Source organism: Sorex araneus, chromosome 2 (assembly GCF_027595985.1).
Source record: "Sorex araneus isolate mSorAra2 chromosome 2, mSorAra2.pri, whole genome shotgun sequence".
Taxonomy (NCBI): Eukaryota; Metazoa; Chordata; class Mammalia; order Eulipotyphla; family Soricidae; genus Sorex; species Sorex araneus.
The window spans coordinates 137,516,658-138,586,477 of NC_073303.1; the positions used below are offsets into that span (position 1 = coordinate 137,516,658).

A 1,069,820-nucleotide genomic window follows, 5' to 3' on the forward strand; every position below is an offset into this window, starting at 1 on the left:
CCAATTGTGCTTGGGAGAGTCCAGAGCTGCTTTGGGCAATGCTGGGGACAACATGTGGTGCTGGGAATCAAACCCAGCATTTGCCCTAACTATTGCACTCTTTCCTGTTCCCAATGCTAGTACTTCTTAAACATATTTGATTATAGATTCCTTTTCTCATTTATTGCCCATTAAAATTCTATAGATCTACTGTCCAATAAAATAAACATGAAAAAATTCTGGCTTCTATTAACAATAAAATGACCTTTATCCAAAACAAGAACTGATGGTCATAGGAGGTAGATGTGGAAAGGAAAGGGATAATACTTTTTATTGTAGTGGGGATCAAACCAAGGGCATGAGTCATGCAATGCAATGCTCAACCACTAGCCTACTACCCTGCCTTCTTACTCTTAAGACTTTGACTTAATTTTTTCCTGGAATAACCACAAAAATTGCTGAGAGTCACAGCAACAAAATACCACAGTGTTCTCAGGAGTATATGCAGGGTTTCTGAGAGGCCTTGGGGAGACCCTTCACTCACATTATTTATATCCTGCTGCTACTTCTGTATTGGGGTCCCATATGGAAGATCTAAGTCACCTAAACATATAGTAGTGTCATATAGTCTTTGACTCTGTACTTCCTGGACTGACTTTTTACTTTTTGGAAGTCAAAAAGATACAAGAAAAACATTTGAAGTGGGGAGACCCAAAGAAGGAACTAGAGACTAAAACTAGGAATGGAGAGGGAGGAGAAGGTGCAAAGGAGACAGGGATGAGACCTACACTTTGTTATCTTGCTTCTCTGAATGAAGGCAAGATAAGGTCTAGAAGTATCCCAGCAAAGAAGATCCTTCACAGCAAAACAGAACGGGAAGTAAATAAACCTAGGTGAAACAACAAGGACTTCTTTTTTAAAAAATTGTTTTCTGGACCACAACCAGTAGTGCTCAGATCTCACTCCTGGGTCTGTGCTCAGAGGCAACTCCTGGAAAGGCTCAGGGGACCAAATGGAGTACTAGGAATTAAGCCTGGGTCAGCCATATGCACAGAAAGTCCCTACTATCACACTAGTACAAAATGATAAAGATTTCTAAGGTCAGTAATGGGAGATTCGTGAAGGGCAGAAAGCAAATTTATGGTTGTTTACAATTCTTTCCTTGAAAATATATTGTTTGCTCATTGGAAGAATAAATATTATTTAAACCTCCATCCTACTGAAAGTAGTATACAGATTTAATTAAATATACATTAAAATTTCAATGACTTTTTTCAAAGACAAACTCTATCAAACCTGCCTGGAACCATAAAACTCCTTGACTAGCCAAGCAATTCTAAGAAAACAAAAGAAGATGGAAGGCATTGCACATCCCAACTTTCAGCTATACTACAAGCTATAATTATCAAAACTGCGTGGTACTGGTAGAAAGATAGACCTGCAGACCAGTGGAACAAAATTGGAAGTTCTGAATTAAGCCCCCAGATTTATGCAAACTACTCTATGACAAAGAAACTAAATATATGAGGTAGATCAAAGAAAATCTCTGTAACAAATGGTGTGGGGAAAATTGGATAGACACATGTTAAAAAAAAATTAGAAACTTAACCTCACATGGTTCACAAAAGCAAACTCAAAATGGATTAAGTATCTCAATATTAGACTGAGTCCATAAAATACAATAAAGAAAACATCAGGAGAATTCTCCAGGAAATTTACCATACAGGAATAAGATTACCACTAAAAATAAACAAATGGGACTACATCAAATTAAAAACCTCTGCAAAGTGAAAGAAATTCAGGTTTCAATAAAAAGACACCCTACTGAAAATATTTGTATCCAACACTGCACTGTAGCACTGTAGCACTGTTGTCCTGTTGTTCATTGATTTGTTCAAGTGGGCACCAGTAACATCACCATTGTGAGACTTGTTATTACTGTTTTTGGCATCTCGAATATGCCACGAGTAGCTTGTAAGGCTCTGCTGTGTGGGTGGGATACTCTCAGTAGCTTGCTGGGCTCTCTGAGAGGGACAGAGGAATCAGACCCGGATCAACCGCATGCAAGGCAAACACCTTACCTGCTGTGCTATCTCTCTCCAGTCCACGCTATCGCTCCAGTCCAACATCCAACATATCATACAAAGTTATAATACCCAAGATGTATAAAGTGCTCACAAAACTCAACAACAAAAATACAGCTCCATCCACAAATGGAGTGAGATAAAGAGACCTTTCCCCAAAGATGACAAATTGTCAACAGACTGATGGAAAATGTGCTAATTATTACCTATGGCTAGTGAAATGTAAATCAAAACAACAATGAGATATCATTTCACTCCTGTGAGAATGGCACGTATCCAAAATTCTGGAAAGAATCTCATCTACTGTTGGTGAAAATACATCTAGTTCAGCATCTATGTAAAGCAATATGGAGACCTATCCAGAGTAAAGGAACGGAACTACCATACAACCTAGTGGTTACATTTCTTGGCATCTATCTTAAGGAATAAAACTATTAATTCAAAAGGATATACGCACAGCCGAGGCATGGAAACAACCCAAATGCCCAAACTATGAATGACTGGATCAGGAAGTTGTGGTATATAAACACAACAGAATACTATGCATCTCTGATAAAGAATAAAATCATCAAATTTCAGCATCATGGATGGAACTAGAGTATATTATGTTGAGTGAAGTCAGTCATAAGGATAGAGATAGATATAGAATGATCCTCTTATATCTGGGATTTAAAGATACAAAACAAGGTAGCATCAGTAATCCAAAGACAACATGGTGGGAGAATTACTTCACACAATTGAGTGGACAGGGGTCATGGGCAGGTTAAAAGGAAGGACATTTAAATACTTGGGAAAGGGAGGTGTGAACACTGGCAATGGGTGTGTTGTTGGAATTATGTGCATGAGAAGCCATTATTAACAGCATCTCAGTCAATAAAAAAAAATAATTAAATTCTTTCCTTTCGAGGGTTGAAGAGATAGTACACAGGGTAAAGCACTTGTCTTGCATGTGCCCACTTGGGTTTGATCTTTGTCATTTCATGTGGCCCCCTTGAACACTTCTGGGAGTGAGCCCTGAGTACAGAGGCCTGAGTATGCTGGAAGTGACCACAAAACAAACAAAGCACCCAAAATCACAGCAGCAGAAACATTCTTTCCTTGAGGAAATACTAGTGACTGAGGAACTGTTTGCTTTAGGAGAGGGAAACAATGAAAAATTCTGAAAAGATGACCACCAGAAACATGAAAGAAATGATTATTGCCACTCATTGTCAGGGAAACTAAAATAAAAAATGACAGATTTTACACCTCAAAAAATATCAAAAAGTCCAAAACCAATAAGTGCTGGCAGGGATATGAAGAAAAAGAAACCCTCATTCACTATTTATGGGAATGTAAATTAGTCCAGGCTTTATGGAAAACACCATGGAGATTCCCCCCAACCCCAGTGAAAAAAGAAAAGAAAATTACCATAAAAATTAAAACTATCAGCAAGACTACTCCTAGGTGTGTATCTCAATAACACACACACACACACACACACACACACACAAAACCGAAAAGGTAATATGCACACCTATTCTTTGCAGCACATATTTGTGGTGCTCATAATTTGGAAACAAACCAAATGTCCAACTACAAATGGGTGAATAATAAAGGTGTAATATACACAATGAAATAGCAGTCAGCTGTGAGAAAAGATGAACCTTTGCCCTCTGCCAGAACTTGAATGGAGCTGAAGGTGTTGATGCTAAGCAAAGTAAGTCAGAAGTAAAAAGACAAACATTAAATGATGACATTATATGTGCTATATAAAAAAACAAAGCAAGAGAATAAACTGTCTAATTAAAACAAACCCTTAGACCTTGACCACAGAATTGAGGTTTCCAAAAGGCTGGGGACTGACCAAAAGGCTTTAATAGGACTTTGGTGGAGGGATACTGGCACTTCCATAGTGGGTGTGATGCGGGGCCTTAGTACCCCCTAAAACATATAGATATTTATACTCATAAAGTTTTCCTCATTAAAAATTAAATTTTAAATACTGACAAAAAGTGGGTTATAAAATGGGTTGCTGTGTTAACCAGTGAATTTATTTCTTTTCAATTTAATGTCATTGATTGGTTGGTTCCTAAAGGCAAGTCCTTTTCCTTCTTCCTTTCTTTTGTTTTAACTGGGCTCCAAGAAGGGTGAAATCATCACATCCTAGAGGACTGTGTAAAGGGAGCTAAGAGTCTTTCACTTTGGAAGAAATGAGGTCTGTGACAGAATGTTGAGCTAAACACAGGATGGGAAATAATAAAAATAAATATGATCAATATGTCAATATTAATAATGTCTACCTATGGGTTGGAGAAGTTTGTTTTCCCTTATCCCCATTTATATTTTTATATTTCAGCAGTAAACTTTGCTACTTTTATAATAGTGAGAAACTAAAGTCTGTTTCTCTAATTTATATCCTACACCTTTACTTTTTAGAAGAGGTGAACAGACTTTAGGCTTGAACTTCATATTGGTGTATTTTTAATGGGGAAAAAAAAAGTTTTCCCCGCGTATACGAACAGAAGAAATACAACCCAGAAAACACTCCTTAGAAAGTTATACCCATATAATCTAAGATTGGGTGAGCTAGCAGAAAGATTCCCTGAGAATTTCTGGGGGAGAAATGGTCACATCTCAATGAACAAGAGAGGTGAGTGGCAGACGACGGAGTTTCCATGGAACTTCGCTGGCGGCAGGTAGGAAAGGTGACCACGGTCCTCCGGGCCCGGGCGGAGCAGAGGCCGCTGCGACGCGGGAGGCGGGGCCTCAGGAGCGCCCAGGTGCAGAGGAGCTGGAGGCACCTGCCCGCCGGCCGCAATTCCCGCCCCCCCTCCCCCGGCTTCGGCGCAGCCCCGGGGAAGGGCACGAACCCGCGAGGATTACCTGCAGACGTCGTTCGTCTGGGGAGGGCCGTCGATGAAGACAGACGCCGGGGCTCCACAGCCCCTGCACCCAAAAGGCCTGCAGAGGGGCCGGCATGATTCCTGAGTTGCCTGCACCTTGGCTGCTGCTCTGCACCTGTCTCCCAGCAGGTGAGCCCTAGGGAATCGGGGACCCACCTGGTCCTAGGAGACGGAGCCGTGGTCGTCTGGCCTGCGAGAGCAAGTTGCCCGAGCTGCCCAGGGCCAGGGGAGCGGAGGCCAGGCTTGCACTTGGCACGGGAACCAGGAGGTGCGGGACTGGATCGAGTTTCTGCCTGTGGGAACCTGTTGTTTTCCTCTTATTAATTAGCCCCGGTCTCTGAAACGGGTGCCACTATTAAAGAAACGCAGAGGCTGGCTTCCCTCCCGAGGCCTTCTCGGTCGCTAAGCTGACTCGGGAGCCGCCAAACTCACTCTGACAATTCCGAATTGCCTTTTTCTTTCTGCCATACTTGCTTTCAGTTTGGGATGTGGTCACAATCATATTGGCCCAGAAATGGGTTCTTTTAGGTTCTGGAAAACGATAATGTGTCTTCGTTATATTAAAAAATGTTCGACATAATTTTGATCTATTTCACAAGAGCCAAATATGTGGCTCTTTCTGAGCATTTTATTCCGTCAGTTTTCTATCTGTCCCCTCTCCTGCCCCCGATACACACACACACACACACACACACACACACACACACACAGAGAGAGAGAGAGAGAGAGAGAGAGAGAGAGAGAGAGAGAGAGAGAGAGAGAGAGAGAGAGAGAGAGAGAGTCTTTCTTCCTCCTGCTCAGTATCTTTACAAACTTGGGCCCAAATGCCCAGCCTTTCCTTGATTTTCTTAATCCCCTAAATCTAACCCCTTGTCTGCACTGGAAAGTATGGCTGTGTAACTCAGTGTACCTCTTGGAAATATAACAGGTGTGTATATCTGCATGAGTGAAGCCCAATATGGAAGGAGAGTTGAGTGCAGGACTTGAAAGAGTCTTGAAACTCTTTTCAGTTTGAATGTTGGTCACATCTTGTAAAGTGCATGTTACAAGGATCTTGTAATTTCCCTTGTAATTTCTGCCTTGTTATATATCATTTCACCTTTTCCTACTCTCTCTTCCCTCCTTAGGACCATTTATCTGCCTTCTTATATCTAAGTTTTTCGTGGAAAATCAGTTCAGTTTGTTCCACACACCAATTTGAGATTAATGCTTTTCTAAGGAAAAATTACAGGCAGAATCCCATTTTTACCAGATTAATAGACAAGAAACTTGCACAGATGTATCCAGGTCTCATTTAGACAAGTTTCTACAATAACATAATGCTGAGAATGAAACAGAGAATTCCAAAAGGATAGAAAAATGAGGAAATTGGTATTGCTTAGGTACTTTGGCTCATAAAATTCTCTAGGGATATTGTTTCTATTAATTGTTTAAGGCTGACAAAAGTAGATGTTGAACATCTATAATATTCAAGCAATTGAACTAAAACTGATTTAAATGGAAGTGACCCAAATTCTACAGGGGCAGTCACAGTGTGGACTATGGAGACAAAATCATAAAAATCCCAGTGTTAACTTGTCCCCTATGCCATACCTGGGCAACTGGGATTTCTAAAACTTCTTGTGTTGCCCTTTCGAGAAAATAGAGCCATCTGCTCCCACTCTGTCCCTGGGCACCTAACCAAAGAATTAGGACTTAGCAACTAAGCCCTAATTCTGGGGATGAGTAGAACAAGTAAAGAAGATTTACAGAGAAAAATCCTATTTGAGTGTATTGGTGTAAACCCCAATACTTAAATGTTTTAAAATTATCTCTTTTTATGAATAATATTGAGCACAGAGTATTTTTAAATACAGTGACTGTAATCTAAGAAGATATTCTTTTTCTTTTTAAAAATATCTGGTCCAGGGCTAGAAAGATGCTTGCCTTGCATTACATATAGCCCACTCAGCACCACCAGTAATCATCCTGAGCACAGAGCCAGATGTAAGCCCTGAGCATACTGCACATAAACCTCTAATCAAAACTATCCTGAATGATAGTACAGAAGGCAAGGTACTATTGCATGCTGCAGATGCAGGTTCAATCCACTGCACCACATATGGTCCCCTGTACCTGCCAGGAATATTCCTTGAGTACAGAGCGAGAAGTAGGCCCTGAGAGAAACCTGGGGTGGCCTAAAATAAACAAAATAAATTTGAGCCAAACCCAAAATTAAATAAATGAATGAATATCTGGGTCACAACCAGCAGTGTTCAGAGATCACTTCCAATGGTGCTTGGAGGATCATGAGATGCCAGGGATCAAAGCCAGGCCTCAAGCATGCAAAGAATTCACTCCAGCCCTTTGGGCTTTCTCTCCAGACCTAACAGCCTTTTTTTATCCTTTAAAAAGTCACTTAGATGATGCTGCTAATATTAATATTTTAGGTACACAATATTACATACCACAACTACTGCCAGCATGTCAGTGAACCTTTACCACTGTTCCTATGTCCTCTCCCATTCCTCCTCCTCACACTCCCTATCTTTTATAAGTGCACTTCTGTAGGCTAAAAGCATGCTATTATATTTGTCAATGTACTCAATGAATAAAGATGTAAGCAAGAAAAGTTTCAGAGGATTATGAAGCAAACATGTAAAGTGAGCAGCCAGGATGCTGAGGTGGTAAAATAATACAGACTGTTGGGGTCTGAGATCTGCCTGGCACCTCACCTCATGGTGCACACAATTGGGAGCAGCCCTGGAGGCCCCTAGGCACTGCCAGGGCCAGCTTGGTTGGCTGAGAATGCAGTCTGATGTTTGCCTGTTATTCTTTATGTTCTTCAAAGTTAACAGAGTTTGTTTCTGCTTTATTCTTCTTCTTGGGGGCACAGCCCCTGAGGAAGACAGGGTTGGCTACTGATCTGGGGATTCTCCATCTTCTCAGGCATGTGTGGCATTGCAGGTTTAAAGGTAAAACTGGTGGTGTTTGTTCCAGTCTATTCGCAGGGACTCAGCTGGGACCCCCTCAGTCTAGGATGAGGACTATTCTCCACACTTCACATATAAATCAGTAAACCCACACAGAATGACAAATCTCTGGTTCTGGGTCTACCTTATCCTATTGTGTGTTTATTTTTGTTTATTTTCCCAGCAGTGCTGAGGGGTTACTCTGGGCTTAGTGCTTGAGAGTCATTCCCAGTGGTGTTCTGAAAGCCAGGGACTGAGTCCAGTATTTCTGCATGCAGAGCATGAACTATAGCCTTTTGAGCTATCTTTCTGGTCCCATGAATCTCCCTTCCTTCCCTAGCAACAACTTCCTTCCTTCCTCCGAGGGCCTGGTTTTCTTTACAGAGTGGACTCCCTATATGACACACTTGAGAACCAGAGAATGTTGAACACAAAAAAAGTTCTAAGTGAACTCTTCAACTCAATTTTATGTTCCATATGAGAAAATGAGATTTCAACTGTTCTGACTCCAACAACTTAAAGCTACATTCATCTATTTAATGTGGACTTGAATTTTGTATCCTTAATGTATGGATGACAGATAAAGTCATCAAACTGCAGTAACCTGACAGAAAACAGGGGTGATTATATAAAAAGTCTATAAAGTTTTGTGAAGATTTAATAAAATGCTGGTTTTAAAGCACTTAATACAGTGCTTGGAACAAAATGAGGGTTAAAGAAAGTCTTAGCCCTAATGATGATGGCAGTAATAATGTAGGCTCAAGTAGGATTTGTTTTATGTTTTTACATGCTAGGGGTGAGGCGGGCTTGGGGGCTCATGTGAAAGTGGAACCAGAGTTAGCCACAAGGCAAGCACCTTAATACCCCTGTTACCTCTCAAGTAGGATTTTATTTATTTTGTTTCATTTTGGGGGGTGGAGTGAAGATTGGGCCACGCGCAGCTGTGTTCAGGAATTACTTCTGGCTGTGGTCAAGGCTTAGTCCTGGGGGACCATATCCTATGCTAGGAATTGGGGCCAGGGTCAGCTGTGTACAGGCAAGCACCTTAACCCTTGTATTAACCTTTGACTTCAAGTGACTCCAAGTAGGATTTTTTTTCTTTTTAAGCTGGTTTCAGACAAACAATTGAGACTTTCCTTCACTCCTTCCTCTACAACTAAGAAACTGTAGTACTGTAGCACTGTCATCCTGTTGTTCATTGATTTGCTCAAGCAGGCACCAGTAACTTCTCCATTGTGAGACCTGTTGTTACTGTTTTTGGCATATCGAATACACCACGGGTAGCTTGTCAGGCTCTGTGTGTGTGGGATACTCTCAGTAGCTTGCCCGGCTGTCCGAGAGGGATGGAGGAATCGAACCGGGTCGCGTGCAAGGCAAACTCCCTACCCACTGTGCTATCGCTCCAGCCCTAATTAGAGGACAATCAGGATGGAATTTGGGGTGGTCTGCTCTTAGCTAGTTGTAACTTTGGAGAAATTTCTTAAACTTTATCTTAAAAAAAGAAGGTGAAATTTATACAAGGCCCTGCCATATTTTGCACCTCCTCTCCCTAACAAAGTGAACTCATGAGTGGGTTGAGGTCCAAGACTGATGTGTACAATGAGGTCGGTGTTACATTTCTCCCACTATCCCTAACTCTTTTTATTATTAAGCCAAACATCCTAAAGTAGCTATGAGATCAAACTGAAGAAGAAGTTTTCTCTGTCACATTCTCTCTCACCAAAGCAATAATTTTCAGATTTGTTTCATAGATTCCAATAAGAAGGAGTTTACATTGTGACATGTATAGATCTATGTAACATTAAAAAAGAAAATATGAGCTAGATAGATAGCTCAACTGACTGAGCATGTGGTTTTTATTTTTAAAATTATTTTATTAGAGAATCATCGTGAGGTACAGTAACATACTTAGAAACTTTCATGCTTGCATTTCAGTCATACAATGATCGAGTACCCATCCCTCCACCAGTGCCTATTGTCCACCACCAATGGTCCCAGCATCCTCCCACCACCCGCACCCCATTCCACCCCCTCCCCGCTTCTGTGGCAGGGCATTCCCCTTTGTTCTCTCTCTCCTTTTGTGTGTTGTGGTTTGCAATAGAGGCATTGATTGGCCACTGTGTTCGATCTATAGTCTACATTTGGCATGCATCTCCCAACTGGAGTGAGTCCTCCCAACACCATTGACTTGGTGTTCCATTTTCTATCTGAGCTGCCTTTTCCCCCAGCACGTGAGGCCGACTTCCAAGCCAAGAGGCAAACCTTCTGGTCCATATCTCTACTATTCTTGGGTGTTAGTCTCCTATTCTCTTACTTTATATTCCACAGATGAGTGCAATCTTTCTATGTCATCGCTCTCTTTCTCACTCATTTCACTTAACATGATGCTTTCCATGTTGATACACTTATATGCAAATTTCATGACTTCATCTTTTCTAACAGCTGCATAGTGTTATTGGAATATTACACAACATTCCATTGTATAGATATACCAAAGTTTCTTTAACCAGTCATCTGTTCTTGGGCACTCGGTTTTTTTCCAGATTTTGGCTATTGTAAGCAGTGCATCAATGAACATACAAGTGCAGATATAATTTCTACTATACTTTTTTGCCTCTTTGAGATATATTCCCAGAAGTGGTATTGCTGGGTCAAATGGGAGCTCAATTTCTAATTTTTTGAGAATCGCCCATACTGTTTACCATATTGCACTGCTTACAATAGCCAAAATCTGGAAAAAACTCAAGTGCCCAAGAACAGATGACTGGTTAAAGAAACTTTGGTACATCTACACAATGGAATACTATGCAGCTGCTAAAAAAGATGAAGTCATGAAATTTGCATATAAGTGGATCAACATGGAAAGTATCATATTTTTTAACTTATTTTTAATTTTTTTATTGAACCACCATGTGGAAAGTTACAAAGCATTCAGGCTTAAGTCTCAGTTATACAGTGATTGAAAACCCATCCCTTCACCAGTGCACATATTCCACCACCAAGAACCCCCCTCCGACCACCCCTCTGCCTGTGTAGCTGATAATTTTCACTTTACTTTCTCCTACTTTGATTACATTCATTATTTCCACAAACAACTCACTATTATTGTTTGGAGTTCCCTCCCAAAATCAGACCTGCTGAAAAGGAAGAATTTGATAATTTGTTTTCCGTTGCTGAGAATGAAGAGATATGAGGTTGCGTGACCACTATAGCTATTGGATTTCTGTGTTTTAGTATTTTAGTAACTAATTCCAGGGAAAATTCTGTCAGAAATTGCATTATTGCAAGCTTCAGTGGTCCTTATAAGATGGCGATTGCCACGTCTTCCCCCTCCCCCCGGAAAGAAAAAGCCGAGAGAGAAAAACCTTCTCTTCCTGGGGTGGCATGTGGCCGTTGCTTAGTTCACAGCCTAGAGACATTTCTGCAAGTAGCTGCTGGTACCAAAAGTAGTTTAGCTGGCCTCTGGGATCATGGTCATCCAACAACGGAGAGGCCGCACATGTGCGGCCACCCGGGTTACATCTCGGCGGAGATTGGGGAAAGTATCGTGTTAAGTGAAATGAGTCAGAAATGAACCAGTCGGCATTCCCACCAGCAGTGAAGGAGAGTTCCTTTCTCCCCACAACTGCGCCAACACTGGTTGCTTTTGTTCTTTTGAATGTGGGTCAGTCTCTGTGGTGTGAGATGGTATCTCATTGTTGTTTTGATCTGATTTTCTCTGATGATTAGTAATGAAGAGCATTTTTTCATGTGCCTTTTTGGCCATTTGGATTTCTTCTTTGAGAAAGTTTCTGTTCATTTCATTGCCCCATTTTCTCATGGGGATGGATGTTCTCTTCCTGTAGAATTCAACCAGTTCCCTGTATATCCTTGATATCAACCCATTATCAGATGGATATTGGGTGAGTATCCTTTCCCATTCTGTAGACTGTCTTTGTATTTTAGTCTTTGTTTCTTTTGAGGTGCAGAAGCTTCTTAGTTTAAGATAGCCCCATTAATTTATCTCAGTTTCCACTTGCTTGGCCAGTAGTGTGTCATCTTTGAAGATACCTTTAGCTTCAATGTCGTGGAGGGTTTTGCCAACTTTGTCTTCAATGTACCTAATGGATTCTGGTCTGATGTTGAGGTGTTTAATCCATTTTGATTTGACTTTTGTACAATGTGTTAGCTAGAGATCTGAGCCCATTTTTTTACATGTAGCTATCCAGTTTTGCCAGAACCATTTGTTAAACAGGCTTTCCTTGCTGCACTTCACATTTCTTGCTCCCTTAACAAAGATTAGATGATCATCTATTTGAGGGTGTGTGTCAGGATATTCCACTCTGTTCCATTGGTCTGCAGCTCTGCCTTTGTTCTAGTATGGAAACTGGAACAAACTTTACTACAAACTCTACTACCACTTTGTAGTAGAGTTTGAGGTTGGGGAAGGTGATGCCTCCCCTATTCTTTTTCCCAAGGATGAGCATGTGCTTTTTATGCCAGAGAAAAGGATTTAATCTTTGACACTACATGGTCAAGTGAGCACTGCAAGGAGCAATCCCTGAGCACTGACCTAAGAAGTTGTCCCCCACCAAACTATTTCCAGATATGGCCAAAATTAACAAGAAATGTCAAATCAAATTCAAAGGTTTACAGAAAAAAGACCCATGTGAATTTGTATCTTATGTGATAAAAAGAATAGCAAATTAATACAAACATATTTTTAAAATATATAACATTTAAATTAATCGGAAATGGTCCCCAAATTTACAATATTAAATAGGAAAATCCAGTAATATGCCTTTTCAAGATCTCCTGCATGGTATAAACTTTGAAAAACTTTGTACTAAACTTTTATGCGTCTCCTTGTTCTTTTTCTAAGAAGAATCAACCCAAACCTCTAATTAGCATTAAAGTTTCCCCAGTTGCAAAGTGGCGGCATGTGGTGAAATTCTATCAAATTTAGTGCTTAGTAGCGGGTGTGGCTTAGGCCTTCTTTGAAGCCTCTGAGGTCAGTCTGGGAAGTTACCACTATTCATACCTAGGCTTTATGCTGTGAAGAGAATAGTTTCCAGAGTTGGAATTTTGTTGTTGTTCACTTGTTCACAATTCTTCTAAATTGTTTGTTAAAAACATAGTTTTTTAAAATCACTTAACAATATACATGATTTAACCCATGAAGTTTATGCCAAAATGAGCACCTGCAGCACTTTGCATTACTGACAAAAAGGTCTGGTTAACTTCATTAAACCTCAAAGTTCATTCCTGGAATGAAAGTTTAGTTTCCCCCAAATTCTATAAAAACATGTGTAATTTGTGCTGTTGTAAAAAGTTTTAAAATCATAGTGTGGTGCTAACTTTTTAATACGCGCAGTTAGACTTAACCCATCATTTGTGGGGAAATAAGACAGCAGACTTCGAAAGAACAATATTCTTAGAGAGCATCTAGAAGTGTAACTTTCACTCAGTGTTAAGAAGACGGTGGATTAGATTAAATTTGTACTAAATACATAGTTACCTCTTCATCCCTGACTTAAGAGGGAGGAAGAGGTAGTACAGTGGGTAGGGTGCTTGCCTTGCATGTGGGTAACCAAGGTTTGATACCTGGCACACCGATTGGTCTCCCAAATACTTCCAGGAGTGATCCTTGAGTGCAGAGCCAGGAGGAAGTCCTGAGCACAGCTGGATGTAGCTCCCAATTTTTGAACAATTAACACTAACATAGAGCTTCTCAGAGTGAACAGGTATGGGCAAGGAAAGGAGATCATGTTTCACAGTTTGACACAGTGGAGTTGGTTTGAAAGCTGGGGCCAGAAATCAAACCAGTCTGCACTTTTAGTCCATTTCTCTTTCCCCTGTTTCGTGCCATGGAACAGGTTTGTTCCATCTCATTGAGTCCTGGTATGCAGAAATAGAAATAGGCTGCCTGCTACAGCCTAGCTCAATGTTTACTGTAAGTATTGTGCCACGACAACAATGCAGTAGAATGAAATACTGGATAATTAAAGTACACCCTATTCAGGGTTTCCTCACAAACAAAAACTGACAATTCTGGCACTCAGGTATAGATGGGATAAAGGAAATATATACAAATGTAGAAACACCCCTATGACAAGGACCTTGAACAAGGTATATAAGGTATCACAGAGCATGTGATAGTTGAATTTTGCTCTTTGGGGAGGTTCTCCCTGAAGAAGTGATGCTTAAGTTGAGAGTTGTACTGGTCATTGTGAAGAAAAGAAGTAGCCTGTGGGAGACTGTTGTGTAGAAGCTCAGTGAGTATGAGAGATGAGGAGAATGTTGTGTGAATGAGCAAAGGAAGTCTCAGGGCCTCTGGTAGAAATGAGACTAAAAGATCAGCAGGACCAAATCTGTGTGACTTCATGGGCAACTGTAGAAGGCTTGTGTGATCCTAAAAACAACGGGTAGTTTTCAGAGATTTTTTTTTCAAGAGTTGGGAGACTGACCAATGGGTATACCATAGAGGAGAGCTACAAAGTATATGTATGGTATCAGTTAAGATGAGACTGAGGCAATCTCTAGGCTAGAAATGATGGTAACTTGTAGGATGTTCATGAAGATGGAAAATGAGAAATTTCAGGAATACTGAGGATATAAATAAACCCAGTTTGTGAATATGTTGTATGTGAATAGTAAGGAACAGAGCTGTCAAAGATGAATACAGGTTTTCAATTTTGTCCAGATTTGTTGAGTGGGAAAGATGTGGAAGGCCCACATTCCTATGGAAGGATTACACATTTGAATTGGGGCTTGCTTCAGAATTTGAAGCAATCAAGACTAGCTATCAGAACCTGGGCCCACACGTCTATCTTATCCCTTATTTTACAATGGTAGAATTTGATAAAGTTCTAGCAGTTTCTGAGTAACCATAAAGCTTAGCCATAATAGGAAGTAACCTTAACGGTGAATTTACTTGCATATTAATGAGTCGCTGTCACTGTCATCCCATTGTTCATCGATTTGTTCGAATGGGCCCATCAATAAAGTGTCAAGATTCTGAGGTTCTCTTATCAGGTTCTGAGAATACAGGATTTAGTCTCTAATCTGCTAATTTATTCCCGCCATCTGGAGTAGTGCCTGGCTCAAAGCAGGTTTTCAATAAAGGAGTGAATAAGTGACCTCTCAAGACTCAGGGCACATAGAAATTTGTCATTCTGGTGAGACCTAAATTTGCATGTGCTCTGAGATTAGCCTGAGGGGACACGGATGACTCACTGACTTGAGTGAGTGATTTTGGGAAACCCCAAGCATCTGCCTGTCAATCAGGTCTGTTATCCTCTCCCCTAATAACCAAAGGAGTATCAAGCTCACACCATCTGGTCCGCTATTTTTTCACCTAATAGTTTATCAAAAATTTAAAAATATTGATATTTTCCCCTGCTGGAAAAATTGTGGTGAAATGTTGGACTGTCACATGCTATTCATGGGATCATAAATTTCTTTTGTAAAGTAACTATTGAAACATAAAATCTTGACTCCCTGTGACTCCCTCAGCAATTTCACTGAGAAGTAGCTTCCACTGGAGTAAAAACATAATGGGAATAAAAACCTTTTATAATACATATTCAATAATTCATTGCAGTTTTATTTGTAGAAGTACAAAAACAATCTAAACGCTTATCAGTAGGGAAACAGGCAACTAAATTATGGTTATTAAATTATAAAGTGACCGACCCACTACAAAATTAGATATGTATATATATGTATATGTATATGTATATGTATATATATATATATATATTAGCAAAAGAGCATTGTAGGGATGGGGAAATAGACCATATAGCTGTTTGCATGCAAAGGATTTAGGATTTAGGAGGTATTTTTTCAATCCCAGCATGCTTATTTACCCTAGCTCTATCTGGAGCAATCCCTGGGCATCACAGTAGTAGACCCTGAGCACACCAGGTGTGCCCCCAAAATAATTTTTAAAAAATCTGAAAATAGCATAGAAAAAGATGTCGAGGAATATACATAATTTTTCAACAGTGATACCTCTGTAGCAGTGATACCTCTGTAGCACTGTTGCACTGTCATCCTGTTGTTCATCAATTTTCTCTAGCGGGCACTACTAATGTCTCCATTGTGAGACTTGATATTACTGTTTTTGGCATATCGAATACACCGTGGGTAGCTTGCCAGGCTCTGCCATGCAGACAGGATACTCTTGGTAGCTTGCCGGGCTCTCCAAGAGAGACGGAGGAATTGATCCCTGATCAGCTGCATGCAAGGCAACTGCCTTACCTGCTGTGCTATCGCTCCAGTCCCTGCTATCACTCACAAAATTTTCAACAGTGATACCTCTAGAAAGTAAAATTTGTAACGAACAAGGAAGAACAGTTTTAACTTCCTATGTAGTGCTGGTGATTAAACTTGGGTTGACTATATGCACAGCACATGCCTTATGTGTTGTACTCTCTCTCTGACCCCTCCATAATTAGAAATTTTCACTAGAAGGCAGTTAGGAATGAAAACAATATAGGGGTGGTTAAGTATAGCTTTGCCACTTACTGTGTGATCTTAAACTAATTACTTAATCTTCCTGAGAATTGTTCTATTCATCTATGAATTTAAGATTAAAAAAAGATTATTGCATATGTATTTTTGTAAAAGTTTAATGAGCACACATTACCATAAGTAACAGCATAGTAAGTGCCCAGTATCTGTAAATTTCCTCCCCAGGGTAGCCACATGCTTCTTTCACTCAGAGCCTAACACTGTTGACTTGCACAGATGAGATTTTTGTTAGAAGTTTACTTACAAACATAATTCCTCCCCTGATCCCACTTGCTACTCTTTTCCCCTATTTATTGGTTTATTGTTCCCTTACTTTGCATTCCTTCTTATTCATTCTCACTGTCAGCACTGCTTTCATTGGTTACTTTCATATTCACACTGTTATCTAAGGAAATATAATAAGCACTGATGGCAAATATACTTGTGGAGATAGCTTGCTGAGACCAAACTCTGATAAGATTAAGCTTGTGTACTTTTTGTTAACCTGGTCTGTGGAGCAGAGATACCTAGTACCCAAAAAATACTCAGGAAGCAGAATTTCCCACGAGTCCATGCCAGGCTTCTTTCCTCTTCTGGGATAGGAGAGTTTTCCTTTCCTTCTATCACCTTCTAAGCAGAACCCTTTGAGAAGGTGGGAATGGAAGGGTTGAGTGCCGTATAAACTAGTTAATCTAAAGTAATCTGTTCATTTAGACTCGTTCACCTGAAAAGGTGACGATGAGATGACTAGGTTAGGAAAAAAACAGCAGATGGAGAAGCCTCAACCAGGATGGATGAGTCTCTCTCTTTGGACACTCTTTTACTGGGCAGCTTGCAGAATCAGGTAGGAATCATAGGCCAGGACACACAGAAGAATCATTAAGAGCTCTTATGTCCAATTGTGACAAGGTACCGAGTACAGGGCTCACTCTCTCTCTCTTTGTCTCCCCTTCTCTCTCCCTCTCTCTTTCTCTCTCCCTCTTCATCCCTCTACCCTCTCCATCCCATGGCCAGAGACTAAGGGAATCCAGAGTAATAAAGAATCACTGGGATACAGTCCTAAAGAGGCCCAGCAACAACATTTCTGACTAGGAAAATGGAAAATGTACACTGGATAGAGAATGGTGTAGGGATAATACACTAGAGGTGAGCAGATTTGTGTTGGAACAAGGCCAGATGATCACATACTGAAAAAGCCAGGATTCAAAGAAAGTATATCACACACAAAGAATCTGGACCCATGTATTTGAACTGAATCTGTAACTTATTACGTATCTAGGTTTTGTATGCGAATCTTTCACAAAATTCTCAAGAACCCACAAGTGCAGGAAAAATCTACTTTTGCTACAACATTTTTATGTGTAAAGGAGTAGGAATGCAATCCAGTCCTGTGAAGACAGTTCTTGGTTTTAAAAGAAGTTTTGCACCTATTTCCCTATGCTGAGTGCATAATATGTCCTAAGTCATCTTGCCCAACCTGGTACTACACAGAGATCCTAGAATGAATGAGTATATGAATGCATGGTCCTGTGTGTGTGTGTGAGTAAGAGAGAGAGAGAGAGAGAGAGAGAGAGAGAGAGAGAGAGAGAGAGAGAGAGAAAGAGAGAGATGCTACATGATTAATGTACTCATTCATGAGATATGCACACATTTGGGAACATGTTCCATTTAGTTGGAAAGACACCCGTCTTCCTTGGTATGTTGTCCTTCCACTTTAATGTGGAACGGCAGTCCCCACTCTGCACAATAGCCTAGTCTTGGAAAGCACCTCATGGTGGGAAATACAGAACCCTCCTCCCCTCCCCTCCTTCCCCATGATCTCTAATATCTCATCTAATTTCTCATCTTTCCACCCTCAAATGACAGGACTCTCCTCCCTTCCTCTTTCAGAGAAAAGGTAAACTGAATGGGTTGCCAAGGAACAAAGCTATAAGCAAATTTTACAGCTTTCAATGCTTTAACCAATTTTATAAGCAGGAATGATAGTTAACATATTGGTATCATATTAATTCTTCAAAAATTTTTTTACTTACTGGTCTCAGTTATCTCAAATCCTCAATGTAAACCAAATAAAAACAATTACTAATATTTATTGAGTAGATGCCAGGCTGTTTGCTAAGTACTAGACATTTCTTTTCTTATTTAATTCTCACTATACTTATTTAATCCTACCATGCAAGTATTATCACCATCTAGATTTTATAGATTTTATGTGTAAAACAATTTACTTCAGAAATGACCTACTCAGGCCTTTTAGCTTGTGAGGAGGAAGAGACAGAATTTGAGCTCAGAAAGTTGGACTACAGGATGAAAATTTTCAAGAAAAGATAACAGATAACTAATAGATAACTGGAAATTGTGTGGCAATAGGATGAAAGAAATTTAAAATTAAAAGGAAATTTAAGAATTTGAAAGAGAAAAATTGAATCCATAACATCTATAAACAATATATTTATCCTTTTTAATCTGTTAATATTTTAAACCCCAGATTCTTTTTGACAACTTTACCTGCTTCATATTGTGTGTGCCTGATGTGGTTAGTTTCAAAGAGAAGTTGAAGGTTAAAGGAAAAGAATGATGGAAAGTGTTTTTTGCTTTTTAGATGGGCTGTCCTGCTTCATCCTTTTTCTCTTTCTCCAAACCTGGGAAATTTTTTGCTTTTTGAGAATCAAACCCAACTTCCACTTGAAAGGTCAAGTTTGCCTTAGGAAAGATTGGTGTCAGACCCAAGTTTAAATCCTCAGGTTGAGAGAATGTGGCTTATGGGCTTATTTTACTCTAGAGAATTTTGTGAAGAGTACAGACAATGCATGTGCACTCTTGGCACACAGTATATGCTGAAATACTGTGTAAGCCACAGCTGTGTAAGAGGGAGAAGCTTTTCTGGTTGCTCAGTATCTTTTGTCCTGGGATTCACTCTATTCTGTGTATGTAGTTTCTGTATCCCCAATTCCTCCCTCCCCACCCCCACCACCATGGGATAAAAGTCTGAGAGCATGAGAGATATGGAGGAGTTTGTGAAGAGTGCAGGTGAGCTCAGTATGGGAATCTAGTACATTTCAAGGTTAGAAGTTCCCATGAGAGATAAAATAAGAGGAGACAAATAAAGAGTATCCACACAGTGCTGACGTCAGAAAAGTTAAGTTGGGTCACCCCAGTGTTGTTTGCCATGAAAAACTGTATTCATGGAAGGGACACAGCATGAGTATTTGATAATCAAGGTGATCACTCTTGCGCACATTCTCCTCCTTTAGGGTGTCAGATTCAACAATCTCCAAAGCTACCTGAGAACAACTTCTGGCTCTAACCACATTCTCTCTTCTCATCCCCCAGAAAAACTGCCCTGCCCTAGCTCCAAATGTTCTACCCTCACACAAATAGTATAAACAGGACTCTTTTGAATTAGCTGCTAAAATGAATTACTTTAAATAAAAATGAGAAAAATATAAGTTATCATTCATGGTATCAAAGAATTATTGACAATTATATATTAATTAGTCACTTTCTATTAAGTCCAAGCTAATGAATAACAAAAGTTTTATTTAAAGCCTTGACAGGCAAGAGAACTGTCCAGAGGCAGAATCTTGACTCTGACTTCTTTAGAAAATGAATGACCACAGACAAGCTACTTATCTTTTTTCAATATCAGAATTTGCTGCACATAAAATGGGATTCTCATTTTCCAGGGATCATATGTAGTATGTAAAATAAAATATTTGAAATTTATTTGTGAACTGAGTATTTTGTTTAGACCACAAACCAGCATTTTCCTCTCTATTCCAATTCATACCACATTAATGAAAAAAATAAATTAGCATTCATAATGGTATCCTAGTCATTGTCAGAATCTTACCTAGAGTTTCTTCAGTGAAATCTCTATTGTGGGGTCAGAGTGATAGTACAGCAGGGAGGGCATTTATCTTGCATGAAGCCAACCTGGATTTGATTCCCAGCATCCCATATGGTCCCCTGTGCACTGCCAGAAGTTATTCCTGAGCTCAGAGTCAGGAGTAATCCCTGAGCATTGCTGAGTGTGCCCATATATGCATATATGGGCATACTCATATATTATATATAATTATGAATATATAATTATATACAAATTAATTATGAATTATATAATTGTGAATATATAATTATATATGAATTAATTGTGAATATATATAATTATATAATATAAATATATATGGGAACACTCATCATATATATATATATATAATTTTCTATTGGGCTAAAGCTCCAAGGTCTACTTTGGGAGAATTCTGGAGTAAGCAGAAAAATTGAAAAATTTAAATAAGAACATCATAAACAGATTATGAAGTAATGCATGATGGGTTTGAGACTCTAGTTATGGGCTCTTCCATTCTATTGGACTGATTTCCAAGTAACTACAGCTATAGCTAATTTTCCCCAACTACTCAAGATTTATTTTCAAAATGATTCTCTTCTTTCCATTTGCAGTTAAATAAGGAAGTTTTCCGTCTTCCTAAAAACACATATTGCACCCTATTTCTTTTCTTCAGAAACATCTCAGTGATAAATCCATTAGCAAATAGACCCGAGTGCAGCCACCCCATCTTCCTACCTATCACCAACACTAGCCTGATCTTATTTATCTCGTCTCCCATAAAAGCCAGAGATGCCAGCTAAGTTTGTTTTTTCCTTATTCCCTGAGTAACTGTTCCTTGCTGGTAAGAGTATTTCTTCACTCTTTTCTTTCTCCCTAAAATGGTACATTTCTTCGCTTCCCCCACTGCTTCTCAAGATCCTCCTGAGTCTAAGGGCTTGGCTTAAAGCTCTTGCTTCTGTGAAGTGCTATTCTCCCAAAGGTCTCCCCTGCACTTCTACACACCTGTCATGACTGTCACAGGAACATATTCATTCCATTACAACTCTAGAGATGACTTAGGTCATTTTGGGGGGCCAGGCTCTCACTTGGCAGCATTCTGTTCTTTCTTGTACATGTTGTAAAGGCAGATTCATTACCATGTGGCTCTGACCACTGAGGAAGGCCCACTCTATTACTCTAAAAGGGATAGCTGTATATGTTTGCTCTACTTGAGAATTCTATTCAGAGAATATTATTTTAGTCTTCTTTATTTTATGGCCTTCATGAAGAGGGAAAAGTGAGAAAGATATTCATATACTGTTACTATCTACGCAGGGTCAAGCACAATGCCAGGCCCTGGAGGTGGATTACCTTATGGCATCCTTATAGGTACCTGATTATTATGATCTTTTCTTATAATCGATGAAACACAGTGTCAAGGAGAATTAATAACTGGTCAAAGTCCACATAAGTAGCAAAGTTTTATTAGAACCTGTTGCTAGTGGTAGAGTTGATGAACAGCAGTGGAGGAGTAGGGTTCTTCTGATGGTTTATGAAGTGGGGAGGAGATAGATGGCAGTCTAAAGAAGGAGATCTATTGCTTTCCTCTCTATTCACTTCAGTCACCAAAGAAAGTGACTGGAAAATTTAGGCCTGATGAGAGTCTATGATGAGACCCTGCAGAGCACAGATGTGCATGTCCTGCCACCCCCAAGAGGCAGCAGTGAATCTGCACTTGAAGTCCATTTGTTCTGCAGGGCTTGGGAGATGATCCCTGCCACCCAACTTATCCGGAAGCTGTGGAGTCAGGCTGAACCTAGGAATTACTCTTTGAAGGAAAGAAACCTAGTCCTGGAACATACTTGACTTTTCTGGTCTGTCATCTTTCCCTCATAGAAAATAATTTCAGAACTTAATCTGCAGAAAACACAGGCATGCAGGACTTGTGACCGAAAACTCCAGGCTCAACAAAACCAGGAATGGGTGACCTTCCCCTGTCTCCCCCTGTTTCCGTCAACTTGGCAGTCATGCCCATAAGCCTCTTCTGGCTCGCTCCAGATAATCTCATCAACAGCCATGATTCAGAGAGTCATTATAAATCTCTCAGAAGAGAGCATAAAGTGATTCACCATAGCTATGCTGCTGGACCCCGCACCAGGCTGTTTCATTCGGGGCAACTCAGAGGGGAGGGGGTGAGTTCCTTTCCTTGCCCTATGGAACCCACCCTGGCAGCCATAAACCTCCAGAACTCAACCGCCGCCATGCTCATGCCTGCTCTTCACTTCCTCAGTGAACCTATTCCTGGATCACGTGGCCACAAATGTGGCCACGCGACTTCTCATGCCTCACACCTCTTATATTCCAAGAGTAGTGCACCGCAATTGATGGGGTTTAAAGTAGAAGACAACCAATCTTAAAGGGAAATATATTTTTACATATATTTACATATATATATATATAAGCATAGCCATAGCTACAGCCATGCTCATGGCCACTCTCCACACATCCGGACGAGCCTCACACATGAAAGGATCAGCAGAGGAACCCAGGTTGTGCGGGACCTGGGGCTGAGATCTCCAAGCCTGCTCGGATTGGGACTGAGCCTTCTCCATCCAGACCCCCTATTTCCCAGTAGCTTGGCAGCCACACTCACAAACTATCCCTGTGCCGTATAATCCCACCAACGGCCAACCTCCAGAGACTATAAAACCAAGCTCCCGAAAGCTTGAGACATCTGATAGCCTTCTTATCCCTCTTAGAGAACCTGATAAGCTGCCAGAAGAGTCTATTGCCCACATGGGAGACCCTTGCCAGCTCCCTATGGTGCATTCATATCCCCAATACAGTAAAAGATATATACATACCTCTTGGAGAGCCCGGCAAACTACCAAGAGTATCCTGCCCACACGGCAGAGCCTGGCAAGCTACCCATGGTGTATTCAATATGCCAAAAGCAGTAATGATTGGACTCATTCCCTTGACCCTAAAAGAGCCTCCAATTGTTGGGAAAGACGAGTAAGGAGAGGCTAATAAAATCTCAGGGCTGAGTGTAATAGAGATGTTACTGATGCCCGCTCAAGTAAATCGATGAACAATGGGAAGACAGTGATACAGTGATATATAAGCACATAAGGCTTAATCTTTAACAAAAAGTTAGTAATCTCTTATAGGAGGTCATAATGGCCCCTGGGTGTAGTACAATAATCTTCATACAATTTCCTCTAAGAAAACGGTTCTGAATAATTTTCAGCAGTTTATTCATAACAAACAAATTATTTCAGTTATGCTTTGGGGTGGGGGTTGGGGTTTGGGATGACAACATCCAAAATATGGTGGTGGGAAGGTGTAATGGTGGTGTTTGAATATTAAATGTAATCAAATATTGTGAACTACTTTATAAAAATAAAATTAAATTAAAAAAAAAAGAATTTTAGAAGGAGACAAATAGCAAAATAAAACAAGTTTATTTGTGGGGGTGGGGACTAAAGGAAAGAAAACAGAGAGATAGATTTACATAGGTGCTCAAAAGAGAGAACAGGTTTCTCCAACATGGAAAAAACCAGTGCAGGTGGGTCATTTCTTTCAAGTGGGGAAATGCACCCTAAAATATGAAGTGCACAAGAAGGGAGATGAGGGTAACATGTGTGTCTCTTCCTCTGCAAAGTTAGTTTAGACATAGATTTCCTAAATTGCATGCTCCCTCCGGCCCCCCGCCCCCCCGCCATCCCCATCTAGTCCATTGTTCAGGTGGTTGCTGAGAGGAAGAGCTTGGAGCAGTCGATGGTCTTATTTGGATTTTTCTTACATGGCCTTTGTACCAACTGTAAGTCTCTCAGGTCATCCATCCACCTTCCAATCAGGAAGTCACGGTATACATGAACTGGAATACTGCATCTCAGTGGTTTTCTAGGCTCCTGAGAAAAGTCTTTTGTGTAAAAGGCCTTCATCCCTTTGGGCTGAGTTAGGCTTCAGACAATGTTTTTCTTAGCATACAATTTCAGCACCCCCGCATCATCCTGCCTGCCACAAACCCTAGATGATTTGATCTGACTCCAAAATCCAGGTTTTTGAATCTGATTTATACCAGTGGTTCTGGAAGCATGGTGCCCATCAGTTTCTTCTGGAATTGTGTTAGAAATCTAAGTTCTGTGTCTCATAATTTATATGCTGTGAACTTAACTCTGGGACCCATCTACAGTTGTCACTCAAGGATTTGGACTTAACTTTTTAATTGTGTTTATTTATTCTCAGGAATGAGAAACTAGTTCTATAAAATAATAGAAAAAATAAACATTTGAATTGTGGAACTTCTCAAGAATTTCCAAAGGGATACTGTAGAGGAATAAAAGTCTACCACCCCAAAACTGTATATTGGGAAAAAGGCTAATTTCATAAGAGGAATCCTAAAGCAGAAAGGAGATTGTCTTTGAGATATTTGCATGTAAATGTCTCCCTTAGAAGACTCTAGGAGGTCTGATTCCTACACCACCCCACGTGGCCCAGTTCCCTGTCCTCCCCTGCCAAAAGATGGTGTCTAAGACCATATGGGTGAATTACTGTGTATTGTTGATATATATGTATATATATATATTTTATCAGCATTTGTTTCTTCTCATAAAAAATAGGTCTTAGTCCTTAATTAAATCTTATAGAACTTGTTGACAGTGTTGTGGGCTATCACAAATCTTCCTGGTAAATCAATCTCAGTTATGCATAATATTGCTCTCTATTAGACTTCTTCTCATGAGCTCTTCCACAACTCCTATGATTCCATATTTACATAGGAGCACTCTAGACCCTGCTGTGTGTGTTGTGTGGAGCCCTGACTTGCCAGATTCCCAGCTGACATTTCTTTGTTATCTGGCTCCTCCTCAAAGCAAACCTTTGTCTGCAAACCTTCAAGGTTTGCAGGATAAGAAAAAAAAGGGTTTAAAAAAGAAAAGAAAAAAATGTTCTTCATTCCTTCAAGTCTTGAACTTGTCTCTGTCAGGTTATTTTTGTTTGATTTTTACCTGTGTTTATATTAATCAGCTGTATTCACTAGTTCCACCAATTCATGCATATATTCTTGGTCATTCATTCCCTCATTTATTCAACAAATATGTCCTGTTTGCCATGATGACAGGCATGGTTTGCTGTGCTTGTGTTTGAACAGTGAGTCATAAATAAAGCAAATGGAACTTCTCAGGGACTAAGATAGACAGATGTCCCCAAGGAGTATTAAAATTACTCGCTGGTGGGTAGGAACTTTGGGCAAAGAGAGGGAGGCCAATCTTGATTCTGTCAGGAAAGGCTTTTGCAATTGCAGGCCTAGCATGAAACAGTGACTAGCTAAGTGAAGGGAATGGCGAACAGTGATAAGGAAGGTTGCTCTAGCAGAGATTCTAATGCAGGACTATCTGGTTACTACAGTGGGTCTGGCATGAGAAAGACCAAAGAAACTTCTGCGTGGCCAAAGCTCTAGGTGTGAGGTGGGCATGAAGGGACATGAGGTACCAGAGGAAGAGGAAGACTGAAGGCAAAACTGTGAGGTGAACCTCACAGACCTGCCTATGAAGACTGGACTTTATCCTTAGGGAAGAGGGAAAGCATTTTAAGAGGAAGTCTTTTCATTTTACGCATTCATAAATGCTTACTATTGTATTCAAGATCACATTAAGGCACCTTGGGCTCCTTGGTGGTTGTTCTAGCTCTTTTCCTCCCAATCTTCCCCTGGGGGTCTATGCAGTCTCCGTCCCATACTCTACCAGGTCTCACTCAGTGAGAGTGGGTGAGAGCAGTCAACCAGACCAGTAGGCAGGGTAGTTCGCTCATTTGCATTGCTTTCATTGCCCATGAGCAGAAGTAGCTACACTTTAGAGACCTGCCTGCCTTTAGCATTGTCTTCTGCTCTTGACTGCAGGGTGCCTGTCTTTGCTGGTGACAGTCCAGCACACTGAGCGCTATGTCACCCTGTTTGCTTCTGTCATCCTCAAATGTGACTATACCACCTCAGCCCAGCTCCAGGATGTGGTGGTGACATGGCGCTTCAAGTCCTTCTGCAAAGACCCCATCTTTGACTACTACTCTGCATGTAAGTGCCTCCCCCTCTGGTAATCTTTGGGGCCCCCTGGGATGTATGTTCAGAAGGGTGCTAGAATTACTTAGGATAACAAACCCTAATTTTGTGAAGAAGTCTCAAATATCAGTTAATATCCCCTTCCCACCTTTAATCCCCACCCCCATTTCATAATAAACAGGCATAGCCAAGGTCAGTGAAGTACCTTATTCAATGTTGCATACTACTTTTTTTCAAAATGTATTCCCCAGCTTGTTCTAAAGGAATTTAAGTCTACGCAGCCACTAGTTTAAAGGTAGAGCCAGTTCTGCCTCCCAGCCCATTCCTAGTTGCCCTCCAGCACACTGAGGTGGGCTGCTTCCTGGGCCCACAGCTCTTTAGGCTACAGACAAGAGGCCTACACTTCCCAAGCACCTGGGGTGACACCTGCTGTGAGCCTCCCACCTGATGTTCCCTTCTCCAGCCAGTCTTCCTGGCTGGTCTTCTCTCTGCTGCTGAAACATTGTCTGAGATTGAGTATGAGCCCATTTCTTGGGGCACCCCACTATTGTTGAGCAGTTGTGCGTGTGTCCAGTGCCCCCCTATGCTCACCCATAGGTAAGCCTCGGTAACAGCTGACCTTTCATGTCCATTCTGCTGCCTGGAACCAAAGCACACTCCTAATAGCCCACTATCTTTCTTATAAGGAACCCAGATTCCCATCATTAATTCCTTTTTCTTTTATTTTTAAGCCGTACTAAAAATATAGCTCAAAAACCAAAAGCCATACTCAAAAACCAGAAATAAGCCCCAAGCACTTACTCCTGGCTCTGTACTCAGATATCACTTCTGGTAGGTTACATAGGTGGTTCCAGGGATTGAGCCAAGGTTAGCACTGTACAAGACAAGCATCTAACCCCTGTACTATCACTCTTTCCCCTCCCACCCCTGACTTCTCTATAGTTAATCTTGTAGTAAGTTTGAAAACAGAAGCCCATACCCTAATGGTAAGAAGAAAATGCTATTGCTGAGATGAAGAAATGTAAAGAGACATAAATTATACCTCCTTTAGGTGTATATATATATTGAGACTAATGTCTCACAATATGAACCCCAAGACCTATTGGACCCACCCACTAAGGTTGACATTTATTGTTCCCTACAGACTTTTCTTTAAATGGAAGCATTGTTTCTTGGCCTTACTGTTACTGAAAGGGAAGGAGTGAGAAGGCAGTTGGTGGAGAGCAGCTGACATTTGTGAGCAGCCAAGTTAACAGCCCTCAAGTCTATTATTGTAGGAGCAGGTGGATGAACCTCAGGGGTCAAAACATAGCAAGACAAATTGGGATGAGAGATGAGGTTGTAAGCAGAATTTGGAAACTTTTGGGGGGTCTGGAGACTTGCTGCTCAAGTGTGTTTTGTTGACATCTTCTGGGAGATCATCAGAGACACAGAATCTCATTTCCCCACTCCAGACCTGTATAATTAGTATCCTCATGTTCAACAAGATTTTGGAGTGCAGAGGCTCAGAGAAGCCTGAGCTTCTCTGTCCCAGAGACCAGTAAGGGTACCTTCTCCAAGAGAATTCCATGGTGTGTAATTGAGTGTGTCCTCTTTCCTCAGCATACCAGGCAGCTCTCTCCCTGGGCCAGGATCCATCCAACGATTGCAATGACAACCAGCGAGAGGTGCGAATTGTGGCCCAGAGGCGGGGGCAGAATGAGCCTGTGCTGGGGGTGGATTACCGGCAGCGCAAGATCACCATCCAGAACCGTGAGTGCGGGGGAGTTGGCAGGGAACTGGGGTGGTGAAGACCAACCCTAGCAGGCTGAGTCATTGTGGGGATTTCCCCTTCTCACCACTGACTACTGCTCTACTTAGCCACTGTCAGTGTTTGAGGAAAGTGTGGATATATAGAATGTATCCTGCTCTATCTTGGAGACACTTCCCTGACACTGGTTTCTGCATCAGAGGGGTCATCCTCTAGCTTTGGCTGTAAGATCTACCTGAGATTAAGTGATTCAGGACTAATTTGTGGCAAGGTTTCTGAAACCCTTCTTTGAATTTCTCTCAGTGCCAACTTAAATCTGATGCCCCTTAACTCCCCTGAGGCATTCTTGTTGCTCATATTTAAGGAAATATGCATGTTCAAATATACTACACTTTAAAACTACCACTATCTACAAAACAGAAAGAACTTTAGACTTAGACTCAAAGATCTGATGGGTGTCCTCTTGCTTTCAGTTACTAGTTCAGGGACAATAGCAGGTCAGTTATTTTCTCTGACCTGTAAGGAGATGAGCCTAACGGTATCTCTCGCCCCACACTGAAGTATTTGGTGTGCTGTCTGGAAGCTATGTCTATAACTTATCTATTCTTTGTGCCTGGACAGGGATTAGTAGTTCAGACACAGGTGTCAGTTCTCAATCTACGTCTACAGAGTGTGTGAATTTGGGGGAAGTCCCTTTGATTTTTTTCAGCCTCAATTACCATAAAATGAAACTTGCTATGGTATCTATCTCCTAGAGAGTTGGAAGCACTAAATGAGATTTTATGTGCAAAGTGCTTAGCGCACAGTAAGTGGGCAGTGAAATTTAGTTGTGACTATTCAAAATACTTCTGGATAGTGCTAATGCCCCACATTCTTATCTTATAAATACAGGATTTTTGTGATGGGTTATTGGCACAGAACACAGTCAGTTTGAATGAGCTTTATGTGTTGTATTAATCAAACATTTGGTGGTTAAGAGAAAAAATGAGGGAACTATACCCATAATAACACTATACAGAAACTATACACAGAGTACACAGAGTACCTACAGCATCTGTGTGAGGAAGTCAGCATGAACCCTATAATTACTTTAAGTAGATATTTTTAATTTTTTAAATTTATTTACTTTCATGAATCACTGGAGATATAGTTACTTAAAAACTTTCATGATTATATCTCAGTCATACAATAACTGGGCACCCATCTCTCCACCAGTGCCCATTCTCCTCAACAATGTTCCCAGTATCCCTCCACCACACCCACCTTATTCCCTCTCCCTCCCCCAGTCCCTGCCTCTGTGACAGGCATATTCCCTTTTACTCTCTCTCTCCTTTTGGGTGTAATGATTTGCAATACAGGTGCTAAGTGGCCATAATGTTTGGTCCATAGTCTACTTTCAGCACGCATCTCCCATCCTGATCAAGCCCTTGAAATATCATTTACTTAGTGGTCTTTTCTTTATCCCAGTTTCCTTTTCCCCCAGCATGCGAGGCCAGTTTTCACTTCATGGAGCCATCCTTCCAGCCCTTATCTAAGAGTTAAATTTTAAAAAGCCAACTTAACAATTTTTCCTATCCTATAATGACTCAGCTATAGTATTTAATCCTGGTTCTTTTGCATTCATCCTTAAGTCAACCCCTGACACTTCAGCCTTTAGTAATATCTGTCTTTTTCTTACCATCTCAAGATATATTCTCAAAGATTGATTTCACAGAATTATTCAGATCTAACCCCACATCTTCATGGCTCTAGTTAGCAAGTCTTCTTTACACTTTGTGAAAAATTAGTCACCACATATGATAATTCTTGCCTTGGATTTTTCCCTAATTTTGAGTAGTGTCATACATCACTTTCATTCCTGTCTACCTTGGATCAAATGGTATCTCTTTCTTAGTTTCATAAAAAAGTAACATTTGTGCCTGGGGAGATACCACCAACGACTGGAGCACATGTCTTATACATGGAAACTCTGAATTTGATCTTCAGTATCATATGGTCCTCCCAGTACTACCAGACCAAATATTGCTACAAAACCAAGCCAAATATTGCCAGGAGTGACCTCTAGTTGCCAAGTACTACTTGGGACATCCCGCTTTCTCTCTCTTTCTCTCTGTCTCTATCTCTGTCTCTGTCTCTCTCTCTCTCTCTCTCTCTCACAGAAACACACACACACACACACACACACACACACACACACACGAAAATGGTGTTCTCCTAAAGTTTCTCTTTCTACCTTCAGGTTTGTCTTGACTTCTGGAGCCCTTGTTCTCTAACAGTTCTATATCTACATTTAACATCATTTGAGATAACCCTGTATAAATTAATCATTATTTAAAATAGGAATTAAGTACCCTCCTTACTATGACAGCTCTGAAATAATCTTTATGTCTCTAATAAGACTTAAGGACAGATTCATAATAAACACTAACACTGAGGGGAAGTTTTCGCCCAAAGTACTTTCACCATTCTTCCAAATCTGGGGTAAGCTTGTTGTTTCTGGGAAGTGCTGTGGGTTTGGAAAATCGTCAGTAGGAAAAATGTGATCAGGATTGACGTAAAAAGAGAAGGAAACAAAAGCTGAAATTAGCTCCAGTGTTGCATGACTTCGTATTTTTGTTTCATTTCCTCAATAAACATCTCATGACAAATATCATTAAAAATTGCAAATCTGATTACAAACTAAACAACTCTCTAATGTGAAGGTGTGTGTGAAGCTAAAGATGTCCTCTGAACTTGCTGCAGGTAGGATAGCAGGGACATGAAGAATGCTCTAAGGATGGCAGCTGGACTTTAATTCTCTCAGGACAGACATGATTCTTTTCTTCTTTGAATCTGCCATGTGTCTGAAATGGAGCTGAGCCCACCAAAGGGCTTTTAAATCAACATTCATTGCATATGCTAAAATTTTAAAGTGTACCATTCATCTGTCTCTCAGTCTTCATGGGGTAGCACAGCATTTGGTCTCATGAGAACTGAAATTGTTTTCTTGAGTAATGTTTTCCATTAAAATACTAGAATTTCATCCTTACTCATTCAAGCTTGTCTCATAACTCATCACTTTAAAATACAGAAATAACTAATTATTTTATGCTTGTGAATGATCCAGGCTATGTAATGTGCCACTCAGTTTGGAAAAGGAGGGTACAATTTAATGATGAGAGGATCAACTTTGAAGATGAGATATGAGCTTGAAATCACCCATGTTAAGGATTATCTCTGTGTTCTGAGAACAGTTTCTTTTCCCCCTGAATTACTGATTTCCATATCTGAAATGTAGCTAATAGTCATTTGATTGCAACTAATAGTCAAAATACTAGTGACTTTTAAACAATAAAGAAGTTTAATTTTTTCTCATGTGTTAATTTGGAGGTAGACAATGAACAAGTAATGTGGATTGCCCTGTTTCCCTGGGTTCTCACTGAGTCCAGCTCACTAAAAAGGTCTCCTTTCTATGGCTCAAGAAGGCAGCCAGATATTTTTTTTTTTCAAATAACAGAGTAGGAGAAAAGGACAAATGTTTTGAGGAGAAGAGGTCAAAGCTGTTTTTAAGAGAATCCTGTGAGCCATACTTCTGCTTACCTCCTACACTCCAGAAATACGTCCCATGTCCATGTCTATATTTAGGGAAAGATGGAAAATACTGACTTTATTCAGGGGGGAAACATACCTAGCCCCCAAATCTATGACTAGAGGAAGAAACGGAGTTAAACACTGGAAGACAACTGGTAATGTCTGCCCAATTTTCTGATAGAGTTGAAGTAGGAGATTAAGTGAGGAGATGGAGCCAAACCCTTATCTAGAAGGGATTAGTGAATGGTCTCTTCTGCCATTATTTTGCCATTGGAGAAAAGAGGATCTAAAGAAAGAAATTAAAGCCTTTGTATAAACTACAAGAGACCTTCTTAGTATGTAGTAGAATAAGTTCTGGGGTCTTTGAGCTGTTATTAATCAAGAACTATAGCAACCCTCCCTTCTAAAGCACTGGTACTTTCCCCTTTCTTCCTACCAGGAGCAGATCTTGTGATTAATGAAGTGATGTGGTGGGATCATGGAGTGTATTATTGCACCATTGAGGCTCCAGGGGACACATCAGGGGACCCAGACAAAGAGGTGAAACTCATCGTCCTGCGTAAGTGTTGCTGGAACATTTCCTTTGACTGACCCACCTCTACAACCCTTTTCCATATGTGGGGGAAAGAAACAAAGCCAGAAGCGAGCAAAGTCCAGTTTCTAGTTGTTAGATTTCTAAACTCTAAAGTTTCTTACCAAAGTAATTTTTTCCAGTATATTTGACTAATCTTAATGATATATTGGGCCACTAGAAGGATAGAGTTGGAAACATTTTCTTACAGATTTAGTTCAGTCCCCATTGGGCTTCCTCTCTGCAGACTGGCTGACGGTGATTTTCATCATTCTGGGAGGCCTCCTGTTGCTGCTGCTGATTGGAGTGTGCTGGTGCCAGTGCTGTCCTCAGTACTGCTGCTGTTACCTCCGATGCCCCTGCTGCCCCACGCGCTGCTGCTGCCCTGAGGAAGGTGAGGGAGATGGACAGGCATGGATTGGAGCCCAGTGCTCAAGCAGATCAGCTGCCAGTGACCAGTCAGATCCTTGGCTTCTATTCGGTGCTCCTCCCTGCCCTTCTCTCCTAAAGGCTCCAGAGGTCCTTGGTCTAAACCTAGAAAAATAGTCCCTTGATAGGAGCAAGCTACTGAGCAACTAGAAGGGCATGTAATCATTCACACCCTCCCTGCCCAAGCAGATGAGTCTACTACTGATAACATCTTCCCAGCCCTAATGGGTCTGTTCTTCAGCATTTGCTCCTAGCTCAGAACTTGTTTGAACATTAAGTGGCTAGAGTGAGTAGTTTCAATGACAGTAAGAGAAGTCATCCTTATAAGTTACTTGAAAAAGAGAAAAGAGGAGAGAAGTATTGTTTTAGAGTGGTGGTTTTTCCAAACATAAGATCACCTCAAGGCCCTACTTTTGGTTCCACACCCAGAGTTTCTGATTTAATGAGACTGGAGTAAGTCTGAAACTTTATATTTCTCATTTTCCAGTTGATGCCATCTGCTTGGTCTGGCTAGCCACTTTAAGATGCTCTATTTTATCACTGTATCACTGTTATCCCATTGCTCATCGATTTGTTCGAGCAGGCACCAGTAACGTCTCTCATTGAGAGACTTTTTTGGCTCTAATGTAATCTGTCTTTGGACTGAAGTTTGACCTTTAAATTATGACATACAAAAAATACCACACTGAATACATAATTAATGGCAAAGGGAAAAGAATAAAAATATTCTATAAACATCTTCACTTGAGAAATAGAGTGAAATCCTTTGCTTTAAGTGAAAAATGTTTCATTTTGTTTTTTCTTTATATATGACATTTTCTTTTTCTGCTGACAGAAGTAAGTTATTACACTGTAGGATATTTGAAATATTTAGACACAATGACTATTCTGAGCATTTAGAGGTAACTACTTTGATCATTTTGTCTATTTGAAAGAACATTTTATTTTTTTAAAAAAAGAACAAAAAGGAATTGCCTCTTAAGATAGAAACAAAATCTAGCCTACTGTATGTCAATGGTCTGAATCTGGTTTCAGGCTTTTGTTCTGAAGTGCCTGTCTTATGGGAAAAGAGAACTAACTTCTACTGGTTGTCTTCTGATTGGGGGCCCTCTGCATATATTTTTCTCTTTAATCCTTACTACCCTAATGGGAAGGTATCATCACCATGAAATAAATGACAATAATAATTATCAGAGTCACTGTCACTGGTGCAGTAATACGTAGAGTGAGATGAGAATAACCTTCCCAAATGCCTTCTCAGAATCCTGAGGTCAGTAGGATACTCAAAACAGGACTGAGATCAAAATCAACCAATGGTAAATATATTTACTCTCAGGTAAGCTGACAAACAGATTCTGGGGGAAAATAGCTCCTCGAAAAAGAAGAGCTAGTAAAAATCAGGATATGTTGTCACAAATGATTTCCTGGGCTTCAGCAGATGAGGACATTTTCAGAGCGAATCATTAAGGCAAACTGTTCTGAGAAGTCATATTTCTAGGCAAAGAACTAAGACTAGGAGAAAGTAAGGAAATTGAGGTTATTCCTGAGTGAAAGAATCAGTGGGGTGATATCGGGCTTATAGCGAAAAACAAGGCAAGGACACCTAATCTCTGAAAATAGGGTTGCAGTAATTATGTCAAAGATGATTATAGTGCAAGAAAAGGGGCAGCAGATACAAGTTCACCCCAACCTGTCTGGATTCAAAAAAAATGTAAATGCAGGGTCAGAGATAGTACAGGGTTTAAGGGGCTTGTCTTACATGCCTCTGACACTGGCTAAATGCCCAGCACTATTTAGACCCCCAGTATTGGGAGTAGCCCCTGATTACTGCTGAGTGTGACCTAAATACAATCCCCTCCTCCCCTCAGAAGAATAAGATAATTTTTTCTAAATATAGATGTAGCAGGAGCTACAGGAATAGTATCAGTAATTCTTTTCCTTCTCCCACCCTCATCAGCCCCCACTTTCTAGTGAGAGTTAACAGAGGACCGGACCACAATGGGGAAAAATTAAAATGACACCAAATTTTAGTAGCCCTTGATAATTCACTGCACATGCTAATAAACAACCCAGAGTAGAAGTTAAAGATGAAATGTACTGATGTCGAACATTTTTCAATGAGACCTGGAAAAATAACTTTTCTTTCTAGATTGTTTAGTAGCCTCACAGAACTCTGCTCTCATTCATCTTTCCTGATCCACAGATCACACTGAAAATCTAAAAATATATTATTTGCACCAGTATATCTCCATCTTCCTCAGAGCCTACAGAAGTGAGGACCAGAAAACTTTTCACAAATGCATACAGCTTGTTCACAGTTAGCCCTGGGCTCAATTGCTTGATACATTTTGTCCAAGGCAGCATCCCTTTTTTCAGTAAAAATGATGTCATTAGCTGAAAGTGCTTGGAGGAGTAGCCAGGACTAGTGGCCAATGCCTCTTAGAGGAAGTGAGGTTACCAGCAGTCTAGGAAAGGTGTGGCAGGAGGAGGACTATATGAGGTCAGTCGTACAGTCAGGTCTGGCAGCATGGGGCCAGGAAGCAGCTGCTGTTGGTTCTCTAAAGCTGCAATTGTAAGAGTTCAAGGAGCGTGGGAGTCAAGGAAGTTCCTGAGAATGTCACTGAAATAACTGGCCAGACCAGGCAGAGGGGGTTGCAGCATCAGCATTGGTAAGAAAAAGTGAAAGGACTGTATGCCTCTGAGTCAGAGAAGAGGAGAGAGTTCTGTGAAAAAGGAGAGGGAAGGACAAGGAAGGGGAAGCAGTTGAAGCACTTCTGGGGTACCACATGCAGGTGAGAGCCTCAGGGCTCTGATGATGATGATGGCTGCTGAGGAGGAGAGCCGCAGAGCTCTGGAGAAGGTAAGGTGTTGTCTATCATTTCTGTCCTGAAGAGAGCATCTTAAAGCAGTGAGTTTCAACCATTAGACATGAGATGGGAAGTGGTCCACAGAAATTTCCTGCTGGTCTGTGAAAAAAAATACATGTGCTCTTGAATCATACAGTGATAATATTATAAATATTGATATATAAATATTTTTTATTCTCAATAAGTTTTTCTGTGTGCCTCAGTGGCCTATGAAGTATTTCTCTTAGTTCACTGGTCCACAGATATAAAAAAGTTGAAAACCACTGTCTTAAACAGTGTAACCCCCATTTTCCTAAGAAATAAAGATGAATTCCTTTAGTGGTTTAGACTCAACATGGAACTTTGCCTCCTCTATGGTCTAAGGTAAAATTGACTCCTAAAAATATATATTTTAAATTATATCATTATAACCATGAGAGCAATTTACCTATTGCATATCTGCAGAAGACTGGGCTCAGACTCAGTAACCCCACTCAAAATCATGCAGTTAGTAAGTACAGAATTGACAGTGAAACCTAAGGGACGCTCATAGCCTATATTTCAGGAAACCTGTCCCTAGGACTATATTTCAAGACATGTTGCTGAGATTCCTCAATGGCCAACTCCAAGATGACTTCCTTCATGAGAATCAGAGAACTTGTCAATAAGTACAGGTTTTCTTATCTTGAATTAACTGAAAGAAAATTTTTGTAGTTAGACTCCAGGAATCTATGTTTAAATTTTGTTTGGTTTTGTTTGGGGGTGGAAACTGTGGGTGCCAGTGGCTGCTCCTGGCTCTGTGCTCAGTTGCTCCCAGTGGTGCTCAGAGGGCCAAGCAGTGCCAGGGATCAAACCTGAGACCCCCACATGCAAATCATGCATGCAGCCCTTTGAACTTCTCTCCAGAATTCTATTTTTAACTCTCTTATTAATGGTGACCGAAGTCAACTTTACTGCATGAAGCTTCAAAGGTAACTAATATGGAATCTTGAACTTTTATTACTTTTCCATGTTTCTTATTTACTTCCTGACTGATTCACCCACTGGGTCAATCAAAACTCCTTGGTAAACTGGGCATGTCATAAGGCTGTCTGCAGGACAAGGGAACGGTGGTGAAGCTCTGAGACCATGTTTGTCACTTCCATCTCTCCAGTTCAAGTGTATAGGGAAGTAAAAGACTAAGGATAAGGTTGTAAGAGCTAAAGGGGAGCAAGTTCACTGTGGGAGTGTGTGAAAATTTTGATTAGAAAGCTTATGGATGAACACGAAGGGTCTGTAACAAGTTATTTATCTATCTATCATTCTATATATTTTGGGGGGATGTATTCAATTAATTTAAACAATCACTTGGGGAATAAGAAATGATCCAAGCTTTCCCTTTTACTTTTACCAAATTGAAAAAATAAGAGAAAGAAAAAGGCACCAAAGGGTACAACAGTGTACCACACATAGAAAGCCAGGGTTTGATGAGGGATTGGGGTTTGGGTGTGAGTAGGTAGAGTAGGTAGATGCCTCATAAAGCTAGAGGATGTGTCTATTATCCATGACCCTAATTGGACAGTAGAATTCTATTCTCCATCATTCATACAGTCAGGCTGAGTATTGATGGAGCAGCTTCTAAGCCCCTCAGGAAGTCACACAAAAATGAGTGAGAGACAGATAGGGTTGTTAGCAATGGAATCAAGTGGCCCTCTATCTTGTAAGCAAAATGGGTTTTACAAGGTGTGTTGCTGCATGAAGAGAAAAGTAAAATACCCCAGAGGATGAATCTTGTTTGCTTCCTCCCAGAAAGGTATCTGAGAGCTTGTAGTTTGCAAAAAGAGCAGAGGCTTGGGGTCCCACCCTGCTTCTGTCACTCAGAATCTGGGAAGGTACCCCACCCCTGCACCAGCTTCCTCTTCTGACTCCCACATTCAAAAATTTCTCTGATGATTCATTTGCCTATGTCAAGTGGCTGACACATATTAAGTTAGACATTTCATGTGCTGATGGTGGTGTGATTGGGGAGGTGGGGTGGGAAACAGGGGGCAATACCTGCCAACAGAAAGGAGACAAAATTGCTCACTCTGTGGATTTCTCTTGGGAGCATCTGGTGTACTGACTGTTGGCATGTAGGTGTGACAACTGGGTGGGCTGCTGTAAGTTTGCATCTAACTTCCTCCAGGCTGGGCTGTGACTTACCATCAGGGTTGGTGCTCTGAGCATTTCTGGGGACTCTGCTGCAATCATTTTCTCTTGAGAAGGAAGTGTGTTTCACTGCAGCTTTTGGGCAGCCACCATGAGGACCCTCTACCAACTGGCCTTAGCACATCCCCCACCTTGTGTAACTGGGTCTAGAGTATCTGCTGTCTCTCTGCTGCTGCAGTGGTAGGTGGAAGTCTCTGGCACAGATGATGCTTCAGTCATGGCCACTAGACATGGGACACCAGGAGGAAGTGAGAGGTGTGAGGTTGGGTGCCTGGGGCCAGCATTTCCTGAACAGAAAGTCTATTTCTTACGTGCACTGTACAGATGGGGGCCTAGAGCCATGAGGGGCACTATGTCACAGTCACCTCCAAATAGCAGTTCAGAGATGAAAACACCTAAGTGCTTCTGTGTCTACTTGGCAGCTACTGGGAGTGGTGTGCTTTATACTCGGGGACTGAAGTGGCATTTCTTTAGTTTGCGCTGCTTCTGCACGTTTTTTGTAAATAAAATGGTATTTCCCATCTCCTGTTTCTGCTTTCCCTATGCTTTTCAGAGACTTCCACTACTAAGAAAAAAAAATGATTAAGCAATGAGAAAAGTAGTCTGCTGAAATCCTGCTGGTTTTCTCATTTCTGAAGCTCACAGACTAAATGAAATGTTCTTTCCATCTTCCTCCCTTTACCTGTTACCCTGTTCATTGGCATTAGTATCAAATTCCTTCTCTTTATATTTTTCCTCTCTCTTTAGAAGGCAGCTCTGGGGTTGTCTGGCTGGTCTACGCTTTCCATTTCCTCGCAGTTCTTTTGTCTGTGGCCCAAGATTTCATAGCCAATACATTTTGGAGCATCTTGTGGATGGGTAGGAGGATTACAAGTTTTTGAGAAAAAGAAGTCAGATTATACTTTCCTGGGGCACAGGCATTACAACATTACTTCAGGAGTCTATCCCCAGCTACTTGCTAAAGGAACAGTTTATTCCTTACTCCTTTGACTCTTACTCCTATGCTAGGGCTGTGAGGAGAGGAGCTGGCCTCTTGGTGAGACAGGTAGGAGAGAAGTGAAGGCGTGATGGGCCTGGCCCTGGGGGAGTCAGCATTATTCCCTCTTCCCCCACAGCCCTGGCCCGCCACCGCTACAAGAAGCAGGCTCAGGGCCTAGGCCCTCAGATGATGGAAAAACCCCTGTATTGGGGGACGAACAGGAGCTCCCAGTTTTCATCTTACCCAATGAACCCACTGCTGCAGCGAGGTAAATTTGCTAGGTGTTTGGGGTGGGAGAGGGGACAGGTGAAGGGCTGGGGCATGGGGTACCTGTGGGGAAGGGGGGCTTCAGGAGCAGTATGGTGGGTATCTTTATGAGTGTGACTGGGATGGGTTAATTAAGAGAAATCATGTGGCATTTTGGTGCCCTGTTTCTAAGGAGGATGTTTGGGGCCAACTAGCTGCATATTCTTATCCTTTTTTGTTTTCCATTCAGATTTGTCCCTGAGGTCCAGCGTCCCACAGATGCCAATGACCCAGACCACTGCTGTCCCTCCCGTCACCAACAGTGTGTTAGAGTATCTGGAGAAAGAGCTACGGAACCTCAACCCAGCCCAGCCTCTTCCTTCTGACCGCCAGGTCAGATCTGGCCATCCCAGGAGCATGCTGTCCTCCCTGGACTCGGAGGTCGTGGAACGAAGAATCATCCACCTGCCTCCACTGATGCGAGACATGCCTTCCTCCCAGAGAATCAGCAACTCCTCCCACCAGCACTGGCTCTCTGCAGTTCCTGCCAGGTCCCAGGATTGGAGAGTGGAGCAGAGGCAGCACTACTACACTGATTTCCACCACGAGCTCCAGGATCAGGAGCCTCAGCGCTGGGTGAAGGAGCAAAGGGGGCTGAACCAGCAGCAGAGTGGAAGGCACCCCAGCTTCAGGCCGCATGGGTCACCCACATCCTGGTCAGACTTGGACAGCCTCAGCGATGTCCCTTCATCCAGCGAGCTACCTCAGCGACCCCAACACCCCTCAGCCAGGAGCCGCTATGTGGAGAGACCCCGTCGGCCCAGTCCCTGGGGCAGCACCCAGCGGTACCAGAGGCGCAGGCACAGGAGCTACTCCCCACCCCTGCCCTCGGGTCTCAGTTCCTGGAGCTCAGAAGAAGGGGAGAGGCTGCCCAGGAGCTGGAGGGCCCATCCACGGCATCGCTCGCACTCCCCAAACTGGCTTGAAGAGAAGCCACCCAGTTACCGCTCCCTGGATGTCATCTCAGGCAAGGATGGCAGGAAAAAAGGGAATGTGGAGAGGCGCTCGGTGAGCCTGGGGCATCCAGCTGAGGGTCGGGAGTGGGGAGAAAGTTCACTCCAGCTGAGCAGGGCCACCTCACAGGCCACTGCTGAGGGCACAACTATTCTATTTGCACAGTTTGCACCACAGACTTGGTAAGCTGCCTTTTGTGGTGCTAGAAAGGACTTAGGAAGTGCAGGGTGCTGGGCGGGACAGAACAAGTGCAGAGGGCAGGAGAGGGGGCTTCACACTTGATGCTTTCCAAGGACTATCTCCTCCTTCTCCTCTGTCTCAATCTCATCCTCCTCGCTGACCTATGAGGCAAGGACGCCCTCCCCCAACCCCAGAGGAGGAAACAGGCTCAGAATAACTAGGCACCTTGTGGGCACTGGAACATCGGCCCTCCTGATTAAGGTTCTACTTCCTGTCACCACCACTTGCTTTGATTTTAGCAACCATATTTTCATATCCCGAATTAGACCCTGCAACCTGACAGCAGAGAACGTCTGTACCCCACTTCTGATGCTGCACCTGAGTGTGCAAGGGTGAGCCCTTAGAGACTCGTCTGTGATGGATCAGTAAACCGATTTCTCTTTTTTGATTTTGGGCTACACCTGGTTGTGTTCAGGCTTAGGGCTTACTCTTGGCTCTGCATTCAGGGTCCCCTGAGTCCCATCCATAAAGGTACCGGGGATGTAATCAGAGGAGTTGGCAATGTGCTAGGAAAGTGCCTTACGTTCAGTACTGTTAAATGATTTAATAAAAAATTAAATCTGGGTTGCAGAGAGCACCCAGAAGACCTGAAACTCATGCCTTATGTGTTAAATTTGATCTCTGATAGTGGTCCCCAGACACCGTGAACCACATAGCCCTGTGGCCCCTGTAAACCTTCTATGTGGCTCTGGTTTCCCCCAAAGCATCACTGGGATAACCTGGTGGGCCCCAGCTGAGCCAGGCTCAAGTAATATTGTGGTGTCAGACCTGAGAACTTAACTCTCAGGCCTGTTCCACCAGGCAGAGTATCATCAGCCTCTGAGCACCACTGACAACTGTCCCCAACCCCTCAGATACTGATACAGAAACATGATATCTCAAACATGGGTCAAAGCTTCAGGTGACTGTAAACAGGCGAAGTGCCAGTGAATGCCAATCTTAACGTAAAGAAGGCACAAAGAGGTATGTGGGCCCTTTTGATCTCTGAATTTAGACTTTTTAAAAGATGTATTTTTAATAATTATAACTAATATACTAAAGTGACAGTATTTCTTTAACCATCATTTTGAAAAGTTATGCTGACATCACTCAAAACTATTCATGAACTGCATTCAGAGTTGACTTCAAGCCACACGCAAATATTTGCTGTGATTTGATTTCAAAGTAATTGAAGTTATTTTTTGTTTTCTTTTCAGTTGAGATAAAGGGATGTGTAGTAGGCTCTGAGGATTTCTAGTGTAGAAGGATGGCATAGGGACAAGAATGTGAGTCATTTACACACTTTGAAGTCTACAACTCTCATTTAGAATTCAGGTTCTGCTGTGATTTGTTAAAAAGCTATCCCCATACATAGCATGCATGAAAGAACAGGTACTTATGAAGGCCACAGTGCTGCACTTTATGATAACAACCTCAGTGAGAGCAGCAAAGATGGGGGAATTGGTGAAGTCATTTTTGGTAGCTTGTGTTGTGAGAACAACACATTCTCTCAAATGTTCCTCCCTTGAAACGAGCAAAGACCAAGAACAGTAAAACTTAGGAGTATCCTTACTGAGTAATACTGAGCTTTGGATATCTTATTTATTTATTTATTTATTTATTTATTTATTTTAGTTGAATCACTGTGAGATAGACCTTTACAAAACTGTTCATGATTAGATTTCCATTAGTGTTCCAACACCCATCCCTCCACCAGTGTACATGTCCCAGCCCAATGTGTCCCCAGGTTCCCTCCCATCACCACTTACCACCCAGCCTGCCTCTATTGCAAAGGCTTTTCTTCTCTCTCTGTCTCTGTCTCTCTGTCTCTGTCTCTGTCTCTCTTTGTGTCTCTTTTTCTTTCTCTCCTTTTGGGCATTGTGGCTTGCAATATTGATACTGAAAGGTTAAGAATATCCCTTTACCTACTTGTAACACTCAGATCTTGTCCAGCATGATCATTGCCAGCTATTATTGTCATACGGGTCTCTTCTCTATCTTACCTGCTGTCCACCCTACACATACTTGTAGTTGATTCCAATCATTGACCATTCCTGTTTTGGACATTTTAAACAGCATTTCATTTGATCTAAGTATCACCTGTGAGTTTAATACCATTACCTTAATTTTATAGATCTTATAACTCTTCCCTCCATATTAGCAGTAGAAAAATTACATCACTCAAACAAAAAATTAGTCATAACTAGGTAAAATGCTGTTACTTTAGTCACCTAGTGACTAAACTATCTTTCACCTTCATTTGAATTTATAGAAAAATGTAACTTAAAAGCCAGTGTTTGTCCCCAAATATAAATCCTATTATCTTCTAAGTAAAATCTTATCTTTCCTTTATTTTACATCTTTTTAATTTAAGTTATACTTGTGGTTTCTTCTAAGTAAGAAAAGACTAAAAGGTATACCCTTTAAACCCCTGGGTAAGCTCTTTCTTTCACTTAGTCTTTGAAAACAGCCCTATTCCCGTGAGGCACGCTAAAGTAGCATGCTAAAAGCCATTCAGCTAGTGCAGAGTGAGGCAGAACTTGAATATGCATCTGGCTCTCAAATCTGGACCCTTATCAGTAGTTCATCCTGCCTCTTTAAAAGGGAATCATATAGGGCATTTTCTGGTAACTTCAGCTCTTTTTCATATGTTGAAAGTATCACAGCTTCTTTTATCATTAAAATATGTACACAAATAATTCTAGCACAAGCATACCAATTTTTTCTTTCTCTTTTTGGCTTTTTGGGCCACAGCCAGTGATGCTCAGGGGTTACTCCTGGTTCCACACTCAGGAATTCCTCCTGACGTTGCTCAGGGGACCATCTGGATGCTGATCAACCCTGGGTCAGCCACGAGCAAGACAAACACTCTCCTCACTGTACGATCACTTCGTTCCCTCTACCAAATTTCTTTTGCAGGTTGCTTGTAAGATCCAAGAATGTTGCTGAAGTATAAAAGCCTTCATTGTTTGGGGTCTCTGAGCTTTCTCTGAGAGAGTGATTATCATATTTGGAGAAACTGGAGGCCCAGCACCAAACCTTGATTTGGATGATTGGTTTGAGGGCACAGTCTTTTTATTTGTAACCTGAACTTTGAAGCCTTTCTTTGGGCCCGAGTCTTTCCTCCTAGTAGCTGTTTCCTGTACACCTGTGGAAGCGTGCAGCTTCATAAGTAATAACACACTTGAGCCACTAGATGGTGACTTTTGGTTATGCATAACTTCAAGTTCCTGTTACTTGAGGTAATTAAAGATGTATTAATATTAAGTCAAACTTTCAACTGTTAGTTTCATAACAACAGATATTTAAGCTATTGCATTAACTAATCAGAACAATATGAATAAAAAAAGAAACAAAAAAGAAACTCACATAAAATATCTCACTAATGATGTTGAATGAATGGGTATCAAAACCAAGGGTTTCTGTGGCAACCTGAAACAGATGAAGACCCATTTTGAGCATTGCTCACAGAAAAAGAAAGTTAAAGGAATCTTCCATTTAACTCCAGAGCCAGAATTCTAGCCAAAATCTTCTCCTTTAAGATCTGGGGATTTTTAAGGTCTGGATAGTTTCACTCCACAAATGTTGCAACTTCAGAAATATAAACAAGTCACATTGAACTTAAACTCCAGTGTTTTACCTTGAGTGGGCTCTCTTCCTATTAATTAAGTCTATTCTCTTTTCAATCTTGACCAATTACAAAGGGCTTTTTTGGTTTGTTCCAAATTTGGCCTTGTTGAATACAAGCGAAAACTATTCTGATTTCCTCTCCAAGTTACAGTTAAGCTTTCTAAAGAAAATCCAAGTTTAAATTTTTTCCTGACTCCATTTGATTAAGAAGGTATTTTTCAGATCCGGATACTTAAATCTACTTTCAATAAAGTGTCTATTCTAGTTTTTTCAACAAATTTTAGACTAATTCCTTTTGTCCCATATATTTTCTTTCCTTTGTGTCAGAGAGAATTTGTTCAACAGACAACATTTTACTTAAAAATATGTCCTTTGGGACTGGAGCATTAGTACAGAAGGTGGGGCATTTGCCTAGCACATGCCAACCGGGTTAAATCCCTGCACCCCCGGTTCAATCCCTTGTGCCAGGAGGGATCTCTGAGCACAGAGCCAGCAGTAAGCCCTGAACAATGCCGAAAAATTAAAATTAGATTATGTCACCCTAGAACTCTCTTTCCTTAAAAAATAGAAACAGGGGCTGGAGTGATAGCACAGCGGATAGGGCGTTTGCCTTGCACACGGCCGACACGGGTTCGAATCCCAGCATCCCATATGGTCCTCTGAGCACCGCCAGGAGTGGTTCCTGAGTGCACAGCAAGGAGTAATCCTTGTGCATCGCCGGGTGTGACCCAAAAAGCAAAAAAAAAAAAAAAAAATAGAAACAAAGTATGTATATGATGTTTTGAAAGCTGAGTTCAGGGACAGGTATCTTGTTATTTTAATGGTGATATGAAAGATCACAATTACAGGCTATGACTATAAAATTTAAAACAACTAAAAACGATCTCCTACAATAAATGGTGAGAGATATGTGAGAGATGTAAGCTAGAGTCATTGTCCTTATAATGGCCAGAAGCTCAAGAGGAAAAACATCTCAAGAAAAGTTGTTGAGTTTGATCAGGAGAAGTTTGTAAGGGATCTTTGAAAAAAATAATTCCAGGGAAACCTGAAGGGACAAAGGAGATATTTCTAGAAAGAACTACAAAGGGGTGGTTTAGGAGACTATTAATGGGAAAAGAAGAGCTGGACCAGCCTTTAATGGCAGAATGGTAGAGAGATGAATTGACGAAACAAGCCAATACCCTTTTTCATAGTCTAACGAAGACTTGAAGATATTAAAAAATCAGCAAGAGGCATGGTGAATAATTCTTTTTAAATGTTTAGAACTTAAAGGGAGGCACAGAAGGGTAGAAGAGAAGCCTAAGCTCAGCCTAAGTGGTAAACCCTGAACAATTCCAAAAAAAAAAAATTAAAATTGAGTTATGTCACCCTAGAACTTTCTTTCCTTAAAAAATAGAATAAATCAAGAATATTTTTCACTTCAGATTTGCTATTCAAGCAGCCCCCACTCATCTTGGATTTTTGATAGAATCAAGCATGCTTAGGTACTATATGCTTGGTCAATAGACCTAAACTAATTGGAATGTGTGTGTGTGTGTGTGTGTGTGTGTTCTGTTCCCCAGGAGAGAGACAGCTCCCATAGTGGAAGAAGTGTGATTATTTAGTCACCAGGCGCAACACTACTTCTGTGACTGCTACTGTGACTGCTACTAGCCTCCCGGGTGTCACCACCATCACCAAGAGTTCCAGCTGACTTGGAAGGGAATTTCCAGTTTACAGTTTCAGATCTGTAACTAACAGTTTTGGCTTTGATTCTCGGAATAAAACAGAAAAATAGTAAATACAAGAGTAAAAATGTAATGTCTTGTTTTTCATCCTTGGTTCACATTCTCTATTTAGATAGTCTTCGACATATTATATTTTGTAACATGGAGACAATGTCTCTGGAACATCTTAGAAACCTGAGTCTTCAACTAGGTTACACCACTAAAAACCCTGGTCATCTTTCTCTTTTTTTTTTTTTCATTTTGGATTACACCCAGTGTTGCACAGGGTTTACTCCTGACTCATGCACTCAGCAATTACTCCTGGCGGTGTTCAGGGGACCATATGGGATTCTGGGGATTGAACCCAGGTCAGCCACATGCAAGACAAATGCCCTATCCACTGTGCTATCACTCCAGCCCTCCCTGGTCATCTCTTGTGTAATCTCCTATCGCAGGTGTGCTATGAGTGATCACATGTTAATGGATGTTTGAGGACTCTCCAGGTGGTTCTCTCTCCCTGCCTGCATTTGGTGCTCTCAAACCACTTCACCACCCAGGACAACCGTTGCTATGGGTGAATAAAGGAGGAGCAAAGGCCAAGCTGGTTGACTGCCATTTATCCCAACTCTTGTCTCTCCCAAACTCTCCCCACAACTCTCACAACTCTCTCCCCAGCTCACCTCCAACTCTTTCAACTCTTTTTCCAGCTCTCTCCAACCTTCTCTCTAACTAGCTCCACAATCCTCTCCCCAGCTCTCCCCCAGCTCTAGCTGCAGCAACTCTGTCTCTCACTCTCCCCTGCAGCCCTCCTTAATCACCTCTTCTCTCACCATGCCTCCCCAGCCACACCTCTCCCCAGAAGCACAAACAACATGTTTATCAAACCTTGCTATCCACCTGTAGGCCACAGGGCAAAACAGCACTTAAGGTGTGTTTCTCCTCTCCTTAGACCAGTAACTTAATTAACATCTTAATTCTACTTCCTAATATTTGCCATTCTGTATGGACAAAGTAATAGATACATTTAGGTTTGTAGGATGACTCTCCTGGGGACATCTCCCCACAGACTCAGACTGTGGTGCTCAGGTCGAATTAATCATTCCTAACTCTACCAGGGTCCGAATCTAGTTATTACTTTTTGGATCATGACAGAATTTGTCCATTACCATGCTCTTAACTTATAGTTAAGCTTTATTGCACTTTGGCCAGGCTTATTTCGATGCCAGGGTAGCTCACAACTTGCCCTGGTCCATACAGTCCCTCTTCGGGATCTTGCTTTTGAAGATCTAAAAATTAAGGGAAACTGAAGCTTAAATTGAGAGAGCAGATGTCCAGAAGGTAATATTATCTGGAGTCAATTAACTCCCCAGTTACAGGCTTATGGTTTTAACTGCCTTCCTGTGTCTATACAAAAAGTAATTGCCTAGAAGTAACTAATCATTCAAAGGACATTAAGGAGAAGAGAAAAACAATATTTACAAGTCAGCAGAGTCTGATCAGGAGACAAAGGTAATAGACAGGGAGGTGACGCAGTCAACAAACCCAAGCTCCTTACGGCCAGGGAGGAAGGGCAAACCAATGTTACCCTACAATCTCTCAAAGTGCGAGCTCAGGGATATTTAAAATAAAATCTAAAAAGTTTAAGAAGGAGGAAATCTATGGAATATATAGTGTTACACAGGTCCTTGCCTCCCACCATGCCTTGTCTACAAGGTTCTTCTGTGTTAGGAGTCTAGTTTGATGCCTCAAGGGCTCTTGGACTTGTGTATTCTTGAGAATCAGTAAAAAGTAGCACTGTTGCCATTGTTCATCGATTTGCTCAAGCGGGCAGCAGTTACCTCTCCATTGTGAGACTTGTTACTGTTTTTGACATATCGAATACACCACAGGGAGTTTGCCAGTAAAAAGTAGCCTAAGAAATACTCCAGCAAAATTCCCTCTAATGGGTTATGCATTGCAAGTGTAGAGAATCACAGGGAAGCAGTTTGGCTTCAGTCTTGTTCTTGTCTCTTGTTATCCTCTTTTTATTTTTCTCCCCTACATCTAATTTATATTTTCACTTTAAAAAAATTTTACTTGAGGCACAGTGATTTACAATGTTGTTAATAAGGTTTCATGCATACAGTATTCCAACACCGCACCCTCCACTTCTTTCTACTATTGACTCCGTGTCAAAGTGAATGTGTACCCATTGAAATCACTTCACTTGTAGGGACCAACATAATATATAAATAAACAAGAAAGAAAATATACTGGTCTGAAGATTCTGCTCTACCTAAACATTTACTTAGAGGCACTTGATTGGGTTTAAGCTTTATTCTCACTGAAACTCAAAGAAAAGCTAGACCAACTTAGGAAGTTCTGGAGCTGTCTCCCTTCTACATCACCAACCTAGCAGAATTGAGATTTCCCAAGCAGAATTAACCAGATAGACCTTTTCAGTCAGAGTTTCAGAGAAAAAGGGCTGTGGCTTCCCTTTAAATAGGTTCTACCATGCCTTCCACTTTTTCCAATTTTTCAGTGTCTTCACATGAATCCCTTTGTGGTTGACATAAAGATCCTGCCTGAACAGATTGAAAGGTGCCTCAACTGGGTTTTGCATTTCTGTATATGCTGAACAGTAGTTTAATGTGTATGACTGTAAGCTCAATTTTGATTGTTTTTCCCCAGTGTCATTAACATGCTACTAATTACATATGGGAGAAAATAGGTTAAGTGTCTGAAATTGGACAACAGTTTCTCTGGGATTTCTAATATTCATATAGCAGCTAAATTAACAAAATAAAAAACATTAATGGAGAACGAAGATATAGAGTTCAGTGATTGAAAGATTTCTAGTTTGGACAAGATGTCATAGGTCTTTTCACCTGTTCCTCTAGCAAGGCTACTAGCTCTACTTTAAAAGCCCAGGAAATGGCACAAGAAGCAAGCAAAGGAAAACTATAAGATACTGAAAAGGCAAGCTGTCATGAAAATTTGGCCACCTGAAAACACAAAGGCAAAGCATTCCTCATTCTTCACCCGGCATTTCTCATTCCTCACCCAACAGGAGGTGACTACATAGACATGATATTTTCCTGCTTCTCACCAAGGAACACAAAGTAACTCAGTAATTTATTCTTCCCCCTGGATTTAGTAAGAGTTCTCCCAGCAACCTCAAGGTCAGAGAATAAACTGGGAGCCCTGCCAAAATTAAATGACCCTGTGAAGCACTTTCCTTTCCTACTGAGCCAGGGACTCTTTTTTTCTGTTGAGAGAAACTGAAGTGCATGGAAAGCAGAGCCACCACCCAGTTAAAAATTTAACTCCAGCTATACAACACAATTAAATATTCTGAATTTCCTGGAGTGCATGGCCACATTGGCAGCCTTGCAACATATCTAAACTATACAACAGTGATAATTCAGTAGTAGTGCCCCTGATTGGATGGGGTGAAATGTAGAAGCCAACTATTCTTAACTAACAAAAACATTAATACAGAAAGCTTAAGTTGTAACAACATCTTAGTAAGCCCTCATTCAAGGACTTAATATCTCCAAGGTAAGATACAACACTTTATAGTTTTATTCTAAGGAATATTCTAAGTATATCACTGTCATCCCATTATTCGTCAATTTACTTGAGCAGGCGCCAGTAATGTCTCCATTTGTCCCAGCCCTGAGATACTAGCAGCCTCTCCTTACTTGTCTTTCCCAACGACTGGAGGCTCTTTCTGGATCAGGGGAATGAGACCTGTTACTGTTACTGTTTTTGGCATATTAAATACACCACGGGGAGCTTGTCAGGCTCTCTTGTGCAGGCAGAATATTCTCGGTAGCTTGCCGGGCTCTCTGAAAGGCATATATATATATATATATATATATATGTGTGTGTATATATATATGTATATATATATATATATATATATACAGTTCAAATGTGTGGAAAGCGGCCTGGATCGTGGCAGCAGCGGGGAGGGCTCTCACCCGTTGCCCCCCACACACCCCGGGACACTCTGAGTGAAAATCTTATTCATGTATGCATTTTAAAATGAGAAAATAAGTATTTTATAGGATATACTGAGAAGCTCTTCAGAACATAATATTCAGAAATATTGAATATCTGTAACAAATCAACATGCACAACTTTGTAAATCACAGTATTTAAAAGTGTAGAAGGAGAAAAAAATTTTACATATGTAGGCCTTACCTATTTTATGTAAACCTCAAAATATTAAATTTTTTATAAGTTTATTAATGATAGGTAAGACATGATTATTACCATAATGAGATTCAAGTATCAGATAAAATTTAATACAATATATTTTAGATTTCAGAGTTGAAAACTTATTTTGTAAATGAGAGTAGGCATTTTATGATATTGTATTAAATGGTTTTAATTTCCTTATATAGGTGAAAATAATATAGCAATCACAAATTGGTTTTCACTGATTTATCTGATCATTCTCATTGCCATTTCTTTAAATTTTGTTAGAGTAAGGAATATGAAGTAAATTTGTTATGTGACTGAGGATGCAGGTTGGAGATGGGAGGAAAACTGGGGACATTGGTGAAAGGAAGGTCACACTGGTGGTATTTGAACACTAAATGACTAGAATAACTGTATTATGAACAACTTTATAAGTCACGGTGTTTTAATAAAATTCTTTTAAAAGTCCCTGGGAGGAATCAGTAAGATACAGAGGCAGGTGGGTTCAACTGGAGCAGTCCCTTTGTTCCACAAAACTCACCCTACCTGTCCAGGGACATTAGAGATAACTTGTAGAATGAGGAAAAGGATCTGTTATAGATAAAAGTCCTGTAGATAGCAGTCTGGGCTTTCAGGTTGTGTTCATGGGACTGAGATTCTCTACCTTTCCAATAGCATTTTTCACTAACCCTCCCTCATAAAGTGATACCTGGCAACCATGTCAGGAAATTATTTCCATATTCGTAGGCAAAAATTACAAAGAGAAGTCATATCCTCATTAGCATCAGATATATAAAGCTTACCAAAATAATAGAACAAAGCTCCTGAAAATTAAAGCACCATTAGAATCACAGTCCACAAAAAGTAGACCAAGATTTGTATGTTAAATCTAAATGCAATAACTCTATAAAAGAAAGTATCCTAACATAAAAAATGTACAAAGATGCCCACAAAAACATTAGAAACAAATAATTATTTAACTTAAAAATTAAATAAATATGTGACAAATAGATCAGTAGGTGACAGATGACTGAGATGAATCAGATGTAGTAATTATAAGAATTTTAAGTCAAGTGTTATAAAAATGCTATAGCAATTATATACAAATTCTCAAAACAAATTAAAAGCAAAAAAATCTCAGAAAAATTAGTTATTTAAAAAAAAACTTCACTTTTAAAATTGAAAACAACAGACCTAAAACTACAACATAAATTTAAAACTTGCAGGATGGGTCAAGTAGTAGAGTGGAAATCGAGAATAGAATCAGTGAACCTGAAGACTAAGTAATAGAATTCATCCGATTTGAACCATAGAGAAAAATAGGAAAGAATGAACAATGCCTTAGGAACTTGTGAGATAGTGACTAAATATTCAAAGTTAATATCACTGTGGCCCTAGAAGTGGGAATAAATGACAATTTGGATACATAAGGCGCAAAACTTTCCTAGTTTTATGAAGATATCAGTGTAGAAACTGTATAAACACAATGGATCCTAAGAAGACAAACCCAGATAATCTATGGCAGAACATATTATGATTGAAACTTTTGGAAACTAAAAATGTTTTAAAATCTTGAAAGCAGTCAAAAATAAACAATGCATCCCCTGTAGGAAAAGGTAATTTAAATGGATTTCTCATGAGATTAAAAAAAAAAAAGCAAAGTAAAGGAGTAAGGAAAAAAACTATTAATCATTTTTCCAACTTTCTTTCCTCTGTCATTGTCATTGTGGCAACCAAGGGTTGCACACCTGATTGTTACATTTACTAGGAGGTCACACTCTGGCCATGGTGCTTTCATCACTTGTCAGTTTGGGTGCTTGGCAGCAGTCACACCCTCGAGGTCTAGTGCTCTCACACACCTGGCTCCTATGCAACTGGCAAAGTGCTTGTGGCCTCAGGGATTCTAGCGGAGATGCCAGGCACAAAGCACTAGGAATTGAATCAATGGCTTCATGCTTGAAAGGCAGGCACTTGAGTCACTAGCTTACATCTAGGCCCCTGGTCTGTAACTCTGTTTCTGGCAAAACTATGTTTTAGCACTAAAGTAAAAGTGAAAACACAGATGAATGAAAACAAAAATATTTTGTAATTATGAGAACTAACTTTAAAACACGGGGTAAAGGAAATTCTTCAAATAGAAATGAAATAAGAAGCTTTATGAAGAATACTAGAAACAAGGAAGCAATAAAAGCAATAGAAAGGGCATATATATGAGCCAATACTACAATTATTTTTATTATGAGTTTTGTAAATCATATTTAATAATTTTTACAAATATTACAATATGCTGGAGTGATAGCACATCAGTAGGGCGTTTGCCTTTCACACGGCCGACCGGGGTTCGATTCCTCTGCCCCCCCCACCCCCGGGGAGCCCGGCAAGCTACCGAGAGTATCACGCCCGCATGGCAGAGCCTAGCAAGCTACCCATGTCGTATTGGATATGCCAAAAACCAGTAACAATAAGTCTCACAATGAGACATGTTACTGGTGCCCGCTCGAACAAATTGATGAGCAACGGGATGACAGTGACAGTGATTACAATATGGCTGGGGATATAGTAAAGAGGTTAAAATACTTGCCTTATACTTGGCTGAAACCCATTTGATACCCAGCACAGCATATGGTCCCATGAGCACAGCTAGAACTGATCCCTGAGCACTGCCAGGAGCTCTGAGTCCAAAGTCAGGAGTAAGCCCTGAGCACTGCTGAGAGTGATCCTCCCCAAATAAATTTAATTAAAATGAAGCATAGCATATCAAAGAATGTAGCAAAAGAAGTACTGAGGGAAATCTATAGCACTAAATACTTACATTAAACATAAGGAAAAACATCATATCAGTAATTTAAGTTCTTACCTCAAGAAACTAGAAAAAGGAGCTAAATAAATTTAATTAGAAAGAGTAAAGTAATACAGATATCAGCAGAGAATAGAATTGTAAATATAAAAAACAACAAAAACATAGAAACAAAAGGATTATTTTTCAAAAAGAATTAATAGTTGATAAATTCCTAATAAGGCTTAATAAAATCGAACACAAATCACTAACATCAGGAATAAAATAGAAACTCTCACTCCTCTTACTCTGTCATTAAAAATTAATTATAAAGTGCTACAGACAACTTCATGGTCATAAATACTATAATTTAGAAGAAATTATAGAACTATAAACACCCTAAGCTCAACAAAAACAAGACTGATAGTCTGATAATACTATAATCATTAAGGAAGTTAAAATTTTAAGTAAAAATCTCTCCAAAATGAAATCTCAAGCTGAGCCAATTAACTGGATAATTCTATCCAGTCTTTAAAGGCTGATTTACACAATCTCTTCTAGAGAATAAAATAGGAGACCAATAAAAGCCAGACAGAGATACTTCAAAATAAGAAAGCTTTAGACTTTAGGCAGGGGGATGCAGGTGGGAGGGGAGGTATACTGGGGTTCTTGGTGGTGGAATATGTGCACTGGTGAAGGGATGAGTGTTTGACCATTGTATAACTGTTTGACCATTGTATAACTGAGACTTAAGCCTGAATGCTTTGTAACTTTCCACATGGTGATTCAATAAAAAATAAAAAATTTAAATAAATAAATAAAATTGGGGAAGTTAGACCTTATAATTTAAAAATGGTATATAGAAGTACAGTAATTAACACAAAGAGTGGTGTTATACAACTTTGTATATTCCTATAATTAATTTGTACACTTATAACAATAAGTAAAATCTCTTTCCTTTGTTTAGAAATATTTTAAGTTAGTTAATATGAATTGTAGTTCTAATTCAATTATTTCTGCTTGTATTTAACAGAAGAAAAGGAAATAGAAGTGAAACTGGAGAAGTCATTCAATGTCAAATCTTTTATTTCAAGGGATTTTTTTTTAAAAAGACCCCTCCCAGATCTGAAAGGAAAAAAAAGAAAAATACAATAGAAAACTTTGAACGGTTGGAGTCGGTGTGCTTAAAACCTCAGGTTTCAAATGGACTTCCTGGTACGAAAATGAGAACGCATTTATTTCTCATGTTTCTTCTAATCCTTCTCTCCCTCATCTCCCAATTCAGTTTTGTTGTTAAAGTAAACAAAGTTCCAGTTACATTTATATTAGAGAACCTAAAAAAGGCACGACTTTATTGAAGAATTTTCCCCTGAATTCTTCAGAAGGGATACAAAGAATCCTGATGGCCATTGGACAGATCAAAAGTTGTTCTGTTCTTCTAGATTTCTGTAGAGTAATACGCTGTACTTTCTTTTTTGGAGCAGTTTCATGCATGAATAAGTTCATAGAGTTCATTTTAAGTTCATATACACCAAGAAGTGAATTAATCATGTCTTCAGGTTTCTTTCCATGATCTTAAGCATATTTCACCATTCTTAACAAAGATCTACATTTTAGCTGAAAAAGTTAAACACTACAAGTGTCTCTGTGACTTTATTTCAAATACCAGGAGTACAGCAGAACAATTGTAGATAAGATACAGCAAAATCAAGTTTTACATTACAAAAAAGCCTTATCTTAACTAGCATTAGTAAATATAACCTTTCTTTATATAAGAAATATATACTCATCATAAATATTTGTATTTATATTTGTATTTATATTGAAATTTATATATACTCATCATAAATATTTGTATTCCTGTATCATAGTATAAAAAATATCTGCATCATAGTATTTACATTAAAAAGGTGCTGGTATAACCAGTTACTATTTTTTTTTTTTTACCAGTTACTATTTTTAATGTTTCCTTTAATGTAAAGTTTAGCTCCTTTTTAAAGGAGACTCAAATTTTGGTTATATATTTTATTCCTCACATATAAGATACATTATTTTATTTCCATCTACATAAGTATTATCTACAAAAGTTTATATTTGCTATCTAATATATAATGATTATTCTCATAGGAAGTATTTGTTTTATATGTAATACAGTCTCTTGGTTACTGAGTTCTCTATTTGAATAAAAATAGATGAATAAATGTTATTATTTGAATTACATCATCTCATAACTTTCTTTTAAGAATTATATTTTATTGAATCACCATGTGGAAAATTACAATGCTTTCAGGCTTAAGTCTTAGTTATACAATGCTGAAACAACCATCCCTTCACCAGTGCCCATATCACACCACCAAAAAATAAAAAACACAGTACACCTCCCATCCCGCCCCCCCACCCCCGCCTTGTAACTGATAAATTTCACTTTACTTTCTATTTACTTTGGTTACATTCAATATTTCAACACAAACCTCACTATTATTGTTAGGAGTACCCCACTAGAGTCAGACCTGTTGTGAAGAGATATGAGGTTTTGGATTTCTGTACTTTAGCAACTAAGTCCAGGTAGATTTCTTCCAGATATGGGATCATTGCAAGCTTGTAAACCCCATCTGTGGTCGTCATAATATGGCGGTCACACACGTGCGGCCCCCAGGATCACATCTTGGTGGCAGGCGAGGCCGGTGCCACCCACCTTCCCAAGAGCCCCTCGTGTCCTATTGCTGCAGTTCATAAATCCTATCTGTGGTCCTCATAATATGGCGGTCACCACGCCCTTCACTCCTGGCAAGGAAGAGGCGAGAGAGAGAATACCTTTCCCCTCCTGGGCGGGCATGGGGCCGCGGCTTAGTTCTCAGTCTGGAGACATTCTGTGAGGAGCTGCCCATGCCAAAAAATTTAGCTGGTGTCTGGAATCACACTCGTGCAGCTGCGGAGAGGCCACACACATGTGCGGCCCCCGGGATCACATCTTGGCAGCAGCCATCTTATAACTTTTGCACAAGGTTTTAATAAAGATAGTCTTCGATGATTTTTTTTTACATTTATGAAGGCCGTCTATTGAAACAGCCTGTTCAATCACATTTTGGTATGATTTTTCTTCAGTATTGTAGTAGTTGTTCTACTATGTTTTGGTATTGAAAAGTCGAAGGGCAGTCTGAGGGATTTTCTTTCTCTTCTGTGTAGATCAAGGATCCTTACAAATATGACCCCTGAATCAGCAGAAGCAATACCACTTGGGAATTAGTCCAACTGCAAAATTTAAGCCCTATTTTATCATATAAAATTAATAACTCTTGGTATTATACCTTGCAAGTTTCCCATAGTGTACTCATATGCTAAATCCAGTAACAAGCTGGATCTCATCCCCCTGACCCTGGAAGAGCCCCCAGTGTGACATCGTTGGGAGGGCCGAGTCGAGATAGCCTTCTAAGATCTCAGGGAAAGGACGAAATGAGAGGTTACTGAGTTCGCCCGAGAAATCAGTGATTAACGGGATTTTGTGATTGTGATTAAACTCAGTAGTCCCCATAAACAAATTACACACATACTTCTTATGCACACTGAAGTTTGAGAACCGGTTAAAGATTTACTTTTTCTGCATGGATACTTTCAAAAGTTTTTACTTTGAAATTCAAACCTAATCCAGGACATTTTAGAATTGAGAATTTCCTATCAAAATGTTCTGTATTCATCTTTCAATGTGTTCTCTAATTCACCAAGCATACAAAGCAACAAGGCTCTTGTTACCTGTATTGGCATACATCTCAGAATCATTTAAATTTATTCCAGTTGTCCCAGAATATTTAATATCTGTGCCTACTTTCATCCTTAAGACTGTCCTAGTTTTGACAATAAATTATACATAACACTATTTATAAAACACGTTTGATTAATCAAACTACTATATAGACTCCATGAGAGCTCTGACAGGAGATTCAGAGTCTATGGGGTTTGGAGTAAAACCATACTTGTTTTTATCATTTTGAGTGCAAGCTCTTTACTTACTATTGGGAGATTGATAGAGTTAACACTCATTTGTCTATAGAATAACCACTACCACAAAAAATTGGGGTGTCTTGTCTATCAAGCTATAGAATCAGGTTGTCTGGCAGTATTCCTTCTTCCTGTCTTCGATTGAGAAAATGCAAATTAGATATATATGTAGATGGCTCTGATTCCTAGTTTACCTGCTCCCAGTGTACTGTTTTTTATGTGTAGACCACATGAAATGTCTTTATGGCCAACTGACTAAAAATATAAGAGGCTAGATCATTTTAATATATATTCACCAGATAAGTGGCCACTGTCACTGTCATCCCGTTGCTCATTGATTTGTTCAAGCGGGCACCAGTAACGTCTCTCATTACGAGACTTATTGTTACTGTTTTTGGCATATCCAATACGCACAGGTAGCTTGCCAGGCTCTGCCGCACGGACTTGATATTCTCGGTAGCTTGCCGGGCTCTCCGAGAGGGGCGGGGGAATCGAACTTGGGTCGGCTGTGTGAAAGGTGAATGCCTAACCACAGTGCTTTTGCTCCAGCCCCACCACATAAGTATATAAATTAAAAACTCTATGGTGCAGTAAGTGCAGATATTGTTAATCTTAACATAAGAGGCATTTACTGATCTATAGTATGAAAACACAAAATTCTTTTAAAAAGAGAGAAAAAACACCCATTCAAACAGAAAATTCTGAAACTAAACAAAAATATAGGTGTGTTCTCAAGTTAGTCTCATTTATAGGTGGTTTTTCATGACAGGTGAAGATAAATTTTATTATGCAACAATACAACACTAAGGAATCACACCATGGGAAAGATAATGGAATTCCATTCAGTGCTCATAATTTGAGACAGAACACAAATCATCATTTTTCCCATAAGAAAGTGAGCTAGAGAATCTGGTAATGCATGGATAGGTGCTAATTATTTTGCAGGACAGTCAGAAACATGAAAGGAATATGAAAATGAGGGTTGGTAATAAATTGGTCTGAAGAAATGTGTGAGAGATTATCTCAGAATAAACTGAGTGATGTCTCTTTAATTACTATGTAAATTCTCAAAAAAACTTTACTTTGGATCAAAATTTCTTGACCCAGGAGAATATAATTTATCCTTCCATTTTATTTTATTTTTTAAATTTTTTAAAAAAATGTATTGAATCACCGTGAGATAGTTACAAGCTTTCATGTTTGGTTTACAATCACACAATGATCAAACACACATCCCTCCATCAGTGCACATTCCCCACCACCAATATCCCCAGCATAGGCCCCCTTCCCACCCTCCCCAGCCTCTATGGCAGACAATATTACCCATACTCTCTCTCTCCTTTTGGGCATTATGGGCTTGCAACACATACACTGAGAGGTCATCATGTTTGGTCCGTTACCTACTTTCGGCACCATTTCCATCCCATTTTAATTCTAAAAGTCCCTATGATCATTATTCATGTCAAATATTCTTATGGCTCAAAACCGTTATGATTACCCCACCAGTTTTTCTGCCTATTAAACTAATCAGCGCAGGCTGTCTCTAGTAACTTGATAATCCTTCATCTTTTATCAACAAATGACAGGCACCATATACTTTGAAATATGTTGGTACTACTTTCATAAAAGACTTTATCAGTGATCTGCATTATTTCATCTTTTTATATAGTTGAATGGACTGAAGCGATAGCACAGTGGGTAGGGCACTTTCCTTGCATGGGGCCTATCCAGGTTTGATTCCTCCATCCCTTTCAGAGAGCCCGGCAAACTACCGAGAGTATCCCGCCCGCATGGCAAAGCCTGGCAAACTACCTGTGGTGTATTCGATAGCCAAAACCAGTAAGAAGTTTCACAATGGGGAAGTTACTGGTGCCTGCTCGAGCAAATCGATGAACAATGGGACAACAGTGCTAAAGTGCATATAATTGAGTAGTTTTCCACTATATATACACATATGTACACATATGTATATATAATATATATAAAGTAACAAGATTCTTAAAAAGCAGAGAAATATTTTGACTAACAAGAACTGATAACATATTCCCTAAATGAACAAATAAAGAAGAAAATGCCAAAAAGTAAAAAATCTAATGAATGAAAAAAACACTAAATGAGTAAATCTAAATAAATATTGAGTAACAACTGTGGTTATAGCATCTTTTATTTATTTATTTATTTATTTTAATTGAATCATTGTGAGATGCACAGTTACAAAGTTGTTCGTGATTGGGTTTCAGTCATATAACGTTCCAACATGAGTCCCTTCACCAGTGTTTTCATTTCCCATCTCCAATGTCCTCAGTTTCCCTCCCACCCAACCCTCTATGGCAGACACTTTTCTTCTCTCTCTCTTTCTCTCTCTTTTGCTCATTTGCTTACTCTCTCACTCTTGCTCTCTTGCTCTTGCTCTCATCTCTTTGGACATTATGATCTGCAATCACTGTATCACTGTCATCCTATTGTTTGTCAATTTACTCGAGTGGGCACCAGTAACATCTCTATTCCTCCAGCCCTGAGATTTTAGAAGCCTCTCCATACTCATCTTTCCCAATGATTGGAGGCTCTTTTAGGGTCAGGGGAATGAGACCTATCGTTACTATATTTAGCATATTGAATATGCCACAGGTAGCTTGCCAAGATCTGCCTGTGCAGGCAGGATACTCTCGGTAGCTTGCTGGGCTCTCCGAGAGGGACAGAGAAATTGAACCCTGGTCGACCGCATGCAAAGCAAACACCCTACCCGCTATTCTATTGATCCACTACTAAAATATATACATTCCACAAATAACTAACACCGGAGAACAGCAGAGATAAGTACCAGGAAGAAGCCAGCCTCACAAGCTGGGGGAAAAGGCAGCTCAGATAGAGAAGGGACCACCAAGTAAAGGGTGCTAGGATGGCCTGCTCGGGTTGGGAGAGGCAGGCTGAAAGTAGACTATAGACAGAACATGATGGCCACTTAATATCTCTACTGCAAACCACAACACCCAAAAGAAGAGAGAGAACAAAAGATGATGCCCCGCCACAGAGGCGGGGTGGGGGTGGTGGGAGGGATGCAGGGACCACTGGTGATGGAAAATGGGCATGGTGGAGGGATGGGTACTCGATCATTGTATGACTGAAATGCAAGCATGAGCATTTGTAAGGCTATAACAACACAGTACCCCCATGGTGATTCACTAATAAAAAAGTAAAAAATAAATGTGGTTATTCTATATATGTCCCTCTCCTTCTAATTCATTTCACTCAGCAACTCAACATGATGTTTACCATGTATATCTATTTCTAAGCAAATTTTATGATTTTATTTTCCCTAACAGTTGCATAGTATTCCACTGTGTAGATGTACTGTAGTTTCTTTATCTAGTCGTCTATTCTCGGGTACTCGTGTTGTTTCCAGATTCTGGCTATAGTGAATAGTGCTGCAATGAACATACAAGTGCAGATGGCATTTCTGCTATTTTCTTTTAGGCCCCCAGGGCATATTACTATAAGTGATATTCCTGGGTAAAATGATAGCTCATTTTCTAGAGTTTTGAAGAATGTTCACATTGTTTCCAAAAAGGTTGGACCAGTCCCACCAACAACGAATGAGAGTCCCTTTCTCCCTGCACCAAATCAGCACTGATTGTTCTTGTTCTTTCAGATGTGGTAACAGCATCTTATGGATTCAAAAATATTGGAAACTATACAAAATACAATAAATAAAATATCAATCAATCAATCACAATATCCCGTTAATCACTGATTTCTTGGGCGGGCTTAGTAACATCTCATTTCGTCCTTTCCCTGAGATCTTAGAAGTCTATCTTGATTTGGCCCTCCTAATGATGTTGCACAGAGGTCTCTCCAGGGTCAGGGGAATGAGATCCAGCTTGTTACTGGATTTTGCATATGAATACACCATGGGAAGTTTGCAAGGCTGTCCCATGTGGGCAGGAAACTCTCAGAAGATTGCCAGTTTTTCCTAGAGGGAGAAGTAGGCTAAAGATATCTACAAGCGCTTCTGAGAGCTTGCTTTTAAGTCTCTCTCTCTGGATGTTGGCTGTTGATGGGATTACACACACCTGGGTTCCTCTGCCGGTACCTTCATGCATGAGGCCTGTCCGAACGTGTAGAGAGGAGCCTCCAGCATGGCTGTAGCTAGGTTCTGGTGGTCTTTGGCAGCCGGGAGCTCTGCTCGGGGTGGGGAGGGAAGCTGGAGCCCATCCCCTCCGAGGGGCCCCGGGGAAGACAGCCAGGCGTGCGGGCAAGAGACTCTCTGCCAAATAAAATATACCAAATAAAAACAATAATAAGAAAGGTTGAGAAGGTTAAAAAGAATTGCAATGCTCTAAATTCAAAGAATCATCAGGAAAGCAGTTAAATTAATCATGCATATTTACTATAAAATGTCCAGGTACATATGCTAATACTAAACTTAAAATGTGGCTAAGTGGTAGAGCTCATGTTTCACATGTATGATGCCTAGCACTGCAAAACAATATATTTTTTAAAATTTAAGAACGAAAAGTAAGAATGAGCTAATAGTAGGAGAAATAAAATAAAAAATAATAAACCAAAATAAGGCAAAAATTAAAGTTAAAATCATATATACCAGGTTAACTAGAAAACAAATAAAATGCTATATTAGATTCAAGTATGTCAATAATTGCACAAATATAAAATATATTTAAAATTCTAATTGAAAAACTAAACTGGGTTTCTAAAAAAGCAAACAATAACTACAGTTTATCACCCTCACAAAAATGGGGTTGCTCAGATACAAAGCAAGTACTTTAACCCCATATGCTATTTCTCTTGATCAGTTTTAAAAACAAAAATTAGGCATAAACAGACAAATCTATAATTAAAGCATAGAATACTGGCTCAAACTGACATATATAAAAATGACAGATGATAAGAAAAAGTACACTTTTAATGCTCTATTTGCCAAAATTGCTGTAGATTATATGCTTATTCATAAGATAGGTCTCTAAAAATGTTGTAGGATTTCACTTTTTTTGGAAAATATTCTCTTTTTCACAGAATTAGGGTAGACTTTAATGGGAAAATATATTTTTTACTATTTTCAAATTAAGACATGTGAACATGCACGACATCTAATAACCTAGTTCTCCCTCTTGGAGATCCTGACAGGCTACCGAGAGTCTATTGCCCACTCGGGAGAGCCTGGCAAGCTCCCCGTGGCATATTCATATCCCAAATACAGTAACAACTATACACATACCTCTTGGAGAGCTTGGCAAGCTACCTGTGGCATATTCGATATGCCAAAAACAGTAACGCTAGATCTCATTCCCCTGACCCTGAAAGAGCCTCCAATCGTTGGGAAAGATGAGTAAGGAGAGGCTGCTAAAATCTCAGGGCTGAGTGTAATAGAGACGTTACTGGTGCCCGCTCAAGTAAATCGATGAACAACGGGATGACAATGATACAGTGATACAGTGAAGACATGTGAAGAGCCCGTATGAATGTGGAAAATAACTGACCTAGGTGGAAAAGGAGTCAGAAAACTTTGCCTTTCATAGAAAATGTTTCCTCGTGCAGAAATTTTGAAGCATAACTACAACATTGTTTTATCCTTAAGCAATTATCTGTGTGCTTATACAAGAACTAGTAACTATTAAACTACATCCACAGTGTTCACCAGCCCTCCTTTTCCATCTTGGAACAGGTTTTTCTTGCAAGTCTGCACTCAAAGTCTGGAAGTTTGATATTTCTTCCAACATAGTTAATGAGTTATAAGTCATTTTTGTAACACAAAAATGAGAATATTTACATTATAAAAATCATAACCATGGGAACCGGGGAGGTAGTACAGGGGATTAGGTGTTTTCTTTGTACATATTCGACACAGATTTGATCCTCGACACAGTGTATTGTCCTCTGGACACTGCCAGGACTGATCCCTCCCTGAGCACTACCAGGTGTGGTCCAAACTCTGTCCTCCCCACCAAATCATAACTGTTGACCCTTTGACATTTTACATTTTCCATGAAAATATACAGAATGACAAAATATGATTGGAGTCTGGGTGGTGTTTTGACTCTGAGAATTCACAACCTCCAAAACCTCCCTCTTCTCTCAAATTCGATGCATATTACTAGACCTAATTTTTATGCCTAAAAAAAGTGTGTGGATATGGCAATATTCTCTGAAAAGTGTGCCTATATTTTGACCCACTGGTAGAATACTTTTGCTTAAACATCCTGTCTTACTTTTAAACAGGGTTGTTCTCTCTAGAGTATGCCCACAGCCTCAGTTGATGAGTATAGTCTCTCATTTTTAATACCATCTTTCTTAGAAAAAATATTATTCTCTTTTGGTTATGTCTACACTCTGATTCTTAAGTGTATACTTTGATTATACTTTGATTTAATAAACTCCTTTTATTGCTTTATTTCTGCTAATGGAAATTAAGTAATCACTGAAAGGGAAATTCAATTAGCTATTGAGGAAATCTAAATGGTAAACAAAAGTCTCCTCCAAAACAAAAGCTTAGGTCCAGGTGGATTCACTAGTGAGTTTTTGAAACCCCTTAAGAGATCTGCTGCCAATCCTTTTCAGTCTTTTCCAGGAAATTGAAGAAATAGACACTCCCAGTTTCTATGAAGCAAGCCTTAATACCAAAAGTATACAGGCAATAGCACAAAAGAGAATTATAGAGTGATAGGGATAGACAGAATGATCTTTCTCATACATGAAATATAAATAAAATTAGTTAGGGATTAAGAAAGTCCTAACACCAATAGAAACGAAGAGCAGAACTGTTCTTCAGTAGGAAGCTTGCCACTGGATTGTAGATTTGGCAATGGGGAGAATAAATTAGGGAAAAGAAAACTCGGACAATGTTGGAAAGGTATACTGCCCACTCTAAAGGCAGACTGGGGGATGGGAGGAAAAACAGGAACATTGGTGGAGGAATGTAGACACTGGTGAACTGATTGGTGTTGAAACATTGCATGTCTGAAACGTAATGAATAACTTTGTGACTTTATAATTAATGGTGATCAAAAATTAAAAAAAAATATTTTAAAAACTGAATTTCCCAAAGTTGAAGACTATAGGAACTTAGATCCAAGACACCAGAAGAGTCCCAGAAAAACAGATCCAAATTGGAGTTGGAGAAACATAAGGACAGGGAGGGCACTCGCCTTGCATGCAGCTGACACAGATTCAATCCTTGGCACTCCACATAGTCCACTGAGCCTTTCGGAATGATTCCTGAGTGCAGAGTTAGAAGTAATCCCTGAGTACTGCTAGGTGTGACCAAAAACAAAACAAAACAAAACAAAGATATCACTTGTATCACTTGTTTTACTGTTGATCTTCAATTTGCTCGAGTGGGCACCAGTAACATCTCCATTTGTTCCTGTTGCATGCTAGTGTAGCCCAATGATAACTGCTTGCTCCAGGAACAGGAAGAGTCTCAAACTGTTCCTTCAGGGTTTTGACGAAGAAGTCTGACCATCTTGTTGGTGGGCGGCCATGCGGTCTTTTGACGTTCCGTGGAATTCAGTCTGTAACAGCTCTAGTCCAACGGTCACCTCTGAATCGCATTACATGTCTGGCCCATCTGATTTTTGATGTCTTGGCAAAAGAGATAGTGTCCCTGATTTTTGACTGTCAATGGAGGTCGGAACTCCGGATTCCTTCTCTCACTTGAGTGAGACGTGATACTCCTAGCATAGCTCTTTCCATTCCTCTTTGGGATACCCAAATAGCGTTCTCAACATGTTTGTGTAGGGCTCAGGTCTCTGAGGCGTATGTTAGTGCAGGAAGAATGGTGGAATCAAAAAGATGTGCCCAGAGTCGGAGGTCCTTCATCTCTTAACCACTTCTTCGATGCTCTTGAAGGTGTTCCACGCTGTTCTCTTCCTCCTGCACAGTTCTGGCGCCAAGTCGTTCCTCATGTTAAGTTCTCGACCCAGGTACACATAGCTGCTGCATTCGGAGATGTTCGTTCCATTGAGAGCAAATGGAGCGTCAGGGACTAGTTCATTTTTCATGAGCATCGTCTTGTTGAGACTCTCTGCCAGAGAGTCTCTTGCCCGCATGCCTGGCTGTCTTCCCCGGGGCCCCTCGGAGGGGATGGGCTCCAGCTTCCCTCCCCACCCCAAGCAGAGCTCCCAGTGGCCAAAGACCACCGGAACCTAGCTACAGCCATGCTCAAAGCCCCTCTCCACATATTCAGACGGGCCTCACGCATGAAGGTACCAGCAGAGGAACCCAGGTGTGTGTAATCCCATGAACGGCCAACATCCAAACTGTGTGGCTGCTTCGAAGCCACAAGATATCTTGTAGCCTACTTCTCCCTCTGGGAGAAACTGGCAAGCTTCTGAGAGTTTCCTGCCCACATGGGACAGCCTTGCAAGCTTCCCATGGTGTATTCATATGCTAAATCCAGTAACAAGCTGGATTCCATTCCCCTGACCCTGAAAGAGCCTCCAGTGCAACATCATTGGGAGGGCCGAGTCAAAAGAGACTTCTAAGATCTCAGGGAAAGGACAAATGGAGAGGTTACTGAGCCCGCTCGAAAAATCGATGATTAAGAGGATTTCGTGATTATGATCGTGATCGTCTTGTTGAGGTCCAGCTGCAGTCTGACCTTTCCACACTTGAGGTCGAAGTCGGCCAGCATTTGTGCTGCATGGCTATTGTTTGGCTTTATGAGAACGATGTCATCAGCGAAGCAGAGGTGGTGTAGTTGCTGACCTTCTATCTTCACTCCCATTCTTTCCCATTCCAGTTGTCGCATAACGTTCTTGAGGGTGGCACTGAAGAGTTTAGGTGAAATGATATCGCCCTGCCGAACCCCTCTCTTTAAGTCAATGATCACTTCCATGTAGAATGGTGAGATCCTGGTGGTGAATCCATAATACAACTAATGGAGGATCTTGATGTACTGAGTTTGAAAGCCCTGTTTGGCTAGGGCTTCAATGACTGCTTCAGTCTCAACAGAATCGAAGGCCTTCTTTAAACCCATGAACGTTAGACAGAGCATCTTGAACTCTCACAAAACTTCAGTGAGTTTGGGCACTGTGTGGATATGGTCAATAGTGCTGAATCCTTTTTGGAATCCGGCTTGCTTGCATGGTTGTCCTTCATCTCGTGTTCTGCTTATTCTATTCAAGATGACATGAGTGAACAACTGGTAGACAACAGACAGCAGGCAGATTGAGTGATAGTTGCTGATGTTGTGTATGTTTCCCTTCTTGCACAACAGAACGGTCCTCCTGGTTTTCCATTGGGATGGAACCTTGCATTCAGACAGGTAGCATGTGAAGAGCCAAGCCAGTGTATTGATTAGTACTGGTGGCAGATTCTTCAGGTGTTCAGGTCTGACCTTGTCTGGACCGGGTGCTGTACGCGTCTTTACTGACAAAATGGCATGTTGGATTTTAGAAGGGAGGATGTTGGGAACAACATATCCATTCTGCGGAATTTGGTATGTGGGCAGGTGGATGTGGCTGTCAAAGAAGTCTTGAATAATCCTCTCCATTGCCCTTCTGGAAGATGTGATAGATCCATCAGGATGTCGGAGGGCAGTCATCTTGGTCTTGTAGTTGGTGAAGGACAGGCAAGCATTGCAAAAACTTTTCCAGCTTCTGCCTCATCGGCCAACACTGCTGCTCTTCTCTCTTTGAAGTCTTCCTTTATTGCTTCTCTACACAGCTTTAAGAGCTCAGAAGTTAGCTTGTGGTCAACTGAAGCTCACGCCAAACCACGTTGACGAATGAGCTCGAGAATTTCCAAAGATAGGCGTCTGTTTGTGGCTTTCTGGCTCTCATTAAGGACGGCATCTTCCCACGTTGCTGCAATAGTGCCAAAGAGCTCCCAGTTGGTGGTCATTCTGGGAGTTCCCTTCTTAAAGTTAAACTTTGCAGACCTTTCTCCCCACTCTGAGAAGTAGAATTTTGCACGAAGGAGCTGGTGGTCCGATCCCATTTGGAATTTTGGGACAACAGTGACATCGGTCAGGCAAAACCTTTGATTGAATATGATGTGGTCAGTTTCATTGTGTAACTGTGCACTGGGAGAATCCCATGTCCAGCATTTAGATTCAGCCTTCTGGAACCGTGAGTTGCCATGGATGGTCTTGGTCAACATGATAAACTCAGACAGTCTCTCACCCTGATTGTTCCAATCTAGAATCTAGATTGTTCTAGAATCTGTTCTAGAATCCATTCTAGAACATTGGGACCATAGGTCCCAATGTGGAGTTCTTCAGGCGACCTTCTCAGTCCTATCTTGGCATTGAAATCACTAACAATGATCTTGTAGAAGGTGTGGTCTTCTTTATAGAACCTCTCCAGTTCCATGTAGAACTTCTCAATTTCTTCTTCATTGTAGTTGGATGTTGGTGTATAAACCACGAAGATAGAAACTGCCGGCAGTGAGCCACATCTATTCAAGCATAATCATCCGATTCGGGTTGTCAGGCTTGTCAGGTTGTCAGGTTGTCAGTATTCTCATCAAGAATACTCTATGCAGGCTGCCGAGATGTGACCCCGGGGACCGCATGCACGTGCGGCTCCTCCACAGCTGCACGAGTGTGAATCCAGACCTAGCTGAACCAACTTCAACATGGACTGCTCCTTGCAGATTGTCTCCAGCCAGAGAACTAAGCCGCGACCCCATGCCCGCCCAGGAGGGGAAAGGTATTTCTCTCTCTCGCCTGTCCCTTCCTGGGGATGAAGGGCGTGGGGACCGCCATATTATGACGACCACAGATAGGGTTTACCAGCTTGCAATGATCCAGAAGAAATCTACCTGGACTTAGTTGTTAAACTACAGAAATACAAAATGAAGAGACCTCATTTCTCTTCACAACAGGTCTGACTCTAGTGGGGTGCTCCTAATAATAATGGTGAGGTTTGTGTTGAAATATTGAATGTAACCAAAGTAAATAGAAAGTAAATAGAAAGTGAAATTTATCAGTTACAAGGCGGGGGGGTGCGGGGGTGGGCGGGATGGGAGGTGTACTTTTTTTTTTTTTTTGTCTTCGGTGGTGGGATATGGGCACTGGTGAAGGGATGGTTGTTTCAGCATTTTATGACTAAGACTTAAGCCTGAAATCATTGTAATTTTCCACATGGTGATTCAATAAAAAAATAATAAAATAATAATAAAAAAAAGAATACTCTATGCAGCTAGATTAACATCCTGATTTGAATGAGTGATACAGAGCTTCATAGAAGATCAACAGATTAGGGAATTCTTAGCCTTGAAACCAGTTTTGCAATAAGCATTAAAGAAGCTTCTTCAAAGATAAGACAAGCTTCTTAAGCACTTTGCTATTGAGTATAGCATTCACTCATGGTGCTCATAGTTGTCCACTGCAAGATAAAAAAAAATGTATGTTCATTGCCAGATTGCTAATGAATTTTACTTTTTCAATAAGAAATTAATGTTTCATTTATAGTGGAGAAAAAATAAGGTAAGTGAATAATAAGCGCTAGTGAATCTCATTTAAGTTGTTTTTACTGTATTATTATTATTATTATCATCATCATTATTATTATTACTTAGAACTGTGGTGCGTCTCACATTGTAAATTTTACAAATAAACAAAGTTTTTCTAGTTTACAAGTATTATTTAGCATCAATTACCAGTATTATATAAGTGTGTAAAAACAACATCACTCACTTTTCTCAAATATCTTAATGTGACCCTAGTGGCAATCCTTCAGGACATTCTGTTCCATTTTTTTTAGCTACCTCTTGGAGATAAATTAATTTTTTCTTATAAAGTTTCATTTTAAGTAAATTAATTAATTAAGTCAATTAAATTAATTAATTTCCATACTTCCATACACAAGTATGGAAAACTATTGTTTTCCCAACATCTAATTTGGAGAAAGAACTCAAAGACATACTTGATTAAACAATAGTTCTCTTTTCAAAATTGGAGATTTTTGCAAATCTTATGGCCAGAATATAAAGCTATGTTTGTAATTTAATTGTGAAGAATATCTAATATTACTTAAGACTGCATTAACAAAGTAGTATTGTTTGTAGAAAGGTAGGCCCTTGTTCTGCTGGTTGGACTACTTCTGAAATGTTGTTTGATATAATATTTTAAGGAATTGTAATCTACTAGTGTATTTCAGGAAAATGATATTTCTTTTCAGAAGAAGGAAAAACAAATTTATGTCCATGCTCTATGAAAAAACATTAATCTTAAGCTTTATGAATACTTTCTTGACTGGGGAGAAACATGAAATCTTTCCACAAATAGAAAAATCATGCCATATGACAGAAAATACATTCTTTTTATGCTTATTCTTGTTATAAAAGAAAGAACCAATGACATGGTGTTTTGGAGCATTATTTTACCGTAAGGAAGAAATGTCTACCAACATTTTCTCTAAAATAGTGTTTTTCAAAACAATTATCTTGTTAAAATTAAACAAAGAATCTACTGTCTTGATTGCAGAATTTCTCAGACTCGTAATATAAGCAAAATATATTAAATATGCAATATAAAAAAGATACAGCATTCCTATTCTTAAAAATTTACTTGTCACTAGAACATTTTGTTCACAAACCACTGTAGGCTTCTCTTGAAACAAGACAGAGAAAGAGGGAAAGACACACAATGATTTCTCTCCTATGCAGGATATGAAGAGACAGAATAGGGTGATAGCAACTTTGCAAAGGCAACAGAATCTGAAAACTTGTCTTTACTAGAAAACTGAACACAGGGAGAGGAGGTGGGTGAAGGATACTGGGGCATTGGTGAAGAGAAGCAGACACCTTATTGAGGGGTGTTATACTAGAATAGCTCTTGCATGAAACCTTGGTAATAAAACCAGGTGCCCAAAATAAAAATAAATAAAATTAAACTTAAAATTAAACTTTATAAGAAAAAATTAATTTATCTCCAAGAGGTAGCTTAAAAAAAAAAGAGAACAGAATGTCCTGAAGGATTGCCACCAGGGTCACATCAAGATATTTGAGAAAAGTGAGTGATGTTGTTTTTGTACACTTATATAATACTGGTAATTGATGCTAAATAATACTTGTAAACTAGAAAAACTTTGTTTATTTGTAAGATTTACAATGTGAGACGCACCACAGTTCTAAGTAATAATAATAATGATGATGATAATAATAATACAGTAAAAACAACGTAAATGAGGTTCAGTAGCGCTGGTAGTTCTCTTTTTTCCTAGCAAGGCACTGCAATGTGTTTTCCACCGTTACGCTATCTGTGATGTAATATTTTTCAATTTTTCTTTTATCAACACAGAAAAAGCAAAAACTCTTCTCCCTGTAGCTCCCATATTTTGGTAGGACCCTCATAAGAAACCATGCCCTCTATTGCATATCATCATTTTAAATGCTCAATCTAAGGATTTTTTTTAATAAGTGGAAAATTCTTAGGCCAAAGTGAAGGTACGTCATGTTTTAATTATGGAAAAAGTCATACATGAGAATAATCATCAAAACAGAGCAACTCATTTTGAGGCTGAAGAGAATAATAAAAAGAAAGCTGGATTCATAAAAATATTCTTGTTATTAAATAACTGTTTCTATTAAGACATGAATAGTTCAAGACAAAGTTCAAGTTCAAGACAAAGTTGGCTAACAACATTGAAAAGACAAAATTTTAACATTATACATAGTGTTTATATAATTACTGGAGGGGTTATAATCCAGAGCTGAAATACTGTATGGAGTGCTTAAGAATGTACGAAACAGAAGGATGGCACTCTGGATTTTTACAATCTATACCTGTTCTGTTTTTTCAGTACCATGCTAACCAATGTTCACCCTACTTAATTTGGTTTCTGAAGATGTATCAGTACTAAAAAATAAGATGTTTGGGTTTACAGATTAGCTACTAAAATTATCAAGACAATATATATTCTCCTGTGTGTTAAAAATGTTATTCTGTGTTCTTTGATCAAAGGTATAAAATTTTACTAAGATCTTAATAAATCTGAACACCTAAAAACTAGTACCTGGACCAAATCACAAGAGGCACATGAATTTTTTATCTTTGTGAACAGAATATAATTACCATTTTTCAGATATTTTGCAATTTCCCCCTTAAAACCATACCTCAAAAGGTGAGAATATCAGATTGAAGGCATTAAAAGGAATTTGCACATTAACTGTGTCCATACACAGAGAAACATCTCAATTATATATCTTTGCTTTTTATGGTCATTTGGTGACATAAGGCTGATTTCAGCAACAGTAAACAAGACTTACTGAGTTCACAGAGAGATGAGAAGTCATAGAATCTATAAATGGGAATAGATGGGAAGACATAAAGGGTAAGAGAGCCTACTCTTTAATGTACTGGAAAACCAAGTCCTAGAACTGCTTTTATAACTAGACCAGTCAGGAATTGGAGCCATGGAAGAATCCGTGAAACATTAGAGCTTCGTCTTCTTGATTTCCAAGTTGATCATGTTGCCTTGGGTATGAGAGTTCTGATTATCTGCTGCCCCCTGAGTATCCTTTGACTTCACAGGAACGTAGTAGTATCCCATGATGGAGAAGATCAGGCAGACCACCAGAAGGAGGCAGGAAAATAAAATGAATTCAGCCCACTGTAGGAACAAATACACAAAAAGAATATAGAAAACCTGAAATTAAAAGAATCTTCATAAGATGAGTACTGGGAGGAGACAATCTCAAGGTTGTTGTTTAGAAAAGTTTGGTTAGAAAATTGCTATCTCCTGTCTTATTGTTCACAGTGGCCAGTATTGCCACGTATATGTATGATTTCGAGGTAAAGTCTGTACAAATCTAACTCATGTCACATTATAGAGCTGAGTGAGAGGCTGAGACATAGGGGAAGTAGAAGTTGTTGGAAGGGAAATCCTAGGTAGACACTGTCCCTACTTTCCTCAGATCCATACCTGCACCAGGCCACTGAACTGTGCCACAACAAGAACGATGATATTCCCAACTGCAACCGTCAATAACCAGGCTGCCTGGAGAACAGACTTCATGCTAGTAGGAGCCTAGAGAGCACATATGTTTGTGAGTAAATAAATGCCCTGCAACACCCATATGAACCAAGTATTCATTCAGAAAACTTTTCCTATAAATTAAGCTTCCAGATCCTAATTTGCCCTGCTAAACTTAGCCATGGCATTGACTAAGCGTTAACAGAAATTGTAAAATGGAGATCTTAATCATACACTTTCATTTAGTATATCATATAATCCCCATTATAATCCTGAGATTGTTGTTCTTATTTTTTGTATATATAGCATTAAAGAGATAATTATTTTTTGCTTAATGTCATACAAGATTGTGCAGCCAACACTTCAAGAGGGATGGTTTGATCTATGACTCTTACTATCAATCTTGATCTGTTCTTAGATCCCAAACAGATGCACTGGCATGATCAAATGCTGCAGCGCCAGGATCCTGGGTATTAAGATGACTCTTTATTCAGGGTTATATAGAAGGAACCCAAGGCCAAAAAATATGGCAGTATTGGCTGTGCTCACATATCTGCTTAAGACAGCATCAGGATCAAAACTCTCTGTCCTCTTTGAGTAGTGCCTTCACCTTCATTTTTCACTTGCGTAAACATACCTGAGAGTAAGAAAATTCAAGTCCTGTGACTGAGAACATGACTTCTGCAGCTGTAACCAAGGCATATTGTGGTAGTTGCCACATGATAGACATTTTGTTGGCTGGACTATCTTCCATCTTCCAGATCTGAGGACCCTGATGGGTACTCTTAGTAAGGAAAGAAGAAATAGGCTGTCAGTGCTCTGAGCAAATATTTCTGAATAAAATAATAGCCATTTCCTCTTTGTTTTATAGTCATCTTTTTGAATTTTCAGAGTGGGTAATTTCTACACAACTTAAGCATTTTGAAATTACTTTTGATAATATTGTACTCACTAGCTAAGGCTCTGTCAAATACCATTGTTGACAAAATCCTAAAATGCCAGAAAAGATTAATACTATGGTTTATATTAGCACTATTTAAAACCATTGGGTATTTTGGGTATTTTGATCCCACATAAAATAGCATCTGAATTATACAATCAGTTTTCAATAAGATTACTCATAAAAATTTGACTTCTTATTCAAGTTTCTATGTATATATAAACTAAAAAATTCCATTTATATTTTTACTTTACTAAAATTACTTTGAACTGAAATAATTATTTTTTGTGAATCCTTAAAGATTTTGATTAATTTTTAAAAATCTGTAACAACAAGTACCTGATATTCTTTTTGGTTGTTTGTTTGTTTTTTGTTTTTGTTTTTTTTTCTTTTTTGGGTTACACCCAGCAATGCACAGGGGTTACTCCTGGATTTTCACTCAGGAATTACCCTTGGCGGTGCTCAGGGGACCATATAGGATGCCGGGTTGGCCGCGTGCAAGGCAAACGCCCTACCTGCTGTGCTATCACTCCAGCCCCGAGTACCTGATATTCTTAATTCTAATTATTGTCACAGTTTTTTAAAATAATTTTAAAATGAATTATTGTTGATTTGCCATTTATTACAGCTTTTCCCATGATATGAATATATTACACGTATCACCAAAGTTTTAGGCCAACGTTTATTATCAAATTGACCTTTCTACCTTTTCTACCACTCCCTTCCCCTTTCCATCTGATATTCACTACACCCTTTCCATCTGATATTCACTACATTTTTCATAGTCTCAAAGATTTTTTATTGTGAACTGGCTATTTATATTTTATAGTTGAGAGATACCATATGATAATTATCTTTTACTTTTTTAAAGGACCCGCACCCAGTGGTGCTCAAGGTGGTGGGAGCCTAAATATTACCCAATCCTGGAGGACAGTGACCAGACCATGCAGTGCTGGCTACTGAGCCCAGAGTCTAGCACATGCCCTGTGTCTGCTTTACTATTTGTATTATCTCTCTTTCCCTGTTTTCATTTTTTGTTTGTTTGAGGACCATACACAGAATGCTCAGAGGACTACTCTCAGCTTGTTGCTCAGCATTGTTCCTGGTGGTTCCTGATGGGGCTGTGCAGTGTCAGGAATCATACCCAGTCATACTGCATGAGCACTAACCTTTGAGCTATACCCCTACCTGTTTTTACTTTTTACTCATTTTGTTTTGCATAATCACTTCAAGTTTCCTTCATCATGATACAAATTCCATGGCATGGCATAGTTTCTTCCTTCCTTCCTTCCTTCCTTCCTTCCTTCCTTCCTTCCTTCCTTCCTTCCTTCCTTCCTTCCTTCCTTCCTTTCTTTCTTTCTTTCTTTCTTTCTTTCTTTCTTTCTTTCTTTCTTTCTTTCTTTCTTTCTTTCTTTCTCTGAGGATGTGACTCAGCAGTAGAGCATTTGTCTTGCATATGTGAGGTCCTGAGTTCAATCACCAGCACCACAAAAAAACATTTAACGGGTAGGGCGTTCGCCTTGCACTCAGCCAACTCGAGTTAGATTCCTCCACCCCTCTCGGAGAGCCCAGCAAGCTACCGAGAGTATCATGCCCACAGGGCAAAGCCTGGCAAGCTACCCGTGGTGTATTCGATATGCCAAAAACAATAACAATAATTCTCACAATCAGACGTTACTGGTGCCCGCTCGAGCAAATTGATGAGCAAGGGGATGATAGTGACAGTAACAGTGACAGTTTTTAATAGTTGCATGTAATTCCCGTGAGTCCATATATTACACCATTTTTTTATCCAATCATCCACCAACAAGCAACTAGGTTGTTTCTATGCCTTGACCATAAACTATGAATTATGTTACTTTAAACATAGAGGTGTATTTTTCAATAAATTTTTTCATATACTTTAAGTTAACACCTAGGAGTTGTATTACTGGATCCAATTGTATTTCTATCTTTTCTCTTCTTTTTTTTTTAAGGATTCTCCTTCCATAGAAGTTGCATCAATTTACACTTTTACTAAGTGTCTAAGAGTTACTTTTTTTTCCACACTCCCAGCCACATGTTCTGTTTCTAGTTTTTTTGACATAAAAAAAAATCTCACAGGTGGTAAGTGATCTTGCTTTTCCCTAATTTGCTTTTCCCTAATCTTGCTTTTCCCTACAATTTGCTTTTCCCTAATTGTAAGTTAAGTTGAACATTTTTCCATGCACCCCATTTTTAACTTTAATTTTATACATTCAAGTTTCACAAAATAAAATACACAATTTTCTCCCTTCCTTCCCTTTGTTGTTATGACGAGAGGTGGTACACCTTAATTGTAGTGTATGTTAAAGATCCCACACTTTAGCTGTGATACCAGACTTACAAATGACAGTGCCTCTGGAATTGTACTAGGCTTGTGAAACAGCTCTGATGATAGTGATGCCCCCACACTTAAAGAAGGCACTCTAACACTAGTCATATCAATGGGACTCCAAGTAGATGATTTTTCTACAAAATTTTAGTTAAACAAAAACTGAGTGTTGAAGGGAGGCAAAATGATACTTTATACTGATACCCTCTAAGTAATAGTACTGCAAAGCACATTGTCTGAAAGGAAAACAAGAGAGAATGAGAGAGCAAGAGAGAAACAGAAACACACACACACACACACACACACACACACGCGCGCGGAAGGGGGAGGGGGAAGTGTCTGCCATAGAAGCAGGATGTGGGACAGGGGCAAAGTGGGGGTGGGGAGAGATTGCTTGGGTTGCTTGAAAGTGAAACTGGGGACACTGGTGGAGGGAATTGTGCACTCATTATTCATAATTGAGTTTCAGTCACACAAAGAAACTCAATTATGAATAACTTCACAACTGTATATCCCAATTAAAATATTTTTTAAAGTTTTTAAAATTTAGTCAGAAATAATTATTTCAGAGTCAATTTTTGTTATGATCAAATATGGTGATTCTCTAATCTTTTTCCATTTTTATTTTTTTTACTATGTGCAAGGTTTAGTTGTTTGGCTGATTTTATTTATATGATTATTTCCACAAATATTGTAATTATAAATAGAATAAAAATTTAATGATAATATTACTTAGAGTAAAACCATTGTTAGTTTTTACTACATATTGAGATGTAATATCTCAATAGGTAGTGACATAAAATGCAAAATTAAAAAAAATTTAAAGTTAAGTGGAAAAAGCTGTTCCTTAAGAACACTGGCATGCTGTAAAAAATATGCAGAGTTAGAACTTGAAGGACAAATTCTGACTCTCTGAGTCAAATGGATATTAGGTACAAAAAGATTAACTTTGTTCTAGTAAATATATTTAAAAATATGTGGGTATATGTTTGTGTTTGTGTTTTCTTAACATAAGAGCAGAATAGGACATAAGCTTTAAGTCAAGGTCATGTATTCAATCAATATAAAATGGTCACAATTAAGTAGATAATTAAAGCAGGATATATGGAAATCATGGTAACTATAACAAACTATACAATACCAACTTCATCAAAAGGGTACAACCACTAAAGTTCATGTCCATCAACACAATGATACCTATTACAAAAATCTGATTTTTTTTTGGTAGTGCTGCAGATTAAACTTAGACTCTCACACATGCAGGTATGTTCTCTACCATTTTACCACCTCTTCTGCCCAAAAGGTTTTTTTAAAGAAATATAAGGAGAGGCATTCTGGTGAGCAACGCGGCCCGGAAAATGCTCCGGACCTGAATTGGGGCCAACAACACCAGGGAGCCGGACACCTTCTCCAGATGGAGCCTGCACACCTTCTCCAGATGGAGCCCTGGCGACACTGAGCAGCAACTAACACGGCTCCGGGATTCGGGACTGGGACACATCCGAGCAGCGCGGCCGCAATAGCGGCCACGCGACCTTTTCTAAAACCTGAAAACATACAATCTTTTAATGGAAAACTAATTATCAAATGCTTCCTTAGTAGGGCTATCTTGTTTGGGGGTATAACTCCAACAACAATAGTGAGTTTTGTGTTGAAATATGGAACGTAATCAAGGTGAAGAGAAAATGAAGTGAAATTCATCAGTTATACAGTTGGGGTGGGGGCGGGGGTATACCGGGGATTTTGATGGTGGAATATGGGCACTGGTGAAGGGATGGTGTTTGAATACGGTATAACTGAGACATAAACTTTGTAACTTTCCACATGGTGATAAAATTTTAAAAAATAATAAAATAAAATAAAAAAAGAAATATAAGGAATCCGTGGGGCTAAAGCAATAGTACAGTGGGTAGGGCAAATACTTCCCATGCAGCTGACCTGGGGTTTGATTCCCAGCATCCCATCTGGCCCCCTGAACACCACCAAGAGTAATTCTTGAGTTCAGAGCCAGGAGTAACCCCTGAGCATTGCCAGTTGTGACCCATAGAGGGAGGGAGGAGGAGGATGAAGAAGTAGGAGGAGGAGGAGGAGAATGAAAGAGGAGGAGAAGATGGAGGAGGAGGAGGAGGAGGATGAAGGAGGAGGAGAAGGAGGAGGAGGAGGAGAAGGAGGTGGAGAAGGAGAAGAAGGAGAAGGAGAAGGAGGTGGAGGAGGAGGAGAATAAGGAGGAGAGGAAGAAGAGGAAGAAGAGGAAGAAGAAGAAGAAGAAGAAGAAGAAGAAGAAGAAGAAGAAGAAGAAGAAGAAGAAGAAAAAGAAGAAGTAGAAGAAGAAGAAGGAAGAAGAAGAAGAAGAAGAAGAAGAAGAAGAAGAAGAAGAAGAAGAAGAAGAAGAAGAAGAAGAAGAAGAAGGAGGAGGAGGAGGAGGAGGAGGAGGAGGAGGAGGAGGAAGGAGGAGGAGGAGGAGGAAGAAGAAGAAGAAGAAGAAGAAGGAAGAAGAAGAAGGAGAAGGAGAAGGAGAAGGAGAAGGAGAAGGAGAAGGAGAAGGAGAAGGAGAAGAAGAAGAAGAAGAAGAAGAAGAAGAAGAAGAAGAAGAAGAAGAAGAAGAAGAAGAAGAAGAAGAAGAAGGAAAAGGAAGAAGAAGAAGGAGAAGGAGAAGGAGAAGAAGAAGAAGGAGAAGGAGAAGGAGAAGAAGAAGAAGAAGAAGAAGAAGAAGAAGAAAGAAGAAGAAGAAGAAGAAGAAGAAGAAGAAGAAGAAGAAGAAGAAGAAGAAGAAGAAGAAGAAGAAGAAGAAGAAGAAGAAAAGATAAATATTAAGACGACAGCTTTGGTGAAATCCCTTGAACTTTAAATGTTTTAAATTAAAAATGTCAGATTTGAAAAACATGGTAAGCAAATTGGAAAATTCAGTGGAAGACCTCAGCAGCAGAGTAACAGCTGCTGAGAACAGAATCAGTAACTTTAAGATGATGTGCATAGACTTCAGAAAAGCACAGAAAATGGAAAATAGACTCACAATCCTCGAACAGATGTCAAGAGAAGATTGGGATGAAGCCAAGAGGAATAACATAAAAATTACTGGAGTCCCAGAGGGAAAAGAAAAAACTCTGACGAAGAAGAAACCGTCAAAGACATCATTGTTACAACATTCCCAGAACTGATGAAGACATGTGACCACACTCAGGATACCCGAAGGGTACCAGCTAGAAGAAATCCAAATAAAAATACCCCTAGACACATCCTGATCAAAATGAAAAAAAATTTAAATAGAGACGAAATTCTGAAAGCAGCAAGATCAAAGAAAGAACTTGCCTATAAAGGAATATCTTAAGATTCACAGCCAACTTATCTGTTGAAACCCTCAGGGCCAGAATTCTAACAGTGGTGGGATATAGTGAAAAAACTAAATGAAATAACTGCCTCAGCAAAAATACTTTACCAGCTAGACTCTCATCCATAACAGAAGGAACAACACACAGTTTCACAGATAAACAACAGCTCAGGAATTTCATAGACTCAAAACCATGGTTACAAGAAAAACTAAACAGGCTACATTAAGACAAAACAGGCTCCTCAAATACACCATACTTTGGCAGAAAGATGGAACAAAACCCCATAACAATAATCTCTCTCAATATCAATGGGCTAAACGCACCAAGTAAAAGACACAGAGTGGCATGATGGATCAGAAAATTAAACCCAACATTCTGCTGTCTGCAAGAAACACATCTCAACAGTCAGAGCAAATACAAACTAATGTCAAAGGCTGGAAAACAATCATACAGGTAAACAACTCCCATTAAAAAGCTGCTGGGGTGGCCTTTCTTGGTATCAGAATACATTGATTTCAGACTTAAGATAGTCACAAGGGACAGTGAAGGTCACTTTTAATTGATCAATGATCTGTACAGCAGGAAGAACTTAGATTACTAAATGTATATGCACCTATTGAGGGACCAGCAAAGTACTTAAAACAATTACCATAGACTTGAAGAAAGACATTGATAGCAACACAATACTAGTGGGATATTTCAACATCGCTTTATCACTTCTCAATAGATCAACCAGACTCAAGCTTAGTAAGGATATACTTTAACTGGGGAAGAAATAGAAGAAAGGGGCTTAGTAGTTATATAGGACACTTCATCCTCAAAAAGCTGAATACAGATTCTTCTCCAGTGTGTATGTGACATTCTCCAAAATAGACCAAATGCTGAGCCACAAAGCATACCTCCATAAAATTAAGAAGACAGAGAAGGTCTCAACGATCTTCTCAGACCAGGATGCTCTAAAAATAGAAGTAAATCACACACACAAACAGAAAATGAAATCAAACACCTGGAAATTAAACAGCTCACTCTTAAACAACAAGAGCCCAGAAAGCAAATCAAAGAGGAAATCAAAAGATTCCTGGAAATGAACAAAAATGAGGACACGAGTTACCAAAACTTATGGGACACAGTAAAAGCAGTGTTAAGAGGAAAGTTAATAGCTCTACAAGCATTTCTCAGGAAGGAGGAAGGAGCCCACATAAGTATTCTAACCTCACAGATTAAGAGCTTGTAGAATGACCAACAAAAGGAGCCAAATCGGAATAGAAGGAAGGAAATATTAAAACTCAGAGCAGAAATTAATGAGATGGAAACCCAAAAAACAATCCAAAAGATCAATGAAACCAAGAGCTGGTTCTTCAAGAATATAAACAAGATCGATAAACCTCTAGCAAGATTCACAAAAAAATGAAGAGACTGCCCGCAGTTTGGGGCTTGCCCCGCCGCCTCCACCCCCGCCTGGCACCTTTGGGCTGCCGTCCGTTCCTGACCACCCCCCATTCTGCTGGTTAGGGGTGTGTCCTCACCGCAGGGGGTGTGGCCTCAAAAGTGGGCGTGGCCTATTTTCGGACCCCCCATCAGAAAATGGGGTGAAGAAATGAACAGAAACTTTTCCAAGGAAGAGATACGAATGGCCAAAAGGCACATGAAAAAGTGCTCTGCATCACCAATCATCAGAGAGATGCAGATCAAAATGACCATGAGATACCACCTCACACCACAGAGACTAGCACACATCCAAAAGAACAAAGGCAACCGCTGTTGGAGAGGATGTGGGGAGAAAGGGACCCTTCTACACTGCTGGTGGGAATGCCGACTAGTTCAGCCCTTTTGGAAAACAATTTGGACGATTCTCAAGAAACTAGAGGTTGAGCTCCCATTTGACCCAGCAATACCACTGCTGGGAATATATCCCAGAGGAGCAAAAAAGTATAGTCGAAATGACATCTACACTTATATGTTCATTGCAGCACTGTTTACAATAGCCAGAATCTGGAAAAAACCCGAGTGCCCTAGAACAGATGACTGGTTGAAGAAACTTTGGTACATCTATACAATGGAATACTATGCAGCTGTTAGAAAAAGTGAGGTCATAAAGTTTGCATATAAGTGGATCAGCATGGAAAGTATCATGCTAAGTGAAATGAGTCAGAAAGAGACAGACAGACATAGAAAGATTGCACTCATATGTGGAATATAGAATAATAGACTAGGAGTCTAACACCCAAGAATAGTGGAAATAAGTACTAGGAGGTTGGCTCCATGGCTTGGAGGCTGGTCTCTCATTCTGGGCAACTCAGAGAAGGGAACACCAAGTAAAATGTGGTCGGAGGTCATGCGGGGGAGGAGTGACACGTGCCGAATGTAGACTAGAGACTGAACACAATGGCCGCTCAACACCTTTATTGCAAACCAGAACACCTAATCAGAGAGAGAGAACGAAAGGGAATACCCTGCCATAGTGGCAGTTTGGGGTGGGGGGAGACGGGACTGGGGAGGGTGGGAGGGACCCTGGGTTTACTGGTGGTGGAGAATGGGCACTGGTGAAGGGATGGGTTCTCGAACTTTGTATGGGGGAAACATGAGCACAAAAATGTATAAATCTGTAACTGTACCCTCACGGTGATTCACTTATGAAAAACAAATAAATAAAAAAAGAGAAAGAAATGAAGAGAGAAAAATCCTAATACACAAAATAAAAAATAAAGGGGGGCATCACCAAAGAAACTACAGAAATTCAAAGGATCCTCAGGGATTACTTTGAGAAGCTTTATGCCACGAAACACAAAAACCTTGAGGAAATGGATAAATTCCTGGCTTCCTATGGCCTCCCAAGGCTGACCCAAGAAGATCTGGAATACCTAACAGACCTATCCCCATCAAGGAAATTAAAACAGTAATAAAAAGTCTCCCCAAGCACAGAAGTCCTGGCCCAGATGAATTCACTAGTGAATTCTTCCAAATCTTTAAAGAGGACTTACTCCCAATCCTCTTTAGGTTTTTCCAGGAAATTGTAGTATCAAAAACACCTCCAAACAATTCCTATGAAGCAAATATCACCCTGATACCAAAAGCAGACAGATACCACAAAGAAAGAGAATTACAGGCCGATATCCCTGATGAACACAGATGCAAAGATGCTCAACAAAATATTAGCAAATAGAATCCAATGACTCATCAAAAAGATCATACACCACGAACAAGTAAGATTCATCCCAGGGATGCAAGGATGGCTTAACATTGGCAAGTTAATCAATGTAATTCATCATATCAATTAAAAATAACAAAAACCATATTGATCATATCAATAGATGCAGAGAAAGCATTTGACAAGATCCAGTACCTGTTTATGATGAAAACTCTCAGCAAAATGGGCATTGAACGAACTTTTCTCAATATAGTCAAAACCATCTACCACAAGCCCATGGCAAGCAAAAATCCATGGCTTTCTTATATACAAATAATGAAAGAGAAGAGGCATTAAAAAGCAATCCCATTCACAATAGTACCTCAGAAAATCAAGTACCTCAGAATCAGTTTAACCAAAGAGGTGAAGGACCTATACAAGGAAAATTACAAAACACTACTTCAAGAAATAAAAGAGGACACTAGGAAATGAGGCACATCTCCTGCTCATAGATAGAGAGGATTAACATTATCAAAATAGCAATACTGCCCAAAGCACAATACAAATTTAATGATGTCCCTATCAGGATACCTATGACATTTTTTAAAGAAATAGACAAAACACTCCTGAAATTCATATGAAACAATAAACCCACACAAATAGCTAAAGCAATACTTGGGAAAAAGAAGATGGGTGGCATAATTGGCATAAGATGGCACAAGATGGGTGGCCATCTTCCCCAACTTCAAACTGTACTACAAAACGGTAATAATTAAAACAGCCTGGTATTGGGCTAAAAAAAGACCCACAGATCAATGGAACAGAGTTGAATATTCTGTCACAGACTCCCAAATATATGACCACTTAATTTTTGACAAAGGAGCAAGAAATGTGAAGTGAAACAAGGAAAGCCTCTTCAACAAGTGGTGCTGGGGGCTGGAGAGATAGCACAGCGGGTAGGGCGTTTGCCTTGCAAGCAGCCGACCCGGGTTCAAATCCCAGCATCCCATATCGTCCCTTGAGCGCCGCCAGGGGTAATTCCTGAGTGCAGAGCCAGGAGTAACCCCTGTGCATCGCCAGGTGTGACACAAAAAGCAAAAAAACAAAACAAAACCAAAAAAAAACAAGTGGTGCTGGGAAAACTGGATAGCTACCTGCAAATAAATGAACTCTGACCTCTGTCTAATGCCAGGCACAAAAGTCAGATCAAAGTGGATTAAAGACCTCAATATTCAGACATGAATCTATACGGTACATAGAGGAAAATGTAGGCAGAACTCTTCATGACCTTGAAGCTAAAAGCATTGTTAAGGATGAAACACCACTGACCAAGCAAGTGGAAGCAAACATAAACAAATGGGACTATATCAAACTAAGAAGCTTCTGCACGTCAAAAGAAACAGTGACCAAAGTAGGGGCTGGAGCAATAGTAGAGCGGGTAGGGCATTTGCCCTGCAAGCGGTCAACCCGGGTTGGATTCCCAGCATCCTACATAGTCCCCCGACACCGCCAGTAGTAATTCCTGAGTGCAGAGCCAGGACTAACCCCCTAACCCCTGTGCATCATCGTCGGATGTGACCCAAAAGAAAAAAAAGAAAAAAAAACGGGAACCAAAATACAGAGAAAGCCCACAGGATGGAAAAGACTATTTACCCAATATCCATCTGATAAGAGATTAATATCCAGGATATACAAGACACTTGTAGAATTGTATAAAAAAAAAAACCTCCAACCCCATCAAAAAATGGGGATAAGAAATTAACTGAAGTTGCCTCAAAAAAGAAATATAAATGACAAAAGGCACATAAAAAATGCTCCACATCACTAGTCATCAGGGAGATGCAAATCAAAACAACAATGAGATATCATCTCATACCACAGAGACTGACACACATTCAAAAGAGCAAAAGCAACCAGTGCAGGCGTGGATGTGGGGAGAAAGGGATTCTCCTTCACTGTTGGTGGGAATGCCGACTGGTCCAGCCTATTTGGAGAACAATATGGGCAGTCCTTCAAAAACTAGAAATTGAGCTTCCATTTAGCCCCACAATACCACTTCTGGGAATATATCCAAAGGGTGCAAAAAAGCACAGTAGAAGAAATGTCACCTATATGTTCCTTGCAGCACTGTTCACAATAGCCAAAATCTGGAAACAACCCAAATACCTGAGAACAGAGGACTGGCTAAAGAAACTTTAGTACATCTACACAATGGAATGTTATGCAGCTGTGAGGAAAGATAAAGTCATGAAATTTGCTTTTAAGTGGATAGACATGGAGAGTTATCATGCTAAGTGAAAGTGAAATGAGTTAGAAAGAGAGGGACAGATATAGAAGGACTACACTCATTTGTAGAGTATAAAATAAAAAAACATGAGACTGACACCCAAGGATAGTATATACAAGGGCCAGGAAGATTGTCCCATAGTTGTAAGTCTGCCTCATGAGCCAGTGGGGTGAGGTGGGAGAAGGCAGCTGGAATAGAGAAGGGGTCACTAAGAAAATGATGGTTGGAGGAATTGGTTGGGATGGGAGATACGTGCTAAAAGTAGATAAAGGACCAAACATGATAACCTCTCAGTATCTGTATTGCAAACCTTAATGCCCCAAAGTAGAGAGAGAGTATTGGAAATACTGTCTGTCATGGAGGTAGTGGGAGGGGGGGAAGGGGGATTATACTGGGGAGATTGGTGATGAGGAATGTGCACTGGCGGAGGGATGGGTGTTTGATTATTGTTTGATTGTAACTCAAACATGAAAGCTTATAACTACATATCACAGTGATTCAATAAAATAAACTAAAAATAAAATAAAATACTGTTGCTTCTAAAAACTCCAAATAAACCCACAAGACTGTGGAAGAAACTAGGACCCAGGAGTCTAATTTATAATCCTACTATAGATGCTTATTAGATTCTTAAATTCAGATAATATAATATACATATAAAAGCCTCTATTTGAGTAATATGTAAGAAAAAACAAAAATGGAAAAATAATAGAATGGAAAACATAAAATCTAGAGAAACAGTAAAATGTGTATGTGTTGAACTCTGCCACTTTACAGCTCATGAACTAAATTTCTAGTACCTGAAAATGTCAATATATTTAGATTATAAATAGGATTGTACAGATATAAACCTTCAAATTAAAATGAATACACTATTGTGATATGGTGGCACCTTCATACAAAAGAAAAATTTTGAATACATATAACATTTAGGTATAAGTCCATGTGAAGATTAGGTAAAGATTGAGGTTGACCGAGTGCCCAAGATCAGTTAAAGAAACTTTGGTTCATCTACACAATAGAATACTCTGCAGCTGTTAGGAAAGATGAAGTCATGAAGTTTTCTTAGAAATGGATGGACAAGGAGAGTATCATGCTAAGTGAAATGAGTCAGAAAGAGAGGGACAGACATAAAAGAAATGCATTCATTTGTGGAATATAAAATAACATAAGACGGACACCCAAGGACTATAGACACAAGGGCCAGGAATATTTCTCCATAGTTGGAAGCCTGCCTCATGATGTGGGAAAGAAGACAACTGGAATAGAGAAGGGATCACTAAATCAATGATGGTTGGAGGATTCATTTGGGATGGGTGCTGAAAATAGATAAAGGACCAAACATGATAACCTCTCAGTATCTGTATTACAGACCATAATGCTCAAAAGTAGAGAGAGAATATGGGGGAAATTTTCTGCCATCAGACAGGAGGAGGATTTGAAAGGGGAGGGATAGTGGGAACATTATTGGTAGAAAATATGCACTGGTGGAGGGATGGGTATTTGATCATGCATGATTGAAACTCAAACACGAAAGCTTGTAATTGTATTTCATGGTGATTCAATATAAAAAATAAAAACCATTTTTAAAATACTTAAAATACTTTAAAAATACTTTAAAATACTTTAAAAAACATTTTAAAAATACTTAAAAAAGATTTAGGATGATTACATTAAGGTTAGGGTCAGGGTCCATAATCTTCTACATAGCAAGGAACACAAATATCACCAGAAAATCACTAGGAAGGCACAGAAAACTCTTCTTCATAACCCTTACAAGTAAACAACGTTACCAATATTTTAATCAGTGGCTTCTAAACTTTGTGACCGTGAGACAATAAATTTCTATTGTTTATGTGACCCTGCTTGTGCTATGTTGTTACAGCAGTCCTGAAAACTTATACACTAGATTGGTTTAGTATCTGAAAACCAACTAATGTACTATAGTTGGATAGGATCATAGGATAAAGGACACAGAACCATCTTAGTAGTCAGAAAAAGCATTTGAAAAAAATCAATACCAACAAGTGACTTTACTAACAACCTCTAAGCTAATACAGTAAAAGAGATAGAATGGTTTCGCCAAGATGATGTCTGCTCTCATTATGTGCTCTACCCAACACTGTATTGCTGGGTCAAATAAGAGTGGGGAGAAAAGACAACTGTATTATAAAGAAAGAGTAGGATCAAAGAAATAACTCAAATGGTAGAGCACATTTCTAGCATGTGTAAGGCCCTACATTTGATCTTTGGCACCACCTGGTCATCAGAGCACCGCCACTGAGCATATCTCTGGTGGATCCCAAGTATCACCAAGAATCGCTCTGGATCCACCAGCGATGGCAGTTGTGGAGAAGAGGAGGAGAGGAAAGGAAGGGAGGGGAGAGGAGGGGAGAGGAGAGAAGGCAAAGGAAAGGGATGGGCGTGGACCTGAGAAGCAAAATTATCTCAATGCATATGATATGATTTTATACATAGAAAATCCTTATTTTATTAGCACTGTAGCACCGTTGTTCATCTATCTGCTCGAGTGGGCACTAGTAACGTCTCTATTGTGAGATTTGTTGTTACTGTTTTTGGCATATGGAATACGCCATGGGTAGCTTGCCAGACTCTGCTATGCAGGCCTAATTTTATTAGTAGTATTCAAATCCTAATGTTATTAATAGTACCCAAAGTAATAAAATAATGAAAATAAATTTAATGAAATAACTGAAAAACCTTTACTCCAACAATCTGTAAAACACGTTGGAAAAATGTTTAAGTCTTTAAAATGACCTACATAAGTAGAAAAACATTCTATGTTTACTGAGCAAAACCTTCATATTGTTAATATAGCAATAATCCTCAAAATACCCTATTAATTCAGTGTAATTCCTATCAAAGTTCCGACTTATTTCTATTCCTAAACTGATACAAAAATGAATATAAAATTCAGGAATGCCAGAATAGCCAAATCAATCTTGAAAAGGAAGACCTAATTGAAGGAATCAATTTCCTGATCTTGAAATTTACTTCAAAGTCATAGTAACTGAAATAATATGGTATTGGCATAAGAATAGACATATAAATCAATGGAATAAAATTGAAAATTCAGAAACAAGATATCACTCCTGTTTATGGCCAATTGATTTTTGTAAAAGTGACAAGAACATACTCATGTTCTTGAACATAGCCACCCAGGGCTGGAGGCTGGGGAAAGTGATCTGTGGACATAAAAGTCTTTTTGTTGACCTATCTCTTTTACTTCTCTTGAGAAAATTATCAATTACCTCAGAGTATAATTGATGGATCACATGACCACTATGTATGTTGGCATTGGTGCTGCAATTTGATTCTTACCCTCTTGTGAAGTCATGAATAATTATCAGCTTTATCTGGTTACCAAACTAAATCATAATTTGAAATTTTGACAACAATGACCATTTCTGTCGCTGCTTTTGTTGTCAATTCACATGTAATGCTTGAGCTATTTCCAAATATTCTCTGATATAGCTGACATCTTTGTTTTGCTAGCAGATCAGATTTTAGGAAGATAAGAAACTCCTATATGGAGTAAATTAATGTCATGAATTATCTTTGTTTTCTTGGGGTCTTTTAGCTATTTATAGACATAAATAAATTATCTCTCCCATGTCCCAGGACTTCCAATGTTATTTCTTTTAATAATCTTGATGGAGATCTTAGTAGGCACTCCTATATCACTGCAGGCCAGATTATATCAGAAGTTAGTATATGTTTCTAAGTACAGACTTTCCAGGGAATATATAGCTGTAATTATATGTATATCTATATATATATAGACATAGGCATGGACAGACAAAGATATGCATATATTAAAGTCAAGAAGCTACTTACATTAGTAATAATAAACAGATATGCTGTGTCAAAGTTTAGTAGACCCAAATCCAATGAAAAGTCCTTATCTTCTGTTCTGCAGTGTACTACAGGGTATCTGAAATAGGAAAAGTTTAATTTAGAACAAATGCCAAAACTTAAAATAGTGCCCCTACCTCCAAGAAAAAAGGTTATGCCATCTCTATTCATGCTAGGTCTAAATTTGTAGCTACTATATTTTCAGAAGAGAAGAATTCTGGAAGTTCATCCAAAGTTTTCTTGCCACTGGTCTGAGTTCTTCATTGCTTGTTGGCTTTTTAAAACTTTAATTTACATAAGGCATAAAATCAGCTTCTTTTGACTTCATATCCTATTTTCTCATCTAAGTCTTATTGATCTCTCTCTTCTAAGCTTTATGAATTTGTTGAACAGTGTAAATAGTGACCCTAGAAATAGAGGTATGAAATAGAAATATAAAATAAGAGACACTGAAGGGCAGGAATGAGATCTAATATAAAAGTTTTCTAACTTCTGAGAAATGGCCTTGTTAACTACACCATTGGACATTACAGCATTTGCTATCATAGTATATTTGTACTTAAAAAAAGAGAGAGTCTGAGGGAAGGACACAAGAGTCAGGAAAGATCAGAAGTCTGTGTATAGTCTAAATTAGTTGGGACATACCTATTCCCTCCACATACATGCAAAGAAAGCACTAAAAATATCGTCTAATTCAAAAAAGAAATTGCCTACAAAGATAATGTTCTTACTCTCCTCCTTTCACGTATTTGTAAGCAGATACACCATAGTCTTCACCAACAGTGAGGGAAGTATCTTCATCCAGTGAGATGCTGACTTCTTTACGCAACGTGTTAACAAACCTAAGGGCAAAGACATAATTACAAATGAGACACGCTCTTCTAAAAGATCATATCTTATAAAAGGTTAAGGGTTTTCATATGTTTTGTTTTACCACTATCTCCCAGTTTCCCAATGATTACTGGCACATAAAAAAATACGTGAAGAATGTTTTAAACTGAATGATCTCACATGTAAGAATTAATCATTAGCTATCTTAGCTATCAAAAGTCTTGGCTATCAATACTTCCTACTTTCTGTGGTATTAGTTTTCTATCAGTTTTACTTTTATCTCACCTATTACTGTGATGTGATGGACACATCATCTTTATAATGCCTAGATTACTGAGGCAGTCTGAGTTACCTCACTAATCCACTTTATTATTATTTTTTTTTTGCTTTTTGGGTCACACCTGGCGATGCACAGGGGTTACTCCTGGCTCTGCACTCAGGAATCACTCCTGGCGATGTGATATGGGGACCATGTGGGATGCTGGAATCGAACCCGGGTCGGCCGCGTGCAAGGCAAATGCCCTACCCGCTGTGCTATCGCTCCAGCCCCTCACTAATCCACTTTAGGTGTACCCATTATTTTTCTTTCTAAGATTCTACTAATAAAACTGCTATTTATATATACAGTATTTATATAAAACTGAGTATCTCCTTATGGATAAAGTCTGATCCGATTTAGGCAAAAATCAGACCCCTTAGCCATAATGAATTATCATTGTTAGGGGTCAATAAGTTGTTCTGGAATCACCTATATAAGTCTTCTGAACCTGGACACTTTTTGTATTCCTTACACTCCTATAGGAATTTTTGACACATTGCTATTTTGATAGGTTTTTCCTCAGTCCATTCATGCTGTAATTCTTATTGATTTATGAACTTTAGATCATTCTTGTCTGACCCAAAAATTACCCCAGTTTACCCCTTCTGGAGGTTACTATTTCTCTCTGACCCAGGGAAATCCTATCTTCAGGAGTGTCTTACTTATTTTGAGCTATTTACTTGTTCTAAGGCCTATTAAAAGGAAAATTAATACCACTTATAATTCAGTAAAATTCACCCCTTTCAATAACAGTCTCAGTTCCAGGCTGACAAGACCTTCAAACTTACCTGGGCTCAAAGCAAGATTTATAACTACAAATATGTCACTTGTACTATGCCATGATTCCTCTAAAGCTTATAATAAGAACTGTGTTCTAAAAACACATTGAAAATAAAGTATATTCATTTACCAACAATAAAGAGAAAATCTGCTCACTTTTAGATTTCTCACTGGTGATAGAGATAAAATTACTCTTGATAATAAGGAGATAATCAGAAGAAATGTGTGAGTCAGAGCAGAAGGGTACACCCACAAACACAGGGTTATCTTTGAATGCCACAAGGAAGAAAATCCTATCTGACTTTCAGTATTCTGGAAAATGTTTTCTGATAACTATAATCCTGATATTCTAGAAGAGAAAGTCCCAGTAGAAAATTTGAACATGGAGCCTATTCATCTGAAGCACCACTGATAAGAAGAGACTCAAGATTCAAAAATGGCCTAAGATCTCTTTGACATCCAAACCTCACAGCTGTCATCCCATTCATTGTTTCATTTTCTGCATTCTTCACCTACAATAAAAAATAAAAATCAGTTACAGCCCACAACAAAGATCCAATGCTCAGAAAATTTGGTCATTAGGAAAATCCTTCTTGAGAGAAGCTAGTCAATATGCTCTAAGACAGCAATTTGAAAACTATGTTTCCACATCTTACCATCATGCTAGAAATATTTTTCCCATCTTCTCGAATAATCAGACTGTACCAGTTCTTCTCTTCCACAGGATGCTCAGTATACACAGAGATATTTTGGTACTTCAGATGGAAGTGGAAAGCCTGGTGTTTTGTTTTTAGGTGGAGTTTGGAATAGTGTGGCATTTTCTGTGGAAATAATTTGTCATACTCACTTTCTACCCCACCATGAACAACATAACTTTGTGTTATTCACAATGGGGAGAAACTGAAAACATTCCTGCTAGTCAGGCACAAAACAAGTATGTCCACTGTCTATACTCTAATTAAACACTGTACTGGAAGTCCCAGCAATAGCAATCAGGCATGAAAAGGAAATCCAAGGGATCCAAATTGGAAAGGGATATCACATTATCCCTATTTATAGGTGACATGATGATATGCATTGAAGACCTTAAATAGTCCACGCAAAAGCTTCTAGAAACAATAAACCAGTACAGAAAAGTGGCCAGCTACAAAGTCAATACACAAAAATCAGATGCATTCCTATATGCAAATAATGAGAGTAGAAAGAGATCAAAGAGTCTCTTTGATCAAAACATCAAATACTTATGAATCAACTGAACAAAAGAAGTAAGAGAATTATATCATGAAAACTTCAAAATACTTAAGAAAAACATTAATTAAGACCTTAGAAGGTGGACAAACATTCTATGCTTGTGGATTAGAAGAATCAATATTATCAAAAGACCATCCTACCTATACTAGTATATCAATTCAATGGAACCCCTAGCAAAAGTCAGAAAACATTCTTCAAGGACTTAGAATAGTCAATTATAAACTTTGCATGGAGTCATAAAAGATCCAGGATAACCAATACCATACTGAAAAATAATAAACTGGGAGTCATCTCACTATCTAACTTAAAGTCATACTATAAAGTCATAGTAATCAAAATAGTGTAGTACTAGAACAAAAAAGTACTCTGACTAATGGGTTTAAATATAATATATAAGGAAAACAAATCCCCATATTCAGCTAATTTTTACAAAGCTAACTTTTGGTCAACTAATTTTTGGCAAAGATGCTAGGAGTAGCTAGGAGTATGAAATGGAATAAAGACAGACTCTTCAGCAAATTGTGTTGAGAGAATTGAATAATTACATGCAAAAAATTAAAGCCGAATCCATATCTCACACCTAACACAAAAGCCAACTCAAAGTAGATCAAAACCTTTGAGATTAGATCTGAATCTATAAAGTATTTTGAGGAAAATAAAGGCATAATTCTCTAAGATGTAAACCTCGAAGGAGTCTTCAGTGATGTGATGCTATTGGCAAAGACTACAGAATCAAAACTAAACAATGGACTACATAAAACTTAGTAGTTTCTGTATGACAAAAGAGACATGGTCTGAAAATACAAGATACTCGAGTGGAAGTAAGTATCTTCATTCAACACATCAGAAAACAAGGTTGATTTCAAGTATATATAAAATACAAAACTCAACAACAACAACAAAATATAAAAACCCCATACAAGTATGGGGAGAGGAAATGAATAGACACTTCTCTGAGGAAGACCAGTAGATGGCCATCAGCACATGAAAAATATGTTCATTATCACTTATTTTATTAGGAATATCTAAATAAAGATGACAAGAAATAACATCTTACACTAAGGAGAATGGCACATATCAAAAATACTGGGAGCAATCTCTCTTGGTGGGCAAGTGGTGAAAAAGGAACCATCATCCGCTGCTAATGGAAATGTCTGGTTCAGTCCCAGTGGAAAATGGTATGAAGGGTTATCAGTAAATTCAGAATTCAGCTCCCATATGATTTAGCAATTCAACTTTTGAGTATCTATCACCAAGACAGAAAAGCATTGATTCAAAAGAACGTATGTACGCCATTATTCATTACAACACTCAATACAATATCTAAGTTTTGGAATCAACCTACATGTCCAATGACAGGTAAGTGGATCATGATGATGTTATATGTGTGTGTGTATATATACATATGTAAACAATTAAATACTATACAGATGTGAAATCATGCAATTCATCACAACAGGGATGGAACTGGAAGACATCATGTTGCAGTCAGTCAGGAGCAGAAGAAAAAAACACAGTATATCAGTTATATGTGGTATTTAGAATAATTGAATGAAGGAATGAGATGTTTTAAAGGAGGATGCCCAGATCAACCATTGCCCCAGAGTATAGGGAGGAAAAGGAAAGAAAGAGTGGGGAGAGAAGGAGAAGAGAGAGATGAGGAGCAATGGAGTCAGGGGACTCAGGGACACGTGTGGTATTAAGGGATGACAGAGCCAAATATCTAAACCACAGAATCAACAATGCTGAAATCATGAGACCCAAACCAAATTTATAATGGTGACACTGTCAAGAATGCAGGCTGGAGGTAGGGATATGGGAGGAAATCTGGAACAGTCATAGAGGGAAGTTGAATGGTGGTGGATATTGTACATCTAAGACACGACTGTAAATAAATTTGTAAATCATAGTGCTTTAATAAAAATTTTAAAAATTAAGTTCTTAAGACAAATTTTATAAGTAAATATTTAAATAAACTATAATATTCACATAATGGAATATAATATGTTCATTAAAATAAGTTTTCCAAATGTTATCTAAGGCAATGCAATAATTTTTAAAGAAAAAGTCAGGATCAATAAAGTACATAAAGTTTGAAAACAATTCTGAATTTATTTACATAAAAGGTCAACTGCAATTATCTCTGGGTGAGATGGAGTTGTAGTTATTAATTTTAAGTATTTCTATATGCTCTTCAATTTTCAACAATAACATACTGATTTTATTATGAAAATAAATTTAATATTTAATATTTTTCACAAACTCTATATTAATAGTAGTGAAAATAGGTAAGTCAACTGTTTTCAGAGCATTGGGACTAGGAGGTAGTTTAAAAGAATAATGTGAATTATAACCTATTGAGAGCTTGCACTGTCCCTGACAGTATGCTAAACACTTTATGTATAAAGTTTGGCTTATAACAACTTAAAATTTTTAATCCTACAACTTATTAAGACATTATACCTATTGTTGAACTGGGTTTTAGTAATGAAATGATCTTTTAGGGTTTATAGATTTGCATGACTAGGAATCAAACTAGAACAGTTTGATTCCACAGAAACATGTTCTCAACGATTATATTACACTGCTGCATTGGTGCATAATCTAAATGTGCTTTGAATCTATTTATTTATTTATTTATTTATTTTTATTTTTAAAATGTATTTATTTTATTGAATCACCATGGGCTGGATCGATAGCACAGAGGTAGGGTGTTCGTCTTCCACATGGCCAACCCGGGTTCGATTCCTCCGCCCCTCTCGGAGAGCCTGGCAAGCTACCGAGAGTATCGAACCCACATGGCAGAGCCTGGCAAGCTACCCATGGTGTATTGGATATGCCAAAAATAGTAACAATAAGTCTCACAATGAGAGACGTTACTGGTGTCTGTGCGAACAAATCAATGAGCAACGGGATGACAGTGACAGTGATTGAATCACCATGTGGAAAGTTACAAAGCTTTCAGACTTATGACTCAGTTATACAATGCTCGAACACCCGTCCCTTCACCAGTGCACATATTCCACCACCAAAAACCCCAGTATATCTCCCACCCTCCACCCCCCTCCCCCGCCTACGTAGCTGATAAATTTCACTTCACTTTCTCTTTACCTTGATTACATTCCATATTTCATTACATATTGTTGTTGGAATTTACCCCCAAAAAAACAGCCCTGCTGACAAGGAAGCATTTGATAATTAGTTTTCCATTGCTGAGAATGAAGAGATATGGAGTGATACGAAGGTTTGGGAGTTCTGTATTTTAGTATTTTAGTAACTAAGTCCAGGGAGATTTATGTTAGAAATTGCATCATTTCCCTTTCTTGGGCAGCATGGGGCTATGGCTTAGTTCACAGTCTGGAGACATTTCTGCAAGCAGCTGCTGGTACCAAAAGTAGTCTAGCTGGCCTCCAGATCATGGTCAATCAGCAGCAGAGCGGCCGCACAAACGTGTGGCCACCTGGGTCGCATCTCAGAGGATATATGATTTGAATCTATTTAAGTTCATATCTCACCTGAAAGGATTTGATGGACTCTGACAAAAGAGAATTGTTCTTGTCTCCCAGAACTGTCACTTTCACTTCATCATCTGCCAAATTCAAGACTTGTAGGAAAACCTCTTGGGGGCCTGCCTGAGGTGAAGCCATTTCCTTCAAAAAAAAAAAAAGAATATATGTGAGAATCACCAACAAGTAATATAGTCAATACAGTAAGAACACATATCTCAACCCTATTTCTGACAGCCTAGCTCATTGATTCAGTACACATTTTTTTCACTAAAGAAATATTTTGCTTAGAAACCTGTTAAGACAGTTTGAAGGGGGGAAACTAGTTCAATGGAAGAAGCAATAATGTTCATTACTGAGTTTGTATTTGACTGTGGTCTCATTTATATAATTTCTAAACATCAGCTATTTAATCTACCAAGAGGTATTTATTTAAGTATTTAGTAACATGTCTGTATCCTCTAGTAAATCACTAGACATCCTTCTCATTAATTACCAGATAACTCTCATCCATTGCTGGTGGGAACGTTGTCTAAATAGTATTAATATTTCTCAGAAGAGTAAGAATAGAGCTTCCATTTATTCTGGTAATTATACCTCGTTATATCTACTTCCAAAAAAAACATTCATTTAAAATGACAAAAACATCTTTGTTCTCTACAGCACTTACTACAATAGCTAAGATATGGAGTCAAGCCAGGTATCTAAAGACATATGAGTAGATAATGAAGGTGTGGTAAATATACAAAACTCCTATAAAAGGAATGATGAAATTATGCAATTCACTGCAACTCGGATAGAACTGAAGAATATAATGTTAAATCAAGTAAGTCAGAAGTAGGATAAAACCTGAATGTCCTTGTTTATCTTTGGTGTACAGAACACCATGACAAGGGAATGGATGGCATCAAATATGGTCAAACTCTTGGCCCTAGATTATGAAAATGAAAAGTCAACCAAAGGAAGGAAATAGAGGGGTGAAGTAAGAAGTTATGGGTGCATGGCCAAGGATCTGGAGCCTTTGACACATCGTTGATGTGAAGGTGTAATAACTGAATGTAACTAAATCACAGAGCCAATTCTACTGTATTTTAGTATAAGCATGGCATCCAGTAGAATACTGTATGCTCAAAAGTAAATCATGGTTAAAAATTTAAAAACTGTATATAAAATTATAGAAATAAATCACTAAATATATTTGATGATAGTGTCTGGGATTCCTTGACATTGTACTCTGAAAATTTTAGACTGAGAGTGGATCTGATTTTGCACTGTTGCTCTTTACCTATATTTACTTACAAATACTTATTAAGCTTTCAAGAAGACAACCATTATGATAGGTCCTAGGGAATTAAACCTGGACAAATCAGAAACTGAACAAGATAGATGATCCTGTCAACATGCAATTTAAGATTTTGAAACTTACATTAATTTTTATCTCTACAGCTGCTGCAACTGCAAATGCCAGGCAAGCAAGTATCATACCAACAGCCATTTTCCTAAGTGAACTATGGAAGAAAGAGAGAAAAATGACATTTAGACTTTATACTTAAAAGGAAAAAATATCCTCAGCCTAGCTTTAAAAGTCCTTTTAATTTGGACCCAATTTCCTTTGAAATTGTTATAACTTCCTTTCACAGATCCATCTTTCTTCCTTAATTCAAGTTATATTGAATTGTTCTCTAAAATGCACCACATTTTTCCTACATCTACCTTTGGTAATTATTCTTTTTCTATTAATTATGCCATAATAACAAAAATAGCATAATATAAGCATATCTGTTGAACATTTACCATATACAAGATACTATTTATTATTATTTCCATTTTTTTCTCCTTGATCTTCGGCAGCAGGAAGGACTCTTTTTCTTCTCTGTATTTCCCTGACACTTCGTTTTCTTTTTTAGAGTACTTAAAACTGTTTATTTTGCATAATAATCATCCTTACACAGGTTTTCGTTGCTTTACTAAACAGTAATCTTTGGAAGAAATATTTATGTTTAATATCTTCCCAATAAATAAGTGAAGAGAGGTCACAGTAAATTACCAGAAGAAAATTACTAATAACCAGGAATTAGAGGATGCTTGAAAACTTCCTTGGTTAAACCAAAAGGTTCTCTTCCTGGGTGGGTGGCAGTAATTTGGGCTGATTCTATTCCTGCTTTTACCCGGTTCTCTATTTGTTCCATTGGGACAACAAGAGAGTTTAAAGGATTAGTTGTAATCAAAGACTAGATTTTTTTTGAAACATATCAACATGAAAGCTATGTTTGTTTAGATACCTAAACTCCCAATGTCCTGTCCTGACATTCTATGTAACTTAAACATATTTCTCTACCATCACATGGTTTATTTATAGTGATGGCTTGAATACTGTACAAAAAGAATTAGCTATATGTAATTCTCATTCTGTAGTATTAAAGACATTTAGTTAAATGTGCATTTATAGAAGCAAAAAACTGATAAACAAAAATAGATTATCATTAATCAGAAAAGTTTTGAATTTTGAATTCAAAACTATTTTTGAATCTATCAAACTGGGAAAAGATTCAGTGAATTTGGAACAACAAAGGCATAGTAAGAACTTACGAGAAGTTAATTCCACACTTGGAAATCAGACGATAGATGACAAGGTCAAACAATGGGATGAAAATAAGAACCAGAAGGGGATTTAAGACCTATAATATCAAAGAGATGTTACTTGAAATGTTCTTCTACCATGAGTGCAAACAAATGTTGTCTGTTCACATTTTCTCTCACATCTAAACACAATTTTGTCATACTAATTACAGAATGACTCCATATTTGTTGATCCATTTAAGTTTAATATTCTACTACACTTAATTTCCAATTTCCCAAATAATTCATTTTATTGAAAACCTGTTTTCTGCCCATTTCTTTGTTGCCCTATCACCTCATACTTACTTGTCTTCTAAGGTTCCACAGACCAAGGAAAATGCCAGTAAATATAAGAGAAGAAAGAATTGAAATTTGATAAAAATTGGGTTAAAGAAAAGAAGTCCTAGGATCATCGATAAACAAAAACTTCTGACTTCAGTGCTCACACCAACAAGGTCTTACTTTTTTCAATGATATTTTCATGATACTACCTTGACATGAGGTGGGGTGAGGGTGGTGATAAGCATCGGTATTTATACTTTTCCCTTTTTTGTTTTGTTTTGCTTTTGGGTCACACCCAGCGATGCACAGAGGTTACTCCTGGCTCATGCATCAGGAATTACTCCTGGCGGTGCTTGGGGGACAATATGGGATGCTGGGAATTGAACCTGGGTCGGCCTCGTGCAAGGCAAACGCCCTACTCACTGTGCTATTGCTCCAGCCCCCTATACTTTTCTATAAGATCAAACTCATTCTCCTGGAGTTGGGCAGAAACTATCTACTAAACAGAGGATGTGAGAGAGAAGCATATGCTTATGGAGAATATTGTTATAACTTTTAGTAATCTATTGCATAGAAGGAAGAAAAATTCAAATTATGCTAGGTATATATAAAGTTACAGGTGGAGATAAAGATAAAGAAATGAGTTCCCATGCCTCTAGAGAAGCTTCCTACCTGCATTTGGTCCGGTTGAAGCACAAAAAGACCCTGAAACACAACAAAATATCTTTAAATGGTGGCTAGAAGAAAAGAGAAAAAAATTTTTATTAGTGAATTACCGTGAGGTACAGTTACAGGCTTACAAACTTTCGTGCTTGTGTTTCAGTCATACAATGATCGAGTACCCATCCCTCCACCAGTGCCCATTTTCCACCACTAATGTTTCCAGCATCCCTCTCACCACCCTGACCCCGTTCCCTCTATCCTGCCCTGCCTCTGTGGCGGAGCATTCCAAAAAGAGAAAAAAAAATTAAAAAGAAAAGCCTAGATCAATAGTCTTATTAATTACAAGACAAGAAGCAAAAATTAAAATCTTTCCATTTGGGCCTGATAGACAGTACTGCAGATGGGGTTCTTGCCTTGCACATTGCCAACCGGAGTTCTGTCCCTAGCACCACATATGGTCCATGTACTACAAGGAATGATCCCTGAGCACAGAGCCAGGAGCAAGCCCCAAGCACTTTCAAGTGTGGTTCAAAAACCAAAGTCAAACAAAACAAACAAAAAAACTTCACGCTGATATAGAGTACACAAGTGGTTGCCAAAGGCACTGTGGAGGAAGAGAGAAATGATGAAAAGGGTCTAAGACACACATACCTAGTTACAATGTGAGTTAAGTCATGGAAATCTCATGAGCAGTGTGGAAATTGTAGTTTGGTGTGGTGACTGTAGTTTGTAATACCATGTTTCATGTTTGAAAACTGCTGAGAGTACATCTAAAATGTTTTGCGGGGCCGGAGCGTTAGCACAGCATGTAGGGCGTTTGCCTTGCACGCAGCCGACCCGGGTTCGATCCCCGGCATCCCATATGGTCCCCCAAGCACCGCCAGGAGTAATTCCTGAGTGCAAAGCCAGGAGTAACCCCTGAGCATCGCTGGGTGTGACCCAAAAAGCAAAAATAAAATAAAATAAAATGTTTTGCTCACAGGGGACTAACATAGTGGCACAGCAAATAGGGAGCTTGGCTTGCAGATGCAAAACCTTGGGTTTCATTCTCAGCACCACAAATGGTCTCTCAGACTCTACCAGAAATGATCTCTCAGCACGAACCTAGAAGTAAACCCTGAACACTGTCAGGTATGGCCCAAAATCAAAACCAAAACGATCTTTAAATTCTTTGGTTCAGGGCTATTATCTTGTTTATAAGAGTATTGAGGGTAAAGGGGAAGGATACTTCAGCAAGAAATAACTTGCTAAAGGCAGATGATTCTAGGTACAGAATTCCTTTCTCCTGAACTGTACTATGTTTTTCTTAACATGATAAATAATAGAGTCAGCTTTATTTTTTAAATTCTCAGTAACTGCAGTTTTAAGTGATAATAATGTGAGGGACCAGGTACTGTGGTTAAGCCTCCTACTTACATAATGTTTCCAAGGTTATTCCAAAAAAGGGAAAAAATGCAAACATGGCAAAATAAATTATGGATACTAGAGAGAGGAATAATTATTTCTGACAGGACCCAAATAGATGGGCTAATAAGATATTGTTATTATTTCATCTTGAACTCTTTGAAATGGGCACAATAGAAAAATAATATAATAATCTAGGCTGTAGAACAAATTTACAGGGGTTACACTTGGCTCTGCACTCAGGACTTACTCCTGGCGGTGCTCAGGGGACCATATGGGATGCTGGGAATTGAATCCGGGTTGGCCATGTGCACGGCAAACACCCTACCTGCTGTGCTATAGCTCCAGCCCTGGCAGTAGAACAATTTAAAACAGAAATAAAACTGAGATTTCCCAAGAATGGAGAATAGAAAATAAGAAAAAAATGTTTAAAACTTTCCAAAATCCATGTATAAAACATTCTACTCCAATGTAGGAAAGGGGATAGGGGAAAGGGGTTCTCATTTACTGCTGGCAGGGGTATAGATGATCTAGGCTTTCTGGAAAACAATACACACATTCCCCCCAAAATTAGGAAAAGCTACTGCTTTATTCAGCAATTCCACTTCTTGGAATTTATCTCCACAAGCCCAAAAACACAATGGAGAAAAAATATTTAACATCCTTATGTTTTTTGCAACACTATCCACAATAGCCAAAATCTGGAAACATCTCAAGTGTCTTAGATCAGATGACTGGAGTGGAAAAGTATGGTACATATATACAAAGTAATAATGCTCATCCATAGAAAAAATAAAAATCATGCAATTTTATGCTTTGTGGAGGAATCTGGAAAATATCAGGCTGAGTGAAGTTAGCCAGAGAAAGACGAACACAGAATGATCTCTCTTTGGTGGAATAATAGGAAACATAATACTGGAATAAAAGAGCCCAAAGACAAATGAAACAAAGAGCATGATACCCAGTCATCAGTAGGAAGCTTGCTACTTAGGGGCAGGGCTGGGAGATAAGACAGAGAAGGGAACACAACAACAAGTATAAAGTGTTGTGTATGAAATCCTATTGGCAACAGTACTGTAAACCACAGTGCCAAAAGCTATTAAAAAACACCTGTTAGTGGGTGAAGGGCAGGGGTGGCATTAGCATTGGTAGAGGTAAGTGAACACTGGCATATTCCTGAAATCCAATCATGAATAACTTTGTAATTTACAGTGACTAAATAATTAACTTAAAAAAATGTTAATCATACCTGTCTCTGTGCTGGGCAGACTCTGATGAAAAAAAATAATAATATCCAAAGCCTATACCACTTTGTCAACTCAAACCTTCCCTATATACATTTAAACCTTCCCTATATACATTTCTCATCCTTTGGTTCCTGATTTCTAAAGATACAATTCTTGCTTTTATTTTTAGACTAGCTTTCTTTACTTCATTTATTCAGTACATTTATGCTAAAGAAAGCTCTTTACAACATTGTCAGTCTTCATATAAAACCTTAAATGTTTTTACTTAATATTAATTGAAAAAATAATAGGCTTCTCTGAAAAATTCTCTTTTACTCACCAAATTTCCATCCATCCTGGTAGCTTGCAAGGTCCATCGTGAGCCCTGAGGCAAACAGACGTTATTATAAGAAATCCCTTTGCTGCGAGATAGAGAAAGGATTGGAAGAAGGGATAGCTTTCAGAGGAACTATTCGTACCTGCTGATCCAAAAGGGCCCAGAACATGGGCAATGGAATATAAAGGAATAGTACCCTGGTAAGTGCCTTTACATCCATAATGAGCTGCTTCTGCAAGAAGGGATAAGAAAAAATCAAGTTGAATCATCAGACAGCGTTTTCTTCCCCAGATTAGAAATGTTCCCCAGCACAGGAACAGATTTTAAATGAAGCAGGAGGTCAAATACAGTAGGAAGAAATTAATTTTGACATAAAAAATGTCTTTTAATAGGCCTAAGATGTTTCTGAAGTTCTAACTTACTGGGTGTTTCTCAGATGCCCAGTCCAACCAGTGCTGTCGTTTTGGAATGTCCTCAGAACGGTTCTTAAAACGGTTGGAAATAGCAAACTAAGGCAAAGCATAGCATAGATATCAGAAAAGAGGCAAAAAAGAAACCATTTCAACAAATTATCCATTCCATTAAGTAACATACTACTACCCTTTGATTTCATCATTGAATTTCAGAAATTTCAGATATAAGTTTATCTATCATGATTTGTGTTGACAACATATATATATCTATTTTTCAGAAGATTTTTAAGCTAATTTAAGATAATTATTTAACTTAACAATTAATTGGAGACAAGGGAATGAACAATTAATTTAAGTTTGCCAAAAAGCACAGAGGTAGAACAGAGGTTACTGAGGAAAAATATTATATCTATATTAGAAACTTTATATGCTCATCTTAGCACCCTGTTCCCTTCGAAACAACTAGTGAACTTACCCAAATACATTTGATAACTTGAGCCACTATGTTTCCTTCAGGAGGTGGTTTTTTGTATAGTTTGTTTCCCATTGCAAACACAACTGTAGTTGATACAGAAATAAGGTTCTTAGTGTCTCATTTAGCACTTTCAATTTATCAATCCTAAGGACAGAATGCTAATGTTTAAGCCACTGATAAGTCTCATAAAAGGATGGAATTGACAGATGCTGGAATTTGGACTTTTAAGCTCGACTTTGGAGCTATTAATTTGACTCTGGTGTCACAAAAACAATGAGATTCAAGAGGAGAATAGAATGGTCATATATTAAGAGAGATCATTGCTGAAACTTTTCCTGTAATCAAAGAAATGAAAATCATCATTGAATTATCACTTTCACTGCCTCCATATCTGATCATTTGATGTATATCCAACTTTCACTGATCTTTCTTTTTTTAGTATATGCGTCAATTGCTCTTAATTTGCATTAGCACTGTTAGAGCTCTTTTCTGAGACCTCACAACACTTCTAATTATTTATTTTGTTTTGCTTTTGCTTGGGATTAGGGAGAGGGGGGAGTCTCCCAATCAGTCTCAGGAGCAGGTGGGGGGGAGGAGTCTGTTGATTCTGGGCCAATGTACCAGCATTTCAATACCAGGATATGGGATGTACTACAGGACCTGTGATGCCAGGGATACCCACCCCCCAATCACCACTCCATCAGTGCTGGGGATCTCAAAGACTTCACGCAATGATCCTCAGAGAAGACCATATGGTGCCAGAAATAACCGCCCCTTTCCAATACGTGCTAAACATGCACCCTAACGACTGTACTATCTTCCAGCTGCAATGCACAACTTTTACACTGTATTAATAAAATGTCCACTGAATGTTTTCTCAGTCTCTCCTCGTTTCTTATCTGACACCAAATAGAAAACCTCTTTCTGGACCTTCCTAGTAAGTCCAAACTCCTGGCATGAAAGGTCTTCAAGCTCATTATTGATCTGATGGTTATTATTACAAAGCATATATTTTAGGTTTAGATAAAGTGTTAAGAAGTTTACATATATTAACTAATTTTATCTAACAAAATTAACTTTACTGTCTCCATTTTGTACATGATGAAATTGAATATTAAATAAGGTAAGAATTTGTGCAAGATTACATTGCAAGTTTTACAAGCTTAGTAGTGTAAGAAACTGCAATTTCTACCATAAACTCGTGAGGTTTTGTGGGGGAAAGAAACTCTGTACGTTCTTAAATCTTATAAAGTATCTCATACACTTTTCATTTCATTAGGCACTGTGCTAGACACTCCCACGAATAAGTTAAGACATAACCACACACTTCAATGAACCTTACATTAAACTCCTATTTCCCATCTTATGTTCCATTACTCCTTATTTTATCCCATGTGATCTAACCAATACTTTTCTTTCCTACAAAATTATATTTTGTAGAAATTTTCTATTTCTATTCTTAAATTTATTTCCCCCTTTAATTCACATCTTTAATCTTTCATTACATAGACACCACTAGCCACAGGTAAATTTTATTGTTCTGCTTCTCATTTCATTTTCAAATAACCAGCAATTAAATTTTTTAAAATCTCAAACCAGTGGGAAGAGTTCATTCTGCACCCTCTAGATACTTTCCTCCTAAATGGGTTTTTTAGTTCCAGCAAGATGCTCCTCTAGTTCAGCTACCAAAGATACCTTTCCCAGTGTCTAGGAGCACTTTTCAATATCATTGAACATTAGGTTGCTTAAATCTGTTTAGCTCTTTCTACTGTAACTTTTCAATCCTTTTGGGGTCACCTCCCTAGTGGTGCTCAGAGGTCACAAGGACTATACTCAACAGTGCTCAAGAAGCTATGGTATTGAGGATTGAACTTCAGACTTCACTCATGATAGACAGATGTCCTATCCTTTTATGTTATTTCCCTGACCCTGTTACCTTTATTTTTTAATTTCCCTTTCATTATCTATTATTCATAATTTATATCAATAAATCTCTAAAATTCACTGTACCATTTTTTTCTTTATGATCTTTTCATTTTTCCCATAATTCTTAACAAAAGTACCCTGTACCTACAAAGATTTCAATTGCTGCTAGAAAAATCAATTCAGAAAAAGAATTCTAAACCTGAGAGATATATAGAATAGTTTTTATATTGGAAATAGACTTCCAAAAATTAAGTTGATTCTCAGAGGAGGCTGAAAATCTCAGGAATTCTCTTATCAATAATTCTATTTTCATTAAAGGACGGATGACTAATCAACTCAACAAGCCCACACTTAAATTTCAGAGTTCTTAAGTGAAGAAAATAAGTAGTGACTAGTCTCTACTTCCTCCTGTCTCTAGTAGACAGTGTTAGCTCCTACCTCACAAAGATAATAGAAGATATAAAATGGAAAGTGCCTGTTTCCTGTTACCAATTTTATTAATTCCAGCACTTATAATCAGTCCTCTGTTCAAAATCCTTTTGTAGCTCCTCACTGTCTACATGATAAAGTCTTAATTTTTTAATAACTGAAAGGCCCTATATTGTCTGCTTTCCATCAATTTTTGCTCATTTTACCCAGGCAATGTAAACAAAGAACATGTAAACTAGTATTCAGTAGGAAACGTGCCATTTGAGGGGGCTGGGATAAGGATAGGATAGGGAGGGGGCAATATTTATAATGTTGGGAAGCATTCATCTGGGAGGAGAAGAAAAGTGGACAGTGGTGAAGAGATCAGTTTTGAAATATTGTATGTGTAAAAACCAATAATGAATAAATTTGCAGTTTCACTGTAACTAAAAATAAAACACAAAAATATTTTGCTTATCTTTCTCATTTATTCTCTAGACCATCTGAATTCCTTTAATATCTTCAAATATGTCACAATCTTACCACCTTGTCTTAAAGATACCAGTTCTGAATCATTTCCAATTTTAATTTTTCAAGTTTTGGTGATTCTTGAGATCCCATCTGAAGAAATGATTTCTCTTTTTTCTTTTTCTTTTTTTTCTTTTTTCTTTTTCTTTTTGGGTCACACCCGGTGATGCTCAGGGGCTATTCCTGGCTCTGTACTCAGGAATTAGTCCTGGCAGTGTTCAGGGATGCCAGAGATCAAACCCAGGTCAGCTGCAGGTAAGCAAATGCCCTACCTATTGTATTATTGCTCCATCCATGCATATATAATTTCTTTAAGAAAATTCTCAAAATCTTATATTCTCTTATGTGTTCATATAATGCATTAATCATGCTACTTACTTGTACATTTTATTTACTTCTCTGTCTCCTTCCTACTGAATTAGTTTTTGAAAGCATAACTGTAGTCTAATTTACTTATGTGACTACAGTGTTTATTTAGAATTTGAAACATAATAGGTTATTTATTAACTTAATGTTTGATAACTTAGTTAATAAAAATAAATTAATATGATTGAATTATAGTGAAAGCCCAGAGAATTGCATTATATATTAGTAACTAGAAAACTAAAGTTCCTCAGTAACACTTGATAAATATTTCATAATTTATAAAAATATACTTAGAGAATTTTTAATCTCTATAATTACTCTAATATGTAAATATTATTACTGCGCATTAATCCAGAGAAGAGAACATGGTATTTATTGATCAGTAAATCAGGATATTTGGGGGGGGAAAGATTGGCTTTGAGAGAGAAGGAGACAGGAAATGTCACTCAGCTGTCCTGAGTAACACCTAAGTTTCCTTGGAATTGAAATTGGAATCTGATTATTACTAGTAACATCCTTTTCACCCCATTGATTGAAAATAAGCAGACTGAATGCTGAATCCCAGGACTCTGTTCTTCCATGGAGTTCTTTATGTGTTGGGACTGGACATGTTCCAGGGGGTGTTTCCGAAATGCTCAGAGAGAGAACAGGTTTCCAGGTCAGTGATTAAAAACAATCATGCCTATTTTTCTTTAAACTGTGTAAGCTAAGTAACATTCTCACTGCTTATCCTCCACCCTTTCATTACTCGGTTCTGGTTCTCATTAGCAAAGAGAAAACCATTTAAACAAAGTTGCATCACTTTCCACCCACTTATCCAACATCTCTTGAATTTGAGATTTTCTCAAAAGTAAAATCTCAAATACATTACAGAGCAGGTTAGAAATAGCTAAACACTGTGTCATTAGTGTTTTTTCTAATGCAATAGTTAGGAATCTTATTTATTTAATTTTTGTTGTTTAATAAAAAAATGTAGTAAACATTGGTTTAAGACATTGTAGGAGATATTGAAATATAGGTTTGCACCTCTTCAAAAGGTACAATATTTATACCAAGACCACCACCCAAACTGCATCAACTATCAAGATCCAAAAGAACCCCTCTACTTAGTGCTCCAATTTCCAGTATCACCCTCAAAAATACAATTTATTAAATAAATAACTATGAGGTTACATAAATTAGATTGAGGAAAAAAAAGTAATTTTTTTCCCCTGCTCTACTGCACTTACCAAGAGCTAGCACCATAAGCAATCCTGGAACACCAAAAGCCAATGCATAACAATCTTCTCCAAAACACTGAACATCTCCTAAAAATTAAAAAAAATTTAAAAAAATAGGTAATGATGAATCTTGGTACTCTTGACTCTAATAGTCCCTGTGATACATCCTATGGTATTTATGAGCTCAGGATTTTTTTATATCAGAGACAATTATTCTTCCTCACTTAATCCTTAATCCTTCACTTGGGTGAGAAAAATACAGATTTTTTTTAAAAAAATTCTTTCGATTTTCAAACCCTTTAAAAGGAGAGGACAGGCAGTAGGAAGCCTGAAAGAGATTTTGAATGATAATAGTAAAACCTTTAACAGAGTTCCCCAGAATTGATCCTAACCTCTTAGCATGGGTGTGATAAAGGTAGAAATCAAGCTTCCTGCATTGATGGCTAGGTAGAAGACTGAGAAGTACTTAGTCCGTTCTTCTGCCTGTAACAAATGGGAAAAATCAGTTCAAAGCATCTTCTAGTTGCTCCCGACTTGTATTTATTCAGCTGGAGATACTCAAAGATAGTTTCAAATATTGCCTCCATAGTTTCTACATATCAGATTAGATTTGGGAAGAGTTAGCCCAGTGGTGTTGGGGGTCACTTGGGCTACACCCAACATTGCTCGAAAGGTTTTATGATGCTGTGAATGGAACCAGGGTCCTAAATAATGCCAGAAAATTTGAGTGTATAGTACTGCCAGCAAGTCAACCTGTACCTGTGAGTACATCAGCAGCCTGATGGTGCCTTCAGACTTCCAGAAATCTTCCCCAAGATTGCTGCTGTGCTTTTGGCCAGTCCCTAATAACTTGGATCCGAGTTTGCCAAGAAATTAAATGGCCAAAAGTTAGGTATATGGGAGACACACCCACAAACCACCTCCGGCTCAGCTACATAAGCTCATTTATTGGCCTTATTTCAGAGATCCATAAATCTCAAAAGAGATCAAAATATGCAGTTAAGGCCTATAGCACAGAGGTAGGCAGGAACCCGTGACTGAGAGCTCCAAGCCTGCTTGGATCGGGACTGGACCTCCACCCCCCAGGTTCCCAGTTTTCCAGTAGCTTGGCAGTCACACCCACAAACTTCCCCCGGCGCCATGTAATCTCATAAAATTCCTGAAAGAGAGTGCCGCAGAATGTCCTGACCCCACACCAGGCTGTCTTCACCGGGGCGCCCCCGGGGGGGGGTGTGAGAGCTCTCCCCACCCAAAGGGACCCAGCTCTGGCAGCCAAAACCTCCACAACCCAGCCTCCTCCATGCTCAAGGCTGCTCCCCATGGGCTCGCCCTGAGCCTCACGCATGAGTAAAGTCCTACAGAACCCAGGTGATGAGGAACTTTGTGACCTTGGACTCTGGGTTCAATGGGACCAGGAACGGAGATCCTCTGCCCACTTTCCCCAGTCTCCGGCGACCCAAGCGTAATACACATAAGCCACCTCCTATTGGTGCCAGATAATATCTCCATCAGCCACTGTCCAGATCACATGGCTGCTTCTCTAAAGGGAGCATAACATGAGGCCCCCATAACCATGACACCGGACTCCACACCAGGCTGTTTCACACAGGGTACTCCAGAGGGGGGCAAGTGAGAGCCTTCCCCGCCCCAAGGGACCCAGCTCTGGCAGCCAAAATACTCCATAACCCAACCACCGCCACGCTCAAGATTGCTCCCCATGTGCTCAGGCCACGCCTCACATATGAGTAAACATATTCCTGGACTGCGTGGCCACTTTTGCTGCCACACAACACATCATAAAGCTCTCCCTACCCATTCTCCATAATTACCACACCACAATTGATGGGGTTCAGATAGTAGGAAACATCATAGAGGGAAATATGTATGCATATATACATATTTTCAGATATATATGTATATATATATACTAAAACTCACATCACTCAAACTTTAACAACATGTTAGTGATATTCTATAGAAAGTCTTCATGGCTCCTACCAAAATAGAACAATCTTCACACTGTTTCCTATATGAACATTTTTATGTAAGCATATTCAGCAGTTCTTCATAACAGACAATACAAAATATATTATTTCGATTGTGTTTTGGGACGGGGATTTGGGTTTGGAATGGAAAAATCCTGAATTTGGTGGTGGAAAGGTGTAATGGTGGTGGGATTGGTGTTTGAATATTGAATGTAATCGAACACTGTGAACTAAGTTATAAAATTTAAAAAATTTTAAAAAAGTAATGTGGGATTCATGCCCAATTCAATAAGGTTAATCAATGGCTGAACAAATAGCAGTGCTCTACATTATAAAAAATAAAACAAAATATAAAACAATGCCAGAAATTTTGAGTCTTCTCCCTGACCCCCATACTAAATATTTTAATACATGCATGACACACCTCAGACTTTTATGCATCTTTTAAACCCCAAGCAAGCTTCTTTAACATTATTTTACTTCTTTATCTGAAAAAAATCCTATTTACTATGCCACCATAGTGTCCTATATATATAATCTAATTTCATATTATTATGTATATAGTATTAATTTCATTGCACTATATGTCTGTTTCAGGATGTGAGAATTCCTTTGGAATTTCAGAAATCTGAGTTACAGAAATTGTATCTTATTTATTTCTGTAATCCCCACTACTTACTATAGCATTGGATATACATTACAGACTCAATGAATGTTTATTGACTGAAGTAAATAGCTGATTGAGTTAAATAATAGATTTTGTGAAATATGAGTAGGAACAGAACTAGAATAAAGGACAATGAAATAAATTGTTGATCAAGCAGGGAAGTCCGCCAGAGAGAATAAAACAAGTCCGTGGGCCTAGAAGTGGCTGGTGGAAACTTGGAGGTGGGTTTTCTATTACTGAAATATCTTTGTGGAACAGTTACTCAATGCAGCAACTTTCACATAAAGTTGCTGAGGTTTTCTCATTGTGTGCTGCTATACTTCCTTCTGGAACCTCAGATCTTTTCCTGAGACATAAGCACAATCTTTCCTTCCCCATTTTCTATTACCATGCATTCTGCTTCCTCTTCAGATTCTCGTTAATTATTCTGCACTCCTTCCCCACACACAGTCCATTCATCTACTTTAGCAGTTAATTGCTCATAAATTCTAATTGCTAGTGTTTGGTTATTTTACTAAAGTTGGTTATTGAACTAAAGTTAGTTAAAGTTAGTTAGTTAAAGTTGGTTATTTAACTAAAGTTAGTTGATTTATGAACTCTTAGACAAAGAACATAAAGTATTAACTAAAATTGTCTGAAAGATAAGAAAAAGATAGGAAGGCAGGACACACAGAGCGAAAAGAGAGAGAAAAAATCAGAATATGACAAATAGCTATAGAAAGCAAAGTGGGAAGAAAAGGTATAATTGAAACATGATGGCAAACAAAATGAGGAGCCAAAGAGATATTAGAGGGAGTAAAAATAGCCTTGCATGCAGAACCCTGGTTCCAATCTACAGCACCTCATGTGGTCCTTGAAGCACTGCCAGCAGTCACACCTGAGCACAGAGTCAGAAATAGTTGCTGAGCACCACTGAGTATAGACCCAATCAAAACAAGTAAGCCCCCCCTCTGCAAAAAAAAATAGCATTGCACTGTAGCACTGTCGTCTCATTGTTCATTGATTTGCTAGAGCAGGCACCAGTAACATCTCCATTGTGAGGCTTGTTACTGTTTTTGTCCTATTGAATATGCCACAGGTAGCTTGCCAGGCTCTGCCATGCAGGTCGGATACTCTTGGTAGTTTGCCAGGCTCTCTGAGAGAGACAGAAGAATCAACCCCCCCATACACACAAAACCCTAAAAATTTATAAAACCAACAACAACAACAAAACATGAAAGCATACCTGCTATACAGATCCACAAACTAAATCTACGAGAAGATGCAAACCAAGCAGCTAAAATTCATGGACATACTAGTCTCTTGGTTGAAACTTTGAGGCTTCTTCAGGAGGGATCAGGCTGAATCATTAATCTGCCAAAGCTCAGGTAGCCACAACCACACCCCACTGCTGCCTCCACCCCCCACTGCTGCCGTCACATCAAAACCTCATGGCTTTACTAAAAATCTCTCCTGCAGCTCATCCCACTTTTACTGATTCAAAGATTTTGGACCATGAGGCAGCATATATTTCACAGTACTGAAATTCCAGTAGGAGCACACCAAATTAGATGGGAAAGTAATAGTGATGCCAGCTAAACTCAACACACACAACTAATAACACAGGGCTCAACTAGCAATGAACATCTCAGTAAATCCTCAGACAAAGATTTAACAACCCAGTTGTGAGATCTATTAATTTTCACAAATTTTCTATTTCTGAAATATATTCGATAATTATTTTAGCCATTTGGTTGTAACTAACAATATAAAACCAAATGTAGTGTGCCTGCTAAGGGGGCAGGCTTGGTGAGTGGTTGGAAAAATGGGGACAATGGTGGAGGGAAGGTCATTCAGATGCTGGGATTGATGTTGGAGCATTAAAAGTTCATAACAGTTATATTATGAAAAATTTTGCAGATGCCATGATATTAAAATAAAATATAAAGAAAACTGAAAGCAAAAGAAAAGTCAGAAATGTTAGCTATAAATAGCAGAAAATAATTAACAAAACAGGGAATGATAAGAGATTTCCAAATTTATTTTCCTTACCTGTCTTGCCTATAAATCTACCTTCTTTATAAGAACAACAATAAGTACCCCCCACAACAATAACTCTACCACCAAAACACCCTCACCACATCCCCACCACCACCCATTATACCTAAGACTACTACAGTCCCCCATAGTTTTTGCACCTCCACCCCCTACCCCAGGGGGTGGTATTGCCTGCTTTGGGAAAGAATGATCTAGATAAAATGATCTAGAGAAACTCATTTCATTTATTCTGAATGATCAATTTCCCCTTCGATAAAGAATCTCAAACGTATAAAGGTTGTCATTATTTTGACTCCACTTATCACCTCCCATCCTCACTACTAACCATATAGTGTTTTAAATAACTCAAGATAGAGTAAACCCACTACTTCCAGCTTTTTTTTTTAAGTTTTTCCTTTCATCATTCCAGAAGCTAATTTCCAAGAGCTGCCACTCATTGGTTTACTGATTGATATGTATGGAGAGCTAGATATTCTCTTTAACTTTTATCTTAATCTGGGTTAAATAGTTCCATATTTCTATCTTCACAATATGCCCTTTTTAGCCCATATACTATCCTGATCACCTGTATTAAACATATTTCAGTTTTCCTTCAGTCATTAGACTGAACCCCAGCACCGAACTCAATTGTTCAGTTATATTCTTACCAGTGTATTACTTCAATCTTGATAAAGGATACTAATTTAGTACCTTACTTGGTACCTCTTTGCCTCCTCTACATTTCTGAGACTACAGAAATAATAGGACTCTTACATGTTGTTCTTCAAACTGGTCTCCACCAAAAGCTGCAACACAGGGTTTGATACCCCCTGTTCCCAAAGCTATTAGACTCAGGCCAACCAATGACAGGACTCTGGAAAAGAGAAGAGAGAATAACAGCCATATTGATACTCAATACAAATGTACAAACAGAATATAGAGATACAGGATAGGGAAGATATATAAAATGGCAAAGATCTGCACATATTCTACCTTGTGGGTACATTTTCACTTCCCTTACACTAAGAAAGACTGGGATTTGGGATGGGCAGAGGGGCACTCATAACTTATATTCTTGAATTTCTGATAGAATGCATTACATGGGAAGATTTTGTCCCTGAGCTCCAAAACAAAAGCACTTTAAAAATCTTGTTTAGCCACAGGGACTGTTCAATTTAAAAAACCTTATGAACTCTTAATCCTGTATGCTTTCACCACCACTGTCACTGTATCACTCTCATCCCGTTGTTCATCAATTTACTCGAGTGGGCGCCAGTAACGTCTCCATTCATTCCAGCCCTGCGATTTTAGCAGCCTCTTCTTACTCGTCTTTTCCAACGATTGGAGGCTCTTTCAGGGTCAGGGGAAAGAGACCTGCATTTACCACCAACAAAATAAGAATTAAAGTTTCTCATAATTAATAGATGCATCACTGATTTTTATGGAATACCAATAAGGAGGATGGAGAATTCTAATATAATTCACAGGGTATTGGTGCACTCTTTCTTTAAACATACTTGATTTTTTATTGAAAAATTATAATTTTATAATTATAATTATACAGAGCCAGGCTGTTTTCATTTGGGGTGCCCCAGAGGGGGGCGGGTGAGAACCCTCCCTGCCCCAAGGGACCTAGTGCCTACAGCCGACCTCCACTACCCAACTGCCACCACGCTCCAGGCCACACTCCACTCTGCAGCTGCGCGACATATTATAAGACACTTCCTACCTACCTACCAAAAATTTTCCATAATTACCACACCATATTTGATGAAGTTCAGACAGTAGGCAACAAATCAAAGATATATATATATATATATATATATATATATATATATATGTCTCAGAGAGCCCGATAAGCTACCGAGAGTAATCTGCCCTCATGGTCATGGGTACGAATACCTGTGGCGTATTCAATATGCCAAAAACAGTAACAATAGAAAAAAAACAAACAGTAACAATAGGTCTCATTGCCCTGACCCTGAAAGAGCCTTCAATTGTTGGGACAGACAAGTAAGGAGTAAGGAAAGGCTACTAAAATCTCAGGGCTGGGAGGAATAGAGATGTTACTGGTGCCCACTTGAGTAAATTGATGAACAACGGGATGACAGTGACACAGTGATACAGTGATAATTATAATTAATTATAATTAAAATTATAATTTTCTCTATTGACTAAGCCAATAGACATTAATATCTAACAAATGCCTCTTGTTCCATAAACATCAATACATTAAAAAAGGAATGGAGAAATGGAATACATGTAACTACATATAAATTGAAGTGATCCTAACTTTTATATGAGCTCTACAAAATTTTATAAGGAAAGAACACAGAAGTTTTATAACTGGTAAAGAATGATGGATAGGTGGTCGAATCATTAAATTTTTAATAATTTTTAAGCATAGGGAGAGTTTTTATGACAAGGATCCTAACTGTATTCTATAAGTCCTAAAATAGTTAATAAAAACAAATAAGCTCATATAAAATGAGAAAATTTGAAGTCATAAGATTATACATTTATCTCCTTAAACTAATCTGGCAGTAAAAGAGTAGGTTAGGAAATACAGGTGCATTTCTGGTAAGAAAACAGAAAATCATCTATAATAAATGTGTTAAACATTTACATTTACCTGTTTAATGGAGGAAAAGTGGTTCATTTTATTCCAGGATTTTACTCACGTGTGTACCATATGCTCCCCAAGTATTGGTATGGCACCCAAGGACTTGATCACATGGCCAAGTACATATACCAAGGAGAGGTAGATTATTGTCCTGTTGAAAAATTTGAATCAGTAGATATACAAATATAATCAGACAGACACTAGAGTAAGGCAAACTCAGGGTTCAGGTTGTTCTTACTACGAGGATAGATGGAAGGGGTGGAAATAGAAATAATTACCCCAATAGGTAAATAGGAAAACATAATAAAATAGATGTAATAACAAGCTAGAAAAAAAGAGCAATTATTAACCTTGTAGTGTTCATAATAATATTTTCTTCAAATTCTTTTCTAATACCCATCTTCTTTCCCCTTCACTCAACCCACACATAAACAGAGAATCTATGCTCTTACTCACATATATCAAGACTAGGATGAATTCATAGTTAGTAATACTGTTTTCAACTAAGAGGAATAAAATAGGATACCCTAATTCAGTACTTTTTTTCAAGAAATGTCTTTGGCTTTGTAAATTGAGAAGATTATGAAAAGTATTTCAAGTAACCATGCAAAGGAAAGTGCTAATAAAAAGAATTTTCTCTAAACCCAAGAACTGGTGAAATAAAGGGGTCTCAAGTCCAGCCTGGCCACTTGAACATTTGGATTAATTATAATTTCACCACAGTTTTCTTATGGAAAATTTATCCAGGGTAAGAAAATAATTAGAGACTTAGCCTATAAACTGCCCAGTTATAAAGATCATGCATGTTACCAGTTATCTTGTTGGGTTATTTTATTTTTCTAAAAAAATTAAATTGTAATAAGGGGGGAAAAAGAGTGTAGAATTCTAAGGGGAACATATGTAAAGAAATATAAACTAAAATAGGACCTTCCATTTTCACTCCCTATGTGTATTGCCACACTTCCATTGTCCTGCTATAAGGAGAATGTTACTATAAAAATTACATAGTTTACATATATGATTTTTGGATGTTACAAACTAACATGCAGTATAAAAATCAGAATGTGTTGCAGAGACAGAGATTACATAAAATCACAGAATGAGAATTTGTTCTTAAAATGTCTGATATTCTTATGTTGACTCTCTGTGAATGGGACCTTAGAATATTAATAATGGCAAGTAGGGAATAAGAATTTGGGCTACCAACCTCAATCTCTACTACAAAGTGGTAATAATTAAAACAGCATGGTACTGGAACAAAGGCAGAGCCGCAGACCAATGGAACAGGGTTGAATATCCTGACACACACCCTCAAATATATGATGATCTTCACAGCAGAGCCAGGAATGACCCCTGTGCATCGCCAGGTGTGACCCAAAAAGCAAAAAAAAAAAATCTGAATGGCTAAAAGACACATTGAGAAAATGCTCTACATCACTAGTCATCAGGGAGATGCAGATTAAAACAACAATGAGATATCATTTCATACCACAGAGACTGGCCCACATCCAAAAGAACAAAAGCAACTGGTGTTGGCATGGATGTGGGGAAAAGGGGACTCTCCTTCACAGCTAGTGGGAATCCTGGTTGGTTTAGCCCTTTTGGAAAACAATATGGACAATTCTCAAAAAATTAGAAATTGAGGTCCCATTCAACCCAGAAATACCACTCCTGGGAACATACCCTAGAGAGGAAAAAATGTATAGTTGAAATGACATCTGCATTTCTATGTTCATTGCAGCACTGTTTACAATAGCCAAAACTTGGGAAAAAACCTGAGTGCTCAAAAACAGACGACTGGTTAAAGAAACTTGGGTACATCTACACAATGGAATACTATGCAGCTGTTAGAAAAGATGACGTCATAAAATTTGCATATAAGTGGATCAACATGGAAAGTATCATGTTAAGTGAAATGAGTCAGAAAGAGAGAGACAGACATAGAAAGATCACATTCACCTGTGGAATATAAAGTAACAGAGTGGGAGACTAACACCCAAGAGTAGTAGAGATAAGGATCAGGAGGTCTGCCCCACAGCTTGGAAACTGGCCTCACGTGCTAGGGGAAAAGGCAGTTGAGATAGAGAAGGGAATACCAAGTAGAGGATGTTGGGAGGATCCATTCGGGTTGAAAGATGCGTTCTGAAAGTAAACTATAGACTGAACATGATGGCCGCTCAATACCTCTATTGCAAACTACAACACCCAAAAAAAGAGAGAACAAAAAAGAATGCCCTGCCTCAGAGGCAGGGTGGGGTGGTGGGGGATGGGGTGGGGATGGTGGGAGGGATACTGGGAACATTGGTGGAGGAGAATGGGCACTGGTGGAGGGACGGGTAAACGATCACTGTATGACTGAAATGCAAACATGAAAGTTCATAAGTTTGTAACTGTACCTCATGGTGAGTTACTAATAAAAAATTTTTAAAAAAGAATTTGGTCTACTAATCAAAACCTAATGAATATTGGGGGCAAGTTCATGCTTCCCAATAGGAGTCACAGTGTTTTCTAGGAAAAAAAGCTTTACTTTGTTGAAACCAAATAAATAAATAAATAGGAATGAAAGGCTCTGAAGAGAAAACCAACATCATAAACCCAAAAGACATGATTTATCATTAGTCATCATAGGAAAAAAGAAAAAGAATTTTTGTGGCAGTGATTGAGTCGAAGTAGGAAGATAAGAAAAATATTATAGTTATTTCAAGAAAATTAACTTGGCAGTAATATATAGGCTTAATTGTAAGGAAAGAATATGGAAAGCAATTAAAACACTTGTCCATTTCCAAGGAGCCTCTGCAAAGATGACCAAAACTAGACTATGGCAATTAATTGACAGATTCAGTAATGAAGAACAAATGTGTGTTATTATAGAAGCAAAATTGGTAGAACTGGTAACTGGGAGTATGTAGAAGACAAGAAAAAGAACAGGAATGGAGAGTGAGGATAGAGAAGGTGGAACACATAAATTATAACTGTTAATGTGTAATTACAAGACATACTGGAGACCGAGTCACAGGTTCAGATTACTAAGTTTGAAAACACATCTTATGCAGACATAATTGACACCACAGGCTTTGCTAAGGCAGATGATGGATTAAAAAGGTTAAAAATACTCCCTGCCTGTGTTTAGGGAAGAGTGAAGTAAACAAAAGACAAAAAAGAAGTCAAATGCGGAAGAAACCAAAAAAGTAAGAGGAAGAGGACCAAAAAATTACAAAGAAGTCCAGTAAGCTAGAAGAATGCATTCATAATAAACAGACTTGAAATATTAAAATTGGTTAAAAGTAAGAATTTTTAAAAGACCACTATAATTTGTTAGCAAAGGTATCATTATTAGCAATATTAGAAATATTTCAGTAGAATGAAACAATGATTTATGCAATATCTTACTGTACAGCTGCACATACCACAATCTGCTCTATATTATAGCTAAATGAATATAAAGTGTGAAGTAGGTGTTATGTCTTACTCTTTTGTTTTCTGAGGGCATTTACACCTTGTGGTACTCAGGAGCTCCTCCTGACATAGTGCTTGGGGAGCGTTCCCAGAAGGGTCAGGGTTCCAAGGCTCCAGCACACAAAGCATGTATTTTAGCAATTAAAGCTATCTCCCAGACTCCTCATTCATCATTTTGATCTCCATAGTTCTTCAGACAAACAGAATAGACTGTTTAAATACTCAAATATCTATTGAATTAAATTGATCAGAGTAAATTAAATTTAATCGGATTATTTTGCATTGCATTAGGTTACTCTCTCCTAATAAATAATAGATGAGAAAGGAAGGCAACAAAAAAGATTATTTTTAAAAGTGAAAATAATATTAATAAGTCGTAGAAGTTAGAAGGAGGGTTATTAATAGTTTTATGTGCTTAAAGCTCTCAGAGATTTGTGCCTTGAGGTCAGAGCGATAGTTGCCATGCACACAGCCAACCCGGCTTCAATCTCCAGCATTCTATATGATCCTCAAGTACTGGCAGGAGTAATTCCTGAGTGCAGATTCAGGAGTAGACCTGAGTGTTGCTGGGCATGGCTCCAAAATATAGAAAGAGAGAGAGATTTGTGCTTACTTGTAGATATAGGAAAAAGCTATTTCTGAAGGAAAATTTTAAGGTAAAAGAAGGAATGATGCATAAACAAAACTAAGGAGTGTAGTAGTTATGATTACATAAATAATATACAGTAAAAATTCACCAAGTTTCTATTTTGGAATTTGCAAATTTGCATTTCAATAAAAATAACATAATATGTTTTTGGTTTGGAGGCAACACCTGGAGATGCTCAAGGGTTACCCCTGGCATTGCTCAGGGACCATGTAGGATGCCGGAGAAAGAACTCAAGTTAGCTGCTTGCAAGGCAAGTACTCTATTCTCTATACTATCACTCTGGCCCACTATGTTTACTAATTTTATAGGGGCCATATTTAGTGTTTCTTGGAATAAAGGAGGAAAGGTTGGAGCCATTCTCTCCTCCAAAAATAGTGATATCTTGCACAGGGAGACAGGTCTAGTGATTTGTTGTCGGAGTCAGTGGTATTTGAGGTTCATCAGGCCACTCCAGTGGTGCTCAGGGAGCTAAATAGTAAGTGATAGGACACAGGGTCTTTTACATGCCAAGAACCTTTTTTCCATTTGAGTCATCTCCCTCAAAGAATTCTCTAAAATAAAGTGCCTTAAAAGAATTAACCTGACAGTATAAGTTCAAGTTCTTAAAGTTAATCTAAAATAGGTAAAAATCTATTATATGTCAAAACACAAGCAATAATTCTCCATTTTTATAGAAAATTATTTTAAAATAAATACCATATTACACATGTGTAGCTTTTATTTTAAAGAAGAATAAAGACCAAGTCCTGTACTCTTTGTTATGCACATTGTTCCAACCCTTTATCTCAAATGTCTTAGTGATTACTGCATAAGCAGCAAACATAGAGTTCAGCTACCCACCCACTATCCCTCTCCCAAGTTAAGAAAATTGTGTTTATAGAATATTTTAAGTGCTTACTAAGTACTTTAGAATAATGTTGTCAACTGTTTTACACTTGTAGATCAGCACCTGTTCTTCATAATGGTTCATGGATCAACAGTTATAACCAAGGTGGTAGACAGTGGTTTTCAACTTTTCTACACCTGCAGACCATCAGTGGATGGTTAACTAGCAGTTGAAGACCAATGCTTTAGACCAACATATATACATATATAAATTATTATATGTGTATACACACATATTAATTTTATATATTAACATTATATATTAATTATATGTGAATTATATTAATATTATACACATTTTATATATTTTATATAATTAATTATATATAATATTAATATTATACACATATAATAATTTATATATAAATGGATATGTACCCAGTGAAAAATAAATCAATGTTAATTGAAGATGATTCCTTGGAACACTAAGTCTACAAAATACTATGCAAAATTTTTCCATCACCAAGTCTGAGGAATACTAAGCATTGTAACCTTCTTAGAGAATTTTTGCAATGCATATAAGTTTGTTAAAGATTAGAAGAAGTAATAGTCAGAAAACCTTTTCATCTTTGTTCAGCCTAGAATCTTCCAAACTGACTTGATTATGGGATCTTTACTTTCCTATGTAATAGTCATTATGTCCTATACATTTGGTTTTCAACTGAATCCTCTCTGAAAAAATATTAATTTTGATAAATCCATAGATGATCAGCAGTCCACAGACAATAACTGAGTAATAGATATCCAAGATCCACCTCAAGCCTTTGAGAAGAATGTTGTAGTGAACAACTATAAACTAATTATAGTTGGTTATAGTTGCCCTCAATAACATTATCTCATAAGTGTCTCTTGGTGCTATTTTCAAGAACTTAAAATATACCAAACTATTATTAGACCATTAGTTTAGGTCCTAAAAATAATCATTATATTCTTAAGAAGGTAAGGAAAGAAAGAAGTTCAAAAAGAGAAACATATGGTAAAGAGGTGAGATGAAATCATAAGAAAATACTATAGGAATTTGGATGACTCAGTTTGGAGACATTATGAAAAAGTTATCAAATATCCATAGTAAGTTAAGGAAATTATGAACTTTCTGGTGGGTAGTATTGTCCTTAATATTAGAAAAAAAATCATCTGCGGGGCGGAGGTTTGGGCCTCACAAGTGATGCTCAGTGACTTCTCCTGGTTCTTTGCTCAGGGCTCACTTCTAGTTGTGCCCATGGAACCACATGAACACGAAGGATCAGATCAGAGTACACTGGCATGCAAAACTATCATCTTACTATCTCTCTGCTGCCTCCAATTAATCTTAAACTTTTAAAGTGGAATATTAAAATTGAATTAAAAATATGTCCCCTCCTGACAGAAAGAATGTAAGAGTATTGGAAAACTAATAATGAAGATAAATACCCTTCATATGTTATCAGTAGTCTTAGTCTTAATGAAATTTATAACTTCAGTGGCTAACACAAGTGCACTTTTACTTGGAAGGAAGATGGCTACAAGAAATAGCCTCACAAAGGATCTATGAAACTTCTGAGGCTGCTACTCCTCTCCCCTTTTCCTTACTTGAATTTCCCCAACCATGAGTCAGCAATGGCAGCTCCCAGGATAGGAGTGAAATAACAAAGGCTGCTGAAAGCATGGTATACTGCTGTGGAGGTGTCTTCATTCCAGTTCAGGAAATACAGGAAATACAGGGTCAACACAGCTAAGGAGAAAAAAAAGAATACAAAATAAGTTAGATGCATTAAACAGGCTATGAGAAGAATTACATTTAATTTCAAGTCTTTTAAAGTGATTTTGGTCTTCAACATCAATATCAGTGAAGTGTTCAGCAGCAGAAGCAAAATCAAAAGAAGCTACAAGAACTGATCTATATTTAGTGTATAAATACAGTGCTTCAAGCATCAGTTTTTATGTACCCATAAACATTTAGGTTAATTACAAAGATAATACTGTGCTTTGAATATTCCTTCTTTCTTCTATTCAGCAACAATAGAGTTCACAGACCCAATGAATATGTATAAAGAATGAAACTTTAGATAAAGAGTTGCCACATAGGTTTAATTATGCTTCTGTTAGACCTTTCTGTTCTTTGACTATAAGACTTATTATGTGAAATCCCATGAAGCATTTACTGTAAGTCTTGACCAATGATAAATTTGGATGAAAACTAAAAAGGTGGAAAAGGAAAATCACAGTACACAGGAAAATTATGTTGCTAGCAACATGGGGCTAGGGTGAGTGGAGAAGAATAGAACTCTAGGTTCAAAATTACATTACCTTTCATGCCATAATAGGAGAAACGCTCACAAAATTCATTCACCACAATGAAGGCAATGCTCAGTGGATAATTGGAGCCAAAGATTTTCTATGAAACAAAAAATCAATGTTTCAAATATTAACTGTTCTTTCTCTATTTAAATCACTTGATTACTCCATACAACATAAAAATTATGTTACTACAATAGGTAATGTGATACAATAGCCTCCACTTAGCATAAAATATTTGTTATCACACTAAGTGCTTGATTGATAACGTATGAGAAACAATATATTTTGAGTGCCAGTTTGTTCTTTATTAATTATTAATTTTGTTTGGGGGCAGTGCCTAAGGAGTACTAAGTGAACACGGGATCATTTTGGGTTGATGATGCTAAATCTCACCAGAATTGGGATCCACAGTACCACTGTGGTAGTGCTCAGGAGATCATGCAGTGCCCAGGGTTGAAACTAGGGTCTCCATATTGCAGACATGTGTTCCTAGCCCCTTGAGCTATCTCCCTGACCACTTCTTTCTCACTTAACATGGTGCCGCTCAGCTTTACCATGATCCTACACATCAGTACCTGTTTATGTTCCTATAACTACTAACTGAAAGTCTGAGACTCTGGAAAGGAGAATTATACTTTCTTTTTTAGGAACCAAAGAGTTCCTAAAAGGCCTGTGTAGCACTTCATGTACAAGCAATTACATCTAAATGTCTCTATCTTCTTTGGCTCTACTATGAGGACTTTTCTACTTCTATACTTCTTTTCTCCACCTGTCCTGTTGACTGTACATGGAGGAATCATGGTAATATGATGAATACCATATAGCAGCTGCTAGAACCAGGCCAAGAATCCAATGTAGTTTACTATCTGTAACCCGATTAATCACCTTAACCCGGGCAAGTACTTAAATCTTGTAAAAATTAAATAGCCTCTTTTCCTACAGTATTCCTATAACATTTTTACGTATTGCATATTAAAACAACTATGCTAGTCTAAGTAATGTCATTTTAATTTTAAATCCCTACTCATTACAATGATCCAACTAACACTAGAGGGGGTATTATGATATCTATTCTCCAAACTTGAACAGGGAAATCTTATCATGAAATTTATATTACCCCTAGTTTCACAAGAAATTAACTGTTGCCTTTGTGAGCAATCTTATTTTGGAGGGAGGCAAGGGTGATTTGAGGGGCTACAATTCTGATGATGTCAGGGCTTACTCCTAGCTCTGTGCTCAAGGATCCCTCTTGGTGACATGTAAGAGACCATATGTCATTCTAGTGCCAACCTGTGTAGGCTGCATGCAAGGCAAATACCTTATTTGCTGTACTATTGCTCTAGCTCATGTGAATTGAATTGATTGGAAAAATAAACAACTAAGGTAATAAATGAATGTATTCATTCTTTCATCCATATGAATAGACACTAACAACTACTAGATGTTACTAAATGTTAATGTATGTTACTATAATAACCTGATTGAAAGACAGAGAACTGGCTTCTTATCTTCTCAGATCACTGCTCAAGAATTATGCAACTTGAAGTTTACTTAACACACATTCCCCAACGATATTATACTGTCATGAATTATTTATATGTATTTTTAACATACTATCCTGGGCATGTCATCACAATTCTTGTTATGCTCCTATTTGGTTATTCCAAAGAAATGAAAATATTATCGACTTTTTTCCCATACTAAGAACTAAGTATTTTAAATCATTACTATATCCTTCCAACTTCCAATATTTTGGTATGAGGATTCAATTTGTATGTGTTTTAATAAATTTATGACATAAAACATTACTATTATATATTTATTTCTCTGTGATGTCTCCCACTGTAAACTAGAATAAATACTATAAAATTTCTTTTGGTATACGACGTCAGACTGTGCACACAGGAGAAATAAGGACTGAAGTTTCGTATTGGTAAATAAAGAACAATCATACACAGTTCTCTAGACAGGAGTGCTTGCCAAGTTCCCCTGGACGGTGGTTTTATTTTGCTCCAGAAAAATTCAGAATAGACAATGTAAAACATCCCAGATCCCAACTGAAGATCTCTGACTGCTTTTTCCTGCTGTTTTCTTTTCAAAGTAAAGAAAGCTTCTGTTTAGATTTGATTTTCAGGTAAATTTTAATTCCAGTAAGATTAGTTTTATACTCTAGTATTGTTCAGACTGCAGCACCAGAAGCCAAGGGAAAAAAAGAGCAAAAGAGCAAGTCTGTACCTATCAAAGGCAGATCTGAATCTGGAGACTCACCGGAGGTTGCTTTTTCGGAAGACTGGACTGCTGAGGTAGTACCTCTTCAGTGGAGACAGGTGAAAAAAGAGTTTCTTTAGACTCATTTTTCTGGAAGGCATTCATGGCTGGTTCTTTACTCTCTCTCTTCTCAAGCATTTGGCTTTGGTAAGCAGTTGGGAAAGTGCCCAGCTCCCTGTGAAAAGGGGGACTGGGAGGGGAAGAGGGGGTGGCTTCAGCAACTAGATTTAACCCTGTGGGTGTCTGCTTCAGCAAATGCCTGGCTTTCTGCCAGATGAAGCAGAAAGTAGTAGAGAAAGAAGGGCAAAGGGTCTCATAAACTAATTTTAAAGAATTATTTGTATAAGATAGAGCCTGGGAAAAGGAGAACAATTCACCACAAGATGTGACAACATGATGTATAAGAATTGCAAATGAGTATAAAACAATAACACAATGCCTCAAAAATAGATTCAAAACTTGAGAGGTATAAAAGCACAAACTTCTAGTTATAAAATAAAGAAATCAAAGTAACATACTATACATAAGGACAAAAATCACTTGTATATTTGAAAATTGCACTCATTCTTTGCCTCTAGATCTGAAAACTTTTCTATCATTCAAAAAAATTGTAACTATGTATCATAGCAGATATTAACAAGGTTTATTGTGGTTATAATTTCACAATAAATACAAATGTCTAGTCATTATATTGCACACCTGAAAACACTATAATGTTACGTGCCAATTATGCCACATTAAAAACTGATTTTAGGGTAACAACAGCTGGCATTTATTGTAGCTTATTATAGATAATATAATAATAATATTATTATATAATAATAATATAATAATATATATAAAATATATATAATATATAATATACTGTATCACTATATCACTGTCATCCCATTGCTCATCGATTTGCTCCAGCGGGCACCAGTAACGTCTCCAAGTGAGACTTGTCATTACTGTTTAATATTCAAACACACAAAAATTACTTTTGCATTTTACCTGTATATATTCTGACTTTTATCCTTTTTTTACAGGAAATAATGTTTCAGGAGGTAAAGTAATTTGTCACAAATCCTGTTGTGGTAAATGGCAAGATCTGAAATTTTCACTGTGGTGTAATAGGCAGAAGATATCAGGATAAATGATGTTTCTATGGTCATTACTCAAGCATAGAGTCTACAGAAAAGGACATGAAGGGATGTAGGAAAATTAAAATGTATTGAAGAGAAGTCATCACAAAACTGAATTTGGAGAGATAGAATGTTGATTTTTGTTCCTAAGAAAATTAAGTCCAACTAGAAATATCCTATAAGTATACTAAAGAAAACAAAAAAGAGGGTTTGGTGATATACAATTGAGAAACATCTCCTTTGTTAATTCCATTCCCCGTGTTTCATTCTTTTTCACTTTAAGACAAGGACATCATTTCATTGATAAAAAATTTGAGCATAAATTATGAACCAGTCACTTTCTGGATACTATGGCAACTATCATTTTACTTAATTTTCAATAGAGATACTCCCAAATGATCCCATAATATAATATTTTAGTCTTTATGAGAAGAAGAACAGAAATCAACTTGATTATGACAAATACATTTTACATAATATCATTTTGGTTCAGTAGAGATAAGAGGAGAACAAAAACATATGTGAGGGAAAGAGGGGAGGGGAGGAAGACAGTCTAGAGAGCTATACAGCAAATTAATTAATTAGAAAGCCAAACAATAGAAGGCTGAAAGATGTTACAGTGGGTGAGCACTTGCCTTGGCTTTGTCTGACCCGAGTTCAATCCTGGACACTTCATATGGTTCCCAGAGCACATCAGGAGTGATTCCTGAGCACTACCTGGGTTTGACCCATTAACTAAAAATGAAAAAAAAAATTTTCCTTTCCACTCAAAGTAATTGATTGACAAATAAGTTGAGGATAAACTACTCCTTCATCCAACCTTAGACTTTGACCATGACTTCTTAGTTTCTATTACCTGCATTACTCCTCTCTCTTCCACTAACCTTTACCCAAAGAATCCAAATTTGTTTCTGACTATAGCATTAATGATTAAGCTGTAGTTTTTCTAAGAAAATATTACCCTTTCTGACAGTTTTACCAACTATTCAGTTAATAAAATATATAAATGGTCAGAAGTTCTACCAGAGGCTCAAATAACTCTAACATACATTTATGTCAGTGTCTCTCTCTTCTTTGGCCTTCACCTCTAAGATAGTATTTTATCTGGAAGAGCAAATGAATAATGCCTGCATGGAATGCCCCAATTTACTCTGTGCTTAGGTGTCCAAAATATTAAACTTTATAAAATAAAAGATTATTGGCAATGATTATCTTATATTCAGTCCTTTCTTTAGACAAAATTATTTTCTTCATTATGACAATATATAGCTGGCTTTCATAGAATCAAATAATTTCAAAGATGAAAGAAATATGGATTATCTTGTTATATGTAAATAAGTAAATAAGATAATTTAGGGTGATATATTAAAATGTACACTATAATATTTTAAACTATAAGGTCTACTATGGGCAATACATATCATTTTCTTCCAATATTTATTTTGGCATCGTGATTTATAATACTGTTAATAGTAATGTTTAATGCTTACAATGCTCCAACACCACACCATCTATTAGTGTCATTTCTCTACCAACACCCCCAGGTCCTCACCCATTTATCCTATTTCTCCGCCCCACGGCAAACTAAGTATTGCAGGTCTAGTTTAGGGGCTATTATTATTTACCATTTTTAATTTTCTTACTATATTTCTTTATATTCCACATATGAAAGAGATCATTCTGTCTTTGTCCCTTTCCTTCCAACTGATTTCACTCAGCATAATACTCTCTAATTCCATATTTATAGCAATGAGCTTCATGAACTAATATTTTCTTATAGCTAAATAGTACTGTTTATGTGTAATAGTTTTTTATTCACTCATCTGTCCTTGGTCACTTGATTTGTTTCCAGACCTTGACCATTGTAAATAGTGCTTCAATGAATATAGGTAGGCAAATGTATTTTCAGTATAATGCTTTGGGGCTCTTGGCATAGATGCCAAGAAATGGAGTCACTGGATCATATGGAAAGTCAATTCTTAATTTTTTGAGAGGAGTCTATACTGTTTTCCATAGAGGTTGAACCAGACAATTTCCCACTGACACTGGTTTCCCTTCCTTCATATCCTCCTCCAGCAATGGGTGTTCCCACTCTTTTTCATTGCATTGATCTCACCAGTGTGAAGTGATATATACATATATATGAATATACATTCATAAAAATAACTTTATGTAAGAATCTAAGACTGTTGTCCTCTAGTGAAGGGATGGGTGTTGGAACATCATATGACTGAAACCCAATCATGAACAACATTGTAACTGTGTACCTCATGGTGAGTCAATAAAAAATATATATTTTTAAAAAGACACTGTTGTTTGAAGGGGGCAGGTGAGAGGTCTCTCTGCCCCAATGGACTCAGCCCCAGCAGCTGAAAACCTCCAGAACCCAACTGCCACCATGCTCAGGGACACTCCCCACACACTTGGGCCAAGCCTCATGCATGAGTGAAGTCCAACAAAACCCAGGTAATGAGGAACTTTGTGACCTTGGACTCTGGGTTCAACGGGACCAGGAGTGGAGATCCTTTGCCTGTTCCCCCTGTATCTGGCGACTCAGGGGTCATGCCCATAAGCCACCTCCTGCCAGCGCCAGATAATCTTGTCATTGGCCACCATCCAGATTGCACGGCGTTTTCTCCCGGAAGGGAGCAACATGATGCCCACAATAGCTATGCCACTGGACCCCACGCCAGACTGTTTCACTTGGGGTGCCCTAGAGGGTAAGAGCCCTCCCTGCACCAAGGGACCCAGCCCTGGAAGCTGAAAACCTCCAAAACCCAACTGCCACCATGCTCAAGGCCACTCCCCACACACTTGGGCCAAGCCTCACGCACGAGTGAACCTATTCCTGGACACATCAGAAGACATACCTTACCCATTCTCCAAGAGTACCACACCACATTTGATGGGGTTCAAATAGTAGGCGATCATCATAGAAGGATGATAGAGGGAAATATCATAGAGGGAAATATATATATGCATATATACATATTTTCAGAGAGGGAAATATATATGAATATATACATATTTTCAGATATATATAAGAAAGCTCACATCATTCAACCGTCAACAACATGTTAGTGATATCCTAAAGAATGTCTTAACAGCCCCTGCCAAAATAGAACAATCTTCACACTGTTTTTCCTATGGATGTTTTTGTAACATTTTTAGTGGTTTTTCATAACAGACAATACAAAATATATTATTTCACTTATGCCTTGATATAGGGCTTGGGGATTGGGATGGAAACATCCCAAATATGGTGGTGGGAAGGTGTAATGGTGGTGAGATTGCTGTTTGAACATTAAATGTAATCAAATATTGTGAACTACCTTAGAAAATTAAAAAAAATAAAAAGGACCCTATTGTTCAAAATTAGCACAATGAAAAGCACCCCACTTGATGCTATCTTGCTCTCCTGTTTCTAAAACAGGTGGTCAGGTCATCTGCCCTTCTATAGGGAGGAGGGTTTAGATATCAATCAGTAAGAAATTTTACATGGCATTTTCTCTGTCATAATTTTACCTCCCAAAAAAAGCATTGATTGATGATTTTCCCAAAATAATTATCTTATACTTTTAACAGAAAAACTAATAAATAGTTTAAGAGAAAGTAAAAAAATAAGAAAACTATGCCACTGACTATTATTTTAGATATTATGTACTATACATACATTCTGCATGTATAACACACATATGTATGCATTTATGAATGCATATGTAATCACATATATACAATTTGTAGACTTTTCATTTGAAAAATCTCATTCAATAACTATAACTGGGAATTCAAGAATTGGTTTTCACAAGTACTATTGGTTATTGTTGTGAAAAGAATTTGGGTAACAATGATCTGAAATTCCTTTCCTAGTCTAGCATGAAAAATATAATACAGAACTCAGTGTAAGAACTAAATTCCATCCTTCTGCGACCTTATCCTATAATTTTTGCTAAGTTGAAATCATATATAATAGTAAAGAAAATATCGAGAAGAGTAACTGCAAGGTAGATATACATAAGATTTTTAGACTCCATTAATTATAATCTCAAGTGGAGTTGGAGCGATAGTACAGCGGGTAGGGTGTTTGCCTTGCACACAGCTGACCCGGATTCGATTCCCAGCATCCCATGTGGTCCCCTGAGCACTTCCAGTAGTAATTCCTTAGTGTAGAGCCAGGAATAACCCCTTTGCATCTCCAGGTGGGACCCAAAAAGCAAAATAATGATAATAATGATAATGATAATAATAATAATAATAATAATAATAACAATAATAATAATAATAATCTCAAGTGCCAGTGGTAAGAATTAAAAATACGTGTGGCTTTCAGTGATAATGGCAGCAGAGTATTTTATAGTTGCATATATAAAGGAGACTGAAGTTCTAAAACAATAGATACATATTGTTGGAGAAGGTACCAATATGGAATTAGAAGAGAACATGTGTTTAACAAGGTATCTAAATATAACATCAACACACACAAAAATATTTTATTTAAATATCATCAATAAATAGAAAAAGGGTTTTTAAAAAATACCATCTATAATTACCTTAGGAATACAAACAAGAAATGTGGTATGGTCCACTTAACTAGTGTCTTGGAGCCTGAGCACTTCCCAGTATGATAGAGGTTTGAATCTGCTAGTTATGATGCTCACACACTCGCACATAGTACTTAGCTAGAGGTTGCATGAATTTAGTTGTGATGTTTGAGCACATTCTTATTGAAGTGCTTTCAGGGTCTGCTGTGATGTTCACATACATGCTTGCTAAGGTTCACCCTCAGAGAAGTGGGCACATGAATCTTTAGTTGCACTACATTCTGTGCATTACACTTTAGTTGTTATTCTCTTAAACAGACCTGTCACTGCACCATAGATCTTACACTTTGAACCTAAATGCCACACATTGTTGTGTGACTTTGTGTGTTAGACCAAAAAGTTATTGGACCACCCTGTGTACATATGGGTGATCCAGGGTTAAAATCCACTGCCCCACAGTTTGCAAGGTAGACATTTTTACCAGTGAGCCATCCCCTGTGTTCCTATAGAGGCATCATTATCACAAAATTGACAGCTGCAAATTACATGTTTTCCATAAATAAACACATCATATGATAAGAATAGAAAATACTATTCTAATTCTAATACAATATATAAAAGAACTCTATATAAATTATTGATCAACTTATCAAAAAAATTTTTACGTCTGCTGACACATTAGAGAACATCTTTATTACAGTGGAGAAAGCCAAAATTCTTAACCAAGAAATAAAAATATGGTAATCATTAAAGAAAAATAATTTTCATTTCAGATGGTATCAAAATTAAGAACTATTGTTCAAGGTCCTGAGATTATCCACCAGGAATGATCTCTGAGCTCAGAGCCAGGAATATGTCCTGGGTACAGCTGGGTATGACCAAACTCCTCATCCCCCAAACAAAAGACAAACAAATAAAAAATGCTAATGTTCAGAGGTGAAGAATGTGATTTAAAAAAAAAAGAATATGATTCAAGAGGAAAATCACATCATTTATTCTATTTTTTCTTTCAATCATTCATTTATTCACTTTACCCTTTCTATTTCCTTTGTTGTTGCAATGACTGATTGGGAAGGGTTTACACACACACCTTACTGTGGTGCTTGCATATTTCAGTTGTACTTGAATGGGTGGAGTCGTCACATGGTAGATTGCAATGCTCACACATGTGGTTGTGGGGGCCAGTAAGCACTAAACTCTTTAATTGGGGTGCTTTCACACATGCTAACAGGGGTGTGGTGCTCATGTACATTATAATTGCAGTGCTCAGTGAGGGAGGGTACAATGCTCACATTGGAAATTGCTAGAGATTGCACTGTCTGGTCATGGGGATCACACATCTTTTAGTAATTCTCAATGGGGAGTGAGGTTCACACCTCTTGAGATATGGTCACATTCAGATACTGCTTGTAGCACCAAGAACTACAAAAGAATTATCAAGATCATACTCAATGCATATAGCAGCATGAGAGATTTAATTAGTAGTTTCTTAGACCCAAGGCAGGCATTTTAGAATTTGGGTAGCCAATAAATTTTCCATGATACGAATGGGTAAAAAAAATCTTCAGAGACCCGGAGCGGCCGTACATGAACAACTCCTCTGCTCCTAAAAGACCATGATCCCGGGGGCCTACTAACTACTTTCGGCTTCTTACAGAATTGCCTCTAACCTGTGAACTGAGCTACGACCCCATGCTGCCCCAGGAGGGAAAAGGTTTTTCTCTCTCAGCCTTTCCTTTCTGCGGTGGCGGAGGCAGTGGCAGCGTGGTGACCACCATCTTATAGAGCTTACTAACCGGAGGTATGAGCTTGCAGTGACTGGCACTCGGGAGATCTCAGGATGGCGGGGGGAGTTACTGGTGTGCTCTCCGCCCAAACAAGACCTGGAGCAGCCGCACATGAATGGCTCCTCTGCTCCTAAAAGACAGTGATCTTGGACGTCTGTTAACTACTTTCAGCACCCAGCGGCTTCTTACAGAAATGCCTCTAGACTGTGAACTGAACTGCGATGCAAATTCTGGCAGAAATTTCTCTGGACTTAATTACTAAAATTCCAGAAATCCAAAACCATACATTTATATACTCTTCATTCTGAGCAGTGGAAAACAAACTATCAAATGAAGCCTTTTCAGCAGGTTTGATGGTTGAGGGAAATTTTCAAATAATAATAATGAGTTTTCTGTTGAAATATTATTGAATGTAATCAAAGTATAGAGAAAGTAAAGTGAAGATCATTAGCCACACAGGTGGGGGTGAGGGGGGGATGGGAGGTATACTGGGGTTCTTGGTGGTGGAATATGTGCACTGGTGAAGGGATGGGGGTTTGATCATTGTATGACTGAGACTTAAACCTGAAAGCTTTTTTTCACGGTGATTCAATTAAATAAATAAATAAATAAATAAAATAAAACTCCAAAAACAAAAAAAGAAACATCTTCAGTGCTCAATGGCCTGGGTTTTATTCCAACATCACATGACCACCTTACGTACCCAATACTGCATAAAGTGACCCTGATGACCCTTTGAGCATTACCAGTTATGGAATGCTCCCACCTCCCTAAACAACAACAAGAACTATTATCCAGCAAAAGACTCTAATGAAAGAAAAAAGATAATTCAAAATGGGAAATACGCTGCATATACTTGTGAAATAACGTGTATAAACTATATAAATTTAAAATTTAATAGAATCCTATTCAGGCTATTTTGAGTTTTTGTGATACAAACAAAAATTTTGTAAGAACCTTGCTTTAAAACACATTTAAAAGATTCATTATTTGTATATAGAAACGCGACCAATTTTTGTGTATTGGCTTTGTAGTTGGCCATTTCACTGTGTTGGTTTATTGTTTCTAAGAGTTTTTGTGTGGCTTCTTTAGGGTCTTCAATGTCATCTGCAAATGGAGATCATTTGACTTCCTCTTTTCCAGTTTGGATCCCTGTGATTTCCTTGCCTTGCCTGATTGCTTTTGCTAGGACTTCTAAGGCAATGTTGAATAAGAGTGGAGACAGTAGACATCTTTGCCTTGTGCCTGGTCTCAGCAGGAAAGCTTCAGCTTTTATCATTAAGAAAAATATTGGCTACGGGCTTTCTATAGATAGCTGTTACTATTTGAAGAAGATTTCTTCCATCCCTGTTACATTGAGGTTTTTACGATGAATGGATGTTGGATCTTGTCAAAAGCTTTCTCCACATCAATTGATATGATCATATGATTTTTATCACTCCTTACTGATGTGTTATATTGTGTTCATTGATTTGCATATTGAAGCATACTTGCATCCCTGAAATGATCTCACTTGATAATGGCATATGATTTTGATGAGGATTTTTGTATCAACGGTGATCATCAAGAAGATTTTATAGTATCTTTTATAGTTTTTGATTGGGTTGCTTTTAAATTTTTTTCTGGGCGGCTATATCCCATATTTACTCTTGGCTATGCACTCAAGGATCACTCCTGGTAATGCTCTAGGGACCATATAGGGTTTCAGGAATCAAACCTGGGTCAGACACATCAAGACAAGCACTTTGCTATACTATCTTGCTGGCCCTGTGTTGCATATTTTTACTGGTGTAAAGAATTCGTGTCATTTATATATTTTAGATATTAACTCATTGTCATGTACTTGAAGTTTAAATATCTTAACCCATTGCTATGATGACTTTTTGGTTTTGTGGCAGTTTCTTTCACTGTGCAAAATCTTTGGAATTTAATGTAGTCCTAGTTTTTTATTCTTGCTTTCATTTCTCTTGCCATTGGACTTTAGCCTCAAAGTATATCTCCATTATTGAAGTCCTAGAATGTATCATCTCTGTTTTCATCTACATATTTTAAGGTTTGGGATATAATATAAAAGATTTCAATTCACTTTGAGTTAACATTTTTGTATGATGTTAAAGAGTGATCAAATTTTATTTCCTTTGAACATGGCACTTCAGTTTTCCAACATCATTTGTCAAATAGGCTTTTATTATATGGCTTTAATTCTTTTGTTGAAAAGATTAGATATTCAAGAATGTGTGCATCCATTTCTGAGCTCTCTGTCCCATTGTCCTGTGTGCCTTTTTTTTGTTCAAATACCACCCTGTTCTAATTACCATTGCTTGGTAATAGAGTTTAAAGTCAGGAAGAATGAAGCCTTAATCTTCCTCAGGATTGATTAAACTATTTTTGATCTTTTACTGATTACATTCAAATCTTATAATTGCTTATCCTAGTTCATTAAAAATGCTATTGGTAATTTTATAGGGATTGTGCTGAAACTGTGTATTTCTTTAAGTAAGATGACCATTTTAGTAATGGTTAGTTCTGAAAGAATACCAAGATGCTGAATTGTACCAGGTATACTGGTCTCCAGCCTGTGAACTCTGGGGTCTTCTTGGAATTTGGGAGGGCAGATTACCTTGCTAGAAATCTCAACAGCCTGCCTACACCTGACATCCTTTAGCATATAAACAGCCTAACTCCACAACTAGTCTAAAAAAAAAACACCAAATTCCTAGCCACTAAATTGTCCCAGGAAGAAGATTGGTTTCTGGAATTAGAACTATGGGGCCTTCTTGCAATGGGGGAGAACAAATTTCTCTCTTTTCCAGAAGGCTAACTAATCCTTACCCACACCTGACAACCTCTGACATAGAAACAATCCAGTTCTACAACTGAACCTCATCAATCCACCAAGCCACCAAGGCCTCCCAGATCCACACCTCCTGAAGTGCGTGGTCACATATGTAGACACACAACACCTGCAAATTTTTTAGTACTGAAAGCCCAGTAGGAGCACTGAAAATTTGATGGGTAAGATGCATGGAAGCCCACCATACTCAAAGAGTGAAAACAGAAGGTTCAACTAGGACCAACCAATTCATTAAATTCTCAGACAATGACTTTAGTAGCACCATTATGAGATATGACAGTTATCACAAATTTTCTTTCATTGATCTATGTTTTGCTAATTCTATTTTCCATTTTATTTTAACAAGTTATGTGAATTAAATTTGTTTATATCTGCTAAGGTGGCAAAATTAAGGGCTGTGTAGAAATTGGTGACATTGACTTTGGTGAAGGGAAGGTAACATTGGTAGTGGGATTGTTGTAATAACAATGAATGCTTGAAACAACTGTGTTATGAACAACCTTGTAAATCATGGTGTTTACATTTGAAAGAAAGTTTTGTTTCTCAAATCCATGAGAACATAATATCTTTTCTTCCCTCACCCCACTCCTTCAATTGTAGTTCGAGAGATTAAATCTAGAAATTTATACGTATTAGGCAAGTGAGGTACCATTGAGCTACGTTCTCAGATATTTCTTTGGGTCATCATTTGTCACTATTAGTAATGTATTATAGTTTTCAGTTAATAGAACTTACACCCTGTTAAGTTTACTCCCATGTTTTTGATGGCATTATAAATGGTATTTTCTTTATTTCTCCTTCCTCAAACTCTTTTTCCTGCAATAATGTTTGTATGCAGAAATGCAACAGATTTTTTTGTTTTTTGGGTCACATCCAGTAACCCTCAGGGGTTACACTTGACTATGCACTCGGGAATTACTCATTTTATATACTCAAGGACTATATGGGATGCTGAGCATCGAACTTGGGTTTGCTGTGTGCAAGGCAAAGATACTACCTGCTTCACTGTTGCTCCGACCCAGAAATGCAACATTTGTTATGAATTTTGTATCCTGCCATTTTACTAAATTCAATAATTACAATTATTTCTAGTAATTTTTTTGTGTTGAGCATTAAGAGTTTTCTATTGGTATCCATAAATACGGACAGTTTTAATTTTATACCCATCTAAAATTCCTTTCATATTTTTGCCTGATTAATATGCAAATTATTATAGTGTCATTATATTTTACATTTTTGTAAATGACCTTACATATCACAGATAAGATTATACACACGCACATGTGTGCACACACACACACAAATACAGAGTACCTCTATTGTAGACCTTCGAGAATACTGCTTCTCTTGTCTCCCAGTAAAAATTTACTTCTTATGTAACCTCAGAATAATCACTACTTTGACTTCTATCACTATAAACTTGTTTGATATGTCTAGATTTTAAAAAGACTCTTAGTATTATATTTGGCTTCTATTATTCAACATATCTGTGAGCTATTTCTATGTTGCCTGTAACAAGATTTTATTTGTGTTCAATACATTTTACTATATAAATATGCAATAATTGAGTTCCTCATTCTTTGTTATGGACATTTGAATTATTTCCATTTTTAGGGTCTACTATTATAGACTGCAAGTTATGAAATTAGTTTTCCAGACTACTTTTCTAAATTGTTCTAGGTCAGATAAACTTCTGTGAGATTTTGGATGTGGAAGCAGAGTATCAGGTATTGCTATATACAATTCAGGCTACACAGAAATTTTGGTCAAATTAATACTATTATTAAAAATAAATTAACTTTTAAATAAAAGATATAATTATAAAGCACAAACAATTACTGAACAGAAAAATATGGACAAATACAATGAATAGCATTTCTATATACTGAATGTAAATATAAATCTTCAGATCAAAAGCATCCAACAAAGTTCAAGTAGAAAATACACAGCAAAAAAGTGTAAGAAAAATAAAAATCAAATTATTGAAAGTCAATGATAAAGACAAAAGCTTGAATGGAATAAAGGAGAAAGGTCAAATGATACATAATTGAATAAATTAAAGAATAACATTAGACTTCTCTTCCAAAATAATACATGCAGAAAAAAATCAATTGGTGTCATAAAAATATTAAAAGAACAAAGAATATTTCGACAGTTTGGATGGAACAAAGAATATCATAGTTTTTTTGTGTGTTTTTTTAAATAATTTATTTATTTTTTTAATTAGTGAGTCACCGTGAGGGTACAGTTACAAATTTACCCATCTTCATGCTTATATTTCCCTCATACAATGTTCGAGAACCCATCCCTCCACCAGTGTTCATTCTCCACCACCAATGAACCCAGTATTCCTCCCACCCTCCAATCCCGTCCCCCCCACCCTATTCCACCTCTGTGGCAGGGTATTCCATTTTGTTCTCTCTCTCCTTTTGGGTGTTGTGGTTTGCAATAGGGGTATTGAGTGGCCATTGTGTTCAGTCTCTAGTCTACTTTCTGCATGCATCTCCCTTCCCGTGAGGGATCTCCAACCACATTTTACTTGGTGTTACCTTCTCTATCCAGGCTGCCTTTCCCCCCAGCATGTGAGGCCAGCTTCCAAGCCATGGAGCCAACCTCCTTGTATTATATACTACTATTCTTGGGTGTTAGTCTCCTACTCTGTTATTTTATATTCCACAGATTAGTGCAATCTTTCTATGTCTGTCCCTCCTTTTCTGACTCATTTTACTTAGCATGATACTTTCCATGTTGATCCACTTATATGCAAAGTTCATGACTTCATCTTTTCTAACAGTTGCATAGTATTCCATTGTATAGATGTACCAAAGTTTCTTTAACCAGTCGTCTGTTCTCGGGCACTAGGGTTTTATCCAGATTCTGGCTATTGTAAACAGTGCCGCGATGAACATATAAGTGCAGATGTCATTTCTACTATACTTTTTTGTTTCTCCGGGATATATTCCCAGAAGTGGTATTTCTGGATCAAATGGAAGCTCAATTTCTAATTTTCTGAGAAGCATCCATATTGTTTTCAAAAAAAAACAATGAAAAATTTCCATTTTTCAAAATGCTGAACCAGTCAGCATTCCAACCAGCAGTGTAGAAGTGTCCCTTTCTCCCCACATCCTCTCCAACAGAGAATGGCACACATCAGAAAGAACAAAAGCAACCGCTGTTGGAGAGAATATCATGTTAAACAAAATAAACCAAAAAGAGAAAGATAAATATTAGACAAGTTCATTTGTAGGTAGAATTAAAACAAAGGAATAATGTCCAATCAAAACAAACCCAAAGGCTTTGGCAACAGAAAAGTTTATCGAGAAGGACTCACAGACTGTAGTAGAGGTATATTGGTTTGCTGTAAGTGTAGTGCAGAGACATTGCATGCCTGAAACAAAATATTAATCCTTATTGTAAACCATGTTATGGAATTTTTACAAAAGTTTCAATTATGGTGGAAATAAGAAAGGGAAATGGGAAGATAAGCTGTTACTTGTATTGCAAATCATAATGCCCAAAGAGAAAGAGAGAAAAAAAGAGCGAGGAATGAGCAAGCAAGCAAAAGAGAGAGAGAAAATGAAGAAAATTGTCTGCCACAGAGGCAGGTTGGGGGCTGGGGTGGGAGGGAAATTTGGGACACTGGTGCTAGGAAATGTACACTGGTGAAGGGAAGGGTGTTGGAAAATTGTATAACTGAAACCTAGTCATGAACAACTTTGAAACTGTGTATCTCATGTTTATTTAATTAAAGAAATATAAATTCCCCCAAAAAATAGATTTCAGGAAGATAGTTTTAGAACATAGCTTGAGAATGTGTTATGTATAACATTATCAACTCATAGAGTTTGGACATAGTTTGAGAACATATATGCAGCTTGCATTACCAACTCTTATGTGCATGTATTTATTTCTGATAAAAACAGAAAGTTCCAGCAAAACAACTTTTAGTTAAAACCATTATATTTTTTAATCCAATATTAAAATAAGCATGTTTTTAGCAGATACTCTGAATATTAGAGATTCTTTTTAAATGAGTGACATGTTATGCCTGATGGATCAGAGTAGAGATAAAAGTGAAGACATAAATTGATTAGTTAAAGTTTACCAGAGAAAGAGAGAAATAGAAAAAATAAGAGATTAAAACCAAAGTCTAAGTTTAAAAACATAATTACAGAAAGTCTATGGTAACAGATGAAATTGAAATTTTTAAAAAGTTTTCATAATTGCCAAAACTTGTAAACAACACAGATTCCTTCAGCACACTACTACGATATCTCCAGACAGCACGGTGTATAGGGAAATGAGCTATGAAACAATGAAATAGACATATGGAATATCTGCCCTCTTTTTCTACCTGTGGTCAGAGAAATCTTATCTGAGTCTCCAGTTTGGCAATTATAACTCTCCAGCCCCAACCCTGATATTATAGTTAGCTCTGTGGCAACACTTGATTAGGGAATACGGAGGATTCACCAGGGCTAACCATTGAAAATCTGACTGAAATGAAGGAGGAATGAGGAGCTTGCAAGAATCCACACATAGGATCTTGTCAGACCCAGATCTTACCTGTACTAATCAAGCTGCAATCCCAACTGGAGGCCTTGCTCACATGTAGAGTCAAATAATGAGTATTCTCTGACCAGGGAAATCCATAGGAATCACATCTGCCAGACCTGAATCCTCAAAAGGGTTTCACTGGCCCCAGATGGTAGAACATTCACACCCAGGCAATCCTTAACGAATAGTGGCACCTCCTACATCAGAGAGCCTTCCCACTCTGTCTAACCTGATAGCATAATGAGCACACCTCAAAGCTATGTGGCCAGCAGCTGCTTCCATACTGCTCTAGGCAGGGGGAGGAGCCTATATGGAAAATGAGAGGAACCTAGAGTAACCTTAGCACTTTCCTCCCAGGTAAGGGATCTGAGACACCACCCCCCTTGCATTCCAACTCCATCTCACTTGAGGATCCGATGACAACAAGTGAAAGCTATGCAGTGGTGCTTAAGCTGAGAAGATAAGTAAAAGTCAATCGTTTGCCTTTAGTAGTACTGTTCGGCCTGGGAACTCAGGGGGCTGATTTCAATAGTTAAGACAACACAGAACTTTACTTGTTTAAGAGCTACTTATTCCTTTGTGCCTGGACAAGAAATATAATTCATAGGCATACTCAGTGCAGTACATAATGTCCAGGCTTTCTGGACAGAGACCTAACCAGAGCATATGGAAAGCAACATAGACATTCAAATATTTAATGGTCTGTGACAGATGAGTAGAGAGCACAAGTGAGGGGAAGCACTGCCATTTCCACTCTTAATAAAACAAAACCAGTGGCCTCATATGACCAAGGAATTCAATCACACTCACCATATTTGGGCTGCCAAACAAATAGTTCTACAGGCTGGTCTGTCACCTGGCCCGAGCCAAAAATCTAATTCATAGTTCCATGTTTAGTCTCCGGGGTGGCCAGGGGAGACCCCGACAGCTTTCCCCCTTGCCACATGGGTGGGGGGATAGTCCCAGGCCACTCCCCCACCTAGGGTGTCCTGGGTCATGGGGCAGACAAAGGAGGAAACAAGGGCCAAGCGGGTAGATTGATCAGATGCTATTTATTCCATTCTCCCCACGTGCCAGTTCCAGTCTCTCTGAGCTCCCCATTCTAGTCTCATACTGTCCCTCATTCCCATTTCCTCCTATCTCTCTCACTCATCTCTCCATGCTCCATCTTGCTCTCTGCTCTCTCTCTAGTCTCTCCAAGGCTCCTCCAACTCTCTTGTCTCTCCAACTCCCCTGCTCTGGGGTACATGCCCAGTCCAGCAGCAAAATCAACATAAGAAAGCCCTTCCTTTGCTCATGGGCAAAATACCACTTAAGGTGTTTTTCTCTTTTCCTCAGTCCAATAACTTAATTAACATCTTAACTATACTTCTTAATATTAATTATTTTTGTATGGACACAGTAAGAGATACATTGAGGCTTCTAGGGCAGCTCTCCTGGGAACATCTTGCCACAGACTCAGATTACAGAGCTCAGGCAAGATCAGTCATTCCTAATCCTAATAGGGTCCAAATCAAGTTATTACTTTTTGGATTATGACAGAATTTGTCCATGGCCATGCTCTTAACTTATAGTTAAGCATTATGGCACTTTGGCCAGGCCCATTTCTTTTTTTTTTTTTTGAAAGACATGACTATTTTTATTACTTTGTTTTTGGGAAAATGTCTGGGAGGAATTGTATGAAGAACTGGGAAGCAAAAGATGTAGCTAAGTGATAGAGCACAAGCCCAGTAGCATGGACAAGACCCTGTGTTGTTTCTTTGCCCCCCAAAAAGGCCCCCAAATATAATTTTGATGGTTATTTTTTTTAATTTTTTTATTGAGTCACCATGTGGAAAGTTACAAAGTTTTCAGGTTTAAGTCTCAGTTATACAATGCTCGAACACCAATCCCTTCACCAGTGCACATATTCCACTACCAAGAATCACAGTATAGCTCCACCCCGTCCCCCCACACCCCAGCCCCCTAGCCCCCCCACACTCCTAGCCCCCCCACTACCCCTAGCCCCCCTTGCCTGTGTAACTGATAAATTTCACTTTACTTTCACTTTGATTGCATTCAATATTTCAACAAAACTCACTATTATTGTTTGGAGAGTCTCCCCCCTAAAGTCAGACCTGCTGAAAAGGAAGCATTTGACAATTTGTTTTCCATTGCTGAGAATGAAGAGGTATGAGGTCGAGTGACCGCACCTAGTGGCCTCACGGTTTTGGGTTTCTGTATTTTAGTAACTAAGTCTAGAGAAATATCTGCCAGAAATTGCATCACTGCCAACTTGCACTTCTCAATTATATTACATTCCACATATGAGTGCAATCTTTCTATGTCTGTCTCTTTCTTTCTGACTCATTTCACTCAACATGATACTTTCCATATTGATCCATTTATATGCAAATTTCATGACTTCATGTTTTCTGACAGCTACATAGTATTCCATTGTGTATATGTACCAGAGTTTCTTTAACCAGTCATCTGTTTTGGGGCACTCTGGTTTTTTCCAGATCTGGCTATTGTAAACAGTGCTGCAATGAACATAGAACTGCAGATGCCATCTCTACTATACCTTTTTGCCTCTCTGGGATATATTCCCAAGAGTGGTATTGCTGGGTCAAATGGAAGCTCAATTTCTAATTTTTTGAGAATCATCCATATTGTTTTCCAAAAGGGCTGAACCAGTTGGCATTCCCACCAGCAGTGAAGAAGAGTCCCTTTCTCTTCAAATAGCTAGACTCTCATTCTGATTTGAAGAACAATATACAACTTCATAGATAAACTATAGCTCAGGAACTTCATAGACTCAAAAAAGCAACTTTAAAGGGATGACTAAAGGGGCTGCTGTAAGGTAAAGCAAACCCCACAAACACAACAAATTTCTACAGAAATATGGCACAGGGGCTGGATAGCACAGCGGGTAGGGCATTTGCTTTGCATGTGGCAGACCCGGGTTTGATTCCCAGGATCCCATATGGTCCCCCCAGCACGCCTTCTCCAGAGGGAGCCCCGGCCACACAGCTTCTACTAACACAGCTTCGGTATGCAGGACTGGACATCTTCAAACCTTTCCTGATATACAAAATATATGCTCTGGAATGGCTCCACCACTCCTGAGCATCCATTATCCCAGAGTCACAGAAACCAATCTCAGAATGCAGCGGCTTCTGGAAGATATACTCCTAAACTCTGAACTAAGCTACGGCCCCGTGCAGCCCCAGGAGGGGAAGGATTTCTGTCCCTCGGCCTCTTCCCCCCCCCCGCTGCGCCAGCATGGCGACCGCCACCATTCAGAATCAGTTTGACAGAGAGGTAGGAGTTTGCAGTGATGGGATGGGATGTATGGGGAATCTTGCAATGGGGGAGGCAGAACCGGCCCTGCATCCTGCCCAAATGAGACCCTGAGCGGTCGCCCATGGACAGCTCCTCCGCTCCTGAACAGCCATGATCCCAGTGTCACAGAAACCAATCTCAGAATGCGGCGCTGCTGGCAGAAATACCTCTGGATTTAATACCAGAATTCCAAATCTGGGCAGCTGCTTCGAGACCGTGCAACATCATATGCTCTTTGTTACCAACAATAGAAAACATACAATCTAATGATGCCATTCCGACAGGTCTGACTGTTGGGGGTAAAACACCAAATAATGATAGTGAGTTTCCTGTCGAAAATTGAATGTAATCAAAGTAAGAAAAGAGTAAAGTGCTAATAATCTGCCAGGCAGAGGGGAAGTGGGAGGGGGGTTATGCTGGGGTTATTGGTGGTGGAACATGTGCACTGGTGAAGGGATGGGTGTTTGAGCATAGTATGACTGAGACTCGATCCTAAAAGCCCTGTAACTGTTCTCACGGCAACTCAATTAAAAAATAAAAAATAAAACCAAAAAATAAACAAAAATGCCCAGGTAATCAGATTAGTGTCCGATAACATAGATTTCAGGCTATAAAAGGTTAGACGGAACAGCAAAGGCCATTTCTTAATAATCAAAGGATATGTACATCAGGAAGAAATCACACTCATAGAGACTCACAAATGAATCTTGGAGGCGAGCAGAGATGTCTCTCCACCCTTCGCCAGGCTGATTTCATCCAGGCACCTCAGAGGGGACAAGTCTGTTCCTTCACCTGCCCCAAATGAACCCTGGCAGCTGCAAACCTCCATAATCCAATTGACACCACACTCATGGCCAACCTTCACAGGCTCATTCAGAGATCCCCATGCATGAGAATGAATCCCCTGAAAAACCCACGTGTTCAGGACCTTTGACTGAAAATTTTAGGCTTTATGGAGTAGGGAATGGGTAATCTATCCCCATTTCCCAACCCTTTCAGGTTCCTAGCAGTCACACCCACGGACTGCCTCTGAGATCCATGACCATAATGGGAGCCATAATGCATTAAGTGCATTAATGGTCATGACCCAGAGACTCACAAACGAATCTTGGAAGAGAGCAGCATGCCACAGAGATGATTCCGGACCCTAAATATTTAAAATTTTAGAATTCCAGGAGTGTATGGCCGCTTTTATGACCATGTGACATCTCCTCACATAAGCAATATAAAATAAATTATTTAGCATGGGTGGTGGTGGGAAAATTCAAAATAATGGTACGGGAATGTGTAATGATGGTGGATTGGTGTTGAAATATTGAATGTAATCAATTATTGTGAAAAATTTTTTGAAAATAAAATTTAAAAATATTGTAAAAAGAAATTACACTCCTAAAAATATATGCACCCAATGCGGTGGCAGCAAAATACTTAAAACAACTGCTAATAGACTTCAAGATAGACATTGACAGTGACATAATAGTAGGTGGAGACTTCAACACTGCCCTGACACCTTGTGACAGATCAATGAGACTAAAAATCAGCAAGAAAATACTGGCTTTGAAGGAAGAAATGGAAGGTAGAAGGAACCTCAGAATCAAATTAAAAAGGTAAAAGGGGCTGGAGCGATAGCACAGCGGATAGGGTGTTTGCCTTGTACACGGCCAACCCGGATTCGATTCCCAGCATCCATATGGTCCCCTGAGCACCACCAGGAGTGATTCCTGAGTGCAGAGCCAGGAGTAACCCCTGAGCATCACCAGGTGTGACCCGAAAAGAAAAAAAAAAAGAGGAGGCAAAAGACCTATACAAAGAAAGCTACAAAACGCTACTTCAAGAAATAAAAGAGGCCATGAGGAAAAGGAGATGCGGTTCATGCTCATTTATTGGAAGAATAGGATTGTCAAAATGGCAATATTCCACAGAACATTGTACATATTCAATGCAGTTCCTATCAGGATATGCATGACAGTTTTCATAGAAATAGACCAAACGCTCCTGAAATTTAATAAAACAATAACCTCTCATGAATAGCTAAAGCAATTTTTGGGAAAAAGAACAAGGGAGGAAACACCTTTCCCAGATTCAAACTGTACTACAAAGTGGTAGTAATTTAAACAGCAAGATATTGAAATAAAGACAGACTTGCAGACCAATGGAATAGAGTTGAATATCCTGACACAGACTCGCAAATATATAATCATCTAATCTTTGATAAAGTAACAAGAAATATGAAATGGAGGCAGGAAAGCCTCTTCAACAAGTGGTGCTGAGGAAACTGGGCAACTACATGTAAAAAATGAACTCAGACTCTTGAATGCCATGCACAAAAAGTCAGATAAAATGAATTAAAGGCCTCAACATCAAACCTAAATTTATACATAGAAGAAAACATAAGCAAAACCCTCTATGACATTGAAGCTAAAGACATCTTAAAAGATGAAACACCACTGATCAAGCAAGTGAACACCAAGATAAACTAATGGGACTACATTAAACTGAGAAGCTTCTGCACCTTAAGAGAAATGGTGACAAAGATATGATGACAGCCCATGGAATGGGAAAATTTATTTACCCAATACACATCTGGTAAGGTATTAATATCCAAGATATATAAGACACTGATAGAACTTTATAGGAAAATAATCGAATCTCATCAGAAAATGGAGAGAAGAAATTGATAGAAACTTAATCAAAACAAAAATTCAAATGGCCAACAGGCACGTGAAAAATTAATTTACATTACTACTCATCAGTGAGATGCAAATCAAAACAACAAAGAGATATTATCTCTTACCACAGAGACTAGCATACATCAAAAAAGAACAAGAAAAACCAATTCTGGCACGGATTCAGGAGTAGGGATTCTCAATCATTGTTGGGAATGCCAACTGGCCCACCCTTTTTGGAAAACATATGGACATTCCCCAATAAAATGACTAGAAATTGAGCTCCCATTTGACCCAGAAATACCACTTCTGGGAAAATACCCTGAGGTACCACAAAACACAAGCAGAAATGCCATCTGCACCTCTATGTTCATTGCAGCACTATTCACAATAGCCAGAATATGAAACAACCTGAATGCTCAAAAACAGACTACTGAATAAAACTATGGTACACCTACACAAAGGAAATTATGCAGTAGTTAGGAAAAACTGAAGTCATAAAATTTGCTTACATATGGATGGACATTGAGAGTAGCATGCTGAGTGAAATGAGTCAGGAACAGATACAGAATGACTGCATTAATTTATTGGATAATAAAAAAACAGTATGAGACAAATATCCAAGGCCAGGGAAAACAGAGGCCAGGAGAACTGGTCAATTTTAGAAGATTGCCACAAGTGTATTGGGGGTGAAGGACAGTTTAGATAGGGGAGGGACCAGTCTGACAATAATAGTTCGAAATGATCACTTTGGATAGGAACTGAGTGTTGAAAGTAGATAAAGGGATATTCCTAATAACCTTTCAGTACTGTATTTCCCAAATGGAGAGAGAAGGAGAGAGAGACAGACAGACAGAGACAGAGATAGAGACAGAGACAGAGAGACAGAGAGAGAAAGCAGAAAATTGCCTGCCATAGAGCCAGAACGGAGGGGCAGGAGGGAAACTGGGGACATTGGTGGTGGGAAATGTACACTGGTGAATGGACAGGTAATGGAACATTATATGACTGTAACCCAATCATGAACAATTTTGTAACTATGTCTCACTGTGATTCAATTAAAAAAATTTTTTTTTCATCATCACTGTCATCCCGTTGCTCATCGATTTGTTTGAGCGGGCACCAGTAACATCTCTCATTGAGAGACTTATTGTTACTGTTTTTGGCATATCCAATATGCACGGGTAGCTTGCCAGGCTCTGCCACTCGGGCTCGATACTCTCGGTAGCTTGCCGGGCTCTCCAAGAGGGGCGGAGGAATCGAACTTGGGTCGGCCGCATGAAAGCATGTGCTATCGCTAAAAATTTTTTTTAAATAATAAAAAAGAATTAGCAAACTGGATGATATAATCTTTGAAATAACCAGAGAAAAAAGGAAAAGAGAAACAATTAACTATCTAGTTAATTATTATTAATTTAGCTATTAATAGTTAATTAACTATTAACTGTTAAGTTAATCAAACAATTAACAAATTAACTTTTCTTTCATGCATATTTCAGAAGGAAAAGTAAAAGAGGAAGAAAGTTTTAAAAAAATCAAACTTTTAAACAAAAATCATTGAAAAATTACTAAATCTGAGAAGCAAAATTAACACCCAGATCTTTAAGATCCATTTGATCAAAAAAAGGGTTGAACCAAAATAACCATACACCATCCTGGCATGCTGTTGCCTGATCCCAACCCCAGTTCCAGTCTGAGTTGGGACAGGAACACTTTCATCATGTATGGGTTGTCAGCAGCACCAGCCATGACCTCTCAAGACTACCCTCACTTCCAGAGGTGGCCCTAGTAGCCAGACTGGCACCCAAAACTGTACAGATGCATTTCCTCCAACCCCCACTAATACAAAGGCTGGCAGGTAACAGAAGATTCACAACTTGGTGCAGAATACTTCCACTACAACCCTGCTATATAAATGTTAGTAACTATACCTACGCCAGCTGTGCACTGACATGCCATCTCACAGTCATGGGAATAGTTTGAATAAGAGATCATAAATAGTATTTCCTACAAACAAATAAGATCAGTGTAAAATAATGAATCAGATCAGTATTCTGAAATTGGGAATTCAAAGCTGAACTGACAATACCCACAAAAATATAAATACAATGAGTAGACAAAGGAATTCATCTACAGTGGCAGAAACGATCAGAAGTCCAGGCAAATCCTTAAGTTAAAAAAAAAACTCTCAAGCTTCATAGAGGAGGACAGCAAATCAACATTCTGGGCAATGACAATAACAGTCAAACAAGCACTGCATGAGAAATTCAACCATCTTAAGAAATAATTGATCCAGAATATCAGAGTCTATAAAAATGGAATTGAAAGAGCTACTAAATACAACAGAAAGCCAAAGCAGCAGAATTCAGCAAGTGGAGAGTAAGAGCATTATATCAGTGACATTGAAGACAAAGCTATTAATAATAACGAAGAAGCAAAAGATAAGGGAAGCAAAGGAACAGAGGAGGAGGTAAGATTCTTGATGGATAACAGCACTAGGAATAGTCTCTGAATTATAGGAATGCCTGGAGATTAAAAAAAAAAGAGAAAGGGTAAGAGTAATGGATGGAAGAAATAACAACAGAACTTCCCCAGTTTATGTAGGGAAGCTTCTGCACAGATTCAAGAGGCCTAAAGAATAAGAAATAAAATAAATACAAAACATCACCAAGGTGCACAGTAATCAAAATGGTGTAAATAAAAGAGACTACTTAAGGCATCTAAAGAAGGAAAACCTCAAGTACAAGGAAAATAACAAGAATGATTTCAGTTCTCTCATTTAATACCCATATAATATGATACAAGCAAGAAAAAAGTGAAATGACATATTAAATGTACTGAATAAAAAACACTTCCAGTCTGGAGTATACTATTCTCCAAAGCTCTCATTAAGATTCAAAGGAGACAAAAAAACCTTTCCAGACAAATACTAAGTGACAAATTTCAATCCTGAAAGAACTAGAAAGGCTGCCTATAAAAAGCAAATGGACCTTGTCAAAAATAACTAAACCACACACACACACACACACATACACACACAATGAAAATTGCAACACAGTCCTTTTTATCAACAATCTCTCCAAATTTAAATGAATTAAAATCTCCTATCAAAGACATAGAGTAGTTATATGAATGAGGAAATAAAATTCATCTAAGTGCTGCTTACAGGAAACACACTTAAACTCAAAGATAAATATTGGCTCAGAGTTAAAGGATAGAAAACAATCAAACATACCATGTTATACAAAAAAGCTTTGTCAGCCATACTGACATCAGACCAAGTAGCATTCAACATAAAGAAAGTAATTAGAAACAGAGATGGGACTTTGCCACGCCCGCCGCTCCAGTATGACTGAGGAGGACAAGGGAGCCGCTTTGGACACCAGCAGCCCACCCAACAACCTGCAGTATGTGATTTGAGCGTTTCCGCCAGGCCCCCCGTGCGGGGGCCCGGCGTTTCTCTTTTTTTTAATCTCTCTCTCTCTCTCTCTCCCTCAACCTCTCCTAGGCACAGCACAGCCTCCACCCCACTTCTCTGAGCACAAAATGGAGACACGCACCCAAATGCTCGGCGCGGCTGGCGGGAGATGGAGGGCGGGGAAGTACTGGTCTCTGCCCACCTCGGACACTTAAAGAGAGTGCAGCCACGTGGGCTTTCCCACTTCGCAGCGCCCGCCGCTCCAGTATGACTGAGGAGGACAAGGGAGCTTTCCCACTTCCGCCCGTGTGGGGGCCCGGTATTTCTCTAGGTTTTCCCATCTTATGAGCACCATAAAAGGGTAAAAGATTGTAGAGATAGAATTTCAGGCAGAATTTTCCCTGGACTTTATACAGAAACCCAAAACCGCGTGGCCGCTGCTGCGGCTGCGCGACCTAATGTCATCTAATCATCAGCAATATGAAATGGTTCCCTTTTAACGGGTTGGACTTTGGTGGGAAACCCTAACAAGAATAGTAAGTTTTTTGTTGAAATATTGAAGGCAACCAAAATGGTAGCCATCTCTCTAGATTGAACTAAGCCATATCCCTACGCCAGTTGAGAAGAAATGTCCTTCTTTCTCGGGAAGAAACGCGGCGTGGCGTTAACCATAGTATGATGTCCATTAAGTTGACACGGACCTGGTGGCATGGGAATGGTATTTGAATATTAAATGTAATCAAATATTGTGAACTACCTTATAAAAATTTAGAAAGAGACATTATGAAATGGAAATATATTTCATGCTCATGTATCAGAAGAATAATATTGTTAAAATAACTTTCCTACCTAAACTACTATATTAATTTCATGTAATTACAATACAAAATCAGATGATGTTCTTCAAGAATTGAAAAAAGACAGTAACAAAGTTTTTATGTAATCAGAAGACATTCCAAGTAGCCAAGGCCATACTGAAAAATAAGAAACTGGGAGGTGTAGGATAACATAGCCTCAGGTAGTTTAGGTTTATTGGGTTACTCTCCTTACAGTGCTCCTATTCCTCTTTGTTTATTTGTAGCTTCTTTCTTAGTGTTCTGTTGACTTGTAAATAATGTTTTTCTCTTCTCCTTGAGTCCTTTGCATAGTTTATTCAGAGCAATGTCCTTTTTGTATGGACACAGGAAGACTTAGCAAATGTTATACTTTTGTAACCTGAGAGTCATTTGACTCTACATGATATTTTCCTCCTGGGCATCTGTTCTCTCGACCTAAGTCTCAGCTGCCCTTACTTCCTAGCACCCCCAAAAGCAGGGTCCCGACGAGGGATGAGACGGACCCAGGGCAAGCGGTGAGTTGTGTGCTACCCTGGCATCGAGACGGGCCTGGCCAAAGTGCCTAATGCTTAACTATAAGTTAAGAGCTTGATCATGGACAAATGTTGTCATGATCCAAACAGTGATAACTAGATTTGGACTCTGCTAGGGTTAGGAGTGATTAATCTGGCCTGAGTGCTGTGGTCTGAGCCTGTGGCAAGATGTTGTCAGGAGAGCTGCCTTGCAAACCTCAATGTATCTCTAGCTATGTCCATGCAAAAATAACTAGTATTAAGATGCTAATGAGTGTATGGAATGGGGAGAGGAGAAAAAACCCTTAAGAGGTATTTTGCCTACTGGCAGTCAGGACAGGCTTTGGAACGCCCCTAGGTTGTGTTCCCTTTAAACCTGACAGACCTCAGGAAGGGCTTTATTACGTTGATTTTGCTACCTGGTGGTGTGTAACCTAGGGGCCAGGGCAAGAGAGGAAAAAGGGAGGAGAGAGATGGAGAGAAGGCGGCAGTTGATCCAGAGAGAGGCCGGAGCTGGGAGTGCGGGAGATGAGAAAGATGGAAGATTGAATAAACGGTAACTAATCAGCAACCAGCTTGGTCCTCATTCTTCCTTCGCCTGTCCTTGGCCAACGGCTGTCCCAATCCAGCCTATACACAGCGGTTCCAGAGCACCGAACGTGGGTGGTGAGACAGAGCCGCCCAAGAGCCCGCGAGTGCACACGCCCCTCGCCGTGCTTTAGTTTTTTACAGGGAGGCATCTTATCACATAACTAGAAATTATAATGTGAAGCTATAGTGATCAAAACAGTGTGGTACTGGAATAAGGATAGAGACTCAGACCAATGGGTCAAATTCCCACATATATGCTTAACAGATTTAAGTAGAGTAGCTAAGAGCATGAAATGTAGTGAAAACAACTTCTTCAATAAACGTTGCTGGGAAAACTGGATAACCATATATAAAAAATTCAAGCTGGATCCAAATCCTAAACCTTATACAAAAAATCAATTCAAAGTGGTTCAGACCATAATCTATAAAGTGCTTTGAGGAAAAGAAACAGTCACCAACCTACAGAATTGGAAAGTTTATTCACTAACGCCCTTCTCATAAGGAGTTAATGTCAAAGATATACAAGTCATTAGTAGAACTTTACAAGAAAAAAATCATCCAAACCCATCAAAAAAGTGGAGAGAAGAAATGAACAGAAACTTCCTCAAAATGAAGGCAAACACAGAATAATTTTGGTTATCTGTAATCACTTGTATCACTTGTCATCCCGTTGCACATTGATTTGCTCGAGCAGGTGCCAGTAACGTCTCCATCCATCCCTGTCACGTGCTACTGTAGCCCAATGGCATCTGCTCACTCCAGGAACACGAAGAGCCTCAAACCATTCTTTCAGAGTCTTGACGAAGTAATCTAACCATCTCGTAGGTGGGCGGCCAGGAATTCTTTTGACTTCCCGTGGAATCCAGTCGGTAACAGTTCTAGTCCAGCAGTTGTTTCCAAATTGCATTACGTGTCGGGCCCATCTGATTTTCGACACCTTGACAAATAAGACAGAGTCCCTGATTCTCGATCATCGATGGAGGTTGGAACTCTGGATTCTTTTTCTCACTTGAGTGAAACGTGATATTCCAAGCATAGCAACTTTGATTCCTCTTTGGGAAACCCAAATAGCCTTCTCATCCTGTTTTCGTAGGGCCCACGTCTCTGAAGCATATTTCAGTGCAGGAAGAATGGTGGAGTCAAAAAGATGTGCCCGGAGCCAAAGGTTCTTCATTCTCTTAACAACTTCAATGCTCTTAAAGGTGTTCCACACAGCTCTCTTCCTCCTGCGCAGCTCAGGTGCCAGGTCATTCGTCATGTTGAATTCTCGACCTAGGTACACATAACTGCTGCATAACTGCTGCATTTGGTGATGTAGTTGCTGACTGTCTATGTTCACTCCCATTCCTTCCCATTCCAGTCATGCATGACGCTCTCAGGGGTAGCACTGAAGAGTTTTGGTGAAATGGTATTGCCCTGGTGAACCTCTCTCTTTACATCAATGATCACTGCCTTGTAAAATGGTGAGATCCTGGTGGTGAATCCACAATACAGCTCGCGGAGGATCCTGATGTACTGAGTTTGAATGTCCTGTTTGGCTAGGGCTTCAATGACCACTTCAGTCTCAACAGAATCAAAGGGCTTCTTTACATCAATGAACGTTAGACAGAGCGGCATCTTGAACTCTTGCAAAACCTCAATGAGCTTGGTCACCGTTTGGATATGGTTGATTGTGCTGGATCCTTTTCGGAACCCAGCTTGCTTGCATGGTTGTCCTTCGTCTAGTGTTCTGCCAATCCTATTCAGGATGACTCGAATTAATAACTTGTAGATGATGGACAAGAGGCAGATTGGGCAATAGTTGCCGAAGTTGTGGATGTCTCCCTTCTTGTACAACAAAATGGTCCTGCTGGTTTTCCATTGGGATGGAACCTTGCATTCAGACAGGTAGCATGTGAAGAGCCGAGCCAGTGTATTGACGAGTACTGGTGGTAGATTCTTCAGGTGTTCCAGTCTGAGATTGTCTGGACCAGGTGCTGTATATTTCTTTACTGATGAAATGGTGTGTCGGATTTCAGAAGAGAGAATGCTGGGAACAACATATCCATCCTGTGGAATTTGGTATGTGGGCAGGTGAACATGGCTATCGAAGAGATCCAAGTAGAAGTCATGGCTAACCTTTTCCATTGCCCTTCTGGGTGATGTGATAGATCCATCAGGACGTCGGAAAGCAATCATCTTGGTCTTATAGTTGGCAAAGGACAGGCAGGCATTACGAACACTTTTCCCAGCTTCTGCCGCATCGGCCAACACTGCTGCTCTTCTCTCTTTGAAGTCTTCCTTTATTGCTTCTCTGCACAGCTTTTCAAGCTCAGAAGTTAGCTTGTGATTGCCTGAGGCTCACACCAAACTATGTTGGCGAATGAACTCGAGAATTTCTGAAGACAGACATCTTTTTGTGGCTTTCTCTCTCTTGGTGTTCCTCGTAGAATTATGGAGGTGCTGAATTGAACCAGTTGATTGTATTCCTCATCGATGTTGAGGACGACATCTTCCCATATTGCCGCAATAGTGCCAAAGAGCTCCCAGTTGATGGTCGTTCTGGGAGTTCTCTTCTTAAACTTTGCAGTCCTTTCTCCCCACTCTGTGAAGTAGAATTTTGCATGAAGGAGATGGTGGTCTGATCCCATTTGGAATTCCATGTATCTGTGATACATAGAATAATTATTTGAGGAAATACAGTGTATAAAAGAGGGGTTGCCTAGATCACCACATACTAAAGCGAGGAGCACAGAGGATAGAAATTGAGTGGGGAAATAAAAACCTGAAGAGAAGTAACAACAGGCGGGGAACAGTCAAGGGCCTTGGATACATCAGAGATGTAGAGAAGTGATCTATATACATGAACCATAAAATCAACAATGCTGGAAACATGAGATCCACACTACAATTATCAAACCTAATAATGTGCCTGCTAAGGAATCAGTCTGGGGATGGGAGATTTGTGAAGGGGCACTGACATTGATGATGGAATTGGTGCTAAAGTATTAGATATCTAAAACTCAGGTAACTTTGTAGATCATGGTGTTTTAATAAAACAAAAAAAATTAGGTATATGCCAAGATGCAATATGATTAAATTGTTCAAAATCAAAGATAAAAATCATTATTTTTGTTGGGGGGGTGTCACAGGGGCTGTTTCCAGGACTTACTCCTAGCTCTGTGCTCAGAGATTCTTCCTGGCAGTGCATAGGGGACCATATTGGTACTGGGCATTGAATTGGGGCCAGCTGTATGCCTTAAACTCTGTAGACCCCCTCTAGGCGCCCACCTCTCTAGACCCCCACCAAAAAAGAATTTTAAGAGCGGAAAAGCTAAGAGAAAAGATATATAGGGGAACTTTATAACACTGTTGTCTTATCTCTCAACAGAAAATTTTCAGACCAGAATAAAATGGATGAAATATTCAAAATACTGAAAGAAAATAGCTTTTAAAATTTATTTATTAGTTTGGGGGCCACACCTGGCAGTGTTCAATCCTTACTCGTGGTCGTGTCCAGGGGATCACTCCTGGTTGGGACTGGGTGGAAATTATGGAGTTTTGAGGATCAAACCCAGGTCAGCCAGATACAAATAGGCACCTTATCTACTGTACTACTAATCTGGCTCAAAAGATTAGAGAAACCATCCTGCAGAAGTGAATAAAGGATAAAGATATTCCCAAGCAATAAAAAGCTGAGTCTACCTAGTACCAGACTTATACTGCACCAAATGTGAAAGGAAGTTTTTTGAATGGAAGTGAAATGGACTAATTATCATAAAAATATACCAAGATATGGTATCACTGTCAGGGGTAAATATACTCCTAGTTATATTTTTCAATATTATAATGGTACAGATTTCACTACTCTAGTTAATTTTTTGTTTCATATTTTGATGTGTATCCAGCTGTGCTCAGGGCTTACTCCTGGCTCTACAGTTAGGGATCACTTCTAGCAGGTCACAGGGTGTGGTTTAGGGATATGTGGTGTTAGGGATCAACTGGGGTTAGCCACATGTAAGGCAAGTGCCTCACCACTATACTATCACTCTTATCTTAGTATAAAACATTTTTAAGTAGCAAAAATATAACTTTTAAACTATGCTATTATGCAATACACAAACGTAAATTGTAAGAGCAACAATTTTAAAGTGTGAGAGAAAAAATAAAAGTATGAACCTTAAGAATCCATTGAAGCCATGCTTATATTTTAATTTTTTTTGTTTTTTAAAGTTATTTATTTTATTGAATCACCATGTGGAAAGTTACAAAGTTCTCAGGATTATGTCTCAGTTATACAATACTCAAACACCCATCCCTTCACCAGTGCCCATATTCCACCACCAAAAACCCCAGTATACCTTCCACCCCTCCACCCCCGTCTGTGTAACTGATAAATTTCACTTCATTTTCTCTTTAACTTGATTACATTCCATATTTCAACACAAAACTCACTATTGTTGTTGGAGTTCCCCCGCCAAAAAGACAGCCCTACTGCCAAGGAAGCATTTGATAATTAGTTTTCCATTGCTGAGAATGAAGAGATATGAAGTCCTGCTGTTCCAAGTACATAACTCTTTTTTTTTTCTCCTTCCCGCGCCACCAAGTTTGTGCCTGCTTAATAGTCCTCATAATATGGCGGACACCATGCTGCTTCTCCTCGAGAAGGGAAAAAAAAACGAGTAAGAAGAATATTTCCCCTCCTCGGCCGGCGTGAGGCTATGGCTTAGTTCACAGTCTAGAGACATGGCTACTAATTTGATTACCTTCAATATTTCAAAAAAACTCACTATCCCCTTTGGACCCTGCTGCGGAGCGAGCATGATGGAAGAGCCCAAGGAAGCGCTCTTGGACTCCAAACAGCCCACTGAACTAATTCCGGCATGGGACCAGAGACCCCACGGTGCGCTGAAACAGTGGGAGCCGGGCATCCCCCAATTCTTTTAACCTCTCTCTCTCTCCACACCTCCCCCCTGAGCACAGCGCAGGATCCGCGGTTTTCCTGAGCGCAAAATGGTGACGGCGATCCAGCTGAAACGGGAGGCGCGCGCGCTTGCAGGAGGCCCCAGGGGGCGGAGGCGGCGACCCCCGCCCACAGCAGATAGATACTTAAACCCACCTCCCCCACGTGTGCTTCCCTTTGGACCCTGCTGCGGAGCGAGCATGATAGAAGAGCCCAAGGAAGCGCTCTTGGACTCCAAACAGCCCACTGAACTAATTCCGGCATGGGACCAGAGACCCCACGGTGCGCTGAAACAGTGGGAGCCGGGCATCCCCCAATTCTTTTAACCTCTCTCTCTCTCCACACCTCCCCCCTGAGCACAGCGCAGGATCCGAGGTTTTCCTGAGCGCAAAATGGAGACGCCGAGCCTCTCTCTAGGCTTCTCCATCTTATGAGCACCATAAAAGGGTAAAAGTTTGTAGTGATATTTCTGGTTGTACTTTTCCTGGACTTTATACAGAAACCCAAAACCGCGCGGCCGCTGTCGCGGCCGCGCGACCTAATGTCATCTTAGCATCAGCAATATGTAATATGTCCCTTTTTAATGGGTCGGACTTTTGTGGGAGATCCTAACAAGAATAGTAAGTCTGTTGCTGAAATATTGAAGGTAATCAAAGTGGTAGCCATCTCTCTAGACTGAACTAAGCTATATCCCTACGCCGGCTGAGAAGAAATATCCTTCTTTCTCGGGAAGAAACGGGGCGTGGTGTCAAACATAGTGTGATGTCCATTAAGCAAACAGACCTGGTGGCGTGGGAATGGGATATAAGGGGAAAAATTATGTACATGGAACAGTGGGACGCTGGTGGAATCTCGAGCCGGAGCCGATACCAGCGCAAGCCCTTCGGTTCCAGAAACTGCTTGCAGAAACTCTTCTAGTCTATCAACTAAGCCAGAGCCCCACGCCTGCCGATGACGGGAAATAACCATCCTTTTCGGTTTTTTTTTCCCTTGTCAGGCAGCGTGGCGATTACCAAACAGGCGTGAACTCGGTGGCGCGGGGCAAGGGGGAAAAAGAAAAGTTATGTAACAAACAGCGGGACTTAATATCTCTATATTCTTAGCAGTGGAGAACTATCAAATGCCTCCTTGGCAATAGGACTGCTTTCCTTTTTTGGGGGAAACCCCAACAATGGTAGTGAGTTGTGTGTTGAAACATGGAATGTAATCGAGATAAGGCATAAACGAAGTGGAACTTATCATGTACAAGGGTGGGGACTGGGGAGGTGGGAGGGGGTGGCAGGTATACTGGGGGGGTTGGTGATGGGAGATGGGCACTGGTGAAGGGAAGGGTGTTTGAGAATTGTATAACCGACATAATCCTGAGAACTATGTAACCCTCCACATGGTGATTCAATAAAATTATTTAAAAAAAAAAAAACTCACTATTATTGTTTGGAGTTTCCCCCCAAAAGTCAGACCTAATAAGGAACCGTTTCACCTTGCTGACAATTAAGAGATATTAGGTCGTGCGGCCGTGACAGTGGCCACTCGGTTTTGGATTTCTGTATAAAGTCCAGGGAAAATTCTGCCAGAAATTGCATCACTTCAAGCTTTTACTTCCCTTTTGTACTGCTCATAAGATGGAAAAGCCTGTAGAGAGAAACCCTACCCCCCTGGCGCCGCATGGGGCATTGGCTCAGTTCACAGTCTAGAGGCATTTCTGTGAGCTGCTGGTGTCCAAAGTAGTTTAGATGGCCCCTGGGATCATGGTCTGCATTTAAATCTTGGCGGAGGGCGGAGCCGGTACCCCCCACCCCCCGGGATCTCCCTCGCGTCCCGCAGCAGCCGGTTGGTACCTCCATTTTGTGCTCAGAAAGCAGTGATCGCCATGCTGTGCCTGGAAAGGAAGGGTTGAGAGAGAGAAACCCTCCCCCCCTGGCGCCGCATGGGGCAGTGGCTCAGTTCAGTCTAGAGGCATTTCTGCGAGCTGCTGGTGTCCAAAGTAGTTTAGTTGGCCTCTGGGATCATGCTCGTGCAGCAATGGAAAGGCCAAGATTTTAAGTACCACGGTTTACAATACCTTTAATAGTTTCTTGTATAAATCATTCCAGCACCACACACTCCACTAAAATATCTGCTTCCCTCCACCATTATCTCAGTTCTATCTATCTACCCTTCTATCCTATCTCCAATCCTCCCAACCTTCCAGTCTCTCATCCATCCTCTCTTCCATGGCAAGCTTCCTACTGAAGACCAGTTTTCAGTTACTGATGTCTTTGGGCATGTTATTGCTCTACTATGGCTCTTTATATCCAACACATGAGAGAGACCAATCTGTGTCTGTCCCTCTTTGATCTTCACTCACCATGATACTTTCCAAATTCATCCATGTGACAACAAAATGCATTATTTTATCTTTTTCTTTTCATAGTCAAGCAGTATTCCATCATATATATGTACCATAGTTTATGTATACAGTCATCTGTTCTTGGACATTGGGTTGTTGCCAGATTTTGGCTATTAAAAACAGTGCTGCAATGAACATAGGTGTTCAGATGTCTTTTCTGAAGAGAGTTTTTGGTTCCTTGAGAGTAAATGACAAAAAGGGGAATAGCTAGGTTATAAATAGGTGTTCAATTTCAAGTCTTTTGAGAAGTGTCTATTATTTTCTCAAAAGGCTGAAACAGTCAACATTCCTACCAGATGTTAATGAGGGTCATTTTTTCCCCAAAGCCACACCAACACTGTTTTTTTTTATTCTTTGTGATGTGCTTCAGTATTGCTTATGTGACGTGCTATTAGTTCATTACTGTTTTGATTTTCATTTCCCTAATAAGTGATGAAAACATTTTTGATGGACCTTTTGGGAATTTGTATGTCTTCTTTGATGAAGATTGTTCATCTCCTACACACCCCCAATAAAATTTAGATTTTAATTAATTTTTTAAAAATTGAATCACCATAAGATATAGAGTTACGAAGCAGTCCATGATCAGGTTTCAGTCATACAATGTTCCAACAGCTGTCCCTCTACCAGTGTACATTTCCCTTGTAAAGTTCTACCAGTGCTTTATATATCTTGTATTATCAGAGTGGTGGTGGGCAAATATTCTCTGCAAGTCTTTGGAATGTCTTTACTATTCTAGGCTATTCTTTTGTGAGACAGAAACTTCTTGGTTTAAAGTAGCCCTATGTAGCTTTGCTTTCACTGGCTAGGCTTAATGGCACTAAATCACTGAAGATATCTCTAGATTCAATTCCATGAAATGTTCTGTCTGTTTTCCTCAATGTGATTCATACATTCGGGTCTAATGTTGAGGTCTTTAATACATTTTGATTTGTCTTGTGAACATGATGTTAGAAAGGGGTCTGAGATATTTAGAAAAGCCTAGAGGCTACAAAAACTCCTGTAAATAAGCTATAGAGTAAAACAGCAGGCCACAAAATCAATGTATAGAACTCCGTGGATTTTCTATACTTCACCACTAATCTCTGAAGAGGTGCCAAAGTGACAAAAATTCAAGGTACACTGGTTTTCAATCTAAAAGAAAACTTTGGGGTCTTTTTTAGAGTTGGAGCAGGGAGTTTCCCTCTATCCCAACCCTCCTGACTTCCATGGAAGCCACAGCCACCAGCATGTAAACTCATGCCCAGCTTTAGATTCACAAATAAATCTCTGAGATGCAAGCCTAGCTGCTAAAATTTATAGGCAAACCAGTCTCCCAGCTAAAAACTGGGGCATCCTCAGGAGAGGGGCTGGGTCAAGACCCTGCCTTGCTGAAGCTCTGGCAGCAGCAGCCACACCCCACAACTGCCACCATGCCAATGGCCCAACTCTATTGCTTCACGAGTAATCTCTGCTGAGACACCAAAGCAATGGAAATTCCATATGCACCAGTTTTCAGACTGAAAGTACTTCTGGCAGTATTTCTAGAATCCTTGGAAGTCACATCCAGATCCCACAGCTGCCACCGTGTAAATTCATCAACCCAATTCTACAGATCCTGGAGTTCCTGGGCCACAAGACATCCACAAATTATAGCTAACATCCCAGTAGGAGCACACAAATTAGGAAAGTAACAAAGAAGCCAAGTAAGCTCACTAAACAAAAGCAATAACACAGAAGGCTCAACTATCAACAGAGATAGATCCTCAGGTATATGGAGTTAATCTTCAATAAAGGAGCGACTGGAGCCTCTTCAACATTCTTTGCTTAAAATAGGGGGCTATACTAATTAAAAAAAGACATATATGCTTGTCTCTGTTCAGTGCACTGTTATTTATAATAGCCATGCTATGGAACAATTCAAGTGCCCAATGGCAGATGATGGATTTAAAAAGATGTGATATATAGACCATTACACAGCTATAATAAAAGATAAATTTTTTATTTTTGTGACAACACAGTTACATACAGTTACATGTAAGGGAATGTGCTAAGCAAAGTAAGTTATAAGAAGGCAGAAAAAAATTAAATGATCTCATTCATGGACCCCAAAACCCAAACAAAATATAGTCACCATATTCACAGAAAAAAGAATCAAATTGTGGTTTTCAGAAACCTAGGGTAGGGGAAGCGAGAACTGAAGAAAAGAGGTCAAAAGGTACAAATTTTTGGTTGTAAAATATGTAAGTACCATAACATGATTATAGTTAGAATTAATGTAGTATTTATATGTATATGTACATGAAAGTCGTCAAGTAAATCCTAAGAGTTTCATTACAAAAAATTTTTATTACTTTTTCTTCTTTACTTTTTCTGTTATTCCTAGACAATGGATGAACCACTGGTGGCAATCATTTCAAAATACATATAAATCAAACCACCAAACTACTGCCTTGAACTTACATAGCCATGAATGCTAATTCTCTCAAAAAACTGGGAAAAAGTTGGTACATTTTCTTTAGCCTTGGAAAATTTTATTAATATATATAATGAATTGTCACGTCTTGTTATAGTTGAATTTTTCTTTAGTCATCACTGTCACTTCCTGAATCACTCAGTTGCAAATCATTCCCTAAAACAAAACAGCAAAATTATAAGAATATATTTTAATATTCAACATATTTACTTTAATAACAAACTTTATGCAAAGAAACCCCAAATATTATCCTTTAGCCAACATTTTTATTAATAATCAGTTGCTAATAATATAGTTCAGTCATAGTAATAGCAACAAAAATAACTTATACTGACTATAAAGAAAAAGCAATCAATCGTCAGCACAGTTTTAGCACTGGCATTTACTTTAATTCTTTCATACCAACAATGTTTCCTTTTTACATCACTGATTAAATTAAGTCAGACTTATCCTTTTGCTTATTTTTGTTTTGGGGACACAGCTGACTGTGCTCAAGGTTTTCTCCTGTTTCTGCACTCAGTGATCACTCCTCGAGGTCCCAAGGAACCATATGAGATTCCAGGGATTGAACCCAGGTCAGCTGTGGGCAAGGCAAGGGCTATACCCACTGTACTATTGCTCTTGTTCAGATGTATCGTTTCTTCATCTTCAAATTATATTACAAATATTACCAGTTAACACCATCTCTCACTTGAATAAATTGAGTCAAGCCAATATTATTTCTTATGTGAAAAACTGAAGTAGACTTTTATATGAATTCTTTGATTTCTTATTTCTTTCACACAATTTTTGTCTATTCAGCATTATACCAAACTGTTCAAATCAGGTAACTGTTTAAAAATTTCCAGTGAACTTCCATTAAATTTCAAATAAAATCTTTTTTTTTCATTATCTCAAAACAGTATCTGTCTGATCTACTTTCTTACAATTCTCGTTTTTAATCATTCTGACCCAAATACAGTGGTTCTTCTTGCAGACAAGGAACACAACACAATGTTTCTGCCTTCAGGCATTTATATTATTTCTTCCCTGAACATGAACAGTTCCCCAAAACTCCCTATTTCAGTGAGTTTTTACATTTATATCTCTGTACAAATTTTGATCCCTCAAGGAAACCTCTTCGAGTAAGGACTTTACTTACTAAAGTACTGTACTTACTAAAATACTGTAAGTACTTTACTTACAGAAATGAAAAAGAATTTGATTTAGGGTTTGAGAGAAAGAAAAAAGTGAAGAATGATGTTTGTGGTCTAAACAAATGACTAAATGGTTATGTAATTTGATGAGATAAGTAACAATAGTGGGCAAGTCTATGGGAGGAAAAGCATTTTTGAAATGAAAAATTACTTTAGAAGTTCTGAGAAAATGTTCAAGTATATATATATACTATGTAGGTAATTGAATACACATTCTGGAACTCAAGAAAATAAGAACCGGAAATAAAGATTTTGAAGGTATAGACCTGAATAAGGTTATTTAGATAGTAACTTGAAACCGTTTAAAATATTGTATTTATAACTCCCCCACATCAACAAAAGTTGGCACATTTTTAAGTAACTACCAAATTTAAGATGGGTAAACAATCATTGAATTACTGAAATGCAAACACAAAAGTTTGTAAGTATGTAATTATACCTCAGAGTGATTCACTAGTAATAAATAAATAAATAAATAATATTTTTAGGCCATGTAAAGTTGTAAGGTATCTCAGCTCATTTAGCAACTCTAGGACTAATTATATCATTTGATTTAAAACAAAACAAAAAAAACCTCTCTGTTGACTGGCCCACATCCCAAAAAAGCAAAAACAACCGGTGTTGGAGTGGATGTGGGGAGAAAGGGACTCTTCTTCACTGCTGGTGGGAATGCCGACTGGTTCAGCCCTTTTGGAAAACAATATGGACGATTCTCAAAGAATTAGAAATTGAACTTCCATTTGACCCAGCAATACCACTCCTGGGAATGTATCCCGGAGAGGCTAAAAGGTATAGTAGAGATGGCATCTGCATTTCTATGTTCATTTCAGCACTGTTTACAATAGCCAGAATCTGGAAAAAAACAGAGTGCCCCAAAACAAATGACTGGTTAAAGAAACTCTGGTACATATACACAATGGAATACTATGTAGCTGTCAGAAAACATGAAGTCATGAAATTTGCATATAAATGGATCAATATGGAAAGTATCATGTTGAGTGAAATGAGTCAGAAAGAAAGAGACAGACATAGAAAGATTGCACACATATGTGGAATATAATATAACTGAGAAGTACAAGTTGGCAGTGATGCAATTTCTGGCAGATATTTCTCTGGACTTAGTTACTAAAATACTAAAATACAGAAACCCAAAACCGTGAGGCCACTAAGTGCGGTCACTCGACCTCATACCTCTTCATTCTCAGCAATGGAAAACAAACTATCAAATGCTTCCTTTTCAGGAGGTCTAACTTTAGGGGGGAGACTCTCCAAACAATAATAGTGAGTTTTGTTAAAATATTGAATGCAATCAAAGTGAAAGTAAAGTGAAATTTATCAGTTACACAGGTGGGGGGCCTAGGGGTGTGGGGGGGGCCTAGGGGTTTGGGGGGGCTAGGGGTGGAGCTATACTGTGATTCTTGGTAGTGGAATATGTGCACTGGTGAAGGGATGGGTATTCGAGCAATGTATAACTGAGACTTAAACCTGAAAACCTTGTAACTTTTTACATGGTGACTCAATAAAAAAAATTTTTAAAAAGCATGAAAATACACACAACACTATAATAAGGAAGCACTATTAAAAAAAAACCTCTCTGTTAAAACTCTTCCTGGTTCCCATGACAAATTTATCATTTCTATTTTTATACAACTATTGCATGAGATAAGAATTTTCAACTAAATGTAATGTCCATAAAATAAGATTCTCATGCAACATAAACATCACATTGAAGTCACAAAAAGGGTGTCATCATGCTGTTAGTTGAAATGCTCAGTTAGTTTTGAAGATAAATGAAATATTATCCTCTAAAGATGACCTACTTAATAAATAAAATGCTTTAAATGAAATGATAATTATCACTTAGAAAAAGAATTTAGATATAGCTAAATTTAGCTAAAATTTCATCTAGCTCTCAATGAAAGCAATACTGCCCCCTAGGAGATGATATAGGCATTTATATATATATAAGTGGTTTGCTTGTTTGGATTTGTAGATAGTGGAAGAGAAATATCAGAAAACTAAGTCTTACAATACAGGAGGGGTCAGTCTTGAACAGTAAAGAACTCTTTTGTATCCCCAGATATGTAATGGGAAGACCTTTCTATAATTTTAGTTCAGAACTTAAATTTTTAGAAATTAAAGGCATTTTTGGCACAAATTTTAAGCTTACATTTAGAATTTAAAAGTAACTTGCATGTATGCAACAATTCTGAAAAGTAAGAGAGGACTTTGTTGTTCCTTTAAAAATTTTCTTTATAAAATTTCTTTGTAAACAATACAAAAAAAATTTGAACAATGCTATATAGGAGCTCAGTATTTGAAAAATTCTATGAACATTCAAATATATAATTTTCTAACAATGTTAACAATTAAAAAGAAAAATTGTTGATTATATGTAATATACGTTATCTTGCTTATATTATTTCCAAATGTACTGATTAAAGTAAATGTAAATACAAGACTGCTTCATTATGTATTCTGGCACTTCAATGTTTCAACAGTTACAAAGTGCCATCGATATATATTACTTTACTACAAATTATTTCATTTTTTACTATTACATCAAATTTACCTATTTACAAAAATAAAATATTTACCTAAAAAATATTTACCTAAAAAAATTTACCTATTTATAAAAAATCATGTGCCTAAATGATAGTAAGCAATAAAATTCATATCAAGATAGTAAATGGAACTTAAAAACATGTTACAGAGCTATAGATAGCTCAGCAATAGAGCATGTGTAAGGCCCTGGCTTTGATTTTGGTTCATAATCCACAGAAAACAAAGAAAGTAAGTTGAAAATATGAGGAAATTGATACAGGTTGATTAATAGAATGACTGCAGTAACAATAAGGGTTTCTGCTTATTAGGAAAATTCCAGTTTGGAATAAAATATATCAAGATATTCAGTTAAGAAAAAAGTATTACCAAAAAGAAAAGAATTCAAAAAAGAAAAAAGTATTACCAAATGGTTATTACCTGATGGTTAAGTAAATACAGATATTTAATTTAAAATGTCATTTTTGTACCTACCAATATCGAAAATAATGTCTAAAATATTTTATTATGCTCTCCAGTGTGTTGATTTTCTTTGATTTTAAATGCAAGGAACATTTTGTTTCTTCTTTTAAATTCTTATACTTCACCTTCAAAAACCCATTTTACTGCATTTTCCGGAAACTTCAACACTGAATAGAAATCATAATAGTCACCCTTGTTTCTTACTTCAATATTCCTTCTTGAATTTTTATGAATATAATTATAGTGGCAGTAATTCTGATTTCTGTAATAAACCTTCATAATAGTAAGATTTTTTTAGTTTAAAATGAATATTGATAATATTAATTTTCAAATTAAAATGTGTTGAAATGACTTTACACTTATAGTTTGTAAATATGGTGAATTACATTGTTACTATTACAGCTATTTAACATGTTTTATGTATTTTGTGACCTTACTTGGTCATGGTTTAGTGTGCTTAAATAAATTAGTTATTTAGTATGCTAATAATCTTATTTAATAATTTGTTTGTTTGCTTTTAGGTCAAACCTGGGTCACTACTTTGGATTGGTTCTAAGGCTACTTGGGGGATCACAGATTGCTGGGAATCAAAACTCAGTGTCTTACATATGCAACAAGGTTGTGCAATACCACTGAGCCATATCCCAGGCCCTTATTTAGCTACATTCTTATGTGAAATTGTTCTATAATTTTTGTCTTATTTATGTTTAGTTTGAAATTAAGATTCTTCTAAAACTATGAAATTAAGTGGTTTCCTTTTAAATTCTATGAAACAGTTAATAGAAGTTTAAAATATCTGTTCCTTAAAGAGCTGTTAATACTCATCTGGAAACATATTTTCAGTCTCTTAAGGAAATGAAAATAAAGTAGGAAAGAAAGAGATATGTTTACTTTTTTTTTTCAAGCTTTCAATTTATCTTTGAGTTCCAGAGACACACAAAGAATCTCCAAACCAAGCAGCTCGCTGCAGAGATGGATCCAGACTTTAAGCCAGGCTGACTTCACTGGGTGCCTCAGACAGGGGTAGGCATCGTTTAAAACCCCCCTAAAAATCCCAGCAGCCGCCAACTTCCAGAATCCAGGTACATGGGTTCAGTAATGACAAACTCTTCAAGGGATAGGGGATGAGTTGGGCCCTCTCATTCCCCACCCCCACGGGACCCTGGAGGTCACACCTACAAAATGCCTCTGGCTGCAACTTATGCTCCTTAATAACCATGATTCAGAGGCACACAAAAGAATCTCCAAACTGAGCAACTCCTGCAGAGAACTCTCCAGACTCTAATTATCTAAAACTTTTGAATTCCAGGAGCACACAACCACCCTTGTGACTGCTCGACATCTTATGTTATTCATAACAAGCAATACAACAGAGAGAACAGGGGAGATGGTCTGCCATAGAGGCAAGAGGAGGGGTGGATGAGGGGGATACTGGGGACATTGGTGGTGGAGGATGTGCACTGATGGGAGGGTTGGGTGTTTGATTATTGTACGACTGAAGCTCAAACTCAAAAAAAGAAAGCTTTTTAACTGTATCTCACAGTGACTCAATTAAAAAATTAAAATTAACATTCTGAATTTTAAAAAAAAGTAATGAGTTCATGTCCAATTCAATCAGCTTAATCAATGACTTAATAAGTAGCAGTACTCCTACATTAAAAAAATTATCTGAGTCAAATTAAACTTTTTCTAGAAAATCACCTATTTCCATGTCAAATTAACAGGTATGAAATTTATGTAAAATACTCATTTTTAAAAAGCATGCTGTATAAGTGGATCAACATGGAAAGTATCATGCTGAGTGAAATGAGTCAGAAAGAAAGAGACAGACATAGAAAGATTGCACTCCTATGTGGAATATAAGAGAGGTACAAGCTTACAATGTTGCAATTTCTGGCAGATATTTCTCTGGACTTAGTTACTAAAGTACTAAAATACAGAAATACAAAACCATGCGGCTGCTAGTGTGGCCTCTCGACCTCATATCTCTTCATTCTCAGCAATGGAAAACAAATTATCAAATGCTTTCTTTTCAGCAGGTCAACTTTAGGGGGGAGAAACTCCAAATCAATAATAGTGAGTTTTTTTGTTGAAATATTGAATGTAATCAAAGTAAAGTGAAATTTACCAGTCACACAGGCGGGATGGGGGGTTGGGGAGGTGGGGGGGAGGGGGAGGTATACTGTGATTCTTGGTGGTGGAATATGTGCACTGGTGAAGGGATGGGTGTTTGAGCATTGTATAACTGAGACTTAAACCTGAAAGCTTTGTAACTTTCCACATGGTGATTCAATAAAAGAATAAATTTTTTTAAAAAAGCATGCTGAATAACTAATTCATTCATTAGATTATTTGTGTCCTTCAAACTTCAATAGTCCTTGGTGAGGTTGATTTTTTCTTAGTCTTCATTAAGTTTTCATTTTATTGATTTCTCTGATATTTATTTGTAATTACATTAATTTCTATTCCAATTTATATTACCTTCCTCCTCTGCTTTAAGTTTCTTTAATCTTCAATGTGAAATTTTCACTTATTTAATTTTGATTTTTTAAAAAGAACACTATGCAACTATACATTTCTTATATGTACCAAAGTTTGGTTGCATACCCGAATACTGGAATATTATTTTGATATTGTTTAATACTAGTGTTTTTAATTTCATTGTGATTTCCATTTTTCTTTTATCTATTGATGTATCATTGGTTTATACTATTAGAAAATTTCAAGGACTTAGCTTCACATCTGTCTATAACTGTCATCACTTCCTCCATCAAAGTTCCAATGAACCAGCACTAAAATGGACTAGTGCTGGTACCCTCATACCTTAATAAATAATCATAGGAGCCAGAGATAAAGTACAGCAGGTAGGGTGCTTGTCCTGCATACAAACTATCTGGATTTGATTTCTAGCACCTACACAGTCCCCAGATCCTCCCAGGAGTGATTGCTAGGCACAGAGCCAGGAGTAAGCCCTGACCACTGATGTTATGGTTCAAAACCCCAAAAAAAGAAATTAAAGGAATTAATTAATATATTAAACAATCATTCTTTTATCTATGTCTTGTAAGTTTTTAAGATCTACTTGTATATCACTGGCATTTGTGCTCTGGCATTCACTACTTTGAAAATAATTTTCTATTGGTTTTGAAAATTTTAAAATTAAACATACCTAATTTATTAAAAATTTATCCTTGACTTAAAATACTGGAGCATTTCAGGGAGTTGACTTTATAATTTTATACATGTATAATTCTCAGCACTTGCATCACCTAAAGAAGACCCACTATCCATTCCACTCTCCTCTCCTTTTCCTCAGGTAACCAACTTAGTTTTCACTCACTTTAAAGGTTTTTTGCCAGTTTAAATATTCGTATTCTAAATATGTTTAGGGTGACTTGCTCTCCCTGAATGATTTGGAGAGGCAAATCAGTCAGTTCAGATATTACTGGCTTGGCCTAAAACACTAGGACTAGGACTGGGTTTTTGTTTTTAATTTCTGACCCAGAGTTTGAATTCCAACAACAGTACAATTTCACAATCTAGCAAATGTGGACTTTTATTTCCAGTCTTCCACCCTTTCCCTACTTGGTTAGGTCTGCCATACTAATAGCTGCTGGTATGCACTGCAGTATTGCACTACATAGTTAGTAGTATGTACTAACTATGTACATACTACTAACATATGTACACAGTTTGATCTTGTCCCTCTGATTTTGCTGAGTGATCACATATCTTCATAATTATAAATGCATGAATCTCTCAGGCAAATGATGTTGTTAGTGGGTGAGACTTTTTCTATCCTACATAATTGACTTCTGCTTATACTTTGAGTATAGCTTTTTGCTTTCCAGCATCTATCCTACCATTTAGTCAGACTCTAGAGTTTCATTTTAACATGAGAGTTTTTAATGAATGTGCTTAGGAAAATTCAAAGAATACACTTTTGCTATTTATTTTCCTTTTCATTACATTAGTCATATAATATCATCAGTAAAACTTGAATCCTTTGAAATTAATTTTTTCAAACATTAATTTTGTCCTGGTAGTAATTTCCCTCACATTTAAAAATGTATCTTAAAAACGTTTTGTCGGGGCTGGAGAGATAGTAAAGTGGGCAGGGCACATGGTTGACCCAGGTGTGATCCCCAGCATCCCATATGGTCTCCAGAGCACCACCAGGAGTAATTCCTGAACACAGAGCCAGGAATATCATCACCTGAGCATAACCAGGTGTGACCCCAAAAATAAACAACAAAAAAAGTTTTGTTTCCATTTCTTTAATTTTAACATACCAAATCAGGCATATTATTTTTACTTTATACCCTCACTAAACTTTGTCGATATGATTGCAATTCATTATATCTTCCATTATGAGAGAAATTTTTAAGTTTATTGAACTTCTGATACTTGTCTAACATATATGCACATGAATAACTATATAGTATATTTATGTATGTACACAGTGAAGAAATATAATTATGACATAAAAATCGTTTCTTATTTTCCTCATAAGTTGAACCTTTTGTCATTATTTATCCAGTTAGAAAATAAGATGTCCAATTTTACTTCCTAAGTTAGGAATAGCACTATAAACAAGTAATTAGAAGTCCAAAGGATCTTTTCTGGTTCTAAATTAACTCACAGTTTACTCTAATTTGCCACCTAGTCTTGGTTTCTCTTCTTTAATTATGCCATTAGGCTAGAGCAGAGATTCCCAAAATTATTTGGTCTATACCACCCCTTTAAAAAAATTATTCAGACCTATCTAAAAACCTACCTTAAAAAAAGAAAACAAACATAAACACCTCTCACCCCTTGACTGTACCTGAGGCTACTACTATTCTTCAGTGATCCCTGGGGGATGGTACTGCCCACTTTGGGGACCTTTGGCTTGTTATTCTTTCTAAATTACTAACTTTATCATAGTTAATTAACATAATAATGTTAGCTTTAAAGTAATACTCACCCAGACTGTTACCTTAGTTTTATTTAAAAACATTTACTAGAGTGGGTAATATCACTCAAAGGGGAGAAGTACATGCTTGGCATATAAAGGGTCCTGAGTTTGATCCCTGGAACTACATGGTCTACTAAACACCACTGGAGTAGTTTTGATGGCTCCTAACACTTTTATTCCCAAACACTGCTGCACTGATCTGAATACTGTATCTTAGAGCTATATAGCTGGGCCCTAATGCCTTAAGTGCTCTTGAATGCTGCTAGGGGTGGTCTCTATATAAAAGGTAAATAAGCATTTTACTGAGCTAGCTATTTACTACTCTATCTCAAGTACTAACTAGGCATTAGTATTCAATAAGGAAAAAAATAAGAAAACTATCCTCCTGGAGCTTATATTTTAAATGATAGCAAATAACTAAAATGTAAACTTATAATTATGACAATTGAAATAAAGAAGATATTATTCTGAAGGTTTATAGAAAGGGGAATTTGATCTTGTCGGGAAGGCTTCTTCTTTATCAAAGAAACCTCCCTTCACATACCTTTACCTGTAAATCCAAAGAAGAAAAAGTTAATAACATGAAAAGAAGGAAAGGTTTATGGCTGACTGGTTAGCATATCCTGAGGTAGAGTTAATTGAGTATTGCAGTAAAAAGAAGGCAGGTATTGCTAAACAGGAAGAGAAAAACTATTTTACTAAGGTGTTTTATCTTCATCCATCATAAAGCAATTAAAAGCTGCTTAAAATTTTAAAGCTGGTGACTTTATAAATTACATTTGAAGGGCTAGAGAGATAGTACAGGTATATCCTGGGATAGCCTTGGAGATTCCCAAGCATTTGGCCCTTGTAGTCTCTTGACATCACAAAGCCCAAGCAACACCACATCCTTGAGATCTAGCACTTAACTATCAGCACAGTTGTTAAGAGAATCATCAGGAGTGGCTCCCAGAATCTCTTAGCACTACTTGGAGCCCCTATTTATATCTGTATTATAAAAATCACAATTTGGGTACAAATTACATCATGGATTGAAAGTAAATAAGGGAATTGTTTTGACAATTAGTAAGTCAAAGCAATTAATAATTCTAATTTGAAATTGAGTGACTAGTGGTAGACATGTAAGAAACAGATACAGAGCCAGAGCAATATACAGTGGGTAGGGCATTTGCCTTGCAGACAGCCCACCCAGGTTTTATCCCCAGCATGTTATATGGTCTCCTGAGTACTACTAGAAGTAAATCCTGAGTGTGAAGCTTGAGTAGCCTCTGAGAATTGCTGTGTGTGGCAAAAAACAAAGGGGGGAAAAAAAGAAATAGATACATTTGAGAAATATTAATGAAGTAAAATAAATAGAACTGGGAAAAGAATCAACTATATTAAAACAGGAAGTCAACACTTGAATGCAATGAGGTTTAAGAGGTAATTCAATTAAAATTCAATTAAATTCTAATTGAATTAAATTTAATTATTAATTACAAAATACTAATTCAATAAAAGATAATGGTAACAGTATCAAATGAAAGTAGTCTTTCTCTTAATCCAAATTTTAGATCATTATTACTAATTTTACTGTGAATTCTTGCTTTTCCAATTATATGTATTTGTGCATACTTACTTAAGGTATTCATTAGGAGGCCACTGCTGTCATATCTATTATGACCAGCATCTATATCAGGAATTCTGGACTGTGTCATAGTAGATATGGTAGGATGTCCTGAATTATAATTCCCTACATCAGAAGAAGAGGATCTGCACTCTTCATCTTCTGTATCACTAGAACTATCTTCACTGCTTGAAGATGATGAACTTTTAGAATCTGATGAGCTATCACAACTACTCATCTGGTCCATCTGGCTAGCTTCTGCCTTCAGTTCTGAAAATAAAATGGAAATAAATTTATAGATTAAATATAATATTAAGCAAATATAAAGTTAGAATATAACTAGTTTCTAAGGAACTGTTGATGAGGAATTTAAAAATACATTTAAATTATTTCATTTAAAAATATTTTCTCATATTCAGCTGTGTCAAGAGCACTAGCCCTTATCCTTTCCTCTGATTTCTGTGCCCTCTGAGACTCCTGCCTGGATGCCCCGCAGTCCTCTCAAACCCCAAAACACATCTACACAATACCACCCCTTCAGCCCCAGCAACCTCAAGGGATCTTGGGTCTTATATATCTCCTCAAATATGTCTATTTTAATCCTTTTCTACAAACGGATGCATTGGAAACTGAAATGCATGACCAATGAAGTAACACTGTAACGGCACAGGCATTGTTAGCCATCACCAATAACAAAGTGAAAAAAGAAAAGTAAAGGAATGGAACAGAATATAAGTCTTGATAGATAATAGCAAGAGAAATAATCTTCGAATCATAGAAATACTGGGAGAAGAACAGCTGGTCAAACAAATAATAACTGAGAACTTTCCTGATATCTTGAGCAAGTCTCTTGAACATATTCAAGAGGCCCCAAAACTTTCAAGCAAAATAGATTCAAATGAAAGAATGCCAAGACACATAGTAACGAAAATGATAAAATCAAAAGACAAAGAGAGACTACTAAAGCAGCAAGAGAGAAGAAAATCCTCAAATACAAGGAAAAAAAAAACAGAAGAATCACCAACAAATGACTCACAAATCTTGGAAGAGAAGTTGCAAAGATGTCTCCAGATGCCACACCAGGGTTAACCTCATTTCTGTGGCACCAGGAGGGGGGCTGGTGAGCCCATCACCAGTCCCAACAGAGCCCCAGCAGCCCAAAACCTCCAGAACCCAAGCCCCACTGTGCTCAAGGCCGATCTCCACAAGCTTGGGATAAGCCCCTCACACATGAGAATGAATCTGCTGAAACACTTAAGTATGCGACTTTTGTGACTAAAATATCCAGGCTCCTGTGGAGTTGTGAATGGGCAACCTCCCCCCCATTTCCTCGTCTTTCCTGGAGCCCGGTGGTCATGCCCCCTGCTCATGAACTGCCTCCAGCACTATATAACCTCATTAATGGCCGTAATCCCATCAACAGCCAAGATCCAGAGACTATAAAACAAAGCTCCTGGAAGTGCACGTGGCTGCATTTGTGGCCACGAGACCTCTTACAGCCTAGTTCTCCCTCTCAGAGAACCTGGCAAGGTACTGAGAGCATCCTGCCAGCATGGCAGAGCCTGGCAAGCTCTCCATGGTGTATTCGATATGCCAAATACAGTAACAATGATGGATCTCATTCCCGTTACCCTGAAAGAGCCTCCAATGTGGCACCGCTGGGAAGAAATGAGTAAAGAAAGACTGCTAAAATCTCAGGGCTAGGACGAATGGAGATGTTACTGGTGCCTGCTTGAGCAAATTGATGATCAATGGGATGACAGTGATACAGTGAATCCAGAGACTCACAAATAAATCTCAGAAGAAAGCAACAAGCTGCAGAGATACTCCTGGATCTCAAAGTCATCTCCAGTTATATCACCCCATTTAAAATTGCAGAAAGCAATCAATCTTGATCCAAAAATAAGTAAATATTAGCTCACAAGGCTCAACATGTAACACGATGTTAGTAATCTCTTCTACAAGGGTTTAATGGTTCTAGGGTGAGATACAAGAATCTTCACACATTTTTCTCTAAGGAAGCTTTATTCAATCATTTTTAATGCATTATTATAACAAGTCATACAAAATGATGGACACTACTTACTTGAAAACAACTACTGTCATCAACATCTATGTAGCAAATGAAGGTTCAGCTAACTTCATAAAGCTTCTGCACACAACCTAAAGAAACACACTGAGATCTGACCAGAAACTATAAAGTACATTGAGAAAAATACAGGCAGGCAGAACACTTCAAAATTTGGATCTCAAAGGTGCCCTCAATGATCTAATACCACTGGCAAAGGTAATCCAATAAAAAATAAACAAATGGGACTATATATAGTTAAAGAGCTTCTGCATGGCAAAAGAAACAGTCTAAAACTAAAAGAGAGCTGAATGGGAAATATTTGCATTCAACACATCAGATAGAGGTTTCATATCAAGGATATATAAAGTATTCACAAAGATTAACAACAAAAATTCAAAACCCTATCAGAAAATGGGGAGAGGATATGAATGGACACTTCTCAGAGGAAAACAGGCAGATGGCCAATAGGCACATGAAAAAATGCTTAGCATCACTTATCATCAGAGAAATCCAAATCAAGATGACAATGAGATACTATCTCACATTGCTGAGAATGGCGCATACCAAAACCTTAGAATTGAACTGCCATATGACCTAGCAATTCTGCTTTGGGGCATCTACTCCCCATGAAAACATTCCCTCAAAAGGACATATGTACACCACAATTTATTGCTGCACTCAGTACCATAGCTAAGATATGAAATAATAGTGTCCAATTGTAAAATCTCATGCTCATGTGCGGGCTGTGTAAATCCCTACGTGCTCTCAGAGCTGTGTAAATTCCCCTCTAAGGCTCAGGGATTACACGTTAAAGGATGTTCTCAGGCTCTCTGGGATGCTCTCTCTTGCCGCCCGAGTTCAGTGCTCTCAAGTCACTTTTCCACCCGGGAAGGCTATTGCCTTGGATGGATGAAGGAAGAACGAGAGCCAAGCTGGTTGCTGATTAGTTGCTGTTTATTCAATGTTTCGTCTCTCCCAACTCTCTCCAACCCTCTCTCTCTTCATCTCTCTCTAACCGCGTAATTCTTTCTTCCCATCCTCTATCTCTCTCTGCTGTCTCTCCCTCTCTTCTCTCGTTCTCCTTCAATCAATCCATCCATCCATTCAACAATCCATTCAACAACCCTTTCTCCCCACAGCCACTCTTTTTTATCCTCTCACCATGCCTCCCCAACCACGCCTCCCCATAGGAAGTATGAACAAAAATGTTTTTCCAGACTTTCCGGCCACCTGTAGCCCATGAGGGTAAAACAGTCCTTAAGGTGTGTTTCTCCTCTCCTTAGACCAACAACTTAATTAACATCTGTAATTCTCCTAATATTTACCATTCTATATGGACACAGTAATAGACACTTTTAGGTTTATAGGGTGACTCTCCTTGGGACATCTTATCATAGATTCAGACTACAGTGCTCAGGCCAGATCAATCATTCCTAACCCCAGCAGAGTCCAAATCTAGCTATTACTTTTGGATCATGACAAAATTTGTCCGTGACCAAGCTCTTAACGTATAGTTAAGCATTAGGGCACTTTGGCCAGGCCCATTTCGATGCCAGGGTAGTTCACAGCTCACCGCTTGCCCTGAGTCCATCCAGTCTCTCATGAGATCCTGCTTTTGGGGATCTAGGAAGTAAGGACAACTAAGGCTTACATGAAAAGAGCAGATGTCCAGGAGGTAATGTTATCTGGAGTCAATCAACTCCTAAGCAACAGGCTTATCTTTTTAACTGTCGTTCTGTATTCATACAAAAAGTAATTGCTATGAAATAATAACAATGCAAAGGACATTAAGGAGAAGAGAAAGATAATATTTACAAGTCAGAGTCTGATTAGGAGACAAAGATAATTGACAGGTTGGGGGGCAATCAACAAACACAAGCTCTTAGTGACCAGGGAGGAAGGGCAAACAAACATTATCTTACATCCAATAACATATGAATGGATTATGAAGATATGCTATATATATAAGAAGAAAACTGGTTACACACATCTACACACTTTATTTACCTGAATAATAAAATATACGAATTCTCTTAGTCTTTATTACATAATTCCTTGATTAGTAACTTATACTTTTCTACCACAAAACTTTACAATAAAAAAAAATAAAAAGAAAAAATAAGATGAACTGGAGTGATATTACAATGGCTAGGGTGTTGCCTTGTACATTGCCAATCTGGGCTTGCTCCCTAGCACCACATATGGTCTCCAAATCTCCTCCAGGACTGATTCCTGAACACAGAGTAATCCCTGAGCACTGAGAGATGTAGCCCAGGTCCTCCCATCAAAAAAATAAATGCTCTAAATGAGTTTATGGTTCTGTTGTTAAATAAAATTAAAAATTTTAGTTAGTATGCATTAGTTATCTCTTCTAAAGGATATTAGAAGTACTTAGATTTTTTTTTTACCTCTTTCAATATCATCCATCAGAGATGTTGGGGACATCTTTTCTTCAGATGGAGAATGTTTTGCAAGATTGGGAGTCCTAGCTGAATTCCACATTTGTTGCTGTTGTTGCTCTATACGATACTGAATTTTACTGCTTCCTTCAGCTCTGCAGATAAGAATATGAATTCGAAAGAATAACAATAACATAATAACAATTTCAAGTTACAAAGCTACTAAAATTGAACATTTATGCTTTTGCCTATAAATATTTCAAATAATACCGAAGAATTAAAACATAAATTTAACTCATTACTTAACTATTTATTGATTCTGATAAATGGGGTATACACAGGTCCATTGAGGTTCAATGAGAGATATACAGTTCAATGAGAGATACCATATATACAAATTACTAAAATAAGATGCATAATTATTTATTAAATTATAAAATGATCATTTCTGTTAAAATTACTTCAATGCTTTTAAGTTTAAAGTAAGTTACTGAAAAAATTTATATATTTTTCTTTAAACACTCTTCAGAAAAAAAAGAAATACAATATGCTTGCCTTTTTACTCTCACATTGTAGCCACTAAATCTTGTTAGTTCTTCCTTCACAAATTATTTCCCACTCTTCATTCTACCCTCAGAAACTGTGACATGCATTTTCTTAATTCCACACATTATTTCAACTATTCATTTTTTTGTGGATTAATGTTTCAAAAATGAAATGTAAGGATATTATTCGATGTTTAAAGACTTTAATATGAAACCACTGACAAGAAGAAATGTCCTACATCTTAGTTATAACTGAAGACCTTAGCTTTAATCTGCCTTTCTAAAGTCACCTTAAATTTACTATCAACCTCAACCCCTATTTTTCAATAATTAAACAGAGGAAAATATCTGATTTATTCATGTTATTTTATTCAATAGTGCCCAAATAAGTCAGATATGTTTTACCTTCAAAAATTAATTAGAGTCTCATGTTCTAACTAATCAATCAAATCAGTGTTTTCTAAATTTTCCCACCAAAAAAAAATTAACCTGTTAGGTGAAGGGATAAAAAAGAATAGAGCTTCTCAGTTATTTCCCTGATCTCAAGTTGTACTTTGGAACTTATGTATTTATTAAGCACCCAAAGAACTCCTCATTTGGGGGGATAATGTTCTATTAATCTCTTCTCAAAGGAACATCAATATAGACTCCCTAAATATTCGAATTAATCATTAAATTCTTATAGAAATTTTATCTCCATAAATTCTTTTAGTGATTTTTATCTATATTAGTATGACTTTTTTAGTTCTGGTTTCTCTTCAGATTACATGGATCTTTCATCTTTGTATATTAGTATGACATTTAGAAACAAATCCTTTATATTAAATGATAATGCACCACCTATTTCCAGAAAAGAACTGGAGGTAGCTATATTCTCTCTCTTGTGTTCTCTTATTAACCTTTAAAATGGAATGGTGTAATACAATTAAAATATAAAAGCTTTGAGGACATAATTTATATATGAAACTCATTTTTTCTAATGCCTTACATATTTTGGCTGCTCAAAAAGTTTTTACTAATGATGAAACTAGTTTGGAAAGAGAAAATATTTTCAGTCCAGTTCTGTGAAAGCAATTTAATGGAATAAAAAGTATAATTACATACATACATATACATATATATATATGAGCTGGAGTGACAGCACAGCAGGTATGTCGTTTGCCTTGCATGTGGCTGACCCGGGTTCAATTCCTTAGTTCCTCTCGGAGAGCCTGGCAAGCTACAAAGAGTATCCCACTCGCACAGCAGAGCCTGGCAAGCTACCCATGGCGTATTCGACATGCCAAAAACAGTAACAGTAACAATGGAGACATGACTGGTGCCCGCTCGAGCAAAATCGATGAACAACAAGATGACAGTGCAGTGCTATATATATATACACACATATACATATGTATATATGTATATATATATGTATGTATACTCATATATCTATCTGAACTTGGAGGAACCAGCACAACTGTACAGCAAACTTAATGCTTGCCTTGCCTTGCACATGACTGACATAGGATTAATCCCTGGCATCACATATGGTCCCCTAAGTAATGCCAGAAGTAATCCCTGAGCACAGCCAGGTGTTACCCCAAAAAGAAAGAAAAGAAAACCATAAATTTTTAAAAAAAAACAATGAAAACAAAACTAGCCTTTAATATCCTTGGGAACGTAAGGTTAAGGAGTCCAACAAATGTAAACCTGGTAAAGTATTTAAACATTTTTGTACTATACAGTTATAGCAATTATACAACAGTGTAACTTAAGCCATTAAGTTTGTTCACTGACATTTCCTTAAAATTTATTAACTACATACCTTGTTTTTTTTACAGTGATGTTGCTGCTGAGTTTTTCTAGTCGACATTCTCCAGTGTCATGGTTAATAATCAAAACACATTCTTTTAAATAAGGTTTCTTTGAACCTTTGAAAACAGTTACTGGTGTAGTTGAACCCTGTTTAGAAAATTAATTGAAATTTTATCTTAGGGATTCAGTTAGGGCCACTAAGAGCTATTTTCGATCCATGTTACACCTCAAGTCATGTAACGAGCTACTAACTACTCAGGCAACAATGTGTGTGTGTGTGTGTGTGTGTAAGTGGAGAGAAAGAGAAAGAGAGAGAGAGAGAGAGAGAAATAGAGACACTAAGATCTCAAAGTTACTATTACGAGAAAATTACATATAGGAAGTCTAGACCAGTAAATATTTATTTGTTTTTTATAATCTCAAATAGGCAATTGAGATTTAATTCTAAGTGATTTTTTTCTTCCTTTTTGCTCTTTGGGTCACACCTGGCCGTTGCACAGGGGTTACTCCTGGCAGTGCTCGGGGGACCATATGGGATGCTGGAAATTGAACCGGGTTGGCCATGTGCAAGGCAAATGCCCTATCTGGGCGTTTGCCTTGCATGTGGGTGACCTGGCTTCAATTCCTCCATCCCTCTGAGAGAGCCAGCAAGCTACCAAAAGTATCCCTTCCGCAAGGCAGAGCCTGGCAAGCTACCTGTGGCATATTCGATATGCCAAAAACAGTAACATGTCTCACAATGGAGGCATTACTGGTGCCCACTCAAGCAAATTGATGGACAACAGGACGACAGTTTGCTACAATAAGTGAAATTATACAGTTTGCCGCAACATGAGTAGAACTCGAGGGTATCATGTTTAATAAAATAATTCAGAGGAAGAAAAAGAAAACGATGATCTTACCCATCTGTGGAACAGACAGAAACAAAACAAGAAATAAATGGAATCTATCAATGACAAAACCTTGGCCTTTGATTGCAAAACTGACTGCTGAGCCTTTGGAAAATAAGGATTCTACTGGAGGTGGCATAGGGACAGTGGTACAGGGTCGTTGACACTTTGGTGGTGATGAGGTGCAGTAATTTTGCAAATGTACCATATACGTGAACACAATTTTAACCATCTACCAAATCTATAATACAACTTTATATACATAATTAATTAAATATGCCAGAAGAAAAGTGGTAGCAAAATATAATTTTAAAAGATTTAAAAAATGTTGATGATTATTGGTTTCAATAATTATCTGGTTTCAATATTTCAATATTCAATTAACTGGTTTCAATAACTCCTAGGGACTACTATAATAGCATAATAGTTTTATAATACTATTCTGTTTTCCATATTGAAAAGTTAAAGAAACCTAGTTATTACTAACAACATGTATCTACCTACCTATTCCCCCATTCCTTGTCCCTTCCTCCATCAACCCAGAAAGAATTTTATGTTTATCATTCTTTTACCTTACCACATCTATGTATATCCCTAAATAATGTTTGTTTTGAACTTTATCAAGTATTATTAAAACGTTAAAGCACTTATTGCGATAATTCCATCAAACACAATATTAATATTATATCAGGTTAGAAAATGATGGGTAAATTGAAGAAAGCTAAAAGTCACGTCACATATTTTAAGGTAAAATCACTAGAGATTTAACACCACAGGAAGGAATGTGAGAGAAACATAATTTTGGGAGCCCTAAAAGAGGGGTAAATTCAATAGCCAGAATCTGGAAAAAACCCGAGTGCCCTAGAACAGATGACTGGTTGAAGAAACTCTGGTACATCTATACAATGGAATACTATGCAGCTGTTAGAAAAAACGAGGTCATGACGTTTGCATAGAAGTGGATCAGCATAGAAAGTATCATGCTAAGTGAAATGAGTCAGAAAGAGAGAGAAAGACATAGAAAGATTGCACTCATCTGTGGAATATAGAATAATAGACTATAAGACTAACACCTAAGATTAGTAGAAATAAGTACCAGGAGGTTGTCTCCATAGCTTGGAGGCTGGTCTCTCATTCTGGGCAACTCAGAGAAGGGAACACCAAGTAAAATGTGGTCAGAGGTCATGTGGGCGAGGGGTGATGCGTGCCGAATATAGACTAGAGACTGAACACAATGGCCACTCAACACCTTTATTGCAAACCACAACACCTAATCAGAGAGAGATCAAAAGGGAATACCCTGCCATAGTGGCAGTGTGGGGTGGGGGGAGACGGGACTGGGGGGGGTGGAAGGGATGCTGGGTTTACTGGTGGTAGAGAATGGGCACTGGTGAAGGGATGGGTTCTCGAACTTGGTATGGGGGAAACATGAGCACAAAAATGTATAAATCTGTAACTGTACCCTCACGTTGATTCACTAATTAAAAGTAAATAAATTATTTAAAAAATGCTACATTAAGCAAATAAAATAGTAAAAAAGAAAAAGAAAAGAGAGGTAAATTAAGAGGCTTCTGAGAGGTAGGCAGAGAAAATGTTGAAATCCAAATAAAGAATTATGTTTTCATTTTCCCTATTAGACAAAAATAATTATAGTTAATAAAATATGCATAGAAAAAAATTTTCCCAAGTGTGTCTGAAGGGCCCTAAAAAGGTGAGATGGATGAGAACTTAACTGAAGCCCTAGTATGATGGGGAACCAAGAATATAATAAAGATAGTATGAACTAGATGTACATGGTTGGTAAGAGTATTATTAGATGTTTGACTTAAAACAAGATGCCCACAAAAAGAAATCTAAGGATTCCAAACTACAGTTTATAAGAGATATATGAAATATATACTTACTAAATATAAACTTATCTTACTTAAGACAATTTTTTAATTACTGTAAAATAATTACTGTAAAATATAGTATAGTACTTTAGTTCTTGAAGAATAAGGACTAGATCATAATTTTAATCATTCCTAATACTTTATATACACAAACTCAATGAATGCTGACTATAAACAATATAAGAAACTAGTAAACATTTTATAGTATTTGTTTCTATGTTACTAACAATTTTTAAAAATCAAACTACTATCACTATCACTATCATCCCGTTGATCATCGATTTGCTCGAGCAGGCCCAGTAACATCTCCATTCATCCTAGCCCTGAGATTTTAGCAGCCTCTCTTTACTCGTCCTTCCCAACGGTGCCACATTAGAGGCTCTTTCAAGGTCAGGAGAATGAGACCCATCATTGTTACTATATTTGGCATAGAAATCAAATACTTCATTAAAATGAGCACTGATTTTATTTAATTTCTGCTCAGTTCCTTATTCATATCTTCAAAGGAGAATTAAATTATTGAAGTACCAGGAAACTCCTAAGCACATGAGCTATATAGGCTCTATGAATAATGACTAGATACCATCATCAATGTTTACTGCCATTACCTAACTTCAGAATTCAATCATTGTCTCACCTAATTTACATTTATACTTCTTCCTACTCTCCTTCAACTTTGTTCTCTATTTAGCTCATAGGCATAAATAAAATTTACAAATAACTATAGTGTCAGAGGTATGATACTTACTTTGAATACAGTCAACCTTGGTTCAATTCCCAGCCCTAGTTATAGTTTCCTGAGCACAGAGCCAGGAGAAGCATCTTATACCATTGGATCTGGTATACCCATTCAGCCCAAATTAGAATAAAATTGGAAAATCCCAAACAACTGAATATTCCCTGAGGAGAGCCAGGAGTTAGCCTTGGGAACCACCTGGTGGTCTCCTCTCCAAAAAATAAAAATTAAGATTCGTACAAAAATATGAAAACCCATGAATGGGATAGGGTATATTCCAAAGTTAGTTAAAAAAAAATCCAAGCAAACACAACCTCAATGGCAGGGACCAGACCAGGTTCATCCAGAATAGGACTTTGCACAAAGGTGTTTGTCTAGATTAGCAAAGTAGATTTATAGACAAATGGAACTCTTTGAAGGGCTAAAGTCATAAATAACTCCTGAAAATGCATTTCCTGCAAAATAAGTAATACAGTTGAAGGTTTTACAGTGAACTATTACAATGAGGCCCACAATGTATCCCACAAGATAAGGAGCATTGAAAATATGCCAAATGTGGATAGTACCAAAAGTAAAATCATGTCAGGTAAGTCTTTAGCTTTAAAAATTAAAGTACAGAATAAACCATAAAGACAGAGAACCCTAATAAACAGATTCAGAAATAAAAGGGCGGCATCACAACAGAAACCACAATAATTCAAAGGATCATTAGAGTTACTCTGAGAATGTTTATGTCATGAAACAAGAGAACTTTGAAGAAACGGATAAATTCCTGGATTCCTATAACCTCCCAAGGCTGAACAAAGATGATTTGCTATACCTGAACAGACCTACTACCAAGTAAACTGAAATGGTCACCAAAAGTCTTCTTAAAACAAAAACCCAGGCCCAGGTGCATTCACTAGTGAATGCCTTCAAACTTTTAAAAAGGACCTAATGCCAATGCTTTCCAGACTTTTCCAGGAAATTGAAGAAAAACATTAATCAGTTTCTAAAAGGCTAATATCACCCTTATACAGACAGAAACACCGCAAAAAAAGAGAATCAAAGGCTGAAATCCCTGATGAACAGATATGCAAAGATTCTCAACATATACAAACAAATAGAATCCAATGAAGCATCAAAAAATATCATACATGACCAAGTAAGATTCATCCCAGGAATGCAAGTTTAACATTTGCAAGTCAATCAACATATACACCATATCAATAAAAGAAAAATTAAAAACCATATTATCATATCAATAGACACAGAGGAGGCATCTGAAAAAATCCAACATGCACTGATGATAATAAAAAAAACCTCTCAACAAAATGGACGTTGAAGAAAATTTCCTCAATCTAGTCAGAGCCATCTACCACAAGCCTATAGCAGCATTATTCTCAATGGGAAAAAAACAAAAGCCTACCCTTTAAGATCAAGCACAAGACAAAGTTCCTCACTCTCACCACTCTATTCAATATAGCACTGGAAATACCTGCAATAGTAATTAGGATAGAAAAATACGTCAAAAACATCCAGATAGGAAAGGAAGAAGTCTAGCTATCACTATTTGCAGATAACATGATACTATACTTAGAAAATCCTAAAGACTCTACAAATAAGCTCTTAAAAACAATAGGTGTGTAAAGTGGCAGGTTACAAAATCATACGCAAAAGTCTATGATTTTTTTTATGCAGAGTAATGAAAGAAAAGAGATATTTAAAACAACAACAACCTTGTTGACAATTGTGTCTCAGAAAATCAAGTACTTCGGAATCAGCTTAACAAAAGACGTGAAGGACCTATACAAAGAAAATTACAAAACAGTGCTTCAAGAAATAAAAGAGGACATGAGGAAATGGAAACACATCCCCTACTCATGGATTGGGAAGATTAGCATTGTCAAAATGGCAATACTCCCAAAGCACTATACAGAGTCAATACAACTCCAATAAGGATACCCGTAACATTTTTCAAATAAAGAGATAAAACACTTCTGAAATTCATATGGGACAATAAACTCCAATGAATTGCTAAAGCCATTCTTGTAGGGAAAAAAGATGGGAAACATCATCTTCCCTAACTTCAACCTGTACTACAAATCAGTAGCAATTAAAAAGCATGGTGTTGGAATAAAGACATACCCACAGACCAATGGAATAGAGTTGGATATCCTGACACCAGCACTCCAATATATGTTCACTTAATTTTTGACAAGAGAGCAAGAAATATGAAGTGGAGCAAGGAAAGCCTCTTCAACAAGTGGTGCAGCTATGTGCAAAAACAAACAAACAAACAAACAAAAACGCATATCTACATACACAAACATGAACTCTGACCTCTCTCTAATGCCATGCTTCTTATGTGCACATTTATGCACACACAAATTTTGAGGCTTATTCTTTTTCAGACATATTTCTGGTGGCCCAAGATAAAGATGGAGTTGGTTTTTCTAAAATTACTTTTTTGCTATTTCAGAAATTTACAATATGGTTTAAAAATCTCCTCTCATATTTGTTATTCCTTTAAGGATTTGGATTTAGAACACAAGCAAACACAGGGTGAATGGTAACTCTATTAAAGCAGAGTATGTTTGAATAAAAAACACTTCTTAATCTTAATAAATACAAGAATCCACAAATGCTTGGAGCAAGGAAGTAATGAAGGGTGTGATGATGAGAGTATTGCAGTTTGATAAAATAATGTTCTACATAGGAAAAAGAAACCCAACTAAAGATTTTTGGAAATCAATCATCACTGATCAATAATACTATAAAATTATTCTAGGCTAAGTGATATGTGTTCTCAACTTAAGGATTCTCAAAAACCTTTTAATTAATTGAATGGTTTATATCATTTTCTTAAAGAAATATCACAAAGAAATTAATAAACTTAGTTTATTGCTAACAAGTTTCCAAACTACTTCAGGGATACTAGAATATGAACTTTTTTAAATAACAGAGTAACAGGAAGGCTTACTTTCCATAACATTTCAAATTAAATGATTTCCTTCAGTTTCTAAGAAGCAAATAAATGTGAAATTAAGAAATCCAACAAATGGGGCTGGAGCGATAGCACAGTGGGTAGGGCATTTGCCTTGCACACGGCTGACGCAGGTTAGATTCCCAGCATCCCATATGGTCCCCTGAGCACCGCCGGGGTAATTCCTGAGTGCAGAGCCAGGAGTAACCCCTGTGCATTGCCGGGTGTGACCCAAAAGGAAAAAAAAATCCCACAAATAGTAATTAACCAGGAAAACCTTTAGACGTAGCAACTAATATAGTCTGGTATAACCTAAGCTCTCAATAAGTAGGCTGATCTAATGAAAAGGGAGGATGCAGAATATAGAGGTGTTTGCCACACCTCTAACCATGACCAGTTATCTAATAAATGCACACAAAAGAATATTAATAAGTCAGCACAAAAACATTATTATTCTCAAAGTTTAACAAAATAAAAGAAAATATCTCTAATGTCCTGCAATGGCATGAATATATCCTGAAATTCGTAAAAGGTACAAAGCTTCTGGTTAACTTCCTGATCTAATATCTTTCTTTTCCAATTAATTCACTAACTATTGTTAAAAACCCCTCCAGGGAGAGCAAAAGGGAATGCCCTGCCACAGAGGCGGGGTGGGGTGGAAGGGATAGGGTGGGGGTGGTGAGAGGGATGCTGGGACCATTGGTGGTGGAAAATGGGCACTGGTGGAGGGATCTGTACTCGATCACTCTATGACTGAAACGCAAACATGAAAGTTTGTAAGTCTGTACCTTTATCTCATAGTGATTCACTAATAAAATTTTTTTTTAAAAAAGAAGAGAATTCATTTGGCTTCTGCTTCCATTTTATAGTACTGAAGTGATTACAAAAGAGATAGAAGTATAATTCTTATTAACATTATCGACAAAAAATGATTTTTTACTCACTATATCACTGTCATTCCATTGCTCATTGATTTGCTCAAGCTGGCACCAGTAACATCTCCATTGTGAGACTTGTTACTGTTTTTGGCATATCGAATATACAAAGGGGAGCTTGCCAGGCTCTGCTGTGTGGGTGGGAGCATTTGCACAGCGGGTAGGGCGTTTGCCTTGCATGCAGTCGACCCGGGTCAAGCTACCGAGATTTTTATACTTATTCTCTTTAATAGATAAAATGGATAAAAAATATAAATTAAGTCAAATTAACCAGAATTTCATTGAATAATTCTATCATATAACTATTTCAAATTTGGTTTATTGTTAGATCACCAGACACTTGATAAGAACTTTAAGTGTGCTTGACTAAGTTTTATCATTTATGTGGGAAAATAGGAAAATAAAACTTCATATTAAAAAAAATCCCTCCAGGGCCAGAGAGATAGTACACAGGGTAAGGTGATTGCACTACATGGAATTGTCCCAGGTTCAATCACCTACACTGCATATCGTCCCCCAACAAGCACTACTAGGAGTGATCCCTGAGCACAAAGCCAAGGATAAGCCCTGGGCACTTTCAGGTGTGGTTCAAACAAACAATAATAACAACAAAAATCAATTTCAAAGCACAAATCTATAAACATGTAACCACTCTTCTTAAAACTTTCTAATGTTTCTCCAGTATCTGAGGTATAGTTCAAATTCTGCATTACAACATGAAATATTCAGCATCATGTTGATTCCAAGCTATATTCCTGCTGTATTCATCATTCTGCCATTTAATATTTTCAATTAGCTTCTTTTGTCTAGAAAATTCTTTTACTTTTCTACATGATGAAATTTTATTTGGCCTTGGAGGTCAAGAACAAAACAGCATCTGACTTGTTAAGTATTTCAAGAGTCTACCAGGCAGAGTACCTTATTATCCATATGTTCTTGCATAGAATTTTATACATGCCTTAACTTACAGCACTAGATGTTTGTATGTCTGCTATAATAGGATAGAAATAGAAGACAGGATAAGCAATTATTCCTAGTTAAGAAAACAGTATCTGGCTCATGAAGTAATTTAAAAATATTTAAAGTGCTTTACAATTGTTTTGACTAAAAGTTTAAAATACTGTGTTTTACTTTGACTTTATTGTATGTATTAACAACTGCATGTATTAACTAACTATGACTATATGAATAGTGTTATAAATTTTGTTTAAATTCAGTGGAAATACTGCCCCCAAATCCTTTTATTCAAAATACAGAAATACTTACTCAGGACCAGAGAAATAGCTTGATCCCCAGTGGTTAAATATGGTGTCCTGAGGAGCAATTATAGTCTGAACTATATCATGAGTGATCTTTGAGCAAGTAATAAGGAATATCCTGAGTATAGGAAGATGAGACACAAAAAATACAAAATGAAAGGAGGAGGAGGAAGAAGGAAGGAGAAGGAGAAGGAGAAAGAGATGGGGAAGAGGAAGAGGAAGAAGAAGAAGAAGAGGAAGAGGAGGAGGAGGAGAAGGACGAAGAAGAGGAAGGAGAAGGAGGAGTAGGTGGAAGAGGAAGAAGAAGAAGAGGGAGAAGAAAGAAAGAAAGAAAGAAAGAAAGAAAGAAAGAAAGAAAGAAAGAAAGAAAGAAAGAAAGAAAGAAAGAAGAAGAAGGAAGGAAGGAAGGAAGGAAGGAAGGAGAAGGAAGGAAGGAAGGAAGGAAGGAAGGAAGGAAGGAAGGAAGGAAGGAAGGAAGGAAGGAAGGAAGGAGAGAGAGAGGGAGAGAGGGAGGGAGGAGGGAGGGAAGAAGAAAGAAAGAGAGAGAAAGAGAGAGAGAAAGAAAAAGAGAGGAGGAGCAGAAGGAGGAGGAGAAGGAGAAAGAAAAATAAATACTCACTTCAATATTTGGCAAAGTTATCGTAACCTGTTCACCTTTGCCAACCTCAAGGTCTCCTTCACAGGAAGTATCAATAGAAGCAGGCTTGAAATCATCTAAAAAAGACACAAGACTTCAGTAAGATGAAACAATAATTCCTATATATAAATTCAATAATTTATACAATAATTCCTATATATAAAATACATGGACATGTGATATATCATTTTCAATAGCAGTAACTAAAATCAGTATCAAAAGTCTTCATATATAAATCTACCTTATATGCATAAATCTGAAACAAAAATATCTGTACCCTAGTACTGTGCTCATATCATCCTACCTCAGATTCTTATTTAAATCATGACAAACAACACCAAGAAATTTCATTAATTAAAGCGAAAAAAAACCTGCTAAAAGTAAATATTTCAATTTGCAGAATTTAATCTCCAATAAATTTGTTGGTTTAGGATTTTGAACCACACCAAAGCAAAGTTCAGGGGTTACTCCTGGTACTTGAAGCATCAGGTGCTGTCAGGGATCTCACCAGACCTACATGCAAAGCATGCATTCTGACTACTGAACTATTTCTCCAGACCACAAATAAAATGTTATTCTGTAATTTTTCTTTAACAGGTAAATAAAAAACAAGTTTTTTTACAACCAAAAATTATTTTAAAATTAAAAAATTCAAAGAAGCCAGAGAGATAGTACAGAAGGTAAGACTCTTGACATGCATGCACCTGACCTGAGTTTCATCTCTGACACCCTTCCAGGAGGAGTGATCCCTGAACACAGAGCCAGGAATAATCCCTGAGCATCTCCAGAGCTACAATAAATAAACAAAAATAAACAAACAAAAATTTTTTTACTATGATTTGTCTGCAGTCATAACACAATACAAATAAATAAATACACAGAAACATGCCAATGGAGAAACTTAAGGAAAAGCAATCTCACTTAGCATCTTAGTTTTTCACAGATATGTGTATATAAAGTATGTATAAATTTTTTCACATTTGCTATTTCAGAAAAATGTAAAATATGTTTTAAGTTTACATTAAATCACAACTCAAGAGATGTCATTAAAAAAACACCTAGAAGGAATTTAGGAGGCTACTTAAGATGTTGAACAAGTTAAAAAATCTCTATGTAAAATAATTGGTATCGGGGCTGGAGTAATATAACAGTGGGTAGGGCATTTGCCTTGCACGAGGCCAACCCAGATTTGATTCCCAGTATCCCATATGATCCCTCGAGCACCACCAGGGGTAATTCCTTAGTGCAGAGCCAGGAGTAAACCCTGTGCATCATCGAGTGTGACCCAAAGAAGCCAAAAAAAAAAAAGTACCAGTATAGATGAGAGCAGAAATTAGAAAATTATAAAAGTGACAGAACTGAAAAACCTGGTAGAGAAAATGGAAAACTCATTGAAGGCCTCAGCAGCAGAGTAATAGCAGCTGAGGACAGAATTCATGATCTCCAAGATGAGATATGGAATCCTCTAGATAATAACAAAAGATGGAAAAAAGCTTTAAAACTACTAATAGCTGACAAGAGAACACTGGGATAAACTCAAGAAGAACTGAGTAAGAATCATTCGGGTCCAAGAGGGTCAGGAAGGCAACCGTAATGAAAAAGCAACAGTCAAAGCTATTTGCTGAGAAGTTCCCAGAGTAGACAATGCCTACACCAGATCCAGGAGGCCCAAAGGGTACCTATAGGAAGATATCCAAATAAAAATACACCAGGTACATTCAAATCAGAATGATGAAAATCATAGATAGAATACTGAAAGCAATAAGATCAAAAAAGGAAATTATACACAAAGGAGCATCCTAAAGATTTACAGCAGATTTACCAAACAAAACCCTCCAGGTCTGAAGATAATGGTGGGATATGGTAAAACAAACAAACAAACAATAAATCCTCAATGAAATAACACCTACCCAGGAATAATTTGAAATAATTTACCTCATTCGGATTTGAAGGAATGATACACAACTCACTGCCAACTGGGCATCCTCGCCATGCTCCAACTTCCTACCTTGTCTAAAGCCACCACTGCCCCTGCCCCTTCCAGCTCAGCCCTCACTGCTGCTGCCTCCTGCATCATGCCTCGGAGGAAAATCTCTGAGTCCTTCAGCTCCCTGGGCTCAGATTACTTGAAACCAGACCTGAGGACCAGGGCGAGTGGCCCCGACCAGGCTCTACTGGAACGGTAGCAGCAGTCTGCCCAGAGCACCTGAGCCACACATGGCCACCACCTTGGCCCTGGTCCTAGTCACAGGCATGGCTGCTGCTGCTACTGCCACTGTGGGGCCTAGAGGGTGTAGCACTGCCAGTTGTGGTTCAACCCGGACTCACAGACAAGAACATCAGCTACTTGATGCTGCCCTTGGGCATCTAGATATGCCAAAGTCATTGCCATGCCTCCATCAACTCAAGACCAAGTTTCACGAGAAAGTAAACTGCCAAAAATTTAGGTATGTGGGAATCACATCCATGAACCATTTCCCATGCTGCCATGTAAGCTAATCTACCAGTCTTGCTCTAAGACTTATAAATAAATTTTGAAAGAGATCAACAAGTTGCAGAAAATTTTTCGGACACCCATGCATTGCTGAGACATCCAGGGAACCTGTTGAGAGGAGAGTTAGCTCAGTGCCTACCAAATAGAGCCCCCAGCAGCTGCTTGCTTCCACAATTCATCTCCATACCTCTGGATGGAATCCATCATCTCAGGATGAACCTCACTGAGAAATTAACCTGCTGAAAATTCAGATATGCAGGATTTGTGACTGAAATCTTCAGGCTTCCTGGAGTAGTGATGGGCTAGATTCCCTCACTCCCCTGTATTTCCAGAAGTTCCGACAGTCATGTGCACACCCCAATGCTGCCACCTAGTTAAAAAAAAAATCAACTCTAGCTGCTACTTCCCAATACAAAGTCTGAACTTCCTGACATCTCAAAGTCTACAACATTGATAAACCAGTAGTAGCACACCAAACTGGAGAAGACAACCAGGCTCGATTAAAAAAAAAAAACAAAACAGAAAAACAGAAAGCTTAATCTATAACAGCATCTTAGTAATTTCCCAGACAAGGACTTAATGTCTCTATGATAAGATACAACAATTTATTGGTCCATGGATGGAAATCTGCCTCAAGTGATGGGCAAGAAGACAGAGTTGGGATAAAGAATGGAGCACTAGGACAATGATAGTTAGAAATGATCACTCTGGATAAGAACTGAATGCTGAAAGTAGGTAAAGGAACAAACATGATAACTTCTCAGTACCTGTATTGCAAACCTAAAGCCTAAAAGGAGAGAGAAATAAACAAGAAAAGGACGTACCATAGAGGCAAGGGATTAAGAGGTGGCTGTAGGAAAGCTGGGGACATTGGTGGTGGAAAATGTATACTGGTAGAAGGATGGGTGTTGGAACATTGTATGATTAAAACCCAATCATGAACAGCTATGTAACTGTGTCTCACGGTAATTCAATAAAAGAAATTTAATTTAAAAAAATCATACTTCCAAATCAGCTTAACTAAAAAGGTGAAAGATCAATACACAGAAAATTATAAAACTCGCCTTCAGGAAATAAAAGAGGGCACAAGGAAATGAAAACATATCCCTTGATCATGTTTGAGAGTAATAACATCATTAAAATGGTAATACTGAGGCTGGAGTGGTAGGACTGTGGGTAGGGTGTATGCCTTCCAAGCATCCAACTGGAGTTCAATCCCCAGTATCTATATGGTTCCCTAGCACTACTAGGAGTAATTCCTGGGTGCAGAGCCAGGAGCAATCCCTGAGCATCACTGAGTATGTCCCAAAAAACAATTAAAAAGTGGCAATAATTCCCAAAGCATTGTACATTTCAATGCAGTCTCTCTAAGGATACCCATGACATTTTTTAAATAAACAGATCAACCACTTCCAAAGTTCATATGGAATAATAACTCCATAAAATATCTAACGTAATCCTTAGAAAAAGAAGATGGGAGGCATCACTTTCTCCAACTTCAAACTGTAGTACAAAGCAGTAGTGATTAAAAGAGTGGTACTGGAACAAAGAAAGACCTTCATATCAATGGAATAGAGAGCTGAACATCCTGAAATAGACCTTTAGGTATATAATCAATTTATCTTCGATAAAGGAGCAAAAAAAAATGAAGTGCAGCAAGGGAAGCCTTCTGTGGTACTGGGTAAACTGGCAAGCTACATGCAATCAATCAATAAACAAACTCAGACTTCTTTTTAATGTCAAGCACAAAAGTCAGATCAACATGGATTGGGGACCGTGAAACTAGACCTGAGTCCATAAGGTACATAAAGGAAAATATGGGCAGAACTCTCTATGACATGGGAGTATTTTCAAGGATGAAACCTCAATTCCACCAAGCAAGAGGAACCAAAGATAAACAAATGGGACTACATTAAACAAAGAAACTTCTGAACTTTAAAGGACCTATGACCAGGATACAAAGACAGACCACAGAATGGGAGAAATTATTTACCATGCATATCTAATATGGGGTTAATATCAAATATATATAAGGCACAGATAAGACTTTACAAGAAGAAAATCAAACTCATCAAAAATGAAGAGGATAAACAGAAACTTCCTCAAAGAACTATAAATAGTCAAAAGGAACATGAAAAAAAATGCTCTGCATCACTAATAAACAGGGAAATGAAAATCAAAACAACATTAAGGTATCATGCCATGCCACAGAGATTGGAATACATCAAAAAGAACAAGAACAACCAGTACTGGCATGGATGCGGGGAGGAAAGGACTCTAGTTCACTGCTGGTGGGAATGTTGACTTGTGCAGCCTTTTGGAAAATATGCACATTCCTCAAAAGTTTGGAAATTGCTCTTCCATTTAACCCAGCAACTCCACATCTTGGAATATACCTCAAGGGCCCAAAAACACAACAGAAAAAAGACACTTATAACCCTATATTCCTTGCAGCACATTCCATAACAGCCAAAATCTGGAAACACACTCGGGGCACCCCAGAGGGGTTGGATGAGACCTTTCCCCACCCCAAGGGACTCAGCCCTGGCAGCCAAAAACCTCCAGAACTCAACCACCTTCATTCTCACAGCTACTCTCCACAAGCTCAGGCCAAGCCTCACCCACAAGTGAACCCCCAGAAGACCCAGGTATGCAGGACTTTGTAACTGAGAACTCTGGGTTCAATAGGACCAGGAACAGAGCTCCTCTGCCCCGATCCTCCTGTCTCTGGCAACTTAGTGGTCATGCCCATAAGCCACCCAGACTAGTGCCAGATAATCTCATCATAGGCTAGCATCCAGATCACATGTCCTTCTCTCCCGAAAGGAAGCAACATGATGCTAGCCATAACTATGCTGTCAGACTCTGCGCCAGGCTTTTTCACTTGGGGCACCCCAGAGGGAGGCAGGTGAAACCCCTCCCTGCCCCAAGGGACCCGGCCCCACCAGCTGAAAACCACCAGAACTCAACCGCCACCCTGCTCATTGCTGCTCTCCACACGCTAAGGCTGAGCCTCACCCACAAGTGAAACTTTTCTTTGACTGTGTGGCTGCATCTGCAGCCACGTGACACTGCACAGGACGCACCCTACCCACACTCCAAGAGTACTGCACCTCATTTGATGGGATTCAAAGTAGGAGGCATGGGGGGCAGGGGGAATACCAGGGATTTTGGTGGTGGAATATGGGCACTGGTGAAGGGATGGTGTTTGAATACGGCATAACTGAGACATAAACCTGAGAACTTTGTAACTTTCCACATGGTGATAAAAAAAAAAGTAGGAGGCAACCAACCTTAGAGGGAAATATTATATTATTTTGGTTCTGCTTTGGGGCAGGGATTGGGGTTTAGGATGGAAACACCCAAAATATGGTGGTGGGAAGGTGTAATGGTGGTGGGATGGTGTTTGAATATTAAATGTAGTCAAATATTGTGAACTAATTTATAAAAGTTAAAAAAAATTAAAAACCCACCAAAATCTGGAAATAAACCAAGTGTCCCACAATAGATGACTTAATAAAGAAACTATGGTACATATATGCAAAGGAATATTAATTGCCTTTAAAAATATACAGTCATGAAATTTGTGGCTACACGGAGGAACCTAGAGAATATCACACTGAGTGAACTTAGTCAGGAGAAGAGAAACTGAAACAGGATGATCTCCCTCATATGTGGGATATAAAGAAATGTAATTGCAGAATAACAAATACACAAAGACAATAGAAACAGAAAATATGAGCACTGGTATTGAGTAGGAAACATGCCACTGGAGAGGGCTAATGGATAGGAGGACAGGGAGGGTCAATGTCTATGGTGAAGAAAAGAATTCATAGGGGATGAGGAAGTGGTGCTGAAATTTGGTAAAGTGTTATGTATTAAACCTTATTAGCGGAGTCGCAGCCCACGAACAGCCTCTCCAGTTCCTGATCAAGCTGCTTAACGGCCGTGATCCCAGAGACTCAGAAACAAATCTTGGAATCCAGCAGCTTCTGGCAGAAATGTGTCCGAACTCCACAATAGATTACCCGCCTCAGGCCACCCCAGGTGGGAAAAGGTGCTGTCCCACAGCCTTTTTTCCCAGGCGGCTTGGTGGCCGCCATCTTCTAGAGGCCAATGGACAGACAGGTATGGGTTGCAGTGACAAGATACACAGGGCCTCCGGGATGGTGGTGCAGCCAGCCCTTTCCTCCACTGCCCCAACAAGACCCGAGTCGTTGCCCACGAACGGCCTCTCTGGCTCCTGATCAAGTCGCTTAATGGCCATGATTCCAGAGGCTCAGAAACAAATCTTGGAACCCAGCGGCTTCTAGCAGAAATCCCCCCAGATTCAATTATTAAAATTTCAGAACTCCAAAATTTCTCGGTCGCTACCGCAGCTGTGCAACATCACATGCTATTCAGAATCAGCAATAGAAAACAAACTGTCTAATGTTGCCTTTTCGGCAGATCTAAATGTTGGGTAAAATCTCAAATAATAATGGTGGGTCTGGTGTTGAAATATTGAATGTAATCAAAGTAGAGAGTAATGTGGAAACCATCTGGCACACAGGTAGGGGGAGGGTGTAGGTTGGGGGGGTATACTGGGTTTTTTGGTGGTAGAAAATGTGCACTGGTGAAGGGATGGGTGTTTTATCATTGTATGACCGAGACTTAAACCCGAAAGCTTTGTAATTGCTCTCACAGTGCTTCAATAAATACATTTATATAAAAAAAAACCTTATCAGCAACAGTACTGTAAACCACATACATATATATATATACACTTATATACTCATATATATGTATATATATATATACACTCATATGTATATATTTGTGCCTCTTGTAGAAGCAGGTTGGTAAGTGAGAGGTAAATGGTGTGTTTGTGTGTGTGCGTGTGTGGTACGTGTGTGAGGCGGGATACACTGGTGGAGGGAAGTGGACACTGGTGAAGGAAGAAGTGTCGAAACATTATATGTCTGAAACCCAATCATGAATAAATTTGCAATTTCATGGTGACTAAATAAAAAATAATTTGTATCATTATAAAGTAGCACTGTCGTCCTGTTATTCATCGATTTGCTCAAGCAGGCACCAGTCACGTCTCCATTGTGAGACTTCTTGTTACTATTTTTGGCACATCAAATATGTCACGGGTAGCTGGCTAGACTCTGTCGTGCGGGAGGATACTCTCGGTAGCTTGCCGGGCTCTCCAAGAGGGATGGAGGAATTGAACCCAGGTGGCCAATAATTCTTATACAAAATTCTTCAAATTATATCTAGGTTAACTATCAAAGTGTCATATATTCAAGGTAGTACACAACAATAAACTTGATCAATCTTCAAAAAACATACATATATCAGCAACCAGATCAACAAATAACACACTACTGCTAACCAAAGAAATTTCTCCTAAAGGCAAAATGTCTATATCCTTAGTAATGAATATTTTCGTGGAGTTTGGGAAGTACTATAGATAGTAGAAAATGAGGATTTTTCAGAGCTACTATTCATGGCAAAGCCTGGCAAGCTACCTGTGGCAAATTCGATATGTCCAAAACAGTAACAAGTCTCACGATGGAGATATTACTGGTGCCCACTCAAGCAAATCGATGAACAAGGGGATGACAGTGCTACAGTGCTATAGACCATCCATGGAATGCTTAGCACATGCCAGGCACCTTAATTAAAATATTTAATTATCATAACTACTCTATTAAAAAATTCATTTTCCCATTTTTTAAACACAATGAGCATAAATAATTCATGGTCTTTTCTATATTATATTCCATAATTTATGCTGATTTAATTAAAATATGATGGCATGTTCTAGCCATTTCTTATTTCTTAATGCATATTGATAGATTTTAGATAAGTTTAATTTAATTTTAACTGAAAACTATCAAATTTCAATTAAAATTTTTAATTAAATAGATAATATGAACAAAATGAAAATACAAAGATTTGACTTACAATGCACCTTTAGGTAGTATAAGTAAGGATAGATCAGACAGAATTCACTGGAATTCTGTTAACACTAGCAAAGAAATGAGAGAAATAAAATTATGAATGCTTAGAATAGGGAGATAATGTTAACTGAAATCAGTTGATATAAAGACTCTGTGATACCACTGGAGAAAAATTAGACTCAAAACTTGAATATCAAAAAGATAAAGTAGAGATGAGATCCGGAGCAGCCGTGCGCGACATGGCTCCTCTGCTCCTTAAAGGAGGTCTACTAACCCATTTTGGCACCCAGAGACTTACAGAAATGCATCTAGACTGTGAGCTGAGCTACAACCTCATGCCTCGGGAGGGGGAAGGATTTTCTCTCCCAATGCTTTCCTTCCACAGGGAAGAGAGCAGTGGCAGAAACAGCGCCCACGTGGCGTCTGCTATTTTCTAGGACTCACAACCCAGAGGTACAGCTTGTAGTGGCGTGGTGCATGAGAGATCATGGGAAGGGGGTGTTACCGGCACGCCCTCGGCCCAGGAGATCTGGAGCAGCCACGCACAACAAGGCTCCTCTGCTCCTAAAAGACTATGATCCAGGAGGTCTACTAACCCATTTTGGCACCCAGAGACTTATAGAAATGCATCTAGGCTATAAACTGAGCTAAAACAACAGAAATCCAAAACTGTGCAGCCGCGTCCGCTGTCGTGGTCTCGTGAGCTCCTATAATCTTCATTCTCAGCAACTGTAAACAAACTATCAAATGATGCCTTTTCAGCAGGTTTGATGTTGGGGGAAAATTCCAAATAATAACAGTCAGTCCTCTGTTGAAATATTGAATGTATCCAAAGTATAGAGAGAATAAAATGAAGATCATTGGCCACTCAGGTACAGGGGGTGGGGGTGGGGCGAGAGGGGGGTATACTGGGGTTCTTGGTGGGGGAACAGGTGCACTGTGAAGGAATGGGCATTTGATCATTGTATGACTGAGACTTAAACCTGAAAGCTTTGTAACTTATTACTGTGATTCAATAAAATAAAATTAAAAAAAAAAAAGATAAAGTAGGCTTGCTCTTCAAGCCAGTATTTGCTCTTAAACATCTATCTCACTTGCTTGTCTCTGTTTCTTCGCTTGCTTATTTCCACTCTGGAGACTCCTGTATTCTCTCTTGAACATACATTTCATCTCTTTCTTTCCTCTCACATCTCTCTCACCAAGTTTCAGTGAATAAAAACCATCTTGTTTCACTAATAAAAAAGAGATAAATTAGAAGGCAGAAAAGAGGAAGTCCAATAGAATAAACAATTTTTACCATATTCAGGTATTGATTAGTTTATTATATGTTTTTTTCCTAATCACTCTAATTTTAAAATTTCACCACAATCCTAGAAAGTAATGAATATCCTTACTTGCAGATAAAGAAAGAATAAATAAAATAAATTAAACCCTTTGCCAAAATCATGCGAAGAAACATTTTTTAAAACTAGAACAAGAAACTGCAACATCCTGCTAGAATAAAAAAGGTAAGTTGGTGAACAACCTCTGATCAGTTTTATTGGTATTAAAATCACCGGTTGAGAGAATAACTTCTATTTTAGCTAATAAAATAAACTACCCTTCAAGATTCTGTTCATATATATAAAATAGTCTTCTAAATATTCCTCACTCATTATCACTGACATCTAATCAATGTCTTATTTCATAAATATCTTTAAGAGTCATCTGTATTCTTATTATTATTCAAGGACAAACTATTTTTCAATCATTTAAAGACCGAATTATCAAACTACCTAGAGCTTGCCTTCTACCTTTTTTCTGAGTTCATTCTCTTAGAATTTGAATTCTATTTCAAATTTCCTTATTCCCTGAAGCAGTCTATATAAAACAGACTATAGCCCTTTATTCTCCAAGATCTCAATGTCCTGTTCACTTCTACAGAATTTACCATATCATTCTTAAATATATCTTATAAATTATTATTTACCTTTCTTAAACAAGTCCTATAGGATGTGTGGATTCTAAAAGCATATCCTCATAAATCAGTTATTTAATATTTGTGACTACTGGCACATTGTCTTTAGTATAATGGGTATAAGAAAGATTTTTGTTGATTCCATTCATATCACTTACCCTTCTCTGAAACATCTCTAATAAAATTGTCTTTTTAAGGATAGACTTATTTAAGTTAAATTAACAGTAACAACAAGTCTGGCAATGGAGGCATTACTGGTGCCCGTTTGAGCAAATCGATGAGCAACGGGATGACAGTGATACAATACAGTGATATGTGTCAAAGGATTGTAACCTAATTATTTACTGAGGATTCAATTTATCTCCACTTGGATTCTCACTTTCTTGGGTATAGATACTGCCATATTTCTTTCATACTTTTCAGTAGTTCATATCTATACTCAAAGAGGGCACAAATGTGTAATATTTAGCAATGAAGACACTCTGTAATCTATATTAATGCATTAAAAATGATGTCCTAGAATAAAATAATGTCCTTATGACCTCCCATATTTTTCTGACAAAAAAGGACAACAGTGGAAAATATGATTGTAATTTAAGTACAGCTAAATAAACCAAAAGCAGTAAAGCAGACCAAAGACAGCTATAGTAATCTAGAGAATAGACCCAACTCTGCTCCCAACAATTTCCAAGAGGAATATGGGTTCAAAATTTCCCATTTATCTTCTTTTGCGGAAGGGTGATTCCAAGGAATGCTTAGGGACCCAGAGGTCACTCATAGCAATACTTAGCCCACCAGGAAAGGCAATTCAATACTGGAGTCTAGTAATGTAGCTCTGGAAGCTACCGGGGCTATACTTGGGGGGCCCTGGGGTGCTGGTGATCAAATATAGGACTGCATGCAAAACCAGTGTTTCCACCCTCTGAATTACATTTCTGGACTCTATCTTCTGATATTTTTAGAGAAGCCTATTTTTCATATCTTTTTATATTCTTGATTTTAGGCATTTACAATTAATGACTGTGAAACAAAGTATTTCAAAGTCAAACTCAGTCTAGAACTATATTTTTATATTCTTAATTTTTCTGTATATTACCAATTAAAAAACATTTTTGGAAGAAGAAGGGCATTCTCTGTGTCCTTGGTCCAGCTGTGTGGATGTGAAGATAGGGTATCAGAGCAAGTATGTGATGTTGCTCAGACTAGTGGTGCTCTGGGCGATGTATTACCAGAATCAAACCTGGGGCTTCCCATACACTTCAGCCACTGGAACTATCTTCCTGGCCCCTCAGAGATAATTTTTGATCTTTATAATAATGATGCTCCGAATTGAGTGTCCTAATACTAATTTTAAAAATGGGAAATTCAACTAAAGTGAGAAAGCCAAAAAAAGATAAGGTAAAGAACTTAAGTTGCATATTATGTCTATTCATAGTATACAACTAGTTATATACAGAGTTTTCAACATTTGCTATGTGTGTTAGAGTTTGAGATAGTTGTTTAAATTCCTATAGAAAAATGAAGAAGGCCGAAGTGATAGTATAGTGGGTAGGATGCTTGCCTTACTCATGGCTGACTTGGGTTTGATCCCTAACACCCCTTATGGCCTCCCAAGCCCACCAATACTAAGCCCTGAGTCCACAGCACTGTCAGGTGTACTCCCCGAAAAAATGAAATATTATGGAATTATGGACCAGCTATAATTCCTCTTTACAGAAAAATATACAGAACAAATACTGCATAATTCAAAGGATTCACAAGCTCTGAAACCTGGATTCACAGATGACCTAAAGTATATGAGATAATTATAAAAGACATAAAGGTACTCAAAATATTTGAAACTTAATGATAAAATGTACAGTTTTATATTAAATCTATTGAAATTATGTTGAACCTATTTAATTTCTAATTTTGTTAGGAATAATAAATTCCACTCCTTACTATTTGCTAATAATATTTACATTTAAAAAGTTTTTTAAAAATCTACAACTTTTGTGCCTGCTTTGGCAGCACATATATTTAAAAATCTACAACTTTTGAGTTTCGAGGAATAAACTATAATTATAGAACTATAGGATTTTTTGAATATGATTTTTATGCTTCCTATATTATTCCAAATGCCAAATGTAAGAATTTTTCTAAGATTCCAGATTAAGGAGTTTATGCATTTCAGTTCTCCTTGGTTCCAAAACTCTGCCCTCGATTTTAATATTTATTCTCTTGGGATTTCCTTCATCTGTTATTTTATAATTAGTTATATTATATAAAATAGGAGTGGGATTTGAATATTTATAAATATCATTCATAGGCCATACAACACAGGCAGCCTGTTTACAGCAGCTGATGAAACCATATGTTTCTATCCTGTTTTGTACCAGAAACAGACCACATAGATTCTTGGGCTTTATATGAACCACAATTTACCACCCCAGATAAAGTACAGAAAATATTTTCTACTTTCACTTACATTTTTATGACATTGTTTATAATATTTCTGATGATTCTGGCAAGAATTTAAAAATATCATTATCTTCAAAAACAAATTAACAAAGACTATTACAAACTGACAACCCGGGATTTCAGCTAAATCAACTAAGCCCACACCCACACCCTTTCCAATATTGATCAGAGAACATTTATTGCAAATACAATTCTAATCCTGTCTTTCGTTAGTGTACTTTCTAATATTTGCTCATACCAAAGCTCAACAACCAGTTATGGAGAAATGACTCCACTTAAAACCTCAAGCAATTTTCTAATAGGCACTGCAGATGAGATCATCATTTTGTGATAACAGAAAGTAGTCGTTTATAAACTTTGGAATTTCCATGTTTATTCCCTTATGTGGATACAAATTGCAACACTCAACTAGCCCAAAGTTTACCGAATAGGTCCTTTTTCGCAAACATTTCTACTCAATGATGCACATGTGTCTTCCTTATCACATGCCAGACTGTAGTTTTTTGATAGGTTATGTTGCTAAGCATAAATAAATGCTTTTGTGTGTGTGTGCTTTTTTGGGTCACACCCGAAGATGCACTGGGGTTACTCCTGGCTCTGCACTCAGGAGTTACTCCTGGAGGTGCTCGGGAGACCATATGGGATGCTGGGAATCGAACCCGGTTGGCCACATGCAAGGCAAACGCCCTGCCCACTGTACCCACTGCTCCAGCCCCTAAATTAATGCTTTTTAAAAAATCTATGTAGGGGCTGGAGAGATAGCACAGCGGGTAGGGCGTTTGCCTTGCACGCGGCCGACCCGGGTTCAAATCCCAGCATCCCATATGGTCCCCTGAGCATGGCCAGGGGTAATTTCTGAGTGCAGAGCCAGGAGTAACCCCTGTGCATCGCCAGGTGTGACCCAAAAAGAAAAAAAAATAAAAAATAAAAAATAAAAAATCTATGTAAATTACATTCTTGGCACTCCTAGTACACACATGAATGTTACCCATCAATGAAAATGGTGAATATTGTTTATTCTCTAACAAACTTCAAGTACTGTCCTAAGTTGTTTATGCTATCTTGATCCTTTTAAAATTCTCAGATGTGGCTATTCTTTTTAATTTACATATATGGAAAACTGAGGCTAAGAAAATGTAGTTACATTACATATAAAGGTAAAGGAGAAAATTCACATCCAGGTTTGGCAAAAGTAGTAAATTAGTATAATTATCTCTGTACATAAAAATAAATATTACTTTTCCCAGATAACATTGAATTAAGTATTATTACTTTGTGTGAAAGTCAAATTTCCAAATACATAGTTTTCATCTCTCCCAGTCTATGGCCAATTCATAAGAAAATATATCCTTGAACCTATTTTTGTAATCTTAAGCCGTATAATGTGAAAAAGTGACACTAATACTATTGCATGCAGAGCAAAGTAAAATAAGGATATATACTACTTGAGATAAAGTAATATAGAAACCAAATAAGAACTACACATTGTTGGAAAAAGACTGAAGGAGAGAAATTGACCAGCTATCATTTGCTCTAGAGATCCTTGGACAACAATGTAGAAGAAGAAAGAATAAACAAGGGCCATTGAGTAAGATCTTACCCATTTTCCATTGGATAGCTTATTGTACTAAATAAAACCCTTTTATAAAATGCTTAGAGAGTTACACCTATTGTTTCCTTATATCTTACTGTTACTATAATTAGATTATCTGAATTTATAATTTAAATAAATTTTTCATACTGAGGTTTCAGTTGTGTATTTTTATTGAAGTATGGAACATCTTGCAGTTAAAAAAGTCTGAACAGTGTAAGGACAGAATGTCTGAGAAAGATGAATGTGTAGACACTAGGGAAGGAAAGGGTTAGGGAAAGGAAATGATAAAATACATTTTCCCACAGAAAAATAAGAAGTTATGATTCAACAGTCTCAAAGTTTCCTTTAAGCTCTATAATTCTATGAGGGCTGTTATGCAAAGAATGAATGTTTTACATACCAATCACAATATGGTGTATTTTCCTTCCTGAACTCAACGACTAAAGTCAAGGAGCAACTTTTTCTACCTCAACGATACAAAAGAGAATTACCAAAACTAGTTTCTGAGAACAAAAGAACATCAAAAGGAGAAATCATAGGGAATATCTCTAACAAATAAACACACCCTACAATATCTTTACTATCAATATTGTGGATCCCTGATTGCATAAAACAGGCCTCCCTAAAAACTGATTTTTGGAATAATTCAGAAAACTCTCTTCAGAAGCCCAGTCCTAAGAACCTTCCCTGGTCGGAGAAAAGGCAGGAGTGAAAACTTTCCCCACCAGCCTCGCAGGTTCCCTTTCCAGTGCAGTGTTGCACGGTTCTAGGCTCCCACCTTATTCTTTTCCTTTCAACCTCTGCATCACCCACCAGTACCATCTTTCTCCGCTGCCACTCCAGCAAACCTGCATGAAGTTTCTTTTTCTGCCTGTTGATCTCGCTTAAATGTCCCGGTAAGGCTTAAATCCAAAACAACCTCCTCCGAGAGAGACGGCGCGCGCCCAGCACCCTGTTCTCGAGGGCGGATGTATGTATTCCTTACAGCTCCAAATTCTGTCGCCCTTCCACCCTCCAGGGTCTTCCCCACTCACAGCGCACGGTGTGGAAGGCGCAGCGCGGCTGCCTCTCGAAACTGTCACCTAACTTGAGAACGCGCTCGCGACTGTCTACATGCCAGCGCCCTCTAGGTCCATTCATCCTTGTCGGGCTCGGGCTGTGCCTGAGACAGCGACGCGCAGCACCAGTTGCCACCTCAGTCTCCGAGCTGCGCTCGGCAGCCTCCGGCAAAGAACCCGCCAGAACCGCCCAGTGCGGCTGCGCGCGGCCCCCTCGGGAGCCTCTCGCCTGGTGATTGGCTGGCTGGAGAATTACGCCCCGCCCCCTGCCGGGGAACTTGGTCCCGCCTTCGGGCCTCCGCTAGCTCCGCGACGCGCGCCGCCGGGCCAGGCCGCGCCATCCGAGGTGAGCCGTGGGTGGAGGGACGCGAAAGCGGAGATAGGGTAACGCTGGGGGAAGACAAGGCCGGAAAGCCCGGCCCCAGGCTTCTGGCCCCGGTTACCTCTCTTTAGGGGCGCCCCGACCAGACTCGACCTGCTCCGCCCCCTTTCGGAGGGAGCTGCTGTGGAAACTGAGGCCCGGGGAGGGAGGGGTGGAGCGTGGGCCCCAAGGCCTGGGATCTTGCCCAGGGTCTGGGAGCACCAAATCTGGGTCTAGAATCCCGTGACGCGCCCACGGCCTCGGAGAAGAGACTTGGTCCTTGGACCTGACTGGAGCGACGCCGGTTACCTCAGCTCTTTTTTCTGACCTCGGTCCCCGGGAAGGCGCCCGGAGAGGCTGAGTTCGGGAGATGGGATGTCTGGAGGGGAGAGCGACAGAGTCTGGTTAAAGAACCGCAAATTCCGAGGTTCCCTTGCAAAGGGGTTGCACTGGGTTACCCGGTGTTCCTTTCCGTCGTGGTAATCCCTGAGTAACGGCACTGTCCACCCAGCGCAGCGAGGAGCAAGGCCGGAGACTAGGCTCTGGTAGCTGTGTAGAGGCAAAAAAAAAAAAAAAAATTAAATATTTTTTGACTTTGTCGGGAATTCATGAGTTATTTGTAAAGATGAGAATAGTGCTGGCTCATGGAAAGCACACGAGAGAAAGTTTCCCATGTGGTTTCCCGGAGCCGGTGGTTGTTTTTAGGTGAAATTGTGTATTCCAGCCTCCTTAGCTTCCATTTTAGCCCTTAACAGAAGCTGACCATTGGTTGTGCCAGACAGGTAAATGAGTGCTGCCTGCAGCTCATCTGCGTATAAGTTCTAATCTTGTTAGGTTTACTTGACTGTGTGGAAGATAAGAGCTGTTCCAGAGTTGAGAAACTCTGTCTCTCTCTCCCCCCCCCTCTCCTCCTCTCTCTCTCTTCCTCTCTCTCTCCCCTCCTCTCCCCCTTCTCTCCCTCTCTTTCAGTCTCTCTCCCCATCTTCTCTCTATTACTCTTTCTCCCCCACTCTCTCCCCCCTCTTTCCCCCTCCCTCTCTGTCTCTCTCCCCCATCTTCTCTATCACTCTCTCTCCCTTCTCTCCCCCTCCTCTCTCTGTCTCTCCCAACTCTCCACATCCTCTCTATCACTCTCTCCCCCACTTTCTCCCTCCTCTCTGCCTCTCCCCCTCCCTCTCTGTTTCTCTCTCCCCCATCTTCTCTCTATTGCTCTCTCTCCCCCCTCCTGTCTTTCTCTCCACCCTCTGTCTTTCCCCCTCCCTCTCTCTCTGTCTCCCCCCTCCCCATCTTCTTTCTATCACTCTCTCTCCCCCACCTCTCCCTCCTCTCTCTCCCTCTCTCTGTGTGTCTCTCTCCTCCCCTCTCCCTCTGTCTCTCTCCCTCCCCCTCCCTCCCTCTCTCTCTCTGTCATTCTCTCCCTCTCCCTCCCTCTGCCCCTCTGCTGCCCCCCCAACCCCTGCTGGTCTCCAACCAGTATTAGCCAGTCTCTGCTGGGCATACCCACCTGTGTTGGGCTCTGGAGTCATAACTGTTAGTTTTGGACCCTCCTTCACATTTTCACATTTGTGCAAACTCAAGTTAAATATATTTGCTCATTGTTAAAATTGTCAAATAAATAATAGTACTTATTACCTTACAGTTATTGAGAAAATTACATGGCTTACTACATGAAAGCAGTTAGAAAAATTTATGACACATAGTAAAAGCCTTAGGACCATTCTTGGTGGCTGCCTTCTCTTCTATATCTTGAATTATTTAGGAGTTAGAAATTGCTATTTTTCCTGCTTTTGTAGTTAAGAAATTTAAGATTTAGGAAAGTCCAGTCCTCTGGAACTATAGTTGGTACTCTTTTTTTTTGCATATTGCTGAAGAGCCATATACTGTGTTGGGGATTCAACTGGGGTCAGCTGTGTACAAAGCAAGTGCCTTAACCCCTGTGCTCTCTCCCACCTTATAATCTATAACTGTTTAACACTTGATATGTTTTGTATAATTTATTTATGGACATATACATATATAGTATATATACATATGTATATACTGTATACTATACACATACTTTCCCAGCAAAACATGGACCTTGTGTCATAACATGTTGTCCTTGTCCTACATACATCTTGGATGATGTTAATGTTTAATTGATGTCATGTTAGATGGACACTCCAAACAGTGGTTTAGCCTATTTTATATTTAGAAGGCTTCTGACCTGAAATCTGAGGTATCTGTTTAGGAAAATGTAGAAAAGCAGAAAGTCAAGCAATTGAATTTGTAATGCCCAAAACGTGTGCATCTATTCATTCCTTCAGCATATATTTAAATATGAACCATGTGTGAGGCTGTATTCTAACCTATGAGACTACAATAGTGACTCAGAAAACTGAAATCAAGAATGGTATGAACTTTACCCTCATACAGCTTACCCTCTAGTACATATTTTCTCCAAACATATACCAAAATGGACTGTGTTGTATTAGGTTAGTAATAAATGGATCAATGAAATGTAATTGTAAAATGGAACAGAATTGTAAAACAAAGTATCTCCAGGTGGCTTTTCAAATTGCTTTTGCTGTTTATGACAAATTATCTCAAACTAATTTATAACAGTGCTTTGTACATTTAAAATTCAATTTCTAATGTCACTTAATAAAAAATTTACTATCATATCTTACACAGCCATAAAAACAACTTTGCTGAACATCAAAGTAAATAGGGGATGTAAGTAAAATCAGCAAAACTTATTAAAATGTGAGAGCAGGCTGAAGAAAGAGCACTTACCATGCATATGACTGACACAGGTTTGATCCCTGCCATCCCATATGGTTCCTGAAGTATCACCAGGAGTGATCCTTGAGTGCAGAGGAAGGAGTAAGCATAAATACTGCTGGGTGTGGCCCCAAAACCAAAAAGAAAAAGAAAACAATTTATATTTTTTTCCTTTTATTTTTCTTTATTATTATTGCAGATGGTCTCAACAAATCTAGCAATGATTTTTTAATTTTTTATTTATTTTTTTATTCTTTAATTGAAAAAGAAAACAATTTAAGAGAGTGTATATATATTTATATATATAAAAGAAAACATTGCTATATTTGACTACATTCCTCTGCCCCTCTCAGAAAGCCCGGCAAGCTACTGAGAGTATCGAACTCAGTAGGAATCGAACACGGATTGGCCATGTTAAAGGCGAAAGTCCAATCACTGTGCTATCGCTCCAGCCCTTATGTGTCTATGTGACTACAATTAGGATGTCTTTATATGCTCTCCATGAATTCTGGAGAGGAGAAGAAATGTGTGGCTGCTATGCTCCAACCCACGGCATGCTCTTTGAGGGCAGCAGTAATTGAAAAAGAGTAATTGAAAAATTAAAAAAGAGGTAGAGACTTCATAACCAAAATTTTTAAAATGATATATAAGAAAAATTACTTATAAGTAATATAAAGGATAAAGAACTAATATCTATATGAAAAGCTTAGCTTTTCTACAGTTCCTCTCTAAATTCCTTATCTGAGAGATTATATAGCTCATTATTTCTGGTTAGAGTTTTCCAGGCCACTGTCATCACTCGAAAAGTGTTGTTGAGTTGAGTTCTGCATTAACTTCCCATTGTGACATTTGCAGTTGGCATTGTTTCTCAGAATTTTTTTGTGCCCGTCTGACCTGGGGGAAGCAGGGTCAAGATGGAAATCCTGAATACCAAAGTGACCCCCATTTCAGCTGCTACTGCTAACCTCAGCTCAGTGTCCTGGACAGAGACTGAGTTGGGCAAGCTGGTGGCTAGTGCCTTCTTCCTTTTCCACTTTACATGCAGTGATAATCCTGACTAGGTGGGGCAAGATGGTGATCCAGAAGGCCAAGTGGACTCCTGCCAACAGTTGCCACTGCTGGGCTCACATCAAGTTTTATTTTTCTCATCTTTAAAATGGAGATGAATGTAGGCTCAGGTTCTTCGTCATAGTCCTGTTGTGAAGACTAAAATACACGTATTTTATATACACTAAAATAAAGTATATACACTAAATATACTAAATAAAGTATATATACTAAAATTTTAGTATTTATTTTAAAGAAGTATTTGTATATACTATATGTATATTATATATATGGTACTTAATCCAAAATTTTGCTTTTATAGATGCTTAATGTGTTATTTTTCATCATAAGTAAAAAAATTATACCTTCTATTAATCTATTAAATCATATATTTGAGATTTGAATACTTCAAAGATTTTTTTCCTTAAATGTTTTAGTAACAAATTGAAATTGAACTGGGATATGGATTTTTTAAAAATTAGGTACAGTTTATAGTACTGTGCAGTTTAGAAAGGGAATGAAGTGCTTAGCCTAGTTACTGACTCTTGTCGAGTGCGTAATAAACTATACCTATAGTAGCTATTCAGTAAAATGTAGAGGTGTCATATTCTTGATGGTATATTAGCATGAAAATCCAGAGTTTCTCAGAAGAAATAAAAAACAACTACCTTTTGGATGGAGAACTAGTATAGCAGGTAGATAACCTGCCTTGCATATGGCCTACACAGGTTCAATACCCAGCATCCCTTATAGTCCCCTGAGCACCGCCAGGAATGATCCTTGAGTACAGAGCCAGGGGTAAACCCTGGATAAAGCCAGGTGTGGCAAAAAATAATAATAATAGTAATACACACCTTACACAATTCAGATAAGCAGTGCTGCTGTATTTCAGTGCATAATCATCACCATCACATCATCTTCATACAATTTTTTTCAGTGATACTAGCAATTTTTTTATTATTATTTTTTAATTAATTTATTTTTTTAATTAGTGAATCACCATAAGGGTACAGTTACGGATTTATACATTTTTGTGCTCATGTTTCCCTCATACAGAGTTCGAGAACCCATCCCTTCACAAGTGCCCATTCTCCATCACAAATAAACCCAGCATCCCTCCCACCCCCCCAATCCCATCTTCCCCCACCCCACCCTACCACTGTGGCAGGGTATTCCCTTTTGTTCTCTCTCTCTAATTAGGTGTTGTGGTTTGCAAGAAAGGTGTTGAGTGGCCATTGTGTTCAGTCTCTAGTCTACATTCAGCAAGCATCACCCTTCCCCCACGTGGCCTCCAACCACATTTTACTTACTGTTCCCTTCTCTATCTGAGTTGCCCTCTCCTCAGAATGTGAGGCCAGCTTCCAAGCTATGGAGTCAACCTCCTGGTACTTATTTCTACTATTCTTGGGTGTTAGTCCCCTACTCTGTTATTCTATATTCCACAGATGAGTGCAATCTTTCTATATCTGGTTCTCTCTTTCTGACCCATTTCACTTAGCATGATACTTTCTATGCTGATCCACTTATATGCAAAGTTCATGACCTCATTTTTTCTAACAGCTGCATAGTATTCCATTGTATAGATGTACCGAAGTTTCTTCAACCAGTCATCTGTTCTAGGGCACTCGGGTTTTTTCCAGATTCTGGCTATTGTAAATAGTGCTGTGATGAACATATAAGTGCAGATGTCATTTCGACTATACTTTTTTGCTTCTCTGGGATATATTCCCAGCAGTGGTTTGGTGGGTCAAATGGGAGCTCACTTTCTTTTTTTTTTTTTTAAATTTATTTATTTTTAATTAGAGAATCACCGTAAGGGTACAGTTACAGATTTATACACTTTTGTGCTTATACTTCCCTCATACAAAGTTCGGGAACCCATCCCTTCACCAGTGCCCATTTTCCACCACCCGTAAACCCAGCGTCCCCCCCACCCTCCCCAATCCCATCTCCCCCCCACCCCACCCTGCCACTGTGGCAGGGCATTCCCTTCTGTTCTCTCTCTCTAATTAGCTGTTGTGGTTTGCAATAAAGGTGTTGAGTGGCCGCTGCGCTCAGTCTCTAGCCCTCATTCAGCCCGCAACTCCCTTCCCCCACATGGCCTTCGACTACAATGTAGTTGGTGATCGCTTCTCTGAGTTGCCCTTTCGCTGGAACGTGAGGCCAGCCTCGAAGCCATGGAGTCAACCTCCTGGTACTTATTTCTACAGTTCTTGGGTGTTAGTCTCCCACTCTGTTATTCTATATACCATAGATGAGTGCAATCTTTCTATGTCTGTCTCTCTCTTTCTGACTCATTTCACTCAGCATGAAACTTTTCATGCCCATCCACTTAACTACAAAATTCTTGACCTCCTTTTTTCTAACAGCTGCATAGTATTCCATTGTATAGATGTACCAAAGTTTCCTCAACCCCAAGTTCTGGGGCATTCGGGTTTTTTCCAGATTCTGGCTATTGTAAACAGTGCTGCGATGAACATACATGTGCAGATGTTGTTTCGATTATACTTTTTTGCCTCTCTGGGATATATTCCCAGCAGTGGTATTGCTGGGTCAAATGGGAATTCAATATCTAATTTTTTGAGAATCGTCCAAATTGTTTTCCAGAAGGGCTGAACCAGTCGGCATTCCCACCAGCAGTGAAGAAGGGTCCCTTTCTCCCCACATCCTCTCCAACAGCGGTTGCTTTTGTTCTTTTGGATGTGTACTAGTCTCTGTGGTGTGAGGTGGTATCTCATGGTTGTTTTGATCTGCATCTCTCTGATGATTAGTGATGCAGAGCACTTTTTCATGTGCCTTTTGGCCATTCGTATTTCTTCCTTGGTAAAGTTTCTGTTCATTTCTTCGCCCCATTTTTTGATGGGGTTGGATGTTTTCTTCTTGTAGAGTTCAACCAGTGCTTTATATACCATTGATATCAACCCCTTATCTGATGGGTATTGTGTAAATATCCTTTCCCATTCTGTGGATAGTCTTTGTATTCTGGTCACTGTATCTTTTGCGGTGCAAAAGCTTTTTAGTTTAATGTAGTCCCATTTGTTGATCTCTGTTTTTACTAGATTGCTTAGTTCCGTGTCACCTTTGAAGATACCTTTATCTTCAATATCGTGGAGGGTTTTGCCGACCTTGTCTTCAATGTACCTTATGGTTTGTGGTCTAATGTTGAGGTCTTTAATCCATTTTGATCTGACTTTTGTGCATGGTGTCAGGTCAAGGTCTAAACCCATTTTTTTGCATGTGGTTGTCCAGTTGTGCCAGCACCATTTGTTAAAGAGGCTTTCCTTGCTCCACTTCACATCTCTTGCTCCCTTATCAAAGATTAGATGATCATACATTTGGGGTTGTGTGTAGGGATATTCCACCCTGTTCCATTGGTCTACGGCTCTGCCTTTGTTCCAGTACCATGCTGTTTTAATTGTTACTGCTTTGTAGTAAAGTTTGAGGTTGGGGAGGGTGATGCCTCCCATCATCTTTTTCCCAAGAATTGTTTTAGCTATCCTTGGACGTTTGTTATTCCATATGAATTTTAGGATTGCTTGATCCATTTCTTTGAAGAATGTCATGGGTATACTTATAGGGATCGCATTGAATCTGTATAATGCTTTAGGGAGTATTGCCATTTTGACAACATTGATTCTCCCTATCCACGAGCAGGGTATATGTTTCCATTTCCTCATGTCCTCTTTGATTTCATGGAGTAGCGTTTTGTAGTTTTTTTTGTAAAGGTCTTTTACTTCCTTGGTTAAGCTGATTCCGAGGTACTTGATTTTCTGGGGCACGATTGTGAATGGGATTGCTTTTTTCATGTCCCTTTCCTCTGCCTCATTGTTTGCATATATGAAGGCCATGGATTTTTGGGTATTGATTTTGTAGCCTGCAACTTTACTGTATAAGTCTATTGTTTCTAAGAGTTTCTTAGTAGAGGTTTTAGGCTTCTCTAGATATAGTATCATGTCGTCTGCAAATAGTGAGAGTTTGATTTCTTCCTTTCCTATCTGGATGCCCTTAATCTCTTTTTCTTGTCTAATAGCTATCGCAAGTACTTCCAGTACTATATTGAAGAGGAGTGGTGAGAGTGGGCATCCTTGTCTTGTGCCGGATCTCAGAGGAAAGTTTTTCCCCGTTGAGGATAATGCTTGCCGTAGGCTTGTGATAGATGGCTTCGATTATCTTGAGGAAAGTTCCTCCAAACCCCATTTTGGCGAGGGTTTTCATCATGAAAGGATGTTGGATCTTGTCAAATGCTTTCTCTGCATCTATTGATATGATCATATGGTTTTTGTCTTTACTTTTGTTGATATGCTGGATTATGTTGATTGATTTCCGAATGTTAAACCATCCTTGCATCCCTGGGATGAATCCCACTTGGTCGTGATGTATGATCTTTTTGATGAGTTGTTGGATCCTATTTGCTAGTATTTTGTTGAGGATCTTCGCATCGGTGTTCATCAGGGAAATTGGTCTGTAATTTTCTTTCTTAGTGGTGTCTTTGTTTGCTTTTGGTATTAGGGAGACATGTGCTTCATAGAAACTGTTTGGGAGAGTTCCTGTTTTTTCAATTTCCTGGAAAAGTTTGAGGAAAACAGGCAATAGGTTTCTTTAAATGTTTGGAAGAATTCGCCAGTGAAACCATCTGGGCCTGGGCTTTTGTTTTTCGGGAGGTTTTTGATTACCGTTTCAATTTCCTTAACATTGATGGGTCTATTCAGGTATTCCAGGTCTTCTTTCTTCAGTGTTGGGAGATTGTAGGAATCAAGGAATCCATCCATTTCTTTTAGGTTCTCCTTTTTTGTGTAAGCCCATTCTTTTGCATGTGGTTGTCCAGTAGTGCCAGCACCATTTGTTAAAGAGGCTTTCCTTGCTCCCTTATCAAAGATTAGATGATCATACATTTGGGGTTGTGTGTAGGGATATTTCACTCTGTTCCATTGGTCTGTGGCTCTGCCTTTGTTCCAGTACCATGCTGTTTTAATTTTTATCACTTTGTAGTAAAGTTTGAGGTTGGGGAGGGTGTTACCTCCCATTGTCTTTTTCCCAAGAATTATTTAACTATCCAAGGGGCGTTTGTTGTTCCATATGAATTTTAGGATTGCTTGATCCATTTCTTGGAAGAATGTCATGGGTATCCTTATAGGGATCGCGTTGAATCTGTATTATGCTTTGGGGAGTATTGCCATTTTGACAATATTGATTCTCTTTAACTCTTTAACCATGAGCAGGGGATATGTTTCCATTTCCTCATGTCCTCTTTTATTTCATGGAGTAGCGTTTTATAGTTTTCTTTGTAGAGGTCTTTTACTTCCTTGGTTAAGCTGATTCCGAGGTACTTGATTTTCTGGGGCACAATTGTGAATGGGATTGCTTTTTTCATGTCCCTTTCCTCTGCCTCATTGTAGATACTAGCAATTTTTTAAAGGGGCCTCACCTTTTTGTACCCCACTTTGTAACCAAAGATTGCCATAAAATCTATCTGTGACAATTATGTGGTGAAATATGGATAAGTTACCATTTATATTGAAATTGTGTTTCAGGTGTTACAATATTTTAAAGCTTTGGTCTAAGTATCTGTTTCTTTTAAAATATAGGTATATGAAAAATGAAGCCAACAGGCACAGATCCAAGAATCTTATCTCTAGCAGCTGAAGTTGCAAAAAGCCCTGAGCAGAATGTCCCTGTTATATTGTTGAAGTTAAAAGGTAAGAGAATCTTTATGATTGTTTTACACTAATTAAATATCAAAACAATTAATTGTTGGCACAGTTTTAACATTTCATTTTGTTCAGAGAAGTCTTTATGTTATCATAGCAGTGATTTCTTTCCTTTTTAACATACAAATAATTAGCTTTCATTATGTTTCATTGTTCTGTTTTTGGGCCACACCTAGCTTGGACTTACTCCTGGCTGTGCACTCAGGGATTACTCTGATGGTGATTGGGAGATCATATGAGATGCCAGAGATGGAACCTGGGTCAGTCATGTGCAGGCTAGGCACCCTATCCACTATACCTTCTCTTCCACCCAATAATTAGCTTTTAAAAAATACAAATAAGATTCAGATTTACTGAACAAAACTAAGAAATCCTATTTTCTTTTGCCCTAGAAATAATAAACAATACACCTTTAGGAAGTTCAGAGTTGAAGAAAATAAAACAAGATATATATTGTTATGATCTCATTCAGTATTGCCTCTTGGTCCTCAGTCAAGATTGTTCTCGAATCCAGGGTGGTTGGACTACAGTTTCCCAGCTTACACAGATATTAAGGTAAAAATCAAGCTGTATGTAAACTTGTTCTTGAAGAATGTAGCAGTTGATTCTTCTATATCGCATATTTTTGTTGCTTAGTAAACATTGACAACCTCCAGTGCTAGATTTCAGTTGTGCCTTTCCCTTGTATCTTATTGTTCATAAATGCATATCTGTAAAGGTTGGTCTAAAATCTCCTTCCATTAGCTATTCTTTTTTAATTTTCAATACCACTATTTACAGTACTGTTGATAATAAAAGTTTCCTGCATATAGTTTTTCAGTACCACCAGTGTCTCTCCCTCACCAAGTACATAAGTTCTTTGAAGATGGTGGTTATATCTGGTAGCACCGCTGAATCCCAGAAGTCTAATTGGCTTAGTAACTAAGAAATATTTAAAAACAGTAAAGATATTAAGGTGCTTAATTTGAATTAGCAAAATTTACCATAGTATGGGGTTGACCATCAGATGAATTTATCATACTAGACGTATGCTGTAAGTTATGTAATGAAAGACATAAGTAAAGTCCTATAGGAGATCAAAGATAGAATTATTATTTTTGTAATGGTTTAGCTATTGTAACTATTTTATTAGGTATCAGCATCCTATCAGTAAAATTTAGAAATAGCTTTTACTGATATGTTCAAAATCATCCACGAGATTAAACCTTCTATTTTGTTTTAGTTTATTGTTTTGTAATTTTTTTATTGAGTCCCTATGAGATAGACTCTCACAAAACTGTTCACGTTAGGTTTCAGTCATACAGTGTACCAAAACACCCATCTCAACATCTCTCCACCTCTGTACATTTCCCACCACCAATGTCCCCAGTTTCCCTCCAATCTTTCTCTGTCTCTCTCTCTCCCCCCCCCACCCTTTCTTTCTCTTTCCCTCCCTCCCTCTGCTTTTGGGCATTGTGGTTTGCAATGCAGATACTGAAAGATTATCAGGAATATCCTTTTATCTACTTTTAACACTCAGTTCTTGTCCAGCATGATAATACCAGATATTATTGTCATACTGGTCATACTGGTCTCTTCTCTATCTTACTTACCTCCGTCCCACACATACCTGTGGTTGATTCCAACCATTGGACATTCTTCCTAGCCCCTGTTTTCCGAGGTCATGGATGTTAGTTTTCTATTGTATATTTTTTATGTCCCACAAATGAATGAAGCCTTCTATATCTGTCCCTTTTCTTCTGATTCATTTCACTCAGCATGATACTCTATATATCCATCCATTTATAGGCAGATATCATGACTTTACTTTTTCCTAACAGCTGCATAGTATTCCATTGTGTAGATATGCCGTAATTTCTTTATCGATTGGGCTCCAGAGGTGGAGAGATGTTGAGATGGGTGTTTTGGTACTCGAGAAGTCAGGTTGTTTTCAGATTCTGGCTATTGTGAATAGTGCTGCAGTGAGCATAAGAGTGAAGATGGTGTTTCTGCTGTGTGTTTTTGGGCCCCCAGGGTATATTCCCAGAATTGGTATTTCAGCATTAAATGGGAGATCAATTTCTAGTTTTTTGAGGAATGTCCATATTTTTTCCCCAAAAGACTAGACCAAGTGAGCATTCCTGCCAACAATGAAGGAGAGACCCTTGCTTCCCACATCCAAAATAGCACTGGTTGTTCTTGTTCTTTTGGAAGTGCTCCAGTCTCTGTGGTGTGAGATGGTATCTCATTGTTGTTTTGATCTGTATCTCCCTGTTGATTAGTGATGTAGAGCATTTTTTCGTGTGCTTTTTGACCATTCAGATCTCTTCTTTTTTTTTAAATCTTTTTATTTTTTTGTAGTGAGTCACAGTGAGGGTACAGTTACAGATTCATACCGTTTTCATGCTTGTTTTTCCCTCATGCAATGTTTGAGAGCCTATCCCTCCACCAGTGTCCATTCTCCACCACCAATGAACCCAGTATCCCTCCCATCCCCCGCCCCACCCTGCCTCTGTGGCGGGGCATTCCAATTTATTCTCTCGCTTTCCTTTTGGGTGTTGTGGTTTACAGTAGGGGCACTGAGTGGCCATCGTTTTCAGTCTCTAGTCTACTTTCAACATGCATCTCCCTCCCCACGCAGGATCTCCAATCACATTTTACTTGGTGTTCCCTTCTCTATTTGGGATGACTTTCCCCCAGCATGTGAGTCCAGCCAGATTCCAAGCTATGGAGCCAACCTCCTGGTATTATTTACTACTATTCTTGGGTATTAGTCTCCTATTCTGTTGTTTTATATTCCACAGATGAGTGCCATCTTTCTATGCCTGTCCCTCTCTTTCTGGCTCATTTCACTTAGCATGATACTTTCCATGTTAATCCACTTATATGCAAAGTTCATGACTTCATCTTTTCTAACAGCTGCATAGTATTCCAGTGTATAGATATACCAAAGTTTCTTCAACCAGTCATCTGTTCTCGGGCACTCGGGTTTTTTCCAGATTCTGGCTATTGTAAACAGTGCTGCGATGAACATATAAATGAAGATGTCATTTCGACTATACTTTTTTGTTTCTCCGGGATATATTCCCAGAAGTGGTATCGCTGGATCAAATGGAAGCTCAATTTCTATGTTTTTGAGAATCGTCCATATTGTTTTCCAAAGGGATTGGACCAGTCGTCATTCCCACCAGCAGTGTAGAAGGGTCCCTTTCTCTCCACATCCGCTCCAACAGTGGTTGCTTTTGTTCTTTTGGATGTGTGCCATTCTCTGTGGTGTGAGGTGGTATCTCATGGTAGTTTTGATCTGCATCTTCCTGATGATTAGTGATGCAGAGCATTTTTTCATGTACCTTTTAGCCATTCATATCTCTTTCTTGGAAAAGTTTCTGCTCATTTCTTCGCCCCATTTTCTGATGGGGTTGGATGTTTTCTTCTTGTAGAGTTCAACCAGTGCTTTGTATACCCTTGATATCAATCCTTTATTGGATGGGTATTGGGTGAATATCCTTTCCCATTCTGTAGATTGCCTTTGTATTCTGGTCCCTTTGTCTTTTGTGGTGCAGAACCTTCTTAGTTTAATGTAGTCCCATTTGTTTAACTCTGTTTTTTGCTTGATTGCTTAGCTCTGTGTCATCTTTGAAGATACCTTTAGCTTCAATATCGTGGAGGGTTTTGCCGACCTTGTCTTCGATGTACCTTATGGATTGTAGTCTGATGTTGAGGTCTTTAATCCATTTGATCTGATTTTTGTGCATGGTGTCAGGTCGAGGTCTAAGCCCATTCTGTCCAGTTATGCCAGCACCATTTGTTGAAGAGGCTTTCTTTGCTCCACTTTACATTTCTTGCCCCCTTATCAAAGATTAGATGATCATACATTTGGGGTTATGTGTTGGGATATTCCACTCTGTTCCATTGGTCTGTGGCTTTGCCTTTGTTCCAGTACCATGCTGTTTTAATTGTTACCACTTTGTAGTAAAGTTTAAGGTTGGGGAGGGTGATGCCTCCCATCATCTTTTTCCCAATAATTTTTTTTAGCTATCCATGGGTGTTTATTGTTCCATTTGAATTTCAAGATTGCTTGATCCATTTCTTAGAAGAATGTCATGGGTGTCCTTATAGGGATCGCGTTGAATCTGTATAATGCTTTGGGGAGTATTGCCATTTTGACAATGTTGATTCTCCCTATCCATGAGCCGGGGATATGTTTCCATTTCCTCATGTCCTCTTTTATTTCATGGAATAGCATTTTATAGTTATCTTTGTAGAGGTCCTTTACTTCCTTGTTTAAGCTGATTCCAAGGTATTTGATTTTCTGGGGCACAATTGTGAAAGGGATTGCTCTTTTCATGTCCCTTTCCTCTGTCTCATTGTTTCCATATAGGAAGGCCATGGTTTTTTGGGTATTGATTTTATAGCCTGCAATCTTACTGTACAGGTCAGTTGTTTCTAAGAGTTTCTTAGTAGAGCTTTTAGGCTTCTCTAGATATCGTATCATATTGTCTGCAAATAGAGTTTAATTTCTTCCTTTCCTATCTGAATGCCCTTAATATCTTTTTCTTGCCTAATGGCTATTGCTAGTACTTCCAGTACTATATTGAAGAGAAGTGGTGTGAGTGGGCATCCTTGTCTTGTGCCTGATCTTAGAGGAAAGGCCCTTAGTTTTTCCCCATTGATGATAATGCTTGTCATAGGTTCGTGGTAGATGGCTTTGACTATCTTGAGAAACATCCCTTCTATGCCCATTTGGGCAAGAGTTTTCATCATAAACAGGTGCTGGATCTTGTCAAATGTTTTCTCTGCATCTATTAATATGATCATATGGTTTTTATCTTTACTAGCATTCAGATCTCTTTGAGAAAGTTTCTGTTTGTTCCTTCTCCCCATTTTTTGATGGGGTTGGATTTTTTTTTTCTTTTAGAGTTCTACCAGTGCCTTGTATATCTTTGATATTAACCCTTGTCAGAAGGGAATTGAGTAAATAAGCTTTACCATTCAGGGAATTTTCCTGTATTTTGGTCAGTGGTTTTTTTTTGAGGTGCAAAAGCTCTATAATTTAATGTAGTCCCATTTTGTCTGTTTGTTTCCACTTGCTTGGTCAGTGGCATTTCATCTTTGAAGATACCTTTAGCTTCGGTGTCATGGAGCGTTTTGCTTATATTTTCTTCCATGCACCTTATGGATTCAGGTCTGATGTTAAGGTCTCTAATCCATTTTGATCTGACTTTTGTGTATAGTATAATATAGGGGTCTGTGTCCATTTTTTTGTGTGTATAGCTGTCCTATTTTGCCAGCACCACTTGTTAAAGAGGCTTTCCTTTCTCCACTTCATATTTCTTGCTCCCTTATCAAAGATTAAATGATCATATGTTTGAGGGTTTGTTTCAGGATATTCAACCCCATTCCATTGGTATGCAGGTCTGTCTTGATTCCAATCCCATGCTATTTTAATGACTACCACTTTGTAGTACAGTTTGAAGCTGGAGAAGGTGATGCTTCCCATCTTCTTTTTTCCAAGACTTGCTTTAGCTATTCATAGGGGTTATTGTTCCATGTGAATTTCAGGAGTGTTTGATCAATTTCTTTGAAAAATATCATGGGTATCCTTATAGGGACAGCATTGAATCTGTATAATGCTTTGGGGAGTATTGCCAATTTGACAGTGTTAATTCTCTGAATCCATTGTCAGGGGATGTGTCTCCATTTCCTCATATCTTCTTTTATTTCTTGAAGTAGCGTTTTGTAGTTTTCTTTCTATAGATCCTTTACATCCTTAGTTAAGCTGATTCTGAGGTACTTGATTTTCTGAGGCATGATTGTGAGTGGAATTGTTTTCTTCATAGCATTTTCTTCTCTTTCCTTTTTTTTTTCTTAATTTTATTGAATCACTGTGAGATAGTTACAAGCTTTCATGTTTGGGTTACAATCTCACAATGATCAAATACCCATCCCTCCACCAGTGCACATTCCCCACCACCGATAGCCTGGGTATACCCCCCCTTACCCACCCTCCCTCTGCCTCCATAGCAGGCAATATTCCCCAATACCCATCTGATAAGATATTAATATCCACGATATACAAGACACTAGTAGAATTGTATAAGAAAGAAGCCTCCAACCCCATCAAAAAATGGGGAGAAGAAATGAACGGACATTTCCTCAAAAAGAGAAATACGAATGGCCAAAAGGCACTTGAAAAAATGTTCCACGTCGCTAGTCATCAGGGAGATGCAAATCAAAACAGTAATGAGATATCATTTCATACCACAGAGACTGGCACACATTCAAAAGAACAAAAGCAACCAGTGCTGGTGTGGATGTGGGAGAAAAGGGACGTGCTTTCACTGTTGGTGGGAATGCTGACTGGTCCAGCCTTTCTGGAAAACAATATGGACAGTCTCTCTTCTCTTCTTACTTTCATATCGAAGGCTATGGACTTTTGGGTATTGATTTTGTAACCTGCCACTTTACTATACAAATCTATTATCTGTAGGATCTTCTGTAGGGTTCTATAAGTATAGTACTATGTCATCTGCAAATAGTGAGAGCTTGACTTCTTTCTTTCCTATCTGGATGCCCTTAATATCTTTTTCTTCCCTAACTGCTATTTCCAGTATTATATTGAATAGAAGTAGTGAGAGTGGGCATCCTTGTCTTGCCCCTGATCTTAAAGAGAAGACTTAGTTTTACCCCATTGAGAATAATGCTTGCTGTGGGCTTGTGGTAGATGGTGTTGACTATATTGAGGAAAGTTCCTTCAATTCCCATTTTGTTGAGAGTTTTCATCATAAACAGGTGTTGTGTCTTGTCAAATACTTTCTCTGCATCTATTGATATGAAACCTTTTATTTTAAAGTAGACAATAAAATTAACAAGATATTCTTAGTGCCTAAACCACTACCTAATTAAGTTGTTGAAAATGTAGAATAATTATTGGAATTTTGCTTTTAAAACTGCTTACTTTTCATTACTAGCTTAAGTTAAATTCCTGATAGTTACAAAAATTTGAAATGTAAATATCCTTTTTATACTTTCAATTCGCAATATCACTTTCCTTAAGTAAATACTTGCATGTTGTTTTGATTAGATATGTTAACTGATGAAACAATGATTGAACTAGACTTTAAGGTGGAAGCCACATGAATGAAATCTTCATATCGCCTCATATCGAAAAAGAAATTGCAGTTTATGAATGTACAAAAATAGTTTCAATTACTAGTGTTCTCTAACTATAGGTACTCTTAAATAATTAACTTAGGAACCAAAGAGAAAAACGTCATTCATATGTAAGCACTAATCTATTAATTTAAGGACTCCAGATGCACCAAAAAACAAACAACACCCTACGCGCGCACACACACACACACACACACACACACACACACACACACACACACACCCCTTAATACATTGAACATTAGGCATTTAGTTTTTTGGTTTTTAATTTAATTAAAGAGCTATGATTTACAATGTAATTGATAGTTGAGTTTTAGGCATATAATTTAGCACTAATCCCACTAACAGTGTCAATTTCTTTCTACCATTGTTTCCATATTCCATCTCCACCCCCAACCCTTGCCCCATCCCCTGCCTATGAGCTTGACAGGATCATATCAAATTTCCTGTGGTTATAATTTAGATTTCATGTTTTTAGTGTTGTTGAATCTGTGTTTTTAATATATGGCGATACCAGTCACTGTTAACACCAGTATAACTGAAGCCCTGACCCCTATTCACCCATTCCTTCTTGTTTTCTTCCCCTCCTTGATTTTTTTCCTTCTCTGTCCTTCTACTTTCTAAACACTGAGGTCAAGAGTGATCTAGGCATCCCCCGCTTGACTTCAGTATATTTCCTCATCCAGTATTCTATTTACCACAGATAAGTGATATCAATCTGTGTTTGTCTTTTTTCTTCTGACTTCACACACCATGATATCTAACAATTCCAACCAGGTTGCAGCAAATTGCTTGATTTTGTCATTCCTTATAGCTTAGGCAGTTAGGTTTTTAACATTTGATTCTAATGCTTATTCATAGAGTGAGAGTGTGCAGTCCATACATAACCATTCTGGAATTGGTGACTGTACTTTTTATTAATCTACAGCCTTTTTTCAACTGTGGCCCCCTTCCAACTTTGTTTTCTTCCTCTGCCCCACCTCATCCTACCACTTGACACCCTAATCTCATGTCATTTGTGTACCTCCATTTACATGATTTTCACCTGTGACTCCCTTGGATATCCTTAGGGCTCACAGGTCATATGACTCCTTGTTGAGAAACACTGGTCTACAGAAATACTTTTTATTATTGAGACATTTATCTCATTTCTTACCACCAGAGACTCACTTTTATGTTTGGTTTCAAAAGGGCATATTGTCCTTTTTCTCCTTTAAGGTATGTTTTAAAGCATTCCTAATTAAGTTGGGGAGGTCCCTGTTTTCTGATTTGAGGATTAGGTTATTAGTTTTGTGAGATATTAAGAAAAATCTATTGAAAAATAGTAAAAAATTTAGAATGTACAATCAGCTTAATCTATTGGTGAATAAATAGCAGTGCTCCTACATTTAAAAAAAATTAAGAATGTAGCATTTCCTTATCTGTCCTTGTTGATGAATCCTATCCTATGATTATGTTTTTCCTGAATGGAGTCTCAGATCTGAGTACATGTGAAATTATCGCTATTTAGCTTTCTGGAAAGATGTCAAACTAATTTTCCAGCACAAGATCTTTATTGCTTGACGATTGTTACCAAGACAATGTCTAGAGAAACTTTAGAAAAATTATCAAACTGATTGATAGTTAATAAAAACTAAGTCGCATTTGTGCTCTTATTGTAGTCATTGCTGTGTTGGTCTAGAGCCAGGGGAAGATGCTGAAGAATTTTACAATGAATTACTTCCATCAGCTGCAGAGAATTTTCTGGTGTTGGGGAGACGGTTGCAAACATGTTTCATTAATGCTAAGGTAAATGTATTATTAACTGCCTCATAACAAAAACAGTTGTCATTCTTAAGATTTTCTGCTTTATTTTTCAAATGTATCATTCAATTGAATGTGCAGTTAGAATTTAATTTAGACACCATGATTAACATAGTTGTTTGCAATAGTTTTTTAGACATATGTTTCTACCTCCACCACTCAATATGTCCATGTCTCTCCACCACTGACTCCTCTCAACCCCCAATCTGACTTCTTAACAGATACCTTATTAAGGATGACATCAAACGGGAAGTAAAAAGGAAATAGCAAAAGAGCCCGTATTTGTCTGTGTACTTAAAAACATCCGTGTCAGATTTTTTTTTAATTAGCTAGTTACTATGTAGATCATATGGTAGGATATATGTACAAGATATCCTGACCTTAAGTATAAAATAATTAAAATAGTATATATATTTATATATATACATAGCATATGCATATATATACCTTTATTTTACATGAATAATACTGGTAAGCAGCAGCACTGTCTTCCCGTTGTTCATCCATTTGCTCAAGCAGGCACCAGTAACGTCTCCATTGTGAGACTTGTTACTGTTCTTGACACTTCAAATACATCACAGGTAGCTTGCCAGGTTCTGCCCTGAGGCAGTATACTCTCGGTAGCTTGCGAGGCTCTCCGAGAGGGACAGAGGAATCGAACCCAGGTCGGCCGTGTGCAAGGCAAACGCCCTACCTGCTGTGCTATTGCTCCACCCCAATACTGGTAAAATTTTTAAAATTTCAGGGGCCTTTTTCCAAGTACATATAAGGTACTAAAGGCCATTGCAATTATAATTAGCCCAGCAATGTTGTGTGTGTGGATCCAGCAGAGCTGAGTGAGGGCCATGAGGGTTAATCCCAACAGTGCTTAGGAGGCACCTGTGCTACAACCTGGTGATGCTTAGGAAGCTGTGTAGAGGCAGGGATCAAACTCAAGACATAGTGCATGAAAGGCGTGCTCTCCATTCCTTTTAGCTATCTTGCCAGCCCTATAACTTCTACAATTTTATTGAAACTATATATGTGTGATATGTATATGTTTCCTAGAATATAAATGCACATATTCAAGAATTTTTTAAGTGATTCAATAATAAATTTTAGGGGCTGGAGCGATAGTACAGCGGGTAGGGCATTTGCCTTGCTTGCGGCCAACCTGGGTTCGAATCCCAGCATCCCATATGGTCCCCTGAGCACCGCCAGGAGTAATTCCTGAGTGCAGAGCCAGGAATAACCCCTATGCATTGCCGGGTGTGACCCAAAAAAAGCAAAAAAAAAAAAAAATTAAATAATAATAAATTTTATTACTCTTTCAGAGACAGTATATTTTGGGATAATATCATCTAATTTTTTTTTAAAAAATTAAAAGTCCAACACTATCCTTTCAGATTAACAACAGTGAGGATTCTGGTACCCGAACTACTGTGTTGGTTGGTGAAATTGACAAGGGCTGTTTACTGGATTAAAGAAATACTTAATTTAGTGACATTCTGTTTTGTATTGTTGTAAATTAGCACATGACAATTTAATCACCTCTTACCACGTGTCGCAATAGTAGAAAGGAAAGTCTTTAATTATTATGACGAATAATTCTACCATTCGTAATATTTTTCTTGTTGTCATTATTACGTTTGTTCTGCAGTAAATTCAGGGCCTGAATACAATTAGCATTCTTTTTTTTCTTTTCTGCTTTTTTTGGGTCACACCTGGCGATGCACCGGGGTTGCTCCTGGCTCTGCACTCAGAAATTACTTCTGGCATTGCTCAGGGGACCATATGGGGTGCTGGGAATCGAACTTGGTCAGCCATGTGTAAGGCAAACGCCCTACCCGCTGTGCTATTTTTCCAGCCCCCTACAATTAGTATTATACAACTTTCCACTAAAGATAATTGTGAATGAAGAAAGAACCATATAGAATATCCACGTACTTAAAACTGATTGAACATTTGCTATGTGTCAAAGCTGTTTTGGACACTGAGTAGTGGGGAGCTAAAAGACATGGTCTGCCCTCATAGAATCAGAATAGAAAATGCAGCTGGCCATTTGAAATGCACTGATAATAATGTCTTATAAGATGACATCTCTGCATTTGTGGCAGTTCCCAACTCTTTACATAATGAAAGCTATGAAATACAGATGTCTAGGCTTTATTATAGAGATTCAGATTCATTATGCTTGGACTAGTTTGTAAATTGTTTTGTTTAAAAAGCTTAACTTGATTCTGAAGCACAGCCAGTGGTAAGAAATTCTAGTGTATCAATTTATAGTTATTATACTACTTATAGTGTCTCATTTGACCTTTTTTATATATGTCAAGGGTCAAGGAAAAAATGAATTACTACACTTTTTTCAAGTTGTTACTGATTCTCTCTTCTGGCTTTTGGGAGGCCATGTTCAACTCATCCAAAATGGTAAGAGAAAAGATTTTTGTTTGGTTGGTTTGGGACAATTTAAAAATTTGAACCTAGGCTTTCACACATACATCTACCACTGAGTAGCATCCCCAGCCCCCAAGAAAAGACATTGAAGTTTTTGTTGTTTGGACCGTACCCAGCTTTGTTCAGGGCTTACTACTGGCTCTGTACTCAAGGATCATGCCTGCTGCTTGAGAGACCATATGTGGTGCCGCAGATCAAATCACCTCATGACACGAAAATGCCCTACCTGTACTTTATCATCTCTTTGGCCCCTACCAAGAAAAGATTTTTTATGTAACCAATAGTTAGATTAGAATAACCCACTAACAATATCTTTTTTTAAAAAAATAAGTACCTCATTAGCTATTGAGATAACCATAATTAAGTAAAACCACACTGAAATGCTGTAATAACCCCATCCTCCCATTTATAAAAAAATAGAAGCCTATTTGGACATTCCAAGTTTATATACCACACTGACAATGAATATAGTAAGAGGAAAATTATTAAAATACAACTTTCTCCTGTTTTGCTTTTTAGTAAATTTAAATAAGAATTAATGATAATGTTAACAGTTTAGGGAAAATATTTTCCAACGTGTCAAAGATCATAACACTCTTTTATTTTACTTAAAGTGAAAGTAATTCATATGTATACAGTAGATATTTTTGACTCATAGCCTATTTACATAAACGCTAGCTCTTATATAATGACATTTAATGAACTTGAAAGATATAGGTAGAATATCTTTAAACTGATATTGAGAAATACAAATCTATAAGTGCACTAACTTTATAAAGTATTATCTGAACCTATTTTCATAATTATGCATGCATGCCATTTAAGGAACTAAAAATTTCTTTAAGGATTGTTGAAAAAGGAGAAGCATAATTTCTGGTCCTCATACTTCTTTCCATTTTCTGTTATCCAAATATAACTGTTTTCAGTATAACTAATACTCTTTTCAGAAATATCCATGTAAAGCTAAGTAACATGCTTATATGTTTTTTTTATTTTTAAGGGTTACCTATTTCACATTACAGAATAGATATTATAAAGTTGTCATTTTAAAGAACTATTTTACCACAGATCTTAGGTACTTTGTCTTATATAATGTGATGTGAAATACCTAGTTAAAAGATAGCACTGCACTGTAGCACTGTCATCCCATTGTTCATCAATTTGCTCCAGCAGGCACCAGTTACGTCTCCATTGTGAGACTTGTTAATGTTTTTGGCATATCAAATAAGCCACAGGTAGCTTGCTAGGCTCTGCCATGCAGGCAGGATACTCTCAGTAGCTTACCCGGCTCTCTGAGAGGGACAGAGTTAAAGATAGCAAGAGAGAATACAGCAGTAATTTTTAAATTATTTTCTCTTTTTTCCCTAACAAAAAATATTTGAATATTACATGTAGGTAGTAAAATTTAGGTTACAAATATGAGTTAAATAATATACTCTAGTTTACTGGAAAGGAACAATTTAACAGTCATATTTAACGTCTTGGTTAAGTAGAAAAGGGGCAGGAGTGTCAATTGCTGTGCAGAAATTTAGCAGTTTAAATGATTCTTAGGCAATATAGATGGGAAATATATGGCAAAAAATACAGTATTGTTTTGTTCAGCTACATAAAAATAACTGCAATTGGTTTTACGGGTAGAAAACTAGATTCAAAATACATCTTTTCTCAACAAGCTAATGATTGTATAAGTCTTATAAAAATATGGTTTAAATTTGGACATTTAAGGTAAAGCTGGTACATATTTTATAATTTAAAAAATAAAAACTGGCCAGGCATATTGCTCGAGTTGTAAAGCACACGCAAAAACCTGAGTTCAATCCTTGGCACTAATGGGCTTCTAAGCAACACCAGGAGTATCTGCCCACCAAAAAAATAATAATAATAAAAGTAATAACTACAACAAAAGAGATCGTATTCTTTCAGTCAATCTATAATTTAAAATATCAGTAAACTTAATTTATGAATATATATCACTGTCATCCCGTTGTTCGATGTTCAGGCGGGCAGGTGGAAACAAAATTGGGATCCACAATAACCTTTCCCTCTAAAAAGAATTGACTTCTTAGAGAATGGCTTATAGTCTGAGCTAGTGGTTAGCCTGAAGTATCTTGACTACCAGTTAGGAAGGAATCAGTCAAACACTATTGGTGAAAGGACTCAGGAATCAATTAAAGGAAGCTTCTGTTAGCCAAGAAGGAGTATTTCTGCAGTATGATTGTTAATAATAGTGTTTTGAAGTATATCCGTACAGTGAAACTAAATGTTAAGGAAATTATTTATGTTAAAAATTAGGAAATACAGAATTCAGAATTTAACCTGCCCTTCCTTACTGAAGAGGCAAAATTTCTCTGTATTAAGTATTACAACCAGTGAGCAAAAAAGACATGAAAGAATGGTGCTATTTACAATCCTTGGTGATAGATTTAGGAATCTAAAATCCTCTACTGTAAACATATCAAAAGGAAAAGCAACCAGACATTAGTTACTCCTAATGGCTTATCTTAACATAGAGTATATAGAGTATATATGCCAAAATTCAAACCCGAATCTTTTTAGTCCTCTATAGTTTCAACTACCAGTTCTTGGAGAAATATTAAATTATACACCAGAGATACAGATAGCGAAACCTGACTTTCAGAAGCTAGTATAACAGTTTTAAGTTTTATCAACAAATAAATTGCAAGAAAATGATAGAATTCCACAGATTTAAAAATATCTGAAAAATAACCTATTACAGTGTGTGAATCTTACTTGGACCTTGATTAAAACAGACTTAAAAATTCACAATACAGGGGCTAGAAAGTTAGTACAAGAGTTAAGGTGCATACCTTACATGCAGCTAGCACTCAGGTGTAACCAGGATAATTCCCAGCACCACATCGTCAGGTTTTTGCTTTCAACTGCCAGATCAGTTGGCCAAGAATCACTGAGAAGGAACCTTGGGTCTTCTGAGGATGGGTCTCTCAGTTGAGACATTTCTCCCATCCCCACAAATTCAGTATAATTGGAAATAGGTGTACTGACTGGATAACTTGATAAAATTAAAGAACCGAGATTATTAGTAATGTTTTTGGTTAGACAGTGTTTTATTTTTTAGTATTTATGTTTTAATAAGTCATATATCTGAAAACATGTATTAAAATATTATGGATATAACAGTGTCTTGGGTTTACTTCAAATAAATGGGGAAGGTAAAATAAGATAACTACAAATAAAGGTAAAATAAGATTGAGGATAGCTTGATAAATTTTTTATATTTGTACCACACCCACCTGTCAGTGCTCAGGACTTACTCTTGGCTCTGTGCACAGGTGATCACTCCAGGTGGTGCTCAGGGGACCATGGGTTATTGGTGATGAAATTTGGGTCAGGTACTTGGAAGGCAAACACTGTACTTGCTATACTATTTCTCCAACCCCCAGTTAGTCATTGTTAAGATTGAGTGATTAGCACCTGCAGTCATTGTTTTGTTTACACTTATGTATGCTTAAAAGCTTTATTATTAAAGCTTTAACAGATTACATTTGAAAAACAGAATAAAAAAATAAAAATAAATGAAGAAAAATAAAAACAGAATAAAGACTTATAAGCTATGGCAAACCCTTGGCCTTGAATTATAAAACTTAGATACAAGCAAGGGTGGAGGGAAATGAAGAGATGGACTAGAAGAAACATAAGCAATTGTTGTAGGATATTGGGTACTTTGGGCTTCAGAAACTTTGTACATCGGTATCATAAACTAATCGTATTGCAACCGTGTTACCTAAACTGTGAAAAAGTACATTTTTAAAAACAAAACAAAGTTATATAGTGATCATAAAGCTAAAAAATAAGAATGACTGTTTAATAATTTTAGCTTAATTTTTTATTATATAAAAATACATAATTCTAAACTACTAGTAAAGGATTATTAAGTAGAAAAAGGATGAATATACTTATCCCAGCTACAGAATTTATTGCTATTAAAGTAATAAAAGTTAAGAGCCATAGAAATAATAATAGTGAAATTATTTTTATGATCTTTCGAAGTTGTTAAACATTTTTAAAATTTGGTATCTAATGAATTCTTGGAATACTGGACTACATAAATATAAAATTGGACTGCATATTAAATATATAGATGCTGGACTACATAAATGACATAATTAGTATAAGAAAGAAATCAAATATGTCCACTCAGTATGTAGCAGAAAAGTGTAAAGTTGTGTAGAAGCTGGTATACTACTCACAGAGAGTTCACTTGGCAATTCATCTGATTCTGATTTAATAAATTTTTTGATCAGTTAGTGGAAAAGAGAATGAAAAAATGACATTCAGTGGGAACCTAATTTGAATGTTGTTTGTAGTTTTGCAGATAAAGAAATGGTTGTTCTAATACCTTGTATTTTTATCCAATGCCATGTCTTCATAAATAGATGCTCAGGGCTTAAAAATTACAATCCACTAAAATAAATTTTGCTTGCAATTAATAATTTTATTACTTAAGATACTAGCAAGCATGATACATTTTATAATAATTAAAATTTTTAAGTGTATCAGAACTGTACTTTGGTCATCAGTAACATTTATTTTTCTTCATAATCTTGGGCACAGAGAAATTGTACAGAGGGTAGGGCTCTTGCCTTGGGTTCAATTACATATGATGTAGTAGATCGGGTTCAATTACATATGATGCCCTGAGTACCACTGGATGTAAACCCCCCCCCAAAAAAAGAAAAGAAAGGAAATTTGATTTTAATTGCTAAAATTTATGAACTAGAAAATGATTCAGAATTAGGAAACATTTTCAAATTAAGGGGTGATAAAGAGGTTGGTTTTTATATATACTCTAACTATTCATAAGTGTGGAATGGTTTATTTTTAGTTATTAAAACTTCGTATACCTTAAAATGTTCTTTATTATAAAGGATGTAAAGACAGAAGTTTAATAGGCATGGTCATGGTTTAGTTTATTTTTAAAGAAAAAGATAACTTACAATTTAATAAAATTTTCAGAATTTATATTTTAGTCTTTCTTTCTTCTCTTAGTATTACAAAGTGATCATTTCTTGCACTTACTTCAAACTGACAATGTTCAAATAGGATCTACGGTCTTGTCTACACTACAGAACATACTACAGATCAACAGGTGACTTGATTTTATAAAATGCTTTTTAAATCAAAATTATTTCCAATTTTATTTCAATTTTTCCTGAAATCATTGATTTTTATTTGACTTAACAGTCTATAATCGTTCTTATAGAAAAATGAATGCAAAATACAATAAAAACTGAAAATTTATTATCAAATGTTATGGTACAAAGATTTTACACAAAATCTATGACTTAGAGAAGAAAAATTATTGGGATCTTTCCTTAATGATATATTTAGCAACTGCAAGCTCTGTATTGTGCAGGTCATATAAAGGGCAAAAGAAAAGTATATAGGCAATTTTATCAGATTTAAAGTGGAAAAGCATGGGGCTGGAGCAATAGCACAGCAGATAGGGTGTTTGTCTTGCACGCAGCTGTCCGGATTCGATCCCCAGCATCCCATATGGTCCCCTGAGTACCGCCAGGAGTAATTCCTGAGTGCATGAGCCAGGAGTAACCCCTGTGCAATGCCAGGTGTGACCAAAAAAGCAAAAAAAAAGAAATTTGCTTATAAATGGATGGACATGGAGAATATCATGCTGAGTGAAATGAGTCAGAAGGAGAGGATAGACATTAATTGATTTTTAAGGACAAGTAAATCTTACTTAACATCATAGACTTTTTTATCTTATTTTTCTTTCTCAGTACTATATAGTGATCATTTCTATAAACTCTCAATGTTCAAATATCATCAATGTTCAAACACAATCTATTATTTTAACTATTCTGGAAAGTATATGGCAGATGAGTGTTACTTGATTTTATAAAATTTTCCAGAATTTTTACTTTTGGTCAACACCGTGACCAAATAATAATAATTGGTTTTGCTAAAATCACTGTATATGAGTTGTATGTATTATTTTGACATAAGAAGAACTTGGGGCTGGAGCAATAGTACAACAGGTAGGGCATTTGCTTTGCACAAAGTTGACCTGACCTGGGTTCTATTCCCAGTATCCTATATGGCCCCCCAAGCAATTGCAGGAGTAATCTCTTGAGTGCAGAGCCAGGAGTGAGCTCTGAGCATCTCCGGGTATGGCCCAGAAAACCAAAATAAATAGCAAGCACCAAAAATATTTTAGGTGTTTTTGTTTGTTTTTTGGTTTGGTTTGTTTTTTTTGGCTACACCCGGTAATGCTCAGGGATCTCTCCTGGTGGTGTTTAGGGTACCCTCTGCTGAATTAGGGTTTATACTGGATTGACTGCTTGCAAGGCAAGTGCCTTGACACCTGTACTATTTTTCTGGCCTCAAAAAATATTTTTAGAAACAAAAATATACAGCTCCCAAGAAGATAAAATTCCCATACACAGTACATATGAACAAGTAGGAAAACAGGATTCATCATGGGAAGACTCAGATGACCAACTGGCATGTAAATAACAGACTGAACCAGTAGAACAGCTATATTTGTTATGTTCAAAAAGTTGAATAGAGAGCCAGAGAGATAGAGAAGGTAGGATGCTTGCCCTGTCTATAGTCATCCTGGCACCACATATGATTCTCCAAGAATCTCCAGGAAAGATCCCTGAGCTCATAACAACGAGTAAGCCCTAAGCATCTCTGGATATGGACCCTCAAAAATAAAAAATAAAGTGGAAATGAAAAATGTAAACACAGACTGAACTTCTAGATAGAAATAATGCAGTGTCTGCAATTGAAAAATAATACACTGGGTAGAATTAAAAGCAGCTTCACAGGGAAATGCAAATCAGAATGATAAAGGAGATGCCATATCACACCAGTAATAGTGGCCTGTATCAAGAAGACTGAAGACAACTAGTGTTGGCAGTAATGTGGTGAAAAGGAACCCTTATTCACTGTTGGTGGGAAGGTCATCTGATTCAGCCTTAGGAAAAGAGTATGGAGAGTTTCCATTTGACCCAGCAATTCCACTTCTTGGCCATCAACCCCCAAAACACAGAAATAGTCATGTAAAAAGATACATGCACTCCTATGTTAGATTACAGTGGTAGGTACAATATCCAGTCTATGGAAACAACCTAGATGTCCAATGACAGATGAATAAAGAAACGATTCAACCTCATTTTGTGTATATTCAAAGGAATATTATACAGCTTCAAGGAAAGATGAACTCTTGTGGTTTACTGCCACTTGGATAAAACTGTAGGGAGTATCATATAAAGTGAAATGTCAGGAGAACAACAAATACTGAATAGTCTCACATCTGTGGTATATAGAGAGAAAACAAGTAGATAGTATTAAATGATGACAGACCCTTGTTTAGCCTTGGGTTACAAAACTCAATTTACAAAAGCACTGAGAAGAAGGAAGACTCTGAGTAGAAGTAATGAAAGGATAATGGTAGAAGATCTTGGATACTTTGGTGATAAGATGAAAAAACTTTGTTCACGAAAACTACAAGTATTAACACTATTATAATCATGTTATCTAAACTATAATTAAAAGCATTGCAAAACTGTTTTAAAAGAAGATTCACATTGGGGCTAGTATAAGGTTCAGTCCTGGCTCAATATGGTTCCCAGGCACTAGCAGGTGTAGTACTGGAGGTGTCTGAGCAGCACTGCATTTTTAGTCCCTCACATTGAACTACTGGTTTGGTTTCCTGAGTATTATCTTGAGTTGCCCCTGGTCCCCCTGTGCAACTTTTCTGGTAGGCAGCAATCAACCCATGCCTGCCAGAAAAAAAAGATTCATATTATAAATTAGTGAACTTGAAGATACAGAAACTACCCCAAATTAAATAGGTTGGGAATCAAAAAAATAGAGAAAAAAAGCATGTCTTGGACTACTTCAAGCAGCATTATATGGTCATAATTAGAATACCTAAAGGAGAAAGTAGAGTCAGAAGAAATATAACCTGACACCTTCCACATTTGATGAAAACTATCTTTCAGGTTGTAACTTTTCATAAAACCACAAGACCAACATATATAAGGAAAATTCTATGCCAAGGAAGATTGTGATTAAGCCAGATGAAAAGAGATCATCTTAAAAGCAACTATGAAGGGTGTGAGGGGAAGGAAAAGACAAAGCTAAGGATAATAGTCACTTTATTATTAAAAACTATAGAAGTAAAGACATTTGAGAAACATTTAGATGGGTATTGGACAAATATTCTTTCCCACTCCATGGGCTTTCTCTGTATTTTGGTCAGTGTTTGTTTTGAGGTGCAGAAGATTTAAGATTTGTTTATGCTTGTTTCCACTTGCTTGGTCAGTGGTTTTGCATCCTTAAGGATGCTTATAGCTTCAATGTCATGGAGGCTTCTGCCTCCATTTTCCTCCATGTACCTTATGGATTCAGATCTGATATTGAGGTCTTTAGTCCACTTTGATCTGACTTTTGTGCCTGGCATTAGACATAGGTCAGTGTTCATTTTTTGCAGATAGCTGTCCAGTTTTCCCAGCACCACTTGTTGAAGAGGCTTTCTTGTTCCACTTCACATTTCTTGCTCCTTTATCAAAGATTAACTGTTAATATATTTGAAAGTCTGTTACCGAATATTCAATTCTGTTCCATTGGACTGTGGGTCTGTTTCTAGCCCAATGCTATGCTGTTTTAATTACTTCAAGGCACTAGTAGAATTGTACAATAAAAAAAAAACCTCCAGCCCCATAAAAAAAAAAAATGGGCAGAAGAAATGAACAGAAGCTTTCTAAAAAGGAAATACAGATGGCCAAAAGGCACATGAAAAAAATGGTCTACATTGCTGATCATCAGGGAGATGCAAATCAAAACAACAATGAGATATCATCTCACACCACAGAGACTGGCACACATTCAAAAGAACAAAAGCAACCAGTGTTGGCATGGATGTGGGGAGAAAGAGATGCTCTTTCACTGTTGGTGGAAATGCCGACTGGTCTAGCCTTTCTGGAAAACAATATGTTCATTAAAAACTAGAGATTACGGGCAGGAGAAATAGCACAGCGGGTAGGGCCTTTGCCTTGCACCTGGCTGACCCGGTGTGATTCCCAGCGTCCCATATGGTCCCCTGAGCACTGCCAGGGGATGATTCCTGTGTGCAGAGTCAGGAGTAACCCCTGTGCATCGCTGGGTGTGACCCAAAAAGCAAAAAAAAAAAAAACCTAGAGATTGCGCTTCCATATGTTGCAGCAATATCACTTCTGGGAATATATTCCAAGGGTGCAAAAAAGCACAGTAGAAATGACATCTGCAGCTGTTTGTTCATTGCAGCCCTGTTCACAATAGCCAGAATCAAAACAACTTGAGTGCCTGAGAACAGACAGCTGATTAAAGAAACTTTGGTACGTGTACACAATGATATATTATGCAGCTGTTAGGAAAGATGAAGTTATGAAATTTGCATATAAGTGCATGGTCCTGGAGAGTATTGTGCTAAGTGAAATGAGTCAGAAAGAGGGGGACAGACATAGAATGACTGCACTCAATTGTGGAATATAAAATAACATGAGACTGACCCCCAAGGACAGTAGGTAGAGATAGGGCCAGGAATATTGCTCCATGGTTGGTAGCCTGCCTCATGAGCTGGGGGAGAAGGCAGCTGGAACAGAGAAGGGATCAGTAAGTCAATACGTTTGAAGGGATCACTCAGGATGGAAGATGTGTGATGAAAGTAGATAAAGGACCAAACATGATAGGCTCTCAGTATCTGTATTGCAAACCATAATGCCCAAAAGTAGAAAGTAAGAAGGAAATTGTCTGCCATAGAGGCAGGAGGGTGAGATGGGGGTGGGGGAGAATACTGGGGACGGTATTGGTGGTTCGATCATTGTATGACTGAAACTCAAACATAAAAGTTTTGTAACTATATCTTGCAATGATTCAATAAAAATAAATTAAATAAGAATAAACATTTAAAATACTGAAGAAACCAGCTCACTAGAATTTTATACTCTTTTAATTCTTTTATATGACACCAAAAGTAAAATTTACCAATCATTGAAGAATTAGGTAAATTAAACATCTCCAGTTTTATTTTTATTTTTCCTGTGATGGCATTACTTTTTTTTAATTGATCACCATGAGATACAGTTATAAAGCTTTCATGATTGAGTTTCAGTCATACAATGATTGAACATCCATCCCTCCACTAATGTACATTTTCCACCACCAATGTCCCCAGTATACCTCCCACCACTCCTACCCCACTCTGCCCCCTGTCTCTATGACAAACAATTTCCTTCTTACTCTCTTTCTACTTTGGGGCATTATAGTTTGCAATACAGATACTGAGAGGCTACCACGTTTGGTTCTTTATCACTTTCAGCATACATCTCCCATCCTGAGTGATCCCTTCAATCATCATTGACTTAATGATCCCTTCTCTATCCCAACTGCCTTTTCCTCCAGTTCATTAGGCAGGCTTCCAACTGTGGAGCAATCTTCCTGGTCTGTATCTCTACTGTCCTTGGGTGTTAGTCTCCTATTATGTTATTTTATATTCCACAAATGAGTGCAGTCATTCTATGTCTCTCCCTCTCTTTCTGACTCATTTTAATTAGCATGATACTCTCCATGTCTCTCCACTTATAAGCAAATTTTATGACTTTGTCTTTCTAACAGCTGCATAGTATTCCATTGTGTAGATGTACCAAAGTTCCTTTAACCAGTCTGTTCTTGGGCACTTGAGTTGTTTCCAGATTCTGGCTCTTATGAACAGTGCTGCAGTGAACAAAGAAGTGCTGAAGACATCTTCAAAATTTTACACTTGCTCTTTTAGACTATCTACAAGAGTGAAGACAAGCCACAGACTAGCAAGAAATATTTACTATCCATTTCTAAAGTACTTGATTCCAAGATGTATTTTAAAGGTTCTCAAAATTTTTAAAAATATAAATACTTGATAAAAGAATATGTATGAATGACAAGTACAGAAAATAAAATGTAAGAAACACAAATACTGCTGATGAACATTGTGAAATGATAGTCACTTTTGCACAGTATGAACTCCAGCCATTTGAGCTATCCCCTTGGCCTGGCTTGTTTGGCAGTTTTTGAAGCTAATTGCACAATCTACCCATCCATTGCATTCTGTTACCTACCCGAGAGAAATGAAAGCACTTAGCTATACAAAGATTTGTACAGTTTTCATAGCAGTTATATAGTGCCAAAGCCTTGATTGCTCTAAAGTTTACTAAGATATAAATAAGAGTTACAGATCATTAGCCTATAAATCATAGTATAAAACCTGACAGATGGTGAACTCATTTGCAAATACAAATAGAATAAAAAGGAAATGGTCTGAAATGGAGTCCTGTAGGATAAATTTTAAGGAGTATACTGGAGGAGGGGAGCCATGAAGAAGACTGAGTAAATGTAGTTATAAATCTATGGGGTGGCGAGAGAAGAACATTGTTTAAAAGAATCTGCAGGCACAGGACATCAGGTGTAGAGGGATAAAGAAAAATAAGCACTTAGTGTTAAACATGTGATTTGGCATTTGGGAAATTATGTAAATGAGATCATATCAGGGACAGTTTTAGTAGTGAGTCAAAAAACCAGGTGCAGTGATTTGAGAAATAAGTAAAAGATGGGGAAGTAAAGAAAAGGAAGTTATGATAAGAAAAACATGTAGAAAGATAAGGTGGTTGTACTCTACAGAGACTCTTTAGAATCTGGACACGAGTATTTTATCCTTTCTCTTTTGAGAAAGTATTTTAAAATACTTGAACTGAGCTTGGAAAGAGTACAGTGAGTGAAGCACTTGCCTACACATGGCTGACTCGGGTTCAGTCCCTGGATTGATCCCTAAATGCAGAGCCAGGACTAAGTCCTGAGCACAGCTGGTTATGGCCAAAAATAATTAATAAATAAATAAACAAACAAACAAATAAATTCACTTAAACTGTTGTTACAACATGCTGTGAACTTTGTGGGATATATGTTAAAGAAGTGATCAGAGAGTGTGTGTGTGTGTGTGTGCGTGTGTGTGTGTCTTGTGCACACTCCAGTGGGTGCATGTGTGTGTACTGGCGGGTGGCGGGGGGGAGACACTTTCTGAAAGAATTGATTCTGATCTGAATTTTGAACAGTTTGAGAATGTTGAATGTTTTAGTGAAAATAGGGCCACATATTAGGAATAAGTAATAGAATAAGAATAGTAATAAGAATCAAAGTACACAGGAAGAGATGTCAAAAAGATTTTTCCACATAAATGTATTGGATGTTGGATGACCTTTAAAGTCCTTTCCTTCCCCCCAGTCAGCTCCGTGCATCTTCCTATATATTCTCTACAGCTCTAACGTCTCTTTCAATCTTGTGATTGTTTTAAATTTAGGATAGGATACTGATCTCTTTTTCTTTCTTTTTTTAAATTAATTTATTTTTTAATTAGTGAATCACTGTGAGGGTACAGTTACATATTTATACATTTTCGTGCTCATATTTTCCTCATACAATGTTCGAGAACCCATCCCTTCACCAGTGCCCTTTCTCCACCACCAATAAACCCAGCATGCCTCCCACCCCCCAAAATCATCTCCCCCCACCCCACCCTGCCTCTGTGGCAGGGTATTCCCTTTTGTTCTCTCTCTCCAATTGGGTGTTGTGGTTTGCAATAGGGGTGTTGAGTGGCCATTGTGTTCAGTCTCTAGTCTACTTTCAGCACGCATCACCCTTCTCCCGTGTGGCCTCCAACCACATTTTACTTACTGTTCCCTTCTCTATCTGAGCTGCCTTTTCCCCAGAATGTGAGGCCAGCTTCCAAGCCATGGAGTCAACTGCTCCTACTCTGTTATTTTATATTCCACAGATGAGTGCAATCTTTCTATGTCTGTCTCTCTTTCTGACTCATTTCACTTAGCATGATACTTTCCATGTTGATCCACTTATATGCAAAGTTCATGACCTCATTTTTTCTAACAGCTGCATAGTATTCCATTGTATAGATATACCAAAGTTTCTTTAGCCAGTCATCTGTTCTAGGGCACTCGGGTTTTTTTCCAGATTTTGGCTATTGTAAACAGTGTGCTGCGATGAACATATAAGTGCAGATATCATTTCGACTATACTTTTTTGCTTCTTTGGGATATATTTTCAGCAGTGGTATTGCTGGGTCAAATGGGAGCTCAATTTCTAATTTTTTGAGAAGCGTCCATATTGTTTTCCAAAAGGGTTGAACCAGTCGGCATTCCCAACAGCAGTGTAGAAGGGTCCCTTTCTCCCCACATCCTCTCCAACAGCGGTTGCTTTTGTTCTTTTGGATGTGTGCCAGTCTTTGTGGTGTAAGGTGGTATCTCATGGTTGTTTTGATCTGCATCTCCCTGATGATTAGTGATGTAGAGCACTTTTTCACATGCCTTTTGGCCATTCATATCTCTTCATTGGGAAAGTTTCTGTTCATTTCTTTGCCCCATTTTCTGATGGTGTTGGATATTTTCTTCTTGTAGAGTTCAACCAGTGCCTTATATACCCTTGATATCAACCCCTTATCTGATGGGTATTGGGTGAATATCCTTTCCCATTCTGTAGATGGTCTTTGTATTCTAGTCATTGTATCTTTTGCGGTGCAGAAGCTTTTTAGTTTAGTGTAGTCCCATTTGTTTATCTCTGTTTCGACTACAAAGCAGTAACAATTAAAACAGCATGGTACTGGAACAAAGGCAGAGCTACACAACCCCAAATGTATGATCATCTAATACTTGATCTCTTTTTCTTGAAGTCGTTATTTTGTTTGAATAGTTGCTAAGGCATAAACTTAAAAAAATTTAAGTTGATCCTTACACAATATAAAATTAACAAAATTTTCACTTACTCATTAATTAGAACTGCAAAAGCTGTTTATATAGGTTCAAAGAGAATGTGAATACTTTGTAGAAACGTACTTAAATTTTTTAGAAGTAGAAGAATTTGAGAAAAGGAAATGAAGAGGTGGTCTTGAAAAGGAATCTAGAAATGAATTTGTTGTTAGGTTACAGAATGATTAAGGTCTTTTAAGGCACAAAATAATCTTTAGGGTTGCATTTTCTATTGAAAAAAGCCATTTATATAGTTAAGATTCTGTACTCATTACTCTCAGATAATAACCATTGCCACTATTTACTTTCTCAGCTAACTTCTAATTAATTTTACAGAATTACAAAATATTCTAATAAATAGTGAACATGATCCTATGGGAGTGAGTAAAGGATATTCAGTAGTCTCCCTTTAGAATATTTCTGTTTTAGCTAATTTTTTGTGACACCAGTAATGGAAGGTGAAGTTGTTAGTGTAATGAAGGAAAATCAAAATTTCTCCTATATTAAGTTTATAGCAAATTATATAACATTTTGTCTATACATCATTAAACAATGAGGCTTGTACTTTCTTGTGATTTTATTCTATTCAAAGATCTCATTATCTTTGAAACCTTTGATTTAATATTTTGCACATTAACCTTTAATTCACAATTTGATTACAGACTTTTCTGAGAGCAGCCTTTAGCAATTTTTATATTCCCCATTTTACCTAGCATGATATCTTGTAATATAGAAATTCAATAAATATCAATTGATTTGATGTACTAATTCTCACAACATATATATATATATTTAATTTTTATCTTCTCGGTTCAAGCCATGGTTAGGTGTTATTTTACTAAGCTTATTATCTTTAATTTGTTAATGATGCCTGTGCATTAATTAGTAATGGTACATTCTTTTTCTTTTCTATGTAGTGGTGATTTACTCAGAATAGAAGGAAAAATCCTGCATTCAATTTTAGATGAAATTATTTTCAAGCTTTTGTCAACTTCTAGTCCAGTCATAAGAAGTACTGCTACCAAGCTTCTACTGTTGATGGCTGAATCTCATCAGGAAATTTTGATTTTACTGAGACTAAGTGCCTGCTACAAAGGTATGCATACATTTTTTCTTAAGGTTTTCAAAAATGACATCACTATTGACACATTTATTGACTTACATTTTTGACAAATAACATCATTTGTTTACAGAAGACAAAATTCAAATTTCTTTTTAAAAAATCAATGAAGTATCACAGCAAATAGCTGTTTAAGATCAAGACTTTATGTGAACAAGCTATCTTCATGTTTCAGCAGATGGCACTTTGTTGATGCGATTACAATGAATAAATACTCCTCTGACAAAAAGGTTACTGTTGAATATACCATATACTGTAAAAAGTAATGACCAGGAAGATTGGTAACCTTACCAAGGCTGGAAAATAAAGACGAAGCTGTGTTTGAGTTATTGACAGCCCTTTTGACTTTGCATCAGCCTGTACTCTAAGCCTCTTCACTACTGTTGTTCAGAAATGAAATTTATCTCTATGGTCATCAAAGCTCAAGCATATGTAAATATCCTAAAATTCAGAAAATTTGAGAATGAACAAATTTCAATGTATAGCTGCTCCAGTTACCTTTCACTTTAATTATCTTTATAATTTAGACACGATACTGAATATGTACATTAAAATAATCTATTCTAGTACTGGAATGTTTTATGCATAAAATCCTACTATTAACAATTTTTAAACCACAATGCTGAAAATAAAATATTTTTAAATTAATAATATAATAATTCTATGGCAGCCCTGTGGAATGCTCTTAGAAGTGGAAACAGAAGCATTGGGAAAATAGTTATTTACTCAAAATAACACAGGTATTTTTGTTCAATTGTCAGGCAAGATGTAAAAAAAAATTTATCTTTGTGAATCAAAGCCATGAATTAATTAAAATATTTGGCTTTTTTTCAGCAAGATGTGAAAATGGACTTTTAGTTTACTATATATATAGTATATAAGAGAGTCTCTTGCCCCTGTATCTGGCTGTCCACCTCGGAGGGGGTGGGCTTCAGTTTCTCTCCCCACCCCAAGCAGAGCTCCTGAGGCCAAAGACCTCCTCATCCTAGCCACAGCCATGCTCAAGGCCCCTCTCCACACTTTCAGACAAGCCTCACGCATGAAAGAACCTGCAGAGGAACCCAGGTGTATAGGATCCAGGGCTGAGACCTCCAAGTCTGCTCTTATCGGGACTGGGCCTCTCCCGCCCAGATTCTCCATTTTCCAGTAGCTAGGTGGTCACACCCAGGGACTGCCCCTGGCGCCGTGTAATCCCACCAATGGTCAACAGCCAGAGACTATAAAACCAAGCTCCCATATATAAGTAGACATCTTATAGTCTAGTTCAGGGAGAACCTGGCAAGCTATCGAGAGTTCCCTGCCCACATGGGAGAGCCTCGCAAACTCCCTGTGGCATATTCATATGCCAAAACTATTAACAATGATGGGTCTCATTTCCCTGGCCCTGAGAGAGCCTCCAATGCGGCACCATTGGAAAGGATGAGTAAAGAGAGGCTTCTAAAATCTCAGGGCTAGGAAAATGGAGAAATTACTGAGACCACTGGAGAAATTTAATAATCAACGGGATGATGATGATGATGATGATGATGATGTATATATACTTATTACAGGCTGGAGCAATAGCACAACGGGTAGGCCATTTGCCTTGCACGCAGCTGACCAGGGTTTGATTCCCAGCATCCCATGTGGTTCCCTGAGTACCACCAGGGGTAATTCCTGAGTGCAGAGTCAGGAGTAACCCCTGTGCATCGCCGGGTGTGATCCAAAAGAAAAAATACATATATATACTTACTACAGTTGTATTTAAAAAATAATTTTTAAAGAGTAACCCCTGATGCATTTTTAAAATTTTCAATAGACTTTTTTTTTTTATCAAATCACTGTGAGATAGACCCTTACAAAGCTGTTCATGATTAGGTTTCAGTTTTACAGTGTTGCAACACCCATCCCTCCACCAGTGTATATTTCCCACCACCAACCAGTGTCCCCAGTTTTCCTCCCATCAACCTCTCAGCCTGCCTCTGTGGCACTTTTCTTCTCTCTCCCCCTCCCTCCCTCTTTCTCTTTTTCTCCTCCTCCTTCCCTCTCCCACCCTCCCTCCCACTCTCTCCCTTTCTCTCTCTCCCCTCCCTCTCTCTCACTCATTTTAGGCATTATGATTTACAATACAGATACTGAAAGGCTATCATGTATAGTATAGCCCTTTACCTACTTTTAACACTCAGTTCTTGTCCAGAGTGATCATTTCCAACTATTATTGTCATACTTATCCCTTCTATATCTTACTTACCCTCTGCCTCACACACACTTATAGTAGATTCCAGTCATTGACCAGTCTTTCTAGCTCCTGTTTTCCCTGGTCTTGGATATTAGTCTCTACTAATTTTTTTATATATACCACAATGAGTATAATCATTCTATATCTGTCCCTCTCCCTCTGACTCATTTCACTCTACCTGTCTATCCATTTATAGGGAAATTATATGGTTTCATTTTTCCTAAAGGCTGCATAGTATTCCATTGTGTAGATATGCAATAGTTTCTTTATCCATTAGTCTGTCCTCAGGCACTCAGGTTGTTTCCAGATTCTGGCTGTTTTGAATAGTGCATGAAGCATTTTTTGGTAATACTAAAACTATTTGTCGATAATTTATCCTGCACCAGTAATTGTAATTACTACACAATTTCAGGAATAGGAATAGAGAGGTAGAGAAAATGAATGTGTTCTAGTTGTTACTATGCCAGATACACACTTTTCAAATTCTGTAATTAGATTTCTACTATAGAAATGTAAATGTTCAACATAGATATTTAGGAAGGACTTTTAACCATAACAATACATCTCCCTTTCTTTTATAATTACTAATACCGCTGAGAATTTTACTCTTGAGAACAGTATAAAGAATGGAAAGATTCATATCTGTCTTATTTATCAATATTGAAAGTGTATATCATTTCATTATGAACTAGAAGTACATTATGTTACTACTGTTTATTTTGAAAAGATAATAAAGTATGTTAATACTAAAGCACTTCTAAAATATTTGTTTAGAAATCATTTGTCTAAGTTATATGCATCAGTGTGTAAATTTACTTGTTTTCTCTTAATAACCACTAATAGTATGTTTAATTGCTTTCAAGGGAGTTTTTTATTCAGTATATCCTTTTTTTAATGCATGTTTTAGGTATTTATTACATTCATATGGAAAAAAAACCTGTTATCACAGTGGATTCCACTCTGCCACCCTTGTTTTTTCACGGGAGGGTGGCAGGGATTGAATGAACCTAGGATCTCACATTTGTGAATCATGTGCTTTCTTTGTGCATCCCTGATTTGTCTGCTCCCCTTTTTTAAATTAAAGATATTTTTTAGATGTATTTTCCATCGGATCTCACAAATAAGCAAATAAGAACTCTTAGGGGAGTGAACTGTCCTAAAGACGGTTCTAGAAATTTTTGAGAAAAGGAAAATAAAAATCATCTGATTAATCTTACTGTGTTCATTTGCTTCTAAACCACTTTTTTTTTTTTTAAATCAGAACAGTGATTTTTATTTTATCTCTGGATTTATCTTTTTTTTTTTTTAATTTATTTATTTTTAATTAGAGAATCACCGTGAGGGTACAGTTACAGATTTATACACTTTTGTGCTTATACTTCCCTCATACAAAGTTTGGAACCCATCCCTTCACCAGTGCCCATTCTCCACCACCCGTAAACCCAGTGTCCCTCCCACCCACCCAATCCCATCTCCCCCCCACCCCACCCTGCCACTGTGGCAAGGCATTCCCTTCTGTTTTCTCTCTCTAATTAGCTGTTGTAGTTTGCAATAAAGGTGTTGAGTGGCCGCTGCGCTCAGTCTCTAGCCCTCATTCAGCCCGCAACTCCCTTCCCCCACATGGCCTTCGACTACAATGTAGTTGGTGATCGCTTCTCTGAGTTGACCTTTCCCCGGAACGTGAGGCCAGCCTCGAAGCCATGGAGTCAACCTCCTGGTACTTATCTCTACAGTTCTTGGGTGTTAGTCTCCCACTCTGTTATTCTATATACCATAGATGAGTGCAATCTTTCTATGTCTGTCTCTCTCTTTCTGACTCATTTCACTCAGCATGAAACTTTTCATGCCCATCCACTTGACTACAAAATTCTTGACCTCCTTTTTTCTAACAGCTGCATAGTATTCCATTGTATAGATGTACCAAAGTTTCCTCAACCAGTCATCCGTTCTGGGGCATTCGGGTTTTTTCCAGATTCTGGCTATTGTAAACAGTGCTGCGATGAACATACATGTGCAGATGTTGTTTCGATTGTACTTTTTTGCCTCTCTGGGATATATTCCCAGCAGTGGTATTGCTGGGTCAAATGGGAATTCAATATCTAATTTTTTGAGAGTCGTCCTTATTGTTTTCCAGAAGGGCTGAACCAGTCGGCATTCCCACCAGCAGTGAAGAAGGGTCCCTTTCTCCCCACATCCTCTCCAACAGCGGTTGCTTTTGTTCTTTTGGATGTGTGCTAGTCTCTGTGGTGTGAGGTGGTATCTCAAAGTTGTTTTGATCTGCATCTCTCTGATGATTAGTGATGCAGAGCACTTTTTCATGTGCCTTTTGGCCATTCGTATTTCTTCCTTGGTAAAGTTTCTTTTCATTTCTTCGCCCCATTTTTTGATGGGGTTGGATGTTTTCTTCTTGTAGAGTTCAACCAGTGCTTTATATACCATTGATATCAACCCCTTATCTGATGGGTATTGTGTAAATATCCTTTCCCATTCTGTGGATAGTCTTTGAATTCTGGTCACTGTATCTCTTGCGGTGCAGAAGCTTTTTAGTTTAATGTAGTCCCATTTGTTGATCTCTGTTTTTACTAGATTGCTTAGTTCCGTGTCACCTTTGAAGATACCTTTATCTTCAATATCGTGGAGGGTTTCGCCGACCTTGTCTTCAATGTACCTTATGGTTTGTGGTCTAATGTTGAGGTCTTTAATCCATTTTGATCTGACTTTTGTGCATGGTGTCAGGTCAAGGTCTAAACCCATTTTTTTTGCATGTGGTTGTCCAGTTGTGCCAGCACCATTTGTTAAAGAGGCTTTCCTTGCTCCACTTCACATCTCTTGCTCCCTTATCAAAGATTAGATGGTCGTACATTTGGGGTTGTGTGTAGGGATATTCCACCCTGTTCTATTGGTCTACGGCTCTGCCTTTGTTCCAGTACCATGCTGTTTTAATTGTTACTGCTTTGTAGTAAAGTTTGAGGTTGGGGATGGTGATGCCTCCCATCATCTTTTTCCCAAGAATTGTTTTAGCTATCCTTGGACGTTTGTTATTCCATATGAATTTTAGGATTGCTTGATCCATTTCTTTGAAGAATGTCATGGGTATACTTATAGGGATCGCATTGAATCTGTATAATGCTTTAGGGAGTATTGCCATTTTGACAACATTGATTCTCCCTATCCACGAGCAGGGTATATGTTTCCATTTCCTCATGTCCTCTTTGATTTCATGGAGTAGCGTTATGTAGTTTTCTTTGTAAAGGTCTTTTACTTCCTTGGTTAAGCTGATTCCGAGGTACCTGATTTTCTGGGGCACGATTGTGAATGGGATTGCTTTTTTCATGTCCCTTTCCTCTGCCTCATTGTCTAAACCACTTTTTAATCACTGAATAATGCTGATTAGATAAAAGATTATACTCTATTACGAATAGTTGTGTGAGATCCTGCGAGATTCTACAGAATCTACAGAATCTCGCATGGCAGAGCCTGGCAAAGTACCTGTGGCGTATTTGATATACCAAAAACAGTAACAATAATGGGCTTCATTCCCCTGACCCTGATCGTGACAGGGACAAATGGAGACGTTACTGACACCCACTAGAGCAACTCGTTGAGCAACAGGATGACAAGAATACAGTGATACTAATAACTAGTAGTTGTATTTTTGTCTATTTCAGGACTCAGAAGTCTACTAAATAAACAGGCAACTGGAACAGAGTTTATTCAAGAACTTAGACAGCTCATTGACCTTTTAAGCCCTAAGGGCTATCAGGAACTACAAGAGCAGGTATTAAATTAAGAAATAATTTGTGTATAAGCATTTGTGAACATCTCAAAATGTAAACATTTTAATAGCAAATTAATACTAAATAGTGGTAGCCTCCTAAATCTCCCATTTCTTTACTTATCTTCTCTTTAATATTTAGAACTGCCATAGTTTTATGGGGAAGTATTGTTTGTGATTTTTTTTTTTAGCCTGTACAGATGTCCCTCAGAACCTGAAAACCCTCAATAACTGTAAATCAAGCAAAGAACAAGTCAGAACAGTAGAGAATTAGGAAATTGTTGAAAGGGTTATAGAAGTAAGACTAATCAGAAGAATTTAGAGCTAATCAGATTTTTTTCTTGGATGTGTTCTAATATTGCCTCAGCCCATAATGCTTCTTTTTGGAGGCTTAGCAATCTTTAGGCCATCTCTATCCTGGAGATATGAAAAAAGAAATTTTTTTTTAATTTTGTTTTGAGGGCCATACTCCTGGCTCTACACTCAGGGATCACTCCTGTTGTGCTCAGGAAGGGTGCTAGGAATTGAACCTGGATCTGCCATGTGTAAGGCCTTATCCACTATACTATCTTACCAGCATTAGGAGCAGTAAAATAAAAATTTTACTTCCTACCTAACTTATACTAGTTCTTGCAGAGACCCGATAGGAAGACTTTTTTAGAGATATCTCAGCTTATTCTAGCCTTTCATTTCAGAAACTACATCGAGCAGCTTGCGTGATCCAAGCCTATTGGAAGGGTTTCCAAACTAGAAAGAGATTAAAGAAGCTTCCTTCTGCGGTAATTACTTTGCAGAGGTGTTTCAGGTAAAAAAAAAAAAAAAAAAAAGTGGTGAGAAGAGCAATTGCTTTAGAGTGTGTGGCTTGATATGTATTAAGAATATAGCTAAGTAAAACTTACTGTTTTGTTTGTATTCTGTTTTCTACTGTTTCTTTTGCTCTTCCTTTCATTGTTCTACAATACATTTTGAGTACTAGCGTCCAGTAACCCAATATACTTTCAAAGCAAAAGACATGATGTCAGACAGAAAGCTGGTGGATCAAAAACACAATTCTAGTTATTTAATAATTTTCTGGGCCAAGCAAATGGAGGGAACCAGTAATAATTATTTTATTAAACTCTCAAAACCAAAATTTTCCATGACTGTTCTATGTGATTATGAACACATGTGATTATGAAAAAAAAGTGTAAGAATACAAAGGTTTAAATACTTATACTTAAAGGTTTAATACTTGAACCTGATATTCTTCAGGAATTATGACATGAATGAATATGGTCATTGAGATACAGCATAGTTTTTTAATTTATCTCAACTGCAAGTAAACTGAAAATAAAATACCAAGGACGTGATTCAGATTTGTTTGTTTGTTTGTTTGTTTGGGGGCCACACCCAGCAGTGTTCAGGGGTTACTCCTGGTGCTGCACTTAAGAATTACTCCAGCAGTGCGTGGAACGGTGCCAGGGATCAAAGCCGGGTGAGCCGTGTACAAGGCAAGCATCCTACCCACTGTTCTATTGCTCCGACCCAGACATGATCCAGTTTTTAATAAAACTTACACATCCATGTTCTTAGAGTAAAGGGAAAAAGCATACACTCGTGGGTGAGGCTCGGCCCAAGTGTAGCCTTACCCACAAGTGAATTCCCAGAAAACATAGGTATGCATGACTTTATGACTGAGAACTCTGGGTTCAATAGGACCAGGAATGGGGATCCTCCACCCGTATCCCCCTACCTTCAGCAACTCAGCAGTCATGCCCATAAGCCACCTCTGGCTGGTGCCAGATAATTTTATCATTGGCCACCATCCAGAGTTGCATGTCCTTTTCTCCCAGAAGACACTTGACATTTCCCATAACCATGTCGCCAGACCGTACGCCAGGCTGTTTCATTTGGGGCACCCTGGAGGGGAGCATGTGAGACCCCTCCATGTCCCAAGGGACCTGGCCCTATCAGCCAAGAACTTCCAGAACTCAACTGCTGCCATGATCACAGCCGCTCTCCACATGCTCAGGCCGTGCCTCACCCACGAGTGAACATATTCCTGGATGACTCGGCCATGACACTTTATACCACACACCCTACCCATACTCCAAGAGTGCCACACCATACTTGATGGGGTTCAAAGTAGGAGGCAAACAATCTTGGGAAATTTTTTTTTCAGATATATATATATATATATATATATATGTATATACTTATATATAAGCACACAAGTCTCAACCTTTAATAACACATTAGTAATCTCGTATGGAGGGGCTCAACGATCCCTGGGTGAAATATAACAATCTTTATACTCTTTAAGGAAATATTTTTGTAGTATTTTCAGTGATTTTTCATAACAAACAATACAAAATATATTATTTTGGTTCTGTTTTGGGGCAGGGGTTGGAGGTTCAGAATGGAAACATCCAAAATGTGGTGGTGGGAAGGAGTAATGGTAGTGGGATTGGTGTTTAAATATTAAATATAATCAAATATTGTGAACTGCTTTATAAAATAAAAACATCTAAAAAAATAAATAAAAAGTATACACATGCAGTTCACACCTCAGTTATTAGTTATTGCCAAGGGACTGGTGAATAAGTCGGAAGTGGGATACTGTGAAAAATTAAGAAATGCAGAAATATGAAGAAAAAGCAGGGGTCAGGGGCTAACAACCTCATAGACTGAGAGCCTCAACTATCTTCTAAGTACACTATTTCTTGCTTAGAACCAGTAATCATCAGGAGAAAAATAGCATTCTTTTGTCAGATGCCTATTTTAATCTATCACTATCACTATATCACTATCATCCCGTTGATTGTCTATTTGCTCGAGCAGGCCCAGTAGCATCTCCATTTGTCCTACCCCTGAGATTTTAGCAGCCTCTCTTTACTCATCCTTCCCAATGGTGCTGTGTTACAGAGCTCAAATATATAAGGTCCCAATATACTTAGTACATATTAGATATATTTGTACTTAGTTCTTATTACATATATTAATACTTTGGAACAAACATCTTTGTAATGGAAGAATCTCAAGGGGAGATTGTTCTGGTAGAAAGCGGAGATATAGCAGTTATATTTATATAACTGTTATACAAACCCATTCCTCCTCAGGCACCATCATTCTGGGTTGAAAGGTCCCATAAGTCACCCATTCTACCTTTCTACTTTATATTAACCTGTAATTCTAAACCGTTATGATAAATGGAACCATCTCAGGTAATTTTTTGTACAGCCTACTTGAAACTAAGTTTTAGTTCACTAAAATGAAACTTGACATATTCTAGCCGCCCATAATTTTGTAAAGAAAACTGAAACTATCAATAACTGCAGCTGTGCTTTTCAGTTATAAGTGTTTAAAATAGTGAACTTTGTGTTTGCATATTCTTATATTGACTCTGATTTGAATGGATTAGTGATAGATATTGATACATAGATGTCTCTTAGTAAATATCTTATACATTGTTTAAAGTTTCCTTCATGCAAAACTTTAAGAGATATTAATACTTTTATTCAAGTATTCAACTTTATTTTTTGCCTTGGTCCAAGACACTTAAGTCATTATTTGTTTTAAGTTCATTATCTCCATAGTCTTACAGAATTATAGAATATAACTCCCACAAAGTATGCCATAAGTGCCACATTAAGAGCAGTTTCAGACCAGTAGCTCTGGAAAAATAGTTACTAATATACTGGGCTGAGTATTGATGGTAGCAAAAAATTTAAAAACGACAATAATTTTTTTACATGCACCAAGTACCAGAGGCCATGTTAGATAAAGAGAGCAAACAATGAACTTAAAACAAGTTGCTCCACCTCTCTGTTTCAAATTTTCCATTGATGAATTATTCTCTATACCTCACACAATTAAAATAATTTTTATTTCCAAGCATATTACCTGACACTTGGAAAGTAATAGGGTGAAAAAAATGCATGTGACACTATTTTTTTGCTCTTGAAGATTTACAAGCTACAAACCTATTATGTATCTAATAATCATGCGAGACAAGAATAATTCTTTTCCAGCATTGCTCAGTTTATTGCTTCTCTTACAAGATTTTTTTCAGAGCAGTTCTTTGATAAAAATTTGGGAAATGATGACTACTTTGAGATGAATGCTTTGAGAATCTTCTGTTCAAAAGTGAGATTTTCTTGGTATAGTTTGATTTCTTCTGTATTGTAGTTAGTGGTTGTTATTTATGGAGTCTAAGACACAGATGAGACTCATCTGTTGTCTTACTTAAAGGTGCCCCTGTATACCAAAGGTTCAGATCTTCAGTGTTTGGCACAATAGTTTGTCAAATTTACCAGTTTGCTTTTTCTTGCAGTATTAAATGCTTTAGAGTATCCCAGGACTACACGTTTCCACTTCCAAAGTATATTTATGAAATCTTATTAATATTCTCCTGTTTTAAAATAGAAATTTCATTTTTTATAGTAAAAAGAGACAAATTATAAACATTTCTGTTAAAAAAGAGAATCTTAGAGGCTAGAGGGAGACATCGTATAGCCAGAAGGGACCTTGCCTTTTATTCAATCTCTGACATCCCATATGGTCCACTGAACATCACAGGAATGATTTCTGAGTGCAAAACCAGAAGTAACCTCTAAGCATCACCAGGTGTGGCTCCAAAATCCCAACCCTTTCCTACCTCACCCTTGCCTCCCCAAAAGATAGAAACTTTACTGGGAAAATATACTTCAAAGAATTTAAATACATCTTTTGCTTATGGGAGTCCTAGGCTCAGTCCCCAGCACCACATGGTCCCTCAGGCAAGGCCATGAGTGACTCCCAAGGTTCAAGTAACAGTCTCCAGCACATTAGGTGTACCCATGCCCCCCAAAATATAAAAATAATAATCTCTAAAAGAGAAGATGTGCAACTAAAATTAATTATAATTAATTTGTTTCCATTATTTTTATTTCACACTTGTAAGACACTCGTGTAGTTTAGCCTTTAGATTTTCAAACTTTTAATTTCAAGTTTGCTACAGTCTTCAGCACTTTTTCACATCTGTTAGTTGCAGCAATTCATGCAAATTTTCCTTGCTTCTCATGGGGAAGGACTATTTCTGTCTCTTTGTGGTCAGATCCTCCTCCAGTGTATTTTGTTGTCAGTTTGTGTTTTGGAGGGTTTGTGTGTGTGTGTGGGGGAGAGCTTCCTTTTTCTTTTGTTTTTGTGAGGATTTTTTGGCTTCAGCCTGAACCAGTATACCTGGGATTTGTGTTAATTTGGCATCTCTGCTGAGATTAGTTGTGTAGGAATGGAGTAGAACTGTTGACCTTGCAGTGGCTGCCAGGGCTTTGTCAGGATGGGGACTCTGCCTGCCCCCTCCCAAGTGCACTTTAAGAGTTTTCAACCAGGAGACTGGGGTACCCATGAATTTAAGTCTTAGCTTGGATCTCCTCAGTGATTTAGTTGTGAACCTGAACATAGCACACCTTATTTAAAAGAAACCGCACATGATCAGTAAATGAAAGGACAGGCACTTGGATTTATATAGCATACTAAAAAAAATTTACACAGAAGTGACAAGTAAAAAGTTAAGGCAAGTTAGACTTTTGAGGAATACAAATTGTAAAATGGTAGATCTATTGTGAAAATGAAGGAAAGATGGGGTTGTTTAGCCAAATTCATCTTGACACCATCTTTATATCATTATCACCATAGAATTTAAAGAAGGTATTTCTGGCAGCCCTAATTTCTAAATACTGTTTCAGATCAGATGATCTGGAAAGGCCTTCTTTCTGCAAATCTGTTGATTCATGTACCTTCACCTCAAGATAATCTTATCAAAATGGTATAGTCTGCTACTCTTCAACTTCCTCTTCAAATTGAATCTCTTGTTTGTTGAGGTGAGGAACAGTTCTAGTCAGTTTGAAATCATTTAGATAAATGTTTGTAGAGCTCAGGTACAGTAAACTGCTTTCCCTTGCCTAAGAAATTGCATGGACTCATACTTTGTAAATAACAGAAATTTCTGAAGAAATCTTAACCTCTTAATAGCAGATAGTTTGAATAGGTTGATCTGTTCTTTGTTGATTGGTAAGTTCATTTACAGAAATGCAGTATTGTCAGATGGTCAAATGTTAATTCTTATCAAGAAATCAGTTGAGTAAGTAATCTTTTAATTTTTTTTTGTTTGTGGATTTTTTCCTGTTCCTGGTGAGACAGTGTATTCTTGTGTGCTCAGTGAGATTTCTCCTGGTGGTGCCTAGGGGACCATGCAATTCCAAATATAAAACCTGGGTCTCCCACATGCAAAGCATGTGCACTGGCTCTGAACTGTCTCCCCCTTCCTAATCTTTTTTCCCTCTGCTAACTTTTGAAATTTTTTAAATGATTTATAGAAACTCATATTCAGAAATCAACTAAAATGTTACTGGAGAGAAAATAAAATCTATATTCACATTAATTATTAAGTGTTTTTAAATATGAAATTAAGCCATATAAATCCAGACACATAAGTGTGCTTATAGTCATTATTTCAGTCACTAAAGGCCATTTTTTACTCTTTGTTTATATTTTACTTCTGCCTTCAAGCTCTGAAGTTGAATTCAGTTTTTTTTTAATTAAATCACCATGAGATATTTATAAAGCTTTCATGATTGATTTTCAACAATGATCAAACACTCATCCCTCCACCAGTGCACATTTTCTACCACCAATGTCCCCAGTATCCCTCCTCCCATCCCAACCCTCATCCTGCCTCTATGGCAGACAATTTCCCCCATGTTCTCTCTACTTTTGGGCATTATAGTTTGCAATACAGATACTGAGAGGCTACCACTTTTGGTTCTTTATTTACTTGCAGCACACATCTCCCATCCTAAATGATCCCTCCAACCATCATTGACTTAGTGATCCCTTCTCTGTTCAGTTTTACCATATTTCTTAGCCTGTCTGACTAGACTCTTTGTCTAAACTGAGTTTTTTTAGATACTAAATGTCCTAGCAGTGCAGTTCTAGTAATCATTTTAATACCATTTTTAACTATTTTCCGTTTTTAATTATTATTTAATATTTAATTCTTCGGTATTTAATTATTAAATAATTCTAATTAATTGTTTAATTTTTTTTGGACTGGAGCAGTAGCACAGCAGGTAGAGCATTTGCCTTGCACATGGCTGACCTGGGTTTGATTCCTCTGTCCCTCTCGAAGAGCCCAGCAAGCTACCGAGAGTATCCCTCCTGCACTGCAGAGCCTGGCAAGCTACCCATGGCATTTTCAATATGCCAAAATCAGTAACAAGTCTCACAATGGAGACATTACTGGTGCCCGTTCAAGCAAAGCGATGAACAACTGGACCACAGTGCTGCAGTGCTACAGTTTAATTTTTTACTATTTTTAATTTTAGTGATGTTTCTAATAATAGTAAAAATACTGACTGTGATATAATCTGTAATAAGATAGATGATAGAAAAAGGGTTGTTTATTGTTGTTGTTTTGTTGATAATGTATCTAAAGGGAGAATCTCTTTAGGGCCTGTTCTTTTTTACCCTCCTTAAGTAGGTTAAGTAGTAGTCTCCTTTTCTACAAGCTCTATAGCCTATAAGTTTTGGGGGATAAGTTCTGTAGGAGGTGCAAGTTATCATAGCCATTTCGTCAGAGGGGTAAAGGCCTTTACTTGATTTCCAGCTCTGAAGGGAAAATAAGAGCACTTAGTAGTTTATTCTTTGTCCTCTCTAGAACCTATTTTTTTAGGGCACATGCACTTGAGGTTTTTTTTTTTCCCTTTTTTAATAGAGTTAAAAAAGCCAATAGGTACATAAGAAAAAATGTTCATTTTTACCAGTTATCTGGGAAATGAAAATGACCTCATAGCAGTGAGAATCGCCTATATCAAAAATAGACCAGAGGGCTGGAGCAATAGCACAGCGGGTAGGGCGTTTGCCTTGCACGTGGCCGACCCGGGTTCGATTCCCAGCATCCCATATGGTCCCCTGAGCACTGCCAGGGGTAATTCCTGAGTGCAAAGCCAGGAGTAACCCCTGTGCATTGCTGGGTGTGACCCAAAAAGCAAAAAAAAAAAAAAAAATAGACCAGAAACAACAAATGCTGGTAGTGATATAGAGGAAAATAATTTCCTCCACTGTCAGAGTAAAAGTAAACTGGCTCAACCTTATAGAGAACATTTATATATAAAATTTCAAAGTAAAATTTTGAAATTTTATTTTAAAATTTCAAAAATTTTAAAATAAAACTCACATAGGCCGAAGAGATAGTACAGCCGTCAAGGCCTTGCCTTGCATGTGGTTGACCCAGGTCCAGTCCCCAGCATCACAAGGAGTGATCTCTGAGCACAGAGCCAGGCTTAAGCCCTGAGCAAAGCCAGGTGTGACCCAAAAACAAACAAAAATCATATATATATATATATATATATATATATATATGTATGTATGTATATTCCTATATATCTCTCTCAACACTAACTCAGATATGTGCACACCTGTGTTTATTGCAGCATTCTTTATAATAGCCAAGAATTGGTTTGATTTTTTTTTTGGAGGGGTGGGGTTGCTGGGGCCACACCGGGCTGTGCTCAGAACTTACTCCTGACTCTCAGCTCAGGGATTACTTTGGATAGGCACTATACCGGTACATTGTATTTTCTCTCCAGCCCTAATAGTCAATATCTGGAAACAATTGATTGAGTGCCCAAAATTTACATGACATGATAAAGAAGTTGTGTTGTGTGTGTATATATACATGCAATACAAATTATATTTATAGTGATAAATGCATTCAGTTGTCTTCTCCTATTCTCTTTGTTTTCATTTTCTATAACTGAAAACTTTTGTGTTTATCTACTGTGGACTAATATTAGTTTAGTTATATTTTTATAAATTAATTTTTGCTGTTAATTGATTTGCAAGATTATGGAATATCATGGGCTTAACTTCATTTCTCTATATATTTTCTTTGACATTGTTTAGATATAATTCCCTTGTTATAAAATATTATTTGAAACTTTTTTCATTATTATGAGTTCATAGAATTCCACTCAGTGAATAAAACAGTATTTATTCAAATTCTGATTGTGGCAAATATGGCGTTTTCAACTTTTTACTGTTGTTATGGAGTAAGTACATCCTTGAACATAAATCTTTTATATATATATCGAATTATGGCCTTAGGAAATTTATTAGATATGGAATTAGTTAACATTTTGACAGACTTTAGGTGTATATATCCAGATATTTTTCAAAAATGGTTATGTACAGAACAACTGGAAAGCTTACTTTATAGTTTTATGTGTCTGTATTTATATTATAACTAATAAGGTTAAGCATTATTTTCATAAATTTTTGAGTAGTTATGTGATTTATAAAAATGAATGTAAGGCTGTAGTATTTCTATCACAGATTTAAACGAACAAAGATGTTGCTGAAACTAAATAAGCAGAAGGAAGAAGAAGATCGCAGATTACAATTGCATCTTCAAAAGCAGAGAGCCATGAGAATTTCTCGAGAATTACGTTTGAGTATGCTCGAAATAGTTCATCCAGGTGGGTGGCAGTGTCCATTTTATAAGTAAATGAATATTTAGCGTGTATTTTGTTAAAATTTCCTACCTATTTGATTATTATTTCTAATTTGGACCTTTTTCTAGTTTTTGCTTTAACAGATAAGCCTTTTTAAATCTTTTGACTCAAAAAATTAAGTTACATGTTTTATTTTTAAGGTCTATTGATGATGACAATATTTCCACTAATTTTTCTATTTATTGCTTTCAAATAAATTAGTAAATAATTAAAATGTAGGCTTACAGATAGCTATCAGAGACATAAAAAAGAAAAAAAGAACTCCTTGAACTTAAAGAGTTGGAATATTGCTAGGTCCTCCATGAGAATAATTTTTTCAGACCTCAGTACAAACCTTGTCATTTTTTGATACCTTTTATACACTAAACTAATGCTAGAGTCTAGAGAGTTAGTATAGAGATTAAGACGCTTGCCTTGCCTGGCAATGCATATTGTCCCCTTGACATGGCAGTATCACTGCCATAAGTAAGCCTTGAACACTTTCAGATGTGACCCCAAACCAAAAACAGTATTTTTTAAAACTGATATTTTTATATATATTAAAATATAACTATATTTATACTAGAGGTATATTTATATTAATATACATATAACATCATATGTGATATTCATACAGGTTTTCTATAAACTGATTAATATTAATACTTAGTAATATGGTCTGGAAAATGCAAATGGCTTCATGGGTTTTTTCATTCCCCCCAATTCCCATTAATCTTCCACTAGATTTTTTTCAATCTTCCTTTCTCTCAAATATAGATGTTTCCATCCTAACCCCTATTATTCTCAGTCACTTTCTTTTTTTTTTTTCCCTTTTTGGATCACACCCAGCAATGCACAGGGGTCACTCCTGGCTCTGCACACAGCAATTACCCCTGGCGGTGCTCAGGGGACCATATGGGATGCTAGGAATCAAACCCGTGTCGGCTGCGTGCAAGGCAAACACCCTACCTGCTGTGCTATCACTCCAGCCCCCTCATAGTCACTTTCTTTTTTTTTTTTTTGGATCACACCCGGCAATGCACAGGGGTTACTCCTGGCTCTGCGCTCAGGAATTACTCCTGATGGTGCTCAGGGGACCATATGGAATGCTGGGAATCGAACCCAGGTTGGCCGCATGCAAGGCAAATGTCCTACGCAGTGTGCTATTGCTCCAGCCCTTCATAGTCACTTTCTTGACTACTATCCATAACTATAGCTTTAACTACTTACAGAATAGGTCAGTACTTTTAAATATTGCCTGCATCCTAACCCTTTTTTCCTAATCACAACACTAGTACTGCTCAGTAGGACTCTGTATGCAATGAAATGTTCCATATTTTCACTATGTAATATGGTTGCCACTGACAAATAGCTATTGTGTACTTAAAATATGGCTAGTATACAAATAAGGACCAAAATTTTTTTTTTCACTTTAGGCATTTTTGGTTATTGTTGAACAGTACAGTTCTGTCTGTATTAGCTGCCTTTTGGTTAGTGTTATTCAGCTATCCTTAAATAGCTCCCAAATCAGTCATTGTTTTCCCCTATAATCCTCTATCCCCTATCTAGTTACTGACCTACAGTCTACCTATTTCCCCATTAATGATGCACCTTTCCTTTGTCCACCTCCACCAACTCCCAGAAAGGACCATTATCATCTATAGAATTGACAACTGACACGAAAATTTGAAATCACATAGATAACAAACACATTTTGTGTTGTTGTTATTTTTCTGTTTTGGGGGAATCACATCTTACTGTACTCAGGGCTTACTCCTGACTCAGTGCTCAGGTGCTTGGAGGATGACAGGTGATGTCAGTCACCGAAACCAGGTTTATTGCATTCAAGGCAAGTGCTTTACCCCCTATACTCTTTCCAGCCCCAAACACATTTATCCATTCTCTCTGGTGCTTCTGAGCAACTTCCTAATCATGTATTTGTACTGTAGTTTCTCTTCAGATCACATAAATTTTTTATCAGTCATGTATTTGACTTCTCTGTCCCTCTCGGAGAGCCTGGCAAGCTACTGAGAATATCTCGCCTGCACGACAGATCCTGGCAAGCTACCCGTGGCATATTCGATATGTCAAAAACAGTAACAAGTCTCACAATGGAGATGTTACTGGTGCCCGCTTGAGCAAATCAATGAACAACAGGACAACAGTGCTACAGTGCTATGTATTTGTGACTATTTTTTCTAAATTTTCTTGCTATCAGATATCCAGCCCTTACTGTTCTGTTACAAAAAAAAAACTATTTAAGACTTTAAGTTGCATTATCTGAAAAATATTTTGGAGCTTTATTTTGAAATCTAAGAATCATTGTTGAAATAATGGAAATAGTTATTGAAAAAATATGAAAATACTACAAGACTGTTACTGTGATTGACCTGAATCCAGAATTTGAGGAAGACTATTAGTAAATATGTTTTAATAGTGTCTATTACCTTTTTAGGTCAGGTGGAAAAACATAATCGAGAAATAGAAGAAAAATCAGCATTGATTATCCAGAAACATTGGCGGGGGTACAGGGAAAGGAAAAATTTTCATCAACAGAAGCAGTCTCTCACGGAGTATAAAGCAGCTGTCACACTTCAGAGAGCAGTTGAGTGACAAAAAGAATGCAGAGCTAGAAGGCAGAACATGGGTTCACACATGACTTTGTTAGTCACCTGCTGTAGATTACTGATTAAGCCACCTTGTTTTTCTGTCTTGGTTTCTTCTCCAAAATAAGAAATTCCTAGCCACTGTCCCAAACTGATTTAGGTATTCCATTCTTGTACTTCCATAGACTCTTTGTGTCATTTATCATAATACAGTGTTTTGGTTTTCTTTTTAGGGTCAGAGAGATAGTGCAGTGGGTACAGCATTAACTATACCCACAGCTGACCTAAATTCAATCTCCAGCACTATCTGTGGTCCCCTGAGCATGACGAGAAGTGATACCTAAACACAGAGTCAAGTGTAAGCCCTAAGTATAGCCAGTGTGACCCAAAAACCAAAAAATAAGTCTTTCTTCTTTTTTTGGCTGGGAATTCCTCAAGGATAAGAAACTAAGTCTTAATTATTACCAACTCTGACATGTGCATTATAAATAAATGTATGTTCTTTTTTGCTATGTTATGTGAATTAGATGACCTAATTTATGGAATAGTATTGTGTAATTACAAGGATCAGTGCAAGTTCAGCTTAAATTAGCAGAAAGTAAACAGACAGCCTCTTGCCTTGCACACAGTCAATCTAAATTCAATCAATCCCTGGGACCCCATATTGTTCCCCAAGCATCTCCAGGAGTGATCCCTGAGCATAGAGCCAAGAGTGAGCACCACCAGATGTGACCACAAAATATAATACTAATAATATTAATAATAATAATAATAAATATACTGGCAACCCCCCAATGGTGCTCAGGAAGACCTGGAGCCATTTGAAGTTATGCTTTGCTTGATACCTCTGAGGCTAGGAACCAGTGTTACAGTTTGATTGTGTTTATACTTATAAGGAAGTTCTTTAATTTGATGTAGGGGAGAGGAGAGTACCGTCTTTACTTATCTGCCTTCTTGCCATAATTCCCTGCTTTCTCAAACTAAACAATGCTGCAGGATTTTCTTCTCTTGCTTTCTCATCTCTTAAGAAGCTCATATGGAAGGTGATGTTACTCTTTATCTTCTAGAGCAGCATATCTCAAGAATATTCCTAGGATTTATTCCAAGGATATTCCAACAGAATATTCCAAAGAATCTACACTTGAAAGTTATGTGAGAGGCCAGGGCATGAGACAAGGAGGCCCACAGTAGGAGAGGGGATACAGGACGGTATTCCTGGCTCTTTGCTCAAGGGTCATTTCTCGGTGTTGATGGGGTGGGGTGATGGGGGGCTAGTATGCAGTGTCAGATGAAACAGGGGTCTGTCACATGTAAGGAAAGCACTTTACCCCTTGCACTTTCCTCTTCGTCCGTGAAAAACAATTATTAGCTCAGACCATATGGAAATGGGCAGCAGATTGGATTTTGCCTCTGGACCATAATTTTCAAATCCTTTACTTAAATTATTATTGATCAAAATAAAAACTGCAGAGGAGGTAGGAAAACAAAGAGGTGAAGGAAAACCGGGTAAGATAAGTTTTCTCTCAAAATTTTGCTTGCTTTCTTGAGTTATCTCAAGGTTTGTTTCATCTGGAGTTAAGTGCTTAAAGAGCTTACAGAGGAAGATTCAGTATTTTTTTGTCAGCAGCCCCATTATAATTTTACATTTTCTTATTTACTGATTTTTTTCTTGCATACTATCTCTTCAGTATACATATTCCTATAAGCTAAGTACAGCTGGTGTCTCTTTTCCATAGCCAAAACCTTTCATCATAAAAATTTGGTCACTTACATGGAATCCTATAGTTTATTAAGAATTGAGACTTTAAAACTAATGCCTATTTTCTCTTTATTGGTTACCCTTCAGATAGTACTACTCATATGCTTAAAAGACAATAAAGCACTGGAGAAGAATATATTTTGAAAATTGTCTTCTCTCTCCATCACAGTTATATTACTCTCTTCTTGTACACTCATTTAAGAATTATTGCAGTGTAATCACTACTATATGTCATTGGAAGAAAGCAGTTCTATTAATTAGGAAAGAAAAGTTAGATACCATTTGTTTGTTTTTTTCCCCCAGGCTCTTAAATTCCTAGCAAAACGTCGTCAGAAAAACAAACTGTTTGCTCTTTGGCAAGGACTTCCAGAACTCACCGATGCACGCAGAGTTGAATTGAAGCAACAAGTGGATGACTATATGAAAAAGCATCCAGTATGTAGACGTTTTTGTCATTATTCAAGTAATTAATGCTCATCAGAAAATCAGTGTCTTTCTTGTATATGTGTGTATGTTACTGGTATAAGGTAAAACAGTTCCTTCACTGTAAAGTTAATGGCTTTAGAGTCATCTCTTAATTATTACACAAAGGTATAAGAAATAATGAAAAAGACTTTGCTTCATATTAGTTCTTTTCGTAATATATCAGCAAAACTTGGTCATTGCATTTTTTGCAAACATGAAACTTACTATTTTGAATCTTTCGTAAACAGTATATGTAGCTTCCAATCAGTAATTATTATTATCCTATATCTATACTTAAATGTATAATACATATGAAAACTGAAATCCACTAGGCTATTAATGAAATTCAGGAGCTAATAATATAAAGCATTTAACTTTCCCCCTTACAACTTGATTATTGAAAAGAGCTTGTACCTCTCTCCCAACAGAAGTGTTGATATCTTTTAATTTTTATTACCATGACTTTGTAGATCATTGTTCTTTCCATTTATTTACCTTATAAAGTAATTGACCTTACACCTTTTATTTTTAAAGATTAGTAATATTTGAAGCCAATTTTCCATTGCAGAAAGCCACTCATTTCAAAGTGACGCTCATTGGGCCCGGAGTGATAGTACAGCGGGTAGGACCTTGCACAAGGACTTTGCACACCTTGCATGCAGCCTACCCGGGTTCAATTCCTGTCATCCCATGTGGTCTCCCCAGCACTGCCAAGAGTAATTCCTGAGCACAGAGCCAGGAGTAACCCCTGAGCATCACCGGGTGTGACCCAAAAAGCAAAAAAAAAAAAAAAAGTAATGCTCATCTCAGTTATGTAAGCTGTATATCTACTGATCATTAATGTTTCTCCTGTATGTCCTCTGTTCTCTAATGTTCCTGGAAAAGTTGGTATTTTATGTTTCAGCCCATCAGAATTACTATTTTCCTCATTTGAACCAACCACCCATATTATTTTATACTTTTCATATTTGTTTTACTTAAGTTGTTTTTGTCTTGGTTTATTTCCTCACCCTCTCTTTTCTTCTCTAGATCACATAAATATACAGAATTTTAAAGTATGAAAATTCTAGGTGGATAATATTTTAGGTAATCAAATTATTCACCTTTTTATTCTTCCAGAACTCCCAAAGTACAGAAATTAATGCAAAAACAAAATTATAAATGAAAATCAGAATATTAATTCATGGTAGGGGAAAATGTATCTGTTAAAGCACTACAACAGAACATTGTTAAGAGAGGAATTGAACAGCTGAACTCCTAAGAGTCATAAGTAAGAGTCTCATATCATTAACCTGATTTCAGGGAAACACACTAAAATCTAGCACTAGGCAGCACTCTAGCACCATCCCAAGTTACAAGTCATCAGGCTCACACTGTTGGACCAAGTAATGCTGGAGTGGCCCCTCCAGATTCAAACAATACAAATGCTACTATGACAGCATTCAACTCTACATAAAATAAGAACACTGGAAAAAGAAAACTTATGACTTTCCTTGTCATTTCGATCTTTATAAATATAAGTTGACCCTATAAATCAAAATCATCAGATATTTATTAGTATACACCAACTGCTATATACTGGATAGCTCCCCCCAAAAAAGGTAGCTGATGGGCTGGAGAGTAGTACAGTGGGTAAGGCTCTTGCCTTCCATTGGGTTCCATAGGTGGTAGACCTGGGTTCGATTCCTGATACCCCAAATAGTCCCCCAAGTCCACCAGGAATGATCCTTGAGCACAGAACCAAAAGTAAGCCCTGGACACCACTGGATGTGGAAAAAAAAAATGTTTTAAAAGACAGCTGAAATTGTAGTTACAAATCCTCATAGGGAATGCCAGAGAGATGGTAAGCAGGTAGTGCATTTGTCTTGCGTCCAGCTGACCCCAGTTCAGTTTTTAGCACTGCATGTGATCCTCCAAGCCCCACCAGGAGTAATCCCTGAAAGGTGAGCTAGGAGTAAGCTCTGAACACAGGTATGACTGAAAAATATTTTTTTTTATTTATAATTTCTATAGGTAAAACCTGAGGTCTAAATTGCTTTGAATTTGTGGATTAAAGAGGAGGAAAAGTAGTCCCTAAAATTGAAGAGAAGGAAATACTTTCCAGCTCATTTAATAAGACCAGCATTGCTCTGACACCAAAGCCAGAGATACTTCCTCTTTTTTTTGCTTTTATTTTTTATTTTATTTTATAAGGTAGTGTACAGTATTTGATTACATTTAATATTCAAATGGACTGGAGCAATAGCGCAGCAGGTAGGGCATTTGCCTTGCATGCAGCCAACCAGGGTTCAATTCCTCTGCCCCCTCAGAGATCCTGGTAAGCTACTGAGAGGATCTTGCCCGCACGGCAGAGCCTGGCAAGCTCCTCGTGGCATACTCGATATGCCAGAAACAGCAATAACAAGTCTCACACTGGAGACATTACTGGTGTCCACTCAAGCAAATCAATGAGCAACAGGATGACAGTGACAGTGACAATATTCAAACACCGGTCCCACCACCATTAACCTTCCCCCCACCATATTTAGGTTGTTTTCATCCCAAGCCCCAAGCCCTGTCCCAAAGCACAACCGAAATAATATATTTTATATTGTCTTATGAAAAACCACTGAAAATGCTACAAAAAAATATCCATAAAGGACACAGTGTGAAGACTGTTCTGTTTTGTCAGGGGCAATTAAGACTTTCTTTAAGATATCACTAACATGTTGTTAAAGGTTGATTGGTATGAGCTTTCTTTTATATATCTGAAAAAGTTCAACACGAACTTGGCCATGAGCATTGGTTCATTCGAATGCCTAACAACTCAAATTGGATGATTACACTTGAATAGATGTGGCTTACTGCTGGCATTTTCTATCTTCATCGTCTATGCACCAATATCCAACTACGATGAAGAAGAAATTAGTAAGTTCTACATGGAGCTAGAGAAGTTCTATAAAGACGACCACACCTTCTACAAGATCATTGTTGGTGATTTTAATGCCAAGATAGGACTGAGAAGGTCGCCCGAAGAACTCCACATTGGGTCCCATGGCTTAGAATGGAACAAACAGGGTGAGAGACTTTCTGAGTTCATCATGTCGACCAAGACCACCCATGGTAACTCACAGTTCCAGAAGGCCAAGTCTAAACACTGGACATGGGAAGATGCCGTCATTGACAACATAAATGAGGAATATAATCAACTGGTTCAGCACCTCCATGACTGCGCAGAATGCCAAGAGTGGGAAAGCCACAAACAGACGCCTGTCCTTGGAAACTCTCGAGCTCATTTGCCAACATAGTTTGACATAAGCCTCAGGCAACCACAAACTAATGTCCATGCTCGCAAAGGTGTGCAGAGAAGCAATAAGGGAAGACCTCAAAGAGAATAGCAGTGTTCGCCAATGTAGCAGAAGCTGGGAAAAGTATTTGCAATGCTCGCCTGTCCTACGCCAACTACAAGATCAAGATGACTGCCCTCTGACATCCTGATGAATCTATCACATCCTCCAGAAGGGCAATGGAGAGGATTATTCATGACTTCTACTAGGATCACTTTGACAGCCACATCCACCTACCCATATACCAAATTCCGCAGGATGGATATGTCGTTCCCAACATCCTCCCTTATGAAATCCGACACAGCATTTTGTCGGGAAAGTCGAGTACAGCACCCTGTCTAGACAAGGTCAGACCCGAACACCTGAAGAATCTGCCGCCAATACTTGTTGATACACAAGCTCGGCTCTTCACACGCTACCTGTCTGAATGCAAGGTTCCATCCCAATGGAAAACCAGCAGCACCATTCTGTTGTACAAGAAGGGAGACATCCACAACATTGGCAACTATCGCCCAGTCTGCCTATTATCCACCATCTACAAGTTGTTCACTCGAGTCATACTGAATAGAATATGCAGAACACCAAATGAAGGACAACCATGTGAGCAAGCCAGGTTCCAAAAAGGACTCAGCACTATCGACCATATCCACACAGTGACCAACTCATTGAAGTTTCATGATAGTTCAAGATGCCGCTCTGTCTAACGTTTATCGATTTAAAGAAGGCCTTTGATTCTGCTGAGAGTGAAGCAGTCATCAAAGCCCTAGCCAAACAGGGCATTGATGTGGAAATTGTTGAATCCAAAACTAAATCCATACTTATGTGTAAAAAATACAGACACGCGTGTGGAAGGGTGATGTGTGTTGACGGGTTCTCAGGGTGGTTCTCTCTCTCTTCCCCCCTCTCTCTCACCGTTCATGTTCGGTGCTCTTGAGCCGCTGTGTATGAGCCGGATCGGGATGGCTGTTGGTGGTGGGCAGGCGAAGGAAGAATGAGGACCAAGCTGCTTGCTGATTAGTTGTTGTTTATCCAATCTCTCATCTCTCCCATTTCACACACTCTTCCTCACCCCTCATTCCTAGATCCAGGTCCTCAGATTCTGATTCTGACTCTCTCTGACTTTCTGGATTCCTTCTTCCCTTTCTCTGCTTCTTCTGTTCTCTGCTTCTTCCCTGGATCCTGACTCTGACCCCCTGGATTCTGACTCTGCCTCTTGCTCTGACAACTCCCTGACTCTTTTTCTGCCTTCTTTGGCTAGCTCTCCTCTCCCTACCTCCTCCTCTGTGCTCTGCTTATGTATATGCCGCTATGCTCTCTTCTATCTGTCTCTCTATCTCTGACACTGTCTGTAGCCTCTCCTCTGGTCTCTTCCATTCTCTGTCTCTGCCATCTCTTCTCTGGTCTCTTCCGATCTCGGATCTCACTCACCGTATATAGTAATCACATAGGGTGTTGATACAAAGGTTAGTTTGAACATTAACAAATCATCAAAGAGAGGTAAGACCACTCCTCTAGGAGATTAACTCAGGATAAAATCTCATCTAAACAGATTACTCCAGATTACTAGGAGATCCACTTAAGGGCAGGATCCCCATCCAGGGTGTGTCACTTTCTTCTTTCCTCAGCTAGTAATCCACTTAAATAGTTATAGTAAATTTACTTCTAATATTTCTAGCAACGTCATTCTGTATGAGCACAGTAAGATATATCAAACTTAAAGTTTGGTTCTTCCTGAGGACATCTCGCTATATATTACAGACCACAGTCCTCAGGCCAGGTTAGTCTTCCTAATCCCAGCAGGGTCCTAATTTTGTCGTTACTTTTGGATCATGATACCATTTTTCCATGACCATGCTCTCGACTTATAGTTGAATATTGAGGCGCTTTGACCTGTCTCATTTCAATGCCAGGGTAGCTCACATCTTGCCTTGGGTCCATTCAGTCCTTCATTGGGACCCTGCTTTTGGGGTGCTAGGAACTAACTGAGTTGAGAAAGCAGATGCCCAGGTGTAAACGTTATTTGGAGTCAATCAACTCGAACTGTTGTATAAGTCTTTCAAAGCCAAAAAAGAAGACTTCAGAGAGCAGCAGGAAGCAAGCATCTTAGAAAAGTCTGGTGGCCAAGAACATCTGGATGCTCCTCCAGTAGAACTGCTCTTAGCTCAAACTGGAGACTATGTAGAATACTCAAGACATGGAACCGTCATCAAAGGGCAAGAATGGGCTGTTGCCTGCTACAAGTACGAGGAGGATGTGAAGATCCACAACCACACTCATATTTGAGGATCTTACTAGAAAGATGGCAGATGGGGATACAAGTGTTTGTCACTCCTTTTTCAAGTATTCCTACTGTACTGGAGAGACTGGGAGGGAGGTTGCTAATTCAGAGGTATATGTTCTAAATGAGACAACTGAAGAAGAACCAGTGAAAAAACCTCAAACCCAGATACAACAGGAAAAACTAAAAGAAGAGAAAAAGAAGAAGCATCAAAAGAGTAGTTCAGACAGTGGTGATGAAGAAAAGAAACACGAAAAACTGAAGAAAGTGCTGAATGCCAAGGAGATCATGTAGATCGATGAATGGAAGCGGCCATACAATAGTATGTATGAAACCCGTGAGCCCACAGAGGAAGAAATGGATGCCTACAGAATGAAATTCCAGAGGCCAGATGACCCTATGGCCTCCTTCTTTGGACAGTAGAGACTAGTCACAGACATCACCCCCAAATACACAGTGAACTCTCAAGGAAGATGAGAAATGGAAAATATCGTGTCTGCTCTTCATGCTGCCTGACTTAAATAATAAAACTTCCAGAGATTGCATAGTAAATTCATTCCTCTCCACAGTGACGATGGGCTGGAGTGATAGCACAGTGTGTGGGTCGTTTGCCTTGCACATGGCCAACCCAGGTTCGATTCCTCAGTCCCTCTCGGAGAGCTCAGCAAGCTGCCGAGAGTATCCCACCCGCACAGCAGAGCCTGTCAAGCTACCCGTGGCATATTCAATATGCCAAAAACAGTAACAACAAGTCTCACAATGAAGACATTACTGATGCCCGCCTGAGCAAATCAATGAACAACGGAATGACAATGCTACAGTGCTTTGTTTTGGTACTCCACCCAGTGTTGCTCAGGGCTAACTTCTGGCTTTGCACTTAGGATCACTCCTGACAGGGTTCTAGAACCTTATGTGGTATGGAAGATTGAACCTGGACTAGTCACGTGTAAAACAAGCAACATACCCACTATGCTATATCACTAGCCCACAAAGCATTTCTTTTTACTATGTGTGTATATTTGTGGGATTTGGGGACACACCCAACTATGCACAAGGATCATTCTGGTGGGACCTTGGAGACCATATGAGCGCCAGGAGATCAAATCTCATTTGGCCACATGCAAAGCAATTGCCCTACTATACTATCTCTCCAGCCCTGAACAAAGCATTTAAATGGAAATTTCACAAAAGAAGATATAGATGGCAAATAAACACGTAAAAAGGCACATATGACTTGAAAAAAGGAAATGGAAATTAAAAACACAAATCACACCTGTTTAGAATGACTGAAATTGAAAGATTGATCATACCAAAGATTCTTAAGCAAGTAGAGGAACTGTAATTCTGCCATACACTGTTAATGGAACGTCAGATAGTATAACCACTTTGAAAACAGCTTGGTGGTTTCTTAAAAACTAATTTTTCATTTCTCATGAATGAGCTATTTTGCTCTTACCTATGACAAAAAATGTATGTCCATATAAGCAGGTGTGCATAAATTCTCAAACAAAAAAGCCTACATATGTGCCAACAGCTGGATAATAAGTGTATATACTATGTACTAGTCAGCATTATAAAGGAGTGAATTACTGATACTGCAACATGGATGAATCTCATAGTAATTGTTCTATACAAAAGATGCCATATGAAGAATATGTACCGCCTCCTCACAAAGCTAATCTACAGTAATAGAAAGCAAGTCAGGAGTTGCTTAGGGATTTGAGGTTGGAGAGATTGGTAATAAGAGAGTTATAAAATGACAAGGAAATTTTGGGGTAATTATTCTTTTTCTTGATTACAGGGATGGTTTTTAAAGTTGGATATCTATGTATGTCAAAGTTCTTCAAATTGCAAACTTTTAATGTTTGTAGTTATTTTATGTCACTTTTAATTCAAAGTTTTATATTTTAAAAATGTATATTTAAGGGACTGGAGAAATAGTATGTTTGCTTTGTACTTAGCTGACCTGGATTCAATCCCCAGCACCCTGTATGGTCTCCAGGCTTTACCAGATCCCTGAACATAGAGCCAGGATTAAGCCCTGAGCCCTCAGGGTTTGACCCAAAAACAAAACAAAAATAGTATTTAAACTGAACCAGGGATTTTTCAGTGGCCAGGTCACAAGGGTGAAAACGTTGAAAACCAACCTAAATAATACAAAAAAAAAAATGCCTCCTCTACAACACATTGATCATTGATTCCCAAGAGACCCCCAGTCAACCATGTGCATGGCAAGAGAGCTAGTACACCTTAACCCACTGTACAATCTGCTAAACCCCCATCACCCCTCAGATTCTAGCTTTTCTTTTTTTTTTTTTTTTGCTTTTTGGGTCACACCCGGCAATGCACAGGGGTTACCTCCTGGCCTCCTGGCTTTGCACTCAGGAGTTACTCCTGGCGGTGCTCAGAGGACCATATGGGATGCTGGGAATCGAACCCGGGTCGGCCTCGTGCAAGGCAAACGCCCTACCCACTGTGCTATTGCTCCAGCCCCAGGTTCTAGCTTTTTTAAACTCTGATCACCATAATTGAATATGGAGGTTTCAAAAGCTTTGGCAACAGTAGAAACTTTTGGAGCCCATGGTGATCAGTTATTATTCAGAATCAAATACATAATGAATCAAAAAAAAAAATACATCTTTCTGTCAAAGGTGACCCATGCCACATTTCCAGGGCAAAAGTGGGAAAAGTTTAAAGTAAAGCATGGCATGTAGGGGTTCTGGAACCTTTGCTGAGTAGTTCGCTGAAACATAATTGGAAAATACAACGTTTCTGTAGTTATTATTGTCTATCCTATCTATCGCCTCAGGGCTCTCAGATGTCAGATATGACCAGCAGGGAGCTCCATTCCCAAGCTCAAGAACGCCTGCAACACTACTTTATGGGCAGGGCCCTAGAAGAAAGAGCCCAGCTGCACAGAGAGGCTCTAATGGCTCAGATCAGCACCAACATTGAACAGTTAATGAGTATGTAAACATTTCATTTTTATTTACTAAAACTAACAAACTTTGTAAAGTTTTGTGACATCCAAAATATTCACAAGGGTAACATTTGATGATCTATTAGTTTGTCTCCTGACCAGAGAATACATCTAGATAATACCGGTACACAGTATTTTCAAATGATGCAGGTCCTGTAATCTCCTCCTTGATTGCTTTCCCCAGCCTTGGTATGATTCACATCTATCAATTCAATTTTGTTATTTGTTTTTTGGGTCACACCCAGCGATGCTTAGTTACTCCTGCTCTATACTCAGAAATTACTCCTGGCTGTGCTCTGGGTACCAAATGGCATGCTGGGAATCAAACAAACCCAGGCTTGTCACGTGCAAGGCAAACACCATACACACTGTACTCTGATCTGGCCCCACAACATAATAAATGTTAAAGCTGCTGAACCTGGGGGCCAGAGCGATGGTACAATCGGACATTTGCCATGTGTGTGACCGACCCAGGTTTGATCCTCAGCATCCTATATGGTCCCCTCGAACACTGCTAGGAGTAATTAAGTGCAGAGCCAGGAGTAGCCCCTGAGCACCACTGGGTATGACCCCAAAATCCAGAAAGCCAAAAATAAGTAAATAATAAAGTTGCTGGACCCTTTTAGCCAGATTCTATTATGAATTTTCAAGAGCATATTGTCATATTTCATAATTTTTAATAAGGTGCTTTCACACACAAAAATTTATCTGTTCCTCATTTAATGAGAAACTATCCATGAAGCCAGTGTTTAACTCCACTTTTGAAATATTTTTAGTAGGGCTTGAGCAATAGCACAGCGGGTAGGGTGTTTGCCTTGCACATGACCAACCCAGGTTCGATTCCCAGTGTCTCATATAGTCCCCTGAGCACCGCCAGGACTAATTCCTGAGTGCAGAGCCAGGAGTAACCCCTGTGCATCGCCGGGTGTAACCCAACATAGCAAAAAAAAAAAAGAGAAGAAAAGAAATATTTTTAGTATATGTGGATCCGAAGGTTTTTTTATGCCATTAGTTATGAATTTTATATTTTTTAATGGATAGATGTCTACAACTGAGCTCATCTATAGAATTCTTTTTTAAATTCCTGATGGTTAATAAATAATTCTTTCAAAATTAATAAATTTTTAAAGCAGGGATTGGGAAAGAGTTGCTGTCAGCTATAGTTACAACTTTTGAATTATCACGTCATCACAGCTATAGATTTGAAGTTGGAACTGATAAGAGTGGAGATGGCAGGTTCCCAGGTTCTTCAATATTTTCAAGAGTAGCAATATTAAATAATAAAGATGCTCAGACTCACAGAAAATAGAGAAGTTTACTGGAAAGTAAGTCAAAGTAAAAGAAATTTCCCAACAGGGGAGGAAGTTAGTCTAGGAGTAAGTTAAGTGTGGCTCATTTTGTAGGATTTTTTTTGTAGGAAAACTGGGTCTTCATGTTCATTACAAAGTAAGAGAATATTCCTATTTGTTTCCTAAAGATGTCTTGTTAATTTGGGGCACATCTGTGTTGTTAAGATAAGACTAACACCTTTTAAGTACTTAGAGTCTTTCAGGTTATTTACTGGACTATGTAGCACTGTCGTCCTGTTGTTCATCTATTTGCTCGAACAGGCACCAGTAACGTCTCCATTTCAAGACTTGTTGTTACTGTTTTTGGCATGGCATATCGAATACGCCACGGGTAGCTTGCCAGGCCCTCTGGGAGGGATACTGGACTATAACCCCAGGTATTGCCTATTACCTATTGATCTTCTGTGAGTCCAAGAGCTGGGGCAGAATTGTGTTCTTGGAAAAGAGTAAACTACCATGTCTTATAGAGAGCCCAGGAATGTCTAAAATGTAGACTTAATACAAAGGGGAAACCAAAGCTTACTCTTCCAGAACCATGTCTTACCTGCTATTGCAGAGGTCCAACTCTTAGGTTTTTTTTTTCTCTTTGGTACAAAACTTTCACTCACCTGTTTGTTTTCTCTTTACTGCAGAGGCACCTAGTTTGAAAGAGGCCAAAGGGAAAGAACCTGAACTTTTCCTGAGTAGATCCAGGCCTGTGGCAGCCAAAGCAAAACAGGCCCACCTCACTACATTGAAGCATATACAAGCACCTTGGTGGAAGAAACTTGGAGAAGAAGCAGGAGATGATATCAGTGTCCCAAAAGATGAGCTTAGTGTAGAATTAGGATCATTATTCATTGGTGGAACCAAACCCCCTTAGGCAGGTACCCCAAGAAATGCATCCTGCCTCTGGCAAACTAGTAGACTAGCGCTCTCCTAACCTTTGGTTTTGAAGCTTTTCCTTCTCAAACAAGACTTACTTACTGGCAGTAAATAGAGTTATTTTCTACCTCTATCTCAATCCTTCTTCTCTTTAATCAGCATTTATATTCCTGTTCTCTGTGGCTTTTGTTATGAAATTAATCTCAGCGTGGTATTCTGTTGCTTATTTGAAATGTGGTATTTCTTTTGTTGTTTTCCAAAGCTAAGTGTTTTCTAAATAAATATTTTTTAAAAATTGTTCTGAAAAATCTTGTCAGGATTACTTCAACATTTCACTTTTGTTATTTTGATTTATTACTTGTTATTACTCTTATTAAGAAAGTGTTCTTGGCTTTTATTTAAGGTAAGGGAAAAATGGTCAATTAAAGGACACACACTGATTTCTACAAAACATTAAACTCATTTTCTATCTCATTTCTGCATTTTTAAAAAATCCTCCTAGGATGCAATGCAAGAAAAATTCCTTCAAATATAAAATCATATTATTTTATCAAATTATAAGAATTATATAGACCTCTTTCTCCCTTTTCTAGGAATCTCAGTTAAAAATCTCACAGAATCTTCTTTGCTACCTATATAATTCTGTTTTGTTTTGTGTTTTAAAATATTTTGATGAAGGAGAGGTTTGGGTCATACCCAGCTTGCTCTGGCTCTGTGCTCACTGATCACTTGTGACTTAGAGCAATTAGTATTAAGGGGACCATGAGGGATGCCAGGAATTGAACAAAGTTCAGCCTTGTGCAAGACAAGCACAATCTGTCCAGTTTTGGATCCAAGCTAGGAATTTCTGGTGTTCATATTGATATTTGTATTTTATGTTGTTTGTTGGGGGGAGCAGGGGAGACCACACCCACCAGTGTTCAAGACTTACTCCTGGCTCTGTTCAGGGATCACCACCTCTGGCAAGCTCAAGGGACCAGATGGGTACCAGGGATCTAATCTGGATCAGCCACATGCAAGGAAACGTCTTACTGTACTGTCTCTCCAGCCCCTATCTTTGTATTTTAATACCAGAAATCACCTTTATTTAGATTGTAGCAATACTGAATTTAAGCTAAAAGCAAATCATGTAACCCACATCATCAGGGAGCTAAGAGATACTTTTTATATAAATGAATGGTAATACCACTGGTATTACCAAAGCAAGTTATGATAGGTAAACAAATTATGATTTCTATTTCTCCAGAGTTAGATTTTTAAAAATTACAGTCCAGATCTTACAGTAATTTTTATCATAATTTGAAAAGAGCTGTTAATGCTCATCTGTAAGAACCATAAAGGAGTCTGGTTTTACTTAGAATGTAGACACTTAATTAAAATGCTGCTCCCACCTTAACCAATAACATGAAGATACGTTATTTGCCAGGTAGTTTGCAAATTAATTTTTCTTGAGCTAACCAATCAGTGAGTTATCAAGAAAATGAAGCAAATTGAGATGAGATGAAAGTCAGTTTCTATGAAATGAACTATTTCGTCTATCCATTGGAATTAATGGTAACTCCACAAGTTACAGTCTTTGAATGAACTGGTCTCGTGGGAGTCAGGTTTGACTCACTTGTAGGGCACTTGCCTTGCATATATGAGATCCTGGATTCTAGCCCTGCCAAAATTGTCCTCATGTTAGATGCCACCTATAATTTAAGATATCTGAGAGGCAACCACCCTCATGACCAACTAAAGATTTGAAAATTGCCAAAGTATCATAGATTTGATCATTCACTACTACAACAACCCACAGAACTTAGGAAAATACTGATTTTTTTTTACTCATTTTGTTTTAAAAGATACAATCTAATAATTGAAGTCCAGCCTAATAACATTTACCAAGATTTTAAATGTTCCACCAACATTTAAAAGGATCCACCAACCATGAAGCTGTCATGCTTTCTCCCCATGCATTCAAGATATATCACCCTGATATAGCCCCAAGACGCTCAGAAAGGTCTTGATAAGTATTTTTATAGATATTTATTACATAAACTTGTTAAATCACTGGCAAAATTATTGAAATCATTTGGAGGGCTGGGGGGACAGGAGGCATAACACTAAAGTGATAATACAACAGGAAAGGCACTTGGTTTGCATGCAGCCAATTCAGGTTCAATCCCCAGCATCCTATATGATATCCTGAGCCTGCCAGCAGTGATTCCAGAGTGCAGAGCCAGGAGTAACCCCTGAGCAGCACTAGTTGTGACCCAAAAACCAAATAAATAATTATTGAAATCAGGCTGCAGCCCCTTCCTACGTCTGCCCCACCTCCTACCCCACAGAAGTTGGTCACTTGGTCAGGCTAATATTACATGACCCAAAATTTCTAATCACTGGTTGATCCTTAAGACATGACTTAGTTCCTTTCTCGAATCATCACCATGATTCAGGAATGATCCAAAGACTCCCTTCAAAAGAAGTTAATTCATCACAAAAGAAAACCAAAAGTTTAAAAAACTCAATTCTCACTGTATAACTTAAACCCAATCATGAACAGCTTTGTAATGAGCTATCTCACAGTCATTCGATTAAAAAAATTTAGAAATTAAAATTAAAAATAAAACTCAGTTTTTATTTGAGACAAAGAGCAAGCATTATTACACAACTCCCCAACTAAGTGATACTTAAAAAAAATGAGTAACCACAGCTGGAAATAAGTCTTAAATATTAGTGTTAAGACTACTATAGTCCTGGATCAGAGATACAGTACAATGGATAAGGCACTGGCATTCCACTAGGCATCACAATCAAGTTCCCTGAGCTCTTCCGGGAATGATCTCTGAGCATAGTCAGGTGTCCATAAAGTCTACAGCGATTCTTATAAGTGTGTCAGAAAAAGTGAAAAAATTTGAGACATCCAAAAATGATAGGAAAAATACCTTTCATAAAGATAAGGCCAGGTTTTAAGGTAATCTCAATATGAGAAGTCACATAAAAAGACTTTAATTGATATGCTGAAAAATAATGTAAGATGGGTCAGGATAGCAGGGCAGAGAGTGCTTACCTTGCCCTTGCCGACCCAGATCTGATCCCTAGTACCTCATATGGTCCCTGACCCCTGTCAGGACTGATCCCTGAAGGCAGAGCCAGTACTAAGCCCTGGGCACCTCTAGGTGTAACCCCAAAACAAATAAGAAGATGGAAAGGGGATAGAGTTCCAGAATTAAGGCTATCTCTGGTTCCATCCCTCACATCACATGGTGCCTCCAAGCACGAACAGGGATAGTCCTGTAGGCCACTGAGTACCTCTAGGGTCATCCCTGGCACCACAGGGTTCAAACAGCACCACATACTCAAGCCATCACATTGAATTGCCCACTTTATTGGCCAGAAATCACCAGGAGAGATCTCCAGTCTTCCTTAATACTGCTTGGGAGTCTCTTCCTGCCCTCACTCCCTGACACACACACAAAAGATAATATAAAAATTGACATTATACAGAAAACAATGAGGAATTTCATACAGATAAAACCTATGGAAAAGATCTGTGGAAATGATTTTCCCTCCACTTCATTTAAGCACTGCGGTGAACAAAGTTGTTCATAATGAATTGCTACTGGCGTTCAATACTCCAACACACTCCCACTACCACTGTCACCCTCCTTCCACCATTATCTCCATTTTCCCAACCACACCTAAAGCCTGACCCCATAGCGGGTTGACAGTCACTTATTTTATACTGTTTGTTACCCCTAAATGGCTAACAGAATGATCAAAAAATGTTTCCACAGAGGAAAGTTTGTAAAAATTTTTGTATCTCACCATGGGAACATTAAGTGCTTATCTAAGATTTTACTAAGCTGTTGTTCTGAGTTAGCCTTTTGTGTTACTACTTTTGTTAGTCAAGATTGCTTGGTTTCTACATTATATCCCATCCATCTATTACTGTGATGTCAGTGTTGAAGATATTGGATATGTCATGAGACCATATTTGAGACTACACACTCTAGAAAATCCTGAATTATTAACTGGACAGCTCGGCTGTAGTTAAATTTTTAACTCGGCAGCAGCTTCCAGGTGTCAGAGTGCTGTCTGGGCTTTGGTCAGGAACTGGCCTGCCAGAAGCTGAGAAATTTTTGCAGTTAGGTGATCTCTTTAAAGATATATTTGAGTCAGGCAGGTGAAACAATAGGTTACGTCAGGAACTTTGGAGCAAACTCAATGCCATTTTTGCTATCCAGGTAGGAGGGAACCCCACCCCAAAGAGGGGTGTGCTTTTCCAACCGCTTGGCACTGCCCAGCCCAGCTAAGGTTCCTGAGAATTAAGAAAGGTCGGGCAGGCTAATTATTGCATCACATCAAGGGCTGTGGAGCAAACTCAGAAACGCCATTTGTGCTACCCAGGTCAGGGAGCTCTTTTGCTACTCACCCACGGCCACACATTTTTTTCACCTCTCCATAATACACCTTAAACAGTGTAGGTTTACTCCCTAAGTTCCTAACCACACAACAACACACAAGAAACAACTGCAAACTGCAGAGATCACAATTAGTACAATAATGCAGAAACCCACCAGGCTTAGTGGATGAAGATGCTAGCCCAAATGGCCCATGCAGTAATAATGAACTATTAATCTCTCTGATGAGGAATTTAGAATGGAGCTGTTAAGGATGCATGGGAGCTCAAATAAACAATGGAACACACCACAAAATACAAGGTACTATGAAAGCAGAAATACCAAAAATGCAAGCAAAAATATAAGCAAAAATGACATCTCTGGAAAAATCTGGTAGGTTAAATAAAAACTCATTGGAAGGCCTCAGCAGCAGAGTAACGCTGCTGAGGACAGAATCCAAGATGAGGTGGAGAAAAATCTACAGACAATAGCAGAAGATGGAAAGGAGCCTCAGAACATTTGGATGTATTCAACAAGAATAATATATGAATCACTGGGCCCTAGGGGGCAAGAAGGAAACCCTGATGAAAAAGGAACTGTCAAAGAAAGCCATCATAAGTGAGAAATTCCCAGGGCTGAAAAGTACATGCACCCAAATCCAGGAAGCCTGAAGGGTAACAGTTAAAAAAAATTCAAATTAGAAAACCCTAAGACACATCCTAATCAGAATGATGAGAACCACACATAGAGACAGAATACGGAAGGCAACAAGATCAAGAAGGAAATTGATTTTGAAGAGGTTTTCTTAAGATTTACAGTAGAATTATGAGATGAAACCCAAAGGCAATGGTGGGATATAGTGAAAAAAACTCAATGAAATTAATGCCTCACCAAGAATGTTTTACCCAGCTGAACTCTCCTTTAGATTTGAAGGAACAAAACACACTGTTAGAGAAAAACAACTCAGGAATTTCATAGACTCAAAACAATTGTTAAAAGAAAAACTAAACGGGCTACTGTAAGATAAGACCAGTCCCACAAACACATCAAACTCTTGCAGAGAGATGGCACAAAACCCCATGACAATAATCTCTATTAATGTCAGTGGCTTAAATGTATCAATTAAGACACACAGAGTGGCAGCATGGATTAAAAAATTGAACCCAACACTCTACTGTCTGCAAGACACACATTTGAACAGTCAGAGAAAACACAGTCTCAAAGTGAAATGCTAAAAACCAATTCTTTAAGAAAATAACCCCCTGAAAAATGTATGCCCAGAGTGGCATACAAATATCAAACGACATAGACTTCAGGCTAAGGAATTTTATAAGAAACAGTAGAGGTCATTTCTTAATGATCAAGGGGTCTGTGCATCATGAAGAACTCACACTCCTAAACATATATACTCCTAATGAGAGACCAGAAAAAATACTTAAAACAACTGCTAATAGATTTGAAGACATGATAGCAATACAATAATAGTTAGAAATTTCAACACCATTTTATCATCGCTTGATAGGTAACTAGACTAAACCTTAGGAAGAAAATACTTTATTTGAGGGTCTAAATAGAAGGTGGGAAGTTAGTAGATATATTAGAGGGCTTTTCATTTCCCCAAAGCTGAATACACATTCTTCCCCAGTGCACATGGAGCATACTTCTTGATAGACTACATGCTAGGTCACAAAACATACCTTCATAAAATCAAAAGAATTTTAACTATTTTCAGACCATGATGCACTGAAAATATAAATTAATCAGACAAAGAAACAAATCAAACATTTGGAAATAAAAGAGCTCAATATTAAACAACCAATGGCTTTGAGAGAAAATCAAAAGATTCTTGGAAACAAATGAGAATAAAGACACAAGCTACCAGAATATCTGGGACACAGCAAAAGCAGTGTTAAGAGGTAACTTTATAGCTCTGCATGTATTCATCAGGAAGGAAGGAGGGCCCACATAAAAAACAACTTCACAGCCTAAGATTTGAAAAAATTGACCAACAAAAAGACCCCAAACCAGGCAGGAGGAAGGGAATAATAAAAATTTAGAGCAAAAATTAATGAGTCAAATTAAACTAACAATTTAAAAGATCAATGAAACTGGGGGTATGGTGCCACCAGCAGGTAAATCTGTACTTGTGGGGTGAGTGCATCAGCAACTTGATGATGCCTTCAGACTTCCAGATACCCCAAAATTGCTGCTGTGCCTTTGGCCAGACCCTAACTTGGGGTCATGTTTACCAAGAATTAAATGTCCAAAGTTAGGTATGTGGGAGACACACCCACAAATCGCCCCTGGCTCAGCTACATAAGGTTATTTATTGGCCTTACTTCAGAGACCCATAAATCTCAAAAGAGATCAAAAGATGCAATTAGAACCTGTAGCACAGAAGTAGGTGGGAACCTACGACTGAGAGCCCCAGGCTCACCTGGATCAGGACTCAGCCTCCTCCCCCCACGTCCCCAGTTTTCCAGTAGCTTGGCAGTCACACCTACAAACTGCCCCTGGTGCCATGTAATCTCATCAATAGCCAAGACCCAGAGACTATAAACTAAAGCTCCCAGAGGAGAGCTCCACAGAATGCCCTGACCTTGCACCAGGCTGTCTTCACCAGGGCATCTTGGAAGGGGCGGTTGAGTTTCCCTTCCTGCCCCAAGCAGAACCCCGGCAGCCAAAAACCTCCAGAACCCAACAACCGCCATGCCCAAGGCCACTCTCCACATGCTTGGCACGAGCCTCACCGAAAACGGGATAAACCTCACCAGAGAGCAGACCAGCAGGAAAACCCAGATATGGAGGAACCTGTGACTGAAATCTCCAAGTCTTCGTGGATCGGGACTGGGCCTCCTCCTCCCACATCCCCAGTTTTCCAGTAGCTTGGCAATCACACCCACAAACTGCACCTGGTGCCATGTAATCTCATCAATGGCCAAGGCCCAGAGACCATAAACTAAACCTCCCAGAAAAAAGCACCACAGAATGCCCTGACCCTGCGGCAGGCTGTCTTCACTGGGGCACCTCAGAGGGAGTGGGTTGAGTTTACCTCCCTTCCCCAAGCAGAACCTCGGCAGCCAAAAACCTCCAGAACTAAACCACTGCCATGCCCAAGGCCACTCTTCACATGCTCAGATGAGCCTCACCCAAGAGGGCACAAGCCTCACCCAAAACGGGATGAACCTCACCAGAATGCAGACCAGCAGGAAAACCCAGATATGTGGGAATCCGTGACTGAGATCTCCAGGCCCGCTTGGATCAGGACTGGGCCTCCACCCCCCAGATCCCCAGTTTTCCAGAAGCTTGGCAGTCACTCCCACAAACTGCCCCTGGCACCATGTAATCTCATCAATGGCCAAGACCCAGAGACTATAAACTAAAGCTTCTGGAAGGGAATGACACAAAATTTACTGGGCAGTATATTCTATTCATAACAAGTAATACAAAACAAATAGTCTAGTATTGCCTTTTTGGCTGGTTTGAGTGGTGGTGAGACTGGTGTCAAAATATTGAATGTAACCAAAGTAGAGAGAGAGTATGGGGGAAATTGTCTGCCACGCAGGCAGGAGAAGGGTTGGAATGGGGGTGGGGTGGGGTGAGGGATACTGAGGATTTTGGTTGTGGAAAGTGTGCACTGGTGAAGAGATGGGTATTTGATGATTATATGACCAAAGCTCAAACATGAAAGCTTTGTAACTGTATCTTACAGTGAATCAAAAAAGGGGAGGGGAAATAATAATAAAATTATAAAATAAAGTTAACATTTAGCACTGTAGCATTGCACTGTCATCCTGTTGTTCATCGATTTGCTCGAGCAGGCACCAGTAACGTCTCCATTGTGAAACTTGTTGTTACTGTTTTTGGCATATCGAATATGCCACGAGTACCTTGCCAGGCTCTGCATGCAGGCGGGATACTCTTGGTAGCTTGTCGGATTCTCCGAGAGGGACGGAGGAATTAAACCCGGGTCGGCCACGTGCAAGGCAAATGCCCTACCGGCTGTGCTGTTAGCACTGGAACATTCAGAAAAGAATTTTTTAAAAAAAGTAATGTGGAGTTCATACCCAATTCAATCAGCTTAATCAATGGCTGAATAAATAGCAGGACTCCTACATTTTTTAAAAAAAAACAATCAATGAAACCAAGAGCTGGTTTTTGAGGAAATAAGCAAGATTAATCAACCATTACTGGGGGGTATGGTGCCGCCAGCAGTTCAACCTGTACCTGTGGGGTGAGTGCATCAGAAGCCTGATGGTGCCTTCAGGCTTCCTGATACCCAAAGTTTCCGCTGTGCCTATGGCCAGACTTCAACAACTTGGGATCAAGTTTACCAAGAACTTAAAAGTTAGGTATGCAGGAGCCACACCCAAAAACCACCTCCGTCTCAGCTATACAAGCTAATTTATAGGCCTTATTTCAGAGACCAATAGATAAATCTCTAAAGAGATCAAATGCCACAGTTAATCTTGGACCCGCAATGGCTGAACAGACTGGGGTAAATTGGAGGGCAGCAGGTTGGCCTGGTGGCCTCCCCAAGCAGAGTCCCCAGCAGCCACTTACTTCCACAATCCAAACTCACTGCCATATCCCCAGCCTGATTCCACCATCTAAGGACAGACTTTACCAAGATATCACTGTCACTATCATCCTATTGCTCATCGATTTGCTCGAGCTGGCACCAGTCACCTCTCCATTGTGAGACTTGTTTTTGGCAAATTGAATACGCCACAGGTGGCTTGCCAGGCTCTGCCGTGCGGGCAGGATACTCTTGGTAGCTTGCCAGGATCTCTGAGAGGAATGGAGGAATAGAACCCGAGTCAGCTGCATGCAAGGCAAATGCTCTACCCGCTGTGCTATCGCTCCAGCCTCACCACCAAGATACAATCTACTGAAAATTCTGGTATGCGGGTTTTGTGACTGAAATCTCCAGGCTTTCTTAGAGTTGGGTGGGCTGCCTCCCCCCATTTCCCAATACACATGAAACACTGTCAGTCACCCCCACGAACCAACTCCAACACCACCCTGTAAGCTCTACTACTGGCCTTGCTTCAGAGATCCCTAAGTAAATCTCAAAAGAGATCAAAAGCCACAGAAAAGCTTAGACCCATGCATGGCTGAACCGTCTAGGATAATTGAAGGGTCGGCAGGTTGACCTGTGCCCACCCAAGCAGAGCCTCCAGCAGCCACTTGCTTCCACAATCCAAAATCACTGCCACACCCCCAGCCTTACTCCACCGTCTCAGGATGGACTTCACCAAGATATAATCTGCTGAAATTTTGTAATGTTGATTTTAGCACACCAGCAGCCCTGACTCAGAGACACAGCAGCAAGACCAGAAAGACATCATAGCGCCGGAGATCTCTCTGGACCCCATACTGGGCAATTTTCACTGGGGCACCCCAGATGGAGCAGGTGCAGTCCGAACCTACTCCTGATGGAATCCTGGTGACCAAGAACTTCCACAAGCAGGGTCCAGGTATGCAGGTTCCAGAACTGAATCTCCTGGCTGCATGGCAGCAGAAGACCCAGGCTGTCCCTCCCCAAGTCCCCGTCCACCCAATAGACTGGCTATTACGCTCACAATTTGCCTTCGAATGCCATCTTGTGCACCAAGAGCCCTGGCCCAGAGACTCCCAATTGAATCCCAAAATGGATTAGTGCCATACAGAGATCTCTGGAACCCAACCATTTACAATCTAGAAATTTGCATTTACAATTGCAGCTGTGCAAGTTCTAATGATATTCAAAAAAATGAGCAATGGAAAATAAATTATCTAGCATCTGTCCCTGGCAGGTAGGCTTGAATAGTGGTAGGAAATTTCAAGCAAAACATAATGCCTAAAATGAGAGAAAAGAGTATTGGGAAAATTGTTTGTCGTAGAGGCAGGGTGAAGAATGGGATGTTGGATGTGGGTGGTGGAAACTCTGCACAGGTGGAAGGATAGATTACTTCGAGAATCTTTATGCTATGAAACAAGAGAGCATTGGAGAAATGGATAAATTCCTGGGTTCCTATAATCTCTCCAGACTGAACCAAGAAGATTTGGAATACCTTTATAGACCTATCATTATCCAGTACAATTAAATGGTAATCAAAAGCTTCCCCCAAAACAAAAGCTGAAGTCCAGATGGATGCGCTAGTGAATTCTTTCAAACTTTTAAAGAAGACCTATTGCTAATCCTTTTCAAGCTTTTCCAGAAAATTGAAGGGATAGAAACAATCCCAGTTTCTATGAGACAAATACCACACTGACACAACAATTAAACAGAGACACCACATAAAAAGAGAATTTCTGGCGAATATCCTAATGAACACAGATGCAAAGATCCTCATCTAAATGCTAGCAAATAGAATCAAACAACTTATCAAAAAGATCATACACCATGACCAAGTAGAATTCATCTCTGGGATGCAAGGATGGTTTAACATTCGCAAGTCAATCAACATAATATACCACATCAATAAAAGATAAAAAAAAAAACCACGCCGTGCCCAGTTTGCTCCCTCCAGCAGGTAAGTGAATCGGACCCAGACCGCCAATTCCCGGCCCTCCCCAGCACCCCACCCACATCGAGTTAGTGAGCATGGCTTCAGCAGTAGGGGGCGTGGCTATTTTGGAGCCAGTGGCCGCTTTCAGCAACAGTTATTTTCCTTATACCAAGCAATTTGTTTTTATATCTCAGTCTTAGTCACCTGTGTCACTGAGTAACATCCTAGCTATCCCCAAAAGCAGTTCGCCAATAGGCTGCTAGTCTATTCCAATTTCTCCTAAGTACCAATGAATAAAAGCAGCTGTATACGCCAAATCTAAAAGAGCACATTCTCCAAAAGCATCACTTGACACCTCACGTAAAGAATAGAGGAACATATGAGAAGGACATGTTCTAGAGGGGGAACATAAGAAAGTGACCTCCATTGACCAAACCCATCAAAAAGATCATACACCACAACCAAGTAGGATTCATCCTGGGGATGCAAGGATGGTTTAATATCCGGAAAGCAATCAACATAATCCATTATATCAACAAAAGAAAAGATAAAAATGACATAATCATCTCAATAGATGCATAGAAAGCATTTGATAAGATCAAGCACCCATTTATGATGAAAACTCTTGCCAAAATGGGTATAGAAGGGATTTTTCTCAATATTATTTATCACAAGCCTATGGAAAGCATAGTCCTCAATGGGGAAAAACTAAGATCAGGAACAAGACAAGGATACCCACTCTCTCCACTTCTGTTCAATATAGTACTGGAAGTACTTGCAATAGCAACTAAGCAAGAAAAATATATTAAGGGCATTCAGATAGGAAAGGAAGATATCAAGCTCTCACTATTTGCAGATGATATGATACTATACTTAAAGAACCCTAAAGCCTCTACCAAGAAGCTCCTAGAAACAATAGACTCGTATAGCAAAGTTGCAGTCTATAAAATCAATACCCAAAAGTCCATGGCTTTCCTATACGCAAATAATAAGCGAGAAGAAGTCGACATGATTAAAACTATCCTGTTCATAATTGTACCTCAAAATATCAAGTACTTCAGAATCAGCTTAACTAAGGAGGTAAAAGACTTGTATAAAGAAAACTACAAAACACTACTTCAGGAAATAAAAGAGGACATGAGGAAATGGAACAATATCCCCTGCTCATGGATTGGAAGAATTAATATTGTGAAAATGGCAATACTTCCCAAGGCATTGTACAAAATCAGTGTGATCCCTGTAAGGATACCCATGACATTCATCAAAGAAATGGAGCAAACACTCCTGAAATTCATATGGAACAACAAGCCCCCACGAATAGCTAAAGCAGTTCTTGGGGAAAAGAAAATGGGAGGATTCAATCTCCCCAACTTCAAACTCTACTACAAAGTGGTAATAATTAAAACAGCATGGTACTGGAACAAAGGCAGAGCCATAGATATGGAATGGGGTTGAATATTCTGACATACCACCCCAAATATATGAACATCTAATCTTTGATAAGAGAGCAAGAAATGTGAAGTGGAGCAACGAAAGCATTTTTAACAAATTGTGCTGGCAAAACTGGACAGCTACATGCAAAAAAAAATTGGCCCACCTATCACCATGTACAAAAATCAGATCAAAATGGATTAAAGACCTCAACATCAGACCAGAATCCATAAGGGACATTGAAGACAAGGTTGGCAAAACCCTCCACGATATTGAAGCCAATGGTATCTTCAAAGATGACATGCCACTGGCCAAGCAAATGAAAACAGAGATAAACAAATGGGACTATCTTAAACTAAGAAGCTTCTGCACCTCAAAAGAAACAGTGACCAAAGTACAAAGACAATATACAGAATGGGAAAGGATATCCACCCAATACCCATCAGAAAAGGGGTCAATATCAAGGATATACAAGGCACTGGTTGAACTCCACAAGAAGAAAACTGCCCACCCAATCAAAAAATGGGGTGATGAAATGAACGAAAACTTCCTCAAAGAAGAAATCCGAATGGCTCAGAGGCACATGAGAAAATGCTCTACATCACTAATCATCAAGAAGATGCAGATCAAAACAACAATGAGATATCATCTCACACTACAGAGAATGTCCCACATCCAAAGAAACAAAAGCAATCGGTGTTGGTGCGGATGACTCTCCTTCACTGCTGGTGTGAATGCCAACTGGTTCAGCCCTTTTGGAAAACAATATGGACAATTCTCAAAATTTGGAAATTGAGCTCCCATTTGGCCCAGCAATACCACTCCTGGGAATATGTCTCGAAGAGGCAAAAAGGTATAGTAGAAATGACATCTGCATTTCTATGTTCATTGCAGCACTGTTTACAATAGCCAAAAACTGGAAGAAACCGGAGTGCCCCAAAACAGATGCATTGTTAAAGAAAGTTTGGTACATCTACACAATGGAATACTATATAGCTGTTAGAAAAGATGAAGTCATGAAATTTACATATAAGTGGATCAACATGGAAAGTATCATGTTGAGTGAAATGAGTCAGAAAGAAAGAGACAGACATAGAAAGATCGCACTCATCTGTGGAATATAAAATAGCAGAATGGGAAACTAACACCCAAGAGTAGTAGAGATAAGAACCAGGAGATCTGCTGCACAGCTTGGAAACTGGCTGCACATGCTGGGGGAAAGGGAAGCTGAGATAGACAAGGGAACACCTAGTAGAGGATGCTGGGAGGACCTACTCAGGTTGAAAGCTTTCTACCGAAAGTGGACTATGAACCGAACATGATGGCCACTCAATACCTCTATTGCAAACTACAACATCCAACAGGAGAGAGAACAAAAGGGAATGCCTTGCTGTAGAGGCAGGATGGGATGGTGGGGACTGGGGTGGGGGTGGTGGGAGGGACACTGGGAACATTGGTGGAAGAGAATGGACACTGGTAGGGGGATGTAAACGAAATGCAAACATGAAATTTCATAAGTTTGTAACTGTACCTCACTGTGATTCACTAATAAAAAAATTTTTTAAAGTATGAAGGTAAGGTGAGGCTTGGTAACATTAAAAAATTTGTAAAAAACCATATGATTATATCAATAGACATAGAGATAGCATTTGACAAGATCCAACACCCATTCATGATTAAAAAAAAACTCAACAAAATGGAAGTTGAATGAACTTTCCTCAGTATAGTCAAAGCCATCTATCACAAGCCCACAGCAAGCATTATCCTCAATAGGGGAAATGTAAAAATCTTCCTTCTAATATCAAGCACAATACAAGGTTGCCCACTGTCAACCAGTTCTCTACAATACAGTACTGGAATTACTTGTCATAGTGGTTATGGAAAAAAACATATAGAGGGCATCCAGAGAGGAAAGAAAGAATTAAAGTTATCACAATTTGCAATGACATGGTACTGTACTTAGAAAATCCTAAAGACTCTACCAAAGTAGCTCCTAGAAACAATAGTTTTTTATAGTAAAGTTAGTAAAGTGACAGGTTACAGTATCAATACCCAAAAGTCCATTGCTTTCCTATATACAAATAATGAAAGGAAAGAAAGAGATTTTTTAAAAAAACAATCTTGTAAACAATTGTGCCTCAGAAAATCAAGTACCTCAGAATCAGCTGAACTAAAGAGGTGAAAGACCGATACAAAGAAAATTACAAAACACTGCTTTGACAAATAACAGGACATGAGGAAATGTAAACACTTCCCATGCTCATTGATCAGGAGGATTTAACATTGTTAAAATGGCAATACTCCCCAAAGTATTAAACAGATTCAGGGCAGTCTCTATAAGGATGACATTTTTCAAAGATATAATCAAACACTCCCAAAATTCACGTGGAACCATAAACCCCTATGAACTCCAAAGCATCTTTGGGAAAAAGAAGATGGGAGATATCATCATTCCCAACTTCAACCTGTACTATAAAGCTGTAGAAATTAAAACAGCATGGTGTTGGAATAAAGACAGACCTGCAGACCAATGGAACAGGATTGAATATCCTGACACAAACCCTCAAATATATAATCATTTAATCTTTGATAAAGGAGAAAGAAATGTGAGGTGAAGCAAGGAGCACCTCTTCAACAAGTGGTGCTGGGGAAAATGGGCATCTACATATACAAAAAAAAAAAGGACTCAAATGTCTATCCATTTCAACAAGTGGTGCTGGGGAAAATGGGCATCTACATATGCAAAAAAAAAAAAAAGGACTCAAATGTCTATCTAATGTCTATCTAATGACAGGCCAAAAATGTCAGATCAAAATGGACCTGACATTAAAGACTTCAATCTCAGCCCTGAATTCTTAAGATACATGGAGAAAAACATAGGCAGAACCTTCCATGAAATTGAAGCTAAAAACTTCTTTAAATATGAAACACCACTGCCCATGCTTCCCGCCGCCGCCTGGGTTCCTCGAGATTCTGCAGCCGCCCTGCCCCGTGCACCGCGCACCCTGTCTTCCGATCTGGCTCTCTAACTGCGGCCCGCCCACCAGGTACCAACACCAACCCTTGGCCACGTCCTCCCGTCCCCCGCTTCCCGCCACCGCCTGGGGTCCCCGAGATCTTCCTGCCTGGCTCTCTACCAAGGAGACACTGGGGGCGTGGCCTGTATCTTAGTGGGCGTGGTCTAAAAGTGGGCATGGCCCCTGTCAGAGCAGCTACTTTGTTACCTCAGCACAATAGTTATTATCTATTTCTTTGAAAATCACTTTAGCCTTCTCAACCACTTATGCAAAATATCCATTAGCTTAGTTTGACACTATAAAAGCTGTCAGTGAATAAGGGAAGTTTAGCACAATCAGAGCCCCTCCTTTCCACAATAAGAGGGAACAGGAATAAATAACTACAAAGTTTCAACTCTATACTTTTGTAACAATATGAAGAAGCAGCGAAAATCCCCTCCACGAAGAGAGGGAGAAGAAAAGATTCCAGAAACATCAACAGGGGCTACTCACATCTACAACCTCTCAGATAAACAATTCAGAGAGGAAATCTGGAGGAGAGTCGACCTACTGCAAGCAACCATGGAACAGACATCCAATAAGTTAAGAGAGGAGATGAATGAAGCACTGGAACGGTCTACCAAGAAAATGCAGGTAGAAATGAGAGCGGAAATTTCAAACCTACGAACAGAAGTCACACAAATAAAGGAATCGGTAAATGGATTAAAAATCTCACTAGATGCCCTCAACAGTAGAATGACTACAGCCGAAGACAGAATCAGCGACCTGGAAGATGAGCTGCAGAAAGCTTATAGACAACAACAAATCATGGCGAAAGACCTCAAAATGGCTATAGAGCGAATCAGAGCCCTGGGAGATGACTTCAAGAGGAACAATATAAGAATCATTGGAGTACCAGAACCACAGGGAAGTAACCCCAATGAAAAAAAACACAGTCAAAGACATCATTGCTAAGAAATTTCCAGAACTGGAGAAGGCAGGCATCCAGATACAAGGAGTCCGAAGAGTACCAGCAAAAAGAGACCCAAATAAAAAGACTCCAAGGCATATCATAGTCAGAATGACAGATGCTGTGGATAGAGACACAATTCTGCAAGCAGCAAGGTCAAAGAAGGAAAGCCGTGTTAAGGGGAAAATTTATAGCTCTCCAAGCATTCCTCAGGAAGGAAGAAAGGGCCCACATAGATAGATTTACTTCATGACTCAAGACCTTAGAAAAGATCCAGAAAAAGGAACCCAAACCATACCGAAGGAAAGAAATAATAAAAATTAGAGCAGAGATTAATGACATCGAAACCAAAAAGACAATCCGAAAGATCAATGAAACAAAGAGCTGGTTCTTCGAGAAAATAAATAAAATTGATAAACTGCTAGCAAGACTCACAAAGAAAGAAAGAGAGAGAACCCTAATAAATCGAATCAGAAAAGAAAAGGGGGACATCATAACAGAAACCAGTGAGATTCAAAAGATCATTAGAGACTACTTTGAAGGTTTATACGCCACAAAACAGGAGAACCTAAAAGAAATGGATGAATTCCTTGACTCCTACAATCTCCCAAGACTGAACAAAGAAGACTTGGAATACCTGAATAGACCCATCAATGTTAAGGAAATTGAAACTGTAATCAAAATCTCCCCAAAAACAAAAGCCCATGCCCAGATGGTTTCACTGGTGAATTCTTCCAAACATTTAAAGAAGACCTGTTGGCAGTTCTCCTCAAACTTTTCCAGGAAATTAAAAAATAGGAGCTCTCCTAAATAGTTTCTATGAAGCACATATCTCCCTAATACCAAAAGCAAACAAAGACACCACTAAGAAAGAAAATTACAGACCAATATCCCTGATGAACACCGATGCAAAGATTCTCAACAAAATATTATCAAATAGGATCCAACAACTCATCAAAAAGATCATACATCATGACCAAGTGGGATTCATCCTGGGGATGCAAGGATGGTTTAACATACAGAAATCAATCAACATAATCCATCATATCAACAAAAGTAAAGATAAAAACCATATGATCATATTAATAGATGCAGAGAAAGCATTTGACAAGATCCAACATCCTTTCATGATGAGAACCCTCAGCAAAATGGGGTTTGGAGGAACTTTCCTCAAGATAGTCGAAGCCATCTACCGCAAGCCTATGGCAAGCATTACCTCAACGGGGAAAAACTCAGAGCCTTTCCTCTAAGATCAGGGACAAGACAAGGATGCCCACTCTCACCACTTCTCTTCAATATAGTATTGGAAGTACTTGCAATAGCTATTAGAAAAGAAAAAGAGATTAAGGGCATCCAGATAGAAAAGGAAGAAATCAAACTCTCACTATTTGCAGATGATATGATACTATATCTAGAGAAGTCTAAAGCCTCTACTAAGAAACTCTTAGAAACAATAGACCTATACAGTAAAGTAGCAGGCTACAAAATCAATACCCAAAAATCCATGGCCTTCCTATACACAAACAATGAGGCAGAGGAAAGGGAAATGAAAAAAGCAATACCATTCACAATCGTGCCTGAGAAAATCAAATACCTCGAAATCAGTTTAACCAAGGAAATAAAGGACCTCTACAAAGAAAACTATAAAACGCTACTCGATGAAATAAAAGAGGACATGAGGAAATGGAAACATATGCCCTGCTCGTGGATAGGGAGAATCAATGTTGTCAAAATGGCAATACTCCCCAAAGCAATATACAGATTCAACGCGATCCCTATAAGGATACCCATGACATTCTTCCAAGAAACGGATCCCGCAATCCTAAAATTAATATGGAACAACAAATGCCCCTTGGATAGCTAAAACATTCTTGGGAAAAAAGACGATGGGAGGCATCACCCTCCCCAACCTCAAAATTTATTACAAAGCAGTAACAATTAAAACAGCATGGTACTGGAACAAAGGCAGAGCTGCAGACCAATGGAACAGGGTGGAATACCCCTACACAAAACCCCAAATGTATGATCATCTAATCTTTGATAAGGGAGCAAGAGATGTGAAGTGGAGCAAGGAAAGCCTCTTTAACAAATGGTGCTGGCACAACTGGACAACCACATGCAAAAGAATGGGCTTAGACCTTGACCTGACACCATGCACAAAAGTCAGATCAAAATGGATTAAAGACCTCAACATCAGACCACAAACCATAAGGTTCATTGAAGACAAGGTCGGCAAAACCCTCCACGATATTGAAGATAAAGGTATCTTCAAAGATGACACGGAACTAAGCAATCTAGTAGAAACAGAGATAAACAAGTGGGACTACATTAAACTAAAAAGCTTCTGCACCACAAAAGATACAGTGACCAGAATACAAAGACTATCCACAGAATGGGAAAGGATATTTACACAATACCCATCAGATAAGGGGTTGATATCAATGGTATATAAAGCACTGGTTGAACTCTACAAGAAGAAAACATCCAACCCTATCAAAATATGGGGCGAAGAAATGAACAGAAACTTTGCCAAGGAAGAGATACGAATGGCCAAAAGGCACATGAAAAAGTGCTCTACATCACTAATCATCAGGGAGACCATGAGATACCACCTCACACCACAGAGACTAGCACACATCCATAAGAACAAAAGCAACCACTGTTGGAGAGGATGTGGGGAAAAAGGGACCCTTCTACACTGCTGGTGGGAATGCCGACTGGTTCAGCCCTTCTGGAAAACAATATGGACGATTCTCAAAAAATTAGATATTCAGCTCCCATTTGACCCAGCAATACCACTGCTGGGAATATATCCCAGAGAAGCAAAAATGTATAGTCGAAATGACATCTGAACTTATATGTTCCTTGCAGCACTGTTTACAATAGCCAGAATCTGGAAAAAACCCGAGTGCCCTGGAACAGATGACTGGTTGAAGAAACTTTGGTACATCTATACAATGGAATACTATGCAGCTGTTAGAAAAAAAGGAGGTTATGAATTTTGCATATAAGTGGATCGGCATGGAAAGTATCATGCTAAGTGAAATGAGTCAGAAAGAGAAAGACAGACATAGAAAGATTGTACTCATCTGTGGAATATAGTATAACAGAGTAGGAGACTAACACCCAAGGATAGAAGAATAGTAGAAATAAGTACCAGGAGGTTGACTCCATGGCTTGGAAGCTGGCCTCACATTCTGGGGAGATGACAACTCAGAGAAGGGATCACCAAGTATAATGCGGTCGGAGGCCATGAGGGGGAAGGGTGATGCGGGCTGAATGTAGACTAGAGACTGAACACAGTGGCCACTCAACACCTCTATTGCGAACCACAACACTTAATTAGAGAGAGAGAACAAAAGGAAATGCCCTGCCACAGTGGCAGGGTGGGGTAGGGGGAGATGGGATTGGGGAGCGTAGGAGGGATGTTGGGTTTACTGGTGGTGGAGAATGAGCACTGGTGAAGGGATGGGTTCTCAAACTTTGTATGTGGGAAACATAAGCACAAAAATATATAAATCTGTAACTGTACCCTTATGGTGATTCACTAATTAAAAATAAATAAATTAATAAAAATAAATAAATAAATAAATAAAAGTTGAAACACCACTGACCAAGACAGTGAAAGCCAAGATAAACAAATTGAACTACATTGAATTAAGAAGCTTCTACATCTCAAAAAAAACAGTCATGAAGACACAGAGACAGTGCATGGAACAGGAAAATTCATTTACCCAATACTCATCTGAGAAGGGGTTTATATTCAAGACATATAAGATACCAGTAGAACATTACAGGAAAAGACATCTAACCCCAACAACAAAAGCAGGGAGGAAAAATGAACAGAAACTTCCTCAAATGATTCAAATGTCCAAAAGTTACATAACAAATGCTCTACATCATTAATCATCAGGAAGATGCAAATCAAAACAACAATGAGATATCGTCTATGTTCATTGCAGCACTATTCACAGTAGCCAGAATCTGTAAACAACCTGATTATCTGAGAAAAGATAACTGGATAAAGAAACCATGGTAGTGGATATGGTGCTGCCAACAGGTCCACCTGTACCTGTGGGGTGAGTGCATCAGTAGCCTGATAGTGCCTTCAGGTTCCCTGATGCTCCAAAATTGCCACTGTACCTTTGGCCAGACCCAAACAACTTGGGATCAAGTTTGCCAAGAAATTAAATGGCCAAAAATTAGGTATGTGGAAGCCAGGCCCACAAACCACCTCCAACTCAGCCATACAAGCTCATTTATTGGCCTTATTTCAGAGAGCCATAGATAAATCTTGAAAGAGATCAAAAGCCACACATGGCGGAACAGACTGGGGTAAATCAGGCGGGGGACAGATAGGCCTGGTGGTCAGCCCAAGCAGAGATCCCAACCGCTACTTGCTTCCACAATACAGAATCATCACCATACACCCTGCCTGACTCCACTGTCTCAGGACGGACCTCACCAAGATATAATCTAAAAATTCTGGTATGCGGGTTTTGTGACTGAAATCTTCAGGCTTTCTCAAAGTTGGGGTGGGCCACCTCCCCCCACTTCCCAATACTCATGGAAGAACTAGCAGTCACCCCCATGAACCAACTCCAGCGCCACCCTGTAAGCTCTACTACCATGCGTCAGAGACCCATAAATCTTGCAAGAGACCAAGAGCTGCACAGTTGAAGAGACTGGGGTAAATCAGAGGGAGGTGGGTTGGCCTATGACTGCCCAAGCAGAGCCCCTGGTAGTTGCTTGCTTCCACAATACAAAATCGCCACCATACTCGCAGCCTGACTTCACCGTCTCAGGATGGACCTCACAAAGCTACAATCTGCTGAAAATTTTGATATGCGGGTTTTGTGACTAAAATCTCCAGGCTTTTTTGGGGTTGGGATGGGCTACTTCCCCTCACTTCCCTGTATTTCTGGAAGCTTTGGCAGTCATATCCACATCCCAAAGCAATCACCCAATTGAAAAGCTACTCCGGCTTTACCATCACAATAAAAATACTGAATGCCCTGAACAAACACCAAGACATCTTAGCACCTGTATTGCAAACCATAATGCATAAAAGAAGGAGAGAGAGAGCAAGAAGAAAAGTGCCTCCCAAAGAGAGATGCTGGGGTAGGAGGTCAGGGGTTGGGGGATGGTAGTGGAGAAACAGGGAACATTGGTGGTGGGAAATGTACACTGGTGGAGGGATGGGTGCTGGATCATTGTAAGACTGAAACCCAATTATGAACAACTTTGTAATGGTCTGTCACAGACATCCAATTAAAAAAAAATTTTTTAAGTAAAATGGACATATAAGTGCAGATGTCATTTCGACTATACTTTTTTGCTTCTCTGGGATACATTCCCAGAAGTGGTATTTCTGGGTCAAATGGGAGCTCAATTTCAAATTTTTAGAGAAGCGTCCATATTGTTTTCCAGAAGGGCTGAACCAGTCGGCATTCCCACCAGCAGTGTAGAAGGGTCCCTTTCTTCCCACATCCTTGCCAACAGTGGTTGCTTTTGTTATTTTGGATGTGTGCCAGTCTCTGTGGTGTGAGGTGGTATCTCATGGTTGTTTTGATCTGCATCTCCCTGATGATTAGTGATGTAGAGCACTTTTTCACATGCCTTTTGGCCATTCGTATCTCTTCCTTGGCAAAGTTTCTGTTCATTTCTTCGCCCCATTTTCTGATGGGGTTGGATGTTTTCTTCTTGTAGAGTTCAACCAGTGCCTTATATACCCTTGATATCAACCCCTTATCTGATGGGTATTGGGTGAATATCATTTCCCATTCTGTAGATTGTCTTTGTATTCTGGTCACTGTATCTTTTGTGGTGCAGAAGCTTTTTAGTTTAATGTAGTCCCACTTGTTTATCTATGTTTCCACTTTGCTTGGTCAGTTGCATGTCATCTTTGAAGATACCTTTAGCTTCAATATCGTGGAGGGTTTTGCCGACCTTGTCTTCAATGTACCTTATGGTTTGTGGTCTGATGTTGAGACAGCACTGCTTACAATAGCCAGAATCTGGAAAAAAATGGAGTGCCCTAGAACAGATGACTGGTTAAAGAAATTTTGGTACATCTATACAATGGAATACTATGCAGCTGTTAGAAAAATGAAGCCATGAACTTTGCATATAAGTGGATCAACATGGATAGTATCATGCTAAGTGGAGCGAGTCAGAAAGAGAGAGACAGACATAGAAAGATTGCACTCATCTGTGGAATATAAAACAACAGAATAGGAGACTAGCACCCAAGAATAGTAGAAATAAGTACCAGGAAGTTGACTCCATGGCTTGGAAGCTGGCCTCATATTCTGGGGAAAAGGTAGCTCAGATAGAGAAGGAAACACCAAGTAAAATGTGGTTGGAGACCACGCGCGGGAAGGGTGATGCGTGCTGAAAGTAGACTAGAGACTGAACACAATGGCCACTCAACATCCCTATTGCAAACCACAACACCCAATTGGAGAGAGAGAACAAAAGGGAATACCCAGCCACAGAGGCAGGTTGGGGTGGGGGGAGATGGGATTGGGGAGTGGGAGGGATACTGGGTTTATTAGTGGTGCAGAATGGGCACTGTTGAAGGAATGGGTTCTCAAACATTGTATGAGGGAAACAGGAGAACAAAAATGTGTAAATCTGTAACTGTACCCTCACGGTGATTCACTAACTAAAAAAATTAATAAATTTAAAAAAATTTAAAAAAAATAAAGTAAATTGGAGTTCATGCCCAGTTCAATCAGCGTAAACAATGGCTGAATAAATAGCAGTACTCTGACATTAAAAAAGAAGAAGAAGAAGAAGAAGAAGAAGAAGAAGAAGAAGAAGAAGAAGAAGAAGAAGAAGAAGAAGAAGAAGAAGAAGAAGAAGAAGAAGAAGAAGAAGAAGAAGAAGAAGAAGAAGAAGAAGAAGAAGAAGAAGAAGAAGAAGAAGAAGAAGAAGAAGAAGAAGAAGAAGAAGAAGAAGAAGAAGAAGAAGAAGAAGAAGAAGAAGAAGAAGAAGAAGAAGAAGAAGAAGAAGAAGCAAGAAACTATGGTACATCTATACAATAGAATACTACACAACACAACCACCAGGAGAAGTAAAGTCATAAAATTCACTTATAATTGGAAGGACATGGAGAGTATCATGCTAAGTGAATGAGTCAGAAGAAGAGGGACATGATTTTTTTATACCATTCATTTGTAAGATATAAAAAAAAACATAGCATGAGACTAGTACCCAAGGACAATAGAAACAAGGGCCAGGAGGATTGGTCCATGGTTGAAAGCTTGCCTCAAGTGCTGAGTGAGAAGGCAGTTGGGATAGAGCAAAAACCACTATGACAATGATAACTGGAAATGATCACTCTGGATAAAAACTGTGTGTTGAAAATATGTAAAGGAACAAACATGATAACTTCTCAGTACCTGTTTTGCAAACCACAATGCCCAAAAGGATAGAGAGAAACAAGAAAACTGCCTTATATTGAGGAGGGGGCTAGGGTATGGTTGGAGGTGGCAGGAGAGAAACTAAAGAAATTGGTGGTACAAAATGTACACTGGTGGAGGTATGGGTATTGGAACATGTATGACTGAAATTGAATAATGAACAGCTTAACTGTGTATCTCAAGGTGATTCAATTAAAAGACTTTTTTTTCTTTCTGGGTCACACCCACCAATCCTCAGGGGTTACTCTTGGCTCTGCACTCAGGAATTACTCCTGGCGGTGCTTGGGGGACCATATGGGATGCCAGGGATTGAACCCAGGTTGGCTGCGTGCAAGACTCCAGCCCAAGAGATAAATTTTTTTAAAAAAGATTTATTTTAGTCTCTAAAATAATACTGGTAGATGAATTTACAAGGAAGCAGCAGTGGGGCGTGGGCATGGCTGCTGGGACTTTCAGAAGTAGAGGGAAATAGGGGTAGGTAGCCCATCCCAATTCTGGGGAGGCCTAGAGTTTCAGCCACAAAGACCCCTGTAACTTAGGTTTTCAGCAGTTTAAGTTCTCCATGATGCTTAGTCCTGCGGCAGTGGAGTCTGGCGGTGGCTTTGGGGTGTGGGAGCAGCTGCCAGGGCTTTGTTTGGGTGAGAGCTGCACTGCCCCCTTCCAAGGGTGCCCCAGAGGTCTCAGTTAGGAACCAGTGTTTGAGAAATTTTTGCAGCTTGTGAAGTCTTTCAAGATTTATTTGAGTCTCTGGTACAAAGACGTTTGATGAGCTTACATGGCAGCAGTGGTGGATGTAGGTGTGGCCACCTGGGCTTCCAGAAATTGAGGGAGGTGGGACTGGAAGTGATTTTTTAAAAGGCATAATATAAGAGACTAAGTATTTTAAAAATAAATTCATCAGCACACTGGGATTGAGTAAAGAGTGGGTTAATTTGACAGTAGATCAGAAAATTTTCAAACAACTCCAAGAATAGCACAACAGCAATTTTCAAATAAAAAACCCAAGGAGGGGCTGGAGTGATAGCATAGCGGGTAGGGCATTCGCCTTGCACGCAGTCCAGTCGACCTGGGTTTGATTCCCAGCATCCCATATGGTCCCCTGAGCACCCCCAGGGGAAATTCCTGGGTGCAGAGCCAGGAGTGACCCCTGTGCATTGCCGGGTGTGATCCAAAAAGTAAAAAACAAACAAACAAACAAAAAAACCCAAGGTAAAGAATAAAAGTGATGGGAGGCAAATAGATTCTAAGATCTGAGACTCAACATAAAATGCAAGTAATTTGAGTCCCAGACAAAGTACTAGATGATAAATGTTTTCTAAACTGTCCTGTCTCTTCTAGTCTCTATTTAAAATTGTTTTTTAAATTGACCTATTCTTCTATTAGCTCATCATTTTCTTAGAATTACTTTCCGTACTTAGTAAGATATTTTACCCTGAAATATTTTTATACCCAAAGATTATTAGACAACATTTCATTCAGCCAAATTTCTTCTGATAGTAGGTTTATAGTTTTACTCCCTATGAATTGCAAAATTTTTAACTTCCTTGCCATTTTAATCAGCATATTTATGCTACAGAGCACAAAGAGCTATGTTGTATAGGTTTTTTCATGGCAGTATCCCATATATATTTACCAATTTTACTATCATTTCTGTTTCATAAATCATCCTAGGTGGGCAGCCATGCAGTCTTTTGACGTCCCATGGAATCCAATCGGTAATAGCTCTAGTCCAGCGGTTGTCTCTGAATCGCATTACATATCCGGCCCATCTAATTTTCGACATCTTGGCAAATGAGACAGTGTCCCTGATTCTTGACTGTCAACAGAGGTCGGAACTCCGGATTCCTTCTCTCACTTGAGTGAAATGTGATACTCCTAGCATAGCTCTTTGAATTCCTCATTGGGATACCTCGTGGCCACCAAGCAATGAGATGGTCAGACTTCTTCTTCAAAACCCTGAATGAATGATTTAAGGCTCTTCCTGTTCCTGGAGCGAGCAGATATCATTGGGCTACACTAGGACGCGACAGGGACAAATGGAGAAGCTACTGGCTCCCGCTCAAGCAAATTGAGGATCAATGGGATGACAAGTGATACAAGTGAAATCACCCTAAGAGTTTACAGTTTAAAACAACCATTTCATCCAAGATTAAGTTCCAAGATTAAGTAACTGGAACCATGTTTACTTTCTAAGTTAAAAATAAATAAATAAATAAAATCAAGCTGCCAAGTCATCCCAGGTAAATCAATCTCCAGGCTGAAAATCCTGTGGTCTTCTAATGGGTCAAGATAGGCAAAGCAGCACCATCCACACCTAATTTCCAAATATGTGGCTTAGCTCCAGAGCTCTGGAACACATGACCACATTTGCATCCAGGCAAAACCACCAAATTTCACAGTACTGATAGTCCAATAGGAGCACAGCAAATTTAATGGGAAAGTTGTGTAGTAGCTCATAAAGAACAATAAGTGAAAGTGATAACACAAAATGGTCAACTAGCACCAACAAGCCCAGTAGATCCTCAGACAATGACTTTAGTGACACAATTGTGAGATGCAACAATTATCACAAATTGTCTATTATTAATCTACTTTCTGTTTTTCCTGGGCCATTTTGTTGTAACAAACGATATTAAGTTAATTTGTTCCTGATAAGGGGTAGGCTTGGGCAATGAGTGAGAAACTGGGGGTATTTTTTTTTATTTATTTTTAATTAGAGAATCACCGTGAGGGTACAGTTACAGATTTATACACTTTTGTGCTTATACTTCCCTCATACAAAGTTTGGAACCCATCCCTTCACCAGTGCCCATTCTCCACCACCCGTAAACCCAGTGTCCCTCCCACCCTCCCCAATCCCATCTCCCCCCCACCCCACCCTGCCACTGTGGCAAGGCATTCCCTTCTGTTTTCTCTCTCTAATTAGCTGTTGTGGTTTGCAATAAAGGTGTTGAGTGGCCGCTGTGCTCAGTCTCTAGCCCTCATTCAGCCCGCAACTCCCTTCCCCCACATGGCCTTCGACTACAATGTAGTTGGTGATCGCTTCTCTGAGTTGACCTTTCCCCGGAACGTGAGGCCAGCCTCGAAGCCATGGAGTCAACCTCCTGGTACTTATTTCTACAGTTTTTGGGTGTTAGTCTCCCACTCTGTTATTCTATATACCATAGATGAGTGCAATCTTTCTATGTCTGTCTCTCTCTTTCTGACTCATTTCACTCAGCATGAAACTTTTCATGCCCATCCACTTGACTACAAAATTCTTGACCTCCTTTTTTCTAACAGCTGCATAGTATTCCATTGTATAGATGTACCAAAGTTTCCTCAACCAGTCATCCGTTCTGGGGCATTCGGGTTTTTTCCAGATTCTGGCTATTGTAAACAGTGCTGCGATGAACATACATGTGCAGATGTTGTTTCGATTGTACTTTTTTGCCTCTCTGGGATATATTCCCAGCAGTGGTATTGCTGGGTCAAATGGGAATTCAATATCTAATTTTTTGAGAGTCGTCCAAATTGTTTTCCAGAAGGGCTGAACCAGTCGGCATTCCCACCAGCAGTGAAGAAGGGTCCCTTTCTCCCCACATCCTCTCCAACAGCGGTTGCTTTTGTTCTTTTGGATGTGTGCTAGTCTCTGTGGTGTGAGGTGGTATCTCAAAGTTGTTTTGATCTGCATCTCTCTGATGATTGAAACTGGGGGTATTGATGGAGGGAAGATCACACTGTTGGTAGGTTTGGTATTGTAATACTGAATACCTGAAACAACTTTATTATGAGCAACTTTATAAATCGTGGTGTACAATTTTTAAGTTATTTTTAAAGAAAAATATACATAAAAAACATATTTGAAGGGGCCAGAAAGATGGTACAGCAGGTAAGTTGCTTGCTTTGCATAGGACCAACCGAAGTTTGATCCCTGGCATCCCACGTGGTCTCCTGAACATGGCCAGGAGTGATTTTTGAATGCAGAGCCAGGAGTAATACCTGAGAACAATGAGGTATGGACCCCAAACAAAAAAGAACAATAAAAGCCCCCAAACATTTGGAGACACTAGACATTAAGTAATGAGGGGACATCTCTTTAGTCTACAAATGGAATGAATCCAATCATTGTCATATCTTAACATTATGAGAAAACACCCATATGTGTTCCAATTTCTCTCTTCCACCTCATTTTCCACAGTAAATATAGAGATATGCTCCATTTCACTATTCTTTTATTGTTTTTGAGAAATTAACTGGCATAGCACAGAAAATGTTCGTTTATTTATTCAAAGCAAAGGAAATTGCATGACTGTGCTCCTATGTAGAGACATATCTCTGAAGTTGAAAGAAGTTTACTTGGCCAAATTTCCCTGTAGTCTCCTTCTAGCTTTAATATATAGTCCACCCAATGGACTCATGGGGTGTGTGGGGCACTAAGATGAAGTAATTTTTGCCTGCTCTTCAAGCTCGTGTTATCTTGAACATGTATATCATATTGCTTGTCTCTATGTGTCTTTGTTTCCCTTTTCCACTCTGTAGAAGTCCCTGTTCTCTCTGTAACATGTGCTTCATCTCTTTTTCTCCCCTCAAATAGTTCTTAGAAAGATCCATTCAAGAGTAACTATCTTGCTACACACACACACACATACACACACACACACACTCACATAGAGATACACCCCAAAATAAGATACAGTGATTCCCTGTCCCCACCCCCCATTTATTACAATCACAGTGATTTCAAATGGAAAGACACTGAGGTGCTCAGATACTTATCCTAGAATTCATCACCATAAGGGGGCAGACAATGACAATGAAAAATTAATGGCCCTCTCTTTTCTGGCAAGCTCTCCAGCAAAGTACCATAGCCAGAGATATTTTATGTTCCTGTTCAGTGCCCTCTTGTCTCCTAACTAGCTGGCTCAGTTTTCTGTCTCAAGTTTTGACACTTTCTCCTCTTCCTATTTCTTGAAGTCACAGGTTACTACAGTAATGGCAAAACTAGAGATTGCCCTCTGTTGTCAGGTGACAGTGAAGGGGGTCCTACTGTTGTCTGAGCACAGAATCTGGAGTAACAATCAGAAATTGGTACAAGGGAAATGAATGATGGAGAGCAAATAACTATAATCTCTGAGTGTGCAGAAGAAAGTATATAATACTTGCATACATATTTCATCTTTTCATGATACTGCATGTGTACAAAGAGGTTGTACATATGTAAGAAGAATATGGTCTTCTTTTCTTCTTGATTAGTCATATTCAATGTCCTTCTTGCAGTCGGACAAAATCTGTGGAATACTACACTACCCAGAAATGTATGTTTGTATACCTGTGCATTTCTTCACCACTGCGGACTATCTATAGTAACTCCCTGAAAAGGTAACTATCCTTTTCCCCCAGTCTCTATGCAAGCTCTCTTTGGCCTAAAGATGGTTTTAAGTTTATTATATTGCTGTCTTCTACAGCATTGTCTGAGAAATCAGAGAGTAATCTTGACTTTCTTCCATTTAATTTTTTTCTCAGGAGTGGTTTAATAATAGTGGGCTAAAAATGAAGCTTAAGGCTAGGAGCTGGACTATAGACATACTGATTTATTTATTCCTCGCTTCTGACACAAGCATGAACCCACAGCTTAGACTTTTAGGGTTTTTTGGCCTTATTTGTAAGCTGCAGACACGGTCATATGGTCTTTGAAATAACTAATATGGACATTAGTGAAAATCTTCACTTTAGAGGAAAGATAGCTCTCAATTTTTATTTTGAGAATATGTATTTTCCAACTGTAGACAGTACTAACTCCAACAGAGAATATGGAAATCACACAATTTTTATATCGTCCATTTGGCTTCTGTTAGTTGTTTTTTTGAGGAGGGATTGTTGGGACCCACTTGGAAGTGCTCAGACTCTATTCCTGACTCTGTACACAGATGACAAATGGAGTGCTTGGGATTTGAACTAGAGTCTCAGCTGCCACAACTGTATATAAAACAAGTTCCTTACCTCTTATACTATCTCTCTGCCTCCTTGTTAGTTTTATTTTTTTAATTTTTGAAAACTGACATTGATTTTTACAATATTATGGAATTTTATGTTTTGCTTTATTTTTTTTTTATTTATTTTTTTTTTTATTTTATGTTTCTTTTTTTTTTTAATTTATTTATTTTTAATTAGAGAATCACCGTGAGGGTACAGTTACAGATTTATACACTTCTGTGCTCACACTTCCCTCATACAAAGTTTGGGAACCCATCCCTTCACCAGTGCCCATTCTCCACCACCCGTAAACCCAGTGTCCCTCCCACCCTCCCCAATCCCATCTCCCCCCCACCCCACCCTGCCACTGTGGCAAGGCATTCCCTTCTGCTTTCTCTCTCTAATTAGCTGTTGTGGTTTGCAACAAAGGTGTTGAGTGGCCGCTGTGCTCAGTCTCTAGCCCTCATTCAGCCCGCAACTCCCTTCCCCCACATGGCCTTCGACTGCAATGTAGTTGATGATCGCTTCTCTGAGTTGACCTTTCCCCGGAACGTGAGGCCAGCCTCGAAGCCATGGAGTCAACCTCCTGGTACTTATTTCTACAGTTCTTGGGTGTTAGTCTCCCACTCTGTTATTCTATATACCATAGATGAGTGCAATCTTTCTATGTCTGTCTCTCTCTTTCTGACTCATTTCACTCAGCATGAAACTTTTCATGCCCATCCACTTGACTACAAAATTCTTGACCTCCTTTTTTCTAACAGCTGCATAGTATTCCATTGTATAGATGTACCAAAGTTTCCTCAACCAGTCATCCGTTCTGGGGCATTCGGGTTTTTTCCAGATTCTGGCTATTGTAAACAGTGCTGCGATGAACATACATGTGCAGATGTTGTTTCGATTGTACTTTTTTGCCTCTCTGGGATATATTCCCAGCAGTGGTATTGCTGGGTCAAATGGGAATTCAATATCTAATTTTTTGAGAGTCGTCCAAATTGTTTTCCAGAAGGGCTGAACCAGTCGGCATTCCCACCAGCAGTGAAGAAGGGTCCCTTTCTCCCCACATCCTCTCCAACAGCGGTTGCTTTTGTTCTTTTGGATGTGTGCTAGTCTCTGTGGTGTGAGGTGGTATCTCAAAGTTGTTTTGATCTGCATCTCTCTGATGATTGAAACTGGGGGTATTGATGGAGGGAAGATCACACTGTTGGTAGGTTTGGTATTGTAATACTGAATACCTGAAACAACTTTATTATGAGCAACTTTATAAATCGTGGTGTACAATTTTTAAGTTATTTTTAAAGAAAAATATACATAAAAAACATATTTGAAGGGGCCAGAAAGATGGTACAGCAGGTAAGTTGCTTGCTTTGCATAGGACCAACCGAAGTTTGATCCCTGGCATCCCACGTGGTCTCCTGAACATGGCCAGGAGTGATTTTTGAATGCAGAGCCAGGAGTAATACCTGAGAACAATGAGGTATGGACCCCAAACAAAAAAGAACAATAAAAGCCCCCAAACATTTGGAGACACTAGACATTAAGTAATGAGGGGACATCTCTTTAGTCTACAAATGGAATGAATCCAATCATTGTCATATCTTAACATTATGAGAAAACACCCATATGTGTTCCAATTTCTCTCTTCCACCTCATTTTCCACAGTAAATATAGAGATATGCTCCATTTCACTATTCTTTTATTGTTTTTGAGAAATTAACTGGCATAGCACAGAAAATGTTCGTTTATTTATTCAAAGCAAAGGAAATTGCATGACTGTGCTCCTATGTAGAGACATATCTCTGAAGTTGAAAGAAGTTTACTTGGCCAAATTTCCCTGTAGTCTCCTTCTAGCTTTAATATATAGTCCACCCAATGGACTCATGGGGTGTGTGGGGCACTAAGATGAAGTAATTTTTGCCTGCTCTTCAAGCTCGTGTTATCTTGAACATGTATATCATATTGCTTGTCTCTATGTGTCTTTGTTTCCCTTTTCCACTCTGTAGAAGTCCCTGTTCTCTCTGTAACATGTGCTTCATCTCTTTTTCTCCCCTCAAATAGTTCTTAGAAAGATCCATTCAAGAGTAACTATCTTGCTACACACACACACACATACACACACACACACACTCACATAGAGATACACCCCAAAATAAGATACAGTGATTCCCTGTCCCCACCCCCCATTTATTACAATCACAGTGATTTCAAATGGAAAGACACTGAGGTGCTCAGATACTTATCCTAGAATTCATCACCATAAGGGGGCAGACAATGACAATGAAAAATTAATGGCCCTCTCTTTTCTGGCAAGCTCTCCAGCAAAGTACCATAGCCAGAGATATTTTATGTTCCTGTTCAGTGCCCTCTTGTCTCCTAACTAGCTGGCTCAGTTTTCTGTCTCAAGTTTTGACACTTTCTCCTCTTCCTATTTCTTGAAGTCACAGGTTACTACAGTAATGGCAAAACTAGAGATTGCCCTCTGTTGTCAGGTGACAGTGAAGGGGGTCCTACTGTTGTCTGAGCACAGAATCTGGAGTAACAATCAGAAATTGGTACAAGGGAAATGAATGATGGAGAGCAAATAACTATAATCTCTGAGTGTGCAGAAGAAAGTATATAATACTTGCATACATATTTCATCTTTTCATGATACTGCATGTGTACAAAGAGGTTGTACATATGTAAGAAGAATATGGTCTTCTTTTCTTCTTGATTAGTCATATTCAATGTCCTTCTTGCAGTCGGACAAAATCTGTGGAATACTACACTACCCAGAAATGTATGTTTGTATACCTGTGCATTTCTTCACCACTGCGGACTATCTATAGTAACTCCCTGAAAAGGTAACTATCCTTTTCCCCCAGTCTCTATGCAAGCTCTCTTTGGCCTAAAGATGGTTTTAAGTTTATTATATTGCTGTCTTCTACAGCATTGTCTGAGAAATCAGAGAGTAATCTTGACTTTCTTCCATTTAATTTTTTTCTCAGGAGTGGTTTAATAATAGTGGGCTAAAAATGAAGCTTAAGGCTAGGAGCTGGACTATAGACATACTGATTTATTTATTCCTCGCTTCTGACACAAGCATGAACCCACAGCTTAGACTTTTAGGGTTTTTTGGCCTTATTTGTAAGCTGCAGACACGGTCATATGGTCTTTGAAATAACTAATATGGACATTAGTGAAAATCTTCACTTTAGAGGAAAGATAGCTCTCAATTTTTATTTTGAGAATATGTATTTTCCAACTGTAGACAGTACTAACTCCAACAGAGAATATGGAAATCACACAATTTTTATATCGTCCATTTGGCTTCTGTTAGTTGTTTTTTTGAGGAGGGATTGTTGGGACCCACTTGGAAGTGCTCAGACTCTATTCCTGACTCTGTACACAGATGACAAATGGAGTGCTTGGGATTTGAACTAGAGTCTCAGCTGCCACAACTGTATATAAAACAAGTTCCTTACCTCTTATACTATCTCTCTGCCTCCTTGTTAGTTTTATTTTTTTAATTTTTGAAAACTGACATTGATTTTTACAATATTATGGAATTTTATGTTTTGCTTCTCTCCTTCCTATGTGTATATTTCTCACTAATTAAGTTCTGTGGCACCCGACAATTAAAAGACTCCTCATTATGCTCACTCCCCTTTATGTCTGGTAACCTCCAGAATTCTCACCAAGTCTAGGAGTTGGTTTTGCTATCTTTTGCCAATCTGATAGTTTTTTGTTATTCATATTCTACATAGGATTAAGACAATCCAGTGATTGTCTCTTTTCTCTACATAGATCACTTAGCACAATCATTTTAGGATTCAACCAAAGGACCAGATTAAATCCTTTTTTTAAAAAAAGAAATAGAATACTAGCCCATTGAGTACATGCGCTACAGCTTCTTTAGTTATTTGTTAATGAGCAATTATGTATATATACTTTGAATAATGCTTTTATTGAACATTGGGTTACAAATATCCTTTAAGAGTATTGTGTTTTTTCCTTTAAATAAGTGAATAGGAATGGTGTTGAATTATCAAGTGGAATTATCATTTTTACTCTTATAAGGACTCTATATTGTTTTCCATAGAGACAGAACCAATTTGCTTTCTTGTGTAGGATTACACAGCTTCAGGTAGTTTAGGTTTATTGGGTTACTCCCATCACAGTGCTCCCATTCCTCTGTGTTTATTTGTAGCTTCTTTCTTAGTGTTCTGTTGACTTGTAAATAATGTCTTTCTCTTCTCCTTGAGTCCTTTGCATAGCTTATTCAGAGCAAGTCCTTTTTGTATGGACAAAGAAAGACATTTATTAATATGCCTTTGCAATTGGGATTTAATTGGCTTTGAATATTATTAATTCCCAGGCATCTGCTTTCTTGACTGTAGCCTTGGTTGCCCTCAGTTCCTAGCCCTCTAAAAGGCAGGGTCCCAACGGGGGACAAGACGGACCCAGGGCAAGCGGTAAATTATGTGCTACCCTGGCATTGAGATGGAAGTTTAAAGATTGAATAAAAAGTAACAAACCAGCGATCAGCTGGGACCTAGCCCTTCGCCTTTCCTTGACCACTGGCTGTCCACCGGCTGTCCTGATCCAGTCCTCGGCGTTCCTTAGTTTTTTACATTCTTGGTTTTTTTTTTTTTTTTGGTGGGGATTGTTGCATACCTGGCAATGTTCAGGGGATACTCCTGGTCTGCACTCAGGAATAAACTCTTGGTGGTGCTCATGGTGATCAAATTTAGGTTGCTGCATGAAAGGCAAGTGCCTACCTGCTGTACTATCTCCCCAGGCCTAGCTCCAATTTACTTTCCACCAAAGGTATTCCAGTTCCTTTTTTCCAAGTCCTCATCAATGCTTGTTATTTCCAATCTTTTGAATACAAACTTTTCTCGTGAGTATAAAGTAATATTTCATTGAAGCTTAGATTTTTCCCAATAATAAGTGCTATTAACATATTTCTAATTTTTCTTTAACCCTTTGGGGCATCTGTATGTTTTCTTTTTAAAAAGTCTTCCTTTTGCCCATTTAAAAAGTTAGTTGAGGGGGCTGGAGTGATAGCACACTGGGTAGGGCATTTGCCTTGCACATGGCTGACCCGGGTTTGATTTCCAGCATCCCATATGGTCCCCTGAGCACTGCCAGGAGTAATTACTGTGCAGACATTAAAATGTTTTTAATGTTAACATTTTAACATTTATGAGTCAAATATATATTTTTAAAATGTGTTTTAATCATAATATGGTAAAACACCAATAAATATGAATAGTGGTGTGCTGGAGTTTCTCATACTGGTTTTTACTAAAGTTAATCATTAAATTTTTCAGGGATAGTTTAGTTTCATTAAAAATAAGTTATTGTTGCTCGTAGAATTTCCCTGGATGACTTATGTGAAGTGGGGAGGAGAGGGGCGATAGCTGTAAGAAGAAAATCTGCTTTTCTCTATCCACCTTTGTCACCTTGGATGTGACTGGGAGAATTTGGACTGGGAAAAGTCTGAGATGAGCCCACACACACTATTGACACATCCCACCACCTGGAGCTCCAATGGCGCAATCGGTTAGCGTGCGGTACTTATATGACACATCCCACCAGTCCCTCAAACTGCACCCGATGTCCACTTGCTTTATTGTCACTGTCATCCCGTTGCTCATTGATTTGCTCGAGTGGGCACCGGTAATGACTCCATGTGAGACTTGTTACTATTTTTGGCATATTGAATATGCCACAGGTATATTGCCAGGCTCTGTGGGCATTCCTAAGGTGTGGGTGAGATACTCTCGGTAGCTTGCTGGGCTCTCTGAGAGGGGTGGAGGAATCAAACCCAGGTCAGCCGCAATGGAAGGCTAATGTCCTACCCGCTGCGCTATAGCTCCAGCCCACTTGCTTTACATGATGTGGAAAGTGATCCCGGCTACTTGATTTCTCTGGTAGCCTTAAGCTGGAGCAAGAAATTGCTCTTTGCAGGAAAGAAAAGCCAGTGCTAGATCTTACCCAGTCTTTTTAGTGCTGTCTCTTTGCCTTCAAAGGAAATAATTTCACGGAGGAAACAAGATAGTGAAGTAAAAACAGCTTTTATTTAGAGTTTATGGAAGAAGAGAGAAAGAGAGAGAGAGGGAGAGAAACAGAGACAGAGACAGAGAGACAGAGAGAGAGCACTGAGAGCACACCTGAGATGAAGCTGTGGGCCACTCTGCAGAATGGGAAGGCATCTCAAGACTGGAGATGAGTGCAAGCACCATGTGCATATGCAGTGTAGATGAACTGGCAACACATGCAGGCTCTTCCTTTGTCCAAGGTAGTGTATATACACTTTTCCCAAACTGCCCCCACATGGGACTTTCTACCCAGGATAAGAGTCAATTGCAAAGGTGGTTGCCAAGTGGGAGAACAGGGAGTAGTTGATAGTCTTCTCCGAAGAGGGTCCAACCTGGGCCCCCTATATTGGTACCACTGAGAGCCTAATCAGGCCTTAATTACTGTGTCTACAGTATGGGTCTGGGCAATAATTCTTTCAGGCTTGTCAGAGTGTAACTTCTTCAAATCCTATTGATCTCTTGGTTTTATTATGTCTGAAGAATTCATTGTCAGGCCCCCCTCTAACTGCCTGCCTGCTTCAGTTACACTTGAAGAGTTCAGAAAGGATTCTGGAGTATGAAACACCAAAAATCAGTATGCCCACATAGAACCCCATTGGAATCTGTCCAATGTAACAATTTTGGATCTTTCACTCTGTGGAATGCTTAGGGACAGTTGGATGGTAAGTTGCAGCATAATAATAGCTATCATAATTTTCTATCCCCTTAAACCCATGGTAGACAGCTGAGAACACGTTCCTGGAACAATTTGCCTACCATTTGCTCACACAATAACCCAGGACAGGCATGCATAATTCTGTCCTCCAAATACTAGTGAAATGTTTGGTTAAATGATTGCTGATTAGAATCACTGAAGTGCAAAGTACAACCAGATCTGCCTGCTCCCACTCTGTAGATTTCAGCTACCCAACTCTGGCTGAAGAGTCTTAGAGGAGATTTAAAGGCCCAATGCCCTTCTTCTGTCCATATTTTTCCTCTCTTTAATTCCCCTGCCCTTTTTAGAAATTAAATATTAAAGACGGGGATGTTCAAAGCAACTATGTGAAAGGGGAAAGTTAGAAAGTGACTACACGTGCTCAGAGAAAGGTTTACACTTCAGACTGGTCCTTGGACACAGAAACAGCTACAGTTAAAAAAACAAACAACATATAAAATATTAACAAAACCACCCAAACTTGTGATTCTTATGGATATTTTGTAATGTTACATACCATGCCCATAAATTATGCTGTCAAGTCTATTTTTTCATATTAATCAGTGCTTCTTATGTCAACTTGCCTAATCAAATGTGTGCAAGAAAAGTGAGTAAAACTGGTGTTAATCTTGAGAACTGAGAGGAAGAAGGCAGGAGAAAGAGGATAGGGTCAGAAGAAAGACTGTTCACAGCTGGTTATAAAAAAAAACTATTAATAACTGGTTCTGACTCCAGGCTAAATACCTCTTCATGTATAGGCCTTAGTGTAGTTAATAGAGAAAGTCTTCTGAAATGGTCTATTGAACAGGACATTGAAGAAACAATTAGGAAGGCATAAATTTCTTACACTAAGTGCTTTGTATGCAGATCTGTTGGTATGCAGTCATACCAACAACATGAAGGTGATTTTGTTAGTTTTAAAAAATTATTAATAGAGAGACACACAATCGAATCTCAGACCAAAGCAACTTGCTGCAGAGATGGCCCAGAACCTTGCAATAGGCCTTCTCCACTGGGCTGTTCCAGATGGGAGCCGGTGTTGTCCCTTCACCTGCCCTCTAACAGCTCCGCTGGCTGCCATTTTCTAGAAGTCATCAAGAAGCTCCAGGTATGAGTGGTGGTGGTGGCAAATCCTAAGTCTCACGGGACAGGGGAGGAGTGGTCCCCTCTCCTTCTCCCACCCCGATGAGACTTGGAGATGATTCAACATCCACCCACCATTTACTTAAGCTCCCACATGGCCATGATCCAGAGACACACAAATGAATCTTGGACCCGAGTAACTTGCTGCAGTGATTTCTTCACCTAATTATTAAAATCTTAGAATTCCTAGAGTTTGCAGCCACGACATTATGTTATATCCACAACAAACGGTACAAAATACACTGTCTAGCACTGCATTTTCGACAGGTATGAGAGGTGGTAGAACTGGTCTCTAAATATAATAGGTAACTAAAGTAGGGAAAGAATATTTTTCAAATTATCTGCAACACAAGCAGGGGGAGGTGTGGAATAGGAGGGGAGGGATACTGGGGATTTTGGTGGTGGAAAACGTGCACTAGTGAAGGGATGGGTGTTTGATAACCATATGATCTAAGTTCAAATATGAAATTTTTGTTACTGTACTTCACAGTGAATTAATACAAAAAATTAATTTAAAAAAGATAAGGAAATCACTAAGTCAATGATGGTTGGAGGAATCGCTCGGGATGGGAGATAAAGAACCAAACATGATAGCCTCTCAGTATCTGTATCGTAAACCATAATGCCCAAAAGTAGAGAGAGTATCAGGGAAGTTGTCTGCCATAGAGGCAGGGAGTGGGGTGGATTAGGGGTAGTGGGAGGGATACTGGAAACATTGGTGGTGAAAATTGTACACTGGTGGAGGGATGGGTGTTCGATCATTGTATGACTGAAAGTCAATCATGAAAGCTTTGTAATTATATGTCATGGTGATCCAATAAAATAAATAAAATAAAATAAATTATTAATAGACTAAATTCCGTCAATCTTTTAAATTTGCTTTGATTTTTTTTTCTCCTGGTCTTCTCTTATTTTTCTTCAACCCCTTTGTTTTCCTGGTTTGTAGTTTGCTTAGCTTCTGCGTATAAATTCTTCCATAAGTTGTACCAAAAGTATCAGGGGAGATAATTTTCTTCTTTGGCTTGAGGGCTTTGGAAATTTTCACAGAAAACATATAAAGATCATATGAAGACATATATGTTCTTTTCAGAGCCAAATCTAATGAGGATCCTATCTATTTCAGTTTAATACCTAAGCACCACTATGAAAGATCCCGGAGCACTGAGATGGGAGTAGCTTTGATGAACACTGGGTTTGACCCTAAAATGAACTCTGAATCTATCTAAAGAAATAAACACACAGACAAGCTATTTGAAAGCACAGCATATACCTAATCAGCAAGCAATTTCAGCTGTTGTGCAGCTGTTATATTGACTGGGTGCAGGAGTTCCAAACCTCTGCACTGCTATTCAGCAACATTCCATGCTTAACCTTAGAAAGCTTGTAAAAGAAGGCATTCCAGACCCTGACTCATGCTAAGCCCTGGGAGGGCTTCCATAACTCCATAACTCAAATTGGTATAGTAGTTTCAGTGACTCTTCTGTGGGACCAGCACTTGACTCTCTAACCTGACTTTTCCTCCCTTCACTGTAAGCCCTATTGAGAGCCATTGAAAATATCCAGTCAATGAGTGTTTTTTTAAATTTGTAAATAGGTTCAGCTAGAGTAAATATGACAAAAAGGTGTTTATGTCAAAGGTATACCTAGAGACATCTTTAAAAGTTGTGGGGACCTGGATTATACTAGTTTTAAAAAATGATCTAGGGGACAAGATGCTAGTTTAGTAGTTAGAGCACATGCACCTGATCTGGGTTTGATTCCTAAAACAACATGGTCCACCAACGACTACTAAATAAAACCCTGGAGGTCGCCAGAACTGCTGGAGTGATCCAGTAATCCTGGGAACTGCAGGTGTAGGATAACATTGGTTTGTCCTTTCTGCCTTGCCACAGGGAGCTTAGATTTATTGGGTTACTCCCATCACAGTGCTCCCGTTCCTCTGTGTTTATTTGTAACCTCTTTCTTTGTGCTCTGCTTCCCCAACAAGTCAATTACCTTTATCTCCTAATCAGACTCTGTTAGCTTGTAGATACTACTTTTTCTCTTCTCCTTAAGTCCTTTGCATAGTTAATTCAGAGCAAAGTCCTTTTTGTATAGACAAAGACAGTTAATGCTATGCTTTTGTAACTTGGAAATTAATTGACTCCCAATGATATTCACTCCTGGGCATCTGTTCTTTTGACTTAAGCCTCAATTTCACTTACTTCCTAGCACCCCAGAAGCAGGGTCTGATGAGGGACTGAATGGACCCAGGGCAGTTGTGAGCTACACTGGCATCAAAATGGGCCAGGCCAAAGCACCATAATATTTAACTATAAGTTAAGAGCATGGTCATGGACAAATTCTGTCATGATTCAAAAAGTATCAGCCAGATTAGGACCTTGCTAGGGTTAGAAAATATTAATCAGGCCTGAGCACTGTAGTCTGAGATCAATAGCGAGATGTCCCCAGGAGAGCCACTCTACAAGCCTAATGTATCTTGTGCTGTGTATATACAAAAATAACTAATATTAAGAAGTAGAATTAAGATGCTAAATAAGATGTTAATTAAGTTATTGGAGTAAGGAAAGGAGAAAAACACCCTAAGTGGCATTTCACCCTTGAACCTAATCCCCTGGATGCAGGCAATCAGGAAGAGGTTTTATACGTTGACTGTGCTACCCAACCTGGGTGTGTGGTTGCTACTGTGAATGAGGGAGTGATTAGGAGAGATAAGAGAGAGACCGAGGCAGCGAGTCTGATCTTGGAGAGATGAGCAAGGGAGACTGGAGGAGATGAGAATGATGGGTTTAGAGAGACTGGAACAGTCGCGTGGGGAGATTGGAATAAACAGCAACTGATCACCAACCAGCCTGTCCCTCATTTCCTCTTCATCTGCCCATGCCATCAGCCATCTCGGGTGGGAAAGCTGCCTGAGACCACAAACAGAGGCAGCAAAAGAGAGTGAGAGCCGCGGGATTCCCAGTCGCTTGGTGATTACCCAAAGGTCACATCTTTGGGTCCTGGCACTGAGCTACAGGTCCAGAAGAAGAATTTCTAATACTCACTTCCTCCATATCCTGAGCAGGGCTTATGAGGTCTCCACACCCACCCCACCCTGCCCCCAAAGTTATTTGGGAAATGTTCTACTTATATAGATTATACAACACAGGAAGTACATGTTCCTTAAAGGAAGAAAAAGAATTTCCTATAAAACTGGGCAAAATATTCTTTCCATATGAGAAATTGTCATATGAGATGTTGCTGTTGTCACAAAATTCCAAATGAGATCGGACCACCGTCTTCTTCGTGCAAAATTCTACTTCACAGAGCGGGGAGAAAGGTCTGCAAAATTTAAGTATAATATGGCAACTCCCAGAATGGCCACCAACTGGGAGCTCTTTGGCACTCTTGCAGCAACGTAGGAAGATGCCCTCCTTGACAACATCGACAAGGAATACGATCGACTGGTTCAGCACTTCCATGACTGTGTGAAGAATGCCAAGAGTGAGAAAGCCACAAACAGATGCCTGTCTTCGGAAATTCTTGAGCTCATTCATCAACGTAGTTTGATGCGAGCCTCAGGCAACCACAAGCTAACGTCCGAGCTCGCAAAGCTGTGCAGAGATGCGATAAAGGAAGACCTCAAAGAGAGAAGAGCAGCAGTGTTGGCCGATGAAGCAGAAGCCAAGAAAAGTATTCGCAATGCTCGCCTATCCTTCGCCAACTACAAGACCAAGATGACCGCCCTCCGACATCCTGATGAATCTATCACATCTTCCAGAAGGGCAATGGAGAGGATTATTCACAACTTCTACTCAGATCTCTTTGACAGCCATGTCCACCTGCCCACATACCAAATTCCTCAGGATGGATATGTTGTTCCCAATGTCCTCCCTTCCGAAATCCGACATGCCATTTCATTGGTAAAGACACGTACAGCACCCGGTCTGGACAAGGTCAGACCTGAACACCTGAAGAATCTGCTGCCAGTACTCATCAATACACTGGCTTGGCTCTTTACATGCTACCTGTCTGAATGCAAAGTTCTGTCTCAGTGGAAAACCAGTAGAACCCTTCTGTTGGACAAGAAGGGAGACATCCATGACATCGGCAACTATAGCCCAATCTTCCTGCTGTCTGTCGTCTACAAGTTGTTCACTCGTGTCATCCTAAATAGAGTAGGCAGAACACTAGACGAAGGACAACCATGCGCTCAAGCTGAGTTCCGAAGGGGATTCAGCACGATAGACCATATCCACACAGTGACCAAACTCATTAAAGTTTCATGAGAGTTCATGATGCTGTGCTGTCTAACCATTCATCAACTTAAAGAAGGCCTTCCAGCTCAGATAGAGAAGGGAACACCAAGTAGAAGATGTCGGGAGGACCCATTCAGGTTGGAAGATGCGAGCTGCAAGTAGACTATAGAACAAACATGGTGGCCACTCAATACCTCTATTGCAAACTACAACACCCAAAAGGAGAGAGAACAAAGGGGAATGCCCTGCCACAGGGGCAGGGTGGGGTGGTGGGGGATGGGGATAGGGTGGGCATGGTGAGAGGGACACTGGGATCATTGGTGGAGTTGAATGGGCACTGGTGGAGGGATGGGTAAACGATTACTGTATGAGTAAAATGCAAACACAAAAGTTCATAAGTTTGTAACTGTACATCACAGTGATTCTCTAATAAAAAATTTAAAAAAAAAAAAAGAAGGCCTTGATTCCGTTGAGACTGAAGCAGTAATAGTAGCCCTAGCCAAAGAGGGCGTTCAAACTCAGTATATCAAAACCCTCCTCGAGCTGTATTGTGGATTCACCACCAGGATCTCACCATTCTACAAGGAAGTGATCATTGATGTAGAGAGAGGGGTGTGGCAGGGTGATACCATTTCAACGAAACTCTTCAATGCCACCCTCGAGAACATCATGCAACAACTGGAATGGGAAGGAATGGGAGTGAAGATAGACGGTCGGCAATTACACTACCTCCACTTCACTGATGACATCCTTCTCATAACGCCAAACATTAGCCAAGCGGCACAAATGCTGGCTGACTTCAACTGCGAGTGTGGAAAGGTCAGATTGCAGCCGAATCTCAACAAGATGATGCTCATGAAAAATGAACTAGTCCCTGAAGCTCCATTTGCTCTCAATGGAAGGAACATCTCCGAATGCAGCAGCTATGTGTACCTGGGTCAAGAAATCAACATTAGGAACGACTTGGCGCCAGAACTGTGCAGGAGGAAGAGAGCAGTGTGGAATGCCTTCAAGAGCATCGAAGAAATGGTTAAGAGGACAAAGAACCTCCGACTCTGGGCCCATCTTTTCGATTCCACCATTCTTCCTGCACTAACATATGCCTCAGGGACCTGGGCCCTATGCAACAGGATGAGAACACTATTTGGGTATCCCAAAGAGGAATCTAAAGAGCTATGCTAGGAGGATCACGTCTCACTCAAGTGAGAGAAGGAATCTGGAGTTCTGACCTTTATCGACGGTCAAGAATAAAGGACACTGTCTCATTTGCCAAGGCATCAAAAATCAGATGGGCCGGACATGTAATATGATTCAGAGACAACTGCTGGACTAGAGCTGTTACTAACTGGATTCCACGGGATTTCAGAAGACTGCGTGGCTGCTCACCAACTAGATGGTCAGACTTCTTCGTCAAATACCTGAATGAACGATTTGAGGCTCTTCCTGTTCCTGGAACAAGCAGATATCATTGGGCTGCACTAACTAGCACGCGACAGGGACAAATGGCAACATTACTGGAGCCCGCTCGAGCAAATCAAAGGTCAACCGGATGACAAGTGATACAAGTGATTGTAATTGCCTAATTTTTTTGGGTAAAATTTGACAGTGTATGTATGCACACTGTATAGTTTTAGATTTCTAAAAAATTTGAGTAAAACATCTTCTTTAGTGTGAGATTTTTTTTTGCAATTGACAGATCAATATTGATACATTAACCAAAATTTATCATTTACATTAAACTGTTATGGTTTTATTCATCTTGATAAATATCACATAATCACAACTATAGTATCATAAAGAATTGTTTCAGTGACTTAAAAACTATTAATTCTTTTTGTCTGTGGTTTTACCTTTTATAGACTGTCATATTATTGGATCATACAGTAATAGCCTTTTAGATAGGTTTCTTTCATGTAACAACATGCATTTGTGTTTTTTTCTGTCTTTTCATGATATGATAGACTATTTCTTTAAATTCATCATCATTATCATCCCGTTGATTGTCAATTTTCTCAAGCGGTCTCAGTAATGTCTCTATTCGTCCTAGCCCTGAGATTTTAGCAGCCTCTCTTTACTCATTCTTCCCAATGGTGCTGCATTGGAGGCACTTTCAGGGTCAGGGGAATGAGACCCATCATTGTTACTATATTTGGCATATCAAATATGCCATGGAGAGCTTGCCAGACTCTCCCATACAGGCAGGAAACTCTTGGTAGCTTGCCAGGTTCTCCAAGAGGGAGAACTAGGCTATAAAGGGTCTCGAGGCTGAGAAGTGGTCGCGTACTTCCAGGAGCTTGGTCTCTGGATGTTGGCCGTTGATGGGATTTCATGGCACTGGGGGCAGTTCTGGTTGTGATCGTCTAGCTACTGGAAAATGGGGGATCTGGGCAGATGAGGCCCAGTCCCGATCCAAGCAGGTGTGGAGATCTCAGCCTTGGGTCTTGCACATGCACAGCTGGATTCCTCTGCCGGTTCCTTCATGCATGAGGCTCGTCCGAACGTGTGGAGAGGGGCCTTGAACATGGCTGTGGCTGGGTTCCGGAGGTCTTCCGCTGCAAGGGCTCTGCTTGGGGCGGGGAGGGAAACTCAACCACCCCCTCCGAAGGGCCCCCGTGAAGACAGCCAGGCACGGGGGCAAGAGACTCTTTAAATTATTTAACAATATTCTGTAGTATCGATTTCTCCGACCCTCTCAGAGAGCCCAGCAAGCTACCAAGAGCATCTCGCCTGCACAGCAGAGCCTGGCAAGCTACCCATTGTATATTCAATATGCCCAAAACAGTAACAACAAGTCTCACAATGGAGATGTTACTGGTGCCTGCTCGAGCAAATTGATGAACAACGGGATGACAGTGACACAATGATTCTGTAGTATGGATAAATAGCAGTTTATCCATTTACCTGCTGTTTGGAAATTATGGACAATGCTGCTGTAAACATTCATATGCATGTTTTTGCATAGCTATGTTTCCAACAATTTGGGCAAATACTATAAAGTGTGACTACTGGATAATATGCTAAATCTGTTTAGCTTTGTAAGAAACTGCCAAATTGGCTCCTAAAGTGGCCATCATAATTTGTTCCCATCAGCAACAAATGAGCACTTCTGTTGCTGCACATCTTGGCCAGCATTTTGTTACCGGTGTCTTAAAATTTTCCTACTCTATAAGGTATGTGATGATATCTGATTGTTTTATTTGCAATTCCCAGGTGTTACAAAATTGAGCTTCTTTCATGTTATTTTCCTTCTATACATCTTCTTTAGTGAATTGTTTGTTTAGATCTTTTGTTGACTCATCTATAAGCAGAACAGGAAATATTTCTATTTATTCAGATACACACTCCCTTCCCATCCCTTTGTTGTAGTTGTGTGTTTTAGCCACAACATGAGTCACACACTTGGTTGTGGTGCTTACCAGGTCATGTCTGGGGAGACATTGGCAGAGCCAATGGTGGCACTCCAAAATATTATACATTCTGTCTCACAAAATCAAGGTAGACTCTATACTGCTGAGCCATAGCTCCAGGCACCGTGATCAATACTTTTAGTACATATTTATATCTTCTAGTTTAGGTGGACTGGAGCACAGCGGTTGAGCGTTTGCTTTCACTCGGCCAACCCGTGTTCAATTCCTCCGCCCCTCTAGGAGAGCCCGGCAAGTTACTGAGAGTATGGAGCCCACACGGCAGAGCCTGGCAAGCTACCCGTGCGTATTGGATATGCCAAAAACAGTAACAATAAGTCTCTCAATGAGAGACATTACTGGTGCCCGATCAAACAAATCAATGAGCAACGGGATGACAATTTAGGTATCCACCCACCCACCCACCCACCACACATCTTTTTCTTGGTATCCTCAGTAGTTCTCAAAGTCCAGGGTCCACTCCCAGTGATATTCTGCTTCCCTCTGCCCTGTACTATGGGTTCTGTGTTTGGGTCAGTAGTGCTGGGTACCAACAGGGCCACACCAAGTGGAGATGGGAAGGTGTGGGGGGTGCTGGCATCGCACTTTGAACTCACACCTGAAATTTGTATTTTTTATGAAATGGTCTTTTTTTTAGATTCTTAAAATCTTATATTAGTATAGAATAGTGGTTCCCAAATTGGTGATGACAACTACTCCCCCACCTCACCACCCCCGGCCCCAGACAGCCCCATTGAAGGGGCGGAAGGAGCCTCAGGTATAACCATTACTTGAATTGCTCATTGACTCACAATGGGACTTACATTCAGGCCTTGAGCTCTAATATTTCACCTCCTTCCTTAAAGCCTAGTTCAAGGGCCACTTCCTAAGAACATTTCCCAATGATTCACTATTTCCTCTTTCATGCAAGTCCTCTTTCATGCAAAGAGATAGATCTGATTCTCTTTCATATAGAGGTCAGTTTTCAGTTCTTCGAATTCCATCACTAAATTACTATTTTTCTTTGGGCTAGTATTTTTAGTGTGGTGCCCATTTTTTCAAGGTAAAATTTTCAGGTCATAATAGACGAACAACTTTCCGGCTCTAATATTTTATGCCCAAGAGCAAAATGCATATCCCTAAGTCCTTCGCACAGCTGATTCAATCATTCTAACGGCGCTGACAGCCACAGGACAGAGACTCTGCAAAGAAGTCCGGGTCCTGGTCAGTTACAGGTAACGCTGCGGGGCATTGGGCAGAACGCAGTGAACCAGCTGGCCCCAAAACACCTGACCTTGCCCAGCGCGCTCGCCTCCTGCCATTTCCGGCTCGCCCCCAAGCTCTTTTTCCGGAACTTTTGTGGCGTCATTCACCGGCCCTCCCACCATTGGCTATTTCTTTGAGGAAGCGGAACGTTTCCTAACGCTGATTGGTTTACCGTCAGCGTTGATGGGTTGGTTACAAACAAGGCGTGCCCGGTCTCCTAGGTAACGCCGTGCGCCTCGCCCTGATTGGTCCTTGCTAATCCCATTTTCCGTCCCAGCGGCGAGTGGTTGAGTTCTCCGGTGGGGCGCCGCCGCACTAGGTGTCGCGCACGGGATTCCGGAGCTGACGTGGCTTAAATTTGGGAGGGGTGCAGCTGGAGTCTCCCGCGGCAGCCTCTGCCAGGTGAGTGGGGGAGGCGCCCCAGCTCAGCTCCTTAAGTCTTTTGGCGGTCACCCGTTCTCCAGAGTCCGCGCAGATATGCCAAAGCAGCCACACTCGGGTCCCCGCCCCGCCTCTCTGGGATTTCGGCCGGCATCCGGCTCTTCGCTCTGCCCCCTGTCCCCGAGCAGGCCTCTGTCAGCCCCCTCGGGCTTCTGCGTGTCCCGGAGCAGCGCCGCGGGCTCCGTTTGCACCGTCTGCCCGGTCGTAGGAGGCTGCCCCGCGGCAGCGACGGACCTGGACGTTGGGCTCCGTGCCTGTACAGTGCAGGCCTCGTTCCGTGAGCGGCCTGCTCTGGCCAGTCTCCCGCAGCAGCTGATGCCCCAGAGGCCGCCGGGGCCGCGGAGCTCGGGCCCTCCGAAACCCCAATCGGGAAAGGGTAGGCGGGACCCAAACAAACCCAAGGCCTGGAGGGCGGAGATCCCCGATCGTGGGAGCCAAGTGCGGAGCTGGCCGAGAGCTTGCTGAGGAGTTGCTCGGTGGAGCTGAGATAGGGCTGGTCATCACGGTTCCTCCAGTCAAGTCCAGGATCCAGAGGCGGACGGGCTGCCAGAGGCTGGGGCACCCCAAGGGGAGCTGTGGAGGAAAAGTGAGCGAGGCCGGGTGGCAGGAGGATGTTGACTCTGCTGAACGGGGAGAAGAGAGTTGACGCCTTGGTCTGTGAGAAATAGATGTGTGAGTTATTTTACAGTGTTCCCTCTTGGTCTTTGGGGAGAGGACAGTTTAAGAAGGGACAGAGATCACTGGCTGAGTACGGCTTCCACTTTTGAATATGGTTGGGAGCTTTCTTCGAGATGTGCTGTTATATGACAGTGAGAATTCTTTACAGAAGGGCTGAAGTCCCTTCCAGGGGCATGCAAAGTAATTGTATTTGCAATTCTTTTCTTTTTTTAACGACCGTGCATTCAAAGAATGATACGTTGTTAGAATGGTTCAAAATAAGGATTTGTGCTTTTGGAAAGTAGCAAGACTTTTCATGAAATAGATTCTGGGAATAGTTGAACAATATGAAAATTGCAGACCTTGTGCACTAATGGTTTCACACCGTTTTCATCCTTCCCAGACTATCGTTTGGGAAGAATTATCGTTTAATGCTATCCTCTTTTGCAGGAATTTGACCACGTCAGTCATTTCCAAACTTTTAATTGCCTGCTCTCTCAATAAGACATCTTTGAACAGCATTCTCCAAATATTATATATTATAAAGTCTGAATTACCTTGAAAGTGTACTGTCAAGGATACGTTTTGTCTTTAATGGATGAAAAAATACTGTTGCCTCCACACTGGGATATTTCAAGACTAGAGAGCAGTTAGAGGTTCTTTCCAATCTCCCCTCTCTGCCTCCACTCTCTTCCAGCACTGGGAAGTTTTTCTCTGCCTGTTGACGCACATCATAGCTGCTCGTTGCTCGTTCCTTATTGTTAATGGGGTTCTTTGCATCTATGAAGCCCACCATACTGGGAGTAGAGTCCTCAATTATTTTTGTTTGATAACCTCCTTCTGGGATACAGCTTCTATTAATCCTAAAAATAATCTTTAGGGGATAATTTTTTATCCCTTCTGCCTAACTCTCTTAAGGGTCACATCATTCTTTTTTTCCATTTGCATTCATTATTACATACCAGTCTGTTGTTTTTATATATAAAGAGAGAGGTTAGGGTCTGTAACATACTTTTAATTATGCTATTTTAGTATCTGCTGTGTGTGCTTTCTGGTAAAATGAAATTCAAATAAAGACTATAATCAACATAAATATCTTCCTCCGTGGTCTTCCTTTACCCTTTTCCTCCCTATTTCTCTGACATAAGCTCTATAAATAATTTGTTTACTGTTAACTTTTTTTTATCCTATTCAGATATTCAAATGCATGTATAATATCTATTCCCTTCGTTTTCTCTACCACAACAGGAATCATAATACACAGGTTATTCTATATCTTTTGCCTCATATACTACATTTTAGCTATTCACGAATCACGAAATCCCATTAATCATTGATTTTCGAGTGGGCTCAGTAACCTCTCCATTCGTCCTTTCCCTGAGATCTTAGAAGTCTCTCTGGACTCGGCCCTCCCAATGATGTCGCACTGGAGGCTCTTTCAGGGTCAGGGGAATGGGATCCAGCTTGTTACTGGATTTAGCATATGAATACACCATGGGAAACTTTCAAGGCTGTCCCATGTGGGCAGGAAACTCTCAGTAGTTTGTCAGGTTCTCCCAGAGGGAGAAATAGGCTGCAAGATATCATGCATCCACAAAGTGGCCATGCACTTCTGGGAGCTCGCTTTTAAGTCTCTGGATGTTGGCCGTTGATGGGATTACACACACCTTGGTTCCTCTGCCGGTACCTTCATGCGTGAGGCCTGTCCGAATGTGTGGAGAGGGGCCTTGAGCATGGCTGTAGCTAGGTTCTGGTGGTCTTCGGCTGCCAGGAGCTCTGCTCGGGGTGAGGATGGAAGCTGGAGCCCATCCTCTCCGAGGGGGCCCCCCAGGGAAGACAGCCAGGCATGCGAGCAAGAGACTATTCATATTTATAAAATTATATCGTTCTTTTATATTCTATCCAGAATTTTTTTAGCAATATCAAAGTATTTAGCCCGTTCCTTATTGATGTGCATTTGATTGTTTTCCATTAGATGTCACTCTCCTTTTTTATGTGTGTACACATGTCATTGTGCGCTTGTGTGAGTTTGGAGTATCAGTTTTGTGGAATTCTTTGAGGCAATAACCTTGGAAATATTTTTATCTATTGGTCAAAAACTGATGCTTACAAAGCTTATGTTTACATGTGTATGCATGTGTGTGTGCGTGTCTGTACCTACATGCTGTCATGCCCTTATCCCTATCTTATGTTCCAGTAAAGAATGTGGGCAGATGAGACTACTCAAAAAATGGATAATCTTTTTGGGTATTTAGTACCTTTCTTGAACTCTGACTCAAATTATTCAAAGCCTGTATGCCCATTTTATGCACTTTTAAATGATATTGACAGCACCTCCACCTTAGGATTTTTAAATAATGTATAAAGTAATTAGGACAACTTAAATGTAAATTGCAAAGATATGTAGTGCATAGCATTGCATACAGCTGAGCCATAATTTGCTTCCCGATATGCTAAACAAAAACAGTGTGTCATGAAAAAAGTTTTTTATTTTCAATTGTAAAATTATAATATTGCATTTTCTCAATTATATTGCATCCTCCATTTGGTTGAAGATTACTTTGATAATTAAGATCAACTAGCAAGGCTCAACCAAATATGCATTAAATTTGAGGAGTAACCTGAAAGTCTTAACAATATCACTGTGTTTTTATTTGGGGGGATAATGTGACTTAAATTCCAAAGCAAATGTTGTATTTCAGTTGCACAGAAGGGGCTGGAGTACAGTGGGTAGAGCGTTTGCCTTGCATGCAGCTGACTCAAGTTCCATCCCTCGCATCCCATATGGTTTCCTGACCCTGCAGGAGTAATTCCTGAGTGCAGAGCCACAAGTAACCCCTAAATATCATTGGGTGTGACTCCCTAGAAAAAATGTCCACAGAGGAAAGCATTCACTGTTTTGTTATTTTACCCTCATGTATTGTGTTGTAAATTCTTTGTTTTCAGTGACTTTTCTTATACTTCTCTTTTCACTTCTGTCTCTTTTCAAAAAAATTTTAGCAGAATGCTCAACATCAAGTAGATACTTTGAAAATAAGTACTAATAGCAGTGAAGACTGAGTGAATAAGACATTCATTGACTTTTAAGTTCTGCCTCTTCTATAAGTGTTGAGATTATTTGGCAAGTTTGTGGAAGGCGTGGTTGTCATTAACTTTAAGGGATTGTTTTATTTGCCAAAGTGTTTTATTGAAGTCTGTCTTTGACAAGGAGGTTTATTTATTCTTTTTTCCCCCTTAATTTGTTTGTTTTTGGGCCACACCTGACTATATTCAGGGCTTACTCCTGGCTTTGTCCTGGTATCCTGGTATGGCTCAGGGGACCATATGTTGGGAATCAAACCTGGGTTGACTACAATTGTCCTGCCTGGATTACAGGCCTCAGTACAGAGCTTTTATTCTTAAGTTGCTACTCATGATTCAGGTGCTTTGTAAAGTCTGGTAAGAACATTGTCCCACCGTCATACATAATCCTTACATGGATTTATTATTACGAACATGAATCTTTTCCCCTTTACTCTTCGTATTTTTCCCCTTTGTTTTCTACAGTGATTCATCTTTCTTCATTGAGTCTAAACATGACTGAATAGCTATCTTGCCTCCAAGAGAGCTAAACTTCTGAAACCACTTAACTGCCTATTAAGATGTCTTTCGTTTCCATCTCCATGTTACTCCTTTCATGGCAACAGTTACAAAAACCCCAGCTGAATCTTGAACTCCTAATACGGGGTGTTGGAATGCTCCTTGGCAACCATCTTCAATTTCATATTAGAAAACTATAAAGTGACTTACCCAGTGATATAACCATCTTATAGTGGAGCTAGGGACTAATCCTGACTCCCATCTGTTCTCTTACCCTCAAGCCCTCCACTTTCCCTGTTAGGTTCCTGAATCAATCTATGAGAAACGTATTTTACTTTGACTAGAAATGGTACATCTGTATCATTCTTCCTGGTTTTTTGTTCTCTCAATGATCTTTCTTTTCTTCAATAGTGCATATTTTCACACTGTTACATAAAAAAGCAATGCATTTTCAATTTAAAGAGCTTGAGGAAAAATCATATTCTGTGGCTTAGTCAGAGGAAAGATCTTTGAAATGTTTCAGTTTTTTCAGTTTTTCTCTTATATGCAATGGGTGTGATGATAATATTTTTCAGAGTGTGTTACATATTAATGGCTATTACCATTAATGTCATTTTTATTGTATGTTCATGTAAAGTTTAAAGTCAGGTAATATGATGCCATCTACTTTTTTCCCCCAAATTACTTTGACTATTCTTATGGTTTCATACAAGTTTTACTATTTGTTCCCTAATGTAGTTGTTCCCAAAGAATATATCTGGGGGCCAGAGAGATCATACAGCAGGTAGGGCGTTTGCCTCACACACAGCTGACCTGGGTTCTATCCCCAGCATCTCATATGATCCCTCAAGCACCACCAGGAGTAATTCCTGAGTGCAGAGCCAGGAGTAACCCCTGAGCGTTGCCAGGTGTGACCCCAAAAGAAAAAAAAAGTACAAAGAAGACCATGACCCTGAGAACATTGATGAATTTTTCATTAAATCTATTATAGTGTTTTGTATAGCTGGTCATTTTAATAATGGTATTTCTTCATTATTAACTTGTGAAACAAGAATATGTTTTTGTTTTCTTGTTGTCTTATATTTCTTTCAATAATGACTTATAGCCATTGTCCACCTCTAAACCGTTTGCAACTGACAACCACTAATCTGACGTTCATTTATAAAATTTTGTCATTTCAGAAACCAGAAACACTGTATGTAGCTTCTGTGATTGGCTTTCTTTGTTTATTTGGCAAAATTTTCTGAATACACATTTAAATTGTTAGGTGTGTCAATAGTTCCTTTTAATGCCCCCCCTTCCCTATGTAATATGTCCATGGTATGTATGTACCATAGTTTCTTGGGATGGGGCAGTTTGGGTTTGGGTTGATATCCAATGGTGCCAAGATCATATTCATGACTCCTGCTTCCAAAGCATGTGTTCCCGCCATTTGAGCTATATCCCTGACCTCTGCATGGATCAGTATTAACCATTTACTTGCTGAAGCACATCTATATTGATTCCAGTTTGGCACGGTTGCAACTAAAGCTGCCACTAGTTGTGTTCAGGTATTTTGGTGAATTTGAAGTTTTTATTTCTCAAGAATTTTATCTAGGGATAAAGTAGATAATAAAGTAGCAAGTGTGTTTTTTTTAATAGTCAGAATATTTTTTTTGTTTTTTTGTTTTGGGGTTCAGAAACCACTTATGGGGGTTCTATTTTCTTTTTTTTTTTTTTTGGTATCTCCATTTTGTTTTATATAGAGTCTGAACCTGAGGACTTTTCCACCAGCGGTAGATAAGGATTCTTTTTTCACCACAATTACCAACATAGACTTTTTTTATAGAGTGCCTATTAAAATGGCATGAGTTGATTTCTCAGTGTTGTTTTGATTTTCATTTCCTTAATCCTGAGTGACAGTTATTCTTATTGGCCATCTACTTATCTCCTTTGGAAAGTGTCTGTTCATTTCTCAACATTTCAGGATGGGGTGTTGGCCTTTTTTATTTAGTTTTGTGAGTGCTTTGTAGATCTTAGATATTAGCCTTTATTTGGTGTATACAGATATTTTCGCCATTCAGAAGGTTGTATTTTTTTATATATATAGCTCGATTTTCTTCTGCTATGCTGAAGCCTTTTAATTTTTTGTAGTCCCACTTATTTTTGTTTTTGTTGTCTTTGCCTCTGTGGTCAGTTTCTTGGAGAGTTCTGCCAATGTTTTCTTCAATACTCTTTAATTTATTTCATGGCTTCTGGTCTGATCTGGAGGTCTTTAATCCACTTTGAGTTTACTTTTGTAAGTGGTGTAAAATACAATCCTAATTTCATTTTTGAACATGGGTATGTGGCCTTGCAATCTTCCCAGGACCTTTTGTTGAAGAGATTTTTTTTTTGATTCCACTTCATATATTTTGCTCCTTTGTCATAGATTATCTGTACAGAGATCTGGGAGTTTAACTCAGGACTCTTTTTTCCATTGGTCTGCAATCTGTCTTTATTTCAGTACCATGCTTTTTTGATTATTATAGCTTTTTAGTACAGTTCAGGGTTGGGAACTGCAGTGCCTCCCATCTTTTGTTTAGGCTATTAAGTTTTATGGTTCCATAAGAATTTTAGTAGACTTTGTTCAAAGTCTTTGAAAAAACATTCTCAGATGCCTTTAAAAAATTTTTATTAAAGAGCCATGATTCACAAAGTTATTAATAATTGCATTTTAGGCATAAAATAATTCAACACCAGTTCCTTCACCAGTGTCAACTTCCCTCAGTTGCCTTTTTAAGAACATTAACTGGCTTCAGTTTTAGTCCCATATATATCGTCTGAAGTTCTTACTATTTTATTTATAGATAATATATTTACCAGTATAAGAGAAACTAGATCTACTTTATTGATTCTTTTCTTTTTCTGCAGTAATGCTGAGTCGATTGTCAGGATTGGCAAATGTTGTTTTACATGAATTATCAGGTGATGACACTGATCTGAATGTGATGACTTCTATGGACACTGTAAGTAACTCTGTTTTGAATTAGATTGATAGAGATATGTTTTATATTCATTTCAGGAAAAAAAATAGGATGGAAGGAGGGGTGGAGAGGTAGTACAATGACTAAGGTACTTACTTTGCTTGTGTACAACACTATTTGATCCCTGGCACCACATACGGTCGTTCAAGCATTGCTAGGAGTAATTCCTGTGCACACAGTCACTAGTAAGCTCTGAAAACCACCACATGCCAGAAGAGTGGGAGTGGGGAGGGGAGGAGAGAGAGGGAGAGGGAGAGGGAGTAGAGTAGAGTAATATGAGTATCCTTTGTGTTAGATGGAGGATCATGAATTTATAAATTATCCTTCTATCAGGTTGACTTAATAGCCAAAGTGATAGTGATTCCAGGTAAGATTTTGTTTGTTTGGGGGCCATACCTGGCAGTGTTTAGGGCTTATTCCTGGCTCTGGACTTAGGGATCACTCCTGGTGGGGTTGGGGTACCATATGGGGTGCTGGGGATTGAACCTGTGGTCAGTTGCATGCAAGGCAAATGTCTTACCAGCTGTACTATCTCTCCAGCGTTCTGGATGATATTTGAAAGATCTTTTCTTTTTGACCCTGAACCTTGTTTATTGTTAGATTGTTTTAACTCCTTGAGTACATATTCCTTCTTATTTAAAAGGAAGGTTTGGATAACAAATGGTACAAATGAAGTACCTTTCGGTTTTTGAGAGTATTTGTTTACTAGTATAAATTCCTCTACTGCTACTTTTACAGTGTGTATTGTACTTTCTTAGGACTACATAAGAAATCAAAATATGTGGTCTGATTTTCTGAATAGATAGTAATATTGCTTTCTCACTGAGAATGTTTTCTTATTCTTTTTAACTTTTAAAAAAATATTTAATTAAAGAACCTTGATTTATAATTGATAGTTGAGTTTTAGGACCACAGTGTTCTAGTGCTAATCCCACCACCATTGTCAATTTTCTTTCACCAGCATTCTGAAGTTCTCCTTGCCTCCCCACCCCCATCCCAGCGTACTACCTTCACAGGCACACTTTAAAGTTTGGTAGTTGTAGTGTGAATCTCATGCTTTCAGTGCTGTTGGGTCTGTGGTTTAGGTTATAGTTATACCACTCCTCCACATTACCTGTATGCCTGAGGCGCCTCACTCCTGCTCCCTGTTATTTCCCTTCCTCATCTTCTTCCTTTCCCTGGCCATTTCTCTTTCTCTGTACTTCTACTTTCTGTATGTCAGGTCAGAGATGATCTAGGCATCCACTCATTACTATATAGCGTTTCCTCGTCCAGTTATTCTGCATAACACAGATAAGTGAGATCATCTTGTAATTGTCCTTCTTCTGGCTTACTTCACTCACATATCTTCTAGTTCCATCCAGGTTGCAGCAAATTGCATGATTTTATTGTTTCTTGCAATAAACATCTTATAGCCTAATTCTCGCTCTGTAACTGTATCTTATGGTGATTCAATTAAAAAGAACAGAAAAAAGAAGGTCAGTCATTTTTTTTTTTTTTGCATGTGGACCAGTTTTCTCATTACCGTTAGTTGAAGAGGTTTTCCTTGCTCCACTGCATATTTTTTTGCTCCTTTATTAGAGACAAATTATATATTGGCAGGTCTGTGCCTGGATTTTCAACTCTATTCCATTGATCTGAGGATGTGTCCTTATTTCAGCACTACACTGTTTTAATTACTACAGTTTTGTAGTACAGTTTGATATTGTGGAAAGTAATGCTTTCCATCTTTATTTTTTTTAATGCAGTAGTAATAGAGACGTTACTGGTGCCCACTTGAGTAAATCGATGAACAACGGGATGACAGTGACAGTGACAGTGATACAGTAGAAGTACTGTTATTTATTCAGCCATTGATTAAGCTGACTAAAGCAGATATGAATTCAACATTACTTTTTTGTGTGTTTTTTTTAAAAATTTTTTATTGACTATCTTTGAGATAGACCATTACAATGCTTTGCAGGAGTATTGCCATTTTGGCCATGTAAATTTTCCTAATCCATGGGAAGGGGATGTGTTTCCCTTTTCTCATGTCTTTTTATTTCCTTTAGAAATATTTTGTAGTTTGTTTTGTATAGGTCTTTCATCTGTTTATTAAGCTAATTCCTAGGTATTTGATTTTCTGATGGACACTTTTGAATAGATGCATTTTTTGCCATGGGGTATTGGTGGCCAGTGATTCTGATAACAGGGAAGCTCTGGAACTGGAGCCATAACACAGCTGGTAGGGCATTTGCCTCACACGCAGCTGACCCAGCTTTGATTCCCAGCATCCCATATGGTCCCCTGAGCACCTCCAGGAGTGATAACTAAGTGTATGAGCCAGGAGTAACCATTGACGTATGTGACCCTAAAAGAAAAAACAAAAAACAAGGCAGCTCCTCCAGGGCTGCCTCAATGGGTCCACCCTGCAACCATGGCTCTGATCTTGCAGCTTCCTTGTTTCAATTTTCTTGTGATTGCCCTGTTCAGGCTTTCCACTTCCTTCTCATTCAGCTTTGGGGGATTTCATTACTCTAAGAATCTGTCCATTTTCTTTTAAGTTCTCCAATTTAAGAGCATAAAGTTGTTCACAGTAACCTCTCATTATGTTTTGAATTTCTGAAGGATCTGTTATAGTTTCTCCCCTTCATGTCTGATCTATTAGAACTCTTTCTCTTTATTCTTTTCCTCATAAGTCTAGCTAAAGGTTTATATGTCTTGTTTATTCTTTCAAAGAATGAACTCCTGGTTTCATTTGAATTTTTCAGTTGATTTCTTGGTTTTTGTATTGTTGATTTCTGCTCTAGTTTTTATTATGTCCCTCCTTCTACTTCTTTACTTCCTGTTATTTGCTTTTTCTTCTCCATGTTTTTTACGTGTGTGTTTAGGTTGCTGATTTGGGCTTTTCTTTCTTTATGAAGGCCTTTTGCTTTGTTTTCCCCCTTACTACAGCTTTTGCTCTAACCCATAGATTCTGATAGCTTATAACTTTTATTCTCATGAGTTTCAGAGAGTCATTTTATTTAATTTTTTTTTATTAAATCATCATTAGATACAGCTTTCATGTTTGAGTTTCAGTCATAATATGATCAAACACCCATTCCTCCACCAGTGTACATTTTCTGCAATCAGTGTTCCCAGTTCCCCAATATCCCCCTACCCCTGACTCCTTCCATCTCACCCTCCTTCTGCCTCTATGGCAGACAATTTCCCCCATACTCTCTCTCTATTTTTGAGTTGAGCATTATGGTTTGCAAAACAGATACTTAGAGGCTATCATGTTTGGTCCTTTATCTGTTTTCAGCACACATCTCCATCCCAAGCGATCCCTCCAAGCATTATTGACTTAGTGATCCCTTCTCTGTTCCAGCTGCCTTCTCACCCAGCTCATGAGGCAGGTTACCAACCATGGAGCAATATTCCTGGCCCTGTTTCTACTGTCCTTGGGTGTCAGTCTCATGTCATTTTTATATTCCACAAATGAGTGCAGTCATTATATGTCTTTCCCTCTCTTTCTGACTCATTTCATTTAGCGTGATACTCTCCATGTTCATCCACTTGCAAGCATATTTCGTGACTTCATCTTTCCTAACAGCTATATAATATTCCATTGTATAGATGTACCAAAGTTTCTTTAACCAATTGTCTGTTCTCAGGCACTTGGGTTATTTCTAGATTCTGGCTATTGTGAACAGTGCTGCAGTGAACACACAGGTTCAGATGTCATTTCTACTGTGCTTCTTTATTTTATTTTTATTTTTTTGGCTTTTGGGTTCACATCCAGCTATGCTCAGGGGTTAGTCCTGGCTCTGTACTCAGAAATTACTCCTGGCGGTGCTTGGGAGACCATATGGGATGTCGGGGATTGAACTTGGGTTGGGCGTGTGCAAGGCAAACGCCCTACCCACTGTACTATTGCTCCAGCCCCTCTACTGTGTGTTTTTTGCAGCCTCGGGATATATTCCCAGAAGGGGCATTGCTGCGTTGTTATGGAAGATCAATTTCTAGTTTTTTGAGGAATGCCCATATTGTTTTCCAGAAAACCTAGAGCAGTCGGCATACCCACCAATAATGAATTATAGTCCCTTTCTCCCCACATCTGTGCCAGCACTGTTTGTTCTTGTTCTTTTTGATATGTGCCAGTCTTTGTGGTATGAAATGACATCTCATTGCTGTTTTGATTTGCATCTCTCTGATGAGTAGTGATGTAGAGCATTTTTTCATGTGCCTTTTGGCCATTTGTATTCTTTTTTGAGGAAACTTCTGTTCATTTCTTCTCCCCATTTTTTGATGGGGTTGGAGGTTTTTTTCTTGTACAATTCTACTAGTGTCTTGTATATCCTTGTATATCCTGGATATTAACCCCTTATCAGATGGGTATTTGGTAAATGTGCTTTCCCATTCCATGGGCTCTCTGAATTTTGGTCACTGTTTTCTTTGAGGTGCAGAAGCTTCTTAGTTTAATGTAGTTCCATTTGTTTATGTTTGTTTCTACTTGCTTCATGAATGTAGTTTCATCCTTAGAGATGCTTCTAACTTTAGTGTCATGGAGGGTTCTACCTACATTTTCCTCCATGTGCCTCATGGATCAGGTCTGATATTGAGGTGTTAAATCTACTTTGATCTGACTTTTGTGCCTGGTGTTATACAGAGGTCAGAATTCATTTATTTTTGCAGATAGCTGTCCAGTTTTCCCAGCACCACTAGTTGAAGAGGCTTTCAAAGAGACTTCATTTCCTTTTCGATTTCCTCTTGGATCCAATTGTTTAGCAGTGTTATGTTCTACTTCCAACTGTTTGGAGTTTTTCACATCTTTTTGTGGTTAACTTCTACTTTCATGACGTAATGATCAGAAAAGTTTCTTTGATTTCTATATTTGCAAATTTATGTTTATTTGAGTTATGCCCTAATATATGATCTATCCTAGAAAATGCTCCATGTGCATTAAAGAAGAGTGTATGTTCAGCTTTTTGGTGATGAGAACCCTGTATATGTCCAGTGAGCCCAGATCTTCTAGCTCCTTGTTTAGAGCTCTTGTCTCTTTAGTAATATTCTCTCTGGATGATCTATCCGGTGGCAAAAGTGGAGTATTGAAGTCTCCCATGCTATTTATTGTGTTTTCATCATTTTTTTCTTTTTAATGTTTGTGAGCAGAGCTTTATGAACTTTGGTGAGTCTTCATTTAGTGCATAAATATTAATCAAAGTACTTCTTGATCTATTGTTCCTTAACCAGTAAGTAATGTCCATTACTATCTTTTTTTTTATATATATATATATGTTGAATGCTATTTGGTCTGATATAAGTTTGTCTGTTCCAGGTTTTTTTTTTGTCAGCCATTGACTTGTATGATTGTTTTCCATCCTTTCACCGTGAATCTGTTTATCTATCCTATGAATTTAGATATATTTACTGTAGGCAGCAAATAGATGGATTTTCTTTTCTTTTTTTTCTTTTGCTTCCTGGGTCATACCCGGTGATGCTCAGGAATTACTCCTGGCAGTGCTCAGGGGACCATATATGATGCTGGGAATCGAACTGGGTCAGCTGTGTGCAAGGCAAACACCCTACCTGCTGTGCTATCACTCCAGTCCCCATAGATGGATTTTCTTTCCTGATCCATCCAACAACTCTATGCGTTTTTGGTTTTTTACTAAAGGATGAGCTATGGGTCTTCCCTGGTCCACAGGACTTGGAAGAGCAGATCAGCGATGGGGTGAGAGGAGGTCAAAGACTCCATGTATTCTTAATTTAAATATTTATACCTCCTTCCACTTATGAGTTCTGATCCACTTATTGGGTCCTGATCTTTGCTTATCTTTGTATCTTTGGTAAACTAGGAAACCACTGCAAATGAGATAGTTGTAAAATGCTGAACATTGCAAAATAATATTTTGTGGTTGCTATTATAGTGATTATTATAGATCAGACTGGGGAACTAACTTGCTTCCTCCGTTCCTTCCTTCCTCTTTTCCTCCCTCCCTGAACCTCAAAGGCGAGCACTCTAGTATTGACATATTCCTGGCCTTCAGACTTAAGTAAGAATATAATTTTTGCAAAAGATAAGGTGAAGTTGGACTAAAAGCATTGCGTTTTGAAAGTGAATATCTTTTTTCTGGTGCATTGAACTTCTTAAAATTAAATTCTAGGAATTACCTCAAGAATCCAACATGGAGTTAAATAATACATCACAGCAAGATGCTTTGGAACGGCTGGCTAATTCAGAGAAGATGGTGGTAGAGCTCAAAGAATTGCTAAGAGAGAAGGATATTCAACTGCAACAGAAGGATGAAGCTCTTCAGGTTCCATGGTTTTTTTTTCTTCTGAGCATTTGATAAGTGACTTATTCACTTGTATCACATGTCATCCCGTTGTTCGTCAATTTGTTCGAGTGGGCGCCAGTAACATCTCTATTTGTCCCTGTTTCGTGCTAGTGTAGCCTAATGGCAATCTGCTCGCTCCAGGAACACTAAGAGCCTCAAACCATTCAATCAGGGTCTTGACAAAGAAGTCTGACTGTCTCATAGGTGGGTGGCCACGTAGTCTTTTGATGTCCCGTGGAATCCAGTCGGTAACAGCTCTAGTCCAGCGTTTAGAGATGACTTATTTATTAGATTTAACAGATTTCATAAATGAGACAGTCACAGTTTTTTTTCTTTATTTTCATGATTAAAGACTGATTATTATTTCTCCAGTTCTGCAAGGTAATGCTTTTTGAGAATAGCTTTTGTTTTGTGCTCAATAAGTGAGGAGTAAACATATTTGTATTTTCTCTCATTATTCTCTGACAGGAAGAAAGAAAATCTGCTGATAACAAAATAAAAAAACTAAAACTTCATGCTAAGGCCAAATTAACTTCTTTGAACAAATGCATAGAAGAAATGAAGGCACAAGGAGGAACTGTTCTACCTACAGAACCTCATTCAGAGGAGCAACTTCCCAAGGTATATTTATTTGGTATCATACGTGTTTTCTGATGGTAAAAAGCCTCCCTATTTTGTGTATTTACTAGTCATAAACATTTATGAAACCAAAATAATACAGTACTAATGGCAGTCCTTTTTAACTGAGTTTGCAATCTATCTGGATTACTGGGCCTAAATACCACAGGAAAAATCAAATGCCAATTCAAAGCTTAGAAATGAAATGCCAGTTTTGACCTAGGTTTTCAACTAACTCAAGAAACCAACAAATTAGACTACAAAATCAACACCCAAAAGTCCATGGCTTTCCTATATACAAATAATAAAAGAGAAGAAAGAGATATTAAAACCACAATCCTGTTCACAATAGTGCCTCAGAAAAATCAAGTACCTTGAAATCAGCTTAACTACCTATACAAAGAAAATTATAAAACACTACTTCAAGAAATAAAAGAGGACACTAGGAAATGGAAACACACCCCTTGCTCATGGATGGGGAAGATTAACATTGTCAGAATGGCAATATTCCCCAGAGCATTATACAGACTCATTGCAGTCCCTATAAAGATACCCATGACATTCTTCAAAGAAATAGATAAAACACTCCTGAAATTCATATGGAACAATAAACACCCATAAATAGTTAAAGCAATCCTTAGGAAAAAGAAGATGGGTAGCATCACCTTCCCCAACTTCAAGCTGTATAAAACAGTAGTAATTAAAATAGCATGGTATTGAAATAGACACAGAGACCAATAAAATAGAGTTGAATATTCTATCACAGGCTCTCAAATATATGATCATTTAATCTTTGATAAAGGAGCAAGAAATGTGAAGTGGAACAAGGAAAGCCTATTCCACAAATGGTGCTGGGAAAAACTAGACAGCTACTTGGAAAAAAATGAACTCAGACCTCTAACACTAGGCACAAAAGTCAGATCAAAGTGGATTAAATACCTCAGTATCAGACCTGAATCCATAAGGTATATGGAGGAAAATGTAGGCAGAACCCTCCATGACATTGAAGCTAAAGGCATCTTTAAGGATGAAACACCACTCACCAAGCAAGTGGAAACAAACATAGACAAATGGGACTACATTAAACTAAGAAGCTTCTGCACCTCAAAGAAAACAGTGACCATAATACAGAGAAAGAGCCCATGGAATGAGAATGCATATTTACCCAGTACCCATCTGATAAGGGGTTAATATCTAGGATGTACAAGACACTAGTAGAATTGTATAAGAAAAAAACCTCCAACCCCATCAAAAAAATGGGGAGAAGAAATGAACAGAAGTTTCCTTAAAGAAGAATACAAATGGCCAAAAGGCACATGAAAAAATGCTCTACATCACTACTCACCAGAGAGATACACATCAAAGCAGCAGTGAGATGTCATCTCACACCACAGAGACCTGAACATATCAGACAGAACAAGAACAACCAGTGCTGGCACGGCTGTGGGGAGAAAGGAACTCTAATTCATTATTGGTGGGAATGCCAACTGGTCTAGCTTTTCTGGAAAACAATATGGGCATTCCTTAAAAAACTAGAAATTGATCTTCCATAACGACGCAGCAATGCCTCTTCTGGGAATATATCCCGAGGCTGCAAAAAAGCACAGTAGAAATGACAGCTGAACCTGTATGTTCATTGCAGCACTGTTCACAATAGCCAGAATCTAGAAACAACTCAAGTGCCTGAGAACAGACAGTTAGTTAAAGAAACTTTGGTACATCTACACAATGGAACACTATATAGCTGTTAGGAAAGATGAAGTCATGAAATATGCTTGTAAGTGGATGAACATGGAGAGTATCATGCTAAGTGAAATGATCAGAAAGAGAGGGACAGACATATAATGACTGCACTCATTTGTGGAATATAAAATGACATGAGACTGACACCCAAGGACAGTAGAAACAGGGCCAGGAATATTGCTCCATGGTTGGTAACCTGCCTCATGTGCTGGGTGAGAAGGCAGCTGGAACAGAGAAGGGATCACTAAGTCAATAATGTTTTGAGGGATCGCTTGGGATTGGAGATGTGTGCTGAAAACAGATAAAGGACCAAACATGATAGCCTCTAAGTATCTGTATTGTAAACTATAATGCCCCAAAGTAGAGAGATTAAGAACAAAATTGTCTGCCATAGAGGCAGTGGGAAAGGTGTCGTGGGTGGTGGGAGGGATATTGGGGACATTGATTGCAGAAAATGTACACTGGTGGAGGAATGGGTGTTTGATCATATTATGACTGAAACTCAATCATGAAAGCTTTGTAACTATATCTCATGGTGGTTCAGTAAAAAAAGAAGGCCAACAAATTAATAAGTATTGATAATTAAACAGGAGTCATTAGATATTAGGAGATATTAGAATTAGATAGGAAACATGTAGTTAGGCACACACCAGTTGGAGCCTAAATGATACTTATTACCAGCTTAAGAAGATCCTCTGTAAGTTTTCTTCCTCCTCTGAAACTCATGATTTTTCTTATTAATATTAAGGGTTTAGGGGTTACTTCCAAGGGCTCTGAGTTACATACAATGTTCCATCACCTATCCTGCCACCAGTGTCAGTACCCTCCACCACTGTTCCCAGATTCCCTCTCCTATCTCTTCACCCCAGCCCTCCATCTTGACGTGTACCTTTTAAATCTGGTTATTAAAGCATGGATCTTGTGATTTCAGTGTTGACTTCGTGGTTTGGACATTTAGTGCTATAATTCCTTGACCCCATCCATGTATCTGACCCCATCTTCTTAATCCCTGTCCTCATTGCTACTCTTCTCTTTTCCCTTTCCCCTTCTATTTCTTTCCTTCTCCTCCTAAACTTTGGCGCCAAGGGTGATCTGTACCTTCCCCCTCTTGCATTTCCTCATCCAGTTACTCTAATTACCTCATATAAGTGATATCATCCCGTGTTTGTCCTTTTTATTCTGGCTTCATTTAACATGACTTCCATTTCATCTGTGTTGCAGTTAATTGCATAATTTTATCATTTCTTATAGCTGCATAGTATTTCATTGTGTGTGTGTGTGTGTTGTGTGTGTATGTCTATATCTCATTGTCATGATCCACTGATCTGTTGTTGGACATCTGTTGTTAGAAGTTTAATCTATTCATTTACTCTACTCTCACAAATTTTTTTTCTAAAGCTCAGACTTTAACATCTTACAGTTTCATTGCCTTCTTTTTCAAAATAAAAGAATGGAATTAAAGGATTTCTAAGTTTTAAAAAGCAGTGTTAGCAGTGATTTAACTATTGTATGCCGAGTACAGGACTAAATATTCTTTGGAAAGCATTTTTGAATAAGTCATGGCAACATTCATATGCTTGACTGTTAAGCAGAAGAGAGTGTGAAATTATTGTTTAGCTCCAGTAAGCACAGTTATGTTTGCTGGGCTAGTTTGAGGAGGCTGAACTTAATAGGGAGGCAAAATCTGTTCAGTGTAAATAAGACCTTAGCACAGCGGTTGGGCTTTCGCCTTTCACGCGGCCGACCCGTGTTCGATTCCTCCGTCCCTCTCGGAGAGCCCGGCAAGCTACCAAGAGTATCGAGCCCGCACGGCAGAGCCTGGCAAGCTACCCGTGCGTATTGGATATGCCAAAAACAGTAACAATAAGTCTCTCAATGAGAGACGTTACTGGTGCCCGCTCGAACAAATCGATAAGCAACGGGATGACAGTGATGACAGTGAGAAAAATTAGTGCTTAAAGATTTGGATTTGTCTTCACTGACTTTTATTAGAACAGTTTTGTTTTCTTAGTGGCAATGTGGTTTCCTGAATTCCATCCTCTGGTTTTACAAGGCAGTTTTTGAGTTTTTTTTAATTTATTTTTTATTTATAGTTGGAAATAAGTTTCAGCCTTACATGGCTTTAACTGGTTTTGGCCTTAGACTGAAGGACATAAAAGTAGGACACTTAACGTCAGTTTACTCTAACTGTATCATCTTGGTTTGTGTTGCTTACCAGCATTTTCAGATAGCTGTTTTCCTATCTTTTACAACGTTTAGCTGCTGAGGCAGAATGGGTCTAATGGGAGACACCTGATCATGCTGAAATTGAAAAACTAAAATTTCATCCTTTTTTTTACATCAGTTTTCTATCAGTTTTTATCAGTTTGGTAAAACTAATCAAATACTTGTATTGCTCAAGCTAGAGCAAAAGGTATAGAAAATGTTTAAATATAGTTCTTTACACCTTTCTCTTATCCTTGGGAGGATAGAGCTTTTTAGCTTTTTGTTTGTTTGGGGGCCACACCCAACAGTGCTCAGTGCTTACTCATGACTGTGCTCAGGGAATCACTCCTGCTGGGGCATTGGGGACTATGTGGGATGCTGGGGAGTGAATCGGGGTCAGCCACATTCAAGACAAGTACCATACCTGCTGTAATATCTCTTCTGCCCCAGCTGTAGTGCTTTTTTTTTTTTTTTTTTTTTTGCTTTTTGGGTCACACCTGGCGATGCACGGGGGTTACTCCTGGCTCTGAACTCAGGAATCACCCCTGGCGGTGCTCAGGGGACCATATGGGATGCTGGGAATCGAACCTGGGTCGGCCGCGTGCAAGGCAAATGCCCTACCCGCTGTGCTATTGCTCCAGCCCCTGTAGTGCATTTTTAATTAAAAATTTTTTCTTTAAAGAACTGTGATTTACAAAGTTATTGATAGTTGAACTTTAGGCATATTTCAGCACCAGTCCCACTCAACTATAGTTCTTTTAAATAGATGACTTTGTCTCCTCCAATTTTTCAGCTTGACAAGAGTTCTACCGAAGAGATGGAAGTAGAAAAAATAAAACATAAACTCCAGGAGAAGGAGGAACTCATTAGCTGCTTGCAAGACCAACTTGCGCAGGCACAAGCAGAGCAAGCAACACAGGTAGGGTATAAGTTACCTCAAAATAATCAAGTTAACAGTTCATTAATCCAGTGGTCGTTCACATAAAAAAGGTATTATTCTCGGGGCTGGAGCCATAGCACAGCAGGTAGGGCGTTTCCCTTGCACGGGGCCGACCCGGGTTCGATTCCCAGCATCCCATATGGTCCCCTGAGCACTTCCAGGGTGATTCTTGAGTGCAGAGCCAGGAGTAACCCCTGTGCATCACCGGGTGTGACCCAAAAAGCAAAAGCAAAAAAAAAACCAAAATGGTATTCTCGTTGTCCTCTGTATTTGTGTTCACGTATATTTGTCAGTTTCCTTTCCTTCTTTCTTAAATTTGGTTTTTCTGTGTATAGGAGAGTTCAGAGAGATTGAAAAGCTTCTACTAATTTTCTGTTGCTTCCTCTGAGAGATAATTTTAATAACTTTTTAAAAGCTTCAAAATTTGTAATTTTCTTTTTGTTAAGCAGATATTAGAACATTGGTAGCTATGTAGGGCAGGTGAAAGGAGAGGTCAAAGAATTGTGAGTTCTAGTTCTTTTTTTGGTGAGTTTCTAACTTTTATATTGCATTTTAGGTAACATGATAATTTTTGTGGTTTTGTTGTACAACATTAGTACACTAGCCCCACCATCAAGATCCAAAGGCCCTTTGACCCTTGATCACTGTGTATATGTCACAGCCTGCCTTGTCCTTTCTCCTCCTTCCCCACTATGTGATTATTATAATCCATCAATATTGTTAATTCCCTTCTTTTGTTTCTTGATATACTACAGATGCATTAGATCATCTGGTATTTTTCCTACCTCTGACTTATTTCACTTAACATTTCCAGTTTCATCCTAGTTGCAATGAACTGCAAGATTTATCTTTTTCTTTTTTTTTTAAATTGATTGAGATTCTGTGACGTACAAGACTGTTAATGATTGTTTCTTATGCACATAATTCCTGCACCACACCCATCCCCAGTGTACCCATACCCACCTCTCTCCTCCAAAGATCCAACAGCCTTCCTTTTCATCTCTCACCCCTAACACCACCAATTCAGTTTTGTGGATCAGTTCTTCCATTGTGTTGTCTTTGGCCCTTTGTTGCTCTTTTGCTATGTGTGATATCATCTCTTCTTTTAACTGTGTAATAGTCCGCTGTGTTTGTATACCACAACTTTTTAATTTATTTATCATGGGACATTTGGGTTCTTTCATATCCTGTCTATAGTACTTCAGTGCTACCATGAACATAAGTGTGCATATATCTTCCAAGTGTTTTTGTATTCCTGGTGCAGATGATGCAAAATGGAATTGTTCAGTCATGGAAACTCTATTCTTACATTTTTGAGAAGTTTCCATACTGTTTTCCACAAGGCTGAACTCAAGGACATTCATTCCGCACCAGCAGTGACAGGTCTCATTTTCAACACATTCCTGTCAATGCTGGTTGATTTCAGTCTTTTTGTTATGTCTGACTAGTGTGCGATGATACCTCATAATACCTGTGAAGACACACAGCTACCATCTGTATGTCTTCAGAGAAGTGTCTGTTCATCTTGAGTGCTTCTTTTTTCTTTACTAAAAGCTTTAAAATTGTGTATCTTCAGTTTAATAAGAGTTCCACAGAAGTGGAAGAACTTGTAATGATGAAACAGCAGCTCCAAGAGAAGGAAGAACTCATTGGCACTTTGCAAGCCCAGCTCAGTCAAACGCAGGCTGAACAAGCTGCTCAGGTAGGATGGGGTACTTCATAATCAGTAAGATAAAGAATTATTATGTATTTAATAATAAAAATTTTCAAGATAAAGAATCAAGAAAATCTAGTGTAGAGATTTCCAAACTTACTTGACATACCACCACCTCCTCTCTCCCTTCCTCACTTCTCTCCCTCCCTTCCTCACTTCCTTTCTTTTTCTTTCCCTTGCAGTCTTCAGGGCTTACCTCTGACTCTGTGTTCAGAGATTACTCCTGGCAGGTTTGGGGGACCATGTAGGGTGCTGGTGATGGAACCCAGGTTGGCTGCATGCAAGACAAGTGCAGTACCTGCTGTACTATTGCTCCAGTCCAGGAATTCTTTCTTTAAATGAACAAAGAGAAAATTGCACTGTCCACACCAGCTGCATCAGAGGCTAAAATACTGGTCTAGTGAATTATTGCATGACTAGTCGATTCAGTCAATTCTGCTTCTTAGACTTTGACAGAGTAGAAGAAAGTATAGGCATAAGAGGCTTACGATAGAAATCAGAAGAGCTGGTAGTAGAAGAAATGTGGAAGTGCTATTTACCTTGATAAATTATCTAATTGCTAGTTGATTTTTACTTCCACAGGTTCAGATTTTTAGTATGACATAGAGGTTTATCTTTAATAGATAAATTAAAGATAGTAATATCTTAGGAGTAACCTCGCATACTAAGTAGGTAGTATCTTAGGAATAACCTCTTGTACTAAGTTTAGAGGTCGGTAGATAAACCAAATACAATGACAAGGTTCATTTCCCTATGTAAAATCTTAATGGAAAGTTAAGTTATAATCAGAAGATTACTTAATAAGTAATTATTTTTAATTATGTATTATTAGTTACAAGTAATTATTTAATAAAAAGCAATTAAGATTACTTGTTTATTACATGTAAGTGTAAGTAACGTAATTACTTAGTAAGTAATGGAAAGGTTATGTGATTCAGTGTTAAATGGCACTGACATTCTTTTAAATATTTCTGCTCTCAGTATGTGACTTTAGACTGACATTCTCAAGTCTAATTTCCTGTTTTCAGGTGGATCATATTTGTTTATCCTTTGAGAATGATTTTTTAAAGTAATACGGGTTCCCACTCTATAGTTCTGGGGTCATCATGGCCTCATCTCTGGTTCTGAGGGAGCCATGCATTGCTGGGGGTTGCATTCAGGCTCTCAAACATGCTTGCCTTGTGCTCTACTGCTTGAGCTATTGTTCCCGGTTCAGAGAATGCTTTTCACTCATGAAAGAACCTTTTCTGCAGAGTTATTTGCACAGTAGCTAATTCTATTTCTTGGGGACTTACTTGACTGATAATATAATAAAATATTAGTGGTGCCTTATGAGCATATATTCTTCTGTGCATGTAGTAGAAGTTGTGTATACCGAAATTTCTTTTACCTATGTTAGCTTTTCTTCTGTCCTTTTATATAGTACAAGTGTATTTTCTCGCTGATAAAGGACTCTAGTGTTTATACACTTTAGTATAAGATTCTGAATTCATAGTGATGCTCAGAATTTATATAATTAAAAAAATTATAAGCTTTATTTTTTAAATCTATCTACAAAGAAAGCCAGAGTCAGTTTTAGCACTAATAAAAGGCAGGATAGAGAAGAATAGGCTGTCATTTTTTTTTTATCAATAAGTAGTTTCAAACGTGGAAAACTAAGATTTATGAATTTTTTTACATTCTATCAAAATGCAAGTCAGTTGGAGTAATACATGGCCACACAAATACAAAGCATAATACATGGCCACACAAATTATTTTGAGAGATGAGAGGTTATTATTCTCATAGTGACAACCGAGGAAGGTCATATTAGGAAACAACCTCAGAAAAGTTAGGATTTAGTCACATACTTAATGAATAAATAATATTCCAGATAACTTGGAGAAAGTATTCTATTTGTGGGGTATGTGCAAAATTCTCAGAGAGAAAAAAGAGAATATAGTACATTAGAGGGAAAGAATATATCATTTATAGGGTTTTCTGGCTAATAAAGGACTCCAGTGTCTAGATACTTTAGCATAAGATTCCGAATTCATAGTGATGTTCAGAATTTATATAATTAAAGAATTTATAAAGTTTATTTTTTAAATCTATCTACAAAGAAAGCCAGAGTCAATTCTAGATACGAAAAGTCAGCCATGGTTGAAAGACCAATTTCAAATGGGAAAGTTAAGAACTTTTGTTAAGAACTTTTGTTTAGCTTAATCACAGATCTTAAATAAATGAATAAGAAAGTATACAGACTCAATATTTAAAAATAAAATGAGGTATTGTACTGAGTAGTTTACGGTTTGTTTATTTCCATGTTATTCTATTAAGAGTGAGTTATGTATGAGGATTATCTAGAAGCATTTAAGGTATTTTGCTGAAATTAGTTGTCTGGGATATGTCCTAGGTTTGAAAATATACCAAGTTTTTTAGTAGAAGCAGTTTCTTGAAAATAAGACTAGAAAAAATGATGTATATATCTAGCTTTAAAGGGTTTTGAATAGCAGTTACATTAGTTTTGAAGTTAGCTGTATAGGGCAAGACAGTGTTATTGAAAGTTTTGAGCATGAGTCTGATATTGAATGAAGTGTTTCAGGCTTAATGGAAATTTAATTTTGTTTTGGATGTTTAAAATCTGACTTCTGTAGAACTTTTGTAAACAATACCATTTAGATATTTTAACATTCGATATGCCAAAAACAGTGACGAGTCTCACAATGGAGATGTTACTGGTGCCCGCTTGAACAAATCGATGAGCAACAGGATGACAGTGACAGTAACAGTGACATTCTGTTAGCTATGAAAAATTTTTTTTAAATCAAAATGTAAATTTATATCAACTCTTGAATTAGATAATAGGGATTCTTTCACATTTGAAAAAAACTGTGAGCCTGTCTTTTATCCAACATTCTCATCTTTGAAATTTAAAACTTACAAAATAGCTATTTTCTGTCAAGTTCTCAGTTTCTGTCTTTGGAAAAGAGTTGGAGTTTTGTTATACAATATTCTATATTCAAGGAGTGTAACTTGTTTAGTTTCTCTGGTGTGTCTTCAGTTGAGTTCCATGCAGCAGGTGGTTCGAGAGAAAGATGCCCGCTTTGAAACACAAGTTCGTCTTCATGAAGATGAGCTTCTTCAGTTAGTAACCCAGGCAGATGTGGAAGCAGAGATGCAACAGGTGTGTTGCTAATACTTAGTAGAATGGCTTTCACTAACATTTTATCATCATAGCCACTTTCCAGGCCTCATCCACAGCTCTTCACTTGGTGTTGGTATGTTCCTTAGTTGGCTTCTTTTTTGTGTTTCATTTCTGGCATGTTGTTTTTTTCACATCCTTACTTGCCTCTAATCATGGTGATGGTATTCAAAAGCTGAGTTTAATTCGCAGTTGTATGTGGTAGTCAGAAATTGATTTCTTTTCTGTTTGCTGGTAGTAGCTGTCTTTGTATATTAAAAACTCAAGCCAAAGCTTCAAATCAGTGAAGTCACTTTTAAACTTAAAAAATTAAACATGAGATGATTTGGAAGTCATAAAATCTTATTAAATCTTTAAACATTCATTAAGTGTAAAAATTCACTTCATTGTCTTAAAGTTTATCATCTAACTGAAAGGCATTTGTTTTTAGTTGTGTGTATTTAGTGTAGTGTGTAGAATCCATAGGGATTCTAGTGATATTTCATGGTTGATGCATTTAATTGTCTGAACGAAAGCTTCTAGTTTCTAAGCAGTCCTTCAGAATGTGCCACTACAGTTTTAGAATCATATTTTGAATGTATCATTGATTTGTTTATTCAACAAATGCTTACTGAATGCATGTGCTGTATGTGAAGCTATAAGAAAAATAGGTCTTCCCTGTAGAGTCCTTAACCATTCTCCTTAATGAATGAAAACTACAAAGTGAGTATGTGTCATTTCCTCTTAATTATTAAGAACTCTCTAATTCAGACACCTGCTTGTGTCTCCGTCTGGTTTTGGCCGTGTTCTGGAAGAGATTTTTTTGTATATTATTTGTTGCTGCTGGATGGGGGAGCATGTTATACTGGTGTTCCACTCTAGAATCTGTCATCTTCAATATCACAAAATCTTAAGTACACAGATCTTCATGACATTTGGTAAGGTAAGCAGGTAAAGATGCTCTTTTTGATTAGGACATTAAGTTTAACATATTTTCTTCACAGAAATTGAGGGTGCTGCAGAGAAAGCTTGAAGAACATGAAGAAGCCTTGTTGGGCCGTGCTCAGGTTGTGGACTTACTGCAGCAGGAGTTGACTACTGCTGAACAGCGAAACCAGGTATTGCTTCTGATTGTTACTGCCTCTCTTTTGTGGTATTCATTTCCATGAGAGTTTGCTAAGCAGCCGCTAGAAAAATCCTATCATTACCCTTTAGAGAATTGATGCTGGACTAGAGAGATAGTACAGCAGGTAGGACACTTGCCATACACACGGCTGATCCAGGTTTGATCCTGGACACCCCGTGTGTTCTTCCGAGCTTGCCAGGAGTGATCATTGAGTGAAGAACCATGACTAAGCCCTGCGTACTGCATATGGCTTTTTCATTTATGACATGATACCTTGTCTCTTTTCCATAGGTTCTTTCTGAGCAGTTACAGCAAATGGAAGCTGAACATAATACTTTAAGGAATAGTGTGGAATCAGAAAGACAGGAGTCCAAGATTCTGATGGAAAAGATGGAACTTGAAGTGGCAGAAAAAAAATTATCCTTGCATAACCTGCAGGAAGAAATGCATCATCTTCTGGAACAGCTTGAGCAAGCTGGTCAAGCACGGGCTGAACTACAGTCCCAGTACAATGATTTAGAGATAAAGCACAAAGAGGAATTACAAGAGAAGACTTCCCACATTTTGAGTCTTCAAAAGACTGAGCAAGAACTGCACTCTGCGTATGATGCTCTAAAAATTGAAAACTCAAATATTCTCCAAGAACTGCATGAACAGGCAGTTCATTCAGCCCAGTCCATGAAGCAGCTGGAAGGTGAGTATTTGATTGCTTTTGAAGCTGGCTTATTTAGCATCTGAGTGGCTGCTACTTTAAAATTGTAGGAATATGTTCATGATATCTTTTGCTTAAGTCAGTAGAATCAATAGAAGGATTAAGAAAGGTGTCTCCTTTCTTTTTGTTGTTTCTTCCATCTCTGAAGTTATAATCTGGTTTAATATAATTAACATGCTGTCAAAACCTATACATAGTGATGTGCCAAATTTTAAAAAGAATGCTTTGTGAAACATTGTGGCAGTCTGAAGGGGTTGGTGACTGAAAGGAATAAAATTCGAATCAAGAAAGAATAATTTGAAGATTCATCAGTATTAAATAACTGAACCTTAACCAGGAAGCCTTGAGGAGAAAGTTTATGAGGACAGCATATTAAATAAGCATGCATTCCTCTTAACTGCAGCATGTTCTGATTTAAAACTCATTAATTCGGTCATAAATCTTTCAGACACATTCTACTGAGTCTAGGTGGGATTTGCAATGTGTAAATGAAGAGGGATGAAAAGAAAATAAAACAGACAAAAGCTTTTTAGAGGGAAAGTAAAAATGATTCAAAAAATATACTAACGGAAGTATTTTACTTTGAAATTTCTCTTTTGATATCTGAGAGCATTTAAAAATTTTAAATATTGTTGGCATTTTAATTTGAATTAAGATAATTGAACTACAGTGTAGCATATAGTGTGTTCTAGAAGAGAATGACTGTGCTTAAGGCTAGAATCTAGAACCAGGACAGAGTGATAGCATAGCGGGTAGGGCCTTTGCCTTGCACGCGGTCAACCTGGGTTCAATTCCTCTTTCCCTCTCGAAGAGCCCGACAAGCTGCCCATGGCATATTAGATATGCCAAAAACAGTAACAAGTCTCACAATGGAGACGTTACTGGTGCCCGCTTAAGCAATCGATGAACAATGGGATGACAGTGCTACAGTGCAGGGCTAGAACCAGAGATAATTTCTATTTATTTTATTTTCCTCAGAGCAACTCCAGCAAAAGTCTGAAGAAATTAGCCAGTTACTGAATAAACCAACCTTGCAAAAGTATGAAATAGCTTCTCAGACTTCTTCCCCAGATGTTTGTAGTGAGAGCACACAGGTAATTAAATGTATGCTTTGCGGGCTGGGGGATTGTGGAACATGGGGAAACGGGACACACCTGACTGTTCCCAGAATTTTCTCCTGGTTCTGTGCTCTGGCATCGCTCTTGGCAGTGCTCAGGGGGATCATAGGTAGTGCTAAGGATTGGAACTTGGGCAAGGCAAGCTTTACTTGATGTACTCCTCCCTGGTCCAAAATGTGCATTTTTTAATGAACATGATCCATTCGTCTTTGTTGCATTTATTCTAATTTATTCATGTTTAATGAGAATTCATTTTGGAATTCTTAGTAAGCCATCTGTCTTTGCTGCCTGATAGATTATTTTTGACAATAAGTAATGATAAAATAATAGTAATAAGCACTATGATCTTGGTTTTCTTGATCTAAGATCTTAGATATTCATTTTGGAGTTGTCATTATTTTTCAACTCATGATCAATTTTCTCTGTTTAGAAGTCAGTTTTGGTTTTGGTAGATTGAAATTTGATCAGCTGTACACAACTTGGTTTACTTATTGTAAAAATTCATTATGGAAATTAGTGCCTCCATTGAATAATTTGAAATTAAAAAATTACCACTGGCTGGTGTTGATCAATGTAGTCACTGTTCTTTTGTAGTCAGCTCTGGAAAACTAAAATATAATTGCCAGAAGGCTACTTTTAGGCATGAATATCAGAGCTAGGAGAGTTAGTTTCATGGTCCTAATTGACAAGTGTTAATCTGGGATTACTTGATTTATTCTTAATCATTTATTAGTTTATTAATGTCCTTCATGTAAGGAAGATGATTATAACCATTTTATTTATTTTTTTAATTTTATTTTTTTTTTCCTTTTTTTAAATTTTTAATTCTTTTATTGATTCACCATGTGGAAAGTTACAAAGCTTTCAGGTTTAAGTCTCAGTTATACAATGCTCAAACACCCATCCCTTCACCAGTGATGATTATAACCATTTTAAATGTTGAACATAACATACTTAACATTTAACAAATGTTAAATATGACATATATTGGCTAGCAATCCCTTGTTTTCATCAGTACTGTGCACTGTTAAGAAATTGTTGCTTGGTTTCTAGCATCAATGTCTTCTAGTCTCCCATTTTCAACATTTTCCTCCTTTATTTAATTAAGACATTCTTTCCAAAATGCAAAAAGAAAAAGTTTATATTGAATACCTATAACATATTCTTTATGTTCTATCATATTACTGTATTTGTCTTATCAAACATTTATCCACCAATCTTTATACATTTCACAGTCAGTTATAGATATTAGTATATTTTGTCTAAATATTTCAGCATATATAACATTGACTAGATTTTAATATTTTTTCATAACTTTTTCTTTGGGCTGGAGTGATAGCACAGCGACAGGGCGTTTGCCTTGCACACAGCCAACCTGGGTTCGATTCCTCCACCCCTCTCAGAGAGCCTGGCAAGCTACCAAGAGTGTCTCGCCCGCATGACAGAGCCTGGCAAGCTACCCATGGTATATTCATATATATATATATATTCAATATGCCAAAAACAGTAGCAACAAGTCTCAAAATGGAGATGTTACTGGTGTCCGTTCGAGTAAATTGATGAACAACAGGATGACAGTGACAGTGAACTTTTTCTTTATAAACAGTCACTGTCACTGTCATCCCGTTGCTCATCGATTTGTTCGAGCGGGCACCAGTAACGTCTCTCATTGTGAGACTTGTTACTGTTTTTGGCATATCCAATACGCCATGGGTAGCTTGCCAGGCTCTGCCGCGCGGGCGCGATACTCTTGGTAGCTTGCTGGGCTCTCCGAGAGGGGCAGAGAAAGTGAACACGGGACGGCCGTGTGAAAGGTGAACGCCCTTCCACTGTGCTATCGCTTCAGTTCGTTTTTATAAATCATGAATGGTATAAATTACCATTACCTATCAAGACATATTACTATTGCCTCACATAAAAATCCTTATATCTTGGACTAGAGTGATAGTACAGCGGGTAGGCCATTTGCCTTGCACAAGGCCAACCTGGGTTTGATTCCCAGCATCTCATATGGTTCCCTGAGCACCGCCAGGAGTAATTCCTGAGTGCATGTGCCAGGAATAACCCCTCTGCATTGCCGGGTGTGACCCAAAAAGCAAAAAAAAAAAAAATCTTTATATCCTTTTGCAGTCAATATATGTTCTCCTCCAAAGGAGTGTTTGTTTTCTCACTTTTGATTAATTTCACTTATTTTGCCTTATATGTCACTGTCACTGTAATCCCATTGCTCTTTGATTTGCTCAAGCGGACATCAGTAATGTCTCCATTGTGAGACTTGTTACTGTTTTTGGCATATCAAATACGCCACGAGTAGCTTGCCAGGCTCTGCCGTGCGGGCAAGATACTCTTGGTAGCTAGCCGGGCTCTCTTAAGAGGGATGGAGGAATCAAACCTGGGTTGGCTGCGTGCAAGACAAATGCCCTACCCACTGTGCTATCGCTTCAGCCCATCATATAAATTTAACTTCAATATATTTTTATTTTTAAATAGTGATCTTTATTTATTAATTTTTTTAATTAATGAATCACCGTGAAGGTTCAGATACAGATTTACATAGTCTCGTGCTTGTCTTTCAGTCATACACAGCTTGAGTACTCATTCCTCCACCAGTGTTCGTTCTCCACTGATGACCCCATCCTTCCCCCCCCCAGCCCCCCCCCCCCCGCCTCTGTGACAGGGCATTCCCTTTTGTTCTCTCTCTCCTTTTGGGTGTTGTGGTAAACAATGAATTTACTGGGTGGCCATCGTGTTCGGTCTATACTGTGCTTTGAGCACACCTCTCCCATCCTGAGCGGGTCTTCCCACTACATTTTACTTGGTGTTCCCTTCTCTGTCTGAACTGCCTTTTCCCCCAGCATGGGAGGCCGGCTTCCAAGCCGTGGAGCAAATCTGGTACTTATTTCTGCTATTCTTGGATGTTAGTCTTCCATTCTGTTATTTTATATTCCGCAGATGAGTGCAATTCTTCTATGTCTATCTCTCTCTTTCTGGCTCATTTCACTTAGAATGATACTTTCCATGTTGTGATCTTTATTTTTTTTTAAATTTTATTGAATCACCATGTGGAGGGTTACATAGTTCTCAGGATTATGTCAGTTATACAATACTCAAACACCCTTCCCTTCACCAGTGCCCATCTTCCATCACCAACCCCCCCAGTATACCTGCCGACCCCTCCCACCTCCCCAGTCCTCACCCTTGTAAGTGATAAGTTTCACTTCGTTTACACCTTATCTCGATTACATTCCATGTTTCAACACACAACTCACTACCGTTGTTGGGGTTTCCCCCAAAAAAGAAAAAGACAGTCCTATTGCCAAGGAGGCATTTGATAGTTCTCCACTGCTAAGAATATAGAGATATTAAGTCCCGCTGTTTGTTACATAACTTTTCTTTTTCTCCCTTGCCCCGCGCCACCGAGTTCACGCCTGTTTAGTAATCGCCACGCTGCCTGACAAGGGAAAAAAAACCGAAAAGGATGGTTATTTCCTGTCATCAGCAGGCGTGGGGCTCTGGCTTAGTTGATAAACTAGTAGAGTGTCTGCAAGCAGTTTCTGGAACCGAAGGTCTTGCGCTGGTATCGGCTCCAGCTCGAGATTCCACCAGCGTCCCACTCTTCCATGTACATAATTTTTCCCCTTATATCCCATTCCCACGCCACCAGGTCTGTTTGCTTAATGGACATCACACTGTAGTTGACGCCACGCCGCGTTTCTTCCCGAGAAAGAAGAAAATTTCTTCTCAGCCAGCGTGGGGATATAGCTTAGTTCAGTCTAGAGAGATGGCTACCACTTTGATTGCCTTCAATATTTCAGCAACAGACTTACTATTCTTGTTAGGATCTCCCACAAAAGTGGGACCCATTAAAAAGGAACCATTACATATTGCTGATGCTAAGATGACATTAGGTCGGTTTTGGGTTTCTGTATAAAGTCCAGGAAAAGTGCAACCAGAAATAACATCACTACAAACTTTTACCCTTTTATGGTGCTCATAAGATGAAGAAACCTAGAGAGAAGCTCGGCACTGAGAGACCCCGCTGAGAGTCACCGCCCCCGCCCCCTGGGGTCTCCCGCAAGCGCGCGTCCTGTTTCAGCTGGCTCGGTGTCTCCATTTTGCGCTCAGAAAGCCTCGGACCCTGCTCGGGAGGAAGGAGTTGAGAGAGAGGTTAAAAGAATTGGGGGATGCCCGGTTCCCACTGTTTCAGCCCGCCGTGGGGTCTCCGACCCCGTGCCGGAATTAGTTCAGTGGGCTGCTTGGAGTCCAAGGGCGCTTCCTTGGGCTCTTCCATCATGCTCGCTCCGCAGCAGGGTCCAAAGGGCGTGATCTTTATTTTTTAATGAAAGTGCACAGATACTTTTATTTTGTGAAATGGTCAAACAATAGCCTGTCAATGTGGAGATTTATTCATTTATTTTTATTTTTACTTGACAGTGTTGTTCATAATAGAGTCATTTCAGACATGCAGCACCAGTGTCTCACCCTTGGGAAGCATATTACAAATTTATTTCATACTAGTTGGCCCAACAAACTTAAAGAAATGGCTAGTGGAATTATTGAAAAATAAATCTGTAAAAGCCAGTGTGATGACTGATTGCTATATGATATTGTCACTGTCATTGTCATCCCATTGCTTATCGATTTGCTTGGGTGGGCACCAGTAACATCTCCATTGTGAGACTTGTTGTTACTGTTTTTGGCATACCAACTACGCCATGGGTAGCTTGCCAGGCTCTGCCATGTGGACGAGATACTCTCAGTAGCTTGCCAAGCTCTGCCATGTGGACGAGATACTCGCAGTAGCTTGCCGGGCTCTCCAAGAGGGGCGAAGGAATTAAACCCGAGTCAGCTGCGTGCAAGGCAAATGCCCTACTGCTGTACTATCGCTCCAGCCCCTATGTGATATTTACTGTCACTGTCATCCCATTGCTCATCAATTTGCTAGAGCAGGCACCAGTAATGTCTCCATTGTGAGACTTGTTACTGTTTTTGGCATATCGAATACGCCATGGAGAGCTTGCCAGGCTCTGCCATGGGGGCAGGATACTCTCAGTAGCTTATCAAGCTCTCTGAGAGAGATGGAGGAATCGAACCTGGTTCAGCCACATGCAAGGTAAATGCCCTACCCACTGTGCTATTACTCCGCCCGATATTATGTATATGTAGCTTAATTTTTCTCTGTGTTGCTGAATATTCCATTTTATGAATGTACACATTTTCAATTTAAAAGATTATACTTTAATTTCCTCTCGATGGAAAGCTGCAGGAACATTCTTATACAACTATTTGTACTTGTTTTCATTTCTCTTCAGTGAACCATACTTGAGGAATTCTGGGCACTAGAAAAGATATTAAGCTTTGTAAGGAATTGTCAGATATTTTCCCAAGTGATTGTGTTATCTTTTACTCCACACTTAAAGTATATGAGAGTTTTAGTTGTTCCATGTAGTCTCCAAAATTTGGTATTTTTAGTTTTAAAACCAGTATCCATTCTAATGGGTATATAGTGGTATCAGTGTGGATTCAGTTTTCTTTTCCCTAATTCTTTTTTGAAGTATAACGAGTTTTGAGGAGGGGGGGAGTATTTGTTAATGATAGTTTTATGCATACATTGTTTTTTTGGGGGAGGGGAGAGATGTACAACTGATTATGCTCAGGGCTTACTCCTGCCTCTGTACTCAGGTATCATTTGTGGTAGGGCTTGGGGGTCTACCATATGGAATGCCAGGCATAGAAACCAGGTCCACTGCATGCAAGGCAAGGGCCCTACCTGCTGTACTATTGCTTTGTTCCTATCATTCCTTTCAATACCATGTACCCCTCTCTGAGTGCCCACTTTCTTTCACCAGTGTCCCAAGGACATTGTTTATTCACCCTGTGTAAACCCTCTCAGTAAGTTCAGTTCTGTAAATCAACTCTCCATTTCTGTTGCCTTTGGTCCTTTGTTGCTTGAATAATTTTTCTTGAAACTTTTGGCTGTTATATATCTTTGTTAAATGTCTGTTCAAGGCACTTGCCAATTAAAAATATATTTTCTCTTTTATTTATTTTCAAGTTGTTAGGAGTTGTTTTTTTTTTTTGCTTTTTTTTTGGGGGGGGTCACACCCGGTGATGCACAGGGGTCACTCCTGGCTCTGTACTCAGGAATTACCCCTGTCAGTGCTAGGGGACCATATGGGATGCTGGGAACCGAACCCAGGTGGGCCGCGAGACGTCCTACCCACTGGGCTATGGCTCCAGCCCCGGAGTTCTTTATATAGTCTGAATGCCAGTTTATAATTATTTGAATGTTGACTGTTTTTTTCTCAAATCGAGGCTTGTTCGTATTCATTTTCTTCATGATATCTTTTAATTAATGCACATTTAATATTTTGATAGCTTTATTTATCATTTTTAAATGGTTATAGTTCTCTTTTGTCTGGATTAGAATCTTACAAAAGCAGTCTTTTTCTAGGCTCATGATAAAACAGTATCAAACATTTTAGATCTTTTTTTTCTCATAAACATTTAAAGTTATACAGTTTATGCTAAGCAGTCTGATGTGTTTCTTTTCATTTATTTTTTAAATGGACTGAGACTTCTTTTGTGTCTCAGAATTTTATTTGGATAAATATTCCTCGTGTACTTGAAAATGATGTGTATTCTATCATTAACTTACGTGCTTCATAAGTGGTTTGAATCAACCCTTCAAACTACATAGCTTTCTGTTCATTAGAGATTTGGATTTAATCATATGCATAAATTTGGGATTCTTCTTTAATGTAAAATTTTGTACTTGCTTTTACTTTCTCCTCCCTCGTATTCTTGCAGCTATGCTTGTCTCAAAGAAACTTCCTAGAAAGACTTGTGGCTTTCCCCTTTCTTTTATTTTTTGTTAATTTGATTTTTTAAAACTTTTGTTTTGTTTTTTGGAACACAACCCAGCAGTTCTCAGGGTTTACTCCTTGCTTTGTGCTCAAGGATTACTCCTGGTGGGTTTGGGAGACAATATGAGGTACCTGGGATCAAACCTGAGTCACCATAGTTTTCACTGAGTCTAGGAGTTTGTGGTTTTGGGTTTTTCTGTTTGTTTGCTTTGTTTTGATCATTGTTTGCTTTAGTTATTTATGTTCTACATGCAAGTGAAATCATCCAATAATTGTTCTTTGTTCCCTTACTTATTTCACTTAGCTTAATCATCTCAAGCCCCCTCCGTTTTATCTCAAAAGGCACAGTTTCTCCTTTTTCCAGGGTAGCATAGTACTCTCTTCACTATAAACACAGCAGACTCTTTAGTCTATCATCTGTCAATGGAAGTTTAGTTCAGTTTGACTATTGTGAATAATGTTTCTTTGAATATAGGGGTATAAATATTTTTTCAAATTAGGATTTGCATATGCTTTAATGAATTATTTAGAAATAATATTACCGTATCACAGGGAATTTCCATTTTTATTATTTTAATGAATCTCTATACTGTTTTCCAAAGCCAGCTACACTAGTTAACATTCCCACCAACAGTGTACTGTGTGGGATGAGTGTGGTAGTGGGGAGTATAGAGAGACCACCTGGGACCATTCCTAGCAATGCTAGCAGTATGGGCCTAATGTCTGTTGCTCAGATGGTATTGTGGTGCTGCTTGGGCAGTGCTCAGAGCCACCACATGCTCCATGAGGTGGCAGGGAATCTTGCTGCTGTGATTACGCGTGCAAGGCATACCTTCAATCCTTCAGTCTGTCTTCTTGGTCTTGGCCTTACTTTTTCTCTATAGCCTCACCAATACTTGTTCCTACTTTGTGAATATTGACTATTCTCATCAGTGTGAGATTGGAACCTCATTGTACTTTTGATTTTGTGATGTTGAGTGATGCTGAGCATTTCTCATTTTTCCCCCATAGGTCTATGGACCACCTATCTGGTTTTATTTTTTGAAGAAGTTGTTATTTGGATCCTTTAACCAGTTTTTGATTGGGTGCTTGCTTTTTGTTGTTGTTGATTTTTGTGAACTCTATATATCTGAATTATTTACCCATTATTACATATTTGATATGCAAATATATTCTCCAAGTGCTAGGTAGCCTTTTAGTTTTTGTGGTGGTTTCTTTCACTGTGTAGAAGCAAAAGTAAACTTAATTTCATGTATTCCCATTTGTTCCTGTTCTCTTTTACCCTGCCTTTAGAGTTGAGTCTCTAACTCTTAAAGTTTCCGAGTATATCTCTGATTTACTCTTGAAGTCTGTCTGGTGTTGTAGCACTTATCTTTTCTTCCTCTTATTTTATGGCCCTGAGTCTAATATCCAAGTCTTTAATCCAGTCTCAGTTAATTTTTGTGTATTGTAATATTGATCTGGTTTCGTTTTTGGTCTGCTTTTCAGTACCATTTGCTTATGAGGCTTTCTTTTTTGTATGGCCTGGTCTTTTTTTTTTTTTTTTTGGTCATAGATTGGATATAGACTCATGGCTCCTCTGTTGATGTTTAATTGCCTTCCAAATGCAAATTGAGGACTTCCTTTAATAAAATCTTTAAACTCATCCCTGCCATTTCTGTGACTACCAAATAAAGGTTTAGGCTTAATAAACTGGGAGAACCCTCGAGGGGGGAACGGAGAGATAGTATAGGGGATTAGGCACTTGCCTTGCATGAGGTTGATCCTGTTCTGATCCCCATCACTGGTTTCCTGAACATTTCCAGGAGTAGGCCCTGTGCCCCCCACAACATGAACAAAGAAAAATAAAAATCAAAATAATTTTGTGTTTTAAAAAATTGCATAGAATATACTCATTGGAGAAGAAAAGAAATCAATTAAAAGGCATAAAACTACTGTATATATGGGAAAATTTAAAACATATTACCAGAAAAACAAACATGGGGGAAATCAGTGAAGCACAAGAGAATTTTTATTATACTTTGAAAATGATTAAGCAGTTCTTCCTTCCTTGAAAGTTATGCTTGCATTTATCTCTTTTCTGCCTTGGGAGCTTTTCCACTTTCCACTTCCTTCAGGAGAACAACCTTAGGGCTAGAGAAAGAGGACAGGGTTGACAGGGTTTAAGGCACTTGTACACAGACGACCTGTGTTTGATCCTCAGCACCCTTGTGGTCCCATGAGCACTGCCAGTAGTAAGCCCTGAGCTGATCACTTGGTGTGGCCCAAAACAAAGATTAAAAGAAACAAACAGATGAACAACCTTTCTACCAGGTGGCATTAATGTAATATATTATTAGTGGATCTGAAAATATTTTGTGTGCTATGGACTTGGGATTTTTGTCTTTGTTTTATAGTCTTCAGTCTTAGATTCAAATGCCAATATATGGGAATTTTATATGAAATATTTTTTCTTTCTGTTTTTGAATTAAAAGAACAAATGTCAAAGATTTCCAAGGCAGATAAGTAAATGTGTTTTTAAGTATTTTGAGAAGATGTCAAGGACGTTATGAACATTCATATGAGAATCTCTCCCTAGAGAAACATTAATTATTTTTTTTCTATACTCTAGGCATACTCTGAAGAGGATATTGCCTTTTTGCAGAAGCGTGTGGCAGAACTGGAGAATGAAAATGGAGCTTTGCTTCTTAGTTCTAAAGAGCTAGAGGAGCTGAAAGCTGAAAATGGTATGTACAAATGAAAACTGTAATGCTTGTTTTCTCAATCCACAAGTGCCTCTACTTTTTTTTCAAATTGAATCACGATGAGAATACATAGTTAAAAAGTTGTTCATTGTTGGGTTTCAGTCATACAGTGTTCCAACACCCATCTCTTCACCAGTGTACATTTCCTACCACCATGTCCCCAGTTTTTCCTCCTGCAAACCCCTCTCACCACTCCCACACAGCCTGCCTCTATAACAGGCACCTCTCTCTCTGTGTCTCTCTATGTGTCTCTCTCTGTCTCTATCTCTGTCTCTCTCTCTCTCTCTCTCTCCTCCCCCTCTTCCTGTCTCTCCCCACTCTGAGCATTATGGTTTGGAATACAGGTACTGAAAGGTTCTCAGGTATATTTCTTTACGTACTTTCAGCATTCACTTTTAAGTGCCTCTACTTTTATCACTGTGTATATGCTACCTAGAGTCACTGTTTCTGTCATAGTAAAGATTTTTGATGCACCAGAGAGATACTGCAGGGATTCAGGCCCTTGTCTTGCTTGCAGCCAACCCTGGTTTGATTTTATACTCTGCAACTGATCCCCTGAGCACCACCACAGGGTTACTCCTGATCCAGAAATAGCCCATGAATATTGCTTATTGTGGCCCAAACCTACCCTCTACAAAATAATATTTTTGATAGAAGAACTGGTTATTGAAGACAGAACTAATACACATTCAACTCACAGTACCAGTGTTTATATAACATTGTGCAGTATGGGTTATCAATTCAGCAGGACTCTTGTATTATACTCATTTTGGAGAATTCACAATACCTTCTTGGAAACAGTACCAATATAATTTTTTATAAAATAAATTTTAAATAGGCAAAATAAAGAAAGGATATTTCTAGAATAAATTTGTGGATCAGACTAATAAAGATCAGTATAGATGAAGGTTAAAAAGTTCTATTTGTTTTTGCTTATGCTATACAATGTTAAAAACCCTGTCCCTTTTAGTCTAATTCTTACCTTTCAAGACTCAAGGTATTCTTTTTTTTTTTTTTTCAGAAAGTGTTCTTGATTTCCCTTCAAATGGGTGAAATATTTTTTGTACTTCTATAATGTGCATTCCTTTAGCATAATTTGTTCATATTTTATACTATCTGCTCTTCAGAGTTAAAATATAAGCTCTTCAAATGGCAAGGACTATTTTTTTTCAACTTTTCTTTACACTTAGCATTTTGTCCTATTCAATTTTACATTAACAGTAAGAAAGAGGACATACCTTTTTAAATTTATTACCTGTTTCACAAGAATCTTTATAGTTTGGGTAGTAAAGATATAGTTAATAATGATTTATTACTATAGCATTTTATCTTCTAAGTCTGAAAATAATTATCAAGCAAAGTTTTGCTTTTGTTTTTGGGCCACATTCAGTGCTCAGTGCTTACTCTTTGGGCAGTGGTCAGTGCTTACTCCTGGCCCCGTGCAAGGCTCGGGGCATTATATATGGTCCTGGGATCTAAACTGGGTTGGCCATGTGCAAGGCAAGTACCCTGCCCACCGTGTTATTGCTTCAGCCCCTCAAGTAAAGTTTGTACCATTTCTTGAACTCTAAAGCAAGTATTTCCAAGCATTTTGCAGTTTTACTTAGCTCAGAATTAGTATTACTATCTTGACTAGACTGTCTCTGTCATCCTGTTGCTCATCGATTTGTTCGAGTGGGCACCAGTAACGTCTTTCATTGAGAGACATATTGTTACTGTTTTTGGCATATCCAATATGCACGGGTAGCTTGCCAGGCTCTGTCGTGCGGGCTCCATATTCTGAGTAGCTTGCCGGGCTCTCTGAGAGGGACGGAGGAATCGAACACGGGTTGGCCGAGTGAAAGGCGAAAGCCCAACCGCTGTGCTATCGCTCCACCCCTTTTGATTAGACTATCCACACTATATTTTTAATATGTAAACCAAAGCCCACAAATTCAGCTAATAATTCAACTTACTTGAAATATTTCTTTGAACTTTATCCATGATGTGGTAGTTTGTTTTTTTTTTTTTTTTCCCCATTTTAAGAATAGTCCCTGCATGGTGCTCATTATTGTTTAGAGGTAGTAAAGGGCTTCTGTTCTTTTCACTGTTTCCTGCAGGGATTAATTGTCCAAGACTTTCTGTATTAGTTTCTGTATCTGGTCTCATAAATTATCTTTGTTTTTTGTGTCATGTACTAGTTTAGTTCAGCTTTTAGTTCCTTCATTTCTACCACTGCACCTTTTTCTTCAACACACCTTGTAAAGTTTAAACATAGTATGTGAATTATATTCATTTGCTTGGTAAATGTTCATTCATCACTCTTCAGCTGTCTGTGGTAACTTTCCTATTATGCCAGGTACTTCTTTCATTATGGGGATACCGCTTTGAACTTATTAGAAGGGCAGATAGACCACATACATGAAGATAAGAAAATTTCAGAGTAGAATTAGGATAAAAATAAAACAGGTTGCTGCAGTGTGCCTGGGAAAGATGAAAGCAACCTGAGAGTGGTTGGAGTGGGTCTCTCTGGGGGTTTGAAACCTGAATGAGGGAAAGGGAAAGACATTCAAGGAGACTAAACAAAGGGAATTCCAAGAAAGCAGGGCAAGAACCTTGAAGTGTGAATATATTATCATATGTTTACAGACAGAAGGTTGCTGCTTCACAGAGAGTAGAAAGAACAAAAAAGGGAGTAGTGTAATAGAAGGAGGTCAGAAAATTAACTGGCGTCAAATCATGAGGGCATTTACAACATTTATATGTCCTTAAAAACCCGTAACCTCTTTCACTTTATCTTTCTTAATCTTCCAGAAAGATCATAAACTACCTAGGAACATTTACTCTTTTTCTTTTTTAATTGATCACCTTGAGATACACAGTTACAAAGTTGTTCACCATTGAGTTTCAGTCATGCAATGTGCCAACACCCATCCCTTCACCAGTGTACATCTCCCATCACCAATGTTCCTAGTTTCCCCTCCCACTCTCCTTGCCCAGCCTGCCTCTATAACCCTCCACCCCTCCTTTGAGGCACTGGGGTTGCAGTAGTGTTACTGAAAGGTTATCATGAATATCACTGAACCTCCTTTCAGCACCCCATTCTTGTCCAGAATGATCATTTCCAATATTTGTCAGTGATCCCTTCTCTGTCCTAACTGCATTTCCCCACAAGTTGTAGCATACTTCCTGTCATGGACCAGTCCTCCTGGTCATTGTTTCCACTGTCTTTATTAGTCTCATACTCTGTAAAAGTACAGTATTTTATCCGCCAAGGTACTGCCACTCTTTTTAGACATTTGCATTATAGTAGAACATGGAATAGAGCTTGGGAGATTGGATTCTGATTCTGGTACTCTGTGAAGTAGCTGTCATGTCACTTTCAACATTTGGTCCTTGAGAGATTGGGTAGCTTTCTTCCAGTGCTAAAAATTGGATGTTTTATGAACATAATGAGAAAACATTGAAACTACTCTGAGAGTGAATGCAAGATGTTTGTTATGAACATAGTGGGATGATGGATCTATTAAGGCAAATTTATTGCTTCAGAAGCCTCATATATTAATCACAAAAAGAGTCACTAATGTTGCATGCACTGGCATTCTTCTCTTTAAAACTTTGTGCTATTATGCTTTACTCAGGTTAATAGTTGTCACCTCATACCATTCATCTATTTCTTCATCTTTTTTCGCCATTTCTTTATTTTGACAAAAGAGCTTTTTATACCCCTCCTCCCAGCTATTTTTTCTGGTTGGGTTTTTGGTTGTTTTTGTTTTGGGGCCAGGCTTAGTGGTGCTCAGGGCTCATTCCGAGCTCTGTGCTTAGGGATCTCTTCTGGCAGGGCTCTGGGGACAACCGGATCAAACCTCAGCTGGCCATGTGCAAGGCAAGTGACCTACCTGTTGTGCTATCGTTTTATGTTTTTTTTGTCTTGATTATTTAATGTATCTCAGTCACCTCCTATACCGTCTTATCTCTATTTTATCACATATATCTCTTAAACATGTTTATTTCATGATTTTCAGAAAAACTGTCTTCTCAAATTTCTTTCCTGGAGGCTCAGAATAAAGTTTCAGAGTCAAATAAAGAACTCAGTGAGGTAAGTTATGTGTCTTTAAAATAATGAGAGTTGAACTAGATGAATCAAACTTAGAACATTTTCAGAAATTTTTTATGTTGACAGAATTGTCTTACATAGCAAGTGAAATCAGTTAAGATAGTAATAATCGTTATGCATCGTTGAATTCGTTTCTGAATACTTGGAAATGTTTTTGTTTAATAGAACCAGTACAGGAACAGTAACTTCTTCAGGAAAGTGAAGAGGTTAGATAAAAATCTTTAATTCTTTATTACCAGTTGGTATGGTTTTACTTAGGATTATATTAAAAAAAGGGTATCTTTGGAAATGGTGTTTTGTATAGTCTGAAAAGTACTATGTGTGGTTTTCTGAATATTGTTTTAATTTCATTGTATTATATTTAATCCTTGTCCCTTTGTAACTCTGACCTGACCTCCTCTTTTTACTTCTACCCCCCATCTTGCCTATTCCTTGGTATATTTGTTTCTGTAATCTAGAGCCAGTGTATAAAATAAAGTTTTAATACCTGAGAGATTTTTTTTTGAAGAAATTGGTCCACAATTGTAGAGGCTGACTAATTCAAAATAGAAGGGTAGGCCAGCACTTTAGAGCAGTAAACTGGAACAGCCGCACTCAAATTGGAAGGCAGTCTGCTGTTGGACTACCTTGTTTTTGGAGGGAGAAGATCAGTCTTTTTTGGTTCTGTTATTAAGCCATCAAGTGTTTAGTTGAATCCTCTGGGGCTAGAGAGCTAGTACAGAGGGCAGCAATGCCTTGCTTGTAGCTGACCTGGGTCAGTCCCCAGCACCCCATATGGTCCCTCAAGCTTCACCAGGAATGATCCCTGAATGCAGAGCTGGGAGCAAGCCTTGAGCACTGCCAGGGGACCTCTCTACCCTCAATAGATTAGTCCCACACCTAATTATGAAGTGATCGTCTGCTTCTTCAGAGTTTACTGATTAATATTACCTTACCCCAAAAAAATGCTTTTACAGAAACATCAGGATTTATGTGTGACCAAATATCTGAGAAAGAACATTCTAGCCAAAATAACACATAAAATTAACCACCTTACTTGTTAAATATGTTTTCATGCAGTTACTAATGCTTTCCACAAAATTTTGTTAAGGGAACTACATTTTGAAATTTATGGCATTATATCAATACTAATAGAGTGAAAAATGAACCTTGTTGGATAAGGGGGTGCTTACTTTTAAGATGCTTGGCAGTAGAATCTAGCATAAACTTAATAGAGGAGGACAAATAAGAAATAAGGAAGTCTGTTAAGAAAAAGAGAAACATAACCAGAAGTGGTTATAAGAATCAATGGGTAATAAAAAAAATATGCAAAAACTGTAAAAGAAGGATTATTAAGATAATATTCCTTGCTTGGGAAAAGAGGAAAAATAGAAAAAGTTTGTAGACATAATGTTATAAACTTGCTTCTTTGACTAAAAATGTTTTAGTTTTTAGAAAATAAGCTTAGTTAAAAGAAAGTGAGGGTTTCTTGTCTTATACAGACAAAAAGTAGAATAAAGTTGTTCTTATTAATGAGCTTTCCCTCTGCTAATATGTGACTAGTTTTAGTTTGTATAAATTTGAGTATGAGCACTACAGAGAGCAAAATACTTTAAGTGAATAAAAGTTAGGAACAATGAGAATTAACTTTACATAATAATGTTAATACAATCAAGTTTTTCTTAGTAACTAATAAAATGGCTAATACTTATTAGCTAGCTAATACCAATTTCTAGCTAATAAAATGTAGCACTGTAGCACTGTCCTCCTGTTGTTCATTGATTTGCTCGAGCGGGCACTAGTAACGTCTCCATTATGAGACTTGTTGTTACTGTTTTTGGCATATCCAATATGCCACGGGTAGCTTGCCAGGCTCTCCCGTGCAGGCGGGATACTCTAGGTAGCTTGCCGAGCTCTCCGAGAGGGATGGAGGAATAGAACGGGGTTGGTCACGTGTAAGGCAAACGCCCTACCTGCTGTGCTACTGCTCCATTCATAGCTAATAAAATAGCTGAAATAAATGTGAATTCAGGCAGTTAGATTGTAAAACTTTTACTCTTGGTGACTGTGTTATTTGTACCATTTCCCTCTACTTATTAAATGGAATTTTCTTTTTATTATGTGATCCCGGTAATTTTTTAATCTCTTTGTTGGGTAATCTGCTTGTCTGTTGTTTATGGTTATCCTGTGTGATATTTTTTATACCAATGTATAGTTTAGGAAAAAGGATCTTACACTTTAATTCCTTAGTATGGAAATATCATGAAACAAAAATTTCATTAATTTTCTGATTTCCTCTTTATATTTAAGCAATTTTTGAAAGACAAGAGTTTCAATCTGAAGAAAAATAGGTTCTGAAGTGATCAATATCAAGAAAATGAGTTCTAGGTTTCCTTACATGTTATGAATATAGCTTGGCCTCACTACAGATTGACAGTGTACCTTCAGTTAGATTTTCAAGCTGATTTTAAAAGTACTTAGAAATTTTTGGTAGGAAGGAGTTTGGACGGAAATGTTTTAGATACTAAAATAATACCACCTTTTAGTGGCTAGTTTTGGTAACATAATTACAACTTTTTTTTTTTAATAGATCAGCATGGTTGATATTAGCAAGCTTGCCAAAGGAAGCTTTTCTATGGTGGAAAGTGGACAAGATATATTTGAAAACACATTTTCTCAGAAACATAAGGAACTATCAGTTTTATTGTTGGAAATGAAAGAAGCTCAAGAAGAGATTGCATTTCTTAAATTGCAGCTCCAGAGCAAAAGACCTGAGGGTGACCCTGAGGTCCTTAACCAGAAAGAGGTGAAACAGACTGAGAGTGAAGGAATATTGCTTGAAGATACAAGGCATCATTTTACCCCAATGCCATATGCTGAGAGCAGTCTTCCAGAATCTGAAAAAGAAGAGCAGATAAGCACTAAACACCAAAGTAGAACATCTGAAGAAATACCTTTAACTAATGCTGGAATGGAATTAAAATCAACAGAGCAGGATGAATTTAATAAGCTTCCTTCAGATTTACCAAGTATTTGTCAGTGTCACCAGGATGAATTGGAAAGACTAAAAAATCAAATTTTGGAACTTGAGACAAGCTTTAGTAAGGCAGAAGAAATCTATGAGAAAAACTTAGATGAGAAAGTAAAGGAGATAAGCAGCCTGTCCCAGCAGATTGGAGAGCTTAAGGATAATGCTGAAAAGGCCAACAGTGCATTTACTGCTTTATCTGAAGAAAAAGACCAGCTTCTTTCTCAAGTGAAGGAACTTAGTGTAATAGGAGAGCTAAGGGCTCAGGTACAAGAGCTGGAAGTGAACCTTGCAAAATCAGAAAGTCAAAGAAGATTTGACTATGAAAGTCAAACAGCTCATCACAACTTGCTTACTGAACAGATTCACAGTCTCAACATAGAAGCCAAATCCAAGGATGTAAAAATTGGAGTTTTACAGAATGAACTAGATGATATGCACCTTCAGTTTACTGAGCAGAGTTCACTAATTACAGACCTTCAGAGCCAGCTTCAAAAGAAGGAAAGCGAAGTACTTGAAAGAGAAGAACATGTTAAGGATATCTCAAATAAGGTGGAAGAACTTTCACAGACCCTTTCACAGAAGGAATTGGAAATAGTAAAGATGGATCAACTCTTACTAGAGAAGAAGAAAGATGTGGAAACTCTCCAACAAACCATTGAAGAGAAGAATCAACAAGTCACAGAAATTAGCTTTAGTATGACTGAGAAAATGGTTCAGCTTAATGAAGAGAAGTTTTCTCTTGGGATTGAAATTAAGACTCTAAAAGAACAGCTCAATTTATTATCTAGAGCTGAAGAAGCCAAAAAAGAGCAGGTAGCAGAAGATAAAGAAGTTTTTCCTGACAAACAGAATAGTGAGGAGTTGAATTCAGAAGGGCTAATCATAAGTAAAGAAGAACTACAGCAGGAATTAGAACTTGTAAAGAAAGAAAGTGAGCAGAGAAAAAGAAAACTCCATGCAGCTCTTATTAATAGGAAGGAACTTCTACAGAGAGTTAGCAGATTAGAAGAGGAGTTGGCCAAAGTGAAAGATGAACCTAGGAGTGAGATTTCAATCAGTGAGATTGAGAAAAGGGAGGTGGAGGAAGATAAAGAAAACAAAGAAGACTCAGAAAAATGTATGGCTCCTAAGTGCCAAGAAACAAAAATTTCTTTACAACAGACTCTGTCTGAAAAAGAAGTAGAACTAGAACACATAAGGAAGAATTTAGAAGAAAAGCTAGCAGCTGAGGAACAGTTACAGGCTGTGGTCAAACAGATGAGTCAGAACTTGCAAGAGAAGACAAACCAAATAGATTTGCTACAGGCAGAAATTGTTGAGAACCAAGTAGTTATACAAAAGTTAACTGCAGGTAATGAGAATGCAGGTGATGGAGGCTTAGCAACACCTGTAAAAGAAACAGCTTCAGTCAGTCTGATAGAGGCAGGTAGTGGAGAACACTGGCAACCGGAACTGGAAGGTAAAATAATGAATCTTGAAAAAGAAAAGGAGCAGCTTCAAAAGAAGCTACAGGAAGTGTTAGTCTCTCGCAAAGTGATTCTAAAAAAGGCACAGGAGAAAGAGAAACATCTTAAGGAGGAGCTAAAGCAACAGAAAGATGACTATAATCACTTGCAAGAACAGTTTGATATGCAAAGCAAGGAAAATGAGAATATAGGACGCCAGCTAAGCCAACTCCAGATTCAAGTAAAAGAGTTTACAGACAGAAAAGCCTTAGACACTGAACAACAGGAGCCAGGATCTCCCACTCAAGAGTTAGAACCTTTATTCAAAGCCTCAGAGCAGCAGCTTGCCCAGCCAGAGTCCAGTTTATGCCCAGATGGGCCTTCTCATCCAGGAGGTGCAAATACCCTGGAGGGTAGTAATCTTATTGCCCAAATTAAGACACAACTCAAAGAACTAGAGACTAAAAAAGAAGAGCTGGAATTGAAACTTAATTCTACAACTCAAGAACTTACAAAAAAATCAGAGGAGGTATTTCAGTTACAAGATCAATTAAATAATCAATGTTTAGAAATACAGAGCATGAAGATAGCAGCCCATGAAGCTGAGGCTCAGGCTAAAAGCCTGAGGCAGAGATTGGAAAGCTGCCAACTAGAAATTACTGAATTAGCACATTTAAGAGAATTACAGCCTGAGCTCAATGAACTGAAAAAGCTCATAGACCAAAAGGAAAAAGAAGCTATATGCCTTTCTGAGCAACTTAGTGAGAAAAAAGCAGCTCTTACTCAAATGCAGTCAGAGATAACAGAACAAGAGGATTTAATTAAGGCTCTTCATACCCAATTGGAAATGCAAGCTAAGGAGCATGATGAGAAGATTAAGCAGTTACAGGTGGAACTTTGTGAAATGAAGCAAAAAACAGATGAGGTTGGAGAAGGAAGCAAACCAAACCAACAGATACAAAGAAAACTACAAGCTGCTCTTATTTCCAGAAAAGAAGCACTGAAAGAAAACAAAAATCTCCAAGAGGAGTTGTCTTTGGCTCGAGATACCATTGAAAGTCTGACCAGGTCTCTGGCAGATGCGGAAATCCAGGTCACTGCTCAAAATAAAGAAAAAGATACGTTCTTAGGAACCTTAGCTCTTCTTCAGGAAGAAAGAGACAAACTCATTACAGAAATGGACAGATCTTTAGTGGAAAATCAAAGTCTCAGTGGCTCTTGTGAAAGTCTGAAATTAGCTTTGGAGAGTCTTACCGAAGACAAAGAAAAGTTAGTGAAGGAAGTAGAATCTTTGAAATGTTCTAAGATTGCAGAAAGCACTGAATGGCAGGAGAAACACAAAGAATTACAAAAAGAATATGAAATTCTTCTTCAGTCCTATGAGAATGTTAGTAACGAGGCAGAAAGGATCCAGCATGTAGTGGAAAATGTGAGGCAGGAGAAGCAAGAATTATATGCTAAGTTAAGAAACACAGAAGCAAGCAAGAAAGACACAGAAAAGCAGTTGCAGGAAGCTGAACAGGAAATGGAGGAAATGAAAGAAAAGATGAGAAAGTTTGCTAAATCCAAACAACAGAAAATTCTAGAATTGGAAGAAGAAAATGACCAGCTTAGAGCAGAAGTGGGCGCAGGAGGTGGGACTTCTAAAGATTGTATGGAATCACTTCGAGTTTCCAATTCTTGCATGAAGGAGGAACTAGAAAGGGTGAAAATGGAGTATGAAGCCCTTTCTATGGAGTTTAAGGCTTTAATAACTGAGAAAGACTCTCTAAGTGAAGAGGTCCAAGATTTAAAGCATCAGATAGAAATGAATGTATCTAAATCTATTAATCTAGAGGCCACAGAGAAACATTATCAGATGGATATCATTGAAGAGACACAGTCTGCCCTGATTGAGACTGATGAGCAAGGCTCTCTGAGTGTGAGCACAAGACCTGAAACTTTAGGTTTTGTTCCACTAGAAAACAGTACCAAGCCCAATATTAGTGAGAACATCAGCTCACATGAAATTAATAACTACCTGCAGCAGATTGACCAATTCAAAGAGAGAATAGCTGAATTAGAGGAGGAAATACAGAAAGAAAAAGAATTTAGCCAGACTTTAGAAAATGAGAGAAACACTTTACTGAATCAGGTAGCAGCAAAGGAGGGTGACCTGAAAATGCTTCAGGAAGAAGTCATCCAAATAAACCTGTTAAATCAGCAAGCCCAGGAAGAACTTGCCAGAGTTACCAAGCTAAAGGAGATAGCAGAAGAAGAGAAAGATGATTTAGAAGAGAGGCTTATGAATCAGTTAGCAGAACTTAATGGTAGCATTGGTAATTATTACCAGGATGTTACAGATGCTCAAATAAAAAATGAGCAACTAGAATCTGAAATGCTGAATCTAAAAAAGTGTGTGAGTGAATTGGAAGAAGAAAAACAGCAGCTAGTAAAGGAGAAAACTCAGGTGGAATCAGAAATTAGAAAAGAATATTTAGAGAAAATACAAGGTGCTCAGAATGAGCCTGTCAGTAAAGGCCATGCAGAGGAACTTCAGGAGTTGTTAAAAGAGAAACAACATGAAGTAAAGCAACTGCAAAAGGATTGTATCCGGTACCAAGAGAAAATCAGTGCTCTGGAGAGAACTGTTAAGGCTCTAGAATTTGTTCAAAGTGAGTCCCAGAAAGATTTGGAAATAACGAAGGGAAAACTGGCTCAGGCAAATGAATGCTGCAAGAAGACAGAAACTGAGTTAGCTAGTTCAAGAGTACTATTAGATGACACTCAGAGTGAAGCAGCAAGGGTCCTAGCAGATCACCTCAAATTAAAAAAGGAACTTCAGTCAATTAAAGATTCAGTTAAAAGTCAGATTAAACAAAAGGATGAAGATCTTGAGCGAAGACTGGAACAGGCAGAAGAAAAACACCTCAAAGAGAAGAAGAATATGCAAGAGAAACTGGATGCTTTGCACAGAGAAAAAGTCCATCTGGAAGAGACGTATGGAGAGATTCAGATTACTTTGAACCAGAAAGATAAAGATGTTAAGCAACTTCAGGAAAACCTGGATAATACTGTGGCTCAGCTTGCAGCTTTTACTAAAAGCATGTCTTCCCTCCAAGATGATCGGGATAGAGTGATAGATGAAGCCAAGAAATGGGAGAGGAAGTTTAGTGATGCAATTCAAACCAAAGAGGAAGAAATTAGACTCAAAGAGGAGAATTGTAGTGTTCTAAAGGATCAGCTTAAGCAGATGTCCATCCATATGGAGGAACTGAAGATCAACATATCTAGGTAAAGAAATAATAGCTTTGGGGAGGGAAAGGAGGGGGGATTCTTCCAAGGTAATTGAAGACAAGGAAAGTCACTATAAAACTATTTTTATTTAATACTGTGGAACTAATTTGGCCTAAATTTCCCTGAAACTTGTATTTTCTTGTGATTTAAAAAAATTAATTACTTTCTGCTGAAGGTTGTATTAACATGAAAAATCCATGTTTGCTTCTCTTTTTATCTTTCTGAAGAGAGATCTGTTTTTATTTCCATTTTGATAGTCCATGGTGCTTTTCAATTTATCGTTCTAACTTCTAAATAGTTCTTGTCTTTTCTGTCTTACATATGTCACATCAATTCAAACTACATTTGCTTGCTACAGAGTAATGTTCTTTAAGTTCCAGTTTTATAATACTTTTAAAAATGACAAACTGTCGTTGTTCCCCATATTTTATAGGTGTCTATTTGTAGTAGAATTTGTATATTCTGAGACTATTGACTTCACTGTCCTTCAACCAAGATTATTTCTTAAAGGAACATAACATTAACTTATCTGGAACAAAGTAAAGCAAAATTAAAGAAAGCATTGCCCATAGTTGTGTCACAAGAATAAGCAGTGTTCTTTGGAGTTTACTATTTAAATGTATAAATATTTAAATGAAATATGCATTAAAGTAGAGCATTTAGTAGCACTCCTAAGACTTCATTGAAAAAATGTTGACCACTTTGAATTATATTCATATTTATATATTTTGTACGTCTGAATACATGTTGTTACTATAGGTATTAAATACTTTATCCTTGAGATCTTTAGTTAATGACCTCCTTTCAATGACTTTGTTTTTTTCCCCAGACTTGAACATGATGAGCAGACTTGGGAGTCCAAGGCCCAGACAGAGGTCCAGCTGCAGCAGAGGGTCTGTGATACCCTACAGGAAGAAAACAAAGAACTTTCCTCCCAGCTAGAGGAAATACAGCAGTTATATCACAAATCTCAGAATGAACTAGCTAAGTGGGAATCAGAATTTAAGATTCTCAGCGACCACTCAACTGATTTAAATAACTCTTTAGAAAAATGCAAGGAAGATAAAGAAAATTTGAAAGGAATCATAAAGCAACAAGAGGCTGATATTCAAAATTGTAAATTTAGTTATGAAAAGCTGGAGACTGATCTTCAGGCCTCCAGAGAACTAACCAGTAAGCTGCATGAAGAAATTAACTTGAAAGAGCAGAAGATTATAAACCTGCTTTCCGCGAAGGAACAGGCAATCCAAGTAGCTATTGCTGAAGTAAATCAACAGCATGATAAAGAAATTAAAGAGTTGGCAAATCTTCTATCCCATGAGGAAGGGAATAGTGTCGTAGATGAAGATAATGAAAAAACTGTTCACAAAACAAATCAGCTTATAGAAGCATTGAAAGCCATAAAAAATGAAAACATGCAACAGAAGGCTCAGTTGAATTCCTTTGTTAAGTCCATGTCTTCTCTCCAGGATGACCGAGACCGCATTGTTGGTGACTACCAAAAGCTGGAAGAACGGCATCTCTCAGTAATTGTAGAAAAAGACGGGCTCATCCAGGATGCTGCTACTGAAAATAATAAACTTAAGGAAGAAATTAGATGTTTGAGAAGTCATATGGATGACCTCAATTCTGAGAATGCCAAGCTAGATGCAGAATTAATCCAGTATAGAGAAGACCTAAACCAAGTGATAGTAAGAAAGGACTGTCAGCAAAAACAACTCCTTGAAGCTCAACTTCAGCAGAATAAGGAGCTGAAAAGCGAATATGCTAAAATAGAAGAAAAGCTAAAGGAATCTGAAGAAGCAAAGGAGGACCTGCTGGCATCCTCTCGTGCCCTCCAGGAGGAAAAACAAGGTTTATCTAAAGAGATCAATAACTTGCAATTATCTATATCCCAACTAAAAAGACAAGTGACAGCCTTGCAAGAAGAAGGTGCTTTAGCAATACTTCAGGCCCAGTTAAACACAAAAGAAGAAGAAGTTCAAAAGTTAAGTTCTACGCTTTACTCCTCTCAGAAGAGAACTGCAGAATTGGAAGAGGAATTGGTTCGAGTTCAGAAGGAAGCTGCCAAGAAGGTAGGTGAAATTGAAGAAAAACTGAAGAAGGAATTAAAGCATCTTCATCACGATGCAGGGATAATGAGAAATGAAACTGAAACAGCAGAAGAGAGAGTGGCAGAGCTAGCAAGAGATCTGATGGAAATGGAACAGAAGCTACTCATGGTCACCAAAGAAAATAAAGATCTTACAGCACAAATCCAGTCTTTTGGAAATTCTATGAATTCCCTGCAAAATAGTAGGGATAATGCTAAAGAGGAGCTTGATGAACTGAAAAAGAAATATGATGCCAGTTTAAAGGAGTTGGCACAGCTGAGAGAAGAGCGGGGCTCCTTAAACAGAGAAAGAGATGTTCTTGTTTCTAAGGCGGCCTTTCCAATGCATGCCACAGAGGACAGCACCTTCCCTCATCTTGAGAAACTCAACCAACAGCTTCTGTCCAAAGATGAGCAACTACTTCACTTGTCCTCACAACTAGAAGATTCTTACAACCAACTGCAGTCCTTCTCCAAGGCTATGGCCAGTCTACAGAATGAGAGGGACCACCTGTTGAATGAACTGGAGAAATTCCGGAAGTCTAAGGATGAAAAGCAGAGATCTGCAGCTGAACCTACAACAAGCCCAGCTGAAGTACAGAGTTTAAAAAAAGCTATGTCATCTCTCCAAAATGACAGAGACCGACTAGTGAGTGTCTATTTCTCTCTGATCTGCCTTTGAGAGTTTGGGAAATTTAAAATTGATTTTTAGTTCTGTAGAAAAAGATAAATTCTTATACGCATCACCTGTGCACTGTTATGTAATTGACAGGTTCTGTTTGATCTTAGAGGAACACATACACTATTTATTTAAATTATTTTGTGTCTGCCATTACAAGTTTCCTTTATGCAAATTTCTCCTTTTTCTTTTCTTTATTAAAATGAGTAATGGAAGGAGAGGCCAAGAAATAGTACAGAAATTAGACTGCATGTCTGTCATGCATCTGACCTTGGTTTCGATCCTTGGCACCACATGGTCCCCTAAACATTGCTGGAGTATCCCTGGAGGTCCCTTGAGCACCCTAAGGGCCTCTGAAGCAATGCCTGGGTGCATTGGTAATCCCTGGTACTGCAGAACCTGAGCAACACTGTACCCTTAGGCCCTTGATTGAGTCACTGACCCAATTAGCTGAGAATTGCCTATGGGCCCAGTGAGCACCACTTTGGAGTCACCCGCTCATCCCCCCACCAACCCCCAGCTCTTTCAAATAAAGACTAAGAGATGGGCTAGAGAGAGAGAAAGTACAGGGTTAAGGTGTTTTCCTTAAGTGAAACTGACCCTGGTTTGGTCTCTGGTACCACATAGGGTTCCTGAGAACCATCATCCCTCCCCACCAAAAAATAAAAAGATAAATATTTTATAACATAAGTATGTGTAAATATGTTCAGATTTTTTCATAGCTAAATTGAAAGAAAGTTATTATGATCTCTCACCACCACTTATAATGATAATTCAATAATACAGGTCATTAGGGGTAGAAGGAATTCAGGTTTCTCATACTGATGTTTAATGCAACCCCACTTTGTAGGAAGGTTAGTGTAAATAATTGGTAAAGTTTTAGTCTATCGTTTACTTTCTTTTCTTTCATTCATCAGAGAGAAAGCTAAGGAAGGCTAATATAGTAATTGTCTTGCTTTTAGTAGGGTTCAGTAGTTTTATCAGTTTTTTTGTTTTTTAATGTCTAGGTTAACAAAATTCATAAGTGAAAACTGGATTTACTTTAGCTAAGCCAAGTTGTCAGGAGATAATACTATATGTCATTACTATCTTGTTTGGAGATTGTTTTCATTTAAGACTTTGGATATATCCATTCTCTTTCAGCCTGTAGAGTTTCATTTGAAAAATTTAATTGAGCATATTATTAGATTCCTGTGTTTGTAAATCTTTTCTCTGGCTGCTTTTAGGGGTCTAGCTCTTTCTGTTGTGGGTTTATTTTATTTGAAACTCTTTGAAATTCCTGAATCAGAGTATGTGTCTTCCTTCTCATAAGTGATAGAAATTGGGGCCAGAGCAGTAGTACCGTGGGTTCAGTGCTTACCTTGAACACTGTCAACTCAGGCTCAATCCCTGTAATCCACTATGATCTTCTGAACCCCACCAGGAGTGATTCCTGTGTGCAGAGCTGGGAGTAAGTTCTGAGCACTGCTGAATGGGATTCAAATGAAAAAAATTTTTTTCAGAAATTCTTAGTTATCAGATTTTTCACCAAAATTTCCTTTTTTTCGTCTGGAACTCCTATGGTGTGAATGTTCTTCCTCATAATAATATCTCAGTAATCTTTGTTTTATTCATTAAAAAAATCTTTTTGGCTCTCTTTGTTGGATTTTCTTCTTATCTTTGAAGTCACTGATTAGTTTTAACTTCTATTCTGCTGTGAGACTCACCATTATGTTTTTTTGTTGTTGTTGTTGTTGTTGTTTTTTAACCCAGCTGCTATATTCTTTTGTGTGTTCATTTCTGTCTGAAGCTTTATATACTTTCCTTCATACTGTCTCAAACTTATTGAGGGTCTCTTCCATTGGTTTCTTCATTTATTGACCATAAATAGCATTGCTGCTCTGAAGTCTTCATTGGAGGTAGAAATTTAGAACAGTCTGGTGTATTTGAAAACCTGTCTGAGCTTTTGTCCCTATCTTCTTATGTGACTGAATTTCTCTATTTTTTCCTTATGCCTAGCTTTATGTGAGGGTAAGTGGTAGAGATCCAAATACAAGCTATCCTGAACTTTGATCAAGTACTTACGCTCTTGGATTTTAGTCAGTATCTGTGCCTCTGGGATTGTGCAAACTTGAATATCTGCTGGGGATTTATGTTAAGGTGCTGCTGTTGCGAATTTATAGTTGTAAGCTGACTGCTTCCAGGTCTCTGATTACTGTCAGCAGGCAATTCTACATTCCAGAGTTCACAGTGCTGGCGTCTGACACTGACTTTGGTGTTGCTACCCACAAGTTTGGGGAACAACTGGGGTACTTAATAGTACCTGTAATTGGTTAAATATGGGTTGTAGGGCCTGGATTTATTTTGCCTGGTGGAAGCAAATGTCTCTTAGTCCATTGCAGCTCTGCCCTGGACTTGGGATCGTAGAATTTGCTTTTGGGTTGCTCTGAAAAAGTTCGGAATTTTCAGCCTATTTGGCTGCTGACAGTGGGGAATATCTTGCTTATGTTAGGTATTGCCTCCAACTCAGGTTTTTTAAGAGTAGAGTTTTAAATCTGAGGGCACAGATGTTTGGCTCACCCTCCCCCTTTTTTTTTCCAGGCAGAGATGTGTTTTCACTTCTCTCTGCTCCCCTCCCCTGTCCCTGGGGTCTTCACCCTTAGATGTCAAATTAACCACAGTTCCTTGTCCCACACCGGTGAATGCTTGAGATGGTCATTAGTTTCTTCTGTGAATTCCCTCAGCAGGGCCCACGTGGGATTCTGGATATAATTCAGTGTTTGTGTACTCTGTTTGGTGCTCAGATTCTTCGCTTTTCAGTTAGCCTTCTTCAGTCATTTGTCCTTGTCTTTCTTCACAGCTTTCTCTTTGACTGATATCCTACTCTTCAGTCTAGTCAGACCATCTTATTATGCAGTAATCTTATCTGTTACTTCATACTCATTATAATTTTCTGCCAAAATGTTCTCTTAATTGTTTCCATTTTTATCATGTTAACCCCAGAGTTTATGTCTTCTGTTAAATTTCAGGATCACATGAATGTCTATTTTCTTCTCTTTGTACCTCCCTAGCATTCATTTTGCCCATTTAGATACATGTGTGTAGGTGTGTTACACATGCATCTGTGTATGGGTTCATGCATATGTGCATGTTTGTGTCTATGTATGTTGATAACCTCCATTGCTATTTTTAATGTTCTCAATAAAAGTGCTTTCATATGTGATATTATATTTCACTTGATATTTAGTAGAGTGGTAATTAAAAACATCAGTCATTGATGATCATACTTATTCTTTATTATTATGTGTTATAATAAATTTCATTTTCTAATATTCTCTCAAATATTTGAATATAGTATTTTTTTGCTCTGCTTATCTCTTCCAAGGTTTTTTTTACCTTATTTCTTTTAATTGCTGTTTTAATATTAGCAATAAAATATTAGGTTAATGAAATATTAATCTTCGGGGGAAGGTTAATCTGTTAATCTTTGTTTTATTCTTCATCTCTGAGCGTAAGTCCTAAAATTTTTGTGAGAGATACCAACTCATAGTTGCAGGGTGGCCTGCAGGGTGGCCTGGATAAACATTTTGTGGATAAATCTTATATTGGTATCATAAGCCCTTAATGGTTGTCAAATTCTAAAGAAGACTTCTCATTTCCTGCATGGAATTTCAAAAGCCTTTGTGCTAGCATCTTCAAATGGAGTTGGGGAAATGTGCTTCAAGCAGTCAGAAGGCATACATTCACTTGATCACTTTTTTTTTTCCATTTAGTTATTTATTTTATTGAATCACTATGTGGAAAGTTACAAAGCTTTCAGGCTTAAGTCTCAGTTATACAATGCTCAAACACCCATCCCTTCCCCATTGCACATATTCCACCATCAAGAACTACAGTAAACCTTCCCCCAACTCCCTCAGCCCCCACCCCGCCTGTATAGCTGATAAATTTCACTTTACTTTCTTTTTACTTTGATTACATTCAATTTTTCAACAAAAAACTCACTATTACTTGATCACTTTTATATCAGAACAGTATCTTCAGCCTTGCCTGTGTCCAGTAGCCCAAAGTCTTCGTCTTTTACCTTCCTCAGGGCATAAAACTCTGGTTATCAGTCAGTGTAATAAAAGTATAGGCGCTAGGATGATATCTAGGGATACAGTTGTTTTCTTCAACAGCTTTCATCTACTCTTCCTTATTTCAGCTGCCAGCTCCTCTCTACCCCCATTACCATCTTTTCCAGAGGTACCTGGGGCTGTTAATTCCCAAGATTTTTGAAAATTCTGCAAAGTTTTATTGGCTCTTGGCTTTTGCAAATGCCAGCTTAAGATTTTGCTTTCCCATATCTATTAAGTCAGTTACTACTTAAACATCTGCTTTTTCAGCTTCCAAATTTTGTCGCTGCTGATTCCTCTCCTGTTCTTCTTATTCTTGTATTTTGTGCTTTTAAAAAAGTGCTTTCATTGTAGCTCTGTTGACTTTATTGAGAATTGGCCAAAAGAGTTGTATATTTCAAGGCCCCACCTCTGCTCAAATGTTCTAACATTATTTCTTACTACCAGACTTTCAAATTGAGTATTGGGACAATGAGTTTTAATATATACCTGGAATATAATAGGCAGTTTTGTTAAAGTTAATTCTATGATCAGTATATTTTTCATTGTCACTAATTTTATGTTCATTACCTAACTCTTCTCATTTAATTCTCAAAATTTTTTTTTAATTCTCAGAATATCATGAGAGTTACTGTATTTGACAGGGAAATTGAGGCTAAGAAGGTTTTAGGGACACATAGAGGATCATATTATCTATGTGGACAGGATATCTGATTCCAGAGCCATTATACTTAGAACCACTCGATCTTGACCTTACTGCCTTCTTTATAACCAAGCTGAAATTGCTACTTATGTTAGAAAGAAGCCAAACTAGACATGGCTAAGTAGAAAGCCAGTCCATCTTTACACTTCTAGGGAGTTTCCACCCATGAAGAATCATTTAGTCCCCATTGTCTCCCATTGTTGTTGAAAATTTGCAGTCAGCTTAAGACACAGAGACAAGGTGGGCAATAAGACCTTAGGTGGGCAATAGTAGAAGTTGCTGGAATGATTATGCCATATGCCTTTAGGGGAGCTCTGAGGGATGGCCCTACCAGCTTAGTTTCATGTTATGTCACCATTTTTGAGATCCATGCTGTAGTAGTTTTTTTTTTTTTCAGTGAACTGTCAAGTGCTGATAAGCTATTGTAGTGTAGGATTTAGTAGGGTGATGTTGATGACATTAAGTAGGTGAATGAGATGTGATGAATCATCCATTTTCTTTTTCTTTGCGTAAAGCTGAAAGAATTGAAGAATCTGCAGCAGCAATACTTACAGGTTAACCAAGAGATCACTGATTTGCGTCCACTGAAGACTCAACTTCAGGAGTATCAAGATAAAATAAATACATTTCAGATTTTACAAGAAGAGCTCAGGCAGGAAAACCTCTCCTGGCAGCAAGAGCTACATCAGCTCAGGTATGACAACCTCTGCTTTTGATGCCTTTCTTTTCATTCCCTTTTAACACATTTATTATGAATTGTAGATTCATAGGAAATTGCTAAAAATGCTAGAGAACTCCTGTGTAGCTAAATTTCACCTATTTTCTTTCAATAGTAATATCTTACATAATTTAATGCAGTATTGAAACAAGGAGACTGTCATTGCTATGACTCAAAGATCTTTAGGTTTCACTGATTTTGTATTACTATGTTTATGTATAGTTATGCAACTTTATCATGGGTAGGATGCAAGTAATGACCACTATGGCTAAGATATAAAGCTGTTCCCTAAATGTAAAAATGACCTTTGCACTAGTGGTCGATAATTATTTTCTTCTCTTCCCTCACTCTGAATCCTAACCCCTGAATGTGATTTATAGAATCATACAGATAATTTTGAAATGAGCTTTTTCTTTTATACATCAGAATCTCCTTGAGTTCCGTCATCACTGTTGTATGTATCAATAGTTAGCACTGTAGTAGCACTGTCATCTTGCTTTCCATCGATTTGCTCAAACGGGCACCAGTAATGTCTCCATTGTGAAAGTTGTTACTTTTTTTGGCACATCAAATATGGCACGGGTAGCTGGCCAGGCTCTTTTGTGTGGGCGGGTTGCTCTCGGAATTTTGCCAGGCTCTCCGAGAGGGACGGAGGAATCAAACCCAGGTCAGTCATGTGCAAGACAAATGCTCTACCCGCTGTGCTGTCCCTCCAGCCCATGTATCAGTAGTACATAGTATACTATTATGTATCAGTAGTTAATTATTTTTACAAAGAGTATTCAAAGACATTAATGTAACTTACCTGATGATGGTCATACATATTTTTTCCTAACTTTTACATATTATAAGTTAGGCTCTGTGACCATTTTCTTTTGGGGAGACAGGGTGGGACACTCCCAGCTTCAAGGCTTACTCCTGGCTCTATGCTTAGGGGCCACTCCTGCTAGACTTAGGGGACCAAATGATTGCCAGGGATGAAACCCAAGGGTGCCTGGGATTGAACTTGGGTCTGTTGTGTGCAAGGCAGGCATTTTACCTGCTGTACTATTTCTCTGGCCCACATGATCATTTCTGTCTAGATTTTTATGTTGACAATGAATTTTTTTATTTCTCTGATATAATTGCCCTGGAGTACCAGTGCTACACTATATGGTAAAAATATATGTTAAATTTTTTAGGGGGGAGGTTCTTTTTGGGCCATACCAGCAATGCACAGGGATTACTCCTGGCTCATGCACTCAGGAATTATTCCTGGCAGTGCTCGGGGGACCATATGGGATGCTGGAAACTGAACCCAGGTCGGCCGTGTGCAAGGCAAACACCCTACATGCTGTGCTATGGCTCCAGCCCCCATATGTTAAATTTTTAAGAAACTCTAAAACTACATTACAGATGACTATCAGGATCCATGTAGCTACACTATTATAAATATTCATATATAAACACTGATCCATAAATAATCTTTTAGTTTGTTTTGTGGCAATACCTGGCAGTGCAGTGCTTTGGAGCCAACTTGTGTCTTAGTCTCAGGAATCATTCTTAGTGCCAGAATTGAATCTTGGGACCACACATGCAAAGCCCTTAGTGCCATCTCCCTGGCCTGCTGTATAAGTATTACTATTATAGATAATGACTTTTATTTTTTCTTTAGCATACACAAAATATTTCTTCTGTTTTTTCCAGTTGGAGATGGGAAAAAGTTGAAAACTGCTGTATAACTATAAGATTTTTGTCTCTGTGGTTTCAAATATTTTCTCCCATTTGTAGCTTTTCTATTTATTTTTCCTGACAAAGTCTTAAATTTTGATAAAATATAACTTATTTATTTTATTATTTGGGGAGAAGGGGGGTTGGGACTATGCTCAGGGACTACTCTACTCAGCTGTACTCAGTGGGTGCTGCAAACAGTGCTCAGGGGACCAGGTGGTACAGGGAATTGAACCAGGACCAGTTGCATACAAAGAAAGCATCTTAAACCTTGTACTAGCTTTCTGGTTCCAAGTTTAGTTTTCTTTCTATTTGACTTTAGTGATTTCTGTTATTCTCTCTTCAAGGTCACTGATTTTTTTTTCCCTACATCCATCTGCAATATGCTGTTGATCCTCTTGAGTTAGCTTTTTCACTTTGGATATTTCCAGTTTTAAAATTTTCACCCACTTCTTTTGTATATCTTACGTTTTCCTTCTTTGTTGAGATTTTGTTTATTCTTTTGTTTCCATAATGTAATTTGCTTGTTAAAAACATTCATTTGATAACTACTTTGCAATTTGTTTATATTTTCTTTATGTCTGTTTCATCTTGGTGTTATAATCTTCATTTTCTCAACCAAATTATGATTTCTCTGGTTCTTAGTGTGATGTGTGATTTTTGGTTTTATTGATGAGCTTCTGAGACTCTAAGACTCAGCTGAACTTAAATCTTTTGCTTTGGTAGGTTTCCACTGATTTCATAAGAAGGTGTCAATAGGGGAAGAGAACCACAAATACTATATTGCCAGATGTAGGGTGAAGTTCACTGGACTTCCCATTCAGCTTTTTTAAATACTTTTAAGGGAGTAGGGTACTGTCAGCAAAATATGGAGATCTTTGCTCTCTCCTACTTCTCTGATAACAGTGAGATGCCTGCTGTTAGATGACAGTATGGATCCAAGCTACGTGTGACTTCCATTGATATCACTAGGAATGTGGAAAGGAACAGGAGCCTCACAAATATTGGGCAGCGATGAAATTTTCCACATTCAGTATACCTGAGACTGTTCAAGAGTGCTTTAGGAGCAGCATCTTTTTTTTTCCTTTTTGGGTCACACCCGGCATTGCACAGGGGTTACTTCTGGTTCATACACTCAAGAATTATTCCTGTCGGTGCTCGGGGTCCATATAGGATGCTGGGAATTGAACCTGGGTTGGCTGTGTGCAAGGCAAACGCCCTACCCGCTGTGCTATCACTCTAGCCCCAGGAGCAGCATCTTGATTGTGCTCAAAGTCCAAGCATTTGGGCTTTTTCTGGTACTACTACTGCAGGGACAGGGGGAAACCTTGTACAGATTAAGACCAATATCAATGTTTACATGTGGTCTCTGTTGACATCATAGTGGGAGTGAAGGTGGGGAGAGTCAAAGAGAGTACCTTTTTACCACCGGATGCTGGTGACCAACCAAGCTAATATCTGGCTCTCCAATTCCACCCCCCCCCTGCTGGTTTCCAATCAAGCATGTAAGTCTTTTACAAAACCATTCTGGACATGGGTATGGGGAGGTAAATGCTTTTTCCATGGTAATAATATGTCTTATTTGGCTATCCTTTCTTGAATGTTCGGCATGCTTTTCTTGGCACCCCCTGGTGTTCATATTATGAAATATTCCAATGCGTTGTTTGGAATATGTGGAATTAAAAAGAGAAACACTGAACTGGAGAGATAGTACAGGATCGGTGCTTGTCTGCAGGTGGCCCACCAGATGTGGCCCCAAAACAAAACAAAAGAAAACAGAACATAAAACCAGTTGAGCAGCTAGAGAGGTAGTACAGCGGTTTAAGCACTTGCCTTGCATATAGCTGATCCTGGTTCAATCCCTAGCATTCCATGTAGCACTGTCATCCTGTTGTTCATCAATTTGCTAGAGCGGGCACCAGTAATGTCCCCATTGTGAGACTTGTTTCTGTTTTTGGCATATCGAATACACCACAGGTAGCTTGCCAGGCCTCTGCCATGCAGGTAGGATACTCTTGATAGCTTGCCGGGCTCTCTCAGAGGGACGGAGGAATCAAACCGGGTCAGCTGCGTGCAAGCAAATGCCTTACCGACTGTGCTATCGCTCCAGTCCTAGCACTCCATATGGTCCCTTAAACACCATCAGGAGTGACCCCTGAGTACCACCATGTATGGTCCCTAATCAAACCAAAAAAACAATGATTTTACTCTCTGGAAATAAAAATTTCTTCTGGTTCATCTCTGTAGAATCAAAACTCCAGAGAAAAGATTAATTTGCATCCTTTCAGCCTGTTCTTTTCCCCTCCCAGGTAATAGCTTTCCCACTTTATTGTTTCAGTTCATCATGAAGAATTAGAATCTCAGTGTATCTTCCTTTCATATTCACAGTATACTTACCATTGAAAGTAGGTCCTCCAATGTGATCAGGTCCACACTAGAAATTACCTCAGTGTCTTTCATGTTCCCTCTATGTCACCTGGAACTATAAATATGTGAAGTGTTTGGTTATTAGTATAAACCTAAGAATTGCAAAGCACTAACAGAGAGTTGATTCACTGACTTTAGGCTGACTTCTGTATCAGAATAATGTGGAGATTTCCTGTGTTTGAACCATGAAACATTTGAGATAAATGAGCTTTTCAAAAGTGAAAAGCAGGAGTATATTGTTCAGATACTGTTGGCCTCTTTTGCTTCAAGCAGACCCACATTTATGCTATAACTTGTGGTTATTTTCTCTTTCTCTTCTTTGTTTGGATTATTCTCTCAGGTTTCTGTGCTCTCTTACTGAAGCGATAAGTGAGTTAAAGCTGTCTCTGTGAGACATGTATATCTTTCATGATTGAGTTTCAGTCATACAATGATCAAACACCCATCCCTCCACCAGTGTACATTTTCCATCGCCTGTGTCCTCAGTATCCCTCTGGACACCCCCTCCCCCCCAATCCACCCCCTGCCTCTATGGCAGGCATTTTCCTTTTTTAGTCTCTATTTTTGGCATTATGGTTTGCAGTACAGATACTGAGAGATTTAGGCCCATTCTTTTATGAGCTTCCTTCTCTACAGTCTCTTTCTTAACACATAACCATCTAAAAAAATGACAGTTTGAATCTAATTATGTAGGATTGAGATCTTTCTCGTGCGTACTGTTATATTCCTTTCCCACTTTTTGTAGCTAAATATCAAAGAAAATGATTTATAAAATTCCTGTGTCATTTGTATTTAATGGACTTGTAGCTGATATAGATTTTTATTTTGGTTTCTAAGATTTAGTTCTACCTTTTTGAAAAATATTTACTATACTCCAGTCACCTCTTAGCAAAATGGGATTATTTCATAACAAGTGTACATTAGTTATAAAACATCCTACCCTATTTCTATAGAGAGAAATTTTATGTAATGCAAGCTTAATATCGGGAAAGAGATATTGGTATGATTAAAAATGGGGATGTGAGGACTGGTTCATAGTACAGCTTATAGGGCACTTGTCTTGCATGCAGCCAACCCAGGTTTGATCCCCAGCATTACATATGTCCCCCAAGCTCTGCCACGAGTGTTCCCTGAGTGGAGAGCCAGGAGTAAGCCCTGAATAGTGCTGCGTCTGGCCCAAAAGCCAAACTAAGAGAGAGAAATGCTCCACAAATTTGATTGCAGTCACAGTATTTGCTTTTTCCAGGCATAGTCAAGAATATTAAAAATAAGGAAAATAGTAAGGTGGTAGTTTATGCTAAAACTAAACAAAGTAAGCTCTTCTTTTGGCCAAGTTTAGGGAACAAATAAATAGAAGTAGCAGCAGCTAATAGTTACTGAATGATTGCAGTGTGCCAGCTCTGTGTTTGGTATATGACTGTAATATATCATACATACATTAAGATAATCTTAAATAGTAATTGTTTATTTACGTTTTAACAATAAGGCTGAAAGAGGTTATGTTTTACTTAGGTTCTCACACCCGGTGTATTAGACAGTATTTGAACTCCCTTGGCATGTTGTTTAAACTAATGTTATTCTGTGTCAAGGCACTATCTTTTAAAGTAATTCTCTGGTTTCTCATAGAGTTAGCTTTATTTACCATGCTATTCATGCCCCAATGATCTGACTTCATTCCTCCTCAACAATTTAAAATCCATCATATACATTCTTATGACTTTTGTTCTGTTACTTTAACCAATAATATTTTTCCCATTTGGGAAACTTGCCCCATAATTTAGTGTTCAGACCAGGTGCCCGCTTTTCTATGAATACGGATGAGTGCATCTCCTGCGTCTCATCGCAGTCTGCAGATCCAGACTTCCTCCCCACTTTGCTGGAGGTTGAAGCCAAGGCCTCAAACATGCGAAGCATGTGCTCTGCCTCGGAGCAACACCCTGGCTACTTGAGTTCTTTATTTGAGTGGGTGGCCTTATATTCATTGATGTTCAGGGCTTACTCCTGGCTCTGCACTCAGGGACCACTCCTGGCGGGGCTCCAGGGGTTATATGGGTTGCTCGGAATCAAACCCCTTCCCCACTCCCATCGGACACATGCAAACCAAGCTCCCTATGCACTGTAGTATTGCTCCAGTCCCATCCCCGGTCCACCCTCCCTACCCATCTTTTTCTTTTAAAGAAATGGCCAAGTAACAGTTCTGTTTGAATAACAGTGCATTGTCAGGATAGAAAAAAAGTTCTGTCATTACTTCTGCTTGACTGTCTTACTGCACAGTTCTGTTTATAATATAATTGCCTTACTTATCTGTTTTTGACTACATCTCTATAGCCCATGCTACTGTTTTGAATATGAAAGTATTATTCTTCATCTCACAGGTTTATTTTGTGTGTGTGTTGTGTGTGTGTGTGTGTGTGTGTGTGTGCTGTTGTTGTTTTTTTATTTTAGAATGGAGAAGAGTTCCTGGGAAATTCATGAGAGGAGAATGAAGGAACAGTACTTTATGGCTATCTCAGACAAAGATCAGCAGCTCAGTCATCTGCAGAATATTATGAGGGAATTAAGAGCTTCTTCCTCCCATATCGATCCCCTTAAAGTACAATACCAAAGACAGGTAAATAGTTTCAATGTTGATTGCTGTTGAAAGGTAAACCAATATCCAGAAAACAGTTAACTTCCTATAAGCTAAGTGCCCATCTGCCACTATTATGCAAATTATCTTATGACTTCCTATCAGGTGGCTAAGGTTTTTAGGAGGAATTAAGAATGAACAATATAAAGAGAGAATTTCATCAGTTTTTGTTTCCTGGCAGATGTCCCCAGAGATAGCAGCTTCCCTCGATGGGCCACAAAACCTACTATATGAGACAGAACTTCTTAGAACCCAACTCAATGACAGCTTAAAGGAAATTCATCAGAAGGAATTAAAAATTCAGCAACTAAACAGCAAGGTGAGTGTTTCCTATTAGAGTAGTTTTCAATATCTTTTACTGGAAGAAGCTGAATAGAATAAGATTAGAATGCATTAAGCTTAGGCTCCAGCCTGGAGGGTAGAGAAGTTTTACCTTTCTCAGAGCCTGGCTTTTTCATGCATAATGGACACAAGCCACCTTCCTCCCTCCCGCCCGCCCTTTCTCCCCTCCCCTCCCCTCCCTTTCCCTTTCCCTTTCCCTTTCCCTTTCCCTTTCCCTTTCCCCTTCCCTTTCCCTTTCCCCTTCATCCCCCAGTGGGGCCGGAAGGTGCATGTCACTATTCTTGGAGGCTGTTCCAGGCTCTCTTCTTCGGGGGTTCTCCTAATGATGTTCTTCTAGTGACCATGCAGCCTCAGCTTGAAACCTCTGGCCCCTGTCCCTTGCAAAGCTTGTGCTCAACTCTTTGAGCAGCATGGGATTTTCAGGGGAACTCCAGAGCACCTCCTGCCCAGTTGCCCTTCCAGCTCATCAGTGTTTCCAGAAAGTTCTAGCTCTTGTAGGCTCTGTAATGCTGCTTTCCATAAACTAGATTCCATCTCATCTATACTGGCTATCCTAAATGTTACACTGTGAATTACTCTGGGCATTTGTTTTTCCAGAATGGTATTTGAACTGCAATTTAGGACTTAAGTAAACAATGAAATTATTTTAGTGGGTAGCAACCAGAATTACTTAATGCAAATATTTTATTTAAGAATTCAGAAAACAATTATCAATACAACATGGAATATTTTCAAATGTTCCATTTTCAAATGTCACAGCTACTTAATTAGTACCCAAATTAGAAATGAAGAAATCTGGAAGTACTTTGTATCCTCTTGTGTTCTCTACCAGCTTCTTAGGAGCTTCATCTAAACAGAATCTTTATCTCCCCTTTTTTGTTGGTTCATTTATTTTATAAGATTTATTTATGCTATTGTGTACAGTATGTACAGTGTGATTTGGTACACATATGCCCTAGTTTCTGTATCATATTGTCAAATGCGTTATTTGGAGCTAATCTGAAAGGTTTGGGGCTACTACAAATAGTAAAAATACTGGTTTTTAAAAATAAACCCACATAAAAGATCTTAAATATGTATGTAATAATATAACAAAGTATTTGAGAAACACTAGTTTCACTTGTATGTATGTATTGGGCTCTTCATGATAAAATTGTTTTCTTTATTTCACATACAACTTAAAGTATGATGACACTTCATTTGGTCACTGGCATTCTGGGAAAAAAGAGTTCTTCATTGAGAATTTGAGCTCTAAGAAAGACATCCACCTCTAGTGTCATTCATTAACTCATTCATCGAGGAAATAACTAGCATTTGCCTCCTATGGTCGTGGCAGTATTCTAGATATTGAAGGTGCAAAAAGACCTCTCATAGTTTGGTGATCTTAAAGACTCACTATAAATTGCTGCATACATCTACTACATGATTTGGGCAGGTCACTACTCATCTCTTTTTAGTCAGTTGTAAATAGAAACAGAAATCTTTCCTCTTCCTCTCTCAAATAAGGTATACTTTTCAGTGTGCTTTATGACTGAATGGATCTTCTGAAGTAAGAGTAATCCTGTTTTTCATTCTGTCTATGCTAACATTTTTGTTATACCATGTGAATTTTTAGAGGGGTTCCATGCCTGTTTGTGTTCAGGGTTTACTCCTTTATTCTCAAGGGTCTTTTCTGGTGGGGGTTGTGAGATTATATATGGTGCTAGGAATCGAACTTGGGTCACCCACTTACAAGGCAAATATGTTACCCACTATACTATGTCTCCACCCCTACAATGTGAATTCCTTATTCTGAGTTTCTTTTTGCATCAGATGCCCTTCCCATTCAGTTTTTTCTAGAAAACTGTCATGTTTTCTCTGAATATTGATTCAGCTTTTTTACATAATTATTAACCCTTAAAAGCATGCAGAAGAGAATACTCAAAATTGAAATGTGTTAGCAAGTGTGCGTTTCTTTCATGTAAGATATGTAGTCATAAGTAGGTACTTTGGAGAGACATCTCTGTAATTATGAATTTATCTGGCTAATAACAAAACTTAAACTGTGACAGCCTGTAAGTGAGGAATTAGATTTATAGTTCCAAGGAAACAAATTCAAATCTGTCAGTTCATATTTCATTCAATGCAGGAAAAAAATTGTTTTGAGTTTTGGGTTAAACCCAGTGGTATTCAGCGGTCATTCCTGGCTCTACACTTAGAATCATTCCTGGCATGCTTGGGGACTATATGGGATTTGGGGTATTGAACCTAGGTTGGTCACATGCAAGGGAAATATTCTGTTGCTGCACTATCTCTCCACACCCCCACTTGCCAATTTTTTTTTGACAAAAAACATTCACATAATGAAAAATGAATTGGACTGGTTTGTCAGGTAGTAAACATCCCCAGCACAGGTGTTTTTCGGGAAAAGTCAGCTGTTGTTCATGTCACAGAGGCTGCTTTGCATGACTGAGAAGTTTTTACTTACGAGACTCTTGCTCCCAATATAACATAGTCCTTTACATATACATAGACACATTGAGGTTTATCATATTTCTCCCTCCAATCTTTCAGTTAACATATTTATCAACAAAATTTCTGCTACTTACCTAAAGTTGCTTTTTTTTTTCTCAGTCAAACTCTTAGGCTCACATTGAAGGAACATAGGGTGATATCATTGCCATTATTGCATAGGTTTTGTGTAAAAAGTTAGAGCCTTAAAGCTAGGTACAGTTAATCCAAGCACTGCTTAAACAGTCCTGTGGGGTGGCATTTATACCTTCCTCTATTTCAGTTCTCTCAGCTACTCGAAGAGAAAAATACCCTTTCGATTCAGCTCTGCGATACCAGCCAGAGTCTTCGTGAGAATCAGCAACACTACAGTAATCTTTTTAATCACTGTGCAGTCTTAGAGAAACAGATTCAAGAGCTGCAAGTGGTAAGTAAAAAGATAAGAGGCAAAGAAATGTGTGTTAAAATGGAATGTTTTAAAAATTGAGTACAAATGATAAAGAGTACCATCAAAGAGGTTGATGTACTCAGCCAGGATATCAGGTGAAATGGAAGAAAGTGAGAACAAAAAGGTGTATGTTCACTGAGATAGAACAAAGTCTGAGGAAAAAGTCATGACATTAGGAGGAAAACTGAGTCAAGTGAGTGGGAGAAAGTTAGTGGGGGAAAAATTGAGGAAGTGGGCCAGGGAGATAGTATAGGGTGTGTACCTTACGTGTGGCAGACCCTGGATCAATCCAAAGCACCACTGCATGATCTCTCTTGATAGGTTGGCCTGTAATCATTGGGAGGGGACCCTGAGAAGGAACACTGCTTGGGAAACACCCTTGCCCCGCTCCCCCAACAAAAAGAAAAAGAAAAAAAGCAGTGAGCAACAATTATGATGAAAACTTCATAAGTTTTATGGTGAAATTTTAATTTTCTTCAAGAAATAGAAAACTCTAGAAGTGTAGACTTAGAGATAAATAAAGCTGGCAGAGCTGTTGCCAGTGGAGGAGAACATTTTCGGTGCTGGGGGAGACTGAGCTCACATGGAATAATGAGCAGATCCATCCTGCTAGGGAAGAGAAGATTCCTAGGTTAGAAGATGAGATTTAAATATGATAATGGGGAGCTAGAAAGGTAGGGTAGGGCACTTGACTTGCAACAGCCAATCTAGACTCGATTCCCAGCATCCCATATGACCTCCGAGCACCACGAGTAATTCCTGAGCATAGAACCAGGAATACCACCTGAGTATTGCCTGGTGTGGCTGCCAAACAAAAAAGAACCAAAGAGAAAAGGATAGGGGAACATGTAAAAAGAGAACAAGTGGCTTTGTACGTGGCTACCCAGTTTGATTTCCAGCACCACTCATGGCCCCCTGAGTACCACTGAGTGACCCCTGGGCACCAAGCCAGGAATAAGTACTGAGCACCACTGAGTATGACCCAGTATGTTGCTTTATCAATTATCAATAAAACAAGAGGTGAAAATCTAGGAGAAAATATAAAGGAATTTTATGTAGATCATTTTATTGGGGCACAAGATATTCACTTCTAAATGTGTACTTAAGGAAAGTTATAAATGGCTGTATTTTGCTCTGAAAATTCTCATTCTTCAACGAGTGAATTCTCATTTTCCTCGAATGTATATTAGCATATTGATGTGGCACTATAATCAATGTTAATTTAGTCACATTCAAGTGTGAACCACCAGTGGTATGCAAGAGCATCAATATGTTAAGCACCTTTATCGTTAAACAACTGAGTTTACTCATTTTCCAGGGGCCACTAAATATAGATGTTGCTCCAGGAGCTCCCCAAGAAAAAAATGGAGCTCACAGGAAGAGTGATCCTGAAGATCTGAGGGAGTCACAGCAAAGGTAAGGGAAGCAGCTCCTAACCTTGGAATGTCCAGAAATCAGTAGTCATCAGATTGAATGGGAGATCTGCTGTGGATTTAATATGTCTCTTATCTTATTGGCCACAGTGAGTTTAAGTGAAGGCATATATAATACAGTTTATATAATGTTTCTAAAGCAAAAAAGCAGTAGCACCAGTACATATAGCACTGGTCCTACGGAAGTCATATGAATAATACTTAGTTATTCTCCAAGAGCTTCTAAGGCATTTTCTGTAACTTTATTCAGTCTCTATAGCTGTGTTTTGTATATATTCCAGAATATATTTCAGAGATAGAGTGCTGAGGTTCCTTTTTTTTTTTTCTTTTTGGGTCACACCCAGAGATGCACGGGGTCACTCCTGGCTCTAAACTCAGGAATTACCCCTGGCAGTGGTCAGGGGACCATATGGGATGCTGGGACTTGAACCCAGGTCGGCTGCGTGTAAGGCAAACACCCTACCTGCTGTACTATCACTCCAGCCCCAGAGTTCGAGGTTCTGAGGGCCCTGGGTTTGGTGCTGGGGTAGGCACCTCAAAACCAAAAAACAACTTATATCTTGTCCTTTCTCATGCCCTTTTAAGGTTGTTGCAGTACTTGCTTTAAGAGGCTAACACAGAGGGTAAAATAAGTCTTCATAAAACCCAGAGAAGATGAACATTCCTCTCAGGATTATGTCTGGAGTCACAGTGGGAATATATACATATATAAACACATAAAATAAAAATATTTTTTGCATGTCCAGCGGTACAGTAGTTAAGACACATGCCTCACCTTTGGTAGTGCCTGGTTTGATTCCTGGTCCCAGTTGGTTTCCTGAACAACAAGGCCCCCATGCTACTTGGGGTGGTCCAGTGGCCCAGGAAATCCCTGGCATCTCAGGGCCCTCACAGTCTGGCACTGACCCTGTTGGTGAGAATAGCTCCTCCAATTGAAAAAAATGTTTGTATGAGATTTTGTAAATATATCTACTTTATAGCCTTATCAAAACCTTGACTTCTTTGTGTCAGTACCTGTGTGCTGCATCTCGTGGTGATGTTTGTTTTCCTTTAATCCGGAAGCTTGACTGAAACCCAGCAGCAGCTGTGTAGCACTAAACAGGAGATGAATGAATTGAGGAAACTGCTGGAAGAAGAACGAGACCAAAGAGTGGCTGCTGAGGCTGCCCTTTCCTTGGCTGAGGAGCAGCTCCAGAGGTAAAGGCAAGGGGTGGCAGTGTGCAGTTCTTCCTTCAGATCCTACTCCCCTACATTTCTTTCTTTTCTTAATTACAAAGTTATTTATCAACACCCTTCTCTTCATCAGTGCGTGCATTTCCCACCACTAGTATCCCCACTTTCCTTCCCCCCACCCCCTGCCCCAACCCCACAGTCTGCATCTAGAGCCTATGGCACGTACTTTCTCTCTATCTCTCTCTCTCTGTCTCTCTCTCTCTATCTCTTTCTGTCTGTCTCTCTCTGTCTCTCTCTTTCTGTCTCTCTCTCTCTCTGAAAGATGACTGGAGAGCCTCAGCCTCTCGAACCTCTTTGTCCTTCACAGGTTGGAGCACAGTGAGTGGGAGTCTGCCCGGACTCCTATCATCGGCTCCTGTGGAACTCAGGAGCAGGCACCATTAATAGATCTTACAAGCAACAGTTTCCAAAGGGTAAGAAGGGAAGAGGAGGACAAAAAACGAGCGTATTACTTTCAGACAGGTCTGACTGTGTTGGTATAGTGGGTTGAAGAACAGGAATATGAAAACCAGACACTGAGCAGCTAGTGGGTCTAAGAACGTAAAACTTAGACAAATCAGGGTAGAATTTGTCACTGACACTGAGAGAACTTTTTTTGTGGTTATGAAGGGAAATGGCACATCTATAGAGGAAGAAACTCTGACTTATGCATTTTTGTTCCAGACTCGGAGAAGTGCTGGATGGAAGCGGATCCTGCGTTCACTCATTCATTCCCGGACCCGAGTGCCCATGCTGGCAACCCTCTACTTCCTGATGATTCATGCCCTGCTCATTTTATGTATCACGGGCCATCTGTAAACAGTTCTCATCTTTTTGCTGTCTCTCCTCAGAACTTAGAGTGCCCCGCCTGGAGTAGTAGTTCCCACAGATGAGTCTTCCTGTTCCAGGTCATCTCCAACTCTCCGTGCAGAGTGTCTGCCAACACTAAGGCAGATGCAGGAATCAAACGTTAGAGCTGCAGAAATCAGCAAGTCTGCTTTCTTCTTCTATGCAGGAACTGAGGTCTTCTACGTAATCTGAAGACGTCATATAGTGGTTTGTTCAGAGTCTGTAGGGACCCAACCTCTGTCTGGTGAGAGATGCTTAGGAACGTCTGTCAAGCCAAGAAGATGGTTCCTATAAATCTAATAGTCTGAAGTCCAGAATCACTTTTTATTGACACTTTTTTAGCCTCATTTACCTTATTTTCTCCTGTCTCAGGGGAAGGTCACCCTGCCGTGAACAGAGTTCTGGGGAAGGTTCTCTCATGTGATTGCTGATTAGGTCTCTTGCAGTATACATGGGCGCTGACAAACTCCTGCTGGTATCTCTGTCCCTGCCTGGTCAGGCATAATTGGAGTCACCTTGTGGCCTTGGACTTTACGATTAAGCCCCACTGCATATACACTGATTGCTTTTGCACCAGGGTGTATTTAGTGCTCATGGTTTTTCTCTCGCTGAGAGGCAGGAAAAAACAGCTATCTATGAATAGGGGTGTTCATATTATTGTTATTCAGAAGACAAATTACTTAAATCCAGGCCTGAGTCTAAGTCCTGGATTTATTTCCATTTGTGCCTATTTCTTTCCTTCCTTCCCTTTTCCTGGTGGCTCTTTGTTGTTATTATTGTGTGCCATGCCTGCTCTCAACCACCCAAAGAAGAGAAAACTGCGGACTGACTGATAATACTCATTAGAGTATTTTTGTTCTGTGGTGACCAAATCTTGGTTATAGCAACCCAGGAACTTTCCTGAATAATTGTAAAGTAATAAAATTATTTTCAGAATGAAGTAGTGTTGTGTATATACTGTTTGTGTGTGTGTGTATATATATATAAACATTTACTATATTTGCAAATGGGGGGAAATAATATTGGGTTGGAGTAGCCAGGAATGAATAACAGATATGGTAAAAAACATGTACATTTCAATTTCTCCTGATCAACATCATAATGATACCTTCTAGTCCTGGCCACTAGATTTTAGGGGGTTGAAATTTTATCCTACTAGGGTACCAAACAAGCTGGGCCTTCAGCCATTCCAGTCTTCCAGGTTTATGCCTGAACCATGGAGAACTTCTATCTGATGTATATTAAAACAGGAGCAGAAGGGGAAAAGTAATAGGGTATAGCAGGATAGATATTTTATACTTCTATTAACAGGTTGCTGCCTGACAAAAGCTAATTCACTGTCTCAGGGTTCAATATATTAAACAAACAGAACTGACATCAAAGCCCACATTATTTCTAACTGCTTCAACAGGAATAAATTTAGCACATTTTCTAAGGAGAAATGGGACATGTAGGTATCATGTCTGATTAAATGTTACGGTTGTTCTAAAGAACTTTACCTAACTGGTGTGTTGTATTGAAACTGGTGATTCTTAATTTTGACTGAATTTTAAATGATTAAAAAGAATTTTTCTCTAATAAATTTACTCTTCCTTAAAATGGTTTGATTCTGCTATAATAAATAGTGTATATTATATATACATTACTCAAATATATACATGTGAGTGTGTGTGTATATGGGCTGGAGTGATAGCACAGTGGGTAGGGCGTTTGCCTTGCATGCCACCGACCTGGTTTCGATTCCTCCATCCCTCTCAGAGAGCTCGGCAAGCTACTGAGAGTATCCTGCCCACACACCAGAGCCTAGCAAGCTACCTGTGGCGTATTCGATATGGCAAAAACAGTAACAAGTCTCACAATGGAGATGTTACTGGTGCCTGCTTGAGCAAATCGATGAATAATGGGAGGACAGTGATACAGTGCTACATGCTAAGTGAAATAACTAAGGAAGTAAACTATTACTGACTGGTTTAGTGTGTGGAATATAAAGCCAATGGATTGACAAAAAGCAGCTAACTCCTAGTCTCAGTGAAAAATATGGTGGTTACTAGAGAGAAAGGAGTGGTAGAGAGTAGGAATGGCTTTGGGGTTTAGATGGTGAGATGGTACTGAAACTTTGGTGGGAGGTATGTTGAATCCTGTATACATATGAAGGTGTTAAGCTATACTTCTAAAATGCTGTAATGTGAACTGCTAACAAATCAATTTTTTTAAAAAGGAAAATAAGTATTTCATTAAGTAGGACAGATCAAGATGTTCTTCACACATAGACTCTAAATTGGAAATGAGCCATTAGTCTGTTGGAGAGGCTAGGTCATAAACAGTAAAAATATAACTCTCCCACCCAAATTATTCGTAGTTAAAAGAAAATGGCAGAGCCTGGCAGACTACCCGTGGCGTATTCGATATGCCAAAAACAGTAACAAGTCTCACAATGGAGATGTTGCTGGTGCCCGCTCGAGCAAATCAATGAACAACGAGAGGACAGGAAGTGATACAGTGCTTTATTTTGGTGGAGGAGGGGCGGGGTCCACACACACCCAGTGATGCTCAGAGATTAAGCTGGCTTTGCACTCAGGAATCTACTGGCATTGCTTGAGGGCCCATTTGGGATGCGGGGGATCAAACCTGGGTCAGTTGCATGGATGGCAAGCATCTACCCACTTTAAGATTTTTTTAATGGAATCATTGTGAGAAACAGTTACAGAGTTTTCATGATTGAGTTTCAGTCAATGTTCCAACACCCATCCGTCTAGCACTGTACATTTTCCACCACCAATATTCTCCATTCCCCATATCCCTCCATCCCTCCTGCCACCAACACCCCAGCCTGTCTCTATGGCAGGCACTCTCTCTCTCTCTCTCTCTCTCTCTCTCTCTCTCTCTCTCTCTCTCTCTCTCTCTCTCTCTCTCTCTCTCCCTCCCTCCCTCCCTTTCCCCCTCCTCTTCCCCCTCTCTCCTCTCCCCCCTCCTTTTGGGCTTTATGGTTTGCAATACAGATACTAGAGGCCATCATGTTTGATCCTTTGCCCACTTTCAGCACACATTCCCTCATCTGGAGCAATCCCATCTAAACATGTTTGTTGTAATGGTCCCTTCCCCATTCCAACTACCTTCTCCTCGAGTCCTGGAGGCAGACTCCAGCCACCATATACCATTTATCCTGATCCTTGTCTATTGGGTGTTAGTCTCATACTATATATACATACACATATATATACATACTATATATACATACACACACAACAAACGAGTGCAGTCATTCTATGTTTCTCCTCTTTCTGACTTATTTCACTCAGCATAATACTCTCCATGTCCATCCATTTATAAGCGAGTTTTATGACTTCATTTTTTTTCCTAACAGCTGCATAGTACTCCATTATGTAGATGTACCATAATTTGTTTTTTTTTTTCCTTTTTGGGTCACACCTGGCGATGCACAGGGGTTACTCCTGGCTCTGCGCTCATGAATTACTCCTGGCAGTGCTCAGGGGACCATATGGGATGCTGGGAATCAAACCCTGGTCCGCCACGTGCAAGGCAAATGCCCTCCCCCCTGTGCTATTGCTCCAGCCCCAATGTGCCATAGTTTTTTTAACCAGTCTGTTCTCAGACACTCAGGTTGTTTCCAGATTCTGCCTATTATAAACAGTGCTGCATTGAACATACAAGTAAAGATGTCATTTCTTTTCTATTTTTTTTTAATTTTGTTTTATTGAATCACCATGAAGAAAGTTACAAAGCTTTCAGGTTTAAGTCTCAGTCATACAATGATCAAACCCCTATCCCTTCACCAGTGCCCATGTTCCACCATCAAGAACCCCAGTATACCCCCCGCCCCCAACCCCACCTGTGTGGCTAATGATCTTCATTTTATTCTCTCTATACTTTGAATACATTCAATATTTCAACAGAAAACTCACTATTATTATTTGGAATTTTCCCCCAACAATCAAACCTGCTCAAAAGGCATCATATGATAGTTTGTTTTCCATTGCTGAGAATGAAGAATATATGAGCTCGTGGTCTCGTAGTTTTGGATTTCTGATATTTTAGTAATTAAGTCCAGAGAGATTTCTGCCAGAAGTCACCGAAAGAAAAGGCCAAGAGAGAAAAACCTCTCCCCTCCCAGGGCGACATGGGGTTGTGACTCAGTTCACAGTCTAGATGCATTTCTGTAAGAAGCCAGTGGGTGCCAAAAGTGGTTAGTAGGCCTCCGGGGTCATAGTCTTTTAGGAGCAGAGGAGCTGTTTTGTGTGCAGCAGCTCCGGATCTCGTCTGGGCCTAAAGATGTCATTTCTGCTATGTGTTTTTGCACCCTGGGGGGGGTATATTCCCAGAAATGGTTTTGCTGGAGAACTTTATAAGAAAAAACCTCCAATCTCATCAAAAAATGAAGAGAAGAAATGAACTGAACCCTCAAGAAATACAAATGGCCAAAAGGCATATAAAAAATTCTCTATATCACTAATCTTCAGGGAGATGCAAATCAAAACAATAATGAAATAGCACCTTACACCACAGAAACTGACACACATCAAAAAGAATAAGAACAACCAGTGCTCATGGATGTAGGGAGAAATGGACTCTTTGTCATTGGTGGGAATGCCAACTAGTCCAGCCTTTTTGGAAAAACATGGCCATTCCTCAAAACTAGAAATTGAACTCCTTTACAGATTATTTGTAAGGGAATTTTAAGAATTCGGTATGGGCTCAAGTAATTTAAAAAAGGGACTTAAAATGGGCTTTCTATGGATATCAAAGATAATATTTAAAAAGAAACTCATTACTACATTACCTATGGCACTTAAACTGCGTTTTCCTTATGGTTCTTTTTCAGTCAAGCTCTCCAAGTTCCTACACAATAGGTGCAATCTTACTTGTGTTATTAGCAATTGTGGACTATCTCCCTTGGGACCCCAGGCTATTCGAGGATTTGCTCTCGAAAATTACAGATTGCCTTCTTAGGCTGTGGGCAAAAGAACTTGTTAAAGCTCGTTCTTTTCTAAAGTACTCCATTAGAAGGTGATCTTTTGGTCCCCCTAACTTTCAGCACTCAGTTCAATTAAAAAAAAATGGTGGTCTGTTTTACTTCCCTTCAGTGGACAAAACAAGTACCCTGAGCAAGTCTGATGCAAAAGTAAAAATGGGGTAAACAAATGTTGAAGAGTAATTAAAAATATAAAGACGTTCCATTTTCTGGTAACCCCCGATTTCTTCAAACCTCATCTTATTTGAATCAAATTTTTCTACTAGTTCAAACACATCACACAACACAATCACCCAAATAATATTCTGAAGCTGTCTCCCTCCATGTCTTTTTTCCTTCCCTCTTGTGAGACCGTTCTGTAATTTAAGCGATCAGTATATTTGATCAGTATTTTAACTTCCACTATATGAAAACCCAGTTTAAGTGCCATGGGTAATGAGTTTCTCTTAAATATTATCTTTGAAATCCATACGAAGATCATTTTTAAGTAAGTCTTAAAGATACCTTACTATAAAGATACCCATCAATTTAGGATACCAATTTATCCTGTTTGCTCTTTGAATGTTTTGCTTCTCTAGATTTAAAAACTGACAAAGAAAAAAATAAAAAAAAAAACCAAATATTGAAAAAAAAGAAAATGAAAGAAAAAAAGAAAAAACCTCTGATTTAAAAGCCTGAGAGTAGGAGCAGCATTTATTACAACTTCCCTGCAGCCCTCAAAGCCTTGTTAGGAAAAATGCTTCTGATTCTTCTAGTTTTTTAAATGTCTGAGCAGAAGGAACTGACTCAATCTTCAGGAAGTAGCTGTGAGGCCAGGGTGGCAGGAAATGACAGAAAACCTGAATGAGGAACTGAAGCACCAGCACAGTCTCTGACTCTGAAGTGGCAGCAAGCAGAAAAGGAGACTAGTGTCGCCCTGAGGAGAGGACAGCTTAGAGCAGACACTCGCGCTGTTGGAGGTGAGTACTCTGAGCAATGGGAGAGTTGGAGAGCACAGAGTAAATGCTGATGTAAGAGTATCCTGCTTAGCTCTTAGTTCTTGGTGAGAAATAGTCTCTGCTAGCAGGCTATGGTCTGGGTGTGAGTACTTGTGTTATTCAACTAGCAACTGGGGATGGAAACTGGGGTGGGAGAGGTTGGAACCCAGGCAACAACCGAAACCCCCAGTTTCTTTTGACAGTTTACATCACTAAGGACTGTTGTGCCAAGGTACTGGGTATCTAGGGAAGATGAACACAAGGAGATAAAGCCAGCATCTCTGCCCTTTGAGAGCCTGTGATCTAGAAAAGAGAGAAACCATACCAAAAATAGCGCATATTTGTTTGTGTTTAACATACATGCTTGTACTCTCTTATACAAGGGCTTAAATGGCTCCGGGATGAAATACAGCAATCTTCACACACTTTCCTTTTATGGTGGTGGGAAGGTGCACAGTGGTGGGATTGGTGCTTGAATATTAAATGTCATGAACTATTATGAACAACTTTATAAAAATAAAATAAAATTTATTAAAAAAATAAGAGGGAAACCCACATAGAAGACATCTTAATAGATCAGGAAGTGGTTTTAAATATACAGATAACCAAGATGAAAGCATGATCGTTCAACTAGGTCTTGTTCTGTGAGTGTAGGATTCCAGAATCCCAGAAGTTGGAAATGGAGACAACTTGTAGATCAGCTGGTTAACCTATGTAGGGGAAAACAATATTAAAGATGTTCAATGAATTTTTAATATTTATAGACTTGTAACTGACATACAAGTAATATTTTTCTCATGTTTATTTCCTTGCTCACGTGTCTGCAGGGGCTTAGTAACAAAGTTGGTGTAATCACCTGATTGTCTGACTCCCACTCCATATTCTTGATTGAGATTAGAAGGTTGTCAGGTCATGAGAGCCTTGGCTGTGCCTCACCAGGTCAATCAACAGTCTCACCGCTGGAGAGCCCTCTTCGGTTCTCTGTTTCTGGTCAGTTGGTTAAGGCTGCCAACTTGTCTCTGTGTCAGAAACTCTTCTTCCCTTCACTTAAAACTTATCTGAAAATGAAGTGCTTATGGGAGAGTAAGGCTGTGACTCAGGAATAGCAGGAAAGAAGGTAAGACCTTTGGCCTTCATTACTTCCTTATTGCTGACAAACATTTCAGAAACTTCTCCTTTCAGTTTTCTATGTGGGGTCATGTTTCAGAACAGCTCAGAAACTGGGACCAGAGTTCTTGTCTACCTGCCCCCACCCCAACTACATCCATAATTGTTACCCTCCAGCAGAATACTCTCCTCAGCAGTGACACCTCAGGGCAACCGCTCAGCTAATATTTAGCTGGGATCCTCTTTGCTTCTACTTAACCAGTCTAGTCCCATTGTCCTTAACAGTTCGGTGTGTGGGGGGGGGGTTCAAAAAGCATAGTGAAGGATGGAATTTTCTAGTGGAAATGCAAAACCAGATAATGGAATCTGGGTGGAGAAACCAAAGAGTCCTAAAAGATTGTAAGAGAACTCTATTTAAAATGTAGTGGACATTAATGGGGAGAGATAATATAGGATGAGGTGCTTGAGAAGGAAAGGATGAGTTAGGAAGTTAGCAAGTGTTATCATGGTCAGAAGTCTCAGAGGACATCAAAGCTGGTAAGGATTGCTTGATGGTTGTTCTTTACACCAAGATCCCAGATCTTACAGATGCTGGACCACAGTGTGCCTCTCATTCACATTGATAGAGCCAACAGAAAAATGGGGGTGCCTAATACCAAGTTGATGCTTCTTCAAAATAGTGTTTTCTTTTTTTTTTTAATTTTTATTTTATTGAATCACCGTGAAAAAAGTTACAAAGCTTTCAGGTTTAAGTCTCAGTCATATAATGATCAAACCACCATCCCTTCATCAATGCACATGTTCCACCATCAAGAACCCCAATATACCCCCCTCCCACACCCGCCCCCCCACCTTTGTGGCTAATGATCTTCACTTTATTCTCTCTGTACTTTGAATACTTTCAATATTTCAACAGAAAAGTCACTATTATTATTTGGAATTTTCTCCCAACAATCAAACCTGCTGAAAAGTTATCATTTGATCATTTGTTTTCCATTGCTGAGAATGAAGATTATATGAGCTCGAGTGGCCTCTGTTAAGGCTGTGTGGTTTTGGATTTCTGATATATTTTTTTTTCTTTTTGTGTCACACCTGGCTATGCTCAGGGACTATGATATTTTAGCTCAGTTCACAGTCTAGATGCATTTCTATAAGAAGCCGCTGGGTGCCAAAATGGGTTAGTAGACCTCCTGGATCATAGTCTTTAAGGAGCAGAGGGGCGTTTTCATGTGCGGCTGCTCTGGATCTCATCTGGGTGGAGAGTGTGCCAGTAACACCCCCATCCCATGATCTCTTGTGAGCCCCGTCACTGCAAACTCATAGCTCTGGTTTGTGAGTTCTAGAAGATGGCGGACGCCACATGGGCATCACTGCTGCCGCTGCCGCCACTGCCACCTCCCACATAGAAAGAGAGGGTTGAGAGAAAAAATCCTTCCCCCTCCCCAGGCGGCATGGAGTTGTAGCTCCCAAAATAGTGTTTTCTTAAGTATTTGTTTAGCATTTACATAATTCATCATCATCATCATCATCATCATCATCATCATCATCCCGTTTATCCTCTAATTTCTTGAGCGGTCTCAGTAACGTCTCTATTTGTCCTAGCCTCTCTACTCGTCCTTCTCAACAATGCCGCATTGGAGGCTCTTTCAGGGTCAGAGGAATGAGACCCAGCACTGTTACTGGCTTTGGCATATGAATACATCATGGGGAGTTTGCAAGGCTCTCCCATGTGGCCAGGAAACTCTTGGTAGCTTGCTTACTTAGTTAATAAAAGTCAAAATATATATGTTCAAAATGAGGGATTTATTGCGTGCTACTTTTTGAAACATCTTCTTTATAAATTAAACTAAAATTTTAAAAATTGAGTACTAAATTACTTATTCCCAGCAGGCAATGGTTAATATTGGAATTACAACTGAATGTCCCTGCTGTCCTCAGTTGGGCACTGATTGGTAGCAAAGCGAAGCTAGTGCATCTTCCCCTGGAGGTTGAACACTACTCAATAGAGTAAAACAGGTTATGGAGAGGAACGTTCACCTCATCAGGAGTTGGACCAATTCATATTTTTAACAGCTTTAAAAGGAGTCAAATGTGGAAATCTGAGCGAAGTAGCACTATAATTCTAAGGATGTTTTAGTATTTCTTATTAATTGGAACTCTAATTTTCTGACTGACTGACCTATTGATATAAGAGCCTTATCTCAACAGTTTGACAGCCAGATTATTGAATTCTGCCTATACTGACTTATCTTCAGCTTTAGTTGGCTCAGACCATGTTATATATATTAGACAAGTCCCCATTCTTCTTCTCTCACTGAGCAAAGTGCTTCCTAACATTGGTATCAACATTGCCTAGGCTTCTGTTTTCTGCTAAGAAAAGATGGTAAGAAACATGGCCTGATGCATCATGGATTTTAGCATCATTTTTTTCCCTCTTATTTTCTGGCCCCTAATGATTTCCATCTTCTGTCACCTTCAGATGTGGAAATCTGTAGTAGGACATGATGTATCTGTTTCCGTGGAGACCCAGGGTGATGACTGGGACACAGACCCTGACTTTGTGGTGAGTTTAGAAATAGTTTACCTGGGAGAGTCATGGGTGGGGGGTAGTTGTGGATGGAGGGAAGCATTTGGAGCATCTGTAATCTTAGAAGTGGGAGCACTTAGAAGAGGGTAGCTGGGTCTAAGATATCTCTCACAATGGAACTGACTGGGAGGACAGTTTGCTTCATGAGAGGCACAGGTATGAGGATGAAAGGAAGTAGGTGCTATGATTGACATTGTAATTGAATGGGTATAATAAGCCATGCTGAGAGTGAGGAATATGCTGACCTGGATCTCCGTTGGCCTATGAGATAGGATTTACACAGGACGTGTGTAATTTCAGGAGATTAAGACATTAAAAGAGATCTGACGACTTTAGGGGGGAGAAACTCCAAATCAATAATAGTGAATTTTTTGTTTAAACATTGAATGTAATCAAAGTAAAGTGAAAGTAAAGTGAAATTTACTAGTTACACATGAGGGGTGGGGGCTGGGGAGGTGGGGGGAAGGGGGGAGGTATATCATGATTCTTGGTGGTGGAATATGTGCACTGGTGAAGGGATGGGTGTTTGAGCATTGTATAACTGAGACTTAAACCTGAAAGCTTTGTAACTTTCCACATGGTGAATCAATAAAAGAATTTAAAAAATAAAAAATAAAAAAATAAAATAGATCTGAAGGGGGAAATATGAGGGATGCAGAAAGAAAGGTTTCTTAGTGCACTAGTGTAATTCTAACATGAGAATCCCAGTGGGCTAAGCAGAGAGTGGTGCCTGAGTTAAGACATTACTAAAGGAGACAATTGACAATATAGGACATAAAGGGCCTATGTGTCAGTTGCAGAGCTTCTCTAGTATGGCAACTTCTTGCAATCACTATTGCTGAATTTGGTCTTTCGCAGAATGACATCTCTGAAAAAGAGCAGCGGTGGGGAGCCAAAACCATTGAAGGCTCTGGACGTGCAGAACACATCAAGTAGGTGACAAAAGGACTTTCTTGGGAAGAAGAGAATACTGTGGGAAGGGTCTGAGGAAAGCCTGAATCTCAGGAAACAGAATGAAAGGAGAGAAGGTGGTTCACACCTATGTATCTTTCTTTTTTTTTAATTTATTTTTTAATTAGTGAGTCATTTGTATATTAGTATATTAGTGAGGGTACAGTTACAGATTCACACATTTGTTATTCCCTCATACAATGTTTGAGAGCCCATCCCTCCACCAGTGTCCATTCTCCACCACCAATGAACCCAGTATCCCTCCCACCCCCCCAGTCCCATCCCCCCCACCCCACCTCTGTGGCATGGCATTCCAATTTGATATCTATCTTTTCTTTTGGGTATTGTGGTTTGAAATAGGAGTATTGAGTGGTCATCCTGTTCAGTCTCTAGTCTACTTTCAGCATGCATCTCCCTTCCCGCGCAGGATCTCCAATCACATATTACTTGGTGTTCCCCTCTCTATCTGGGATGACTTTCCCCCAGTGTGTGAGGCCAGCTTCCAAGCTCTGGAGCCAACCTCCAGGTGTTATCTTTCTTTAAACTTTATTTTATTTTTATAAAGTTGTTCACAATAATTCATTACATTCAACATTCAAACACCAATACCACCTCCATTATACCTTCCCACCACCATTATTTTCAATTTTCCCAAACACCACCCAAGCAAGCCCTAAGTAATTTATTTTGTATTGTTTGTCTGAATAATTTGCTAAAAATGATCAAAAAGTTTTCTTTAGAAGAAAGTGTTTGAAGATTGTTGTATCTCACGCTGGAGCAATTAAGTCTTTATGTAAGAGATTACTGACATGTTATTACAGCTTAAGCCTTCTGTGTTAAGATTTTCTTAATTGAGATTGGTTGCCTTCTACTTTACATCCCATCTGATGTGTAGTACTACTCCTGGTATATTAGTGGTGTAGAGTATGAGATATCACTCCAGGAACTACAAAATTTTGAATAGGGTGGTACAGTTGAAGTTAAATTTTTGACTGGATGGTGACTTTGGGGTCTGGAAGCATCTCTGCAGCTTGTTGCTTTCTTTCGAGATTTATTTATGAATCTCTGGATCACCGACAGTTAATGAGCTTATATGGTGCCAGAGGCAGCTTGTAGATGTGACTACCAGGCTCCTGGAAAAACAAGGAATGGAGGTCATTACCCTTATCTGACTCCATGAAAGCCTGGAGATTTTGGTCACAAAACCTGCATACCTGAGTTTTTCAACAGATTCATTTCTAGATGAGGCTTGTCCACACCTGTGGAGTCCAACCGTGAGCATGGGGGGGATTGGGTTATGGAGGTTCTAGGCTGCTTGGACTCTATTTGCGCAGGTGGTGGGCTCACTTGCCACCCTCTGGATACCCCAGGTGAGACTCAGCCTGGCATGGAGTCTGGAGGCATCCCTGCAGCTTGCTGATCTCTTTCAAAATTTATTTACACCTGTGTATCTTTGTGTTCATTTCTTAAATCTCTGTGCCCTGTTGAGTGTATATTACTATCTCATTTTTGTTTTCATTTTCCCTGAAATCTATTGCCTGACTTATTTTAAATGATTCTTGCTATTTCTCTAAGTATATATGTTACATTAACTTACTCTCTTCTTTCAGTAAGACATAGGGATTCAGAGAGGAGGAAGCTCAGTTGCTGACATTGTATCTACCTACCTACCTATCATATAAATAAAAATATATATCCAGTGTTGGGAGTGGGGGAAAGATTCAGTAAAGGGTATCACTGTATCATCACTGTCATCCTGTTGTTTGTGAATTTACTCGAGTGGGCACCAGTAATGTCTCTATTACACTCAGTCCTGAGATTTTAGCAGCCTCTCCTTACTTGTCTTTCCCAACGATAGAGGCTCTATCAGAGTCAGGGGAATGAGACCTATCATTACTGTTTTTGACCATGGGTAGCTTGCCAGGCTCTGCTGTGTGGGCAGGATTCTCTCAGTAGCTTGCCAGGCTCTCTGAGAGGTATGTATATATCTGTTACTGTATTTGGAATATGAATATGTCATGGGGAGCTTGCCAGGCTCTCCCGAGCTGGCTATAGACTCTCGGTAGATGTCAGGTTCTCCAAGGGGGAGAACTAGGCTATTAGATGTCTGGGAACTTGGTTTTATAGTCTCTGGATGTTGGCCATTAATGGGATTACACAACGCCCGGGTGGCAGTTTCTGAGTGTGACTGCCTAGCTACTGGAAAATGGGGGATCTGGGTGGAAGAGGCCCAGTCCCTATCCGAGCAGCCTTGGAGATCTTGGCCCTGGGTCCCACACACCTAGGTTTCTCTGCCGGTTCCTTCATGCGTGAGGCTCATCTGAACGTGAAAGGGTAAAGTAAAGGGTAAGATAAAAAAAAAACTCAGAATAAAGGCCATAAAAAGAGGACAGAAGGGTATGGTGCTGCCAACAGATCAAACCTGTATCTTTGGGGCGAGTGCATCAGCAGCCTGATGGTCCTTTCAGGCTTCCTGACATCCCAAACTTGCTGCTGTGCCTTTGGCCAGACTCCAACAACTTGGGACCAAATTTACCAAGAAATTAAATGGCCAAAAATTAGGTATGTGGGAGCCATGCCCACAAACCACCTCTGGCTCAGCTCTTCAAGCTCATTTACTGGCCTTATTTCAGTGACCCATAGATAAATCTTGAAAAAGATCAAGATGGGGCTGGAGTGATAGCATAGCGGGTAGGGCGCTTGCCTTGCACATGGCCAACCTGGGTTCAATTTCCAGCATCCCATATGGTCCCCCTGAGCACCGCTGGGAGTAATTCTTGAGTTCAGAGCCAGGAGTAACCCCTGTGCAATGCTGAGTGTGACCCAAAAAGCAAAAATATACAAAATAAAAAAAATTTTTTAAAAAAGGCTGTGCCTCACAGTGAAAAGCCAAGCTTAATGATGGGAATTGTTACTGACTTTAAAAAAAAAAATCAAGTGTCACAGTTAATCTCAGACCCGCACATGGCTTAACAGACTGAGGTAAATCAGAGGGGGGCACGGTTGACCTGGTGGCCAGCCCAAGCAGAGCTCCCAGAAGCCACTTGTTTTCACAATCCAAAATTGCCACCACAGCCCTGGCCTGACTCCACCATTTCAGGACAGACCTTACCATAGACATAATGAGCTAAAAATTCTGGTGTGTGGGTTTTGTGATTGAAATCTCCAGGTATTCTCCAGGTTGGGATGGGCTACCTCCCCACACCTCACTGTATTTCTGGAAGCCTCTGGAAGCCTCAGCAGTCACATAAACACCCCAAAGCGGCCACCCAATTGAAAAGCTACTCCTTCCTTACCGTCCCAATAAAAATACTGAATGTTCCTGAACAAACACCATCCTCTTAGCACCTGTACTGCAAACCATAAGGCATAAAAAGGAAAAGGAGAGAGAGAGAGAAAGAAAGAAAGTGCCTCCCATTGAGGGATCTGGGAGTAGAGGGAGGGTTGGGGGATGGTAGTGGAGAAATAGCGGACATCAGTGGTGAAAAGTGTACACTGGTTGAAGTCTGGGTCCTGGATCATTGTATGACTGAAACCCAGTTATGAATAGCTTTGTAATGGCTTATCTCATGTATATCCAATTAAAAAATTTTTTTAAAAAACAGTGTTGATTTCATGCCCAATTCAATCAGCTTAATCAATGGCTGAATAAATAGCATTACTCCTACATTAAAAAAAGAAAGAAAAGAGGACAATGTTGGGCTCCACAATAACCACAAAGGCCTAGCTCTGTTGCCACTTGAGGCCCAAGTGGAGAAACACAATGATGGCTTAAGGAAAACCTTTATGGACAACAATTCAGAAGCTTGGAATATGGTGAACTCTTGTTCTAAGTAATCTCCTTTAGTGAATGGTCATAAGAAACATTTTTTTTATATAGAAAAAGAGAACAAGAAAGCACATTTTAAGGAAGGGTGATTCTAGATAGGCATCAGAGTGAACAATAAATTTTCTCATGAACTAGGCTATTTTATCTGCAAATCTAAGTCAAAGGTTTCTGAGTAAGGGTTAAACCTGTCCTTATCTTTAATTTTGGGTAAATATGGTGCCAGAGGCAGTTCATAGACGTGACTACCAGGCTCCCATATAAGGATAACTGTCTCTACCTGGAAGTCTTTTATTTTTAATTCAGCTCTTAATTTCTTTTGGATATGTTTCACCACGTTGTCCTGAATGACTTTTAAAATAAAAATTTGCGTTTGGCTTTTGACGAAGCTAAAAGTTGTTAATGATAATAAGAAATTAGATACTAGGGAAAAAGGATTAAGACAATTTTATAAAGTGAAGATTTTTAGGGTTTTGAGATTATAGGCTAAAAGTGTGCCAAAAAGAAAAAGGCAAAGGAATAACAGCACAGAATCTCTGATACAATTAGAGAGAAGGAAGTTATAAACATATCCAGGATATATTGCTATTACTGTGTTGTTAATGGGATATGTTATATGGATTATTCAGCATTATCAAACCAGAACTGTTTGCTTTGAATAATATGATATCAAGTATCGGCAGCAAGATAAACACAGAAAACAGTATAATAAGAGCAACATTAAAAACTAGAGGTCAATAACTATACATAAGTTAGCACAAATAATAAACATATAGCCTCCTCTATAAATATACAAAACCACTACACAAGTGTTTTTTTTACGTAATCACCTCATTTCCCCCTAGAGATTCAATGTATCACACAACATAATCAACACTTTATAAACACTTGTCACATATTTAAGCAATTTGGTCATATTCAGGACCATGCATTATTATTCAATTGGATGTAATTTATTTCCCTTAAATAATTGTGATGACTATTATTTTTAACCAAAAAAAATTCTAGAATCATTTGCGTAGATGTAAATATGAAACCAGTTTGTCCAGGACACCTTTTTTATGCTCCTCTGTAGACCTAGATATGTAAACATTTTTGACTTCTTTCTTTGTCTACCCCTTCCTGAGTCAAGGTCTCTCAAATACGTTAACCTGAGAAGTGTTAAGACTAGGATACAAACTCTCTTGTATCTTTCCTCTTCCCAGTGCCTGTGTCATGTATAGTAGGAGAAGAATATTTCAAGATCCTGCTATGTTCTCATGGGAAGAGCATGAGTATGGGTGATAGAGAGATAAATTCAATTTACAGTTATTCATATTATCAATGTTAATAGGCAGTCATCCTCTCTGAATTTCAGCTTATTTATTAATCAAAGGTGTATAATAGTTGCTATGCTGTTGTCTTATTGTTAGAATTCAGTTAGCTATCATATATCAGGCTACAGTATTTAGCATTTTAGCTCTTCAATAACATTATGTATGTTTCCTGTTACTTTAGATTAATCATATTCACTTCTTTAAAACGACATAAATATGTAAGTATATTTCCTTCCTTCCTTCCTTCCTTCCTTCCTTCCTTCCTTCCTTCCTTCCTTCCTTCCTTCCTTCCTTCCTTCCTTCCTTCCTTCCTTCCTTCCTGCCTTCCTTCCTTTCTTCTTTTTTTTTTTGATCACTCTGAGGTAGACTTGTTTATGATTAGGTTTCAGTCATACAGTGTTCCAACACCCATCCCTCCACCAGTGTACATTTCCCGGCACCAGTGTCCCAAGTTTCTCTCCCATGACCCCCCACCCTACCCCCAGCCTGCCTCTATGGCAGGTACTTCTCTCTCTATCACTCTCTATCTCTCATTCTATCTCTCTTTCTCCTTCCTTCCTTTTAAAATAGTGCTGACCTATACTGCTGTGCTGCATGATCCAGTATATTCATTTTTTTCACCTTATAGTTAACTTATTGATTTTACAAAAGTTGTTCATGATTGGGTTTCAGTCATAGGATGCTTCAATACCCATCCCTTCACCAGTGTACATTTCCCACCACCAATGTCCTGTTTCCCTCCTGCCACTACCCCTATCCCCAACCCAGCCCTAGCCTATCTCTATGGCAGGCACTTTTCTTCTTCTTTGCAATATATGCATTACCTTGACTGGGGTTCGCTGGAGTTATACAATGTGGTAACCCTGGACGTTTCCTTATTAGTCTAACTAATAAATCAACAAATGACAGAATAAATGATAGAAATATTTACATAAAAACTCCCATTCCATTTCTCAAGCTACGGTGTTGTAAAACCTTTTTCTTCCAGTGATTAGCCAGATTATCTTAGACAAATATTATTTTCTTTGTGAATCTCAGTCTTTCTATTTGTATCAAAAAGATCTCTAAGAACTTTGCCATAGAAAAATCTTTCTGGAATTCTTTCTGGCTAGTGGATCGAGTCTATCTTTAAGGTCAGATGGAATCATTAAAGTCCTTGGAAGGTGGGACAGTTGTAGAGCTGAAACAGTGGCTGAAGAGTTGAGGTGTTTCAAAGCAGGAAAAGGAAGTGATTATGTTTCTCACTAATCTCACTACCTTCCCCCACATCATGACTTTTCTATTTTAGGTCTGTCTTAAGTAAATTTAGTACAGAAAGTGGTTTTGTGTATTTGGTGAAGTTCTCTGAAGATATTACCCATCCACATCTATTGTATGGAGGACTCTTCCTCCCCTCCCCTCCACTCTCCTCCCATTCTCTTCTCTCCCCTCCCCACCTCTCCTCTTTCTCCTCTCCCCTCCCCTCCCCTCCCCACCTCTCCTCTTCCTCCTCTCCCCTTCTCTCCCCTCCTCTCCCCTCCCCTCCTCTCCCTTCCCCTCTTCTCCTCTCCCCTCCCCTTAACATCTATTGTATAGAGGAGTCTTCCTCCCTTCCCTTCCCCTCCCCTCCCCTCCTCTCCTTTCCTCTCCTCTTTCTCTTCTCCACTCCCCTTCCCTCCCCTCCTCTCCCTTCCCCTCCCCCCTCTCCTCTCCCCTCCTGCCCTCTCCTCTCCTCTCTTCCCCTCTCCTCTCCTCTCTCTCCATTCTTGAAGTAGTTCTTTGATTCCCTAATTGGCAGGGTCAGACCCATTAGTTAAGAGTTTGCACACGACCTGTCATGTTGCTTAGAGTGGGAGACAGGGCATAGATATTTCTTTTAGAGAGGATAGTAAAAAAGGCAGACATGTGAGAGACTGGAGGCTATTAGAGGTTATTATCCTTTAGAGGGGATACTTTCAAGTAAGGCAATTACAGATTCACAAGACCCCAATTTAAAAGGGGCAAAAAACTTTTCAGGGCCAGATCAATAGTACAGTAGGTAAGGTGTTTGCTTTTCATGTGGTCAACCTGATTTCAATCTCTGGCACCCAGATAGTCCTCTGAGCCCACCAGGAGTGATCCCTGCATGCAGAGCCAGGAGTAAGCCCTGAGTACAACTTGTTATAGTCTGAAACAAACTAACAAACAAAAAATGTTAAACATAACTTAAATACAAATCCATTGCATAGTTTGTATTTTCCTCACTATTAATTTTTTTCATGCGCCTGTCATGTATTTTATATATCTTCACTTTGAAGTCTCCAATCTATCTTGGGGAAGGTGTACTGAAGGGTTAGTACTGGTAGTACTGAGGGGTTGAACAACCCATAAGATGGTGGGAATTGAACCCAGGGCCTCTATCACTTGAGCCACAACCCTGATCCTCAAATTTTTTTTTTCCCCCAAATGGTTTGTGCTACATTTTCTGTCTTGGTAATTTACCCACATCCCAACCTGAAATCTCAGTTCTCAGTTTCTCTCTCTTCACTTTTATTTTTAGACGGGGGTGGGGGACAGTGTTGGGCCATACCTAGGGGTGCCCAAGGCTTACTCCTGATGGTGCTTAGGGAACAGTATTTGGTGCCAGTGACTGGAACATGCAAACCAGATCCTTAACCCCTTAACTCCTGTACTATCTCTCTGGCCCGAAATAAAATTTATTTATTTATTTTTGCACCACCCATACACCCCCATCCCCCACCTCTGACCCCCGACCCTCGAAGGGCACATAGTAGGGACTTCTGATTTTTGGTTTGAAAGCAAAAATGTGTGATGTGGAGACATACAGCAAGTCCCATCCCCAACACACACCCCAATACAAACTCTCCTGCTCTACCCTGCTCCACCAGCACTTTTCCAATGTACTATGTACTTTATTCAAGAACGATCTGACTCCCACCCGCATCCAGTAATCCAGTCTCTGGAGGGCAAAGATTTTTGAGGTTTCTACGATAATCCCCAGAGCATAGAGATTAGAGTCTGGCATCTCCCAGGCTTTCCTTGTATCCAATGGTGGGGGTGGGGGTGGGGGTGGGGATGGAGGTCGGGGGAGAGATAGTACAGTGGTTAAGGAGCTTCCTTGCATGTGGCCAACTTTGTTTCAGTTCCCTGCATTGCACACAGTCCCCTACGAACCACCAGGTTAGACCCCTAAACACAAAGCTGGGAGCAAGCCCCAAGCACTACTGGGTGTAGACCCAAAACAGCAACGATTACAAAAGTTTGTCCAGTAAATTAATTTGGAAGAAAATTATGTTGCAATGGTAACAGGCAATACTCTCATTAGGAAATATAACCTAAGCCAATGAAAATGTCTTGTACTGAGATAATGAGTACAGTAGGAATATTAATTTTAGGGTTGGAGAGAGAGCTCAAAGGACTGGTGTGCATGGTTTGTGTGTAGGAAGCCCCTGTTGCAATCCCCAGAACCACCCCAAGTGACCTCTGAACAGAGCCAGAGCTAGGAGTAGTCCTAAACTCTACTGGCTGTGGCCCCAAACCCAAAATATTAGTTTTATTTGTTTTGGGGGAACCACACTGGTAGTTCTCATGGCTCACTCAAGGCTCTATGCTCAAGGTAGGTTTGGGGGACCAAGTAGGTGCTGGAATTGAACCTGGGCTGGCTATGTGTAGGGCCAGTGCCCTACCCTCTGTACTGTCTCTCCAGCCTCTCAAAAAATATTAGGTTTTTTTTTTAAGAACCATATATCCATTTTTCTCCCCCACATATCCCCTTTTATAAAGAGAGCAGTATTTTCTCTCCCACCCTTTACCCTCTGTAACAAGTTATATATTGAGTTCCTGTGTTGTGATTGTTGGTTAAGTGCTGGCCACTGCACTAAGTGCTTTTGGCTTTTAGCTCATTGATTCACAAGAACCCACCTCCAAAACATCAAGCAAGCTCCTCTCTCAGGCATTTGCACCTGTCACCCCTCTGCCTGGAGTGTTCTCTCAGTCTGTTGGCAGCACCTGAGCATTGCCTGGTTTGGCTCAGCACCCTCCTCCCCCAAGTTCCTTGTTTGTCTAATTAAGTGGTAAGGGTGTTTTATATATTCTGATATATGTATGTATTTTTGGATGGCTCATGTGAAATATGTCATAATTTCCTCCAATGTAACTTGCCTTTTCATTTTGTAAATGGCATCTTTGGAAAATCAGATTTTAATTCTAACGAGGTCTAATTTATCAATTCTCATAATCATATTTTGATAAATTGATGTGTTTTTATGTTTGATAAAATTATGTGTCTAATAAATTTTCTGTGCCAAAAAATTTCAATGTACTTCCAAATTGCAGTTTTTCCCAAAATGCTTTGTTTTTTGTTTGTTTTGTTTTAGGGCCATACCCGGCAATACTCAGGGGTTACTCCTGTCTCTGCATTTAGGAATTATTCTGGTGATCATATGAGATTATATACATATATATTATATTGTATACATTATACATTATATAGGGGAACATATGGGATTCCAGGGACCTAACTTGAGTACTGAGCAGGGCACATCAAGGCAAATTAAACTATCTCTTCAGTGGCATGCCACCCTCTTCATATTTTGTTCTAAAATATTTATGGAGTTTTTTGCACTGAAGTTTGCACTTTATTTCAAATTAACATTTATATATAGGTTATGGTGAAAATTTGATTTCCATTTTTAATTATCCCAACATGGTTAAAAAACTATTCTTCCTCCACTCCACTGACTTGCTTGTTTCAGCTTTTTCTTTTAATTCCTTTTCCTTTCTTTTTGTTGTTGCCATAATTTAGGATTGTGGTGTTCACACTTTTACTGTGGTGTTTATAGCAGGGCTACAGACTTAGTTGCCATACTTGTACACATGCTTTCCAGGGGTCACATGCTTTAGCTGTGTGTGCCAGTTATTTGCCTGTGGTACGTTGAAGACCAAACACTTTGGTGTGTTGCCTGATAGCAAGGCAGCCAGGATCATGCCTGGTCTGTGTGGAGCAGAGCCAGAAATCTAACTTGTAGCCTCATGCTTACAAGGCAGATATTTTGCTGCTGAGCTGTCTCTCAAGTGTTTTGACTATATACAACGGATCTATTTCTAGTTGGTCTATGTGTCTATTTTCATTCATATCACACTATACTGATTACTATTGCTTTATAATGAGTCATGAAATCACTATTTCTCTAACATTTCTCTCCTTTAAAAACCAGATGAGGGGCTGGAGTGATAGCACAGAACGTAGGGCGTTTGCCTTGCACGCTGTCGACCCGGGTTCGATTCCCAGCATCCCCATATGGTCCCCTGAGCACTGGGAGGAGTAATTCCTGAGTGCAGAGCCAGGAGTAACCCTGTGTATTGCCAGGTGTGACCCAAAAAGCAAAAATCAAAACAAAAAAAAAAACAAACAGATGATCTCACTTAACTTGCAGAGTATTAGGAAACAAAGCAAGAGGTTGGATGATTCTCAGTGAATGCAACTGGAGATGCACTCAATAGAACTGTGATATCTGGGCACTGGATTGAGGCTGGGGGGAAAAGCAGGAGAGAGACCCCTGGGATAGAGTTGAAGGAACTCAGGTACTCAATTGGTGGGTGTGACGTTGCAGCATTGTATATATGAAACAATAATATTGGTTTTATTTCAACAAAAGTAAATACATGTTTAATAATAATAAGGGACTGGAGAGATACTGCAGCAGGTAGAACATTTGCCTTGCACACAGCCCAAACCAGGTTTGATCCAGGCACCCCATACCCAAGACCCATCAGAAGTGTTCCCTGAGAGCAGAGTCAGGAGTAAGCTTGAGCACTGCCAGATGTGTCCCCCAAATAGAAACAAAAACCAAGAAGTAATACAAAATAAGACTTTTGCTTTCCCAGCAATTTATATCTCACAAACATTTTAGAATATGATAGTCAATTGCTGCCTAAATGTCTGTTGTGATTTTGAATGCACCGAATTTATAGACCCACTTATGATTGGGTATGCATCAAATCTTGGAGAATTGTCATCTTCAAGTTAGGATTTTCAACTCTGTTCAACAGGGATGATCTGACCATTTCTTTAGTTGTGCTTTAATTTGTGCTAAATGTTTCTCAGTGTTCAGATCTCACATATCTTTTGTTACATTTAATACTAAAATAATTCAAGTTATTTCATTTAAATATATGATATTTGTTTTTCAGCTTCAATTTCCAAATGTCTTTAGATAGTATGTAGAAAACTTAATTTTTATATATTGCCCTTGTGTAAAAAATACAAATGCATGTGCTCACGGAAGGGTGATAATATGTGTTCACGGGCTCTCAGGACGGCTTTCTCTCTCTCTCTCTTTCACCTCTCATGTTCTGTGCTCTCAAGCCTCTGTGTATGGACGGGATCGGGATGACTCCTCCTTCGTGCTCTGCATCTCTGTGTACCGCTGTGCTCTCTTCTATCTGACTCTGATTCTGTCTCTGTAGTCTCTCCTCTAGTCTCTTCCGACCTCTCTCTGTCGACCTCTCTTTGTGTCTGTCATCTCTCCTCTGGTCTCTTCCAATTTCTCTACCGATCTCTCTTCCAATCTCTTGTCTTCTGATCTCTCTGTCTCTGGAGCCCTTCTGCTTCTCTCTCTGAAGCCCTTCTCACTCTCACTTTTGACTCTGACCTTTACTTCTTACTCTGACTCTTACTTCTGACTCTGACCCCTACTTCTAACTCTGACCTAGATTCTCTCTCGCTCTCACTTCTGACTCTGACTGCCTTACAGTCTTAGTTTATATAACAATCACTTAGGGTGGTGACACAAAGTTGGGTTGAACATTAACAAATCAACAAAGAGGGGTAAAACCACTCCTTTTGGAGATTAACTCAAGGATAAAAATCTCATCTAAGGAGACTACTCCAGATTACTAGGAAATCTGCTTAAGGGTGAAACCCATCCAGGGTGTGTCGATTTCTTCTTTCCTCAGCTAGTAATCCACTTAATTAGTTGTTACTACAAACTTCTCATCCTACACCCTTGCATCCAAACGTACTTAGTAGATCGGTTGCTTTGTGTGTCTGTAGATTCTCAGGGATTTCCTATATATGAAAATCCTATCTGTGAACATAATCTTTTTAAAAAATTTATTTTAATATATACAAAATCACAACTGTTGATATAATTCTAGAGTTAAAATTTATTAGGTTATAAAGCTCAATAATAAAATTAATGAGTATATAAATCAGTTTTATATGAAAACTCTATTATTTTATCACAGGGTTGTTAAATTCTTGTGTTAGCATTTTTTAAGCTGTTTGTTGTTGGTTGAAGCATCGTTGTTATTAGTTTTGTTTGTTGAGTTTAGTTGGTTTCTATGTTACTTTACCATTGAATTTGGTGTGCTCCTACTGGAACTTCATTATTGAGGTATTCCTCAGCAGTGCAGTACAGAGACTTCAGGGTCTATAGTGTGGGCCCAGAGTTTTCAGTTGTGGGGACCAGTTTTGCAGTGAATTTTAGCTGCTTGACTTGCATCTCCTCGGAGACTGATTTGGGAATCAGTAGAGCAGGGCCGTTGGGTGAGTCAACATGACAGCAGCTCTGTGAATAGAACCTTACAGTCTGATAATTCATTTTCATGCTTTACTTTTGCAATAAAAATCAAAATATTGTTTTCCTTTTAACCTATCTTTGACATCTTAAATTTCATTAGGTGCCCATTAACAGCATTGCCTTATCACTTCTAAGTATTTCAGAAGTAAAACAGACAGCTGTGTATTAACATGTCAGACGTTTCTTACATTTGCCACTTAGCACATTGAATTGATTGTTTCATTCTTGTTTGTTTGTTGTTTTGGGGGCCACACCCAATTTTGCTTAAGGCTTACTCCTGCCTCTGCATTTAGGGATCACTTGTGGTGGAACTTGGTGTACTATATGTGGTGCTGACAGAACCCTGCTGTCAGTGCCTTGTCCACTGTGCTATCTCTTCAGTCCTGGTCACAACATTTTAAGTAAAATTATTTTATCTATTAGTATCCTCTGACTAGTTTTGCTGTCTATTATGTGGGTATTCTTGAAATTCATTTTCTAATCCCTCTAAAAATCTTGCTTCAACTATAACCTTGCTATAAACCATATAACAATAATTGGATCCATTAAAATGGCACTGATTTTTTCCCATCTGAGAGTAGTGTTTTGCCCATTCATTATTTATCAGAATATGTTGAATATCAGACAGTCGTTTACACATTCTTAGATACAGGAGATGTTTGGCTGCAGACCTTTCTAAAGTATTAGTGTTGTTGAGTAACATGGTATCTACATCACTGTTGCCAGAGGCTTTAGGGCAGGCATGGGAACAGAGGGTGCTTCCAGCACTTAGCTTAATTTCTTCTGGTCCAAAGCCAGATTTCTAAAATTAACCATGACTAAAGTTGAGAAGTCTTCTTAAAAGACCTTTAGTGAGATTATCCTACAAGCCTCCAGATGAATTCATGAAAGAGGAAAATCTTTGCTTCGAGATAGCCATTCCACTTGAAACCAGTGTATCTGGTTTTGCAGAACTAATGATACCCCAACAACACACTGTCACAGTTTCCTATGCTTCTTGCTTCAGGAAATAAAAATTTTAATTTAGGATTATCTTGACCTAATGTTTCAAAGAAACTCCAGGGGTGTTTATATATAAGTATCAATCCTGATTGTCATTTAGTGCTAGTTCCAAGTTCTGGCCTGGAACACAGACCTCACAAGTATTTATAGGTACCTCTACCTTCACAGCAAATATGAAGTGAAGGAAAAATAAGAATTCCTCTCTTAGGCACAGAGGTGTGACTGGATCTAGTTATTGGATCTTAAGGTTATAATTAGTGGGGCTGGAGCGATAGCACAGCAGGTAGGGCGTTTGCCTTGCACTCGGCCGACCCGGGTTTGAATCCCAGCATCCCATATGGTCCCCTGAGCACCGCCAGGAGTAATTCCTGAGTGTAGAACCAGGACTAACCCCTGTACATCACCGGGTGTGACCCAAAAAGCAAAAAAAAAAAAAAGTTATAATTAGTGATGAATCAATTTTGTTAGTTAACCTTTACTAGTTATCAGTTTTCTCAGGAATTATAAGATTTGGGGATAGATTAAAGAAAATTCATTTTTTGACCATAAGTATACAAGTTCATATATAGATTTCCCAGCATTATAGTTTTAATAGCTATCATTATTTTTTTCCTTTTGGTGGGAGGGGAAGGTGCAACCCAAGTGGTGCTCAGGTGACCGGAGGGCCTCTCCTGGTGATCCTCAGCCAACAATACTGACAGTTCAGTGCTTGAGCCCAAGAATGTGGTGCTGCTTCATGCAATGTTTGGGTCCACCAGGGCCATCCTCTTAGTTCTTAGTTTGCAGGGCTACAATCAGCCATGCTTAGGGGGTCATGAGTAGCAAAGATTGGACCCACGTTGGGTACATGCAAGGCATTGTTCTAACCGCAGTACTGAATCTCCAGCCCCAATAATCATCACTGTAAATGACTTTCTAGTATGACATGGAAAGTAGAATTGCCTTTTATTTAACTCCTCTCTAATTATTGGCCAAATAAATAGTTTATTGATTCTTCCTACATATAATATTATAGTTAATGTCTATAAGCTTTTCCATATTGGAAATTACTTCCTTGGGGTAGATTCACAGACTTCAGTGCATTGGTAAAATGATATAAAAACATTTTAAAATTTCATGGATTAGATTATCTAATTGCTAGAAATAAAATATATTAAAAGAGAAAAAGGTAGGATCAGGAAGATAGTACAGTGGGCAAGGAGCTTTCCTTGCAACTTAGTCTATCTGGGTTTGCTCTCTGGCGTCACATATGATCCCCAAGTCCCACAGGAGTTATCCCTGAGCACAGAGATAGGAGTAATCCCTGAGAAGAGTTGAGTGTGGCCCATTCTCCTTACCCCTTGCCCTTAAAGAGAAATTATATTCTCAATTACTAAAATAAAGAAAATATTGTTCTCTATAGGTGCATGAAAATAGGACTAAATATCAGGAAATTATTTACTGAGCAAAATTACAGACTAAAGAAAACACTGCTGGCATATGAGAGTTTAAATCAGGCTACTGTATGCAGGTCACCTACTTCCAGACTTCTTACTGGTATATTTTGGTGTTTCAAGCTATTGCTAGATATTACTGAAGCACTTCAATATTTCGCTTTTTTTTTTCTGGGCAGTTGTGCTTTTTGACCCTCTGTGCTAGATGAGTCTCTCTTGTATGGCTATTTCTAGTATCCATCAGCTGAGGAGTAAAGTGTCAGAGGAGCATGATGTTCTCAAGAAGAAGGAGATGGAATCAGGACCCAAAGCATCCCATGGCTATGGAGGTCGATTTGGGGTAGAAAGAGACCGAATGGACAAGGTAAGTTGGAAGGAGAGATTTACTTTTTCTTCCCTTAAGACAGATTCACTTGTTGGTTTTATGTTTTTCCCCCAAATTTTATTAAAGTACCATGAGTTATAAATCATTCATAATTGAGTTTTTGACATGCAGTGTCCCATCACCAATACTGCCACCAGTACCAGTTTCCCTCTTCCCTCCACCAGTGTCCCCAGGTTCCCTCTCTACTCTCCTGCCCCAATCCCAGCCCCATCCTGCCATCTTGATAGGCACTTTTTACATTTTGTTTTTAAAGTTTGGGTCTTATGATTTTGTACTGTTGACTCTGTGCATTGGATACTTATCTTTGTCATTTTATAACATCACTGATGTTGTTGGTTTTATGTTTTTATTTTTTCTCAAAAGTAAAATGAATCTTTGACATTAAAACAGAAGATCTATGTGTTATTTGAATTTCTTCCTGGCCTCAACATCAATCTATTGATGGAAAAAATGGGAGTGAAAAAATTAAATAGGCTGGCTTATGATAGGTGAAACACAAAACCCTTATAGCAAAGAGAGGGGAACACAAATGGAGGAGGAAAAAAATATGCTTTAAAACAATTTACTGCTTTTAAATATGTGTGTAGTACATCTATGTTACAACTTCTCTTATGTACTGTGCATTTAGTGCTTTTTGTATATATATTAATTATTTGTTGATATGCATAGTTATAGTTGATATGAAGTTATCCATTATATACCATGAAAAATAATTTTCATCTATCATTTATATCTATAAAATGCTAGAAATATATGTTAAAATATTTGTGAATAAACCTTCTATTGATTTCACTAACTTTTAAAGATAATGATGTATTTCTACCAAAAAAATTTTTATCTCCAAGAGGAAAAATCATCACTGTCATTCCATTGCTCATCGATTTGCTCGAGGGAGCACCAGTAACATCTCCATTGTGAGACTTGTTGTTACTGTTTTTGGCATATAGAATATACCACGGGGAGCTTGTCAGGCTTTGCCGTGCAGGCAGGATACTCTTGGTAGCTTGCTGGGCTCTCTGAGAGAGATAGAGGAATCGAACCTGGGTCGGCAGTGTGCAAGGCAAATGCACTACACTGTGCTATAAATTAAACAATAAGTAGCAGGCTACCAAATAAAGACAAAAAATTGTTGCATTTTTATATGAAAAAATGAACTATAGAGAAAATAGATAAATAAATACAAAACTTCACTTTTGATGCCTCAAGACATCAAACACCTAGGAATGAACTTAACCTAGGACATGAAAGACCTATACATAGAAACTATAAGACAATACTTAAAGAAATAAAAGAGGCCATCAGTAAATGGAAAAATCTTACACATTCACAGATTTGAAGAACTAAAAATATTAAAATGAAAATAGCATCTAAAGAATTACACAGATTTAATGCGGTCCCCATCAAAATTCCAATGACATTATTCAAAGACTTGGATCAAACTCTACTAAAATGTATATAGAAACACAAAACTCCCAAAAAGTCAAAACATGTCTGAGGAAAATATTTAATAAAAACCTCTAGTTCACCATGAAATTTGTGCAAATTATAGCATAGACAGTATATTCTTCCATAAAATTCCTGGGAAGAGTTAAAGGACTAAGTAGCCATTTATTCTTAAAGTAGGCAAGCAAAGTTGCCTTACAACAGATCAAAAATACCGAAGTATAAGTTCCCAGGATCTCGAATAAGCAAGGGCTTCACATTATTCTTTATGCTGATACTGCTTTATCCAGCATGAGATTGGAAATCTAGGAGGAAGCTGATCTCTTTTTAGTTGAGCTCCTGCAAGGCTTTGCTACTTTTTTTAAAGTAATAATTTCAAGATCATTAAAACAACAACATCAAAATACTAGAATAGACCTATTAATAAAACTCAGAAAACAAAATGAAGGAGATTACAAAAATTTTAAGTGAGGGCTATAGTCTCTCACTGTCAAACATCAATGCTCAGGTAGTACTTCTGAACTTTGGTCAGATAGAATTAAAGATCCATCATAAAACACAGCAGTCTGTTTCAGTGAAAGATTTGAATCCTCTTATGGTATCCAAGGTATTCAGTCAGTTCCCTTTCATCTCTTCCCATATTCACTTTCATGTCTGTTTTTACATGCCCCAAACCCTTTGTTTCACCACCACCACCACCTGACCATCCCCATCACCACTCCTCGCATGCACATACACATGCACGCATGCACACACACACATACACACACAGACACTGTTTTATCATTTCTCTGATTACCTAGTTTCTGTTGTTTCCATCTGAGAATTCCCAGTCTGATGAACTACTAATCTGATGAACTACTAATGAGAATTAGTATGTGCAAGGCTCCAGAATAAGTTCCACTGTTCCCCAGTAACATTCTTGTCAGAGATGAACTCTTGGGGAGAATAAAATTTCTTGGATCCTACCCAATCCCCCCATATTGTTTTATTTTCTTGTGGTCATTGTTCCCTTGTCATTGATTCTACTCTTGGTTTTCCTCAGAGTGCTGTGGGCCATGAATATGTTGCCGAGGTGGAGAAGCATTCTTCACAGACTGATGCTGCCAGAGGTTTTGGCGGGAAATATGGAGTAGAAAAAGACAGGGCTGATAAGGTAATGACAATTTTCCCCACCTCAAATCATGTGAGACTTACCCACATTCCTCTTTGAAGTTGGGACCCACATGTCTCCTGTGGAAAGACAGGGCAATGAGTGCACAGAGGACCTGTCCCAAGGAGTTTCTCTGACCTCCCTTGGCAAGTTCTGTGGTACCAGAGACTGGACTGTAAAACTAAGGAATCCTTCAGATCATTGGTTTACATTATCTTTGTTTGCATGAAGAGAGGAAATTCTAAATCTCATCTTTTGTTTAAGTATCTAAAACATATCAATATTTCTTTCAGGAAGACATGTTAGCATTAATATTACCACGGGAGCAATCAACTCAATCAATAACTAGGATTACAGTATTTAGAAAGTAAAAGTTACTTCAATAAGTTTCGGTATTATATTGTTTTTATTTTATTTTTTTCTTTTTGGGTCACACCCGGCGATGCACAGGGATCACTTCCTGGCTCTGCACTGAGAAATCACCCCTGGCAGTTGCTCAGGGGATCATATGGGATCCTGGGAATCAAACCCGGGTCTGCCGCATGCAAGGCAAATGCCCTACCCGCTGTGCTATCTGCTATCGCTCCAGCCCCTCGGCATTATATTCTGAAATGCCATCGTTACAAAGACTTTTTACAAAAAACATGTTTAAACTTTTTTTATTAAGATACTGTAATTTACAAGGGCTGGAGTGATAGCACAGTGGGGAGGGCGTTTGCCTTGCATGTGGCCGACCCAGGTTCGATTTCCAGCATCCCATATGGTCCCCCAAGCACCGCCAGGAGTCATTCCTGAGTATAGAGCCAGGAGTGACCCCTGTGCATTGCTGGGTGTGACCCAAAAAGCAAGCAAACAAACAAACAAACAAACAAACAAAAGATACTGTAATTTACAAATTTGTTCATAATAGAGTTGTTTCAGCATACAATGTTACAACACCAATCCCATCACCAGTGTACCCCTCCCTCCATCAATGTCCCAAGGTTTCCTCACATTCCATACTCTGACCCTTGGAAGGCATATAATAAATTTATTTCACATTACTTTCTCTAACAATATGTAAATGGTGGTGAAAAGAATTATCAGAAAATAATCAAAGATCCAATTTATGATAATTGATTGCTAAGGATTTTAACTATTGTAAATATTAATCATATTGAAAATATATAAAAATCCCTCAGCAAGTTAGTTAGGAACATAACTTTGTAGATTTAGATGAGGGCAACCATATACACCTTTAGTGAGTCCCATATTCAATGTCATATATTGGGAAGTTATTCCAGTCCTTTTTGAGAAGCTCTTTTTGTTTGTTTGTTTGTCTTTGAGTTTTGGTTTTGGGCCACACATGGCCGGGCTCAGGTCTTACTCTTAGCTTTGTGCTCAGGAAATGTTCCTGGTGGGGCTCGGGGAGCCCCACCATATGCAGTGCTAGGAATAGAACCCAGGTAGGCCATGTGCAAGGCAAATACTCTACCTGCTGCAATATAATCCCTAGAGAAGCTCTTTTAATGCTTCTTGCAAAATTATTTCAAGGCTATAAATTCCCTAAACTGTTGCCTATCTATGAAGTTCTGTACCATTCCTTCATAGCTGAATGATAATCTAGCTGGAAAAAAGCATTCCTGGGAAAGTGTTAATTTAATTGAGTTTTTGTACTATATCTTTCTATAGTTTTCTGGTCCTTGATAGATCTGCTGTACATCTTATGGGATCTACTTTGTATGTAACTTCCTTTTGTGATCTTGTTGATTTTACTATTCTGTCTCTATCTTTGGATTTTGTTATTTTTGAGTACAATATGTGTTAGAGTTTTCCTGGTTGAGTCTATGTTTGCTTTGACTCTTTGGACCATTTGGAGTGGAACAAGGAGGGGTAACTCCTTGTTCTGCATTCAGGAATCACCTCCTGAGGTGCTGAGGGGACCATATGGGATTCTGGGCATCAAGCATGCATTGGCTGTATTCAATGCAAGCACCCTCTCTGCTAGGCCATCTCTCAAGCCCTAACTCCAATAATTCTTATATTGTTCCTCTTGAACTCAATCCATAGTCCTCTGGTATGCTGTTCATTTCTTTTCAGACATCTCCCACCTTCTGCTGTTTCCTAGTGGTTTCCTTTCTCATCTTGCAGTTCCTCAATCTTTTGTTTATTTTATGTTATTCTGTTAACCAGAGCTTTTATTGACATTTTTAGTATCACTTACCATGTTCTTCATTTCTGTCATTTCTGATTGTAACAATTTTTTCATTTTGACTCTCACAGTTTTCTGTTCTCTGCTAACTACCTGTGCTAAGCTCATTGAACATCCTAATCATGGTGTCAGTAAACACGTTGCCTGAAGATAAACAAATATTATCTATGTCTTCAGTAATACTGTTTGCTCATTGAACTTGGTGGGCTTCTACGTGTTTTTCCTATTGAAGTTCTAGTGTTCTTGCTGTGCTGGGAGTGAGTCTTTGTAGTTGGACCTCTTGGAAGATGCTGAGGGATTAGACTGGGGTTACTCTCTTGTTTCTCTGCCCATCTTCTATTCCATTTTCTATATCCAAGGAGATAAGATTCTTTGAACTATTTTTTTTTGTTTTGGTTTAGAGGCATACCCAACAGTGCTTTGTGGGGTGATGAAGGGGGAGCTACTGCTATCTCATTGCTTGAGGGTCCATGTAGTGCAGAGACTGAATCTGGGTTTCCTGCATGCAAAAACTCTTGCCTTTTGAGCTATCCCTTTGAGATAGCCTGTGAGTTTCATTTCTCCATGGTGCATACTATGTAAGAAGAATCAAAATGTAGAAGATTCAAGAGAAAGTTACTTTTTTCTTCCATAAAGGTTCCTTTTTTTCAAATTTGTATTAATATTTATTGGCATCAAGATTAATACCCACCACCATTTTCTTTTTTATTACTTAATTTATTTTTTAATTAGCGAATGACCATAAGGGTACAGTTACAAGTTAACACATTTTCGTGCTTTTGTTTCCCTCATGCAATGTTGGAGAACCCATCCCTCCACCGGTCCCATTCTCCACCCACTACCAATGAACCCAGTATCCCTCCCACCCCCCAAATCCCATCCTTCCAACTCCACCCTGCCTCTATGGCAGGGCATTCCCTTTTGCTCTCTCTCTCCTTTTGGGTGCTGTGGTTTGCTAAAGGGGCAGTGAGTGGCTATCATGTTCAATTTATAGTTTACTTTCAGCACGCATCTCCCTTCCCGAGTGAGTTCTCCAACCACATTTTACTTGGTGTTCCCTTCTCTGTCTGAGTTGCCTTTTCCCCCAGCATGTGAGGCCGGAGCCAACCTCCTGGTACTTATTTCTACTATTCTTGAGTTTTAGTCTCCTACTCTGTTATTTTATATTCTACAGATTAGTGCAATCTATGTTTGTCTCTCTCTTTCTGACTCATTTCAATTAACATGATACTTTCCATGTTGATCCACTTATATGCAAAGTTCATGACTTCATCTTTTCTAACAGCTGCATAGTATTCCATTGTGTAGATGTACCAAAGTTTCTTTAACCAGTCATCTGTTCTCAGGTACTTGAGTTTTTTCCAGATTCTGGCTATTGTAAACAGTGCTGCGATGAACATATAAGTGCAGATGTCATTTCGACTATACTTTTTTGCTTCTCCGGGATATGTTCCCAGCAGTGGTATTGCTGGGTCAAATGAGAGCTCAATTTCTAATTTTTTGAGAAGAGGCCATACTGTTTTCCAAAAGGGCTGAACCAGTCGCCATTCCCACCAGCAGTGTAGAAGGGGCCCTTTCTCCCCACATCCTCTCCAACAGTGGTTGCTTTTGTTCTTTTGGATGTGTGCCAGTCTCTGTGGTATGAGGTGGTATCTCATAGTTGTTTTGATCTGCATCTTCCTGATGATTAGTGATGAAGAGAATTTTTTCATGTGCTTTTTTGGCCATTCGTATCTCTTCCTTGGGAAAGTTTCTGTTCATTTCTTCACCCCATTTTCTGATGGGGTTGGATGTTGTCTTCTTGTAGAGTTCAACCAGTGCCTTATATACCCTTGATATCAATCCCTTATTGGATGGGTATTGGGTGAATATCCTTTCCCATTCTGTAGATTGTCTTTGTATTCTGGTCACTGTATCTTTTGCGGTGCAGAAGCTTCTTAGTTTAATATAGTCCCATTTGTTTATCTCTGTTTCCATTTGGTTAATCAGTTGTGTGTCATCTTTGAAGATACCTTTAGCTTCAATATAGTGGAGGGGTTCGCCGACTTTGTCTTCAATGTACCTAATGGATTGTGGTCTGATGTTGAAGTCTTTAATCCATTTTGCAAGTGGTTGTCCTGTTATGTCAACACCATTTGTTAAACAGGCTTTCCTTGCTCCACTTCACATTTTTTTCTCCACTATCAAAGATTAGATGATCATATATTTGAGGTTGTGTGTAGAGATATTCCACCCTGTTCCATTGGTCTTCGGCTCTGCCTTTGTTCCAGTTCCATGCTTTTTCTTTAAGTTTTTATTTTATTGAATCATCGTGAAAAAAATTACAAAGCTATCAGGTTTAAGTCTCAGTCATATACTGTTTAAATCCCCATCCCTTCACCAGTTCACATGTTCCACCACCAAGAACCCCAATATACCTCCCTCCCAACCACCCCCACCTAAGTAGCTAATGATCTTCACTTTATTCTCTCTATACTTTGAATACATTGAATATTTCAATAGAGAACTCACTATTATTGTTTGGAATTTCCCCCCAACAATCAGGCCTGCTGAAAAGGCATCATTTAATAATTTCTTTTCATTGCTGAGAGTGAAGACTCTGAGTTCTTCATGTGCCTATCACGGTTGTGCGGTTTTGGGTTTCTGATATTTTAGCTCAGTTCACAGTCTAGATGCGTTTCTGCAAGAAGCCGCTCTGGGTGCCAAAATGGATTAGAAGACCTCTCGATCAAAGTCTTTAGGAGCAGAGAGTCCGTTTCTCGCACCACAGCTCCGGATCTTATCTGGGCGGAAGGGGTGCTGTAACGCTCCCCCTCGCAGGACCACCTACAGTCTACATCACTAAAAAGTCCTACCTCTGGGTTGGGGGTCTTAGAGGGTGGCTCTCACCATGTGAATACTGCCGCCGCCGCCATTTTCCGCTCAGAAAAACATCCATGCTGTTTTAGTTGTTACTACTTTGTAGTAAAGTTTAAGGTTGGAGAGGGTGATGCCTCCCATCGTCTTTTTCCCAAGAATTGTTTTAGCTATCTGTGGGCATTTGTTGTTCCATATGAATTTCAGGATTGCTTGATCCATTTCTTTGAAGAATGTCATGGGTATCCTTATAGGGATCGTGTTGAATATGTATAATGCTTTGGAGAGTATTGCCATTTTGACAATGTTGATTCTCCCTATCCATGAGCAGTGGATATGTTTCCATTTTCTCATGTCCTCTTTTTTTTCATGGAGTAGCATTTTATAGTTTTCTTTGTAGAGGTCCTTTACATCCTTAGTTAAACTGATTCCGAGGTACTTGATTTTCTGGGGCACGATTGTGAATGGGATTGCTTTTTTCATGTCCCTTTCCTCTGTCTCATTGTTTGCATATAGGAAGGCCATGGACTTTTGGGTGTTAATTTTATAGCCTGTGACTTTACTGTAAAGCTTCATTGTTTCTAAGAGTTTCTTGGTAGAGGCATTAGGCTTTTCTCAATATAGTATCATATTGTCTGCGAATAGTGAGAGTTTGATTTCTTCCTTTCCTATCTGGATGCCCTTGATATCTTTTTCTTGCCTAACAGCTATTGCAAGAACTTCTCATTAACAGAAGTGGTGAGAGTGGGCATCCTTGTCTTGTCCCTGATCTTAGAGGAAAGGCCCTTAGTTTTTCCCCATTGAGGATAATGCTTGCCTTAGTTTTGTGGTAGATGGCTTTAACTATCTTGAGGAAAGTTCCTCCAAAACCCATTTTGGTGAGAGTTTTCATAATGAACGGGGTGTTGGATCTTGTCAAATGCTTTCTCTGCATCTATTGATATGATCATATGGTTTTTATCTTTACTTCTGTTGATATGATGGATTATGTTGATTGATTTCCAAATGTTAAACCATCCTTGCATCCCCAGGATGAATACCACTTAGTCATGGAGTATGATTTTTTTGATGAGTTGTTGGATTCTATTTGCTAATAATTTGTTGAGGATCTTTGCTTCAGTGTTCATCAGGGATATTGGTTATAATTTTCTTTTGTTAGTGGTGTCTTTGTTTGCGTTAGGTATTAGGGAGGTATGTGCCTCATAGAAACTGTTTGGGAGAGTTCCTGTTTTTTCAATTTCCTGGAAAAGCTTGAGGAGAACTGGCAACAAGTCCTCTTTAAATGTTTGGAAAAATTCGCCAGTGAATCTATCTGGACCTGGGCTTTTGTTTTTGGGGAGAATTTTGATTACAGTTTCAATTTCCTTGATATTAATGGGTCTATTCAGGTATTCCAAGTCTTCTTAGTTCAGTCTTAGGAGTTTGTAAGAATCAAGGAGTTCATCCATTTATTTTATGTTCTCCTGTTTCGTGGTATACAGACTTTCAAAGTAGTCTCTGATGATGTTTTGTATTTCAATGGTTTCTGTAGTGATGTCACCCTTTTCATTTCTGATTCGGTTTATTAGGGTTCTCTCTCTCTCTTTCTTTGTGAGTCTCCAGACAGGTTCCTTTTCTCCTGAAGCTGCACACAGAGTGGAGCTGTCCTTCGCTGTTAGCTATTTTGTTTTGTTTGGGGGACACACCGAGAAGTGCTCAGGGCTTATTCTTGGATCTGTGCTCAATGATCACTCCTGGAAGAATGCGGGGGACTTTATGAGCTATCAGTGGTCTTGGCTGCATGTGACAAGTGCCCTATTCACTGTAATTGTTCCTGACCCTATCTTAAACCTGTAGTTGTTAATTGAGTCGCTCTGAATTTTATGCTACAATGTTATCTGTTAGTATTGTAAAGGGAACAAATACCCGGAAAAAATTTAACAAACTGTAGGAGAAAGGAAAACTGAAGAAGACAGTTTTTAGTGCAGTCCTGGAGTATGCAACCTATAATATTATTTCCTAATATTTGTAGAATTTCACATTCCTTGTGGCTCCTTTCCTTTTCTTAATTTTTCATTCCTTTCTGTAATTTTCTGTCTCATGAGTCACAAATTGAATCGCACAAACAATGTACCATATACTTAAGAAGTAATACATATGAATAGCTCTTCACTGTATCACTGTTTCACTGTCATCCCATTGGTCATTTATTTGCTTGAGCGGGTGCCAGTAACATCTCCATTTGTCCCATCCCTGAGATTTTAGCAGTCTCTCCTTACACGTCCTTCTAAACGGTGCTGTATTGGAGGCTCTTTCAGGGTCAGCGGAATGAGACCCGTTACTGTTACTGTATTTGTCATACTGAATATGCCAGAGAGAGCTTACCAGGCTCTACTGTGTGGGCAGGATACTCTTGGTAGCTTGCCAGGCTCTCTGAGAGGGACGAAGAATGTATATTAGAGAATACAAGCAAGTATGTTAAAACCAAACACATGTGTGCCGCTTTATTTATAGCAGCTTTATTAGGTATATGAATAGCTCTTAAGATATAGAATCCAGACTTGCATAGAGATCCATAGTTACTGACATAGAGATCCAGTTCTAGCAGTGAAGTTTCATAAGTCTAATTTATTCGCTCCCAAGCCAATTTGAATTCAGTTTCTCCTGGACCCTCTCATCCCACCAATATCCACCTCTCTGTGTTTCTATAGATACCTGTGGAAAGACAAAAGCCACAGTATATTCAAGACAATAATAACTCTTGCATGCACATAGTACTTTAGGTTTAAGAGATACTTTTCCTATTATTACTTCATTTTAATGTTATGAGGTAGAAGAAAACCACAATTTGCTGACACTTTATATACCCTGCCCAGCTAGCCCTCACAGTAGGAGGCATCAATTTCCTATTTTATAGTTGAGATGAATGAAGTAGTTATGCCTATTTAGAGTTTATGTTTCAAAAGAATGAGGCTCAATAACATTCAAGACATGCATCAGTTAAACAATATAAATTGGGAAAATGAGACTGAGTATTAATCTAGGTCAGGATTCTTGTTCATTGCCTCTACACCAGCCTATCTCAGCTCTGTGTTCTGCAGGAAACGCTCATACTTGACCTGGGGCCCTATTAACTGACCGTGGACAGACCTGGAGTAAGTGAGGGAAGATGAAAACTGTCAGATCCCACTCTAACCAATTTTCTCTTCCTGTCTTTGTAGTCTGCAGTTGGCTTTGATTACAAAGGAGAAGTGGAGAAACACACGTCTCAGAAAGGCAAGCACCCGCTCCAGCCTTAGAGCCTGCCCTGCTACTCTGCTCAGACCACAGCTCCCAACATCTGTGACTGACATTCTTTCATTATCTATTATTTCATTTGTGTGAAACACAAGTGTGTACTTCTTCTACCTTTACTGTTTTCTATGAAATCAATCAAATTTTCTCTTCTCCTTAAATGGACTATTTTAAGAGGTTAGATTCCTATGTTTCAGCATGCATCTTTGATTTAAATTAAAAGTTAGATTCTGGAAAGATAGTACAGCAGCTAGAACACTTGCCTTTCATGGGTTTGATCCCTGGCATCCTATATGGTCCCTTGAGCACCACCAAGAGAGATTCCTGAGTACAGAGTTGGGAGTAACCCCTGAGCATTGCCAGGTGTGACATTTTTAAAATTAATCGTAGTTTATTCCTGAGTAATGTAGTAAATGTCACTGTCATCCCGTTGCTCATCAATTTGTTCGAGCGGGCACCAGTAATGTCTCTCATTGAAAGACTTATTGTTACTGTTTTTGGCATATCCAATACACATGGGTAGCTTGCCAGACTCTGCGACGCAGGCTCAATACTCTCGGTAGCTTACCAGGCTCTCCAAGAGGGGCAGAGGAAATCAAACTTGTGTCGGCCACATGAAAGGCGAACGCCCAATCGCTGTGCTATCACTCCAGCCCAATATAGTAAATGTTGAATAGCTTACTTATATTCCTTTTACAGTCTACATTCTTTATAACAGCTGGACCATTACTGTTATCTAGTATTGGTTCCATTTGTTTGTTTGGTTTTTGTCTTTTGTTTTGTGGCCACACCTGTACTGGGGATGGAGCCTGGGCCCTCTGCATGCAAAGTGTGAACTCAACCTGTTGAGTCATCTCTCTTACTCTCCACATATTTTACTTATTATTTTAATGGGGATACTGGGACCAACCCAGTGGTGCTCAGCACTTACTCCTGACTCTAGGCTCAGAGATCACTCCTGGCAGTGCTCAGGGGAACTATATGTGGTGCTGGAGACTAAACTGAGGTTGATCATGTATAAGCCAAGCACCTTAACTCTTGTACTATCTCTCCAGCCCTCCACATGTTTTATTTTTTCCTACCCCCACCCCACATGTTTTAAATCACCCCAACATCATTGTTATTACTTGGTGAATGCTTATTTAAGCTGACAATGTACTTTCCAATGGCATAGCACATCGCCATTTATTGTATTTTATTACTTCTTCCTTGTTTCTTATATTTTCTTCTTGCTTATATAACTCCTTTTATAACTCTTTCAGTGAGAATATATTTAAGAGCATAAGATTTGTCTGAAAAAATTATTTTATTGAATCATAGTGAAAAACACATTTATGAAGTTGTTCATGATTGGATTCCAGTCATATAATATTCCAACAACCAGTACTCTTCACCAGTGTACTTATCCCACCACTAATGGTCCCAGTTTCCCTCCCATCCTCTACCCCCTCCTCTTGCCACTATGACAGGCACTTTTCTATACTCTCTCTCCATCCCTCTCTCTTTCTCTCCCTTTCTCTCTCTTTCCCTCACTCTTTCTCTCTTTGGACCTTATGGTTTTTCATACAGATGATGAAATGTTATCTGTGTTGAAAGTAGATAAAGTGATATATCTGAAAGTATTCTTATTTTGTACATTATTTATTGTTATTTTCCCTTAATCACTTTCAATATATTATTTTACTGTCTCTTGCATTTCTATCATATAAATATAACAATCAATCCTTTGTAGATAATGTTTTCTCTGCTTATTTTTTTAATGAAAGACTTTGTCTTTGTTGTTCTGAAATATCATCAAGATATGCTTCCATATTGGATATATATCTTATTATTTTACATGAGACTTGTTTCTTTAACCTGAGAACTAGTTCCTATTTTGGAAAGTTATCAAGAATTTTCTTTTTGTTTACTGTTTCTCTTCTCATTTCCTTTATTCTTACTTCTGGGATTCAGATGTGTTAGAATATTTGTGTCTTGTAATGTCTGATGTTTTAAGATTATTTTTTTAAAAGGAAGATCAAAAACTGAGGGAAAAAAACAGATATTACCTATGCATAGTATTCTCTAATTATCACCAGATTAACTAAGACTGCTCACCAGAACGATACTTTTTTTACTAAAGGCTGAACCTATATTGACATATAATAATCACCCAAATACATAGTACTTTGGTGTTAGTTTATAATCTGCTCTTGGTATTGTACATGTAGAGGTTTGAAAAAAATGTATCATAGCATATATACGTTAAAACTATCATATGAAGTATATTCATTGGTCTGAAAACTTGTTGTTCTCTGCTTCCCATCTCCCCCATATATCAATACTGATATTTGTATTTTCTCCATAGTTTAACCTTTTTCAAAATATTGTGAAGTTGGGATCATAGTTTATAGCCTTTCCAAATTGACTTATTTAACTTAGTAAAACATATTTTTAAGCTGTCTTCTTATAAGTTAATAGCACATTCTTATCTAGCACTGAATAATGTTTCTGGATATGACAAAGTCCTTGTATTTATCAATTGAAGGACATTATAGTTGTTTCCAAATTTTAGGAATTATAAATTAAGTTGATATAAAGAGTTGTGTGCAGGGTCTTGTGTAGATAAATAATTTAAACTCCTTTGAGTAGATGTTTAAATGAGATTTCTAAAATCAAGTTAGATTATATGTGTTTGATTTTTTTTAATGAGACTGTCGAAAACTTTGCCAAAGTGAATGTACCATTTTGCATTCCCACCAAAAAATGTGTGAGAGCTCCTGTTTGCATTTCCCTAATGGCATCTGATGAAATGATCTTCTTACAATCTTATTTATAATATGTGTAGCTTCTTTAGTAAGTTGTCTACTAATTTTATTGTTACTTTTTGTTAGTTTTAATATGTTTCTGCTAATTTTATTTATCTTTTGTGTAGCTTCAAGGTAAACTCTAATTTATTTCAGGTAACAATCCTTTATCAGACATATATTTTGAAAATTTGTTCCCTCAATCTGTGATTTATCTTTTAAGTTCTTTGACATTATTTCACAGAACAGAAGTTTTCATTAAAATTTTTTTTTATGGGGATTGGAGAGAGAGTTCAGTGGGTAGGGTGACTGCCTTGTACATGTCTGACATAGGTTGAATCCCTGGAACCCTGTCTGGTTCCTAGAGCACCACCAGGAGGGATCCCTGTTTGCAGAGCCAGGAGTAAACCCTGAGCACAGCTGCGTGTGGCTCTAAAACAAACAAACAAACAAATGAACAAAAATATTGCTGTGGAAACTGCAAGAAGAATTTGGCAGTGCTTGGACCCATTGGTCAGGGCCATACTCTGTAGTGCTAGGGGCCATGTGGTACCAGTGAGTGAACCTAGGGTCTCACATGTGCAAAATGTAAGTTCTACTTAAGCCATATTCTCATCAATGGTTTCTTTCATGGGTTTTGTGTATCTAAGTAACAGCATCTTATCTAAGGTCATCCTATCTAAGGTTTTCTTGCATTATTTACTAAAGGTGTTATAGTCTTGTGTTGTATCTTTAGGTCTATAATCTATTTTGATTTTTTTTATGGAAAGTATCATATTTATGTCTGCAATTTTTTTGGCTTGTTACTATCCAGTTGTTCCACTACCATTTATTGAAAAGAATCATTCCCCCCGCTTTTGTTGCCTTTGCTTATGTGTCAATGACCTGTTGACTCCATTGAGGGGTCTGTTTCTGACCTTATTCTTTTTCAGTGATAAGTAATTCACTGCCATAGCATATTGTTGGATATTGTAGCATTATATTGAGTCTTAAAGTCAGAAGCTATCAGTATTTCAACTAAGTTCCTTGTCAATATTGTGTTTGCTATTTTGAATCTTTTTACCTCTCCATTTAAAATATAAATTAATTGGGGGCTGGAGTGACAGCACAGCAGGTAGAGTGTTTGCCTTGCACGCACTGACTGGGGTTCGATTCCTCCCTTTTGCTTTTGTTTTGTTGCTTAAGAATCAGCACGGAGGGGGGCGGCTGGAGCAATAGCACAGTGGAGAGGGCGTTTGCCTTGCATGCAGCCAACCCGGGTTCGAGTCCCAGCATCCCATATGGTCCCCTGAGCACCGCCAGGGGTAATTCCTGAGTGCAGAGCCAGGAGTGACCCCCGTGCATCGCCGGGTGTGACCCAAAAAGCAAAAAATTAATTAATTAATTAATTAATGATATTTGAAAAATAGATTGTTGGATTTTTGTTGGGAATGTATTGCATATATAAATTATGTTCTAAGTAAGAACTGATGACAAAATTGAGTTCAAATCTATAAACCTGAAACGTCTCAAATTTTATTTTTTTTATTTTATTCACCAGAGTTCTGCATTTTTCCTCACATAGATCTTGTACCTATGCACAGATACATAGCTAAGTATTTCTTTGTTAGGGTTGCTAAGGTGAATGATATTGTGCTCTTCATTTAAAATTCCACTGCTATAATTGTAGGGACATAGGAAAGTAACTTTTTTTTGTATGCAAATTTTATAGTTTTTCTAATTAGTTACAGGAGTCTATCTGTACATTCCAATTATATATATGTATATAATCAATTCATTTGTGAATGCAGTTTTATGCCTTCCTTTTCACTCTGTGTCCTTTTTAGTCTCTTGTTGTTCTACATTAGCAAGGACTTCTAGTATTACACTGAAAAGGAACAATAAGAGAGTACACCTTTGGCTTGTATTTGGTTTTAGTTAAAATCTAACTTTCTCACCACTAAGGATGATGCTAGTGATAGGATATTTGTAGATATTTTTTTGTATTGAAAAAATTCTATTCTATTCCTAGTTCATTGTGAAAGTTTATCATTAATTTGGAGCTGTATTTTATTTAATGCCTTTCAGTTTCTGTAGATTTGATCGTGTAGTTTATCTTTTTTTAGCCTTTTGATGATTGGATTACACTGGTTTTCAAATATTAAACCCGTCTTGCATATTTGTACAGGCCACAATGCATAATTATTTTTATACAGTGGATTGATTTTCTAATTTTTTGTTGAGAAATTTTTTAATCTATGTCCATGAGAGATATTAGATTTTTTTCCTGTTATATCTTAGGTGTTTGTTTTTAATCAATCAATGCTGGTCTCATAGAAAAGAATTTGAAAGTATTCCCTCTTTTGTTTCCTAAGAAAGAAACAAGTATACTTTTTCCTTGAAATGTTTGGTGGAATTCACCTGTGAACTATTTTGGGGCCTGGTGATTTTTGACTTGGAAGATTATTAATTATTGGCTCAATTTCTTTTATTCTCATTCCCTACCCCCATCATTTTTGGTTGTTATTGGAAGGCTTGAAGGATGGGCACTCTTTGCCGTGGTGCTCCTTGGGGGGGTTTCCAGTTCCCCTTCTGATTTCTATCTTGAGTCATGGATTATTTTCGAAGTGTGCTATTTATATTCAAAGGACCAGGGGAAATTTTCTACACAATTTTATAGTTGTTAACTCTTACTTTAATTCTGTGACAAGAGAATATGGTAACTAATTTTTAAATCTTTAAAACTATATTGAATCTTATTTATATATGGTCTATATATAAATATAGGTGGTGAATGGTCTATAAGCATGAAAAGAATGTACATTCTACAATTTGAGGTTCTGTAAATGTCTGTTAGGTCTTAATTGATAATGTTTCTTGGGCCTTCCATAACTTTAGTTTCTTTTGGGGAAACTTGGGTCACACCCCATGATGTTCTGGTTCTGTGCTCAGAGATTCCTCTTTTCAATGCTCAGGAGACCATCTGTGTTATGGGTGATTGAATGTTGTTGAATCTGTGTAAGGCAAGCACCTTAACCCCTTTGCTATTTATATGGTATCTAGATTCTTTTTTGTCTAAATTTTCAATCAGTTAATGAGAAAAGGGTATTAACATTTTCAACTCTGATAGTGAATTTTCCTCCTTTTGCTTTAATTGGATTTTGCTTCTGCGAATAGTTCTATCAACATATATATTACTCATGAATGAGTTATTCTCTTGTTATTTTGTTTTATCTCTCTTGCTTCTTAACAATTTTATCTTGAGGTGTAATTATTCTTTATATCATTTTTTCTGATGCTAACTCTTAGATATATATTTTTTCTTACATCAGAATTTAAACTATTTGCTCAACTCATAATTGCTGTATAAGAATTAAAAATTTGGATATTAGGTACACACAGAAGTATATGCCTGGAGTTTCCGAATCTTGAGGTAAACTTCTCTTTACCAAATGCTAAAAAGCTGTATGCTTTCTCAGTCTATTCCTGGACAAATGAGTAAAATTTTTTTGCAACTCTTTTATAGGAATTGAAAGAAATTTATTTCCTGCCCTATAGTTTCCCATTATTTTATAGAAATTAGAACCCCAGGCCATAGATCCTAATTCCAAGGGGAAAAAATGGAACTTCAGACATCTTTAGACCATATCTCCCCCTGTTGCTGGCAACTTGGCAGTCATGCCCACAAGCCACCTCTAGCTGGTGCCATATAATCTCATTAATAGCCATGATCCAGAGACTCATTACAAATCTCTTGGAAGAGAGCACAAAACGAGATGCCATAGCCATGCTGCTGGACACTGCAGCAGGCTGTTTCATTCAGGGGAATCTGGAGGGGAGTGGGTAAGGCCCCTCCCACCCCAAGGGATCCAGCCCCGGCAGCGAAAAACCTCCAAAATTCAACCCCCCCTGTGCTGATGGCCACTCTGCACATGCTCAGACCAAGCCTCATCCATGAGTGAACATATTCCTGGACATCTCATATCTCACACCACTCATATTCGCACCACATTTGATGGGGTTTAAAGTAGAAGGCAATCAATCTTAGAGGGAAATATATTTATACAGATATTGCTATATATATGCACACAAGACTCAACCTTTAACATGTTAGTAATCTCTTATAGAAGGGCTTAATGGCTCCTTGGTGAAATACAACAATCTTCACACACTTTTTTCTAAGAAATATTTTTTGGATCATTTTCAGCGGATTATTCATAATAAACAATACAAAATAAATTATTTTGGTTCTGCTTTGGGGCAGGGACTGGGGTTCAGAATGAAAACATTTGAAATATGGTGGTGGGAAGGTGTAATGGTGATGGGATTGGTGTTCGAATATTAAATGTGATCAAATAGGGGCCAGAGCAATAGGACAGCAGGGAGGGCATTTACCTTGTACTCGGCTGACCCAGGTTCAATCCCTGCATCCCATATGGACCCCTGAGCACTGCTGGGAGTAATTCCTGAGTACAGAGCCAGGGGTGACTCCTGAGCATTGTCAGGTGTGACACCTGTCCCCAAAAGCAAAATAAATAAATAGATCATTTATCTTTAAAAAGTAATCAAATATTGTGAACTACTTTATAAAAATAATTAAAAAGGAAGAACTATTTGACCTTCATTTTCAAGGTACTCAGAACCAGTGGTATAGTTCAGGAGTAGTATATCATATGCCTGAACTATACCACAAATATATAGTAAATGTATGTAAGAAAGTTAAAAAATCATGATATTTTAGAGTATGCACTAAATTTTGTGTTTGTCATTTACCAAGTATATTCGATGAAAATCAGATATATTCAATGAAAATTAATCTCTCTAGCATCTGAAAAATGAATTAAAATGATTTTTGATACTTTAAAAAATCTTTGGATGTTCTGTGGTATCACTTCACGATTACCTTTATGTCTACTACTTTGCTAAATTTCTTTGCTTCTAGCCAGAATTTTCTTTCTTTTCACTTAAAATTTATTGTTCAAAGTTTTTGTTAGGCTGTATGTCTTGCTCAAAGGAATAGAACAAATGCTTTGCATGTCCAAGGTCACAAACTGGGCTCTGACACTGCATGACACTCAGAGCACCACCAGCTATTGCTTTGGTGGTTCCAGCATCCAACTATCAGGTGTGGCACTGTCTGGATTACCTGGACAGTTGGGAGGTTCCCAAGAACAGTTGGGAGGCCCCACCCTACCTAAAGAGGAGGTTATTCTTTTTTAGCTGACATTAATAAATATTAATATGAGGATAGGTAAAGTCATATATTTCATATGTGACGGGATGTTCTTCCTTACAAATTATGTACTTTTCCCTTCCTAGAAGAAGGGAAACAATTAAAATGATCTTCTCATCTTGGGCTGGAAATAAGGGAGGAGAGAGAAAAAGTAAACAATAATAACTAAAGCATGCAAAATATGGCTTAAACTACTTTTTTAATTGTTTTGTTTTGAGGCTATACCTGATATTGTTCAGAGCTTATTCCTGGCTCTGTACTCAGGGATCACTCCTGGAACGGCTCAGGGGGCCATATTCAGGGAATTGGGAATTGAACCAGGTCAGCGTTGTGCAAGACAAGTGTTCAACCTGTTATCCCTCTGGCTCCAAAAATGCCTTTTGTCTTTAATTCACCTATACTGAATCACTGTTCTATTACCCTGCACTGGTTCTTTCTGACTTTTCTCTCCAATAGCGCTTTCCTGTGTGCTGAATGAGCTCTCATGACTGCTCTTTTCACTGTAGATTACTCACGTGGTTTTGGTGGCCGTTATGGAGTAGAGAAGGATAAACGTGACAAGGCAGCCCTGGGATATGACTACAAGGGAGAGACAGAGAAACATGAATCCCAAAGAGGTGAGTTGGGGATGGAGAGGAGGGAATCATAGAGTATTTCATAGTGAAATCATCATAGAGAAATCATAGAGATTTCCTTTCTTTCTGAGAGCTAAGGCAGGAATCCAGAATACAGAGGGGCAGGTGTGCAGTGGAGGTGGTGGGAGGGGGAGTAAAGGTATCTTTCTGAGGGTGGAATGGAACCTGAAATATTAGGAGCAGGACAGAAGGAGGCCAAAGAGAAGTGGTCATTGAGAAACTGACTGGGGCGGGGGACAGGGAGTGATATGATTTGATTACGACTCTTAGAAACCACTCTGCCTCACAGAGCACTAAAAGGCTTCTTTTCCAGGGAGACAAAGGTGTGGCTGCAGGATTATAATTATTATAATTGTTGTTTGGGTTTGGTTATTATTTTGCCACTTCTGGTAGTGCTGGAGATATTTCTGACCATGTGTTCAGGTATTGTTCCCAGCAGTGCTCAGGCTACTTGTGAGGTGCCAGGAATTGAACCAAGGCCTCCTACATGAAAAGCAAGCACTGAGTCCCTTGAGCTATCTCTCTGGCATCTCATAACTTCTGGTTTGGGGAGAGTGCTACCAAGCAGTGCTCAAGAGGTTGGGCGGCGGGAGAGAGGTCACCTGTGATTCTTGGCTAATCAGGTTGTCAGTTCAATTAATGGGCCTGAGAATGTGATGTTTCTCAGGCCTTGTGGTACTAGGGATACTTTAGCCACCCTACCAGTGCTGGGGATCTCCGGGGTCACACCCATGAGTACTCAGGGGCCTCCTGGACTGTATCAAACAATGCTCAGGGGCACATATGGTGTTGGAAATCCTCAAGCTAGATGTACTCTAACTGCTGTATAATCTCGTGGACCTCCTCATTTACCCTGATTATGCTCTCCTCTTTTTATGTTTTCCTTTTTCTATCTCTCCTTCATTCTCAAATATTTTCTCCTATCTTTTTCATCTCGTCCATACCTCTCTCAGACCTCTTACTGTCAGATTTCCTCATCACCATTCTCTGTGCTTTTCATGTTTCTTTCTTCTGATCTTCCACTCTTTCCCTTCCCCGCCTATTTCCCAGGATTATTTAACTTGTTGATGACTGTTAGATTTCTCTATCCTGCAGACTATGCGAAAGGCTTTGGTGGTCAGTATGGAATTCAGAAGGACAGAATGGATAAGGTAAAACTCTACATGGTAATCTTGAAAGTAGTACCTAAACTGTACTGGATGTACACCAAGAAGAGTAAGAACTAAACAACAATGGCAAAATAAGTTCCCTGAGCTGTCTTCTTAATGTTCTATACTCACCATTGATAGTCAGTAAATGAGAGGCCAGATTTCAGAGATTTTACCTAATGATAGTGGAGGGGAGCGTGAGTGAGAGTGAAAGAAAGAGAGAGAGATGAAGGTGATATTTGAATTATACTGGCATTAATTCACTCTATCCATAATGTCTCTTCTAACCCATATCACTGTCTTCTCCTACACAAGTTTTCTTTATTCACTGACGGGACCTTCCTGAATTCTAAGAACTAGACCCAGAGATGTAAGATTCTAGACACACTTAGCTTTCAAACAGGGAATCTGAACCTTCAAGTTTAGAATCTCTTGACTCATCTACCACAAGATAATAGTATTGGAATAACTTGTCCAATTATTGAGAATAACATGGTTGGGAATGTCTTTGATAGTAGCCCAAAATCCCCAATCTGCCTTCTGGATCACTATTATTTCCTCTCCTTGTCTCCCACTAATTGTATTGTTCTCCTGTATTCAGAGTGCTTCTGGTTTTAGTGAAATGGAGGCTCCAACAACAGCTTACCAGAAGACAACACCCATAGAGGCTGGTGAGTGTCAATAATTCCTTCCCTATGTGTTCCGCAACTTTCTCTGCTTAATTTTTTATGTCCTCCATGCCTTCAGCTTCCTAGAATAACTGAAACTGACTTTACCCATACCTTCTTATTTCCAGTTCTCTCTCCTAGAAAAATTAGATTTTTGGGAGAGAGAAAGAGAGAGAGAGAAGCAATGGGGACTGTAGAATGAGTACTTTGGGATGTGGGATGCAGGGAGGTGGGATGGAGGGGTTGTTTGGACATTGGTGGAGGCACTTTGATGGTGCTTGCAATGTTTTAGTGTTGGGACAATGTATGCAAGAAAGTATCATTAATGATATTGTAAGTTTTAGTACCTTAATTAAAGTACAGGGGTGGGGGATAGTGATGATGAGAAAGAACTGAAGGGCGAGGAACACAGGAAGGGAGAAATGGGGAACCACAAGGAAGAACATATATAGATAATACCGTAGAGCAGAGAGAAGAGGATTGGAAGTGCCTAGAGGGAGGGCACTCAGATTTAAGAAATGTGGACAAGAAAGGATATTGGTCAGTAGACAAAGGCTTAACATGTGGAAAAGACAAATATCTAAGATTGTATGGCTTGGATATAAGGAAATGTAATCTTCAGGGTGACCATTTTTCTGCTCTTCGCCCCTCATTCCTCCATCAACACCTCTTTATCTATCTACACCAATCCCTGCCACCATCAGTGCCTCTTCTTCCTTTATCCTCCTAGATATATTTTACTGGGGTCATGCTGTGAATCTGGGGATAACTCCCATAACACTCACCCCAGGCATACCCAGTATCTGGTCTTGCTATATTTGTGGGCTTTTAGGCTGACACCTGGCAATGCTTATGGGTTCTTAGTGTCCAGGAGAGAATTCACAGCCTTGTCCATGCTAAGCAAGTGTTCCACTACTATGCTCCACTACCATTCTGCTTGACTCTCTTTCTGGATATTTAGCTGAATCTTCTCTCTTTAAGCACCACCTCCTTCCATCACTTTCTTCCCAACTCCAAACAAAAACTAATTCCTCTTTCTAGCATCTAGTGGTGCCCGTGGATTGAAAGCAAAATTTGAGTCTATGGCTGAGGAGAAGCGGAAGCAGGAAGAAGAAGAAAAGGCAAAGAAAATTGCCAAGCAACAGCAGGAGAGAAAGACCCTAGTAAAGATAAGCCACGAGGCCCAGCCTCCAGCTACCACTGCAGGAGAGCCTGTGGTGCCAGCTCCGTTGCCTAAGAAAATATCTTCAGAGGCAAGTACTTGCTGCTCTATGGTCACTCAGGATTCCTTCCCAGATAACTTAACACTGGTATACTCCAAGATAGAGCAAAGTCAATATACTACCATCTCTTTCTTCAGGGAGGTTTTATATCTGTACTTTAGTCTTGTATAATCCAGAATGTGAGAAAATAGCCATGATTTTCATAGTACAACAGATAACAAGTCACCAATAATTGCAGCTGACTCGAGTTAGGAACCAAGAGACGGGTATTGTAAATTTTTATAGGAGCCCATTTAATTAGGATTGGCAGAGATAGATATATTTCAGGTCAGTGTGAGAGTATAGATAAAAGTTTGTTGCTTACTGGAGAGATGCTTCTTTCTCCCAGGCCTGGCATCCGGCAGAAACTAGTCTCTCATCAGAGCTTGGCCCCATGAAAACTGATAGGAAGCACCCAATGACTGCTCTTCCCTCGAAGCATAATCCACCAGAGGTAAGCAGAAATTAAAAGATTTCCTTCAGGTCCCAGGAATGTGGGCCATACAGGTGACCAACCATTCTGGCTTGCCTGTAATTGACTCAGTGTTTCTGCTGAAAGTCCTACTCTCTGGGAAATCACTCTGTCTAGAGAAGATGAGGACGGCTGTCAATTTTAACAATAATGTTCTCAACACCAAACTTTTCCTTCAATTCTTTCTTGGTTTTCCAGGCTTATGTGGCACTAGCCTCCCCTCACATTTTTAAGATTCCTCTCATCATCTTTGGGTTTAGTGGGTGATTGTGGGAGGAGGTTGATGAATGAGCCTGGACACAGGGCTGTGCTGCCCAGTAGATGCTGTTGTAAGAGGACAAGGATGAAGCATTGAAGTGGCAGGAGGGTGAGGGGCGGGATCTGGACAGTTCTCCTCTGGGAAGTTCCACTCTTGGTGAATGGAAGTCATGCTGTAGTACCCTGTCTCTTCTTAGGACAATGAGGAGCCCCCAGCTCTGCCCCCTAGGACTCCAGAGGGCTTCCAGCTGCAGGAAGAGCCAGTGTATGAAGTAGAGCCTGAACCAGCATATGAAGCAGAGCCGGAGCCTGAGCCTGAGCCTGAGAATGACTATGAGGATGTTGTGGAAGGGGATGCCCATGATCAGGATGCTGAGCCAGAGGGGGACTATGAGGATGTTCTGGAGCCAGAATCTTCTTTCCCCTCTGCTGTGCCTGGTGAGTGGTGGGGGTAGAAGAAGCTCCTAAATGTGGGCAAGTTGTGGTGTGGGTATGACAGACTTTTCCTTTTATGCAGAAGGACCTATTTTCCTTCTTTGCTCTGAACCATATGTATATTTCTCATTATGCAGGATCATCAGACAGCCCATCTGGGACTCGGGCTGGGATCTCAGCTGTAGCTCTCTATGACTACCAAGGAGGTAAGTTAGGAAAAGTATGGGGTTGGGAGCCTGGTACCTAGATTCTCTAGAAGTGGAAGTAGGTTCTGGGGTCAGGATTGGCATCAAGAACATATCTAGGACCAGAGATAATACAGCAGATAAGAGGCTCTTGCCTTGTACAAAGCTGACTTGGATTCAATCCCCAGCATCCCATATGGTTCCCCAAGTCTATTAGGAATAATTCCTGAGTGCAGAACCAGAATTTACCCCTGAGCACCACAGGGTGTGGACCCAAAACCAAAGAAACAAACAAAAACCCAGATCTAGTTCCATCCCAAAGGTTTAGAGTGGGATAGAGAGATACTTCTTTATGCCCAACCTAATCTCTCACCAATTTCCTTCCCAGAGGGAAGCGATGAGATTTCCTTTGATCCAGATGATGTCATCACTGAAATTGAGATGGTGGATGAGGGATGGTGGCGTGGACGTTGCCGTGGACACTTTGGACTTTTCCCTGCAAATTATGTTAAGCTCCTCCAGTAACCAGCCCTCCCTGTCTTCTGGACATCTGGTGTCCAAAGTGACTCTGTACACTTTCATTCTTGCTGCAGTTGAAACAATATCAAGAGTTGTCTGAGGTTCTTAGACAGGTTTTCCCGGCTTGAAGTAGAGAGAGCTAGAGGAAGGAATCTTCTTCCTCCAAGTGCCCTGCCCTCTTTACCCTAATGAGCTCACTAACATATATGTTCCAGTCTCCATCCCCATGATTTTCCTCTAACAAGATCTTGCTTGCTTCCTCTGTTTATGAGTTCTGTGCTTCACAGATGGCTCATGTGAGGGGGACTGACCAGACTGCTTGGTTTGCCTAGCTGTGCTGTTTGACCACTTTCATTCCCTGTGGAGATATATCTGAATCTTTTCTCTATTTGCTCCTACAATTGGAAATAAAGTGTGGTTTATCTCTAAGCTGAGGCAAACATTTGGTGCTGCCCTCAATGACTCTGATGTTTATGGCTCCAACTTTTTTCCCCTCCTTCAAGATTATCCAGATGATTATATTTTTATATTTTATGGATAGGATCTATCTATATCATAGCATCCTGGATGTCAAGGTCCTGGCCTTTTTCATAAACACAAACAATATTTAAATGCAAACATGTAAGCTTGGGAAATAATAATAAGGGAGATAATAGAAGCAGGCGTAGAGGCAATTCAGTCACCCCAAATCACAATCTAATTTTTCATTTTAATTTGATGGAACATCACACATGAATCAGACTTTTACAGTGACTTGCCTATTAACCTTGCTTTTTATGTTTCCTTTAATTTAAAATAGAGACTTCTTTTGCAGATACCAGTGACAATTAGGCATTAAGACTCTTCTTGAGTTCCTCAGATTTGATCTTCCATGTTTGGCTGATTTCTATTCTGCACTATTTGGGTGGTGATACTCATTTAAGGATCTTCTCAGAGGCTCGTATTACTGAGTACACATGCCCCTTGATTTCTTCTTAGTCTGAAGTCATGTCTAGCTTTCTTGCTTTTCACACCACTCACTTGAGCATCATAACACCAATTCAACCATATTTTCTTTAACATATTTCTCTTTTAAAGGCTCCCCTTTTGTTCTAACTGCACTCTCACCATAAATGTGCCCTTTACATAGACAAATAGATATCTGCAATAACATGGTTTTCTGCAATGTATAAAATTAGAAATGTTTTTAAAACTGTGAAGTTTTTCAAATTTTTCTGCAGGCAGTAACTGGGAGAGTAAATCACAGCTGGAAGTGTGCATCTCACAGTGAAAACACTCTCTGCTGCTCTGCTAAGTGAGGACTGCCTCTGTCTACTCAACTTGTGAAGAAAAAGTCTCTGACTTGTCCTTTCATTAAACGTTCCATCCTTCTAACAATGGCCCCTGATTTTCACCATCCTTGATTAGTAGCTCCACTTTCTCTCTTTCCCAGTTAAATAAATCAAGAGTGAACTTTTGGAGCTTTTGTTCTTCATACGAAAGGATTAGATTCAAAACACGTGTAATTGATATGAGTAGAACTCTTTGTTTCCTCCAGCATATGTGGTAGTTGTCAATTACTATTTACTTACTCATCTGAATTCCATCTTTGCTCACATTCTAGTTATGTTTTTAGAAAATGGTACCTTATATGCAATTGTGAAATATAAACCAAATAACAAGGAAAAGGGAGGAAACTGTATTACCAAATAGTACCAAGTGGTATATTTTAATTATAACTAACAGATGAGTATGTTTCTGCCCATATATTGTCCTAATGCTTTTGACTTTCCACAGAGATGTCATCTACTTTGTCCATCCCAGTTCCACACTGGGTTCAGAGAAAGAGACCCAGGCAACAAAGCACATAGAGTGATTGGAGTCTATTTTTGGTTGTTTGTTGTTCTTGGATTTCCTATAATGTCCTTATTTTCTCTTCTTTCTCTTTTGCTTACTGACTGCTAGAACTGTAGGAAAAATGGCATCGATTAAGGTGAGGGGGAGATAAACATAGATAAATAAGGTTTCTGGCTCCAGTTACATCTGGAGATTGCTGAATGGATATCTTTTTGAATGTGACCTAAGAATATAAAATCACATTAAATAAATCAGTTCCATTTGGCTCCTATCTTAAAGCCACTATGTATTTAAGAACCAAAGAGTAAATAACTACACATGAAGATCTATATGGAATCATAACCATTATATAACTATTATAACTATGTAATTTAGGTAATTGTGTGATGAGATTTTGTTATGCTAAGAAGCACACCTAAACGTTACTATGGGCATGGCATCCTTTAGGGAATTTTCCCAGAGGCATCCTCCAGACTACACTTCATCCTACTTTCAATAACACCAAGGGGGAATCCAAGAACAGTGACAACTTTGTTTTTAGTAGTTGTGTCTTCCTCGAGGTTTATCCCTAAAGGTTGTTACTAAGCTCTCTCGGGTTTGCTCTTGGGGCTGACACATGCATATCAAACGAATTGGGTCCGTCTTGTGCTCGACTACATTGAAAGGACAGGTTTTCAGGTGTTCAGACATGGATGCGACTTCATTAAACTCCCAGCTCTTGATTTTGGAGAAGAGGCTGCTGAATTGCCAGATCTGTTGGGAAAGAGAGAGGCTCAAAAGTGATCAGTGGAGCAATGCCCCTGAACTGGCTCTATTTGAATAATTTAAGATGTAATAACACACATTTCTGGTGTCCTTCCTAGCTGTGAAAGTGGTGATTGCTTGCATGGTGGTGACATTTGTTAGTTCCTTTCCTAGTGTCAGACCCCCAGATTGCCCTTTTAATTGGCAAATTTCCCAAATGACCATGTTGTTATATGGAAATGACTAAGACCATCTGCCCGTTGATACTGTAGCCTACTAACGCCATATCCCCAAACTGGTTAGTTCTAGAATAGACACATGATTCAAATCAGTATATTTAGTGTTGAACAGACTACTCCAGAATTTGTTTGTGGTTCCCTCCATACTTAACTGAAGAGCTGTATGTTTAGTTGCTGCTGGAAATCACCAACAATCACCATGAGGAAACTGTCTCTCAGAAAAAAGCCACCATTGAGAAAGTAGAAACAAGGAACCAAAATGGAAGAGATCACTGAGGACATTTTTTGAGCTGCCAAGTGAGTCATGCCTTTCCTGATAAAAGGCTTTGATTTCTGGGCATTTAAATTATAAAGAATCTATATATTACCTTTATTGTTTATGCCACTTTACATTGCTTTTGTATTTCTTGAAACTTAAAGTATCCTAATGAATAAAATTTTTACTTGACCAGACCTCTATAATAGGAGCAATATGGATTTGAAACTCAGGCCCCCACTGACCTTTCTATGAAGAATATGATAGCCAAGTTTCTGGTTTGAAAAATTGACTATGAAGCATGTATAATCTAATGGGTCTTTCTTTTCTTTCAATTTTTTAATGTTTAAAACTTTTACTTGAGGCACCATAATTTACAATATTGTTGATGACAGGGCTTCATGCATACAGTGTCCCAACACCACACCCTCCACCCCTGTGTCCTCTTCTTTCCACCATCGTCTCAGTGTTCCCTCTCTCCAACCTCCATCTCCTCCCTTCTCCATCCCACCCCCCACCACATAGGCTCAGTGTGTGAACCAGCTCTCCTGATACCTTGCCTTCCTCAATTTGTTATTCCCTAGCTGTTTATTTATGTTTATTTATTTATGATGGAGAGACCATTCTGTATCTATCTCTCTCATTCTGAATGACTTCACTCAGCAAGCTAACATAGCTCTTTGGAGGGGTGTAGTGGGGTAGGGTGGCAGGAACTCATCCAGTTGTGCTCATTGACTTACTCCTGGCTCTGCCACATAGCTCTTTCAATAAGACCACTTTCCACATTTTTCTGTTTTCAAGAGATGTTTTAATATGAGTAACCTATTATTATAATAGTATTGTAATAGTATTATTGTGCTACTATTATTAGTAGTCCTAAGTTTTCTTACTTCCCTTCTATGTGGAAATTAGTTTATTCTAAATAATATTCAATAATAGTCAGCAATCTTTAAATTGGAGACAAAATTTAACCAGAAAAATTAAATCTCTGGTATATAAATTAAATTATTTATATCTTATCTTATATAGGAAGATATGAGGCATTTATGGACAATAGGAGTCCCAAAGGCAGGGTTTTCACTGTACTGTTTATCTCTGTAGTAAGTTTTATTTAAGGCATGGATATAGGCAGGCAGGAATACATGATTTAGGAGAGTTTCAAATTATTTTCTGAAGAGGACTGCCTATGCAATTAATAATGGAAAATATCAAGATATATTTATAAACTTGTGACCAATAAAAATAGGTGTAAACACCCTACTCCCCAAATGCTAGTTTGTACATATCATATTGTGAGAAACTCCACAACAAGATGATGGCATTATGGAACTAAGTGAACATGACAAGTTTGTAGTTCATATTATAAAAATATTTACCTCCAGAAAGGATCTAAGAACACATTGGCATAATGTGTTAAGAGTCTAAGTTTGGTATGATACAAATTAATTGCAGGTTGAATACATTAAAGCAAAAATAATCTGATCAGGAAAATGGAAAGGTTTTTAAGAGAAATATTCTTTAGTTTTTACAAAGAATGAAATAATTCTCAATTAAACAATCAATAGGTCAATTAAATTTTTACATAATTTTACTAAGTTCAATTATTTACTAATAAATAAACCAATTATGATCATTTAATTAATAAGTAAATAATTATGAATTGTAATATAATAGATAACAAAAATAGATAATTAAATTATTTTACTAAATAATTAAATGATTTTAACTAAATAATTAATCTTTACTGGATAGTTAAATAAGACTTAAAATTTTAAGTAAGCATTTTAACCAGGAGAAAGCAGTTAATCAAATTAGTTTAGAATTTAAAAGTAACCTTCTCAAGGGAAAATCTGTTCTAAAATATTATTTGACCTGGGATTATGAGCATACACTATTAGGCAGAGACCAGGAAGAAATCATATGGCATTATCAAATTGACAAATTTGAAATAAATTTTTTAAATGAATGACTTTCAAATGTGTGATGAGTGGAATATTGGAAAGCCATGAAATATCACACAATACTTATACTGAAAAACATTACTTCCCTAGGCATGAAAAGGAAGAAAGGAGTTCATTCTTGGATCCAGAACAAGTTATTGTATGGATATAGTCACCTGAGATAACCACCTTCAATGGAGGGTCATGATAAGTTTAAAAGTATCATGGAGGAGAGAGCGCAAGCTAGGATGAAATCAGGAGAATAGATATGTCAACTTCATTCTTCTCCTTCCTGTTTATCTTCTGCTGAAACACTCCTATTAGTCTAGCCACACTAAAAACTGGAGGGCAAGGGAGCTGATTGAGACAGATCATTGATATCTAAATTAGAGAGATTGGAGAATGGATCATGTAAACACTGATGATATACAGAATATAACTATTGAGAAAACAGGAACCATCTGTATTGTCATGCAGATGTTTATCTGTGTTCTCATTAGATTGACCTGACCTTGAGTTCAGAAACCATTTCCAGTTCTCTTCAATCCCAGTGCCTAGTAAGGAATACATATAGGTAATATTTGTTGAATGAATGTAAGAATAAACAAAGTGATACTTGCCTCTCTGCAGACACTCCAGGAGGTGCCTCCCTGAGAATACTTCTTTTTCCACTGAAGAAGAACCATTCCTCTCTCTTGTAACAAAGTAGCACAGATATTTCTCATCAGCACAGACACCTGGGAGAGTTGGGAAAGGCTGACGCTGTCCAAGAATCCAGCAATGTACTGCAAAACCTCCAAAGGCAAGCTGGTTAGAGATTTCTGGCTTTTTTCTCCATGCCCAGAGAGGTGATTACTCTTCCTTTCCTCACTCAGCTCTGAAGCAACTTCAGGCTTGATGGCAAAGGTCTGGAGCTTCTGACTGTAGATCAATTTTGCTTTTTGCCCTGGGGGACGGAAATGATTTTGAATAAATGTACATCCCAAGTAGGCCAGGGGGCATCTATGCTGGAACCAGCCATTGAGACATGATTGAATGTCTGTGTGGACATTCTTGAAATGTAGGGGGAATTCATCCCTCCTGAAAAACTTGTTGCAAGTGAAGGTGAAGGCAGAACTGCTTTTGTTGTGTCTTCTGGTCACACATTCACTGTGGAGTTCCACATGGAGACCCTCTGCGTGGGGAGTGGTTATGAGATCAGCCAGTACTGTCCCAGAGGGAAACTGCTCTGGCTCAAAGTTGTATGTCTGCGTAGCAAAGTCCACAAACAACCCATCAATGCTCCTAGACTCAGAGATGACATGACCCTTGAGTTCTCTTTCCAAAGCACACAGTAGGGTGGTCTTGATAAGATCAGATTTGGGCAGGTCTTTCACCGTGATACCTAAATCTGAAGTGTCTACTGCCTTGTGTTCACTTGGCCTACAACTCATCATGGCATCTCCCACCCGAGCCCGCTTTCCACAGTAGCTCACAGGAACTTTGAAGGTGTAAACAGTCTTAACTTCCTGAGCCTCAAGGTTACCATAGACAAAATCTCTCTCCTTAGGTGTACAAGCAGGCATCTGGCCGAAGTGAATAAGCATTCTCCCATTGTGCACCAGATACATGTTATAGTCCTTTGCATCCACTGCTGTTTTCAACCTTTCCAAAACACCATCCTGCCAAGGAGCAAGCCCTGTTGTTTCTATTGCTGCATGAAAGTCCTCTTGCTTCTGGTTTTCCTCTGAGTCTTTCCCACTGGCAGCACCATTTGCTACCATGTTCCTGTTGCTGAAAATCTGTTCTTTTCCAGAGCCATTCTTGCTTGTGCCCTCACAAATCATGGATGGATTTGTTAAGACAGAGGCTGCATGCTCTTTGCTGAATATATTTTCCCACTTGCCAAATTTGACCAGATCCATTCCTTCTTTAGTTTTGGCTAATACCTCTCGTTCTTCCTGGCTCAACTCTACCATCTCTCCATTGATTGCTGGCAGAGAGGCATTAGGTACCAAAGAAGCATCCACTCCACCCACTGCTCCTCCCATTTCCTCCCAGCTGGTTTCACCATTCACAGTTCGTTCCTGCTCCCTGGACTCTCTAGTTTCTGGGAAAAGTTCAACCATCTTCAAACTGCTGAAAAGGTCCTTCTGGTCCTGGAGGGCCAAGGCTGTATCCAAGCATTCCTCACTAGGGGTCTCTTTCATGATGTTCTCATGAAGGGGTGTTTCAGAGTCCACATTGGGCCAGCGATTCCACTCCATGGAGCAGCAGACCACACTGGCAGGGCAAAACTGTAGGTGCTTGGCCAGCTTGTGGCGGGACATGGAAAGGGGACAGCCATATTCAGAATTGAGGCATGGAACCTGCTCTAAAGGGCAGAGGAGTTCGTGCTCTGCTTCCTTGCACATGTGGAAGGTGGCACCACAGAGCAGGCGGCAATTTATCACCAGGCAGGAGACATCAGGTTCCACAGGAATGTTGCAGTGCCGGTTGAAGCATTTCTCACAGTGTCTGTGCTGCCCTGGTGGAGATCTACGAGCCCTGCCCTGGAGGCATGAAGGACAAAGGGACAGAGAAAACAGTTGACTGCTTAACGAGAAGCTCTATCAGTGTTCGACTGAGTTTTAATGAATTTAATTCTTGTTTTATTGGTTTAATACATGTAATTGATTTAATAGGTGTTCTTTGTAGCGCCTTACAAAATACAGAAAACCATAAGGTAAAAACCATGCACAATCCCAAAATACCAACTATCATACTATTTTCTTTCCTTATTTTATTATTCAATTTTTATTTGGGGCCACACCTGATAGTGCTCAGGGAGTACTCCTGGTTCAGAGCTTGGGTCTCCCTCCTGAAAGTGCTAGAGACCAAGTGATTATGAGGATTAAATCCAGGCTTCCTGTGTGCAGAGCATGACCTCCAGCCCATTGAGCTGTTTGTCTGGCCCAATACTGTTCTTTATTTTTCAATAATTTATTCTCTGTGCAGAGTAGATTTACTTAATATAGAAAACACAAACCTGAATGTAATGAACTATCTTTTTGGAATTGTTCATTTTTGAGTTATGGATTATGAGTAATTTTTATTGCACAGGTAATCTTGATAACTACAATTCTGTGTCCTGCTTTTTAAAACTTTCTATTACAATATAAGTATGAGCTACTTTATTATTTATTCTTTGTATTCTGTCCTCATCACCACAACATAACTATCCATAGTGCGCTATTATTTAACTACCACCAAGGAAATAGGCTGTGAAGATGGGGTCATATCTGGTTTTGCTTTATTTTCTTTATTTTTAGCTCAGTTGAGTTGTTCACTCAGTGCCACAGGCTAAGTGAAGCCAGATCTGGACCTATGAAACTAGAGACCAATAAGAACCTAGTACTTACCATCACTTTCTAAGCTCTTCTTGGCTTGTTACTCTGGGGGAAATATGAAAGGGAAATATGAATATGAATGATTAGGAAGAAAAGTATTTTGGTTGTCTATATTAACAAGCTAAGACAAAGGAACTTTACACTCTTTCATTTAACTCCTTTACTATTGGAAATAGTATCATAGTCTCTATTCTGCAATCAAACATATAGAAGCTTGAATAAGTTAAATAACTTGTCCCTGGTTATGCACTTGCAAAACTATGAAATCAGACTCTAATCCAGGCCAAGTCAGCCCATATTGTTTTCACTAAGCTACATTGCCTTTAATGGGAACTCTTACCAATCATAGAACTAATGTAGTTATCTGTGATTTTTTTCCTGCTGTTTATCAACCATTACCCTGGCATTCCAATCCACCCTTAATTCCTGCCACACATCCTTCTAGCCCAGGATACCCTTCTAGCCTTCTTTCCCAGTGCAACTTCATTTATATAGAGCTCTACCTGACATTCCGCTGGGTTTTGGACAGCATGCAAGCATCTCTGAAATATAGAGCATGTGTCATTGGCCCTGGTTAATTAAACTGTGTCATGGCTGGAAAAAAGGGTTAGACACTTAAGTCTGCAGAAGCAGGCCAAGTGGAGACTCTGGCAAGCAGAAGGAAGGTCCTGCTATCTGCAATGTTATTCCCTGATTGGACAGTTGAACCCATGTGGGAATGTGTTGCTAGATCTTCTGATTTTTCAGGAAAACCGGAATGTAGGTTTTTGTGAGTGGAACTGCAATGAAGTGATAATAAAGGTGGCAGCACTGGAGTTAGCCCTGCAGCAGAAGAAAGAACCTGTAGGACTTTGAGAAACTTATGTAACCTCTAGTTAATTAGTTTCCCTTTCTGGAAAGGGAGGACAGTGGCAGCACCTATTTCACAGTGGCATATTATTCCAGGAGGAATAAATGTGTTAAATACCTGAAACTCTCAAAATAGTACTCCTATCATAAGAAGAGTTTGCTATTTTGAGATAATTATTTTAATATTCATTAAAATGAAAAATATTTTAGAAAACCATATTTTCAGGAATCATTTCTATAGTTTGTTACTATAGAAATTACTCTGATTGTGTCGAGCACCCCAAACCACAAAGAGCATCCTCTTCTGAGGGTGCAGCCTATCCTAGGCATGGCTTTTGCAACTGCCAATACCTTGGTGGTTTTTTTTTTTTTTTTTTTGCATCACACCCGGCAATGCACAGGGGTTATACTTCTAGCTCTGCACTTAGTAATTACTCCTGGTGGTGCTCGGGGAACCATATGGGATGCCGGGAATCGAAACTGGGTCGACCGCCAAGGCAATTGCCCTACTTGCTATTGCTCCAGCCCCTGCCTTTACCTTTTGATGATCATTCTCTTCCCTTGGAAGAGTTATAAGGAAAGGATGCAGTCTGAGTGGTTTTGGTTAAAAAAATAGTAATAATAAAGAGAAATGAAGAAAAATGTGTTATTATATAATATATAAAAATTAAAGTACTCCAAATTAAAAAATTTGGGGTGCAGGGAAGGAGGCTTGGGCTTTACAGAGCAATGCTCAAGGACTATTCTTGGCCCTGTGCTCAGGGGACCAAATACAGTGCCAGGAATTCAGCAAAGGGTCAGCCACTTCAGAGTCGAGGTCCTTAATCCTTATACTGTCTCTTCAGTTCCTCTAAATATTTTGAGGAATATCAGGGATATTCCTGGTGGGTTTGGGGGACCATATGGCTACCTGCTATACTATCTCTCTCACCCCCACTACTTAATTTTTTAAGCCTCAACTGGGATGAAAGAAAAAAACAAAAGAAGGTTATTACATTCACTGTTTCATTATAATGTTATAATGTTTATGAGGGGAAAAATATTACTGCCCAGGACCACTGTTTCTGTTGATGCATTTTCCTCATGTCTGCATGGGTTTTCTATGGATTCAGTTCCAATGTCTCTTTTTCTTCCTACCCCATCCAAAAGACAGCACAATAAGTTCATTGATGTGTCTTCATTGTCCCATTGTGAGTGAGGATCAGTGTATGTGAGGGCAACCACACAACGAAGAGCATCTTATTCACAGTGGGTTCCCACCTTGACCCCTCAGTTGCCAGGATAGACTCTCATAACCCTTGGCCTAGAACCAAAGTAAGTAGGTTGTATAATGAATGAAAGTTATTATTTAACAATAGAAGAGTTTGGAACTTAATTAGAAGTTTGATCGTGTCTTTGTGATCCAAAATACACTTAAAGACTATAACTCTTTATATTTATCAGCCTATACCTAAAACATTTTTTACTTAAATTCACTTTTCTGAAGAATCTATCACTGACATTCAGTGAGGACATTTTATAATCAGGTAAGATAGTATCTATAGGCTGCCAGTTTGCAGTATCTGATCTAAAGAAATTATTAAATAATTTCGTCATTGTCTAACGGTGGGTTGAAGTTAACGCCCCCAAATCAGGAGAATCATAAGTTTGTTTTCAACTTTTTTAATTCATTGTGGGCAAAAGTTTTCTTAACTTTATTTTTAGTGCCAAAAGCAAATAAAGAGAAGAACATGTAATATACTGTGTTTAGTTCAACAATCATTAAATCACCAGTTTTCTCTTACTCACTCCCATCTCCCTCCAGCCCCTGGTCCCCATACTCACACACACATTTTTGAATGAACCATTTGAAAATAAGTTACTGGCATCATGAGAGTTCACCCTTAAATATTTTAGCTTATAATTTATAATAGTAAAGACATTTTCCTTTTTAAACTACAATAATGTTATCTGACCTAAATAAACAAAATAATTTTCTAATATCATTTGACATGGTTTCTACATTCAAATTTCAACGATTCCCCAAAATATCTTAGTAGTTAAAAAATAATTTTTAAAGAGTATTTCTTTAAGATGAGTATATTGCATTTGTTTTTCAATTAAAACGACAGATGGGAGAGTGCTTACCAAGCAATGCTGAGGGAAACTGAGGCCACTACTGGTGATTGCTGGTCAACTGGTTCAGTGCAGCATACAGCTCAGATCCTACATTGCCAGGGACTACCAAGAGATAGTACTTGGAAACTCCAACGCCACACTTGGTGGTGCTTGGGAATCATGTGGTGCCAGGATAGAACCAAGGTTGGCTGTATTTAAAACATGTACTTTAACCCTTATACTACCTCCCTAGCTTCAATTTATTACATCTAATTGATAAGTTTTTTTTAACTGAAAATATTCCCTCCATTTTCTTTTTAAGAAGAGATATCCTAAGTTTCAAGTACAGTATATTCTAGTATATTCTAGTGCATTAATTCATCAAATTCATGATGATTTCCTATTATGTATCAGTAAATGAACATAGCATTCACATAGGCTTCTTGTTAAAATGGTTCTTAAGTTTTATTAGAATCAACTATGATGCTTATCAAATGTATAGGTCTGTACTATTTGATATGGTAGCCATTGGTCCCATGTAGACTTTTATATTAATTAATTAGTTAAATGCAATAAAATAGATGAGTAAATTAACAGGATTTATACTTTAGTCTCTCATGTGTAGTAGCTAAATTTGGAAGGGGTGGGACTTAACTCATACCCAGCAGTGCTCAGGATGCACCCCTCACTCTACGCACAGGGATTACTTCTGCTCGTGCTTGGGGGACTATATGTGGTGCCATGGTCAAACTGGAATTGACCATGTGTGAGACAAATGCCTTATAAGGATACCATCTTCCCAGCCCTAAAAAGTTATATTTTAAAAGCTCAGTAGCCACGTATGGCTAGTAACTATATGTGAACATATAGAATAGAGAACATTACATCTTTATAAAAGTTAGCACTGCTATAGATGCTTTTTTTAAGGTGAGGGATGTTTCTAGAATTTGTATTCTTAATATATCTCCCATCTAATTCTTATGCACATTAATAAATAAGAAACATGAGGACTCTAGGACTACTCTGTGTGAGAGAGGATTCATGCCAGAGTCCGATTCCTAAAGCCTGAATCAGGAGGCTGGTAAGAAGTTACAAACCAGAATATGAGTGGGCTCAGGGCCCAGTAGAAAACAAACCAAAGGACTGAAACCTGAGCATAGTGAAGGACTCTGATTGGCCTTAGATTGAACAGGATCAGACAAAAACTCATCTTTTGGATGCAATAGTCAAGCCACCGCATCTTTTAACATGCAATTTAATATCTGATACATTCCTGCCACATTAAAGATCACATGGAAGGTGGTAAATGCCATCTGGACTTGTAGAAAGTCAAAAAATTAGGATAAATCAGCTTAAATTATCTGTACTCAATAGATCCATTTAACATTGTAATGGACTAATAGGACTGGAGTGATTGCACAGTGGATAGGGTGTTTGCCTTGCACACGGCTGACCCGGGTTCAATTCCTCCATCCCTCTCAGAGAGCCCGGCAAGCTACTAAGAGTATCCCGCCCGCACCTGTGGCGTATTCGATATGCCAAAAACAGTAATTACAAGCCTCACAATGGAGACGTTACTGGTGCTCACTGGAGCAAATCAATGAACAACAGGATGACAGTGCTACAGTGCAATGGACTAGTAATGCTGGAGTCCAACTAATAGTGTTGGAGCAATGGAATGGGAGAACCTAGAGTTAGAAACTTTGATGTAGAGATGTGTTAGAAGATTAGAGGGCTAAAAATGTCACCAGTTGAATTAGGGGAGATGAAATAAGAGGCTTTGCAAGGAGAATGAGCTAGCACTTTTGTTTATGGCTAAAGATAGGGTAAGTCAATTTGGGGACAAGAAAAATTTTGAACCAAGAAGAGAATATTAGCTGTAATTCAGAGGAAAGATAGATAAGTTTACTGTTCTGGGAAGAGGCATGGGTTCATAAAGTATAAAACAAGCTGCTTGAAGTGATTACAGATCATGTGGTTGGAAAGAAGAGGAGTTAGAATATAGAGATACAGGCTTGAGGATTATTACTGAAAAGCAATAAAGGAAGCTATAATTGAGGAATTGAAAAAAAAGCATGGAACTCAGGCATAAAGTATACATGACAACTTTGGGGAATATTAGAAAGAAGCAGAGTGAGAGAGTTAAGACAGTAGCCCATAAGTAAAGGAACAGATAGGTGACACGTCTTGAATGCAAATGTGAAGCTACAAACAGTGATGATCACACCACTCATGGCAGTTCCTGAAAAAGAACTGCAAAGGAAGTTAATATTTCAGCTGTGCCCTGGGATCCCTGGCCATCCAAATGCAGCATTGGCTTTAAAAGGCAGGGTAAAGGTACTCAGCACAGTCCAAGGTTGCAGGATCTTTGTCCTGGCATGGAGAATGTGCTGGCTTCCTATGCAGAAAAAAAGTTACCTATGAGGATAGATTCTGGATGACTCACAATCAAATGGAATAAGGAGTTGTAAAAAGTGCTGCTAGCACCAGGAATGCCCAACTGCACACTGGCCAGATTGGTTTTGTCAGAGTTGAACCCAGTTCAGGGAACAGAAAAACATTGCTGTGTAGTCCTGTGTGTTGCCGTATCTGTAGTCAGAACTTAGTCTTAGAAAGGATGTCTTGCAGGTGGGACAGTAGTGGTGAACTCTAAGCACATCATTTATGAAGAATATAGTGTTTGTGAAGCTGAAAACACTGATAGTGTAACCTAATTGTTCTTCATATCTTTGAACTTATTTAAAAACATCCGTTTAAGAGAAGTGAACAAAACAAGCAAGTGAACAAAAAGCTATGCAGGCAACAAAGTTGCTGGTCTTTTTAATTATATTTTTCATTCTGCTATTTAAAGATCTTCTGCAAGGCTCTGGAGCTACAGATAAGCAATGACTTTGCTAGAGGACATGTACTGAGAAAAAAAAGATATAATGAGAGGACACCACTGTGGAGAAGTTTGACTTCTCAGCAGGAAGAAGAAAGAAAAATAGAGCCACCAGAGCCAACGGGCATAAAATAACATCTGTATCTTTTGCCTTATAACCTGAGGAAATTGTCCCACTGAAATAAAGAAAAACCCCAAATCCTTGGGAGAAATTAGATTTTAGTGATTCACAGGAATTTAAGAATATTTAAAATTTAAATAATATCTTATTTAATCCTCACCATGTGAAGTGGGTATTATCATTTTCTGTTTACAGGAAATGAGGGACAAAGAGATTTAGTTTGTGTTTCTTGAAACTCTGTGTTCTTTGTTACATCACACTGTGTCCCTTGGAGACCCGCAGAGACATATGGCAGTCACACCTGTTATTTGGGGAAAATGCAAGACTAAAGCTAGGTCTGAAAGGGGAGAGTCTCTCCTCCACTTAAGACACCAAAAGATGTATGTCTATATTTCTTTTTATTCTTTCTTCTTAATTTTAATGTTTTTTAAATCACCATGATTTACAAAGTTACTCAGAATATAGTTTCAGGCATGTATTTCTTTCTAGATTGTAGGGGAGTCAGATGTTTCTCATTAGGAAGCCCCTCAATTCCTATGATAGTTACTTTTTCCTTCCTCTATGTGACATCTCCAACTGTGTTTCATTTCAATAGAGGACTCAGAAAGATATCCAGGGTCCCTGGCTATTCATTTCAGTAAATACAAGTAAGAAAGAACTCTGAAGACTCTTATGCTAAACATTCTTAGGTTAGAAAGATAAACTACAGGGCTTGAGGGGTAGTACAAAGTGCTTGTCTTGCTTATGACCAACCCTGGTTCAATCCCTCACATTGCATATGGTCATCTGAGCACTGCCAGAAGTGAGCCATAAGCCCTGAGCCCTGCTGGGTGAGCCTCCCTCACCCCCCCCCCCCAAAAAAAACCCAAATACCAAATCTGAAGTACAATATAGATTCTGAGATTTAAAATGAATTTATTTTGGTCACAGTCCATTGGACCTTTTTCATCGATCTATTAGTCCACTCAACTTCGGTGGTGAATGTATTTTTAACATTGTATCCCTAAAAATTAGAAACATTTCAATCTTGTAAGTCAATGTTATCTCAGTGAAAAAATAATATATTATGGGACAGAAAATGTGTCTCAAGAGGAAAAATCTATGTCTTGCATGTATGAGGCTTATTTGTTCAGCAGCTATAATGACCCATAAGCCACCTGGCTGTGTCAAGTGCCAGAGAACTAACCAATTACAGTATCCTAATGGATATTTCCAATCATAGTATTAGAGGAATTAGGGATTAGTTAGTTAAAAAGTCTCTCCAAAAATTTTGGAGGAAGATCTGGAAGGCAATTTTATCCAGTTTATTTCTTTCTTTATATACATTTGTTGTCTGGAATCAAACATCATCATCTCTTATCCAGTTAGCTACAGTAGCATTATAAACAGTCTCAAGCCTCTCATTTTGTGCCTTGTAACTTATATTTGGACTAGAACGATAGCACATCAGGTAGGGCATTTGCCTTGCATGTGGCCAACCCAGGTGCGATCCCTTCATCCCTCTCAGAGAGCCTGGCAAGTCACCGAAAGTATCCTGCCCGCACGGCAGAGCCTGGCAAGCTACCCATGGCGTATTTGATATGCCACAAACAGTAACAACAAATCTCACAATGGAAACGTTACTGGTGCCCACTCGAGCAAATCAATGAACAACAGGACAAAGTGCTACAGTGCAACCTATATTCAAAAATTCAACCTATATTTAACCTATATACAAAAAAAAGTGATTTTTTGTCACAGTTGTTACACAGATGTTTTGTAACATTAACAATTTTTAATGTTATGCCATTACTCCTAGGTTTAAAATCTTCAGTGGATTCCCATTACAAAGAATAAATTCTGCTACTCTTCTCATGGCCCAGAAGCTCTGTATGAGTATCTCCCAATTGTTCCCTTACCTTATTTCTTTCTTAGCTCCAACATTAACCCTTATTCCTAGGTAGAAGCTTCATGCTTGTGTTTTTTCTACCATAAGTCTACTCTTGTTTCTTATATCTGTTAGGGCTTTTTCTTGCCATTTAGATTTCAGCTTATATGTTACATGATAGCTCCAATAAGTACACTCATATATTAGCTAAATAATTTGAGCAAGTTATTTAAAATTACTAAAGTCAATTAATTCAATCTATAAAATGAAGTTCATAAAAAAAAACCCATAAGATCGTGACAGAGGCAACTAGGGGATATACCTAGTATATGACTCACTCAATTGTTAGTTCTTCTTCCATGAGAAAACCCATAATCATAGGCATCTCCCTTGTCCAGGCCCTAGTTTTACTGCATTGCAGCACTCCCAAGCCCTTGAATGGTCATTCCATTTTCAGTTTGCTCTCAACCCAGTGTACCTCACTCCTTTAAGAGTTCACTTTTAATGAAAGAGTCTAAATTCATCTCTTCATTTTCTACAAGAGCACAAAGAGATTTAAGTTTGTGTTACTTGAAACTTGGGCTCAGAGAAGTCAAATATTTTTATTTATGTTCCTAGAATGTCTGGCTCTAATCATGGTACTCTTATACTTTCCATCAACTGTTCTCTTCTTTTTTTGAGATTCTGTTGAAATCACAGTGCCACATGGAGCTATTTGTGTGGCAGTGGCCTACAGCATATGGACAGCTTATATAGTACCAAGGACAGAGTAGGACAGATCCTCAAGGCATGAGGAAGAGGTGGTGACCAAGTGTTGCTGGCCAACAGGTCATGAGAAAGCAAAGAGTAGGTATATTTAAGTCCCTGACTCAAGCAAAAGAGAATGGAATTAACAGATAATGGTTTTGACATTCTTTACTATAATTTTAAAGTTAGTAGACAAATAGGGTTGATGTCAGAAGATATTTTAAGATAAGGGGACTTTCAGCACCTCTCACATGATTTAAGTGACTATTTTGCCACGTCATGTGGTTAATCCTAGAAATAATTGTTTAATCCTAAATCTAACTTCCATGAAAGTGACCAGGTCAAAAGTTAAAGGTCAAACTCATATTCTTTAACTATTACCCTATTGATCAATTATTTCCTTTCATTAAACACCATTAACCTGTTATTCTGCTTTGAAGATGCTCAGTTGTAGAGAGTAAAATGTAGAAAGTTATTTATCAACATAACTATCTGACTCTTGATTGTAACACAACCATTTGATTGAGGGGAATCCCCACATCTAGTTCTATAATCTTCAGCTTTTAGACTATGATTCCAGCGCTGTAGCTCCAAATTTAGGCATTTTTGTCCTGAATTTATTCAAACTTGCCACATGCAGTTCCCCTCTTTAACCTAGAAATCTTTCCACTTTAAAAATTTTTAGTTATTTAATTAGCTAATTAATTCTCATACGTAGTACATTTACTATTGGCATCAGCATTTCATTGATTTGGTTTTTGGGTAACAGCCTGTATATGCTCAAGATTTCCTCCTGGCTCTGTGTTCAGGGATCACTTCTAGTGGGCACAGGGGCCACATCAGGTAGTGGGGATTGAAACCAGGTTAGCCACATGTAAGGCAAATATATTATGCACTGTACTATTGCTCTAGTTCTAGAAGTATCAACATTTTAAATTACTGCTTTATGTTGATTGAAGAGCTTTTAGCTGAATTAAGAATCAACCTATCTTCTTGATTAATCTTCAACCAACATACATTAGTTTTTGTAGGACAGTACTCTGGTATATACCTTTAAGTCTGTGGTGCCATGGAAACACTGACAAAATTAAATTAAGTGGGCAATTTACACAATGAAAACTTTTTTGGCAAACAGGCACAATAATAACCTAGAAGAGGCAAGCAGAAAGGGAGCCTGAGACAAGATATCCCAGTATGTCTCCTTTTACTTGGCATTGTGTGTTTAACCTGAACTCTTTAAAGTTCAAAGTGTACAGAATCCCTTTAAGCTACATTGTTCATTTCACAGAATGTCCTTCACTGAACTTCAAACTATATAACATGAAGGCAAGGCCAGAGAAAAATAAGAAAATAAGCTCTGCTCCCCATTTCCTGTATTTAATGACTCTAACAGTTAGGCATATTCCACATTTTAAAGCTTTCAGTCTCAGTAAGATTCATTGTTTTACTGTTATCTTTCTGGATGTGCAAGTTACAAGTTTGTAATATTTGGGGCTTCGGGTAAAAAGCCTACAGAGTTTTTCAACTTGTAAAATATCTTCACTTATAAAATGCTTCACTTCCATGGATGTGTTTTGGATTCAAGGGAACTGGTGAAGAGAGATTCATATTTATGCAGCGTTTTTCATGAAAAAAGAAAAGCTTTAAACTCTGCAGGCAAAGTTTAAATAGAACCTATAGTAAATAGAATAGGGATCCCTAAACCATAAGAGTGACACTGGTGACAGAATTTAAACTATGTGAGAATAATTTGCAATTAACACAGTAATTTCTGGTTAGTGTGAAGATAATAGAATTTGGAGAACTTTCAGAAAGTAGAAATCCTGGTTTCTGGATCTTGCCCTATCTTCTCCAACCCCATCCCTAACTGTGTCCCAAATCAACGTGATGTATACTAGAACTGTCACATAACTACTCTGGTTGATTATAGAAGAAAGAACTGGAATTAGCTGAAATCAGGTAATCATCTCTCCCTTCTATTCAAAATAAGGATTTATACACTAACCGAGTCTCTCTTCTGTGCCAGCCACTCCCCCCTATATATACCTAATTTGCTCAATAAGATTCTTGCTCAGAGCAAAAAACGTGACATGCAATTCAGCCTCTGTCTGCACATCCACCACTCCAAGTGTCTCCTGCACCTGCTCACGTTTGGAAAACTTACCTTCAGGTAAGACTCGGGCGAGTCAGCATCTGCTGAACTTGTCCCTCAATTGTGAGCAAGCAGATGGCAGGAAGGAAGAAGCTGTGGGAACATCAACTGCCACGGAGCAGAGTTCTGTTCAGGAGACAAGCAAAGGGGAGAAAACTTCAACAGAAATAGTTCAAGTGTTTTGAAGTTAAAAATAAAACTATATCACAAGGAGCAATGTGACCAGTCTCAGCTTACGATTTTTCACTTGTCCTGTTTTTATCAACGCTGGGTCTCTACTGGAGTGGGGTTTAGCAGGGGAAGCTGGAAGTGAAGTAGGGCTTTATATCAAAGCATTTTCTTTCCCTTGAGAAAATGAGGAAAGTACTCCAAAAAGAAGATCGTTTTCAAAGCAAAAGCAGTCTCTTAGACTCCTGCTTGTAGTCAGCAGGTCAGGCTGTGCTTGTGGTGGCTGGAAGAGCATCGAGTTCAGGCTGCTGCTCTAATTATAACTTTGCTTTTTCACCTAAGCCCATCACTGGCTGAAGCAGCAATCTAAGCAAGTGACAGGAGGAACTGTTTCTGTTTCTCCCATTTCTTGTCACTAAGTGGCTGTCTTCTTCTGGCCCCCTTATCTCCTAGGTGATTGAGAAAGTATGAGTTTGTAATTCAGAAATCAGGTATGGAGCAAGGTAATGTGAGATATTTTGTAGTTAGAAGCTTAGATATTACTTGATCTATATTAGTCCAGTCCCTCTTAATACAGATGACACAAAAGTTGGAGAAGCTAAATTTTTGTTACAAAACCACACAGCTCACTGGAGCAGAAACCAGGGTCTCGATTCATTAATTCCCATTTGTCTAATGTGTTTCTTTATCTGACCATCTTCAGAGAAATTCTTTCAGTTATCTTTTGAAGAAAGACAAAGCATAATTCTGCATCATCTAATTCTGAGGTATGTAGATAGAGCCAAGTTACTTAACTTGGGTACTGGTAAAGAAATTATAATTGCATGGTTTCATCTTTTATTGAAGCTGCATAATAGTATTCCATTTTATATATATATATACATACCCCAATTTTATAATCTGTTCATCTGTCATTGAGCACCTATGTCAATTCAATTTCTTAGTTATTGTACCAAGTGTAGCAATAAATAATAGTAAATAAATAATAGCAATAATAATAATAAATAATGGCAATAAACAATAAACAATTAATTTATATATTATATAATGCACAATACATAATACAATTATAATCTTCTATAATTAAAATTTTCAGTTTTCCCAATTGTGAAATGGACATGATGGCACAATAACTAACATGATAACATGTTCATATTGTTAACATTATTAACATATGTAAAACATATGAATTAGTTCTAGCATGAATTAAGTGTTCAGCAAAATGTTATTTTAAAAAATAAGTAAAACCTTCTAGTGTATTTTTAGCAAGATTAAAAACTTGTTTAAATCTTATAATTAAAAATTTTTTCCTTTACCTTGAATTCTTACATAATCTCAGGTGCTATATGCTCATGCTGATAAATTTATTTTGGAGTAAGCAAGAAGGAGTTAAAAGATCTTTTTAAGACTATACATCAGTTTTGCATCCTGATTCTTTGTTGGACTTGTTCTAATAAATTTCTCAGGATTTTCTACATACAAGCACATGGCTAAGTGTGCTTAGAGCTCTGTTTACTTCTTTTTAAATCTGGATCCCTTTTCCTTCCTGACTGTTTAGAATTTCAAGCACTATATTGAACAAGAGTGATAATACTTGTCATTTTGGGAGGACCTAAAAGATAATATAGTGAGTAGGACACTTGCCTTGTGCATAACTGACCTGGGTTTGATCCCCCAGTACCATATATAGTCTTCTGAGCACTCCTAGGAATTATTCCTGAGTGCAGAGTCAGGAGTAAGCCCTGAGGCACTGCTGGGTGTGGCCCACTCCCCCTCCTCCAGAAAAAGATTGGTCGTTCTTACTGCTTGTGCTGTGGTGGTGGTAGTATTGGTGGTGAGGTGTTTGTAGATGGTCTTTATTAATTTGTATAATTAACAAATTAATTTAAAACAATTTTTAATTAAAGAACTATGACTTACAAAGTTATTGACAGTTGAGCTTTAGACATATAATATTTCAACACCAAGCCCACCATCAGTGTCAATTTCCTTCCACCAGTGTTCCCATACTCCATCAACCCCCCACCCTCGCCCTGTCTGCCACCTTGGGGTTTAGTTCTCATGCTTTCAGTGTTGTTAAATTTTTACTTTGTATATGTATCTATACCACTCCCACATCAACAGCATAACCAAAGCCCTGACCCCCATTCCATTATTACTAGTATTTCCTCATCTTTTTTCTCCCCTTAATTAATTTTCTTCTCTGTTCTACTTCTCCTAAATTCTGGGGTCAAGGATGATCTAGTCATCTCCACTTCAGTACATTATATTTCCTCATCTTATACCTATCCTTAGGATAAAAAAAAATTCAAAAGTACATATGCACACTATTATTTATTGCTACACTTGGTACAATAACTAAGAAATTCAATCGACCTAGGTGTTCAATGATAGATGAACAGATTAAAAAATTGGGGTATATATACACAATGGAATACTATTGTGCAACTTCAAGAGAAGATGAAATCATGCTATTTGCTACAGCATAGTAGGAACTGAAAGATATCATGTTAAGTTAAGCTAGAAGAAAGATACAAGATGATTTGATAATTTTGCCTAGTTTATGAAGTGCCTTTATGAAAGGGTATACAATTTTGTCAAATGCATTTTATATGCATATTGAGAGTTTTATTCTTTATTCTGTTAATAACACATATTACCTTGATTGAGCTTTTTTTTTTTTTTTTTTGCTTTTTTGGGTCACACCCGGCGATGCAAGGGGTTACTCCTGGCTTTGCACTCAGGAACTACTCCTGGGGGTGCTCAGGGGACCATATGGGATGCTGGGATTCAAAGCCGGGTTGGCCGCGTGCAAGGCAAATGCCCTACCTGCTATGCTATCATTCCAGCCCCTGATTGAGCTTTTTTTGTTTTACTCTTCTGAATAATCTTCCCTCTGACTAGTATATAATTCCTTTTATGTTGCTGAGATGGGTGTTCTGGTATTTAATTGGGGGTTTTGAACGTATGTTCATAATATGTTAATATTATCTTAAAATGAAGGCTTAGTTTTGGTGACAGAGTTATAGTAATATGATAGAATGAGTTAGAGATTGTTCCCTTCTGTTTCTTTGAGGACTTGCAAAGGTGGGGCTGGAGGAATAGCACAGCAGTTTAGGTGCTTGCCTTGCACGCCCCCGATGCAGGTTCGATTCTTCTCATCCTGTTTGGTTCAAGCACCACTGGAAATAATTCTTGAGTGAAGAGCCAGGAGTAAACCTTGAGCATCACAGGTTTGCCCCCAAAACAAACAAAAAAACAAACAAAAAGTTATAACTGAGTTAAACAATGCTCGAACAATAAAAGAATAAAGTTTTTTAAAAGTTATAACTGAAAAGTATACAAACAAAAAGTTGCAAAGGTTTCATATTAATTTTTCAAATATATAGTAGAATGTGGGCTGGAGTGATAGCACAGCAGTAGGGCGTTCGCCTTGCACGAGGCCGACCCGGGTTCAATTCCTCCGCCCCTCTCAGAGAGCCCGGCAAGCTACCAAGAGTATCCCTCCCGAATGGCAGAGCCTGGCAGGCTACCCGTGGCGTATTCGATATGCCAAAAACAGTAACAAGTCTCACAATGGAGACGTTGCTGGTGCCCGCTCGAGCAATGGGATGACAGTGACAGTGATAGTAGAATGTAGTTGTGAAGCCATCAGGGTCTATGCCCCATCCTTTTTTAGTGGATGGTTAAGTGGTAAGAGTCGAAAAATTTTTTTTACTAATTCAACCTCTTTAATATTCATAGCACTTTTATTTCTTGTTGAGACAGATTAAGTATCCTGTGTCTTCTGAGAAGTTTGTTCACTTTATCTAGTTATCTAGATAAGTTATTTGTTCTTCAAATAATCAAATTTAATGCAACTGTTTATAATATTCCTTTACAATGCTTCATATTATTGATTTATATTTTTATTTCTATAAGGTTAGTAGTTATATCTTTTAATTTCTTATTTTATTTTTTCCACTTTATTTAAACACTGTGGTTTACAAAGTTGTTCATGATGCATTTGCTACAGATTTTCAATATTCTAACCCCAATCTCAGCATCACTGTGACCTTCCCTCCACCATAGTCCTTATTTTCCCAACCATCCTTCAAGCCTGCCCTTGTAGTCGGCCCAAAATAATTTATTTTATATTTCTTTTTACTACTAAATGGCTAATAATTATCAAAAAAACTGGGGCAGAGAGATAGTACAGCAGAGAGGGCATTTGCCTTGCACAAGATTAACCCGGGTTTGATGCCTGGCATCCCATATGGTCTCCCAAGCACTGCCAAGAGTAATTCCTGAGTTCAGAGCCAGGAGTAACCCCTGAGCATCACCCAGTGTGACCCCCCTCCCTGCAAAAAAAGAATTATTGAAAAATACTTCAGTAAAAGAAAAATTGTGAGAATTGTTATCTCCATGATCACCATGGGGATTTTAAGTTCTTGTCTGAAGGTTTACCAAGCTTTTGTCGCTAGTTGAGCCTCCTATGTTAATGATTTAACTAATTGAGCTTAGTCAACTTCTACATTACATTCCCTTCAAATCTTGTGTGCACCTATTGAAATGTTAGTGGAGTTTGGAGATGCTGGCTCCAGAAAATCCATATTTAACTGGACAGTGAGCTTACATGGTGGTGGTGGTGGAATGTGGGTGTGGCTGCTAGGGCTTTAAGAGGTTGGAGGGTGGAGGGAGGTTGCCCACACCCTAATTTTGAAAAGGCCTGGAGTTTTCATCCCAAAAACCCAGTATACCTGAAATTTTGGAAGTTTGACCTCTCTGGAGAGTTGTGAGGTGGATTCTAGCAGTGGGCAGCTGCTGGCATGTGAGGGTGCTGCTAGGGTTTCAGTGGGGCATGGACTTGGCCCATGCCCTCCTGAGGTTGCCCAGCAGGTCTCAGCTGGAGAACAGTGTATTAGAGAAACTTTTGCAGCTAGTTGATCTCTTTTGAGATTTAATCATGAGTCTCTGAAGCAGGGCCAATAGATCCCATTTCTGATTTTAGTAGTTTGAGTCTTTGAAAATCTTTTGTTTTAGATATATCTAAATAAAGTTTTGCCAGTTTGTTGATTTGTTGTGGGTGGGAGGCACAGGAGGATTGGTCACATGCAGCGGTATTCAGGGTTGATTCCTGGCTCCTCACTAGGGATCACTTTTTGCAAGGCTCGGAGGACCATATATGATGCAGATCATTGAACCCAGGACAGCCACACACAAACCAAATGCCATGCCTACTGTACTATTGAATCAGCCTAGTTTGTTGATCTTTTAAACTTTTATTTTGTTGATTTTCTCCATTGCTTTTTATTCTTCATTTTTTTACTATTTTTGCTAGATTAGTTCCTCCCTTCTGCTTGCTTTGGATTTAATGGTCTCTTCTTTTTCTAGTTTAAGAAAAAAATTAAGAAGACAAACCATGGAGACAGTAAAAGAATTACTGATTGACAGCGATTAGGAAAAAGGGATGATGAATGGGATATTAATCATTTGGACAGTGATACTGGTTTGTATGATGCTATTATGCTATAAACATGTTATTACAAATTTGTCAAAACCCATACAGTGGACAGTGTCAAGATTGAGACCCAATGTTCACTGTAAGGATTTTAAGTAATGACAATACATGAATGAAATTTCTCAAATGTAGCACGCGGGGGTGGCATGTTGATAGCATGGAAAATTGCTTGCAGGACTATGGGGAAGAAGGGAAATCCCTGTGCCTCCTGCTCAATCTACTGTGAACCTAAAATTGCTATGAAAAAGTAAAAACCAGCCTGGGATGTGGTTCAGTAATATTCCTGTTTGTTTTGCATGTATGAGACCCTGGATTGAGTGGTACTAATTTTAGTACTAAGGAAACACAAAGTTTTAAATGTATAAATCTACACAGGGGTTTTGGAATTCCAGGACATCTTTTGCTTATTTTATTCCTGTGGTTCAGGCAACACCCTAATAAGTGTTAACATTTATGGGTTAAAATATTTTTATTTTAATTTTATTTTAGTTACTATGATTTACAATACAGTTAGTGATAGGGTTCCATGCATACAATGTTCCCCCACCATACTATCTTCTAGAGTTTCCATACTTCTTCCACTATAGTCTCAGGGTGCTCCCCTCTCAAGTTTCCATCCCTCTACCATGTCCCTGCTGTGGTAAATTCAGTTCTATATAGGAGTGTTTATGGTTTTGATGTGCAGCTACAGAAGCTCTCCACTACCAAAATACACAGTATGCTTGTGTTACTTTGAGTCCAGTTCTTACCACCGTAGTGCCCAGCCCTTACCCCAACTTGGCTATTGTAATCTCAGTTCTCTAGTCAAGTCCAAAGGCTTATTCAATGGTATTGAATATTGCCCATTCTATTGTTCTGTTCCTTTATATGTCATAGATGAGTGAGATCATATCATATTCATTCTCCTTATGACACATACCTTCCAGTTCCATACAAGTTTCAGTGAACTGCAAGATTTGATCTTTATGGGGCCACATCCAGCAGTGCTCAAGGCTTATTTCTGGCTCTGCACTCTAGGATCACTCCTGGAAGTCTCAGGGAACGATATGGGTTACCAGGGATTGAATCTGAGTTGGTCAGTGTGCAAAACAAATGCCCTACCCACTGTACTATCTCTTCAGTCTTCATTTTTTCTTATAGGTTCACAATATCCTATCATGTATGCATGTCTTGTCTTTTCTTTTTTTCTGTTTATCTGTAATTAGACATTTAAATTGTTAGCATATTCTAGTTATTTTACTAAGTGCTAGATGGGTGTGTTTTAGATCAGAAATCCTGAAACTTATTTGGTCTATTGTTTACTTTGCAGAAAAAGAATTTCTGTGCACCCCCTACTAATCTGTCATATTTAAGCCAACTGAGACAAACAGAAAAGGCTTTTCAATTGCACCTAATGCTACCACTCATCCTAGATGTTCCAGCACTTGGAGACAGGGGGTTAGTATCACCCACTTTGAGAAACACTGTATTGGCGGTGAATTCTTGTATTTTTCTCCATGAAAAAACTCTAGGTATGTCCAGCAGATGGACAAAAAAGGGAGCTAAAAGAGAAAGCCTGTTCTTCTATCTAGGGCTTTGGGGTGAGAGATACTGATAAAGACATTCAAATGAAGAACTGGTTAGCTCCTCATCAGGAAAACTATACAGTTCCATGATTTGGGTTATGTCATAGGAATCAGGAAACAAAGCAGGAACTGTGGCCTCTAGACTTTCCAACTGAGTATCGGGCATCTGGATGTCACTTGGTAGACTCAGAGTCATGATGGAGTCCTGTGTGCAGTTGGAAGGGCCTAAGGGATGAGTGTGAGAGGAGCTGCAGAAATCTGAAACAGCAGGGTAAGAAGTATGAGCATTCGTAGGTTGTTGGGGTAAGTTGGGCAGTTTGTTGTTTAAAAGTTTCTTTTTTGACATCTTTAGTGGTTGCTCTTGCTGATTCTGTTTTCTCCACTTGAGTCGCCGGTTCTTGAACCAATTCTGGCAGTGGGGAAAAAAAGAAAGAGAAATTATGGTCTGTTTAAGGGATTAGTTCATGAAAAAAAGTTTAAAACTTATGTCCTCTTCAAGGCATCATGATACTAAATTCTTAGAGTGTAGAGGTTGGTATGAGTGGGGTCAATAGGAAGATGAGTAAAGGATCAAGTTTATGATCCCAGAAAAGGATAGAGGGAAGAATGAGGGTATGTGTCATGTAAGAGATTGTGCTAAAGGTTCTTAACAGTAGAAAATAAAGCTAGTTCAGGGGTCTAGAGGGAGGTAGGGGGTTTGAACTGGAGAATTTTCCATGGTTATTTTAGGCTTTCATTTTGAATAATATTCCAGTAAAAATTGGCAGACTTATCAGACCCAGAGGTTGTAGAGGGAGTTCTTTGTCTGTTGGTAACATTTTTGAAAATACATTAGAGAATTTTCACGTGAGAAGATCATAAGGGAGGGAATCCACTTGAGTAAGTTCTTCCTCTAGTTAAGCTTTATAGGATAACACTTCTAGAGTTCTAATTCTAATTACTCATTATATCTATGATCCTGTCGCTTTTCCCCTGAATCTTTGTTTTCCTTGTCTTTTAAATAAGATGCAGGTGAATCTAATATATGCAATATTCCCAGTTCAGTACTGGCACATTCATTTATTAAATAAACTGGTATTATGATGTTAGAAGGAGTCCAGATTGAAAAGTAGGAAGTAGTTTGGTTAAGATTCTAAGAACAATCTCAGGAGGTAAAACAGACCTTTACTGTTGACTCTGGTAGCTTGAGTTTCAAAGCCATTTTCTTCTGAAGATTTTTATCCAGAAACATGGTATGGCTAAACAGAGACTCCAACTCTTCATGCTGTTCTTTGGTGAATGAAGTGCGTTTGTGGCGCATCTTTCTTACTTCTGTAGGGCAGAAATGCACAAATGGTGGATATAATAACACTGACCTTGTCCTCCCAAGTCCCCCTAATCTGGACTCATTTTGAATCCAAGAGGGTGGGTGACTGAGCCTTATGTAGTATTCTTTATTTTCTGAGATTGTTTGTTTTTCCTAGCAAAAATCTCCTCTTCATTTTTTTGTCCTGTACTATATTTGCTTTGGAGACTGACTCCCTTATATTTCAATTTTATCAGTTTTCTTCTGTCTACCCTACCTAATTTCAGTATAACAAATAGTAGTGATTTCCTTTCACTTTTATAGTCCATTTCTTTTAGAAACTAGGAATAAACACCCATATCCTTACACTCAAGGATAATACTCTTCAAAATAGGTCACTTGCTTTTTTAAGAACACAGTCCATCTCTTTGGGTTTCAATCCTGGCTCTCTGTTGGGGTTGTTTCTGGCAATGCTGGGAATTGAATCCAGAGTCAGCCACGTGCAAGGCAAATGTTTAATTTTCATGTTGGCCTACTCCGTCACCCACCTTTTTAAATGTAGGTTTTATTACATCAGCTTTCCTCACTGGTGATTGATTCAACTTTCACAGCCATTTTCCTTCTCTAGATCAGGAGGTAGGACTGAAAGTTCCAACCCTCGATTCATAGTCCCTTTGACAGTTATCCCTTTCCTTATTAGGTGCTTCACAAAATTCATTCTCCTCAATAAAAACCCAATTGTGGTAGAAAGAGTCTTATTTTGAATAATAAGCTCCTATATAGTTATTTTATTTTATTTTTCCTTTTTGGTTCACACCCAGCGATGCACAGGGGTTACTCCTGGCTTTGTACTCAGGAATTACTCAGCAGTGCTCAGGGGACCATATGGGACGCTGGGAATTGAACCTGGGTCGGCGGCATGCAAGACAAAAGCCCTACCCGCTGTACTATCGCTCCAGCCCTATATAACTTTTTATGTTTTTGAAGGATTTCAGGTACTGAGTACAAGGGACCCAGTATTATAGAAAAGACACTCCATCGATCTTAGGAAATTCCAAAGATTTTGGCATTTGTGAGCCAGGAATTGTGGACAAAGATCAAAATATATGAATTATATAAAATCATAACATAGCAAATATATTGTGACACAATGTTGTAGGTAAATTGGGCTAAATAATCCATTATGTAAAATAGTAGAATATGAAAGTATACAGAAATTTAGTTTTATATGTTGTCCTTTACTGTATTATTATTATTATTATTATTATTATTATTATTTGCTTTTTGGGTCACACCCAGCAATGCTTAGGGTTCACTCCTGGCTCTGCACTCAGGAATCACTCCTGGCGGTGCTCAGGGGACCATATGGGATGCTGGGAATCAAACCTGGGTCGGCCACATGCAAGGCAAACGCTCTACCCGCTGTGCTATCACTGCAGCCCCTACTGTATTATTTTGAAACATTTTTTAAACTGCTTTTTTGGGGGAAGGAGGCATGTTAGTTTGGCTTACATCTTGCTGTGTTTAGGTATCACTCCTGGTGGTGCTCAGGGGACCATATGATTCCAGGGATCAAACTTTTGTTTAATATATGCAGGAAAAGAGCTTAACTGCTGACTATCTCTCAGTGCCCAGAAATAGATTTTTTAATTTAATAATGTATCTTGAAGTTTTTTGTGTTATTTCATAAAGTTTATCTTTTAAAAATATGTCACAAAATTTAGTTGAGTTGTTATTCATATTGAGCAACATAAGAAAGAAATTAATAAAGCAATTCCATTTAAAACATCAAAATGAATAAAGTACTAATGAATAAACTAATCTAAATAGACCAAATACATGTATTGGTATAAAATACATGTATTTATAAAAAGTATAAAACGTTGCTGAAATAAAAAACGCAAAAAGAAAGACATTCTATGTATATGGAATAAAGTCTTAATGTTGCTCAGATAGCAGTATATCCAAAGCATTCTACATATGATTGTATCCCTATCAAAATCCCAATATTTTTTGAAGAAAAAAATATTTCTTAAAATTATTTCAAGGATCAACAAATGGCCAAACAATCTTTAAAAAAAATAGAATTGATAGACTTATATTTCCTGAAATCAATACAAACTACTATAATAAGCATATGATGATAGAAATAACAATAGAAGAGATTATATATGTATTATATATATCATGAGGCTATATGGTCAAATAAGTTTATTATTATTTTGAAGTTACACTAATGATGCTGAGGGGCTATTCTGTCTGTGCTCAGAAGTGACACCCAGAAGTTCTGGAGGAGACCATATAGGTACTGGGGATAACTAGGGTGGGTTGCATACAAGACTCTGCCTTAATCTTTCTCTAGAGTCTGACCAAATGACTTTAAAAAAAAATATTTAAAGGGGCTGGAGCAATAGCACAGTGGGTAGGGCATTTGCCTTGCACACGGCTGACCCGGCTTTGATTTCCAGCATTCTATATGGTCCCCTGAGCATCGCCAGGGATAATTCCTGAGTGCATAGCCAGGAGTAATCCCTGTGAATCACAGGGTGTGACCCAAAAAGCAAATAAAAAAAATTTTTTAAATTGGTTGTGTTTCTGTGATTTACAATACTGTTAATGATGGTATTCCATGTGTATAGTAATCAAATTATTTTGAGAAGGATGCCAAGAGCATTCAAGTGAGGAAGTGCAAACTCTGCAACAGATGGTATTAGGAAAATGATATACATGTAGAAAAGAATTTAGATTGTTATATTAACATATACAAGACTTGATTCAAAACAGTTCAAAATAAAGTTTTACCTTTATTGTAAAAACTAAAATAACTACAAAAATTGTGGAAAAAAACAAGAAAACTTCAGTGACATTGGATCTACGAATTATTTCTTGGATATAGTACTACAAGCATAGGCAAAGAAAGTGCAAATTAATTACTTTTTGATTAAAATAAATGTTTTCTTCGCCAGAGAATACAATATACAGAGTGAAGTAGAAGCCTATGGAATGGGAGAATATATTTGCAAATCATAATCATTTATTTTTTTGGTCAAAATCATTGCTTTTTAGGTCACACCGAGCGATGCTCAGGGGTTACTCCTGGCTCTGCACTCAGGAATCACTCCTGGCGGTGCTTGGGGGACCATATGGGATGCCGAAGATCAAACCCAGGTTGGACGCATGCAAGGCAAATGCTCTACCCTCTGTGCTATCGCTCCAGCCTCACAAATCATAATCATTTTACGATGTTAATACCCAGAGTACATAAAGAACTCTTAAAATTCAACAAAAACAATAAAATACTTTTAAAAATTGGACAAAGGAATTGAACAGATATCTCTTCAATGAAGGTATGAAAATAGTAAACAAGTAGATGAAAGATAGTGAACATAACCATTTACAAAGGTAATGCAAATCAAAACCATAAAACAACCTTTAACATTTCATTTGACCATAGATTCTATAGGATTCTAAGTATGAACAATAACAGTCAGAAAATAAGTATTCACAGGGATGTGGAGAAATTGGACCTTTTGTGTGCTGTTGGTGGCAATGAAACATGGTATGCCATTATAGAAAATAGTATGTTGATACCCCAAAAACTAAAAGTAGAATTACCATGTGATATAGCAGTTCTATTTTTGGGTATAAAGAAAGAAAGCTCACAAATTGATAGTTGCACAACTCATGCTAATAGTATTAAAAGCAACTCAGGTAATCATCATGTGAATGGACACAAAAGCAAGGCACATATATATATATACATATGTATATATGTATATACTTACATATATACATATATAATAAAATATTATTCAAACTTTAAGTAATGACAATTTTGACACATGTTAAAACATCTATTAGTCTTAAGAACATTAGGCTACATGAGACAAACCACAGTATTATAAATATTTTATGATTTATATTTTTCAATTACCATATTATTAAATTTTTATGTTTTATTCCTCATACTCCTCTTCCTTTTTATACTTGATTTTTGTTGGTGATCTCATATTGGTTTTCTAATTTCAAAGAGCACCTTTAGGATTGTTGCTTTGAAATATTTATCAGAAAGTTTAGAAAAATCTGATATTCTCCTAGCTTGGTGTTCCAGAGTTCTCCCAGAAATGCTAAAGATACCATCTAGTATCAGAGAATGAACCTGAACTCCCAAAATGAAAAACACACGCTCCATACCTTAGCTTATTTCCCCATCCTTTGTTTTATATTTCTAAAGGTAATTCTTTTATACCAGTCCAGGGTAACTATTCTTATGAAGAGACTACTGGTCCCAAGGAATTATTTTTCTCTGAAATCCAGGCTAAGAAATTTATCTGCAGAGTGAAGGAATCAGTTCTCTGGGCCTACAGCCTTCACGACTCTTTTGAGAGATAGTTTCATTATAACTTAAATAGCTTGTAAACTAGAATGTAATATAAGTAGGGGCATATTACTGGTCACTTGTTTTATTCCTCTTACTGGAAATGCCATCTCCCCATCTATGCCAGTGAAACTGTAGTCTACTCCTGCTAAATTAGACTTTTCTGGCATCATACTACATTGTTTCATCTGCTATTTGTATAGTTCATTTTGTGAGATGGCAATTGATACCATTATTTTCTTTTTAAAAATAAAGTTTTCAAATAATTTCTCAAATAATTATTTGAAAACTTTACTTTTGAAATTGGCATGTTTATTCAAACACCAAATAATTTCTGTTGAGATAAAGATTAAAATTAAATTGCAAATATACAGTTCTATGCAGTTGTCTGAAGGGAGAAACTGACATTTTTCTAATAAATTAAATTTCAAAATTATGCATTTATTACCAAAAATGCAATAGGTCTTTCAATTTATTCAAGTCATTTATGTCTTTTATAGTTCATGGTAAATTTCACATAGATGTATTTATTGCCGATAAGTCTATTTATTTTGAGACAATTGTACGTAGACTTAAAAAATTTTGATGCTACTACTATTATTATTATTTAGTTTGGGGCCACACCAGGCTGTGTTCAGGCCTTACGCCTGACTCTGGACTCAGGGATCATTGAGGGCAGGCTTGAGGGATCATTTGTGCTTCTGGAAACTGAACCCGAGTGGGCTATATGCAAGGCAAGTGTTTTACCCTCTGTACTATCACTCTAGCCCTGTTCTATCATTCTAGCCCCAAAACTATATTTTATATTTAATAAATGCTTTAAAACAATTCATATATTTTTCTTTAATATTTTTATTGAGGTACTGTAATTAACAAAGTTATTCATAGCACCCAGTTTACATCAGCCATGATCAAATTCCTTGTGCAGTTTTCCCGACCTCAACCCCATCATACCAGTATCGAAGATCACTCCCACCTGGGCTCTAGGGCCATATAGGGTGCCAGTGACCAAACTCAGATCAGACGCATTGCAAGGCCATAACCAGTGTCCTATTACTCTGGCTCCAATGATGTTTATTCTTTTGTTTGTTTTTGGACCACACCTAGCATTGTTCAGGGATTACTTCTTGGCATGGTGCTTGTGGGACTATCTGTGGAACCAGGGTGCTAACTGCGGTCAGCCACATGCAAGACAAGTGCCATAACCTCTGTACTATCTCTCTGGTCCTCATGGTTGTACGTTAATTGATATTCTCTCAATGTATTAAACTGTCTTATACAATATTATATTTTTATCAGTAGATTATCTAGAGAGATTCTTTCTTTTGCAAATAACACTTTTGCTTCTTTATTATTTAACTTATTTATTTTGTTTTGTTTCATTTGCAAGATATACCAGTCAGTGCTTCACAACACCTGTTTCCTTGGACATTTTATCTTTTATTCACTTTAATACCAATGTTTCTAATGATTCTTCATTAATTCTTTAATGCAGAGCTCTTTTGACTAAGAACATGCCTTCTACTTATAACCTTAATGAAATTTGTATTGTAATTAATAAACATTGACTTTCTAAACATTTTTGCCATCCTTTGATATAATCATACAAACTATGTTCAAATGTTAATGTAGGTTATTAAATTAATAGATTTTATTTCTTAAAGACATAAAATAAGAGGATCAAAATGTGTCAGGAGGAGAAAGAAAAATTCCTGATGATTTCACTCATATTTAAAAGAAGAAAGAAAAGAAAGCTAAGGAACAAATATCCCATTTAAGCAAACCCTTAGGCCCTGATCACAGAACTAAGGGTACCAGAGAGAGACAGGAAGGGGCACAATCCCAATTATGGTTTACTTCTTCCTTCTATCTAAATTTGAAATTAAAGTAGTAATTCTCAAGTATGTTGTGTGAATGTGTTTACTGCCCATTAGAGAATTCATTACATTTCTATTTGTCCTTGTTTTGGGTTTATACCCAGCAGTCCTTAGGGTTTTCTATCTCTGAGCTTTACCTGCTGTGCTATCTCTTTGCCCCCTACCCCCCACTGTTCATTTTTACGTAGGACAAGGTATAGGGGTGTGTGTGTGTTTGTGTGTGTGTGTGTGTGTGTGTGTGTGTGTGTGGTTTCATAAATGAAGATAGGCTAGGAAGATTTTCTACTCTAGAGTTTCCTTTACTATTGCTTTTGCGAAATTATCAAAGGTTTGCTTCTTCTCTTTATCCTTCCTCCTGTTCTCTTTAAAGGAGAACATGGCTCTCCTTTCTTTTTATTGTATATGTTTAGAAGTCTCTTGCAAAAGAACATATATTTTTTTGCAGAATGTTCTGTTGTGGATGAAAAAATTTGTTTCATGATATCAGGATACTAGACTGTTCTTCTACTTTCTGACCTATTTGAAGTTTTCTAAACCTATAAATTAGCCTGCAGAACCACTCTCAGATTCAAATGCTTTTCTCAGAAAGGTCTGCTGAAGCGTATGTAAATTGATGTTTGAAGATTTTTCAAGTTTTGATGATTCTTCCTTCTAAATCATTGTGTAGAGTTAAGTGGAAAGCCATAATCAACAGCTCTTTCATTTGAAAGATAAGGAAGTTGTTAGAAGAGACTGTTTATTGTCCGGGATTTGTACATAAAGCTTAATGCAAGAAATGATTAAATTATCACTTAAAGTGGAAATATTTCAAATGTAGAATCAAATAGATAGATTCAAGAGTGTGCAGAATACTACAAATGCAAAAACAAATCTCTTCTTTTTGAATCTCGCATAAGCTTTAATTTAATTTGATTTTCTTTTACGTGTTGTGGTTAAGCATACACAAATAGATAATACAGGGTTTTTTGTTGATGAAATAATAAATATTTGTTATAGTATTCTGTATTGTTGTTTTCTTTATTTTAGTGTTGGATATCAACCCTAAGTGTTTTTGGCTTCACCGGGAATTGCCCCTTTCCTCTTCCCAGAGAAGCTTATCATGCCCTTGCTAACATCTCTAATTTGGTTAAAGTCTATCTTCAACCTTTCTTTTGTGTTGGATATTAACCCTAAGTGCTTTAGTCTTCATAAGTTAATTGCTCCCTTTCTTCCTCCCTGAGAAGTTTAACATGCCCTGCTAGCATACCTAACTTAGTTAAAGTTTATCTTTAACCTTTCCCTTGTATTTTACCTCTCATTGTCACAGTTCCCCAAATCAGTCTTGATTGTAAGCCAAAACTTTCTGGTAATTCTGAACTTGTATTTGTACTGCTTTGTATTTGAAGTGTTGTATGTTTGTACCTGCTTTTCTATTTCCCCTATTGCCTTTTTATATTTTACTATAGAGCAATGTTCTTTGGTTAAACACAGAAAGACCATTAATGCTATGGTCCTAATATTTGGGAGTTGATTGATGCTGAAATATATCTACTCCTGGGCATAATCACTTGGTCATCACTACTTGACTCAGGCTTCAGTTTCTGTAGTTCCTAACACCCCAAAAGGGAGGTCCTACCATGGGACTGGGATGGACCCAGGGCTAGTGGCAGAACTACCCGGCATCAAAATGGGACATTCTAGAAAGCATAAATGCATGGTCTTGATGCAAACTGTTACAACCTAAGAGACAGGACACCCATGAGGAAGGACAAACTCAACTGACCTGAGGACTTAGTCTGGGATTTACAGTAAAAGTCTTGCTTGCTCTCAGAGCCCAGACAACTAAGTGTTAAAAGTCTTGCTTGCTCTTACCCCAGAGAACTAAGTGTTGGGATCTTTGTCTCTTACTGTGTCTATCCAAACAACTGCAAGTATTGATAACTTATATAATTAGAGGGAAACATAAAAGCAATGTAGTTGTCCCTGGGAGACAGAGCGTCTTCTTGAGTTGCTCTCCCTAAGAGAATTTCCTCTGCCGAATATAAATGACCAATGACCAATCACACCTGTCCTTAACTCAACCCCCCTTCAGATATTCTATAAGTATGCTAGCAACTCTGTAATAAAGGGGCCATTTTCACCATCAGACTGTGGTCCCCAGCTTCCCAGTCTTCCCGTCTCTCTGTTGGGGAGCCCTGGGGAGGTGAGGAGGCGGGGAGGCGGCTCAGGGCCACCAAACACACACACATATCCAGCAGCAGCAGCAGCAGCTGCCGAGGATTATTTTGTGAATTTACAATAATATTGCTTTACATAAAGTTTACTGCACCCCACCAATCACCAAAGTGCCCAAAACCCCTCCCCCTACTGTTTCCATCACTCCTAGTATAATTTTTATTCTCCTCTCCCACTACTGCTTGGTTATCAGCTTAGTAACGCAAGACCAAGGGATTGTCATTGATACTATCTGCATATATTTTCTTTCTATATTTCACAGATGAGTTGGATCATCTGGTATTTGTCCTTTTTCTGACTTACTTCACTTAACATGATAACCTCAGTTCCAGTCATTTGCAGCAAAATGCATAATTTCATCTTTTCTTGCAGTCACATAGTATTCAATTGTGTGTATATACCAAAACCACCTCATACATTAAGTTGTCAGAGGATATTTGTGTTGTTTTATATCCTAGTACTGTATGTTGTAATGAACATAGTTGGCTTATATATTTTTAAAATTAATGTTTTTATGTTTGGGGAATAGATGCCAAGAAGTGGAATTGCTGGTTCATATGGAAGTTCTATTTTTTATTTGAGGAATCATAAAATTGTTTTACATAAAGGATGAATCAGAACATCTTTATCAACATTGAACTATAATTTCTTTTTTGGCACATCCCTGCCAACATCAGTTGTTTCTAATCTTTTTGATACATGCCATGGGTCTCTCCTGATGGTACTTTGGAAGCATATATGGTGTTGAGGATTGAACCAGGGCTGGTCACATGTAAGTTAAGCATCTTAACCACTGTATTATCTCTCCAGTCCCAATTACAAAAATATATTTTGAATATATTAGGGGGAAGGGAATTTAAAAATCAGTAGCTGCTTTAAAAATATAAAATACAATTATAACATCTTATAAGAAGAGGGGAATAATGGAAGAGTTAGGACTAAGAAGAACTATACTCACCAGGCTCAGTTGTGGTTTGTGCCGTCAAGGGTGTGCTAGACTCATTCATGTTGGTTAAAGAGTCTAACGGCTCTGGGCCCATCCTCTCCATCAGAGATACTGTAATCTGTGGTAGGTAGCCTATAATGGAAAAGGAAAGCTGATGAAGTAATTATTTCAGAGAATGATAACATTTTTTGTTGTTGCTGTTCACTGTTGGTGGCTACACTTGGGGGCTACTCTGTCTTTTTGCTGGGATCTGTGGCAATGCGCAGAGAGAACCATCTTCTGTCTGGAATTGAATCTGGGCCTCCTGCATGCCAAACATGCGCATAAACTGATTAACTCTTCAGCTCTGCAAAATGACCTTTTAAAGGGGCCCAAGCTTCAGAATGATGTTAGTGTGGATAGGGCATTTGTCCTGCATGCAGCCAACCTGCATCTCATATAGTCCCCTGGGCTTTGCCAGGAATGATCCTAAGCCCTGAGCACTTCTGGATGTGGCCCACCCTGTGCCCCTAACAAAAAGTGCCTGAGCTTGCCATAATCACTTGAGGCAAATGAGATTAACTGCTAGAACATCTAGTCAGTTGGAAAATGGTTCATGTTATATTCCATAGAAAAATCCTCCAGATCTTACAGTATCACTGTATCACTGTCATCCTGTTGTTCATTGATTTGCTCGAGCAGGCACCAGTAACGTCTCCACTCATCTCAGTCCTGAGATTTTACAGCCTCTCCTTACTTGTCTTTCCCAACGATTGGAGGCTCTTTCAGGGTCAGGGGAATGAGACCTGTTATTGTTACTGTATTTGGCATATCGAATATGCCACAGGGAGCTTGCCAGGCTCTTCCGTGTGAGCAGGATACTCTCAGTAGCTTGCTGGGCTCTCCAAGACGGATGGATAATATATATCAGAGAATACAAGCATGTTAAAACCAAACACATGGGTGCTGCTTTAGGCACATCAGTGGGCTAGACTATAAGAGGTCCCTATAAGCACTTCCAGATTTACAGCAAAAAATAAAATGTTGAAAATATTAAGGGAAAATTGGTATCAGTGTCTTTTTGACTCAGAGTAGAGATTATTGAAACACAGGCTATATACAGAAAGATGAATAAATTAGGTGATTATGCTAGACTAATGACTAATTATGCTAGACTAATGACTAATGACTAATTTCTTATTAGAAGTCAAGAAAGACTGACCATGAATACATATCCTTAAAAGTGCTTAAAGTTAAGAACTATCAAATCAGAATTCTATATCTATGAAAATATCCTATAAGAATGAAGATGAGGGCCAGGTACATAACTTAGTTGACTAGTGCATATGCTTTGCTTATGGCTAGCCCAGGTTCTCTACTGGCACTGCCTGAACACTGTTCCAGGAGTACCTCTGAGTCCCACCAGGTAAGGCCCAAAACCAAGGGGAAAAAATGGTGAAATGAAGGGAACTATGAGAATTCTAGCCAATAGTCTTGTTCTATAGAAATATATATTTTAAACTTATTTACAAACTTCCTCCACCCTTCTCGGAGAGAGCCCGGCAAGCTACCCAGAGTATCTTGCCTGCACAGTAGAGCCTGGCAAGCTACCCATGGTGTATTTGATACGCCAAAAACAGTAACAACAAGTCTCACAATGGAGACATTACTGGTGCCCACTTGAGCAAATCAATGAGCAATGGGATGACAGTGATACAGTAATTTACAAACAGTCCTTGAGGTTAATAGGAAAAGATATTAGAGGGAAAGTTGGAACTTCCACAATAAAGGAAGAACCATGAAATAGTACATATCTGCTTAAATATAACAGATTAACATTTTCTCAAATCATTTATGAAAAATGAAAGCAAAAATTATCACATTGTGTTTTGTTTCTTTTTAACTTTGCAGATTCACAGCAACTTGCAAAATTTATAGAGAGGGAAGTCTTGTGTACCCTTCACCTAGCTTCTCTCAGTAGTGATGCCTTGCATTATTCTAGAACAAGAAGAAAACCAGGAAAATTACATAGGTATGATCCCTAAAGTTTCTCCAGAGTTTACTAAGAGCATTGTTGAACTTAGAATGGTATGTTGCAGTTCTGATTTTTTTTTTCTAAAATAGTATTCTTTCCTTCCCTTTGTTGCTACTCTTTTTGCTATGACTTTTTTATATGCTCAGTTGTGTTACTTGCTGAGGATGAACACATTTGGTTGTCTACTTATTGGACATTGCTGTGGTGCTCACACTTATGTTCCTCCTGTATCTTACTTCTGGATAGTTTTCTTACATCTTTAGTTGTGTTGTTTACTCAGGGTCACTACTTTAGTTTTGTTATTTGCACAGGACTGTGTACTGGACACTTGGGGGGCACTTTGTTGAGATGGGAATTATCTCAAGAGATGATTTATCTTATGAGATGAAACCCTTATAGCAGATTTTCAAGGATTTTACTCTGTGTGTGGGTGGCCCTGGAGACTGAAAAGACTCAGGTTTGTAACGCAGGTACTTAAAACAAATGAGCCCTTCCCTAGGCACAAGAGGGGGTTATTTTGATTGGCTATTTTGGTGGGAAGCAGGAGAGGTTATGGTCACATCTGGTAGTGATAGGGCTGGCTCTGTCTGAACCTCGTGATTCTGGGGAACCCAGGGGCCAGTTGTATGCAAGACAAATGACTTAACCCCTATATTATCTCTCCAGCTTTTCTACTCAACTTTCTCTTTGTTTCGGTCAGATTTGTGTAATTCATTGACAGTTCTTCCAAATTCCTTTGACTACCTGTTCTTCCTAATAAAATTCTTTTTTTTTGGGGGGGGGGTCACACCTGGCAATGCACAGGAGTCACTCCTGGCCTTTCACTCAGGAATTAATCTTGGCAGTTCTCAGGGGACCATATGGGATGCTGGGAATTGAACCCGGGTAGGCCGCTTGCAAGGCAAACGCCCTACCTGCTGTGTGCCCTACCTGCTGTGCTATCGCTCCTAATAAAATTCTTGCAGGTTAATCCTACCTAAACATCTACTTCTTTAGGGAATCCAAACTAAGATATCCCTTTTTCTCTCTTTATCTTTGTAATTCTAGTTAATCCAATTTCTAAAAGGAGATTAAATTCAAGCCTAAGGCATTTAGGATTCATGTGGTTGTTGTAACTGCCCTTCCTTTAAAGATAGCTGTCTGTGGGCTCTAGTGGACTCAAACTAGAGAGAAAGCAGAGTATTGACATACTCACTGTATTGACCATGGTCTTGTACCATTTCATCACAGTAATCATTTAGGTGGGAATAAGTATCGGTCTGGGAAGTTCCAGGATCCACTCTGTTCATCTGGGCACAAGAGGGCTGCATTTGTAGGTCTGTAAAATCAAGTTGGGGAATGAAAAGCAGTGATTTTGTGATTTCTATGGATGCAAAGTATTTAAGGCCAATTAGTTTGAATCTCAAATCACCCAAATAGCACATCCATAAATTTAAGGAAATGGTAGGATTTAGTTCCTAAACCAGTAATCCCAGCACACAAATTATAATCTCTAGCAAATATGACTATAATGATGATTCACTGTGTACTTTTCTATAAATTACAAAGACTGCTGCAGTAGGATACTCAAGGGATTGGGATTACCATTCTTTAAAAAATAATTCAGACCACTACTGCTCAAACCCTTCAGGACTCTGCAGTACACGTGGGTTAAGTCCCACATCTTTACTTTCCCTGTTCTAGGAAGCCTTACAGAACAAACAGATCTTAGAACAAACTGATCTTAGATCAAGGCAAAATAGCACTTATTTTGAATTTCAATTAATTTTGTGCTTAAAACTTTGATAGGTGTGTATATTACTTAGATCTCTTGTTACAAAACTGAGTTACTTAAGATGTAAAGTACATGGGCCACAATTTGTACTCTTGTCTGGGCTGGGTAAATCTCTGAGGTCCTCTTCCTGTCTTTGTGTTCTGGCTACACTGGATTTCTTAAATGAACCTATTTAAGTGTTCACACATCCTCTTCCACTCTATTACTTCCTTTATAACACCAAGCCAACACTCACTCTCCTGTCTTTTCTCAGTTTAAAGAAGAGTCTAGAAGATAGAATTTCTTTTCATCCTACCGCAGTATTGTCTTAACTTTTAGCATTCTTTATTGTTTTTCTAAAACCTATTATAATTTTATTCACTCATCCATTTTTCTGCTCATATTTTGTTATCCTGAAAAAATGGCAATAAAAGCGGATATGACTGGAGCCATAGCACAGCCGGTAGGGCGTTTGCCTTGCATGCAGCCGACCTAGGTTTGATTCCTCCATCCCTCTCCGAGAGCCCGGCAAGCTACCGAGAGTATCCCAGCCGCACGGCAGAGCCTGGCAAGCTACCTGTGGCGTATTCGATATGCCAAAAACAGTAACAACAAATCTCACAATGGAGACGTTACTGGTGTCCGCTGGAGCAAATCGATGAGCAATGGGATGACATTGACAGTACTACAGACAGTGCCTGTCAGTGGATGGAAAATATAGATTATTTTTGCCTGTGCTTGGAAAGAGCTTATGGAGAGAACTGAAGAGTGAGTGAGATAGTAAAAGAGAAGTAAGTAATTACCTAAACATTTGAGTAACCTAATTAGCAGTTCTCAAAGTGTTCTTTTCATCCCTGAGATATTTTCAGCAATTCCTGAGGCAAAATTGTATTCAAAATATAACTAAGTTTCTTAAAAAAAACTCTTATTCTATCATGAGTGTGCAGCAAAATCAATTTGGAAGAGTTGCAATATTCAGCAAATCAGGTTTTACAAGCAACCAGCATGTGACAAAGAACATAAATATTTACACCAATGTATAAATCCTTGTCACTTCAACTAAAAAAAAAGTTAGAAAGGGAAAGACAAATATTTGATGACCTCATTTATGTGTGATATTTAAGGAAACAAAACATGGTAATAGACAATTACCATTGAAAACAACCCCTTATACTTTGACAGTAGAATTGAGATTCATAAGCAGGAATGGGGTGGGGGATGGGATAGTAAGCAATGGGAAGGGACCTAGTGGTGAAGGGATTTTGGAGATTTCACCACTAACAAAGTGATAAAGAGATTTACTCTCCAAAACATAAATATTTACACATTTGGGACCATTGCTGCCTTAATAGGAACAAAAAGATTCCTGGAAGACCAATGGGATTTAATGTTTACAGAAGACCAATGAGATTTAATGTTTACAGAGTAGGAAAAATCTGTTGATATAATTTCAAATTTTGCCTCAAAACTACCGTTAAAAATTAAACTTGTTGACATTGTCTATAGTTTTAAAGAATATTTGCAATGATTACAGAGACCATTTGAATCTCCATTCTTTTCTAACATTATCTTGGCATAAGCCAGTTTCAACAAAATCATGTAACAAGAGACGGAGCCAAAGGCGAAAAGAATTTTGCTTCCTTTGATTAAGGCAGAGTCAGTGTAATATAAATCAATAACTTTCTTCTCATGAATTTTATTTTTGGAAAATATAGCTAACATGTAATGCATTTATAATATTATTTTTAGATAAACTGCTCTTTTAAAATTTCTCAGTTTAAAGTTTGAATGTGGTAAAGGTTTGTAGGTAAAACAGAAACAGCATCAGATTATTGACCAGTTGGGGTGCTTGCCTTGCACTAAGAAGACCTGGGTTCAGTTCCCCAAGCTCATTAGGAATGATCCCTCAGCACAGAGATAGGAGTAAGCCCTGAACATAGCCAGGTGTTGCCCCAAATCTAAAAGACAAAAACCAAACAAACAAACCCAGGGGGCTGGAGCAATAGCACAGCAGGTAGTGTGTTTGCCTTGCACGTGGCGACCCGGGTTTGATTCCCAGCATCCCATATGGTCTCCCCCCCCCCCCCCCCAGCACCGCCAGGAGTAATTCCTGAGTGCAGAGCCAGGAGGAACCCTTGAGCATTGCTAGGTGTGACCCAAAAAGAAAAAACAAACAAACAAACAAAAACAACCCAGAGAATCAAAAGTTCTTTGTAGTCTTCTTCATAATAATAGTATGATAAATATTATATATATGTTGATATATATATATCTATATATCTCAACACCGAGTGGATATTCAGGGTTTATATTCAGGGTTCACAGTTCTATGCTCAAGGATCATTTCTGGTGGGGCTCAGGGGATCATATATGATTCCCAGGATGAAACCTGGGTTGCCCACATGTAAAGCAAGTGTTTTATACACTGTTCTATCACTCTGGCCCTGGTGTCTTTAATAGCTTTTAAGAACATAGAGATTGAGATTGAAGTGTTTTGAACAGGGGGCTGAGACACAGCTCAATGGGCTGGAGCACACAGATTGCCCAGATTCCTTCCCTTGTATCATATGGTCACTCAAGCAAAGTCAGTACTAACTTCAAGGCACAGAGCTGGGAATAGCCTCTCAGGACTGCAGGGCATGCAACCCTCAAAACAAAAGTACTTTTAAAAGCAATGATAGAGGATAGGTCAGGGTCTGGCACTTAATTGAGGAGAAAGTAAACTTAGTTAAGCATTTGTTCTTCATTATAATACTTAGAGAATTACTCACAGTTCTATGCTGTAAGTAATTAGAGAAAATGCAATAATACAATGATGCAGTAACATACAATAAAAATATCAGAATATTATGCAAATGATTATAAACATAAAATAACATTTGGAGACATTCGTTTTCCATGGCTTTCCATGCATGTGATTAATTTAATTCTCCACAAAACATGTGTTAACTATATTGCTACAATCTTACACATAAAAAGAAGTCATAAAGTTTTGGCAATTTCAAGATTGAAAACAGGATTACTGCATTAACTTAACAAATACTTTACCTGTCTGTCATAAATGAACACTTAGTGATTCTCCAATGGACAAAACAAAAATTGCTTCCACAACTGAATGTTTCAACTAACGTGAAACATTCTAAATTCTGGAAAAGGCCAGGCTGGCAGACTATGAAAGCTTAAAAGGGAGCTAGTAGACTTAAACTCTCGGTAATAGGAACGTCACTACCCCCTGACTATTTGAGGCAGTGAGAGCTTTTGATTTCCTTCTGCTCTCAATTTACACACTTTCTATCATCTTAATTACTGAGAACAGAGCTGAATGATTTGCGTGCTTGAACCTTGCTCCACTGACTTGTCATTCCTTTTGACCACTCTTGCCCCATCTTACAAACCCCTTCCCCCTCTCGTCCTCCCCTCTTACTGCTTACCTGTAATGAATCCTCTTGGAGGGCCTATTTTCAAGTCTGGTTCTTGCATCTCTCTGGAAATGTTTCCGGTAGTGTATCCTAATCACAGGAGACCTATTTAAATACAGTTTGGGATACAATCAATCTGTGTGTCATCCAGCCACGCCCCTAATATCCCACCCTTCATAAAGACTTTTGGTAATTTATTTATCCCAGTAGGCTTAGAGAGTAATAAAAGTTTTAGTGAAAATAGAATCTTATTCTTTCACAGTCAAATTCCTTACCTTGACCAAACCTTTAGTTTGGTCTCTGTGGTCTTTTGGTAAAACACCTCTTTAACTTTAATTTTTTTTTTAACACCATACCTGGTGGTGCTCAGGGGTCACTCCTGGCCATGATCAGGGTACTGGGGATTAAACCCATTGTGCTATCACTTCAGCCCTTAACTTAATTCTACTTAAAGTATGTATCTATAAAACTGATGTCTAATCTGATAATCTGATAATTTTAAAGCAGATTAACGCCACATTGGTGGAATTTATATGTATGTTTGATAGGATTATCTTTTTTGTTTTATTTTGGACCACAGCCAAGGTGCTTAGAAATGACTCTTGGCTCTGCACTCAGGAATTACTCTTGGCAAAGTTGGGGGACCATATGGGATCCCGGGGATCAAACCTGGGTTGCCTCCGCACAAAGGAAGTACTCTACCTGCTCTACTATCACTCATGCCTCCATGATAGGATATTTTTGTACTATATTTGAACTGATCCTTAGTTCATCTTTGTGGATTTTTTTCTCTTGTAATGGTTGTGCTTTTTATCTACCCCTTCTCCCACAATGGTATATGATTATAAAGTTTTGAAGTTGCCTATTTTTTTTAAGTAAAGGTAGCACTGTCATCCCATTGTTCACCGATTTGCTCGAGCGAACATCAGTAACATCTCCATTGTGAGACTTGTTACTGTTTTTGCCATATTGAATATGCCACAGGTAGCTTGCCAGGCTCTACCGTGAGGGCAGAATAGTCTTGGTAGCTTGCCCGGCTCTCCGAGAGGGACGGAGGAATTGAACCCGGGTCTGTTGCATGCAAAGCAAACACCCTACCTGCTGTGCTATCACTCCAGCCCTATAAAAAGTACTTGACTAACAATTTAAATTGTGGCAGCATTCACCTGCCTGGCAAGCATGAGGGCATGAGTTAGATTCCTAGTTCCACATTCTTACAGCATGGTTCCTGAGGCTCTGCTGTCTGGAAACCCCAGAGTGTGAGATCTCCAACACATAGCCAGGCATAAGCCCATGCCACAACTATAGTATACAACACCCCAGTACCCAATACTGCACCTAAGAGATGTGTTTACAGTTTGCCCAGTGTGTGACCCCTCAAAGGGCTTGTGCGTGAGCTTCACAGTGATCCATGCTGAGTGCCATAGCCGAAGAATGTGGCTTTTTGTGTGAGCAACACAACTAAGTGTGTAACCCCCATCATCATGGTAACAATGAAAGGAAGGGAAGGTGAGAAAAATATCAGAAATGGAACTTGGGTGGTGGATGTAGTTAATATACACACATTGTATATATGTGTGAATATATATATTGTGTGAAGTCAAATCCCTCACATTCCATAATTTTCAAAACTGTAAGTAAAAAAAAGAATAAAAAAATAGACCTTGAAAATATTTAAAAGTGTTAATTAAAAAGTCAATTGGTTTTTATGTTTTTTCCTCAATAATAAATTGTTATTTGGATTTTTGATTTGTTTTGGCGCCATGCCTGGATATGCTGGGTTTACTCCTGGCTCTGTGCTCAGGGATTACTCCTGGCAGTACTTAGGGGACCACATGAGATGGTGAGGATCAAACTTGGGTCAGCTGCATGCAAGACATGCACCTGCCCTTTGTACTATTTTTCTAGGCTCCTTTGTATTTTTTTAAATACATATTTTATTAAGGCACTGTGATATGCAGAGTCATTCAGAATTGAGTTTTCAGACATGCAACATTTCAATACCAATCCCACCTTCGGTGTCAATTCCCTACACCGGTGTCCACAGCTTCCCTCCCACTACTGAACCTGCTTCCTTTCACTTTGTTTTGGGGGTGGGGTGCTGGGGACCACACCAGGCAGTGCTAACTCCTGGCTCTGCACTCAGGGATTATTCCTGGCAGGCTCTAGGGAACTTGTTGGGTGAGTTGATGGGAGACAACCCAGTTTAGCTGCATGTTAGGCAAGCTCCCTACCTACCGTGCTATTGCTCTGGATCCTGAGCCTGCCTCCTTAGGACTGGCACATTTTAAAGATTAATTGTTGTTTGGATCGCATGCTTTTATTGTTGGCTATGTGCTTTAGATGTATAGATATACCACACCTATACACTGCTAATGTACCTCAGGCCCTTGGCCTGTTATCATCCATCTTTATCTTCTCCTTTTGATTTCTTGCGTCCTCTGTCCTTTTTCTTCATCTACTCTGGGGTCAATAATAATATCAGAAACCTTCCTCTAATACCTTGCATTCCTTCATCCCGTTATTGTTTACACCACAGATAAGTGAGATCATTTTGTGTTTATCCTATTTATGATTTACTTCACGTAAGATGATATCCGCCAGTTCTATTCAAGTTGTCTGAATTGCATGATTTTATCATTCCATGCAACTTCATAATATTCCATTGTGTATATGTACTGCACCGTCATTGGACTCATTGTCATTAGAACACCTAGGTTGATTCCATAGCCTAACAATTGTGTTTAGTTCTGCAATGAATAATGGTGTGCAGATGTCCTTTTGAATGAATGTTTTGTGTTCTGGAAATACACATCAGGAAGTGGAATTGCTGGGTTGTATGGCAGCACTGTTCTTATTTTAATGAAGAATCTATACGGTTTTCCAAAGGGTTGAACCGGATGACATTCCCACAAGCAGTGCGTGAGACAGTTTCTTTTTTCACATTCCATTCCAACCAACACAGATTGTTTCCATTTTTCTACTCTGATAAGTGTTGTTTTAACTGGTGTGAGATGATATCTAATTGTTATCTTGGTTTGTGTTTGCCTGATAAGAAGTGATGCTGAGCACTTTTCCATATGCCTATTGACCATCCATCTGCCTTCTTTAGAGAAGTTTTGTTCATTTCCTCCCCTCATTTTTTGTAGGGTTTGGATTTTTTTTTGTTAACCCTTGTGAGTACATTTTATATCTTGGATATTAACACTGTATTGGACGAGTTGAGTGCAAATATTTTTTATTATTCGGTTGGATGTCTTTTAGTTTTAACCCATTTCTTTTGCAGCTCATAAGCTCTTTAATTTGTTTTTTTTTGTTTGTTTGTTTGGTTTTTGGGTCACACCTGGCGATGCACAGGGGTCACTCCTGGCTTTGCACTCAGAAATTACTCCTGGCAGTGCTCAGGGGGCCATATGGGATGCTGGGAATCGAACCCGGGTCGGCCGTATGCAAGGCAAACGCCCTACCCGCTGTGCTATCTCTCCAGCCCCCAGCTCTTTAATTTGATGTAGCACTATTTGTTTATTTTTGTGTATGCTACCTTTGCTAATAGAACCATATCATTGAAAACACTTTTGAGGTTTGGGTGTTCTGCCTGGATTTTCCTCAGTTTTATGGATTCCTGTCTAATCTTGAGGTCTTTGAACCCCTTTGAATTGACTTGAACTGATTGAATCAGTTATGATTCGATTGCCCTACCTGCTATGACTGTTTTCTGACCTCTCTGGAATTTTAACAGTGAATTTTCCCATCTTCAATCTTCTAAATTGCTGTTTTTAAGCATATTTGCTATTATGTCCCCCTGTAACACTGTGGTCCCGTTATTCATTGATTTGCTCGAGCTGGCACCAGTAATGTCTCCATTGTGAGACATGTTACTGTTTTTGGCATATTGAATACACCACGGGTAGCTTGCCAGGTTCTGACGCTCGGCCGGGATACTCTCGGTAGCTTTCCGGGCTCTGCAAGAGGGACGGAGGAATCGAACCTGGGTCGGCTGCGTGCAAGACAAATGCCCTACCCACTGTGCTATAGCTCCAGCCCATTACGTCCCCCAAATGCTATTATTACTTTTTCACAAGTATGTAGTCCTGTATTGACAAAATTCTCCATCATTTATTTTTTATTCTTCTCTACCTTCCTTGAACAGTTTTATTTTCTGTTGTAGAATCATTAGTAATTCGTTTAGTGATGGTCTATTATCTGTAAGCATTTTTAAATGTTCCTTGCCCCCAAATATAGTTATTACCTTGTGGATATGACACAATAATAGATTGTGTGTAGAGCTTATTTCAAAATCTGTGATAGTAAAACTTTCATTATTTTGGGAGTCTTATTCTCTACTTTTAAGAATATGTGCTTTTCACAAAGTCTACATTTTTACTTTAAATTATCTAGGGAGAAATTGTTTTATTTATATTTTCCCTGTGTGCAACATAAACGCTATTGAATTTACTCGATTTTGGACATTTCTGAGTCATTATATCTTCAAATATTATGTTTCCTTCATTATCTTTGCTAACTCCCTCTGTGGTTTCCGTTCAGTTTCTACTAGACTTTCTCATTCTATTTTTTTATATTTTTTAATTATAGCTATTTCCTTAGCTTTCTGAGATGTAGCTTGGTTAGCTATATGGCAAATTCTGATATATTATACATATATTTTCTATCTATCTATATATAACATTTTTCATTCCACTCTGGCTTTTGTTTTCTTTTGTTCTATAATTTTATTTTTTCTTTGGTGCTTTGCCCAGTAATTCTTGTCTCCACTTTCCTCAAAGTCTTACTTATTCTGGGGCTGGAGCCGTAGCACAGTGGTTGTACGCCGCCAACCTGGGTCCGATTCTCAGCATCCCACATGGTCCCCTGAGCACCAGGGATAATTCCTGAGTGCAGAGCCAGGAGTGACCCCTGTGAGTCGCCGGGTGTGACCCAAAAAGCAAAAAAAAAAAACCACCTTACTCATTCATGTTTTACCTTTCTTTATTCCCCACATTTCCTAACAATTTTTTATTTTCCTCATTCTTGTTAACATTTAATACTATATTTTAGGTCAGAGTACATTTTTGTATTTTATTTCTCTAATGTATGGAATTCCCAGGAGGAAGTGATCCTAGACTGGAAAGTCCTGTGTTCAGTTTGAAATACTAGCCTGAGTTGGAACAATATAGTGGAAACTACTGATAGAATTTAAAGAAGGGGAGACAAAAAATTAAATTTTTTTATTTTTTTAACTGAATAAAAGAACCGTCCTTCATTCTCTTAAATCAGAAAATTTTCATACACGATTATGTAGGGCTGTGTGCTGCTACTTTTATTGACTTAGAATTTGAACAGCAGCATTCAGGCAGGCCCCCTTCAGTAAGAAAATTCATACCACCAAACTAGAACGGACACAGGTCTTGTTTTGACAAACAAATATTTATTTATGCTCATGTTTTTTGGGGTGTGGGGCACACCCGGACATGCTCAATGTTATTCCTGGCTCTGTACTCAGGAATTACTCCTGATGATGCTGGGGGACCATATGGGATGGGACGCTTGACCGAAGCTGGGTTGGCTGCATGGAAGGCAACGCCACACCGACTGTACTATTGTGAGGCTCCTTCCTGACAATATTTATTCACAAATAAATTAATTGTGCACACCCGGCAGTGCTCAGGGATTACTTCTGGCTCTGTTATCAGGGGTCACTCATAGTGGGACTCAGAGGAATTTAAGTGGTGCTGGTGTTGGACTGGGGGACCGCACTCAAGGCAAGCGCTTTACCGGCTGTCCTGTTACTCTGGCCCCCCAAACAGATTTTAAAATTGTTAATATTTACTGGTATTTCAGAAAGAAGTAGAATTAGATTCATTTAAAACAATTAGTTTATTAGGTGTTATCTGTCTCCTCTAGGTACTAGTTGCTTTGAGAGCTGGAGCCAATTCCCCTGCGGTTGTGTGCGTCCGGGAACGCAACTGGAAGAAAGATGCTTCCTCCATGGCGCAATATCTCCATCTTGTGGAAGTTTAGAACAGCGTCGTTCAATTTATTTTTTGTAAATTAGGGTTTCACAGACTTGATTTTCAAGTGCTACATCCCTCTCTTGTATTATTATCATCACTATTGTTATATATTTAAGCTGGTCATTTTGAAATTTCTAATACTATAGAATCGTATTCACTGTCCAGCGAAGTCGTTCACGCACTAGTCTACATCAGAAGTCTCTTGATTCTGCCTTTCCCGCGGAGTTCTTAGCTTGGATTCAGGCGTTACAGGAAGGATTGTAGGAACCAGCCGTCCCTAATTCTCGGCCACTTATTTCTCAGTGTATATGATGGTTCTAGTTGAAATTGTGCACAGAGAGAGCCACTGCCGGACCAACGCAAGTAACTAGTTACATTTAAAAAAATTACATTAAAAAATGGTTACATTAAAAAAAACCCCAAATTTTAGGGGCCAGAGTGATGGGACAGTAGGTAGGGCATTTGCCTGGCATGCATCACAGGGAGTGACCCAAAAGGCAAACAAAACAAAACAAACCTAAATTTTATTTGTAGAATGTTTGCGTAATCCGTGATAATTAAAAATACTAATATGATAGATGTTTTCTTTTCTAATGACAAAGAAAAATACTTTATATGAGCTGTGAGCAATAAACATATTGAGAATAAACACAAAGTATGCGTTTGGGAAAATCATATTCTAGTCATTTCAAAATAAGCAAAAGTGAAATCTTCAGAAATGAACTGAATTTAAGAAGCAAATTAAGTTTTGTTTTTAGTTTTAACTTTTCTTTATGTTTTTATTTTTGAATATCTTCATTTTTTAATTGAATCGCTGTGAGATAGTTACAAAATTGTTCATGGTTGGGTTTCAGCCATACAATGTTCCAACACCTGTGTCTTAACTAGTGCACATTTCCCACCACCAGTGTCCAATATCCCCAGTTATATTCTGGCCCCACTTCCGCCCCACCCCCCCATAGCATACACTTTTTGTCTCTCCCTCTTTCTCTCTTTCCCTCCCCCTCTCCCTCTCCCCTCCCCTCTCTCTCCCTCCCCCTCCCCCTTCTCCGTCCCCCCTCCCCCTCCCCCCTCTCTCCCTCCCTCCCTGCCCCCGGGCGCTCTCCCTCTTTCTTTCCTCCTGGACCCTGATTTTTCTGTCCTTGGATATTAGTCTCATACTTTAGCTATGATTATTTTTTATATCCCACTAATGAATAGAGTCATTTTATGGCTGCCATTCTCTATTACATGGAGATACCTTGCCGAGCGAAATTGGTCGCAAGGTGAGGGACAGACAGACACTGAAAGCTCCCTTTCGAATCTACCTGTTCATGGTGGTTCATGTTGAAGTAAATATATCCATGCTATGAAAACCAGAAATAGACAAAAAAGACAAAACTTCTTAGGTCAGTCTGATTACAAAGGAATATTCACAGCGTCTTTTTTTGCCCCTCCCCCCACACCCACACATCACACCACCACCACTCTCCAGCTGGACGAACCCACAGCCCCCCGCTCTTTAATGTAGCGCGTCTTCAGCTAAACAGGAATGAAAGAGGCTGAGGAATATTAAACCCGGCGGAGAACCGGTCGCTCCTTCTCCACGATTCTATGGTTCTCAGGTTACTCTCGCCACCGAGAACTCTATGGTTCCGGAGCCGGCCGGGAGGACCGAGTTTGAAAACCGTGGCGGGAAAATGGCGGTCCCATCTGTCATCGGACCCGGTTTCTCCCAGCCCGGAGCACGCTGGGTCCCTGGCTTTCTCTGAACCCCTCGACGGGGTTTGCGATGAATCTTCCTCGGTGTGGTAGGAAGCGGCGGCGTTCGACGCCGGGCTCCGATTCCTCGGGGAGCGACGGCGACGGCAGTGACGGCCCGCTGGGCTCCGGGCCCGGGCTGAGGCCGCCCGGCGCCGCGCCAGGTACGCGCAGAGGCTGGTCCCGGAGTCCGCGCCGAGCGCTTCTCCCCTGCACGCCCGCGTCTGTGCCCGGCTGGCAGCCCGCGCCTGCTGCGGCGGGTCCCCTTCCCAGCAGCCTCGCTCAGGGGCTCGGTGGTCCTAACACCTCAGTGGCTTCTAGATCTTTCCAGCTTGGCAGAAACAACTTAACTGGTTGGTCAAATCTCATTCCCGTTGGCACTCTGCTCCCAATGCCCAGTGCTCCTGACTGATGCTTATACTGGTTGTGCTTTAAAATAGCCTCTTTGGAACACCCAGGAGTTTCAAAACGCAATGGGAAGCTGACGCCCTATGCTAGAAGTAAGTTCAACTATTGCTGACATTCCTCCCTGCCTTCTGTTTTTTTCTTTTTTCTTTCGAAAGGGGAATGCAAGCTGACAATTCCTGACGACCAAACAGACAAACTACTTTTGGCAAACTGGGGACTTCCTACGGCTGTTCTAGAGAAATATCACAGTTTTGGTGTAAAAAAGATGTTTGACTGGCAGGCAGAGTGCCTTTTGCTTGGACGTGTCCTAGAAGGAAAGAATTTAGTCTATTCAGGTATTCAAATTTGTGAAAATTAATTTCTCTACTATTCTAAAGATGCTGTTAATCAGAAGGATACTTTTGGGGGTTAATTTTTTTTTTTTTTAAAGAGGTGGGTGGCAAGTTCTTTAAAAGTAAAAAAAGTGGGAGCCAGAGGTAGTACAGCGGGCAGGGCACTTTCCTTGCACGGGGCAAGCCCTGGTTTGATCCCCAGCACCTCTTCCGGTTCCTGGAGCACTGCCAGTAGTAATCACTGAGTGCAGAACCAGGAGTAACCCTTGAGCATCCCCTGGGGTAGCCCAAAACCAAAATAGCAGCAGCAGCAACAAAAACAAACTAGAGGAAAAATAAAAAATACATGAAAAGTAAACTTTGATATACACACTTAAATTAGATACGTTCTGTTAGGTCACTGTGGCTGGAAGCAAGAGAAACAGTTTAAAGAGCTCTTGTGCTTACCTCTTCTCCCAGCATACTGTTGATTGTGCAGTGGCAGATAAAAACACCCAGTGGGTATTTATTGCTTTTCATTGTCTTGAGCTTTAATGTATAAATGAGTGCTCACATGATAAGTCTGTAATATGTTTAAGTTAACCTGCTTGTATGGGATAATATACTCAAAACTAATGAACCTTCAAGAGCAGCTTTGATATATGTTTGTACTTACTATCCTGACTTTAAAATATCATTTGGTCTGGGGATGTGGCTTAGGGGTAGAGTGAGCGTCCCTGTATTGGAAAATAAAAACAAAAGTAAAGAAACCTTTACCCCTCAGAAACCAGCAAAACCCCCCCTCCTGATCATTTGGTAAGAGACTTTTATTCATCTGAATCTGGTGCAAAATAACAACTTTGAAAGCTGTCTCCACTACATACAGATTATTGTGATAGAGTGCTTAGAACAATTTTTCAAATGTAGAAAGAGTGTGAACCATTTCAATTTTTGTATCTGGGTGGATCTCAGTAGTTCTCAATGGATGCTGGGGCCATCAATAATGGATGAGTCTGAAGTTTCACTGCTCCGCCCAGCAGTGTGGTTCTGTGGGCTCTCAGGGCCTCATCTGGCAGTGCTCCAGGAGACAGGCAGTACTGGGGATTGAGCCTGGGGTCTCTGCGTGTAAGGAATGTGCTCCTTAACTCAGTTGTTGGAGTTAGCTCTAACGATTCAACTATTCATCTATTAAATTAAAACTTTAGTTTCATTGATAACTCTGGACACCAGCTCATCTATTCTCCAAGTTAAGAGTTAAAATCGGGGCCGGAGCGATAGCACAGCGGGTAGGGTGTTTGCCTTTCACGTGGCCGACCCGGGTTCGATCCCCGGCATCCCATATGGTCCTCCAAGCACCGCCAGGAGTAATTCCTGAGTGCAAAGCCAGGAGTAACCCCTGAGCATCGCTGGGTGTGACCCAAAAAGCAAAAAAAAAAAAAAAAAAAAAGAGTTAAAATCGCCTCAAATTTATTGTGCTCTAAGATCCATTGCCTAATTTGGTATCATTTTTATTCCAGATTATGCCATTACCTATAACTCCTGTATCTTTTCTCTTTTCTGGTCTTGCCTCAATCTAAAGTAATGTTTAAAACATATGAATATGACCTTGTTATGCCTTTTCATAAAATTCACTAGTCCCTCTGCATTGCTTTTGGATAAATTCTGAATTTTCCACATGGTAACATTATGGAACGTTCATGTTTGATACCTTATTTTCTTACTAAATTACTTCTTGTCAGATCTTTGCGCATGTTTTCTTTTGCATGGTATTCCTTTCTTTCTTTTTCCTTCTTATAAGTTCTATTTTGTTTTCCATAACTTCCTTACAATGCCCTTTCCTCAAATTCCATTTTTTTTTCTTTTTGGTTCACACCTGGCGATGCACAGAGGTCACTCTTGGCTCTGCATTTAGGAACTACCCCTGGCAATACTTAAGGGACCTTATGGGATGCTGGGAATCGAACCCAGCATCCCATAAGGTAAGAGACTTTTATTAGCTACGTGCATGGCAAGTGCCCTACCTGCTGTGCTATCGCTCCAGCCCCTCAAATTCCATTTTAATTAATTTTAAAGTATATTAAAATTGTTCACCCTCAAAGCAAAGGTTTCTTTTTTCTTTTTTTTGTATTTTGAACCACGCCCATCAGTGTTTAGGATTTCTGGCTCTGTGCTCAGGGATCACTTCTAGCAGGGCTTTTGGGACCTTCTGTGATATCGGGATGAAGGTGGGCCAGCCACATCTCAGGCAAGCACCCTGCCTGTTGGACTATCTCTCCAGTCTTGAAAAGCAGGGCTTTCTAGCCATTTAGTACATAAAGGAAGTTTAGTATTCAATGATATTTATTATTTATTGATTTGTTGTTGATATAAAGATATTAAATAATTTTCTATTTTTAGAGATAATGTGTAAAGCTAATTAAATGTCATTGACCCATTTTCAGGTTCTAGTGTTTTTGGCCATATGTTAACATATTCTCTTACTGTTTCTTTATTTGCCGCATGACAGAGGTCTCCTTCTAACTTTACTTAGCATTAAAAGTATCATAAATCATTTTGCCTAAAATAGAAAAGTCAGACTTTTGGGATATAAAGTCTTTGCAAATGCTAGATTTGCATTTGGCTCCTTAATGATAGGCTAGCCTTCAGCTCTATAATTTTTGGATATATATTATTCTTGTATACCAAATATTACCATTTTTCTGTTATAATCTTGCGAAATAACAATTTTTAGCTCCTACAAGTGCTGGAAAAACTCTGGTTGCTGAATTACTTATTTTGAAGCGGGTTTTGGAAATTCGGAAGAAAGCTTTGTTTATTCTGCCCTTTGTGTCTGTGGCTAAAGAGAAGAAATATTATCTTCAGGTAATGTTCTTATTTACTGTTAACAATTATGATAAGCCCTGTTATTGGCAGTTGTGGCTTTACATATTTGAAATAAGCCTATAACAAAGTAAGTAGAAATAGTTTATTTTATTGCGTTCAGTATAATTTTGAAATTGACCATTTATGAAGAAGACCTTATTTCAAAGCCCTAGGCCCTGCGGACACATCACCCCCTCATCTTCTGCCTTTCTCTTCCCCTCCATCTTTCCTTCGGTCCACCCACCCCTCCTTCAGGGAAAGGGCTCCCTGCTTTACAGAAGGGACAGGGGGATGCTTGGCTGTTGACCTAGCTCCAAGTAACTTCTGTTTCCTTCCTGACCACACTACAGGGCACCATCCACCTCAGTAGTCTTTTTGATGTGTAGAAGCAGTATTTCTATGCCCACAGCTGCTGACGTGGATTTTTTGTTTGGTTTTGTGCCACACTCAGCTGTGCTCATTAGGGCTTGCTCCTGAATTGAGCTCAGGGATCACTCCAGGCTGGTCTGTGGACCATATGGGGTGGAAGGGATCCAACTCCCATAGGCCATGTGCAGGTCAAGCACTTTACTTGATGTCCTAGCTCTCCAGCCCCTGTAATAGAATGCCTAACCATTAAAAAAAAAAAAAAAAAAAAAAAAAAAAAAACCCCAAAAAATAAAAACCACTGCTGATGGGATAAAGTTCCAGCCTTTCGTCTCTTCATCTTTTCTTGTAAAAATGATTAATTATATTTTTCATGTTTTATGATGTGGATTTTTAAGGCATTTAAAATTTATATTTCATTGAATAGCTTGTTTTTTTTTTTTTGTTTTGTTTTTGGGTCACACCCGGCGATGCACAGGGGTTACTCCTGGCTCTTCACTCAGGAATTACCCCTGGCAGTGCTCAGGGGACCATATGGGATGCTGGGATTAGAACCCGGGTCGGCCGCGTGCAAGGCAAACACCCTACCCGCTGTGCTATCGCTCCAGCCCCCTGAATAGCTTGTTATTGTACTTTCTGCATGAGATAAATGTGCAACAAAACTAATACAGACAGGTTGACAGAGAAATCTGGGTTCTATTCCCAGGTTTGTCACTATATCTTTAGGCTGCATATAATCTATTTGGCCTGTTTTTTCAGTGGTAAATGAGGATGTTAACCCTTCTTTTGTGGGTTAGCTCAGAAAATACTCAGAAACTTGATTAATGAATAATTCTAAACTTCCATGATTCTGTAAATATTTTTGACTGTTTCAGAGCCAGTGACTATTAAAGGTGGCCCTACTAAGATCCTTTAACTAACTTAACAGAATGATGAAAGGATCTTTTTTAATTAAGAAAACACATTACAATTAACTTACAAGGGTCCCTTGCATTTGACTTTTAAAAACTTTCATATTTTGAAAATCTAGGTGTTAGTGGGATAATGAGAATGATCTTTTTTTTTTTTTGAGAATGATTTCTTAATAAAGTATACATTGTTTCTTAAACTTTGTATTTTGTTATGGAAACACTTGTGTTTTGCTCTTTAGATTAAAATGTTAGGATTTAATATATTTTTTCTCCAATTTTAATTTCTGTATGTCACTCTTAAAATTGCTTTGTAAATGCTATCATTTAAATGGCATGTTTAGCTTTATTGGACTCTGCCTTAACAGAAAACCTCTGTAGTGAGTTCCATCAATTCTAACCTTTGTATTTTTAGTGTGTAATTCTAAAATGAATCAGTGTGTCCTTCTCTCATTGTCCTGACTGATAATTAATAGCAGTCTGAAAAAGTGTGTTTAGGTAGTCACATCAGTGTTCTGGAATAAAATCAATTTACAAATCATGAATTTCAAATAATTTCACCTGTATTTCTCCTTTGTATTCTATTTAGAGTTTGTTTCAGGAAGTAGGAATAAAAGTAGATGGGTACATGGGCAGTACCTCTCCAGCAAGGCATTTTTCCTCCTTGGATATTGCTGTTTGCACAATTGAGAGAGCCAATGGTCTGATCAATCGCCTCATCGAGGAAAATAAGCTGGATTTGCTAGGTAAGAAAATCAGAAAATAAACAAAAGCTTTCTATTGCTGTTTCTTTAGGGAATGGAGTAGAGCTGTTTTTATTTCTATATGTCAGTTATTATTTTCCTATTGTCATTTGCTTCTGGAATTGAGAATCAACATCTGTAATGTTAGGATCTCTGTGTGCACTGAAAAAAATGTTTTGTGGGAGAGATAGTGCAGCAGGTAAGATACTTGCCTTGCATATCACTGACTGGGATTGGTCCCTGGCACCCTGTATAGTCTCCAAGCATCTCCCAAAGATTTCCCTGAGGACAGAACCAGGAATGAGCTCTGAGCACTGCTGGATATGGCCCCAAAACCAAAGGGGAAAAAAAAGTTTTGTGTTTTTCTGATATTAACTTACTCTATTTTCATTTACTTTTGCACCTAAAAAACAGAGGATATACTTAAGTATCCTCTATAGTTATTTCTCATTGCTTCTTTTATGTATAAATTTTATCCAGAATAAAAGAAAGCATGTTGGTGCTAAATCTGCTTTCCCTGAAATTAGTATCTATACTAGTATCTATATATATTCTTATTCTTTTTTTTTTTTTTGGCTTTTTGGGTCACACGGCGATGCATAGGGGTTACTCCTGGCTTTGCACTCACAAATTACTCCCGGCAGTGCCCGGGGGACCACATGGGATGCTGGGAATTGAACCCAGGTTGGCCGAGTGCAAGGCAAAACACCCTACCTGTTGTACTATTGCTTCATCTCCTATTATTATATTCTTATGCTATGTTATTTATATTAGACCTGGACCCAGAGGTTCACGTTTACCAGGGAAATGACATGGAGCTACACTGTATTTTAACTTGAAACTGTTGGACTCTAAAATGATTTTCTATCTTTCTGTTTTAAAAAAGAAAAGAAAACCAAAACATTTAGAAAAGTCCATTATGTAGCAGCAGTAACGGAAGGAACCAGAATATCAGAACTAAAATAGTAAAGTTGGTATAATTTAGGGTTGAGTAGTGAATGAAAGATTAATTAGGGGCTGGAGCAATAGTATAGGAGGTAGGGTGTTTGCCTTGCATGCGGCTGATCCGGGTTCAGTCCCCAGCATCCCATATGGTTCCCCAAGCACCGCTAGGAATAATTCCTAAGCACAGAGCCTGGAGTAACCCCTGAGCACTGCTGGGTGTGACCCAAAAAGAAAAAAAAAGATTAGTGAGACTTAGATTGTGCTCCATAAACTTGAGGAGAGAAATCATACTTATAAATTTTTATTGGAATTGTCTTATTATTTTTGACCCTATTGGACTTAAGGTTATTTTGAGAATTACAATTGAATGACATTAAGTATTATATCTAATATACTTAGCACAATAGCACAGTGGGTAGGGCATTTGCCTTGCATACTGCCGACCCAGGTTTGATTCCTTCGCCCCTCTTGGAGAGCCCGGCAAGCTACTGACAGTATCTCGTCCGCACGGCAGAGCCTGGCAAGCTACTCATGGTGTATTCGATATGCTAAATACAGTAACAAGTCTCACAGTGGAGACATTATTGGTGCCTGCTCGAGCAAATCGATAATCAACAGGATGACAGTGTGACAGTGACTTAGCACAATGCCTGACACACTAGGTAGAGTAATTTGCGGGGGTGATTAATAAATGAATGCTGAAATAATTCATGGCTTGGTAGTTGATTTCTGATAAGTAAGAGGAGCATTCCAATTTGACCCAGCAATACCACTGCTGGGAATATATCCCAGAAAAGCCAAAAAGTATAGTCGAAATGACATCTGCACTTATATGTTCATCGCAGCACTGTTTACAATAGCCAGAATCTGGAAAAAACCCGAGTGCCCTAGAACAGATGACTGGTTGAAGAAACACTGGTACATCTATACAATGGAATACTATGCAGCTGCTAGAAAGAATGAGGTCATGACATTTGCATATAAGTGGATCAGCATGGAAAGTATTATGCTAAGTGAAATGAGTCAGAAAGAGAGAGACAGACATAGGAAGATTGCACTCATCTGTGGACTATAGAATAACAGACTATAAGACTAACACCCAAGAATAGTAGAAATAAGTACCAGGAGGTTGTCTCCATGGCTTGGAGGCTGGTCTCTCATTCTGGGCAACTCAGAGAAGGGAACACCAAGTAAAATGTGATTGGAGGTCATGTGGGGGAAAGATGATGCGGGCCCAATATAGACTAGAGACTGAACACAATGGCCACTCAACACCTTTATTGCAAACCACAACACCTAATCAGAAAGAGAACAAAAGGGAATACCCTGCCATAGTGGCAGTGTGGGGTGGGGGGAGACAGGACTGGGGAGGGGGGGGAGGGATGTTGGGTTTACTTTTGGTAGAGAATGGGCACTGGTGAAGGGATGGGTTATCAAACTCCCTTTGTAAGGGAGAAACATGAGCACAAAAATGTATAAATCTGTAACTGTACACTCACGTTGACTCACTAATTAAAAATAAACTATTAAATTAAAAAAAAAAGAAAAAAAAAGTAAGAGGAGCATCGTATGTTGTTGGGAAATAAATAGTCTAACAATTTTTGATTTTGGTAGGAATGCATGTAGGAAGAATACCTATAATAAGTGGAAACTTATTTTATGAAAATACTTAAAGGCTTTGACTGATAATAATTTTTAGTAATTTTGAGACTTATTCCAAGTTCATAGACTGGTTTGATATTTTTCAAGTAGTAAAGAAGGCTGTGATCATATTTATGTTATATATTAGGAAGCTCACTAGCTTACTATAACCATGCAGAAATGTCCCTAAAAAAATTATTTCTTCCTGTGAACATAGCCAGTTTTGGCCTAACAACAAAAACAAACAAGATACAACACAAAAACAAAAATGACTTATTGATCTGATATCTCTTTTCTAACTCATTTCCAATGTGAGTATGGTTGCCCTGACTATTTTCCCTTTAGCAAAGCAAATAAACTGAATAATTACCACAGATGTATCTCATACCTCATTCAACATATTTTCTACAAGACTACCAGTTATGTAGTATCTAAATAAGGAGAGGCAGTTTTTTCTGAGTCGGCTAGTTGTTGATTTTTAGATCCACAATACGTTGTATAGGATTACTCATGATACCTGAAATATTTTGGAAGAAATTTTGTCCAGTATATGGAATCTAATTTTTCTTCTATGGTTAAAACTGCATCATCTGCAATGCATTATAATGACAGCCGTTTAATGTGTAAGATAGATACTAAGTCTTGGGACTCTGAGGAATTGCCCAGTGCCTTAAAACACCTGCCTTATAAATTGAAGGTTGCAAGGTCCATCCTCAGAGCCGTCCCATGCATGAACCAGTCTTAGCAGCTCTCTACTGTCAGTAATCTCAGTGGTATAAATGATTAGGGGCTGTACCAGAGCCAGGTGTATGTGAACTTCACAATTAAGAGACTTTAACCCCCAATTAAAAGATGTGCGAACATCAGCAGCAAGGAGTGTGATCCCTACTGAGCATCTGTGAGCACTACAGCCAGAATGTGTGAACACTAACTACTAAAGCACACAGCCCACATCAGCACGTAAGCAAGCACCATTATTGAAGGAGCACTGCAGCCAAATGCATGAGCACTGTCCTTGATGTGCTACCCCTGGCGAACACCACAACTCTTATAGCCAGGCATATATGCAACTCCTAGTCATTCCAACAATACAGGGAAGGGAAGTGGGGTGGTGGTGGACAAGAAGATCTGAATCTTAAACATTCTTGGGATCACAATAGTTTCTAAAATCAAGTATCTGGAAAATCCTTTTAGGAATAGTGGTCGTGGATGAACTGCATATGTTGGGAGACTCTCACCGAGGGTATTTGTTGGAGCTTTTGCTGACCAAGATTTGCTATATTACTCAGAAATCAACATCTTGGTAAGTACCTGAAACAAGCAACTTCCTGAGGCTCCACACAGTGCAATGAGAAGGTGTTTGAAAAATGCGTAACAAGCTCATATAGAATAGTTAATTTTTATTCCAAAAGTAGGGACAAGAAGATAGCTCAAAGGACTGGAGCCCTGGGTTTGATTCCCGTCACACATGCTCCATTGAGCACTGAGTTGGGATTGTTATCCCTTCTCCAGCACTGCTGAGTGTGGCCACAAACCAAAACTAATAAGGACTTATAAAAATTGAAAAATTTCTGACTGCTCACACTTTTTACCATAGTATTAAAAAAAACCCAGTTTTTGTGTTTGTCAAATATATTTGTACATTTTAGTAAAGCTAAATGAATTTTGAATTTTACACATTCTCTATTCATGTTTTATTGAAGATCTAGCTACTTCCCCATTGGTGCTCAGGGGATACTTCTGGCTCATTGCTTATAGGTTACTCCACAGGTGCTTGGAAGGACTGTTTGCTGCTGAAAATAAAACTTGGCTTTTTACATGCTATAAAAAATACAAGCGGGTGTGTGCGGTCAGAAAGGTGACGTGTGTGTTCGTGGGCTCTCAGGGCGGCTCTCTATCTCGCCACTCATGTTCAGTGCTCTCAAGCTGCTGTGTATGGACCAGATCAGGATGGCTCCTCTGCGCTCCTCTTCTGTGTATGCCGCTGTGCTCTCTTCTATCTGTCTCTGACTCTGTCTCTGTCATCTCTCCTCTGGTGTCTTCCAATCTCTCCTGATCTCTCTTTCTGGAGCCCTTCTGCTTCTTTCTCTGGAGCCCTTTGCTCTCACTTCTGACTGTGACCCTTCTGACTCTGACCCCCACTTCTGACCCTCCTCTCTTACAGTCTTAGTTTATATAGCATTCACAGAGAGTGGTGATACAAAGGTGGGTTGAACATTAACAAATCAACAAAGAGGGGTAAGACCACTCTTCTAGGAGATTAACTCAAGGATAAAATCTCATCTAGGAGATTACTACAGATTCCTAGGAGATATGCTTAAGGGTGGATCCTATTCAGGGTATGTTGATTCTTCTTTCCTCAGCTAGTAATCCACTTAATTAGTTGTAGTAAATCTACTTCTGATATTTCTAGCAATGTCATTCTCTATTAGCACAGTAAGAGATATATCAAACTTAAAGTTTGGTTCTTCCTGAACACATCTCACTGTTCCAGACCACAGTCTTCAGGCCAGGTTAGTCTTCCTATCCCTAGCCGGGTCCTAGTCTCGTCATTACTTTTGGATCATGACAGCATTTGTCTATGACCATGCTCTCAACTTATAGTTGAGTATTGTGGCACTTTGGCCTGGCCCATTTCGATGTCAGGGTAGCTCACAGCTTGTCCTGGGTCCCTTCCGTCCCTGGTCGGGACCCTACTTTTGGGGTGCTAGGATCTAAGGGCAACTGAGTCGAGAAAGCAGATAATATTTACTCACGTGAGTAAATAATATTTACTCACGAGTAAATATTACGTGGAATCAATCAACTCCCAAGTTACAAGAGCATAATATTAACTATCTTCCTGTGTCCATAGAGAAAGGACATTGCTTTAAGGTAAACTACGTTCCCTGTGGCAAGGCTGAAAGGACAAACCCAATGTCATCCTACACATGTGAGGCTGTGTTCCAGATTTTTGAGCTATATCTCAGGCCTGCCTTTCTTCCTTCCTTCCTTCCTTCCTTCCTTCCTTCCTTCCTTCCTTCCTTCCTTCCTTCCTTCCTTCCTTCCTTCCTTCCTTCCTTCCTTCCTTCCTTCCTTCCTTCCTGCCTGCCTGCCTTCCTTCCTTCCTTCCTTCCTTCCTGCCTTCCTGCCTTCCTTCCTTCCTTCCTGCCTTCCTGCCTTCCTGCCTTCCTGCCTTCCTGCTCGCCAAGGGGCGAGTGCACTCGCGGGCTCTCTGGGCGGCTCTGTCTCACCACCCGCGTTCGGTGCTCTGGAACTGCAGCGTGTGGACTGGATCAGGACGGTCAGTGGTCAAAGAAAGGCGATAAGAAAGCCCTTCCTGAGGGCAGGGCATTCCAAAGCCCTTCCTGACTCTTAAGGTTTTTTTCCTTTTCCTTAGTCCAAACACTTAACATCTTAATACTAGTTGTTTTTGTATGGACATAGCAAGAGATACATTGAGGTTTGCAAGGCAGCTCTCCTGGCAACATCTTGCCACAGGCTCAGACCACAGCACTCAGGCCAGATTAATCATTCCTCACCCTAGCAGGGTCCAAATCTAGTTATCACTGTTTGGATCATGACAACATTTGTCCATAATCAAGCTCTTAACTTATAGTTAAGCATTAGGCACTTTGGCCAGGCTCATCTCTATGCCAGGGTAGCACACAACTCACCGCTTGCCCTGGGTCCGTCTCATCCCTCGTCGGGACCCTGCTTTTGGGGGTGCTAGGAAGTAAGGGCAGCTGAGACTTAGGTCGAGAGAACAGATGCCCAGGAGGAAAATATCATGTAGAGTCAAATGACTCCCAGGTTACAAAAGTATAACATTTGCTAAGTCTTCCTGTGTCCATACAAAAAGGACTTGCTCTGAATAAACTATGCAAAGGACTCAAGGAGAAGAGAAAAACATTATTTACAAGTCAACAGAACACTAAGAAAGAAGCTACAAATAAACAAAGAGGAATAGGAGCACTGTAATGGGAGTAACCCAATAAACCTAAACTACCTGAGGCTATGTTATCCTACACTTCCTTCCTTCCTTCCTTCCTTCCTTCCTTCCTTCCTTCCTTCCTTCCTTCCTTCCTTCCTTCCTTCCTTCCTTCCTTTTTTAATTAGAGCATCGTGATTTACAAAGTTATTCATATTTGAGTTTTAGACATACAATAATACACCACCATTGTTGACTTCCCTCCACCAGTGTTCCCAGGTTCTTCCCATATTTCTCCCCCTCCAGCTGCCCTCTTGACAGGCACCTTTCTAAGTTTGGTTGTTTAAGTTTGGGTCTCTTGATTTCAGTGTTGTTGACTCTGTGATTTGGATATTTGGTTCTATCATTTCTTAATGCCACCTTTGTACATGAATCCCTTGTTCTGGCCCCCAGTGCTTCTCATCTGTCTCTTCTCTCTCTCCCCTCTACTCTTTCCTTCTCTCTGTGGGCCAAGGTTGCATTCCCTCATCAATTATAACACATATAATTGTCACAATTTTGTTTATATAGCTATTCACTGTTATACTATTCTGACTATATAAATGTCATTAGTCAAATGACCCACATAGTATAATAATTACTTCTAATTTTTAAGTTACTATTTGTTTCTTCCAAAATTCGTGTCTTTTTAATTTGATGCCTTTTTAATTCTATGCATTTATCATGGATTTATCCCTAGCCTCTGATCCTGTTTACATCTCTACCCAATATGTTCACACACATTTGCTGTTCTACCATATTCATCTTAAAGATATTTCTCCAGGGGCTGGAGCGATAGCACAGTGGGTAGGGCGTTTGCCTTGCACGCGGCCAACCCGGGTTCAAATTCCAACATCCCATATGGTTTCCTGAGCACCGCCAGGAGTAATTCCTGAGTGCAGAGCCAGGAATAACCCCTGTGCATCGCCAGGTGTGACCCAAAAGGCTAAAAAAAAAAAAAAAGAAAAAGGAAAAAGATATTTCTCCAATATTCAGTGGGTTCCTATCTGGAAAAAGGATTAATTTACGTATGCTACACAGTAGTTATATCTTAGAATCTCTCACTAATGATTTATTTCCACTGTTTTTTGTTAGAGTTAGAGCCCCTTTTTGATATCACATGTATTTGCTTCCTCATTTTGATGGGAATATCTTTCACGAAGCTTTTTTCTAGCTTGAAAGTGTATTTCAACATCATCCTATTGTGAGTATTCATTTTTTGAAAACTTACATGTCAGAAATTGTCTTACGGGGGTATGGTGCCTCCAGCAGGTCAATCTGTACCTGTGGGGCAAGTGCATCAGCAGCCAGATGGTGCCTTCAGGCTTTCCTGACACCCCAAAATTGCCATTGTGCCTTAGGCCAGAACCCAACAACTTGGGACCAAGTTCTTCAAGAAATCAAATAGCCAAAAGTTATATATGTGGGAGCCATGCCCAAAAACCACTACCTCTGGCTCAGCTATACAAGCTCATTTATTGGCCTTATTTCAGAGACTTATAGATAAATCTCAAAAGAGATCAAAAGCCACAGTTAATCTTGGACCCATGCATGGCAAAACAGATGGGGGTAAATCAGAGGAGGGCGGGATGACTGGTGGCCTGCTCAAGCAGAGCCCCCACCAGCCACTTTCTTCCACAATTTAAAATTGTGGCCATACCTCTGGCCTGACTCCACCATCTCAGGACGGATCTCACCAAGATATAATCTGCTGAAAATTCTGATATGCGGGTTTTGTGATTGAAATCTCCAGGCTTTCTCAGAGTTGGGGTGGGCTACCTCCCCCTACTTTCCAATACTTATGGAAGCACTGGCAATCACCCCCACAAACCAACTCCAGCACCACCCTGTAAGCTCTATGACCGGTCTTGCTTCAGTGACCCATAAATAAATCTTGAAAGAGATCAAAAGCCGCAGTTAATCTCAGACTGTGCATGGCTGAACAGACTTGGGTAAATTGAAATGGGGGCAAGTTGGCCTGGAGCCCACTCAAGCAGAGCCCCTGGCAGCCACTTGCTTCCACAATCTAAAATCGCCGCCATAACTCTGACCTGACTCCACCATCTCAGGACAGACCTCACCAAGATATATGTGTTGAAAATTCTGGTATGCGGGTTTTGTGACTGAAATATCCAGGCTTTCCCAGAGTCGGGGTGGGCTACCTCCCTTCACTTCCCAATACTGATGGAAGCACTGATAATCACCCCCATTAACCAACTACAGTGCTACCCTGTTAACTTTACTACTGGCCTGCTTCAGTGACCCATAAATAAATCTTGAAAGAGATCAAAAGCCTCAATTAGTCTTGGACCTGCGCATGGCTGAACAGACTGGGCTGAACAGACACAATCCCAAATCACTGCCATACTTCTGGCCTGATTCCACCATGTCAGAACAGACCTCACCAAGCTATAATCTGCTGAAATTTTGGAATGCAGGTTTTGTGACTGAAATCTCCAGGCTTTCTCTGGGTCGAGATGGAGTACCTCCCCCCCACCTCCCTGTACTTCTGGAAGCCTCAGCAATCACATCCACATCCCAAAGCTGCCACTCGATTGAAAAGCTACTCCAGCCTTACTGTTCTGATAAAAATACTGAATGCCCTGAACAGAAACCATGACCTCTTAGCATCTGTAGTGCAAACCGTAATACATAAAAGGCAAAGGGAGAGAGAGCAAGAAGGAAAGTGCTTCCCATAGAAGGAGGCTGGGGGTAGGGGGTGAAGGATTGGGGGGTGGTGGTGGGGAAATGGGACATTGATGGTGGGAGATGTGCACTGGTGGAGGGATGAATGCTGGATCATTGTATGACTGAAACCCAATTATGAACAGCTTTGTAATGGTCTTAATGAATATCCAATTAAAATATTTAAATAAAGTAATATGGTGTTCATGCCCAGCTCAGTCAGCTTAATCAATGGCTGAATAAATAGCCTTCTCCTACATTAAAAAAGAAGAAGAAATTGTCTTACAATAATACATTGTCCAGGTGTAAATGTCAGGATTGTAAATTTTTTTTATAGTTTTCAAGATATAACTTTATATTTTCATTATTTGAGTAACATCTGATAAAATTTTGTGACTCGGGAATTTTATTCCTGGGAAAATACTCCTAGAGAAATGTGTGCTATGGGAATGACCAAAAATACTGAGTACCATTGTTTGTAATTAATATCATGTATCTTATAGCATTTTTATTTGTTTTACAGCCAAGAAAAATTAGCCAACCCTGTCTCTAATGCCATACAGATTGTTGGTATGAGTGCAACTCTTCCTAATTTGGAACTTGTAGCTTCCTGGTTGAATGCTGAACTCTACCACACTGACTTTCGTCCTGTACCACTCTTGGAGTCAGTGAAAATTGGAAATTCCATATATGATTCTTCAATGAAGCTTGTGAGGGAATTTCAACCCATGCTACAAGTGAAGGTATGTGATTGCATTTTCTAGTAAGATGTTAGCAGCTTTTATGTGAATTAGGAATAGCCAAGTAAGGAATCTCATTTAATAGCATTGCATTCTAATGATATTAATATTAAGCTAATTAGTTTGATCTTAAAGAATTGGTGTTGATATGGAAAGGGAAAATGTATTCTTGTGGCTTAGTGGAAAATTGACTCTTTTTAAATGGTGGGGGTTGTGGAGTGGCAAGAACGTCTTTGATTTCTTTTTCCTGGAATCTGGGATTGAACCCAGAACCCCACATATATAAATTCAGTGTTCTATTGCTGAGCTATATTCCTGGCTCTAGATTATTAAAAGTTATGTTATTTTTTAATTTTAATTTTTTTTGGTGGGGGGCATGCCCAGCGATTCTCAGGAGTTTCTGGTTCTGTACTCAAGAATCACTGCTGGTGGGCTTGGGGGACCATAGAGATGCCAGGGATTGAACCTGGGTCTAGTGCATGCAAAGCAAGCACCTTACCTGCTTCTGACTAATATTGTTCCAGCCCCTATGTAATTTTTTTTTTAAGTCAGACAGATCTACTTTCACATTTAATGACTATATTTAATAATGGTTGTGATATTGGTTGAATTACAAAACCTCTCTCTATATAGTACATATGATACTTAATATTGTAAGAAATAAATTTAATTAAAATAAAAATTAGTTAAAAAAATAAAAATTAGTGTACCATTAGTCTATGATATTTATAGGGCTTGAGAGTATGCTTTTGTACCTTAATAAATGTATATACGACAGCATCTCCACTATGAGAGTGGTAGTTAACATCCACCACCATCACTTGACCATCCTCTTCTACCTGTTCATTTCTCCTCTCCAGATCCTGTTTCTCTCTGGTAACAACTATTTTGTTGTCACAGTTTGAGAGTTTAATTTGTTCATTTGCTTTGTTTCTTTATATTCTTTATATGAATACAATCTACTGTATTTTTTCTAATTTATTTTGCTTAGCATAATGGTCTTAAGTCCACCCAAGTTATTGTAAATGATAAATGGTAAGATTCCTTTTCTATTTTTTTGTTCACTTATTAATATTTCATTGCCTATACTATGGAAAATGTTCATTTGTTCAGTCTGATGATAGGTTCTTAGCTCATTTTAATCTTGGCTGCTGTGAAAACTGCTCAAATAATATAGGGGGTAGACATTTTTTTTTAAATTAGTATTATTATATTCTATAGATACCTAGAGGTGGAATAGCTTGATCATACGGTAGTTTTATTTTTAATTCTGGGATGTCTTCCAAGCTGTGCTTATGGGGCCTGTGGACCACTCCTGGAAATACTTTCTATGTTGGACTGTTGGTTCTATGCTAGGGCCAGAGAGTATGGTTCTGCTTTGGCTCTGCAGAGTCAGGGACCCCCAGGGTTACCCCAGCAGTGCATGGGGACATGTGATGCTAGGGTTTCAAAGCTGGACCATAGTGAGCGTTCTTCCCAATCCCTGTTTTCAATTTTTGAAAGCTTTATGCTGTTTTCCATTGTGGCCCTGAAGGTGTGGTTTAAAAATAATTATTTCATTTCTAGAAAGTGCTTGATAAATGATAAAATCCTCCCACACCTCTAAAGACAATTAAAAGAGTTTAGTTTACAGTAATTTTCTTAGTCTGACTCTTTAATTCTGAAGTTAAAGAACTGACTTCCTAATGATGCACCTTCTTAGGTATGCAGGTTTGTGCCTCAATGTTCAAACACTTATGGGTACGTTTCTAGCTGGGAACAGACTAAAGTCACTGTTCTAGCACTCTCATTGACATGCATTTGTAGCTTCTGTGTTTTTCATATGGGGTATTACTTTGTACTCCAAATTTCACTTATGGTTTATTTCAGTATGTGTATGGAAACACAATCATTTACACTCCTATTACTATTTTCTTTTGTCTATGTAACTACCCCATTTAAATTACCTTGGCCCGTTAGGTGAATTAGCCTTTCCTAAATAAAACCTTTTCTATGAAGCAACATGAGTAATTTTTAATTAATTTGTGACTATTTTGAAAATACTCCTAATTATTTTTGATACTGGGTATTGAACCCCATTTCTCATGCATACCCTTTTTCTTTTTTCCTTTTTTTTTTTTTAGGGAGATGAGGATCATATTGTTAGTTTATGCTATGAGACCATTCGTGATAACCATTCAGTGTTACTTTTCTGTCCATCAAAGAAATGGTGTGAGAAGCTGGCAGATACCATTGCCCATGAATTTTATAATCTATACCATAAAGCTGAGGGTAAGTTTTAGATGGAAACAAAAACCTATGTATTTATTACATTTGCTTGAAAACAATGATAGTGTTAGTAAAGCCTTAATCTCTTTTATCGTCCCTATCACCTCTCCACTAGGTACTCTTTTACAAAATTCTTTTTTGTGACTAATCCTTTCCATATCCTCATTATAGACCATGTACACACATTATGGTTAATTTTTAGGTTTTTAAGATACTCTAATTTTTATAAATACTCTAAAAGTCTTATTTTTTAAAGTGTTGTTGTTTGTTTTTTGCTACACCTGGTGCTCAGGGTTTACTCCTGTTTCTGTGTTGAGGGATCACTCCTGGCAATGCTTGGGGAACATAGGTAATGCCAGGGATTGAACCTGGGTCAGCAAGAGCCTTACCCCTTTACCCTCTGTCTGGTCTGATACTCTAAAAGTTTATAGAGATATAACCAAGGTTCTCATTTGGGGCCTTCTGTTTCATTGTATTTCTGAAAGTTAAAAATGACACATTTCTATGAATATACATACTTTATATGTACATATATACATATATATTATCAGTCTTACTGATAAATTTATTTATTAATTTACATATTTTTATTATATAATGATTTGTAACAAATGTAGATACTTATTCAATCTTTAAACAATATGTAGAACATAATACTTATCATAAAATTTTTCTCTTGCTCCAAGTATTCTCACTTGTTTTCATCCCTCTTAGGCAATCACTTATCTGTTTCTTTTTGTTTTGTTATATTTTTGTTTTGTGATCAATCATACCCATTGGTGCTCAGGGTTTACTCCTGACTTTGTGCTCAGGGATCACGCCCAGTAGTGCTTGGGGGATCATAATGGGTGTCTGGGATTGAGCCTGCCTCAGCTACGTTCCAGGCAAGCAACAACCTGCTGACTACTTGTGCCATTGTTTCTGTGATCTCATTAGACATACTCACAGTGGTGTTACTCAAGTCATTGTCTGAGGATTTTCTGAGCTAGTTGGTGCTGTTTGAGCCCTCTGTGTTCTTGTTTTTGCTCGTTGAGCTTGGGGGGCTTCTCCACATCTTCTCCATGGGGTTTGCTTGCTTCTACTCTACTGTGAGTAGTGTGAACTTAGGAGAAGCTGTTCCTCAGCTGCGTGTTTCAGGTGCTGTGGAGCTGGGCCCCTTGCTATGGCAGATTTTGGGCGTGGGGTTACTGAAACTAGCTGGAAGCAAGGGGAATCTGCCCATCTGTGTTCTGAAAAGGCCACAGAGTTGCCAGCTAGGGTTTTGATCTGCCCAGAATGGTGTTGTGGCATGCAGAGTTATGGTTCTGGGCCCCTTACTATGGTTGAGCTCAGGTGTCTTGGAAAGTTTTTTTAAGAAACAAGATTTTATTGGGGGAGAAAGTTATACAGAGAAGCAAAACAGGAAGTCAGAGATCATTCATTACTGCATAGGTGCCAACGAGAGTAGAAAAGTTGTCACGAAGAACTAGACTTGTAGGTGATTTTGGAACTACTGTTAGGTGGGATACACTGAACAAGAATTTCTAGTTTTGGACTCTGTAGTTAGTATCTGTAATCCTCTTCTGCGGATGATTTCTGGGATCCTGTGGACAGGGTCTTACTCTAACAGTGCTTCTTAAGCTTTGGTGCACAGTAGAATTGCTTGGGAGATGTTTTTTTCTTCTTCATTTTCTTTTTTAATGCCTATCTAGGGTCAGGACTGGTAAAGTCTGCCACAAGCACAGACATGGCATGGATGCTCATGTCCTGCCAGCTACACATGCAGTCTTCAAGCTGCTCCTGAGTCCACATGTTTTGCATGGCTTGGTAGATGATCAGCTGATGTCTCAGCCATCCCTGGACTCAAGCTGGAGTGAAGAATTGCTCTTTGTGTGAAAGAAAAGCCAATCCTCATCTGGGCACAGGCATTCTGGGTCTGTCGCCTTCCCTCATAGAAAAGAATTTCAGGAGGATGTGAAGTCATGAAGCAAAATGGTTTTTGCTGAATGTAACTTAGAGAGCTGTGAGGGGAGTGAGAGATGGGACATACTTGTTCAGGAGAGAACATGGGCTTCTCCAGAGTGAAAAAGAAAGCAGAGAGACAGAGACAAGCAAGAGAGAGCTGTTCAAGGGAGAACATGGACCTGAAAAGCAAATATCCTGGGAGTTCTTTAAATTCTGTATGTTTGAGTTGGATTGTACTACATCATGTCGTCTACTAGTGGGAACCAGGCATCACTATTTTTTTTAAAAAAATTTAAATTTATTTCCTCTTTATTTAAACACTGTGCTTTACAAAGTCATTCTTCATGATTTGTTATAGACAGTCAATATGCCAGCACCAATTCCACCACCACTGTCACCACTGTCCCCATTTTCTCAACCACCCCTCAAGTCTGCCCCTGTAGCAGCCCAGAATTATTTATTTTTCATTACTTGTTGTGACTAAATGGCTAATGGAATTATCAAAAAATACTTCAGTAAAAGAAGATTTGTTAATTGAGCTTAGTTGGTTTCTTTGTTACAGTCCCATCTAATTTGGTGTGCACCTACTGGGATGTTAGTATTGGAGAGTTTAGAGATGTCTTACAACTGCAATGTGGCTACAGGATCCAGTAAATTCACAATACTTAATTGTGCGGTGAGCTTATTTGGTGGTGAGTGCGGGAAGCGGATGCCACTGCCCAGGCTTCTGGAAGTACAGGGGTGGCAGTGTAGAGGATGCTGCTTGCCCCTCTTCCAAGAAGGCCGAGCCGTCAGCCAAAGAAATGGCAAAAACAAACAAAAGCAAAAACAACCCAGTGTACTTGACATTTTTGGCAGTTTTCACACTGCAGAGCTCAGTCGTGAGGTGGTGGAGCCTGGCCTTTGGCCTGGCAGCAGCTGCTGGGGTGTGAGTGCAGTTGCTGAGGCTTCAGCAGGGCAGGGACGTGGCTGGTGCCCTTTCTGGGAGCACCCCAGAGTTCTCAGCAGGGGACTGGGCATCACTATTTTTAAACATGCAGGTGATTGACGTATAGTAGTTTCAGAACTATTGGTCTAGTGTTTAGCTTTGACACGAGTGTTGATGTGTTTTTGCTGACAGGATCATCTGAACTTCCACCAGTGATTCTAGAACACGAGGGTATCCTAGAAGTGATGGATCAATTAAAACGTTTGCCTTCAGGACTGGACTCCGTTTTGAAAAAAACTGTACCATGGGGAGTAGCTTTTCATCATGCAGGTATTCATATTTATGTCAGTGAGAAGTCCCCTGTCCTCTACCTCACAATTTTTTTGCTTTGATATTGGGTAACTTTATTTTATTACTACTCTCACATTTTGTTTTAATGTGAGATTAAAAACATGATATAACTCAGTGGTTGAGCACATACCTTGCATGTGTGAGACCCTGAGTTCGAAGCACTGCTTTGTAAAAATTTTTTAAAACTGAAAATAAATTGTATGATCAAGGTTAAACAAAGTGAAATGATCATGTTTATGTTTAATTTTTCTGTGTAGAGTATAAGTAAGGAATATAGCCTTTTCAGTACCATTGGAGAAGGGATTCTAAAATTACCTTTTTAAAAAATCAAATTTTATTGATTTACCTTTTGTCTACATTTCTGTAACATTTTTGGAGTGCAGCTTTACACCTCTATATGTGTGTAAACCCTATCATCGTTTCATTGCCATCACACTTTCAAAATGACCAATCTACCAATTCCTTCAACCCCTTTCATTCCTTTTCTTTCTGGTAGCCACTGTATTTTTCAGAATTTAGGAATTTTCTGTTGTATTTTGCCACTTTGGTTATTTATATTCCACATGGAGACAAAGTATTCTATGTGATAAAGGTTTGTATGTTTCACTTCCTGACATATTTCACTTAGCATAGTCTCAAATTCAATCAATATTTTCTTTAAAGGATTGATAATCTTTTTTTTTTTTTTTTTGGGGTGTCACACCCAGTGATGCTCAGGGGTTGCTCCTGGCTCTGCACTCAGGAATTACTTCTGGCGGTGCTTGGGGAACCATATGGGATGCTGGGAATTTAACCCCAGGTCGGCCACGTGTAAGGCAAACACCCTACCCACTGTGCTATCGCTCCAGCCCCGATAATCTTTTTAAATAACTGAATAGTATTTCATTGAGTGTGTGTGTAGCACAAATTTTTGGCTATTCATTAGTCAATGGACATTTAGGTTTATTCCATGTTTTGGCTACTTTGGAATAATGAATGAATATAGATGTGCAAACATTCATTTGAATTGTTTTAGTATTCTTCATGTAAATGCTTAGGAACAATATTGTTGGATTGTATGGTATTTCCATTTTGGGGGTGTGTTATTCCTTTTTGTCCCCCAAAGTTTTCTCCCAAACTTTTTTGGGGGGCAGATTTTATTCAGAACGATAACTTTTAAAAAGTTTACTCAGATCAGCTGGTTGTTTTTGTTTGCTCATTTTTGCTGTTTTTTGTTTGTTTTTGTTTGGGGGCTCCCTGGTTGTGCTCAGTGCTTACTCCTGGCTCTCTGCTCAAATGTCACTCCTGGGGAGGAGTTATGGGGGCAAACCTATGTGTGCTGGGATCAAACCTTTATCACATACAAGACTAGTGCCTTAACACCTGTCCTTTCTCTTTGGCTCTTCAGATCAATTTGTAAGTGATAAAGTATGATACTTTCATTACATATTCATGAATACATATTAGTTTACTTTTTCCCCTACCAGGTCTTACTTTTGAGGAGAGGGATATCATAGAAGGAGCCTTTCGTCAAGGTCAGATTCGGGTCTTGGCAGCAACTTCGACTCTTTCATCTGGGGTGAATTTACCTGCACGCCGTGTAATTATTCGAACTCCTATTTTTAGTGGTCGACCTTTAGATATTCTTTCGTATAAGCAGATGGTTGGCCGCGCTGGTAGGAAAGGAGTGGACACAGTAGGTGAGTTTGAACTGATTGTAGTAGTTTTGCTGTAAGGCATGTCAGTGAACTTGAAACTTGACTAAGTGCTTGGCAACTATTTATCATCATGCCGTATTTCTGTTTCCAGTGTACTAATGTCATTCTTTCAGTTTTTTTAATATTACAGTTATAATTTATAGTGTTTTTTATAATAAGTTCTAGTTTTTCAGACTGGAGTGATAGTACAGCAGATAGAATGCTTGCCTTGCGCACATCTGAGCCAGGTTTGATCCTCCAGATCCTATATGGTCCCCTGAGCTCTTTAGAACTTGACCCTGAGTGCAGAACCAGGAGTAAGCCCTGAGCACCGCTGGTGACACCCAAAAACAAAAACCAAACTAACATCAGCAACAAAAGCTGTAATTTTCATCTGTCATATTTCTTACTAATGAATAAGATTTAAAAAAATTTTTAATGAAACAATTTAGTATTATGCTAATCAAAATCATTTACCACATTAGATAGAAGATAATTTTTAATTAGCAAGTTCTGCTGTTCAGTGCTAATTAAAGTAGTTTTATAGGTATTGGTGACCCATCTCAGAAAACTTAGTTAGGATGTTGTCAGCATTCTCACATTTCAGGAATAGGATCTTTACATCCTGTTTCTCATTAAATTAGTGTTATCCCTGAAAACCTCTTTCTTTCCATGTCAGCAAGTAATGGTTATGTATTATCATCTGTCTACATAAAGTTTTGTCTATAACATTGAGGAAGAAACTCTTTTTGAATTGAATTTCAAGACAGCAGAAAATATTTCTAACCTGTCACATTGTTCTGTATAAAACTATATTGTTAGTCTTCTAACACTAAAGAACTTTGGGAGGAATTTGCTTTATTGCTTCATCTTTTTCCTGAGGTGTAGTTTATTGACTCCAATATGCCTAATAAACTAATGATTCTATATGTCAAATAGACAGGCAAACAATTATGTGGCTACTGAAGAGGAAATAGGATACCAATGAGAAAAGGGAGAATCTTAATGGAAAATTGGTGAGGTATTCTAGTCTCAAAACTGCATCATATACTGAGGAAGTAATATTTAGAATAGCTTGATTTGTCATATAAAGTCTTCAAATACAGCTTATTTCTCATTATTTGTGGATTTCATATTTGTGAATTTGTCGAGTTACTAATATTTATTTAATTTATAACTCCCAAATAAGCGCTTTTGGGACTTTTATGGTCATGTGTAATGCAATGAAAAATTTTGTTTCTGAAAGTACATGTTTCTTGCTGAAAATGTGCAAGGTGATATTGTTATATGTGTTTCAATTCTCGTATCTTTCCTAGTGTGTTTAGTGCTACATTTTTAAAAATTATTGATTCAGTTGTTTATTTGGTTTTTAGGCCTAGCCCTTCAGCTCCTATTCGTCTTTTTAAATGACTCTCAAAGCACAGTGTTGAAATGCTACCTAGTGTTTCTAAATGCATCAAACTAGATGTGTAGAAAATAAGGTTTTTTCCTTGATGCATTCTTAGCTTGTGTTTATCTTTCTCACAGGGAAGGAAAAATGGGAAAGTTGGTGAGCTGGGCTCATTTTCAAACCTTAAATCAGATAACAGTCACCAAAATCAAAATACACTACAAGGATTTTGTTTTCAAGATCTTGGAAACTAATGAGATTTTTACTTTCTGTTAGACTTCCTTTCAAGATGGTATATGACTTTCTCTAAACTTCCAGCAAGTAGGGGATTAATGAATATAGTGTCTCATCTCAGCTAAGAAGATTTAAACACTTGGTCATACTTTTTAGACTGTGTAGCATTTTTGTAACTTCTGTATATTTTTGTAGATGATGTTAGTATTTCTTAGTTTTTGATATTTAGATGATACTCTAATCTTTACATGGATTTTCCTCCAGTATAGAGTATAATGTGAAGCATTTAGATGAGTTAATACTCAGTTTTAATTTTGGGATTGCATGTAATATTTCTGAATTTAAATTATAATTATTTATAACTAGAAATAACTTCAATTTCCTTTCATGATTTTCAGAATGTCTCTTAATATTTTATACTTAACTATTCAGTATTAATAGTTAATCTATACAGAAGGGAAAAACACTATTCCCCTGTCTTTTAATATTTAATGCTGGTGCCTGCAAATTAAGCTAACATATCATAGGTCAACAGTATACTGAGGACATTGTATCATTGTATCACTGTATCACTGTCATCCCTTTGATCATCGATTTGCTCAAGCGGGTGCCAATAACTTCTCCATTCATCCTAGCCCTGAGATTTTAGCAACCTCTCTTTACTTGTTCTTCCCAGTGGTGCCACATTGCAGGCTCTTTCAGGTTCAGGGGAATGAGACCCATTATTGTTACTGTATTTGGCATATTGAATATGCCATGGAGAGCTTGCCAGGCTCTGTCGTGTGGGTTGGATGCTCTTGGTACCTTGCCACATTCTCCGAGAGGGAGAATTAGGCTATAAGAGGTCATGTGGCTGTGAGTGGCTGCGCTACTGGGGACATTGGTGGTCAATAATGTGCACTGGTGGAGGGATGGGTGTTCAATCATTGTGTGACTGAAACTCAAACATGAAAGCTTTGTAACTGTATCTCACAGTGATTCAATTAAAAAAAAATCTGTTTGTTAGAAACGAAAGAAATCAACCGTAAAGTTTTTATTGTTAAGGAAAAATAGATGTATGCTGGAAATTAATGAGAGAGTCAAATTACTTTGTGACTCTAAAAAGATTTGTGTACACCCACTTCAGTGCTGACTTTCTCTCCAGTGATAAGTATTTTTCTATGACATGAGAGAAGTGAGAACAGCTTCACAAAGAGAAATTTACTTTTATGCAAATGAGGAAAAGACTAAATTTTTTTTTCTGCTTCCTCATTGCCATAGGCTCAAAATTATTCTTATGACAAACTATTTTAGACTGATGTATTCTGGTCCCTCTCAATTCAAATTTCAGAAAATAAAAGCCTTAGTGGTAATTCTGTGCTCAAAAGAACCACTATTTCCCTTTAAATCAATTTAATTTCTTTCCAGCAGGTATCTTTTGGAAATGTGTTGGGATTTTGCAGTGTATTGTCTTTTGTTTCTAGGTGAGAGTATCTTAGTTTGTAAGAACTCTGAGAAGTCAAAAGGCATTGCTTTAGTCCAGGGATCTCTAAAACCCGTTCGAAGCTGTCTGAGAAGACAAGAAGGAGAAGAAGTAACTGCAAGCATGATACGAGCTATTTTGGAGGTAAAGGGAGTTCACTAAGTTATAATTTGCTCTTTATAATAAATGCCTGTATAATAAAATGGTAGCTATTTAGTATGTGTCAAAACTTAAGTTGTGCATCTTTATGAGATTGTGTAGGCCTAAGTCAGACTTTATTTATTTCATCTTCCACTTTATTTATTTTTTGGGATTTGGGGGCCATCCAGGTGCAATTCCTGGCTCTGTGGTTGGTTGCTGCTCCTAGCTGGGGCTGGTAAGAGGCAGGGAGCATGTGTGTCAGGGGCTGAACTTAGGATGGCTGCATGCAAGACAAGACCCTTAGCCCATGTATTGTCTTGCTGATCTCTGAATCTTCCATTTCATACAGTTATTTCCTGGTATTTAATATAACTTATATTATATTAATGTTTCAGAATAATAAATTAGAGTGCCAGAGAGATAGATAGTACAGTGGATAAGGTGTTTGCTTTGCATGCATTTGACTTTGGTTCTTTCTCTATCACTCCGTAGTCCCACCTTGAGCCCTATCAAGAGTGATCCTTGAGCACTGCCAGATGTCACCCCAAAAACCATAAAGAAAGATAAATGGATTAGGACCCAAATGCCAGATTTTTAATTGTTTTCTGAATTTATAAAAAGTAGGAAAAATAAGATTCCATTTGTTCTCAGATAATACCTGGTGAAATTAAAATTAAAATATACATGATTAGAAGTTTCAAATAATACAGAAAGATCTAAAGATCTAAAATGAACAGATCTCTATTTAGAGTCCTCAAAGGTAACCCCTTTAAAGTACTTCATGTATTCATCTAGAAAAGTTTTCTATTCATATAATATGCCTTGCTATGATTTCAGTACTAATCTTAAGGGTTCTGGTACCATACCCATGTCTTCTCCACCTTCTTTAGCTCTTGTTTTGGAGGCAAATAAGAAAGGAAACTTGGGGCTGGGAGATAGTACAGTGGTTAAGATACATGCCCAGCATGTACCAACCAGGGTTTGATTTCCTACATCATGGGGTCCACCAATCATCTCCATTGTATCTCCTGGAGGCTGTGAGCGTCACCAAATACAGCCCAGAAGCCCCTGAGTACCACTGGCTGTGGTCCTGGTGCCCCTGGCAGCTCCAGGGACAGCCTGGTTATCTGGACACTGCAGGACCCAAGCCAGGGCTCCCTCATGCAAAGCATACACTTCAGTTATTTGAGCTAATTTCCCCAGGCTTCAAGATTTTTAAATAATTATTTTGTATGACTGTTAAGTGTCTTCATATTTAATAAGTTATTAAATATGTCCTCATTATAGTATGTCTTTATATTTAATGTGTCTTGATATTTAATAATTGTGTTTCATATTTAAAACTGATTATTGAGATGAGTTAGCTCTAAAAAGGATGTTTTTTTAAAAAAAATTACATAAAAGAAGACAAGGAGCAAACTGCTAAATATTTTGGGATCACTGATGGAAAATGACATCTATGTTACAATTTACTTCACTGTTTTTTTTTGGGGGGGGGTGCACACAGCAATGCTCAGGACTAACTCTTAAGCACAGAGTTAGTACTTAGGAATCATCACTGGTGGTACTCAGGGACCATATGGGATACTGGGGATTGAACCCAGGTCAATTGCGTGCAAAGCAAACCTCCTTCCTGCTGTAGTATTGATTTGGCTTTCAACTTCAGGTTTTTTTTATACATCTGTTTGACCTTCTGCTAGGTCTGAAGCTAATATTCCCATATGACCAGGCATGTCAGAACAAAGAGTGAAAACAATATTTTTAATTGAATCACCATGAATTACAGAGTCAAAAGGTTATTCATGATTGATGATTGAATTTCAGGCGTACAGTGTTTTAACACCAGTCTCTTTACCAGTGTCCATTTTCCTCCACCATTGTCCCCAGTTTCCCTCCTGCCCCTGGCCTGCCTCTATGGTAGGCACTTTTTTCTTTTTTCTTTTCCCCCTTTTTTAGGCACTGTGGTTCACAATGCTGTTAGTGATAGCATATCATACAATCTTTCAGCACCAAGTCCTGATCCAGAGTGACCACTTCCCTCTATTATTGTCATAGTGGCCTCTTCCCTGACCGATCCCATCTCTTCCAGTGGCAAGCTTCCTACTAAGGACCAGTTCTGTGAAGAGTGAGCATTGATTTGGTTCATGATCACGGGTTATCAATACCTCTCTTTATATTGTTCATTCCCACATTTCAGATTATAGTCAGTGGAGTGGCAAGCACATCACAAGATATGCAGACTTATGCCTCTTGCACATTTTTGGCTGTGAGTATGAATGAAGTGAAGCAGGGAATTCAGGAAAATCAAGAGTCTGTTCAACTTGGTGCAATTGAGGCCTGTGTAATGTGGCTGCTAGAAAATGAATTCATTCAGATTACTGAACCTAGAGGTGGAACAGAAGGTAAATTGACTTCTAATTCACTTACTTTCTTATCTTTGGAGTATACAAGACTGCTTCATAGAAGGAAATGGATATGTCAAATGGTATAAGATGAATTTCTTAGTCATTTATCAGCTCATTTTTGATTAGTGTTGTGTATAATAACATTAGATAAATTAGCCTAGAACATGCTCATAAATATCCATATATTTAAGACAAGATTCTGCTCGTAAAATTAGAGTTTAACAGAGTGGATAGAGAATAGAGACAGTATGTGTTTTATTTTTAGTATTTAATTTTCTTATCTTCCCTCCCCCGCCCTTTTCCCCAGAAAAAGTGTATCATCCAACACATCTTGGTTCAGCAACACTCTCTTCTTCACTTTCTCCGATTGATACTTTAGATATTTTTGCTGACCTCCAAAGAGCAATGAAGGGCTTTGTTTTAGAGAATGATCTTCATATTGTCTATCTGGTAAGTTCTATTTTCTTTATTATAATATTGTGAAAACAGAAAGAAGTAACATATAGAATTTGTATATATCCTGTGTGTGTATATATATGTCTATGTAAATATATATATATTTATATATAATATATAAATATAAATATACATACACATATTTACCTGTGGTTTATATTCAACTATAAAAAGGGAGGAAATCTTGCCATTCGTGTAATATGGCATAACCTAAAGAGATTTATAGTAAAAGTATGGAAAGACACACAATGTATGGGATCATGTGTATGTGCAATCTGAAAAAGATAAAAATCACAGAAACAATAGAATGGTAATTGCCAGGGGCTGGAGTATGCAGAACATGGAGAATTACTGGGAATCTAATGTACATATAATAACCATAGCTAATATTTCTTGTATATTTGGAATTTGCTTAGAGAATAGATCTTGGGGCTAGAGTACATTGGGTGCTTGCTTTGCATGAGGCAGACCTGAGTTCGATCCTGGCATAATATGGTCCACTGAATACCCTCAGGGGTGATTTCTGAGTCCAGAGCCAGCAATAACCCTGAAAAAAGCTGGCTGTGGCCCAAAAAACCAAAAATGAAAAACCAAAACAAAAAAAAAGAGAATAGATCTTTGTTTTAACAACATTAACCAAAAATGAGCTGATTAAGTGACTAACAAAAACATCTATGGCAAGTGTTTTTGCCATACACATGTGCACACACAGGTGGTAACTATGTGAGGTGATGAATGTGTTAATTAGCTTGACTATGGTAGTAATTTTACAGTGAATATGTGTATCAAATCATATCTGTACACCTTAAATATTTATTAATTGTACCTCAGCTAAAGGTGAAGGGAATGGAACAGATGCATTTCAATAAGCAGATGAGTGGTGGTGGGTAGAGAGAATTGAAATTTTTATGCAATTAGTAAGGCTTATCAGGCAAAGTACTTAAATTATATTTCTGTTAAACTAAATAGAGGCAGAGTAGAAATGTTTATATAGCAGTAGATTGCTGGATCATATGGTATCTTTTTAACAATTTGAGGAGCTTCTAAACTGTCTAGGGAGCTGCCTAATTTACATTCCCACTAGTAATGTACAAAGACTTCTGTTCTTCCATGCCTTGCCAATGCTTGTTTTCATCCTCTTTTAAAATGTGTCCTTGTAGATGCCAAATGCTCTCATAGTTTAGGTTTGATTTCCCTGATGGTTAATTTTGTTGAGCACATTTCATGTGTTTATTTACTATTTGAATAATCTTCCTTAGAGGATTCTTAGTTTATTTTTTACACTGGCAATTATAATTAATTGATCTTTTTCTTATTGTGTTGTAAGGTATTTTATAAAATATATATATATCTATATATATATATATATATGGTATACAGGTCCCTTACCAGTTATTTCTGTGTGTTGTGTTTTGAAGCTCAACATTTAAATTTTGATGTTAAAATTATCTTTTTGTGTGTGTTATCTAAATTTGTGACATTCCAGCATGGTCACAAAGCTTTACAATCTTTTCGTCTAAGATTCTTACAGATTCAGCTCTTAATTTAGATGTTTGATCCACTTTGGTTTTTATGACTGACATAAGGTAGAAATTGAACTTCAAATGTTTTAAAGGAGGAATGCCCAGATCACTACAGAGTATAGGAGATGGAAGGAAATTGGGGGGGAGGGGATAAGCAGAAAGCAATGGGGAGGGGGTCAAGGGGGTCTGAGGACACAGTGGTGTAGAGGAGTGGCATAGCTAAATATACAAACCTCAGATTCAATAACTCTGAAAACAAGAGATCCAAACTTTAATAATTAAACTGTGCCTGTCAAGATGGGAAGAAGCCTGGGAACACTGGTGGAGGGAAGATGATCCTGAGGGTGGGACTGATGCTGGAACATAGCCTAAAGGCCAACTATGAATAACTTTGCAAATATTGGTGCTTCAATAAAATGAAAAAAGAAATTGAACTTCATTCCTTTGCATGTACATATCCTGTTATCTCAGTGTCAGAAATCAGTTGGCCATTAATATGAGAGTTTATTTCTAAACTTTCAATTCTATTTCATTGTTCTATATCTTTACTTATGTTCATGTTAATACTATTTGGATTACTGAAGCTTGGGGTTAAGTTTCAGTGTCAGAAATTGTGCATCTCTCTAATTTTGTAGGGTTTTTTTTTTTTTTCTGGCTACATCTGGCAGTGATCAACGCTTACTCCTTTCTCCTGGCTCTGTATTCAGGGATCACTCCTGGTTTGGAGGACTTTATAGGTTGCTGGGGATTGAACCTGGGTTACCCGCATTGCAAGGCAATGGCCCCATAATTGCCAATGTAAAAATAAGTGCTTCCTGGCCCTAATTTTTTTCCTTATGAGAAATAATTTTGATTGCTTTGGGTCCTTTGTCATGTCCTTATGCATTTTAGACTGAACTTTTCAAAGTTTGTAAAGTCAGATGAATTTTGATAGAGATTAATTGTATTGAATTTGTAAGGACAATTTGGAGATTATTGTCACCCACAATGTTGCTTGTTCTGTCCTCTTATGTACTGTCTTTCCATTTATTTACTATCTCAACTCTAATGGTTTTCAAGTATGGATTTTTATTTGTGTTGTTAAACCTATTTCTAAACATTTTCATTTTGATGCTGTTATACATGAAATAATTTTATTAATTTAATTTTCAGAGTTATTAAAGTGTATGAGAGCAATTTTTAAAAATTCTATTAATGTTGTGGCTGGAGGGATAGCACAGCAGGTAGGGCATTTGCTTTGTATGTGGCCGACCTGGGTTCGATTCCTCCATCCCTCTTGGAGAGCCCAGTAAGCTACCGAGAGTATACCACCTGCACAGCAGAGCCTGGGAAGCTACCCCTGGCGGTATGCCAAATTCGATATGCCAAAAACAGTAGCAACAAGTCTCACAATGGAGATGTTACTGGTGCCCGCTTGAGCAAATTGATGAGCAACGGGATGACAGTGACAGTGACAGTGATTAATGTTGTATACTGTAGCCTACTGAGTTTATTCATTAATTTTAATATTTTGGTGGATTCCTTCGGGTTTTTTTGTGTACTAGATTATGTCATCTGTAGATAGAAATCATTTTGCTTCTTTCTAGTCTTAATGTCTTTTATTTCTTTTTTAGCTATTGACCTGACTGAAATCTCCAATAAAGTGTGAAATAGAGGATGAGGGTAGACTTTTTTTAAAAAGAAAATTTAATTTAATTTTTTCTCTTTATTTATTTTGTGAAAGCACCAGGATTTACAAAGTTACATTGAACATAGAATGTTGGGTTTTGAACATGGAATGTTCCATCACCGATCCCACCTCCAAGTTCATTTTCCCTTCACCAGTGTTCTCAGGTTCCCTCTCCTACCCCCACCCCAGCCTACCATCTCAATATGCACTTTTTAAAGTTTAAGTTTTGGTCTCATGATTTCAGTATTGTTGACTCTGTGGTTTGAATATTTAGTTCTGTCATTCCTTAACATCATAATGTACTTTGACATTTCTCCCTGTTGTTTCTCATCTGTCTCCACGCATTGTCTTTCCTTCTCCTCCCTATTCTGACACCATGGGTGATCTAGGCATCCCCCTTTAAACCACTTTTTTTTTCATCCATTTTATCTAAATACCACATATAAGTGATATCATCCTGTGTTTATCCTTCTTTTTCTGGATTTATGTACCACCATGTCTTCCCATTCCATCCATGTTGCATCAAGTTGCACAATTTTATCATTCTAAACAGCTGCATAGTATTCCATTATATATGTTTATATATGTGTGTATATGTATACACACACACATTTACACACATCTTCATGATCCACTGATCTGTTGTTGTACATCAGTGTTGGTTCTAATTCTAAGCTATTGCAGTGAGTACTAGAATGAATAATGGTGCGCACAAGTACTTTTGAATTAATAGAGAAGACATTTTTGGTGTGAGAGAAAGTATTCAAACTTCACCACAAGTGATGTTATGATTTCTTTTTGTTTGTTTCTGGTTTTGGGGGGGCCACACTAGGCAGTACTTAGGTATTAATCCTGGCTTTATGCTCAGGCATCATTCTCAGTGGTGTTTGGGGGACCATATATAAGTGCTGGGGATTGATCCAACTGTGGATTTTTTTCTTTTTTATGTAGATGACCTTTAACAGGTTGAAAAAGTTCCCTGTTCTTCCTAATTTGTTCAGTTATTTTTGTTTCCATGAAAGATTCTGTTAGGTGTTTTTTCTGCATCTGTTGAGATCTTCATGTGCCTTTTGCCCATCATCCTATTGACGGAGTATGTAATATGAGTTCATTTTCTAATATTATATTAATCTTATATTGTCTCTTTTGTTTCCTTATACTTTTTAAATTATCTGTGCTATTTGATATATAAGTAGAATTTATAAATAGCTTGTAAGGTATAAATAATATATTGTTATATGATATTTAAAATATGAAGTCATAATTCATATGACCATGTCTTTAAAGAAGCTGGGCAATCCAGAGCAAACATGAAGTTTGTACATTATATGGATTTCAGTTACTATTTTTTTATGCTAGTGTGACTTTGTTCTAACCAGCCTTCTTTGTGATTTATTATTGTCAGCATAGTACATACATATACATATTATATGTGTATATAATATTCTTTTTTTTTCAGTTGCTTTGTAAGTCCATCAAGAGAAGAAAGTAGGAGAAATAGGCAATCATTCAGTCTTTATAAATACCCACATAATTATTTTTACTGTCACTCTGTTTATTATATGTTGAAAGAATGCTGCTTTGAGTCATTTTATTTTCAGCTGAAAAGCTTTTTTGAATATTTCTTGAAAGCATTCTAAAATTTTTCTTAGGTTTTCTTTTTGCAAGTAATTCTTTTGTGCTTTTGTTTTCAGAAAGATAGTTTATGAGATTCTTGGTTGACAGTTTTCTTTTTCTTTTCAGTTCAAATACATCGTCTCACTACATTCTGCCCTATGTTATTTCTGATGAGAAGTCAACTCAGTATTACTGGTTTTCTCTCATATGTGATACTTTTTCCCCTTTTGCTTCCTTTAAGATAATTCTCTGTTTTTGTGAGATAGGCTCTCCAGATGAGTATAGGAGTCCAGGGGCCACTCCTAGCAGTTGTCAGCTATATGGGCCTGACTATTTTGTACTCTCACTGGTCTGGACATGTGGGGACTATCAGTGCCACCCCAGTGGTGTTGGGGGCCATGAGGGCCATAGCTGGCAGTGTGCCAAGGATATTCAGGGGACCAGGTTGTACAGAGGATTGAACTTGGGGCCTTGCTTATGCAAGTGATCCATACCCTTAAGCCATTTTTCCAGCTCCTTTTCTTAGTTCTTTTACTTTTGACTGTAATGAATCTGGTGTTGTACTATCATATATATATATATATATATATATATATATATGCTGCTTTTTCTAAGTCTATGTTCATTCTTCCTCTTTCCCCACCCCTCTCTTTCAGATGGCATATTTCTGTCTGTCTTCATGTTTGCTGATTCTCTTTTCAGTCCACTGTTAAGTTCTTTAGTGAATTACTTTTTAATTATGCACTTTTAACTTTAAAATTTCCATTTTGCTTTATTGTTTGTTTCATTTCTTTTTGATTTTATTCTCTACTTGAGACATTGTCAAGTTTATCTTGTTGTTTGCTTTTGGGCCCCTAGTGATGCTTGGGTTGCTCCTGGCAGTGTTCAAGGTATCATCGGGTGTCTGGGACTGAGCCTTGGCCTTCCTAAAGCCATGCAGGTGCGCTGCCCATTGAGCTGTTCTTTCACCTGTCTGTTCATGTTTTCACTTCATTAAACTGATTTTCTTTTATTTCTTATCATATTTTTAATATCTGTTTTGAAATCTTCATCTGATATTTCTAATATCTGGAGACTTTCAATGGTGTTTCTATTATTTGCTTTTTCCTTTGTGTTTAGGAAACACTTTTCTGTTTCTTTGCTTATCTCTTTTTGTTATTCTTGTTATTGAATATTGGGCATTTTAGATATTGTAGCAATTATGAATACTGTACAGAATATGACAAAATTGATATTAAAAGTGTTTACGGGGACCTGAAGCTATCTCACTGGTCTGAGCATACGCATTGCATGCGGAAGGTCTGAGTTAAGTCCCTGGGACCACCTGGTTTCCTGAGCCCTGCCAGGAGTGAAACCCAAGCACAGAACCAGGAGGAACTCTTGGGCATTGCTGGGTATGACTCTTAAAAAAGAGAAAATCATTGTCACTGTCATCCCGTTGCTCATCAATTTGCTCGAGCGGGCACCAGTAACGTCTCCATTGTGAGACTTGTTACTGTTTTTGGCATATCGAATATGCCACTGGTAGCTTGCCAGGCTCTGCCGTGCAGGCAAAATACTCTTGGTAGCTTCCCGGGCTCTCTGAGAGGGCTAAGGAATTGAACCCGGGTCGGTGGCATGCAAGGCAAATGCCCTACCCGCTGTGCTATAAGCTAGACCCCTAAAATTGCTCAGTTTTCCCCAGCCAGCACTGGGGAAAATTAAATTTTATTTAATTTTCATTACATAGTCAACATTTTGCCCTCTGTTTCATCTCAAAAAACATTTCGTCTCTATTTTTCCTTATTTCCTTATGCAGTCAAGGGGATATGAACTTTCTAAAACTGAAGGCTTCTTAACCTTCCCTCCTTTGAACCCATCCTGCTTCATCAAATTTTTTCTTTTACCAAATTCTAATATACCTTAACAATTTATCATCTTACAACCGTGTTTGCTAGATTTTTCTAAAACCGTTGCAACTATACATGTGCATTTATAATTTGTCCACATTTGTGCCATCTGTTTTGTAGAGATAGGACAGTTTAACTTGTGCTATACAGGGCTTGTCACACTACTAGAAACAATTATAGCTATAATTAATTTAATAATACTTGATTATAAAGATTAGAATGTATTTGAGGAGATGCTTTTAAATTAGATGTATACAGGGACGGAGAGATAGTACAGTGGGTAGGATGCTTGCCTTGACCTGGGTCCAATTCCTGGCATCCCATATGGTCCCCTGAGCACCACCAGGAGTGATTCTTTTTTTTTTTTTTTTTTTTTAAGACTTTATATTTTATTTTATTTTTTTTCTTTTTTTTTTTTAAATTTATTTATTTTTAATTAGAGAATCACCGTGAGGGTACAGTTACAGATTTATACACTTTTGTGCTTATACTTCCCTCATACAAAGTTTGGGAACCCATCCCTTCACCAGTGCCCATTCTCCACCACCCGTAAACCCAGTGTCCCTCCCACCCTCCCCAATCCCATCTCCCCCCCACCCCACCCTGCCACTGTGGCAAGGCATTCCCTTCTGTTTTCTCTCTCTAATTAGCTGTTGTGGTTTGCAATAAAGGTGTTGAGTGGCCGCTGTGCTCAGTCTCTAGCCCTCATTCAGCCCGCAACTCCCTTCCCCCACATGGCCTTCGACTACAATGTAGTTGGTGATCGCTTCTCTGAGTTGACCTTTCCCCGGAACGTGAGGCCAGCCTCGAAGCCATGGAGTCAACCTCCTGGTACTTATTTCTACAGTTCTTGGGTGTTAGTCTCCCACTCTGTTATTCTATATACCATAGATGAGTGCAATCTTTCTATGTCTGTCTCTCTCTTTCTGACTCATTTCACTCAGCATGAAACTTTTCATGCCCATCCACTTGACTGCAAAATTCTTGACCTCCTTTTTTCTAACAGCTGCATAGTATTCCATTGTATAGATGTACCAAAGTTTCCTCAACCAGTCATCCGTTCTGGGGCATTCGGGTTTTTTCCAGATTCTGGCTATTGTAAACAGTGCTGCGATGAACATACATGTGCAGATGTTGTTTCGATTGTACTTTTTTGCCTCTCTGGGATATATTCCCAGCAGTGGTATTGCTGGGTCAAATGGGAATTCAATATCTAATTTTTTGAGAGTCGTCCAAATTGTTTTCCAGAAGGGCTGAACCAGTCGGCATTCCCACCAGCAGTGAAGAAGGGTCCCTTTCTCCCCACATCCTCTCCAACAGCGGTTGCTTTTGTTCTTTTGGATGTGTGCTAGTCTCTGTGGTGTGAGGTGGTATCTCAAAGTTGTTTTGATCTGCATCTCTCTGATGATTAGTGATGCAGAGCACTTTTTCATGTGCCTTTTGGCCATTCGTATTTCTTCCTTGGTAAAGTTTCTGTTCATTTCTTCGCCCCATTTTTTGATGGGGTTGGATGTTTTCTTCTTGTAGAGTTCAACCAGTGCTTTATATACCATTGATATCAACCCCTTATCTGATGGGTATTGTGTAAATATCCTTTCCCATTCTGTGGATAGTCTTTGTATTCTGGTCACTGTATCTCTTGCGGTGCAGAAGCTTTTTAGTTTAATGTAGTCCCATTTGTTGATCTCTGTTTTTACTAGATTGCTTAGTTCCGTGTCACCTTTGAAGATACCTTTATCTTCAATATCGTGGAGGGTTTCGCCGACCTTGTCTTCAATGTACCTTATGGTTTGTGGTCTAATGTTGAGGTCTTTAATCCATTTTGATCTGACTTTTGTGCATGGTGTCAGGTCAAGGTCTAAACCCATTTTTTTGCATGTGGTTGTCCAGTTGTGCCAGCACCATTTGTTAAAGAGGCTTTCCTTGCTCCACTTCACATCTACCAGGAGTGATTCTTGAGTGCAGACCCAGGAGATACCTCTAACCATTGCTGTGGCCAAAACATAAAAATTATAATAAAATATATGTATAAAGTTGAGTATGTGCAATGTATGCATGGGTATTGGCAATTCCACTAAACTAAATATATGTTGTCCTCTTTGCACTTAGGGTAAAAAAATTATTGGCACAATGTAATGTTTTCCTAGTTCACTGGAATGTGGCAGTAGCATTTGCTCATTGTAGGTTAATATTAAGTGCCTACTGGATGCATAACACTATACAACGTGGATAATACTTGACTTTGAAGTGTATAGATTTCCTCTTTTTAGAGTTTTAGATGCTTTCCCTGTCACCATATTCAGCTGGCTTATTATCTGGGCTTCTGAGCCATAAAAGACAGATAAAAACTGAGGTGAGATAGGCAAAAAAAGAGAAAGAAAAAGAAAAAGAAAATTCAAGAGGCTGGAGAGCAGTACAGAGGTTAAGATGCTTGCCTTGCTTATGGCCAACCCTGATTCAATTTCTGACACCAAACATATGTTCTCTTAAGCACAGAATCAAGAGTAGCCCCCAACCCCACCCCTTCTGGAAAAAAGTGAAAAACACCTAGTAAAATTAAACTAGATGCTATAAGTGTAGTTGTATATTCCCATTCTCCAGGTTTGGAAGATACTAAGAAATTCAGGGTCATACCTCAAAGCCATGTAAACCTAGTTTAAACTAGTTTACATGGTTTTCCCATAGTATGCACCTAGGTTCTGGATGAGATGTCCACAGATGAGAAACAAGACAGACATTAAAACTCTCTTTTACAGTAAATTAAAAGTTTGCAGTGGGGACCAGAGTGATGTTATAGTGGATAAAGCGCTTGCCTTGCATGCAGCCAACCCAGGCTCAATCCCTGCATCCCATATGATTCCCTGAGCCTGCCAGGAGTGATCCCTGAGCCAAGAGCCAGGAAGAAGCCCTGAGTACCACCAGGTATGAGCCCTCAGCCCCACATAAACAAAAAAAAGTTTGCAACAACACATATCATTCTGAGCAAAGACAGAAGTGAACAGGAAGATTCATTGTTGTGCATTTACATTATTGAAAATATGCCCACTCAATAAAATGCAAGTAATAGGTTTTTCTATTCAATATACAGCTGAATTATTGTAAAGAGTGCATATCGAGCTCATGGGATCTATGAAAATATCTTCTCTGGTAAGGGAAAAACACAGGCACTATCCATTCAGATGTAGATCCAAGAAAAGGGCTGAAATCTTCCTTTCCTTCTAAGACTGCCTTGTAAAAAAGGAGAAAATACAAATAAAAATTAAGTATTTGGGATTATGTTATGTATCAGGACTATTTAACTGTTATATTTAAAGTTACTGTTCTAATACTGTATAATATCACTTAATTAATGACAACAATATCCTCATAGTTAAAAGTTAAGAAGACAGAATCCATACGCTGTTAGGTTCTGAGTAGTTAGGAGCTGCGGCTTGGTGCTGACTGGGATTTATGGCAAACATCTGTGCTGATAAGGCCTGGAGAGTGTGTGCTCTGACAGCAGTAAAGGATCATTTACTCCCCTGTGAACTGTATCTTGCTCTCCATTTTGATGTATAGATGAACTGTATCTTGTTCTCTTTTTATCTCACTAGGATATGGGGAGGTTGCTTTGTTTATGATACAAACATAAGTGCAAGTTGTCGTTAATCTTGCAAGATTTTAGTTGACACTTGGAAATGTAGTTTCTGAGTACAGGAGTATGAAAGGAGTATGAAAGCAACCTCAGTTTTTGAACCATTTGTCAAATGAGTATCACGACTCATTGTAATCCCTGGGCTGGTTGTGATGAAATAAACCTCTGACCCCCTCCCTTTCTGTGTCTAGGCTATCTCATTGAGTTATGATGAATTCTGGCCTAACAATTAAAGTTACTGAATTTTGTGAAATCTGTTTTGTATGTTTTATGATCTTTTTTCTTTTTGTCATGATTGAAGTTTTTGTTTTAGCCAAAATATCTGAAAAATTAAGTTAGAAAAGAGTATTGACAGTATCCCAGGACTCTGCAATGAAAAGCATTTTTGCATGATTCTCAGACATTCATAGCACTGAAAACTCCCAGTCATACGCTCTGGTTTGTGTGTGTGGCTGTGACACCTTCTGAGTAGCAGCACACAGCCAGGCCAATGCCTGTCTTTCCACTAGGCAGTATTAAAATATTTCATCTGTTGCAAAGCTGTTATTTCCATTTTTCTTATGTCACTTGTATCACTTGTCATCCCATTGATCCTCGATTTGCTTGAACGGGTGCCAGTAACATCGCCATTCGTTCCTGTCGAGTGCTAGTGTAGTCCAATGATATCTGCTCACTCCAGGAACAGGCAGAGCCTCAAATCGTTCATTCAGGGTTTTGATGAAGAAGTCTGACCATCTCATTGGTGGGTGGCCAAAAATAAAAATTATCCATTTTTCTACTTTACTTATTTTTAAATTTTGGACCACCCCCTGTGGTTCTCAGGGCTTATTCCTAGCTCTGTGCTTCGGATCACTCCTGGTGGTGCTTGAGGAATAATATGGGGTGCTGGGGATAGAAGTTTAGTCAGACATGGGTAAGGCAAGTGCCTGCCCGCTGACCCCATTTTTCTTCTTTATAAGTCAGCAATGCTGGAGGGTGGCTAGCAAATGCATGCTCCAGCACTAAGACATAGGCTCAGAGCTGTCCATTTAGTGAGAGGAAGGGAGCTGAGACCTCCCATCTATTTCAGATAAACACGCGGACAGAAAAAATTTATTGTCAACTTATGTTCTTTCAGTCTGTTTAAAATTCTGGAGATAGCTCTGTGGGCTAGTAGGATGGGAAAGTTTTTTCCTGAAGTATCAGAAGGGGTAGTTGTAGCATATGAGATGCTCTGCCGATCCTAGGGCAACGGACTTTTTCTTGCTTTTGCTTCAACTCTTATTTTGCTTAATTTTATTTTATTTCTCACCATTTTTCTGTGTGCTGTTTTCTTCATTCTGATTCTTGTCCCACTGTCATCATCTTTTAATATGTTTAACCTGGTCATCTTAGCTACAGGTATTCTGTGGGTTGTTTTAAATACATAAAGTTCCACATAAAAGAGATATTAGCACAGAAAAAAATTTCAAATTATTAGGCATTTGATTTTTTTAGTTTTGTTAATATGTGGGGTGTGTGTGTGTGTGTGTGTGTGTGTGTGTGTGTTGTGCAGGATATTGAATCCAGAGATCCACATATGCAAGGCGCATATTTTATCCCTAACTCTAGGCTTTGTTTTTTGACTACATTCAGAGTGCTCAGGGCTCTGTGCTCAGGGATCACCCCTAGTGGGACTCACGGAACCATAAGTGGTGCTAGAGATCAAACCTGGGTTGGCAGCATGCAAGGCAAACAACCTACCCACTGTGCTCTCTCTGCAGCCCATACTTTTGTTTTTAATATCAATTGCTATTCCTTTACAACACACTAATTTTAGCTAATTGGATTATGTTTCTTCTTTTTAGGTTACACCTATGTTTGAGGATTGGACTACTATTGATTGGTATAGATTTTTCTGTTTATGGGAGAAACTACCAACTTCAATGAAGCGGGTCGCAGAGCTAGTGGGAGTTGAAGAAGGGTTCTTGGCTCGTTGTGTGAAAGGAAAAGTAGTAGCCAGAACTGACAGACAATACCGACAAATGGCGATCCATAAAAGGCAAATATCAAAAAGTTTTTACTACTAGTATTTAACACAGTGTCCAATATGTAGAAGATGTGTAGTCACTCACTGCTTTTAAAATGCATACAATTTAAAATAGCTGAATTCAAAGTTTATTTTTTTCTTCAGTTGGAGATTGAACCCAGGACCTCAAATATTTAAGGCATGTGCTTTTTCATTAAACTGTCTCATAGTCAAAATATAAATTCTCATGGTATCAACATTAATGCAGTAAAAAAAAAAGGATTTTGGTTATATATAATAAAAGTTGTTAATTTTTATTTTTTCTGATTTATCGATGGTTGCTTCCTTAAACTTAATAGTTTAGAAGTTTTTACATATGAAAACCTTTTAAAGTCAAGTAATTTTTTCCTTAAAGGAAATGTGAATCAGAATTGCCAATTTAATGAAGTTATGCTCTGTATCATTCTTAAAAGTGACTTATGAAAATAAAAGAGAACTAGTTAAAACAATTAGATAGGGAACAACTTTTAGTATCTTCTAGATATAACATTTTTTAGGACATTAGTCTTTAATATATTTACAACATAGTCAAGTATAAAATTTTCAATAACTTATATTTCTTGGATTATTTGTGGTACTATTGCCTTCACATCAAAACTTGTTTTTAGTAACTGAAATCTGTCACTTTATTGAAATAGAGGACTGTATAGCTGTATCAAGATTGCATTATTTGAACTGAGAATTTCTTGAAATTAACAACACTGAAATATGGAGATCTTTTTGCTATGTATAAAGTCAGAGCTATTATTGTTAATTTTAGTTCTTTGCTCTAATATTGTACCTCCAAATTTTATAAACACTGAGTTCAGTTTTGTTCACTAATCTTATATTCTGGTAGGAATCTCTCAGAAAACTCTGTTGTCTTTTTAGTCCATATTTTGTACTTTTGTAGTAGACATAAGCAACCATTTATAATCCTTTTGGTGGTTTACCTTTCCAGATTTTTCACCAGTCTTGTGCTGTTAGATTTAATCAGTGAAGTTCCCTTAAAGGAAATCAATCAGAAGTTTGGATGCAATCGTGGACAGATTCAATCTCTGCAACAGTCAGCTGCAACTTATGCAGGTGGATTAAATCAGTGTTTCAATATTTATTTCAGACTCAGTGCATAGAGCCAAGAATATGTGTGAGACACTCGTAGGTGTGATTCTTAGCACCAAAAATCAAAACTGTCTCTGTGGTTTGAAGTTAAGATTATGCTTAAATTTTATTTTTTTCCTTGACATCTATAAAAGTGAAGGGATCATGTGAAGCCATCGTTTTTATAACCCCTGTTCTCATGAGAACATCCAAACTATGGCCCCTCTGCGCTTAGTTTTCCTGCTAGCTAGAATCTGGGCTTTGTTTTTTCTACTTTATAGCAACTGCTGAACCCTCTCCTATTTTATTTTTTTTTCTTCTTCTTTGTGTGTGTGTGTGTGTGTGTGTGTGTGTGTGTGTGTGTGTTTTCTGCTTATGACAAAAAGAAATAGACACAAACATCCCTTTGAGAAAAGGTTTCTCTTTGTCTCAAGTTACTGATTAATGCTTATTATTGAGGAGGAGGATGGCAAAAGGACAAGACTTTCTGTTTTGATATTGATATTGAGATGATACTGATATTGAGATATTGAGATGACTCAATATCTAAGATGGGAGAGACAATCTATAACTCAATGATGTCAAGTATCTCAAGTGGCCATTGGGGTCACTGTTTTCACAGGGAAGTGATTTTTTTGTTTGTTTTATTTGCTTTTGTTTGTTTTATTTGTCATACCCAGCAATGCTAAGGGGCTACTCCTGGCTCTGCACTCAGGAATTACTCCTGTACTCCTGGTGGTGTTTGGGAGACCATATGGGATGCTGAGAATGAATAGGGTCAGCTGTGTGCAAGGCAAATGCCCTACCTGCTGTACTACTGCTCCGGCCTCTGGGAGTGATTTTCTTAATGACTCTTGGCTGCTCTGGCATGTTTATTTATTTATTTATTTATGCTACATTAGCTATTGAGCTAGAAGGTCTTGTCTATATAATGTCATACAACAGTGTTTCTTAAATTTTAATAAAATGATTACAGTATCACCTGGAACTTCACTCTTTGTAATAATATCAGCACTTGGATATTTAACTTAGCTTTCTTGTTTATCTCTAGGTGGCAAGAGCCCTCCAACTGTTTTATAGTATTATGTGCTGCCAAAGGGAGCAAGCTTATGTGTTTTTTAAGTCTCTTTTACTTAAATGAAAGTAAGGAAGTGAGAATGAAAGGAAGGAACTAGGGTGTGTGTATATATATATATGTACATATATATTATTATATATGTATATAACAAAAAACTTTTTGTTTGTTTTGTGTTTGTGTCCCTGCCTTAGTTTTTTCAAATGTCAGGTTCATGATTAAGAAATTAAAAGAGATTATATATCTTGCATTTGCAAATTAAATTGGTTAGATAAGACCCTATGTCTGTTCTTAGGTAACTAACTTTCTGAGCTTGTTAAACATGAGGGTTTGTAAGGAAACAAAAACAATGAAACTAAAGTACATCAAGAATTAGTTCATAACGAATTTTGAATCCAATAAATATTCTATAAATATTCTAGGGATGATTACAGTGTTTTGCAACCGCCTGGGCTGGCACAACATGGAACTACTTCTTTCCCAGTTTCAGAAGCGCCTCACCTTTGGTATCCAGAGGGAGCTGTGTGACTTGATCAGGGTGTCCCTACTGAATGCACAGCGAGCCAGGTTCCTTTATGCTTCTGGCTTTCTTACTGTGGCAGATCTTGCCAGGGCAGATATTTCTGAAGTGGAAACTGTTCTGAGAAATGCTGCACCTTTTAAAAGGTAAGCTACATCAGGGTTGAATCTGACTGTACTCAGATTAAAATTAAAATAAATTAAAATAAATCTTAATTTGTAAATAAATATAGCGATAGTGTACTAAAGTATTTTTTCTTAGTATCATGACCTGCTTGGCTTAAGTAGAAAAAAATAATGAACAATATTTTCCTCTTATAGATTACAAATTGTGCATTTAAAAAAATATTTCATGAACCAAATGACCTTTCTAAAAGTATTACAATTCTCTCACTAGAAAGATTGAGTAAAGGCAAGTTATTGATACTTGCTGGGTCAATGGATATTTATTTTCAAGATTCACTCAAGATTATTTTTAGACTTTTTATAGGCAAGAGAACTTTAAGTGTACTTCTCTTGACTATTCTTTGGAACACTAATTTGTGGGAAAACAGTGTCTTGCCATATGTACACATACGTATATAACTAATTCAATGAGTTTACCAGTCTTAACATATAATCAGGAAATAATTTACTTATTTTATCAGCAGTTTGTCTATGAATTCACTTATAAGGAATCTCAACCAGGTCCTGTAGCTTTTCTGACATTTTCAGAAATTTAACAGAGTTTTGTTTTTAGGAATGAAGTTCAGTTTCAGTGCTGCTATGTGATAATTTTTTGGTTGGACCTGCGGGAATGGTGCTAGGTACTGAACTCATACTGGGAGGATCTTGGTTCAGGATGGGCCACAGTGAATCCTTATGGCCTCAATTGATGGAATTTGAGGGGTGGGGGTAAGGGTTGCTGAGCTTGACTTTTAAGCTTCTTAGTACAGCCAGTTACTAGAGAAGGCTGAATGGAAGGCCAGGAGTGGGCCATACCAAGGGGCACGGTCCTTGGTTCAACTGCTGGGGTCAATGGAATGGTGGTGGGAATAAGAGGTGGCCAATTAGCAGCAGATCATAATGAGCAAAGAGAATTCACCTGCCAAAGCAAAAGGGGCTATGGGCCAATATTCCATCTCTTTTTTAATGAGTATTTTATTGAACTCTAATCATATTGTCTCTGTGTCTCCATAATAGTGTTTGCTTATGGTGTTTGATTCATTAAAATGGTTGCTTGTTATTTGTATCACTGTCATCCATTTGCTCGAACGGGCACCAGTAACATCTCTGTTGTGACACTTGTTGTTACTGTTTTTGGCATATCGAATATGCCACGGGTAGCTTACTTGGCTCTGCTGTGTGGGCAGAATACTCTCGGTTGCTTGCCGGGCTCTCAGAGGGATGGAGGAATTGAACCGAACCCGGGTCGATTGCATGCAAAGCAAATGCCCTACTCGCTGTGCTATGCTCCAGCCCGCTTGATATTTGATGAATAGATATTCTTACTGAATATAATAAAGTTTTTTTAAAATTGATATTATGATTTTGTTGTTAAATTGTACTTTTTGTTACATTTCACACTTTTTTGACCTGAACTTTGATATTTTTGTGCATCAATATGCCACTCCTTTTTTCCCCCCAATTGTTTCTCTTTGACTGGGGATATCTTTGTTTATCCGTTTTTGGTTTTATTTGCTTTAGTTTCTTTTTTTTTTTTTTGAGGGGGGACTTCCTGGGTCACACTCGGTGATGCACAGGGCTTACTCCTGGCTTTGCACTCAGGAATTGCTCCTGGTGGTGCACGGGGGACCATATGGGATGCTGAGAATCAAACCCGGGTCGGCCGTGTGTAAGGCAAATGCCCTATCCGCTGTGTTATCACTCCAGCCCCTGTTTGCTTTAGTTTGGGACCATACCTGGGGTGATTATCTTTGATAATTTGGGATGCTGGGGACTGAACCCAGGTTGACCATGTGCAAGGTAAATGTCCTCCCTGCTGTACTATTGCTCCTGCCTTTTCCTTTTTTTAAAAAAAATTTTAAAATCACTTTGTTTTAAGTATAGTTTTTTTGGTATGCCATGCTTAGGTCTAAATTTGTTTTGCTTTCTAATCTGATTTTAGTGATTGATTTCAATTACCTTAAATTATTGTAAAGTATTATGTGATGTTTATGTATGTTGTTGTATCTGTTGCTTTTTTCTCTCTTATTTTACTCACCAGTATTTTATTTCTAAAATTAGAAAGGTATATATTTGCATACCAATGGGTACATTTTTACTTTTGATTATCTAGTTTGTCAAGATCTTAAATGTATCCTATAACTCAAGCCTGTTGCCTGAAAAATAGTTACTGATACTGAGCTTTTGTTTTCTTTCACGTTTCTATTACAAAAAAAATGAGAGTGACCCACCTTTCCTGGTTCTTTTATCACTGGTTCACAAAGATTGCATTTTAAACATTTTTTTTCCCTATCTATAATATAAACTCTGAGAGCATCTTTTGCTCCTAGAACAACTAAAGATTTATGCGTAGTAAATATTTATTACTTGAATGCATTAATTCACTTCTTTTCCTATCTTCAAAAAGTGCCCGGAAGGCAGTGGATGAGGAAGAGGAAGCAGCTGAAGAAAGGCGGAACATGCGAACTATTTGGGTGACTGGAAAAAAAGGTTTGACTGAAAGAGAAGCAGCAGCTCTTATAGTTGAAGAAGCCAATATGATTCTGCAACAGGATTTAATGGAAATGGGAGTGCAGTGGAATCCACATTCCCTTTCAAAATCTAATTCATTGTCCAGCAATGAGTCAGAAGTAAAGGAACATCAACTTGTACCTCAAATTAAGCATTTTCATAAGAGACAAAAGGAAAAAAGTAATGCATTATCAAGGAACAAAAGCTATACATTATTTCATGTTTCTTCTGTTATGCATCCGTCAAATACAATGCAAGATTTAAATCAAAGTGGAGAGCATACAGAGTCTATTTGTTATAAGCACCAGAAAGGCAATCAGGTACATCAAACACATTGCTTTTCGAGAGCAAGAAAACGGGCTTCTTTGAGTATCAATAATAAGTTAGGTACCTCTTTGAGGAAACCAAGCGGTAAGATTGCTGTTCAGACCATCTCATCTGAGAAAACTGAAAAAGAAACTTCCAGTTTGAAAAAGATTAGTAAAACCAACGGATCTTCAAAACCGAGTAAACGTTTAAAATGTTTGAGAGACAGGAGCCCAGTGGAAGGCACTGGGATGTCTAAAATTGATTTACAAGAACAGCCCATGTCCAATCCCATTCAGAGTGAAAACTCATTTACCTTTGATGAGAGCAATATGAAATTCAGAACTCCAGAGCCATTTGCTAAAAAGGCATCCTCTTGCGGCAAGGAACAACATAATAAAGGTTCATTCCCAGCACAAGAACAAAATTGTTCACAGAACAGACCCCCTGCTAATGACATTCTTGCAGAACAGACTATAGCAGAACCTTTGAGTAAAGCAGTGACCTGTCAAGCCACTAGTGTGGTTAGTAAAAATGGAAGTGGATTAGCTGTTGTTGAGTCAGAAAATGTAAACAGTGTGTTAGTGCAAAATGATTCAAAAAACCAGAATGTGAAACACCATGATACCCATCCAACTAACCAGAGTTTGAAAAATGAGTCTGATAAAAATATAAATAATTATGCCAAAGAAAAAATAATAGAGAGACAAATGCCCTATGAGACAGCCAGTAGTTATAGAAATAGAGACTTAAATGCCACTGAATGTGAAAACATCAAGTTTAATACCAGGGAAAAGAAAACAAATGGTTTTCAAGTATTGGGAGATAAAATAAGCAGCACTGATATACCTAGTGAAGTACTTCAGCCAGCTGAAACATTTGATAAATCTGGAAACCAACATGAAAATTTTTTGAATACATGTGAAGTACAGGAAAAATTAAGTGCTTATACAGTAAACAGAGGTAAAAATAATTGGGTTTCTAACTTAGGCTCAGATTTTGAAGATAGCTTGTATCTGGATACTCAGTCAGAAAAAATAATACAACAGATGACAATTGAAAATGCTAAAGAAGAAACAAAGAACTCCAACCTAGCAAAAGGAATAATGCAAAAGAGCTTTGACAAAAAGAGCTCAATGAGCTCTTTACAGGAGATTCAAATAGCTTTTCCTAGAAATTCACACTTCTCAGAAGTAACAAATGCAGATCATTTGAAACTTAAAATAGGAGATATGAAAGAGAGCTCTGATTCACAGGCCACTGATAGCCTGATTCCAGAAAGCCCAGTTTTATATTCTCCGGTACTAATTGGGGAAAATGGCCCTTGTTTTAAAGGGAATGAACATTCTGTTACTGACTCCCAATTAAATAGTTTTCTTCAAGGTTATCGGACACAAGAAACTATTAAGCCAGTTATACCTCTGGTTCCTCAAAAGTCAACTCCCACTGGCATGGAGGTAGAATGTCTGCCAGTTTGTGAAACAGGTTTGAATTTGAGTGATAGTTTACTATTTGATAGCTTCAGTGAAGATTGCACAGTAAAAGAACAACCTGATGAACAAGCAAAAAAACCTTTAGATCCTTCTGAAATAGTATCAGCCCATTTTAAGAATTCTCTGTGTCTTCAACGAGAGGAGTCAAATGGGAATCAAGATAATCAGCAACTGTTGACTTGTTTTAGTGATGAGTCTATTATATTTTCAGAAATAGATTCGGCTCAGATGGCTGAAGTTTTGGAAAATAGAGATGTATTTCCTACTCAAGAGAAACTTAATACTGCATTATCTCTTAGGCCATTAGAACTCAGTGATCCAGCAATTGTAAATAAGGATTATCTTCATAGAGAAGGAATTGAAAGTGATAAAGATGAAAAGTCTCAAAAATACATATTCTCTGGGACAAGGCAAAACAAATCATTTATATGGTCAGAGTCATCATTTGATTTGAGTACAGGACTACAAAGGATTTTAGATAAAGTGCCAAGTCCTGTAGAAAGTGTAGAGCTAAATATACAGAAAGGAAAACATACAGAGCTAAATGACAGGCAAGAAGTGATTTTGAATTTGGAGTCAAATCAAGTGTGTGGAATTTTATTATCCTCTAATACAGAAGCAACGAGCAAGATGGACATCATGGAGAACAATGCCACTCACAGCAAAACCTCATCTCTCCTGCCACATAAAGAAAACTGTATTGATGATAATGGTCTCATTCCTCCTACACCCATGCCAGCATCTGCTTCTAAATTGGCATTTTCAGGTGTTTGTGGAACATCTGTAAAACTTCAGAAAACTAGTAGCATTTTACAACTTGGTGAAAGTCATTCATTGGAATCACCTTCAAATATTAAAAAGCCTGATTTAAGTTTTGAGTGTAGAAGTATTTTCAGAAACAACAGTCTTACTCAAGGCACAAGTTTTTCACTGCAGTTATCACAAGATGAATTGCAGTTAACTGCATCCTCATGCAGTTCGGAAAGTCTGGCCATAATTGATGTGGCAAGTGACCAAAGTCTCTTTGAAACATTCATTAAGGAGTGGCAATGCAAAAATCGATTTTCCATCTCACTGGCTTGTGAAAAGGTCAGCAATTTGACATCATCTAAAAGTGCTACAATTGGTGGTAGATTTAAGCAAGGTAAGATTCTCTTCTCCCTTGGTATAGTATGTTCTTTTAATTGATTAACGATTCATATATCCTTTATGATTAGTATATACTTTTAATTGATTTATTATTGATTTATGATTTATGATACCATAGAATTTGCTCTTTTATATAAATATTTAGGATTTATTACCTCCCATAAAGTTCCAATACCATCTTACTCCCATAAAAGCCTTCCCCTTTAGATTTTTTTAAAAATATTATATTTTTTACATAGTAAACTTAGATGAGACTTGGGTTTTCAATATTGGAGAGTAAATTTAATAGATTTATCCAAAGATTAGTAACTTTCTCTTATTTAGGATCTACCTATGGAGATCTTATACTATATAGTAATAGTTTAGTAATAATTACCCTTTGTTATAAGAGATGGGGGGGCCTAGGGTGGGAGAACTGACAACTCAGATCAAGAGCTCGAGATGAGAGAATGAAAAAAACAAAACTGACAGTGCTCTGCTCACTCGTCTGGCGCTGATCTGCAGTTAATCAACTCATCTGTCTTCTAAGTAGGACAGAGAGCCCTTCTAAATAGCCTTCCTATAGCAACTCCTTATTATAGGTGCCCAGCAGGGAGTTGCAGACTAGTTTTGTCTCCGGGGTCAATGATAATGTGGCTCTGTGTACTGATTCTGGGCCACCACAGTTGGTATAGCTGGCAATTGGAATAGTGTTTTGCAGCTTAATTATTGGGTATGTCATTAACACGTCTCTCAAATGACCTGTCTCTTTTTCACTCTAGAACCCTTCGCTTTGATTATCACCTTTCTTGGCCTCTTAACCTTGTGATGCTTGGAGGAAGTCACCTACCTATTTCTGCTAATCTTTACTATTAAACAGTATATCTCAGAAAATAGATTACATACAGAATTTGTTCTATAATTGTATGTTAAGCTGTGTATATAGAAATGAAGATGATACAGCATTTGAATGTGCATACCTTTAATGGTATGACATGGTTTTTATTAGTAATCATTGCTAATTAATTATTTTTATTAAAATATACTTTTTATATAATTACAGAAGTAAATAGCATATAAACACTATAGTGTTCACCATGCACATTAAGTTTTCCAGAACTCACTTTAGTCAGAATTTATGCCTCCATTGGTTGTCAAGAATTTTATACATGGGGCTAGAGAAATAATACAGTGGATAGGGTGTTTGCCTTGCACATGACTTACCCAGGTTTGATTTCTGACATCCCATATGGTCCCCCAGCACCATCAGCATAATTTCTAAGTGCAGATCACCAGGACTAAATCCTGAGAATTGCCGGATGTAAACCCAACACCTCCTTCCCCATTTTTTTGATACTGATTCCACAAACCTCTAGGTTTTGAGAGAATCGAATATGATAATCCATGTATGTTCTTATCTTGTCTTCATGACAATAAGGATTCTGTGTTACGGGGAATAGATGTAGTCTCTGGTGGAAACCAGAGATTGGTCTAATTTTGCGGGGGGCGGGGGTGGGAGGGAGCCTCCCAAGCAATGCTTAGAGGGCTCTGGCCACTTCTAGCGATAGTCAGCCAGGCAGTGGTCAATGCTAGGGCTGAGGATGCTGCTCCACCCTGCCATCGTGGGGAACAGCAGGCTACCTCGGGGTGCTTGAGGTTCTCCAGGGTTATATCTGGTGATGAGGCCCTGTGGAGTCATGATTGAATAATTGAATATTGGCCAGGTGCATGCTAGCCGTGTGTGTGCCCTAACTTCTATAGCATCTTGATAACATTTTAAAAATCTTTGTATTCATTCATGATGGATCAAGTATTTGATTTTCCATTCGTGCATTCATGGAATGCATGTTAATAACAAGTTTTATGTATTATCATTGTGGAGTTTTCTTTTATATCACAAACAAAATTGAGGTCATTTTCTATGCTAGCAGTTAGATAAATTCTCCTAAATTTAATCATTGTGTCCCAGATAATTTCCAGATATTAGAGATATAAATTTAAGTAATTTTTTGGGGGGGCACACCTAGTGATGCTGGGACCTAACTCCTGGCTCTGCACTCAGGAATTATTTCTTGTGGTGCAACATCATATGGGATGTTGAGGATTGATTGAACCCAGGTTGGCCATGTGCATGGCAAGCTCCCACCTTGCTTTACTACCTCTCCAGCCCCATTAATTTAAATAAAATTGATCGGTTTCTCATCTGTCTTTGTAAAGTTGATCAGCATTTTAGAAAAATGTTGACTTAAGGTGCAGAATCACACTTAGTTCTTCATGAAGAATTAAACATTTGAATTTTCTGTAGTTTATTAATGTTAAGAATTACTGAATTTCCTATAAATTTTTTTGGGGGGATAGTGGTATCTGGCTGTCCTCAGGGGACCAGGCAGTGCTATGAATTAAACACTGAACTCCACTTGCAAAGCATGGGCCTCAGGTTGTTGATATATCACATTGCGCTATTCTGATAATCTTATTTCTGTTTGAAAATTTCTCATTCACATCCAGTTTGCTTATTACTATAGATCTGTTTTAAGAAATAGTATATAGTTTTTTCAGTGAGCTGTCTTAACTGAAATGTGGAAAGATCTTATATATACTAAAAAGTGACTATTCAAATACAAAATGTTTTAAGGATTTTGAAATTTGGTCTCTCCAATAAATTTTTTTTATTTAACTATTTAATGGCTTCAGTCATTGAGTTTTTACTCCTTTTGCTTTTGATTTATTTAGCTAACTCACCTCAGGAAACTACTCTTAGAGATGACGGATTTCCTGTTAAAGGTTGTGATGATCTCTTGGTGGTAGGATTGGCTGTATGTTGGGGTGGAAGGGATGCCTACTATTTTTCGTTGCAGAAAGAACAAAAGGATTCTGGTAAGTAATCGCTATTTTACTAAGTCACCATACAGTTTTTAATGTAATCTTTATTAGGATAGTAACTTAGTATTTTGGCTTTTTGGGTTATATCTAGCAGTGCTCAGGGCTTACTCATGACTCTACTCAGAGATCACTCCTGGCAGGGCTTGGGGGACCATTTGGGGTGCCAGGATCAAGCCCAGGTTGGTGCCTGCTTGAGCAAATCAATGAACAACGGACAACAGTGCTACATATTGGCTGTTTCAGGCATATAGGTTATGTAAGTAGTTAGTTTAATGTTTGACTTTATTTTAGATGGATAATATGTTTGATTTAATCTCCCATTAAAAGGAATTTTAAAAAATTAATTTCAAAATACCTTTTCTATCATTATCTTCTCATTTTGAGCACCATAATTTTATGAAATCTTGATCTTAAGGATTTTCTACTCTAAATAATTATAAATTATATAACCCCCAGATAATTTTTATACTATTAAATGTTTTTTCTATATATCCTGAATGACCTGTATATAGGCATGTTGAATTATTGGCTACATGGAAATAGTCTTTTAGACTTTTTGAGTCTTTTTCAGTTATTATTTTTTTACTAAAGATTTTTAGATTGCTGTTCAAAAGAATACATGTAATTAATTTTCTTTTTATTTTTTAAAAGAAATTAGTGCCAGTTTGGCTGCACCTTCTCTGGATCCAAGGCTGACTGTGAAAGACAGAATGTGGCATCTTCAGTCCTGTTTTCACAAAGAATCTGACAAAGAACGTTCTGTTATCATCTATGATTTCATTCAGAGCTATAAAATTCTTCTTCAGTCTTGTGGCATCTCCTTAGAACAAAGTTATGAAGATCCTAAGGTTTCAAGTCTTACTTAATTTTTATATATTTAATTAAAAAATAATTTGTTGGGCCGGAGCGATAGCACAGCGGGTAGGGCGTTTGCCTTGCACGCGGCCGACCCGGGTTCGATCCCCGGCATCCCATATGGTCCCCCAAGCACTGCCAGGAGTAATTCCTGAGTGCAAAGCCAGGAGTAACCCCTAAGCATTGCTGGGTGTGACCCAAAAAGAAAAAAAAAATTTGTTAATTTTATTTGTGGCCCACACCTGGTTGTGCTTAGGGGCTTACTCCTGTCTCTGTGTTCAGAAATTACTCCTGGCTGGGCTTGGGGGACCATATGTGGTACTGGGAATTGAACTTGGGTCAATCACATGTAAGGCAAGCACTCTACCTGCTGTATTATTGCTCTAGCCCCTAAATTTAATTTTAAAATTATTGGAGAGACCAAATTTCAAAATCATTAAAATACTCTGTATTTGGATAGTCACTTTTTGTAAATATAAGATCTTTCCATAGTTCCCATCAGTTATGACAGCTCACTCTGAAAAAATATACCCTTTCTTAAAACAGGTCTATAGGAATAACTAAACTGGATGTTTACCATATTACTGCATTTCCTTTTATAACCAAAAATGAATCTTGTTGCAGTTATTTTTTCCTTCTCCTTTCATGGGAAGACCACTGAGCAGGAATTAAGTGAGATTGGACATAAGCTTTCTTCTTTTCCTTTAAAATTCTTTTATGCAGGAATGTCTTTGAGAAATCAAGAAAATATACATATTGCTTTTGCACTCAGGTGGCATGCTGGTTACTAGATCCTGATTCTAAGGAGCCAACCCTTCACAGCATAGTTACCAGTTTTCTTCCTCATGAGCTTCCACTCCTGGAAGGGATAGAAACTGGCCAAGGAATTCAAAGCCTGGGCCTGAATGTGAACACTGAGCATTCTGGGAGATACAGGGCATCTGTGGAGTCTATCCTCATCTTCAACGCCATGAATCAACTTAACTCTTTGTTGAAGAAGGAAAACCTTCAAGGTAAGATCAATGTCCCTGGCATTTTATGGAGTTATGGACTAAGAATAGGTATGTATTTAGCCACGTTTAAGGGGGATATGCTGAGTGAAGTCAGTCAGATGGAAAGGGACAGGTACAGAATGAACGCTCCATTAATGTGGGACTTAGAGACACACAGCAGTGTAGTAATGAATGCCCAAAGGCAAAGGAATGGGAGAACTGATCCACACAAGTTGTGTGGGGAATGACTGGAAGGGTTGTTGGGTTCTTGGGGAGGGCGTGGTACACTGGTGATGGGTGTGGTATTGGAATTATGTGCTTGAGAAATCATTATTATAAGTATTGCAAACCATAGAATTTCAATTTCAATTTAAATTTTTTTTAAAAAATTAAAATAAAAAGGGTAGGATGCTTGCCTTGTACATGGCCAATTCAGGTCTGATCCCCAGTGCCCTCTATGGTCCCATGAGCACTTCTAGGATTGATCCCTGAGCACAGAACCAGGAAAAAGCTCTGAGCACAGCCAGTTGTGGCCACAAAACAACAACAAATAAATAAATAAGGTAAGATAGTCTGGACAGAGAGTACAGGAATTAAGGGGCTTTCTTTGTATACGGTGGATCCTCCTTTGGTCCCTGTCACTGCATATGGTTCCTTGAGCACCTCCAGAAGTGATCATTGAGCACAGAGCTGTGTGCGTGACCCAGTCCCCTTCTCTCAACCCAAGGCGAAGAGAGAGGTTATTGTGCTGAGTAGAGTTAGGGTGACTTAATTTAAGACTTAAAAGTTCATACAGATTTAGCTTTTTCCGGGAAAAGAGGGGGAGGGGTGAACATGAACTGCTGAGTAATATGCAATGAGCATGCATGGCCATATATCACATGTATACAAAATAGCAAAGACATTGTTAAGGGTGTGTCTTTTACTGTGATAATGAGGGAGAAGTAATTACAGGTTTCCACTGCTCAGTTTCCAGTGACCAATGTTGTCCAATTGGAGGGTTAGGGTCCTTATCAGTGTACAAACATTCTAAGGCTCTGTCTTTGCCTAACCAAAGCTAAGAGTATAAAATTGCCAAAAGGTATTCCTGGATCAGGACTGTCACACTTTGTACCTTGACAAAGGGAAGGTTTTGAAGAGAAAATAAAAATCTTTTAGATTTTGATTGGAAAATACGTTTATTTTAATGGACCTCCAGGGTTTTTACCTTGCTGGAAATGTAGCTCAGTGATAAGAATGCATACCTTCATGCATCAGTATGCATGGGTATGATTCATGGTACTGAAAAAGAAGCCCTATCTTAGAATTCTTACCGATTTTTCCTTCTCATTCTCACATCTAGTGGAGAGTTGACTTTTGTTTGGGTGTTAAAAATATAACATGTATGTATGGTGCCACCAGCAGGTCAACCTGTACTGTGGGGTGAGTGCATCAGCATCTTGACAGTGCCTTCAGGCTTTCTGATACCCCAAATTGCCAGTGTGCCTTTGGCTGGACCCCAACAACTTGGGACCAAGTTTCTCAAGAAATTAAATGGCCAAAGTTAGGTATGTGGGAACCATAACCACAAAACACCTCCGGCTCAGCTATACAAGCTCATTTATAAATTTTGAAAGAGATCAAAAGCTACAATTAATCTCAGATCCGAGCATGGCTGAACAGACTGGGTTGAATTGGGGCGGGGGAGGGGGGCCGTGTCAGCCTGGAGCCCACTCAAGCAGAGCCCCCAGCACCTGCTGGCTTCCACAATCCAAAATCGCCACCATACTCCCAGAGTGATTCCACCAACTCAGGTTGGATCTCACTGAGATATAATCTGCTGAAAAGTCGGGTATGCGGGTTTTGTGACTGAAATCTCCAGACTTTCTTGGATTTGGGATGGGCTACCTTTCCCCACTTCCTAATACTCCTCGGAGTACTGACAGTCACCCCTGTGAACCAACTCCAGTGCCACCATATAAGCTCTACTACTGGCATTGTTTTAGAGACCCATAAATAAATCTTGAAAGAGATCAAAAACTGCAGTTAATCTCAGGCCTGCACAAAGCTGAACAGACTGGGGTAGTCATAGGGGAGCGGGTGTGCCTGGTGCCCACCCAAACAGAGTCCCTGGCAGCCACTTGCTTCCACTATTCCAAATTGCTGCAATACGTTTGGCCTGACTTCACCCTTTCAGGACAGACCTCACCAAGATATAATCTGCTAAAAGTTCCTGTTTGCAGGTTTTGTGATTGAAATCTCCAGGCTTTCTCAGGGTTGGGATGGGCTACCTTCTCCCACCTCCTTATACTTCTGGAAGGCTTGGTAGTCACATCCATACCCCAAAGCTGCCACCCAATTAAAAAGCTAGTCCATCCTTATTGTCCCGATAAAAATACTGAATGAACAGACACTATAACCTCTTAGCACCTGTATTGCAAACCATAATGCACAAAAGGAAAAGGAGAGAGAGAGCAAGAAAGAAATTGCTTCCCATAGAGGGAGGCTGGGGGTGGAGGGTAGGGTGTTGGGGCATGGTGGGAGGGAAACTGGGGACATTGGTGGTGGGAAATGTACACTGGAGGGATGGGTGCTGGATCATTGTATGACTGAAACCCAATTATGAACAGTTTTGTAATGGTCTATCTATCTCATGGATATTCAATTAAAACATTTTTTAAAAAATGTAATGTGGAGTTCATGCCCAATTCAATCAGCTTATAAATAAATAGCAGTACTCCTACATTAAAAAATATAAAATAAAAATCTAGCAGATTATCTTTGCTTTAGGTGACAAGACTGAATTTCCTATTCTCATGTAGGTCAGTTAAGTCTTTTCTAGAATGGTTTGAACTAAATGATTTGATTTTTCTAGGTAGAGTTTTGTTTTTACTTTTTGTAGTGCTAGGGATTAAACTTGAGATCTCACACATTCAAAGTGTATGACTTACCGTTGAGTATCTCACTGTTTTTAAAATTCATTTGGCATCATAGCTTTGTATTAATCATAATTTTTAGTGTCCATTATTTAAATAATTATTAATTCACATCTATACTGTAAACATGGTTCTTCATTTATATTTCTTGTATCTCTATATACACACCATTTTATGTTTATTTTTCTCTCATTAAAAATTTAAAATCATTGTACAAAATCAAACTATATTTAATTTTGCTTGTATTTGAACTTTATAAAGCATCACATTGAACTTGCTTTTCTTTTCTTTTTTTTTTTTTAAATTTATTTATTTTTAAATAGTGAATCACCGTGAGGGCACAGTTACAGATTTATACACTTTTGTGCTCATGCTTCCCTCATACAAAGTTCGGGAACCCATCCCTTCACCAGTGCCCATTCTCCACCACCAGTAAACCCAGCATCCCTCCCACCCTCCCCGATCCCATCTCCCCCCACCCCGCCCTGCCACTGTGGCAGGGCATTCCCTTCTGTTCTCTCTCTCTAATTAGCTGTTGTGGTTTGCAATAAAGGTGTTGAGAGGCCTCTGTGCTAAGTCTCTAGCCCTCATTCAGCCTGCAACATCCTTCCCCCGCATGGCCTTCAACTACATTATAGTTGGTGATCCCTTCTCTGAGTTGCCCTTTCCCCAGAATGTGAGACCAGCCTCCAAACCATGGAGCCAACCTCCTGGTCCTTATTTCTACAATTCTTGGGTGTTAGTCTCCCACTCTGTTATTCTATATACCACAGATGAGTGCAATCTTTCTATGTCTGTCTCTCTCTTTCTGACTCATTTCACTCAGCATGAAACTTTACATGCCGATCCACTTATATGCAAAATTCATGATCTCCTTTTTTCTAACAGCTGCATAGTATTCCATTGTATAGATGTACCAAAGTTTCCTCAACCAGTCATCCGTTCTAGGGCATTGGGGTTTTTTCCAGATTCTGGCTATTGTAAAAAGTGCTGCGATGAACATATAAGTGCAGATGTGCTTAGCACCTTGTCGCTGCCTGGACCTGAGCTTTCCCAGGTGTCTGAGCTTGCACCTGATGAGCTTTCCTGGGTGTCTGAACCTGCACCAGAGCTTTCCTGGGTGTCTGAGCCTGTACCTGAGCCCTGCCTGCACCTGAGCTTTCTCAAGTATACCCAAGCCCCCTATATTCTGCCCCTGCCTTGGCTTCTGAGGCCTGTACTCTGCCATCTCTGAGTGCACAGCCTTACCTGATCCTGTAGTCCATCAGAGCACATGCAATGAAAGAGATAGCATGCAAGAAAGTCTGGTAGGGGTGGGTGGAGGTCTTTTATCTGCTGCCACCTCCCACCCCCAGCCATTGCAATATCTGTTTTGATTGGATACCTGTTCAATGGGCGAGATTTAAAGTGACCAGTTAAATTCACCTGGCACTTTACCACACTTTACCATGTTAATCTTAGCACAATTCAGTTTCATTATTAAAAATGTCTATAAGAATAACCCCATCTTTCCCTTAGAATCTGTTCCTTTCCATATTCTCAGTAATAAGGATAAGAATTGTTACAGTTGGCCAAACTTCAGTCATTTATGGATTTCAGGTAAACAATGCCAATCATGTCACCTCATTTCACAGGCTAACACTGAGACTGGTTTCCATTATGGCATTACAGGGCAGGGCCTACTTTCTGTTAGGGGGAGGGCAGAGAATAGTTGCTGTCCTGACTGACTGTTGAACAGGTCAGGTTTATTTCATTTGTAGCTCTTCTGACCCTGAGAGGAGCCAGGGTACATCAGGGTAAATTGCAAATGCCCCCTCACCCCTGAGAACTTTCATAAACTTGAAAGACAGTAAAAATTTTCCTGATGTGTCTGTTGCCTTGGCAGCTAGGATTGAGGCTTCTGCAGTCTTAGATGGTCTAGGGCTCCTATTGCATTAAATAGCCACACAAAGCTGTTAGACACACAAAGTCTCACTCTGTCTTCCTGCAGAAATGAGAAGCCCTCTAATCTGCCAATTCTTTTGTGAATGGCGGTTGAGAGATGTGAGAAGCTGGGTTGGACCACACCTGCCTATGCTCAAAATTTACTCCTGGTTCTGTTCAGGGATCACTCCTGAGAGTGCTCAGGGGCTATGTGATGCTGGGGATCAATCTGGGCTTGTAGCATGCAAGGCAAGGATTTGCTTTAACAATTTTGCTGAGCCTTGATTATTCAACTACTCTCTCTCTCTCTGTTTCTAGCCCCTATGTTATTCTTTTATTAAAAATATCTTTGAGGCCCAGCAAGATAGGTCAGTGAGTAATGTGCTTGCCTTGCACATGACTGACCCAGGTTTGTTGACCAGCACTGTATATTGTCCCCTGAGCCCCCAGCTAGAGTGAGTGCTGAGTACTACCAGGAGTGGTCCAACCACTCCATCTCCATCCACTTCTCTCTCTCTCTCTCTCTCTCTCTCTCTCTCTCTCTCTCTCTCTCTCTCTCTCTCTCTCTCTATCTATCTATCACTGTCGTCCTGTTGTTTATCAATTTGCTCGAGCAGGCACCAGTAACGTCTCCATTGTGAGACTTGTTATTACTGCTTTTGGCTTATTGAATACACCACGGGTAGCTTGCCAAGCTATGCTATGTAGGCGGGATACTCTCGGTAGCTTGCCGGGCTCTCCAAGAGGGACAGAGGAATTGAACCCAGATCAGCCGCATGCAAGGCAAATGCCCTACCCGCTGTGCTATCGCTCCAGCCAATATATATATTGGCAAATAATCCAATAAATATTGGGGGAATTTTGATTTAGAGAATTGTTAAATGCCACAGGAAGGGAACTTGCCTTGCATGCGACTGACCCAGGTTCTGTTCCCTGCTCCTCATGTAGTTTCCTGAGCATTGTTGAGCATTGAAGGTGTAAGTCTGAGCACAGCTGGGTATGGCTCAAAAGCAAAACAACAACAACAACAACAAAAATTCCAGCCGATAGAACATAGCTTGATTTTCACTTTAGGAATCCTGTGCTCTTGATAAGAACACTGGGAAATATAAACTTTCACATTGTTTGAGTGAACATGCTTACCATGGGACCAGAAATACCAGAAATAATCTTAGGGAATAAACTTTTAGGATCAGTTTAACAGATGAGATTGGTTATCTTGCTCTTGCCAAAAGTAGAAGCAAAAATGTTATACATTTTTATTTAACTGTCAAAATAAAATAAAAGTATAAAATGACTATACATATAATATAATATAATGTAAGTATAAATGTGAAATATAAAATCAGTATAAAGTGTTATGCCTATGTTCAGGAGGAATGCATTATCTTGTAATCCACACTATTTATAAGCTTGCTAAGTATGTTTTTTGCGTAGAAGAGGCGCTTGTTCAGTGCTTATGTAGAAAATGAAAAGTATCATTTAGTCTTTTGTTGGTGCTTTGGTGACACTGCTTAGGAGTGTCTGGGTTTTCCTAGGGTTCTAGGATATTTAAGTAATGGTGCTGTTCTCAGTGGCTTAGTTGGCAAATCAATATTTGATTTTTACTTTTTTCTTCCAGATGTTTTCCATAACGTGGAAATGCCATCTCAGTACTGCTTGGCCTTATTAGAACTGAATGGGATTGGCTTTAGCACCGCAGAGTGTGAAAGTCAGAAGCACATAATGCAGGCCAAGCTGGATGCCCTCGAGACTCAGGCCTATCAGCTCGCAGGCCACTCCTTTTCCTTCACAAGTTCTGATGACATTGCTGAGGTTGTATCATGGCAATAGAGATCTTGAGTTAAAAATGATTGTGTGTCTATTTAAACATAGATGATTTGTAAATCAGTTAGCCAGAATAGTTGGGGGTGTCGTACTCTGGTTTTATGCAACTCCTTTCCTTCTGTGTAAACTAGGAAGGCTATAAAGAAGGCTTCTAGAAACATGCTCTATGAGTAGATTAGCCCAGATCATAGATGGAATTTAGTAAATATTTATAGAATGAGCCATCCCTAGAAGTAGTTACATATAGTTGTAGAAGTGAATAGGAAAGTTCTTTTGCTCTCTTGGTTTTTCCTTGCAACCCACGTTCAACCGTATATACTGTTTTTTCTAAAATTAAAGCGAATTTTTTTTTTTTTTTTTTTTTTTGCTTTTTGGGTCACACCCAGCGATGCACAGGGGTTACTCCTGGCTTTGCACTCAGTAATTACTCCTGGTGGTGCTCAGGGCACCATATGGGATGCTGGGAATCAAACCCGGATCGGCTGTGTGCAAGGCAAATGCCCTAGCTGCTGTGCTATCGCTCCAGCCCCAATAAGTCAAATGGATTTTGTTTTTGTCTTTGTTTTTCTTTGATTTTTGGGTCACACCCAGTGATACTCAGGATTATTCCTGGCTCTGCACTCAGGAATTACTCCTGGTGGTGCTTGGGGGACCATATGGGATGCTGGGATTCGAACCCAGGTTGGCCACGTGCAAGGCAAACGCCCTACCTGCTGTGCTATCCTTCCAGCCCCTAAAGTAAATTTTTAAGAATGAGAGTTCTTTCAGTTTGATGCTTGACTAAAGAAACATTAATATACTGCAGGTTTTATTTCTGGAGCTGAAGTTACCACCAAATGGAGAGATAAAAAACCAAAGCAGCAAGAAAACTCTGGGTGCCACCAGAAGAGGGAACGACAATGGACAGAAGCTAAAGCTGGGAAAACAGTTCAGCACTAGTAAGGTGCTCTCCGGGGCACACCCAAACTAGTGTTTGCATTATGGTGTCTTGGAAGAGTCAGATGAAATCATAGTCCAGGGCAACTCAGCGTATAAACTAATTCAGATAAGAACAAATTGGTTGTGGTTCAATTTTCCACAAAATCTGTAGAGACATTCAGCATGGAAAAGCTGAACCATAATCTGAGTTATAGTTCCTCAAGGAAAGTCAGAAATCTGAATATGAATTTTTTATAATGAAATCTCAATTTCAAAATGTAGGCAATTGATTTAGATGATTTTCAATTTTTTAAAAATTTATTGAATCACCGTGAGAACAGTTGTTACAAAGCTTTCAGGTTTAAGTCTCGGTCATACAATGATCAGACACCCATCCCTTCAACCAGTGCACATTTTCCACCACAAGAACCCCAGTATATCCCCCTACCTGGGTTCTGAGATTGGTTTGTGTGCCTCTGGGATCATGGCCATTCAGGAGCTCAATAAGTAGCAGGAGGAACAGTTCATGAGTGGCAACTTGGGGTCTCTGATTTTCAGGTATCTTGTGAACTTAATTAGCTACATTACTAGGTAAAACAAAACAAAACAAAACCCAAAGACAAAAAGAGTATAATGGTTTATAAACTCAGACCAATATGCATTAGTTATTGACATCTTCCACTCTGAATTGCTAGTATAAGATGATATATATATGAACAGGAACAGTGGTATGGAAGATTATTTGTTTCAATATTTGGTTTGGGGCTATACCCAGAAGTGCTCAAGCCTTATTCCTGGTTTTGCACTAAGGAATTAGTCCCTGCTTGTGGGGAAGCATGTGCAGTGTGAGGGATTGAACTCAGGTTGACCACATACATGGCAAGAGTCCCTACGTGCTGTACTCTCTGGCCCTGGAAGAATTTTTTTTTTTAGTGAAAGAAATTGGAGAATTGAGATAGTATGGCAATTAAACCACTTGTTCCTGGTTTGATTCCTGATACTATATGGCTCCTGAACACCACCCCATAAGTCTCCTCATTCACTGGACTAAAGCATTTGGCCCCCCCAGGCACCATCATAGGGCTCGAGCAAACCTCAAGGCCTGATCTTAGGGCTTCTTGAGCACTGTTTGGGAAACTCCCACCCTCTCCTTCTCTCCCCACCACCTCCCAGCCAATATAATTAAAAGGGATTTTTTTTCCCCCCAGCTTTAAGGTAAAATGGTAAATTTTTGGCAACTTTGTTTTAAGACAATTTCAAAGTTAAATTACTACACTCACTATCTATGCAAAAGTATATGCATGGGAGTGTGGAAAAGAGCTTGATTTTAACATTTTTCCTTTAAACTAGGGGCTTAATTTTCTGTTTAAAACAGATTTTAATGGAAAAGCAAGGACAGGAAGTGTAGTGTTGTTGCCATGGAGAGCAGTCCAAGTTGCTCTTCTGTGGAATTTGACCTAAATATTATTGACTGACTTCTCTGCCTCTGGGAAGTTTTCAGAGCTTTGTTATATTGCTTTTCATTTGTTTTCAAATGGCGCTTTTATACCAGAACTCTATTCTGTAATGATTCATGAAAGGTTCAAAATGTAGAAAATTTGATTGTAAAGTTAACGCCTTCTGATATTTTTGATTTAAGTATTAAAGGTACTAGGGCAAAAAAATAAAATGTAAACTGGGGCTGGAGCCATAGCACAGCGGGCAGGGCATTTGCCTTGCACGTAGCCGACCCAGTTTTGATTCCCAGCATCCCATATGGTCCCCTGAGCATACCTGGGGAATTACCCCAGGAGTAATTCCTGAGTGCAAAGCCGGGAGTGACCCCTGTGCATCACTGGGTGTGACCCAAAAAGGCAAAAAAAATAAATAAAAATGCAAACTATCAATCACTTCAAGAATGAAGAAGAAAATATATAGAAAACAAAAAAATTGGTATAAACTCTCGAGTGGTATGTGGGTTGGCAATTACTTTGCTACCTTGATGTCTTACTGATTTTATCTTGAGGATTGATATAAATCGTTTTTGTTCGTTTGTTTTGTTTTGGGGTCACACTAGTGGTACTCAGAGCTCACTCCTGCTCTGTGAGCAGGGATCAGTCCTGGTGGGTTTGTGGGGCCACATGGAGTGCTGGGGATTGAACCTAGTTTGACCACGTGCAAGGCAAATGCCTGACTGCTGTACCTTGCTCTGGTCCCCATAAATTGTTTTTACTTGCTGTTATAGTATTAAAACTATCAAATTTAATCTTAAGATCATATTAGTTACCTACATAGGGGATTATACTTTCATATGGAACTTGGATAATAATACATCATATTTTCTTTCTTTGACAGGATGTTTTAAATAAATTAAAGGCATTACATCCTTTGCCAGGCTTGATATTAGAATGGAGAAGAATCACGAATGCTATTACCAAAGTGGTCTTTCCCTTGCAACGGGAAAAGCATCTGAATCATTTTCTTGGAATGGAAAGGATCTATCCTACGTCACAGTCACACACAGCTACAGGTAATGAAAATCTTAAATGTGAATGATATTCAGCTTGGAAAAAAGTTTTTATATATATTTTCTTGGGATGACCCAAGAAAATCAAGCATTATTAGTGAGTTAAATTTCATAAACATTTATGAAATGCTAAAACAAAGATTCTACTCTGGATACAGAGATGAATTTTAGCAAGATATAGTTCCTATTTTTAGTGCTGTGTAGAAGAACTGGAATGTCTGAGACAGTGCTTTGAATAAGAAATATAGAGAAATTAAATATTTACCTGAGTCAGTATTTTTATCTAATTTTATTCATAGTTCTCTCTGGAGCCTAATAGGTATCTCTCTAGGCCGAATCTAAGTAGGTCATGGGGCTTCTCTGTGACTAATCATCCTTATTTTATTCATCCAGAAAAGAAAGCACTAGTCCTTTGGGATCTTATGGCCTTCTTGGGTAAATAGGATAAGCTACATTGGCCTAGAGTTTTCAGAGTTGAGAAATAAAGCATTTGATATCTAGGTAGGTTAGACTTTTTGTTTATTTTTGGAGCACACCTTGCTGTGCTCAGGCCTTCCTCCCAATGGTGCTCAAGTTCACTCCTGGCAGTGCTCCGGGGACCATCTGGGGTGCTCAGGATTGAACCTGGTCAGGTGTGTCCAGGCAAGCACCTTACCTGCTATCCTGTCTCTCTGGCCCTAGGCAGATATATTTGCCAAATGCTTTGTGTGTTGGAAGAAAGGGCAGTGCTGACTCCACAGTGGGGAGTTTAGAATAGGGTAGGTGTAGAATGTGAGCTCTGATACATGATACAGACTTTTATAAGGCTTGCAGTAAATCTTTAGAGCCTTAACATCTTTGTGCTTAAGTTTCATCATGTATAAAACAATAATAGTTTTTACTAGCTTTGCCTTTATAGGTCATGCTGAAATGAAATATGTCTGTATATTTATGTTTAGAACAGTGCATGGCGTTCACTCATAGTGTGTGGCTTATTATCAGATGTTGCTATGATTAATGATGGTGGCAACCATGAGGAACTGCTTTTCTTTTTGTATGCTTTATCCCTAAAATTCTCTCTTTCATTTTCCCTATTTAGCTACCCTGTTGGTACTTTCTATTCTGTTATTAAGTTTTATTTTGAAATATGTTAAAATCAAGTAAAATAACTCTAAAAAGAACACAAAATTAAAATTTCAAAGGTGCTGCCATTTATTTGTTGCTTACAAGGTAGAAACTAATCAATTCTGTTTTACTGGTTTTCATCATACTGTGCATACATATATGTAGAAATAAAGAATATTTTTGAGATATAAGCTCACCTAAGCCTAAAAAAGCTGTTTCATTTTTGGAATTAATCTCTATGATGCTGCATTTGTATTTTATAACTTATTCTTATCATTTTGCCTGCTAGTGTTAACTCAGGCATCAAACTTGAATAATAAATAGTATAGAAAGAGAAGTAACATTGATTTGTAAGAGTGCATAGGTTTTAGCTGTGCAGTATTATTCAGCTTCTGTATCCATCCTTCTGCACATTCTCATTACTGCTGAGAACCCAGTTTCTCTCTGTCAGCATACGTTTGGTCCCGTGAACCTTTTCTCTTCACTCCCAAATCCTTTTCCACTCTATCTGGTTTTTAAATTTTCTTTTGTGTTTCTGGGGTCATATGTGTCTAGTGTGCTCAGGGTTTATTCTGTGCACCGGGATGATTCCTGAATGGTGTTTTGTGGGGGAAGGGTGTTCTTCCTGACATTGAACTGAGTTGGCCATAAGGAAGGCAGGTGTTCCACCCACTGTACTGTTTTCTATTCTCATCCTTCTCAGCATCTAAGAGGTAGGGGTTTTTTGTCCATAAAAAAAGATTTTGTGTCACTGTGTATGTGTTATAAAAACTGCAGCAACAATAAAATTTTCTCAAACTATTTTTGAACAAAATTAATGTGCTTTAAAAAAATTAAGCAAAGTAAATTAGAATTTACTTTGGGTAAAATAAAGGCTATAAGCAAGAAAACAAAAGTTTTCTGTTTCCTAGGAAATTTGTTAACCACCTGATTCTATTCTCCATCCATCTGTTGATTTTCTGGATGGTGAAGAAAACAGTCCGAGAAATGTCTGGAAAGTGATGTTTCTTTCCAGTCCCTGCCTCTCAGTGCTGCTCTGTCTTCCCCAGTAGCTAACTCTTCCAGTGCCAGTCATCTCAGCTGCTCTTCCGGCCCAGATCTTCTCTGTATCTTGTACAATCCCAACATTTAAAAGCTCAGATATCAGTTCTCTGAGGATCCTTTGCACTAGGCTTTATTTATGAATATGACTGCTAACAATTTGTAGTCATGATACTCATTTTAATACAAGAGCAGCTCATTTTATCAAATTATTTTCATGGGGTTGTTTTCTAGAGAACTAAGTAGACATTGTCATTACTGCCATCACTGTCATCTCATTGCTCATTGATTTGCTTGAGTGGGCACCAGTAAGGTCTCCATTGTGAGATTTGTTGTTACTGTTTTTGGCATATCTAATACACCACGGTGCGGGTGAGATACTCTCGGTAGCTTGCCAGGCTCTCCAAGAGGGGCGGAAGAATTGAACTCAGGTCGCCGAGTTCACACGGCAAATGCCCTACCCGCTGTGCTATTGCTCCGGCTTGTATTGTAACTGATTCAGATGTTTATGTACACTGGGGGAAGGTCTACTTTTTTCTCATTGGGAAACAAACAATAAAAATATGCCATTTGACTATATTTACACACATATTTATCAGCAGTAGTAGAGAATGTTTTGGGGTTTGGAGAGAGAGTCCAGTGATTAAGGTACTTTTTTGCATTCAACTGACCCCATTTCAATTCCCAGTACTTCATATGGTCCCCCCAACACTGCCGGCGTGAGCATAGAACCAGGAATGTACCCTGAGCACCGCTTGTTGTGGTTCCCACAAACACAAGAGGAGAATGTATTTTGATGGAGCAGGGTGGGGCCAGGGCATTACTGTGACTCCTAAACAGTGCTCCGGGTTTCTGGGGATCCAGTCCCTGCAACTCTGCCAACTGTCCAGACAGTTTGCTACAGGGCCTAAGGGGTAGTGCTGCTGGGGTTGTGCAGATGGCCCTAGGGCTGGGCCGTTGGTATTTGAGGGCCTCCAGGAATACACTTGGCAGGCTCAGGGCACCAGGTGGTGCCAGGAATCAAGTCAGGCGCTAGCACAGTGAGACAGGCACCTCAACCATACCATCTCCCTGGACCCAGAGCATGTTTTTTTTTTTTTTTTTTTTTTAATTCAGAAATGCAGTGACTGGGTAGAGGAAAGTTCTCAGTGGAAATACACATGTCTTACATGCGTAGTGCCCTGGGTTTGATCCCTGACACCAAAATAACAAAACAAATGTGAAACAGTTCAAATAAATGAAAGATTTCTTTTCCATTTTAATTTTATGTCTTCATTCTGCTTGATTTTAGGACGAATCACTTTTGTAGAACCAAATATTCAAAATGTGCCAAAAGATTTTGAGATCAAAATGCCAACACTAGTCGAGGAGAGCCCACCTTCCCAGGCAGCGTGCAGAGGCCTCCCTCCTAAGGGCAGGTAGGCACTATTTTTCTTTGTGAATATAGTTTTATGAATGTATACATGCATGGCTTAAGACTAGCATATTAGACCAAATTTTCTTTTCCAGATATTTATATTTCTATTCTGGGTCCTACCCATAGTGATGGTTGTGATTTCAAACCTCTTACCTGCCTTTAAATAAATTAGCTGATGGTGTAGCACTGTAGCACTGTCGTCCCCTTGTTCATCGATTTGCTCGAGCACCAGGAAAGTCTCCACTGTGAGACTTGTTACTGTTTTTTGTTTTTTTTTTTTTGGCATATCGAATACACCACGGGTAGCTTGCCAGGCTGAAAGATTAAAAAAAAAACCAAAAACTAAACTGTTAATTACATTAATCAGCTCTATTGGCTTCTTTATGTTAAATATTATAGGATGAGTTTAGTAGTACCAGGAAGGAGCCTTTTGCCTTTGCCATATATGCCCAAAGGAAGAAAAAGCTCTTAATATACATATATGTAATATATACATGTACATATATACATATATATGTATTTTGTGTAGTCAAAGAAATTTGTTTAGGTGAACTAAATGTCAGAGAAGTCTCAGAAGCAGTTTGTAGGAAAAGCTATTAAAGAAATGTCTTACTATTTAATTGAATGTTTGCTAAAAGTGTTTCGTATCTTTACTAAGCTTTAAAGGGAGCTTTAACTAAGGTGTTGAATCCTTAGATGGAAGTACTGACTTGACTGAAAAATGCTTTTTGTGTGTGTATTTGAGATTGCTTTATGTCCAACTCATGATATTGTTTGTATAGCAGAGGAAGAAACAAGAAGGGATATGGTGTGAGCCCTTGGCACCAGGCAGAGAAGGAGGAGAGAGCCTCAGACAGAGGAATGCCTTTTTCTGTTAGCATGCGACATGCCTTTGTGCCCTTCCCAGGTAAGGCAGCAGCAGATGGATTTTCAGCTTCTTATTGATTTGGATGACTTTCAAGTCACTAAACTAACCTGAATTATGAACAGGACTCATAAGTTTGTGTTCAAAGCTCCATCTTTTCAGTGGAGCATACAAAGACTTTGTGTGGCACCATTTTTTTTATGGTCTACTTATTGGGAAACTTCTATAATGTGCTCACAACTATCTCTTGAAGCTACGCTATCCAAGGTCATTGTAAGCCTGTTTTGGTTTTTGGGTAACACCAAGCTGTGCCTGGAACTTACGCTTGGCTTTGCACTCAGAAATCACTCACAACGCATGACAGGGCTTGTAGGACCGTATGTGGTGGCAGGGATTGAACCCAGGCTGGCTGCATACAAGGCAAGTGCCTTAACCCCGGTCATATTTCTTCAACCCTTTATTGTTAAACTTTTTGCAAATTCACCCATACCTGCCAGCAGGCAAAAGATAAAATGAGCAAATATGTTATACTAATAGTATGGATAATTTGAGAGTTAGATCATGACTTTCAAATGTTTTGAAAGCAAAAAAAAAAAATGTTAATGATTAAGCAGCGAAAGAAGGAAAAAGTACTCTGGCAGAGATAATCACCTTGGGAAGACAATTAATGCAATAGGAAGCAGTTTGGAGAAATGCAACATAGAGCAAGTCAGAAATATAAAAAAATAATTATGACTTTAGAAATTATGGGAAAAAAATTGAGAGACTGGGTGATGATTGGTGACAAATGTTACGTGGGAATCAGACTGGAAAGGAACAAAATCCACTGAATTTGCAAGTCATTTCTAATCCATAGATAATCTGAATCCTCTTCATAACTCTTATTCAAATTTGACCACTAGCATCTTTGTTGTTGTTGAATGTCTTTGTTATTGTCAAAGTAGAGCATATCTTTCTCTCAAGCCAACTTGAAATGTATATACAGTAGAGTGCCCTTCCTTCCTTCTTTCCTTCCTTCCTTCCTTCCTTCCTTCCTTCCTTCCTTCCTTCCTTCCTTCCTTCCTTCCTTCCTTCCTTCCTTCCTTCCTTCCTTCCTTCCTTCCTTCCTTCCCTCCTTCCCTTCTTACCTCCCTCCCTCCCTTCTTCTATGCAAGGCTTTTTATAGAATGTAAAAAAAACTTCATTCTCCAGTTTCTAAGTAGTCAGTGTTTGCAGGAGAGGCATAAAAAAAACATTTTTTACTATGTGTCTGAAGCATTGGGAATTTCTAATTGATACCAAATTGCTAATTTATAAGGGTAGCTTGCATATATTATGTTATTTGAAAGCTAAATGGAAAAAGAAGCTATGTAAGCTATAGAACTTAATTACCTCATATTAAAAGCCAGGTTTTAATTTTTGCAAACACAATCCAGAGGTTCTAAACTATAATGAAATTTTTATATTGATTATTATGTGGTTTTGGATTTGATTTTGACAAGCTTTTCTAAAATAATTCCTACTTCAGGTGGTTTTATATTAGCTGCTGATTACTCTCAACTTGAACTGAGGATCTTGGCTCATTTATCCCATGATCGACGTCTCATTCAAGTATTAAACTCTGGTGGTGACGTTTTCAGAAGTGTTGCAGCTGAGTGGAAGATGGTGGAACCAGAGTGTGTTGGGGATGATCTGAGGCAGCAAGCGAAGCAGGTTATCTTAATGAATGTGCTTACCATAAATCATAAGTTTTTTGATTCAAAAAAATTTTAAATGGTCTCATCATTTACAGTTGAATGCTTTTTTTTCAGTTTTGGATCTTTCAAAGGACGTTCATCTGAGCCTCTTTCACGTTACTCACTATACTATCCTTGCAGAGTCAGTAGTAACAATCAGAGATTTGGGTTGAGATTATTTAAGGCCAGGAAAGCCACGTGCATTAATGGTAGATAGTGTTAGTGGTATTTGTTATCTGTATATAAATGTATCTTTAAAACATCTTTTTAATCTGTAAGCATCAGTATTTTGTCGTTTTTTTGTTTTTGAACCATACCTGGCAGTGCTCAGGGCTTGCTCCTGTTCTGCATTTAGGGATCACTCCTGGCAGTGCTGACCATGTGGGGTGCCAGAGATCGAACCAGGGTTTACATATGCAAGGCAAGTGCCTCATCCACTACACTATCACTCCGGTCTGATCAGTATTTTTTTCTTTATATTTTCACACAACATTTCACCAAAATCTTTTTTTTTCCTTTAATAATGTAGGAGTGCTGCTATTTATTCAGCCATTGATTAAGCTGATTGAATTGGGCATGAACTCCACATTACTTTTTTTTATTTTATTCTGAATGTTTATTTTATTATTATTTTCCCCCTTTTTTTGATTCATGGTGAGATATAGCTACAAAGCTTTCATGTTTGAGCTTTGGTCATATAATCACCAAACACCCACCCCTTCACCAGTGCGCACTTTCCACCACCAAAATTCTCAGTATCCCGCCCCCCAACCCCATTCCAACCCTTCACCTGCCTGTGTGGCAGACAATTTCCCCCATATTCTCTGCTTTGGTTACATTTGATATTTTGACACCAGTCTCACCATCACTCAAACCTGCCGAAAAGTCAATGCTAGATGATTTGTTTTGTATTGCTTGTTATGGATAGAATATAATATCCAGGAAATCCTGTATCATTTTCTTCTGGGAGCTTTAGTTTATAGTCTCTGGGTCTTGGCCATTATGAGATTACATGGCACTAGGGGCAGTTTGTGGGTGTGACTGCCAAGCTTCTGGAAAACTGGGGGCCTGGGCGAGGAGTTGGCCTAGTCCCTATCGAAGCAGGCTTGGGATCTCAGTCACGGGTTCCCGCATATCTAGGTTTTCCTGCCGGTTTGCTCTCTGGTGAGGTTCATCCCATTTTGGGTGAGTCTCGTGTCCTCTTGGGTGAGGCTTGTCCAAACATGAGAGTGGCCTTGGGCATGGCGGTGGTTGGGTTCTGGAGGTTTTCAGCTGTGGGGTTCTACTTAGGGCAGAGAGGGAAACTCAATCTGACCCTCTCTGAGGTGCCCTGGTAAAGACAGCCTGGCGCAGGGTCAGAACATTCTGCAGCACTCTCTTCTGGGAGCTTAATTTATAGTCTCTGGACCTTCACCATTGATGAAATTACATGACTACATGGTGCTGGGGGCTGCCAAGCTACTGGAAAACTGAGGACCTGGGGGAGGAGGCTGAGTCCTGATCCAAGCGAGGCTGGGGCTCTCAATCATGGGTTCCCACCTACCGCTGCATCTTTTGATCAAAAGATGCTCTAACTGCATCTTTTGATCTCTTTCGAGATTTATGGTTCTCTGAATTAAGGAGAGTAAATGAGCTTATGTTGCTGAGCCGGAGGTGGTTTGTGGGTGTGTCTCCCACATACCTACTTTTGGCGTTTAATTCTTGGTAAACTTGGCCCCAAGTTGTTGGGATCTGGCCAAAGGCACAGCAGCAATTTGGGGGTATCTGGAAGTCTGAAGGCACCATCAGGCTGCTGATGCACTTGCCCCACAGGCACAGGTTGACATGCTCGAAGCACCATACCCCCTTCTTTTTGTTGTTGTTGTTAATAAAAAGTGCTCCTTAAAAGTTTATTGAAAATGCATATTGCTAAATTGTGCTTTTTTTTTTTTTTTTTTTTTTTTTGCTTTTTGGGTCACACCCAGCGATGCACAGGGGTTACTCCTGGCTTTGCACTTAGGAATCACTCCTGGCAGTGCTTGGGGGACCATATGGGATGCCGGGGATTGAACCCGGGTCGGCCGCGTGCAAGGCAAATGCCCTACCCACTGTGCTATCGCTCCGGCCCCTAAATTGTGCATTTTTGGTTAACTGATAATTTTAATTTGTTGAGGCCATTGGTTATTTTATTTACCTGTATGCTATCCTTGGAACATTTATTTATTTTTTGTTTTGGGGAGTCACACCAAGCAGTATTTAGTTTTTTTTCTAAAATTTTATTGAATGATGTGCTTGTATTGGTTTTTCTTTTATTTTACCAAAGTAGAAAGGAAATGCACCATTATCTATAAAAAATCATATAAACAATAAATGATAAACTAGCTAGCTTTGGACAAACATAACTCATTTAAAATATTACATTTCAGGGGCTGGAGCGATAGCACAGCGGGTAGGGCGTTTGCCTTGCATGCGGCCGACCCGGGTTCTAATCCCAGCATCCCATATGGTCCCCTGAGCACCGCCAGGGGTAATTCTTGAGTGAAGAGCCAGGAGTAACTCCTGTGCATCACCGGGTGTGACCCAAAAACCAAAAAAAAAAAAAAAACAAATAAAATATTACATTTCAGAACCAGTGGGAGAGATGTTCTTGTAAATATTCTTGTGAATGTGAATGTGAATTTAAGACAAATAAATGTGAATTTAAGACAAATAAATATAGGGTTGAAGGTAGGGGAGGAAGTATGAAAGCACATTTAAAACAGTTTTGCATATACATTCCTAGAAACAAGGACCATTCACAATGTAGTACAGTGGGAGCTTTGCACATAAAAGATCTTGGGTTTGATCCTGTTAACATTTTTTTTAAATGAGTTTTCTAGGAAGTAGGAATTATTACCTAAAGGTTATTGCCAATCTCATTAAATGTTACAAATAATTTTATGCAAGATTTTTTGCAAGATTGTGAGCCAGCACATATTTTTAAAAGGCAAAATATTGAGATCTGCTTAAAGCTCATCCAGGTTTAAAGCAGAGGTATGGAGTACCACTCAACTATGAGAGGATATGAAAGCTCACTATACTGTTTTTTTCTGGCAATGCTCAGGGGCCATATGGTGTGGGGGGATTGAACCCTAGGTTTTTGCATGCAGCGCATACACTCCAGCCCTTTGAGCCCTTTTAAATGGACCCATATTTGTTTCTGCTTCTGCATGACTGACATAGAAAGCCAAAGGCTGCATTTTCATTGCAACTCCAACTTTATTACAAATGAACTATGGGAGAAAGGACATCACTCACCTCAAAGAACAGCTTTCCTTGTCTTTTATTTACTCACAGCTGTAATTCTCGGTCGATCAAGCAGTGGAATACTCCTCTTTCCACATTCTCGTTTGTTTCCATGAATCTTTTTTTTTTTTTTTGGTTTTTGGGTCACACCTGGCGATGCACAGGGGTTACTCCTGGCTCTGCACTCAGGAATTACCCCTGGCCATGCTCAGGGGACCATATGGGATGCTGGGATTTGAACCCGGGTCGGCCGCGTGCAAGGCAAACGCCCTACCCGCTGTGCTATCTCTCCAGCCCCTCCATGAATCTTTTTATTTCCTCTTTGACTTCCTCCCTGATTTGTTGGTTGTTCAGTAACAAGCTATTTAATTTACAGGTGTTTGAGTTGTTTCTCCATTTCTCTTTGTGATCAACTTGTACTTTTAGTGCATCATGGTCAGAGGAGATAATTGCTATTATTTCTATGTTCTTGACTTTGTGAAGGTATGTTTTGCGTCCCAGGACATGGGACTTTACCTTGGAGAATGTTCCATGTGCAGTGGAGAAGAAAGTGTATTCAGCCTTTTGAATGAATGACCCTATGTATATCTACTAAGCCCCTTTCTCCCATTTCTTTCTCCAAATGAAGTACTTCCTTTATGAGCTTTAGTCCAGTTGGTTTGTCAAGAAGTGACAAAGTGACGAACTCTCCAACCACTGTTGTGTTGCTATCGGTGCCCTTTTCAAGTCTATTGGTAGTTGTTTTAAGTATTTTACTGGTTCCTCATGAGGTACTTATATGGTTAGGGGTGAGTTCTTCCTGATTTACAGATCCCTTGATCATTAAGAAATGAATTTCACTGTCTCTTATACTATTTTTCAGCTGGAAGTCTATGTTGTCTGATATTAGTATGGCCACCCTGCCCTTTCTGAAGATATTGTTTGCTTGAAGAACTGTCTTCAACCTTTGACTTTGAGTCTGTGTTTGCTCTGACTATTCAAATGCAGACAGCAGTGTGTTGGTTTTAATTTTCTTTTTTTAAAAAATTTTATTGAATCATTGTGAGATAGTTACAAGCTTTCGTGTTGGGTTACAATCACACAATGATCAAACACCCAACACCCATCCCTCCACCAGTGCATATTCCCCACCACCAATATCCCTGGTATCCCCCCCTTTCCCACTCTCCCCCTGCCTCCATGGCAGACAATATTCCCCATACTCTCTACTTTTGGGCATTATGACTTGCAACGCAGACACTGAGGTTATCATGTTTGGTCCATTATCTACTTTCGGCACACATCTCCCATCCCAACTGATTCCTCCAGCCATCATTTTCTTACTGATCCCTTCTCTATTCCATCTGCCTTCTCCCCTCTGCTCAGGAAGCAGACTTCCAGATATGGGGCAATCCTCCTGGCCCTTGTATCTAACTGTCCTTGTGTGTCGGACTCATGTGATGTTATTCTATACTCCTCAAATGAGTGCAGTCCTTCTATGTCTGTCCCTCTCTTTCTGACTCATTTCACTTAGCCTGATACTCTCCATGTCTATCCACTTATAAGCAAATTTCATGACTTCATCTCTCCTAACAGCTGCATAGTATTCCATTGTGTAGATGTACCAAAGTTTCTTTAAGCAGTCATCTGTTTTAGGGCACCCGCGTTGTTTCCAGTGCGGCAATAAATATATAGGTACAGATTTTATTTCTACTGTGCTCTTTTGCATCCTTGGGATATATTCCCAGAAGTAGTATTGCGGGGTCATATGGAAGCTCAATTTCTAGTTTTTGAAGGACTGTCCATATTGTTTTCCAGAAAGTGTGGACCAGTCGACATTCCCACCAACAGTGAAAGAGCGTCCCTTTTTTCCCACATTCATACCAGCACTGGTTGCTTTTGTTCTTTTGAATGTGTGCCAGTCTCTGTGGTGTGAGATGATATCTCATTGTTGTTTTGATTTGAATCTCCCTGATGCCTAGCAATGTGGAGCATTTTTTCATGTGCCTTTTGGCCATTTGTATTTCTTTTTTGAGGAAACTTCTGTTCATTTCTTCTCCCCATTTTTTGATGGGGTTGGAGTTTTTTTTCTTATACGATTCTACTAGTGTCTTGTATATCCTGGATATTAATCCCTTATCATATGGGTATTGGGTAAATATTCTTTCCCATTCTGTGGCTCTTTCTGTATTTTGGTCACTGTTTCTTTTGAAGTGCAGAAGCTTCTTAGTTTGATGTAGTCCCATTTGTTTATGTTTGCTTCCTTTTGCATGCTGGGAAAACTGGATATTACCTACAAAAAAAATGAACTCTGACCTCTGTCTAATGCCAGGCACAAAAGTCAGATCAAAGTGGATTAAAGACCTCAATATCAGACATGAATCTATAAGGTACAAAGAGGAAAATGTAGGCAGAACTCTCCATGACATTGAAGCTAAAAGAATCTTTAAGGGTTTAATTTTTCAATCTATCCAGCCAATCTGTGTCTCTTAATTGGTGCATTTAGCCCATTGATATTGAGAGGTTATTGTTATGGAGTTTTTTGCCATTTTTCTGCAGGAGTTCAGCATTTTTGTGAGGCTTGTCTTAACTTACAGTAGCCCATTTAGTTCTTGTAAAGATGGTTTTTAGTTTAAGTGATTTCTGAATTGTTGTTTATCTGTCAAGTTATATATTGTTCCTTCAAATCTGAAGGAGTGAGTGGTTGGGTAAAGTTTTCTTGGTAATTCTTTTCATTGAGTTTTTTCACTATATCCCACCACTGTCTTCGGGTCCAGAGTATTTTGGCTGGTAATCTGCTGTAAACCTTAAGAAAGTTCCTTTGCTTATATTTTCCTTCTTTGATTTTGCTGCTTTCAGCATTCTATCTCTATCTGTGGTTTTCTTCATTCTGATTTGGATGAGTCTTGGGGTATTTTTATTTGGATTTCTTTTAGCTGGTACCCTTCGGCCTCCTGGATCTGGGTGCGTACACTCTGCAGCTCTGGGAACATCTCAGCGATGATGTGTTGATGGTTGCTTCATCAGGGTTTTCTTACAGCTCCTCTGGTACCCTGATGATTCTTCTGTTGTTCCTCTTGAATTTATCCCAAAGTTTTCTTGTTGTCTGTTGGTTTATTTTGAGGCTCTTTTCCATCTTCTGCTGTTGTCTGGAGATTCTCTGCAGCTCATCTTCTAGCTCCTTGATTTTTGTCTCCAGCAGCTGTTACTCTGCTGCTGAGGCCTTTCAGTGATTTTTTCATTGCACCTACCAAGTTTTTCATATCTGTCATTTCTATTTGTATTCTTCTCATTTCTGCTCTTATATTCTCTTATGTTTTATTGGTGGTGCGGTCCATTGTTTCTTTGAGCTCCTTTTACATCCTCAGAATTCCTCACTAAATTCCTAATCAGAGAGCTTGTATAGCACATATTCCCTGGTTGAGTTTTCCTGGCTAACATCTTTGCTCCCTAAGTCTGGTATGGTTCTGTGTTGCTTTGTCATTGCCATCTTTGCAGTCTGGAGTTGTTTCTTATGTGCTCTTGTGTGGTTTGGTCCTTATAGTTAGGATGTCTTTGTATGTTTATGGAGAGTCATGGAGAGGGGAAGAAATGTGTGCCTCCATAAATGGGCTCTTTGTGGGTGGGGTGATTCCTGACCTGGGGAGGCAAAATGTCACTTGAGTAAAACACAGGCCCCTGGCACAGCTGAGCTTCCTCAGTTTCCTAGGAACACCTTTAAACAGAAGTTGATTTGGAGTGGAAAACTATTTTGGTGAATTCTGGATAAATGACAGAGTCAGAAGTCAATCTTCCCTTTTGAATCATTGGGGTTATTTTCTTAAAATACACATTTATATACTTTTTCTCCCCCTATTTCTTTTTCTTCAGCTCTTCTGAGACCCCAAAAACTGTTTAAAAAGGACAGAAAAGATGTTTGTAGCATATTAATTCATAATTTTACATTTAGCCCACCAAAACCAGATCTGCCATTTCTTTGGCTCATCATATAATAAGAGGGTTACCAAATTTCAATTCTAATGAACTTTTTGTTTTTGTATTTTATATAGTTTTGATCTTTGCTTATTGAGTATGATGACCCCTCACCCCTAACTCTTACAGATTTGTTATGGAATCATTTATGGAATGGGAGCTAAATCTTTGGGAGAGCAGATGGGCATTAAAGAAAATGATGCTGCTTGCTACATTGACTCCTTCAAATCTAGATACACAGGTAAAGAACTCTTGAGTATTGATTATCTTTTCAACTATTCCATTATAAACTTTAAGTTTAATTTTGAATTTTAAAAATTAATTGTAAAATGCTAATAGTATATTCTGTTGCAAAATTCTAATAGAATATTTTTGAAATGTTATATGCATTTCATTTAGATAAAAAATATTAAAGAATGATTGATGTTATAGAATAGTTTGAATATCATTGTCCTAAGAATGCTAGATGTGACCCAAACACACACACACACACACACACAATATAGAAAGAAAGAAACGGAAAAAAAAGAAAGTTCACACATTTTAGATGTATGTTTCTATGAATTTTGAAAAATGCATATAGTCATACATATAGTCATATGATTTATACATTAACTATATATTTGTGCATCACCTGTATGTTTATGGAGAGTCATGGAGAGGGGAAGAAATGTGTGCCTCCATAAATGGGTTCTTTGTGTTCTTGTCTTGCCTGTTTGTAATCAACTCTCCTCCATTCCCCAAAGGAAAACCTTTTATTCATACATAAACCTTTTATTCATACATAAAGTGATCTTGTAGAGAGAAAATCAAATGAATTCTCAAAAAAGTCAGTAGAACCAATAACTAAATTTCAGAAGGTCCCAACATCCTAGGTTAATTTGTTAAAATCAGTCATTTTTTGTATACTAGCAGCAAATAATGAGTGAAATTAAAATAAAACCATTTGGAGTAAGATTAAAAATGATGAAGTACTTGAGATAAATTTCACCATATGTATAAGACTATTGCAATGCAATCCTTAGAGAAATTGAAAAAATATTTAAATATATGTGAGGATTGGTATATAATTTATTAGATAACACAATATTATTATGGCAGCTCTCTGTAAATTGTTATATTGCTTTGTTACAATTCTAGTCAAATTCTTTTAGACTTTTATGTTGAATTAAGGAAACTAATTCAAAAGCATAAAATAATAATAATTTGGAGGAACAATGTCTACTGTAGAGATCTTGGTTTCAAAAACTTATTATAAGGTATGATAATCAGGATAGGCTTAGGTAAACATAAAGAACAGTGGAATAAATCAGAGATTCCAAAAATACACATACTTTTTTTAGAAATTGATGGTAAACAGCCAATACCAGTATGGGGAAAAATTGAACTTCCAATTTATTTCACACTCATATGTCAGAGTTATCTAGATTGGGAGCATAGACTTAAAAGTACTAACTGAAAAAATAGTGTTTCAAGAAGAAGCAAAGAAGAAAAACTTTGAGACATTGGAGTAAGCAAAGATATTTTAATAATAATGCAGAATTAAGTTACAAAGGAAACATTAATAAAAGACACCTATAAGAAAATGTAACTGCAAACTACAGACTAAGAGAAAATATTTGTAGTTTCTATTACCTAAGAAATATCTTGCATCCAGAATGCATAAAAAGTTCTTACAATTCTGTGTGGCAAACAATTGTCAAAATTTTATTTTGACAATAAAATGTCAGAATATTTAAACACTTTACCAAAAAAGAAAAAAGATAAAAGAATGACCACATCAAATGTTGTCACCATTGGTCAGGAGTGAAAAGCGAATTAAAACGAAGAGAGTTTTTTCATTACAAGAATACTACAATGGATAGTATTAAAAACATGGGGTCTCTTTTCTGTTCTTTATGGAGCTTATTGAAATAATGTAACCACTTTGGAAAATTGTGCGGCTTTTTCATATAGTTCATTATATGTAAATGTATACTTCATTTATAATTCTGTAATCTTACTATTGGTTATTTTTCCAAACAAAATCCATATGTTCTAAGAAAGACATGTACATGTTAAAAACCAAAGATTAGGAGCAGTCCAGTTATATTATAGATAAAGAAACCAGCGTAGTTTTAGTAAAATACTAATTTTAAAAATATTTAAAATAGTAAGTTTTGTTTGGCAGCATTTTCTGTCATTCCTTTCACTCACAGTCCCCTCAAATGTCTTTGCTGCCAGACACACAGCCAGAAGCCCTGAAACAAGGACTTTCAATTGGAATCTTAGTATTTATTACTTTAGGATAAGTACAGTTGTGAGAAAAGCAGAGATTGCACACACAAGTCCATTAGATGGATCAACAGAGTTGATTTATCTAATTGCATTTTATTTATTTATTTATGTATTTATTGAGCTTGGATTGGGACTGGGCCTTCTCCAGCCAGATCCCCCATTTTCCAGTAGCTTGGCAGCCACACCCACAAACTGCCCCCGGCGCTGTGTAATCCCACCAACGGCCAACATCCAGAGACTGTAAGACCAAGCTCCCAGAAGTGCGCAGACTCAAAGCGGCCACGAACTTTGTAACTTTGTAACTTTCCACAATAAAAAAATTAAAAAAAAAAAAAAAGAGACTGAGCAGAAAATAACCAGAACAGGGAAGTACCAGAGTAGCACTGGACATGAGGATGAGGACATTAAAAGGACTTTCAAGAGACTACAGGGATTTTTTAAATAGGACATGACAGATGTCATGTATAATTTATTACCTAGAAAACTGTTAGTTAGAGTGGTATTGAAATAAATATAGACTCTCAGATCAATGAAAAAAAAAAAAAAAGCGGCCACGAGACGTAATAGCCTTGTTTTCCCACTTGGAGAACCTGACAAGTTACCAAGTGTTTATTGTCTTCATGGGAGAGCCTTGCAAGCTTCCCATGGTGTATTCATATCCCAAAATACAGTAAATGATATATGCATACCTCTCGGAGAGCCCAGCAAGATACTGAGAGTATCCTGCCCACTCGGCAGAGCCTGGCAAGCTACTCATGGTGTATTCAACATGCCAAAAAAAGTAACGATAGGTCTCATTTCCCTGACCCTGAAAGAGCCTTCGATCGTCGGGAAAAACAAGTAAGGAGAAGCTGCTAAAATCTCAGGGCTGAGCATAATAGAAACATTACTGGTGCCTGCTTGAATAAATCAACAAACAACGGCATGACAGTGATACAGTGATTTATTGAGCTTGGGGGATCGCACATAGAAATGCCCAGGGGCTATTCCTGGTTCTGTGGTCTGGGTCAGTTCTGGTAATATTATAAAGATAAAACTGGGATTTGCAGCCATGCAAGGCAAATACCTTAATGCCTGTACTATCCCTCTGAGTAAGTATTTTCAGAGAAAAGTGAATATGATCTAGAAGAAAAGAATATTTCTAGCTCAGAAGCAGGAGTGATCGCTGATGAGATTTGTCCACCTGTGGAGGAGAGAATGTACCCAAGGTACCTATAAGATGTAATATTGGGCCTGAAGGTTGAATGCTAGTAAAGGAATTAGGCCTGCATTTGAATAGTTACACCATACTTATTCTTTTTATTTTTATTTATTTTTTTGCTTTTTGGGTCATACCTGGCAATGCACAGGGGTTACTTTTGGCTCTGCATTTAGGAATCACTCCTGGCGGTGCTCAGGGAACCATATGGGATGCTGGGAATCAAACCTGGGTTGGCTGCATGCAAGGCAAACGCCCTACCCACAGTGCTATCCTCCAGCCCCCATACTTTTAAAAGCCCCCATCCTTTTAAAATTTAAGAAGTGATTTCTAGAGGACCAGAGAGATAATACAGCAGTTAAGATGCTTGCCTTGCAAGGGGCTAACCCAAGTTTGATTTGACTCCGTTATTTCCTAGTTGGTCACCTGAGCACCACCAGGAGTGTTTTCTGAATGCAGGAACAGGAGTAATCCCTGAACATCACCAGGTGTGGCCTCCCCTGTCCCCCCCCCCCAAAAAAAAAAAAAAGCAAAACGCACACAGGCAAAAAAGGCCATGAAAGAACAAGAAGTGATTTCTAGCCCTGGGAGATGGCTCACTGTCAAAAATGCCTGCCTTGCCAGAGTATGGCTGATTTTCATAACTGGTGCCACCACAGGGGTCAAGCATAACTCTGGCAGCTCCACTGTCCGTAATGCCTGGTGCTGCAACCTACTTCTAGTGACACTGCAACAAGGTGTGCATAAGCACCACAACTGAAGAGTGATGCTCCCTTGACAGTACAATAGAAATACAAAGTGTATAAGACCTTCCAGGGGTGCCCCCCACCCATCATGAACAAGTATGTGAACACTATGTAGACACCATCCCCCTACTAAACAGTGGTGCAAGCACCACCACTAAAGAGTGGGACCCCAATGTGTGACACTGCCCACCTCCTTCTGTGGTGAGCACTGTGGCTGAGTCTGTGTGCCCTGCAACTTGCTGGACAAGCCCTGAGAGCACCATGACCAGCTTTGTAGCATAGATCATGACAAGGAGCTATGGAAATGTGCACTTGGATCCAAGGGCCAAGAGCAAAACATGATTACCATTATGGAACAACAGAAGCTTATGAAAAGTAACATGCACAAAACTGCAGAGTAAAATCACTTTTAATTTTTTAACTTACTCTGTTCTGGAGTTTAGGTTTCTATTTGGTGGTGGTGGCAGCTGTTTAGAAAACCAAGATTGTTATTTCTAAATTCATTTTCTCTCAGTTATAAAAGGTGCATGGAAGTTTGTGTGCAAAATTTTGATGATATATTATCAGTGTGGAGTTTTGGTGTTTTTCGTTATATTGAAGTCTGTGCATTTTCTTTGTAGGAATTAATCGTTTCATGAGAGAGACAGTGAAGAACTGTAGGAGAGATGGATATGTTCAAACCATTTTGGGAAGACGCAGATATTTACCAGGAATTAAAGACAACAACCCTTATCATAAAGCTCACGTATGTTGAACTTTTTCTGAATTTTGAACTTAATATTTCAATTTTTAAAATGATTACTATTTTAACTTAATATTCAATGACATGTATCTTTTCTACATCTACCTTTTCAACAAGGACTAAATTCTACCAATGAGTCTTTTCAGGATCACTAGCATATTAGGTTAGATCACTAGCATGTTTTCTGTTTATGCATGGTCAACTATTGTTTTCTGAAGTGATGACACATGCCAATATTTGCTGAACTTTGTCTTTTGGAGAATGATGTAAATATGAACTTGCCTAATAAAATTTCAGTTAGAAATGCTACGTATTGGTTATCGGTTAGTTTTAGTAGCAAGATATATATGTGTGTGTGTGTGTGTGTGTGTGTGTGTGTGTGTGTGTGTGTGTAGCCCAGTTCATGCATTTGCTCATTGTTTTCTGTTTCAAAAACTATATTTGTTTTTCACATCATTTCAAACCATTGCCAGTCTTCAGTGATTAACCAATCATTGAGTTGTGGGTATTTAATTTCATTCTATATATTTATTTCATCAAAGACTCAAAGGTTATTTGATGATACACAAAATATTGATGTTGGCTATTTGGGGGTGTGGGTTGGGCTGCACCTTGTGGTGCTTGGGGTTTACTCCTGGCTCTGTGCTTAGGTGCTCTTCTGGTCGTGCTCTTTGGAGCATGTGGTACCAAGATAAAATCATTATTGAATGCCAGACAAATGCCTTAACCACTGTAGTATCTCTCTATTTTTACCATCATTTAATATGTCTTAAGGTATTAATGATAACTTGTCAGTGTCAATCTTTGTACACACAATTTCTTTTTAAATTTTATTTTATTAGTCTCAGTAAAAACGACCCAAATTCAGAAACTCCAAGACAATGAGACTCAAAATGAGACTATTGAAAGAATACTGAAAGCCGCAACATAGATAAAAAGTAACATATGCAAAGGAAAGCCCAGCAGATCTATCAAACAAGACTCTACGAGCTAGAAGAATATGTAAGAATATAGTACAAAAATTAAACAAAAGGACACCAAGAATACTATTCCCAGCTAGATTATCATTCAGATTTGAAGTAACTATACAGAGCTTCATGACACACAATAGCTTATGGAACTCACAGTACTGAAAATAAGAATTGTTAAAAGAGTTTTTATAGGACAGGAGAAATTTCCCATTATGTGAGATTGAGTATGGCACTTACAAATGGTGCATGTTGTTGTCATCTACAGATTAAGAAAGTTTAAAAACTCAGCAATTAGTCATCACAAACTGACTTTTATTGATTTATTTTCTGATGATTCTATTTGCTATTCCTTTTAAGTTTTATTGGACCAAGTAATAGGAAATAAATTTGTCATATGCCTGCCAAGGGAGCAGGTTGGGGGATGTTAATGGAGGGAAGGGGACAATGGTGGTAGAATTGGTGTTTCAGCATTGTATGGCTGAAACAACTCTATTATGAACAATTTTGGAAATCACAGTATCTCAATAAACATTCCTGAAAAGAAAAGGACTTGAAAAACTGTTTTCAATACTGTGAGTTCCATAAGCTATTGCATGTCCATGAAGCTCTGTATAGTTACTTCAAATCTCAATGATAATCTAGCTGGGTATAGTACTCTTGGTGTCATTTTGTTTAATTTTTGTACTATATTCTTACATATTCTTCTAGTTCATAGAGTCTTGTTTGGGCTTTATGTGAATGCTGGGCTTTCTTTTGTATATAAGTTCCATTTTATTTATGTTGCTGCTTTCAGTAGTCTTTCAGTAGTGTCATTTTGTCTCATTGTCTTGGAGTTTCTGAATTTGGGTCATTTTTAGTGGGATCCTTTCGAGCCTCTTGGATCTCAGCTATCACCCTCAGTTCTGGGAAGTTCTGATCAATTACTTCTTTAACTGTTGTTTATTTATCACATTTGTCTTTGTGTTTGTTCTTTAGGAACTCCAATGATTCTTATACTGTTCTTCTTGAACTGATCCCATGGTATCTAGTATGTTGTTCATTTCAGACTTTTCCACCTTCTGCTCTCTCCTAGTGATCTCTTTCATCTCATCTTGGTGCTTCTTGATCTTTTGAGCAACTGTTATTCTGCTGTGATTCTGCTGTTCAGAGCATCGATTGGGATTTTTATATCACCTACCATGTTCTTCATTTCAGTCATTTCTGACTGTAGTAGTTCTTTTGGGTTTTGTTTTTTGTTTTTTTGTTTTTTAATTTTCACTCTCATACTTTCTTCACCTTTGCTGATTACCTGTGCTAGTGTTTGGACTGGAGCGATAGCACAGGGGGTAGGGTGTTTGCCTTGCATGCGGCTGACCCAAGTTCGATTCCACCATTCCTCTCGGAGAGCCTGGCAAACTACCAAGAGTATCCCACCTGCACTGCAAAGCCTGGCAAGCTACTCATGGTGTATTCAATATGCCAACAACAGTAACAAGAAGTCTCACAATGGAGATATTACTGGTGCCTGCTCGAGGGCAACTGCTCAATGAACAATGGGACGACAGTGCTACAGTGTTTCTTTGAATTCATTAAGCATCCTTATCATAGTGTCATAAAGACACAAGATTTACTGGTGGTATTCATGTCTTAAGTGATATTTTTGCTAATTAAGCTTAATGGACTTCTTTGTGTTTCCCCCATTGGTATTCTCGTGTTGTTGCTGTGCTGGGTGAGTTATTGTAGTTGCCCCTGAAAGTTGCTGAAGGAGTAAGCTGGAGATTGCTGTCTGTCTTCTCTGCTCATCCTCACCGAGTGTCAGGAAGAATAATTGAGAGCATGTAATTTGTTGGGTAGATCTGTTTACTCTTCTACTTGTGTGGCCATGTACCTCAGGAACTGTGGTGTGGACCCTTGATATGGCACAAGTTAGGTGTGAATGCTTCTGTTAGGTGTGAAGTTAGGTGTGAATGCCTCCTGTTCCAAAGTACGCCCAGTGATGTCAGCTGGAAAAGCAAACTTCACCTGGGATGGTGGAATAGAAAGCAGAAAGTCCTATTTTTATCATCATTTTAAGATTTATTTATGATATTTGTTTCAAATTATGGTTGGAATTCATGAGATACTTATGTTATCATTTAAGCTTGTTTTACAATCACTTCTTATTTATTGTAGGGCTGTGGAGAGAGTTGGGCTACATCCAGTGGTGCTCAGGGCTTACTCCTGGCCCTGTGCTCAGAGGATACTCCTGGCTACTCAGAAACCATATGCAGTACCCAGGAGTTACCCAGGATTGAACCACAGTATTGTTTTAGGATTGGCTGTGTGCAATGCAAGTACCTTAGTCTCTGTATTCTCAACCTAGCCTAATCTTCCTATTTTAACTGATTGCATTTATCCTTCTCCAGTACTAAACCCATTGTATGTAATGGAAATAATAATCCCCAAACTGATAAACTTATTCTGACTATATCCATAAGAATTCAGAGCATGAGCACTCTTAGGGACAGGATGGAACAGTTTTTTTTATTTCTTTACTCCCCTGCCTCTGTATACTCACATATAGACATCAGATATTTATTAGGCTTCTTCTATATCATTAAGTAAACTATGCACTGTAGTTTATATACTAGGAAATGTAAGACTCAGTATATTGGAAGAGATAAAGACAATTAAAAACATTGACATATATACTCAATTTAGTCTTCATGGAGGAGGAAGAACTTAAAACAATTCTTGAAGACAATTTAAAGTTTAGATTGTTAGACATAAGAAAAAGACAATCATAAGAGTTTGAGAATTATGTAGAAAACATTCTGGTATGAATATAGATTTGGCATTGACATTTTTGGATAGATAATTTTTCTACTTGTCAAATAGAATGAGCTATTCTATTGCAAAATATATTGAATCATTCATGATGTAGTGGCTAAGAAAAAAATAACCTCTCTGAATTAAGAATAGAGTGCGCATAACAAGATTTACTTTTTCTTTTTTATTTGGTTTCAGTTTTACTTTTTGTTTAAATTATGTGGTATTGAAAAATATAGAGAGAAAGCACAGAGACCAAATAAGAATTTCAATAAATTATCACTTGTACCTATGTGCAAGTCAAGAAGTCTAATCATTTTAGGACTCTAGAAGACCCTTCATGTCTCCTAGTCACCTTACACTGCTTTCCCAGTAATTCTGTGTATGTATACTTATGTATGTATTTGTGTATGTATAGCTTATCCACAAGTGATAACTCAGACTCTAAAAATCTCTCTCTCTCTTCCTCTTTTTCTCTTTCTCTCTTACTTCTAATCTGCCAGGTATCTTTTGTGTCTAGCTTCTTTCACTTAAAATTATACAGGCAAGATGTACTGTCTGCCACCTAGTACTGGGTCCCCTGGACCCACAAATCCCCTCCCAAAGCCCTCCAGAACCCAAAACCTTGTGCATACCACCCCTCCCCTCTCCCCCAACTTCAAGGGTTCTTGAGTTTTATTTATCTCCTCAAATATGTCTACTTTAACCCTTCTGTACAAACGAATATATTAGAGACTGAACTGTATGACTAGTGGACTAACATCCTAAGTGCACATATGTAGTTAGACTAATAGATTATAAAGGGTACTACTTGCTGAAAAAAAATGCATCAATCCTCTGATATCTGGCATCTTAAACTCAAGTTTTAGCCCCACAAATCTTTAGGAACATTGGTGACACAAAAGATTTCACTTGCTCTGTCAGGTGGGACAGAAATCCTAGCAAAACACAGGGATCAAATAAACTCTTAAGCCTCATTGACGAGGAACCCAAGTCAATGTTTCATATAATGGCTACTGAACTAAAGCAGTCACTGGAAGAAAAATTCAAACAACTTAAAGAGGAACATATGCACACCATTATTCATTGCTGCACTTAGTATAGTAAATAAAATATGGAATAAACTTAGATGTCCAATGACAGATGAATGGATTATAAAGATGTGGTGTGTATACAAAATGGAATACTATGCAGCTGCAAGAAACAATGGAAGATATCTTGTTGCGTAAAGTAAGCCAGAAGAAGGAAAACAAACACAGAAAGACCTCACTTATCTGTGGAATATTGTAATTAAAGGGGAATCTTTGATCATCCTTGATCCCAGTGTTTAGAGGGGAGAGAGCCAAACAAGGAAAGAAGTCAAGGGGTGTAGAAGAGAACAAGATATTTACAGGCATCAGGGCTTCAGTTATACCAATGACATGGTAGAGCCATATACCCAAAACACAGATTCAACAGAACTGAAAACAAGATCTAAACGGCAACTACTGATACTTAGTAATATGCCTGTCAAGTTGACAGGCGGGGATATAGAGTGTGTAAACACACAAAAAAGGAGGGGGCCAGTGAGGCTCTATCTCTCCCGCTGTCCGAATTCGAATTCGGTAGTCTCATGCCACTTCCCCCACCCCGGGGAGGTTGATGGCGATGATGAGGCAGGCGAAAGAAGGAACGAGGGCCAGCCCGGTTGGTCTCAGTTGCAGTTTATTCCAATCTCCGTTTTCATTCTGCTTCTCTCTCTTGCCCCCGCTCACTCTCACTTCTTTTGCCTTGAGCTCTGCTTCAGTGTCTCCCCTGCTTCTGTCTGTCTCTCTGTCTCTGTCTCTGTAGTCTCTCCTCTGGTCTCTTCCGACCGCTCTGTCTCTGCTTCTGTGTCTTCTTCTGTCTCCCTGTCTTCTTCCTCTGTCTCCCTTGTCTTCTTCCTCTGTCTCCCTTGTCTTCTTCCTCTGTCTCCTCTGTCTTCTTCCTCTCCCCCTCAGTGCCCCACATTCTTAGTTTATATAGCAAATTACATAGGGTGGTGACACAAAGGTGGGTTGAACATTAACAAATCAACAAAGAAGGGTAAAGCCATTTCTCGAGGAGATTAACAAAATCTCATCTAAGGAAATCTCATCTAAGGAGATCCACTCAAGGGTGGGGATCCAAACAAGGGTGTGTCACTTTCTTTCCTCAGCTAGTAATCCACTTACATAGTTGTAGTAAATCTACTTCTAGTATTTATAGCAATGTCATTCTCTGTGAGCACAGTAAGAGATATAACCTTAAAGTTTGGTTCTTCCTGAGGACATCTCACTATACCACAGTCCTCAGATCAGGTTAATCTTCCTAACCCCAGCAGGGTCCTAATCTCGTTGTTACCTTTGGATCATGACAGCATTTGTCCATGACCATGCTCTCAACTTATAGTTGAGTATTGTGGCACTTTGGCCTGGCCCATTTCGATGCCAGGGTAGCTCACAGCTTGCCCTGGGTCCATTCCGTCCCTCGCTGGGACTCTTCTTTTGGGGTGCTAGGAACTAAGGGCAGCTGAGTCGAGAAATCAGATGCCCAGGAGTAAATATTATTGGAGTCAATCAACTCCCAAGTTACAAAGCATATTATTAACTGTCTTCCTGTGTCCATACAGAAAGGACATTGCTTTAAGGTAAACTATGCAAAAGACACTAACTTATAGTACAAGTTCAGAGTCCTTAGAAGAATCTGATCTTACAAGATAACAGAATCTGATTAGAGAAAAGGTGATTAACTGGTTGGGAAGGAGGGTGCAGAGAAGAGTTTACAGTTAAACAAAGGAATGGGAGTGTCTCCAGAGCACTTAAACCTAAACTCCTTGTGGTAAGGGAGGAGGGACAAACCAATGTTATCCTACAGAGAGGGTGCTGGGATGGGCAGGGAATCTGGAAACACTGGTAGAGGGAAGTAGACACTGGTGGAGGGATTGGTATTGAATTATTGTATGTCTAAAGTGCAACTATCAGTAACTTTGTAAATCATGGCTCTTTTTTTAATTAATAAAAGAACATTGTATTATGACATCATATACATTTTAGTTGTGTATCATTACAAATTAACATGTGAAAAATCCAGATCTACCATTCATCATACAGTTGACCATTTTTACTCAACTAATCAATACCTCGATAATTTTAACCATACTTAAAATCAGAACAAAGACAAGAAATAAATCTTCTTTCACAATACAAGTAAGATGATATAATTTATTTCCCAGCAGAGCATTCTTGAAGTCTCTCATGTTGCCTTATTCATCTTTTAGTGATGTTTATTCCTCTTCTAGCTCAATCATATTAGCCCTTTGCTTAACTTAAATGTTGACATGTTAACTATTAAGAGCATATCTCATATTAGGTGATATGAGAATCAGAGACAAAAAAGGAAAATAATTTATATTATCTAAGTAAAGAAGAAATATCAATGTCAAAAATATCAATAAATACTATAAGAAATATCAATAAAATATCAACTATCCCTTTTTCTGAACTTTGCCCTGTGGCCATAGCTGCTATTCATAATATACCCCAGTAATTATTTTATATTCTCTTTGCCCCAAACATATGCCTCAATTTATCATCACTTTTTCATGATTATGAGAGTGAGAACTAAGGTTTTCTCTCATGAAGGAGCTATGCTATTAATAGTCCCTCTTATTAATCATGGCTCTTTAATCAAAATTTAAAAATAAAATTAAAATGGAATCATCTTCTAAAGAATTATACAGGCAAGTTCTTCATGATGTTTTATGAGGGGGATAGCTCTGTAGTATTTTATTATGTGAATATACCACAATTCATCCACTTTTCTGTTGGGCATTTGGATTTCCAGTTTTGAGCTTTTATAGATGTTGATGATGTCAATATTTTTGTCCAAGGTTCTCGGTACACATATGTTTCCATTTATTTTTGGCAAAGATATAGTCATAGATTTGCTACTTGTCTTCAGATTTTGTAGCTCAAACTAGACTGGTTTTCGTGTTCCTTGTGGCAGTGTGCCCTCCACTGCAGGTGTTTGTCGGTTCTCATTGCTTTACAGGTCAGTGTTTACAGTGAAAATACCCTCAAGGAAGCTGGGATGGTCCAGAGGGACTGTGCTAATCTCGGGTACAGCCGGAAGCACTTTCTGTTTGTTCCCTTAAAAAGAATAGTTTTCTGGAGGTGCTACTGAGTGATTTATTTTTTTCCTTTAGGAAAAGGGCTCAGTCAGCCAAGTAAGTTTGGGAAATCTCTGCTTTAGACCCTTGCCAACATTTGTTATTAAATGAATGAAATGTAAGAACTATTTATTCTTGTGATTGCAGTGTAGTATCTCATACTTTTTACTTAATTCTCTGCTGAAGTATTCAATTTTGTTTTTCATTTATTTGCATATCATCATTATATTGCAGTCTAGTAAGTATGATGATAGCCTATAGTCTGATAAGTTTCATATGTGTATCCTTATTATCTCTTCCTGTTGTCTTTTGTTTTTCTTAAATTTCTATTAAAAAGATGTTTCAACTCCTTATTTTCATGGCTCCTTTTTTTGGAGTGTTAAACACTATACAGAATGAGTATGGAGGTAACATGATGCTGTTCAGAGAATTTCCATTTACTTTTGGCAGGGGACTAGAAAGAATAACCTTATAAAACAATGTAGGGTTACTTTGATTTAAATTCAGGCATAGAAATGATTGGAAGCAAGAGTGTTCAGACCAGGCTATTCTCATGGATAATTTTCCCTATAATGTTGATTTGGAGCATAATAACTTGGGCCTGGAATCTAAATATTTGTTTCCCAGCATCTTTGAGAGCATCAAAAACTCTTCATTTCTGGAAAATAGCAACTTTTAAAACCTCTTTCACCTTTTTGGTTCCTTTCTTGCTTAGCTCTCTAGGTTTATTTTTCTTTATTTATTTTATTTTTTAATATTTCTTGTTTTGGGAGCACCCTTGGTGATGCTTGGAGACTACTTCCAACTCAGTGCTTGCAGGTCACTCCCAGTGGTACTTGGGGACCATGTGGTGCTAGGGATCGAAGCCGGGGCTCCTACATGCAAAGCATGCACTACAGTCCCTCCAGCCATCTCCCCAGCTTGAGTTGGTGGTTCTTTCTCTTTGTTAAATTCATTCCAAGATGTATTTTTCTGCCATATTTTCAGTTGTTATCAGTGGTCCTAAAGTCTTTATCTTTTATTATAAGATATAATTGAAATATCTGTGTGACAAAATGTTGGTAACAATGGGACTGAGATTGTGTGACACAAAGTAAAAGCCCTCAAGTTTTTTTTCTTTGTTTTTTTTTTAAATTTTTTATTAGTGAATCACCGTGGGGGTACAGTTACAGATTTATACATTTTTGTGCTCATGTTTCCCCCATACAAAGTTCGAGAACCGATCCATTCACCAGTGCCCATTCTCCACCACCAGTAAACCCAGCTTCCCTCCCACCCTCCCAAGTCCCATCTCCCCCCACCCCACACTACCACTATGGCAGGGTATTCCCTTTTGTTCTCTCTCTCAAATTAGGTGGTATGGTTTTCAATAAAGGTGTTGAGTGGCCATTGTGTTCAGCCTCTAAATTTGGCACGCATCACCCTTCCCCCTTATGACCTCCGACCACATTTTACTTGGTGTTCCCTTCTCTGAGTTACCCAGAATGAGGGACCAGTGTCCAAGCCATGGAGACAGCCTCCTGGTACTTATTTCTACTATTCGTGGGTGTTAGACTCCTATACTAATATTCTGTATTCCACAGATGAGCACAATCTTTCTATGTCTGTCTCTCTCTTTCTGACTCATTTCACTTAGCATGATAATTTCCATGCTGATCCACTTATATGCAAACTTCATGACCTCATTTTTTCTAACAGCTGCATAGTATTCCATTGTATAGATGTACCAAAGTTTCTACAGCCAGTCATCTGTTCTAGGGCACTCAGGTTTTTTCCAAATTCTGGCTATTGTAAACAGTGCCGCGATGAACATATAAGTGCAGATGTCGTTTCGACTATACTTTTTTGCTTCTCTGGGATATATTCCGAGCAATGGTATTGCTGGGTCAAATGGAAGCTCAACCTCTAGTTTTTTGAGAATCGTCCATATTGTTTTCCAAAAGGGCTGAACTAGTCGGCATTCCCACCAGCAGTGTAGAAGGGTCCCTTTCTCCCCACCTCCTCTCCAACAGTGGTTGCTTTTGTTCTTTTGGATGTGTGCCAGTCTCTGTGGTGTGAGGTGGTATCTCGTGATTGTTTTGATCTGCATCTCTCTGATGATTAGTGATGTAGAGCACTTTTTCATGTGCCTTTTGGCCATTCGTATCTCTTCCTTGGGAAAGTTTCTGTTCATTTCTTTGCCCCATTTTTTGATGGGGTTGGATGTTTTCTTCTTGTAGAGTTCAACCAGTGCTTTATATACCATTGATATCAACCCCTTATCTGATGGGTATTGTGTAAATATCCTTTCCCATTCTGTGGATAGTCTTTGTATTCTGGTCACTGTATCTTTTGCGGTGCAGAAGCTTTTTAGTTTAATGTAGTCCCATTTGTTGATCTCTGTTTTTACTACATTGCTTAGTTCCATGTCACCTTTGAAGATACCTTTATCTTCAATATCATGGAGGGTTTTGCCGACCTTGTCTTCAATGTACCTTATGGTTTGTGGTCTAATGTTGAGGTCTTTAATCCATTTTGATCTGACTTTTGTACATGGTGTCAGGTCAAGGTCTAAGCTCATTTTTTTGCATGTGGTTGTCCAGTTGTGCCAGCACCATTTGTTAAAGAGGCTTTCCTTGCTCCACTTCACATCTCTTGCTCCCTTATCAAAGATTAGATGATCATACATTTGGGGTTATGTGTAGGGATATTCCACCCTGTTCCATTGGTCTACGGCTCTGCCTTTGTTCCAGTACCATGCTGTTTTAATTGTTACTGCTTTGTAGTAAAGTTTGAGGTTGGGGAGGGTGATGCCTCCCATCGTCTTTTTTCCAAGAATTGTTTTAGCTATCCGTGGACGTTTGTTGTTCCATATGAATTTTAGGATTGCTTGATCCATTTCTTTGAAGAATGTCATGGGTATCCTTATAGGGATCGCGTTGAATCTGTATAATGCTTTGGGGAGTATTGCCATTTTGACAACATTGATTCTCCCTATCAATGAGCAGGGTATATGTTTCCATTTCCTCATGTCCTCTTTTATTTCATGGAGTAGCGTTTTATAGTTTTCTTTGTAGAGGTCTTTTACTTCCTTGGTTAAGCTGATTCCGAGGTACTTGATTTTCTGGGGCACGATTGTGAATGGGATTGTTTTTTTCATGTCCCTTTCCTCTGCCTCATTGTTTGCATATATGAAGGCCATGGATTTATGGGTATTGATTTTGTAGCCTGCAACTTTACTGTATAAGTCTATTGTTTCTAAGAGTTTCTTAGTAGAGGCTTTGGGCTTCTCTAGATATAGAGAAGATATATCGTCTGCAAATAGTGAGAGTTTGATTTCATCCTTTCCTATCTGGATGCCCTTAATCTCTTTTTCTTGTCTAATAGCTATCGCAAGTACTTCCAGTACTATATTGAAGAGTAGTGGTGAGAGTGGGCATCCTTGTCTTGTGCCTGATCTTAGAGGAAAGGCCCTTAGCTTCTCCCTGTTGAGGATAATGCTTGCCGTAGGCTTGTGGTAGATGGCTTCGACTATCTTGAGGAAAGTTCCTCCGACCCTATTTTGGTGAGGGTTTTCATCATGAAAGGATGTTGGATCTTGTCAAATGCTTTCTCTGCATCTATTGATATGATCATATGGTTTTTATCTTTACTTTTGTTGATATGCTGGATTATGTTGATTGATTTCCGAATGTTAAACCATCCTTGCATCCCTGGGATGAATCCCACTTGGTCATGATGTATGATCTTTTTGATGAGTTGTTGGGTCCTATTTGCTAGTATTTTGTTGAGGATCTTTGCATAGGTGTTCATCAGGGATATTGGTCTGTAATTTTCTTTCTTAGTGGTGTCTTTGTTTGCTTTTGGCATTAGGGAGATGTGTGCTTCATAGAAACTGTTTGGGAGAGTTCCTGTTTTTTCAATTTCCTGGAAAAGTTTGAGGAAAACAGGCAGCAGGTCTTCCTTAAATGTTTGGAAGAATTAGCCAGTTAAACCATCTGGGCCTGGACTTTTGTTTTGGGCGAGGTTTTTGATTACAGTTTCAATTTCCTTAACATTGATGGGTCTATTCAGGTATTCTAAGTGTTCTTTGTTCAGTCTTGGGAGATTGTAGGAATCAAAGAATACATCCATTTCTTTTAGGTTCTCCTGTTTTGTGGCATATAGACTTTCAAAGTAGTCTCTAATGATCTTTTGAATGTCACTGGTTTCTGTTATGATGTTCCCCTTTTCATTTCTGATTCTATTTATTAGGGTTCTGTCTCTTTCTTTGTGAGTCTTGTTAGCGGTTTATCAATCTTATTTATTTTCTCGAAGAACCAGCTCTTTGTTTCATTGATCTTTTGGATTGTCTTTTTGGTTTCCATGTCATTAACTTCTGCTCTAATTTTTATTATTTCTTTCCTTCGTTCTGGTTTGGGTTCCTTTTTCTGGTCCTTTTCTAAGGTCTTGAGTCGTGAAGTCAAGCTATGTGGGCCCTTTCTTCCTCCCTGAGGAATGCTTGGAGAGCTATAAATTTTCCCCTTAACACGGCTTCAGCTGCGTCCCATAGGTTTTGGTAGCTCATGTCTTCATTCTCATTTGTTTCTAAGTATTTTTTGATTTCTTCCTTGATTTCCTTCCTGACCCACTCATTGTTCAACATTGAATTGTTCCCCAACTGTGCCGCCGCTGCCAATCAAGCCCATCGCCGCCCCATCTCATGCGTCCTGACCAGGTAACAATGACCGACTGGGAAATGCTTCCCTGTGCTGCGCGGCCCTGTGAGAAACTGGGACCCCTCCAGGAAGATACTGGGGGCGTGGCCTGTGTCTCGGTGGGCATGGTCTCAAAGTGGGCGTGGCCTCCTGTTGGAGCTGCACAGATATTATCTCCACAGATAGCATCTTTGACCTTAGCACAATAGGTATTGTCTATTTCTTTGAAAATCACTTTAATCATCTCAACCACCTATGCAAAATACCCATTAGCTTAGTCTAACTTTATAAAACCTATCAGTGAATAAGGGAAGCTTAGAACAAACAGAGCCCCTCCTTCCCACAACAAGAGGGAACAGGAATAAAGAACTACAAAGCTCAGACTCTACACATCCATAACAAGATGAAGAAGCAGCAAAAATCCCCTCCACCAAGAGAGGGAGAAGAAAAGATTCCAGAAACATCATCAGGGGCTACTCACATCTACGACCTCTCAGATAAACAATTCAGAGAGGAAATCTGGAGGAGAGTCGACCTACTCCAAGCAACCATGGAACAGACATCCAATAAGTTAAGGGAGGAGATGAATGAAGCACTGGAACGGTCTACCAAGAAAATACAGGAAGAAATGAGAACAGAAATTTCAAACCTACGAACGGAAGTCACACAAATAAAGGAATCGGTAGATGAATTAAAAATCTCATTAGATGCCCTCAACAGTAGAATGACTACAGCCGAAGACAGAATCAGCGACCTAGAAGATGAGCTACAGAAAGCTTATAGACAACAACAAATAATGGCCAAAGACCTCAAAATGGCTATAGAATGAATCAGAGCCCTGGGGGATGACTTCAAGAGGAACAACATTAGAATCATTGGAGTACCAGAACCACAGGGAAGTAACCCCAATGAAAAAAACACAGTCAAAGACATCATTGCTAAGAAATTCCCAGAGCTGGAGAAGGCAGGCATCCAGATACAAGGAGTCCGAAGAGTACCAGCAAAAAGAGACCCGAATAAAAAGACTCCAAGGCATATCATAGTCAGAATGATGGATGCTATGGATAGAGACATAATTCTGCAAGCAGCAAGGTCAAAGAAGGAAATCACATACAAAGGAGCACCCCTCAGATTTACAGGACCTGTCAGAGGAAACCCTCCGAGCCAGAAGACAATGGTGGGACATAGTGAAAAAACTCAAGGAAATGAATGCCTCACCAAGAATAGCACCAGAGTTTAGCACTCTGTCCGGCTAAACTCTCACTCAAATTGGAAGGAATCATACACCATTTCTCGGACAAACAACAGCTCAGGAACTTCATAGACTCAAAACCAAACTTGAAAGAAGGTATAAAGGGGCTACTGTGAGACAAGTAGGAGCCCCATAAGAACAACAAATCCCACAGAAAGATGACACAAAACCCCATCACAATAATCTCTCTCAATGTCAACGGCCTAAATGCACCTATCAAGAGACACAGAGTGGCAAAATGGATCCGGAAATTAAACCCAACATTCTGTTGCCTGCAAGAAACTCACCTGAACAAACAGAGTAAACGTAGACTCAAAGTCAAAGGATGGAAAACAATCCTGCAAGCAAACAACCCCCTTAAAAAAGCTGGAGTGGCCATCCTAGTATCCGACAACATAGATTTCAGGTTGAAAAAGATTAAAAGGGACAGCGAAGGTCATTTTCTGTTTATCAAGGGATATGTACAACAGGAAGAAATCACACTCTTAAACGTATACGTTCCTAATGAACGACCGGCTAAATATTTAAAGCAACTCCTAACAGACTTCAAAGAGGACATCACTAACAGCACAATTGTAGTTGGAGACTTCAATACGGCCTTATCGCCTCTAGATAGATCGACAAGAACAAAACTCAACAAGGAAACACTGACTCTGAAAGAAGAAATTGAAGAGAGAGGCCTAATAGACCTATACAGGGCCTTACACCCCAAAAAGAAAGAATACACATTCTTTTCCAGTGCACACAGAACATTTTCTAAAATAGACCATGTACTGGGCCCCAGAACATACCTCAATAGAATCGGAAAAATAGAAATTGTATCAACCATCTTTTCAGACCACGATGCGCTGAAGATAGAAGCTAACCACTCACCGACACGGAGAATCAAATCAAACACCCTCAAGTTTTTTTAGTTGGAAAGAGAACTGTGGAAGTAAAATAGCACAAGAGTACAGTGTATATATATATTTAGTCATATTTTTGCTCACTTATTTTACAGTGAAAAAACAAACCCTGCGACTTCTAGCAGGAGCATTATATTTAGTTTGTAGGTTGACTGTAGCTCAGTTTTATATTTTCTCATAGACAGTAGAGTTCATGATGAAGGGGAAAAAATTCTCTTTGTGAATATTCGTGTGTGTGTGTGTGTGTGTGTGTGTGTGTGTGTGTGTAAGGGGGGATGGGAGAGACAGACAGAAACAGAAACACAGAAACAGAGAATACTGGATAACTTTTTAAAGTGTCGTAAATGTGCTGTATATCCCTTTTAAAAGGTGTGTGTGTGTGTGTGTGTGTGTGTGTGTGTGTGTGTGTGTGTGTGTGTGTGTGTTTAAGATGCTGGGGTGAAGGAATTCCCACAAAGTGCTTTAGGAGGCCTGTTGGCCAATCCCAGTGAATCTTGGCTAACTTGGGTGGACAGCACAGTGCTAGGCCTCAGACCCCGTGGTGCCAGGAACCAGCACGGGCACACATGGTGTGGCTTGGAGGCCTCCCGTGCTATCCTTGTAATGTCAGGAATCATGTGATACAGGGATTAAATCTGTGCAGGCAGGGCTTGGAGTCTAAGATCCGTATGCACTTTCCCTCTATTTTATTACCAGAACCTGTCACAGCCATCCTTTTACAGTGAAGAACACTCAAGGTACACAGCTGTAGGGGAAGCCAGGTAATCTCAGAGAAAAGGGAGCAAATAAGCACTTAAGACAGTTCACTAGAAATCAATGAGAGAACTTATAGAAATCTTAAATTTATTTACTCTTTGATCAGTGAAAATTTTAGAGTTTAGAATGGATTCTATTTTATAGCATAATAGTAAACTTTTTTAAAAGCATCTCTAACAGGTATTTAATTAGAGTTTGGGTGCAGACCAAGTGACAGGAGCTAGGAAACACACTCCTCAGATCCCTCTTCTATTTTCTGAGACCTTGGGTAGCTGAGATGATGTTGTGGGCAAGTTGCACCTTGCCTGTTTCCCAGGAGGAGCTCCTCCTTTTAGCAGCCGTGGTTTCCCTGTGAAGATAGATGTCCACAGCAAAAGCAGTATCAGGGAAGTTTGAATTGACTTTGGAGGAATCTGGGTTCTGCATTTTCACTAATAGTTAGTGATTAGTCCTAACAGCCACTAGAAGAAGCAAAGACTCATATCAGAGAGTTCCACACTGCTGTAGCCAAATGCAACATAGGCCCCTGATGGGCGGGAAACGCTCGAGACATTCCAACACACCTCGCATAGACTGAAAATCAACCTACAAATATTTAAGGGTTAAGAGGCGCCATATTTTGAGAAATGAGCCATTTGGAGTAAAATTTCAAATTGCTAGAATATTGATGATATATGTTTATGAACTAAATTAAGTTTGAGCTAATATAATTTACTGTAATGCAGATGCTAGATCCAAACAGAATGGTAAATACTTCTAAGCTGAAACAATCTTCCTATTTCAACATAGTGTACATGATACCCCAGAATCTAGATACCTCTGGGTCATTCTAATTTTTTGTCTTAGGCTGCAGCTTAATAGCTGATGTCATGGGTCAAGCCTTTTTCCTTTCGAATCTGGTTATGGATGTCCATGAGAAGTGGACATTAGCAGGTATGAAACCATGTTGTCAAATCTGATGGTGTGTTTGTATTTCTTTATAGGCTGAGCGTCAGGCTATCAACACCACAGTCCAAGGCTCAGCGGCTGATATTGTCAAAATAGCCACAGTTAATATTCAGAGACAACTGGAGACTCTTCATTCAACCTTCAAGTCCCATGGTCACCGGGAGGGCGTGCTTCAAAGTGACAGAAAAGGTTTGTTACCAGCAGGGGCCCCACTATAGTATGGTGAGACTCATTTTACCAGATGAGAAAAGGGAGTATTTTATATGCTATATGTATATATTTCTCAGATTTCTTAGCAATTCTCAAGTCTCTTAGTTTGATGCTATTATTACACTATTAGAATTATTAATAATTCCAAAGACATTTTTTATATGCCCTATATGACAGATGTTAACTGTGTTAAAAATTAAACGAAGGAATTTAAAAAACATTGACTTATAAATACCAAAAACTCATGTTTCATATAGCATGTTGTATGAAAATAAACACTTTTTCAAGCTAATGAAAATTAGTGGGTAGCTTTATTTCACTTTCCTGCAAATCTCTTTAATGAGTGGCTTAAGACAGTTGAAGTTTCTTATGCATTACTATATTTAGCCTGTTAGAGCATATCTCACCCTTCCTGTGACCTCTGGAAAATTCTCTGTCCAGTCCAAGGTGATAAAGGGCCCTGTCGGGAGACAAATGTTCTTTTCAGGATGTGGGACTATCAGTATGCTCCAACCAGCTAGTTGTCACCTTCCTGTGCAATTATTAGAGGATGAGATGGAAAAAAAATAACCTTTGACTGTCAATATAAAAATTGTTTTGACTTTGCAGTCTTTGAAAGAGTCTCAGGCATCCTGTTCTCCTTCTCCTTCTGCTTTCTTTCTCCTCTTTCTCCTTTTCTTTTTTTCTCCTTGCTCCCTTCTACTTCCTCCTCCCTTATTTTCATATTTCCTTGTTTTGCACTTATCAATGATCTTTAAATCTTATTTGAAATGTTATGATAAAAATATGAAAAACCTTTTCAAAGTCGGTGTATAAATATGCTTACTATTATAATTAAACCATGTTACTTAGTCATAAATTTTGTATTTTCAAAGTAAATTATTTTGTAAGGAAGTTTTATGTGCATGTGAGTTAAATGTTTGTGTGTGTGGGTGCCAGGTATTGAACCTATAACATGTATGGGCATAACCTCTACCATGAAGCCACCTCCCTGGCCTCATTTTCCTATTTTTATTGAAAATTTCTTTCTAAGTTCTTTCTATTGCTTCTTTTTTGTCATATTTCACATCTCCTCACTGATTGTCAAACCATGAGTGTAGCCATATTGTAAATTTTCCTGGGGAGGAATTTAGAAAGCTTGGAGCATGTGAAGGAAAAGGATAAACTCTTGAGATGGCACAGAAGAGGTAGAGACCACTGCTGAGGATAGTGTTTATTTCTGGGAGAAATATATATGTTATAGAGAACAATACAGCCACAGAAATAGAAAAATCTATACTTATATGTAAAAGTAAATCAGTTTATAAAAATAGAAATTATTTTATAATTGCCCATCAAATGAGGATTCCTATAGTGTTGCTCTGTCTCCCCTGAAATATCTAAGACTGCTCATTACCAACATTGCATTGTGTGTGGTAGTATGGGTGTGTGTGTGTGTGCACAAGTACACACACACTTACACATTTATAGAAGGAAAATATATGGACAAATTTATTTGGGGAATTGCTATAATTTGGAAGTCAAAATTATCAATCCATTTAAACTTAAAACTGCCTAAGGAGAGAAAAGGCAGGTGCAGATGTTATTTGACTGAAATATTTATGTAACTCTTCACAGAGGTGTAATGCAGGACCAAAATACAGATTTAGAGAGAGAGATGGGAAAGCAATGTGGCTCTCTGACTGGGACTGACTTCCTCCTGTCATGTTGGGCTAAAGGTTGTAGGGGAGAGTGGTCAAGGAAGGGCAGCAAATGTGAAGAAGCAGATCACACAGAGACAGGAGGATCTTGGTGTTCAGAATCAAAGGCCAGACAAACAAAGGATATCAAGCAGCTAAACTATAGAGTGGCAGTCCCCAAATTCCATTTTATGACTCTTGTTGAACTTAAAAAATTCATTTCACTTTATCAATTATCGAAAGCACTTTATGTGTCAGTTCCTGGGTTAAGTGTTGAAGATTTAAATGTTAAACATTAAATACAGGTACCCACCTGTTTGGCCCCTGACTAGAAGCTCAAAGAAGCATTCTCTAAGGTGACACAATTTCTTCTGAAAAAATTTGAGTTTTTTGATGTACAGTTTAATTTAATGCCATTAAATTTAATCCATAGCAGGGATTGTGCACCAATGAGCAAAGAATTTCAAAAGACATTGTGTCTTTGACTTCTTTATTAGATTTCTTTTCCAGAGGAAATTGAGAGAGCTTTGAATTAGACTATGATGTGAACCAGGTAGCAACCAGCCAGTACTTATTTTCTTCAGGGTCGTAAATCTTGTGTGTTTTAATTTCTTAATATAATGCAGTTTCTTTCAAAATATCTAAGGAGTCTTGGGTTTTAGGGACATGCTGATTGGCTTTACTCCTTTCTTTCATAGTAGGAAAGTTACCCAAGAGAAAACTTCAGGGCATGTTCTGCCCAATCAGAGGCGGTTTCTTCATCCTTCAACTCCATGATGAACTCTTATATGAAGTGGCACAAGAGGATATTGTTCAGGTATTTGTCTGTTTGTTTGGGGGCCATGCCCAGCAGTGCTCAGGGGTTACTCCTGGCTCTGTGCTTAGGAATTACTCCTGGCAGTGCTTGGAGGACCATATGAGATGCCAGGGATGAAACCCAGGTCAGCTGTGTGCAAGGCAAGCTCCCTACCTGCTGTGCCATCATTCCAACCCTTTTCAGGTATTTTTGCAGCTTTTGCTTCAATTCTGTAGAGAGCAACAGTGCTCTGTTCACTGATCATGCAGTGACTACTTTGCCCTGTGTGTGAGAAATTGTTGGAAACATTCTTGATGTCTTTGCAGCTGTAGGATTGATGTATGTGTCTGTTCATAGTGTAGGTAGAGAAGGAGCCAAAAGTGCTCCGGAATCATACTCATTCAGGAACTGTGCCTCTACAGAAATTTCCGGCACAGGGCTGTTTCTGTCTGAGGAGTCAGATGGGAATGCGAAGTCTGGCCTTGGGGTTGTGAAGCTCTGAGCATTCCAGCTGCCCTGGCAGAGTGCCTCTTCAGTGCAGACCAGTTTGGAATGTCTGAGAATTCTAAGTGCCTTGAGGTGAATCACTCAATTCAGTGGTCACTAGGGGGCACATGGAAGCGTTCTTCAATCACACGGTTTATTAAGCCTACCCTACCTTTCCTTTTCATTTTGGGCAGGTTGCTCAGATTGTGAAGAAAGAAATGGAAAATGCCATAAAACTTTCTGTGAGTCTGAAAGTGAAGCTGAGAATAGGTGACAGCTGGGGAGCACTGGAGGACTTTGATGTGTGACTGACCATTGCTGTGTGGATCAACTAAGCTCGCCCTCCCAGGAGAGCCCGGAAAGAGCAAAGATCACCCTCCGCCCTCTCCAGTAGAAACACCACTGAGTCTTGAGAGACCTGGAGAAGTTGAGAATTTAATATCTTTAGCATTTAAAAAACATTTATTTGAGGCAAAACATCAAGTTTAATGATTATATTCAGCCTCGGAGAGTACCCATGAAGTGCCTTTTATTTGTACTGTGGCTTTACACAGGTTCAGAACACTTACTTGAAATAAGCACTTAATACTAAGGGGTTTTAGCTGCAACCTGGGGAAGCTCAGCCCTGGGCAGGATTCAGACACTTGCCCTGTAGGCCCCCAGAAGAGATGAGGAGTGTGGCACAGTGGTAGAGTACTTACCTCAGTGACCCAGGCTCTGGGCTCCACGCTTTGCACTGCAAGTAAATAGTTAATTAAAAATAGACCCCTGGTAGTAGCCATAGGCAGATAGGGATTTGGGTTCATGTGCCACTAAGCTTAGGCATTGTTCATAACCAATATAAAACCTTCAAAGTAAAAATTTTGTTTTGAGTCCACACCCAGCTTTGCTTGGTGGGGTGTCAGTGTGTATGTGGGGGGGGTGGAGAAGAGAGGGGCAGGGGTCTGAAGGTGCTCTCTGCGAACAGATGGCCCCAAAAATCCATCTGGGACCAGGAATTGAAAATGGGGTTTCCCCATGCAAAGCATGAACTCCAGCCCTTTGAGCCATCTCCCTGGTCAAAAATAATATTTTAAGATAGCATTAGCTCGATTATGAATTCTGTAAAGTGGTTAATAAGACTGGGTATGGATATATTTTAAAAATAGACTTATTTTCAAATATGATTTTTTCCTTCTAACTTATACAATGAATGTATTTGTAATATTGTATGTTATATGAAAGTGCTGCCTCTTCGGGAAGTGTCCTCTTCTGTAACCTCAGACGTTCATATGCTGTTTACTGTAGTCCAGCGAGAGAAGGTCCCTCTGTGCTGCTCCTACCAGGGCATGGCAACTATCCACGCTTAGCGGATCATGCATCATCTTCCCAATCAGAAGTGTGTAACTGAATTTTTGCTGTTGAAATACAATAAATTTATCAAAAGGTGCTTTGGTTTCAGCAGATTGTAAAATTGTGCTTGGTCTAAAGGTATCCGAAACCTGTGAAACCTGTTAAATTAATTCCATATTTTGTTCAACAGGGTCTGTGCACATGGAAAGTTTTGTCATGTTCTTAATCAGTGATCAAAAGAGCTTTTTTTTTATATTTAAGTTTGTTAATCAGAATAAAGAAAAACGACGGTTGCTATTGGAGTATTAGTAGTAGTTATAATAGCAGCATTAGTATCCAGGATGCCAAGGCTCTGTTTGTGGATGGAAGTGAGCAGAGGGTGGCAGAGATAAGGGGACCATAGAAACATTCTTTTTTGGAGGGTTTTTTGGTGTGTTTTTTTTTTCTTTCATAATCACTTGCACTGTGTTTCTCAGAGATAAAAATTGTAGCTAGAGCTGTGGACTTGAGATCCAGCACAAGAGAAAGCTCAACTTACTTGTGACGATCTCCATACATGAAGTGACAGGTAACATCCAGCCCTGTAGTCACAGCTCCGCTGTATCAGCAACGGACATTTTCTTATCCTTTTAATTTTTTCATTCACCCAACCCCCATTTTTATTGAAGTAACATGATTTTTATTACTGTTAATGATAGCTTTATATATATATATATATCATTCTAGCATCACATCCATCACCAGTATGCCCTAATGACACCTCCCATTTGCTACCCAAGCCTCGTCTCTCACGTAAGCTCAGATCTGCAGACCAAGTGTCTATTTCTGTTGCCTTTGGCCATCTGTTGCTCCCCACCCAAGTGTTTCCTTAGACCCTGTGTGCTGAGGAAGATCTCTGTCTCTGACCCTCTCCTCTGACTGACTTCACTCACCATGACAGTAAATGTAGTAAGCAGGCAGTCTTGGGGCTGAGAGGCCCATGAGAGAGCCCCAGTTTAATCCCCAGCACTCCATGGACTCAACACTATAGGAATATCCCTTAAGCACTGAGCTTGAAGTAGCTCCTGAGCACTGCCAAACCCTCAAAATAAACCAACCAGCCAAAAAAAAAAGAAAAAAACCCAAACTGCCGATCTACATGATTTAGTTATATAAAATTACAGTTACCCTGGTTTAGTCAAATAACACTCATCCCACTACAGCACAATTCACTTTGCAGTTTCCATGGCATGTTGAATGAGTCACTCATCAGACTACAAATCAGCTTGTATAGATAATGGATGCTCGCTCATTGCAGTAGACAGAATAAAATAACCACATATGTGAAATATCCACATCCTAATCCCCCACATTTGTAATTTGTAAATTTGTTTTATTACATGACAAAAGGGACACTGCTCTGTGCTTTTAAGAGATCTTGAGATGAGGAATTCACTGTATCACTGTATCACTGTTATCCTGTTTTATTCACAGATTTACTGTGAATTGATTTAAATACATTGATTTACTCGAGCATGCGCCAGTAACATCTCCATTTGTCCCAGCCCTGAGATTTTAGCAGCTGAGTCTCCTTACTCATCTTTCCCAACAATTGGAGGTTCTTTCAGGGTCAGAGGAAAGAGACCTGTTATTGTTACTGTATTTGGCATATCAAATACGCCACGGGGAGCTTGCCAGGCTCTTCCATGGGGGCGGGATACAGATGAGGGATTATCCTGGATTATCTAAGTGGCTCAACTTTTTGCTCTCCCAAGATTTATTTGTGAGTCTCTGGATCATGGTCATTAATGAATTTATATGGTGCTTTCTCCATATTCTTGAAAGAAGTTTTTACTACTTCCTTGGTTTTGTGTGTGTGTGTGTGTGTGTGTGTGTGTGTGTGTGTGTGAATAGGCATTGTATAGGTGTCATTTGATATGACATTGTGTTGTGTTTGTGTGTGAGTGTGTTGTGTGCGCACACACATGTGTGTGTTTAATTTTGGTTTGGTGACTAATTCCAGCATTGCCCAGGTATGATATCTTGCTTGGTGCTCTGGGGCCATTTCTGGCAGTGCTCAGAGTATCATGTATGGCTGGAGATTGTACCCTGACCATCCCACATGCAAAGCATGTGCCCTTTGAACTATCTCCCTGGCCCTCGTTGTGGTTTTGATTTGTTTTTCTCTGATTAATGTGATTGGTGATGTTAAGCACCTTTTCCTATTCTTGTTGGCAGTTTTATATCTTTGTGTTTTGTGGGTTTTTTTGTTGTCTTTTTTTTAAGAAGGATGAGGGGGGCACACTCAGCGGTACTAATGTTTACTCCTGGCCCTCCTTTAGGGATCACTCCTGGTAGGGATCTGGGGAACAAACCTGGTTGGCTGTGTCTAAGGTAGTTCCTTTTCCTGCTGTGCTATTGCTCCAGCCCTAAGCCATTGTATATCTCATTGTAAAAGGTGCATTCAGGTACTCTGCCTATTTTTTAAGTTGGATTGTTTGGATTTTTTTAGTTTGTGTTTTATAATTGAGTTGTTTCTTCTATATTTTGGATATTATCAGATATATTATTTACAAATGTTGTTAGTCATTCTGTGCTTGTTTTTTCATGTTTTGCTGATTATTTTTCTGTGCAGAAGCACTTTGGTGTGATATATAGCCCTACTTATTTATTTTTATTTTGTTGCTAATAGTTTTACGTAATATATCCAAAACTAAAAAACGTTTCTCAGTCTCATGTCAAGGAAATTTTTCCTTGTTTTCTTCTGGATATTTTATGGATTCAAGTCTTAGTTTTATGTAGTAAATATATTTTGAGTTAGTTTTCTGTGAGTTATACAAGACAAAGTTCTATTTCATTAACATTTGACTATGTAGTATCCCGATTACCATCTGTTGAGAAGACTGTCTTTCTACTATTGGGAATTCTTGACTTCCTTGTCAAATATTAGTTGATTTGTAAGTGCATGAATTTATTTTTGAGCTCTTGATTCTGTTTTAGTGACCTTTGTGTATTTTTATGACACTATATTGGTTTTGTAATAGCTTTCTAATAGTTCTTGATAGCAAGAAGTAGGGTGTCTTCTATTTCACTCCTTCAATTCTCAATATTTGGTTATTGGGTCCTTTTTAGTTCCACACAAATTTTAGGATTATTTTTCTACTTTAATAGAAAATGCCACCAGGGGCTAGAGTGATAGCACAGCGGGTAGGGCGTTTGCCTTGCACGCGACCGACCCAGGTTCGATTCCCAGCATCCCATATGGTCCCCCGAGCACCGCCAGGAGTAATTCTTGAGTGCAGAGCCAGGAGTAACTCCTGAGCATCACCAGGTGTGACCCAAAAAGCAAAAATAAATAAATAAATAAATAAATAAATACATAGAAAATGCCACTGGAATCTTGAGAAGGATTGCTTTGAATTGTTAGATGAGATTAGATGCAATAATAAAAAAAATCAAGTCTGTGCAAATCTGTATCAGTGTGGACACATCTTCATAGCAAGGCAGACTTTGGGAATGGGAAATGATTAAAATATTATTTCAAGTTATTGAAAATATGTTAAAAAATGAGGTAATGAGGGCTCAAAGAAATTGTACAGTGAGTAGGGTGCTTGCCTTATATCTGGCTGACCTGGTTTGATCCCTGGCATTCCATATGGTTCCAAGCCCACTAGGAGAAATCCCTGAACACAGAGCCAGGAGCTCTGAGCACCAGAGGGTGTGGCCCCCAAACCAAAACAAAAAAATTTTGATGAGATAACTTGTCAAAATATCATTATAATTCCTAACTTGATTTTTATCTCAAATATTTGTAAAAATGTTTCAGATGAACTAGGGTAAAAATATGAAAAAATTCCTAAAGAAGATATGTGTTTATGATGTTATGAAATACTTTAGAATAAATTTCAAAAGGTACAAAGAAAAAAGATGGTAGAATTTTATTATTTTAAAATAAAAAATCTTTACTGTGAAAAAGGGACATCATTAAAATAGTGAAACCAAGGGCCAAGACATGCTAGAGAACCCAAAATGGGCCCATCATTTAGGTGAGGCTGAGTTACGTGAGGAGTCATAGGGTCCCACCCCTGGTGGAGCAAGTCACACATTTACCAGTTGTCCTTCAGCATTAGAAAGTGAAAGGTGCTCAAGTGGCTTGATCAGCCTGTGACCATTATAGACAGAATCACAGAAACCTCTGGAGGGACTCCTTTTCCCTTAGTTGAAAGTCTGCCTTTAAACAGAGAAAACAATTTCACAAAACTGGAGAGACTAATTTTAGGACGCTTCAAAAGTAAGAAAAATCAATTATGGAAAATATATATAATTTCCACAACAGAGCAGAGTGAGAAGTGGGCGTAATGTATATTTATACTTTGGTATGTAGTGTGATAACATATTTTGAACAGATGTGAAATTGTATACCTAAAAGATAAGTTACATAAGGCAGCATTACCTCAGTAAGAAAAAGTATCACTGTCATCACTGTCATCTTGTTGCTCATCGATTTGCTTGAGCGGGCACCAGTAACGTCTCCATTGTGAGACTTGTTGTTACTGTTTTTGGCATATCGAATACACCACGGGTAGCTTGCCAGGCTCTGTCATTCGGGCAAGATACTCTCGGTAGCTTGCCGGGTTCCGAGAGGGGCAGAGGAATCGAACCCAGGTTGGCCATGTGTGAGGCAAACACCCTATCTATCACTCCAGCCCAAGAAAAAGTATATATACATTAATTTCCAGAGTTACAATAGTCAGTAATAGACAAATCACTTATAACAGGAGTCTGACTCTCTTTTGATTTGACTGACTAGTTTTCATTGTCTCTTTCTTCTGCCCACATGTGGGTAAACTGAGAAAAAAACTTGGGTGTTCCCTTCTATACCAAGCATGCTGCTTCCTGCAAACACTGGAACTGCCCCTACATATTCAGTGAAAATTGTGAGCTAGGATTTCTCTTGTTCTTTCAGACAGTTTTGGAACTGGTTTTGGAGACACTCTGCTGTACCCAAAAATTCTCATCTGAGTAATCAACCATTTCATATCTTAGGGTTGTATGTGATATTATCACTATAACATCCAAGCCAAATTTAGGTAGGGTACCTAGTCTGTTGCTGTAGGGTGTCACAATAGAACTATCTAGAAAAAATGTTATAAATGATGAACAGGCAAGTCACAGAAGAAAGTTAATGAGTCTGAATCTAAATAGGTGTATATATGAAGAAATTTCAAAACTATAAATGTTGATTTGGGTTTATAATTTATTTTTTTGTGAAACAAGATGAGTTTTTTGTATACAATGTCATTTTTGTCTTTGAGGTTGTGAAAAGAAAAATAAGGATTGATATTGTGGGTAGGCAAATAATATAGATGTTGGGGGAAAAGTGTTTGAACTAGCCCAACAATACAGATGTTGGGAAGCAGTAATACTTAAATCCTAGTGGAGTGCTGGAGAGATATATAGCAGATAAGGTGCTTGCCTTGTACACAGCCAACCTGGGTTTAATTATTGGCACCACATATGGTCCCTTGAGTACCTCCAGAAGTAAATCCTGAGCTTAAAGACAGGTATAGCCCGCAAACCAAAATAAATATATACAAATAAATGAATAAATAAACCAAGATTGGTGAAAATCATTTAATTGGCAGCTTCTTCTGAAGAGTTTTAAACAAGTAATTTTTTTGGCTTAATCCCAAAAAATCTTCCCTGTAGAGATGAAAATTTTATGTGCAACAATGTTCATTGCAATTTTATTTGCAGCATTCAGGAGATTGTGAATTATCTTAGTTCTTATTGATAGAGAAATGAAAACATACTATGCTTTCTAGATATGATGAATTAATATTCTTTTCTTTTAAATTTTTTGGGGGGCCACACCTGTCAGAGCTTAAGACTAACTTTTTGCTCTAAGCACAGGGATTACTTTTGGTGGGGCTTGAAACCATATGGGGTGCCACGAATCAAACCCAGGTCGACAGCATGCAAGGCAAGTATCCTATCTACCTACTTTCTCTCCTGCCCCCATGTATGGTATTAGTGAATTTAGAAGTAGGAGGAAACATTTGACATGAAGTGTACTTGAGACAGAGGAGATCAGTGAGTGAATTACAGCATAAAAATTATTTCAAAGAAACAATAAACTAATGATTGATAACAGTAGGAAATGACTAAGGGGAATATTCACTTATGCTTGTCTAAATTTATTTATGTAATTATAAATATGAATAATGTACTATTTGTTGTACTTAAAACAATTTTTGAAAATATGTTCTGAATAGCAGTTCGATTAAAGCAGCTTAAAAACTACTCCTCTTTAACCCCTAAACTATTTGATACCAAGTGTAAAAGACAATAAACAATAGCATTGACATGTAAGTCATTCAACAAAACTGAAAATATTTTTAACATTAATAATTTTATTTTGAAGTTATTTTGAGCCTTAATAAAATAGTTAAGAATGATAAAGTCTTACATAGGAAACCACACATTAGCTTTATTAACTGCTCCTATTATATTTTTATAGCAAAACTCCAGGATTACATGTTGAATTTATTTGTCTTGTCTCTCTAGTCTCAACTCTGAAATTTCCATCTTTCCTTTACTTTCTTAACTTTAAACTTGGAGAGATTTCTCAACTTGATTTTAAAAGCTATTTCTTCCTGATTAGACCTGGATTAGGGATATTTGGCAGATTCATGCCATAGGGGATGCCATTTCCTCATTATGTGTTGCTCTGTTACATGCTGTTGATTTATTCTCTTTTGGTAGTAGTAACTTTCATCAACTTAGTAAAATAGTGTCTATCATACTTCCCTAGTGAAAATTTTATTTTTCATTATAACTTTTTTGGTGGACCTACTTGGAAACTGAATTTCCTCTTTCTGCATCCCACAATTAACTCTTTAGTTTCAGCATCCACAGGTGTTTGTTGCTCACAGAATTACTATAATGATTGTCAACTAATAACTTTAAAATTCCATCTACAGTCTTGATTGATATTCCATTTTAAGAATGAAATATCTTTCTTACAGGGGGTGGTGCAATAGTGTAGCAACAACTAGACTTGCATGTGGCTGACCTGGGTTTGGTACCTGGCACCCATATGGATTTTCAGAGCCCACCAGGAGTGATCCCTGAAAGTAAAGCCAGAAGGAAGCCAGGAGCACAGCTGGGTGTGGCTCCAAAACTATAAAGAAATGTCTCTCCTAACTAGTTAATGAACATCAGTATGGACTTGTGGGTACTTATTTCATTCACTTACTGTGAAAATTATTAAGGGAAGATTGGACATTTGAACTGTAAAATGATCTGCCTTTATATTTATTTGGGTGGGGGTGGTTTGAGTATCCAATTCCGAATTTCCTTGAAACTGTCTCCACCTCTTAACCCTAGGTCTAGGGCTTGATCTTAGTCTTGAACCTATGTCCTTGCATTTCCTCGGACTAACACTAACTCACTGGACTACTTGATTGATACTTTTAATATTAAAAAAAAATTTTTTTTTGTACCCTAGGGTTGGTTTTTCCGTTTTTACATAGAATCAAAATTTGGAGGAAATCTGTGGGAAGTTTTTCCCTGAGACAGTATTTTGAAGAATCAGAGTAGTCATCGCCCAAGGCCACATTGTCAGTGCTTTACAGGGAATGATCATGTGCATATAAAAGAGGGAACAGGAGAGGCTTTTGCTGGTGACAGGGTACTGCTGAGTTCATGAATCTTCATTGTAACCACTAGGTGATGGTATAAAGATATTTTATTTTTTTTCTCTCTACATAGGAATTAAATGAAAAAGACCTGAATTTACAAGTACATCTTATTGAGCCTCAATTTCTTATGTTGCTGTCACCAAAATTTAATTTTACTTGTACTTTACCATAGGTAAACTGATCAACCTCCGTAAAATTATCTGCAAAGTCTTGTATTAAAAAGTTACACATCTTCTCAATTTGGAAGACATTATCAATGCTTATTTCTATCCTCTTAGGTGAATAAACTCTAGTACAATCTGAGTTTCAGGAATATTTTTTTCATTTTTTTTCCCTTTTAAATTCAAACAAATACTATGTATATTGCAGCCATTTCTCCCTTCCTTTTCAAGGCAATTATACTTTATAAAACCATGGTTCCCAGTGTTACAAATGTCCATATCAATTTTATTGGTGAGGTAAAAGTCTTATTTATAGAAATAAGAGGAGGAAAAGAGAGAAATGGCAGGAGGCACATATCTCAGGCTGAGGTGTGGGTGTATCACCAAGCTAGAGAAATGAGCTCATAAATGCCCACATTTAAGCTCTGTAAAATCACAAGTAGTACAGGACATCATGACATAAGAGAGCATCTATGTACAAACATATACAATTTTATTGATATCTCTACAGACTACAAGAATTTTCTTAAGTATAGTCACAATTGCTAAGTGCAACAGAAAAATAGTAATTTGTCATTTTCTGAAAAGATGCAAAAATTCTGAAGATGAAAGACACATCAATGTTGTCATCTGTTTCTTATTTCCTAGAATAAAACATCACATAATTAAATACTAAAAATGATAGGTTATTAGAGGTTTTGATCCTGTGTATACTTGTCTATAACCACCATCTTAGTTTATTTTCTGGCATTGCAGTTGAGGCCAGTACCAGAGGGGAGCAATATGAGAGGAGAGAACTGTCATGTTTTCTCATTTTATTGCCTAGATGGACTCTCCGTTTCTGAAAGTAAAAGCACTCTTTCAGGGCACTAGAGACCAGATATTGTTATAAACATTCTTCCTGCTTTAATCATATCTATATACACAAAATAAAATAATCCAAATGGCCCTGGAAGCTAACACAATCAAAAGGGAAGAGTTCTCCATTCTTACTAAGATCAACTCCAATTAAATATACCTATAGTAGGAAAGGTACCTGGAACCTGTGTCTCCACAGGAAGAATGAATAATAAATTTGGACCTGTTTAGTAAATGATTGTTTTTGTGAATTTCCACTATTCTACTATTGAGAATTAGTTTTCTACTTAGCTTTACATGCTGTTGAATTTCTTATGATATTTCTGATATCTTATGATGTCACATCAATCAAAGTCCAGATAATTGACTGGCTTAATTAATTGCCAACTTACAAAGGAAAAACACAACAGTTATTAATAATAGGGCACTTCCTGACAAGAAATTTGTGCAGTTTTAAGTTGTGATACAATTACTATCAATCCAACCAATACTGTATCTCCTGTATTAAGCCTTTCATGACCTTCTTGAATGGAACTTAGATCCCAGCCAGGGTAGATGATGTGTCAGTTAACCAGAAACAGTGGATATCAACCTTAGCTATACATTATAACCGCTTTGGGAGCTTGAAAAAAAATACTGATGTTGGCTCCCATTATGAGTGATTTTGATATAATATTGGAATTTCAAATGCTCTTTAGGTGATTCTTAAGTACAACAAAGGTTGAGAATCATTTCTGTGCATCTGCAGTGAAGGAACCAGTGTGCCTCTGGTTTCTCATAAATCCCCTTTCTCTTCACACTGGTTCTCCCCATCCCAGCCCTCTGGCACTAAATTGGCACTTCTTCCTTTCCCAAGTCAGACTTACAACTATTCTGTATTTTGTCCTTTCAGGGCTATGTTTTCTGCAAATGTAGATGCTAACTAATCTTGCTAGGCTGGCAACCATATTTCTTGGAATGGTGCATATTAGAGATAATGTTCAATCCATATATATATATGTATATATATATATATATATATGACTTACTGGAAAATTATTCTGGCTCCCAGGGTAGTGTGTATATGAAATACAACCTAATCAGAAATGGGATTGGGACTACAGAGAACAGAGAAGTTGTGAAGGCTACTATGTTTCTCATGATGCAAAGAACAAGGCTTTAGAGGTAAGCTGTAGTCAAGCCAATTTACTCCTGAGTTGTCTGAAAGATCTTTAACCAAGGAGAGGATTATTAGTTACTTTCCTAGAATCACTTTATTTTTTCCTTCTTCCTTTTATCAAAACAATTTAGAGCTAAGTATTTTAAACTAATCTTAATTTTCCGTCAACCTTGGGCATATATTTTGGCTTTTTCAGAGCCATGTTCATCCTTTAATGCAGAGAGCACATAGATGTTACCATTAAATCTAAACCTATGGGATACAACAAAAAGTGATTCCAGCAGAAAACCCTTTCCTTTAAGATACTTTAAAACCCTTGAGGATTAGAGACCTGAATTCTGACTTAAAACTTGAAACTCATTAAATATTATACAGAATATTTGAAAAATTGTCTTTCCTCAGTTCTCCCAATGTTCTTCCACAGTTAGACCTAAAAACCCTAATGGTGACTGCTGTACTAAGTTCGGGTCTCAAATGAATTAAGTGTGGGAAGCAAAGTCATCTGGTATTGCTTTTGTGGGAATTATCATATCCTTCCCTCCCCAAAGTAATATTAATTGATGTTTTTGTAGTAAGGATTATTGCTCATATTATTTGAACCAAGAAAAAACAATACTTCCAATTTTCCATTGATGGATAGAACAGAAAGTCTCCTTTTCTCCTGAGATAGAAAGAGCTTTCTCTTGAGGGAATCATAGAAAGATAAGGTGAACTTGTTGAACTGTGGTTTTTCAGCCCTTATCCTTGAATGCCACCTAAGATAAAATTTTGATGACAATTAAGGTTTAGAGTCATTTTTACTATCATTGTCTAAATTACTAGTATTTTTCTTATGTTTCAAGATAAGAGAAACAAATTTAAATGGTGAAAAGAGATATAAAGAATTACATGAATCAATAGTATTCATTTTCCAAAGATGACAAAATGGTGGTGGAGGTGGTATGTATGTGTAGGCTAAGGTCAGTACAACAGAAATGTTCAGAGAAAAGTCATATCCACATTATATTCTTGTTATTGCTATCTCTTTAAATTATAAAAATAATTTGATACAGTAAAACCTCATTAGTTTGTATTGTGGATCAGGAGTTTATGGGATGAACCTACGCTTACATTAAGAAAGGTGTTGTCAAAATAATATTGAAAAACACATTCAAACTTCTTAGGAAACCTATCCAAGTATTACAGAAGCACCTGTATACTTTCGGTTGATGTGCTAACTATAAAGTTTTGATCATTAATGTAAGTTGAATTTTTAAGGACTTCTATTGCGAGATGCCACTTTTTTAATTTTGATATTTTCTCTGTATATTTTAAAAATATGTTTGCCATTGATTAATATGTTTTCTCCAGTATAGCATTTTATTGCATATGAAACATACATGTAGTTGGGATATAATAATTTATTGTTTTAAAACACTGTACTTACAGTGTTCAATTTTATATAGTATATATTACATATTCACACATAGTCTTTAAATGACATAGAACAGTGGCTCTCAACTTGGAGCAATTTTTGACAATGGCAAGAGACTTTTTTTTTTTTTTTTTTTTGCTTTTTGGGTCACATCTGGCAATGCACAGGGGTTACTCCTGGCTCTACACTCAGGAATCACCCCTGGTGGTGCTCAGAGGACCATATGGGATGCTGGGAATCGAACCTGGGTTGGCCACGTGCAAGGCAAATGCCTTACCCGATTGTACTATTGCTCCAGCCCCTGGCTAGAGACATTTTTAATTGTCATTACTGGAGGTTATAGTGGACAGAGACCAGGGATGTTGCTAAACATCTTATAGAGCAAAGAACAGGCTTCCACACAAAGAAATTTTTAATAGTGCCACTATTAAGCAACCTGATATACAACAGTTAGATAAAATCTTATTGAGGGCTTCTGAGATATTCTTTGTACTACACTCCATTATTTCTCAAATAAAGTAACATTTTTCTCCGTTAGATTTTTTTAAAACACAAAAATAAAAAGTATCTGATGAGAAAAGTCAGAAAACTGGGTCTGTAAAATTGATCACTGTATCACTCATCCCATTGCTCATCGATTTGCTCAAGCGGGCAACAGTGACGTCTCCATTGTGAGACTTGTTGTTACTGTTTTTGGCATATCAAATATGCCACAGTAGCTTTCCAGGCTCTGCCGTGCGGGCGAGATACTCTCGGTAGCTTGCCAGGCTCTTCGAGAGGGCCAGAGGAATCAAAACCTGGGTTAGCCACGTGCAAGGCAAATGCCCTACTCGCTGTGCTGATGGTACAAATAAATAGCGTATTGCAATTTGGCTAAGCAATGTTTTCTGAATCCCATTGTCAACTTTTCTTAATATATTGACTGTATAATTTCCTGCATCATGATTGTATTTCCAAGTCAGTTTCTGTTATCCTAAGACTACTCAGGGATCTGGAGAGATTCATGAAGAGACTTTTGTTTGTATTGGAAAAATCAGGGACTTCAACAAGAACTCTGAGAAATGCTATCCTAGTATATATTTTATAATTCTATTCAATCGTTTTTTAACAATTACTGAGAACCTAGTCAAAGAACCACTTTAAAAACAATTCACTGTGAGGCGAGTGCATCAGCAGCCCAAAATTGCCACTATGCCTCTGGCTGGACCCCAACAACTTGGGACCAAGTTTCCCAAGAAATTAAATGGCCAAAAGTTAGGTAAGTGGGAGCGATCCCACAGACCACCTCCGGCTCAGCTGTATCAGCCTTGCTTCAGAGACTCACAGATGAATCTCGGAGGTGAGCAGCACACTGCAGAGATGTCACCCACCCTGCTTCAGGCTAATTTCACCAGGGCATCTTGGAGGGGGCAGGTGTGTTCCTCTGCCTGTCCCAAATGAACCCTGGCAGCCACTAACCTCTAGAACTCAACCGCAGCCATGTTCACAGTCGACTTTCACAGGCTCATCCCCAGTCCCTGACACATGAGAATGAATCCACTGAAAAACCCATACGAGACCAGTGACTGAAAACCAGGTTTCACAGAGTCAGGTGTCGACGACCTCCCCTAACACCCCACCCTTCTGGTTCCCTGGCAGTCATGCTCAAGAACTGTTACTGGGAGCCACTTAAGCTCATTAACTACCAGGATTCAGAGACTCACAAATGAATCTTGGAAGAGAGCAGCACACCACAGATATCCCTCTGGACCCCAAATATTTAAAAATTTTAGAATTCCAGGAGTGTGCAACCACTTACGCGCTATTCATGGTAAGCAATACAAAATAAATTATTTAGCATCTGCCTAAGGGCCAGGCTGGGGTTGTGGGAAGATTCAAAGTAATGGTGGTGGGAAGGTGCAATGGTGGCGGGATTGGTGTTGAAATATTGAATGTAAACAATTATTGTGAACAACTATGAAAATTTAAAAAGTAATGTGAAGTTCATGCTTGCTTCTATCAACTTAATCAATGGCTGAACATAAAAATAAATAAAACCAATTCACTAAAAGCAAAATAATAGAAAATAGCAAATATACTAATTTTGACTTAAAATAATCCAGATTCAAAGAAAGTAGTAAATTCTTAAGAAACACATATAAATCCACTAAGGTTAAAACTTAGTAAGCTAAGTTTTTACTTTTGATAAGTCAAAACTTAGTAAGCTATTCATTAAAAAATATACTTTCTGAAAGAACAACATATTATAAGATGGGTCCTAGTATGCACATATATTCCTATAAAATTTTACTTCCATAATCAAGTTAAATAATGATAGTGTCTTCACTTTGTTTTGCCTCTAGAAGTTCTCTGTTATGATAGATGCCTTTTTATCATTTAAGGGGCATACTTGATCCTGTTTTTCTAGTTTTTAATAAGGAACAGGTGTTTAGTATGAATCTTATAGGTTATTTTATTTAGCATAACTAGCCATCATAAGCTCTCTTTGTATTTCTGTTGCCTTTTGACGGCTGAGGCCAAGATAGGTAAAATGTCACATTTTACAAGTATTTTCAACAATAAGTATTCAATCAAAATTAATTTCTAATACAAGCCCTTTTAATCAGAAATGTAATGAATCAGAATGCTTTTCCCAAAAAATCAACTGAGGTTTTACTGAATCATTTTAAAGAGAATGACCAGTTTGGTCTTTGAGTATCAGGCTTCAAGAGCACCTTTGGGTTGAAGATCCCACTGGGTCTGAACAGTAATATACTGTGTATTCGGCAGGTAAGGATACAAATGGAGCATTACAAATATATCACTTTAGAAACTGAAACTGGAGTGTGTGAATTCAGGTCTCAAAGCGAACTGCATTATTCCTATGGATATTGCCCCAAACCTAGCATCAGCTCCTCAGCAGAGTACAAGCCAGGCTGAATCAAAGCTTTGAGGTGACCCAAACTTGCATGGCTTATGACTAAAAACAGTAACCTATTCTGGAGATGACAGAAATGGAAATAATTGTTAGGAATACTTTACTTTCAATGCTTGATTATGATTGATCACTGTGATGTAAAATACCATAGAAAGAAGGAATGTTGATCACTCAGCATAAATGTCCTAGTATAATGAACGTCATAGATGAGAATAAAACTCTGACTTTTAAGGTTTTTTTTTTTTTAGTTGGGAATGGGAAATATACTTGAAGTGCATGGATAACTTCTAATGCAGACTCTAAATTGTCAGGAGTGGCCCAATTTAAAAAAATAGTTTACCATAAATCTTTTTTGCTCCTGTCACAACATGCTTTTTTTCTTTTCCTCTTAAGATGTTAATTTATCATGCAAAGATTTTTTTTTCACTATGTGCATTAATGCTTTTGTTTGTACAGGATTTTTCAAATCAGAAGGACTCCCCGTAGTTCCTAAAAGTAAATCCCTAGCAAATGACATGCCAATATGATAGCTCCATTTCACATAGGAAAAGACAAATTCAACTATTGGGATTTCAACCAGGGTTCCAGCCTGTGGGTTTGTAGTGTCTCTGATAAGTCTCCCTTATGATAACTTCAGATGGACTATAATGGAAGATTGTGTAGAAGAAACTGGCTTCTAGCAGTTGAAAAATTATGCTGGGAATAAATTTGTTTTCCCTGAATAATGGTTTCTCAAAGTAGTCACGGCTTCTTTAGAAGTTTAGAATTGGTACCATTTCTTATCCTTATATTTCAGCATTAGCTGCAAAGAAAATAAAAATCACAAGATGTTAATTATTTAGAAGTGCTTATCAAACCAACCTCATATTGTGTTAATCATGCATGTCTAAATAAGTCTTAAAACATATAATTTCCTTTATTTTGTGGAATAAAGAGCATGTGATAAAATAGTTTTTTAAATCAGCTTAACAAAATTATTTTTAATGATGGAGAAAAAAATGAGGGTGTGGATATTAGCCTCTGCTGTTTATAACATCATGGAGACTAACGTAACCTACACAAATGTCTTTGCCTTCTTTAGCAGCTGATGCAATACAGACTCACTGTATCAGAAAAACGAATAATTTTTTTTTAAATATCTCCCAACAGTGAGGGAATTAGAATACTTTCAATGATACCAGGTTTCCTTGGCTCTTATATATAGGGTCATTTCTGTTTAAGCTTTCTTGTGAAAGGCTAAATATTTTGGAGCAATTGTACAACAGGTAGGGCACTTGCTTGCATGCAAATAACCCGGGTTTGATCCCTGGCACCAGATACGGTTCCCTTAGCCCACCAGGAGTGATCCATAATTGCAGAGCAAGGCTTAAGCCCTGAGCACTGTTGGGTATGGCCCAATCCTCCCCCATTTCTTTTGCCAAAGATTTAAATATGAAAATGTCTATATTTATTAACTTAGGCACTTACCTCATGTGCATGTTTGGAAAATGCCTCTGCACTGGTCATCATTCCTGCAGTTTTCTCTTCCAACTCTCCTAGCCTCTGTCCTCTCTCATCAAGCGCAATCCGTGCTCGGGTCAGCTCTCCCATTACCCCTCCAGCCGCGCCCTTCACCCCTTCTATCCCACCAGGTCCAGGAATGTGCTGTGCAAGGCTGCGTGATGCTTTTCCTGCTGTAGCTTCTCCAACTGATAGAACAAAGCAGATAGAGCAATGGTAAATATTTTGTTAGAAATTCAAATAACTATGATCAGTTCTCCATGAAAACAATTTCTATCAACACAGTTCTCACTAAAAGAGAGGCATATTTGACCTTCTGTAGATAAATTTTTGATATTAGCAGCTATTCAAGGCATATGCTAAGAAAATGACAGATATTTTTTCCATAAGCCTTCGTATATGTGTTGTTCTGTACAAGGTAGAATATCTGCATTTATTGATTTTGAATTTGGTGCTCATAGTATATGTGACATAATATGTAATCCATATTACATATTATGTGTTGCAATCTCAGATACAATCATTTCTTTACAGTTTTAACCAAATCTTTATTTTAACCTTTTCTATGCATTTGGCTTTTGTAGGTTTAAGTTGTTCTTAAATCTTTGTGTGTGTGTATGTGTGTGCATGTATAAATTGTAAGAGAATGGAGAAATGCATGTATCACTGTCATCACTGTCATTCCATTGTTCATCGATTTGCTCGAGCAGCCCCAGTAATGTCTCCATTCGTCCCAATCCTGAGATTTTAGCAGCCTCTTTACTCATCCTTCCCAATGGTGCCGCATTAGAGGCTCTTCAGGGTCAGGGAAATGAGACCCTCCACTGTTACTGTTTTTGGCATATGTATAAGTCACAGGGAGCTTGCCAGGCTCTCCCGTGTGGGCAGCCTTTACAACATAGTTGTGTTAACAATTATGCAAAAAGATTAGAGAGAAAGGAACTAAATACTGAGTGTCAATGTGCTATGGAGCTTCTGTATATATATCTTCCAAATATCCTTGGAAGCATATACTAGAAGTTAGAGAAAAAATTCTTCTGGTGGAGCAGGTCACAACCAGCTGTACTCTAGGCTACTCTATCCTGGCGGCAGGTGGGGAGGGAAGTTGGGAAGACAACCACGAAGTGCCAGCAATTGAACTGTAGTTGCTACATGCAAGACCATCACTTTAACCCCTATACTCCCTCTCGGGCCCAAGAAAGTAAACTAATTTGGCTGGGAGTGGGAGCAGGGCATGGAGGGATGCCACAGTCAGCAGTGCTCAGGGCTGACTCCTAGCTGGCTCTGCATTCAGGGATCCCTCCTGGTGGGGTTCGGGGGAGCAGGTGAGGTGCTGGGGATGGAACCAGAGTTGGCCAGCTAGTCATCTCCTGTACTATTGCCCTGGAAAGGAAATTTAAAAGACATTCTATAGGATCTACAGATTTGTCATCTAAAATCTAAAATCTTCATACAGACTAAAAGTGCAGAATTTTGTTTCAGTAAGTGTTCACACTAGAATCAAACAAAGAAGAAGAAAGAAGAAAGGAGGAGGAGGAGGGGGGGAGGGGGAGGGGAGAGAGGAGGGGGAGGGGAAGGAGGAGGAGGAGGAGGAGGAGAAAAAAAAAGAAGGCTCACTCACTCCGGACAAGCCACCTTTCTGCTCAGAGAAGTCAGACAGTTGCCCTCCCAAGCTAGTCAGATGACAAGACACTTGCAGTGCCTGCAAGTAAGCAGGAGAAATCTCGTGCCCTAGAAGCCAGCTGTTTAGAGAACAGTTTTGATGTGACATAGTCACAGGGAGTTAGGAACTTCAGTTGAAACCACTGAAAGTTCTGTATTAATTTCCTCATTAAAAGTTGCTTTCTGAGTATGTTCTAGCCTGTTAAAGGATTTTATAAATTTTCAATAATGAGTTAACATCTTATTTATATTGGTTAACGTTACTTAGCAATCAATCACTGATTGATTGACTGATTCATTTTTTGACAATTCCATTTGCCATTCCTTTACATTTTGTTAGAGCAAGTAATAGGATGTAAATTCGTTATATGCCTGGGGACATTGGTGGAAGGAGGGGGATACTGGTGGTGAGACTGGTGTTGAAACTTGGTATGCTTGAATCAACTCTACTCTGAGCAACTTTGTCAATCACAGTGTCCTAACAAAAATTAAAAGGAAAAAAGAGTGGTCTTTTAAAAACCCAGTTCCTGAAATGTTCAACACATCATCATTTTTAAATGAAACAAAGAAGGAAGGAAGGAAGGAAGGAAGGAAGGAAGGAAGGAAGGAAGGAAGGAAGGAAGGAAGGAAGGAAGGGAGGGAGGGAGGGAGGGAGGGAGGGAGGGAGGGAGGGAGGGAGGGAGGGAGGGAGGGAGGGAGGGAGGGAGGGAGGGAGGGAGGGAGGGAGGGAGGGAGGGAGGGAGGGAGGGAGGGAGGGAAGGGAATCCAGAGCAACAGACTCTCAACTTTCCCTTCTGCGCTTATGGGACAGTACTAATCTGTCTTGAGACCCAATGTCTTTTTTATAAAGTGACAGTAATTCAACTGAGTCGCAGTAGTCACATCAGACATCTGATAGAATAGCTTCAGCTCACTCTCCTAATTAATGGAACAGACCTCCCAAAGCATATTCCAAAACAAGCCAATGTGAACAGGAGTAATTTCTAAAGGGTTGGCTCAGAGGAAGGCGGTATCTCCCCGTCCTTTGTGTCATGGGTATGGGGTGGGGTCTAGGGGGCACTGGAGATGCTCAGGGATACTCCCTGGACGGGCAGTGCTCAAAGCACTGAGCCAACTCAGGCAGCAACTTTCTTTCTGTGGGTTTTTTGTTGTCCCCCCAGCTACCTTACTGGGAATTGAACCCAGACCCTTACACATGCTAAGCAGGGGCTCAACCACTGAACTACTTCCACCACACCAAGGGGTTCTCCTCAATTTCAAGTAATGTTAATTAGTGTTTCCTTGACCACAAAAACAGTTTGTAATCTCTTTTAAAATGACAAACTGTCGCCTTTTGGCCGTGCTGCGGATCGAATATGATGGAAGAACCCAAAAGTACGCCCTTGGACTCCAAGCAGCCCACTGAACTAATTCCGGCATGGGATCAGAGACCCCACGGCGGGCTTCGAGAGTGGAAACCAGGCATTCCCCAATTCTTTTAACCTCTCTCTCAATCCCTTCCTCCCGAGCACAGCTCAGGGTCCACGGCTTTCTGAGCGCAAAATGGAGACGCCGAACCTCTCTCTAGGTTTCTCCATCTTATGAGCACCATAAAAGGGGTAAAAGTTTGTAGTGATGTTATTTCTGGTTGTACTTTCCCTGGACTTTATACAGAAACCCAAAACGAGTGACCTAATGTCATCTCAGCATCAGCAATATGTAATGGTTCCTTCTTATTGGGTCAGACTTTTGTGGGAGATCCTAACAAGAAAAGTAAGACTTTTGCTGAAATATTGAAGGCAATCAAAATGGTAGCCATCTCTCTAGACTGAACTAAGCTATATCCCCACGCCGGCTGAGAAGAAATATCCTTCTTTCTCGGGAAGAAACGCGGCGTGGCGTCAACCATAGTGTGATGTCCATTAAGCAAACAGACCTGGTGGCGTGGGAATGGGATATAAGGGGAAAAATTATGTACATGGAACAGCGGGACGCTGGTGGAATCTCGAGCCGGAGCCGATACCAGCGCAAGACCTTTGGTTCCAGAAACTGCTCTAAGCCAGAGCCCCACGCCGGCTGATGACGGGAAATAACCATCCTTTTCGGGTTTTTTTCCCTTTGTCAGACAGCGTGGCGATTACTAAACAGGCGTGAACTCGGTGGCGCTGGGAAAGGGGGAAAAAGAAAAGTTATGTAACAAAAGTTATGTAACAAACAGCGGGACTTAATATCTCTATATTCTTAGCAATGGAGAACTATCAAATGCTTCCTGGGCAATAGGACTGTCTTTTTCTTTTGGGGGGGAAACCCCAGCAACGGTAGTGAGTTGTGTGTTGAAACATGGAATGTAATCGAGATAAAGCGTAAACGAAGTGAAACTTATCACTTACAAGGGTGGGGACTGGGGAGGTGGGAGGGGGGCGGCAGATATACTGGGGGGGTTGGTGATGGAAGATGGGCACTGGTGAAGGGAAGGGTGTTTGAGTATTGTATAACTGACATAATCCTGAGAACTATGTAACCCTCCACTTGGTGATTCAATAAAAAAAATTTAAAAAAATAAATAAATAAAATAAAATAAAATGACAAACTGTCAAAGAGGAAAAACTGACAGCAGTTTAGGCAGCTTACTCCAGCACACGTGAGGCTATGGCTCATATAAGATATTTCTAGCTCATATAATAATATTTGTAGTTCACAATGCACGAACTACATTAATATACATATATTAGTATTAATATGTGTATAATTAATATACACATGTTGAAATTTTGTTATTTTATAAAAGAAATTCTATAAAATATTTAAATATTTATTGCACATATATAATTCCCTATAATTTATAAAGTTCAATCTCAATTATAATGGAGTAAAAATTAATGTTCTCCCTTGATGTTTCTTTCTATGCTTACTTGTTTCCACTCTAGGAAAACCTGTGTTCTCTCTTAAATATGTACTTTTTTTCTCTTCCCTTACATCTAAATGAGTTTCAATAAAACCTACCTTAATTCACACAGAAATATTGTTCTTGAAAACAGTTTTCTTAGAAAGTTAGTGAGCATTCCTAAGGTATAGTTTTAGGAATGAATTTTACCTAAAAAACATTGAGCTGCAATTCAAATACCATAAAAAAAAAAACCGCACATTTGCAAAGTATTCAGGTGGTTTTTTAGTGTACTAACAAAGTTGTGGATTTGTTGTCATGATGTTTTCTGTTTAACCCCCACAAAATCTCATACCCAGTAGTAGCCACTCCCCATTCCATTTTTGTCCCTATCCCTGGAAACTACTAATCTACTTTGTCTCTGTGTTTGTATATTTGTAGAATTTCAAAGAAATGGAATCAGACTACATGAAGGGTTTTGGTCTTTAAATTGCTTTGATGTTTCTACGGTTCATCAATGTGTAACATGTACCAAGGGTTTTTTTTTTTTATGGTCAAACATTTACATTACATGGAGACACCAAAATTTTCTGCACAATTAAATATTCAAGAGAGGCGCCATTCGCGCCTTCCGCCCAGAGATGAACCAAGAGCCGCGGCACGAGAAGCAGAGCCTCCCGCCTACTGACTGTGATCCTGAGGTCTCCTAACCCATTTTGGCACCAGAGCAGATTCTTGCAGCCATCCATTTTGACTGCGAACTGAGCTAAAATATTAGAAACCCAAAACCGCGCGGCCGCGATAGCGGCCGCGCGGACTCAAAGTCTTCACTTTTACCAAGGAAGAGAAATTATTAGATGATGCTTATTCAGCAGGCCTGATTGTTGGGGAAAATTTCCAATCAACAATAGTGAGTTCTGTATGGAAATATGAAATGTACTCAATATATAGAGAGAATAATGGGAATATCATCAACTACTTAGATGGGGGTGGGGTGGGAGGGGGGTGTATTGGGGTTCTTGGTGGTGGAACGGGTGCACTGGTGAAGGGATGGTGGTTTAATCAGTATTTGACTGTGACTTAAACCTGAAAGCTTTGTATTTTTTTTTGTTTTCACGGTGGTTCAATAAAATATTTCTTTAAAAAAAAAAAAAGAGAGGCGCCATGGAGATAGTTCAAGGGTTAGAGAAACCAGATTTGTATGTGAAAGGACTGGGATTGAGGCAAGATTTTCATCTGTAAAACCAAACAGAGGTGAGGAATTCTGAAAAATATACCTTTAGCTTTGAAAAATATCCTTAGTTTCTTTCTACTGATTAATTATTATTATTCATTGGAGTCTCAGATAATTGTTTAAATTTGAAAAAATTGGCCTCACCCAGCAGTATTTGAGGTCCCCCCAGGGCCATGCCCTACAAAGTTCAAGAAAGAGGCCACACAGAACTGGGGTATGAGCTCAGGATCTGCACGGGCAAGGCATGTGTTCTACTCCTCAGCTCAATTCCCAGCTTCACAGGTAGGCTTCTTAAAGAATGGATTATTAGCATTGGTAAGCCTTACATTCTGATAAAGAATATTTCCCAGCACTGGTTAAAGTCAAGCAAGTTGAAAATGTTATTTTACTTTAAAAACTAAGTGTATTCACTAATCTTTGTTCGGTCTTACTTGCCTGCAAATGACACATTAATTGACTTATTGGTATGAATTACATGTGCTGTTTTTGTCAATTTTTTGAATATGAAGTGATGGCATTTATCAATTTTGGCTTTTCATGGGATAGAAACAAAGAAACTAGTTTAAGATTTGAGATCACTGCTTCATTTTTATAAAGAGAAGTAGGGCGGAAAGGTTTTGTGGTATAATTTCATAACTAGAAGTCTACTCACAGAGCTCTTCTCTGTCAAATGTTTGTCCACTTCCACCAAACAATCCCTTGAGGAAGCCTCTATTTTGCGCTTCTGGTGTCTCTATGGGAATAAACAAATCCCCTAGCATCTCCTGTACAAAATTCAAGAGAGAGCATTAGAGTAACTGAAAACAATGAGGAGGTAAAAAGATAAAACAGTAATGCGTTAGAACAGTGTTTTCCAATCTGTCCTGACCTTGGTTCCCTTCTGACCTTTCTGTGTTTTCCTTGTCCTACTAGTTGCCATGTCCCCCATTTAGGTGTCCCCCCGACCCCCAGGTTCCTTTAGCTATCCTGGAGCTGGGGTCAGGTGGTGGGAGAGCATATAGCTCCATCTGAGAAATGCCATTAGAGTGCGCTATGAAAAAACCTTTATTCTGGTTATTTTTCTGTAGTCTCAGTTTTATCTCTGACGTTTCTTTTCCATTTTTTCCTTCCCTTTTATAAATGGCATTTTATTTTTCCCCTTCATTTTTCAGCCTTCTCTTCTCCCCTCTAAAGTCAGGAAGAATATGGAATTACTAATTTACCCTTACACTAACTCTCCCCTTGTCAGTCACTATCGCTCTAGATTTGTGATCCTTTCATAAACCACCAGGACGTCTCTCCTACTCTTGTTTTCTTTCTGAACCTCACATCAACTTCTTAGTGAGTTCAAAAACCTCTGGTGGTGGTATCAAGCAAAGTTGTATCTATTTCTATATCAAATACAAAATTATAAAATGGTTCAGGATAATTTTAATCAATCAAAATAAGTACTGCATAATTGGGTATGATGGTTATTAGTACTTGATATGCTTTAGAATTAGTAAAGAAATAGCTTGTTGGAAATTACAGATGATGAGAGTTTTGTTCCACCTATACTATAACATAATTTACATAGAAATGCTCTGGAAAAAATTTTAGCATGCTTTCAAGGTTTTTCTACAGCAGACCAAAATTTTAGACACATACATAGGAGGAAGAAACTTTAACCAATAATCATGAGGTGTGTGGCCAAAGTTTGTCCTGAACTTGCAGCATGAGTTTGTCTTCATTATCCTCCTCACCTCCTCTCTAGATCTAGAATCCCTTATGTTTTGCAATGAATGGCAGCACCACATACTTAGTTCTTCAGATCAGAAATCTGGGAATAATGATTCATTTCTTTGTTTCTGCCAATCTTACATCTATTAACCCTCTAATACACTTTAAACTGTAGAATTTCTGAGCTTTCCTCCATTTTCAATTCTGACTACCTTATTTCAAACTACTGTTATTTCGAGTATTAAGTATTAAAATGCTCTTGTTTTTCCTAACTTCAATCTTAATTCACCAGAACCATCTCGCATGCTATAAGCACAATGGCCATTTTAGTAAACACATTTGCTTTTTTTGTGATTTCCCATTATTTGGATAAACGCCAGTTTCCCTGAGAAGCTTACAGAGTCCTCCAGGGTCTGTTCTTGACTAATATCCAACCCTCAGCTTTGCACCTCCTCGGCAGTCTCCTGGACCCTTGGTTTACACACCACGGCTTCTATTAAAAATATAATTATTTTCTCAATCTCCACACATCCTTTTACCTAGACACTACTACTCATCACATCCTTTCTAGAATTTCTACCCCCTTTTGTTCTATCAATCAGACACTTTTTTTATATGTCTCCCTAGCATTGGCATAATCATATGTAGTGAGCATTTTCCCACAGAGTATTGTGGTTGTCTTTTTATTTATTTCTCCCTCCATATTATCAAGGAGACACATATTTATTATTTTATTCCGAGTACCAGGCACAAGAAATTCAATATATATTTGAGTAATGATATTTATTATTTATTTTTAAAATTTACTCTGTACCAGTAACTGCTTAGCACTGTTTAGTAATTCTTAATTCTCATAACAGTGCATTAGAGTATATAGATTATATAAGAGTATATAGGTTAAGTAAAATATCCCAATTCATACAAGTGGGCAAAATAAAAGTTAAATAGTTCAAAACTCTCACTAAATTGCTCTTTTACAATTTTGTGACTATTTTTGTTTATCCGAGATTATATAAACTTTATACTTTTTTCTATTTATAGGCTCTATGCTATGATCAAAGGCAATCATTCAGTTTTAACCCACACGGTATATACTTGTTTTATGACTCTTAAAGTAAAGGTTTCTTTACAAAAGTTCTGGCCCAATACTATTTTAGCTTTTAGATATCTTTCAATCTCTCTCTTTATACAATCATACCCAGAGTTTACTCATAAATGTGCCTGACCTACCTGTAGATTGTCACACATCTCTTGACTGTATGTTAACCGTTGAATTTCAGTAGGAGAGACGAGGTACAGTGCCTGTCCTTCATTGGTAAAACAAAATGTCCGTGCTATCCTCATGTCTGTTAGTGGCAAATAATTCACATCCAACATTGGGCGAAGACTAGGGAGGCTGAATGTAAAAAAATAGCAAATCCAGATTTTATATTTTAGTTATTAGAAGCTTTTAGCTTCTATGTATAAAATTTGAATACTTTCACACAAAACAAGTAATTTTAATACTGCTGCTTTATAGTTATATCTTTTTTTGTCCTTGAAATCTCAATTTAGGTTTTCGCATAAAGTCATAAAAATCAATCATGGGTATGGTTTTGTTTATCTTTGTTTTGCAGTCATACCTGATGGGGCTTGGGGCTACTTCCAAAAGTTAGTGCTGGTGGTTCTCAGGACCATGCAGTGGCTGGGATCAAATGGTTTCTACATGCAAACATATGTGCATGTAGAAGCCTATTGTGCTGTCTACATAACCCTAGTTCTCCAAATTTAACCCACATAACTATTTGGGAGCTGTCCTTGAAAGATGCATCCAATAAAGTAGTCAGAAATCTCAGGAAAATTTTTGCAGCATCTTATAGGTTTCTACAGTATATCATATATAGCCTTTGGTTATGGTTAATTAACACCACAGTTAAAGAGTGGCATGACAGAATTTTCTCATTATTGTCATTTTATTATCTATAACAAGATATTGTTATATTTTTGGAGAATAACAAAAGTCAGGAAACTAAAATGGAAAATGAATAATTACCTTTAGAAGGAGTAGGAAAATAGTAAATTGACAAGGAGAACAAATGCTATTAAAGCTGAAAAATTTTTTAAAAAAATCTTTTCTGTGCAGGGTCACTTTTATAAGCCAGTTAGTAGAGTCAGGTAACTGAAGACAGTTTTCACCAAAAGCGATTTTTATAACCTCATTTTAGAAATCATACATAAGCCTCTTGTATCCTCTCACCTTTGGGCCTGGCACCTGACCAAATAAGTAATCATCAACTATCTGCCATCTATCAGAAAATCAGGACATGAAGAAATTGAGCATGGGGATAATTAAGTTCTGATAAGGTCTAGAAAGATCTGAGAATGTATTCAGCATGGGAGGATACCTAGTGTATCAAATTATAAGATTCACTTCTGCAAGCCATGTATCACTTTCTAGCCATGAATTGTATATTACTAAAATCACATCAAAATCATTTCCTCAGGAGCACATGAATTTCTCTTAAGGCTTAAGAGCAAAGGAACAATTATCATGTTAATAAGCCTTTATAAAGAGCAGAGGCAGATACCTTATTTCTCCTGTTGCTCTGACTCTTGTTGCTTTTTAAACTCTTATGTGTCTTTCACATTTCAAGAAATCTTTCAGAAACATAAATAGAGTACATACTTATTTAAATAAAATTAATTTTCAGATATTCTCAATGGCAGTTGAGAGAACAAGACAGAATTTTGCAGAAAGAGTGATTACTATCAAGCTATATACCAATTGTGACATAATTTAAAGTCTTAAATTACTTGAGTGATTTAATTTGGGCTTTGGGAAGGGATGATATCTGTACAAATATAAGTATAAATATTGTCCCTCAAAACTATAAGGCATGTCTAGGAGCTAAGTCGTCAATTTCAAATGAGATCAGTTTGAATATCAGAAATCTCTAAAAATAGTGTGAGAAACAAAAACCAGAAAAAATTTAAATTTAAAATATATATAACCCAATCATAAACAGCTTTGTAACTATGTATCTCATGGTGATTCAATTAAAAATTAATTAAGTATATACAAAAGAATAAGAAAACATAAATTCAAAATTTTTCCCCTTCACTGACAACTCCTTGGTTTACAAATCACCTATTTTTCCTAAAAATTACAAAAACAAAATATCCTCAGAAAACTAGTTTTAAACTACCTTAAATCTCATCTCTCTGTTTTAAAAAAACCACAAAATTTCCTGAATGAATAATCGATAGTTGTAACTAACAAGTTTTCTTTCCTCTTCCTCCTCTCCTCTCATCTTTCCATCCCCTCTCTCCTTCATTCATCCCTTCCCATTTTGTAGGTCATGTTGTCTCTGTTTAGACCACAAGCAGCTACAGGCAATGTATGAGTGTGACTGTATTTCAAAAATCTTGATGAACATTAATTTAAACTTCATATAATTTTCACACATCGTGAGATATTCTCTTTAATTGTTTCAATAGCTTTAAAATATGAAAAATGTTAGCTTGCTGGCTATAATACCATTTTGTCAGAGTGCAGGAGTGGTCTATGGTCTGTGGGCTTTTGTAGTTTGTCAAACCCTAGTCTTTATTGCTGCCTCTCTCTTGCATCCTTGGAGATATTCCTTTGGTCTCCACCATCCTGCTAAAGCGGAACCAACCATCCTCCTAGATTTTGCTTTTCCAAAGAACTAAAATCGTACTTGTTGTCTAGTGCTTTTACCTTAGACTAAAATTTTTCCCTTTCTGCTCTATCTTGAATTCAATTCTCACATTTTTATTCCTTGAAGATATACTATTTTTATCTTTTTCCTACATTTTTGGTAACTTCTTAATCTCCTTTGCTAGATTTCTTTCCTTCCACTTCTGAAGTATAAAATTATCTTCAAGTTTTGATCTTAGAACAAGTCTATTCCTTTTATACTGTATACCTCTCTATTATACTGTCATTGATGATTTCATCCACTGCCATAATATCCACTATTACATTTACATAGATGACTTGCAAAGCTGGATCTTTCACCCATATATTTTCAGACATTGTTAAACTTAAATAGGCTGGCTTTTATTTGGAGCCACACATTCCAATCATTCATTCTTAAAGTTCTTACTAGCCTTTTGAAACACTCCCTATTTATCTGTTAATTATGTAACTCTTATACAACTATATAATTTAACTTTTTTTTTTTTTTTTTGCTTTTTGGGTCACACCTGGCGATGCACAGGGGTTGCTCCTGGCTCTGCATTCAGGAATCACTCCTGGCGGTGCTCAGGGGACCATATGGGATGCTGGGAATCGAACCCGGGTCGGCCGCGTGCAAGGCAAACGCCCTACCCGCTGTGCTATTGCTCCAGCCCCTATAATTTAACTTTTAATTCTACTTTAAACTTGATATCTAATGACTTCCATTAATTCGTCAGTTTTATGTTTAAGTTTTCCTTCATTACCTTTCACTTCTGTTCCTACCTTGTTTTCTATATAGCTACCATGCTAGTTCAAAAACCAATCATGCACGCTCATGGCTAGGACAAGTTAATTACTTCTGTTAAAAATTCAATTTTATATGAATTGATTATTAAGCACATTAGTCTAACAAAGTTTCTTAACAATTTGTCCTAATCTACATTTTAGTTTCCTTTTCCCCAGACAACTTCTTTTATAAAAATATATATATTTAACTACTTCATGAACAGTTAAATATTTTGAACTCGGGGGAATTAGATGAGCTGGTTCAAGTCTTTCTTTCTTCTGTTGAAATAAAAATATTCTTTGTGTTTTTATTGCTTGCGTGTCTGTCTTATCTGTCCAACCTGAAAGTTTCTTAAGGATTAGTAGGTTAATGTTTTTATTAATTTTTATGTTTTTATTGCCCTAGAATAAAACTTAAACCTTGATGATATTTGAGGTGTAAAACGAATGTCACTGACTTATACATATTATGTATTTAAGTGATGAAATTATAAAACTATTAGGTAATTATTTATGTGTTTCATAAGTTTTATTTCAGCAGTATAATTAAGTCTCTAAGCTGATACCTAAGATAGTCAAAAGGTACAAACAGAGTTGGAAGATAAATAAGTCATGGGGGTATAATGTATAGCATAATGGTTAGATTTAACAATACTTATTAATAATACTTTAACGTATATTTGAAAGCTTCTTGGAGAGCAAATCTTCACAGTAGTGACCACATACAAGAATTGCAACTGTGATGTGACAATATGTCAACCTTATATGGCAATTACTTCACTATATATCCATATATCATACTATCATGCTGTATGCCTTAAATTTGCATAATCTATATGCTTATAGCTCAGACAGTATAGGAAAAACCTGATGACTTAGTATACTGGTCAGTGCTGGTTTCACTTTTTTCTAAACTGTAACTTGAGGAAATCTTAAATGTCTATGTGTTAGCATATGTAAATGTTTTTACCTGGATTTAATAAGCATATTCCCAGTACTAGTATAGCACCTGGGATATAATATGCTTTAACACTCTGCTGAAATATGAATAACTGACAAATCACCTTTCTTACACTCCTTGATGCTAATTAAAATTTGATTTACAAGAAAAACTTGCATAAGATAAATTTATGCTTTTTATCCAAACATAAACTCCCCTGATACAATGAAATAATGATCTTGTTACTTATTGATAATATATTTCATATTACATATACACTTTTCAAAATTATATCTTGCTGGCACTGTCATGATTGCCCGATAATTTATAAAGAAGGCAAGTACCTCATTATCATGATATGCCCATTGGCACAAAAGCATGCCAAACAGGCACTGTTGCACATGACCACCACATCTGCTTCTAGTATAAAAGATGTCTCAGTGATGTTATGAACATAAAGGCAAGTCTGAGAAGGCAGTGAGAAGACTTTGGCTTGTTTTTCTGAGCATATTATTGTATACTGATGATCTCCAGTTTCCTGTGATGGCGAGGGGCAGTTTATAACCAGTTTCCTTTTCCAAGATTTTTCATTTTCATCAGTGCTGTTTGGATCCTTCCAAACTTCATATGGTGGCTGCATTAATCCGCCAGTCCGGTCCATACAGGAGAATGTTAACACAGCTCCTTTTAAGGAGAGTAATGTACCTGTAAAAACAATTTTATATTACTGGCATGTGAGATTATTTCTAAAACAATTATTATTTATACAGGGGAAATAAATGGCTTATAATTTATGTTGTGATATTATAGTAATGTATATCAACAGATTTGAGTTCACCCATTGCAGTAATTGAGAATTATAGGATATTATATCTAAAGGAACTTGAGATGCCAACTTGTAAAATTTTCTCACTACGAGAAAATGGAAACCCAGAAAGATTATGAGACTTGGGCCAGATCACATAGCAACTTAGTGGCTGAGTCTGTAGTAGTATTTAGGTTTTCTGATTTTTAATCCAATATTGGAGTGGTGGGAGTGGGTTGACCACACCTGGTAGTGCTTTGAGGCTACTAGTAGCTCTGTGCTCTGGCATTGTTCCTGGTAGATCTTGGGGAAACATGTGGTGTCAGGGATGGAGTCCAGGCTTTAGACATGCAAAATATGCATGTGCTTTACCCCATTGAGCTACTTCTATGGTTTTATAACCAGTATCATTTTACAATACCATCCTTAAATTTCTGTCTTTGAAATAAAATTTTTATTTGTTGTTACAGTTTCAAATGAAAGAGCATTAATCCTATATAATTTCATATATCCATTCACTAAAATAATTTCCTCTTTTTTTGAAGCAAATTAGTTTTAATTGATTGAAATTTAGAAAGATCTGAGGAAGCGCAGAGGAGAGTAAGACATGTTCAAGTGAGAACATGGGCTAGGAAGAAAAAGAGTTAAGAGAGATATATGTGTTCAATAAAATAATTTTCTTCTAAAGTTGAGCATTCAGAATAAATATTACACAATTTCAACAACTAGAGCTCACAACATGAATACATTATTTACTAATGTACAAATTATTTTAAAAAATCTCTTTGGAGTCAGAAAGTTCAATGGGCTTTGCTGGAAGCCCAGGTTTGCTCCCTAGTACTGCAGAATCTCTAGAGCACCACTGCAGGCACTTCTGGGTGTGCCCCCAAACAACACAAAACAAACTCCTTGGCTCTTTGGCAGACATATTCATCTTTATAGAGAGTAGCTTATTCACCTTAATTCTCAAAGATTGACTATCCATGACAGATTGTCACCTACGGTAATTTTTGACCAGTCCTGGGGGACTCTGAATCTTAGGTAACTTGGAATTAACTGCTTCTGCACATTTCCAGAACTTCCCATAAGTAGTGTCCCAGCAGCCTTTTCTTTCTTTTGTACTTTGACATCAGGCTCAGAGAGTCAGGGGGTTGATTTAGGCAGATACATCTCATGAGTATGCTTGTGACAGAGTCTTGCATAAAAAGGATAATAAAAATACATTCCATTTATAAGGTACTATGTAATTTAATTTATTTAAATTTATCAAATTCAAAATAACCCACTTACTTAATTCAACACTTCAGCTGTGTGAAATCTACTTTAAAACTGAGAAGTTTGTTAGGGTGGAATGACAGGACAGTGGGTAAGGCATTTGCCCTGCACATGACTGACCCAGGTAGATCTCCAGCTCTACAAAGGAAACTGCATTTGTAGAATCACCTGGGAGTTTATTAAAACTGCACATCCTCAGACCCCTCCTGTACTCACAGGAATAGGAAAATTGATGTGCAGCCCAAAAATCTGTCTCTTATCTGTTTTATTTTTGCTATGTCAGGTATTATCCTTTTCATTTTTAAATCTTATAAATCTCAGCAAACTTTTAACAAAATTACTGTAAGAGAATAAAATTCCCTAAGGGTGAGAGGACAGAAAAGAGTAGAGCTTGCTGGTAATAGAACTTTCATTAATTTTCTCTTTTTAAAAATTTCTTATAATTATAAACTATTTTTCTTGAGGTGACATTGGTTTATAAGACTGTACATGTTATATGAACCCATATCATCTTCAAAATATGTTACCATACCACACCCACCACCAAAATACTAATATCCTTCTGACACAGTCATACAATTATAAAATTAAAATTGTAAGAACCTGCACTTGAAAGAAGGGGATAAAACTATGTTGTACACAATCTTCATTGCTGCAAAAACTTCGGTGATGTAAGAAGCCTTTTCCAACTTCTTGAAATGGCTCATAATCTCACCCCAACCACTTGTCTGATCTCATTTAGTACCATTCCATCTCAAGCCCACTTAGTCCCTCTCCTATTATTACTCCTCATTCCATTTCTAGGCATTCAGCTAAGAAGGAACCATGCTGCACAACATACTTTTGAAACAAGATGGAAAAGTTTATAAAAAACTTTAGAGAGTTACTTTGAGAATGAATTACTTGGAGAATGAATTAGATGAACTAATTCCTCAAATATTATGTAAAAACGTGAAGGGCTCTGATCTGGCTGGATCACTGGAGAAACAACTTCAATTTATTAAAGATAAAAATTTAACTTCTGCATTACAGTTTCCTTAGTGCTCTTCAGAAACTTTCTTTCAAGGTCTTGTCTTTGTCAAGATAAGGTTGTCAGTTCTATAGTTTACTATTACATACATAGTTGGACTATTTTACCCTCAAGGAAAAATAAACTTCAATATGACAAATGTTGATACTGAATAAATGATTTCTAAAATTCTCAATAAATATGTTACACAGAATAGTTACAATCTTTGCTCTAGATCAATACAAAGTAATACTGTACAATATATATAAATTGGAAAAAGTAGAAATTAGGGAATAAATATAAAACTCTTACCACTTGGTAATACCATGACTGGCTCTGTAAGTCTTTGTTCATCCGCTGAAGGTAGATTTAAGGAGATGATTGAAACCATTCCCAAACTAGTTCCAACAAACAAACAGGGGGAGATAGTAGAGTCATTTTTACGAGCGAAGGATTCCATGAAGTATAGTGCTGTAATCGCTTCTTTAGAATCTTTGTCAATGCTGGAGATGCTAGAGCTTCTTGAACGATTATAGGAATTTTCACGGCTTTCTATGGATATTTAAGCACAAAAAATTGTTTATATATTTCCAAGTAATGTCAGAATTAATGGGCTGGATCGATAGCACAGCAGTAGAGTGTTCGCCTTTCACGTGGCCGACCTGTGTTCCATTCCTTCACCCCTCTCGGAGATCCTGGCAAGCTACCGAGAGTATCCCACCCACACAGCAGAGCCTGGCAAGCTACCCATGGCGTATTGGATATGCCAAAAACAGTAACAATAAGTCTCACAATGAGAGATGTTATTGGTGCCCACTTGAGCAAATCGATGAGCAATAGGATGACAGTGACAGTGACAGTCAGAATATATGAAAATCAAAATTTCCAGGGGAAGTTAAATTTGATTATTAACTAATCTAGAAGGCAGTTCACTATTTTTTGAATGGTAAACCATTTAGTTTGAATATAGATGGAATTCAAAAGTGTAGATCACACACTTCAGCAAAGTTGTGACCAGAACTTGAGTCTCCAGAGTTCCATTGTATTGATCCCCACCCCCACTCCCCACAATTACCTCACAAGTTGGTTTAAATTTTCTAGTCTAGGGGGAAATTTAATTCTAAAGGATCACTTATAATAATTTATAGTACCATTTTAATTATCATTACTGCCTACCTTTAAGTTATCAGAATAATTTCTAGTAATTTCTTGGCCATCCCCATTTCATGGGAATTCTCACTATTCCCTCTGTGGCTACTTACTCAAATGGTCACACAGGTTCTGTGACAAATATATTTCCGTAACACTATTTTGAGTTTTTCTATTCTGGAGTAATTTTTTTTTTTAAAAAAAAGAACCTAAATACCAAGGGGAAAAGGTAGATGTTATCCTTTAACTATTTCCAAGCTGCCTATTATAATTAATTCAAGTCCAGTTGTAACTTCACCGGAGGCCACGTAAGTCAGATAACATCCCACTAAAAGTTTTTTCTTTTCTTCTTGGTGGTGGTATTCATGGTGGTGATAGTGTATGTGCCATGGACTGAATCCATGGTCTAGTATATGAATACCTATGTGCTCTATCACTGAACTATACCCCCATATCTCATGGTAGTGGTAGTCTACTTGAAAAAAGGTAGGACAACTTTGGGTTCTTGTTAAACTGCACACGTGTTCATTTCACAATCATAGACTTGATGTCTCAATTAAGTGTTACTAGGAAAATCGTATTCTTATAATCATTCCATAGCATAAAATCCTCATGTCTGAATTAGTGCCTTTATTCTTCTTTCCCTCTTGATAGATAAAATCATGAATCATAGTTCTTTTCTTTTTAGAAAAAAATCTATTTTTATTATGACCTTATAACCCTTGGGGTTTTGGACAGGTATGTGTTAAAGACAATACAATTTGATGCAATGTTCTGGTGATATCAATTACAAACTTTTGAACAGCAGAAAGAAAATATCTAGGAACCGTGCCACCTGGCTCAAGTCCCAGACTGAGGAGTTGAGGTAGAAAGCATGGCTTTCTCCCTCAAACGGACTAAATATAAATTTGGATGATCCCATTTCAAGGAAACAAAATATATTGCTCCTATTTTCCCCTTTTCCACTCCTTACTTAGCAAGTTTATGAAGCAATTGTCTTAAATGTAGAGTTGGGAGCGTGTTTTGTTACAATCTATGTTTTATAGATTTGGAAAAAGAAATGTAGAATTACATCCTAAATTCAGTATAGAACTGTCCAAAACTCAAAATTCCTAACTATAAATCCAAATGACTGTGCATTTTTTCCAACTTTTAAATTTTGCTTCTGTAGTAACATCCTTAGTTAATGTTCCCCTAAATTTTTCATTTATCATATAACACCCAAAGTTAGTACATACAGACATCTGTGAGAGAGATGACATCAGTAACTACAAGTCTGTGGAACAAATTTAGTACATCATTTATTTTATTATTTTTTAAATTTTATTTTGCTTTTTGGGTCACACCCGGTGATGCATAGGGGTTATTCCTGGCTCTGCACTCAGGAATTACCCCTGGTGGTGCACAGGGGATCATATGGGATGCTGGGAATCGAACCCGGGTCGACTGCGTGCAAGGCAAACGCCCTACCTGCTGTGCTATCGCTCCAGCCCCAGTACATCATTTATTGAAGAAAACCAAAAAAGTTTTATTTACAAAAAAGTAAAGAAGTATATAATTTTTTTGTTCTTTGAGACACATCCTGCTGTACTCAGGGGGTTACTCTTGGCTCTGATTCATGATGGGCTAATTCCTGATGGGCTCAGGGGTCCATATGAGATGCCAGGGATCAAACCCAGCTGGGCCGTGAGCAAGTCAAGCGACCTACCCACTATACTATCTCACCCGCCTGAATAATATAAATTACTACTACAAACATGAGGGCTGTTTAATGAAGAATTACTTTATAAAAAATTACAATACCAAATATTCCTAAGATTATTTTTTTATTTCTAGCCCCAACGTTTTTTTTATCACTAAAATTGTAATAAGTTACAAGATTTCAATTTTCCTACAAAAATTTCTGGTCATGTGACTTGTAAAATTTACTACCAGTCCCTACCATCATTCCATAAATAAGCAAAAATTCCCTTTTAAAACATGATTATCACAAATTTTAGAATTCACTACCTTGACTTTTTATTTGAAATGACATTCACTTGGAAGCTGAAGACATAAGTTTGCTTGATCTTGATGTGAGACACTAGGGGTTAACGTTTGAGATAGAACAAAACTCCCTTCCCTTCCCTTTTCTCCCTTCCACATTCAGAAAAGACTTTATTTAGTAGAAGGGAAAGGGAGGGGAAGGAAATGCAGGAAGTTCCCAGAGTATGAAATTTCCTAAAGAGGGGTTCCTGAGTTCGAAAGAAACTCTTTGTTCCTAGCAGGTTTTTATAGTTCTCCCTTTGTACAGAGAAATGGAAATCTGAATGGGCAGTCACTCAGATTTTAGAGATAAGGAAGCTCCAGCTCAGAATGGATTTGGAGTCCTGGTCACAGCCCCACAGGTTCTGGGTGTCTCTTACCTGAAGTTGCTTTGTTATCTGCATGGTGAGACAGCCTCTTTTGTCTCCCAGATCTCATTATTATCACTTGTCATTTGGATAATATTTACAAAAATTAGTATGCTTAACTCACCTTCTGTTGTAACTGGCAATGAAATTTCCATGCAAGCAGCCGACTGTGCTTTTCGAAATGGTGGTCTTCCAGGTCCCCAGCGATTTACTCTTGAAACGTCAGCACTAGAAAGACGTTTTCCAGAACCACAGCTCTGAGACGTTGGGCTTGTACAGTGTCCATTTACATGATCTGTGCCACAAGGAGGAATGCAGCATAAATATTGTAATTTAACGTTAATATAAAGAAATCCAAGGTGTAGATTGATAAGAAAAGAGTGAACATTCCTCTTTATTGTTTTTCCAGAAACCATTTGAAGTCCTTGCTATCTTAAGATTCAGTCACAATTTCAGTAGTTAGCTAAAAATCTCCCAAGATTTTAAAGATTCATTTTAATTTTATTTTCCTTAAATGTTTTAAATTAATTTTTAAAAATTGAAATCACAGTGAGATACAAAGTTACAAAGTTGTTCATTATTGGGTTTGATCATATAATATTCCAACACCAGTCCCTTCACCAGTGTGCATTTCCCATCACCAATGTCCCCAATTTTCCTCTCCCCAACCGCCTGTCTCTACTCTATGGGAGGCGTTTTTTCTCTCTCTCCTCTTTCTCTCCTCTCTCTCTCTCTCTCTCTCTCTCTCTCTCTCTCTCTTCCTCCGCCCCTTTCTATTCAGTTTTTAAAACTTTTAATAGTTAATAGAGTTTAAAATTAGTTCTGTATTCCCATTACATATCCTATGATTTAACATGCTGACAGCTACACATACTTAGTACTTGTGGCTCACCCTTGAATGTGGTTTAATTAACAGAAATTGCAGTGCTGGATTCAACATGTTAACAAAAACATGAAATAGATGATAGTCTTAGGCTCTATATGCATAATTTAAATACATCTATGAATTTTGGGAGAAATTTAAATATTTGGAAGTTAAAAATGGAATTTAAGATATATAATTTAAGTGTTTGGAATTTAAAATAAAAATGTCATACTGTTCATTTGACAGTATTAAAAAATACTGACTGTGAATAATGGACTAATTCATTGCTTGGACTCAAATTCCTGCCCTAAACACTACTTGTTTAATTACTGAAGCCTTGACATTTTAGCTTCTTCTATTTAAAAAAATACATATATCTTTATGCACATGTATGATACCACACCACACGCACCACCAAAGTATCAATCTTTCCATCACAGTCCTTAGATTCCTTTCACTCTCTCAGCTCCTCCCTCTTTCCCCTCTGGTTTCCTCAGTTTCTCAGTCCGAGTTCAAGGATTTGTTTTCTCTTGGGTTTGTCTATCCCAGTACTTTGTTTTGTTATCTATGAATATAAATAATATATGAATGAGATGATTTGTTATTTGTCCTTTTCTATCTGACTTATTTCACTTAGCATGGTTCTTTCCAGTTCAATAATGTTGCTGGAGATGGAAAGATTTTGTCTTTCATAATATATACATATATGTGATATATATAAAATATATTTTATTTTTGAGTAATGTTCTGTTCTGTATATAAATCCTCTTCTTTTCCACTCATCTGTTACTGGTGTTTGGGTTGTTTCTATATTCTGGCTATGTAAATAATGCAGTGAACATAGGTATGCATATATTATTTTGAATTGTTGTTTTTGTATTAATGATACCTAGAAATATAATTGATGGATCCATAGGATCTATTTTTGGTTTTGATCTTCCAAGCAGTGTTAAGAGGATCTGAGGACTACTCCCAATGATACTTAGTCCAGCTGTGTGGGTTTAATGGTTTAGTTCTTCATTTATTCAGATTCCACATATATTTGAATTCATGCACTATTTGTCTTTTAAAATGCCTGTAATTAAAATGAATTAAAAATGGATACATGTTGTTGCAACAGTAGGGTCTTCAAAGTTCACATACATATTGAATATATTCACTGTCACTGTCATCCTGTTGCTCATCGATTTGCTTGAGCGGGCACCAGTAATGTCTTCATTGTGAGACTTGTTACTATTTTCGGCATATCAAATACACCCTGGGGAGCTTGCCAGGCTTAGCTATTGTGAATTATGATTCATGAAAATATAGGAGTGCAGCCAGGTCTTTGATTCTGTTTTCGTATCCTTTGGATTCTGGATTCACAACCAGAATGTATTGTTGGATTATATGGTAGTTGTATTTCTAATATTTTTGAGGAATATCCATATTGCTTGCCATAGAACCTACACAATTTATAATTACACCAGTACATAAGTATTCTTCTTTAAAATTCACATCCTCACTGATATTTGTTCTTGTTTACCTTCTTAATAATCGACACTTTAATAGGTATGATGTGATAGCTTATTTTTTATTTTCCTTTCCCTGACAATTTGCTTGGTTGAGTATCCTTTCATGTATCTTTTGATTGTTTGTGTTATGTTCTACTACAAGTGTGTGTGGGGCAGAAAGTAAAGAGTAGGTAAGACAGAGAAGGGACCAGTATGACAATTATAGTTAGAAATGATCACACTGGACAAGAACTGAGTGTTAAAAATATGGATGTACAAAAGTATGGATAGATAAAGGGATATACACAACAACCTTTCAGTATCAGTATTGCAAACTACAATGCCCAAAAGGAAGAGAGAGACAGAGTGGAGTGGGAGAGAGAGAGAGACAGAGAGAGAGACAGAGAGACAGAGAGACATACAGAGAGACAGAGACAGAGAGAAAAAGAAAGAGAGAGAGAGAGATTTTTTCCTATTTTACATATCCCCCGATCATTATGGAATGGTCTTCTCTGTCTCTCATGACTTCTAGGCCTGAAGTCTATGTTGTCTGATACAAGTGTGGCCACCCCAGCCATTTTGAGGGGGTTGTTTTCTTGAAACATTTTCTCCCAGCCTTTGACTTTGAGTTTGTATTTGCCCTTATTATTCAAGTGTGTTTCTTTTAGGCAGCAGATGGTCAGATTTAATTTTCTAATACATTCTGCCACTTTGTGTCTCTTAATCAGTACATTTAGGACATTGACATTGAGTGAAATTATTGTTATGGAGTTTTATGCCATCTTTCTGTAGAAGTTTGGCATGTTTGTAAGATTTGTCTCTCTTTTCTTTTCTTTTCTTTTCTTTTCTTTTCTTTTCTTTTCTTTTCTTTTCTTTTCTTTTCTTTTCTTTTCTTTTCTTTTCTTATTGAATCACCGTGAGCTACAGTTACAAAACTTTTATGTTTGAGTTTCAGTCACACAATGATTGAACACCATCCCTCCACCATTGTGCATTTGTCTTATTTTAAAGAAGCCTCTGCAGTACTTGCAAAGAGGCTTATTTTAAAGAAGCCTCTGCAGTACTTGGTTTTGAGTCAGTGAAGTCCTTGAACTGTTGTTTATGCATGAAGTTTAGTATCCTTTCTTCAAATCTGAATTAGAGTTTGCATGGGTAAAGTATTCTTGGTGATACATTCATTTCATCTTTTCTTTCATTTTTTTTTCCCTAAACCATATACGACAATTTACTTCAAGCCCACAGGGTTTCATTTGATGAATTAGCTATAAATCTTAAGGATGCTCTTTTGGAAGTAATTTCTTTCATTTATCTTGCAGCTTTCAGTATTTTAATTCTGTTTATGGCTTTTGTCGTTCAGATTAGGATGTGTCTTGGGATCTTTTATTTGAGTCTCTTTTAGCTGGTACCCTTTAGGTACTCTTCAACTATGGAAACTTCTCAGTGATACTTTTTTTGACTAAAGCTTCTTTTTTGAAATTGCTTTCCTGGGTCTCTGGGACCCTGGTGATTCTAATGTTCTTCTCAAATTCACCCCAAAGTTCTCTTACCTGCTGTTGATTTATTTTGAGGCTTTTTTCTATTTTCTTCTGTTTGTAAGTTTTCTGCAACTCATCTTAGAGCATTGATTCTTTCCTTAACTGCTTAGGGCCTCCATTGCACCTACCCCTACCAAGTTCTTTAGTTCTGTCATTCCTGAATCTATTTTTCTCCTACTTTCTTATGTTTTCTTGTTAGTAATTCTTTTATTTTTTCTGTTTTTTTTTTTTGTCACACCTGGAAATGCTCAGGGCTTACTCCTGGCTCTGCACTCAGGAATTACCCTTGGCAGTGGTGGTGGGGGTGGGGGGGACCATATGGAATGTCTGGGATGGAACCTGGGTTGGCTGCGTGTCAGGCAAATGCTCTACCCACTGTACTATCATTCTGTCCCCTTTCCTGTGTTTTCTTGATTGTCTGTACCAATTTCTTTGAGCTCAATGAACATCTTCACAATATCTTCACCATTTTCTTTCTAAATTCTTTACCCAAGAGACTATAAAGGTAGTGCTGGTTGATTCTTCAGGGCTACTATCTTCATTTAGTAAGCATGGTGGGGTTCTGCATTGTTTTCCCATTATACCTGTTGTGATCTGAGATAGAGAATTTCCACTTCTCTGTTCATGTCCTTCTACATCTAGGGAGCTTGGGCTGGTAGGGTGGTGGGGGTTGGGGAGGTAAGGAAGTAGCATGTGGGGTACCATTTGCCTGAAGCTCTTCTCATTATCTGATAAAGATCTCTAATGAAATTTATTGTTATTAGGTATTTAGAGTTTCATTTACTAATTCTGGGAGACAATGCCATTGACTCTTTGTACTTTGGGTTTTTATGATACTTGGCTACTACTGCTACTTTTGTAAGATTTTGTAGAAGTGATGGTTGAAGATGATGTTTGACAGAATATTAGCGTGTTGTGGATGGAGGCAGCCAAACTCTTCCTGCATGAGTCAGTATAGAAGGTCCAGGTGCATTCCATGTCTATGTGCAGGAAAGGTATTTTTTTTGCTACTGCATTAGTGGCCACACTTGCAACTTCGCTGATGCAAGTAAAAAGTTCCCTTTTCGGGGCTGGAACAATTGCCTTGCATGCGGCCGACCCAGGTTCGATTCCCAGCATCTCATATGGTCCTCTGAGCACCACTAGAAGTGATTCCTGAGTGCAGAGCCAGGAGTAACCTCTGTGCATTGCCAGGTGTGACCCAAAAAGAAAAAAAAAAGTTCCCTTTTCCCAGACCTTTTAGGCATGGCCACTGAAGGCAAGGGATATTGAGGTATTCTCAGTTCTCAGGAATCCTAACATGGTTGCTGCCCCAATAGATCAATTTCTTTTCTTTCTTCTTCTTCCCTAATTTCTGACACTTGCAGTACTAAAGTGGAAGAAAAATGATGATGGTGTGCATCCTTGTGTTTTTTTCTGATCTTGGAGGAAAAACTTATATTTTCACCAACAGGTAGCATATTAGCTGTGAGGTTGTTATATATAGTTTTATTTTGGTGTAGTGGATACCTTTTTACCTATTTTGTTGTTTTTTTAAAATCATAAATGAATGTTAAATTTTGTTAAATGCTTTTTCTGTGTCACTAGAAGGAATGTATGATTTTTATCCTTCATTTTGTCAATGTGGTTATATGTATTGAATTGTTGAATATATATTGAATTGTTAAATTGTTGAATTGAATTGAATCATTAATGTTGAATTATACTTGGGTCCTTGAACTAAATCCCACTTGAGCATGGTATATGGGCATATGATTCTTTTTAGGTGTTTCTGATTTTGGTAATAATATTTGCTGGTGTTGAAAATTTTTTGGACTAATATTATTCAGGACTGGAGCAATAGCACAGTAGGTAGGGTGTTTGCCTTGCATGCGGCCAACCTGTGTTCAATTCCTCCATCCCTCTCAGAGAGCCCGGCAAGCTACTGAGAGTATCCCACCCGCACAGCAGAGCCTGGCAAGCTACCCGTGGTGTATTTGATATGCCAAAAACAGTAACAAGTCTCACAATGGAGATGTTACTGGTGCCTGCGAGCAAATCTACGAACAATGGGACAATAGTGCTACAGTGCTATTATCCAGAGATAAGGTCCTATAGCTTATTTTTCTGATGTCCTTAAATGGTTTTGTATCTGAATAATGCTGGCCTGTAAAATGAGTTGGAAAATGTTACTTTCTCTTCTATTTTTTTAAAAAAATCTTTAAAAGAATTGGTATCTTTATTTAAATGTCACAATTCACTAGTAAAGCCATCTGGTCCTAGGCTTTGTATTTGTTGGTATATTTTTTAAAAATTAATTTAATCTTATTAGAATTTTTTTTATTTTAGTTTTTGTTTTTGCTTTTCAAGGGGGTTATATCTAACAGTGCTCAGGACTTACTCCTGGCTCCATGCTCAGGGAACACAACTTAACTGGGCACAGGGGACCATATGGGCTGCCAGGAACAAACGCAGGTCTGCTGCAGCAATGTGAGTTCCCTATCTGCTGTACTATCACTCTGGCCCCTATTTGTTTATTTTAATTGGGGTTTGGGGCCATACCCAGTGAGAGTTGGAGGCTACTCTTGGGTCTATATTTTGGGGTCATTTCTGGTGAGGCTCAAGGACCATGTGGTACAGGATATCTAACTGGCCACATGCAAAGCAACACCCCTGTGCTATCTCTCTGGTTCTAACTGCTCTGTTTAAATGTTTTTTCATTCACTGTATCACTTTATCACTGTCATCCCATTGCTCATCGATGGTGTATTTAATATGCCAAAAACAGTAACAATAGTTCTCATTCCCCTGACCCTGAAAGAGCCTCCAATCGTTGGGAAAGACAAGTAAGAAGAGGCTGCTAAAATCTCAGGGCTAAGTGTAATAAAGACGTTACTGGTGCCTGCTCAAGTAAATCGACAAACAATAGGATGATAGTGATACAGTAATACATACTACACAAAAACATGGGTATTTATAAGACCATAAATTTTTCATTCATAGAGTTGATTTCAATTTGGTTTTACTATTAGATGTATGAGGTAAATTAGAGCTTTTCATAGTTTTAATTAATTCATTTCTAAAATAGGCACAACATCACTGATCTTAGGAAATGTGTATAATATACAGCACAGCATCATCAATTGGCTAGAATTTTGCTTCTTTCTTTGACATCAGTTACACAAAATACTAACTTTTGACTTAAAAAACTGAATTAGTTATAATGCTAATGCTTTATGTTTAAAAGACTATAAGTACCTAATTTAATCAAATTTATATAAGATTGTATGTAATTGGATTTTGTTGTCTACTAGTTAATCTAGATACTGTGAGATACATATGAATATGCTTCTGTGACCCAGGTACAGATTTTAATGTACTATTATTAACAATAAAACCTCAGTTTCTGCTGAGAGATTGAGATTGAGAATAATCACAACAAACTTAAAGAGATGCTTGAGAAAACAAAAGAAGATAATGTACGTGAAACAGCTTTGTAACTCTAAGAAATAATACAGACTTAATATTGTATTTTTGTTTTAAGTGTGACATTATTAGATAATATGATTGAAAGAATAGAGGTGATGAAAATAAAAGATGAAAAATAATGCAGTTAAACTAATAAAACATGCGAGTGCAAGCAAATAGAAAGTTCTGAAAGAAAAATATGAAGGCCTAGATAAAGTTCCTTATTTTATATTGTTTTGTTCTTTGGGACATTCAGGACTTACTCCTGGCTCAATTCTCAGGGATTATTCCTGGTAGACTCAAGGGAACATATGGGGTTCTGGGGATAAACCACGGTCAGTGTCCTAAACTCCGTACTGTCTCTATAACTCAGACACCTATTTTAGGTTTAGAATTATGAACAAACCTATGACCACCTCAAACAATACACTAATTTATTCAATAAATTAGTGAACCAATTTTTATAAAGAATCTCTAAAAATATGATCAGAACTCTATTCTACACATTATGCTTTTTTTATGTTAAATGGCAATAATTCCAAATGTTACTAATATACTAAATAGAGAAAATAACTAGAAAAAGTGATGTTAATGTCATGATAATTATAACAAAAAGTTCATATATGTGATTCAATGTTTAAAACATTTTAATGATAAAAGAAATAAAACGTTATATACCTTAGCGTATAATGATTTAGAAGACATATTTTTGTAAAATGATTGTTAACAAACAAAATGTTGAATGCTGCCAACAGAACTGTATGGTGATTTTTAAGAAAGCCTTTTTTTGAAAGCCATCAAACAGTGCCATATAGGAAACTTGTGTATTCATGAACTAGTTGTTTAAAATGTCAGCCAAATGAATGTAAGAAAACTTAAAATTGCTGGCTTTTTCCTACCGTACCAAGATCAGTCTTAAGATCTGTTGGCAGACTTAACTTTCTTGATCCTTTAACTGAAACAACAGAAAAAGGAAAAAGGCAGTTGTTAATTATGTAAAATTAAAGAGCAGTGTGAGGGAACAGTATGTCTTACTAAAATTATTAAAATTCTGATGAGCATTCAGTATGCATGTATGAAGCAAAACTATTGTACAGTATTTGTTGCCATCCAGTAGTAAATATTTCATATGCAAACAGAAGCATGAAATTACCTATTTTTCATTCAGTAAATCATTAAGTGTATCTTTACATACTTTTTCTATATTTTTTATGATATGTAATATGAGAATGATTTTTCATTAATTCAGAAAATATACAAAATTAATTTTAGATAAATCTTCCAGGTAAGAAACATTTTACCAAATGTATAAGCTCCTCTCACAAACCTTATCATTTGTAAGGGTAAAAACTGGTGGAACTGGTCAACCATTTTTTGAAATAGAAAATTCTATTATGATTATATATTATTTAGTCAAGGAAACATGACTATATCTATGAAGAATGTAATTACTAAATGCTATAATTAAATAGGTAAGAACATCTTGAAATATATTATAAATGAATTAAATTATTAAAAATCAAGTTATCTAGATTTGATGAAATGTTTGATGAAACAGAAAATTTTTATAAAAGTTTTTAGAAGTTTCCTTATTATTACATCAACAAAATGTTTACATTGAGCATATCATAAAGTATTTAATTAGAATGCATACAATTGTATAAGAAATTCAGTTGTTGAAATTATATTAGAATATTTTATTTTAAAAAATAATATTTTATGAATACTTTATTAAGATTCAAAAGACACTATGTTTTAATGAGTACTTTAGTATCTGGGTAGGTAAATTAGTTTAAAACAAATTCAGGGGCCAGAAATATAGTTCAGCATACTAGCTCAGAATGTGTTAGAACTTGGGGTCAATCTCTAACAGTAAATAAATAAATAAATAAATAAAATTCAGAGCAGAGTGATATAGTACAAAGAATCTAAACTTAAAAAATCAAAAAATGTGGGGCTGGAGCAATAGCACAGAGGGTAGGGCGTTTGCCTTGGAAGCAGCCGACCTGGGTTCGATTCCCATCATACCATATGGTCCCCTGAACACCGCTAGGGGTAATTCCTGAGTGCAGAGCCAGGAATGACCCCTCTGCATCACCGGGTGTGACCCAAAAAAACCAAAAAACCAAAATAAATTTTAAAATGTGGCTTACAAATTTCTGAACTGTTACCACATAGCACTCTCCCTCTCTCTCTCTCTCTCTCTCTATATATATATATATATAGAGAGAGAGAGAGAGAGAGAGAGAGAAAGAGAAACTTTGGAAAAAATCCCATTATAAATTTGTAGCTTAATCTTCTCTGTCAGTATTCTTGAAATTATATCTGATGTTCAGGTGGGATGTAATTTACAGCTAATGGGTTTATAAAATATGAACATAATAAAGACATAAATTTTCTTTTTGTGTGTCATGAAATTTACTTATATTTCATTTCTTTACAACATTGAAAAATTCACAAGTAAAGATAAGAAAAGTTCACTAGTCATACCAAAAAAGATGGCATGCAGGATTTGATTCTGGCCTGTAGTTCACTAACTACAATAAGCTATGCTAAACTACTTATGAATGGAAACCATAATTTTATAAATTTAATTTAAAAGGGTTTTTATGAAAGGGCACATAAAAAATTCTATAAAGAGGGCTGGTGGTATAGCAGGAGGCAAGTTACTTGGTTTGTTGAGTCTCTGGCACCACATATGGTCCTCTGAGCACCACTAGGGGTCATCCCTGAGTTCAGAAGCAGGAATAGCCCTTGAACACTGCTGGGTGTGGCCTAATCTCCTTCAAATAAGTAAAATAAATAAAATCCAATTTCGGATTATAAACATATTAAATTTTTTTCAGTTTAATATCGAACTATTTTTTAAACATTCACTAAATTATCCTAGCTCTAACTTCTGTAATAATAAAAAATAATTGATCCTTGCTCTTACTTGTTCAGATCTTAAGTCATGTAAAAAAATCTTAGAACTCCTGACTCTATTAGTAAATCAGTAGAAATTTGTTTTTTGGGAAGTATTAAAGATGATGTTGATGTTTAGAGGCTGGCAGACCACATTTCATAAAATAAAGTTTTAGTTTTGTGAAAAACCTATGGTACTTTCACCCGGGACCCTTCAACAGGAAGTTTTTTTCTGAAACACATCTCAGATTTTCCATATGAAAAAAGTGATAATGTCTTTAGAGTAGATATAACTATGAATACAAATATATATATTTGTATATATATATATATATAGACACACAGGTATACATGTTTCTGCTCCTCTGTCAGTAATAAATTTTATTATATTTATCTTTATAACTATTGATACTCTTCTCAAACAAAGAATAAAATATGATAGTTATAAGTATAGCAATATCCTTATGAGAAGGGCATTGCTATAGTTGTAACTATATTTCTAAAACTTCATAAAAACTTTTATTTTTTCCCTCAAAGCGTGTTTCCTAGTATTTGATGATTTAAAGCTCAGTGATCAAGAACATTGGGAATTCCAATCATAGCTCAACTATTGGCCAAATCAGGAACACTGAATATAGATTAATCTGAGAAAGATTTTTCCTCCTCTGTAAGAGGTGAATAAATAACATCTTCTTTATAGAAAGTAAGGGACTATGTGTAAAGTACTCAGCGAGGAGTACTATACAATAAAAATTCAATGATAGCAATAATTTTTTTCTTTTTTTTTTTTTTGATTTTTGGGTCACACCAGCAATGCACAGGGTTATTCCTGGCTTTACACTCAGGAATTACTCCTGGCGGTGCTCGGGGAACCATATGGGATGCTGGGAATCAAACCCTGGTCGGCCGCATGCAAGGCAAATAAATGCCCTACCCACTGTGCTATTGCTCCAGCCCTGATAGCTGCAATTTTAGTTAAAGTTGGCTACAAATGATTGTTGTTCTATATTTTTTAAAATGCTATATCTATGTAACAGAACACACTAAAAAATTAGAGGCTAGAATTAAGTACAGTAGACCTGACAAAGTTTTTAACAGCACGTAGGGATTTTTGTTTTGTTTTGTTCTGTTCTCTGGTAAAGCTCAGAGGCTACTCCTGAGTCTACACTCAGGATTTAATCCTGGTCCATACAGGATGCCAGGAATCAAACCCAGGTAGGTGACAGGCAAGGCAAGCACCCAACTACTGTACTGTGTATATGGTACATTTTATTTTTTTGTTCTGAATTACAGTATTTTTTAAGATGCCATTCTGTATTCAAGAGTGACAATACATACTTGATTCATAATAAGCAGATTCTCTATTAAAACCTCTCTAAGTAATATCATGCATTCTTACATAAAGTGGTATACTTAATTTTCACACACCGAAAAGCTGCCTGCCCTGGTTCACAGACAGAAAAACAGGACTACAGGTAATCCAGCTGTGAGGTGGGAACATCACTGCAGAACATGTAAGACTTTCAATAGTTTGAGTTATGATTCTAGTTCAGTTAGATTATGAGTAAGTTATCATGGCATTCTTATTTGTTTAATATTTTATAGCAATCATTTTGAAATTAAAAAACAAAACAAATGTAAGGAAATTTATAATCTTATACCTAAAAAAGGTGAATTTATTTACTGTAAGTCAAATAGTAATAAATCTGGGCAAGAACTGCTTGCTGAAAGTAGGTAAAAGAATAAACATGTTAACCTCTCAGTATCTGTATTATAAGCCATAGTGCTCAAGACAAGAGAGGGAGAGGGAGAGAGACAGAGACAGAGAGGAGAAAAATAAAGAGGAAGAGAGAGACAGAAATAGAGAGGAGAGAGTGAGAGAGGAGAAAGAAAGAGGGAGGGAGGGAGAGACAGAAAAAGAGGGGAGAAGAGAGAGAGTGAATGAGAGAGAGAGAGATAGTAAGAGAGAAGGTTGGGGGAGAGACCGTGCCTGTCATAGAGGCAGGCTGGGTGGGGGAGACAGTTGTTGGCGAGAGGAAAACTGGGGACACAGGTGGTAGGAAATGTACACTGGTGGAGGAAGGGTATCAGAACACTGTATGACTAAAACCCAGTCATGAACAATTTTGTAACTGTATCTCACAGTGATTTAATTTTAAAAATAATTAATGATTTTTTTAAAAAAGACTGGTTTCAGGATCATGGCAGCGTAAGATGCATCCTGCAATTGTCTCTTAAACCTATAAATAATAAATAAATTGTCAATACACAAGGATTCCTCTGTTCTTAAGAAGTTAGAATTTGGTGTGACAGAGGACAGGTGGAAAGGATCCCAGGTGGAGCAGGGGAAGGTGGGGAATTACAGGGCTGCCAGCCAGATCAAAGACCCTAGTGAAAGTGGGGACAATGGAGAGGCCTATGGCCTCAGCTCAAATCAATACCAAAGCACTAGTGCATGTCACAGGCCCATGACCCACTCATACTCCCATCTCCCTCTGGAGCATAACTCTCCCTCACACTGAATTGTTACTAGTGTTCCAAACTATATCAATAATTAAAAGAAAACCTATTCTCAGCAGCACTAAGTTTACCTGAGACAAGACTCAGGAGTTTAAGCAAAAAAAGTTAGTGTGTAAAAAAATTTTCAGGGTAAAATACGTTGCTAAATACACATTAAATTTAGAAAATTAAAAGTTTTAAATATTACATCTAGATTCTTTGTAAACACTGTCTGTTAATATAGTCTCACCTTTTCTTTTAGGCTTTTATTATTCTCATAGGGATCCTTGGATTCAGACAGCATAACTACATGACCACTGTTAACATGGTTAGTCAACTATTCAAACAGTTATTATTAACCTGGTAAGTCAGTTATTCAAACAGTGAAGAAATTAATTTCATTATCTGTGGATCTGAACTTATCAGTAGTTTACTGAAGTTGTGCTGACACAATAGCTCCAAGAGATGGAGTGTGTCATGCACGAGGCCCCAAAGATTTCAGTCACTGCTATTACCTGTCCCGTTCACTGTGATCCCTGTCACTACCTGGCTAACCCACTTACCTAACTCTCAGGGTTGACACTAACAGGCCTGGCATTACTGGAAGTGATCCCCAAGTTTCCAAGCACCACTAGGGAAGTCTCCACCATCTTCAGTTGAAGTCAGTCTAATTCCTTCCATCATGTTCACAATATGAACAATAACAAAATCAGTGTGTTCACAATATGAACAATAACAAAATCACAACACACTGAAAAAAACTATTTGAAAGGATTTGATATCCTTTCATAGTACAAGCTCTCGACAAAGCAGATATAGAAGAGATGTACCTCAACCTGATTTAGTTCATCAAGAAAAAATTCACAGTCAACATTATACACGTGGTGGACAAAAGAAAGATTTTCCTGTAAAATTAGGAATAAGGGTACGCACCCTCACTAAAATTATTCAACATAATACTGGAAGTCCTGGCCAGAGTAATTAGGTGAGGGCATCGTCAAGTCAAGATGGTCAGTGAGAATCTCGTTAGTATTCTCCAAGGCTCACTGGCAAAAATCTAAACCCCAAAATTACATTACCTAAAGAAAGCTGTCTGAGGTCCCATTAAACAGGTTACAGGAGAATTTGAGACATGAGAAGCCCCATTAGAGAGCAACAAGCGGCCTGTAATTGAAAGTTAAAATGCACAACTGCATCTTTGGAAAAGGGAGCGGGGGTGGGAGCAAAGCGTTTGGAGCAGTGGGGGTGGGCAATGAACAATCACCAAGGAAGGATCTAGAGGTGATTCTCTAAGAATATTGAAATTTTTCCCTTGGTGGGGTGGAAAGGAAGAGGAATAAACTGAAGCTGACACTCCTACTGATAATTCTACTCTCACAAAGGGGAGATTAAAGACTAAAATATGTAGAATTAGAATCAGCAGCAGGCTTCAATTGGTGGCCTCTTGCAACCTTGCTTGGAAATACCATCTTTGATGATTCTTAAAAACATCCTCAGGGCTTATTCCTAGGTGAGCTCTACCCAAGAAAAGCTAAAGGCAATTCGAACATACAGTAGTAACATTTGCTTGATGCTTAGGCCCCAAACCTCAGCTCCTCCCTTTACAAATTACCTGCACTGCTAAAGGTTGCCCAGAGAAATTACTAGAGCCAAAAGAGCATCTTTTTATTAGCAGTGGAGGGCAGGATTCCCTGCTGTAGCCTCATTCAGCACCAAAGGCTGTGATCTCACAGTCTTTTTCTTAACTTTTTCTTAAATCTACTTGACAATGACGGTACTACATAAAGACATGCATCACCACAGCAGAAAAATGGGGGCTGCCAGGCACTGGTAATTTGAACTGTAAGGACCCTTTCCACATTGGTTTACTGGTGCCTCAGGGCACTCACAGCCTTAAAGTGCACTCTCAGGCTTATTCAATCTTGACAAAGACCTGCTACTGGGCATTTGTGACAGTGTTCCCTTGCTTATCACCCAGGCTTGCCCAAATGTACGATTTTGACCATTTGGTTTCAGCCCAGGGCTGCTCAAATTTGACAACACAGAACTTGTCTTGTGTTGAGGGGTCTGAGGAATAGCTTAGTGACTGGAATTGACTGCTTTGCGAGCACAAGGCCTCAAGCTTGATCCCTGATGCCACTGTATTCCTAGAGTTTGATCTGGGAATTTGTGCTGTTAGTGCCTGGCAGTTTTGGGGTCTGCAGTCAATGGTGTTGCAGACAACTTCCAGCCATATCACAGCAGTCATATACCAGCACTGCAATTAAGGGGTAGGATTCCCACACAAAAAGGTGTGTGAACACTGCCAGGAAGTGTGCCTTATGGCATGCACCACAGTGTCCCCCACTTCCAAACATCAGAAGGTGGCTGAACACAGGAACAGAAGGAAAGTGAGACTTCAGTGAGCACAAGTGCAAGCACTGTAATACAGGAGTCTGACCCCTAGTAAGTGCTATTGCTGAGTATGTGAGCACTGTAACCAGATGGATAACTCCAGTGAGTACCACAATCCCAAACTGTGAGTTGTACAGCCAGGCATGTGTATGATCTCTCATCAGCATGGAAAGGAAGGGTAGAAACAAAACACCTACAATGTGTTTGATGCTTCCTGGGTTCCACTATATTCCTTTACAATAGTTGCTCCCAGACATGGGAGAATGTGAATACTCTGGTGCTACTTAGCTTTCTTTCTTTCTTTCTTTCTTTCTTTCTTTCTTTCTTTCTTTCTTTCTTTCTTTCTTTCTTTCTTTCTTTCTTTCTTTCTTTCTTTCTTTCTTTCTTTCTTTCTTTCTTTCTTCTTTCTTTCTTTCTTTCTTTCTTTCTTTCTTTCTTTCTCTCTCTCTCTCTCTCTCTTTCCTTTCTTTCTTTCTTTCTTTCTTTCTTTCTTTCTTTCTTTCTTTCTTTCTTTCTTTCTTTCTTTCTTTCTTTCTTTCTTTCTTTCTTTCTTTCTTTCTTTCTTTCTTTCTTTCCTTCTTGTTGTCTGTTTTTTTTCTTTTTTCTTTTTTCCTTTTAAAATTTCCCCCGTTTCTTTCTTTTTTTTTTCTTCTTAAAAGGCTCTAGAGTTGCTATTATACATTGGTGATTGTGAACCTCCAGTCACTGATATTTACAGGTGATAGTTGCTGGGCCCATAGCAGCTATGCTACCAAGTCCAAAGGCCAGCTGGACTTTGATAGCATAGCTACTGTGGGGCCCACCAACTGTAAACTCTAAGTTCCAGTCCAGGTTTGCTAGATGTAGGTGCTATAAACTGTTAGCAGGGCATTTATGACAACAGTTTTCAAATGGTCTAGATACACATAAATTCTGAGTCACAGGCTATCTCTAGAATTAGTAATTGTTATTCCCCAGATAAGTGCCCAAGCCTGCTGGAACACAGATCATCACCTCCAGTCTTCACAAAGACCCAAGCACAATGAAGAAATGGAGAAATTCACCTGCACGAATGAATGAAGATGAAGGCTTGGGAAGGACTCCAAGCATATCAGAACCTTCTAAGCTCCCTGATGAAAATAAAATACCGTCCTATAGATACTCTTCAAAATGAGGAAATCTACTGAGGAGAACTTCAGTGAGAAAAATAGAAAAAGCATAAGAGAGTAGGAGAAAAATTCAAACAGAAATAATTGGACTAAATACTACAGTGATTAAGCTCACAACAAACAACACCCTTCACCTCCAAAAGCAAAGGGTTCCAGAGTAGGATGTCAGAAGTCCAGGATCAAATTGGTAACCTCAAAAATAAGCTACAGTAAATCCCTGGACTAGAAAAAAGAAAAAAAAAGAATTTATGAGACACCATCAAAAGGAACAGCATTTGCATCATAAGGTTCCAGAAGGACAGAGAATGAGAGAGAATTATATTCAGATAACATAGTATCACTGTATCACTGTCACTGTCACCCCGTTGCTCATTGATTTGCTTGAGTGGGCACCAGTAATGTCTCCATTGTGAGACCTGTTACTGTTTTTTGGCATATCGAATACGCCACGGATAGCTTGCCAGGCTCTGCTGTGTGGGCGGTATACTCTCGGTAGCTTGCCGGGATCTCCGAGAGGGACGGAGGAATCGAACCTGGGTCAGCCGCATGTAAGGCAAATGCCCTACCCACTGTGCTATTGTTCCAGTCCAGATAACATAGTATACACAGATAATTCTAAACAACAATAAAAAACATCAAAAATAAATTACCACAGTAAAGTGATAATAAGTTACCACAGCTACAAAATTAATACACAAACTTGTTTTTTTTTAAAATGACATTAATAAACTTGTTGGGCTGGAGCGATAGTACAGAGGCAGGGTGCCCTGCACACAGCCAACCCGGGTTCGATTCCTCCACCCCTCTTGGAGAGTCTGGCAGCTACCGAGAGTATCTTGCCCACATGGCAGATCCTGGCAAGCTACCTGTGGTGTATTCGATATGCTAAAAACGGTAACAACAAGCCTCACAATGGAGACAGTACTGGTGCCCGCTCGAGCAAATCCATGAACAACAGATTTGAACAACAAATTCAAAGTGACAGTGACAGTAGAAAAAGAAATTATAAGACCTTTTTGAATAGAATAACCAAAAAATGTAAAAATAGAAATCAAAAATTGACATAATGAAAATGAGCATATTCCCTAACATAATATACAGATTTTGTGAAATAGATATTAAAATCAGTTAAATTAGTATTAATTACCAGATGATATTATTCATAAAAATAGAACAACAATCATTTTTGGACTCACAAAAGACCCTGAATACTCAAAAGCAATCATAAGAAACTAGAACACAAGTGGATATATCATATGTTCAGACCTCAAGCTATATTGTAAAGCGCTAATACTCAATACAGCAAGGCATTATGAGAGTCAAGAAATAACCCATCTATATGGACAACTAATTTTTAACAAAGGAAAACAGAGAATGGAATGGAATAAGAAATGTATCTTCAATAAATGGTGCTAAGGAAACAAGATAAACACATGCAAAGAATGAGACTAAGCTATTACCCTATATTATATACAAAATTAGTTCAACGTGGATCAGAGATAAAATGTAAGACTGGAAACAACAACATATAAAGAAGAAAACATAGTCAATAAATTCTGACGTTGTTCAGGAGGCCTTTGTATATTTAAGGGAAACAAAAGGAAAAATAAAGTGGCATTACATTAAGAAAAAATTCTGGGTCAGAATGACTCTTCAAAGAGCTGAATGAAGGAGTCCTGGGTTCAACCTCCAGGACCAAACATGGTTGCTTGATCACTGCAGCAAGTGACCCCTCACCCTCGTCAACTTCAGCCCAGCACTGTCAGGCCCCAAAAACCCAAGACCAAAAAAAACACAGAAAACAAAAAAAAAAGAAAAAAAGGAAGCAGATAAATTTCAAAATAAAAAAAAATTGATTATGAAATTTCATAATCAAAATGAAAACTACTTAATGGAAGAAGATATTTATAAATCATGTATTTTGTAAGTGGTTAGTATTCAAAGTATGTAGATATCTCACACAATGTAAAATATCTCAATTTTAAAAAGGGAGGAAGACCGAAATAGATGCTTCTCCAAAGTCACACAGATGGTCAATAGGAATGCAAAACAGGTTCAACATCATTATCTGGAAAAGGTAAGTATCACAGTAAGATAACGCTTCCCACCATTGAGAATGGTTGTTATTAAAATAACAAGTGTTGTAGAGAGTGTGAACAAAAGGTAACACTTCTACAATGTTGATAGGATTATAAATAGGTACAGTCACTCTGTGAAAAACAATATGGAGATTTTTTAAAAAAAACAAGAATAGAAATACCATATAAGTCAGCTATTTATCAAAGATTATAAAAGCACTCATTTGAAGAGACATATGCACTTCCAACTTAATTTCTCCATTATTCTACAATAGGCAGATTTGGAAATAATATGAATGCTCTTCAATGAATGTATGTATTAAGAAGATAAAGAACATAAATGTTATCAAAATATGAAATCATGATATTCCTAATAGTATGGGTGAATCTTGATCACCCACAGAGTGAAGTAAGTAAAGCAAGTGAAGTAAAAGAAAATGAAAGAAAATACCATATGATCTTCACCTGTAGAAGATAAAAATATGAAACAACTGAACACATAAAACAAAAATCTCTCAGACTGTAAGTAATAACAATAATGTTTATCAGGAGGAATTGGGGGTAGGGGATGAGAAAATCAAATAAAAGGGGTCAATTGAATAATGGATAAGGGAAACTAGACTTTTGATGGCAATCACTATGATTATATATTGGTATCAAATTATAATGCTGTACACCTAAATCCTAGACAATGTTATAAACTAATTGCAACAATCAAAAAATTAATTGAAATCACAGACCAAAAGCAAAGCAAAACATTTTTAAAACCCACAATTTGAAGTAAAGCATCTAAATAGATAGGGTAAATCACATAATCTCATTGATCATCTTCTAATTTACTTAGAAATTGTTAGGCTGATGACATTAGAGATGAAAGATTATGCAAATAAGAAGGATCAGCTGATAGCAAAATTCATTAATATTTAAAAATTCAGTTTTAAAGATTATATGAGGGCCTCACCCTGCTTTCATATCAGAGTATAAATCTTTGAAAGACTATTTATCTACAACTAAATATTTCTGCCTCCAAAATTTAGGTTAAATTATAGTTTCATGCTTTACCATATTTATGCCAGGACAAGTTTATATGCTCATTCCTAATATCGATTTTAATAGGATTTTGCCTAGAGGATATCCTGTAGCTTTATTTCTATTTCATTTAATCACCACATATTTGTTTGCCTTTCCCTAATTCCTAGTTTAATTCAAAGTCAATAATATTATGGCCAGACTTATTAAAGGGATATTACATTGCCTTTAAATAGGTTGTAGATCATATCCTTTGTCCTACATTGTAATATAAAATTTGGGGATAGACTAAACTAGATTAGAGTTAAATTAGAGTTTGAATATGGCTACCACCAATGGGAAGTAATGGAAAGAGCAAGCTAGAAGTTTCTAATTTAAAGTTTCTTTTTCACCTTTTTTTTTTTTTACAGTTTTTGGTTCTTTTTATTTCACTATTTTAAGTTAAGACACCCTGACTTACAAAGTTGTTCATAATAGAATTGTTTCAGATATGCAATGTTGCATCACCAATCCCACCAACAGTGTCCCCAGGGTCCCTGTCATTCCCCAGCCTTCCCCCTTGATAGGCATATAACAAATTTATTTCATATTGCTTGCTCCAACAAAACTTAAAGAAATTGGCAAATGGAATTACCAGGATATGAATCAATAGAAGTCAATTTGTAATGATTAATTGCTCTATGATTTTAACCTATGTAAATAAGGAAATTAAAATTATTAAATACAATATAGTATTCAATAAATTCAAATTGTGGTTAAAAAGTCAATTTTATGAACAAAAAACTAAAAATTACTTTCAAAATCAGTTTCTTCAACAAATATTAAATTATTTTTCTAGTATTTCATGTCAAATACTTATGTTCTTCAACTTAATTTTTTTGTTGTGTACTTTTCTAATTGCCATTCTTGTGATAAGAATAACTCCTTCTATCCCCTTCACTCATCCTTTCATATCCCTTCCCCACTAATAACCATCATATTCTCAGCGACTAAGTAATTTTTGTGGTGTTACTAGTTTATTTTCATTTGTTATATTTCACATATGAAAGAAACCAGCTGGTAACAACTATTTTGTTCTTTCTGACTTATTTACTTTGCACTAGCATTTCTAATTCCATCCCTGTTATTACATAAGGTATGATATCATGAATTTTTTTTTAAGAGCTGGGTAGTATTCCGTTGAGAAAATACATAGCACATTTAAAAAATCTAGTCATCTATGCATGGGTATCTGTGTAGTTCTATGTTTTAGCTATCGTGAATAATGCTTCTAGGAATATAAGGATATATATATATATGCATATATATATCTTTGCAAATTAGCGTTTTCATAATCAGACAAATACCAAAGAGAAGTATTGCTAGGTGATGCAATACTTTTATTTACAGTTTTTAAAGACATCTCCATACTTTTCCCCATAAAGGTTATTTATGGGAAATACATTCACACCAACAATGAAGCAGAGCTCATTTTCCCCACACCCCTGCCAACACAGTTCTGGCGGCTATAGACCATTCTCACAGATATGAGATGAATTTTTATAACTAAGCTATTTTCAATTTTCTTTCTTTTCTTTTTTTAAACATAGGGTCATATGTTCCCAGTGGTGCTGGGAAGTCAAGTAGGTTAAGTGTTCAGCCTGGTTTACTGTTATTTGGGGCCTCATGCTTTTCAAATAAGACATGGTGATGATGCTAGGGGATCCAAAGTGTTGTAAGGAATCAAACTTAGGTCTTGTATCTTCCTAGCATGTGCTCTTCCACTTTGAGCTATCTCCTATATATATATATATATATATACATATATATATGAACTATATATATGTATATATACTATAAGCTTACTTTTGATTATTTTTTGTAATTCTCACATTTATTAAGAAGAAAGCCTAAGTCTTACAACACAATGTAAGTTGAAATTCCAGTTTTATTTGCATAATTACTATAACTTTAGTTTTCTCATAATAAAAAGACTTATAAGAAATAAAGAGATGAAAAATTGTGGGTTACAATCAGCTTTAGATTCCTTGGTTACTGACTTACTTGATGCATTGAGTTCTTATAACGAATGCTTTTAAATTTAAAAAATTATCACAATTTAGCTTCATTTAAGGAAGTTTGAAATGTTTGACTCTGACTGGTCCCTAGAAGTCAATAATTAGTGATTGCATAAAGTTTAGATCTTATAGGACCTTTCTTTCTGATCACTAGCTTGAAAGAATATCCCTTTGAAGCAATTTATTTTGTGAAGTTTCTATTATCATCTTAGATTTTTTTGTTCACAGAACATTAGGACAGAGTGATAGTACAGCAGGTAGGTTGCTTGCCTTGCACATAGCCAACCTGTGTTTGATTCCTGGCATCCCATATGGTCATCTGAACCAACTAGGAGTGATTCCTGAGAGCCAAGAATATCCCCTGAGTGGTCATTGTTACCAAAAACCCCTAAACAAATAAGCAAACAAACATCCTTAATTATATTGTGAAGAAGTTTACAGAATTTTTATTTTAAAAAAACTCTACTTTTGGGCTCTTGGGTTTTGCCTGAAATTTTCTTTGTATATTTTTGACAGGCCTGATGAAATTACTCAGGTTTAGAGTACAAAAATAACTATCAAATTCTATGCAAAATTTCAAAGTTTTCGCAAGAATTTTATAAATTCCCGCTTTTTATCTCATGAAGTCAGTTTGGTCTTAACTTCAGCTTCAGGGATATTTGTCTACATTCATCGTTGAGAACAACAAATAAATATTAAGCTTTTGAGACAAATGTGAAGGTTAAAAAATTTTAGAGATATGAATAACATTTATTTGTGAAAGAAATTTTTACTTTCACCTGGCAAGTGATGTACTTGATTCCTCTGTCTTACAGCTGGTATGTCATTCCTATAAAAACCTGGTGCTGCATCAGGAGTTCTGGTAGCAAGTCCTGAAAGGAGGGAACAGAAAGTATTGGAATATAATTTCTTAGCTCAAGTGAACCAAGAATTTATTCAAGAGATCAACTTTATGACTATTTGAGAAGTTCTGTATTTTGCACTTTTCTTTCAGTATTTTGGCACTGCCATAATAGAGAACTTTCTGAACAGAAGTTTTCTTCTTTGGAGATGGAGTAGAGTATTCAAATAAGGCTAGAACACCTAGTTCTAATCCAGTTTGAGAATAACAGAACTATTTATGTTATTTTTTGACTCTAAGATTTATAGATTTAATAAATATATCTTTAGTAAAACATAAATTAATATTTGTAAGCCCTGGCTATTACTAGAAATTGATATAAAAATTAGCTTACTGTATACTGTGGGCAGTGAAAAATCACAAGAAAATGAATGCATAGGTAGCAGTAGCATTAACCTGATCCTAGCCTAGAAAAATATGTTTATCTGAATAAATTATCTTTTACTTTAATTATTTTTAGGCTACACTCAACTGTGCTCAGTTCATATTCCTGGCTCTGTGCTCAAAGATTATTCCTATGGTGCTGGGGATTAAACCTGGATTAGCTCTGTGTACTAGTAAGCATCTTATCTATTGTACTATCTCCCTGGCCCCTGACTATATTATTTTTGTTTTTGTCTTTTGTTTTGTTTTGCTTTTGTTTTGGGATCACACCCAGTGGTACTGAGAGGCAACTCCTAGCTCTGTACTAAGGAGTCACTCCTGGTGGGCTCAGGGCACCTTATAGGATCCTGGGAATCAAATAGGGGTCTGCCTTGAGAAAGCACCTTACCCTCTGTATTATCTCTCCAGTCAGATGAATAGATTATTTTTAAAGGCACAACTTCAAGGATGCAGAATAGAAAACTGAACTCCAGATGAGCAAACATAGGCCTACCAATAAAAGTTTGGTTTATTTTTAAATTAAAACATGGGAATTATTTGCTACAGAGGGTTGCAGTTCTGTGCCAGGAAAGTAGAGTTAGGGTTGATTATTTGTTCCTGTTGATCTCCTTGAGAATTGTCTTTATGAAATATATGAATTATACAATGTTATCCAGTGAAAAAGAATTAGATAGATTTAATGAAAAATAACCAACAATTTGTAAAATTATCAGGTTAATGTTTGGTTTTATAGACTACCAGTTCCATTTGGTATGGAATATGTTAATTTTGCTCATTAGTTATTTGCAACAAAGAACATAATACATAATTACAGAAATTTAAAGAATTTAAAAATTTTAAAAATCTGAGTAAATGGTAATAGGAAATAATCATATTAACTTTTAAGCTAAGAACACCAGTATTTTGGCTGTATTATTGTGAATTTTCTTTTTCTTAGTTACCAGTACCTACTCTGTTCTCATTATCATCAAGGAAGTATTTAATAGTCTGAAACTTTATTTTTTTTATTCTTTGTGATATATGAACTCAGAAAATTAGTTATAAAATCATCACAACTTTTTGGCTTCATTAATTCCTAATCTATCTTACTTAGGGATGTTCGAAGTTCGCATCAATGTTAAAAAGTTTTTTAAAACTTAATTTTCCCCCTGGGGCCAGAGTTATAGTACAGCAAGTAGGAATACTTGTCTTACACATAGCCAACCCAAGTTCTATTCCTGAAACCCCTTATGGTCACCTGAGCTCTCCCAGGAGTGATCCCTGAGTGCAGAGTCAGGAGTAAGCCCTGAGTATTGTCATGTATGGCCCCAAAACAAAAGTACAAAACAAAAAATGTGGTTTTTTTTTTAAGCAGACTTAAAGAGGTGAGGGTTAAGATCCTCAAATGAAAACTGAGAGGGGGGGTAAATACTGAAAAATTATTTTTAAAAGCTTCACTAAGTCCAGAGAGAGATAGTACAGTAGGGCAAGGTGATGCCTCGCATAAGGCCAACCCAGGTTCTATATCTGGTACCACTTATCATCCCTGAGTATCACCAGGAGTGATCCCTGAGCACAGAACCAGGAATAAGCCTGAACACAACTAGGTTTTCCCCCTTCTATTGCCCCCTACAAAAAAAAGTTTCACTAAGTCCTGATACTCAAATGGCTCAAAGACCAAAAACACTAGCATCACTTGGAAACTTGCTAGAACTGCAAGACTCAGGCCCCCATCCTAGACTTATTTAATTAGAATCTCTATGAAACTATGCAATTTTCACATTATTCTGACACAAACTTAATTTTCAGGATCACTGCATTAATTAAAAATAATGAGATACGTTGACTCCCAAGAGCTAGATCTAGATAAAATAAAATTGGAGCTACAAGCACAATATTTGCCACTATTAATCAGAGCTAATGAATGGTTTCTGATTGTGTAAATCAATACAACTTGTTAACTTTTCAAATGTTAGAGTGTATTAGAAATTTTCTATGTTCCTTAATTAGATATATTATTTACTTTTTCAAGTTATCTAAACATTTAGTTGTTTATGTATTTTTTATTTTCATATCTTAAGAGAGAAAATGATTTGTAAATTTATGACCTACTATTCAGATCTTAAAGATTGTCTACTTCCTAGTTATATTTTAGTTCCCAAGATTGGACAAAAAAATCTGCATTTATCCTAGCTATATTTACTGATTGTTTAAATTGGATGCTTTAGATGCAGAAAATCTTACAATGATAACAAAAAACTAAAAAATATAGTTTTATGTACATATGTTGTTATAGTATTCTAGTAAGAGTTCTTGGCGCATTCTCCTTTGTGAGTTAAAAAGGTGTTGTGCCTTTTATTTTATATGTTTTAGTTTACATAAAAACTATTATTTTTTTACAGAAAATTATTAGGATTAATAAATACTGATTATTTTTACTTAAATAAGATAAACACCTTTTAATTATATTTTAATAAATATAACATGTAAAGATTAAAAAGCTATTATGAAAAAAGATCTTTCATTCTTCAATTAGGATTACAATTTAAAGTTCCCATAAGAAGCAGAACCTACCTACAAACTAGTCTTAAATAAGACACCAAAGTGACAAATGACTCTGTCACATTCAATCTGTGTTAAAAACATAATAGAAAGGTAGCCAAGACCATCCTGCTTTTACCTGATTATTTGAAGCAATTTATTGCATTGGGCTAAAAATTCACATGCAAAATCTTTGGTTTGCTTTACAAAACAAAGTGTGAATATATTGATTTTAGGTTTTTTCTAACAATAGTAAAAGTATAAAGTAATTTTCACAATTATGGAGTAATAGAGAATTTTAATGAGACTGGAAAAAGGGAAAATATATCTGCTATTACTCAATCTATTTAACATGGTATTGGAGCTACTATCTATGTTTTCCCTTTTAACAGGAAACATAACTGGATACAAAGATTATTTAAACTATTTTATGTTACTATAATCAAAAAATTGCTCTAAGAAGTTTCATGTTAAAATTAAAGTTGAAAAGGCAATATAAAGTGATGTGAAAATAATAAACCACTAGGTTAGTGGTGGAGTACTTGTATTGAATGTGTGAGACCCTGGGTTTGATCCCTAGGACAGCAAAAACAAACAAAAAACTAACACATAGAAAATTGACAAAATGCATAAACATTTGATTCAAACAATGAATTTTTTTTTTCAAGCAAATTTCCCCTCAGGGAGTTCATTCATGACACTACTTAATTTCCCTCCTAAAACATGGATTGTTCCATCAGTCTAACACAGCCCAGGATTTCTGTCTTCATAATAAAAGATGAAGCTTAGAACTGGATCACTTGTCCCTTTCTCTTTTTATCGCCTCCCAGTTCAAAATGCTTGCATCTCTTAATGGCCAGCATTCTCTTAGATCTGCAGTTGGGCTTGACACATTCAAGTCTCAACACAATCTTCTTTGTAGTTTTAGCCTTTTTCCGGAAAATCGGTTTAGTCTGACCTCCGTAACCACTCTGCTTCCTGTCATAACGACGCTTTCCCTGGGCATACAGAGAATCCTTGCCCTTTCTGTACTGTGTGACTTTGTGGGGCTGATGTTCGCCACATTTCTTATAGAAAGTCCGGCGGGTTTTCGGTACGTTCACCATGCTTGTGGCAGCGGTGTCCGCGAGGCAAAAAAACCCCCAAACAATGAATTTTAAAAGTGTTTTAGGTGCTCTTCCGTGAGTGGCCGTCGGTGGTCCCGAGATGGTGCGCTACTCGCTGGACCCGGAGAACCCGACGAAATCATGCAAGTCCCGGGGCTAGAACCTTCGCGTGCATTTCAAGAACACTCAGGAAACAGCTCAGGCCATCAAGGGCATACATATCAGAAAGGCCACTAAGTACTTGAAGGATGTCACTCTGCAGAAGCAGTGTGTGCCTTTCCGGCATTACAAGGGTGGCATTGGGAGGTGTGCCCAGGCCAAGCAGTGGGGCTGGACACAGGGTCGTTGGCCCAAAAAGAGTGCTGAATTCTTACTGCACATGCTTAAAGATGCAGAAAGTAATGCTGAACTCAAGGGTTTAGATGTAGATTCTCTGGTCATTGAGCATATCCAGGTGAACAAAGCACCCAAGATGCGCTGCAGAACTTACAGGGCTCATGGGCGAATTAACCCCTATATGAGCTCTCCTTGCCACATTGAGATGATTCTTACTGAAAAAGAACAGATTGTTCCTAAACCTGAAGAGGAAGTTGCACAGAAGAAAAAGGTATCACAGAAGAAACTGAAGAAGCAAAAACTTATGGCCCGGGAATAAGTTCAGCATAAAATAAAAATCTAAGTAAACTGAAAAAAAAAGTGTTTTATGTTTCGTTTTATTTTATTTTGGGGTCACACCTGTCTATCTTCAGGGCTCATTCCTGCCACTAGACTTAGGGATTACTGGTGGGCAAAGGCTGTCACTTGGGGTGCCGGGGTGGAACACAGGGTTGCCATGTGTAAGGCAAACACCTTGCCTACTGAGCTCTCTCTTTGGCCCCACAGAAAGAATTCTTTAAAAGCTCTTAAAATTATAAAAAGGTGTCAACATCTCTTATGTGAGACAAACTGAAGTTACATTGACACAGCCTTTCACCTTTAAAATTTCTATTTTTTTTGTTATTTTTTTTAATTTTTATTATTTTTTTAATTAATTTATTTATTTTTAATTCGTGAATCACCATGAGGGCACATTTACAGGTTTATACACTTTTGTGCTTATGCTTCCCTCATACAAAGTTTGATAACCCATCCCTTCACCAGTGCCCATTCTCCACCACCAGTAAACCCAGCATCCCTCCCACCCTCCCCAATCCCATCTCCCCCCACCCCGCCCTGCCACTGTGGCAGGGCATTCCCTTCTGTTCTCTCTCTCTAATTAGCTGTTGTGGTTTGCAATAAAGGTGTTGAGTGGCCACTGTGCTCAGTCTCTAGCCCTCATTCAGCCCGCAACTCCCTTCCCCCACATGGCCTTCGACTACATTATAGTTGGTGATCCCTTCTCTGAGTTGCCCTTTCCCCAGAATGTGAGGCCAGCCTCCAAGCCATGGAGTCAACCTCCTAGTACTTATTTCTACAATTCTTGGGTGTTAGTCTCCCACTCTGTTATTCTATATACCCTAGATGAGTGCAATCTTTCTATGTCTGTCTCTCTCTTTCTGACTCATTTCACTCAGCATGAAACTTTTCATGCCCATCCACTTAAATACAAAATTCATGACCTCCTTTTTTCTGACAGCTGCATAGTATTCCATTGTATAGATGTATCAAAGTTTCCTCAACCAGTCATCTGTTCTAGGGCATTCGGGTTTTTTCCAGATTCTGGCTATTGTAAATAGTGCTGCGATGAACATACATGTGCAGATGTTGTTTCGATTATACTTTTTTGCCTCTCTGGGATATATTCCCAGCAGTGGTATTGCTGGGTCAAATGGGAGCTCAACCTCTAATTTTTTGAGAGTCGTCCATATTGTTTCACCTTTAAAATTTCATATGGCATATTAATAAATTTTACATTGACTTATAAAATGGGAACAACTCATATTATACAAAGATTAGCTCTTTAATGTGATATGAAAAATGCATTATGTGAAGGAGAGCTGGAAAGTATAAGTCCCAGTTAGAATATTTTTGTGATATGTAGTAAAGGATCAGGGCAGAGCCTGGCAAGCTACTCGTGACGTATTCGATATGCCAAAAACAGTAACAAGTCTCACAACGGAGACATTACTGGTGCCCGCTGGAGCAAATCAATGAACAATGGGATGACAGTGCTACAGTAGTAAAGGATAATAATCCCCAAATCAGAAGAGTGCCAATGTAAAAGAAAAGCTAAACACATAATACCAGGTTTAAAATAAACACAGTAAGATATTAGCAATTTACATGTTCGTCAAACAAACTTTTTATTGTCTTTCTTTGAGGAGGGATGTTTTGGGCCACATTCAGTGGTCTGCTCAGGAGCTACTGTTGTCTGTGCGTAGGATCGCTCTTGATACTAGGGAGCCATGTTGGGAATGACCAGGTATTGGCTATAAATAATGTAGATGCAGTGTCTCTCCATAACCCTGCACTATCACCAATCCAAACTAAACTTCTTTTAAAATGTCTTTAAAAGTATAGCACTTAAGGGCTGATGTGGCCCAAAAACTAAAGAAAGAAAAAAATATATAATACTTAAAAATCTTCTGATCTTAATTTTTTCAGCAGGCAAAAATATTTTAAAGACATTTCTATTTTATTTTGGAATGAAGTATGCTTATACTTAATTTTTGGAGGCTGAAAATTAAATTATAGATTTAACACTATAACAATTACAAAAAAGTATGCCACAAATTACAATAGGGAATTACCAGAAGCTTGCATACTACCACTAGTGTTTACCTGAAGTGGGAGATTTGCAGCGCTCAAGTTCCAGAGGTACTGGACCATCATTCAGCTCGGTTAAACCTGGAAATGAAATGATAAAAAAAGATAAATTTTGCTATCACTTAATGAGAATTATTACTTCTTAACTTTCTCTGTCACATTATGACAATTATTCTAAAACTTTATTTTAGTAAACATGACTAAAACATAAGGAATAATGCAATATAAAAACTGAACATATGAAATATATATGTAATATAAATTAAAATTCCTTAATATCTTACTCTCATATAAAAAAATAAAAGTTAGAAAAGTTCTTTAAAAAGTACTAATCAGGGGCTGGAGCAATAGCACAGCAGGTAGGGCATTTGCCTTCTAATCCCAGCATCCCATTATAGTCCCCTGAGCACTGCCAGGGGTAATTCCTGAGTGAAGAGCCAGGAGTAACCCCTGTGCATCGCCGGGTGTGACCCAAAACCCAAAAACCAAAAAAAAAAAAAAAAAAGAAAAGTACTAATCAAATCTTTCCCATTTCAAAAGAATTTTTTTTTAATTTTTTCATTTTTAGGCCACACCTGGCTGTACTCAGGGCTCACTCCTGGCTCTGCATTCAGGGATCACAACTGGCCAGGTTGGGGAACCAAGTGGGCTATAGGGACAGAACTTGTGTCAGAATATAGTTTTTCCAAACAAGTATTAGACGTCTTAAAAGAAAATAAAGTATTATCAGAATTCTGAAACTGTAAAATTCTAGGAACATTTTATATACTTTTGCTTCTCTACAAAGCACAGTGCTAATGTGTAGTTATGTATCCAGGAAATATTAATTTGATTAAGGACAGCAAGTAAGTCTTTTTCTTTTCTTTTTGGGTCACACCTGGCGATGCACAGGGGTTACTCCTGGCTTTGCACTCAGGAATTACTCCTGGCGGTGCTCAGGGGACCATATGGGATGCTGGGATTCAAACCCAGGTTGGCCGGGTGCAAGGCAAACGCCCTACCCCCTAAGCTATCGTTCCAGCGTCTCAGCCTAACCTATCTTAACCCATCTTTAGTACTGCCTTAACTCTAGAGATAAGAGGCTGGGGACTGGGGAGATAGTCCAAAGGGCTGGAGGGCATGCTAGAGGCTCCAGGTTGTCCATAGAATGGCATGGCCCCACTAAGCACTGCCAGGTATAGATCTGGTGGCACACACCACTGGAACCTTGCACTGAGCCATCAAGCCTTTGTAGCAGGGCCAAGAATTCCCTAAAGTGGCTTCAAGAGCAATTAATACCACATGCATTTCATCACCCCTGTAAAAAAATTGTGTAGAGCTGAGAGGTAGCTCAGAAGGTTGGATCACAAGCTTTTTATGACAGAATCCTGGGTTTGATATCCAGCACTGCATGATCCTCCAGGCAAAGGCAACGCCAGGAGTGGCCCCTGAGTATTGCAGAGTATGCCCCCCCCCGAAGGGGCATACTGTCCCCAAACCCAAAAAAGTTGATAGGAAGAAGTTTCTGACTAAATAAATAATAAATGTTAATCTACTGAGGACCTATGTAACCATACCAGACATTCCTTGAAAGTTTACTCAGTTAAACACTGTGTTATGTGATAGATAACAAATTACAAGCATCAGATTATTAAGGATAGGAAATTAATAGAACTAGAAACATAATAAAAAATAATGTGGGACAACATTATTTTTGTTGTTCCACAGACAAGAATGAGGAGGCAGAAAAACTAAGGAGAAAGAGCAAGCTATAACTTGAGAGAGATCAGAAATAATTTAAGAGAGTGGAGAGTTGTATGTATCTCAGGTTGTAAGGATTTTCCGGCATCACTGTTAAATTGAATCAGTTCATCAAACTTGTTAAATAAGTGTTATATAATAATGCTTATTCTAATCGATTCTCGGCCTTTTGGCTAAGATCAAGTGTAATAATGCTTATTCTAGTACATATTCTTCGTGGCAATATTAACTAATAACATCATTCAGTATTTTTTGTGCCTAAAACAATGCTGCTGGACTGGAGCGATAGCACAGTGGGTAAGGTGTTTGCCTTGCACGCGGCCGACCCAGGTTCGATTCCTCCATTCCTCTAGGAGAGCCCGGTAAGCTACCGAGAGTATCTTGCCCGCATGGCAGAGCCTGGCAAGCTACCTGTGGAGTATTTGATATGCCAAAAACAGTAACAACAAGTCTCACAATGGAGACATTACTGATGCCTGCTCGAGCAAATCGATGAACAACAGGATGACAGTGTTACAGTGCTACAGTGAAACACAATGCTGAGTAGATAATACATTTATCTCTTTCACATGAACAAATACTTTGAGAAAGTTTGCATTAAAATTCCCATTGTATACATAAGGCAAAGAGGTTAAAATTTCCTCAGGTTACAAAGATGAGATATGGAGATTTCGGATTTGGTTATTAAAACATGCAAGTATGCCATGTACATTAGGAAGAGTTTTATTACATTTTATAATTAAAAATTGTGATCAAAGAAGTAGGTTAAGCACAGAATCAACAACACTGAAAGCTTGAAATCTAAACTACCAACCACAGAACTTTGAAATATGCCTGTCAAAGTGGTGGAGAGTAGGTGGAATGGTGCAGAAGGAAGCATGGAAATAGTGGTGGAGAGAAGTTGGCACGTATTGGGATTGGTTTCAGAATACTGTATGCCTGAAACCCAACTATCAACTCTGTAAATCTGTAATTTTATTTTCTAAGAATAAAAATGAAAAAAGAACTAGGCTTTAGTTATCTGAATTTAAAACTGGTTATATTCCATTGGGCTGTAGCGATAGCACAGTGGGTACGGCATTTGCCTTGCACGTGGCCGACCTGGGTTCAATTTCTCCATCCCTCTTGGAGAGCCTGGCAAGCTACCAAGAGTATCTCGCCCGCACGGCAGAGCCTGGCAAGCTACCCATGGTGTATTCAGTATGCCAAAAACAGTAACAAGTCTCACAATGGAGATGTGACTGGTGCCTGCCTGAGCAAATCAATGAGCAATGGGATGACAGTGATACAGTGATATTCCATTACTGTCCATTGAATGTTTTGGTCCTAGCTCAATTGGAAGCCATTTGATTTTCTTTTGAATGTTAATCTAAAAACAGTAAAACTATTTATGCATCAGTTATAATGTATCTGTATCTATGCTAAATAGTTTATAATTGTCATCACCCAATTCTATATAAACCTCTCTGAAACATTCACTGTTTGAATTGTTTTCTAGGGATGGAGCAATAGTACAGAGGGTAGGACATTTGCCTTGCATATGGTTGCAAGGGTTCGATCCCCAGCATCTAATAAGATCCCCTGTAATCAACAGCTTTATATTTTGATTTTTCCACATATTGCTATTTCATAAATAGTCCTTTGATTCTTTACTATGAACTATTTTCCTTTCCTAGTCTGTATTATAGGGCTGGAGCGACAGCACAGCGGTAGCGCGGTCGACTTTCATGCGGCCGACCGGTGTTCGATTCCTCCGCCCCTCTCGGAGAACCCAGCAAGCTATGGAGATTATCTCGACTGCATGGCAGAGCCTGGCAAGCTACTCATGGCATACTGAATATGCCAAAAACAGTAACAATAAGTCTCTCAATGAGAGACATTACTGGTGCCCGCTTGAACAAATTGATGAGCAACGAAATGACAGTGACAGTGATAGTCTGTGCTATACAAAATGTTACATTATGGGGCCAGAACGATAGTACAGCAGGTAGGGGGTTTACCTTGCATGCAGTTGACTTAGGTTTGTTTCCCAGCATCCCATATTGTTCCCTAAAGCACTGCCTGGAGTAATTCCTGAGTTCAGAGCTAGGAGTAAGCCCTGAGCATGACCAGATGTGGCCCCCAAACAAACAAACAAACAAAGTGACATTAGATATGTGTGAGTTTTATTTTTTTCCTCTGAAAGACTTTTAGTTTGTTTACAGTGACATATGATAATAGCCCTTTACTACAAGTGTTTCTCAATTAGAGGGTCATTTTCAGCAAAATTAATTAGAATATTGACATCTGCAATTTCTTCCCTCTATTTTTTTGTTTTTGAACCACATCTAGCAAAGCTCAGGGGTTACTCCTGGTGGTGCACTCAGGAATTACTCCTGGCAGTACTGGGGGAACTATATGGGATGCCGAGGATCCTGATCTGGATGGTTGTGTGTACGGCAAATGCCCTTCGCACCATACTATCACTCTAGCCTCCTTCCCTCTATTTTCTTCCTCTGGGAGAGACATTGACTTCTTTTTGGGAGCAGGGTACATCTGGCTGAGTTCATCCTTACTCCAGCCTCTGTGCTCAGTATTAAGAAATTTCAGGAGTTTAGCATTGTATCTTTATATGTGTGTACTTGTCACCACTACTACCACTATTTACAGTGTCAAACTACTGCCAAAAAGCTCATCCTCCTCATTCTTCCCACAACTGTTCCCTCTGGTAACCATCACAACTTTCACCATGTCTAGGAGTTAGTTTTGTTATATTTTTTTGTTAGTTCATTTCTTTAGCAGAGCCCCAGCAGTCAAAGGCCTCCGGAACCCAGCCACGACCATGCTCAAGACAACTCTCCACACGTTCAGATGAGCCTCACACATGAAGGAATCGACAGAGGAACCCAGGTGTGCGGGACCTGGGGTTGAGATCTCCAAGCCTGCTCGGATCGGGACTGGGCCTTCTCCACCCAGATCCCCCATTTTCCAGTAGCTTGTCAGCCACACCCACAAACTGCCCCCAGCGCCATGTAATCTATCAATGGCCAAGATCCAGAGACTATAAAACACAGCTCCCGGAAGCACATGGCCGATGACCTCATATAGCCTCGTTCTCCCTCTCAGAGAACCTGGCAAGGTACTGAGAGCATCCTGCCTTCATGGCATAGACTGGCAAGCTCTCCATGGCATATTTGATATGCCAAATACAGTAACAATGATGGGTCTCATTCTAATTACCCTGAAAGAGCCTCTAATGCAGCACTGCTGGGAAGAATGAGTAAAGAGAGGCTGCTAAAATCTCAGGGCTAGGATGAATGGAGACGTTACTGGCGCCTGCTCAGTAACAGAGCAAACTGATGATCAACGTGATGACAATGATACAGTGATACATTTATTTTGTAATTTATATTCCACATATTACTATAACTCTTTGATAATTTATTTTGTTATTTATCTCAGTGGGCTGGAGCGACAGCATAGCAGTAAGGCGTTTGCCTTGCACACGACCGACCTGGGTTCAATTCCTCCACTCCTCTTTGAATGCCCGGCAAGTTACCAAGAGTATCTCGCCCATACAGCAGAGCCTCTACCCGTGGCATATTCCATATGCCAAGAATAGTAACAACAAGTCTCATGATGGAGACATTACTGGTGCCCACTGGAGCAAATCGATGAGCAACGGGATGACAGTGACAATGACAGGCAACTTTATCTCAGCAAAATCTCCTGATGTCACAACAGACATAATTTCATACTTTTTAATGGCAGAATGATATTCCATTGAGTATACATATCACAGTGTCTTTCACTTAGTAACTTTTGTGGGGCATTGGGATGGATACCATGTTTGGGTTATTGTACATAGTGCTGCTATGAATATAACGGTGCAAATATCCATTTGAACTACTGTTTTCATAGCATTTGGATAAATTCCTAGGAGTTGTATGCTGGGACATGTGGAATTGAGATTTTTAATTATATATATGAATATATTATATATATACACATATATATATTTGCAGTGCTAGGTATTGCAAACAGGGTCTCAGGCATGCGAAGTATGTATTCTATGGATCCATATCCTAGGTTTTCGATTTAAATTTAATTTTTAGGGGAAAACCTCCACATCACTGCTTGCAGTTGGGTACTTAGGAACCACTTCATTTCTTGCCCCAGCTTTGTGTTCTAGGCAATTCATTGCTCGTGTCTGTCAATATAGTGCTGCTTAGTCTTGGGGGTACTGGGGGTTCCTGGGGTCAAAATCAGTAGTTCTTAAGGATGTTTTTGGTGCCAGAGATCAAACATGGGGCCTCACCCAGCCCCTACATTTTTATCTTTTACAGGAATATCCATTTCATTTTTTAATAGGGGTCACAGCAATTTACATTCCCAAGGATAGTGAGTTCCTTTCTCTCCAGGACCTCAATAGTAAAGAGATATATTTGGAGACTAAACTCCAAGGGCAAGGGAAAACAAGCAAGCAAAATAAATGGATCTGCATTAAAGTTTTTACATAGAAAAATAAACTAGCCCCCAAAAGAAAAGAATCTAGCAACTGGAAAAAGATATTTGCACAACATCCATATAACAAGGAGGTATAATACACAAAATCTTAGAAGAGCTTACGAAAACAACAAAAAAGCAACCCAGTTGAAAACTAGGCAAAATATATAGACACTCCCCCATAAAGACACAAAATGGCCCAACAGATACTTGAAAAGCAAAGGCTCAACAGTAGGGAAATAGAAACCAAAAGCACAATCTGAGAATCACCTACTTAAAAACGTGGGTAACAGCAAGTGTTGGCAAGGATGCAGAGCAATTTGTTCTTAAAGAAAAGAAAACTGTCTTTTTCCTAGGCAAAAATCTCTAAGTCACCAGTCTTGGCTCAGGGTATGGTGATAACTCTTCTCAGATAGGCTTTTCTGGAATGAAATCTTTGTTCTGAGCAAGCTCAAATGAGGGGAGTCAGGGATCCAGAACTTTCATTGTTATACCCTGTAGTGCTATAGACATAGTAGATGTAATACCCTGGGTTTACTATGTCTCTTTATTCAGGGATCATTCCTGGTCAGTCTGGGGAACAAGATGGTGTGCCAGGGATCACACGGGGAACTTCTTTTCAATCTAGGTAATTTGTATTTATTTTCTTGACTGACTACACTGCTTAAATAATTCAGTACAGAATAAACTAAAAGTGGATGTTAATCATAAATTTTGTCCAGTCTGAATGGTAGCAATTAACACTATTTCCTTTAATCCTTTTACGTGGGTCTTTACTCGTACTGGTTAGTTTAAAAAATGTCATTCCAAATTGCACTCAAAGTAAAGTCCACATTTCCATTCTCTTCTAGTGTTTCTTTTTCATAAAATTCCTGATCTTTTTTTCATTTAAGCATATTTATGGATTTCTTGTCTTTTATGTTAGAAATTGAGGGAAAAGATTATGAATTATTTTATTTATCACTTTATTTATTTATTAGGGCCTAAAATAATTTAACACAAAGATGGCTTAGTAATTATTTCTTTAATTAACTTCTTCACTTATTATTATATTTTTTACTGGTTTTGTTTCTTATCCTTAATTTTATTATATTTAAAAATATTTGCCTTTCTCTGCTAGTTTTTTCTTATTCTTGTCATTCCCTAGTCTTCAATATTTATGGTTATTGGCTTTAAATGACCTGTTATACCTAACACTCTGAAAATTTATGCAGTTGAAATAAAAATTATTTATAGTTGACAGACTTTCCAAATGACCTTCCATCAGATATCTCACTGCATAATTATAAGCTGATGCACAAGCATTTATTTCCACATAATGTTCCTACCTTTAAAGTACCCGAGTTCAAATTATATACTATTAATTTTTATAATAGCATTTTTAATCCCCAGGGTTCATGAAGACAGGTGAATGCTTAAGGTGTATGTTCTGGAATAATCTTGGTTGCATCCATTTTGTCATGAGCAAGCACAATTTGGGGATTGTCTACTTTAAAAAGGCTCTGCAAGAAAATGACAATGTCTGTGCACAGCTTAGTGCAGGAAATACGGATCCAGGTAAGCCCCCTGCTGGGACAGTTTGTGTTGTACTTTATGTGTTGTTGTTTGTTTGTTTATTTGTTTTTTAATTGAGACTGTAATTTATCACTGTATCACTGTATCACTATATCACTGTAATCACGTTGCTCATCGATTTGCTCGCGCAGGCAACGTCTCCATGTGAGACATGTTACTGGGTTTGGCATATTGGATTCACTATGGGTAGCTTGTGATGCTCTGCCGTGCAGGCAGGACACGCTTGGTAGCTTGCCAGGTTCTCCAAGAGGGGAAAATCAGTAATTCCATATAATTTTACCAAAATTTTTAAAAAATAATTCAATTTTTCTCAGATTTTTACTTGATATACTTTTGAACTGGAGTGGTAGCACAGAAGGTAAGGAGTTTGCCTTGCACGCAGCCTACCTGGGTTTGATTCCTCCTTCCCTCTCGGAGAGCCTGACAAGCTACCAAGGGTATCCTGCCCACACAGCAGAGCCTGGCAAGCTACCCGTGGTGTATTCAATATACCAAAAACAGTAACAAGTCTCACAATGGAGACGTTACTGGTGCCCGCTCGAGCAAATCGATGAACAAAGGGAAGACAGTGCTACAGTGCTACAGTGCTACAGTTTCTCAATAGTGACCTCAGTAACTACAGAAGATATCTCTACTCTTATTTTTTTCAAAGTTAAAAAGCAAAAGAATCCTTTGTAATGTGTTATCCTACTACCATCAATATTTACTTTCTGGCATCATTCTGGTTTTTAAGGAATATAAATCATTTTAGATATTTACTTTAGGTTCTTATGTATTTCAAAATACATAATTTCAGGTTCAAAATCCCATCAGGCATTCATAACCTAATACAGAAATGAGTCTATGCTGACTACCAATCAAGTAGTTAGATGTTACTAGGTACAAACCTGAGTACCATAAGCACTTAAAGGTATCTGCACATGAGGACTTTGATTGTGGGTGAAACCTAAGTAGGGAACTTTTAGAGACTATCTGAGCAAATTATAAGGGCCCTACAATATCTAAATTAGGCTTAGAGGAAGTGTTTTCCGTTTGTTTTTTCAGAGGCACACTGTTAGTTCTTGGGTGCTTGGAACTTCTCCCAGATCATTAGTTCAGGGATCACCTATGGATGATGAACAGAGGCTTCTCTCATGCAAAGCAAGCACTCAGCCTTTTGAGCTATTTCTCTTGCCTTCAGGCGAGTGAGATCTTAAGAAAGTAAAAAAATGTATTTTTGAATGCTTTGAATGAAGCTATAAAATCTTTTTTTTTGCAAGGAAGATGGCCAAGAGTGCTCAGGAGTGCTCAGGAATCCTCAGGAACTAGTCCCTGATCTGTGCTGAGGGACTTCTCCTGGTTCTGCTTTGGAGATGACGCGGTTCCAAGGATGAAGCATAGGCTTCCATCATGCCAAGCATGGAATCAGACATGAACTATTTCTACAGACCCAACTCCTGCTGTTTATTTTCTAGACTATGTAATACTATGTAAGAGTGAGAACTAAATGAGTAAATTCCAGGATTTTAAAAGTCTTTATTAAATAGCTGTATACCAGTTTGATTCCCTAACAGACTTTAGTGTTCAATATATTTTTCCTCTTTTCTTAGTAGGAAAGTATTATATACTTATTGTAACAATACCATAAATACAATAAAACTAAGGTAAACTAAGGTAATTTGTAAATAATCTCATATTTCATATTTTAGTTCTTTTGGGCTGTTATTTCTGTTACATCTACTTGATCATATCACTTTAGTTTGGAAGTAGTCATAGACAATATGTAAATGAAAGAATGTAGCTGTGTTCTAATAACATTATTTATAAAAACTAAAAGTCCATAAATTTTCTGATCTCAAGATATCATAATACTTAGTACATTTCTGTTTTAGGAGCAGAAGCATTGGGAGGACTCAAAATGGGAGTGCTATGTTAGAGTAGCAAATTAGAGAATATTAATAAGTAAAATTAGTCATCCTCGAGGCATGCACAATTTTTGTTTGTCTTTAGGCCACACCCAGTGGTGTTCAGGGGCTCATGCAGTAGAAAAGATCAAACCCAGAACTCCTGCATGCAAAGCTAGCATGCAAAGCTAGCAGGATGGACGAACTCAACTGGATTCCATTAAGCTAGTCTCTTCAGTCGATGTTCAAAGATATTTTAAGAATTTCACACAAACTTTCTTTACATAGAGAAACACACCAATGAAAGTAAGATGATTCCATTAGTATCTAGAAGCTGGTAAGGTAAGGTGTAATGAAATTTAGAACACAAGCAAAATGTATATGTGTTTTATGCAAATATGAGGCAATCTTGTATATATTGTAATATATTGTATATATTTTCTGGTATATATTGTATATATTTTCATTTTTTTGAAACAACATATTGATTAACCTTTTGTAAACCATCTTTTCTGGACAGAGATAGATAAATGGGCTGACAACAAGCAAAGCACACAGGAAACCTGGATTCAATTCCTGGTACCACACGGTCTACTGGTTACTGTTGGGAAAAACTTCCAAGCCCAGAACTGGGAATAATACCCCACAAAAATTAAAAAGCAAACAATCCATAAATAAAAATGCTTTTTCATGGGGCCAGAGAGATAGTATAGTGGGTAAGGCACTTGCTTTGTAAGCCCCTCATCTGAGTTCATTCCACGGCATCCCATATAGTCCTGTAAGCACTGCTAGGAGTGATTCTTGAGTCAGGGCCAGGAGTAATCCCCAAATATCACCAGGTGGGGCCCCTCCCATCACCAGAAAATCATGTTACTATATATTTACCATACCATTACTGGTATCATTTACACCTTCAATCCCTATCTTCAGGTACTAATTTTTAGAATTACTTCAGTCTTATTTAAATTTTATTTGCTACTATAATAAATGTTAATATTATAGACTCTTCCAGTTGTGACTCTAACAACTCACAGTATTTGGTATCTAATATCACTACAAAATGTGTGTGCATTCTGTTTTAATGAAAAGCATCAGAAAATAGTAATATTTACTTTCATGAAATCTAATTACTTAGAAAAAGCAACTATTGCAGTGCTGACTAAAATAATTTTACAAAAATGACTAAAAACACTTAAAAAAAACACCCATTCACTATTTAGATTAGTTATGTACAAGGACACCATAGCTTTTCCCCCTTTAAAACAAAAGAAGTGATTCTTGGACTAATAGGACAAGGTTTACATGGTTTGAAATAAATACTAAAACAATGATTCATGAATAAATTAATATAAGACAATGGTTTGAATATCTATTTTATTGTTTTTAAAATGGCAAGGTTGCACTTCCATAACAAAAGAAAAACAGCATGCATGTTGAATGTGTTTTCAAAAAACACATTACTGAGCACAGATACATGGACTTAATTCAAGCACTGTAACTTACAAAGCTATTAAGTTATTTAGGTTATTTGCCTAATCTTTATAGAACTTACTCTGATAGGAAGTACGGATCCGTTTCGTTAAATCAGGATAAAAGTTAGACAGGCCACGCATGCAAAAGTTGTCTTTGGAACATGCCAGAGCACCAGCATCAGCAGCAGGCAGAGGAAAGAGAGAGAAATAGTCTAAAGTGAAAGGAAGTGATATCATACCAGAATCTAGAACAGCCAAGATGAAGAAATTGCAGCAAGTTTAGATAATCAAATTAGAGAGAAGATATTAAAAATAAATTGATTAGAAAGATGTGATAGATGAATGATGAGAATGAAGTACAAATTTAATCAAATATAAAAAGAGGGCATACCTTTTCTTACATGATTTTTACATATTAAAATTATTTATTTATTAAATAATATATTACTTTGTTAATATTAAAATAACTTATTTTAATATTCAGAATTAAATATAAATGACTAAAACCCTAAGTTGCTTCTATAACAAAGTCGTGAGTGCTATGTAATTTATGCACTAATTATAGTTTATTACTTCATTATGATTTATCAGGATTTTAGTCATTAAAATTCTACATTCTGTTATGATCTCTGAGTATCAGCAAGTTAAATGAAATTAAATCATAGTTGTATTACCTTTGTTTCCCCACTGTGTGTACATATCCAGCAGATAACTGAGATAGTGTCATAGGATCCAGCTTTTCTGACCAGATTGGTGTTTTCAACCGGCAACCAATAACAACTATCCCTAACATTATACTACTCTTGAGTCCATGACCTTATCAACTTCCCTTTCCACAGTTGTGAATCAATCTATTTAACATGTGAGCAAAATTTCCCCTATCCTGTCTTCCTATTAATAGTCAGTATTTTCAACATTGCTAAAAGTTTTAAATCCCTAACAAAAAACAAAGAAATCTGGTTCTAGAAGGGAAACTATGTGTACCCTACAACTGTCTAAACTTGCAATATAGGTTTGAAGTTTACAAAAGAAAGTTTAATACAGAGTGAAAATTTCAATAACTCTGTATTGAACGTATGCCAATAACTTTCACCAGTCTAAAATGAATTTCCTTTAGTGTCCCATTCAGTGGTTAACTTTGACAAGTCTCCTATGTAGTAAAATTGCTATAATCACACACATACTCTTTTTATTTAAGGATATTCTTTGCATGGGTATTAATAAAAGTCTCTAATATTCAATTACTTATTAAAAAGTGAAATAGAAATGAATTTTGAACTCTAAATAATATACATGTTTCCAACTAATCTCTTGACTTAGCTTTCTTTAACAGCTAAACAATGTTAATGGAGAAAAAAAATGTATAATTATGAATCATTTGGCATACCAAAGTTTGGAATTATACAGAAAGTCCTACTGCCTGTGTTCTGTTAATTTAACTATAAAATAAATATATAATAATCTATCAGCAGTTATTTCAAATAGGATTGAGCATATTAGAAAATTATTCTTCTCGAAACCAATAAAGGAAATTTTAAATGCTTCCTAACCTTAATAGAAAATTGGAATTTAAATACCCTATTGATATTAAAAGATTTGAAGTTTTTGCCTTATTTGTTTATATGATCATGCAAATTATGCTAACTTTATATTGCCATGCATTTGAATAGCAGTGCAGAAGACAAGAAATCTAAATGCAAGAAAAAAGATGAACTAACCAAACTCATAACCATCTTTATTTCCTACCTGCAATGAACTGCTTGGTTTTTCGAGGAGACCTTGGTTGTCGTTGGTATAGATCACTTGCTCTATATAGGTCAATGGTCCCCATGCTTAATAGTACTGTCTTCTGTATAAAATCCACCACAGCCAATCCATTGCAGTTCCCAAATGCAACTCTGAAAGAAAAAAAAAACAAGCAACTAGAACATAGAAAGCAATGATGTTTATTTTATTTTTAAATGAAAAATCATATTATTGGAAAGTAATGCTTTAGGATTAGGGATATAATATCAATGACTGATTTAGTCAGAAAAGTTCTATGGCATGGGATTAATTGATCTTATTTAATGGCCATGATCACAGCAAAATCACAGAAATGACTTGCAATTATATTTTAAATAAAAATTAAGTATAAGTATATTTTATCACAATGTGATGCCAGCCCTGGGTACTTACACATAAAAATAAAAATACCTTACCCCACAAATACCTTAACATTATCCTAATTAAAGCAGATAAAAATACATTATAATCTCACATGTGAATATAAAAAATATTCATCTCCCCCCTCAAAAAAAATTATCAGTTTTCAAATACAGAACAAAACATGGGATTGTCAGAGGAAATTGAAGTGAGGAAAATCGGTGAAGAAAGTGAAAAGGTACCCTCTCCAAGTCATGAATGTAAGTCATTGGTTAGTAAGTTAAGGCTATTAATATACAGAATAGTTATTAAGTTAATAAAATTGTTGAATTTTTTTAAGTTTCTGGGAGATAAGCTAGAATCAATAAATGAAAATTTATAACTACATATATGTCACTGTCATCCCGTTGCTCATCAATTTGTTCGAGTGGACACCAGTAATGTCTCTCATTGAGAGACTTATTGTTACTGTTTTTGGCATATCCAATACGCACGGGTAGCTTGCCAGGCTCTGCCTTGCGGGCTTGATACTCTTGGTAGCTTGCCAGGCTCTCTGAAAGGGATGGAGGAATCGAACTCGGGTCGGCCATGTGAAAGGCGTACGCCCAACCTCTGTGTTATAGCTCCAGCCCAACTACATATATAATAGATGTTAAATATATTTATTATGGTAATTATTTCACAATATAAATATATAATCATTATTTTATATCTAAAATTGTATCTAAAATTGTCACTGTCACTGTCATCCCATTGCTCATCGATTTGTTCAAGCGGGCACCAGTAATGACTACATTGTGAGACTTGTTACTGTTTTTGGCATATCGAATATGTCATGTGTAGCTTGCCGAGAGGCTCTGCAATGTGGGCAAGATATTCTCGGTAGCTTGCCGGCCTCTCCAATAGGGGTGGAAGAATCGAACCCAGTCGGCTGTATACAAGGCAGACGCTCTATCCACTGTGCAATCGCTCCAGCCCATATTAAATATATTAAAATATAGTCAAAGTAGGGGCTGGAGTGATAGCACAGCGGGTAGGGTGTTTGCCTTGCACGCGGCCGACCCAGGTTCGATTCCGAGCATCCCATATGGTTCCCTGAGCACTGCCAGGGGTAATTCCTGAGTGCAGAGCCAGGAATAACCCCTGTGCATCGCCGGGTGTGACCCAAAAAGCAATATATATATATATATGTATAGTCAAAGTATTATAGAGATTATTTAGTTGACTGTAATACTATTAAATTGAGAAATGACCTATCATTTTCTCCAGTATTCTACAGAACCAACCTTACAACATATGCCTAGACATATTTCCACACTTTATCTCCCTTGTCTATCTAGTGCCAATAAAAGTAATGTCATGATTACTATAGCTTCATTTTATGTTTTTTTTCTAGTAGAGTCCTATGTCATTATTCAATAATGTCTTAGCTACTATAAACCTTTTCATTTAGTTACAAATTGTAGTATCAGGATTAAATTTTAAGGGAACAATACTAAAATTCATAGTGGTAAAAATTGTGGTAAATTTATAAACCAATTTGTTAAAACGGATGCATTTATATTGCTATTGCACTTTCCACCATGCTATTTAGGTTCTTTAATTTATCTTAAGTTTTATACTCTTCTCTTTAGAAATCATTATTGTTCTATTATATTTATCCCTATATGTTTTGTTTGCAAATGGCATACTGATTTTATTATTAGTTAACTCTTTAGGCATATGAAAATATAATTTTATATTGACTTTGAATACACAATATTGTTAAACTAATTTACTAATCTTAATAATTTAAGTATTTTGATCATGATTTTTCCTCTTCTTTTTTTACTTTGGGCTGGAGCGATAGCACAGAGGCAGGGCGTTTTGCCTTGCACGGGGTTGATCAGGGTTTGATTCCTCTGCCTCTCTCAGAGAGCCTGGCAAGCTATCAAGAGTATCTCACCCTCATGGCAGGGCCTGGCAAGCTACCCGTGGCATATTCAATATGCCAAAAACAGAAACAACAAGTCTCACAATGGAGACATTACTAATGCCCGCTCGAGCAAATCTATGAGTGACGGGATGACAGTGACAGTGATATTTTTACTTTATTTAAAGCCCTGTGTTAGTAGATCCTGCACTATAGAATGAATAGAAGTGTAATAGTCTCCTTGTCTTATTTTAAATTTATCGCAATAGTAAAGTTTGATGAAAAATGCACCCAATTTTCATATTAAGAAAATCTTTATACATAACAGTTTTTTTAAAAGTCATGAGTAGATGAATTTTATCAAATGCTAATTTCTTTTTAAAATTTTTTTTTTAATTTTATTGAATCACCGGGAGATAGTTACAAGCTTTCATGTTTGTGTTACAATCTCACAATGATCAAACACCCATCCCTCCACCAGTGCACATTACCTACCACCAATACCCCGGGTATACTCCACCTTACCCACCCTCCCCTTGCCTCTATGGCAGACAATATTCCCCATACTCTCTCTACTTTGGGCATTAGAGTTTGTAACACAGACACTGAGAGGTCATCATGTTTGGTCCATTATCTACTTTTGGCATGCATCTCCCATCCCGACTGGTTCCTCCAGCCATCATTTTCGTAACGATCCCTTCTCTATTCCATCTGCCTTCTCCCCTCCGCTCATGAAGCAGTCTTCCAGCTATGGGCAATCCCCCTGGCCCTTGTATCTACTGTCCTTGGATGTCAGCCTTATGTGATGTTACTTTATATTCCACAAATGAGTGTAGTCCTTCCATGTCTGTCCTTCTCTTTCTGACTCATTTCACTTAGCATGATACTCTACATGTTTATCAATTTATAAGCAAATTTCATGACTTCATCTCTCCTAACAGCTGCATAGTATTCCATTGTGTAGATGTACCAAAGTTTCTTTAAGCAGTCATCTGTTGTAGGGCACTCAAATTGTTTCCATGTTTTGGCTATTGTGAACAGTGCTGCAATGAATATATAGGTACAGATGTCATTTCTGCTGTGCTTTTTTGCATCCTTGAGACTACTTTCAATCACTAAGTTAATCATATTTTTTTTTACTATATCCTATGAGTAAGGTGAATTATACGGTTTATTCCAAATATTAAATATGCTTTGCATTCTTAGTGTAAACTAAACCTATTTATAACATGTATTTTCTTCCTAGATAGATTTATATGTATTTTGCCTCGGAGTTTTACATGTATGTGTACACAAAATGTGATCTCATAACTTTCCCTCTTAATAATGGCCTTTTATTTTATTTTATTTTTTTTTGAGGAGAGCAGAGATTTTATTTCACAGTCAGTCATAATGTTCTTTACATCAGTAATTAAGTCTAAGACTATTGTACTGAACAATGATGATAGAAATTAATCGATACTAAATGAAGTATTTTTCTTTTATTCTCAACAGCTGTTCATTTTCACTTAGTGTGCACATCTTTCCCCAAAAAGACAAAAGTAAAATTATTCTTAAGGAAATTAATCAGATGATCAGATGTGTCTCATTATTTTAAATAAAATCTTCTAAAACCCAGATTTTTTTTTTCCAGCACCCGCCTCACTACCTTCACTGAGGACTGCAGCGCCACCTTCTGGTAGCGATGCCCACTACCTTTCTTTGATGAGTCACTTGGATTATCAGAATCCAATTACGGAAATGTAGAGAGGTCAGTAAGTGACATTCTTAAGGATTATCTCAGTTAATTCTTTTTTTTTTATTAGTTTATTTTTAATTAGAGAGTCATCGTGAGGGTACAGTTACAGATCCATACATCTTTGTGCTCATGTTTCCCCCATACAAAGTTCGATAACCCATCCCTTCACCAGTGCCCATTCTCCACCACCAGTAAACCCAACATCCCTCCCCCTCTCCCCAGTCCCGTCTCCCCCCACCCCACACTGCCACTATGGCAGGGAATTCCCTTTTGTTCTCTCTCTCTGATTAGGTGTTGTGGTTTGCAATAAAGGTGTTGAGAGGCCATTGTGTTCAGTCTCTAGTCTGTATTCAGCCCGCATCGCCCTTCCCCCACATGACCTCCAACCACATTTTACTTGGTGGTCCCTTCCCTGAGTTACCCAGAATGAGAGACCAGCCTCCAAGCCATGGAAACAATCTCCTGGTACTTATTTCTACTATTCTTGGGCGTTAGTCTTAGAGTCTATTATTCTATATTCCACAGATGAGTGCAATCTTTCTATGTCTGTCTCTCTCTTTCTGACTCATTTCACTTAGCATGATACTTTCCATGTTGATCCACTTATATGCAAACGTCATGACCTCATTTTTTCTAACAGCTGCATAGTATTCCATTGTATAGATGTACCAGAGTTTCTTCAACCAGTCATCTGTTCTAGGGCACTCGGGTTTTTTCCAGATTCTGGCTATTGTAAACAGTGCTGCGGTGAACATATAAGTGCATATGTCACTTCGACTATACTTTTTGGCTTTTCTGGGATATATTCCCAGCAGTGGTATTGCTGGGTCAAATGGAAGCTCAACCTCTAGTTTTTTGAGAATCGTCCATACTGTTTTCCAAAAGGGCTGAACTAGCCGGCATTCCCACCAGCAGTGTAGAAGGGTCCCTTTCTCCCCACATCCTCTCCAACAGCGGTTGCTTTTGTTCTTTTGGATGTGTGCTAGTCTCTGTGGTGTGAGGTGGTATCTCATGGTTGTTTTGATTTGCATCTCTCTGACGATTAGTGATGTAGAGCACTTTTTCATGTGCCTTTTGGCCATTCGTATCTCTTCCTTGGTAAAGTTTCTGTTCATTTCTTCGCCCCATTTTTTGATGGGGTTGGATGTTTTCTTCTTGTAGAGTTCAACCAGTGCTTTATATACCATTGATATTAACCCCTTATCTGATGGGTATTGTGTAAATATCCTTTCCCATTCTGTAGATAGTCTTTGTATTCTGGTCACTGTATCTTTTGCGGTGCAGAAGCTTTTTAGTTTAATGTAGTCCCATTTGTTGATTTCTATTTTTACTAGATTGTTTAGTTCCATTGGCCTTTTATTTTTAAAAAAATTTTTTTAATTGAAACACCGTGAGATACAGTTACAAACTTTCATGTTTGAGTTTCAATCATACAATGATCAAACACCCATCCCTCCACCAGTACACATTCTCCACCACCAATGTCCCCACTATACCTGCCCTTTCCAACCCTCTCCCTACCCCCATGGTTGACAATTTCCCCCATACTCTCTCTCTACTTTTGGACATTATGATTTTCAATACAGATACTGAGAGGCCATCACATTTGGTCCTTTATCTACTTTCAGCACGCATCTTCCATTCCAAATGATTTCTTTAACCATCATTGTCTTAGTGATCCCTTCTCTCTTCCAGCTGCTTTCTCCCCAGTTCATGAGAAAGGCTTCCAACTATGAAGAAATATTACTGGCCCTATTGTCTACTGTCCTTGGGTGTCAGTCTCATATTGTTATCTTATATTCCATAAATGAGTGAAGCCCCTTTATGTCTGTCTCTTACTTTCTTACTCATTTCACTTAGCATGATACTCTCCATGTCCAACCACTTATAAGCAAATTTCATGACTTCATCTTTCCTAACAGCTTCATAGTATTCCATTGTGTAGATGTACTACCTCAGGAAATAAAAGAGGACACTCGGAAATGGAGATACATACCCTGCTCATGGATAGGAGGGACTAATAGTATCAAATTGGCAATACTCCCCAAAGCACTATACAGATGTAATGTGGTCCCTATCAGGATAGCCATGACATTTTTCAAAGAAATAAGACAAAACACTCATGAAATTCATACGGATCAATAAACCCCCATGAATAGCTAAAGCAATCCTTGGGAGAAAAGAAGATGGGTGGCATCACCTTCCCCAATTCAAACTGTACTACAAAGCGGTACTAATTAAACCAGCATGGTATTGGATTAAAAACCGACCCACAGACCAACAGAACAGAGTTGGATTCTCTGTCACAGACTCTCAAATATATGATCACTTAATCTTTGCCAAAGAACAAGAAATGTGAAATGGAACAAGGAAAGCCTCTTCAACAACTGTTTCTGGGAAAACTGGACAGCTACCTGCAAAAAAATGAACTCTGACCTCTGTCTAACACCAGGCACAAAAGTCAGAGCAAAGCAGATTAAAGACCTCAATATCAGACATGAATACTTAAGGTATATGAAGGAAAATGTAGGCAGAACCCTCCAAGACACTGAAGATAAAAGCATTTTTAAGGATGAAACACCACTGACCAAGTAAGTGGAAACAAGGATAAACAAATGGAGCTACATTAAATTAAGAAGCTTCTGCACCTGAAAAGAAACAGTGACCAAAATACAGAGAGAGCGTATGAAACGGGAAAGAATACTTACCCAATACCCATCTGATAAGAGATTAATATCCAGGATATATCTTGTATACAAGACACTAGGACACTAGTAGAATTGTACAAGAAAAAAGCCACTAACCCCATCAAAAAATGGGGAGAAGAAATGAACAGAAAATTCCCCAAAAAAGAAATACAAATGGCCAAAAGGCACATGGAAAAATGCTCTACATAGCTAATCATTAGGGAGATGCAAATCAAAACAACAAGATATCATCTCACACCACAGAGACTGGCACACATTCAAAAGAACAAAAGCAACCAGTGCTGGTGTGCATGTGGGAAAAAAGGGAGGCTCTTTCATTGTTGGTGGGAATGCTGACTGGTCCAGCCTTTTTAAAAAACAATATAGACATTCCTTCAAAAACTAGAAACTGAGCTTCCATATGATCCCGCAATAATGGTCTTTTCAAGCATTGACATCAACCGATAGTGGCCTAATAAAATGAGATGAATCTTGTTTTTCTTTTACGATTCTCAGAAATATTTAAAAATAATGCTAGTATTATTCATTTTTTTTAGAAACCTGATGAAATTTATACAGATAGTCATTTGACCTAGATATTTTGCAGTTGACACAGTCTATGAGGCAAGTATTCAAATTATCTTTCTTATAAAAGTACAAGTTCCTCAGAGGCTCTGTACGGTCCCTATTTGGGAAGTACAGTCACTAATATATATTTTCTAATGAAATGAAGATCTGAAACTGACAATACACCTTATAGTTTCTGAATTTTAGCATCTTTGTATCTTTTCTGGTAAATCTTTCCAGTACAGAACCCTGGAAATGACTTGGACTCAGTCATTTTCCATGGTAACTACTTGATCTGGTTTTCTGTTTTTCTATACAGGCCAGTGTCTTGACACTGGTCAAAGAATGCAGTGATAGACCAGTGGTTTCCAACCCTTTCACACCTAATGTTTTCCACTGGTTTGCAGACCAGTGGATAGAAAACACTACTCTAGAGGACATATGTATATTCTTAGCATATAATGAACTACAGAAGATCCCAAACTCATTTCCTCTTCTCTCCTCATCATGTGCTATTCTACTAACTGTCCTACCTCATTTTTTTTTTCACTTCTAAAAAACTCCCAATATCTATGTTAATCTCTATCCTGCCACCACTACCCTGCAAAAAAAAGTATTGTAGATGAAATATTTTAGATAGTATTTTGATACCCCCCTATTTTGATAACTTCAAGGAGTACTCATTAAGCTCACCAGATTTAGTTAGGGGTCTATGTAAAAAAAGCAAACTTGGTTGAGATCACTGGCACTGCATATGCTCTACCCCAACTCAGAGCCTGCCAGGAGTGGTCCCTGAGTGCAAATCCAGGAGTTTAATCCATATTTTATACTTATGCCTAAATAAATTTTAGATACATTACAGACTTCAATGTTTTAATAACAATGAAATTTAGAAAAAATATATAAAATTTTATCTTTAAGTGAGAAAGGCCTTTTGAAGTATTATACAAAATCCAGACCCACAAAAGAATTTGCTCAAGCAGGCACCAGTAACGTGAATCTATTGTGAGACTTGCTATTACTGTTTTTGGCATATGGAATGCGCCACAGGTAGCTTGCCAGGCTCTGCGTGAGAGCGGGATACACTTAGCAGCTTGCAGGGCTCTCTGAGAGGGATGGAGGAATCGAATCTGGGTCGGCCGCATGAAAGGCAAACGCCCTATCCGCTGTGCTATCACTCCAGTCCCACAAAAGAATACTAGAAAAATAGAATTACTTGGGGCTGAAGAGATTGTAAGTAGATAATGTGCTTGCCTTGCACATGGTCAACCCGGGATTCATTCCCTGGCACCCTGTGTGGTCTCCAAATTTTGTTAGGAGTGATCCTTGTGCACAAAGCCCAGAGATTAGTCTGGTGTGGTCACCCCTAAACCAAACATACAAAATAACAAAAAAGATAAAAGAAAGAAAAAATAGAAGTACCTTAAAAATTGGGGAATCATGTTTAATAAAAGTCCAAACACCGCTTCTTTCTGTTTTAGTGATTCACTTCAGTGTTTTTTTTTTTAAAAAGCATGTAAATAAATCAGATATTTAAAATTACAAAAATTAAAAGAACATTGAGCTACTTACATTCCATATGCTGAGTTTACAGCAAGACTAGTAATCTGTTGGGGAGGTTCTCCATCTACCCACACTAGCTGAATAACAAGTTCCGCTTGATAGCCTGGGGGCATTCGGACTGGTCTAGACTTGACACTAGAAAAAAAAGAGAAACTGCAATTATATCACATACATTTTAAATAAGTATGGACAATTAAACTTCTGAACTACATGAAATCTTTATATGGAAATATAAAAAACACCAAGCACAAGGAACAGAATAAAGATGTGTCTTTTAGCTTTAAGTACACCACTCACTTTTTATTAGTTTTTCTCTCAAGGACATTTTCTTTCTTTTCTTTTCTTTCTTTCTCTCTCTCTTTTTTTTTCTTTTTGCATTTTGGGTCACACCCAGAGATGCACAGGGGTCACTCCTGGCTCTGCACGCAGAAATTACCCCTGGGGGTGCTCAGGGGATCATGTGGGATGCTGGGAATGGAACCTGGGTCAGCCGTGTGCAAGGCAAATGCCCTACCTGCTGTGGCATCGCTCCAGCCCCTCAAGGACATTTTCTTTAATCAGGTCTATAACTTCTTTTTACTTCCAAGGAAAATGTTATTTGTATTAGTGGTGCAGAATCTCACACGGCAGAGCCTGGCAAGCTCCCCATGGCGTATTCGATATGCCACAAACAGTAACAAGTCTCACAATGGAGATGTTACTGGTGCCCACTCGACCAAATTGAAAAAGACTCTTAATATGTTACCAAACTTAAAAGTTCAATATAACCCAAACCCCAATTCCTTTCCTCTCCCTCCCGATATTTTCCACCTTTAGCTTTCTCTACTCCAATTGGTAACAATTTTTATCCTTCTAATTATTTAGTTCAAAAACATTGTAGCACTATAAGTATAAACATCTACATTCTTGTTACAAAAGTCTTCCTTGACTAAATTCCTTTCACTCCCACCTTACATCCACTTATCAAAAGTTGCTGTGGACTATCTTCAAAAATATAAACAGAATATGATCAGCTTTTATGTCTCTCCTAGTTACTTTACTACTCATCCAAGTTCAGTTGAAAAATACTGGATAGTCTTTTAAGTCTGTACTTTAAGTAAATACCAATATATCTTTGTATATAGAGTAATGCCCATTATAATTTTCAGAATATACAATACAAATAAATTCGTTGTCTATCTGAAATTGATATCTTGTGTCCTGCGTATTTGCATGCTAAATCTGGCCCCTAGTTTTTGCCCTTTTCTTCCACCTCCAAATCCATTTTCAGTGAGATGGTCAAAGTGATAAATCTATAAATTTCAGTAGTGAAAGTGTTACTTTTTCCAAATGAAAAATCCTATAAAGAGCCCCATTTTAATTAAAAATGAAAACTGGGATTCTTAATATAGTATGTAGTTAGCACTAAAATTTTATGTTGTCTTCCCCTTGTAGTTTTCCTCCTCCAATAACATCTATTTATATTTACTTTTATTATTCGACAAGAGAAGAATTGGGGGAGACCAATGACCACAAAGGTATGGTTATTGTATGATAAGCTGATTTCACTCTAGAAATCTTATAAATGTATATTTCATAAAGATGGGAAACTAGTGATATTTGTGGAATATGCTAGATAAACTTTCTTGAGTAAAAGACTTAGATATTTTTATAGGAAGCTCACAGAAATTCCTCGTAGGTTTAATTCTCTTTGAATACTAAAAGTATTTGATATTCTGATGAAGAAGCAGAAAATAGTAGTGTAAGGAAATCGTATACTTTCATATATTACTAAAACTCATAAAACAATATGGGCATTACCATGGTTTTGCTTAACTTTAAGTTTTATTAGATTATGACACTTAAAGAATATAATTTATTGAAAATGAAATCAGTTTTTTAAAAGTATTATGCAATATCCTAGAAATCATAAAATTTTCTCTTTCTGTTTAAGTACTCTTGCAATAGTACATTTGACTTTCTCTTCCATTTCATGAAAATTGAATAAGTTCCTTAAACATAGTTTTTCAGTTAAAAAGTACCAAATACGTTGCCATATTTCAGGCCTAACAAATATTTTCCCAGTTTATCTAGCTGTGTTCCTTTTGGGTGCTTTGGGAAAGGAAAAATATGAATTGCTAAGAGAATAATAATATTGTGCATTATTTGTAGATGTTTAAAGAAAAGTAGAAATTAGGGATTGTCTTATTTGATAACAATATGAGGAGAGGAATAATTATTAATCGATGCAGTTTTAAAAATTATATAATGTGCAAATTTATTTTCAAATTTGATTGTAACTCTTACTTGAGACATGGAATACTGTCTTTTGTTGCTCCTTCACTTTCTACAGTATTAGTGCTCCCAGAAAGACTTCTTGAAGAAGGAAGCTGAGATGAGAGATCTGGGAATGGAGGACTTGTTTCTGTTTCAGGGGTAATAATATCTTCCACATCACACAGAAGGCGTACTTCTAGTGACTTAAAAGAATAAAGTTTTAATTTACTCTGTCATAATAATAAATACTTAACATCAAAATATGATCATGTTAGCAGTTATTTATTTTTCAGACCAATAATTTCAATTTATAACAAGTGGTATATAGCATAAATAATAAAATCCATATAGAGTAAAAGAGACAGAGAAATGGGACACAACTATTTCAATGAAAGAAATTAACTGGATGTGTGTATATATCTAAATATATTATCCATGAATAATTATTTGTACAAGATGCTTAGTTTAAGAAATCTTTCATCAAGAGCAACATAGAACGTCTAGACCCCTACATCAGCTGTTTTCACTGGGGCAACTTGGAGGTGGGCAGGTGAGTTTCCCTCCCCGCCCCAACAGAGCATCGGCAGCCAAAAACCTCCAGAACTCAATTGCTGCTATGCTCATGACCACTCTCCACAGGCTTGGATGAGCCTCACCCATAAGTGAATCTGCAGAAAACTCCAGGTATGCAAGACCCATGACTGAAATCTCCAGGCTCGCTCTGAGCAGAAATAGGCCTCCTCCCTCCATCTCCCAAGTTTATCAGTAGCTTGACTGTCACACTCACAAACTGCCCCTGGTGCCATAAAATCTCATCAATGGCAATGATCCAGAGACTCAGAAATGAAGGTCCAGGAAGGAAGCCTAACATAGGCCTAATCTATGAGTAAATCTGCTCTATAATCGTATTCTAAATTTTAGAATTCCTGGAGCAACCTCTCATAATCTACACCACGGGTGTACCAAGAAAAGCACACAACATTTGATTAACAAACATGTTATTAATCTCTTATACAAATGCTTAATGGCTGCAGGATCAAATACAACAATCTTCACACACTTTCCTCTAAGAAAACTTTATTGGACCATTTTTAGCAGATTATTTATAATAAGCAATATAAAATTAATTAATTCAGTTCTACTTTCAGTGGGGGCATAGTTTGGGTTTTGGGGTGGAAACATTCAAAATATGGTCATGAGGCGACCCAGCCTGATCCTCGGCCCTGAGCACCCCAGCCTTCCCTCCCCTCCGGACTGCCGGCCGAGTGACCGGCACACCACCCCCAACCCCTTGACCTGCTGTCGGGTTGTGGGAAAGGGACGTGGCCTAATCGTCAGGGGCGTGTCCTAGGCAAAGTGGGCATGGCATCTTTTCCGGCAGGCCGCTGCTAACTCGTCTGCAGATATTCTCCTCAAATCCATCAATATGTTGTTTCATCTCAACTTTCATCACCTATATCATGTCCAAGAGTAACATCCTAGCTATCCGTCAATAGTAGGACAATAAAACACAAGACTTCACATAAGGATTAAAGGAACATCTGAGTGGGAGGCCATGTTCTAGAAGGAGAAAATAAAAAGGCAACCACCATTGACCGAGCCCATCCAGAATCCTTTTTCACAACAAGAGGGAACAGAGATACTGATCTTCAGGGTCCCTCTTCCATACCACCACAACAACATGAAGAAACAGCGCAAATACCCACCAAAAGCAGAGGACGATGAAAGGAGTCCAGAAACCTCAATTGGCGTTTCCTACAAACTTGAGCTCTCTGATAAAGAATTTAGAGTTGAAATCCTCAAGATGTTCAATGAACTCAATGCAAAGATTGACAACTTAAAGGAGGATCTGACAGAAACAATACAACAGACAGCCGACAAAATATGGGGAGAAATGAGAGCAGAAATAAAAAAACTTACAAAAAGAAATGAAGGATTCAGTAGATGAAATAAAAAACTCTCTGGCTGCCCTCAACAATAGAATGACTGCAGCGGAAGACAGAATCAGTGTGCTTGAAGATGAGCTGCAAGAAGCCTACGGGCAACAACAAACAATGGGAAGAGACCTCAAAATAGCTATAGGGAGAATCAGAGTCCTAGGGGATGATTTCAAGAGGAACACCATCAGAATCATTGGAGTACCAGAAGGACAGGGAACCAACCTCAGTGAAAAAGCCACAGTCAAACAAATCATTGCTGAAAAGTTCCCAGAGCTGGACAATGCAGGCATCCAAATTCAAGGAGCCAGAAGGGTGCCAGCTAAAAGAGATCCTAACAGAAAAATCCTAAGACATATCATAGTTACAATGATGGATGTCATGGATAGAGACAAAATACTGCAAGCAGCAAGGTCAAAGAAGGAAATCACATACAAAGGAGCACCCCTTAGATTCACAGCAGATATATCAGAGGAAACCCTCCAGGCCCAAAGGCAATGGTGGAATATAGTGAAAAAACTCAATGAAATGAATGCTTCACCAAGAATACTTTATCCGGCTAAACTCTCATTCAAGCTCAAAGGAATGATATACTATTTTGGGGATAAACAACAGCTCAGGAACTTCATAGACTCAAAACCAAACCTAAAAGAAGCACTAAAGGGGCTATTGTAAGACAAGAAGAACCCCTACAAACACAACAAACCCTTACACAAGGATGGCGCAAAATCCCATAACAATAATCTCCTTTAATGTCAATGGTCTAAATTCACCAATTAAGAGACACAGACTGGCAAAATGGATTCAGAGAAAGAATCCAACATTCTGCTGCCTCCAAGAAACACATCTGAATAGCCAAAACAAACGCAGATTCAAAGTCAAAGGATGGAAAACAATCCTGCAAGCAAACAACTCCCTAAAAAAAGCAGGGGTGGAAAACATAGACTTCAGGTTGAAAAAGATTAGAAGGGATAGTGAAGGCCACTTTTTATTAATCACGGGATATGTACATCAGGAAGAAATCACACTCCTAAACGTCTACGCACCCAATGAAAGACAAGCTAAATACCTACAACAGCTGCTAACAGACCTTAAGAAGGGCATTTTGAGCAACACAATAGTAGTTGGAGACTTCAACACCGCACTATCACCTCTGGACAGATCAAGAAGATTGAAACTCACCAAGGAAATACTGGCTTTGAAGGAAGAAATAGAATAGAGAGGGCTAATAGATCTATACAGGGCTCTATATCCCCGCAAAAAGGAATACACATTCTTTTCCAGTGAACATGGCACATTTTCCAGAATAGACCATGCGCTGGGCCACACAGCATACCTCAACAGAATCAACAATATAGACATTGTACCAGCTATTTTTTCAGACCATGATGCACTGAAGATAAAAGTTAATCATGGAAAGATGCAGAAAACCAAATCAAACACCTGGAAATTAAATAGCTCGATGCTGAACAATGAGTGGGTGAGGAAGGAAATCAAGGAAGAACTCAAAAGGTACCTGGAAACAAATGAGAATGAAGACACGAGCTACCAGAACCTGTGGGACACAGCTAAAGCTGTATTAAGGGGAAAATTTATAGCTTTGCAAGCATATCTCAGGAAGGAAGAAAAGGCCCACATAAATAACTTGACTTCACAGCTCAAGACCTTAGAAAAGGACAAAAAAAGGAGCCCAAACCAGGCAGAAGGAAAGAGATAATAAAACTTAGAGCAGAAATTAATGACATGGAAACTAAAAAGACAATCCAAAAGATCAATGAAACCAAGAGCTGTTCTTTGAGAAAATAAACAAGATGATAAACTACTAGCAAAACTCACAAAGAAAGAGAGAGAGAGAATCCTTATAAGCCGAATCAGAAATGAAAGAGGGGGTCATCACAACAGAAACCAAAGAAATTCAAAAGATCATCAGAGACTACTTTGAAAATCTGTATGCCACGAAACAAGAGAACCTAGAAGAAATGGATAAATTCCTCGATTCCTATAATCTCCCAATACCTGGAGTACCTGAATAGTCCAATTAATATCAAAGAAATTTAAACAGTAATCAAAAGTCTTCCCAAAAACAAAAGCCCAGGTCCAAACGAATTCACTAGCGAGTTCTTCCAAACATTTAAAGAGGACCTATTGCCAGTACTTCTCAAGCTTTTCCAGGAAATTGAAGAAACAGAAACCCTCCCAGTTTCTATGAGGCTCATATCTCCGTAATATCAAAAGCAAAGAAAGACACCACAAAAAAAAAGAAAACTACAGGCCAATATCCCTTATGAACACAGATGAAAAGATCCTCAACAAAATATTAGCAAATAGAATTTAACAACTCATCAAAAAGATCATACACCACGACCAAGTGGGATTCATCCTGGGGATGCAAGGATGGTTTAACATCTGGAAATCAATCAACATAATCCATCATATCAACAAAAGAAAAGATAAAAATCATATAATCATATCAATAGATGCAGAGAAAGCATTTGACAAGAGACAGTACCCATTTATGATGAAAATGCTCGCCAAAATGGGTATAGAAGGGACCTTCCTCAATATATTCAAAGCCGTTTATCACAAGCCTATGGCAAGCATCATCCTCAATGGAGAAAAACTAAGAGCCTTCCCTCTGAGAACAGGGATGAGACAAGGATGTCCACTCTCTCCACTTCTGTTCAATATTAGTACTGGAAGTACTTGCAACAGCAGTTAGGCAAGAAAAAGATATTAAGGGCATTCAGGTAGGAAAGGAAGAACTCAAGCTCTCACTGTTCGCAGATGATATGATATTATACCTAGAGAACCCTAAAAACTCTGCCAAGAAACTCCTAGAAACAATAGACTTGTATAGTAAAGTTGCAGGCTATAGAATCAATACCCAAAAGTCCATGGCTTTCCTATATGCAAATAATGAGAGAGAAGAAAGCGACATGATAAAAGCAATCCTGTTCACAATTGTGCCTCAGAAAATCAAGTACCTCAGAATCAACTTAACTAAGGCGGTAAAGGACTTGTATAATGAAAACTACAAAACGCTACTTCAGGAAATATAAGAGGACACGAGGAAATGGAAAGACATCCCTTGCTCATGGATTGGAACAATTAATATTATCAAGATGGCAATTCTCCCCAAAGTATTATACAAATTCAATGCGATCCCTATAGGGATACCTTTGACATTCTTCAAAGAAATGGAGCAAGCGCTCCTGAAATTCATACGGAACAATAAGCCCCCACGAATAGCTAAAGCAATTCTTGGGAAAAAGAAAATGGGAGGAATCAACCTCCCCAACTTCCAACTCTACTACAAAGCAGTAGTAATTAAAACAGCATGGTACTGGAACAAAGGCAGAGCTGCAGACCAATGGAACAGGGTTGAATACCCTGACACCCCCCCCCCCCCAATATATGATTATCTAATCTTTGATAAGGGAGCAAGAAATGTGAAGTGGAGCAAAGAAAGCATGTTTAACAGATTGTGCTGGCAAAGCTGGAAAGCTACATGCAAAAATATGGGCTTAGACCTCCACCTATCACCATGTACAAAAGTCAGATCAAAATGGATTAAAGACCTCAACATCAGACCAGAATCCCTAAGGTACACTGAAGATAAGGTCGGCAAAACCCTCCATGACATTGAAGCCAACGGTACCTTCAAAGCTGACACGCCACTGGCCAAGCAAGTGAAAATAAAGATAAATAAATGGGACTATCTCAAACTAAGAAGCTTCTGCACCTCAAAAGAAACAGTCACCAAAATACAAAGACAATCTACAGAATGGGAAAGGATATTTACGCAGTATCCATCTGATAAAGGGTTGATATCAAGGATATACAATACACTGGTTGAACTCCACAAAAAGAAAACTGCCAACCCAATCAAAAACTGGGGTGATGAAATGAACAGAAACTTTCCTAAAGAAGAAATCTGAATGGCTGAGAGGCATATGAGAAAATGTTCAACATCACTAATCATCAGGGAGATGCAGATCAAAACAACAATGAGATATCATCTCACTCCACAGAGACTGGCCCACATCCTAAAAAGCAAAAGCAACGGGTGTTGATGTGGATGTGGGGAGAAAGGGACTCTCCTTCACTGCTGGTGGAAATGCCAACGGGTTCAGCCCTTTTGGAAAACAATATGGACGATTCTCAAAAAATTAGAAATTGAGCTTCCATTTGACCCAGCAATACCACTTCTGGGAATATATACCGGAGAGGCAAAAAGATATAGTAGAGATGACATCTGCATCTCTATGTTCATTGCAGCACTGTTTACAATAGCCAGAATATGGAAAAAACCAGAGTGCCCCAAAACAGATGACTGGTTAAAGAAACTTTGGTACATCTACACAATGGAATACTATGTAGCTGTCAGAAAACATGAAGTCATGAAATTTGCATATAAGTGGATCAACATAGAAAGTATCATGCTGAGTGAAATGAGTCAGAAAGAGAGAGACAGACATAGAAAGATTGCACTCATATGTGGAATATAAAGTAGCTGAGAGGTACAAGCTTACAATGATGCAATTTTTGGCAGATATTTCTCTGGACTTTGTTACTAAAATACAGAAATCCAAAACCATGCGCCCGCTAGTGCGGCCACTCGACCTCATATCTCTTCATTCTTAGTAAAGGAAAACAAATTATCAAATGCTTCCTTTTCAGCAGGTCCGACTTTAGGGGGAAAAACTCCAAACACTAATAGTGAGTTGAAATATTGAATGTAATCAAAGTAAAGTGAAAGTAAAGTGAAATTTACCAGTTACACAGGTGGGGTGGGGGACTGGGGAGGTGGGGGTGGGTGGGGTGGAGGTATACTGTGATTCTTGGTGGTGGAATATGTGCACTGGTGAAGGGATGGGAGTTTGAGCATTGTATAACTGAGACTTAAACCTGAAAGCTTTGTAACTTTCCACATGGTGATTCAATAAAAGAATAAATTAATAAAAAATAAATAAAATACTAAAAAAATATGGTGATGAGAAGGTTCAATGGTGGTGGGATTTGTGTTAGAATATTAAATGCAATGAATTATTGTGAACAACTTTATAAAAATAAATTAAAATTTGACATTGAATTAATTTGATAACATTTCAAAAAAACTAGAACTAAGAGCTCAACATTTGAATATGGAAGTCCAAGATATAATCCTTGGCACCATATGGTTCCCTAAGCATTGCTGAGAGTGACCTCCAACACTGTTGGGTGTGGCTCTCCCAAGTTTTTCTAAAGTAAATTATGTATACTTGCTTATATTAGCAGTTTAGTTGTTTAATTTCATTACCTTGGACAGAATATCTTACTGACAAATATAATTTACATTGATTTTAAATTTACAAGGTGATTCAGAAAATTCTAAAGAACAATTAAGTATGTAGTGACTGCATTAAATGATTTTATTAAAATTTATTTTTAACAAATATTGGCTTTGTAATGCAGACAGCATTATTTTTAGAATTTAAAATTTTTATAGAAATGTGATTATTAGGTGTTAAGCATGGAATGATTTTTCCAAACTGATTATTTTAAAACCATAATAACAATTTCCAAGCATTTATTGGTCACTATACTTAGATATTATAATGATCTTACATGTTCATCACAAAACCCTATGAAACTATATAATTTTCTTTTTCTTCTTTACCTTTTTTACTTTTCTTTTCCACATTGACATATAATATTGATAATATAGACATATAATTTTTTATACATTATGAAAGTTAGTACCCTTCTACTGATTAAATGGAACATTATTTTCCCAGGGAAACAAAAGTATTCACTGAAAAGGTCAGACTCAAAAACTATTCTTTCATAACTAAAGTTAAAATTTTTATGTAAGTATAAAATTCATATTTTATTTAAGTATAATTGCCATTTCAGGTGTACAACAAAATGATATCACTGCAAAATTATCATAAAATAAGTTTTCTATTTTTTTTTTTGCTTTTTGGGTCACACCCAGCAATGCACAGGGGTCACTCCTGGCTCATGCACTCAGGAATCACCCCTGGTGGTGCTCAGGGGACCATATGGGATGCTGGGATTTGAACCCGGGTTGGCCGCGTGCAAGGCAAACGCCCTACCCGCTGTGCTATCACTCTAGCCCCAAGTTTTCTATTTTTATTGAATCACCATGAGATAGTTACAAAGTTTTCATGATTGAGTTTCAGTCATATGATGATTGAACACCCATCCCTCCACCAGTATACATTTTCCACCACCAATGTCCCTAGTATCCCTCCTGTCACCCCAACCTCACCCCATTCCCTGCTTCTATGGCAGACAGTTTCCTTCTGACTCTCTCTCTCCCTCTCCCTCTCCCTCTCTCTCTCTCTCTCTCTCCCTCCCTCTCTCTTTCTCTCCTTTTGGGCATTATGATTTGCCGTACAGTTACTGAGAAGCCTTTATCTACTTTCATCTCCCATCCCGAACAATCCCTCCAACCATCATTGACTTAGTGATCCCTTCTTTAGCCAAACTGCCTTCTCCTCCACGCAGGCTTCCCACCGCAGAGCAATCTTCCAGCCCTTGTCTATACTGTCTTTGGGTGTTTGTCTCATATTATGTTATTTTATATTTCACAAATGAATGCAGCCATTCTATGTCTATCCCCCTCTGACTCATTTCATTTAGCATGATACTCCCATATCCAATCTTCATGAGTTCATTCTTCTTAACAGGTGCATAGTATTCCATTGTGTAGATGTACCAAAGTTTCTTTCTTTATTCTTTTTTTCTTTTTGGGTCACACCAGCGATGCTCAGAGGTTACTCCTGGCTCTGCACTCAGGAATTACTCCTGGCGGTGCTTGGGGGACATATGGGATGCCAGGAATCAAACCCGCATCAGCCACAGTGCAAGGCAAATGCCCTAATCACTGTACTGTTGCTCCAGCCCCATGCCAAAGTTTCTTTTAACAGTCGTCTGTTCTCAGGCACTTGGGCTGTTTCCAGATTTTGGCTATTGGGAATAATGCTGCAATGAACAAATAGGTGCAGGTGACATTTTTATTGTGCTTTTTGTGCACCCTGAGGATATATTCCCAGAAGTGGTATTGCTGTTTCATATGGAAGATCAAATTCTAGGTTTTTGGAGAATTCCCATATTGTGTTTCAGAAAGGCTGTATCAGTCAATATTCCCACCAACAATGAAAGAGAGTTTCTTTCTCCCCACATCTGTGCCAGCAATTGTTGTTCCTGTTCTTTTTGATGTGTGCCAGTCTCCAGTGTAAGATAATTTCTCATTGTTTTGATTTGCATCTTCTTGATGATTAGGGATGTAGAGCATTTTTTCATATGCCTTTTGGCCATTTGTATTTCTTTTCTGTGGAAGTTTCTTTTCATTTCTTCTCCCCATTTTTTGATGGGATTGGTGGCTTTTTCCTGATACAGTTCTACTAATGTTTGTATATCCTGAATATTAATCCCATATCTGATGGGTAAATAATTTTTCTCATTCAGTGGGCTCTCTCTGTATTTTGGTCACTGTTTCTTTTCAGGTGCAGAAGCTTCTTAATTTAACGTAGTCCCATTTGTTTTATGTTTGTTTCCACTTGTTTGGTCAGTGGTGTTTCATCCTTAAAGATGCTTTTATCTTCAATGTCATGGAAGGTTCTGTCTACATTTTCTTTCATGTACCTTATGTATTCATGTTTAATATTGAGGTCTTTAATCCACTTTGCTCTGACTTTTGTGCCTGGTGTGAGACAGAGGTTAGAGTTCATTTTTTTGGCAGTTGGCTGTCTGGCCACCAGTTTTCCCAGCACCACTTATTGAAGAGGCTTTCCTTGTTCCACTTCACATATTTTGCTCCTTTGTCAAAGATAAAGTGATCATATATTTGAGAGTCTGTGACAGAGAATTCAACTCTGTTCCATTGGTCTACTAGTCTGTTTCTAGCTCAATACCATGCTGTTTTAATTACTACTGCTTTGTAGTACAGTTTGAATTGGGGAAGATGATGCCACCCATCTTCTTTTTCCCAAGGATTGCTTTAGCTATTCGTGGGGGTTTATTGTTCCATATGAATTTCAGGAGTGTTTTGTCTATTTATTTAAAGAATGTGATTGCTATCCCGATCAGGACCACATGAATATGTTTAATGCTTTGGGGCTATTGCAATTTTTACAATATTATTCCTTCTTATTCATGAGCAGGGGCTGTATATCTATTTCCTCATGTCCTATTTTATTTCCTGAAGTAGGGTTTTGTAATTTTCTTTGTATAGGTCGTTCACCTCTTTAGTTAAATGGATTTCGAGGTACTTGATTTTCTGAGGCACTACTATGAACGGGATTTTGTTTTAAATATCTTTTTATCCTCTTTTATTATTTGTATTTAGGAAAGCCATGGACTTTTGGGCATTGATTTTGTTGCATGCCACTTTACTCTACAAATGTATCATTACTAGGCACTTTTTTGAAGAATCTCTAGGTTTTCCTAAGTATAGTATCATGTCATCCACAAATAATGATAGTTTGGCCCCTTCCTTTCCTATCTGGATGACTGTGATATTTTTTCTTACCTAACTGTTATGGCAAGAACTTCCAGTACTATCTTGACTAGAAGTGGATAAGAGTGGGCAATCTTGTCTTGTCCCCAATCTTAGAGGTAAAGCTTTTAGTTTCTCCCCATTGAAAATAATACTTGCCGTGGGCTTGTGGTAGATGGCTCTGACTATACTGAGGAAAGCTCCTTCAATTCACACCTTGTTGAGTGTTTTTATCATGAACAGGTGCTGGATCTTTTCAAATGCTTTCTCTGCATCTATTGGTATGATGGGCTGGAGTGATACCAGAGGGGGTAGGGCATTTGTCTTGCATGCAGCAGACCCAGGTTCAATTCCTCCATCCCTCTCTGAGAGCCCAGCAAGCTACCAAGAGAATCTCGCTCGCACGGCAGAGCAGCATATTCTATATGACAAAAACAGTAACAAGTCTCACAATGGAGATATTACTGGTGCCAGCTCAAGCAAATCCCTGAGCAACAGGATGACAGTGATACAGTGATTGACATGATCATATGGTTTTTATCTTTTCTTTAATTGATATGTTGTATTATGCTTTGACTTGCAAGTGTTAAACCATCCTTGCATCCCTGGGATGAATCCTACTTGGTCATAGTGTATAATCTTTTTGATGAGTTGTTGGATTCTGTTTACATGATTTTGTTGAGGATCTTTGCATCTGTACTCATCAGTGAATTCGACCTGTAATTCTCTTTCTTTGTTGTATCTCTGTCTGCTTTGGGTATCATAGTGATATTTGCCTCAGAAACTGTTTGGAAGTCTTTCTGATTCTTCAATTTCCTGGAAAATCTTGAAAAGGATTGGGAGTAAGTCCTCTTTAAAGATTGGAAGAATTTGTTGCGTGAACGTTCGTGCCGTTGGAGACGCTGAGATAAGGAACAAGGAAGAAATATGTCTCATGGAAGACCAGGCTCGCTCTGGCTCTTGGCAAAGGCAGGGGGCCTCGTGGATCTCCTTTTATTGAACATGGTAGCTCTAAAGGGCCCAATACAGTGATGTCACCAAAGGCATCAAAAGATGTTACAGGAAGAACATTGAGGCAGCATGATTTCCTTTTATCTGCAGGCCAGTAATCTAGGCCTCAGGAAAGAAGATACAAAACCAAAACCAAAACCTTCCTTGGGCTGGACCCTCTGCGCCTAAAGACTTTGATTCCAGAGATCTAACACATTCGGGCATCCAGTGCAGCATTTAATAGCAGTGCACTGGGACTACGAACTGGGCTACAACTCTGTGCTGCCCGGGGGTGGATTTTTCCCCCACCCTGTCTTCCTGCATGGAAAACGGCGGCTTGGCGGCACCCACATGGCAGGTGCCATCTTCTAAGACTCCAAACCCAGAGGTATTCAATTTTTACACTTGGGGCTCCCAGGGACTCAAGGGAAGGGGGCGTAACCAGCACGCCCTCGGCCCAGATAAATCCGGAGCCACTGAGCATGAAGTGGACCCTCTGCGCCTAAAGACTTTGATTCCAGACTTCTTACAGCAATGCACTGGGACTGTGAGCTGGGCTATGCAATTTCTGGCAGAATTTTCCCTGGGCTTTAAACAGAAATCCAAAACTGCGCGGACGCTGCCGCGTCCACGCGACTTAACATTTATAATTGTCAGCAATGTGAAACGGTTCCTTTTGAACAGGTCTGACTTGGGGGGGAAACTCCAAATAATAACAGTAAGTTTTTGTTGAAATATTGAAGGTTATTAATGTAGCAGCCACCTCTCTGGACTGTGAACTAAGCAAAAGCCCCACGCTGGTCGACGCGGCGTGGCGTACACCATACTATGAGGCGCGGGAAGGGGGATGAGGGGGAGAAAAAAAAAAGGGAAAAAGAAAAAAAAAGAGTTATGTACTGGTAGCAGTGGGGCTACATATCTCATCATTTCCAGCAATGGAAAACTAATTATCAAATGCTTCCTTGGTAGTAGGTCTAACTCTCTTGGGTGGAAACTCCAACAACTATAGTGAGTTTTGTGTTGAATTATGGAATGCAATCAAGGTAAAGAGAAAATGAAGTGAAATTCATTAGTTATACAGTAGGGGGGTAGGGGGTGGGGGCGGGGGGTATACTGGGGTTTTTGGTGGTGGAATATGGGCACTGGTGAAGGGATGGGTGTTTGAATATTGTATAACTGAGACATAAGCCTGAGAACTTTGTAACTTTCCACATGGTGATTTAATAAAAAGTTAAAAAAAAAAAACCTTCCTTGGGCTAAAAGCACCTGAAATCTACATCCAAAAGACTAGGCTGGGCCAGAGCCTACAATTTATAATATCAAAGGTCAGGCCTGGTTAACACCATCTGCATGTCAAAGACCAGCCAGGCTTCTGTGAGAGAAGGAAAACTGCTCTTTTCAATATACTGAAATTGTTTTTCTCAAGGTAGCTTGAAGGGGGAAAATGTTCAGCTTCATCCAAACCAGTCAGGACACACGAGAAATCTCGCCCATTTTCATGGGTCCCTATGTTCCTGTCCATAGTACGGTACAGTCTACATGGGCTCGCCCTGATAGCTCAGTCCAGCCCCAACAAGAATTCACTAGTGCATCCCTATGGATCAGGACTTTCGGTTTTCGAGAGACTTTTTAATACCATTTAAATTTCCTTGATAGTGATAGATCTGTTCAGGTACTCCAAGTCCTCTTAGTTCAGCCTTGGGGGGCTATTGGAATCCAAGAATTTATCCATTTCCTTGAGGTTTTTTTATTTCCTGGCATAATGATTCTCAATGTAATCTTTGATGATCCTTTGAATTTCTGTAGTTTCTGTTATGATGTCCCCCTTTTCATTTGTGATTCTGTTTATTAGGGTTTCCTCTCTCCCTTTTTTTGTGAGTCTTGCTAGAGATTTATAGATCTTATTTATTTTCTCAAAGAACCAGCTTTTGGTTTCGTTGATCTTTTGGACTGTTTTTTGCACTTTCATCTCATTAATTTCTGCTCTAAATGTTATTATTTCCTTCTTCCTTCTTCCTTCTTTGCCAGGTTTGGGTTCCTTTTGTTGGTCATTTTCCAAGATTTTAAACTGTGAGGTTAGGTTATGTATGTGAGCTCACTCTTCCTTGTAGAGGAATGCTTGTAGAGCTATAAACTTTCCTCTTAACACAGCTTTTGTTGTGCTCTAAAAATTCTGGTAACTGGTGTCTTCATTCTCATTTGTTTCCAGGAATCTTTTGATTTCCTTTTGATTTCTAAGCCACTGGTTCTTCAGTAATGAGCTGTTTAATTTCAGTGACAGTTAATTTGCACACCCCCACCAAAGTGTTTAGGACCCTCCCCGATCCTCCCCACCGACGGCCCTGTATCTCATCCTGTTCACTTACTTCCCCTCTCTTCCATTCTGGAGTTCTCAATTTGTAATTAATTTATTTGCCCATTATCTTGTTTTAATTCCTATACACCAGAGATGACTGAGTGCACCCTGGGTCAATCTTTCTCTCTCTGACTTACTTTGCTAGCATACTACACTCTAGTTCCATCCAAGTTGCAGAAAACTGCCTATCTTTATATTTACTTACAGCTGTACTCATTTTATACACACATATATTTATGTCTATACTTATGTCTATATCTATATTTATCTATCTATCTACCATTCCTTTGCCCATTCATCTCTCACTGGACAGTTAGCCTTTTTGTTTTTGTTTTTGTTTTTGGGTCACACCCAGCAATGCACAGGGGTTGCTCCTGGCTCTGCACTCAGGAATTACCCCTGGCGGTGCTCAGGGGACCATATGGGATGCTGGGAATCGAACCCGGGTCGGCTGCGTGCAAGGCAAACACCCTACCCGCTGTGCTATTGCTCCAGCCCCCAGTTAGCCTTTTATGTAAGATCATTTGGTACATCTCACAATGCTGGTCCACTGACCAGGAACTTAGATGATGCCTGTCAGTGAAGTTTTAACCTAAAATTTGTAGGAAGGCCCATTTTCCAACAGGTTTAATCAAATCAGTGAAATTCTGAAATGAATTATTAGAGATACAAAAAAAACCATTAAAATTTTATAAATATTTTAAGAAGCTTAAGACTTTTTAAAAGTTAAATGGGAAAATGTATTTTTCAGGTTAAAATGGCCACAATTTACTTTTTTCTTTGTTTTGGTTTTTTGGGTCACACTCAGCAGTGTTCAGAGCTTACTTCTGGCTCTGTGCTCAGGGATCACACCTGGCAGGGCTCAGGGCACCATATGGGGTTGCTGGGGATCAAATCTGAGTTATCCTAATGCAAAGCAAGTGCCCTACACACTGAACTATTGTTCCAGTCCCTACATTAATTTATTTTTAAGTCTATATATTTGAAAGTAAATTATATATGAATATCTAGATGTTAAATGGCACTGCTTTTTTGTTTGTTTGTTTGTTTTTTGGGTCACATTTGGCCATCACTCCTTGCTCCGCACCCTTGGCGGTGCTCAGGGGACCATATGGGATGCTGGGAATCGAATTCAGGTCAGCCGCGTGGAAGACAAACGCCCTACCCGCTGTGCTATCACTCCAGCCCCAATGGCACTGCTTTTTATAGGCATCCAAAGTAGACTAACGGTGTGTTTGTGTGTGTGTGTGTGTGTGTGCGTGTGTTTTAATTGAATCACTGTGAAATACACAGTTACAAAGTTGTTCATGTTGGGCTTAGTCATACAATGTTCCAACACCCATCCCTTCAACAGTGTTCATTTCCCACCACCAATGTCCCCAGTTTTCCCCAAGCCTGCCTTTATGATAGGCGCTCTCTCTCTCTTTCTTTCTCTCTCTCTCTCTCACTCTTCCCCTTTATCTCCCTCTCTTTCTCCCTCCCCTCTCTGTTTCTCTCTCTCTCTGTCTCTCTTTCCTTTGGGAATTATGATTTGCAATACAGTAATGAAAGTTTATCATATACACCCCTTTACCTACTTTCAGCACTCAGTTCTTGTCCAGAGCGATAATTTCCAGCTACCATTGCCGTAGTGGTCCCTTCTCTATCCTAACTGCCCCCATCCCCATATCAAGCCTCCAACCATGAACCAGTTCTTCTGGGTCTCATTTTGACTGTCCTTGGGTGCCATACAATTTTTTTTATATCCCACGTGAATGCAATCATTCTATGTCCATTGCTTGATTCTGCCACTTTTTCACTCAGTATGATACTATGTCGATCCAGTTATAAGCAAATTTCAAGACCTCCGTTTTCCTGGTGGATGCATAGTACTTCATTGTGTAGATATGTTTTATATTAAGAATGGGAATGTTGATTTTATATTAGAAAATATTGTATATTGTGCTGGTGTAGACATGTAAGATATTGCAATAAAAAGTGCTCTTTCTAAAAAAACACCTGAAAAGGCATAGAAAATTCAGCATAAGTGAAACATTAATTCATTATTTAAAATGTATAAAATATCTTAACAAGCTAGGAGTAAACATACCTTCCTTAATCTAAAAGAGGGCAACCATAAGCACCATAAGTGAACGTTCCCACTTTTAAAGACGCTCCCTTAAATGCTTCTGGTAGAACTGATTCCAAGATTGGGATATGGCTTCCCTGTATGTAAGGTTTTGTTTTGTTTGTTTTTGACCTTACTGCTTCCAACATTCTTTAACTAACTTTAGATTTTGTCAATTTGAGTACAAAGTAAAAATTTTCCTACTTGAGTCTACTTTCTCTGGGACTTTTCAGATCTCTTGAATTTCAGTGCCTTTAATTTTCAACTCTTGGAATTTCCAGTCTATAATTTCTTTAACTATTTTTTTCTCCATTAAATTTGCCCTTCTGTTCTTCAGGAACTCCAGTGATTCTTATATTGTCCCTCTTGAACTAACATCGTGGTTTTCTGATATACTCTTCATTTATTTTCAGATTATTTTCCATCTTTCTGGCAGTTTCCTCCATCTCATCCTGGAAATCATTTCTCTTTTCCTAGGATGCTAATAATCTTCTATTCATGGATTCTAGTAAATCTTGTTTTAAATGTCATCTATGATACTTTTCATTTTTTGTAGTTTTCTCATTCAGCATCAATATTCATTCTGCTGTGGTTTTCTGCTTTTCTGGTTACTAGCTGTGCCACTGTTTCTTTAAGTTCATTAGACATCCTATGATGGTGTCACTAAAATCTGAGAATTTACTGAGTTTGTTGGTTCTGATTGAACTTCTGTATTGGTTTAACACATTGAGCTTAATGGGCTTCTATGTGTCCTCCTTATCCAATTTGCTGTGGTCCTACTTTGTTGTTGTTTTTTCCCCATAAGGTTGTTCATATTAACTTATTACATTCAACATTAAAACACCAATGCCACCACCATTATACCTTTCCACCACCACTATTTCAAATTTTTCCACCACTATTTAAGCCTGTCTGCTAGAAGCAGATGCTAGATAACTTATTTTCTATTGCTTATTAGAATATCATGAGAAAATACCATAATATTATCAAATATCATAATTATATCACTATTATCAAATAAAAATATAAGGATTATTATATATTTTAAGGATCTCACTTGATCATAAGGATCAAATGTCAAAAATCTCACTATTATTTATTTCTTTCTCTCTTTCTCTCCTTTTGGGCATTGTGGTTTGCAATATTGATACTGAAAGGTTATCAAGAATATCCCTTACCTACTTTTAACCCTCAGATCTTGTCCAGCGTGATAATTCCCAGGTATTATTGTCATAGTAGTCTCTTCTCTATCTTACCTCCTTTCAGCCTCACACATAATTGTGGTTAGTTCCAACCCTTCACCAGTCATTCTATACCTGTCCCTTTCCTTCTGACTCATTTCATTCAGCATGATACTTTCCATGTCCATCTATTTATAGGCAAATTTCATAACTTAATTTTTCCTGACAGGTGCATAGTATTCCATTGAGTAGATGTGCCATACTTTCTTTATCCATTCATCTGTTCTTGGGCACTCAGATTCTTGGGCACTATGGTAAATACTGCTGCAATGAACATAGGGGTGCAGATGGTGTTTCTGCTGTGTGTTTTTGGGTCCTTAGGGTATATTCCCAGAAGTGGTATTTCTGGGTCAAATGGGAGCTCAATATCTAGTTTTTTTGAGAAATGTCCATATAGTTTTTCAAAAAGGCTGGACTAGTCGGCATTTCCACCAACAGTGAAGGAGAGTTCCTTTCTCCCCACATCCATGAAAACACTGGATACTTTTGTTCTTTTGGATGTGTATCTGTCTCTGTAGTGTGAGATGATATCTCATTGTTGTTCTGATCTGCTTCTCCTTGGTGATAAGTGATGAAGAGCATTTTTTTCATGTGCCCTTGTGACATTCAAATTTCTTCTTTGAGAACTTTTCTATTCACTTTATCACCCACATTTTCTGATGGGTTTGGATGCTTTCTTCTTATAGAGTTCAACGAGTGCCTTGTATATCCTTGATATACTTTCCCATTCCATAGTCTGTCTTTGTATTCTTGTCACTTTCTTTTGAGATGCAGAAACTTCTTAATTTAAATAGTTCCATTTGTTTATCTCTGCTTCCACTTGCTTGGTCAATGGCAATTCATCATTTATTTATTTGTTCATTTATTTATTTATTTTTATTGAATCACCATGTGGAAAGTTACAAAGCTTTCAGGTTTAAGTCTCAGTTATACAATGCTCGAACACCCATCCCTTCCCCAGTGCACATATGCCACCACCAAGAATCACAGTATACCTCCCCCCACCTCCCCACCCCCTTAGCCCCCCACCCCGCCTGTGTAGTTGATAAATTTCACTTTACTTTCACTTTACTTTGATTACATTCAATATTTCAACATAAAACTCACTATTATTGTTTGGAGTTTCTCCCGCCAAAGTCGGACCTGCTGAAAAGGAAGCATTTGATAATTTGTTTTCCATTGCTGAGAATGAAGAGATATGAGGTCGAGCGGCTGCAATAGAGGCCGCATGGTTTTGGATTTCTGTATCTTAGTATTTTAGTAACTAAGTCCAGAGAACTTTCTGGCAGACATTGCATCATTGCAAGCTCGTACCTTTCTGTAACTTTATATTCCACATATGAGTACATTCTTTCTATGTCTGTATCTTTCTATCTGACTCATTTCACTCAACATGATACACTCCATGTTGATCCACTTATATGTAAATTTCATAACTTCATCTTTTCTAAGAGCTGCATAGATTCCATTGTGTAGATATACCAAAGTTTCTTTAACCAGTCATCTGTTTTTGGACACTCTGGTTTTTTTCCATATTCTGGCTATTGTAAACAGTGCTGCAATGAACATAGAGATGCAGATGTCATCTCTACTATACCTTTTTGCCTCTCCGGGATATATTCCCAGGAGTGGTATTGCTGGGTCAAAAGGAAGCTCAATTTCTAATTTTTTGAGAATCGTCCATATTGTTTCCCAAAAGGGCTGAACCCGTTGGCATTTCCACCAGCAGTGAAGGAGAGTCCCTTTCTCCCCACATCCACATCAACACCCGTTGCTTTTGTTTTTTGGGATGTGGGCCAGTCTCTGTGGTGTGAGATGATATCTCATTGTTGTTTTGATCTGCATCTCCCTGATGATTAGTGATGTTGAGCATTTTCTCATGTGCCTCTCAGCCATTCAGATTTCTTCTTTGGGAAAGTTTCTGTTGATTTCATCACCCGATTTTTTGAATGGGTCGGCAAAAAATTTTCGTCTTGTGGAGTTCAACCAGTGCATTGTATATCCTTGATGTCAACCCTTTATCGAATGGATACTGCGTAAATATCCTTTCCCATTCTGTAGATTGTCTTTGTATTTTGGTCACTGTTTCTTTTGAGGTGCGGAAGCTACTTAGTTTGAGATAGTCCCATTTATTTATCGCTATTTTCACTTGCTTGGCCAGTGGCGTGTCAGCTTTGAAGATACCGTTGGCTTCAATGTCGTGGAGGCTTTTGCCCACCTTGTTTTCAATGTACTTTAGGGATTCTGGTCTGATATTGAGGTCTTTAATCCATTTTGATCTGACTTTTGTACATGGTGCTGGTGGAAATCTAAGCCCATATTTTTGCATATAGCTGTTCAGTTTTGCCAGCACAATTTGTTAAACATGTTTCCTTGGTCCACTTCACATTTCTTGCTCCCTTATCAAAGATTAGATGATCATATTTTGGGGGGGGGTGTCAGAGTATTCAACCCTGTTCCATTGGTCTGCAGCTCTGCCTTTGTTTCAGTACCATGCTGTTTTAATTACTACTGCTTTATAGTAGAGTTGGAAGTTGGGGAGGTTGATTCCTCCCATTTTCTTTTTCCCAAGACTTGCTTTAGCTATTCATGTGGGCTTATTGTTCCATAGGAATTTCAGGAGTGATTGATACATTTCTTTGAAGAATGTCAAGGGTATCGTTATAGGGATTGCATTGAATTTGTACAATGCTTTGGGGAGTACTGCCATCTTGACAATATTAATTCTTCCAATCCATGACCAGCGGATACCTTTCCATTTCCTCGTGTCCTCTTTTATTTCCTGAAGTAGTGTTTTGTAGTTTTCATTATACAAGTCCTTTACCTCCTTAGTTAAGCTGATTCCGAGGTACTTGATTTTCTGAGGAACAATTGTGAACGGGATTGCTTTTATCATGTCGCTTTCTTCTCTCTCATTATTTGCATATAGGAAAGCTATGGATTTTTGGGTATTGATTTTATAGCCTGCAACTTTACTATACAAGTCTATTGTTTCTAGGAGTTTCTTGGCAGAGGTTTTAGGGTTCTCTAGGTATAGTATCATATCATCTGCGAACAGTGAGAGCTTGAGTTCTTCCTTTCCTACCTGAATGCCCTTAATATCTTTTTTTGCCTAATCGCTATTGCAAGTACTTCCAGTACTATATTGAACAGAAGTGGAGAGAGTGGGCATCCTTGTCTTGTCCCTGTTCTTAGAGAGAAGGCTCCTACTTTTTCCCCATTGAGGATGATGCTTACCGTAGGCTTGAGAAAAACAGCTTTGACTATATTGAGGAAAGTCCTTTTTATACCCATTTTGGGGAGAGTTTTCATCATAAACGTGTGATGGATCTTGTCAAATGCTTTCTCTGCATCTATTGATATGATTATATGATTTTTATCTTTTCTTTTGTTTATATGATGGATTATGTTGATTGATTTCCGGATGTTAAATCATCCTTGCATCCCCGGGATGAATCCCACTTGGTCATGGTGTATGACCTTTTTGATGAGTTGTTGAATTCTGTTAATGGCAATTCACTTTGAAGATACCTTTAGCTTCAATGTCGTGGAGGGTTTTGCCAATTTTGTCTTCGATGTACCTAATGGATTCTAGTCTCATGTTGAGGTTTTTAATCCATTTTGATCTGACTTATGTGCATGGTGTTAGGTAGAGATCTGAGCCCAGTTTTTGCAAGTAGCTGTCAAGTGTTGCTAGCACCATTTGTTAAAGAGGCTTTCCTTGCTCCACTTTATACTTCTTGCTCCCTTATCAAAGATTAGCTGATCATATATTTCACGGTGTATGTAAAGATACTCAACTCTATTCAATTCGTCTGTGGATCTGTATTTGTTCCAAAACCATGCTGTTTTAATTATTACTGCTTTTTAGTATAGTTTTAGGTTGGGGAAGGTGATGCCTCCCATCTTTTCCCCCCAAGAATTGCTTTAGCTATTCATGGGGGCTTACTGTTCCATATGAATTTCAGGAGTGTTTAATCAATTTTTTTGAAAAACGTCATGGTATCCTTTTAGGGATCACACTGAATCTGTATAATGATTTGGGGAGTATTGCCATTTTGACAGTGTTAATTGTCCCAATCCATGACCAGAGGATATATATCGATTTCCTCATGTCATCTTTTATTTCTTGAATTAGTGCTTTGTCGTTTTCTTTGTACAGGTCCTTTACCTCAGTTAAGCTGTTTCTGACTTACTTGATTTTTTGAGACATGATTGTGAATGGGATTGTTTTGTTCATATCACTTTCTTCCCTCTCATAATGTGCATAAAGGAAAGCCATGGACTTTTGGGTATTGATTTTATAGACTGCAAGTTTACTGTACAAGTCTATTGTTTCTAGGAGCTTCATGGTAGAGACTTTAGGGTTCTCTAAGTATAGTATCATGTCATCTGCAAATAGTGAGAGCCTGATTTCTTCCTTTCCTCTCTGGATGCCCTTAATATATTTTTCTTGACTAACTGCTATGGCAAGTACTTCCAGTACAATCTTGAACAGATGTGGCAAGAGTGCGCAACCTTGTTTTGTCCCTGATCTTAGAGGGAAGACCTTTAGTTTTTCCCCATTGAGAATAACACTTGCCATGGGTGTGTGGTAGATGGCTTTAACTTTATTTAGAAAAATTCCTTCAATGCCCATTTTGGTGAGAGTTTTCATCATAAACAGTTGCTGAATCCTGTCAAATGCTTTCTCTAAGTCTATTGACATGATCATATTGTTTTTATCTTTTCTTTTGTTGATATGATGGATTATGTTGATTAACTCAAATGTTTAAACATCCTTGCATTCCTGGGATGAGTCCCTCTGGTTATGGTATGATCTCTTTGATGAGTAGTTTGATTCTATTTGCTAATATTTTGTTGAGGATTTTCACATCTGTGTTCATCAGGGATATTGGCCTGTAGTTTTCTTTTTTTTTTGTGGTGTCTTTGTCTGCTTTTGGTATTAGGGTGATATGTGCCTCATAGAAACTGTTTGGGAGTTTCTGTTTCTTCAATTTCCTGGAAAAGCTTTAAAAGGACTAGCGTAAGTTCTCTTTAAATGGTTGGAAAAATTCACTAGTGAATTCATCTGGACCTGGGCTTTTGCTTTTGGGAAGACTTTTTATTTACTGTTTCAATTTACTTGATAGTTATAGGTCTATTCAGGTATTCCAAATGCTCTCTGGAATTCAGGTTCAGCTGTGGCATATTTATATTTTCTAATAGTTTTAAATAAAATCTTTAACATATTCTGTGTATATTACCATGTCGTTCTGATAGCATCCTTACTTTCAAATTATTATAACCTTACTCTTTTTCAACTTTAGTTGTCTTTTATATCCTGTTCTTTCACATTGCTCTAATGAGGACTATAAACACAAGATTATTTGAAAGAAAAACAGTAGGGAGAAGGAACATTTTGATGTTATTTCCAACCTTAGATAAATAGCTCTTTTTCACCATTGAATAGAAAGTTCGCTGTTGGGTTGTCATATACAAATTTTATTTTATTGAGAAGGATTTTTAATATGCATTTTATTAATTTTAAAATCCTAAATATCTGAGGAACTTTACAAATGCTTTTTCTGACTATTGACGTGATAATATAAGATCATTTATTTCTTTTTGTTATTTTATAATTATGTATACTTGATTTTCATATGTTGCATCCACAGAATAAATACAGTTTAATTATGGAATAAGAGTCTTTTAATTTATTTTCATAATCCTTATAGTTTGCCAAGGATCTTCATGTCTGTTCATGTCTATAACTGGGGGTATGCATTATGTGTGTGTGGAGGCACATATGTGTGATAGACAGTGCATGCTTGAATTTCTTATATTTACTTTTGTACTAATTTTTAGTTTTTCATTTTTAAAAATATATTTCCTTTCAGTGTAAAATTAAATTTTATTTGTGCTTTATTGTTTCCTGAGATGGGTGTTCACTGGGGTTTCACTGGTGTCAAAACTATTACTGGGGTTATGGGGGTCTAGCTGCATTGAGAATTGTAGACTTGTAGAGGTGGCTGAATCTAAAAACATTAGTGGAGTGGCAAAATGGCACACTTCAGCTCAGACTGTAGTAGAGCACAGGTGAGGGAAAATATGGGTCCTGTCATTGCCTCAATCTCTGGAAAGTACCTTTCCCCAACAGATGCTTTATGATTAGGTAGTGAGTCCCCTTCATGTCTGATTTAGATGTTTTTCAAATGGGAACAAAAAAAAACCCTGAAAAAGCAAATTGCTCCTCTTGGTCTGAGCTTTTGAGTGTGTCTGCCTGTTTTCCCTTTAAGAGCTGATTCTACATTTCTACATCTTGAGTCTGTAGCTTGCAAATTCCATTGTTTTTAAGTAGATGTTATGGGATGTTGGGGTCTCAGTAACTGGCCTGAGACTTTGACTAAATCCCCTGCCCCTGAAAGAAAGAGTCAGTCCTGTTTACAAGGGCCCAGGGACTTACTTCAGCTCTCCACACATGTAGGCACTCTAGTTGAGGTTGAGGAATGTAATAGTTACCAAAATCTGCCTGAGCTAATACACCTGGTCCTGAGAGCAGGAGATGTAAATCATTAACATCTGTATTGAGCCTAACAAGGTAAATGTGATCCATGCAGATTGCTCCTGAAATGTATGTATAAAAACCCCTGTGTCAGAGCTAATAAACGAATTGATGATTGACCACCAGCTTTCCCCCCCTCCGTGTGGTTCTTTCTCTGTGTCAGAGAGAGTCCGCGGGTGCGTGGAGGGTCAGGGCAGAGGCTTCTCCCCTTCCCCTCCCTCTCCTATAGGGAGTAAGTCTGGTGACCAGGGGGATCATACTCCAGTGTGTCGGGGTCAACTGGCCAGGACCCCTACATCTGGTGCCCGAACAGGCGAAGAGTGGATGTGGACAGTACAGACATACCTGGAGCAAGGTATGACACCCTGATTGCCCCAAATCCGTGCAGTAAAATAGGCAACTGCATCAGAGATACCCAGCTGGTAATTCAGGTAAGGGAATGAACGGGCGCTCAAGCTCTGCCCACTGATAGTAAGGTAGACTATCAGAAGAGCCGTCCTTGAGACAGGACTGTTTTGGTCAGTTCCCACTTTTGTTTTCACTTCTCCCCCTGCCCCCATGGGGTGCCTAGCATCCATCTTTTGACATCTTGCCTAATTCTTTGTGTGTGTTTTCGACCTCTGTGTTTTTTCCTCTGTCTCGGTGGTCTATTAGCAGAACCATCATCTGTCCTGACCTCCTCAACCCCACTAAATATTATGGGCAACTCCATTCGGAAGGTGCCTCACCCAGGTCTGAAAGCTTTATGTTATCTGCTAAAAACCCGGGGGCTAGAATTTTCTGAGGATAGGGCTATCCTTGATGTGATTCCTTGGGTTACTACAGAGGACCTTTTCTTGTGGGAGACCTGGGATCAGGTAGAAAAGCTGATGATGTAGAATGGGACTAAAAGATAGGAAAGAGGCCTCTGCCTGGTTTGTATGCAGCAGTGGCAGCCTTAAAGGCATGCTTCCAGAAGGAAAGAGTGTGACTCTCCTGGTACTAGGCAGGCAGCTATTTCAAGGTTGCCCGTTATCGATTGGGATATAGAGGATGGAATAGCTGAGACTTTGGGGGAGACAAACCTGAATACTCTTGCCCCCCTGCCCCTCCAGAAGAAGCCTCTGCTCCCTTTTATGATCTGAGACTGGAGTAGGATTACCAGAGGCCCTTTTGGGCCTTTCTGGTCAATCCCAGTGTGTGTGTGTGTGGGGGGGGGGGTGGAGGAACCTCAACCTGCAGTTTGGCATCCTCGGGAACCTAGAGACTTGAAAGAGTTAAAAAAGGCAGTGGCTGAGGGTGGGCCCAACTATCATGGGCTGATACCATCCTCCAGGGACTAGCCCATCAGCCCTGCACAACTGCAGACTGGAGACCCTTTGTTGAGCAGTGCTCCCCAGCACCCAGTTTATAAAATGGGGCACTTTCTTTAAGGAAGAATGCCACACGCAGGTGGACTGTAAAGCTGCTGCCCAACCCCCTGCCCCCATAACATACAAGCAACTGTCAGGGACAGCAGATCAGTGGCACACAGGCCTCCAGAAGGCTACCATCCTGGACCCTTAATGAGATGGTTCGTGCCCTAGCGTTATCAGCCTGGGGGTGGCTTGAGGAAGGTCCCCCTGAGCACCCCCCCTCCCCAGGTGGAATGTGACAAAAGAGAGGGGAAGACCTCCCAACTTTTGTTGACAGGGTCCAAAAGAGCATCAAGCACAAGTTCCCCTGGGGCAGCTGAGAGATCAGTTTATCAAACTGTTGGTATGGGACGGCATGACTACAGAGCATAGAACCTCTTGTGCGGGGATGAAAAATGGCTCCATAGACAATTGGATATGTGCTACCCAAGACTTAGGGTCCCCTACGCAGCAGACCTAGGTGTTAGCTTCAGCCTTACATAATCAGAATGAGGGCTTTGCAGAAACTGGCAAACACACTGCAAGCTCAAACAGAATCTATGACACAGGCACTTCCCCAAGCCTTTGTGTCACTAGTAACTACTCTAAGATCCTTCCAACCTCAGGGCAATGGATAGTGTTATGCCTGTGGGGGAAAAGGGCACTTTGCAGGGAATGCCCCAATAGAAAATCCTGACAATACCCAGAGGTGTGATGATGCCCTTGAGGAGAATATCCCTTCTGTTTAATTTCTATATGGCCGTCCCCTTTTGGACCATGACCTTGTGGTCGCCGTGGATGCCACCGGACACCAGCTGTATAACATCACTTGGGAACTCAGCTGATATTTATATGTGCCCAGGAATAAGAAATGTGAGGGTGTGTTGGACTACTTTTGTATGGGTTAGCTAAACACAAGGAGGAATGGTCATTTTACTATTGCTATTTGTAATATTTGGGTTATGTATTGTAAACCGCCTTGTTCAGATAAGAACCCGATTTGGGGCCGTGGTGATGCTCAGTCATGCAGTATAAACTTGCAGACCCTCGACCAGGAGATGCGGCATGGGTGCTTGTGGCCTTAGAAGGAGTGCAGGAAAGTGTAACAGCTGCCATGCGGGGAGAAACATTGGGTTGGAGAGCCAGAGATGGGTAAGACCTCAGAGGAGGCAACCTAAGACAGGTCCAACCCTTAAGGCCCCAGCGTGAGGCTCCCGGGTGGCCCTCAACAGCTGGCACTTACATAAAACAAAAAGGGGGAGATGTTGGGGTCTCAGTAGCTGTCTGAGACTTGACCAGTCTGAGACTTGACCAAATCCCCTGCCCCTGAAAGAAAGATCCAGCCCTTTATACAGGGGCCCAGGGGCTTGCTTCAGCACTTCACACACAGGCGCTCTGGTTGAAGATGAGGGATACTGTAATAGTTACTATCTGCCTGAGATAATACACCTGGCCCTGAGAGCAGGAGATGTAGATCATTAACATCTGTATTGAGCCTAACAAGGTAAATGTAATCCATTTACACATTGCCCCTGAAATGTATGCACAAAAACCCCTGTGTGAGAGCTAATAAACGGATTGCTTGTTGACCACCAACATTCACCCCTCCGAGTGGTTCTTTCTCGTGGCAGTGGGAGTCCACAGGTGCGTGGAGGGTCAGGGCAGAGGCTTCTCCCCTTCCTACTCCCTCTCCTATAGGGAGTAAGTCTGGTGACCAGGGGGAATCATACTCCAGTGTGCTGGGGTCAACTGGCCAGGACCCTGACAATGGGAGGCCCATCTTCCTGGTGCAGATACCAAAGAATGAGGTGCTTCATTTAGGACATGAATACTTCAATACTCAGGGAAAAGGTTTCTATGTGTCAGTTCACATCCAATTGTTGTAGCCACATAATAGGTCAGGATACATGATAAAACTCTATCTCTGACTCTTCCATCCACTTTTGTATTATCCTTATGTCCTGCTATCCATGTCTTTTTCATGGAATAAAGGTCCATGTATAGTAGTTTATATGTTGTCTTAATATAAAGGTGAGTCCAAAGCCTTGCGAAGCCACCATCTTCAACTGCCTCTCTACAAAATGAAAATTTCATTCTTATACTTTAAAAGGAATAATTTCTTTTACCCCTTTGTGATGCTGGAAATTAAATATGTCCTCACACATGAAAGGCAAGTTTTTTTTTAACCACTGAGACACATCCCCAACCACATGAAAACCACTTGTGGGGGGTGTCTGTTTAAGAGGTATCAGAACTGAACAACTCATGTCTCATGCATGTAAGTCATGTTGTTTTGCAACTAAACCATGTACAGGACCCATGATCTTATTTATATAATTTTTTTGTAAATTGGTTAAGTGTACAAAAAATTACATCAAAGGGCCACTATTTACAGGTTACTTTATATAAATTAAACTCATAAAAGCACCATTATTTTAAATAATTTTTTTTTAAAAATTGATATTAGGTAGGGTAACACCATATTTATTTCCACCCTTAAAATGTTACTATATAGAAAATAACATAAATGTATTATAATTGAAAAAATATGGAAGTTACTTGATACAAAAGAAAGAATAAATTTGTGAAATTTAATGAAGTACAGAGAAATATCTACTAATTTCACATTTGAACATAAAATAGATCTAGGAATATCTATACAAGATCTATAGGCATAATCCATCTGTCTAAGAAAATCAGATATTGCTAGAGAATTATTTTTGTTACTTTAAACCAAACTCAAATATGCTTTACTAAGTAACAAGAATAATTAAAAATTTTATTAATTGGGTTACTAATCACATATTGCAATCTTGATGGATTAACATCACATAATGTAATAGACAAAACTTATAATTATCTTCTTTAACAACAATAAGTGTGAAAGCTTAATTAACTTACCACTATTTCTGTTGTAATTTCATGTTTGCTGAATTTATAAATTATGACATATGCAGAGACTCCTGATACACAGAATATTCTGCTCTCTGGACACCAATAAATCATCTGAATGGCATATGGATCTTCCTCTACAATTTCACATGTCTGTTTTCCTTCTCCTGCCTTCTGTTTTTCAAATACTTTTGAAGTTTTTAACTTGTACAGCATCTGCAAAGTTACTAAAAGATATTGAACTATGGTTATAGTCTAATTTGGATTTAATTATTAGATATTTTGAATGTTGACTTATTTTTACAAAAGTAAAACCTAAGTAAGCAAAATAAATTGCATTTGACATTACATTATAATATTAGTAGGGTCTAGATAGAGGGAACTCCAAGGAAAATATAAGTATTTATTGGATATACATTATTTATACCAAGGAATATGTACGTCATTTTTATCCAGTGTCTCATATGATCTTCAGAAAAGTTCTCTAAAGTGAGAATTTTTATCTTCATTTATTGATAAAAATACTATAACTCAAGAAGTTTATAGTAGAAATATTGAAACTAAGTCTGTCTTTAGGAAGATCCCTCAATCTCTTTTCAGTTTTCCTCCTTGCTTGTTAGATGAGAAGCTGATGTTATTTTTATAGAGTTTAGTTCTACCCTCCAAATTTTACATATTCCTTCATATAAGTAAATCTGTAATATATCTGTAACATATCATGAATCCAGTAATCTATCATTATTTTACAAAGAATATTTTCTGAGTAGTTGTTGAGAATAGGATTATTTACAATTTTATGAAATTTTGTGTTTTCAGACTTTTTAATTTAGATGACTATCTTATGTATTCAAGACCTTCATGATAACATTCCTATAACAGAAGTTCTAATGCTATAAGAAATCTGAAATCCTAAGAAAATGCTAAAGATCTGGAATTTCCAACCAAAAAGTGCATAATTTAAAACGAATCTAGAAAATCTTAGTCAAGTACTACCTCTATACCATCTCTCCGGCTCCTTTAAATGTATTTCTTTAAATAAAACTATTTTACTACACTTAAAAATTTACATATATATTTATATTTTGTGTCTGCTTCCAGAATAGTTGGAGGCAACAGGGTTACCCTGTCATACTTAGGAAGGTTGGCATATGACTCTGAGGACCAAATTTGGGACTTCATATATACCAAGCATGCATTTTAACCCTTTGAACAATCACCCTGGTTCCTATATAAGTTTATATATTTATGCATATATGTGTTTGCAGAGGGGAGAGAAAAAGGGAGGCAGGATAAGGAATGGAGGGAGGATGGGAGAGACAGGTTTTTAAATGAGCAGGAAATTGTACTAGGTCTTAGAGACTTGCTTTTGAGTCGAATGTGATGTAACACCCATGACTATTTCATGAAACATGGTAATGGTAAAAGAACGTTGCAAATATGATAAGCCACTACTGAGCTGATTTTGAGTTAGTCAACATAGGGTCTTCTTTAATGAGCCTTATGTAATCAGTTGAGCCATCCTATTGAGGAATTGGACCGTCCTGAAGACAGAATACTACCTTGCTTGACTTGGAAGAAATAAGTCACCATGCATGAGTTTTAAAGCTCCCCCAGCCCCCAAATAATTCTGCCAAAAAATCACAGGAACTTGTAAGGGAGCCCTGGGCCTTGGATAAAAGTGCTGCCCTAGGGGCTGAAGAGAAAATATAGCCGGTAAGGTTGCATGCAGTCAATTCAGGTTCAATACCCACCACCCAAAATGGTTCTCAATGTCCCAGCAGGAGTGATCAGGGATCACTGAGCTCAAAACCAGAAGTAATTTCTGACCACCTCTGTATTGTGGCACCAACCCCAAATATGCAACTCTAGCCTGAAAAACCCTGAAAAACGAACCCAGCTAAATGCTACCAATTCCTGGCACCTAGAAACTTGGGGCATATATGAGAGTAGTTTTAAGCTGTCAAATTGTGGTAATTTATTATTAGGTAAATAATAATCACATAATAACATAGAACTCAATTCTTTAAATTCATTACAAACCTACTTCTTGTACTTAACAGTTTTCTGCAAAATTATCAAACTAAGGGGTATCTCTTCAGTTCATCAAGTTAGAAATAAAACCTGAAAACTGATTATGGTAGAAATATTAAACATGCAGAAACCTTGGCATTACATTTTCTGAATGTGAAAAAATATTTATCAGCTGAGTTCTTAAAATATAGTACTTGAATAAATGAATATACAGAGTGTAAAAGTGCCTGCAAATAGTTTAGAAGCTAATGGGTGACTCTGAGGTGGCTAAAACCAAACTATTTTTAATTATTGTAAATAATTTTCCTGAAAAATAATTATTTATAAAAATTTTTATCAAAAGAAAGTCAGTTACCTTTTGGAATTTCCTTTAGAACAAATAATTGTTCCTTATTCTGTGAAGTCAAGTGAACAGTTTATATATTCTAATTATTTCACTTTGTTCCCATGTTAAAGGATTCTAAATTATAGGTTGATAGTATTTACCTTCTAATTTTCTGTTTATCATATTTTTCTTAGAATCTATTCACTTCCAAAGCTTCAAATATAACCTTGATGCTAATTTTAGACTATTTTTCTTTTCAAACTATATTTTTTTACTTAGATTTACTGATATTATAAAATCCAAATCTCAGGAATATTATTTATTTCTGAAAGAGATACTTAACATGTTGCTGGTTACTCATCTTCATAAAATTAAAAAACAATCTTTTATTATTCTTTCTGATTCCTGATTATCAATATCTTAACTGTCTTCTAAAATACATGTTAAATGTTTCTGCATTAAAATTGCTACCTAGATATAGCTGGTTCAAATAAACCTCTCAATTCTGACAACAAATTGAACTTAGAGTTTGTATCATATTGTTTGTTCTATAGTAATATGTAAGTGTACTCATAATTCTTAATAAAACTGAAGTTTTAGTCACTAGAAAACATAAGAGTAATCAAATCTTAAATATATTTAAATATCTTTCGCAGAGAGTCTCTTGCCAGTGCGCCTGGCTGTCTTCTCCGGGGCCTCCTCGGAGGGGACGGGCTCCAGCTTCCCTCCCCACCCCGAGCAGAGCTCCCGGTGGCCAAAGACCTCCGGAGCCTAGCCATAGCCATGCTCAAGACCCCTCTCCACACGTTCAGACGAGCCTCATGTATGAAGGAACCGGCAGAGGAACCCAGGTGTGTGGGACCTGGGGCTGAGACCTCCCCTCCAAGGCTGCTCGGAATGGGACTGGGCCTCCTCCGGCCAGGTTTCCCATTTCCCAGTAGCTAGGTGGTCACACCCAGGAACTGCTGCCGTATAATCCTGTCAACGGCCAGCATCTAGAGACTTAAAAGCAAGCTCCTGGAAGCACGGCCGCTTTGCAGCCATGACATCTTATAGCCTACTTCTCCCTCCAGGAGAACCTGGCAAACTACTGGGAGTTTCCTGCCCACATAGGAGAGCCTCGCAAGGTCCCCATGGTGTATTAATATGCCAAAACCAGTAACAAGCTGGGTCTCATTCCCCTGACCCTGAAAGAGCCTCCAGCACGGCATCCTTGGAAGGACGAGTAGAGAGAGGCTACTAAAATCTCAGGGCTTGGAAAAATGGAGACATCACTGAGATGGCTTGAGAAATTTGACAATCAACGGGAGGATGATGATGATGATGATGATGATGATGATGATGATGATGATGAAATATCTTTCAATACTGAGTAGAAGTATCAATTCTGTTTTTTAAATTACATTATCTTAAGAGCTTAAAACTATTTTTAAATCATCTTTAAAAATTCTCATAAGTCATCATAGAATAGAAGGAACTAAAAAGAAGGCAAATGGGACAAAAGTATTTCTCTGAAACAGCATAATTAGGATTAAAATTCTCCGAACAGAGTTAATGTAAGAGTTGTTTGCCATTGCACTTGCTCCTTTTATACATAGTTATTTGCTGATAAAACTGATTTGCGTTTATATATAATAGGAAAAAAAGTAAGGCATAGATAAATTTAAAACAAATTTAATAAGATAAAAATGAAATTTTGTCACATATTCATATATATGTACTAAATTTGGTGGGCGTGGGGTAGGGCTAGGAATGTTAGGCCATAACCAGCTGTGCTTAGGGTGGTACTCAAGGAGGTCTCTGAGGACCACATGCAAGTCAACATGCATTTTACTAGATGAGCTATCTTTCCAGCCCCACTCTATGTGCTAAAATTGTATCTGAAATAATTATCCAAAGTAAAAATTGGTAAATGACTAAATATAAACCAAATGTTTTCATAACAAAAGAGAAGCTTAAAACTTACTTGCAGAAGCATCCCAAAATTTTACTGATCCATCTGCATGGCTAGATGAGAAATAAATCAATATTAAAGTACAGTTTTGGAAATGATAATATTATAAAATATGCTTAAAAGTGGATAAAAACACTATTTCAATGAAAACTGCTAAATTCAATAAAAGTTTATTTCAATTAAAATACCAAAATCTAAATTTAGGAAAAGGAGAATAATGACTTAAATTTTAGTGTAAGAATTTTATATGTAATAGCACTAAAAACTGGCATACAAGAAATTAAAAATATTTTTAATACAAAATTGTTAAAGCTCAGCTTAAAATTCTTGAATTCATTTTTATTATATCTAATACATCTTGAAATATCATTAAATAATTAAAGTTAAGGTTTAAAAGAGAAGAAAGGAATTTCTTGAATAGTATCCGATTTGATAATAGCATTATAACATCAAGTCAAATTGCACTGCAAATTTAAGAAATTGTTTAGAAAATATCTTGGCTAGAAAACTTCACAGTACATGTTGTGAGATATCAGGATTGGTCATCCTGGTACCAATAACAAGTTAAAGTATTACATACACAAAAAATTGCAAGCCAATATTTCCATGTACAGACATAAATATTATCAACAAATATTAACAAATTAAATCAAATTATGTATAGAAAAATAATAATCATGACAAGTGTAATTTATCTCCGAAATAAAAGAACAGTTAGACTGAAGAAAATGGATCACCATATTAAGAAAATCAATCACCATACTGTAATTCATAATCTTTTTAACAATTTTAAAGTATTAGAATTCATTTTTAAATTTAAAAATTACATCCATAATGTTGTCTATATAGTTCTAGAACATTTTCATCTTTCTAAAAAGAGAATTTATCTTTTAAACAACATTTTTAATACTCTCATCTACCAGTCACTAAGGATTTTCTAAATTTTTCATACATCTGGAATCTGTGTACTGTATGGTATGTCTACTGCTGTACCTGGCTTTCTAATAGCAGTTTACTTGATCTCCAACTATTCTATATCCTCCTTTATACTCATAAGATATACTCATAAGACCTGTTTTTCAAACTAGAGTCATTCTAGGGCCAGAGTGGTAGTACAGTGGGTAGGGTGCATACCTTGTACCCAGAAACCTGGTGGGATTGTTGGCACCAAACACAATCCAAGAGTGATCTCTGATTTGCAATCAGTCAGGAGTAAGCCCTGAGCACTCCCAGGTGTGACGCAAAAAACAAGATAAATAAGCAAATAAATATAGTCATTTGTATATATTGTTTTAATTTTATTCTGCTTTTCCCTAATGAGTAATGTTACTAACATCTTTGTGTGTATGTGTGTGTATTCTATGTAGCTTTTTTCAAAAAAATTACTCTAGTATTTTGTGTAAAAATTGGATTTCTTGTCATTTTGTTTTGAGCTGTAACAATTACTACATCTACTTATGAGATACGTAATTTAAACATTTCTCTCACTATCAGTATTTTTATTGGATAAATACTACTTTATTTTGTGTTTTTGTTGCTTATGTGTAATATCTAAAAATCTATTGTCAAAATCAAGTCATGAAAGACTTCTTTTTTCTCAGAATTATAAAGTTTCAGTTGGAATTTAAACTTTAATCTGACTATATTTGAGTTAGCTTTTATAGTGTCATGTAATAGCTTATTTTTTTAACCTGTGGATAATCAGATCTCCCAACACCATATGGTGATAACATTTTTTTCTTTACTAAATCGTTATTGTTAATATGAAAAATATCAGTGATATTTTCAGTTTTTATTTCTGAACTCCAAATTATATTCTACTAGGTTGTCTTTAATCTTACATCAGAACCCATTGTTTTGATTATTGAGACTAGTAGGAAGTTAATTAGGAAGTGTGAGTTCTTAAAAAATATTACTTTTCACATATGAGTGCGATCTTTCTATGTCTGTCTCTTTCTTTCTGACTCATTTCACTCAGCATAATACTTTCCATGTTGATCCACTTATATACAAACTTACAATGTTGCGATTCCTGGCAGACATTTCTCTGGACTTAGTTACTAAAATACTAAAATACAGAAATCCAAAACTATGCTGCTGCTAGTGCGGCCTCCTGACCTCATATCTCTTCATTCTCAGCAATGGAAAACAAATTACCAAATGCTTTCTCTTCAGCAGATCGACTTTAGGGGGGAGAAACTCCAAATCAATAATTGTGATTTTTTTTTGTTTAAATATTGAATGTAATCAAAGTAAAGTGAAAGTAAAGTGAAATTTACCAGTTACACATGCAGGGTGGGGGGCTGGGGAGGTGGGGGGGAAAGGGGAGGTATATCGTGATTCTTGGTGATGGAATATATGCACTGGTGAAGGGATGGGTGTTTGAGCATTGTATAACTGAGACTTTAACCTGAACGCTTTGTAACTTTCCATATGGTGAATTAATAAAAGAATTAAAAAAATATATTACTTTTCATAATTAAGGAGCATTGGATCACTTGTAATCACTTGGATCAATAAATTTTAGTGTAATATTTTCCATTTCTTCAAAATGGCCATTGGAATTGCAATAGTTTATAGTAAATATTTTCATAATTTTTGTGATAGTGCCATTTAACAATATCAAGTCATGAATTGGGATTCTATTTATTTACTCTATTTATTCCATTTATTAACAGCAAAATTTATTTTGCTTTTTTATTTTTTTGCTTTTTGGGTCACACCTGGCGATGCTCAGGGGTTACTCCTGGCTCTGCACTCAGGAACCAACCCTGGCGGTGCTCAGGGGACCATATGGGATGCTGGGAATCGAACCCTAGTCAGCCACGTGCAAGGCAAACGCCCTACATGCTGTGCTATCACTCCAGCCCCGCAAAATTTATTTTGCTGTAAGATAACATTGCATTAGTTTGTCCTTTCTGCCTTGCCACAGGGAGCTTAGATTTATTGGGTTACTCCCATCACAGTGCTCCCATTTCTCTGTGTTTATTTGTAACCTCTTTCTTTGTGCTCTGTTAACTTGTAAATATTGCTTTTCTCTTAATTCCTTTGCATAGTTAATTCAGAGCAATGTCCTTTTTGTATAGACATAAGAAGATAGTTAATGGTATGCTTTTGTAACTTGGGAGTTAATTGACTCAGAATGATATTCACTCATGGGCATCTGTTCTCTCAACTTAAGCCTCAGTTACCCTTACTTCTTAGCACCCCAAAAGCAGGGTCCCAACGAGGGACTGGATGGACCCAGGGCAAGCTGTGAGCTATCCTGGCATCGAAATGGGCCTGGCCGAAGTGCCATAATACTTAACTATAAGTTAAGAGCATGGACAAATTCTGTCATGATTCAAAAAGTAATAACTAGATTCAGACCCTGCTAGGGTTAGGAATGATTAAACTTGCCTAAGCACTATAGTCTGAGATCTATATAAAATGTCCCCAGGAGAGTCACCCTACAAGCTCAATGTATCTCTTACTGTGTCCATACAAAATAACTAATATTAAGAAGTAGAATTAAGATGTTAATTAAAATGTTAATTAAGTTATGGACTAAGGAGAGAAGAAACACCCCTAGGTGGTATTTCAGCCCTTGAGCCTGATCAGTGATCAGAAGGGCTTTGACATGTTGATTCTGCTACCCCTAATGTGGAGGAGTTGGAGAGAGACTAGAGAGAACAGGGCAGCAAGATGGAGCTTGGAGAGACTAGCAAGGGGGACAGAGGGAGAAGAATGTAGGGGAAGAATGTAGGAGCAGGCGCAAGGAAAGACCAGAGATGCGGCTGCCAGAGGGAGCATGGAAAGATGAGCTGGAGAGATAGGAGGAGAAGGGAATGAGAAGCACAATGAGACTAGAATGAAGGGCCCAGTGAGACTGGAACAGGTGCATGGGGAGAATGGAATAAATGGCAACTGATCATCAATCAGCCTGGCCCTCATTTCCTCCTTCGTCCGCCCATGGCATCAGCTATCCTGGATCTGGGAAGTGGCCTGAGTCCATCTGAGAGACAGAGAGGCGCAGTGCTTTCCCTAGCTGCCCAGAGAATACATATTGTTTATAGTGTAGAAGCCTTCCATCTTTTGGTTAAATTTGTTTCAAATATATTTTATAGTATCATAAATAGGATTGCTTAATTTTCTTTGTAGATTATTCATTGTTAGCATATAGAAACACAATGATACCTATAATCATTTGCAGCTATGTTTTTATTCATTTCCACTGTGGATGACTTTTATTTTTCTTCTAACCTTACATCTTTACTTTGAATTTTGATTACAATTTTAAATATAAGTGGTAAAAACAAAGATTCTTGTTTTGTTCCAAACTGCAGAGAGACAAGCTTTGTTATTTTATCACCCTGTATATTAGTTGTGGTTTTTACCAAAAAAATTTCCTTTCCAGGTTAAGAAAATTCTACTTCAATGTTGGGAGGGTCCTGGGCATTTTGGTGGTGGGGAGTTACGAGTGTTTTATCTGTACCAGAAATTTGATACTATTATAATCTTGTCATCTAAATTACTCTGTGTGTATGTATTATTTTTTAAAAAAGAACAGAGGTAACTAAAAAGAAAATGTCATTATACCGCTAGCTTTCTGACTGCTGCTGTTATGATTAAATTAATTTGAACTTCAATTGGCCCTACCTAATGGATTATCTTTCCAGGTACACTTGTACCATATTTTAAAGAAACAATTTTTTTTGTTTCAGTGAGATCCTTTGATGTTTCTGTCCTGTAATTTATCTCTAATCAAATTATTTTATTTTTTATTTTTCTAAAGTTATTTATTTTTGTATTTATTATTTGTATTTATTACTTAAAATTATTGTTTTGACTACACCTGGCTGTGCTCTGAGCTATCCTTAGCTCTGAGCCTAGGGATAATTACTGGTGGGTCTGGGGAGATAATATGTAGTGTCAGGGATCAAATCCAGGTCAGCCGTGTGTAAGGCAAGTGCCTTATCCACTATAATATTTCTCAGACCCTTATTTTTTTCTTATATCTGCCAGCTCTTTCTCCCCCTAATTTCTTTAGAAGTTGGGTTAGTGATATCAGAATTTTCTACCTTTAATGTGGTCAAATAAAACTATAAATTCCCTTTAGAGTACTGTTCCTGCTTTTATTTATTTTTTTATGCATCTCAAAGTATTTTCTAATTTACCTTTGGATTACCTCTTTGAACTACTGATTTTTTTGACAGTATGTCACTTAATTTCTCCACAATTGATTGTTCTATTTTCTCTCCATTAATGAATAGCTAGACTTATTTCTAGACTACCATTTGGAAAAAAGAGTGTTCTGCTATTATTGGATTGTGTGTTCTATGTAGGTTTGAATGGTCTGTGTACAGTGTTCAAATCCTCTGTTTCTTTATTGATATTCTATCTAATGATTCTATCCATTATTGAAAGCCTTGTCTCAAAGTCTCTATTAATGAAAAAATATTTTCTGTATTAAGTTAGTGAAATTGTAGGTATTATTATATGTATATATGTATACTTCAATCGTATTGAGTTTGATCTTTTAATAAACAATAATTTCTTCTTTGTCTCAGAATAGTTTTACAGTTTATATTGTCTAATATTAGCACAGCGGGTAGGGTGTTTGCCTTGCATGTGGCTGACTCAGGTTCGATTCCTCTGTCCCTGTTGGAGAGCCTGGCAAGCTGAGAGTTTCCTGTCCACATGGCAGAGCCTGGCAAGCTACACATGGCATATTCGATATGCCAAAAACAGTAACAAGTTTCACAATGGAGATGTTACTGGTGCCTGTTCGAGTAAATCGATGAACAATGGAAGGACAGTGCTACAGTGCTAATATTAGTATAGTGGAATGACCAGTGATATTGCTATATGGTAGATCAGTTGTTTTGTATGTGTAGGGCTCTGGTTAAATCCAGGTACCATCACTGTCACTGTCATTCCATTGCTCATTGATTTGTTCGAGCGGGCACCAGTAATGTCTCTCATTGTGAGACTTATTGTTACTGTTTTTGGCATATCCAGTATGCCATGAGTAGCTTGCCAGGCTCTGCTGTGCAGGCGCAATACTCTTGGTAGCTTGCCGGGCTCTCTGAGAGGGGCAGAGGAATTGAACACGGGTCAGCTGCATGAAAGACGAACGACCTACCTGCTGTGCTATTGCTCCAGCCCCCAGGTACCATAAAATAAAATATTTATCATTAATAATTATAAAATAATTATTTAGGACTATATTAATAAATAATTTTCTATTACTTATGAGTCAATATAATTGTACTATTTTAATATATGTTATTTAAAGTATATTATTTATTTCTGTCTTTTTCCTGAAATCCAAGTATCTCTCCTCACCTGTCATCCTTTTCATCTTTTCCATCCATTTGTTTGAACATATTTGTGTTTTTGCATCTAAAACAATTCTGTTATAATAATTCAAATAGATAATGTATTTTAATTCATTCTGTCAATCTTTTTTATGATGTTTCTTATGCTTAGGGCCAAAATCAGAGGTGGGTGGGAACACTTAGTATCTGTGATGTAACTGAGCGCTTTATACATGCAAGAAATTTCTATCACTTCAGCTACATTTCTGGTCCAATCTCCATATTTAGTTATGTTGTAAGACATTTAGCATAATGTAAAGGCTGAAAGGAAAGAAAAAGCTTTATTTCTGTCACTTTGTTTAGTTTTTTAATATTTATTGGGGTTTTTTTGTTGCTCAGCTTTTCCATCAGTGTCTTCTTTTTTACTAGGTTTGTTGAAAGCACTATTTTTCCTTGCTTATTACTAATTACCTTTACAGATTACTTCATCATACACTCTGCCTGTTTCCATGGATTTGTAGTTATTGTTTTATATATTATTTTAATTATGCAGAGAAAAGTTAACAACCTATAATAAAGCACTATTAACTCTGACCACTAAACCATCCTCAGTCCGATTTTTTCCTTAGTTAGCTTATCTAAGCATTTTGTTAATTTTATTATTCTTTAACAAAGCTTAAATATTTTTCTATTTTTATTTTATGTTTCATCTTAATTTACTCTGCTTTAAAAATTATTTTCTTCATTTGCTGGCTTTGGATTTTATTTCTCTAATTCCTTGAGCTGTGAAGTTGCGGTTTTGATTTGAAATCCTTTTGGGGAAACTCCCCAACAGTACTCAGGTACCCCAGAGCTAATTTTTGCTATGCAGGTTTGACAGTTTGGTCCTTGTATCTTGTAATATGGTGCTGTTCAGATCCAGCAGTGATTGGAGTGCCACATGCAGAACCGGGGATTAATTTAGGGCTATGATCATGCAAGGCATGTACTCCAGCTCTTGGAGCTTTTTGATGTCCCTGACACTTTTGTTTGTTTAATGTCAGTATTTTTTCCTATAAATTTCTTATAGGTTTACTTAGAAATCTTTTGGCAATGCTGCTGCTGAATGCCCTATTTGTTAGGCTGTATTTTTATTTGTCTCAATATAGTTTCTAACTTTACTGTAGTTTCTTCTTTGATCCATGGTTGTTCAACATAGTGCTGTTCCATTTAAATATAATTACATATTTTACTTTCCTTTTATCATTGATTTATTTAATTTAGGTATAAATTTGACTATTATATTTAGTCAAATTTATTGATTTATCTTGTGATCTAAGGTAATATATTGAGAAAAGTGTTTTGTTTGAACCTAAGGTGACTGTTCATACTGCTATTGCTGAGTATACTGCTCCATGTTTGTTGTGCCAAATGATCTAAAATTGTTGTTCAAATCCTTTACTTCTTTATATATATATCCTGGATGATCTATTCATTACTGAAAGTGAAGTATTAAAATATCCTATTTTTCTTTTTGCCTATTTATTTCTCCAATTCTGTCAATATTTGCAATGTATATTTGGTACACTATTGTTAGATATTTATATACATTTAGGATTTTTATTTATGGTGAACTGACCATTTTATCATACTGTACATTCTTCTTTGTCTCATGACAAGTTTAATTCAGAGTATAATTTTATATATAAGTATAGTCAGTCTTTGTTTATATTAATCTGGACTATATTTATCCTTTCCTTTTAGACTATCTATATATGTAAAGTGAATTTCAAATATTTTTAGTAGTATTTTTAAAAATTAATTCAGCTTGGGGCTGGAGCAATAGTACAGTGGGTAGAGCGTTTGCCTTGCACACAGCCGACCCGGGTTCGATCCCCAGCATCCCATATGGTCCCCTGAGCACCGCCAGGAGTAACTCCTGAGTGCAAAGCCAGGAGTGACCCCTGTGCATTGGCAGGTGAGACCCAAAAAGCAAAAAAAAAAATTAATTCAGCTCCTTTAGCTATTTTGATTTGAGAGTTTAATCTATTTACATTTAAATAAATTAATAACATAAAGGACTTGTTATTACATTTAAAATTTTGAGTTTCTCCTGAAGTTATTGTATACCTTGTTTCCTTTCTTGCTGCCTTTCTTCCTGTTTCATTAATGTTTTATAGATAAAAGCTTTGATTCTAGTCCCAATTTCTTGTGCATATGTTATATGGGTATTTGTTATTTAGTTATTAAAACATCTTTCTATTATACCAATGTGTAAAAACTGATACTAATTTTAATCATATATGAAACCCATACTCTTACATTTACCCCCTACCTTGCTATAAACATCATAAATTATATCTTTTTTATATTTATAATAATTAACAGATATTTTTGTTGGTTTTGAGGCTCACCCAGCTGTACTCAAGGCATCCTCCTGGCTCTGCACTCAGGGATAACTCTTGGCTGTGCTCGGGGTATATGAGGTGCTGGGGCTCAAACCTAGGTAGGCTTCATGCAAGGAAAACACTTTACTCCTTGTACTAGCAGTCTGGCCCCATTATTAACAGTTTTATAATTGTAGTTCCTAAAATGCTTTATTATTTTACATTCTATACCTGAATTTAAAATAATTTACATTCAACTACTGCAGTGATACACAATTCTGTTTTGTCTATGTACCTATCTTTATAAGGGGATTTTTTATTTGTATATACTTTTGTTTTCTCGCATTATCTGAATTCGTTAAAACTTGAAGGTCTCTCTTAGCAATTTTTGCTGGTACAGAAGTTGTATATAAGCAATCTGAGTTTTAGATTATGTTGAAATGTCTTTATGTCTTTGACATTTTTGAAGTACATTACCCCCAGACACAGTAATAATTATTTTTCAAGGTTTTGATTTAGATATTTTTATGTTGTCACAGCAGTTTACAGTAGTGTTAATAGTGTTTCAGGAATACAGTGTGACTACTCTACACCTAACCACCAAGGTGCTAACATCCCTCCACCACTGCATTGTAACTGGACTTTTAAAAGTATACACTTTGGATCTATCTTCTTCTCTTCTTCTGAGAGTTCCCATTTGCCTAAAATTTTCTTTTTTATTTCCGCTTTCTATATTCTTTCTTCATCTCTGACATTTTGATTATCATTTTTATCTTTGTATGGTCACTGTTGGGGTAATAACTGGAGTATTTTGAGCTTATTCATTTCCTTCCTTGCACTTCTGAACTTTTCTATTATTATTTACTCAAATAATATATCTTTCCCATTCTTTTTCCTCCTAGAATTTTCTTATTGTATTGGTTAGTCTGAGATATATAAAAATTATTTAGGCATTCTTCATTTCATTCTCTTTTTTTGTTCCTCCAATTCAGTAATTTCATATTACACACCTTCAAGTCTGATGATTCCTTTTTCTAATTAAGCATGATGTTGATCCATTCTAGTCGACTGTTTAATTTAGTAGCGTTATTTTGTATAGTTTATTTTTGAATTCTCTTTGCTAATATCCTTTTCCTTCCATGCATTTCCCCCCTGATCTTAGCTGTCTGTTTGTGTCCTCTTGTAGTGCACTAGGTTTCTTAAAGACTCATTAAAGTTTGTCAGGCTAATTTTAATGAGTCTTTAAGACTCATTAAGTTTGTCAGGCAATCTGCACACTCCTTTTCTTTAGGACAATTTTCTAGAGATTGTTTTCCCTTTAATTGGGTCATGCTTCTGTGTTTATGTGCCTTATTGTTTTTTGTTATTAATTTTGCATTAAAAAAACAATTGCCTCTTTATGGATTAGCTTTATGCAAAAGCAGGTCTTCACCAATCAGGTTTCTCAAATCTTCAATGAGTATCTTCTCTAATTTTGTGCGCAGAATTTCCAAATTAGAAAAGTTTGCTATTTTCTTTTTATCAGTAAGTAGATTTTTTGTCTCTTCCTCTTTCTAGTAACTGTATTTAGTGCTTCAGGTTAGTTTTATACTTCAACAAGCCATAAGGTTGCTTGTTATTCTGTAGTCCAAGACATCTACTGGTACTTTAATTCAGGTGGGATGAATGCCATACTCATGGTAAAACTACAGAGAAGCAGAAATACTGGATGCAGATCATGCTCCTCTCTTCCCTCTAATGAGACAGGATGCAAGTTGATTTTGAATCTTGAATAACAATATGATAATTTTGGAATTAGATGACAAATTAATTAATCAATTTTTCAAAATTAACCTTGGAATGAAATGACACAGTTGAAAGAAATGACCTATTTTTAACCTAAAATATGAATTTCATGGCTTTGAGCTTGCCTAGGATACTATGACCTGCCAATTAGTATATGTAGTTTACATACAGTGTTTTTGGACCATATATTATTAGTACTTTGGTGTATACTGGATAATGGGTTCTGGAGCAACACAGTCTGATATTGCTAACATCACTCACCATTGATCATATACTAGTGTGTTTTTCCATTCTTTACTTTCAACCTGACTATTCTCTTGGAAATAAATGTGTGTTTGTGTTTTGGTGCTCAATGATTCTGTCCTCAGCAGTTGTTAGTACTCCTGAGGCCTTCCGGTGAGTCTCTTATTTTCCCTACCAGGTTCTTCAGTTGTATAATTTCTGTTTATAGTTTTCTTAATTCTGCTCTCCTATCCCCTTGTGTTTTATTGGTGGTTCATTGTTTTCTCTGAGCTTGTTAAATATCCAAAGAATTTCCACTCTGAATTCTTTTTCCGAGAGATTATATAGGGATGGAGATTATCTTTTGGCTACATTAGAGGTCACTGCTTTGGAAAAAGGTGCCAATTTTTTACTTTTAGGTGGAGCCCGTTTCCACAGCTCATTTGCTCTGTATATGGTGGGTATCTGGCCCAATGAGCAGGGAGAGTGTAGCCTCAGCCTACACTTGGAACCCACTTCAGGAACAGGCACCAATTCCTCCTGAAGTGAGTGTGGTTTATTTTTATATCTGGGCATGAAGGTACTGGTGAATAAACTCAGAGTCTTACATTGCAATGCATGTGCTCTGTCACTGAGGTACATCCATTGCCTCATAGGTGTTTGTTTAAATAGGTCACAGATTGGTCATGCTTTTTAGTACAATTTGCAAAGTTAAACTGATGTATTTAGACTATTTGTATTTAATACAGTAATTGATAACTTATTGCTTAAGTCTTTTCTATTTATTATCTTGGTTTTGATCTGTTGCCTCCCTTTACTTTTTTGGTTTACTTGAAATATTATCATGAACTATTTTACTATGTGGGTAATGTCTCTAACTATATCTCTGCATAATTCTTACTGACCTTTTAAAGTACATTGCTTTGTACATTTGGAGTATGTCACCACCTAAACTTTACCCTCTTCCATTTATAATTGTCTGAACTATTTCTATACCACAAAACCACATTAGACAACATAACCTTAATGTTTCTTTAGCCATCAAGTATAATTTTAAAAGCTCAAGAGAATCACACTCTGCTGTATTTCCTTGCATTTGTGCTGCTTTCTTTTCTACATTCATGATATACCAAGAATACTCCTCTTCTTCCTTATTCTTCTGTTGTCTATGGGGTTAGACCCAGAGAATTATATACCCAAGGTCTACCACTTGAAGCACAATCCCCAACCTCAAGATTTATTCTTTCATATTTTTTTTTATTTTCTGGAGGATATTTTTGCTGGGTTTGACTCTGGTTTCCCAGATCTTTTAAAACATAAAACATTTTCAAGTTTACTTTTGGCTTTCATGATTTCTGATAAGAAATAGAGCATTAGGTTGAGGAGATGGCTCGAAGGGCTAAAGCATACAGGTTGCATGTCAGTATCCTTAATGTTTAATCTCTAGCACCACATGGTCTCCTAAGCAACACTGGCACCCCCTGAGAAAGAAATCCACTATCATTCAAATGGACTTTCATAGGAGTAAAATGTCACTTCTCTCTTGGTGCTATGCAGCTTTAAAAAAAATTATTTATTTATTTATTGAATCACCCTGAGATACACAGTTACAAAGTTATTCACAATTGGGTTTCAGTCACATAGTGTTGCATCATTTGTCCCTTCACCAGTGTACATTTCTCACCACCAATGTCTCCTTTTGTTCTTGGTATTTAATGTTCAAGAATATAACTGTCATTAGTTCTTGTTCATTTCTTATAGTTCTCTCTCCACTTCTGGAATCTGTAGATTCAGATTCTTTGACAAATTTGAGAAGCTTTCCAACATTATTTTCTTATATACTTTTTCAACCTGGTTCTCTTTTTGTTTTTCTTCCTCTTGGACTCCCACTGACACAAAGGGGGAAGGTAATATGTTTTTCCTCATCATGCTGGACATTGGTGGGAATTCTGATTGCTTACATGATCTCCTCTGATACAGTTGTGGGATTTCATATAACCCATCAGAGTTATAAATTCCAGTTCTCTACTCAACAATTTTTTTGTTTTCTTTTTTCTTTTTTTTTTTTTTCTTTTTGGGCCACATCCTAGCAATGCACAGGATTAACTTCTGGCTCTGCACTCAGGAATTACTCTTGGCAGTGCTTAGGGGACCATATGGGAGGCTGAGAATTGAACCCGAGTCAGCCATGTGCACGGCAAATGCCCTACCAGCTGTGCTATTGCTCCAGCCCCTACTGAGTTCTTTTTGATATTTCTCTTTTAGGGAAATTTTGAACCCTCCTACAATCTAATAAGCAGGAAAGTGTTAATCCTTCATTCAGCCTTTGCTGAAACAAGCTGTGGTGGAAATCAGTTTCTTTCATATGGTTATTAGATAGGGTAGAGCAATTACTTTAAAGAAGTTTTCTCATTGCCAGCTGTGGCTTTTTTATCTTTAATTCTGGAATATATAAAGCAAAAGGAAAATCCAGAAAATTTACCATATCATTCTTTCCTTGGGTCTTGGTAACTGCGGTCATCTAATTTCCTTTTTTGTTCCCTGAGCATAGTAACATTTCTGATGCTATAAGTATAAATTAAAGAAAACACCTGATGGGGAAACAGACTAGTGATTCCTGTATCTTTAAGGAATAAAAATATGCTGGTGAGGATATTTCTATGACTAATATACTGTAATTTCCACAGGTATTTTGCTGTTATGAATCTTATGATTTTTCTCTAATTTTCTAAATTTTTTTAATAGCTTGACTCTCACACAAATTATAATCTTTCTATAAGATTATATTAATTATATTGTTAACTTTCAGTTATGTGAGAGTATAAAAATTTTGAATATTACCATTGATACTGAGAGCCTGGAAAGCTATCAAGAGTATCCGGTCCACACAGCAGAGCCTGGCAAGCTACCCATGGAGTATTCGATATGCCAAAAATAGTAACAACAAGTCTAACTTTGTGTTCCTGAATTGAGCAGACACCATTGGGCTACACTAGCATGTGACAGGGTTGAATAGAGACAGTACTGGTGCCTGATGGAGCAAATTGATGAACAATGGGATGACAGTGCTAAAGTACTACTGTTGATAACTAGATTAACTCACAAATTATATTCACTTACCCAGTAATAATAATTTCGGGAAATGTTTGTGTTCCAAGGTTCCAGGCCCCTCCGCTGACTGGCCACTCCTAAATGGATTTTCATGAAAAATTTTTAAGTTGTTTTAAAAAATTCAAATAAATTATATATTTAAAATTAAAATATTTAAAGACAACTATAAAAATTTATCTCAAGACTAGTTATAATGAAGGATAACATGTGTAGCTATCTTTAATTCTTTTAACAAAATTTTCAAATGTAGTTTAATCCCCTTGAAAAGTATACATTTTAACTATCACCATTTAATTTAAAATATTATATATGTATGTATTACGTAATGCCTATACCCTGTATAATACATATCAATATCAATACATATCATATCAATGAAAGCTATGGAAATTGTAATAGGACCATTTTTTTACAGCTGTAAGTATTTAAATCTTATAGTTAAGTACAGCAAAATGGAATTCAAGACAGTACTTAAAATTTTTTTCATAACTAGGCTTATTTGTTAATTACATATTATAAAAATGATTAGCTAGAAGTAATTGACTCCATTGAAGTTCTTAAAGCATTTAAAATAGACTTCATATAAAATAAATTAAGTCTATTTAAATAAACATTTAATGTGTAAATGTATGATTGACAGTAAACATTTATATTATATATTTAGTATGTATAATTTACATTTCTATAGGGCTAAAGCAGTATTAAGCAACAAATCTCTTTTATAAATGCCAGTTTATGACATCAAGAGAATTTTTCAAATCTTATGTGGAATTTCAGAAAATGAATAATGAAATTATCATATGAAACAAGTATGATTATAAAAATTTAATTGCTATTTTTACCTTATTACTGTATCCTTGTTTTTTATGCTTGACTCCTGTAGAGTAGAGGACTAGTATCAAGTCTGGAGGGCAATCAGCAAAATATGCTGTACATGTAACTGGTGATTCATGAATGTCCATGGGATATGGATTTTCAAAGATTGGAAAACTGATAAACAAAGACAATATATTATTGTTGTTTTACAATGAAAATAAATGGATCATCTTAATGACTGGTTCGAAAATTTAAGGTCTGATAATAACAAAGTTACATACAATAGCATTTTCCAGACCAAAGTGAACAATATCATGCAATATTTGGGATGATTTTTATTTTAATGTGAAAGAGTAGGAAAAATATTTTTGAAATGCAACAATAACTCTAAAGGGATCCTAGGGGGGCCGGAGCGATAGCACAGCGGGTAGGGCGTTTGCCTTGCACGCGGCCGACCCGGGTTCGATCCCTGGCATTCCATATGGTCCCCCCAAGCACCGCCAGGAGTAATTCCTGAGTGCAAAGCCAGGAGTAACTCCTGAGCATTGCTGGGTGTGACCCCCCCCCCAAAAAAAGAGATCCTAGGAACTGATAAACAGTACACAGTGGGAATGTAAATAAAGATATAATTTAAGGAGAAAAAAAAGGAAAAACTTCCTAAATTCTAATGCTTGTTTTAAGATGGTTAAATGAAAAGAAGAAATAAATTTGAGAAGAAAGCCAATCAAGCAACTTGGCTGACATTAAAATTGGCAGAAAGGTAATTATATAGAGGGAATAAGAATATATTCAGTTTTGATTCATAATTTCTTGTCATAGACAACAAAATGGAAAGTCAGAAGACTATACTTAAGGTAAGCTATTAGTGAAAAGCACTAACACAAGTTTGTAAAGTTAATAAAAGTATAATAAGTGAATAAAATAGTCATGTCATATTTTATCACAATAAAATTTAAGAATAAATCTACTGATAAAATTATTAAATTACAGTTGACCTTAGAAGATGATAGTTAAACAAGGTATGAGGAACCAAAAATATAAATAATACCAATAAAATCAAAGATAAATTTTATGTATTAATTTATTTTAATACACAGCTGACCCGGGTTTTGATTCCTCCATCCCTCTCAGAGATCCTGGCAAGCTACTAAGAGTATCCCACCCGTACGGCAGAACCTGGCAAGCTACCCATGGCATATTCGATATGCCAATAACAGTAACAATGAGTCTCACAATGGAGACGTTACTGGTGCCTGCTCAAGCAAAATCGATGAACAATGAGATGACAGTGCTACAGTACTACAAGTGCATAGTGTACAATTGTAGTAAGGTGATTATTTTATAGTTTATTATATAGGACTAAAATACTATAAAATACTATAATACTATAAAAATCTATAAAAAAATCTATAAAAATACTATAAAAATCCTACATCTAGTGATTCAAGATCTGAGAAATTCATTTCAATAACCTAGCAGAACTTTAGAAAGTCTTAGTAAAAGAGGCCTAAATCCACATATTTACACAAAGTTTTAACAAGTTTGATATTAATAGAGAAGCCAAATCTGATATCATTTTTAAGATAATGAAGTAGTGTACTTTTCTAATTAGCTTAAAATATACTTGACCTCATATTTACAGCTACAAAAAAACTAGAACTCAGTTATAATAATTTATTCAATAAAAATTAGAACTCAGTTATAATAATTTATTCAATAAAATGTATCAAGGTCATACAACATATGTGGACAGAAACACAATACATGGGTTCCACAGTCTAGTAGGAATAAAAAAAACAATTTTTATAACAAACTGAAAATAGCATCTGTGTCAAATGGTCTAAGGAAAAGTTGGGAGTAATAAGCTACTTGAACAAAGTAAAGTTCAAAATGAAAGATTTTATTTTTTAATGAGTAAATGATACTTGAGTTGAGATACAGGAGAATAGGGAAAGATTGTTCCATGTAAAGAAGAGAGAATGTATAAAGTTTTTATAATATAATGCAGCTCAAGGAAGAGCATTGGGTCTACAGGATAGAATGAGGGAACATTAGCTGCACACTGATCATCATTGTAATGAACATGTGTAGCAGGGGGATAGTGTTCAATAATTTCCAATTCATTTTTGTTACTCTCCAGATAGCACAGTGGGTAGGGCGTTTGCCTTGCACATGGCCAACCCATGTTCGATTCCTCTGAACCTCTCAGAGAGCCTGGCAAGCTACCCATGGCGTATTCAATATGCCACAAACAATTACAAGTCTCACAATGGAGATGTTACTGGTGCCCACTTAAGCAAATCGATGAACAACGGGACGACAGTGCAGTGCAGCGCTACTGTCCAGATGAGGAGTGGAGAGCACTGCTCCTCTGAGATTTTACTCTTCTATATTGTCAAGTACAGTATCTAATGATACTTTTACCACACACCATTTCCCTTGCTAGTAGACAAATAGATGGCCAAGTAGCCAAATAGTGTGTTGTATTGCTTTTATAACAAATATTTTGCTTAGATAAATAAAATATCATTTTTTGTGCCCTGGGTCTCCATGTATAGCTCTTAAAACCTTTCTTTCTTTCTTGAATTTCTTTTAGGTGCTACTTAAAAATTTCTCAGTTCCCTAAATTCTTCTGGTCTTCATTCAATTGATCCAAATTACACTTTTGTAATTTTCACAAAACAGTATTTCACCTAAAGAATATTTACAATCTAAATACTAATGCCAATGGCCTAAATTATCTTCCTGAATCAATTGTAATAAATAGTATCAAAATAGTGCATATCTGTATGTATGTAATATGAAACTTACTTGCTTTGTGTCAGATCAACTACAATGAGATCTTTCTCCAGAAGTACTGCAACAGCATAGGGTTCTTGAAATTCTACAAGTAAAAAGAGATAAGGTTTTCATATAACACATTTTATAAAATCACCAAATTTTCATTTTATCTCCTGTACAAATACTACTTAGTTGAGAAGGCTAAAAGATGAGTCAACATTAGAAATAACGAAGAACATTTAGGAAATTATATGTGTACATATACTGTGTTTCTCAAAATTAATAGTTAATACAATTTTACTGACTAAAGACAAATGAGAAGCTACATGGCATAGAGTTAAATACATTTGAGTAACATCATGTAGGGTGATTACAGTGGATTATTTGAAGTGAGTCCATTACATCCATCTGAAAGACACTTATCTTCCATAAGTACAGTTTATTAAATGGTTCAAATTATTTAAAATAATTTGACCTAATGCTTGAAAGATTAGGTAACTGTCAATAGAGATATTTGGAGTTATCCCTGAAATTACCCTGTTGGCAATCCTCTGACTGAATTTCTTTCTTGCCATTGTCCTGGAAGCTAATATCTTCTGCCTTCGTGATCGCCATGGGCCCTCTCGGATCAGATGGGGTGCCACCTCTATGCTCTGTATATTAGTGACCTGTTCTTAGCACTGTGTGAACTCTCCATGCTGTGAATCCTTTTTATTGGCATTGACCACCCTCTGCTAACGGGGCGCCCCTACACATCAGGAAACTCAGGGTTCCCTAGCCACATTATTGAGGATGAGATGATGTTAGGTGAAGCACTGTGTGTGCACATGTATAGCTCCACAAAAAAGTGCAGGTGTATTTGTGTGGAGAAGGCAAGAAAACCTGGAATTCATCCCTGGCTTATGTGGAATCTGTCTTTAGAGTTGACTATCTTCTTTATGAAGAACACAAGAGGGGCAGGAACAATAGTATAGCAGGTAGGGCATTTGACTTGAACATGACTGACTTAGGTCCTATCCATGGCATCCTATTTGATCCCTTGAACCCACCAGAAGTGATCCCTGGGTGCAGAATCAGGAGTAACTTCTGAGCACTGCCAGGTATGGCCCCAAACAACAAAAAGAACACAGGAACAGACAGTGCACAGACCAAGCCCAGTAGGGAGTTACTATGGTATATTCATTTTCAGAAAAGGGTTCTGAACCAAGAATAGATCCTAGGTTTACATTAGGTTCTGTTCCTTAGTTCCTATTTGTCTCTGACCCCATCATTTTGCAGCTTATTTAATGGTGCCTAAGTATTCTAGTCTTTCTAGACTAAAAGTTCCACAAAGGCAAACACTAAAACTTGTGTTTGTTTAGTGCTCTATTTTCTGAACCTAATGCAGTATCTGGAATTTATTAGGCATTTAAAGGCAAATAATTGAATCAATTGTGTTTTAGTGAGTCCCTTTAGAAGAGAATGCAGCCTACAATGGGAATGAAGTAGAGATGTACAGCCTATCTAGAGAACTGCCTAGAACTTATGGAAATAAAGTCACTATGAGAAGCATAGGCAGCCCCACCACTTTGCTCTGTACCAAAGACCTTGGATCCTCTGAGCCAGCTGTCCCTGAATGCTATTTGCCTTGACCTAAGCTCTAGGGCTTGTGCTGCAATCACAAAAGGCAGGATCTGACCAGATGTTAAAAGGAAATGGGTAGGAGTGGACCTTTGTTTTTTGGGATGCTAAGGCCCATGACCTGTAACCTCATTCAAAGTACATCATTGTACTGAAGAGGCTGAGTTTCTACAACTAAATCTGGTTGACAGAGTGAGGTGCTCTTTTTTGGCTGTATCACTGTATCACTGTCATCCTGTTCATAGATTTACTCGAGCGGGCACTAGTAATGTCTCCATTCACCCCAGCCCTGAGATTTTAGCAGCCTCTTCTTACTCATCTTTCCCAACAATTAGAGGCTCTTTCAGGGTCAGGGGAATGATATCTGTTATTGTTACTGTATTTGGCAAATCGAATACGCCACAGGGAGCTTGCCAGGCTCTTTTTTGGCTAAAGAATCTAATTCTTCAAGGTAAATTCTTCATCCAGAATCTGAACCTGGGGTCCTTCTGGGTCCTCGTTGTGGCTCTGCTACTCTCACAATTATTAAATAACTATAGAGCTGGAATGTGGCAAAGTAATAGAGTACATAACTAACATGGGTGAGATTCTGGGCTGGAACCCAGGTACCACACAAATAAAATGGCTTACAAAATCAGAATGACTTTCTCTCCAAAAGTCCTCCAACTGAATTCCTTCTCTACAGAACATAGGAAATTACTTTGTTTCTACTGACTGATGGAAATGGTGATTTGGGAAAGATAAATACACTGTCATTATCTTCCTATAGACATGTCTCTAAACCTCACTCTCTGCACACATGGCAGTCAATGGGCAGAGAAAAGGAAGAAAGAGAATTTTCTATGAAGAGAGCCAACATATGGTAAAATATCAAGACTCACTCTCCAGTTATGATTGTGACTTAGTTGCAACCTTGCTTAGATTCCTTTCTCTTTCTGATCCTCTATAAAAATGTCCACAATTGTTTTTAATGCCATCTGGGCAGCAGCAATTCCAACATATCCAACAGATTTTATTATAATTTCTCTGCTGGTGACCCCCCTTCTCCATTTATCCTCTATTTCAGAAGCACCTAGCTCAATTTCTGAGATAGTTGCTGATAAAAAGTTTGTGAGATGGTTGCTGAGTATCACACTGAAGGGCTTTTGCTTTCTGGGAACCTCCTGGGTATGGATAAGAATCTGGGGAAGGAGAGAGATAAGAATTTGGTCCTTTGACATGGATACTTAGGTATAGACCTCTGCATTGGAAAAATAGGTGGTGGTGGAAAAGTTGGAATATAGTTGTGTATTAGGACTATATCGTTTCTCCTCAGAACAAAGTAGGTTAGGATACCCTGTTCTTAAGTGGAAATAATAGGCAAGTTTCTTATAAAGAAAACTGGTATGCTAGTTTTGGCAGACTTTTCCTCAGGATTCATCTCTCTCTCTCTCTCTCTCTCTCTCTCTCTCTGTGCTAGATAATATCAGGTACATGTAACATAACAGTTGGGGAACCACGGATGGAGCTACATAGACTATGCATTAGTTGCTTCCTGGGTTTCTAATCCATCTCACTCCTACCAGTTCCAACTGCATCTAGATAGACACGCTTTCACTAAGTGGAATTCACTAAATGGAATTCACTAAGTGGCTGGAGCATTAGAATCAGAGCATGTGGTTACCTGCACCTTTTCCAGAACTGGCTGGATTAGGATGCAGTCATAACCAAGGAAGCCATTAGCAGCTCTGAACTGTAGCCATGTGACTCATTCCAGACCTTCTCAGATTATATCAGCACCATATAATATGACATTAAAATATATTTCAAATACAAATGCCTAAAAAGAAATATTTTTTTAGGAATATAGTTGTACTTTAAAGCTATAAGGAAACTGAACCTAAGAAAATGGTTCTGCTTCACTGGACTGTTTTATATATTCGCTTTCCTTTGAAAGTCCTATTAAAAGAATTTCTTTCCAGTCAAAGAAATATAAGATGTCTGTAAAAGCACCCTACAATATGCTCAAGTATATTTCAAAAGAACATAAAATCTAGTATCATATAGGATTTTCAAATCTTTAACATTTGACCCTTTTAACTCCCACATGTTCTACTGCCTCTTCTAAAAACAAAGTAAAAAGAGTAATATTGACAAGATCCTTATTCTCATGGAGCTTACATTATAGGAATGTATTTAAATCATTAAATGCTGAACAAACTAAGACAATAAAAATTTTCCTTAGGTGTGTTAGGTTCAATTTTATGTCTATTATTCTTTAACAATTAAGTATCGGGTAAATTTGTTAACTTCTTTAAACTTCAGTTTCTTTGCCTATTGAAAGTGACAAAATAATAACTATGGCATACTTGTGAATTATGCTATAATTATATATATATGAATTAGACATATATGAAAATGTTTAATGAATATATGACATATAATAGGTTTTGCTCACTTTATTGACTAATTTATTTTTGAGTGTTTTCTTTTTACCTGCCCCCAAGATGAAAACCCTCTACCATAAAAACTACTTCTGAAAAGAGAAATTATTATTTATGAGGTTTGTAGAAAACTAGATAAGAAGTTGACAAAGCATGACTATAGTTGGGTAGATAAGAGCATTTAGGCATTTGTATTCTTTACAAAATGCTGAGGTTTGAGGTTTCATATTATTAAACAATACTAAAAATTAGTAATAAATGTATTTTCTTTAACATATATGTAACATTTATCTTTATCCATCTCTAAAGAATTAAAATTCAATATTTGTTATTAAAGTATCACAATAAAACTATACTATTAAGTGGAAAAAGCCTATAATACAGAACAATACATAGAGTATACTGCCATGTGTACAGAACATATTATTTATAAACACATAAATGAGTTTTTGTGTACATATACATAGAATATTTAAAAGATAATATGCAAGAACCAGTAACAGTGATTAATTCCAGAAAGAAATTAAGAAATGTCTTATTATATACATCACATTGTACATTTTTTACCATTTTCATGCATTATTGTTTAAATTATAACTAATAAAATACACTTATATTTTCCTAAGAAAATTAAGTCAGTTCTCTTAATCCTAAAAATACAAAAGTTCCACTCATTTAATTACTTCTATGAAAAACACATATATAAGTACATGTAAGTATATATGTGTACTTATGTATGTGAAAGTTATAAAACTTATTTATAGTAGTTATTATTAAAATTATCTTCGCTTTTTGTCATTTCAACTTAGAAATTATCTTGACATCTCTACTGATATACAGAACTTTATGTACACATGTAATGTATTTGTTTTGGATAACATTTTCATTATTACTGGCATACACATCATTTTATCTAAGTCCTCTTTTTTTGTGCTTTTGTTTGGTTTGGGGGCAAGACCTGGCTCTGTGCTCAAGGATCATATCCCGGTCAGCCACATGCAAGGAAAGTGCCCTACTGGCTGTACTATAGGCATTTTCCCTAAACTCATATTTTGGTTATGTTCATTCCTTTATTCCTTATTCCTTTATGATTCATTCTAATAATGCCAAAAATAATTGTCTTCTATTAATAAATACTAAAGACTTTTATTCTGTTCTGTAAACAACTCTTTGGATTCAAACTTGTCTTTCAAAATTGTAATTTCTCCATATGAAACCATCATTCTTAAAATATACAGTTTAATTTTGATTCACCTATCTTGTCACTCCCTAACCCAATTGACTAAACTCAGTAGTTTCCTCTTTTATTTCTATAGACAGCACTCTGATTAAGAACTTGGCCTTTTTATTATACATCACCATAATATTTTTCTACCTGGACCTTTATATTTAGATAAAATCTGAGTTTTTATATTTCAGTTTCACTCACTTAAAAGTCATAGGTTGCTTTTGAAAAAAATGTTATTCCAAACACTGGTTTTTTCTTAATACTCATTTAAAATCCCTCTGTAGAGGATGGAGTGATAGCATAGCGGGTAGGGCGTTTGCCTTGCACGCGGCCGACCCGGGTTCGATTCCCAGCATCCCATATGGTCCCCTGAGCACCGCCAGGAGTAATTCCTGAGTGCAAAGTCAGGAATAACCTCTGCATCGCCGGGTGTGACCCAAAAAAAGCAAAAAATAAATAAATAAATAAAATTCCTCTGAGCTCTATATTTTCAGATATGCAAAAGTATTTAAGGTTTTTTTTATTTTTCTGAATAGATTTTACACAAGAAAATCGCATAATTTTTAAGATACTCCTCAAGACATTCTTCACAACTGTATAAAATCCTGAATCCTTTCCCATGATTCTTTGCATAAACACTTTAGCTATTGATTATCTAATTAACCTATAAGTACACCACTTAAACTCTAACCCATAAAATTCAACACTGAATTTTATCTTATCTGTCCAGATATTACATAAATTGACATGAGATCACTTTCACATATTATATTTTCTCATAGAAGCCATAGAGGCAATAAAGTATATAATAAACATTTATTGATTAACAGCTATATAATTTGCTATAGAAATAACGTGCTATCTTGATTGTCATTTTATATCAATGTATGATATGAAATATATCTTATTTAGATATATCACCGTGCTAAAGTCACATGATTGTAAATGGCAGAGTTAAATCACAAGCCCGTATTCTGCCTCCATGTCTAGTGTTCTTTCTCTATATATCCCTTGAAAATGTAGAAAGTGCATTCCACATTGTTTGAATCATAAATATTATTTTGCTCTCTATGCTTTATTCATAATTTTAAGATTTGATCACTAAAATATCATTAAATTCCATTACGTAATGTTCATAGGTTTAGACTATATAAACATTGCTACTCTCAAAGGCCTTTCTACAGAGTATTCTTAAAACTTAAATAAATCTGTAACCACACATCAGCAATCAATCCTAGGGAATCAGAAGTGCTGCAGTTGCATCTGAAGACAGATGTGAAACAGATACAGCACCACCAGTTATAGATCACTGTATCAGGGAAGTGCTTTAACTTTGATTGGCTTTGGAATGGGATGGGTGGAGCTGGTCTAAGAGAGGCGTTTAGGAGACCTCAGTTTCCCCAAGCTATTTCACCCTGGACCCCTATTGGACCCTCCCAGCTCAGCTTCCACCATCCTTATCAAAGTTTAAAGCACTTACCTGATATTAGAACCTGAAACACCAGCTCTGTTGTACTATATCTCTCTTATTTCCAGTTTGTCAAGTAGGTACAGTTGTGGAACCTGATCCTCAAAGAACTTGTAGCACACAGTGTTGTACCACAGTAGATGTCAGCTGCCAAAACTAAAAATATTTAACCTTAATTTTGTTAGGTACTTATCATTTCAAAAAGTACTTTTAACACTACCACTCTTGTTGCACTTACCATTTGGATAGGGTGTTTCACATAACGTTAGAAATTCAACAATAGGGTGATCCATTTCAAGGACTGTAATTGCTTTTCCATGCATGATGGTTAAACTTGGTTTTCTGCAAGCTTTGTCATAGGACAGTCCTCCAGAAAATATTATAAAAGGTTCACTGCATAGAAAAAAAATGGTTAAGAAGACTGAGAATTTATTCCTTTAAGATTCCACAATGTCGTAGGACTGAGCCAATAAGGAATAGGATTGGTGATTATCTGCAATATAATTTGTCAGAAAACAAAAGTCTTTCCTGGTAGAAAATATTGAAATAGTTAACTATGTTATTATTTCTATTTTTCAGGCCATATCTTCTCACTATTAAAATACTAATGAGTCATTATAAAGGTAAGAAGATATAGGAGAAGAAATCCAATTTCCCTTTTTGAGTGAAAAAACTAGAAAATATACCCTTTTAAATATTGGAAGGTAACAAAACTCTGCTGTCATTGTAAATGCATCAGTAGACATTGGCTCTGAAATTAATTGTTGATATATCTGTGGATCTTATAAACTACTGACTGATTTAATAAGTTATTTTCTCTGGAAAATCACTGTATCACTGTCACACCTTTGCTCATCTATTTGCTCGAGCGGGTACCAGCAATGTCTCCATTGTGAGACTTGGTGTTACTGTTTTTGGCATATTTTGATTACATTATGGGTAGCTTGCCAGGCTCTGCCGTGCGGGTGGGATACTCTTGGTAGCTTGTTGAGCTCTTGGAGAGGGATGGTAGAATTGAACCTGGGTCAGCCACATGCAAGGCAAATGCCTTACTGCTGTGCTATCGCTCCACCCCACTCTCTGGAAAATACTCAGAGAAATTTCATAGGTAATTATATTAGATATTAAATTATTAAGTCCTCATAACTAATGCTATTTTATTAATGAAGTTAATAACAACTAAGTAGAGTAAGTAGGTCAGATTTCAAAGTTATACTTTCTATATTGTCTCTCTATACCGCATGTAAATATTATAATTTTTATAAATGCTACAGTTTACTAAATACCGTATAGTGTGCTACATGTATAAGGTAAATTTTATGTAATCCTTACAATTTTTCAGTCCTTATGAAAATTCAGTCATTATGAAAATATCCTCACTTGCAGATAGGTATTCTATGATCAGTGTAGGTTAAATTACTTGTTCAGGGTAAAGCAGTTAGTTGAATGGTAGGACAAAGATTCAATCCAGAATCAAAATTAAATTTTTAAAATTTATTGTTTAGTTTTATTCAAACTGTGAGATAAAAATTAGTGTTACTAAACTTGAAATTTATTGATAAGCATTTTCAAATCAATTTTTAAATATTATAACTTGTGCCATACATATATTAAGATATATTATTATTATTAACATATATATCACTTGTATCACTTGTAATCCCGTTGATCTTTAATTTGCTCAAGTGGGCTCCAGTAATGTTTCCCATGTGTCCCTGTCGCTAGCTAGTGCAGCCCAATGATATCTTCCTGCTCCAGGAACAGGAAGAACCTCAAATCGTTCATTCAGGGATTTGAAGAAGAAATCTGACCATCTAGTTGGTGGGTGGCCACGAGGTCTTCTGACGTCTCATGGAATCCAGTCGGTAACAGCTTTAGTCCAGCAGTCATCTCTGAATTGCATTACATGACCGGCCCATCTGATTTTTGATGCCTTGGCAAACGAGACAGCATCCCTGACTTGTGACCGTTGACGGAGGTCAGAACTCCAGACTCCTTCTCTCACTTGAGTGAGACATGATATTCCTAGCATAGCTCTTTCAATTCCTCTTTGGGATACCTTAATAGCATTCTCATCCTGTTTGCATAGGGCCCAGGTCTCTGAGGCATAAGTTAGTGCAGGAAGAACGGTGAAATCAAAAAGATGTGGCCAGAGTTGGAGGTTATTCATTCTCTTAACCACTTCTCCGATGCTCTTGAATGCATTCCACGCTGCTCTCTTTCTCCTGTGCAGTTCTGGCACCAAGTCGTTCCGCATGTTGATTTCTCAACCCAGGTACACATAGCTGCTGCATTCGGAGATTGCATTCGGACACATGTCCTAGAGTGGAACGATCAGGGTGAGAGACTGTCGGAATTCATCATGTCGATCAAGACCATCCATGGTAACTCACAGTTCCAGAAAGCCAAATCTAAACGCTGGACATGGGAGTCTCCCGGTGGACAGTTCCACAATGAAATTGACCACATCATATCCAATTGAAGGTTTTGCCTGACTGATGTTGCTGTTGTCGCAAAATTCCAAACAGGATTGGACCACCATCTCCTTCGTGCAAAATTCTACTTCACAAAGCGGGGAGAAATGTCTGCAAAATTTCAGTCTAAGAAGGCAACTCCCAGAATGACCACCAACTGGGAGCTCTTTGGCACTAGTGCGTCAATGTGGGAAGATGCCGTCCTTGACAACATTGACGAGGAATACAATCGACTAGTTCAGCACCTCCATGTCTCTTCGAAGAGTGCTGAAAGTGAGAAAGCCACAAACAGACGCCTATCTTTGGAAACTCTTGAGCTCATTTGTCAATGTGGTTTGGCACGAGCCTCAGGCAATCACAAGCTAATGTCCGAGCTCACAAAGCTGTGCAGAGATGCGATAAAGGAAGACTTCAAAGAGAGAAGAGCAGCAGTGTTGGCCAGTGCAGCAGAAGCCCAGAAAAGTATTCGCAATACTCGCTTGTCGTTCGCCAACTACAAGACCAAGATGACTGCCCTCCGATGTCCCGATGGATCTATCACATCTTCCAGAAAGGCAATGGAGAGGATTATTCATGACTTCTACTCAGATCTCTTTGACAGCCATGTCCACCTGCCCACATACCAAATGACGCAGGATGGATATGTCGTTCGCAACATTCTCCCTTCTGAAATCTGACATGCCATTTCATTGGTAAAGACTTGAACAGCACCTGGTCCGGACAAGGTTAGACCTGAACACCTGAAGAATCTGCCGCCAGTACTCATCAATACACTGGCCCGACTCTTCACATGCTATCTGTCTGAATGCAAGGTTCCATCTCAGTGGAAAACTAGTAGGACCGTTCTGTTGTACAAGAAGGGAGACATCCACAACATTGGCAACTATCGCCCAATCTGCCTGCTGTCTGTCGTCTACAAGTTGTTCATTCGTGTCATCCTGAATAGAATAGGCAGAACACTAGACAAAGGACAACCATGCGAGCAAGCCAGGTTCCGAAAGGGATTCAGCACGATAAACCATATCCACACAGTGACCAAACTCATTGAAGTTTCAAGATAGTTCAAGATGCCATTCTGTCTAATGTTCATTGACTTAAAGAAGGCCTTCGATTCTGTTGAGATTGAGGCGGTCATAGAAGCCCTGGCCAAACAGGGCATTCAAACTCAGTATATCAAAATCCTTCGAGAGCTATATTGTGGATTCACTACCAGGATCTCACCATTCTACAAGGAAGTGATCATTGATGTAAAGAGAGGGGTGTGGCAGGGTGTTACTATTTCACCGAAACTTTTCAGTGCCGCCCTTGAGAACATCATGCGACGGCTGGAATGGGAAGGAATGGGAGTGAAGATAAACGGTCGGCAATTACATCACCTCCGCTTCATTGATGACATCGTTCTCATAACACCAAACATTAACGAAGCGGCACAAATGCTGGCCGACTTCAACCACGAGTGTGGAAAGGTCGGATTGCAGCTGAATCTCAACAAGACGATGTTCATGAAAAATGAACTGGTCCCTGAAGCTCCATTTGCTCTCAATGGAACGAACATCTCCGAATGCAGCAGCTAACATAAATAATACATCATAATTTTCACAAATTAATCAAATTGGAGTAGATTTCAGTCCCAATGAATACCTTGAGTGACTGACTAAAGGAACATCACTGTCACTGTCACTGTCATCCTGCTGCTCATCGATTTTTTTGAGCTGGCACCAGTAACGTCTCTCATTGAGAGACTTACTGTTACTGTTTTTGGCATATCCAATACGCACGGGTAGCTTGCCAGGCTCTGCCTCGCGGGCTCGATACTCTCGGTAGCTTGCCGGGCTCTCCGAGAGGGGCAGAGGAATCAAACTCGCGTCGGCCTTGTGAAAGGCAAACGTCCAGCCGCTATGCTATCGCTCCAGCCCGTGATTATATGATACACTGAAAATACAGAAGATCATTGTTCTCAGGAGTTAGGGATAGAAAAAATGTATGACTATACAGGATAGCTCGAGAGGGTTGTAAGGGTATGGAAATGTTCTTTAAATTTTCTCTGATGACTTCAAGAATCTACGTATGTTATGATCCACATACTGAATACCAAAAAATAGAGCCAATTTTACAGTAAATTTTGTTTAAAAATATAAGCATTTATATTAAAGAAATTCTAAGTTTGGTTTGTTGAATTTTTGTACTATTATCTTTACATATTCTTCTGACTTTGAGTCTGATTTGATAGATCAATTGTAGATCTTATCGGCTTTGCTTTGTTTATAAGTTCCTTTTTAATTTTTTTATTTTGAACTTGTTCTTTTTTTTAATAGTTTATTTTTAATTAGTGAATCAATGTGAGGGTACAGTTACAGATTTATACATTTTTGTGCTCATGTTTCCCCATACAGAGTTCGATAACCCATCCCTTCACCAGTGCCCATTCCCCACCACCAGTAAACCCAGGGTCCCTCCCACTTTCCCCAGTCCCGTCTCCCCCCACCCCACACTGCCACTATGGCAGGGTATTCCCTTTCGTTCTCTCTCTGATTAGGTGTTGTGGTTTGCAATAAAGGTGTTGAGCAACCATTGTGTTCAGTCTCTAGTCTACATTCGGCACTCGTCACTCCTCCCCCGCATGACCTCCGACCACATTTTACTTGGTGCTCCCTTCTCTGAGTTACCTAGAATGAGAGACCAGCCTCCAAGCCATGGAGTCAACCTCCTAGTACATATTTCTACTATTCTTGGGTATTAGACTCCTAGTCTATTATTCTATATTCCACAGATGAGTGCAATATTTCTATGTCTGTCTTTCTCTTTCTGACTCATTTCACTCAGCATGAAACATTTCATGTTGATCTACTTATATGTAAACTTCATGACCTCATTTTTTGTAACAGCTGCATAGTATTCCATTGTATAGATGTACCAAAGTTTCTTCAACCAGTCATCTGTTCTAGGGCACTCGGGTTTTTTCCAGATTCTGGCTATTGTAAACAGTGCTGCGATGAACATATAAGTGCAGATGTCACTTCGACTATACTTTTTGGCTTTTCTGGGATATATTCCCAGCAGTGGTATTGCTGGGTCAAAAGGGAGCTCAACCTCTAGTTTTTTGAGAATCGTCCATATTGTTTTCCAAAAGGGCTGAACTAGTCGGCATTCCCACCAGCAATGTAGAAGGGTCCCTTTCTCCCCACATCCTCTCCAACAGCGGTTGCTTTCGTTCTTTTGGATGTGTGCTAGTCTCTGGTGTGTGAGGTGGTATCTCATGGTCGTTTTGATCTGCATCTCTCGATGATTAGTGATGCAGAGCACTTTTTCATGTGCCTTTTGGCCATTTGTATCTCTTCCTTGGAAAAGTTTCTGTTCATTACTTCGCCCCATATTTTGATGGGGTTGGATGTTTTCTTCTTGTAGAGTTCAACCAGTGCTTGATATACCATTGATATCAACCCCTTATCTGATGGGTATTGTGTAAATATCCTTTCCCATTCTGTAGATAGTCTTTGTATTTTGGTCACTGTATCTTTTGCGGTGCAGAAGCTTTTTAGTTTAATGTAGTCCCATTTGTTGATCTCTGTTTTTACTAGATTGCTTAGTTCCGTGTCATCTTTGAAGATACCTTTATCTTCAATATCGTGGAGGGTTTTGCCGACCTTGTCTTCAATGTACCTTATGGTTTGTGGTCTGATGTTGAGGTCTTTAATCCATTTTGATCTGACTTTTGTGCATGGTGTCATGTCGAGGTCTAAGCCCATTCTTTTACATGTGGTTGTCCAGTTGTGCCAGCACCATTTGTTAAAGAGGCTTTCATTGCTCGACTTCACATCTCTTGCTCCCTTATCAAAGATTAGATGGTCATACATTTGGGGTTGTGTGTAGGGATATTCCACCCTGTTCCATTGGTCTTCAGCTCTGCCTTTGTTCCAGTACCATGCTATTTTAATTGTTACCGCTTTGTAGTAGAGTTTAAGTTGGGGAGGGTGATGCCTCCCATCAACTTTTTCCAAAGAATTGTTTTAGCTATCCGTGGGCGTTTATTGTTCCATATAAATTTCAGGATTGCTTGATCCATTTCTTTGAAGAATGCCATGGGTATCCTTATAGGGATCGTGTTAAATCTGTATAATGCTCTGGGGAGTATTGCCATTTTGACAATGTTTATTCTCCCTATCCATGAGCAGGGGATATGTTTCCATTTCCTCATGTCCTCTTTTATTTCATGGAGTAGGGTTTTATAGTTTTCTTTGTAGAGGTCCTTTACTTCTTTAGTTAAGTTGATTCCAAGGTATTTGATTTTCTGGGGCACGATTGTGAATGGGATTTCTTTTTTAATGTCCCTTTCCTCTGTCTCATTGTTTGCATATAGGAAGGCCATGGATTTTTGGGTATTGATTTTATAGCCTGCGACTTTACTGTACAGGTCAATTGTTTCTAAGAGTTTCTTACTAGAGATTTTAGGCTTCTCTAGGTATAGTATCATATCGTCTGCGAATAGTGAGAGCTTGATTTCTTCCTTTCCAATCTGAATCCCCTTAATATCTTTTTCTTGCCTGATGGCTATTGCTAATACTTCCAGTACTATATTAAAGAGAAGTGGTGAGAGTGGGCATCCTTGTCTTGTCCCCGATCTTAGAGGAAAGGCCCTTAGTTTTTCCCCATTGATGATAATGCTTGCCATAGGTTCGTGGTAGTTGGCTTTGACTATCTTGAGAAAAGTTCCTCCAAAACCCATTTTGGTGAGAGTTTTTATCATGAATGGGTGTTGGATCTTGTCAAATGCTTTCTCAGCATCTATTGAGATGATCATATGGTTTTTATCTTTACTTTTGTTGATATGATGGATTATGTTGATTGATTTCCAAATGTTAAACCATCCTTGCATCCCCGGGATGAATCTCACTTGGTCATGGTGTATGATCTTTTTGATGAGTTGTTGGAATCTATATGCAAGTATTTTGTTGAGGATCTTTGCATCGGTGTTCATCAAGGATATTGGTCTATAGTTTTCTTTGTTAGTGGTGTCTTTGTTTGCTTTTGGTATTAGGGAGATATGTGCCTCATAGAAACTGTTTGGAAGGGTTCCTGTCTTTTCAATTTCCTGGAAAAGCTTGAGGAGAACTGGCAGCAAGTCTTCTTTAAATATTTGGAAGAAATCGCCAGTGAATCCGTCTGGACCTGGGCTTTTGTTTTTGGGGAGACTTTTGATTACAGTTTCGATTTCCTTGATATTTATGGGCCTATTCAGGTATTTCACGTCTTCTTGGTTCAGTCTTGGGAGATTGTAGGAGTCAAGGAATTCGTCCATTTCTTTTAGGTTCTCTTGTTTCGTGGCATACAGACTTTCAAAGTAGTCTCTGATGATCCTTTGAATCTCCTTGGTTTCTGTTGTGATGTCCCCCTTTTCATTTCTGATTCAGTTTATTAGGGTTTTCTCTCTTTCTTTCTTTGTGAGTCTTGCTAGCGGTTTATCAATCTTATTTATTTTCTCAAAGAACCAGCTCTTTGTTTCATTGATCTTTCGGATTGTTTTTCGGGTTTCCATATTATTAATTTCTGCTCTAAGTTTTATTATTTCTTTCCTTCGATCTGGTTTGGGTTCCTTTTGCTGGTCCTCTTCTAAGATCTTGAGCTGAGAAGTCAACCAATCTGTATAGGCCCTTTCTTCTTTTCTGAGGAATGCTTGCAGAGCTATAAATTTTCTCCTTAACACAGCTTTAGCTGCGTCCCATAGGTTCTGGTAGCTTGTGTCTTCATTCTCATTTGTTTCGAGGTATCTCTTGATTTCTTCCTTAATTTCCTTCGTGACCCACTCGTTGTTCAATAATGAGTTGTTTAATTTCCAAGTGTTTGATTTGGTTCTTCGCGTCTGTGTGTGATTAACTTCGATCTTCAGTGCATCATGGTCTGAAAAGATAGTTGATACAATTTCTATCTTCCCGATACTATTAAGGTCTAATTTGTGGCCCAGAACGTGGTCTATTTTGGAAAACGTTCCGTGTGCGCTGGAAAAGAATGTGTATTCTTTCTTTTTGGGGTGTATAGCCCTGTATAGGTCTATCAGCCCTCTCTCCTCCATTTCTTCCTTCAGAGCCATCGTTTCCTTGCTGAGTGTTGTTCTTGCCGATCTATCCAGAGTCGATAAGGCAGTAGTGAAGTCTCCAACTATTATTGTTGTGCTAGTTATGTCCTCCTTAAATTCTGTTAGGAGTTCTTTTAAGTATTTAGCTGGTCGTTCATTAGGTGCGTATACGTTTAAGAGTGTGATTTCTTCCTGTTGTACATATCCCTTGATGAATAGATAATGCCCTTTGCTGTCCCTTCTGATCTTTTTCAGCCTGAAATCTATGCTATCGGATACTAGTATGGCCACCCCCGCTTTTTTTTTGAGGAAGCTGTTTGCTTGCAGGATTGATTTTGAGTCTGTGTTTGTTCTGACTATTCAGATGTGTTTCTTGTAGGCAGCAGAAAGTTGGGTTTAGTTTCCCAATCCATTTTGCCAGTCTGTGCTTCTTGATTGGTGCATTTAGACCGTTAACATTAAGGGAGTTTATTATCATGGTATTTTGTGTCATTTTTCTGTAGGGTTTGTTGTTCTTGTAGGTTTTTTCCTTTTCTTATAGTAGCCCTCTGAGTCCTTCTTTTAAATTTGGTCTTGAGTCTATGAAGTTCCTGAGCTGTTGCTTGTCCGTGAAATAGTGTATGGTTCCTTCAAGTTTAACTGAGAGTTTAGCCGGGTAGAGTATTCTTTTTTTTTTTTTTTTGCTTTTTGGGTCACACCTTGCGATGCACAGGGGCTATTCCTGGCTCTGCACTCAGGAATTACTCCTGGCGGTGCTCAGGGGACCATATGGGATGCTGGGAATCGAACCTGGGTCGGCCGCGTGCAAGGCAAATGCCCTACCCGCTGTGCTATTGCTCCAGCCCCAGCCGGGTAGAGTATTCTTGGTGAGGCATTCATTTCATTAAGTTTTTTCACTATATCCCACCATTGTCTTCGGGCTTGAAGGGTTTCTTCTGATAGGTCTGCTGTGAATCTAAGGGGTGCTCCTTTGTATATGATCTCCTTCTTTGATCTTGCTTCTTGCAGTATTGTTTCTCTATGCACGGCACCCATCATTCTGACTATGATATGCCTTGGGGATTTCTTTTTGGGTCCCTTTTAGCTGGCACCCTTCGGACTCCTTGGATCTGGATGTCTGCATTCTCTAGCTCTGGGAATTTTTTAGCAATGATGTCTTTAATGGTGTTTTTTCATTGGGATTGGTTCCGCGTGGTTCCGGTACTCCCATGATTCTTATGTTGTTTCTCCTGTGGTCATCCCCTAGAACTCTAATTCGCTCTAGAGCCATTTTGAGGTCTTTTGCCATTATTTGTTGTTCCCTATATGCTTTGTGCAGCTCATCTTCAAGCTCACTGATTCTGTCTTCGGCTGTAGTCATTCTACTATTGAGGGCTCCTACGGAGTTTTTTATTTCATCTACTGATTATTTTAGTTGTGTGACTTCTGTTCGTAGTTTTGAGATTTCTCCTCTCATTTCTTCCTGGATTATCTTGGTGGAGCGTTCCAATGCTGCATCCATATACTCCCTTAATTTATTGGAAGTTCGTTCCATACTTGTGTTGAGTTCGTGAACCATCCTCACAATTTCCTCTCTGAATTCTTTATCCTAGAGGAGGTTGTATTTCTGGGGAACCGCTGCTGAGGTTAATGAGATATTTTCTTGGATCTCTCCTGGTGGTGGGGATTTTCGCTGTTTCTTCATGTTGTTATGGGCTTTACTATCCGGTGGTCTCCTTAGCTTGGGAGGGGTCTCAACTGAGGATGTGGAGCTATGCTATTTTTACAAAGGACTTTTCTGTGCAAGTTGATGTGTTCACTGCAGAGTGGGGGGTGGTCAGGAACGGAAGGCGGCCCAAAGGTGCCAGGCGGGGGTGGAGGCGGTGGGGCAAGCCCCATAAGTTCCTTTTTTTTTTTAATCTTACTGCTTTCAATATTCTGTCTCTATCTTTAGATTTTGTCGTTTTGAATATAATGTGCCTTGGAATTTTCGTAATTGGGTCTCTTTTCACTGGGAGTCTTCAGGTCTCAAAGAACTGAATGAACTCAATAAACTGAATACTCTATCCAGCTAGATTATCATTCAAATTTGAATGACCTATACAGAGCTTCATGGATAGGCAACAACTCAGGGAATTAATAGCCTTGAAACTAGTTTTGCAACATGCATTAAAAGAACTTCTTTAAAGACAAGGGAAATTTCCCATAATGTGGTATTGAATGTTGTATACGATTTTTCCTCTACTAGATTAAGAAAGGCCAAAATCATATAACAATTAATCATCACAAATTGACTTTTATTGATTTACTTTCTAATAATCCTATTTTTTTATTGTTTTAGGTTTTTTGGATCAAGTAATTTGAAATAAATTGCTATATGACCTGACAAGGGGACAAAATAAAAGAAGCTTCATTTGTGATAGGAAAAATGTTATTACTACAATAAGGTTTAAGTACAAAATAAATCATAATGCAATGTGTTTTAGATGCCAGGGTTGAAAATTCAGTTACGTAATGAGAACAGGAGGTATACTAAATTGTATTAAATAATTTGAATTGTCTTATTTACATAGGTTAAAGTATTATAGCTATTAATCATCAAAAATTGACTTTTGTTGGGACTGGAGCGATAGCACAGCAGGTAGGGCGTTTGCCTTGCAGGCTGCTGACCAGGTTCGATTCCCAGTATCCCATGTGGTCCCCTGAACACTGCCAGGAGTAATTCCTGAGTGCAGAGCCAGGAGTAATCCCTGAGCATCACCGAGTGTGACCCCAAAAGTAAATAAATAAATAAAAATTTGACTTTGTTGATTCCTCTTCTGGTAATTCTATTTCTTTATTTCTTTAAGTTTTGTTGAAGCAAGAAGTATGGAATTATATGTCAGCCAAGATGGCAGGCTAGGGGATGGCAAGGACCTTCAGGGTACACTGGTGGTAGGACTGGTATCGCAACATTGTATGCCTGAAGTAAGCAATTATGAACAGCTTTGTAAATCATAGTGTCTTAATAAAAATGAACTTTATAATATTTTAAAAATGAAAAGCTTGTCTTAATAAAAAATGATTAAAAACACATGTGCATAATGAACTGTAACATTGGTTGAATATTTACAATGTTCTAGGCAGAATTTACAATTTAGAATTTTAGAATGAAGAATTTCATATGCATTGCTTTATTTCTTATTGATATCCCAATGATATAACTATTATTATACCCCACTTAAAACATGGTATATTGTATACAGGTTTGAAGAACTTAACTATGTATGAAGATTATAGTAAGCATTATCATAAGAAATTTAAAAACTAGCAGAAATTAGTTATAAAAATTATAAGTTATAAAAACATGATAACATGATAAAGGTAGTGATAAAAGGTACCAATATCAACATTAATCTTCCTTAAAAGGATAAAATAGCTTTGTGAAGGGAATTCTCCTGAGAGGAAGGTGGTCTGAAACCTGGTTTTTGTTGTAGGTCTTTCTGATAATCTTCATTCATCTCTAAAGGGTCTTCAAGAAAATAATCATACAAAGTTAGTGTGACTGCTGTTAAGGAGACAAATAGGTAAGACTTTGGATACTTTAAGACATGGCAGAATAGAATTCAGCAAGCACTGTTCCTCTTTTAAAGCACAACTCTCTCTATATCTATATCTATCTCTCTATATATATACATATATATATATCTCACAGGAAAAACTTCATCAGCTCACAGAATGTATCTTTTTATATAAAGGTTGGTGACTATGATGCACTTACTGAAGAAGTGGGGATCTAGTAAGTGAGTCCCAATCTACTGTACTGTACCATAGGTACCATTGTTGTTGTCTGACCTTACCCTACTAGGGGAAGAGAGTTTATGAATATACCACTTATTTTATAGTCCCTAACATAAAGGAACTTACTGCATTGATGGCAAAAATCTGAGCTCTAGGACCAAAAATTGAGTCCTGGTGTTTAGGAGTTCTAGTTGAGTCATTTGTCTGTGGTTCACAGGCTTAAAATGGAAATGAACACTTTTTTTTTTTTTGCACACAGGGCTTTGGTATGGCCACAGAGTAGTAGAAAAGCATGGAGCTCTGGTTCTTAAGTTGTTTTTTTCCCATATGTCTACTAGAAACACTGTGATTTCTGGCAGTATGGTCATTTTTGACCATTTCAACCAAGGAGAATTCCAACAATAAAGCAACAGTGCCACTTACTGGAAAATAAAAAGAAGCTAATCCCAGAGACAAAGGCAGAAAAATTCAACAGAATACATTGTGGGTGAGGGTGGAGGAATTCCTCAAAGAAAATGATAAACTTTCAAAGAACACTATAAAAATACAGAATTGGAGAATATAGCAAGGACTCAGACAACCATCATACCAAAACTTAACAAAATGAACAACTGTCAAACACTTACAAATCAGAAACAAAATATAAAAGCAAGATTTATAAGAACACAGGGAGTTAGTCACCAAAAAGATGATAAATAATTAAACAATCCAAATAGGATTGAAGAGATATTACACAGGTTAAGGCATTTGTAATGCATGCAACCAACCCTGGTTCAATCTACGGTGCCTCATGTAGCCAGGAGTAACTGTCTAAGCAGTGTTTGATATCTAAGAACTCCTCTCACTCCCAAAATATCCAAACAGATCATAGGTATGAAGGTGTATTGAAAGAAAATATAACATGAAAATCATAATAAGCAGACTTAATTTGCATAACTGTATTACAAATTAAAGACAAAATCATAATAATGATCAAATGAAATACTATAAAAAATAATCAGAAAAAATGAAGAAACTCTACAATACATATAATAGGTGTTACAGAAGATGAAGAGTAAGAAAAGAAACCAGAGATAAAATTTTAGAAAGTAATAGCTGAAAAATTCCCAAACTTAGAGAAAGAACTAAAATATGCTAGATATTCAGGAAACAAAGAGAAAACCAAACTAAGTGTATATCGTTGTTAAATTATCAAAACTCAATGATAGGTAAACAATGAAGTCTGCTATGGAGAAAATTTAACATACAAAGGCAGCACTACCATATTTCCATCAGACTTCTTAGCAGAAACTCTGTAGACAATAGAGAGTAGAATGGCATTCATATTGCTGAAAGGTAAAAACTGCCAGTCACGTACACTTGGAAATGGTTCACCGTTAAAGCATCTGTCTTGCAAAACTCAGGCTGCAAATTCAATCCCTGATGCTACAACATACATTGTGCATCATAATCCCAGCAATTTTGCTGTCTGTGATTCTTAGTGCAGCATGAAACTTCTAGCCATACTGCAGCCAGGTTGTGTAAGTACCCTAAATAGAGGATTATGGTACTCACACAAACACAGAGCACTACATCTAAAAAGATGTTGAATATTGGGGCAATTGCTCAAAAGAGTGAAGCACAAGCCTTATATATGCAAATTCTGAGTCTGGTTCCTAACGTTCATGGTATCATTAGTTACACCGTTGGTTATACTACTGGTGTAGCCCCGAGCTCCTGAGCATTGTTAGAGCACTGAACTGTCCTTCCATGATTTCTGGTCAAGTATAGCTAAAGTAGACCTTAGCAGACCCACACATACCACTGGCATGATTCATGAAAAGTAAAAACAGACCTGTGAACCCTATGCCCAGGAATGTGACTTCTAGCAAACAGATGTGTGAGCATCACATGTATTTAAGCATGAAACAAGAATGTGCATGAGCACCAGGCACATTAGAATTAAAGAGTTCAAGCTCGAGAAACTATGTGTGCAAGCAAGAAAACTAAAGGGGTGCTATCCTGGCAAGCATCACAGCTGGATGTGTAAGCACCACAACCTTATGTTTGACCCCTGGGAAGTATAACACCACAATGCACAGGCACCATGACCAAACGTGTGTAATTACCTAGTCACTAAAAAATCCAGCAGATAGAAGGGGGATGGATAATTTTTTAATAATAGAGAAATAATATTAATGTATTAAATTATAAAATTAAACTTTCCATAAAAATATCCTGAAAAATTATAACTTGGATACGATATAGAAAAAAGATGTTTTTCCATACAAAATTACGCTAATTGATTTTATCACCACCACTCTATAAGTGTTGCTCTATAAGTGCTGAAAAGCTTCCCCCTCACCCCCGCATTGCATCCTCCCCAGTCTCACTGAATCGAGACTGGTGGGACAAACCCAACCAACCCACCCCCACTGAACTCTGGGATTTGCCCAGAGCCGCACTTCCTCCATCTTTTGAAACTATATCAAAAGTCCTTTCTAATTACAATCATATGAGACTAGAAATAAACAACAAAGTACCTGAAATGCCTCTAACAAATAAGAATAAAACAACACGCTTCTGAATAACTCTTGAGCCAAAAAGAAAGTTAAAACTTACCCAGAAAACAGTAAAAACAATGAGATAAGCTACCGCATCCTATGGGAGGCAGCAAAAGTAGTATCTACTGCAAAATACAAATCATCTAACCTCAAGTGAATGAATATGGAAATAAGGAATATACAAAGCCAAAAGTCAGCAGTAGAAAGGAAAAACTGCTGTAGAAATAAAATGGATTTTTAAAAAAATGATACAAAAGATTGGTCAAACCAAAAAATGCTTTTTTTTACTTTCTTTTTTTAAGTATCCATAAGGGTCACAGTGATAATACAGAGACTAGAGTGTTTTCTTTGCATAAGGCAAACAAAGTTTGATTCATGGAACCCTAAATGATCTCCTGAGCTCCATTAGAAGTGATCAGTGATTTGTGAGCACAGAACTAAGAGTAACCCATGAGCATTGTCAGCTGTGGTCCAAAAAACAAAAAGCAAAAAAGAAAATACAAGCAGAAATAGTTAGGGCAAAGAAGAAACCAATATGAAAATGAAGTTGAAAATGATCACTCTGGACAAAAACTGAGTGATGAAAGGAGGTAAAGTGACAGGAATGATACCCTACTAGTAACAATATTGCCAATCCTTTTCAAACTTTTCCAAGAAAATGATGAAATAGAAACACTCCCAGTTTCTATGAGGCAAATATCATTTTGATACCCAAAGCAGAGAGACATCACAAACAAAAGGAATTATAAGCTGATATCCCTGATGAACACAGATGCAAAGATCCTCAACAAAATACTAGCAAAGAGAATACAAAATACTCATCAAAAAGATCATACGCCATGACCAAGTAGGATTCATCCAGGGGATGCAAGGAGGTTTAACATTAGCTAACCAACATAATACATATCAATAAAGATAAGATAAAAAACATGATCATATCAATAGATGCAGAGAAAGCACTTAACAAGGTCAGCACCCATTCATAAAAACTCTCAACAAAATGGGAGTTGAAGAAAGTTCTTTCAATACAGCCAAAGTTGTCTACCACAAGCCCATAGTAAGCATTATTCTCAATGGGGATAAACTAAAGACTTTCCCCTTAAGATCAGGCACAAGACAAGGTTGCCCACTCTCGCTACTCTTATTCAATATAGAACTGGAAGTACTTGCCATTGCAGTTAGGCATGAAAAAAAAACATCAAGGGCATCTAGAGACAAAAGGAAGAAGTCAAGCTTTCATCATTTGAAGATGACATGATAGTGTACTTAGAAAATCGCAAAGAATCTAAAAAGTTGCTTCTAGAAACAATAGATTTGTATAGTAATGTGGCAGGTTACAAAAATCAATACCCAAATGTCCATGACTCTCCTATATACAAATAATGAAAAAGAAGAGGGAGTAATTAGAAAAACAGTCCTGTTCACAATAGGTGATCGACCTATACAAAGAAAACTACAAAACACTACTTCAAGAAATAAAAGATGATGTGGGTTCCAGGACTAAATCTCCTGGCTGCATGGCAGCAGAGAAACCAGGCTGCCCCTCCTCGGGTCCCTGCCCACCCAGCAGACTGGCTGTCATGGCCACAATTTGCCTCCAGGTGCCATCTTAACGCACCAACAGCCCTGATCCAGAGACTCACAATTGAATCCCAAAATAGATTAGTGCCATACAGAGATGTCTCTGGAACCCAATCATTTACAATCTAGAAATTTACATTTACAATCATGGTGGTGCAAGATCTCATGATATTCAAAATGAGCGATTGAAAAGCATCTGCCCCTGAAAGGCTTGAATGGTAGTGGGAAATTTTGAGCAAAACATAATGCCCCAAATTAGAGGGAATTAGGGAAATTTTCTGCCATAGAGGCAGGGTGAGGACTGGAATGTGGGTGGTGGAAAATGTGCACTGGTAGAGGAATGCGTATTCCAATATTGTATGGCTGAACCTCAAACATGAAAGCTTTGTAACTCTATCTCATGGTGATACACTGTCTGTCTGTAGCACTGTCTTCCCATTATTTATTGATTTGCTTGAGCGGGCACCAGTAACTTCTCCATTGTGAGACTTGTTATGATTTTGGCATATTGAATACACCATGGGGAGCTTGCCAGGCTCAGCTGTGCAGGCAGGATATTCTCAGTAGCTTGCCAGGTTCTCCGAGAAGGATGGAGGAATTGAACCCGGGTCGGCCACGTGCAAGGCAAATGCCCTACTCGCTGTGCTACAATTAAAAAAAAAGTAATGTGGACTTCATGCCCAATTCAATCAGCTTAATCAATGACTGAACAAAGAGGAGTACTCCTAAATTATTTAAAAATGAAAATAAAAATAAAAGACAACACGAGAAATGAAACACATCTCCTGCTCATGAATTAGGAAGATTAACATAGTCAAAACAGTAATACTCCCCAAAGCATTATACAGATTCAATGTAGTCCCTATAAGGATACCCATGATAATTTTCAAAGGAATAGATCAAAAACTCCTGAAATTCATACGGAACAACAAACTCCCATGAATAGCTAGCACAATCTTTGGGAAAAAGAAGATGAGAGGCATTACCTCCTTGAACTTCAAACTGTACTACAAAGCAGTAGTAATTAAAACAGCATGGTACTAGAATAAAAACAGACCCACAGGTCAGTGGAAAAGAGTCGAATATCCTTACACAGACTTTCAAGTATATGATCACCTATTCTTTGATAAAGGAGCAAGAAATATGAGGTGGGGCTTAGAAAGCCTTTTCAACAAATCATGATAGGAAAACTGGACAGCTACATGCAAAAAAAAAATTGAACTCAGATCTCTTTCTAATACCAGGCACAAAAGTCAGATCAAAATGGATCAAAGATGTCAATAACAGATCTGATCCCATAACGTACACGGAGGAAAATGTGGGCAAAACCATCTAGGAGATTGAAGCTAAAGGCATCTTCAAAGATAAAACAACACTGACCAAGCAATTAGAAGCAAACATAAACAAATGGGACTATATTAAAATAAGAAGCTTCTGCACCTCTAAAGAAATGGCGACCAAGATACAGTGATAGTACACAGACTGGGAAAAATTATTTACCCAAAATCCATCTGATACCCAAGATTTATAAGGCACTGAAAGAACATTACAAGATAAAAATCCTCCAGGTGAGGCAGCTGGTGGGTGTGCCTGGTGACTGACCTGAGACTCCTGAAGGCCCCTTTCCTGACCAAGGCCGCTTGTGCAGTGCCTGGCCAGAGAAAACCCCGCCAGCCCCAGAGTGCCAGAAGTGAGTATCACATCTCACACAGGCACTGAAGGGACCCGCTGCTCCTTGCACATGTGAGGAGGCTAGTGGGCGTGACTTCCACTGTGGCAGCAGCTGCTCACCGGTTGAAGTTTTTTTTCCCTTTTCTAGCATTTTGGATGCACATCTTAGCCTCCATTATCTAATTCTGAAGACAACATCCTGGCTATCCCAATCGATTACATTAGGTCAATAGTCCTCTCACCTATTCCAATCAAAATACTCCCCCCAAACACTGAAATAACATTAATCACAAAGAACTGAACAATCCCAGTGAAAAATAACATATCTCCTGAAACTACACTAGCGACCCCATGTAAGACACAGGTAATATTCTTAAAGGGAAAAAAAGAGACCACCATCGACTGAGCCCATCTAGAATTCTCCCTTGCAGTGAGAGGTGGTCACTGATAGTGAACTGAAGGAAACCACCTCCAAACTACCACAGCAACATGAAGAAACAGCACAGGACCACCCCCCCCCCCGCACACACACACACACACACACACATACAAACACACACACACGGAGTAGATGAAAAAATGAGCCCTAAAGCCTTATTAGGGAATTCCCACAAATACAATTTCTCAGACAAAGAATTCAGAGATGAAGTGTTGAAGATGTTCAAAGAACTCAAACGGTGGAACAGACATCCATTAAATTAAAGGAGGACATGAGAGAAACAGTGGAACAGACAGACAACAAAATACAGGAAAGAATTAGAGCAGAAATTAGAAAGCTACAAACAGAAGTGTAACGAATAAAGGATTCAGTAGATGAAATAAAAAAAACTCAGTGGGTGTTCTCAGCAATACAATAGCAACAGCCAAAGAGAGAATTCATGATCTTGAAATGAACTGCAGGAAGCTTATAGGAAAGAACAAACAGTGGGAAAAGACCTCAAAATATCTCTAGGGTGAATCAGAGACCAAAGGAATGATTCCAAGAGGAACACCATTAGAATCATTGGAGTACCAGAAGGACAGGGAGGCAACCCCAGAGAAAAAGCCACAGTTAAAGAAATCATTGCTGAAAAGTTCCCAGAGTTGGAGAATGTAGGCATCCAGATCCAAGAAGCCAAATGGTTGCCAGCTAAAAGAGACCCTAATAAAAAGACTCCAAGACATATCATTGTCAGAATGATGAATACCATAGATAGAGATACAATACTGCAAGCAGCAAAGTCAAAGAAGGAAATCACATACAAAGGAGCACCCCTTAGATTTACAGCAGACCTATCAGAGGGCACCCTCCAAGCCTGAAGACAATGGTGGGATATAGTGAAAAAACTCAATGAAATGAGTGCTTCACCCTAAATACATTATCCGGCTAAACTTTCACTCAAACTTGAAGGAATGATACACGATTTCATGGATAAACAACAGCTCAGGAACGTCATAGACTCAAAACCTCAAAACCAAACTTAAAAGAAGAACTAAAGGGGCTACTTACAGTAACCCTTTTCTTGTCTTACAGACAAGAAAATCCCCTACGAGCACAACAATCCCCTACAGAAAGATCGCACAGAACCCCATAACAATACTCTCTCTCAATGTCAATGGTCTAAATGCACCAATTAAGGGACACAAAGTGGCAAAATGGATTCAGAAACTGAACCCAACATCCTGCTGCCTACAAGAAACACATCTGAACAGTCAGAACAAACACAGATTCAAAGTCAAGGATGGAAAACAATCCTCCAAGCAAACAACTCCATCAAAAAAGCCGGGGTGGCCATACTAGTATCCAACAACATAGATTTCAGGTAGAAAAGATTAGAAGGGACACAGAAGGCCATTTTTATTAATCAAATGATTATGTACAACTGGAAGACATCACACTCCTAAATGTATATGCACCCAATGAAGGATGAGCTAAATACTTAAAACAACTACTAACAGATGTTAAGGAGGACATAGCTAGCAACACAATAGTAGTTGGAGACTTCAACACCACCTTATCACCTCTGGATAGATCAACAAGAACAAACTAAGCAAGGAAACACTGGCTTTGAAGGAAGAAATAGAAGAGAGAGGGCTAATAGATCTATACAGGGCTTTACATCCTAAAAAAGAAAGAATATGCATTCTTTTCCAGTGCACACAGAACACTTTCCAAAATAGACCACGTGCTGGGTCACAAAACTTACCTCAATAAAATCAGAAAGTTAGAAATTTTGTGGCTGGAGCGATAGCACAGCAGGTAGGGCATTTGCCTTGCACGCGGCCAACCCAGGTTCGATTCCCAGCATCCCATATGGTCCCCTGAGCACCGCCAGGAGTGATTCCTGAATGCAGAGCCAGGAGTAACCCCTGTGCATCACTGGGTGTGACCCCCCCAAAAAAAGCAATAAAAAAAAGAAAGATAGAAATTTTATCAACTATCTTTTCAGACCATGATGAACTGAAGTTAAAATTTAATCACACAGAGGTGGAGAACCAAATCAAACACCTGAAAATTAAATAACTCAATGTTGAACAATGAGTAGTCAGGAAGGAAGTCAAGGAAGAAATCAAAAGATATCTGGAAACAAATGAGAATGAAGACACGAGCTACCAAAACATATAGGACTCAGATAAAGCCATGTTAAGGGGAAAATTTATAGCTCTGCAAGCATTTCTCAGGAATAAAGAAAGGGCCCACATAAATAACCTGACATCACAGCTCAAGATCTTAGAAAAGAACCAATAAAAGGAGCCTAAACCAGGTCAAAGGAAAGAAATAATAAAACTTAGAGCAGAAAACAATGACATGGAAAACCAAAAAACAATCCGAAATTTCAATGAAATCATGAGCTGGTTCTTTGAGAAAATAAACAAGATTGATAAACCACAAGCAAGACTCACAAAGGGAGAGAGAACCCTAATAAACCGAATCAGAAATGAGAAGAGGGACATCACAACAGAAACCAAAGAAATTCAAAAGATCATCAGAGACTACTTTGAAACTCTGTATGCCACAAGAGAACCTAGAAGAAGTGGATAAATTCCTGGATTCCAATTATCTCCCAAGACTGAACCAAGAAGATTTGGGATACCTGAATAGACCTATTACTATGAAGAAAATTGAAACTGTAATCAAAAGTTATCCCAAAAGCAAAAGCCCAGGTCCATATGGATTCATGAGTGAATTCTTCCGAATATTTAAAGAGGACTATTGCCAGTTCTTCTCAAGCTTTTTCAGGAAATTGAAGAAACAGAAATTCTCCCAAACAGTTTCTATGAGGCAAATATCTTCCTAATACCAAAAACAAACAAAGACACCACAAAAAAAGAAAACTACAGGCCGATATCCTTGATGAACACAGATGTGAAGATCCTCAACAAAATATTAGCAAATAGAATTCAAAAACTCATCAAAAAGATCATACAGCATGACCAAGTGGGATTCATCCCAGGGATGCAAGGATGGTTTAACATTTGCAAATCAATCAACATAATCGATCATATCAACAAAAGAAAAGATAAAAAAAATATGATCATATGAATAGATGCAGGGAAAGCATTCCAGATAGGTATGGGCTCACAGTGAGGAGACATGCAGGGCCTCACAGGATGGGGGGTGGAGCCGGCCCTTTCCTCCGCAGCTACAATGAGACCCTGAGTACCCTGAGTCGCCACCCACGAATGGACTCTCTGGCTCCTGATCAAGTCGCTTAAGGGCCATGATCCCAGACATTCAGTAATAAATCTCAGAACACAGTGTCTTCTGGAATAAATCTCTCCAGATTTAATTATTAAAATTTCAGAATTCCAAAATCGCACAGCCGCTACTGCGGCCACGACATGACACGCTATTCACAATCAGCAATAGAAAACAAACTGTCTAATGTTGCCTTTTCAGCTGATCTGAGTGTCAGGGTAAAATCTTTCCAACTTTATTGCTTCTAACTTCATAATAATAAATTCTGTGGGGATAAGAATGTGGCTCTCTTGAGACTTAAACCTGAAAGTTTTGTAACTTTCAAAACAAAAAGTGAATAAATATGTGAAAAGTAAAAATAAATAAATAAATAAATAAATAAAATGAAAAAAAAGAAGAATGTGGCTCTGGGCAGACTCTATGCCTTGCATGTTTAAGACCTTGGGATCAAGCCCTAGCACAATAAAAATAAATGAACCAGAATTAAAATTCTGAAGTGCATAACTTTGTGATGTACCTAATTATGTTCCTAATTATGTTGAATGAATGCTACTTGTAATATGTATAGTCACAAAGCCCTATGTATAAAGCCTATGGATGTATACATATCTGAATATTTATAGAAAATTTAAAATAGCTATTTAAAATATAAAAATGATGCAAGTGTTTATTCCATAACAATGTACCTGTTATTTATATAGAAGATTAAGCTAATAAAATACTTATAATCATGTGAAACTATGCACAGTAAAATAGAGACTAAAATTTACTTGATTTCTTATCTCTGATATTTTCCCATATCTTTCAAAGCAAAAATTCTTACCTATTTTTACAGGTCTTGTACTCTACTTTGAGAATTGGTTTACATGATTCAGATTTTCTTCCTTCTCTTGGACTTTTTCCTAAAGGAAAAAAAATTCATTAAATCTGATTTAAATTTTACTCATGAGAAAATTTTGAGTAAATTATATAAAAAGAATACAAAGAACAATTATATATTTGTTATTGTAGGATTAGCATGATAGTCAAAAACATTTTTGTTGAATTTCTGGACAATTTATTAAGCTGAGTTATAACAGTTTGCATCTATAGAAACAATAAAATTACATTTTATTTTAAAATTTTTTTCCATATAAATTTTCTCACATAATATTATTTCATTTAATCTATATGACATATAATATAAAATAATTTTTTACTTAAAGCCATTTTTTTTTCTTTTTCGGTCATACCCGGCGATGCACAGGGGTTACTCCTGGCTCTGCACTCAGGAATTACCCCTGGCGGTGCTCAGGGGACCATATGGGATGCTGGGAATCAAAGCCGGGTTGGCGATGTACAAGGCAAACGCCCTACCTGCTGTGCTATCACTCCAGCCCCAAGCCATTTATTGTTAATAGACTATAAAAGCCATTGTAGTTTCATCGTTTTTAATATCCATTAAGCAATGAACACATATGGTACATTTCATGACTTAAAAATAATTTTAATGCTATATTCTATTTGCATAAAACAAAATAATAGTTTTCATAGGAAAAAGTCATGTTTTTTATACCTCACAAAATTTTGGATGATGCTCAAAATGACAAGGAAATAAAATAAATCTGTTTCTGAATAAAAAATGCTATCTTTTTACTGGTTGAAGAAACTCTGGTACATCTATACAATGGAATACTACGCAGCTGTTAGAAAAAATGAGGTCATGACGTTTGCATATAAGTGGATCAGCATAGAAAGTATCATGCTAAGTGAAATGAGTGAGAAAGAGAGAGACAGACATAGAAAGATTGCACTCATCTGTGGAGTATAGAATAATAGACTATAAGACTAACACTCAAGATTAGTAGAAATAAGTAGCATGAGGTTGTCTCCATGGCTTGGAGGCTGGTCTCTCATTCTGGGCAACTCAGAGAAGGGAACACCAAGTAAAATGTGGTCAGAGGTCATGCGGGGGAACGGTGATGCGTGACGAATATAGACTAGAGACTGAACACAATTGCCACTCAACACCTTTATTGCAAACCACAACACCTAATCAGAGAGAGAGAGATCAAAAGGGAATACCCAGCCATAGTGGCAGTGTGGGGTGGGGGAAGACGGGACTGGGGAGGGTGGGAGAGATGCTGGGTTTACTGGTGGTAGAGAATGGACACTGGTGAAGGGATGGGTTCTTGAACTTTGTATGGGGGAAACATGAGCACAAAAATGTATAAATCTATAACTGTACCCTCACGTTGATTCACTAATTAAAAATAAATAATTTATTAAAAAATGCTATCTTTTAAATATTTTTCTGGTTATAATTGTGTCTGACAAAATTGACATTTTGATTGAATATTTGTTTCTTTTTAATTTTAATATTATCTTTGTTTTTGTATATCCACATTTGTTTACTAACACAAATTCCTATTATACAAAGTGAAGTTTAAATGCATAACTTTCAGAATAGCATAGCCAAATATAAGTAGAAAACCAAGACAGCATTATTCAACTTTATTTAAAGTACAGAGTAACAAGCAATATAAAATTATTTTATACTAAGATGAAAGACTTCTGAGGGGTGGGTAACTGGTGACAATGGTGGAGGGACGGTCACAATGATGGGATTGGTGTTGGAACATTAAATGCTGGGAACAACTATATTATTAATGGCTTTGTAACCACAGTGCTTAAATTAAATTAAGGGGGGAAAAATGGACAGTGTCAACCTACAACATGCTCCATGGTATGCTTCTTAAAGTTTCCTTCTTTTTCTTTTATTTAAACTGAAGAAGCAACCAATCATAGTTACATTATAAAAATATTTTAAAATATCTATCTTAACTGTAAATAATTTTGATGTAGGATATGTAGGATGACAATTTAAAAAATTTTTTTTTAATTTTTTGGTAGTGATTCACAGTGAGGGTACAGTTACAGATTCACACCTTTTCGTGCTTGTTTTTCCCTCATGCAATGTTCGAGAGCCCATCCCTCCACCAGTGTCCATTCTCCACCACCAATGAACCCAGTATCCCTCCCACCCCCCAATCTCATCCCCCGCCCCACCCTGCCTCTGTGGCAGGGCATTCCAATTTGTTCTCTCTCTCTCCTTTGGGGTGTTGTGGTTTTCAGTAGGGGGACTGAGTGGCCATCGTGTTCAGTCTCTAGTCTACTTTCAACACGCATCTCCCTCCCCGCACAGGATCTCCAATCACATATTACTTGGTGTTTCTTTCTCTATCTGGGATGACTTTCCCCCAGCGTGTGAGGCCAGCCAGCTTCCAAGCTGTGGAGTCAACCTCCTGGTATTATATACTACTATTCTTGGATATTAGTCTCCTACTCTGTTGTTTTATATTCCACAGATAAGTGCAATCTTTCTATGCCTGTCCCTCTCTTTCTGGCTCATTTCACTTAGCATGATACTTTCCATGTTGATCCACTTATATGCAAAGTTCATGACTTCATCTTTTCTAACAGCTGCATAGTATTCCATTGTATACATGTACCAGAGTTTCTTTAACCAGTCATCTGTTCTCGGGCACTTGGTTTTTTTTCCAGATTCTGGCTATTGTAAACAGTGCCTCTATGAACATATAAGTGCAGATGTCATTTCGACTATACTTTTTTGTTTCTCCGGGATATATTCCCAGAAGTGGTAGGATGACAATTTTGTATGTTGACTTCCTTTGTAAGAATCTTTGGTTCAGGGGTTTCTGATGTTTTTGTTTGTTTGTTTGTTTTTTAAATTTAGTCACCATGAAATACAAAGTTATTGATGTTTGGGTTTCAGTCAAGCAATATTCCCACCAAAATACCAATCCCTTCACCAGTGTCTACTTCCCTACACCGATGTCCCCAGTTTCTCCCCTGCCTCTATGACAGGCACATTTTAAAATAAATTTTTGGCACTGTAGTTAACATAGGACTGGAGTGATAGCACAGTGGGTAGGGCGTTTTCCTTGCACGCAGCCAACCTGGTTTCAATTCCTCCATCCCTCTCCAAGAGCCAGGCAAGGTACCAAAAGTATATTGCCCACACAGCAGAGCATGGCAAGCTACCTGCAGAGTATTCAATATGCCAAAAATAGTAACAAGTCTCACAATGGAGACATTACTGTGCCTGCTCGAGCAAATAGATAGCAACGGGATGACAGTGATACAGTGATTAAAAAATAAAATTAAAAATTATGATTTCTCATCTATTTTCAAAATTTTTGAGAAAATTGAAGAAAAATTCTTTCTAATATTTTCTTTGAGGTCAACACTATTCAGATATTAAAACCCAAGCATCTCATACACACACACACACACACACACACACACACACACACACACGAAAACCAGACCAATGTCTCTGATGAACACTGAGGTAAAAATACTCAGCAATACCTTAATGAGCCAAATTCAACAATATATTAAATGAGTCATACATCATGATCATGTGAGATTCACTTCAGAGATATAAGGTTGGTTCAACATAGGCAAATATATTAATGTAATGCATAATATCAATAAAAACATTCTATCAAAATACTCTTTGAAAAACTAAGCCAATAAACTGACTTACTATATCATAATACTAAAATCTGCTGTAAGTTTAAATGAAATCAAGCTATAAAATATTATTTATAATTGCATCAAATATTCAAATACTTTGAAATCAACTTATATAAAATAAACTTTAGTTGAAAAATAAATTCACTAAAAATGAACTATAAAAAAATATCACAAGGAAATGGAAATACATTCTATATTCATGGGCTGAAAAAATAAGCACTGTTAAAATGACCAGCCTATCCAATGAATAACAAGATTCAATCCCTATAAAAATTCCAATGGCAATGTTTAGGTTATGAACAAATATTACTAAATTTATATGGAACAACAAAAACCATGAATAGTCAAAACAATACAGAATAAAAAGGAGATGGAAAATATTCAGTTCCCTGGCTATAAAGTATACTATAAACCTATATTAATAAAAATGTTTTTGGATAAAAGTAAACATTTAGACTAATGGGATGGAACTGAGATCCCAGAGATAGACCCTCATATTAACAAGGAACAATTAGTATTTGAAAAAGTAGTCAAGAGGGGCTGGAGTGATAGTACAAAGGGTAGGGTGTTTGCCTTGCATGCGCCTGACCCAGGTTCGAATCCCAGCATCCCATATGGTCCCCGGAGCACCACCAAGAGTAATGCCTGGGTGCATTAGCCAGGAGTAACCCCTGTGCATCGCTGGGTGTAACCAGAAAACAACAACAACAAAAAAGTAGTCAAGAGCATACAATGGGATGAAAAAATATTCTTCAATAAGAGTTTGGAAAATTGGTCAGATGAAAAACCTTTAAAATGAACCAGTATGTTAGACCAAGCACACAGATTAATTCAAAGTGGATTAAAGACTGCCCATAAATTACATGTAAGAAAATGTAACATAAAAAACATTCCATAGTATTTGCTTTAGCAGTAACTTCATCAATTCAACTTCATTAGTAAGGATAACAAAACCTAAAATAAAAAAGGAGTACCTCAAAACCAAAAGTTTCTGTTTGAAAAATAACCTATCAGTAAAACAAAAATACATCCTACTAAGTAAGATACTGGCACATCAGCCATCTAACAAAGGGCTAATAACAAATATACATGAAGCACTAACAAACCTCAACAACAAAAACCCCATCGAAGAGAGTTGAACTGATATTTTCCAAAGAAGATACACAAATGAACAAGAGTAAAACTCTCATAATTGTTTGAAAATAAAAATAGAAGTGACCATGAAATACCACAAAGAATGTCCTACTAAAAAAACCAAACAGAAACAAGTGATAGTATGAGTGCAGAGAAAGAGGAACCCTCATTCATTTGGAGAATGAACCCTTAGATTTTGAAAAAAAAAATTGAGGGGAAAAGGGACGAAAGGTAAGAGTACTACAGATTGTGGAGGAAGAATAGTTGTACTTTGGTGATGGTTATGGTGTGATAACACTGCAACCCTAAAACTCACAAGCATTTATACTCTTGTAAACTAATGCTACCCAAATATATTTTTAAAAGATAAAAATTTATGAATGAGCCATATATCCAAAACAGATTCAACAGAACGGAAAACATGAGATCTAAGCAGGAACCACCAAAACTCTGTAATGTGCCTGTCAAGTTGACTGGTAAGGGTGGAAGGGAATCAGGGAATATTAGGAGGGAAATTGACATTGGTGGAGTTGAATGGTGTTGAATATTTGTATGCCTAAAACTCAACCAAAGTCATACCTCTTTAATAAAAAAAATCAAAAAAAATAATCAAAATACTAGAGTGGAGAAAATGACTTTATGTACAGCAAAACCAAATATCAAAACAAAAAGTTTTCTCACTGATAAATCAGTAGGCAATGTGGCAACATCTATAAAGTGTTTAGAACATTAGGGCTGGAGTGATAGCACAGCAGGTAGGTCATTTGCCTTGCATGCTGCTCCCCTGGTGTGGAGTCTGGTGGCATGGTTATCGGGGCCTCATTTTTTCCTCTGGTAGGTTCCCTTTTATTCCTTACCCTACCAAATTATACACTTTTTGTTGCAAATGGTGTGAAATATGCTCCCTTCTGGGAGAAGCAGTCATGAGTTCTGGAGGGTGGTGGATGAGAAGATTATCTGTCACCAGCAGGAGGTGGCTTATCGGTATAACCCCTGGTTTTTGGAGTTTGTGGGAAGCAGGCAGAGGATCTCTGCTCCTGGGTCCCATTGAGCCCAGAGTCCAAGACCACACAAAAAAACTTTGTGATACATATATATATAATTAGATATAATAAATGTATATACATAATATATAATAAATATATAATATATGTATATATCTAATAAAATACCACTCAACTAGAAATACAGGTGAAATCCAAAGTGAGTGAAAGTGCGGTGGGGGGAACACGCTAAGTGAAATAAGCCAAAATGGGAAAGATAAATGCCAACTTTTCTCACCCATGTGTGGGGTATATATAAAGAAACAAAGCAAGAGAATGGGCAAATTCTTGGACTCTAACCACAGAAATAAAGTTATTAGAGAGGAAAAGGAATGGGGTTTAACGTTGGCAGGGGTCCACAGGACTGTGATAGAGAGATACTGGTACACTGGTGTAGTACAGTTAATATGGATATAGTTAATCAGGTGAGTCGCAGTATATCCAATTAATCCAAAAGGAACTTATGTAAAAGTAAACTGGTGGGATAATAGAAGTAAATAGAAAATTTCTGACTAAATCATTTTACACCATTTGCAACAAAAAGCGTATGATTTGGTAGGGTGAGGAATGAAGGGGAACCTACCAGAGGAAAAAAACTGAATAGAATGTATAGAAAATATCAATTCAAGGATTCCACAATGACAGTATTTTAATAATACATCTAAATGTACCTTAATAAAGAAGATAGGTTAAGTGTTATAATAATCTAATAATACAAAAAAGACAGAGTAACTCAACATAGAATAATTTTGTAATTTATGTCGCCTATTATAAAACATATACCATTGTTTTTTAAATTTGACACTATAAAAATATTTAGAAAATAAGATGGAATGTATTAGGTTCTGATTCCTTATACTTATAAGCAAACAATGGTGTGATATAAATATGCAACTCAGATCATCACCAATATTCTCAGAAATAATAAGGTCATTTAAATATATTCATACAATTGAAATTACTTCCTAACTAGTAATGTAGGTAGATCCATCATAAATCCTTTATAAGATTAACATAGCCTATAATTAAAAAATCAGTCTTTATCATTTAAAGGCATTAAATAGCAAAACAGAAGTGGTAGAATCTAAAATTAATGTTTGTATTTATATATAAAGTAAAATAGAGATTAGGATTGATCTGTAACTCTCTTAACTTTTGGTTGCTTGTTTTTGGGACAAACCCAGCAATACTCAGGAGTTACTCCCTGCTCTGCACTCAGGAATTAATTTTGGTGGTACTCAGGGACCATGTGGGATGCTGGGGATTGAAACTGCGTTGGCCACATGCAAGGCAAGCAGCCTACCCACTGTATATTGTACTATTCTTGCTTTAGCTTCTTGATCCCTAAAACTGGCTAAGCTTCCAATATTGCTCTTATGTTTAAAAAAATCAATTTATTTGGTCTTTATCCAAATATAGCTGGATTAATAAGAAATAAAGAAAGTTTGGAGCATAATATGGGAATCAGAAAGAGAAAGAAAGATATCCAGAGTTAGGAGTCATATACTATCACCAGTTTCCACCAAACATACAGATATTATCATTTCTACTCAAGTCAAGTCACTGTGTCTAGCGGTTCATTTTTTGAAGGCATACATCTTACCATGTGGAATTGTTGTCTGGAAAGGACGACTTGGGCTTTTCAGGTTCCATAGAGTCAAACTGCCATCTGAATGGCTGCACATGAACTGTTTGCCCTCATGATGCCAATCAATTGAATGAATAGCCTAATGAAATAAAAATTAAAGAGAAGTAGGGGGGGAGGTGATATATCATTCTATTTTCAAAGTGAAGAAATTCTAACATAAAATTATTATAGAAATAAAGCTTAGCAGTATATAATTTTTCTGATCAAAATTATACTCTTTCAAACTACTATATGCTAAAAAGGTTAAAAAGTAATCTAAGAAAAATAAATTTCCTGATATCATTAAGTCCCAGAATTTTTATTATATGTAAATCTTGTTCTTTCTAAATCCTAAAATATTTACAAAGAAATTTAAGGAAGATTATAAGAAGGTAATTTCTGTTTATGAAGAAGTCTAGTTTCACTTAAAGTAGACAAATTATAAATAGTGTAAATGTTACCATCTAAGGGTTTTCATTTTAAATACTCTATGCACATTATCTCATTACTCATATAAAGATAATTTAATCATATAATTTTTCCAAATTAAACTTGGTTAAATAGGCTAAAACATTGAAATAATATTCAGGTAATACCACTCATACCAAAATCTAACTACAAAATCCATAATTTTAGTGGTTGTACCACATTCCTTAACACACAATTTAAAGTAAGAAAGGCTTACTATTAAAAAAATTAATTATTGCATATTAGTAGTTGGGCTGGAGCAATAGCACAGCAGTAGGGCGTTCGCCTTGCATGCCGCCAACCCGGGTTCGATTGCTCCGCCCCTCTTGGAGAGCCCGGCAAGCTACTGAGAGTATCTCGCTTGCACAGCAGAGCCTGGCAAGCTACCCGTGGTGTATTCGATATGCCAAAAACAGTAACAACAAGTCTCACAGTGGAGACGTTACTGGTGCCCGCTCAAGCAAATCAATGAGCAACGGGATGATACTGACAGTGACAGTGACAGTGATTAGTAGTTGGTGGGCCAAAAACTGACAGGAATCTGAGCCAGAATGTTACAAATGTAAGGCATGTGTTTTATTACTTGAGACAAAACACTGGTCCCTGAAAGTTTCATATTATCAGATTCACTCTTTTGTCTTTTGTTGTGAATTAAATAAAGCTAATTATTCCATTTCCTAAGTTGATTTATTGCTACAGGTAGCATAAGTAGTCTTAAATAAAGTAGAAACTCAATAAAATATATGTTGAATGATTAAGTAATTAATATAACATTTCCACATAACTGACATACTTTTTTTGTTTTTTAGGTCACACCTGACAATGCACAGGGGTTACTCCTGGCTTTGCACTTAGGAATTACTCCTGCCGGTGCTCGGGAGACTATATGGGATACTGGGAATCAAACTTGGGTTGGTCATATGCAAGGAAAATGTCCTACCCACTGTGCTATCGCTCCAGTCCCATGATATATTTTCTAAATTAACAAAGTATACATAGAATTTGGGTAGTTCTAAGAATAGTAAGAAAGTCTACTTAGTAGGCATAAAAACAATAGATACATGTAAGGCAGTATTTTCTTTAGAGAAGCATTAAAAATTGATAGACTTACATAAATTAATATTAACATTTAGTTTGGAAACTTTAAAAGTAGTTATATATTGATTTTATACTGCTACATGTTGCTACCTATATTATAAATGTAATAACAGATGGTATAAATTAATATTAATACTTGTTTAGAAACTAATAATATATACATTAATTTTATACTGTCACATGTTACTATCATATTATAAATATATATTGATAGGAATATATTAAATTACTAAAAATAACTCTCAAGTGATATATATAAACTTATTTAATTCTATACAAATATTTAACATATACAAACATAAATGTTACAAATATGTTACTATTGAAGTTTCTAAATAATATTTATTAGTTATTGATAGTTAACTGAATAATTATTAAACATATAAAGAAAATAAAATATAAGCTTTATCAAAAAGCAAAGATTAAATTTAGTAGAAAAGGTTATATGACAGCCTGAACTTGTGTTTTTTGTCACCCTCGTCCACATTACTAAGCACAAAAGACTTTTTCTTGCCAGGATCCAGTAAGTAAGAGGGGAAAATAAGACTCTTTTTAAAAATTTTGTCTTCTCTGTGTATTTCTTCCCACCTTTGTAGCTTTCTTGAGAGAAATGCAATTTCTTCCTTTCTCTAAATAGTAACTTAATGAACCTCAAATTTAAGTTCTCCATATCTGCATTACTATAAGTGGTGGAGGCAGAGAGAGTGCCCTAGCCCTAAAACTTTTTTCTGAACTTCAACCTTCTGTTGAGGGTAGAAATGAAAATAATAGATACAACACATAAGCAAAATAAGTATTATATCTGAAATATACACATTTAACGAAAGAGTAGCATACACTTTGCTACCAAAAAAGACTGTAAAAGAGTATTTTATGGAAGAGCTGACATTTGAACTGGTGTTACTACTGAATGTTTCATTTCTGAAATATGGTCTAAATCTGGTAAAGTAAAAAGAGAGCATTAGAACCTCAAAGTTTACGAGATAGAACATTAACTCATCTGTATCTTAAAATCATTTCTTGTTAGTACGATACACCAAAAAACTTGGATGCTAACTAATCACAAAAAAACTATGATTAGTTAAAAAACTATTATGTTCACTCGGGCAAAAGATAACAACCTAAACCAGGACACAATATGAGAATGAATAAAGAGGAAATAAAAAATACTATGAAAAGCAAGATCAAGACTATAAAATTAACTTTATAGGATATATGAAGAAATATGACTGAGACTTCCAAACTGAAATACATAATCGTAACTTAAAAATGAAAATAAAGATCAGGCCTTTAAATAAAAATCCAGTGCCAAAGGGATATTTATCTGGACTACACATATTCAGATTTAGAGCTCAGGAGAGTGATAAGAGTTAAAGTAATATTGACTTACTTTTATTAACATAAAGTATTCATTTAAAATGATATGAAAGAATAGGCACATTAATGTAAATCAGAAGACAAGCAAGAAGACAGAGACTCTTCAATGTAATTTAAGGAGAGCTAAAAAAAGACGATCATGGAGGAGTGTAAATGATGTAGAAAGACACAAGGGGAAAAATGGTTCATGAAAAGTAATAGTTTTAATGAGAAGTTTAAAGGGCTATGAAGGTGTGACTGTTAAGTAATGAGAAAACTGGTGACTCATAAGAAAACATTTCTCTCATCTATAAGCATTATAGATGATTTCTAAACATGAGAGGTAAAATGCTGAGGCAATTAAGAAAGTTTAGCAGTAAAATTAAGTATGTAACTATATACTGAAATGATAGTATATATAATTATAAAAATGAACAGATGATTTACATGCACATGTACATATGTATATGGAAAGTGTGGCAGTAAAATGAAGTATACAATTAGCTCTATTAAAATAAAAGGACAGTATACATTAAAGTAAGTGGTAGAATTAGACAAATCTACTATTTACTCTAAAATTTTTTAAAAGTATTTATTCATTTTCAGGTTTTGGAGAGAGAAGGGGACTTTTGTCACACCCAATAGTGCACAGACATTACTCTGGGTTCAGTGCTCAAGTGTCACCCCTAGCAGTTTCAGAGACAAAACAGGATCATCCATATGAAACACCAGCACCTTAACCCTGGTACTACCTCTCTGGTCCCCATTTTTTAAACTTAAAATATAAAACACAACATTTAAAGCTACATTAAGATGAGTTCTAGGTATATATAATTTTGTGCTCTTCTTTTTTTTTATATTATTATGAAACTTTAAACTTTATTTAGTCTCATGAGTTTTTTTATTTTATTTTATTTTTTTTATAATTTATTTATTTTTAATTAGAGAATCACCGTGAGGGTACAGTTACAGATTTATACACTTTTGTGCTTATACTTCCCTCATACAAAGTTCGGGAACCCATCCCTTCACCAGTGCCCATTCTCCACCACCCGTAAACCCGGCGTCCCTCCCACCCTCCCCACTCCCATCTCCCCCCCACCCCACCCTGCCACTGTGGCAGGGCATTCCCTTCTGTTCTCTCTCTCTAATTAGCTGTTGTGGTTTGCAATAAAGGTGTTGAGTGGCCGCTGTGTTCAGTCTCTAGCCCTCATTCAGCCCGCAACTCCCTTCCCCCACATGGCCTTCAACTACAATGTAGTTGGTGATCGCTTCTCTGAGTTGCCCTTTCCCCGGAACGTGAGGCCAGCCGCGAAGCCATGGGGTCAACCTCCTGGTACTTATTTCTACGGTTCTTGGGTATTAGTCTCCCACTCTGATATTCTATATACCATAGATGAGTGCAGTCTTTCTATGTCTGTCTTCTGACTTAAATTTTGCTAGCCACTATTTAAGCATTTGGTTGCAAAATTGCTTTCACTCTTTGTAAGGCTAGAAATGTTTTTCCATGTTTTTAAAGCTGTAGGAAAACATGCTAATTCAGCATTTTCCTCTGAATGTTTTTGTAGCAGTTCTATTTAAGTTTTAATTGGTTTCTATACAGTGTTTAATTGGTGTTTGGACTTTTACCCAGATGATATTTGGGATCTTATTTAGCTGCCCTCATGAAACAGGATACAATCTACAATCTGCACCAACGTATTATACTCTGTGAATTTAATAAAATGGAAATTCTTGTAAAGTTTCCTAGGGTCTTCTTTCCTTATGATTCAAGGGATGTTATTAACGAACATAATTATAAGCCTAATTTGCTAGGACATTTTTTAAATCAACCATGACCCATTTGTTTTTGAATTCTTTATTGCTATGACAACTATCTTGTATATACAATTAAAATTTTAGTTTGAGAAAAGCACTAAGATGTGAACAAGGGAGGGATCACCTGAGATAGCCAAAGGCTTACACCTAAGTACCAAAACATCAATATTTCACTGTTATGAAAGAGTGTGAAAAAATCACATAGGTGAGGTATTCTAAAAGAGGTTTCATTCTAAATTTTTACTTTTCTACTTATGTTAACGTTGCATTAGTTCTCTTAGACATAAATCAGTTGATTCCTATTTTTAAAAATATTTTTATTGAGAATTAAAGATACACAGCAAAGTAACAACAAAGGTCCAAAGATAACATGAGAGAACTAATCCACACAATTGAGTTGGGATGGGGTTGGATAGAAGGGTCTTTAGGGCTATGTGCATTAATTCTTTAACATTCTTCCCATATGTATTTGTGATACCAAATAGAGATTTCTCCCCGCATTTCCTTCCTATCTCTCCTTCAAAAATTCTTAAAAAAATGTAAAGATAATAGTATAGTGAGCTACTTTTATTTCCATAGCCACTTTTACTTCCATACCTAGTTTTTACTTTTTGCCACCTAGTTTCACAGTTTTCACTTTTTCATCTTCTAAGGAGGAAATGTTTAATAACATAAAAAACTACTTCTTAATAGATGTGAATTCACTGCTTTGTCTAAATAAAAACTTAACAGAGTTTCAACTATGAACAGTATGTCAAGATATTAAATATTATTCATTAAACTTCCTACTTTCAGAGAAAAGTATTAAAAAACTAGGTGTTTCAAACTGACCACTTACATTTTATGCTTCAGAAAAAGAATTTATTAAGGAAGGAATGGAAGGTATCTTTTGAGACCTCAAGGATAATTTGGTAAGACACAAGCATAGAAACTAAAGAAAGGGAAAGGAATTTTGATAAATTCAAGACATGGTAACATAGTTACAGGTCCCAAAATATAGAATGTGCCAAAAAGGGCCCCATTATAAGCAATAAAGGCAGAATTACCACTCAGAACAATCAGAGCTGCATCTGTGCAAATGCCATAGGCAATGTGAAACAACACTGTGTCAGAATGGGAAGTTTTCAAATGATAAAGATATTGATAACATAAAAACTGAAAACTTAAAAACTTAATATGTACAAAGTAACAATAGTTTAAAAATATTTCAATAGAAATTACTTACTTCATCATAATAAACTCTCAGGTCTGCTCTTTTAGATTTCAAGTCCCAGAATACTACAGTACCATTTTCATAACCTATCAGCAGCTGGAAAACAACAGAATAACCATTTTATGTAATTCTAATGTTAATCTGTACTTGCTTCAAAAGGTTTAATGTTAATACAATAAAACAAATTACACTACATAATGACATATTAAAGAATACCATTTTAAAAAGGAAAAAGCTTTAAAACTAAGGTAAGTATATTCTACTTCAATACAAGTATTTGTCATACAGTAAAATCTGCTATTTCTGGGCCAGAGAGATAGTACAACAGGAAAAGTGCTTGCCATGCATGCTACTGATCCAGATTTGATCCCCAGCACCCTATGTGGTTCCTTGATCAGTGCCAGGTTTGATCCCTAAACTCAGGGCCATGAATAAGCCCAGCACAGACCATGTGTACCCCCCCCAAAAAATGCCAAAAAATTGAAGGTCTACATTATATAAAAATAATACATAAATTGCAAAAATATGATAAAAATGTGGCAACAAATTGGATTCAGATTTCTTTATATACAACAGGTGCTCAGGGAGCCTGAGGAGCATTCCCAGCAATTCTCAGCCAATAAGCATGGCATTTTAGTGCTAGGCCTCAGGATGCAGTTCTTTAGCCCTGTAGAGTTCTGTCAGTATTTTAATTTGAATTAATTTATATATCATCCGAAATTTACAGATAGTCAAGTTATTCTTAACAAAATAGTTGATAATTGTTTACAAATAAAGAAGACAATAAACTAAATGTATTTGTGGGAGGTATACCTGGCTGCACTCTGGGCTTACTCCTGGCTCTGTGCTCAGGGACCCACATGAGATGTCAGGGAGCAGACCTAGGTCAGCTACATGCAAGGCAAATGCCCTACATGCTGTACTATAGTTCCAGCCCTATATGTACTTGTAAGAATAGAAGTTGAGAACAGACATAATTATAGAATAATCATATTTAAGATAGTTATTCAATAGTTAATAATTATAATTCTATAGTTATAATTAATAATTCTTACATTAGTTATGTTTAGTATATGTGCATATACTAAACATATATATACATACCTCTCAGAGAGCCTGTCAAGCTACCAAGAGTATCCCGCCCACACGGGCAGAGCCTGGCAAGCAACCCGTGGCATATTTGATATGCCAAAAACAGTAATGATAGGTCTCATTCCCCTGACCCTGAAGAGCCTCCAGTCATTGGGAAGGACGAGTAAGGAGAGGCTGCTAGAATTTCAGGGCTGGGAGGAATAGAGATGTTACTGGTGCCTGCTCAAGTAAATCAATGAACAATGGGATGACAGTGATACAGTGATAGTTATGCTTAATAATTCTAGAACTATTAATTCTATTTTTAAAAACAATGTAATTTATTTATAATTATATAAAAGTTCTTAATTACAATAAGAATTATATAACTATAGAATTATAATAATTGACAGTTTTATTTTTGTTAGTCCTTCACTGATTAAATAAAACATATATAAAGACAATGTTATGACAGTGATTATTCTTTTTTTAAAAAATTTTATTGAATCACCGTGAGATAGTTACAAGCTTTCATGTTTGGGTTGCAATTACACAATGATCAAACACCCATCCCTCTACCAGTGCATATTTCCCACCACCAATATCCCTGGTATATTCCCCCGCCTCGCACCGTCCCCCGCCTTCATGGCAGACAATGTTCCCCATACTCTCTACTCTTGAGCATCATGGCTTGCAACACATACACTGAGAGGTCATCATGTTTGGTCCATTATCTACTTTCGGCACACATTTCCCATCCCGACTGATTCCTCCAGCCATCATTTTCTTACTGATCCCTTCTCTATTCCATCTGCCTTCTCCCCTCCACTGATGAAGCAGGCTTCTAGCTATGGGGCAATCTTCCTGGCCCTGTATCAACTGTCCATGGGTGTCAGCCTCATGTGATGTTATTCTTATGTATATGTCTTAAATTTTCTTGAAATGCACTAATAGTATTTCTCAGATGAAAATCTTTATATGGTGCATAAGGATGTTTTAGTAATTTGAAAAAGTGGGTAAAACTGAAAATATAGCTGTGCTTATATTGCAATTACTTAATTTACTTTGCCGTAACACTTCATCACTATCTCATCATTTTAAAACAGAACATATGCACACACACACACACACACACACCCCTCAAATCAGCTCACAGAAAATAAATAAAATATATAAATATAATCATAAAAGCAATATTTTTGAAACTATGATATATACAATTTTTATTTTAAACCACACACAACACATTTCAAAACTGATGTGATTAAAAATTGAGCTTTACATACTAAATTAACGGCTGAAGCAATAGTACAGCTGGAAAAGCACTTGCTTTGTACATGACAAAGTTGGTTTGACCCTGGTACCATATATGGTTTCCCAAGTCTCCCGTGAGTGATCTTTTGTGTAGAACCAGATAGGTGTGGCCCAAACAATGTGATAATGTAATAATTAGTTGTAATAATGTAATAATGAGTTGCTAAGTTAAAAATGTGAGAAATTTTTCTTACACTATGTCTAAAAATTTTAATAGAGAATATTTTAAGTAAAATTTATATAAGATGAAATATACTTGTCAAGATGTGTTTTAATTTCATATAAAACCATTTAACATACTGTAGAAAGTGATGAAAATAAAATTTCTATAAAATATATGAGACAAAATTCCTACAGAGAATAAGGAAAGGAGATTTGTAAATATAAAAATTTTGGAAAATATGAAATGCAAGAATATATATAACAAAATCTTTCAAAATCTGAGCCCAAGTTATAAAGAAAATATAGTACTGTAGCACTGTCATCCCATTGTTCATCAATTTGCTCGAGCAGGCACCAGTAACATTGTGAGACTTCTTTTTACTGTTTTTGGCATATCATATATGCCACGGGTAGCTTGCTGTAAAATACATTATTATTTTAATGTAAGTATTATAAAGAAAAATTTTAGTAAAAAAGTATTAGCAACAGCCTCATTAAGTCACAACATGTAAAATACTGGATGTCAAAATGTTGGAAATTACTTAAAAAATTACATGATTAAAAAATAAGAACTATGAAAAGACATTAGAATCTTTCAGTGAATTAAGAAAGAAAATAATCAGCATTGACATTAAAGATATCAAACAAGGTCACTCTGAGACTAAGACAAAAATGGAATCATTCTGAAAAGATGCCTGTTTAATATCAAAACATCAATCTCATATAAGCTACTGACAAATATTAAAGAAATATCATTTTAATAATATTTCATCAAAATTTTATACATTTTAAAACAATATTATGTTTTATAATTTAAAATTATATTATAATTTATATAAAATTATATAATCATATATTTAAAAATCCTTCACAATGGAATTTAGACCAGAAAGTATGGTGATTTATTCACTACTAAATAATCAGAACCTATTAGATTATATATTGTATAAGATGTATACTATACATATACAGAATAATAGTATTGAGCAATCAGTAGTGAGGAAACTAGGTATTTTATTAATATATTTAGTTATTAAATAGCAAAGAATAAACATTATAGAAACTAAGTTATATAATAATAAAATTAAAGTTAAATCAGAAGTCATTTAACAAAATTATTTGAAAACTAAAAACAGTGTTCTTAAGTATGGCTAAAGAAGACATCACAAAGAAATAGACACTTGAACACAAGGCCTCATACTGAAACTTAGTAAATACAGGTGAATATTCTTCAAAGGAGGGTTTATAATTATATAAAGAAGGAAAACATCATTATTTAATGACAGGAGTATTTCACTTTAAAGAACTGAAATATAAAACATAAATTCTGAAAATTAAAAAATGAGTCATATAAGAGCAAATGATATTTTTTACTTATTCAAGTATACTTTTGGGTGGTTGCGTGTGGGCAACAGCCAAACAGTCCTCAGGACTTATTCCTGTCTCTGTGCTCGGGGCTCACTCCTGGTGGTACTTGGAGTACCACATGCAGTGACAGGGATGTGTGCAAGGCAAGCACCTTATCTCCTATACTTTCTTTCTGAGTCTATTAAGTACACTTCCACATGTTTCACATATTTTCACATATTTCAGGAAATTTTAAATATTTTCACATATATAGATCTTATTGTGTTTTGGGTTTTGGTTGATATATTAATCTCTTCTTTATTCTCCTCTATGAAAGTATTGTTTCTATAGCTAAATTTTAGTATGCTAGCTTCTAAATTCTTTTGTTTTCCTTTAATATTTATTTTTATAGACATTTTAAATATGTTGTGTAATATAAATGGACTATTTGTCTATTTTATTTCTAGTTTTTCTATTTTTTTGTACTTCTCTAACTGCATTATAAAGTACCATCCAGTGTTAACTGGGGAGATTAAGCATTTTTATTTTATTACTCATGTTAGTGGGAATAAATCTAGTGGTTCTTCATTAAATAAGCTATTACATTATATACCTATACATATGTACATGTGTATTTAACATACATATATTCTTTAAAATAAAACTTAGTTATAAATTTATTACTTCAGGAATGGATGCCTATACTTTTTAATTTTATTTTTATAAAGTTGTTCACAATACTTGATTACATTTAACATTCAAACACCAATCCCACCACGCACCATTATACCTTCCCACCATATTTCGAATGTTTCCATCCCAAGCCCCAAACCTTGCCCCTAAAGCAAACCAAAATAATTAATTTTGTATCACTTGTTATAAATAATCCACTAAAAATGATCCATAAAAGTTTTCTCAGAGGAAAGGTTATGAAGATTATTGTATCTCACCCAGGAGCCACTAAACCTTTCTATGAGATTAGCAACATGTTAAAAGTTGAGCCTTGTGTAGTACTGTTGTCCCATTGTTCATTGATTTGCTCGAGCGGGCACCAATAACATCTCCATTGTGAGACTTCTTACTGTTTTTGGCATATCAAATACTCTACAGGTAGCTTGCCAGGCTCTGCTCTGCGGGTGGGATACTGTTAGTAGCTTGCCGGGCTCTCCGAGAGGGATGGAGGAAACGAACCCAGGTCTTCAGCATGCAAAGCAAACACCCTACCCACTGTGCTATCACTCCAGTCATATATATGTATATGTATACGTATATGTATATATACGTATACATATACATATATATGTATATTCATATATATTCATATAAATGTATTTTCCCCTAAGATTTGTTGTCTTCTACTTTAAACCCCATTGAATGTGGTGTGCTACTCTTGATATATTGGTGGCATAAAAGTATGAGAGGTCTTGGAATAGATTCACTCATGGGTGAGGCCCATCTGAGTGTGTGGAGAATAGCTGTGAGCATCGTGGTGGTTGAATTCTGGATGTTTTCAGCGGCCAGGGCTGGCTCCATTGGGGCAGGGAGAGGCCTCACCCATTCCCCTCTGGGTTGCCCTGAATGAAACCGCCTGGTGCGGGGTCCAGCGGCATAGCTATGATGTGTCATTCTGTGTTCTCTTCCTAGAGATTTATTATTGAGTCTCTGGATCATGGCCATTAAATGAGATTATATGGCGCCAGTGGCAGTTTATAGGCGTGATTGCCAAGCTGCTGGAAATAGGGGGATATGGGGGAGGTCACTCATTCCCAGTTCCATTGAGCCTGGAGTTTTCAGCCATAAGTCCCAAATACCTTTTTTTTTTCCTGCAGATTCACTGATGGGTGAGGCTTGTCTGAGCATGTGGAGAGTGGCTATGAGCATGGGATGCCTATTTTTTAAATATTTACTGAGTAAACATAATGAAAAGTACATAAATTATACATGTGCCTTTAATAAATTAAGTAAACAACCCCAATGGAACTATAAGAAATACAAGAAGAAAAAAGAAATAGAATAAAATATACTCATTCTTTTCTCTAAAGGTAGCTACCCTGACTTATAAAACAATAGGTTATTGTTACATGCTTTTGACTTTCATATGTCTAATTTTACATTGCATATTCTTTTTTGTCCTGTTCCTGTTTCTAGTTTGACATTTATATCATTAATTACCATGACAGTTCAGAACTGTAATGTGTTTCATTGCCTGGCTATAACCCTGACACCATTTTTCTTTTTATAGATGTAATAACTGTGATAAACTTTCGAGTTTGGTGAATTCAGAAAACCTTTTGGTGAATAGATATATACCTTTATGCCAGGTATATATAGATTTATGGGATAATAGTATGTTTAACAGAAGCTGCCAGCAGTTATTCAAAGTGGTAGCAGTATTCATTACTATAAGCTGCATACAAATCTAATTCTCTCTTATCTTATCATTTTTTAATAACTAATGTCAATATCTATACAATGTGAAGAGTGTAGTAAACATATTTCTCTAATTTACAATTTCAGAAGGCTGGAGCGGTAGCACAGCGGGTAGGGCGTTTGCCTTGCACGTGGCCAACCTGGGTTCAATTCCTCTGCCCCCTCAGAGAGCTCGGAACCTACCAAGAGTATCTCGCCCACATGGCAGAGCCTGGCAAGTGACCTGTGGTGTATTCAATATGTCAAAAACAGTAACATTAAGTCTCACAATGGAGATGTTAGTGGTGCCCGCTCAAGCAAATCAATGAGCAATGGAATGACAGTGATACAGTGATACAATTTCAGAAAGAAATTTTTTATTCATTCACCTTAAGGATATTTTTATAGTTTTTACCATATTAACAAAGTTCAGATTTATGACATTTCTCTTTTCCCAATGTATGAAAGATTTTTATCTATTGTAACGGGAAGTGGAATTTTATTAAGTGTTTCTTAGGAGGTGCTGGTGGTAGAATTCTTGCATTCTGAATGTTTAAGTATATATTTTAATTATTATGCATTTTTCTTTATTTTGTTAACATGTAATTAAAGTAACTAATTTTTAAGTGAAAATGATTTTGTAGTAATGAATAAATGTAAATAGGTTGTGTTCCTTTCTATTATCTCTTCTCTTAAAACATTTTTATGGGGTAATGCATAGGGAGTAGGAGTGCTCTAGAGTGATGTGTTTTCAGTTAATGCTAGGAAGATGCAATTCTGTTGGACTTAGTGGTGCCAGGGACCGGCTGAGTCACCTTGGAGGTTACCCACAGACCTTCAGGATCACAGTTGCAGTGTAAAGAGGCCTTCAGAGCTATATCTGGAAATGCCTGATGCTTGGGGGACCATGTGGTTCTAGGGATTGAACCAGATCAGGTGTTCATGTCTACTGTCTTTTTAATCTTGGTCAAACTTCTGTACAAAAACTCAACCTTTGTTTTTACTAGTGTATTATAATTTTGTTTTCTATTTCTTTTTATTTTTACTCACATTTATATATATTAGAATTCTCCAAAGAAATGAAGAATGGGAAATATATGTAGAAATAGATTTATTATAAGGAATTGGCTCACGTGAATATGGAGGCTGACAAGTCCCAACATCTGCAGAATGAGCAGGGGAACTGGAGACCCAGATAGTCGATGGTTAGTTCAAGTCTGAGTCTGAAGGCCTGAGAACCAGGAGAACCAACTGTGTAATTCCAATGTAAAGGCCAGAGATTCAAAACACAGGAAGAGCTAATGTTTCAGTTCAATTCTGAAGGTAAGAGAAATTCTCTTACTGGGAGCAGGTCAGCCTTTGAGTGTTCTCAGTCAACTAATTTGATGAAATCCATATACATAAAGGAGGGTAATCTACTGTGTTATTGATTTAATGCTAATCTCATCCCCAAACACGCACAGAAATTCAAGTATTTCACCAAATATCTGCACACCCTATAGCTTAGTCATGCTAGTACCTAAGTTGACCACAAGATTTTTATTGGTAGATTTATTCTACTTTCTAAATTTAATTCATTATTTTTCTAACTTTGCACTAAGGTAATAAATTTTAGCTTTTTTTTTTCCTTTTTAACATATATAATAAGGCTTAATTTCCCCTCTCCATACAACTTTAACTACATTCTATAAGTTTGATATATTTTCTATTATAATTTGATTTAAAATATATTTTAATTTGGGTATTATTTATGTTATGCCTATGTATTATGCTAAATTACTAAGCATTGAACATTTTCTGTTTATCTTTTATTGATAATATTGCTAATTTTCCTATGCTTAAGAATATGTTCTACTCTAATACCCAAGAATAGTAGTATATAATACCAGGAAGTTGGCTCCATAACTTGGAAGCTGGCCTCACACACTGAGGGAAAGTCATCCCAGATAGAGAGGGGAACACCAAGTAATATGTGATTGGAGATCCTGTGTGGGAAGGGAGATGCATGCTGAAAGTAGACTAGAGACTGAACAGAATGACCCCTCAATACTCCCATTTGGAACCACAACACCCAAAAGGAAAGACAGATATCAAATTGGAATGCCCCGCTACATAGGCAGGGTGGGGTGGGAGGATGGGACTGGGGTGGGTGGGAGTGATACTGGGTTCATTGGTGGTGGAGAATGGACGCTGGTGGAGGGATGGACTCTTAAACATTGCATGAGGGAAAAACAAGCACAAAAATGTGTGAATCTGTAACTGTACCCTCATTGTGACTCACTAATTAAAAAATAAATTAATTAAAAAAAAGAATATGTTCTATGTTACTGCAGACGGAAATTTGTTTAAACGTATTTTATGGCTCAACAAATGTAGAAATTTATTAAATATAGAATGTACATTAGAAAATAATGTACAGTACTCAGGTATTATGTGTAACAGGCTATATATGTCAATTAAGTTGGTATAAGTATGAATTGTAGATTTGAGTATTTTTTTAGTTCTACAAATTAATACATATGCACACACTCACACAAAACCACACAAAACCACACACACACACACACACACACACACACCACTGCTGAGGAACTAAGCACAACAAAAGGAACAAGTATGTAAAAGCTTGCTACTATTTCCATATGCAAAGAAGGTATTATGTATATGTACCATAATTTTTTTAAACATCTCCAAACTTGTGATTATTACATCTGCTGAATTGACGCCATTTCTATTAAGAAATGTTCCTCATAATTAAAATTCTAATTGTTATTAGTATTCCTTTGGATTAAATATTTCTGAGTTCTTCAAACCCATAAATTGAAACATTAACTCTCAAGATGATGATATTATAAAGTTGGATCTTTGAGGTACATAGGTCATGAGAATTAGATTCATATGCATGGGATTGGTGCTCCTTAAGAGAGTCTCCAAAGAGTTGTCTTGTCCTTTCTATTATGTCAGGACACAATAAAATAGATGACATCTAAAAATCAGTTACCTACCAAACACCAAATCTTCTGGTGCCTTGATTCAGACTTTCTAGCCTCTACAAATATAAGAAATAAATGGGTTTTGTGTATATAATCCAGTCAATAGTATTTTGTTATATCAGCCTTAACTAAGACGTCTGTATATGTAATATTACACTGGCTTTATCAGTTTTCTTTGTTCAGTGTTTAATATTCAATATATTAAATATTTTTAATATATTTTCCTTTCATTGCATATTCAAATTTTCTAGACCCGTAAGTTTAAAGTGTATCTCTGATAATAACATATCATTGTACTAGATTAGTTCACAAATTATCCTTAAGTTAGCTTATTTAATTCATTTAGTCTTAAAACTGCTATTATATTTTAGAAAAATCAACTTGCTTTCTATCTTTTGCTGTTAAACATTATGTTCTTTTTTGCTTTCTTTTGAGTAAGTTTTCGAATTAAGTCAGTTTCATAATCTATTTACTTAAATATATACTAATTATAGATCTATTTTATGTATAGATTGCTAACTGCAATAATATAATTTTTTGTGGCAAATTATTTTAGTATTGTGCTACTCCCGAACTTTATAGGAATCTTGGAATTTTTTTAAATAGGTTTTATCCTGTACTCAGGAATTACTCCTGGCAGTGCTCGGGGGGAATCTGGGAATTAAAAATGTGATGCTGGGAATTGAACCCGGGTTGGCCGCGTGCAAGGCAAATGCCCTACCTGCTGTGCTAGCTACCCAGGGTGTATTCGATATATCAAAAACAGGTAACAAAAGTCTCACAATGGAGACTTTACTGGTGCCTACTCGAGCAAATCAATGAACAACAGGATGACAGTGACAGTGACAGTGACAGGTTTTATCCTAAATTTTGATTTATTTTTAACTTATATTTTAATCCTCAAAATTATACCCTCAGAAGTTATTGATATTATTTTTATGAAATATTCCCTTTGATTTAGCCATGGTTCTTGTTTTTTATTCACTTAAAACCACTATTCTTTTATAATTGGTCAATCTTATATTCTTAGAGAATTAATTTTTCATTAGGGTAGGTTCTTAATAAATTATTGCAAATTAAAAAATAAATTATTGCAAATTATGTTAAATTATGTTAAACTGCAATGACTTCATAATGATTTAAGAATAGTTAAAAATAAAATTTTATTAAAATATTATATTTAATAATATTCTGTATAGGCCGTTGCTTTTATATTTTTATTTGCTTTTATACGTCCTTGTATGCATTTAGGATGTCCCTGTTTTTTATTAAGCCTCTTGAATATGTTAATCCTGCTTTGACTCTGTACTGTCTCTTTTATTTCTAACATCTATCAGTTTTGGAAAATATCCATTCATTCTTCCAGTGTTGCTCTGTTATATTCTTTTTTTCTGGGATTTCAATTACACATATAATACACTTTTCTAATATGGACCAAATTTTCTCTTCTCAAAAATATTTTAATTTTGGATATCCCACAGCTGCTGCCATGTTAGCAATGATCCAGCTTCACAGCTTCACCGCTATTCTCAGAAGAGATGCAATTCAAACCAAACTAAGCCACTGAAACTCATTGGCCAGATTCTATGGATCCTGGCTATTCAACATCTCCAAATTGCACACTATTGACAGCCAAATTAGATGACAAAGTAGCACCAAATTAGATGGGAAAGTAGCACAGAGGTCAACTAAGCTCAATAAAAAAATAGCACAGAAGACTCAACTAGCAACAAATAGCTTAATAAACCCTGACTTTAATGACCCCATTGTGGGATATAACAACTTCACAAATTTTCTTTCACTGAAGCATTTTTCAATAATTCTATTAGCCATTTTATTGTAATAATCAATATTAAATAAATTATTTTGTGCCTTCTAATGGGGCAGGATTGTGGAGAGGTGAGAAACTGGGGACAATGGTGGAAGGAAGGTCACATTGGTGATGAGACTGATGCTGGAACATTAAATGTTGGAATAACTGTATTATGAGCAATTTTTCAAACAACTATGTTTATATAAAGTTAAAAACATTTCTATTTGGGCATTGTAATCTATAATATTGTTAATATTTTAGCAATGCACTGTTGCTACAACAAATCCATCACAAGATTCTCTTTATCCTTTTGTCTCACCATATATTAATTTGGATATTTTCTTCTCACATAACTTCCTGGCATTAATTCTCTCCTCATGTATTCATTTAATTTATTTTTAACCATTTTTATTGAGGTATTGTGATTTACAGTACTTTTTTAAATATCATCATATGTTTTTAATTTTTCCTTATGGTGATGCCATGTATTTCATTAGTTGATTTTTTTTTTATTAAATCACTATGAGCTACACTTACAAAGAGTTTGTGTTTGAGTTTCAGTCATATAATGATCAAACACTCATCTCTCCACCAGTGTACATTTTCCACCACCAATGTCCCCAATATCCCTCCCCTACTACCCCACCTCCCCCTGCTTCTATGGCAGATAATTTCCCTCTTACTCTCTGCCTCTATTTATGGGCATTATGCTCATGGATAAGGAGACTGACATTGTCAAAATGGCAAGACTCACAAAAGCATTATACAGATTCAATACAGTCCCTATAAGGATATCCATGACATTTTTCTTTTTTTTTCTTAGACTTCTTTTTTTCTATTATTATTGTTATTTTTATTTAGTGAGTCACAGCGAGGGTACGGTTACAGATTCATACATTTTGTGATTGTTTTTCCCTCATGCAGTGTTCGGGAGCCCATCCCTCCACCTGTGTCCATTCTCCACAACCAATGAACCCAGTTTCCCTTCCACACTCCAGTCCCATCCCCCCAACCCCACCCCACCTCTATGGAAGGACATTCCAATTTGTTCTCTCTCTCTCTCCTTTTGGGTGTTGTGGTCTGCAATAGGGGTATTGAGTGGCCATCATGTTCAGTTACTAGTCCACTTTCAGCACGCATTACCCTTACCACGAGGGATCTCCACTCACATTTTATTTGGTGTTCCCTTCTCCATTTGATATAACATTCCCCCAGCGTGTGAGGCCAAGTTCCAAGCTATGGAGTCAACCTCCTGGTATTATATACTATTATTCTTAGGTATTAGTCTCATATTCTGTTATTTTATATTCCACAGATGAGTGCAATCTTTCTATGTCTGTCCCTCTCTTTCTGGCTCATTTCACTTAGCATGATACTTTCCATGTTGATCCACTTATATGCAAATTTCATGACTTCATTTTTTCTAACAGCTGCATAATATTCCACTGTATAGATGTACCAAAATTTCTTTAACCAGTCATCTGTTCTTGGGAAATGGGTTTTTTTCCAGGTTCTGGTTATTGTAAACAGTGCCGCAATGAACATATAAGTGCAGATGTCATTTCGACTATACTTTTTTGTTTCTCCAAGATATATTCTCAGAAATGGTATTGCTGGATCAAGTGGAAGCTCAATTTCTAATTTTTTGAGAAGTGTCCATATTGTTTTCCAAAGGAGCTTGACCAGTCGGCATTCCCACCAGCAGTGCAGGAGGATCCCTTCCTCCCCACATCCTCTCCAACAGTGGTTGCTTTTGTTCTTTTGGATGAGTGCCATTCTCTGTGGTGTGAGGTGGTATCTCATGGTTGTTTTGATCTGCATCTCCCTGATGATTAGTGATGCAGAGAATTTTTTCATGTATCTTTTAGACATTCGTATCTCTTTCTTCGAAAAATTTCTGTTCATTTCTCCGGCTGATTTTCTGATGGGGTTGGATGTTTTCTTCTTGTAGAGTTCAACCAGTGCTTTATATACCCTTGATTTCAACCCTTTATCAGATGGGTATTGGGTGAATATCCTTTCCCATTCTGTAGATTGCCTTTGTATTCTGGTCACTGTGTCTTTTGTGGTGCAGAAGCTTTTTAGTTTAATGTAGTCCCATATGTTGATCTCTGTTTCTACTTGATTGCTTAGTTGCATGTCCTCTTTGAAGATAGCTTTAGCTTCAATATCGTGAAGGGTTTTGCTGAACTTGTCTTTGATGTACCTTATGGTTTGTGGTCTGATATTAAGGTCTTTAATCCATTTTGATCTGATTTTTGTGCATGGTGTCAGGTCGAGGTCTAGGCCCATTCTTTTGCATGTGGTTGTCAAGTTATGCCAGCACCATTTGTTGAAGAGGCTTTCCTTGCTCCACTTCACATTTCTTGCCCCCTTATCAAATATTAAGTGATCATACATTTGCGGTTGTGTGTAGGGATATTCCACTCTGTTCCATTGGTCTGCAGCTCTGCCTTTGTTCCAGTACCATGCTGTTTTAATTGTTACCGCTTTGTAGTAAAGTTTGAGGTTGGGGAGGGTGATACCTCCCCTCATCTTTTTCCCAAGAATTGTTTTACCTATCCGTGGGAATTAATTGTTGCATATGAATTTCAGGATTGCTTGATACATTTCTTTGAAGAATGTCACGGGTATCCTTATAGGGATTGCGTTAAATCTGTATAGTGCTTTGGGTAATATTGCCATTTTGACAATGTTGATTCTCCCTATCCATTAGCAGGGGATATATTTCCATTTCCTCATGTCATCTTTTATTTCATGGAGTAGCATTTTATAGTTTTCTTTGTAGAGGTCCTTTACTATTTTAGTTAAGCTGATTCTGAGGTATTTGATTTTCTGGGGCAAGGTTGTGAACGGGATTGCTTTTTTAATGTCCCTTTCCTCTGTCTCATTGTTTGCATATAGGAAAGCCATGGTTTTTTGGGTATTGATTTTATAGCCTGCGACTTTACTGTACAGGTCAATTGTTTCTAAGAGTTTCTTGGTAGAGGTTTTAGGCTTCTCTAGATATAGTATCATATCATTTGCAAATAGTGAGAGTTTGACTTCTTCCTTTCCTATCTGAATGCCCTTAATATCTTTTTCTTGCCTAATGGCTATTGCTAGTACTTCCAGCATTATATTAAAGAGAAGTGGTGAGAGTGGGCATCCTTGTCTTGTCCCCGATCTTAGAGGAAAGGCCCTTAGTTTTTCCCCATTGATGATAATGCTTGCCATAGGTTCATAGTAGATGGCTTTGACTATCTTGAGGAAAGTTCCGCTAAAACCCATTTTGGTGAGGGTTTTCATCATGAACGGATGTTGGATCTTGTCAAATGCTTTCTCTGCATCAATTGATATGCTCATATGGTTTTTATCTTTACTTTTGTTGATATGATGGATTATGTTGATTGATTTTTCAATGTTAAACCATCCATGCATCCCCGAGATGAATCCCACTTGGTCATGGTGTATGATCTTTTTGATGAGTTGTTGGATCCTATTTGCTAATATTTTACTGAGGACCTTCGCATCGGTGTTCATCAGGGATATTGGTGTATAATTTTCTTTCTTAGTGGTGTCTTTGTTTGATTTTGATATAAGGGAGATATGTGCTTCATATAAATTATGTGGGAGAGTTCCTGTCTTTTCAATTTCCTGGAAAAGCTTGAGGAGAACTGGCAACAGGTCTTCTTTAAATGTTTGGAAGAATTTACCAGTGAATCCATCTGGACCTGGGCTTAAGTTTTTGGGGAGATTTTTTTATTACAATTTCGGTTTCCTTGATACTTATGGGCCTATTCAGGTATTTCAAGTCTTCTTGGTTCAGTCTTGGGAGATTGTAGGAATCAAGGAATACGTCCATTTCTTTTAGGTTCTCTTTCTTGTTTTGTGGCATACAGACTTTCACAGTAGTCTCTGGTGATCTTTTGAATCTCCTTGGTTTCTGTTGTGATGTCCCTCTTTTCATTTCTGATTCCGTTTATTAGGGTTCTCTCTCTCTCTTTTTCGTCAGTCTTACTAGCGGTTTATCAATCTTATTTATTTTCTCAAAGAACCAGCTCTTGGTTTCTTTTGGATTGTTTTTGGGGTTTCCATATCATTAATTTCTGCTCTAAGTTTTATTATTTCTTTCCTTTAATCTAGTTTGGGTTCCTTTTGCTGGTCCTCTTCTAAGATCTTGAGATGTATGAGGTCAATCTATCTATATGGCCCTTTCTTCCTTCCTGAGGAAAGCTTGCAGAGCTATAAATTTTCCCCTTAACACAGCTTTAGCTGCGTCCCATAGGTTCTGGTCGCTTGTGTCTTCATTCTCATTTGTTTCAAGGTATCTTTTGATTTCTTCCTTGATTTCCTTCATGACCCACTCATTGTTCAACAGTGAGTTGTTTAATTTCCAGGTGTTTGATTTGGCTCTCTGCATCTGTTTGTGATTAACTTCCATCTTCAGTGTATCATGGTTTGAAAAGATAGTTGATACAATTTCTATCTTCCCGATACTATTAAGGTATAATTTGTGGCTCAGAACGTGGTCTATTTGGGAAAATGTTCCATATGCACTGGAAAAGAATGTGTATTCTTTCTTTTGGGGGTGTATAGCCCTGTATAGGTCTATTAGCCCTCTCTCTTCCATTTCTTCCTTCAAAGCCATTGTTTCCTTGCTGAGTGTTGTTCTTGTCGACCTATCCAGAGGTTATAAGGCAATGTTGAAGTCTCCAGCTACTATTCTGGTGCTAGTTATGTCCCCCTTAAATTCTGTTAGGAGTTCTTTTAAGTATTTTGCTGGTCGTTCATTAGGTGCGAATATGTTTAAGAGTGTGATTTCTTCCTCTTGTACATATCCCTTGATGAAAAGAAAATGGCCTTCGCTGTCCCTTCTGATCTTTTTCAGCCTGAAATCTATGTTGTCGGATACTAGTATGGCCACCCCAGCTTTTTTGAGGGAGTTGTTTGCTTGCAGGATTGTTTTTCATCTTTGACTTTGAGTCTGTTTTTGTCTGGCTATCCAGATGTGTTTCTTGTAGGCAGTAGAAAGTTGGGTTTAGTTTCCAAATCCATTTTGCCACTCTGTGCCTCTTGATTGGTGCATTTCGACTATTAACATTGAGAGAAATTATTGTCATGGATTTTGTGCCACCTTTCTGTAGGGTTTGTTGTTTTTGTAGGGTTTTTCCTTGTCTTATAGTAGCCCTTTCAGTCCTTCTTTTAAGTTTGATCTTGAGTTTATGAAGTTCCTGAGCTGTTGTTTCTCCGTGAAATAGTGTATGGTTCCTTCAAGTTTAACTGAGAGTTTAGCCGGGTAAAGTATTCTTGGTGAAGCATTCATTTCATTAAGTTTTTTCACTATATCCCACCATTGTCTTCAGGCTTGGAAGGTTTCCTCTGATAGGTCTGCTGTGAATCTAAGGGGTGCTCCTTTGTATGTGATTTCCTTCTTTGATCTTGCTGCTTGCAGTATTGTGTCTCTATCCACGGCATCCATCATTCTGACTATGATATGACTCGGGGACTTTTTATTTGGGTCCTTTTTTGCTGGTACTCCTCTGGCTCCTTGAACCTGGATGCCTGCATTCTCTAGCTCTGGGAATTTCTTAGCAATGATGTCTTTAATTGTGCTTTTTCCAATGGGGGTACTTCCTTGTGCTTCTGGTACTCCAATGATTCTTATGTTGTTTCTCTTGAGGTCGTCCCCTAAGACTCTAATTAGCTCTAGAGCCATTTTGAGGTCGTTTGCCATTATTTGTTGTTGCATATATGCTTTCTGCAGCTGATCTTCAAGCTCACTGATTCTGTCTTCGGCTGTAGTCATTTTACTATTGAGGGTTCCTACTGAGTTTTTTATTTCATCTACCGATTCTTTTAATTGTGTGACTTCTGTTCGTAGCTTTGAAATTTCTGCTCTCATTTCTTCCTGGATTATGTCGGTGGACCGTTCCAACGCTGCATCCATATCCTCCCTTAATTTATTGGATGTTCGTTCCATAGTTGTTTTGAGTTCATCAACCATCTTTACAATTTCCTCTCTGAATCCTTTATCTGAGAGGAGGTTGTAATTCTGGGAAGTCCCTGTTGAGGTTTCTGAGATCCTCTCTTCCATGTTTCCTGGCAGTTGGGATTTTCACTGTTTCTTCATGTTGTTATGGGCTTTACTGTCAGGTGCACTTCCTTAGCTTGTGAGGGGCCTCAGTTGAAGACGTGGGGCTTTGGTCTCTTTACAAAAGAGTTTTTGTGCAGCTTGATGTGTTCACTGACAGTTTTCGTGAAATTGGCTAGGCTAGTTGACTATTAGCATGTAGTGACTGAGATGACCAGGGTATTCTTCATAGGAATGGGTTATACCGATTGTAATCAGAGCGTGATGTATGGAATGGGAGAAATAACTGCGGCCACTCCAGAAGGAGGCCACGCCCCCCCTTTGAGACCAAGCCCCTAAAGTGAGGACACGCCCCCAACAACCTGGGGAAGAGGTGGGACTCAGGGCTGCGCCAAGAGGTGACTGAGAGCAGTGAGGCTGGGCAGGCTGGGAGCTTCAAAGCCCCATACCCCGTGCGGGGGGTGATCCATGACATTTTTCAAAGAAGTAGACAAAAAATTCCTGAAATTCATATGGAGCAATAATCCCCCATGAATAGCTAAAGCAATTCTTGGAAAAAAGAAGATGGGTTGCATCACTTTCCCCAAATTCAAATTGTACTACAAAGCAGTAGTGACTAAAACAGCATGGTATTGGACTAGAAACAGACCCAGAGAGAGAATACTGGAACAGAGTTGAATATTCTGACATAGCCTCTCAAGTATATGATCACTTAATCTTTGATTAAGCAAGAAATGTGATGTGTAGCAAGGAAAGCCTCTTCAACATGTGGTCCTGGGAAAAATGGATAACTACATCCAAAAAAATAAACTCAGACCTCTGTCTAACTCTAGGCACAAAAGTCAAATCCAAATGGATTAAAGACATTGATATCAGACCTGAATCTATAAGGGAAATGACAGAAGAAGCCTCCATGATATTGAAGCTAAAGACATTCAACTTCCGCTGACCAAGCAAGTGGAAACAAATATTAACAACTGGGATGACATTAAACTAAGAAACTTCTTCACCTCAAAAGAAACAGTGCACAAAATACAGAAAGAACCTATAGAATAGGAAAAAATATTTACCCAATATTCATCAGATAAGGGCTTAATATCCAGGATATATAAGAAACAGGTAGAACTTTACAAGACAAAAACCTTCAACCCCATCAAAAAATAGGGATATGAAATGAGCTAAAGCTTCTTCAAGAAAGAAATTCAAATGGCCAAAAGGTACATGGAAAAATGCCCTACATCGCTAATCCTCATGGAGATGAAAATCAAAACAACAATCAGATATCATCTTACATCACAGATATTGGCACACATCAAAAAGAACATTAACAACCAGTGCTGGAGCAAATGTGGGGAGAAAGGGACTCTCATTCATTATTGGTGGGAATGCCAACTGATCTAGCCTTTTTGGGAAACAATATGGACATTCCTCCAAAATCTAGAATTTTTTAAAAATTTTATCGAATCACCATGAGATAGTTACAAGCTTTCATGTTTGGGTTACAATTACACAATGATCAAACACCCATCCCTCCACCAATGTACATTCCCCACCACCAATATCCCTGGTATACCTCCCCTTTCCCACCCTCCCCCTGCCTCCATGGCACACAATATTCCCCATACTCTCTCTCTACTTTTGAGCATTATGGCTTGCAACACAGACACTGAGAGGCCATCATGTTTTGTCCATTATTTACTTTCGGCACACATCTCCCATCCGGACTGATTCCTCCAGCCATCATTTTCTTTCTTTTTTTTTTCAGCCATCATTTTTTACTGATCCCTTCTCTATTCCATCTGCCTTCTCTCCTCCGCTCGTGAAGCAGTCTTCCAGCTATGGGGCAATCGTCCTGGCTCTTGTATCTACTGTCCTTGGATGTCAGCCTCATGTGATGTTTTTCTATACTCCACAAATGAGTGCAGTCATTCTTTCTGTCCCTTTCTTTCTGACTCATTTCACCTAGCATGATACTCTCCATGTCTATCCATTTATAAGCAAATTTCATGACTTCATCTCTCCTAACAGCTGCATAGTATTCCATTGTGTGGATGTACCAAAGTAAGGCACATGAAAAAATGCTCCACATCACTAGTCAGGAGGGTAATGCAAACAAAATCAACAATGAGATACCGTATCACTCCAAAGAGACTGGCACACGTTCAAAAGAACAAAAGCAACCAGTGCTGGTGTGGATGTGGGAAAAAGGGACGTTCTTTCACTGTTGGTGGGAATGCCGAATGGTCCAGCCTTTCTGGAAAACTGTTGGGGTCTCAGTAGCCGGCCTGAGACTTTGATTAAACCCCCTGACCCTAAAAGCAAGAGTCAGCCCTGTTTACAGTGGCCCAGGGGCTCTGCATTCCATACACTCCAGGATTCCACACACAGCACTTTGGTTGAGGAGACAATGGGATGAGGGGTGTGACAGTTAACAGTTACCTGAGCTAGTTAACATGGTCCCAAGATTGGGGAATACAAATCATTAACTGGCATCTGTACTGAGCTCCACGGGGTAAATGTGATACATGCGTGGAATGTCCCCCCACCCTAGATTGTGTGTATAAAATCCCCTGTGTAAGAATCAATAAATGGAGTCTGCTTGATCACCAGGCTTCCCCACTCTGCATCACTAATCCTCAGGGAGATGCAGATCAAAACAACAATGAGATGTCATCTCACACCACAGAGATTGGCACACATTGAAAAGAACAAAAGCAGCCAGTGCTGGCGTGGATGTGGGGGAAAGGAATGCTCTTTCACTGTTGGTGGGAATGTCGACTACCTTTCTGGAAAACAATTCCAGCCTTTCTGGAAAACAATATGGACAGTCCTTTGAAAACTAGAAATTGAGCTTCCATATGACCCTGCAAACCACTTCGGGGAATATATCCTGAGGATGCAAAAAAGCACAGTAGAAATGACATCTGTACCTATATGTTCTTTGCAGCACTGTTTACAATAGCCAAAATCTAGAAGTTGAGTTCCCATATGACCCTGCAATACCACTTCTGGGAATATATCTCAGAGATGCAAACAAATACAGTAAAAATGACATCTGCACTTGTATATTTATTGCAGCACTGTTCACAATAGCCAGAATCTGGAAACAACCCGAGTGCCCAAGAAAAGATGACTGGTTAAAGAAGCCTTGGTACATCTACACAATGGAATACTATGCAGCTGTTAGAAAAGATGAAATCATGAAATTTACATATGCTCATGGATGCTCATGGAGACTATCATGCTAAGAGAAATGAGTCAGAAAGAGAGGGACAGATGAGAATGACTGCACTCATTTGTGAACTATAAAGTAACATAATAGGAGACTAGCACTTAAGGACATTAGAGATAAGTGCCATGAGGATTGCACATTAGCTTGGAAACCAGCTTTCATGCTGGGGGAAAAGGCAACTGGGATAGAGAAGGGACCATTAAGTCAATGGTGGTTGGAGATATCACTCAGGAAGGGAGATATGTGCTGAAAGTAGATTATGGACCAAACATGATGGCCTCTTAGTACCTATATTGTAAACATAACACCCAAAAGGAGAGAAAGTAAGAGTAAATGTGCTTGCCACAGAGACGGGGGGGGGGGGAAGGGGCTGGGTGGCAGGAAGGATACTGGGAATACTGGTGGTAGAGAATGAGCACTGGTGGAGAGATCCGTGCTCGATCATTATATGACTGAAATGTATTCATGAAAGTTTGTAAGTCTGTAACTGTACCTTACTTTGATTCAACAAAGAATAAATAAAAAGAATTTAAGGAGAAAGAAATGAAAAAAAAATATACTTAAGTGTAGACTATTTCTGGATTTACAGTATGTTTATTTGATCTTTTTTCTGTCTTGTATTCCTATAATTATCTAACTCAATAGAGCTTTAGATCTTAATGAGAACTCCGTACTCAGTAAAGGCAAATAGTAGCACTTAAAAAATAAATAAACCTTTAATCAGCTTAAGTAGCAGCTTAAGGAGGCAGCTTGTGGGCATGACTTCTAGGTTCCCATAGGGATGGTGGGGGCCATGAGAAGGACAGGCCCATCCCCTATCCATAGAGGCCTGAAGTTTGCCATCACTGGACCCCCGTACTGGGTTCTGGATGTTGGGGCCACCAGGAATTTTAGTGGGCAGGTGGAGAGATGACACCTGCCCCTGTCTGAGGCACTCCAGTGAAGTCGGCCTGGTTCAAAATCCGAAGGCATCTCTGCAGCAAGCTGCTTGGTTTGGAGATTCTTTTGTGGATCATGGCCCTTGTTTCCCTATTTTCCAGAGAAATAAACTATTGGCATATGCCCTTCAGGGTGCATCCACCTGCCCGCATTGCACCAGACCACTGGCCCTTACTGCAGCTTTTAATCTCTTTTGCGATTTATGGGTCTCTGAAATAAGACCAATAAATGAGTTTGTATAGCTGATCCAAGGGTGGTTGTGGGTGTGGTTCCCACATACCTAACTTTGGGCCATTTACTTTCTTGGTAAACTCGGTCCCAAGTTGTTGGGCCAAAGACACAGAGGCAATTTTGAGGTATCTGGAAGTCTAAAGGCACCATCAGGCCACTGATGCACTTGCCCCACAGGTACAGGTTGACCTGCTGGCTGCACCATACCTCCCATAAAGATCTTTTTTTACTTACTCATTCAGGATCATGAATAATACATTGAGAATAAAGTGAACAATAGTCTATATCCAGATAGCACGATTCAATAATTTGATATATTTGTGGATCAGCCTTAAATTCTGTACTCCTCCCTCGGTTGATTTTAGATATTTTGTTCTGACCTCATGAGACTATATATATTTAAATATATAGAGAAAGCTATTGTTATAAAAGATATAACTCTGGATTCTATACTTATCTAAATTACTTGTGCTTTTCATCCAAGGCAGATTTCTTGAATTTGTCTTTTCCATTTTGTAAAACATTACATGTAGGATAACATGGGGTTTGTCCTTTTACCATTGTACAAAGGAATGACATTTCTCTCATGTAATCTTATGAACTCAATAAAAATTATTACACAAAACACATGATCAACATCTCAGGTTATATATTTAGTGCTCCATTGTTAGGTGTTCAATCTCTATAAGAACCTAGCAGCATGCCAGATGTTGCCACCCAAATGAAGAGTTGTGCTAGAGAGATAGTACAATGAGGGGGTACTTGTCTTGCATGCAGTTGACCCAGGTTCAATATCCAACACCACATATATGTATCCTAAGCACCACTAGGAACGATCCTTGAGTACAGAGCCAGAAGTAAGCCCTGAGTACAACTGAATGTGGTCCCCATAAAACAAAAACTTAAAAGCAATTGTGAAACCTATTGGTATTTTTCAATATATTCCTATCTATCATATATACTATACTCCTCATATTTACTACGTAATGGATTCCAAGTGATAATCTAGCTTTTAGTTAGTGAAGAAATATTTTATTCTCTTGGTCCCACTAAAACCTAGCAGACTTTTGCATGAAGCTTAAAAATTACTTAGGGTGTGTGGGATTGTAACTCAGTGGTGGAACACTTGCATTGCATTTGGTCTCCAGTACCATGAAAGATGATCTGGATAGCCTAGTGTATGGTTTAGAGGTTTAATACACTTGATTGGCAAATTTAAGTCCATGAATTTAAACCAGTGTGACTTGCACACACTGAAAAGATCACTGGAAAAAATAACAAACCTAACAGTCCTGTTATTAGGGATTCCTCATGGGAAAGGACCTGAAATATGGCTCAGTGGACTTGAAATTAACTAGAACAAGCATAAGATCCTGAGCTTAATCTCCAGTGTTACGTATGTGTTTGTTGAAGAAATCCTCATCAGCCCACAATCTGGGGTAATTGGTAAAGAGCAAAAAATACCCATAAGATTTGGAACTCTCATGCTGCTTTTCTTTATTTTTTTCTGTTTTTTTTGGGGGGGCCATATCCAGAGGTGCTCAGGGCCTACTCCTGGTTCTATGCTCAGGGATCACTCCTGGTGGGCTCAGGGGACCATATGTGTTGCCAGGAGATCAAACATGAGTTCACTGCATGCAAGGCAAGAGCCTTACCACTGTATTGCTCCTACCCCTCATGCTGATTTTCACAGTGGACTGAAGCTTATATTTTCATCAATAGTGCATAAGGGTTCCTTTATTTCCAGACCTTTCTTAACACTTATTTTTAAACCGATGCTGTTTTTAATTTGTATTTCCATAATAAGTGATAATAAACTTTTTTCTTATGCGTATATTCAGCATCTGTATGTAGTCTTTGGAAAAATGTCCAAATTTCATATTTGGACAAAATATTTATATTCCATTTTTAAAATTGAGTTGTCTCCTGTTGAATTGCATGAGTTTTTATGTGTTTTATACATAAATCAAAGACATACAGAAACAATTAAATTCTGAGAAGATGGTGGTTACCATAAGGAAAATATGGTGGGAAACGCAGATAAATAAAGTGGGTTGATTGGAGGGTGGTGGATCTAACTTCAATTTTGGTGGTGTTATTGGAATGGTATCTATATTCAAATAGGTATAAAAGCACTAAAACAAATGACAGTGCTGTAAATCAATGCTACCTACCTCAGTGAGAAAAAAGATTTAGATTAGTAATTCAAGGAAATTATGTACTGTTATCCAAGTGGGAAAGAAGATCCATCAAGTGATATGATATTTTCTTAGTAAAAATTACAAAAGCATTTTATCTTGAAGGAGATAACCCTGTATGTACCAAATTATCAAACCTTCAAATAACCACATACACAAGGTTCCTGGATATTTATGAAATTTTATTCCTAACCTCTGACACATAAATCTTATGAACTCCATAGGTAATTACTACTTCAGCATACCAAAAAAGGGAATCAATATTATTTCTAAATGATGTCATAATAATCAGGGATTCTTCAGTCGTATTCTATGGCAAAGCAGGAAAAATAATAGACTCGTTGGAAAAGACTGTGAAGTTATACCATGTCCCCTTCCTATAAAAACAAACTGCTTTTGATTCTCTCTGCTGATATTTAAAAAATAATTCACTGAATAAATATTATGTGACAAAGGTTGTGTTGATCAGCACCTATATCAACAGCAAGGCAGCTCTACATTTAAGACCAGCACTTGATTCTTTTAATTTCCTTTGAGGTGATATTTTTTTATTGAGATAACATTTGTTTACAGAATTCTATTTAGGGTTGTTGCCCCAAAGGAAATTAATTCTCATCTATGTAGCTTCCCACCAATTTCAAACCCTTAAAAGCATTCCTACCTATCTGGTGACAGTATTGTACAGATACTAAATTCCTTTGGAAGGTACTTTATTTCTTTCACATGTAGTCTTTTTCTTCTTCAAAGAATAGTTATGCTTCTGTTAGACTGTGACATGATCTGAGATCTTATAATGGTTATTAGCCTGAATGTAATAAAATTGTAAGCTGTTCTTGTGAGGCTAAACATCATCCCTTTTAGAAAATAGAAATTACTCTCTGGAAACACTGAAAGAGATATGTCTGCTGACTTGAGGGGTTTTAGAAATTGGAGGGGTCAGTTTTACAGTACTACTATGTTTATCTACAGATATTAATTGTGCCTCAAAGTTCATGTCCACCAGAAATTCAGAATGACCTTACATGGCAATGTTTTTATTTTCAGAGGGGGACAGATGTTAAGTTGAAAAAAATTATATTGGGATAAATGGTTGGCAGCCCACTCCTGACTTTTGTAACCTCACCTTGTTCTGCTTCTGTAACCATGCTTATGCCCCCGAACTGTATATAACAATGCACTGTGCCTGAGTCCTGTCACATACATCCTGACATCTGCCTGTCGGTTGGGCTGGAATTCACGTACGTGCCTAAAAGATAGGGACCCGCTCACAGAAGGAGTTGCTAAGAACAAGGAGCTCAGATAGTGACTCTAGTCCCATGGCCCAGCAGATAGTGACTCCGGCCCCTGACACAGAGCCCAGATAGCGACTCCAGTCCCATGGCTCTACAGATAGTAACTCCTGACGAAGGGCAAGAAGTTTATACATGTTGGTCTGAATAAACATTTTCCTTGCAAGACTGGCCCTCTCTGCTTCTTGCGGCTCCGGACCCAATACAGATATAACTAAGAATCTTAAGAGAATTTATTTTATTTAGGACTGGCCCTAAATCCAGTTACTACTGTTCTTATAAGAGGACACAGAATCACTCTATGTCAGTAGTCTCTTAGCTTATTCTAACTTCACAAAAACTATCCATTAACAATAGAAACTTTGCAAGGAGAGCATAGCCTTAAACCGTCACTGAGGCCCCAAATAAATCAGGATGAATACCTAAGAGTTAGAAAGAATTCTAGAATAGGAACAAGGTGACCATTAGCAATTTAGCACAAACAGAGCCCCTCCTTCCGCAGCAAGAGGGAATAGGGATAGACAACTAGAACGTTCCAACTCTATACTTCCATAACAATATGAAGAAACAGCAAAAATCCCCTCCACAACGAGTAGATGAAGAAAAGATTCCAGAAACCTCAACAGGGGCTACCCACATATACAACCTTTCAGAAAAAGAATCAGAGAGGAAATCTTGAGGAGAGTCAATTTACTCCAATCAACCATGGAACAGACATACAATAAATTAAGGGAGGATATAAATGAAGCATTGGATCGGTCCACCAAAAAAATGCAGGAAGAAATGAGAGCAGAAATTTCAAAGCTACGAACAGAAGTCACACAAATAAACGAATTGGTAGATGAATTAAAAATCTCAGTAGGAGCCCTCAACAATAGAATGACTACAGCTGAAGACAGAATCAGCAAGCTTGAAGATGAGCTGCACAAGGCTTGCAGGCAACAACAAATAATGGCAAAGACCTCAAAATGGCCCTAGAGCGAATCAGAGTCCTAGGGGATGACCTCAAGACGAACAACATAAAAATCATTGGAGTACCAGAAGCACAGGGAAGTAACCCCAATGAAAAAAACACAGTGAAAGACATCATTGCTAAGAAATTCCCAGAGTTGGAGGAGGCAGGCATCCAGATCCAAGGAGCCCGAAGAGTACCAGCAAAAAGAGACCCAAATAAAAAGACTCCAAGGAACATCATAGTCAGAATGATGGATGCTGTGGATAGAGACACAATTCTGCAAGCAGCAAAGTCAAAGAAGGAAATCACATACTAAGGAGCACCCCTTAGATTTACAGCAGACCTAACAGAGGAAACCCTCCAAGTCTGAAGACAATGGTGGGACATAGTGAAAAAACTCAACAAAATGAATGCCTCAGGAAGAATTCTTTATCTGGCTAAACTCTCACTCAAACTCGAAGGAACCATACACTATTTCTCAGATAAAAAACAGCTAGGGAACTTCATCGACTCAAAAACAAACTTAAAAGAAGGACTAAAAGGGCTATTGTAATACAAGGAAGAACCCCACAAGAACAACAAACCCCAAAAGAAGATGACAGAAAACCCCATGACAATAATTTCTCTCAATGTGAATGGCCTAAATGCACCAATTAAGAGTGACAAAAAATGGATCCGGAAACTAAACCCAACATTCTGCTGCCTGCAAGAAACAAACCCAAACAATCAGAACAAACACAGACTCAAAGTCAAAGGATGGAAAACAATCCTGCAGGCAAATAACTCCCTCAAAAAAGCAGGGGTGGCCATACTAGTATCCGACAACATAGATTTAAGGTTAAAAAGATTCGAGGGGACAGTGAAAGTCATTTTTTATTTATCAAGGGATATGTATAACAGGAAGAAATCACACTCTTAAACGTATACGCACCTAATGAACGACCAGCTAGATATTTAAAACAACTCCTAACAGACTTTAAAGAGGACATTGCTAGCAGCACAATAATAGTTGGAGACTTCAACACCGCCTATCACCTCTAGATAGATTGACCAGAACAAAATTTAGCAAGGAAATACTGACTCTGAAAGAAGAAATAGGAGAGAGAGGCCTAATAGACTTATTCAGAGCTCTACATCCCAAAAAGAAAGAATACACATTCTTTTCCAGTGCATGGAACATTTTCAAAAATAGACTGTGTACTGGGCCACAAATCATACCTCAATAGAAAGTATCAACTATCTTCTCAGACCACTATGCACTGAAGATAGAAGCTAACCACACACAGACGCAGAGAATCAAAGCAAACACCTGGAAATTAAACAGCTCAGTGTTGAACAGTGAGTGGGTCAGGAAGGAAATCAAGGAAGAATTCAAGAGATACCTCGAAACAAATGAGAATGAAGACACGAGCTACCAAAACCAATGGGATGCAGCTGAAGCTGTGTTAAGGGGAAAATTTAAAGCTCTGCAAGCATTCCTTAGGAAGGAAGAAAGGGCCTACACAGATAGCTTGACTTCACATCTCAAAGCCTTAGAAAAAGATCAGAAAAAGGAACCCAAACCAGACCGAAGGAAGGCAATAATAAAAATTAGAGCAGAGATTAACGACATAGAAAGCCAGAAAACAATCTGAAAGGTCAATGAAACCAGGAGCTGGTTCTTTGAGAAAATAAACAAGATTGGTAAACCGCTAGCAAGACTCACAAAGAAGGAGAGAGAGAGAACCCTAATAAACCGAATCAGGAATTAAAAAGGGGACATCACGACAGAAACCAATGAAATTCAAAAGATCATCAGAGACTACTTTGAAAGTTTATATGCCACGAAACAAGAGAACCTAAAAGAAATGGATGAATTCCTTGACTCCTACAATCTCCCAAGACTGAGCCAAGACTTGAAATACCTGAATAGACCCATTAATATCAAGGAAATCGAAACTAATCAAAAGTCTTCCCCAAAACAAAAGCCCAGATCCAGATGGATTCACTGGCAAATTCTTCCAAATATTTAAAGAAGACCTAAAGCCAGTTCTCCTCAAGCTTTTCCAGGAAATTAAAAAAACAGGAACTCTCCCACATAGTTTCTATGAAGCACATATCTCCCTAATACCAAAAGCAAACAAAGACACCATTAAGAAAGAAAATCACAGACCAATATCCCTGATGAACATGGATTCGAAGATCCTCAACAAAATATTAGCAAATAGGATCCAACAACTCATCAAAAAAATCATACACCATGACCAAGTGGGATTCATCCCAGGGATGCAAGGATGGTTTAACATTCAGAAATCAACCAACATAATCCATCATATCAACAAAAGTAAAGATAAAAACCATATGAGCATATCAATTGATGCAGAGAAAGCATTTGACAAGATCCAACATCCGTTCATGATGAAAACCCTCACCAAAATGGGTTTTGGAGGAACTTTCCTCAAGATAGTCAAAGCCATCTACCACAAGCCTATGGCAAGCATCATCATCAATGAGGAAAAACTAAGGTCCTTTCCTCTAAGATCAGGGACAAGACAAGGATGCAAACGCTCACCACTTCTGTTCAATATAGTACTGGAAGTACTTGCAATTGCAGTTAGGCAAGAAAAAGATATCAAGGGCATCCACATTGGAAAGGAAGAAATCAAACTCTCACTATTTGCAGACAATATGATACTATATCTAGAGAAGCCTAAATACTCTACTGAGAAACTCTTAGAAAAAAATAGACTTGTGCAGTAAAGTAGCAGGCTATAAAATCAATACCCAAAAATCCATGGCCTTCCTATATGCAAACAATGAGACAAAGGAAAGGGACATGAAAAAAGCAATCCCATTCACAATTGTGCCCAAGAAAATCAAGTACCTCATAATCAGCTTAACTAAGGAAGTAAAAGACCTCTACAAAGAAAACCACAAGAAGCTACTCCATGAAATAAAAGAGGACATGAGGAAATGGAAACATATCCCCTGCTCATGGTTAGGGAGAATCAACTTTGTCAAAATGGCAATACTCCCCAAAGCATTATACAGATTCAATGAGATCCCTATAAAGATACCCATGACATTCTTCAAAGAAATGGATCAAACAATCCTGAAATTCGTATGGAACAACAAATGTCCACTGATTGATAAAACATTTCTTGGGAAAAAGAAGATGGAAGGTGTAGGGAGCTGCTTTACAAGCCTGGCTCTTATCTCATAGTAAAACAGAGCCTGGCTCTTATCTTCTGATCAAACAGAGGCTTGTAACAAGGTTGCCACTACTGATCTTATCATTCCCCATTTGTTTCTCAATAGTCTATGCCCATAACAGAAGGACATGTCATAATCTGCATTTGTATGGGGGTCCAGGCATGCATACCATACCACCTTCTCCCAGCAGAGAGGTATAAGTACTGTAACTGCCATTAAAATAAACTCTCTCTCTCTCCCTCTCTCTCTCTCTCCCTCTCTCTCTCTCTCTCTCCCTCTCTCTCTCTCTCTCTCTCTCTCTCTCTCTCTCTCTCTCTCTCTCTCTCTCTCTCTCTCTCTCTTCCTCCTTCTGGCTGTGCTTCTGTTCATTAGGCTGCATCCCTTCCTCAGCCCCATAAAGGGTCCTCCCTGCTGGACAGGATGGGACCTCCACATGGAGGCATCACCCTCCCCAACCTCAAACTTTACTACAAAGCGTTAATAATCAAAACAGCATGATACTGGAACAAAGGCAGAGCCACAGACCAATGGGACAGGGTAGAGTATCCCTACACACAACCCCAAATGTATGACCATCTAATCTTTGATAAAGGAGCAAGAGATGTGAAATGGAGCAAGGAAAGCCTCTTTAACAAATGGTGCTGGCACAACTGGACAACCACATGCAAAAGAATGGGCTTAGACCTCGACATGACACCATGCACAAAAGTCAGATCAAAATGGATTAAAGACCTCAACATCAGACCACAAACCATAAGGTACATTGAAGACAAGGTCGGCAAAACTCTCCATGTTATTGAAGCCAATGGTTTCTTCAAAGATGTCACGCAAATTACCAACAAAGAGGAAACAGAGATCAACAAATGGGACTACATTAAACTAAGAAGCTTCTGCACCGCAAAAGATACAGTGACCAGAATACAAAGACAATCTACAGAATGAGAAAGGATATTTACCCAATACCCATAAGATAAGGGGTTGATATCAAGGGTATATAAGGCACTGGTTGAACTCTACAAGAAGAAAACATCCAACCCCATCAGAAAATGGGGCGAAGATATGAACAGAAACCTTCCCAAGGAAAAGATACAAATGGCCAAAAGGCACATGAAAAAGTGCTCTACATCACTAATCATCAGGGAGATGCAGATCAAAACAACCATGAGATACCACCTCATACCACAGAGACTGGCACACATCCAAAAAAACAAAAGCAACCACTGTTGGAGAGGATGTGGGGAGAAAGGGACCCTTTTGCACTGCTGGTGGGAATGCTGACTGGTTCAGCCCTTCTGGAAAACAATATGGACATTTCTCAAAAAATTATAAATTGAGGTCCCATTTGACCCAGCAATACCACTACTGGGAATACACCCTGGAGAAACAAAAAAGTATAGTCGAAATGACATCTGCACTTATATGTTCATCGCAGCACTGTTTTTTTTAAATATATATATTTATTTTTTTTCTTTTTGGGTCACACCCAGCGATGCTCAGGGGTAACTCCTGGCTCTGCACTCAGGAATTACCCCTGGCCGTGCTCAGGGGACCATATGGGATGCTGGGAATCGAACCTGGGTCGGCTGCGTGCAAGGTAAACGCCCTACCTGCTGTACTATCACTCCAGCCCCTCATCGCAGCACTGTTTACAATAGCCAGAATCTGGAAAAAACCTGAGTGCCCGAGAACAGATGACTGGTTAAAGAAACTCTGGTACATCTATACAGTTGAATACTCTGCAGCTGTTAGAAAAAAATGAGGTCATGAATTTTGCATATAAGTGGATCAACATGGAAAGTATCATGCTAAGTGAAATGAGTCAGAAAGAGAGACAGACATAGAAAAATTGCACTCATCTGTGGAATATAAAATAACAGAGTAGGAGACCAATATCCAAGAATAGTAGAAATAAGTACCAGTAGGTTGGCTCCATGGCTTGGAAACTGGTCTCACATGCTGGAGAAAAAGGCAGCTAGAGAAGAGAAGGGAATACCAACTAAAATGTGGTTGGAGATCCAGCGCGGGAAGGGAGATGTGTGCTGAAAGTACTCTAGAGACTGAACACGATGGCCACTCAATGCCCCTATTGCAAACCACAACACCCAATTGGAGAGAGAGAGATCAAAAGGGAATACCCTGCCACAGAGGCAGGGTGGGGTGGGGGGGAGATGGGATTGGGGGGTGGGAAGGATACTGGGTTTATTCGTGGTGGAGAATGGGCACTGGTGGAGGGATGTGTTGGCAAACATTGTATGAGGGAAAAACAAGCTAGAAAATGTGTGAATCTGTACCCTCATGGTACTCACTAATTAAAGAATAAAATAAATTAAAAAAATAAGAGGACACATAAATTTTAAAAGGTGGTCATATGAAGAAATAAGCAGAGTTTGCAGTAATGCTGATATATGTCAAGACACATCAGGTGCAGCTTACAGTTTTGTAGAGTAATTATTGGAAGTCCTTGATCATGGGACTCTACCCAGGACTTTGCCACAGTCCTTTCCTCATCTAGCTCTCATGCTCCAAGCTCAGAAAATTATGAGAATGTTGTTCAGCTCAGAGTGGTAAGAGATAAACTAAAGGACCTAGAAGTCTTTGGAATTGAACTTGGTCTCTAGTGTTGGCCTCCCCATTCTGCACATGTAAAGATGCTATCTTGATAAATAGAATAAATTAAATGTTTCAGAACTTAATATTCACTGAATATAAGGTTTAAAAACTTCAGAAGAGTAGACTTTGATGTATATTTTCCAGATATAGTCTACATAGATGTGATACTGAAGAATTACAGGATCCCGGTCTTTGTTAGTAAGATGGCTCCGGCTTCTCACTTAGTCTTCCAGGGGACAAGTGAGTTTTGAAATGGTCCATATTCCAGTAAATGGAATATGTGAATGATTTGAGTATTAAAAAGCCCTCTCAGAAAATTCTTATGACCAGCAAAGATTTTACTTGTGTTTTTATTTATAGGATGCACATATTATCAATGTATAGAATATGAACAAGCCTAAGTGATACTCAAATACTTCATACTTAAGAATTCAAGTTGGATGATATATTGTAACAAATCCCTATAAGAGTCAGAATTTTGGCAGAGGATCCTGCATCTTGGAAGTAAATGTATTTTGAGTGTAAGCAATGTGAAAAATATTTTATTTCCAACTTGTTCATTCAGGATCATAGTTACTATACACAGAAAATCCATGTATGCAAAGAATGTGGAAAAGCTTTTATGTATTACTAGCTTACCTGACAGGTGAAAACTTATACTTGTGAATAGCCATATGAATGTAAGTAATGTAAGAAAGCTTTGTGACATCCCATAATACTGCAATTACATGTGAAAATACACATAGTAGAGAAATCATGTATGTGTAAGCAATGTGCCAAGGTCTTCCATATCTGTCAATGCTGCATCAATCCATAAGAACACAGACTGGAGAGAAATCTTTTGAGTGAAAACAAATGAAAAAATTTTCACTGACCAATCCTCTCTGAAAACATGTGAGAATACACAGTGGAGAAAAATATCGTGAATATCAGCACTCTGGGAAAGAGGTAAGTTATTATTCATCCTGGGTATATATAAGAAAAAACAATGAAGAGAAAGGTATAAATTTCAACAATGTTTGAAACCCTTAATAGAACTCACAATCTGTAAAATCACGTAGAAACACATAAGAAATATATATCTTTTACATGTCACCAATACATGGATGAAAGCCTTCAGCTACAACCACTCCTTTTACTCCCTTGGAGCACAAATAATTAGATGCACTTGGAAAGAGATGCTAAGAATGCCAACAATATATGCAAACTTTTTTCCAGTTACTAAACTCTTTTATAGTCAAGTGCAATATCACAAAAGTTAGGAGTGTAGGAAAGTTTATACTGTTCCACGTTCCTTTAAAAATGGGTGAGGGCACATATGCTGCCCGAGCCCATGTGCTGCTTGCGCCCATGTGGCTGAGCACATGTGTTGCCCACATCTCCCCTCTTGAAATGTGTAATTTCATGCTTTCATATCTAATGGTGGGATTTGTGTAGGGCTCTCTCTCCACCCTTGGAGAAGCCTGCATTCTCTCTTGAGCATGTTTCTCTCTGTCTCTGTCTCTGTCTCTCTGTCTCTGTCTCTCTCTCTCTCTCTCTTCTTACTCTCTCTCCCTACATCTTCAAAAAACCCTCCAAATAAAGTCTATTTTACTTTAAAAGAAACAGGTGAGAAAGCACACTGGAGAAACACTATAAACATCAGCAGTTCTATAAAGCTTTCAGGTGTCCTAAATCCCCACAATTATATGTGAGGACATACAGCAGAGAAATAATATGTGAATGTTAGCTATATGAGAACTTATCTTCAAAATTATATGAGAACATACAATACAGCAAAACCCTTAAAGAGAAAGCTTAAATATACTCTTATTCAAGAATATGTGATAATGCATATTAGAGAGAAAAATACATGAATGTTAGCATTATGGGAAAACTTTGAAATACTCATTAAAGGTACAAATGCATAAGTGCACATGCTATAGAAAAACTTTGAATATATGGACTGTTGTAGTATCTTCATTCTTACAAATTAGTTATTGATATGAATAAGCCCAAGGGAAGGATTCCTTAAGAATGGAAAGAATGGGTGTTGTAAGGATATCTCAAGTGACTGAAGTGGCATACAGAGGCCCCAAGTTTGGTGAGAGTGGATGGGACTTCAAGCATCAACTGGTATAGTCATAGTGCCTTATACACTGCCAAGTACTGCCAAGAGTAGGACCCTTATGACCCTTAGTATTACAAGACCCATCCAGCACATCATCACTGGGCCTGAGAATCAACCCATCTGCCCAGACCTCCTTAGCAATATTTGTGAGATTACCCTGTCAAAAAAACAGAATGGGACAAACTTAGGTATAGCCCTTTACTGATTTTATACATAAAAACTCACAGCAAGACAATATAAAAAATGTGATTTAATAGTTCAACCATAAGGAAAAAAATATATTTTGTATCTTGTCTTGTATCATTATAGAAGAACCCAGGTGTATGGGACCCAGGGCTGAGATCTCCAAGCCTGCTCAGATTGGAACTGGGCCTTCTCCACCCAGACCCCCAATTTCCAGTAGCTTGACAGCCACACCCACAAACTGTCCCCAGCACCCTTGTAATCCCACCAATGGCCAACATCCAGAGACTATAAGACCAAGCTCCCAGAAGCATGTGGCCTACATCTAATAGCCTTGTTCTCCCTCTTGGAGAAACTGACAAGCTACCAAGAGTCTACTGCCCACATGGGAGAGCCTTGCAATCTCTTCCTGGCATATTCATATCCCAAACACAGTAAAAAATATATACATACTTCTTGTAGAGCCTGGCAAGCTACTGAGAGTATCCCGCCCACATGGGAGAGCCTGGCAAGCTACTCGTGGCATATTCGATATGCCAAAAACAGTAATGATAGTTTCATTCCCCTGACCCTGAAAGAGCCTCCAATAATTGGGAAAGATGAGTAAAGAGAGGCTGCTAAAATCTCAGGGCTGAGTGTAATATAGATGTTACCGGTGTGCTTGAGTAAATCGACAAACAACGGGATGACAATGATACAAGTCATCTTGTCTAATTATGACCAAAGTTTCCTCCATGAGACACTAACATCCTTTCTTTTCAGAGTTGTATCTTTCCACTTGGTAGATATTAGGGAAGTCAAATTTTATGCCTTAAGATGATATATTAACTGAATCTAGAATCAAAGAGAAGTAGAGGTATAACTAGTGTAACATCAGGAAGATGTATAGCATGAGGTTGATGCTGCCAAATCTAAGGTGAGGAAAGCAATCAAGGTTTGGAAACCAATTTTTTAAAAAAAGTGGATCTGAGGTGATGTACACAATATTTTGTCCAATATTTATTTATTATCTTAATTCTGTTTATATATTGTAAAAATAACCAAACCTACACTATGCAATTAATTTCAGCATTTATGTACTGTGTTCAAGGGCAGAGAGTCTCTTGCCTGCACGCCTGGCTGTCTTCCCTGGGGCCCCTCGAAAAGGATGGGCTCCAGCTTCCCTCTCCACCCCGAGAAGAGCTCCTGGTGGCCAAAGACCTCCGGAACCTAGCCAAAGCCATGCTCAAGGCCCCTCTCCACACGTTTGGACAAGCCTCACACATGAAGGTACCGACAGAGGAACCCAGGTGTGTGTAATCTCATCAAAGGCCAATATCCAGAGACTTAAAAGCAAGCTCCCAGAAGCTTATAACCTTATAATCTACTTATTAACCTACTTCTCCCTCTGGGAGAAACTAGCAAGCTACTGAGAGTTTCCTGCCCACATGGGAGAGCCTCAAAAGCTTCCCATGGTGTACTCATATGCCAAAGCCAGTAACAAGCTGGGTCTCATTCCCCTGATCCCAAAAGAGCCTCCAATGTGGCATCGTTGGGAAGGCCGAATAGAGAGAGGCTTCTAAAATCTCAGGGATAGGACGAATGGAGAGGTTAATGAGACCACTCAAGAAATTCGACGATCAACGGGATTTTGTGATTCGTGATACTGTGTTCAAGGATTACTGCTCAAGATGCTTGAGGGACCATATGTGGTACTGGGTACTGAATGGGGGTTGGCTGCATGCAACGCAACTACCTAAATCCCTGAACTATCTTTTCAGTGCAGAGGCACAATATTTCTAATGAAACAGTGATACTTTCTTCTCAAGTTATCAACATTTTTTACTCATAAAAGAAAAATTATAAAATAATCAAGATAAATAAGAATTATTTATGTGATTGATATGATTGATAATGTTTTATATTTTATTGCCTATTTAAAATGAGATTGGCTAATTTATCATTATTTAATTTATTATAATCAACATTGAATACAGAGATCAATAATTAATGATATCTGTTATAATAATAAGTTCAAACATAATATTTGAAAAATAAAGTTTTCCTTGTATAAAATAGATTTTTAAACACTTATTTTTATAAAATAGGAAAATAGGGGCTGGAGTGATAGCACAGCGGGTAGGGCGTTTGCCTTGCACGCGGCCGACCCGGGTTCGATTCCCAGCATCCCATATGGTCCCCTGAGCACCGCCAGGGGTAATTCCTGAGTGCAGAGCCAGGAGTGACCCTTGTGCATCGCCAGGTGTGACCCCAAAAAAAAAAAAAAAGCAAAAAAAAAAATAAAATAGGAAAATAGAACAAGAACAGTGGTACTATAATACTCACTTTTCCTTCATCTCTTGGGCTGTCACTTAAATGCACAACTGGACCTGGATGAGTCTTTGTGGATCTGTTAAATCAATCCAAAACAGTAATAAGTGTAAACAGTAAAACACCTAACCAGTGGAAACAGGAAAAGAGTAAATAGCATTATGCTAGAATATATGCACAATATAATACTGTTTAGCTTAGATTCAGTTGAGGTTTTGTTTTTCTTTAAGACTACTTTTCTTCCTCTAATTCTATTGGAGTGATTACTTATATTTTTCAAATAATGTTTATAAATATAAATCTACATAACAATAGGTTCTTCATTGTTTTATATGTATTGTTTCATATATGTATTTGGATTCAAAATGATTTGAATCCAAAAAATCTAAAACTGAACTTACATTTACGCAGACAAAAGAAAATTTACAGTCACAAGACTGATGCTATACTTTTCAACCAACTGCAAAGGACATAGCATATTTAAAATTTCTGTCCACATAAAATTCCCATTTTTCTCCAAAAGAAAGTATTGTGGGGCTGGAGTGATGTAGGGCGTTTGCCTTGCATGCGGCCAACCCGGGTTCGATTTCCAGCATCCCATATGTTCCCATGAGCACCGCCAGGGGTAATTCCTGAGTGCAGAGCCAGGAATACACAGGATACCCCTGTGTATCGCCGAGTGTGACCGCCCCCCCCCAAAAAAGAAAGTATTGTAACTCCTAAATTTACAACAAAATCTTGTTTACTGGTAAATAAATCCCACTATTGTTATATTGATGTCATTATAAGTTTCAAAACACAAAAAATCAAAGACTATACAAAATAACAAAGAATATTATGTTTTGGAATGTTTTTTGAATCAGAGGAGAGTGATAAATAAAGTAACTATAATTCCCTAGATACTAACTCTCCATAGTGACCCAGAAAACTAGATATAATTTAGAAATGTTAAAAAGGATGTAGTAGTACTTCATTTTCTAGCCAATAATTATAAATTTAAGAAATAAATAGATACTGCATGTAATATAATGCCCAAGCATAGTAAAAGTGTAGTATGTTGTAAATATTGTGATTGCTGTAGATCACTGCAATCAGAGGGACTACTTTCATTCTAGAATATATACAAGAAGTGAATATAAAGCCTAATTAAAAGTTAATGACATATTTTAGTTCTTCCCTATTTAGATACAATGTAATATTTCTACATAAACATAGTATACATGTCTCTAATAAGGATAATGTTTTTCAAATATCCTCCATGAGCTTATAATATTTAATAAATCACAACCCTGATATTCTGTTGGGTTTGACTGAAACAGCAAATAGAAAAGTATGCTCGATGATAAACTAGTAAACATGTTAAATGCTTTTAAAAAGTGTGTTTCATGTTAAAAATGTTTGTAAAATTCTAATAAGTTACTTTATTCTATAGCATTTCCTAAAACTACAGTATACATGGGAGCACTGCAATTATTCAACACTGTCCACTGAATTTTTATGTTGGTTACATTAAGAAAAAGAACACTGAAATATACCTGAGAAACAGTATACTATAAAAATGGTTTTATATTTAAATTCTAAAATTTAGAAAATAATCTTACATTAACTTTTAGGTATTCAAAATTACTTTTTCAGTATTTAAGATGTTTATTTAAAAAACTTAGAAGATACTAAAAGTTAAAAGGAAAGTTCTTCCACATAATTTAATTGACTAGATTGAACAACTATTAACATGTTGTATTTTTCTGATTTTCTCCTAAAATTGAACTTCCAATAACCATCAAGTGTTCCTTATATAATTTTTGGTCATAAAAAAAGAATGTTTAAACAACATATGTGTATTCTAGATTCTGTAAATCCCACAAATTATTTTATTTCTTATTTTGGGGTAGGATCTGGCTGTGCCTAGGAGCTACTCTCATCTCAGTAACTGGGGACCAAGCAGTGCTGGGGATTGCACCTACTCTTCCAACATGCAATGCTCCTTGAGCTATCCCTTTCCCTCCCCCCTCCCTTCTTCCCTTCCTTTCATCCTTTCTTTCTATTTAGAGACGTATGAAGAAAATTGGCATTAATTTTCTAATGAATCTTAAGAATTAGAGGGCAAATAAAAAGCTTGGGAAATTGGAATTTGTTATTTAAAATTTTATCTATCACAAGACAGTTATTATTTCATAGAATACACTTTTGAAAATCTGATCAAAGTATACTAGGAAAGAGTTAGAAGGTGTTGCTGTTTACCAATAATTTCTTGGGGGTATTTTAAGGGGCATAAATAATAAAATCTATTCCAATGCTAAGTCACAAATATAAGATTGAATGTGAAAAATAAAAGTAACTTTTTTCAGATTAAATTTTCTAATTTTACTCTCTTATATTTGCCTTCACGTTTCTATAATAGCCTTAATTACTTCAACACACCTATAGCTATTTATATGAATATCAAATTATCATAAAATGCCATAATTTAATTTTCACTAATATGTACTTATGTTTTTCATTAATGTCATATGAATGTTATAAAAAAGCATTAAGTTTAGTTCAAATTATTACTTTTATAGCATTAATATTCCAGGGATGAAAAGTTCTCTTAAATAAGTAAAAAAGTAGATCAGGACCCTCTGCGCCTAAAGACTTTGATTCCAGAGACCTAACACTTTCGGGCATCCAGCGCAGCTTCTAATAACAATGCACTGGGACTGTGAACTAGGCTTCAGCCCTGTGCTGCCCGGGGGTGGAGTTTTTTCCTCCCCACCCTGTCTTCCTGCACGGAAACCGGCGGCCAAAACAGCAGAGGCAGCAACCGCATGGCAGGCGCCATCTTTGAGAATCCTAACTCAGAGGTATTCGATTTCTACACTTGGGGTCCCAGGGACTCATGGGAAGGGGGTGTAACCGGCATGCCCTCGGCCCAGATAAATTCGGAGCTGCTGAGAGGGAAACAGACCCTCTGCGCCTAAAGACTTTGATTCCAGAGACCTAACACTTTCGGGCATCCAGCGCAGCTTCTAATAACAATGCACTGGGACTGCAAACTGGGCTATGCAATTTCTGGTAGAATTTTCCCTGGACTTTATACAGAAATCCAAAACCAGCTTAACATCTATAACTGTCAGCTATGTGAAACGGTTCCTTTTGAACAGGTCTGACTGGGGGGGGGGGGCAAACTCCAAATAATAACAGTAAGTTTTTGTTGAAATATTGAAGGTTATTAATGTAGCAGCCACCTCTCTGGACTGTGAACTAAGCAAAAGCCCCACGCCGGCCGTTGCGGCATGGCGTACACCATACTATGAGGCGCGGGATGGGGGATGAGGGTGAAAAAAAAAAAAAGGGAAAAGGAAAAAGGAAAAAAAAAAGAAGAAGAAGAATAGTTATGTACTTGTAGCAGTGGGGCTCCATATCTCTCCATTCCCAGCAATGGAAAACTAATTATCAAATGCTTCCTTGGTAGTAGGTCTGTCTCTATTGGGTGGAAACTCCAACAACTATAGTGAGTTTTGTGTTGAAATATGGAATGTAATCAAGGTAAAGAGCAAATTAAGTAAAATTCATTAGTTATACGGTAGGAGGTAGGGGGTGGGGGCGGGGGGTATACTGGGGTTTTTGGTGGTGGACTATGGGCACTGGTGAAGGGATGGGTGTTTGAATATTGTATAACTGAGACATAAACCTGAGAACTTTGTAACTTTCCACATGGTGATTTAATAAAAAGTTAAAAAAAAAGTAGATCAAAATTTTAAGACATAATTATTTATTGCAGTTTGAAATACACACAGAGAACAATAGAATATAAGGAGCAAATAAGTTTATGCCAATTATTATAAATTGAAGCTATAAGTCAGCAGTGGTTTATATCTATTTATATATTATTTTTTCAATAATGACATTATTTATTCAGTAGCCACTCCGTGAAGAGCATGAAAATATGCCAAGTATGAGAGAGAAAAAACAAGAACAAAGACTGCTCTGGAGCAATTCTTAATCTAGGGAAAGAATGGAAGACTCATTCCTTCAGACAAAATATAAAAGAATCATTGTACTAAAATATGTAAGAACATATACATTGTACCCACACTAGTAACAACCTTCCCTATTAATTAATATATTGCATACTGAAACAGTAGAAATATAAAGTGATTATTTAAATAGGTGAGCTGAGTTTCATCAAAATAGAATGCTTTAATAAAAATTTTAAAGCAATAATTATATGAAATACCATAATTGAGAAAGAAAATGAGTCAACTTTAAGTCAAATACGTCATACTTAAGTATCTAATGTATACATACAACAAACATTTGTTAAAAAAATATTTTTCAGTTTGACCTATTAAACAGAACTATTTGTATATGTAGCACAGAATATAGTTTTAATATTGGGGACATTTCCCATTTTTTAAGTGAAGAAAACACATTACTGGTACTAAAATGAAAATGAAAATTTCCATCAACCACATACCCAAATTGTTTGCGCATAAGAGGGAAAGCTATTAATAAGTGATTCTCCTCAACAATGATTATTATTAGATCATTTATGTAATCATACTCTACTATAATTCCCAGTAGAAGTTACTATATTATGGTTTATTATAAAGAAATGAGATAACTTTCAATTATAACTTTTCTGAATTTATGAAATTTTTCAAGTGTAATCCATAATTATTTGTGGTACTTGAAAAGTTTAACTTTAGCACATGTAATACTATAACAGATTTTTAAAAGCCTTTAAGAATATACAAATTCAAACTTACAGTTCAATTGCCTTGTTCCACATGATAACATATCCAGAAAGAATGAAAGATTCAATATTTACAATATGTGTATTTCCTCTTTCTGTTCCAACATAGAGCCATTTACTCTGGAAAGGTAGATGACAGTAAGTAATTCTGAAAGAAAGAAAATTATAATTAAAATATCTGTTTCATATATAGTCATTATTAATATTTTCTTTATACTTATTAAGTGGTGAAAGTTATATAATGATGAATGTATTATTCTCTCTAGTAACATTGAATTATTAAAGGAATATACAGGCTATATGCTGATAAAATAAAAAACAATGATGTTAACCCCCTACTAAACATCTAATATATGCATTAATATACATTATTGCTTGTTCTAAAAACTGTATAAGACATTCATGTGTGCACATTTGTATATATATATGTATATATATATAAGCTTTATACAGAAAACCAAGGTTCAGAAATTTTAATTGTATTTGCTGAAGATTTATAGCTAAGTGGCAAAAGTAGAATTAAAATTTATTCCTACTTGGAAAATGCCACCTTTCTACCAAATGATGTTGCATGCTTGTATATTTTTGGTTGCCTTCAAATAGAAATGAGACCAAAACAATTTACAGATTCAATAAATCTCTATTAAGAATTAATTAAATTTTTTGCATAAATAATATAAGTATTCCTAAAGTGGAAAACAAGAAGAAAGCTTGAAGGTCTTAGCATTAAAGTAACAGCCGCTAAAGGCAAAGTCAATGAACTCCTAGATGAGATGCATAAAACCTCCTGACAACAGTAGAAGATGCGTAAAAGCCTCAAAATAAACAAACAGTAGATGAAAGAACTCAGGGATAAATTCAAGAGAAACAACATAAGAATTATCTGGATCCTGGGGGGTCAGGAAGTCAACTCCCTGACTTCAGTTATATACTTCAATTATATCACAAACAAAACAAAACAATGTAGTGCTAGTATAAAAATGGTCAGAGAACAATGGGTCAGAATAGAGACTCCATATATAAACCTATTCATATCTGACCAACTAATTTGTGACTAAAGAGCAATGGAGAAAAGATAGTCTCTTCAATAAATGGTGTTGTAAAATCAGACAGCTGCATGCAAAAGAGAAAGAGAAAAAGAAAAAGAAACTGAACTCCAGTCTTACATGACACAAAACTAATCCCTAAAATATTAAAGGAATGATTATATACCTAAAACCATAAAACTCAGACAACAGGTAGGAAACTCCTTGCCATCTGAATTAGTGAAAATACTTTTATTTGACACTAAAAACAAAAGCAACAACACAAAAACAAACAAGTGAGGCTATACTAAGCAAGAATCTTCTGTACACCAACAAAATGAAAAGATGATCTATGGCATAAGAAGAAACTAAAAGACGTATCTGATAAGTTATCCAAATCTAATATATTTTTATTTTTTTTTCTAATATATTTTTAAATATAACTCAGTGATTAGGATGATAGTTCAAAGGGCTGAAGTACATACCTTACATACATTAAATGGTGGTTTATCCCTAGCATTGGGTGGTCCCCAAGAACTCTTGTAGTAGCCCTACCATGTACAAGGACCTACCCTAGCAAAAATCATCAGACCTACACTGCCAGATAGAGCATTGCTGAAATCGAGCTCTTACCCATGAACATTTCTGGGGAGAATCTCAAAAGGAAAAAAAAAATTTATTAATATTCTCATGTGAGAACATAAATAGAAAAGTGAAAATTTCCACCAAAATTGACAACTGAAATAATGGTCAGTGGTAGGATAACTAAGTAATGCACTTGAATCTGTTACAATTTTGTACTGATGACTTAAAAGAAAAGGAAGTTAAGAAAGTAATACCACTTATAATACCTTCCACCCAAAATAAACTTCCTTAGAAAAAGTCTAACAAAGAAGTGAAGAACCAATAAACCAAAAATTGTCATTACTAAAAGAATGTCAAAAATTGTCATTACTCTTTCTGCGGCTCTGCGGAGATCCCGCCGGCCGAGGACGTCGGCTTCCGACCCTTCCCAGAAGACCCCCCCCCAAGCTCCACAAGCCCCCGGTGAATAAAAAGCTTTGATCCCCCCCCAAAAAATTGTCATTACTAAAACCTTCTGCATTCAAGAATAAATACCAAAATGACCATCTTCCCAAGAAAAAAACCTACATTTTTTCAAAGACTTAGGAAAAACAATTCTAAAAGTTGTGTGGATCTACAAAAAACTTCACAGTCAAAGCAATCATGAGAAAAAAGAAGAAAAATAGAGTCATCATAAACTACCTGATCTTATCAACAAAGAAAAGCCAAAAACCATAAAAATAGATAAAGGAAAGCCTCTTCAACAAATGGTAATGAGAGTACTAGATAGCCACATGCAAAAACAAACAAACAAATACCCCTAAAATGCTAAATCAATATTTAACACTATACAGAAAAATCAATTCAAAGTAGATTAGATACTTGAGTATTAGACCTGAAATGATGAAATACATGAAAAATAAATAAATCTTTACTTACACAACCCAAGCCCTCAACGTCAGAGATGTATATACTCAATTTCATTGTAAGGAAAACAAATAGAAAAAGAAATAAATGGGACTAAATTACATTTAAAAGGTTTTATAGCAGAAAGGAAACTAGCACCAGAAAGAAAAAGAAAGAAAAAAAGAAGGAAAGGAAGAAAGGAAGGAAGGAAGGAAGGAAGGAAGGAAGGAAGGAAGGAAGGAAGGAAGGAAGGAAGGAAGGAAGGAAGGAAGGAAGGAAGGAAGACAGGAAGAAGGAAAAAAGCCTATTGAGATATCCTTCAATGGGTTAATAGTCAAAATACATAAAGAATTCATACTCTTTAACAACAAAAAGTGAGTAACCCAATCAGCAAATAAGCAAAATACATACACTTCACAAAGAAGACATATAGATGACTCACAGACACATGAAAAAATACCCAACATCACTTGTAATGTGATATTGAAATGTAAATCAAGTGAAACATAGTGAATGTAAATCAAAAGTCCCCACTACTGAAAGGTGCCTGGCACTAATGCCCACCTGCAGCAAAGCTACTCCACTATTTAACCCTGCTAAATTCCCACGTGCATTTTCCAAACAACTAGGTGCTGAATGAAAACAGTCTGGAGCCAGAAAGAGGCTTTGATACCTCAGCTATAGCCCTAAACCCAGACCTTGCATCCAACAAGTGTTAGGGGTTAGCGCCCACTGGCAGTAAAGCATCACCATCATTTCTACCTTGCTAAATTCCCAGGCTACTGGCCCCAAGGACCAGGAACAAAGCAGGGGGAGCCTCCCAGGTGCACCATTTGGACCTCCCAGAAATGCATGGCCACAATACTTTACCCTCCATGATAAATAGTGATCATAAGTGGAGTTGGACAATAAATACAGAGACCTGCCAAAGGTGCAATAGGAAAGCAGCATAGAACCCCATGATGTACCCCTGAAGACTCAACCAATACTTACACTAAATAACTTCTCAGATAAGGATTTTAGAAAGGAAATGTTGAGGATATTCAACAAGCTTAAAACAAAAATGGTACAAAATATCAATAAGACATGACGACATGAGAGCAGGAATATGAGAGAGAAAAATATAAGCAGATATAAGAGAACTGAAGAATTTTGTAGGTTAAATGGAAAAACTCTTTAGAAGGCCTTAGTAGCAAAGTAACAGCTGCTGAGGATAAAATCAGTTGCCAGTAAGGCAACTCCAATGAAGAAGCAACAGTCAAGGAAATCACTTCTGGGAAGTAACCAGAGCTGAAGAGCACATGTTCCCAGAGGCCCAAAATGTACCAGCTAAAAGAAATCCTCCATGAAATACTTCAAGATACACACTAATCAGTATCATAAAAGTCACAGATACAGATAGAATACTTAAGGAAAGATCGATGATAAAAATTACACACAAAGGAGGAGATGAGACCTGAGTAGCCGCACATTTGTGCAGCCACTCGGCTGCTGATGACCATGATCTGGAGGCCAGCTAGACTACTCTTGGTACCAGCAGCAGTTTGCAGAAATGTCTCTAGACTGTGAACTAAGCCATAGCCCCACGCCCGCCGAGGAGGGGAAAGGTCTTTTTTTTCTCAGCTTTTTTCCCTTTTTGAGGAAAGACAGCGTGGCGTCTGCCATTTTATAAGGACCATTAAGGAGGTATGAACTTGGAGGAACAGGAAGATAAAAAAGGAGGTATGAACTTGCAAGAGCGGGACGCGTGGGTGATCTCGGGACGGGGGCGATACCAGCGTGCTCTCCGCCAAGATGTGACCCGAGTAGCTGCACGTTTATGCGTCCGTTCAGCTGCTGATCAACCATGATCCAGAGGCCAGCTAGACAACTTTTGGTACCAGCAGCTGCTTGCAGAAATGTCTCTAGACTGTGAACTAAGCCATAGCCCCATGCTGCCCCAGGAAGGGAAATGTTGCAATTTCTAACATAAATCTCCCTGGACTTAGTTACTAAAATACTAAAATACAGAAATCCCAAACTCCGTGGCCATTATCGCGGCCGCACAAATTCATATCTCTTCATTCTCAGCAATGGAAAACTAATTATGAAATGCTTCCTTTTCAGCAGGGCTGTTTTTTGGGGGAAACTCCAATAACAATATAGTGAGTTTTGTTTGAAATATGGAATGTAATGAAGGTAAAGAAAAAGTGAAGTGAAATTTATCAGCTACGCAGGCATGGGCAGGGGGTTGGGGGGTGGGAGGTATACTGGGGGTTTTGGTGGTGGAATATGTGCACTGGTGAAGGGATGGGATTTCGAGCATTGTATAACTGAGACATAAGCCTAAAAGCTTTGTAACTTTCCACATGGTGATTCAATAAAATAAATAAATTTAAAATAAAATTACATACAAAGGAGTGCCTATGAGATTTACAGCAGAGCATGCAAGGTAAGCAAGTTAACCTCTGTACTATCTCTTTGGTCCCTAAGTGAAAAGTTAAACCCACATTATAACATGTAATAAATGTTAAGGAACCAGATATAACATGTAATCAAATTATTTTTATTTGTCTAATGTAGGAGATTTTAATTTTGGGTTGTTATAAGTAATGTATCACCTTTGGAAATAGAGAATTTCAGGCCACTCTTTACATCACTTGTAAAATTTTTTAGAGTATTAATCATCTTAGACTCCAATCTTGTATTTTCTAAAAATGAAATTCATATTTAATATTAGCACATCATATAATTTATTCTCTAGCTTGTTATATGAACTAATTAAAAGCTGGGGCTCGAGCAATAGTAGAGCAGATAGGGTACTTGCCTACCTGCTTGAATGTGGCTGTCCTGGTTTAATCCCTGGCAATACTTGTGGACGTGTTCCTCAAGCCCATCGAGTATCACCACCGGTTATGGTCCAAAAACAATGTATTTCTTTTTACAAAAATAGAATCTAGGGTTTGGATTATAATAGCACAGCAGGTAAGGCGTTTGTCTTACACGCGGTCAACCCGGGTTTGATTCCCAGCATCCCATATGTTCCCCTGAGTACCACTAGGGGTAATTCCTGAGTGCAGAGCCAGGAGTAACCCCTGTGCATCACTGGGTGTGACCCAAAAAAGGAAAAAAAAAGAATCTAACTTGGTAAAAGACTGAAATAAATAAAAATACCAATTTCATCTTTTAAAAAAAAATTTACAGCAGATTTATCGAATGAGATCCTGTATGCCCAAAGAAAATTGTCAAAAATGGTGGGGGGTGGGAATCAATGAAATGAATACCTCAGCAAAAATACTGTTCCTAGCCAGACTTTGATTCACATTTGAAGGACCAATGAGGAAATTCATAGATGTGAAACCAATTTTGCAAAAGTACTAAAAGGGCTTTTTAAAAAGACAAGACAAATCTTACAAACATGCCAAACAGAAAGATGGCACAAAACTCCATAATTATCTCACTCAATATCAATGGCATAAATACATTGATTAAGAGACACAATGGCAGGATAGATTAGAGAAATAAAACCGACTCTCTGCTGCCTGTAAGAAACACATCTGAATAGTAAGAGAACACACAGACTCAAAGTCAAGAGTTGGAAGACAATTATTACAATCAAGCAACTCCATAAATAGGCTGGAGTGGTTATAATTGTTTCAGACAACATAGACTTCAGGTTAAGAAAAGTTATGAGATAGTGATGGTCAGTTGTTAATGATCAAGAGGTATGCACATCAGCAAGAACTCACTCAAATATGCACCTAAAGATGAACCAGCAAAATACTAAGTACTTTTAAAAAACCTGCTAATACAATGAAGGAATATATTGGTAGCAACACAATACTAGGTGACTTCAATATCACCCTTTTACCTCTTAATAGATCAACCAGAGTAAAACTCAGCAAAACTATGAAAGAAAAAATTGAAAGAGAAGAGTGCCCCCAAAGTTACTATACATTTTTCTCTAATGTACATGAGACATACTCTAAGATAGATCACCTGCTAGGCCTCCATTCAGTCAAGAATATAGAAATTCTTGAATGGAATGGAGAATTTGGAGAAACAAACTTCCATTCAGTCAAGAATATAGAAATACTATCAACTATCATCTCAGATCATGATGCACTGAAAATAGAAGTTAATTACATATAGAAATGAAGAAATAATTCAAACACCAGGAAATTAAACATTATTACTTATTACTGAAAAACCAGTGACTCAAAGAGGAAATCAAAAGATTCCTCAAAACAAATGAGAATGAAGACATGATTTACTAGAAATTATGGGACACAGAAAGTGTTATTGAAATTTCATAGCTGTATAAGCATTCATCAGGAAGGAACAAAAAAATCCACGAGTAAACTTACTGACAGCTTAAGAAACTGGAAAAGGATACAAAAGAAGCCAAAAGGAGGTAGGAAATAATAAAACAGAAAACAGAAATTAAAGAGTATAAATCCAAAATAACAATTTGAAAGAATAATGAAAACAAGAGCTGGTTCTTATTTTTTTAATTCTATTTTATTGAGAGTCTCTTGCCCGCACGCCTTGGCTGTCTTTCCCGGGGACCCTAGGAGGGGATGGGCTCCAGCTTCCCTCCCCACCCCGAGCAGAGCTCCTGGCGGCCGAAGACCACCAGAACCTAGCTACAGCCATGCTCGAGGCTCCTCTCCACACGTTTGGACAAGCCTCACACATGAAGGTACCGGCAGAGAAACCCAGGTTTGTATAATCCCATCAACAGTCAGCACCCAGAGACTTAAAAGTGAGCTCCCAGAAGCGATATCTTGTAGCCTACTTCTCCCTCTGGGAGAAACTGGCAAGCTTCTGAGAGTTTTCTGCCCACAAGAGACAGCCTTGTAAGCTTCCCATGGTGTACTCATATGCTAAATCCAGTAACAAGCTGGATCCCATTCCCCTGACCCTGAAAGAGCCTCCAGTGCGACATCATTGGGAGGGCAGAGTCGAGAGAGACTTCTAAGATCTCAGGGAAAGGAATGGAGAGGTTACTGAGCCCGCTCAAGAAATTGATGATTAACAGGATTTCTTGATGGTGATCGTGATATTTTATTGAAGCTCATGATTTACAAAGTTATTTTGAGTGGAATTTTAGACATACACTATTCTAGCACTGATCCTCTCACCAGTATCAACTTCCCTCCACCAGTGTTACCATGTTCTTTCCTATACCATACCCGGTCCCATTCCAAGCCTGCCATCTTGACAGGCACCATTTTAAGTTTGGTTGTTAAAATTTGGGTCTCAGGATTTCAGTGTTGTCAGTGGTGTTTTGGATATATATTTAGTTTTATCATTCCTAACACCACCAAATAACTAAATCTCCTTGCCCACTCTTGCTTCTCATCTATCTTTCCCCCTTTATTTCTTTCCTTTTTCTCCCTCTAAGGGACTTAAAGGATCCCCCTTTAAACTACTGCATGCCCTCATCTTATTATTCTAAATACCACATACAAGGTGATATCATCTATGTTTATCCTTTTCCTCAGTTATTTCATTTAACATATCTCCCATTCCATCCATGTTGCAGTAAATTCCTCATAGCTGCATAGTAGTCTACTATACCACATCATCAAGTTTAATTATTGTCATGGGACATATATGTTGATTCCAAATATTAGTTGTTGTACTGAATGTTACAATGAATAATTATGGGCATACATCATTTTGAATGCATATTTTTCTGTCTTAGGGATAAATACCCAAAGGTCAGCTCAATTCTAAATTTACTAATAACCCTCCATACTGTTTTCCACAGGGTTTGAACCAGACAACATTCCTACCAGCAGTGAATGAGAATTCCTTTTCATCATATTCCACCAAACACAAATTATTCCCAGTATTTTTGATATGGGTCATTCTCACTGGTGTAAAATTATATCTCATTATTGTCTTGATTTGTATTTACTTAATAAGTATAATGAGCATTTTTAGTGTACCTATTGGCCATATATTGGTCTTCCTCTGAGAAGTGTCAATTCATTTTATCTTCTCATTTTTTTGTGCAGATATTAGATTTTTTTGGTTGATCTTTGTATTTTACATATTCTGGATATCAACCCTTTATTTGATGTATTGACTGAAAATATTTTTCCCCATTTAGCTATCTTTTAATATTAGTGTGTGTTTATTTTGCTATACAGAAACTTTTTAGTTTGATGTAGTTCCACTTATACTACTTTACTTATACTACTTTTAATCAAAAGGCCAAGAAGCAACTGTATTCCTACTTATTAGTTTTGATTCTGTAGCCTTTGTCAATGGCATCATGTCATTGAAGAACCCTCTGGTGCTTCGGTCTTGGACTGTTCTCTCTATATGTTCTTCAGTGCAGTTTATAGGTTATGCTTTGATTCACTTTAAGTTGACTTTTGGTAAGGTATGAGATATGCATCTAGCTTTAATCTCTTACTTGTGATTATCCAGCTCTACCAACACCATTTGTTGGAAGAGACTGTGTTTATCGAATCATTTCATGCTTTCAGCTCCTTTGCCAAAAATTAGCCGACCATATATATGGGGGGTTTGTCAATAGATATTCTATCTGACCCATGAACTAGAAAGTCCTTATTCCAGTACTATGCAGTTTTGATCACTATAGTTTTAGAGTATAGCTTCAAGTTAGGTAATGAGATGTTTCCCAGTTTCTTATTTTTCAGTATGGTTTTGGCTATTTGGGTTTCATTATGATTCCAAAAAAACTTTATTATTGACTGTTCTAAGTCCTTGAACAATGTTTTCTGAATTTGAATAAAAAATGCATTGAATTTTTTAGGTAGGACATAGCAGTTTAGGTAGGACGGTTATTTTAACAATATTATTTCTTCCAGTCCACAAGTATGGAATGATTTTCCATTTCCTAAGGTCTTTCTCAATTTATTTTTTAAGTGTTTATAAGTTTTAATGATATAGTTCTGTCATCTATCTGTTGATTTCTAAGTGTTTGATGTTTATGGATACTATTTTAAATGGAATAGATGCTTTGACCTGTTTCTCCCTTAATTAATTATTTTATATAAGACAAATAATTTTTGTTTATTGACTTTCCAATTCGTCACTGTGTTGCATTAGTTTATTGTTTCTGGGGGCTTTTTAAAAATGAACTCTTTAGGGGCTTCGATGTATATCATCATGTCCTCTGCACATAGACATTATTTGTATTATTTTCCCCAATTTGGATCCCTTTTATTTTTTTCTATTGCTGATTGCTGTTGCTAGGACTTCTAATATAATGTTAGAATAAGAGTGGAGATAATGGGGCCACCAGCGCCTGCCCAACTACCCCCTGCTCTTCTCAAGAGGTCTGTGAATCCCCTTGCACGCCCCTTCCTGTTAGGTCCCCTGGGACCAGCCCTGGGGGAACCTACCTCGACTTCCAGCCACCAGCGCCTGCCCAACTACCTGCCGCTCTTCTCAACAGGTCTGTATATCCCCTTGCGCCCCCTCCCTGTCCAGCCCCGCATTCCCCAACGCCAGCCCCTGGGACCAGGCCTGGGGGCATCTGCCTCAACTTCCGCTGCCAGGACCTGCTCAACTACCCAACGTTCTTCTCTACAGGTCTGTGGATCACCTTGTGCGCCCCCTCCCGGTCCAGCCCTGTGCCCCCCAACGCCAGCCGCTCGGACCAGCACTGGGGGCACCTGCCTCGACTTCCACTGCTAGTGCCTGCCCAACTACCCACCGCTCTTCTCAACAGGTCTGGAAACCCAGTATTAGCATCCAGACCGGCTGGGGGTGTGGCTTCCAACTGCAGGGGGTGTAGCATCCTCAAAGAGTGGATGAGGCCACAGTTGTATTTCCCATTCCTAGCACTCTCCACTCACATCCCAGCCTATTTTACCTAACTCTGTGGAAAACTTGCTGGCTGCCTCAAACACAATGCAACAATAATCCACTGACCTACTCCAATTCCATCAAAAGAACAGTGTACACAAGAAGCTGTACAAAGCTCAATATAAAAGAACACCTCCTCCAGTGCTTCATTAGATGCCTATCATAAGTCACAGAATAGTGTCTGAGAGGAAGGACGTACTCTAGAAGAGGAGAAGGTTGACCACCATCAACCGAGCTTATTCAGAATCCTTTCCCTCAATAAGAGGGAACAGTGCGAGTGAATTTGAGGTTTTACCTCTATACAACCACAGCAGCATGAAGAAACAGCACAAACCTCCACTAGGAGGAGAGGACAAAGAAAAGAGTCCCGAATCCTAAACAGGGGTTACCCACAAATACAATCTCTCTGACAAAGAATTCCAAGATGAAATGCTGAGGATGTTCAAGGAACTCAAAGAATCAATGGAGCAGACATCCACAAAATTAAAGGAAGAAATGAAAGAAACAGTGGAACGGATAGCCTAGAAAATGCAGGAAGAAATAAGAGCAGAAATAAGAAAGCTACAAAAGAAATGTCACATATAGAGGATTCGGTAGATGAAATTAAAAACTCAGTGGGTGCTCTCAGTAGTAGAATGTCTACAACTGAAGACAGAATCAGTGAACTTGAAGGTGAGCAGCAGAACATGTACAGGCAACAACAAACAATGGGAAAGGACCTCAAAAGGCAAATCAGAAAAAGCTCTAAGGCAAATCAGAGACATAAAGGATGACTCCAAGAGGAAGCACATTTGAATCATCAGAGTACCAGAAGGGCAGGGAGACAACACCAATGGAAGCCACAGATAAAGAAATCATTGCTGAAAAGTTCCCAAATTTAGAGAATGCAGGCATCCAGATCCAAGGAGCCAGAGGATTACCAGCTAAAAGAAACCCTAATAAAAACACTCCAAGGCATATCATAGTCAGAATGATGGATGCCATGGATATAGACACAATGCTGCAAGCAGCAAAATCAAAGAAGGAAATCACATACAAAGGAGCACCCCTTAGATTTACAGCAGACCTATCAGAGGAAACCCTCCAAGCCCAAAGACAATGGTGAAATATAATGAAAAAACTCAATGAAATAAACACTTCACCAAGAATACTTTATCCAGCTAAACTCTCACTCAAATTTGATGGAACAATACACCATTTTATAGATAAACAACAGCTCAGGAACTTCATAGACTCAAAACCAAACTTAAAAGAAGGATTAAAAGGGTTCCCATAAGACAAAAAGGAAAAAACCCATAAGCACAACAAACCCTTACAGAAAGATGACACAAAACCCCATAACAATAATCTCTCTCAATATCAATGGTCTACATGCACCAATCAAGAGACACAGAGTGGCAAAATGAATACAGAAACTGAAACCAACACTCTGCTACCTACAAGAAACACATCTGAACAATAAGAACAAAGACATTCTCAAAGTTAAAGAATGGAAAACAATCTTGCAAGCAAACAACTCCTTCAAAAGAGCTGGGGTGGCCATAGTAGTATCTGATAACATAGATACCAGGTTGAAAAAGATTAGAAGGGACAGTGAAGGCCATTTTCTATTTATCAAGGGTTATATACAACAGAAAGAAATCATACTCTTAAATATATACGCACCTAATGCGGGACCAGCTAGATACTTAAAACAACTGCTAACAGATTTTAAGGAGGACATTGCTAGCAAAGCAATAGTGGTCGGAGACTTCAAAACTGCCTTGTCACCTCTGGCACCTTGTCACCTTATAGATCAATAAGAATAAAACTCAGCAAGGAAACACTGGCTCTGAAGAAAGAGAGAGGGCTAACAGACCTATACAGGGCTTTACACCCCCAAAAGAAAAAATACACGTTCTTTTCCAGTCCACAGGGAACATTTTCTAAAATAGACCACATGCTGGGTCACAAAACATACCGCAATAGAATCAAGAAAATAGAAATTGTATCAACTATCTTCTCAGGCCACGATGCACTGAAGATAGAAGCTAATCACACACAGACACAGAGAACCAAATCAAATACATGGAAATTAAACAACTCAATGTTGAACAATGCATGGGTTGGGAAGGAAGTCAAGAAAGAAATTAAAAGATACCTGGAAATAAATGATAATGAAAAAAAGAGCTACCAAAACCTATAGGACACAGCTAAAACCATGTTAAGAGGAAAAGTTATAGCTTTGCAAGCATTTCTCAGGAAGGAAGAAAGGGCCTACATAGATAAATTGACTTCACAAGCTCAATATCTTAGAAAAAGATCAGCAAAAGGAACCCAAACCCAGCCAAAGGAAATAATAAAACTTAGAGCAGAAATTAATGACATGGAAACCCAAAAAACAATTCATTGAAAGGTCAATGAAACCAAGAGCTGGTTCTTTGAGAAAATAAACAAGATTGATAACCACTAGCAAGACACACAAAGAAAGAGAGAGAGAGAACCCTAAAAACCTGAATCAGAAATGAAAAAGGGGACATCACAACACAAACTAATAAAATTCAAAAGATCATCAGAGACTACTTTGAAAGTTTATATGCCATGAAACAAGAGAACCTAAAGGAAATGGATGAATTTCTTGACTCCTACAATCTCCCAAGACTGAACCAAGAAGACTTGGAATACCTGAATAGACCCATTAATATCAAGGAAATTGAAACTGTAATCAAAAGTCTTCCCAAAAACAAAAGCCCAGGTCCAGATGGATTCACCAGCGAATTCTTCCAAATATTTAAAGAGGACCTGTTACCAGTACTCTTCAAGCTTTTCCAGGAAATTGAAGAACAGGAACTCTCCCAAAAAGTTTCTATGAGGCACATATCTCCCTAATACAAAAGAAAAGATACAAGGAAAAATATAGGCCAATATCCCTGATGAACATGGATTTGATGATCCTCAACAAAATATTAGCAAATAGAATCCAAAAACTCACCAACAAGATCATACACCACAACCAAGTGGGATTCATCCCGGGGATGCAAGGATGGTTTAACATTTGGAAATCAATCAACATAATCCATCATATCAACAAAAGTAAAGATAAAAATCTTATGATCTAATCTAATCTAATCTAATCTAAATCTAATCATATCAATAGATGCAGAGAAAGTATTTGAAAGATCCAACATCCTTTCATGACGAAAACCCTCACCAAAATGGGTTTAAAAGGAACTTTCCTCAAGATAGTCAAAGCCATCTACCACAAACCTATGGCAAGCATTATCCTCAACGGGGAAAAACTAAGAGCCTTCCCTCTAAGATCAGGGACAAACAAGGAAGCCCACTCTCACCACTTCTGTTCAATATAGTACTGGAAGTACTTGCAATTGCAGTTAGGCAAGTAAAAGACATTAAGGGTATACTTGTATAGTAAAGTCGCAGGCTATAAAATCAATACCCCAAAATCCATGGCCTTCCTATACGCAAATAACGAGACAGAAGAAATTGACATAAAAAAAAAACAATCCCATTCACCCCAGAAAATCTTGTAATCAGCTCAACTAAGGAGGTAATGAGCCTCTACAAAGAAAACTACAAAATGCTACTCCACAAGATAATAAAAATATGAGGAAATGGAAACATATCCCCTGCTCATGGATAGGAAGAATTAACATTGTCAAAATGGCCATACTCCCCAAAGCACTATACAGATTCGATGCGATCCTTATAAGGATACCCATGAAATTCTTTAAAGAAATGGATCAAGCACTCCTGAAATTCATATGGAACAACAAATGCCCACAAATAGCTAAAGTAATTCTTGGGATAAAGACGGTGAGAGGCATCACCCTCCCCAACCTCAAACTCGACTACAAAGCAGTAACAAATAAAAAAGCATGGTACTGCAACAAAGGCAGAGGCACAGCCCAAAGGAACAGGGTGGAATATCCCTACACACAACCCCAAATGTATGAACATCTAATCTTTGATAAGGGAGCAAGAAATGTAAAATGGAGCAAAGAAAGCCTTTTAAACAAATGGTTCTGGCATAACTGGACAACCACATGCAAATAAAATGGGCTTAGACCTTGACCTAACACCATGCACAAAAATCATATCAAAGTGGATTAAAGACCTCAACATCAGACCAGAATCCATAAGGTCCATTGAAGACAAGGTCGGCAAAATCCTCCACGATATTGAGGCTAACAGTATCTTCAAAGATGACACGCCACTGACCAACAAAGTGGAAACAGAGATAAACAAGTATATTAAACTAAATAAACTAAATATATTAAACTAAGAAGTTTCTACACTGCAAAAGATACAGTGACCAAAATACAAAGACAATCTACATAATGGGAAAGAACAGTCACCCAATACCCATCTGATAGGGGGTTGATATCAAGGATATCCAAGGCAATGGTTGGAATCTGCAAGAAGGAAACATCCAACCCCATCAAAAAATGGGGTGATGAAATGAACAAAAACTTTCTTAAGGAAGAAATATGAATGGCAAAAAAGGCACATGAAAAAATGCTCTTCATCACTAATCATCAGAGAGATGCAGATCAAAACAACTATGAGATACCACTTCACACCACAGTGACCGGCACACATCCAAAAGAACAAAAGCAACCACTGTTGGCATGGATGTAGGGAGAAAAGGACCCTCCTACACTACTGGTTGGAATGCTGACTGGTTCAGCCCTTTTGGAAAACATTATGGACACTTCTCAAAAAAATTAGAAATGGAGCTCCCATTTGACCCAGCAATACCACTCCTGGGAATATATCCCTTAGAGGCAAGAAAGTATAGTCGTAATGACATCTGCACACGGATATTCATTGCAGCACTGTTTACAATAGCCAGAATCTGGGAAAAAATCTGAGTGTTCAAAAACAGATGACTGGTTAAAGAAACTTTGGTATATCTACACAATGGAATACTATGCAGCTATTAGGAAAGATGAAGTCACGACCTTTGCATATAAGTCGATCAATGTGGAAAGTATCATGCTAGGTGTAATGATTCAAAAAGAGAGAGACAGACATAGAAAGATTATACTCATCTGTGGAATATACAGTAACAGAATGGGAGACTAGCACCCAAGAATAGTAGAGATAATTACCAGGAGGTTGGCTCCACAGCTTGGAAGCTGGCCTCACATGCTGGAGGGAAAGACAGCTCAGATAGAGAAGGGAACACAGGTAAAGTGTGATTCAAGGACCCGCTGGGGATGGGAGATGCACTCTGAAAGTAGACTATAGATCAAACATGATGGCCACTCTGTATCTCTATTGCAAACCACAACACCCAAAAGGAGAGAGAGAACAAAAGGAAATGCCCTGCCACAGACGTGGGATGGGGTGCGGGGGATGGGATGGGGGAGGGAGGGATACTGGGATCATCAGTGGTAGAGAATGGGCACTGGTGGAGGGATGGGTACTTGAGCATTTTATGACTAAAACAGAAGCACTAAAAGTTGTAAGTCTGTAACTGTACCCCATGGTGATTCACTAATAAAAAATTTTAAAAATAAAAATAAGAAAATTTTAAAAAGAGTGGAGATAATGAACATTCTTGTCTGTGTTTGATCTCAATGGGGATATGCTTCCAGTTATTCACTATTAAGAATAATATTGGTTTGGGCCAGAGTGATAGTACAATGGGCAGGCTTTCACGCAGCTGATTCTGAGCCCACCAGGAGTGATTTCTTAATGCAGAGTCAGGAGTAACTTCTGAGCACCTCTGGGTGTGGGCCTAAACAAAAAGTAATAAGAATGGCTTTGTGACTTTTATAGGTAACCGTTTCTATTTTGAGGATGGTTCCTTCTATCTCATTGATGTGATGATACGATTTTTATCCTTCCTTTTACTAATATGTTATATTATGTTAATTTATTTGCATATATTAAACCACCCTTGCATCCCTAAGACAAATCTTATGGTGTATGATGTTTTGTTGGGTTTTCTTTTTTGATGTGCTGTTGCATTCTGTTTGCTAAGATTTTATTGAGCATTTTTGCATCTATGTTCATCAAGGAGATAGGTCTGAAGTTCTATTTTTTGTAATATCTTTGTTACATTAATGTTAGTTTCATAGAAGATATTAGGAAGGATTTATATTTCTTTATTATTTTGGAAGAATTTAAGGATCAAAGGCAGTAAATCTCTGAAGGTTTGATAAAACTCATCTGTAAACCCATATGAAGCAGTACTTTTATTCTTGGGAAGATTATTAAATCCTGTTTCAATTTTCCTATTTATAATTTATCTCTTTAGGCTTTCTACTTCCACCTCATTCAATTTTCAGAGATTACATGTTTCATGTAATCTGTCCATTTCTTCTAGGTTTGTCAGCTTAGTGGACTACAAATTTTCATAGTAAGCTCTCATGATGTCTTAAATTTCTGGGGTTTCTGTTGTAATTTCTACCATTTTTTTCTGATCTTATGTCTTTGAGTGTGCTCTCTATTTCTCTCTCTCTCTTTCCATTTGAGCCCAGACAAAGGTTTGTCTATCTTTTTAATTTTTTTCAAAGAACTAGCTGCTGGTTTTATTGATATTTTTGTATTGGTATTGTTTTCTTGGTTTCTATATTGTTAATTTCTTCTCTTGTTTTTATTAATTTCTTTCTTCTACTAGTCTTTGAATTAATTTGTTTTTGGTTCTCCAGACATTTAAGGTGTGAATTTAGATTGCTGATTTTATCCTTTTTTTTCTTCCTTTCCTTCCTTCCTATACCGTTATTTTTCCCTTAGTACTGCTTTTGCAGTATCGAATAGTTTTTTGTAATTTATTTCTTCATTATTATTATTCTCAAGGAAGCTTTTTATTCCTTGACATTTCTCTGATCCAACTGTTATTTAGCAGCATGTTGTTCAGTCTCCATGTGCTAGAGTTTATCCTACATATTTTCACGGTTAAGTTCTACACTTTGGCATTGTGGTCTGATAGGATGGTTAGTATGATTCTTACATTTGTGAATGTATGTAAGTTAGGCTTATGCCCTAAAATGTGATCTATCCTGGAAAGTGCTCCATGTGTACTAAAAAAGAACATATATTTGGCTTTTTGAGTATGGAAGGCCCTATATAATCCATTAGTCCCAGCTCTTCTGTATCTTCATTTAGGACTTTTTACTGATATTCTTTCTAGTGAATCTATCCAGTAGGGACACTGGAGTGATGAAGTCTCCCCCTACTATTATGTTTTCATCCTTGTGTTTCTTTAGGATTACAAGCAATAGAAAGGTTGCTGAATCTATATTTAGTGTGTATATGTTGATTAGATTTAGTACATCTTAGTCAATTTTTCCTTTGGCTAATAAGTAGTGTTCATCCCTATTTTTAGTTGCTTTCTTTAGATTGAATGTAATTTGGTCTGTATAGTTGAATGCTATAGGTATGTTTAGCTTTCTGTTTTATTTTTGGTGAGGACATCCAGTGATGCTCAGGGGTTAGTCCTTGCACTGCACTCAGGACTAAATCCTGGTAGTGCTCAGGAGATGTTGAGGATCGAACCTGCATCAGCCTACAGCAAGGCAAGTGCCCCACCTGCTGTCCTATAACTCTGGCTCACCCATCTTATTTTTTTGTTTCCCATTGGCTAATATAATTGTTTTTCACCACTTACTCTGAGATTGTGTCTATCTTGTGGTTTTAGATATATTTCCTGTAAGCAGGAAATAGATGGATTTAGGTTCCTGATCCATCTTCCCACTCTATTCTTTTTGATGGGAGAGTTTATTTTATTGACATTCATGGATTTTACTGATACAAAAGACAGTGTTGCCATTTTACTGTGTAGTGTTGTTGCTTCTACAATTGGCTATTTGATTTGTATGTGGTAATTCATATCGGGTCTGTATCATTATCACAAATGTCCTCAATGTTTGTTTGAGAATGTTTTTATCCCTCCCTCCCATCTAAATTATATCATTGTGGGATAGTGGACTCTAGGTTGAAAGTTTGTTTTTTTCAGTGTGTAATTTGTGTATGTCATTCCACTATTTTCTTACCTGTATCATATCAGATGAGGTATTTGTTGTGATTTATATTTCACTTATATTTAAGGTTTTTCTCCTTTATTGCTGCTTGAAGAAGTTTGTCTCTCTCTATGGTTTTGCCACTTTGATTACTACGTCTTGATGTTGTTATTTTTGAGTTTATTTTGTTTGGTACTCTATTGACTTCTTATATTTGCACAACTGTCCCTTCCATAGAGTGGGGAAGTTCTCAGCTATGATCTCTCCCACCACTTGCTCTTCCTCTTTCCCTTTTTCCTCATCTCTTCATATTCCTATCATTTGTAGATTCTTCTTCTTCTTGTTCACTGAGTACCTTATATTTTCTTACATTCATTTTTTCTCTTTTCTTTTTCTACTTCCTTATCAACATTGCCTTGTATTTTGTCTTAAAGTTCACCTATATATTTCTCCCCCTATAAGATTCTGCTACTATAACTTGCAAATGTTTTCTTTAGCAGGTGTGTCACCTGCTGGTTCTTTGAAAAAATAAACAAGATAAATAAATCACTAGCAAAAGTCACAAAGACAGAGAAGAATATTAATAATCCAAATCAGAAATGAAGGGGTGACAACATAACAGATCACTGTATCACTGTCATCTGTTCTTCATTGATTTGCTCGAGTGGGCACCAGTAACATCTCCATTAGTCCTAGCCCTAAGATTTTAGCAGCCTCTCTTTACTTGTCCTTCCCCTGGTGCCATATTGGAGGTTTTTTCAGGGTCAGGGGAATGAGACCCATCATTGTTATTGTTTTTGGCATATCGAATACACCACAGGGAGCTTGCCAGGCTCTGCCATGCGGGCAGGATATTCTCAGTAGCTTGCTGGGTTCTCTGAGAGGGAGAACTAGACAATAAGAGGAGAGCTTTGTTTTATAGTGTCTAGATCTTGGCCGTTGATGGGATTACATGGTTCCAGGGCAGTTTGTGGGTGTGACTGCCTAGCTACTGGAAAATTGGGGATCTGGGTGAAGGAGGCCCAATCATGATCCGAGCAGGCTTGGAGATCTCAGCCCATGTCCCGCACACCAGGTTCCTCTGCCGGTTGCTTCATGTGTGAAGCTAGTCCGAGTGTGTGGAGAATGGCCTTGAGCATGGCTGTGGCTGGGTTCCAGAGGTCTTCGTCTTCCGGGGCTCTGTTCGAAGAAGGGAGGGAAACTCAACCTGCCCCCCTCCGAGGGGCCCCGGTGAAGACAGCCAGGCATGGGGGCAGATACCACAGAAATACAAGGGATCATTAGGAATACTTTGAAAACCTTTAGGCCATAAATTAAGAGAATCTAGAATAAATGGATGAATTCTTGGACTATTATAAACTCCAAAGGCTGAAACAAGAAAATATGGAACACCTAAATAGACCCATTACCATTGAGGAAATTAAAATGGTAATAAAAGTATCCTTAAAATAAAAAGAAAAAAACAAACAAAAAAAACCCAGGTAAAAATAGGCTCACTAATGAATTCTTTTAAACCTTTGAAAAATACCCATTGTCAATACTTTTTAGGCTCTTTCAAATAAAAGAAAGAGAAAAACTCCCAGTTTTTATAAAACAAACAATACTCACATACCAAATGCAGACAGCATAAAAAAATTACAGACCAATATCCTTGATGAATATAGATATAAATATTCTCAACAAAAACAAATAGAATTTAATAATTCATTAAAAGATAATACACCATGACCAAGTATGATTCGTATAGAAGAGACAAGGATGGCTTAATGTATGCAAGTCAGTAAATGTGACATATAATATCACTTCAAGGAATAAAAACACATAATGTCAATAGGTGCAGAAAAGGCATTTGACAAGATTTGGCCTCCATTCGTGATAAAAACTCTCAATAAAATTGAAGTTGAAGAAACTTTCCTCAACATAGCCAAAGCCACTTACCCTAACCCTACATCAAACATACACAATGGTTAGAAATGGAAGCTTTCCCTCTAATACCAACACAAGAAAAGGCTGTGCAGTCTCAGCACTTCTATTCAATATAGTGCTAGAAGAACTTGTTGTAGCAATCAGATTAGAAATAAAGTTTCCAGATAGCCAAATAAGAAATCAAGCACTATTTGCAGATTATGTATGAATATAGAAAACCCTAAAGACTCTACAAGAAGCTCGAAGAAATAGTAGATTTCTATAGTAAAATGGCAGGTTCTTCTATATGCAGATATTTAAATAGATTAGAGAGAGAAATTTTAGAAATGCTATTCACAACTGTGCCTCAGAATATCAGAGACCTAGGAGTAAGTTTAATAAGAGAGGTGAAAGACATATAAATAAAGCTACAAGTCACCAAGGAAATAAGTAAGAGGGCATGAGGAAAAGAAATCCATCCCCTAATCATGGGTTGGGAAGATCAATATTGTCATAATGGAAGTACTGTCCAAAGCACTATATAGCTTCAATGCAGCTCCTGTATTTGTACCCATGACATTCTTCAAAAAGGGCAAATACTCCTGAAATTCGTATTGAACAATAAACCCACAGAATATCCAGAGCAATCCCAGATAAGAGGAAAATGGGCAGAATTGCTTTTCCCAACTTCAGACTGTACTATAAAGCAATAGCAATTAAATTAGTGTGGTACAGTATAAAAGACAGACTTGCAGATCAATGGAATAGAATTGAAATCCAGATAAAGACATGTAGACATATGGTCAGTTAATCTTTGATAAAGGAGCAAAAATTATGAAGTGGAACAAGGAAAGACTCTTCAACAAGTAGTGCTAGGAAAACCGGTAAGCCATATGCAAAAATCAATAAAATCACCTCAGACCTCTTTCTAACACCATTCACAAAAGTCAAGTCAAAGTGGATTAAAGATCTCGGTATCAGACCTGAATCCAAAAGTTACATGGACTAACATCGACTAACCCTCCTTAACACTGAAGCTATCTTTAAGTATACAACATCATTGACCAAGTGGAAGCAGAGAAATATGGACTATATTAAATTAAGAAACTTTTGCAAGCATAAGGAAATGAAGATCAGAACACAAAGACATTTTACAGACTGGGAAAAAGTATTTTCCCACCACTTATCTGATAAAGGGCTAATATCCAAGATATATAGAGCAATGGATGAACTTTACAAGAAAAAATATTCAATCCCATCAAAAAAATGGGAGAAAGAATAAATAGAAACTTCCTCAAAGGAGAAATACAAATGGCCAAAAAAGCATATCAGAGAACTCTGTATTTCTAAACATTATGAAAAATTTAAAAACAACCAACAATAATAAGATATTACCTCACACCAGAGAAACTGGCACACATCCAAAAGAGAATCCTTGTTAACATGGATGCAAGGAAAACAAATTCCCTCATTAATTACTGGTGGAAATGTTGATCTGTCCAGCCTTTTTGGAAAACAGTTTGGTAATGTCTCAAAAAACAGGAAATTGAGCTTCCATATGACCCAGCAATTCCACTCTTTGAAATATACCCTGAAGGACCCCAAAACACAATGCAGAAAAGCATCTACATTTCTATATTCACTGTAGTACAATAACCCATATATGAAAACAACCCAAGTGCCTAAATACAGATGTTTGAATAAAGAAACTATGGTGCATATGCAGAATTGAATACTACTTATCTGATAGAAAAATAATTTAAAATCATACAATTTGCTGCTACAATGATGAATCTTGAGAGTATAATGCTGAGTGAAGTTACAGGGAAGGGGACAGATACAGAATGATCTCTCTCATATGTGGGATATCAAGAAACAGCAAATAACAAATGCCTGAAACAATTGCAATGAAGAGTATGAAAACTAGTCTCCTGTAGGAAGCCTGCTACTGGAGGATGTGTGTATAGTCAGGGAAGAGAACACTATGACACAGGTGCAGGGAACTGGTCAACATGGAGGAGGATAAGATGCTAAAAGGAGGTAAAGTGATACATATGCATTAAATATATATGTGTGTGTGTGTGTGTGTGTGTGTGTGTGTGTGTAGTAAACCACAGTGCTTAAAAGGAAAGAGAGGGGATAAAAAGAGGCAGACTGGAGTAAGAGGGGCCAGGGAGGGAAACTGGGGACACTGATGGAAGGAAGTGGACACTGGTGAAGGTATTTGGTTGGAACATTATATACCTGGAACTTAATCATGAATGACCTTGTAACTTTGTGATCCATAGTGATTCAATTAAAAAATTAAATGTAAAAATCCCACATAGATAAAACCTCAAATCAGTTAGAGTGGCCTCTTAAAGAATGGAAACAATTGGTGTAGATGTAGATATAAAGGAACATTTTGGTACACTGTTGATGGAAATATAAATAAGAGTAGTCTATGGAAAATGAAATGAATATATGCCTTTTTTAAAAAAGGAATTTCCACATAATAAAAAATTATAGGGATATACCTGAAGGATATAAAAATATTAATTCTATTTCATTTATAATTTGGCAATGCCAAGAACTGAACCCAGGGCATCATATATGCAAGGTATATGATCTATGCTAAGTCGAATATTCAGTGAGAACACTAATTATAAAATATATTTGCTGAACATGGAGAGACTTTGGCCATGAAAGGATTAATGTTGAACTGTTTAGGAAAAAAAGAAGCATATGAATTTGTTTGTAAGGACTTCATAATGATGTCAAGAGTCATGTCTGTATTCTTTTGCTCTAGTTTAATATTTTTATTTCATTTGTGCATTTTCCATTTACTAGATTCTTCACATTCAAGTTAAAAACTTACTCTTTCAAAACTGCATAGAAGAGAATGTTTTAACTCAATACTAGTTAATATTTTGTAGCATTTCTTTTGTTTCCTATTCTCGTTTGTTTACTGAAGTATTTTAAAGATTCTATATATATATAATATATGTACTTAAGTTCTTGCATTGGAGCAATAGCACAGTGGGTAGGGCGTTTGTCTTGCACACGGCCAACCCGGGTTTGATTCCTCTGTCCCTCTTGGAGAGCCCGGCAAGCTACCGAGAATATCCCACCCACACGGCAGAGCCTGGCAAGCTACCTGTGGCATGTTCAATATGCCCAAAACAGTAACAACAAGTCTCACAATGGAGTGTTACTGGTGCCCACTTGAGCAAATCGAGAACAACGGGATGACAGTGCCACAGTGCTATGCTTATATCCATGATAACATTACTCACAAATGCAAATATAACTGAAAAAATGCTACATATATACTCATATATGATTAACACGTATGTACATAATAATCGTGATTAACATCCTGACATTTATAAAATATGAAGGTAGAACAGAGATAGTTCTTTGGGCTGAACCCATGCTTTACGTGGAGGAGTCCTGGGTTCACCAGAAACAATTCCAAGCACAGAAAGAGGAGTAGGTGCAACAGGATGTGCATGCCCTGCCACCCAGAAATTAAAGAATAGAAGGAAGGATGAAAGAAGGAAGGAAGATCACAACTTTTGCGATAATATTAAATTATCTTGATGCAATTATGCTAGATAAAATAAATAAGGAAGTGAAAGACAATTACTGGATGCTTTTTCTTATACCTAGATATGAATAACTAAAGCAAAAAAAAGCCATTTAAAAACAATAGCATAACAGACTTCTGGACCAGGTGAAATCTATAGTGTATATATAAGGTTAAAGATAGTAGAAGGAACAAGTTATAAGATTCTTTTTTATGCATTGTTACAGCAATGGAATTATGCTAGTAAGTACAGTGAATATGATTGATACACACAGAGAAATGTGAAGTTAAAACCCCCAAATTCCATACTATTATAAAGTGATTACAGATCAATTTTTTAAGTAGTATCTTAATATACCATAAAGAAAAGTCAATCCAAATGACAAAAATAGATCGAAACTTTTAAAAAGCCTAATTATTAATTGGGAAGAGGATCTAAACAGAAAAATTTACAAAGACATATAAATAGTCAACTGAGTCATTAATAGACTTATCATTAAGAAAATGCAAATCAAAACCACAATTAGAGATCACATCACATCTATGAGAATAGCTACTTTTTCCTCAAAGAGCTGGCGCAGATGTTTTGCATGCAAAAGCACAGGACTGATCCTCAACCTCCAGGGTCACCTAAGTTCAAACGCAGGAGTAGTCCCTGAGCACTGCTGAGTGCTCATGATGAACTAACCTGGAATCTTAATAGAAATTCATAAGTAAGATTTGGAAATTTCATTTTATGAAGAACTTCAATATGAGTTGCATGTACATTTTAGTTTGGCTCAGATTCTATTAACTATATTAATGAAACCAAGTTTCAATTCCTCCGCTCCTCTCGGAGAGCCTGGCAAGCTACCAAGAGTATCTCGTCCAAACAGCAGAGCCTGCACAAGCTACCCGTGGCATATTCAATATGCCAAAAACAGTAACAAGTCTCAAATAGAGATGTAACTGGTGCCCGCTTGAGCAAATCAATGAGCAATAGGATGACAGTGACAGTGATATTAATGAAATAGTTCTGTGTATAAATGATTACTGCATATTTAAGGACAATAAGCTAAATTACTAAGTTAAGAAATAAAGATACAGATTTCTGGCTAGTATATGGAGAGATAGCACTCTAAGATTCCCTCAGTATATTACTTCAAAGACCAACATTTAAGAGTCTAAATAAAAAATAAATTCAAACCGAGGTCGATTCCTCTGGCCCTCTCAGAGAGCCCGGCAAGCTACCAAGAGTATCTCACCTACATGGCAGAGCCTGGCAAGCTACCTGTGGTATATTCAATATGCCAAAAACAGTAACAACAAGTTTCAAAATGGAGACGTTACTGGTGCCCACTTGAGCAAATTGATGAGCAAAATGACAGTGACAGTGACATAAGAAAATGTAAATAAGAAAAAAAAGTAAATAAGTAAATAAGTTTCCTTTAAAATACCAAACTGATAATTTTAAACAACTCATATTGGCTAGAGTTATAATAAAATAGATACAATTAAAAAATAATTTTTAAGCTGAATGTCATTAATAATCAGCTAATAAGTTAATAAAATATTTGATTTGCTTGGCTGTGAAAACTATTGAATGTGAGTCAATTTTTTTTTTTTTTGCTTTTTTGGGTCACACTTGGAAATGCACAGGGGACACTCCTGGCTCTGCACTCAGGAATTACCCCTGGCAGTGATCAGGGGACCATATGGGATGCTGAGAATCGAACCCGGATTGACAGCATGCAAGACAAACGCCCTACCCACTGTGCCCTGTAAGGCAAATTTTTTTTTTAAGTAAGTAAATTCTCTGGAACTAGAAAAACAATGATTTCTGACAAATATAACTGAAAAGCTTATTTTTATTCTCTTAAGGCAACAGACATAACATCTCTACCTTCATTTAACTTTAACAGGCTATTTTAATTTCTGGATGGAAGAACTGAGTTAGAAGAGACCATATAAGAATATATTCTTGTCAGGGAGATAAAAGTAGACACAGCAAATTGGGGGAAGTGTCAAATTTCTACTCCTTCCAGAGCCAGAGCAATAATGGTACAGGAAGTAGGGCATTTGCCTTGCGTACAGTCAAGTCAAATTCTATCCTTGGTATCCCATATGGTCTCCTGAGCATTTCCAGGAGTAATTTCTGAGTGCAGATCCAGGAGTGGCCTCTGAACATCGCCAGGTATGGCCCAGAAACATTAACAATAACAAAATTTCTACCTCTTCCAGTAGTAGTAAGTAGTAAGGCAGTATTTCTCTATAGTTTAGATATTCAGAAAGACGAAGTAGAAAACCTCAACTTTTTACTTCCATTCATTAAGATCAAGGTGATACCAGTGCTTCCCATCACAGAGCAAATGCCAAATAGTAGGCTTAAGTAAGATATAAGATATTATTATAAAATATCCAGGATGATCAATTTTATTTTTAAGCACTCGTATTAATAAATCAGTATCAATTTGAATGAAAAAAGACAATAGAAGCTAACACCAAAGTAATAGATATATTCATTCAGAAATATTAAGGGAGTTACTTAAAAATATAAGCAACTATGAATAATATAATTTAAAAAAACAGAAAGTCTCAGCAAAAAAATAGGTATTACAAAACAAAATCATTATTATTACTATTGAAAATTTTAATAAGGATATTACTAAAATCCAGGGATAAGCTTGGTAGCTCCAGCCCATGTAAATGCTATTTTTATATATGCCTAAGATATGTAAAAATATTAAGATTTTCAGTGATGACAAAAATCTCAGAAACATATAATACTCCAAATTTGTTGCTTACATTAATGACTGAGGAAAGAAGGCTGGAAAGAAAGTAGAGGGGTTAAGGTGCTTGCCTTGCATGTGGCTGACCCAGGTTTGTTCCTAGGCTTGCATATGGTCTTCCTAGTAGCACCAGGAATAATCTTAGAACAGAAAGTCAGTAATAAGCCCTGAGCACTGCTAGATATGGTCAAGCAAAGAAAATAAGATTTGAAGGAAGTGCTACATGTAGGGAGGGATATACAAAAATATAATTTAGTTTTTTAAAAGTGCTAGGAATAAATTATAATGTTAGCTATGAATTTTGTGTGATCATGATTGTCACTGTGTCAATGCATGATCTATCAGTAAATTGTAACATTAAACAACCCAGAAAACTAAAAAGAGGAATAGAAAAATTCTTGAAAGCAATAATAGAGAAATATTTCATTATAGGGAAAAGCATACTAATGAGAACAAATATCTTAGATTAAAAACAGGAAGCCAAGAGGAAATAGAACACAATTCAATTAGTTAAATAAAATAAATGTCAAGCTATAATTCTGTATTCATCAAAAAATATCCCTTAAGTATAAAAGAGAAATCATGACTTTATTAGGTAAAAAGAAATTAAGAATTTGTCACTAAAAGACCAGATATAGAATAGTTTAAAGGAGTTTATTAAAAAGAAAGGAATGATAAAGATTTTTGTTTGTTTCTTTGTTTTGGGGGGTGTGTTATGGGACAGACCTGTCTGTGCTCAGGTCTTACTCTGGCTCTTTGCACTGCCTTGCAGTCATTCCTGGTTGTACTCAAGGAACCTATGTCAACCACATGCAAGGTGAATGAATGCCTTAACCCCTACACTATCTCTCCAGCATCCCAAAAGGATTTTAATATAAAGTATGGAGAGAAAGCCCAAGTATAAATATGTATAAATGCACTGTATTTTCTTCTATTTAGCTAAATTGTTTGAGGTTGAAGCAAAATCTATGACAATCAAATGCAGTTGTAAATATGTAAGTGAATATTTTAAGTTAAATTAAAATAGGATTTTAAAAACCATTCACTGAATGTCATAAAGGCAGAAAAATAGTGAGAAATAGAAAAAAACACACAACAACAACAACAAATTGATTTAAGTCCTGTTGGAGCCTGACTAGAGACATGAGGAAGTTCTGGGAACATGCTGCCTTGCAAACAAGGCAGTGTCATAGCTGCAAACAGTTAGGAACTCTGAGTGAACTGGGCTGGGGTCAGCATGTCCTAATGTAGCTGCTTTTTGTTATAGATTAACTGTGCTATGATTGGATGAAAGTTAAAAAATACCTTATTGGGCTGTTATGTAGGCTTGCATAGATGCTGATGTGGAATATATGGGAAGTGGGATGTAAGGATTTACAAGATGGTCTGATTTACTTCATCGAGAACTTTGTGCATCATTAGGCTACAAAATAATATGTACATTAAGGTGTTCTGATCTTATATAGTTTGATTTTATGTACTCTGATGTGTGCTGGATGTTTTGATAGTTAACTCAATATAAAAGGGCTGCAAAGGCCAGTCAGTGCTAAATGGCCTGTGTGAGCTTTAGCCCTCACACATTCTACACGCCTTGCTTATCTCTGCATCTCCAATCTATCACTTGAGAACTAACAAATCCTAATATGTTAATAATTATATAATATGTGACCATCAATCACATAAATATAAATACCTTTAAAATACACAGATATGTGAGTGAAATTGTTTTGTTTTAGGGCCACATCTGGCAGTGTTTGGGGGCTAAATCCTCAGCATGTTTAGAGGACTTTGTGTGCAAGATATCAAACCTAGGGATTCTGCATGCAAAGCATGTACCGCCATCCTCTAAGCCATCTCTCTGGTACTCAGCCCAAGGTTTTTGGCTTGAAAACAGTGCATTTTTATGTTTGATAACATACAATCATATGCATAACAGCACAAAATCTACTTGTACCTGGAGGGGCATATTCTAGTTACCTAGCATGGTATCACTAGTGATCATTTATATTATGGTTCATTTTACTTGCACAGTTTTTAAGATAATATTTTTATTTCATTAAATCACCATGGTATATAAAGTTATCAAAACTTTGGTTTTAGACATACAGCGTTCCAGCACTAATCCCATCATCACAGTCTTCCTCCCTCCCAGGTTTTCCAGATTCCCTCCCATCCACCAACCCCTGTTCCAGTCAGCCACCTTAACAGGTACATTTCTTAACTCATTCAATTATAAGCTGTCTAGAAGAATCTCCATTAAAATATACTGACAAGTGTAAACTAAAAGTACCAGAAAGAACAGAAAGTTACCAAAATTAGTAAAAAGAAATCAAATTTATGCCAGAAGGATATTATTGGTATTAAGGCACTTGCCTTGCATGTGACCAAGTGTGGTTTGATCCCTGGCACTGCCTCCTGAGCACCACCCTGAGTGATTCTTGAGCACAGAGCTAGGAGTAATCCCTTACCCCCCTTCTAAGATTAAAAATACTTTGGAGGACAAAAAATTACAGAAACAGGAAGGAACAAATTATAAAAAAGATTAAAGCTTAATACATGAAGAATTTATAGAATTCTAAGTGTGCATGCACAAAATAACATCATGAAATAAATGAAACAAAAATGGAGAACTGAAAGAAGTAAAGCAGAACTCATTATTATAATATGTGATTTCAATACTTGTCTGTAGAAAAATCAGTATGATAATAGAAGAACTCAACAAACCAAAAAAAATAGGAACTAATCAACATTTATAGAGTAATCATCTAAACAACAGAAAATTCTACATTGTTTTCTGGAATTTAGAAAATATGCATCAAGATATACTACATTCTGGGATACACAACAAATTTTAGCAAATTTAAATAAGTCAAGTTATGTACAATGTTTTCTTTAAAGAAAATCAAATTAAACTAGAAATCAATAAAGGAAATGGGAAAAATATCAAAAAACTTGGGAACTAAGCAATTGATTCTGATGTATGGGGGTCCAAGAGGTGACTAAAATAAAATTTATATATACATTTAACTGAATTACACTGGAAATATAATAAATTAAAACTTGTGGATCACAATTAAGGTAATGCCAGGAGGAGATTTATAGCACTAAATACTTACATTAGAAAAGAGGAAAAGTCTCAAATCAATAACTAAGCTCCCACACCTCAAGAACCTAGAAAAATAAAAGCAATATAAACCCAACGCAAGTAGATAAATGGAAATAATAAAGAGCAGAAATCAAGGACTGGAGATGTAGCTCAGTGATAAAGTACATGCTTTGCCTCATAAGTATGTATGAGGTACTTTGATCAATTCTTCAGTATGAAATGAAGAGATAAAAAGAGTAAAATTATTTTAATTAAAAATGGAAAAGCAATGAAGATAATAAAACAAAATCTGATTTTTTAAAAGTTCATTAAATTGTAAACCTCCAACAATATTGATAAGAAATTAAAAAAGAAAATATAACTTATCAATATTATAAATTAAACAAAAACTATTACTATAGCTCAAACTTAAATATTATAATCTACAAATCTATATCTTACAACATAGATGAACTACTATCTCACAAAACACAGAAGAGCACAATGACTGATATGTTAAATATACTACAGCTATTTATAAAAATTAATTTTTTTACATTTACAAGAAAGTATATTTATTCTTAGATGATTATACTAAAGAATTCCATTATATGTTACAAATTTTAACACCAATACCAGAGATATTATTCAAAGGGATGAACAGTGCATCAAGCCCACATCACCAGGCTAAGATTGCAGAGAATGACTCCCCAGACCCACAAACATAGGATTAACCCAGAATACAATAAATACAGTAAAATAAAGCAAACAAAATTGTATATTTTAACCGTATATAATTTTTATTTGTCAATTATTTGTAAAGAAAATTAGAGGATGGATATATAAAACTACACACAAATATTTCTTATGAATGCAGAAGTGAAAGTTCTTTAAAAATTAGCAAGTAAGGGGCCAGAGTCTTCTAAAGTTAGGGTGTTTGCCTTACACGTGGCCGACTCGGGTTCAATCCCCAGCACCCCATATAGTCCCCCGAGCACCACTAGGAGTAATTCCTGAGTGCAAAGTCAGCAGTAACCCTTGAGCATCGCCAGGTGTGACACAAAAATAAAAAATAAATAAATCAGCAAGTAAAATGGAATGATATATAAAAAGATAAAGAAGAGTTTATTCTAGAAATACAGACTAACTCAAGACTAAGAAAATCAATGTAATTCACTATACTAGCAGAAAAAATCACTATAATGAGTAGTATTTGACAAAATTAAAAATTCATTCACAACAAATGATCTAAAAATAGTATTACAGTATATTTTCTCAATTTTATGTAGAGCAATTAAACAAAAATTCCTGCAACTAGAAAAATATTAGAATACTTACATCCATCACTTTTATATAATACAACACTAGAAATTCTAGCCAGTGCAGTAAAGCAAGGAAATGATATAAAGGAGTGTAAATCAGAAAGAAGGAAATAACACTGTGCCTATTGACAGCTAACATGATGATCTACCGAGAAAATTCCAAGGAACTTACATAAAAGTAGTTTTATGTAAGAACAAATAATTGAGCTTAGAAATGTAGAACTAAACATAAAACCAATTTTACTTTAATATGTTAGCAATTTATATGTGGAAGTTGAAATTCAATATCATTTTAAAATCAAAATATAATATACATACAGATGTATTGGTATAAAAATTATAAAAGTTGTATAATAAAACTATAAACCATATTAAAGAAATAAAACATATATTATATTTATGATTTTAATATAGAAAATATGTTTATTCACATCTTATTAAACCTGACAAGATATATCATGGATTTTGTAGACATGCATAGTCTGAAATTTATTTGGAATGGTAAAGAAACTAGAATAGCTAACGTAATTGTGAACAAAAATGAGGCAGGGAAGTAGATCGAGAGAACAGTGGGTATGGTGTTTGCCTCATACCACAGTTGACCAGGGATTCAACTATAGTAAACAGATATGGTCCCCCCCCCCATCCAGGAATGTTACCCCCAAAAAACCAAAACAAAACTAAACTAACTAAAATAAACAAGAACAAAGGGGGAGGATCAGTCAAGCAAATTTTAAGTTCTAATATACAGGTAAAGTGATTAAGACTATAGTATGAATAGAGGAATAGTCATATAGATCAATGAAAGAAAATAGAAAACACAATAGAAAAAAATAGAGAATAGAAAAATAAACCTATTGATGAGCTCAAGTTATATTTGACAGATGCAAAAGGCTATTAAGTCAAAGAAGGTCAACAAATAATGTTAGGGGCGAAACAAACAGCACATATAAGCACTGCTTGCTTCCAAAAATTATTATGTCCCTAGCACCACAATGTCTTTTGAGCATCACTGGGTGCACCTCAGAGAGCCCCATGAACTGCTTGCTGACACCCTGAATGCACCAACCACCACAGGGATGATTCTGTAATCCCAGCATATCAGGAATTGAGTAGCAATGAATCCTTGGATGCTCGCATTTAACAACCAGCCTGATTGGCAAAGAATCCCCCACCACCTTAGGACCACTTGGGAAACCTACTTCATCTCCCTCCCAACAAAAGCTAGTAGAATCAAAATACAAGAGAAAAACCTCAAAAACTGAAAAACAATTACCTTTGAACCAAGAAGGGAAGTGAAGTTTTTGGACAAACTACAAACCAAAAATATCTTTGTTGGGGGCCAGAGCGATAGCACAGCAGGTAGGGCGTCTGCCTTGCCACGGCCGACCCGGGTTCGATCCCAGACATCCCATATGGTCCCCCAAGCGCTGCCAGGAGTAATTCCTGAGTGCAAAGCCAGGAGTAACCCCTGAGAATCACTGGGTGTGACCCAAAATGAAAAAAATATACCTTTGTCTTAAAGAATGTCTTAAAGAAACCAAAAATCAATGACACAAGAAAATTTGAATCCTTTGACAAATTCACCTATAGAGAAGATAATATATTGTGTAACTATTTGTTGGGTTAACAAACTCTCACAGTCAAGGATACCTACATCAATATCTACTGCACAATACATAAATCCAGTTATCAACAAAAAAATCATGTCATACTAGGAGGCCTGACGAGAAAAGTCTGAAGAGAGACAATTCAATAATATAATCAGACTTAGATCTGAAAATAAATACAGATTTACTAGACAAAATAAAAATTATGACTAAAAGTTCAAGTTCATTGATATTATACAGACAACATGCAAGATGAATAAAATGTAAGCACTAGTTAAGTTTTAAATGGATAAAATCAAGAGGATAGAAATTGTATCAATTATCATCTCAGACCATTATGCACTGAAAATAAAGTTAATGGCACAAAAAAACAGAGAATCAAATCAAACACCTGGAAATTAAACAGTTTACTTATGAACAACCAGGTCAGAGAGGAAATCAGAAGATTCGTGGAAACAAATGAGAATGAGGACATGAGCTACCTGAACTTGGGGGACACAGGAAAAACAGTTTTGAAAGGAAAGTTTACAGCTTTTAAAGTATTCATTAGGAAGGGGGGTAAAAGGGCCAACATAAATGACTTGACTTTACAGCTTATGGTTTTGGAAAATGACTAACAAAAGGAGCCCAAATCTGGCAGAAGGGAGGAAATAACTAACTTTGAGTAGAAATTACTATGAACTAGACTCCAAAAAAACAATCAAAAGACAATAAAACCAAGAGCTTGTGCTTTGAAAAAATAAACATGACCAATAAGCCACTAGCAAATAAAGAGAGAAAGAACCCTAATAAACCAAACCAGAAATCAAAGTGGGGAATGTTAAAAAAAAAACAAAGAAATTCAAAGTATCATCAGAGATTACTTTGAGAATCTTTATGCCACAAAACAAGAGGACCTAGAAAAAAATGGATAAATTCGTGGATTCCTAGAACCCCTCAAGGATAAATCAAGAAGATATAGAATACTCTAACAGATCTATGTCACTATCAAGGAAATTAAAATGGTAATCAAAAGTCTTCCCCAAAACAAAAGTCCAGGCCCAGATGGATGCACAATTGAATTTCTTCAAACTTTTGAAGAGACTCTACTTCAAATTTTTCCAGGAAAGTGAAGAAACAGTTTCTATGAAGCAAACATGACCCTAATACCAAAAACATACAAAGACACCATGCAAAAAAATAAAGAGAGAAAAATTATAGGCTGATATCCCTGATGAATACAGATGCAAATATCTTCAACCAAACACTAGTAAATAGGATCCAAAAATTCATCAAAAAGATCATACATCATGATCAAGTAGGATTCATCCTGGGGATGCACAAATGGTATACAATACATATGTCAATCAACATAACACACCATACCAATAAAAGAAAAAAACTATAGAATCATATCAATTGATGCAGGAAAAGCATTTGACAAGATCCAGCACCTATTCATGAAAAAACTCTCAAGAAAATGGGAGTTGAAGAAACTTTCCTCAGTATAGTCAAAGCCATTTACCACAAGCCCACAGCAAGCATTATATTTAACAGGGAAAAAAATAAAAGCCTTTCCTCTAAAATAAGACAAGGTTGCCCACTCTCACCAATTCTTTTCAATAATGGAACTGAAAGTAGTTGTAATAGCAGTTAGGCAATAAAATGATACAAAGGGCATCCAGATAGGAAAGAAAAAAGTAAAGCTCTATTTGTAGATGACATAATACCATATTTAGAAAATCCTAAAGATTCTATAAAAACACTCATAGAAACAATAGATGTGTATAATAAGGTGGCAGTCTACAAAATCAGTGTGCAAAAGTCCATGGCTTTCCTATACACATGTAATGAAAGAGAAGAAAGATATTTTTTAAAATCCCATTCACAATTCTGCCTCAGAAAATCAAGTACCTAGGAGTCAATTAAACTAAAGAGGTGAAAGACCTGTACAAAGAAAATCATGAAACATTATTTCAAGAAATAAAAGAGGACACGAGGAAATGGAAACACATCCCCTGCTCATGGATTAGGAGGATTAGCACTGTAGCACTGTCATCCCGTTGTTCATCGATTTGCTCGAGTGGGCACCAGTAACATCTCCATTGTGATACTTATGGTTACTGTTTTCGGCATATTGAATACGCCACAGGTAGCTTGTCAGGCTCTGCTGTGCAGGCGGGATACTCTCAGTAGCTTGTCGAGTTTTCCATGAGGGACAGAAAAATCGAACCCATGTTGGCTTCATGCAAGGCAAATGCCCTACCCGCTGTGCTATCGCTCAAAAGAAATGGTGATCAAAATACAGAGACAGTCCACAGAATGGGATAAATTATTTATCAACACTTATCTAATATAGGGTTAATATACTAGATACATAAGGCACTGGCAGACTCAATACAATCACATCAAAAAATAGCGATAAGAAATAAATAGAAACTTACTCAAAGAAGAATACAAATGTCCAAAAGGCACTTGAACAATTCCATACATCACTGATAATCAGAGAGATGCAAATCAAACACTAAGATTTTATCTCATACTAGAAACTGGCACACATCAAAAAGAACAAGAAAAACCAATGCTAGTGCAGATGTGGGTAAAAAGAGACTTATTTATTTCTGGTGGAAATGTTGATTGGTCCAATCTTTTAAGAAAACAATATGAGTATTCCTCAAAAAAATAGAAAATGAGTTTCCAGCAATTTCACATTGACCCAGCATTATCACTCCTAGAAATACACCCAATGGGCCCTAAAACATAATGCAGAACAGGCATCTGTACTCCCCAGTTCCTGAGAATAGACAAGTGGATCACAGAAAAATATTAAACAGCTATTAGGAAAAATAAACCCATGATATTTGCTTATACATGCATACACACAGAGAATATCATTTTGAGTGAAACTAATCAGAGGGAGAGAGACAGACATAGAATCATACTCCTCATTTGCAGAGTATAAAAAATAACAGTATGAGAATAATACCCAAAGATAGCAGAAATGAAGGCCAGGAAAACTAGTACATAGTAGGAAGCTTGCCACAAAGGGACGGAGGGCAGGGGCGGAAAGCACAGTTTTAGAATTAGAAAACAGAAGTTTTCATTATTACAATGATCACTCTGGACAAAACTGAGTGGCAAAAGGAGGTAAATTATACACATGATAACCTTAGAGAGGGAGAGAGAGAGAGGAAGAGAGAGAGAATGTGCCTGCCATAGAGGCAGAGTGGGGTGGAGGGCAGGAGGGAAACTGGGTCAGGGATGGTGGAAAATATACACTGGTGACGGGATGGCTATTGGAATATTGTATGACTGAACCCTGTCATGAACAGCTCTGCAACTGTGTGTTTCATGGTGATTTAATAAAAGAGAAAAAAAGATTCACATGGAAATGTTAATTTCAATATAAAGGGACTAGAGAAGAGATCAATATGCTGAGGCTATGTTTTACATGCACTACACCCAGCTTGATCCCTGGCACTGCATGGCTGTCCCCCGCCCATTAAGTACTCCCAGGAGCAATTCCACAACAGTACAGTGTGATCCAAAAACTAAAAACAATAAAAGAAAAATATAGATAAGTTCATCAATAAAGTGCGTATATATGTGTACTTGAATATATGTATATTTCCTTGAATACATATGTGTACAACAAACCCAGAAACCATCTTGAATATATATATACATTTATATACATATAAACACACATATGTGTATCACTGTATCACTGTAATGCTGTCATCCTGTTGTTCATCGATTTGCTCAAGCAGGAGTCAGTAATGTCTCCATTAGTCCCTGTCGTGTGCTAGTGTAGCCCGATGGCATATTGGGGACTCTTTCAGGGTCAGGGGAATGAGGACCATTATTGTTGCTGTTTTTGGCATATCAAGTACACCACGGGTAGCTTGCCAGACTCTGCCAATATATGTGTATATGTGTATATATATATATATATATATATATACAACAGTTTTCACAGAAAACCTTACTCAAGTTTTTTTTTCAAAACAGTAGATAAATACAGTAAAGTAACAATCTACAATATCAACATATAAAAATCTCTGAATTTCTATATGAAACAACAAATTAGAAGATTAAAAAAAAGCAAGAAAACAAACCTACTTGGAGCTGGAGTGACAGTATAATGCATAAAGCACTTATGTTGCAAATGCTACCCGAGGTTCAACCCTTTGCATCCCATATGATCCCCAAGCCTGCCTGTAGTGATCCCTGAGTATCACTGGGTATGACCAAAATAACAACAACAACAAAAACAAAAACAAAGAAAAAAAAGAAAACAAACCCATTTACAATTGCCTTATAAAGATATAAGTACCTAGGAATCAACAAAGGAGTTAAAAGATTTGTACATGGAAAAACATAAATCACTGTTAAAAGAAATAGAAAAAGAGAAAATGGAAAAAATGTTTATGCTAAATGATGGGAATAACAAAATTGCTCAAATAACATTTCTAATAAATGCATTATACAGCTTCAGTGCAATCCCTATCAAAATGCTATGAAACAAAACAAAGAAAATTATTAAATCTATGAAGAATCACGAAGAGTGTGAAATCACCAAAGAAATCTTTTAAAATCTTAAAAGATCTGCATGTCAAAAGAAATACCAGCTAACACTAAAAGATACCCAATTGAATGGAAGAGAATATTTTGATTCAATGCATCACATAAAGGGTTAATATCCAAAATATATAAAGCAGTCACAAAAATCATCACCACAAATTACAAAATAATTAACTATGAAAAAAGTGGGTAGAGGAAATGAACAGCCACTTCTCCGAAGATAGACTGAGAGCCAATAGGCATATACTCAATCTCATTTATTATCAGGGAAATCCAAGCCAAAACAACAATGAGATATCATCTCATATCAGTAAGAAGAATAAATATATATATACATGTATATGTATGTGTCTGTGTGTAATATATATACATATATATGTGTGTATATGTGTCTGTGTGTGTCTCTGTGTGTCTTTGTATATGTGTATATATCAAACCCAGAAAGTATCTTTATTGCAGGGATATGATGACAAAGAAACTCTCATCCATTGCTCATGGGGTTGACATCTGGTTCAACCTTTTGAAAATCAATATGAAGCTTTTCAGAAAAGTAAAACCAGAGCTGCCATCTGAACCAGCAATTCCATTTCTTGATATCTATCCACAAGATACAAAACATTCGAAAACAAAAGGACATATGTGCATAGTTATTTATTACAGCTCTTCACAAAATTACATCTATCACTGAGCATGTAGGAAATAATCTACATGTTCAGTGATACATGAGAGGACAATCAAAGGTATGTGTATATATACATTAAGATACAGCTTCAAGTAATGATGAAATGATGCACTTTGTAGAAGCTTTGATGAAACTGAAAGATATGTTATATGAAGTCAGAAAAAGTGTTAAATATCAGAATATCTCACTTATCTGTAGTAATCTGTGGCATATAGAAAACAGAATAAGAAATTCAAAGTATTCAAAGTATCAAATGGGAGATCCCTAGATTACTCTAGACTATATATAGAAATGAAGAGCACAGGGAAGGAAAGAATTTGACTAAGAAGAATAAGAGATAAATGGGAGGCAACCTGGGCAGAAGCCAAAGACCCCAAGTACACCAGTGATATATGCATGTACCTAAAACACAGAGCAAACAGCACTGCAAGCAGGAGACCCTAACTACAATAGGTAAACTCAAAAATCTGCCTGCCAAAGAAGCAAGATGGGAGATGGGAGGGAACCTAGGGATACTGGTGGAGAGAAGGTTACTCTGGTGTGGGATTCATGTTGGAATACTGCATGCACCAAGTCTTATTATGAGCATCTTGATAAACTATGGTGACCTACTGAAAAAAAATTAAAACCTATGCTTAGTTTTAAAATATAAATCTTGAAAAAAAAGAAGATAGGAGGCCTCATGGTCTCTCACTGAATTATATTTCAAAGCTACAGTAATCAAATGGTATTAGAGTAAAGGCAGGCACACAGATGAAATGCAAAGGAATTTAAAGTTCAGAAATAAATTCTCACCTACATAACTAATTAGTTAATTTATGATGCTAGAACTATAAGCATAAAACAAAGAAAGCAAAGTCTCTTCAGTGAAAGGTATTAGATAAACTGAATAGGCACACACAAGAGAATGAAACTAGATAATTATCTCACATCACACACAAAGTTAACAAGTTAACTCAAAATACATTAAAGTCTTAGATGTTAGTCCTGAAAAGATATACTGAATAAAAAAGGTAAAACACTTTATGATACTGGTTTCAGTGATATCTTCAATGACTCAACTACACTGGAAAACAAAAACACACAAATGGGATTATAACAATTTTTTTATTAAAAAAATACTGCACAGTTAAAGAAACTACCACTAAAACAATAAAGAAACTCTACAGAAAGGGGGAAAACATTTGTACAACATGTAACTGACAAAGAATTCATATTCAAATACAGAAATAACACAAGACAACCTCATCAAAATATTGGGACAATAAATGAATATGCACTTAAACAAAGAAAATATATTAAAATATCACCTCAGAATTGTGGGACTGATCTATGTAAAAGTACCAGAAACAACAAAGGTTGGCAGGTAATTACTGTAGGATAACATTAGTTTGACCTTTCTGACTTGCCACAGGGAGTTTAGGTTTATTGGGTTACTTCCATCACAGTGCTCCCATCTCTGTGTTTATTTGTAACCTTTGTGCTCTGCTTCCCCAACCAATCACCTTTACCTCCTAATCAGACTCTGTTAACTTGTAAATATTGCTTTTCTCTTCTCTTTAAGCCCTTTGCATAGTTAATTCAGAGCAATATCCTTTTTTGTATGGACTCAGGAAGACAGTTAATGCTATGCTTTTGTAACTTGGGGGTTAATTGACTCTAAATTATGTTCACTTCTGGGCATCTGTTTTTCTCGACTTAAGCCTCAGTTGCCCTTACTTCCTAGCACCCCAAAAGCAGGGTCCCGACGAGGGACTAGATGGACCCTAGTCTAGATGGACTAGATGGCAAGCTCTGAGCTACCCTGGTATGGAAATGGGCTTGGCCGAAGTGCCATAAAACTTAACTATAAGTTAAGAGCATGGTCATGGACAAATTCTGTCATGATCCAAAAAGTAATAACTAGATTTAGACCCGCTAGGGTCAGGAAAGATTCATCTGGCCTGAGCACTTAGTCTGATATCTGTAGCGAGAGCCACCCTATAAGCTTAATGTATCTTTTACTGTGTCCATACAAAATAACTAATATTAAGAAGTAGAATTAAGATGTCAATTAAGATGTTAATCAAGTTATTGGACTAAGGAAAGGAGAAATACCCCTAAGTGGCATTTTGCCCTTGACCCTGATTCCCTGGCTGCAGGTGATCAGGAAGGGCTTTGATATGCTGGTTGTGCTACTAGACCTCGGGTGAGTGGTTGCTACCCAAAATGCGGGAGTTGGGGAAAGACTTGGGAGAGACCATGGAGTCTCTGTGAGTGTGAGCACAGAGAGACGAACAAGGAAAACAGGAAGAAATGGGAATAAGGGGCTTATTGAGACTGGAACAGGCACGTGAGGAGAATGGAATAAATGGCAACTGATCACCAACCAGCCTTGCCCTCGTTTCCTCCTTCATCCGCCCATGGCATTGGCTGTCCTAGGTGAGGAAGTAGTGCGAGGCTACCAAACGCAGGCAGGGGGAGAGAGCCATAGGATTCCTAGTCACATAGTGATTGCACAAAGTACAAAAAAGAAGCCTTCATACAGTGGTAGTGGGAATATAAATTGATTAAGCCTCCATTGAAAACTGCAGAGCCTTTTTTTTTTAAAAAAAAAGGCTAAAAATAAAATAAAATAATAAAGATAAATCACTGTCACTGTCATCCCATTGCTCAGTGGGCACCAGTAATGTCTCTTATTGAGAGACTTATTGTTACTGTTTTTGGCATATCCAATACACACAGGTAGCTTGCCAGGCTCTGCCGTGCGGGCTCCATGCCAGGCTCTCCGAGAGGGATGCAGGAATTGAACACAGGTCGGCCACGAATAAAGATAAATACAAGGCAAAAATCCATATATATATATATATATATACATATCTACTATGCAACCTATATTTATATATAGGTAGGTATCTATTATCTAAAGAATACAAAAACACTAATTCACAAAAGATATATGCATACCTATATTCATTGCAGCTCTACTTGCAATAGTCAAGATAAAAAACAACCCAAGAGTTCAACAAAGGATGAATGTATAACAAAATTGTATATATACCCAATCGAATACTACTTAGTATAAGAACTGATGAAAGCTTACCTTCTGCTACATGTTTGTAATTGGATGGTGTCACACTAAGAAAAATAAGTCTGATGAGAAAGACAAATATTGGATGACCTCATTCATATGCTATTATAAAAAATAAACGGAATAAAGAATATGTGACTAAGATCAAACCTTTGAACTTTGACCCCAGAACTTATAAGGAATTCTGCAATATAAGGAGAAAGTGTACTTGCTACAAGAGTAACAAGGACTTGAACATATTGTGGTGAAGTAACATTGGTATTCGAGTGGTGGGTGAGGTACGGTAACATTATGTTAACAAAAGATGTAAGTAGTTTGTAAACCAATGTTACTTCAATAAATATTTAAAATGGAAAGTGTGCTGTCACTAAGACTCTAAAATTAATTTACCATACAAACACATGTACATATACATATATGTGTCATAAGGATTTAAGTATATTTAGAAATATGAATGCCTAATTTAAGAAGTTTTGGTTTCCACAAATTTCCTTTGTAAACTTAAGCTTCCCATACACCATGTATTTAAAAATAATTCTTTCTCCACAATAAATGTGATAATGACTGTTTTCAACTCAAAACGTTTAACAATTATTCCCAGATCTCTAATAATGAGGTTTTCTCAAAAAATATAATTATCACATTTTGGTAAGCATTAAAATAGGCAATGCTTGGTGATCTAGTGATAACTCAAGCGGTTGAGAACAGGCATGAGACCATCCTTAGCACATGCTGTATCGTTGCAATGGTTCTGCTGATTGAGATCCCTGGCATCAATACAAAGTGTGCCAAGTCTGGTGCACTGAAAAAATATTTTTACAAATACCACAATGAAGTATTCAACCTTCATGAGTGCCACAACCAAGTGTGTGACCAACACAACTAATATATGAACCCTCCCTCCCCAGAAACACAACTGAAACACGCAAGTACTATTACCAAGAGTATGCAAACAATGGTCATTGTAACAACAAAGGGAAGGGGGAAATGAAGTAAACATGAAATTTTGCAAAGTCCTCTCTGATTTGTTTAAAGTCAATAAGTTTGCTCTTCTATGATGCTACCACTTAAATCCATCTGAATTGAAATTACTGAGTTATAATTGGAAATCACTGCTATCAATACTTTCTACCCCAGGGAGGGAGTGAAAAAATCATACAAAAGACCAAAACATGGAGTCAGAGCAATAGTACAGCAGGTAGAGCATTTACCTTGCATACAGCTGATCTAGGTTGGATATCAGGCACCCCATATGATCCCCCGGTCCCACCAGGAGTGGTCCCAGAACACAGCGTCAGGAGTAAGCCCTGAGCAATGTTGGGTGTTGCCCAAAAGCCAAAATCAAGGGACCAGAACATTTTCTTCAACACTTCAATTGCATCCAAGAGAGAAAGAAGAATTCTGTCTGTTTACATTAAAGTATAAGACCCTAGCTGGAGAAATAGTACAGTGGGTAGAGCATTTGCCTTGCACGCAACTGACCCGGGTTCGATTCCCAGCATCCCATATGGTCCCCCGAGCACCGCCAAGAGTAATTCCTGAGTGCAGAGCCAGGAGTAACCTCTGAGCATAGCCGGGTGTGACCCAAAAAGCAAATAATAATAATAATAATAATAAAATAATAATAATAATAATAGTAATGTATAAGACCCTATCTCAAACTACTGAAACAAACTCTCACATGCAGAGAAATAGGTAAAACCAATATGGCAATATGTGAATCGGTAATATTTTTATCAATGTAGTAAAGAAATAGAAATAATATAAGAACTTCCTGGATTTGAATTTCTTAATAGCCTAAGATTTCTGTTATATTGCATATTTTAAAATTTAAGATAAAATAGAATAAAATCTAAAGAAGACCTACTAGTAATAACAAATAACTAAAATGTATTCTCTCCTCCAAAATATACTTAACATAATAAATTTTTAATGATGGTGAATTTTAAAATATTGGCGGCATTATGCTCATGGAATGGTACTCATAATAATCTTTTAAATAGAGTTCATAGTATTAACAATCAACTAATGATTTAAATAGTGCATGTATAATGAGAAGTAAAAGAAAAAACATCAGGGTAGAAAAGAATAGCATAGAATCACATTTTTTTTAGAATTTTTTTTAGAATCACAAGTATAAAATGGGTTTACTTCATTGACCTTTACTTATAAAGCAATAATTTCTTACTACCATTTAAAAGTAAGATCAACAAAAACAGGGTTTACTTCATTAAGCTTTGCCCATAAAGCAATGATTATGTTTCAGTACCATTCAATAAAATAAAATTAACACTATTTTGAATTCTTAGCAATGATTATATGCCCCTATATTTTAGCATTCCCATTTTTAAATAACATTTTAAATAACATTTACTAACCTATGAAAATTACTTTATTAAATCTATCAACTTTCCTACATTCCAAATCACATTAAGTTGACATAAAATTTTCTATTTCTTATCTTATATTCCATTCTAAAGTGGAAGATTCTGAATTCTGGTCAAATTTTCATTCATGAAATATTAATCTTTGATGTACAGAATTGCTAAACCATTGTTTACATTTTATAGTATTTATTTTAACACTAAAATATTTTAGTGAAATTGTTAAGAAATAGAAATAATTTCATGTTTACTTGATTTAAAAATTTTAGGTCTGGCGACATGATACTATATCTAGAGAAGCCTAAAACCTCTACTAAGAAACTCTTAGAAACAATAGACTTATACAGTAAAGTTGCAGGCTACAAAATCAATACCCAAAAATCCATGGCCTTCATATATGCAAACAATGAGGCAGAGGAAAGGGACATGAAAAAAGCAATCCCATTCACAATTGTGCCCCAGAAAATCAGGTACCTCGGAATCAGCTTAACCAAGGAAGTAAAAGACCTTTACAAAGAAAACTACATAACGCTACTCCATGAAATCAAAGAGGACATGAGGAAATGGAAACATATACCCTGCTCGTGGATAGGGAGAATCAATGTTGTCAAAATGGCAATACTCCCTAAAGCATTATACAGATTCAATGCGATCCCTATAAATATACCCATGACATTCTTCAAAGAAATGGATCAAGCAATCCTAAAATTCATATGGAATAACAAACGTCCAAGGATAGCTAAAACAATTCTTGGGAAAAAGATGATGGGAGGCATCACCATCCCCAACCTCAAACTTTACTACAAAGCAGTAACAATTAAAACAGCATGGTACTGGAACAAAGGCAGAGCCGTAGACCAATGGAACAGGGTGGAATATCCCTACACACAACCCCAAATGTATGACCATCTAATCTTTGATAAGGGAGCAAGAGATGTGAAGTGGAGCAAGGAAAGCCTCTTTAACAAATGGTGCTGGCACAACTGGACAACCACATGCAAAAAAATGGGTTTAGACCTTGACCTGACACCATGCACCAAAGTCAGATCAAAATGGATTAAAGACCTCAACATTAGACCACAAACCATAAGGTACATTGAAGACAAGGTCGGCGAAACCCTCCACGATATTGAAGATAAAGGTATCTTCAAAGGTGACACGGAGCTAAGCAATCTAGTAAAAACAGAGATCAACAAATGGGACTACATTAAACTAAAAAGCTTCTGCACCGCAAGAGATACAGTGACCAGAATACAAAGACTATCCACAGAATGGGAAAGGATATTTACACAATACCCATCAGATAAGGGGTTGATATCAATGGTATATAAAGCACTGGTTGAGCTCTACAAGAAGAAAACATCCAACCCTATCAAAAAATGGGGCAAAGAAATGAACAGAAACTTTACCAAGGAAGAAATACGAATGGCCAAAAGGCACATGAAAAAGTGCTCTACATCACTAATCATCAGAGAGATGCAGATCAAAACAACCATGAGATACCACCTCACACCACAGAGACTAGCACACATCCAAAAGAACAAAAGCAACCGCTGTTGGAGAGGATGTGGGGAGAAAGGGACCCTTCTTCACTGCTGGTGGGAATGCCGACTGGTTCAGCCCTTCTGGAAAACAATTTGGACGACTCTCAAAAAATTAGATATTGAATTCCCATTTGACCCAGCAATACCACTGCTGGGAATATATCCCAGAGAGGCAAAAAAGTACAATCGAAACAACATCTGCACATGTATGTTCATCGCAGCACTGTTTACAATAGCCAGAATCTGGAAAAAACCCGAATGCCCCAGAACGGATGACTGGTTGAGGAAACTTTGGTACATCTATACAATGGAATACTATGCAGCTGTTAGAAAAAAGGAGGTCAAGAATTTTGTAGTTAAGTGGATGGGCATGAAAAGTTTCATGCTGAGTGAAATGAGTCAGAAAGAGAGAGACAGACATAGAAAGATTGCACTCATCTATGGTATATAGAATAACAGAGTGGGAGACTAACACCCAAGAACTGTAGAAATAAGTACCAGGAGGTTGACTCCATGGCTTCGAGGCTGGCCTCACGTTCCGGGGAAAGGTCAACTCAGAGAAGGGATCACCAACTACATTGTAGTCGAAGGCCATGTGGGGGAAGGGAGTTGCGGGCTGAATGAGGGCTAGAGACTGAGCACAGCGGCCACTCAACACCTTTATTGCAAACCACAACAGCTAATTAGAGAGAGAAAACAGAAGGGAATGCCTTGCCACAGTGGCAGGGTGGGGTGGGGGGGGGATGGGATTGGGGAGGGTGGGAGGGACACTGGGTTTACGGGTGGTGGAGAATGGGCACTGGTGAAGGGATGGGTTCCCAAACTTTGTATGAGGGAAGTATAAGCACAAAAGTGTATAAATCTGTAACTGTACCCTCACGGTGATTCTCTAATTAAAAATAAATAAATTAAAAAAAAAATTTTAGGTCTGGGTTTTCAGCAACTTGGCCAAGAAAACAGAATACATCATTGCTAAAGTTTTCGTTTATATCTCTGAGAACAAAGACATTAATAGTTCTCCATTAGAAGATGACAGAATCTAATGTATTTCCATAGAAAAGATATAATATTTTAAAAGTAAGTATAAACAATAAATTATTGTTGTTTATAATTAAGATTATGGGAGGAAATCTTCCACATGGTTAAGGGAGGAAAACTTCCACAAGTTACCTGGAACTGGATCAGAAAAAAAAATTTTTAACTCTTGTATTTTCACTCTTCAAGTATTATAGTTAAGTATTATAAAAGTAATCATAAACAGTAAGTTATTAGTAGTATTAATATTATGGGGTAAAATATTCCAAATATTAATCTGAAGTTTGATCAGGAAATAAACTTGTATACACTGAGAAACTAATTCATAAATTCTTACCGTTCTCGGTTGAATTTAAGAGAATGAAGAATAGCTGGCCTTTTTTGTTTGAGGTTCCACAAATGAAGTGTATCATCTGAACTTGCACTAACCAAAGCACCCTAAAAGAAAAAGAAGACATTTAGTAAATGATTTATTAATCTAGGGCTTTTGTGTGTTAATCAAAACCAAATTAAATAACTGAATTTTTGACTAGGAGTTGCACAGAAACACTGAAAGTTCAAAAAGATTGTCAAGAGGTTGAAGAGAGTATAGTGGGTAAAGGCATTTGCCTCCTGGCACCTCAGAAAGTCCCCTGAGCACTGCAAGGAATGATCCCTGAGCTAAGAGCCAGGTGTAAGCCCTGAGCACAGCTGGGTGTGCCCAACACCACCTCCCACATTCAAACAAAACAAAAATGTCATCACTTAAGATGTCAAAACATAATTATTATAAAATCGTTTTTAAATATTTCTTCTTCCCCTTCTACTATCATTTTCAGACTCAACAGTAAGTATGCCTGAACGATAAAATATGTTAGAATTCTCAGTAAGGAGCATCTTACCATCTTCTAAAAAATGTTTTATGTAAAGAAGTTTAAAGAGTGGACATTTAACAATATCAAAGATTTTCTATGCCTCAGGTAACTCTGATATGAAGTTCATGAATAATTTTACTCATGTTTGTGTGATAAACTCTTATATAGAGATCTACACACAAAGATATGAAGACATTAAATAGAAAATCATTATTCATGTTATAAGAAAATAATCAATTGTAATTCATTTTTTCGGGGTGTTGTATGTGGGTCTCAAGACACTGATTCAATTTCCTAAATGCCAGAATTTGATCGTGAAAAACCTTAAAATACTTTTTTTTACAAAAACTTATTTAGCATAAACGAGTTCTAGAAGACACAAGAATTCATTTTAAAAATCAGAGTCTAGAAGACCTTAGAGGCACCAACTAATGAAGGATCTGCAATCCTATAGAGAATTCTATATACTTTGTCTTTAGTGAGGTCTTTTTACTAGTTCTACAAAATGAATGATGAGTAAGCAGCCTATTTTCATGGTAGCTTTCAATACATTAATACTACTGTAAAATTATATCAGCAAATATATGGATAGATATGTACCCATAAATGATTCCATAGGTGAATAGGTAAAAAGATTATTTCATGAGAAATGAAAACCAAACACGAAGTTAACTCTAAATTACAAACTTTAAGGAGAAGAAAGAGTTGTGTAAAAGTCAAGCTTATTAGTCAGTAAAGCATTAAAAAGATTTTAGAAGTTTAGGGGCTGGAGCAATAGCACGGCATTTGCCTTGCATGCGGCCGACCCGGGTTTGATTCCCAGCATCCCATATGGTCCCCTGAGCACCGCCAGGGGTGATTCCTGAGTGCAAAGCCAGGAGTAACCCCTGAGCATCGCCAGGTGTGACCCAAAAAGAAAAAAAATGTTTTAAAAAAACAATTCAACTGCAAATAACAAGATATCCTAGTTTGTTTTGTTTTGAAGTTTTTTTCTTTTAAAGTTTAATAAACTGATATATAGGACTATAATGTTTTATGGAAATTGTGATTATGACTAACATTGTATACATAACCATGCTTCAGCAGTTAAAAGCACGGAATTATAATAAATTGTAATAAAATACATTAATGAATAGAGAAAGAAAGAGTGAGTTCTTACCTCATTTATCAAGAATTGGAGTTGCAGGACTGCTGCACCACTCTCATGTTGGCAATAACAATCAACACCAGGTCTCCCGAGTCTTAAATAATTAAAGTCAAGGATTCTAACATGCTATACTGATACCAATGAGTAAAAAAAAAATAATTTCTGTAGTAACTGATGCTTTGCTTTTGTTTTGAGAAAGCTTGACTTCCTGATTATAGACTTAACTACAAAAACTAAAATAGTGTCATTAAATGCAAATAAGAGTCACAGTAACAGACCTAAAGACATATATTGATATGAAAACAATAATAGAAGATTTTATTACCTCACAGCAATGGAAGAGCATTCAGATAGAAATAAACAAGAAAATAGTAGACTTAAGTGGAAAATTAGATGACATGGATTTAACATATATATAAATGTATATTTTTGGCTTTTGGCCATACCTGGAGGTGTTCAGAGCTTATTCTGATCTCTGTGTTCAGGGATTACTCCTGGCAGGACTCAGAGACCATATGGAGTGCTGGGGATTGAATCTGCATTGGTGTATGCAAGGCAAGCACCTTACTTGCTGTACTTGCTATACTAACTCTTCCGCCCTTGACAAATAAATATCAGTAGGACGAACAACAGAATACAAATTATTTTCAAGTGCTCACTAAACATTTTTAAAAATATAACAATTGTTGGAACATAAAACAAATTTATGGGGACTGAAATAATATTTAAAAATGCATCATAAGGGTAAGAAAAAAATAAATCAACAAAAAGAAAGGGGAAGTATCACAAAATAATATCACAGATAGTAAATAGCATGTTATACACAAGCTATTTTTTCAATAATAAAATTAAGAGAAATTTCAATGTATCTGGATGATATGAAAACAAAAAAGCTACTTCAGGACTCACAAAATGCAGCAAGAATGGTTCTATAAAGAAAATCTACAGCAATGCAGGTATAGTATTGGAAACATAAGGAAAGACAAAAAAGTCTAAATTTATACTTTAAAAAAAGATTGGGCTGGAGTGATAGTAAGGCAGATAGGGTGTTTGCCTTGCACACGGCTGACCTGGGTTCAATCCCCAGCATCCCATATGGTCCCTTGAGCACCACCAGGAGTAATTCCTGAGTACAGGGAAAAGAGTATCCCCTGTGCATTGCCGGGTGTGACCCAAGGGGGAAAAAAACGATTAAGAAAAAGGAAGTTAAAGTCAGTAGGAGGACAGATATAATAAAAATTAGAGCATGGCAGAATTAGACTTTAAGGGCAAATGTTTCATATATAATGTTAATTTGAAATGATGTGCCCGAAACATAAAAAAAATTATAATGCAATGTTGCACTTCAATTACATGTTTTGTTTTGGTTTGGATTTGGGGACACATCTAATGCTGCTTAGGGCTTAATCTTGGTTCTGTACTCAAAGATCACTCCTGAAAATGCTCAATGGTACTGGGGACTGAAATTGTTGGTCAATGCAAGACAAATGTCTTAACCCCTGTCCTCTCTAACCCAATAAAAATATGGTAAGTGTGACAAAAATACTATAAAATGAGGCTGGATAAGTAAACATTTAGTTTTTATTCATTGAAATTTGTTATACCTTAAAACAAACAATCACATCTATAAATTTTTTGTAGATCTCATGACAACTACACATACAATAAAAAAGAACTGAAAGTGCACAAAAAGCATATGTGAAAATGAGTCACAGAAATGCTAGTTAAGAAATGAAGAAACAAAAAAAACTAAAAATAATTTTACAAAAAACACTTCCACACACATGTGGTGCCCAAGCACATGTGTCACACACATCTTGCACCTTGAGATGTGTACTTTTTCATATTTAAACCTGGAATATGTAGTGGTAGTGGGTCTCTGTCTCCACTCTAGAAAAGTCGATTGTCTCTCTCCTCTCTCTCTCTCTCTCTCTCTCTCCCCCTCCCCCCACTCTCTTCCTCAAAACCTTCAAATAAAACCTCTTCTCTTAAAATTTTCTTCTAAGAGGCAAAGGTAATGGACCTGAAAGGCTTGGTGGTAAAGTTAAGAACTGACTTTCCTTTCCTACAAGGAGTAAATGCTCACCACAACCCCATCAGTCCTAGATTTCCCAGCCCATTGGTCCATGGGTGGCAGAGATGGCAGATTTCCTTCTCCAGGTTGCAACTTCTCTTCTCCCCCTTTACATAAATCATCCAGGAACATCACAGGCATTATTAACTGGCAACCACAAAGGAATGATGTAGTGAAGAACTTCCAGAGGAAGGGGGTAATAGTGAAAATCTCCTGTGGAGGTATGCTCTTTAGGAAAAATCTTGAATGGGAAGATTGTACTGTGTAACCTCTCTGTGAAAGTTTTGCCTTTTTGAGGAGGCACCTTTTCCCTTGTATGTCTCTTGTGCCACCAACCACTGTGGGAGGGACATGAGGAAACCCACTAGTGAAAGATTCTGGGAGACTCTGGCATGATGTCAAGCCCCAGGATAGAAACCTTCCTTTATATCTCTCTCTCCTCTCAGTACAATAAAGGAATGTGACTAGGGAGATTATCGGGAAGGAATTGAGATGTTAATTAGGCCAGTGCCACAGCCTCAGGTCTAAAAAACTAAAGACTGGCAGAAAGATGCCATGAATTAGCAAGGCAGAGTTTTCTTCTCCTGATCCAGAAGCAAGGTCTTCCAAAGTCACAACACCGTGGTTTAGTTTCAATATGCAGCTGTGGCCATTACCAAGATCAATTCAAACCCCAGGGATTCTTGGGGTGCAGCAGAGATTGTTGATGGAGATGTCTAATCCAATATCTTTGACAACTTTTAGGAACACTTTCCAGAGCTTGGTATGGTATTCCCTCTTGTAACTTTTAGGGTTTTCTTGCCATGGGGTGGTGTCCCTTCTTGCAAATTTGAAGGGATTACTTAAATTTTACTTTAAGTTCCTCACCATAGACATCATAGCAAATACTGGAAACCAGAAGGGGCAAAAATCCCTTCAAGAGAGAAATTAAGGAGACCCTGAAAAATAAAATAGCAAAGTCTGCCCATTTTAACTTTTCCTATCCATAGGTTCTAGCTATATATAAGTATGGAAAATTAGGCCTCAATTCCTAAATACTTAGGTTTTAGGATGTTGGGAATGACACTGGCAGTTTCAGAGGATCAAATATGACTAAGAATGTACTAAAAGTTCCATTTCTCACCTCTCCTGAGAAATCCTTCATTCAGGGAACTTATTGTCTATTAATGAACTTGTTACTGATAACAGACTGAAGGGAAAAAAGCAGGCAAGTTTAAGAATGTACTTTCATACTTAAAAATACCTAAATCTGCTACAGAGTCTATTTGACTTTAGCAATTTCAAAGAATGGAGAATTAGCAAAAATTGTGGGAAATGACTGCAATCAACTTTTTCAGGCTCTATTGATCATTAATCTGTCCAGTGCATTAAAATACATACTATTATTAAGGTAACTTTATTTCATATCAGCTATGTCACTATATATCAAACTTCGTCTTGACCTTAAGAGAACTAGAGTTATCTACAAGTATGAAATCTGCAGTTTTTGGTACTTTTGCAAGTGTTATAACCCGTGCTTTTCCTAGAAATCAAACTTCAAAGGATGAAAAGGGTGGAAAAGTTTTGATCATTGTGAAGATGGGGGAACACAGTAATTTTGTGAATAATGCCATAAATTTTAACAATATTGTAATTTCAAAAACAATAATGAATAAAAGAATGTTAAAGCAATGATCAAATCTTCACAACAAAGAAAAACTAAGGAGAAGATGCTTTATTAGTTCAATGAAAAATATACTGATGAATTGATGCTAATTTTTCCTAGTCTTAACCTTGAAACTCAGTTCACCAGACCAACATTACCCTAACAGCATAATCAGATAAGAATATAAATACTGGAGACATATCCTGAATAAAATACAAAAATTAACTTGCCACACATTAATTAATTTAATATGTTGCCAGAGGAAGTTCCCTGGGGGTCTTAGGTGAATGAGGAGGAAAGAGGTATCAGCCTCTAGAAAGAAATCTACTGTTTTCTCTTTACCCACTCCTGTCACCCAGGGAAGTTCCTGAGTGATTTGGAACTAATGAAAGGTTGCTATGAGCCCCTAAATGGTGCAGGCCCTGTCAGCCTCATGAAGCAGCTGTCAATCTGTATCCAAAGTCCACTTGTTCTGTGGGACCTAACGACACACAATAAGGGAGAAACAAATAGGTAAAATCAAAAGAACTGGAGAACTTAGAACTTAGCCTACAGGGTGGAGCAGTAGAATGGAAGGTATATTTGGGACCTATGCAGAGGGAAATGGGTATCCTGGTTGTGGGTGTGGTGTTGAAATGATGAATGTTTGGAACTACCTTTAACATGTAAATCACAATATCTCAAAGAATTTTACAAATGAATGGTTTCTAATATTTTAAAATTGGAAGTTTTCACACACATGCACACACACACACAAAGACACACAGGCACACAAAATACACAGGGGATTGAGCCTTACGTTCTAAAGTAAGGCACTATAGACCAAGTTAGCAAATACTTCAGAAGAGATAACTAGAAAGAAATTAGTGACTCTTAGTTGATCACCAAATTCAATAATTAAGAAAATTTAGAGAGAGGCCAAGAGATTTGTAAGAAATTAGGTTTTATTTATAATCCTTTTTCAGCCTTTGTTACTTGGGAGGGAGTGCAGGGCGTTCATTCCTTTCTCCCTATGCCAAGGTTAGTAAAAGGGTCATTTCATAAAGATTCTCCAGGAAATTTATGGGGTACAAAGTGAACTGCTGAAAAAGTGGCTAGTGAAGAAATCCTATTACTTAAAATAGAAGCTATTACTTTTGATTTTTAAAAGTATTCATTATATATAAACAAGAATTTCATAGATATAAATTAAATCACGCAAAAAATTTTGCTGAAAAATCATCTGAGTGGATATTCCCAAACAGCAGCTGAGGCAGACCCTGCATATATTAAGTAGTATGCACCAATTTGCTAATGTTTTTATTATCTATTTTTCTTGCACTGTGTTCATGTAAGTTTCCAATCTGAAATTTATACTGATTTGAATTTCTAAAGCATACTAATTTCTAAAGCACACAAATTCAAATAGTATCTATAAGCTATCAACTGTTGACTGAGATATATTTTTATCTCAGGTGTAGAATTACTTTAGTTGCTTTATCTGATATCCACAGATAACAACAAATAAACACCCCACAATAATAAACTTCACTGCTTTTTTTTCCAGGTCTACCAAGTGTTACTCAAAGATACCCAGGGTCACCTACTCAAGTGATTGACCAAAGGTTCTAAGTGACATCACTTGACCAGTGGTTTTAAGTGAGGACCAAGGTATCTGGTCCTTCGTATCACTTACACTAGTCACATTCATTTAAAATATAAAAAAATGAAGTTAAGAAGTGTTGATGGAGCTATAAGTAGCAAGTAAGGTCCAAAAAGAAAAGAAGTTCAAAAAAGAGCTCAGAAACCTTCAAAAACCCTTGAGGTTTGCCTGCATATTGATATGCAGGAGCAAAATAAAGCTAAGTAAGTTAGGAAAATATGACCAATGAGCTCTGAGCTAGTGGATGCAAAAATGAAAAGACGCGAAGAGGCACTTGAACTCTAACAAACCCAAGAGTATAGATGCCTCAATGCCCAGTCAGAGGCTTTCAGTTTTACCTTAGTAATAGGGCTTTCAGCTTAGTATCTTAAATTTAATATACACTTATACTTTTCATGTCATTCAGATCTCAGATATAATACACACTCATCCTTAGTTGTCTGACATTGAGCTTCTTTTCAGTTATTTATCACCTATAAATCTTTCACTATAGTGAATCAATTTATATCTTTTTCTAATTTTTCTTTTTCTGTTATTCTAAGTATTTTAGTTCTGTAGTCCTCCAATGAATGTAATGCTATTATTTTTGCTTTAACCATAGTACTGTTTTTAACTAAAGAACCATGATTTTAAAAGCTATTGATAGTTGAGATTTATGCTTCCAATTTTATATTAAATTATTTATTCTCTTATTGTTTCATTTTAACATTTCCTTGAATTTTTGGATAACGGTTCTTCACAAGTTTTGAAAGTATTTTTGCTCATTTTAAATTGGCTTTTGAATTTCTTCCAATGTCTTTCTCAGAAGAGAAGTTTTATTTTAATGAAGTCAAATTTATCAATGTTTTCCTTCACAGATTACTATTTTATTACACTGATGTAAGCCACTGCCAAGAACAATGCCACATAGATTATTTCCTATGTTTTTTTCTAGGGGTTTTATAGACTTATACCCTCAGGCTTATGATCTATCTCAAGTTAATTTTTGTGAGGACCTCTATCTTGGACTGAAAATAATTTGTGACTTCTATTTTTATTATATATCTAGTTGTGAAGAATTGACAACTTGATTGTAAAGAAGTAATAACCTGATAATATTGAACCTCACTATCTATATACACAAATATTTTGCCATTAACTTAAATTTTATTACTGAAATTATTCTAAGAACACAAAAAGCATTGCCTCAAAACAATATATGCACACCTATTATATTGAAATATTCTGTTCACCAATATATTGAAGCATTAAGTACAATAGTTTGATATAGAAACACCTCAATATACAATAAAATGAATTAATAAACTTTGGTAAATACAGAATGGACTATTACAAAATGATGAGGAAAGATTAAATCTTGAAGTTTGCTGCAACTTGGATGAAAGTGGAAGGCATCACACTAAATTAAAATGTCATAAGTAAAATAACAAACACCAGATTTTCATATGTGGTATATAAAAAAAGGGACTAGAGAGAATCAAATGATTACAAATACTTGGCCTTTGGTTGCATAAATGAGGTTAATAATAAATTTAAGGAGAGGTGGAGCAAAGGAAGAGGAAACTAGAAGTGACATAAAAATAGTGGTCAAGGTCTTTGGAAATTTGATGGAGGTGAAGGCACAGTAACTTTATAAATGAAAACCATAAAATTTAACACTATTATCATAATATTACCTAAACTATAACATGAAAGGTAAAATCATAGTATTAGAAGTGATAAACAATTAGACATGAACAATAAGGGAGAGACATGTAATTAAGAGGGTCCACCCAGGATCCTAAAATAACTCTTGCTGTGTAAAGACCAATATTCAATAGACAGAAGTTGGAATGAGATAAACAGTTTTATTTAGGTGATAGCAACCATCTTAAACTCCTGTTAAAGCTGGTGGCTTATCATAGTTAAGAAAGTAATCTTGCAGAAACCAAGAGACCACTGACAACAGAAGCAGGAGCCCTATATACTGCAAGTGCCTTTTCAGTGTATTTATTGTTCACAATTTGGGGCCAAATGTCTTGGGCATGATAAGCTTCAGGTAAAAAGAATCCCTGGGCATAAGTAGCCTCAGATGACCTATTATTTTATCTCTCTCCTTCCTTCCATCCAAGGCAATTTAAGAGGCTAAGTGGGGAAGAGGATATGAGAAATAATAATATATTTTTGAGGAGCAGAATAACAATATTTAATGCTTGCCCAGTGGAAGTTCCCACTGTTGGTATGTCTGAAAAATATCCAAACGTCAGTGTGTAATGACAAGAAATCATAAAAACCATGCAGGGGTGAAACAAGGCAATAAGAGAAAAATTCAGTGAATGCCCCAAAGTGAGAACAAAAAAGGGAACTAAAGTAAAAGCTCACATCCAGCACATCCTGGTGGAGCTCACTCAGGTTAGTCACAAACACTGTCACTCTCATCCCAGGCTCTGCCATGAGGGTGAGATACTCTCAGTAGCTTGTCGGGCTCTCCGTGAGGGGTGGAGGAACCGAACACGGGTCAGCTAAGTGAAAGGCAACCACCCTACTGCTGTGCTATTGCTCCAACTCGTCGAATACACAAGTTTTAGAATTCACTGTATTTTACTTTCACTATGTGATAAACTCTTCCATATCCAGAGGCTCCTGACAATTCTTTCCTTCTTTTCCAGTCGTGCTCAGGGCTTAATCCTGGCACTATGCTCAGGGATCATTCCTGGAGGAGTGATTAATATTTATATTAAAATTAATCCACCTCAGTGGATTATATGAGGTACCAGGGATAGGGATAGAATCTGGGTCAGCCACATGAAAGGCAAGCACCCTGCCTACTGTACAGTCACTCCAGCTTTAAATTCTTTCTTTTGGGAGACAAGAGCTGAAGATACAGTGCCATTTCCAATCCGGTGGCAACCATAATGACCAAATGGAAGATAAGATAAAAAACAAGATTTAGGAAAAATAAATAAAATTTATGAGAATCATCACACTCCATAACAAAGGTAAACATATGAACACTGGAAATAATTTCAGTAGGTAGAGAGAAAGGAGCAATAATCATACTTGAAGAATAACAACTGAGAAATCACGAACCTAAACAAAATACTACCAATAGACGAGATAACAGTACAAATTTCTGAATGTATAAATACCTACACCAGGACAAATTAGTAATAAATTATCAAAATTCAATTACTTAAATAATATGAAATACTGTTAGGGAAGAAAAGTAATAAAGAGAGACACCTCTCAGACTTTTATTTGACACTTCAGCACAAAATCTATAGGTAAAAAGTAGTAAAATGACATTCCCATTACTAAAATATCAAAACTTCCAGCCAAGATTGCTTCATCCTTGAAAATTATAATCTGATTTTTATATAAAACAAAGGCTTCTTGAGACAAACAAAAGGTAACACAAACCTTCTCCAATGGGGCCTTGCCCCCATACTCCTAGAACCCCCCTCTCTTCACCCCCACAACCATGCCCACCTCCCAGAGCCACCACCATGTTGACTCACCCACAGGCCCTCCTCTACAAATTCACTACTAAATCTCTTAGGAGCTTCAAGTCAAGCAGCTAAAATTCATGGACACATAGGTCCCCACAGCTGAAAATTCTTGGGCACCTTAGAAAGGAGGCAGGCCAAGTACCTGCCCTACCAAAGCCTCAGTAGCCATACCCATACCCCAAAGCTGCAACCATACTAATGACTCAACTCCACTTCAGTAATCTCTGCAGAGGCATCAAACTTCAAATAATTGCAGGTAGTCTGGTGCCCAGACTGAGAACTCCAATGTCTTTTCCAAGGGGGGGCGGGGGAGTGCAGCCTCTGCCTACCCCCACATTTCCAGGAGCCCTGGCAGCCATATCCACATTCCATAGTGCTGCCATGTCAACTCACTGGCCCAGACCATAGATCCTGAAGTCGCACAACACCTCCTAAAATACATTCAGAGAACACCAAATTAAATAGGAAAGTAACATAGAAGCCAACTAAGCTCAACAAACAAAAACAGTAACAGAAATCTCAACTAGTAACAAACAAGTTGATAAAATTTTAGACAAAGACATCACCATGATGAGTTATAATAATTTATATTATAAATATAACAAATCACATAAAAATTGATTTTAGTACCTATCAATTCTAATATTGAAGCTTCATTATTTAATCAATTTCAATTCGAGAATTATATCAACAGTTGTGGTTTTTGTCTACATTAAAATATTTTTTTTCAAGTTTAGAAATAGACATGATCACATTTGATACTGCAGAATGAAAAGGTTCTATAAACCCAAGTCATTACCTTCTACCAGATATACAGAGTTTTATAGACCATCAGGGGCTATAAGTCATTGAACTTCACAATAACCTGAAATTATTACCTTAATTTGAGGTTACATGGTTTGTCCTAAAAGAAACTACGTATTAGATCAAGTGTAAGCTATATTCTTATTATCATTTTCTTTCTGGGAGAATTGGAACTGCAAAAAGCTTTCCTTATGAGACATGTGAATTCAATCTGCTTTATATATGTCACTGAGCATGAATTGAAATGGTAAGAAAGATGCTACCAGGCATGTAAGAAAAAGTTTTCTGCCATTGAAGTAATAAGAATCCCAGCTGATTATAACACAATGTGGGAAATTCTGTATGAGCCCCAATTAGATAATGCTTCCCTGATTATAAACATAGCAAATTTTCTGTGCAGACAAATGCATAATATGAAATATAAAAGAGAAAAGAGAAAATATCAAAGATTTACCCATAGGCAATCATCACACTGTTTTGTTTGCTTAATTTTGCCACTTGTTTGTATTGAACTTTTCAGCTACTTACATCAATAAATTGTCTTTTATGCTTATGATAGTGACTCAAATTATCGTCACCAGAAATACTTTACAAAAAAATGTTGAAAGATCTTCTAAGAAGGAAGAAACAAAAGAACACAAAACCTTGGGCAAAGTGATAAACGATAATACAGTAAGAGAAACACAGTGAAATAAAGTAGAAAATATAAGCATATACAATGAATTGGTATAGTCAGAAAATCAGTGATCTGAAGTAGCAAAACATAAGCATGTAAAAAAATGACTAAATTGATTTAATCATAAAATCACAAGAAGATAACAGCAACATACAGAAAACTTTTTCAGATATAGTAAGTATGAGACAATATATATGGTAACTACAAAAACTAAAATCTGGAGTAGACTAATTTAGAAGTAAAAAAAATAGGTAATCACCACAGAAAAACATCCAGCTGAAAAGACAGAAACAAGTAAGAAAATCATACATATAAAACAACCAGAAAAACAGACTGCCAGTAAAAAAATCCTCAAATATTTATCATTCAGATTTAAAGGAACTATACAGAGTTTCATCTATAGGCAATAGTTCAGGGAATTTATAGCCTTGAATCCAGTTTTGCAAGAAGTGTTGAAAGAGCTCCTTTAAAGGACAGGAAAACCTTCCCATCATGTGGTATTGAATTCGGCACTCACTAATGGTACATATGGTTTTCCTCTATTAGATTAAGATTAAAAACATAGCAATTAATCATCATAAATTGACTTTTATTCATTTTTTCTAATAATTCAATTTGCCATTCTTTTAAGTTTATTGGACTAAGTAATATGAAAGTAATTTGTTATATGCTTGCCAAGGACCCAGACTGTGGGATGACAGGGGCTCTGGGTACATTGTGGGTGAGATTAGTATTGCAATATTGTATGCCTGAAACAATTCTATTATGAACAACTATGTAAATCATGTTATCTTAATAAAAAAGAAAACATTTTAAAAACTGAAGAAGCTGCTATTTAAAAAATTTAAAAATCCTCACATATCAATAGTCACCATAAATGTGAATGAGATAAACTCACTGGTCAAAAACAGAAAAGGCTAGGTGAATTAAAATAATTATCTATCTATACTAAGTAATCAAGGGTCTCGTATCAGATATAAAGGCAAATATAGGGTCAGAGTAAAAGGCTAAAGCAAAATGTCACAAGCCAATATTCAGAAAAATTTCGAGAACTGCTAGTCTCACAATTAAATTAGGTAGAATTACAACCTGAAAACACAATGAGACAAAGATGATTATAATGTTTTGACCAAGGAGACAATCTAATAAAAAATAAAATAGTAATCAATATATTGGCACCCAAAATAGGAGGATTCATATAAATAAAATATTAACAGGCCTGAAGGGATACAATGAAAGTCAAATTATAATTGTAAAGAATTTAAATACATATTCCACAGCAAAGAGCAGACAATACATTAAAAAATTTAGCAAGAATGGCATTAAATGAAGTTCTTAAAGAGATAGACTTAACAGATACATAAAGGAATGCTCTGATAAAAATAAATGCACATCATTATCAGTGCAAATTAGACATTATAAGGAAAGATTATACATGAAACACAAGAGTTCTTGATTACTATATAAATAACATATTATCTAGTATTTTTTCCAAAATACAGGCCTACATGAATATATAAGAAAGTCCTTAACAATCCAATATTTTACCTGAAAAAACTAGAAAAACATAAAAATCAAGTATGAATAACTTTGTGAAGCATACTGCTTTAAAAAAATACAACTTCTTTAAAAGAAAAACACTACCTTCCAGAAAGTGGGAACATATTCAGCAGAGGGAAAGAAATAATTAAAATTAAACAGAAATAAATGCAGTATAATTTTTTAGAGTACAAAAGATTAAGTAAACAAAGATAGTTCTTTCAAATGATCAATAAAATTGATAAAACCCTCACTAGATTTTTTTTTTTGGCTTTTTGGGTCACACTGGTGATGCTCAGAGGTTACTCCTGGCTCTGCAGTAAGGAATTACTCTTGGCAGTGCTAGGGGAACCATACAAGATGCTGGGGCCAGAACCCTGTTCAACTATGTGCAAGACAAATGCCCTTCCCGCTGTACTATCGCTCCAGCCCCCTCACTAGATTCTTAAGGGAAAAATTTGATTAAAAAAATCAGAAATGAAAAAATGCAGTTATGACATATACTTCAGTAATATAAAGAATCACAAGGGGGTTGAAACAATAGTACAGTATAGTACAGTGGATAAATTACTTGTCAATAATTATGGAAAATTGTTTAAGTCACATAAAATATTTTTAAATCCAAAAATAATCTTACCAGTTGTACTTTAATTCAGTTGTTTTTTCTTGCAATTTTCATGGAATTTTATTTTTGAACGCCTTAATAAGTTTTTTGAGGGGCTGGAGAGATAGTACAGTGGGCAGGGTATACAACTTGTATACTTTGTATACAATTGACCTGGAGTTGATCCCTGGCAACCCATATGGTCCTTGAGCCCCTCCAGGAGCACAGAGACAGGAGTAATTCCTGAGTGCAGTGGGTATGTCCCCAGAACAAACAAGCTAAAATTGACTCACAAGATGCTATGATGATCTCTATCTACAAACAAACTGGACAAGATAGAATCTAGAGAAACTTTTAGAGTCATAAACTTTCCTAAACTGAACTACAGAGAAATAGAGGACTTAAATAAACTAATCACAAGTACTGAGATGGAGATAATAATTAAAAGATTCCCTATGGAAAAAAAAAAGCTCAGGACTAAATTGTTCCACTAGAAAATTTTACATATTTTTCAAGAAAACTAGTGTGTATCCTACTGAAACTCCAAAGAAAATGAAGAGGGAACAATAATTCATACTAATATATTTTTAATTTTACTAATATAATTTTCATCCCAAAATCACAGATAAAAGAATGCAAAAACAGGCCAGAAAGATAATACAGCTGGTAAGGCGTATTATCTTTTGCCTTGCATGCAGCAGACTAGGGTCCAAGCCCCAGTACCTCATATGGTACCTGTAGCACCACTAAGAGTGATTCCTAAGTACAGAGCCAGCAGTAATCTCTGAGCATAGCTGGGTCTACCCACCCTCTACCCCCCACAACCAAAAAACTGCAGACTGATATCACTGAACACATATTTTAAAAACCTAAACAAAATCTTGATAAAATAAATATGTAACAGTCAAAGGAATCATTTATTAGGATTTATCTTAGGATGGCAAGGGTGGTTCAACATATACAAAGTAACATAATATTTCACTTCAACTAAAAGAAAAAATAAATTTGCTATATGGCTGCCAAGGGGGCTTGCTGGGAGATCTCAGTGACTGGGGACACTGGACTCTGGGATTGATGTTGCAACACTGTATTCCTGAACAATTCTATTAGAAAACCTTTGTAACTCACAGTATTAAAATTTAAAAAATATTAAATTTTTTTAAACAAAAAGAAAAAAATACATGATCATATAAATAGAAACCAAAAGAGGATTTAAAAAGATTTAATATGTTTATGATTTGGGGGAAAAAAGCTAGGAGTGAAGAAAACATAGCTCAACATCAAAGGTCAAAAAAAAAATGAACCCACAAGCATCAGCTTACTCTATAATGAAAAAGTTAACACTTTTCTTCTAATATTTGGAATGACAAAAATGTGACTCTCACTAGCACTTATCAACAGTTTGGAAGTCCTAGATATAATAGTTTGGTAGAAATATAAAAGGAATCCACATTTGAAAAGAAGAAATTATGAAATTATTTTCAGACATGATAATAAACATTGAAAATGTCACAATGAAACAAGTAGAAATAATTAGTTTAATAAAGTGATGAGGGCTGGAGAGTTACAAGCTTTCATGTTTGAGTTACAGTCACACAATGATCAAACACCCATCCTTCTACCAGTGCACATTCTCCACCACCAATATCCCCGACCATGGCAGACAATATTCTCCATATTCTCTCTACTTTTGGGCATTATGGCTTGCAATACAAACACTGAGAGGTCATCATTTTGGTCCATGATCTACTTTTGGCACACAACTCCCATCCTGAACTGATTCCTCCAGCCATCATTTTCTTAGTGATCCCTTCTCTATTCCATCATCCTTCTCCCCTCTGCTCATGAAGCAGGCTTCCAGCTATGGGGCAATCCTCCTGGCCCTTATATCTACTGTCTTTGGGTATCAGCCTCATGTGATGTTATTCTATACTCCACAAATGAGTACAGTCCTTCTATGTCTGTCCTCTCTTTCTGACTCATTTCACTTAGCATGATACTCTCCATGTCTATCCATTTATAAGCAAATTTCATGACTTCATCTGTCCTAACAGCTGCATAGATGATGTATAGATGAACCAAAGTTTCTTTAACCAGTCATTTGTTCTAGGGCACTTGAGTTGTTTCCAGATTTTGGCTATTGTGAACAGTGGTGCAATGGAACATATAGGTACATATAGAACATATAAGCCTTTGAATTATCCCAAGTTGAAATATCTCTAGACTGTGAATTCTGTGGCCTTCTGGGGATAGGTAGATTCCCCTCCCTACCAGAAGGCCCAGAAGTCCACACCCACACCCAATATCCCCTGGCATATTACAATCGAGCTGCACAATTGAACTTCATCAAACCACCATGCCGCCAAGTGTGGCACAACACCTCCACAAATTTCACAGTACTGACAACCCAGTAGAAGTACAGCCAATGTGATAGACATTTGCACAGAAGCCCACCAAATTCAATGAGTAAAAACAATTAACAAAGAAGGGTCAACTAGCACCAACCAGCTCAGTAAATCCTCAATTACATTAGTAACACTACCGTGAAATGTAAAAACTATCAAAAATTGACTTTTATTGATCATTTTAAAAAATAATTTCATTTGCCATTCTGTTTCAACAAGCAATACGAGGTAAACCTGTGTCTTCTAAGAGAGCAGGCTTGGGAGTAGATGAAAAACTGGGGACATTGGTGGAGGGGAGGTCACAATGGTGGTAGAATTGATGTTGGAACATTGAATGCCTAAAACAACTGTTTTATGAATGACTTTGTGAACAATGGTGTTTATATTAAAACAAAAAAGAAAAATGTTAACTCTGGATCATGGGTGAAGCATGTTATAATTATGACCTTTTTCAAAATCTACATAAATTTCAATAATTATACTGTAAAATTGAAGCTAATATGTTACTTCAGTAAAAAAAAAAAAGAAAATTACCTAACACTATGCAGTCTTTGCAATGAACTCACTTCAAATGCAATTACATAGGTAGGCTGAAAATTAAAATATGGTAATAGATATGCCATAAAAACATTACATTCATAAACAGGAGTAATTATATTAATAAATTTAAGACCAAGAAATTGCTTAACACAAAGACATTACATAATGATAATGAGATTAATGCATCAGGAAGACACAATAATCCTAAACATAGGAACACAGGCCACAGAGATTCAAAAGACTACTCTTCTAAAGAGTAAAACCTCAGTGCAGTCCGGAGTAAGTGCTGAGCATCACTGGGTGTGGCCCAAAAACTGCACTGTAGCACTGTTGTCCCGTTCACCAATTTGCTTGACTGGGCACCAGTAACATCTCCACTGTGAGACTTGTTACTGTTGTTTGGCATATCGAATACACCACAGGTAGCCAAACAAAATGAACTTTAGTAGCTGAAGATAAAAACACACATGAATACTTATATTAAAGACATGAGAAGTGTTTTAAAAATTGATCTTGTGGGTTTTCACAATTATTATTCATTTATAAGGAAAAAGGTGTATGTTGCTTTGTCATAATCATTTGTTTATTTGAATATTTAAAGAAAGGTAATTAGTATTAGTAATGCAAATAATGAACCAAAAATTAAGGATACATTCGTATAGCACCTGTTCTTGTCCCAATAGCCAAGATTTTCTGAACTGGGTCAAAGGCCAGTGCTGTGGGCTGATAAGGAAAACCATGTCGAACTGTCTGAAAAAGAGAAAATAATAAAAATACTTATCAAGAAAATAAAATTTTAAATCACAAGATACAACTACCCAACCACCTAAGTGACTAAAATTGCTGAAAAAAAAATACTACCAAGAGTTAGTAAGGTAAAAAATGACATAAACCCCTTGGAAAAATCTTACATTTTCTTGTAAAACTATGTATGCCTGTTCTATGGTCTAGAAATTCAACATATATATATATATACCCAGGAAAATTAGGAGTATTTGTTCTACAAATAATTTTTAGAGGGTGCTCTAATAGCTTTATGCATAAAACCTATAAATTACCCATATGTTCAAGAAAAGGAAAATCAAAAAGCAAAACCGTGGAATAATTTATCTCAAACAATAGAAGACTACCAATAATTAGAAGAAAAATCACAAAGGCAACAATGTGTATGATTCTCTAAATCAATATGATCTTTCAAGCAAAACCAAAGGGTGCTCATAGTATGATTGCATTCATAAATATTATGAATAAGCAAAACTACCATATGCTTAAAAACATAACCAGAAAGTTATGAGGAAAAATGACAGACAAGGGATATTTTCATTTATCAAGTGGATTTAACATTCTATATTTTGTTTTTGCTATATATATATATATATATACGAAGAATTGTAACAGAGTTAATTATTTTTCTTTTATTTAGACATTTTGGTACTTGTTTACAATGGTTTGTTTTCCTAGTATATAATGTTCCCACCCCCACACTCCATATCCCCATTCCTCCACTACTTATCGCAGGTTCCTTCTCATCCCCCAACTTGTCCTTTGTTACATATTTAAGTTTAGTTGTTATAGTTTGGGTCCAATGCTTGTAGTGTTGGCTATTTTGGATTATATACTGATACTTTGCCTCTACACCATCTAGGGGACCTGGTCTCTGATAGTAACTTTCCCTGAGTTACTATCACACCTCCTCTTTTTGCTTACCCCTCCATTTCTCTTTTCTTAACATTTCTTTTTCTGAATTATTTGCTACCTACCATTCCTTAGTATATTATTATAGAAACCACAGATTAGTGAGAACATCTGGTATTTGATCTTATCCTTCTAACTGATTTCACTTAACAGGAATCTTCCAGTTTCACCCGAATAAGTATATATTGCATTACTTCATCATTTCTTATAGCTGAGTAATATTCTATTGTGTATACATATTATAGCTTCATTATCTGCTCTTCTGTTACTGGGCACCTTGTTTCCATAAACCGGCTATTGTACTAAGTTGCTGCAATGCATACAGGTGTGCACATATATTTTTGAAAGGTTGTTTTTGTATATTGTGAGTAGATACCAAGCAGTGGTATTGATGGGTCATAGGCTAGCTCTATTTTTAGTATTTTGAGGAATCTCATAATGCTTTACATAAGGATTGCAGTAGACAGCAGGGCATGAAATTTCCTTTTTTCATCATATCCCTGTCAGGAGAAGTTGTTCCTATCCTCTCTGATTTATGTCATTCCCACTGGTGTGAGGTGATGTTTTGTTGTCTTAATTTGGGTATCCATGATAATGATAATGATAGTTTCTATATGTCTACAAATCATGTCTTCTTATGAGAAATTTTTGTTCATTTCCTCTCCTCATTTTTTATGTGATTGTAAGATTTATTGATGTTGATCTCTGTTACTGTTTGTACATCTTAGATATGAATCTTTTATCAGATATAAATCAATCGTTGTAATAATCATATTAATAAAAGAAATATGTCATGATCATAAATCAACGTAGAGGAAGCTTTTGACAAAATCCAACACCAATTTATGCTTGAAAAAAAAACCCTCAACAAGATAGGGATAAAAGGAAATTTCCTCAAGATAATAACAGCCATTTACAAGAAACCCACAGTTGGCATAATACTAAATAGGGAAAAAGCTAAAAGTCATTTATCTGAGATAAAGTACAAAACAGAAGTCCACTTTTTCCACTTTCAGTCAATATTGCACTAGAAGTCATAGTGGCAGCAATTAGGCAATGAAAAGAAACAAAGTGTTTCAATTAAGAAAAGAAGCCAACCAATCATTAGTTGTAAATGAAATGAAAAAGTATGTGAAGATATTACATATTCCTGATGTAATATCTTAAGGTATTAAAATGCCTCAAGGATATCTTAATACCTTAAGAAATATCTTAAGGTTGTAGAAAGGTGTAATGGTGGTGGGATTGGTGTTAGAATATTAAATGTAATCAAATATTGTGAACTAATTTACAAAAATTAAATTAAATTAAAAAAGAAATACCTTAAGGATTCCATTAAAAACTTTAATTTTATTCATTTGCTTGTCTTTTGGGATCACATCAGGTAATGCTCAGGGTTACTCCTGGAGATGCTTGGGGGATGATATGGAATGCTGGGGATTGAACTCGGCTTGGTTGTGTGCAAGGCAAATGACCTACCTATTGTACTATCATTCTGACCCTACTAAAAGGCTTTTAGAAACAACAAACCAGTACAACAAAATAGCAGAATCATACACAAAACTCAGTTGCAAGGCAAACGCCCTACCCGCTATGCTATCACTCCAGCCCCAAGAGTTATTTGTATTTAACACTCAAAAAAAGATACAAAAGAAATATATAAATACAATAATATGAATACTAAAGTTTTAGTTGATAAGCTGACACATAATTTGTTTCACAATGCATCCACCAAAACAACAGTTATAGATAAAAGACATGTTTAAAAAAGTAATTATAGAAAAATAACCAATAATTGAGCCACGAGTATATACATGTATGTACATGTAAGTAGGTATGTATATAAATAACTTCATAGTATAATTTTTTCAGTTGCTATCTGTTTAAAACCTTTTGTAACAATTAAAAAACAAAAGTACAAGAATTCACACCATCATAATGAGTTATGTAAGACCAAAATAAAAGAAAGACCAAAATGTGAAAATGAGTAACATTTGGTAGGAATAATTTAATATAAAATGTGCTATCAACTTTCAAATAAAGAATCTACATAAATGAAAAAAGATTCTATTTTTCAGCTAAATATTTAGCACTCTATAACTATTTTAAGAAGTAACATTACTTTATAATATATCACTACTAAAAAAAAAGAACATAACACTTTATATGCTTTGTAAATACAATGATATCACACCAAACTCACCACTGAAATGCCAATATCCAGTGCAATAGATCTATTCTGCATATTTTTCTCACCTTGGAGACCTCAATTCTGCGGTCAGAGTCTGAGAACTTGTTTCACTGGACATTATGTATTTGCTTCCTTACCCTAATAACCCATATATGAATTAGATCATAGATACTTGTCATTATTCATTCTACTTATTTCATTTAATAGAATGACCCCCATTTCCACCCATGCTGTACCAAAAGGCAAAACTTTCTCATAGTTGAGTAGAAACCCAATTTGTGCATATATACCATATCCATGTCAGCTGATTTGTTGTCGAACATTTGAATTATTTCCAGATCTTGGCTACTGTAAATAGCATTGCTAAGAACACAGCTAAACATAAATCTTTTAGAACTAGTGTGCTTGCATTCTTTGGATAGATACGTAGGAGTGCAATTGCTGAATATTGTGGTAGTTCTATTTATAATTTTTAGAGAAATATCCATACCATTCTCAATAGAGGCAAACGAGTTTACATTTCCACAAAAAAAAGAATGAGGGTTCCTATTTCTCCATAGTTTTAGTTTCTTATGTTGAGCTTTGTGGATAATTTACATATTTTGGATATTAGTCTTTTGTCAGATACATGGTATGTGAATATTTTCTTATATCCATTCATATGCCATTTTGAGTTGTTTGTTTTTCAGATGAAAATTTTAAGACAAGGTAAAAGAAAAGGGGAAATATAAGAAACCTCACACAACTGGAGGATGTCACCTTAGCAGAATTCCTGTTCTTTTGTTCAAAAATTTCATTCCAGTGTGGAACTTGGAGTTAGATAAAAGTTCCTTTGTTTGTCCTTCTGATATATTTATCAATGGAGTAAAATCCTGGAAGACACCACTGAAATTATTTTCATGGGATATTTTGCCTAATTTTCCACTGTGTTTTCTATAGAGTCCTGTCTAATCTTGTTTCCTTCCTTTAACTCCCTTATCTCATTGACTGACCCTCTAATGTTATGCTCTCCTGCTTCATATAAGTTATTTTCACCTGTGGCCCTAATTTGAGAAATGCCATTTTAATATATTATTGAGTTTAGTTTGCCAAGATTTGGTTGAGAATCTTCACATCAATTTTCATCAGAGATTATTTTTTTAGTGGTGTCTGTTTTCCATACCAAGGTAACATAGGCCTATAAAGTGTTTGGATGAATTCTCTTTCCTTCAAATTTTTGGCAGATTTAGAGACAAATAGATAATAGGTTATCTTTGAGGATTTAGGAAAACTCATGAGTAAAATAATTGGGCCTGGGATTTTATTTTTGGAGAAACTCTTCATTACTGTTTAAATTTCCTTGCTTGCAACTGGTCTAATCAGCTTTTCTATTACTTCCTGATTCAGTCTTGGGAATTTTTAATTACACAGGACGTTGGTGTGAACCCAAACCAACGCGGTGGGAATTCCCCAGGAGCCACTTCCACCTTTCCCAGCTACAGCGTCTCATGTGCAAAGACACCCGAATATAACAGGCTCCAAGTCTGCAGAGTCTGCAGAGAGCCGCCGTGAGTGTGGCATGTTGTCCTTTTTATGGAGAAATATAGTGCATTCATTTAACTTACTACATTAAAAGCTGGTCGGTTCTTGGATGAGTTGTAGCTGTGTCCTGCAGATTGCCGGGGCACCAGGGCTCCCTGGGGCGGGGTGGTTTGACGGTCACTGGACACTAGAGGATCAGCCTCCACAGGGGAACAACGGCTGGAGGTGATGGGAACAGGTGTGGAGCATGTTTAGGCCCCACACCACACCTGGGGGCCAAGTGTCTTAGAGGGTGTAAGAACCTTAATGAGCATGTCAAAAGTTCTTGCCATACATTAGAGTATTTTTAAAAAATAACAAGATACCATCAAGCTTACTCAAAATCCCATTTAAAATAGGAAAATTACAATCTGGTGCCACATCAGAATATTAAGGACAGGTCTTTGTGCACCAGCCAGTAGGCGTCTGCAGATGGACTCCAGTCCTGAGACATGCCACTTCCCCGGAGTTGTTCAAGTCACTTCCAGGAATTGGAAATTGTATTGTAACTCCCCAGAAGAGCCTGGCAAGCTCCCTATGGTGTATTCGATATGCCAAAAACGGTAACAATACCAGTCTCATTTCCCTGACCCTGAAAGAGCCTCCAATCATTAGGAAAGACGAGTAAGGAGAGGCTGCTAAAATCTCGGGGCTGGGACGAATGGATACGTTACTGGCGTCAGCTCCAGCAAATCAATGAACAACAGGATGACAGCGATGACAGTGATGATGAAATTTCATCCACTTTTTCAGGTTATCCAATTCAGTGCCATAAGTATATCCACATCAGTCTCATATTATTTTATAGTTCTGTTGTATCTAATGGAATGCCTCTCTTTCATTTCTGATTCAGTCTCTTAAGGTTTTCTCTTTTTATCTTCATGGACCAATGTAAATATTTGTTAGTTTTGCTTGTTCTTTGAAGAGTCACGTCTTAGTTTCATTGATCTTTTATATCAGTTCAATTTCTAATTGACTTATTCTCTAATTATATTACTTCCTTCCATTGACTTTGAATTTTGTTTATTTTAAAATAAATATATTTTATAAAATAATTTAAAAATTTTAAAAAGGATAAATTATAGCATGTAGTTCATTTAAAACATATTCCTATCAACATGGAAAGTATCATGCTAAGTGAAATGAGTCAGAAAGAAAGAGACAGACACAGAAAAATCGCACTCATTTGCGGAATATAAAACAGAATAGTAGCAATAGTACCAGGAGGCCTGCTCCACGGCTTGGAAGCCGACCTCACATGCTGGGGGAGAGGGCAGCTCAGACAGAGAAGGGAACACCAACAAAAGTGCAGTGGAGGATCCACTCAGGATAGGAGAGGCAGATTGAAAAGCAGACTATAGATTGAACATGATAGCTACCCAGTATCTCCATTCAATCCATAACACCCAAAAGGAGAGAGAACATCAAGTAATTCCCTGACACGGGGGGGGGGTGGGGTGGGGTGGGGGGGGGAGGGGTGGGAGGGGAGGGATGGACCCTTGAGCCATCAATGGAGGAGAATGGGCACTGGTGCAGGGATGGGTATTCGAGTATTGTATGACTATAACACAGGCATGAAACTCTGTAACTGCACCCTCACGGTGACTCATTAATTAAAAAAATTAAAATTTAAAATAAATAAATAAATAAAACATATTCCTAAAGGGAAAAACCTGCAGTAGGGCATTCATTACATAATATCTTTTCCAATTACATGTAATTATAATGCATAAGATGCATAAGTATATATAAACATGCATAATTAATTACATAAGATCTATAATTTTTTTATGCAACAGAAAATTATGGAAATATTTTTGCCAAAAATGCTTCTATACCAGGACTGAACAATAGCCCAGCAGGTTGGGCATTTTCCTTGCATGAATCTGACCCAGGTTTGATCCCCAGCTCCCATATGGTCCCCCAGGCATTGCCAGGAGTAATTCCTGAGTGCAGAGCCAAGAGTAACCCTTGAGCATCACCAAGTGTGACCCAAAAAGCAAAAAATATAAAACAAAAAAAGTTTAGATACATTTCAGCCTATTTAAAGGTTACAGAATTATAGTATAATTTATCATATTTATTAGATTAAATTTGATGTATACTTTTTTGATATACATGTATGTACTTAATTTATAAATATTTAAAAATTAAAAGGATAAACTATAGATAATAATAATATGTATATACTTAACCGATCAGTATTCTATAGTAGTCAAAAAATATTAACTAAGTTGGTATAAAAGATTTAGTCACAACACTCATTTTCTAATCATGACTTTTGTTTGTATTTTGGTTTTGGGCCACAACTGGCGGAGTTCAAGGGTTACTCATAGCTTTACATTCAGGAATCACACTTCACAGGCTCAAAGGACCATATGGGATGCCAGGAATCAAACCCAGGTTGGCCACGTGTAAGACAAACCACCTTACCTGCTGTATTATCTATCTCTCTGGTCCCAGTCTAATCATGAGTCTTAACTGGTTGTCTCCTTGATTTTAAGTTGTCTTCCCCATTTGAACTTATAAACATAAAATTAATCAAGAAGAAGATACTCATAAACTTATTGCAGAACAATGTGGATAACAAAACATCAGAATATTTCTGAAATTTTTAAAATCCTTTCCAAATTAAAAAAAGAAGAAGAAAAGGTGTCAACACTCCCCAATTCATTTTCAGTAACACCCTGATACCAGAAATAATGACCTTCAGTCATTTTTTATTCTCTATTATGTTTCTCTATATTTCACATCTGAGAGAGGTCTGTGTTTTGCCCATCTCTGACTCACTCTGCTCAGCATGATTCTCTAATTTCTTCCCCATATCAGATAACTTCAGGCTTAATCTCTTAGATCAGGAATTCATGTGTATATATAAATTCACACACACACATACACAAACACACACACACGTGTATATATCTTGATCTTACAGTGTCTTTAACTACTCCTCTATTCCTTGACACTTGGGGTGTTTCCAAATCTTGGTTATTATGAACAGTGCTGCGATGAACATCAGATGCAAATATCTTCAAATGAATCTTTTTGGACTCTTGAGATAGATGCTAAGAAGTAGAATCACTAGATCAGATGAAAACTCAATTATTTTTTTAATATTTATTTCCATAAAGGCTGAACCAGATGATTTTTCCACCAACAGTGGATGAGGGCTCCTTTTCTCACATATTACTCCCATTACTGCTTGTTTCTATTTTATTGCCCAATTGCTGTACTTCTAATAGAATGTGGAACACACAATGTGTGTTCTTCTAATAGAATGTGGAACACACAATGTGAATGCTGATATCCTTACCTTGTGCTTGATTTTAGAAGAAAAGACATCAGATTTTCAGTCCAATTGCTGTACTTCTAATAGAATGTGGAACACACAATGTGAATGCTGATATCCTTACCTTGTGCTTGATTTTAGAAGAAAAGACATCAGATTTTCAGCACTGAGTATAATTTTAATAGTGGATTTATGGTAAACAACTATTGTAATCTCATTATAATCTTTTTCATTTCTCTCGTATCTGTTGTAACTTTTCTCCTTTTATTTCTGAAATATTAGAGGCTATCTCTTTATCCTGTGTGAATCTAAGGGTTTGTTAGTCTTAATTATTCTTTTGAAAAATAAACTCTTTGTTCTATTGATCTTTGCATTGTATTTTTGATATATACTTCATTGACATCTGCTCTAAATATATCATTTTCCTCCCTCTGCTTAGTTTGGGTTCTATTTGTTACTGTTGTTCTAACAAATTAAGATTCATTTTTTATGTTCAATATTGGGGCCTTTTTCACTTGATACCTGTATTGCAAACCACAATACCCCAAATGAGAGAGAAAGTAAAAAGAAATGCGCCTGCCACAGAGGGAGGGAGGGGGCAAGGGGAGTGGTGGTGGGGGAGATACTGGGAATATTAGTGGTGGTGAATGGGCACTGGTGGAGGAATTCAATCATTGCATGACTGAAACATAAGCACGAACGTTTGTAAGTCTGTAACTATACATCACGGTAATTCATTAAAAATAAACAAACAAATAAACAATATTTGGGCCTTTTCTTATTTCTTATTGAGGGTTTATATTCTATAAACTTCCATTTTAGAAAAAATTGCTGCATTTTTTATGTTCTGGTAACTTGTGTCTTAGTCTCATTTTTTTCCTGATTTCTTTTAATTTCTTGTTTGATTTTCTAATTCACTGGCTATCTGGTATTAATTTTTTTAGCATCCAAATATTTTCGGTTGTCTTAGTTTTCTGTTTGTGATTAATTTTCAGTTCAAAACACTGTGGTCTGAGAAGACAAGAGGTATTATTTTTATCTTTTGGATTATGTATGCATGAGATCTATATTAAATAATATCCCAGGTGAACTGGAGAATAATGTGCACTTGATTTTTAGGAAATCTGTATACATACCTTCCATTTCTAAGAATTTTTTTTTAATTTTTGATTCGTTTTGGCTACTAGACATATCCAGTGGTGAATGGGTGTGTTAAAATATCCTACTATTAAAGTGTTGCTATTGATATCTCACCTCATGTTTATCAGCAGTTACTTTATAAATTTTAATAGTATTATATTTGGTGTATTTACATTTGTGAGTAGATCCCATGATCACACAGTATGTAGACAACACTTGGTCACTAAGTATCATCTCTCCCTATTCCCCTACAGCATTTTTAATTTGAATTTTATGTTGTCTAATATAAGTATGGCAATCTGATCTTTTTAGGCAATATTGGCCTATAATATTGTTTAGGGCTGGAGCGATAGCACAGCGGCAGGGCATTTGCCTTGCACATGGCTGACCCGGGTTCAATTCCTTCGACCCTCTCGGAGAGCCCAGCAAGCTACCGAGAGTATCTCGCCCACACAGCAGAGCCTGGCAAGCTACCCGTGACATATTTAATATGCCAAAAACAGTAACAAGTCTCATGATGGAGACATTACTGGTGCCTGCTTGAGCAAATCGATGAGCAATGGGATGACAGTGATGAATATTGTTTAAGGTCTTTTACTTTGAACTTGTGTTTATTATTGTTGAGGGTTTATATTCTATAAATCTCTTGAAAGCAGTAATAAGTAGGGTTCAGTTTTCTGATGCAGTCATCCACTCTGCCCTTTAAACTGGTGAATTCAGATGTAAAGCTAGATTGTTGAGGGGCCAGAGAGAAAGTACAGTGGGTAAGACAAAATCAATTTAATGTATTGAACTTCCTTAGCTATTAAAATTTGGTGTCATTCATTCTAATTTGATTAACAATCTTGTTGAACAAAATACTTGCTCCTGTTGGGCTGTTTCTTTCAATTAATTAATTTGCTATGTTAAGCCATTCTCTTATCCTATAAACTTCATTTGATGTATCTATCATGAATCTTCTGTGGGGTCCATTATAATTTTCTTCTTTGATCTTGCTGCTCCTAGGATTCTCTTTCTTTGGCTTTCTCATTTCAATGTGTCTTGTTATTGTATTTAATTTTATTCTGAGTTAACTTTGAAACTCTTTGAGCTTCTTTCTGGGTGAATGGCTCTATCCTCATATTGAACCAGTAATTCCTCACTCTCCTTCCTCTTCCTCAGAAACTCCTATAATTAAGATATGTTCTTCCTACACTCATACCATAGAATACATTCTTTATATCTTTTCACTTTTTTCCACTTCTGTGCTTGAATGATTGCCTGACACCTCAAATTTCACAATACTGATAGTCCAGTAGTAGCACAGCTAATTAGATGGGGAGGTAGTATAGAAGCCAACTAAGTTCAATAAGTAAATGCAGTAACAGAAAAGGCTCAACTAGCAACAAATATCTCAGTAAATTCTTAGACAGTGACTTTAACAACCCCATTATGAGATATAACAACTTCATCATTTTTCTTTTACTGAACTATTTCTTGATAATTCCACTTACCTTTTTGTTTTGTAACAAGCAATATAAAATAAGTTATTTTGTGCCTGCCATATTGTAGGATAACATAGCCTCAGATAGTTTAGGTTTATTGGGAACTTTCCTCTGTGTTTATTTTAACTTCTTTCTTTGTGTTCTGTTGACTTGTAAATACTGTTTTTCTTTTCTCCTTGAGTCCTTTGCATAGTTTATTCAGAGCCATGTCCTTTTGTATGGGCACAGGAAGACTAGCAAATGCTATGCTTTTGTAACCTGGGAGTCATTTGACTCTACATGTTATTTTCCTCCTAGGCAACTGTTCTCTCTCAACCTAAGCCTCAGCTGCCCTTACTTCCTAGCACCCCCAAAAGCAGGGTCCCAACGAGGGACAGGAGGGACCTAAGGCAAGGGGTGAGTTAAGTGCTACCCTGGCATCGAGATGGTCCTGGTCAAAGTGCCTAATGCTTAACTATAAGTTAAGAGCTTGGTCATGGACAAAAAGCTGTCATGATCCAAAAAGTAATAACTAGATTCAGACCCTACTAGGATTAGGAATGATTAATCTGGACTGAGCACTGTAGTCTGAGTCTGCAAGATGTTCCCTGGAGAGATGCCCAGCAAGCCTCAATGTATCTCTTACTGTGTCCATATAAAAATAACTAGTATTGAGATGTTGATGGAGTTTTTGGACTGAGGAAAGGAGAAAACCACCTTATTTTGCCTGCGGGCAGTCAGGAAGGGCTTTGGAATGCCCTGAGGTGGAGTTTCCTTTGAAACTTGTGGGCCCTTAGGAAGACCTTGGAAAGGCCCTTTCTTATGTTGATTTTGCTACCAGACTGTGTAGCCTAGAGGGCAAGGTGGAGAGAGACAAGTAGGGGAGAGAGACAAGTGAAGGGGAGCAGAATCCAGAGAGCAGGGATGGAGGAGTGAGGAGCTAGGAAGAAAGAGTGCTGGGGGAGAGAGAGGAGAGAGGAGAAATGGAGAGCTCAGAGAACTGGAACAAGCTCATGGAGAGAATGGAATAAACAGCAACTGATCAAAAAACCGGCTTGGCCCTTGTTTCCTCTTCTGTCTGCCCCATGGCCCCGGCTGCTCCAGATGGGCAAGCGGCCTGGGACCTACACCCCGAAACCCAGGGGTAGCCGACTGGGGAAGAGTCATGGGGCTCTCCCGAGGTTGTCCCCTGCCAAATGTTTTTACACCATATGGCAAGTTTGGTGGGAAGCCTGACACAATGGTGGAGGGAAGGTCACACTGCAGGTGATATTGGTGTTGGAACATTGAATGCCTGAAACAACTGTATTAAGAATAACTTTGCAAGCTGGGGTGGTTAAACAAAGTTTAAAATTTAAAAATTATTATCACATGCTGTCAAAAATGGTAAAATAATTGGAGCACCAATATATTTGTGGTGGTAGTAGAATATAATGTGAACTTTCAAAATGGCTTAGCATTTCCTCAAAATATAAAATATAGTTACTATCTGATGCAGGGTTCTACTCCCCTATATAACCAAGAGAAATTAAAAACAAATCCACATAAGATTTTTATAGGACTTTTCATACTATGAAAGCCAAAACAGAGTAAATTCAAGTTTCTATCAACTGGTGAATGGATAAATAAAATGTGTTTATAGCTAACCTAAAAGTAGAAGTAAATTAACTACTGGTTCATTGGTGAATCAGATAAAATGTGATATTTCCATATGATAAATTAATATCCATCAATAAAAAAGGATGAAGTTCTGTTTATAGCATAGTATAACAGGTATGTGTCTTGGACAACTAAGGCTAAATTCTATAAAGGAATTCTAAGTACTAGAAACTGACTGTTGATGTATATATATTTTTATTTTAAAGTGATAAAGATGGGGGCAGAGCAATTGTACAGTAGATAGGGTACTTGTCTTGCACACAACCAACCCAGGTTCAATCTCTAGCACAACAATGGTTCCCTGAACCCCACCAGGAGTGATCTCTGAGTGCAGAGCCAGAACTAAGCCCAGAATACCTCCAAGTATGCCCCCTCTAAAAAATGTTAAATGATAAAAACGTTTTAAAATTTATTTTAAATTCCCAATAGTTAATATACTGAAAATCATAGCAATTTACATTTTGAATAGGTGAATTTTATGGTACATGAATTGTATTTTAATTTGAAAAAAATAATATATCCACAGAACATGAAACATTAATATTATATCATCCAACAAAGTAAGTGATAGCAAGCTAGGATCATAGGGTGCCTAGCTATTTCAATTGCAAAAAACAAAACGTTTGCAATTGGAATAATATTGATGCACCTTAAAATAAAGGAAAAGCCAGAAAACTGTAGACCCTAAGTCTGAAAATGTCTATTTCAAAGTAAAAACACTCACAGTTTTAGGCAGAGGTGTAAAGGGTTCATGCTCAGTTGGTAAAGAAAAATAATGGCAGCAAAGCTGACCACCACAAAGCAAAATGTTGTTTTTTTTAAATTCTTAATTGTATTTTCTAGTTTTATTCTCTGCATTCTTCTGCTCAGGTACTATAATAAAATGGTGATGGAATGGGAAAATACAAACAGGATGACTTTTAAATTTAAGTTTAAGACACTTAATTCTCATAGTTTTAGAAACTGAAATGTCCAAAATCAAATTGATATCCAGCTTAGTTCCTGATACAAGCCATCTTCTTGGTTTTCAGATGGCCATCTTTTTTCACTGTATTCTAACATCATAGGGAAATTTAATATTCCTCTTCCTATAAAACCACTAATTCTATAGGAAAGTCTCACAGTTATTATTTTAACTCAAATTATTTCCAAAGGTCTCTTGTCCAAATATCGTTACACTGGATAATGTAGGAAGTTCTGGAAGTCATCATTCAGTTCATAGGATTTTCTTTTCAGAATATCACAGGGGTTGAGGTGAAATGGTAAATTGTATCAACAATTTAAAAAATTCTTTACATATTAAATCAAAGATATTTTAGATAATCTGTTGCAACTAACTATATATTATAATATATAATACTGATTACCTGTAAGGCTGTCATTTTAATGCTTGTACATTTTCTTACAATTTTTTTTGGTGAAGGATTTAGTGTTTCATTCTTTTAAAACTCTATTGATTGAGGTTCTGTGGTTCACAATATTTTTAATGACGGTTTCTTTTGTACATAATTCCATCTCATCCATTACAGTACGCTTATTTCCTTTCCCCAAGGCACCCAGTGCTGCTCCCTTTCAGTCCCCAGACAAACCATACAAACTTAGTTGTGTAGATCAGTTCTCTTACTGTGTTGCCTTTGGCTCTTTGTCGCTACCTTGTTATGGTACCTTTACTCCCACATATGAGAGAGATCTTTCCTTCCTTCTAACTGATTATGCTATTTCAATCCATGTCAAAGAAAATTGCATAATTTTGTTCTTTCTTAGAGCAGCATACATAGTAGTACAGTATGTACATGTACCGCAACATGATTCATTCATCCTTAGTTGGACATTTGTATTGTTTCCATATCTTGGCTACTATACTAAGCGCTGGATGAATATAGGTGCGCATATATCCTTCCAATTTGCTTTTGTGTTTGAGGGATACAACGGAATGATATTGCCAGGTCATATGGGCATTCTATTCATTTTTTTGAAAGATATAGCTCTTTTAGGGAGACTGAACCAGACAGAATGCCTATCAATAGTAGATGATGTTTTCCCTATCCTATCTCTCTGACCACTGTTATTTCAATTTTTTAAAGGTCTGTTACATTTAAAGAGTTTGACAAAATATTAAAATATTAAAAGTATTAAAAATAGATCTTTCAGAAATTCCACATCTAGGAATCTATTAAAAAACACAAAAAATGATAATTTGAAATAAAAGTGATCATTAATGTTCACTGTGGTACTATTAATAAGAGCCAAGGACAGGAAATAACCCATGTGGACAATAGTACCTTAAACAAAACTATGGATAGAACTAGAAGGCATTGTGTTAAGAAAATAAATCAGCAAAAAGGAAAAACACAGATGATCTCCTCATATTTGGAATATGGAGAAGTAAACAAAGGGAACATATAAAACTATACAGAAACAAACCCTTTGAAGATAGGACTAAGGTTACCAGAGAAAGAGGGAAAGAGGATTGAAAGGTAGAGGGATCTAATGAACTGGTGGAAAAATACATGTACTTCAGTAAAGAGAGTGGCTTGGTAAAATATTTTGAATAAGCAAAAACTGTATCCCTAAATTATCCATAGACTTAGTAAAAGCAATTAGATTTTTATTAAAAAACAAACTGTCTTGCAAATCAGTATTACTTCAATAAAAATGTCATTTCCAATCTCATGCTATATTTTTTATGCAATATTTGACTAGACATAAGATAAACATAAGAATTTAGGAATTTATCACCAATAATTCATTATTTTTAAAAATAATGATCCTAAATTTAGCATTATATTCTACAATACAAAATAACTAATTAACTAGTTATGGTGCTAGACTGTTAAGATGATTTCTTGTTTATTTCATTTTTATTCCCTCATGAGTTATATACTTGTATTCAAAGAGTCCATTGAGATATCTGGGACTACTGTTATTTATGTGAGTGAAAATAGTCTTTAAATGTTTGAAGTTCACCTCTCTTCCTTGATGGCTCCACTGAAATCTCCAGTAATTAGAAGAACAGATTGTTTTGAGCCAACATTACAAATAAAATAGTATGTAAATTCACAATATTCTTTTATGGAGGGGGGGTGTTGGGCCACACCAGTATTCAGAGATCACTCCTGATGGGGCTCAGGGGACCACATGCTGGGGATTTAGCCCAAGTCATCTGCATGCAAGGCAAATGCCTTACCTGTTGTACTATCACTCTGGCCCTAATATCACAATATTCTTATATAAACAGTAGTTTCCTTCCTACCAAAAAAAGGTAATACAAAGCTTATTTTTTTCCTCAATCTATTGCTATCAGTTGCCTAAATACTAAAATATTAAAATTTTTAAAAATTAAAAAAATTCTAGTATTTTTTTTCTTCCATTACATTTAGAAGTAAACAAGTCTGTATATATAGTCACCATCCCCAAAACTGTTGACACCATTATTTGTTTATTATGTACAAGGCATAGTTAAAAAAACAAACACTTTACCTGGATTATCTCATTGAATCATAATTTATTTATATAGTCCAATGACAAAGATAGTATCAATATAGATGAAATAGAAACTTAGGTACAAGAGATATAACACAGAGGTTAAGGCGCTTGCCCTGCATGGGTCAACTTTGGCTTGATCCCCAGCACTGTGAAGTGATAACTGAGCACAGAACAAGAGTAAGCCCTCAGTATTTCCAGGTGTGGCAAAAGAAAAGAAAAGGAAAGGAAAAGAAATTGAGTCTTAGTATAGTTAGTAAACTTACTCAAGGTCACTAAATAAGTAAATACAGTTTGATTGATGGCTTTGAAAATGAGAACCTTTTAGAACACTAATCATCCCAGGATGTAAAAAAGGTAAACTCCTAATTTGCATGATATGAAATTAAAATGAGAGCCAGGAATGGCTTTCACAAACATTACCAGAAATTTCTGATAATTGGGATAGCATCAAGATCAGCCATTGAATAAAGCAACCACAATAATGACTAAATGTTTCTGCTCCAAAATTCACTAAATGATGCAAATATGATCAAATGATCCATTTTACTCATGCTTCAATCAAGAAAACAGTAAAACTGTATGATTAAAAGGAGCAGTCATCAATTGTTTTTGAATGATATGCTATTAAAGAATGGGAATATTACATATCAGTAAAATATTTTTTACCTACCACTTTCTGGGGTCATTCTGAAATAAGTTCTGTAATGTCATGTTCCTGATCTATCTATGCAATCTTTTGCAGTCTTTATAATTTTATAACTCAAGGTCCTTTTAAAAATCTAAACTGTCACTTATTAATTTTTATGAAATATGTAAAATAATTTATTTTTAAACATAGAGCTAAGAAAATGGGTTACAGCAAGAGTATAAGAGTTCATAGGGCACAACAAAAATAGACACAAAATGTGGAGCCTATGAAAAGGTATTCTTCAATACTTGTTATCAAGAACATGCAAATCAAAACAACTTAGGAGATTTCCTCTCATACCAGTAGTAGTGGTATATATTAAAAATGATGGAAACAACCAAAGTTGGTGGGGATGTGATGAAAAGGTATCCTCATTCACTGTTGGTGGGAATGTCTTCTGGTTAAGTACTTATAGAAAACAATACAGACATTCTTCAAAAAGTAAGGAAAGAACATCATATGACCCAGCAAATCGATTTCTTGGCATCTACCCCCAAAACACAAGAATATTCATTTTTAAAGACATGCAAATCTCTATTTGGTATAGCACTTAGAACAATATCCATGATATGGACACCATCCGAAGTCCAATGACAGATAAAAAAGTTGTGGTATGTGGGTAAACGGATAAAAATGTTGTAGTACATATAAACAACGGAGTACTGTGCAGCTAGAAGAAAAGATGGAATCATGTAGTTTCTTGCAACTTAGATGGAACTCGAGGGTATCATCTTAAGGGAAGTAAATCAAGGGGAAAAGGACTAATATGAGATGATCTCACACGTCTCTAGTTTAGGGACAATATGAGAAAATAGACAATTAAAGAATAAAACAATGAAAACAATTTAACAAACATGAAAAATCATTGGCAGTGATTATAAAACAGATTACCAAGCAATGGTATAAATGAAGAGTTAAACTAGATAGGATATAAAAACAATGGCAGGGGTGGTAGGAGACACTTTGGTGATAGTGGAGTGCAATAATTTGTATATCAGTACCCTAAGCATTAACACTGTGATACCCATGTTACCTAAACTATAATAAAAAGAAAATTCAATTTAAAAGAATGAGAAGCAAGGCTACAGTTAGATAAGAAATTAAAGAGCTGACAGATTATGAAAATAAAAAGGTTAGTTTATTTCACTCTATTAAGGTCACCGCTACTTCTATTACAGATAGTAATAAACTTCAGAGTAGCCAACACAGTTCATAGGGTAATAATTGAGAAGTGAGTAGGCACTGAGAGAGCAAACTAGAGCTTTTTTCTGACTATAAGTACCTACTCTCCAAAGTAGAATTTCAGCAAAAATATAAATATCTTGTCCACATGTTATTCCATAATTTTAGTTATTTTAGTCTGTTGTTCAAAACCCAGTTCTCAAAAGGAAGTAAGTTCTTTTTATTTTAATAATGTAGTGATAATTTTTTTCAACTAGAAAATATAATCCCCAGTAGAGACATTTATAAAATAATGTGTTAAATGAGTTCCTTTTCTCAGTAAGAAATAGTATCTTTATTCCTAACAATGAAAAATAGTATCTTTTCTCACAATGGGAAATAGTACCTTTACTCCTGACAATATATTATTAAGAAGAAATTTAAAAAAAGAAGAAAAGACACTGAAGACCAATCTTATTTACTGAAATAGAAGTAACAAAAGGAGGTAATTTTCATCTTGGAAAACTAATCCCAAAGATAATATTTAAATATTTATGATCTCTCATTCCATGGATAGTAGCAGAAGAAAGCCATAGAGAAGTCTTTGGTATACGAATCTTTTACTTTCTTGGTTGAATGCATTTCTCATATATTCCTTTTGTTTATTATTACAAATGGAATAACTTCCTTAATATCTTCTTTAAGACAGTCTGCCACTAGTGCTTAGAAATGCAATTATTTTTAACATATTGGTTTTTGTATCGTACAACTTTACTGAATTTATTTACTAGCTTTAACAGATTTTAAGAGTCTTCAGGTTTTTTATATATAAAAACATGTCATCTACAAACAAGGATAAGTTTACTTCTTCCTTTTTTGATTTGTAAGCAAGACTTTTGAGTCTTATGAGTTCAATTGTTCTACTTCATATCCTATGCAAATAGAGGTAATAAGAGTAGGCAAATGTGTCTTGTTCTAATCTTTTAGGGAAAGCATTTTACTTTTCACCACCATTACTAGATCAACGTCAGGTTTGTAATAAAAACATTTTTGCATAAAAAATTTCTACTGATTAAAAACAATCTCTATCAAGTTTTCAAAAATAAAAAAGTTTTAAAACTGATATAGAATAACAAAAGACTGTCCTCACCAAATAAAGCAAATTTTGACATAAAAATAAAGTTGGGAACATCATATATTTTAAACTATGCTGTAGAGTTATAGTAATCAAAGAGTGTTATATTAGCATTCAGACCTAGTAAAGAAAAAGTCAAGAAATAAACGTATATACATTAAAATAAAAATGTCTAATTTTTGTATAATTTTTCTGGGGTCACAGAAATAACTCAATGAACCAGAACACATGCTTTGCATGCTGGAGTTTCAGATTCAATTCCTAGCAACAAATGATTCCTCAAGAACCTGTGAGAGCAACACCCGAGCTCAGAGCCAGAAGTATCCCTGAAGCTAGGTGTAGCTCAAAAAATAAGAAAAATAAAAGCAAAACAAACAAAAATCAATCAGCGACACCAACAAAAAAGTCTTATGCAACTCAAAAGAAAGGAACAAAATTTGGTGGCAATTTATAGAATTAGATAAAATATTTTCAAACTATCTAATAATTATCAGAATATATAAGGCATTTATGTAATTCCATAGCAAAAAATATATTAACCCTGTTTAATAAATTAATATACATTTTTTCAGAGAATACATATAAATGACAATCAATAATAAAAAGATGTTCAACGTCTCCAATTATCAGAATAAAAAATTAAAATAGATATTTTTATAAAAATATTTTAAATAAAAATTTAAAATAAAAAATTAAAACCATTTTGAAAGGAGACTCACAAATGAATCTTGGAAGAGAGCAGCATGCCACAGAAATGTCTCCCCACTCCATACCAGGCTGATCTCACCAGGGCACCTTGGAGGTGGGCATGTGTGTCCCTCCGCCTGCCCCAAATGAACCCCGGCAGCCACAAACCTCTAGCAACCCAATCACCACCATGCTCATGGCCAACTTTCACAAACACATCCTGAGCCCCCCACGCATTAGAATGAATCTACTGAAAAAGCCAGGTATGCAAGGACTAGTGACTGAAAACCCCAGGCTTCACAGAGTCAGGAATGGGTGACCTCCTCCCATCTCCCAGCCTTTCAGGTTTCCTGGCAGTCATGCCAACAAACTGCCTCTGGACACCATTTAAACTCATTAACAGTCAAGATTCAGAGACTTATAAATGAATCTCATAAGAAAGCAGCACACTGCAAAGATGTTTCCAGACACAAAGTATTTAAAAATTTTAGAATTCCAGGAAAGCAGCCACACTACATCTCATGCTATTCATAATAAGCAATGCAAAATAAATCATTTAGCATCTGCCTATGGGACAGGCTTCAGTGTGGTGGGAAAATTAAAAATAATGGTGGTAGGAAGGTGAAATGGTGAGATTAGTATTGAAATATTGAATGTAAGCAATTATTGTGAATTAAAATTATAAATTATTTTATTTATAAAAATAATATTTAAAATTTTTTTAATTTTAAAACTAAAATAAAATAAGTCATAAGAAAAAAACAACAGAAACCATATTGAGATATGTATAAGAATGGATAATATCATAAAGACATGAAATAACAAATATTAGTGAGGATGTTGAGAAAAGGAGATACTTGTGCACTGATGGTTGAAATTAACAGTCTTTAGTAAAAAAGTATGGTGGATCCTGTAGAAATTATAAACAAACTACCATATGATCCAGAAATACTACCTTTGATGTATACACCAAGGAAATAAAATCAATATCTCAATGGCCTTTACACTCCCATTTTATTGCATCTTTTTTCAGTGTAGCCAAGTATAAAAACAACCTATGTGTCCATCAATGAATCAATAAAGAATATATAGCATATATAGCACTGTAGCACTGCACTGTTGTCCCGTTATTCATTGATTTGCTTGTGTGGGCACCAGTAACGTCTCCATTGTGAGACTTGTTGTTACTGTTTTTGGCATATCAAATACACCACGGGTAGCTTGCCAGGCTCTGCCGTGCGGGCGGGATACTCTCGGTAGCTTGCTGGGTTCTCTGAGAGGGATGAAGGAATCAAACCTAGGTCGGCTGTGTACAAGGCAAACAGCCTACCCACTGTGCTAGAATATTAATAAATATTATAAAAATAATAAACTACTATATAACAAAATAGATGAAATTGGTGGGCATTTTATGTGAAGTCAGCCAAAGTGATATTTTTGTATCTGTCACTTAGATTTGAGGAAAACTAATATTGCTACCAAGGAGAGGAGGGATCTGTGAAAGGAATGGATAGAAGTATTATTTTGATGGTTGTATGAAGCTCTACCCCTGAAATTCTATGATCTCGTGAGCCAGTGATAGACCAGTATTTAAATAAATAAAGGGGAAAAAAGATCAGTACTATAAAAAATTACTGCAATAAAATCAAAATACTATTTAAAAACAGACAAATAGAAAATATCCAAAGGTAATCTCAGACAAGGAGTGTTTTCTCCCAACACATGTATTTTTCACAACGATATTTTACTAATGTCTTAAGTGTCCTGTTTAAGAAATAATTTTAACTCAATACCAGAAGAAGCTAAAACTGAATGTGACACTGGTCATCTAAGGGTAATCAATTGTGAGTTTGGCAAAATAACAGTTTAAGTTCACCCAAATTACTTTGTGAAAATACCACATTATATAGCAGCAATAATGTTTCCTATTATCTATCAAACAGTGTTTCATATAGTACCCAAACCCCTTTATCCAAAATAGAACCTCTCATATGTCCACAACACTTCTTGGTCAACTCCTTTATCACAGAGACAGAGTCAGTATCCAAGAAAATAAAAATTTCTATCAAGAATTGAAAAAAAAGAGAGAGTTCATGCCCAATTCAATTAGCTTAATCAATGGCTGAATAAATAGCAGTGCTACTACATTATAAAAAGAGAGAGAGAGAGTGAGAATTAAAAAACATCCACACTTCATGCAATGAAACTGTAGGTTTCACATTTTCTCACCAAAGTCCTTGTCTGACTGAGTTTCTCTATAAAGTCTTACTATTTCCAGTTCATGAAAAGTCTAGTTCATCCTCAAAATACTGACTGAAATTTAATTCTTAGGTCTTAAAATACTTTAATTAGTTATATTGTTGGGCTGGAGCGATGGTACAGAAGATAGGGCATTTGCCTTGCACAAGGCCCACCCGGGTTAGATTCCTCCATCCCTCTCAGAGAGCCTGGCAAGCTACCAAGAGTATCCCACCTGCACAGCAGAGCCTGGCAAGCTACCCATGGGTATTTGATATGCCAAAAACAGTAACAAGTCTCACAATGGAGATGTTACTGGTGCCCATTCAAGCAAATCAATGAACAATGGGAGGATAGTGCTATAGTGCAACAATTAGTTATATAAGAGAAGAAAAAGAGAAAGCTGTCTAATTTTCTTTTAAGAACCAACTCCTATTACAGGAACCCAGTAATAGGCTCCTGTACTGACTAAGGTTCCTCTATCTGATTAAGGTGTTTTCAAAATAACCATCAGTTGCGGATTCACTATGAAAATTAAACAGAAAGCAGAAAAGGGGAAAATGTAAAATTTATTCACAGTATCCTAGTAATAATATAACTCTCTGCTTAAAGCTAAGCTCTTTTCACTCAATTTTAAACACCTTAGAAGACATTTCAAGTGTCATTTTCAGGAATTATCCTCAAAAAAACAACATACTTTATACAAACTTTTAAAAAAACTAGTTTTCTTATTCAAATAAAATAAATTTTTTTCTGTGAAATCTGGTATCTGTACTCTGGAAATAATAAATGATGTCTATTAAACGCTTTAACAAAGTGATAAGGGAAGTGCTGTTATAATTTTAAATTTAAAATGAATTATTTAATAGGAATTATTTAACTTGTCAACAGGATTTTAAAAAACATGTCAAAGTATTTTAAAAAACTAAAAATTCATTCCAAAACAATGTTACTGGATACAAAAATGGCATGATAAATATATAGCTTCATTGAACAGTTTGTTAAAGGCAAAGAGACATATGAAAGCATTATTTAAATTAGAACTGGCATTCAAAAGATTAACATTTACAAAAGGAAATTGATGGAATATGGGAATAGATCTGTTATACTGAATTAAACATTAAATAGTGTTTATTAAAAGAAAGTCTGGTTATATCTCTAGTTCAAGAACAGAGAACAGGTTATTTTCTCTGCAAAATTCTGGCCAGAATATAAGTTAACATTATCTAACAAGTAATCGTAATGACTTTGAGCTTGATTTCTGCAATTGAACAGGAATACAATTTATTTGATTCTTTCAAAATTAATTTCCAAGTCTAAAATTGTAATAATTTCAAATTATTTGGGTATATGTGATAAAAGTATCCAGAAGTTCACATCTTAAAATGAAGTTGAAAGAAAAATAAAATTCCCAAAATATTTCATAAGATGAAATAAGATGAATTTTACATAAGATGAATTTTTACATAATTTTTTTACATAAAATGAATTCTGGGCAATCTCACCCTTGGGTAGTATTAGAAATAAGGGAAAACCTCCACACTTGAACTCCATCATAGGATGGGGCCTAGTTCCAAAATTCCTGAACTCTGTACACTGATGCACCATTCCAAGAGCATAGAAAACTCAACGGGGAACATATGTAGAAGTCCACCAAGCTCAGTGAGCAAAAATAAGAAAATGGGGACTCAAATAGCACCAAATTCAGTAAATCCTTAGACAATGACTTTAGTGACATCATTGTGAGATGTTTAAAAAGATCAAAGAAACAGTGGCCCAGGTAGTCAGCAAAGCCAGCAGTACAGAAGAAAGAATGACTGCTGAAATGAGAAAATTACAAGCAGAAATAAAAAGTAATGTAGGTGGTATTTAAAAAAAATCAACCTCAATAGAAGCTCTGAAGTGGAGCAAAAGATCAGGGGCTTCCCAAGATAAGATGGAGGAAATCACTAGAAAATAATAGAAAATATAAAGCAGTCTGAAGGAAATCAGTAGCATACTAGAGAACTATTTAATGAGTTAAAGATAAAGAGAATAAGAATCTTTGAAGTCCTTGAAGAAGAATGCAAATTTGATAAAAAAAAATTAAAACCAAAGAAATCATAATAGGAATTTCCTAGACTTTAAGATTTCAAGCACTGAGATCCAAAAGGCACAAAAGGGTCTCAGTGAAAATAGGCTCAACTAGGAAAACTCCAAGACACATTGTACTCACAGTGAAAAATTTCAAAGATAGAGATTAAATATTGAAAGCAACAAGATCTATAAAACAATTTATGTACAAAGGAGGTCCATAAAATTTACAGTAGTTCTATCAAATAAGACGAGGATCTAGAAAAGAATGAAGGAATATGATATTATGATATAAAATCTCAATATAAGGCCCACCTTATCAATAATACTCTATCCAGCTAGATTATCATTAAGATTTGAAGCAACGGCACATAGCCCTGAAACCACTTTTACAAAAGGGTTAAAGGAGTTTCTTTAAAGGACAGGACAAATGTCTCAACACATGGCATTAAGTATGGCATTCACTCCTTGTGCTTAAAGTTTCCATCTACCAGATTAAGGAACCTATGTTTATTCCTAGCTTGCTAAGGGATTCTATACATTTTCTATAATGAATTAATGTCTTATTTACATTGAATGTTCTATATCTCATTTGTCCTTTCAATATCCCCTTTTTTAAGATAAAACATTGTACTTTTATAGGCATATTCATATTTCTCCCTTTAAATTTTAACTTCCTTTACTCTAAATTCTACAGCTGTAGGCTTTATCTGTCATGTAAACTCTAAAATATATTAGTAAATAATTTTTAAATAGTTTTATTAATAACAGGGAAGACAGAATTATTTCCAAAATGAGGCCCAAGTACAAAATAAAATTAATGCAATATATTTTAGAGAACAGAGTTGAAAACTTATCTATGTAAATGAGAGTAGGCATTATATTATATTGTATTAAATGACTTTCACTTATTCACATGGGTTAAAATCATATAGCAAGCACTCATCAAAAATTGGCTTTCATTGATTTATATATATTTATAAATTACACATAATGTAGAAAATATAACAATTTTAATTAAAAATAAATTTACAGGTACTTTAACACAAATATTTAAGCGAACACAGATAAAAGTTTACAGAAATACACAAAACAAAAAAAAGCAGGAATTAATCTAACCACTAGTCATAATCCCACAGATAAACTGGAAAATTACGTAAAATGTTAAATTAGTTTTATTTGAGAACAAACAAAATATGGCAGTACTGTTTTAGAACTTAAGAAGTGCCAAACTACATGACGCTGACAAACCAGTTTATTGACAATATACTAACACTGAAGAACTTTTGTGATTGTTCTTCACAATAACAAAAAATATATATATAAACATTCTTCCCACATATTTGTAATTCCTGGTTTCACCCTGCCTCTGCATTCTTATGCCCTAAGAATAAACCCAAAAGAGTCTAGAGTGATGAAGAAACTAGCTGTGGTATCTGATTCTTAAAATATTTCAAATTCTTTTTGAGTTGTTAATTTTTTTTAACATTTCAACACTAACAAAATTAGATGTACCTCTGGTGTGTGTGTGTGTGTAAGTTTTGGGGCTACATCTGGTTGTGCTCAGGGCTTGCTCTTCACTCTGTGCTCAGAGATCACTCCTGGAGGGGCTCAGGAGACCTTATGGGGTGCCAGTGATAGAATCCAATTGGTTCCATGCGAGATAAGAGACCTACCTGCTATACCATTTTTAGTCTTAATGATACCTATTCTCTACTCTCCATTCTAGTGAACATGATATCATTTTTAGATGCTACCCATTAGCATTCTATGGTGTAAAATGTACTACATTTTATTTATCAATTTATCTTTCATGGGGCTGGAGCAATAGCACAGCGGGTAGGGTGTTTGCCTTGCACGTGTCTGACCCGGGTTCAATTCCCAGCATCCCATATGGTCCCCCAAGCACCGCCAGGAGTAATTCCTGAATGCATGAGCCAGGAGTAACCCCTGTACATCACTGGGTGTGACCCAACCCCCCAAATTTATCTTTCATAATTATTTTATAAATGAAAATGAATATATATGTAACTACAATCATGACTTGTCCAATCTCTCTCACAGAATTTCATATGTGAAGCCATGTGAAATTCTAAAGGTGTAAAAGATGAGGTAACTATGAACATCAACACCATGAGGCAATATTACTATAAACATGTGACCCAAAATATAATAAGTGAAATTTTATTAAATGTAGAAACCATATTAAAGGTGTCAGGGCACTTAATCTCCTAAGGCTTTGTGGAATCTACTCTCCACAGTCCTCACTTATGTTTTGGGTTTTATACCTATATATTTAAGAATGGGCTGGAGCAATAGCACAGTGGGCAGGGTTTTTATCTTGCCCATGACCGACCCAGGTTCTATTTCTCTGTCCATCTTGGAGAGTAGGGCAAGCTACCAAGAATATCCCACCCCCAGAGCAAAGCCTGGAAAGCTACTCCTGTGTTGGATATCATTGGTTTGTCCTTTCTCCCTTGCCACAGAATTTGGGTTTATCTGGTAATAATCTCTAAACAATTCTAGACTACATTGGTATGTCCTGCTCCCCTTGCCACTAGGAGCTTAGTTATATCAGTCACACCCATCAAAGTGCTCCCGAGTCACTCCCATTCCTTTGTTTATCTGTAACCACTTCTACCAGTTTATCTGCTCTTCCTCTAATCAAACTCTGTTAATTTGTAAGGTCAGACCTTGCTAGGACAGTGAACTTGTATTGTAAGTTATTATTGTCTTTCTCCTCTCTTATGTCTTTTGAATTGTTTACTTTAAAACAATATCCTTTTTGTATGGACAAAGAAAGACATTTATTAATATGCTTTGGTAACATGGGATTTAATTGGCTTCAAATATTATTTACTCCCGGGCATCTGCTTTCTGGACTTAAACCTCAGCTGCCCTTACTTCCTAGCACCCCCAAAAGCAGGGTCCCGACAAGGGACGGGACGGACCCAGGGCAAGCGGTGAATTATGTGCTACCCTGGCATTGAGATGGGCCTGGCCAAAATGCCTAATGCTTAACTATATGTTAAGAGCTTGGTCATGGACATGTCATGTCATGATCCAAAAGCAACGACAAGACTAGGACCCTGCTAAGGCTAGGAAAGACTAATCTGGCCTGGGCACTGTAGTCTGAGATCCAGGTGACCCCTGGAGAGCAATTCTATAAGCTTAATGCATCTCTTGCTATGTCCATACAAACTGATTTATAATATGAATACTTATATGTTAGTTGGGATAGAACTTTACCCCCTATTGATTGTAACCACACCTATGCATAAGCCCCGGCCCGCATCCGGAGGCGGATGCGGGGGGGGGGGGGGGGCGGGAATTTAAGGTGGCTGTATGTGGGGGCTGGGGGCGAGTTCCAAGAGAGATCCAGAGAAGGAGAATGAAGTAGGAGGGGGAGAAGAAGAAGCAGGAGGAGAATCAGAGGAGAATGGAGATAGGAATGGAATAAACTGCGATTGAGACCAACCATCTTGCCTCCGTTCCTTCCTTCGCCTGCCTCATCATCGCCATCAACCTCCCTGGGGTGGGGGAAGCGGCTGGAGACCACCGAACTCGGGTGGCAGGAGAGACAGTGCCATTGCCTGGGCCCTGTGCCTGGCGCGGTGCTGTGAGGCGCTCCTCGCCCCCTTTCTTTTTCTTTTTTGTGTTTTTACACACTCCTGGAGTATTCTTATGCCAAAAACAGTAACAACTAGTCTTACAATGGAGATGTTACTGGTGCCCGCTTGAGCAAACAGAAGAACAACGGGAAACAGTGCTACAGTGCTATATTTAAGAACATCTGATATCTTCTATACAGACCATGAAAGCACATTCATTTTCCTTCAGATTATTATACCATTTATGTATATGTTGGTTTGACACTATGACTTTTTCTAAAAACAGCCTATAGATGTTGATGAAGAACTAGATAATTTATAAGTTTATTTAAAATTTCAGGGATTATACCATCTGGTTCTGGTGACATATTTATTTTTCATTAATTTGTTAATTGGTTCTAAACCATCCCATATGTTTTTCACTGTCAATATAATACTTATGTTCACCTAAAGTTATAACTTGGAAATAAGAATTTTCCTAATATTTTTCTCAATAAAAGCTAAAATATAATTGAATAACTTTTTATATTTTTAAAAAATGACATGCCATGTTCTAAAAGAGGTAGCATTCTTTCACCACAAAGCTTTTTGTTCTCTTTGTTATATAAATTTTATTTAATAACTCATTTCTAAGATACTGTTAAAAATATCTGATTTTCTCTCAACAATTCATTTTATAAACTTCCTTGATCTCAATTTTTCATTAACTTGCCCAACAAATATTTGTTTTCTTTGTGGCATGCTCTAGTCTCTTACATAGTAAGACAGTTGTAAACAAAACAAAGTCCTGCCCTCAAGAAGACACTTTATAATAGGAGAAACAAAAGATAGGAAAATAACTATATGGAAGGGCATTTGACTTGAACGTGGCCGACCTGGGCTCGATTCCTCTGCCCCTCTCGAAGAGCCCAGCAAGCTACCGAGAGTATCATACCTGCATGGCAGAGCCTGGCAGCTACCCATGGCGTATTCGATATGCCAAAAACAGTAACAACAAGTCTCACAATGAAGACATTACTGGTGCCCGCTCGAGCAAATCGATGAGCAACGGGATGGCAGTGATACAGTGATATAATTTAATAAATTAATAGGTAATACAGGTAGTTATAAGTGTTAATCAAGAAGAAGAAATCAGGAAAAGGGTAAAGAAAAGTGGTGAGCTGTGGTCAATGAAAATCTGAGAAATTAAGAGTTGAACAAAGAAAGCAAGTAATAAAATTAATTTGGGCAAGAGGAAGAGGTATTCCAGGTTGAAAAAATAGCAAATGAAAAATATCTGAGGCATATCTAAAACAGAGTAAAAAAGTCAATGTTGCTGTAGAGTAGGAAAAAAATGTTAAAATAGCATGATATAAAGGAGCAGATTATTTAGAGCTACACAGGATATAATAGAACATACAATGTTGTTTTTAAAGGAGATGAAATATAATTACAGGTTTTGAGCAAGGATGAAATATGATTTGATATCAAAAGGGTTCATCTATGTATTATAAGATGAGACTATCATGTGGACTGAGTGAAAGCAAGAGAACAGTTAGGTTAAAAAGTAGGAAGTCAGGAAATAGAATAATGTGATTGAAGTAAAAAAGATGAAGTAAAACAGAATTTGGGGTGTGTTTTGACAGAATATTCCTTATCTTCTCAAAGTATACTTTCTGAGAAATTTATAATTTTGTCTTTCTAACAAGGGAGATAAAATAGAAAAATTATTTGAGAATCAGTGAGGAGCTTGTTAAACTTAGCTTTGTCTTTTGCCTATTTAGAAATCTAAGGATATTGCTTATAGAACTGTTATAAAGGTCAATAGGATACCTGACAGACAAAGTTCTCTAATTTTAATTTATTAAACTTGATAGATTAACGAAGCCTTTCCATTTTCTTTGTAAACACAAAATGATAGTAATAGTTCATCATATATTGGAAACTAATAAACTCTCTAGCTAAAATATCTGTAGCCTCTTATTCCTACCATAAATAGGATGGATCAGTTAACCACAAGCATGAATAATGTATTTTCACATATGCATACAGATGTATAGATCTAGATCAATCTATACTCTACATACAGCAAATATATATTCATATATTTGTATGTATTTATCTAGATTATGTGGATACACATACTCATGCAAGTGTGTCAAGTTTTTAAGTGATAAATACATCTAGGAAATCTTGACATTGTTTTAAGTCAGCAGACACCTAATTCTACTTTAAATAACTTAAAACGAAACATTGTATACATTAAATTTAGGATAGCTTATGGAAAAGAAGTTCACAAAGAACTCTCATAAGAAAGCAAAGGTCCAGGGAAATAGCTAGCGACACAAGGAAACATTGTCATTGCATGCACAAGAGCCCGAGTTAATTACCTGTATGCACATGTCCCCCACCAAGTACACCAAGCTAGCCTTAGCGGACACCAGCATTATTGGGCCCAACCAGCTCCACCACATCCTCATGATCTTACACTGAACCATTTAACCCAGTAGGCTAAGTATCATTAGAAGCAGCCATAAGGCTTCCTGAGAACTGCTTGGGAGTCCCATTGCCAAGAAGAAAAAAGAAAACTATGGTACTTATCAGAGAGGTAGTGAATGTGAGGGTGAGAAGAAACTATGGTGGGGATCATTTTGATAATGTGATGGCACTACAACTTTGGTGGTGTGTGCAGTGAAACTTATACATGCATATAGAGGTTCATTAATTTATACTTTGGAAATGTTATAGTTATGTAAATCAATGATAAATCAATGAAATTTTATGGAAATAAAATGTAATAAAAATATCCTAAGTTTTATTTGCAAAGATCTTCATTTCTCATGCAATTTGTAAATTAAAGTGCACATAAGGTTTTCAGTTAAAAATAAATTTTTAAGACAGATATAAATGATATAAATGTCCAGTGCTATGGGAAAATGGAAAAGGAAAAACCATACATAACGAGACAGAAAAATGAGAAAGGCAGTAGTCAGAACTGGTTTTATGAAGGTAGTGTATTAACTATAAAGGATAATAGAAGAGTACTCCAATTGTATTATAGCTGACAGAAATAGTCTAATCAAAAGAGTAGAATATGAAAGGCAATATGGTGCTTTTAGAGAATGCAGTGTGCTTTGATAATTAAGGAAATGAGGGTAGAGAAGTAAACAGGAATGCTTTGTAAAAGGAATTCTATAGAGCTCAAGTTAAGCAAATTTGAAGTTTATTGTATAGAACAGTGATTTAAGTGATTTTCGGTTGCTTCATTAAGCTGTTTCTTAAAATGTCAATTTATAAACTACATTAGACATATTTCACAAATAACCTGAACAACATGAGCATTCAAATGCAATCGGACTGCACTTAAAAGAGATTGCAGTGAAGCAATCCATTAAGCTGCTTTTTACTGACCTTGAACCAAAATTTCTTCTACTGTATCTCAGTTTTTAAAAAATTATCATAGATGTCTCACTTCTAAAAATTATAGCTTTATGTTTTTGCTTCAGGCTAGCAAATTTCTTACTACCTGCTTATGTATACTATTATATAACAAAACCAAATATAAAAAATGTTTTATTGACTGCACAATTCAGCATTATAATTTATAAAATAAATGTATGTCAATAAAATAGCCATATTTATATAATTTAATAGATGCCATTTACTGGCATTTCACAATAAGCCGTGTTTGTAGAGCAGTACCGCTCTAGGGAAAAAGAATTTTAACAGAGAAATGACATCATTACCATGATACTTCAGAAATAACCATTATTATAAAATGAATTGAAAAGGGGTATAAGGACCAGTTAGGAAGTGAGTTCAAAGATACCAAGCAAGAAAATATGACAAAATGATCAAAAATGGAGATAGAGAAAGGGAATAAATTTCAAAAACACTGAGGAAATAAATAGTATTTGATGACCAGTTTGATATAGGAGCATGATTTTCAAGAGAGAAAAGTCGAGATTCATACTTTAATTTTAGACATGTTGAAAAAGTATAAGTAAAGGTGCCAAATGCTTAACACTTGGAATAGAATGTTCTTTGCACATTTAATCAAGAAGTCTAAATGAAGTCCTCATTTTAGTAACAGTTCTAATTTTGGAATTTCTCAAATCAAGCTTTACATACCTCATTACAATCCAGATAACCTATAATACAGCCATGTAACAAAATAACCAAGTTTTTAAAAATTAATCACATTATTATCTAATGATTCCATGGCACTATCTAAATTACAGGGTTTTTAAAAAAGTATTGCCTAATGTAATTATTATTTACTGGTTAAAGTCATTTCACCAAGTCTGAGGTGATTTTAAAAGTCTAATAACAACATAATTATACATTTTATCACCTTTTCTATTTTTTATGTTGCCTCTAATTGTCTATTCTGATTTCCTAATAGGTAAGAGAAAATTAGTACACTATAACTGAGAAAATCAGGACCCCAGGCACATAATGGTTTTACCACAATTATAAGGCTGGCAAATGGCAAGGCTTTAATAAAACACAAATTTGCTGACTCCTAAGCCAGTGTTCCTGCCATATTTTCAAAGTAACGTGTGTATAAGTTCTGCCACTTTGTATGAATATGCCTAAAATAGGACAGTCTGAATAAATAGGAAGATAACTACATATTGTTTATTTCTCTTGCATTCACCCATATTTCTGAATTTTTACATTTAAAATTTTCCCTACCAGCTCTACATCCTTGGCACTCCAATTCTGTTATATTCCAAAAGTCTTTTTGTAAAATAATATTTTCACCTCTGCTAAAACTCTGTATTAGCATCGTATTCAGAAATATAAACAGAGTTTGAACAATTTTCAGAATATTGGAATTAAAGAGCAATATGCTTGAGATTAGAAAACCAGGGCATGCTTCCCTTGCCATCGAGTCCAAATCTAACCGTCAGGATTTTACATTTTTGTCCTGACTACTATTAAATCCCTCCCTAACTTCACAAAAATATTAATCATTTTATATTGGGGATTAAATTATAAATAGCTTTGTATACAAAATTCTGTTGTCTACAAACTTTACAGTATGTCAGAAAAAAATGTGCTTTTATCACCGAGTAAACTTGATTTTATATAAACTAGTTTTTCAATATTTTAATAACTAGTTTAATGATTTATGACCCTCCTGGGAATAGAGACTAGTCAATAATTGAAACTTACTGCACATAATTTTTTGCTGAAAAATAATTCTAGTAATTTCAAAAACATCTTCATTAAAATACCAACAAATTAATTTCTATAGTTAAAAATTACTTTTATATTCAAACAAATAAAATTATTATATTGATATTATACCAATCACCCATTGGCTTTTTTATTGCATAAGTTTAAAAACATATTCCTAGGGAACATCTTTAAAGGACATAAACATTAAAAATTGCTTTATGTCAAAAAGCATGTAACTCTATACAAATATAATGTGTTTTGTACATTCTCTTCTATCAGAAACTCTATTGCTTATTCATTAAAAGTAAAACATAGGTTCAAGAATAATTTCTCATGGACACAAGCTAATTTTGAGTTCTCACAAGCATTAAAATTTCCTACAAAAATGAACTTTATGGCATTTGTTGGGTTGTTTATAGACCCTGGTAGTAATTTTTATTCGGAATTTAAAACAATGTCATCCAATCTTTTTCCTCTTAATCCTAGAAAAATCTTAAGAGCTTTAATCATTTTGTACTGAACATTAAAAAAAAAAGTTTCTCTGGCTGACAAGAATTAGCCATAATGATGATCTTCTTCAAATTACTACTTTTAAAGTATGAAAATTTTAGTTAAGTGGACTTTCTACCATTTCCTCTCAGTTCCCCTTTGTTTTCCCCTTAAACAACCCTTGTTTGTGCTGTTGATGCCTGACGCCTGTAATATCTTAATTCAAAATGATGTATCCAGAATTCTCTGCACCAGACTCTAATGATGGTATCTCGACGATTTCCACTCCCCAGAGTGTTGTGTTTTGTTGATGTTATCCTTTTCTCACATCATAAAATAGAGAAATATAGGCTTCACGCCAATTCCAAACTTACCTTGCAAATTTGGAAATACTCTGAAGTCAGGGTTTCCTGAATCTCCTCTCTGAGAACCCCCGCAGTCCCTCCTGGATGCCCGGAACCACTTCCAGCCCCACCACCACTGTTACCGCCACTGCTGCTACCACTGCCAGGGGAGGAGGCAGTTAAGCCATCCAAAACTTTTCGGAAATTAAACTTCTTCATTTTAAAAACTGTCGAGAAAATTCAAAAGAAACGATGACTTAACACATGGAATTAGAGCAGGGTAAAAAGTATTTAGTCAAACATTAATCAAAACGCTGTTTTATTAATGACCTGGCGTTGGAGAGAATCTGACTTTGTTTTGTCAAATTTTAATTCTAATAAACAGAATTTTTTAAAAAACTCAAAAGGCAACAGTATTTTCCTCTCTATTCCTCAGGCATCAAATTTTCAAGGAGCCCAGCTGTAGCTACGCTTTATCAGCACTGGGGTAAAAATAAAAGGCAGTGTCATCATCGTCATTAGCATTATATCACCATTATTATACAATCAAACCAGAGTCCAATAGACCAAGACTATCTCTCTGTCAAGGGCGGGCTTCCTAGTAAAGATTCAGCAGAAATGATTTTATTTACATAAAAACAATGTGGACAGGGGAAGTATTTACTCTGCCACCACCTTCTGAGCCTTACCCCAGGATCGATCGTCAACGCTACATATTCTCTCTCTCTCTCTCTCTCTCTCTCTCTCTCTCTCTCTCTCTCTCTCTCTCTCTCTCTCTCTCTCTCTCTGTCTCTCTCTGTCTCTGTCTCTCTGTCTCTGTCTCTGTCTCTGTCTCTGTCTCTGTCTCTCTCTCTTTCTCTCTCCCCCCCCCCCAGAGGAAAAGAGAGGCGAGAGTGGGAGGTGAGAGCTTTACCCGTTTCCCGCTCCCAAAAGCCCGGGTCCCAGAGCATCTGCAGGTGACCCACAGCAACAGCGCGCGGGAGGGGCGAGAGGCGACGCCGGCTGCCGCCGCGTCTCCCTCCGCCTCCCCTTCCCTCCCCCGCGTCTCCCCCCCACAACCCCCCCCCCCCCCAGCCGGTCAGCCCGTCTGCCCGTCTGCCCGTCAGCCCGCAGCCGCCGCCGCCGCCGCGCTAGCCAGCCGTTCCACTGATCCCGCAGCGCAGGCGGCAACTCTGGGGGGACGTGAGGCGGTGGTGGCGACGGCTGCGGCCCGAATCCCGCCTCGGCTCGCCGGGCGCGCGGAGACGCCGCTCCCGGGTGAGGAATCCTCCCGGACCGGGCGCCCAGGAGCCGGCTCCCTCCCGCGGCTGCGCGAACACACCGACACCCTCCTCAGGCGTTCGCGCGGCCAGCCAGAGCGCCACCGGCACTCTCACACAGACGTGCGCGCGCGGGCTTCCACACACCTCACACGTATGTAGACAGGCACACACGCACACACACACACACACAGGTGTGAGGGAGCTAACGCGGGACGGCGGCGTCCCACCGGGAGGACTGACTACCGACTCAGGCTCCTTCCTCAGCCGCCACTCGCCGCCTGCCAGCCCGGGACGCTGCCGGTGGCGCCCGACTCCCGCCGCCTAGCTCGGTCCTGCTGGTCGCGGTGCCCGGCGCTCTCCGCGGTCCCGGCGGAGCTGTCAAGGCTCCACCGCAAACTCCGCCCTCCCGCCGTGGGAGGCAAGCCCCGCCCCCTCCGCCCGCCGCCCCGCCCCCTCCGCCCGGGGGGAGCCGCCCGAGCGCCAATCCCCGGCGCCGGGAGGCCAACTTTCGAGGTCGCCAGGCCCCGAGGAAATGTGAGGATAGGCCGGAGGAAGAACCGAGGAGCGAGAAGCAGAGAATTTGGAGGAGTAGGTGAGCATCTGATTGACGTCGATAGCGGCCAGTGTGCTGGGCCCCGTGCTTTGGGGGCTGTAATTGGCGCCACCTGTTGAGGGACGCCTGCGTGCATCAGTGGAACACCTAGAAGCGGAGGGACATGGGCTCCTTAGAGCTAACTCTGGGCAGGACCGTGACCCGCGCCGGGATGCTGCAGTTTATCAACTGTGTGGTTCTCTTCCTGCTCTCCAGGTGCGGCCCTAGTGTGCTCCTTTCGTGCCCTGCCACTTCCGTCGCTGCTTAAGAGTCCCCTCAAGCTTTGGGATGCTATTCCAACTGAGGGCTCGCTGGGTCCGTTTCAAAAGCAGAATTTTCCCCCTCCTTCCACAACAGCTCTTTTCATGATGTCTCTTTCTTAGTAAACCGTCTCAAAAAGAGATTTTCAGCTTCTTCTTGAGTCACAATAAGAATGTTGAGAAGTGCACGATTTTTTTAAATAGCATCTGTATGGAAAGATTTGGTTCTGAGTCATAAATTGCTACTGAATTGGGGAAATTTGGGGCCTCAAGTTCTTCGTTGGAAAATGAAGGACAGCTCAGGGAGCCAATCGTTAATCTGAGCAAGACTACATTTATTAGTAAATCCCAAACATTCTTAGGTATTCTCCCCGCCCCTCTCTCTCTCTCCTCCCTCTGTTTCTGTCTCTCTTTCCCTCTCTCTCCCTATCTCCCTCTCCCTCCCCCTTTCTCCCTCTTTCTCTGCCTCCCCCATCTCTTTCCCTATTCTCCCTCCCCCTCTTCTCTTCCCCCCATCCCTCTCCTCTCCCCCTCTCCTCTTCTCATTTCTTCTCCCTCCTCTTCCCTTCTCTCCTCTCCTCCCTACCCATCCCACACCACCATCACCGCCATGAAATGCCAGAGTGCAGAGAATCCTTTTCTGGACCTCCTCTAGTTGTCTCATTGCCCCCTAAGGCAGACATGAAATTGTTTATTTCTTCTATCTTGTTTAGTACTCACACACAGTGTTTCACACATAAGAGGCACTTAAAGAGAATTGGACAGTAGGAATATTAATGGTTATTCATAAAAGATTTATGAGATGACATCCTCTTTGGGAAAGGTTAAAAAAAGGGTGGGGGTGGAAGCAAATGTCATGTTTGGTGTAAATGAGATCTTGCTAAGGTTCCAAATTTTATACTGGATTCCTAGCAATTTTTATTTTTGCCTTCACTCCTTTTCCACTTTCCTTCTTCCAGGTCAATTTCACCTCCAGGCACTGGTACCCATGACAAAGTTTACTTCTCTCTCTCTCTCCCTCTCTCTCTCTCTCTCTCTCTCTCTCTCTCTCTCTCTTTTCATTTTGACTTAAGAAAAATGGGGGAGAGATTATTCTAGCTCCTTGAGAAGTAGGCATTATTATCTAATGTAATGGATTTAAATACTCTCCCCTTCCCTTTGGAGAAAATGTATCAAACATACCTTAATTTTCAAATAAATGAAAGCAAGTCTGAAGCAATAAATGGTTTGCTTTCATTGAGGATGGGGAAAGTATTATGATTCAACAAAATTAGATGAACTGTTTTTGCAAGGATAAGCCTTAAACCATTCTTTGCTTGAACTCTCTTATCTAGAAAGCTGAATTGTGTTTTCTATTCTAAAATTGGAATAACTAAAAATAAGAAAACATGTAAAACAAACTGATAACAATTCTGCTTAAGGACCTAGAATTAATTGGCTTACCTGAATTAGAAAGAAGTGGCAGAGTAGATATCCCTTCAGATGGTGAACCAAATAGGAAACAGAAGAAAATCCAAGTCAGAATATAGTTTTTCCAAACAAGTATTAGACGTCTTAAAAGAAAATAAAGTATTATCAGAATTCTGAAACTGTAAAATTCTAGGAACAATTTTATATACTTTTGCTTCTCTACAAAGCACAGTGCTAATGTGTAGTTATGTATCCAGGAAATATTAATTTGATTAAGGACAGCAAGTAAGTCTTTTTCTTTTCTTTTTGGGTCACACCTGGCGATGCACAGGGGTTACTCCTGGCTCTGCACTCAGGAATTACTTCTGGCGGTGCTCAGGGAACCATATGGGATGCTGGGAATCGAACCAGGGTCGGCCTCGTACAAGGCAAACGCCCTACCCGCTGTGCTATCGCTCCAGCCCCAAGTAAGTCTTATATGTTTGCAATATCATAGAGAACATAACTTATCAACAGAGAATATTGTGAAGCTAATTCACAAATTATGACAAAGGATAGAAATAAGCAAGAAATTGGTTCATTATATATATATATGAAAAAGGAGCATGGACAACTATAGCCTAAAAATCTTACTAGGTGAAAAAAACACAATGAAATATATGCAGGAGTAAATTTTATCCTTAATTAATTAAAGATAATTAATACTCTCTAAACCATCTGCTGAAGGGAATAAGAACAGACTTTGACATATAGCTTATAAATAATGTAAGGAATTTTAGAATTGGGTCAGGTGATAATAATGCAGAGTTTTAATTATTACATTGCAAACTAGAATACCTCATGCAAAAAAATTTCTGAATAAGCCCCGATGACTTTCTAAAATGATGTGTGAAGAACTTTAAGGAAGAAAAACACTGAAACCTTGTACTTTAAAGCAAAATCTTATGATCAAATAAATAAATCTGAAACACTAGAAAGATTTTTAAGATATACATTAAAAATATATTAAGGGGCTAAAGAGACAGAAGAGCAGGCAGAGCACTTACTTTGCGTGCGGCCAACCCAGTTTGATCTCTGGCACCCCACGTAGTCCCGAGCACTGCCAGGAGTGATTCCTGAGATTAGAGCCAGGAGTAAGCACTGAGAATAGCTGGGTGCGACCCATAAAACTAATATACATGTATATAGTATGATTATATTCTATATTCATGTATATATCTACATCATTTTATAATGAATATATATTCATTTTCAGATTTTGTGATCTTGTATTCAAATCAACAATAATACTAATCAAAGCTACTTTCTACTTGTATCACTTGTATCACTTGTATCACTTGTCCTCCCGTTGATCTTTGATTTGCTCGAGCAGGCGCCAGTAACATCTCTATTTGTCCCTGTCATATGCTAGTGCAGCCCAATGATATTCGCTTGCTCCAGGAACAGGAAGAGCCTCAAATCGTTCATTCAGGGATTTGATGAAGAAATCTGACCATCTAGTTAGTAGGCGGCCATGCGGTCTTCTGACATCCCATGGAATCCAGTTGGTAACAGCTCTAGTCCAGCGGTCGTCTCTGAATCGCATTACATGACTGGCCCATCTGATTTTTGATGCCTTGGCAAACGAGACAGTGTCCCTGATTCTAGACTGTCGGCGGAGGTCAGAACTCCAGATTCCTTCTCTCACTTGAGTGAGATGTGATACTCCTAGCATAGCTCTTTCGATTCCTCTTTGGGATACCCTAGTAGCGTTCTCATCCTGTTTGCGTAGGGCCCAGGTCTCTGAGGCATATATTAGTGCAGGAAGAACAGTGGAATCGAAAAGATGTACCCAAAGTCGGAGGTTCTTCGTTCTCTTAACCACTTCTTCAATGCTCTTGAATGCATTCCACGCTGCTTTCTTCCTCCTGCGCAGTTCTGGCACTAAGTCGTTCTTCCCTCATGTTGATTTCTTGACCCAGGTAAACATAGCTGCTGCATTCGAAGATGTTCGTTCCATTTAGAGCAAATGGAGCTTCAGGGACTAGTTCATTTTTCAGGAGCATCGTCTTGTTGAGATTCAGCTGCAATTCGACCTTTCCACACTCGTGGTTGAAGTCGGCCAGCATTTGTGCCACTTGGCTAATGTTTGGTGTTATGAGAACGATGTCATCAGCGAAGCGGAGGTGATGTAATTGCCAACCATTTATCTTCACTCCCATTCCTTCCCATTTTAGTCATCGCATGATGTTCTCGAGGGTGGCACTGAAGAGTTTCAGTGAAATGGTATCACCCTGCCGCACCCCTCTCTTTACATCATTGATCACTTCCTTGTAGAATGGTGAGATCCTGGTGGTGAATACACAATACAACTCGCAGAGGACTTTGATATACTGAGTTTGAACACCCTGTTTGGCTAGGGCTTCGATGACCGTTTCAGTCTCAACAGAATTGAAGGCCTTCTTTAAGTCGATGAATGTTAGACAGAGCAACATCTTGAACTCTCGAGAAACTTCAATGAGTTTGGTCACTGTGTGGATATGGTCTATTGTGCTGAACCCATTTGGAACTCTCTTTCTCGCATGGTTGTTCTTCGTCTAGTGTTCTGCCTATTCTATTCAGGATGACACGAGTGAACAACTTGTAGACGACAGATAGCAGGCAGATTGGGCAATAGTTGCCAATGTCATGGATGTCTTCCTTCTTATATAACAGAACGGTCCTACTGGTTTTCCATTGAGATGGAACTTTGCATTCAGACAGGTAGCATGTGAAGAGTCGAACCAGTGTATTGATGAGTACTGGTGGCAGATTCTTCAAGTGTCTGACCTTGTCTGGACCAGGTGCTGCATGCATCTTTACCAGCGAAATGGTGTGTCGGATTTCAGAAGGGAGGATGTTGGGAACAACATATCCATCCTGAGGAATTTGGTATGTGGGAAGGTGAACATGGCTGTCAAAGAGATCCGAGTGGAAGTGAATAATCCTCTCCATTGCCTTTCTGGAAGATGTGATAGATCCTTCAGGATGTCAGAGGGCAGTCATCCTGGTTTTATAGTTAGCCAAGGATTGGCAAGCATTGTGAATACTTTTCCCGGCTTCTGCTGCACTGGCCAACACTGCTGCTTTTCTCTTTTTGAGGTCTTCCATTATTGCATCTATGCATAGCTTTGTGAGCTTGGACGTTAGCTTGTGGTTGCCTGAGGCTCTCGCCAAACCATGTTGACAAATGAGTTCAAGAGTTTCCAAAGACAGGCGTCTGTTTGTGGCTTTCTCATTCTCGGCATTCTTTGCACAGTCATGGAGGTGCTGAACCAGTCGATCATATTCCTCGTTGATGTTGTCTTCCCACATTGCTGCAGTAATGCCAAAGAGATCCCAGTTGGTGGTCATTCTGGGAGTTGTCTTCTTAGACTTAAATTTTGCAGACTTTTCTCCTTGCTCTGTGAAGTAGAATTTTGCACAAAGGAGACTGTGGTCTGATCCCGTTTAGAATTTTGGGACAACAGTGACATCTGCCAGGCAAAACCATTGATTGAATATGATGTGGTCAATTTCATTGTGGAACTGTCCACTGGGAGACTCCCATGTCCAGCGTTTAGATTCGGCCTTCTGGAACTGTGAGTTACCATGGATGGTCTTGGTCGACATGATGAATTCAGACAGTCTCTCTCCCTGAACATTCCATTCTAGGCCATGGGTCCCAATGTGGAGTTCTTTGGGCAACCTTCTCGGACCTATCTTGGCATTAAAATCGCCAACAATGATCTTGTAGAAGGTGTGGTCTTCTTTATAGAACTTCTCCAGTTCCACGTAGAACCTCTCAATTTCATCTTCATCATAGTTGGAAGTTGGTGCATAGACAACAAAGATAGAAATTGCAGGTAGTGAGCCACATCTATTCAAGTGTAATCGTCTGATTCAAGTTGTTAGGCATTCTAATGAATCAATGCTCATGGCCAAGTTCGTGTTGACAAGGACACCAACGCCACCGACGCCTCTGTTGTCACATGTTCCGAGGAACAATTCTTCTCCAGTATTTAAAATGGCGTGATGTGATTGATGTCTTCTCGTTTTGGTCGACCAATGATGTCGTACTTGATCTTCTGCACTTGCACCATCAGGTCCTCTATGGATGCTTCTGATGCCAGTATACATGCGTTGAAAGTACAGACAATCATTTTAGTCTTTCTTTGTTTTCTCAGTCTAGTTCATCCCCAAGATTTTTTCAGCCTCTCCTTGCTCATCTTTCTTAATGCTGCCATATTGGGGGCTCTTTCGGTGTCAGGTGAATGAGGCCAATTGTTGTTACCGTTGTTGGCATATCGAATACGCCACGGGTAGCTTGCCAGGCTCTGCCATGCAGACGGGATACTCTCGGTAGTTTGCTTACTTTCTACAACTAAAAATAATAAAATTATATTGAAAATAGGTGCAAATGTGGCACTTAACATAGAGGATTTGCTAAACTAGCTAGGTTTGTGGAAAACTAAGCCACTTGACATAGTACATTTTATTGTTTCCTCAGATATGAAGACAAACATTTATCAATTATTTAGTACCAGACAATATATTATGAACTTTACAAACATAACTTTCAATTTGACTATACTATAACTCTATGAGGTATTGTTCACATTTTATAGTTGAAGAAATTTGACACAGAAGCTCCCCCTGAGCATTGCCAGTGTAGCATTCCTGAGCACAGAACCAGAAATTACCCCTGAATACCAATTGTGGCCCAGCCCCTCCCCAGAAAAAAGTTTCACTGAAGGTTTCTTGGATAGATAAGCAGACATTCAAATTCAATGTGGTCTAATTTGTAATATTGTGTTCCTCTCAATCACTGTCCTAGTCCTAATTTGAGGATTAATAGAATAGGTAATGGTGAGGGTCAATTCCTTTGAACTATTGAAAGTATGTGTATTACATTGTCCGGCCTAATATAATTAAACATTTTAGAGTTGGTGGCATAAACAACTAGCCTTTCACAGTGTGAAGTCCAAGATCAAAGTGTTAGCCTGTTGATTTCTGCTGAGGCCTCTTTCCTTGCTTGCATAATGCCCACTTCTCTCTGTAACCTCACATGGTCTCTGCTCTAGGGGCATATTTCTGCTTTCTCTTTGGTGTCCAAATTTATTCTTCTTTGACGAAACCAAGCATGTTGGATTAAAGCCCACCTTAATGGCCTCATTGTAATTTAATCACCATTTGAAGGGCCTGTCATTTAATACAATTCACATTCTAAGATACAAGGGGTTAGATATTCATTTTTGGAGACAGAATTTATCCCCAAAATATGATAATCAAGTGAACATTTTATTGGTGGAGGGGGGCACATCCAGTGGTGCTCAGGGCTTACTCCTGGCTCTGCACTCAGTGATTACTCCTAGTGGTGTGTAGGGAACTATATGGCAGTCCAAATATCAAGCCTTGGTCAGCTGCATGCAAGAACCCTAGCCACTGTACTATCTCTCTCGTTCCAAGTAAATATTTTTTGAGAACATTTACAATGTGATGGAACTGTATAAACAATTTTCCATTTAACTTCTCATTTATCATTATGTGAGATCATTGATAACCCTACTTATAGGTTAGAAATATGAACAAAAAGGGTAAGTAATATGTCTAACATCATACATTTAGTTGGTTATGAAATATGAATTTGTGCTCCCTTAACTCACATTCAAAAGTACTTTTCTCATGTCATAGCTTTCTATAGATAATCAAAGAAATCACATTATGTAGATATTTTATATTAGAGAATGAAAGTATTGTATTTGATATTATGTTAATGTTATAAATATAAATATTATTTTAATATAGAATAAAATGGAGCAGAGAAAAATAAAAATATGTTCTAGGAGTTTGTATACGAAAAATAAAAATAAATTTAGAGCTTGGGAAGAGAAAATACTAGAAGCAGAGTATTTCGATAGGCAAGCTAATAGGAGGTTCTTTTTTTTTTTTAATTTTTATTTTATTGAATCACCGTGACAAAAGTTACAAAGCTTTCAGGTTTAAGTCTCAGTCATATAATGATCAAACCCCCATCCCTTCACCAGTGCACCTGTTCCCCCACCAAGAACCCCAATATACCACCCTCCCACCCGCCCCCCACACCTGAGTGGCCAATGATCTTCACTTTATTCTCTCTATACTTTGGATACATTCAGTATTTCAACAGAGAACTGATTATTATTATTTGGAATTTTCCCCCAACAATCAAACCTGCTGAAAAGCCTTCATTTGATAGTTTGTTTTCCATTGCGGAGAGTGAAGATTATAGGAGCTCTTTGGGATAGGTTTTGGATTTCTGTTGTTTTAGCTTAGCTCACAGTCTAGATGCATTTCGATAAGTCTCTGGGTGCCAAAATGGGTTAGTAGACCTCCTAGATCATAGTCTTTAAGGAGCAGAGGGGCCGGCCGTGTTGTGCGCGGCTGTTCTGGATCTCAATAGGAGATTCTTATCTCTTAAGAAACTAAGCACAGTTTTAAATGTATTGAATCCCATGGGAGAATCCCACTTAAACAGAAGAAAATTGATTATTCAATAAATAATTAGACAGAACAAGGTAGTATTAATTTGCTAAACGATGTTGCAGTCTCAATGACTATTACAATAGCTGGAAAGAGAACTTACATAAAAGAGGGTGATGATGAAACATTTATTACAGAGTCAGATTGACAATTATTTATATTAGCAAGTGCAAACATCTCCAGTGTGCTTTGAAGTATTGAATCTTAATTTATCATTCACTTCTGATTCCTCAATCAAATTATATACTATTCTTTACTTTTTTGCCAGTATGGGAGTTAGACTTTCATTAAGAGAAGACAGGTAAAAACCAGATTCACCAGTATTCTTTCTGGAAGTTTTTTCTAGGATGGATTAGGGACCATCATTCTTTCTTAAATCTTAGAATAATAATATAGCTTGTAGGGTACTTGTCTTGCTCTCAGCCAACTTGTGTTCAATCCCTGGCATCACATATGGTCCCCCAAGCCCCACCAGGAGTGATCGCTGAGCACAGAGCCAGGAGTAAATCCTGAACTCACTGGGTAGGGCTCCAAAACAAACAAACAAACAAATCTTTACCTGACTTGTTCTAGCATCCTTCAGAATGGATACTGGTTGTTAATTGTCAGCTTTCCATCATATGGCAGGAAATAACAACATTATAATCCTACATTAATCTTGCTTTATGCCTTCAAAGGGAAAAAACAATGTTAATTAAATGATGCCATAGTTCTTGTGGTTTTCAAATAAACAGAGGTTATAGGTTAGAGTATATACAAGGTGTGTCAACATAGAGTCAACATGTAGTCAGAGACAGGATTACAAACAGACTTTTTGCCATCTTCTATGGAAAAATTCAAATGTTTGCTATTAATTATGAAATTAAAATAAATTCTCTGTGCATCTTTAAAAATAGATTTTTACATATGCAACATAATGGGATGTGACCATAGAACTGGTTTTTCATGTCAAGGAAGTACTAAACTATTAGCTCCAAACCTCAACTTTCCCTCGATTTCTACACAGAAACAAATATAAGCTATTATATGGAAAAAATGAGATTGCATGCATAAAAGTTTATTTGTACAATGTAAACCACAATATAAATGTTTAATTTTTTAAAATTTAATGCAAGTTTTTATGGGGTTTATTTTAGAGGTTTAATTTGTTTTCTCATTACTAATATAAAAATATCTTGTATTTGTGGATTGCAGTTGCTGAAATTAAAGGAAAAGGATCTTAATTAAATGTTCTTTAAAGTTCTTTTTAATCCAAAATTCTGTCTTTATATAATTTATTTAATCAAGGTTCACTGCATTCTCTTTTAAATCACTACAGTTCCTCATTGAAAGGGTAATTTGAAAATTCCAAACTGATCAATAAAGATGAATTATAGCTTACAGAAGGCAAGACACAGAAGTATCTACAGTGATTTCAAGAGATCACATTTTAAATTTTTTAATAAATTTTATTGGACCACATTTTAAATTAACATTGATATTTTTATGCATAGTCACATGTATATTATAAAAAAATTAAGGTATGCTTGGGGCCAGAGATATAGCAGGTAGGGTGTTTGCCTGGAATTAGACCACCCTGGGTTCTATCCCCTGTAGCACATAGGGTCCCAAAAACACACCAGGTGTGAGTATGGAGCCAGGGGTAAGCCCTGAGAACTGCCAGATGTGAAGGAAAAAAAGAGAGTAATGATTGTTAATTATGGAAAACTAGATGTTTTTATTCCTTCCTTTTAAAACATTTTAAAAATAATTGAAAATATTCAATATATACCATTTTGATTCCACTTTATTTAATCATTTTGTTATTTCTTCTCTTTTCATTAAATATGCTTCAGAAATACCATTTTGAATGTCAACATTATATACAACCATATGAATAGCTAAGCATATATTTAATAATTTCCATATTCTTAGGTAATTTCTAACTTGATACATTATATGCATAATGGAAAGAATAATTTTATATTAAATCTTCAGCATTATTTTAGGTTTTACCAAGAAATATTGTTAAAATACTATATTATTTAATAATATTTAATAAATTAAATAATATTTTAATAATATTTAATATGTTTAATGTAGCACTGTAGTACTATCATCCTAATGTTCATCGATTTACTCAAGTGGGCACCAGTAGCATCTCCATTGTGAAACCTGTTTCTATTTTGGCATATTGAATACACCACGGGTAGCTTGCCAGGCTCTGCCATGTGGGTAGGATACTCTCGGTAGCTTGCTGGGCTCTCCAAGAGGAGTATATTTAATAATAATAATATTATTATATATAATACACTTAGTTCCATTTTTTTTGTTGTTGGTATCAGGGATTTGATCCAGTTCTCCTCTGTACCTAAATTTTCCCCCTCTTTTTTGGGGGAGCCATGCTTGACAATTCTCAGGCTTTACTCCTGATTTTATGTCCAGGGATCACAAAACTGGTGCTCAGGGAACCACATGTGGTTCCAGAGATTGAACTTGGCAATGCTCAGGGAACCATCTGTGGTTCCAAAGATTGAACCTGAGTCAGTTGCATGAAAGACAAGGTCATTACATGCTATATTATTACTCTTGTTCTTAAAATTTATTCTTAAAAGCTCAAATCAATTCATACCCTTATTTAGAGTATAGGTTCTGGAGGAAAACTCATGTTAAAATGAGTCTTTGGAAAAATTATATCTCATATAATTCCCCCATTGTCTTCCTTGTTTAGATATTTAGAAATTTAGCATTTTTAAATATAGAACTGGTAAGCATAATCAACTAAACAAAGATGAAAAGTACTTCGTAAGGCATATAATTTTGTTAAAAGCACGTCATTTTAGTTTGGATGAAGACAGTATGAAACTCAGAATTTCAAGACTAGAAAGAAAATAAATAATTAAGGTTGGATTTCTAAACTTTTAAGTGAAGCAAAGCAGTCATATAAACAAATGAGAACTGTATCTTATTTATTGTTATTTGTGAATTAAATTTACAAAATAAGAACAGAGAGAATTAAAAGGATAAAGAAAGAAATGTTAGTAGATACACAGAAAGATAATTTTATGGGAAAATTATCTTTAAGAATAAATTTTTGGGTAAGGCATTTGCCTTGCATGCAGCCAACCCGAGTTCAATTTCTCCATCCCTCTTGGAGAGCCCAGCAAGCTACCAAGAGTCTCCCGCTTGCATGGCAGAGCCTGGCAAGCTATCCATGGGGTATTCTATATGTCAAAAACAGTAACAAGTCTCACAATAGAGACGTTACTGGTGCCCACTCAAGCAAATAGATGAACAATGGGATGGGACGACAGTGCTACAGTGCTATATTACATTAAAGGCAAATCATTAAGACTATTTAAAACTTTTAAAACCTGATTGAATTTTTTTGCCATTATAGACTAGAAATGTGAATCTTTGTAATATGAGGTAGATTAGATTGAAAGAAAGAAGATGGAGACAAAATTTAGTCCACAGAAAATTGATTCTCTAACCCTGATAAAGATGATAGAAGATACAAAGGGATTGACACTATTTTTTAAGTTTAAGATACAGAGACAAGTGGAAACCCCGTTTAAATCTATCTACATTCCCAAAACTTTTCATTTCACCATAATTCCATTAGTTTAAACAGGGAACTTCATTTGCTTTTGTGGTGGCAATCACAAAATTTAATGCCATAACAATTAATTTTTAATGGCTAACAAAGAGTTGATATATTAAAATTTTTCAAATGCCCACATTAATTATAAATTTGCAAAATTGGAACACTAAAGTTTTAAACATTAAAGCCTGTCTGCTTTTGCTTTAGCACAAGTTCCCAAACAAATCATGAGAGTAAAATGGGTGACTTCCTGCCTGTCGATCTGTAGATTCTAATATGAGAAAAACCCTTAAAGTGGTTTTTCTCTAGTATGCAGGATAAGTATCTGTTTACATCAGCTTCTTGGCTGGCTTGTGCCAACAAAACATTGCTATTGTTTTAACCTTTGAACCTCAGGAACTTTACAAATATTTTTTCCAGCAACATTCAGAGTGATTTATGACTTCTAGCTATCTTATGTTAGAAAAGCAAATTTTATTTATCTAACTCATTCCTTTCTCTCCCTTATTCCCATTCTCTATTATCTTTAACCACAATATCTTTACTTAATGCAAATGTTACTCTTTTGTATTACACTTTTTTTTCCCAAGTGTGTCTGTCTAAAATACTCAAATTATAAATACTAGATAAATTGAATTTTATGGGTCAGTTGCTATTTAAAAAATATTTTGTATCATTATTATATTAAATGCTCAAAACCATTTTAAAAACCATTTGGTTCCTCAACAAATACCATTGTTTTCCATGATGATGGTTTCCAAATGAGAGTGCTAAAACTCATAGGAAAGGGAGATAGATAATATTTTTAGGAATAAGAACTCTGGCTCAAAGAGACCAAAGTCTTCTACTTGTTCTATGTGTGACTTGAACAAATCATTTCACTTGTCTGTGTGTGTGTTTCAGTTTATGTAAAAAAGAAAGATAAAGTACCAAGCTCATAGTATGTTTTTTAAGATTAAGTGTGAAAATTCTTTCTGGCATTCTACTGGGTTTTTGACATATAGGAAACCCTCTACAAATGTTAATTTTTGATGCTGAAAATATTTTTAAAATTATTATTGCTTAAATAATATTTCAGATGAGATTGGGTGCAATGAGGGTAGTATGACCATAGACAATTACTTAAATGATATTTTTCAGCATCAAAAGCCTCATAAGAGTATTGGTGATCATATAACTTATTTTAAAAAAAACTTTAATTTTACCATTCAAAGTAAAAGGTTTTAATATAAAAGCTGTTAAAATTCGGTTTATTGGCTAGTGGGTGGACATTTGTATGTTAATGTTAACTTATCCTTTTGAAAGGAAATCTTCCAAGACACTGTAAGTTTGGTTGTGTTCACTTGGGGAGTCCCACAGTGGCCCAATATTGGAAAACAGGAATTAATTTAGTAATCGTGAGCAAAGATGAATGAATATTGTGTCTTTAAATTATATTTTAGTATGAATCTACTAGAGAAACAGGATAATGGATCATGTACCTATACACCAAGTATGATTGAATATATTAAGGGATTTTTAGCAAGGATATTTTATTCTTCCAAACAGGAAAAAAAATATGGGGCAAATTCACATGCTCTTTATCCAAACTCTGGAATGAAAAAAAATGATTTTTGTTTGCTTGCTTGCTTGTTTTAGTTGTTTTGTGGTTTTGGTTTTTACTTTTAACAACTCTTGGAAATTGTAATAACCATTGTCCATCATTATTACTATAAGATATTTCCCTGTTAATATAAATTGGTTACCCAGACACTTACTAAAAATTTCTAGGAAAAATTACTGTCGAGAATAAGTATGTATTAAGCAAGTTAAATTCTTTAACAAATAAGATGGAATGGTATGTCATCAGTTGGACAGAAAATTATAAATAACAATGTGAATGTTTGTATTAACTTATATATATAGCTTTACTAATTTTTTATTCACATATTTTAAAGTTATATATTATAGGTTATAATTAAATGTGACTAAAAGTTTATACTATAGACTTTTGCTATACATTTGTTAATAAACAAGAAAAAACTTTGGTAGAAATATCTTCTCTGATTTCTAAATTTAAAAATGTGATTACCATATTTATATCGTCAACTAATTTTATTTTATTTTGTTTGGGGGTCAAACTCAGTAGTGGTACTTAGGGTCTACTCATGGCTGTGTGCTAAGGGATTACTCATTGTGATGTGTGAAGGACCTTGCAGTACCAGTGATCAAACTTATCATTCCCATATTTAAAGCATGTGCACTAGTCCTTTGAGCTATCATCCCAAGCAAAGCTCATCATGGTTGAGATTTGTACAGTCTAAGGAAGGAAAAAAAGGTTAAAAAAAACTCAAGGGTAATAGCTATAAACACCTGTGCTCCATAGTGTGTGAGAAGGATTCATATTCCTTTCATGTATACCATACTGAATGAAGGCTAGATATATTGATATTAAAGAATGATAAAAGCTATACCAACAGTAGTTATGAGTTAATTTTATAATGTGTAAGATGACTGAAAAACATCTATTTTTCTATTTTTCCCATGCCTATACCCTTAGCACTTAATAGTACTATCTGATACATGGTGTCTGATAACTATTTGTTAAATAAATTATTATTAGTACATGATTCATCCCAGAATTTCAGATATGAATTTGAAGATCTAATTAAGTCAAATATTATGTGAATGGCTGATTTATTCCACAAACATAATATATTTAAATATTTTATGCTTGTTACAATACTAGATGTTATAGGGGACAATAAAAAAAAGAAAAAAGAGTAATGGTTATTTGAAAAACATATTGAATGAGAAAGGAGTGAGAAACATGCAAATAATTAATTATAAAACACTATATGAGGGACTGGAGCAATAGCACAGTGGATAGGGTGTTTGCCTTGCATGCGGCCGACCCAGGTTCAATTACCAGTATCCCATATGGTCCCTTGAGCACTGCCAGTGGAGAGTGGAGTTACTCCTGAGTGCAGAGCCAGGAGTAACGGCTATGCATCGCCAGGTGTGACCCAAAAAAGTAAACAAACAAACAAACAAACAAACACTATATGAGAGTAAAATGAAAGGTATAAGTAAAGGCCTGTGATTATGCTAAAAGAATAAGTACGTTTCCTTCCAGCTTCCTCAATGAAGATTCAAAATATTTTAGTATAGATCATCTTGAAAATGTATTTATATTGTTTTCCAAAAGGGCTGAACCAGTTGGATTCCCACCAGCAGTGAAGAAGAGTCTCTTTCTCCCCACATCCACGCCAACACCGGTTGTTTTTGTTTTTTGGCATGTGGGCCAGTCTCAGTGGTGTGAGATGATATCGCATTGTTGTTTTGATCTGCATCTCCCTGATGATTAGTGATGTTGAGCATTTTCTCATGTGCCTCTGAGCCATTTGGATTTCTTCTTTGGGAAAATTTCTGTTCATTTCATCACCCCATTTTTTTGATCGGGTTGGCAGTTTTCTTCTTGTGGAGTTCAACCAATGCATTGTATATCCTTGATATCAACCCTTTATCGGATGGGTACTGCGTAAATATCCTTTCCCATTCTGTAGATGGTCTTTGTACTTTGGTCACTGTTTCTCTTGAGGTGCAGAAGCTTTTTAGTTTGAGATAGTCCCATTTATTTATCTCTGATTTCACGTGCTTGGCCAGTGGCGTGTCAGCTTTGAAGATACCAATGTCTTCAATGTCGTGGAGGGTTTTGCCAACATTGTCTTCAATGTACCTTAGGGATTCTGGTCTGATGTTGAGGTCTATGGACAATTCTCCAAAAATTAGAAATTGAGCTTCCATTTGACCCAGCAATACCATTCTTGGGAATATATCCCGAAGAGGCAAAAAGGTATAGTAGATATGGCATCTGCATTTCTATGTTCATTGCAGCACTGTTTACAATAGCTAGAATCTGGAAAAGAACAGAGTGCCCCCAAGCAGATGACTGGTTAAAGAAACTCTGGTACATATACACAATGGAATACTATGTAACTGTCAGAAAAGATGAAGTCATGAAATTTGCATATAAATGGATCAACATGGAAAGTATCATGTTGAGTGAAATGAGTCAGAAAGAGAGAGACAGACATAGAAAGATTGCACTCATATGTGGAATATAATATAATTGAGAAGTGCAAGTTGGCAGTGATGCAATTTCTGGCAGATATTTCTCTGGACTTAGTTACTAAAATACTAAAATACAGAAACCCAAAACTGTGAGGCCACTAGGTGTGGTCACTCGACCTCATACCTCTTCATTCTCAGCAATGGAAAACAAACTATCAAATGCTTCCTTTTCAGCAGGTCTGACTTTAGGGGGGAGACTCTCCAAACAATAATAGTGAGTTTTGTTGAAATATTGAATGCAATCAAAGTGAAAGTAAAGTGAAATTTATCAGTTACAGGCAAGGGGGGTCTGGGGGTGCTGGGGGCATGGGGGGCTAGGGGTATGGGGGGACAGGGTGGAGCTATACTGTGATTCTTGGTGGTGGAATATGTGCACTGGTGAAGGGATGGGTGTTCGAGCATTGTATAACTGAGACTTAAAACTTTGTAACTTTCCACATGGTGACTCAATAAAAAATTTTTTTAAAAATGTTTTCTATTTAGGGGTCAGAGTGAGAGTACTGTAGGTACGGTATTTGCCTTGCACATGGCTGAACAAGGTCCAATCCCTGGTACCCCAAAGGATCCCTGATCCTGCCAGGAATAATTCCTGAGCACACAACCACGAGTAACGCCTGAGCACCACTGGGTATAGCCCCAAAACAAAAAAGGTTTATATTTAGCTAGGGACTTGTTAAACTTTTCCACTTCCTACTTCTTTTTTGCTGAAAAATTTTTATGTAATCCTAAATATCCAGGTATATAAAATTGACATACAAATTTACTAAGAAAAAATAACAGAAATTTTTTATAAAGCAAAGTTTTAAGAACTTATATTCTCATTTGGAGTAACAATTTAAGATGCTAGAATTTAGCTTACTCAAATGAACTCTAGGTTATTCTCCACATCCATTCATTTATAAGCAAATTTCATAACTTCATTTTTCCTAACTATATATTTTCAATTGTATAGATGTAACATTGTTTCTTTAACCAGTCATTTGTTCTCTAGCACTAGAGTTGTTTCCTGATTCTGGCTATTATGAATAGTGCTGTGATGAACATACAAGTACAGATAGGATTTCTGCTGTGTTCTTGGGCCGCTGGGGTATATTCCCAGAAGTGATATTGCTGGGTCATATGGAAAATGAATTTCTAGCTCTTTGAGGAATACCATATTGTTTACCAGAAAGACTAGATCAGTTAGCATTCTCACCAACAAATATGATGGTGAATGACATGAGTCTGAAGGAGAAGGACAGACACAAATGATTGGACCATTTATGGGATATTAAAAAAAACATAATATGAGACCAATACTCAAAGACAGTAGAAAGAAGGGCCAGGAGGATTGGTCCACAGTTGGAGGCCTTACCTCAAATGCCGGGGAAGAAAGCAGCTGGGATAGAGAAGGGACCACTATGACAAAGTTAGTTGGAAACGATATCTGGTACTGGGCTTTCAGAACTACGTGCTGAAAACAGACAAATAAACAAACACGAGAACTTCTCAGCACCTGTATTGCAGCCTGTATTGCAAACCATAATGCCCCAAAGAGAAGGGGGAGAAAAAGAGTGAGAAAGAGAGAGAGAGAGAGAGAGAGAGAGAGAGAGAGAGAGAGAGACAGACAGACAGACAGACAGACAGACAGACCGACAGACAGAGAAAAGGAAAGTGCCTACCACAGAGATAGACTGGGGAGAAGGTGCTGGGAGGAAAACTGGGGACATTGGTGGTATGAAATATACACTGGTGGAGGGATGGATGTTGGAACACTGTATGACTAACACCCAATCATAATCAGCTTTATAACTCTCTTTCTCACAGTGACTCTAAATAAATAAACAAATAAATAAATAGGAGTATACTGTCACTGTAGCACTGTTGTAGCACTGTCGTCCTGTTGTAGCACTGTCATTCAGTTTGCTCAAGCAGGCACCAGTAATGTCTTCATTGTGAGACTTGTTACTGTTTTTGGCATATCGAATACACCATGGGTAGTTTGCCAGGCTCTACCATGTGGGCGGGATATTCTCAGTAGCTTGCTGGTCTCTCTAAGAGGAACAAAGGTAACAAACTCGGGTCGGCCGAGTGCAAGGCAAATGCCCTACTGCTGTACTATCGCTCCAGTCCAAATAGAAGTATACAAAAAAACCCTCCGTGTTGATTTCTCTTAATACCTAACTTCGAGAGCTCTTCTACTTCCTTTACTGTGTGATTTCCTTTGTCCCAACCCCTAAGGATTTAAGAAACAAGTGTAATATGAGCAAAATGTAACACTTGGTATAATCTAATATTTATATAAAAAATGAAAAGAAATTGACAAAGTAAAAGAGGGGGACTGAAAAGGGCAGTGAAAATTATTTAGGAGCATATAAATAAAAGATTAAACAATTAAAGAGATAAAGTAAGATAATGAATGAAACAAAGTCTAGAGCAATTTTTTTTATAACCTTCCTGCTTTTTCCAACTGTTCTATCCCTTGTTACTATGGTTAATGACTGCCATGAGTAGATAAAATGGAAGCATTAGTAAGAATTCCCTAGTTTTCTCACCATTAGCTCTTCAAGACAGTGTCAAAACCAGCACTCTTTTATCCTTGCTTGTCACTCTCACCCCAACCTATTGACAGTTGAAGCTCCTTCCTACCACAAGTTCCCATTTTCATTTCATTATATTCTACTTCTCACAAATTTAATTTCCTTCACATTGATTCTCTAAACTCTGAGATTCTCTCACCATCTCTACTGCAAAATTATGATTACCTACACTTATTCTCCAAGCTATGGTTGAATTTGGGGACAAAAGTGTCCATAAGAAAAAATCCTACACAGCTATAAATAAGCCTAAGAGATTCTCATTTGACAATACAATAGTAAAGGATAGTTTTTCCCGCTTGTACCATACCAAAAAAGCATTCTTCATCAAGTTGAAGTAAGAATTAGAAAATTCTTACCTAGTAGGGCTATGATCTGTTTTTATTCAGGTTCAATCAGAACAATAATTTCCTCAGCATTTTATTTTTTAATCATTTAGACTTTTAACAATTCCCACACTCATACTGAATTATTTGCTTTAGAATGTGCATCATGTTTCAATTTTTAGATTAAAATGAAATAAATAGAAACCCAGTATTCTTTTCACATTGGCATTTGGTTTTTAAAATACGATTTTAAAAAAAGGCAGGCTTGCCTCCTTGTAGCTGTTAAGAGTCAATCAATCAGGAAATGCATTTGTGGGTAAGAGTTGGAAAAAGTTGTGAAAATAATGAAAAATAGAGAAATTCATAAATAAACCTCAAAAGAGATCAAAAATCCTTTGAACACCTGTAGATGGCTGAGACATCCAGGGCCCCTGAATGGGGGCGAGTCAGCCCAGGGCCCCTCAAACAGAATCCCAACAGCCACTCACACCCACCCTCCAAAATCGCCATCTTGCCTCTCGTTGGATTCCCAGTCTCACTCAGAAATTAACATGCTAAAATTCAGGTATGCAGGTTTTTGTGACTGAATTTTCCAGGCTTTCTTTTTCACAGTCAGAATGGGCTACCTCCACCCTACCTCTACGTACTTCCTGAAGCCTTTGCAGTCATATCTACATCTCAAAGCCGCTGGCTACCCAGTTAAAAATTCAACTCCCGCTGTGCTACTTATTAAAAATTTTAAACTTCCTGGAGCACACAACTTCGAAGAACATCTTCAAACTCTCCCACACTGATAATCCAGTAGTAGAACACCAGATTGAATAGGATGTAACACAGAAGGCAATCAGTCTAACCAAACGGTAACAGAATGCTTAGCCTATAACAACACCTCAGTCATCCCCCATACAAGGACTTAACATCTTCATGGTGAAATACAATAATTTACACTAATTTTCTTCTATGGAAATATTTTTTGATCATTCTGTTAGCAATTTTTGATGATAAATAATATCAAATAAATTACTGTGGGCCTGCTATGAGAGCAGTCTTGAGGGGTGGTTAAGAAAATTGGAGACAATCGTGGGGGAAAGGTGACAATGGTGGTAGGATTGGTATTGGAATATTGAATGCCTATAACAAATCATCTTGAACAAGTTTGCAAACTATAGTGTTAATATAAGTGTAAAGGGGAAAATTTACATAAGCAGATCTAACCTATTTCATGTAAACTTCGAAATATATCAGCACAGAATTTCTTTAAAAGTTTTATTAAAGAGTGAAGAATTTGGGCCGCTCCGCCGGGCACTGCTGGCTGGAGATTGCTCCAGACCCCAGACCGGGCCAACAACATTGGGGGCCAGACAGAGAAGGTACAGCTGGCATGCCTTCTCCTGATGGAGCCCTGGCGACACTGAGCAGCTACTAACACGGCTTCAGTATGCGGGACATGGACACCTCCAACTTACGTGGCCGCGCGACCTTTCCTGATATACAAAATATATGCTCAGGAATGGCTTCGCCATCCCTGAATGTCCATTATCCCAGAGGCACAGAAACAAATCTCAATGCAGCGGCTGTTGGCAATTATAATCCTTTTGGTACCGACAGCTCCTTGCAGAATGTCTCCAGACTGAGAACTAAGCCTCGGCCCCATGCCTGCCCTGGAGGGGAAAGGTTTTTCTCTCTCACCTTTTCCTTGCTGGGGGGGAAGGGCATGGTGACCGCCATATTATGAGGACCACTAATGAGAGATACAAGCTTGCAATGATCCAATTTCTGGAAGAAATTTCCCTGGACTTAGTTGCTAAAATACAGAAATCCAAAACCTCAGATCTCTCCACAGCAGGTCTGTCTCTAGTGGGGAACTCCTGATAATAATAGGCAGTTTTTTGTTGAAATATTGAATGTAACCAAAGTAAAGAGAAAGTAAAGTGAAATTTATCAATTACACAGGTTGGGGGGAGGGATGGGAGGTATACTGGGGTTTTTTTGGTGCTGGAATATGTGTTTCAGCATTGTATAACTGAGACTTAAGCCTGAAAGCATTGTAATTTTCCACATGGTGATTCAATAATAAAAAAAATTTTAAATCATTACATATGAAAAAACCAAAAAACAAACAAACAAAGTTTTATTAAAGACAAGTAAGGCATAATTATTACCATAATGAGTTCCAAAAATAAAATAAAATTTAATGCAATATATTTTAGATCTCATAGTTGAGAACTTACTTATATAAATGAGAGTATTTTATTATATTATATTAAAGAGTTTTATTTTCCTTATTTACATAGGTTAAGGGCTGGAGTGGTAGCTCAGTGGGTAGGGTGTTTGCCTTGCACGCAGCCGACCCAGGTTCAATTCCTCCACCCCTCTCAGAGAGCCTGGCAAGCTACCAAGAGTATCCCGCCCACACGGCAGAGCCTGGCAAGCTACCCGTGGCATATTCGATATGCCAAAACCAGTAACAACAAGTCTCACAATGGAGACGTTACTGGTGCCTGCTTGAGCAAATCGATGAACAACAGGACGACAGTGCTACATAGGTTAAAATCATATAGCAATCACAAATTGACTGTTAGTGATTTATTTTCTGATCATTCTATCTGACATTTCTTAAAGTTTCGTTGGAGCAAGCAATATGAAGTAAATTAGTTATGTGCCTGAGGGGGAAGGTTGGGGACAGGAGGGAAAATGGGGACATTGGTGGAGTGAAGGTCACATGGTTGGTGTTGAAGCACTAAATGAAGCACTAAAAAACTGTAAAATGAACAACTTTTTAAATCACAGTGCTTTTATAAAATGAAGGAAAGGAAGAAAGAAAGAAAGAAAGAAAGAAAGAAAGAAAGAAAGAAAGAAAGAAAGAAAGAAAGAAAGAAAGAAAGAAAGAAAGAAAGAAAGAAAGAAAGAAAGAAGGAAAGAAAGGAAGAAGGAAGGAAGGAAGGAAGGAAGGAAGGAAGGAAGGAAGGAAGGAAGGAAGGAAGGAAGGAAGGAAGGAAGGAAGGAAGAGATGAAAAATGAGACTAATTGCAATGAGAATTTAGTTCACATGTGCTGCAGTCTCTCTAACAAGTTTAATTTGGTTTAAGTTCCTGTCCCCTACCACCTACTCACGCATATTCATATACACTATTAACATTATAATGTATATTAAGGAGCTCTTACTGCTAGTTAAGAAGCTTCTATTTGTAGGCTAATAACTCCACTTTGACTCAATGATGTTGTGCATAATTTAACTTAATAAAACTGTTATGTTCCCTGAAAAGTAGTCAGAATAAAAGTATATCTTACCTATCCAATGTGGCAACCAATTGGGAATATAATTATGCCACCAGAACAATTTATACATAGTTCATTGGAATCTGTTTTCCTGAATGCATTTCTTTAACTAAATATATGTTCATTGTACACATAAAATGATAGAATCTGAAGACTGGAAGCAATATGAAAGATTACTTATTACAATCAATTTTTTACTTTAAAAATATTTCAGCATTTGTTTTAAGTCTTATGTAGCATGTACCTTGCTGCCCTAAGTTGGAGCTACACTTCAAATCAACAAAATTAGAATTACTGTAATTGTTATCCAGAAATAAAAATGTGTAACACTTCCTACTTATTTAAAATGCAGCAAATGTTGATAATCAGTTCTCTAGAAGCAATACATTCTGAAAATAATAATATATATACATATATATATTTTTCGGTAGAGTGTGTCAGAATAGGTCATTCTGAGATGTTGACTTACTTATCCTAAAATTTTTCTTGGGAATTCCTATTTGAACCTCAGATAAAGATTCTTCTTGCCAGATCAATATTGATATAATAGGCTATTTATAGAAACCATGAGTGAATAGTTCAGAGCTATATGTGGCAGGCATTATGCATAAATATATTGTTTCTTAGCCTGGACAAAAATAATATTTCTTTAAACTTTGCACATATAAATAAAATACCATGTCTTAGAAAAAGTTTCAGGTAATATCTGTCTTTTTGGACATTATCCATCACTGCTTCATTTTTTTAAAAAACTTTTAAAGTGTGGCTACAAGTCATTAATAATATAGTTATTTCCATGTATTTAATGCTCCAACACCAGTGGGACCTTCCCTGCAACACTGTCTCATTTCATACCTCCCCCACCACCAAGCATGCTCCTTTGACAGGCACAAAGTAATGTTATATTGTTCATAACAACAAAATGGTGAGTGGAATTATCAAAAAAGTTTATTTTAGAAAAAGTTAGTGAACACCATTAGATCTAACAATGGGGTTATTAAAGTCATGGCTTTGTTGCTAGATGAGCCTTCTGCATTGTTTTTATTTTTTAAGATTAGTGGACTTCTGTGCTACTTTGCCCTCTTAATTTGTTGTGCTCCTACTGGGCTAACAGTATTATGGAATTTGAAGGTGTCATATGACTGTGCATGCTCCAGGAGCTCCAGTATCTGTAGAACCGGGACAATTCTCGGCCCACCCCCCTTCCAGAGTTTTCAGCCCAAAGACCACTCTGAGTTTTATGGATTTAGCATGGCATCTCTTTTGTCATTAGTTGTGAAGCTAGGCAGTTTACATGGGTGTGGCCATAGGATGTGGGTGCGGCTGCTGGGACTTCCAGATGTATGTTCAAAGTGGAGAAAGGTTGCCTTCCCCATGCCTAGAAAACTAATGTACTTGAGAGTTTCATTGAGTTGGTGTCTTCAGAAATTAGTTGTAGCACTTCTAAGTCCCGCCAAGAGTCCCAGGTGCAACTTGAGACTAGCAGTCTCACAGGATGATAGGAGTCAGTGGTAAGGTGGCTTTCCTTTCTACTTAGCACGTGGCACTTTGTGTTATCTCAGGACCATTCTTTTTTTTAATTTTAAAAATTTATTTTCAAAGTTGTTCACAATAATGGAATACATTCAATATTTTGACACCAGTCCCACCACCATTACATCTTCCCACCATCATTATTTTGAATTTTCCCACCACCAGTCAAACTTGCCGAAAAGGCAGATGCTAGATAATTTACTTTGTATTGCTTGTTATGAATAGCATAAGATGTTGTGTGGCCACGAGAGTGGCCACTTGCTCCTAGAATTCTAAAATTTTAGATAACTAGGGTCTGAAGAAATCTCTGCAGTGAGATACTCGGTTCCAAGATTCTTTTTTGTGTCTCAGGATCATGGCTGTTAAGGAGCTTAAATAGCAATCTGAGGCAATTTGTGGGCATGAGCTCCAGGGTTCCATAAGGACAAGAAGAGAAGGGCTTGCCCATCCCCAATCCCTTGAAGCCTGGAGTTTGTCATCACTGACCCTGTGTACATGTGCTTCTCATTAGGTTCTGGAAGTTGAATTCTTATAGAAAATTTAGAAGAAATTTTTGTGCATGCTTGGCCCAGCCTCAACCCTCAACACCACATATAGAGCCTAAGCACTGCCAGGAGTAATTCCTGAGCACAGAGTCAGAAGTAAGATCTTAAGTCTCCCTTTAAGATGATGAAGCCTGACTCAGATCAGATGCAAGTCTTCATGCTCACTCAACATCTTATAGACCTGGAGTTAACAATTTTTTTCCATGTGAGGCATAGGCCAGATTGAAACATCCTCCTTAAGACTTTGCACTTGCTGCTTTGTCAAACTGGAATTTTTGTAGCTCCAATCACTGCTTCTTTATCCATGAAACGCCTCTATTCATGAAACACATCTTTGTGACATGAAGTATGATATTAATCAAGTAAACATTTTCTTTTAGGATACTGAATCATGGTATTCAATAGAGAAATTGCAAAATAATAATAATTTCAATACACTCTGAACATAATAAAGATCTTACTACTGTATTAATGTAATGTGTTATATCTCAATATATCCTTTTATCCAAACATATATACTTTTATATGATATTTATTAGGATATATATGACTTAAGTTCTATAATATTATGTTTTCTTAGTGATTGATTATCAGTTTTATCTAGTCTCAGAAAAAGAAAGCAGTCATATTTTCCCCCAGGGTCCAGGTGCCTGCCATGATGTCCTAGGACTATCAAAAGCAGTCACATCTTCAATGACCTAAGTAAATCTGGATTATAGTCCAAACGTTGCAATTGTCCTTCTGCATGAAGAATTTTGGAAATATTTAATAGTACATATCACTTGTTTACTTTCTTCTATTGGTCACTTTCTTCCAATAACACTATGAATAATTTATTGCCCTCTTAAATTATAGTTCCCCAAAAAGTGGAGGTACCTTCTTGGTTCAAGATGCTATAAAATAGAAATTCTCTAATTTAAAAGATTGTGATAAATAATTGGAAAAAACTACTAATATGAAGTAAAAAGTAATAAGTAAAAAGCAGGCAGTACATGATTATATGCTACTACTAAAAGTTTATAATTCTAGGCCTGAGAAATTAAAAGAAAAGTCTTGCCATTTTTATTAGTCAGGAGAAATTTTAAGAAGGAAAAAGTTTCGAAAAAGGGATAAATAATGACTTAGTTCATGCCTCTAGTATTTTTGGTGCCTATTAATTGGTAGTTGGATATTCAAATCAGGTATTAAAGGGGGGGTTCTGAGCTATAATTATTAGAAGATACAAATTTGTCAGTCACCAGAATTTAACTATACTTAAAGGAATGAATAAAAATTAAGGCATGGGGCTTGAGAGATAATACAGTAGGCAGGGTGCTTCCTTTGCATGTGGCTGAGTTAGGTTCAATTTCTGGCACTCCATATGGTCCCTTGAGTCCTTTCAGCAATAATCCCTGAGCACAGAGCCAGGAAAAAGACTTGAGCACCACTTGGTGTGGTCTCCAAACAGAAAAGAAATGAATATAAAAATTAGGACATGATTTTATATGGGGCTGCCAAGGAAATGATAGATAGATGATAGATAGATAGATAGATAGATAGATAGATAGATAGATAGATAGATAGATAGATAGATAATAGGAGAGGTACAAACACTGAGCGTTGGGACATTGTGGTATAAAGAAGTAAGCATTAACTAGGAGACCAGAATAGAGCAATCAATGTGATAGGTAAAAAGAAAAAGAAAAAGAAAAAAAGTGGAGTGTGTTCTACATGGCATGTAAAGTGAGGAAATGCTTAAGTGTGTCAAAAACTGCTGAAAATCCAATAAGATGAAGGCTTGAAATCATGAATAATATTGATAGGAGTGGTTAAGATGGAGTGACAAGAGAAAATGCTTATTTGGAGCAGATTTTAAAAAATAAGACTAGAGGAACTGGAGATGTAGTATTAAAACAACATTTCCTTTATGTTTTACTTGTAAAAGAAAGCAAAGAAAGGGGCTGGAGCAATAGCACAGCAGGTAGGGCGTTTGCCTTGCACGCGGCCGACCCGGGTTTGATTCCCAGCATCCCATATGGTCCCCTGAGCACCACCAGGGGTGATTCCTGAGTGCATGAGCCAGGAGTAACAAAAAGCAAAAAAAAAAAAAAAAAGAAAGAAAGAAAGAAAGAAAGCAAAGAAATCGCATATCTCCAGAAGGGAAGTGAAATCAAGAGGAGAATCTTTTGAGTTGAGATACAATAAAAGTAACTTTTTTATAATTAGGAAAAAAATCCACTACTGAGGAATAAATTTATGGTGTTTGACCAGTGGAGTCAATAGTTGGAAAATATCCTGGAGTATGAGGAAAAGAGAAAGGACACAAGTAGAGGAACTAGCCTTATTAAGAAATAGAGTTGGGGGCTGGAGTGATAGCACAGCGGGTAGGGCGTTTGCCTTGCACGCGACCGACCCGAACGCGACCGACCCGGGTTCGAATCCCAGCATCCCATATGGTCCCCTGAGCACCGCCAGGAGTGATTCCTGAGTGCAGAGCCAGGAGTAACCCCTGTGTATTGCCAGGTATGACCCAAAAAGCAAAAAAAAAAAAAAAAAAAAGAAATAGAGTTGATCCATAACAGGGAAAAGAGAAGAACATATGGTCATAAGTACTTTACATTGATAGAAAAAGTAGTATTGCTTTTGGTATACTTTAGGTATACCAAATACTTAAATTATGGCTTCTATTTTCTCAAGAAAAGAAGCAAGATCATAGACTGGATTAGGAGTATAATTGCCCATTTAAAGTTAATGATCATAAATATAAAGTGAGACCAGTCACATGGCTCCATGTTTTACCCAGGGAATGTCAGCTGAATAAGTATATGCATTCCAGGGTCATAAAATCAGATTAGCCAATATTTAAGACAAGTAAGAACAATGAAATTAGAAAATGGAAAGAGCTGAAAGTAGAGGCAAGAGAAATAGTAAATGTCTCACCACAGAATTCAAACCAAATATAAAACAAAACAAGTAAAAGCATCCATGATGAGATAGTGGAAAAATAAGTAAAGATAACTTAGTTCTCATTCTAATGTGTTTAAAAGATTGCTAGAATTGAGATACTGGAAGAAGGAACTGGAAAGCTACTTGAAGAGGTAACTAGAGAGCTTAGAGTTGGTGATAGTCAAGGTTGAAAGCTTGACATTAAAATCACGTAAATGTTTCAGTTACTGACAATCACAAGATTAAAATATGATCCAGAGAGTACAGAGTAAAGTGGAAGATAAGCTCCTTTGAAGAAAAAAAGAAACTGAAAAACTAGGAAATTAAAAGTACATCTATTCATAAAAAGAAATCAAGAATCAAGACATCTCTATCATTGAACAGACTCATAGAGAAATAAGGAGAAGTGATTTCTAGGGGTCAGTTACTGCAAACAGGCAGGTGGTGGGTAGAATTAACTAAAAGTAAAATAGTTGGAAATAGAGGATTTTGGAGGCTGGGATATTTCTTCTTTGGTAGCATACTTCTTTTAATTTCTAACTTACCAATGATAGCATAACATCTTCTATAGTTTTATTTGTGACTTGGTGAAAGTATAGAACAAAATTAACCTGACAATATAATTCCATACTACACCATTAGAAACTTCTCCCTTGGGAGTGAGAGGTCGGTATGGGGATAGTAAGTGGATGGGGTTCTTGTCTTGCCCACAGCTGACCTAGGTTTGATCCCTGACATCTCATATAGTTCCCTCAAGTCCACCAGGAGTGAGCCCTGAGCAGAGTCAGAAGTCAGCCCTTGATCACCCCCAGATGTGGCCCAAAAATCAGAAGCCCAAACCCATAAAAAAAACTTCTCTCTAAGTTGCTAGTGACCTATTGATATACATATAACAAATTATATTGTGGTTTATCAATTTCATTATTATGCCCTTCCATAAGGCAAATCGTCTTGTGATACAGGTCATGCTCTACTGAAATTTTGATAGTTTGTCAAGTGCAATATTTTTAAACTAGTATATGTAGTCCACAAACATATCCCACATATCCTCAAGTTGCATATGGAATTACTCTTATTTTTATTTTTAATAAAATATTAAACTCAATAGGCTTATTCATATAGTTTGGGTGACTTTAATTTTTGTGTGTAAGTGTTTGGGCTATACCTTTAGGATTACTCCTCATTGGCGTTCTAAGTTAACTCTTAGTAGTGCACTAAATGGGATTGGAGAAAATCCTGCAGTTCCAGGCATCAAAGCACAAACTCCTGCATGCAAAGCATGTGTTCTAGACAGTTGAGCTAGCTCTCCAACCCTGGGGTGACCTTCTTATAATTAAGGACTACACACTTCTCGTGGGTCTGAATTTATCCTCACATTACTACCAATGAGGACTTTAATTGTTAGTTTAGGAAATAAACAGAAGATACCTTAATACTTAAATGATGCATGCACACCCAAAAAGCAGGCCAAATGACATCACTTTGTCCTTTGTAAGTGATGATTTTGCAGCATTTCAAATAAAGGAAAGACGTGGGTGACCTGAATCATCACATGGCATGTGATAGAATTTGGAATACTGAACCCATGAGAGTTAGTACCATGTTCACACTGCTAAATAGTAATTTTAGCACATCTAAGTAATATTAACTATAGCATAAAATTAAATGAATAAATTGAAATATTATTGTGTTTATTAGTTTTATTCATACTCATAAAATATTATGTAGTTATATGTGATAATATGTACATATTATATTTAATAATTAAAATGAAATAATTTATATAACTATTCTATTGATAGGGCTTGATTATTGCTCAACTTCGAGAAATACCAGTTTTTCATTTTCCTTACATTTCTGGTCGAATGTCCGTGAGTTTAATGAGTAAGAGAGTAAATGATCTAATATGTCTTGCCTTTTAATATGTCTTGCCATGCTGGCAATTGAAAAGTACTCTAAAAAAAGTACTCTACATGCTCCAAAGTCACTCTGGCAATAGTAACAACCTCCAAATCCCAATAGCTTAACATAAAAAGTGCTTACATATACCCCAAACTATAAATCTCATGAAGGTCAATAGAGAAGTTTTCATTATCATAGTAACTCGATATCCATACTAATAGATTTCTTCTGGAAATGAGCTTCCCTGACCATAAGAAGAGTGGCAACTTCCACACTTGTTTTTATACATTTCCACCTGGACGTGCTAAACATATTGACCAAGATAAATTACATGGACATACCTTCATAAGGAAATAGAAAGAGCACTCCTACCACATAAGTGGTAGATTAACTGGAAAGATTTGATACGTAATACTAATGGCTATCCATACTTCTGAAATCTTAAAGAATAAATACAACATTGGCGGCCCCGCGCGAGATCGACCCCGGAGGCAACTGAACCACTTTGGACACGAGCGGCGCCCCCCAAATGCCTCCAAACTGTGTGCTGGGAGCTTCTGGCCCAGGCGCTGCCGGCAGGCTATGGTCTTTTCTCTCTCAACTCTTTGTTTTTGAACGCAACGAGGCTATAGCCGGTTTTTAGACTCTACAGGAAGCCCGGGATAGCCGATGGGCGGGACTTCCGGATCCACCCTGTGCCGGCCGACATTTAAGCACAGAGCCATGTGGGGACTCCCCTTTGCGGCCCCGCGCGAGATCGACCCCGGAGGCAACTGAACCACTTTGGACACGAGCGGCGCCCCCAAAATGCCTCCAAACTGTGTGCTGGGAGCTTCTGGCCCAGGCGCTGCCAGCAAGTGATGCAATTACCAAAAGAATTTTCCTTGGACTTCATATAGAAATCCAAAACCGCGCGGCTGCGACCTAATATCTCTTGATTGTCAGCAACGTGTAAATGTTCCTTTTTGGAGGGCTTAACGTGGGGGAAACTCCAAACAATAGTACTAAGTTTTTTGTTAAAGGGTAAAAGATTGTAGCGATAGAATTTTAGGCAGAATTTTCCCTGGACTTTATATAGAAACCCAAAACCGCGCGGCCGCGGCAGCCTAATGTCATCTAATCATCAGCAATATGAAATGGTTCCTTTGTAATGGGTTGGACTTTGGGGGGACCATAATAGGGTTAAAGTTTGTAGCAACGTGTAATTTCTGGCTGTACTTTCCCTGGACTTTATACAGAAATTCAAAGCCGCGAGGCTGCTGCCATGGCCGCGCAACCTATTGTCATTTAATCATCACCAATATGAAATGGTTCCCTTTTAACAGGTCGGACTTTGGTGGGAAATCCTAACAAGAATAGTAAGTCTTTTGCTGAAATATTGAAGGCCACCAAAGTGGTAGCCATCTCTATAGACTGAACTAAGCCATATCCCCACGCTGGCTGAGAAGAAATATCCTTCTTTCTCGGGAAGAAACGCGGCGTGGCGTTAACCATAGTATGATGTCCATTAAGCTGACACGGACCTGGTGGCGTGGGAATCGGATACAAGGGAATAAATTATTATGTACTTGGAACAGCGGGACGCTGGTGGAATCTTGAGCTGGGGCCGATACCAGCGTATTACTTTTGGTTCCAGAAACTGCTTGCAGACATTCTACCAGACTATCAACTAAGCCAGAGCCCCACGCCGGCTGATGACGAGAAATAACCATCTCTTTTGGTTTGTTTTCCCTTTGTCAGGCAGCGTGGTGATTACTAAACAGGCGTGATCTCGGTGGCGCGGGACGAGGGGGGAAAAAAATAGAAAAGTTATGTAACAAACAGCGGGACTTAATATCTCTACATTCTCAGCAATGGAGAGCCATCAAATGCTTCCTTGACAGTGGGACTGTCTTCTCTTTCTTGGGGGGAAACCCTAGCAACAATAGTGAGTTATGTGTTGAAACATGGACTGTAACCAAGATAAAGCATAAACGAAGTGAAACTTATCACTTACAAGGGCGGGGACTGGGGGGACGGGAGGGGGCAGGAGGTATAATGGGGTGGTTGGTGATGGAATATGGGCACGGGTGAAGGGAAGGGTGTTTGAGTACTGTATAACTGACATAATCCTGAGAACTTTGTAACCCTCCACATGGTGATTCAATAAAATTTAAATTAAAAAAAAAGAATAAATACAACATTCACCAGTTCAGAATTATGTCAATCTGAGCTCTTTGAATGAAAACTACAGAAACTTATTCTGGCTAACTTAAATGGAGTGATAGCACAGCAGGTAGGGCGTTTGCCTTGTACGCCACCGACCCAGGTTCGATTCCTCCGCCTCTCTTGGTAAGCTACCCATGGTGTATTCGATATGCCAAAAACAGTAACAACAAGTCTCAGAATGGAGACGTTACTGGTGCCCGCTTGGGCAAATCGATGAGCAACAGAATGACAGTGATAATTATTAAAAGAACCAACTGAACGAAATAAAAAAGAAAGGCTCAAACAGTCAAGTTTGGAAAAATGAAAACAAAAATTCAGAATGTCTCAGGAGTAATAATAAATGAATAGTCACTTCAAGGTTCTCCTATAAGAATAAGTGAAATCTATATAAATTTATCCACATGTTTATCCAGGAGTTATAAATTGTGTTACATGTCCACCCATTGCAAGAAATGTCAAGTGCCCTAACTAATACCCCGTTCTGGTGGGGAAAGAAGTTATTTTTCAGAGAACAATGTTTTTAATGGAAAGGAGGACCCTGGGCAATCAAAACCCAGCCTTCATCTCCACCCTCATAAAAAATTTGTATTTAATTAAGCTTCCAGCATTTCTTCTATTCTTAACTCATCTGCAATTTATTTTTGTTCTCATGATCAGAGGAGGGGGGGCTAAGAAGAGAAGGACTGTCTTCCTGCAATTATCTTTCCTACTTACATGTCATGTAGCTGAATTTTTTTGTTTTGTATGGTCCAGATGAGGTTTAACACAAAAACCTCACCACTAAAATCACCTATAGATACAAAATCACTCATAGACACAAGATTAGATGGCAATATTTCTTTTCAGAGTAAAATACATGGAAAGGAACTGAAGAACAATGAGGAAATTTTTAAAAATATACATCCTGGGGAACTTTGTGAATAAAGATGATTGGAGGAATTGCAGAGAGCAGCTCTAGAGAGATGTACTAGGCAGTCTTAAATACTAGCATTATGATAGGGAAAAGGATAGAAAGTCAAACGTTTTTGCAGTAAGTATATGATCACAAAATTCTTTCTCTCATTTCATACTTGTAGCATCTGACCTTTGAAATTTGGCTTCTATTGAGTCCTTCATGAGTACCACCTGTTTTTCCTACTTTGGATAATCAGTTATAAATAAAATGAGTTATTAATATTTAGCAACGCAGCTTTGAACACTGAATAGAAAGTTTCACTGACTACTGTGCTGAGTCTTTTAAGACAGATGGACTAAGCATGTGTGCATCATTTGAAAAGGCAGCAGTTTGCACTGAAGGGCCAAAATCTTGTTCTGTCCACCCCGCCCCCACACACAGTGTTATTGCATGCTGAAATCTCTGGTTAATCAAAGAGAGCTCTGCACACTAAAGAAAAAATAAAATATCAAAAATCTGGGATGAGATTGAATTACATTCAAATGGATTTATTTAATTTTTAGACGCATACAAAAATGTCTAGATATTTTTATGGAACAAGGCATTTTATAATGAATGACACTACCCTGTAGACTCTCTCACTGGTCATAAATTAAGCAATGTAGATGTTGCATTTATTCTCTCAGGCTTAAGTAACTATCACTTTGCAGAATGGTCCAAATGAAGAAATATACACAAAAACAAGGAAATGAACCTTCATGCAAACTTGCTAATAAATCACACTTCCATTGTTAAAATTATTTCCTAGTGGTGTAAAGAGTTAACATAGATTCTGAATTTAATCCTGTCAACATCTAGAGAGGATCTTATACTCTATTATAAAATTGATAAATTATTTAGAATTCAAATTGAAGATAAAGAAAAAAGTTGCTGGAATATCATTTCTTGAGCTGAGAAACTTAATCTTTCTAGAGGCAATATGGGGCACAAGATCTTGTATTTTAAAACACAGTTCAAGAGGAACTTAGAGATGCCTCATATGGAATATACTGGTTATGATATTATGGTGGATTTAGCAGCTATTGCTAGAGACTAATTTTAAGAGACAGCTACTCTTTTATAGAGTCATAATATATTAGAAACAATCTAAATCTAACTTTAGCTGTGTCATTCTTCTGGTTAAAATTTCCTAATGGCCTCTAAAGTCTAGTCAGTAACATCTTGTATTAGCCTGCCTGCTGGAGTCTTACAGCCTTAGCTCATACCAACATCCCTTAGTCACACCGGTTTCCTTTCTGCCTCCAATACCTTACATTCCTTCTTTTTGTTCTTTTGTTTTTTAATTGAATCAGAAGTAAAATGCACAGTTACAAAGTGTTACATCATTGGGTTTCAATCATACAATGTTCCAATACCCATCCCTTCACCAGTACATTTGGTACATTTCCTATCACCAATTTCCCCATCTCCCTCCTCCCCACTGTCATCACCTGCCTCTATGGCAGCCTGGAAGACACTATTCTTTCTTTTTCTTTCTCCTTTTCTTTCTTCCTTACTTCTTCCTCCTCCTCCTCTTCCTCCTCCTCCTCCTCCTCCCTCCTCCTCCTCCTCCTCCCTCCTTCTCCTCCTCCTCCTCCTCCTCCCTCCTTCTCCTCCTCCTCCTTCCCCTTCTCCTCCTTCTCCCTTCTTCTTCTTCTTCTTCTTCTTCTTCTTCTTCTTCTTCTTCTTCTTCTTCTTCTTCTTCTTCTCCTTCTCCTTCTCCTTCTCCTTCTCCTTCTCCTTCTCCTTCTCCTTCTCCTTCTCCTTCTCCTTCTCCTTCTCCTTCTCCTTCTCCTTCTCCTTCTCCTTCTCCTTCTTCTTCTTCTTCTTCTTCTTCTTCTTCTTCTTCTTCTTCTTCTTTCTTCTTCTTCTTCGCTTTTCTTCTTCTTCCACTTCTTTTTCTTTCTTCTTTTCTCTCTTTTTGGGCATTATGATTTTCATTATAAACACTGAAAGGTTATCATGTATATCCCTTTATCTACTTTTAACATTCACTTCTTGAGGTGGTCATTACCAATTATTATTGTCATACTAGTCCCTTCTCTATCATAACTGCCCTTTGCCGCCCCCCGCACTTATGGTAAGCTTCTAACCATTGACCAGTCCTTCTGGCTCCTGTTTTCCCTCACCTTGAATACTAATCTCATACTATTGTTTTTATATTTCACAAATAAATGCAACCAACACCCCTCCTTCTTTGGGTTATTTGTATGTATGGGCCCCTTCACAGGGATATTGTCCTTAATTATTTTAAGAAGCTAAAACCTCCACACTTTTAAACTCCCAGTTAGTCTTCCTAAGTCTTCTCTAACTTCTAGAGATCAAGACTCCTCCTTGTGTTTCTTTTTTCAATCAAAAATAATAAATCTAGGATTATTATAAATTTATGATAAGTAATAACACACAATACTTATAAGACAAAGATTTTTCTCAAATTCAGGAATAAGTTGTTTCTAAAATCTCATTTATACAAAGATACATACATGCTTTCAATAATATTTCAAAATATTTATGCAATTTGTGATATTACTTACATAAGAAAAGATATTCTGAATTTTATATAAAAATACCCCAAATACACGTCAATACACTGGCTTGGCTCTTCTGTATGCAAAGTTCCGTCCCAATGGAAAACCAGCAGGATCATTCTGTTGTACAAGAAGGGAGACATCCGTAACATCGACAAATATCACCCAATCTGCCTGTTGTCTGTCATCTACGAGTTGTTCACTTGAGTCATTCTGAATAGAATAGGCAGAACACTAGACAAAGGACAACCATGTGAGCAAGCCGGGTTCCAAAAAGAATTCAGCACAATTGCCCATATCCACACAGTAACCAAGCTGATTGAATTTCGAGAGAGTTCAAGATGCCACTCTGTCTAACGTTCATTGATTTCAAGAAGGCCTTTGATTTTGTTGAGACTGAAGTGGTCATCGAAGCCTTAGCCAAACAGGGCATTCAAACTCAGTACATCAAGATCCTCCTCAAGCTGTATTGTGGATTCACCACCAGGATCTCACCATTCTACTTGGAAGTGATCATCAATTAAAGAGAGGTGTTTGGCAGGGTGATACATTTCACCTAAACTCTACAGTGCCACCCTCGAGAACATCATGCGACAAATAGAATGGGAAGGAATGGGAGTGAAGATAGACGGTCAGCAACTACACCACCTCCACTGCGCTGATGACATCATTCTAATAATACCAAACATTAGCCAAGCAGAACAAATGCTGGCCGACTTTGACTGCGAGTGTGGAAAAGTTGGACTGCAGCTGAATCTCACCAAAACAATGTTTATGAAAAACAAACTAGTCCCTGATGATCCATTTGCTCTCAATGGAACATGTCTGAATGCAACAGCTATGTGTACCTGGGTGGAGAACTCAACATGAGGAACGACTTGGCACCAGAACTGCATAGGAGAAAGAGAGCAGTGTGGAATGCCTTCAAGAGCATCAAAGAAGTGGCTAAGAGGACCAAGAACCTCTGGCTCCAGGCACATCTTTTTGACTCCGCCATTCTTCCTGCACTAACATATGCCTCAGAGACCTGAGCCCTATGAAAACAGGATGAGAACGCTATTCAGGTCTCCCAAAGAGGAATCAAAAGAGCTATGCTTGGAGTATCACGTTTCACTCAAGTGAGAGGAATCTGGAGTTCCGACTTCCATCACCGATCAAGAATCAGGGACGCTGTCTCATTTGCCCCGGCGTCAAAAGTTAGATGGGCTGACACATAATGTGATTCAGAGACAACTGCTGGACTAGAGCTGTTACTGACTGGATTCCACAGGACGTCAAAACACTGCATGGCTGGCCACCTACGAGATGGTCAGACTTCATCAAAACCCTGAATGAACGGTTTAAGCCTCTTCCTGTTCCTGGAGCAAACAGACACCATGGGCTACACTAGCATGCGACAAAGACGAATGGAGACGTTACTGGAGCCTGCTCGAGCAAATAGAAGATCAATGGGATGACAAGTGACAAATGACCTCAAATACATTTATCTGTGTCAGAAGTTTTCTAATGACACTCCATGTTCCATGATAGGGATAGTAGAGGAACCCAGGGTAGAAGAGGTGGGAGGAGGAGACCAACCATCGGGGCAGTTTGTCATGTCTATGTTGATACTTACAGACACCCATAGAATTTAATTTATTACCTCAGTACCTCTCTATTCATATTATATGCACTATAACAGATAGCAGAGATATCACATATGAGAAGAGTGGTGTGTCAGGATTGTGAGTAAAATATTCCATATGTATTAGTTGTTTGTAACTGAGAGATGTTTATATCAAGAAGTACTTGTCTTTGTGTCTATTAACTGGATTCACTCTCCCCAAATAAAAATTAGAAGACTTTTATAAAGCTAAATATACGATACTTCAAAAATTTATATAAAAGTTTATACATGAAAATTTAAGGACATATACTCTGGAGAACAACTTGCGAATAATTAAAATTAAAATCTTGTATCTACATAGTATTTTCCCCTTTTCTGCTGCTAATAAAGACAAAATATTTGATTTTACTTTTTAATATTTCCTATTCAGGGCTAGGACGAATGGAGACATTACAGAGACCGCCTGAGAAAGTCGACGATCAATGGGATGATGATCATGATGATGATATTTCCTATTAATCTACCAAATGCCCTAGTTATTACAGCCTTACCTCTCAATATATTTTCCAGGGTTAGAGTTTTATCTTCATCATTACATTTTAGAAGGGCTTCCTATTGAGATGTTAGAAAAGCAGGTACTGAAATCTTATTAGCAACATTTAAAAATCATATTTGATGTGGAATTGTTTTCCAAAGAATCCTTTCCATAATGTGTTATATTCTGTGTTACTCCTAAATTTAAAGTTATGGCTAGATTGGGACTTCTTTCACATTTATCATATTCCTGTATGTCTCTTAATCTCATTTTCCACATCCACTACTTCATGTCTATGTTAAAACTAGATATGTTCTACAATAAAAAAATGAATCATAGTACAGTAGCCTAACCATAGTACAGTGATAGGGAGTTTGCCTTATATAGGGCTGATCTAGGTTTGATTCCTGTCTGTCTGTAAGGTTCGCGAGTCTGCCAGGAGTGATCTCTCAGCGAAGAACCAGGAATAAACCCTCAGCAGTTCTAAGTGCCCAAAATTTAAAAAAAAATAGCAAATGAATTGAGACTAAGTAAGAGGTTTGTTGCTGTTTGGCAGTGGAGTGGGGTTGGGCTGAGGTATTCAGATTAAATTTTTATACCAGAGGATGTTAAACAGGGAGACTTTTCCTAAATTGTGATAGTGCAGTGAGTATACTAATGTTTTCTAGATGCCTGCAGTTTTGAGAGTCATTTTAAAGAGTTCAAGTAGTCTTTTGGATTTATTATTTTGTTGTACTGCTACTTTTATTAAAAAGTACTAATAAAAGGTGCTTTTATATAAAAGTACTAATACTTTTATTAGTACTAAGATGGATAGTAAAAATACTTTCTCTGCCATGAGGAATATCTTCAGTATTATAATAAATGGTAATTGATATTGGTAGAGAGAAAAGAATAGTGATAGGAATTTAATAAAATTAAGAGTGCCTATCTAAGAAACAACTATTGCTTGTTCCGAGTAAGCTGTCACCATTGTGAGAACTGTGTTACAGTATTTTCAATTTTCAAAAAGAAGTCAGAAATCAAGACTTTTATGTTAGTCCTACTAATTTTTTTCAGTGTTGGCTCAAAATAATGCTTCTTGTGACTTTATAAGACAGTATGGCATCTTTTTTTTCAGAAGACATTGACATCCGTTCTATCTCAACTGACTCATTTGGTGGGAACAAGAAGTCCACATGCCAATGTAAATAAAGAAGGGGGAAGAGATTCAGGAATAGGGCAGGAATGAGGAATAAATTTTTCCATGGTTAAAGATAATAGCATTCACAACTAATCTCAAAAAGAACATGATGCCGCTGGATATTTCCAAATAGACTGGTATAGGCTGACAAGTCTGGGGCCTTCTTTGGAATGGGGGCAGGCAGATTCCCCTTTCTGCCTGAAGACACAGCAGCATGCAGCCACACCCAAAACCTTCTGACATAGAAGTGGCAGCTCCACATCTAATCTCAAAAAGAATGAGGAGCAGCTCATGAGCTAAACACCTGGAGTATTTTTTTGATTGGGGACAGGCAGATTTCACCCCACACCTTCCCTGCCACTACCTGAAAACCCAGCAGCCCCTACAACTCTGGGACTTCCTTGGGATGGGGACAGGCAGATTCCCATTTCTGCCTGAAGGCACAGCAGCTCGAAATCACACCCAACACCCTCTGACATAGAAATGGCCCAGATCCACAACTGAACCTCATCAAACTGCCAAGTAAGCAATTGTTCCAGTTCTCTAGTTCCTGGACCTTCAAATTCCATAGTACCGGCAGCCCAGTAGAATCAGCAAATCTGATGAGAAAGTTGCATGGAATATCATCAAACTCAATGAGCCTAAAAACACAGAAGGCTTAACTAGCATCAACCAGTCCAGCATACCATTAGACAATGACCTTAGTAACACCATTGCGAAATATAACAGTTATCAAAAGTTGACTTTTATTGATCTAAGTTTTGATAATTCTATTTGTCTTTGTATTGTAACAAACAATATGAAGTATATTTGTGCTTACAGACTTGAGTGGTATGTGGAAACTAGAGACTTTGGTGGAGGGATAGTCACACTGGTGGTGAGGTTGGTGTTGGAATATTTAGTGTCAAAAACAACTATACCATTAAAAAAAAGGTAAATGATAGTGCTATAATAAAGAATTTTAACACTGTAGCACTGTCATCCCATTATTCATTGATTTGCTCGAGCAAGCACCAGTAAATTCTCCATTGTGAGACTTGTTGCCAAAAATAGTAATAACAAAGAATTTTATTTTATTTTTTTTTGCTTTTGGGTCACACCCAGCAATGCACAGGGGTCACTCCTGGCTCATGCACTCAGGAATCAGCCCTGGCGGTGCTCAGGGGACCATATGGGATGCTGGGATTTGAACCCTGGTCGGCCGCGTGCAAGGAAAACGCCCTACCCGCTGTGCTATCACTCCAGCCCCTAACAAAGAATTTTAAAATAATAAATATTTTTAAGATACTAAGCTAGTATCTTAAAATTTTTCCAAAGCTAGTATGCTTTGGAAAAATTATAAAGAGTGTTAGTGCTTTATTTTGTCTCTATATATTTATGCATATACACACGTGCAGACACACACAAATATAAAACTCAGTATGGTGAAATACACATTTCATTGAGTTTTTGATAGATAGAGATAATATATTATAGGGAGACACAATTTTGAAAATAAATGCTGGGCCAGAGGATAGTACAGAGATTAAGGTACTTGCCTTGCACACAGCTGACCCTTGTTCAATTCCAGAAACCTCCCTTGAGTACCACCAGGAGTGATCCCTGTACACAGAGCCATGAAAATGCCCTGCACACCTTCAGATGTAGAGTAAATGCCTCCATAAAGAAATCCCAGAGCTTTTAAAACAGGATATGAAGAAGGCATATTGAGATATGAAACTTTGATAAGTCCAAAAGATTACATTCTTATAAATAATTGATAATAAAGATACTGGTTACCTAGATGAAGTCTGGAAAAGACTAACAAAGGGCTTAATTTTTTGTTAGTGTTTTAATTTTCTAACAAAGACAATGGACATGTGGAGTTTATTATAAATTGTTATAAATTTTTATGTGTTTACACTATTTCCTAATAAATACATTTTAAGAGAATGCATTTAGGCCTTTATTAATTGATGAAAGACTATTCTGCCAAACAATTGTATTCTATTTTCAAAGACAAGAAGTCAAAAATCTTTTAACTTCTTTCATCACTAAAAATATCTAAACCTCTGAGATTTTAAATTATGAAATGCAAAGCACACCTTACATTGGCAAAAACATTGAGGGTTGGGGCCGGAGCGATAGCACAGCGGGTAGGACGTTTGCCTTGCACGCGGCCGACCCGGGTTCGATCCCCGGCATCCCATATGGTCCCCCAAGCACTGCCAGGAGTAATTCCTGAGTGCAAAGCCAGGAGTAACCCCTGAGCATTGCTGGGTGTGACCCAAAAAGCAAAAAAAAAAAAAACATTGAGGGTTTACCAGAAATACTCTATTTGATAGCACAGAAATGACTCCAGCAATTGAACCCTAGATTTCTACTTGCTCTCTGTCCTAGCCACCAGAGATGTTTATTGAATGACAGTTCTCAGGAGTTTGTCGTTATTTCTGTAGTGAAATAAAGAAAAAATAAATAATTCCTGAGTAACAACTAATCACCATACAGGACTTATTAAATACTATCATTATCATCATCACAATTAATATTCACAAAACGTTTAACAGTATAAAATATTTTTCACACATTATCTGCATTTAGTTTAGCAAAAGCCCTCAAAGGAACAGAAAAGTAATATTATATTCATTGTATGGTTGAAAAACTGAGTAATAGAGCAATTTTCTCAAGGTCAATGAGCTATTAAGAATCAGAATACTGACCGCAAACCCAGGTTTTCTGATTCCAAACATTTACTCTTTTTTTTAATAATCTCTGGTCAGTTCAGTAGTTGAGTATGCTCAATTCTAATAATAAGAAGCATTTCATAATGAGGATCTAAGATTTCAACCTTTAAAAATTTAGGAATTGAGCTGGAACAGTAGTACAGAGGGCAGGGTGCTTGTCTTGCATGTGGTTTGATCCCAGCACCCCTTTTGGTTCCCTAAACCTACTAGGAGTAATCCCTGAGGTAGAGCCAGGAGTAATCCCTGAATACTGCCAGCTGTGCCCCCACAAAAATAATTTAAGTATTAATTAAATATCTCTAATTCTCATATGGATTGGAGCGATAGCAAAGTGGATAGGGTGTTTGCCTTACACGAGGCTGACCTGGGTTTGATTCCTTCGTCCCTCTCGGTGAGCCTGGCAAGCTACCGAGAATATCCCGCCCACACGGCAGAGCCTGGCAAGCTAACTGTGGCATATTCGATATGCCAAAAACTGTAACAAGTCTCACAATGGAGACAGTACTGGTCCCCGCTTGAGCAAAGTGCTACAGTGCTACAGTGCTATAGTGCTAAATTCTCATATTATCTTGATAGGAATATAAAGCCATAATTCTATCAAAGTTCTTTATGGATAATTATATCCCTATAATTTCCTAATGCTTACCTAACTTGACCCTTGAATTTATCTATGTCTCTGATGATCAATCCTTTTGTAAACCATCTATAATTTTAAGAAATTCATGTAAGATGATATCTCAGCATTATTGTATTATATGACTTCCAATTAGATTTAATATACTGTTTATACTTGTGTAACTATATGATATGACATTGTGTAAACTATTTCTTTGCCTGCTTTAATTTTTATCCAAAAATGTCTTATTTATAATGATTTTGTCACTTAATTCTTGCAGTTTTTCCAATTGTACATTGATATCATCTGTGAACGTCCTAATTTTGCCTCAGTATTTTTCAATCTTATAGCTGTAATTTTTTTTCTCATAAACCCTCAAATAACTAGTACTAGTAACTAGTAACAGCAGGCAACCTAGGTATGTTTCTGACTAGCAGGAGTTCACTAAAGAGTCATTAATAAGAGTCATTAATAAATTAATAAAGTGTTATTAATAAGATATTGCTGGTCTGAGAATGTCAGTAATGAGTCATTGATAAATTAATAGTCATTAATAAGATGTTGCTGGTTTGAGAATGTTTGTCTTAACAACTTGGGGAAGTACAAGCTCACTGCTTTGCTCGTTGAGAAGAATGTGTGTGTGTGTATGTGTGTGTGTGAGAGACAGAGAGAGAGAGAGAGAATTTTCCAGCTTCATTTAGACATTATTGACATTGATATGTAATATGTAACGTAAATATGTTTCCTTCTAGTGGTTTTAGTTTGTCATACCTTTAACAATTTTGGCTAAATTTTGGCTTAATTTTAATGAACAGTAAAAGTAGGGATTCCATATGTTTTTGCGCACGCACAGACACACACACACACACACACACACACACACATAAACACTAAACATCCAACATCTATTGACAAGATATTTTTCCCCACTTCCACTGAGTATCAAAGCTCATTTGTCATATGTTAGAGTACAATACTTGTGTAGACTTATTTTGGGGCTCTCAACTTCATTCTTTGTGACATGTTTTATGTTATATCAGACTGTTTTAATTAGTATAACTTAGCAAGAAAGTTGAAATTTGGAAATTGTGATACCTATAGCTTTATTGTTTCTCAGAATTAGTCTGGCTATTTGGATCTTTTCTAGTTTCATGTAATTTTGGAATTTTTCTGTTTCTGTGGAAAGATGCTATTGGTGGATCATATTGAATATGTAGATTACTTTGTTCATTATTTATGCAATATTTTTCTTCCAATCCATGAATAAAGCATATTCTTTTTTGTGTGTCTTCTGTTTCTTTCATCAGAGTTTTAGGTGCACAGATATTCCAATTTCTTAGTTAAGAATTAAGGATTAAAGCTAGGCCACGCCCTCCCGTCCCCCGCTTCCCGCTGCCGCCTGGGGTTCCCGAGGTCTTCCCGCCTGGCTCTCTAACAAGAAGACACTGGGGGCGTGGTCTGTATCGTAGTGGGCGTGGTCTCAAAGTGGGCGTGGCCTCCTGTCAGAGCGGTGGCCACTAACAAGGCCGCAGTTATAATTTGTTACCTCAGCACAATAGTTATTGTCTATTTCTTTGAAAATCATTTAAGCCATCTCAACCACTTATGCAAAATATCCATTAGCTTAGTTTGACACTATAAAAGCTGTCAGTGAATAAGGGAACTTTAGCACAATCAGAGCCCCTCCTTTCCACAACAAGAGGGAACAGGAATAAATAACTACAAAGTTCCAACTCTATACTTTTGTAACAATATGAAGAAGCAGCGAAAATCCCCTCCACGAAGAGAGGGAGAAGAAAAGATTCCAAAAACATCAACAGGAGCTACTCACATCTACGACCTCTCAGATAAATAATTCAGAGAGGAAATCTGGAGGAGAGTCGACGTACTCCAAGCAACCATGGAACAGACATTCAATAAGATAAGGGAGGAGATGAATGAAGCACTGGAACGGTCTACCAAGAAAATGCAGGAAGAAATGAGAGCAGAAACTTCAAACCTACGAACAGATGTCACAAAGCTACAAACAGAAGTCACACAAATAAAGGATTCGGTAGATGAATTAAAAATCTCAGTAGGTGCCCTCAACAGTAGAATGACTACAGCCGAAGACAGAATCAGCGACCTGGAAGATGAGCTGCAAAAATCTCATAGACAAAAACAAATCATGGCGAAAGACCTCAAAATGGCTATAGAGCGAATCAGAGTCCTTGGGTATGACTTCAAGAGGAACAACATCAGAATCATTGGAGTACCAGAACCACAGGGAAGTAACCCCAATGAAAAAAACACAGTCAAAGACATCATTGCTAAGAAATTCCCAGAACTGGAGAAGGCAGGCATACAGATACAAGGAGTCCGAAGAGTACCAGCAAAAAGAGACCCAAATAAAAAGACTCCAAGGCATATCATAGTCAGAATGACGGATGCTATGGATAGAGACATAATTCTGCAAGCAGCAAGGTCAAAGAAGGAAATCACATACAAAGGAGCACCCCTCAGATTTACAGCAGACCTGTCAGAGGAAACCCTCCGAGCCCAAAGACAATGGTGGGACATAGTGAAAAAACTCAACGAAATGAATGCCGCACCAAGAATACTTTATCCGGCTAAACTCTCACTCAAACTCGAAGGAACCATACACTATTTTTCAGATAAACAACAGCTCAGGAACTTCATAGATTCAAAACCAAACTTGAAAGAAGGTCTAAAGGGGCTACTGTAAGACAAGGAGGAGCCCCATAAGAACAATAAATACCACAGAAGGATGACACAAAACCCTATCACAATAATCTCTCTCAATGTCAACAGCCTAAATGCACCCATCAAGAGACACAGAGTGGCAAAATGGATCCGGAAATTAAACCCAACATTCTGCTGCCTGCAAGAAACAAACCTGAACAAAGAGAGTAAACGTAGACTCAAAGTCAAAGGATGGAAAACAATCCTGCAAGAAAACAACTCCCTTAAAAAAGCTGGAGTGGCCATCCTGGTATTCGACAACATAGATTTCAGGTTGAAAAAGATTAAAAGGGACAGCGAAGGTCATTTTCTATTTATCAAGGAATATGTACAACAGGAAGAAATCACACTCTTAAACGTATACGTTCCTAATGAACGACCGGCTAAATATTTAAAACAACTCCTAACAGACTTCAAGGAAGACATCACTAACAGCACAATAGTAGTCGGAGACTTCAATACGGCCTTATCGCCTCTAGATAGATCGACAAGAACAAAACTCAACAAGGAAACACTGACTCTGAAAGAAGAAATTGAAGAGAGAGGCCTAATAGACCTATACAGGGCTTTACACCCCAAAAAGAAAGAATACACATTCTTTTCCAGTGCACACGGAACATTTTCTAAAATAGACCATGTACTGGGCCCCAGAACATACCTCAATAGAATAGGAAAAATAGAAATTGTATCAGCCATCTTTTCAGATCATGATGCGCTGAAGATAGAAGCTAACCACTAACCGACATGGAGAACCAAATCAAACACCTGGAAATTAAACAATTCAATGTTGAACAATGAGTGGGTCAGGAAGGAAATCAAGGAAGAAATCAAAAGATACTTAGAAACAAATGAGAATGAAGACACGAGCTACCAAAACCTATGGGACACAGCTAAAGCCATGTTAAGGGGAAAATTTATAGCTCTCCAAGCATTCCTCAGGAAGGAAGAAAGGGCCCACATAGATAGCTTGACTTCACAACTCAAGACCTTAGAAATGGACCTGAAAAAGGAACCAAAAACAGACCGAAGGAAAGAAATAATAAAAATTAGAGCAGAAATTAATGACATAGAAACCAAAAAAACAACCCAAAAGATTAATGAAACAAAGAGCTGGTTCTTCAAGAAAATAAATTAGATTGATAAACTGCTAGCAAGACTCACAAAGAAAGAAAGAGAACCCTAATAAATCGAATCACAAATGAAAAGAGGGACATCATACAGAAACCTGTGAGATTCAAAAGATCATTAGAGACTACTTTGAAGGTCTATACGCCACAAAACAGGTGAACCTAAAAGAAATGGATGAATTCCGTGACTTCTACAATCTCCCAAGACTGAACAAAGAAAACTTGGAATACCTGAATAGACCCATCAATGTTAAGGAAATTGAAACTTTAATCAAAAATCTCTCCAAAAACAAACGCCCAGGCCCAGATGGTTTCACTGGTGAATTCTTCCAAACATTTAAAGAAGACCTGTTGGCAGTTCTCCTCAAACTTTTCCAGGAAATTGAAAAAATAGGAGCTCTCCCAAACAGTTTCTATGAAGCACACATCTCCCTAATACCAAAAGCAAACAAAGACACCACTAAGAAAGAAAATTACAGACCAATATCCCTGTTGAACATGGATTCGAAGATCCTCAACAAAATATTAGCAAATAGGATCCAACAACTCATCAAAAAGATCATACATCATGACCAAGTGGGATTCATCCCGGGGATGCAAGGATGGTTTAACATTCGGAAATCAATCAACATAATCCATCATATCAACAAAAGTAAAGATAAAAACCATATGATCATATCAATAGATGCAGAGAAAGCATTTGACAAGATCCAACATCCTTTCATGATGAAAACCCTCACCAAAATGGGTTTTGGAGGAACTTTCCTCAAGATAGTCGAAGCCATCTACCACAAGCCTACGACAAGCATTATCCTCAATGGGGAAAAACTAAGGGCCTTTCCTCTAAGATCAGTCACAAGACAAGGATGCCCACTCTCACCACTTCTCTTCAATATAGTACTGGAAGTACTTGCGATAGCTGTTAGACAAGAAAAAGAGATTAAGGGCATCCAGATAGGAAAGGAAGAAATCAAACTCTCACTATTTGCAGACTATATGATACTATATCTAGAGAAGCCTAAAGCCTCTACTAAGAAACTCTTAGAAACAATAGACTTATACAGTAAAGTTGCAGGCTACAAAATCAATACCCAAAAATCCATGGCCTTCCTATACACAAACAATGAGGCAGAGGAAAGGGACATGAAAAAAGCAATCCCATTCACAATCGTGCCCCAGAAAGTCAAGTACCTCTAAATCAGCTTAACCAAGGAAGTTAAAGACTTCTACAAAGAAAACTATAAAACGCTACTCCATGAAATAAAAGAGGACATGAGGAAATGGAAACATATACCCTGCTCGTGGATAGGGAGAATCAATGTTGTCAAAATGGCAATACTCCCCAAAGCATTATACAGATTCAACGCGATCCCTATAAGGATACCCATGACATTCTTCAAAGAAATGGATCAAGCAATCCTAAAATTCATATGGAACAACAAATTCCTACGCATAGCTAAAACAATTCTTGGGGAAAAGATGATGGGAGGCATCACCCTCCCCAACCTCAAACTTTATTACAAAGCAGTAACAATTAAAACAGCATGGTACTGGAACAAAGGTAGAGCCAAAGACCAATGGAACAGGGTGGAATATCCCTACACACAACCCCAAATGTATGATCATCTAATCTTTGATAAGGGGGCAAGAGATGTGAAGTGGAGCAAGGAAAGCCTCTTTAACAAATGGTGCTGGCACAACTGGACAACCACATGCAAAAGAATGGGCTTAGACCTCGACCTGACACCATGCACAACAGTCAGATCAAAATGGATTAAAGACCTCAACATCAGACCACAAACCATAAGATTCATTGAAGACAAGGTCGGCAAAACTCTCCACGATACTGAAGATAAAGGTATCTTCAAAGATGACACGGAACTAAGCAATCTATTAGAAACAGAGATCAACAGATGGGACTACATTAAACTAAAAAGCTTCTGCATCGCAAAAGATACAGTGACCAGAATACAAAGACTATCTACAGAATGGGAAAGGATATTTACACAATACCCATCAGAAAAGGGGTTGATATCAATGGTATATAAAGCACTGGTTGAACTCTACAAGAAGAAAACATCCAACCCCATCAGAAAATGGGGTGAAGAAATGAACAGAAACTTTACCAAAGAAGAGATACGAATGGCCAAAAGGCACATGAAAAAGTGCTCTACATCACTAATCATCAGGAAGATGCAGATGAAAACGACTATGAGATACCTCCTCACACCACAGAGACTAGCACACATCCAAAAGAACAAAAGCAACCGCTGTTGGAGAGGATGTGGGGAGAAAGGGACCCTTCTAAACTGCTGGTGGGAATGCTGACTGGTTCAGCCCTTCTGGAAAACAATATGGACGATTCTCAAAAATTAGATATTGAGCTCCCATTTGACCCTGCAATACCACTGCTGGGGATATATCCCAGAGAAGCTAAAAAGTATAGTCGAAACGACATCTGCACTTATATGTTTATTGCAGCACTGTTTACAATAGCCAGAATCTGGAAAAAACCCAAGTGCCCTAGAACAGATGACTGGTTAAAGAAACTTTGGTACATCTATACAATGGAATACTATGCAGCTGTTAGAAAAAAGGAGGTCATGAATTTTGCGTATAAGTGGATTGGCATGGAAAGTATCATGCTAAGTGAAATGAGTCAGAAAGAGAAAGACAGACATAGAAAGATTGCACTCATCTGTGGAATATAGAATTACAGAGTTTGAGACTAACACCCAAGAATCGAAGAATAATAGAAATAAGTACCAGGAGGTTGACTCCATGGCTTGGAAGCTGGCCTCACATTCTGGGGAGAGGGCAACTCAGAGAAGGGATCACCAAGTATAATGTGGTTGGAGGCCATGCGGGGGGAAGGGTGATGCGGGCTGAAGGTAGACTAGAGGCTGAACACAGTGGCCACTCAACACCTCTATTGTGAACCACAACACCTAATTAGAGAGAGAGAGAGAGAGAGAGAGAGAGAGAGAGAGAGAGAGAACAAAAGGAAATGCCCTGCCACAGTGGCAGGGTGGGGTGGGGAGAGATGAGATTGGGGAAGGTAGGAGGGATGTTGGGTTTACCTGTGGTGGAGAATGGGCACTGGTGAAGGGATGGGTTCTCAAACTTTGTATGGGATAACAAAGCACAAAAGTGTATAAATCTGTAACTGTACCCTCATGGTGATTCACTAATTAAAAATAAATAAATTAATAAAAAAAGAATTAAGGATTAAAAATCAAACTTATGCTTAAGCATTTTATTATTGTTGGTGCTTTTAAAAATGGACTGTTTTGTTTACAGTTTGTTCTTGGTGTAAATAAATGTAATTTTTATGTTAAGTTGCACTATACTACTGCTGTATTCAATTGGTGGGGGAGGGCAGCGGTGTTCCAGTCATGTAATATACCAACACCCATCCTTTTACCAGTTGGATTATTTTTTTTTTAATGTAGGAGTACTGCTATTTATTGGGCATGAACTCCACTGGATTTATTATTCATTCTAACACTGTACTGATGTGGTCTTTATGATTTTCAATATATAATTCTATGTCATTTGTAAACAAAGGAAATTTTACTTCTTCCTTTGCAATGTGGATGCTTTCTCTTCTTTTCTTTCGTTTTCTTTCATTTTTCATTGATTGTTCCAGCCAGAACTTTTGAAATTATTTGAGTAACAGTGGAGAAAGCAAGCTATTATCTCATTCCTAATCTGACCAGAAAATTTCTCTAAGTCTTGCCATTAATTTTTATGTTAACAGTGGTTTTGCCATGCATGGTCTTTATCATGTTGAGGCTCATTTCTTCTATACTGGTTCATTCTTTTTATTCTTTAATATGTCCCAATGTCGAAGGTTCATTTCTTCATACTGGAATTATTGAGAGTTTTTATAACAAAAGAATGCAAAATTTTGTCAGATGATTTTTCTGTGTGTACTGGGATTATATGACTTATATTTTATTCAAGTATAAGGTATTTTGGACTGGAGCGATAGCACAGCAGGTGGGGTGTTTGTCTTGCATGTGGCTGACCCGGGTTTGATTCCTCTGTCCCTCTTGGAGGGCCTGGCAAGCTACTGAGAATATCCTGCCTGCATGGCAGAGCCTGGCAAGCTACCTGTAGCGTATTTGACTGCAAAGTTTAAATCTAAGAAGAGAACTCCCAGAATGACCACCAACTGAGAGCTCTTTAGCAATATTGCAGCAACGTGGGAAGATGCCGTCGTTGACAATATCAACGAGGAATACAATCTATAATCGACTGGTTCGGCACCTCCATGACTGCAAGAGGACTGCCGAGAGTGGGAAAGCCACAGACGCCTGTCTTCAGAAACTCTCAAGCTCATTCCCCAATGTGGTTTGGCATGAGCCTCAGGCAATCACAAGCTAATGTCTGAGCTCGCAAAGCTGTGCAGAGAAGCGATAAAGGAAGACCTCAAAGAGAGATGAGTAGTAGTGTTCGCCATTGCGCAGGAGCCGGGAAAAGTATTTGCAACGCTCGCCTGTCCTTCGCCAACTACAAGACCAAGATGACTGCCCTCCGACGTCCTGATGGATCTATCACATCTTCAGAAGAGCAATGGAGAGGATTATTCACTTCTACTCGGATCTCTTCGACAGCCACGTCCACCGGCCCACATATCAAGTTCCACAGGATGCATATGTCGTTCCCAATGTCCTCCCTTCTGAAATCAGACAAGCCATTTTGTCGGTAAAGACGTGTACAGCACCCAATCCAGACAAGGTCAGACCCGAACACCTGAAGAATTTGCTGCCAGTACTTATCAATACACTGGCTCAGCTCTTCACATGCTACCTGTCCATATGCAACGTTCCATCCCAATGGAAAGCCAGCAGGACCGTTCTGTTGTACAAGAAGGGAGACATCCACAACATCGGCAACTATCGCCCAATCTGCCTGTTGTCTGTCGTCTACAAGTTGTTCACTTGTGTCATCCTGAATAGGATAGGCAGAACACTAGACGAAGGACAACCATACGAGCAAGCCAGGTTCTGGAAAGGATTCAGCACAATCGACCATATCCACACAGTGACCAAACTCATTGAAGTTTTGTGAGAGTTCAAGATGCTGCTCTGTCTAGTGTTCATCAATTTCAAGAAGGCCTTTGATTCTGTTGAGACTGAAGCGGTCATCGAAGCCCTAGCCAAACAGGGCGTTAAAACTCAGTATATCAAGATCCTTAAGGCAGACTGGAGCAATAGCACAGTGGGTAGGGCATTTGCCTTGCACGCAGCCGACCGGGGTTCAATTCCTCTGTCCCTCTCATGGATCCCGGCAAGCTACCGAGAGTATCCCGCCTGTACAGCAGAGCCTGGCAAGTTACCCATGGCATATTCAATATGCCAAAAGCAGTAACAACAAGTCTCACAACAGAGATGTTACTGATTCCCGCTCAAGCAAATTGATGAACAACGGGACTACAATGCCACAGTGCAGTGCTACCCTTAAGGTGAAATCCAAATAAATATGTTTTGTAGTTCAGACTATTTTAGCATTGGAATCTAACAGAAGTTTACATATGTTGCAATATGTATTTTTACTGTTTTTTAATGTTTTGAAAAACTAAATAATGAAGATCTTAAAAAAAGGTTTTTTTGGTATTACATATTTTAAGTATTTGACATAAAGAGTCAACAGGTGTGTATCTGGTCGTATTGGTTCATCTGTTCAACAATGCAAAAAACCTTTTCCCCCCTATTTTTTTAATTATTTATTTTTAATTAGTGAATCAACGTGAGGGTACAGTTACAGTTTTATACATTTTTGTGCTCGTGTTTTCCCCATACAAAGTTCAAGAACCCATCCCTTCACCAGTGCCCATTCCCTACCACCAGTAAACCCAGCATCTCTCCCACCCTCCCCAGTCCCGTCTCCCCCCACCCCACACTGCCACTATGGCAGGGTATTCCCTTTTGATCTCTCTCTCTGATTAGGTGTTGTGGTTTGCAATAAAGGTGTTCAGTGGCCATTGTGTTCAGTCCCTAGTCTATATTCGGCACGCATCACCCTTCCCCCGCATGACCTCCGACCACATTTTACTTGGTGTTCCCTTCTCTGAGTTGCCCAGAATGAGAGACCAGCCTCCAAGCCATTCCCCACTATTTTTTTGCTCTATCACTAATGTATATCAGATTTTATACTAACTTGTATCAACTCATAATAACAAAATAGTTTGTAAGCCTTTAGACTCCATACTCGCAGTCAGTGTAGATATAGCGGGATTGGATAATGGGCAGGAATAAGAAGAGAATAGTACCAGCAACATATGTTCATCTTTGATCAATAAAAAATCTTTACCTAAAAACAACTATATATATACATAATATACATATATATCTTAAACCTAATTGGTTAGATTGCATGACAAGGCCACACTGAGCAGCAGGACTAGCAAAGGAAAACAAAATTGGCTTATCAATCATGTTCCATCACCTGGAACTGAAAATATTGTCAGGTTTCTGTTAACAAGGAAAAAGTATAACAAAAAATTGATTTAGGGTAGTCTGGTAATCATGTTTTTCTTAAGTAAATAATATTAAATATGTTTTCTGTATTCTTTTATAACATTGTTCCCTATCCCTTATTTACTCATTAAATAATTAATTTTAGTTAAAATATGATATCTGCAAGTTGAGGAAGATCCATGAAATTTTAAAAACATAATGATTTCCAGTCACAGAGAATATTTTAGAATATAATTTCTTTCTCTCCTTCCCTTCCTTTCTGAAAATTTACTTATACTGTCACTTCCAGTTTAATTTCTATAAGCCACTGTTAAATCTGTCACAGCTTAAGAAAGACAACTTGGTAATTAAAAACAAATAAAAATAGGAAAAATAAGACTTTGACCAAAAGACACAGATCTAATTTACCCATGAAGTTTAACTTACTTTATTGATACTCTATAGGTTAAATAAGTTTCTCTTGTCAACATTTTTTATATTAGATGAATACCACCTGTGGTGAGGTAACAAAGGTGCTTCACTTATTACTTAACTTGTCAGCTGATTCTTTGACTGGGTTTGGAATAGTAGCATGAAAACTTAGAGTACATTTTAGCCTTTCAAAGGCTTCTGGAAACCTTATATTACAGGTATCCTGATCATGGCTTATCTCTTAAAAGCAAAAGCAAATTGACTAGAGTGCAAAAGTGGGGCACTTTGTATTCTTATCCCAAGATGCTAATTTGATCTTTGAAGATGTTTGTTTGCATGGGCATAATAATTTTCCAGCTATTCATAGTTTTCTCTCTAAACTATAAAAAATAGAATTACATTTGCTTAGCCTCTAAAAACTCAAATTTGAATTTTTTAAGTTTTAATACAAAAAGTATTAATTTAACATAGAATAAATATTTCTTATTGTTCATGTGTTATGTACAGAGAACAGTAAGAATTAATGATACAATAATAAATATGATAACAGTGAGTTCACAGTAGAACAAAGAAGATAGAAATTTTAATAAGTTTTCCCAGGGAAATTTAAAATTAAAAACAAGATGATTGCTTAATAAAAATAATTCCAGCTTCTGGAAAAAAATCTCCAGTTTCTTGGTAGCTTAATACATTAATGACCTACTTTTTGTTCATGTTATAGTTAAAAATTCAGGACACCATCTTCTTAGGCTCTGTCTTGCTCAGAGTTTTCTTATTCCTTTCCAGTTTGATGATAAATGGGGAAATATACCAAGGTTTACTCGTTGCATGGTCTTATGGAAAAATTTTCACAGTACAAATCAATTGCACATTTTTTCTGGGTTTTACCATTACATCTAACTGCAAGCAAGACTAAGAAACTCAGTTCAGGGAAATGTAAGTTTTGCTGAGCACAAGTAGTACTGCTCAAAAAGACAGGTGGAGAAGTAGGGATTATTAATAAAAAAAAATGAAGGATAAGAGAAGAGAAATGAAAATAACAGAATTATTATAAAGAGAGGAATGATTATAAAGGAAAACTCAGAAGACTGGAATATATAAATAAAAATGAATGATGAGCAAGTCATAAATATCTTTGTAGATCATTTTAGGGAATATGAGTTTTATCTCTAATACAGTGAGGTATTATTAAAGGTTTTGCTCAGCAAAATGAATGATCAGTTCAGATGTTTAAAAAATGAAAAATAATATATTTCTGTGGTTTAAAAAATAATTTGGGTAAAATGAGAGCAAACAAGACTGAAGAACAATCAGTGAACTGTTTCAATAGTGCATGTGAAGAACCCTAAACAAGAAGAATGTCACCACAAGACTTAAGGAAAGGTGTGAATTGATTTGGAATAAAAGATAGAATTCACATAATTTGGTTTCTGGATGTAAGTAGCACTAACTTGCAATGATTCAGATATTCTTTCAAACTAGATATATTTGTTACTAGGCAAGGTAGTGCAAGCACTGTTATTTTATATAAGAACCCAATCTTTAAAATGAAGTTAAGGTATTCCAAACCCAAAGAGCAAGATATCACACAAATATATTTCATTTATAGTTATAAATGCAGTTGAGGACTTGGCTTCTCATCCAAGGACACTTGCCAGATATCATAACATAAATCAAGACAGATGAATTAAGAAATTCCTAATTGAATATGGACCTGAGATCTTTTTCCCACTTGTCACTTGTGATCCCGTTGATCTTTGATTTGCTCGGGTGGGAGCCAGTAATGTCTCCATTTGTCCCTGTCACGTACTAGTGTAGCCCAATGGCATCTGCTTGCTCCAGGAACACAAAGAGCCTCAAAGCATTTATTCAGGGTTCCGACGAAGAAGTCTGACCATCTCATAGGTGGGCAGTCAAGTGGTCTTTTTTTTAATTTTATTGAATTACTGTGGAATAATTACAAAACTTCATGTTTGGTTTACAATCACACAATGATCAAATACCCAACCCTCCACCAGTGCACATTCGCCACCACCAATATCTCCGGTATACCTCACTCCCCTTTCGCACCCTCTCCCTGCCTCCATGGTAGACAATATTCTCCATACTCTCTACTTTGGGGCATTATGGCTTGCAACGCTGACACTGAGAGGTCATTATCTTTGGTCCATTATCTACTTTCGGCACACATCTCCCATCCCGACTGATTCCTTCAGCCATCATTTTCTTAGTGATCCCTTCTCTATTCCATTTGCCTTCTCCCCTCCACTCATGAAGCAGTCTTGATCCCGAGGATGCAAAAAAGCACAGTAGAAATGGCATCTGTACCTATAAGTTCATTGCAGCACTGTTCAAAAATATAGCCAAAATCTGGAAACAACACAAGTGCCCTAGAACAGATGACTGGTTAAAGAAACTTTGGTACATTTACACAATAGAATACTATGCAGCTGTTAGGAGAGATGAAGTCATGAAATTTGCTTATAAATTGATAGTCATGGATAGTATTATGCTAAGTGAAATGAGTCAGAAAGAGAGGGACAGACATAGAAGGACTGTACTCAATTGTGGAGTATAGAGTAACATCACATGAGGCTGACACCCAAGGGCAGTAGATACAAGAGCCACGAGGATTGCCCCATAGCTGGAAGATGGCTATGCGGTCTTTTGACATCCCGTGGAATCCATTTGGTGACAGCGCTAGTCCAGCGGTCATCTCTAAATTGCATTATGTGTCCGGCCCATCTGATTTTCGATGCCTTGGCAAATGAGACAGCATCCCTGATTCTTGATCATTGATGGAGGTCGGAACTCCAGATTCCTTCTCTCATTTGAGTGAAAGATGATACTTCAAGCATAGCTCTTTCAATTCCTCTTTGGGAGACCCGAATAGCGGTCTCATCCTGTTTTCATAGGGCCCAGGTCTCTAAGGCATATGTTAGTGCAGGAAGAACAGTGGAGTCAAAAAGATGTGCCCTGGAGGTTCTTTGTCTTCTTAACCACTTCTTTGATGCTCTTGAATGCATTCCATGCTGCTCTCTTCCTCCTGTGCAGTTCAGGTGCCAGGTTATTTTTCATGTTGAGTTCTCGACCTAGGCACACATAACTGCTGCACTTGGAGATATTCATTACGTTGAAGGCAAATGGAACATCAGGAACTAGTTCGTTACTCATGAACATTGTTTTTGTGAGATTTAGCTATAGTCTGCCCTCTCCACACTCACGGTCGAAGTTGGCCAGCATTCGTGCTGCTTGGTTGGTATTTGGTGTTATGAGAATGATGTCATCAGCGAAGCGGAGATGGTATAGTTGCCAACCATCTATCTTCACTCCCATTCCTTCCCATTTCAGTCATCACATGATGTTCTCGAGGGTGGCACTGAAGAGTTTCAGTGAAATGGTGTCACCTTGCCGACCCCTTCTCTTTACATCGACGATCACTTCTTTGTAGAATGGTGAGATTCTGGTGGTGAATCCTAAATACAGATCACGGAGTATCCTGATGTATTAAGTTTGAACACCCTGTTTGGCTAGGGCTTCAATGACCCTTCAGTCTCAACAGAATCAAAGGCCTTCTTTAAATCAATGAACCTCCGGACCAACACATTCATCTTCCCATTTAATAAAATTTTTAGATTATGGGGTTGCCCAAATTGAAACAATTTTCTGATTCATTATGAATCAGTTATACCCTGGTTTGGAGTGAGTGTTTAATCTTGTCATGAGCTTAGAAAGTGTCTAGGACATGTTAGTCAAGCACAAAATAAGAGGTGTCTAGAGCTATTGTCTTGCTGTGAAAAGGCCTTCTAGCATATTTCAGAACATATTTGTTTGGCAGAGTCTTAGACTGTGTTCTGGAGTCTACCACCTGACATCACCATATCAAAGGAGAAGGATTTTGATCACTCAGTTCACACTCTTGTCCACACGGTCAGACCTGATCACTTTAATAATGATAGATAGAAAGTCTTAACTGACATGTGGAAGTTAGGTCATATCCACAAGCTCTTTTTAAGAAGTAGCTGCCTAATGGATTCAGAAGTTTCATTGTATGTTCTGTTCCTTTTCAGTAATCCTTAGTGATGCCATACATTCTTAGTCCTGTTTCATCATTCATCTCTCATATAGGTGCCCAGATATTCTTATTGCTTTATAAATTTCATTTTATATGCATCACATTTATTTTGGTGTTGTTAACATGAAAGTGGATTTTCCTGTGCTAGTGGGTTCTTGCAAATTGTGTTAAATTTTTGAATACAAAACTAGAAGACTAAGCATTAGAGTTAAGAAGATAGACCCCTCCCTCAAAATCCAGGCTTCTCCTCTTCTTGTGTACAACATCAATGATCCTGTCCTTGGCACTATCCCATCCTGTGGACAATGTCCCAGTCTCATCCCACTCAGGCTACTCGCCTCCAGTGACTAATGGCCAGATCCCATCCCTGCATCCCATGTATGCTTTCCTGGTCTGAAATTGCGTCCCTGGGCCTTTCCCAAACTGTACCCCAATGATACCCTGATTTCTGGTCCCTATCTTTCTTTAATCTTCAGCATGCCACCACTTTGTTTTGTAAGCAAGATCCCTGTGCTCTCTACCTGATGCAAGACTGCTCTCAACTGTCCCTTGCAGTTTGTCACCCTGTCCTGACTTTCCTAGTCTCTGACCACAGACTTGGTGTGTGTGGGTGAGGCTCCTGTGTTTAGTATCTGTCCCTGTCTGGGCATCCAAGCCCTGACTGAATCTGAACTTTACTGGGCATCTGAGCCCTTCCTGTATTCAGCCCCTGTCAGGGTTGATGAGGCTTGCCTGTACTTGGCCTTCTGTCTGGGTGCATAAACCCTATCCCATCCTGCAGTCTGCAAGGGATTGAGAGAGAAGTGCAGAGAGCGAGTAGTAGTAGGCTGGGGACCTCCTTATATCTGGGGCCATCTCTCACCCTGACCAATAATCCCATTATCTATTTTGATGGGCTACCTATTGTTTGGGCAAGATTTAGTGACAGACTAAATGCTCCAGGCTCTCCACCCTTCCACTTGTGCTGTCATACTTGGTTCTCCAGCATGTCTAAACTTGGCATCTGGCTCCTCCCAGGAGGGAAGTATTAATTTCTCCCACATATTCCACTTCTATTCTGGAACTTTCCCTAGGCTTTGAAGAATGTTTGTCTTATAACAAACATTATCTTATAACTAACACTGTCTTATAGCTAACATTGTCTTATGACTCACACCTACCATAATTAAACTCATTATAACTGAAATTATACATTGGTATGTCCCTCCCAAGATAATAAATCTCTTGCCTGATTCTATAAAATGTGATCATAGGGCAGCCTCCATGTTTCTCTTTTATGAACTTGGGATTTAAGAAAATTTCAGCATAAGGAATTGACTAATGATAGTGACTCCTGTTTCTTCATAAAATCTTTTACTAATGTGCTTTTTAAAATTAGAAATACATTTTGAATCTTAAAATATATTTAGGGTTAGTTTAATCCATCATTTAGTTGATGAATATCTACTAAAACTTCAGTTTATGATTCAGATAAGTGATTGCTAAGTACTGTGGTTTAAAAATATTCTGGAATTTGCAGCTTTGCATTTAAATTCATAAGGTACTGCCATGATGGTTTTATCCTATTTTTCTGAGTACATAAAGATCATTAACAAATATTATTTCTAGAAATAGTTTCAAGATCTCAAAAATATTATCATTTATATCTAACAAGTTTTACTACAAAGTTTTAGTTCACTTCAATATTAGCTTTATCCTTGCTTCTTTTTCAAATAAGAAAAATTTTAGTTTTGAACAACCCAGTAGTTCATAGATATGTTAAAACTTTCATTTCTCTAAAGATCTTTTGGTGACTTTCAACTCTACCTTTAATGATACGATAAATCAGATTTTGAACATGATATGTAGAGTCTTTTGACAGCAGAATTCTTTCTCTCAAAATTCCATTACTTGTTTGTATTCAGACTTCAAAATAAGCCTTACTTTAAAAAAGCATGTGGTAGGAAAGTAAAACTTGTTAGAAATAAATGATAATATTTTGAGAGCTTAAAAGTAATGGGGCTGGAGAAGTAGTACAGCAGATTATGTGCTTGCTTTGCACAGACCTGACCCAGGTACTATCATGGGTATCCCATATGGTTCCATGAGTACTGGGAGGAGTAATTTCTGAGCAAATCCAAGAGTAAGCCTTAGGTATCACTGGATGTGACCGCAAAACCAAAAATATAAAAACGTGATATAACTAAAATGTGGCAAAACCAGAATTTGCGATCTGACCTGACTTTAAAGCCTATATAAAAGTTAGTGCATGTTACAATGCTGCACCTAATACATGTCTATGCTAAGTTTCAAATAAATTAATTGGTGTAAGGTGGGCTCCAAACCAAAAGGTTGTTGTTCTTATCAGAAGAATACCAAATGAAGAGAAAAACATGCACACTCAGGGACAGTGTACATAAAGGCAGTGTACGTTGGAGTTGCAAGTCAAGGAATACTAAAGGTTGCCAACAACTCACCAGAGTAACAGGAGACACATGGAAGAGATTCTCAGTTCTGAGAGAATCTAGTTCCATTAGAACTTTGACCTTGAATTTCTAGTCTTTGGAGCTGTAAGACAATATATTTCTACTGTTAAAGGACCTACTTGTGGGATTTTATTATAAAAACACTAACAAATGTCAGGAAAAAAACCATAAGAACTGAAGAAATTGGCAAGAAGCTTAGTCACTGGCTGTCTGAATCAGAGTCCTGAGGTGATGGGGTCCCTGTTGCATTCAGTGGCCGATAGACATACGTCGGCTGATAGAGGAGGAATGGGTTGCAGACAGATCATCAAACAATAATCAACAACCCTTATTCCCAATACCAGAGGCCAGATACAGGGGAGAGGAACTGCTAGAGAGTGGGGAGGACAGTTATAGACTGGGAAATAATGCAGGGGAAGTGTAGCACAAAGAAGAAGTTTAACACAGTCATGAAGAATTGTAAGAATCCCTGGGGAGACTATGAGCCATGGAAGATTTGCAATGGGTGAAACAAAATGTGGCAGGTAACTAAATTAACATAACCTCCTAGCAAGGCAAACAGACCTGAGCCAAGGCAACTGCTCATAGTAGAGGAGTAATGATCACAAATTACAGGGGGTGGCACCCCTTTTGGCACAGTATTTTGCCTCTAAGGAAATCTCTGTGAAGCTCTCTCCTCAAAGAGAGGCCCTGGATGTATAACCAATAGGGCAGCATCGCCCAGATGGTTCAGGAACAGTGCCAAGAGGGGAATCCAACAACTGGCCTAGTGAGGAAACAGTAAATGAACACAGGCAGGTACATCTGGGTCACCAGGATTAAAGAGAAGTCATCAATAAACCTGACTTGATCTCAAACCAATGAATTAAGTAAGAATCCAAAACCAGGAAGATAGCAGAGCCTTCAAGTTATTTGGGGAAGGAACACCCATCTGGATAAGGGAAATTTAGGAACAGGAGGCCAGTCAGATGGACTTTTGGTAAGGAACAAAGGACCATGGCACATATATTCTTCTTGTAAGTGCTTGGTCTATTTATTTATCGATTCTCTGTGGTCACCTTGCCTACAAATGACTGCTGCTGAAGGGCTTTTGTGTACTTACTTGTTTTAAATATTTGGTTAGTCAAGGAAGTTAATTGAGCTTTCTGTGTGCTCACTGCAAAATCAGAACATCTGGTGATAGAATAGTGGGAAAAGCAGCTCGTCTCATTTTTTGTTGTTGATTTTTGGCCACAGATTATTCCTGGCTCTGCACTCAGGGATCATTCCTGGAAGGCTTGGGTACCAGGGATCAAACCTGGGTCAAGCATAGGCAAGCAGGAGCTGTACCCTCACCACTATTACTCCAGCACAAGATATTTCCTTTTTTTTTTTAATATCCAGAATTCCGTTAAAAAAAAAAAACAAAACATACTTCTGGGGGCTGGAGCAATAGCACAGCGGGTAGGGCATTTGCCTTGCACGCGGCCAACCTGGGTTAGATTTCCAGTATCCCTTATGTCCCCTGAGCACCGCCAGGAATAATTCCTGAGTGCAGAGCCAGGAGTAACCCCTGTGCATCGCCAGGTGTGACCCAAAAAGAAAAAAAAAAAACACAACAACAAAAGCATACTTCTTACATATTAAAATGCGTTTATCAGACTAGTAGTATTGCAACGGTATCTTTTAACTGACATTATTCTTGAATCATTTCTTCTTGTTAAAATTAAAATTTTTCATGGATACTAAAGAGATAATACATCATATATGGCATTTGTCTCTCATGTAACTGACACAGATCCCATCCCTGACACTCAAAGCTTCATGTTCCTATGAAGTTTTCCAGGAGTGATCGCTGAGATAGAGTCAGGAGAGGCCTTGAGTACCACTGAATATGGCCCCCAAACAAAACAAAACAAAAAACATCTGTATAAAATCCTTCTTATACATGCAAAAATTGGTTTCACTATTCTACTAAGGGGTGGAACAAAGAAAAAGAAAAATCATTGGTTTTTGTTTTTCATGTAAATATCAACCTGCTGCAGATACCAATATAGAGATGTGTCCCAACAGATTTAACTGTAAACAAATCTGATCCTACAGGCTTCACTTCACTGGCAAGTTTCAGCCAATAATCATAACAGCAGGCAAACAGAACTTTAATGACAACTCATATAAGCTAAAAAAATATGCTAATGTTTAAATATAATAAACAGTGTTTCCATTCATATATACCTGAATTATTATCAGTGTTTCTTTAATTTATTCACAAATCATAAAAAAAATATTCTAACTAAATGTATTTATTATCTTTCCTTCTACTTCTTTCGTCTCCATCATCACTTTTGCTTTCTGTCTGTATATTGATTGAAAATTAGGACTATATGGTTCCTCATTCCAGTCACAAAGATGTTTGTTGCAAATATTTCTTATCCCCAGGCTACAAGACCTGTTTATTAGCAGAAGAGCAAAATTCCCTTAGTTTTTTAATTAAAAGTCTATAAGCAAACAATATCCTAAATTCTATTTTCCTCAGCTTAAAAATACAGAAAGATATCATAAAATTTATTTTATTTTGGCAGCTGATAACTGTATTGTATTACTTGATACAAGACATTGCACAATGTTTTGACTAAAACATATTTCTATTAAATTTGGAAAGTGTAAGAACCAGATATGAGTAAAGCCTAATTCCATATATTTCTTTACTTTTAACAGTTTTAGTATAAATATAACTTAATTCAGTTTTCATAAAATAATTTCTTATGTTCTATCTAGTGGGTTCAGTTCCCATCAAAAACTGATTTTTGCTTGCTCTTTTAATTCTTTTACACAAAACATGTCATGATACTGTCTCTGTGAAAGGAATAGATATGTCATTCCAACAATTTTTCCAAGGAAAGGGGATTACTAAGTAAAGAGAAGGAAATGACTGTTATTGCCCAGAGGAAAGACTCACCTTTCCATAGGGTTCTCCGTTTTTAATCCTATGGACATTAAATTTTGTTCAAATCCAAGTAAGTTCAAATCCAAATAAGACCAAATCTTTTTCCTTTATTCACTTTGGTATGGCATAGGCAATCTGAAACTTCCAGCACAACTCTATTAAATAGTAAGGGAAGGTGGAGAAAAGGAAATAAACACAAAGTACACAGGCATTAAAAAATCACTTACAGAATATAATTTTCTGATGGTCTGTGGCAAGTTTGCTTTCATTCCTCTTCCATCTGTATCCAACTCTGAAGACATATGCTTAGCCTCAAGCCCTCTTTAATAGCCCCCACCCAAGAGTTTATTTTCATTGCCTGCAGCAAATCTAAGTGCCTTTTGCTTACAAACCTTTCGTTATTCCAGTTTCAGTCTAAAATAATGTTCCCAGTTACAAAATCTATAATGATCCCTTTAGACAAAGTACCAATCCCTTACCTATTTAAATGTCATTAAAAGTGTCTTGTGAGACACTATAAATTTAGAGAAAATTATATTCTGTTCATTTACAGTACTCTTTGTTACCAGTACTCTTTGTTACCACTATAAATTTAGAGAAAATTATATTCTGTTCATTTACAGTACTCTTTGTTACCATCTGAGGTAATAAAAATAATGCCAGATTTATAGACAAGAAACACAAGTTTGAACCCCCAAATCCATTATTTACTAACTACTTCACTCAATTCGAAGTATGTTACATCACAGATCCTCAGTTTACCTATCTGAAAAACAGGAAGATCACACCAAAATCTGCTTCAGCATATTGTTCAATGGAATGGTCATGTATGAAAGTTATAGTAATAATTTAAAAGTGATGTATTGAATAATAATGTATCAAACAGTGACTGTGATAATTTAAAATAAATTTAAATCTTTATAGAAATCTCAAAATGACAACTTAAGCCTAAAACATAGCAAAAGCTCTTACACTTTTCTTCTCCATACTTTTTTCTTCTATGTACCTTCCAACTCCTTGAATTCTATATTAAAACCATTCAAATCTTAAAATAAATTCTTCACCAAACAGCCCATCGTGGTCTTATTATGTTGTCACTCTAATAACCTTCTTTAATACCACGGAGAGCAAAGACCTCTTATCTCAGTTCTTTTCAAACTTATTCAACTCTCACACTGCTTCTATACCAAAAAATTTAGCCATGAACTCAGCTGGTGGATACATAACTGTTCTTTTTTGGGGGAAGATAAGACACCTGGAGCTGCTCAGGGGTTACTTCTGGCTCTGAGCTCAGGAATTATTCCTGCCAGTACTCAGGGGATCATATGGGATGCCGGGATTGAATCTGGGTCAGATGCATGCAAGGCAAATGCCCTCCCACTGTACTATGGCTGCTGCTCTACACATAACTCCTTTTTTTCATTTAATTATTTTTATTGAATTACTGTGATTGTAATTTAAACAATTACAATCTTCCAACACCCATTCTTCTTCACCAGTGTACATTTCTCACAACCAATGTCCCCAGTTTTCCTCCCACCACCAACCCTACAGCCCTCCTCTATGGCAGACTCTTTTCTTCATTCCCTCTCTCTGTCTCTCTCTGTCTCTGTGTCTCTCTCTCTTTCTCTCCCTTCCTCCCTCCTCTCTCTCCTTCCCTCTCTCCCTTTATCTTCCTCTCTCTCCCATTTTGGGCATTAATACAGGTACTGAAAGGTTATAAAGAAAAAGTTCACAAGACCAAAGAGCTCATATAGGAGTCAAAGTGTTTCCCTCGCATGTTTTTGGCCCCAGTTCAATCCCAGCACCCTAAGCACTGGAGGTGAGTTCTCAACTCTGATCACAGGAGTCAGCTCTGAACACTGCTAAGTGTGACCCAAAACCCAGGAAACAAGAGAAACAAAGTTCTAAATATTTGTGTTGGTGGTGCGGCGGCACATCCATCAGTGTGCAGGTCTTAGTCTTGGCTCTGCACTCAAAGGTCATTCCTGGTGGGCTGAGGGGGCCATATTGGATGCTGAGGATCAAACCCGGGTTGGCTGAGTACAAGGCAAGTACCCTTGTGCCCTATCCCCTGTACTATCATTCCAGCTCCAAACTTCTGAATATTTTTAATTTACTTTTTTCCTGTTAAGTCATAAGCTGACATTTGAGTGCTGACATTTGAGCCAATCTTTAAGAGAGAGTTTCAACAACTGTAAATTTCTCCTTTATCTGCCTTTTACATACTTAACTGAATTGATGGCACCACCATCTCACTGCTGGCACATAATGAATGGTTATTTACATGTATCTTCGATAAAAGTCTGATTTCAACACGTGAAATTTTCAGAAAAAAAGTAGGTTGGGTGTGATGTGTCCTCATCCATACTTTAGATTTTCACACTACTATCACTTCTGACTGTTTATTTTTGCACAATAAATAACAATTAAAAAGCTTAGTTAAACTCATATATATAAAAACATATATATAGTTTAACTAAGCTTTTATATATATAAGCTATATATATATAAGCTATATAATATATATAGCTTATATATATAAGAAGAACTACATGAGAAATACATTTTTAAAAAACAATCCCATTTTATAATAGCATTAAAATAACATTTAAAAATTGCTCGCAGAGATGCTTCCAGACCAGACCCTGTACCAGGCTAAGTCATCCAGAGCACCCCAAAGGGGTGGCGGTGGGTGAGCCCAGCACCTGTCCAAACAGAGCCCTAGCAGCTGAAAATCTCCACATGCCAATTGCCACCAGGCTCACAGCCAGACTCCACAGGCTTGGGGCAGCCTCATCCAGAAATGAATCTGTTGAAAAACTCAGGTATGTGGGCTTTGTGACTGAAATCTATAAGCTTTCATGAATTCGGGGATGGGTTACCTCTCCCATCTCCCTGTTCTTCTGGAAGCCTGGCAGTCATGCCCATGAACTGCCTCTGGCACCAAATAAGTTTATTCTCTGACCATGATCCAGAGATTCATATATGAATCTCAAAAGAGACCAACAAATTGCAGAGATACTTCCAGACCCTGCAACAGGCTGAGTCATTTGGGATACTCATTGTCACTGTCTAGTTAACTTTAACTTTAATTTAACTAAAAAAGTTGTATTACCCTATTCAAAGTTTTTGAATTGCTGGAACACATGATTGCATTTGCAGCTGCATGACACCTCAAACTCTACAATTTTTAAATCATTTTTAGCTAATTTTTTATAACAAGCAACATAAAATAAATTATTCAGGGCCTGATATAGGGGCAGGTTTGAAGGATGATTGGGAAAATTGGAAATAATGGTGGTGGGAAGGTGTAATGGTGGTGGGATTGGGATTGGAATGTTGGATATAACAAATCATCATAGCAACTTTATTAAAAATATAACAAGTGCTTACAAATAAACTTAACAAAAGATAAAGATTGCTTTATTAGAAACTATAATTCAATATTAAAAGAAATACAAGAATATACAAGGAAATGGAAAAATATTCTCCATAAGCAAGGGAATAAAGCCAAAAGAAAACATGCCCTTGGGTTCTGACCACAGAACTGAGGTTTCTAGGGAGGAAGGAAGAAGAGAGTCAAAGGGCAAAGGTAAAGTATGACAAAGATATTAGAAATGATCACTTTGGATAAGAACTGCAGGCTGAAAATAGGTAAAGGAACAAACAGGATAATCTCTCAGTATCTGTATTGCAAACCATAATGCCCAAAAGGGAAGAGAGATAAAGAGAGAGAATGAAAGTGCTTGCCATAGAAACAGGCTGGTGGGGAGGTGGCAGGAGGAAAACTGGGGACAATGGTGATGGGAAATATGTATATGCACTAGTGGAGGATGGGTGTTGGAGCACTGTATGACTGAAACCCGACTATGAACGCTCCGTAATTCTGTATCTTGGTGTGATTCAATTTTTTAAAAAGGTGAAGATGAAGCTGGAGAAATAACTCAACTGGTGGGAAGTACAAACTTTACATACAGAAGACCTGGATTAATACTTGACACCATAGGATCCCTCAAATATTAACCACCAATGTGTCACCAATGATAGAATGAGCCTCAGGCACTGAGCTGGGAGTAACTCCTGGAAACTATCAGATGTGGACCAAACTCAAACTTTAAAAGAGGTAGAATTGAGGAGAAATAAGCTGGTTGAGGGATTTTGGCCCTTTGGTGATGGGCATCATGTAGTAACAATATTTTGAAAACATTGAATTTATATATTCCTATATTACAAAACATGTATGTTGTGCATATATATAAATATATATTGTATAGTAAGTATATATAGTAAGTTTCAGGATTAAGTTAAAATCTATATCTGATTTCAGAGCCTTTAACCTCTAGTAGCTAAATGTAGTGCTGAATTAGATATCATCCTTAATAGAAACTTTTGTTTCTGTGAGAAATATCATCTAAATCAATGTTTTTAAGACATTGCTTCATACAACTTGAGTAATTTGTTTTCAAAAAGAATGTGACATGTGTACTTATAGTGCTGCTTATTGATCCAGGGTTGTTGGGTTTTTTGCATTTTATTTAGCAGTACAACTTTTTAATCATACAAAATCTTTCCATTAAATACTAGATCAGTCACAGGTTGTGGAAAATTCAAATTCAAATGGAATACCCAAAAAGATTAGTAAAGAGGGTTTAATGTAGGGACTACTCACTAGGGTCTGTATGAAATAAAGAGAAAATACCAAAGGGAAGTGAAGATACCAAAGAGCTGGTCATTGTGGGGTGACATGAGCATCCCTAAACCTGAAGAACCAGGGAATAGTGCAAGTGATTACCGGAGTCCGTAAAGAACTCTAGCTACAGAAGAGAAGTGCTTGATTAGCACTGAGGAATGTCAAAGGAGGAATATCACCAATGCCAAACCACAACCAAGAAGGAAGAAATCAGAGGAATAAATGTACTGCTTCTCTCTCTAATATCTTGCTGATTCTCCCATTGGCTGATACCATTGGAAATCTGTGGGGTAAAAAACCCAGAAGACAGAGTTCAGAAGACAGAGTTCATATGAGTCACCTACCTGGAAATAAAGAGCATAATGGGGGTGGATAGAGAATGGACTTCATAGGCAAATAGAATATTCATCATGAAAACAAATATGCAAAAACCATAAAGCAGAGTTTTGTTCAAATGGGGTGCCAGCTCTTCTCTCTCTAACATTCATTGTTGCCACAGCAATGACAGAGCCACTTTTTTGAACCTTAATATTCTGGTTCATTTAGTACTTATGAATACCTAAGTCACAATAAGTAACTGAAATGAGTGCTTTGTAAAAACATAGTGCAGATATGTACTATGTTTTATAGTACATATGTATATGCTATATATATATACAGTACAGATAAAACAACTTAATTTCATCATAAACTAGTGAGAGATATCAGACATATTCCTGAAAGTTCAGGGTTCCAGGTTCCAGAAAGACTTGCACTCATGATCATACTAGGGAACTATAGAGAATGAATGAAGTAAGAATAGAATGCACAGGCCAGTTTATTACCCTCACTCGAAGTAGAAGCTTTGGATTTGTATTCTAAAGGAGTTCCTTTGTATAGTCTCAACCATGAGAGAAACCCTCCCCCAAAGATTCATAACTAAGTTTTGTGCATCCAATACATTAGAGAGGATTTTAGATTCAAATACATTGAAATAATTCATAATTAACCAAGCTAAGTGAAATGAATGCTAAAAGATATTAGAGTGAAGATATAAGGTAGGTGGGAAGAGGTTGACAAGAAAAATTATTATTCCAAAAAGTGACCACAGAGTTACCACCACTAACAAAATACAAAATCTGATTTTGCTACTGGCAGCAGAGAAGCAGTAGCCTCCAAATGTGCTTTGAGGTCTGCATCACAGCCTGGCCTTCTCTGTGGGGGCTGTTACAGGCCCATCAGTCATTGGCAGAGCTGCTGAGCACACCCTCTGCTGTTATGCAGAGAAGTCTGAGTCTGGAAGCCAAAACTAGGGAGGTGATGGGTGGGGGTGGAGAGGAGCCAGCACACAGCAGTCAGCTAGCCAGATATTCTGTTGCTGCCACTTAAATACTGAGAAAGATGGTTAGGTTTATTTTGTTGATTATTTGTGTTTTGTTTTGAGCGGGGAAAGTAGCGTTTCTTTTAATCTCAGTATCTAGAGTGGCCTTCATGAGAACAAAAATAAGCTAGAGAAGGAGAAAGGCACAGCTGTTCTTTGCAATGTGAGGACTTTTCAAATCTTTCATTTTATTATGTTTTGGTCCCAAAGAGCCAGAATTTCATAGGTTAAGTCTGTGATAGGAGCAAGGGGAAAATGAGGTTGTGTTAGATGCATCCATAGCCACCAAGGAGAGACATGAGCTGCTGACCCTGGCCCTGATTCCTCACTACCTATCTTTTCTCTAAGTAAAGAATTTTATTTTTCTAATTATTACACATTAGGTAGAATAAAATCATTTTACACATATTACCATTCCTGCAAAACACATTATGTACCATTATATGCCTATCCAAATAAGGAAATTAGAAGTTGGAGCAATCAAGAAACAGCATATTGACTTTGGAGCCCAGGAACCTGGCTTCGGAACTTATGCCCTAAAAGATCAAACATCCTTGGACTGGGGCAATAGCACAGCGGGTAGGGTGTTTACCTTGATTGTGGCCAACCCGGGTTTGATTCCCAGCAACCCATATGGTCCCCGGAGTAATTCCTGAGTGCATGAGCCAGGAGTAACCCCTGTGCATCACCAGGTGTGACCCAGAAAGCAAAAAAAAAAAAAATCAAACATCCTTAACTGGAAGATATGTCAAACGAAGCAGAAGGGCAGAAGAAAAAAGATAAACACAGGATGATGCATTTATATGTGGTATCTAGAATAACTGGATAAAGAAATGCAATGGTTTAAAGGACGAAATGCCCAGATCACAGTTAACCCCAGGGTATAGGGAGGAGAAGGAAAGAAATAGAATGGAGGAGCGGGGAAGAAGACAGATGAGTAGTCAAAAGGGGATTCAGGTATTTCGGTGGCATTAAGGAATGATAGAGTTAAATATCCAAACCATACAGTAAACAGCAGTGTAATCATGAGACCCAAACTCTAACAACCAATCTTAAGGTGAGTGTCAAGAGGGCAGGAAGGAGGGTTTTAGAGGTATGGGAGGGAGCATGGAACACTGGAGGAAGGAAGTTGGCACTGTGTGTTGGGATCAGTGCTGGAACATTGTATGTCTAAAACCCATCTATAAATAACTTGGTAAACCACAGTGCTTTAGTTTAAAAAATTAATTTAAAAAATTAAAGGGGGCAGGAGCGATAGCACAGTGGGCAGGGCATTTGCCTTGCACGCAGCCTACCTGGGTTCAATTCCCAGCATCCCATATGGTCCCCTGAGCACTGCCAGGGGTAATTTCTGAGCACAGAGCCAGGAGTAATCCCTGTGCATCAATGGGTATGAACCAAAAAGCAAAAAAAAAATTAAAATACAGGATAAAAAAAACAGACCAACCATTGTTTCCTTAAACAGTTATTGTTCTTCTGTGTAAGCCAACCTGACTTCCATATTTTATGCCCCCTGGATTGATCCCTAAATCTTTAATTTCTAATTATTTTTCTCTGTCACAGATGCTGAGAAGGAGGGTAGGGTCTTCTCACCTGGCTTCTGTCTCCTAATGAGAACCAGTGGTTATTCTGAGATGTCAGAGCACCTGGTTATTGAAAGGAAAGTGACAAGAGCTTTTCCTCAGAGGGTCACACCCCATTAGCTTAGAATATCATTTCAGATCCTAATCATGAGTGCAGGTTCCTGTCTATAAATTTTCCACTAAACTCAAAAATTCTTCCTAAACTATTTTACAAGGAATCTGGACCATAGCTGGAACCTATGGCAATGCCTCAACAAAAAATACAACAGTCAAGTGACAAGACTGAGTTAGAGAGAAAAGAAAAGGGAGTCACCCTCCCAAATCACCTCACCAAGTAGTTTCAGTGAATTAAGAATGTTTTAAATACTTACATATAGGAATTTAGAAAGTTACAAAATCTTCCTTAATTAAAATAATATATTTAAATAAGGCTTTTTGATTTATTATTCATACTATTTAAAATTGCTGAAGAAAATGGAAAATTTAGACATCTATTTAGTTTCTTGGTAAAAGGCAATGTTCATGTTTCATGCATATATTTTAGTATATTTAGTATTATTGGAGTAAGTTTAAAATTGTTTGCTTTCTATGTATATCATGAAACTTCATGCTTCAATTCCATATTCTCTGCCTTCTTTATTTTCCAAGCAACACCCCTTCCATCATCCTGGTATATTTGGCATATGTATGTATTCATATATACCACTCATATATATCTATGAAAATATTATTTTAAGAAAATTTTAAAGAGAGCTCCTGGAATCACATAAATCATGAAAATATATACTTTAACTTTTATTTCTTTATTCTATCTCCTCTATACCCTATAAATTCTATCCTCTATTCTAGAGAATAAAATGATATGTGAAATCATATGCATTTTAGGATACATGTGTAGAGATAATTGGGTATAGGCGTTAAGGATTTATATCAACATTAGAATTCATTAACCCTTTGTATTAGAGGACATTTGGTTGCAGAGAAGAGAAAGAAATCCATTTAAAATAGTTCAAGAAAAGGGACTAGAGAGTACATCAAGTAGGGCATCAAGTTCACCTTGCATGTGGCTGATCTGAGGTCAATCTTTGGCACCCCATATGGTCCCTGGAGCCCTGCCAGGAGTGATCCCTGAGTACAGCGCCAAATGATGGCGAAGAGATAGTACAGCAGCTAAGGCACTTCTTGTATGCAGCTGACCAGAGTTCTATCCATGGTGCCCCATACGGTCACCCAAGCACTGCCAGGTGTGATTCCTGTGTACAGAGGCAGGAGTAATCCCTGAGCACCCCCTCGTTTGCTTTCCCACCCGACCCCCAACAACAACAGCAAAAACTAATGATATTAATAACAATAAAAATGTCCAACAAACTAAAGGAAAGGCCTTGGAAGAACAGAGTCAAGAAACCTCATCAGCAGTCCTTCGCAAATTGTAATATGTAATTCTACCATGAGATTGCTTAGTTCCCAATACTCTCAACCTCTAGACTTTTTTGGTTCAAATGAGGAAAGATTGAGTGAAATAGAATCTTAGTCTGCTTAACCTATAAATTGACTCTCTTGAAGTCAGATAACTATCTCTGGTCAATAGGCAAAGGTGGCTTATCAATTTTTATTCATTAAAAATTCATATAATATTCATTCATGTATCACAATGTATAGAAACTAATATTCAGAGATTTTAATGTTTTATATTATTTGTTCAAACCCTAATTTGTTATACAACATTTATAAGATAATATTAATCACGGCAGAGCCTGACAAGCTCCCTGTGGTGTACTCGATATGCCAAAAACAGTAACTGATGGATCTCATTCCCCTGACCCTGAAAGAGCCTCCATTGGAAGGATTAGTAAAGAGAGGCTGCTAAAATCTCAGGGCTAGGACAAATGGAGCTGTTACTGGTGCCCGCTCAAGCAAATTGATGAACAACGGGATGACAGTGCTACAGTGATTAATTTAATATTTAGCCCGACATTGTATAATAAAATATCTGTTCTCTGAACTTTAATTGCACCAAACCATAGGTTATCTAGTCATGAAAAATAATAGAAAACAGTAGCCCTTCACTTAGAAATGAATATATCCCAAGAGTTTATCAATATATTAATTAATAGGGTGATCGGGACTCCACCTACCGACCCGAGGAACACTCTCCCACCCGTTCCTGGGCATCGGGGGCTCCCCTAGAATCCCCCCAACCCCCTGTGCTGCGTGAACACGCCTCTCCACTCCTCTGTAATGCCCAACTGTCAATCAGGTACTCACAATGAGGACCCTGCCTATCCCGCCCTATGCCCCAAGAGATTACTGGGTGTGTGGCCTGTATTTCAGAGGGCGTGGCCTCAAAAGGAGGCGTGGCCACTTGCCGGAGTGGCGGCCGCTTATGCAGCCACAGTTGTAATTTTTCTTATATCATACACTCTATAAACTATTTCTTCGAAAATCACCCTGGCCACCTAAATCATTTTTTTGCCAAATAGTCCTTTAGCTGACTTGAACTTCACAAAAGCTGTCAGTGAACAATAGAATCTGCACAAACTCCTCATAAAGACAGCATAGCCTTAAGTCATCACTAGAGTTCCCACATAAACCAAGAGGAGCACCTGAGAGTAAGGAAGTATTCTGGAATTGGAACAAAGCCACCATCATCAACGTAGCACAAACAGAATCCCCTCTGCAGAAAGAGGGAATAGGGCTAAACAACTAGAAGGCTACAACTCTAGACTTCCATAATAATATGAAGAAACAGTGAAAATCCCCTCAATGAAGAGAAGATGAAGAAAAGATTCCAGAAATCTCCACAGGGTCTACCCACATACAGGACCTCTCAGAAAAAGAATTCAGAGAAGAAATCTTTTTTTTTTTTTTTTTTTGCTTTTTGGGTCACACCTGGCGATGCACAGGGGTTACTCCTGGCTCTGCACTCAAGAATCACCCCTGGCCGTGCTCAGGGGACCATATGGGATGCTGGGATTTGAACCCGGGTCGGCCGCGTGCAAGGCAAACGCCCTACCCGCTGTGCTATCTCTCCAGCCCCATTCAGAGAAGAAATCTTGAAGAGAGTCGATGTACTCAAAGCAACCATGGAACAGACATCCAATAAATTAAGGGAGGATATAAATGATGCTTTGGAACAGTCAACCAAGAAAATGCAGGAAGAAATGAGATCAGAAATTTCAAAGCTATGAACAGATGTCACAAAGCTACGAACAGAAGTCACACAAATAAAGGATTCGGCAGATGAATTAAAAATCTAAGTAGATGCCCTCAACAGTAGAATGACTACAGCCGAAGACAGAATCAGTGACCTTGAAGATGAGCTGCAGAAAGCTTACAGAAAACAACAAATAATGGCAAAAGACCTCAAAATGGCTATAGAATGAATCAGAGTCCTTGGGGATGATTTCAAGAGGAACAACATAAGAATCACTGGAGTACCAGAAACACAGGGAAGTAATCCCAATGAAAAAAACACAGTTAAAGACATCATTGCTAAGAAATTCCCAGAGCTGGAGAAGGCAGACATCCAGATCCAAGGAGTCAGAAGAGTACAAGCAAAAAGAGACCCGAATAAAATGACCCCAAGGTATATCATAGTCAGTGACATACCTTGGAGTCAATTCTGCAAGCAACAAGGTCAAAGAAGGAAATCACATCCAAAGGAGCACCCCTCAGATTTTCAGCAGACCTATCAGAGGAAACCCTCTAAGTCTGAAGACAATGGTGGGACATAGTGAAAATACTCAACGAAATGAATGCCGCACCAAGAATACTTTATCCGGCTAAACTCTCACTCAAACTCGAAGGAACCATACACTATTTCTTGGATAAACAACAGTTCAGGAACTTCATAGACTCAAAACCAAACTTAAAAGAAGGACTAAAGGGGCTATTTTAAGTCAAGGAAGAACCCCACAAGAAAAAAAAAACCCACAGAAAGACGACACAAAACCCCATGACAATAATCTCTCTCAATGTCAATGGCCTAAATCACCAATTAAGAGACATAGAGTGGCAAAATGGATTTGGAAACTAAACCCAACATTCTGCTGCCTGCAAGAAACACAACTGAACAGTCAGAGCAAACACAGACTCAAAGTCAAAGGGTGGAAAACAATCCTGCAAGCAAACAAGTCCCTCAAAAAAGCTGAGGTGCAATACTAGTATTCAACAACATAGATTTCAGTTGAAAAATATTAGGAGGGACAACGAAGGTCACTTCCTATTTATCAAGGGATATGTGCAACAGGAAGAAATCACACTCTTAAACGTATATGCACCTAATTAGAGACTGGCTAAATGCTTAAAACAACTCCTAAAGACTTTAAGGAGGACATCACTAACAGCACAATAGTAGTTGGAGACCTCAACACTGCCCTATCACCTCTGGATAGATCAACAAGAACAAAAGTCAGCAAGGAAACACGAACTCTGAAGGAAGAAATAGAAGAGAGAGGCCTAATAGACCTATACAGGGCTTTACACCCCCCCCCAAAAAAAAAGAATGCACATTCTTTTCCAGTGCACACGGAACATTTTCCAAAATAGACCATGTACTGGGTCACAAAACATACCTCAATAAAATCAGAAAAATAGAAATTGTATCAACTATCTTCTCAGACCACGATGCACTGAAGATAGAAGATAAACACACACAGATGCAAAGAATCAAAAGAAACACCTGGAAATTAAACAGCTCAGTGTTGAACAATAAGTGGGTCAGGAAGGAAATCAAAGAAGAAATCAAGAGATACTTTGAAATAAATGAGAATGAAGACACAAGCTACCAACGCTATGGGACACAGCTAAAGCTGTGTTAAGGAGAAAATTTATAGCTCTGCAAGCATACCTTAGGAAGGAAGAAAGGTACCACATAGATAGCTTGAATTCACAGCTCAAGACCTTAGATAAGGACCAGAAAAAGGAACCCAAACCAGACCGAAGGAAAGAAATAATAAAAATTAGAGCAGAAATTAACGACATGGAAACCCAGAAAACAATCCGAAAGGTCAATGAAACCAAGAGCTGGTTCTTTGAGAAAATAAACAAGATTGACAAACCACTAGCAAGATTCACAAAGAAAGAGAGAGAGAGGACCCTAAAAATTTAATCAGGAATGAAAAGGGGACATCACAACAGAAACCAATGAAATTCAAAAGATCATCAGAGACTACTTCAAAAGCATATATGCCACGAAACAAGAGAACTTAAAAGCTTAAAAGAAATGGATGAATTCCTAAATTCCTACAATCTCCCAATACTGAACAAAGAAGATTTGAAATACCTGATTAAAACTGTAATCAAAAATCTCCCCAAAAACAAAAGCCCAGTTCCAGATGGATTCACTGGTGAATTCTTCCAAATATTTAAAGAAGATCTGTTGCCAATTCTCCTCAAGCTTTTCCAAAAAACTGAAAAAACAGGAACTCTCCCAAACAGTTTCTATGAAGCACACATCTCCCTAATACCAAAAGCAAACAAAGACACCACTAAGAAAGAAAATTATAGACCAATGTCCCTGATGAACACCGATGTGAAGATTCTCAACAAAATATTAGCAAATAGGATCCAACAACTCATCAAAAAGATCATACATCATGACCGAGTGGGATTCATCCCAGGGATGCAAGGATGGTTTAACATTCGGAAATCAATCAACATAATCCATCATATCAACAAAAGTAAAGATAAAAACCATATGCACATATCAATAGATGCAGAGAAAACATTTGACATGATCCAACACCGATTCATGATGAAAACCCTCACCAAAATGGGTTTTGGAGGAACTTTCCTCAAGATAGTTGAACCTCAAGTCTACAGCAAACATTATCCTCAGTGGGGAAAAACTAAGGGCCTTTCCTCTAAGATCAGTCACAAGACAAGGATGCCCACTCTCACCACTTCTGTTCAATATAGACTGGCAGTGCTTGCGATAGCTGTTAGACAAGAAAAAGAGATTAAGGGCATCCAGATAGGAAAGGAAGAAATCAAACTCTCACTATTTGCAGACTATATGATACTATATCTAGAGAAGCCTAAAGCCTCTACTAAGAAACTCTTAGAAACAATAGACTTATACAGTAAAGTTGCAGGCTACAAAATCAATACCCAAAAATCCATGGCCTTCCTATACACAAACAATGAGGCAGAGGAAAGGGACATGAAAAAAGCAATCCCATTCACAATCGTGCCCCAGAAAATCAAGTACCTCTAAATCAGCTTAACCAAGGAAGTAAAAGACCTCTACAAAGAAAACTATAAAACGCTACTCCATGAAATAAAAGAGGACATGAGGAAATGGAAACATATACCCTGCTCGTGGATAGGGAGAATCAATGTTGTCAAAATGGCAATACTCCCCAAAGCATTATACAGATTCAACGCGATCCCTATAAGGATACCCATGACATTCTTCAAAGAAATGGATCAAGCAATCCTAAAATTCATATGGAACAACAAATGCCTACGCATAGCTAAAACAGTTCTTGGGGGAAAGATGATGGGAGGCATCACCCTCCCCAACCTCAAACTTTATTAAAAAGCAGTAACAATTAAAACAGCATGGTACTGAAACAAAGGTAGAGCTGAAGACCAATGGAACAGGGTGGAATATCCCTACACACAACCCCAAATGTATGATCATCTAATCTTTGATAAGGGGGCTAGAAATGTGAAGTGGAGCAAGGAAAGCCTCTTTAACAATGGTGCTGGCACAACTGGACAACCACATGCAAAAGAATGGGCTTAGACCTCGACCTGACACCATGCACAACAGTCAGATCAAAATGGATTAAAGACCTCAACATCAGACCACAAACCATAAGGTACATTGAAGACAAGGTTGGCAAAACTCTCCACGATATTGAAGATAAAGGTATCTTCAAAGATGACACGGAACTAAGCAATCTAGTAGAAACAGAGATCAACAGATGGGACTACATTAAACTAAAAGGCTTCTGCACCGCAAAAGATACAGTGACCAGAATACAAAGACAATCTACAGAATGTTAAAGGATATTCACCCAATACCCATCAGAAAAGGGGTTGATATCAAGGGTATATAAGGCACTTGTTGAACTCTACAAGAAGAAAACATCCAACCCCATCAGAAAATGGAGCGAAGAAATGAACAGAAACTTTCCAAAGGAAGAGATACGAATGGCCAAAAGGCACATGAAAGAGTGCTCTACATCACTAATCATCAGGATGATGCAGATCAAAACAACCATGAGATACCACCTCACACCACAGAGACTGGCACACATCCAAAAAAACAAAGGCAACGTCTGTTGAGAGGATGTGGGGAGAAAGGGACCCTTCTACACTGCTGGTGGGAATGCCGACTGGTTCAGCCCTTTTGGGAAACAATATGGACAATTCTCAAAAAATTAGAAATTGAGGTCCCATTTGACCCAGCAATACCACTGCTGGGAATATATCCCAGAGAAGCTAAAAAGTGTAGTCGAAATGACATCTGCACTTATATGTCCATTGCAGCACTATTTACAATAGCCAGAATCTGCAAAAAACCCGAGTGCCCGAGGACAGATGACTGGTTGAAGAAACTTTGGTACATCTGTACAATGGAATACTATGCAGCTATTAAGAAAAATGAGGTCATGAACTTTGCATATAAGTGGATCAACATTGAAAGTATCATTCTAAGTGAAATGAGTCAGAAACAGAGAGACAGACATAGAAAGATTGTACTCATCTGTGGAATATAGAATAACAGAGTAGGAGACTAACACCCAAGAATAGTAGAAATTAGTACCAGGAGGTTGACTCCATGGCTTGGAAGCTGGCCTCACATTCTGGGGAGAAGGCAGCTCAGATAAAGAAAGGAAGACCAAGTAAAATGTTGTTGGAGGCCACGCAGGGGAAGGGTGATGCATGCTGAATGTAGACTAGAGACTGAACACAATGGCCACTCAACACCCCTCTTGCAAACCACAACACCTGATTAGAGAGAGAGAACAAAAGGGAATACCCTGCCACAGTGGCAGGGTGGGATGGGGGGAGATGAGATTGGGGAGGGTGGGAGGGATGCTGGGTTTATTGGTGGTGCAGAATGGGCACTGGTGAAGGAATGGGTTCTTGAACATTGTATGAGGGAAACATAAGCACGAAAATGTATAAATCTGTAACTGTACTCTCACAGTGATTCACTAATTAAAAATAAATGAATTTAAAATGTATATATTAATAGGGCTACAATAATAAAGTAGCACAGACTAATTGATTTAAAAAACAAAAACTTATTTTCTCCCAGACCTGTAGGCTGAAATTCTAACATCAACATGTTAGCAAAGATAATATTTTTTAAATTAAAAACATTGTGATTTACAAACTTATTCATTTTATACTCCTTTCAGGCCTTTAGTGTTCTAACACCACTAGTATGACCTTTCCTTCCCCAATGTACCCATTTTCCCTCCCATCCCTAACCTGCCCCTAGGCACATAAACAATTAACTTTATGTTACTTGTTCCAACAAAACTTCAAGAAATGTCAAATAGAATAATCAGAATATAAATCAGTAACAGTCAATTTTTAATTGCTATATGATTTTAACCTATGTAAATAAGGAAAATAAAACTCTTTAATACAATATAATAAAATGCTTATTGTCATTTACATAAGTTCTCAACTCTAGAATCTAATGTATAGTGCACTAAATTTTATTTTATATTTGAATCTCATTATAGTTATAATTATGCCTTCACTATCACACTATCATCACTATCATCCTGTTGATCATCGATTTGCTCGAGTGGGCCCATTAACGTCTCCATTCATCCTAGCCCTGGGATTTTAGCAGCCTCTCTTTACTGTTGCTTCCCAACGGAGCCACATTGGAGCCTCTTTCAGGGTCAGGGGAATGAGACCCATCATTGTTACTGGTTTTGGCATATTAATATGCCACGGGGAGCTTGCCAGCTCCCCTGTGTGGGCAGGAAAACTCTTGGTAGTTTGCCAGGTTCTCCAAAAGGGAGAACTAGGCTATAAGATGTTGGCAGAGGAACCCAGGTGTGCGGGACCTGGGACTGAGATCTCCAAGCCTGCTTGGATCGGGACTGGGCCTCTTCTGCCCAGATCCCCCATTTTTCAGTATCTAGGCAGTCACACCCAGAAACTGCCCCAGTGCCATGTAATCCCATCAATGGCCAACATCCAGAGACTATGAAACCAACCTCCCAGAAGAGAGCAATGCAGTGTCTTTTGCCCCCACGCCTGGCTGTCTTCACCGGGGCCCCTCGGAGGAGGGGGTTGGCATATACTGAGCAGAGCCCCGGCAACTGAAGACCTCCAGTACCCAGCCACAGCCATACTGAAGGCCCCTCTCCACATGTTCAGATGAGCCTCACGCATGAAGGAATCTACAGAGACTGAAAAAATGTCTTCTCACATTCCTTTTTTCATATTCCTTTTTTTACGGTCCTTTTCTTAAGGACTATAAAAAATAAAATAAATAAACTATACTTATATAATGTAAAGGATATGACTTAAAATTAGTTTTTTAATGTTTGAATCTTTAGGTAGAAAAAATTGTGATATATAGCTATCTATGTGCCAGTGTTTTATATCACCGTCTTTGGTAATGATAGGATCAAGGATAAAAGAAGTGTTGTTCAGCTGTTATCTGCCAAGAAACAGTATAAATAACCCCAATAATAGTAAAATAGCTTGAAAGCTGAAAATACTAAGAGTTCAGGTGTCATTTAAGTCAATTAAGTGGTTTATTATTTGTATGGGCTTGAGTAAAAGCACAGTGGCAGGGTGTTTGCCTTGCATGCAGATGACCTGGGTTTGATTCCTCTCCCTCTCTTGGAGAGCCCGGCAGGCTACCAAGATTATCTCGCCCGCATGGCAGAGCCTTGCAAGCTACCTGTGGCATATTCGATATGCCAAAAACAGTAACAAGTCTCACAATGGAGACATTAACGGTGCCCGCTCAAGCAAATTGATGAACAACGGGATGAGAGTCACAGTGATTATTTGTATATAAATATGAACTTTTTTGTAATAACTATTATTTAAACCATAATCTATAATGCCCCAAACAAAAAAGAGTGAGAACAGCCATAGTGAGAGAGAGAGAGAAAGCAAGAAAGAAAGAGAGAGAAAGTGAGAGAATGTGAGTGAGACAGAGAAAGAGATAGATAAATGGAGAGAGAGAGAGAAAAAAAGAGAAGGAAAGTGGCTTCCATAGAAACAGGCTTGGGAGAGGGTGTTGGGAGAGAAACTGGGTACATTGGTGGTGGGAAAAGTACACTGGTGGAGGGATGGGTGTTGGAACACTTGACTGAAACCCAACAATGAATAGCTGTGTAACTGTATCTCACAGTGATTCAATAAAAATAAATAAATAAACCACTCCTTGTTCCAAGGAAACAACTATAGGCCTGAGTATTGTTCTGAGACACCCTAAGCAAGAGAACTAAGATTATCCTGCTTAGTTTTGGTTTTTTACCTATTTTCAGCACACTGTTCTTAACTAAAGTGATTATTTCCAACTATCTTTGTCATAGTGATACCTTCTCTATCCCAACTGCCTTTTCCCCAGCACTTGAGACAGTCTTCCAACCATGGATCAGTCCTCTTGGCTGGGCAAGGAGTGGTTTAAATCTTGGTTTTAATTTTTTTTAGAAAGTCATTACCTTTACTATCTTACATGTGTGGGTTAAAGATATCTACAGAACAGATGAAGTTATTGTACTTGCAATGATAATCACAATAACCAGAAGACTTGTAATGTCTAGAAGTTCATTCTTCACCCATAATTGTCATAAATATGTTGTAGTGTCAACAGAATTTATGTCCAGATGATTGACCACAAGTTACATGAACAGAACCAGCATCAGATGGTGAATAAATGGTATCTAGGTGTCCTGACTATATAGTATTCTTTATGGTTCTATATCCAGAATACAATTATGCCTTACCTGTTTTTAATAAAATTTTAAAATTCTGTGCTGATGTATTTTGGAGTTTCCTTGAATTAGATAAGGCCTACTTATGTAAATTTCTCCCCTACACTTATATAAATACTGTAGTTTACAAACTTGTTCATGATGAGTTGTTATAGGCATTCAATATTCCAACACCAATCCCACCACCATTGTTATCTTACCTCCACCATTGTCTCCAGTTTTCCCAACCACCCCTCAAGCCTGCTCCCATAGCAGACCCACAATAATTTATTTGATATTGCTTATTGACAATAAATTGTTAACAGAATGATAAAAAAATTCCTTAGAAGAAAATTAGTGTAAATTGTTGTATCCCACAATGGAGACATTAAGTCCTAGAATGAAGGATGACTGAGATGTTATTACAGGCTAAGCATTCTGTGTAACTGTTTGATTAGTTTGATTGACTTCCAAGTTACATCCCATCCAACTTGGAGTGCTGTAACTGGTGTTATAGAGTTTGAAGATATTCTTTGCAGCTGCACACTCCAGAAAGTTTAGAATTTTTAACTGGATAGTAGGTACAGCTGGAGTTAAATTTTTAACTAGGCAGAGGCTTTAGGGTATGGATGTCACTGCCAGGACTTTGGGAAGTACAGGGAGGTGATGGGAGGTAGTCCATCCAGACTGTGAGAAAGCCTAAAAAGTTTCAGTCATCAAAAAAAAAACCTACCCGAATTTTTAGCAAGTTAATTTCTGGATGAGGTTAGACAATGAAGTTGAGCCAGAGGTATGGCAGCAATTTTGCAGGGTAGGAGTGAGCAGCTGCTGGGCTTCTGTTTGGGCAGGCTGTGGGCTATTACCCCCACCCACATACATACCTTGCCCCAGCTATGTTAGCCATGCACAGGTGTCCAAAGGATTTTTGGAAGTTGGTTGATCTCTTTGGAATTTGTTTATGAGTTTCTGGAGCAAGGTCAGTAGATGAGCTTGCATGGTGCAGGAGGTGATTTGTGGACTGCAAAGATGATTCCTTAAAGCATTTCTCTTTAACTTCCAACTGACTGTTTTGTCCCTGTATATTTACATGGTTTTCCTCTATGGCATGTCTTTATATTCTCTTCTTATAAGTTCACCAGTCACGTTTGGCTAGGACAAACCCTAAAAATGGATTTTAATTCTAATACGCCATAAAAACACTATCTCCCAACAGTTGCATTTTGAAGTATTAGGAGTTGGAACTTGAATGTATCCATTTGGAAGGATAAGTATTATTTGGAATTAAGTATAGAATATAACCTTTCACCATCTCTCACTTTGAGTGTAACTTCTTACCTTGTATCCCCAGTTGGCCACACTATGATATATAAGCTAGAAACTTACCAGATCAGATTGAATCTTCTCTAAATGATATATAATTTTGTCATTTCCTTGATGTAAGAGCTCCCTAGCTTCACAGTGTCTTTGTGTATGGTCCAAATATCACCCATAACATAGTTTCTCACAATAGCTCCAGATGTATTCCCAGCCTAACCTACAGCCATTCTCTTACCCATTTACTTGGTGCTTAGACTACTGCAAGAATATTGAGAAATTTCTGCATTTTATATTTTTATTTATTCTGTGTGCCTAATAAAATTCCATAATATTTTCAGGATAGAAGAGAAGGGCTGGCACATCCCAGAAAACAAAAACAACCGGTGTTGGCATGGATGTGGGGAGAAAGGGACTCTTCTTCACTGCTGGTGGGAATGCCCACTAGTTCAGCCCTTTTGGAAAACAATATGGACGATTCTCAAAAAATTAGAAATTGAGCTTCCATTTGACCCAGCAATACGACTCCTGGGAATATATCCCGGAGAGGCAAAAAGGTATAGTAGAGAGGGCATCTTCATTTCCATGTTCCTTGAAGCACTGTTTACAATAGCCACAATCTGGAAAAAAACAGAGTGCCCCAAAACAAATGACTGGTTAAAGAAACTCTGGTACATCTACACAATGGAATACTATGTAGCTGTCAGAAAACATGAAATCATGAAATTTGCATATAAATGGATCAACATAGTAAGTATCATGTTGAGTGAATTGAGTCAGAAAGAAAGAGATAGACATAGAAAGATTGCACTCATATGTGGAATATAATATAACTGAGAAGTACAAGTTTGCAGTGATGCAATTTCTGGCAGATATTTCTCTGGACTTAGTTACTAAAATACTAAAATACAGAAACCCAAAACCATGAGGCCACTAGTGCGGTCACTCGACCTCATATCTCTTCATTCTCAGCAATGGAAAACAAATTATCAAATGCTTCCTTTTCAGCAGGTCCGACTTTAGGGGGGAGAAAATCCAAACAATAATAGTGAGTTTTGTTGAAATATTGAATGTAATCAAAGTGAAAGTAAAGTGAAATTTATCAGTTACACAGGCGGGGTGGGAGGTTGGGAAGGAGGGGGGTGGGGGGTATACTGTGATTCTTGGTGGTGGAATATGTGCACTGGTGAAGGGATGAGTGTTCGAGCATTGTATAACTGAGACTTAAACCTGAAAACTTTGTAACTTTCCACATGGTAACTCAATAAAAAATAAATAAATAAATAAATAAATAAATAAATAAAAGAGACAATCCCAGAAAAAAAAGAAGAGAAGGGCTGGGCACAGACAAAGATGAGCAAACAAAAATATAAACCTGATTCCACCTAGTCTCCTATCATTCACAGGCTAGAATTTTGAGCTAGTTTGTCCAAAAGATTTTGAACTCAATCTATTGTTAATGATTAATTCCATGACTACTTATGAGGTTTCTACCATAAATCAATTAATCTTGACATTTTATGCATAAAGATGAAATAAAAATCGTAGAAGTTGGAAAGTTTACAGTCTAGGTGACAAAGAAAAATATGTGGTAAACAAATATTTGAAATGCAATATGACAAGTGTAGGAATAGAAATATGCATACCATATTCTAGGAATGCAAGAGAGATTGGTGATACCTGAGTGGTCAGGAAAAATTACAGGGAGAAAAGGTGATACTTAAGCTACAAATAAGTTAACAGTATAAAAAGGATATTCTAGGCACAGAGCAGTAAAACCAAAGACACAAGATATATAGGGATACCTATCACCTGAACCACTGTCCCTTTTCTCTCTCAAGGATCCTTAGCTAAATATTCAGTAGCAGACTGAACAGCTATATGCAAAAAAATGGACTCAGATCTCCACCTATCACCATGTACAAAAGTCAGGTCAAAATGGATTAAAGACCTCAACATCAGACCAGAATCAATAAGGGACATTGAAGACAAAGTTGGCAAAACCCTCCACAACATTGTAGCCAACAGTATCTTTAAAGCTGACACGCCACTGGCCAAGCAAGTGAAAACAGAGATAAATAAATGGGACTACCTAAAACTAAGAAGCTTCTGCACCTCAAAAGATACAGTGACCAAAGTACAAAGACAGCCTACAGAATGGGAAAGGATATTTACCTAATACCCATCTGATAGGGGGTTGATATCAAGGATATACAATGCACTGGTTGAACTCCACAAGAAGAAAACTGCCGACCCAATCAAAAAATGGGGTGATGAAATGAACAGAAACTTCCCCAAAGAAGAAATCCGAATGGCTGAGAGGCACATAAGAAAATGCTCGACATCACAAATCATCAGGGAGATGCAGATCAAAACAATGAGATACCAAGTCACACCACAGAGACTGGCCGACATCCAAAAAAACAAAAGCAACCGGTGTTGACTCGGATGTGGGGAAAAAGGGACTCTTCTTCACTGCTGGTGGGAATGCCGACTTGTTCAGCCCTTTTGGAAAACAATACGGACGATTCTCAAAAAATTAGAAATTGGGCTCCCATTTGACCCAGTAATACTACTCCTGGGAATATACCCTGGAGAGGCAAAAAGGTATAGTAGAAATGACATTTGCATTTCTATGTTCATTGCAGCACTGTTTGCAATAGTCACAATCTGGAAAAACCCGAGTGCCTGAGAACAGATGACTGGTTAAAGATGTACTTTGGTACATCTACACAATGGAATACTATGCAGCTATTAGAAAAGATGAAGTCATGAACTTTGCATATAAGTGGATCAACATGGAAAGTATCATGTTGAGTGAAATTAGTCAGAAAGAAAGAGACAGACATAGAAAGATTGCACTCATATGTGGAATATAAAGTAGCAGAGAGGCACGAGCTAGCAATGATGCAACTTCTGGCAGAAATTCCTCTACACTTAGTTACTAAAATACTAAAATACAGAAATCCAAGACTTCACGGCTGCTATTGTGGCCGCACGACCTCATATCTCTTTATTCTCAACAATGGAAAACAAATTATCAAATGCTTCCTTTCCAGCTGGTCCGACTCTGGGGGGGAAACTCCAAACAATAATAGTGAGTTTTTTGTTTGAATGTAATCAAAGTAAAGAGAAAGTAAAGTGAAATTTATCAGCTGTGCATTCTGGATGGGAGGGTGGGTGGGTCGGGGGGAGGTTTACTGTGGTTCTTGGTGGTGGAATATGTGCAGTGGTGAAGGGATGGGTGTTCGAGCATTGTGTAACTGAGACTTAAGCCTGAAAGCTTTGTAACTTTCCACATGGTGATTCAATTAAAAAAAAAGATTCAGTAGCATTTTCTTTTGTGTTTTCAAAATACAAAGAATTTAATTATATTCTGTCTATTCTACTGTGACTCCAGAGTTCACAGTCTGGGGGTCCCTAGCCATCATCATTTCCAAGAGAAACTACCTTTCATTTCTAAACTAAGTCTTTCTAAAGAATTATAAAATGTTAGAAGCTGATTTATACAACATTTCTTTGCAGGGAAAACAAAGAAAATCTAAGTCACTGAAAAGTCATCATACTACAGATGATTTATTTTGTAACATTGTTTCCCTTCTTAACTTTTAGTTTAGATTTAACGAGGCAAATTTTTAATTGCCCAATGCCCAGTTAGTACTCCAGATCATTCAAATCAGAATATCAGAAAAATCAATATTCCTCAGATAACTCCAATATGAACCTATGGCTGAAAAATCACTGATTCAGGATTTGTGGTCATTTTTCTTCTTAATGTAGAGTATTTAAATTAGCACAACTCTTGAGTTTCATTGAAAAGATTAGGATTGCTTGTTAGCCTGGAAATTTAATGGACAAACATTGCTTTAATTATCTACAGAATAAAATGTGCCTTTTCTGATTTGTATTTGTGTCAGTCATTTACTATCTCTAGTTTCTCTCAATGTTCCTAACTCTGATATGTGCATATATGTTTCTCAGTTTCATGAACTCTGGTTAAGAAAAGGGATTTTTGTCACACAGATTTAAGAGAAAGGTTCACAGTCTACAGGAGCCTTTCCTCACACCCACCCTGCCACTTCAGGTTTATTGTCTCTGTGACTGGAAGATCTGCTTAATTTAAGGATGCTGACTTCTGTATCTTCACTCTTCTTAGAAATATTGGGGCCTGGAACGATAGTACAGAGGGCAGGGCATTTGCCTTGCACACGGTTGACCTGGGTTCAATTCCCAGCATCCCATATGGTCCCCCGAGCACCACCAGGAGCAATTTCTGAGTGCATGAGCCAGGAGTAACCCCTGAGCATCGTTGGGTGTGACCCAAAAAGCAATGTATATATGAACATATATAAATATTCTTTGGCTCTTAATTGCTGCAGTTCCTTCTTAATATCTAGATTGGTCTCAGGCTTTTATCAATAGACTGAAATCTGAATCAAAATAGGTCTTTTTTTTGTCTAATCTTCTCCATGTATTGATGAGGAACGAGACTCAGGGAATGGAGAGATCATGATAAAAAAAAGGGGGGTGGGGGAATTTTTAAGGTTGAGAGAAGATAGACAATCAGCCCTCATTTTAAGAAATGACACACTTTATCTACGCCTCTATTGTCTCCCGAACTTGAGTATTATGAGAAGAAAACTGGGCAGAAGAGAGGAGAGTGAATCAATTAGCCAGTTCTATAGAAAGGGGCAGAGCAGGGAAGGAAGAAAACCAAGGCTCTGGCAATCATAGTGACAGTGACAGTGATAGAAAAAAAGAAGCCCAGACTAGATAAGAGTGTTAATGCTCCACTCCACTGAGTCAGAAAGAACCAATTTCTCATCAAATTAACCAGCTAGCTCCTGTGGATGAAGCATCCCACACAAATGTAGGCTTTAGCCAGGCTGCTCTTTTGTCAGCATTGCAATGACATCATGTAAATTTCACAAGCAGATGCCAAACTTCATGAAACTCATGATTCACTCAATTCTGTTGAGTATACACAGCTAACTGGATGACCTCTAAGTCTCCTTCTCTATTTTTTTTCACGAATATTTACTGATATACCATGACTTACAAATTTTTCATAATAGTTGTTTCAGGAATACAGCATTCCAACATCAATCCTATTATTAATGTCCCCTTCCCTCCACCAGTATCCCCAGGTTTCCTCCCAGCCTCCTCAGGTTCCCTCCCACCCTGCCCACTTGGTAGGCATATAACAAATTTATTTCATATTACTTGATCCGATAAAACTTAAAGGAATGGCAAATAGAATTATTTGGAAATAAATCAATAAAAGTCCATTAGTGATGATTAATTGCTGTTTTTAGCCTTTCTTAATCTAGTAGTGACAAATATGCACCATTAGTGAGTGCCATATTCAATGCCATGAAATGGGAAGTTTCTCCCGTCTCAACTCAGTTATAAATAACTTTGTAGTTTCATGGTGATTCAATTAAAAAATAAAAAAGATAAAAAGAACTTCTTAGAGTAAGGATGAAAGGCACTGAGATCCCAAAGCCTGACAGATCCCAGTGAAAATAGATGTAATTAGGAAAACACCAAGGCACATTATAATCACAAAGACAAAATCCAAAAAATAGAGGCAAATATTAAATGCAGCAAGACCAAAAAGCAACTTGGAAAATTACCAAGAAACAATTTTCAACAGGGGAATGATTGTTTCTATGTGCCCATTCTCCCTAATTACAAAGGAAAGCCTACAAGATGTACAGCAGATCTATCAAATGAAACACTACAAGGCAGAAGAATGCAAAAGGATATAACACAAAAACTCATTGATATGAAAACCTCACCAAGAATAGTCTATCCTGCTAGATTAAAATTTTAAATTGAAGGGATTATACAGAACTTCATAAACAGACAACAGTTTAGGGAATTTGTAGCCTTAAAACCAGTTTTGCAAGAAGTGTTAAAAGAACTCCTTTAAAGGACTGGAGAAACTTCCCACCACGTGGCATTGAGTATGTCACTTACAAATTGTACACATGGTTCTCTACTAGATTAAGAAATGTTAAAAACATAACAGCAATTATCACTAATGGACTATTATTCATTTATTTTTTGATAATTTCTTCTGGATTTTTAATTCTAGTGTTCTGGAATTCCAACTGATTGCTTGAACCTCACAGATCCCAGAAAGTTTGCTTAGGGAAATTTCCAAGACATTTTGTGTTCAGGTGCATGTGTGCTTTATACTAAAAAATGAGGGGCTCACTATGCCAAGGAGGAAAATTACCAAGAAATAATTTCCAACAGGGGAATGATTGCTTCTTTGTGCTCATTCTCCCTAAGCAGTCCTCTGAACAATAGATAGAAACACAGGACTACAGTCTCTAATCAGTCTCTACCCAAGCAATAAATTTTTTTTCCTATCAGCGATCTTACTCTCTTATTCTTAGTTTTCCACAGATAGTATTCCCTTAGGACCGTGCTATAGAAGGCATACCCACCTCCCACTGCTGTTACCAATCTGTCCACCCTTCTGTGGCTTTCTAAGCTTACTTGTTCAAAGGCACCACAGGGGTCTTGGTCTTCATTTCTGATCCCTCCAGGTAGTAAATATTGTGCCAGTTCCTTCTGGACTGTGAACTAGAATCATCAGAGAACTGAGCGGAAATAGGGGTTCTGCGAGGATGGAAGCAAACCATGTGTTCCCCCCACATGCATTAACAGGTCTCTAGTCTCGTGCTGAGGTAACAGCTGCAGCACCACACCCGATCCCCACTAGAACCTTGCCTCATTCTCTTTTTAATCACTTATTTTGGCTGTTCTTCTTCCTGCCAACAATAATTCATTATGATTTCATATATAGCATTCCTCTCATCATGGTGCAGCATAAACAGTGAAATTACAACAAAATGGATAAACAGAAAATAGCACTAAAACAACTCTGACTGGATTTGAAAATCAAGATAAAGACTTCAAATATTTTATTTCTAATCATAAACTGGGAGCATTGATGGGGTTGGAGTTAAAAAAGAATTTATACTTTATGGATTTTCTTATAATAAGATTGTTAATAGGAATCCAACTACTAAGGCTGGGTTCCCTTGAGAATATTACTAAGGTTATGTAATTTTAGAAGTAGATGAATATGGGGTGGAGTAATTATATTTTATGAATTTGTTTTAAAATAACTTTAAAGAGATACATGCAAAGTAGCAATAAAGAGCTAATGGCAGCACAAGAAAACTAAACCACTCAATAAAGTGTGTGTGTGTGTGTGTGTGTGTGTGCACTGCGTGTGTTTAGAAAGGGAACAACTGGGATCCTTGGAGAAAGGAGGTGGGTATACTGGTGGTGATGGGCATAGTATTGGAATTATGTATATGGGAAACCATAATTAGCAAAATTATGTCAAAAAGCCTAATCAATAAAAAAGTTTTTATTTTAATTTTTTTAATTTTATTTTATTTTTATAAAGTTGTTCACATTTAATATTAAAACAACTATCTCACCACCATTGCACCTTCCCACCACCATTTTAAAAGTTTCCTTCCCAAATCCCAAACCGTGCCCCCCAAAGCAAAACAAAGCAATTGATTTTGTATTGCTTGTTATTGATAATCTGCTAAAAATGGTCCAATAAAATTTCCTTAGAGGAAAGTGTGTGAAGGTTGTTGTATTTCATCGTGGATCCATTAAGCCCTTGTATAACAGATTACTAACATGTTTGTTAAACCCCATCAAATGTTGTGTGCAATTCTTAGTACATTGGTGGTGTAGAGTTTGAGAGATCACAGCCTCGCACTCCAGGAACTCTAAAATTTAGAATACAATTATACAGCAGATTCACTCATGGATGAGTCCTGTGTTGGTCTCCTCTGAGAGCTTTATTTCTGGGTCTCTGGATCATGGCCATTGATGAGATTAAATGGTGCCAGAGGCATTTTGTGGCTGTGACTGCCAAGCTACTGGTGAACTTGGGAGATGGGGGTAGGATACCATTCCCACTCTGAGCAGCTTGGAGATTCCCTGCATACACAGATTTTTCTGCAGACTCTCTCATGGGTGAAGCTTGTCTGAGCCTGTGGAGAGTAGTTATGAGCATGGCGGCAATTTGGTTCTGGAGGGTTTTAGCTGCCAGGGCTCTGTTGGGGTGGAGAGAGGAACTCAACCTGCCCCCCTCCAAGTTGTCCTGGTGAAGACAGTCTGGCATAGAGTCTGGATCTCAATTAAAAATTTCTTAAAACAAAAACTAAAATAACTTTAAAGTATATCCTGAATGCCATAATTAATTGATGCAACCTTATAGACATCTGCTCTCTACATCATTTACAATATGCATAGACTATCATAAAAATTCAAACTCACTCTACAAAAATTTTCAAACTTTATAAATGGCATACTTATTAGCAATTGCTTGTCATCAAATTATTTGGAATGTGAGTATAATAATCTAAATTCAAAAATGAAACACATGTAAATTACATTTGTCATACCTAAAAATAAGGCCAATCATATGATAAGCTCAGGCTAATGAGAAAACTCATGGAATTCTGAATATTTTAAGCCATAAAGAAATATAAATTTTCCAGGTACGCTCATGAATCACACAAATCACGAAATCCCTTTGATCGTCAATTTCTCGAGCGGGCTCAGTAACCTCTCCGTTTGTCCTATCCTTGAGATTTTAGAAGTCTCTCTCCACTCGGCCTTCCCAACGATGCTGCGTTGGAGTGGCTTTAACATATGAATACACCATGGGAAGCTTGCAAGGCTCTCCCATGTGGGCAGGAAACTCACAGTAGCTTGCTAGTTTCTCCCAGAGGAAGAAGTAGGTTGTGAGATATCATGCGGCCGCTTTGCGGCTGCGCACTTCTGGGAGCTTACTTTTAACTCTCTGGATGTTGGCCGTTGATGGGATTACACACACCTGGGTTCCTCTGCTGGTACCTTCATGTGTGAGGCTTGTCCAAACGTGTGGAGAGGGGCCTTGAGCATGGCTGTGGCTAGATTCCGGTGGTCTTCAGCCGCCAGGAGCTCTGCTCGGGCGGGGAGGGAAGCTGGAGCCCATCCCCTCCAAGGGGCCCTGGGTACGCTAGATACTAGAAAATAGTATAATCAGACCACAGTCCACATAATCAAGACAAGTCAAGGATCTGAGAATTTGAAAGGGTAGGTGAGCAAAACACTAAGAAATTTCACCAAGACTTCACACCAAGAGTGTTTTTACTTTAGCATAAGGAAATCTAAAGTAATATAATTTTTTGCCATTTTTTGGATCATAAAAATATATGCTGTACTTTAAAACAAAAGTCTTTGTATTTATTAAATTACAGTATTATATTAACCTATTATTTTCGTTACAATTTTGGTTTTCACTTGTATCACTTGTCATTCCATGAAACAAGTGATAAAAAAAGTTTTTATTAAGATTTTGTGGTTTTTTTTATACCTCCTGTAATGTATCTTCGTTCTCATGATAATCCTAGTTTTGTGCTATATCTCCCTGTTGTATATGGCAGATAATTAAGTGAGTATTTACTAAAATAGAAAAAAATAATGTATATAAGATCACATTTTCCCACCTAAATTAATAATAAAAATCAGTTTCATATATCTGTTACATATTAACGTTTTTATTAATAGGTAAAATAGTAAATGAGTCTGATAATTAAAAATTGATAACTTTTTTCAAAGTTATTTATTTTATTGAAACGCCATGTGGAAAGTTACAAAGTTCTCAGGCTTATGTCTCACTTATACAATACTCAAACACCCATCCCTTCACCAGTGCCCATATTCCACCACCAAAAACCCCAGTATACCTCCCACTCCCCGCCCCCCACCCCCGCCTGCGTAACTGATAAATTTCACTTCATTTTCTCTTTACCTTGATTACATTCCATATTTCAACACAAAAACAAAACTCACTATTGTTTTGGAGTTTCCCCCCAAACAAGACAGCCCTACTGCCAAGGAAGCATTTGATAATTAGTTTTCCATTGCTGAGAATAAAAAGATATGAAGTCCCGCTGTTCCAAGTACATAACTCTTTTTTTCTTTTTCTCCTTCCTGCGCCACCAAGTTCGTGCCTCCTTAATAGTCCTCATAATATGGCGGACACCACGCCGCTTCTCCCCAAAAAGGGAAAAAAAATAACCAAGCAAGAAGGATATTTCCTGTCCTCGGCTGGTGTGTGGCTATGGCTTAGTTCACAGTATAGGGATATGGCTGCAAGCAGTTTCTGGGACCAACAGTAGTCTAGTTGGCCTCCGGATCCTGGTCGATCAGCAGAAAAGCGGCCGCACAAAAGTGTGGCCACCCAGGTCGAATCTCAGCGGAGCGTGTGCCATTATCGGCCCCGGCCCGAGACTGCCCAAGCGTCCCGCTGTTCCAAGTACATAATTTTTTTAATTAATTAATATTTTTTCTCCTTCCCACGCCACAGAATTCGTACCTGCTTAATAGACCTCATAATATGGAGGACGCCACGCTGCTTCTCCCGGAAAAGGGAAAAAAAAAAACAAGAAAGAAGGATATTTCCTCTCCTTGGCTGGCATGGGGCTATGGTTTAGTTCACAGTCTAGAGACATGGCTGCTACTTTGATTACCTTCAATATTTCAACAAAAAACTCACTATTATTGTTTGGAGTTTCCCCCCCAAAGTCAGACCTGCTAAAAAGGAACCGTTTCGCATTGCTGACAATTAAGAGACATTAGGTTGCGCGGTTTTGGATTTCTGTATAAAGTCCAGGGAAAATTCTGCCAGAAATTGCATCACTGAAAGCTTTTACTTCCCTTTTGTGGTGCTTTTCATAAGATGGAAAAGCTGGAGAGAGAAACCCTATCCCCCTGGCGCCGCATGGGGCAGTGGCTCAGTTCACAGTCTAGAGGCATTTCTGCAAGCTGCTGGTATCCAGAGTAGTTCAGTTGGCCTCTGGGATCATGCTTGTGTGGCCACTGCGCTTAAATCTCGGCAGAGGGTGGGCCGGTATGCCCCACCCCCAGGATCTCCCACGCGTCCTGCAGCAGCTGGCTGGTACCTCCATTTTGTGCTCAAAAAGCGGCGATCGTCATGCTGTGCCTGGAAAAGAAGGGTTGAGAGAGAGAAACCCTTCCTTCCTGGCACCGCATGGGGCAGTGGCTCAGTTCACAGTCTAGAGGCATTTCTGCGAGCTGCTGGTTTCCAAAGTAGTTAAGTTGGCCTCCAGGATCATGCTCGTGCAGCAGCAGAAAGCAAAAATTGATAACTTTTGAACAATCACATTGTAAAAGAGAGTAAGCTCTCTCTGTCTCTATTAGAACCTCATCAAAAGAGAAAAAAACATTATTTATTTACAATGATTTGTAAGCATATGTATAAAGAAATGGCAATGCTAGCATGAACCAATTTGGGAGGCTTATAAAATAATTTATCTTAATTAAGGTTAAAATTAAAGGAGTTTTTACATATTTTATTTTCATAAAAGTAGTTTACAATAGTTCATTACAGATAATATTCAAATACCAGTCCCACCACCGAGCACCTTCCCACCACAATAAGAGGGAAATGTGTGAAGGTTGTATTTCATTCTGGAGTCATTTAAGCATGAATATAATAGAATACAAGCAAGTATGTTAAAACCAAACAAATGTGGGCTACTTTTGATAAGTAAGTAAGATGGAGTATAAGAGGTCTCACGGACACAAATGTGGCATGCTCCAGAACATTCTGTGGCACTCTCTTCCGGGAGCTTTAATTTATAGTCTCTGGGTCTTGGCCATTGATGAGATTACATGGTGCTGCCGGCGACAATTTGTGGTGTGACTTCCAAGCTACTGGAAAACTGAGGAGCTGGGGGCAGGAGGCCCAGTCCAGATCCCAACAGGCTTCGAGATCTTAGCCACAGGTTCCCACAAACCTGGGTTTTCCTGCTGGTCTGCTCTTGAGTGAAGTTCATCCCATCAGTCTTGGGTGAGGCTCCTCCCCTCAAGGGTGAGGCTCATCCGAGTGTGTGGAGAATGGCCTTGAGCATGGTGGTGGTTGGGTTCTGAAGGTTTTTGGCTGCTGGGTTTCTGCTTGGGGCAGGGAGGGAAACTCAACCCGCCCCCCTCTGAGGTGGCCCGGTGAAGACAACCTGGTGCAGGTGAGGACATTCTGTGCCTCTCTCTCCAAAATTAAAGGATTTTAAAAGGACAAATAGTGATTATAGTGAAAAAAGGACAAATAGTTTGTTAAAAAATTTTTAAGGACAAATAATGATTTAGTAAGTTTTGCTGCTATGGCTTGGTGATAATTTAATGTGAGATAAGATAGTGTTTTGGATAGTGGGTTGACAGCTCTTTCAAATGTGCTGCTCTCTCCTCCTAGTATGTGAGTTCAAAGAAAATAATTGTTTAAAAACAAAGTTGTGTTTTATATTTCTTTGTATCTCTGGCACTTAATCTATTGCCTGATACAATCTGTTTTCCCCTGATTTAATAGTCACTTAAACAAGTTTACTCAAAATAAATTAAAAAGTAGATGCAAGTCAACCACAAAAATAAAAACAAACACATACCACCATACTTTAAATACTTGTTTATGAGTATTCTCCTATGTGACACTGTAACATAAGCATTAATAAATAAAAATGTAAAGGCCGGTGATACAATGCATATTAATAAGAAATAATAAAAAAGAGGACAGCAGCCTTGTATCTAATAATGACTAATACAATGCTATATTCAGAAAAGGTGATAAATAACTATTTTATTAACTTTTTTAAATTAATCATGCCATTCTCAGGCTTTAACATCAGTGATGGTTGGGTTCACTGGATAAGAATGCTCATTTGATTCCCTTATCACACATCTCTTATACAAAACAACTCAAAGTCTACAAAAGACTCACATGCAAAAGCCAACAATACATTTGAAACCTATGAAGACTCAGAAAAAAGCAGCTGTAAATCTTCACCTTGAATTACAAAGTAGTTTCTATGATAATTTTTAGAGAAAATCATTAATATCAAAAGAAAAAATAGATTAAGCTGGACATCATCACAAAACCACTTTTGTCCTTCAATGGACATCATCAAAAAATGAGACAACCCAGAGTGGAAAAAAAGTAATTGCAAGCTAGGGACACTGTTAAATATGAAATTAGGCATGTACATAACTTCATAGCTCATACTTAAAAATAAGATAATTTTTACTTTTCAACTTTATTAAATTGAAGATAAAAAAAGCTTGGTGGAGCAGGGAGTCATCAACAAGAAAAAAACATATATATATATGTATATTATAAAATGGGATATCCTCAGATGTCTGGTGGTTTCTTTCACAGAACTGAATGGCTAAGCACTTGAAAGAATAAAATTTTGGAGACAGGTGCAGAAACCAAGTTAATCACAGGGAACTGATTAAAATCAAAATGACCAATGTTAAAAACTCCTGGGTGTGTTTATTTATACTTTCATAGAACTAGAGTTTTATTTCCTTTAAAACATGGATGAGGGAGACTGAAAATAGAGGATATTAGGATCAAAGAGGAGCAGTGAATGTTAGAGCTGAAAATAGGGAAATAAATGAAAGGCCACATGTTGAATAGGTGGACTCCTTTTCTTTAGTCTTTCTCCTCTAAAAGAAACCAGCAGACTGGCCCCAAATAAAGATTAGGAATCGTGCTCTGTAGAAATTAACTCCAGAGAAAACAATTATTTAATACCAGCATTGGGGGCTTTTATTGAAAAAGCTATTTGACTCATCTATCACCCTTCACAGTCGCTGTTCCAACAAATTGAACTTCATTGTTCATAGTTCTAGCATATGAATGGTCAGGCAAAAACTGCCAGGCATTTGAAATAAATATTTAATATAGAAAACAGAAGCAAAAAAAAAAAAAGCAAGAAGAAAATATTTCCACCCCCTTGCCCCCAACAAAACTCATAGCTTACTACATGTGAGGGTAGGGAGAAGTTAATACATCAATACAGCAAAAATAGAGAAGGAAGAAAAATTAGAAATAAAGAGAACTTTTGAAAATAAAGATATGATAAAAATTTAAATGTAACCAAAGGTTTGGAAAACCAAGCTGTGAAAAACTAGCAAATGAGAAATAGTAGACAGACATTGGAAGGAAAAAGTATAAAATGACTCAGGCATCAAGACTTGATGAAAACAGAGATAAAAGAAAAAATATTAAAACACAAAATATTTTAAATACGATTAGAGTTATTGGTTTTCTTAATACACTGGAATCTACTGAAGAAATACTTCCAAAAGTCTACAAAAGTCTAAAAAAAAAGTTACATTAAATTCTACTGAGTGATATGGACATAATTGCCTTTGAATAGAAATACCTGGATATGAGGAGGGAACAGTGGACACAGAACTTCTAAATTTCATTAGTCTGATATTTTACCTTTTTAACTATTTTCTACATTACTCAGATCAAAAAAAGTTTTTAATTGAAAACTGAAATCTAGAGATAGTCTTGTCATGGATCGCTGTCCAGATCACACGGCTTTCTCCTGGAAGGGAGCATAACATGAAGTCTGCCATAGCCATGCCACTGGATTCCACGCCAGGCAGTTTCACTGGGGGTGCCCTAGTGGGGGGCAGGTGAGAGACCTTCCCAACCCAAGGGACTCAGCCTTGGCAGCCAAAAACTTCCAGGACCCAAAAGTCGCCACACTCCAGGCCGCTCCCCACACGCTCCTTTGGACCGCGTGGCCGCATTCCCGGCCACGCAACACATCATAGGACACTTTCCACCCATTCTCCATAAGTACCACACCACCACATTTGATGAGGTTCAGATAGTAGCAACAAATCATAGGGGGAAATATATATATGCACATGTACATATTTTCATGTATATACACGAAAGTTCACATCACTCAACCTTTAACAACATGTTAGTGATATCCTAAAGAATGTCTTAATGGCCCCTGCCAAAATAGAACAATCTTCATACTGTTTCCTATATGAATACTTTTTGTAGCATTGTCGGCGGTTCTCCATAACAGACAATACAAAATACATTATTTCAGTTGTGCTTTGGGACAGAGATTGGGGCTTGAGATGGAAATATCCCAAATTTGGTGGTGGGAAGGTGTAATGGTGGCGGGATTGGTGTTTGAATATTAAATGTAATCAAATATTGTGAACTACCTTATGAAATTTAATTTTTTTTAAAGACAATATTCCCCATACTCTAGCTCTATTTTGGGGCCATAGAGGCAGGGGGAGGGTGGGAAAGGCGGGGTATACCACAGATATTGGTGGTGGGGAATGTGCACTTGTGGAGAGATGGGTGTTTGATCATTGTGAGATTGTAACCCAAACATGAAAGCTTGTAACTATCTCACGGTGATTCAATAAAATTTTTTTTTAATTTTAAAAATTAAAAAAAACATTTTTTAAAGAAAACTGAAATCTATAAAGATTCTCAATGTCTAGAATTTAAAGTATGAAACGCCTTGAATTTAAAGTATGAAAAAGGGAGCGAACATGAACAACCGATTACAATGTGTGTCACTTGTTGGAGACATTGTGTGACTGGAACAGGATGTTAAATCATGATCATGTCCATAGCACTCTTCCAAGTGAAGCTCAGGTACTACTGTAGTACTAGGGCTGGCAACATCACCATCACTATTATTATTTAGATTTTTCAAATGTGCCCATCACTGAGCCCTGAGGCACATGTACAGAAACAAACACATGTTTCAATATTTACTCTCTGGGGCCTGAATCCATGGTGGTACAGTTGTCGATCCTCCCACAGCCATCAGGCACATGCTTGACTAAACAGATGGTCTTGCCAGAATTTTTTCACTTGGGTAGGAGTGTGGAGGCTTGTACAGCCAGAATTCTTAATTCAACATGTCTTCCTGAGTGTATTTTTTGAACAGTTCTCCTTAGAAGTATTGTGCAGAAGAAGAGAATGAGGGAGTAATAAGTGGGTAGGAAACAATGAGGAAGAAGAAGGTAGTAGAAGTAGTAGTGGTAGCCATGATAAAGCTTTAGCTTAAAGAACAAAAATCTAATTTCAGGTCATCCACTAAATTGCTATGTGACTGTGCACAAATACCTTTACCTGCCTTAGTGTCACTTTTCCTTATCTGTGAAGTGAGAATAATATTTCCCCTGACTTCTCACAGTTTTATAGATTGTTTCTTTGTGTCCTCATGCTCGGGCCAAGCCTCACGCATGAGTGAACATATTCCTAGACACATCATCATGAGAGCTTTAACATCCTTCCCTCCCCTCTCCAGCCACACCCTTTTGCATATATGTATATATATACATATATATGCCTATATATGCCTATATATATATATATGCCTCTAGGAGAGCCCGGCAAGCTATGGAGAGTATCCCGCCTGCACGGAAGAGCCTGGCAAGGTCCCCGTGATGTATTCGATATGCCAAATACAGTAACAATAACAGGTCTCATTCCCCTGACCCTGATCCTCCAATCGTTGGGAAAAACAAGTAAGGAGAGGCTGCTAAAATCTCAGGGCTGGGACAAATGGAGACGTTACTGGTGCCCGCTCGAGTAAATCGATGAACAATGGGATGACAGTGATACAGTGATACAGTTTCTTTGTGTCAAAATTCCTTGTAAATTGTAAAAGATGTACAATTACTCCTGCCTCATGGTACCCTAGTTTTACTTCATACTTTCATATTCTTATTTTTGTTACTGTTGTCTATATTAATACTGTCTATGATGATATTACATGCATAAAATGCTCAACACCACATCTGAGTGCTTTCCTCCATCACTGATGCTATAGCTCTTCCCCTGGAAATGCTTTGGCTTTTTCCCTGGAGAAAAATTAGTGTTATTTTCAAGTTTTTGTGGGACAAATTGCTTATCTAACAAATATTTATTTACTAAAAGTTAAATTTCTGCAATTACTCAGGACTGAGGAGGATAAAATAATTTATTTTTTAAAAATTGGAATGATGTTCTGCACTAAAATATTCAAAAAGAAGTAGACAGTGGGAAAAATTTATATAAGAATTTTATTTCAATTCTAACGGTCTTTTAAGTAGTGCAAAGTTAATCTGTGGATATCTTTATCCATGTAATTATTTTCAAATCATCTTCCAGTTGAACCTAGAAATAAAAATGAACAAGTAAATGTAATTACATACAGAGATATTGAAAAATGTCTGGGAAAAGGTAAGTGAAGAAATATTGAGAGACATAAAAGATATTTTCATAGGAAATTTTTTTTATTTTATTATTGGTTAGGTAAGAGGGTCACAGTATATTCAACTTTCTGATATTCATGTACAAAGCTACTGCACATCCCTGTCACTGAAGTGTCCAAAAACTATCCCTATGTCATATCTGGCCCATTGTTCCTTCTCTCCCAGCCCTCCAACTATTTTATTAACTGACAGTTTTGGTTTTACTGCTATGGTTACTTCTCTTAGCACTACCTATAGGAATACACAATTTTTCAAAAAACAAATTTTTCCCTCTACCCCTGACACCCTCGCTGTTTTCTGGGGGTGAGAGGGTAGAGTCTATAATGTGTACTGCCAGTTCAGCTATGATTTTATCTAAAAATTTAAAACTGAAATTAGTTTAATATTCTTTTATGCCCTGAAATTAAACAAAACCACATTTGTAAAAATATGATGATTTGCATCATGTGTTATCCAGGAGATTCTGCATCGCTCTCTCTTGCCCCCATGCCAGGCTATCTTCACCATGGCCCCCTTGGAGGGGGGCGGGTTGAGTTTCCCTCCCTGCCCCAAGCAGAGCCCCAGCAGCCAAAAACCTCCAGAACCCAGCCACAGACATGCTCAAGGCCATTCTCCACATGCTCAGATGAGCCTCACCCATGAAGGAACCGACAGAGGAACCCATGTGTGCAGGACCTGGAGCTGAGATCTCCAAGCCTGCTCGGATCAGAACTGGGCCTCCTCCACCCAGATCCCCAGTTTTTCCAAGTAGCCTGGCAGTCACACCCACAAACTGCCCCTGGTGACGTGTAATACCATCAATGGCCAAGATCCAGACACTATAAAACAAAGCTCCCAGAAGAGAGCAACGTAATTTTTCCTGGAGCGATTTCTAATACTCTAGCCCACTGATATACTTAAAGCAGCATGCATGTGTTTGGTTTTAACAAACTTGCTTGTATTCTCTTATATATGTGCTTAATGGGCCCCAGGATATCCCGCCTGCACAGCAGATCCTGGCAAGCTGCAAGTGACATATTTGATATACCACAAACAGTAACAGTAGCAATAATGTGCTCTTCATGTTCCTGGAGCAAGCAGACACCATTGGGCTACTACTAGCATGCAACAGGGACAAATGAAGACATCACTGGCTTCCGCTCAAGTAATCAATGAACAATGGGATGACAGTGATACAGTGACAGTGACAGTGATTATCCAGGAATATCATGTTATCTTCTGTTAATCAACTAACCAACTAATCTCGAATGAGCTCTTTCATCTGGCTCTTTTTATTTTCGCAGAGTTTGGAGGATATTGGCAGGGACACATATGGTGTTATTAGGAAGCCATACCTGATTCTGTGCTCAGTGGTCACCCCTGGCTATGCTCATGATCCATAAGCAGTGCCAAGATTAGAACCAGTATGTGACCTCAACTGCATTCTAGGCTCTAGCCTGAACAAACTATTTCTTCTATGCTTTCTCATCTATAAGAAAGAGAAATTGGCATCTGATGATCATTGCAGTTTTTCCTATATTGGCCCATAGACCACTGGGACTTCATTTAACTTCTGAATGTTTTTTTTTCCCTAGTTCATTGGAAAATAGTAACAAATTTCATGTGGATACTTTATTTCTGGATAAAGACTTGATCATTCTGGTGGTTTTTACTCTACAGTGAAGGGTATCCACTGAGTTTTACCTTTCGTATACAGAATTTATATTAATGACATTTCTGCTCATAATTTTCTTATTTCTGCTTTCACATCCTCCTGTATTTTATTGGCTATCCGTACCACTGTTTCTCTCATATTCTTCTGCATTTTACTAGATATTAATTCCACTGTTTTGTCTCTGAATTCCTTCACCATTTTGTCTCTGAATTGCTTATCAGGGAGATTATGTCCATGGGGATACCTTGTTGAAGCTTCAGAGCTCCTATCTTCATCCACTCCTCATGGTGGGTGGGTTTCTACACTGTTTCCCCACAGTGCTTGTGTAGTCTGGAGGTGGTTCCTTCCAATGCACTATCAATGCTCCCATGCCCCATCAGAGTCAGGGGGTACTCGGGGGACGCTTGCTGGGTGGTGGTCTCTTTTTTCCCCATCAAGGATATTGATCTTCTAATTTGGTGTCCCTGTATATTTGTGTGGAATTTCTTGTGTTGATTCTGGGAATGTATTCTTTGGCCTGAACTTACTATTACTTTTCAATGAGGGTTGTATTGTTTCTTGTGTTTGCTGTTAGTTTTGTGTGTTCTAGGGAAATGCTAATTGTAGTAGGGGCTAATGGACTATTGGCCTAATGTGGTTGGGGTAGTCAGGCTGCCCTGGTGAGAGTTCCATATAAGAGACCAGTTTGTGGATCTTATGGGTTATGGTGGGGGAGATTAACTGGCAGTGGTTCGGAAAACAATGCCCACCTCTGGTCTGACCTGTGGTAGGAGCCAAGCATTAGAGGCATGCAGAGTGTGCTGGAAACCACCTCCAGCTGGCTTGCCTGCAGGAAATAGCTTCCTGCAGAGTCATGTTTTTTGCTCCTAGCCTGTCCATCTCGCTTCGTGTTTCTTAAGATGGTATCCTATAGACAAAAGAGCCAATAGGGATTTTGCATTTAGAAGTTCTTATGTAAGTATCTCATGCCAGATAAGAACCATCACATATCATCTTCATACATCACTGATATCTAAAATCACATTCTTTGACTCTTATCTTTTTATTTTGTGACTTAATTCACTGATCTATGCCAGGTCAGGTTATAGCCACTCAAAAGGATCTTGTCAGGAAATTTTTGTTTTCTTCTACAATGGCCTCTTCTACAGGTCATTGAATTTTTTTTTCTTTTTGGGAACACCTAGTGATGCACAGGGTTACTCCTGGCTCTGTACTCAGAAATTACTCCTGGTGGTGCTCGGAGGACCATATGGGATGCTGGGGATTGAACCCGGGTTGGCCGCATGCAAGACAGACTCCCTACCTGCTGTGCTATCACTCCAGCCTCCCATTGAAATTTTTGAGAATAAAAATTCATTTATAGGAATATATTGGAAAAAGAAGAAAAATAAAATTTGATCATGATACTGAAAAAACATCATAATACTGGTTATGCTTATTATTAGACTTAAACAATGTGGGGATTTATATATTAAATAATGTGGTTTAAATATTTGACTTGAAAATTAAAACCTAATATTTTTATCAGGTGTATTCCTAAAGTTTCCATTGAAATAAATCATTCAAAATAGTTGAACTGAGAATGGTAACTTCCCTGCTTCTCCTCTCATCTTGGTCTCACTTTGTTTCCATTTTCCTTTCTCTGTACAATCATGCATTCCTGACAGAGCCCCAGACTTTGTAAAGTTTGATTGTTCTGTGATCCTTTGTGGTTTTCTGTGGACAGTTTGTGGGTAAATGGTAGCTATCTAAGAGAGAAGGTCTAGAAACTCAGTCACCAGAAGGGAATGACAAAATATGAGGCTAAGTGATAGGATTTCTTTTCTTTTTATTTAAAAACTCTCTCTTGCTTTTCTGCCTTCCCTTTTTATTTTTCTTTGCTTTTCACTCTTCAATGGGGTTTAGTCATTTAAATCACTACTTCTTATTTCTCTTTGAAAATTTCAACCCAAATGATAGACAGTACGGAGAAAAGAGAGTAAATTAGTTAACAGTTAATAGAGAATACTAGGACACCACAGAGAATTCTTTTCAAAAATTAAGATACAACACAAAGTATAGAACAATATATCTATTTTAAGTACATGACTTGATAAATTTCTGCAAATTGAATAGAGCCCTTTAACCAATACCCAAATCAAGAAAAACTATTAATAGCATTACAGGAACCCCAGACCTCTATGCCTACTTCTAGTCTCTACTTTAAGAGTAACATCTCTCCAACCTAATTTCTAACAGCAATGTCTAATAGCATATATTTGCATAATATTTTATGTTTAAAGTATATCATATGTATTCTGTTTTATTTTATTTAGTATTATTATGTTTGTGAAGTTTTTTATATTGTCATATACAATTTTAGATCCGAATTCCCCATATTAGGATTTTATTATTTAAATATATCACAATTTATGTTTCCTTTCATTTATTGTACATCTAGATAGTTTTCAGTTTGACAATTTTTTATTTTAATTTTATTTATTTATTGACTTTTGGGGTTATACCCAGCAATTCTCAGGGGTTACTCCTGGCTCTCCACTCAGGAATTACTCCTGACATGGGATGCCAGGGATCGAATCCAGGTTGGCCAGGTGCAATCAAACATGCTACCTGCAGAGCTATTGCTCTGGCCCCATTATTTTGACAATTTCATAAATAGTGCTTATATATATACATATTCAAGTACATGGTTTTTGTGATTACATATAAATATATGTGTGTGTCCTTCTAATGAGTATATCCCAAGAACATAACTGTTGTTATACATATTTGGTCTGCACAGAATTGTTTTAGTTCTACCAAGTATTTTTTGAATTCTGATAATTTTCTTTTCCAGGCAAAGAACTTTGGGCTGCAAGCCATAATGCCTAAAAGCAGAGAGAGAGTATGGGGAATATTGTCTGCCATGGAGGCAGGGGGAGGGTGGGAAAGGGGGATATACCGGGGATATTTGTGGTGGGGAATGTGCACTGGTGGAGGGATGGGTGTTTGATCATTGTGTGATTGGAACCTAAACATAAAAGCTGTAACTATCTCATGGTGATTCAATAAAATTTTAAAAAAACAAAAACCAAAGAACTTTGGCAATGGGAGGGTGTAGGGTGGTAGGCAGGAATTTGTATACCATGTTATGCTCAGAGGTTACTCTTGGGTCTACACTCAGGAACTACTACTGACAGTGCTCAGGGTACTATATGGGATTCTGGGGATTGAACTGCATGTTGACTGCATGCAAGTGCTATCCCATCTCTCCTGTTCCAGGAACTTTACTTTTTTATGTGCACACAAAGAACAAGTTTCCCTTTGTCCCTTCTTACAGTTACAGTTACCTATATTCATATATGTCTTGATCTTTTACACAAAACTTATTTGCTTTTCTAAGATTTATTATACTTAAATAGTCAAAAATCCATTGATGCCCTCTAAGAACAACGACTGTGAGTCCTATTTTCTGTGTGTGCTCCTATTTTCTCTTCTTATAACCAATGCAGAAAATGATTTTGATTTTCCTCAGTGCTGTTTCAGGAAGCTTTAATCATGTATTTAATTGTTCTAAAATCGTATCTTTCTATTCCCTAATCATACCATGGGGCTAGTTCTCCCCATTCACTTCTTGCAATAACTAGAATACTTACATCTGTTTTTCAACTATACTGAAGAAAAAGAAAAATCAATAGTGATAATCTTTCCAGTCATATATAAGAGCTAAAGCAAATAAGTTAAAGACAGAGGAAATAAGGATAATCTCTCAAGGGACAAGCTAAGTAAATCTGAATGCCTTACATCAGCTTTTCAAACTATTTGAAGCAGAAGACAACACTAATCCTCTGTTAATCCAATAATTGATCATGCTTGATGGTCTCTGGAGGGATTTCAGCGAAAACTAGGTTAAAGAACCAACCATACTTGATTGCTTATTAGCCTTGAAACATATCAGAAGTTTCTAGAATTACAAAAACATTCATGGCTCTGTAGACTTCCTATTCAGTTATTCCAACTCAAAATTTTGCCTTCAAAGAGCATCACATGGTTTGGTTGTGTCAGTTCTGGTTATTTATCTCCTATCAAGTTTAAATCAAATTCAAGTATCCACTGACCAAGTTTTACCATAATGTATCAAATATATTCATATTGAATAATCCCTTAAATATTCCTCTATTTAAATATGTAATTCTTTAAATATCCGTTTATATATTTAAATTAGCAGCATGTCATTATGGACTTTATAGAATAGTGAACAGGAAAAATTAGAAAATAAATATATAAGAAAAATGTGTTTCTAAAAATTTTTTGGTTTTGTGCTACACTCATAAGTGCTTAGGGATTACTCCTAGATCTGTGCTCAGGGATCACTCCTGGCAGGATCTGGGGGGTCATATGGGGTGGTAAGGTCCAAACTCAGATCAACCACATGCACAAAATGTTACCTATCTGCGAAATAAGTACCAGTAGGTTGGCTCCATGGCTTGGAAGCTGGTCTCACATGCTGGGGAAAAAGGCAGCTCAGATATAGAAAGGAAGACCAAGTAAAATGTGGTTGGAGATCCCGTGCAGGAAAGGAGATGCATGCTGAAAGTAGACTAGAGACTGAACACAGTGGCCACTCAATACCCCTATTGCAAGCCACAACACCCAATTGGAGATAGAGAGATCAAAAGGGAATACCCTGCCACAGAGGCAGAGTGGGGTGGAGGGGAGATGGGAATTGGGGGGTGGGAGGGATACTGGGTTTATTGGTGGTGGAGGATGGGCACTGGTGGAGGGATGTGTTTGTGAACATTGTATGAGGGGAAAACAAGCTTGAAAATGTGTGAATCTGTATCTGTACCCTCATGGTGATTCACTAATTAAAGAATAAAATAAATTAAAAAAAATTTCCCTACCTGCTGTACTATCTCTCCAGTTCCTAAAACTTATTATTAAAATGAAAATAAACAACCCAAACAAATTTAAATAGGAATATGAAAACTTCTTAGCCATGGTCTTTTGAAGGTGTTATCTGAGCTCAGAAATAAATTCTCTGAAGGAACTAGCAAACTATTGGGGGAAAATTAAAAGGGAATTTCATATGCAAAGAAATCAGCACAGTTAAACAGTGGGTTAACTTTTACAGAAATGCATATTTCCCAAAAAATAGAAATCTGAAATACTGCTCTTGAATGAACAGGACTCCTGGTTCCTTTGTTCCTTAGAGAAAATAAAATGGTGAACTGGGTATATTAGAATAGGCAAGAGAGTCAACCAGAGTCATGAGATAGTGAATCCAGTTATAGAGAACCAGGAAAAAATCAAATTATGGCATATATGAGGCATCCAGAAAAAAAAGTAGAGCTTTGGCCACAGAAAGAAAATTCTGGGCATCCAGTTTATACTCTCAGAGGCACCCAGTTTACACCCTTTTTGAAAAGGTGGCAGGGGAATTTTAGTAACATTAACTTCTATAACACCCTCTTATTTATAATTTTACTATAAATAGTAATAAAAAAAGCTTTTCTAAAACAATTATGATGCACAACTTTAAAATCAATAGGGACTGCAGGTTTTAAGATATTACAATACTGGAGGGCTAAGGAGTCTGCTCCATTTTGTAACTAAGTTAGAGGGAAGTGGATCTCCAAAAATGGCAATAATTACAGAAGGAAAAGCAAGGGAACACAGAACTCTTCTGGAAATCGAAGGAAGCATTTGAAGTTTCCTGACATTTAGTGACCCAAGATAAGGGTGAGTATACTGGGATTCATGCTGAGTCTCATAAGACATCAAGTTGGAAGCTCAAAGATCAGGGGAAAAAAGTGTATGTAAGTACAAGTAAACTAAGGCTATACATTGGTGAGATGCCAAGAGATAGGTGACTGGGTTGTGATTGTCTACACACACACACACACACACACACACACACACACACACACACACAGAGCTAGAGATTAAATTAGTGAAAGAAGATGTACAAGTTTGGGCCAGAGAGATAGTATAGCGGGTAGGGCACTTGCCCTACATGCAACCAACCTGGGTTTGATCTCTGGCACCATATATGATCCCCTAAGCCCCACCAGGAGTGATTCCTGAGCACAAAGCCAGGAGTAAATCCTGAGCATCGCTGGGTGTGGTCCAAAAAACAAAACAAAACAAAACAAAAGCAAATAAAATATGCAAATTGAAGGTAGAGAAACAGAGAAAGTAGGGGACAAAAAGAAAACAAGTGTCATCATCTCATGAGAGGAATGCTATCCAGCTCATACCAATAGATTTCCAAGTATGTAAAACAAAGAGATCTGAAAAATCAAATTCAATATTCATTCGTAATTTTTTGGGTTAATTCTTGCTTTTCAGAGATAGAGAATTTCTCTCTTATAATAAGAAGTCTGGAAACAATCAGTGTTTGTGGGTCTGGAAAGAAAAGGAAACCTCATTCATTCATTCATTCATTCATCATTTCTTGTTGAAATGATAATATTATATATATGTTATATTTTTGGTTTTTTGTTGTTAATTCAGGACTATACCCAATAGTAATTAGGACTTACTCCTGTCTCTGTTCTCAGGAATCACCTCTGGCAGTGCTTAAGAGGTCATGGGGTTCCAAGGATCAAGTCTGTGCTGACTGAAATTGACAAAGGATTGTAGTCCCTTTCAGCCTTTATAGAAAACAGTATGAGATTTCTCAAAAAAATTAAAAGTATAGCTTCCGAGCAATTCAGTGATTCAACTACTGGGCATAAATTATAAGAATGCACAAAAAAAACCACATTCATTCATAAGGAAATATGCATACCTGTGTTCATTTTCATTTCAAATTGGGTAAAACTGGAAAGTGTAATGCTGTGTGAAAGGGGAAAGAAAACTAAAGACAAATGCTAGGTAATCTCACTCATATGTAGAGTATAAAGAAATAAACAAAGCAAGGCAAGAGACAATGCCCAGTGGAAACAGCCCCTGATAAATTTCCGTCAGGACTTAAAACTGGCTGCCAGGGGAGTAAATGGGGATAAGAAGCGACCTTGGGACAATGATGGATAAATATTTGCACTCTTGCAATTGAAAACCATCTAAAGATATTTTTCTTGCAAATTAATTAATATAAAACTTGGTGGATTTTGCTATGATTTAATATTTTACAGTGTAGTATTAAATTATACATAAAATAGATTATTTGTAGTGCTTTAGTAAGAAATAAAGTAGCACTTTACTTTGAAATATTGATATTGCCACTTATTTTTCCTTTTTTTTTTTTTTGCTTTTTGGGTCACACCCAGCAATGCACAGGGGTTACTCCTGGCTCTGCACTCAGGAATTTCCCCTGGCCGTGCTCAGGGGACCATATGGGATGCTGGGATTCGAACCCGGGTCGGCCGCATGCAAGGCAAACGCCCTACCCGCTGTGCTATCGCTCCAGCCCCTTATTTTTCCTCTTAAACATACAAATTTCTTGATTTATTTATCTCATTAGATAATTATCTCATTAGATAATTATCTCATTCATTAATCTACTGATTAATAATTCCAAGACCTGAAGTGAGACCTGGAGATATCAAGATGAATAATAGCTCTGCCAGGAGTGATCCCTGAACACAAATAAATGGGTATGGCCCTAATGCCAAAAAACAAACAAACAAAAATTTTGTCTGTTTTTCTTCTTTCGTGTTGTTTGGTGACTTCTATCTTCTATCTTTGTGAGTTTTAATTGCTGACTTCCTCATAATCTCATATGCTTTGTTTCTTCTCTTTATAGAAGAGACTATAAAAACTATTAGTCTTTAATGAAGCTGATTTCAATTGGCACCATACTGAAACATATATTTCAGTAGAGCCATGACTTATGGCATTTATAATGCAGGTTCAGGAATACATCTACTTGGTAAAAGTAGTGAAAGAAAAAATATTGATAATGACCTTGGCCTTGATAAATGAAAAATCAAGAAAACTACAAAATTCAAAAGAGATAACTAAAATAGCTGACTTAGAGGCTTAAAATGTAAAACACAAAGCTGATAAGTGATTTGCATACAGGAAGACAGGGATAAATTCCTTTCAAACTTCTTATATATTTGAATTTTTAAAAAAATATTAGCCCTTGCAGCTTTTCTTCATGGAATTAAATAAATAATAAGTGGGCAACTAGCATCACATAAAATATATTATTTTAGTTATATACAAGTAAAAGTTTCTTTATAACTTTTTGTAGCTTGTTATAAAGAATAAGGACGAAATACTGAAACAAGCTCCTAAGGGAGATTGTGGACTCACTAGTCATTCAATAAGAATTTATTGCTACCCTTGAGGAATGATCACAAAATAATAGAAAACTCTAAGAGCTGGAAGATTTGGTTCTTTGCCTGCACCAGGAAAGGCAATTTACCAATCTCAGCATTATCCTTAGTTTTAGAATGATCCTAAAAACACAATTCGGGGAAACTCAGGATTCTAGAAAGTGGATTGTGTAAACGTCTGTGTTAAATTTTTCCCAAGCTATTTCCTGACTTCCTCAAGCAAACGAACACAAGCACAAGGTAGGTATATTTTATCTTGGCTTTACTTCACTATTTGTTGACCTGCATGTGTATTGTCGTTTAAATAAATAGTTCTGATCTTACCTAGGAATTAACCTTATTTATCGTTTCTGACAGCTAATATTTTCTATCATTAAATACAGAATAAATATGAGAGAAATAATTCACCAATAAGCATAATATAGAAATCAAAATGACCTGTTTAGAAACTGTCACTGTCATGCCGTTGCTCATCGATTTGTTCGAGCAGACACCAGTAACGTCTCTCATTGTGAGACTTATTGATACTGTGTTTGGCATATCCAATACACCACGGGTAGCTTGCCCTCTTGATAGCTTGCCAGACTCTCCGAGAGGGGCGGAGGGAGTATCACTGGATACAGTCCTAAATACAGCAACAACAAAAAGCCAAAAACATTTAATATGACATATATACAATATTATCATTTCAACATGAAAGCAAAGAAATAACAAATGAGATATCTTTTTGAAAGCTGGTTTTCATTTCACACTCAGAAAACATCTCAATTTTGTAATAGCTAAATTGTAAGAGTCTAATAATTATATATGGCTTATAACTGTATTAAATTGAGAAGTTCTAGATGACATATCTAACATAAATTACAAAGAAAGGAAAGGAAAAAAAGCAAAGAAAGTTTCAGCTATTACTGTGGTGTTTGCTCCAGTATTTCTCTATTTATTCCTCTTATGATAAAGTGTAAATAAAACATTCTGAGGAAACACTGTAGTGAGTATTGTCAAAGCTTTGCTTAAATGTCACTTTATTGGTCTCACCTGACCACTGAATATATAAGTTGCAGGTCTTTGCCATTCTACTTTCTTAATTTCCTCTTCCATTGAGCTTCTTACTTTGCAGCTCTATAATTTTCCAATATACTATAGCACTATAGCACTGCCATCCTGTTGTTTATTGATTTGCTCAAGTGGGCACCAGTAACGTCTCCATTGTGAGACTTGTTACTGTCTTTGGCATATCGAATATGCCACAGGTAGCTTTCCAGGCTCTGCCATGAGGGCGGGATACTCTCTATAGCTTGCCGGGCTCTCCGAAAGGGACGAAGAAATCTAATCTGGGTCGGCCGCCTGCAAGGCAAACGCCCTACCTGCTGTGCTATCGCTCCATACTATATTACTTATTATGCTGTTCATTGTCTCTTTTTCTCCCCTAAAAAATGTAAGAAAGGAGTCAAGAATATGTCTTTTTAGGTCACTAAAAACACCAAGTAACTTGGCAATATTCAGCTTAAAGTAGTTCTTCTTATAATCGCTGGTCTCTAATTAAAGAATGAGTAGGTCTTTAAATCTTGGGATTTTACAGAGTATGACATTGACACCAGAAAAGTAAAATAACTTGCCAAGTTCAAATAAGGTGGTCAATTGCAGAGCCAGCAATCAATATCCAAGTCTTTCAACCACTTATAATGAAATTTTATACACCATTTTATGTGCAAAGTTTCAAAAAAAATTCAATTATAAGACATGAAATACAAATTATGGTACTGAGAAATAGTGATTGCTTGATTATGAATTCCCAGTGGAAAGAGACTTTGTCCTATTAATTTTTGAATATTCCTCAACATCCAACCAATGTACAATTAGAAAGAATATTTAACACTTTATATGTTAATATTTAACATTTTATTAATGCCAAATTAATAAAAGAAGAAGTCTGTGATATCTGAATTGGGGCAATGTGGGATATTCTCTTACAGGGAAGACAATGGGGAATAGTTATTATGTTCATCACAGAAATCATTTGCTGTTTGTTGTAGGTTGTAGTGTTTGGAATGAGGTTGAAATGTCTCTGGTACTCTTAGCAATTGGCCTTTGGAACTGAAATGTTAAAATCCAAGAAAAAACACCACTCCAGAAGCAGATTTTGCAGCTGTCTAATTTCAAATTTACCTGATATATCTATAAGGAAAGGCCATTAAGTTTTGCTACTTTGAATCAAGTTTGATGTGTTTCCTCCAACCCACCCAATAATATGACTTTTCAGGTAAAGCCATTGTGTAATAGCAAATAATGGAGATGTCTAGATACACAACAAAAACTGCTTATTATCTTTAACTGTAATAAAATTCAGCTATTGCCACAATGTCATTATAGCACTGCACTGTAGCACTGTCGTCCCATTTTTCATCGATTTGCTCGAGAGGGCACCAGTTAACGTCTCCATTGTGAGACGTTGTTTTTTGGCATATCGAATAAGCCAAGGGTAGCTTGCCAGGCTCTGCCATGCAGGACAGATACTGTTGGTAGCTTGCCATGCTCTCTGACTCTCCAAGAGGGATGGAGGAATTGTACTCGGGTCAGCCACAAGCAAGGCAAATGCCCTACCCACTGTGCTATCTATATTACATATACATATATATGTTATTATATATATGTAGACATATATATGAAGTGTTATTTGTGGGGGGCACACCCAGCAGTGCTCAGGACTTACCCCTAGCTCCATACTCAGAAATTACTACTGGCAGGGTTCAGCGGACTATATGAATTTCCAGGGATCAAACCCAGGTCAGCCACAGGCAAGGCAAGCACCCTATCCACTATAACTATTGCTCCAGACCCTATGTATGAGTTTTTTACATAATAAAATATAAATTCTCTTTGAATAATATTTACAACATCCTTAGTCCTTTGATGCCCCTGAAAGAATGAAAAAAGACAGTTGTTACCATCCTCATTAGAGAAGGAAATGCAGATGGAAACAGACATGTTGATTATACTGCAAATTATCAGCCAGATCACAAATCCAGATCTATGTACTCTAAGGGGCTCAGGGAAGTCTCTAGATAGCCTAATAATCTTTGATAGCCTTTCTATCTAAAGGCCATCTCCTCATTTAAAAGCAACACTAACCAGAACCCCAGAAGTCCTATTTGCATATGAAATCTACAATCAAAATTTTATACAAACATGCTATTGGCATCCTAGTAGCTTGCTCAGCTTGAGCATATGCGATCTGATCCCATTTTTAGAATTATAAAAATTCCAGTGCTAGAACTTTGGGTGCAAACCTAGGACAACTTGGTTTGGATACAACAATGCCCTTATGACTGAATTTTAAATTGAATTTTAAATTTTTAAATTGAACAGAGAATTTTAATAACTTTAACACAAATTGTAGGCATTCTACTACCTTTTTCCTTAAGTTAATTTTTTAAGTTTTCTCTAAGTATTACAGATGTTAAAAGCTATTTAAAAATTTGCAAAATTTTACATTTTAATTTGGCTGAATATGTAAAATAACTTATTTGACATGGCTGAGGTTCAGTTTAAGGGAGACAGTTTTAAGAGCCCCAGATGGGATATCTTCTTGTCAGCAGGTGCTCCACAAATGCAATCTGAGTTTTCACCTATGGATTCCATCCTATATTAATCTGAATCTGAAACAAGCAATTTCAGATTCAGATCAAGCTAAGAAAAATGAAGACACTATCTTGTGGATCTGAAAAATAGATTTAAGTTAGCTCAGTTGCTTGAAGTTCAACCTCAGAAAAATCATTCCACTTCTCTGAGCCTTGGATATCTTAATTTTAAAAATAAATTGACCAGGGGCTGGAGTGATAGCACAGCAGGTAGGGCGTTTTCCTTGTACGCAGCTGACCCGGGTTCGATTCCCAGCATCCCATATGGTCCCCTGAGCACGGTCAGGGGTAATTCCTGAGTGCAGAGCGAGGAGTGACCCCTGAGCATCTCTGGGTGTGACCCAAAAATTAAAAAAAAAAATTTACCAGAGAGACAGCTTGCCTTGCACACAGATGACTAGGGTTTAGTTTGTGGCAGCACATCTGCTCCCTCAAGCACCAGCAGGAGTGATTCCTGATCACAAAGTCAGAAGTAAACCCTGAGCACCAAGGGGTGTGGCCCCAAATCAATATAACAATGAATGTGTAAATATTTTAAATGGAAGTGAGAAAATTTCAAATAAAAGAATCTTATAAATAGAACCCTGGAGGTAAAGGTCACAGAAGAGTCTGTCTCAGCTAACAACGGAAGAGACTACATATCTGGGAGAGGGCAGGCATACGCTGGGCCAGAATAAGGATGTGGATGTAATTTGGTGAGTCACTGTCAACTAGATCAGTATGAGAAATGATGTATCAAAAACTGGCCAGGGGTAGTGGAACATATTTAAGAGCAAAGTACCTAACATTGATAGGCTCCCTAAAACTGAGAACTGAGTGGTAATAATTTATGTGTAAGGTGAAGATATCTAAAGTGTATTGTGGTAGAACAAATAGAAAAAAGGAAAACTCTTGAGACATATATGTGTGTATATGAAATTTTTCTCATTTATATGAAAATCTATCTCACATATACATGGAAAATAAAGTGAGAGAAAAATAGAATAACAAAAAATAAAACCAAAAAAGAAGGTGAAAGAGGATAAAAAGTATTTCAAACACATAGAATTACAAGGAAGTGATGGAAAGTTATCTATGGGAAAACACTGCTAAGCTTTTGTAATGTGGCTGTTGTGATATTAACATATCCAGATTAAGTGAATATCTTAGAGTAATGTTACTTAGATTAGAGTGAATATCTCCATGGTAAAGAGTCAGGCATATTTATGGGGGTTCCCAAAAGCTTCTAATTATCTTCTTTAAAACTCCTTATCAGGGCTGGAGCGATAGCTCAGCGGGTAGGGTGTTTGCCTTGCACGCTGAAGAATTCGGGTTCAATTCTCAGCATCCCATATGATCCCCCAAACACCACCAGGACTAATTCCTGGGTGCAGAGCAAGAAGTAACCCCTGTGCAATGTCAGGTGTGACCCAAAAAGCAATAAATAAATAAATATATAAACAAATAAAATAAAACTCTTTATAAACTATAAAAGATGAGTGACTATTAATAACTTTGTTGGTGTGGTAAATCCCAGAGAGATGTTTATTTTTATGTATTAGCTAGAAAAAATGTAAAATACAACCCAAATATTTACTTCTTTGCTCCAAAGATTGTAAGTGTCAACTCATTACTCTTCTAGACATTTAAAATTACCTTGGGACCACAAAATGTGGACCAAACTATCTTGCTTGGGTTGAAACTATATACAATTAACATTAACCAGAAGTACATCTATTTTGTAGTATGCCTCAAACTTCATGGCCACTTGATCTCAGATTTATATACCAAGACATTTCTCTGATCAAACAACACTTATATGATGTCCTTTAAAACCCATAATATTTATGGTATCCTTAGATCTCCACAAAAACAAATTCATTCATTTATTTTTAATATACAGTGAGCATATTCTTTAATTCAAGCTGAATGTCACCTACCACCACCACCCCACCAAAAGAAGCTTCAAGAAAGAAGTAAGCCAATGAATAGTTAGATAATGGAGAGAAAATAATGTATTAGGGCTAAAAGGATACAAAGTGCTAAAATGTATCACCACATTTAACTCTTCATCTATCTTAATACTCTCTCTCCTCTCTATAGCAGAGAAGATAATTAAATGTATAGGCCACTCAATCCTAATTTCTGAATTTAAGAAGAAAAAATTATGGTTCCCAAAAAAGGAGTTTTCTGCTTTTTCTACATCTATTTAGCATGAGCACAAATGTATCTCTGTTAAGACTGGGGGTAGAAAAAGGGAGGGAGGATATGATTACTGCCAGAACAAACTCAACAGACAGGAATGGAAAAGAATTTTACTGGCAGAAATTAGAAATTGTTCTTTCTCACTCCACCAACACATAAGTAATAAACTCAGAACTACCTTCTGCTGCCTTTATAAGCTGTGTTACAAAAATAATGCCTCAAGATATACAAGTAAAATTTGCCACACAATAAAAATACACCTCCTACCTAACACACCTGAGGCTGTTTTTCAATTATTCAATTTTTTTCATGATGTTTTTCATGTAGACCCAACAGTCTAAATTTTAGAGTTCATAAGTGAGGCTAAAACTTTTTTGGCCTTGGGCCTTTGCGAAGCCTAGAACAGATTGGAAAGCATATGATGCAACCTCTAAAACTAATAAAAACTAGCACTCACACACACGTTAGGTTAGTGTTTCGTGCAAGAGTCATGCAATATTTCAGAAAGTACCAGACGTGTGTAAAAAGTTGTTAAAAATGAGACTGTCTCTGGCTGAAGCCATTAAGAAAATGAGTGCCAACCACTCCCACATTCGAAAGTGAGGTGCTAGATCCTCTAAGTAGGACTTGCGTTTCTTAGACCACTTGTTCACCCATTCCCTCTCTAGAAAAATCAGTTTGATGTTGTTTAAAGAGTTCTCAGAGTTAAAAAAAATGATTTCTTCCAGAGTGAATTATGGAAGTGTGGCAGCATTTTTGTTTCTTATCAGGCTTTCTTGCAATCCATTCAGCAATGAATTGCAGTTCAAGACTATTAAGAAGAGTGTCAAGGAAAGCAGCAGTAATTGATACATACTTTGGAATCAACCAAGAGAAATCTTAAAAATTGGAGACTTCTTAAAATAACCTGAAATAACAGAATAGGGCAGTTCAATTGTAGGGAACTATGTGATCACTGACAACAGTCAAGGTGCTTGTTTGCTCTGAGCCTGTAATTGGGTGATGGTGCAAACTTTTAATTGATTAGAAACAAGCCCAGGGAAATTTCTCTGTGAGATACAAAACAAATTACAGCATAAAAATGCTTGGAAGTATAAATGGGACTAAAGTTGTGAGGAGCTGAAAAGAGGGAATGTGACCAGTAAAGGAAAAGGGTTGAAAGACCTACTAGGGTCTCTCTGAGGAAACCTCAAAAGCAACACTAGAGCATTAGCTCACATCTCTGAGCCACTACAATGGTGCTAGTTAGACATTTTCTGTTCAGTACATTTCTCTAATCTCTGTTGCAGGTTACACTCAATGATGACAAGCTAAAGGATTTTTCTATAAGGCTAAAGCAAGAGAGAAATGCTCAGGTTTGTGTCTTTTATTCAACATAGTACAGAGGCATTAAGAAAACTGAAATATCAAAGGTATCCAAATTGGAAATTATGCTTGCTGATGATGTGATAATATAATACTTATAATAAAAACTAGAGCAGAAATAAACAACATAGAAACCAAGAAAACAATTCAAAGAATCAATGAAACCAGGAGTTGGTTCTTCAAAAAAATTAGTAAGATAGATAAATCTTTTGCTATACTCATGAGGGGAAAAAAGAGAAAAAAATGTTAAAATAAATTGAATCAGTGATAAAAGAGGAGAAATTACAATGAATCCTTCAGAAATTAAAAATATAATGAGAGGTTGCTATGAACAACTTTATGCTCTTAAGGTAGAGAAAGACAAGGAAGTAGAAAGCCTAAAAAAAGACCAATTACAAACAAGGAAATTGAGACAGTGTTTAAGAATCTCCCCAAGAACAAAAGTCCCAGTACAGATGGGTTCACTGGTGAACTCTATCAAACCTTCAAAGATGTACTGCCTATATTCCTTAAGCTCTTCCAAAATATTGAAGATAGGGGAATCCTTCCTAACACCTTCTTGTGAAGCTAACATTACAATAATACCCATAGCTTACAGAGACCTTTCCAGAGAAGAAAATTTCAGATCAATCTCCTTGATGAATATTGATGCAAATATTCTTAACAAAATATTAGCTATCTGAGTCCAACATCATATAAAAAATCCCACACCCCAATTAAGTGGGATACAAGGGTGTTTCAACATATGCAAATCAATTAACATAATATACTGCATTAATAAAAGGAAAGATAAAAATCATATGATCAAATCAATTGATGTAGAGAAAGCCTCTGACAATATCCAACATCCATTCATGATTAAAAATAAAAGACCTCAACAAAATAGGGGTGGAAGGAACCTTTCTCAAAACACTAATGTCCATAACCAGTATCATGCTTACTTGTGAAAAACTGAAAGAATTCCCTTTGAGAAAAAGTACAAGGGAAAGATGTCCACTCTCTCCACTTCTATCTAACATAGTATTAGAAGTCCTTACTACAGCAATAAGGCAAGAAAAACAAATGAAAGGGATTTAAATAGAAAAAAAAGGAAGTCAAATTATCACTATTTGCAGATAATATGATGATGTACATAGAATACTCTAAAGAGTCCCTCCAAAAAATTCCTAGAAACAATACATTAATACAGCAAGTGGTAAGCTTAAAGTCAGTACATGGAAATTTGTTGCATTCTTATATACAAAGAATAAATCAGAGGATAAAGCAAACAAGAAGTCTATTTCATTTAAAATAGTATCTAAAAACATCAAGTATATCTAGGAATCAGCTTGACAAAATATGTAGGAAATCTATACTACTTATTAAAGAAAAGAGGACATTAGGTAATGGAAAAATATCCAATATTAATGGATCAGAAGAATACATATTATTAAAATGACTATCTAATCTGTATCTAATTATACAGATTCAATGCAATCCCCATCCAAATTCAGCCACCATGCTTCCAGGATTTAGAAAAGTCAATAATAAAGTTTGTATGGAATCAGAAAAGAACACGAATCGCCAAAGTAATGCTGAAAAATAAAAATTGGGAGGTATTTCATTACCTAATTTTAACTGTATGATGAAGTTATAGTAATCAAAATTGCATGGTACTAGAATAAAGATAGACCTTCTAATCAACAGCTCAGAATCTAATACACTATGACAAAACCCCATGTATATGAGCAGTTAATTTTTAATAAAGTAGCTGAGAACATAAAATGGATTAAGTATAACTTGTTGAATAAATGGTTCTGGGAAAATTGGATAAACATGTGTAAGAAATTAAAGCTGGATCCTCATCTTACACTTCACACAAAAGTCAATTCAAATTCAAAGTGAATCAAAGATCTTGAGATCTGACAGAAACTATAAAGTACATTGAAGAAAATATAGACAGACACTTCTAGATTTGGACCTCAAAGATGCCTTCAATGATCTGATACCACTGGCAAAAGCAACACAACCAAAAATAAACAAAAGGGTCTATATAAAATTAAAGAGCTTCTGCATGGCAAAAGAAACACAGGCTAAAACTAAAAGACAGCTAACTGACTGGGGAAAATATTTGCATTCAATGCATCAGATAAAGGTTTGATATCCAGGATATATAAAGTATTCACAAATATCAATATAAAAAATTCAAAGCTCTATCAAAAAATAGGGAGAGAAAATGAATAGAAATTTCTCAGAAGAAGACAGGCAGATGGCCAGTAGGCACATTAAAAAAAATTCTCAGCATCACTTATCATAAGAGAAATCCAAATCAAGATGACAATGAGATACCATCTCACACCAGTGAGAATGGCACATATCAAAAATAGTAGGAACAATCTGTGTTGGCGGGGATGTGGTGCAAAAGGAACTCTAATCCACTGCTAGTGGGAATGTTGTCTGGTATAACCCTTGTGGAAAAGAGTATGAAGAGTTCTCAGTAAACTTAGAATGGAACTGCCATATTACCCCGCAATTCCACTTTGGGCTATCTACCCACGAGACATAAAAACACTCTCTCTAAAGGACATAGACACATCATCGTTCATTGCTGCACTCAGTACAATATATAAGATATGGAATCAATCCAGGTATCAAATGACAGATGAATGGATTATGAAGATGTGGTATAAATACACAATAGAATACTTTGCAACTGCAAGAAATAACAAAATCATAAAATTTGCTGCAGTCTGGTTGGAACTTGAAGATATCATGTTGAGTTAAATAACCCAGAAGAAGAAGTATAAGCCTACATGCAAGCACAGGATGATCTCACTTATCTATGGTATATAGAATACTAGATGAAATGGAAATACTAGAGGAAATGTAAAGGGGAGGATGCCAAGTTCACTCTTGACCCCAGAGTTTAGACAGGAAAAGGACATAGATGGAAAGAAATCAAGGGAGGAAGAAGAGAATGGGAAGTAATGGGTGAACAGGCATCGGGGATTCAGTTATACCCATGATATGAGTGAAGGGTATCACCATATATCCAAAATACAGATTTCAACAGAACTGAAAACATCTAAGCAACAACCACTGTAACTTTGTAGTGTGCCTGTCAAGTTGACAGGTGGGAATAGGGTGAGGAGGAAATATGGAAACATAGGTGACACTGGTGGGGGATTCGTTTTGAAATATTATATGTCTAAAACTCAACTATCAATAACTTTGTAAATCAAAGATTTTTGGGGTGTTTTTTGTTTTTTTGCTTTTTGGGTCACACCCGGCAAGGTACAGGGATTACTCCTAGCTCTGCATTCGAGAATTACCCCTGGTGTTGCTTAGGGGATCATATGGGATGCTTGGAATCGAAACCAGGTCGGCCACGTTCAAGGCAAACGCCCTACCCACTGTGCTATTGCTCCATCCCAAATAATAGTTTTTTAATAAAAAAATACATAAAAATAAGTTGTAAGTTGTCTTATCAGTAGCAGTAAGGAAGATAAATTACAATGTAGCCTATTTACAATAGCATCAAAAAATAAGAATACATTTAGGAATAAATTTAAACAATGTACACTGAAAACTGTAAAAATTAATAAAATAAGCTGAAGAATATGTTAAAAATTAAAAGGTATTTTGTCTTAATAAATAAAAATTAATATTGTCTAAATGTCCATACTATCCAAAACAATATGCTTATCCAATAAAATCTCTATCAAAATTCCAATGGCATTTTTCACAGAAAAAATTATTTTCACAGAAAATATACCCTAAAACTTATATGGAAACACAAATAGAGCAATTCTTTGGGGGAAGGCCTCCTAAGCAGTGCTCGAGGAATCTAGGACCACTTCTAGTGGTGTTTGTCTTGGCCATGTGGGCCAACAATGTTTTGTGCTCAAAGTGGGTAATGCAGCTTTGCTCGGGGGGCCTTGTACTGGGGGTCACCAGGGTCACCCAGCAGTGCTTGAGGAATTTAGTGAATGCAAAGCATGCATTCCAGACTTTTATGTGATTTTTCTAGTCCCCAAAGTAACCTTTTTTGTATGAGCTAGAAGATAAACACAGGGCATATACTCTGTATCATTAAGCTATGTCCCTAGCCAAGTTAAAACAATTTTGAGAAAGAAAAAGTTGCCGGCATCACACTTCCTGAGTTCAAACTATATTATGAAGACATTTTAATTAAAAAAGTGTATAATCAAAGAGTAATCATAGTTGGAATTAAAATTGAGAGCTAGATCAATAAAAAAGAATGAAACAGAATATTTATACATGGCAAATTAATTGTTGGCAATGGTGCCAAGAACATACAATGAATAAAGGATAGTCTCTTCAGTAAATGATGTTGATACTGGAGAAACTGGATATACACATACAAATGTGACCACAAGGAGATACTACTTTTCATCAGTTTGGAAAGAAGTAAGAGTTAATAAATTCTGGAAAGAAAGTGGGGAAAAGGGAACCCTTGTGCACTATGTATGAATATAAATTAGTGCAGACAATATGGAAAACAGTATAGAGGTTTCCAAGCGAATTAAGTATCAAACTACCATATGAGCCAATAATCCTGTATCTGGGTATACAATCAAAGGACACAAAAACATTATCTTGAAGAAATATCTGTAGACCAATAATCATTAAAGCACTTCTTCCTGTAGCAAAGTTATAGAAACACTTAGGTGAACATCGAACAATGAATGGTTAAAGAATTGGTCCATTATATATAATATATATTATATTTTGTTAGTAATAATATAGTGTTATTCAAACATAGAAAGAAAGACATCCTATAACAATAGTATGAATTTGCAACAATATGAATTAATCTGCAGAGGTTTAAGGTAAAGGAAATAGTAGCACTGTCATCCCCTTGTTCATTGATTTGCTTGAGCAGGCACCAGTAACGTCTCCATTGTGAGACTTGTTACTGTTTTTTAGCATATCGAATACACCATGGCAGCTTGCCAGGCTCTGCCATGCAGATAGCTAAATGAAATAAGTCAGACAAAGATAAACATACCATACAATATCACTTGTAATAGAAGTATTTTTTAAAAATTCAAACATATAGAAACAGAGATAGTATAGGAGGTAAAGCACTTGTCTTGCACAACCACACTGGTTGCAACCTTAGCTCAAATCTCCAGTGTCACATACGGTCCCTTAAGCACTGCCAAAAGTCACTTATAATCACAGAACTAGGAGTCCCCAATCTCTCCCCATGAATAAATAATTTCCTAAAAAATTCAAACACATAGAAACACAGAACAAAATGTTGGGGTCTAGATCCTGAGATTGGCATATATGGGGGAGAAGTTAGTACAAAAGTCCAGCTTGAAGCAATTAGATAAATAAAACCTAATGATACATTATATAATCTAGTAATTATGGTAGATAACACTCTATTGCATAATTAAAATATGTTAAAAGAAGCAAATAAATTTATTTCTCTTCAAAAAGAATTAAAAATGTAAGGTGATCGGATGTGTCAGTTATTTGATTATGAAAATCTTTTTACAATGAATAGCTATATCAAATAATCATGCCATAAATTTTGTATCACAATTATATCTATTAATTATACTTCAGCAAAACTAAAAAAATAATAAATAAGTAACCTAATTTACTTTAAGAGACTAGAAAAAGAGTGATCTCAACCTAAAGCAAGCAGAATGAAAAGTATAATAAGCAATAGAGCAAAAATAAAGAGAATTGTCAAAGCTTTTGTTTAATTGATCAAAAGGGAAAAACTATCTTTCTCTTGATTTTTAATACATATTTCTAAAATGAATTACTAAAATCAGAAATAAGACCTTGATCATTAACCTTACAGAAATAAAATACATTTCATTTTATTGATTATTGTGCTTTGGGTCACACCCTTTGGTGCTCAGAGCTTACTCCTGGCTGTGCATTCAGGAATCACTCCTGGTGGACTCAGGGGACCATAGGGAATGCTGGGGAGTGAACCCTGGTCAGTCACATGTAAGGCAAGCACTTGATCTGCTATACTATCTTCCTGACCTCCAAATAAAAAGGATTTTAAATAAATAGTATGAGAGTAAAACACACTGAATGAATGGTAAAATACAAATTGCAAGAGAGGCACTGTCTAACAAAATGACTCATAAAGAAATAGAAAAATTCTTATAAACCTATAATAGATTTAACTAGTTATTGAAAAACTTCCCCAAAAGAAAGTCCCATCTTTCAGTCAATCACATATTCTTTAAAATATAAGGGGATATCAATAGGTACAACTCCATATTTTCTGAACCGTCACTTTTTCCCCATCCTCCCAGGTAAAATTAAAGTCCCTGTGGACATCTCTGGAACTTTTAGGAACCAAGGCCCAATACCTTCTGACTGGGTCCTGGCAGTCTCCACGCCTGCCCTCTGCTGTATAAGTAAACCCAGCTCCAAATCTTCTGAATCTCTTATTGCTCCCCCTTATTTTCAGGTGAGTTTACTATCAAGTTCAGCTCTACTCATTAAATCTTCTACTGTTCACAATTATGCTTACTGTCACTAGGAGAAAACAGACAGGAAAGGAAAAGAGCAACTCCAGGCCTAATTCCTCAGAGACTTCGAGGGGTGCTAACTACAAAGATTCACCTTGTGGACAGTAGGAGTACAAGAAAATAAATGGGGAAGATTTCTAGAAGCCCACCCAGTTCAATGAGTGAAAAACAACAACATGGAAGACTCAGCCAGCACCAAACAGATCTGTAAATTGTCAGAGAATGACGTTAGTGACACCATGTTGATGATGTTTACTGAACTCAAAGAAACAATGACTCAGGTAGTCAGCAAAGCATAAAAAAGTTGAAATGAGAAAATTACAATCAGAAATGACAGAAGCCAAAACTATGGTAGGTGTTCTTAAGAAAAAAAAATACAACTCAACAAAGGATCTGAGCAGCAGAATAAAAGAAGCTGAGGAATAGATCAAGGAGCTCCAAAATAAAATTAAGAAACACTGTAGAAAATAGGAGACGATAGAAAAGTTTTGAAAACAAACTTGAGTCCCTGCACATGCAAGGCATATGTCCCTGATCAGAGTTATGTCCCCAGACTCTTTAGTTATTTCTTTAAGAAAGTGAAAGTACACCATGTGGAATACTCATTACATTTTATATACTACTTCCTAATGAATTACTTTGAAAATCTTAAAAAAATAAAGAGGAGGAATATACTTCTCCATTGATTTAATCAAACCAATAGTATCTTAACATAAAAATGAACCAAGAAATGAAAGAAAATTAGACTAATATCCCTTTATGATTATAGAATGAAACTCAACAAAACATTAGAAAACTGAGTTGAATATCACTACTAAGTTGAAATAAACCAGAGTATGCTTGATTAACTTGACAGAAACAAACTGATCAATAATCAATGATAATTATTATCATATTAATAAACTAAAGGGCAAAACCACATAAAGCAGTAGGGGATAATGCTAAGAACAAAGGCCCTAGCTTCTACGCCAGCTTTACCTCGAGCTGTGTGATCTAGCTGTGTGATCTAAGGTAACTCAGAAGCCTTTCTATTCCTGTATAATTCTAGATTTTTTTAAGGATTAAGTTAATATAATTTAAAATACTTTTAAAAATGCCTGATATATAGCAAATGTAAGTCTGAAATTTTCTATTAATATGTCACTGTATTTTATTGCTAACTTGCTACAGATCACAAAACTTGTGACTCATTCCAAATTATACTTGAAGTTGTGCAACAAGATTATCAGTTGACATACTCAGATTACTGTTTTTCTTTAAATTCTATAGACATGTTATTTAAAATTAGCAGATACTGGGGCTGGAGCGATAGCACAGCGGGTAGAGCATTTGCCTTGCACGCAGCCAACCCGGGTTCAATTCCCAGCATCCCATAAGGTCCCCTGTGCACTGCCAGGAGTAATTCCTGAGTGCAGATCCAGGAGTAACCCCTGTGCATTGCCAAGTGTGACCAAAAAGAAAAAAATTAACAGATACTTCAAAGGTTAAAATAAATTCATCTATAAGAGGGTAAAATTAAATAATCAATATTTTGAAATCCCTACTTATACCTGCTCTTTCTCCATTGTTTTCCTTCTCAGAACATGAACACCATCTGGGTGTCTGGCCAAGGAAAAGATAGTATCTTTGATTTCTCCCCCCATCCAATTCAATATAGAATGCAGCAACCGGTTTCTTTAAAATTTATTGCAATCTATATATTTCCTGCTACTCCAGCACGGTATGCTAGCCCAAGCTGTTATCTCTTTTATGGGTTGCCATACCAGTTTCATAAATGGCTTCTCTGTATCTATTCCTATTCCCCTACAGTCTGGTTTCCACACCAGAGCCTGAATACACTTTTACAATGTAAATTAGATCATAACAGTAATCTACCCTATGTAATCTGGCCTCTTTCTGACTCTGTAATCTGAATTTTCACATGCTCTCAATCCTCAGATATCCTTAAATTCTGATGTAACCTTGGTCCTCCAAAAAACAAGCACATTCTGTCTTAAGGTCTCAGCATTTCCTGTTTGCTCTGCAAGGTCCCCTCTCTTCCTTGACTCCCATTCTCAATTCATTCAGGCCTGTACTCAAGTTTAAACTCCTCAAAGAGGTTTTCTCCAATTGTCCTCTCTAGAATAGAACAAACCAGGCTCTATCTTCTTATGCTGGTTTTTATTTCTTCATGGAACTTACTACTCCTTGACATTACACATTTATAATCTGTTTATTCCCTGACTCTTCCCTCCAAGTTTGAACTATATAATTTTGTTTTATTCAACTGCTGCATTGTTGTCTGGAGCAATATGCTGCCGATGGTAACTGATAACTAAATTTTTGGTGAATGAGTGACGAGAATGTCAACCAGAAAAGAGAGACGAGGAAAAAATGTTGAGACATTATTTAGAGAAGCCATATGTCTCAGAGGGTTGGAGAAAGAAGCCAGTGTCTGCAATTGCTTTGGCTCCCACCAGATTTGCAAGCTCAGTTGCAGTCCAAATATATTCTTAGCATAGACACCCTCATTTGTTCCTTATGAAAAAATTTTAAAGTTTATACCAGGAATGGGATAACAAGTTAGTGTGCCACTTGTTCTGGTCTATCAAGGTAGGGAGAAGTAGCATCTCCTGATCTTAGTATAAAAGAAAGAGGACATGCAAGACCTGAGGAGATAAGGCCAGAAAGATACACAGATTTCTTAGATGAAGAGGGTTGAGATAACTTGTACATCCCCAACATTCAAAAATATTTCAGGAATTTGATAGCCACCAAATTCAAACATTTCTAAGGAACGCAAAGAATAGTGGTCTAAAGGGAATGCCGTGGCACAGATGTGGGGTGTGGTGGGGGGAAGATGGGGTGGGGATGGTGGGAGAGATGCTGAGACCATTGGTGGAGGGATGAGCGCTCGACCATTGTATGACTGAAACGCAAGCATGGAAGTTTGTAAGTCTGTAACTGTACCTCATGGTGATTCACTAATAAAATTTTTTTTAAAAAAAGGATAATGGTCTATTTTTTTAAGTAAAAGCACAATAGGAAATGGACAAGTGTTGCTTCCGGTTGCCTAGCTAGAGGTAGAGAAATAAAAACAGAACCAGGATATAAAATTTTGGCGTCTTTCGTGTGTTTTACAAATAAACATGGTAGGAAACACCACCACCAAATGCAAAAGAGGAACAACAAATTATAGTGTTGTTTTATATATAGTACAACAAATATAGTATAGTCCTGTATTAAGGCTAAAGCAGACTGCTCCCAAAGGTTCCCCTCACGGGAACTCCCAGCACTGTACAGACCCATGTAGTGTATGTGACACAGCAAAAGACAAGCCCATCTCCAAAAAATTGAGAGTATAAGTAGATCCTAAGGATTTCTGTGGTCCTACATGTATCTGTCACCTGTAAGATCTGGCCATAGTATGCAACTTTGGTGTAGAGGGAGGAATTACTGCAGATTACAAACCCAATGTATAAGTAAGTTGCAGATGAACCAGAAAAGATGTACACCCTCAGCTCTTCTGGGAGGTACTATTTCTGTGCAGTGTCCTGAGCTGTTGATTTATCCTGATAATATAACATGACCTTTGTCCTATTGCTTTAGTAATTGTTGCTGAGAAAACCAGGCAGGCACCAGATCACAGGATAATTCAATGTATTAGTAAGTAAATGTTTCTCCCAATCAGTTGTTACTTTGAAACTGTGTATACCAAGGTAATTAAATGAAAAAAGTAAATGTTTCTCAGTTACCTTCGCTTGTTACTTTAATTCATAATAAATATGAATTATTTATATTTATATGAATATAAATAATTTACAATAAATTATTTATATATTTTTTGCAATATAAAATAATAAATATTTACAACTTGTAGTACAATTTTTCAATAAATTCAAATATTTGATTATACATGTAAGTATCCTGGTGTATGCAATGATCATAAATATTCAGCAATTTAAAAATGATACTTTAATTATTGTTTTAAGAATTATATTAAAATTTATCTAAATATTTTCTCTTCTTATCAAAATGTTATTTATTCATTTTTCAATATGTATTTATTTATTTTGGGGTCACACCAGCGATACTCAGGGGTTACTCCTGGCTCTGCACGCAGAAATCACTCCTGGCAGTCCTCGAGGGACCATATGGAATGCAGGGGATTGAACCTAGGTTGGCCGCATGCAAGACAAATGTCCTATCCATTGTACTATTGCTCAAGCACCCAAAATGTTCTTGTTTAAAATATGAATGCGGAAGCCCCCTCCCCGCCCCCTGTCCCCTCGGCTTGGGGCTTGTCCTGAAGCCCCCACCTGGCACCTTTCCACAGCCGCCATCAGATCCTGACCAATCCCCACTCCGCTGATTAGGGGCGTGCCCTCTCATTAGAGGGCGTGGCCTCAAAAGTGGGCGTGGCCTCTTTCCAGAGCACAGGCCTCTAACACGACTGCAGTTATTTTTTTTACCATTCCGTGCATTGTCCTTTGGCCACAATTGATAGAATTCATTCCTCCGAAGAACTCCCTGATCATCTTAGTTACTATATGTTAATACTCAACTAACCCAGCCTATCCTAACTTCAGGAAAACTGTCAATGAACACTGCAACTTGCACACAAATGTCCTTTGTCAAAGGAGCATAGCCCCAAATCTTCAGTTGAGGTTCCTCCCAAGCTAACGAGAGCTCCAGATAGTAAAGCCCATAACAACATGAAGAAACAGAGAAAATCCCCACCACCAGGAGAGAGCCAAGAAAATATCTCACTAACCTCAGCAGCGACCTCCCAGAAATACATCCTCCTCTCAGATAAAGAATTCAGAGAGGAAATTGTGAGGATGGTTCACGAACTCAAAGAAACTATGGAACGAACATCCAATAAATTAAGGGAGGATATGGATGCAGCATTGGAACGCTCCACCAAGATAATCCAGGAAGAAATGAGAGCAGAAATTTCAAAGCTATGAACAGAAGTCACATAACTAAAAGAATCAGTAGATGAAATTAAAAACTCCATAGGAGCCCTCAATAGTAGAATGACTACAGCCGAAGACAGAATCAGTGAGCTTGAAGATGAGCTGCACAAAGCATATAGGCAACAACAAATAATGGCAAAAGACCTCAAATTGGCTCTAGAGCAAGTTAGAGTCCTAGGGGATGACCTCAGGAGAAACAACATAAGAATCATGGGAGTGCCGGAACCATACGGAACCAATCACAATGAAAAAAGCACCATTAAAGACATCATTGCTAAAAAATTTCCAGAGCTAGAGAATGCGGACATCCAGATACAAGGAGTCCAAAGGGTGCCAGCTAAAAGGGACCCAAATAGAAAATCCCCAAGGCATATCATAGTCAGAATGATGGATGCCGTGGATAGAGACACAATACTGCAAGCAGCAAGATCAAAGAAGGAGATCATACACAAAGGCGCACCCCTTAGATTCACAGCAGATCTATCAGAAGAAACCCTCCAAGCCCGAAGACAATGGTGGGATATAGTGAAAAAACTTAATGAAATGAATGTCTCACCAAGAATACTCTACCCGGCTAAACTCTCAGTTAAACTTGAAGGAACCATACACTATTTCATGGACAAGCAACAGCTCAGGAACTTCATAGACTCAAGACCAAATTTAAAAGAAGGCCTCAAAGGGCTACTATAAGACAAGGAAAAAGACCTATAAGAACAACAAACCCTACAGAAAAATGGCACAAAATCCCATGACAATAATTTCTCTTAATGTTAACTATAAGAATAACGCCCAAGAATAGTAGAAATAAATACCAGGAGGTTGTCTCCATGGCTTGAGGCTGGTCTCTCATTCTGGGTAACTCAGGGAAGGGACCACCAAGTAAAATGTGGTCGGAGGTCATGTGGGGGAAGGGTGATGCGGGCCAAATACAGACTAGAGACTGAACACAATGGCCACTCAACACCTTTATTGCAAACCACAACACCTAATCAGAGAGAGAGAACAAAAGGGAATTCCCTGCCATAGTGGCAGGGTGGGGTGGGGGGAGATGGGACTGGGGAGGCGGGGAGGGATGTTGGGTTTACTGGTGGTGGAGAATGGGCACTGGTGAAGGGATGGGTTATCGAACTTTGTATGGGGGAAACATGAGCACAAAGATGTATGGATCTGTAACTGTACCCTCACGATGACTCTCTAATTAAAAATAAACTAATAAAAAAAAGAAAAGAGGGTTATTCTCATGACTCCTTTTAATAAAATGTATATACTTGCTAAAAATAAAATAAAATATGAATGCATCTAAATATATTCATTAGGTTTACATATGGCTGAAAATAACTGTGACTACAATAACGTAGACCTTTTTTCTTCATTACTTAGAAGAAAGTTTCCCAGGCTATCTTCATGACAAAGTCCCTGTTTTCAGGATCCCAAGAGGGTAGCTAGAATCCAATCATCACGTAATTTTTTTTCTAGGAGCACAATGGGTAAAGGAACAAAGAAGGGGAGAAGACAGTCAATCACTGCCTTTTTACATAAATTTATATTCCCACTCCCCTTCCTTGCCTACCCCCCATTGTTATTGCCAATGTTGTTTCAGTAACTAGGGTGACACATATGGCTGACTGTGGTGTTCACACATTTAGTTGTAGTATTGCAGGGGCTTGCACATCTTGTGGTGCTTACCCCTGGTGCTCACTGAGGTTGCACTTCTTCAGCTGTGGTCCTTGTGCACTAGCTTTCTCAGTGTTCACTCTGTAGTCAGGGTGCTCATATTCATTTTGGTTGTAATAGGGCTTGGTGGAAGGCTCATACACATAATCACCAGAGGTCACACTTTCTGCCTGTGGTGCTTGTACTTCATTTTTGATGATGGGGTTTATAGACCCTTGGCCATGATGCAGATGGAATTGCTTGTACTGCTAGGGTTCGCAGACAGCAGATCTGCCAGGACCCAGCATCAGAGCTGCAGGACCACACTTGGTACATCGAACAGTACTGGGAACTGAACTCGGGCATTTCTACTCGAAAAGCAGGTATTCTTTGGGCATTGCTTGCAAAGCAGGTATTCTAAGTCACTGAACTATTCTCTAAGCCCACTAGCTGCCTTTTAAAGTGGTTTCCTGGAAGGTGCTGCACGACATTTCTATTTATGTAACATCTGCTAAAACTTAATCACCTGTTCATACTCAGCAAAAGGAGACTGGGAAATGTCTATCCTCTGGGTAGCTGTTGTCTAGATAAACATTAGGGGTTAAATTACTAAGGAAACAGAAGAATAAATATTGAGGCTAACAATTAGCAATCTATATCACATTTCAGGATAGAGCTCTGGAAATCCTGTTTCCAGAGCAGCTTTGCCACAGTTGTTGCTAAGGAAGAGAAGATTGATCTATGTAATGATTAAGCTGTGCCTGGGTAAATGCAGCACAGACCATGTGGCCTTGCAAAGCTGACAATATTTACTAACTAGGCCTTTACAGAAAACATTTGCTGACCTCTGGTTAAAACATTTGAGAAAGACATTCTAAGAGCAATTAAATGCGGACCTTACCTAGTTCTGATAATAATATACCCTAAGGAATTATGACATATATGTTGCTGTTGTTTTTTTAAAAATAGTTTTTTTGAGGAGGTCACAAATTTTTTATTTAAGTGGATCGGCATGAAAAGTTTCATGCTAAGTGAAATGAGTCAGAAAGAGAGAGACAGACATAGAAAGATTGCACTCATCTATGACATATAGAATAACAGAGTGGGAGACTAACACCCAAGAATTGTAGAAACAACTACCAGGAGGTTGACTCCATGGCTAGGAGGCTGGCCTCACATTCTGGGGAAAGGGCAACTCAGAGAAGGGATCACCAACTATAATGTAGTCGAAGGCCATGTGGGAGAAGGGAGTTGCGGGCTGAATGAGGGCTTGAGACTGAGCAAAGTGGCCACTCAACACCTTTATTGCAAACCACAATAGCTAATTAGAGGGAGAGAACAGAAGGGAATGCCCTGCCACAGTGACAGGGTGGGGTGGGGGGAGATGGGATTGGGGAGGATGGGAGGGATGCTGGGTTTACTGGTGGTGGAGTATGGGCACTGGTGAAGGGATGGGTTCCCGAACTTTGTATGGGGGAAGCATAAGCACAGATGTGTATAAATCCGTAACTGTACCCTCATGGTGATTCATTAATTAAAAATAAATAAATTTATTTTAAAAATGTCAAAAAAAATAGGTTTTTTGTTTTTGTTTGGGGGCCACACACAGTGATGTTCTGGGACTACTCCTGGCTCTGCATCAGGGATCACTCCTGATGGGGCTTGAAGGACCATATAGTATGCTGGGGTTCGAACCCAGGTTGGCAGGTGTTGCACACTACTTGCTGTACTATCACTCTGGCCCAGATTAACTTTGTAAAATTAGTTAACTTACCTATTCAAATAAACAAAACATAAATACACAGAACCAAAATTAGACAAGATTACTTTCAAATTCTAGTTCAAATGAAACCTCACCCATGAAGGTTTCTGTGATCTGTCTCTTCTGTATCATACTGCTATTGATCTGCCATATTGTCTTTTTTGTTTTGGGTTGTTGGTTGTTGTTTGGTGGTACCAGGGATTGAGCCAGGGACTCCTATATGCAAAGCTAATTAGTGTTCTACTGCTGAGCTACCTTTCTGGACCTTTATGTCTCAATCTGAGATTACCTGTAGACACGTATATCTCCTCTTCTAGGATATTAATTCCTTTGTGCCACAACTTTCATCTGGTGAGCTTCTAAATAGCCAGTGCCCAGCATAATGCCTGATACCTTATAGCTAGATATTCAATAAGTGGTTGAGTTTAAAGGTGAGAAAAGCAGACTACTAGCTTCCGACTACATCTTTTCTCTTGATTTCTCTACTACAGATGCTGTAAAACTGCCCCTACACACTTATTCAGGGTATTGTATTATTTTCTCCCATTCCCTTTTCACTTTATTTGTAGATAGTCCTAAACTATATGCATATGAAAATATGTCTATATCACTGAAAATTTTCAAGATAAAGGCTCTTCTTTGCCCTCTGTCTTCAGTTATATTCTATGATACTTTCTTCATTGTACAGTTTCCCTTGTCCCACACTCCATCCTCTGTTACATTCACCTTTCCGCGCTTCCCCAAGCAGGAAGCAGAAGAGAATAAAGGGCTTTTTTCCATTTCTCTCCCACCTCCCTTCCCTGTGCTCCATCGATCTGAAAACACTGTCTTGGCAGGAACTGATTCTGGTAAGAAGTACAGCAGCTTTGTTGTCTGAATTTTAAACATTATAAAGAAAGAATTTCTTCTTAACTCCACTTTCATTAAAACAGGCCCCATAGTCACAGTGCCTTATTATTTCTAGATTTAAAAGTCTAGAAACTTAAAAATCACAGCCGCCACCATGTCACTCACCCACTACCTCTGCTCTACAGATTCATGACTAAATCTCAAAAAAGATGCCAGCCAAGCTGCTAAAATTCATGGCTACACCAGCCTCCTGACTTAAAACTGTGGGGCACCCTCTGGAGGGGTGGGGCTGCCCAGACCCAGCAGTTGCACCCACACCCCACAACTGCCACCACACCAATAGCCCAACCCCACTGCTTCACAACTAATCTTTGCAGAGACACCAAACCTTGAAAGTTTCAGATACATTGGTTTTTCAGATGAGAGCTCTGCGGTGTTCTCAGAGTGGGGGTGGCCAGCCTCCCCTCAATCCCATCCCATACATCTGAAAGCCCTGGTAGGCACATCCACATCCCACAGCTGTGGCCCTGTCAACTCATTTTGGCTCACTTCTGTAGATCCTGAAGTTTCTGGATCTCAATATTCCACAATACTTACATTCCTATAGGAGCACACCAAATTAGATGGGAAAGTAACACGGATACCAACTAAGCTCAACAAACAAAAATGATAACAAAGAAGGATCAATTAGAAACAAACAGCTTAGTAAATCCTCAGACAAGGACTTGATGGCCCCACGGCAAGATATAATAATTTGCACAAATCTTCTTTTACTGGAGTATTTTTTATAATTTCATTAGCCATTAAGTTGTAACAAGCAGCACAAATAAAATTATGCCTGCTTAAGGTAGCAGGCTTGAAAGTGTGTTTGGGAAAATGGGGACAATGGTTGAGGGAAGGACACTCAGGTCCTTCCTCAGTGTTGGTGTTGGAACATTGAACGCCCATAACAACTGTATTATGAACAGCTTTGTGAACCACAATATTCAAATACAGGCAGGAAGGAGGATGAAAAGAAAAGAAAAACTATGTTATAAAAAATGAATCATGATGAAAACAAGGGTCCACTAGATGTTTCCATGATCACTTTCATAGGCACTGGACTGACTATACCTTTTCAGCAAAAACAATCTCCTCCACATCCAAATACTTTTGTCATTTACTGCTTCTGCCTACTGAACTTTCTCTTAGTGTCTCAGCCTGCTATGCACCCACCAAATGTAGCTGCCAGGCTGAAAGGAAAGAAGAATTGATTTCAATTTCCAACTTGAGAATGTCCTCATGGCTCTAACCTTGAACAGAGCTATTTGGCCTTCTTGCCAATCCTCAGTCCATAGCCAGAATTTTGCTCTCAGCACTGTTTTGATGCATTTACCCGGGACTTTTTTCCTCTACTTGCTGGCCATCTGCCCCGACCCTCTCCAAACCCAGCAAGGCCTTCTTGCCAGCCAGAATAATGATAGGCACTAAGAGTTGCAGCACTGCTTTTTGGCAGACTGTCAAGCACCAGAGAGGGCCAGCAAATGGGAGAGAACTAGGAATACCTGGTGGATCTCTCCAAGCCAGAGTTCCTCCAATCCTTGTAAAGAAAGACAGTCCTGGTACTGATGTGATCTGACCTTTGGCCGGACCTGTGTTGGCCTCCTTGTCAATATTTAAAAGGTGAAAATAACACATGTCTGAACTTGGCATAAACTTCTTGAACAAAGCAGTATGTACTTCATGCTATTTAAAATTAGAAACATAAGAAAACAGTATAGGAAAACTCGAATTTGGTTAGATTTTCCGTCAATAAGATACAACTAGGTTGGCTGACTCTGTAATCAAACAATTATATTTCCTTTTTCCAGTGAGTGTATCTTACTGTCTAAAGTCAGACTTGTCTAGAAAATACTGACTCTTGCATAGTACAGATATTCTAGAATCTCCTAGTCATCGTCATCCTCCTGGGCTGCACTCCAGCAAATGGTGGTTGCGTCAATCTGAAGCAAAGTTACACCTTACTTCTAGGAAGCAAAAATGAAAGTCCTTAGTCTGGATCCTTAGTCCTGAAGCGTGTAAGTCAGGTGATATGGTTTTACTTCCCCCTTGTCTACATGAGCACATTGTATTTCCTCTTAGGAAGTCAAATTCTCTACAAAATTATTTAGCTAATTTTTTTTTTCAGTTTAGCAGCAGCAATTCATTCCTAGATCTATCAGGTGCAATACAAGCAAGAGGAACTCTGAAAACTAGAGGACGTAATTGGCTCTCAAATACTCTGATTTCTCTTTGCAATATGAATAGAAATTTGACCAAGGACATATCTTAGACAGGGGAGGAGAGGTGTGAGCAGAGAATTCTGGGAATTGATTTCTCTTGATAATCTATGGAATTGCCTCATTTCACTTTTAAAACATCTTCTCTGTCCTCTACTGCCCATCTAGCTTATTATATATGAACTGAGTATCTTCTATTTGTTTGTTTTTCCACAGTAATTTGAACTAATAAAAATAACCCCCAAAGTAATTTGGATCATTTTTTATTTTTTTATTTTTTTTATTATTTTTTAAACTTTTTATTAAATCACCATGTGGAAAGTTACAAAGTTCTCAGGTTTATGTCTCAGTTATACAATATTCAAACACCCATCCCTTCACCAGTGCCCATAGTCCACCACCAAAAAGCCCAGTATACCCCCCGCCCCCACCCCCTACCCCCTACCCCCTACTGTATAACTAATGAATTTCACTTCATTTGCTCTTTACCTTGATTACATTCCATATTTCAACACAAAACTCACTATAGTTGTTGGAGTTTCCATCCAAGAGACACAGACCTACTACCAAGGAAGCATTTGATAATTAGCTTTCCATTGCTGGGAATGAAGAGATATGGAGCCCCACTGCTACAAGTACATAACTATTCTTCTTCTTTTTTTTTCTTTTTCCTTTTCCCTTTTTTTTTTCTTTTTCACCCTCATCCCCCATCCTGCACCTCATAGTATGGTGTATGCCACGCCGCAACGGCCGGCGTGGGGCTTTTGCTTAGTTCACAGTCCAGAGAGGTAGCTGCTACATTAATAACCTTCAATATTTCAACAAAAACTTACTGTTATTATTTGGAGTCCCTCCCCCCAAGTCAGACCTGTTCAAAAGGAACCGTTTCACATAGCTGACAATTATAGATATTAAGTTGCGCGGATGCAGCAGCGTCCACGCGGTTTTGGAATTCTGTATAAAGTCCAGGGAAAATTCTACCAGAAATTGCATATCCCAGTTTGCAGTCCCAGTGCATTGTTATTAGAAGCTGCGCTGGATGCCCGAAAGTGTTAGGTCTCTGGAGTCAAAGTCTTTAGGCGCAGAGGGTCTGTTTCCCTCTCAGCAGCTCCGAATTTATCTGGGCCGAGGGCGTGCCAGTTACACCCCCTTCCCATGAGTCCCTGGGAGCCCCGAGTGTAGAAATCGAATACCTCTGGGTTAGGATTCTCAAAGATGGCGCCTGCCATGCAGTTGCTGCCTCTGCTGTTTTGCCGCCGCCGCCGCCGGTTTCCGTGCAGGAAGACAGGGTGGGGAGGAAAAAACTCCACCCCCGGGCAGCACAGGGCTGAAGCCCAGTTTGCAGTCCCAGTGCATTGTTATTAGAAGCTGCGCTGGATGCCCGAAAGTGTTAGGTCTCTGGAGTCAAAGTCTTTAGGCGCAGAGGGTCCTGGATCATTTTTTAAATCAAGTTCATTATATTTGGTATAAAAGGACCTAGTATAGGAAGGTACAATGGTGGTGGGATTGGTGTTGGAATATTAAATGTAATAAATCATCATGGACAACTTTATAAAATTAATAATTAAGTAAATTTTAATTTAAAATAATAAAATAAAATAAAACTGGGAGAAAAAGGGACCTAGCATAATAAACATAAGTATATCAAGGTTGTCTGGAGAATATAGCTCAAATGGATGAAGCATATGCTTTGTATTTAATAACCTCTCAGTTCAATTTCTAGTACAGCATGGTCCCCAAGCACCACTGGCTATAACCCTAGTGGCCTCCAACACTGCGGGGCTTTAGCACAAGCCTACCCACAGCCAAGTCAAGTATTGGGAGTAGCCCATGGACCCCCACTAAGTACTGCCAAGGAGATTCAGAAAAGCCAATTAACCAACCAAATAAAACCCCACGTCAAGAGTCATTCTGATCCCCTTTTATCTGCTCATGGAAATAATTAAGTAGAAATTCAGAACTCCAGATTCAAATATGGGCAAGTTAACTTCTCTTTTTAAGTTGCCTCACTTTTCAAATGACAGAGAATATGCCTCTCTCCCAAGTTTAGTGAGTTAATGCAAGTCATCATTGTTCTTTACTTTGTTGCTGCAAATATTTTTTGAGGTTTTCTGTGATTTGTAAGATAAATAAAGGTATAGTTTTGAGAGGAAAAGTTGCTTCTCCTGCATGAATTTTTAATGCGTAACCTTGGTTAATTAGATATCTCTCTCTCACACACAAATATATCAGTTGGTGATACGTGCTCTGTGTCAATTGAATCAGAATTAGATATACATGAGATTTATTATGGTTAGTATCTGAGAAAGATTAAAGACAGAGGAGGCAGAATTTGCTAAGAGTCTCAGACTGCAATGCAGACCTGTCAAAGGCCTGGACAAATCAAGAGAGACTTAGTAATAAAGATAGTCCATTAGAAGACTTACACCTTGGAAATACCAAGGCCTTAGCATCACTGTGGCCCCCTCATTCCTTTGCTCTATTATAGACACTGCTTCACTGTAACAATATTAAGCTGGTCCTCAAATAAGGTCATTTCCTATTGTTTATCAATATTATAATGACAATATGTTGAACAAAAAAGTATCCCAGTACTTGCTTTATTCTCTGAATAGCTATACAATTCTGCTCCAAACCACAGTTCAGTTGATGCCCACCTTAATGTTCTTTCCTGATCTCTACCCATGTTGTTTTCTCTCTTTATACTCTGCTTGAGCCCTCACAGCCTACTCAGTCTAGACTGATGGTGCCTACATTCCATCAATCTTTTGGCCTCAATGGTAGGCCCCTGCTCTTGTTATTGTGTACTTTTAATGTTACTTTTATCTATTTTAGATCCCTAGAAAACAAGGATTTTTGAGGTAACAGCACTTTTAAAAGAATATGTAGAATACTAACTTGGATTTCAAAGCTTAACTCTCTTGGCTTTTTAAATTTTATTCTATTAAGAAAAATTAGTTGAAAATGGCCAATGCAGATTGTTTAGGATGAAGAATAAAAGCAAATGTAAATTTAAAAAATTTTGGAAAACAAAATATACATGCGACATGCAAGGAAAACAATGTTAAAAATAATATAAACCAAAAATATTTTGGCACTTACCTTTCACAGCCACTATTGTTTTCTGTTTGTTTATTGCTTTGCAGCCACACATAATGGTGCTCAGAGGTTACTGCTGGCTCTGTGATCAGGGAATACCCCGGTAATTCTCCAGCAACCATATGCAGAACCAGAAACAAACCCAGTTTGACCATATGCAAGGCAAGTGCCTTATAAGCCTTATAACCCTGTCTTACCCTCACAGTCACTATTTTAAGAACTTTACATATCTTTCCTCATTTAATTATCACAATCTCTATAAAGTAGGGTTTTAAATTCCTATTTTGTAATATTGAATTATGAGAGTCACCCAGTCTCCTAAGCTTAAAAGGAAAAAGAATGCCTGGAAGCTGATTATTAAGCCTACCTTGTCCCACATGTTGAGAAAAGGAGAAAGGCATTAAAAAACAAATGGAACACAAATGGCTTTAGAAGATGAAGTTTTCTCTAGAGGGAGAGATTGGGTAGAGAGAAGAAAAGAAAAGGAGGCAGGCAAAAGGGGAAAAGAAAAGTTTACTAGATATTTTTAGGAAGTTTTGCATAGCCCTTCTTGGTCTTAGGAAACCTTAGTGCATGAGATCTGGGATGTGAGTGGTGAGGAGAATTGAATTCCCAATCATTGGCACCCTCCACCCCCAACACACACATACACACACACACACACACACACACACACACACACACACACACATACTCACACACAATCTTCAAGTGCCATCCAGATCTCAACAAGGATGGAACCTCCTTCACTGAGACCCGCATTGCGTCTCTAGCAGACAAAGAAGAAAACTTCAATCAAGTTTTACTCTCTTTAAAATTTCTTGAAAGTCTTCAGTGATGAATTAAGTTGGGCCTGATAAACACTACTTCCAAAGCCTTTTCCTTCAAAGTTGCCAGAAGTATGGACTCCAAGAAACTTTGAAAGATATAAAATATATTAATTAACTTTAGATAGAAATGTACTGCTTTCTCTGGAAAGTGAAGTAAAGGAATAGGGGCAAGAGACTTCAGCACAGTGAATGAGATTTCAAAAGTACTGACATGATGTCAGTACTATGTGCTGAAAATGAAAACACACTTGGGACAGAAACCTTAGAATAGCCTAAATTTATTAAAGCAGTCCTGATTTCTCAGGGACCAGTAGTGGAGTACAGGAGGCACTAATGGCACGTTGATGGAGAAGAGTATGAATTTCTATGCAACAGCTTCCTTTTCCTTAATATTCTGCTCCGTGACTTTCCTATAAGCTCTCTCCCCACCCTCCAAAACATAATTTATTTCCTTATCCTCAAGTTGCTGGTTCCGGGAAGAAGAAGCAAAGCCTTGTTTGAGAAAAGCTATTATAACAAAATAATTGTAATCAGTGTGATAGTACTAGGAGAAAAATGCCTTTCTTTTCAGCATTCAAGGCTTTATTTGCATTTAAAAATAATGTCATTAGAGTTGTTTATCAAATTATGGCATTTTCCAGGAAAATATTTTAGAAAGATCACATCAATCTTTTGCATGGTCAAGTGCACAAACGAAGACATACATTCTTAAATTTCCTACTTAAAATATATATACACTTTTACAATTGAAAAGTATTCAAGGAGTAACATAAACTGATCACTAAATGTTCCACAATTCAATGAGGGAAAGATTGGTGAAAGTTTAAAGAGAAAAGGACTGGAATGTTAGGAGGAATAGCCATTAAGAAAAACTTAAGCAAGAACTAGAACTACTGTGGAATTTATGCTACCTAAAGTAATTGCATTTAAAATCTAAGAGAATTAGTGCATTTTACTGACTTGGACAGCTATACAGTAATTCTGTTTCTTAGGAATTTTAACTGGGTGGCTGGAACCAAGTGCACAAGAATTCCCTTCTGGTGTTAGAACTGTAATCGGCACATTTAGTTCATCAGGGGGGTATGGTTCGTTTTCCAATCTGAAGAAGCACCATGTAACCAGGATGTACCTAGATAGCCCCAAATGGTTTCCTCATTTCCATATGCCTCTTCCAAGATATTTTACTCTTGGTGAAGTCCCTTCACAAAGTTAGGCTACTTGGGGCTGGAGCAATAGCACAGCGGGTAGGGCGTTTGCCTTGCACGCGGCCGACCCAGGTTCGAATCCCAGTGTCCCACATGGTCCCCTGAGCACCGCCAGGGGTAATTCCTGAGTGAAGAGCCAGGAGTAACCCCTGTGCATCGCCGGGTGTGACCCAAAAACCAAAAAAAAAAAAAAAAAAAAAAAAAAAAAACAAAGTTAGGCTACTTGCTTATTTTCATTCCTCTTTAACTTTCCTACAAATGTATTTCATCATTTCCTCTCTTTGCTCAATAATTATAGGAAATGAAACCATTTTGGATCACAAATAATTTTAATGCTTATCTTGTCTAATTATTTTTATAGATAAGGACCAATTAAAGGGCTGGAGACATATTACAGGGGTCAAATAACTTGCTTTTTATGCTATTATATCAAGGTCAATTCCAACACAGCATATAGTCCTCTCAGCACTGCCAAAAGTGAACCCTGAGCAACAAACCTTAAATATCCCCAGGTATGGTCCCAAAAGGCAAAAATAAATCAAAAATTAAAAAATTAAAAAAATTAAAAAATGGAAAGAAAAGAGAAGAAAAAAGAAAAGAGAAAAGAAGAGAAAAGAAAGGAAAGGAAAAGAAAAGAAAAGAAAAGAAAAGAAAAGAAAAGAAAAGAAAAGAAAAGAAAAGAAAAGAAAAGAAAAGAAAAGAAAAGAAAAGAAAACCAAGTCAAATGGGCTTATTCCCTGAGGATTACGCAGCTGGCTATATCCAGGCAGGAATGGTTGAAGACCTACACCCATGTCCGCCTACCACAGGCCTTTTATGGTGCTGCCTACTTTTTAGTAACTTTCCTGAAAAAGCTCTCTTTCCTTTGAATTTTCATCCCTGGGGAACTTTTCCAGCTCATTATGGCTTGCCTATGACATGGATTCAAAGTGACACACACAGGCGCGCGCGCGCACACACACACACACACACACACACACACACAATATGTTTATACAAGCATGATCTCAAATGTCCTGGTTTGTTTCCTAAACACATTTTTAAGCCTTTGGCCTAGCTTACACATTGGGCATATGTCTCACTTTAAATAGGCTGGCCCAAACGCCATCTCTCTACAAGGAATCTTAAAAATAGGAAAAAAGAATTCAGCAGAAAAAATTCTCTTAAAAGGAAAACATTTTAACAAGACAAATACATTAACAAAAGACTGGAGATGTCCTTATTCTGTCACTCATCCTCTATTGTCATCTTTATGGTATTCTTTTTAGAAGTACTCACAGGCATACTTTTCTAATACAGTTTTCTATCTTTGAGATAGAAAGATCACTTTGATCTTAAAGACATAAAATGATATTAGGCTTACCTCTAGCCTGACTTAACTCAAGCCTAGTATTGAAATCAGCCTTCAATAAACTGTCTTGCTCCTTCTTGAAATCTATGAAAGATATTGAGAGAATGCCAGGACATCTAGAATATCACCTACCACATAATTGGGAGTTGCAAATAATTTTTCTCTTATTTTATGGCTGTGGGAGAGGCTATTAATTGCTTACTTAATATCCATAATGACTATTATCTTATCCAAAGAACTCCAATTTTCTTTAAGGGAACTCAGTGCCAAACTTTTAAACTATATTTCCACAGCCTCTATTTTAATTAAGATTGGTCATCTGAAAAAGATTTGGTGAAAAGATGTAAGCAGAAATCACAAGTGGAAATGTTGCTGGGAATATAATTTAAAGAAAACTGGCTGAGTCCATTGGCAAGAAAACATTAGTTCTTCCTGTTCCTTCCTTCCTCTTACTTGTATGGCTGATGTGATAGCTGGTGTTGCAGAAACCCACTGTGATTATGGTGCAATCTTGAAGATATGCGCTATAGGCTAAAGATACTAAAGATACTGGCATCTGAAAGAATAATGGCATTGTTGTGCCATTACACAAACACTGAACAAGCAACTTTGCTATTTAAGGGAAAAGTATATTTTCATCTTATCTGTAATATTTTCATCATAGTTTTTTTATATGAAGCAGAAAATTACTTGTTGATCTTGAAGTGAAGTAACCCTGAAATGTTTCCACACACATTGGAATGCTTCCTTTTGCATGCCATCTTAGTAAATCCTAAACGTTTCTTTCAGTCTGGATCTTTGGGCAATTTGGAATTTCCCAGTACTAAGCACCCAATCTTCCTGCACTGATGCTGTGGTGAGGCCATAGCTTTACTCTTCAGATTCTTTAGGCTTGGCTATGTCTCTAGTGCTGGCTTTTTTGCTTCTTACTCTTGCTGTTTCAGTGGCATTCCCCAAGAAGGTCTGACTATAGCCAGAAAGCTTCTGCTCCTTTCAGAACCCACTTCCCTCACTTCTAACCTTTTTCCTATTTAGTTTTGGACTGGAGCAATAGCACAGTGGGTAGGGTGTTTGCCTTACACATGGCTGACCCAGGTTCGATTCCTCTGTTCCTCTTGGAGAGACCGGCAAGCTACCGAGAGTATCTCGCCCGCTCTGCAGAGCCTGGCAATCTCCCTGTGGCATATTTGATATGCCAAAAACAGTAACAAAAAGTCTCACAATGGAGACATTACTGATGCCCACTTGAACAAATGGATGAACAACGGGACAACAGTGCTACAGTTTTGTCCCAACAGAGGTCACCTAGGCTAATTTACTACCAAATGATTAAAGATGATCTATATGTGAACTTTCTTTGTGGAAAACCCATGGTTCTGCTCAAGAAATAAATATTTTCTTTGGGGTTTTTGTTTTGTTTGTTTTGTTTGAAGCAGGGAGCCATGCCTGGTGGTCCTCAGTGGTTACTCCTGGCTTTCACTCAGGAATTACTCCTGGTGGTGCTCATATGGGATGTTCAGATTGTCATATGGCTGTGTTGGGACCATATGGGATGTCAAGGGTCAAATTTGGGTTGGCCACATGCAAGGCAAGTGCCTTACCCATTGTACTATTGCTCTGCCCCCTGTTCAAGAAAATTTTATTTAAAATTTTCCACCTTCGTTTTTTGTTCCCCTTCTAACAATATCTATCAAACTAACTAGTCTCCAGCAAGGGATAATCAAGGCTGATTAGAGCCAGCTGAAACTCTACCCATAGGTGTCTAATGACGAAGTTTCTGGTTCTGTGAAAATTTCTCCCCAAAGATTAGTAATAAAAATAGAGAGACCTTTATTTCATTTAATTGGTGTTACCCTGCAACCTTTTTAATTGAATTATTATTCTAGTAACACACAGGATCTGCAAACATCAGGGTTCAGGTTTACATATTGGATGAATTTAATAACCTTCAAACTAGCCTAAAATAACCAACCTGTGAGTGCAAACAAGAAGGAAAAAAAGTAAATTACTAAGTAGTATAGCTTTGCCTTAATTTTAGTGGTGTTTACTGCCATTATTGTCACTGCATCTCTAATTATTGTAATTCTTAGATTATTGTTATAATATTTTATTGCAAGAGATTCTGAAGCCAAGGTTGTATTTTCCAATTAAAATAATAGAACTCAAATTCTCCTGAATTTCTGAATCAAGGGTTCTAAGAATGAGAATGCCTATTTTCCTAGTGCATAGCTATAAAGTAACAGATAAAGAGGGGATGTATTCATCAGTCTCTTCAGGACTAAACAGATATACCTTGTGGGAAAAAAATCTGATATTGGTTTCACTGCACATGAAGCCTCAGAACAAAAACTTCCTGTTAATTTCTTAATCTCCTTTAAAAATGTAATAATAATTCTGTCACTGTATCACTGTCATCCCGTTGCTCATCAATTTGCTCAAGAGGGCACAGTAACATCTCCATTGTGAGACTTGTTGTTACTGTTTTTGGCATACCGAATACGTCATGGGGAGCTTGCCAGGCTCTGCCATGTGGGCAAGATACTCTCAGTAGCTTGCCGAGCTTTTCGAGAGGGACAGAGGAATCAAACCCTGGTTGGCCTCATGCAAGGAAAACGCCCTACCTGCTGTGATATCACTCCAACCCGTAGTAATTATTAAAATTTCAAACTATAAAATATTTTCTTATCATTTCTAAAAGCAACGAGAAAAAACCTCAAGGAATTTCCAGGTGAAACTTTGAGAACTAGGACAATATGTGAAATAATAAAAAATATTTCTGCAGCAGAAGGAATTATCTAAACAATACTCAGAAAGTACAGTGAGTCCTTCTGATTTTAAAGAAATGACTGAACATAAAAAAATTTTGAGCGTAACTCTGGGAAGAATTCTTATGGACTCAGGTAGAAGTCCTGCTGAGAAAGTCTCAGGACTTTTGTCCTTAAGACTGGTCCTCCAATGATGCTGATGGCTCCCAAATCAAGACTCAAGAAAATTTAGCAAATATCAGGTGAAATTAGATTAACCCAGTCTGGCAAACCAAATTGTTTTAATTGTTTTACACAAATCAGGTGTAAACAAAGACAACAGTGGTTCTTTTGACCTTAAGAACATAAATCAATCAATTGTTTCCTCATGTTACCTCTACCCAGTGTAAAAGTCTCATCCAAGGAAGCAATAGTGCAGGATTTCTAGCAGCTAGAATCATTAACTCCGTTTCTGGAGCACTCAGCTATTGAATAGTTCAGTGATCCCTGAGCACACAGCCAAGAGTAAACCTCGAGCACTATGGGTGTGGCCCAGTTTAGTTCTTATGTTGAACTGAATATGCCTTTTTAAACTTGTCTATCTCTGTATTTTGACAAGGAAGAAAAAAGTATTCTGCCTTCGATATATTTGCATATAATGATCTGCTGTTCCTTTAATTGGTTTTCTTCTCCAAATTCTGTTCCATAAACAAATTACATAGAACACTTCTGTCAGCTTTTTGAATTTCCAGCTCTCATTTGTCTTGTTCTGATTGATCAATATGACCTAAGAAGTATGGAGACCTACTTTAGAACCTATGATTTTGGTGTGGTCTAACTACAGTCACTGCAGTGAGGCCTGTAGTATCCACTTCTCTTCCTTTCATGCAAAGATTTTTTTTTCCTTTCCAACAGACACATCATACTTTTGGCAAATATTCAACTTGTAGTTAAAGTCCTCAGCTTGTTCATAAGAATAAACTAGATAATCTCCTCCATCTTGAACAATTGATTTTATTTGTTACCCTAAATATAGACATCTGAAATTATTTTGGAAACATTTAGTCTTACTGAATTAAGACAATCCAAGTGCCTAGACAGTTTTAAATTCTGACTTACTTATACTTTGTGTCATTTGTAAGCTTAGGAAAAATCTGCTCCTGTTTTCTCATATTCCAAATCAGACAATCTCAAGCAGGTCTTTAGAAATGCCCTACATAATCATCAGAGTGGAACTGTAAAGCAGGAAAGCATAAAGTAGGACTGTGTTTGGATGCTGATTCTAGAATGAGACTTGAATTTTGCAGTGGGCTTTCTACCTACCAGCCAAGGGATTCTGGGCAAATTATTTCTCTCTTTCTTCCTCTGAGAGGAAGATAAAAATATATTTGTAAACTGGTAATGCAGTCTCTGACATCTACAACATGTTCAATAAACATATAAAAATACATATAAATTTGCACATATGTTCACCTTTCTTTTTCTGGTATTCAATTTCTTGCTTTGATCTAAACTAATTAAAAAACATAATAACAGTTGTCATTACTGAGATCTCAGCATCCTAGAGATCTAATTGAATCCTTTCTCTTGCAAATTAGGAAACTGAGAACAAGGTAAGAGAAAGGCACACAGTAAACAGATGACAGAGCCAGGTCTATCAATCAAGAATTGTAATTCCCCGACTTCTAATCCTGTTTCCACTGATTGCCTTTCTCCTCCAGAGGTAATCATATATAGTAATCATATAACCAAATGCAGACTTAGATGCAAGTATATTTTAATATAAGAGTGTGATCATTGTCATTGTAGAATTTAGAAAAGAAAAAAATCACATATTTATATACAAACAAAATACTGTATAGAGAAATTATATTATCTTTAAATACATATGCATAGCATGATAGAATCTTAAGCGTGAAACTCCCACTTCAAAATACAGTTTACTTAGTTGTAGGGAATATGTAAAGAACCCTTAGACCTTGAAACTGAGTGGACTTGGATTCAAACTTCACCACCTACCACCAGTAATGCCTTTACTTAAACCATTTGAGTCTCAAATCTTCATGTAGAAAATGGTTTTACAAACTATTTTCTATGGAACTAATGAGCTTTGGTTTTATAATATATACAGTGTATCACATATAGAGGAATAAGCTTGGTAACATATAATAATAATGTCTGGTAATAATATCTAGATGCCCATCACATACTGGTACCCTCCAGATATGATTGTCACTTGATTCTTCTGATTTTTTTTGGTGTTCCACACAAAGCCAGAGACTGGCAGGTGATAATGAGATGGAAACCATATTTTAAGGAAAGACAGCTGTTTTCACTGTCGTAAATGTGGTGGAGACATGTTATTTGAAGTTTCCCTGAAGGGTATTTGTGAATAAGGTTGTTTCCTAGACATTTATTGAGGAAGAATGCCAAGATGCAGGGAAATTGTCTTTATACTGCACAATGGCAGGCCTTGGCTTTGTTGGCTGGCTTAGAGCTCTTCTGTACACAGGATTATATATCTAGTCTCAAGGGCTATTATTCCATAAGATCAGCTTTTGCTTTGTGGCACTTGTGTTGATTGCCATAGTCTTTTTTTTATTTCTTAGTCAGCCTCTTTAGCCTCATATAAATATGTTAGGTATTTATAAATGTAAAAGAAGGGAGGAAGAGAAGGAAGGAATATTGTTAACAGGACTGGAGTGTGTGACTTGCAGTAGTTCTTGAGTTCAATCCCTGACATCACATGATTTCCAAGCCCCAGTGATTTCTAGCACCACTAGGCCCAAGCTCTAAACTTTCAGGTCTGCAAAACTGGGTCGAAAATCACCAAAAGTGGTTTGTGATTCCTAGGCTCCCTAAACTCAGCTTGGAGTTCACACCCCAAATAAAGGAAATAAAGGGAGAGTGGAAAGAAGGGAGAGAAATTTGCCTCAAAGATTTAATGATTGACTCTTGAGGACTAAGGGAAAATGTTCTGTTCTGAGAGCTAATCTATATAATAATCCATAATGGATCAGACTAGAATATCCAAAGTCATCTTAAAGCAACAGTATAGATTTTTAGCTAAATTAAACTTTTTTTTTTGCTTTTTGGGTCACATCTGGCGATGCACAGGGGTTACTCCTGGCTCTGCACTCAAGAATTACCCCTGGCGGTGCTCAAGGGACCATATGGGATGCTGGGATTCGAACTCGGGTCGGCCGCGTGCAAGGCAAACGCCCTACCTGCTGTGTTATCACTCCAGCCCCGCTAAATTAAACTTTGATACTAGTGGTTCCCCAAAACTAGCTGGTAATAACTTAGGATCTCTATAAACATTGATCTCTAAACTCTTCCATAATCCAATACATGAGAATTTCTAATAAAACCAAACTATCTGCATTGCTTTATAAATCATCCTGAAGATCTTGTGGCAATCTGCACCACTTGAGTCAGAAGACCGGCTCTTGGATCCCCACTGTGACAATCTGACAAGCATACCTGAAACACGCTGGTTCAAGCAATCAGGATTCTACAGCCAGATCCTTGCCAAAGTGCCAGGAACAACAAAGTCATCTGGAGAGTAGATTTCTATTGAGGTGCTACAAGTCCCAGATGAGCAAAGCTTGAAGTTATTCAACATCTGAATCATCAAGCAACCCTTGTCAAAGTTTCTTGTTCACTGAGTGAACTTCTGATGATCTCTCTTCCCTTGCAACAGGCCCACAGGGATAAAAGGAGGCAGATAAGGCCAAATGTTTCCCACTGTAAATTAATAAACTGGTGGTCTGATTATATATCAGTCTCTTGTGGGTTAGTATGAGTCAGCATCTCCAAGTCTGAGCAACTCAGGCTCTGCCAAGATCAAATTCCTGATGCTGCAAAGCTGAGGGCTTGACCCTGAGCCTACCCTTGTAAATTCATGAGAGTTCCATTCAGGTCCTAGGAAGCCAGCCAGCTAGCCCTCCTGGGGAAGAGTGGTGAGAATGAGCCCATTTCCCAGGGCTTATTATGAAAAACCTACTAGATAGTTATGTTATGTGCTTTACTGAGTGAATGAACTGGGAAGAAGGGTGAGATCTGATAATAAAAAGTCAAATGTATACATATATATAGCTCATTGGACACATAATCCTGGGTGGTAAATCAAACACTTATTATTATTACTATTCTAATTTATTATTTCAAAGATATCTAAATGCACTTTCCTCAGATTCAAAATAAATGGCACAGCTAAGACTTTTCTACATTGTTCTTCTCACTTCTCTTATTTTATGAAAATACCCCACACAAAACCCTATAGGGGTGACAGAAACATCTGAGTGGATAGAATAGTACTAGTAGCTGCATTAAGGACACAGATTCGTAGGAGGATATTGACAGCAGAGCAGAGTATGTGTCAGAACAGTGATAACACATCATATTTTTGGCCCAACAGAATAGAGAATTGATTCAATTACGCCAAACAGATTATTTATTGGATGTCTATCATATCCCAGGCCATGTTTGCTAAATCTTTCAAGAGCTAAGGAAAGATCATTGGGAACTTTCAGGAGGCTCCACGGCAGTACTTGGGATCTGGGGGAAACTTTTAGTGACACTTGACCTGACCATGCAGTTCTGACAATTCAGTGCTCCGGCCAGAAGTGCTTGGGTTCCACCAGGGTTACACCCAGCAGTGTCTGAAGGCCTTATAAAAAGTCCTGAGGACCAAACTTAAGACATGTGCTCCGGGCCTTTGAGAAATTTTTCAACTCAGCAAAGATCATTTTTAACAAGCATTTGGTTATAATAAAATGATCCTCAAATCTTTTCCTTCTTTAATTACAACATCAGAGTACATTCCATACCCAGGATAGCTGAAGGAAGTTGGTAGAAGGGAGATTGTTGAAAAACTGACTATGGTTATAATACTGGCAGCCAAGACTATTTAGAAATATGGGCTTGATAACATCTTAACAGAAATAGATGTTTGTATTTACTACAAAGCGGTAACAATTAAAACAGCATGGTACTGGAACAAAAGCAGAGCCGCAGACCAATGGAACAGAGTGGAATACCCCAACACACAACCCCAAATGTATGATCATCTAATCTTTGATAAGGGGGCAAGAAAAGTGAAGTGGAGTAAGGAAAGCCACTTCAACAAATGGTGCTGGCATAACTGAAAAACCATATGCAAAAGAATGGGCTTAGACCTTGACTTGACACCATGCACAAAAGTCAGATCAAAATGGATTAAAGACCTCAACATCAGACCACAGTCCATAAGGTACATTGAAGACAAGGTCGGCAAAACCCTCCACGATATTGAAGATAAAGATATCTTCAAAGATGACATGGAACTAAGCAATCAAGTAAAAACAGAGATAAACAAATCGGACTACACTAAACTAAGAAGTTTCTGCACCGCAAAAGACATAGGGACCAGAATACAAAGGCAATCTACAAGTGGGAAAGGATATTCACCCAATACCCATTGATAAAGGATTTATATAAAGGGTGTACAAAGCACTAGTTGAACTCTACAAGAAGAAAACATCCAACCCCATCAGAAAATGGCCCAAGAAATAAACAAAAACTTTTCCAAGAAAGAGATATGAATGGCTAAAAGGTACATGAAAAAATGCTCTGCATCACTAATCATCAGGGAGACGCAGATCAAAACAACTATGAGATACCACCTCACACCACAGAGAATGGCACACATCCAAAAGAAAAAAGCAACTGCTGTTGGAGAGGATGTGGAGAGAGGGGAATCACTGGGGCTTGGAAATCATGTGATGTCAGGGATTGAACTCAAGAACTACTGCAAGTCACACACTCCAGTCCTGTTAACAATATTCCTTCCTTCTCTTCCTCCCTTCTTTTACATTTATAAATACCTAACATATTTATATGAGGCTAAAGAGGCTGACTAAGAAATAAAAAAAGACTATGGCAATCAACACAAGTGCCACAAAGCAAAAGCTGATCTTATGGAATAATAGCCCTTGAGACTAGGTATATAATCCTGTGTACAGAAGAGCTCTAAGCTCTATACTAAGCTCTTCCCTTCTATACTGCTGGTGGGAATGCCGACTGTTCCAGCCCCTTTGGAAAACAATATGGACACTTCTCAAAAAATTAGAAATTGAGCTTCCATTTGATCCAGCAATACCACTTCTGGGAATATATCCTGGAGAGGCAAAAAAGTACAGTCTAAATGACATCTGCACTTATATATTCATTGCGGCACTGTTTACAATAGCCAGAATCTGGAAAAAAACCCGAGTGCCTAAGAACAGACGACTGGTTGAAGAAACTTTGGTACATCTATACAATGGAATACTATGCAGCTGTTAGAAAAAATGAAGTCATGAACTTTTCACATAAGTGGATCAACATGGAAAGTATCATGCTAAGTGAAATGAGCCAGAAAGAGAGGGACAGACATAGAAAGATTGCACTCATCTGTGGAATATAAAATGGCAGAGTAGGAGACTAATACCCAAGAATAGTAGTTTATAATACCAGGAGGTTGTCTCCATGGCTTGGAAGCTAGCCTCACATGCTGGGGGAAAGTCATCCCAGATAGGGAAGGGAACACCAAGTAAAATGTGATTGGAAATCCCGAGTGAGGAGGGAGATGCACGCTGAAAGTAGACTAGAGACTGTACATGATGGCCACTCAATACCCCTATTGCAAACCACGACACCCAAAAGGAAAGAGAGAGAAGAAATTGGAATGCTCTGCCACAGAGGCAGAGTGGGGTGGGGGTATGGGATAGGAGGGGTGGGAGGGATACTGGGTTCATAAGTGGTGAAGAATGGACACTAGTGGAGGGATGGGCTCTCAAACATTGCATGAGGGTAAAACAAGCATGAAAATATGTGAATCTGTAACTGTACCCTCACTGTGACTCACTAATTAAAAATTCAATAAATTATAAACAAAAAAAAGAAATGGATGTTTGTGCAAAATCCCTCTTAGGAAAGTGCAGCTTCCTTAACATTTTTTCTAACACTGAATTTTACCTTAAGTCTGTAAGTCCCTGATGACTGAACCAATGACAGATCCCAAAATAAATCTTTTAAAATTCCTTTTACAATATAAAAGCAAAATCTAGATCCCGGAAATACCAGAATTATGATATGAAATGGACATATTCCTGGGGTTCTCTTTCTGTGCTGGCAGACGCCCCAGCATGATTCACTGCTAGGGACAAGGGGTTCCAATCAAACTTCTATTAATTAGACCACAGACAGCATTCTGTGGATGCCTCCGTTTGTATGTTTTGCTAGCTAGTTGATCCCATTGTCCTTTTGTGAATCTGTGTATTCTGTTGTGAACACTCTGGGGTGCCAAAAGGAGACAGAGCTCCCTGATTCCCACTGCATCAGTTCATGTCTGGCTGGATCAGCCTCCCACCTCTTCAGCTGATTCATCGGGCTTTGTCTATTCAAACAGATGGGATTTCTATTTAGGTATTTTAATAGCATGTATTTAAGATACCCTATTGAGAATCGGATCTGACAGAGGTTTGATGAAGTGTTGATGTACTGAAAAACCAGCCTCACCAGGAAAATAAGTTCTTCTCCAAACAGATAATTTGAAATAAAACAAGTACTTAACAAGCAACTACTATGTGTCAGTCTGTGCTCAGTTTTGAGATAAGAGAGCTATAAAGGAGAATGGTTAGCAGACAGATCCTGGGAATCTTCTTTCTCTGGAGATAAATTATGCAAAATGTTTGTCGATGTAATTTCAAGAACATATTTGACTTCCTTTGATGTGCAAGGGATCTGACCAAGTAAACTGCAGAACAGGCAGTGGTCGTACCTCAGTTATATTAATCGTACACCTGACATTTCAAGAAAAATGGCTATTATCTTTCATAAATAAAAAATGAAAGATATAATATTGAGGACCTAAGCTATATCTATCAAAAGTTCCTCATATCCCACATAACTACTTGACACCATGCTGTTGTTATCACTCTTGTTCTAACTTTAAAAGATATTCTTTCCTACTATGCACATCTGATGTTTTTAGCTCAAGTATTTTGACCTTTTCCAAAAGTCTTTTATTTTCAATGTTCAAGCAATAATGATATATTATCATAACCTTTTTATAAGGTTATATTACACCTTTTGGATTTTCATTTTTTTAGTACTTTACAGTATTTTTTTGTGTTTGTCCCAAATCTTCCATGTTTTTGAGATCTGGATAAGTCAGTAATCCTATAAGCTCTTTAAAGGTAAGGTTCAATTTTTATTTGTTCATTTAATCATTATTTTTGGAGCACCCACTTTGAACCAAATCACTATTGTGTAAAAAAATATAAATAAGATTGCTGCTTTTAAGTGCACACATTTATTTGCTGCTCTAAAATGAAATAATAATCTCTTTCTGGAAAGCACTTAGCATAGTGCAAGACATATAGTAAATCAGTTTCCTCTAGAAGATGGATACCAAATAGTTATTATTTCTCTGAGATTAAATGTAAGAGTGGGAAGTAAAGATAACAACTGAAAAGAAGTTGCAGTTGTCAGGTTTCTTTTGGTGGTAAGCAACAGAAAACCTATTTTATACAGTAAAGGGGGTCAGTTGCTGTTTGTAATGGGAAAATTCCAGAAGTAGGATACATGACTGGTTGTGATTCAATCAGAACTTTAGCTTTGCTTCTTTGTTATTCCTTTGGTACTATTTGTTGGCATTATCCTTGTATGGTACAAGGAAGATCCCAGTGATCCCAAGACATTTAGACAAGACAACCAGAGAAATATCCATGTCTTTAAACTGACAAAATGTTTTTCCTCAAAGTCCTAACAAAATTCTCTTCTCATTGCAGTATACCAACAACCACAAGGCCCTTTCTCACCTAATCTTGACCAAGGAATAACACGAACTGCTTACTGCTCATAATCAAATAGGAGTTGTATATTGGTTAGTACTCTAACTGCAGTTAGCAGCCAACCAAAAATCTTGGTGGTAGTGAATTAATTTGAGAAGAAGAAATTCTTTTTCTTGGAGACTGGAGAGAGAGTATAGTGGGTACAGTGTATTTCTACCCAGCCAACTCAGGGTTGATTCCTGGAATCCCATGTGATTTCCCTAGCACCTCCAGGAGTAATTCCTAAGCACAAATCCAGAGGTATGTCCTGAACACAGCTGGGTGCGACCTCAAAACAAAAACAAGCAAAAAAATTTTTTTTTCTTTCTGGGCCACACCCGGCAATGCTCAGGCTTTACTCCTGGCTCTGTACTCAGAAATTCTTCCTGGCCATGCTCGGGGGGCCACATGGGATGCCAGGGATTGAACCCAGGTCAGCTATGTGCAAGACAAATGCCCTATCCACTATACTATCACTCTGCCCCCCACACACACACAAAATCTTTTTATTGTTCTCACTCCATACCAGTGTATATCGCAGGGAGAGCTCAACAACTGTAGTCATTGGATCCAGCCAGAGGCTTTATCTTGACACACATTTCATCATCAATGCAGGAGAGAAAGGGAATATGGTGAATTATACACTGACTTTAAAGGTCTTCATGAGAATTACATGTATTGCTTCTACTCACATTGCATTGGCTAAAGCAAACCACATGCTTGCATGGTTTCAACCAGCTAGAAAATAAAATCCTTTTATGTATCTAGGAGAACTAGAATATTTGTTAATAGCATCAAATAACACAACTGTTCTTGGCTCAGTCAGGACCAATTGTATAGAACTTCGCATATAATTCTTTGGGAATAAGATCCCTTAGCAATAAACAGAAACTATTAGGAAGGGAGCAATGCATACTGACTAGGCAACTAAAACCATTTCTTAAGGAAGTTGTATTAAGGCAAAATGATCTCAGATTTCAAAGAAATGGAGAAAGGAAGATCATGAACAGATCAGCTAAGACTGAGGGAGAAGCATCCGCCATAGGAAAGTAGAAACCCAAGAGATCTGCATAATTGGATGGACTAAGGTGAAAACAAACAGTAGATTAGTGGTATCTATGCTGCTACAAGCTGTACACCAGACTTGGGAGCATAGAAAACAGATCGGAAAGATTTGTATATAGAATAGATGATTCGGTGTTGCTTTGTTAAAAACCTTTGGAAGGTTAAAAAACTGAAAAACTGAAAACAGTTGAGAAACTGAAGTCAAGAAACGAGTTCTCATATGGTACAAGGACCACATTTTATAATGTCACACAGAATTAATAATATTATTAAACTAGATTATCATATCTTTGAGACGTAACCTGTAACAGTAATAAAGAGTTGTGTCAAGAAGTACAGACAAAAATTGGTACCTTGATGAAGGAAAATAGAAGAGAACCAATCCGAAAGGAGATACTGAAATATGTTTGAGGCTTTCTCTCCCACTGGACCCATAGGAAGAGGTCTCCATGGAGAGGAGTTTACATTAAAAACATGTTTCTACTCAAGGGAAGCAACATAGAAGAAATAACTCTTCTAGATCATTTGAATTTGAGTGCCAGCAGTGAATGTAAATATGTGGGTAAAGCAGCATAATTTTTTTAAAAACTTGTCTCTTTAGGGAAAGAAAGGAGATACCTCCTCTACATTCCTCAGGACTTCAAATGAAGATGAGATGAGCACCTAAATAGATCATGAAACCTAGATAAATATACCCATTGGATTATTACACTGATGTTGATCAGAGGGAATATTAATTTTTTAAATTTATTAACTCTCTTAGTAGAAATAACTGCAAGAGTAAAACGACTTAATTGTGGCAGGATTCAGGTATGCAAGTACTATAGTAAGAAAGCTCTCTCATCTTACATCTTCTTCCTTCTGTGTTTGTTTACTTTTCAGAGACGTTGCTCTCAAATAATGATAAGGATTGTTACCAGCAGTTACCAGTTTTGTCACCCTCATGAAAAGAGCCTTTTTCTTATTTTAGTGAAATCCCCCCATTGCCTGGCCTCAATTATATGCTCTTCTATGAGTCAATCACAGTGACTAACATCAGTTCCAGATGAGTCACATGTGAATGCGGTTTGTGGAGAAATGAAAATTATTGGTGATGCACATAAAACTACCAATTTCCAATGTACATCATAGGAAGTAAGTTTAGAGTAAGTTTCTGCTTATTACAGAAATAATGATTGTGCAGAACAGCACACAAAGCAGAGTGGGTAAGAAAATAAAGTAAGGTTTACAGGCAGACAGAAGTACTTACCAGAGACAGATAAGTTTAAAAGTGGACTTACCCATGAAAAAAACCTCCAACCCCATCAAAAAATGGAGAGAAGAAATTAACAGAAACTTCCTCAAAAAAGAAATACAAATAGCCAAAAGGCACATGAAAAAATGCTCCATGTTTATAATCATCAGGGAGATGAAAATTAAAACAACAATGAGACATCATCTTATATCACAGAGACTGGCACACATCAAAAAGAATAAGAACAACTAGTGCTGGTTTGGATGAAAGAAGAAAGGGACTCTCGTTCCATGTTCTCATTCCTTGTGAATGACAACTGGTCTAGCCTTTTTGAAAAGAATATGGACATTCTTCAAAAAGGTAGAAATCGAGCTTCCATATGACCTAGCAACACCACTTCTGGGAATATACCCTCAGGATGCAAATACACAGCAGAAATGACATCTGAACTTGTGTGTTCATTGCAGCACTGTTCACAATAGCCAGAATCTGGAAACAACCTGAGCACCAGAGAACAAACTATGGTACATCTACACAGTGGAATACTATACAGCTGTTAGAAAAAAAAGTAAAGTCATAAAATTTGTTTATAAATGGATGTACATGGAGAGTATAATGCTGGGTGAAATAAGTCAGAAGGAGAGGACAGACATAGAATGACTGCACTCACTTGTGGGATATGAAAAAACATAGTGTGAAACTAACACCCAAGGACAGTAGAAACAAGGGCCAGGAGAATTAGTCCACAATTGGAAGCCTGCCTAAAGGGCTGGGGGACCAATTGGGATAGATAAGGGACCACTATGATAATGATGGTTGGAAAGGATTTCTCTGGATGGGAGATATGTGCAGAAAGTGGGTAAAGGACCAAACATGATGACGTCTGAGTACTAGTACTGCAAACCATGAGGCCCAAAAAGAGGAGAGAGAGAGACAGAGATACAGAGACAGAAACAGAGACAGAGAGACAAACAGATGGACGGACAGACAGACAGAGAAGTGCTTGCTATAAAGGTAGGCTGGGGAGAGTGGAAGGTGGCAGGAGGAGGAGGGATATGGGAGGTATTGGTGGTGGGAAATGTACACTGGTGGAGGGATGTGTATTGGAACATTGTAAGGCATCCAATTATGAGAGCTTTGTAACTATATCTCACGGTGATTCAATAAAAAAAAAGAGATAGCCTTACCAAGTATACTTGAGGGAGTATAATGAAACGGGCTGCTATAGATGCCAAAATATGAGAATATGTTTAAGAATTCCTGAATGGCCCAATACAGTCTCTGATAAATAGTAGTTTAGAAGGCCAAAGCAGGCACTATCACAGATAGTTCAGTCCAGTTAGTTCTTTTCTAGGTATCTACTTTATTTTTCAACTGTTGGGCCCAGAAAGGAAGAATGTGGGAAAAGAAAGGATTGTATTAGTCTTGGGGCTGGAGCGATAGCACAGAGGTAGGGCATTTGCCTTGCATGCGGCCAACCCGAGTTTGATTCCTCTGCCCCTCTCAGAGTGCCTGGCAAGCTACCAAGAGTATGTCGCCTGCATGGCAGAGCCTGGCAAGCTACCCATGGTGTATTCGGTATGCCAAAAACAGTAACAACAAGTCTCAAGATGGAGATGTTACTGGTGCCCGCTCAAGCAAATTGATGAGCAACGGGATGACAGTGACAGTGACAGTATTAGTCTTGAAAAAACTAGACTAATGCAGAAAAATGGTCAAAGATAATCATTACCCTAACATAATTTTACAGTTTAATAATATCATTGGAAAAAGCAGCAAAGAAATTACTAAAGTTACTAAAAGTTACAGCCTGTCAAAGAGATGTGAAATGTGACTGACATACTCAGCATGGTAGGTCCTCTCCTCCCACCCACTAAACATAAAGGCCCACCCTAACTTGCCTTTTTTTCTGCCCTCCTACATTCATATTATACCTGAGCACTGCACATAACAGCAGGGAAGGATTCTCTTGGAACATTATCAAAATCATTCTTTAGACCTCCCAGGTAGGTCGCTACCCTGAAATGAAAAGCTGCCAGCCTCCGGGTTTTGAAGCTGATGGAATAGGGTTGATTAAAGTTGACTTCATACTGAGCAAATACTTGCAAGAAGCAATTTAGTTCTGGATCCATCCACTCTTGATTCTAACAATTCCTATCACCACCACCCTTGACACTGGCAGACTTCCAAGCTTACTCACCTTGTCCTTAACAAAGTGAAGACATTAGCAAACATGTGACTTAAAGCCCTAATGATGTGGTAGAGAAACAGAGCATAAATATCAAAGTTTCACGTTAGGGTGCTGGAAGGCTAGGTTGAGACATAAGTATCTGAATTTCCAAAATGGAAGTAAAGGATAACTCAGAGAGTGAATTCCTTCAGAAAAAGAAAATCCATGGTTCTTGAATTAAACCCAGGTGCATGCCTACTATTACTGTCCTCTGTCATTGCTGCCAGGAAGGGTTGTCTGGTTACCAACCCTAAAGTTCAACCCTCTGTTGAATCTCACATCCAAAACAGACATCTTGGTTAACAAGGTCCTGTCTACACCCCACTGAATGACAATAGCTATTGCACATAGTGATGAGAGTATTACTACAAAAATAAATACCAAATAGAATTATATGACCCATCAAGCCTATATCTTGATACATATCCCCCACAATTAATAAAAGGTACTAAATGTTCATTGCAGCATTATTCACTATGACAAAAATATGGGAATAGCTTAAATGTTTAAACTATTGATAGAGAAATTAAAGCTGCTTTATAGATATTAAAGCTGTTTAATAGATAAATTCATTATGGTATGTACACATAACTGAATCTTATTCAACCATAAAAAGAATTAAGTACTAATTACATAATACAAAGTGGATGAACTTTGAATATCATGTTAAGTGAAGGAAGTTGGACACAATAGGTCTCAAGTTGAATATTCTTATTCTTTTAAACTATCCAGAATAGGTAAATTCATAAGACAGAAAAAAACTGATGGTTGCCAAGGGCTAAGGGCTATGTAAGGAGCTATTTAATG

At 37.9% G+C, this 1,069,820-nt stretch overlaps 11 protein-coding genes, 1 non-coding gene and 2 pseudogenes across 28 annotated transcripts; 8 read left to right on the forward strand and 6 right to left on the reverse strand.

The window, feature by feature from the left end:
- Positions 1–5,022: 5,022 nt before the first annotated feature.
- On the forward strand, positions 5,023–45,324 carry ILDR1 (immunoglobulin like domain containing receptor 1). Its single transcript, XM_055124503.1, has 8 exons — positions 5,023–5,077; positions 26,124–26,294; positions 27,882–28,031; positions 32,039–32,158; positions 32,418–32,564; positions 38,748–38,879; positions 39,108–39,925; positions 45,283–45,324. The coding sequence occupies exons 1-8, from the start codon at positions 5,023–5,025 to the stop codon at positions 45,322–45,324; spliced, it is 1,635 nt and encodes a 544-aa protein (XP_054980478.1).
- A 24,464-nt stretch (positions 45,325–69,788) lies between these two features.
- On the reverse strand, positions 69,789–122,752 carry SLC15A2 (solute carrier family 15 member 2). Of its 2 annotated transcripts, none has more exons than XM_004606679.2 (22): positions 122,615–122,752; positions 120,356–120,443; positions 119,639–119,780; positions 113,138–113,230; positions 111,231–111,330; positions 106,181–106,271; positions 105,798–105,875; positions 101,341–101,423; positions 100,875–100,961; positions 100,595–100,684; positions 100,456–100,500; positions 97,495–97,527; positions 96,511–96,599; positions 95,348–95,429; positions 93,931–94,065; positions 89,821–89,985; positions 89,630–89,676; positions 87,966–88,076; positions 87,217–87,313; positions 71,960–72,106; positions 71,272–71,376; positions 69,789–70,959 (listed from the first exon to the last, which is right to left on the reverse strand). In XM_004606679.2, exons 1-22 carry the CDS (start codon positions 122,750–122,752, stop codon positions 70,783–70,785), a joined length of 2,223 nt encoding a protein of 740 aa, XP_004606736.2. In that variant the 3' UTR covers positions 69,789–70,782. The 2 variants fall into 2 exon arrangements, with proteins under 2 accessions (XP_004606736.2, XP_054984369.1); XM_055128394.1 differs by having other exon boundaries at positions 122,582–122,641.
- A 35,386-nt stretch (positions 122,753–158,138) lies between these two features.
- On the reverse strand, positions 158,139–201,201 carry EAF2 (ELL associated factor 2). Its single transcript, XM_004606681.2, has 6 exons — positions 201,010–201,201; positions 185,502–185,596; positions 176,216–176,352; positions 173,873–174,018; positions 169,406–169,663; positions 158,139–158,766 (listed from the first exon to the last, which is right to left on the reverse strand). Exons 1-6 carry the CDS (start codon positions 201,113–201,115, stop codon positions 158,720–158,722), a joined length of 789 nt encoding a protein of 262 aa, XP_004606738.1. The 5' UTR covers positions 201,116–201,201; the 3' UTR covers positions 158,139–158,719.
- Positions 201,202–201,310: 109 nt separating this feature from the next.
- On the forward strand, positions 201,311–268,829 carry IQCB1 (IQ motif containing B1). 2 transcript variants are annotated; one of them, XM_055129259.1, is made up of 14 exons: positions 201,311–201,379; positions 210,790–210,900; positions 211,305–211,467; positions 219,726–219,852; positions 222,183–222,276; positions 227,332–227,431; positions 237,056–237,234; positions 243,145–243,254; positions 243,947–244,056; positions 252,603–252,745; positions 255,216–255,364; positions 257,429–257,560; positions 266,004–266,160; positions 268,156–268,828. In XM_055129259.1, exons 2-14 carry the CDS (start codon positions 210,801–210,803, stop codon positions 268,383–268,385), a joined length of 1,794 nt encoding a protein of 597 aa, XP_054985234.1. In that variant the 5' UTR covers positions 201,311–201,379; positions 210,790–210,800; the 3' UTR covers positions 268,386–268,828. The 2 variants fall into 2 exon arrangements, with proteins under 2 accessions (XP_054985234.1, XP_054985235.1); XM_055129260.1 differs by having other exon boundaries at positions 201,329–201,382; positions 210,792–210,900; positions 268,156–268,829.
- Positions 268,830–314,538: 45,709 nt separating this feature from the next.
- GOLGB1 (golgin B1) lies at positions 314,539–386,408 on the forward strand. 3 transcript variants are annotated; one of them, XM_055126063.1, is made up of 22 exons: positions 314,539–315,281; positions 322,449–322,543; positions 328,693–328,845; positions 329,335–329,487; positions 334,226–334,351; positions 335,949–336,074; positions 339,130–339,252; positions 340,254–340,367; positions 340,667–341,069; positions 342,066–342,181; positions 351,683–351,797; positions 355,820–355,893; positions 358,481–363,639; positions 364,472–366,383; positions 371,726–371,904; positions 378,511–378,676; positions 378,876–379,013; positions 381,810–381,953; positions 383,293–383,390; positions 384,470–384,604; positions 384,948–385,053; positions 385,304–386,408. In XM_055126063.1, the coding sequence occupies exons 2-22, from the start codon at positions 322,451–322,453 to the stop codon at positions 385,436–385,438; spliced, it is 9,768 nt and encodes a 3,255-aa protein (XP_054982038.1). In that variant the 5' UTR covers positions 314,539–315,281; positions 322,449–322,450; the 3' UTR covers positions 385,439–386,408. The 3 variants fall into 3 exon arrangements, with proteins under 3 accessions (XP_054982038.1, XP_054982039.1, XP_054982040.1); XM_055126064.1 differs by having other exon boundaries at positions 339,148–339,252; XM_055126065.1 differs by lacking the exon at positions 322,449–322,543.
- On the forward strand, positions 383,980–384,100 carry LOC129403090 (small nucleolar RNA SNORA26). Its single transcript, XR_008629068.1, has one exon. It is a non-coding gene; the product is annotated as a small nucleolar RNA SNORA26 (small nucleolar RNA).
- Positions 386,409–391,315: 4,907 nt separating the features above from the next.
- HCLS1 (hematopoietic cell-specific Lyn substrate 1) lies at positions 391,316–436,114 on the forward strand. The gene is made up of 14 exons (XM_055129537.1): positions 391,316–391,417; positions 395,022–395,105; positions 395,988–396,061; positions 411,454–411,583; positions 414,093–414,203; positions 422,448–422,502; positions 431,025–431,135; positions 432,249–432,304; positions 432,903–432,972; positions 434,011–434,222; positions 434,581–434,685; positions 435,159–435,399; positions 435,534–435,602; positions 435,970–436,114. Exons 2-14 carry the CDS (start codon positions 395,022–395,024, stop codon positions 436,104–436,106), a joined length of 1,455 nt encoding a protein of 484 aa, XP_054985512.1. The 5' UTR covers positions 391,316–391,417; the 3' UTR covers positions 436,107–436,114.
- A 2,333-nt stretch (positions 436,115–438,447) lies between these two features.
- FBXO40 (F-box protein 40) lies at positions 438,448–455,556 on the reverse strand. Its single transcript, XM_004606771.2, has 5 exons — positions 455,435–455,556; positions 455,210–455,323; positions 444,496–444,528; positions 441,736–443,646; positions 438,448–438,689 (listed from the first exon to the last, which is right to left on the reverse strand). The coding sequence occupies exons 3-5, from the start codon at positions 444,496–444,498 to the stop codon at positions 438,474–438,476; spliced, it is 2,130 nt and encodes a 709-aa protein (XP_004606828.2). The 5' UTR covers positions 444,499–444,528; positions 455,210–455,323; positions 455,435–455,556; the 3' UTR covers positions 438,448–438,473.
- LOC129402740 (small nucleolar RNA U3) lies at positions 445,543–445,692 on the forward strand (annotated as a pseudogene).
- Positions 455,557–462,428: 6,872 nt separating the features above from the next.
- On the reverse strand, positions 462,429–486,303 carry ARGFX (arginine-fifty homeobox). The gene is made up of 6 exons (XM_004606772.3): positions 486,222–486,303; positions 480,329–480,406; positions 476,340–476,462; positions 473,143–473,262; positions 463,593–463,741; positions 462,429–462,839 (listed from the first exon to the last, which is right to left on the reverse strand). The coding sequence occupies exons 1-6, from the start codon at positions 486,301–486,303 to the stop codon at positions 462,429–462,431; spliced, it is 963 nt and encodes a 320-aa protein (XP_004606829.3).
- A 1,795-nt stretch (positions 486,304–488,098) lies between these two features.
- On the forward strand, positions 488,099–593,539 carry POLQ (DNA polymerase theta). Its single transcript, XM_055129486.1, has 31 exons — positions 488,099–488,231; positions 488,631–488,810; positions 491,518–491,648; positions 493,512–493,668; positions 497,446–497,554; positions 503,409–503,628; positions 505,749–505,900; positions 505,959–505,963; positions 508,958–509,095; positions 510,583–510,795; positions 513,880–514,022; positions 516,217–516,421; positions 516,732–516,874; positions 529,039–529,232; positions 530,200–530,324; positions 531,837–532,080; positions 534,506–537,552; positions 540,270–540,413; positions 541,071–541,267; positions 542,047–542,287; positions 548,726–548,919; positions 549,737–549,874; positions 552,184–552,358; positions 555,792–555,918; positions 556,703–556,824; positions 558,290–558,474; positions 565,842–565,953; positions 570,554–570,678; positions 587,174–587,327; positions 589,729–589,844; positions 590,504–593,539. Exons 1-31 carry the CDS (start codon positions 488,099–488,101, stop codon positions 590,615–590,617), a joined length of 7,683 nt encoding a protein of 2,560 aa, XP_054985461.1. The 3' UTR covers positions 590,618–593,539.
- Positions 593,540–599,352: 5,813 nt separating this feature from the next.
- STXBP5L (syntaxin binding protein 5L) lies at positions 599,353–912,544 on the reverse strand. 13 transcript variants are annotated; one of them, XM_055125555.1, is made up of 30 exons: positions 912,407–912,544; positions 910,928–911,124; positions 877,475–877,572; positions 861,418–861,499; positions 859,742–859,842; positions 843,226–843,280; positions 813,587–813,693; positions 808,851–808,914; positions 772,417–772,500; positions 766,428–766,551; positions 758,929–759,007; positions 736,567–736,721; positions 729,620–729,692; positions 726,835–726,982; positions 726,002–726,069; positions 712,222–712,262; positions 707,909–708,126; positions 679,984–680,156; positions 677,707–677,832; positions 668,832–668,983; positions 667,166–667,330; positions 655,946–656,011; positions 649,054–649,146; positions 626,950–627,120; positions 623,596–623,835; positions 620,539–620,899; positions 616,020–616,185; positions 613,744–613,855; positions 607,300–607,520; positions 599,353–606,634 (listed from the first exon to the last, which is right to left on the reverse strand). In XM_055125555.1, the coding sequence occupies exons 2-30, from the start codon at positions 911,114–911,116 to the stop codon at positions 606,593–606,595; spliced, it is 3,774 nt and encodes a 1,257-aa protein (XP_054981530.1). In that variant the 5' UTR covers positions 911,117–911,124; positions 912,407–912,544; the 3' UTR covers positions 599,353–606,592. The 13 variants fall into 13 exon arrangements, with proteins under 13 accessions (XP_054981530.1, XP_054981529.1, XP_054981528.1 ...); XM_055125554.1 differs by having other exon boundaries at positions 912,400–912,544; XM_055125553.1 differs by having other exon boundaries at positions 912,403–912,543.
- On the reverse strand, positions 652,770–653,206 carry LOC101556701 (60S ribosomal protein L36a-like). The gene has a single exon (XM_004606687.2). It carries the CDS (start codon positions 653,183–653,185, stop codon positions 652,865–652,867), a length of 321 nt encoding a protein of 106 aa, XP_004606744.2. The 5' UTR covers positions 653,186–653,206; the 3' UTR covers positions 652,770–652,864.
- On the forward strand, positions 653,207–654,317 carry LOC101556432 (60S ribosomal protein L17-like; annotated as a pseudogene).
- Positions 912,545–1,069,820: the final 157,276 nt, after the last annotated feature.

Bases quoted from the DNA above. Each gene is read 5' to 3' on its own strand.
- ILDR1 (XM_055124503.1), top strand. From the start codon at position 5,023: ATGATTCCTGAGTTGCCTGCACCTTGGCTGCTGCTCTGCACCTGTCTC. The intron at 32,159-32,417 runs GTAAGTGTTGCT...TCCTCTCTGCAG, and splicing joins GGTGAAACTCATCGTCCTGC to ACTGGCTGACGGTGATTTTC. The intron at 39,926-45,282 runs GTGAGCCTGGGG...TCTGTTCCCCAG, and splicing joins GGAATGTGGAGAGGCGCTCG to GAGAGAGACAGCTCCCATAG.
- SLC15A2 (XM_004606679.2), bottom strand. From the start codon at position 122,752: ATGCTTGAGAAGAGAGAGAGTAAAGAACCAGCCATGAATGCCTTCCAG. The intron at 100,685-100,874 runs GTAAGTTAGAAC...CCCTTCTTGCAG, and splicing joins GGGCATCTGAGAAACACCCA to AAGCAGCTCATTATGGATGT. The intron at 70,960-71,271 runs GTATGGATCTGA...TTGTTCCTACAG, and splicing joins AGTTCAGTGGCCTGGTGCAG to TGGGCTGAATTCATTTTATT.
- EAF2 (XM_004606681.2), bottom strand. From the start codon at position 201,115: ATGAATGGACCTAGAGGGCGCTGGCATGTAGACAGTCGCGAGCGCGTT. The intron at 176,353-185,501 runs GTGAGTATTTAT...TTTTCTAAACAG, and splicing joins TAACTTTGCCAAATATTGAA to GGTTCAACTACACCAGTAAC. The intron at 169,664-173,872 runs GTAAAAAAAAAA...TTTTATTTTCAG, and splicing joins GATGGATGATATTGAAAGAG to AACTGAAGGCAGAAGCTAGC.
- IQCB1 (XM_055129259.1), top strand. From the start codon at position 210,801: ATGAAGCCAACAGGCACAGATCCAAGAATCTTATCTCTAGCAGCTGAA. The intron at 252,746-255,215 runs GTGGGTGGCAGT...TTACCTTTTTAG, and splicing joins GCTCGAAATAGTTCATCCAG to GTCAGGTGGAAAAACATAAT. The intron at 257,561-266,003 runs GTATGTAGACGT...CTATCGCCTCAG, and splicing joins ACTATATGAAAAAGCATCCA to GGCTCTCAGATGTCAGATAT.
- GOLGB1 (XM_055126063.1), top strand. From the start codon at position 322,451: ATGCTGAGTCGATTGTCAGGATTGGCAAATGTTGTTTTACATGAATTA. The intron at 340,368-340,666 runs GTATTGCTTCTG...TCTTTTCCATAG, and splicing joins CTGCTGAACAGCGAAACCAG to GTTCTTTCTGAGCAGTTACA. The intron at 381,954-383,292 runs GTAAGTAAAAAG...CTCATTTTCCAG, and splicing joins AGATTCAAGAGCTGCAAGTG to GGGCCACTAAATATAGATGT.
- HCLS1 (XM_055129537.1), top strand. From the start codon at position 395,022: ATGTGGAAATCTGTAGTAGGACATGATGTATCTGTTTCCGTGGAGACC. The intron at 414,204-422,447 runs GTAATGACAATT...CTGTCTTTGTAG, and splicing joins AAAAAGACAGGGCTGATAAG to TCTGCAGTTGGCTTTGATTA. The intron at 422,503-431,024 runs GCAAGCACCCGC...TTTTCACTGTAG, and splicing joins GAAACACACGTCTCAGAAAG to ATTACTCACGTGGTTTTGGT.
- FBXO40 (XM_004606771.2), bottom strand. The intron at 438,690-441,735 runs GCAAGTATCACT...CTTTCCCAACAG, and splicing joins CCTGGAGTGTCTGCAGAGAG to ATCTGGCAATTCAGCAGCCT.
- ARGFX (XM_004606772.3), bottom strand. From the start codon at position 486,303: ATGGAGGAAGCATCTTTCTTCCAGTTGCGTTCCCGGACGCACACAACC. The intron at 480,407-486,221 runs GTACCTAGAGGA...TCCTGTGATTAG, and splicing joins TCCAGCTCTCAAAGCAACTA to GATACACTACCGGAAACATT. The intron at 463,742-473,142 runs GTGAGTATAGTT...TCTGCCCTACAG, and splicing joins ACAAACCACAACTGAGCCTG to AAGTAAGAAAGATGCGCCAC.
- POLQ (XM_055129486.1), top strand. From the start codon at position 488,099: ATGAATCTTCCTCGGTGTGGTAGGAAGCGGCGGCGTTCGACGCCGGGC. The intron at 552,359-555,791 runs GTAATGAAAATC...GCTTGATTTTAG, and splicing joins ACAGTCACACACAGCTACAG to GACGAATCACTTTTGTAGAA. The intron at 556,825-558,289 runs GTAAGGCAGCAG...TTCCTACTTCAG, and splicing joins TGCCTTTGTGCCCTTCCCAG to GTGGTTTTATATTAGCTGCT.
- LOC101556701 (XM_004606687.2), bottom strand. From the start codon at position 653,185: ATGGTGAACGTACCGAAAACCCGCCGGACTTTCTATAAGAAATGTGGC.
- STXBP5L (XM_055125551.1), bottom strand. From the start codon at position 911,847: ATGCTCTGGGACCCGGGCTTTTGGGAGCGGGAAACGG. The intron at 766,552-772,416 runs GTAAGTAATTTC...TTATTTCATTAG, and splicing joins TGAGAGTTTATTATGATGAA to GCTATTCATTCAATTGATTG. The intron at 668,984-677,706 runs GTAAGTAGCTCA...TTTTTCTTTCAG, and splicing joins GTAAACTCAGCATATGGAAT to AGTTGCATTTGGGAACTGCA.